The sequence below is a fragment of the Acartia tonsa genome, chromosome 2 (genome assembly GCF_053477335.1).
Source record: "Acartia tonsa isolate MP-2025a chromosome 2, ASM5347733v1, whole genome shotgun sequence".
Taxonomy (NCBI): domain Eukaryota; kingdom Metazoa; phylum Arthropoda; class Copepoda; order Calanoida; family Acartiidae; genus Acartia; species Acartia tonsa.
The window spans coordinates 10,912,968-11,913,693 of NC_137261.1; the positions used below are offsets into that span (position 1 = coordinate 10,912,968).

The 1,000,726-nt window shown below is 31.7% G+C and overlaps 14 protein-coding genes and 4 long non-coding RNA genes across 31 annotated transcripts; 12 read left to right on the forward strand and 6 right to left on the reverse strand.

The window, feature by feature from the left end:
* Positions 1–1,443: 1,443 nt before the first annotated feature.
* Positions 1,444–16,639, forward strand: SCaMC (Short Calcium-binding Mitochondrial Carrier). Of its 3 annotated transcripts, XR_013874091.1 has the most exons (14): positions 1,444–1,626; positions 1,842–1,922; positions 2,325–2,424; positions 2,727–2,830; positions 3,049–3,141; positions 4,550–4,731; positions 8,606–8,656; positions 9,717–9,795; positions 10,282–10,396; positions 10,710–11,278; positions 11,878–11,941; positions 12,535–12,695; positions 15,407–15,460; positions 16,156–16,639. XR_013874091.1 is itself a non-coding variant. In XM_080146361.1 (12 exons), exons 1-12 carry the CDS (start codon positions 1,511–1,513, stop codon positions 12,607–12,609), a joined length of 1,629 nt encoding a protein of 542 aa, XP_080002487.1. In that variant the 5' UTR covers positions 1,444–1,510; the 3' UTR covers positions 12,610–12,750. The 3 variants fall into 3 exon arrangements, 2 of the variants coding, with proteins under 2 accessions (XP_080002487.1, XP_080002496.1); XM_080146361.1 differs by lacking the exons at positions 15,407–15,460; positions 16,156–16,639 and having other exon boundaries at positions 12,535–12,750; XM_080146370.1 differs by lacking the exons at positions 8,606–8,656; positions 15,407–15,460; positions 16,156–16,639 and having other exon boundaries at positions 12,535–12,750.
* LOC145304506 (gamma-soluble NSF attachment protein-like) lies at positions 16,611–28,796 on the forward strand. Its single transcript, XM_080146393.1, has 10 exons — positions 16,611–16,716; positions 17,154–17,236; positions 17,682–17,733; positions 18,205–18,293; positions 18,551–18,688; positions 19,379–19,465; positions 19,873–19,980; positions 20,795–20,893; positions 21,590–21,672; positions 27,805–28,796. The coding sequence occupies exons 1-10, from the start codon at positions 16,647–16,649 to the stop codon at positions 27,887–27,889; spliced, it is 894 nt and encodes a 297-aa protein (XP_080002519.1). The 5' UTR covers positions 16,611–16,646; the 3' UTR covers positions 27,890–28,796.
* A 1,796-nt stretch (positions 28,797–30,592) lies between these two features.
* LOC145304494 (leucine carboxyl methyltransferase 1-like) lies at positions 30,593–48,215 on the forward strand. Of its 2 annotated transcripts, XR_013874098.1 has the most exons (13): positions 30,593–30,759; positions 31,337–31,399; positions 32,060–32,146; positions 32,854–32,962; positions 33,575–33,630; positions 42,959–43,025; positions 43,395–43,460; positions 44,030–44,112; positions 44,626–44,718; positions 45,066–45,114; positions 46,583–46,648; positions 47,374–47,525; positions 47,923–48,215. XR_013874098.1 is itself a non-coding variant. In XM_080146381.1 (12 exons), the coding sequence occupies exons 1-12, from the start codon at positions 30,653–30,655 to the stop codon at positions 47,464–47,466; spliced, it is 939 nt and encodes a 312-aa protein (XP_080002507.1). In that variant the 5' UTR covers positions 30,593–30,652; the 3' UTR covers positions 47,467–48,215. The 2 variants fall into 2 exon arrangements, 1 of the variants encoding a protein (XP_080002507.1); XM_080146381.1 differs by having other exon boundaries at positions 47,374–48,215.
* A 4,081-nt stretch (positions 48,216–52,296) lies between these two features.
* Positions 52,297–67,981, forward strand: crm (cramped chromatin regulator). The gene is made up of 16 exons (XM_080146158.1): positions 52,297–52,639; positions 56,000–56,104; positions 56,689–56,958; positions 57,194–57,284; positions 57,625–57,822; positions 58,218–58,284; positions 59,179–59,275; positions 59,595–59,734; positions 60,245–60,356; positions 60,829–61,134; positions 61,600–61,650; positions 62,265–62,392; positions 62,810–62,946; positions 63,461–63,556; positions 65,076–66,273; positions 66,716–67,981. Exons 2-16 carry the CDS (start codon positions 56,002–56,004, stop codon positions 66,836–66,838), a joined length of 3,117 nt encoding a protein of 1,038 aa, XP_080002284.1. The 5' UTR covers positions 52,297–52,639; positions 56,000–56,001; the 3' UTR covers positions 66,839–67,981.
* A 1,873-nt stretch (positions 67,982–69,854) lies between these two features.
* Positions 69,855–70,772, forward strand: LOC145304305 (uncharacterized). Its single transcript, XR_013874056.1, has 2 exons — positions 69,855–69,979; positions 70,464–70,772. It is a non-coding gene; the product is annotated as an uncharacterized LOC145304305 (long non-coding RNA).
* A 4,366-nt stretch (positions 70,773–75,138) lies between these two features.
* Positions 75,139–92,112, reverse strand: LOC145304309 (osmosensitive cation channel TMEM63C-like). Of its 2 annotated transcripts, XM_080146184.1 has the most exons (29): positions 91,925–92,112; positions 91,184–91,286; positions 90,920–91,059; positions 90,495–90,598; positions 89,941–89,990; positions 89,476–89,554; positions 88,996–89,061; positions 88,525–88,618; positions 88,020–88,150; positions 87,517–87,655; positions 87,021–87,155; positions 86,611–86,663; positions 85,986–86,063; positions 85,254–85,315; positions 84,464–84,595; positions 84,007–84,117; positions 83,661–83,837; positions 82,878–83,015; positions 82,401–82,451; positions 82,057–82,179; positions 81,593–81,689; positions 81,229–81,300; positions 80,097–80,216; positions 79,656–79,731; positions 78,998–79,044; positions 78,605–78,685; positions 76,424–76,645; positions 75,889–75,969; positions 75,139–75,404 (listed from the first exon to the last, which is right to left on the reverse strand). In XM_080146184.1, the coding sequence occupies exons 1-28, from the start codon at positions 91,992–91,994 to the stop codon at positions 75,892–75,894; spliced, it is 2,829 nt and encodes a 942-aa protein (XP_080002310.1). In that variant the 5' UTR covers positions 91,995–92,112; the 3' UTR covers positions 75,139–75,404; positions 75,889–75,891. The 2 variants fall into 2 exon arrangements, with proteins under 2 accessions (XP_080002310.1, XP_080002304.1); XM_080146178.1 differs by lacking the exon at positions 75,139–75,404 and having other exon boundaries at positions 75,628–75,969.
* A 30,982-nt stretch (positions 92,113–123,094) lies between these two features.
* LOC145304324 (uncharacterized) lies at positions 123,095–128,913 on the forward strand. Its single transcript, XR_013874069.1, has 5 exons — positions 123,095–123,611; positions 125,426–125,573; positions 127,311–127,409; positions 128,079–128,238; positions 128,792–128,913. It is a non-coding gene; the product is annotated as an uncharacterized LOC145304324 (long non-coding RNA).
* A 25,059-nt stretch (positions 128,914–153,972) lies between these two features.
* Positions 153,973–617,386, forward strand: LOC145312396 (death-associated protein kinase 1-like). Its single transcript, XM_080151633.1, has 47 exons — positions 153,973–154,268; positions 301,846–302,145; positions 302,574–302,681; positions 356,177–356,219; positions 376,076–376,213; positions 379,970–380,010; positions 408,501–408,592; positions 409,137–409,183; positions 514,406–514,495; positions 514,883–514,992; positions 529,542–529,657; positions 529,941–529,977; positions 534,950–535,067; positions 544,427–544,579; positions 563,774–563,875; positions 568,648–568,713; positions 572,818–572,915; positions 576,627–576,669; positions 577,101–577,199; positions 577,478–577,524; positions 579,524–579,575; positions 580,054–580,158; positions 580,493–580,591; positions 582,567–582,696; positions 583,033–583,158; positions 594,177–594,268; positions 594,436–594,547; positions 595,026–595,625; positions 596,534–596,640; positions 597,158–597,242; positions 597,516–597,638; positions 600,970–601,097; positions 601,736–601,831; positions 602,394–602,429; positions 603,021–603,122; positions 604,340–604,431; positions 607,607–607,661; positions 608,067–608,224; positions 609,075–609,198; positions 609,469–609,671; positions 609,971–610,073; positions 610,500–610,616; positions 611,013–611,117; positions 611,493–611,616; positions 615,123–615,297; positions 615,587–615,706; positions 616,015–617,386. The coding sequence occupies exons 2-47, from the start codon at positions 302,090–302,092 to the stop codon at positions 616,085–616,087; spliced, it is 5,046 nt and encodes a 1,681-aa protein (XP_080007759.1). The 5' UTR covers positions 153,973–154,268; positions 301,846–302,089; the 3' UTR covers positions 616,088–617,386.
* Positions 167,623–174,344, forward strand: LOC145304331 (uncharacterized). The gene is made up of 2 exons (XM_080146200.1): positions 167,623–167,902; positions 168,204–174,344. Exon 2 carries the CDS (start codon positions 168,482–168,484, stop codon positions 174,095–174,097), a length of 5,616 nt encoding a protein of 1,871 aa, XP_080002326.1. The 5' UTR covers positions 167,623–167,902; positions 168,204–168,481; the 3' UTR covers positions 174,098–174,344.
* On the forward strand, positions 175,334–175,790 carry LOC145312707 (uncharacterized). Its single transcript, XR_013877084.1, has 2 exons — positions 175,334–175,450; positions 175,752–175,790. It is a non-coding gene; the product is annotated as an uncharacterized LOC145312707 (long non-coding RNA).
* Positions 303,201–309,512, reverse strand: LOC145304339 (uncharacterized). Its single transcript, XM_080146211.1, has 9 exons — positions 309,351–309,512; positions 308,990–309,042; positions 308,250–308,346; positions 307,896–307,983; positions 306,864–306,901; positions 305,734–305,881; positions 305,111–305,214; positions 303,847–303,939; positions 303,201–303,329 (listed from the first exon to the last, which is right to left on the reverse strand). The coding sequence occupies exons 1-8, from the start codon at positions 309,356–309,358 to the stop codon at positions 303,864–303,866; spliced, it is 612 nt and encodes a 203-aa protein (XP_080002337.1). The 5' UTR covers positions 309,359–309,512; the 3' UTR covers positions 303,201–303,329; positions 303,847–303,863.
* LOC145304349 (uncharacterized) lies at positions 360,769–362,964 on the reverse strand. Its single transcript, XR_013874070.1, has 3 exons — positions 362,906–362,964; positions 361,239–361,324; positions 360,769–360,926 (listed from the first exon to the last, which is right to left on the reverse strand). It is a non-coding gene; the product is annotated as an uncharacterized LOC145304349 (long non-coding RNA).
* LOC145304529 (uncharacterized) lies at positions 384,295–401,097 on the reverse strand. Of its 6 annotated transcripts, none has more exons than XR_013874114.1 (9): positions 400,941–401,097; positions 398,725–398,835; positions 398,448–398,522; positions 398,063–398,137; positions 397,527–397,676; positions 388,929–388,997; positions 388,567–388,649; positions 385,353–385,643; positions 384,295–384,898 (listed from the first exon to the last, which is right to left on the reverse strand). XR_013874114.1 is itself a non-coding variant. In XM_080146437.1 (8 exons), exons 1-8 carry the CDS (start codon positions 400,976–400,978, stop codon positions 385,579–385,581), a joined length of 666 nt encoding a protein of 221 aa, XP_080002563.1. In that variant the 5' UTR covers positions 400,979–401,097; the 3' UTR covers positions 384,940–385,578. The 6 variants fall into 6 exon arrangements, 2 of the variants coding, with proteins under 2 accessions (XP_080002563.1, XP_080002554.1); XR_013874113.1 differs by having other exon boundaries at positions 384,295–384,809; positions 385,238–385,643; XR_013874112.1 differs by having other exon boundaries at positions 384,295–384,851; positions 385,238–385,643.
* On the forward strand, positions 401,232–407,556 carry LOC145304517 (uncharacterized). The gene is made up of 15 exons (XM_080146403.1): positions 401,232–401,638; positions 401,877–401,984; positions 402,385–402,481; positions 402,930–403,063; positions 403,222–403,278; positions 403,404–403,462; positions 403,616–403,709; positions 403,844–403,926; positions 404,252–404,329; positions 404,627–404,718; positions 405,052–405,150; positions 405,436–405,506; positions 405,931–406,017; positions 406,602–406,696; positions 406,954–407,556. Exons 1-15 carry the CDS (start codon positions 401,573–401,575, stop codon positions 406,997–406,999), a joined length of 1,266 nt encoding a protein of 421 aa, XP_080002529.1. The 5' UTR covers positions 401,232–401,572; the 3' UTR covers positions 407,000–407,556.
* A 67-nt stretch (positions 617,387–617,453) lies between the features above and the next one.
* Positions 617,454–628,361, reverse strand: LOC145304521 (intraflagellar transport protein 46 homolog). Its single transcript, XM_080146418.1, has 16 exons — positions 628,199–628,361; positions 627,755–627,794; positions 627,068–627,121; positions 626,387–626,545; positions 623,888–623,971; positions 623,521–623,564; positions 623,113–623,217; positions 622,285–622,355; positions 621,632–621,713; positions 621,396–621,493; positions 620,905–620,994; positions 620,319–620,382; positions 619,828–619,908; positions 619,165–619,205; positions 618,477–618,527; positions 617,454–617,908 (listed from the first exon to the last, which is right to left on the reverse strand). The coding sequence occupies exons 1-16, from the start codon at positions 628,238–628,240 to the stop codon at positions 617,824–617,826; spliced, it is 1,191 nt and encodes a 396-aa protein (XP_080002544.1). The 5' UTR covers positions 628,241–628,361; the 3' UTR covers positions 617,454–617,823.
* An 8,941-nt stretch (positions 628,362–637,302) lies between these two features.
* Positions 637,303–657,816, reverse strand: LOC145304550 (gamma-aminobutyric acid receptor subunit alpha-2-like). The gene is made up of 21 exons (XM_080146463.1): positions 657,745–657,816; positions 655,378–655,472; positions 652,876–652,944; positions 652,352–652,407; positions 651,327–651,434; positions 650,968–651,051; positions 650,610–650,681; positions 650,237–650,299; positions 649,600–649,695; positions 648,932–649,036; positions 648,535–648,592; positions 648,159–648,276; positions 647,148–647,188; positions 646,305–646,411; positions 645,717–645,801; positions 643,046–643,133; positions 642,705–642,774; positions 642,181–642,244; positions 641,715–641,755; positions 641,128–641,238; positions 637,303–637,820 (listed from the first exon to the last, which is right to left on the reverse strand). The coding sequence occupies exons 1-21, from the start codon at positions 657,797–657,799 to the stop codon at positions 637,733–637,735; spliced, it is 1,674 nt and encodes a 557-aa protein (XP_080002589.1). The 5' UTR covers positions 657,800–657,816; the 3' UTR covers positions 637,303–637,732.
* Positions 657,817–803,538: 145,722 nt separating this feature from the next.
* On the forward strand, positions 803,539–851,803 carry LOC145304356 (uncharacterized). The gene is made up of 18 exons (XM_080146227.1): positions 803,539–803,805; positions 808,166–808,216; positions 821,409–821,467; positions 822,204–822,236; positions 824,724–824,845; positions 825,207–825,368; positions 827,015–827,149; positions 832,016–832,050; positions 833,296–833,418; positions 833,948–834,036; positions 834,317–834,375; positions 836,937–836,994; positions 841,916–841,997; positions 844,758–844,833; positions 848,067–848,129; positions 848,784–848,843; positions 850,774–850,812; positions 851,401–851,803. The coding sequence occupies exons 2-17, from the start codon at positions 808,167–808,169 to the stop codon at positions 850,804–850,806; spliced, it is 1,239 nt and encodes a 412-aa protein (XP_080002353.1). The 5' UTR covers positions 803,539–803,805; position 808,166; the 3' UTR covers positions 850,807–850,812; positions 851,401–851,803.
* A 59,385-nt stretch (positions 851,804–911,188) lies between these two features.
* Positions 911,189–981,736, forward strand: nAChRalpha6 (nicotinic acetylcholine receptor alpha6). Of its 5 annotated transcripts, none has more exons than XM_080146242.1 (18): positions 911,189–911,267; positions 911,441–911,588; positions 916,064–916,203; positions 936,107–936,151; positions 941,567–941,628; positions 943,831–943,878; positions 945,177–945,357; positions 949,955–950,030; positions 950,488–950,604; positions 951,078–951,155; positions 954,553–954,639; positions 964,685–964,794; positions 967,065–967,159; positions 974,625–974,702; positions 974,961–975,099; positions 977,140–977,179; positions 977,583–977,674; positions 978,995–981,736. In XM_080146242.1, the coding sequence occupies exons 2-18, from the start codon at positions 911,531–911,533 to the stop codon at positions 979,079–979,081; spliced, it is 1,533 nt and encodes a 510-aa protein (XP_080002368.1). In that variant the 5' UTR covers positions 911,189–911,267; positions 911,441–911,530; the 3' UTR covers positions 979,082–981,736. The 5 variants fall into 5 exon arrangements, with proteins under 5 accessions (XP_080002368.1, XP_080002392.1, XP_080002385.1 ...); XM_080146266.1 differs by lacking the exon at positions 954,553–954,639 and adding an exon at positions 955,639–955,725; XM_080146259.1 differs by lacking the exons at positions 936,107–936,151; positions 954,553–954,639 and adding exons at positions 936,970–937,014; positions 952,328–952,414.
* Positions 981,737–1,000,726: the final 18,990 nt, after the last annotated feature.

The following is a 1,000,726-nucleotide window of genomic DNA, read 5'->3' on the forward strand; positions in this document are numbered from 1 at the left end:
CCTATAAAATTATGCTTGATTTTCTTTAAGTTAGCATGTAAATTTAAAAAAAATATCTCTATAGTACCCATAGGCGTCCAAGAGGGGGGGTAATGGGCCATTTGGCACCCCCAAACGAATTTGGGGGTGCCGTAGGCACCCCCAAAATTTTTTGAACAATACCCCCCCCAAAACAAATTACCCCTACCTTGGGGGTGCCGTAGGCACCCCCAACGATTTTAGGGGGGGGTATTTACCCCCCCAAACGATTTTGGGGGGGGTAATTACCCCCCCCCAAAAAAATGTTCTTTAAAAAAAATTTATTAAAGAACATTGAATGTTCTTTAAAAAAAAAATTTACTAATAGTTTATTTTAGGATAGGTTATATTGGTTTAGGTGATTGCCCCACATGGTTAAGCAATTGGCTAGGGGCTAGAAATAGGAGAGAAGCTTGTGTGAAAAAAACGAAGAAACGCCCCTTAAAGAGCGTTGCCACAAAAGGGACTATACCCCAATATAGTCCAACCAGTTAAAACAGTTCTTAACCATGATAACAAAAAATTTAATAGTTTGATCATGTTTTATTTGCTTGGGCCTTTATAAGGGCTAAAACCATCCCGGGGATCTATGATGTAATTGTAAAGCACTGAAGATTCCATAAAATAGATACCTAACTAAATTAAATATTTCATTAAATAATGAAAAAGAATTTCTATAGGCGATTTCTTTTGGGAGGATGTCAGGGTGTCTCAAAACTAGTTATAAAACTTACCAGGACCTATAAGACGCTTCACTTTAAAGTATAATCATATTGGTTCATTGGTTAGTGAGTTAATTATTGTATTTTTATGTTCTAAAGAATGATATACTACTATATATTTGAATAGTAGTGGCGCCCTTAGCATCTAAGAACTCGTGTTTTCTAAAGGGTAAAAAGGGAGGAGAAAAATAGCCTAAAACCACTCAAAGGATCGACCTATAATAGTGTGGAACCATCATGGGATCTATGTGAAGCTTTCCTAAAAAGGAGAACTCAGTATTAAAAGTAATGAAATCTGAAGCTATAGTCAAATAAACCTTACTTACTACTTTATGTTATAGGATAGTACTTATTAACTTAATAGATTAGCTAGGTGCTTTTTTTACATAATTAAATTACCCCCCAAAAAAATTTTACCCCCGGGGTAAATTAGTTTGGGGGGGTAATTACCCCCCCCAACAGACTTTAGGGGGGGTAATTACCCCCCCAATCAAATTTTACCCCCGGGGTAAAAATTTTGGGGGGGGGAAAAAAAAATTTCGGCGCGCTTCGCGCGCCATTTTACCCCCCCCAAACACGAATTACCCCCCCCCCCCCTAAAATTTTTTACCCCCCCCAAAAAAAAAGCTTGGACGCCCCTGAATTTAGTACCTAAGGTATTTATAATGGTGCAAATCATATTCATATACCTACTTATATTAACTTACCTTATAGTTATTTTTCAGATTTGGACTAAAAATAATGTGTTGGTTTGTGTATGACACAAAAAGATGGTGTTAACCACGCAAGAATCATTACCAACCGCTGGGGGGTCCCAGGGTGGGACTGTTGAAGTGGGTGGGGCAGTCACGCCCATCAATAGCACGAAAGATAGTTCGAATACTAGGTAAATATACAAGTATTCAAACAAATAAAACATTTTAAGTTATCCAAAACAAAGTTACCTCTATATTTAAATGCGCATTTTCTATTTAGGATCCCTTATTAGATTAATTACACATGTTAACAGTTAAATATGTATATGTATAAACAAATTACTCCAAGTCTGGAAAAATATAGATATTGACTGGACTTTGCCCCTTATGTGTTTTTATTGTTTAGTTCACAAATTGACAAAGATGCTTTGAGTTCAAATACAATAAGCGAGAGAAATAGTGGACAATCTTCAACAGAATTATACAAGTAAGTGTTTTTGATGATATTAGAAAGCTCGACTTATCTACAATTAGGGTCCATCCGTTCTATATACTACTGGAAAGCTCTGATATTAGATTGAGGCATTTTAAAATCTTCCTGTAGTTTTCAATCCTTCAATTAAAAATTATTTTGACTTAGGATTTAAAGATGATTTTCCCTCAGTGGTCAGCGAGCAGACATCTTTCCATACTCATTTAAAAAATTATATACGTTTGTTGCCCTAACCTGCGGGACTATAATATTTCCTGACCTGACCTAAAGTAAATAATAAACACACCACCAATAGTAAATATCAAAAGTTCTTGATAAGGACTTAAGTTTACGAAGTATCTATCTATCTGTATCATTTCTTGTTTAAAGTTAATCTTAACAAAAAATTAACTTTAGGTACTTGTTCGAGCAGTTGGATTTGAAGCAGGATGGTAGAATTGATTCAGATGAATTGGCTTTGGGACTACAGAACATGGGATATGATAATATTACAAAGGTATAATAATGTACTTTCTTCATTTTTAACCATAAAGTTTTTCCTCTTGTTCATTAGTTTTTCTAAAAAAAGGATTAAGTACCTAAGGAGTTTTTTTTGATATTGGCATAAAAACAGCTTAAAATACGTTAATAAAACCTTCAAAGCTGAGACAAATATCTAATATAAACATGTTTTGATATATTTTCAGAAGTTGCATTAAACTAAAAACGTATTCTATTTTAATACAATTTTACTTCAAAGAGGGGTGGGTGGAGGAGAGGGGGTCTAATTTTCAAATTTTAATTTTTGCTCTGTTTTAGGAACAAGTAGAATTGTTTTTGAAAAGATCGGATGCCACTAACAGCGGGGATTTGACACTGGCAGAGTTTGTAGAATATCTTCATCAACATGAGAAAAATCTTAGGTAGGTATCAATGAAATAATATTTTAATTTATTTTGTCTAAAATTTAATTTTATATTTAGTTTTGATCCTGCGATAAAGGGACAATAAAAAGCATTATCTGCACTTTGTGGTTCATTTAACGGTCTTTTTTTTTTGTAAATGAACATACATTTTGTCCAAGTAGTCCAATTTAAATTATTATCTAAACTTCAACCTTCTTATTGGCAATTGACATTAGGTTTATGTTCACAACACTGGACACTAACCATGATGGCAGAATTAATAGAACAGAGATCAAACAGGCTTTTAAAAAGATGGGGATTAATGTCAGGTAATTGAATGATGATTTTCAGAGTCCTTTATTATTTTTACGGTTAAATATATAATTTTAAACCTACTAATTTATAATATTATTGAGTTACAAAACTCATCAACGCATGTCGCATAGCCTGCAAATCAGAATACATGTCATTTTCGTTAGATAGGTACATATCTTAAGTTAATTTGAGCTTAATTTTTAAAGTAATCTGAAAGTTCCGGATCAGTAATATTTGACATAAAATCACTTCACATAAATTCATTTCACATAAAATATTTCACATAAAGTATCATTTGACATAAACTCATTTGACATAAAAACGTTTCACATAAACTCATTTGACATAAAGGTACATTTGGCATAAAGGTATACTTGACATAAAGGTACATTTCACATAAAGGTACACTTGAAATAAAGGTACACTTGACATAAAGGTACATTTGACATAAAGGTACATTGCATGGCAACCGGTGAACAGAATCTCAGTTCTGCACCACAAGCCTCGCACTACTGAAGTTCCCATGTCTATACAGTCATATTTATATGAAAATATTTTTAGAAGATTTTTAAATTTTTTTTGAAGATTTTCAAATTTTTTTGGAAGATTTTAGAAACTTTTATTTATTATTAAAAGAAAGCAAAATTACCTTGGGGAAAATCTTCAAAAAAAATTTTTAAAATCTTCAAAAAATATTTTCATATAAATATGACTGTATAGACATGTGAACTTCAGTCGTGTGAGGCTTGTGGTGCAGAACTGAGATTCTGTTCACCGGTTGCCATGCTCGGGGAAAAAAATGACAACCTCAGGTACGCTTTTAAATGTATCTTTATGTGAAACGTTTTATGCCAAGTGTACCTTTATGTCAAATGTACCTTTATGCCAAGTGTACCTTTATGTCAAATGTACCTTTATATCATATGTACCTTTATGTGAAACGTTTTTATGTGAAGTGTACCTTTATGGCAAATGTTTTTATGTCAAATGTACCTTTATGTGAAGTGATTTTATGTCAAATGTTTTATGTGAAATGAATTTATGTCAAATGATATTATGTCAAATATTACTGATCCGAAAGTTCCTAATTTTGAGAATAGTATTGTATCATAGGTTAGTTGTCAATTTTCTTTTAAGTTTTTTTGTCGAGCAACCCCACCCCCACACATCTTATTTTATATTAAATTTGTAACTGGGAAGTTGTGTTTGGGGGGGGGGGGGGGTTGTATGTCTTTGTTTATCATTTTAGGTCAGGCTTGGTTAAGGCATCTCAGGTATAGGCCCTACAGGGCAATTTATATTAAATGTCAATCCCTTTCTTCTCAGTTTATTTAAAGAATGGGGGGAGGGTACATTGATGAGTAGTTTTATTCATGCAATACAAAATCCTTTTCTATGGTCTTAATAAACAACTCAATTTAGTGACAGTGAGGCCGAGGGTTTAGTGGCGCGGGTCGACATCAACGGGTCCTTGGACATCACCTTCGAGGAGTGGCGGCACTACCTCATGTTTCATCCCAGCTCAGACATCAGTGACATCATTGAACACTGGCGGGACGATGCTTATATTCCTGACCATGGCGGCGATGTTGCGGCCGTTCCAGGTATACTATGGGACAACAACAATAAGGGGGGGGGGCGTAATGACATTTATTCGTAATCCGTGAGCAAAATGGTCTTAAAATTTAGCTAGACCCTTCAAACTTGGTAAATAAGCCTAGTCCTATAGGTATTACATCTAAATGGCAAAAAAATCCAAAATTTTTTATTTTAAGGTTAGGTTAGGTAAGAAAAACCCTGCGGAAATGGGGTTTTTAGGCTTTTTTTGGTCGATTTTGATGTGGAAACTTACCCTAAATTGTTTTTTTTAGGGTTTTAACTTAAATACACTGTATCTATTCATATGGACATTATTTAAGATGATTCAGCAAGTCGGGGACCGACCCTAGGGGGCTAGGTGGGTGGCCCGCAGGGGTTAGTGCCTTTTTACCAATATATACGTTGTGATACATCTAATTATAGGTTTTTTAGGTCAAGGAACTCAAATTCAGAGCTAAAATAAGCATTAGACTAATCTGAAGCTAGCCCCAGCGGGCTAGGTTGGTGGCCCGCAGGGGTTAAGTTCATTTTTTCCAATATATATCTTGTTATATATCAAAATATAGGTTTTTTAGGTCAAGAAACTCAGATTCTGAGCAAAAATTAACATTAGACTAACCTTAAGCTAACCCCCCCGGGCTAGGTTGGTTTTCTACAGGGCTTAAGAGCATTTACATAACCTAACCTATAAACTTACTTATATTTTTACATGTTTTTTCTTGAATAAACTTTGTCTATTAATGAGGACTTTATTTAAGATAATCCAGCTAGTCGGGAACCGACCCCAGCAGGTTAGGTTGGTGGCCCGCAGGGGTTAAGTGCATTTTTCCCAATATATATGTTGTTATACATCTAATTATAAGTTTTTTTTAGGTCAGTTAACTCAAATTTAGAGCTAGAATTAGCATAAGACTAATCTGAAGCTAGCCCCAGCGGGCTAGGTCGGTGGCCCGCAGGGGTTAAATGCATTATTTTCCAATATATATCTTGTTATATATCAAAATATAGGTTTTTAAGGTCAAGAAACTCAAATTCAGAGCTAAAATAAGCATAAGTGTTACCTGAAGCTAACCCCCGCGGGCTAGGTAGATCTTCTGCAGGGCTTAAGTGCATTTTACCTAACCTAACCTAGAAACTTACTTCTTTTTTTTGGTTTTTTCCTTGAATGAACTGTGTCTATGAATGAGGAAATTTTTTTAGATGATCCAGCAAGTTGGGGACCTCCTTGGGTCAGCCTCCTGTATGAAGAATCGTTTAAATGATGGCTTTAGGACTGAACACTGTGTATCTAAGTAAAACCTAGCCCGCCTGGGTCAGTCCCCGACTTGCTAGATCATCTTAAATAATGTTCTCATGAACAGTTTATTCAATTAAAAAAACTTCAAAAAAGTAAGATTCTAGGTTAGGTTTGGTAAAATGCATTTAAGCCTTGCAGGCAACCCACCTAGCCCGCAGGGGCTAGCTTCAGATTAGTCTGATTCAATTATTAGCTCTCAATTTGAATTTCTGGACCTAAAAAACCTATAATTTTATGTATGACAGCACATACTTTTTAAAAATGCACTTAACCCCTGCGGTCCACCCACCTAGCCTGCTGGGGTCGGTCCCCAAATTGCTTGATCATCTTAAATAATGTTCTCATAAATAGACACAGTTTATTCCAGAAAAAACCCTAAAAAAAAAGTAAGGTTCCAGGTTAGGTTAGGTAAAATGCACTTAGGACTTGCAGGCAATCCACCTAGCCCGCTGGGGCTAGCTTCAGATTAGTCTGATCCTTTTATTAGCTGTAAATTTGAGTTTCTTGACCTAAAAAACCTATAATTTGATGTATGATAACACATACTTTTTCTAAAAAATGCATTTAACCCCTACGGGCCACCCACCTAGCCCGCTGGGGTCAGTCTTCGACTTGCTTGATCATCTGAAATAAGATCCACATGAATGGACAGTTTATTTGAGAAACAAATCCTAAAAAAAATAATATTAAATGTAAGTTTTTAGGTTAGGTTAGGTAAAATGTACTTAAGCCCTGTTGGCAACCCACCTAGCCCGCTGGTGTTAGCTTCAGATTAGTCTAATGCTTATTTCAGCTCTGAATTTGAGTTCTTTGACCTAAAAAAACCTATAATTGGTTGTATCTCAACATATATATTGGGAAAATGCACTTAACCCCTGCAGGCCACCCACCTAGCCTGCTGGGGTTAGCTTCAGATTATTCTAATGCTTATTTTAGCTCTGAATTTGAGTTCTTGACCTTAAAAACCTATATTTTTATATATCACAAGATGTATTTTGGAAAATAATGCACTTAACCCCTGCAGGCCACCGACCTAGCCCGCTGGGGCTAACTTCAGATTAGTCGGTCCTCGACTTGCTGGATCATTTTAAATAAAGTCCTCATTAATAGACACAGTTTATTCAAGAAAAAAACCTGTAAAAATATAAGTAAGTTTCTAGGTTAGGTTAGGTAAATGCTCTTAAGCCCTGCAGAAAACCAACCTAGCCCGGGGGGGTTAGCTTCAGGTTAGTCTAATGATAATTTTCGCTCAGAATTTAAGTTTCTTGACCTAAAAAACCTATATTTTGATATATAACAAGATATATATTGGAAAAAATGCACTTAACCCCCGCGGGCCACCAACCTAGCCCTCTGGGGTCGGTTCCCGACTTGCTGGATTATCTTAAATAAAGTCCTCATTAATAGACAAAGTTTATAAAAAAAACATGTTAAAATATAAGTAAGTTTCTAGTTTAGGTTAGGTAAATGCTCTTAAGCCCTGCAGAAAACCAACCTAGCCCGGGGGGGGTTAGCTTCAGGTTAGTCTAATGCTAATTTTCGCTTAGAATTTGATTTAATTAACCTAAAAAACCTATATTTTGATATATAACATGATATATATTGGAAAAAATGCACTTAACCCCTGCGGGCCACCAACCTAGCCCGCTGGGGCTAGCTTCAGATTAGTCTAATGCTTATTTTAGCTCTAAATTTGAGTTCCTTGACCTAAAAAACCTATAATTAGATGTATTACAACATATGTATTGGGAAAAAGGCACTTAACCCCTGCGGGCCACCCACCTAGCCCCCTGGGGTCGGTCCCCGACTTGCTGAATCATCTTAAATAAAGTCCATATGAATAGATACAGTGTATTTAAGTTAAAACCCTAAGAAAAAACAATTTAAGTTAAATGTCCACATCAAAATAGACCATAAAAAGCCTAAAAACCCCATTTCCGCAGGGTTTTTCTTACCTAACCTAACCTTAAAATAAAAAATTTTAGATTTTTTTGCCATTTAGATGTAATACCTATAGGACTAGGCTTATATACCAAGTTTGAAGGGTCTAGCTAAATTTTAAGACCATTTTGCTCACGGATTACGAATAAATGTCATTACGCCCCCCCCCTTTCATACTAAATAATAAAACAATTTCCTAAATGAGTAAAGTTCTGAAAATATGTTATCACATTGTAATTTTTAAAAATTTAAACTTAATTATAGATGTTACTGTGATTTAACTTACTTCAGAATTTTCTTTTAGAAATTGTTTTTATTCTAAAGTCAATGTCTAACTAAACGTCTTTTTAGTAAAAACTGGATGCTATTTTTTATTTCTATTTTCGTAGATGGCTTTTTTTTTATGTATTTTGAATATAATTTTTTAAATTTAAAATCTATGGATTTTAAATCGCATGGGAGAATAAATAGAAACATATTTTATTTTATGTTTGGTGTATTTTTATTTTTTATGTTTGAGATTTTTGTTTTGGATTAGTTACACTTATGATTAAATACTTGTAACTATAGAATCCCAAACAAACTTTCAAGTACATATTTTTATTTTATTTTTATGTAATCGTGGTGAATTTTTTCTCTAGGGTTGTTGAGTGTTGTGCTGTCTAAAGTGTTAGTTAGTGCTGGTATATCAGGTAGGGAGTAGAACCTGACAACCCAAATATCCTTCTACCCTCTTTAGTTTCCCCATATTCTTGCTTATACCTATCTATATTAGAATTTCTTGATGAAATATTACAAACTACGGAATCTTTAATTCTAATAACGCTAACCTAGCATATTTGTGTTTATTCTTTTAATTGTTTTTTAGTTTGCTATTGTTTTTTACCTAATAATATAGAAAGTATTTTTTTGCTAAAATCTCTTGATCCAATTTTCTAGTAGCTAGATATATATACAATACATAGAAACACCCTAGATAAAATGTAAATTACTCTGTTACTCAAACTTTTTTAACTGCATTATCTTATCAATGGAACACTATGGGTGCTTTTATTGAATTTTGATTAGTTGCTTCTAATCAAGAAGTGTTCTAACTTTTTCACCAATAGTTTTGTTAAAGAACATTGAGTCTTCAGGGAAATTTATTGTGGATTGTCTTAGTTCTTAAGATCGCTGGGTGTATCTAAGTTAACTAGATATTTGTATTAAGAGATCACTCCAAATTCAAAGTTATCAAAATACTAAACATATCTAACTACCTATTTGGCATATTATTTTACAGTTCCACAAAACCTTGACCAAATATGATTATCTTTTCTATTTTCTATCATTCTACACTTACTAGGTATTTTAGTACACTAGTAATTAAAATAAAATAGGTACCTAGGTAGTTTACCAGGACAAAAATATATTTTGCATGTGAAGCAAAAGCCACTAGGATTTTGGATTGGCTTTTACTTTGCTTCTTTCTTATTTCATATTTTTGTTACTTATTAGTTTAAGTGTTACTATTCTTTTTAAAAGTTATATATAAAAATTTTTAATTGTCGTTTGACTGGTTTTTTGTTTTATTTTACTAACAGTAATAGGAGATTAATACAAGATTCACAATTTAAAGAATATTTTGTATATCTAGAAGTATTAAGATCAATTACATAACTTTTAATACTTAAAAAAATATTTTTTTCCTTCTTTTTGATTATATTGCAAAACTGATAAGAAATATTAAATTATTTTTCTTTTCTTTTCAAGCGTCTGCAAGTGAAAAGTTGGTGACTGGAATATGGTGGAAACATTTGGTAGCTGGTGGCATTGCTGGCGCTGTTTCCAGGTATAGTTTGGTTGTTGGAGGCATTGCTCCTGCAGTTTCCAGGTATAGCTTGGTTTGTGGTGGCATTGCTGGTGCAGTTTTTCAGGTATAGTTGTTGCTAGTGACATTGTTAATGCAGTTTCCATGTACAGTTTGGTTGATCGGGCAGTTGCCAATGGCAGTCCCGCTTTCAAACATGTCAATGAACATTTTCACGTAGGACCTAAATAAATCAACAGCAATGCAGAATTTCAGTGCAGTACCTAGATTTTTTTGGGTTGATTTCTTTGAACCAGAGACGAATTCTTAAAAAAAACTTTTACCTCACTAATGAGGCAAAATTTTTAGCGAGCCTCACTGATTTTAGTGAGGCAAAAGTTTTTTAAGAATTCACCTCAGTTTAGTTCTAGTTTTAAAAGTATCGAGCTCCCCTCTTCCCCGTTTCATAAAATCCCTAGTAGTTGTTTAAAACCACTTAATCTCTATTTCTTATTTATTTGTATTCAGGACGTGTACAGCTCCCTTGGACCGTCTAAAGGTGATGCTACAAGTGCACGGTGGACGCAAATCTCTTACTCTTGTGGACGCCATGAAATACATGATAAGGGAAGGAGGTTATAAGGTACGTTTTTTAAGTTGTTTGGTCAGATATTTTAGTAGCAAAGCTACAGCTAAAGAAAAAGCTTCCCGAGGATATTATGATTTATAGTTTTAAAATAAAACCAGTTTTGTTAGCCACAATGAGCCTGGCCCTTATAAAGCTTGTACTAATTTTATGATTTTTTTAAATATTCGTAGCAAATTGTCATTAATACGAAGCTATACATGAGTTTTTTGTGTGACTGAGAACCGGTTCTAATCCAGTGGCTATTAATCGATTTCAAATCCATACTATTAATAGTTATCCTTGTTCATATGATTAAATATTTTTTCAGGGCTTATGGCGTGGCAACGGACTCAATGTAATAAAAATAGCTCCAGAATCTGCTCTCAAGTTTGGCGCTTACGATGAGATGAAGCGGTTCATCAAAGGGAACGACAACCGCGACCTGTTCATCTACGAACGATTTATGGCGGGCAGTTTTGCGGGCGCCTTCTCTCAGACTGTGATTTACCCGTTGGAAGTGCTAAAGACGCGGCTAGCGCTGCGGAAAACCGGCGAATTCGCGGGCATTCTAGACTGTGCCAAGAAAATATTCCGCGCGGACGGTTTCAAAGTGTTTTATCGCGGCTACTGGCCCAATCTATTCGGCATCATTCCCTATGCCGGCATTGATTTAGCAGTTTATGAGACATTAAAAAAGACATTTTTAGAACGTTATGCAAAAGAGGGGGAGGCGCCCAACGCCCTTTTATTGTTAAGCTGTGGTACCTTTAGCAGTTGTTGTGGCCAGCTGGCCGCTTATCCGCTGGCCCTTGTGCGGACAAAGTTACAGTCACAAGCTGGGTTACAGTCAACCTTGCACCTTCCTAAGGAGCAAACACATACTCTAGGCTTATTTAGGTAAGACTTATTATAAAAATAGATCAAGCCAAAATTTCAATATAATTATACAAGGCATGTAGGTAATAAAATAAAATTAACAACTAATGGCAACAGAGTTAGATGAGTCACAGGAAAATAAACTAATATATTACAATGGATATAATATTACTTGAATCTTATATCAGATTTTCATGTTTTCTAATAAAGTGAAATTTGCATGGGGCTAAATTGAAGATTCTCCCCTTCCACCCCCTCTACCCCATCCCTTACCCTTTTACTTGATAAACGAACTGACCTATAAACGATTTCCATGTTAGCAAACTAAATTGACGACGATTTTTCCTTTGTCATGTCCACGATTCACGTTTATTTTGCATATATTTCTATTAGTTTGAAATGGAAAAATATTAAAATATTATATAGTCTTCTTAATGTAGATTGAAGAAGACTCTCTTTCAGTGAAGTACACTTTTTTACGGTATCTATGCATAGTGCGTAGATTCTATTGTCCTCTGTTAAACTTAAGATATTCTAACTACTATTTTTACTATATCCAATAAAATGATATTAATATCTTATTATCACTGAAATATGAGACACTTTTTTTTCATTTTTAGGTATATAGTTCGTACAGAAGGAGTTAAAGGGTTATACAGAGGCATTATTCCAAATTTCTGTAAGGTAATGATAATATAATTTTTGATTGATATGTTTTAACCTGTCACTTTCTTTTATACTTACATAGGTAAAAATATTTATTTATCATTATTAAAATATCCTTATCTCTCCGTAAGACTAGGTAGCTAATGTTTATATTTAACAAATATCTTTTATTCATTTATTTTATCAAGCTTCAAGCAACATAGTCCATTTTTCCATTGTGAAAGGGGACATTGGGTTTTTTTATTTTCCATCCCCCAAATTTTAATATTCTCATTTTCGAATTCGTTGTCTTAACAACTTTGGGGACTTTAATTTGATTCTGATTGGTTGATTCATTAAAATAAGTGTCCTAACTTTTCAAACACTAATTGTATTTTGTGTGTCATCGTTAGGGATGTAGATCAATTTATCGGCCATTGTCTTATCCCTTTAGATCCCTGCCATTTTCTCAGTAAATCGCACCACTGTTTATTATGATAATCTTCTAGTAGCTTCGCCATTTGCCATTAGGAACAGTATGATTTGAACAGTAGAAATTTCTTGCAAAAGAAAATCTTATCTAAATCTGTTTTTATTCCTCAATAAAGAAACTGATGGTATATTTTGTTGAGGTTGCCCCAGCTGTGAGTATTTCTTACTATGTGTATGAGAGAACTAGAAGTAGACTTGGAGTTGAGATGACTTAACTTTTAAAAAACAAACAAAAATTCAGTCAACATTGTCAGCAAGTCGACGTCGTTAGGGAAACAGTGATTTCATAATAATTTTACAGGTTTCTTAGTGTTTTGAATTTCATCCGGTTATATTGTTTATTCCATTCTTTTTCTGTGGGTGAAAATTATCAATTTTGAAGATTGTTAAGTAAAGTGAAATTAAAGTTATTATCAATTCTTGTTAAATACTTTTTGAATTTTTAAAATTAAAGTTAGCGTTGCCACGAAGTTACTTTCTTAATCTGAATGTTATTGTCCACAAATCTCTCTAAATCATATGAAATATATATATTTACTACCTATTGTTATATTATGCATTCAACTTGCCTCCACGAATTTCTCAAGTTTGATGTATTTTCTTTCAATATTTGGGTGTTTACATGTTAATTATTTAGGTATATGAAGTATGTATTTTGTGCTGATTTTTTATTATATTTAAATCACTATTTACTATAGTGTATAGGCAGGGGTGTATATTTTCAAATTTGACCTTGCTGAGGGGGGGGAGGGGGGGTAAAAAAATAAAAAAATATGTGGTTGGGGGAAAAAATGTAAAAATTAAGAGAACTAAAAGCATTTTTCTCACCTTTTTGGTGCAAAAAAACTAAAAGAATATGTGGGAGGGGGGATAACATGAATAAAAAAAAGAGTTTTGAAAATATTTTTCCATTTTATTTCCTTCCTTGCTGGAAAAAACTAGGAGGGGAAAAAAATAAAAAAATTTGCAGAAGTGGAAAAAAATGAATCTTGTGCAGAATATACACCCCTGTATATATGACATATGTATGTACCTAATAAATGAATATTTTTTTAACATCTATGTGTCTCAAAGAGTCTATTTTGCAGTTGAGTCTTAAATATAAATAAAAATTAGACATCTTTTTCAAGTTTTAGCTCATATTACTCTTTAGATAAGATTAAAGTTTCGTCCTTCTTGTTGCTCTTAATGTGATTCATTTACATTAAACTCTTTCAGATAGTAATACAGAATTCAAAACTAAGATTTATATCAGCCTTCAATTTAGGTATAAAGGGATAGTTCTATTGTGGGTATTAAGTGAGTTCAGCAACTAAAATGACCTTCACGGTTCATACACAAAAAGTTCAGTATAGATTAGTTAGGTACCTAGTGAATCTAAATCAAAATTATCAAAATGCAGTTTTTGATTAATACAAAAATTTGTCTAATTTCTGGTATTATAGAAACCACTAGGACTAACTGATTTTTATTTCATTTGGGAATTACACCTTTTATAATAGAAGGAATAATATTCTTAAATCTATGACATGACTGTTCTTTGGATTATTTTTTTGGAATCATTTTCCCTATCTGCGCTATTTCAATTTATATTCTTCAACTTTGCTTTGTCAAAATTCTTGCTTCCGTTGTTGTGCATAGTTTTCAGAGATTGAGAGGACAATGGGGAAAGTAAATCTACAACCCAATCTTTTTCTTAATATTATCTATCAAAGGCAGGATACATTCATCTAAGAATTATAGCAATATTAATTTACCTCCCATTGTCTAAACTCTGTACCTCTCATCATCTTTAATTCATTCAGATTCAAATGGGAGGACTTGCGATAGAGATTTCAAGATTTTAACCAATTTATCTTATCTTTTTAGAATTTTAAGGAAAACCTACCTAAAAAGTATGAGAGATATACAAAACTTATTTAACAAATAATAAGGGCCATGTTTTGTTTAAGTCTTGAAACCTCTTTCATGGAAGTAAAAGTCTTTTCTAACAAATAAACATTCAATAAGCTTTTAAGAATAAAAAGGAAAAAAATGTTACGATTATATAAAATCAAATAAATATAATTAAGTTACCAAGAAAAGCCATTTAAACATCTTTTAATCAAATGAATAATGAATTTTGATTATATCTATAAAATGAAACAATAAAATATAATACAGATATTTGAATAAAAATGCGCACCTTTCCCAATGTATTTATCTATTTATCTCGAATTGTGATATAAACAGTGTAGAGATATTTACATATTTAATATACATTATCATTACTCTTAGTACATGCTGTGCTCCTGGGCCAACAAAGTTGAAGGAGGTTGATTCAGATTTAAAAAGAAATTTATTGCATTGTTAGTTTTAGAATAATAATTGGAGAAAACGAAAATCGACCCCTCGGTCTAACAAAACTGGTTTTAATCTTATATTTTATTGATCTCTTGTAAGAAGAATCAAAATGCAAAAACAAATATTAGTTTATTTTTTTGCATCATCTACCTTCAACTTTTTTACCTTTGGGCACAGCTTGGATAGTTAAATTATATTTTTGTCATTGTTTGTCAACTATGTATTTTGCATTCTTATTATGAGTAGCGAGGTTTAGTTTATAAATTAATACATAGGATCCAGTGCATCTCACGGTAAAATGTTCCTGGTAACGATTATCTTCAAAAATCATTTAACTTCAAAAGCTGCTAACGGCCAAATGGTGGAACGTATAGATAAGCTCGAACAAAATTTTAACCAATAAAAGAAGAAAAATAATAAGAATAGTCATTACTCAATACTGCAAAGTTATCACGCAGTGCACATAAATGCGCGAAAAAGACTTATTTTACGCGTTTTTTCCTTCAGTGAAGCTTTTCCTGTGAATCATTGGATCCTTGACATGTACGTTAAGCCGTTTGGAAGCCAGCATCCATTAAAGTTCACAGAAATTTGGAGATATCGTTACCAGGAACATTTTACCGTGAACTGCACTAGATCCAATACATATATTGTTTTATTATTATTTAGAGGTAAACAATACGTTTGTACCATCTTATAGTTTTCATCCGTATCAGAGAAAGGGTAAAGATATCGAGAAAAAAAAATTAAAAAACAACAAATTGTTTAAATGGGAATATGCACGAACAAGAGCAAGTGATTTTAAGCACTTTCCGATAGTGATTTTGAGGTTTTTTTGTGAATTGAATATACAATGCTTCTGTTTAATACCTATAGTTTAATATAGTTACATCAACTAAAATAATAAGGTTCACCATTTTAAAGAAATATCATCAAATGTTTTGTTGAGTTCAAAGTGCACAATGAAATAATACGGCAAAACAGCAAATGCTGAAAAATGCTCTTGTTCGTACATAGCCCCCTTTTTGCTTTTAATCTTTTCAAAATTTAAATACCTATAAATTGTACAAACAAAAGAAAGGATTATTGTTCAGATCTCATATTCCAAGTATCCACTACATCAAGGGAGGGAGGGAATATTGAACTGTGAATTCAATTACACTGGTAACCACGTTATACTATTGGTTTATTCAAAAACTTTGTGTACTTTTAGTAAATTGTGACTGGTTGGTTAGTAACTAGAAGCATGCAAACTTTTCAACCAATGATTTCTACCTATATAGGGTAATTTTGTTTATTTTTAAATCTATGAGATACTTGGATATTTGATAAAATGATCTTTACAGTTTAGAAACCAAACCTGAGGTGTTTTTTACCATCTTTCTCGAGAATCTTTATCCCTATCTCTGAACTTATAGCCTGATAAAATCAGAAGGTTTTTTAGTCAATTGTAGTTTTTTTTTCTAATTTGACCTATCAAGTTGTTTTTTCCCTATCATTTCCTTGCTTATATTTAATTCTTGTTATAGTTCATTTTTGATGAATTTTACATTTTTAAAATGATAAAATCAAGCCTACGAGAACCATAAAAATCTACCAAAACCAATAAATTATCCATTATCAGTTAAATAATTTTTTTAGAAATTTCTTACTTGAAAAAAAGTAGGTACAAAAACAATTTTGAAATTGTAAGTGAAAAATTATGAATCAATAAGATTCTAATATATATACCTACCCAAGACTTTGTTTATTATACTATGTTAAAATCAAAGTCATCAATTAACCTTTACCTTACTCATTTTTTTCCATCGCTTTCCTCTTTCTCTCTCTCTAGTTCTTGTTTGTGCATCTCTGTATGACAGAGATGATTTATATGTTAAATTGTTAACTTATTATTACAGATGTTAATATGCCCAGTATTGAAATTTTAAAGGCAGAGGAGGGCAGAGCACACTGTAGCAAGGCGGAAAAATATTTAGGTATTCAATTTTTATTCAAGGGCATTAAGCTGTATATTACACTAATCCCCAAAGTTTTACAGTATAGTTTTTTAATCGGTGGCTTAACAACTTTGGTGACTTTTATTGAATTTTGATTGGTTGGTTTATAAAGTTAAGTGTCCAAACGTTTAAACCACTAATTGTAATCTTCAGAAGGGGTAATTTTGTGTATCATCTTAGGGTATGTACATCTATTTATCGGTTATTGTCTTATCCCTTTAGATCCCTGAATTTTATATTGTATTTTTTTTATGCTAAAAAAGTGAATCTTTAAATAATGGATGGAAACTACCAGACAAATTTGTCTTTTATGTTTTTGTTCTTTGGGTTTTAGGCTGTTTCAAGGCACAAATTAAAATTTTTACACATGTACTATACTGTACCAACCTTAAATATAACTTCTTAATTCACTTTAGAGACATCATGGTTAAGACTAAAGTTTACAGAAGATTGGGATTCTGCAGCCGATGAATACAGCAAAGCAGCCACTTGCTTCAAGGTAAACAAACTTGCCAAATGGTTTTTCAACAAACTTAATAAAAAAAAATTTTTATGGCTGTTTGATTTTATGAGTTTGTTTATTTTAATAGTCAAGTTTACTGAAACAGAAAGTCAGTTGCGCGCGTGTGTGTGTCTAAATCTGTTTTGGTGTCGTTTTATTGATCATGTGTATAATATTATATTACTCGTAGAGGTTTATATCACTTGAAACACTAGGTAAATCAAAGCAGGGAGGGAGGGGACATTTCATTATAAATCAATTGTGTTTCCTTTATTCCAACGAATGAGAAAACGCTGTTATAAAAATACTTTTTTTTAATTGATTTTTTTATTGGTTAGTTAGAAACTAGCAGTGCCATAACAACAACCAATAATCTAATCTAAGATCCCTGAAATCAAAAACTTGCTGCGCTAACAAAGAAATTAAGAATTTCTGTATTCAGATTGCAAGGAGTTGGGATGAATGTTTAGAAGCACACGAGAATGCATGCATAGGTAAGTGTTCAACATTTAATTCAACTTCCTATGTATTAACCTAATCGATACATTATTATTTGGATGTTGCACCAGATTATCATGTACCCTGACCTGATAAAGTGTCATGCTCGCAGCTGGCTAAAATAACAATACCCCCTCCACCCCCGTTATCCTTGGAGAACTGGATGAACGAAGTGACCAATAAAATTAAAATTGAATTTTTATATAAATTCTTGTAAATTTTTTTCCGTTCTCTTAAATTAACTTTTGTCTGTTGAAATTACATCTAAAATTTACTTAGCCACTCTATAACTAAGGAAAGTCCGTCCAACTGTGTGGGAATACTTTTTAAACACATAAATTGTCTATTTCAAAAGTGTCATATTAAGACTTTTGTGTACCTCTAAAATATTAAAAGCTTGTTATTGCTGCGCTACTTATGGACATATTTATCATAATTCAATGACAGTAATAAATTGTTGTATTTAGGTTATGCTAATTCTGGAAGTTTGTATCATGCTGGAAAACAACTGGAGCATGCTGTACTGATCGCCAGAGATAAACAGGATTTAAAACTGGTACCTATTTTAAACATAAATAATAAATATCATTTCTTGTAATGGTTTGCAGACGGTTGTCAGAGGATAATTTCTGTGAACAAACCAGTTTTTTTAGGAATCCCTTTTTGTCTTAAAGAAAAAACCTTACATATCTCTTGTAAAAAAAACATGAATTGTGTTTTCGGCTGCATTGGAAAAGGCTTTTCCATTTTTTCTAAAATATTATATTAGTTTTACTGCTGCGTTGCAAGTGGAAATTATTGTTTTTATTTAAGATAGAGAAGCTTGCCTCCCGTGGGGGACTGTTATACCGCCAGTCAGGTTATCCTGAAGCTGCCAAGCAGCTGCTCACAAAAGCTGCCAAGATAATTGAACCAAGTCTTCCTGAAGATGCTGTCAGCCTTTATAAGAAGGTAAGTTCTATTAATTTTATATATTTATGAATAAATGTATAAGAATAGTTGATACATACAACTACCTAATAGGGTTGGCAATCCGTATAATTTTTGGACCGGAATTGGATGTTTACAAGAATCCGTCCAAAAATAAAACGGATTCTCAGCGGATTCCGGATTCTTATTTTTTTGACGGATTCCGGATTTTATCAATATTTTAAAAGGCTTTTAAAAAAATAAATTAAGGGTCGATTAAATTATACCGGGTACTGGGAAGAATCTAAAGCTGCGTTTTTTCATATTTTCTGATCTCTCCACTTGGTGGTGTATGTGGACTCGTGGAGAGAGATGGGGGGGGGGGGGTGATCTTAGCCTTCAAGGGGGGGGGGGGATTAAAGAAAAACTCAAGACCTAATTTTAACCTAACAATTAAGAATCAGAATCCGCTATAAAAAAAAAACGGATTCCGGATTCGGATTCCAAAATTGACCAAAAATTAAGCAGATTCCGGAATCGGATTCGGATTGCCAACCCCAATGCCTAAGATTGTGGCGTAAGGTAAAAGGTTCGAATCTTTTGCCAGTACAATAAAACAATTATTGGAGTACACTTATATTGGGTTCCTCTTTTCAAATCATCTGAAGGCTTATCGTTTAATTATAATCCAATGATACATTTGTCGTATATTTTATTTATCCCTGCTTCCAGGCCAGCGAGACCGTCGGAACTGAAGATCGTCCGCTAGAAGCCGCCCAATTCTTAGAATCAGCTGCTAAACTTATGGTTAGAGTCAAGGTAAGGAGTACGCATTTTTTTTTTTTTTTTTGATAGGGGGGGGGGAGTTTTCTCTTGAGGGTGTAGGCCCGTAGGTGCCCTCAACGAAACTTGTAATAGACCTTGCCTGTACCTATGAGAAGCTTCACCAGACAGAAATTCTTTTTCAGTATGGCCTCGAAACCGATTAATATTCGCTGGATTAGAACCGGTTCTTAGCCATACTGAAAAATCATGTATGTTATTATAGCAAGTTTTCTACGAATAATAAATTAAAAATCCTAAAATTAATACCGGGCTAACAAAACTGGTTAAACCTGATATTTTTTTATTTTAACATCTGCGAAAAGCTGTCTATAATACGAGGCGATTAATACCTAACCATTATTATTTTGAATTTTTTCAAAAATAAAATAATAATATTTTAGAAATACGATGAAGCATCAGAAATTTTATTCAACACCCTTGGACTTTACAGTGAAGCTGGGGCCGGGTCCAGGGCGGGCAGAGTTGTAATGAAACTTGTTCTTGTTCAGGTAGCATTCAAATTGATTTAAATAAAATACTAAGAAGAACGATGTCGGTTTGTCCGTCTGTCTGTTTGTCCGTCTGTCTGTTTGTCCGTCTGTCTGTCCGTCTATATGAAACTTAAGATCTCGGTAACCGCTGAGCCGATGAGGTTCTACTCTTTAGGGAATATACCTACTGGTTTGATACCGCCACTTTTTTTACAGTTTTTTTTTCAATTACCTTTTTTATATTTGTATATAATATTATATATCAACCATTGCATTGTCTTATTAACAGAGATGGCATAAAAAAAACCCACGTGGTTTAAATCAAGTGGTTTAAACCAAAAACAAAGCTTAAAAAAACAAAAAAAAACCTAGGTGGGATGGTTTAAATGTTTTTTTAAAATATTTATACAAAGGCCTATCTTTTCAGTTATATCTTTTCATAACGTAAATAATACAGTAAATAACTGTCAGTCAGGGTTGTCAAATCGGGCGGGCGCTTTTGGGCGGGCGGTTTTGGGCTGCCCTTTTTCGGGTCCTTTTGGGTAGATTTGGGCACCCCCCGTTTCGGGGGTGAGAAAAAGGGGGAGGGGGTGAAAAAAGAGGGGGGGGCAGGCCTCTAATTTGGATATTATTAAAAAAACAAAAAACCTGGTTTTTTTCAAAAAAAAAAAAAACCTGGTTTAAACCAAAAAAACACAAAGTGGTTTGTTCTTTTAAAAAAAAAACCTGTTTTTTTCCATCTCTGCTTATTAATCCCTTAACATCCCTGGTATAAAGTCCTATTCTTTTTATGATGAAGGCAAAGCATAATTCTTTAATCTTTTTCATTTAGCTCGGACGAGGAGACAGCGTAGCTGCTCACAAAGCATATTTAACCTACGGTGGATATTGTGATTCTTTTCAAGCTGGCGTTGTTCTGCAAATCACTAAGGTAACATGTCTTCCTATTTTAATAATAACTTAAAAGTATTTGGTGATGGAAGAGTTACAATAAAAAATCTCAATGGTTCTTTAGTTTGTCAGCTTGTACCTTAAAGAAACTCTGAGTTTTTACACGTTTTTTTTATTTTCGGTAACAACGCCAATAATACAGCGTGTCGGAGCCGTTTAATTTTGATGCGGCTCCGGCTCCTACCTTAAAATTAATATATCAATTTTTGTTCATTATTGAATTTGATAAAATAAAATTAATAATATAAAATATTTTGCTTTTATTTGATTGAAGCTATATAAAAGTGTGTGTCTATTTGTTAAGTAACAATAGTTTTTCAGTTTATTATATGGAAATAGACCGTTGCCAAATTATAATATTACTTAAAAAATTATTTTTAGCTAATCTGGAGCCGGAGCCGTTTTTAACGAAAAATACGGCTCCAGCTCCACCAAAAATGTTGCTGCTCCCGGCTCCGGCTCCGAAACGCTGCAATAATATAAAATAATTGAGATATTTACTTTTCCAGGCATAAACAATTCTTATACCTAAAAATTACAGTTGATGGTGACGCCGTTGTTTTTTTATGAAAGTTTTGGTAGGTAATATTGACACATCTATGAAGATTTTATCAAATTATCTCCAAAAGGGTCAATGAAAAATCCGGTAAGTACTTAAATTATAATTTTATTTCAGGGATTTACTGAGCTAGATCATGAAATGGCGAAAGCCGGACTCAACAGTCCACAACTTCTGGATCTGGACAATGATTTTGTCAGGTTAATATTCATTTCCAAACACGGATGACAACACCCATAAAAGCAAAACTCTGAAACGCTAGTACAAACTAACATTAATACTTGTAGATTGTCAGAACTGAATTAAATACCTATATAAATGTATAAGTATAAACAAAACTGTAAGTAATTTTTTTTGCAAAACTGCTTGAATACCTACAGGATACTGTCTAAGGACATAAATTGTTTGGACTTGTTTATGGAGTTGCTTCGCTTGTACCTTGTTATAATAGGAATCAGTATATCAAAAATCATATGAATAGGATTATTATATCGTACAAAAATTTGTTTTCTGGTAACGATTGCCACGCCTCCTAAATTGTAACTAATTCTTATAGGAATCATCATAAATTGTAACTAATTCTTATAGGAATCATCATGTAAAGTTGGAAATCGATAGTACAATTCTAACATGCTTAAATTAACGACAAGAGCTAACCGTCACGGACGAACGGACCTATCTTAATTATAGAAAAGGTTCGCTTTTAACAATAGATGGACATTCCAGCAGTGTTGTAACACACATACTAAGCATGCACAAAAGGGTGAGCCAAAATTTATACGTAGCACAGGAATAGATCTCACATTTTCAAAGCTAGAGCTTAAAGCGGTTATAACAATATGCATTACACTTTTCTATCATTAACACAAGCCGCGCAATTTGATAAAGGTACACATTTTTCGCCCATCCTATAGGTTTCTGTTAAAGAAAGTTCATTAAACGAAAAAAGGGGGGGGGGGGGCGTAATGACATAAGCTCTTAAACCGTGAGCAAAATGGTCTAAATATTGAGCTAGACCCTTCAAACTTGGTATATAAGCTTAGTCCTATAGGTATTACATCTAAATGGCAAAAAAATCCAAAAAAATTTATTTTTAGGTTAGGTTAGGTAAGAAAAACCCTGCGGAAATGGGGTTTTAGGCTTTTTTGGTCTATTTTGATGTGGAAACTTGCCTTAAATTGTTTTTTTCTTAGGGTTTTAACTTAAATACACTGTATCTATTCATATGGACATTATTGAAGATGATTCAGCAAGTCGGGAACCGACCCCAGGGGGCTAGGTGGGTGGCCCGCAGGGGTTATGTTCATTTTTCCCAATATATATGTTGCGATACATCAAATTGTACCTGAAGCTAACCCCTGCGGGCTAGGTAGATTTTCCACAGGGCTTATGTGCATTTTACCTAACCTAACCTAGAAACTTACTTATTCTTTTTGGTTTTTTCCTTGAATAAACTGTGTCTATTAATGAGGACATTATTTTAGATAATCCAGCAAGTTGGGGACCGACCCCAGCAGGCTAGGTGGGTGGCCCACAGGGGTGTAGTGCATTTTTTCTAAAGTATGTGTTGTCATACATCAAATTATAGGTTTTTTATGTCAAGAAACTCAAATTCAGAGCTATTTTAAGCATTAGACTGACCTAAGGCTAACCCCCGCGGATTAGGTGGGTGGCCTGCAGGGGTAAATTTTCCAAATTATGTGTTGTTATACATCAAACTATAGGTTTTTAAAGTCAATTTGGAGCTAAAAAAAACACAATAGCAACCTGATGCTAGTTTTTTCGTGGTATGTGGTATACATTCAATTAAAAAATTGTATCCTATTAGCATATTAAATTCTTCCACCGCTAACATTGTACTATCAAAATTGAAATTCTTTCAAATATATGCCATATAAATGTAGTTTAACCAATTAACCAGGAAAAAATATGCAGTTCACTAAATTAAGTTCAAATGCATTTCGTGAAACTACCCCTTTGAATTTCTGGACCTAAAAAACCTATAATTTTATGTATGACAACTAAAAATGCACTTAACCCCTGCGGGCCACGCACCTAGCCTGCTTGGGTCTTAAATCTTAAATAATGTTCTAATAAATAGATACATAAATATAAACAGTTTATTCCAGAAAAAAAACCATAAAAAAACAAGTAAGGTTCTAGGTTAGGTTAGGTAAAATGCACTTAAGACTTGCAGGCAACCCACTTAGCCCACTGGGGCTAGCTTCAGATTAGTCTGATGCTTTTATTAGCTGTAAATTTGAGTTTCTTGACCTTAAAAACCTATAGTTGGATGTATGACAACACATACTTTTTAAAAAATGCATTTAACCCCTGAGGGACACCCACCTAGCCCGCTGGGGTCGGTCTTCGACTTGCTGGATCATCTGAAATAAGGTCATTATGAATGGACAGTTTATTTGAAAAAAAACCTAAAAAAAAAATATGAAATGTAAGTTTCTAGGTTAGGTTAGGTAAAATGCAGTTAAGCCCTGTGGGCTACCTATCTAGCCCGCTGGGGTTAGCTTCAGATTAGTCTAATGCTTATTTTAGCTCTGAATTTGAGTTCTTTGACCTAAAAAACATATAATTGGATTTATCTCAACATATATATTGGGGAAAATGCACTTAACCCCTGCAGGCCACCCACCTAGCCCGCTGGGGTCGGTCTTTGACTTGCTGAATCATCTGAAATAAGGTTCTCATGAATGGACAGTTTATTCTAGAAAAAAAACCTAAAAAAAATAATAAATGTAAGTTTCTAGGTTAGCTTAGGTAAAATGCACTTAAGCCCTGTGGGCAACCCAGCTAGCCCGCTGGGGTTAGCTTCAGATTATTCTAATGCTTATTTTAGCTCTGAATTTGAGTTCTTTGACCTAAAAAACATATCATTTGATGTATCACATCATATATATTGGGGAAAATGCACTTAACCCCTGCGGGCCACCCACCTAGCCCGCTGGGGTCGGTCCCCGACTTGCTGGATCATCTAAAATAAAGTCTTCATTAATAGACACAGTTTATTCAAGAAAAAAACCTGTAAAAATATAAGTAAGTTTCTAGGTTAGGTTAGGTAAATGCTCTTAAGCCCTGCAGAAAACCAACCTAGCCCGGGGGGGTTAGCTTCAGGTCAGTCTAATGCTAATTTTCGCTCAGAATTTGAGTTTCTTGACCTAAAAAACCTATAGTTTGATATATAACAAGATATATATTAGAAAAAATGCACTTAAACCCTGCGGGCCACCAACCTAGCCCGCTTCAGATTAGTCTAATGCTTATTTTAGCTCTGAATTTGAGTTCCTTGACCTAAAAAACCTATAATTTGATGTATCACAACAAATATATTGGGAAAAATGAACTTAACCCCTGCGGGCCACCCACTTAGCCCCCTGGGGTCGGTCCCCGACTTGCTGAATCATCTTAAATAATATCCATATGAATAGATACAGTGTATTTAAGTTAAAACCCTAATAAAAAACAATTTAAGGCAAGTTTCCACATCAAAATAGACCATAAAAAGCCTAAAAAACCCATTTCCGCAGGGTTTTTCTTACCTAACCTAACCTAAAAATAAAATTTTTTGGATTTTTTTGCCATTTAGATGTAATACCTATAGGACTAGGCTTATATACCAAGTTTAAAGGGTCTAGCTCAATATTTAGACCATTTTGCTCACGGTTTAAGAGCTTATGTCATTACGCCCCCTCCCTTTGCAGTTTTGTTAAAAAAAAACAACCATTAGCGAATGAGCCAGCTTATAGCAGAACGAATTGGAACTTAAGAATTCAGTATAATTTACAGTCCAATGTCTACTCCTTCCACGATGGAAACCTGATTTTGTGTATTTTACATTTGGTTCATTTCTGTTTCAATGTAATAATAAGGGGGGGGGGGGGAAGTTTGTACACTTATAGGAAATGAAATTCAGTACCAAAGTTTGGGAGGGTCGTATGGGCTTGTTTTTAAAGTTATCAACCTAATTCTTTTTGTAGGCTCTCTTATATGACTTGATATACACGTATTTCTTTGAAAATTGAATTTCGGTACTTTCCTTCTAGGGGCTTGTGGAGCAAAAGACCTCCCAAAACACTAAAAATATGAGTTCTGACCTTATTTTTAAAGATATCGACCTGATTTTTTCTTTATAATACTTTTTTAACATACCCGAATCAACGAACCATTACAGATTTCATTTTGGGACTTTCCTTCTAGGGGCTTGTGGAGCAAGAGACCCCCAAAACACAAAAATATGAGTACTGGGCTTATTTTTGAAGATATCGACCTGATTTTTTTATAATACATTTTAAACATAACCGAATTAACGAACCATTACAGATTTCATTTTTGGACTTCCCTTCTAGGGGCTTGTGGAGCAAGAGACCCCAAAAACACAAAAATATGAGTACTGGGCTTATTTTTGAAGATATCAACCTGCTTTTTTTATATAAAAATAATATTTAAACATAACCAAATCTACGAACCATTACAGATTTCATTTTGGGACTTTCCTTCTAGGGGCTTGTGGAGCAAGAGACCCCCAAAAATCATAAAAATATGAGTTGTGGGCTTCTTTTTTAAGATATCAACCTGATTTTTTATATAAAAATACTATTTTAACATAACCGAATCTACGAACCATTACAGATTTCATTTTTGGACTTTCCTTCTACGGGCTTGTGGAGCAAAAGACCCCAAAAACACTAAAAATATGAGTTCTGAGCTTATTTTTTAAGATATCAACCTGATTTTTAAAAAATAATACTATTTTAACTTAACCAAATTAAGAAAACATTACAGATTTCATTTTGGGACTTTCATTCTAGGGGCTAGTGGAGCAAAGATTCCAAAACCACTAAAAATTTGAGTTCTGAGCTTATTTTTAAAGATATCAACCTAATCTTTTTAAAATAATACTTTTTTAACATAACCGAACTAAGAAACCACTATGGATTTCATTTTGGGACTTTCCTTCTAGGGGCTTGTGGAGCAAAAAACCCCCAAAACACTAAAAATATGAGTTCTGAGCTTATTTTTTAAGATAACCTGAGAACTCAATTTATTTTGTTTTGGAGGTGTTTTACCCTACTATCCCCTAAAAGGAAAGTGCCAAAATGAAATTATTAGTGGCTACCTAGTTCAAACATGTGAAAAAAGTTTTCATGGAAAAAATCAGCTCAATATCTCTAAAAATATTTTTTGGGGCTCCACTAGCTTCTAGAAGGAAAGTCCCAAAATGAAATCTGTAATGGTTTCTTAGTTCGGTTATGTTAAAAAAAGTGTTCCTAAAAAAATCAGGTTGATATATTTAAAAATAAGGTCAGAACTCATATTTTTAGTGTTTTTGGGGTCTTTTGCTCCACAAGCCCCTATAAGGAAAGTCCCAAAATGAAATCTGTAATGGTTAGTAGATTCGGTTATGTTAAAATAGTATTTTTATATAAAAAATCAGGTTGATATCTTAAAAAATAAGCTCAGAACTCATATTTTTAGTGTTTTTGGGGTCTTTTGCTCCACAAGCCCGTAGAAGGAAAGTCCCAAAATGAAATCTGTAATGGTTTGTAGATTCGGTTATGTTAAAATAGTATTTTTTTATTATATAAAAAAATAGGGTTGATATCTTAAAAGAGAAGCCCACAACTCATATTTTTATGAATTTTGGGGGTCTCTTGCTCCACAAGCCCCTAGAAGGAAAGTCCCAAAATGAAATCTGTAATGGTTCGTAGATTCGGTTATGTTTAAATATTATTTTTATATAAAAAAAGCAGGTTGATATCTTCAAAAATAAGCCCAGTACTCATATTTTTGTGTTTTGGGGGTCTCTTGCTCCAAAAGCCCCTAAGAGGAAAGTCCCAAAATGAAATCTGTAATGGTTCGTTAATTCGGTTAAGTTAAAAAAGTATTATAAAAAAATCAGGTCGATATCTTCAAAAATAAGCCCAGTACTCATATTTTTGTGTTTTGGGGGTCTCTTGCTCCACAAGCCACTAGAAGGAAAGTCCCAAAATGAAATCTGTAATGGTTCGTTGATTCGGGTATGTTAAAAAAGTATTATAAAGAAAAAATCAGGTCGATATCTTTAAAAATAAGGTCAGAACTCATATTTTTAGTGTTTTGGGGGGTCTTTTGCTCCACAAGCCCCTAGAAGGAAAGTACCGAAATTCAATTTTCAAAGAAATACGTGTATATCAAGTCATATAAGAGAGCCTACAAAAAGAATTAGGTTGATAACTTTAAAAACAAGCCCATACGACCCTCCCAAACTTTGGTACTGAATTTCATTTCCTATAAGTGTACAAACTTCCCCCCCCCCCCTTAGTAAATTTAATTCGCAGGTTGGCTCGGAGCATCCAGCCTCCACCACAAATAAATTCTGGAGCCATGGGAGAGGATGAGGATGAAGAAATTGATCTTTGCTAAACTTAATAAACAAGGATTTTTTAAAGGGCATATTTTTTCTGCTTATTTTTTGAAAAGATATGTATTCTTTCTAAAACAGGAGTAGAAATATAACATTATCTAAATCATTTATTTTTGGAACAATGTTTTTCTTAGATTTTAGTAGGATGAGAACTAATATTCGATATTTTAGCACAAATATCATATGATTTAAATTGTTTTAAATCGCTGGATAGTAGCCCACTTTTTGTTTCAGTTAAAAATAAAGGGGTGTTTAGAATTTTGAGGGAGAACTAATAAAGATGATATATAATTTTCTTGCATTTTGATATAAGATTTTTTGGTAAATAGAATTGTTTATACTATTAGAAGTTTCCTTTGATAGATACCGTAAAAACTGCAAAATAAAATTTTCTAATCAACCAATTGCTCACTGAAAATTAATAAGCTTAAAAAATATTTATAATTGAATATTTATAAAATTCATTAGTTTATTACCCCTAAATATAAAAAGATAGATCATTTATAGAGATCAGTGGCGTGCACAGCGATTCACCAAGGGGGTGTGAAGCCTTATAGGGGGGAAGTGAATGGCAGGTGTTTCTAAATTCGTGTTTAAGAGGGGTGTTTTCCCCCTTCAGCACGCCACTGTTTTAAATACAAAAGCGTAGGTAAATAGGTAATACATTTTTAAATTTTGATGAATTGACCAAAATATCTAAAATCTTTAAAAAATATTTGATTGAAAATCTTATGCATAAGATACCTAGGCGAAGTAATGATAAGAATTTGTATAATAATGTAGAAAGTCTATTTTTTTAAAGGTAACTTTCATAACCACAAAATTTGTACTGTATTTCTAAGTCTTACTGTGATATGAGATTGTATTTTTACCCGGGACACAGGGATAGTAATTCTAAAGATAAATTAATAAACATCTGATAAGAAGTACAAAATTCTTTATTGTACTTTTAATTATTGGAACGTTTGGAACGTTTGATGCAATTTAAATTCTTGCTTTCCCTAAAATGCCTGTTCAACCACTGAACCCGTCCCTTTTTATTTTGAAAAAAATGAAAATGAGGGGGGGGGGGTATTTTTCCTCTATGTCTCACACTACGATGTCTTAACCCTGCTGGGCTATCAAGAGCACAATACAACATAACATGTTCTGACCTGAAATAACAAACAATAAGAAAATTAAAATTATCATAATCTTATCCTCCATCCCTCTTATTTTTAATTTATTTCTCTTATAAGGAAGAGGGGGAGGGGGCAGCTCATACCAATAACGAAATTAATTCGGAAAAAAATAAACCTATACGCGTTTTTCAGCTGTCGTTGGGGGGCAACACATCGTAAAATTGACGACCTCTCCATTTGCCCCCCAAATATTACTTTAGATTTAATTCCCTTGTTGGTTATACCTTATTCCTGGGGAGGGGGTTCTGTGCTCGTCAACCTACTTTGAATGAAATTAAATGCCGTTCAAATTATCTTTAATTTTTCTATCCCCGTATCCCTTATTTTTACTGTCATTTCTAATGTGCGCGCAACACTTGCCAGCGATTTCAAGGATTTTACATTGGAATAAAAAAGTTTTATTTAAAAATCTACGAAATGTAATTTAGATGAACAAAAAAATGAGCATTATGCAACTTGCTGATGGTTTTTAAAAATTTCAGTGGCTTATTCCCTAGCATCTAGTGGCTGGTATTCAAAAGGCAGAAAAGTAGATACTGGAAGCTTAGCAGCTAGTAGTGTATATAAAACTTGTTTAGTATCCAATGTCAATTTCCTTTTAATTGCTGAACATTTTGAGATTTGATAATTATATTTGTTTAGAGTGTAACTTCAAACAGGACTGAATGTGATCGCTAGTTATAATTCATTGTGATCTTATTACATTTTATAGGTCATGGAAAGAAAACGAAGTTGCGGGTTTCATCGTATTTTTACACTAGCTTTTGAAAGGTTATTTTAGGTTTGGTTACTTTAGGTTAAGTAAATATTGATGATTGCCCCGCAGGGGCTAGAAATAGGAGAAAAGCTACTGTGAAAATCGATGAAACCCTCAGCTTCGTTTTCTTTCCATTATCCCATTATTTTTATGGGTTTTTACCCAAAATATTGATTTTATTATTTTACTTTTAAACTCATTAGGTAAATAGTTTTATATTTGAATTTTAATGCAACAAAGAGTAAACTAAATTAATAAATTAACAAGGAAAGATATGTTTACAAATATCGTAGCAATAATAAGCTTACAACAACTCTTACATTATAAGAAACATTGAAGTTTTCAGAACCTAATAATCAGAAGTTTCATTGAATTTTTAAACAATTTACGTTTTAGAATTTTTTTAAATAACCTGGTCCGTCAGCCAACCATGCCCTTTTAATAGAGTAGCTGCGCTATTTAATAAAAACATATCAAAGCGATAGAGTTAATTATTTTTTCAATTTAAAATAATTTGAATAATTTATATTTATTTTGGATACAAACAATCAGAGTAAAACTTGAGTAGCATTTTATTAGAAAAAATCTTTATATAGTAATTTATTAATAGACTAACCTTAATTATTGATTATGAACTATACCTCTATGTTTTCTTGTTTTAAAAGAATTACCTAATTCAGCAAAATTCGAAAATTTTCAAACAGAATACCTACCAGAAATTACCTAACGAACTATCAGGTTGTTTCAAAATAAGGGAAATTTTATTTTCAACTAGCCTGGTATAAGATTGTAAAATTTCAGGTATAAAATAATGAGCGTATTAAATGGGTGATGAAGCTGTCCAGGCAACTAACGAGGATGCGACCTCGTGCAAGCTGTCAGCTGTACAGCTGGGATACTGGAGGGATCCATATGTTCAACTAATGTACAGGTATTGCAGTTTCAGCAGGACTCGGCAAATGCAGTTGCTTTCAGTTGCCTTTTTTTTAGTAAAATAATGGATATGTTCTTACTTAAATGTTACGACAGATTTTCATGTTCTCTAATAAAGTAAATCTCACAATGGGCTAAAATAACGATACCCCCCTCCCTCCCATCTTCTTTATTCTCTCCTCTCCCACTGGATTATAGAACTGACCAATAAATGAGTTACATGTTGGCAATCTAAATTTACGACAATTTCCCCATCTCATAATATCCACGTATATTCTATATCCATTCCAATATAATGCAATCCATTACCGAACTGTTTTAGAAAAACTGCAATCATAGCTTCCAATAATTACGACTTTAGACTTTAATTAAATTGCAGTAGCTAAAATTTGGATTTCCCAGCTGCTACAAATTATATCATTAATCCATAATAGAGCTGACAAATCTAGCTGAGTCGGCCTTTTTATATTAATTCTTAGTCGATCGAGTCGCCCGAGATTTTCTAAAATTACTAAATAACGTTCAATGTTCATGTACAATTTGTTAATGTATTTTAAATTTTTTTTTATTTCCAGGAAAAGTGTTCGTAGAGCGCCTGAGATACACCTTGGTTACTATGCTAGAGTCCAAGGATTTAGGTAAAGCTTTAGTTTAAACTTCAATATCTATTTTACAGATAAAGTTCTCTTTATCCGATTATAAAAGTAACAGGATCTGCGTCTGTCTGTATGTGTGTAACTGACCCGATTGGTCCTGGAATGGTTCATAGCTATTTTTTGGGAGGATACCACAACCCTCTCAAGAGAAATCCTTAGAAAAATTAACTCCTTCCACACCTCTAGTGCCCCAAGAGGTCTCTAGGGGCGTATCCACTAAGATGCTTTGGGCGAATTCATTAGTATTTGAAATGACCACCAAATACCTTTATGGAACAGGTTCTTTATACGCTGCCAACACCAACACTTTACTCACCCATCTTTAAGCTGCCTTAGTATAAATCTGGAAATACAAATATAATTTAAAACCCCTTTAGGTAAAATTCACTCTGAAATGTCCATATATTAAAATCCAGTAATGCAAACCAATTCAAATAAGAAATAAATTACACAACATTAAAAACAGAATATAATATAATTTTATTAACATAAAATTAATCTTACATACTAAACAATAATAAGCAAACATACAATTAGACATCATCTTCATTAAACCTAAAATAAACAAAACATATCAATAAAACACATATACAAACAGTATTAATATAAAATAGTATGATACTGATAATGAATATTATTTAGGTACTTAATTGATAAAGTTTTTGAGGCCTGTGATACCAGAGTTCAGATCATCAGTTTGGGGGCGGGATTTGACACTCTTTTTTGGAGGTAACAATAAAAAACGATCCTTAAATGGGGGGGGGGGGGGGGGTTGTTAGTAAATATCTTGCGTGTATGTAAGCCTTAGTGAAATCGTCCTGTTATAACTTTAATATTCAGCTTTATAGCCAAACTTGTTCCTCAACAGACAATCCATTAAAAAAATTACACTAGTGGGTTTAAATGTGAGGCTTAATAAAATTGCTGATACCTTATAGCATACTAGCGGCTTCGCCCCTAGCCTCTAGGGGCTTTGCTCCAAGAGATTTGATCAAACCAATTTTTCGTATTTTAGATTTAAAAGAAAAATAAAAATAAAAAGAATTTTTGAGGGGGGAATTTTTTTTTTTTTGGGGGGGGGAGTAGTTGACCCCACTATTTCAATTTTAGTTTTAAAAAGAAAATAAAATTTTTTTTGGGGGGGGGATATTTTTCATTTTTTGGGGGGTTAGGGGTGTCCCACCCCCCCCCCCCCCAAAAAAAAAAGAAAAAGTTATAAACCTTCCCGGGACCTATGAGAACTTGAGAAGCTACCCCGTAAAGGAAAACTCAATCGGTTCAGCGGTTAGCGAGATCCTTCGCTACAAACAGACAGACATCGTTCTACTTTGTATTATTGATAATGAAACCCCTCCCCATTTTCTTAGTGAGAAAGGCAATACTTTCATCCTTCATTCTCTGATCCTTTGCATCTTCAAATATACTTTGTTATTTAGGTTGACGGATGAAAATAAACCAATACAGAATTTTGTAGAAGTAGATTTTAGTGGAGTAACATCCAAAAAATGCTTCATTATTAAAAGAAACAAAGAGCTTTTAACCAAAGTAAGATAGAATTTCATAACAATCAAAATGTATAAATGTTTACTTTTGATGAATGACATTTGAGAGCATTTTAAACATAGGTAATTTAACATTAAAAGTAAAAATCATAAATTTCGTATAAACCCTTTTATTATGATAGTTGCATGCATGTAAATTTTCTAGTGAATCAATCAACCAATCATTATTATTATGATTACTTTATAGATTTTTAATAAAAACCTAAAATCTCAAAAAGTAGTTTCCTAGCCGTCTATTTTCCCGTTAAATATATTATTATGGAATTTAGTTTATTTGTTGCTTAGACACTGAAATTGTACAACTATTCCCTTCATGTTTGGTTGTTGTTATCTTTGTAAGATTTGCATCGCAGGGTTGCCAGTCCGATCCGAATCCGTTTCAGATTAATCCGCCAAATTTTTGAACAAAAATGTAAGTGTAACCCTAATCCAAAATCCATGGAAAATTGGATATGTGGCTTTGATTAATCCGGAATCTGTATCCGTTACGGATGAATTTAATTTTCCAATACTTTTATAATCCGATCCGATTTTGTGCAACGTGCCTAGGATTGCCATCCCCAATGATTTGTTTATACTATTGTATTATTATTAGGTAGCAGACGCTGAATCTGAAGTTAAATTCAGTAGAACTGATCTTCATGGAAATAGGTTAGAGCTTAATAAAGATTAAGGGAGGGAGGCTCATTGGATCGCAAATCACGCTCCTTATTTGGTAGTAAAAGTTTGCTAAACAGATTCTCTTATTCGAAAGCATAAAACTTTAAGAATTGTGATTGGTTGGTTCCAAACTTTATTTTAATCTGCAGAATTATAATTATCGTTTGTCCGGTATGTAACATTATTTTTGGTGAATGTTCTTATGACTGTTAAGCGTCTACTTAACTCATCTTGCTTGTATGTATGTCAATAGTAATACGGTGAAATTTGAGATTTTCTGGAAAATGCAATTTTCTCGACCTCTATATGGTATCGGATTCTCAAATTTCTCAAGAAAAAAATCAATCTACTGTATAACTAACTTTGTCAGTACGTTTATTTGACTACTTGATGTTTTGCTAAAAGGTTTTAGATATATGTGCTTCGCTACTTATGGTAGATGTCATCCATTTTTCTATATTATTGGGAAACGTGTAATAATGATGTATAATGAACAAGGTCTACAGCTTACTAAATATGTATTTCAAATAATGTGCATATAATCAAGTAAACTGGTCAAGTTTTAGCTTTCTACAAATACTACTATACTACTAATAATCCACATATGTTACATATACTCTCCTTAAATTTAAGCAAATTTAACAATGTGCTTTGTAAAGAATAAAGTTGAATTCTAAAAGAAAACTTAATTTGTGGAATTTAACAATGTGCTTTGTAAAGAATAAAGTTGAATTTTAAAAGAAAACTTAATTTGTGGATTTTATATACTAAAATTTCAATGTAGGTTAATGTAAGTTCAAATTGTACAGTTCTTCTTGTTCTGCTGGTTTCATTCTTGCCTTTGTTAGTTTTCGGATCTTGGAGTACTGGCGGCTGGAATTACAGCACAGTTTATACGCTAGGGCTAGCATTGCCCTAGGTCCCGCGTTTGCTAAAGTCAAACAGACACTTAACACAGTGACCACTAAGTTAGTCAGATTTATGGCTAATGCCAACAAGCAGATATACGTGGCATATTCTTTGATGATTTCCTGAATTTCTTGCCACAGATTGAGCTTAATTCTGTTCTCCAGATTTGTGAGGCTGTAGGTGGTTCGGGTTGGTTGGTTATGGCTGGAGCATTGTTCAGAGCCTAAGCATAGGCCTATCATTATTCTGTTTAAGGTGCTCTTCTTGTAGTTTGGGAAGGATTGGAGGGATTCCCAACTTTGGAGTTGAGTGGTTGTAAATATCGCTGATTCAGTGAGGTCCTCCATCTGGTAATTGTCTTCATTAACAAGGTGGTACGTTGGTGGTATTGGTGCCGGCCTGATATGTGGTTCTAAGCTAACAAATTTTCCCTCTCTGGTCTTGATTTTCATTGGATGATGGCTGGAACATAGGGTTGGTGTGCTGACATTTTGACTTAGTTTGGTTATAGGGTTTACAAACTGTCCATTGGTTAAAGGAATCTCCTCAAAACAAGTGGTTTCCTCAGCAATGACTCCGTTTTTTAGTTGGCATTTGGTTAGATAGATTATGTCTCCATGTCGATGGATAAATTGATTGTCCTTTAGGTGTATCATCTTAGGTGTTTGGAGCTGTTGGTCACATATTTCCCTGAGTTGGTTTTTGTTTGATTCAGTTATCCTGTTGTGCAGCATGTGGAGCTCATACTGCACCTTTGCAAGTATGTTGGCGGTGATATCAACATCTGCCGCATGTACAGCATTCAAGTAGGCTGCACCAGGGTCCAATGTTAAGAAAATATTATTCATGTTGGTTGACTGTATTCTTAGGCCACAACTTGTTGTAATATCTTCTGATGCATTTATTAGTAATTGGTGTTGATGATTTATATAGTGAGTACCCAGAACCGAATTCATTGGAAGGCTTTGTATGATTTCGAACTCGCAATGATTTTCTTCTATGGTCCAGATATAGGTGCCTTGAGTAGTAAAACATTCTCTGGAAGGAGCGTCACAGGATAAGGTGATGTGTTCCGAGGTAGATTCTATTTTGTTACCTTTCACCAAATATTCCTCATCCTCTACAGTGATGGTTACTTGTTGGATTTGAAGAGAGTCCTTTAGAATTCTACCTTCGTATCTATAATCTTCGCCTTCACAGGCAATGTTGCTGGAGGAGGTTTTCATATTGCCTTTGGAAACATAGTTAAAGAAGTTGATGGTGTTGATATCAATTTGTCTTTTGATTCCAAACAGAGACTCTGGGGTTTGATGACCATGGTACATATAGCGGCACTGGGCTGGTGTGATCTGGACTGGTATTTGAATTTCAGGGGGTATAGCTACTTTTAAGTGGGACCATGCCCCACAAAAGTATGTAAAGGTGCTAACTGAGGCAGCACATTTATAGCCTTTCAGCCGTTGTACAGTTTGTTTTTCAAGTAGATACACCTGTTGGGGAGCTGTGTCTGGTTGTAGCTTGGCATTGTCACAAGCAACTGTTGCATCATACTCTTGTATGTTGGTGGGCTGGTGACAGTCCCAGTAACTTATTGTGTAGGCACTGGCCTTTGTCACCAATAGGAATATGCATATACTTTTCATCATTTAGTCTTGTCCATGCTGGAGGTAGTTGATAGACTGATTTAAAACTTATGTGCAACACTGGGCTAGTTGCTTTCTAAAACTTTGAAAACAGGCCAGTTGTTGTGATGGAAAGCAGATTAGGTGAAATTATCTGGTCAAATGTGATGTACAGCATATCAGGTAGCATCTTCTGGTCAAATGTGATGGAAAGCAGGTAGAATCTTCTGGTCAAATGTGATGGAAAGCAGGTAGAATCTTCTGGTCAAATGTACTAAGCAGGCAGAGTTTAGAAGGCAGGTCATTCCAGAATTTTCTGGGCAACATAGGCACAATTTCTGGTCAGCAATCTTATTAGGATTGTATTTAACAGCATGTTTCAAGATGTTCTGTAAACTAATATGAACCTAATTTGATTAGCATAAATTATATATATAGGAACATGAAGCAGCAATTTTTTTTTTTTCTAAAGTTCTTTTGCTAATCGCTGTCCTCCTCTAAAGCTTCTGTGTAGTCATCGAATGTAAGTGCTGCTTTTTTCCTAGGAGCAAGTGGTTCCTGAACTTTTTCTTCTTCCCTGAGTCTTATTAGACCCCTGGTATGAGGTCTTTTTCTTTCCTCACTAGCTGCAGGCCTATCTTCCATTACCTTTCTCTTGGTTTGTTCACTAGGTAGAAGGATTGGTTTACTGGCCACTTGCTGGCCTCTTGAGGGTGCAGCTGTAGAAGGGATAGATGCAGGGACAGTAGGAACAGAAGGTGCAGGAACAGTTGTCACTATGTCAACAATTTCAGGTATAGTTTCATCAGTAGGGTATTCAGTTGTTATGTTGTCTTGTGGTATATTGTAGATTGCTGGACCTTGTATTTCTTCTACTAGAGGGTCCAGATCATCCTCATCCTCCCACTGGGCTGGAATGTTACCTTTAGGAACATGGCCTTGTACTGGTTTAAGCCTTGATATATGTACTGTGTTAGCTTTGTTGTTGCGATCAACAATGGTTACCAGTACCTTGTTGACTAGTTTTGTAACTTTGAAAGGACCAATCCACATTCTTGTAAGTTTGGGAGATTTGTCTTTAACGTTCCTACTGGTGAAAAACCAAACCTTATCACCTTCTTTAAACTTGTGGTCTTCGTTACCATAGAGTTCGCCATTTCTTCGTATGGTTTGTTTTTGCTTGTCCAAAACAAATTTGTAAATATGATTGTACCTCCTTTCCATGTTCTGTACTTCTTCCAGAGGACTGGTAGGAGTTTGTTCTGGGGATTTGATTATCAGATCTATGGGTAGTGATAATTCTCTTGACAAAAATGAGGCAGCAGGTGTCACTCCTGTTGCTGCGCATAATCTCGTGTTATATGCAAACATAAGCAATGTTATATATTTGTCCCATTGTCTCTCTTCCCTGGGGAGAATTGTTCTGATGAGACCATTGAGGGTACGATGCATACGTTCGATTGGGTTTGAGTGTGGATTGTATGCAGGACCTTGTAGTGTTTTGATTCCAAGTCTTTGTAACAGTGCTTGAGTAATCTTACTGGTAAATTCTAAGCCTTGATCAGAGTGTATGCGGGCTGGTGGTCCAAAATAGTTGATCCAGGAGGTGATAATTCCTTCTACTACTGTTGCTGCTGTTTTATTAACCAATGGTACTATTGCTGCATAGCGACTGAAGCCATCCATAAGGGTTAGACAGTATTTATGCTGCCTTTCAGTCACTGGCATAAGCCCAATAAGATCCACAAACAGCATCTGGTTAGGGTAACCATATTGATGGGGGTAGTGTGTCCCCTGCTTAACATTTATCTTGTTGGTTTTCTGTAAACATGTGTTGCAGGTGTTCACCCTATTACGGACATCTTGCAAGATTCCTGGATAAAAAAATCTTAGTGAGATCCTTGATGCGGTAGGTATTATACCCCAATGGCCCACTACATCATTGTGGCAACTGAGGAAGACATCTTGTCTCAATGCTTCTGGCACTAGGATCTTTTGGAGGTCTCCTTTCCAATGTTTCACCTGCTGAATTAATACCCCGTCAGTCCTTTTTTGTAGTGTGTTCAATATATTGTACTACACCTGAAGATCCTTTCTTGCCTTTGTTACATCCTTCTTGTCTGGCTGGCTCTCTAACCAGAGACTGACAGTGATTAGGACAGGATCTCTTTCTTGCTGTTCTCTTATGTAGGTAGGACTTAATGGTGTATTAATAGGCTCTTCTGCATTGGGTGCTTCTAAGGCAAAGATAGCTCGGTTGAATTCATCTTGCTCTGTTTTTTCCACTGCATCAGGAGGAGCATGATTAAGTGTCCTAGATAAGGCATCAGCTGCCTGATTTGCAGCACCTTTAATGTGTTCCACAGTAAAGTTAAAACCTTGGAGGTATTCAAGCCACCGCACCATGAGAGCATTGGTAGGCTTAATGGTTTTTAAGTGACACAGATAAGAACTATCTGTTCTGGCTATAAATTCTGAATATCCAAGAATTTGGCTAAATTTGCGCACAGCAAACACTAATGCTGCAAATTCTCCTTTGATGGAAGAATAGTTTTTTTCTGCAGTAGTGGTAGTTCTACTGCTAGCTGCAAGGAACACTTCTTTTCCATTTTGCTTTTGGCTCAGTGTGGCTCCAAAACCAATACGGCTATAATCAGTGGTGATTATAAATTTACTAGCTGCTGGCCCATAATCAGGGGGGTGTCTAATTGGTTTTTCAGCAAATAGTTGCTTTAACTTGGTGAATTCTGCCTCCAGCTCATCATTCCATTCCAAATCTTCAGTGTTTCTTTGTTGATTTAGAAGGTTGGTTCGTTGGGAGTAGTTTGGGATGAATCTGGAATAGTAACATGTAAATCCTAGGAACCTTTGGACATCTTTTCCCTTCATTGGTCTTGGCCACTGGAGGATGGAGGACACATACTGATCATCCATCATAATGCCCTTCTTGGAGATAATGAACCCCAGGTATTTACACTGTTCCTGAAAGAGATTTGTTTTCTCTGGATTCAGGCGTATACCTGCTTTGGTATAGGCAGAAAATGTCTCATCCAGACATTTTAAATGTTCTTGCAGTGTTATACTGTGAATCAGTGTATCATCCAGGTAGCTGCTCACTTGATCCGGGGGTAAGCCTTGTGCAACCAATGCAACCAAGCGACTATAGATACCGGGCGCAGCCTGCAAGCCAAATGGCATTCTGCAAAAATTAAACAAACCTTTTGGACTGATAAAGGCTGTGAGAGGTTTGCTGTCCTCGGCCATCTTTACACTATAATAAGCTGATATAGCATCAAGACAGCTGTAAATCTTCTTTCCAGCTGCATTTTCTAACATCTGGGTTATGTTGGGCAGAGGATGGGCATTTTTCTCGCACAAATCATTTAACAACCTGTAATCTACACACCAGCGCAGTTGACCATTTTTCTTCCTGACACATACAAGGGGACTTGCCCAAGGGGATTCACTGGGTTCAATTATTTCATCTTTAATCATCTGCTTAATTTGAGTATCTAGATCTTTAGCCAAGGCGGGGTGAAGAAATCTGGCTTTGTACCGGACAGGTTCTACAGATTTATCTTTGAGTTTGAGTTTGCATTCTATAAGATCTGTGCAACCAGGTGTTCTGGAATTGTTGAAAACTTGAATATGCTTTTTTAGTAACTGCAGCAACTTCTTCTTGATTTTAGGATTGTCCCTTAGCACTTGATTTTCCTCAATCCTCAATAGCTTAGCTAGTTCCTTGACTGTTAACTCTTTATAATCAGCTGCTTCTTCAGACTTCTCATCCATACCCATGTTGTTGATCCCTGGCAATTCTATTGGTTCAACTGTAGATCCAGTGAACCTGTGGGAGGGACTCAGTTGTATGGTTTTATCACTAGGATTTATGAAGTACATTTCCAGTTTATTGTTATGAACAGGAAAAATACCTTCAGGTATTATTATGTTTTTAATAAATCTAGCCTGAGTAGCTAAAGCTTCAATCTTGTTTCCCCTCTGACCAGGATCTACTGTACAATGAACAAGTTTAACCGAGTTAGGAGGAATAGATGTTGTGGCAGGAGTCATCTTGATAAGTTGGACTTCATCCATTCCCTGGATACAGGGTTCTGTGTTCATAAGCAATTGTGATATTAAGAAGGTTTTGTTCTTGAGTGTAAGATGATATGCATTCTTGTCAAATGCTAGTTTCACATCATTCTGCTGAAGGAAGCACTTACCAATGTTTAATGGAGTTGACAGGTTATCCACTACCAATAATTTGGGTATAACCAGTTCCACAGTGTTCTTGCCCTCAGCCAACTTCATTGTTACCGGGCCAGTTTCTCCTACAATCTCTATTATCTTCTTATTTGCAGTGTGGACAGCTGGTAGTTTGGTTGGTTTAATTGGCAGTTTCAACTTCTTGCACCAGCTGTCTGAAATAGCTGCTTCAAAATGTGCAATAGTATTACCCGAATCAATGAGGAATGGGGTTGGAACATTGTTGAGAAATAGTGTGCAGGGAGGTTTTGGGTGTATTGCAGAGATCTGGGCTCCTGTTTGTGAGGGGTTTGTGGCAGGAGCCTGACCTAGAACCCCCAGGAGTTTTCCGCATCAAATTCATCTACTTCACCATTTTCTTCTATACAGGAGATATTCTTCTTTTCTTTGTTGTCCTTGTAGCAGTCTTTTGTATTATGAGTCTTGGTCTTACACTTTTTGCAGAATTTCTTGTCCTTTACTTGGTCAGTAGGTTTGGCTCTGGGCTGGAAACCCTTGGTATTTGCAGGTTTGTAGGGTTGAGAACCAGTTGTAGTATTTAGAGCATTTTTCCGTTTCTTGGAATAACAATCCATGGCTCTGTGGCCGTTCTTTTTGCAATAAAAGCATTTCACATCCATCTGGCTGATTTCCATAGCATCTTTGTCTACGTAGTCATGTTGTGGAACATCCACACCTAGGCCCTGGGACTCTTGGTGAAGGCCCAGTCGTACAGCTTCAAGTTCTATGGCAACAGCTTCTTGCATGGCCTTGAGGTAGGCTGCAAAATCAGCAAAAGTACGTCCTAGGAGGCGGTATTTTAGTTTTGGATTTTGAAGGCTTCTAAGATTTGTATCAATAAATATACTAAGACTTGAATTTGTACCTTCAACACTCCTCAGGTAGAGTTGATAATGTCTCGTAGAATATGTTATTGGGTCCTCATTGGCATCTTGCTGGAGAGCCCGAAATCGCTCTAAAAACACATTCAATGAGGTGGTTGGTAGGAACAGGCCCTTTAAATCAGTTTCATATTCACTGAATGTGTATCCAGGAGTAGCTAATTTGCCTTCCAGATAGGCAGCACTTGAACTGGCCTTCCCCTTTAGGGAGTGAAACAACAGAAGGAGTTTTTTCCTATCATCATTTATTTCATTAAACAAGAAATAAGTTGATAGCTTCAACAGGTGAGTCCTAAATTCTGTATCATCCCCATCTGTGCAAGATCCAGCAAACGTAGGAAAAGGCAGAGAAATTCTGGAAGATGTAGCAATTGCAGGATCTGGCATTTTGTTGCAGGAAGTTTACACAATATCCCAGGAGGCAATGTGCATAAGATCAGTGTCACTCAATATCTTGCTTTTGTAGCAAGCAAAGAGAATAAAAGGAAAGCTCTCAATATCCTGCCTAGCAAGCAAAGAGAATAAAAGGAAAGCACACTGTAAAGAGTGTATTTCTGACACCACTTATAATGAACAAGGTCTACAGCTTACTAAATATGTATTTCAAATAATGTGCATATAATCAAGTAAACTGGTCAAGTTTTAGCTTTCTACAAATACTACTATACTACTAATAATCCACATATGTTACAGATGTTTTGTTTCGATACCACATGGTAACAGCAGATTTCTCAAACTTGTAATAATGATGTTTTGTTTAGATACCACTAGGTAGCAGCAGATTTCTCAAACTTGTAATAATGATGTTTTGTTTAGATACCACTTAGTAGCAGCAGATTTCTCAAACTTGTAATAATGATGTTTTGTTTAGATACCACTTGGTAGCAGCAGATTTCTCAAACTTGTAATAATGATGTTTTGTTTAGATACCACTTGGTAGCAGCAGATTTCTCAAACTTGTAATAACGATGTTTTGTTTAGATACCACTTGGTAGCAGCAGATTTCTCAAACTTGTAATAACGATGTTTTGTTTAGATACCACTTGGTAGCAGCAGATTTCTCAAACTTGTAATAACGATGTTTTGTTTAGATACCACTTGGTAGCAGCAGATTTCTCAAACTTGTAATAATGATGTTTTGTTTAGATACCACTTGGTAGCAGCAGATTTCTCAAACTTGTAATAATGATGTTTTGTTTAGATACCACTTGGTAGCAGCAGATTTCTCAAACTTGTAATAATGATGTTTTGTTTAGATACCACTTGGTAGCAGCAGATTTCTCAAACTTGTAATAACGATGTTTTGTTTAGATACCACTTGGTAGCAGCAGATTTCTCAAACTTGTAATAATGATGTTTTGTTTAGATACCACTTGGTAGCAGCAGATTTCTCAAACTTGTAATAACGATGTTTTGTTTAGATACCACTTGGTAGCAGCAGATTTCTCAAACTTGTAATAATGATGTTTTGTTTAGATACCACTTGGTAGCAGCAGATTTCTCAAACTTGTAATAATGATGTTTTATTTAGATACCACTTGGTAGCAGCAGATTTCTCAAACTTGTAATAATGATGATTTGTTTAGATACCACTTGGTAGCAGCAGATTTCTCAAACTTGTAATAATGATGATTTGTTTAGATACCACTTGGTAGCCGCAGATTTCTCAAACAGCCAGAATCTTCAGGATAAATTTGCTGAAAGTGAGGTAAATATTCTCATTTTCTTTCAGTTTCCAATAATTTTGATTTGTGTAAAAAAATAACCGGATGTCTATCTGTTTGTTTTGTTTGTGGCTAAGGATCTCTCTCGCTAAGCGCTGTACTGATATAGGTTCAGAGTAGGTTCATAACTATTTTTGGGTAGGGTATCTCCACCCTCCCAAATTGCCCCAAGAAAAAATTGCCTTTTTAAAACTAAAATTGATAGAGGTGATCTGACATTTATCCAACCGCCCCCTCCATTAAGTATCCCTAGAGGCTTCTAGAGCCGTAGCTCTTATTTTATCATATTGTAAGAATTCTATAAACGTTAAAGGTTTATTCACACATGACCAATAACATTTTTTCTTTTCTAGGTTGACTACCAGTGCCCCACTGTTATCCTAGCAGAATGTGCCCTTGTCTATGCTGACAGTACCAAGGCAGGAATAAAAGGATTACAAAATATTATAATATCTTTGAAAGAAAAAAGCTAAGTTGCATACCTACATTAAACTTTTTATTTTGTATGTAAGAAATAAAAATGTAGATAATGACATAACAATAGCGTCTGTACTTCTATAAGAGCAATCGTGAGCTCTGTATTCGAATGGGAAGGGGGATAAAGATAGTTTAAACCATCCGAGGACCAATGTAAAGCTACCATTAAAGGGTGAACTCAATCTGTTCAGTCATTAGCGAGATCTTATTGGACAAACGAAAACTATACGACTTTATATATTTAAGACAATAATCAGGACTCGGTAGCCGCGAGTAAGCCGCGTCTAGGCATAAAATTTAAAACAGTTTGATTGCGTTCAAAAACATTTAATTTTGATAATGGGGATTCAATTGCCATATATGGGTTATATTTAGACTTCCAGCTGATTTTTAGAATTGTAAAAGGTTGATTTCCCTGTTGCTTACAAGTAGGTGACGCGCGGCTGCCGAACCCTGACAATGATATTTGTTAGCCCATTTGTTTACCTATCCTTCTATATGTGGAACTCAGGTTGACACAGTTCTGTCCTGGCTAGGCAAACAATTCACCAGTATGGTATTCATCAACTATGAACAAATTAATATGGAGGACAAGTAAGGTTTAGCCTTTGTTAATACATTCTAGTTTATCCTTACTTAAAGAAGAAGAAGGATGTCTATCTGTGTGGATGTGACGAATAATCTTGCTAAACCGTTATTCTTGCTTCCTCTAGGTCTAGGGAAGGTTTATAAAATATATTTCGGAGGAGTGACCTCTATCCTCCCAAGATAAATCGCCCAAAGTAAATTCCACCCTTAAAATTTCTTTAAAACTTTAATAGAAAGTGGAGGGTCGACCGACCTAGATCACTAGTTAGAAAAACATAACTGGCTAAGATTAAGGAGTGGTTTATTATTGCAAGTGGATTGTTAAGTAATTTAACATACAAAACTTGTAGAAATGTATGCTATGCTTCATGGTTATTTTTTTAGGCCATATAAAAAAGCAACAAAGCAAAAGGGATTCAATAGTAACTTATTTATGATGGATCTATTTTGAGTTTAGTCGATATTGAAAATTTATTTTAGATAATAAAAAAAATTGATAATAGTTTTTAATTGTTATAGGTTTGGTAAAGTGATGGTTGATAACTTATGGAGCCGGGGTTGCATGTTATCGGGTGTGGCAGCCTGCAAAGATAAACAAAGCCAAATTTCAAGGTAAGACCCTTTTTTGTATTATTAACTAACAAGAATAACAATACCAATCCTTAGAAAAGTGGATGTCTGTTACAAATAGGGTATACAATCCTGATACAAAGTAAAAGGATGTCTGTCTGCCTATATCTTAATTCGTGGTACTCCTTCACAGCGGAGAGTCATACAGGTCCATGGACGGTATATAACTATACTGAGTTAGGGTACCTCCACCCTCCTAAGATAGATTGGTAATTGAAGAAAAAATTCCTTCCCCAACAATTTAGTTAGCCTACTTTTCTTATTTAAAGTTAAAAATGAAATGTCGACTTTATCCATGGTAAATACTTGATTTGGTTTGTTGTGTTTAGATTTACAAACAATGGATGGGAATCAGCAACCTGTTGGACAATGAATGAGGTAATTAAATTAAATTCAACGAGGGTGAGTAGCTACCATGAGACAGCGGGTCGAGTCATAGTTACTTGAACGTAGAGCTTGAACTGGCCCTAGTGACTATACAAAAGTGTTTTGTCCTACTCCATGACTACTTAGATAAAAACACTAAGAAATTATGGCAACATACATTTACACATTTAATACACAGAAGACTCTTAGTTTATTTATCAGAAGAAAAGAAACATGGTCACAAAATTAGAGGGTGATTTTTTTAGGTACAATTTTCAGTTTTAATTTAACAGCATTGCTTCTCTGCATACCTTTGCGTATTTTCAAAGCAAAGCACGCTTCATTATCTTTTAGTTTTTGTTTTAAAAAAATCTAAGTATTTTATGCTTTAGGTAATTAGGTATCATCATGATACCTATACATGTATGTAATATTTTTTATCAATAAGTTAAGATTCAGTTCTCCTAAGTTTTAAGCCCCTAAAGTATAGGATCAAAGTCGATAGCTAACACAAAAAATTACTAGCAAACTTTTAGTATGTAGGTGATAGGAAATGACGAAAGAAATAATACTTTTATTGAGTGGTTGATCGATGGAACAATCTAATTCTACAAGATAAAATCTGAACTTAAAATCTGCAAGAAACTTGTACATTTTTAAGAAAGAATATGACAAACACTGAAGACTTTTAACAAAACTGTAATTGTGAGAATATACTAATAATTGTACTTATAACTGTGATAAAATTAACATATTTTGATGATGCCCTAATATTCTCGATATGCTCCAGTAGGGGCCCTGAGAATTATATAAACATAAACATTAATAACTAGAGTTGGGCTCGATATAATTATCTCGCTATTAGCTAGGTTTATTCAATGTTTTATTTACTTTCTTTTAATTATCTGAATTCTGACTATTAACACAATTCTTCCATTATCTTCTCTCTGACGATTTCTTTCTTTAAACTATTTTAGGATCTTAATATTTTTTATTTCAAATTATCGTCCTGAAAGGGTTAAAATGTTCAGTTAACTGTTATATTTTAGTTTAATATCTGACCACATTACGCACGTATCGCTAGGATCAAATTTTTTTAAAACTAAGTTTTCTTTTATTTACTTTATTATTAATTTAAATTTTCTGTTTTATGGATAGAAATTTAATACTTCAATATAATTCTTATAACAACATGAAATAAAAAAAATGAATTTATTCTTCATACAGTAAAATAATGGGTCTTATCGTTCTGGTCAATGAGAGTTTATTACGGATTATTGGAGCACTATGAGTTTTAAACATTTATTGCTTGGAAAACTTGAGCTAATATATAGACATTTATTTCCTATATAGATCTGTCATGAATCTTGATGCAATAAAGCAGGCTGTTTTGTAAATGTTAAAAATTGGAAGATTTCATTAAACAAAAGTTCCCGTTAATATAAGTATTAGATGAAATAAATAAATGTGTTTATTCCAGGTATATTCCCTACTTCCACAAGAGGATGTCTTCAGAGTTGAAAAAATTGAAATGCTTGATGAGAAGGTAGTTTCTTTGCTTTAACTTTAAAGTGCTTCCTTACTAGTATTTAATCGGATCTTAATTTCGATGTTGCATATTAAAATGTCAAGAACAGTTAAAAAGACATGCATTATGTTTTTATGGTCTGAAACTTCAATTATTTGGCAATATAACAATTCCCCCATTGTGTTATGACAGATAAATTATTTACTCAGTAATCAAGTTAGATGATGATTAGTTATGATAATTTTTATAAACTAATATGACATTGACAACATCCATAAAAGCGAAGCTCTAAAATAAGAAGGAAGGAAAAAGAAAAATAACTCCGTGTCAGAACAAAATAAGCAGAAGATTAAGTTGTACCTACATGTGTCTAAAAAAATGTACATAAATATGATTATAGAGATGCATCGCTTTTAATATTGTACCTTGTTCTATGAATACTTATTTCAAAATCAGATGAATGGGATAATTATATCATATAAAACTTTTGTTATAAAAAGTAAAATCAGCATAATGATTATCATAGGGTTGATACGCTTCCTAAATCGTTCTTAACTGTTATAGGAATCATCATTAAATTTGAAATCGATAGGACAATTCCAACATGTCTAACGGAAAGAGCTAACCGTTACGGACGGACGGACCGACCGAGCAAAATTATAGAAAAGTGTCGCTTTGAAAATGACATCACTATATTTATTTTTTATTTTTGATCATTTAACGACATATTGTTTTTATTTCAGGAGTTGTTACGGCAGCTTTTTGAACATTATTGTATTACCGTGGCCAGAAAAAATTCTCCAAACTTCAACTTTGACTCTGTTAATTTTGACTAAATATTAAATATTATATACATATATATTTATTATTTATATCATGTTGTGCAGGAAAAAGGGTTAAATATTCTAAAAATTAAAAAATGTACGACATAATCCTTACATATAGAGTAGTAATGTTCGTTTGTCAGTTAATATCTCTCTGACCGCTGCTGTACTGATTGAGTTCTCAATTTAAGGAAAGCTTTGTATACGACTCTACATAACTTTAGGATATTGTATTTTTAAATTTCGTCTTGGGATGGATTTAGGATTCTTAATTAAATGCATATCTCCCTGGGGCCCTCCAGCTGGTCATTATCTAAGAGATAGAATGTCTGTCTGTCCATAACATAAGATCTTGCTAGACTGTTTGGTTTTTCCTTTCATGGAAACTTTATATTAGTCATTAGACAGGTTTTTATTTATCCTAAAGACTAGAGACTCAACTATTATTTCAATCAAAGTATTTTTTAGAATATTTAACCCTGCGGGCATGTATGTATGTTGTATAACTGTTGAATCTTAATAATGTCTAACTCAGAAATTTAATAAAATTTAACTTTTTAAAGACACTATCAAGATTATGAAATGCATATGTTTATGTATTATTATAGAATTATCAATGTTCTAAATATAATGGAAAAATTTTTGTCCTATAAAAATTACTCGATTATATATTTCCATAAAAATGATATTGTTGATATTCTAAATGTTGTTTCAAAGTATTATATTTTAATGACTAATAAAATAAATTTTCCCATCGCCAATATCTTTATTTTGAAAGCGAAGCTTTTCTATGATTTGAAAAGGGTCGATGTGTCCGTCTATAACGGTTAGCTATTCGTTATTTTCGACATGTTAGAATTATCCTGTAGTTATAATACTTTGTATGGCGATTCCTATAATAATTAGGTACGACTAAGGAAGCATAGCAACTTTATAACCGTCCAGAACGTTCATTTAAAACATGCTGATTTAACTTTTTTTCAATTTATTGTAATTAATTATTCTTTTCATGAGATTTTTGTGATAATGACTTTTAGGACAACAAGGTAGAATTAGTAAATGAGTGGCTCGGTCATCTTGATCATTCGTTCTTAATTGGTGTGATCAAACTATTTAAAAAATAATCTGAACCTGAAAGGATATTTTGTCATATTTATCATCGATTGTCTTGCACCTTAAGATCTCTGTATTTTTTTTTAACTTTCCAATTTGGAGCAAGTTTTAAAATTCTGCAATTAATAAATGGCCTCACTAAACGTTACCCCGGGTGAATTGGCGTAATTATTGACATTACTAATGCTAGATATAGAGCAGCTACGCTTTTTAAAAATATTATGAAGATCTTATGCGAAGGTCGTCTTTTTAGTCAATGCCGCTGCATTTCAAAATCGTACAAAAATTTTAAGATGAATCGATAGTGGCCTTTTTCATTAAAAAGATTATAAGGGTTAAGTATATCAACAATCCTCTTTTAACATGGACAGTCTTATCGAAACTCGAACGTAATAAACTGTACCTATTGCTGCTATGTCGGGCGGGCAAAATTTTTAAGGCATTTTACCTGAGCGTCTGGATAAATGAAAGAGAAATGACCCAGAATTTTTTTTAAATCCACTCCTGGGCTAGTTTCAAGATTTTCAAATCACCTTATACCAACATAAAATTAATTCGGGAAAAAATCACGAAACTTATATGTTATTTCAGCTGTCGTTGGGGGGGGGGGGGGTGTTAACACATCATAGAAATGACGACCTCTACATCTGCCCCACCCCAAATATTTAGATTTATTTCGCTTGTTGGCTAATACCTCATTCCTGCATTCAAATAGATAAAGAACTGGGTCACATAAGGTAATCAATTTTAGTTAAAATTTTGAAATACTCATTTATTTCATGTGATATAATATAGAACAGGGAGAGAAACCACATTATCTTATTCGTTGGATCAAAAACTCCGGGAGTAAGGGAAACAATGGGCAATTAATTCAATTTTATAGTTGCCCAGCAAGATATTTCGCCATAGAGTCACCTTTGAGCTCGTGCATTATATGTACTGAGTCCTATGCTACCTCGAAACCCATTTGCCATGAATTAACACCTAATTTTTTGGTAATAAATGTTGGAAAATCGGCCTTTCAAGCAAAAGGTAGCATGCAAGTTTGCCATCGATATTGTAGTAGAGAATGAAGCAAGTCGCACAATAGTAGCATAAATTAAAAGAGAGAGAGAGTGAAAGAGAGGATAAAAATAAATGAAGTGAGAAATAAGAGCTGAGAAGCTTTTATACTTTAGAAAGAACTGAATAAAGAGCAGCATTATGCTACTTTGCTATGATATCGATGGCGAACTTGCATGCTACCTTTTGCTTGAAAGGCCGATTTTCCAACGTTTATCGCCAAAAAATTAGGTAGTAATTCATAAGCTACCATTTAAAGAGATCAAGAATTAGTTTTTTCAGAATTCATTTTTATTTATCTTTCCTTATTTTTTAAGTAATTTTCATAGAATTATTTCTTAAAAGTTCCAGTAAGTTAGAAAAAAAATTAGATTAAAATTCCAAGTTCAATTTCACACGAAGTTAACGTTAAAATTGGAGAAACAATAAAACTATAAGAAAATAAGCCATTTCTTTGCTTGCAGATAAAAACAAAAAAATCAATACTTAGGAAATAATTTTGTAATAAACCTCTTTTAATATTTGTCTTCGAACTTTCTTTAAAATGTAATGAAAAAGTTTGGTTTATTTTTAAAAATCATTAACCGAATTTCGGTATGTTTGAGCCGGTATAAAGACAATAGAAAAATTGTTTAAATCTCTAGAATCAATAACATTTAAGAATTCAATTGTTTAAAAAATAAAAATCTACTATATTTGCTATACACTTTCAGCAAAAAATTTAGTCATTTTACTAAAATATTTCCATAAAAATTAATATTCTTTTCTTTACGCTAATGAAAAGTTAAAACCCACACACACACGTAACATCCCACTTATCTACACACACACACACACTACTTAGCCTAACACACCCGCTCACACACACACACACTCTCACTCACTTACCATAAAACGCCCTATCCACTTACCTACACACACACACACACACGTACACTCACTCAGCCTACAATGCCTCAACCATCCACCCCCTCTATAACATAGACAAGGTGAGTTTTTAATGAAAAGATTTAACAATATAATCCTATTATATAAAGTACTGAGCGGTTTTTTGTCTGTCCCAAAGGATCTCGCTAACTGCTGATCCTATACTGTTCTTCTTTACGATGAAGTTTCTAATAGGTCCTGGGAAGGTTATAACTATTTTTATTCTTGAATTCTTTAATTTGAAACTCAAATTTAATATGGAATGAGGTCAACTCCCCCCCCCCCCCCCCCCCTAACTTAAGTGGCCCTAAAGGCTGCTAGGGGCGTAGCCGCTAGTATTTTATAAAGGGGTAAGATTTTTTTGTCTGTAGCAAAGGTTTTAGGCTATTCTATTTTTATTAAAAAAGTCGTTTGTTGCTTTAAAGCTATTTATCTGCCCTTATATATCCCTTCCAAAATCCCTGATACTAGGGACGCAGTTGCTAGTGAATTGAATAGAAATTAGAAAAATATAAATTTAGACTTGGTTTCTTTTTTTACTTTAAATAATATTTATTTAACAACTAACCCCCCAGGTAAAAATATGAATGTGTGAGAAAGAAGAAAAACACACACAGAGAGAGAGAGAGAGAGAGAGAGAGAGAGAGAGAGAGAGAGAGAAAAGGAAAAAAGAGAGTGAGAGAGAGATAATGCAAATTCCGAGACAGTAAAAAATATTTTCAATTTTGACCTGTAACTAATTTTAGTTTTTGCATTTTTTATCAATAAAATGATTGTCAAGTGTGTTACTTTTAAATGATAAATAAAAGAAACAAACAATGCTTTATCTATTTTGAATGCAATTCTCTATAAATCACTTCAATTGTTTGTAATTAATGCATTTATTATTCAATTTTCATAAGAATGACATGCGCGGTATTGAACTGTTCAGAAAATTTAAAAATTCTTTTTCGTCTAATTAAATATTTTTCATCTTTTTAGGCAATATTTTCAAAGATTTATTGTCAATTGTCAGTTATCTACCTATATATATAACGTTATTTGCAAATTCACAGCCACTTTAATATTTCAAACAACGTACCATGCTACCTTTTTAAAAAAAGTTTCCCTGGGTGTGACCCTTTATGGTTGAAAATCCAGATATTTTCAGATAAAACTAGTATTCCAATAAAGCAACTTTAATTGGAAATTTATAGCTTTTTGAATTAATTTTAATTCAAATGCACCATCCTCCAGACAATACTTTACTACAAGCCTTTGATTATTGGGTTCAAAAACTACTGATTTGTTTGTTCTAAACTAATATAGTATCCAAACTTTTCAACCAATATTATTACCCAAATATTGGTAATGTTTATTATCATTACAAATTTATATCAATTTATCATCCATTGTCTTGAAATGAGGATTGAAAATAAAAAAAGATTTATTATTACTTTCATCTTACACCATATTATCATGTACTCCAATAAAGTGAAACTTATAGTTTGCTAAAATAACAATCCACCCCATCCCCTCCTACTGGATGAAGAAACTGACCAATAAATGATTTTCATGTTAGCAAGTTAAATTGAAGACAATTTTCCCCATTCATAATATCCACATATATTCTACATTCATTAAAATAATAGAATATGATTTTAGGATCTTAAAGTAAGAGTTAATTATCGGCGCATCCTATTACTAACAGCTGATCTATAATAACACAAGTATAATAATAAGGAGGAAAGGGGGAAAAGGGGGCCGGGTAATAACATTAACACAATAACAATTAAATTACCTTAGAAAAAAATAAATAAAAATAAGTTTTTTATAATAAATTGTGATAATGAATTAATAATTATTTCTACATTTCTCTAAAATAGACATTTTTATTGTTATTTTAACATTTAATTTCGAATTTATACGGCTAACAATTCTTTGTTATTTAAATTGTCGGTAGAAACAAAAATAACAAAAAATACAATTATTTTCAGATTTTTAACATACATTCTCTAAAAGAATCAAATATTAAACAAATATACGATGAATTAATGGAAAATGTGAAGCGAAAAAGAAAGAAAAATACGTAAATGAATATACGGTGAGTTTTTATTGCGTCGAAATCAGAATTTTAAAAAATTAACAAATGTATTTTTTTACATTATTTTATTAAATAGATTATGTTTATTTTAAATCAATATTGCTGATTATTGATAAATATTAAAATTAATGTACTATTTATAATAATTTATTGTCAATTAAACTGATTTACCCTTTTTTGGGGCCTCATTTTAGACTTTGAAATTGTATTGCCTTTTATTAAGTTATAGCGAAGCTACTCGATTTGTTTTATTTTGTCTGCCCTTCCGTAATGCTAAGGGAAGGGGATTTTCCTGTTGCTATTCAAGAAAGTTCACCATTTTTTTCCAATGCTAATTTTTTACCCAAGAGCCTCCCTATATACAACTTTGACCGTTGGTCTTTACTATGCTCAGTGGCGTGCGAAGCACTTTGTCAAGGGGGCACTATGTGCCCAGCCAATGCAAAAACTCCAAGATTCCAAAAAAATCATTTTTGAATATTGACCAATTTTAAAGTTTTAGGTTAATCTTTGTCATATTTGAGAAGGATTCCCAAAGCTAGAGGTGAAAATATCAATTACTTATAATTTTACAGCTTCGAGAAGTAGCCTACCTAGATATTTAGGATTTTGTAATAAAAGCCTGACTATTGAAATTACATTTTATATGCAAACTTTAAATTATCGTCAAACTACCAAAAATTGAGCTACAGTAATATGCTATACCTTTTTTAAAAGCTTATTGAATATACTAAACGATTTTAAATTAATTTTAATACGTTTACCTTATGAAAAAATTGATGTCAAAGCATTCCCCATTAAAGAATCAGGAATTATAATATTTAGTAATGATACTCTCAACTTCAAATAGTTTGATCTTTTTTCAGCTAACGATGCCGCATATCAGACTTTTACACATGTTTAACCAAGGCACTCAGTGAATGAATCCCGTTGGTTTCAATGGCGGCATCGTTAGCTGAAATTTTTTTTTAGCATTTTTTAGGAGCGGTCGGACCCATTTTGTAGCAATTTTAACACAAAAATAAGACAAATTAAAATAACTTTTTTTACAAATCATTTTATCGTGATATTTATAGTTCTCTATGCAATTTTTTGATACAATCCCTTATCTTTATTGCTTAAAGTCTTTAAAGGATATCCCCCCCCCCCCCACCCCCAGAGTGTGGGGGGAGGCCCCCATGCACACGCCTAGGAATATTTATTTAAGCTATGTAATCGAACCTGTTGCTTCTAATCAATTACCATTCTTTTTAATCAAATGAATAATATCTTAAATGTTACAATTTGATAAAACTAAAACCTATTTCACCCCATATGACCGCCCTAAAGAATTAAAAGAGTTTTAAAGAAAATAAAAGATTTAAGCAAATTTGTTAATAAATGTATGAAGGCCTAGGGATCTAAAGGGATAAGGAATGGCAGATAAATTGATGTACATTACTTCCTGATAAAGGCCATATTGCAGACAATCAATCCTTTGAATTCAAGGCTTTTGGATTAAAGTTTTTAGTGCTTTTGGGGTGATTGGTGATATATTTGCTTTTATTTTTAAAACAAGGATTGTTTTGTCTATAAGTAGCGCAGCAATAACAGGTCAATTCTTAATGAAAAAGTACAGTAAAATGGGTTATAGGAAAATAGAAAATTATTTTACAAACTGTTTTTAACATGTTTCCTTGTTTATAGTTATTAATGTCAACAAATCCAGGGATCTAAAGGGATAAGTTAATGGCCGATAAATTGATGAACTTAACCTACGATGATACACAAAATTACCCCTTCTGTAGATTACAATTAGTGGTTTAAACATTTTGTCACTCAACATTTGTAAAAAAAAAACAATTAAAATTCAGTAAAAGCCCCTAAAGTTTCTAAACCAATGGATAATAAAAAGTTACTATAAAGCTTTGGGGACTAATAAACAGCCCAATGTCCCCTCCCTCCCCCTTAAACAAATTGATATATAAGTATTTCATTGATAATTTAAGGGGGGGGGGGATTGTGGTGACTTGAAACACGACATTCGTTGTCAGGGGGGGGGGGGGATACTCAAATTTTACAAATAAAAAAAAATTTCTAAGAGGATAACGCCTTTTTTCTTTCTTATAACCAACCCTGTGGGGGACTTAATTTTCAAATTCTCATTTATCAAGATATATCTTAAATTCAGTGCTTCTCCTGTGCTTTTAGGGTGTCACTAATCACCCCAATTTTTGATATCTTTGAAAATAACGTCGGCGGGTCCGCAGCTCCCGCCGTTTTCAGCCACCGCCGCCAAATTTTTTTTGCATTTCTCGCCGAATTAGGCAATTTTGAATCATTTGAGATAATGTTGTTTTTTAGGCGGCGGAAAATGGCGGTTAACGGCGGGAGCGGCGATCCCGCCGCCGTTTTTTTTGAAAGATACAAAAACTTGGGGTAGTTAGTGACCCAACCCAAAAGATTTTACCCAATTTGAAGCAAAATTAACAGAATTATGAGTTTTTGTTTTATATTGGAATTCTGGGCACATAGTGGGGGGGGGGGGCATTTTGAAGATTTTGTAAAATTTTGCCCCCCCCCCCCCCCTAAATCAAAGTGCCCCCAAATGCCCCCTTCGGTTCGCACGCCACTGACTATGCTGAATGACATTTGTATATATTGAAATGTTTCATGATTTTCTATCATTCATCTAATTATTCGATGTTTTTCCTCTTCTCTCCTCTGTCTCTATTGTATGACCACTTAAAATCTGCCCTCAAATTAACTTTGTCTTTTTGTCCAATTAACTACGCACTTCCCGTAGTCTTTTTGTGCTTCGCTAGATTTTGAGGTTGTCACTTGTCATCTTTGTTTAAAAAAAAATGAAAAGAATAATTTAAATATAAAGGTATGTAAATATTTTTGAAGGTTAAAATTAGAATTCTATATAGCTAAGCTTCTCTAAAATTTGTCAGAACCTAAGCTACACTGAAGAGAAAACCATTTTTTTATCGGCGGCTATTTGGCTAATTTTTTTCATAGTAATGATCTATTAAGTAAGAAATGTCTAAATCCTTACCCACCTCCCTCCATCTTTCAAGGGCTCCTAGAGGCCTCTAGGGGGGGGGGGGGGTCGGGAGGAGTAAGCCGTTTGTGGAATATATGTGCTTTTCTACGCTGCTTTTTTATGTAGACGCCTGAATTTTGCTGCAGAGATTCTTCTAATCAAAGAGCATTTACTCTATAACATGGTCTGCCATTCAGTAGTTAATGCATTTTAAGATATCTGTGTTCACTAATAAAGTATGATTCACTTTGTCTATCCGTTTTTCCCCAAAATCTTGGAAAGCATACAACTTTCCTTTGAACTGTTCTAGATATCTTAAGATTGTGATTCAGGGATGAAAGATACGAGTATCGAAGATCGCTTGAATGATGCCCCCAAAGACAATGTTGCAAGTACTTCAACCAGTAACCAACACAACAATCATACAGACAATAAAGGTATGGATTCCAACATGTAGCATTAGTTTGTTGTCGGAAGGTTTAAGGTTCGAGTTTGTACCAGACTCGTCAAACCAAAGACGTTGAAAACGATATCTATACTTATTATAATTGAAAATATATTTATATTTTGTGGAGTTTTAGTTTAAGTAAAATAAGTTCATGATATTGTTGAATGAGAATCTAGTAAAGTTTGCAAAAAATCAGGCAAACATACCCTTCTTTAGGATTTAGATGATTTTAATGTTTACAGGGGGGGGGGGGACATCGCACTCTTAAAAGTATCAAAAGTGTTTTTAACCATCTTTTCTTATTCGCTGACTCCAAAAACGTTGGGTACTTACAAGGAATTGGATTGGTTGGTTCTATACCAGTGGTGTCAAAACTTTTCAACCATTTATCATTTTTTTATATTAAAATGGGTGGGGATCTATATCAATTGGTAGTCAGTTCTTCTATAACTAAAGTTTTATAACTTTTTATAATGTCATTTAAGTACATAAATCTGTTGGAATTTTATGTTTACTATAAACAAGGATGTAAACATTGAAACTAGAAATCTATATTATATTGATATAATTCAGAATACAGAAATGACGAACCCGCAATCCTACGTTCAGCAGCCGCTGCCCAGCTAGCCGCAGCAGCTGCTGCCGCTGAAGCTGCCAAAAAGAACAACAAAAAGCGGCTGCGGTCAGAACATTCACTGACCGAAGATACAGACGGCGGAAATGGTCTCGCGGAAGCCGTGGCTAAAAAGCGGCCGCGACGCACGTGGGAGCTCTGGTCCAATGATGATAAACATATCTTTTTTTCTGCCCTCAATGAGTATGGCAAAGATTTTGATAAAATTCAGGAATTTTAATGTGTCTTATTACCTATATTTTAAAATAGAACTTTGTATTTGTTTTGTTAAAACTGGGAGAATGAGCCAAGGGGGGGGGGGCCGGGGGCACTTTTGAATGTCATTTATACTTGTCTTGTTCATAAAGATTTATAAACATCTTGGGGTCTTTCATCAAATCTTGATTGTTAGGTGCAAACTTTTATTCACCTGAAGTTTTTAAAGCACATTAAAATAATAATATTAGGAATACTTTAAAAGTAAAATGAAAAATAAACAAAATGTTCCCGCCGAATTTATTAAAAACAAAAATCAAATTCGACATTTTTACTACAGGCAAGCAATACAGTTATAATTTCTTAAGACTGTAGGTACCTGTTGTTAAGAAATTCAATTTCTTGTTTTTTAAAAATATATATATCTCTGCCCTGTAGTCTATGTAGTAGGATGGGGAAATTGGGCTGTTTATTACACTAGTCTCAAAAGTTGTATATCATAATTCCTTAAGTTGAGTGTCCAAACTTTTCAAGCACTATTCGTAATCTAAAGAAGGGGTAATTTTGTGTATCCTTATTGGGGATGTACATCAATTTATTGGCCAATGGCTTATTCCGTTAGATCCCTAAGTATAGTCAGCATAACAAAATAACTAACTAACTGTATAAATGCTACTCAGAACCTGGCACAAAATATCTGTGTACATAAATTTTGACACCGAGCTGAAGACAAGTACAAAAGAGTTGTTCGGCCTCATCAACTATGGCGAGCTTTGGAAGAAAATCGGGGGAAACTTGAGTGATAAAGTTGGTCTCAAACTAGATGAGCTTGTACAGAGGGGATCGGTTACTATCAAGCACAAGGGAAAAACTTTGAGGTAAGAATTTTGTTGCCAGTATGACTTCGAAACCGACTAATATCCTCAGGATTATAACTGGATCTCAGCCAAACTAAAAAATAAGGTTTAGTATCAATTTTCCACGAATGCTAAATAAATATTTTTCTTTGAATGGGGGATAGGAAGTTAAAATCATTTTTTGTGGGGAGGGGTGGGGGCACATGTAATTTTTCAAGAAAAAAGCTTAAGAGCATCATAATAGGTCCAATAGATATACTTCCTGAAAAGTAGAGCCCAATTGAATTGGTTTAATGAATACAGATTAATTTATCCGCAAACGATTAGGTAGACAGACATCGTTCTACTTTGATAAAAAAAAAATAATGCAAGAAACAAGTATTGAGTTAGTTCATTATAATTTTGTATATGTTTAGGGTAAAAACTCCGGTATGTCCTGTGTTGAAACAAATACACAACAAGCCTGACAAAGCTAAAAACAAGGTAAATATTAATAAATTTACTCCCTAACTTAGTATAAAAACTCGTAGAATTATCAGAAGATGCTTCTTATAATCAAAATCACCTAAAACGGTTCTGTGGTTATTAGGGGTTAAATTTCTTTAATTAAAAATGCCTGTTTTTTCTTAAAAGTAGGAAATTTTTCTTATCATTGCATACAAAATGAACAAAATTTCCTGTAATTATTCCTTATAATGAGTTGTTACCTACTAAAGTTACTGTAGAACTAAAGTTAGATATGTCACACATCTGACTTTGTAGTAGTATATAGAATATATTATATTTATTCATCAGGATGAGTTGTTACCTACTAAAGTTACTATAGAACTTAAGATATGTCACACATCTGACTGTGTAGTAGTATATAGAATATATTATATTTATTCATCAGGATGAGTTGTTACCTACTAGAGTTACTATAGAACTAAAGATATGTCATACATCTGACTGTGTAGTAGTATATAGAATATATTATATTTATTCATCAGGATGAGTTGTTACCTACTAAAGTTACTATAGAACTAAAGATATGTCATACATCTGACTGTGTAGTAGTATATAGAATATATTATATTTATTCATCAGGATGAGTTGTTACCTACTAAAGTTACTATAGAACTAAAGATATGTCACACATCTGACTGTGTAGTAGTATATAGAATATATTATATTTATTCATCAGGATGAGTTGTTACCTACTAGAGTTACTATAGAACTAAAGATATGTCACACATCTGACTGTGTAGTAGTATATAGAATATATTATATTTATTCATCAGGATGAGTTGTTACCTACTAGAGTTACTATAGAACTAAAGATATGTCACACATCTGACTGTGTAGTAGTATATAGAATATATTATATTTATTCATCAGGATGAGTTGTTACCTACTAGAGTTACTATAGAACTGAAGCCCCGTCATACATCTGATTGGATACGCGTCCATAAAATGGCTCAGAATCCAGTCATCAAGGAATGTTTCAACCAATTTTTTTCTTTTATTTCTTTTTATTAGCCGTTACTTTTCCAACTTTTTGTTCGATTTTGGGCAAAAAGACCTATCAAGGATTACTCATGCCAAGTTTCATAACGAAATTCGGATTCTAATTGCCATTTGCGCATTGATTACGAGATGGCTGCATTAATGGCTCTCCCTTAATGTTCTGCTTATTAAGTTCTGACACTCTACAAGAGTTATTATTTGCTTTCCATCTCTATCTAGGTGATATTTTCATCCTTGTTAAGTTACAGTAAGAATTATAAAATGTGTGTTGAAATATTTGTATGACTAGGTAACCATGGGTTTACAAAGAAAACTGGCCTCTCTATTAAAATGTTTAAAATCCAAGTGGAGATGCAGGGAGCAGAAGTTGCTAGAAAACTTGCAATCTCGTGGAGAGGCGGGAGCTACTAACATCTCATCCTCTTATCAGGGAATCATGACCATTACACTTTATACCTAATCAAAGATGATAAACAAAATTATCCCTCCGTAGATTATGATTATTGGTTGAAAAGTTTGGGCACATTAAAAAAACTTTGGGTACTAGGGTAATTGAACGATTCCTGATATATTCTTAGCTACATAGACAAAAAGTATGCACACTGCACAGAAATAGGGACTTATAAAAAATATCTACAATGACCCCTATGATCCTTTCCACAGTGTATATTATTTAATTGGATTTATTATAAGTAGGATTTTACACCATGTTTTCATATTCACTAATAGAGTGAAACTTATAGCTAGCTAAAATAACGATCCCTCCATTCAATACCTTCACCCAATCCCTCCCCTCCTACTGGATGAACGAACTGATCAATAAATTATTTCCATTTCAGCAACCTTAATTGATGTCATAACATTCATGTGTATTCTATATCCATTATCCCAAAAAAAGTCATTATTTGGAATTGCCATGACTATACCTGACTTCTGACAGGACTATGACCTGATCCTGGTGCCAGCCAGGGGATCTGAGAAACGTTTACCTGTGATAATTCCCCTGCCCACAATCACCAGCGAACAGATCAGCCTACAGAGCATGAAGGAGGAAAGTTTTACACTCCAAAAACTTTTTATTCTTTTGCATTATTAGAAAAAAGGGGGGTGGGGCGGATGAACCATTTTTTGTAACCAAATCTAAAAAATTCCACATTTTTCTCAATCCCTAGGTATGCTGTAATTCTTTTTTGGTTGATTTCAATAGTGTTTTTGGACAAGTTGCAAAAAGTGGCACACCCACCTCGCAACAAACAAAAACTTAAATAAAAACTAAGAGGGTTTGAGTTTCATATATTCAAAAATATCCATAAATTCCCCGAAAAAGACAAATTTTAAAATTGTTGGCAATTTAACAACAAGATGAATATAATGATCTAAACTAGAAACAGTTATACATTAGTTTTGAAGAATTCTTTTTTTATCTTTATTATATTGCAGTTACATAGTTACATTTTACTGTATTATGGTGCTAAGCATTACTAGAAATGGATTAGGATGTAAACTTACTAATTTGACTTAAGGAGTCAACAACTACAATCACTTCCAACATTTCAAGTCAACTGCCGTTAATACCGCCAAAAGAAGGCGTTAACTGCGGCAGCTCAAACAACGCTCTTTCAAACCAACCAACCGTTATTAATAGCAAACCAAAGTTAAAATTAAAGTTTGATCGTGATGGTGTGGGCGGGATGGTTGTGAGCGAGGCGAACGGTAACGGTTTTGGCGATGATGAGACTACCAACGGCAGCGGCGGGCCATGCGCTGATGCCGATAATTGTGATACAAATGTTGAATCTAACAATCCATTTTATATGCATAACACAGGTAGGAGTATTTTATTCAATTGTATTTGCTTCACCCCTAGAGTTAAAAAAAATATAAAAAAATTAATAGGTGTATCCCACACCCACCTCGAAAATAGTTTAAAACTACCAGGGACCAATAGGTTCAGCGCGGCGTTGAGCGAGATCTAAAGCTTAAGACAAACTGACAGTGAGACAGATAGACAACAATAACATTCTATTTTTTATACATTTTTGTTAGTAATAGCTTCGACCAATTGCACATTTTGATTCTGACGCAAACATGGAGTTTATATTTCGTTTTTAGATATTATTGCTTAGATTGTCAGGTACCTTTCTAATCTTAAAGTATTTTTATAAAAGCTTTTTGAAAAAAAAACCTTTCGTCCCTCATTTAGATTTAGTACAAAATATAAGGCTTAGACGTTCTTTAGTTTGAATGAAATCTAATATGGTTAAAATGTAATTTATAGTACTCTATGTTCAGATGATCCTCACGGAGATGATGTTGATATATTTATCCCAGATGACTCGGAAGGTAAGTAAATATTCTATTGAATAGTTAGGTAGTTGCACGAAATGCATTAAACCTTGAATTTAGTGAACTTAAGCGAAAGAAGGAAACCTTAGATAGAACGCCCGCTATCTTAAGGCAACTCTAACCGTGGTGAAGTGGACACCAGTCAAAGGAAGGGCACCTTAAGCGAAAGAAGGAGACCTTAGATAGAACACCCGCTATCTTAAGGCAACTCTAACCGTATCCTGTAGAACAGATAAATATAAAATTAAAATAGTTTAGGTAGAATTTTTTTTTGAGGAAGCTTAATAACGACCATCCAGAATATTTTTTTGTGCTTTCCCTCAATGCCACAGGCGAGCACAGAACCCCCCTCCCTATTTCAAAATAAAATTGAAAATAGGACGGGGTGAGCATTTTCATTTGTCTAACCTCTGTAGGGGTTGGCCTATGGGGCCTGTATCTGTGGTGCTTTTCACCTTTCGGAGATACCATGTTTCCCTAATACAACTAAACCTAACCTGGCTTAAATTAAAAAACAAACTAAAAATCTCTGCCAACTCCCCCCCTCCCCTTCCCTTAACTATCAAATTGAGGGAAACTGTAATATTTTCTTTAATTTGTATCTGTTGTAGGGGAGAACTCTCAGTCACCTGTTCCACCCGCGTGTACCAATAGTAATCCTAGTTCAGAGAATGATATTTACAACAATGGTGAATTTCCAGATTGTCAGGATGAAACTGATGGCGGCGAAAAATTAAAGGTATAAATTTTCTAGTAGCAGCGAAATTACTCTTAAATTCACCTTATCTATCCACTTTAGTGCCTTGAGGGAAATGTAATTTTCTCGGTATTTAAGATAGACAGTTGAAAATTGCGATGTAGATTCCTGTACCAATAAGCATCCAGATACTTGTTTTAGAAGCCCAACTATGTTTTTTTTTATCAAATTTCAACGGGAAAAGTCGGGAGAATATTAATGAAAACTTGTAGCCGGCTAAAATTCCCCATCTGCGCATTCCCTTCCTTCCTACTGGATGAACGAACTGATGTCCATGTTAGCAACCTCAATTGACAACAATTTTTCCCCTGTCTTTATATATTATATATCCATTTTTATGACACTAGTGCAGTGTTTACCTACATATTAAAAGAGAATCAATATTATGTTTTTTCCCAGAAGGATGGTACTGGCAACAAGGACAAAGATCTGAAGACCAACCTGTCCAACCTGGCGGGATTCGATCCACGTCAGGGATGGTGTCTGGACAATTGTGGAGAGATCACCATTGGAGAGATATTTCTCATGTTGGCTGAAGGAATAGAAAACTCTAGATATTTTGTGGCAATTTTTAATCCAACTGATAGATGGCAAAAACATGGGGGAGGGAGGAATGTTGTGTCTATTGACATGACATACCATCAATTTTATTTTGGGTGCTTCTCCCTTAGATTTAGAGATAATTGGGTAAAATCTTTTTGTTTTAGTAAATGATTACCCCAACTTTTGGTATTTTGTTATAAAAGAGAGCGGCTGGACAAAGGTCCCCGTTGTTTTCCGCCACCGCAATTTTTTTTTCAATTTCAAAATAAAATTGCTGGTATGTCATGTAAGTAGACAGAACATGTTTTCTTCCACCCCCCCCCCCCCCTCCCCTTTAAATTTAATTTTTCCTGGTGATGTCCTTTTTATGTTAGCACAGTCTGTATAACAAAAAATAGAAAATTATAGTTATTCGTCCCTGAGGGACGGACCGACTTTAAATATCATAGAAAAGCTTTGCTCGTTAATAGCCGCCGTTGGTATAATAAAGTTTTCTTTTGTGACTGCAGGAAAAGAATCTTGTTTTGGATTGGAGTATGAATGGAGACAAAGAACTGTAAAGATTGAAGAAAAACCTGCTATCACAACCAATACAAATACTTTAGGAATTTTATTTTGCTTTAGGATTAAAACAACGGTGGCTACGTTCTCTAGGCCTTTAGCGGCAACTGGACCTGTAAGAATCTTTACAGTAAAATATCGGTTATCAAGGTCCTTCGCTACAGAGAGATAGACATCCTGTTACTTTTGTCATATTTGACAGGCGGATATTTTAAAGGAAAATATATTTATAATACAATTGCCCTTTTCTTTCTTTTTATTTAACTTAATTTGGTAAAATAACACCTAGGGTAAAGCGGGGCGATCTCGGTTTTGAGGTGAAGTCGGTATTTTTTTGACCACCTTCATTAAATGACATTTTTCTCCATGTTCTAATCGACTGACAGAAAAAAACATAAAATCAAATTTGTTCCTTATTAAATTGCCTACAAAAAAGTATAAAATGAAATTTTTGTGAGATGAATTTTTAGGGTACTTGTTGGGTCTTAAAGTCGGACGACCAAAAATTTTTTTTTCGATTTTTTTGCTTTGGTCGGAAAAACGGTAAGTTGGACAAAAACTGGTAAGAGCTAGAGCTTAGACGTCTTCAGGGGACTTATTAAGAATCTAATAGGCTATCCATTTCCGTTTAAAACTTTAAAAAAGCTTGTATAGTTTTTTCTTAAATCGACTAAAAGTGAAGCGGGGCGAATTCGGTTTTTTCACTTTTTATACTAACTTTTTCAATTTTATATAAAAAAGTGAAATTTTCGAGAAAAAAAGTCAAATTTCTCGTACTTAGAAAAAAAAAAAAATTTTGTAGAAAAAATTGTCCGATCTTCATAATTTTTTTTTGTGAATGCTCTTTATTACATTTAGCAACTTTAACCTTCAGGGCATGCTGTAATTAAATCAATATGTCATAGGATTTTTGAAGCTGGAAAATCGACCACAGATTTTGCCAAACTTTTATCTTTTTTTCAACTTGATTTTTTAAGGAAATTTTGCTAATAGAACTAATTTTATTTTGGCCAAATCTATTCAAAATTGCCTGAATTTTAAGGATCAGGCCTTTAAAGTCATAAAAAGTTATTTTTTCTAGTAGTATTTTTATGTTTTTTATCAAAAAAATTTTCGAAAAAAATGTCAAATTTCGCGTACTTCGGAAAAATTATTTTTTTGGGTAGAAAAAATTGACCTATCTTAATAAAATTTTTTGTGCATACTCTTTATTACATTTAGCAACTTTTACCTTTTGGGCATGCTGTAATAAAATCAATACGTCATTGATTTTTCGAAGCTTGAAAATGCCCTACCGACTTCGCCTCAAGGCGGGGCGAAGTCGGTGCCGTTTTAGAGATCAATTTTGACAAACTTCCCAAAGTCCTAGGTTTATGTCCTTTTAGGACCTGATCGACTTTTCCGAGATCTTTCTACTGGTCTTGGTCCCATTTAAAAAAAATAATTTTTACGATTTGCAGGTTCAAAAAACCGAAAAAAAGACCGAGTTCGCCCCGCTTTACCCTATACATTTAGTTAAAACTCGAATGAATATGAAATAAAATAAAATAAATGTAACTGCAGTGTCCCAAGAAGTAGAAACAAAAGATACCAAACCTGACTGTATTGGCGTCCTGGGAAAGTTGTTGAAATTAACTTCAAGTCAATCATTGAAGGTTGGCCGCGGACGACACAACAGCTTGTCAGCATCGAGCCCGAGCGTCCGCGTGTCAGCCGCATCATCCCCGACTACTCCAACAGGTGGCACAGCATCCCGTAGCAGTCCTGTCAGCCGCGGCATACAAATGGCTGCCGGGCGCGGTGGCGGCGTAGCAAAACAGCTGATGTCAGAAGGCAATGCGGAAAAGCAAAAATCTCAAGACGGGCCATTGGCTGTACCGATAGAACAGCAAGAATCGGCAACCGGCGAGTTTAGAAAACCATTGGCTCCCGCCCCGGGACCGGCGGTAAAGCCTGCACCGATTAACTCCGTTTTCCACCAACAAATCGGACAATACTTTCCTAAATTTTCAAACCGTCGGGGCCGGCAAAATCGAAGCCGCATGAATAATAAGTTTGTCGGCAGACAAGTGTTGAAGCCTATCCCACCGCCCATTCAACCGGTTCCAACAATAAGCGTTGTTTCCACGACATTGACCACGAACCCCAACATAATAATCACGCCTAGTCCATACATAATAAGCTCTCGGCCGGGTGGCACGGCAACCCTAGTCCTTGCGCCGCAAACTGCCACCCTACAGCCGATAACAGTAGCTGCCAATCAAGTCAATCATCAACCGCTGCAGCACACAATAACACCAAAATCTCCGCCGCAAATCAGCATTCCGTCTCCCGCAATGTCCCCCAGTCACCATCATCACACCGATACTCTTTCATCCGCTGCGTTATTATCCGCTGTCCCACACGGCATAACCTCGCTCTCACATTCGCCCTCACCCCAGCCACCCAGAACACCGTCCCCAACGCCCTCGTTGTCATCTCTGATGGATTTAAGCTTCTCAGAATCAACTTCTACCACGTCAATGCAGACCAACAAGCATCATGATACTCCTCCAGAGCCCTTCCTGTCCATGATAGAGGACACCTCACTGCTCAACACTCCCATACGAGTCAGCTCCCCGCCCTCATCCGATGTTAATTTGTCGGAGGACATATCGCTGACGCCGTGGGGTCTCAGTTTTGATTCCCCGCTAAAGCAAGGCAGCATTTTGAACCATAACGATGATTCTCAAACTTCGATAATATCAACTAATAGTGAAGTAAGTTTTAATGATAGATTTTCCAACTTTATATTGTAAAATTTACCCCTGACAAAATTCCGAATCCGATTAATTGCCAATGTATGGATAATTAAAAATATCCACACAAAAAATTAAGAAAATAATTGGATAGGTAATGGATAAGAACTTGCCCTTTACCGTGCTGATAATACATGTTTCTTATTGATTATTAAAAATATCCACACACTAAAAAAAAGATGGAAAATCATTGGGGTCAATATGATTTTTATTTTCTTATCTGCGAACAATTGTTTTACAAAATGTAATTAGGTTAGGTTAGCCCCATGGTCATGAAGTTATTTAGCCCCCTGCAGGGTGTGGGGTTTTTTAATTAATATAGTCGGTAGATTGTTTAAGATTGATCGTTGAATTTACATTTAAATTTTGAGCATAGTATCGCTATATATTACAATTTGTTTAGGTTGACCGACAGTTGACGGCAATGATGAACGAGAACTCTATTGACTTCACCTCAACCTTCAGACAACTGGCCAAACATGTGACATCATCCGACAAGGATGGTTACCATCATCATCAGTCATAGCTGCACCTGTCTTAAACTTGATCCAGGTTTTTTTTGTATTTGTTAGAAAAAGTAGAGTGTGCGTGTAGCACCCCCCTCCCCCTCCCCAGCTCAAATTATTTACCCACACTTTATTTTTAAATAAATTGAAAATAAGAAGGAAGATTTCCAACCCCTGCAGGACATCCTAACCTATCGGGGCCTATAACTACGGTGCTCTAACCTTGTGTGGATGCTCTGTACACAATATATCATAACCTAACCTGACATAAGCTAGTAAATAAACAATCGAAAAACCACTCATAACTTCTTATTTTCATTTTATCTCAAATTAATGGGGAGTGACGGGGTGGTTGTGTGCTCGACTAGACTTTTTCCAAGTTACCTACGAACAACCTTGATTCTTTAATTTTTCTGGCACGCATAAACCTGAGTTTTGTTGAAGGCAGGTGGCAAGTAAGCGAACACATTTTAAAACATATCGGGGGTGACATTTAACCATAATATTATTCGCAAAATAATTACGAATCACCATTCTATGAAATAGATTAGTAAAACACCCCTGCATAATAATGATTTTGTCATAACAATAGATTTAGTATACAACTTTATAGTTTATATACGTGCAAGTTTAAGTATTATGAATTTATGTATGTTTAAAACAAATGCGCAATTATTATTAAACTAATAATTCCCTCTGCTTTAATAATTCACGACCTTGTTTTGTAAATTGATTAAATTGAAATTCAAAAGTAATTGGTACCTCTCTCAAAGTTCCTACCGAGTACAAAAACTCAAATGGACGCCCCTTATTTTAAAAAATGAACTTTTGAAGTGGTTTCTTTTGTTTAACTCATGCGAGGTCTCTTTCAATTATTTTCAAAAAAAGGGAGCGGAGTTTTCAGCACGAAAAGGGACTTTGAGGGAAACGGCCAATTTTGGTCTTTTATTTGTTTTTAGTAAAACAGATCTAGGTTTAATTAACGTACAGAGCGGTAAATAGAAGATTTATTTAAATAAAAAAATTCACGCGCACTTTTAGAAAGTGTTAAAAACACAAAAATGTCCCAAAAAATATAAATACATACTAAATATTTTATATAAAGAAACCTTAATATTAGGATTTGTCCTTGTTATTATTATGTTCCTATAACTATTATGAAATATTTGTTATTATGTCATGTGTCAGATTCAGTATTAAATATTAGTAAATAATTCATTTTCATTACACCTCACCTTAAAGGGAGTGTGAACGTAAAAATTTCTCATCTGATTATCAAATCTTAACATTTACTAAGCACATTTCACTACACTGATCAACCAAAAATATCCTGAGATAATGCCTTGATTTTATGGTATTTTGAGAGGGAAAATGGAAAAAACAGGGAAAATCTGAACGTTTTTGTTTCTTATAATGTTTGTAGGGATATTTAACTTGTCATATATAGTTGAAACAATTTACTTACTGTTAAGGATTTATTTTATGCTATAAAATTGCCAATTCGTTTTTTTATAACGTAGTAATTAGGTAATAAAGACATATTTTAAATTCGTATTATTGACAAAAAAATACCTCACTGTCTACAAAGGGTTGAATCTCATAGGTTATATAAAATAATAATATCCTTTTTTATTGTGTTTACACTTTTATTAGACTGTTTATAAAGAAATATTGCGTCTTTATTATTTACAAATTTGTAATTAAAGGTGGGCGAGAGATGGGCCATTTAAAGTTAATTGGATACTAATAAAAAACCTGTTTCTGGCTTTGTTATTGTATTTGGTTTTCAATAAAAAAATATTGCTTATTTTATCAATTTCTAAGTAACTATACATTGGATTAAAACAAGGATTATGTTAAAAGTCAGCTTAACTGTTAGGAAAAATCTAGAACTATGTGAAAAAGTTTAATTTTAGCTATAATGGGAGAAAAAAGCAATTTAATGCACATTTTATATAATACGGAAAATTTCTTCCTTTCCCCGTACCTTATAAAAATCGTCGGAAAAAGCCGTTTTTTAAGCAAACAAAAGCGCGTTTTGCTCTATCTGTGAGATATTATGAATGAGATAATGTTAAGATTTGATATTAAGATGAGAAAAATTTACGTTCACAGTCCCTTTAAGTTTTAAACTAACAAAACAAAGCTCCCCCCCCCCCATCCTCATATTTTCAAGTTATGGTTTTAAGGTGTTTCTGGTTTCAACAAGACACTGTAAGATGATTTGACAGTATGTATCACATCGGATTATAGACAGCTTTCCTCGGATATTAACATGAAAATTTTAAAAATTAAGGCCAGTTTTGTTATATCCGAAGGCCCGATCTAATAAAACTGTTAATAATTTTATTATATTTGTCAAAAGTTGTCTGTAATACGGTGCATACATGGTTTTTAAGTATGGCTGAGAACTGGTTCTAATACAGCAGATATTAATCGGTTTCTAGGCCATGCTGAAAAAATAGTTTTTCGGTTTTCTAAGACTATCAATAGTTTATGGGGGAAAAAATATAATTTTTGACAGGTTTTTTTCAAAAGTTGTCTCGGAAAACCGGAATTTTTTTTTTATCAGATCACCCTGTACGATTCTTAATAATTAATATTAAAACACCCCTCAATACATAATTTATCTGACAATAATTAAACTGAGTAAAAAAAATAGATTCTTACTTCACTGTCATATTATTTCTTTTAAAAATCTTATTGAAAACTTGTATTGCACTATTATTTGGATATAAAACATGAAAACTTTGTCTATTAGTACCAAGTCTAACCCAATGTTCGATTTAAAAAAAAAAATATCACCGAACTTACAGCTCTTACGTTTGTTAAAGATTTTTTTGTGTGTCTAGTACAGTTCACGATATAATGTTCCTAGTAATGATTATCTTCAAAAATCTATGAACCTCCAAGGTTACTAGCTGAATAAAAACGGGTAAAATAGGTTTTTTTTGCGCTTAATTAAGTGAGGACTATTCCAGATTATTTGTAGTCTTCTTTTGTCGGTTAAAAGAGCATAATCTATACGTTCCACCGTTTGCAGCCTTTTTTGGAGATAAGCGTTACCGTGGACTGTACTTGAACCAATATTTTTTTTTTAAAATACATCTATTCACTTGTTTAATATTGCAGCTAGTTACAGCCTTACTTATGGAAAAAATGTAAAGCATTTTCGGATCTTGGACAAATTAGCTTCAGACAAAGTAGCTTCGGACAAAGTAACTTCAGGACATTTACTTAAGAAAAGTAGCTTCCTAAGAAAAATAGTCTCCTCAGCGCTCGGCCCCCTGGCCTGCCTAGCCGCGGGGCTCCCTAGCCTATAACCTAACCTATGTTAGCCTCAGAACATTTATTTAAGAAAAATATCATCAACTGATAATACATAGGTGTTTTAGAATTTCGAGGATTTTGCAAAAAGTGGTTGATAGATTTTTACAATTTTTAATAATGTTTTTACAATTTTTTGGTTACGTTAGGTTATAGGCTAGGGGGCCGAGCGCCCGCGGCCATGACCTTTATTAACAGTGGAGGCTACTTTCCTCAGGAGTCTACTTTGTCCTGAAGCTACTTTGTCCGAAGCTCCTTTGTCTGAAGCTACTTTGTCCAAAGCTACTTTGTCCAAGATCCGAAATTTCCTTTTTAAAGTGACAACAATTTATTTAGAAATCAAAGTTTTTTTACTTAAACGTATAACGGTGTTTTGTCATTTAATAGTAGTTAAAAATGATTTTTATATATTACAAGAAAAAGTTCAATAACGCTATTTAATTTTTCAGAGATTTGTAGTAGGTAGAATTTTTAGCATTTGTTAGACATTATTTTGTAAATTTTTACGACGTTTGTATGAATTATTATTTAAATCTTAAAATTATTGAGATTTAATCAGAAAAAAATCTATGTAACATGATGTTGATATTCCTCGTAAATACCAATCCAAATAAACCTTTCAGAAAATATCATATTGTATTTTTTAATTAGTGTTCCTTTTCTATAACTACGGTGTGTAGGTTCGTCTGTTATGAAAGTATTGGAATTTTCTCAGCTGGTATGTAAGGTAGATATCAAATTGTAACGAGTTGTAATCTTTCTCAATCATCAGCTGTTATAGGGCTTCACAATCAAGGACGTGAAGGACTTTAAGGAGGGGGGAGTCAAATTTGATAACCCAATTTCTTATTTTAGATTTTAAAAGAAAAAGTAAAAATATTGAAATTTTAAAAAGAAGAAGTAAAAAAATTGGGGGGGGGGGGAATTTTTCATTTTTGGGGGAGTTGGGGGTGTCCCACCCCCCAAGAAAATAGTTATAAACCTTCCCGGGGCCTATGAGAAGCTACCCTGTTAAGGAGAATCCGATCGGTTCAGCGGTTAGCGAGATCCTTCGGTACAGACAAACATCCTGTTACTTTAGTATAAGGATACAATTATACAAAGTATGGGGTACAATATCACGGTTGGACCCTCAGATGTAAAAACTTTATTTTAGTGTTTGGCCAAAATGACTTAGCAATTGTATCTGTAAGTACGTCTAATAACACCCTTTGCTATTTTTAAAATCCTAGAAAATTTTTTTTGCAAGAAAATTGCATAAATTCGCAACCTTTTTTAGAACCACTAAATAACTCGAGTTTTAAAACTTTTTATATAAAATACTTTTTACAAAAAATATTAATAATTACTTAAAATTAAACCTGAAAGAAAAAAAATCTCATTACACGTGTTAATTTGCATGTTTTAGGTCTTTTTTTGAGGAAAGTAAAACTTCCACATTTTTGACAATAATTATATTTTTTTAACATTTCAAAGTAAAATATAATAAAACTTAAATGATTTTTCTTGAATTATCAGTTGAAAATTTCATCAAACATGCAATTTAAGTGATGAAAATTTAATAAAATCATTTTTTGAATGTTTAGAATTACCAATTTTCTACATTTAAAACAAAATGTTAACAAAATTTAAAAACATTTTAACATATAACTTCAAAAATCAATAACATTTTATAAAAAGATGTTTCAAAAAATAAATCATTTAAAGGTATTAAAATGCATTTGAAATTACTTAAAATTAAAACGAGAACATCTTTTTACACTGTATTCTGTGTAATAGAGTTTAAATGACATGATTAGTGAATGAAATATTTCCTAAACTCATTAAGCCTTTTTGTGACTATATTAAAAATAATTTATTTTGTTTTATATTGTTTTTTTATTCAAATATTTGACAAAATTTTCCCTACGTCAATAAAATAAAGTCAGTTTTTTACTGTTTCTAGGTTTTTCTTAATAATTATAACAATTAAATATAATATATAAATCTTCATTATCTTTTATTTAAATTATCATGCACATTAAAATGTAAAGTATAAGCTAGAATAGCACTTTTTTTCAACGAATATTTTAATGACATATATCAAAATAATTCCTCTTAAATATCACACAACATATGATTGGGAAGTATAGCCATTTCTTGGAGGTATAATATTTACAAAAATACCATTAATTCTGTTTTTATCAGAAGTTAAAAAAATTGAACAATTCTAAAACAATGGTTGGCTGTCTAGATATTGAGTACACTAAGACTACGGCTCTGTTCTATTGAAATAACGTTGCAAAAAGAGGGGTTCTAAAAGTAATCTACATAATTTTTTTTAAAGAACCAACAAGTACTGTCAGTATCTTTTTTCTTGTAATCTAGCAGACAATCATATCATAACACAATTTTCATGATAAAATATTCAGGTTTCTACTTCACATTTTAAAAAATATACTGATCAATAAAATGTTCAAAATTTTACTTTGTACTAATTGAAAAAATATGTTGTAATTCTTATTTTAAAGTTACATTTTTATCCCTGACAAAATCATAGACGACTTTTATAGGCATCTTATCTAAACTTTTTGAAGAAAAACTTAAAAACGTTAATTAAGTATGAAAACTATTTTCTTCGATTTTTCTGAAGTTATTATCGCATTCTATGGGTTTTTTATTATCATTTACTTATATCGAAAGTGCCAAACACTGTACCCTAACTTATTCATTTAATAAAAAACCAACCGTGATATATTAATAAGGGTTATCTTATATATTATTTTTTCAAACACCATCATACGCTTTACGTAAAGCAAATGTATTATAGGAATTGTTTTATTTAAAATATGGTTGGCAATCCGAATCCGCCCAATTTTTGGACTCAAACAAAGAACTAATCCACGGATTAATCCGCTTTTTTCGACGGCGGTTTTTAACAAAGCATGATGTGCACTACAATCTTTGAAAATTTTGATATCTAAAGAAAGCAGTCTATAATACGATGCGATAAATAAACAACTATTTATTAAAATAATCACAACCGATAATTTATTGAAATAATGTCACTGTTATCACAACCATATCAAAAAATTAACTAAATATACAAAAATAACATTTTAATAAAAGTCATTAATCACATTTGAAGATTGTCAAGTTTTTTCCATACAAAAAAATCACATGTAATTTGAGGACGGGAATTAAAACAATGTAGTTTCAGTATGGCTTAAAAGCCGATAAATATCCGCTGGATTAGAACCGGTTCTCAGCCATTATGAAAATTCATATTTAGCATCGTATTACAGAAAATCTTCCACGAATGCTTAGGGTCAACAAACTGGAATCAATTATAATTTTTATTCAATTATCGTCTAATTCTATTAATAAATAACTATAATGTGTATCATATAATATACATACAATAAACGCTTTTTTCACGATTTGAAAAACTTTGGCGTTAACTAAATTATTTATTCTATAAATTTGTGCTAGATCAATATGAATAAGGCTGAGGAAATTACATGGCAACGGACAAAAAAAACTGTTTGTATCCAGAGATCTAAAGGGATAAGACAATGGGCGATAAATTGATGTACATCCCCAATGATGATATACAAAATTACCCCTTATGTCGATTACAATTAATGGTTGAAACGTTTAGACACTCAACTTAATGAAACAACCAAACAAAATTCAATTAAAAATCCCAAAGTTGTTATGTCAACGAAGTTTTTCTTTCAGATTACCACAAACAAATAGAAAATAACTTTGTACTAAAATTAAAATATAACTCAGACTTCTACAATACTCTCCAATTTCTAATATTAGGTAAATACATCTGTTTAAATTAATCTATTCCAAAATAAATTTTTGGTTTCTTTTTCATTTAAAGATTGAAAAAGGCAGTTCATATTTAAATAGGTTTACTTAAAGCTTAATTAGATACTTCATTTTTACAAATTTTAGGTTTGGGTGCCATCATAATCATTAAAAGTTACTAGGTAAAAATAAAGAGAAAATAGCAGAGATGGGTTTTTGAGTCCAGAATACCGCGTTTTTTCGACATTTTTTAGACCTGTCGTCTTCCGTCAATTAATCATTATAATGAAAATGCCTCGTAGGATATTAACAGAGTATACAACTTAGAAATTCAAAATTTTAAAATTATTATTTTAGCTATTTGTAGTCTAATAAGGCTCTAAAAAGATGCATTAATTAATATACAGCAAAAATGGATTTAAGATTATTTATTTTTCTTCTATAAAAGCCGTACCAACAAAAGCGAAATATTTAAATAAATAGTTGTATACTCTGTTTAAATCCTACGAGGCATTTTCATAATAATGATTGATTGACGGAAGACGACAGGTCTAAAAAATGTCGAAAAACGCGGCATTCTTGACTCAAAAACCCATCTCAGGGCTCGGCAGCCGCGCGTCAGATGGTAAGACTCGGGAAAATCAGCATGTTACCATATAAAAGTCAGCTGCAAGTCTAAACCTAATCCAATTATAAAAATCCCTCTATTCAAAAACTGTTTCTAATCAGCCAAACAGGTTTACATTTGAGGCTTAATCACGGCTGCCGAGCCCTGGAGTTCTTGAAAATAACAACTAAGGGAACAACAAGGGTAAAATAAAACATTTGGGGAAAGTAATTTGGACTATAAACACAAACAAATAAAGAAAACAGAAATTTAGGATAATAAGAGGGCCGAAAGTAGTGGCTTATAAAGATACATTTTTTTCACAATCTTGAGTGAGAATCAAAAGAAAGAAAATTATAATGAAAAATTTAATAATTGGAGGGAAAAACAAGAAAATTATGAAATACGAGTCAACAATGAATAAGAATTTTAATAAAAGGGATTAGGTTTTTACAAGGGTAAATAATTAAAAGTGGCCAATCTTAATATTTATACATGTTCTTTGTATAGGTATTTAAAGTCTTTTTCAGTTTGGCTTTGAAATGGATCAATATCCGCTGGATTAGAACCGGTTCTAAGCCACACTGAAAAAGCATGTATCTTTCTATGAATATTAAATTTAAAAAAAAAACATAATTGCAATACCAGTTTCGTTGCCCGGGCCTTCGGCCCCTTGGGTCTAAGAGAACTGATTTTAATCTTCTATTTTTTTATCCGAGGAAAGCTGTCTGTTACAATATGCGATAAATAACTGTTCATCTGATAAAGATTATTTGTTTCTATTTCATTATTAGGTACATTTTATGCTAAATTGACTATATTATGCGTCTATTGAAGCTTTATTTACATATATACTATTGGTGCTTTCCCTTTATTTGCCTGTTGAGCACTGATAACCAGTAACCTATCTATATCATATAACCTGACATAACCGGATTTAAAATAAGAAAATAATACAAATGTAACTCCAGGGGTGAATATTCTGCAAATTTAAACCCGGCTGAGGGGGGGGGGGGAGTAAAAATAATAAAAATATGTGGTTGGGGGGAAAAAAATGTAAAAAATAAGAGGATTGAAAGCATCCCCTCTTTAGTGAAAAAAAAAATAAAAATATGTGGAAGGGAGCATAATATGAATAAAATAAAGAGTTTTGAAAACATTTTGCTGGAAAAAACTAAGAGGGGAAAAAAATAAAAAAAATTTGCAGCAGGGGAAAAAATATGAATCTTGTGCAGAATATACACCCCTCTGTAACTCTCCCCGGCCCCTTGTTTTGAATTTGTTTAAGATATAAGGTGGGGTTATTCTGTGCTCAAAGGACACTTTCAGGGAAACCACCTTTCATTTGTGTTGTTTATTTTGGTTACTGTCATCTATGGCTGAACTATACAGGGAGCTTGAGGTATCAGTTGTTTCTACCTAAAGTCAATAAATGTTCATAAATTTAGGCATGATAGAATTGTCCTATCAGATTCAATCTTTGCATGATGATTTCAGTAACAGTAAAAGACGATTAAGAATGATTTGTAAAATACTTAGCAATTCTATTGCTGTCAGAATTTTTTATTACAATATGTAAAAAAATATCATTACTTTGCTACTGCTTCGCCGATTAAGGACTAAAATGATTAAGTTCACTGTAGATCATTTTGAATAGGGTTGGGCCGGATACCGGATATCCGGCTGATTTATAATGCCGTATATCCGGTTCCGGCCGGATATATGGCCAACGTTCGATATCCGGCAAATTTCCGGGTATCCGGCCGGATAACCGGATAGTTTAAATATCCGGTATCCGGCCGGATATTGAAAATGGCCGGATAACCGGCCAAACCGGATATCCGGCCTAACCCTATTTTGAATTGCACCTTACCTCATTTTCAATTTCAACACAGTCTCTCTGACTTAAATCTGGCCCCATAGCCAGCAGAACTGACTCAGGTGATGTAATGTCTTCTTCTTCTCTTTCAACAATGTCGTTTTTGTGTGGAGATGAATTGTCGTCGTTTGTCGGGGCTATTTCAGCTGATACGCTTAGGGTGACTTCTGTGCTTGTAGCTTGATGTTCGTCTTCAGACAAGGTTACTGTCTTTTTCTAAATAACAAATAATATTAAGCTTGTTATAAATACTATTGAAAGAAAAAATGGCGCTTCTCTTAAAATGCATAGTGAGCAATGAAACTCCCATTTCCCCTGTATTTTTAAAATAAATTGAAATGTAGAGTAGCCTTTTTAGTAGCGAAGCTACTCTATAATTCACTTTGTCCGTCCGTCAGTCAGTCCGTAACGCTATGGGGGAAATGGGATTTACTCAGCTCCTATAAAAGATAGAATGCTGAAATTTTTTGACAACATTCCCATTATTAAGGAGCACAATTGAGTATAAAACATCATTTGCGGTCGGACCGATTTTTAGCAGGTTTTAGGCTATTTTTATATTTTTCACATTTTTCTCCATATCTTTAGTGTTTATGGTTCGATTTTCAAAATTTTTTCAGTTACATATATCAAAATTAAATTTCCTGTCGTTTAAAGAAACAATCATGAAGGCCAGACTGCCTTTTTAGCAGGTTTTAGGCTATTTTTATATTTTTCACATTTTTCTCCATATCTTCAGTGTATGGTCCGATTTTCAAATTTTTTTCAGTTATAGATATCAAAATTAAATTTCCCGTCTTTTAAAGAAGACAACCATGACGGCCAGACTGCCTTTTCAGCAGGTTTTAGGCTGTTTTTTTTTATATTTTTAACATTTTTCTCCATATCTTCAGTGTTTATAGTCCGATTTTCAAAGTTTTTTCAGTTGTAGATATCAAAATTAAATTTCCCGTCTTTAAAGGAAATAACCATGACGGCCAGACTGCCTTTTTGGCAGGTTTTAGGCTATTTATAAATATATTTAACACTTTTTTCCATATCTTCAGTGTATATGGTCCGATTTTCAAAATTTTAAAAGTTTTTAAGGGTTTAAAAATTAAATTTTTTGTCGTTTTAAGAAAACAACCATGGCGGCCAGACTGCCTTTTATCAGGTTTTTGGCTATTTTTATATGTTTTAAATATTTCCAAATATCTTTGTTTATTTTGATCCAATTTTCAAACTTTTATGGGATATCAGTATCAAAATAATTTTTCCCATTGTTATGAGCATCTTTAATATAATTTACTTTGACCATCGTCATCATACAAAATAAAACAAGGTTTCATATTTATTTTATCCAATAAATCTATTCTTGATTTTAGTAAAAACCTTTTAAAAATCTACCTGTACGTATTCCCGTCTACGATTTTTTGTGCTTCGCTACTTATGGATGTTGTCATCCTTTTTCCCTTTAAGCCTAACCCATTATATTTAACCTAATATAGCCTCAGGGAAAAAAATGAGAGAGGGGTTTTCTGTGCTTGATTAGGCACTTTTAGGGAAACCGCTATAAAAAAATGAAACCATTAAAATCTGACATAGAATCTCCTACGAACTGGTTAAAAAGGAAGAAACGGTGGGCAGGGTTTTAATGCAACCATCTCGTAATCAGTGAGCAAATGGCACTGGTAACGGCTGGCGGCTCAGCCGTTTTTTTGCCTATTTTCAGGGTAAATTCATCATCAATTACGTAGGAATCAACTTTTTAAAACATATTTTTGGTTTAATTCATGTTAAATGATAGCAATAACCATTTTTAAAACTTCTAGTACCAACAGCTACCGTCTAGAACCGTTTGATAGCGTTTTGGAGTGAAAAAGATTATTGTGTGGAGATAGGTTTTGTGACTAATTTGCAATATAGATATCAAAAAAATGGCAAAACGGCTGAGCTGCCATCCGTTAGCCGTTACTTTTCCAACTTTTTGTTCGATTTAGGGAAAATAGACCTACCAAGGATTACTCATGCAAAATTTCAGATGGAAATTCGAATTCTAAGTGTCATTTGCTCACTGATTACGAGATGGTTGCATTACCCCCCCCCCCCTTTCTCAATATATCTGCCATTGATCATCAGCTACTCCTTTACATATAATTAAGCAAGTTTTTATTTTTTAATTAGGAACTTTCTTACCTTCAATTGTGATAAAACTGACAATTTTGAAATTTTTGATTCCGAATCTATTACTTTATCAATACTTTGAGCCGAGGAGCCCTGAAATAGAAAGAAATTTTGATTACAAAACAAGATTAGTTTTCATGAAAGCTTATGCCTTTCAAAGAGAAAGAAGGCTTCTTTAAATTACAGACATTAAACCCCATAGAGCAACTGAAAATCATCCATTTCCTTAAGCTTTAAGCAAAACACTTTGAAAATGCGATGAAAATTAGCAAAGATATGTAAAATTTCCAAATATGTGACTGACTGACAGAAAAGCTAATTTAGAGACATAAAAAAGGACAAATATGTCCAAAGGTAAGAAGGTCTTTAATTAATTCTTTTAAAAATGAAGTTTAAATGTTTTACCTTTGCAGTCATATTTCTGTTGGCTTTACGAACGTTGTTCTCCAAGTCTATAATAAAGATTGGTGTTTTTAAAAACAATGCTCGTGTGCACGTTGAGAGGAAGCACCAATTTATTTTAAGTACGCCTTTGTTTAAGAAAAACTAAATGGAATCAGGCCAAATTTTGTACAGTGCATGTTATTTGAATAAGGAGTAAAAGAAATTTACAAATCTTTTTTAAAAATCAAAGTTAATGTATTTCTCTTTTTTGGATATTTTTCATTACTACCTGCTTGCCAGGCTGACCTCTTCTTTAATTTTTATGTTAGCTACTACTGCTTGACATGCTGACCCTTTCTTTAATTGTCTACATTAGTTACTACCTGCTTGACAGACTGACCCTTTCTTTAATTGTCTACATTAGTTACTACCTGCTTGACATGCTGACCGACCCTTTCTTTAATTGTCTACATAAGTTACTACCTGCTTGACATGCTGACCCTTTCTTTAATTGTCTACATTAGTTACTACCTGCTTGACAGACTGACCCTTTCTTTAATTGTCTACATTAGTTACTACCTGCTTGACATGCTGACCGACCCTTTCTTTAATTGTCTACATAAGTTACTACCTGTTTGACATGCTGACCCTTTTTTTAATTGTTTACATTTGTTACTACCTGCTTGACAGGCTGACCCTTTCTTGTGTGTGTGTTTAATCTTTAATACATCCGGGATGTACTCAGGCAAACTTTTCTAAAAAAAAAGTATGAATAAATCAAGCAAATCTATACTAATATAGATGTATATACAGATAACTACCGCCCTCCCTTTTTCAATGACCTTTTTCGTCTGCTAGAAAATTGTTTTCTGCTTCTTGGCTGTGTTAATATTCCCGTTACCATTAGTTGATTTTCCAAGGTCCTTGCGATAGGGAAATACAGTTATTTAACCCTTTCTCCCTTTAGTGTTTTACTCTAATATACATTAGAAAGTATAACAATTTTAAATTATCGTGACAAAATAGTTATGTTTTAAGTAAGTATTCAAATGAAAGGTTATTTTTCGCCAGGCAAATTGTTTTCCCTCAGAAATTCTACTCAACTACTCCCTGAACTTACATCTGGTCGTTCAGCAATGAGAACGTCTTCATATCTAATTGGAGAAATCTTTTTACATGTTCTGTACCAAAGTTGAGCTGAACAAATGTTTAAGGTCAAAACAAACAGGCCAGCTGCAACCTAGAACAAAATATCCTATATAAAATGATCTTTATATAAAAGTAACAGAATCTCCTGTATCTCTCTGTCATAGACGTCCAAGGGGGGGGGGGTAATGGGGCGATTACCCCCCCCCCTAAAACAATTTTTGGGGGGGTAAATACCCCCCCCCAAAATAAAAAATCTCTAACAAAAAAAATTTTTGCGCGCTTCGCGCGCATTTTTAATACTAAATTTTTAATAAAATTTAAATTACCCCCCCCAAATATTTTACCCCGGGGGTAAATTTTGGGGGGGGTAAACAAATTTTACCCCTGCCAACAGATTTCAGGAGGGGTAATTACTCCCCCCTAGCAAATTTTACCCCCGGTGTAAAAAATTTTGGGGGGGGTAACAAAAATTTGCGGCGCGCTTCGCGCGCAATTTTACCCCCTCAAAACCGAATTACCCCCCCTTAAAAAAATTTGACCCCCCCCCAAAAAAAAGCTTGGACGCTCCTGCTCTCTGTTTCGAAAGATCTTGCTAACCGCTGAACCACCGAATCGGTTCTCCTTTACAATGTAGCCTCTCGTAGGCCCTGGGAAGGTTTATACCAACTCAAGGGGGTGGGCACTCCCCCAAATCCCCCAGCCGCTAGTAATTATAAAACTGCTAGTCTTAAGTTAATCAAGGTAGTCGGACTGATATGAGTGATGTTAAAAAATAAAAATTCTCAGAAATCCAGGGGGTCTAAGGAATAGGAAAATGAACGTTAAATTGATACACATCCACAATGACGATAAACAAATTACCCCTACTGTATACTTGAAATATTGGTTTAAAAGTTTGGATCCAATCAATCAAAATTCAAGAAATTAAATAAAGATAATGTGGTTATAAAACTTAGGTTACCCGAGTAATTTACCCTCTTATGTTTGTTTACAAGGGGTTATGCTCCAGCTATGCGGAGGTGAAAAATGGGGAAGAATAATTACTTTGTCACAATGCAGGCAGAAAGGATGTGAGGGGCTTGAAACACCCAATACACAATTACCTTGGTATGTAATGAAAATATTCCATGTTCAATATCTCCAGATCTTATAAGGGTGAAGATAACCATCAAAAACTAAAGGATACAAATAATAAATGGATATGTAACAAGACTTGAAACTATTAAGCAAAGCATCAATAAAAGGTGCTATCAAAAGAAGGGGAGGGGTGGCTAACACTGCAGTGCCCTAACCTTGCGGGGCCAATACAACCAGTAAATAAGATAACATAATCATAAAAATTTGGGTATCAATGTAATTTTCTGTCTAATGTCCCTTCCTCACCATTAATGGCGTATGTCTAACTTTGTAAAATTGACTAAAAAATGGATTATGGTAAACTAGATTTCTTTTTATATCCATTTATTCCTGTAGTAGAGCAACTGATATGATAACCATGTGAATAGCTGTTGCGTGAATCCTCTTACTGATCTTGCTTGGCGCGTACACATATGCAAGATTGTGCCTAAAAGATTGATGCTTAAAGGACCTGGAATAAATGTAAAAGTGTAGATACATAACCCAAACAACTACCTGGTTCTAGTGGTGAGGTCTTTTTCGTCTGCTAGCAAATGGCTTTTTGCTCTTTTGTAGCAACTTAGCTGAGTTAATATTTCGACGCTATTGGCAGATATCCAAAGATCCAGTTGAAAATCGGTTCCCCACCCCGTGAACATACAGTCATTTAAACCTTGCCCCCTTTATTCTTTTGATATAATGTTTAAAGTAACTGGCGATCACAGAAATACACTAGCCTTATCATTATATAAAAGCATGGTTCTCCTTTTCAGCTTCTCAGATTTCCTGGGAGGATTTATACAAAAAAGTCCTACCTATCTACAACATGTTTCATAAGGAAGTAGAAGAGCCCGAATGGTGTTATCAATGGACAAGAAATGCTGAATACAACAGTCATGGCAAAGAGAAGCATCATTCTAGCGTACTGCTCACCAAACCTTAAAAAAATAATATATCCATTGTACTACACACTAAAAAAATGTTCTCTTCTATAAATTAAAATCATTGGTTGAATAGTTTGGACACTACAAGTTAGGAACCAACCAATCAAAATACAAAAATACCCACAGTTTTTGAGACACGAATACGATAAGTAAATAATATGAATCTTTGTAAAAATATTTACAGTCGAATGTCCCCTCCCTCCCTAAAAAAATACCTGAATTCAAAAGTAATGGCTCTTTGGATGGATGGCGTTTCAGCTTTGCTCCTTAAATAGATAATATATTTTTAAACTAGCGGCACTTGAAAATATTTTTGGCTATTTCTTTTTTAGTGGCAATTTCCACACTTGCATTACGGACGGTCAAAGCAAAATACAGAGTAGCTTCGCTACTTAATAAAGTAAAATATATTACTAAAAATCAGGGGTCTAAAGGGATAAGATAAATGGCCGATAAATACCTAGATGTTTAATGTATATCCCAGATGATGATACACAAAATTATACTTTCTGAATATTACAATTTGTAGTATCAACGTTTGGACATTCAACTTACTGAATCAATAAAATAGTATTCATTTTAGCCCCAAAGTTGTGAGCCAACAAATAAAAAAAGTTATTATAAAATTTTGGGGACTAGTGTAATAAACAGCCCAATGACCCCTCCCTCCCTGACTAAAAATAGAGACTTACTTTGATATAAGAACCTGCATAAAATACATGAAAAGTTCTGGAAATCTGATGAGTTCTAGGCCGGTACCAATAAGAGAAGCAGTGATGACATAATTGACAAAGAATGCACCAGAGTCGGGCAAGAAAATACACTCCCATCTGAAAGTAAAATATATCCCTAAATAGCTCAGCAATAATAATAAATTCGCTAAATTGTTCAATTACTCTAAAGCAATGAGATGTTCTAGTAGGGTTATGTTTTATACAGTTATACCAACTAAAAAATCAAGTTTCACCATGGTTTTCTATGAATAAAACTGTGAAATGTCAAACATTTTTTGATGAAATATCATCAAATTTTTGGTTGAGTTCAAAGGTTTAAATAGAATAAATAACATGCCAAAACATAATCTAATTTTGTAAATTACGAAAGTACACTAATGAAACTGTTTACAATATTAAAAGTTACCATCCCTTTCTCTAAATAAATATTTTTCATTGAAAAAGTTTACTTTTGTGTCATAGCACTTCGAACTCAACAAAACATTTGATGGTATATAGCCAAAAAATAACTAACATTTGAAAGTTTTTTTCTTATAAAACCATGGTGAAACTTATTTAGAATTGCTGCTAGAAGGTGCTTAGAATCACTTGCTCTCGTTCGTGGATAGCCCCCTTTTACCAAGGGGTAAAATAATTTTTAGTGCGCAGTATTTTCACCTAAAATATTTATTTAATCCTCTACCTTTTCTGAAAATTAAAAATTAAGTTCAATTGATAAATATGATTACAACTTTATTTCACCTTTTCTTATCTTTGCCATCACTTGTATCATAAAAGTTTCTGAAGAGAAACTCAATGATGGCTTGTCCACTGGTAAATCCAAATGTTGGCAGCAAGATAACCATCAGAATTAAAAACAAGAATGACTTCTTCATGAGAGCGTGATTCATTCCAGATCTTGTCCAGTGACCCAGCAAGCTAAAATAGTATTTATATAATTTAATTAACAAGGATGACAATATTTAGACAAGCAAAAGACAATGAATGTACATCTACAACGTGTGAGTTTGTACATAGAACATAGAATCCTTTTTATAAATGCACTTCGTGAAACTATCCCTTTACGAAAATGGTAAAAATAACTTACATTTCAGCATATGCAACCATGTTGGGCAAAGCCGCCGTGAAAATCCAAATCATCAAAGTTGGCAAGAAATCTGTCAACCAGGTTGGCAACTCTATTGGCACATTTGTTGGTCTACATTATTAAATTAAGTAAGTGCATAAGATGGATTGAGAATTAACATCTTTTACAGCGCAGTTGCATTATATTTTTTTTAAAATTGGAGTAGGGAGGGTTAATTTTCCTTTTTAAAATAGTTTTTTTAAATACATCATCTGTCCACATATAAAAAAAAAATTTCCAATGTAAATAAAATGACAGGGCACTATTGATAAACTGACAGACTGCAAGTAAGACTGATATCATATGTTGGATGCTCAACTGTATAGAGAATATTCATTTCATTTCATCCGTCTATCTTGAATTGCATCTGAGAAATTCACATTCGCCCCCCCCCCCCCCGCAAACTTAAAAATGTTACTTGTCAGTGAGATGAAGGAAGGTGAGGATGACGTCAAGGTGATGAATAACAATCTGTGGAGTGGTGAAGAAGAAAGCAATGATGAAAATAAAAGTGTTGGCCACAACTTTCTTCACAAACAACCAGCTTCTTCTGTAATAATATAACAGAGGTGATTAAGATTAGATGATGCTGATGACCTCTTGGGGGCTCGGTGACACTTAGGGTACAAGTCCTCTACACAACACCTTGAATTGAACATATTCTGCATGTGAATTGCAGTGTAACGCACTAATTCGTCCATGATATTAAGAAAGGTAACGCCCAATATACAGCCAACTCTTTGATTGCATGACCATTGTCTAAAAGATCTAAATGTGCATAGTAATATTATAAGCATACATACATCCATTAGTTGAGTTTTCGCAACCTAAGTGAAAACTTTTCTCCTCCTTTGAAGGCCTACCCAAGTGAAACCCATTTGATGTCCTCCTTAGGAAGGGCAACCCTATAAAAAGGAGGGGCCATCCCTTAAAAAGGAGGAGAGGGGCCACCTAGCGCAACTGAGGAGCTGAAAAGTACTGCATGTATTATAATAAGTTGCGCCTATTTTGTACCAAGGCATTCCCCCTACTCAAACTATTAAAGTCGCGCATCTGACAGCATCAGTAGGAATCATTTATAACGTCTTTAGTTATGACGCGGTGTCAAGCCGAGATTTAAACCAATCAACTCTCAGACGACGTATTTACCATTTTACACGTGACTTGTTATTAGGGATGGGTAAAGAGCTTTGCTACAAATAACTTACTTATCTGAAAGATTAGTCCAGATTATGTCTGCAGGGGCGGGGGCATACCACACACTCCAATTCTAAAAACAAATATGTTAAGCATGAATGTGGGGGTGAACGACCCACTAATATAAGATAAATTCACTGAGTGAAAAAGTCTTTGATACTCAGGAATAAGATGTAGCCAATAAGAGAAATTAATCTAATATTTGGGGGGCAGACAAAAAAATTGTTTTTTTTTGGGGGGGGGGGAGAGGGAGGTTTTCATTAGTGAAATACATAATTTTCGGGAACTATTAGAAGCGTTTCTGTAAAGGAGAACCAAATTGGTCCAAAACAGAGAGAGAAATATCAGGGGGAGGGAGGGGTTGGGGAAGAATTAGCTAGGAGAGATAGGATGAAAACAATTTTAAACCTAATAATTCTTAGGGTTAAATTCTGCCTTTCGTATATTTGTCAAAGAAGATGAATGGGGTGCATATTTCCTAGAGATATCTATATATTGAGGGAAAAGACAATGGACGATAAATTAACATAATTCTCAATGATAATAAACAAAATCACCCCGTTGTATTAAAATTATTGGTTGGAAAGTTTGGAACTGAAAATTTCAACCAACCAATCAGTATTTTGTAAAACTCAAATAGTTTTTTAGTCAATGAATGTGAGAGCATGTGGATACACTTTGGAAGCCAGTGTTATATTTACATTCCACTGTCCCCTCCCTCCCTCCCTGATGACTGATGTTACCTGTATTTTAAGATTTAAAGAAGATGCTGGAGGTGAATGTGGAGGACACTGGCAGTTCCATATGGAGTACAAATAATCCTGAAAACAAACAGTTCTATATGGAGTACAAATAATCCTGCAAACAATTGTTGGTGCTTTTACTAAGGTGCCTTGCAAGCACAAATTTTCCTACTCTTACTTTTGGAATGAATGGTTTATAAGCAAATTGTTAAATTGCACAATTAGAAATGGTAACAATGTCTATGATGAAAAATTCAAATTAAAGCAGATACAACATATAGGTAGTAAATTTGTAGCCAAGGTTAACGCCAAACAGACAACTAATCATCTGATTGTATTTATTGCTTTTATGCCCTAAGCGCCATGCAAGGTTATGAGTTGCGCCTGTACGTGGCTCATGGCATTCCAATACTCACACTATTGATGTAACGCGGATGACAGGCCATCAAGATACCATATTTAACTTAGTGTTGTCTAGATTTAAACCCGACACCTCTCTAATAGCAATTCGACACGTTACAAGTTACGATTAAGCAGCTGGTATGATTATTAAATTTTTATTTTTAAATGTCAAAATTGATTACCTACCACTATTTAAGTTGTAATGAGATGGAAATTGTCTCACCTTATGAACTTGTCTTGCATGGTTGATAGATTCAAATGTTACAAAAGCAATTCCTACGTGAAAAATAATTTATTTATTCGCAAAATCATATTATATACAAATAAATACATAAGAAGACTACCTAGTTATAGGATAAAATTTATATTTAGATATAAAGGGAAAAAGATATAATAAAACCTGCACTGAAATTATGTCAAAATTTTTTTAAATTGTAAACAGATCGGCTATTTTGGTGATAAGATCATTTTTTAAAAAGAATAAAAGTAGGAATAATATAAGAAAAACAAGAAATAACGATCAAAAAATATGGACGTCATAGAATTAAAGTGGCTGCTCTGCTCATTGGTATTTTTGACTGAAGAATTTCTCCGATTTTAACTCCTAGTTTGATGAGACGCGACTATGCTTACCAAGTTTAGTAGCCAACGATTTTTCCCGGTAGATTATCAATTTACTTCTCAGCTTTTCTTCAAGTTGAGAATAATAGTCAATACAGGGCTCGGCATTAACACAGGGATAACAGAAACAAAAACAACACCTGGCTCCTAAAATAAATTAATAGACTTTAGAAAATAAGATCTTCGAAAATTTGAAATTAGATTTTTTAGTCTTATTTGGGTCACGTTTAGACATTCAGCTGATTATTCAAATTGTAACAGGTTGATTTCCCTGAGGCCTAAAGACTGCTGATGACAGTTGCCGAGCTCTGAATATTCTAAAGAGAAATAAGGAAATCTAGATCCCTCCTCATGAAATTGGACCAATATAAAACACGATGAAGTAACAATTCGGCTGTATTATTAGAACGTACACACATTTTGGTACGAAAATGCAGGTATTTTTTATTTCATCCATTTAATAGAAAAAAGCTATGTATAGGTAAATAGTTTAGGTAAATTTTTTTACCTGATTTAGGATAAATCTTAAGTTCCTTGTTTTTATTCCTCTTGTTGAAAGATTTAACATATTTCTTACACAGCCTCACATTCTTCAATTTCTCACAAATGGTCGTCAATTTTTCTACATCATATGCTAATTGTACATCCTAAAGATATCTTACGTTAATATTTCGTAATACAAATCACAAGCAGATACGCCCCTAGGGGGGGGGGGGGGGAGGGAGACACTTAAGAAAAGGTGGGCGGAATCGATACTCCACTAAAATTTTTAAAAAATTTTGGGATGGAGGGGGAGAAATTTTTCCATGGGTTAGTTATCTTGGGAGGATAGGGATACCCTCCCCAAATCTAGTTATAAACCTTCCCTGTATCTTAGAGAAGCTGATTCTTACTGTAAATAAGAACCATATCAGTTAGGCGTTTATCTAGATCCTTCGTGACACATAGACAAACACAAAGAAAGATAGACATCCTTTATTTTTACATAAGGATAATTCTATTAAAACTTACTAAAATCTTGAAGGTGGGATACACTTCCTTGAAGTGGGCCATTATGTTTTCTTTTGTGCAGACACTTCTGGGTATCCGGTCTATAGCCAGGGTTCGGGATATACTCAAGCTGATATCTTGCATCTCTAATCCTAAATAAGTAATAGTTATTTATCGCAAAGTGTTACAGACAGCTTTCCGTGGATATAAAAATGATAAATTATAAGATTAAAACAACTTTTGTTAGCGCCCGAAAGTCCGGGCTAACATAATTGATAGGTATTAAATTTTATGATTTTTATTTTAATATTCGTGGAAAATAGGCTATAATACGATACTATACATGATTTTTCGGTTCTAATCCAGCGGATATTAATTGGTTTCGAAGCCATACTGGAAAATTTATTAGTAGATATTTTAGCTGCCTACTTACGCGATCAAAACACGAATCTTGAAGTATTTAGACGTCGGGGGAATAACAGTTTTCTTTCATTACCCTTTCCCTGTGTTGATACAAAGGACTTACCTACAGAGAATTTTCTCATAAGAAATATAGCGACAGGGAACAGGATGAAGGACAGACCAACGTGAATCCAGAGCAAATTATTCTCATGTTCATTCTAAAGTAAAAAGTTATCCTTCTAAATAAAGTAGTAAGGTTTTTTTTCTGAATCTTAAGATTTCAACACATACTGAACTGATCTAGTTTTCCTTTTAGAGGTAGATTCCTGAATCCTAAAGGTCCCGAATTGGTTTCAGATATTAAATTTTTATATTTTAAATCCTTGGGTTTTAGACCATTTTCTGTCCCCTTCATACCCCTTGGAATACAAAGCCTTTAGATGCTAGATGCGCATCCACTAATAAATATTTGTTAAACAAATATGTATTTAAGTAGAATAGCAATATGAACCTAACATCACATTTACAAATCTTAGTTAAAAGTACTCTGCTTTTATCAAAAAAAATTTCCCCAAAAGATTTTAATTGATTTTACCTTCGGGTCCAGATTAGCAATAGTTGTGTGTCCAAAATCTGTACTGTTGCCACCTTGAAGGGTTCCCTGTAAATTATAAAATATTTTAATCATATACATACCCAGTACCCAAAGCACTTATTATGTAAAAAATGGGTACTAGTTTAACTACTATAACAAATTACAATAATTACATTAGAATCTTACATCTTTTGAAAAGATACAAATAATACCAAGTAAGCTTCAATACAGATTAGAACAAAGTCATTCGACCGTCTGTTTTAAGATTTTTTTCCGGGGGGAGAAGGGGGGGGGGGCTGTTGAGTGTTCAAACCCCTTAAAAATTAATGTGGAAAAGGTACCTAGAAGCTAGAGATGAAGAAATATCTGAATGAATATTCTTATATAGTTATGTTACTAATAATTTTGTTTTACTTAACCTTTATTATCGATGTTCTATTACTTAAGTAATACCTATTAAGATTTAAGTTTAATTTTCACCTGTAGATTTATTGGAAGAATGACTCCACAAGAGACAACACAACAAAATAACAAGTATGCCATCAAATGAAGTTGAAACCTAAAGTATTGAACATTGTTATTAAGAAATGCTTAATCTTACATCGAACAACATAACTAAATCTCTGATTAGTTGGCGTCTAAACCTTGAGTATTTAAATTATATTTTGATCAGTTAGTACAAACCCTTAGTGTCCAGACCAATAAATTTAATCTAGAGGAAGTGTAAATTTGTTTATGGTAATTTTCTTACTCCTTGGAGTTAAATGATAATTTAAATTTATGTTCCTAATATGTTAAGAGGAAGCTATATTTTTATTTCTTACTTTCTAATATGCTTATAACACTTTTATACGGGGTTGTGCAATAGATCATATTTCTTCTTTTCAATGTAAATATTGCCATTTTAATATGTACCTGGCCGGCCTTAGTTTAGAAATTTAGTACCTTAGATATTGAACAGCATCGTTTCCCATGAGACTCTCTAACTCCTCTGGCTAAAATTGAAGATAAATAATATTCTTTTGATAGTATAAATACTTAGGTATTAACATTATCATTATAAAAATCTTTAAATCAACTTTCAAAGTAGATACTATGCTTGTAAAAAAAATATATAATTCGCCAAGAAGCAAACATTTATTCAGTAGCAATGTTTTTTTTGTAAAATAATTACGGAATTATCCCTAAAAGTGCCTTTTCGGGCACAGACCCCCTCTCCTCGTATATTATAATTAATGGAAATTAAGGGGAGGGGGGCTTTAATGAGAGAGGTGTTTTTATGTTTGCTTGTTTATCTTTTTTATAGTTAGTAATTTAGGTTTGGTTTGTAAAAGCTCTTGGGTGTTGGTGCCCCTACTGAGATTGTGAAATGAAAATACTATGCACCCCCCCCCCCTTTATTTTCAATTTATCAAAAACATAGAAGGGGGTTGAGGTCATGTTAGGGACAGCACCATAATCACCTAACAATGTGAAAAATCGAAAATTATTCAATTTACCTTAGATGTAAGAATACCACAACCTTTCTTCATTTGTTTTCTTTGAGTGACAAAAGACGGGCTCCCAGATACAGTTGTACCTGTTGTACATAACCCATTATGACCTAAAATATAAATAAAATATTTCTTTTCGTCAAAAGCAATAATTCCATAACAATTATCAAACATACCTGTATACCTACTGTATAAATGTAGTTATCATTAAAAATTATAATAAAGGTTAAGTAATAGGGTAATAGTTCAAATGCATTACGTTAAACTATCCCTGTAAAAAGCATAGAAGGGATTTGTCATTATCTCTGTTATAAGGTCAAGCTGTAGGTATGTTTAAATTTATAAATTGCAAAATTTCCTTTTCATGAAAGAAAAATTATTTTGGTTAAATTTTTGAGGAGCTACGCTACAAAAAAAATTATTGTACTTACCTTCATGCTCTTCATCACTGGTGTCATAATTCTCTCCACCGTCCACATTATCATGGTCGGAATGGTGGCGGACAAAAAAAGCTTCAAGCCAGAAGGATCGTTGCCCTACAACTTTTCTGCCAACTTCGCGTCCAACTTCCCTAACATACAATTCAATAAAAGTTTGTAAAATGATAACGATTCAGTTTAAAAATGCTTAACAAGGAATTGAAGCATATAAAAATCTTAACAACAGTTTTAAATTAAAATGATATAGTTGAATACCTTAATGTTGACTTTTTATGAATGATAAGGAAAAGCAGCATAAGAGCAGTCCAGCCTATAACATTTGTGAGAAGATTGACAGGCAAGCCTCCGTAGGTTATACCTAAAATATTTAAAATCTTTCAATATGATCTATATGAGAGAATTTTATTCTTATTTGTAAATATATACCTACCTATTCATTACCTATACAATGATTTTTTATCATTAAAAGGCTAATAAATTTCGAACTATAGAGTAGCTTTGCTACTAACAAGGTGGATTGGGGTTCTTTGTTCAATTAGCTGGGTAAGCACCATAATTAATTTTTCTCTCTCAAATAATATTATAATAATCCTCTACAATGAAGCAGTTAGATCATTTTCTGAAGCTTAAGATTTCAATAACTGCTGACCTGATTAAGTTATCCTTTTTAGGGAAGCTTCACTTAGGTCCTAAGCTGATTTTAGGCTATTTTACTTTTAGATTTAATTTATGTGTTGGGATGGTATTATGCTATTTTTTTCCACCTTTTTACCATTTAAACTACAGAGCCCCTAGATGCTGGAGCGCAGCCGCTAATAATTCATAAGTATAAAGCAAATTGTATAAACTACCTATTAAACTTGTATGTAAATATAGAACATATTTTTTAAAAAAAATTGCAAAGGGTACAATGGCATTAAAATAATCTACTACAGCTACAAAGTACAAGTTGTATCTTATCCCTATTCATAAACAGAAATATAATTCTTTACTTACCTATCTTAAACGGATCTGAACGATTGTTGGCAATGCATGGCTGAAAATCTTCCGTATTATTATCCCACATCGTTGGAGGTATCGTGGTTGAGTCCCAATAGATTTCTTATCAAAAGTTTTATTTGTTTTAATTCATTTTAAATGAAAAATGATTTGTTGGTCATCTATGAGTGTACATTTTAAAATATAATCTGAAGAAAAAATAACTTTTTATTTAAGTATAAAAAAATCATATATACATCAATATACTGAACTGTGATCAATTGACTGATTCCGTAATTTATCGATATTGGAAAAATTTGCCTTCTCGCGTCTCTCCAATATTTATATAGGATATATTGCATGATACAAGGATGACCAACATCCATTAAAGGGAATTAAATAAGTATTGTCAAAAAGACGTTATTTAATGTTTATTGGCCTAAACATGCAGTTTAATCCATTAAATAGGGAAAAAATCCATTTCGTGCTTAATTAAAGATCGACCTTTAATTTTTAAAAAATATAATTATTCGTTTACAACTTATTTTAGATAAATAAAACATGAACATATTGTTAAAATAACAAATGAAATAATATGAATCACATGTGTTAATAATAATATCAAATCTCTAACAGTTGTAGGTCATATAATATTAAATTGGTAAACTTATTAAGGAAAGGAACATAATAACAAACAGAAATAAATATTATTGTATTGTTTACTAATCAGCTGTTTTATACAGTAAAGACGACATTTATATTTTTTAAAATTATGATTCATATGGTGGGAAAAAACATTGAATTTAGCATTGAAATAAAAACTAGGGATCTAAAGGGATAGGACAATGGCCAATAAATTGATGTACAATACATCTCCTTCTGTAAATTATAATTAGTGGTAAAATGTTTGGACACTCAATTAACGAATTAATCAATCAAAATTCAATAAAAGTCCACAAAGTTGTTGAGCCAACGAGTAAGAAAAAGTTATTATAAAAATTTGGGGACTGGTGTAAAAACAAGCCAATATTAAATTCCTTCCTGTCTGAAAAATTATACTGGTACCCAAAGTTTTATAAAATTAATCGGGTCCTTCAAATCAGTACACAACTGGTTTTTATCTTATAATTTTTTCATTTTAATATCCGAGGAAAGCTTAATAGCTACAATACGATGCGATAAATAACTATTATATAATATATTTATTATTATATTGCATGAAAACTCCAAATATTAATCTCTATAAATTGAGGAAAATATCATGAAAAATGATAAAAAATAGAAATACTTGTTTGATATATCAATTTAATTCAAAATATGGATTTTATTTATCTAAATTGTTTTATAAGGAACTAACTTATAGATAATAATATTTGATCAGGTTTACGGGAGAAGGGAGGGACATATACTTTAATTAATTATACTAGTACCACCAAAACGTTATAAAAACATAATCTCATTTGTTAGATTCAGATTTTTTAGGACTTCAACAAAATTTTCATTCAAGCTTTATCGGTCAAGTTGTTTTGATATTTTAATGAATATACAACCAGGACCGCGCGGCTGTCATTGCCACCCAATAACAGCCACCATATTAAGAAATCACCCTAATCCTAACTAAGATATGTAGATTTGTGTAGCCTTAGCCACTGTAAAACAAGCTACATCAGCTAAGCAGACTCCAGAAAGCTAAGCGGAATGGAAGAAGAATCACCTACTGTCAGCTGCAGCCAACTATATTATAGATTCAGCCACAGCCGCACTTACAAACTTACAAACGGACAGCCATACTATAGATTATCCCTGTTACTAATACATAATAAGAGTAAAACTGTCAAACGCAGCCTATAAAATACGAAATTTCATGATATGATCATTTCAGATAAACACAAACACAATTTACTGTTTAAAAATGCCAGATAGGCCCAATTATGTTTTTTAGTAGCAAAGGTACTCTTAACTGTATTTTGTCTAAGATTTTCTCAATTGCAGTAGTTGATGATAGTGCTTGTTTGTCTGTCTGTTACTTAAGATCTCAGAAACGTTAATTTTCAGGAAAAAAATAAAAATAAAAACAAATTAAAAATCACGATGAAAAGTATATTTAAGTAAATTGTATTTGTAATTCTAATTTGTGAGTTAATTTATTCAATTCTTTTAAATTTACAGGCCGATACAAAATATCCTTTGGAACATCAGGACTGAAAAGATACAGAAAACGGCATAAAAAAACTGAGGGAAAAAAGTACATGTTTGAATATAAAATAAATTTTTGCCATGCAGTATAGCATGTTTTTGTGGAAAAGAGTATCATTTTCTGTTTTGTTGGTCCTAAGATGGCAAAGGCCCATACCAACAATATTAAAAGTAATTAGCCATCCCTGATTCCATGGAAATGACGACCCCTGTCGTTTTATACACTTTATGATTGAGTTCTCTACATAAATTCAATATTTTCATTACAAGAGCCAGCTTCTTTGAGCTTTTATCAAATTTTCTAAACAATAGAGTTCAACCTTAATTGACTTGCTTCTTAACTGTGATTATTGGATCAATAAATGCCTAAAAACCCATTGTATGAGGTCTTGACGGTTTGATAGGTTTAGGATAATCTATAGCTCACTGAATTTCAACACGTATAGTTTTTGTAAAATAGCAAAACATATATTGGTGCTGCTCCTCATAATGCCTGTTGATCACGGTAGGAGGGGGGGGGGGGCGGCGGGTATTGCGTAGCCCCGCAGGTTTAGGGCTTCCCACAGGTGTTAGAATCATTAAAAAAAACATTCCTTAATATCAATTTGTTTCATAAACAAGGAGTTAGGGTTTTATTGCTCGAAGGGCACTAACTATTTTCTAAAATGTATAAACACCTTTTATAAGACAAGTTGATAGAAAATATGTATTCAATTTTGATGCATTTTTCTATAAACAAGTAGAGACAAAAGTCATCAACTTTTTTGACATTAAACTTTTAATTCTTTTTTCCTCATCTCTAAAGTATTTTTTGTTTCTACTTTTGTCTGGTCGTCCATGCTATGTATCCTTATATAGATGTTTGTCTGACTATGTGTCTGTACTGAAAGATCTCACTGACTGGTAATATTAGACTTTTGATTGTAGTGGTCCCCAAAGTTTTATAAACATGTACTATTGTTTAAATCTTTGGGGAATTGTAATAAATCTTGTTTGGGTTGTATGTTCCTGGGGATTTAGAAACTAGCAGTGTCCAAATTTTTCCACCATTAATTGTAATCTACAGATGGGGTAAGTATGTTTATAATAACTAGGGGTGTACATCAATTTATCTTCGAAACTGTCTTTTCCCTTAAGATCTCTGGTAAGTAATGCATAAACAAGGAGTGGAATAAATGACTATTAGAGTTATAAAGAAAGACCGATAATTCCAAGCATAGATTTAACTATCAAAGAATTGGTTGTTAGCCTCGGATAGCCTATGAAGACGGAATACACTATGAGATCTTATTTTAGTGTATCTTTAAATAAAATTTGAACATGATTAAATGGTCAACCCTTGGATTACAAAGCCTTTGCCTGGAAGTCCTTACTGTTTTTGGTCAAGGTATTTCTCCTACTTTAACTATATTAAAATCAGCAGTGTCAAAAGTTCAAAAAATTCTAATCTACAGATGGGGTATTTTTGGCTATCAAAATATGGCATGTACATCAGTTTATCGCCAAAAATGACAAAACCATCTTAAGTACTCGAAATCTTAAAGATAGGCCACATGTATTTTCAAAATTTACATTAGAATGTATAAAAGATAGCGACGTGTAGGGACGTCCAAGCTTTTCATTTTGAGGGGGGGGGGGAAATGAAGGGATTCATTTTAAGGGTAATCACATGTATTTTTTAGAATTTTGAGGGGGACTAAAATAAAGGGGTTCAACGTTTGAGGGGGGTAAACATCCCTTTACCCCAACCCTTGCACGTCTATAGCGACATCATGTTTCGACTTGGTCTATATTAAGTTAATTCTATACAAAGTTAAAACTAACACTGACCATCTAATAGAGTGCATATTCTTTATACATAGCTTCATAGAATAAAAGAGTTCCTACGTTATAAATATGATCCAAAGTTCGAAATTCATTATTAATTAGATGAAAACAATTTATATATGATATACATTATCATAGAATTTAGTTGATTTTTGGAATAGGGTTTCTATGGACAATTAGGCACAATGGTATAATCGAAACATTGTAATTTAGACTTCTACATGATGTTGAATATTAATAGCACAGTCAAAAAGCCTTTTTTCTAGTTATCTTTTTCTATGGTCTTGCAATTTTTCTCTCTTTCAGTTGTATCATTTTTAAGAAGTAGAATTAAATTGTAGGCCCTTGGAAGTATTCTCTAAATTTGTGGTCTTAAGATTCGATAAGATTCTCTAAACAATTTGGCATTTCTTAATATTTTGTGCTTTTAGAAATATCTACTTTTACCTGAAGATTGCAAAACCATGAACCTGTAAGTTAAAGATAATTCAAATTAAAGTAAAAAAGTTGTTTTACTAAAAAATACTTCTTTACATGTGTGCCTGAAATTTTGATCGTAGTTGGCACTTGAAACTAATCTACTAGATTAAGAGTTTTAGTATGGAAATCATGCATAGAAGGGTGATAATAGCGATAGGGTGTCAACATTTTTATATTCAATAACCGTAAAGTATAAATAATTTAGTTTTCATATGGAAACCATGCACAAGAAGGTGATAATAGCAATAAAGTGTCAAGATTTCATATTTTACATCCGCAAATTATAGATTATATAGTTTTAGTATGAAAATAGCTAAAAGGTGTCAACATTCTTGTATTAAATATAAGTAACTTATAAATCTATGAAAATTATTTTTTTAGTGAGGACAAGTGATAATAGCAACATGGTGCATGGGCATCCAAGGGGGGGGGGGGGTAGATATACCACACTTTTCTGGGATCTTGCTGTGTCAAGTATCAACTGTTGGGAATATCAAAGGATGACTCCATGCAAAATTTGAGCCGGATCCGGCCAAAACCGGCCTTGAATTTTTTTTCGGTTTTTATGGGGTATCTGTAAATCAATTCAGCTGGAGCAAAACCGGTTGGAGGTACAAAAAATTTACTTCACATGAAATTTACTTCATCATCAACTTGATTGGACAACTCTTTCCCCTCCTAAATGTCCATTAAAATCTCGGAAATCTCGGAATCGCCAAAAATCACGCCTTAGGCGGCGAATATCGGCTTAACGGTCAGCCAGAGGCGAATGAAACATAAATAAAGAAATGTCCGCCTCAAAAAGTTGTTCAACAACAAAAAGATGCTTGAAGTCTCTAAAACGACTCCTTCCCCTCCTTTAAGGGGAAAAACTGAAAATACTTGATTTTCAAAAGTATGCCCACTTCGTGGGTGTGGGGGGCACTGAATCCTTCACCCAAGGGTCACCAAATATAAAGTCTAGGCGGCCCACAATGCTGAATTTTCACCAAGTGAAAGTCTTGTGTCATTATCTTATGAGAAAAAAGTTATTAATTAATTATAATTTCAAATTGTGATTTTTTGATAGATTTCTTTGATGAAATGACAGGCTGGTAAGTTTTTAGGCCATTTTTTGCTGTTTTCGGCCCGCCATGCCCAAAGGGTTTGAGATAATCTCACGAGACCTTTTGCCCGATTTAAGTCTGGTTATTTGTGAGGTCTAAGACAAAAAAATCCCAGATTGGATGAAGCATGGGGTCGCTGCGCGCCGTCAAAAATCGCTGGTTGGCTCATTTTTCCCCTTCAAACCCTCATCTTGTGCCATTTTTTTGTGTAAAGATTATAATTATAAGCCTTTGCGTAAGTCTGATTTTTTCCCTAGACCTCACAAATAACCAGACTTAGGTTGGGCAAAAGGTCCCGTGAGATTATCTCAAACCATTTGGGCGTGACGGCCCAAAAACCAAAAAAAATGGCCTAAAAATTAATCGGCCTGTCATTTCATCAAAGAAATCCATCAAAAAATTACAATTTGAAATTTTGATTAATAAATAACTTTTTTCTCATTAGATATAATGACACAAGACTTTCACTTGGTGAAAATTTAGCATTGTGGGCCGCCTAGACTTTATATTTGGTGACCCTGGGATGATGGGTTCAGTGCCCCCCACACCCACGGAGTGGGCATACTTTTGAAAATCACGTTTAGCCTTTATTCGCAGCCGAAGGCATGATTTTTGGCGATTTTTGCCGTTTCCGAGGTTTTAATGGACATTTAGGAGGGGAAAGAGTTGTCCAATCAAGTTGATGATAAAGTAAATTTTTGTAGGCAATTGCATTGGCTAAATTTCATATGAAGTAAAATTTTTGTACCTCCAACCGGTTTTGCTCCAGCTGAATCGATTTACAGATACCCCCTAAAAACCGGAAAAAAACCGGTTTTTATAAAACTCACGGCCGGTTTTGGCCAGATCCGGCTAAAATTTTGCATGGAGTCATCCTTTGATATTCCCAACAGTTGAAACTTGACACAGCAAGATCCCAGAAAAGTGTGGTATATCTAGGGGGGGGGGGGGGGTTGAAACATTTTCTTTGAATCTTTATTAGCTTGGCTCACTTTCGTGTCAAAATTAAAAGTTGACACCCGTGGCTAAGCAAATGCACTTGAGAGAGCGAAAAAAAATGTTTTCTGACAAGATAATTAACTTAATTTGAAAGTAAATACGTGTTTAATTATCACATTGCTTTAGTGGAGAGTCAATGCAAAAATGGTAGATTCTCTCTTATTGCCAATGGGTCATCTTTGGCCCTATCTAACTTTTTAGCTTGTATTATATAGAATTTATATAGACTATACGTGGATATTAGGACATGGGGAAAAATTTTCGTCAATTTGTGTTGCTAACAGAAACATGGAACTCATTAATTGGCCAGCTCATTCATCCAGTAGGAGGGAGGGAGGGGATGAGGTAATTGGGTTGTATGCGAGGTATCGTCGTTATTCTATACCGCTGATACTTTATGAGAGATCATAAATATCTGGTGCAAGATCCAAATAATAATATATCCCTTGTATTATTTATATCAACATAAGACTAGTGCCCATAACATTTTGAGGCACTTAGAAGGGAGGAGGGCAGAGGTAGAAAAATAGCATAAAACCATCCCAAGGCCTATTAGAGCTCAATCGGTTTAGTGGTTTGCGGGATCCTAAAAGAGGGTAAAAAATCCTTACTACTGTATACACAAGGATAATCTAAAACTTTATGTTGCCCATTATGTCGATATTAATAACGGAATTGATTTAGTAAATTTTACTTTTTAAAAAGAGGGGGGGGGGGGGTCAAGGAATGAACAACTGACGGTTCAAAGAATTTTTTCGACATTCTGGTTTTTGCATAGATTCGCATAGGGTTACATCTTACAAGGGATTAGGAATAAATACATTTTAACAGGCATAGATTTTTTTTATAAATATTTACTAGCGCTTGCGCCCTTAGCAAATAAGCGTTTTTTTTTTATAAAAGAGCCCAAAACTATCTTAAATCTAGAAATTATTTGTCAGAAAAACCCTTGACTTATGTGAAGCTTCCTTAAAATGGAAAACTCAATCAGTTCATTAGTTATCTAAATCTTGAACTACAGACAACAACAAACTTTTTTTTTACTTTTTCTAAATAAAACTAATATTTAAAGAGGTGTTATGTCTTTAAACAAAACTTACTTCGATTATTTAAGTATCACAAGAATAGTTTGATTGCCGTATAATTAACTGGCAGCTACGCTCTAAAAAAAACTTATTATAAAAATCAAAATAAATGTGGGAGGGTACTTAACCCCCTTTTCTAGCCTTTGGAGCAAAGTCACAATTTACCCTAAATAATTTGGTTTTCTCAGAATTATATATCCTATTATATAATGTAGTTATAAATTAGTGAACCGATTGAGTTCTCCCATTTTAGGAAAGCATAACACAGGTCCAGGGATGGTTTTTGGCTATTTTTTTATTTAATTCTTGGGATGTTTTAAGGCTATTTTTTCTGCCTCCTCCCTACCTCTGAGAATACAAGGCCGTTATATGCTAGGGGCGCATCCGCTAGAATAAATCCAAAGTATTGAAAGACGCTACTACTGTGTTACGTTGAGTCAATATAAAAACTTGTTAAACAAATGCCCTACTAAAAATTGCCTTATTTGTTAAAATAATTGTTCTTTGCGGGATATCTATTCTACAGGTAATTGTTACATAAAATAAATTTTGACCGTAATAAAGCAGTGTTTCAATATCATTCTATATCAGTTTTTTTCTTCAATAGACCTTATCTTTGATTTGAACAATTGTGATAATTGGAGAGGAATTATGCTGCTTTCTATCCCAAGCAAGGTCCTATGTAAAGTTATTTTAAACAGAATTGATGAGAAAATTGATAATAAACTAAGAGAAGAACAAGCTGGATTCCGTGCTGGAAAGGGCTGTGTTGACCAAATTTTCACCCTTAGGACGGTTATTGAACAATGTGTTGAATTTAACAAGCCACTCCATGTAAATTTTGTTGATTTCTCTAAGGCCTTTGACTCCATACACAGACAAACACTTTGGAAAATACTAAGAAGTTATGGTATACCTGAAAAGATGATAATTATGATAACTAAATTCTATGACAACTTCCAAGCCTGTGTTTCAGTTGGAAACAATAAGACATCTGATTTCTTTAGAATAAGCACTGGAGTTAGACAGGGATGCATTTTATCACCTATTCTATTTATATTGGTCATTGACTGGGTGATGAAGAAAACCACAGAGGACAAAAAAAACGTGGTCTCCAGTTGGGCATACTAGGACACCTAGAGGATCTGGACTTTGCTGATGACCTGGCACTGATTTCAGAAACAATCAAACATCTACAATCTAAAACAGATAGACTAGTCAAATATGCAGGACAAGTCGGGCTCTTTGTCAATGTCAAGAAGACCGAAATTATGAATATACCTACAAACCCTGATCAAAATATAACAATAAATGGTGAACAATTGAAACAAAGCAACAAATTCACCTATCTGGGGAGTGTTATCAGCAGCGAAAATGGCTCAAAAGCTGATATTAAGACCAGGATTGATAAGGCTAGGGTTGCTTTCAACAGTCTACACAACGTTTGGAATTCAAAGAAACTTGCTCTGAAAACAAAAATCAGACTTTACAACAGTAATGTGAAATCAGTTCTTCTTTATGGAGCTGAATGCTGGAGAACTGTGAAAACTGAAACAAATCAACTTAATGCATTTCACAATAGCTGCCTAAGAAGAATTTGCAAAATATTCTGGCCAAACAAAATATCAAACATTGAGCTGTATGCTAAGACGAAGTGCAATAGTATTGAAGCAGAAGTGAAATATAAAAGACTAAGGTGGCTAGGACATGTGCTCAGAATGGAACAAAATAGGTTTCCAAAAAAGTGCTTAAAATGGAACCCCACCACTGGTAAACGTAAACGGGGACAACCTAAAATGACCTGGAGGCGGAGCACTGAAAAGGACCTCTTTGATTTGGAATTAACATGGGGAGAAGCTGAAGCACTTGCCAAAAAAAGAAATTCATGGAGGAACAAGGTGTCCGTATTCTCTGGACTCAACAGTCAAAAAGAGAGATGCGCCTGATGATGATGATGAGACCTTATCTTTAAACGTCCAAGGTTGGGGGTAAAAGGGTGCTTCTTACCCCCTCAAACTTTGAAAACCTTATTTGATCCCCTGAAAATCTTTAAAAATTATATTAGATTACCACCCTCGAAACTTTGGAACCCCTCGTGTTACCCCCTTCAAAATAAGAAGCTTGGACTTCCTTGACCTAATAATCCACAGTTAAAAGCTCTAAACATGCAGAAGAAGAATGAGTTTGCCTCAAAAATGAAGAAACATTGGAAATCTTGTTATAGTGTGGTAATGAATATGTTATTACTTGGATCTTACACCAGATTTTCTTGTTCTCTAATAAAGTGAGACTTCCTGCGGGTTGAAATAAGGATTTTACCCCATCCCCTCCCATCATACTGGATGAACGAACTGGCCAATGAACGAGTCCTGTGTCAGGAATCTAATTGACGACAAGTTTTCCACTTTTTGTACTTGACTAAACGAAATTTTTCTCAAGATTAACTATTGTTAGAAGCAGTAAGTTATTTGCTCCTGTACATTCACGGTCTTCTGTGTTGTCTGTCACCCCCCCCCCCCTCTCAATCTTTGGAAATATCCGAAGACAAAATTTAAGTAGAAACGGAACAAAAGGACTTAAATCATAAAAACTTTAGCTTTCTGTATTTCAAATCAAGAATGAAAAGGTTTGTGGCTCCGTTTTATGTTTATTAGAAGAAAATGATCATTTACAGTAGAACTGTTACTGAAAATACACTTTTTCGAATTTAATTCTTATTAAAAAGTTACTTAAGGGGCATATACATAAATGTAAAAATTTTAATCTCAGAAAAAATTACAGTCGGGGACAAATAACCAATTTGGATCGTCTTAGTGTATTTGGTTGAATAGTATAGTACTAAAAAACAGACAACCTTAACTCAAAAACATACAGAGAGAAGGACACTGAATGTTAAAGAGTAGCTTTGCTATTTGAAATACAAAGACTCCCCAATTTGTTGCTGGAAGTTGGAATAAATTGGTTTGGAAGCTGATTGAGACATTTTGTCAAGTCACTCTGGTCATTCTGGACATTAGACTTATTAATTCTAGACTCTTCAGTATTTTAGTTTGAAATGTGATTGAGACATTAATAAAATTGTTCTTGTCATTCTATACATTAGACTTATTACTATTAGACTCTTTAGTATGATATTTAAAAAGCCTAGTCATTCTAGACATTAGACTAATTATTTCTAGACTCTTCATTAGCATAATTTCAAATATGGTTTAGACATTAAGTCAAGTCACTTTTTTCATTCTAGAAATAAAGAAATATGTATAGACAAAATATTAGAATAGTTTAAAAGATAATCCAGACAATTGGCATTAAGCTATTTTATACTAATCAGTATGGTAATTTGCAAGGCACATGACACATAAAAAATTTTTATCGAAAAATTTCAAAGCTAGTATGCTTTAATTTTACGTACGGACTTTCTGGTAACGATTATAGAGTTGCTAAGCTTTTTAAGTGTTATAGGATTCATCATGCTAATTTTAAAATCGATACGACAATTCTAACATGTCTAAATTAACAAAAAGAGCTAACCGTTACGGACGACCGATCCTAATTATAGAAAAACCTCGCTTTTGATAACCTCCTCTTTGTGAGAAGACAATTGAGGGAAAGTCTGGATACTCTAATTGAACTCTTTTTCTAGTATATACTCACTATTCTCAATTGTTTGTCACTTTTAATTTCAAGTTAACTAAATCTTATTTCTCATTGGTTGGTTTGTTAGCCACAAAAAAATCAACCAATCATGTCTCAGATATCAACAAATTAAAATTGGAACATTTTTTGTTGGGGAAAAATAATTTATTATCTTTTTGACACTTCTCATTAAACAGTTTGATTTGATTTACATTTAATATAAATACGATCTTGACAACTTATTATTTGTTTTACTAGATAAATTACTAGACATCATACTACATCATCCTTATAATAATAAGAGTTCGTCTAAAATATTTCGAACGTTTTCCCCTTACAAGACATCTTCTGATATGTTGTAGATAGTTTTTAAGTATTTTGAAGTTTGAAGTTTGACCTACCCATAAAGTGAAATTGACACTAGAGAGTATGTTTAAATCTAAGTGGAGTATAGAAGAGAGTTCTAAGCTCCTAAAGGCTAGGGGTAGAGCCAATCGAATGATTTAAGGTAGTGAGGATCGGCATTGACGATTGAATTTATTTCAATCCCTTTACCAATAGTGGTCCGCTACTAAATGCAGAATATTAAAAACAAAAATTGCGGGAAGATTAGTTTATCGTTCATTGTACTTTTCCTATCTAGTTTTCTATAGTGATCGAGTAAAGTTCCTCCAAGCTTCGTGGCAATTAGGCTCAAAGCGTCGCTACCATATAATTTAACTTTCCAACTTCTATCTTTCCAAAATATTTTATTACATGATTTTTAAAGCTTCTATAAAGAAAGGATATTTCTATTTTTGTAAAAAAAAAAAATCTTTTATCTTAACACTGGCAATGAATGTTGCTATCCTTGTTTTGATTTTTTATTGTATGAAGTTTTAAGTTCTAATTTATGAAATCAAAATCTGACGGATATGAGTCTATTTGTTTCAATTATAAGTCTAGAAATAAAAAAAAATTTGATTAGTTATTTATCGTATCGTAATATAAACAGCTTTCCGGGGATATTGAAATTAAAAATTATAAGATTAAAACTGGTTATAATTTTTATGAATTTCATTATATATTCGTGAAATATTGTCTGTAATACGATGTTATACATGATTCTTCAGTTTGCCTCAGAATCGGTTCAAATCCAGCAGATACAAATCGGTTTTGAAGCCATACTGGATTATAATGTTCTACTATATTTTTACTATCCAAATTAGTATTTTTTAAAAATTAATGTTAAAGCAGGGCTTAGCAGCCACAGCTCCCTTTAGCCGCGCGGCTTTCTCAGCCCCCTATTAAGCCTTAGTTGTGTGCGCGGATGAAAGAATTTAAAAGCCTTATCGTTCTCGGAATCAATATTTCAAAATAAAGTTATTTCTTGTTTCTCAAAAAGGCAAAAGTAAGCCTGTTGAAAATGAAAGAACTTTTTGATTCTAAATTTACTAAGTCTTTTAATTGTACCTAACTGTAACAGGAATCATGATGCAAAGTTTAAAACTACAGGATTCATTCTGACATGCCCAAAGTATCGAAAAATACTATTAATTTCGAACACATAAACCTAGCACTATTGTAGAAAAGCTCTGCTAAAAAAAATATGTATTTAAAAGTTAATCGTGCTGTATAATAATGGAACTTTTGGCAATTCTGTCAAAAATATCACGAGAGGACTTGATCAATAAAAACACAACATTATCAAATATTTGGGGGGGGGGGGGGTATGAAGGATAGATGGATAATTATCATTTTTCTGGATGTGGGAGGGAGGGGGGGGGGGGGGTTGTACTTTAGCGTTTTAGATTTATCTTACTCCTTTTCTTAGAATTTTTCTCTTTTTTACTCTCTATCAAATAGTGATGCAAGATAAGAAATTAACTACTTTTCATATTAATTTTTACATTTTGTTCTCTTATTCGTTATCCTAAATCTCTCTTTCTTTTTCTTTCTTTCTCTCTTTCTTTCCTTTTGTTCTAATTTTTACTTTTTTCTTTTAAATCTTTTTTTTTCGTCATTTTTTATTCTTTCACATTTTTAGTTTTTGTTTTGTAAAAGTTTTTTAGTAGCGAAGCTACTCTATAATTCACTATGTCCGTCCGTCAGTCCGTCCGTAACGCTATGGGGGAAATGGGATTTACTCAGCTCCTATAAAAGATAGAATTCTGAAATTTTTTGACAACATTCCCATCATTAATGAGCACAATTGACTATAAAACATCATTGGCGGTCGGACCGCTTTTTAGCAGGTTTTAGGCTATTTTTATATTTTTCACATTTTTCTCCATATCTTCAGTGTTTATGGTCCGATTTTCAAAATTTTTTCAGTTATAGATATCAAAATTAAATTTCCTGTCGTTTAAAGAAAACAACCATGAAGGCCAGAGTGCCTTTTTAGCAGGTTTTAGGCTATTTTTATGTTTTTCACATTTTTCTCCATATTTTCAGTGTTTATGGTCCGATTTTCAAAATTTTTTCAATTATTGATATCAAAATTAAATTTCCCGTCTTTTAAAGAAAACAACCATGACGGCCAGACTGCCTTTTGAACAGGTTTTAGGCTATTTTTATATTTTTCACATTTTTCTCCATATCTTCAGTGTATATGGTCCGATTTTCCAAATTTTTTAAGTTAAGGATATAAAAATTTATTTTTCTGTCGTTTTAAGAAAACAACCATAGCGGCCAGACTGCCTTTTATCAGGTTTTTGGCTATTTTTATATGTTTTACATATTTCCTCATATCTTTTTTTTTTTTTATCCAACTTATTTGGGATATCAGTATCAAAATAATTTTCCCCATTGTTATGTGCATCTTTAATGTAATTTACTTTGACCATCGTCATCATACAAAATAAAACAAGGTTTCGTGTTTATTTTATCCAATAAATCTATTCTTGATTTTAATAAATACCCTTTAAATCTACTTGTACATATTCCCATCTACGATATTTTGTGCTTCGCTACTTATGGATGTTGTCATCCTTGTTTTTAAATTGAGAGAAGATTTGGGGAGGGGGTGGGGGAGAATTTACCTCAGGAGGTTGTTGATATAACCCCCCAAATTGTTTTAAAACCTTCAAGGAAAAATATTACCGCATTAAGAAAGCAATAAGGTCTAGTGGTACAGGCAGACATCCTGTTACTGTTATTTAGCTATCAAATATTTTTCTCTCTTTTATCATATTATCTCCTTTTCTCTTTCTTTCATTGTGATGGTATTTTTTTCTCCCCCCACACCCAAATGCTATTAGACCCCTGGTGGTGTAAATTTAAATATTAGACCGGCACAAGAATAGCATTAACCATCATAATAATCAGGAGTCTTTAGGGATAAGAAATGAATAAATTGATTTATACCTCTAATTATGATGATCAAAATTACCCCTTAAGTAGATTAAGTTATTTTTGGTAAAGTTTGTAAAACCCAATGAAGATTTAATAGAAGTCCCCCAAGTTTTCAGCCAACAAGTGAAAGAGTCAGATCATCCTTCCCCCACAAAACTGATTGCCAATGAAACTTCTTCATTTCCACTAGCACTTTTATAGTATCTAGATTATAGTAAAAGAGGGCCATGTTCACAGGGCGGAGATCCTGTCCATATTTTGTATTGGGTCTTTGCAATCAGCTAATATCGCCGGAAATATAAACACAGCAAAATCTCTACAACTGATCAGAAAGCAATTTGCTAGCAGACGAAAAGGTTCTCGACCACTTGGGCCATTCAGTTGTCTGGATTATACATCTATACTTCTGCATTTATTGTTTCTAGTATGACGCAGTGTGGTCCATATTTGAACCCGATACCTTGAGCTTTGGTAGGGCGCTAAGTTAACTCAACTGTATGAATAATTTATGCCTGATTTGAATTATTGGAATATGTAATTATGTACGAATATATGCAATATGCTCATTCGATTGAGTGAAAAAATTTTCTTAAGCCAGAAAGGCCTAAATTTTTCTATTTCAAGCTTTGAATGATTAGCAATAAGGTAAAAAAACAACGAAAGCATAGCAAATCTTTAACTTTACCAGAGGGTAGATTTTCAGCTATTTTTACAAACTTTTTATTAAGTACAAAAATCTTTCATTTTAAAAGTCATTTCTCGGATTATATGGTACAATCTTATAAGATAAGCCTCTATATAATGATATAATCAAGTCCCGAAGATGAAGTTTCGACAGGATTATTCTCTTAGGAGGGTGGTGTTACCCTCCTTGAAAATCTTCCCAGGATCTATGAGAAGCTTCATTGTAAAGGAAAACCATATCGGTTTAGTGAATAGTGAGTTCCTTTGGTACAGACAGAAACACAGAATTCTGTTACTTTATTGTGAGGATGCAGAATTTTTGTTACATTGAATAAATACTGAAATTCAAAGTCTATGCATTGTCAATTTAAAAAAATAAGTTTTATGATTTATTATGTTATCAACACAACATAGTGCATATTACTACTAGTCAGTAATAGGATGTGTTTGTGTGTTACAATTAATATCTGAGGAATGGTAACTCTTTAGAAGAGTGTGTTGATTAAGATCTTGGGAATTGCAGTCAAAATAGATCAAAAAAGGTTTAAACTTTATGATTTATTATGTTATCAATACAACATAGTGCATATTACTACTAATTAGTAATAGGATGTGTGTGTGTGTTTCAAACCAGATCTCAGGATATTAATCAGACTTAAAGCCATACTTGAAATGCTTTACTAAATTTCTTCATGCGCTCGTTAAAGTCTCCCATTAGTTTTAGAAATAAGTTGGAGGACATTAAATTATAAATGGTCCCCAAAGTTTTAGAACCACGTTCTCTACCTCTTTGGATTAAAGACATAGGTCCCTTTATCAAATCTTGATTGAGTTGTACAAACAAGCAGTGTAGAAACTTTTACACCGATAACCTTTTACTACAAAAAATGGTAAATTTCTTGATCTAATCGCTTTTGATTCCCGAGTTTTAGACTTTAAACACTTGCTTGAAAATATTGAAAGAAATAGAATCCTGGAAATCTATGTAAAAGGTATAAAAGGCTCTAGGGGGCTAAGTGTCGCTTCGGGTACTAGACCTCTCTCCACGCACCTTGGAACATACATACAATACTTATTATTGCGGTGTAAAGCGTCCATTCACCCATCAGACAACCAACTCTCTGAGATGCACGATCTTTATCTGAGAAGTCCCAACTGTGCATTGTAGCAAGTTGCGCCTGTTTTGGGCCAAGGCATTCCCCCCACTCTAACTATTTACGCCGCGCATCTGACATAGAAGCAGTGGGAACCATTTTTAACGTCTTTAGTTATGACGCGGTGTCGGACCAAGATTCGTACCTATCACCTTCCCGACGACGAACAGATGCGCTAAGAGTTGAGCCATGTAACTAAACGTTCTTGTACTTTCTTTAAAAATGTTGTTTATCATTTCCTTTCTAATAATCATTCCAATATCTACTACATAAACAAGATGTAGTTCTATCAAGAATGACAAAATCCATGAATGCGAAGATGTCTTTATTTTTTTCAGGGCTTGGCAGGGAGGTTGGTGACATTGGACTGAAAATTAACCTGGTACCTAAAGTTTTACACCTTGTTATTGTATTATCGTATTCGTTGAATTTTGTTTGATTGGCTCCTTACTTATAGTGTCTAAACACTTCAACCATTACTTTTAATCTACATGCTAGGTAATTTTATTTTTATTTGTCATTATGAATTATATTGACATATGCTTATTGTCCTATCCCCTAAGATTTCTAAGGCTCGGAACTGTTAAAAAAGGCACAGGGATTGATCTGCTGCTTTGGCTTAAGCTTGGTCGAAACGGCTGCTAAATTAAATATCGCGGCTTGAGACTTGCGGCTGTGTACAGCTGCAGCTGATAACCGTTTATCTTTTATTGCATGTTGGATTTTTGTTGAAACTGTAAAACAAATAAAATCAGGGAACTTAAGTGACAAGACAATATATGTACGCCACTAATAAGATAAACAAAAACACCCCTTCTGTACATTAAAATTTAAAGATGGAAACACAACCAAATCAATATTTTTTAAAGCAAACACTTGAGAGATCGTGTTTTAAAGACTTATCCCCTTCTCGTTCATCAATCAAAAATAACTTTGATAAAAGTTTTTGATCCATAATTCATTTGTATCAATAAATAGAACTTTATTATTGAAAATCATGATATAGTCTAATATAGTCCAACTTTTTATGCTAGGTTATCATGTTAGGTAGAACAGTTAATTTAATCTCGTTTCATATATGTATATATAATTTGATTTATTATTACTTATACTTATAATTATTAAATAATCTAATGAAGTGAAACTTGTAGCTGACTAAAATAACAATCCCCCGTCTTCTCCCCTTTACCCAATACCCTCCCCTTACACCCCCAACCCCCCTAAAAAAACAAAAGATCCCCCCCCCCAAAATTTTTTGTAAATACCTCTTGGGGCTACAGAGTAAGATATATAAGTTTTCCGGAATTTTAAAGTTAGGGGGAGATTTGAAATCTGCATAAAATTTTGAGGATTTTTTATAAAATCCGTTTTTTCTGTAATTCTTTATCTAAAAGCGGAAATGCAATTTAAGTTAATTAATTTTGGCATCTGTTATTGGTGGATTTGAAAAATCTGCGCTCTGATTGGATGGCGTACATCATTCAACCAATTAGAGCGCAGGTAGTTTAAAATCCACCTATCCTATTGGTCAAAATTAATTAACTTAAAATTCATTTCCGCTTTTAGATAAAGAATTATACAAAAAACGAATTTTATAAAAAATCCTTAAAATTTGATGCAGATTTCAAATCTCCCCCTAACATTAAAATTCCGGAAAACTTATATATCTTACTACAGAGGCTGCTGTCAATCAGTACTTTTCTTGATAGGCTAAAATTAAGGATTAAGGGTCAACGGTTTACCTACGACATCTTTGTCCTGAAGCTGAGCTTTAAAACAGGGTGCTATAAAAAAGAAAATACTTCTACGATTGTAATTTTATTTTTTATTCGTTATTTGTCTACCCACATTAGTTACTTTGACCTAATGAAATTGTCTAGACTTATTCCGAACCAGAGTATTTGTTAGAAAAGTATAAAATTTAGTGAATTTGACTTCAAAATAAACAATGATAATTATAAAGATTAAAACCAGTTTTGTTAAACCCGAGGGACCGAAGAAACGGGCTAACGGAAATGATTTTATGATCTTTATCGTAATATTCTTAGAAAACTGGATATAGTACGATGCTAGACATAATTTTTCAGTATGGCTGGGAACCGTTTAGAATCAACCGTATATTATCGGTTTCGAAGCGATACGAAAAGTGTCTTATTTTATTTTTTAAACTTTGAGAACTATCTATCAGATAATCGTAATATTAGGGCAATAAGGAAAAAAATGAAATTGATATTATAGGCCTTTGATGAGAGTTCATACAATGTTTACAACATCGATAATCTAAAGACAGCTAAAATGACATACCAGATGATTGAACAGGATTTTACTGGACACAAAACAGTATATTTTGCAGGGAGGGACTACTCATTGGGGTCTTTATTACACTAGTCCCCAAAGTTTTAAATAACGTTTTCTTACTCTTTGTATTAACGACTTTTATTGAATTTTGATTGTTTTTTTTTCATAAATATCAGTGTCTAAAAGTTTCAACCACTAATTGTATTCTAAAGAATGGGTAATAATTTGAAATGTAAATTACTTTATCGGCCATTGTCTTATCCCTTTAGATACCTGATATTTCGTGAGGTTAAAAGATCCAATGAAATAGTGCAAGCAAAATTAATAATATGGAACTAATATGAATTAAAATTATTAAATATTATGTAGCGATTTTAGGAAGGTTTCTGAGGTGGTTTATTTAATAATTTGTTTGGTTTGTAGGGACACCCCCTGAGATATATTGTAGGCCTATCTGGACCCAAAGTTGGGGCGTGCCCATACTTTTTATATCTATACCCATAATATATACTTTACAGTACAGCGATTAATTTTATATTTACCTATCAATATATTTTGGTTTAAAATCGGTTCTCAATCATATTAAAAAATTATGTTTAGCATTGTATTACAGAAAATTTTTCATGAAAATAAAGATAATAAAACTAATACTTATTATTTTTCATTTTAAAATCCGCGGAAAGATGTCTATATTAAGATACGATGAATTATTTTTGTAAGTCTGAATTATACTGAAAAGTAACCACAACCAAATATATGTGTTATGCCTATTTTAGTTCAGTTTAAGTAGAAAAAATCCTTTATAACGTAACTATCTTTAAAAGAACTAATATAGTTATAGAAATAAAATAAATACCAAAAAAGTTATTTTGTAATTTTGTTAATGGGTAATGAACCTGTATACTGAAAACCTAGTGAAATAATAGGTGCGCTACTAAAATTAGCTGATATTAAAAATCGTTAGACCCTATAAATTCTATATTGTTATGATTATATTCTTGACCATCCACTGTCTAATTATCAGAGAACAGGGATGTCAACATCCATAGTAGCAATGCTTAGATAAGCAGAAAGAAGAATATTAATAACAATACAGTGACAATATTTTTAATATCCTTATACTAAAGTAACAGGATGTCTGTTTGTCTCTTTGTCTGTGTGTTTGTACCGAAGGATCTCACTAACCACTGAACCGATCAGGTTCTCCTTAACAGGGTAGCTTCTCATTGATCCCGGGAAGGTTTATAACTATTTTCTTGGGGGGGGGGGGGGGGACACCCCCAACCCCCCCCAAAAATATTTTCGCCCCCCCCCCAAATTTTTTTTTACTTTTTCTTTTAAAATCTAAAATAAGAAATTGAATTATTAAATTCGACTCTCTCCTCCTCAAGTGCCCCTAGAGGCCTCTAGGGGCGTAGCCGCTAGTTGAAGAATATATTGTAAAATTAAATGATTCGATGTTAAACATAAAAAAAATAGGAGAAATTGTGATAAAAGTATTGTGTAATTAAAATAGATCTTAAATAGCAGCAGAGCAAATCAAGCCTCACAAACATTTCTGACATACTGACGGACAAACGAACATGTGGAATTATAGAGTAGCTTCGCACCAATAAATTTTATATAGGAAAAGAAGAGTACGACTTATAGTTTACAGGCTACCATAGACCAAGTACACCGAGAATGTATGCTAGTTTTGAAAGTACAATAAAATATACCAAATGAAATAAACCTTTCAAAGTTAGTTAATATTTTGTCAATATTTTAGTTTTTTTTAAATTCTAGTGAAAAAAACATTTTAAAATAATGTTAAAAACACAAGAAAAACCTTTATGTACAAAATATGTTCTGTAAAAAATAAAATCTTTTCCATGATTCGAAATATCCGTCCAATTGTAAGAAACGGAATGGGGAATTGTAAATTTCTCAGTACATTGTCTCATTTGACAAGACTATGTTCAACATTCTAATATCAAACTATTCAATTTCGGACGTTTAGACGGACGGACTGACCATAATTGTAAAAAAATAATTATTACATTTGTTTAATTTTTCAAGAGATTAGAAGATTTTCAACTTCCCAGCTGAAATTGCTTGAAGTGAACTAAAAGTGCATTACAAAATTACTGAAAGTAACAAGGATGAAAACATGCATAAAAGCGAGGCTAAATCTGTCAGTAAAAAGCAAACAGTATCGCTTATACAGTGACTTCGAATTTGACATAAAAAGTGAAATATTATTGAGGCAAACAATTGGATGTAAATCTGTTGCAAATATACTAGGTTATGACTAATCGTCCTTGGAGTTACTATTTGAAAAATCGAGTTACTTACGACAATAATTATATTACCTTAAGCATGATTATATCAATGAACATGATGTCCAAAACTTCTCGCAATTATTGAATTATTGATTATGCTTTCTTTATTGTATCTGACTGTCAATATTTGAAACCTATTGGACGACCGACTGACGAAACGACCAAAAATGTGTAGAAAATCTTTGCTTACAAAAAAAAACTAAAAATGTGACGACTTCTCAATCAAAATTAGTTCCACATAACATAGTTTTTTGTATGATAAAAAAGCTAAAATGTCACATTTACCAAAAAAATTGTATATCAAGTAGTATCCTGTTAAGTTTTAAATAGTACCACTTAAGAAAAACCTGCAAGAAATACACCGAGTTAGCTGCTGAAAATCTGCCACAATAACCCAAATTTGAAGCATTCAGCTTCAATAACAAATTTTTTTTAGGAATTTTAAAATGACATTTTAGATGAAAGTGTTGAAAGTTTTCCAGAACTCATGATAGCAATTTCAATATCAAATTACGTCAGCATAAAGAAAAAAATTATAATCTTATTTTGGGAATAAAGTTAGATTGCCAATAACTAATTATTTAGCTAGTTATTTCTTGGACAAAGTTTATGTAGGGGTACTTTTCAATTGGTTACGAAACTGCTAAAAACTCTCATACACCTAGCAATGTTGAAAATGTTAAGTATGTTTTTTCTTACGTTGATAAACCTCACTTATCATCAAGAACTATTTACCTAAGGGAGACATTTAGATTGTTTATAGAAGAGTATCTACTCTAAATTATACTAATATCCGTATGTGTTTTAATGTTTTTAATGAACTGTTTTTAAACCGTTTAGAACACTAGAGAAAAAGCGAAAGATATAGAAAGTATAGAGAAAGAAAGAAAGGAAAAGAATTCACAACTTTTAAGTATGTGTAATTCTAATATCAACTACTTTTTTTCTAACTCCTTTATGAGCAAAGTTTTTCAATAAAAGGTATATTATATCAGTTGTGCAAATTTTCAACAACAAGGATTATTATATCCTTAATTAGAGTAGCAATTAATTTTGTTAAATTAAAAATAGTACATTAAAAGGTGCAAACAAATTTTTATGAATAAAATATTTGGCAATTCCGACCGAAACTTAAAATAAAACTTTTTTTTTGTAAAGTATGCATTTTTTGACTTATTTAAGGTTAGGTGTAGTGAAATGAGGATTGGAAAGCCCCACTTACTAAATGAGTACTAGAAAATATATAAGTAATAAGCAGTAAAATGGAGTAACACCATCCCATAACTTCAATTTTGAAATAAAGGGTGAGGGGTGACTAAAATGTAGAAATCAATCAGAAGTCAGTGAGATCTTATATGAGAAAAAAAGTAAGTTTTTGATCCTTTAAATAAGTTTTTAAAAAGTAACTTTTGTTTGAACAACTTTGGTCTTAAGTTTAACCTAAAAGGGGTTCAGTTCCCACGAATATGATAAGTAGCCTAGATAAATATGTTAATACGAAAAAGTTAATAAAGTTTGATATGGGGGGAGGGGGGGGGGAGGAATAACCTATTTCATGTTAAAAAATAAAAACAATATTTTTAATTTTGAGGCTCGCAGAGGGTAATGAAATGGTCTATAATTAATCTTTGTCGTTGTTTTCATGAGGTTAATCAAACACATTATCTAAATAAGAAATTAAAAATTTAATTGAATAATGTCCAGCTTAAAATCAACTCTTTGATTACACGCGCTTTATCTAAAAATTAAGGATTTGTGCCTGTTTGTTGGCCAAGAAATTCCATAAAAATCTTCTTTATTGTCACGTGTTTGGTTATGACAAGACTCTTAGCTATCCAAACACTTGAGTAACATTGTACGGTAGTCTATATTGTAGATAAATCTAAAACAACAAAATCAAGTTTTTCTCGACTAATTATTATATGTTAGTTTCACTTTTTGATGGCTATTAAATAGCATCAAGAGGCAGGGAGGACAGTAAAATAGTCTAAAACCAATCCCGGCACCTAAATTTGAATAAATTACCCAAAATCATCCTTTAACCTATGAGATGAAACTCACTCGAATAGCAAAGTTTTAATGGACAAACAAATAAACTTTACAAGGAAATCTTTAAGTTAAAGTTGAAGAGCGTTACTAAGCGACTATATAAGACTACTAGCGGCTTCGCCCCTAGCCTCTAGAGGCTTTGCCCCATGAGATAATTTTAAATTTTTTTAAAAAATTCTGGTGCTGCGCATAATTTATGGGCAGCATCAGGAATTTTTTTTTTTTGGGGGGGGTTGGAGCGTACCACCCACCAAGAAAATAGCTTAAAACCACCACAGGACCAATAAGTATATACCCTGAAGAGTAGAATCCGATCAGTTGAGTAGTTACCGAGATCTTAAGGGACGGACGGACAGACAGACAAACTGACAGACTGACAGACATCAAGCTACTTTGTATTATAGATGATCCTAAAGTCGTTAAAACAACTATTATAAGGAAGCTAATCATATTTTTACAAGTTTTTCATGACCTCTTAAGATCCGATGATTAATTAGGTCTTCATTTTTCGATCTTATCATAATATCAATATTATGACGACAGCCATAGTCTCTTCTTGTCGACGTAAATGTTCTACACAAATTATTATTAAGCTTCATCCTAAATAATGTTGTCCTATCCTTTGACTCAATTATTCTTCTTATCAAATTTTATCTACAATGGATATATTAATACTTAGATCTTACACCAAATTTCATGTTCTCTAATAAAGTGAAACTTGTAGCGGGCTAAAGTAACGATTCCACCTATACCACATTTACCCATCCCCCGCCCCTCCTACTTTATGAACGAACTTATCAATAAATGAGTGGGGAAATAGCAACCTAAATTGGCCAAAAAATTCCTCAATCATAATATCCACGTATATAATACATCCATTGACACAATTGTCCTTGTTAATAAATACATATATTATCTACATATGTTATTAATTTCATGAAAATATAGATAAAAATCTCTCAACTAATCTCTAACTGGTTGACATTATAAAAATTTTGATGGGAAAACTCAGTTTTAATAATCTTACATCAATGAAATGGGTAAAGTACACAATAAGTTTACCTCAGAATAACAAGTAACTTCGGGTCTAGCCTCTAGGGGCTTCACTTCGAGAAGGGATAGTGGAACTGTCCAAAAAATATTCGCACACTTTTAGTGAAAAATGCGTCTTGTTTTTAATTTTGTCACTAAATTATAAAAAAAATAAAAAATTTTCAGTGGCATGTGGTAGGGGGGTTAAGAAGGGTATCAGAACCCCCTTAAATTAAAATTAGAAGACCGTCCTTAGAAACTTAGTAGGAAGGGAGAAGACATTGGGCTGTTTATTATACTACTCCCCAAAGTTTTATAATAAAGTTTTATTATTTGTTGGCTTAACAACTTTGGGGACTTAAAATAATGTAAAAGAATTTTTGATTTTGTCCACATATACATTTATTGAAATTAGATATTGAGGGCTTTAAATTTTAATAAGTTTAGGGTAAAACCAGAGGTCACTTTTATATACTTTTTTTTGTCATTTTATAATCTCACAAATTATCTACACATTTTTGAAATAATTCAAAAATGTTCTCAAATTGATTAGAATGTAAAGAATTTAGTAATGCTTGTTAGATAAAAAGGATGACATATCCAAAGGGAAAAATAACAATTATAGTGTTTCATCGATTTTTAGTTGCTGTATATATAAGAATGGTTTATTTAGACAGCTTTCGTCGGATATTAAAATAAAAAAATGGGAATTAAAACTGGAATTAATTTATTGTTATTCTAATAATTGTGGAAAATTTTATGTAATACGATGCAAAACATTTTTTAGTATAGCTGAGAACCGGTCCTATTCCAGCGGATATTAATCCACTTAGAAGCAATACTTGAAATAAAAATAGGGACACTGTTCTTTGTCAAACCCCAATTTTTTATAAGGGGAAAGAAAATTTGTACAATGAAATGGATTAGATTAGATTTATCATTTTATCATTCTACTGTGGTAGGCGGCATACGGACAAGCCTTTTGTAGAGTATGCTACGCTTCGGCTTATCAAATCACAACCTAGCGCTAATCCCAGCTTATCACCATTCCACCCGGCCCCCTCTGGGCCTTGTCTACACATCAGAAGCAGCGGTCAAATTAGACACCACTGATAGTGGGAGGGGCGCTGCCCCTCTCACCCCCAAGTCCCCAGTAACCTACCCTTTTCCGGGAGATGTCTACCTTCCCCCTTGCTGAAGCCTACCCCTCTACTGTTTACCAGAATAGGGCTTCGCCCCATCTCCCCGCACCCCTTTCTATCTAACCTATTTATCATCTATTGTGTATATAAATTAGTGACCCTATTATAAATGTATTCAGTTTTAAAATATATCATTTTAGCAGTAACTACTTGTAGTTCTTTATTGATAGAATCTTTAAGGCTAGGGGCTCTTTTGAATCGAACTCGCGTTGTAGGGTTGAAACGCTTCACCCTACCACACTACTACACTGTACTTAGTACATAAAAAGAACAAATTTTTCTAGCATTGTTCCCTCCCTCAGCGTTCCCGTTCCTTTTGAATTCTGTTTAAACAGCCATGAAAATTTTATGATGCCATTTTGCATGAGAAAAAAATCATTGTGTAAGATTTTTTATTCAATGGTCGCCTCTCAGGCGTACAGGGAGAGATAGCTTTGTCGAATTTTGTGTAGTTAAGCAATTAGAAGAATGTTATGTCAATACTCGATATGTATACAGACGATATAGATATTGGTCAATCATAATGACATTACTTCAAATTCTAAAATTACATATTATGGACAACCAAGGAAAGGACGGAGGGGGGGGGGGGGGTGAGGTGATTTTACCAGTCATGACTATTTCTTTATTAATGCCATAATTTCAAACTAAATTATTGAAATCACACATTGTCTGTCTGTTCACTAAGATTCTTGAAACGTGCTGGAATAAATTGGATTTTTAAGGAAATGGATATATTATTACTTTGATGTTACACCTGAATTTCATGTTCTTTAATAAAATGAAACTCCAACATTTCTCTTTACCCTGTTCCCCTCTTTTCCTACTAGATGAACGAACTGACCAATAAATAAAGTCCATATTTGCTAGCTAAATTGACGACCAATTTTCCCGTGTTAATATATCCACGTATATCCTATATCCATTTCTACTTCGGTGCCAAATTTCAACAAGTTTCTACATTTGGTAGCATAAATTTTTAAAATAAAAAGTCTGAAAAGGACAACTGAATAGAAAATGATATTCTCACATCTTTTCTTAAATGATTTCAATCTACATAAGTGTTAATCTCCCACTTTATTAAAAGTTTTAATTTGATTTTCAAAGTAGTAATTTTGTACATAAAATAACTTTCCTTTGATTTCTGATATTTTAACTGAGCGGTGTTTTCATTGAAAGAAACATAAAAGGTTTTAATTTTTATATGTTTTTCTAGAATGTGTAAAAGACAGTTTATGCCCGTGTTTGTGTTTCAGAGTTTTTACAATATAGATAATTAAAAATAAAGCTTTTAAAATTTAGAATCAGTCCGTTTGTTCGTTCATCCTGTATGAGGAGAGAGGATAGGCCGGTAAAGGAGGCATTGTGCGAGCATCACTTTATCAGAATAAATGAAAATCTGGTGCAACATCCAATTAATAACATATCGATTATTAAACCTATCAATTGACCAATGTTTCAGACTTTTAGTATTGCTAAGCTTTTTAAAATTTGCTTTTTCACCATAGGAAAAAGTTTGTAAGAAAACCATTGTTTTGGGGTGTAAACACAAGAATTGTAACTTCCCTCTAAATGAATCTTGGACAATTACCCCCTCCTCCCCTCTACTTTTTTTTGAAACCCTACAGAGAGCTTTTAACCCCTGCGAATCTTTACTCAACCTTATACAAAAAAAAATTCAACATACAGGAGTCTTTAAGTAAGTACTTTTTAACAAAGCTATATTAAAATAGGTGAGGGGGGTGGGGGTGGGGGTTGGGGTGGCGACTGATGGGATATTGCCTAAGAATTTACCTTCGTATTCATGAATTTCAAAAAAAATTTCTTTCAAAATCATCATACAACAGTTTGTTTTCAAACAAAAGTTGTAAAATTTTTAATGATAAAGTTGTATAAAGTTGACAAAAAAGAAATTATTAAAAGCCTTAACTTTTTAAAGCAAATAACAATAGTTTGCACCTATCTATCAACTTATCTATCTATTCGTTTCTCTATCTAACTATCTAATAATATCTTTATAATCTTTATATTTCATAAAAAGTAGTTTTGTCTGAATTATGTTTATTATTTTAAGGATAAAAATTAAGAATAATTCTAGGGCTAGAATCTTTACCTCTTGCATTAATCAGTAAGGAAAATAAAAAATTACGTTTCATAAAAAATACATATAACCTTACTAGCGGTTTCCTTTGTAAAAGAAAGCTGTATTCGTTCTGCGGTTAGAGAAATACACAGATATTATTTTTATCTAAGAATAAAAGGGAGGCATTTGACCAATATACTTAAATATTCATTTGGAGATGCGATCCCCAATTTTCAAATTCTTTGAACGTACGAATAAGACTTTTACAGAAATGCTTCGCATCCAGACTATCTATCTATGTTTGATATAAAGTTAACACTATATAAGAGTAGAATCTAAATATTTGATTGACGTGCCCCAGTAATTATCAAGTAAAACTGAGGCACGAGACACAATTACTTTAGCTAGGCCCAAGGCATTATTTGTATCCTTTTATGCATTCATAGGCCTATCTTTACCAATATAATACCATATATGGGTAATGCTAGCCTAATCATGGTAAATTGTATGTGATTCATTACTATTATATGTTTATTAAAGACATTATGTTTATTGTTAAAGCAATCATGTAACCATTTAGTACAAGTATGTATGCCTACAACCATGCCTGATTTACGTCACAAGTTAACATACAGACATTTTATTAAACAGACAAACGCATAGATCCTTATTATAAGTTGATGTTATAGCATGCACCTCTTAAAATAAGTTAGTTATTTATTGACTCTCCTACCATCAAGTTCTTCTGGCTTTAAAAGGTAATGACTTAGTTGTTTGGCATGCATTGTAGTTTAAATTTAGGACCCTCAGTATTTAGCATGAATTGAGTTTAAGCCTTGTGTTAGAATTCTAACACTTTAGCACAATTCAATGCTTGGGACTTAGGGCACTTTTCTGTCCTACACTACTTATGATTTTAACACTTATCCTGTAAATATTTTCATACTTAACTTATTCACTTGTAATGTAAATACACTTTATAAAAACATTTTCCTTCCTTAATACTTAATATACTTATATAATTCCGATCGAATATCAAAACCAACCATTTATTCTTAGATTAAAGCAATATAATACTTCGCATGGGTCTTTTGTTGAGCTACCACCCGCTCAACCAAATTCGTATTATACTTGTGGGAATAGAGGGATAAGCATTCTAAATAGACGAACCGACGTTGAGAATGTCTATGTGTATTGCAGTAAAAGTAGGATTTTATTAGTACTCATAGAAGAGCGGTCTCCATACCATAATTTTGGACAAACGCCCCATTCGCACTACCACATTAAAAAAGCTAAGAATCGACAGAGCAACAACAAGGTATCTTATTTCCATTGCAAAGCCCATGATACTAGTAGGCAGCTTTTAATTTCAGAACCTTTGTATGGAGGTCCTTATTGAGCATAGCAACACCGTTTAGTCGAAATCAACACCGTTTAGTCAAAGGCAACAGCTCTCGTACAGTCAGAGGTCATTATTTCATTACAAACAGTTAAAAGGTGTACTTTAATCAATAAAATGTATGAAGGAGGGAGGCGGGTTATTCGTACTTCCCTAGAAAATTTGAGTCTGCTTTGGCAGACTTGTTAGGGTTTGAAACTTTTTAAGGACAAAAAATGTGCTCAATCGTCTTAATTTTCATCTACCCAACTGAATTAAAAATGAAGACATTGTTTATTTTTATGATGTATCAACCCTAATTTACAAGATTATACAACTTATACACCAGGGATATTGGTATAGGACAATGGAGGAGAAATTCATTTCTTCAAAATTATTTACTAAGATATTTTGTCTTTTGGCAAAGGCCAATTTTTTTGGGGGAAAGAAAATTAATTTAACTATTCTTATCCTCTCCCTCCCTGGGATATACACACTAAGATAATATAAAGATAATTTTATAACAGATGGATAAAAGAATAGTAAAACAGCTTAAAAATCTGTTATACATAAATGGATATAGGATATATTTGGATTATTGACAGGAGAAAATTTGTCGTTAATTTATCTTGCTTATATGGATCTTATTTATTGGTTTGTTCGTAGGAGAGAAGGGTACGGGGAAAAGAGGGTTGATTGGAAGTATCGTTACTTTAGCCAGCTGTAAGTATTACTTTATAAGAGTACATTCAAATCTGATGCAACATCCTTAAAGGGACTGTGAACGAGAATTTTTCTCATCTTAATATCAAATCTTAACATTATCTCATTCATAATATCTCACAGATAGAGCAAAACGCGCTTTTGTTTGCTTAAAAAACGGCTTTTTCCGCCGATTTTTATAAGGTACGGGGAAAGGAAGAAATTTTCCGTATTCTATAAAATGTGCAATAAATTGCTTTTTTCTCTCATTATAGCTAAAATTAAACTTTTTCGCATAGTTCTTGACTTTTCCTAACCGTTAGGCTATCTGTAGATGTAAATTATTCATTAAAATATGAACCAGGCACAGAGAAATTGATGAAATAAGTCATGTTCTTTTTGGAAATTCAAATCAGCCATTAAAATTACATAACAAAATTGACACCACAATTCTACTGTGACACATATATTAACTCTTTTCTAGGTTCGGAATAGGTTAGTCTAGTATTTCCACTCTTCCCTTTTTTCATTACTTCCCCTCCATTAATTTGAAGCAGACAACATAAACAGCTGACTGGAAAATTATATAAAATAAACAACACGTTTGTAATTGTTTCTGAAAGTTTTTCTATTTAAGCAAAATTAGTAATATAGTAGAACGTTCAACGTACGTCGTACATAGTTATCATATTAATTGTCCTGTGTTTTTTTACGTTTTTGCCATTCCCGAGGTTTTAATGGGCACACAGGATGGGAAGGAGTATATTTATTAAGGTGACCCTGAATTACTGTTATTTGGGCTTAAAAATATATCATGTAGAGTACAATTTCTTGTATGTCCAACTGATTTTTATCTAGATGAATTTCAATTAAACTTGATTTTCATATTATTTTAATTTTACCGGCGCCGATAATGGATTAAGTGGTTATGTCTCTCGGCTGAAAAAGAATTAATAGTTAATGCATAAATTACATCCGATTATAGAATGTACTAGCGGCTACGCCCCCTAGAAGCCTCTAGGGGCACTGATAGGAGGGGGAAAAGTCGACTTCATCCCATTTTAAATTTTAGTTTCAAAAGAGTTTTAAAAATATTTTTGGGGGGAGGGGGGGTAAAGACACCCTCTTCAAAAATAGTTTAAAACCTTCCTAAGACCTATAAGAAGCTTCACTGCAATGGAGAACAAAATCGGTTCAGCGGTTAGCGAGATCCTTCGGGACAGACAAATAATGCTTACTACTTTATATAATAGGACTAGCGGCTTCGACCCTAGCTTCTAGGGGCTTTGCCCCAAGAGGAAATTAAAAGAATTAAGTACTACTGGTGCTGCCGCCAGTTTTTTTTATTTTTTGGGGGGTTGGGGGTGTCCGAACCCCAAAGAAAATAGCCTTAAACCACCACAGGACCAGTAGTTATATTCCCTGAAGAATAAAATCCGATCGTTTCAGTGGTTACCGAGATTTTAAGGGACAGACGGACAGACAGACATCATTCTACTTTGTATTATAGACGAGTTCGCAAAATTCATAAAAAAATGGGGAGGGATTTTTGTTTTTGAGGGGGGTTGGGGGTGCCCCCCCCCCCCCCCCAAGAAAATAGCCTAAAACCACCACAGGACCAGTAGGTATATTCCCTGAAGAGTAGAATCCGATCGGTTCAGTGGTTACCGAGATCTTAAGGGACAGACGGACAGACAGACAGACAGACATCGTTCTACTTTGTATTATAGATAAGTAAGTTTTTTTTGTCTGTAGTGAAGAATCTCGAAAAGCCCTCATCATGATTTTCCTTAACAGTGAATATTCTTATGTGTCCAGGGAAGGTTTATAACTATTTTGGAGGATGGTATCTCCAACCTCCCAAGATAAATTGTCCATAGAAAAAAATTCTCCCTCTTATATTGTTTTTTAATTTAAACCAAAATTTACTAAGAGGGCCCTGGGGGGAGGGGTCGACTTCCCCTACCCACCTCAAGTACGTACCTGATATTTGTGGGGGAGTTTGGTTGATTTTCATTTAGTGTTTTTCTATCAGAAATTCTTTACAAAGTATTTAATTTTCAGACAAAATGCAGTTCAGAAATCACATCACTCGGATGTTGACTATTTCAGCTTCTTCCCTAGTTAAGCTTTAATTAAGGTATTAATATAATTTTGTTAATTGCTCTAAATTAATATCACTAAAAGATAGAACATTTTACGAGTTCTTAATACATAGATTTTTTGGTGGGGGGGATACCCTTCGAGTCCATACTCTCCCCTATTTAAGAATCTTCTTAGGTGAGGGCGTTCTCCCCCCCCCCCCTCACCATCCCTCACTCACGCAATTAATTTAAGAAATATTTACTTAAAAGTACGTCTCTTTAAAATTAAGATAAATTAAACGGCTAGATAAGGGAGGGGGGGGAAGTTCTGACACTTTTGCGTAAACAGTGATTATAGGCTTTGTCTTTGGAGTGAGAGGATAGGTTATTCAACAAAAAAGTTTCCTTTTGGGATGTAGTTTTCCTATTTTTAAAAAAAAAAAATTGGATTCGGCCTCCAGGTTCCGGTACTCCAGGCCTCCAGGTGGATTCTGGACAGGTAAATAAAAAAAATTCAAGTTAGAACAAAACTTATTTAACAAAAGTTGCTACTTTATGGATGGTATGAACTAATTTGAAGAAAATTTTGAAACCGGGCTCCAGGTTCAGGTACTGCAGGCCTCCAGGTGGATCCTGAACAGCTGAAAATTAAAAAAAATTTACTTTAAAAGTTAGAACAAAACTTTTTTAACAAAAGTGACTTCTTTGTTTTGTTCTAACTTTAAAAATAAAAAATTTCAATTTTTACCTGTCCAGGATCCACCTGGAAGCCTGCAGTACCTGAACCTGGAGCCCAATTTCAAAATTTTCTTCAAATTAGTTAAAACCATCTTTAAAGAAGCCAATTTTGTTGAATAAGATTTGTTCTAACTTTTAAAGTAAAATTTTTTAATTTTCAGCTGTTCAGGATCCACCTGGAGGCCTGCAGTACCTGAACCTGGAGCCCGAATTCAAAATTTTCTTCAAATTAGTTAATACCATCTAGAAAGAAGCCACCTTTGTTAAATAAGTTTTGTTCTAACTTTTAAAGTAAAAATTTTCAATTTTTACCTGTCCAGGATCCACCTGGAGGCCTGCAGTACCTGAACCTGGAGCCCGATTTCAAAATTTTCTTCAAATTAGTTCATACCATCCATAAAGTAGCAACTTTTGTTAAATAAGTTTTGTTCTATCTTGAAATTTTTTTTTTACCTGTCCAGAATCCACCTGGAGGCCTGGAGTACCGGAACCTGGAGGCCGAATCCAAATTTTTTTTTAAATAGGAAAACTACATCCCAAAAGGAAACTTTTTTGTCAAATAACCTATCCTCTCACTCCAAAGACAAAGCCTATAATCACTGTTTACGCAAAAGTGTCAGAATTCCCCCCCCCCCCTCCTTAGTCATCGAAATCTTAAGCTACAGACAAAAAAAACTTAACCTTATATAGAGGGAGATTTAGACCTCTGAAATAATGGAATAGAATAATATACGCGGTTATTATAACAGAGAAAAAAATTGTCTTCAATTTAGGCTGCCATTTCCTTTGTTATTTATAAGTTAGTTCGTTTATCTAGTAGGAAGGGAGGGTGGGTGGTTATTTTAGCCCGCTATATGTTTCACTTTATTAGAGAACATGAAAACTTGGTGTAAGATAAAGCGTATAATTTAGTAATTTATCACAGCTTTCCGCGTATATAAAAATGCACAAATATTAGATTAAAACTAGATTTGTTATACCCGAGATGCCAAAGGCACGAACTGACAAAACTGGATATAATACGATACCGCCGATACGATACATGATTTTTCAGTATGGCTTAGAATCAGCATTAATCCAGCGGATATTGATCCGTTTCAAAGCCATACTGGAATAAATCCATTATTATTAGGTGCGACCAGACTGGCCCTTTTCCCTGCGAGTGTCCTAGCGGTGGTGACCGGGGGATTACCGTCGTGGAAAAGGGGGGGGGGGGGCCCGGGGGGGTGCAGGTGGTGGAGGTTCTAGCTCCAGTGTTTGCTACAGATGTGATGGCGTAGGTAGGAGTTTTATTGCGAAGCTCAGGGATCTAAAGGGATAAGGCAATAGTTGATAAATTGATGTACAGTCCCAATGATAATACACCTTTTATAGATTAGAATTGGTGGTTAAAACGTTTGAACACTCAACTAAGAAAACCAACCAATCCAAATTCACTAAAGTCCCTAAAGTTGTCAAGTCAATGAATAAGAAAATATTAAAATTATAAAACTTTTGTGACTAGTGTAATAAACATCCCGTTGTCCCCTCTTTCTCTGAGCAAAACTATTCTTTAATTAACTTTGTTAGTTAGTACGCTGGTACTACAGATGAAATGGCGTAGGTAGGAACTTTTCAGTTTGGCTTCGAAACCGATTAACATTCGCTGGATTAAAACCGGCTCTTAGACATACTAAATAATTTTATATAGCATCGTATTAGACATTTTTCCACGAACATTAAAATAAAAACTAAAACTGGTTCTTTAAAATTTGGATTTCAAGTCGCGAAAAGCTGTCTACTCTATAATTCGATTCGATTAATAACTAAGATGCTCTTTAATTCAATTTGTTTTTACGTTGATACTTAACACTATGGGGAAAATGTAATTTTATTTGCTGCTTTTCAAGATTAACTATTGATTTTTTTTTGTTGATTCCCTATATCAATCAGCAAGAATGCTAGATACGGTACGGGTAAAAGAAAGTAGAGATGTATTTTTTTTTACAAAGATTCTCTTTACTAATGAGCATCCAGTTTATAATTTTCCGTCGGTCTGTCTTGTCATTTATGCTACAAAAGACATGGACATATTTATTTTTATTAGCGAAACTACTCTAAAAGGGGGGGGGGGGGTTAATGCAACCATCTCGTAATCAGTGATTAAATGGCACTTAGAATTCGAATTTTGATCTGAACTTTAGCATGAGTAATCCTTTTCTATTTTCCTTAAATCGAACAAAAAGTTGGAAAAGTAACGGCTGGCGGCTCAGCCGTTTAGCCGTTTTTTGCCTATTTTCAGGGTAAATTCATCATAAATTACGTAAAAATCATCTTTTTAAAACATATTTTTGGTTTAATTCATGTTGAATGATAGTAATAACCATTTTTAAAACTTCTAGTACCAAAAGCTACCGTCTAAAACCGTTTGATAGCGTTTTGGAGTGGAAAAGAGTATTATGTGGAGGTAGGTTTCGTGACTAATTTGCAATATAGATATCCAAAAAATGGCAAAACGGCTGAGGAAAATAGACCTACCAAGGACTACTCATGCAAAAGTTCAGATATAAATTCGAATTCTAAGGGCCATTTAATCACTGATTACGAGATGGTTGCATTAAAACCCCACCCCCCCTTTAAAATGTCAATCTGCCTGTTATAATGTTATGATGAAACTACAATAGATAGACTGCTGAAACTTCTTGTTAATTAAGTATAAAACTACCAACGCTGGTAGGCAGGGTTTTCTTATTGCAAAGAAAAACTTTATAACAAATTTTGATTGGTTGATATATGAGCTAATAGTGATTGAACTTTTAACTAATAATTCTTATTTGCAGATGGGTTGATTTTATTACTAATGATTGTGTAAAAATTTAGGTTGGGCACATAGTGAAAATTGGATTCCTGGACTCGCTGTGCGCCCCCCCCCCTCCCCCTCCTTTAGATGGCTCAAATTTGCAGAATATACACCCCTGTTAATAGCTCTTATTTATGAAAGGAGTAATTTTGTTTATAATGATTGTGTAAATATTTAGGTTGGGCACATAGTGAAGGATTGGCCTGACGCTGGAACTAAGACATGCTACAAGTGTGGCCGTGCTGGTCATATTAGAATAGAGTGCAGAGAAAAACAGGTACCGCTGAACCGATATTGTTCTCCTATACAGTGTAGCTTTTCTTAAGTCGTGGGAATGGTTTTTAACTATTATATCCCAGGGAGGAAGGGGACATTGGGCTGGATATTTCACTAGTCCCTAAAGTTTTCTTATTTGTTGAGTTAGCAACTTTGGGGACTAAAGTGAATTTTTATTGGTCGGTTCATTAAGTTGAGTGTTCTAATGTTTCAACCACTAAGTTTTGTCTACCGAAGGGATAATTTTATGTATCATCATTGGGATAAACAGGTAATACATAGGGGTGAGGGTGGGGACTACGGGCTGGTTATACCACTAGCCCTCAATTTTTTTCTTCTCGCTAAGATACCCTCACAAGACACTGGCCGATTAATTGATGTACAATATGTACATCCCCAATAATGATAGGAACAAAATTAAATTACCCCTTCTCTAAATTACAATTAGTGGTTTAACTTGAAATGTTTGGACACTCAACTTAATGAACAAACCCATCAAGTTTTAATATAAGTCCTCAAAGTTGTTTAAGCCAAAGAATAAGACAACGTTATTTTAATAATTTGGGGACTAGTTTAATAAACAGCTCAATGTCCCCCTCCTCCCTGGGTTCTGCCGGTCTGTCTGTCTTGTCACAAATTTATTTTTGTTAACAGTTCAATTATTTTTCAGAGCAGTTGGAGTCAAAGTATCAAAACCAGTTCAACAACACTGTGAGAGGGGGAACGGGTACCCCCCCCCCTCTTATTTGATATCTACCGCACTTGATGCGTAATTGGTTTGTGTTGTCCTAGGCCCCCTGGCACAGTTTAAAGAAAATTCATTGGTTCAGGTAAGGGGACAAAATTTATGTGGGTAGGGGGGGGGGGGGGGGGGCCGGGGGGGAGGAACCTTGAAGATACGGCTGAAATTTTCAGTATAAGTGTTCTAGGACAAATGCGCATCCAGCCTACTTTGTTACTTTCTGTCTGTCTGTCGGCCATGTTTAAAAAGACACAAACCCTATGTTTTAAGGAATCGTGATTTTCTTTGGTATATTCTCATTCTTTTTTTAAAACTGAACATCTGCTCTTTAACTCACTCTGTCCATGTAATGACTTTATGTGCCTCGCTATTTGAAGATGTTGTCATCCTTTATATAAATACCAAATAATTTAAGTAAAGTCTTTCACTTTTTATAGCCATTTAAAAGTTTTTAATGCTTTTTCGTAAGTTGTATGTCTCCATTGGAACATATAAACGATGATTTCAATAAAATTTTTCGTTCCGTGCTTTTTTCTTTAAATTAGGAATGTTAATTGTCCTCTCGGTTTCAAACTTTGCATGCCGATTTTTATCAAACACATACAAAATGTTCTTTATTAATTATTTTTTTTATTTTTCAGGTGTTAAGAAGATACCTAGCTTTCATTGAGAAATGAAAAAAAAAATAATTGTAATTACCTTTTATCTTGTATCAGTTGAATTTAAAATATAAAATATTCGGAATAAATTTACTTGTCTTAAAGATATTTACTTTTTACTATACAAAATTACTCTATGATTAGAAATTTCCGTCTGTCATCTGTGTATAAAAATGATCATGTTTGAAATGAAAGAACAAATTTTCTAGTACTGATTATAGAGCTGCTACGCTTTATAAGTCTAACCCTATTGTTACGGGAATCATGCCTAAATTTAAAAAAAAAAACAGGTCTAGCAGTTACGGACGGACTCAATTATAGAAAAGAATCACACTAAAATTAAATATAATTTGGAAAGTGATGCAACCCTTGTGACCAATATCAGAAGATTCATATATATACAATTTTTAATTACATTGAAATTTACCCTTTTAAGCCTCAGTGTCAGTTAATAAGTATTCGATTTCACTATTAGAGAAAATGCTCTATAATTTAGCATTCGGTTTTTTGCCGCACCTTTAACGGTCGAGGGTGGGGGGGCGTTCAAATATTAAACATAAATTTCAGTGGCCGCAGCTGTACATTAAGAGCTGTCAGCCGCCACAGTCAGCGGTTGGCGGGAAACCTTTCAAAGATTTCTGGAGGATCGGGACCTGCAGGATCATGCCTGAAACCTGAAATTGACTTGAACACCTGTATTTCATATGAGGTTTGCTGGCATCCTTTGCCCGCCAGGATGGAGAATTTCAACTCTCAGTTATGTGTCATACCCATACTTAAAAAGTCATGCAGTTTAGGCTCTTTATCTTTCACAGACAGAAAATGAGATAGAAAAAAACGTTAAGGGTTAGATTTGTGTATCTATCCATCAGTCAAATCAGTATATAACACTATTGGGGAATTGTGATATTCTCAGCTGATTTCGAAGTTACATCTGAAAATTTCAGTGAAGATTCGTAAGACAACCGCATCTAGTTAATACAACTAGTTTCTACAACTAGGGTTAGGCATGTTAGAATCATCCTGTTGATTTCAATATTTCATGGTGATTCTTATAACAGTTAAGTACGATTTAGGAAGCTAAGTAACACTCTAATCGTTACAAGAAAGTCTGTATGTCATTTGAAACATACTGATTTTATTAACTGTTTTGACTTTTTAATGACACGAGGCATATCTAAAAAAAAAACAAAGGGAGAATTTTTTTGAATTGATATTTCTTGATGTTCCAAGACTTTAAAACAGGAGTAGAATCCTTAAATTTGGCAAGACAGTTGGTCTAAAATGGAGCTGTGAGGAAAAAAGCTGAAAACCCGTTGCTGCCGCCAAAAACCTGTATATCCCATTATTTCTCGCTAAATTAGACAAGTTTGAATAATTTAAAACAAACTTATTTTTTTCTAATAAAGTAGGCCTTTTATTTGCTTGAATTTAATATTAAAACAAGGATGACAACATCAATAAAAAAATTATGGATGAATTTCCATAACCTATAAGCAAATCTTAATGAAACTTTGTGGGGATATGTTAATTGTGTACGTTTATCCCGGAATAGGTGTAAAGAAAATCATAAAAACTTAAAAATCTAGAAATCCCTAAAAATTTAAGCCGTCTATCTAAAATCATGCAAACTTTAAAATGTAGGAATCGATCTAGCACCTTAATTAATTGACTAATCTTAATAAATGTTAACATATTTAATTCCTGAAAATTTTAGCCTTCTATCTTTCATAGCAGCCGAGAAAATCACTTTTCCCCCTTTAGTCTCTAACAGAAATATGGACGGACATTTTAATTATAGAGTAGCTTCGCTACTAAAAATACCCCATTTAAACTTTATTTGGGGGGAGGCGGATGTGCCACTTTTTAAACCAAAAGTAAAACGCGTATGATCTTAGCCTATAAAAGAGTTACGGCTCTAAAATTTGGCACATCAGTTGCTTTTGTATGGAACTGTGAAGGAACGGCGGCGGAACCACCGTTTCCCACCGAATTTTTTTTGCCTGTTCTCGCCATAATAGACAATTTTCAAGCATGTGTGAAACTTTTTTTTTCATAAAAATTTTCCTTATATTTTCACTTGACACTTGTGAGATTTTACAATTGCAATTTTTTTTAATATTGACATGTTTGAAATATAATGTCAATGTGTAAATGTAAAAGAAATTTTTATGAGAAAAAAGTTTATCTCAGATGATCTAGAACTGTCTAATTTGGCAAAAAAGACAAAAAATATTTTTGCGGAAAACAGCGGTTTTCGGCGGAAGCGGCTGTTCCGCCGCCGTTTCTTCACAGTTCAATATTGTTCTCCACAAAAGCAACTGCTGTGCCAAATATTAGAGCTGTAACTCTTTTATGGGTTAAGATCATGCGCGTTTTGGTTACAAAAAGGGGCTCATCTCCTCCCCCCTTTACAAGTATCAGGTGAAAATTTAGGGTACTTTCTTATTTATAAATATTTTTTGACGGTTTACGGCGAGGGTGAAAAATTCGGCCTTTACGAAAATTCCACGTAACAAATGTCCCTCTTTATGTACAATTTTATTTAGACTTAAAAAAAATAATTATTTTATTAGGTTATTGTTCATTTGTCCTTCACACAAACACACACACACATGCATTTTTTTGCATTTCGTAATCCTTAATGTTCAATACGTTCAAAGATGGATAGGTAAAAATTTAACAAAGCTTGATTCATAGAATGTATAGATCAATAAAATCTTTTCAAAAATAAGTACTTTATTAATAAAAACGTTAAAAAAATTAAAAGGTATATAACAATAACTTCAATTGTCACTAAAAACTTAAAACTACAAACATAGCCAATAAATACAAATTTTACAATATGTAAAGGAGTCTTTCCACGATATCTTCAGGTGAAATTTAAAAACAAAATTCATAGTAATTTAAAGACATTAGATCTTTCAACAATGTATTCAAAATTTTCAGATAAGAAATATCTGTTTCTGGACAATCAAATAAAAGGAAGGGTTAGGTGTGACATTTTTTAAACAAAAACTAAAAAAACATGACGCTTTCATCGAAAAACAGCCGTTTCCAATACATACAAAATCCCCACTTTGAAAATTTTGATAATGATAGAAGTGAAAAATAAGTTGAATTTTCGATTACCAAAAAAAGGATAAGATGAAAACCATTTCACATTGCATAAGTGTTTTATACAGCAAGAATGACATGAATTACAACATTGAAAAAATATAGCACAAATGGTCAAAGTTGAAATATTTACTAGAAAGTGGTTTAAAGTTACATAGTTATATAACAAGTTTTTTTTGTTAATGGTCTCAGTTAAATTTAACTAATTGACTGAAAAGTAAGGCTTCAATAAGGTTTTATGATCTCTGCAAAATATCATTGGATATAAATAGGTATGAAGAAAACAATTTCCCAATAGCATTTAAATGGCATTATCAAAAAGAGAAAAAATACTGATATTGAATTGAACTTTTTGTGAACCATTTGCTTAGGAACATATAACATTTCTTATTGCTTCTAGATTTTGAATAATCAGCTTCAGTTTGTAAAATGACATCACAGTCAACCCTCGTCTGAATAAAGAAATAGTATTACTTAGGTAGTTGAAGACAACACAAATGTCAAAGGGGTAGTTTTACAAAATGCATTTGGACTTAATTTAGTGAACCGCATATTTTATCCTGGTTAAATGGTTAAACTACATTTATATGGCATATATTTAAAAGAATTTCAATTTTCTACCACCTCGTTTTAAAAATTTCAAGACTTAAAAATTGTCTTTTTAAATTGCATTTATCACAAAAAGACAATTTTCAAGTATTGATATTTTAAAACCTGGTAGAAAATTTAATTTATTTCAAACACATGCTATATAAATGTAGTTTAACCCATTAACTAGGAAAAAATATGCGGTTCACTAAATTAAGTTCAAATGCATTTCGTGAAACTACCCCTTTAGTCTGATTTTAATTACTAGCGGCTACGCCCCTAGAAGCCTCTAGTGACAGTTTAAATGTTTTTTTGTTTTTTTTGTTGCGTTCAAGTTTCTACGATATGTTGCATAAGAATCTCTTTATACGATACCTCGCAATGTTACATATGAGTCTCTATACTTAAAATAAAAAAATTTTGATTTATTCTTATTTCTCTTGGAAGAGTGTTGGTACCCTCCCCCAAAATAGTTATAATCCTTCCCAGGACCTATGAGAAGCTACCCCGTTAATGAGAAACCGATCGGTTCAGCGGTTAGTGAGATCCTTCAGTACAAACAAATACATAGACATCCTGTTACTGTATTTTAAGGAGTTAAGCCCCATATTTAATACAGAATTTTATCTTCACTAATATATTGTCTGTTTGTTTTTGATAAAAGCAGAGGCGTTCAGAAAGAATACAACCCCCCCCCCCCCTTTCACAATGGTTAATATTCCTCATTTATTAGCTTTTTTGACTTTTAAGTTGGTAGATGGACACCTATCAGGGTGAATTCACACCACTGACATCAAAAATACACCCCTCTTGTTGTTTGTAATACACCCCCGATTTTGGTTCACATAATTTCATGTGCGCTTCAAGCACTCCTGGCAGTAACCATGTGCACGACACTAAAGAAAATATGTTGTTATGTAATATCAAGAATGGTTGACGTTTTTAACAACTATCGGACCTGCTTTGACTTTCAGCTCAACAATCTGTAAAAATATTTACCTATTACGGAGGTTGTTAATGTTCAACTTAGATGTTATTCATATTTATAATTTTCTGAAAATTTAATATATGAAATTAAATATATTAGAGCAAATTAAATAAGCAAGAGTAAGGGGCACAACTTGACAACATCATTCATGGAATCAAATTTGAAAAATAAAGTAAAAAATTACCTATATCATCCTTATATAAAGTAAATAATACAAAGTAGAACGATGTCTGTCTGTTTGTTTGTCTGTTTGTAGCGAAGGATCTCGCTAACCGCTGAACCGATCGGGTTCTCCTTTACAGGGTAGCTTCTCATAGGTCCCGGGAAGGTTTATAACTACCCCCCCCCAAATTTGTTTTTTAATTTTTCTTTTAAATCTAAAATACGAAAAATTGGTTTGATTAAACCTCTTGGGGCAAAGCCCCAAGAGGCTAGGGGCAAAACCGCTAGTCCTTATATATATAAAGTAATAGGATGTCTGTAAAATATAAAAATATATAAGTTAATCAATAAAAAAAATTACTATCCTTGTTTAAAGTAATAGGATGTCTATAAAATTCAAAATAAATAAGTTGATAGAAAAATTATATCATCCTTATATAAAGTAATAGGATGTCTATCTGTCTTAGGATCTCGATAACCTCTGGACCGATATGGCTACCCTTTACAATGTAGCTTCTGATAGGTCCTTGAAAGGTTTATAACTATTTTTACGCCCCTCCCCCCCCCCCCCCCCGCCACAAGTAATCCAAGTGGCTCCAGGGCAGGATGTTCATATCATAAAGTAGTACGTTTATTTTGGATAAATCTAAAGAAGTTGCTGGTTTGTGTGGGTTATGTTTTTTGCCTTTGCAAACCTTATAAGCTAATCACACAGTTCAGAATATAACACAATGTTATTAAAAATGTAAAAAATAATTATCTTCATTCTAGAAATGGTTATATTAAATTAGCTACTCTTTTTATTTTGTACCTAAACATATATCCTTATACTAAAGTAACAGGATGTCTTTTTGTCTGTGTGTTTGTACCAAAGGATCTCGCTAACCGCTGAACCGATCGGGTTCTCCTTAACAGGGTAGCTTCTCATAGGTCCCGGGAAGGATTATAACTATTTTGGGGGAGGGTACCACCACCCTCCCAAGAGATATCGTCCCTAGAAAAAATTACCCTTCCCAAAAAAGAGACTTCAACGAAACATAAACTTAATATTTCTCTAATTATAGATATTTGAAATAAAAAAAAACATTCAAAGTGCCACTAGAAGCCTTTAGGGGCGTAGCCGCTAGTGTATAATAATAAAAGAGCAGCCTCTCTTTATGTTTGCCAAGTGTACGACTGATATTTCTGCACTTTTTTGTTATCAACTTAGACATACATGCTTTAAAAGTTGTTAATATGTTTTTAAAGGTCAACTTTAAAAAAAATACTTTATCATAAATAATAAACTCGGAATTATAAACAAAGTATAATTTTAATCTCAGATATTATTGTTGCAAAACAATAACAAAATCAGCTGCTGTAAGTTGTTCTATATAAGTACGGATGGGCAGGTGGACAAAATATTAGTCGCAATTTTTTATTTATACTTAAATAAGTATTTTACAAAAACATATATAAAAATTTATTTTTATAAAAGTATTTTACACTTAATATAATTACAGCATTACAACCTTACAAAAAGAACCTTATTTCGCTTCATACTATGATAAAAAAGTAAAATGAAAACGGAAAAAATACTCAGGAGAAATTTGTCTAATTCTATATATTCTATAAATTGGTATAAGGATTCGGATGGAAGTACTAGCCTAATCTAGACATTATACAGATAATTTCCATTTTAAAATGCTTCATTTATCGACAATTACACAGTAACAAAACAGTTAAATAAAAATTTGATATAACATAACTAATTAGACACTGTTAGGAAAACTTTTAAGCTATATTTTATAACCAAATTGTCATTGGAAATAGATTTAAACAGTAAAAATGTAGTCAAAGCAGCTTAAAAAATTTTTCTTCCCTTCCCCAACAAGGTTTTTTCGGGTTTAAAAAGTCAATATTTTTTTTCACAAGGAACTTTCAGATATTTTTTTTAGTTAATGTTGTTTTAAAAACACCCTTCTTTCCGTATATTAACAGAAAGTTTTAGCTTCACACTCCCTTTAATAATATATCTATATAGCGAAATCTTACTCTTTGGATTTTAGGACAGCTACAGACTAAGAGATATAAGTTTTCCGGAATTTTAATGTAGGGAGTAGATTTGAAATCTGCATCGAATTTTAAGGATTTTTTATAAAATTCGTTTTTTGTATAATTCTTTATCTAAAAGCGGAAATACATTTTAAGTTTATTAATTTTGACCAATATGATAGTTGGATTTTAAACTACCTGCGCTCTAATTGGTTGAATGATGTACGACATCCAATCAGAGCGCAGATTTTTTAAATCCACCAATCACGGATGCCAAAATTAATGAACTTAATTTGTATTTCCGCTTTTAGATAAAGAATTATACAAAAAATGAATTTTATAAAAAATCCTTAAAATTTGATGCAGATTTCAAATCTACTCCCTACATTAAAATTCCGGAAAACTTATATCGGTACTTGCTTACATGTGGTAGACTGGAGCACCGAAAACCCCCCCCCCCCCGCTTAATTTTGACAAAAATCAAAAATAAGGGGGGGGGGGTAGTTTTTTAATGTCTGGAAAACGGCAAGGAGGAAAAAAGCTCAGCAAGGCAAAGACTTAACCCCCCCCCCTTAACTTTGAAGAAAATCAAAAATAAGGGGGGGGGGGTAGTTTTTTCACTGTACACACGCCAGAAAGTTGAGTGAGGTAAATCAAGAAAATCCAGTATACCAGAGGGGAAACCTTATTACAGGGATATTCATGTTTTGGGGCATAATTTCCTTATTTATTGACTTTGGCCAGTAAAAGGTTTTAATTTTGCGCAAAATTTTCTTCAAAATTAAGGGGGGGGGTTAAAAACTACCCCCCCCCTTATTTTTGATTTTTGTCAAAACTAAGCGGGGGGGGGGGGTTTCGGTGCTCCAGTCTTCACATGTAAGCAAGCACCCTTATATCTCTTACTACAGACTAACAAACATTGCTTTACTTTGTATTTAAGATATTTATTTATTTTATCCATGATATACTACATTTTTATTGACTACAAAAAGGCAGGGGTTATTAAAAAGTCAGAGATTAAAAAAGTTGGGCTATTCTCATAATTACCCTAATCTTTCTAACCTTTTAAACATCGCAGCTACTCTATAACTCTGTAAGTTTGTTCTTTAAGCGGTAAAGTAAACTCTGATTGTTTATTTTGCCTAAAACTTAAAACTTATCTTTTTCATAGACATTTTATCTGAATTTTCCAGCTCTTACTTTTTCCATGTAATGATTCCTTGGAAGATTAGTCATGATGCCTTTGTGATAGCAATTTAAATTTAAAACGTCTATATTAAGCATTTGAAACTAAAATGATTTAAGATAGTTAATCATATTTGCAGTATCACTTTGAAACCAATTAATATCCGGTGGATTAAACCCGGTTCTTAGCCATACTGAAAAATCATGCATAGCATCGTTTTACAGACAATTTCCCCCAAATATTGAAATAAAAATCATAAAATTAATACCAAATTTGTTGGCCTGGGCCCTCGGCTCCGGTCATAATACGATGCTTTAAATAACTATGGAAGTGCAATCACATTGTAAATTGTTGAGCTATACTTTTATGTATGTCATTATACTTGCTTATACTTTATATTAAGGAAGGAAAATCATAAAACTACAAAAGTGATATCATCTATAATAGCTTCCATTTATTTAATAAAACCAAGAATGATAACATCCAAAAGTAGAAAAGCACAAAACTATGAAAAAACTATGTAATTAAGCCTAAGAAACCTAATAAGTAAGCTACAATTACAGATGCTTATTAAATAGGGAAATCAAGAAATTTCAGAAACTTATTCAACTCAGCAGCAGAAAAAAACAGCATCTTTACCCAGGGCTCGACAGCTGCACGCGCCAAGCCTCAGTGACATTGCCATATTATAATTTTAAAATTCAGCTTGATGTCCTAAACAGACAATCCATCTTTTCAGAATTTTATATTTTTCCACACAAGCGGGTTTTAATTTGAGGCATGGATGAGACGTGGCCGCCAAGCCCTGCACCTTATCCTAATAAATAAGATATCACTCGTTTTTATTATGGACAGTTTAGATGTAAGAATAACAACAAAATAATTACAAGATTTATATTTATTTTTGTGTCGAAATTAACTAATTCGATTGATTTATAAAATTTTGAAAGGTTTATATTTATAGACCCTGGATAGGTTTTAAGATACATTTTTTAGATATCAGATAGCCTTAAGGCCAGGGGATCTGACTGCAATAAAGCCAACAAGTAATGAATTAAAAAATAAAATTTACTTAAAAAGTTTGAGACTCACATGTGGTATACAAACAGACATACAGGCTGATAGACCATAGTTATATAGTAGAATCGCTATCTAATCTCAAATACTTTTTGTTTTCTTATCTTAATTAAATAATTAGGCAAGTTAGTTAACTCGGATAATGATTTTTAATTTTCTAATGTTGCATATACACTGCAGTTATATGGTCGCTGCCATATTTACAACTGGCAAAAATACAGCTGAATGTTTAGTAAAAATATATAAACCTATGCAAAAAACACACCTAAAGCTGGCATTTATGAATACATAAATTTTATGTCCAACTGAATTCATCAAATAATGCTGAAAATACAAACTTTTTTGACAAAAGCCATCCACTATATTTCTGCCGGTTGTAAAAATGCCATGAACCCTAAGTTAAATAAGATAATACTTATTTGTCAATTTAATAATTCTTATGTAAAAGAAATACTTGAATTTGATTGATCGCAAAATATTACGGCAAATTTATAGTTATTTATCGCATCGTATTATAGACAACTTTCCACAGATATCAGTATTACTGAAAATCCGGTTCTAATCCAGCGGATATTAAACGGTTTCGGAGCCATGCTGGAAATCTATTTATTGGTATTAAAGCAGGATGTGAAGATTGTTATCGCGTTATTTCCCTAAACTTTTAGTAAAAACTGCTTGAGAAAATGATTTTAAATTTTGTATTGTTTGCAAGTAAGAATGCAACTTTTATACTGCAACAAAACTCAATTTTTAATTCAGGGGAAAATAATAATTTAAAGTCAAATAACAATTTGTGTGTTATTATTTTTTAAGATTTTAATCTCATAATAGTTATTTCTTTCATCGTATTATAAACGGCTTTCCGCGGATATAGAATGTACAATTATAAGATTAATTTTAAGATTAGCACGGGCTAAAAAAACTGATTTTAATCTTATGATTGTACATTTTTATATTCGTAGAAAGCTGGACATAATACGATGCTAGACATAGTTTTTTCGTATGGATGAGAACCGGTTCCTATCCACCGGATTCGAATGAATACGAGAAATGAATATCCTTAGATTGATTAATATTTACTCCGCTAGATTAGAACCGGTTCTTAGCTCTCCTGAGAATCATGTATAGCATCCTATTAATGACAATTTTCTGCAACTATTAAAAAAATATTCATAAAATTAATAACAGTTTTGATATTGATTTTTCATATTAACATACGCGGAAAACTATCTGTAATACCATGCGATAAAAAAATATTTTCTCATGTCTTTTAATTCCTGAGTTTTACAGACCTAAAGTCAATTTACACCCCTTGTTAACTTTACATCTTACCAAAAACAATGTTTTTACACTATGTTAAAGATCAAACTGATTAGCCATGTGTGTCAAGGCATTCCCTGTTGACGTTGCGAAACTAATGTAGACTAGAAACAGTTTGAAATACCAAGTAATGAACGTGTAGTTGAAACATTTGTATACACTAATCTTCCTTTTTATCTTAATATTGGTTCCAGGACAAACGTAGAAGTGACAAACGTCGGAGTAAACAAACGCAGGAGTGTGTAAAATATCGAGTTTATTAAGTATTTCTATACATGTTATGTTGGGTTAAGGTATGAATTTACAAATAAGCAATTTTTAAATTCTGTTTACTTTTATAGAATTATCCAAAATTTCACTCTTTGTATTGTTTTTTTAAACGATAGATGTTTCTATGCTCGTTGAAATCATTTAAAAATCACGAAACCTTACTATAATGTTGTTAAAATGTTTTATTTTTATACATAATTATGGAGTTTTATTTAATGATTTGATTAAATTATTACCCTTATTGCTCTAAAATATGTTTTCACAAAATTAAACAAAATTTTTTGGTGAAATCTTACAAATACACGATACAGAAATGACATACTTTTATTTTAAGATTTGATTATAGAGATGCCTCGATTATTATATTGTAGTCATATGAATCATTATTACAAAAATCAGATAAATAGAACAATTAAATTATACAAACACTTGTTGCCAAAAAAAAATCAGCATGTTTTAAATGTATGTAATTACTTTCTGGTAACGATATTAGAGTTGCTACGCTTTCTAAAAGTCCAAAATCGCTTTCAAAAATATTAGACGACACAAAGTTCATTTACACTAAAAGCGCATCATAGAAGCTATGTTGTTCTATATGCACGTTTTTCTTTCTTGCTTTCAAAAAAAAAAGACAAAACAACTAATTTTAAAACCTGAGTTCACATTGATGTATGATGATTTATTGGGAGAAAATGGGATTTAAGGAATTTGAAATGGTTACACATATTTTGTTATATTATTCAAAAACTAAAACTAGTGGTGATTAGATTAATTTATAGCTAATTTATAGCGAATCTTATAAAGTTAAACTTGCAGCGGGTTAAAATAACGATTCCCTACTTCCACCCATGCTGCTCCATCCCCTGCCCTCCTTCTGGTTGAAAGAACTGACCAATAAACGAGTTCCATGTAGAATTTAAAACTGAGTTGCAAGTATTGAATAAATTATCAATGTCACTTTCAAGTCCTCATTTTTAATCATTTCATCATGAAAAAAAGTCGGAAAATCCTAAACAAATAGATCATTGGTTCACATGGATATAGAATATACGTGAATATATTGACGAGGGAAAATTTGTCGTCAATTTAGCTTGATAATATGGACATCATTAACTTCGTTCATCCAATAGGAGAAGCTTAAGATCTTGGGAACGTCTCAACTAAGGGTTTAAGTTTTAAGTATCACGTAGAACATTTACGTAAAAAGATTTCTAATTCCTTATTTCTTATAAATAGAGCTAAACATATTCTGAATTTAGATAGCAAGAAAATGCTTTTTCTTTCTCTTATAAATAGTCATTTACTTTACTGTTTACCTGCCTGGATCTAAATCTACTATGGAACCATTAATTAAATTGCAAAAAAAGGCAATAAGAATTATTTTTGATAAGAAACACATCTCACACACAATGCCTTTATTTAAAAAAAATGAATGTCCTTCCCTTACATGAATCAGCTAATTATATCAAATTATTATTTATGTATGATTTTATAAACAATAATTTTCTAAGTTCCTTTCAAGGTACATGGCTTCGCCGTAATCAATTACATACCAGAAATCTTAGAAACTCTAATATGTTTGATGTTAAAAAACAAAGTTTAAATCTATTGAAAGATTTCCTAAGTATCATTTTTCAAGAATTATGGAATAACCTTTGTAATAATGATTTATTAACCCACAATCAATTAAGAAAAAAAATTGTTAAAAATCTAAAAGAATCTTTATTATCAAGCTTAACTCTAGTGTGTAACAACCCATTATGTCAAGAATATAGATAGATTTATATTTCTTTTCAATATTGTTTGAAATCTGATAAATTAAACATAATTTAGTTGTTGTTGAAAATTTTAAAAATTTCTATTATTGCAATGATGGTGTGAGACTTGTATGCCCTTATCAATACTTCCTATTATCATTCATCCTTTCCAATATGATTTTATCTATTGCTTATTATTTTTTTTCTTCTATTTTTTGTCTTACTTATATGGCCTGTATGAAAACAATGTGTGAATACACATTACTGCATACTTCCTACCTTTTAGGAAACTGCCATTAGGGAAGAATTTTTTTTTATAAATTAACCATATCAATAAAAATTTGACTGTATATATCGATGTACATATTATTCATTTAATTCATTTTTTTTTATGTATGTACACCCAAGAATAATAAATCTAATCTAATCTATAAAGAGCCTAGAAGCAAAGGGCGAAGGCAAAAATAATATACATAGTGCAATTTAGAGTAATTATATGTAAATAATATATGTTTGTTGCCTCAAGGAAAAGAAGAAAATCACTTAAAAAGAGGATGGATATTTATGATTCAAAACTAGAATAAAATCATACATTGAAATCGTTGTATATCCACAAACAACATTATAAAATCTAGCTTTAAATTTGTTGTTCTGCTAGATAAATACTTAGAAGGGTATTTAAAGTTGAAGGGGGGTGAGGGGGTTAAGGTTTATTTCCCCCTCACACTATAATATTTTAAGAATGAAAAATTTTAAAATTTATAGAGCTTTGAATCGTGGCACGAAGGGATTGGGTGATAGCTAACCGTTACAAGCATAAGGACAGACTGACCGACCTAACTGTAGTAAAGATTCGCTTTTAAAAAGAAGAATGGGTATGATAAGTGGAAATAGAACAAGGACAAAGGGGAAGCAGAAATAAAGAGGGGGGGGGGAGGAAGTTTGTAAGGCAATTAAATACAATATGCTACACTTTTTACTATAGATAGATAGATAGGCAGTTTTTCTCAGTGCATTGTCGATCAAAGAAACCCCCCCCCCTTATTTTGAAATGAACTTTCGTTAGTTTACTTTGGTCTGGTAAGGTTAGGTTACTGCATGCAGGATTAAGGCTTCTCACAGTGGGTTGCGTAGTATAAAAACTACCGCCTTTAATATTTTTTTTTAGGGGTTAACAGTGCTCGACTAGGCGCTATGAGGGATGCCACTAATAGGTAGATTATTTAAATGGCAGTTTTTGAAGATAGAAAGACAATCATAATCATCAAATAAATAAATTATCTTTAGGTAGATGCATAGAAATTATATATACATAATACTGTGGATAGACAAAAAAAATTGAGGTTGAAATGGCAATTCTAGTATCCTTATACTAAAGTAACAGGATGTCTGTGTGTGTATCTGTGTGTCTGTACCGAAGGATCTCGCTAACCGCTGAACCGATCGGGTTCTCCTTAACAGGGTAGCTTCTCGGGAAGGTTTATAACTATTTTGGGGGAGGGTACCACCACCCTCCCAAGAGAAATGACAAAAAAAATCTAAATTTTATAAAATTTAGGGGAGACTTCAACGTCAAATAAGGTGGTATCGTACATAAAAAAATAACTTTAACAAACAAAAACATTTAAAGTGCCACTAGAGGCCTCTAGGGGCGTAGCCGCTAGTTGATAATATAGTGGAAAGCAAATTAAAACCATTAAAGATAAATAAATGAATACGACAATTAAATGTAATTTACTTCTTGTTTTGCAAAAAATAGAAATATATCATAATAGAGACATTTAAATGCAATGCGTAGAAAGATACCATAAAAATAGATGGATACCAATTGGATTTTCTTTTATTTATACAAATTTACAAACATCAAAACATAAAAGTTAGACCGAATTGCAGTTTATTATGTTATGTTCTCCTGTTTTAATAGATTCAGAAACAACGAAGAAACTCGACTTAAAAGAATCGATTTATTATTACTTAGATGTTGCACCAAAGTTTCTTGTACTCTAATAAAGTGATTTTTGGAGCTGGGTAAACGATACTCCCAAATTCACCCCATTTAACCCATCTCATACCCTCCTACTGGATGAACTAATTGACCAATGAATGAGATCCATATAAACAAGCTAAATTGACGACAATTTTTCCATGTCAATATATCCACCTATATTATATCCATTCTCAAATGTCTTTAGGTTGTATACTGACATCCGCATCGTGTTTCATATTAGCAAAATTACACAATATCAAATAAATATATATGAATATACTTTATGACGAGGTTGGATAAAAGGGGAAAGGGTCTTTTGTGCTGTTGTAATAATATATTATTCTGATAATGTTATATAATGTGCGGGAGTGAAGGGACACCAGTCTTTACAGGATTTGATAGATTACCTAGGTTTTTGTGGATGTAATCTTTATGTTAAAATGTTTGCGGCTTTTTGTAATATTTAACATTCTATTTTATAATACTTAACAATGTTGTTTTCACTTTTAAACATCAACAAGAAATATATACAGGGTTCGACAGTCGCGCTTGTTAGATTGTCTCAAATATTGCAGCAGTTTTGGACTTTGGGCTATGGTGACCTCAGCATTTAGGGAAGAAAGGGTAGTAAAATAGTTTAAAACCATCCCTTAATTGAAAAACAATAGGTTCATTGGTTTGCAAGCTCTTAATGGCCAAGTATTATGCATAGGGCGACACAGCTGCGCCGTACTAGCTACTGCTGGTTTCACTACTTTCAGTTGCTACATATAACTATACTCAAAGCTGCAAAGTCAGAAAAAAAGTCCTGCGTTGCTATGGTTGCAGATTGTTGATGGATTGCTAGCTGCCAATTTGGTACTAATTGACGGATGCGGCTAAACGTGTAAATCTAAAAAAATAATCACCAATCCAATAAAAACAAGCTCTATTAAAAGTTTCACATGTTCTTTGATGATAAACAGTATATTTAATGAAGAAATTTATTAAACCTTTCTCTTTTTTAAGAAAATATTTATAGAACACTGACATGCATATTTTTAAATTTCTTGTTAGTTTTCAATATCCATATGTGTATGCAATCGATTGAAGGGTTTTCTACTTTTAAACTTTATTGTTCTCGTTTTTCTTTTAAATGTTTAAAGCTTTAAAATCCTGCTCCGTATATAGAAGGATAATGTTCTTAAATTGCTCAATTTTTATGTTTAAAAAGTCTTCAGCAATTATATATTCAACAAGGATGACAACATCCATAAAAGCGGAGCTCTGAAATGGAAGGAAAACGAGCATTGACATTGTAGAGTAACAGAATTTAATAAGCAGAATATTAATGCAAAAGTCTAAACAAAATTGTAAGTAATTTTGTTACAAAACTGCTTAAATTCATGTTAATACTTACATTTTTAGGACTTTTAGGATAGAGATGCTACGCTTATAACATTGTACCTTGTTGTAACAGGAATCAGTATACCATAATCAGATAAATCGGATAATCTAAACATACAAAAATTTATTGTCAAAAAAGTAAAAATCAGCAAGTTTAAAATGGACGTACGGACTTCCTGGTAACGATTATAGAGGGTTAGAGTAGGGATTAGACTACAAGTTAAACTATTGACTAAGAATCCCTGTATTTCCAAGTATTTTTAGGATATTAAGTTTTAGTTTATGCAGATTTTTATAATTATAAGCTGCATAGCTAATATTATACATAGTTAACAAGTTTGTCTGTCATTTAAAAAATAATAATTAGAGTCGGTCTATCGGTCCGTCGTAACGTTTAGCTCTTTTCGTTAATTTAGACATGTTATAATTGTACTATCTATTTCAATTTTGTTTACACTTCCAAATTAATGCTCTGCTTATCAAGTTCTTACACTTTACAAGAGTTATTGGTCACTTTTTCTTCCTTTCGATATTAGAGTTTCGCTTATATGAATGTTTTTATCCTTGTTATTACTATGCATATATTTATAATTAGACTGTATGAGGTATTTACCAGGAAGGAAGGGAACATTATAGCATGGCTTCAAAACAGATTAATATTTAATATCTGCTGGATTAGAACCGGTTCTCAGCCATACTGATAAAATCATGTATAGCATAGTATTGCAGAAAATTTTCCACAAATACGTCTATTATAATACGATGTAATAAATAACTTTTGTACTATAAATTTTACTATCTAGATAATTGTCAACAAATTATCACCGATTATTTTAATCTACAGAAGGCACAGGTTTGTTTATCATAAGTAGTAGTGTACATAATTTATAGTCCATTGTCGTATCCCTTAAGAGCCCCTAAGTAGCTATGCATTAAGAAAATGCATTATTGACTGCACCTTCTATGCATAGCAAAGTTTGAAATCGATAGGATGATTCTATTGTAATTATCATACTAACGGACAAACGCACTGACACCATGTGTAAAATACTCTGCTTTTGAAAATTAAGATAGATAGATAGCCACATCATAAAAAATGCTTCAAAATGAGGAAAACTGTATGATTGACAATTTCCTTTCTGATACACAACCAAAATAGAACCATTTCTTAACTTTAAAAAAATAATACCATATATTTTTTTTGTTACAACTTAAAAAAAAAAATTTTTTAAAGGGAAACTTTTCTATTATTAGGGTCGGTCAAACATTTTTAAAAGTGAAGCTTTTATATTATTAGGGTCAGTACGTCCATCCGGAACGTTTAGCTCTTTTCTTTAATTTAGACATGTTAGAATTGTCCTCTCTTTTCTTTAATTTAGACATGTTAGCATTGTCCTCTCTTTTCTTTAATTTATACATGTTAGAATTGTCCTATCGATTTCAAACTTGGCATGGAGATTCCTGTAGGAGTAAATTACAATTTAGAATGCACAGCAACTATAAAATCGTTACAGTTAGTTAGAGAACATGAAAATCTGGTGTAACATCCAAGTAATAATATTTCCATTCCCCTCCCCCTCTCAATGGCATTTGAAGTTATTGTGCAAGCACAGCCGCATATTAGGATATAAGTGTTTCAAATTTTAAAAAAAGACATAAAAGTAACAATATGTTTGTCTGTCTGTGTATGTGCCTAAGAATCTTCCCAACCGCTGAACCGATATTGTTTTCTATCTAGAGATCCAGAAAGGATTATTAAAATTTTTGGGAAGGCTATATCTAACCCGATGGAAAAAATTATCGAATTAAAAGTAGATTGTCGACTTCCCACATCCCTTTAGTGCCCCTAAAAGCAAATAAAAGAATATGAATATCAAATGTTTCGAATAAAAAAAAATTAAGATGGACAGCTAGTAATGGATATATTATTACTTTGATCTTACACCAAGACTTCAATGTTATCTTATAAAGTGAACCTCAAAGCTGGCTAAAATAACGATATCCCAATTCACCCCTTTACCCCATCTACTCCTAATAGATTAAAGAACTGACCAATATACGGGTTCCATGTTAGCAAGCTAAATTGACGACAAATTTTCCTTTGTCATAAAATATCCACGTATACTTTATATCTATTGCTCTGATAACTTGATAAAATGTGCAGTAGTTGATGCACACCTTTTAAAATGGTGTAAATGACAGGGAGTAAGGGAGGGGACAATGGGCAATTAATTCAATATAAGAGTTATCAAAGAAAGGGCATGAAATCCAGTTTAATCCAATAAATTTGTAGGAAATTATAAAGGGATTGTTAATTGAATAATAGATTTCCATAGTGTTATGTAAAGTGAAATCACAACTTGTTTTTGATGAAATATATTGAGGTTTTTTGGTGTGATTTTTATATTAAAAGATTATTGGACCCGGCCAGCTGCTAGCAAGAATATGACTGCCCCTTTTTATTCTGTTTATTTCCCTTGCCCCTTGCCCCCACCTCCCTTCTCCCTTCTCCCCGTCTGCTACATTCCAAACTAACACAACGAGTGTTTATTTCCCATCCCCCCACTTCCCTTCTCCCCGTCTGCTACATTCCAAACTAACACAACGAGTGTTTATTTCCCTTCCCCCCACTTCCCTTATCCCTTCTCCCCGTCTGCAATATTCAAAACATACATAACGAGTAGCGGCATTTTATGCGCAAGTCCCCAAACTCAGTCAGAAACTGCTAAATTCTTGCAAATTCCCTTTAAGCCAGTCCCCAAAGTCTGAGACTCCTAAAAATTGAATATTCGATCCATTGTCCCCTCCCTTACTCCCTGTGTAAATGAGGATACGATTTGAATACAGATTTCTGGAAAAGATATCAATTTTTAAATGGACAAAAGGTGATTCCTATAACAGCTGTGTCACAGTACCTTAATATTATAAGAAAGATTGTTAGCGTATTGTGACACTTTGGTATGAAACCTATTTAAGACTGGAAGTGTCATTTATTTGTCTGATTGCAGGATTCAGAGAAATGTTTATTGGAATTAAATTGCAAGGAACATCCAATTATTCTTTAACTATTAGTCACTAGCATAACTTCCGGAAACTATGAAAAAATAAGCAAAGATATTTTTTTTATAAATCGTCTTTTTCAAACATGATTGTACAGTGAAGTCTGTTTTGATTTTAAGCTGGCCAAGTCAAATAGTCATTTATTTATTTTAAAGTAAAATAATGAGGGGGCACGAACTATATATAATCTTACCTACAGAGTGGGGACCCTGTGCCAAATCTGTATTTGGTCTTTTAAGTCAACAAATAGCGTCGAAAATGTAAAAAAACAGCTAAGTCACTACAAAATAACAGAAAGCAATTTGCTGGCAGACGAAAAGTGTCTCTTCCACTTGGGCCAGATAGTTTTCTGGATTTTACATATCTATATTTATACATTTATTGTTTTAATGTGCAGGCGATCTAGTACTAAGTTACCTATTCCTTTCTTCCTGTTCTATTCAGACTTGTCCAACAAAAATATACAAATGATCCAATCACATGGGAAAAACTTGATTTTGGGGCACAGCTACTCTGTCAGACGTGTTCTAAAGAGCTCCTAAAATATTGTATTAGGTATGATCACGATGATATTTTTAATTTTGACCAAGCTTTGTCCTTAAACTCAAGGGCTCTGCTAAAGTGACTTTCCTAAAAACTAAATAACAAGATCGGTTTAGTCGTTACTGATATCTAACTGAACATAAAGACTGGTACTTTAATATAGTATTAAAAAATATGATTTTTGAAACTTAGAACAAATTTAATCTAACCTAATTGAGCATTAAAGACCTTTTGATAAATACATATAGCTTCAATGCTTTAAATATTACTCTTCTTGTTTTTTTCATATTTTGATGCCAAATCATAAAATTTATGTTTAACAAGTTTTAATTTGTCTTGAACTTTCCTGTTAATATTAAGTTTGTCTTATCGGGCGGTGGTATTTAATTGGTGGAGCGACTTAATAACTATTGGATAAATCGATATATTATTACTTAGATGTTGCACCAGATTTTCATGTAATCTGATAAAGAGATGCTCACAGCTGGCTAAAATAAAGATACCCCATTCCACTCCCTTTACCCGATCCGCCCCTTATTGATGAACGAACTGACCAATAAATGAAATTTATCTTAGTAAGCTAAATTGTCGACAAGTTTTCCCCTGTATTCATTGTTAAAAAAGTAATTGATGTTACCTTTTTTCGCGGATTTGAAGCCGTCTTTGCAGCCGCGTTAAGCTGCCGGTAGATTACCCTTCAACATATGCCGTTGAGTCAAAATATTGTTAAAATAATCTGCAGCAAGCGAAAAAAATCGCAGCCGCAATTGTCAGTAATAATGAAACAATGAGCTTCCGAGCTATATATTTTTTCAATTAAAAGAAGTATTTATCAATTAATCTTAAGGTAGTGAGGTGTTTGTTTGTCCGTTAAGATCTCGCCAACTAGAGAACCGATTGAGGTCTTCATTTTAGGATAGCTTTATTTGTCCTCAGGGTGGTTTTAGCCTATTCCGTTGCACTAATCAATGTATATGTTTGGTTTTAGTCTATTTCTCTGCCCTTTACATTCATTCCCCTGCAAAAAATAGTGTCCATTGAAACTAGAGGGCAAATTCATATAAAATAGAATATTTTTTTGGAGACTTGACATTATTGTTTGAAACACATATTTAAAATCCTATAGTAGAAAACTATTATTATATATATACACACAGGTCATTTCTATAACTTTTTATTGATGGAATACAATTGTTTCACTAATAAAAATAGATCATCAGTTCCAATTAAGATGTATAAAATAAGAGTTAAAATAAGTCCTTGCATTTTGAATCCTTTTAATAGTATAGAAAATAATACGATACCTATCTATCTTACCGTTTGTATCTCTAAAACAATACATTGTAATTAGTTGTATTTTTCAGGAAAGCTTTTACACATTTTACACATTGATTACAAATTAATATGAATAAGTATACAATACAAGCAGTTCAACAATAGCAAGTAATGGATAATTTAGTTTGATTGTTATTAATAAACTTCAATGAAAATCACAAAACCTCATAAATATAAAGAGGATGACTGAAATTTTTAAAACTAAACTTTTAGTAGGCATGTCGATAAAACTATTTCTATGTTTTCAAGAATCGAAAAAATCCATCAAAAAATGACGATCATGTGGACATAGATATAGGGTAGCTGCACTAATAAATCACCAAGGATGAGACATCACTGCATGATAGACTCGAAATAAAGTATTACCAAACTTTACCAATAAACTGTAAACAAATATGATAAATATACAAGCAAAATAACAAGTTAATGTTGAGATTCAATTCCTTCTCGTTCCTTCTTAGGCATAAAATGAATTTGAAAATTTTTAACATAAACTTTAATATCCTTATCAGGATGTTGATTTTATATGTCGTCTTTATGACAGGTGAAGATGTTATGAATATATTTCTTAAATTATGTATATAAAAAAATATTGTACGGTAATATCAAATTAAATTAAAAATAATTTATTTTTTTTTGTTTTTTTTTGTACCAGAATCATCCCTGCAATGAAAGAAGAAAAAAATTTGTTTTGTTTTACATAGCAGACTAAATGTATTATGATAACATACAACGTCTCTTTGTGAGTTCATATTTATAATATTGATTTTTATAAATGAATTAATGAAAAAATATTTGTTTGAAATTTGACTAAATGTCATATTGTATGATTTACTTAATTCTTAACAGTCGGGCCCCTTGCCGCATCTTTATCGGTCGGGGGTGAGGTGGTGGTGTTCGACGCCCCCTCCCCTATTATCTGAGCCACTATTAGAGCTAGAGGTCTTAAAATTTCTGTGTATGTCCCCTGTTTGATAATAAATTTCCGACTATAAGTGAGTCAAAGTAAATTTTCGCTTTCTTCATCCTTTTATTTAACAACCTTTGTTTTTAGGTCCTTTTTTACTTAAATATTACTAACGGCTGCCTTTATTTTATTTTTTATTAATATTTTATTTTCTAATGAGAGCTACAATTGAATTTTCATCAGAGCATATTTAAATAAATTTGTATCTACAAATAACTTTCTTCTTTAATTATAGTTAAGTAGTTAAGTGCTGCTACTCTATAATTACAATCTTCTTTAAAAGGACTGTTAATGTTTATGATAATTCATATTAGATTTCAGCAATGTGAAGCTGCTTTGTTTAGGAGTGAGGGGGTGTTTGAGCTAATACTATTCAGAATCAAATCTTTAGTGGTGAAGCTACTCTATAATTCACTTTTTCTGTGTGTTAGTTAGTCCGTATCACTAAGGGGAAAATGTAATTTTCTTAGGTCTTATTGGAGACAGCTGAAATATTCAGTGAAGATTCTTTTGACATTTATTCTTTACAATGCCTTTTTGTCTGTCTGTTGGTCATGCTTCAAAAGACATATTACATATTCTCTCCTCTCATTTGTATTTGTTAAGAAAACTTAACATCTGCTCTCACTTTATGCATTTGACCATTACAAGATTTTTTGTGCTTTGCTACTAATGGTTGTTGTCATAAATGTTTTATTTTGACAATGATCAAAGTATAACCCAATAAATTTAGCATGTTAGTTTGTTTTTAAATTTTTGCAAGGGGGTACTTTCATGAATAAAAATATATCACAAATTCAGTTTGTCAAAAATATTAATAAGAAGAATGTTTATAAAAAAATAATACTAAAATTTTTGTTCTGATCCCACAATATAAGTTTCAAGTTAGTGTGAAACTGCATTTTGATACTCCGTGCATCATTTTACCCACAAACATGTCGCATAACTCTTTTTTTAATTTGAATCCCAAAAAAGCTTGGGTGTCTTTGATTTTTATCCTTATATAACAGTAACATGATGTCTATTTATCTATTTGTCTCAAAGGATCTCACTAACTGCTAGACAGATATGGTTTTTCTTTACATTAAAGCTTTATATACATATGTCCTGGCCATGTTTATAACTATTTTGGGAAAGGGTACCTCCGCAATATAAAAATTGCTCCTAACAAAAAATAACCCTCTAAAATTTTTGAAAAACTATGATCTTAAGTGTAGTTGCGACTCAACACCACCCCCCCCCCTCCCTCCCCTTCCTATCCCCAAGTGTCCCTAGAGGATTTAAGGGTACGTAGCCGCTAGTCCTTATATGGAAATAACGGGATGTATGTATATCTGTCTCTAGCAAAGGAACTCGTTATCCGCTGAACAGATGTGGACCTTGTTTTTTTTGTAAAACTTAAATAAACTTAAATTAAAAAATAGAGGGGATTAAATTCTAGTGCCCATAATGATTGCTGGGGGCGTAGCGTTTTTAGCATGGCAAGCATCGTTTTAGAATTAAAAAGAAAATAAATGTTTCAGTTAATAACAACCCAACAAATAATGTCTATAGCAATTTGATCAGCTGATTGGTTTTAATACTAGATGTTTTTTTAAGTAGCGCAGCTACTCTAAATCTAGGAAATAAATCTAATTTTGCTTAGAATTTACTTTTAGGTGTTTTAAACGTTGTAAATTGAAGATTTTATTTTGATAATTAACATTTTACAACAATACCCTCTATAAACTGTGAGGAAGTTTGATAAAATTACGTTTATTTTGCAAGCTTTTTTGAAAATACTTCATTATTTTTATAATTCTGACAAAATAGAATTTCTGTTTAAGTAAATAACATGGCCACAAAAAGGTTTAAGCAGTTATTGAAATATTTTATTACCATTCTTGCTAATTAAATAGTCGTTAACTATGTTTAATTTGCATTTTTTTAAAAGACAAGAAAAATATTCTACTTAAATGCTACTTTTATGAAGTTATCTTAAACCTTTTCCAAAAGTTTGTTTTATAAAAATATTTCATTTTCCATTGATTTTATTGATTATATAGGTTAAAAATATCAAAAGTATTTTTTAAAGACTATAGATTAATTTTGATTAATTCCGATTTTTAATTTTTTAATTTTTTTTCAAATCTGAAAGAATATGCCTGTCTTTTTAAAGAATAGATTATATAAAAAACTAAATTAAACATATTCAGGCTATCAAAAAGTTAAAAAATATTTTTTTTTACTATTAAATCGCTAATTTTTAAAATCATTAGATTTTAAGCTTATTTTGCATGGAAACACACTTTTTCAGTCATTTCTTCTCAACAATGGATCTTAAATGATTATTACTGAAAACTTTTATGAAAATGTTATTAACCAAAACTCCAAATAAAGGAAATAATTGCCGTTTGCGAAAATGTGTGCAAAAAGTTGCCAATATCTCGTTAGAAGGAACTTAATGGATTTTAATTTTTACTGCTTACGACTTAGTGGACTATAAACTATTAGAAAAGTATTACTTCAAGGTGGAATTTTAAGGGTCAACTTTTTTTCTTTTAAAATTCGCAGTGACATATTTAATTAAATCAAAATATAAGTATTTTCATTATCCATATATTATCTGATGCAAAAATCTAATCATGTACATTAGTGAGATTATAAATTTATCTTTTTTATTGTCCTATTCATGGAAAAAAGAAATTTAAAAAAATGCCATTTATGAAATCAAACTTACTACAGAGTACAAAAATTACAACGTCCATTCAAGCGCATCAAATATCCAATATTTATCATTTACTGGAAAAAATGAGATGTTTTAAAGATTTTTAAAATACATTGAAAGAATATTCATATTTTTGTGGTGCATATGTACAAAAGCATGCTGTAATTACTATTATCAATGAAAATATGCAATACTTTTTCATAGAAGAATTGCAATGAGTTGTTCTAGAGTTTGATTGGTTAGTTCAGAACAGACGTAAATGTCAAATTGACCTAATAACATCTTCGATTTTAAAAAAATCAGTTTCATTCTAGTTTATATAACATCATATCAAATTAACTTACATAGAGGTCATAGCAGAAATAAAAATATATATATTTCATTATCTTGACCCTTGAACTTAAAAAACGCTTCACTATATTTTTTACCCTTCCCTTTATCCTAAGATATTATTATGTCCCGTGCATATCCTTTAAAAACCCCGGGCCCATTTCAAATTCACATCCCGGTACTGCTACATATCCTACTCCTGTCCTTTAAAATCTCATGCCTGTACTTTTTTCCGGGGTCTTAAAACTATCCTGAATATATAGACCCCCTCTCCCCCTTTTTTGAGCCCGACAACTCAATATTGGCGCCCAGCAGATTTTTAAGCGCCGGCGCCTTAAACAGTTTCAAGTGAGTCTCTTCCGTGCACAGACCTGTGTGTTAATATCGCGCGCTAGCCCGAGCACGTATCTACGCTCACTGCAACCACCACACCGCACGTAAATACGTTTCTATCCGAGCGTATGTGCTGCGACCAACCCGCTCTACGGAGCGCGAATTGTGAATAAGTATTGGGTACACCGAAAATTTTTTGGTGCATCTAGAAAAAATTCAGTGAATTTTTGTGGATTTTTGATAAAATCAATTATAAATTGTGGATTTTAAGTGTTTTTATTGGTGATAAAAAAGTAAAAGTGTTACATACAGGTAAAATATACTTCTAAATAAAAGTTTAAGTTTCATATTTATAGTGATATTTTTAACGAAAAAATAATAGTAAAAAAAATAATGTTAAAAATAGATTTGTACAACATAAAAATTCAATTCCTGAAAAATATAATATTTTATTTCTCTTTCTTATAATTAAAAGAAAAACTATGAAGTAAGTTTTTAACATAATCAGTTTCGGCCTAATTAAAACAATTTTCGACAATTTGATAGTTTTGGGTAATTAAAAATCGTTTTCAAGCTTCGTTTGGACAGTTTTAACTTTAGTTTTTAAATTGATTTTGGAAAACTCAAAAAAAATTTAGCAATCTTTTATATGTTATAAATTTAAGTTTTAAAACTATTAAATAAAAATGCCCAATATTTTATCTTTTTAAAAGTTTATATCAGATAAAAATGTCTGTTTAATCTGTAAGAAATCCATCAAATTGTAATTATTAAAATGAATATTCCTCAATTTAGATAAATCTATAGAAATAAACGTTTTATTGAAGTAAACATAGAAGATTTTAATTATATGCCGAAGCAATGAAAAGATTTCAAGTTCTTGCTTCGGAAGGTATTGATAATAACTGATTTTCACTTCATTTTTAATATCATTTTAATAGTTATTCATTGCATCGTGTTAAAGACAGCTTTCCGCGGATATCAAAATAAAAACTTTTAAGATTAAAACTGGTATTAATGTAAATGTGAAAATTTTCTGTAATAAAATGCTATACAAGAGTTTTCAGTATGTCTGAAAACCGCTTCTAATTTAGAGAATATTAATCGGATTCGAAGCCAGACTGGAAAATAATTAAAAGAACCATGAAAAATAAGGGAAAAAACAAATATTTGATTATTATTAATGTTTCCAGAGAACTATGATTTTTAGTATTTATTTAATTATCTTAAATTACTGGTTATTGGTACTTATGGTTTTATGGACTTGATATGTTGAGTTTAGGTGCTAATTATATCACAACACCATAAATATCAATGACTAAATTTACTTAGTTAAGAAAGTAAAGACACTATTGAGCATTTAGCGTAATTTTACTTAGATTTTTGTTGATCTAGCGATCTAGTGTGGAATAGTTATTTATCACATCACATTAAAGACAGCTTTCCGCAGTTAGTATAATTAAAAACTTACAGCCCGGGATAACAGAATTGAATCAAATATTATATTTTTTAATTTGTTATTCTTAAAAATTTGTCTAAAATACAATACGATACATGATTTTGCAGTATATTAATTAGCTTTGAAGTCATACTGGAATATATTTTTATAATATTTTCACTTAGATAAATACAAATTCTAATGAAGAGAAAATATATGACTCTACGTGGCTAGAAATTAAATATAATTTTTATCATATTTTAAATTTCTTTCATGTTACTTTAGTATAAGGATTACAAATAATAATTCGCGATATATTGACAAAATAAGTTTTAAGAGTCTACGTAGCAACGAATTGGAATTTTTAACTTTTAAGGACAAATTAACAAATCTTTAATGATGCTTTTATAAAGTTTGGATAGGTAAGGTAGGAATATGCCCACGTAGGGTTTCAGCATCCCCCAGGGGCACTAAGATTGCGTTTTCTAGAAAAATGATAAAAATAAGGAGGAGAGGGGGGGGGGGCACGGGGTGTTCTTTGATCCATTTCTTGGCATTAGTAAAGGCACAAACGAAACTGACTTATACCCAAATTATGTACAAACCTTGCTTTAAAACAAATTTGTTAATTATATGATCCAAATTAATTCTCCAAAGCAATATAAAGTTAATTAAGAAAAAATACAATTTATATTTCAATCTGTCCATTTCATAAAAACTTTTAAAATAGTTTCAAATTAAAGTATTTTTATAATTTTAATCTTATAGTTTTTAAAAGTATGATGATATTTAAAAGAAATAATCTGTTAAACCTTAGCTATGTTAGGTAATGGTAAATCTGTTTCGCTATAAGAATCTTCTTTATCATATGTGTTTGTTTAATCGTATTTTTTTAAGTCAAAAAGTAACAAATTAAACAATTACAAGAAACAGAGCCCGGCAACCGTGTTCAGTTGCGACTAAGCCTCAAATTTGAACCTGTTTGGATGTTTTGAATTTTTTTTTTTAAAAAAGGTTGATTACTCTTACAGGCTTAGAGGCGGCTGACTCGCGGCTTCCAAGTACTTAAAAAAAACTTACAGACAAAATGTTCCATTGTTACGCTTTCTAGATTATACATAATTGATTTGAGAATATTCATGCCAGTTTTGAAACTAGTAGGACAATTCTAACATGCTTAAATGTACTGATTAAGCTACATAGAATCTTTATTTTGAAAAATTCAATCATTAAACCAAATATCATAAAATGTTTTACAGAAACAAAGAATGGATTTATCATTACTTGGATCTTACATCAGACTATGATGTTATAATAAAGTAAAACTTGTATCTGGCTAAAAAACGATCCCACTCTATTCACCCCATTTCTCCATCCTTTCCTAACTGACCAATGAAAAATGTCCATGTTAGTAATCTAAATTGACGAAAATTTTGTTTTGTCATTATATCCACGTATATTTTATATTCATTCAACAAACATACCGAGATTGATCCTAAAATCAATGAGATTACACCATATATCTGTTTTATATCACACTACATACATATACACCATTATTTTTTAGTAGGAAATCTACTCAATAATTTGCTTTGTCTGTCCGTCCGTCAGTTTAAAAGATTCCTATGATATATGCGCATCTAATATATACATTATTTTTTTGTCAGTTTCTCGGTCATGCTCTATAACTCACTTTGTCTGTTTGTCCATTCCATGATTTGTTTTGTAATTTGCTAATTATGGATGTTGCATCCTTGTTAGTAGTGTAGTTTCTCTATAGGTATATTATTTGTTGATTTATCGGCCTGTTATTCTTCACTTTTAATCAAATTGAATATCATCATCAAATAACCTTTAATTTATTCTTGACTTAGCCAAAACGATTTTTTAGCTATAATTACAATATTCAATTTTTAATTTATACATGTTTGTATTGTTAGCTTTTAGTCTGTAGAAAACATTGTAATACAATAATAATTACCATAGGAGTGTTAAAGAAAAACATGTTTTTTTTCTATTTTGATATTGAATTGAAAGCACAATATCCATAAGAGCTCTGAAATCAAACGGTATAACATACGAACATGAACACTTGTAGAGTGTCAAAACTTAATAAGCAGAATATTAATTTAAAGGTATACACAAAACTGTATTTAAACTTTCTGCAAAATTGTATAAATACAGTATTCTGTTTAAGGACATACATACATTTTTAGGTATTGATTACAGAGTTGATTCGCTTAAAATCTTGTATCTTGTTGTCTTAGGAATCAATGTTCCAAAAATCAGATGAATAGGATAAATATATCATACAAAAGTTGTTGTCAAAAAAGTAAAAAATCAGCATGTCCGTCTATCCATGGTTATGAAAGTCTCCTAGCTGATTTTAATCACTATTAATGTCGTACAAATCTGAAATGAGCTCGCTTTCAAGAATTAAAAGATAACCTCTAAAAAAAGATGCCCTACGGACAATTATGTCTCTTAAGTTAACCAAGTAGGGACAGGACAATCGACGATTAATTGATGTACACAACATCCAATTACGATAAACAAAATTACCCATTCTAAGATTAAAATTCTAGAAAAGTTTTGGCAATGCTAGATTGTAACGTTTCCAACCCAAAGTTTTTTTTATCAAACTTTGGGTAAAAGTATAATCAAACCATAAAGTTAGCAGATAAAATAAAAAATTTTAAACTATTTTAATTTAAAGAAAATTAAAGAAAATACTAATACTCTAAAGCAACCAATGATAAAATATGCCGAGATATATTTGATAGAATCTATATCCTATGTATTATCCCTGTATCTCTGTTCCATCCGTTTATCGAGACAGAAAATGTAGTTTAATTGAAATTCAATCGTAGAAACGTGCATACACACACCCGTAAGTGGATTTTTAGGATCTACAGTCCAATTTTTTGACGGATGGTAGAAAAATGTTCAATTTGTTGGATGCACTTTTCGTAGATTTTAAAGGTTTTCTAGTAAAGCATCAAAACCGATTAATATCTGCTGAATTAGAATCGGTTCCCAGTCATACTGAAAAATCATGTATAGCATCGTATTAAAGACATTAAGTTTTCTACGAATATTAAGATCATAAAATTAACTCCATTTTGTCAACCCGGGCCTTCGACCCCTCGGGGCTAACAAATTTGGTTTTAATCTTTTGATTTCATTTTAATGTCTGCGGAAAACTGTCTTTAATACGATGCGAGAAATAACTATTATTGTACAAATCTTTAAGATAATTTGTGTGGACCTTTTTGAAGCCTTGTTTGTTAGTTAATGATCTCTAAGTAATGTGTGTTTATAGTTTTTTCATCACCATAATAACATCATGGACACAGAGTTTATATTAATTTAATTACTTTAAGAAATGTAGTTATATAAGGAATTTTCAAGTATGAGTTCCAAATCGGCTAATATCCGCTGAATTAGAACCACTTTTCAGCCATACTGAAAAATCATGTATAGCATCTTATTACAGACAATTTTCCACAAATATTAACATACAAATCTTAAAATTAATACCAGTTTTGTTAGCCCTGGTTTTTGGCCCCTCGCGGGTAACTAACCTGATTATATATTCTTGTTATTAGATCCATTATTGTCCTACCACCATTTGTTATCATTAGAAACTATTAAGTCTGAAATATTGGTTTAGCTCAATGAAAAAATTCACTCTATATAAATCAATTTTTTAGGTGGCCAAAATGTATATTAAGTGAAGGTATTTCATTGCTTGGGAATGTGCGTCAATATTATAGAAATTTATATAAATTTGTATTTAAAAAAATAGAGTCTACGCCCCTTGAAGTCTTTAGAGGCACTTAAGGGGGGATCTATAAGAAGCTTTAATGTAAAGGTTTTATATAAATAATTCTTTTTTTATAAATATGTAGAAATCATACATATTTTTATGAGGAATGTTTTGACCAGTCGAAAAGATGAATAGCCTATTATATAAGGTAGTACGATTTTTTGTCTGTAGCTTAAGATTACGGTAACTACTGAACTAATTTGATTCTACATTCTAGGGAAGTTTCAAATAGGTCCCGGGATTGGCTTAGGCTATTTATTTTACATTTAAGTCTTCTATCTACTCTACCCTGCCCATTAAAACTAGAGTCCTTAGATGCTAGGAACGAAGCCGCTTTTTTTTATAGTAACAAACTAATTATCTTACATATTATGTCATCCTTTTAAAATTTGTATAAAAAACTTGCAATGGAATAAATTTAAAACAAGAAAGCTTAATGTTTAAATGGTAGCATAGAATTAAGCCTATCTTTATTGTACATTTTAAAGAGTTTAAACATTGTTACATACAGACAAAAATCATTTTCATAAAAATAATATAAATATAATAGAGTATTAGAAATTAGGGAGAAATTGATTTTATAATGATGGATCTATTATTATTTGTATCTTACACCAGATAATCATATACTCTAATAAATTAGCTGGCTAAAATAACAGACAGCCCCATCCACCCACTTTACACTTTACCTGCTGGACGAACGAACTGACCAATAAACGATGTCCATGTTAGCAACTTAATTTGACGATTTTTCTCCTGTCATAATATCCACATATTTTACATCCATGTTCATATTGCTGTTTCTCTGGTGTTATTTGTTTTGAATTTTTTAAGGAACTCTCTTCATAGAACTCGAGATAAGCAACTGTTTTACTTGAAACATTTAACATGATATTATTCTTAATTGTTAATGTTTATTACATTTATTTATGCAATATTTTGCAAGTAGCACGTGTACAGATAATTCCCAAAGTAGGTCTTTAATATGGATATACGTGGATATTATGGAAGGGGAAAATTGTCGGTAATTTAGGTTGCTGCATTGGACTTCACTTATTGGTCAATTTCTTCATCCAGTAGGAGGAAAGGGAATGGGTTAAAGAAGCTGGATGGGGACTTGGGAAGATGTGAATTATCCTAGAAAGTTTTTTCTGAAGCGTAAGATTTCGATATCTACTGAACTGATTTATTTCTCTATTATGGGAGAGCTTTACATAAGTCCTAAGATGATTTTAGGCTATTTTTTCAGAATTCCTCAAAAAAATTCAATATATGCTAAGAACGCTAGTAATAAAAAAGAGATAATTTTTTTATTGAATTTAATATTGAAATTTCTATCATGAGCGCTGTAAAACTTTCAAGATTTTCATCTACAAAATATCATTTAAAATTGCCTATTTTTTTGTTATTGAAGCTGACGGCTTCAAATTTGATGTATTGGGTCTATTTGTGGTAGTCATACAGTTGTAAGAGCAGTGTATTTCTTACAGGTTTCCTTCAAACCAATAAATACTTTTTTATGTCTTGCCTCATTTACTATATCATGTTTTTATTCATTGTGACTAACTAAAATAAGAAACAATAAAGTTTTAGAGTAGCTATGCTACTAAAAACCTGTCTGTCTATCTACTGACAATTTGTCTCATGTGAAAATGAGAAGAATGCCTCTTAGCAAAAAATGTCATGGCGAGATTTTGAGAATATTTTTGTCTGCCTACTTTTGACGCCAGGCCACGACTTTTTGACACTCAAATAGGTGGCTAGAAATGAGAATGAGGAGAGGGACTTTTTTTGACACCCAAATAGCTTTATATTTTTATTGTGAGGGTAGGGGGATTTTCTAATACTCGTAGGGCAATGGAAAAATAGTTTGATAAACAGAAAATAAAAAATCCAAAATTATTATTCATTTGTCTCCTAAAATTAATAAAAATTTAAGAAATTTTTTTATTTTGTTTTGTAAAAGGATTATATTAAAAATGTCCTAAATAATGATTTGATGGCAATACCTTCTATTTTACTATTACTATGCATGTTCACTTAGTTGTAATTAAATAAAGATTTAATCATCTTACATTGAACTTTGACTGACTGCTATTCTCTATCGTATTTCATGCATTATTATAATTGATTGTCCTATGCCTGAGTCCCTGTGTGCTACTCGTATAAATTGATGCATTATTATAATTGATTGTCCTATGCCTGAGTCCCTGTGTGCTACTCGTATAAATTGATGCATTATTATAATTGATTGTCCTATGCCTGAGTCCCTGTATGCTACTCGTATAAATTGATGCTCTATTGTATGCTGATGCTTGACAATAAACACACATTTTAGGATCAATTTTATGGGTGTTCAAACACTTACACATAGTATCACATTTCCATAAAGCAAAAAACTACGAATATTAATTACTAGTAGCTATGCCCTTAGAGGTCTCTCGAGGAAGTTAAGGTGGGTGGTGGGGGAAGACGAACCCAACATATTTTCAATTCTATGTTTTAAATAGAACTCTGAATTAATTAATTTTTTTCTGGAGGCGATTTCTCCTTGGGAGTGTGGTAGTTCCCCTCCCCCAAAATATTTGTATACTTTCCCAGGACCTGTGTGAAGCTGCATAGTAAAAGTAAAGTAAACCGTATTGAAAAAAAAAAAGACAGAAAGAGAGATTCACAAACATCCAGTTACTTTTACATATAGATATTACGGAGAATGTGTAATGATGACGTAGGACTTTAGCCCCTCGGGTTTAACAAAATTGGTTTTAATCGTATATTTTTTCATTTAAATATTCACGGAAAGCTGTCTATAATACGATGCTATAAATAACTATTTTGATGATTTCTTAGTGTGTAACCTGTTCGGAAGTGTATGGACACTAATTTTTATGTGCTACTGTCAATGGATTACAATTAATAGAATGCTAGGAACCCCGAACCCTAGTGTTTTACTTCTCTGTTATACATATACTTCTCTTGTTAGCCTCAAGTGGTAGCATTATTATATTTCATTTTACTATCATCGAAAAGTTGTCTATAATACGATGAGATAAATAACAATTCAAAATGAATAAAATATCTATTATGGTTTTCCAAAACTTTTACTACTTTTATAAACAACAACATAATAAATATGATAGGGTGTTAAATCATTTGAATAAAACAAAGAGGAAAGGAGCAGTTAATAATAATAATATGCTAAACTAATAATTTGGAAATTTGTGGGAATCGATGAACACCGTATACAAAACACTATATAATTTTATTTGAATCAGAGTTTTTTATTTTGAAATATTTCTTCTCTTGCTTGAAAATTATCTTAAAGTTATCTATTTCCACTTTCTAAAACTTGTAAACAAAGTATACTGTCATAATATCATTGGAATAAAAATGGAATATAGTTGAAAAGATTGAAATATAAATTTTTTTAATGATTGGTCCCGTCATTTTTATCTCTTTTGTTAGTTTTCAAAATAATTGTATTTTTTAATCTGTTTTTATTTTCAGGTAATGTTTTGGGGGAGGGTACCACCACCCTCTCAAGATAAATCGCCCCTAGAAAAAAAATACTAAGCCACTAGTAGGTAATTAAGCAAATTTAATTATTATTGTCGTTTTTAAAAAGTTATTTGTGCCTGTTATATCAGTAATTAGTTAACCAATTGCCATACTTGTTTTTCTTTCTTGTTTTATAGTTTTTAGATTGCCACCCACTTTGTCTACCCATTTATATGGGGATTCCTGAAACATCTTTTTTTATAGAAGTATTACAGCACAATTATAGATTAGTTTAAGCTGAAATTATGGTGTTGAACATTGCTTTGTAGTCTTTGGAATCACTTTTAAAAGGACTCTCCACAGAAAAATCAACTTTGGATTTTTGAAAATCTAACCTGAAATTATTATTCTCTGTTAAATTTTAAGCATTTTTTGTTTTTGTGGCATCGCGATCAAAGCCCTATGAAATTTTTTACCTCCTTTAAGTGAATCCTCCCGCCATTCAATTTGTGCTGCTTTAGTGATTTTTAGCTTCCTATGTTGCCGCATTCATCGCCCTTCTCCGCCGCTACTCCGCTATTCATTGCTGTACGTCGCGGTTCAATACATGCTCCCCTCTCCCTTGTTCAGAAATTAAATGGAGGCTGGGGGTGTTGTGTATAGCGACGTACGCAATGTATAGCGGAATAGCGGCGGAGAAGGGCGATGAATGCGGTAACTGCAGCAAAAGATGGTTATATTTGGCGGAGGCGAACACAAAATGGAAGCGGCAGGATTGTCCAGTCAAGGAAGAGGATAAATCGTAGAGCGGCCGGTTGCAATGGAGCAAATGTTCTTTAGCGGCAAACATATATTGAGTGGAGGAAAGTGTAGTATATATTGTTATAGCTGCAGTACAAATAGGCGGCGGACAAAATTTTCAAAGGGCTTTGATTGCGATGCCACAAAAACAAAAAATGCCTAAAACTGAACAGAGAATAATAGTTTCAGGTTAGATTTTTAAAATTCCGATGTTGATTTTTCTGTGGAGAGTCCTTTTAAATGACATTTGTTGCTTTGGTAATCCAAGATCTGTGGATATGAAAATAGAAAATTAAATTTTTCCTTAAAAAAAACACAAAAAACAGCTTTATGGAGATTTTTAAAAAGTATAAAATCCTTCTTCATGGTGGTTTGGATTTTGCGATATTCTTGGCTGCTATTCTAAATAAATGTCTACTTTTGTTATTATATTAGTCTATGAAATAAATATCCTAGTAAAAAATTATCTATATATACAACCCCAAAGTTATAAATTATGAAAATACTTTATTACTAATTGGTCTATAATTTTCTCTCTTTTTCCCCTGCAGTCTCCAGGACTAAACGTTTCATTGTTCATTCATTGCTGCAAACAAATCAGTGGCGTGATGAGGGTTTTGCCAGGGGAGTGCGCCAAGCACACCCGAAAATTTTGACACATCCCTAAAGATTTACAGACAATATCAAATAGGAGAAGACCCATGTTTAGGAGAATGTAGAGGGGTGTAGGGGATCTATCCACTCCCCTTAATTTTGCCAGGGGCACTTGGGTTTTAAAGCTTTCCTAGTCATACAAGAAATTGTAACTGTAAAGGAGAATCATATAGGGTCAGCTTACACAAACAGACATACACATTATACATTTTCACATTATGTTACTTTTTTTATAAGGATAATATGATTATATTGATTTTTTTTGGTTGTTTTTAAGGAAAACCAAAATTTAAATAAGGACGTTCATTTTAATTGGGATAAAAAGATTTATGTGGCTACGAGTTACACAAAAGAATTTTTAACATAAAGGTTCAACCCACAGATAAATACGGGGCCCTAATTCTTGAATTTTTTTTAAAATGTAGATAAAACAATTGTACTCTCCTTTAAAGTGCCCAACTAACACTAAAACTCCCCCCCTTCCCCTCCTTATTTTAAGAATTAGGGGAGTAGTGTTTTTCCCGTACGCCTAACCCTTATGGAGGGCCATAACTCTTCGAGGCCTATACCTGTGGTGCCCTATTCTGACCTAAAGTAAAACAAAAACAGACCACCCATCCCTCTTCCAATTTACTATTTATTTAAAAGGGGATAAGAGGGGTCTAAGTTTGGCTAATTTATTTTAGGGAAACCGCTCTTAATGAGAAAAATTTAGTTTAGAATGAATCCCCATGTAAACATTTTAGGCAAATAAGAAGGTAATATTTGCAAAAAGTCCTTTAAGTCTGGACACAATCGTACTTTAATTGGTTATTTGAGACGCTTTTTACGCAAATTTATACAATATATTAGTAGTTCAGTTTGATACAAGCACAATTTTGCACAAAAGTGGTGCAGTAATGTTTAATTTTTAATATTTCAAATTTTTCTTGTATTCGCCTCCAACCAAGTTTTTTCCCTAAAAGTAAGGGGATAGTACCCAAACGTTTTCATGCTCAGTCTTGCTGTCTACGAGATTTTACTGGACACACAAAGATGTTACACTTTCAGTGGCGTAAACGAATAAACTCCATGGGGGAGGGGGGGGGGGCAAAAGGGACTTTAAAAATTTGACACCCGCTTAATAAAAAACGAGGGGATGTAGGTTGGTGTAATATAGAATCAAGATGGATTTTATTATAGTCATGTGGGTGTAGGGGTTATGAGCCTTATTACGAAATATTTACCCCACTTAATTTTGACCAGAGGGGGTGGGTGTATTCTAATGTTTTAATTTCTTTATTTGGTGATCTCATCTAAGGTTGAATATTTCATACATATTTAGACATCCTCAAAATTTGACACTTCTTATTTTGCCCCCTTCAAAATTTCAAAACACATTTGATTCCTTAAAAACCCCACAGTTTACCCCCCAAAAAATAAAAGCTTGTACGTCCCTGGTTTCATACTTTAATCATGCATATGAAAAACACCTCTGAATACACAAACATATAAACATGTAAAAAATTTGTGCATAAAGCACATCTTCGTAAACACCATTGTTTTCTTTTATTTATAATATGTTATTATCTATCAGATATTATAATCATGGATATAAAATTTTTACTTTGAAGAGCTAAACTTATTATAATCGTTTTAGCATTCAAAGACGCATCAGCTAAAATTCATAAATAAATACGTTTACCTGTATAAGTAAATGGACAATGGACGATAAATTGCTATAATTCCCAATGATTATAAACAAAAATAACCCTTCCTATTAAAAATTATTTGTTGTAAATTTTAGACCCTACTATGTTTTCATCAAAGTTTGATATAAATACCTCAATTTTTTGGGCCAGCAAATAAGAGAGCATGCATATACAACTTTGGGTACCAGTGTAATTTACAGTCAAACTTTCCTGGTTATAATTTCATTATTTTAAATTAAAACCAATCCATAATTTCTTGCATCCATTATTGTGCACCTAAAGTTTGGTATGAAGATGACTTGATAATGATAACCTTTCAAATTTTTAACATACAAACCATGTTTTATAATTCTTTGGTTCCGACACTCTTTACCATGTAAAATCATATTATTATTTTGTCCATAAGAAGTTTAGGATTGACATCCTGTTGGTGGAACTTAATTAAACTATTGTACTTTGTATTAGCATGTGAGAGAATAAGAGTTAGAGACTTAGAGCATACAGTGTTTATAGTGTAGATATTTTAAATTTTTTCTCCAATTTACTTGCTAATATGGACCTTATTTATTGGTCAGTTCGTTCATCCAGTAATAGTGGAGGGGATGGAGTAAAGAAGGTTGATGGGGGGTATCGTTTTTTTAGCCACATGCAAGTATTACTTTTTCTTTAGAGTACATGAAAATATGGTGCAACATCCAAGTAATAATATATCGATTAATAAGTAGGATCAGGAAAGCATACTGTTTTTTATATATTTTAATTTACGACATGCTATGGTTATTTGTGTTCTTGTTCTTTCATACACTCATACATGTATGTAATATGTATGTAGTCCATCCATAGATAATTCTAAAAGTATGTGTATGAGTATTTTAACAAAAATTAAATTCTACAATGGACAATTACGTTCAATATTAAGTAAATTTTAGGCCAAAAATAGCAAAGAAGACAAATTTCCTCAAGGTACCAAGAAAGCCCTCCTCATCCCCCATTTTTGAAATAAACATAAATAAGGGAATGGGAGCTAGTTTCTCGTTTTCTTTATAACTTCATATATGGTTACTGGTTATATTGGATATGGATAAACTTCCCTTTTATTTTAAGCATCAAATTACGCAACATTTGTTGTAGAGAAGCTTCGCTTTAGAGAATCTAGTTTAGTAGAATTTAAAAATACCCAATTGTTAATTATCTATGAGTTGAAAAGTAAATTGAAAAATACTTTATGTGCCCTGTTTTAAATATCCCACCCACTTATATCTTTAAAACATACACATGACTTACAAAAGCCAATATTTTTCCTTGTACAGGTTGGGGCAAATAAGACCGGACAAACTTTAAATGGCCATAGCGCCAAAACTACTTGACCGATCAAGACGTTTGACCCCACCATAAAAAGCTTAGGTAATTACCTTTTAGCACAAAAAAATCTTTGGACGAAGATGGGCTCGTACTTCGAGCTGGTCGCCCTTATGTTCAACAAGGCAGATTCGAAATGCGCCGGTGGAATAATCTGGATTCTCAACTAGGACCCACTAAATCGAATCTCAGCCCATCTGTAGATGAGGTAGAGTTATGCAACTTGCTGGGGATACTATTAGATACATAAGTAAGACACTAGAAAAGACTAGAGCTCTCTATCTAAAGTGGCTTGGCTGTAGTACTCCAGCAAAGTGAAACTTGGCAGATTTAAAGATGTCAAAAATTGTGTGAAATCGTGAAAATTTCTCGGTTCTCGACGTTAGAGACCCATATTGTCTTAACCTCTTTTCGAGGAAGCTTTGTGTTTATCAAGTTCGAAATTAAATTCCTTATCATTAAACCAAAAACAAAGCGCAAATGTCGTCTTTTAGGGCTTTCCTTTCATAATGTGGCGCGGCATAGAGTGTTTGTTTATTTTGAAGCGCACGTTCTTTACTTTTGAATGAGATATGAGAGTGTGAAGATTTCGGAGAACAAAATTGGGCCTATCATTGGTCTCATTGAGTGCGAACTACCCTAGTATATCAGGGATTTGAAACCATAAGAGCTTCAGGTAGAATTTGTTAATTTGATTAAGAAGTATGGTGTATAGGACGATTATATGTAGTTTTAAAAAAAGGCTTTAGCCAGCTAAACATGAAACTTAATTATGTTTAATATATGTTTTAGTAATTTTTATGTGCCTTATTGTTGCATTTAACAATGATTTATTAAACCAAATAATTTTCCTTTAAAGCCAAAGTTTCCAAAGATTCTTTAACCATAAGAAAAGAAAAAGATTTTTTTTAGTGCTCAAAGTTTTAAGATAACGAATAATATTTTATTCTGTTTATTAATTGATCTTGTAATTTCAGGTCTTTTGAAATAATTTCATCAATAAATCTATATTCAAACCTGCTGTTGAATCTTGATGGTTCCTGGTATTGGGGGTTTTGTATGTTCGCCAACTGATCTCGTGAACTTCCCGCTAATTCGGAAGTCCAAGCTCAACCAAAGTGTCATGGTTGAGACAATTTCAAAATATCTGATGAATAGGCGTTAGCATTCATCAAGAGATCAATAGCATCTAGTGAATTATTGATGCAATAAACTGTGACAATTTTTCTGTGAAATAAGTACCTAGTGAATCAATATGCCACTAACCAAAAAGCAGAAAATTGAGCGAGCAATCGCTATTGGCAGTGAAAGGCTAGAAGTTTTTGATGAACAGTTAAAATTGTTTTATGACAATCTAAAAGCCTGCCAAAGTTTTAGTTCATGTGAAAATGTGAATGTAAAATCAATTCGTGACATTTTTAGTGAGGTCAAGGACCAATCTGACCTAATAAAAAGTCTAAAACCTGCCGTGGAGACTAGTGAGCTGCGCGAGTTCAAGCGTGATTTGGATGAAGCTAGTGAGCAGAAAACTGTTGCAGATAAAGTTTATGCGTCGTTGGAGCAGTGTACAAAAATTCTGTACTGGCTTGACAATGATTCAGATGACGCGAGGTCAAGCACTGTCGCCAGGAACCTTGACGTCATTGAGAAGGTGAAGATGGACATGGGAGTGCTTAAAATTTCCGTGGAGTTGCGCCAAGAAGTACGTGATATGTACCGAAGGCTTAGAGAGATGGAACGTCGTTCATCTAACCTGGATGAGAGTGGGACACCTGCCATGCTCTCCAGAAGTATGTCTGCTGTGGATATTCGGAGTTCCAACCCGCAGTATGGGCGCTGGGACAACAGTTTGTTGCCGTCGTTCGACGGTACTGACACGGATTACCCAAACTTTAAACAGGTCTTTAAGGATCTATGCTCTGGTTATGGATTTGCTGACCAGAGGTTAAGCCTGATGTTGTGTATGGAGAAGGTAATAACCAACCCGGAACTACGCAAGCAAGTGTCAGCGATTAGAGATCACAATGAACAATGGGCGTTTCTTGACCAGATGTTTTTATCAAACACTCGCCGGTTCATGAGGATTTTAACTAAGTTGAACAAGATGAAACCTGTGGATAAACCTGTGGACGTGGTTAGCGCAATTGCTACCTTCAAGAGCATGATGCAGGAGGTAGAAGCCATCGTTGGTTCTGCAGCTAAGGATTACAACCACCTAACTCTCATTCATATTTTTAAAGACAAGTGCCCTGAAAATTTGAGAGACAAAATTATGATGGAGCTAGGTAGCATGAACCAACCCAACATCCCGAAGATTGTTGAACTGCTGGAGAGGACCAGGGGTGCCATGTTGGCTGGTGATATGTCCTATGACAATGGCGCCGGCAAGAGAAATCGTGATAGAGCTGCCGCCGCGCAAGTATCTGGCCGCAGCGACAATAAGAATGGAAAGGCTGGGAAGGACAAGGCTTCCAAGTGGAACAGTGCATGTCCTGTGGAGAGCTGCAAGGAGAAGCACCCGATTTTCCGTTGCCTCACGTTTAAGAAGATGGATGTGGTTGACCGAAAGAAAATTGTCCAGCAGAAGAAGTTATGTGAACTCTGCTTGTGCGACGGCCATACTGCTGACAAGTGTAATAAATCTGAGAAGCTTGGTGTTTGTGGTACTAATAATTGCGACAGATACCATTCCAGGTTACTCCATGAGGCTAGTGCTGGTGTGAATACAGTCTACAAGTCAAGTTCTGCACCCAGCCCCTGTACCTTCTTACTTCAGTTAGTTCCTGTTGTAGCACCTGGCGGCGGCACCTGCCACGCCACGGTAATGTTTGACTCCGGGGCAAATTTGCCACTTGTGTCTGAGAAGTTATCCAACAAGTTGAAGCTGAAATCTACTGGCAGATATACAACTATTTCTGTAGCTGATGGCAGTGAGTCTTCCTGCCGCAATGTTGTGTTTTATCTGAAGGATAGGGACGGCAATCTGAGGGAGTTTGAGGCAGCTGTCATGCCTACCCTCGGCGGGGCCAACGAGATGCGCTCGGTCCACCCCGAAACTGCCGCCGAGATATTTAAAATGCCGCCAGAAAGGTTTACATATATTAGTGGAGGCTTAGATATCATCATTGGAAATACACATCCTGACGTGTTTCCTTCAACCTACCAGAAAGTGGGCCAGTCTATGTTGTGGCGAACCATTTTTGGTAGTGGTTTTATCTGTACGAGTGCTGATGGTGGAGCTGGAGATCAAAAGTCGGCTTATAAGGCTGTCAGTGTCAGTGGAGGCACTTTGCCAGACTTTCTGACGTCTGAATCGTTTGGCATACAGCCGCAGGCACTTTGTCCAGGATGTACTGCTTGTCAAGAGTGCAAGGCTATGGCCGACGGCACTACCTGGGACCAGCGTGAGAGGCAGAGGATAATTGAGGCAGGTTTAACCCTAGACTTGCAGTCCAACAAGTGGACAGGTCAATATGCTTATATTGAAGATCCTCACACTTTACCCTACAATGAAAGTTTAGCCCGCAAAATTGCTGAAAAGGATCGTGCCAGGATGGTCAAGGAAGGTACCTATGGAATGTATGTGGAGGTATTCAACGACGCCATAAGAAGAGGCGTTTTCCAAAAAGCCACGCCTGAAGAGTTGCAGTATGAAGGACCTAAGTCTTGTTCATCAATAGTGGTTGCTTTCAAGGAGGATTCAAGTTCCACACCCATGCGATTGTGTGCAAATAGTTCTCTGACGTTCAAGGGTACCAGTTTTAATAACATAATGCTGGGAGGCCCGCCGCCAATGCAGAAGATATTTTATCATTTGATGCTTTTCCGCGGTTACAAGGTTGGTATAACCGCGGATATCTCCAAGTTTTATAACTCCATCCTGGCCACAGAGTTCGACAGCCAGATGAAGAGAGTTTTATTTTCCCCGACGCCAGATGGTCCACTTGAAATTTACCTGACCAAAGTTGTAAATTTCGGCGAGTTAGCTGCGGGAAATTTGGCAGTTACAGCCCTGAAGTTGACGTCCCGCCTGTTCGGCGGAAAGAGTGAAGCAGAGGTCAAGGAGATGTATGGAGAGGGACAAATAAATGGTAGTGAAATTGTTGCCAAACCTGAATTATGGAAGGAGCCACAAATACCTACCTACCCTGATGAGGAATTCAAGTTACCTCAGATTCCAGTTGCAGTCAAGCTTGAGAAGCACAGCTTCATAGATGACGTTATTTCGGGAGCAGGATCGAAGCCAGAAGCCAAGGAGATGATGAAAGAGGCCGACAGGATTATCGGTAAAGGTAGTTTTTCCTTCAAACAAGTCATTTATTCTGGAGATGATTGCCAGCATACCAAGGTTCTCGGGCTGATATGGAAGCCAGCCACCGATGTGTTGTCCATCGCCACAAGAGTCAATCAAGATGGTAAAGTCAAGGGAAGGAAGGTGAAAGAGGATGCTGATTTGTACAACCTCCAGGACGCCTTGGACGAGAATCTGACAAAGAAGATGGTCCATAGGTTCGCCGCCCAAACCTTCGACCCGATCGGGCTTTGCAGCCCTATTCTGTTGAGAATTAAACTTGTCCTGCGGAAAACCTGTTTGCTGAATTTGGGCTGGCAAGATTTCATTCCAAAAAGTCTACGGGATGAACTTGTTCAGTCGCTGGAGGACAGAGCTGAGGTCGCTAAATTGGAGTTTGACCGTTGTGTGGTTCCGGATGAACCAACTGGCCTTCCATCCTTGATGATGTTTTCGGATGGGTCATCAGAGGCTTATGCATCTAATGCATATTTGAGGTGGCCAACTAGACAAGGTTTTGAAACGTTTCTGCTAGCCACCAAGTCAAGAGTTGCGCCGGTCAAGTGTGAGTCAATTCCACGCCTTGAGTTGATGGGGTGCCAGATGTCCACAAGGTTGGCAAAGTCCGTCAGAGATGCCCTGCCTTTTGATGTTATCAGAGTGATGTATTTTACTGATTCATCGTGTGTTTTATCACAAATAGTTTCCAACAGTGCTATGTTGAACACATTTAATTCTCATCGTATTGGAGAAATTCAATCTGCGACCAACAAGGATGACTGGAGGTGGGTCCCGGGGACGCAAAACGTTGCAGATTTGGGCACCAGAAGCACCTGCAAAGTATCAGATTTGGGACCAGGTTCCAGGTACAGATTGGGCCCAGAATGGTTGCGCCAGGATGAAAGTGCGTGGCCGGTGAAAACTGCCGAAGAAGTCAAGCAGGTTTTACCCCCTGAGGAGTTGAATACCAAAATGGTTAAGTTATGTTCAATGAAAGTTGCCGGAGAAGCCGCTGAAGATGTCTTTAGGTTTAAGCACAGGAGGTCATTTGGACAGGCCAAACGTATTATGGCAGCTGTCCTGCAAGTTGCGAACACCTGGTTGAGGAAGCTAAAGAGCAGACAAGAAGGTAAGGCTACAGCCGCTGGTAGTCATGTAGCAGCCGCAGATGCTGTGTACAAGCCGTCTTTGTACAATTTTATGGCGGCGGCGGAACTTTTCATTGTGTCCCGAAGCCAAGAGGATGAGTGGATAAATGATGCTAAAGGCAATTATGCGTCATTAAATCCATTAGTGCATGAAGTATCATTGACCTGGCCTGTCGTTGGTCCCGGTGGAAATTATGTGACCAGGGAGATGAGGATTCTTAAAATGGTTGGTCGAGGACAGCCAGTCATTGACGCCATTACTGGCGGCCGTAAAATGATATTTGAAGACATGCCAGGTTTAATAATTTTGGAGCCTGGTAATTGGTTAGCTGCTGTTTTTATGAGAGAAGCGCATGTTGAGCTTCACTCTGGTGTCCGTGGAACTTTAGCTGAGAGCCGCCGTTGGTGCTGGATTGTGAAGGCAAGGAGGTTGGCCATCATGGAAGTGAAGAAATGTTGGCCCTGCAGTGTTGAGAGGGCTAAGGAATGTCGTGCTACCATGAAGGAGGTGTTACCTGACAAGTTGGTCCCGAGCAGGCCTTTTGAAGCTGTGCAAGTCGACCTGATGGGTCCGCTGGTTACGAGGAGAGCTGCCGCCAAAACGAGGAGTCAGACAGCAACGAAGAAGGTGTGGGTGTTCGTGGTGGTCTGCAGATTCTCAGGGGCGTTGTGGTTAGATGCCTTGGAAAAGTATGATACCAGCAGTATCCTGTTGTCCCTGCGCAAGTTGGAAGCTGTTCATTGTTTGCCGAAGATCATAGTAAGCGACATGGGCACACAATTATCCGGTGCTCGCAAGGTTTTAGAGCAGAGGTTGGGCAGCCAGGTAGAGTTTTCTTGGTCTCAGATCCCGGCCCGAGCCCACCATTATATTGGGCAGGCTGAGAAAATGGTGGGATTAACCAAGAGATTGCTGTCCAAGAAGTTGGTGAATAGTTCTGTTAATTTCAACGAGCTCCTGGTGCTGTTGGCGGAGGTCAGTAAAATTATGAATAGCAGACCACTGACGATTGAAGCTGCGAACGACGTGGAGAATTGGCGGCTAATTACCCCTGGCCAGCTGCTGGGAAATGTTGACCGCCAGCCGTTGTGCAATGTGGCGATGAAACCGGAGGACCAAATTTCCTCCAGGTTGAAGTTGTTGGAAGATTTATCTGCCCAGTTTTGGACTGCCTACCGCCAGGAGATCCTACCGAAGATATTACGGATGTCCAAGTGGAAGGATGAGATGGCAGAGCCACTAGCTGATGGAGATGTAGTTCTGGTTACGAGTACCAATCCGCTGATGAGATGTTTGAGGATGGGCCGAGTGACGAGAATTGAGGATGGAAGAAAGACGGCAAGAGTCTTGTTCAGACTGACGGATAAATCTCCCCTAGAAGAACATGCTGTATCAGTCAGGCAGTTGTTAAAAATTATGATTAATAATTGATTCTTATTTTATGGAAATTGAGATTTTTTTTAGTAAAAAAGCCACATTTTTCATATGCCTATTTTTATGCCTAAAATAAGAATCAAATGAAATGCGATTAAATATTCTTCTATTTCATATGCTCAAATTTAATTTTATTGAGTTTAATTTCTTTTCAAAAGTACAATTCATTTTAAAACTTACCTGAAAAGTTTAACAAAAAGGAATAAATGTGTCGAGGTTGCGTGATTCGATATTTATTCTATGAAAAAAATCAAGTATTTTTTAGCAGATTTTTTTTAAAATTATATATGAATTTCAACCAAGTAAAACGTTTTTATTCAGATCAAGGAATGATTGAAAATTCATATTTAAAGTTTTTTTTTACAAAGAAAAATTGGTATTTTTTTCATAATTTCAATGAAAATTCTAACGAAGATATTAATATTTTGCTATTCTTTAAGTATTAAAAAGTTTTATTGTTGATTAAGATATTACAGTTCTTATTCATTAGGTTTGAAAAACTTTCTGCCCAAGGATTTTGAAAAATTTTTTCTTACTACTCTTTTTGATGCTTAACAAATTTAGTTTTAAGTACCTATAAATCTTAATTTTCTTGTCTAAGATTTATTTCGTTTTATTTTTACATTATTTGTTTACATTTACATTTCAACCTGATTTCGTAGGTACTTATTGATTTATTAATAATGATTTATTGCCTATTGATTATGAAATGATTATTAATTAGTATAGTTGTTATATTTACAACATCATGATTAATAGGATTATCTATTTTAGGATTGTGTATGTGATCTTGTGATTGTCATGTGCATGGAATGTTGTATAGTACAAACCAATCCCATCCTTCTATCCTAAAATGTGAGGTATTATGAGTCCTAGTCAGGAGTATAATATTGTGTATGCATTTCACGGGGTTTCATTTAGTTAGGAGCAAAATTGTCACGTTTTCGGGATGTGGCCATTCTCATGTGATTATGGTGAGTTGAGTTTAGTGAGAAATGTTGCTAGTGCTCAGCGCGAAAAAAACCTTGAATCTCGTTAAGGAAGTTAATTTGACTTTCAAACGGGGGGTGTGTCTTAACCTCTTTTCGAGGAAGCTTTGTGTTTATCAAGTTCGAAATTAAATTCCTTATCATTAAACCAAAAACAAAGCGCAAATGTCGTCTTTTAGGGCTTTCCTTTCATAATGTGGCGCGGCATAGAGTGTTTGTTTATTTTGAAGCGCACGTTCTTTACTTTTGAATGAGATATGAGAGTGTGAAGATTTCGGAGAACAAAATTGGGCCTATCATTGGTCTCATTGAGTGCGAACTACCCTAGTATATCAGGGATTTGAAACCATAAGAGCTTCAGGTAGAATTTGTTAATTTGATTAAGAAGTATGGTGTATAGGACGATTATATGTAGTTTTAAAAAAAGGCTTTAGCCAGCTAAACATGAAACTTAATTATGTTTAATATATGTTTTAGTAATTTTTATGTGCCTTATTGTTGCATTTAACAATGATTTATTAAACCAAATAATTTTCCTTTAAAGCCAAAGTTTCCAAAGATTCTTTAACCATAAGAAAAGAAAAAGATTTTTTTTAGTGCTCAAAGTTTTAAGATAACGAATAATATTTTATTCTGTTTATTAATTGATCTTGTAATTTCAGGTCTTTTGAAATAATTTCATCAATAAATCTATATTCAAACCTGCTGTTGAATCTTGATGGTTCCTGGTATTGGGGGTTTTGTATGTTCGCCAACTGATCTCGTGAACTTCCCGCTAATTCGGAAGTCCAAGCTCAACCAAAGTGTCATGGTTGAGACACATATGGAACTTAAAAACTCATTTTAGACTATGAATTGCGCTGACAAACCTAGCTGAATCTTCATGCCATTTCCAAAAATGTATAGAACGTCGTTCCAGCTTAACTGTCGTCCAAATAAGAGCCTCCGTGTCAAAGGGTAGCGTTAAAGTTGGGTAAATTTGGATCCTGCGGTTACTCACGTTCCTAAAGAAATGGGGCCTCCCAGCAGCCCGTTCTTAATTCAATGGATTTTTAAGCCTAGGGCTACTTTGAAGCATGCACCAATAGACGTTCATATACAACAAAGACCTCCCTCATTGCCACCATCAAGGAGAAATCGCCAGCTTGGACAGGGACATGGTGACCAGGGCCTGCGGGCGGTTCAGGGGGCGGGTGAAGGCGGTAATTGAAGCTGGCGGCGATTTTATTGAATAATCTAATAGTCATATACCTATTTTGCTTGCCAGTTTTTAAAATTCAATAAAATCTTTAAAATTGACGATTTTATGTTAATTTGTTTAGAAGTTAGAATTTGTCCGGTCTTATTTGCCCCACCCTGTATATATTTTTTAAGCAGCTAAGCTGAAATGTATTTATATAGTTTAAAACTGGAAATATAAATATTTTTTCAGTATGCATAGAAACCGATTAGTATCCGCCATACTGAAAAAGTAAGTATAGCATCATATTACAGACAATTTTTCAGGAATATCAAAATAAAAATCTTAAGATTAATTGCATTTGTGATAGTCCGAGCTCCATCTGCCGTAAACATTCATAAACTTGTTGTAAAAGTTGTTTAAAAATCTCAAATTGCTTTGTTTGTTTATTTAAAGTGTAACCACTCTAATTTCCTTAATTCACCTACTAACATAGGGGATCTAAAGGGATAAGACATTGGCCGATAAATTGATGTACATCCAAAATTTAAACAAAAAATTACCCCTTCTGTAGATTTCAATTTACTAATAGTAGTTGAAATGTTTGGACACTGAACTTAATGAACCATCCAATCAAAATCCATTAAAAGTCCCCAAAGTTGTTGAGCCAGCGAATAAGAAAACGTTATTATAAAACTTTGGGGTCTATGTCCCCTCTCTGTCAAACCTTTTCCTGCAAATGATTTTTAAAAAATAGTTTTATATTTAATCTCTCATGCTAAGAATTTTGTTTTTTTTTTGTTTTTTAAATGTACTATATTAAAAACAAATACATGTTTTCAAAATTCTAAAGTTAGTTTTTTTTAAATCTAAATTCAAAAATATTCTTATATTTGTCTGTGTTATTAACCCAGAAAACTAAAAAAATGAAGATTGCTGGGTATTTCCCCCAACACAATAATAAACATTAAACCTACACAGTGGATTTTTTTTAGAAAGTCTTTTTATTGTAATAGATATGTGAAAATTGCGTAGTGGCACAAATTGTCTCAAAAATCAGCCATGTGACGTCATAAAAATAAGGGAATACCCATCTCTTTTCTAGGGGTTTTCTTTCCCACTTTTCCTCTCGTCTTCCTCCTTTTTATGACGTCACATGACTGATTTTTTAGACACTTTGTCCCGGTACCAACTTGATCGTAAATATTAATCAAGTTTTAGTATTTGTTTTAGCAAAAAATTAAATAAGATAAAAAATTACTGAAAAATAATTGTAAGTAACAGGACGTCTGTCTGAATTTAAGATATCTAATATTTGGTTTGCCATGTTTTAATGCATATTTAGGAAATAAAAGAAATATTTTAGCCTTTTCCACACATCATAAAAATTTTAAAAAATTAGTCTGCAATGAACCAAAAAAGTGTTTTTGAAAATCTACATTTTCTTAAAATTCCACTGTTTAAGATTATAGTTTACTGTGTAAAACCTAATATAAATGTATTCCAGAAAACTAACCCTAAATTTGCACTCCAACATATTTTTGCCAAAAAAACTGATGCAGTTTTTGGGTAGCATTGCAAGAAAAGGGTTTCTTCACTCTATCTAATTTTGGTCGCCTGTTAAAAAAGACAAAAAATTCAGTTTTTCGTGTATCCATCCCCTTTACTCCATCACATCCCCTCCTACTAATTGAACGAACTGACCAATAAATGACAAGGTAAATGGCAACCTAAATTGACGATAATTTTCCCACTGACATAATATTTACGTATTTTCTACATTAATTCTCAGGTATAACTAAAAAAAAGATCAGTTGTTGTTTTCTTTTTTTCTCGACATTTATAATGAAAAAGTTTGAAATTTTAGTTTGTCTGTTTAATGGATATAGAATACGTGGACATATTGCTAATATGAACCTCATTTATTTTTCATTTATCCATTAGATGGGAAGGGGGTGGGATAAAGAAGGTATCTTTTTAGTCAGCTGCGAGTATCACTTGATTAGAGTACATGACATTTGGTGCAACATCCAAGTAATAGTATATCGATTGTCTGTGTCTACTGTTAGAGGAAGATTTTATTGTACAAATTTAGTTTGAAATCATATAGAAATTTAGACTACTCAAACAAATCGCTATTTCTCTTTTAAAGAAATTTCATTGCTATTCTATAGAATATATTCTCTTCAAGTAACGTAACAATACCTTGTATTAAAAAATGTAACTATTTGATATGATACTTCCAACTACTCAATACCATAGCTAGGGATACATAGTTTTTACTTAAATAACAGCCTCATCTCTAGTCTTTAGTGACTTTACCTCTTACATATTTTTTGGGGAGGGGGGAGATTCCTATTGATCACAGATGGTTAATATATTTATCAGGAATAAGAAATCCAAAGAGGATTATTAAGGAATCCCCACTTAAAAATAGCCAAAACCCTGCCCTGGACATAGAAACATAGAAACATCCTTTTTATGTACTAAAATGAACTCTTTTTTTATAAGAATACTCAAGGGAAGTTTAAAAAAACATTATCATAGCAATGACGTACAAATCTGGGAGGGAGGGGACATTGGGCTATTTATTACAATAGTCCCCAAAGTTCTATGATAACGTTTTCTTATTCGTTGGCTTAACAATTTTGGGGACTTTTAGTGAATTTTTGATTGGTTGGTGCATTAAGACGAGTGTCCGAACGTTATCAACTACTATTTATGATCTGCAGTGCAGTTGAGATAATTTTGTGTATAAATACAGTAGAATTAAGTAAATTGTAGATGTGTTTAACCACAATTCCTCTATTGCCAAACAGTAATATGCATGTAGGGTAAAAATATACATCTTTAGTATTGGAGCTACTCTGCAAATACATTTTATATCCTTCCTTTTTACAAACAATAAATAATACTGTATAAGTTAAAATCAGAGAGAGAGAGAGGACATTGGAATGTAAATTTTATTTTATTTTTTTATGAACGCGTTCTCTCAATCATTGGTCAAAAAATGTTGAGGATTTTTTTTTATAAAAAGGGGTAATTTTGTTTAACATAACTGTGGATGCACATAAATTCCTCTCCATTGACCTTTGTTATCCTATAAACACATTTATAAGTGGTGCAGCTTCTCTGCCGTTTGTCTATCTGTCATAGTACTGAATTCTGTAACAGTCTTAAATACGTAACATTACGTTATAAATATTAGCCTTGTGGATAAACTTACAATTGTTTCTGAAGAAGGAAGTACAGACAGACGGAAGGAAATCCAAAGTAAGCTATAAAGTAGATTTGCTGTTTAATATTCTACAAAGAGTATTGTAATATGTATATAAGGTCTTTAGACAATAGACACGTAACCGGTTAATCAAAGGGATTTAATAATTATGGACTTATTCCTATATAAAAGAATCTACCTATAAAGCTGAAAGTAACTAAATCCAATACTAGCAAAGCAATAACAATCTAACAATATTTCAGGTAAGAAAAATTTGAGTTTTGGAGAATTTGTTAAATTATTTAAAAATTGTTGTAAATAAATCACTGAGTATGACATAATCCAAGTGCTTTTACAACTTATATGTCAACATAAAAGTTGAAAATTGAACAGGGTCAAAATGAATTCAGGGAGGGAGGGGACATTGGGTTGTTGATTACACTAGTTCCAAAAGTCTTATAACAACGTATTCTTATTCGTTGGCTCAATAACTTTAAGTACTTTTATTGAATTTTGATAGGTTGGTTTATAAAGTCGAGAGTCCAAACATTTCAAACACTAATTGTAATCTACAGTAGAGGTAATTTTGTGTATTATCATTGGAAATGTCCATCAATTTATCGGCTTTTGTCTTATCCCTTTAGATCCATGAGATGAATCCAAGTGCTTCTACAGACTTAAATTGAATGTAAATGATCTGTCCGCGTGCATTTCAATGGCAGGTTGTCTTTAAAAACCACCAAATTTTTACGATGTAGCACCAATAAGCCAATCTTTACCAAACAATAATCATTAATTTAGTCATGATTATTCGATTATAATTATTAATGAACCATCCACAAGATTAGAGCTAAATATATTATTTCAGTCAACATTTAATTACTTAGATGTTGCACCATATTTTCGCATACTCTAATAAAATGGTATTTCCAGCTGGCTAAACAAACGATACTATCATCCACTACCCCTCTACTCTAAATGAAGGAAAATTATGACTAACAAATGTTGTCAACAAAGTAGCAATCTAAATTGACGACAAAATTTCCCCTGTCAATGTATCCACGTATATCCTTTATCCAGTCTTTCAAGAATTTCTAAATATAAAAAATACCCACATTCAAACAATATTAGATAAAAATAACACGTTTTAACAATAAAGAAGAACGTTTGAATTATCTTTCTTTAACGGATCATAACTATATTGAACTCTTGAAATATTAGCTGGAAAATCATTATGAATAAATTAGCTGTTTTGTGAGTTTCCTATTAACTTGAATGACCATTCACACAAAAGGAATTGTGGGCACATATGCATGAGAAGCGTTCATTTAATAATAATAAACATTTTGAAATATTCCAAAATGTTTTTTAATTTTTTTTGTGACACTTGTTATTTTAATACTAAAGCAGAAGCAGAACCATATCGATTTAGCGGTTGCAGAGATCTTTCGGTACATACACAGAGCCAGAAATACATCCTTTTAAGTTGATAATACCTATACGGAACATGCCCTCATCAAACAAATTGCTGTTTCTAATACTTTTGTAGCAAAATTGAAACACCCGACAAATGCATGAATTAGGGGAGGCATCCAAAGGGTTGTGTGAGTAGGGGGGGGGGGGGTAACTTGTAGGGGGTCTAGACCCCCCTAAGTGCTGAAAACTAAAGTGGTCAGAAAATTAGTGAGAAACACCAACCCTACTAATTTTCGGTATAGTATTAACACAGTCTTTCTTAGGATGGAATAGTTGTTTATCGCATCGCATTAGAGACAGCTTTCCACGAACATTAAAATCGAAAAAAAATTGTAAAACAGGCTAACAAATCTGGAATTAGTTTTAGAATTTTATTTCAATGTTCGTGGAATATATCATACCATACAAAGTAGCAAGCCTTGTCTGAATATCTCGGAAATTGCTGGCCAGAATGGATTTTACTTTTCTGGGAAGCTTTATATATTTGGTTTGAAGTGGTTTTAAGCTATTTAATTGACCTACCATAACCCTAGATGCTAGGAACGTAGCCGCTAATGAAGTATATTAAACCAATAAAAACGCTTAGTGTACGTTGCAAGAAACCCAACTAAAGGAATTTGTCAAACTTATATATAAAAATTAGGGAGAAGCTGCTATAAAATTGAGAACTTAATCGGTTAAGTTGTTTTCGAAATCTTAAGCTACAGACAACAAGAACTTCACTTCTTAATATAATGAGTTGATTTAAAATTTAGTTGTTTTATTAATATAGTAAAAAACTTTGCGATTTAAAAAAATTAACAAAATTTAATAGTCTAAACATAACAGCCCAATCGTCTAAATAATATGCTTTTCGGCCCATTTTGTATCTAGCTAGTAATATAAGGCCACAGGGTATTTTAATTGGTTTAAAACTTGCTTCGCCAAACAATAATTAAAGGTTAATTTTTACTATGATCGTCTATTTATCAATAGGCAACGTTTTAACTTTAAATGAGTAAAAACACTATTTATTTTTATTTCGTTGCTACTCTACAACGTTGTTCTATCTGTATGTCTGTACGACTTAAATTGACAAAGAACTTTTCTTTTTTTGATTGGTGTTAAATCATCCTGCATTGATTTGAAATTATCCGAATTTTTATAAGTTTCTACTTGATGAAAACTTCCTTTTACTTTGAATTTTGATAATTTGTATATTAAAATCTGTGACATTAAGAACTGTATTTTAAGTATTGTATTTTTAAAATCTAATTCAATATAAAGAACTTTTTATTTTATGAAAAATTACAACACAAAAATCAAAAAATACTATTTAGATAACATTTTCTAATATAAACTTCTATCTAACTCTTGACAATCGATATATTGTTACTTGGATGTTGCATCAGATTTTCATGTATTCTGATAAAGTAATGATCACAGCTCACGTTAACGATACCCATATCCACCCCCTGCTACTGGATGAACGAACTTACCAATACGTGAGTTCCATATTGGCAAGGTAAATTGACGACAAATTTTCGCCTGTCAATATATCCATATATATCTTACATCCATTTTCTTGATATTGGCCTAGCTATGGCTCAATCAAAATGTAGAAGTAATAACCATCATTTTATCTTTAATATATTTCATCAAAATCAAATATGGGAGGAAAAATCCGTCAAAAACCAAGTACGTGTATGTTGAGGTTATTTTTCTTCAAATTTTAAAACATGTTTTTTTACATAATAATTGACAAAATCTAAATAACACTCTAGTAGAAGAGATACTCTACATTAATGCATTTTTATTAACTTGGTACGTCAGGTATTTAAATATTTGAAAAACCCAGATTTTTGTATATTATATATTTAGTTTTACTCAGTTGCTATTAAATATAGATTGCAGATTTTATCGTAAATATTTCACTGAGCCAAATCTACTCTATGGCTAATCTTGTCTGTCCATCTGTCTGTTAATATAGTATAGATAAACAGACAAAATCAGATTAAAGTGTAGCTTTGCTAGTTTTTGAAAAAGTTGTTAAAAATGCACCAGATTTAACCGTTTTAACCAGAATTTCATGGAAATCATCCAATTCGTGAATTGGTATAGAACAGGGCTTGGCTCAAGAAAAAAAATATTTAACATAAACAAAGAAAAAAGTTTTCCAGTATGGCCTCGAAACCAATTTATATCCGCTGGATTAGAACCGGTTCACAGCCACACTTAAGCATGTTTAGCATCGTATTACAAATAATTTTCTACAAATAGTATAATTAAAATCATAAAATTGATACCAGTTTTGCCCCTCGGGACTTACAAAACAGGATTTAATTTTTTTATTTTTATATCCGCAAAAAGCTGTTAATAATACAATGCGATGAATATCCTTATCATGATTATTTTTATATTCCATTATCCTCTCCCTGAATAGAGAGAGAAAGAAAGAAAAGATGATTTTTAAGTGCATAAACTCTCAAGTTCTTTAGCTGTGGGCAATTCTATGATTTCTATCATGGGCTTAATTAACTAATCTTATCAGAAAGAAATTGATCAATTTAATATTGCTCTAAGATCATCAAAAGATAAGATATTGTATATATTTTAGATTTTTTTTTATAGAAAACACATTTTTAATATGCAATTGCAGAATTCGTATTTTGTAGTTTACATCAGGAAGGGGGGGGGGGGATTGGGTTGTTTATTACACTAGTTTCAAAAGTTTTATTATAACGTTTTCTTATATGCTTGCTTAGCAACTTTGGGGACTTTGGGGGTATAGAATTTTTATTTATTTTGTTGAGTGTCCAAACGTTTCAACCACTATTGGTAATCTAAGAAGGGATATTTTTGTGAATTCTTATTGCGGATGTACATCAATTTATCGGCCATTGGCTTATCCCTTTAAATCCCTGAGTTCACAGAGTCAACTTTAGACATGTTAGAATCGTCTTATCAATTTCAAACTTTACATAAAGGTTCACAACAATGAACTATAATTTTATCTTTAACAAAAGGATAAATTGCTGATTAATTTGTCAGATTTGTTTAGGATTCCTGAGATGATTAATCAAGTTAAGTTATACTTATAATATGTTTAAAATTGTATTATGTAAAAAATGAAACGTTTTTGTAATGATTACAATTACAGAAAAGCTTCGCTATTAATCAATATAACTGTATAAAATGGGGTTTAGTTATTTTAAATATATCATTTTCAAATGATGATCAATTGTGACAACTTATTAAATCTTTTTAAAAATAATTTAAAAGTTATCATACTCTGTTCTTTAAACTTCTAGAATCTTTAATGTTTAAACTTTGCGTCAACTGTATTCATTTTATGTTTTTCTATGTTATAATTGTATCCAAGTTTGCTGTGTTAAAATTAAATGTACAATTAATCAATGCTTAACATTGGTCCTTTTAAATAGTTTAAAATATGGATTCAGTTGCCAAGAAATGTCCAAATTAATTACATCTCAAATAGTTTAATTAGGGAGTTGCAATTTTTAATTTAACAATTTTTTTTTTAAAGTAGCGGCTACAATAATGTAGAGCCACAAAAAGGGTTAAAACACAGAAAAATCTCTTTGGTGTTAAGTTAATGTAACGTTATATTTATATCATTAGAGTTATAGCTTTAAAAACAAATGAATTTTTCTTTTTTCGAAAATATATTGATAAAAAATTAAAAATCGACTTCCCTTACCTATCAAATGTCATTAAGGTATAGGTGTGAATTCTAAGACTATAAAATAGTTTTAAAACCGATCACTGCCTACTTTTAACATTTGTGTAAATTAAGTATTATTAGATGTAAATTTTGGTGTGATTTTATGATAAAAAATAACTTTAGAAATATAAATTCTTAGACTATAAAATTGAAAGATTAATGTGAAATTAGGGCTCTAGACACTTTTAGATAAGAGTTAGAGATATTTTAAACCAGTCACACTTCGGAAAATAAACATATAGTAATCGATATATTATTACTTGGATGTCGCACCAGATTTTCATGTAGTCTGATAAAGTGATGCTGACAGCTGGCTAAAATAACGATATCTCCCCATTAACTTTCTTTACTCTATCCCCTCCTCTCCCACTGAATGAATGAACTGACCAATAAATTAGATCTATATTAGCAACTTAATTAAACGACAAATTTCCCCTGTCAATAACTCCTTTGTACATTCAACAAAAATAAAACCACATTTGAAATGAAAAAAGGAGTAGATGACACTTGATTTAAAGCAATAGAATTTTTAACATCCGCCAATAAAAAAGATAGATAGTGTTGCTTTTAGTTACTTTTTTTTTACATTTGAGATATTATAGTTATCTTATTATATAAAATAGTAAGCTTTTTTTGTTTGTAGCGAAGGATCTTGCTAACCGCTGACCCGTTATGGTTCTCCTTTACATTGAAGCTTCCTATAGGTCCTGAGGTGGTTTTAGGCTTTTTATTTTAAAGATAAAGTCTGGGCATGGTTTAAGACTTTTTTCTGCCCTTATTTATCCTTTAGAATAGAGCCTCTAGATGCTAGGGGCGCAGCCGATTGTTTTCTATATAATAAAAATACAAACAATGTCATTAAATGCCTTATTTTTCTGGCCCTACGTAAATTATGCTCTTTAAAAATCTCATATTCATGGATGCATTGGGTAGTGGTAAAAAAATGCTCTTTTATGATAGGGTTCTACAGCTTCTAAAAAATGTATGAAAAATTGCCAGTTAGGAATATGAAATGTTTGAAGAAAAAACTACCCTATACTATTACGAAATTTGTTGTTTAAAAACGAGCTAGCTCCATAGTTAGCACAGTAAAAACATAAAAATAATTTGATAAATAATAGAGCAGTTTTGTTACTAAAAGTGAAAGAAGTGATTTAATTTCTTATTTTTTTAGGTATGTTTGCAACTATATCTAAGAGATATCGGCTACACTCCTTCAGGCGATTTCTTTCGGGTGCTGCGGAGAAGATTCCTCATATAAAATAGTTATAAACCTTTTCTGAAGACCTTTACTGTGAACGAGAACCATATTTTGCCAGCGGTCATTAAGATATATAGACAAACATCCTTTTACTTTTGAAAATTGTAAAGTTGTCACTAATGCACTGAAAAGCCCTAACTGGTAGATATTATGTTTTGATAGGTTAGTTGGAAGCTTACCATATATAAAGTATGTCCATGCAATTCAAATTAAAGACAGGAATAGCTAAATCATTATTAGGTTCTATATAGGAAAAGTTTTCTGCTTAGAAGTCTTTGTTATAATTTGCTATTAACTTAAAATGACGATTCATAAAAATCACACTTTACTATTGATATGCAGTTCATGAAAAGTATCCGTTCATTCATGTTGATATTATGATTGATACATATATACATTCAGTATAGCAAATTGACTCCAATATCTGACCTATAACGCTATTCCTATAAGCACATTATATCCAGGAACCCAAATCAGTTTTTGCATTATTTGGAGCAACATATTTTTGGCTGCTGTAGTAATTAGATAGCTTGAGAGTGCAGGTCGTATTTTTGTACAAATATTTCTCCGCCCTATTAGATACATTAACAACAGGATTGGGGTTGGTAATGCCCCGAATTTTCGTTTAAAAGAAATATTATAGTGTAATAGAAAAAGAAGTGTTTTCAATCGAACGAGTTTCTAGCCACCATGGGGGGCTTTATACCTGCAGGGCTCCCTCTGATAATCCTTACTTAACCTAACTTATATCATGTAGTCAACATAAACAAGTAAGCTGGTGCAATCATGGTCAATGAGAGCATTTGGAATACTTCTTTTCCAGTATGGCTTCGAAACCGATTAGAATTAGATCCGGTTCTCAGCAATACTGAAATATCATGTATAGCATCGTATTACGGCCAATTTTCCACGAATAATAAAATTAAATTAATAGATTTAAAGACAATTTTGTTAGATCTGTTCTTCAGAGTTAACTCAACTGGCTTTTGATATTTCATTTTAATATCCGCAGAAAACTGTTTATAGTATTATGAGGTCAATAACTATTTTCCGATTATTTTAACTTTTCTGAATTTTTTAATTTGGAGTTGATGTCTATCCTTATCCAAATTTTAAGAGTAAATTTTTGCATTATGTCAATATAAATTTGGTTGCAAAATTTTAATATGGAAGCTTTTTAGATATTTTATATATCTAAAAATAATTTATTTTATGCAAAGCTTTTGTATATTATGTCGGTTTGGCCATACTAACGGCTTTAAACACTCAAAAATTATTCATGGGTTTATAGACAGTCTTATGTTTCTATAAAGCAAAACAATATTATCCATAAAAAGTTCAGCAAGAATAAGTTAACTAAAATCAAAGAAAAAATACAGTAAAGTTTAATTAAGTAATCCAAGTAATAATCTAAAATGTGCAGTAGGGGAAGACATATGTATAAACAATCCTTTAAACAGACAGACATTCGTACAGACCCTGGTGTAAAATAGCTGTTCTACTTAAAGCTTATAGCTGTTGGAGATTTAAACCAATGACGTCAACATTAATTTGTTCCCAATGAAACTTGCGAGTTATCAAAAGCTATTACAATGGATGTAGAGTATACGTGTATATTATGACAGGGGAAATATTGTCGTCAATTTAGCTTGCTGAAATGGACATCATTAATTGGTCAGTTCGTTTATCCTGTAGGAGTAGATGGGATAGGATAAAGAATAGTAAAGGAGAAATAAAGTTATTTTAGCCTGCTGCAAGTTTTACTTGGTGTGATATCCAAGTAATATTAAATCCATTCTTATAGATGTCGGATATTCCAACCAAAACGCGTCAAAATTAATTTGTTCACCAATCAAACTTGCGAATTATCATAAGCTATTACTATTCGAATCTGCACAGGCTTATTAGTGCAGAATTACGATGTGATTATGCAAGACTACTCAATACTAATATCAATAACATCTTTATCAGAAATAAATGGATCATTGAATTATCATTTATGATTTCATGAAAGATTTTTGACTTTGACTACCCCTTTCTTTTTTAGTTTAATGTAATAAAGCAAAAGTTTTAGTTACCTAGAGCTGGATCTTTAAATGTGTAGCCGTTGGCGTGGCTGTAGCCGTGGCCGTAGTCATGGCTGTGGCTTTAGCAACGCTTTAGCCACACTAACGAACTGTGGTCACTTTTAGCGTGGTTAACCACGCTACGACTACGACCACGCGTTGCCAATATGATTTAAAGATCGCATTTTTTTTTGTGGCCACGGCAACGCGTGGTTAATATGATTTAAAGATCGCTATTAGGTTGGTGGCTGTAACTCTGACCACGACTACAGCAACGGCTTCGCTTTTAAAGATCCAGCTGAGGATAAAGATGATTTCTGTATTTCTCTCTCCCTCTCTCTCTCCCCCTCTCTCTCTCCCTCTCTTTATCTCCCTCTATTTTCTCCTTCCTTTTCCCCATCACTAATTGGGCAACGAAAAGTTAATTAGAATTTGAGAAGAATTGCAAAATTTTGCACATTTGCAATTTTATCTGTCTATCTATCATTGCATCTCTATATCTATCTATCTATTTTTACATCTATCAGTTTACTTTTTTCTATCTATCTATTTTTTGACTGTCATTAAATTGCACATGAAATGTAAAATTCTGCTGAAGGTTTCAAAAAGAAATTAATGTAAAATATTTTTTTCTTTTTAAACACTATATTATTGTACAGATTACTTAGATACATGCTACAGCACATTTTTATGCTATTGAATCTAATAAAACTAATATTAATAAATACAATAATTAAAAAAAAACTTTACACCAAGCAGAATAGAGTAGAATTCATGTCCCTGCTTCTTATGCTTTGACTTCTAGACTTTTAGCTTGCAAATTATCTCAATACAAAACAGAACTACGCCCTCTACTCTTTTTTTAAAAGAGGAGGTTTTGCAATATTGCAGAAAATTTTGCGCATTTCTAGAAAATTATAAAAATAGCAAAAAAAACATAATTTTACAGAGGTGGGCTAATCCCCCCAGCTTCCCCCTCCCTCCACCAAGTGTGCACCTAAGTGCTACTAGGGAAGCACTGATAGTATATATTTAAAAGAAGTAGGATGTCTGCCTGTGTTTATGTCGAACCTAGTAATAGTGTAATAAAAATCCATCTCTTTTTTAGGGGTTTCCTTTCCCACCTCCCCTCTCATCCTTCGATTTTTGTTACGTCACAAAGATCAAAAGTTAGACACTAATACTAGGTTCGTTTATGTCTGACTTTACCAAAAGTCTTGTTATGATAATCATTTGATTAGCAGAAAAATTCAAGTTGTTTTATAGAAACTAACTTTTATAAATTAAAAATTAAAATCTTTTAATTTGCATGATCGACTTAAAAGGACGTTTTTTTGTTAGGTAAACTTAAATTTAAAAATCACCCATTAAATATTAAATATTACGAATTAAAAATTATTTATCTTTCTCCCAGTATGTAATAATATCTAAACTTTAGAAGAAATCGGCCAACTTCAATTTTTCCCTCCAAAATAATGATATAAGTAAATGGGAAATGTTTTGGTTGAATTTTGGTGCAGTTTGTTGTAATGTACAGCTGTAGACAAAGTTTTGCAATTAAATGGTTGGTTGTTTTTAATAATACCTAGGGTTTTTGTACAGAAATTGATGCCCTTTGATACCTTTGGTTTTAGAATCTGACAAAAAGGTGTTGTTGCATCGTATAATAAACAGCTTTCCAATGATTTCAAAATGAAAAACTATAAGATTAAAACCAGTTTTGTTAGCCCAGAGCGGGCCACATACGATGTTATACATGATTTTTTTTAGTATAGCTGAGAACCGATTTGGAAGCCATACTGGAAAAGTTATTTTATTTTCAATTGTTATATCCCTCTATGAAAAGCTTACTGAATATAATTCTGAATTCATCTATCCTGAGAATGTTCCACAGATGGATATAGAATATACGTGGATATTATGACAGGGGATAAACCATCGTCAATTTAGGTTGCTAACATTGACATCACTTATTGGTCATTTCTTTCATCCAGTAGGAGAGGAGATGAGGGTTAAATTGGGTTGTATTGGGGATCATATTTTAGCAAGCTACAAGTTTCACTTTATTAGAGTACATGATAACCTGGTGTAAGATCCTTGTGATAATATATCCATTGTTCTACACCTGCTGTGAACTTACTGGGCCCCCTTTTAAATTTACATTAATATGTAACAAATTAAGGCAAGCCAAAATCAAAGAGAGTGATAAAGTTTACACACAAATTTCACGAGTTCTGAAATTATATGTTCTTATTCAATTCTTTGGGTTTTTCGTCTACCCGAGTAAACAAAGATTAAGAAACACGTTCTTTCATTCGTTGAATTAAAAACTTTGGATACTTTCATTTAATCTTGATAGGCTGTTTCAAACTAGAAGTGTCCATTCTTGTCAACCAATAAGTTTTATCTACAGAAAAGATAATTTTGTTGAATTTTTATGGAATTAGCTGACATATTATTAACATATAATGAATACATTTTGATATTATAAATTTTTGAAAAGAATGTTATTAAGTAGCACAGCAATAATAAGTTGGCATGGGACTAACGTATCTCCTAGTTATATAGTAGCTGCGGTTCTTTAAAATGAGTGGTTGCTATATTTATAACTTTTGAATGTTTTGGGAAAAAAATAATTTAGGTTATTAGAATGTGCAACCCTATCCTGGACTAAAATTATTTATCTTAATCTATAACTTATCATTCCCATTCATGATATATAACCTATTTAGTATTTAGGTAGTTAATACTTAATAGTAGCGAGGTTACTCTATAATTCACTCTATCTTTCAGTCAGTCCATAACGCTCAGGGGGTAAATGTGATTTTCTTGTCTGCTATTAAAGATAGACGGCTGAAGGTTTTAGAAAAGATTCTTATGACATTTGCCCATCTTATCTATACATTGTTTTGTCCGTCTGTCTATCGGTCATGCATTAAAAGATGTAAACGTTTTTCCTTTAAGGTTTCATGATTTTCTTGTTTTTGCATATTCTCTCTTTTTTTCTTTGTTTTGAGAACTGAACATCAGCTCTTTAACTCACTTTGCCTGTTTGTCCATTCCATGATTTTTGTGTGCATCACTACTTAAGGATGTTTTAATCCTTATTTTAAAAAAAATGGAGATATTAAATGCGGAGAGGGTCGGGGGGGGGGGGGGTGGATTATTAGAATATAAATATTACTTGTACCCGAGTTTTAACAACAGTTCTTCCTTAAAAACTCTATTAACTTGCTTTGAACAAAACTTTAGTTTCCAACCATAGCAACCAAAAATTAAGGGGGTAAGTTATGTTTATCGTAATTTAAGAAAAATTGTACAGTTAAGAATTAAAATAGATCTTCATATTTTAAAAATAATCCACGTACTATGAATGCTTTCGAGACGTTTATAAGCTTTACAATTGAAGATTTAACGTTGATGAAAAAAAGGATGATAAAATTCATTAAAAGCGCAACTTTTTATAACATTTATTATATCAAACAAAATGAGCTCGAAGGTGTAAAACACTTCATTAAAAATAGGAAATAAGGCAAGTTTCCTAATTTTGTCAGGTCGAGCGCAGAACATTCTCCCCAATTTTCAAAAAAATAAAGATAAAGAGAGGGGGTGGGGGGTATTTTTTTTTTGTTTTTAAGTTTTTTTTTTGAAGTCAGGTTAGGCTATATTGAGTACAGAGTAAACCCATAGTTGTTTAAAAAACACCCCCTCACTACTTTTGATATATTCCAATAAAATGAAGGGTGGGTTTGTGCTTTTTTTGCTACGAAAATCAAATTAACACTTTTAATTTTACTGACAGACTGGCTGACTTGTAATAGTTGTAAAGAAGCTCCGTTTAATTGAAATATAAAAAATCATGCCCAATTTGTTAGTAGCTGCTTTAATCCACTAATCCCAAAATGGATATATCATTACTTGGATGTTACACCAGATTTTTATGTTCTCTGATAAAGTGAAACTCATAGCGGTCTAAAATAACAATACCCCCCATCCATTTAAGCCATCTTCTACCCTCCTACTGGATGAACGTACTGACCAATAAAAGAATTCCATGTTAGCTATCTAAATTGACGCTAATTTTTCCTCTGTCATAATATCCATGTATATTCTATAACAATTAATCCCATACACACATAACATATCACTGAAAAAAACCTACTAGGAATTTTAAAAAAGTATCTGGTTGAAAAACGTATTTTATGAAATTAAGATTGGGTTGTACAAATATGCAGTGTCCAAACTTTTTCAACAATAACATCAATCTACAGAAAGGGTAATTTCTATTTTGCGCTATTGGGATGTACGATGTGCATCAATTTATCGTACATTTTCATATTCATTAAGATCCCAGTAATAGAAAAAAACTCTTTTGATATACACACACAGACACACACACACTGAAACCGACACACATAAAATTTGTGTGCGTGATTTGATACTTAACATCTTCACTATAATCATAAGCTTATAACAAAAAGGAGGTTTTGAAAATCTTACTTTCATTGGTCGACAAAATATTACGTTCGTTTTATATAATTTCTATATATCTCTAACAGTTTAGTATGTTTTAAAAAACGAAGCTACTATATAAATGAACATGTCAGTCTGTTTGTCTGTCATTCTGTGATGAAAATTATTTACTCTCCCTCTCTCTTAGCTTAAAGTGTCAAACAGGCTTCGCTACGATCGGACGTCATTGTCTTTAGTTTTTTTTTGATGCTTTAATTTAGTTTGAAGGTTGGATTTAGAAAAAATTGACAGTATAAGTATACAGTATACAAACTAGGATGCTACAATGGATGTAGAATATACGCGGATATTATGTCAGGGGAAAATTTGTTGTCATTTTAGCTTGATAATATGGACCTCATTTATTTTTTCTTTCAATTCAACCAGTGGGAGGGTAGGAATTGGGGGAATCGTTATTTTAGCCCGCTGCGAATTTCACTTTATAAGTAAGAATTCTTCTTTTTACAAGCGAATCTTTTCTACAGTTATCTATGATTGTTAATTTATACATTCAAATCTTTTAGCTTCATTTTTCAAAATTGTTTTATGAAATACTTATCAAATCAAAATCAAAAAATCAAAATCATTTATTAACCATAAGATCATACAACTACCCCCGATCTTTGGACACTCCGCCAATCGAGTTACTAGACAGTTTTATTTTACAATAATATTAACAGTTTAAATAATTTGATGGTTGAATTTATTTCCATCATAATTCATTGTACTAGATCGAATAAAATCATTTTAATAATACAAATATAATTTAATTGTGGCAGGTGTCCTGCGCGTATGGCCAGGTACAGGCGTAGCCCTTTAGGCTGGAGCATGTCCTCGATGTTGGCGGACATTATTGCTGGCCGACCATACGCCAATGACTTTGACTATTCTCTGTTATACTATAGTCAAAAAAAAATAATTTATTATCTTGAATCCCGGCCCTTGGCTATACCCCTAGCTTTCCCATTGACCTCCTCCCTTCCGGATTCTCGTACCACCTGTGGATGTTGTTGTGTGCAATCTAAATAATATAGTTAATACTCTTGTAAACTACGAATAGTTTACTTTATGTTGTCAGAATAGGTTTGACTAAGGATGAATGAATAGCAACAACTAATAAACTTGGTTTAATACTGCTTAATGTGAATTACCTAGTTACAACTATCTTAAGACTTTCTTAAGTTTAAGTTTAATCGAAAAGAATTTAATAATAATTACTACCATGTAATGAAATAATTAAGGCTTAATTAGTGATGTAAAAAAGAAACTGAAATTAAGGGACTAAAATTAAAATAAATATTAATAGTTAAGATTCTTATTAGTTAAGATTTTAATCGTCGGGATTAACTCCTTGATAAATCTCTGATTCTCGAGGAGTTCCATCCTCGCTTAATTTTCTTAACCAAACATCCTTGCTTTAAAGACTTAATCTCTTATCTATGTAGTAAATAGTTAAGATTCTTAGTAGTTAAGATTTTAAATCGCCGGAATCAATTCCTCGATAAATCTCTGATTCTCGAGGAATCCCATCCTCAATTAATTTTCTTAACTAACGTCCCTGCTTCCGAAACCTAATATCTTATTTAAAAATATTTTTTAGTTATGTAATAATTATTTAAGATTCATAATAGTTAAGATTCTTAATCGCCGGAATCAACTCCTCAATAAATCTCTGATTCTTGAGGAGTTCTATCCGTGATTATCACATTAACTAGTAACAACCCTTTATAACCTAACCTAATATTACCTAAAATAATAAACAAACAAACGAAAAATCCCTATTTTAGATTTATTTCAACCATTTGTTTTTTTAAAATGCAGTTATCATGCATTTTTCACAATTGAATAAAATTTGAGGAGAATGTTGGCTTTAAAGTTAAAACTTAATAAATTGTGCCTATTGAATTTATTTATTTTCTACACAGAGACATGCTGACTCGTTGAGAGGCGGTGTGCATACATTCTGAAAAAAAACGAGATAAGTGCATATGTCTCAACTTTTTGAAAATACTGGAGGCTGCGCCTTTAGCATCTTGGGGCCCCGTATTCTGAGGAGAAGGGATGGACAGAAAAGAAAGCCTAAAACCATCCTAAGACTTTTTTAGCTCTAGACAAAAAACTTACTACTTTAACGTATACATTATGATTTTAAGTTGGTAAATTATTTGAGGATGGAGGAGATATTAGACTGTAAACTATACTGGACTCAAAAGTTTTTTGAATGATTTCACATTTATTGAGGAAATTTACTTTGAGAACTTTTATTTGATTTCGATTTTGTTTGTAGAAAATTGTCTTTAGTACGATGCTATACATAATTTTTAAGTATGGCGGAGAACTGATTGTAATCCAGCGGATATTAATCGTTTTCGAAGCCATACTTGAAAAACACCTATGATTTTATGGCGTTTATGTATGAACACCTGAGTCAGATGAATGGTTTAAAAAGTCAATTAATCAAGATTACGGGGCTGGGGGTGGGTTGCGCTGCCCCCACAGGGATACCTTACCAGGCTAAAAATTGATTCATTTGTGTTAATGATAGTTGTTTTGGTAATTTTAAACACAAGTTAGTAATTATTCAAATTCTTATAATAATTAGACTTTTGAAAGGGCGATTCTCAGAAAAAATAGGTACAATCATATATGCGTAAGACTTTTATATTGTATCTAATTCATTACTTTAGGTATAAAATTAAAAAAAAAATATTATTTATATTCTGAAATGAACATTACAGTTCATTTTTAATCCATATCCTTTTATTCTTGGGGTTGTGTGTTTAACGTATAGGTGTGTGTGTATGTGTGTGTATAATATACATCTAATGAAAATTGAAAAATTAAAAGAACACACACACACTCAAATGTGTGCATTTTAGGTGTTCGTTCAAAAATAACAAATTTATTGCCCAAATTAGTAAATTCTGCTCTAATATGACTGAACTACTTCGAATCCCAACTCAACTATTCGACAATAAGTAAAAAAATTGGAGATCTTAAGGGATAAGACAATGGGCGATAGATTGATGTACACTTACAAAAATAATCTTCTTATATGTAAAATTAATATTGTTTAGAATAGTCTAGACACTGCTAGTTTGCAACAAACCAAATTAAATCTTTGAAATAATAAAAAAAATCCGCTTAATATATGAAACACTGCATTTTGAATGTGCATACTAAAAGGAAGGGGGGGGGGGGGGAGAGAAATAATGATAAAAAGACAGAGAAGGAAAAATAAAGAATAATGACAAATATTGGATAAGGATTAATTAGCAGTTAAAAATAAAGTCCTAAGAGCTGTAATATCTTGGTATACCAATATTCGTACGTATCTAGCCCTGCGGGGCAATATTCACTACAAAATAGAATAAAATTAAAATATTCACAAAAACAAAACGTATAATTTCCCACCTTAAAATATGAAAATAAAGGATAATTTTTCTTTTGGAACTGCTAAAAGCTCTAACGCATCATGGGTTCTAGGCCACTTACTTAACCTAGCCTAACTTAATACAACATAATAACATTACAAATATTTTTTTTATTCGAATAAGTTTGTTATTAGCCTACTACTAACTAGTTTATATATAAGATTTAAACAAGTTTTGTTAGACACGAGGGTCCGAAGGCCAGGGCTTACAAAACAGGTATTAATTTTATGATTCTTATTTTGATTGCCGTGGAAAGTTGTCTGTAATATTGCTGAGAACCTGTTCTAATCTAGCGGATATTAATTAATTTATTTTAAGAATAAATTTTCCTGTCCTATGAGCAGTGTGGAGGAATGAATTTGACATTTGAAGAAAATTAATTTTGTATTCCTTTTCCTAGAATAATTATCTACATACATAGATAGATAGATAAATAGATACACATAGACTTAGATAGATAGATAGACAGATATGAATTAACTTAGGTAGTTATATAGAAATAGACTTAGATAGATAGATAGACAGATAGACAGATATGAAATAACTTAAGTAGTTATGTAGAAATAGACTTAGATAGATAGATAGACAGATGTGAATAAACTTAGGTAGTTATGTAGAAATAGACTTAGATAGATAAATAGACAGATATGAATTAACTTAGGTAGTTATGTAGAAATAGACTTAGATAGATAGATAGACAGATATGAATTAACTTAGGTAGTTATATAGAAATAGACTTAGATAGATAGATAGACAGATAGACAGATATGAAATAACTTAAGTAGTTATGTAGAAATAGACTTAGATAGATAGATAGACAGATGTGAATAAACTTAGGTAGTTATGTAGAAATAGACTTAGATAGATAAATAGACAGATATGAATTAACTTAGGTAGTTATGTAGAAATAGACTTAGATAGATAGATAGACAGATATGAATTAACTTAGGTAGTTATATAGAAATAGACTTAGATAGATAGATAGACAGATAGACAGATATGAAATAACTTAAGTAGTTATGTAGAAATAGACTTAGATAGATAGATAGACAGATGTGAATAAACTTAGGTAGTTATGTAGAAATAGACTTAGATAGATAAATAGACAGATATGAATTAACTTAGGTAGTTATGTAGAAATAGACTTAGATAGATAGATAGACAGATATGAATTAACTTAGGTAGTTATATAGAAATAGACTTAGATAGATAGATAGACAGATAGACAGATATGAAATAACTTAAGTAGTTATGTAGAAATAGACTTAGATAGATAGATAGACAGATGTGAATAAACTTAGGTAGTTATGTAGAAATAGACTTAGATAGATAAATAGACAGATATGAATTAACTTAGGTAGTTATGTAGAAATAGACTTAGATAGATAGATAGACAGATATGAATTAACTTAGGTAGTTATATAGAAATAGACTTAGATAGATAGATAGACAGATAGACAGATATGAATTAACTTAGGTAGTTATGTAGAAATAGACTTAGATAGATAGATAGACAGATGTGAATAAACTTAGGTAGTTATGTAGAAATAGACTTAGATAGATAGATAGACAGATGTGAATAAACTTAGGTAGTTATGTAGAAATAGACTTAGATAGATAGATAGACAGATATGAATTAACTTAGGTAGTTATATAGAAATAGACTTAGATAGATAGATAGACAGATAGACAGATATGAAATAACTTAAGTAGTTATGTAGAAATAGACTTAGATAGATAGATAGACAGATGTGAATAAACTTAGGTAGTTATGTAGAAATAGACTTAGATAGATAAATAGACAGATATGAATTAACTTAGGTAGTTATGTAGAAATAGACTTAGATAGATAGATAGACAGATATGAATTAACTTAGGTAGTTATATAGAAATAGACTTAGATAGATAGATAGACAGATAGACAGATATGAATTAACTTAGGTAGTTATGTAGAAATAGACTTAGATAGATAGATAGACAGATGTGAATAAACTTAGGTAGTTATGTAGAAATAGACTTAGATAGATAGATAGACAGATGTGAATAAACTTAGGTAGTTATGTAGAAATAGACTTAGATAGATAGATAGACAAATATGAATTAACTTAGGTAGTTATATAGAAATAGACTTAGATAGATAGATAGTTAGACAGGTAGATTGAACAATTTCAAGGAGGCTTTGTATTAGGATTTCGCTGTTTAATATCTCAGGAATAGTTATAAAAATGCTAAAATTAACCCAATAATAAAACCCTATTTCCCTATAACTATTTTTTAAAATAACTAGTGGCTGTTATCTGAGCACCTAGACGTACAATATTGTACAATACTTTTAGTGACCTTTAATTTATAAAAATGAATATTTCAATGTATCTTGGAACCTACGTGAAGCTTCCCTAAAAGAGAGAAGGGAGTCAAGTAATCCCTCCCCCCCCCCTCTCCCTTCTAGGATACAAAAACGGATATATTTTTACTTGGATCTTACACCAGATTTTCATATACTCTAATAAAGTGAAACTTCTACTACCTTTACCACATCCCCTCTCCTCCTACTGGATGAACGAACTGACAATAGACGTGTTCTATGTTAGAAGGCTAAATTGATGACAATTTGTCCCCTGTCATAATATCCACGTATATTCTACAATTACATCCATTACAGAAAATAAAAGATATCTGTGTGAGAATCTTGAGCCTGAGTTTTGTCATCATTTCCACGTGAAAAAGTTTGGAAAAAAGAGCTCAATGTCATATAACTTCATCCGTTGGAAACTCAGTTTTTAAACTAAACACTATACATTACAAAGAGCTAAGCTTGTTAATTCAAGAATACTTGCCTTTAAACCATAATTAAAGATTCCTGTAACTATTTTGTATAATACGAAAGGCGTAACAAATCTATCGTAAAATTATTGTCATGTTGTTTGTAGCTTGGCTAATATATAACTAGAGTCCGTTCGTCCGTTTTACTAAGCTAAGCCAATGAAGACTAAGGATATTAACATTCACTAGCAGATGCGCCCCTAGCATTTGTGGGCTATGTTTAAGAATGGGAATTACAGAAAATATCCTAAAACAACCTAAAAGTCACTGTGAAGCTTCCCTAAAATGGAGAACTCAATTAGTTCATTAATATCGAAATCTTAAGCTACAGAAAAAAACTTTAAAACTTTGTATTTATAAATAAATAGTAAATACGCTTTACATTTTTCTTTCACAATCAACCTAAAATTTACGCTGTATTTATTTTTAAATCCTCCAAAATAATTGTTTAAAAACCTACATGAGTGAGTAAGGTGACAACGCAAAAAGTTTCAAAATTATGAAGATCATTTTTCATAAGCCCCCACATTTTACGTTTTATCATTTCGAAATAAAAATTTCTGCTACTAGACGCCACAATTTAGTTTTTAAAGTTTCGTTTGGACAATAAGCATCTACTTTAAAATATTATGTGTCCGCCAATCCATTACGTTTTGAAATTATAGAAATTTTTTATGTTTATAAATAAAAATTGTGTTTAAAAAGAAAAAAAATAATTCAATTATCTTGGGGATATATATATCTTTGAACGCATTTTAAAAATAATCTCAAACCCCTGTAAGACTAATACAAATAATTTTATTCCCAAGATTTTACCGTCCATGAGATCTTAGTGCATACACCAACAACCATTTACTAATTTTTAATAAGAGCGCCTACTTTAAAATGTCTAACTGAACATTTTTGTTAGTTTCTGCTGAGTTAGTTGAGGACAAAAATATTTTTTTTTGCAAATTCTTATTCGCTGTCTTGTATGGGCATTGTTGACAATTGACATTGTTAAAAAATTGAGTTGTTTATAAACACCTTCTTATAAACAACTTTTTCAGATGCTTAACCATTCTATAATTAGGGTCTGTAAGTACGTCTGTCGTTCGGTCTGACCCGTTAACAACTCCCTTTAAGGAGTCATTTTTTTTGCCTGGAGTAGTTAAACTTAATTCTTTTTCCACTGTGGAGTGGATTCGAAACTGATTTATATCCACTGGATTAGAACTGGTTCTCGTCCATATTAAAAATTCATGATGTAAAGCATCGTATAGCAGACAAAAAATAATTTCACGAATATCCAAATAAAAACCATAAAAATTAATACTAGTTTCGTTAACCCCGAAGGCCGAAGGAAAACTGTCTATAATACGTTTTGCAAAATAACTTTTCTTATTTCGCAACTTTTGCTTACAATCGTTTTTTTTTCAACAACAAATATAATAATAAGTAAGACCTTTCCTGGCGAAATAATTTATCATTTCTTAGGTAGTCTAGACCAATGGATATACAATATACGTGGATATATTGACATGGGAAAATTTTTCGCCAATATAGCTTGCTAACAAAAACCTTATTTATTAGTCAGTTCGTTCATTCAGTAAGAGGAGTGTGGGGTATCTTTATTTCAGCCAGCTGCAAGTAAGACTTTATTAGAAAGCATAAAAATCTGGTGTTACATCCAAGAAATAATATATCCATTTCAAAAGAGGGATTGTTTTTCACAGGAAAACTATTTTTCTTGAAACTTTTCTACCAGTAAAATATTCAATATTTTCTAGATTTATAGTATTTAAATATGTTAACTAATGCAAACATCTAATTTCAGGTGTGTTTTGAAGTAACTGATTACGATACTTTTCTCTATAAGCGTTAAAGTCTGAAAATAAGGTCGTACAATCAAAAGTATTAAAGTTGACTTTCAAGAAACTGGAATGAAAAGAATACATTGAAGCAGTTTTATAATTCGCAGGGATAAGACAATGGACGTTAAATTGATGTACATCCCCAATTATTATAAGCAAATTACCCCTTCTGTTGATTAAAATTATTTGTTGTAAAGTTTGGATAATATAAGGTTTGAAGGAACCAACAAAATTCAAGGTACCCAAAGGTTTTGAGCCAGAGCGCGTTTATAAATCCTTGAGAACCATAATGCTTTACTGTCTTATGACTTATGCCTTCCTGATAATTGTAAAGTAGTTACGCTTGTATATAAATGCATAAGGAGGAGGAAAATTATATGTAAGTTTTTAGAAACCAATGATTGGCTTTTTTCAACAATAAAGGGATAACTCCCAAATATCAATAGATTTTGATCAATTTGAATAATGGAGGTTTTTGATTTTTTATATAACAATAACCAATAAAAACAATTAAGATTCTAAAAAAAAGTTTTTAATCCAAGGAATAAGATAACTTTTTTCTTATAAACTTTCGATGTCAGTAAAATTTGAGGTCCCCCTTCATCTCTGTAAAAAGATTCAAACCTTAAGGGCCTCAACATTTTCTATAGATGAAATATATCTTCCATAACAAAATTGTCCCTGGTAGTTCTATGAAGTAATAAGCGCTGTGTGAATCCTTGCATCCAGCTTCCTAGAATATCAAAATTATTCTGCATCTATTTTTGCAGCCAATTTACTCTAAGAAATGCTGCATTCCCTGTAAGAACTAAACCCCACCCCCCTTTTTAAAAAAAAAAATGATGCGGGTTTTCCTCTGCCTATCCCAGCCATGTCTTTTGTAAATAATAAATAAAATAATATTATCATAGAATGAATTTTAAAAAGTATTAAAAACACAATGTCTATTAATCATTATTAGACAGATTTAAGATCTAATAAAAAGATTATTTTGATCAATTAAATCTATAATTATCATTTTTCATTACTTATACATTCTTTGTAGATTTTATCATTATTTTAATTTTATAAGCTTAAAACACATCATAAGGTTTTCTCTTTAACTATTCCTAAAATACTGTAATTTTTTGTTAAATTTATATTGATGCTACGCTTTTTCAAAGTTTGAAAGTGATGGGACAATTCTAATATGCATAAATTAACTATCAAGGGACGTACTATATAGAATTATAGAAATGTTTTGCTTTTGAAAAGTATTTCAATGAATTTTGATACATAAATTTATTGTTATATAAACAGATTTCATTAAATTTTAGGCAATATAGGCAAAGAGCTTAAAGTACTGTTCTGAAAATCATATTTTATAGATTTTATCAAACAATCTTTCAATTCAAGAATCAATTTCAAAATAGCGTGTTAGATAAAAATTAATAACTTTAGCCCAAAATTTATTGGCTTTTAATAACATAAGTTAGATAGTAGGCAGAATTATCACCTCAGATATCACACAACTCAACTAATAGAGTTTCATAGAGTCATTAAACCCCAATTAAGACATTAAGACATTAGTCTTATCGGCAACCAACCCTTGTTTAAATTAAATTTTTTTTCGATTGTTTTAATTTATCATTAATTGCTCTGTATTTAAAAAAGCCTAAAACCATCCCCAGACTTTAAAATATAAATATAATGTTATAGACAGACACAGGAGCTTTGTTTAGTTTTTTTTTCAATTGAATTAATTCATAGAGGAAGAGGAAATTACAATAGTCCCCAAAGTTTGATATTAACGTTTTCTGATTACTTGACTTAGCAACTTTGGGGACTTTTATTAAATTTTGATTAGTTGGTTAAGTAAGTTAAGTGTATAGACGTATCAGCCACTAATTGTAATCTACACATGGGGTAATTTTATTAAAAATCATTGGGGATGTATATCAATTTATCGGTCATTGTCTTATCCCTTGAGACCCCTGATATGAATTCCTATATTCATAGAAGATAAATTTCAAACTTATCGATATGCAGTGATAAAGGCCGTTTCTAAGAACCTTTATTAACAGGAGAATAAAATAACAATGGATATGGAATATGTAGATATTGTGACAGGGGAATTTACGTCCTAGTCCTCTGATATTTGTCAATACGATTCTCCACGGGAAAAATTAAGTTTCCAATTTCAAGTATGGAACCTAGTAAAAGTGTCTGACTCTGATTATGACGTAACAAAAATTAGCCAATGAGAGGCCAGTATACACTGTAATTGACCAATGGTAAAATTTATAGTGGCCTCTAATTGGCTAAGTTTTCTTACGTCATAATCAGAGTCATACACTTTTACTAGGTTCTCAAGAATGTCCCTTGTTTGATGATGCTTGTAGACAAGCCTTTTAGATTATACCTTATATTTACAGGAATTCTTATGCAAGGTTTGAACTCAATAGAACAGTTCTAACTTGTTTAAATAAAGGATCCGTAGAAAAGTATCCAATTTAAAAGACAACAAATCCAACTGTTATATTATAAAAATATAAAATATAAAGTGTAGGAATCAGCTAAAAAGAAATATAAATTTTGGCTCAACACGCATCCTTACCCAAAGCTTTTTTTAGGGATAGACAAATCCAATTCTATTACTAAGATCAGCTAGGTTTTTGTTTGTCAGTTAAGATCTCTACAAACACTAAAACTAGTTCTCCATTTTAGTAAGTAAGGAGGAAGGGAACTATCAGTGCTTAAAAGAAAGAGTCGAAAATTTGTTTGCATTCTATTGTCACTATATATTAAATTCTTAAAAATATATTGATTTATCATATTTCGCTAATTTTATATATTTTTATTTGGAGATTTATTTGAATTTTGATAAAGTTTTCTATTCTGTGTCCCCTCTGGGTATTTCCAAATTCCAATTCAAAAATATTGATCAGCTAACATGCACTTTCAAATTTAGTACATCTTGTATAGAAGATTTAAAAGATAGATTATTATAAAAAATCGTGAATAAAAAGAGTCAAGGAGAGAAATTGGGCTGTTTATTACACTATTTATGTTTTTCTATTCGTTGGCTTTACAACTTTGGGGACTTTTGATTGGTTGATTCAATAAGTTGAGTGTCCAAACGTTTCTTACAAAAATTGTTATCTATAGTAAAAGTAATTTGCTGTATAATCCTTGGGGATGTATATTGATTCATCGGCCATTGTCTTATCCCTTTAGATCCTTAAATATAGTACCATTAAATATTTATTTTGTTTACAATTACAGATGGGCGTTTTTTGAGATAGGCGTTTTCTGAGATAGGCGTTTTTTGAGTATAGCCAGACATCTTACCTCTATTTTATAAACATTATGAAATTGAATTTGATAAATTTAGAGTACATGGCAGTAAAAGGTTCTGTGTTAGCATTATAAATTTGAATTTGATAAGTTTATCAATCCAAGGCGAAACTATAAGGGTGTGGTCCCAACCCAAGGGATAAGATTATGAAAAACAACGAACAGGACAAACAAAGATGTAAGTAAAATGAAAGGTCATTAGAAGGTTAACATTACCGACAGTTCTATTACAAGATCTTGCTTGAAAAATTTGACAATCCCTTTGACAACTAATCTTCTTTGCATATAGGGACTTTTCAAATTATCTAGTAGTTTTTACTTTCAAACCTTTTGAGTTGTTCTTTTCAGCCAAGGCATCTTCGGTAATTCAACGTGTTACTAAAGAGCTAATTTTTAAGAATTTTAACATCTTTAGCTTGATGCAAATTAAGTCAATTTTAAATTGAAACCAAAATAACGGGCGCATTACCCTTTACGCGAAATGTAATGTACATTTATAGGTCGTGCTAATTTAATTAAATAACAAAGATGAAAAGAAATGTCAATTATCATTCTTCTTTTAATTACCTCAGGTTTAATTATTCATCAAAAGGATCAATTTCCTCATTTTGCATTATCTTTATTATAAAAAGGTAATCATGTTTATAAAAAGTACAGTAAAATGTAATTCAGAAATATAGAAATCAATAAGTAAACCTAAGACATTTAAACATAAGGTGTTCAAGTTCATGTGGGTTTGATTCAGAGTCCTATTTTGTACATAATATTTTTACAAATATTTAAAAAAGTACAAATTAAAGAGAAATTTAAAACTAAACACAAACTTTAACCATTCGAACGGTATTTTAGTGTTTTTTTTTGTTCTTGAACTTTTAAAACTTACATTTATTCTCGGTATACTGGGTGGCTGTCATCGAGAGTACGACCATACCTTTTACTTCGTAACTGCGATAGTAAAAATATATAAGTTTATTATAAATAATTTTGTATCTAAAAAAGCATTGAAAATGAGAAATTTACTTTTTAACCTCTTAAACCTTTTCTTAAATATGATTTTTAAGTTTTGTAATGATAGGAAAACAAACCATTTATTTGCAATGTTTAAAAATGACAAAGTCATATTTTTTTTTCTCTTTGCATAATAAAAGAAATGTGTCATTTTAAAGGATTTTAAAGCAATGGATATAACAATTAGTGGAAATGCATTGATCTATGAACAAGCGCATCTAGATAGGAAAGATTGGCTTTAATATATAGACAATATTAGATTTACTAAGCTGCTATGTAAGAAAACCGTCTGATTTTATTTGTAGATTCATAGGTTAACATATCTAACAAAATTCATATTGTATGAATAGTAGGTAGATGGATAGATACTCAAGGATTAGTAAGGGTGTATACTACGCTTCTTATGGCAATAAAAATCCTTGTTTTCAAAAAGATAATAAAAATTATGGGAATAGTCCCTTTCGTAACACTTGTCGTATTTTTAAAATGGCTTTTGATAGGTTATTTTAGGTTAGGTTAGGTTATATTGGGTTAAATGATTGCCCCACAGGGTTAGGTGATTGGCCGCGCAGGGTTAGAGCCACCCGCATGGGCTAGAAATAGGAGAAAAGCTACTGTGAAAAATACGAAGAATCGCCCCATAAGGTGCGATGTTACGAAAGGGACTATATCCAAAATTATTTATCCATTAAAAATTGCAAATTGACGCGGGTAAATAAAGTAATGTTAAGTCATATTTCAATTCAGAAAAGCAAAGACAAACGTTAATGAAAGAAAACTAGACACAAGTCCAAGAAATAATAAAAATAAGAATAATTAATATCCATAAGTAGCGCAGCATTTTAAGAGTTACTAGATCAACATTAAGACAGACGAGCATTAAGAAATGTAGAGTAACAACAAATTTAATTTTTAAATATTATTTAAAAGTCTAAGCAAAATTCCCTATAGATACATCCCAAAATTACTTAAATTCATGATGCTTAATATTGACAATGGACATACTTTCATTTTAGACTTGATCATATAGATGCTTCATATATCAGTATTTACTAAAAGATGTAAATAAAATAGTGGTAATATATTTATAAAATCTAAAACTCAATGAACATACCAACTTTTTGTTAATGATTATAAAGTTGTTACGCCTTTATCAAACTATACAGAAATAATCATGCCAAGTTTTTAATTGATAGGATAATTCTAACAGGCCTAATTTTAGATGTGAGCTATCCGTAACGGACAGAGGAACGTACGAAAAAGATAGACCTAACTAAAGAAAAGCAGTGCTTTTAATAAAATGATAAAAAGAATTTCTTAAAATAAAGAGAAAAGGTTTTGAGCACTCCCGGAAAATTGTGGTATTTCCATTTTTAGTGTTCTTACAAAATATCCAATGGATTTATTATTACTTGGATCTTACACCAGATTATGAGGATAAAGTGAAACTTGTTGCTGGCTAAAACAACGATCCCCCCAATTCACCCCTTAACCTACCCACTCTCATCCTACTGGATGGACAAAATTGGTTAATTATAATAATTTTGTCAACTACATGAGATTAAGAAAAATTACTTTTACTGAATTATATATCCTATTAAATTTTGTGTCTGATATATGCTTCTAAAATAGGAATAAATAGTAATGCATTTAACGAAAATCAATTTTATAATACAAATATTTCACCAGTTATTATGGAGACATTCCGCACTTTGCGTTATTTAATGATGAGAAGCAAGAAATTAAAACATAAAATTATAGTTTATCCCTTGTCCCTGATAGCATCTAAAATTAAGCCAATTTTAGCCAAATTTAACACATTACAAATTTTTTTTTGCTGAAATGCGAGACCTCCATTTTGATGTTCCTTGTAGAATTGGTTGGCCTGTGGCTAACCATCCATCAACTAGGGATAGATAGATAGATAGATAGATAGATAGATAGATAGATAGATAGATAGATAGATAGATAGATAGATAGATAGATAGATAGATAGATAGATAGATAGATAGATAGATAGATAGATAGATAGATAGATAGATAGATAGATAGATAGATAGATAGATAGATAGATAGATAGATAGATAGATAGATAGATAGATAGATAGATAGATAGATAAATAGATAGATAGATACTAGAATATTCCAGAGAGTCTGGACAAATTATAGAGTAGCTGTTCTAAAAATAACACTTGTCCGTAATCATTCATTTCTCCATGGCCTGAGGACATTCAACATTTAGACAAAACATTTTTATACAACTAGCTCATTATGTCGTTCATAATTCAACCATTTTTTGCCTGTTTTTTTTTTAAGCAAAGGTTTTCTAAATTAAGGGCCAGTAAGTCCGTTTGATACGAAAGCTCTTTTCGTTAGATTCCAAACTTGTCATGATGATTTCTTTAACATTGAGTAGAATTTAGAAAGCTTAGTATCTCTATAATCATAATATTGATTCGATTCACATGTTTTTTGGAATATGGATTCCTAGGACAATTAGGTTTAATTTTATCATACTCTTTTATTATTTCTTAATTTGAAAAAAGCTAATAAGACATTTTAGATTAACTATGAACATGAATTAAGAACTCAAAAAATTAGAAAAATAATTTTGCTTTAAAATATTTCTCGTATTAATTATATTGATAACAATAAAATAATATTACACACGTTGGCTAGATATAAAATCTACTGTAACCAAGTAGTTAGATATTGTTAAGAAATCCGTGTAAAGAATAAGTAGATGCACATATATTTTAGATATTTAGATGCGGGTATCTATATTTCGGGGAGTGGTCTGATAGGACATGGTGATGCACTATAAAACATTAATGATTAAATCTAAAAGTCTTTCTAAAAGATAACTTATAAAGAGAGAAATGTAATAAATTTACGTATAATAAATTCAAACAAAGAAATTGTCTGTAAATAGTATGATCCTCCCTATTAAGGTTTGATCAGGATTAGATTATACAATGTAACAGTGGTCAAACCCCCAATGATTAACCAGCAAAACAATAATTGACCTACAAAGAGGCCAAGAGGTTATTTTGTTAAATTTTTCTAAAGGGGAAAAAATTATCGTATATTATCCTAATTTGAAAACGACCTAATTAGATTAAACGAATAACAAAAAATAAAAAAAATATATGATTTGATCTAAAATTCAAATAAAGGTTTATGGTATTAATTGTACAATATTTGCTAGCTTGCCATTTTTTTTATTCAAAATCCGATAAATGGATAATATAATCGTTAATTTTCTACTGTTTATTTTTTTTCAGATAAATGATCTCTGTACTGATATATTTTGGAACCCCCATTTATGAACCAAACCCTATCCTATGATAAGCAGCTATAAGGTCTTTATCGTGTATTTGATTTTTGATCATATCATTTTAATATCTTGGCTAATAAATTATAGATTGTTAATAGGGTAGGAGCAGAAAATAAAATAATAATGCAGAGATAATGCATTTAAAATTTAGTACAAAAATAAAATTGTAATTCAAAAAGGTTATTTTTTCAAATTTTTTTTTTTTAGATTAAATGTTTATTATATTAGAGTCACAAAACTTAAACTAATAATTTGTAAAATATTTTTAGGTAAGGTTCTGCTCTTATATTGAAGTACAATTCACGAAAAATAAAATCAAAACTTTATTGAAGTTATAATTAACAATCCAAGATTAAAGTAAAATAATAGAGAGGGCTATGAAGCCCTACCCACGGATTGGGGACCCTAATTGGGTCTTTGATTATTATCCAATAGCGTTGGAAATATAAATATATTTGAGTCGCTACTAAAGAGCAGAAAGCAAATTACTAGTAGACGAAAAAGGTCCCCATTACTTGGGACGGGTAGTTGTCTGATGGGTTATAATCTATTAATCCAAATACAACCACCCAAATAATTATGGAATGTTAGTTTTGCTTTCCTTGGAGATTTTATGGGATAGGACAGTTGGCAATAAATTATGCACACCCCCAATGAGGAAAACCTAACTCATAGGCTACCAAGGAAAGTTAATCGTATTTTGCATATTATTATTTTAATCTAAACATATGCTGTTCTACTTGTGGCCATACATGTCCTTGGTAAGTGTATTTTGATTTATTAAATTGAAAATAGGCAATTTTATTCAATTTATTGCACTTTCAAATCTATCTACTCAGTGTCAGGGATTTCTAATTTTAAAAGCCTATTCTGTTCATTTCCTGTCTGTCTGTCCGTCGTTCCATCTTTTTATCTGTCTATCTGTAAACCATCCATTTCTTGTCTTATTAGTTTAAGCAAATTTTGTAAAATGCCTATATTTAATAATATATTTTTCTGTTGTTTTTATTTATTCAAAAAGTTTTACTGTCTTTTAAAAATGATTTATAATAATTCGTAAGGTTTTATGAAAACCAATCTTCTTTAATCTATTATTGCCGCGCAATTTAAAAATATGAATGCAGTCAAATTTGTCTCAATAATGATCGAAAAGTTTAAAAAGTTATCTTCTGGTGTCATATCTGGTGTCCCTGATCTTTATAACCCTGCAGGCTAAATTATGAAAATAAGGTTTTTGCAGGGAGGGAGGGAACATTGGGCTGTTTATTACACTAGTCCTCAAAGTCTTATAATAACGTTTTATTCTTCGTTAGCTTAACAATATTGGGAACTTTCGTTAAATTTTAATTGATTGGTTCATTTAGTTGAGTATCTGAACGTTTAAACCACTTATTGTAATTTACAGAAAATGTAATTTTGTGTAACATCATTGGGTATATACATCATTTATCGGTCATTTTCCTATCTCTGTAGTTCCCTGGGTTTTTGAATGATATACAATATAATAACAGTAATACTAACAAATACGAGATTACAATTTTTTAGGAGCGCAGCTACTCTATAGTTTTTATTCTCTGTAGGCTTTTTTTTATATGTTTATATTATGAATTACTTTATTTATTATCATAAAACATTGATTTTTACTTTGGGTTAACAAACATTTGACATAAATTTGCCGTGAATATCAGTAAAATTGTCTTTGTTATGTTTTACAGATATATATTGATACAATGGCAGCATTAACAAACTTTATTCAATAAATCGTATTCAATAGAAAACCAGTAATATCTTAAATTAACATAATAATTTTGTGTTTCAGTGAAGCATAAATTTTCTATGGATAAAACCTGTTCTCGTGTTCATTTCCTTTACTCCGTAAAACTCGTCAATTTTGGTAGCAAAAAGGAAGCAGGGGTGCAGTTTCGAGTGCAATAATAGTCCAGTTCTAAAGTTAATAGAAATACCAACAGCACAAGTAGATCTATAACAGAATATGTCTCATTTTGTTATGTAATTTTAGTATTTAATGTGTCTTTAAGAATAACCTAAGGTCTTAGGATTAAAGTTTTGTTTATGATAATCATACAGGGAAATATCAATAGAAGATAAATTTATGGATAAATGCAGCAAACTGAGTTTAACCAAGTGGGGATTTGTTCAGGCTCTTATGTTAAGTTAGGTTTGGAAGTTTAACAAATAATTATCATTTCTATGGTATGGGTAGGGCACAAAAGCTGTTTTAGGGTTAGAATCCAGACTGGGTAAGATTACAAAACCTTTCAAAAACTTTTCTTTTATGATCTATGTTATAGAAGAAAACAATTTCAGTATGACCTCGATTAAAAACAGCTGGATTAGAACTTGTTATCAGCATAAGAAAAAAGGATAAGAGGATGAATACTCACCCCTTTTTCATGGTAAAATACTACTTCCCCATCCCTAAATTTAGAAGCAGACGAAAATCAAAAACCGCCCAGGGCTTTTTGTAAGTCAATCATAAATAATAATGTAAATAAAAAGAAAAGCGATATTTAGCAAACAGCCGTGGGCGGTCAGAATCAGCTGAATGTTCATTATGAAAAAAATTTCCCCCTTTTTAGAAATAGAAGGATTCATCTTTCATGAACAAATTTTTTTAAATAAAAATAAAATTCTATGTAATTTTTAATTAAAACATTAGAACGAAAATATCTAATCTAATATTCTTGCCCTAAATATGGAAATAGTAAAAAGTAAAAAAATATTTTTTAAAATAATTTTTAATCCTCCCATTTGAAAAGTAGTGGAATAGCAATAAATTTTAGCGCGGCAACAGCGCTAAGTAGGCCTCTAGGCCCACTGCCTATTTTCGTCTTCTAGTTGCTTCGATTCCTCTCTTTTATTTTTTTCTCTATGGTTATCAGCCATACTGAAAAATCATGTATAGCATCGTATTACAGACAATTTTTTTGAAGAATATTGAAATAAAAATCATAAAATAAAATTGATACCAGTTTTGTTAATCCTGTCCTTCGACCCATAGGGTCTAACAAACCTGGTTTTAAACGTTATTTTTTCATTTTTATATCCGCGGAAAACTGTCTATAATAAGATGCGATAAAAAACTATTCTAAGTTTTGCTGATTTTTATACACTTTTTTCATACAGCATATACCATAATTCTTGGATTACAGGACAATGTTTAATCTTTGTTTGCAAATGTAATTTGCCAATCTGTGCGCAGCGCAATTGCAATATACACGTCTTAGTCTTGGTGGCCATGTGGTGACAATGTTTATTTCGACTTTGGAGGTTTCATTAAAATAGGTCATATTTCGAAATGTGTTAAATACTCGACGGTGCCTAGTGACTACACACCCCACCAATAGACGTCCAAGGGTGGGGGTACAGTGGTATTTACCCCCTCAAACTTTGAAACCCCTTATTTTCGAAACCAAAATAAAAAACTTTGACATCCCTTACCTCACCCTACTCTTATTGTTGAATTAAACTGAAAATATGGGTTTGGTTAGATTTTATTTTAATATTCGTGGAAAATTGTCTCTAATATAGTGCTATACATGTTTATTTTTCAGTTTGCCTGAAAACCAGTTCTAATCATACTGATACCAATAGGTTTCGAAGCCTTAATGGAAACATGTATTTTCTGTGTAAAGCTATTCTAATAATTATATTTTGAATGCAGTTTAATGTTTATGCAATAACAACGACGCAGACTATCAGGGTTACTATGTAATGCAAATGATTTAACAAATTAAATTTAGATAAATACATGAGCTTTACCTTCAAACATATGAGCGTATGCAAGATTTATTCTGAATAGGTGTACAGTAGGTTTGTTGTGTTCTTAAATGAATACCAAATACGTCACAAATATTTATCTACCAGGGCAAGGCCTCTAGGAGCCCTTTGAATTAAAAAAATAATAATAGAATATTTTTTTCGGGGGTGGGGGATAATTTTATCTATTGGCAATTTCTCTTGGAGAGTGGTTTTACCCTCCCCAAAAATAGTTATAAACCTTCCAGTACCTATAAGAAGCTACACTTAAAGGAGAACTATATCGGTTCAGCGATACAAAAAACATTATAAAATTGTACCAACTTTTTCTAGAACTTATTTTATGGTCAAGTTAATAAGAAAGATTGTCAAATTTTTGTTTCAAAATCAAAAAAAATCATAATAGCCAGACTTTCAGTATTGATTATAGCATTGCTGGAGTTTGTACCTTATTGTCACAGTAATGATTATGAAAAGTTTTGACATAATTCATTTGAATTGCATGTCGACAATTATGAGTTTAATTACCCAGGAAGGGAGGGGACATTAGGCTGTATATTAGACTAGTCCCCAAAAATTTATAATTACTTTTTATATTCAATGGCTTAACAACTTTGAGGACTTTTGTTGGTTTTGATTGGTGTGTCTAAACGTTTCAACTACCTATTGTAATCTAAAAAAGGGGTAAATTTTTTTGTATCATTATTGGGGATCTACATTAATTTATCGGCCAATGTCTTATTCTTTTAGATCCCTGGCAATTACTATAAAGTACACAAATGAAAGGATATATAAATTTTGAAAAACATATTTTACATCCTGTGTGCATACTCATTATACAATCTCTTTAGTACATATTTAAAATAGATATTGCACTTAAAAAATACATTTTTATCAAGAGGGATATGTAACCGAAACAAAAAATATCTATCAGTTATTCATATGCATACAATACTATTTTAGGGAGAGAGTAGAAATTGGGCTGTACATTATAGTGGGGCCCGGCTTTTTCTGATTCATTATATCAAAAAATTTGGGGTCTTCAATCTAGTACTAAAATTATATGTCTCAGGATGGTTTTCAGCTGTTTTATTGCTAGAATTGATTCTTTTGACGGTTTTAAGATATTTCTATTTTCTTCCCTACTCCTTCCAATACAATACAGAGTCTGTAGATGCTAAGGGCGCATCCGCTGGTATTTTATACATTTGGTTAGTCAGAAATAACAAGATACTAATTTTCATTGTTAATAACTTTTAAACTTTTAAATCTTTTAAAAAACAAATAATAGGTTTAAACTTTAAAAATGTATCTTAAGTTAGTTTCTACATGTGGTTTCTCATGGATACAGAGAAAGAGAAATTGACGATGGAATAATATCACCCCTCTTTATTGAAATGTCTGAATATCATTTAATTAATTGGTTTACAGGTAGGGTGTGAACATTGACCTGTACTTTTTGTGTACCCTATCTCATTTACTATTAAACTTTGGGTACTTTTTTTTATAATTCCTGATCTGTTTTCACAAACTATAAGTGTCTAAAGTTTACCACCAATAATTTAAATCTATAAAGGGTATCTTTGTTTAAGGTAACTGAGGGTGCAAATCAGTTTATCCATCGTCTTATTCCTTAGGATTTCTGATTCAGTCTATCAAAGAAAAAAGAAAAAGAATTATAACTATCAAAAATTAACCTAATTCAAATTTTAAACAAAATATTTTTGTTATTCATTTTTGCAGAATATCATTCCCTATGACAAAAATGCAACCACCCCTGGAAAAAATGCGCCACTTTTCCTCCTACTATGCACACCCCTCAGCCACCCCCTCCTCCACCCCCCAGCTACCTCAATTACACCCAAAAAAATGAGTACCCACCCTTCAAATCCTTTACCCCCTCTAAAATTAGGCTTTATGTCAGAGTTATGTTAGAATGTTGAACCCTTTGTTCTGCTTTTCTCTATAACAAGGATGACAACATCCATAAAACCGAAGCACTGAAACGGTAGGACAAACGGACATGAACACTTAAATAGTGTCAGAACTGAATAATCAGAATATAAATGTATAAGAGTCGAAGCAAAATTGTAAGTAAATTTGTAAAAAAAACTGCTTTAAACAGGATAATGTTTATGGACATACTTACATATTTAGGACTTGATTATAGAGTTGCTTTGCTTATAACAGTATACTTTGTTGTCCCAGGAATCAATATACCAAAAATAAGATCAATCGGATGATTAGATCACATAAAAATTTGTTGTTAAAAAAGTAAAAAAATCAACGTGTTTAAAATGGACGTACGGAAATTTTGGTAATGATTATAGAGTTGCTACGCTTTCTTAATCGTACCTAACTACTAAAGGAATCACCATGCAAAATTTGAAATTAACAATTCTAACATGACTAAATTAACGAAAAAAGCTATCCGTTACGGACGGACGTACGGACGGACGGACCGACCCTAATTATAGAAAATCTTTGCTTTTAAAAAGTATAACTGTTTGTTCCTATAAAGCTAGGGATATACTCTACAATTTGAGACCAACTAAAATAGCCTTTTCAGTCTATCAATATTCTACTTTGTAATAAAGATTACAACAAGGTAGATATAGTATTCTAGTAGTGTTACTAAATGATTATAAGCAATGCAAATAGGTTCTCAAAATATTCGTGTCAGTCGTTAAAACTTTTAGTAGCTACAATATTGTCAAGGAAAAACTATTGAATCTGTATGTCAGCTTAATGCATTTACAGGGGTTTTAGAATAGTAACAAGGTTTCGAGTAGTCTTTCTCAGCTTGGTTTGGTATGTAAACTGCATGCATGCTGCTATGCAATTCAGTTTTTCAATACATTTTTCTGCATACGCCAATTGTCCAAACTTTTTATACATTCTTTTACTTCCCCGCAGCGCATTGCCCACTGCGTTTTATGGCATAGAAATGTTTGATGTAGAATTAAGACAGGTAGATATCTATTGTTTTGACCATGGATATAAATTAATAGAAAGAAGTTAAGTATTGATAAAAAAAACTGTTGTAACTGTTGAAATTAACAATTTTATAATATATTACTTTACTTCCCCACAGGGCAGTACTGTAGAATTTATACAAGTAGCTACATTGAGGATGTTCAAGTAAATAGCCAAAGTAGGTTAATATTATATTGAACAATTATTAATAGGATGACAATGGTCCAAACTTTGAAATTAAATATTTGCTTACCCTGCTGCAGAATAATATGTTAATAATTTATTCAAGTAGCTACAAATAAAAACAAACTTTATAGGATTCTCTACTGCATTTTTCTATATCAGAAATATTTTCTTTCTACTGTTTGTCTTAAGGATCACATACTAATTTATTTTCAATTAAGGAACTACTTTCTACTTTCTGTGTTATTCTGTGTATGAAAAGCACGGCATGTTTTATAATTTGCGGGTTTTGTCATGAAATGCTCATCTCATAAATGCGCTTTCAATAATTATTTTAACTTTCTGTTTTTAATTCCCAGCGAGGGTTTTAATAGTTATTTCTCGTATCGTATTATAAACGGCTTTCCGCGGATATAGAATGTACAATTATAAGATTAAAACTAGTTTTTTTAGCCCCGAGGTGCCAAAGGCACCGGCTAAAAAAACTAGTTTTAATCTTATGATTGTACATTTCTATATTCGTAGAAAACTGGATATAATACGATGCTAGACATAGTTTTTTCGTATGGATGAGAACCGCTTCCTATCCACCGGATTCGAATGAATACGAGAAACATTTTAAAAATGATTGATGCCCGTAAGTAACGCAGTAATAAGGAACTAAGTACAGATTTTAGATATTTAAAATGGAAACTTGAAAAAGTTGATCTAAGCAATTGATATTTGTAATTAAAAAAGATATCAATATTACCCCCTCAAAACTTTTAAACCTCCAATTTTATTCTCATAACTTAAAAAAACACCCCTTTTTGTTGTCTCTAATACACTCTATAGAAGTGTATCAAAATGTTAAGGTGCACATCGCCGAGACGCATGGTAAAACCCAGAGCACGCCACCGTATTCATATTTATCTAGACATATTCTATCTCACTCTGTTAACATCTACTCTATAACTTTTTTGTCTGTTTATCAATCAATTATTTTGTGTTTCGCTACTTATGGTTGTTGTAATCCTTATCTTGATAATATTGTCTCTGTGTATTGCATGTAGGCATTGTATGATACAATTCTACAATTTACCCTAATGGTTATTGCAATAATAGAGTGGTTATAGAGTGGCCATATATCACTCAAATTGGATTTATTAAGTTTAAATAATAGAATATCAGTTACTGAAAAATTCTCCTATTGAACTCTTATTTTAATTTATGGTCAGACAGACAAAGTAAGTTATAAAGTAGAATCTAAACAATCAAAAGAATATTCAGACAAAATTTAGTCGAGTGTTTTGAATAACACCCGAAAGTAACAGTTTCCACAGAAACGTGATCGTCATACGGACATACACACATACACATACACACACACACATATAGTAAATGGAATAGAGAAGGTACGCTACTAAAAACAGAAAAGAACAAATAAAATATAGGCTTGTAAATACTCTAGAGCTATTTTGTCTATTATGCAAAGAACAACAGAAATTGAGATCAAAAGTGCAATTGAGACTTCAAACTAATTATTGTTGGATAAAAAAATTTTGTGGGGGGGGGTTGGAATGGGTCTTCCCTTCTAAGGAGGATTTTTTAATAAACATAATTTTGTCTACTTAATATATTAAAGTAATCAATGTTATGATAATATTAGGAAATAAATAATTGTATTAAAATATGTTCATTTTATTTTTGTAATTTGTGTTGATATCTTTTCTTTCTGTTTTAGGTATTTTGATTAGATTTTAAAAATCTGCATTACATGAGTTCTACAGTAAATTAAACCCACAGGTTTGAAAACACGTTCTCTCATTTGTTAGATAAAAACTTTGACTACTTCTTTTAAATCTGGATTGATTGGAACAAACAAGCAGTGTCCAAACTTTTCCACCAATTATTTAATGTACACAATAGGAAATTCGGTTTATCATAAATTTACTGTCTATTTTTCCCATTAGATCTCTACTATTTCCATAGATATAATGTTCTATCAATAAGTATACCTACAGATTGAGAAAGGTTCACCTTACTTTGATACTTAATGGTTTCTATAAATTGGTCTGTCTATTATAAGATGGTCTGTTATTCATCCATACATCTTTCTGCACCTTCCTCTACGTGCATGCACTGTAACAAACAATAGTTAAGATTAGCAACTTAAAGTAAAAAGAGTAAAAATATGTAGTGAAACAATGTCAAAGAATCTTCTGTCTCTTAGAAGAAATATTAGTAGATTATTATCTATAAATGTTATATTCGTAAGATTAAGTTTAAGGTTTAAAGTAAATTTCTAGAAGGTATTTTTAATAGTTGGCTCATTCAATTTTCAGCATTTACAAATTTTAAATGTTGTCAATAAATAAGCATGTATAAGACAAGCGGATATGGCTTACTAAGTTGATGAAAATAATGCATTTTTGTTTACATTTTGTATTACAACAAATTATCAAACCAAAACTATAGATTGTAATCGTCCTTGTGTTACATGCTATTTGAAGAAAACGTCTTCCTTAATAACCCACATCAAACTAAGATTTATGGTTCTCAAAACTAGGAATTTTTACGCAATTTCCCAGTAATCACAAAGGGTATAATGTCACCCCTCTACTAGATGGATATATTATAACTTGGATGTTACACCAGACTTTCATGTTTTCTCGTAAAGTGAAACTCACAGCGGGCTAAAATAACGATACAACCCATCCAACCCTTTCCAGCCTCTTTTATCCTACTAGATGAATGAACTGACCAATAATAGTTCCATTTTAGGAAGGTAAATCGACAGCATTTTCCCTTGTCATAATATCTACGTATATTCTATGAATCTATATCGATTCTTACTGCAGATAGAGATTATGTTGTTTCTTCTCTAAATGATTATAAGCGGCTATATGCAGAATTTCATTAGTCTTAATTAGTTAAAGATTGAAGCTTTTTAACGAAAAAGAAGAACAAAACAGACATAGATTCTTAAAAGCATCTCATGCTTAAAAGTAAATGTACAACAATTTTAATAGATTTAAATCATGTACTTGTATCTATCCTCCTTTTCTTTGTCTCTACCAAATGAGGGGTGGGGGTAGGTGTTTCCTATTTTAAATTTGCGGGGATATTACCAATTTTACTATACGCCTGGTCTAACAAAGTGGAACTAAAGTTTCTTGAATTTTGGCCAGCCACAGACTCAAATATTAAAATCTTCAATAATATTATAATATAAGAAGATGATTTTTTGTGGCGAAGGTACTCCAGAAGTATTTGTGTCTGTATGTTCTTTCTTCTATTTGTCTCTCGTATTAATATGATGTATTATTCTTACTTTATTTCCCCAACCATGAAATTTATTACTATGGGACATGATTGTAATTGTTTAAATGATGCTCAATCATAAGATAAAGAAAACTTCACAAACAGTGCATATTAAACTTTATCTCATGAAAGCAGCATTGCTGGACTGATCTGTGGATAAGATAGGTGAAAGAACCGCTTTTAAATAAGTAAATAATATATAAATTTCATGGCTTAAAAATATTTCAAATAAGCAGGTAATAAAAAAAACTTAAAATTATTTAGATGCCACAAATCTATACAGATATCGTACAGAATGGTAGGTAAGAATCAGATGAATACAAAAAGACCATACTTTTATGTACAACCACTTAACATGAAAACCATCAATTAAGGTTATGAAAGTGATTCTAGAAAGAATGATTCGTAACTTACATATTTTTGAGCTAGATTGTTTTAAGAAACCATTTCTACTAACTTGTAAAATTGCAATAATGCATGGATTTTTTATTCCCTTAAGTGTACAGGGAAAGGGCAGATAAAATAATCTTAACTCTCCCCCTCAATTCTTTAACATTTAAATAAAATAGAAGGAACACGAACTATATATAACTCTAACCCCGAACTGGGACTCTGTTCCGACTTTCAATTGGCTCTTAAGAAATCAGCTAATAGCATCGAACAGTCAAGTTGCAAAAAAAGAGCAGAAAGCAATTTGTGAAAAAGTTCCTACTCCTTGGGTCAGTTGTCTGGGTTGTACAATACATCTATACTTAATACTTATATATTTATTTATTTAACTTTATAGTAAACTCTGTGTGTTATGACCCAAATTTGGCTGAACCGCCAATTTATTCATATACAATTTCCAAAAGTATAAAATAGATTTGAACAAGATATGTATGTAAAACTCAAAATTGCTATTTCTGTTTTTTTTTTACATAATCTAGCAGCTGCGCCCCTATCCTTTTTTATCCCTCAGTTAGGGGTAAGCCTTTCTTTTAAAACTCTAATACTTGTATTTATACTTAAGAATGTCCTTCAATTAACGTTATGTTAAAAATTGGTTAGCCATGACTCTTTTATTTATTTATATCTGAATTGTAAACTACCAAAGTAGCTAATTTACCTTCCAAAATCGCTTCAAAACCGATTAATATCACTGCAATCTCAGCAATAATGTAAAATCATAGTTAGCATCTAATTAAAGTCAATCTACTCAAAGTCAAGTCCATTGTCCCTGAGGTTTTCAATTTTTTTCTATAAATAGTAATAATCTACATTTTGGGTAATTTTGTTTCTCATAATTGTTTCTTATAATCGTCCACTGTTATATCCCAGATTTCCCCCCCCCCCTCTCTTTTTCTGAAATAGTGAACCATTTTATTTTTTAACATAACTCAATTATTCAAATGAACCATTCTACCATTACTTAATTATCAAAATGAACCATTCTACTATTACTCAATTATTAATGGGAACCATTCTACTACTACTCAATTACTAATATGAACCAAGCTACCATTACTCAATTATTAAAGTGAACTATTCTACCATTACTCAATTATTAAAGTGAATCATTCTACAATTACTCAATTATTAATGTTAACCATTCTACCATTACTCAATTATTGTCACCCACGACTATTTCTACCAAAATAAAAATATGTTTATCCTAAATATATTTTATTTCTTAAAATTACAGTATAAGTTTAGTCATAAAGACATTGTTATTCAGCTGTTATTATTATTGATTAAATAAACTTTAAAATCTGCTAAAATAAGTCGTGATGGAACATTTTTAATATAATAAACCCTTTCAAAAGAACGTTCTTGCAAAATTGCTCAAAACTGAAATCATATTTTACTACTCTTTTTTTGTTTGGGTTATTATTTCAGGTGGCTTAAAAAAACAGAACCAATTTAAGCTTTTCTTTCGTAGATCTCTCCTTTATCTCAAATTGAAAACCGGCATATTGAATTTGTACACCCTTGATCGCAAAAAAAAACAATACTAACCCTTCTGTAGATTGAACTCTATAAAGGTAAGACAACTAACTTATGAACAACCAAATTAAGAATTATGAAAAATTTCCAAAGCTTTTCAGACCAACGAATTAGGGTTCGTGTTTTTTACCATCGAGGACCACCAATTTAGATATATGTCAAGTGTCCACTTCCAATTATATTAATCTAGCGATTTTTTCTGTTTTTAAAATTAATTTATATGCTTAAATTTAAACCAAATCCTTTGTCCACAATGTTTAAACTCCTCTCAAAGCACCTGACACAAATTTAGCCGTTTTTGTTGGGTTAATAATATTTTGTGTACTTATCCCTCAAAATATTTGCTTACTTTTTCTTAGGAGTGAAGCCGTTCTTTCGTTTTGGGTTGTCAGTTTTGTGCTTTTTGTGATTTCCAAAAATAGTTTAGAAGTAAGCATACATTTTTAACATTAAAAACTTTTGAGAAAAATTTTGACCCCCTTCCCCCATTTTAAACGTCATTGACCTGAAAAAAGTGATTTTTAATCATTAATAATTTGTTCATTTTTTATTATTTAGATAATCTTATTTTTATGAAATTTTGCCAAACGTTTTCTTTCTATTTTTACAGTGCAGCTCTTTACTCTCCTTTTTATATTCTTCTTTTATTTTTATTCTTGCTTCGTTATTCATGGAAACTTATTTTGAAATCTCCCAATAATTTGCCTTGCATATATTTATCCTTGTTTTTTTAAAAAGTAATAAATGAAGAAATATTTACTTATGTCTATTTACTTATCTCGGCATGTATATTTTAATTTTAACATCATAATACTTGAATAATAAATGTCCGAGCAGTAATTGAGTTGGGAGAATCTTTAGGTGGGAGAGAGATAGTTCAATGAAATAAATCATTAATTGTCCGAAAACCCAGAGGATTAGGACCTGCAGGATAATACCTGAAATAGAAAGCCAGGATGGTGACATCAAAGAATTCTCGATTGTGTAGTTGGATAAAGAATATACGCAGATATTATGACAGGGGAAAAATTTATGTCAATTTAAGTTGCTAACAAGGTACTCATTTATTGGTAAGTTCGGTCATTAGAATGGGAGGGGGTTTGGTAAAGTTGGTGGATTTGGGATATTTTTATTTTAGCCTGCTGCGTGTTTCACTTTATTATGAAAATGAAAATCTCGTGTAACATCGAAGTAATTATAAATCCATTATTCAAGTTAACCCAACCGTTATTGGCTACCTGATCTGTCAAGTGTAGGAACTGAAGCATGTTGCAATGGATTTATTATTACTTCGATCTTACACTAAATAATCATGAACACTTATAAAGGGAAACTTGTAGCTGGCTAAAATACTGAACCCCCACATCTTCTTCCTTTACCTCATCACCCCCCTCTTACTGTATGAACAAACTGACCAATAAATGAGTTCCATGTTATCAGCCTAAATTGATGACAATTTTTTCCCCTGTCATATTATCCACGTATATTTTAGTACGTTCATGTTGCATATGCAGGAAAGTAGTTAATTGTGCGCACACTTTTTAAAAGCCTAGGAAAAGCCTGGAGCAGTCTTTAAAAAATATCTTCCATAAGGGACGGATCTGCCTTTATATTTAGAGCTATGTAGTAAGGTAGTCAAATTAACTTTCATATTGCATAAAGAAAGGCGGGATGTAAAGATGTAATCAAATCCCCCTTTTAAAAGGTTTTCTATCATTATCTTTTCTCAGTCGGCCTTTAGCGTAAGATTAGTGGTTGAAACGTTTAAACACTCACCTTAATAAACCAACCAATCAAAAATCACTAAAATCCCCAAAGTTGTTATGCCAACGAATAAAAAAAAAACATTAAGTATTAAGAAACTTGTGTAATAAATAACTCATTGTGCCTTCTCTCTTTTTTTTGAAAATGCTGCCTCTTTTTATTAGAGATGGCTACTCTATTCTATATTGTCTAATGTCTGTCTTTTAGTCCATATTGCGGCGAATAAGATTTGATGATGTTGGCTTAATTTTCTCCACTACAGTATTAGTAGAAGTCCAAGCTTTTTATTTTGGGTGGAGTACAATGAAGGGTTTAAAATTTTTGTTTTCAAGGGAATTAATCTAAATTACTTTTTAAATTTCACTATGTATTTGATTTTCAAAATAATAGAAGTTCTGACAGAACAGACGGACATAAAGTACCTAATTATAAAAAGCTTCGCTTTTAAAAAAGACAACCTCAATTTATAATCTAGTTATTGCCCTGTGCTTTGCTCATAGACATCATGTTTAGATAAGATCAGAAGCATTATACTCTAGTATACACAGGGAGGATACAGCAGACTAGAGATCTGGTACCCAAAGTTTATACTCTAGTATACACAGGGAGGATACAGCAGACTAAAGATCTGATACCCAAAGTTTATACTCTAGTATACACAGGGAGGATACAGCAGACTAGAGATCTGGTATCCAAAGTTTATACTCTAGTATACACAGGGAGGATACAGCAGACTGGAGATCTGGTATCCAAAGTTTATACTCTAGTATACACAGGGAGGATACAGCAGACTAGAGATCTGGTACCCAAAGTTTATACTCTAGTATACACAGGGAGGATACAGCAGACTGGAGATCTGGTACCCAAAGTTTATAAACAATTGTTTTCATTCGTTGAAATCATTAAATCTGGATTAGTTTGTCAAACTATCAGTAAAACTTTTGAATTAATTATTTTGATCCACAGAAGGGTAATTATGTTTATCCAAACTAGGGGTGTGCATTAATTTTTCGTTAATTGTCTTATCCCTTAATATCCCTGAGTATAAATACCTTAGCAGTGCTATGTATATATATTCTAAAAACTAACAACAAGCCCCTAAAGCATCCGTAGCCGCTTTATTGTTGTTCATTCTAAAGCAGCTGCACTTGGATTTTTATTGAATGTTAGGTTAGAACGTTTAAAAGAGTTTAAAAAGTTCCCACAGGGATAGTACTGCATCGTAAGTATTTGGCCCCTTAGATTTAGAGTTCTTCTCTGGTGCTAAAAACATGTTTTAACAAGAATCACAACATCCATAAGCAAGGTTTGAAACGGTAGACAAACAAACATTAGCACTTGAAGAGTATCAAAACTGAATAAGTAGAACATAAGTCTGAACAAAATTGTAAGTAATTTTGTTGCATAACTGCTTAAATACAGGATACTGTTTAAGTCTTAAATTTTTAAGACTTGATTATAGAGATTATTCGCTTAAAACATTGTACCCTAATTATAAAAAAACTTCACTTTTAAAAATAAAATAGGCTGGGGGTTCGGTGACCCAGTTATAGATATGAGCGAAAGCATCAACATTTATCTTGTTATGGGTTTTGATAGCTCTTTTTAAAACTTAAGTCAGAACTATTTTTTTTAACTAACTTTTTTTCTTCAAAATTTGTCTGTATTTGAGTTTTCTCCGTAGTTTAACATAATATATTGATATTTAAATACCAGTTCACATCCCCTCATACAAAAATTACATCAACTTAGAATGCTTCAATTTTCACCAGAAAAAAATATACCAATTGCCAAGTGGGAGGGAGTTATGTATTGAATCCTGACATATATTATTAAGTTTACGTTATTTTCATATTTTGTTAAATTGAAATTTTTAAAGTTTAGATGAGTATTTAGTCACTATAAAAGTCAAAATAGATTACATTAAACATGCATTGAATATTATTTGAAATTATACATCAAACTTGAAAATATACAAAAAAAATGTTTTTTTCCTGTTTATGGTTTTTAAGTTTAGACTATAAGTAAGTATTATAAGAAAGAGCATTACTGCTCTCTATGAAACTCTATTTTAGTAATCTTTAGAATGAATCAAAACTGCCAACATCGATGCTTATAATATTTTCTATACAAGTATGTATGTGTGTGTCTGTCTGTGCGTTTTAGAAGCGAAGCTTCAATATAATTTTTTTTACTTCTTGTTTTTTGTTTGCCTATCAACAAATCTATTGTATGGTGACAATGAAAATTCTACTGGTACCCAAAGTTTTCTATACACTCTTACATTCGTAAGCTTAAAATGGTTAGGGACTCTTAATACATCTTGATGGGCTGTACAGCCTAGAATAGTTAGTTTTTTTCCATCAATAATTTTTATCTAGAAGAGTAAGATCCCCCCACCCATCTTTTCAAATTAGGTCATAAACAAATTTTACGATTTATTTACATTTATATGGTAAAATTATTTAATTGTCATGTGTTGTCTTATGTTTTAAATTTAAGATAGCTTCGATTCTTATGATTGTGGTCATTTTATGTTTAAGTGTGCTTGTGTGTGCGTAGTGAGTATGTCTGTGCTTTATGGTTGCATAAACCACTTTCCTTAGCTGTTTTTATGACCAATTTAAGCACATTAATTTCCATAATCTACATTATTAAACTATTTAGGTATACTTTCACTGTAAAAGCTTGTTGCGATACAAATCCAGTTTTAGCGCTATTTTGTAAACTAGTTGCTTCGTCCCAAGCCTCTAGGGCAAAGCATAGGAGGTAAGAAATATGGTAAAAGACATTTATAAAGCTTCGCTGAAAATTTTTATCAATTTATACCAAGAGCTTCAGAAAAATTTTTTACTACTTTATATAATAGGATAATCATACTTAAAACGGAAAATTTACTTGGGAAAGTAAGATGGATTTTAAATAATTGGGAATACAAAGGATTACAACTATATGTCTATCCCCAATTTAGATAAACAAAATTACCCTTTCTATAGATTAAAGATTATTGATAAAAATACTTGGACAATGCTGTTTGTATCATTTAATAAAAAAGAAAAACATGTCCCTAAAGTTTTTAAGCCAAGGAGGGGGAAAGCGTGGAACGTACAATTATTTTGCCTTCTACCTTTCTAATTGTTAAAGAATAGTTATTTCTCGCATCGTATTATAAAAAGCTTTCCAAAGAAAGGTTTTAATATTATGATTGTACATTTTTATATTTATAGAAAGCTGGATATAATACGATGCTAGACATAGTTTTTTCGTATGGATGAGAACCGGTTCTTATCCATCGGATTCGAATGAATACGAGAAAATAAATTCAAAGAAATATTATTATACCATTTTGTTAAAAAAATATTTAATTAATATACATTACAATTCTAGGGACAAATCTTTTCTTTAAATTAAATATTCCTCCTTTTAAATTTTATTTGTTATGAAAGACAGAAGTTTGAGGTGAATTAAAGAGCATTATTCTTAAATATCCATAAAGATTGGCAAGGACCGTTTTTTTCCAGAATTTTTAAAGTAAAATTTCCATTTTAGGAGGTGGATATCTGACATATTGTCAATAGTATAGATTCCAAGATTACAATGGCCAGAATTTAATGAATGTGGATAAAGCAACACAAGAGTATACATATATAATAATAAACATTCACAATTTTGGTAATTTCTTGACCAACGAAGGATCTAATTCGACGAACTGCATTTAATTGTTAATTTAATTATAATTGTCATTAATGATATGGATAATATACTTATAATTCAATTAAGAGAATGTTTGAATATAAGATACCTTTCTTTCGGGTTCAGAATCACAAGAACAATTATAATCATAATTAGCATAGAAACAACAAGCTGAGATGTTTAAAATAAATGTATAATATCTATTATCCATATTATTATAGTTTTATTAGATTTTCAAAGATTAGCAGGAGTGTGGCATTTTAATATTCTAATATACATGTATTTTTATCTGACATGCTAACATGGCTCAACACGTAGCGCATCCGCTCGTCGTCGGGAAGGTGATAGGTTCGAATCCCGGACCAACACCGCGTCTCCTACTGTTGCTATGTCAGATGCGCGACATAAATATATAGAGTAGGGGGAATGCCTTGGCCCAAAACAGGCGCAACTCGTTACCATGCACAGTTGGGACTTCTAAGACAAAGGTCGTGCATCACAGAGAGTTGGTTGTCTGTTGGATGTTACTTAACCTAATATCCTTGGGTGTTTGGACAGAGAAGGGTGCGTAACAGTCATCCTTAGTTCTCCAGGATTGCTGGACCAGGACCTGGACGGTACATCAAGTCGATAAGGTCCTTGACTGCAATCCCGCCCGTACGAGGTAATTGAAGGTAATTGAAGTTCCATACATAGCGTAGCACAAACATAATTGATAATTGAGATGTTATACATATGTATATACAAGCACATATAGTCTAAAGTATAAATGTCAGTGTTCTTGAGAGATAATATCAGTGTTCTTGAGGGATAATATCAATGTTCTTGAGGGATAATATCAGTGTTCTTGAGGGATAATATCAGTATTCTTGAGGTATAATATCAGTGTTCTTGAGGGATAATATCAGTGTTCTTGAGGGATAATATCAGTGTTCTTGAGGGATAATATCAGTGTTCTTGAGGGATAATATCAGTGTTCTTGAGGGATAATATCAGTGTTCTTGAGTGATAATATCAGTGTTCTTGAGGGATAATATCAGTGTTCTTGAGGGATAATATCAGTGTTCTTGAGGGATAATATCAGTGTTCTTGAGGGATAATATCAGTGTTCTTGAGGGATAATATCAGTGTTCTTGAGGGATAATATCAGTGTTCTTGAGGGATAATATCAGTGTTCTTGAGGTATAATATCAGTGACTTTCACAAGGTTTTGCCATGGTAGTGTATTTAGTCCGGGGGTTAAAATGAAATAGGGATATCAAAAACCACCTTACGCAGGCTTATGGATGAGACAATGTACGATAAACTGATGATCTCCCCAATAAGCACAATTACCCATTCCATATATAAAAAAATTATCTCCGGATAAGGTTTAAACTGTAGGTTCATACAACCCAATCAATACTAGATGAAATTCACGAAAGTTTTTAGAATATAAAATTTTAGAGACCAATAGGAATAGTCAATTTTACAAAATAGACTCTGAGGGAAAGATTAATTTTCCCCTATTGTCATACCCGTTTTAATAGATCTTAACTTTAAAATATTTACACAATTGTATTGTTGTAATGACCACTTATAGTCTTGTTTAAAAACATAAAAAATGTATGGGCATATTTTAGGTAAAAATAACAATACTATCTATCCGTCCAAAAAATGTTGGTAACAATAGTTGTGATGGCTATATTTGTGCCTAGCAGAACAGCTACTCTATACGTAGTACGTTCATCAGTCCGTCCTTAGAATAAATAGTAAAAACATTCAATGCCTAGTTTTTCTATCTGTGCATCTAATTTTTATTGCAAAAATATTATATATATTATCGTTCTATTATAGTTTAATGTGCTTTTTTCTATGAAATGTAGATCACTTTTTGTTCAGAACTGTAAATTACACTGGGCCAGAATAAACACGAACTCTAATTGGTTGGCTTAAAACGATGGGTACTAATTAATTTTTTGGGGGGTTCTTAAACCTTCAGTATTTTCATATAATTATTTACATAAGAGGTATTTTTGTTTATCATAATTCTAGTTATGTATTGTACATTAATTAATTTAGCATTGGTTAATTCCTGTTTATATTGCTGCGCTTTTTATGGACATAAAATTGTAATTGTTCTTGTTTTGGTATCTTTATCTGGTCAAACCTCTAGTACAATGAATTGATTGTATATTTATATTTCTGTAAAACTACAGATACAATATTTAAAAAAAACCTTCCAAATTCAATGCTTTTTAAAACTAGAAAATATGTTGATTTGATAACAACATTTAATAAAATGGTAGTTACCTTACTTTCCTGCCATAATTTTATTATTAGCACAGGTGCTCTATAACTATATGACTCCATTTGTATGAAAGAGTCAATTAATAAAATATGATTTTTGAACATTATTTTTGCTTTTTTGGATGGAGTCTATTGATTGTAAGGGATCTAAAGGGACTATGGTCGTTAAATTGATGTACATCCCCAATTATAAAACACACAGCAAAATTTTTTTTTGAAGATTACACTAAGTGGTTAAAACGTTTTGACACTAACCAATAAAAATATAAGTTCCCAAAGTTGTTAAGCTAACGAATACGAAATCATTATTATGAAACTTTTGGGTCTTGTGTAATAAACAGCTTAATGTCCCCTTCCTCCCTGATTGATTGTATTTATTGTAAAGTGCTAGAATTTTAAGAATTGACATCAAAACATTCCTTGTAGATTTTGTCTTAGAGTCATAATAAATTGTTTGAGTTTTTTGAAGAATTCAATAATCAAAATTTTTATTTATATTTTATGAAAAAACGACGTTTCTTTACATAAGCGTTAAAGTCTAAAATTATAATTTTTTCAGCCTGAATTTTTAAAGCTTAACATACTTCAGACGTAAAATGATGATGATATTTAATCTTAACATAAGTCATTTAAACTATGTTTAATTAAAGAAATAAAATATTAAACAAAGATGAATATTTATTTATTCTATATTGATAAATTCCTAAGTTTACAAAAGACACTTAACTAGAATTAGAATGGTTTTTACAAACTAATATTATCAAACATTTCGCACTAGTAATTTTAATTTTCCTAGGACTTTATTTTTTTACAACTATTGTTCATTGTCTTATCCATAGAATCCTTGATTGATATATGTACATTTTTTTTTATAAACTTTTAACTTTGTAGGTAAGAACTGATTACAGTCATAACTATATGATTTATGATTATGAATCAAATCTGTGGTTATTAGGTAAAAGTCTGAAATTACTATAATCTAAATTTAAAGCGAAATAAGTAAAGGCCTAAAACATTTTCTTTAGACGATTAAAAAATATAATCTCTTTTTTGTTAACAAGTAAGGTCTAAACTAGTTTAAAAGATGTTCCTTCACATATGCATATTAAGAGAGTGTTTTTTATCCGCAAAAAGATATTACATCAAAAAGGAAAAAAGAGTATTGGGTTATATAATGGAGAGGAACAATTTTTGATTATTTCCAAAAATCAATGAACTTTAAAAGCTGTCAAACGACTGAGCGTACATCTCATGCCTGCACACCGTGTTAAGTGGAATAAGAAGGCATGTAAATAATCTGAAATAGAAAAAATCGAATAATGCAAAGGGAAAGCTTCACTGAAGAAAAATATTTGTAGGTCTTCTTTTGTGGGTTAAAATTTTGTGCGAGCATAATCTATACGTTTTACTGTTTGGTTTAAAGTTCATATATTTTTAGAGATAATTGTTACCAGGTTCATTTTACCTTAAATTGCACTAGATCCAGCATTTCTGATAATTTGATAATGTGATAAATCTGCGGAGGTGAATGCACACCAGTTATGAATAATGTCAAGTATAAAAAATATTAAAACCACAGGTTTTGGGCGGTTCTAAAAAGTCTTTTATGCCTATTTTTACAGTATGTTTATTGTTTTTTTCCCAAAGGATATCAATAGTTCCATAAGGTCCTTAGAAATGTTAAATATTTAAACAAGGATGAGAAAATCCACAAAATTGAATAAAATATTTTTCTCAGTTTTATATAAGTTAACCAAAAAAATAAATATAAAACTAATTAGATAAATATATCATCAAAATAGAAACTATCTTTCTAAAAAGATACCAATCTAATACCAATCCCCTAATTGAAATGACAGAAACCGAGGACACTAAAATATACACAAGTTGAAAAAGTACACGGCAAATAATCATAAAAAGTACTGCTTCTAAAACTTTAATTAATATTTGGGTTTAAGCACCTCTTTGTTTTGTACATTTTAGTAAATAATATTTTTATAATTAAAATTAGAAACTCATATGTACAAAACACGGTCTGTACAAAATCGGACCTCCATTCAAAATAATTTGAAGTTGACTAATCCTAAATAAATCCTAATTGTGACATACAGACGGTAATAGTAGGGAAGCTTTGCCACTGATAAAACCACAGTTTGTATGTATAAACATTAAGAAAACCCACAAACAAATATATTCACACCGCAAAAAGAGAGCTTCCATTTTAGCAAAATGTATAACATCAAAAATAGCTTAAAGTTAGTCTTAAAAAATATGTAGCTTCTAAAGAATATAAGATATATCGTTTAGCCAAAAACAGAGTTCAAGTTAACTAAGGATTTGAAATTGTTTTTCATTAAATCGAAATTAATTTTTGGCACCAACAAAATGTTTTATAATTTAAACATAGTTGATTTGTTTAGTAACTTATTTATAAAGTTAAATTTTGGTTTTGATTAAAGATATGGTTCATATATTTAGGCTAGAGCATAAAATCAATTAGGCTTTTTTAGATCTTTAGTATGAAAGAGTTTAAAAATTCGTTGCAAATCTTCCTCAAAGCCCACTCACAAAACCGTCGGATGCAAAAATGTCAGGGAGGATGGGGATATTGGGCTGTTTATTTCAAGAGTCCCCAATGTTTTATCATAAAATTTTCTTATTCGTTGGCTTGACAACTTTGGAGACTTTTATCGAATTTTGATTGGTTGATTCATTAAGTTGAGTGTCCATATGTTTCCTCTAATAAATGTAATCTACGGAAGTGGTAATTTTGTCTAACATAATTGGGGAAGTAGATCAATGTACCTGCCTTTGTGTTATACCTTTGAATCCCTGAAAAAATGTACAAAATCTTTATTATTCCTTACAGTATGAAATGTATAGTCCCTAAAAAGCGACTGAAATATTAATCTTAAAGACCTATGCATTTTTCTGAGAAGTTTTGCGATAGGCCTTTTTCATCCAAATGTCAGAGTTTTTCTGTGAATCCTAATATACACATTTCAATTATATAAATTGTTGCCATAGAAAAAATACCTTCCCTGGCTTAAAAATGTATACAGATTGAGAGACAAAAGTTGCAAAAAATGCTGGGGTAAGTAGGAATAAATAGAAATACAACGATAATGTATAATAATACTAAAAATATTATGATCTTTCTTACCGTTCAAAAACACAAATTTCTATAGACATTGGCATGAGAAAAAAATGCATTTGTTATATCTTTTTAAAATTTATTTGCGATTTTAGGATGTATGCTTATTTGGAAAAAAATTTTCATTAAAGCATATTTCATACAAGTATGCTCTTTATATTTTTTTAATTGCATTTATTATTTGTTACAGAAGATAGAGACTAATGAATTTTAGAATAGCTACTCTACTTATAAACAGTATGGATTTAACCTCCTGAAGTTCGAACAGGCATATACTATTTGTTTTTTTTTCTCAATACATACATACAAAAAGATTTTAGATTGATTGAAACGCAGCCAAAAAATAAATATACACCAAACCCCTAACTCAAAGACACACATATTCGCGGTATTTCTACAATTGTACAAGAATGAAATAATAGCCATTGCATTTATATGCATAAATAAAGTGAGCATTGTGAATATATGAATAATACTTACAAAAAAAGGTCAGAAAGCAAAGAAAATAATATGCTTTTTTTTGGGGCTTTTACACCCTAAGATCTTAAGGGGTAAGACAACCACAATAACAATAAACAAAATAACCAGAACTAAATAAAAATGAAAAAGTTTGGCCACTAAAGGTTTGCACAACCCAAGACTCATAAAAGTTTGGGAATAAGTATAATTACAGTCCAATGTCCTTTTCCCCCTTTTTTTCCCAACATTTTCCACTGAAAAGATTCATATTTTTTGTTTTGTATAGACTTCAAACCTTTTTTTCTAACAGGCCTTTAACTAACAACATCTACAGGTGATTTCTTAAGTCAATCATTTGATTGTGTAACAGTTCATAATCAGGTTGTGAAAGGTTGTAATTGAATTGTGATAGTGTGATTTATCAATATTTAGAACCTGTATCTAGACATAACTATGACCCTTCTACCATTTGATAAATTATATCAATACTTCAGATTTTGTAGTTTCTAGTCAAATTGAAAAAAAGTATGTTTACCCCCCTCATTTTTAATATTTTCATCAATCTAAAAGTAAATTGGCTGCTGTCACTTTATGGTGTAGACTCCCCTGACCAATGTTATAACAAGTAATATTATATCGACTGTCATAACACTTTAGGGGATATTTAATGTTCAGATTGCTATTACATAAAGGATAAGATTTAAAAATTATCCTTTTGCATTTTAAAACTTAAATGATTTCATTAATACACATTCAAAGTTTTTGGTTACTTAATTCTTAAATATTCCAGCTTGTTGTTAAAGTCAAAATAAAAAAAACCCCAGCTTTTATAAACTATAAGGATTACAATCAAAAAGATTCAAATAAACTAAATGGAAACCTGACTAGAATTCAAAGTTAAAAGGTTTGTGTGCTTTGCGAATATAAAATCTCTTTTCAAGGGGTTAATATTTCTTACATAAAATAAAGTAAAATTTATTGAAATTAATTCTGAAAAGTATAAATAGTTTTCATTATTAGACGAATTATATTATAGAAAAAAAAAAGACTAAAACATGAGGCCAACTTGCTTAAATCTATCTGTACTTTTGCTAGGTTAAAAACTGTTAGGCTAAAATTTATTTAGAAATAATCAAACATTTTCGAAGAAAATACAAAAAATGTTTCTTCCTATAAGCCGGTAGAATGCTAACATGGCTAATACAATGAAAATTATAAATTCTGGAAGAATAAATTCAACCATAATTTTTCTATCCATTAAAAATGTACAGTTTTTGTATAACTTACAGATAGAGAAAAGCAAAACTTTGATTTGTTGTTCAATAGGTACTGGAAAAAAATTCTTTTAAATAATAAAGGTACCAAATATATTAACTAGAAATAAAAACAAAAATAATAAAAGTCGTCAGTGACGTCCAAAACTTTTTATTTGGGTAATGGGGTTTCAAAAATTTGATTGATGTAATCTAATAAATTTTTAAATTATGTAGGGGGTTAAATGAGGAGTTTCAAAGTGTTAACCCCACCCCTGGACGTCTATGAGAGTCAGACAATTGTTTACATAAAAGAGAAATGATATAAACCTAATAAGAATACTGTGCTATTAACCTTATTGCCTAAGAGTGGAACTATTGTTACAGGAAGGTTTGAAATTGGACGGGCGTTTCTAACATCTCTACATTTAGGATAAATTAAGTAAATATTTTTTTTACAGTGTTGGGAATGGTTTGTGGTAAATACGGTGACTTGTAAATTTATTTCTTGGGTAGAGAAAAAAGCCTCGGGGGCACTACTTTTTAACCAACCATTATTCAAAATATCTATCTATATATTACTATGGTTGCTGGAAAATCTTAGTGAAAAAGTTTTTACTGTATATTATTTATATATCTATGATATGTTTGTTTCTCAATCATATGTGTATTTATTTATTTATCTTTCAATCTTTCTATGGATCAGTCTGCTCAATAAACATGTCCTTTTAAATTACTCTTATATCCATCAATACATTTATTAGTGTATCCTCTTATTTATTAATCTATCCAATTTTCTGTCTATTTATTTATTTGATGTATACATCACAAATTTGTTATAGAGGTTTTAAAAGATGAGGTTTTTTAATATCTTTCTACCTTGGTTAATAGATCTTTAGCCCAAAATATCTACCTAGAGACATCTAGATATCTAACCAATACTATAAGTAGACAAAAAACATCATGTTAAAAGATTTATAGATTTCTAGCGAAGGACATCTAGATATCGAATAAGATATATAATACGATGCAGAACCCCGATATCATAATTATAAATATCTAGGTGAGGACAACCAATATCTATCTATTATCATGTTTATAGCCAGAGATATCTAGTTGGGGACATCTAGATATGATGTAAGATATATAATGGGATGCCCCAATATCATGACCTATGTTTCCGTATGTCGCACAATTTTATCAGGGACGGAGGGATTTGCAATTGGCAAATTTTTTTGTTAATTTTTGTTTTATTTTCAGGTATTTATGAATTCAATATGGGAGATATACAATACATCCTAGATATACCTTTATTGTCTATTTAAATTTAAATTTGGTTAAAATTAAAAAGGTATACTTACATATTTTATTTTTTTAAAATTGAATGTCATAATTCCTTTAGTTTTCTCCCGCTCCTCTCATTTCCCTGCCATAGATTCATGGTTATGGAATTGGGGCGCAAATTACAATATTCCCCCCAACCCTAAGAAGCCCAAGAGTAAACCTTTAAACCATTTCATTTTACCCCCCAAAAATAAAAAGCTTTGACGTCCTTAACCGTGAAAATTATAAGTAAACTTATGAAAAAAATGATTCAAATGTTTGTCCATTCCTCCCTGTCATCCTGTACATTTTATGTCCTTTTTATCCTACTCCCCCCCCCCCTCCTTCCAACAAAATACATATATACAAAACAAACTAATTATTCGCTTCCCTCTATCCCTCTATCCACAGACAATTTTCCTAGATTTTTCATAGTTTTGTGTTTTATACATATCCTGGCAATGGATTTATTATTACTTGGATCTTACACTAGATTATCAAGTTTTCTTAGGAAGTGTACTTAACGTCTATATAACGATCTCCCCCATCCTATTAGATTAACAAATTGACCAATGAATGACAGACGTAATAGCAAGCTAAATTGACGAATATTTTTCCCCTGTCCACGTATATTCTACATCCATTATCCTGTCTTTCTCTTGCATAGAGATAGGGCAGTAACTTAATCTACATATATGCAATAGTACTAAAAGCTGGCATAGAGTTTGGGGGAAGATTGTAAGTTTATTGTACATATCATTACTTGAATGTTGTACCAGATTTTCATGTACTCTGACAACATGATGCTCGCAGTTGGCTAAAATAGCCCCCTTTACCACAATACCCATCCCCTCCTATTGTATGAATGAACTGACTAATAAATAATGTACCTGTTAGAAACCTAAATTGACATAATATCCACTTATATTCTATGTCCATTTTTATAGTATATTTAGGTGTTTATATAAAGACCTTAATGGTAAAAAATTAGCCGCGCTACTTATTAAAACAATTGTCCATGTTTTTTATTTTCTTTATTCTTTTTATACCACCTCACACATAGTTAAAATAAATATATCTGTCTGCCTGGGGGAAATAGTGGCATTCAGGCACATACGAATCAAAATAGTTATTTTTCTCATAGAACTGTTAACATCTTTCCACGGGTATTAAAATTTAAAAAAAAATAAAGATATATATCAAATTTTGTTAGCTCCGAGGGACCGAAGGCCTGGTTTAACAAAACGGAAAGTTTTTTTTTTTTGGGGGGGGAGGTAACATTTGGGGTTATTTACAAAATACTTTATTTTTGAAATCTTTTGAAAGTCGAGGTTTAACAAAAATGATAGATAGCTTTTAGGGCAAGTAAAACTGGGCATCAGACACCTCCAGGGGCGTACACAGATATTTTACACACGGGGGATAAGGAATGATAAAAATCTAAAAGTATATAAAAGTTTTCGAAGATTATAAGGACATTAAGCTATTTAAAAAGATTTTTAAAAATTCTAAGAAAGACCCCCATTGCTTAATACTTATGGATGGATCAGTATTTAAATCAATGATTAATGGCTGCGCCCATAGAATCTATGAGTCGGAATGTGAAGCTTCTCTAAATTGGAAAAAAACAATACTACTTTATATTTTAACTAGCGGATGCGCCCCTTACATCTAGGGGCTCGTATTCAAAGGGACTGAAAGATGCTATAAAAAAAACTTGAAACCGTCCCAAGACCTAAATCTCAAATGATATGGCCTTAAAAAAATCATAGGACCTATGTGAAGCTAACCTAAAATAGAAAATAAGCTTTAAAAAAAACACTTACTACTTTCTATAATAGGATGATCGAAGTAGGTTTATGACATTAGTATTCTAAATTTTCGGTCCTTTCCATGTTAACCACCGTTTTTTCTCTCCAAAAACCTTGATTCTATTATAATTTTTTCTAACATAAATTTTATGAGGTCTATTATAGTGATATTATAGCAGCTAATGTATAATTACCTTTGTCCATTTACACTCCATTATAGTTTTTTACATAAAAAGGGTCTTTGCTTCTAAAGTTTAAAAAAATATATTAAAGAATAACCCAGTCGGATTAGCTGTTTTCCGAGATCTTTTGCTCCAATAAAACGTTAGTAACCTCTATTATTAACTCTGTTATAGATTTATCTATTTTTCTTTTGCAAGAGCAAAGAACACCTACAATTTTGCAATTTTATACAGCATGACCCTCGAAAAAGTATTTTTAAGCATCTGCAGCCCTTATTTCTCAATGAATTATTAAAAAATGCATATGTCCTTGTTCTCTATAGTATTCCACGTAAGTAGATATAAAAATATTTTTTTTACCTCCGTTAACACCGGAGATTTTTAGAGCTACAGTTTTGAAAAAGTGACTGAGAAAAAGAATTTTTTTTTGTTTCTCTTATTTTTTGGATGGTTATATTATGTTTTTTTGGCAACTGAATAATGAGACACAAAGAAAAACAAGTTAACTAAATATTTCTTTTTTATTCCACCAAAAAATATAAATTTTTAATGGCAAAAAATACTACTGAATGAATTGATTATTTGCAAATTTTAGGTTATTTATTAACCCTTATTTATAGAAAAGGATTAATTATGACAGTTGCTCCGCCTACTTTTCTGACATCTCAATTATTTAATAGGGGGTAAATTAAGCTTTTTAGACTAAAAAATCATTATGTTTATTTTTATTTTCTTTATAACTTTTTTGTTATTAAAGTTAGGATTGTGAAACAAAAACAATTTTCCTGCTATATTCATAGAGATTTATTTGTTTTTTTAATCTTAAACAATTTTGCCTAATAAGTAAGTTTTTCAAAATATCATTAAACTAAAAAGACTCAAAAATATGTGTAAAAAATGCTTTTTACTCAAAAACAAAATTTTTTATTTCATTTTTGTATAAAGTTTCTGCTAGTAACAAAAATAAAAGGATTTCTAGCTTAATTTTGCTAAAAAAGTCGTTTCATGTTAAAAGTTACTTTTTCCTCAGTCACTTTTTCAAAACTTTAGCACTAAAAATCTCCGGTGTTAATGGAGGTAAAAAAAAATATTTTTATATCTACTTACGTAGAATACTATAGAGAACAAGGACATATGCATTTTTAAATAATTCATTGAGAAATAAGGGCTGCAGATGCTTAAAAATACTTTTTCGAGGGTCATGCTGTATATCTTTTAATTAAAAATAAAGTCTAAATTAATATTATTCCTCTAAATCTTGTATATTTATTATGTATCTGACCCTGGCTACTAACTATATTAAATATAGTCTATATTAATATAATTATTCTTCTAAATCTTGTATATTTATTATGTATCTGACCCTGGCTACTAACTATATTAAATAAAGCCTATATTAATATAATCATTCTTCTAAATCTTGTATATTTATTATGTATCTGACCCTGGCTGCTAACCATATCAAATTTAGTCCATGTTAATTGACCCAACTAACATCAAGCACAGCAAGACAGTTATAATACAATGAAGTAAAAAAAATCTCTAATACTTTTAGAAATGTTAGTTAATCTATAGTTGAAGACCAATATTAGCTACTTTAATTATTAATTTTCTTTTCCATTGTAGTTGTTTTAAACCTTTTCTTTTAGCTCAATTCCATAGTTTGAAAAAGGCTTTCTGCAGAGACGTCAAAGCTTTTTATTTTGCTGGGGATAAAATGAGATTTTCAAAGATTTGAGGGAGGTAAAATGAGAGGTTTGATAGTTTAAGGTGGGTAAACATCCCTTTAAACACCCTTGGACATCTTAGGCTTTCTGCCATAGACTGTTTCAGTTTGTATGAGCACTAAAAAAGCGAGGCGGTAGGGCAATTTGTAGAAATTAAACTCCTTTTGCTATGGGATACAACAAATTTTAGGTGTTCCTTCACCTCCGCATGACGTGTGACATCATTAAAGATAGCAAAATATTACAACGGCACATACTCTTTTCGTCAAACAACCGTATTAATATAATTGCTAATTTATCTTTTTGCGAAAATAAAAAAATGCATGTGTGATGATATGTGGCAGTGAGTGCACATCCAAAATTTAATGCTGGGCATTAAATATTTTCTCTGTATATACTAATATCCACAGATTTAGATTTGTAATCTAAAACTTTGTAATGAAAGAAAATAACAATTTTAATTAATTTTTTATTTTATATAGGTGTCAATTTTTTTTATCATTCCTCCTTATATCAATGTAATATGAGTATGACGTACTTGTTCCGTTAGTCTTTTAGGTAATGCTCGGGGAGGCATTAACTTCCTATAGTGAATGTGATATGTTTAGCTCCTATTTCAGATAGACGGCTGAATTTTTTTGATGATCTCGGTCATCAATAATCATTTTCTCTTTAACTTATAGTGTCTGTAGTTTTAGAATTTAGTATTTAGGTTGCTAACGTGGATATTATTGGTTTTTTTTTATCCAGAAGGAGGATATGGGGTAAAGGGAGTGGATTGGGGGATCGTAATTTTTGCCAGCTACAAGATTCACTTTATTAGAGTTCATGGTATTTTGGTGTAAGATCCAATTAATAATAAATCCAATTAATCTGCATCTTTTGGGCATTTTTTTTATATTTTTAATAAATTAAGTTTTATTCAGCTAATATTTATATATATTACAAATCTTCTTTCCCTGATTTTTGTATTGAAATATTTAGAAAATTGTAATTGTTGATGGTGCAAATTAGGTTATGGGAATTCTAAGAAATTAGATTAGAGTTCAAATTTTCAAACATAACTATATTTGCAATGAATAGAATGATGTCTGTAAGTACGTTTTAATAATGCTTTAGATCTTAAGAACATCTAGAATTTCGCTCTGCTTTTCATGGAATTGCTTCTAAACCGATTAATATCCGTCTGATTAGAACTGGTTTTTAGCCATAATAAAAAATCATGTATTTATGGCATAGTTTATTATAAAGTTCCTTTCAGTTTTGTTAGTAAAGACCCATCGGACCCTCATGGTTAACAAAACTGGTTTTAATTTATAGTTTTTTATTTTAATATCCGTAGAAAGCTGTCTATAATACGATGCGATAAATTTATTCTTTTCAATTGAAACTTTCATGAATACAAATTGAGCTATAAAACATCTTTGAATTTTAATCAATGTACAAAAATATAGCCATAGATTTAGAATGTAACATTGATTAAAATTCAAGATTTTGAATAGATAAACATTATACAATAAGTTTGGAATTTTCTACTGCAATATTGCTGAAATTTTTAAGGAAAAATTTGTTTTGTAGGTTTTCCCCCAAATATTTATAACCTTTCTTTTGACCTATAGGAAGCATTACTGTAAAGAAGAACCATCTTGGTTCTGCGGTTAGTGAGATCTTAAGCTGCAGACACACACATAGATGCACACACAGATAAACAGTATGTTACTTTTATATGCACATGTAAATGCAGTCAATAATTAGATAAATAAACGCATCTTTAAAATGCAAAGATATCTTTTGAAATTGATATTTTCACTTACATACACACACAAACAGACACACACACACATACACACTGAAATAATTCTATACATATTTTTCATGAATATGCTTGGTTAAGGTATACATTTTTCTTATATTAATTTCGTTTAAAAGTAACATTGAGCAACAACAAGCTTCCAATATTTTGATCTTCATATAACTTTATGTCCTAATACTTTGTCCAACCCTAGCCTCTGGGGGAGGGCTGTGACGGTCAGTAAATAGCCTAAAACTACTCCGTGTTATATACAAAGCTTTACTAAAAAGTATAAACAATTTAGGCAGGTATTGTTCGGAATCTTAAGCTACAGACAACAAGCCTTATTACTTTATATTATAAGAATTACTTAATATATTTTACAACTATCAAAAGAGTTGGCTATAGGATTTTCCTTCAACTCCCTGAAACATTGCGTTTGTATATGTTTAGAGTCACTCTTTTAGCCTCATACCCTCAGGGACTGTTACATTACGGTTACAAAATCAATTAATAGTTACCCCTAAGTGACAATCTGCAATGTATTTATCTGAAATTTACGTTGCCATTATGTCCATATTAAAGATTTCAGATTTAATAATTTACTGTTAATAGTAATGGATATACAATATGCGTGGATATTATGACAGGGAAAAAGGGTGGCGTCAATTTAGGTTGCTGGCCTGGACATCATTTATTGGTCACTTTTATCCAGTAGGAGGGGAGAGGAACGTGTAAAGTGGGTGGATAATAGGGATTGTTATTTTTAGCCAGCTACAAGCATCACTTATAAGACTACATTAAAATATAGTGTAAGATAAAAAAAAAATAAATCCATTACATAAAAAAAAGTGCTTATCTGATAATCAGAATATTTTTTCATAAATGTTATACTTTTATACTAAGAAGTAAGTTTAAGAATAGTCCCATACGTGGCAACGCCCCTCAAGGGGCGATTCGTCGTATTTTTAAAATGGCTTTTGATAGGTTATTTTATATTAGGATAGGTTATATTGGGTTAGGTGATTACCCCACAGGGTTAGGCAATTGGCCTCGCAGGGTTAGAGCCCCCCGCAGGGGCTAGAAATAGGAGAAAATCTACTGTGAAAAAACGAAGAATAGCCCCTTAAGCCACGAAAGGGACTATACTCGTAAGTTTTTATAAGATTTCAATAAGTTACTGGCCTGATTGAGTTCTCCTTTATAGGGAACCTTCACACATGCTCTTGGATGGTTTGGTTTTAGACTTTTTCCTTCCCACTTTTTACTTACATCTTTGAATACAGAGCCCTTAGATGCTAGGGTCTTAGACGCTACTATTCAAGAAGGATTACTGGTTCAGTCTAATCAGAGCTTGGTCTTTAATTGAAAACCTTTGGTATTATATCCTTGGCCACTTGCAAACCTTATAATCTTAATTTTAATCTAATCTATTCACTATACGGGTCTGACAATAGAGTATCATTAGAGAAAACCAATATCTGTTCACTGTTAGGGTCAGAAAATATAGTAATTTAAGTTTATCCATTCACCTTAAAGGTAAGACAATAAAGTTCTGACAATAGAGTACTATTCAGTGGAGGGCACAAGGTTTTGGGAGATGAAACCTTAGATTAGTCTAAAAAGAATTAACTCTAATATCAAAGATTGTTGTGTCTATAAAAAGCACTCAGAAGTTATGTAGTTAGGGGTTTTTAGCTGATAGTGCGCTAACAAAGCAACACTTTAAGTTTAATCTAATAGGGAGCGGTTCAATAGATCCTAAGGTCTTTTGTCAAATCATTCTGAAAACGTCTGTTTAAAGCCATTATATCAACTTCACAACTATAATAAATAGACATGTAATCTTTATTAATGTCCACAATATTAACAGCTTTGTGGAAATACTCCAAAGTTATTCAATTTAATTTTTACTCAAAATAGTTTGCATATTATAAACTAATGGCTACGCCCCCAGATGTCTCTTTGGGCACTTGCGGTAAGGGAGAGGAAGTTGACCCCTCCCCCACTTTTAATTTTAGTTTAAAAAGTAAAAACTTGTTTAATCTTATATTTTTTATATTCTGATCCGCGAATATAAAAAGTTTGTTTGCCCCGAGGAACCGAAGAAACGGGCTAATACAACTTTATTTATTTTATGATATTTATTTTAGTTTTTGCGGAAAATTGTTTTGTAATTCATTGCTACACATGATTTTTCCCTACGCTTTCAAAGAATAATGGAATATTGTTTCTCGTATTCATTCGAATCCGGTGGATAGGAACCGGTTCTCATCCATACGAAAAAACTATGTCTAGCACCGAATTATATCCAGCTTTCTACGAATATAAAAATGTACAATCATAAGATTAAAACCAGTTTTTTTAGCCGGTGCCTTCGGCACCACGGGGCTAAAAAAACTAGTTTTAATCTCATAAGTGTACATTCTATATCCGCGGAAAGCCGTTTATAATACGATGCGAGAAATAACTATTCCAATCCCTTTTATCTGGTATTTAACCCCCAAACTGTCTTGCTAAAGTGTGCAATCAATATCACAAATAACAGAACAAAATATTTAAAGGGATGAAACCTTATGCGATTAATGTACTAACTAAAAAATGTGTAGAATTTTTAGTAAATATTTTATTAGAAAGAAAAGGTCGTAGATTTTTAATAAGTACAATTTACTTCTTTGGGGGAACACCCGTTTTTTGCTAATTTTCGCAGCTAAATAGGCTTTGAAATGTATATCCTTTGCAAATTTTGCTCTGTCATTATCTACAGGGATTAAAAGAGAGATTCCATGTATACCTTGATATCAAAACCAGTGGCGTGCCCAGAAATTTTGACAAAATCGAGGGTAGGAGGTGTAAGGGGGTTTATTACAGACAGCAAGATAGGTGTATTTTAGTGTCAGATGGAAGTATTTACCCCATGGTTGACCACCCACCCACTAAAAGTCAAAGAAGCAATCATGATTTAAATTAGTGCTTATATCCTGTCTAACATTCCAGTCTAAAAATACAAGGAACTATCTCTTTATCCCTGAATATTTCACACTGTAACACTTAGTGCAAATATTCCTATTACATCCCTGTCTAACTATACAAGAAACTATCTCTATATCCCTGAATATTTCACACTGTAACACTTAGTGCCAATATCCCTATAACACTGCTGTCTAACTATACAAGGAACTATCTCTATATTAATGAATGTTTCACACTGTAACACTTAGTGCAAATATTCCTATTACATCCCTGTCTAACTATACAAGAAACTATCTCTATATCCCTGAATATTTCACACTGTAACACCTAGTGCCAATATCCCTATAACACCCCTGTTTAACTAAACAAGGAACTATCTCTATATCCCTGAATATATCCCACTGTGACACTTAGTGCCAATATCCCTTTAACACTGATGTCTAACTATACAAGGAACTATCCCTATATTCCTGAATATTTCACACTGTAACACTTAGTGCCAATATCCCTATAACACTGATGTCTAACTATACAAGGAACTATCTCTATATCCCTGAATATTTCACACTGTAACACTTAGTGCCAATATCCCTATAACACTGCTGTCTAACTATACAAGGAACTATCTCTATATTAATGAATGTTTCACACTGTAACACTTAGTGCCAATATCCCTATAACACTGCTGTCTAACTAAACAAGGAACTATCCCTATATCCCTGAATATTTCACACTGTAACACTTAGTGCCAATATCCGTATAACACTGACAAGGAACTATCTCTATATTCCTGAATATTTCACACTGTAACACTTAGTGCCGATATCCCTATAACACTGCTGTCTAACTATACAAGAAACTATCTCTATATCCCTGAATATTTCACACTGTAACACCTAGTGCCAATATCCCTATAACACTGATGTCTAACTAAACAAGGAACTATCCCTATATCCCTGAATATTTCACACTGTAACACTTAGTGCCAATATCCGTATAACACTGACAAGGAACTATCTCTATATTCCTGAATATTTCACACTGTAACACTTAGTGCCGATATCCCTATAACACTGCTGTCTAACTATACAAGAAACTATCTCTATATCCCTGAATATTTCACACTGTAACACTTAGTGCCGATATCCCTATAACACTACTGTCTAACTATACAAGAAACTATCTCTATATCCCTGAATATTTCACACTGTAACACCTAGTGCCAATATCCCTATAACACTGATGTCTAACTATACAAGAAACTATCTCTGTAACACTTAGTGCCAATATCCCTATAACACTGCTGTCTAATTATACAAGGAACTATCTCTATACCCTGAATATTTTTAACTGAAACACTTAGTGCCAATATCCCTATAAGACTCCTGTCTAACTATACAAGGAACTATCTCTATATTCCTGAATATTTCACACTGTAACACTTAGTGCCAATATCCCTATAACACTGCTGTCTAACTATACAAGAAACTATCTCTATATCCCTGAATATTTCACACTGTAACACTTAGTGCCAATATCCCTATAACACGGTTGTCCAACGCCCGTTAACAACTTAAAGGAAGCCAAACAAAGCAACCTAAAATATAAGATAGCTATTAGAATTTTTATTTTCTTTTCAGTTTTAATGGAAAAGCTACTCTGTAAGTTAAAATGTCCGTCCTTCATTCTATAACGCTCTTCTTTATTATCTCTTCTGTATAAATAAACTGTCAGCTTTTCTTTTTTGTTAAAAACTTTTTCTATCTTTCCTCCTTTTATCTCTATTCTTGCTGTTAAGCTTAGCCATCCCTCTGTTTTTTCCTAGCTACTATTGGACGTAATCATCTCAGTCATCGCAAAATTAAATTTTTTTGACTTTTTTGTAACAGCGGTTTCAAATTTTATGCTTTATTAGAGGAACAAAAAATGTCATATCTTTATGTTAAAACATAAAGACACTTTTGTACATTTATTTAATTTAAACAGACTTATAATTTCATATGCTTTTTAGGTAAGTTTTGTGTTCATAATGCAATGTGGAAGGAGTCGTGAGTATGCTATGTCAGATGCGTAACATTTATAGTAAGTTCGACTAGGGGATCTGTTATAAAAAGTTAAAAAGCATATTTATTACATTAAAAATTATAGTCACACATATTTTAACTAAAGCCACAATTTTTGTTAACAATATAACTTGAATTAGACAATTATCATTTTTTATATTAGGCAGACGAGAAACTTTAAACTAATCAAGTACCTTCATATATTATTCAGATGAGGCACTCTATTTTTTAACTTCTGCGTCTATTTATCTACCAGGGCCATAACATGAATTGACAAAATATCTTTGAATGGACACTTGATATCTCAAGCATAAATTAGACCAGCTAACTTGCAAGGTATCTTGCTATCTAGTTATAGATATGATTTCTATATTCTACCATCCTACTACCTCGCTATCTTACTGGCGATCTATCTTCATTCTTCTTATCTCTGAATGGGCAATGGATATCTCAAGCAAAAATTAGACCGGCTAACTTGCAAGCTATCTAGCTATTTAGTTATGATTTCTAAATACTACCAACCACCTACCTAGCAGTAGCCATCTATCTATCTTACTAGCTATCATTCTTTAAATAAACACTAATAATATCAAAAGAAAAAATTAAATCAACTACCTGGATATCTTTCTGAATATTTTTACTTGTGGACTTAGTATCTCAAGCATACAAACTACTTTGCTATCTATCTATCTATCTTACTATCTCTATGAATACATTTAATGAAATTCGATACATTCTAACTATTCTTAAATGTTATTACGATATTTAGATATCCTAAGTATTTTAAACATGTTAAATTATTTTAAGATTACTATAAATGTTACTTTGCTCCGCTTGTTATAATTAAAAATGTCCTTGTACTAAATCAATAATTAGTAGGTACATATTTATTCAAAATTTATTAAAAAACTGGCGACTTTTGATCCAACCCTTATTAAGTTTCAAGGACAAGAAAGCTATGAGCTTTACTTTATCAATCTATCTATCTATCTATCTATCCAGGGGTGTCCAAGCTTTTTATTTGGGGGGGGGGGGTAAACATTTTTTAAGGGGGGGGTAATTCGTTTTTGGGGGGGGGGGTAAAATGGCGCGCGAAGCGCACTGCAAATTTTTTTTATCCCCCCCAAAATTTTTACCCTGGGGGTAAAATTTGCTTGGGGGGGTAATTACCCCCCCTGAAATCTGTTGGCAGGGGTAAATTTAGTTTATCCACCCAAAATTTACCCCCGGGGTAAAATTTTTTGGGGGGGTAATTTAAATTTTATTAAATATATAGTATTAAAAATGCGCGCGAAGCGCGCAAAAATTTTATTTATTAGAGATTTTTTATTTTGGGAGGGGTATTTACCCCCCCAAAATTGTTTGGGGGGTTAATTACTTCCCAATTACTTCTTAATCTATCTATCTATCTATCTATCTATCTATCTATCTATCTATCTATCTATCTATCTATCTATCTATCTATCTATCTATCTATCTATCTATCTATCTATCTATCTATCTATCTATCTATCAATCTACCTATCCATCTATCAATCTATCTATCTATCTATCTATCTATCTATCTATATATCTATCTATCTATCTATCTATCTATCTATCTATCTATCTATCTATCTATCTATCTATCTATCTATCTATCTATCTATCTATCTATCTATCTATCTATCTATCTATCTATCTATCTATCTATCTATCTATCTATCTATCTATCTATCTATCTATCTATCTATCTATCTATCTATCTATCTATCTATCTATCTATCTATCTATATATCTATCTATCTATCTATCTATCTATCTATCTATCTATCTATCTATCTATCTATCTATCTATCCATCTATCTACCTATCTATCTATCTATCTATCTATCCATCTATCTATCTATCCATTTATCTATCTACCTATCTATCTATCTATCTATCTATCTATTTATCTATCTATCTATCTATCTATCTATCTATCTATCTATCTATCTATCTATCTATCTATCTATCTATCTATCTATCTATCTATCTATCTATCTATCTATCTATCTATCTATCTATCTATCTATCTATCTATCTATCTATCTATCTATCTATCTATCTATCTATCTATCTGTTATTGCATGATGGTATTGAATTATTTTAGAACACATCATTTATAACCTATGCTCTTTACGTCCTGTGGTGTGTATACATTTCTAAAAACAAAAAACATAATTTATAAATGCGGCCACTTTCCAGCAGTAGGACAAATTTAATTATTTAAATAGAAATAGCCAATTAACCTATTCATGATATAATCCTGTATAATATTCTATTGTTCTTTTTTATTAAAACTTGTTATTGTTTAAATTTTTTTTATCTATATTGCATAGACATCCATTTGTGTGCTCTTTCTGTCTCTCATTATAAACCTCCATACACTTTTTCATGGGGGTGGGGTAAAACACCTTCATTCTTCTTGATTGAGGGAGGGGGGTATAAGGTCGCATGTCTGTTAAATTTGTCATTGTAAATCATTTAATCCTCCTTTCCTATACATCTCAAATTGATCAATATATTTTAACTTTATATCCTAAAAATTAATAATTTTAAACAAATAACTGAAATAATTAAATTCTATATTAGGTATTAACTAAAATAGAATTTTTTTTGTATTTTGATTTTGAATATTAAATGGCTTGAAACGCTTAAATATTATGAATGTTTAATGATCACTAGTGGGTATTAGTTAAAAGTATATTTCTAATTCCGTTTTAAGTATAGATGACTGTTTTCGCCATTAGCCTCTAATTGTGGGGATCTGTATGTGGATAAAAATAGCTTAAAATCATTTCAAGACCTGCCTAAAACCCTCCTCTTTTGCTAAATACCAAAACACACTTTAATTTATAAATCAGGTTACAGTTTTTTTTAGAATAATTTAGAAAAAATCGTACAATTTTTTTAAGGCCAGATTTTGTTGATCGCGAATTCATATTCTTAATGTCTGACAGTGAAAGATTATAGCGTGCTCTTAATTACTCTAAAAGGTTATACCCAGTTTTACAGTGTTTTTACATTATTCACCATTTTAAGAGCATTTTTTTCGTCTGTGTCATTATCGTTGATTGTGTTGAGCTAGAAACATCATTCAAACTTGGTATACGGATTCGTGTAAAACTTTGATCATCTTGTTTAAATTTTAAAAAGACCTATTTGTTAATGTTTTATGCTTTATTCGCCTGTAATGACATTGATTAAACTCAATGTTTAGTAATTTTGTGTAAACGTTGTCTGTTTAAAGGTAAAATATTTTGCCAGTAAATATATTTAATCACCCTAGCTTTTTATGAGAGTATAATATTTAGAGGAAACTCTGTGATTTAGGCTTATTTAATCATCCTAGCTTCTTATGAGGGCATATTATTTAGTGGAAACTCTTTGATTTAAACTTATTTAACCATCCTAGCTTCTTATAAGAGTATAATATTTAGAGGAAACTCTGTTATTTAGGCCTATTTAATCATCCTAGCTTCTTAAGAGGGCATAATATTTAGAGAAAACTTTGTAATTTAAGCTTCTCTAAATATACTAACTTCTTATGAGCGTATAATATTTAGAGGAAACTCTGTGATTTAGGCTTATTTAATCATCCTAGCTTCTTATGAGGGCATATTATTTAGAGGAAACTCTGTGATTTAAGCTTATTCAATCACCCAAGCTTCTTATGAGAGCATAATATTTAGAGGAAACTCTGTGATTTAGGCTTATTTAATAATCCTAGCTTCTTATGAGAGCATAATACTTAGATGAAACTATGTTATTTGGGCTTATTTAATAATCCTAGCTTCTTATGAGAGCATAATATTTAGAGGAAACTCTGTGATTTAGGCTTATTTAATCATCCTAGCTTCTTATGAGGGCATATTATTTAGAGGAAACTCTGTGATTTAAGCTTATTCAATCACCCAAGCTTCTTATGAGAGCATAATATTCAGAGAAAACTCATTGATTTAGGCTTATTCAATCATCCTAGCTTCTTATGAGAGTATAATATTTAGAGGAAACTCTGTGATTTAGGCTTATTTAATCATCCTAGCTTCTTATAAGAGCATAATATTTAAAAAAACTCATTGATTTGGGCTTTTTAACCAAAAATAGCAAGATCTTTCGGTACAGACAAACAAAGAGACATCCTGTTATTTTTATAACGAAAATATTACTATATTTATTGCTGTATACTTTTCCTATAAAATCTTAAGTAACTTTAGGTTGATGTTTTTTTACTTATTACTAGCGGCTTCGCCCCTAGAGGCCTCTAGGAGCACTTGAGAGGAGAGTGGAATTTTATAACCCAATTTATTATTTTAGATTTTAAAAGAAAATTTTTTTAAAAAATTGTTGTGGGGGGGGGGGGATTTTAGTTGAAAGAAATGAAAAAAAAAGTTTTTGGAGGGGGGGATTTTTTTAGAGGCGATTTCTCTTGGGAGGGTAGTGGTACCCTCCCCCAAAATAGTTATAAATCTTCCCAGGACCTATGAGAACCCGATCGGTTCAGCGGTTAGCGAGATCATTCGGTACAATCACACAGACAGACACACAAACACACAAACAGACATCCTGTCACTTTAGTTTAAGGATAAACCTAATTAACAAAAAGTTTTTTTTTCATAGTTTGTTCATTAAAATCTAAGGAACTGTTTTGTGTGTGTTCATTATTAGATATCCTGTTCCTATTGATAAACGACAATTTTCATGTCTAATCTTAATATTTAGTCTTTAATTATTATATTCTTAAATTAGAGTCTCTATAATTTTATATTTAAAAACTAATTTAAACTTAATAACAAGAATGACAACATTCATAGTTTACCTACCCCATTAATTTATTATCATCGCATAATAAACAGCTTTGAATGAATATTAAAATAAATATCATAGAATTAACACCAATTTTTTAGCTTAGGCAACCGGCTCCTCAGGATTAACAGAATAGGTTTAATCATGTAATATTCCATTTAAATTTCCTTGGAAAGCTGTCTATAATACGATGCGATAACTAGTACTTTTATCATTAGCTTTTGTAAGAATGGTTGCATTATCTGTAATATGTTTTGGCTTATGACTTATCTAAGCTTAAGTCTAAGCTATCAATCTTTCTTAATAATCTATACCGCAGATGTTGATACAAAATTTCCAAAAGTTATTAAAAAATAGCTAAACAATATTTTTAGTTTATAAGATACAATTTTAGACAAGCGTACAGTACAGATACACAGTTTACTGTTTTTTTCTTACACAAAACGATGTTGCCGTGTTATTGCAGCGCTATTTGCATAAAATTGTTTTGTTGTTTCTGAAGGCAACCCTGTAATTTTAATAATATATGCAAGAACAAAATTAGACTTTTGTCCTTCAATTTTTGTTAGGGTAAAGATGTTCGGGCATTATACCTTCAAAATTAAACCCCCTTTTCTATTTTTAATTTCATAGGTGTATTAAGAGGAAAGACAATGGACGATAAATTTATGTATATTCCCAATTATGACTCAACTTATGGAATTAAAATTATTGATAAAACGCACAACCAGTTTGTACCAACCAATTCTGATGTAATAAAAAAAGTCTTAACGCCAATGATGTAGAAAAAAATGTTAGAAAAAGAAATTTTGCATTCATTATTTGACGGCTTCAGCAATTCCAAAAGGCGATTGAATGAATTTATAACTTGAAACAGCTGAAATGAACGCTTCGGCTAAATTTCCTATAAAAAGGTGGCTTAATACGGCTGCGGCTATAATAAAACGGATGCTATGAATGCACTGCGCATCTATCTAATTATATTGTTTTTATCTTATAATTAAATAAAATGCGGAATGCAATTTTCTTTCATATGGACTTTGAATGTCATATAATTATAAATTAATTAAAATATCATATTCACAAATTCCATATCAAAATAATTAAAAGTAGATTGTGTAAGTTTTTTTGCCTTTGGAGTAAGATATATATAGTTGAGAATTTATTTTCGAGTTTGGTTTCGAAACCGGTTAATATCCGCTGGATTAGAACCGGTTCTCAGACATAATAAAAAATTATGCATAGCATCATCATGTATAGCATCGTATTACAGACAATTTTCCACAGATATTTAGAGAAAAAACATAAAATTAATACCAGTTTTGTTTGCACGGGCCTTCTGTTCTTCAAATGAATTTTGGTGTATTTATGTATTTAAGTTTGTACAAGGTTTTATAAAAATCTACAAAAGTTAATCAAACTACAAACTTTGAGGTCCATTATAGTTTACAGTCCAATGTCACCTCCCTCCCTGCATATAAGTCAACAATAAAAACATTCCTTAATTTAATCTAAAACACTAAAAACAATTAAAAGTTCTTCGAATCCCTTTCTAATTCCAAATATGTAAGTTTAAGATAAATATTTTGGAGACCTTTTTGTGATATTTAGTGACCAAATTCTGAGTTCTTTTTAAAAGCGAAGCTTTTCTATAATTAGGGTCGGTCCGTCCGTCCGTCCGTCCGTCCGTCCGTAACGGATAGCTTTTTTTTGTAAATTTAGGCTTGTTAGAATTGTCCTATCGATTTCAAATTTTGCATGGTGATTCCTTTAATAGTTAGGTACGATTTAGAAAGCGTAGCAACTCTATAATCATAACCAAAATGTCCGTACGTCCATTTTAAACATGTTGAGTGTTTTACTTTTTTAACAACAAATTTTTATGTGATCTAATCATCCGATTGATCTTATTTTTGGTATATTAATTCCTGGGACAACAAAGTATAATGTAATAAGCGAAGCAACTCTATAATCAAGCCCTAAAAATGTAAGTATGTCCATAAACATTATCCTGAATCTAGCAGTTTTTAAACAAATTTACTTACAATTTTGCTTTGACTCTTATACATAAATATATTATGATTATTCAGTTCTGACATTATACAAGTGTTAATGTCCGTTTGTCCTACCGTTTCAGTGCTTCGCTTTTATGGATGTTGTCATCCTTGTTTTGTGATATTTTTTGGCACAAAGAGTTATCTTTACTAACTAAAGCAAAAAATTTTTAATTATCCCGTTAAACTTGTTGAGGGAGTTTTTTCATCCCACCCTTCAAGTTAAAAATATAGTTTTTGGATTCATTTATACGTAATTATAGGTACTGTGATTATGGAATCATACCAAATCATACAAGGAATTATTTCATAAAAAAAAATTAATAAGGAAGTTAGTCAAAATTTAGTTTAAATGATCAAATTGGACTTTCCGATAGATTACAAAGTTTCAAAAAACATGCCTTATTGCTTTTTGAATATTAATTTGAAGAAGATATTATCAAAATAACATAATTAGATTTGAATAAACAACAATGTTTTTAATAGATAAAATGTTTAAAGGAGGGGGGTTATTTTGAGGCACAATCGAAATTACTAATACTATTTTACAAAAACATAGGTTAAAACAATTGTCACCATTTCTAGATTTGATATTCAAGTTTTGGTACATTTTTTACAACAGTAAAAAGTGGCTATTTAAACAGTGCGAGACTAGTTTTTTTTGTATTAGAAGGGTCAATATTTGTTATATTACTTTAAAATTGTAACTTGTACGAATGGAAATAGAATATATACCATACATGGATATTATGACTTGTGAAAAATTGTCGTCAATTAAGGTCGATAACATGGACATCACTGAATGATCAATTCGTTCATCCAGTAGGAGGGGAGGGTATGCGGTAAAGATAGTGGATTGGGAGGATTGTTATTTTAGCGAGCTACAAGTTACACTTTATTAGAGTACATGATAATCTGATGTAAGATCCAAGTAAAAATATATCTATTTAACTATATGAATAGGGAATTTACATAAATATCTATTTAAGCTTAATTCTTTTTTATTTCAATTTAACCATAGAATAACTAGTAAAAGAGTTTATTGATCCAATTTTTTTTATGAAAATATGGATTTGTTTTTTATATTTAAGTTAAATAAGTTCTTTATTCCTTTTTTTCACTTCCTCCACCAATTAAAATTTTTCAGTGCTTTCTCGTCATTTGTATATCCCTTGGGACATCTAAAACGATGGTCTCCAAATAGGATACCATGAAAGGTCGTTTTTTAATGAAGATGATTAAAGTCCCTCCACAGATTATGACGTCATACGATAAAATAACCAATGAGAGGCCAGCATAAATTTTACCATTGGTCAATTACAATGTATACTGGCCTCTCATTGGCTATTCTATCGCATGACGTCATAATATTTGGATGGACTTTAATCATGTTCTTTTTTAATCTTTTTTTACAGTACAGTAAACTAAAATCTAAATTTTTTTTGATCACTCTTTAATAAGATTTGTTTATTAAAAACATATGAAATTAAACTGTTTTATATGAAAACTCCATGGTAAAATTTTCTTTAATCTGACCATATATTGTTAAGATAAATAGATATATCTTAGATAGATTTATAGATAGATATTTAGATAGATAGATAGCCATGGAAAATTTCCCTTAATCCGATATATTGTTAAGATAAATAGATATAGCTTAGATAGATTTATAGATAGATAAATAGATATTTAGTTAGATAGATAACCATGGAAAATTTCCTTATTCTGACCATATATTTGGACAGATAAATAGATATATCTTAGATAGATTCATAGATAGATAAATAGATATTTAGATAGATAGATAGCCATGGAAAATTTCCCTTCATCTGACCATATATTGTTAAGATAAATAGATATATCTTAGATAGATTTATAGATAGATATTTAGATAGATAGATAGCCATGGAAAATTTCCCTTAATCCGATATATTGTTAAGATAAATAGATATAGCTTAGATAGATTTATAGATAGATAAATAGATATTTAGTTAGATAGATAACCATGGAAAATTTCCTTATTCTGACCATATATTTGGACAGATAAATAGATATATCTTAGATAGATTCATAGATAGATAAATAGATATTTAGATAGATAGATAGCCATGGAAAATTTCCCTTCATCTGACCATATATTGTTAAGATAAATAGATATATCCTAAATAGATTTATAGATAGATAAATAGATAGAAAGATAGATAGATAACCATGGAAAATTTTCCTTAATCTGACCATGTATTGTTAAGATAAATAGATATATCTTAGATAGATTTAAAGATAGATAAATAGATATTTAGATAGGTAGATAAATAGGTATTTAGATAGATAGATAAAAAGATATTTAGATAGATAGATAAATAGATATTTATATAGATAGATAGATAGCCATGGAAAATTTCCCTTAATCTGACCATATATTGGACAGATAAGCCTAAATCTTATTTATTCTGCTTGTTAAAGATACACTCCAAACTCTTCATATTTTTATACATCTACAAAATATACGTCTAAATCTTGTTTTGTTTGTTTAAAAGCTTTTTAGGGCAGAATAAAGGTACTAAGAAAGAGAGGGAATGTCTGATTGAGCCAATAGGAGAATCGCATCGGTACATACATTTAATTTCATTGGTTGAAATTTTGTACACATCTTGTCACGAATGCATGTTTTTTTTCATTTCATACATAGTTAAAAGTCAGCTGTAAACAGTATATTTTCTTAGTAGAAAGCTTTGCGGAATCAGAATTAATTGTCCAAAAATTTCGTTTAAATTTGAAAGCTTCGAAACGAGGTGGATTCTTAAAAAACAAGTTAGGCTGGCTACTCGCTGGTGAGGCAAAATTATTTTTGTGAAAAATCCTCCAAAATCGTATAAAAAAATTTACAAAAATTAAATAAAATATTAAAGGGTTATTAACATATGATTTTGTTTAATTTTTGTAGATTTTTAATGTGCTTTTGGATGATTTTTCACAACAATAATTTTGCCTCACTATCGAGTAGCGAGTCTATAATTTTTTAAGAATCCACATCAGCTTGAGTCGAAAGTAAACAATACTTTGGTCTGCTAGAAATGTTCCTTCTTAGATTTGACGAAAAAGGGGTTCAGAATATGCTTCTATTCTTCTATTTCTATTTAGGGCAGTTACTGTTAAATGCAGAGCAGATACATTGTAAATAGAGCGGAATAAATAACAAAATAACTTGGATTGCTTTATACTTCTTTAGATCCCAATATTTTGAAAAATTGAAAAAAAAGTAAAGTTTGTTAAAATACATTAAATCTATAAGTCTCCTTTCAACCAACCCCCATTAAATGTAAAACCCTTTTTTCAATGTCTTTTTTTCTTAAATACATTTTTGTAAAAATGCTTTTACAATACTACAAACAAATAAAAGAGATCATGATAAAATAACCCTTTTAATCAAAATGATATGTTGTTACTTGTATCTTACACCAGAATATCATGTACTCTAGCAGCTGGCTAAATTTAAGATTCCACCCATCCCCTCCCTTACACTGCACTGGTTGAAACAACTGACGTATTCACGTATATTCTATATTCATTTATATTAAAATATTAATCTTGTCCGTGCCTATTACAAAGCATTCATGAAAAATTTCCAATTATAAACATCTTTGATTAAATCTATTACACCCCTTACAATAAGCGGACGGCGATTTCAATGAAATAAAATATATGGACCATGATGCATATTTTAGGTTAAGTAAAGCTTTAAGGTGTCCTGCAAGGACTAGACTATAACATCTCCACATATAGAAAAGATAGGGTTAGGGTTTCAGTGGTTCGAAAACAAGCCATAGAGGGAGCATGAGCTATATATAACTCCGGCCATAGGGCGGGTAACACAGTCAAGTCCCCACAAAATAATAAAAAGCAATTTATTAGCTGACGAAAAGGGTTTCCATCACTTAGGCCAAGTAGTTGTCTCAATTATACATCTATGCTTTATACCTTTATTGAATGTATAATACTTCAGTTGCTGAATTGTATCAATACCATTCTAATTGGTGTTTGGTCGCTTATAGCAAGGATTAGGTTGGATTAAATTAAAGTGTGCTATCAACAAACAAGGGGTGGAATCAGGGATATTAAGGGATAAGATAATGGATGATAAATTGGTCTACTACTCATTCAAACAGTTGGTTGTCTAAAGGATGTTACTTAACCTAATGCCCCGGATTTTTAGACAGAAAGGAGAGACATGTCTCACCTTAGTTATCTTTGGTTGTTGAACTTGACAGAATCAGGGATAAGACAATGAATGATAAATTGGTGTACTACCCACTTATAATAACAAAATTACATAAATACTAGCATAAATTGTAATTATCAGGGAGGAATGGACACTAGGCTGTTTATTACACTAGCACTTTCCCTTTAGATCCCTGGTAAATATCTTGCTTCCTGCTTGGCCTCCCCGTGCCTCTAGAATAAAATAGGAAATCACAGAACACACATTTTAAAGCTTCTCTGAAAAGCACAAACCAACTTGAGCAGTAATTTTCAAGATCATAAGCATCAAACAAATTTAAAAATTTTCAAGAACAACAATTTCTCTCAAAAGGCCTTGTAATTCATTTTTAAAACAGGAGTCTATGTGTCTCCTGTTTTTAAAATGAATAAAAAATAAGGGAAAAGGTATTTTTCCGTTTGTAAGATCAGGTTAGGTTAGGTAATATTGGATACAAGCAAGAACCTCAGAGTTAGGGATCCACAACATCGGTCAGACATAGAAAAAAAAAACTAGCCACCCCCTCCCTTATATCTCAAAAATAAAGAGGGGGGCGTTTAGTGATCGGAAGGCACTTTATTGGAAAGCACCATCTAAGATTACACGAAAACAAAGCCCCGATTTTAATACTTTAATCCTATTGAAATATTTAATTCTCAATTTTACACCCCTCGATATAAAGTTATTATATTTTTTTATCTTTATATTTATGCTTTTTATTAGCGATAAGTTTATAGGGGGGAAAGTGTTTCAATAAAAATGTGAAGAAAAAAAAAGAATAAAAAAAAGAAAAATTAAAGTACTTCTAAAAGAAGAAACCTTTACCAAAAAAAGAAAATTTTACCCAAAGAAAGACTAATTTGCCTCCAACAGAATCAGACCTTATATAATTCATACTCTAAGTTCATAATTTAAGATATGGGAAAAGTGTAATAAAAGATTAATATAAAAGATAGGTATATATATCTTCTATGATTGATTCATATGGTGTATCTATTAACAAATTTTATACACGTATGTTAAGATAGGTATACCAACTGTTATATCAGCTATATTAGCTATCCTTATATATAATTGTTTTTTCATCAAACTTTTTGCAGTTTTGCAAGTTCAGATAAAAACTTGTAAAAATTTGGATTATAGTTGGTCGTGACTAGAATATCATATCACACTTTTATCAGGATTATAGGGAGTACATTTGAAATATTTGGCAACCCAGGGAGGGAGGGGACATTGAGCTGTGTATTACACTAGTCTCAAAAGTCTTATAAGAACCTTTTCTTATTTGTTGGCTTAAAAACTTTGGTGTTTTTTATAGTTTTGATTCGTTTGTTGAGTGTCCAATGTTTCAACCACTAATTGTAATCAACAGAAAGGGTAATTTTGTTTATCATAATTTAAATGAGGACGTACATCATTTAATCGACCACTGTCAAATCCCTTTAGATCGCTGTTAGCACCCTCTATCAATCATTATTTTCACTTTCTTTGCCTAAAACTTTTCTGACAGCTAGAAATAACAATGCTTAGACAAAAGTATCATTATCGTATTTTCCTTTAAGTCCGAAAATTTTACTTTTTCAAATGTTATTTTTTTTTTATTTATCATGTAGCATATGTTACAGAATACAATTTTTTATTTGAGGTGTACCTATCCCTTAACTCAGATATACATGCTCATACTACATACTTCGGATATTCACATAAACTTGGAATTAATGCTCCCCTTCTCAGTCAAGAATTTCAGTTGAACACTGTATTATTATGTGATTGATTCATTGGTTGAAAATTGGGGTATAGTCCCTTTCGTGGCAACGCTTCTTAAGGGGCGATTCGACGTATTTTTAAAGTAGCTTTATTTCCATTTCTAGCCCCTGCGGGGCCAATTGCCTTACCCTGCGGGGCAATCACCTAACCTAACTTAAAATAACCTATACAAAGTTACTGTGAAAATACGACATATCGCTCCTTAAGGGGCGTTGCCACGAAAGGGACTATACCCGAAAATTGAAGTAGCTAAATTACTCTGGCACCAAAAGATTTATATACACACGATCCCTAAAACGATGGCTAAAAAAATGGGGACTTTCATTAAGTCTTAAATTAACAGACATTCAGTAGCCAGAGTCTTCTATCAATAATTTTAATATTTCAGGTGAACATCTATTTATCGTCAATTGTCCCTTAGGAACCATGATTAAAGTATAAAAGCCACACAAGCGTATATTAGTCCCCTGAAACTCCCGACTGGTGTATGCCAGAGCTGCCGATTTTTATAGATTTTTGGTGTGTTGTGCAGCGCATGATCAGGAGCATGGCCGGAGTACACATAAACCATTCAAATTTATTAAAAAGAAAAACTAATGGTATCAAATATAAATAAACCAATGAGAAATTAATATACTAAAATAATCTAAAACATTTTAAAATCAACATATAAGGGGGAGGTTGGGGTCAACACCATAATCCCCAGGGTAAAGAAAATGTGAAGATTAAATGCTCTTACCTTTTACCCCTCAAGATGAACCCCACCTCACTGTCTAAATTCTTGGCACAAAATTGTATATAATTTGTTTAGAGATATTAAGAAACATTCAAACACACACAAAAAGCTGCTAAATATCTAGATACTTACATATATAGATACATATAATTATAAAGATAAGAAAGAATAATAAAGCTATATTTTAAAAAATTCTACATATTGTATGAACAACTAACAAAGTGTTGAATCTCTTAATCTTGCGACAATTTATGATACAAAGAGTTCAGCACACGCAAAGATTTGCACAATGACCCTAAAATGTGCAAAAATAATATTGTAGTATGTTTTAAAAAATTGTCACTATTTAAAGAGTTAGAACTCAATAATCTTATTATACAAAGGAGTAAGAGTTTTTGTCTGAAGCTTAAGATCTTAATCAACTAATGAATCAATTGGATTCTTTATTTTAGGTTAACTATGATTAGGCCCTGTGAAGGTGAAGGTCATTTTATTTTCAGATTGAAGTCTTGGAATGGTTTTAAGAAATTTTCCAAGCCCTTCTCTGACCCTTCGAATAAAGAGTCCCTAGATGCTAGGGACGTGGCAGTAAGTTATATGAAAGCTACACAATGAATGAACAGTATTTGTAGTAAAAAGAAAAAGAAGTGTAATAATTAAAATTTTTTGAAAATGGCAATTAATTGGTAACTAACAATTTGTACTTTGACAATTAATAACTCATTCCATGATTTTTTACAGATTTGTATTAAAAATGCAATTATTTTTTTTAGGTAAGGCTCATCTGAAGATAGGAAAAAAGAATAAAAATATATCCTGGTTGAATGTTTTTCAACATTATTAGCACTCAAAGAAAAGGTAGTTTTGTGTATCATCACTGGAAATACACATCAATATCGGCCATTTTTTAAAAATTGTTAATGACGCTTATTTTTCTTTATAGAACTTACTGAAGTTCTATTTTTAGTAGCGAAGCTACTCTATAATTCACTTTGTTAGTAGCGAAGCTACTCTATAATTCACTTTGTCCGTCCGTCCGTCTGTCAGTCAGTCCGTCAGTCAGTCCGTCAGTCCGTAACGCTATGGGGGAAACGGGATTTACTCAGCTCCTATAAAAGATAGAATGCTGAAATTTTTTGACAACATTCCCATTATTAAGGAGCACAATTGACTATAAAACTTCATTTGCGGTCGGACCGATTTTTAGCAGGTTTTAGGCTATTCTTATATTTCTCACATTTTTCTCCATATCTTCAGTGTTTATGGTCCGATTTTCAAAATTTTTTCAGTTACAGATATCAAAATTAAATTTCCTGTCGTTTAAAGAAACAATCATGAAGGCCAGACTGCCTTTTAGCAGGTTTTAGGCTATTTTTATATTTTTCACATTTTTCTCCATATCTTCAGTGTATGGTCCGATTTTCAAACTTTTTTCAGTTATAGATATCAAAATTAAATTTCCCGTCTTTTAAAGAAGACAACCATGACGGCCAGACTGCCTTTTCAGCAGGTTTTAGGCTGTTTTTTTTTATATTTTTAACATTTTTCTCCATATCTTCAGTGTTTATAGTCCGATTTTCAAATTTTTTTCAGTTGTAGATATCAAAATTAAATTTCCCATCTTTAAAGGAAATAACCATGACGGCCAGACTGCCTTTTTGACAGGTTTTAGGCTATTTATAAATATATTTAACACTTTTTTCCATATCTTCAGTGTATATGGTCCAATTTTCCAAAGAAGGTGTATCAACTTTTTTGCTTTTTATTTAAGATAGCTAGCCGGTTCTTTCAGTAAGTAGTAGATGTAAAATTTTTCATAGAATTCAGATATGCAATCGGGTTTTTTTGTAGACCTCTTATTTTTTAAGTAATTTAAGTTTTTTTAAATAATAATTAAGTCGGTTTTAAGGTACTAAAACGCAACAAAATAAAAGAAGAAAATAGCCAGTATGAACAAAAATAGTAAGATCTTTAATTTGACACCTTACTTTTAAAATTCTGTTGAGTAATTATTGAAAAAATCTATTTTTTTAACCTCGGTTTAATAAAAACTTTAGACCTAAATATTTTCTCAAACAGACATAAAAAACATGGGTTCATATATACCTTTAGAATCAGAAAAATATTACGAATCCATTCTAAGCGAAATTGAAAAAGTTTTAAAAAATTGTAATAAAAAATAAAAAAAATAAAAAGTTTATTTTAAGAATTGTAACTACTAAACTAGCCAATCACAAATCGCGAAAATTGACAAATCGCGAAGCTTAACCTATAAAGTTAACCAATAGAATTGCCAAAAAAAAGGAGAACGTTCATACAATATATACAATAGATACTACAATAAATATAGTGATATTACAGAACATGTAAAGAATGAAAAATTATGAACAAATATGCATCAGTCTGTTTATAAACTTCAAAACAATGCAGTTAAAAATACATTATTGTTTCTTGTGTTTAAAAAATATCTGCTACATTGCATTGTCTTTTGTTTAGGTCTTGTTCAGGTTTTATTCAAGCTAACCCTTTAACGCCGAAAATTATGATTCTTAAAATAAACTTATATTTTTTATTTTAGTTTTATAAAAGTTTTTCAATTTTGCTTAGAATGAATTCGTATTATTTTTCTCATTCTAAAAGTATATATGAACACATACTTTTTATGCCTGTGAGAGGATATTTTTAATTTCAAAGTTTTGATTAATCCGAGGTTAACAAAATAGATTTTTTCAATAATTACTTAACAGAATTTTAAAAGTAAGGTGTCAAATTAAAGATCTTACTATTTTTGTTCATACTGGCCATTTTCTTCTTTTATTTTGTTGCGTTTTAGAACCTTAAAACCGACTTAATTATTTTTTTTAAAAACTTAAATTACTTAAAAAATAAGAGGTCTACAAAAAAAACGATTGCATATCTGAATTCTATGAAAAATTTTACATCTACTACTTACTGAAAGAACCGGCTAGCTATCTTAAATAAAAAGCAAAAAAGTTGATACGCCTTCTTTTTAAAGTTTTTAAGGATTTAAAAATTAAATTTTTTGTCGTTTTAAGAAAACAACCATGGCGGCCAGACTGCCTTTTATCAGGTTTTTGGCTATTTTTATATGTTTTACATATTTCCCAAGATCTTTGTTTATTTTGATCCAATTTTCAAACTTTTATGGGATATCAGTATCAAAATAATTTTTCCCATTGTTATGAGCATCTTTAATATAATTTACTTTGACCATCGTCATTATACAAAATAAAACAAGGTTTCATATTTATTTTATCCAATAAATCTATTCTTGATTTTAGTAAAAACCTTTTAAATCTACCTGTACGTATTTCCATCTACGATTTTTTGTGCTTCGCTACTTATGGATGTTGTCATCCTTGTTTTAGTATAAAATTGACATATATTGAGAATAGATTATGTTGAATAAGTCTTGACTTAATTTAAATGTACACCTTTTTTGATAAACGGCAATTTTTCTCTTTCTTTTTTACTTCTGGTTTAAAATCAACTAACACTTTTTTAAAGAGAATATCTTGGAATAATCTTTATTTAATATTGTTATAATAACTCTTTTAATTCAGATGTAAACTTTTTTTTTATGTATATAATTAAGACAAATAAAGAATCAAATAATAATAAAAAAAAAAAAAAAAAAAAATATCGGCCATTGTCTTATCCCTTTTGATCCCTGCCTTGAACCATAGTATATTATTCTTTGTGAGAAGTGGGTGTTGAAAACTAGGTTCTTGCATCTGGTAGCAAAAAGTAAAATATAAATAAAAGGTCCGATTGTTATTCTATTCATAAAATCACAGTATGATTTCAAGTCGGGTTGTCAAACAACTAAAATGTAATGTAACCAATATTTAAAATCATGAGGAATCTTATGCAGAAATTTTTTATTTTAAAAAAATGATTAGTAAAATATGACATAAATTCTGTAAATTATATTTTGAATAAAATAGTTTTTATCTTATTCTTATTTCCAATATAGCTTTAAAACCGATAAATATCCGCCGAATAAGATTTAGCTTCCCAATGAAGATCTCATTTATTGGTCATTTCGTTCATTCATTCGGAGGTAATTGGATGAGGTAAAAGAGTACATTAAAAACTGGTAAAACATTCAACTTATTATTTATCGATTCATACAAACTCACTTCAGTATAGAGGTTCATTTAATAATTCCTTCAAATATTTTTTCAGTACAAACTTCCCTATCTGAGCAAAAATGCGTCGGTTTCGTGGTAATATTTCTGATAATTCATTTCACTTCAAATTTTATGACCTGTTCAATTTTTATGAGTTCCTTGTAGGTGATTTTATGAGTCCTCCTTCTTACATGTTAATTTATAGAAACGGCACTTTTTGCTCACTTCTAACATAAACGTTATAAGCAGCTTAGCAAAGTGTAATAACGTGTTTGGAGGAAAGTTATAAAAATATCTATATGATAATGTCATGTACATATGAATGGTTGACACTACCTGTCAAAAGTTACAATTTCTACAGTTAATTACTGTTTCATATTCAACACACACACACATCCTATTTGTGAAACATATTAAAAAAACTCATTTTTAAAATGCACTATAAATGCATTTAAATATGTATTTAATTATATTTATACATGACCGTGTCAATTAGCTACTCTTGTAGTCAGGTTTAGCTACTTTTTACCTACAATAGACAAATTATTGAAGCTTAGTGTTGGCATCAAAATAGAAAAAAGGGATCATAATAAAGCTTTCCTGAAAAGAAGTATTTGATCGGTCAAGTGGTCAACGATATCTTAATAAACAGACAAACATTTTTTTTATATTGGGTCAGATTGGTTATTCATTTGCTGAAACTGAAATATAAATGTTCACGATTTTCACATTATACTTTTTAATTAAGAACTGCAATATTTGATGCAAGTATACCGGGCAAGGAGTGGAGATTAGACTGTTAATTACACTAGTCCCAAAGTTTTATAATGATGTTTTCTTACTCGTTGAGTATAAACTTTGGGGACTTTTGGTTGGTTGTTTCATTAAGTTAAGTTTTAAAACTTTTCAACCACTAATTGTCATCTACAAAAGGGGTAATTTTGTGCATCATTATTTGGGATGTACACTACATATATACATATATCAATGTATAATGTATATAAAGTTATTGAACATTGGCTTATCCCTTTAGATCCCTGAAATATACATAGAATATTAATTAGAGCTAAGAAATTTATCCTAATTGAAACAAATTTTAAGTGTATGAGGCCATTAGACTTTTTGTCGACTATATGGAATTGAATAAATGTGTTATTAGCCGATTTATTATCGTCATGCCATTATTCATATGATAATTAAGTATGTAAGAGGTAATAGTTAATATTTATTTATCGCAGCGTATTATAGACAGCTTTCCTCGGAAAAAATATACAATTTATTAAGTTAGTTGCAATTGGTTTCGAAAATTATATGCAATTTTGATTATTGAAATACTGCTATTTATTAAAAACAAAGACTTTTTCATACAAATTAAGATTTAACTACCTCACTAATTATCTATAGTTAAATCTATGGATGCAGAATATGATAAGATGTGCTGAAAATGGATTGCCTATTTCTTCAATAATTTTCAAATGTGTACAGCAGATAACCCAATTATTGCAAACGCTATTTTCAGCTACTCCGGTCAAAAGGAAAAGCGATATAATGTATAAACGATTTATACATTATACATTCAAAATTTTAATTTTTCACAGTTTGATTTTTTTTGGAAGTTTGACGCTTTTTTAGCTATGAGCAAATATTGAGATAGGACGCGGATGCTAAGTACACTTTCGGAAACTAAAATTCAGTACATTATTTACTAAGTATATTTGCGATTACTTTTATTTAATGAAATCTTCCAATTTTTAACATGTACAAAACGGCCTGCTTAATTGCTTCAAGATCCATGTCAGATCTATATAGGAAATAAATGTCTATAAACAAGCTCAAGTTTTCCAAGGAATATATGATTAAAACTCATAGTGCTCCAAAAATCCATAATAAACTCTCATTGCCCAGAACGATAAGACCCATTATTTTACTTTATTAAAAATAAATTCATTTTTTTCATTTCATGTTGCTATTTACCTTATATTGATGTATTTAATTTCTAATCATAAAAAAGAAAATTTAAATTTATAATATGATAAATTTAAGAAAACTATGTTTTAAAAGAATTCGATTGTGGCGACATTTTGTGTGTTCAAATATTAAACTAAAATTGTAATCATCATCATTAACCCTTTGGTGATGGTAATGTAAAGAAAAAAATATAATTTAAAAAAATCTTTTAAAAATCATTTAAATTATTAAATATTTACTTTCTTTTAGATAGTAATGCCGGGTGAGGAAAATAGATTTATTGAGAAATAGATATGCATATAGAAAACTAGCCAATAGGGAGATAATTATATCGAGCCAACTCTAGTATGATAAATAATCACAGTAATCCAGCAAGAATGGAACATTTTTTGGGCAGTCTACATTTTCTACTTTGGTTTTAAATGGCTCTTTTCCAACCCTCCTAATATTAAACACCTTTATATGACAACATATTCTATACAGGGAGGGAGGAGACATTGAGATGTTTATTACACTAGTCCCTATATTCTTATAATAACGTTTACTAGTAACAACTTTGAAGACTTTGCTTGAATTTTGATTGTTCGACGTAATAAGTCCATTAGATGGGTCATATGTCTAAACGTTCAGCCTTAGATTGTTATCAACAAAAGGGCTAATTTTGTGTATTATCATTTCTTTGGATCTCTGCATTTTATAGGCATTGTGTTAACATCTCAACTTTGTAATAGGTTATATAAAATCGTTGTCTGTCTTGTTCTTATAATTTTCCTCTATCAATTGGGACTCCATAAAAATATAGAATAGGGAAGGTGGGTTTAAATAATTCCCCAACAATAATTTCTGATGGGAAACTGCTGGCATATTTTAATTACTGTAGGTGAAAACTCGTTAATGGCGTATAATTAGGAACCTTTTTATAGATACTCTTTCAAAGGGAAACTATAATTTTTTAAGTTCTTTATAATAAGTGTATACTAAAAGACGTGTGCATGTATATTCTGTAATAATATAGTATGTATCAATAGGATAAATTTCGTGCACGGATGACTGCACTGTTCATGTTTTTCAGGGGAGCTTAGAATTGGTAAAAGCCAAATGTCTACACTATTAGTTAAATTATAATGTGACCCACGGATACAAATATCTCAAATTCTTTTATGCAGGAGACTTTATTATTAGTGTTTAAATAAGGAAGATACATGTATACAATGGTTGAGTGTAAAGTAGTAAACATTTGTTAGACAGAGTGAAGTATAGAGTAATTGCACGCATTGCGAAAGTCTATCTTAAAATATAAACTTGAAAACTTACCATAATATTCCTTATTGCCTTGCTGATTATTTTATTTTATTGTAGAGTGTCCTTTTAAATGATTATAGTGGCAAAACACAGGGTATTACATTGATTTAAATAAAGATAAATAATACAAAAATCTAATGGTATTCATACGAACAATCTAAAAATAAAATCCTAGATTTGAAGCATTGCTCCTTTATTAAAACTGTCTCTTTCTTATTTGGATGTTTTTTAGTAGATTAGCAATACTATAAATATCGTATGATCGTATGGACGTCAGAGCGTCAATTCTTAGATAATCATTAAGATATATAAGTTTTCCGGAATTTTAATGTTAGGGGGAGATTTGAAATCTGCATCAAATTTTAAGGATTTTTTATAAAATTCGTTTTTGTATAATTCTTTATCTAAAAGCGAAAATGCATTTTAAGTTAATTAATTTTGACCAATAGGATAGGTGGATTTTAAACTACCTTCGCTCTAATTGGTTGAATGATGTACGCCATCCAATCAGAGCGCAGATTTTTTAAATCCACCAATCACAGATGCCAAAATTAATTAACTTAAATTGCATTTCCGCTTTTAGATAAAGAATTATAGAAAAAAAGAATTTTATAAAAAATCCTCAAAATTTGATACAGATTTCAAATCTCCCCCTAACTTTAAAATTCCGGAAAACTTATATATCTTAATAATCATATAAGATACAGTTTATCAAAAAAATGTTAGTTAATGTTATAACTGCTGTTTTCTAAAATCACCATTTTTATTCATATATTTTCATTTAATTTATGTATTTTTGAGTAAAGTATTTCGTCACGCACAAATCATCCAAAACATGATTAGATACTCGGAAGAAAAAAGTATATTTTTTTACAGTAAGCTTTTACGTAAAGAAAAAATAAGACTATTTTTAATTTAGGGTAAAGTTATTGTTAATTAGTTGACTTTTGTCTGTGTTGCAATTCACATGGAGACCTTTTTCTTAAATTAAACATTATTATCATGCTTGAATCTGAGGACATTTGTTGACTCTGTTTTTATTGAATAATTGTTTCTGTTTCTTAGTATGCAAAAATACAGGGTATATTTCCTCCAAGTGCCATGTTGACATTAGAACCCCCCTAACCCTTTTGTTATAGGTTATATTGTACCACCACAGGGTTATGTCACCACAGTCAGAGACAAAGTAGTGCTAGGGCAACCCCCCCCCCCCCCGACTTAAATTCAATTAGTTAAAAAAATAGGAGGGGGGGGGGGGTGTTCAGTGCTGGAAAGGCACTTGGAGGAAAAGCACCAATTATGCAAGATTGTAAAAATGTAATTTTATCATGGTAAACATGTTATTTCTTCAAGGAACATGTTCATTTCAATAGTTTTTTTTCAACAAGGATAAGAATAGTGCATCAGAAAAAATATATTGTTGTTTTCTTGATAACAATTACGGCGTGTCATAAAGTTATTGTAATTTAAAAAGCTAACTATAAAATATTCCATTATTTAGTGAATTTGGTGTCACGAATGGGTAAAACAATATATAATGAATCAACCCCCCCCCCCCCCCTTAAAAACTTTCGTGATATTTTTATTTTGGTATGTAACTGAAAGCTTTGGAGGTTTAAATTTTAATCAACCGAGATTGTCCTCTACCACTCTTTCATGAACCTATCCATGTAAAATAAATATTTTATTTCTCTTTTTCTGATATTTTATTATTATTATATTTTTACATTTAATCAAATTTAAATGAAATCAATGTTTTAATTGAAATAAAATGATTTTAATTTAGTTTCTAAATTCCGTATACATTAATTTTTAACAATACAATATTAGACTATTTTAAGCAGAATTTAATTGTAATTTTACTGTGTAAAATATTTCTAGATATCGTCTTCCCTTTATAAAAATATCATGTTACAAGATTTGAATTGCAGAGGAAAGTTAAAGCTTCAAGAAAAAGATATCCAAAGAAATTATACACTACTTATGAGGATGTTAACAGACTCTCTTTATCCTAAATTTTGTTATCCCTATTCATAGAATACAAAGATGAGTGTAAAGGGATATTTACCCTCATTTCATCCCCATCAATATTTTAAAAAATACATTATCATACACCCATAAAAACTTAGAAACCCCACATTTATCCCCTTGCCTCAAAATTAAAAGCTTGGACGTCCCTACCCTTATCCATGATATACAAATATTTGAATGATGTTTTAGTTTTTGATTGTTTATACTTTAACTATTCAAATTTCTATATAGAATCTTTTAGTTTACTTTTTATTGATGTTCCTAATACTTTCCCTCGTCCCTGAAGTGGAAGTATTTGAATGCTGATTTTTTTATTTATCGTTAAACCTTTTACTTATCAATATATCCCTGAAATAAAATATTTGAATGCTGATTTAGTTTTGATTGTTTAACCCCGGTGAGAACTAAGTGTGAGTAATGGATATGTTATTATTTGGATGTTACACCAGATTTTTATGTTAGCAAATAAAGTGAAACTCGCAGTGGGCTAAAATAACAATATCCTCTTATACCAAATCCCCATACCTCCTACTGAATAAACGCACTGACCAATAGATGAGTTCCATGTTAGCAACCTAAATTGACGATAATTTTTCCCCTGTCATGTTATCCACAAATATTATTGTGTTAGTATGGTTGGTGTCCAAATCTTGTCTGCAAAAGAACCTTTTTTTAACATTAGTAAATTCTACATATTATTAAACTTTTGGGCCTTGTGTAATAAACAGCCCAATGTCCCCTTTTCCATAGTTGTACCTAAAATCTCATTTGATAAGATTTGATCATTTAAATTTTCAAATCGAGTTTATCAATCTATTTGTTTGTTATAGTAATGATGTTTATTAAAAATGATCAACCCTTTAAACAATTGTGAATAAAAATGAATGTATAAGTAAAGATGTATAACCCAGAACTGCCTTGTTTCAGCGGTTGGAACCTTTTTATCTGCTAGTAAATTGCTTTCTGTTCTTTTGTAGCGACTTGGCCGTGTTAATATTTCCGATGCTATTGCCTAATTTCCTAAGACCAGCTCGAAAAACGGCACAGGTCCCTTCCCCGTGAGATCACACTTGATAAATAACTATTATTATAATAAAAATTTCGGGGAAAAACAATTAAAAAGGCAAAGCTGTTAGGCTTTTAAAACATAAGGTCAAAACCATTACTGTTTAAAAGTCAAATTCTTTAAAAATAACCTTCAAATTAGTTACCTTTATCTGTATAATACCTAAAAGGCAAATTCTATCTAAGAATACTTTTTTGACATGAAGTTTTGTTTTTAAAATGATCACCATTCTTTCCATTATTATTCCACATTTTTTCAGACATTTGCAGTTTTTTTCAACCTTCTAAACATAGAATTACAGTATGTTTTCTGTGAATGCTTTCCAGTTTATGTGTTCTAAAAGTTATTTTTGGACCCTTGCGATTAATATACATATTTTGAAATTGTAATATACTGTTCAATATACAATAAGAACCATGTTAATGAGCGATCAGGAATATCAGAATAAGTGAACAGTATATGTATTGTTTTTTTTTTTGTTTTTTTTTAAAGCAAATATGATATTAAAATAGATATATTATCACTTGGATCTTTCAACAGATTTTCATGTTCTCCAATAAAGTGAAACTTGCACTGGGCTAAAATTACGGTTAAAACCTTCCACTCTCTTTTCCCAAAGTATTTGACCAATAGACGAGTTCCATGTTAGCAACCTAAATTGAGGACAATTTTCCCCTGTCATAATATCCACGTATATTAACGCTTGCTTCTCTCCAGTGCTAAGCCCTTGCTTACAAAGTACATAATTCACACAGTATGAAATAGGCAGTGCAAAAAAGTATTCTGTTTCAAAACCATACACTCTACTTTAAGAAGATAATTGCTTATTCAAACTCTGGTAAGCCAATGAAACCGAAATCAATATAATAACTTTAAGAAATTTTTGGCTTTTAAATATATCCTAAATATCCATGTTATTTAGGCCTTGTAAACTAAGCTTTTATACATATCTGGGCCTTGTTTTTAATGCCTATATAATGTCTTTCACCCTAGGCCTAAATATTGGAGGAATAGGTAAGAAAAGTATTCTAAAAAATTTAATTTGTAGGACGAAATATAAATCAAACATATTAATACATTACAAATGTTTTAAAGGTTATCAAAAAAGCAAAAACATCTTAGAATCTTTGAATTGTCATCTTTTTCTTATGTTATATCCTGTATATTACTAAAAAAATGTTGTCGCCTTTTTAAAATATTTTTTAAAAAATGTTTGTGTGTGTGTATGTTTACATGTATTAGTGTTTTATTTTAAAACAAAATTTAAATAAAGTTCCTTGGGGCAACAATCAACTATCTATCTATCTAACTAGACATCAACTAGGTATCTATCTATCCTAGACCCATCAGTCATAACATAGATAACATCTTTATAAAATCACTCAGAGCAGTTTAGTCAAAATTGGTTAGCTTCAAAAATTGCAAATTTTTTTTGGAAGTGGGGGAGGGTGATTTATAATGGCTTTTTCTCGAACCTTCAAAAAACAGGACCAGGACTTAATGGACAAACAGACAGACATATGTCCTATCCCTTTAAGCAATAACTTCTTTAAAAATCTAAAAGAAAAGGATAAGCCAAAAAACAATTGTAATCTTTCCTCGATTCAAAAAGTATAAATTTTTAGTTCATGTAACTTGAATGGGACGAAAAATTTAAATTAACATTCATTGGTCCATTTCTGATAAAAAAAATTTTGCGGGAACAGAGAAACATCAAAAAAGTTTCGATTGTATATATAATGTATATTGCTTGTTTAGATAAAAGTTTCATAAATGAAGTAATTAAATTAAATATTATTTTGCAGTATGTTAGTCTGTCTGTTCTAATCAGTCTCAGCAGTCGTTCATATAGTGTAACTATATATAAAAAGCAACAAAGTCTTTCCTGTTTTTTAGGTCAGAATCATTCTATGATATCCAAATTTATTTAAATTACCTTTATTTTAATTACTTTGTTATTGTGTTTTTAAAAAGTTTAGTTAGGGCAAATCATGCTCACTCAAATTCTATATGTTTATTAAAACTAGCCAATAAATCGATCGCTTTTATTTTTACATTGAAATATTGAAGTTTTACATTAATATTCCTCTAAGACTTCTTAAAAAACAACATTGGAAAAAAATCCTATTGGTGCATTTTATGACGTCACATGGCTGATTTTTTAGACACTTTGTCCCGCTACTTTTGATAGGTTAGTTAGTGTAAGTTAGGTAAATTAGAGTTAAGTTTCCCAAGGGACTAGAAAATGTAGAATATAGATTTTTTGTGGTTGATATAAATAGTTTATTAAATCCCAATTTCTAATCAAGATAGGAAGTTAAAGTGTTAAACCCAAACTTGATTGCACCCATCTAATAAGATTAGTAAAGTTGAGTTACTGAAATTTGTGTGAGATGGTGAATGGTTAGGCCAATATTTCATTAGAAAATTTTCTACTTCATTAAATGGACACTTAATTTTTTAACATAATGCGCTGCATATCTGATTTTTAAGGTGATTTATGCCATGCGCTTAGATTTATCTATCTATCTACGAATTAAAAGTACAAATTATCTATCTATCCTTTCTATAATAATCTGTTTGATTTTAATTTTTTACGAATTTCTATATTAAATAATTAAAATTTATTTTTTCTACATAAATAAACTTTTCGCAATAACCATAATGTAAATGGATTTCTTAATACTGATATCTTACACCAGATTATCATGTACTCCAATAAAGTGAAACTTGTAGTGGGCTAAGACAACGACCCCCCCCCGCCACCCAATTTCTTCCTCTCCTACTGAATGAACGAACTGGCCAATAAATGATCTTACTGAACACTTGTTATTACTTAAGTATAAAGGATTTTAATCCAATTTAAAATAAATTTTAATTTTTAAAAAAATTTTTTTGCAAAATTGTTGCATTTAAAAAGTATTTGAACTTATTTTTAATAACTGCTAAAAAGTAATGATTTAAAAATAGCATTTTTCAAAATTAGCCCTAAATATTGACCAAAATAGGCATTTTTAAAATCTGGTACATAGAAAGATATTACTAATAACAGTTTAGAAAAACAGACAAAGATTTAAGAGTTGGTGAAGTTATTGAATAAGGTTTCTGGTAGTAATTATTTAAGTAAAACATAAGAACTGTTAACATAAATTTGCTAATAACATGTTAGTTATGGCCAATAATATGCTTTGTCAAAATATTACGCATGTAATCGACATAAACTGTTGGCATTGTGTGTCAACAAAATGTTACAAGATATAACTGACAATTTTCCACGATTGTTAAAATAAAAATCATTAAATTAATACCATCGGTGCTGATCTTATGACCTTTTATCCGCAGAAAGCTATCTGTATTACGATGCAATAAAGGTCAATTTTTTAAAATGTTTTTCTACCAAAGCTTTATCCATGTTTCTTAAAGAATTGTATGTAATTATGCCCAAAGAAAGTGCAACAAAGCAAACTAACTTTAAAGGTAAAGTATCAATAAAATTCTGAACTACATAACTATTCTTTTCCAAATCCTAAATTTTATAATATATGTTGTGGTTTAATTTGGTATTTATTGACAACTTCTTGCCTCTAATTGTTAAATAAGTTGTAGGGAAGTGGCAAAATGGGTAATGTAAATTAGAAGCTTCCCTGAAATCATGATTTATTATGTACTGCAATACTAAAAACAACTAATCTTCTCCGAATATTAACATTTACAAACTTTTCACAGAATTTAAAATATGGGTAATTTCCCCCATAGTGCCTTGTAGAGCACAGAATCCCCACTTTCCCGACCATTAATTTAAAACAAATTGTAAACGACCAAAGGGGAGGGAGTCTTGGTATAGCATTAAAGAAACCAAAAGATATAATTCAAATAAGGAGGGGGATCAGTGCTTAATAGGCAACTTTGTGGTAAGGCACCAATATATGTTTTTTTATGATTTATATTAAATTAAGTTGATCGTCAAATAGAATTTAGTTCTTTATGTTTCTAGGTCATTTATTTTTTAAAAGCGAAGCTTTTCTATAATTAGGGTCGGTCCGTAAGTCCGTCCGTACGTCCATCCGTTACAGTTAGCTTTTCTCGTTAATCTAAAAAGGTTAGGATTGTCCTTTCGATTTCAAACTTTATATGCTAATTCCTATAGCAGTTAGGTACAAATTCGAAAGCGCAACAACTCTATAATCATTACTAGAAAGTCCGTTACGTCTATTTAAAAGAAGCTTTTCTATAATTAGGGTCGGTCCTTAAGTCCGTCCGTACGTCCATCTGTTACAGTTAGCTTTTTTCGTTAATCTAAAAAGGTTAGGATTGTCCTTTCGATTTCAAACTTCACATGCTAATTCCTATAGCAGTTAGGTACAAAATGATAAGCGCAGCAACTCTATAATTATTACTAGAAAGTCTGTACGTCTATTTAAAACAAGCTGATTTTTTACTTTTTTTACAACAAATTTTTATATATTCAAATTATCCTAGTCATCTGATTTTTTTAATACTGATTCCTATTACAACAAGGTATAGTGTTATAAGCGAAGCTTCTCTATAACTAGTCTTAAAAACGTTAGTATGTCCTTAAACAGTAACATGTATTTAATAAGTTTTGCAACAAATTTACTTACAATTTTGCATAGACATTCAGTTTATTCAGTTCTGTCACTCTATGAGTGTTAATGTTCGATTTCCTTCCAATTCAGAGCTTTGCTTTTATAGATGTTGTCATCCTTGTTTTAATAAGTAATGAGCAAAGGATTTTATTTTTGAGCTTTAAAGTAAGATGTTTTTAAGTTATTGAATCAATTTGAAACTTTTACTTTAACTTGCTCTAAAGGGTTAATTAGGAAGTGTTTGAAAATAAGCCGAAGTAAAAATTTGTCAAAATATTTTGTTTTTCGTCTTTAAACAGTTACAAATTTTATGGGTAGGAAAAATATTTAAAGATTTTATTTTTAGGAAGTATTTAAAAATGTTTTTTAATCTCCCTACGGTGTTATTTTTTTTAAATCGGTCTGCTAATAACATAAATCAGGGTTCGGCAGCCGCGCCTCAGCCTCACTTTTAAACCTGCTTGTGAGCAGAAAAAGAAATTTCAGAAAGAAGGATTGTCTGCTAAAGAGCAGTTTTATACATCCAGCTGAATATTATAGTATAAAATGACGATATCACTGAGGCTTACACGCGGCTTACGTGCGGCTGCCGATCCCTGTTAATAATCTACAAACTTTTGATGAGCTTTAGTGAATTTAGATTAGCGAATTTATACTCAGACATAATTACTACAAGCCCCTTTTAATAATAGTTGAATCATCGATAATATTACACACTCATAAAGGTTTCGTGATTAGATTGAATGATTTTAATAGACTTTTTGGTCAGAGAAACCTTCCCTTGTCCCTGGGGGGGTTAAAATAATGCCCCATTAAACGTTCTTTATGACCACAATTCTTTTAATAGTTTCAAACTTAAAGCTACATTTAAACTTCCAAACACCATACAACAGTTTGAAATTATACAGTAGTTTTGCACCAAAAAACTATTCATGAAGAAGTTTTAAAGTTTGTTTTGTTGTTATTTATGTCACATAATTGGGACATATACACGTGTAAAGGGATAGGACAATGAGGAATAAATTATTCCCCCTTTATTATTTATATATGAAGTTCCATATTCAATAGAAGGTAAAAAATTTTGAAAGGAAGTTTAAATTAATTTTACTGAAACTGTCCCCTTTGTGCCTGTGACACATTATACATCATTAAAAAGTATAATTACTGCATAATAATACATAATAGTTTGAGGTACAACCACTTTTGTCGTCAGTAAAACCTTCCTCCCTCCCATTCTATAACAACCTATTTTCGCAATAAACATATTTTCAGAATGGCGTTGAAATTGATTAATATTCACTGGATTAGAACCGATTCTTAGTCATAAATGATAAAATCATGTATAGATAATTTTTCATGAATATTAAACTAAAAATCATAAAATCAATACAAGTTTTGTTAGACACGAGGGGCCGAAGGTTTAAATGTTATTTTTTTTTAATCCACGGAAAACTGTCTATAATACTAAGCGAAAAATAAATATTATGGACCTCCAGTAGGTTCTTTACCTAACCTAACCAGAATAAGCATCAACTTTTTTAATCCATTAGATTTAGGGCATGATATGTTTTTTATAAGTGGGGAGGGGGGTGGTAAATCCTACCATATAAAGTAATACGGTTTTTATCTGTTCATTTGTATTTCACAAAGCATTCCCAATACTATTTTGAAGGGGTGCAAACACCCCTCTTACACTTCACTCCTGCACGCCCCTAGGTAAATAAATTGGGGCAATTTTCAAGTTGCTTTTTCATTATTGCTCCTTTCATGACATGCATATGTTACGAACTAAATTACAGGATAAAAAAAGTATTTTATACATCTATAAATTTTATCAACAGCTATTTTCTTGAGACTGACGCGAGACTATTCAGCCTTCATTCAAGTTGATGTAAATTTGAAACGAATTAAATAAGCTTAATCATATATAAAAAAAAATACATAAAGAAATTAATATAAAAATAGCATATAACCTTCATGAGTTTTTTATGCTTTCCAATTGTAAGCTTAGTCGATCAGATTATCATTATTACGAAAAAGGAAATGTGTTCATTCAATTTAGCTAAAAATATGTCTAATAAAATAGAATTTAGTATAAATATAAACTTTACTATCTTATTATCCTTATATCTATAAAATAAATTACTTAAATTTAATATAATGTGTTTTTAAATTGTCAAGTTTCTGTAAAAAAAAAAGAACATAAACATTTCATTTGATTTTGCTGTTTTTATGAACACAAAAAGTACCAAGTTTGGCACCTAGCATTTAGAAATACAGGGGGACAAAGAAACTTAAATCTGAAAATTAAATAAAAACTTGAAAAATGGTTTTAAAACAAATATGACTCTGCCATTCTTCTTTTGCTTATTGCATAATATTTAAATAGTGTGCAACAAAAACATACTTTGTTTGCTCGCTTATAGTATCAGTGCAAAAAATGTTGGATCTATCTAGAAAAAGTACAGATACCATTCGTGTACGATAGCTAATGAACCATAAGTAAACCAAGAATGATATTTATAGCTTTAAAAACTGGTACGTCTAACCATTCCAATGGGCATGCATAGCATTGTTTACTATTACTTTTTTGCTAATAAAATTAAATTTTGAAACGGACGCCTTTTTTGTAAAGTTAAAGTTTATGTCTGCCCTGTTCTGCTAAATTTGAGAAAATAAATCTAGCTCACTGCTCATAACATATGCCTAGCAATAGTTAAAACAATAAACAATGAAAGATTAGATATGCCTATTCTAACACTTAAACGTAATACAGTATGTATTATTATATGGCTACTTGCTACCCTTTTTATATATAAACAAGGATTACAGCATCCATAAAAGCTAGGCTCTTAAATCAAATCGCAAAACAAACCGTGGACACAATCGTAGGGTGTCAAAGCTTAGCAAGAATAATTTTGATTTATGAGGTATAACAGAAATTACATATAAACTTTTTGCAAAAGTACCTAAATGCAGGATTCTGTTTAAGGGGATACTAACATTTTTAGTTATCAAAATGTTTCGATAAAAATAGTTTACCTTGTTGTCCAAGGAATCAACGCTCTAAAAACGAAATGAATAGGGAAGATGTATCTTACAAAAAATTGTAAAAAATCCTATTAAAATTTTAAATATCTTAAATGAACGCATGACTTTCTGGTTAGAGTTACTATAATTTTGTACCTATATGATACAGAAATGATCATCTAAAGTTTATTATCGATAGGAGAATTCAAACAAGTCTAAATTAAATAAAAGAGCTAACCATGACGGACGTATAAACGTACGTACAGACTATAATTATAGTAAAGATTTATTAATTTTTTTTTGTTTGTGAAAGAGTTTTGAAAACACACTTATTAGCCATAGCCCATCTAGAGACTATTACCAAATATATTTTGGACTATTAAAGTACTATAAATAAGAAAGAAATAAAATGATTAATTATGATTTAATGAAACAAACGGATCTTTTAATAAAAATTTGATTTCAGGTAAGGATTTGACAAGAACACAAATTACATCTATAAAAATGTAGTTTTCTTTTTTTTGTTAAATGAAGGCATTTTACATGTATTGTTTAATAAATTTTTGGAGGTAAAACAAGAACAAGTAGAAAAGTAGGGCATAAATTACGAGCTAACCTGCACAGTTTTATAATGCAAAATAACTGAATTAATTGTTTTAGCAGTGAAAATCTCTAACTTTAGTTTAAAAAAAATAAATTCTGGTATGATTTAAACTAAATAAATTTTTGGTCAGGTCCTCTAAACAATTGTTGTATCTTGTAATAATGTCGTGATTGATAAACAAACGTATAAACAAACTATAGAGAAGCAGCACACATGAAAACTAAAATTGTCCAGTTTTTGGAAAATCCAAAAAATGTGTACTTCTGAAAATGTATATATTATTACTTGGATGTTACACCAATTTTTATGTTCTTTAGTAAGTGAATCTCGCCTCGGGATAAAATCACGATATCTTCCATCCATACCCTTTTCACATTCCCTACTTTCCTACTGGATGAAAGGACTGATCAATAAATAAGGTTCTTATTAGAAATATATGTATATTGACGACAATTTTTCCCCTGTCATAATATCCACGTTTATCCTAAATCCATTTTCTGAATAAAGGTTAAATCTTATTGTCTATTTTTTCCATAAGCCCCAAAACCAGATTTTATTTTTTAACAAGGAAAATACAGTATACAAGTAGCGCATCTAAGAAAATAAAATTTTTTAAATGCGATGATTTTCAATATTAAGTTCGTTTCAGTTTTAATTAATTCAATCTTAGGATATACGTTGATATATTGAAATGGAAAAAAACACTTTTCTTGCCAACATGGACCTCATTTATTGGTCAGTTCCTTAATCCAGTAGGAGAGGAGGGGATGGGGTAAAAAGGGTAGTTTCTTATAAATCCTCTTTTATGGGACACGCCACATTAAAAGTCCTATAATCCCATATGCACTAATAAAAGTGAAGTATAAAGATAAGTAAATTATAGAGAGGCTGCTGGCAAATGAAAATGAAATATGCCCCGTGATATCAAACCGAAAGATAAAGGCTGGAAAAAAAGGAACTATTTATCGCATTTAAACTAAATTTAGGAATAAATCATAAATAAATCTAGAAGCATTTATGTGTGCTGAAGAGGTGGGAGGAGGGGGTAAATCGAACATTCACTTTTTATTTTAGATATAAGTAATAATTATAAACCTGGACCTAAAAAAGCTTCACTAAAAAGCAGATCCAAGTCGGTCTTGAGATCTTGGGCTAAAGGCAAACAACATTCTTTTCTTATTTTTAATAATGTTATAATCATATATCTCTGAAAAAATCAACCTGAGTTTTCTATTACTGTTTCCCTGTTATGTATGGCATTGTTGTTTGAATATCGATCAAAGTATGTGATTTATTATACAAACTTTTATTCTTTATCATATCAGAGATAGATAGATAGAAACATAGGTAGATAGGTAGGGAAGAAGGTAGATAGATTGATACAAGAATAAATATCATTGGATAGATTGATGGATACAGGTAGATAATTGGTTGGATACTAATTATTTATCAGATCGTATTAAAGACAGATTTCTGCTGATATTAAAAATGAAATAATAATTGATTAATGTCAGTTTTATTAGACCTAAGGGGCCGAAGGCCTATGCTAGCATAACTGTTATTGCTTTTATGATTTTCTTTTTCATATTGTGGAAAAAATGTTGGTAATACAATGCTATACATGATTTTTTTATGGATGAAAACCCGTTCCAATCCAGCTCATAATAATCGGTTTCAAAGCAATACCAGAAATATTTTTTTCCTGGGTTTGGGCACACGTCAACCCATTTTACTGTTCCTAACATATACAAAATAGATAGATAGATAAACATGATAATAGTTGGATAGATAGATAGTTAAGTATGTAGATAGATAGTGGGTTGAATTGGTATTTATTCTTTATGTTTGGGCACCCGTCAAATTAGAAAATCAATCATCCGACCTCAGATATTTGGACAATAGACGTAGGGCTATATTCAAAATCGGACATCTCAATGTATGGCTTCTTCAAATATTGTCTAGTATTATATTTTGATAGGCTAATCTTATTGATTTTTCATGGAAGCTTTGTTTTCAGTGTATAGTCATGCAAAAGATCCAACCCCTGTTTTTAACTAAATTGAAAATAAGGAAGGGGGAGATTTTCGTTTGTGTCTTTATACTTAAGGTCAGGTTATGTTAGGTTTAAGGGGTATTGGGTAGTCCCGCAGGATTAGATCTCGACGCATGGGTCAGGCATTGGGAAAAATACCCCAAATCTATATACATTTTAAAATAATGGGTGGTGTTTATGTGATCGATAGCAATTAGTTGGAAAACACTGGATTGTTTTAGGCTTTTAACTACTATCCTTTTATTAAATATTTTTTATAGACTTTTTTGTGAACCCTCCATAACTAATACGTCTAATAGCCAACTCTATTGATTCAAACCTGAAAGAGTACTTTAAGGAATTTTTCATTCGTTTATGACAAAAAGAAACTTCATTAAAATGCAATTCAAACAAGGATGAAGACATCCGTAGAGGCAAAGTTCAACCAACCAATTAATATAATTAAGGTAGCAGAGCTTTGTTATTGGATAAATGTATTGTCAGGGATTTAAAGAGATAAGACAATGACCGATAAATTGATGTATATCCCTAATGATGATACACAAAATAACCTCTTCTGTATATTAAAATTATTCGTTAAAACGTTTGGACACTCAACTTAATGAAACAACTAATCAAAATTCATTTAAAGTCCCCCAAAGTTGTTAATCCAAATAATAAGGAAACTTAAATATAAAACTTCATAGATATATTTCGAAATTGTTCCTTATCGTCCTAGGAGTCAAGATTCCAAATGCTACGGGCATGCATAGATAGATAAAGTGTAAGCATGCATGAGTATGTACAGTACATATGTATATGTGGTTAACATATTATTTATAATCATGACCAATACCTAACAAAGTGTTTGTATATTTTGTGTAATTTTCTTATTGGTAGGGACCTTCAGTGTTCCAGTTAATTAAGCTTCCCCCCCTTGAAATAATTAAAAGAATTACCATCTAGCAATACACCAGTTTCATGAATTTCCTAGGCTTAGTTTTGATTGTTTTGGTTAGGTCCCATATGGATAAATCTTTAAGCATTGATTCGGGACTTGATGATATGATGATATGATTTATGAGCAGTAAATTACAGATTAATTTTACAAATAGTTTAATACATTTTAAATTACATCAATTTTTATAGATACATTCATTTACATTGACAAAATTAGGGTAACTGTACTACAGGGCCTTTAAAGTCAATCTTGGCTGTCCTTCGGCCAAATTTATTTGATTTTTTAATATATTTACAAGTTTCACAAATGATATAAAATAATACTAGCTATTTACAGGGTTTGGCATTTAAGTAGCTTACTGGTTGCGATACTTAAATGATATTTAGGTTTTTCCACAGGGATATCAATTTCTCTCCCTTAAAGTAAAAAATTTAAAATACTCAACAAGTCTTTGGGGAAATGCATGATTATAAATTAATTAAACCGGTGTACCTCCTGTAAAATTATATATCAAATAGTAGAAAAGGAGAAATCCAAGAAATGATCACCGAAAGAAAAACTAACTAACAAAACCAAAGAAACCAAACCTCAAAACCCTATGTTGCACTACCCGGCCTAGAAATAATAAGCTCCCAAGATTTAACCAGTATGGCTTTGAAACCGAATATACGCTGGATAAGAACCGGTTCTCATCTAATCATAAAACTAATACCAGTTTTAAACTTTGCCTTTGCCCATCGAGATTAACAAAACTGGTTTTAATTTTTCATTTTAATATTCACGGAAAGCTGTCTATAATACGATGCGAAAAATAACTAATCTAAATCTACCAATAAAGTTATTAATAAGAAATTAAATCTCAAAGTATTTTGTCGATATTATATTTCAATGATCTATGGTGACTACAATGTAGTTAATAAAAGTGGTCATTCCTGACGTATCATTTAATCCCCTTTTTGCTAGTTTTTCATATTGAAATTTTAGTAGTTCTGCATTCACAACAATCTAAAAAATAACCTCAACATATTTTTTTGAGTGTGCGGAAACCATTTTTACATACATATATATGAAAAGCATACCTTTCTAACAACAGGAATATAGTAAGGATTCAATATTGTTTAAATTTATTAAAATACCATCCCAATCAATTTCAAACTAGTCAGAGAGTCAGAGAGTGGACAATGAGTTGTTTATTATACTGGTCCCCAAAATTTTATAATAACATTTTTATATTCTTGGGAACTGTAGTGAATTTTGATAGGTTGGTTTGTTAAGTTGAGTGTTCAAACGTTTCAACCTCTAATTTTACACTAGAGAAGAGGTTATTTTGTGTATCGTTATTGGAGATGTACATCAATTTATTGGCCATTGTCCTATCCCTTCAGATCCCTACAAACTGTCAACATACGTTTTAGATTGTCTATATAGTCATAATGACTAATATCGACACTTTACATGTTACAGGGAGAAAGAAGATATTAGGCTGTAAATCAAAAATGAACTCAAAATTAATAAACTTTAATATTGATTGATTTTTTAAGCTAGAAATGTCCAAAATTTTCAACTAAAGTGGTACTTTGTTTGACTATTTTAGTCGTGCATCAATTTACTGTTCATCCTTGACAATATAATATAACAGACTGACATCCCGTTACTTTTATATTATGATTGTCTCATCCATGCATTCCTGTTATTTGTGGAGGGTTTTTATAAACCATATCCGCCGTTTCTTGTGCTTTACTCGGGTTTTCATCTGAGGTTTTGTAAAGGATAACAAAAATGTGTGAAAAATTTCAGTGAGGTAGGGACATTGTGCTATTTATTACACTAGTCCCCAAAGTTTTGATTTAACGTTTTCTGATTCGTTGGCCAACTGTGGGGATTTTTATTTAATTTGATGGGTTGGATAAGTGTCCAAACGTTTCAACCACACGGCTGTTTTTTTATTAAATGAATAAGTTAGGGTACAATGTTTGGCACTTTCGATATAAGTAAATGATAATAACAAAGCCACAGAATACGATAATACCTTCAGAAAAATCGATGACAATAGTTTTCATACTAAATTTTGGTTTTTTATATTTTTTCTAAAATGTCATGACAGAAGATGTAAAATGTCGTCTTAGTTTTTTGAAAGGATTAATCTTCTCTGAAATCTAAATTATCAAAATATTTTTTTTGGTAAATGATTATACGATATATGTCAAACATTTTATCAAAAAGAAATATTTAAAATTGTGAAGTAGAAACCTGAATAATTTTTCTTGTGGAAATAGCTTTCTGCAAATGTTGATAAACATATGTCTGCTAGCATTAAGATGTTTGTACTGTCAATACACGTTGGGTTTTATTTAAAGAATTTCTTTAAAATGTTGTTTTTACCTTGTATACCAATAACGCAATATTTGCTATCAGAAAACCCCCATACCCCCCAATCAACTAAGACTCGCCTATGGCCCGATCTTTTAGGATTGCTTTGTAATTCGCATTTTTGAAAGTCTTTCAACAGTATACACAGCAAGTTCTCTCTTTTTTAACTAACTTTCCGAATCATATACCTAAAGCATTTGAATTGACAAAGGTTATGCTAATATTTTTACCATTCAAGTTTATTTAATATTCTAATAAATAGCGCAACCCTCCAAGTTATGGCTACTTTTCATGAACATATGATCTAAAGAATAAGCTCTGACGCAATGTCATATAAGGATATTATAATATTCATTAAAAAAATTGTTATTTTTGCATATATGTTACATTTTACAGTGTTTTGTGGCTCAAAAGAAAGACAACTAAAATTTATTTCATATTATATAGTTTAAATTGCATAAGATAACCTAGAAATTGTAAAAAAGTCCCTTTCTTTTTTTGTCGTAAAACAGAAATTAACAAAGATTTTTATTAAAAAACACCTTAGTGTAAAAATTAAAAATTTTAAATATGGTCACAAAAAGATTCAATTAGTTTATTAAATGTTTCATTTTCAGCAAATGACGATTAATCTCTATTACAAAGAATAAAGTGTAAAAAGATATTCTCGTTTTAATTTTAAGCAACTTAAAATGCATTTTAATACCTTTTAATGATTTATTTTTTAAAACATCATTTTATAAAATGTTATTGATTTTTAAAGTTATATATTAGAATGTTTTTAAATTTTGTTAACATTTTGTTTTAAATGTAGAAAATTGGTAATTCTAAACATTCAAAAAATGATTTTATTAAATTTTCATCACTTAAATTGCATGTTTGATGAAATTTTCAACTGATAATTCAAGAAAAATCGTTTAAGTTTTATTATATTTTACTTTGAAATGTTAAAAAATATAATTATTGTCAAAAATGTGGAAGTTATACTTTCCTCAAAAAAAGACCTAAAACATGCAAATTAACATGTGTAATGAGATTTTTTTTCTTTCAGGTTTAATTTTAAGTAATTATTGATATTTTTTGTAAAAAGGATTTTATATAAAAAGTTTTAAAACTCGAGTTATGTAGTGGTTCTAAAAAAGGTTGCGAATTTATGCAATTTTCTTGCAAAAAAAATTTTCTAGGATTTTAAAAATAGCAAAGGGTGTTATTAGACGTACTTACAGATACAATTGCTAAGTCATTTTGGCCAAACACTAAAATAAAGTTTTTACATCTGAGGGCCTAACCGTGACCACTAATTGAAGGTGTAAATTTGTGTTTTATCTTTAGAGATGCACATCAATTTATCGACCATATGTATTGTTTAATTATTTAGTCATCTATCCATTTAATAATCTATACATATTTTATCTATTAGTGTATCCATTTATTTATCTATAAATTCAATAATCTATCCATTTATCTATTCCTCGGGACAACCATCTATTTTACATCATACCATTCATTATAAATCTAATATTTTTTTATCCATCCATCTATCTATAAATCTCTTTGGGTTGAGATGGTTCAATAGCTTTTAAACTATTAATCTCACTATCGACTAATCTTATATTAGTTATCAACTCTAAACCACTATAAGATTCTACCCCAATCCAGCATCCATCTAATCAATCCATCCAACCATCTATCTGTTTTCTAAATGACATGTAATCAAGAGAAAAATACATATATACAACTGTATAAGGAGTATAAGGATATACAATTTAGTTTAGAATTCTCAGTCAAAATTTAGTTATTTATCGTATTGTATTATAAACAACTTTATATTAAAATGAAAAATTATAGTATTCAAACCAGTTTTGTTAGTCCCGAGGGGCCGAAGGCTCGGTTGATAGAGGTTTCCAGTTGAAGCCTCTTTCAACCAAGGAAGTCTATTCTTTCCTAATAATTATGTTATAAAGTTATTTTTATTTATTCAACAATGCAATTTACAACCCTTATTCCACTCATTACTTTTGTGTAGACAAATAATTTTTATTGTCTATTAACCTATCTCTTAATCGCTGGGTTATTTGGTAGAGATATGTTTCTGCCTTCCTTTCTGACAGCTAAGGGTCAATATTTGAACTCTTTTAGGGGTTCCCTCAATAAAGCTAAAATGTATTGCTGTTGTTATATCGATTACAAATACCCAGTACAGATTCTAAAGGTTGTCATATCACTAATGGATGTAGAATCACGTGGAAATTTTGACAGGGCGAAAGTTGTCGTCAATTTAGCTTTCATAGAACTCGTTTATTGGTCAGTTTGTTCATCCCAGTAGGAGGGGAGGACTTAGGTAAAGGTGGTGGACGGGGGGAGGACATATGTTTGCCAGCTACAAGTTTCACTTTAATAGAGAACATGATAATCTGGTGTAAGATCCAAGTAATAATATATCCATTTACTGTACTTTGAAGAAACAGCTAATTCTAATTTTTGCCACAATGTAGGACTATTATAGCCTTTTTTCCTTTTCCCATCACTCTATTTTCTTATTGACCCTTTTTTGTTTATTGTGTTCCACTTTATTAATAGCGTTGCTTTTCTACAGATCATTACTTTGTTATAATGGACTTAAAGGGTGGGATGGAATGGATCGTTATTTTAGCCCACTTCAAGTTTCACTTTATTAAAGGACATGATAATCTGGTGTAAGATCCAAAAATAATCAATCCAGTTTTGTTATTGATAGCGTTACTTCATTAAATAGTATTCCATAGAGAAATACTATTTAATTACTAAATTTAAAAAAAAAAATTTTTTTTGGGGGGGGAGCTATTTTTTCTGGAACCTCCCCTAGAATAGTTATAAACCTATTCAGTACCTACATCGTAAAGGAGAACCAATTCGGTTTAGCGGTTTTGAGATCCTTCAATGTACATCATTTTACGTCGTGTATGTTTCTGGTTATTCAATAATGAAATTGATATACAAAATAATACAGGTTCTATGCTTATATGAATTATTTCATCCTTGTTTTGAAATAACGAAACTGGGATTAAACCATCTTTAAGGAAAAGAATCACAAAAAAGTTTTTGATCTTTGCACGACTTTGTTTTTGCCAAGATTTTTTGCAGAGATATAGTTGTTTACAAGGGTGCGCTGCATCTCTACAATCCAAAGAATATTTTTGAGTAATTCTTTCTCTTAAATCTAATATTTTCAGAATTTTAATATCATTAGGTAGTAGATTTTTATATGGATTATTCGAAAAAATAGCCTCTTAACAGCCGACGCTAAGTGATTACTTCAAAGTGAAATGTCAATAAGTTATGCTGCTCATAAACTTAAGTAAAACAAATTAAAAAACATTCACGCACAATTACAAACAGATCGGACGGACATTTTTTATTGAAGAACTTTATTCTTGTTTTGGGGGGCCATAGATCAAACAATTGTTTGGATATTATAAAAAATTAACCTTTTTCTTTTTAACTTTTTCCAAAATGTTCTAAATCTAAATGAAGTGCATTTTAAATTTGAAATCTTATTTATCTGTAAATCTAATCTTAATTTTAGAAAGATTTTAATTGTAATATAAATATTTAGTTACTTCTGTTTCCAAAGCATATTTTGGAAAATGTATATGAGAATAGTGAGGTAATATATAATGCATTCACAAGAAAAATGAATTTCATATATAATTTAATAAGAAAATTATTTAGATTGGAAAAAATGATTTCCAATTCAGTATTTTTTGTCGACAAAGAAGAAGATATCTTTCTGTAATGGATGGACGGATGTACCTTAAATGTTAAAAAGCTTCGCTTTCATATAAGCAAAGAAGAAGATAAAGGTTAATTTAAACAAGAGATGTTAAAGCGTTATCAAAGATAGAAAAACTTATTCTTAAATACCAACATTAAAAAATAAAAGGAATGAACATTTAAAACATTGAAACTTTATAAATAAAAACTATTTGTTAAAGGTAACTTTCTTTGGTCTTTATTGTATTTTATTTCTTGTACAGATTTGTGATAAGAAATTTAAAAATATGTCAATAAATAAAAAATCTTAACTCTTAACTAATGTTTCATACCATTTTTAATAATACCATTACTTCTCCTAGATATTATAAACTTTTTTACTCAACAACACCTATAAAACATGTTATTTAATACTTTAGTAAGAAATACACGCATTTTCCTTCAAAGTTCTTTGTCGAACACAGACCTCCCCCACTGTCATTATTGTAAAATAACTTGAAAATAGGGGAAAGGGGGTAGTTAAATTTTTTTTTATTATTTGGGGTTAGGATAGTTTAGGTTATATTGGGTGTGGGTAGCCCCGTAGTGTAAGGTCCCCTCTTAATATAAGTTTTTACAAATAACACGACCTTTTAGAATAAGAAGGGGAGGGGTTTCGGTGTTTTAAAGGCATTTTTAGGGAAAGTACCAAAATACCTTAGAAGGGTGAGAGTTAGAGAAACGTACTGAGGCAGGGAAAGTTTTTGAAGTAAAACAATATTTTGCCTCTAACCTTTCTTCCTGTCATAAACACCAAACACAACAACCGAACCACATTGACCAATGAAAGGCCAGTATACAATTTTACCATTGGTTAATTCGATGAATACTGGCCTATCAATGGTCATTTGTATTGTATGACTTCATTTTTTATAGGACACTAGACGCTGTTTCACCATATTGTTTATTTGGAATGCAGAAGTAAATCTACAACGTGCCAAAATATTTTGTGCAAAGCTTATTCCCTATCCAAGGGATTTAGTATTAAGATAAATTGTAGTTCTAGAAATAAGTACCTTTAAAATATAAAAGGATAGTTAGTAATATTGAAGTAAAAAATCTAAATTTAAACTTATTAATGAAACAAATCTAGTATTATATACAATAATCACAATTTAGACAAAATATATTGATTTTATTATTATAAGACATAAAAAAAACAATAATTTAATTTTAATTTTAATAAATGTTTTACCTATAACATATAACTTCTAAATTTGTTTTTGAAAATGGCTTAAAATTTCAAAATAAAGTGACCCTCCTTTGAATGAATCTTATAGGGGTTAAAATCATTGAAAGGAAAAAAAATAGGCAAAAAAAAGCAGAAAAAGTATTATTTTTTTGCAGCCAGATTATTTAAATTTAACTTCGTATTATCCTATAGTAAAGCATATTTAAAGGAAGCCTGCAGGGTTCCTTTAAATTTTTTTTCTTCTTAAATTGATATATCCATGATCTCCTGATATGGTGAAGAGAATGAAGCGTGAAACTAAACGCCAATTTTAGCACTTGTTTAGAACTATAATTCTGTATGGTTAGTTTTAAAAACAGCTGAGATATTATTCTAATTTTAGCATATTATTCAAACTATAATTATGTATGGTTAGTTTTGAAAACAGCTCAGATATTGTTATAATTTTAGCATATTATTCAAACTATAATTATGTATGATTAGTTTTGAAAACAGCTAATATATTGGTCTAACTTTAGCACTTGTTTAGAACTATAATTATGTATGGTTAGTTTTTAAAACAGCTGAGATATTGTTCTAATTTTAGCACTTGTTTAGAACTATAATTCTGAATGGTTAGTTTTAAAAACAGCTGAGATATTGTTCTAATTTTAGCGCTTGTTTAGAACTATAATTCTGTATGGTTAGTTTTTAAAACAGCTGAGATATTGTTCTAATTTTAGCACTTGTTTAGAACTATAATTCTGTATGGTTAGTTTTTAAAACAGCTAATATATTGGTCTAATTTTAGCACTTGTTTAGAACTATAATTCTGTATGGTTAGTGTTAAAAACAGCTGAGATATTGTTCTAATTTTAGCACTTGTTTAGAACTATAATTCTGTATGGTTAGTATTTAAAACAGCTAATATATTGGTCTAATTTTAGCACTTGTTTAGAACTATAATTCTGTATGGTTAGTTTTTAAAACAGCTGAGATATTGTTCTAATTTTAGCACTTGTTTAGAACTATAATTCTGTATGGTTAGTTTTTAAAACAGCTAATATATTGGTCTAATTTTAGCACTTGTTTAGAACTATAATTCTGTATGGTTAGTGTCAAAAACAGCTGAGATATTGTTCTAATTTTAGCACTTGTTTAGAACTATAATTCTGTATGGTTAGTTTTAAAAACAGCTAATATATTAATCTATTTTTAGCACTTGTTTAGAACTATAATTCTGTATGGTTAGTATTTAAAACAGCTAATATATTGGTCTAATTTTAGCACTTGTTAAGAACTATAATTCTGTATGGTTAGTATTTAAAACAGCTGAGATATTGTCTAATTTTAGCACTTGTTTAGAAAATAATTCTGGTTGGTTAATTTTAAAGACAGCTGAGATATTGTCATAATTTTATCATGTTATTTAAACTACAAAACAGCTAATGTATTGTTTTATTTTTAGCATTACTTTAGAAATTTATTATGTTTTAAAAACAACTAATATATTGTTCTTGTTTTTAGCATGTTATCAAACTTTTATGATGTATTGTTAGTTTTAAAAACTGCTAATATATTGTTCTAATTTTAGCACTTGTTTAGAACTATAATTCTGAATGGTTAGTTTGAAAAACAGCTAATACATTTTTTCATGTAATTTAAACTGTAATTCTGTTTGGTTAGCTTTAAAAATAGCAGAGATATTGTCTAAATCTAAGTACTTGACTAGAGCTATAATGCAGTATGGTTAGTTTTAAAAACAGCTAATATATTGTTTTAATTTTAGCATGTTATTCAAGCTACAGTTAAGTATGGTAAGGTTTAAAAACAGTTGAGTTATTTTTCTATTTTTTGGCGTTATTCTATATGGTTATCTTTAAAAACAGCTGAGACATTGTCCCAATTATAGCACTTGTTTAGATTTATAACAATGAATGGTTATTTATAGTCTTGAAAACAGCTAAGATTTTTGTGCCGTTATTTCTGTGCATAAAATTATCTAGTTGTTATGATGAAGATAAAGATTTAAACATTTGTTCCACACCATATTCAAGCCATCAAAACACTAATAAAAAGGAGATTTATATCATGGACAAGGGAATCGGTAACATTGAATACATCTAAAGACTAAAATTTAAATAACGAAATATTCTAAAATCATCCAAAGACCCTTAGACTAACATTTTAACACGCGTAATTTCTTGTAAAATATTAATTTGAATCTTAATTTCGAGTATCATTCTACATTTTTTCTTTTATTTTTGTTTTATTTGGGTATTATCGTCCTTGTATACAATTTATGCATTCAAATTTCTATTACAAGTTTTTACAAATATAATTAAGAAATTGTTAAAAGATATACATATATTGCACCATTACTAATATTGTAATAGCCAAGTTGCGGTCCTGGCATCTAGTGGTTTTGTTTTCGGAGGGAATGAACTGTAGCATAAATTACACAAATTGAAAAATAAACCTAATGAAAATTAATCCTTTAATTGCTAAACCGGTGTCTAAATTCTATTTTCTTTTCATCTGTTTATTAACTAAACCTTTTACTCTTCTTCCCAATATAATTCTATTTGTCTGATAAAGCAGTAATAGCTTAATATTCTATTTATTTTATTGCCTTACACTAAAACCTTTGAACTCTCAGACAACAAGAGGATGCATTTATACTTTATATTTCTTAATACCGTCAATTTTAAATGTTTCAGGTATGTCTTGGATAATAATGTTTTTTTGCAAAAATGAAGTTAAAACAAATAAAGCTTAACCTGGCAGACTGTGAGAAAATCTCCTTTTAAAAAGTTAATAAAAGCACGACTTACTTTCAAATATGATTGTATGATCCTTTTATTCCTTTTTTCAAAAACAAAAGAATTTTCTTTAATTTGACAAATTTTCTTTTTACAATTTTGATATTAATATGCATTGTTAGGAGATTTAGTTTTACTATGACAATGTCTATGTGAATTTATAACAGCAAAATATTTAGCTAGCACATTTTTAGTAAACATATCAATAATATCTTAATTGTAGCTACTTGATTCAATACTTGTTCGCATTTTGTCTAATGTAGACATTTTCTCGGCTATTATTCAAGATAGACGTACGATTTTTCATTTGTCTATTGCTGCTCTTTATTAGTTTTTTTTCCATGATTTGTTTTGCTTTGCTACTTATGAATGTTTTCATCCTTGTTTTAATTGAAGCTGACATTTCAAAAGAATTTTTAAAAATTAAATAAACGTTAATGCATAAATCTGCACCTATATAATATTGCACAAAAATGTTGATATTTTTACTAACTTTTTATTTCTTTTTTTATCATGCAGGATTAGGTAATTTAGATGACTTAACTTCTGTGTTTATATTGGTATTTGAATTAATTGAAATGCAAAAAAATAAAAATGACGGAGGCTATTTCGTAAAACGTGTGTGTTAGTATTGATTTTAATTAACTAATGTACTAAGTTATTGAAATGAATTATGGTCGTATTATTTATGACTAACAGCTACGCCCCCTAAAGGTCTCTAAGGGTACTAGAGGTAAGGGGTAGTTTATTTATTTATAATTTTGGTACTATTTATTCATCCTTTTATTAAAGATTTTATCGTATTAATGCAAAAATTATCTATCTATCTATCCATCTAATTTTTATTAGTGGCAAAACTACTCTATAATTTACTTTGTCTGTCCATCCATCTGTTAGTCAGAGCACTAATAGGCTGCTGTGTAATATAAACTGAAGTTTTTTTAGTGAGTTATCCTTATAAATGAGCATGCAGTATAGAACTCAGTCTGTCTCTCGGTCATGCTACAAGATACATTTATATTGATATGGCTTCTAGATTTAGATTATATATATATATTTTGTATTACTCTTTTTTATGACATCTGTCTTTTTGTTCATCCATGAATTTTTGCTTTGCTACTTATGGATGTTGTCTATCTTATTATGCATAATATCTATCTATCTATAAATTTGCATTGTAATAAATCCATCAGAGAAAATCTTTACACCATATCTTGATTTATGCGAACTATTTCCTAACTAAAAACACAAGGATAAAAACGTCTATAAAAGCGAAGTTTAAGAAATTGGTTAATAAAAGATAGCAATTTATACAGTGATGGTGGTTTTTATAAATATTGAACCCAGCTATCAGCCTCACCTTTATATGGAAGCAATTAGTCTATATAAATAACGTAATTTTTACTATATTACAATTTAATTTTCTATGTCAGATTGAAGTAGCTGCATTTCTTGTGGAGTAAATTGTACTTGTTTGCAGGGATCTAATTTTGGATAAAGCAATGGCCTATAAATTAATGCACAACCCCATTGATGATACACAAAATTAACCCTTCTGTAGATTACAATATTACAATTAATTAATGGAACGTTAGATAACCAACCAATCTTAATTCAATAAAGTTTCTTAAAGTTGTTAGGGCAACAAATAAGAAAATGTTGTAATAACCTTTGTAGACTAATAAACAGCCAAAAGTACCCTCCCTCCCTCCCTGACTAGTTTGTTTAAGATTTATGACAGCGCTAACGTGAAATAAATATTTTACAAGGATGACAAAATACATGAAAGGGAAGCTCAACATCTCAAAAAATTGGACAATGAAACTCCACGGGGATCTTTAATAGAGCTGCTAAATTTAAAATATTGTACCAAATCGTCCAATATATCACCATTAAAAAAACTATAAAGGAGTATAAATGAAATTTTAATTTCAAAATATTATAAGTAGTATTATTACGATTTTAAAGATAATTTCTTATTTTAAAATGAATTCTCATTAAAAGTTTAAATTGATAAGACGATTCTAACAAACAATATAATCTATTCTTATAAAGGAAACGAAGTCATATGTAGAAAAGCTTCGCCTTTAACAACTAAGTAGATACGTATAAAATATTATAATTCAAGCAAAAAAATTTAAGTTTCCGCTATTTGATAACAATTTCCTTATACCTAAAAAAAAGTTCATTTAAAGACGCCAAAAATTATACAATAGCAAATAACATATATATTATCTTTATAAAAAGTCTATATAAATGAAATAGCAGCATCAAAATAAACTTAAGATTAATCATCAGATAATTTAGATATTCGTCCTTCATAATAGTCTATGGGAATAGTAACATTATAATAAATTAGCTAAAATCTGTTTAAAAATAGTTTAACTGTTTTGACAGATGACCTACAAGGTTCAAAGAAGAACCAAGCACAAATATTATAAAGAAAAAAACATTGAAGAGAACAGGAGTCTTATGCTTGCCCTTAACTTTTTCGCTAGTTAAAATGATAGTTCTTTTAAATTATTATGTTATGTTATTTGCTTAAACAAGTTTAGAACTCCAACATTTTGTCTTATTGATGATTATTTTTTAATAAAGGTCATTTTCTGACGAATGTTGATTTAATTGGTATTCTCCATATCTTATTAGGATAAATAGTAATAATATAAAAAATTATTTTTTTTGTATAATGTTTGTGCATGTCCTTGCGCGCTCCAATGAGGCAATGATAGATAATCAAGCAAATTTTTATGTTTCCTCTTGAAATTATGTGCTTTTTTATACAGGGATAAAGGGATCAGACAAATTTTGAATTTTTGTCTTATTTTGGGGTGGGTAAACAATTTTATTTAGGAAGGAATCTCAATACCCCCCTCTCTATTTTTTCTTGTGGGTGGCGGTATTATAATAACCGCCAAAAGTTTTTTGTTTAGCAAAATTGGGGGTAACTTATTCGGGCGTCCTTGAATTCCCACCACCTTCTTTATTTAATGACTAGCGGCTTCGCCCCTAGCCTCTAGGGGCTTTGCTCCAAGAGGTGATAAAAAAAATTAAGGCGAAATTCGTTAAAGGACCAAGGAAATCTTCTACAAAACATAAAGGACCAAGGAAATCTTCTACAAAACATAAAGGACCAAGGAAATCTTCAGCAAAAAAAAATGGGGGGGGGATTTTTTTGTTTTTTGGGGGGTTGGGGGTGTCCCACCCCCCAATAAAATAGCTTAAAACCACCACAGGACCAATAGGTATATACCCTGAAGAGTAGAATCCGATCGGTTCAGTGGTTACCGAGATCTTAAGCTTAGACGGACGGACAGACAGACATCAAGCTACTTTGTATTATAGATTATATTCTAATCCTTTTACCTTCATTGGAGAAAAAATCCTTTATTTTTGGTTTGTTTGTACTACCTAATTTTATCACCTACTAAAAAATAGATTAAATCAGGGAAAAAGGGAATGATAAATCTTCCAAAATAATTTTGAGAGAAAAATATGTTTAGCTTGACAAAAGAGAAAACATTTATTGAAATTCAGTCATATTTTTTACAAGCCTTTCCACTAAAATACAGTCACCATAAAAAAGGCCCAGACTAACAAAACTTGTAGAAATTTTATGGTTTTCATAGAAATATCGTGGAAAATTTCTGTAATACGATGATATACATGATTTTTCAGTATGAGATTTTAATCCAGACATAAATAGTTAGGAAAGTTTTTGCCTACCCATTGACATGCACAGTTAGGACTTACAAATTTCGGTCGTAACCTTGATACCAAAATATATAAATTTTTGTAAACCCAAAGGCAAAAACAGACGGTTAAATCATAACCAAAATTGACAGTCAACCAACCGCTGTTGACTCATATAGCAAAGCTATGCTTGTAAGAAAATGTCCATGTCATTTGTAATTTTGTAATTTGTATGTCGTGAAAACAAAAACAAATCTAGGCGCTATAAAAGTTAAAGCGCACATACAAAACAACAAGAAAAAGAGTGTCAAATAACTTGTTTTCTGGGATATATAATAAAGATACTGATCCCGATATCAATGTGAGGCTTCCCTAAAATTGATAAAAAAAACTTACAATTAATATAAAAGGATAAAAATGATAAATCATGAATTTGGGGGTAAAATAGATTAATGTCCTCTGGTTCTCTAAGTTATAGGATAATTATCTAACTACTTGAGATAGAACTTATGTAAATATACTTAGTTTTTGAAATTATGCTTTCCTGTAATATAAATAGAACATACGTGGATATTATGGCAGGAGAAAAATTGTCGTCAATTTAGGATGCTAACATGGGCATTATTTATAAGCCAGTTCGTTCATCCAGTAGTAGGGGAGGGGATGGGTTTAAGAGCGTGTAAGATGGGATCCTTATTTTATCCAATTACAAGTTTCACTTTATTAGAGTACATGATAATCTTGTGTAAAATCCAAATAATAATAAATCCTTTGTAATATAGTATGAACAGTAACACTGTTTTAAAGTTGTTCTCGTGGCGTGCAAATTGTGCCCCCATTTAAACCTTTTTTTTAGAGACCAGGAACACAGATAAATACTCTAGAGCACAAATTGAGTCCCCATTTAAACTTTTTTTAGAAATAAGGGGCAAAGTCAGATAATATAAAAACAAATTGTGCCGTATTTAAATCTATTCTCGGAAAAAGGTAGACAGTCCAGGATAGTAATCTATCGTATCATATTATAGACAACTTTCCGCGGATATTGAAATAAAAAGTTATACGATTAAAAACAGTTTTTTTAGCTCCAGGGGACTGGAAAATAATTTATGCCCCTATTCATTCCTTTTTCTAAACTACAGAATTTTAAAAAGCATTCTACAATATAGATCGGTATTTTTTTTAGTAGTATTCTATGCACTTGAGCTGTGAGCTTTAGCAAGACAAACAAAATGACAGCTTTTTACGAGCTTTGTTTTCCTAACATTTTTTACTGTAATAATCTTTGGGTTTTCATAATCTACCACATTCGTCTTTACTCAGAGATTAAGGTAATAGACAAGAGATTGATGTTTATCTCCAATGATGATGAAAAAATTTAAATTGGCAGAAAGTGTGGTCACTGCTAGTTTTAACCAACTAATCACAATTTAATAAAAGTTTACGATTAAAAATGAAAGATAAAAATTTAGGTACATTATGATTTAAAGTCCTAAATCTCCCAGCTTTGTAAATTACACTTGTAGCAACCTTTTTATTTTAGCTATTCAGTCATTGATAAAATAACGAGACAATGTGAATTACCTAATAAAACTGAATCGAAAAATATTTTGTCATTTCTATTTATTGAGATAGTTTAGATATGTACCTAACCCAATGGATACATGGATTAAACAATGGCAAAAAAGAAAGATGTTCAAATAGTATAAATTAACATTCTATAGTTATCTCATGTCCTCTTTCATGGCAATTCTCTAAATTGTAATGAATAGAAATTTACACAAGCATTAAGGCATATATTCTATCATCAAGTGAACTATCTCTGAAGCCCCTGATAGATGGAAAATGTATAGTAAATAGTAAACACATAGCTTTTCTTGTTTTTTTTATTCTTGTGTATTTTGCCAAAAGCGATGTTTTTTAACTGGCTTTGATACATTTTTAGATTTAACATTTTATTTCGAGTACAGGTATAACTAAAAAAAATACTATTTGTCCGCCAATTCTCGCTAACATATATAGTCCTCCGATGCCTAGACGTCCAAGGGGGGGGGGGTAAAGGGGTGATTACCCCCCCCCCCCCAAAATTAAAAAAATGCCTTTATGAAGTAAAGATTACCCCCCCCCCTCCCCCAAATGAGCTTGGGGCCCAAAATTTTTATTTTCAAAATTTTACCCCCCCCCCCCCCAAATAAAAAAGCTTTGACGCCCCTGCTCCGAGGGTTTTGGATGGATTTAGATTATTTTTCAGCCCCGTCCCCCTCCCAATTCAAATACAAACACTTCGATACTAGGGGCTCAGCCACTACGTATAAAAAAAGGATTAAGTTTTAATACAATAGTTATAAAAAGAGATGCAAAAATAATTGCAAAAATATGATTCAACTCGGTTATGATCATTAAATTGATGACCCCTTACCCCACATGGTACAAACTTACCATAATGTTAGCAAACAATAGTTGATATATCTAATGTAACAAGGTTAGTATTATTATAGGTCGCAAAAGCAAGCTTAAAGCCTAAAAAGTCCTACTTAATGCCCCTATAATTATGCCTTTGCGTGTTTCTAAAGTATTATGAAAAAATAGAACTCGTGCATCATACAATGATAGAGGTATGTTTTAGTTTGAATTCATATTGGTTGTTTCTCCCATACTATCTAATGTCTCTGTATTCGAATTAGTAGAGCAGTAAAAATAGCTCAAAACCATCAAAAGGTTTAAATTTAATTCCTAAAGCTAACAACCCCTACTCCGGGTTTTTGGTGCAAAGGAGATTTCATAATTTACAAGGTTACTTCGCGCACGCCAATGAATGAACATTAAGAAACAAATAAATTGAAATTATTATTTTTTGTTACCTTTGATTACAACTGTTCTTTTTCATTGTTTCATTCTAAAAAAGTAAACAAATTAAATTTCAATTTAAAACATTAAAAGATGATTCATGAAATATATTAAGACAAAGTATCACAGTAGAGTATAAGTTTTACTAAGCTGGTATATGCTGTCACACTAATGTGAAAATTCCTCTGTTGGAACCACTTTTACTTATCCTGTAACTTGATATTAATTAAACAAAAAATAAAACAAACCTTAAACTTGAAAATTTGAATTCTATAATAGTATAACCGTGTTGCAGACAACTTTCCGCATATATCAAAAAAATATTATAAGATAAACAAAACTGGTTTTAATTTTATAATTTTTATTCTGCAATAACACTTGAAAACCGATTAATATCTGGTGGATTAGAACCGGTTCCTGGCCATACTGAAAAATTATATATAGCATCGTATTATGTACAATAATAACTGATACAGTTTTAAATAGATAGAACATTAAAACATGCCTATTCATTACGCACGGACGGACGGACATTTGGACTGACCCTAAAATTGAAAAGCTTGACTTTTAATGCTGAAATGAAAAAATTTTAACAATATGAAAGTAGAGCAGGGGCGCCCAAGCTTTTTTTTTGGGGGGGGGGTAAAAAATTTTTAAGGGGGGGTAATTCGCTTTTGGAGGGGGTAAAATGGCGCGAAGCGCGCCGCAATTTTTTTTTACCCCCCCTAAAATTTTTACCCAGGGGGTAAAATTTGCTTGGGGGGGGGGGGGGTAATTACCCCCCCTGAAATCTGTTGGCAGGGGTAAATTTAGTTTACCCCCCCCCCCCTAAAATTTACCCCCGGGGTAAAATTCTTGGGGGGGGTAATTTAAATTTTATTAAATATATAGTATTAAAAATGCGCGCGAAGCGCGCAAAATTTTTTTTATTAGAGATTTTTTATTTTAGGGGGGGTATTTACCCCCCCAAAATTGTTTGGGGGGGTAAATTTTAAATGGGGGGGGGGGGTAAAATAAAAAAAAAATTGTCGTTTGGGGGGGGTAATCGCCCCATTACCCCCCCCCCTTTGGACGTCTATGAAGTAGAGAATCCAAATTTATTTTGAAGGGTAAAGTTTTAATTGTACGTCATATTTGCTGAGCAAATAGTAACTTTTTGGCGCTGGAGTAATGGTAATATACAATTTGATTATCCGTTTATTTTTCTAAGCTTTTAATTTAAAAAAAAACACATTTTTTTCTATAAAACAGGGATCTTAAGATTTAAGACAATGGGCGATAAATGAATGTATGTAATATGTAAATGTAAAATATCTGTAGATTAAATTCAATGATTTGTAAAAGTCATAAAACTGCTAATTTGTATCACATAAAAACGAGTTTATAAAACTTTGAGGACCAGTAAAGCTATCCCTTATGATATTTAGTTTGCTTTGCTAAAAAAGAATGTTTGAATCATTTACTTTTTCTTGGCTTTTGTTTGTTTGTCTGTATTTGTATAATAGACAAATTATTCCTAGATTCATCATTAAAATGTTAGTAAGAAGTGAGCAAAGCATTATATTGATTCCGAGAGGATGTAACACATTTTTTTAGTAATTAAGATCCCTTAGAGACTGTTAACAACCCTTTTGATTGTGCTACCTTTTTCTGGAAGACCTTAATATAAATGAGTTTCGCCTGTCTTTGGGCGATGCCATTTTCAATGCCTTTACGTTTAGGAATTCTAAAATGTATTCTATTTTATGTTCTAATTTGTTTGTGTTTCATTTATTTTTTGCAATAGATGGTGTGTTCATAATGTAGCCAATGTTTTCATAAAATGGGGAAATGTGAGGGTTTGGTTTACATTATTAATATTATATATTTTTCTTGCTTGATACCGCTCACAAAAGAAATTTATTTTGTCTCAATGGAAATTATTTACATTGAGATATATTGGATTTTTAAAAAAATACTCTATAGGTGAAATATCTTTTCCCGTTTTGTCATAACTAAATACAGTTTAAATCTGTAGTCTAGTAAAAGTATATAGTTGTAAAACATCAAAATTTGATTTTAAAGAAATGCTACTTTATGATTGCATATGTCTGTTTGTGTGAACGTCTAAACAGGAGATGAATGAGTTTCAAGACTGATATTATATTATGTTCCAATCTTTGAACAAAAATAAATTATTCTTTTGCACTTTACTTTAAATATTTCAATAGTATATATTTACAATTTACATACATCTAATGTTTTTTTTAACACGCATTAGGCGTTCTTCAGACTTTATTTTCCCTTACTCTGTTTGTTTGTTTATAACGCTATGTTAAAAATATTAAAGAACACCAACAATCTTCCAGGCAAGGCTGATTGAATAAGGAAACATGCTATTCTGAAATAGGTTAGTTTGCATGCCCACCATCAGATATTTATGCCATGTAAAGCTCTGTGCCAAATAATTTTTCTTTATAATATGTTTCTATCATATATAAAAACGTTGTACTTTAGAATAGGGTGTGTGTAGGAGGGGTTGTTGGGGGTGCACACAACAACACCCCCCTTAACCCTTCTACAATCCAATACATTCATCTACGCCAGAATGTACAATTGTAAACACCTTATTATCTCTCGTCCATTGTCTTATCTACTGTGATTAATCAACTGGACCTTAAAATGAACCAATTAGAATATTACCGATCTCTTAAACCTTACAGATCATCATATATTAAAAATAAAATTTGCTAAATAACATTAGGTTTTCAAGTAAACTATATTAAAAAATGACAAATATTTTCACATATAAGTATTATTGAACTGCATTGTGTTTTTGCAAAAAAAACATTTCCCCATAAAACAGCGATAAACAATTTTTTTAAAGGTGTTTTTCTAGTTTAGCTAATTGTAAGAACAGCTAGAAGCTTTATAGGTTTTCTGATGTTTCATATCGCCACGTTTTAAAATCAATTAAGATTCTAACTCTATTAATGACTTAAAATTAAGCATACCTAAACATATATATTGAGCTGTTTAAGTCGATTTACATACTTTTTTAGCTGTTTTGAATGAGCTACTACGTATAAGCACACATAAGTTAACCATAGCCAAACTATTTTATAAGTTAAATTGCCCTGATGTAAAGATCTTAATCAAAATAGAGTAACTAGATAGTCATATATTAGAGCTAGCGGGTTTAGAAAGATTAAAGAAAAACTTAATCAAAATAAGGAAGATAAACCGATAATTTTAAAAAGAAATTGACAATAGAGAAAGTATTTTTTTAACTGTTTTAAAAACAATTATATTATCTTAAGGTTTCCCATTTTCTTACTGTTGTGCATGTGTGTGATTTTATCTGTGAGTGTGTGTCATAATGTTACGAAAATCCCAATGTGGATTGTTCTATACGTTATTGTCTAATATGCTTTGATCTTTATTTTACATCCAAGCTAAAAGAATCATGCCAATCTATGCAGTTTTACAAATTAACAAAAATTTATATGTATATCATTAGAAGTGAAGTTTTTCTACTATTTCGGGTTGGTCCGACCAATTAGGTTTGTTGTTGTTATGGTTTTGATGATTTCTGAAACAATAGGTACACTTTAGTAAGCATAGCAACACTATATTCCTTACCAAAAAGTCCGTAAGTTCATTTTTTATATCTTGAAATTAATGTAGCTAAACTATTAGAGTTTTAAAGTGGTTAAAAATACAGAAATTCAAACATTTTCCAAATGGGGATAAACAAGATTACCCCACCTATAGATTAGGATCATTGGTTGAAACGCTTAGTTTCAGTTAGAAATTAGCCAATGAAATAAAGCCAACTAAAAGACAATGTGGCAATGAAATTTTGGGTCCCAATTTAAAAAATTATTAATTTCTACATTGTAAATTTGTAGCACCTTCCTTTTCTTATTCCCACTAACCCCGGAATCGGCTATAAAATGTTATAAAAGTGTTAGCGGAATGGTTTTAGATCATTATGATAAAATATATACGATTATATACACGAAATATACATATAAACATGTATATACTTTTATAGCATCGCTCTCGTAAAGGGGTCAAAACCAATTTTTTCCATAATTTCATTAATAAAAATGTACTTAACTTGTTTTCTGTTATGCATTTATTAAAACTATTGAATGCTATTGTGTATTATTTTAAACAGAAAGCAATGTATTAATCAAACAAAGGCCATTTTTGAGTTGAGTTTAATCTTCATTAGTGGCGTGTGCGGGGAAAAGTTAAAGATAGGTCTCTATGTATGCTAATGATTTATGTATTACTTTTGTAAAGTTAAAATTCCCAGACTATTGTGATTCTGATTATCAATATTAAGCTACAAATAATATTTTATGGTTTTAGATTAAGTGTTAATTTAAATAGTAATTTTATAGGCTGTTTAAAACAAGGACGACAATTTCCTATAAGGATAAAAGTACAAATTTTACAAAGAAACATTTTAAAATTATTTTTGCTTCTGTGTTTATGTCTGTATCAAAATATCTCGCTAACCACAGGACTAAAAATGCTATCCTTTTCAATGAAGGGTTATATGGGTCACTCCATATGAAGAGAATTCGCCCCTATAAAAAAAACAACCCCCCATTCAACATATTCTTCCATAAAGCAATAACTTAAGGTAGGTTAAACTCCCACCTCCCCCTTCAATTAGGTAGCCCCTAGAGGCCTGAAATTAATCATTAATAATTTTTTAATTATATTTCAGGAAAGTTTGAAGAAAAATGACTGAAAATTTTCGATAATGGATTAATACCAAAACAAAAATCAGAAAAGTTGTCATAAAAATGTTTTTATACCTAAAAACAAATAACTAAAAATGCAAAGCCAGCGAGACAATTTAAAATCACCATTAAAATATTGGTTCGAAGCCTAATATAGTGTTTGTAAAAAGTGATTAAAAAAGTGCAATTTCTAATTCAAGTGATTAAGTGATTTAAACCAGACTCATAATGTCAAGTGAGGAATCTCACATGTCCTGCATAGGGACGGAATGCACGGACGAAAGGTAATTATTACGTATAGAGTAGCGTAGCTGCGATATAATTTGCTTTGTTAGGTCTCAGTCACTAATCCTTCCATAAAAGTAACGGGATGTCTATCTATCTGTGTGTAGCAGAGGATCTCGCTTACTACTAAACCGATTTGCTTCTCCTCCCAAGAGATATCAGTCCTAGAACGAAGATTTATTATTGGATCCTACACCAGATTATCATGTTCTCTAATAAAGAGAAACTTGTAGCGGGCTTAAATACTATCCCCTTTCCTCCTACTGGTTGAACGAATTTACCAAAAACTTATGTCAATGTTAGCAAATTAAATTGAAGACAAATTTACCCTACCATAACATCAATATATATACTACGTTCATTTTAGCAAAATTATCAAATCTGTTAGGGAATTGGACATACATCTAACTAATATGAATATGTTTAGGTGTTGCAACTATACGAGCATGTATAAAGTTGTCAAGACTGTCACAAGTACTAAATTCAGAAGAGAGCCATTCGAGGATTTCTATGAAATCTTTGAGGAAATTGGAAGGTAGGATTTTTTAAAACAATTAATTTTTCATGAATTCTTATTTTTAAAGAGCAAGATGTATAATTAGAGTATATATTTAATCCAATTAATTGATAAGGTTTACCATGAACCTAACTGATTTAAAGAAAGCTTCACATAGGTCCTGGGAAGTTTTTAGGCGAAATTATGTTAGTTTTGTGCTATTTAACTACCCCATACCATCTTATAGATGCTAGGGACGCAGCCAGGAAAATAAAAACTTAGCGCTAAATTGCGCATTTATTTGTAATAAAATCCAGTTATTTTTAATCCGCAAAGTTCTAGGTTTTAGGACGAAAATTAGACATTTCAGTCACTTACCCAGTTTGAAAGTTACTAAAAAAATAAACAGCTGAATTATAAGTCTTAAAATATATATATTTAAGTGCGCACATGTCAATAAAACTGAGTTAAAAACTCGTCACAATACATAGAATAAATATAGAGTTGCTACGCTGCTTTAGCAAACATAGCAGCTTACATAGATTATTAACATAAATAGAATCATAGATAGGTACATATTATATTATACTATTAAAATCACATACGTAGTTTATGATTTGTGGGTGGGTATGTGGGTTTGATGAATAAGGGCTGGTTTTCATTGGAAACTAGCATTTGAACAGAAACTCCTTATTTATAATAATTTAGATTAATTAATCTAATTCAAAATCATTAGTAAAATTAATACAAAGTACTTAAGCGATCTACAAAGAAAAACATTTACAGAACATAAAAAATCTGAAACAAGGATACCAACATCCATAAGTAGCAAAGCTCTTAAATATATGAAAGTAATAACAGAAAAAAAATTAGCCTATTCAGATCATTGTCTCGCTTATAATTGTGTACCTTGTTTTTCTAGGAATCATTATTCCAAAAATCAGAAGAAAAGGATTATCACACAAAATTAAATTGTCAAAAAGAAAAAAATTGCAGACGTACGGACTTCTGGTAACGATTATAGAGCTACTAAGCTTCCTGAATAGTGCCTAAATGTTAAAGTAATCAACATAACTTCGATAGGACAATTCTAAATTGTCTAAATTAACAAAAACAGCAAACCGTTACGAACGCGCCGACGGACAGACCAACCCTAATTATAGAAAGGCTTAGCCTTTTAAAAGTGATTAAAATCTCAAATTATTCCTTAATTTTGTTGCACTATGGCTTCTTTGGCTTTTCTGGTTCTTCTTCAGAAGAAAGAGTACAATGGTAGTCTGCTTCACAATTGTCTTGTCTACAATATAAAATAATATCACGCCAGGCTACAATTGAATCAAGATAAAAGTAAGTGCCGAGCTCTGGGACCTATGTATGGTGAAATTAGACATAAAACCATAATTTATAATTTCACCATAGGTCCCAGAGCTCAGCACTTACTTTTGTCTTGATTCAATTGTAGCCTGGCATGATATAATATATATAATAAAAAAATGATTACTTTTTGATGACCCAAGGTACACTTCAATGAAAAAAAAGAGGGGGGGGGCGGGGAGTTAGTAAACTCTCAATTAGTTTTAAAAAGATAATGTTAGAATACAAAGTGGCGGGGGGGGGGGTATTTTTTGCATAACTCTTGGGAGGGTTGGGGCATCCTCTCCCAATATAGTTCTGAAGAACAAAAAAATATGCTACTTATTATAATACTTTAATTTATCGCATCGTATTATTTCCGCGGAAATTAAAATGAAAACTTATTAGATTTTGCTAGTTTTGCTGTTTTGCTAGATCCGTAGTGCCGAAGGCAAAGGCTAACAAAACAGGTGTGAAATTTTTGCTTTTTATTTAGGCTTCTTGGAAAATTGTCTGTAATACAATGCTTTACATTATTTTTCAGAATAGTTGAGAACAGGGGCGTCCAAGCTTTTTATTTTGGGGGGGGTAAAATTTTTTTAAGGGGGGGGTAATTTGGTTTTGGGGGGGGTAAAATGGCGCGCGAAGCGCGCCGCAAATTTTTTTTACCCCCCCCAAAATTTTTACCCCGGGGGTAAAATTTGCTTGGGGGGGGGTAATTACCCCCCCTGAAATCTGTTGGCAGGGGTAAAATTTGTTTACCCCCCCCAAAATTTACCCCCGGGGTAAAATTTTTGGGGGGGGTAATTTAAATTTTATAAAAAATTTAGTATTAAAAATGCGCGCGAAGCGCGCAAAAATTTCTTTTTGTTAGAGATTTTCTATTTTGGGGGGAGTATTTACCCCCCCAAAATGGTTTGGGGGGGTAAATACCCCCCTCAAAATCGTTGGGGGTGCCTACGGCACCCCCAAGGTAGGGGTAATTTTTTTTTGGGGGGGGTATTGTTCACAAAATTTTGGGGGTGCCAAATGGCCCATTACCCCCCCCCTTGGACGCCTATGGTTGAGAACCGGTTAAAATCCAGCGGATATTGATTTGTTTTGAAGTCATTTACCTTTCAATAACAGACTTCTTGACAACTCCAAACCAGTCCAGCATAGATTCAGGTAGCATGGATTCTGCCATCATAACTGCCAGCTGGGCTCCTGGCATCTTATCCTAACATTAAAACATTAGTAAGCTAATGATATTTATCTACATTGTTTCTATTGATATTTTATTTGTCCATCAAAATTATGTTTGTGTTTTTTTAATTTTAGGTAGTGCCTCTAACTTATAATACAAATGACGGAGAGGCTTGCTAAGTATGGAAATATTCTAATAACTATCGACTACACCCCCCCCCCCCCCATAGAGGCCTCTATGGGCACTTGAGGAGAGGGGGATTAACCCAATTTCTTATTTTATATTTTTAAAGAAAAGTAAAAAAAAACTTTGAAGGGGGAGGGGGGGGGCAGGGTTTGCCTCCCATTTTTTTAGCGGGGTTTTTTTTTACTAGGAGGGGCGATTTTTCTTGGGATGGTGGTGGTACCCCAAAATAGTACCCTGTTAAGGAGAACCCGATCGGTTCAGCGGTTAGCGAGGGTACAGACAGACAAACATAATTTTACTTTATTATAAGAATAGAGTTGACTCTCAACAAAAATAAGATAAAATTCTCTAATAAGACATATGTACCTTAACAAATTTTCCTGTCCTGCAGGCAATAATTTGGGAACACTCATGCTTGCCTAGCAAGGCTCCTGCCAGGTACACAGCCCCATCCAGGTACGTTCTTTCCTCCTCGGGGGCGTCACGACGCACCCTTTCCACTGTCGGCAGGAATCTTAAGATATTTTTATATCATAAGTCTTAAATGTATTAAAAGAATAAGGAGATATTTTTTAATTTTATTATTCGCAGAAAGTTTACATACTTAGCGATAAATATCTATTCCTTAATCTTCATTAAACAAAACGATTCCAACTTTTAGAATAAAGAATTGATACCTAATTGAAAAATAAATATAACTTTAAAAGTCAATAATATGCGAAAATGGGACCAAAAAGTGACTTGGGCCACAATTTTGTGAATTTTGTGTAATCTAAATAATTTCCCAATAGTCTTGATGGTTTTTTAATCGTTTAGAATGAGGAAACAGAGACTATAAAGGTCCCACTAAACAAGCGTCCTTATAATGTTACCAAAATTAAAAGAGTTTTATAAAGAAGTATATCTTTCATTATTCATTTCAAGCATAATTGTTTGAGAATTAAGGCATTCCCCCCTACTGTTTCACTATTATGTCGCGCATCTAACATGGCAATAATAATCATTTTCAACGTCTTTAGTTATTACGTAGTTTTGAACAAAGATTCGAACTCATCACCTTCCCGACGACGAGCGTTTAGGGCTAGATACATAATAGTGTTTAATTCAAAAACCAATGAGAAAATAGAACAAAACTAAGGAAAATATAAAGCTAATTATTTTTGTTAGAAATATTTGTCTTTAAAACTAGCTATTGGCTAAAATAACTATTTATAAACTTAGCAAGACAAGTAACAACACCACAAAGCATCAGAACATCAAATACAGGAAATATTTCATTTATTTTACTTGTCTCTTTCTTAATATCCACAAAACTAACAGGAGATACTTAGAATAAACGTCTAAATTATAAAAATATCCTAGAAAAAGCATTTGTTAGTTATTTGTCTTGCTTTGCATTGCCTGTTGTGTGTAAAAGCTCAATTTTAAAATGCTGACAAACGCAAGGACACTTTCAAGTAATATAGTAGCTACGCTACTTCTATCTATATACTTACCCATTAATAAAACTGTGGATTGTCGTCTCTAAAATAACCTTAACAAACAAGACACTTTTTAAGGGGGGGTTTTTTAATGCAACCATCTCGTAATCAGTGAGCAAATGACACTTAGAATTCGAATTTCGATCTGAACTTTTGCATGAGTAATCCTTGGTAGGTCTATTTTCCCTAAATCGAACAAAAAGTTGGAAAAGTAACGGCTAGCGGCTCAGCCGTTCAGCCGTTTTTTGCCTATTTTCAGGGTAAATCCATCATCAATTACGTAGGAATCAACTTTTTAAAACATATTTTTGGTTTAATTCATGTTAAATGATAGCAATAACCAATTTTAAAACTTCTAGTACCAACAGCTACCGTCTAGAACCGTTTGATAGCGTTTTGGAGTAGAAAAGAGTATTATGTTGAGAGAGGTTTCGTGACTAATTTGCAGTATAGATATCAAACAAATGGCAAAACAGATGAGCCGCCAGCCGTTAGCCGTTACTTTTCCAACTTTTTGTTCGATTTAGGGAAAATAGATCTACTAAGGATTACTCATGCAAAATTATAGATGGAAATTCGAATTCTAAGTGCCATTTGCTCACTGATTACGAGATGGTTGCATTAAAAACCCCCCCCTTTATTAAAAGTATCATTTTATGTTACAAATGAATTGTTCAGCATAGTATATTTTCTAAAGTACCGAAATCAAATTAAACTAACGGATACGCCCCTCGATGTACTTATCTAGTGGTACTTGTAAAAAATATGTTTTTATGTATCTAATTAAGGAAATTTATCTGTTGGAATCAGCAGTCCCTTATTCATGTATATTCACATTTCTACATGGCGACAACATTTTTTTTTTGGTGATTTCTCTTGAGACTGGTGGTACCCTCCCCAAAAATAAAACCGATGAAAAGCTACCCTGTTAAGATCCATATCGGTTTAGTAATTAGCGAGATCCTTCGGTTATGCACATAGATAATGTTGCTTTATAATAAAGATAATCTGTTATAAACAGACCCTTAAATTAATAAAAAAAAATACCTTGATAGCAGATTTAACCATTTTTAAGCCATCGCTGTCTTCCTTAGCCTGTTTCGTAGCCAAGGATTCTCGCATGTCCATAAGTTTCCTAAATGCAAAATATTTAGATTTAGATTTCATAAGAAAAAATTATTTTTCCATTTCACAATTAAATCTATTATAGTGCAATTTTCGCGACAACGATAAAAAATTGTAAACTGTTATAAACATCTTAATGCATATTCAGTAAATGTAAGGTATTTAAAATATATAACACTGTCTACCCTAGTAGGAAATGTTCCCTCTCCTCTCTTCTTTCAAGTATCACCTACCGAATCAGCTACAAGACTAATAATCTTCAGAAAAAGGTCCTACCTGTACATCGAATAAGAATCTTCCTTTTCAACTTTATTTGTTTCCACGTTTGGAGTGTCATTTGGAGTGTCATTTGGAGTTCCTGGATTTGCTATTCCTATAAAATAAAATTATTAAAACTAACAAAGCTCAAAAAATCGTCAAGTTTCTTTTAACTGGCCTGTTGACGATTTTGATTTAATTTATTTCCAATTTCTGTCTTTCTAGTTTGTATTTCAGTAATTTTATATAAAAAAATAATTGTTGCATTTTGTAAAGGTAACAGAAGCCAGATTAAAGAAATAAAATCAGAAGCGAGGGATTCTAGGAGTTGTAGAAAACAATGAGATTTTTAAATATTTAAAAACACGTTGATTATAATAGATACTTTAATTAAGAACAAACCCTAATTATAGATTAGCTGCACTTCTCAACAAGGAGGACAACATCCATAAAGGCGAAGGTCTAAAATCTGAAGTACGGACAAACGAACAATGCCTCTTGATGAGTTCAGAACTTAATAAGCAGAACATTACATAAGTCCAAACAAAATTGCAACATTGCCTAAATACAGGATACAGTAAAAGGAGATACGTTCATTTTTAGGAAGGCTTTCCTAATAGTTGTAGAAATCATTATACAAAGTTTAAAAGAGACAGGAACAGGAATAACATGTCATAATTAACGAAAAGAGCTAACAATTGGAAGCATACGGACGACCCTAATTAAAGAAAGCTTTGCTTTAGAAAAAAAATAGGGACCTGCTCTGGCTATGCTTGTGAAAACCAGCCCGGTCCACACCACCAACACAAAACTAGAAATATAGAGGATATTGTCAATAAATCATAAAAAACTTACAATCAAATAAATATTGAAACATATAGCGTCTGAAAGACAGGTTCAAGGACGTCCAAGCCATTTTTTTGAGGAGGTTAAAAATCTATTCTAATCCTATTTTAGGGGGATTAATTGAAAATTTATTATATATATTTTGAGCTTAACTTCGTTTAAGGGGAGGGGGGGGGGGGATCCTTAACACCCACCCCCTTGGAAGGAATTACAGCCTCACAAAAGATTTAATATTTTCGAAAATAACAATAAATAAAACATTAGTAAACTTGCCTTTTCATTATTATAGTGTAAAATATGTATAACTAAAATATATTTCGTATAACCTTGTTCACGCGAATACCTATCACTGACTGAACTTATTGCATATTATTCCGGTTTCAGTGCTAATTTTCTTGCTTTAAAATTAAATGCTCAAATTTGTTTAGTTAACATCAATAATATTACATGATATTGAAATGTTTTATTTCGATTTTATTATTAATTTTAGGAAAAATTATTGCCCCTGTATTGTACCACAAATTTAGCCCTTTAGAGACAAGACAATAAAATTGACAATAACAGTTTTTATGAAAGACATTGGTGGATATAGAATATACGTGGATATATTGACAGGGGAAAATTTAGGTTCCTAATATGGGCCTCATTTATTAGTCTGTTATTTTATACAGCAGTAGGGGAGGGGATGGGAAAAAATTGGTGGATTGAGGTATCGTTTTTTAGCCATCTGTGAGTATCACTTTATTAGAGTACATGGAAATCTGGTTCAAATTCAAAGTAATTATATATCGATTTTTATATATTTAGCCACTCAAAGATTCTATCTACATCCTTACAAAAAATATATTTTTTGTCATGCGGTATACAAAAAAATAAAACATTCAAGTTTAAAAGCGAAGCTTTTCTATTATTAGGGTCAGTCCGTCCCGTCTGAGACGGATAGCTTTTTTCGTTATTTTATGCATGTTAGAATTTCCTATCGATTTCAAACTTTGCATGGTGATTCCTGTAGTAGTTAGGTACGATTTAGAAAGCGTAGCAACTCTATAATAATTACCAGAATGTACGTACGTGCATTTTAACATGTTGATTTTTTACTTTTTTAACAACAAATTTTTATGTGATCTAATTATCCGATTGTTCTGATTTTTGGTATACTGATTACTGGGACAACAAAGTACAATATTATAAGCAAAGCAACTCTATAATTAAGTCCTAAAAATGTAAGTATGTCCATAAACATTATCCTGTATCAAAAAGTTTATCAACAAATTTACTTACAATTTTGCTTTGACTCTTATTCATTTATATTCTGACTATTCAATTCTGACACTATACAAATATTAATGTTTGTTTGTCCTACTGTTTCACAGCTTCACTTTTATGGATGTTGTCATCCTTGTTTATTTGTTAACTAGATAGGTTGTCACTTCTACAATACTTATAAATATCCATATAAGAACAAGATTTCAGATAATGTCTATTATCTTTGCTAATTGTGTTAAAATTATAAATTATCCAAGCCAAGAAGCCGTCATGATTTTTAAATCTTTTATCATTTTTTATATTTCATGAATAATTTCAATGAATTTTGCTTTTGACTCCTTCTTTTTTCATGATATTAGTCATTATGTACAATTGTGGTATAAATACAGAATAACTTTAGATCGATGAAAACTGAAATTAATGAAATAAAAAGATTAACTATAAGTAAAAGTAACATAATATAGACTTCATTAAAATAAAGAAATTTTAATTTAGAGAAAAAAACTTTTTCTGCTGGCTTGCAACAAATTTGCTCAGGCTTTCTCGGGCAGACTTTACTATCTGAACATATTTTTTTAATTAAAAAAAGCGTAAAAACAATCTAAAACTATTTACACAATTTTAAGCAATAAAAGGGCAAATTATGGAGAAAGATAGGGGAAAAGGTAGCAACCTATAGGATTACAGAGATCCAGTAGACCAAAAATGTACTACAGTTTTAAAAGTACAGGAAAAAATAACCACTAATATACTGAAATTTAATTCGTTGCGTTTTTTTAAATCTCCTTGTTTTGTAAATATAAGCCATTAAAATATATTTAAAACTCGTAATATCGTATGTACAGAATATTCACTGTACAAAATAGTACATCAAATTTGCCTGTAATCGCAAATAGATATCAAATAGATAGCTAGAATCCCACCCAAATGTGCAAATTAGAGATATATCAAACCCTCTCCCTAATATGTGTGCTTAGATAGACATTGACAAGGGGGAAAAATTCCAAAGAATATCATTGGTTTACAGTAAATGATTTATTCTTGTATTTATATTAAAGTGTCAGGATGTCTTTCAGCTTTCTCTCTGTACTTAAGGATCTTGCTAACCGCTGAAGTTTTCTCCTTTGCAATATATATTTCATATTTCTTGGGTAAGTTTAAAACTATTTTTTGAGAGCGTAAAACCATTCTAGAAAAAATTGAGAACCCAAAATCTTTTTTTACTTTTTCTTTATATTCTTTTGGTTGCCTATCTGTCTGTCCTTCTGTATGTATGTGATTCATTATAAGGTTGGTGAAAAATTGATAAATTGGGATAAAACATTTTTCCAGAATATCAACCTGCCCTGTTCCAGGAAGGATCGCAGTGAATTTGATCATATTTGTTCCTAGAAGGAAGGTGAATATAGTAGCTGCGCTACCCTGCTTAGAAAAGATGAAATTCATGAATAGCAAAGTAAAAAGTCATCCCCTCAATTTTGTGTTTTCAACTGTTTTCAATTTTCTCAGACAATTTAGCACCACCGCTCAGGGGCAAACTCATTCAAAAGAGTTCGGGGAGAGGGTTGGGTATTCTCAAGATTATAAATAAATCAAAGGACAGAAGATTAACATACAAATTGCATACATATGATTTTGAAGCATATTGCATGTAAAATAATGCCTATGCATAACAGTAATGTTGAATACTTTATTTTGGAAACAAAAACAGTCTTTTTAAAATTGGCATTAATCTGTAAGTAGCTTACTTTTTTTTGTAAAATAATTTCGAACACAGTAATAGTGTCTGACTGATTATTACGGAACAAAAAAAATAGCCAATGAGAGGCCACTATAAATTTTACCATTGGTCAATAACGGCCTCTCATTGGCTAATTTTTTTTGTTACGTCATAATCAGTCAGACACTATTACTGTGTTCATAATTTCACGTTTATTATAAGGCTATTATAAAACAGATAATTAGCAGGGCTCGGCAGCCGTGCCTCAGTCGCGCATAAGCCTAAAATTTAAACCCGCTTGTGTGAAAAAAAATAAGATTTTCAAACGATGGATTGTCTATTATGAAAAGTCTTAGATATTCAGCTGAATTTAAAATTTTTTTTTTTTGACGATTTCACTGAGGCTTACTTGCGGCTGCCGAGCCCTGATAATTAGGTTTGACGAAAAAACTTCCTTCAATATATTTTCAAATTAGCGGCAGCGCCCCTTTTGACTTGTTAGAGCACTGCTTTATGATTGGTTGATGAAGGATTAAAATAACAATTGCAAACTTTATAAAAGACACCTCATTTATTTTTTATATATATAAAATTGATGTAATGGATTATTTGAATATGTGTAAAACTTGTGTGAAAATCCATTTGTCTCACTTTTCGCCCTCTAGGAATTGAAAGTTGGGCAAAAAAACAGCAAAAATATTTTATGTTGAATATATATTATTATTTTGAAAAATTAGGACCATTATGTCCATAATCTAAATACTAAATTTTGTATTATACAGCAAAGATAACGAAAAATTACTACTATATTGTATATTTTATCATAATGTGAATTACTCTCTGACCATGACATTGTCATCGGATTGATAGATTTTATTGCATTTTTCAAATATGTCAATAGCCAAGAAATTTATACAAATTATACGTTTAACTATTCATTTTACTAAAATTACTTATACTATTTTTATAGGTGTTATTGCTGTATTCTATAGCCAACATTTTGGGTTCAAAGATCAGACGCTAATTCTCTGATATTGAGACTAAATGGATGTGAAAGGTGGTCCCCCCAATCCCCCCTCTACTCTAGAGAATTTTCAGATCCCCCTTCCCTTCCTTCTAACTATTTTTTTCTCAAGACAAGTTATTGTATAGTATAGGCCTGATAAATGAATTCATTTTTTCCCCTAAAAATTAATGCTCTAAATTTTAACATTTTACTATTTACAGTAACATTATTACTTTTGTTTTAAGCAGCGTAGCTTCTAAATTACCAGAGCCATAAAAAAAACAAGTAGTTCCTACTGGTGTGAACTATTTACTGTTTATATAAAATTGTATATTTTACTGCTTTCTCTCAAAGCCCCCCGGCCCCCTCCCACTTACTTACCTAATACAATGTAAATAAGGGGATGGAAGGTATTTTTTCGTATGCCTAAACATTCAGCGGGTCTCTAACCATGCAGGGTCTATACCTGCGGTGCACTAACCTTGCGAGGTTACCCAGTAACCAATATAACCTAACCCAACCTGACCTTAAGTAAACAACAAACGAACCAAAAACTATATTGTACTCTTCAAAGAACTCTGAGAAAAATTTAATTTGTTGTTGTTGCGCTATTTATGTTCCTTGTTATACATCACTTGAGCACGAAATGTATTGTTTCATAGAAAGGATGAATATTTTTAATTTAAATTACTAAAAATTCGTGTCTCAACTTATCAAAAGAATTAATTATACACATCTTTAGTAGAGTAGCTACTCTATAATTAATACTAATGGTTTCGCCCCTAACCTATAGGAGCTTCGCTTAATGAATAATACCCAACCCCCCCCCCCCTAAAAAAAGCACTGATATTTAATGAAAATAAGAGACTAGTCGTTGCAGTAGTTAGCGAAATATAAAGCTTTTTCCTGGCGGCCAGACAGACGAACGTACAGACATCTTTCTAGATACTTTGTCTGACTTTTTTGAGTACTAAAATGTCAAAATTTTGTCCTTTGCTTTATCCATCATCTTTATACAAGAATATAATAATATAATAATAAGTAATAACGATTATGTTTGAAGGTAATAAAATCGATATATTATTACTTGAATGTTGCACAAGATTTCCATGTAATCTGATAAGTAGAGCGGACCATATTAGCAAGCTAAATTGACGACAAATTTTTACCTGTCAATACATCCACTTATATCTTATATCCACTGCTAATAAAAAGCACAATAATCTATAATACAAAGTAGAACGATGTCTGTCTGTTTGTTTGTAGCGAAGGATCCCGCTAACCGCTGAACCAATTGGGTTCTCCTTAACAGGGTAGCTTTTCATAGGTTCCGGGAAGGTTCATAACTATTTTGGGGGAGGGTACCACCACCGTCCTAAGAGAAATAATAATAAATTGAAATTTTTATTTTAAGTATAGAGACTCCTACGTAACATTGCGAGGTATCGTATAAAGAGACTCTTACGCAACATATTATCGTAGAAACTTGAACGCAACAAAAAAAACAAAGTGCCACTAGAGGCTTCTAGGGGCGTAGCCGCTAGTGTATGATATAGGAACAGTAAACTAGTTTACAGAAATAAGTGAGCTGTACTTTTAAAACTCATATCCATGGACAGACGGACTTATCTTAGTATTAAAATAGCTGTGCTGCTTATATTGGCGGAACATCTTTATTTAAAGTTTAAAAAAGACATTTTTGAAATTGTTTTGAGATCATAACATTCCTATTTGTTCATGAATTCCTAAAAAATTGGTAAAATTTTTCTTAACCTCATATTTTCCTAACATTCTTTAATTTTACAAATAAGATTATCAGTAGTTCTTGGTATGTATCAATTAAATTTATTACAGTTTGTTTTATTAGTTTTTGACTCTTTTTTTACTAATTTTGTTTTGGGGAAAAAGTTGCTAATACATGGCCAATAGACTTAAATAATAAATATGTCAACACAATGTTTTTAAATTTAATTTTTTTATTAAAGTTAATTTCATAAAGTCATGTTGTCTTTTTAAAAGTGGGAAGGAGGAAGGGGAAGAATAAAGCATAAATGACCAATAAAAAACTTTGTTGAAAAGCAAAGCCCGTAATGTCACTTCAGATATCTTCTGTTAGAATACCTTGTACTGGAAACACAGACAAACATCCTTTGATATCATATATCATGCCTTTTTTGAAAAAATAAGCATATAGTTTTTGCCTCATGTCTAAGTTGACTAGAAACAATAAAATTTTAAATTCCATTTTTCTGTTTAAATATTTTTAAGAAACAAAATCTTTCAATATTAATCGATAAATTAATACTTGAACGTTGCACCAGATTTTCATGTACTCTAATAAAGTGATACTCGCAGCTAGTTAAAATAACGATTCACCCCAACCACCATCTTAACCCCATCATCTCCCCTCTAACTTGATGAACGAACTAACCAATAAATAAGGATAATTGTAGCAATCTAAATCGCCGACAAATTGTCCACTGACAATATATCCAATTATTCTATATTTATTCCCGTATTTCTGCTTAATGTAAAAATTATTCAATTCCCACTCTCAAAAAAATCTCACAAATCGTTGTTAAACAACAATAAATTATACAAATTTATCTTATAATGCGCGAGGCTATTCAAAGTTTAAAGTATGTTTGTTTGTTTTGTCTTTTTTTTGTATTTTGTTTAAAAAGTTAGCTTGGCTGCGTCTTCGGCTTATATGTTTTTGCTGATACAATGCAGTAATTATCGACTGTAGCTGCCGAGCACTAATATAAAAAATCGGTAAAAAAAGTCTCATCTTTTAAAAAGATTTCAAGTTTCATTGGATATAAAAAACTTGAGTGGTTAAAACCGATCCACTTGATTGGATTATTCAAATTAGCAATTGTAAACTTTTCAAACAATAATTTGAATTACAAAAGGGGGAAAATCGTATGAAAATTTTAGAATTATAAATGAATTTTATTTTTGTATAAGGTAAACCATAATAAACTTTTTATTGGCTATTTTAAACATATTTAATGACCAACATTAGTATACATGTTTTGTACATTTTATTGTGTTGCATTATCTTCAGAAACTCGGCTTCTCTGCGATCATGGTATGTTCGCAAGATTTCAAGAACGCAAGAGAAGGTGACTGTATTTTTCGTCTAAATAAAGTATTTTATCATTGTCATACTTTTATTGTACTTCTTCTATCGTAAATGATATTAAAACCTTTGAGACATAACAAAACGTCCAAAACCCTAAGACGTAATATGTATCATAGACTATATGAATTAATTGATGGTCAGAAAAATAACATTCATAAACCGGTGTTCATAGATTGTTCAAATATTATATAATTAAGATTATAGATTATACAAAAATAATTTTTAAACATTATTGATTTTTATAAGGGAAATCTTTCTATTAATAGAATCGGTCCATTCGTCTGTACGGATGTAACGGTTAGCGCTTGCAGACTTCAAACTTGTTTCAATTAACACTAAAATTTTGAAAGTGTAACAATTTTATAAATTCGTAGGTCCAAAATCATCTTATTTTTAGTATAAGGATTTCTTATTCTTAAACTTACCATAGTTTATTCAGTATATAGATGCTGTATATTAGTTCAATGGATTTATTATTACTTGGATCTTACACCAGATTATTCTGTACTCTAATAAAGTGTACTCGTAGCTGGCTAAAATAAGGATTCCCACCAATCACCATATTTACCCAAACCCAACCCCTCCAACTTGGTGAAAAAACTAAACAATAAATGATATCCATGTTAGCAACCTAAATTGATTACAATTTTTCCCTGTCATAATATCCACGTATATTCTAGATTCCTTATTATTAGTTCAATATCCTCAAAAAAGTATAAATTTATTATCGATCATAAGAAACATATGGACATTTTTTTGCATTATTGCAAAAACGCAAGAAGTTAATCCCTAACAAGATACTCGTTAGTCTGAGTATAAACATTTTATAATAATTCATTTTAAACTACATTTTATCTCTAAACACATTTCTAATTTACCATTTTATACCTTACTGCCAGATACGATCCTAGAGCCCTTAAGTTTTCAATTGAGAGCTAGGGAGATGAGGCTGGATATAAGTATTTTAGGATTAATTTCAGTTTTGTTGGCTCCGAGTTTGATAACAAATACCTAGTTATTAACAATTTGTCATTGAAAATTGTATGTAATACAATATGATACAATTTTTTAAAAGTATAGATAGTTAAAATTTCTCACATTTAACAAAAAAGATTTCAGTAAATTTCCGACGTGTATATCAATAACCTTAATAAATATATAACGATAATTTTAGTTAGATTACTAAACAAAATTGATTGCTAAAATGGATATAGAGTATACGTGGATATTATGATAGGGGAAAAATTGTCGTCATTTAGGTTGCTAACATGGAGATCACGTATTGGTCTGTTTGTTTATCGAATAGTTGGGAAGGGGTTATTTTAACAAACTACTATTTATTCAAGTATTTAAGTTTCACTTTCTTGTGTAAGATCCAAGTAATAATAAATCCAATAGTTTTATTTAGATTGCTAAACTAAATTGATTGCTAATAAACCTAGTACAAGAAAAAAGAAGCGTAGCTACTCAACAAGCGTTTAGTGTCTCGTCTGTTGTCTTAGAAGCGATGGAAAACAGGGCATAATAGCCGCGTTTAAGTCTCAAATTTAAACCCTTTTGGATGCTTAAAATTTTTGAAATAGGGATTGTCATATTTAGGTGATATTTAAAAATTGTAATAGGTTGAGATTCCAGAGGCTTTCAGGCGGCTGACGAGTGGCTCCCGAGCCCTGATTGGCATTTATCTTTTTTTTAAATTTTGTCACATTTTCTAATTGTCCATACCCAAGATAAGCGAATACCTTAAAAGTGATTTATTGAGCACTGAGCAGCTTTGATACTTTTTGTGGAAATTTAAACTTGCGAGAAGACAAGCATCGTAAAATTGTCCGTCTGTTTTTTCCACAAATAAATGTCTGGAAGGGTAGAATTGGGTAAATATTTGTATAGTATATATCTTACTTTATATAAAGTGCAAGGGGATGCGCGAAGCGCTCCAGAAAATTTTGATACTCTTAAACCAAATTCCAGGGGTTGTACAACAATAGGGTTGTTATTTTATCGTCAGGGGATGTAGAGGGGTGTGCGAGCCTTTGATGTAAATTGTTTAAACATGTCTTTTGGCCAGAGAAATATATTCAACCCTCCCCCCCCCTTGCTGTTTTAGAGGGGTGTAAACCCCTCTCTAGTTCGAATGAAGGGGGTTGAAGGGGGTAAAATCAATCAAGGACATATCCTAAAAAATTTTATAATAATTTTTTTCTTTAGGTAAGTGCTTAGAGTTAACAATATTTGACGTTATATGGTAAAACAGTTTGACATTTATAAAAGTTATTATGGCTTTTATAAAAATTGAGGTGTTTGTAATTGGTCAATTATATAAGTAAATTCCTTTAAAACTAAGCGATTTGATGAAGTCAATAGTTTGAAAGTATATATTACTAAAACTCCACAAGACTTACTTAATCATTAATTATGTAATAATAATTATCCATTTCTTTAAATCTATAGTAATACTGTGCTTCTATTAGCTTCTTAAAATTTAATTACTCCAAGCTTCCCTGTTGTAAATAAGCCTGGATTTGTGTAGCGTATTTTCTTATCTTCAGAGGGATACTGACAAAAATAATAAAAAATTAGGGAAAAAATTTTATTTGTCCTCATATACACACAGAATTTCAATACAAATTGCATGCAGAAAATCAATTCATTTAGTCTAAACGGTAATTATTTTTATTCGTAGTAAAATGTAAAAGTCTAATGTCATATTTTTCATGATTAACTTCTTACGTGGATAACCTCTAGAAGACAGGATACCCCATCATTGGATCTTAACTTGGTGAACAAAATCTTCCTATTACTATCCCCCCTCAGTATCCCCCCCCCCCCCCCGACTCAAACTATTGATTTTGCGTATCTGAAATAAACCATTTTAACGTCTTAGGTTATTGCACCCTTTAAGGCTTATTCGAATAATACCTTATTGACATTTATCTTATATTGTCATATCCTCGTTTAGCTGCAGACAAGGTGCTAGACGTCAATTTTCTATTCATGTTGTCTATCTGTTTGTCTTTAAACATTTACTCAAATCTAAATGTTTTTACAAAACTGTGACATTTTCCATTAGTTTTAAATAAAATTATGAGACATCTTAAGACATGATTTTTCTTTTTTTTAAAGGAATGTATTATCTGAACAAAATATACCATTTTGAATGTTACATCATTAATACGGAATTTATTATTTGTCTACTACTTATTTAAAGCTCGTGCTTTCATATTTTTTTATATGATTTCTTCAAATATTTAGTTAGTTTACCCTAAATTAGTATCTAAAATTTAATAATCTTAACGAATATTTTTTGCAATCCCTTATGTACACTTTTTTCTAATATTATTCATCTGCTACATAGTTTCATTATTCTTTGATAGTCTTTTTAAGATTTGCATTATTTTTATTTTTGAACCATGGTGGAAACAACCTTTGTATGTATGTGAAAATATCATTTTGTTTGTTTTTCTGTAATTTTAACAAATTTGAGAAAACTGATTTCTATGCTGATAACATTCAACATAGAAATGGGGTGTTTCTTTATTCAGGAGAAAAAGCTAAAGGTTAAGGTTGCTTAAAAAGAATAGCATTTTCTCTCATTTTTTTAACCAGTTAAAGAAATAACTACTGATAAACACTGCATCTGATTTTTTTATTTCTGATTTTATAATATTTGTAGTATTTATTGATATAACCTTAAACCTTTAGAAAGATGGGGAGATACCCTTCAAAATATTTTTTACAGCGAGTAGTGTAAAGTAGAATTGACACATTTAAAAAATACCATTAAAAACAATTTCTTTCAGTTAAACCTAACAAAGTGTTTGATTTTCACGGTCGGAATAGCATCATACCTAAAGATATTATCATTGAAACCCCTAAAAATGTCCCTAAAGAGGCAATGGTTATTGTCATTTATTGTTAGGAAATGCAGACAAATTGCGTTATATCAAGTGGTTGGTTGTTTTAATTTGTGGCTAAAAAACTACTAACAAGGCGAGGCCCAAAGTTTTTTTCCTCCTTCAAATGGCCATTCTACAAAACCCATTGTTTTTTCAGTTTTATAGGATAAATAAATAAACATCCTGTAACTTTAAATTTTTTGCTCGTTTTGACCTTTTTTATGTGAGTTCCTTGTTAAGTGTTTTTGCGCAGAGTTTTTACGCTAGATGTTTATATGAAACAACAAATAGTGCGCTATTTTAGTTTGTGAGAATCCAAAGGATCCAATTTATAGGCTTTGGCTGCATTTATATAGTATTTGTTAACAAATTTGCATACTGATTAAAAAGAAGAAAATGTTTATTGTTTATGATCGTTTTAAATTAAAACCATAGCCATATTATAGAAGCTCCGTATTGGTTTTAGTAATATATATTTACCTACTTTATGCGGAGTTAAACCAACCCATTTTAAAATTTTTTAGCTGTTATTTTAATGAATGCATGAAACTATTAAGCATTAAAGAGATTGAAAGTTGGTGGCATAATTGTTAATTTGTCCCTTCAATGACCCTTTTAACATTTTATTTTAATTTTGGTTGTTTTATTGTAAGAATGATTTAAAGGACAATAGCAAAGCAAGGGATATGCGAATATAAAGACTGGACACACAATTAAAACACAAACAATTTACTTATTTGTACATTGGTTGATATATTTTTAGTTTTTAATTAATAAGCAAATAGTTCATGGATAAGTCAATTGATGGTAGATTACTATTTATATTATTTTTTTCATTTTTCCTCTTTAACCATTGCAATATACAATGTTTATTAGATAAAGGCAACTTTCGTCTAATATAAATTTAAGTTCAACAGGATGTTTGTCTGTCTGTAAATGTGTAAAGAATAATCTCGCTAACAGCTGAAAAGACATGGTTCTCATTTACAATTTAGCTTTTTGTAGGCTCTGAGAAGGTGCATAACTATTTTGTGTAGGGTATTACCAGTCTCCAAAGAAAAATCCCCCCTAGAAATAATAAAAAAAATTCACTTTTTTACCCTTTTTTACCTTCGACAGTTTTTAAAATTGAGGCCTAACCCCTCCCTCAAGTGCCTTAAGAGGCCTCTAAGGGGCGTAACCGCTAATGGTTATATATTTTGGTAGAATAAACTGTAGCCAATCCACCCCAGCTATTTAACGTCTCTAAATGTCACTTAACATTTTGTCAAGAAAAAAATCTGGATGACCGAAAAATATTCTGAAATATAATCTTTACGTCGATAGTTGCAGCTATGAACACTTTTATTAAATTCTATATCATCGACAAAATTACACAGTATGTATTGTCAATGAATTTTTATCAGTTCAAGAAAAGTTATTTATCGCGTCGTAATAGAGACAGCTTTCCACGGATATTAAAATGAAAAGTTATAAGATTAAAATCAGTTTTGTTAGCCCTGAGAGGCCGAAGCCGATTTTTATTTTTAAATTTGTAGAAAATTGGCCAAAATACGATGCTATACATGATTTTTCAGCACGCCTGAGAGCTTGTTCTAAACCATCAGATATTAATCGGATACGAAGCCATTTATAATTATCTTTATCTTTCTTATCAAAGTAACCAAAATCCTTGTTTTTTATATTACTATTCCAGTCTCCCAAAAATGTCTAAAATATTTTGCTGCTGATAGGTGACAAAAAAGTAGTTTTGTAACGCAGTAGGGCACCTAAAAAATGTTTGTTATTTGTGTAGATAATAGAAGCATGTTTTTTTTATCTATAATTGCAAAAAAATCAGTTTTGTAATTTTCAACGTAAAATCCTGTGGTTATACGTCTAAAAACCTAACCAAAATTAGGGTATCCCGCGGGGCTATAATAACTGTTTTGGTTTTAAGGTCTCTCTTTTAGATAAGTTTAAAATTATAAAAATACCTACCCCTCCCTCCCCGCAAAAAAGGATGTTTAATATTTTTTCTTAGTCACATCATAATTAAATAAATGATTCCCTCTACGGATGGGATCGAGGCTATTATAATAAGAAAACTGCCAATAATTATCTTTCTAATTAGATACTTTAATTATCTAATATTTGTTTTGATCATTAATAATATAAACATTCTTGGGGGGTGTACAAATTTGGTGATTTTTCCAACCATAGTAAAACGTTTTTTTAAATCGATTTCTTTGTAAAAAAAAACTATTCAGTTATAAATCTTTCTCGACCCAATTTAAAAGAAAAAAGTCTACTTCATCATTCCGAATTATATTTCAAGTAAAAAATACTCATTATGAATCGCATCTCTTGTAGAAGTGAATCAAGCAATATTAGCTTGGTCGTTTTCTTTGAAATGAACTCTAATGTACATATAAAATTATTGAGCTGCTCCTTTAATTATTACCCCATGTCTCCTTAAGTTTTAATATTTTCCCCTAATCCATCCTCTAAACCCTTGGTGGCATATCTTTCCAAATTCCTAAACTGTTCTGTTCTGTTCTGGATTCAGTAAAATTTTGTAGCATTCAGAGTTAACCTTTAAAATATTTGTATATGTGTGAGTCATTGAGATTAGAATCTAGATACATTGTCGTCAACACTGCTACAATCTCTCATTCCGTAAGTGGACCACCTTCAGTTCAGTTCAGTCGCGTCTCTCTTTTGGACTGTGGAGTCCAGAGAATACGGCCACCCTGCTCCTCCATGAATTCCTTTTTTTGGCAAGTGCTTCAGCTTCTCCCCATGTTAATTTCAAATTAAAGAGGTCCTTTTCAGTGCTCCGCCTCCAGGTCATTTTTGGTTGTCCCCGTTTACGTTTACCAGTGGTGGGGTTCCATTTTAAGCACTTTTTTGGAAACCTATTTTGTTCCATTCTGAGCACATGTCCTAGCCATCTTAGTCTTTTAAATTTCACTTCTGCTTCAATACTATTGCACTTGGTCTTAGCATACAGCTCAATGTTTGATATTTTGTTTGGCCAGAATATTTTGCAAATTCTTCTTAGGCAGCTATTGTGAAATGCATTAAGTTGATTTGTTTCAGTTTTCACAGTTCTCCAGCATTCAGCTCCATAAAGAAGAACCGATTTTACATTACTGTTGTAAAGTCTGATTTTTGTTTTCAGAGCAAGTTTCTTTGAATTCCAAACGTTGTGTAGACTGTTGAAAGCAACCCTAGCCTTATCAATCCTGGTTTTAATATCAGCTTTTGAGCCATTTTCACTGCTGATAACACTCCCCAAATAGGTGAATTTGTTGCTTTGTTTCAATTGTTTACCATTTATTGTTATAGTTTGATCAGGGTTTGTAGGTATATTCATAATTTCAGTCTTCTTGACATTAACAAAGAGCCCGACTTGTCCTGCGTATTTGACTAGTCTATCTGTCTTAGCTTGTAGATGTTTAATTGTTTCTGAAATCAGTGCCAGATCATCAGCAAAGTCCAGATCTTCTAGGTGTCCTAGTATGCCCAGCTGGAGACCACGTTTTTTGTCCTCTGTGGTTTTCTTCATCACCCAGTCAATGACCAATATAAATAGAATAGGTGATAAAATGCATCCCTGTCTAACTCCAGTGCTTATTTTAAAGAAATCAGATGTCTTATTGTTTCCAACTGAAACACAGGCTTGGAAGTTGTCATAAAATTTAGTTATCATAATTATCATCTTTTCAGGTATACCATAACTTCTTAGTATTTTCCAGAGTGTTTGTCTGTGTATGGAGTCAAAGGCCTTAGAGAAATCAACAAAATTTACATGGAGTGGCTTGTTAAATTCAACACATTGTTCAATAACTGTCCTAAGGGTGAAAATTTGGTCAACACAGCCTCTTCCAGCACGGAACCCAGCTTGTTCTTCTCTTAGTTTATTGTCAATTTTCTCATCAATTCTGTTTAAAATAACTTTACATAGGACCTTGCTTGGGATAGAAAGCAGCATAATTCCTCTCCAATTATCACAATTGTTCAAATCTCCCTTCTTAGGTAGTTTTATGATTATACCTTTAGACCAGTCAGTTGGTATCTTTTCTTGTCTCCAAATTTTATCAAAGAGATCAGTCAGAGTCCTAGCAGAAAGATCTATGTCTGCCTTAAGCATTTCAGCAGTTATCAAGTCAGGTCCAGGTGCTTTGTCGTTCTTTAGACTATGTATAGCAGCTTTAACTTCTTGAATAGTTGGTGGTCTTGTGTCTATGTCTATTTCATGTCCTGGTTCTGGTTCAGCAGTAATTTCAGGTTCAGGTCTGTTCAACACTTCTTCAAAATGCGATTTCCACCTTTCAGCAACTTCTTTTTCTGTAGTGAGTAATTTACCATCTTTAGCCTTGATAGTTTCACCACTCTTTTTGTTATATTTGCCACTTAATTGCTTGGTTATGTTGTATACTGTTTTCATGTTACCGAAGTCAGCTGCTCTCTGGGCCTTTTCAGCCAGATTGTCAATGTAATCTCTCTTGTCTTTCCTTGTGCGCTTTTTGACTTCTTTGTCTTTAGCAGTATATTCAGCTCTTAAATTGCCCATGTCAGCCAAATGTTGAGCATTATGAATTTTGTTTTTAAGATTCTTTCTCTCTTCTATTTTGTTCCATGTTTCTTCAGAGATCCAGTCCTTTTTCTCTGGTTTCTTGTGTCCTAGGATTTCCTTAGCAGTAGATTGAAAGTTTTCTTTAATTGAAGTCCATGTGATCTCAGTCTCGTCATTTAGGTCCTCTAAGACTTGAAATCTATTTCTGAGTTTTAAGACAAATTCATTCTTTATCACTGGGTCCTTTAATCTTGAAGAATCATATTGTCTGCCAATCTCACTCTTTTTATCATGGCCAGTACGCTTCAGCTTTAATTTAATCTTACTGACAACTAGTTCATGGTCACTGAATATGTCGGCTCCTCTATAGCTCCTACAGTCTTGCATTGATTTGACCCATTTTCTATTGATCATAATATGGTCAATCATGTTTTTTGTTTGTCCATCAGGTGTTGTCCAGGTATATTTGTGAATGTTTTTGTGTTGGAATAATGTACCTCCTACGACCATATCATTATTTAAACAGAATTCAAGTAAAAGTTCTCCATTTTCATTTCTTGTACCTATGCCAAAGTGTCCCATTGCATTTTCCACTCCAGTCCTGTCAGTTCCTACTTTAGCATTCATATCTCCAAGAACTAGACATATGTCATGTTTGGGTACTGAGTTTCTGATTGATTGCAGTTGATCATAAAACTCTTGTTTTACTTCTTCACTTTTGTCATTTGTTGGGGCATAGCATTGGATAAGGGTCAACTTGCAGTGCCTTGATTGGAATCTAGCCTTAATTATTCTGTCTGATATAGGTTTCCAGTCTATTAGTGAATTGACATGTCGTTTTTGGATAATTATAGCAACCCCATACATATGTTGACTTTCATGACCAGAATAAAGTATTAGGTGGCCATCTTTGGTTGTGGTTTGTCCTTGTCCTGTCCATCTACATTCTGCAATTCCAAGTATTCCGATATTGTAACTTGTCATTTCTTTAACTACTTGGGCTGTTTTAGTTGACTCATACATTGTTCTAACATTCCAGGTTCCTATCTTACAGCTTTGCTTAGAACTTATTGGTCCTGTCATCAAGTTGATAGCTTCCTTTCGGGTTTCACCATCATCTTTCATATTCTCAGTAAACTGAGCATCAGTTCCGACAGTTCTTGTTTCATGCACACCTCTGGCTGTGTTAAAGCCATAAGTTTTTGAGGTTTTGTGGGTGGTTTCGCTAACTGTGATGATTTTTACAGGTGGGATAGTTAGTCCTACGCAAACCTTTCATATCCCTGGAAGGAAGGGTGACTGGTAAGGGGAGGGACGTCAATATCCCCCAGTACTTCAAGAAGTACCTCCTGCCCTAAGTGGACCACCTACCCCCCTACTTTCCCTATTTTCTCCCAAACTTGTTTCTACCGCCCTCCAAAGTTCAAAAGAAGGGGAAAAAAAAGAATTAAATCTGAAATTTAGTAAAAATTTGAAATACCAAATCTAAAATTTAATGTGTTTTTCTTTTAACATCAATATAGCTAACATAACAAACTTTTTATTTTAACTTAAAAAAAGAAATATTAAAAAAAAAAAAAAAAAAAAAAAAAAAAACTTTTAAAGAGTAAACATTTTTTATGGAGGGGGGGCACTGTGTTCCTAAAATCCCGAAAAGTGACAAAAAATCATAGAGAGTGTATAAGTAAAAATTTTGATGAAATTTTCTTTAAATTGCAATTAGTATTCATATATCTTTTTAAAAATGGTGAAAAATACTTATAATAGGGGTTTTACACAAGGGGCGTCAACGGGGGGTGTAAAGCTAGTCTAATAAGCACATTTCAGAAGCTGTAACTTCCTTTGTTTTTGAGCTACATTGACGGGAATTATATCAAAATATATTATACAACCCAAATAACAATGTTTATTAACCCTTAATAGTCTGGGGAGGGGGGAGGGTTGCCCCCCCTAGGGTTGCCACCCCTTCTGGTATTTTCTGTCTCATTTTCTGTGTGTGAATGATAGAGAGCTATAACTGAGTGACTTGTTTTAAATGGGTATGACACATAACTGAAAGCTGAATATCTCTATCCTGGCGGGCACAGGATGCCAGGATACCTTGCATATCATACAGGTAAAAAACAAAAATATTTTTTTTTATGACTAAAACTTAGCATTTCATCTTACCAAAATACTAAAATATCCTATATTACTACATCCGAATATGAAATATAGGTGTATATTTAAGCAAGGAGGGAGGGATCAATAAGCTGTTTATAATACTAGTCCAAAAAGTTTTATAATAGTGTTTTCTTATTTGTAGGCACAACAACTTTTTGGACTTTTATTGAATCTGATTGGTTGGTTTATTAGTTGAGTGTCTAAACATTTCAACAACTAAATGTAATTTATAGAATACACAATGGGCAATTTTGTGTATTAGCATTGGGGATGTACATTAATTTATCTGCCATTGTCTTATCCCTTTAGATCATAGATATGTAAGACTTTAATTTTTATTTTCATTTTACTATAAAGAAAACATTTTCTATCTTATTCAACATAAATTCTACTCTGTTCTTTGTTAATAAGTATGAAAGAACCTTTTGTGAAAGGTTGCTCAGTAAAAGGGTAAAGGGAGTAGATAATGTTAAACATATAAAATCAGAATATTTTTTGTTGATCAAGGAAAACACATATAAAATTTTAGACTTCTAGCTTTAATGGGATCTAAGATTGATATAAATCGAGCAAACCCCCCCCCCCCCTCAATAAGAGGTATCATAGTTCAGATAAGAGCTAAGACATTAGTAGATAATCTTTTATTTTATTTTAAAACTTTTCTTTACTTTAAGTTTAATTAAATATGTGTTTTAAATAATAAGAAAAATATATTACTTTTATGCCTTAAAAAATTGTTATTTTTTGGTTGACCCTAGTTACTTAAGAGCTTAAAAAAACAAACTTCGCGAGATTTCGGGAGATTAGGCTAAGGTTCTATGATATTATACATAGTTCTAATTTACTCATACGAGAGGATTTTATTGCCATCCTTTGCCATTTTTAGTTCTGGAACCAAACGTAAAATTTTGATTTTAAGAAAATTGTTTATCTTACAAGAAACGGGTATGTCTAGAAAAGTACCTACAATTACAACAAAAAATGGAGATTTGACTTCTTTTAAAAGCTAAACATTTAAAGCATTGCATATCGAATCCAAAAATGTATAATACTTAACAATAGCTTTAAAAATAAACCGTCCACACGGATTTGAAATGTAGTTTAGTTGACCGAAAAAAACAGTTGTCTACTATGATGAAAAGGAACTTAATTCGAAACCTCTAGTATAATTACACATACAATTCTTATTTTTCATAGTAAAGAGTTAATTCTTTCGGTTTTATTTCCAAAAACTTGTTTATATTACTAAACAATTGTTTAAAAGTGTATTTTCCAAAATGTAAAAATCGATTTTTTGTCACTTCAGGAACATAGTGGGGGGGGTGGATGGTAATCTTCCCCAAATAGCTATAGACCTTTCCATTACCTATGAAAGCCTGTTAATGAGAACCGTATCAGTTCAGCAGATAGAGATATTCTTCTGTACAGACACAGAGATCCTGTAACAATTATATAAGGATGTATAGTGTAGAAAAACTGACACATTTACACCCCTGACTTTTCAAAATATAAATAAATCTCGACCAAAAATCAGGTTTACAAGCATTTTTGTGTCCAATTGGTTTATTTGTTTGAATAAATGGTGCAAATATTTACAAAATTTAGGAAAAAGTAAATTAGTTATATTCAGTTGCATGTGGGAGGGGTTGTATGGTAATATCAACACCCCCCTACATCAAAATATTAGAATAGTTATTTATCGCATCGTATTATAGACAGATGTTTTGCAGATATTAAGATTAAAAATATTAAGATTAAAACCAGTTTTGTTAGCCCTAAGGGTCCGAATGCCCGAGCTTACAAAACTGGTATAAAAATTATAATTTCAATAATATACGTGAAAAATTTCTGTAATAGGATGCTATTAATGATTTTTCAGTATTGCTGACAACCGGTTCTAATTTAGCGGATAATAATCGGTTTTAAAGCCATATTTGAAATCTCTCTCTAATATTCATATATAGCCAAGATCCTAAAGTGCGTTTCTGGTAAATAGTTACTTTGTGAAATGTTCATTCATTTCAGCGTATTATCAAATCTTCATATAACCCAGAACATGTTGTCTTAAATTCTCAAATCACTTTATGCAACCTCCCACTAGTTGCATAAGAAATGAGATTGTTAATTAGTTGAAATGACTAATAATCAGTTGAATAATACCAACGCATCCCTAATCCCCAGGTTTCTCTGAAAAGAGAATTATTAACTACGGTGTCTTAATCTAGGACACCTTCCGCAACTTAAAAAAGGCTAGGGTGAAGTAATAACGTTTTATTTAAGAAGTCCCAGGTCCAAACGCTAGTAAACTATGGCTATTCAAATAGACAAAATTAAAATATGCATATTGTTTCATTATAGACCCAAAAGGAAAAAATGAAAGTGCTTTTATTGATGAAAGCAAAGTATGTACTGTTGTAATAATAATATTTAAAATGATGATTTTTTAAAATGAGATTAATATGCGGGAGTGGATGCACACCTTAAAGGAAAGCTTAAGAATTTGAAATATAAAAATTGTATTCTATGTTAAATTGAAATCTGCATTAAATCAGGATTAATCCCTAGATCAAATTATATCTTGGATACAGGAATTGGCAATACAAACAAAAATAATTACATTTCTAAATTACAAATGAAATTAATCTATTTACTTTGTATTAAAATATAAGAATTGTATAATTGGTGTATTCTCTGAGGTACAAAGTTACATTGGACAGTAAGACCGTATATTACACTGGTGCACACAGTGTTAGAACACAGTAATAGTGTCTGGCTGATTATGACGTAACAAAAAAAATTAGCCAATGAGAGGCCGTTATTGACCAATGGTAAAATTTATAGTGGCCTCTCATTGGCTAATTTTTTTGTTACGTCATAATCAGTCAGACACTATTACTGTGTTCCAGTGTTATATAAAAATTCTTTAATTAGTTGGCCTAAATTATTTGTATACTTTTGAATATGCATACCTTTTATAGGTGAATTTAAAGTAGCTAACTTCAATATTTTCAGCCTAATGATTTAATTTGTTCATTGGGAATTTTTGGCAAAAAAAGTTTCTTAGATCTTAATGAACTGACATATATTCACGCATCCATGATATTTCGTAAAACATGGCTTTCATTTTATCCCTGAGTTCAACGTATTTGGAATGAATTTAGAAGACAAACTTTTTATGCATAAAATGGTTTTAGATAAATATTGCATTTTCTCGTGTGATTTCATACAATGTTGTTCGCAGATACGAAAATAAAAAAAAATATAGGATTATTTTTTTCTTTTAATATGAAGGCCCATGATGTAAAGGAACAAGTAAAATTTGTAAAAAAAAAAACTTATTTGTGATGTTTATGTTAGGTTTAACACGGGTAGGCTAAAAAAATTCCAGGTTTTTGAAAATACCCATTTAAGCGGATTGCACAGCCTTAAAGTCACATGTCTTGGTATACTGGAAAAGGTAAAAATCAAATTTTCTATTGGGGGCTTTTTGAGAAAATCCGCAAAATATTTTTTTTTTCATTTTCGCCTAAAATCCTCTAAAAATAAGGTAAAAAATGTTAGGGTAGGCTTTTTAAAACTGTTATTGCTCAGCCCATAGTTCTCCTAAAAAAATGTTAGACATACCAATGGAAAGCTTATCTCCTCTAGCTTTCAAAATGACAAACATTTTTAACGTGCATTGTATAGTTTTGTATCTATGATGCTAAATGTAAAAAGTATCATTTTTTTAGGATAACTATGGGCTGAGCAATAACAGTTTTATAAGACCTACCCTAACATTTTTTACCTTATTTTTAGAGGATTTTAGGCGAAAATGAAAAAAAAAATATTTTGCGGATTTTCTCAAAAAGCCCCCAATAGAAAATTTGATTTTTACCTTTTCTAGTATACCAAGACATGTGACTTTAAGGCTGTGCAATCCGCTTAAATGGGTATTTTCAAAAACCTGGAAATTTTTTAGCCTACCCGTGTTAACTAAGATTAATGATGGATAAGAAGTCTACATGGACTGAATAGTATCCCAATAGGATAGCGCCCAACAGAATTATAGCCCCCCCCCCCAAAAAAATGGGGAGTTTAAGGGTCCAAAAATATGTAAGTTTAAGTGAAAGCATCTAAATTGTTCCTATTTTTATTTTTAATCAAAATTTTCGAATGGGTAAAGTTTAATTTGTAAGGTATTATCAAAAATGTAAAATCCTAAAAAAAAATTGGCAACTTGTATTATTTATGGTAAATAACAAAATTATGTTCAAGAATTATTAACTCTCAAGTTAGAAACATATGTGTAAATAGTATGTTCGGATTTTTATTAGAAATGCACATTTTGAGATGATTTCGACATAAAACATCATTATGTATGTAATATACCAATCATAATTTACTACTAAAGTGTTGTTTAGGATGTTGACGCTTTTTTACTCTAGAATTTATTCGCATTCCCCCCCCCCTTGCTTTATGAATATTTTTACTTTGAAAAAAAAAATGGATTTATATTTCCGACCTTAATTGAATAACCCTTGATGTAGAATAATATATGCAGAAAGTGCATGTTATCAAAAAACTTCATTTACCCCAATATTGCAACAAAATTAAGTTGTCGAAAGGATTTGGAACGTTTTTTTGAGGGTGTTTTTATAAATATACCTTTTTTTGGAAAAAAAAAACCCTAATTAGTATAGTAGCGCAGATACTGTATAAATAATGTTTGTCAATCTGTCTGTTCATATGCACTTTTCTTTTTTAAAGGCTGTATTTTGTTCAAAATATTTATATGTTTAATAAAAGTTTACATAATTATATAACCTGATTTATATTGGTAATACTGTTAAAACACTTTTTTTGCCAAAAACTTTTCTAACATGCAAGCGAAAATTAAATGAAAACTAGTAGCAGCTAACTGCATCTTAATCCCCCCACCCCTCCATCTTTTCCTGAATTTTGTTATTAATGCATTAATTTGCTGGGCTTCTAACCAAATTTTAGCAAATTTTGGTAATTGAAAAATGGTTTTAAATTATTGCTTAAACTCTTGAAGCTTTGATTAAAAGTAGATATCTCGCATGTAAAGATTTACTTACAGAATTTATATTCTTATTTAGTTATACCATATGGTACTAGGAATCTTTATTTAAGGATCTAAATTAATGGGATAATGAAAATAACTTGGCTAAATATATAATCAAACATCCAATTATATAGAATAGCACGTTGATTTTGTCTTAAGCTAAAGATCTCTGAAAAAACGGTTCCAAATTGATTATAATATTCAGAGAAGCCTTATAAATGTTTTGAAGCCATTTTCTTGTATGCTCTATAGGTTAGGGGCGAACAACTAGTTAGATATATATTTCAAATTATGTAAAATTGAAAATTACTGTAATTCCTGAAAAGGCCCAATATGAATGCACTACCCAACCCAATTTTACCTAACCAACCCTGCGGCAATGTATTTTCGATCAACCAATTTTAATATTACCATATTATAATATCTCCAATATTACTGCAGCCTTTCTAGTAAAATCATGGCATCGAATACTCATTATCCAAAAGAGAGGGAATTTTATTACGCTAACTTTCTCATCTTTAAAGAATAATTTTCAGAATAATATCAAAAAAAAATATTTTTTCTTTACATGGAAATATACAAAAGTATGTTATCAATGTTACTAACAGAGTATTACAGAAAATATATGTTTTTATGCGGAAACATACTAAAAATCAGTAAATATAAAGATAGTCATTTGAGCTATAGATTGTTCAAAAATGTATTTTTAAAACATTTATGTGCCTCTTAAATAAGAATTAATACAGAGAGACACCTAATTTAAAACTTTTATGAATAAGAAATTGTAGAAAGTTTTGCTTTTAAGATTATGAGGAAAATCACTCTAATAATAACTCTAAATGGATGTTATATGCAAGAAATAAAATAACGAAAATGGAGATTAAATTGGGGAATAAATTGGCCTCCAATTTTCATTTTTGTTTACTTGTTGATGAAGGGTGGTGCTCAAAACAACCAATTATTATATCCTATTTTTTTAAGTAGTGAGAGTTTTTTGTTTGAGCTTAAGAACTACTGAACTGATATGGTTCTCTATTTTAACTAAGCTTCATATAGATTCTGTGATGGTTCATGGCTATTTTAGTTTCAGATATTTTTCTAGCCCCTTTTTTCCTGCTTGCTACTATGAATTCAGAGCTCCTAGATGGTTGGGACGCAGCTGCTAGTAATTTTGTAAAAGGAATACTTATCTTTGATTTTTTAGAAGTCTAGCTTCTTAGAAATGGGGTCTGTCCGAAGGTTTATAATACATCACCCGTCAAGGAGGGTTACAATCTTGTTAGTAAATACTAAATAGATTTGAAACTTTAAAACAAAATGCATTACTATTTTTAAACCTATCTAACGAATATGCCCTAAATACTCTTTATGTATAATTAAATTTTATTGTGCTTTTTTAATTTTTACTTTTTATGCTCGTTATTGCTATACGACATAGTCGACCTTTTTAACAAATTAAATGGAGTAATATATACTTTAATAACCAATACAAGATGCCTTCATAATGGTCTCAAAACTTCGCTAAACTTTTTTATATAGATTTTTGGAACACTTATTTTAAAAAGAAGTAGAGCTGTTAAAATCACATTACCCATTTACACTTATGCTTTTTATACATTTATAAATAGGTTTTAGAATCAGACATAGATTAATATAGATAGAGTTCATATTCACACTTTTGTTTTTATACATTTATAAATAGGTTTTAGAATCAGACATAGATTAATATAGATAGGGTTCATATTCACACTAATGCTTTTTATACATTTATAAATAGGTTTTAGAATCAGACATAGATTAATATAGATAGAGTTCATATTTACATTTATGCCTTTTTATACATTTATAAATAGGTTTTAGAATCAGACATAGATTAATATAGATAGAGTTCATATCATAGGCGTCCAAGGGGGGGGGGGTAATGGGGCGATTACCCCCCCATTCAATAATTACCCCTACCCCGGCACCCCCAACCATTTCGGAGGGGGTATTTACCCCCCCAAACAATTTGGGGGGGTAAATACCCCCCCCCCCCAAATAAAAGCTTGGACGCCCCTGGTTCATATTCACACTTATGCCTTTTTATACATTTATAAATAGGTTTTAGAATCAACCATAGATTATTATAGATAGAGTTAACATTTTTATTTATTTATAAAGACATTCTTGAATAATAAAAAGAAAGACAGAATATATTTTTGCTTACGATGACTTTTTACTTATCGTTAAAATCAATTTCCTTATCATATTATGAAAACATTTTTTCTCGAAGCAATATCATATTTATGGAGGGGAGAGGCTAGAGGTGGGCAAAATAGCTTAAAACTGACCCTTTACCAACATTAAATGATCCAGATATCATAAATGTATAATTTTTTTGTTTATCATTCCTGGTTTAGAATGATGTATGGGGCAAATCTTATATTTAATTTTCATTAACATATCTCTGTATCCATGTGTTTGTTTATCCTGGTTTAGAATGATGTATGGGGCAAAACTTGTATTTAATTTTCATTAACATATCTCTGTATCCATGTGTTTGTTTATCCTGGTATAGAATGATGTATGGGGCAAAACTTGTATTTAATTTTCAATAACATATCTCTGTATCCATGTGTTTGTTTTTCCTGGTTTAGAATGATGTATGGGGCAAAACGTCTATTTAATTTTCTAACTTTTAACCTTATCTCCACTAAAATCTTTTTAAAAACTTTAGAGTACGTCTAAAGCTATATATTAGAGTACATGAAATATATTTTTTAAAGCTTTAAGCATTATAGATGTTTAAATTATTTTAGAATTGTCATAATTAAAAGTCGAAAATATGACAATTATAAAGTATTCCAAGAGACTTAAGTTTTTAAAATATTAATTAATCTACCTTAATTTAATATTTTGAAAGCGCGCTACTAATTCAGAGCCACCCAATATGAAAAGATGCTTGAGCTTATTTAGAGTGCTAATTTGTTGTACACTCCGTGATAAGCTTAAACAATTATTCGGTTGCCATTAAAAATACAATGATGATTATATTTGTAAAAATTTTGCATAAACACAATATATTTATATTTAATATCATTGAAATGATATTTTTCTGTTGTTTTATGAAATGCTCTTTGGGTATGACTTTTAAAGATTTTCTTGACTCTAGAATATCTGATTTTTATCTCTCTTTGTCTGTCTGGTTGATATTTTTTACAAAATTTTACAATTTTGTATGAGGGTTACGCATACTCTTTAGATTACTCTAAAGGTGCCATTAGACGGGAGCGGTGGAAATATGTGTCTGATCATATATAATTAAATATGGATGGTTATAATTAACATACCTCTACAAATTAATGTAATATCAATCCTAAAAACATCATATTTTATCACAAAAAAAGAGGTTTGGATAATTTTTAAGTCTTATTATTTAATAACAAGTATTTTGTTGTAAAAATTAATTTTTTTCTGTTTAAATGTATGTTCATAATATATATAAAATTGGACCATTTGTATTAGTCTTGGGTAGGTTTAAAGCTATTTTCCCGAGTTATCAAATGCCCTAAGAAAAAATAGTTTAAAGAAAGGTTCCTGAAGGTACAAAAATGTATTTTTTGTACTTCTCTTATTTTTTCTATTTCCTTTCTTTCTGTTGGCAAATAATACTAAAAGACATTAAGCTAATGGAATTTAGCAATTTTGGTTAAAAACCTTTAGATACATGGTTAGCCGAATACAAGATACAGGGATCTGTAGGGATAAGACAATGCATGATACATTAATATAATTACCCAATGATGATAAACAACATAACCCCTTCTGCAGATTAAAATTATTGGTGAAAAAGCCTGGACGCTACAGTCTAAAATAAGTACATATTTGAGCCAACAAATAAAATTGTTATAAAACTTTGGGTACCAGTTTTATTTACAGTCCAATTTCCACTTCCTCAGTGATAAGTTATTATTCTCCATTTCCCCCAAAAAATCAAAATTGAATTGAAAACTGAAGATTTATTAATTTATTTGTCCCTTTAACGAAAGAACATTTCTCTAAATTGAATTTTGCTTTTCAGAAAAACTTTATACTGGTATTTAAGTGGCTTACATTTGGATCTTTATCAATAGATTTAAAAATAAACTTCAAAGTTAAGTTTCATAATAATAAATTTAGCCTTTATCCTATAGTTAGATTTCGAGTTAGATAAATAAATGTTATAAAAAGTTTTTTTTTGCATGGTAGCATAGGATAGAATTGAGATATTCTTGGTAGGGATAAATATTCTCAAATTTTCAAATAATTTATTTTAAATTTAATTTTTCTTCGACTTTCTTTTTTTTACGGTAATTTGAGTTATAAAATTCTCCTTATCCCTGCAGGCCCTTTGCCTTGTGGAGCTTACCTAGCTCCTGAACCAAACCTAACCTAAAGAAGAGATTTTGTTAAGTAAGGCATTATCTATACAGGTGTTCTGTTTGTTTGATTTAAACTAATATTTAATCAACTAATAATAAAATTATACAAACCAAATGATTTTTTTCTCCAGATGAAATGTCCCTTCCTTAAATATAGTTGAGTATAGTTATGAATAAGAATAATACAAATAATAACTCATGGATGGCACTCCCTAACTAGTCACATATTGCTATACATCTTCTTATAAAGTTTCTTATTAAAAGCGAAGCTTTCTATAATTAGGGTCGGTCCGTACGTCCGTCCGTCCGAGATAGATAGCTTTTATTCGTTAATTTAGGCATGTTAGAATTGTCCTATCGATTTCAAACTTTGCATGACGATTCCTGTAGTAGTTAGGTACGATTTAGAAAGCGTAGCAACTCTATAACCATTACCAGAATGTCCGTACGTCCATTTTAAACATGTTGATTTTTCTACTTTTTTAACAACAAATTTTTTATGTGATCTAATTATCCGTTTGATCTGATTTTTGGTATATTGATTCCTGGAACAACAAAGAACATTATTTTAAGCAAAGCAACTCTATAATCAAGTCCTAAAAATGTAAGTATGTCCATAAACATTATCCTGTATCAAGCAGTTTTTCAACAAATTTACTTATAATTTTGCTTCGACTCTTATACTTCTATATTCTAATTATTCAGTTCAGACACTATACAAGCGTTAATGTCCGTTTGTCCTACCGTTTCAGTGCTTCGCTTTTATGGATGTTGTCATCCTTGTTTTCATATGTTTATAAGTAAAAGTAAAAAATTATAGGATAAATTACACTTTTGTTAGCCTGGGCCTTTAATAGTTGCACAATGTAGCTCTTTACTACTGTAAAGGGTCTACATTGCAGTTTACTGTTTTTTATATTGATTTGAAATGCTGCGCTAATAATGGACATAAATATCCTTGTTTAAATATATTTATTTACATATGTTTTCTAATGTTTAGAATAGTTTTGACTACTTCTTACTCAATTCTATGCATATCATTATCTTTTTAACACAATATTTTAAAATAAAATTCAAAGTCTTTTTGTAAAAACTTGCTATGGATATAGAATAAAGGTGATAATTATGACACAGAATAATTGTCGTCAATTTAGGTTGCTAACATGGATATCATTGTTCAGTCGAGCATTTAGTGAGATCTTTCAGTACAGACACACACACACACAGACAGACAAATAGACATCCCTTCTCTATTTTGTATAAACGGAAAAATCTTTAATCAATAGCAGCATAAAAGCCTTTTAAAAGTACAGTACGTTTATAAACTATTCAACAAATAAGTTTCAATTAAAAATCTATAAAAATGCGTAACACTGCGTAACAGCAATAATAGAGTCTGAGGGGCCTGCGCGTCAATAAGCGTAATAATATGGAATGCGTCTTTAATAACCGGTAAAGACGAGAAGGGAAGAGGGGATCCCCCCTCACTTCTTTCCCAATTTTATACATGTTATTTTGTATTTAAAAACCAATCAGGTTAATGCCTATTTGCCTTACAAAGAAAAGGATAAAATACAATTTCTTAGAGATCCAGAAACATATTAAAAAGATGCATATGTACTTCTTTTTAGTTAATTGAATAAAACAAAAGATCATTATTTAATTTTTAGAGGAAATATATATGTAATAATCAATTTAGGCAATTTAATTGATATCTTAAATCTTTAATAAGACAATTTCGAGAAGTCTAAATAATATTTATATATACTTTTAAAATGAGAGGTAGTTAGAGAGAGAGAGAGAGAGAGAGAGAGAGAGAGAGAGAGAGAGAGAGAGAGAGAGAGAGAGAGAGAGAGAGAGAGAGAGAGAGAGAGAGAGAGAGAGAGAGAGAGAGAGAGAGAGAGAGAGAGAGAGAGAGAGAGAGAGAGAGAGAGAGAGAGAGAGAGAGAGAGAGAGAGAGAGAGAGAGAGAGAGAGAGAGAGAGAGAGAGAGAGAGAGAGATAGAGAGAGAGAGAGTGAGGGAGACAGAGAGAGAGAGAATGATTGTAAAATTTAATTTAATCTATTATAATATTTTTTGGTTTAAGAATTCCATTAGTTATTGTATTATATCCATAGTTTTAATAGATCCAATAGCAGACATATGCATAAAAGGCCTATACGTACACTAACCCAACATCTACTTAATATATACAAGATTTAATCAACCTCGTTAGCGCACAAAACATTAATACACACGCTTCCAGACAGACAGACGGACAGACTAATAGCCTGACTGCTAGATAAATGGTCGGACAGGCAGACAGTTAGCTAAATAGACATTAATTTAGATAGATATTCACTTTTAGTGGGTATTTATTTTCTTTCTAATTGATGCTATAGAAGTGCGGATATCAATTTTACAAATAATGTTTATTGGTGAAATATGTATGGTTAGTATGTACTATACGTCCATCTGTCTGTCCATAAATCATACCTATGGTAACCGAACAATGCATAATTACTTCATTAATAGATAGGTAATGTATGTATTATCTGGAAAGCGAAGTTTCTCTGATTTTGAAATTGTTATACATGACCATTGGAGATTTTCATTAAATATTGATTGGTTGATACAAAATAGTAGTGTCAAGTTTTTCGCTAATAATTTTAAACAGTGTTTATGGCATAACATGTAGTGCCCATTCGCTTAAAGAAGTAAAGGGAATGCCACCGCCCAAAACAGGCACAACTCTGTACAATGCAAAAGACTTTCAGACAAAGATCATGCAGTCAAATGCATTTTACTGTTAAGACCTACTGGGTACCCATTCCTCTGTAGGTTAAAGGAGTTTTGTTTCATATTTGCCTATTAATATACCAAAATTAAAATAAGATATTTTTATTCTTTTATGTGTGTAAATGTGATTTAGAACTCTAGTTTTTAACTGGGAATTAAATAATGTTTACTTAATGGAACTAGACCATATATGGCTAGGCGCCCTATACAATAATAACATCTACCAAAAATATGTTAATATTTTAGAGTCATCATAAACATGTTTAACTATCCAAATAAATCAGCAAGAATATAAATGGTTTAAAAGTTTTTTATCTACTGGGAAGCTTCATATAAACGCAAACTTCTGATTCTAATTTGATTTTTTAATAATAATTTGGTGACTATACACCCACCTCCCCACCCTTCCCTCCTCTTATGTTTAAAGGGGTTTGTTTGTGTATATAATCATACTATACTTTCTTGAATATTTGAAAAGGTCTGTCTAGTCGTTTACGAGATCTTACTAGACATACATGAACACATTACGATATATTTAAACCAAAACTCTTAAAGTTGAAAACTCTAACATGACGTCCTAATGTATTAAACAATACCCTGCTAAAAAGGTAAGCTTCTTCAAACCTAATATGTAATATTACAACACTTTTTATTTTTAGTAATGGTGCAGTTACTCTATAATTAACATCATTCTGTACGTACATATAAATAAAAGTCTTCTATAGTGGTAAGCTTCTTCAAAAATAATACGTAAAATTACAAGACATTATATTTTTAGTAGAAAATCTTCTCTGTAATTAGCATCATTCTGTACTTAAATACAAATAAAAGTCTGCTATAGTAGTAAGCTTCTTCAGACATGGTAATATTACAAAATATTATATTTTTAGTATTATTAGCATCATCCTGTAAGATCTTTCTTCAAATTGTATCTAAAGTTAAGATTAAAAAAAAAACTTTAATCTATTTATTTATTATGGACTTTTTCAAAACATATTTTGTTTAGGCGATTTTGCTTCGCTGCCCAAAATATTGTCTTTCTTGTTATGTCAAAAAGATACTTTTTATGTAATCCTATTACTTAAGAAATACCATTCCCATATGAGATACTATATTAAACAAGGATGACAACATCCACAAGTAGCGGAGCACAAAAATTCGTGGATGGGAATACGTACAAGTAGATTTAAAGTTTATTTATTAAAATCAAGAATAGATTTATTGAAAAAATAAACACGAAACATTGTTTTATTTTGTATGATAACGACGATGAAAGTAAATTACATACTGTATGCCATAACAATGAAAAAAAATATTATACTGACATAGCAAAAAAGTTTGAAAATCAGACCAAAAATACCAAAGATATGAGGAAATATGTAAAACATATAAAAAGACAAAGACATGGGAAAAACTGTGAAAAATATAAAAATAGCCAAAAACCTGCAAAAAGGCAGTCTGACTGTCATTACTGTTTTCTTCAAACGACGGTAAATTTAATTTTGATATCTCTAACTGAAAAAAATTTTGAAAATCGGATCATAAACACCAAAGATATGGTTAAAAATGTTAAAGATATAAAAATAGCCAAAAACCTGCTAAAAAGCGGTCCTATCGTCTTAAATATTTTATAGGAGCTAAGTAATTACCATTTCCCCCATAGCGTTACGGACAGACTGACGGACTGACTGACGGACATACAAAGTGAATTATAGAGTAGCTTTGCTACTAAAAAGTATAACATGTATAACAAAATAAAATGTAAGAAATTATATTGGTAAAATAAAATTAAAGTGTTATAAAATTGCACTTAACAACAACATACATAAAAGTTCTACAATCAGAAAGAAAAACAAAATAGCACTTGTAGAGTGTCTGTTTCAGTAACAATTATAGAATTGCTACGCTTCCAAAATCGTACCTAACTGTTATAGGAATAATCATGCAAAGTCTGAAATCGATAAAATAATTGTTTGTAACATGTCTCAAAAGCTTTTCTTTTAATGAAATAAAGTAAAAAAGAAACATAGTTCACATAATGGCGAGAATAAAGACATAAGCAAAATTAGAGGAAAGCACGAATATTCGACGGAAACAACAAGGATGAAAACATTCATAATCTGCAAAACTTTCAAAAATTTAGAAGGAAAGACATAAAGACGGACTGAAAAAAAGCGTTATATAGGAGATTTGCAATGGTGAAGAAATCTAGAATATTTATTTTAAAAAATATTAGTTGCCTATTCAAAATACAAAAATAGAATAGACAGACAAAGTACTTTAACAAGCAAGACGGACGGACATTTGGAGTTATAAACTTGATTCGTACCAAAAATAGGGAATTACTCACGAAGAATGTATTATTTTCATGACACGGATATAACTTTATGGCTTTCAGCATTGTTTTTGCTTAAAATAAACCAAAAAATAACCCACACCTGATAATTTTAACATGATGGTTAAGCTATAAAAATTGGAATGAATTCTAATTAATATAATAGATTTGAAATCTGCATAAAATTTTAAGGAATTTTTATAAAATTCGTTTTTTGTATAATTCTTTATCTATAAGCGCAAATACAAATTAAGTTAAATAATTTTGACATCTGTGATTGGTGGATTGAAAACAATCTGCGCCCTGATTGGAGAAGCTTAAGTGACGTACATCATTCAACCAATTAGAGCGCAGGTAGTTTCCAATCCACCTATCCTATTGGTCAAAATTTATTAACTTAAATTGGATTTGCGCTTTTAAATAACGAATTATATATAAAAAAAAATTATGCAGATTTCAAATCTATTATATTCATTAAAATTCTTTCCAATTTTTATAGCTTAATGATGGTGATATTTTTAAATAGAAATAATGTACATGGATATCATGACAGGGAAATTTAGTCGTCAATTTGGGTTGCTACTTTTGTCCTCATTTATTCGTCAATACTTTCCTCCAGTAGAAGGAGTTGGGAGGGTGTAAAAGTAGTGGATGGGGGTAGAGTTATATTAGCCAGCTGGAAGAACCATTTGTTTAGAGTATGCGAAAATATGGTGCAACATCCAAGTAATTATCGACTTTTTTTAACTGGTAAATCTTAAACCATTTTTTTATCCTAATAAAAAAATACATTTTTATCACCACTGTTAGTTTTTATGATTTCTCAATTATAAAAATGCTCATATTACTGTTTCAAAGATAAGAGTATAATCATTCTTAAAAATAAATTCTTCGTGAACATAGAGGCATGAATTTCATTATTTTTAATCTTCTTATCAAGTTTTTATTGATAAGTTTTTTCTTTCGACATTATAGGTTTTGATAGTATACTGGCATATTTTTACATTACATTATTGACTATTATATATGTGCTTTGCCTAAATCCAAGAGTGATGAACCCGAACCCCCGAATGTTATAAAATTAAGAATTTTTCCGGAAACAGCCGATTATTAATTGTTATCGGGAATATGTACAATACATACATCTATGCATTTTATTACTTTTGTATATTCATGTTGAATAATCTTCCATATCCCTAACACTAGCCACAAAAAAGTGGTCCCTCCTTTACACTCTGGGCAATAGATACACTTTTTTACCCAACCAATAGAGAATCTAATATGCAATTGACTTTTCTGTATGTTTACTGTAAATTTTTTTATTCATCCGTTTTATCGTGTATTTACAAAAAAAACTTTTTTCTTATAGAAATAGTTTATGTTTTTAACAGAGGCGTTTGAAATGGACTGTCATTAATTCTCTAAAAAAAGCTTTCACTTTTTAATCTCCCAAAGGTTTTAAATCCCCCAGTAAATGTCTGTAAAAAACTTTGGGAAAAATATGTTTTCTATAAGCGCCATAGTACTCTTCATGGGTTGGAAAAAAATAGTGGTGATTTAAATACTAAAATATTCATAACATAATGGAAAACCTCTGCTCTATTTAATGCTATCATCCTTGTTTTTACGTCTAGCAATTATGTTGCGCGTCAGGAGCGAATCAAAATAATTGATAAACTAACCAAAATATTAGAGTTATACCATTTGATTGATCATAAAAGTAAAAATTAACAATTTTATGACCCAATAAATGACAATAATTTATTTTGTTTTCTTATAAGTGCATTTTCTATGAAGATGGTATTATATTTTATATCTAACTTAATATAAATATCAGAAAGTTTACTAATTTACAATACTTTTAGAATATATAAATGAAGAAAAAGTGTAAAATTTTGAAAGTATCTAACGGCTCTATGTTCGGGGGTGTAAGAAAGGACACATATATAGCCAAAAACCATCCCGTTGTTGGAATATCAAATTTACATAAACTATACATTGACCCTAAACCACTTCACTTTTCCAATAAATTTAAAATAATTGGTTATGTTTTATTTCAGGTATGATTATTCTTTGAAGAACTCTATAATCCAAACTAGCCTTTCTAGAAGTAGACAGGATAAGTATAAACAATAATTATAAATAAAATATTATAAATTTTATAATAATATAGCTTAATTCTATACCAATGCCCTTTTTAATCAATACATAAAAGGAGAACTCAATTATGAATTAGTTGGTGAGATCTTTACTGACAAACAAACAAAAAAAAACATTACTTTATATGATAGGAAAGAATAGATCTTTCTAAAAATTATAATTTAGTTCTTCTACTAAATTTTCATAATATTTATCTTAAATCCTAGACAGTAGTGGCTATACAACATTTTTCACTAATTAGCGAAAATAAGCAAAATATTCCCGGGGGCTTTTTACACACCCCGGTCAATTATTCCCCTTATATCCCCCCTTCCCCCCACCCCAGAAAATATTGCAATAATAGAGTAAACAAAGAAATTCAAATGACAAAATTAGTTATTTATTGCCTCGTATCATAGACAGCTTTATGCAGATATTAAAATTAAAAATTATATAATTTAAACTAGCTCGAGGGGACTATGGACCAGGATAACGAAACTGGTATTTATTTTTATATTCGTGAAAAATTGTCTATAATTCGATGCTATACGTGCTTTTTCAGTATGGCTGAGAACCGGTTCTAATCTACCGGACATTAATCGGTTTCAAAGGCTTACTGGAAACATTATTACAAAGAAAATCTTAATGAATCGAATATCCATATATCTTTGTCTTAATAAAACAGTGACAAATAGTTCAAAGGTAGCACAGCTAAGCGACGATACTTAACACCTGTTTTGGTAGGTATACTTATAAACAAGGAAAATTCTATGCATAGTTTTAAAATATTACTTTTAAGGGGGTAACGACGGAAAAAAATTAAAGGAACGGACGTAGACAGTGTACGAAGTAACTTCGATACAAAAAAGAGTTAATTTTCTGTCGACTTTATTAACTCTAATATTTAAATTCCCCAATTACCTCTCTCCCCCAAATAAAATAATGCCCCCAACCCTCCCCATTGAATATGCCCCAAATATAATATATTTTTCGTGGTCAAGCACTAATTGAGAATTTAGAAGTACTTAAAAGGGATAAAGGATTCAAAATATTCAACTTTTAACAAAAAAAATCTATTTTATTCCTTAGGCTGGGGACATTTGAGAGTAAACGATACTGGTGGTACCCAAAGTTTTGAGTTCTCTCATATTTTGGGTACATCTTTATTGGTTGGTTCATATTAGCAGCGTCCAAGCTTTCAACTGATATTTTTAGTCTAAAAAAGTAGTAATTTTTTTCTTGTAGTTCTGATGTATGTATTAAAAATTATCGTCCATTGTCTTATCCTTTAATATCCCTATGATAAATGTCATAATGTCGACGTAAATATGCGTCAAGTTTTCTCTATAATAGGTCAGCAATCAAATGGAATTTTAAAAAGCTAACTATATTTCTAGTATTCATTCGAATCCGGTGGATAGGAACCGGTTCTCATCCATACGAAAAAACTATGTCTAGCATCGTATTATATCCAGTTTTCTACGAATATAGAAATGTACAATCATAAGATTAAAACCAGTTTTTTTAGCCGGTGCGTTCGGCACCAAGGGGCTAAAAAAACTAGTTTTAATCTTAAAATTGTACATTCTATATCCGCAAAAAGCCGTTTATAATACGATACGAGAAATAACTATTCTAGTATTTAACTTATCCACTTCTCTCTCTGTAAAATGGTTACAAAAATTCATAAGGTGCAATACATAAGACATAGCATGCACTACTTTTCATTATTTATTATTTTAATACTTTAATTATAAATAAATCATCAGAATGATACCTTTTTATTCCAGTGATCATAAAAAAAACTCTTTAAATATTCAGTGGATAAAAAATAAACATTTAAATTTAATTTTTAAAAGCAAAATGCTTAATAGCATTTAGTAATATCCTGTTCTACTGTTATATTGAATTGACAAACAGCTTGTAAAGTCGCTATGCTACTTTAAACAAGGATGACAACATCCATAAAAGCGAAGACTGAAACGGTAGGACAAACGGACATTAACACTTGTATAGTGTTAGAACTTAATAATTATCATAATATAAATTTATAAGAGTCAAAGCAAAATTGAAAGAAAATTTTTTGTAAAACTGCTTGATACAGGATAATTTTTATGGACATACTTACATTTTTAGGACTTGATTATAGAGTTGCTTCGCTTATTAAATTATACTTTGTTGTCCTAGGAATCAATATACTAAAAATCAGATCAATCCGATGATTTGATCACATAAAAATTTGTTGTTAAAAAAAGTAAAAAAGTCAACATGTTTAAAATGGACGTACGGACATTTTGGTAATGATTATAGAGTTGCTACGCTTTCTAAATCGTACCTAACTACTAAAGGAATCACCATGCAAAATTTGAAATCGATAGGACAATTCTAACATGCCTAAATTAACGGAAAAAGTTATCCGTTACGGACTTACGGACGGACCGACCCTAATTATAGAAAAGCTTCGCTTTTAAAAACGTGAAATAATGTAATCTCCATGAAATATATTTGAGAATGATTTGACACTCTTTGCCTAGCTAACAAAATTCTTCTTCTCGTTTGGGGCAAATAAAGAAGATTGGATGGCGAACAAAACAGCCAACCTTTAGGAACATAACTATTAAAATAAACCGAAGAGAGAAAGGATTTACCTAAAAGTTTCACATATTTTTTTTATATTTAGTTTAGATATGTAAATGTAAGATAAAATATTGCTATAACAAACCTAATCATGTATGTTAAGTTAAAATTTTAAATTGAATAAAGGGAAAAAACATATTTTGTATCATATATCTATCTCTTTATAAAAGTAACATGATCTCTGTGTGTGTGTGTGTCTGTGTGTACCAAAGGATTTCAACCGCTGAACCTATATGGTTCTCCTTTACAATGTAGCTTCTTATAGGTTATGGAAGATTTATAAATATTTTGGTGGAGGGTACCACCTCCCTTCAAATAGAAATCGCCCCTTGAAAAGAAATATGACTTATACATAAATAATATGAAATATTACTGGGTTTCGTGGCAAAACTTTTAATTTTTTAAACTAAAATTTAAAGGGGGTTGGATCAACTTCCCTCTTCCCCCCACTCACATCAGGGGCCCTTAGATTCCTCTAGGAGCATAGCGGCTAGTATTTAAGATTGTAAAATGTGTATTTATCCTCCCATCAATATAACCAGAAATTCCTGCAATTTACATGTTTAACCTTTATTGTGAAAACACTGCCATAAAGATATAAGAGATTGAGAAAAAGTAAAATGAAGGAAAGGGAATTAGAAACAAGGACAAAAATTCAAGGGAAAGTCAAACAAAAAAATTAGAGCATAGTCCCTTTCGTAACATCGCACCTTAAGGGGCGATTTGTCGAATTTTTAAAATGGCTTTTATAGGTTATTTTAGGTTATATTGGGTTAGGTGATTGCCCCACAGTGTTAGGTAATTGGTCCCGCAGGGTTAGAGCCCCCCGCAGGGGCTAGAAATAGGAGAAAAGCTACTGTGAAAAACACGAAAAATTGGCCTTAAAGTGCGATGTCACGAAAGGGACTATACCCAAACATTATCGCACGTATTTTAGACAGCTTTCCGCAGATGTTAATTATTTTATTATTTGTGGAAAATTGTCTGAAATACAATGCTATAGAATGATTTTTCAGTATGGCTAAGAACTGGATCTAATCCAAGGAATATAAATCGTTTTCGAAGCACTATTGCCTGAATGATATGTTTTGGACGGACTAACAGGCCCTGGTAAGTTATAACTGCGCTACTAGAAAAGGATGTTGCTCAAAATTGTGTGCGTGTGAACTCTTAAAATCTTCTCAAATTCACTTCCTTCACATTTATGACACGAATTTCCGATCAAAAACGGGGTCTCTCTTAGATCCCCTATACCGCTGATTCTCAAGTGGTGGCAATCTTCAATATTACAGTCCAAGTTAGTCTTTTAATACTGTAGATTATGATGTGATTATCTAAGATACGCTTACTTTAGAATTCATTCAAGGATTAGGAATTCCTTTTTTTACTTGTTTAAAAGGGAAACTCATAATTTTTGCAACATTTAATAAGAATATTGTGATGTTTATAAATATATAGAAGTAGGGTATGAAGAGATAGGTCATTTCAAATATTTTTACCTTCCGAGAGGATAGTTTTGTTTATCATATTATGGGGATGTGCATCAATTTGTCTTATATTAAGGTCCTGTAAAACTATCTTTTATTTCAAAAGTTCAAATGTATTAAAGGTTTAACTCAGAGAATCTCTCTTGAAGGAAGATGAAATTTGTTTTCATTTTACTAAGTACATTGAGTAAACCATTTATTTACTTTAATATTAATCTTATTTGAATGGATGTAGAATATACGTGGATATTATGACAGGAGAAAAATTGTCGTCAATTTACCTTGATAAAATAAAACTCATTTATTGGCCCGTTCGTTCATACATTAATTTAGACCGCGTCATGATTCCCTTTATTAGAGAATATGATAATCTGGTGTAAGATCCAAGTAAAACTATATCCATTCTTATTTGTAGGAAATAAATAGACAAAAACGATGTATCTCTTTTCGAACACTGAAGTCTCTGAAATTTAAGTATTTTGTAACTCGTATTTACCGGGATTTTAAGCTAAAAAATGTAAGTCAATGAGTATGTTAACAAATTACCTCTTTTCTGGAAGAAAAAAATTGGTGGACACTACTAGTTTGTACAACCCAATTAATTTACTGGATGATGATTTATCGTCCAATGGCCCCTCCCTACCTGAGTATGAAAATTAATGGCAATTGGAAGATAAAACTACGAAAGGCACAATTTCACACACAAGCATTGAAATACAGTTTGATTGATCTCTTAAAAATAATGATTATTTATCGCCTCGTATTATAGACAGCTTAACATTCGTGAAAAATTTGTGTAATACGATCCAATATATGATTTTTCAGTATGGCTGAGAAACTATTCTAATCCAGCGGATATTAATCGGTTTAACGCTATACTGGAATGATAATTATCTTCAGAAAAAAACTATAGAAATTTTGAAAATAAGAAATATCCACCTCCTGTAATAAATAATATATTTATTTATATTCACCCATAGTTGAAGAAGGGGATATTGGACTGTAAATTAAACTAGTACCCAAAGTTTCATAACAACTTTATCTTATTTGTTGTCTTTTTTTATTATCATTAGGGATGTAAATTAATTCATTGCCCATTGTCTTATCCCTTAAAATCCCTGGTATTCACCGGACTGTAGAAGCGTGATTTTGAAACCCATAATTCACTGAAAATTTGACAATATTCCTATAAAATATTTAACCAGCTAATACATAGCCGAGGATAAATAACAAGGATAACAACATTCATAACTACCAAAACACCCAAAATACTTAGGGACGGGCAAAAATAATGTGTTTTAAAGTTGAAACTATTGTCAAGGTAATCTTCATTATAAATTTCAGAAAAGAATTTTAGAAGTTGACTTACTTTTAATCGACCTAAAACTTAAAAGCCTAAATGGACAGATGCTTAAAATTATCTTTTTGTGGTTGATCATAGGTCACAGGAATTGTTCAAAAATTAATCAATACACGTATAAAGGAATTTGCTGGCAGATAAACAGACGAAGTATTTTATAAAAAAAACTTTGCAATTACTAACAACACCAGAAAAAAGATAAATAATATATAATACGGATGTCATATAATCCTACTGGAATAACAGCAAAATGCCAGTAAATTTAGGTCCAGAATTTTAATGTAATTTTGTAAAATGAAATAACTCTGGGAAAAAACTTATAATGTTTATTTCATGAATAGGTCATACTCTTTATTACAAGTATTCCTAGGCTGAAACAAAAAAAAAAACAATCTTATTATATAAAGTAGCATGATTTTTTGTCTGAAGATTATGATCTCAATAACTACTGAACCTATTGGGTTCTCTATTTAAGGATATATTCACATTGTCCAGAGATGGTTTTATAGGCTATGTTATTCTTAGCCTATGGTTTAGGATGGTTTTAAGCAGTTTTCTGCCCCCTTTTTAGTCCTTGGATGCTATAGGCGAGTCGCATTAAGGGGAAAAATCATTTTACCTCAAACTTTTCAACTTCAGAAAAAAGTTTTTTCTTATACCCTGCAAAACTTTTTTCTTCCTAAATATGACTATAGTCATAATGTCATATCGATAAAATAGTAGCTTTTTTATTCACTGTTATATATTTATAGTAAAAACAATTCAGAGTGTATGTTTTATTTTCAACTTTAAAAAAAAAAAAATATTTCTTTGCTATTTTTAAAAATATTTCTTATAATGTAAAAACACTTTATTGTTCATGGAAAGGGTTATGTAATGAATTATTAGCTATTGTATAATTTTTATGCGTGCTTCTAAATAAAGGTGTCCGTATGTACCTACATTCAAAGAAATTTTAATTATTTGCTAGGGAATAGAAAACATCAACAACAACAAAAAATATTTTTCTGTGCATCTCTAGCAAAATTATATATCTCTTTCAAATTGATAAAAACAAGGATGACAACATCCATAAAAGCGAAGCACTGAAACGGTAGGACAAACGGACATTAACACTTGTATAGTGTCAGAACTGAATAATCAGAATATAAATGTATAAGAGTCGATGCAAAATTGTAAGTAAATTTGTTGAAAAACTGCTTGATACAGAATGATGTTTATGGACATACTTACATTTTTAGGACTTAATTATAGAGTTGCTTCGCTTCTAATATTGTACTTTGTTGTCCCAGGAATCAGTATACAAAAAATCAGATCAATCGGATAATTAGATCATATAAAAATTTGTAAAAAAAATCAACATGTTTAAAATGGACGTACGGACATTTTGGTAATGATTATAGAGTTGCTACGCTTTCTAAATCGTATCTAACTACTGCAGGAATCACCATGCAAAGTTTGAAATCGATAGGACAATTCTAACATGCCTAAATTAACGAAAAAAGCTATCCGTGACGGACGGACGTGCGGAGTGACGGACGGACGTACGGACGGACGGATCGACCCTAATTATAGAAAAGCTTCGCTTTTAAAAATGCTTTAAACACATTCTAAAATTGGCTAATTTTAATCGTATTAATCTTCATTGCCAAAGTGACAGTGTCCAAACTTTTTAACCGATAATGTTTTGGCACAAATTAATGTTGAAAATGTACATTGCTTATTTCTTGAGATCTCCGACATTTACAACAAATAATCTTTGATGACGTAGAAAATTATAGATTAACATTGTATACCAGATTTTAGAAATAAATTAGGCATTCATTTTCATATTTTTCCTCCATCAGAAAAACACTTTAAAATTTCAATATATATTTTATAATGTCCTATATTGACAGCTTTAGTACTTTTTTGAAGTCTTAAAGCTTAAATTAATTTTTAAAGTATAAATTGGTATATTTAGAAAATAGAATTAATTTAGCCGCAATTTATCAAGACTCGGGGAGAAGTGTTAAAAGCAGAATATTAGGGGATATGCGTGCATGGTTTTGCAAGAAAATATTTACCACCCCCTTAAACGAAAATCGGGGTGGGGGGGGGGGGGGAGTTTTAGATAAATGTATTACACAGACAACAGAAAGGTGTATTTTGAGCTATTAAAATTGGAACTTCCTATTTAATTCATTCTTGATGATTCTATTTTTAATAGATTAGGTTTGTACTTTAAAATCAAATCTGTATGGTACAGTATTGAAATACGATCTTAACAAAACCTAGGTGGTTTTCAAAAGTAGCTGCTACGCAGAATGACTTGATAATAGGTCTAGAATATGCTGGAATCTTACTGTGATTCTGGCTAAATTCAGCCTTTTAAAAAATCCGCCAAAGTTAATCTTAAAATGGTAATTGAATCTAGTTAATATTCAATTACAGTAGAATTCCGTAACTAATTGTTGCCATTCAAAACTGTTAAAAAAATACTTTTAAATAAAGCTAAATATGTTTATAACGGTGTTTTAAAATATCAGCTTATACTATAGTGAATATAAACTCAACAAAAATATGTATTTAACTTTTTAGCTTTCTTTCGGTTTAAGAACCTTCGACTTCAGCATAAGATTCTTCCTTTGTTGGTTGACGGTTAGGTGATGAGTTCGAATTTCGGCTAAAATTTTCTAATAAACTAAGACTTTAGGATTAGTTCTATATTACTTCAATGACAGATGCGTGAAATTGATAGATTTACATAAAAGGGGGGGGGGGAACTCTTGGCCTTAAACTGGATCTTTTTACCATGACATTGACATATATTCGACTTGCATGATAACTTTAAATTATTTTTAATCTAATACATCTGCTAAAAAAATCGAAAGAATTTTTTTCTGCTTTGAAAACATTTAACAGTTTTTTATGAAAACAGAACGAATCCTGGAGTTTTGTTTTGAATATTCAAACTGAGAGATTTTTAACATAAGGAGATAGTGATAAATTATTGCTGAAGACTTATTTTAATGCAGAATATTTAATATTGTTCTTTTATTTTCTTGTTAAACAAACCTAACCTCTTAAACTAATATTGTTTAATTAAAGGAAAAGGATAAGACGGGCACGAGCTATAAGTAACTCTTCCCCCTGTACCGACTTTCAATTGTATATACACAATAACTAGTGGCAAGATAATTTTTTCTCCATTATCCATCCCTGTATTCCAACACTTACAATAAACCAATAAATGATGTAACTTTGCTATTTAAAAAAAGTAAACATCGACATTTTTTACTGCGTCCATTGGTTTTATGTTTTAGTCTACATATGCAAATTATTTCCCCAGTTTAAGCCGACATCTTGCGGTGGGCTTTCAGACTCTATGGATTGTGATTCAAATTCTGCTACAATTTTCCTAGTTTTTTTTCAGAGTCGTCACAAATAAAATACAATTAATTGGGGAAAATTTTCATCATAGAATTTCTTTTTGTTGCCCAGACAGGCTGATGGCTTGGGCCTAAAAAAGAGGAAATATTTTATTAGTTTTTCAATGGGTAATTTCTATAAATCCTATTATAGAAATATATATAAATATTATTGTCTGTAGCTAAGGATATCTCCGACCACTGAACCTATATGCTTTTCCTTTAAGTGAGCTTTTTAAAGGTTCAAGGAAGGTTTATAACTATTTTCTCATTGAGTCTTTAGGGGGCCTCTGTGGGTGAAACCTTTATTAATGAAAATACTACAAATTCACCAGTTTTCAAAATCGGCATTATGTGTATGCTATTTAAACTGTAAACTATCTTTGAGACACCAAATCTTTCAAATTTATAATTTTCCTTTTTATTAACAAATAAAAATTGGCTGTTTTGCGTGGAATTTTTCATTAATTTTGTAAGACCACCCTTGTTTATGTTTAACCACATTGAAAGTGGCCCTATGCGGTATAAAATGATACTCGACACAGTTTTATAGTTTGTTATTAAAAACATGTATACATTATCTAAAAAGGTTCAATATAAATATAAGCAAAATCAATAATTTCAGGTCAAAATTGTATATTTATTATCTAAAATAAACTTATGTCAGTTCAGGCAACTTAAACTTTAGTTCATCAATTAACAAGCACGTTATGGAACCTTCTTTCAACATGTTTTTTAGTTCCTGAAACTTATATAAGTTCCTGTGACTTATATTAAAGTAACAGGATCTCCGTCTGTTTGTCTATACCGAAGGTTATCGCTAACCGCCGTGGTTCTCCTTTACAATGTATCTTCTCATAGGTCATGGCAAGTTTTATAACTAATTTGGGGATGATACTCTCCCCCCGAATGTGTTTTATATTTTCTTTTTAAAACTAAAATCAATAATGAGGTGGATTCGAACTTCACCAAAACCACTTAAGGTACACCCAATGGCCTCTAGGGGCGTTGCATAAAGCATTCAAATGATATATATATATATATATATATTTATCATTTGTAAGTAATACCATTCTACTTTATATTTAACTCTTAAATTTCTCAAAGTTTTTTTTATGCAAGCGCGACCAATCTAATGTATATTTATACCAAAAAAGGTATTCATTGCCCTTCTCCTTCCTTCCCCTTTTCAGATTATTGTGAGGCGCTTTTTATACCCTGCTTACCATGTAAATATGGGCTGGAAAAATTAAAAGATTATTTTCACATAAAACGGCGGAAAAATTTAATTAGCCATTTGTTAAAATAATTCTACTGTATCCTTTACTAGCGGTTTAGCACCCAGAGGTCTCTTTAGAAGCCGCTATTTTTATAGGGGTCATTATTCTTAAGCGGGCACACGTATCCAACCCTAAAATAGTTGTAAACCTTACTGGACATATACAAAGCTTCACTGTAAATGAGAGTCATACCAGTCCAGCTGTTAACGAGATCCTAATCTACAAACCGACAGGCATACTATTATTAATGAATAATTAAGATTTCTCAAATTGAAGAATCGATCTTCACAATTTTCAGGGAAGTTTTGTATATGTCAAGCGGTAGGTTTTGGGATATTTGCCTTGGGTTGCATCATCAACCCCCTCAAAAATATTGAGGCTCTAGAAAAAAAATGTACTATACCTGTAAACATAAAAAATCAATTTAATTTTTACTATTTTGAAATAATACCTTTATAGAATAATGGGACCACCATGAATAAACACACTAGCAAAAACATTTTTTAAAAACTTTGTTCATTTAAATTGAATCACAGTATATTTTAAGTCTAATATTAGCTTCTAAATTGCTGAAATTTTATGGTCAAAAAAAGGCTATAGGTATAACGTTAAATCTGATAAAAGTGGATGAAAAATGATTTTCCTGCTACTAAGAGGATTTTTTTTTATCATTTTGAATTTTTTTACTGTGGAGATATTTTGTAAAATCCTTTTTGCAACGTATGATTATGTATTAAGACTGTGCGGTAAAATTTGTCATGAAAAAAGGTTCTTCTTCAAAAACATATTTTCTGTTTTCTGTTCTATATTTAATCATTTCTGTAGCGAAACTACCATTCAATTTGGAGAGTTAATTTTGTTGATCTGTTGTCGGTTGCCTTGAAATCCATTGTAATCTACATAAAAAAGGTGTATTTTTTCTTAAGAGAAAAGACAATAGACGTTTAATTGATGCTTCTAAATAAGAACACAGTAATAGTGTCTGACTGATTATGACGTAACAAAAAAAATAGCCAATGAGAGGCCGCTATTGACCAATGGTAAAATTTATAGTGGCCTCTCATTGGCTATTTTTTTTGTTACGTCATAATCAGTCAGACACTATTACTGTGTTCTATTGACGCATGTTATGCATCTATTACTATTACTGTGTTCCTAAATAACGATAGATAAAACTATCCATATGTAAGTTAAAATTATTGTTTTAAAAAATTGGACACTTCTAGTTTGAATCAACCAATCAATATTTGATTAAAAGCTAAGCTAACGATTTAGAGAATGGGTTAATAAATTTTAGGTACCAGTATAATTATAGTTACAGATCAGCTTTACTTCGAATAAGTATAACCATTAGGTAAACCCACTCTTCTACTGAAATTACTAAATTGTATAGATTCTATTTTTAGATAAAAATCGTATATAAGAGAATAGTTATAGCTTTTAGATGTTTAAACTATGAACATAAGAGTACACCTTTTTGGCCAAGGATCCTAATTGGTGTTTTTTATTACTACTAAAAATAAACGAGGACAATTACGTCCAACAAACCAGACTTACACATTGAAAAATACTTAAAACCTTTGCTGAAATATTTATGTTTACAAACAAAAAAGTTATATATGATATGCCTATCTTTACATAAAAGTTGAAAGGTATTTGTTTGTCTGTAACTTAAAATCTCACAGGCATTGTTTACATTTTCAATAAAGCTTCTGATAGGTCAGGGAAATAATTATAACTATTAAAGGGAAGGGTACTTCAACCCTCCCAAAAGAAAACACTTCTAAAATAAACCTTCCGATGCAATGCATCAAAAAGTCGTTTTGCTTAAAAATTTAAAACTTTTTATAATAATTACCATTTAAGTTATTCTAATAATGAGATGAATAGTTTGATATTCACATATTTCATTTTTTAAAAATTGGCTAACTTGTAAAAACACTAAAAAATTGAAGTGTATTAAAGCCAAATTTAAAGTTATGAGTACGTATAAGGGCAAAATTAATGTTTTAACTGATTTAAACAAATAGATAAATAGATAGATACAGTCAAGTCTTAACTAATTAACATTTAAACGCATAGTCGAATTAATAGCTTAAGATTATTTAATTTCTGTTTTGAAGAAAAAGAAAGGAGTAACCTTATGGAATCGATTTCAATTATACTATATTTGTTTAAGTTTAATTAAATCTAATTTGATTTACCTTAGCTATCAATATTTTTACACTTTTTACACTAAAGGCATCTAGGGACGTAGTCGCTAGTTTATGTATAAAGTAATTATAAGATTAAGGAAACTACAAGGACAGCCTAAGAAATTTTATGGATTTTTAGTTTTCTTCGCTAGTTGGATGTCTTCTTTAGATAAAATATACCCTTTCTATTATTATTTATTCTAATTATAATATTTTTCCAAATTACTAATAATATTTTTTCTGTTTCAGTGGACAGTTTGCTGTTGTGCATCGAGTGATAGAGAAATCAACCAGGAAAATAATCAACACACAACAACATTAGTTTTAAGTTTCAACAGCTAAGTTTTTAATTGATAACTTGTTCCGTCAGTCATGTATTTACTCAGCTCTTATTTTATATAGATGGCTGAATTTTTTGGCAGATTTATTTAATCAATGAAGAACAGCTTCACTTTTCGGTCGGTCTGTCGGCGATGCAATTGGAGACATTGATAATAATTAAATAATTTACTTTGATAATAATTGATGTGGCATGCTGTTTTTGTGTTATAGTCTTTTCTTTTGTAAAGCCCAAGAAACTGTAAAGAAACATTAAGCTCCAAAAGAACTATCACTGTATGTATTTTGTGTTTGTTTTTATTTTTGATTTTAAATAACATTTGCCCATAAAAATCCTTTTTTTCAAATGGATGAAATTTTCTTTTCTGCCCTTAAATTTTGGTCATAAGGCATGTATATAGTAGAAACCAATGAATCAATGTCTGACTGACAAGAAGACAGACAGATAAATAAGAACTGTCTTATTTTGCATTAATTTCGACTTTATACACCAAAAGAAATTGTATCAACTTTTTTTTTATAGCTAGCCGGTCCTTTTAGTAAGTAGTAGATGTAAAATTTTTCATAGAATTCAGATATGCAATCGGTTTTTTTGTAGACCTCTTATTTTTTAAATAATTTAAGTTTTAAAAAAAAAAATTAAGTCGATTTTAAGGTACTAAAATGCAACAAAAAAAGAAAGAAAATGGCCATTATGAACAAAAATAGTAAGATCTTTAATTTGACACCTTACTTTTTCAATTCTGTCAGGTAATTATTGAAAAAATCGATTTTTTTAAACCCACGAGAATAAAAACTTTGAACTCAATTTTATCATTTCACAAGTAAAAAAATATGGGTTCATATATACCTTTAGAATCAGAAAAATATTACGAATCCATTGTAAGCAAAATTGAAAAAAAAAGTTTACAATATAGTATATAAACTACAATAAAAGGAATTATATGAAAATATCATATTATATTGTACAGGCAACGTCTTAACTCTTCAATTGAGTATAAAAATGGGAAGGGGGTATAGAGGGGGTAAAAAGGGGGTAAAAAAGGGAAGACGATAGTGTGGCCAGAACAAAAAATACAATTGGCCATTTTTCTATTTTTTTATTTTTTTACTTTTTTTCAATTTTGCTTACAATGGATTCGTAATATTTTTCTGATTCTAAAGGTATATATGAACCCATGTTTTTTATGTCTGTTTGAGAAAATATTTAGGTCTAAAGTTTTTATTAAACCGAGGTTAAAAAAATAGATTTTTTCAATAATTACTCAACAGAATTTTAAAAGTAAGGTGTCAAATTAAAGATCTTACTATTTTTGTTCTTACTAGCCATTTTCTTCTTTTATTTTGTTGCGTTTTAGTACCTTAAAACCGACTTAATTATTTTTTTAAAAAACTTAAATTACTTAAAAAATAAGAGGTCTACAAAAAAACCGATTGCATATCTGAATTCTATGAAAAATTTTACATCTACTACTTACTAAAAGAACCGGCTAGCTATGAAAAAAAAAGTTGATACACCTTCTTTACAAATTTTAAAGGACTTTTACTTGTTCAAAATGTCACAACCACCCACACCCACCCCCATCCTCCTAAACTCCTAATTTTAGCTTAAGATTTATTTTCTTTAAGTAGCTATTGTTAAAAAAATAAAATAACTTAGGTCGATAAAAATGGTAAGCAAATATCTTGTTGTTGCTATACTATTTTTCAAAGTTTTTATGATATCCAACATTTACCTAGTTTTTATGTTTTGGTAGATTTTTTACTTATTTAAAAATGCATGTTTTATATATTCTAAGAAGTGAATTATAGAATATCTTCGCATATAAAATATATTGTGTACTTATTGCTATAAATCACTTATAAGCATTACAATAAGGTTATCAGGTCAAATTCAAGAATATGGGAATAAACATTCTCAAAGTAAGATCTTATGAAATTGTAACACTCATTATCTTTTTTTTACTTTAAATTACACGTGTAGTAGGGTCTTAAAATGGGTGCAACCACCCATCCTGACAAAATAAAGGGAGGTGTATCTGTGTTTAATTTAGTTTAATTTATTAATGTTTAAAAATTGTACTTTAAAAAAATTTATTTTTGCATAAATTTTTATAATAGCTAAAATATTTATAGATTTTTTAGTTCTCATACCCAGGGACAAGGGAAGGCTATTGGGGCAAACAATAGTAAAAGGCAATATTTCACCATAATCTAAATTATTCCAGTTTGCAGCTAGAGCAACTTTTAGCTTCAGTATGATCGTCAAAGATCAATTTATGATGCAATACTAACTTGATTTTGTCAGGTTTGTTGACCACAATATTACTATAAGCCTATCTAATCAAAATTCTGAAAATAGAGAACGATTTATTTCATTTAACAAGTATACAGTTGACTAGTTAAATTTTTTTCTTGTTCTTACTTTTTTTTCATAAAATTGTATCATAAACAATTTTCAAAACACATGTATGTTCAATGATTATTAATTATGTACTTTATCTATCTTTGACCCATATTATATTTTTTGTTTGAGAAACCTAGCGGCCAGATTATAAACTACATATTTAACAAAGCGCATCCAATTTTCTTTTCTTTGCTTGCACAAAAATATTTTAAATCTTGTATTATAGATGATAAATCTTAATGTATGTAAGTAAACACAGACAAACTAATTAAAGGAAAATGGGCATGCAAAAAACTTTATCTTTGAAAAGATATCATCGTCATCCTATTATATAAAGTAGTAAGCGTTTTTTGTCTGTCCTGAGGGATCTCGCTAACTGCTAAACCGATATTGTTCTTTGTTACTGTGAAGCTTCTTATAGGTCCTGGGAAGGTTTTAAACTATTTTTGGAGAGGGTGTCTTTAGCCCCCTCCCCCCAAAAATATTTTTTTAACTCTTTTTAAACTCAAATTTGAAATGGGATGAGGTCGACTTTTCCCCCTCCTACCAGTTATAATTTTTTTGTCAGTAGAGAAGGATCTTGCTAACCGCTGAACCGATATGGTCCTCCTTTACAGTAAAGCCTCACATAGATCTCGGGATAGTTTTAGGCTATTTGTCTTCCACCTCCTTACCCCTTCGGAGATAGAGTCCCCTAGCCACTAGTCCTATATACTCTATTAAGGATTTGTTGTCTGAAGCTTAAGATCACAATAACTACTGAACCGATTACGTTCTCTCTTTGAGAGAATCTTAAAATAGGTCTAGTAATGGTTTCAGGCCATTCTAATTTGATATTTAGGTCTTGAAATGATTTAAAATTATTTTTGTAGTCACCTTCTGCCTATTTGAATAAAAAGCCCCTAGATCAAGGCTATTAAAAAATATAATACAGACTTAGACAAAACTAACTAACCTTTTATTTTGAATTAAACAATAATATATAAAAATGTTTTTAAATTAATGATATATTTACATATCAATTAAGAAACTTAACAAAACAATTAAAAATGATAACAATACATAGGTAACAATAAATTATAAATGATTACAAATTTTAGTAAAATATATTCACGAAATAGCTTAATTTTTTTTATTTTATGTAATTGCTGACCTTTATAACAAATATCAATGCAGTAAAATAATCTAATTGTTTTCCTGTCTAGCTTAAAACACCCTTTCTTAGAAACCCACCCGAACCATTTTTTCAGTTGTAATCCTAAAATGCAAGTAAGTCATACTAATGTGTAGAACTGTAATATTCTAAACTAGCTATCTACAGGCTACAGCTATTACAAATGTTAAATCAAAGCCTTCAATTCAAGTACAACTGGCTAATTTTTTGGCCACTAAGAAGACATTTTATTTCAATGATATTTGTACCAATCTGTTTTAATGATCTCAAAGATATCTATTTGGATAATTTTATATTGCTATTGATTCTTCTTAACCTTAATTTGTTTGATCATTTAAAAGCTTAAAGGAAATTGATTTTATAGCATCTATGAGGTCAAATTTAAGAAAGGTTTTAATCAGAGCTTACAATTTTAAAAAAGGAGGGGGGGGGGGGTAATGCAACCATCTCGTAATCAATGATTAAATGGCACTTAGAATCCAGATTTCGTTACGAAACTTGGCATAAGTAATCCTTGATAGGTCTATTTTCCCTAAATTGAACAAAAAGTTGGAAAAGTAGCAACTAGCCATTTTTTGGCTATTTTCAGGGCAAATCCATCACAAAACCTATCTCCACATAATCCTCTTTGCCTCTCCAAAACGGTTCTGGCCAGTATTTGCTGGTACTATTTGCTGTTGATTCCTACGTAATTTATGACAGATTTGCCGTAAAAATAGCAAAAAAACAGCTAAACGGTTAAGCTGTAACCAATATACATACCAAGTATTAATAAGTTTCGTAATGAAATTCGGATTCTAAGTGCCATTTAATCATTGATTACGAGATAGTTGCATTAAACCCCCCCCCCCCCTCCTATTTCTAAAGGACCTTGTAAACGTGTTGAGTCTTACTACTCTAAGTACTTTTTTATTGTTATACCCAGGAAGGATTTTCCTCCATAATTTTTCCCACTAACCCTTTAACTACCCCTTCCCGCTTTAAATTTGGCCCATGAAAGTTTTCAAATATTTCTTTTGTTCTTCTTACATTTTCGTATATCTTCATTGGCTGTGCTTAGCTGTCTTCTACTAATTCTCCTAGAACAAATATCTAAATTATTTCTTCTTACACAAATAAGATTGTATGCATGATATTTTAGCAGAACTGCTATAATCATATTTGTTTGTCTAACCATTGTCTTTGTATAAGATTCTCTAACTTGTAGATAAAACATAAAGATTTTAATGATTTATAGCAATAGTCTTAATAAAAAAGGGTGTCTTCCACAGAAAATTGATGCAGAATTTATAATAAAAATGTTGAGATAAAGAACATTAGTAGACATAAGTATCAAAATAGTTTAAGTGGAGGGAAGGAATTAAAGCAAAACAAAAACGTATTAATCTTACCTAACCCAATTGATCCATCTCGTCATTATCAATAGCCTCAGGTATAACTTCCTTTTGTAAATCTCTTCTATTTTTCAAGGTCCATCCTTAACAAAGTAATATTATGAGAAAAAATTCAAATATAAACAAGGATGACAACATCCATAAAAGCGAAGCTATGAAATGGAAGGACAAACAAACATTAACACTTGTAGAATTAGCAGAATATTAAATGCATCAGCACAAACAATATTGTAAGTAAATTTGTTGCAAAACTGCATTAATAGATGATACTGTCTAAGGACCTACTTACATTTTTGGGACTTATTTATAGAGATGCTTCGCTTATAACATTGTACCTTGTTGGAATAGGAATCAGTTTTCAAACAATCAGAAGAATCGGATAATTTTAACATACAAAAATTTGTTGTCAAAAAAGTTAAAAATCAACATGTTTAAAATGGATGAACGGACATTCTTGTATTGATTATAGAGTTGCTACGCTTTCTAAATTGTACCTATTTACTACAGGAATCATCAAGCAAAGTTTGGAATCGATAGGACAATTCTAACCTGTTTAAATTAACGTAAAGAGCTAACTTTGACTTACGCACGGACGGACAGACCGACCCTAATTATAGAAAAGCTTTGCTTTTAAAAAGGCAGTCCCAAGGATTGTATTTAATATCAAATATTTAATATTTGTTTAAAGATCAAGGATATTCGGGTATGGTCTCTTTCGTGGTAACACCCCTTAAGGGGCGATTCTTATTATTTTCAAAGTGGCTTTTCTCCTATTTCTGCAGGGCCAATTGCCTAACCCTGAGGGGCTATCACCTAACCCAATATAACATAGCCTAACCTAAAATAACCTATTTAAAGTCATTTTGAAAATACGAAGAATCGCCTCTTAAGGGGTGTTGCCACGAAAGGGACCCTTCCCGGATATTCTATAGAAAAATTAACTTTTACGCAAGTACGCAAAAAAATTAAGAAAGTAAAAATTGCCATTTTAGAAAAAAAGTATTGTAAGAGTATGATTTTCAATAAAAATACTAATATTTTTAAAACTATGAGTTAGATAAGTTTAAACCCATTTCGTGGAAATAAATATTTGAAACGGTTAAAAAAATTATCAACCTTGTTTTAGAATAGCTCATGTGTATAAATGACATAGTATGTCTTTTTGTCAATCTGTTTTTATAATTTGAAATTAAATTGACTAACCTTTTGATGTTAAATAAAATAAACGTAAAATTTAACAATAAAGCCACTTGTCCTTTTGTCCATTTGTTATAATACAAAATTCTTAGAACTACGGGGAACCTAATTTTGATACTATTACCCACACAACTTTTGAAAATATGATTAAAAACAAAAATATATTAAAATCAAAATATTAGAAAACTTAAAAGGCTGCTTTAAAGCAGTCCGGCTGCTATGGATGTTATTTGCTCAAATATGCGCTAGAATGATGGGAAAGTTGACAAAAATTCATATGTGTAGCTTTAACAGTAGCTTAGTAAACCTAATTTCCCTCATAGTGTTAAGCACTTACAGACGGACTGACGACGAGAATTGGATGGTGGCTTCGCTACTAAAATAAGTCAATTTTATTCCTATCCATTTGAAATAAAACACCCCCTTTAGCACGCCTCTGGTTGATAAATGTTAATTAAAATAGTTACCAGCAAGGCATTGTTTCTTGCAATCTCTGAAACTGATTACATTTTACCAAACGTTTCTGAAATAATTACATAAATAGTATAATTAAAAATCACTTTACTTGATATAGCTGAAATATTATCAATTTGTTTGCAATGCATTAAATTATCACCTATGATATAAACGTGTATTCAAAAATTTAACGAATAACAGGCCATGTTCCGAAATCTTTGTTGGATTTTTTTATGAATATATATTCACACAAAAATATAACACGATCTATTGGGCATTGTTTTGATAAATAATTATGGAAGAAAAAAATAATTTTATCGTTTAATTAGACCATAAATTGAAAATTTATTAAATCACTATGTTCAATGGATTGTTTGTTTTGATTAATATTTAGCTGTTTTCAAATTTAATAGTGTACACTTTTTTTGATGAGGTTTAGCGAATTTATACTCTAAAGTAGTTTACTAATAGCCGATTTTTATAAGAGTTGAACCATTCGTAATATTAGATACTCATATAGGTTTCGTGATAAAGTTACATAATTTTAATAGAATTATTGGTCAGAAAGAACTTCCCTTGTCCCTGCTCATACCCAATCCTGGTCAACGTTCGTGATATACACAAAATACCTTTTACAGTACATTTAAATTCCACTAACAAAAAAACAGTACCTATCTTAGCAATGATGACTTTTTATTTGGGATAACAAACTTTTTTTGTATGATTCATAACCACTGTTGTAATAAAAAATTAAGATGCATGTAATTGTATAAAGTAAAAAATTAGTAGAAAAAACTGAAAATTACAGCTGTCTATCTCCTATAGCATCCGAGAGACTGACGGACGGACAGACAACGTGAATGATAGAGTAGCTCACTATTTTTGGAATTTGTTTGCTAAATTAAATATTATTTTACTTAGTTTGGACACTATTTTAAGATGTAAGATAGAAGAACGCCAGGCATCTAGACAAATATATAAAACAATAACCTACACAATGCTGCCTTTAAACCAAGGTCCAAGACAATTTTTCTAAAAAACAATTAGTAAAACAAGGATGAAAATATGCGTAACGTAGATGACTAAAGTCCCTCCACAGACTATAACGTCATACGATAGAATAACCAATGAGAAACCAGCATAAATTTTACCATTGGTCAGTTACAGTGTATACTGGCCTCTCATTGGCTATTCTATCGTATATCGAATATCGAATATATATGAAAAAAAGATGTCCCCCGCGAAAGAGTTCTTTATCGGTCTTTAAGACATATAGTCTGGGGGATTTTAAATATAAAGGTTCGAAATTTTTTCTGTTGTTTTCTACATTTTTATATTAATCTTTTTTTCCGATGCATATTTTGGATGTAAATTGACTGGTGCGATGATATCTGTCTGTCCATAGACGTAGACAAATATTCAAATGATACACAATGCGTTTTTCACAGTGTGCATTCACTTACGCACAATTTCTTGAATAAAAAATATCCATGATTACAACAACAAGAAAATAAGCAAATAAACCAAACAAAGTGTGCTTGATAATGCATCAAAAATAAAGAGACCATTTGTACTAGAATAATGGATGTATAACATGCCTCCATATTATGACAGTGGAAAAATTGTCGTCATAAAGTTTAACTTTATTAGAGTACATGCTAATCTGGTGTAAGACCTACGGGTAATATCCTCTTAGGATTTTTTTTCAATTTTGAATTTTTTAAATACTTTTTTGTTCAAACTAGTACAAAATCAAAATAGTGTATACTTTCTTACTGACAAATATAAAACTTTGAATTGTAAAATGAGTTTTTTTGGTGTATGTATATAAACTTCCAAACAATTCTGCTCATAAAAACATTTAATTTTTGCAAAACAATGAATTCCATTTAAATCCTAAATGAAGTTGTAAAATATTAAATAATCCTCATTATATATATTACAAATTTGTACCTCTCAAACGTCAGTGTGCTCGAATAGATATCAGTAATTGCTGGAGGTAAGTTTATTTACATAAGAAAATTTAAACCAAAATCATACTTGTAATAATGTAGGGGGAGAAAGTCACTCATGCAAAAATCAGCCACGTGACGTCATAAAAATGAGGGAGATGAGAGGAGAAGGTGAAAGAAAACTACAAAAAAGAGATGGATAATCTCTCATTTTTGTGACGTCACATGGCTGATTTTTGATTGACTTTCTCCCCCTACCTTGTAATGTATTACTTTGAAACTAAAATTATAGAGAGTTTCCCCCCCCCCCCCCCGATACCAACACCCCCTCAATCAATGGTATATGCTTTATTGTGTACTATAAAGTAATTACATTGTAAAATGATTAAGACTTAATAAGTGTATGATTATGAGTATAATAGATGTCACTAGGCTGTTAGTAAAAAGGTTGTCACAAGGCTATTAGTAAAAAGTGTGAATGTAATGCTTTATTATCTGGCTATTATCTATCTAATTTGGTTGCTTCGGACAATATAAAGCTTTGGTGCTTTCCTTCAAAGTACCTATCGAGCGCTGAAACCTTCACCCCCACACCTTATTTTTTGAAGAAGAAAAAATATTTTTAATTTATTTTGAAATAATATTTGAGATTTTTTGTGCTAGAATAAGCCCATTGAGGGAAACAGAAAGGTTTTTAAAAACTAAATAATTTCTTTAAAAACTAGAGAAATATTTTGAAAAGTATCCTCCAAATTATTTAGGGGAGCTTATTATTGTTCCCAGAGCATCAACCCAAAAAATGCTGTAATGTCCAAATTGACCAGACACTTCAGTGTCATGTCATGACCAGGAATATTCAATATAATCGCCAAATCTAAATTACAATATCTGTACATCAATTCATTTTGTTAAAATTTTTATAAGCATTTTGTCTTTGAGTTTAATTTTAATTATTATTATGAAATTTAGCCATGATTTGCAATTTTTGCCAATGTTTTATAAAAGCCTTTTTAGTGAAAAAAATGTAATTTTAAATGTACATAATTTACACATCTTATAAACAAATTTAAAGCATCTAATATTGCATATTGCCAATCTTTTTGTCAACAATTAAATTATCAAATATTAGAATAATTTTAGAAAGATCATCCTTATGTATTTTCTAAAATTAAATGAAGAGGTTTTAAATCAATGACAAAATTGTCCATAAGAAGGCCATCCTAAATAATATCAATAAATACAACAAAAAATAATTGAATATATTATTACTTGGTTCTTTACCAGGTTTTCTATGTTAATTAACAAAACACCTATCCACCCCCTCTATTATATCCCTTCCCCTCCTACTTGATGAACAAACTGACCAATAAATGAGTTCCATGTTAGCAACCTAAATTGACGACAATATTTCTCCTGTCAAAATATCAACATATATTCTACATACATTATAACAAAACATTTGCAATATTAATTTGATGAACATAAAGACTTGTTTAAAAAGGATTTTTTAAATAATTTATATAAAATATAATGATTTATAAAGTTCCTATCTTTATATGCTGCTAAAGCATTCTGGTTTTGTCAGAAGACAAGTGTTATAGAGTAGCTGCGCCACTGAACTCAATTATTCGTTAAAGGGATCTTAAAACCAGTACAGAGCTTTTTAACTTTTCCTAAGAAAACCTTTTAAAGGTTACTCTAAAATTTATATAGTTTTTCAAAATTTTGATTGACAGCTTGCAGAGTTATTAAATAATGACACGGTTATCTTTCATGGAGTATCTTTAAAAGAGTAGTCTTCAGTAAGTTTCAAACAGAAATGTAATAAATATATTTATCTTTGTTAATTTAGGCTTTAATTTTATGATTTTTTCGCTTTAGCTTGTTATCTTAAATTTTTTACTTAATGAAATAATTGGTATTTTATCTTTGATCTAATTCTATATTTTTCCTCTTTTTATCTACACTCCATGGTGTAATTTTGATCGTTTAATGTTTCTTATTTATCATATCAATTCTATGAAATCATTGGTTATAAAATTTTAGCTATTTATTAGCGTGTTTTGTGTCGTAGTTCACTCCTTTATTACATCTACTCCATGGAAATCATGGGCTGTAAACCCATAGCTGTTAATTAACGTGTTTTGCTAGATTTTTTGCTAGCCAATTAAGGGTAAGAGGAAAAGGTTGCTGAAAATTTGACAGAGCGAAAAGTATTCCATATGATTACAACAGGGAGTAGGGGTACATGAGTACAAATTTATTCTTATGTAAAAGTAACACGATCTGTGTCTGTCTCCAATATGGTTCTCCTTTAGTGTACCTTTACATAGGTCCTGGGAAGGTTTATATCGATTTTGGGGGAGAGTACCACCACCATCCCAGAAATCGCCTTTAGAAAAAATGACCCCTTTATTTTTTTTCTGTTTAAAACTAAAGTTGAATAAGGGGAGGTCGACGGGGTGCTGCCACTTTTACCACTAGCAAAAATACAACCACGGTGTATTTGACAAAAATTGGGTGTGTTTTTGTCAATTTTGTTTTTATATGTATTTTTGGCAATATTTTTTTATCCACTGTCAAAATTACACCTTTACTACTAGCAACCAATATCAATAAAACAAATTTAGTACATTTACTAGTGGGAGGATTGGGTAATTTTCCAAGCCTTTTATTTTGAGGAAAGTGAAATGAGGGGTTTCAAAGTTTTGAGGGGAGTAATCTAATGTATTTTAAAATTTTAAAAAGTTTTGGGTAAAATGAGGGATTTAAAAGTTTGAGGTGGATAAACAACCCTTTATCCCGAGTAACGTCTATGTATAATATAGCCACAACATATTACAAGCATGTTCAGTTTCCACAATACAATTTACCATCTAGTTGTTCTATAATCCTTAATCTTTACTTCCCTGAGTAAGTACCTCTGGCTAAAGTAAAAGACGGAAAATTGGCAAAGAAAAAGTGGCACCATCATATAATCTCATAATTGCTCACTCAGTTCACTGAATATGAAACTAGACAATATTGCAATTATGCTCCTCTACCGCCAATTATCATGTGCACAATAGAGATAATCTATAAAAATATTCTCTAAATCAGCCAATAGGAAAACAGTGGAGGTACATTCTAGACATGTCATTGGTTGAAATTGTCTAAAAATTTTGGTAGGAAAGCATATTTTTTTATATTTCGTTCGCATAATGAGTCAGCTATAAGACAAAACTTGTTTTTTGTGTAAACTATATCAAATAAAAATTAAATTCCTAGTATAAAGTGCAGCATATGACAAAACCTTTAATAAATTAGCTATTCATAGTTGAATTCATTAGGATAAAGTTATTTTTTATATAAATCATATCCTCGAAAAATATCGTCTTTTGTGTAACTTGAATGTAAAAGTGATTGTCTATTATGGAATCTTTTTATTAGTTTGATAAATTTGGGGGTATATAGACCATCTAGATATATTACATCTATTTATGCACATTATCTTTACCACTTCAACGCTCCAGCATTTTGTTGCATTAAATTTAATCTAATTAGCTTCCATAGTTTAATTTTGATTTATTCTTTCACATATTGGTGTTCATTACCATTATTAAATCAGTCTTGCTGTTTTAGAGATATTAACTTACAATAATGAAGTCCAAGGTTTGTTGGTTAAATTAGGCAATATCACACAACAGACAAACAACTATCTGATTACAATACCTTTTTGTTTTGAAGTCCCCGGTTTGCATGATAATAGGTAGCTACTGTTTATTGACCAAGGTACTCTGCTAACTATATCTATTAAGCTATAAAAATTTTTCACTAAAATCGTATTTTTAATGTGCATATAGTGGATTCTTAATCAACATATATTAGGTGAATGCATCATACATCTTTTAGGCACCTTTTTATTTTTTCAGCGGGCGCAAATGCATTCATATATTGTATACAAAATTAAGTAAAAATGGCTAGTTTTTATACTAATTTGAAGATTTATTTTTTTAGTATTTAAAAGAAATATTAACTTTGCTGTACAATAGATTTAAAATTGCATCCAGGCGCATGCATTCAGGGTATTACAGCGGTTTTTTTTTGTGGGGGACCTATACCCCCCACTCCCCCCCCCTGATTTTTAAAAAAAATTAAAATAAAGTTACATTCATTATAATTAGGGGCAGTAGAAGATGATTAATGGGGGTTTGGCCAAACAGGAAGATTTTGGTGGGGAGGATCCTATCACGCCCCCCCCCCCCCGACAAAAAAATAACTTTACACACCTTACTTGCTATTAACAAGAACATAACATTCAGAAAAGCGAAGCTCAAAAAATAAGACTGTCAGACAACCGAACTCTATAGCAAAGGGAATATATTATTGACACATAAATAACAGAAATTCATTTTAAACTAGTGGCGGTGCCTAGCCCCAAGCAATTAGGAGCTCTTTATTTGAAAGGGGATGGAGATTGCTAAAAAATAGCTTAAAACCATCACAAGACTTAATAGAAATAAGAATTAAAACAGTTAACCCCCTGACCCCCTGTGAAAGCATTACTGTAAAGTAAAACCATTTTGGTTCGGTGGTTATTGGTACACACAGACAGATAGACACAAAGGTTGACATCTATTGTTGCTACTTAATTTCAAAATACCTTCAAATTAAAAGACCCAACCCTACCAAAGACCTAAATACCTAAATGACTAAGACCTAATCTGACACAATACATAATTTAATTTAAGTTAACTTAGGTTAGGTAATGTTAGAATTATACAATTTTGTGGATATCATCAGCAAAAATTTATTTCAAATACATCCTACCCCTACCCTCCCAAGAGATAAGTTCCTAGACACACTTTTAGTTTTAAAAGAAAAGATTTTTTTGAAGGGGAGTACTCATTTTTAAGGGTGATATCTTCTGGGAAGGTGGAGGTACTCTCCTCAAAATGGTTATAAACCTTTCTTGGACTTGTAAGAAGCTTCACTGTGTAAAGGAGAACCATACCAAGTTAGCGTTTAGGCTAATAAGGCTTGCATAGTAGGTCAGACGGACGTACATAAATAAACTAATTATATAACAGCTTTGCCACGACTTTAATGATGTTTCTACATAGTTGATAAGTCAGACGGACATACAGACAGAGGCTAGTTATAGAATAGCTTTGCTTCTACTAAAAGGAAGTTTCCAAGCACAATAATAAATAATATGTTGGCCAACTTTAAATTGATAGATCAGATGGATGCAAAGACATAAGCTAATAAAAGAACAGCTACGCTTATACTGAAAGGTATATTCTAAAAATTTGTTACATCATGTCAGACTGACGCACATAGAAGGTCAGACAGACATACATACACATACTAATTACATTATATCCTCGCTACGACTTAAAAGAAGTTTCTACAGAGTTGATAAGTCAGACAGACATAAGCTAGTTATACCTTCACTACTACTAAAAAGAAGTTTATTAACAGAATTATATATAATAAGCTGGCCAAATGTTAATTGACAGATCAGAAGGACGTACACAAATTAGAGAATAATTACAGAATATAATTATAGAAGCATCGAAAAACAATTGTTTAGTATAAACAGACGAACATACATGTAATAGCTTTGCTACTACTAAAAGGAAGTTTCTAATTAATTGATAGATTAAATCTTGTTATTTTGTTATATCAATGGCAAAAGATACCTTTCAATACATACTTCCATATAAACTCTATTTTAAATGGAAAAATCTGTTAAGTGGTTAGCGGATCTGAACGGACATTTAAAAAAACCTTGTTTTTATGTAATAAGGATTAATTATTTGTTTGTTTACATTTGGTTAGCAGACGAATACAATACATCTCAACCAATCAGAGCCCAGAAATTATTTCTACAACCAATCACATTTGACGAAGACGACATTGTATATTAGCTTTGAATAAAAGCTTATAAAAAAATAAGTCTAGTAATTTGTTGTTTATCGACGTAAAATAAATAATTTTATAAAAATTGTATTAACTAGAAAATCTTAAAAATATATGTTGATTTCAGAACTAAAATATGCATTAATATTCTTTCCAACTTTTATAGCTTAATATCTATGCTGCATATATTAGAAAGAACATAAGCAACAAAATACAACTACTTACTTTTGGATAATTCTTTTTTTTAAGTGCTCTCATATTAATTTAATTTTAGCTTACTTTGTAGGCACATATAAGACATGTCATGAAGCGGACAGGAAGATTTTTTGTTTGAATTTTTTACGACTGGAGAAAACAATGTTAATTTAAGCAACAACAATTATTAACAATCCTTCTTTGAACTTTTAAATGGTGTTTATATCTTTTAGCAAGAAATTTTAAGTTTTAAAGCTTAAAGTAAAATCAACCCAAACTTCACTTTGAGAAAAAAGTTAATGAAAATTTTGGATTTCTTGGATGGGATGACCTCACCCACTCGCTCTTGTATATGTTGAAAATATGTACCTGAAAGGACCGATTAAAAATTATTTGGTAGATTATCTATTATTTAATATCATTCAATTATATTCATAATATACTAGGAGAGTCTTTTTGAGAGAACTTGATTTTAAGATATCAAATAATTAAATTTTTCTGTTTTATATAAATACTACCACAAAAAAAACTTTTTGAAATGATCAGATAACCATCATTTTCAAAGCTTATAAAATAAGTTGAAAATAAGCATTAATATTTTATACATTGCATAATCATAAAAAGTAGGATTACTTTGTTCGTTTCTGCTCGTTAGTATTGACCATTTTCTTACCGTAAACTTAATGCTATCTCTTTAAATTCTTTGCAGAATAAAACGGTAAGGGGTAATACTCTAAATGACAAAATAAAAAATGGGAGTGGTGGGAAGGATCCTAACCAAAGTATAATAGGTTAAAACCATCACATAACTAGCAGGTATATTCCCTGAAGAGTAGAGCCCAATCTGTTCAGCGGTTACCAAGATCTTAAGCTTTAGACGGACAAAGAAAAGGACAGACAAATTGACAAACAGGTGAGCAGACATATATTGTTCTACTTTGTATTAGAGATTTATTTATTTGTGTACAAAGTGTACAAATCCTGTACCTTGAATATTTGTTTTGCAACATTTTCGTGTTTGTCAGTCTTCTTATCAGTGGCAATTAACCTTGTCTACACTCACCTTTGCAGTTCAAATAGTTCGATACTTAAAATTTTATTAACTTTTCCTCCACTCATCTTTGGTTTTCTAATAGTTCGATACTTAAAATTTGATTAACTTTGTCTCTACTCTCCTTTGCAGTTCTAATAGTTTAATGCTTAAAATTTTATTAACTTTGTCTCCACACACCTTTGCAGTTTAAATAGTAATATACTTCATTTGAAATAAAACTAACCTAAGAAGTTCAAATAGTTATAGTTCGATACTTAACTTATTTTTTTCTTCATTAACTTTATTAGTTAAAAAAGTTTGATACCTAAAATCTAAAAAAAACAATATACTAACCTTAGCAGTTTGAATAGTTTGAAAATAAGATAAACTTTTTCCACTAAACAGTTAAATATTAAATTAAATAAAACATTTATACACTAAAACTAATTTAATTGTCATTTGTTGTATTTTAAGTAATGGACTTAGGTGTCCATGTTTGTTGAGTTGGCAATAACTCTAATCTTTATTAAGATAACCTGCAGACATGATTGTCTATACATCTATCATTGTACATACTAATTACAATGAACACTAATTAAATTAACTTGAAACATTATTGATTTTGAATCAGTAATATAAGTCTGATAGCAATAAGTTCTTCCTTATTGGCGGATTTTTAAAAATATTTTATATCATAATTTTATAAAACATAAATTTATCTATTGGAATTGTGTTTACACGACAAACGCAGGAGTGTTAAAATATTAATTAAGTGATAGTACCTGCAATTGTTTTTATTATTTACTGTTCATAATTGCGCTTCTTATGGCCATAATTCCAAATTTCTCAATCTAAAAAAATCTAATATTAATATCTTGTTATGGATAAAGTAAAAAAGAATGTTTGTAATGATTAATGAGAAGTAACATGTCAAGCCATTTGACAAACAAAAACTAAACAGAGAAACTCCCAGTGTAGATTCTTGTTAAACTATCAGGGGATCGTGTTGAGAGGGTGTCTAACTATACACAAATATAAACATCTTAAGATTTTTGATTACCTAAAACAAAAGTCAGTAAATAATTTAAGAATAAATTTTGAGTCACTTCAGGATATAAATGTTGTTGTTGTAGAAGACGGGTTTGACTTTTAATCCCAGCATCCCCCTCCCCCCTTGTTTTTTTAGGAGTTTCAGCCACTTGTGTGAGGTAGTTGAAAGGTGTAGCTTTATTGTGAGATTTTATAACCCAATGATTTCAATTGTGAGGGGGGGGGGGGTATGTTGATAACCCTCTACATCTACAGGAACCCAGTAAAAGTGTCTGACTGATTATGACGTAAAAAAAAAATTCGCTAATGATTGGCCACTATAAATTTTACAGTTGGTCAATAATGGCCTCTCATTGGCTAATTTTGTTTTTACGTCATAGTCAGTCCGACACTATTACTGGGTTCCATCTACAGCATGTCCCTAATTTAATTAATCTTGTCCTAAAGTTATTTGGTGGCCACCCTGTGTATACATATTTCTAGTACAAGTATTCCTGGGGGACCCAAATGTGCAGATACATGAAGAACGTGTTCTACTAATGTGCACTTTGGATCATTTAGTTGCCGCCCTTATTGCTCACATCAGACCAATTAGTTGCAGACACATTAAATACAGGTTTTCTTTGTATTCATATGCGCTGCAAAACTATGCAATCAGTGAACTACATCTAATGATGCATAATATACTACTGGGTGCTTGAGCTTTAAAAGAATCAACTTAAAACGATGAGGAGAGTTGTTAACTAGCTGTCAATGAGGTTTCAGGTTCAAGTCTCACCCATACTGCTAATGATAAACTGCGAGAGGCCCTAGCCAAAATCCTGCTTGGTACCTAAACCCAAAACTACAAATTCCCTTTTGTTCAAAACAGAAGAGTTTTTCAGTGCTCACTTTGGTAATTTGTGTGATCTTAATTATTTCTAAGGCGTTCTGTAACCACCAATTATTTAACCACAATAGGACACTCTATTCTAATTCTTTATATTATTGAGGTATGCTGCAAGTATATAATTTAACCACAATAGGACACTCTGTTCTAACTCTAAACATTATTGAGGTATGCTGCAACTATAGCATTTAAACACAATAGGACAGTCTATTCCGACTCTATATATTATTAAGGTATGCTGCAACTATAGCATTTAACCACAATAGGACAGTCTATTCTAACTCTATATATTATTGAGGTATGCTGCAACTATAGCATTTAACCAAAATAGGACAGTCTATTCTTACTCTATATATTATTGAGGTATGCCGCAACTATAGCATTTAACCACAATAGGACAGTCTATTCTAACTCTATATATTTTGCTGCAAGTATATAATTTAACCACAATAGGACACTCTATCCTAACTCTGTATATTTTGTGGCATGCTGCAAGTATATAAGTTAACCACAATAGGACAGTCTATTCTAACTCTATATATTATTGAGGCGTGCTGCAACTATATTATTTAACCGCAAGAGGACAGTCTATTCTAACTCTATGTATTATTGAGGCGTGTTGCAACTATATCATTTAACCACCAGAGGGCTTCCATAAATTGTCGCACAGTATATTTTGAGATTTCCCAGGGTGTTATTTTTGACCATCTGAGAAACTATTTGAATATTGCAAAAACTATTTGAATATTGCAAAAACCTTTGTGAAAAAGTTGTTTTTGCTTAGACTTTATCATTTTTTAATTTATATGTTAAGTTTTTAAATTAAATTTTATTTGGGTAAAGAAAATAAGGTAAACTTAAACAATATCTAAGATTTCATTTATTTCTATCATAATGGCAAAAGTTAAGTTTCAATGAGGGTCTAAGCTAAACAATAAAAAAATTGTAACTATTAGCCTCAGTATAGTACTAGGACCCACTGTCATATTTGTCACAAATGGAACACGATTTAGGGGCAAAAAATACCTCATGGACTCACGCTGGTCTCTGATGCCACCCTGAATCTAAGTGTCTGTGTGTTTGTGACAATGTTTGTGTGTGAATGTGTATGCTCTTTTTTTGCAGAGAAAACGATAAATACTCCTTAAACAAATTTAGAATTAGCGTAGATTAAAGTTTTTTTGTGGCAAACTTTCATATATAAGAATGTTAACAAGAAAGGCTACTCTTTATTAAAACATAAATCAAAGTATGTCAAACAAGATATTTGCATAAACCTGCAGGGATACTTTATACCTAATTTAACCTAACCTAACCTAACAAGATCTACAGTAATACACAAAAAAAACCTACCCCTACCTTATTTCTAAAAATGGTTGTTGGGAAGGGGTTGGGGAAGTTGAAGTTCCTGCGCTAGACTTGACACTTTAAGGGAAACTAACGATTGGCCATTTCCTCTAGTATTATATTTGTCTATGCTGCTTTACAAATGGGCAATATTGTCCTTGTTTTAACAAAACAAGCATATTAAGCAAAATCATATTTATACTGTCAAAAATAAATAATTGTAAAAATAATATGAGGAGCATGTTTTCTAAAAAAAAAGATATGTATAAATTCTTGTATTATTCTGATTATTTGTTCTTTTCCCTAATGTATTTGATCTCCAACTGTTCAAATAAAGAATGCTATTTAGAAAGAAAAGTGGTGTTTAACAATTTTTGCAACAAATTTGCAATAAAAAAGCAATCGGATACTTAATTTGCATAGGACATTCTACATATGTCATTACAAAACACCTTCAGTTTAAGTTTACTTATATAAAAAAGCTTTTTTAAAACTTGTTATTGCTTCACTTCTTATGGACATTATTGTTCTTGTTTAGCTGCTGAAATGTTTAAACATAGAACAAAAAGGGTTGCACATGACTCACATTTTATGCACATCATTATTTTTAAGGCTTGGACTTCATCTAAACTGTATTGTGGTTCCGCCACTAGGTATCGTTATTTTAACTTTATAAGATTACATGAAAATCTGATGCAACATCAATAATAATAAAAAGATTAGATATATATACTTAAATGCATGGCATTTCTTCTAAAAAAAATATTTTATATCCTTAAATTTGAACTGGTGTTGATTGTTTGGTGCGAATAGAAACGAGTATGCTGCCAAGTATATCAAGAAGAAGAGGGTGGAGTCGAGTAGGAGGGGCGTGGCCATGGAGGATATTGAGAAGGAGATCTACATCCTGGCCGAGATGGAACATGAAAATATTATCTACCTACATCAAGTAAGTTTATTATTGATTAGATTTTAAACTGACCGACCAAATAGCAGATTTCCCTACGCTACGCCCTTTGGGCACTTGCACGAAGGGGTTCGGAGTCGACCTTACAACTTCCCTCTAAAGGATGGAGGGTGCTTTACACCAAATTAGTAATGAGCGTTTCCATATTTAAAAAAATCACTGTAAATAAGAACCCTCTTCGGTTTACCGGTTAGCAAGATCTTGCGCTGCAAAAATAGACAGACAGATAGACACCCTGTTACATGCATGAAAAAGATTTTAAACCGAAAGAGGAATCGGATATATAACCTACTCTATAGGGAATCTGCGCTATTTCATAAACATTTTTCTGACTTATATATAGCAAATAAGAAAATCTCGCAATAAAGTTTCAGCTTTAACCAGAAATAAAGGACGAAAGAAAAGTAATGCGAATATAAAAATTAAATATAACTAAGTAAGCATTGTAAAATTCCTACTTTTTAACTTACTTTCCAGTCTGACTTCGAAACCGATTGTTATCCGCTGGGTTAGAACCGGTTCTCAGCCATGCTAAAACCATTAGGTATTATAGACAATTTCGCACGAATATTAAGATAAAAATCACAAAATAAGTACCAGTTTTGTTAGCCCCGAGGATTAAATATTTTATTTTAATATCTGTCTATAAAGCTGTCTATAATACGATGCGCTAAATAACTATTAGGGACGTAAAGGTGATTTGACTTTTGTGTCAGAACCTGAATTGGGACATAGTGCATTTCATTACCCTAGGTTAAGTAACTTCATTTCACTTTTCAATAAAATCTAAAATGCAGCCGTTTTTGCAGGAGGTACCATTTTCTGTGAAAATTTTAGAGGAAAATTAAACAGTTTTTAGTTAATTTCTACTTCTATTTTCAACTGAAGAAAAAATCCTTTTGTGTATATACAGAATCATTGTTGTTACTTAATCTTATCAAAAAAAAAATTTAAAAACTAACCCATAAAAGCCGATTTTTCATTTTGTTCAATATGGGTAAAATAAAAATATTACCACTTCCAAAGGGTTAAAATAAAAATTTCAAAGCTCTAAAATGTTGTTCATCGAAAATAAATAGCAGTTTATAAGGACTTTTGGCATCCATCTTCTCATTTAACAGGAAAAAAAAAACAAAAATAGAATCTATTTTTTCAGTGTTGACATAAAAAAAGCATTTATTTAAAAATATGAATAATAATTTTTTTTAAAAGTGCAAAAAAGTAATACAGACTATTCAACTTTACCTCTGACATTTACTTAGATGTAAAAAAATCTATTTATTATAGCAGACAATTATGATAATTTGTTTACAAAATTTTCACCAAAGCATTACTGATAAACCAAGGACTTATTAGATAACATACTAAATGCTCCTTTGTAAAAAGATTCTATGTATTCTGTATTCTATAAGAAAACCTTGTTTTCAAATGGACATTTCAAATTATAGAGTAGCTTTTAAAAAGTAGAATCTATTTAATCTTTAAATAATTAAGATAAAGAATAAAAAAGTTTTTGAATTTTAACTTGACATATATATGACTAGCATGGCAGTATATAATTAGAAATGTAGATTGATTTATAAATAATTCTTGTTTATACTCTCAAACTTGAAAAGTGTCGCTTAATTTAAACTATATTATTCAAAAGTTGGATTCGGTAGAAAATGTGATGGAAGGTTTTATTCTACTAACCTTTCACTAACTGCTTTTACCTGGTCCCGGAATGATTTTAGGAATTTCCCCATCCCTTTGAATCAAAAGACAAAATAAAGACCTACTGCTGCTATGTCAGATGAGCGGTATTTATAGTAAAAGTAGGGGAAATGCCTTCTCTCAAAAACAAGTGCAACCCATAAACATGATCATTTTGGAAAAAGGGTATTTTACAATATAGTCTGCAATATTTTGGATCATAAGCGTGCAGAAGGGGATGTATACAACCCCATGAAACAACATTTTATGAAGAACTGCATTTCCCTTTTATCTCCCTTGAATAGAGAGAGAAAGAGACAGAGAAACAAAGAGAGAGAGAGGGAGCATAAGAGAGCGTGAGTTAGAAAGACAATTTTACCTATAAAATAGAAATTAAACATTCAATCTTGTCATTCTAATAGACATACAGTACTAAGGTTTTTTTGTCTGTATCCAAAATTCTCGGAAATCGCTGGTCCAACTTGGTTTCACTTTTATTTTGGTGTGGTTTTAGACTATTTTCAAGATCAACATCGCCCTAAAGTCAAAGGGTAGAACAACTCATGGATCTAAAGGGATAAGACAAAGGCCAATAAATTGATGTACATCCCCAATATTGAAACACAAAACTACCTTCTTTGGAGCTTAAGATTAGTGGTTGAAACGTTTGAACAGTCAACTTAATAAACTAACCAATTAAAAAAGTCCTCAAAGTTGTTAAACCAACGAATAAGAAACATGATTGTAAAAATTTAAGGACTAGTGTAATAAACATTGGTATCTCTCACTCTGGGAATAGCTAGTCACTTGAAGCTACTGTTTAATTTGAAATGTCCGTTTGAAAATATGATTTTCTCATAGAATACAAATTTTTAAAGGAGCATTTAGTATGTTATCCAATAAGACCTTGGTTTATCAGTAATGCTCTGATGAGAATTTCCATAAGAAAATTTATTTTAATTGGCTGCTATACTAAATTGACTTTTTTTACATCTATTTCAATGTCAGAGGTAAAGACTGAATAGTCTGTATTTCCTTTTAGCACTCTAAAAAAATATTATTATTTATAGTTTTTTATCAAATGCTTTTTTATGTCAACACTGAAAAAATAGATTCTATTTTTGTTTTTTTTCCCTGTTAAATGAGAAGATGGATGCAAAAAGTCCTTATAAACTGCTATTTATTTTCGATGAACAACATTCTAGAGCTTTGAAATTTTTATTTTAACCCTTTGGAGATGGTAATATTTTTATTTTACCCATATTGAACAAAATGAAAAATCGGCTATTATGGGTTAGTTTTTTAAATTTTTTTTTGATAAGATTAAGTAACAACAATGATTCTGTATATACACAAAAGGATTTTTTCTTCAGTTGAAAATAGAAGTAGAAATTAACTAAAAACTGTTTAATTTTCCTCTAAAATTTTCACAGAAAATGGTACCTCCTGCAAAAACGGCTGCATTTTAGATTTTATTGAAAAGTGAAATGAAGTTACCTAACCTAGGGTAATGAAATGCACTATGTCCCAATTCAGGTTCTGACACAAAAGTCAAATCACCTTCGATGGCATTGTGTATCAAGTTAAAATAAATAATTCTGCAAGGCTCCGTAAACAAAAACTTGATTTAATTTATCTTAAAAATTATATTATTTTGGTTAATGTTTATCAACTTCATACATACAGATTTCAAATTTTTTACTTGTGGCATATTTTTGTGGATTAATTTGAGAGGATATGCAATTTTATCCCATTACACAAGCCGTTTCGCATATCTTAGATGACAAATAGAAAAAACGATATTCTACTTCTTCTGTTATAAGATAGGTTGATAATAAAATTTCCAGTATTTATAGGTTCGAAACCGATTAATATACACTGCACCGGATTAAAACTGGTTCTCATCCATACTGAATTTTTTTTTCTTCGAATGTTGAAATATAACCTCGGGTCTAACAATACTGGTTTTAATTTCATAATTTTTCATTTTAATATCCGCGGAGAGCTGTCTCTAATACGATGCAATAAATAGCTATTTATTTTTAGGTGTACGAGAATGGGGTGTATGTTATCCTTGTCCTCGAATTGTAAGTACAAAATAATTTTTGCAAACAAAAAATCCGCAAATCCGTTTTTGAAAAATCCACATGAGTAAAAAGTCGCTTGATATGTGTATTTATTTTTTCTGCATGTAATTAGTATATTAGATTATAGATTATAGTTAAAAATCAGTTTTTAATTGTTTTGTGTGGAGAAAAAGAACTAAGATGAAGCAACAAACAATATCAAAGGTAAATTTGAGTAAAGCAACTCTATGATTTAAATGTCTGTCAGTCTGTCCATTAGTCACAACAAAAGGCAAACGTTATTTTCGCGTAGCTACTACATAATAAAAATCTTAAATTATTTTGAAAGTTTTCCATGGCTAGGCATCTGCGACTAAGCCTCAAAATTAAAACTGTTTTAAAGCTTTGAAATTGCCATATTTAGGTCAGGTTCAGAGTTCCAGCTGATTTTTTGGATTGTAAAATATTGATTTCCTTGAGGCTTACAGGCGGCAGACGCGTGGCTTTCGAGCCCTGACTGGTTTACTTTACCAATGATTACCTTTGTTTTACGACACATTGTCCTGTCCATCCGTTGAGATGTTCTGTAAATTGTAATGTAATTATTGAATTTCTCGTCTTCTATCCAAAATAAATTCTGGATTTTTTTCTTAAAATATATTTAGAGCAAAAACGTGTGTGTATTTATTGTTCTACATGAATAGAAATAGAATACCTTTATTTCTACATGTTTTAAAATGTTTCAAGTCTAAGCAATAGAGTTACTTAGATAGAATGCATATTTTGATTGATTTCATTGTTTAAGTAAAGTAATCATCTTAATGAATTAACATTCAATTTGACAATTAAAAATCTAATATACGTTCCTATATAAAAGTTGAAACTTAATTAAGTTCCGTATCTTAAAAATAGTTTTTAAAGAAATTACAATGAAACCTAGAAACACAATTTTATTAATAATGTATGTCAAAGCATCATTAAAAATTTTTCTTTGGAAAAAATGGATAATTATGGCAGTCTATTAAAAATCTATTGTAAAACATGTCCTTATTTGTGCAGGGAAAGGAATTGTGTTTCTAAAATATAATTACCAATTTATTATTGTATTACAACACAACTGAATAATAGGTAAAAAATTATGAATTGCAAAATGTCATAGTACACAATATTATTCACAACTTTTGTTAAAGCTAATTTAAAGTAACAAAGTAATTTGTAATGAAAACTCTCTCTAGTTGGTTTAGAACTTTGACAATTTGTTTAACATACAGATTTAGGAGTCTTATCGGTGCTTTTAGACAAAGTACTATGTTGAACACTGATAACCCCCCTTATTTTTTGAATAAATTGAAAAAAGGGGAAAGGGAAAGGATTTCATTGTTTGCTTATTACTTTAGGTCATGTAAGGTTTAGGGATAGCCCTCGCCCCCCCCCCCCCCCACTTATCAAAAAATATAGGTGAGGTTGTTGTCGGTGCACATCTGGCACTTTGTGAATAAATACCACCTAACCCTTTAACTAATGTTTTTCTTCTTCTTGAGAATTCCTATCCATTTCCATGTAGCTATGTGCCATGCCAATGTGAAGACTTGCAAATTAATGGCTTTAGCAATTAACGTTGTCGATTTTAATCAATATCGCAGCAAGTGGTCCAATGCGCGACGCCCGTAGAAATATGCAAAAAGTCTGCAAAAAAATGTATTTTTATCAAGAAAATTTCTAACAAATCAGATGGCGTTTTAATCATATGAATTTGTAATACATGAAGTTAGTGTCTCTAATATGTAAAGACAAAGTAAAAAAATTATTGTAGTCAAAATTTATGTATCATCTTTGAAAATACTTTGCATTAATCTAAAATTAAAATTGAGTATATTTAGAAATAAGTTTATCTTTAAGAAGTTTTCCTAATGTTTAATAGATATTTATTGCATTGTATAACAGACCGTTTTGTTAGCCTTGAGAGGCCGAAGGCCCTGGCTAACAAATGTGATATTAACTTTATGATTTTTAATTTTTGATATTAGTAGAAAACTTGATATAATACAATGCTATACATGATTGTTTAGTATGGCAGGATCCGGTTCTAATTCAGCGGATATTAATCGGTTTCAAGGCCAAACTGAAAAAAAATATTATATTAGCAGGTATTTTTGCTTGAATGTATAAACGGTTAACAAGCACAGCACTGTAATGGGACTAAAGCAGCTAGTGTGCAATATTTTAAGCAAAATTACTTTTACATGAAAACAAGGACTTTTATATTCATCATGATGTATCTCTCTGTTCACCATATCAATTTTTATTACCTTAGGTTTTTTCTCTGATAGTGAAAATGAAATGGGTTTTTCTGAAAAAATATACTGATAATTAATATCATCTGGTAAGGGTTGGGGAGATTAGGAAAATAGCCTTAAACCACTCTAAGGACCCTATTTTAAGATAAATATAATAAGACATGACCGGCCTATAAAGTGAATTATTTCTAATTTATTTTTTTCTTCGTACACATTTGTATGAGTGAATTCTAGGCATAAATCTGGAACAATTTATATTGTATTTATTTAGGCTCAGGCCTACAAGCATATTACAATTAATATTCGGTACAAGTGCACTGCAGAAATTTAGGACTGTTACAAAAAACTTTACTTAAATTAAAATATTTAACGGAAACAATGGCTGCAGAGGATATTGCCAGAGGGGCATGTGCACCCGAATATTTTGACACCCAAAATAGAGAAGGGGAGGGGTGTATTACAGACAACAAGTTAGGTGTATTTTTTTCCACCCACCCACTAAAAAGTTAAAACAGCATACCTAAAGTAGTAAGGCACCCGAAGCGCGTTAATTTTGTTTCTCGCTTCAACATTTAACTGGGGCTAGTAAGAGGATAATTAATTTATCCTTAATATTGAACTATCCAAGTATCTCTTGTTTACCTACTTACTCGCCTACCAGTCCTCATAATTTGTTTCAATTAAAGAGACAGCTTTTAAAAAGGAAAAGTGCATTTTTTTACTTTCATTCATCTTCCCCAAATAAAAAATCGTACCTTATGGTTTTATGTTCTCTTGTTGATGAAGTTGCTTAATGTTTATATTGGAAAAAAATATTCTTTATTTTCGATGTTCAATCCATATTTTTAGGCATATTTTATTGATAGTAAAAATGAAAGTATATATCTATTATGAATTTGTAGATTTTAACGCATATACAGAAAGCTATCGTTTTGTAAACTTTTTTTTGTAAATTATAAATTTTCTGCGCTATCCCTTAACTGGAAGCCAAGTTATAATTTGCAACAATTTGCAGGGACTAAATTTACTTGCTTAGGGCTTTACCAGGTTTCTAAGAATAAATATTCAAGCTTAGAAATAGATTTTCATGATTTCTACGTATTCTAGACTCTACTCGACGCATTTTCTCATCTTGTCTAAGTTTGCAAAACGTCTCTAAAAATAACTAATGAATAAATATCCACCGATCAAGATGCGACACTCATCAACGTACTTTAGTATATTCGATTTTTTTTTGAATTACACATTATTCGCCGACATTAACGATCCCTTTTACTCTACTTTGAATTCATACATCCAGTAATTTAAAAAATACTCAAAACTTCAAAATAAACAAACAAGAATTGACATCTTAAGAACACATTTTGTTCTAGATATTAGAGTAACAGGATGGCTGTATTTGTGTAAGCTAAGATCTTGCAAACAGCTGAACCGATAGATAGGAAAATTATAGGGAAGATTTGCATTAGTCCAGAGGGTTTTGGAAAGAAAAATTTTCGACATTTTTTAGACCTGTCGTCTTCGTTCAATCAATCATTATTATGTAAATACCTCGTAGGATTTAAACAGAGTATACAACTTAGAAATTCAAAATTTTTAAATTATTATTTCACCCATTTGTATAATGTCTAATAAAGCTCTAAAAAGATGCATTAATTAATATACAGCAAAAATGGATTTGAGATTTTTTTTTTCTTCTATAAAAGCCGTACCAACAAAAGCGAAATAATTAAATAAATAGTTGTATACTCAGGTCAAAAAAATGTCGAAAAAACAAGGCATTCTTCTTTCAAAAACCCATCTCAGGAAAGGTTTCAGACCCTTTGATTTGCGTGTGTGTTTGGGGAGAGGGGGGGGGGGGGGTGAAATATGAAACACCCCTTGAAGATATCTAGCTTTACATTTTACAAATCTTTTTACAAATATTTCAAAGTTTATTGTACATATATAGTTTGAAATAACGGGAAAAATAAAGTTATATAATTTCTTTTCAAACAGACATTAAATATGCAATAAAACTTTATATTTAACATAACAAGACAATCATAATATAATAAATATAAATCATATCTGAATTATATATAATAGGAATAATATAACATAAAATATATGTACACAAAAATCACATTTACAAAAAGAAATAATTGTTTTATAACAAAAATTTGATTAACATTACATTCTAACATTAAAAGAAATGTTTAATTTTAAACATGATAACATTTAAACAATAAATAAATAGATACAATATAAAATAAAATCGACAATAACATATAATAAAGAGGATAAAATAATGATTATTAGGAGACACATAACCAAATTCTAAAGTGAAAGTTGAAAGGGGGCATCTATATTGTGTCCCTTGGAAAATTTAAAAATATGGATAAAATACATCAAAAATGATTGAAAAAATCAATAAATATAAACTAAAATAATATACATACATACAATTCATTTATAATTTAAAACGGGAATATGGTAAGTATTCACATAATTAATAAATTATACAAAATATTGATGTAAAACCTACAAAAATAGAAAATAGGTTTAAATCGACTTTAGTATAGACTACAAAACAACCAAAATTAAAATAACATATTTTATTGCTGTATTAGCTAAATTAATAATTTGAAATACTAATAAAACATTTCAAATAAAAGAATAAGTTAAACAACTAAAACCGAATATGTATTTTTCCTACCTATTTAATAATTCATAATTTACTCATGAAGATTTTAGGCATTGTTATTAAGTTGTATTGTATAACAACCGATTAGTTGTATCTTGGGGCAAGGGAGTAGGCCTAAATGAAACTTGAAATCTATTAGAAATTGGAAAAAAATATTTGATGTTGCATTGCCACTTTTTTTTATAGATTTTATAGATCTAGCCTATGCATTGGATTTTTTTCTTTAAAAGGAAATTTTAATGATGTTTCATCTGCAGTCGCCGACCGTTTCTAATATTTTTCCTGAAGCCGCCGCCTCGCCGAGCATAATAATGGCGGCTGCCAAGCCAGACAAAATTTAACGATATCATTTTTTAAAAAATCAGGAATTAATATTTCACAAAATTAATGTTGGAATTATAAATAATATAAAAAGGTTTTTATCACATAAAGTTAACTGGTTGAATATAGGTACCTTAAGATAACTTTAGATTTCTCAAAGTATTATTTAAAAGACAAAAACAATAAATATGTATTATCATTTTCATCAATTTTTATTAAAACAAAGCTGATTAGATTGTACGATAATTATTCTCCATTTACATATCCCTGACTTCAATGTTTGTTTCACCGGTATAGTGGCGGAGGTCTTGACACCATAACTTGTCCACTTGAGCTTACTGTAACAACACCTGTAAATAATATAGGTATAGTGGTGGAGGTCTGGACACCATAACTTGTCCACTTGAGCTTACTGTAACAACACCTGTAAATAATATAGGTATAGTGTGGAGGTCTGGACACCATAACTTGTCCACTTGAGCTTACTGTAACAACACCTGTAAATAATATAGGTATAGTGGTGGAGGTCTTGACACCATAACTTGTCCACTTGAGCTTACTGTAACAACACCTGTAAATAATATAGGTATAGTGGTGGAGGTCTGGACACCATAACTTGTCCACTTGAGCTTACTGTAACAACACCTGTAGATAATATAGGTATAGTGGCGGAGGTCTTGACACCATAACTTGTTCACTTGAGCTTACTGTAACAACACCTGTAAATAATATAGGTATAGTGGTGGAGGTCTGGACACCATAACTTGTTCACTTGAGCTTACTGTAACAACACCTGTAAATAATATAGGTATAGTGGTGGAGGTCTGGACACCATAACTTGTCCACTTGAGCTTACTGTAACAACACCTGTAAATAATATAGGTATAGTGGTGGAGGTCTGGACACCATAACTTGTCCACTTGAGCTTACTGTAACAACACCTGTAAAAATTTTTTTTTTAAGTACTAGCCTCTAGGGACAACCTCTTCCGATTTTTTTGTTGGGTGAGGCAACCACCCAAAAAAATAGTTATACACTTTTCCAGGACATATGTGAAGCTACATTGTAAAGGAGACCCATATCGGTTGTACGGTTATCGAGATCCTTAGGGACAGACAAACGGAGATCCTGTTACTTTTAAATAAGGATTGGGCAATTAAGGAAAGCAGATTTTTAAAAAATGTAGAGCAACTATGCACCAATTTTTTAATATTCCTTAATGATGTAAGTGTGTGTTGAGTTTAAAGATCTCGAAAACGGGTGAAACGATCATAACACAATTCTCTTGAAATCTTGGCATTGGTCAGAGAGGTTTACTATAAGGCTAGTGCATTTTAATTTGATAAATATAGTGAAATACATATATTCCTTCCTTTTTTATTACAGAGGATCTACCTATGTTGTTTATTAGGTGCGCAAAATCCGAGTTGGACTCTTCTTCAGGGAGGAAGGGGACATTGGACTGTTTATTACACTGGTCCTCAAAGTTTTATAATAATTTCCTGATTTGTTGGGCTTACAACCTCGGGGAATTTTATTGAATATTAATTGGTTGGTTCATTAAGTTGAGTTTTCAAACGTTTTAGCCACTAATTGTAATATAAAAAAAGAAAATTTTTGAGTATCATTATTGGGGATGTGCAGTGCATCAACTTATTGGAAATTGTCTTATCCCAGTTCCCTGACGGTTCATAGAGTGAAGTGCAGGAAAAAGGATAAATGTTCTAATTCATCACTCTCATAATCATGCCTCCACACACACACTGACAATATCTTACACTTACAAGAAGAGAGACAATTACTCAATGTAAATTTAATTATTTTGACAAATTATAATCAAAAATGGTTGGCTCTAATAAATCCACAGTATTACTGAATTCTGGTTAGGTTGGGGATAGTTAAATTTAGATGCATGACATCAATAATTTTATCAGGTTGTATCTCATCCCAATTCATGATTACAATATCAGGGACCTAGAGTGATAAGACATTGGCCAATTAATTGATGTACATCCCCAATGATGATACACAATACTTTCCCTTCTGTAGATTAAAATTAGTGGTTGAACGTTTGGACACTCAACTAATTGAACCAACCAATCGAAACTAAAATAAAGTCCCCAGGGTTGTTAAGCCAATGAACAAGAAAACGTTATAAGACTAGTGTAAAAAAAAAACAGGGAAAGTCCCCTCCCTCCATGGTGCACTATTAATATTAATACTTATATGAAGCCTCCAATATAATATGAATATCTACTTTTAGTTTTCACTTATTTAGTTTGCTATAATTTTCTTGTGATAAAAGTTCCTCTCCCCAGCTACCCTTTGATAATGATTGCGCTCTGCCTGGAGTTACTAACAAATTAATTTAAATTCAGCCAAGAAAAAAAAGTCTACGGGTGTGCTCCAATTAATCTACCTAGTCATTTATCTTTTTAACTTGCTAAATATTTTGATGTATATTTTACAATAGGACAATCTATAATACAAAGTAGCTTGATGTCTGTCCGTCTGTCTGTCCCTTAAGATCTCGGTAACCACTGAACCAATTGAATTCTACTCTTCAGGATATATACCTACTGGTCCTGTGGTAGTTTTAGGCTATTTTCTTGGGGGGTGGGACACCCCCAACCCCCCAAAAAAACAAAAAAATCCCCCCCCTATTATTTTTTTTTTTTTTTTTTTTTTTTGGACTTATTGGTGAGTTCATTGATCCAGTAGAAGAGGAGGTGATGGGGTAAAGGGTAGAAGGGAGGTGGTCGTTATTTTAGCCAGCACATGATAATCTGATGTAAGATCCAAGTAAAAATAAATCCATTAAGATTGGGATATGTAGTTCAGTGTTCAATTATAGATACCCGACCATAGAAAATGAAAAAAAAATATTACATAAACCCAATATTACAGGACTGTAAGTTTAAGATTTTTGTTTTTTATCATCTTTTACTTTGTATGATAAGGTTTCTGTATTCCAACAGACCCTTATGACCCACTAACGTGCATGACTGTATAAAAAATTTCAAGTTGCAGATTTTTACAGGGGTGTTTTGTTATGGGTATTATGTTACTTATGTAGAGTTCTTTAAATAAGTTTTGTTTAGAAGATTATTAAAATGAAAGAAACAAACAGAAATATGGCATAAAACCATCCAGATATCTCAATTAAGAAAAACTAACCTATAGAGAGGCTACACTATAAAGGAGAACAATATCAGTTACCGATAACCTTCGGGACAGACGGACACAGATCTTGTTACTTTTATAAAAGGGTACCTGTCGAAGCTAAGGCAGGGGGTGGCAATGGAAAATTAAAAACTTGAAAGGTTAAAGATCTCTGTCCGCTCTTCTTTCCATCACTGTAAGTTTTAGACAAACTTCATTTACAAGAAACTTTTCTGCATATTAAGAAAATATAAATACAAAGATTAATTTTTTTTCTCTCAAACTTTAGGCTTTACATAAGAAGAGTAAAGTTTTTATTTGCATTTTGGAGGACTGATGCAAGGCAAACCTAGTATTTATTTAACGTTAAAATTATGATATTATTTAAAAATAAGCTAATTGTATGTTTTTAGGATAAAAATATTAAACTTGTTTAAATGTGATGATAAATTAAATGAAAGTTTGTTGCTATCCTGTCAGGTGGCGTGGGCAGGATAGAACTGCTGGCCCCTAGTAGCATAGAATCAACCATTGTAAACGACCTGAAATAAATAAATAAATAAAATCTAAGCGTATTTTGAATGTGGTCAAAGATTGTCGAATAGTAATAACCAGGGAGGGAGGGTACACTGCTCTTTTTTTTACACTAGTCTCTAAAATTTTAGATTTAAGCCTTGGTATATTTTTAGGCTATTTTTCTGCGCCCTTCTTATGTGGTATCCGCCTAGGATAAATGGCAGACACCAGAGTTCGAAAAGACTACGGCAGTGTGAACAGACGTGGACACCTTACTATAGAGAAGCTACGCTTCTCTAACAATCACTAAATATCAAACAGCATCTATTCAGTTGTTCCTTTATTGAAGGTCTAAGGATTACTAAAGTTGTACAACATAATATAAATACATATGGATTAGGAATAAAGATAGTTAAAGGTAAATCATACAAGTAGAACATAGATAGTTGCAATGGTTAGGTAGATGGCTATCCCTGTCCGGGGAAGGCAGGATAGCCCATGGAACAGCACAATAGGTAGATAAGCATAGAGGGGTTGAGTGGTAGGTCTGGGTACTAAAAAGGGAAGGTTTGATGATTACTGTGACAACAACAGTCTGTGTGGGGGTGATTCTATCAGGTGAGGGAAGGCTTAGATCCTTTATCCTCAGGGTTGAGGTGGTGCTGATAACTTGGTGGTTGAAGGGGAAGGTTCCGGTGCTTAAGATGGGAGAGGGAGGGGTAACACCCCTCCCTCCATTTGCAGGACAACTGAGAGATGAAATCAATACCGTTATCTGACATATTTTCAGGTGGCTTTACAATTGTAGAATAACAGGATTTAGCTGGGTGCGTAGCATCACTATAATGTCTTGGTTTCTGTATGGCCCAGAGTTGCCGCATACCACAACTCTCCCCTCGGAAGGCTGGGAGGGGTTGTCTGCACCGCCAGACTTCCGACAGTGGTTGCGGCCTTCAGTTTGTTGTCCTTGTGGAATGGGTCCGCCAGGATACCAGCTGCTGAACGGTGGTAGACTCCAGCCCTCCCCAGGTCGAACGGAATCTGCTATATCTGCTGGAGTAGCTGGTCCTGTTGGATGTTCTGGCCGTTGGATGTGTACCTCTGAGGCCACCCTGGCAACCTCCAGGGGTGGCACAGCACATGAGGGGGCTTGGATCAACAGCCGCCTGGTATACACCTCTTCAGGTTTCTCTACTGGGCTGGTGGTCTCCATCGTGTTGGTCACCTTGCTGCTGGCAGGCTGGCTACTGGATGCAGGCGCAGCTTCTTTGCCCTCGGGGCTGGTCAGGTTCATTCGGCTTCCAGGGTCTCTGTCAACGCGGGCAGGTGGTGGTTGCCATACTGTAGGAGCGTTGCCTCCCTCAGGCTCATCCTGGACATTGGCAGGGTGGTGCATGGCAGTCAGACCTGCAGGGTAGGGGAAGGTAACAGTCCATCCCCTGTGCCGGAGGCTGTCTTGGATCTGCAAGGGTGGCTCCGCTCTAGTTGGCTGGGGGACAGGCCCATCCACGGCCACTGCTGCTGGTGGACTGGAGGCACAAGGCTCCGGATTTCCTCCCCTAGCCTGAAGGTGTCCAGGCACATCGTCTCCATCTTGGATAGACATAATTGTTGGGGATCCTCTACTTCTATGGTTAGGCTCGGCACTTGGCGCATCTAGTTGAGTTACTCCCCAGGCAGCGGTCAAAGCTTCTTCAGTTTGGCTGGTAATGGCTGATATCCTGGTTCCTGGGGCAGATGCAGGGGGCGCAGGCAAGTTTGACCCAGCACAAACTTCCTGGTACACCAGTGCAATACAATTACCCTGGCTTGGTTGAGGGAGGTAGACAGCTGGATGCAGTTGAGGGTGAGGGACAGCTGGACTCTCCCTGCTGGCTGGGGGCTCTGGCTGACTGGGGATGACGGGTGTCACCCCTTCCTCTGGGGCTGCGGGCTCGTTCCGGGGTCCAGGTATCTCGGTGGCGGCGACGGTTGTTGCCCCAGGCACCAGCGTGGGGGCGCTGGATAGCACCCCCCAGTCTTCACAGGGGTCCAGGTCTCTTGGTGGCGGCAACGGTTGTCGCCCCAGGCACCAGCGTGGGGCGCTGGATAGCACCCCCCAGTCTTCACAGGTGGCGGCGACGGTTGTCGCCCCAGACATCAGCTTGGTGGTGCAGGGAAGCACCTCTCGTTCCTTCCAGGTGGCGACGCCGGTTGGCGTCCCATACATCGACTCAGACTCGCTGGCTAGCGCCTCTTGCCTCTCCCGCTCGGCGGCCGCCAGGGCCTCCCCGTACACCGTCCCGGTGGCGCTGGGTAGCGCCCCTCGGCTCTTGCTGGGGGTGACAGGGGTTACCTCCTCCTTCGGGGGACGCGGTCTGACGGGTACCATCATGTTGAGGCCGACCGGCAGAGGCCGCAGGACTTCTGGCTCCGCAATGTTGGTTGGCTGCACAAACACCGGTCCCATGTGGTTGAGGCTGAGGTCCAGGCCAACCCGGTTGGGTTCAGCTGCTCCTCCCAGCACGTTGATCCTGGCCACTATGGTCCCAATCTGAGACACAGACTCCTGGGTAGCCGCGGCCCCAGCGGCGGCAGCTGGTTGGGGTGACGGCTGGGCATCTCCCTCCAGGTGGACCTGGGTGTCAGACTGGTTGTAGGCAGGTTGTTGGGCTGCCTGGTGTTTCTTCATTGCCTGGTCCCAACCGGTTCTACACTTGGCGGCTGTGTGGCCGTTGAAGCGGCAGCGTTCCTTCGTCCAGCTGGGTCCCATCAGTCCGGCTTCCCCAGGGTGTATCAACCTGCCAGGTCTCTCCTCCTCCAGTTGGGGCACCAGCTGACAAACAGGGTCTCCCCTACTAGGGGCCAGGCAGTGCTGGGCTGCTTGTGGTGGCTCCTTGGTTACATTCAGCCTCCTCCCCATACACACAGGTCCCTTCCATCCAACAGCGGCTCTCCTCTCCTGGGTGGCGAGGCCAGCCTCGGCCTTAGCTTCTGCAGGTGCTTCTCCACATGAGGGATCCTGCCTCTGGTTACACCAGGTAGTTGGTAGCAAAGGCCATTGATGGTGCCAGTCGGAAGGGGGGCTATGATCTCTGGGGGGTACCTGTGGCCAGTGTGTGGACAGGTACCCACAGTTGAACCAGCAAGGCCCAGAAGATGCCATACTGATGGTAGCCTGAACTGTGTTCTGGACTGCCAGCAGGCTGTTGGTAGCCACCTGATTTGGGCCAGAGTTGCCAGCTGGTATTGCGTCCCTGCCAGGCTCCGCCAGCTGCTGGTGGGGAGCCCCTGCGGTGGTTCTGGTTTTGGCAGGGGGTGGCCTTCTTATTGACTTCCCTAGTTGGAGCTCTGCATCCTGGTGGGCCTCCATCTTCAGCAGCATGGGGGGACTTGGCTGGGTCATGTGCAGTGGTTCAACAGAGTAGAGGCATCTGGTCTTGGAGTGTGGGGGAACAGCCTCACTGCTGCTGGTCAACCCTGCTCCCTCCGTGCTGGGTAAAGCCTTCCACTGCAGCAGGTCACCATTCCCCATCCTTAGGCCGGTCCCCAGTCGTTCCATGCCTGGGGGCTCCCAGGGAGGCTTGGGTGGCGACTCCCCCACCCCCAGGTACGCGTCGGGCATCTGGGTGAAGAGCCTATTCCCCTGGGACAGCTCCCCATCCTCCAGGTTGGTGAGGCCAGCGCCAGGGAGGACCTTTCCACCCCAGACACAGGTGGTACTGGCCCTAAGGCTGGGCCCCTTTGGAGTCTCAGTTCTGGTGGTAGTGTCCATCTTGGGGCTGGCCACTAAGTCTCTGAAGCTTGTCACCTTCTCATTAGGCTCAGTCGCATCGTTCAACACCCCCAGGAGGACACATACAGGTTCAACAATCCCCAGTCCAGTATCTCCATTTCTCGTGCGTTGAGCACCAACTGTACAGGAGCTGTGCAGCGGACATTCAGTCACCCTTCCAGACAAGGGCATCTCAGGAACCAGGGGTCTGTGACCTGGCATGTGTTTTATGTTCACTGTACTCAACACAGTAGGCCAAAGTAATAACAGAAGCAGCACCTTGTATGAAGAAGCAGAGAGTGGTGGGGTACAGATGTTGGTGGTTATGGTCCAAATGAAGACTTCTGTCCACCACAGTGCCAGCAGCATGCCTAGGCACACAGTTAATGCCCAATCAGGAATGTCTTCTATTGCCGCACGTCGGGCTAGGGGCTGACAATTTCTCATCTTGTAGATATAGGAGCAGAGTAGAGTAGCCGCGCCGCAAGGAGGTTCGAGCCGGCTCACCCCTATTATAGATACTATAGCTGTGTAATTAGGGTGGTAGTCCACGTAGCCGTAGGCTCTGTCCTCCTGGCTCAAGAGTTTCGGTGGCTGGAGCGTCCCCATGATAAGTAGCAGGGGGTTCGTCTGTTGGTGCCAGCGTCTTGTTTAACTGTTGAGCCTGAGTTGTTCTCCTTTCCAGTATAGCTCTTGATTCCTGTGATAACCAGCGGATCTTAGCTTAGAGATAAAAGGGAATATGTTAGGTATCCATAGATGTCTCTAGGAGCGTATCCGCTAGTAGATATATGGATATGTAGGCTATCTATATATATGGCTACACTCCCATATATATATACGTGTATAGGAATATCCCCAGAGCTAGCTAGCTTTCCTCCTTGCTTCAAAAAAATCACGCTTCCTCTGTATATAGTTCACAACCATGAGGGTCTATGGTCAAGGTACACACCACCACTGCCCAGTGTGGGGCATCAAGTCAGGCTATGTCCACAGGGTGGGCGTACTTTCGTTCAGTTACCATATCAGTCTCCAGTGTTGTATGGTGAGGTTAGTATTCACTTACTTGCACCCATGATACAAAAAACAACACTATTTATCACTTGGGTATTTATATATACATATATTTTTTTCACTAGCCACTCAGCTTTGAAGTAGGGTTGGCAGGGCTAGGAAGATGTTGAGGGTCTGAGCGGGTTTAAGGAACTGATTTAGTTTTCCTTATCACACTGTAGATAGGGAGGGAGGAGCTTGCAAGTTTTTCTTCTAAAAAAATATCTCTGTTGTATGCTATAGAGTGGCCCCTCTCCTGTGTGTGTGTGTGTGTGTGTGCGTGAAATCTCCTTTCCTTGCAGCGCGCTTACGCACCGTCAAATCCGCGCACACAGGTAAAACGTGCACTTATCCCTCAACTCGCTCTCTCATTGGTCCGCTTTGTCCGTTGAATTTTATGATATGTCCCGCACTCGGTTGCGCGACCCGTAAATGGCGCTCTGTCCTCCCGATCGCTAGCTCCACACCGTGGGCGGACTTAGTCAAGTGTGGGTAGGAGGGGGGAAGCGCGTGAGGGGACGGGGTAAAGCTGTCCGTTCCCCCTGTGGGGAAGGGGGAGTGCTGTGGGTTTGAGGTAACTGTGTGATGAGGTAATGTTGCCCTCTCTCCTTAATCCTAGGCTTATTGTTATATCACCTTGATTGTATTCTCTTCAATGGAGAGTGGGCCCCTCCCTTTCCTCTGGAATAAAGGGTGTATTTGTTGTGCAGGAGGCTTGGGTGGTCAGATTGTTTATCAAGGCATTGTTATATTACATCTAGATTCTATTTTTGGCCTTATCACAATACATAACAGATTTGCTTACCAAGCCTGTTCTATTTTTAGTTTTATCACAATACACAACAAATTGTTTGCCAATCCTTGCTCATAAATCTATTGTTTAGCCATCACACTAGGGTGGTAATCCCTACAATGTGATATAATATCTGCTTTTCTAGATGGGTGGCTGCGCTGTAGCCTCTCAGGATACTTGGAGTTGACGTAGTTTCCTCTGTTTGGTACACTACACTCGTATGTTGGCTCGCAGCTCGCAGCTATTTGGCGTGTTTCAGCCTATCGGCGGCAGGGAATGTCCCGTCCTACAGCGCCGTATATCCGAATCCGACTGTTGGCGGCAGGGAATGTCCCGTCCTGCGGCGCCGCTGGTTCGAATCCTTGGCTTGTTTCAGTCTATCGGCGGCAGGGAATGTCCCGTCCTGCAGCGCCGTGTATCCGAATCCGGCTGATGGCGGCAGGGAATGTCCCGTCCTGCTAGCGCCGCTGGTTCGAATCCTGCTATCTCTTGCAGTAAATGTTGGCCTATTTTCAGCCGTTTGCACTTAGTTGGCCTGTTTCAGCCAGTCCGCAGGCCTGTTTCAGCCCTTGAGCGCTCAATTCTCCGTTAGATGTCGGCGCTTCTCTCGGTTCTCCGTCAAGTTTCGCTGTTTCGCTTCCACAACTGCCGGATGCAGAGTTAGACCTTGCTATCCAGGGTGGGTAATTCAGGTTGCTTGTGTCAGTTTTTGCCAGTTTCACTGCTGGGAGTACCTTAGCTTCAGCTGCGCGTCTGCTCTACACTTGTGGTTTGCCGTAATCTCACACAGCTGTCACCAAAAGTTGTGGTATCCGCCTAGGATAAATGGCAGACACCAGAGTTCGAAAAGACTACGGCAGTGTGAACAGACGTGGACACCTTACTATAGAGAGGCTACGCTTCTCTAACAATCACTAAATAACAAACAGCATCTATTCAGTTGTTCCTTTATTGAAGGTCTAAGGATTACTAAAGTTGTACAACATAATATAAATACATATGGATTAGGAATAAAGATAGTTAAAGGTAAATCATACAAGTAGAACATAGATAGTTGCAATGGTTAGGTAGATGGCTATCCCTGTCCGGGGAAGGCAGGATAGCCCATGGAACAGCACAATAGGTAGATAAGCATAGAGGGGTTGAGTGGTAGGTCTGGGTACTAAAAAGGGAAGGTTTGATGATTACTGTGACAACAACAGTCTGTGTGGGGGTGATTCTATCAGGTGAGGGAAGGCTTAGATCCTTTATCCTCAGGGTTGAGGTGGTGCTGATAACTTGGTGGTTGAAGGGGAAGGTTCCGGTGCTTAAGATGGGAGAGGGAGGGGTAACACCCCTCCCTCCATTTGCAGGACAACTGAGAGATGAAATCAATACCGTTATCTGACATATTTTCAGGTGGCTTTACAATTGTAGAATAACAGGATTTAGCTGGGTGCGTAGCATCACTATAATGTCTTGGTTTCTGTATGGCCCAGAGTTGCCGCATAACACACTTACTCTTTAAAATAAAGATCCCTTAGATGCTGGAAGCAAAGACGCTAATATATAATACAATGACTGCATTCTTTATTTTTTGAACATTAAAATTTTCCCTTTATCCATTTAGTTGGAAAAGAGAGAACCCCAGACATGAAATGATATCTGCAATCTTTATGAGTAATAATCAAATTAAAATTGAATGTTAATTATTCCATTTATTCTGTAATTGAAATATTGATTTGAATTAATGACCCCTAATTAAAGTCAGATATACACAGACTCGACTACAAAGCTATTAGGATAGGGAAAAATACTACATACAGTAAATTAGACCAAAAGGGATAGTTCTATTAAATGTATTTAGTTTTAATCAGTTACATTACTTCGTTATCATTTTAAACATATATTTCCAGAGTAAATGGATATTTAACTCTTTTTTTTCAATTTCAAATAAAACCAGATCATTAAACTAAGGAGTACATGGTAGAAAATGCAATTTATTTCAAAAATGTTTCAAAAGAATAGATTATTTATGATATAAAATAGAAAATTAACGAGAGAGATAATTTTGAGCTAAATAAGATAAAATAAAAAATCTCCTTTTAGTAAAATAATAAATAATTTACATTTATTATATTTGTCCTAACATTTGAGGAAAAAGGATGTAAGATCAGTTGGTTCAAGTTTAATTATTTCGTGTTTTACTTTTAAGAATTAAAAATTGAAATCTAAACTTTTTCTTGTCAAAAACTTTATTATGTTATCTAGGTAATGAAATGTATGATGAAATAAAATGTCCTTAAGCAAGTAAATAAAACATTTTTAAAGGTAATTCAACACCATTTTTCATCATAATCTAATCGTAATTTAAAGATATTACTAGATTTTAAATCCCCAAACCTAAGATGCACAATGTTTAGATGAAAGGTAACAAGGCTATTATCAAACAAGCCATGTGAAATATTGATAATCATTTTAATGTAAGATTAATGTAAAGTGATTTAACTAAAGTAAATCCATCATAAAACTATTTACCCTTTCGTTTTACATTGCTGTTCTTGTTAAGATATGTTATATTTTTAAGATCTTCGCTACTTATGTAAGTGGTCATCTTGGCTATAATAATTGTTAATACACGTATGAACAAATAATGCACTTTAAAATGTTGAAAATGGCCCCCGGCTGTATCAGAAAATGACCAATCAGTTCACATAAATTATAAATTATTGCTGATTAGGTTTAACTTTGTGCAGTTTAAAGTATCTCGATAAAATATCAAATGGAAGAAAATGAGTAGTGTGCAAAAGTGGGGGGGGGGGGGGGATAAAGGGGTGTTATATCCTTTATTTACTACCATTATTAAAAAAATACATTTGATTGATAGGCACTTTAAGGGAAAGGACTTTTATTTTCTCCAATCAGGGGTATTTTTATCTACAGTTTTTATTTTTTTTTTGCAAAATTATAAAATACCTCTTTGTTTTTGTTGGTGAAAGAGTAGAATAGTTGAAGTGACCGCTGGAATCTGGCGACAGGTTGGGCAGGAACACAGATGTAAATGAATCAGGGGAGGGGGGCAAAGGCCATGCAAGGGGAGAGTTGTTACCAACCAACGAGGAGTTACTAATTTGGGCAATTTTTCGTACAAATTTAGCCGTTCATGCAATATTTAATTAAATATATGAAACTAATAAAAGCCTTGAAAAAGTATAATAAATTGACTATATAACTATAACTATTAGTAAATAATACACTTCTTAAAATTAATATCATGACACCTTAAATCAAATAGGTATATAATGACGAAAGAAAACAATTTAAAATCTGTAAATATTATAGGCAAATTGATATATTTTCCAAGAAAATTCTCCACGAATATTAAAACGAAACTGGTTTAATCGTATAATTTTTCATATTAATACCCGCGGAAAGCTTTATATAATACGATGCTAAAAATAACTATTATTGTTATTTTCTCTATGTTAAAGATGGCAATGTTTTGTATGAACCTAATTACGGAGGATCTTCTCATTTGAATTGGAGAACTGGAATTTTGAAAGTTTAATTGTGTTGGCTGCATTTTCCTAAAACAAAATGAAATCAATTGCCCTAATATGCTCGGGAGCTTGCCGCTAGTAGAATAATTAGTATTAATGTTGACATGACAATTACTTAAAAAAGCCAAAAACATTACTTTTATAAGTAATATTAAATATAGAATGTACATGGATATTATTACAGGGTAAAAATTGTCGTCATTTAGGTTGTTAAAATGGACATCATTTATTGGTCAGTTATTTTAGTCCGCTGTGAGATTTATTTTATCAAAAAAACATGAAAATCTGGTGTAATATCCAAGTAATAATATATCCAATATCCATTTAAGTAACTTAACTTCGTTTCTGTGGAGTAGGTGGATTATTATGTGTACTGAATGCTGGAGAGGGGAGATACATACCAAACTCATCTCTGCTTTGCAAGTTCATGGATAACACCCAACATTCAATTAAGGTGGAATTGATTTAGGTATTCGAATGGTGAAATTTGGCCGTTGATTGTCCCCCAACTTATGCTAAATACAATTTCTCAATGAAAACTATATTTCAATTAGATTCGTATAATATACACAAGTCTTTTTGTTGTTGTTGATATTTTACGTATCCATGTGTCCCTGTGTAAATGTGACATGAGTATTTGACCGCAAGGGATGGGATCCCACCAGGTAAGCTGGCTCCAGGTCACTGGCTGCACCTCCCATGAACGGTCAAGCACCAAATCTAACCTGAAATTAAAATCTAAATTTAATATCTAATATACCACTATACTATTACAATCATCACATTAATCTTAATAGATCGACAAACAAATATATTTATGGAAAAGTTATACATTGGAAAACAAAACCGATGTATCTCACAAAAATCAAATTTATCCATTATTCTTAAAGAGCATGAGCGGTATACCGACAGACCAAATAAGATGCCTGATCCTATATAAAAGCTGAGACTTCGTAGGGATAATTTAATATTTTAAAATGTCTGCAAACGTCTGGTCAGAACACGAATTCATTAACTTGAACAAAAGTTTCAATCTTAATAATTTCAAATTCTAAAAAACCTTGAATTATACGATTTATCTTAAGATAATTGAGGTGTTTTTAAAACAAAAATTTGAATATTTTGACAATCTAAAAGCCTAAATTCAAGGGTGTACCAACGGAGTTTAATTTATTTTATAAACCACGTTTTAGGTGCTAGATACTTGGGTAAAATAAATTGATTTAAGAAGCCTCACTAATCAGAGTCATTAAGCTTGCCCTATGTAATTATCCAATCTAAAATCAATGGATAAAACTTTACAAAACATTTAAATGAAAGTATTCAAAATTTTTCAGAACTAGAATATAAACGTAGAGGTTAAAAATTATTCAACAGTAATTCAAAATAATCTTTTCAATTTATGGGAGGGAGGTTTTAAAAGTACCATTTATTTACCACACATAATTATTTAGTTTAAAAACAGACAATAAGTGTTTCTCATTCTTTTTCAGTAAAATTGCAATATAAGTTTCTTCCAATAATGGTGTATCCTTGAATTATTAGAACCGAATGGTAATTATTATCTAAGGTGTATAATATTGCAAAGTTGTATATAGCCAGTCTTAATAATTATACACTCAGCCAAATAATTAAGCACTAAGGACCACCCCACACCATGCATATATGTTTATAGTAGCGCGGCTGGGTCATGATTTACAATATTTCTAATATGCTTAAATTATTTATCTATTAAATGGCGAAGCTTTTCTATAATAAGGATTGGTTCGAATTTTGTGACAGTTAGCTCAAACGTTAATATTTTCCTATAAAGGGGGTGGGGGGCGGATGTGCTACTTTTTAAAACCAAAAGTAAAACGCGCATGATCTCAGCCCATAAAAGAGTTACAGCTCTAAAATTCGGCACAGCAGTTGCTTTTGTGGAGAACAATATGGAACTGTGACGAAACGAAACCGCCACTCCCGCCGAATTTTTTTTGCCTTTTCTCGCCTTAATAGACACTTTTCAATCATCTCAGATATTCTTTTTTTCATAAAAATTTCCCTTATACATATTTTCACTTGACACTTGCAAGAATTTACATTTTTAATATTGACATGTTTAAAATATTACAAGTGTCAAGTGAAAATATAAGTGACATTTTTATGAGAGAAAAATGTTTATCTCAGATAATTGAAAACCGTCTAATTTGTCGAAAAGGGCAAAAAACAATTCGGCGGGAAACGGCAGTTTTCGGCGGGAGCGCTGGTTTCGATTCGAAACAGTTCCATATTGTTCTCCACAAAAGCAACTGCTGTGCCGAATTGTAGATCTGTTACTCTTTTATGGGCTGCGATCATGCGCGTTTTACTTTTGGTTTTAAAAAGTGGCACATCCGCCCCCACCCCCCTCTTTAAAATTTGGCATAATGATTCCTGTAATAGTTAAGTACAGTTTTGAAAGCTTAACAGCCCTATAATTATTACCAGAAAGTCCCTTTGTTTATTACTAATTCTTGTCAAAAGTTATCCTATCATTTGATTTTGTTGATTCCTAGAAGGATAATGAAGTCACAGTGTTACAAGTGAAGCATCTCCTTAATTATATCAACAATAAAATGTAAGTATGTCCATATTTTGATTTACTAAAGTAATTTTAGAAAAGATTTAAACAGAAATATTTGTTCAGACTACTAGGTATTTAATGTTGAATATGTGTTAATACTATTTAGCTTTTAAAATGTTCGTAAGTCGGCGGGAAATCTGCCATGTTGCAATACTTGTTTCTTTTAAATTAAATATAAGTAAACGCTCAAATTATATGAAACATCTATTTAAACAGTTCATTTACCTTCCAGGATAAAACGCCCCTCTGTAAGCCATTTCCATTTTAAATAAATTTTCAAAAATTCAAAGATTCACGTAAGATTTAAGATGTTAAATAATCTGAAAACACAGTATGGTAGGTAAAATATTTACAAAATCAAATTGATAGTATGGCGATCTGTACTTTTTAAAAAAAATAGCAGCAATATTATACTTGAGTATATATTTTTAGCGAGTATTTACACAAAATTTATAAATGAGAAGAAAATCCGCGAAATATTTGACAATCAGCTGATTACATTTGTTTACATTTTACAGCTGGGCTTACCAACCACTTTCTTTGCGGGCTTTCGGGGATATTTTATTTTTTCATATTTTATGTATGGTTTCAAATAAACGACAATTAGAAGTTTGAATGGCAGAAATTTTCAATAAAATTTATTCAAAGAAATCGTTTTGTAATTAAATATTTTCCCCCGAAAGCATAAATGTGGACAAAAAATTGAAACTGGTTTTGTGCCAGATGTTGAAGCTGACTCATTTTCCGCACGTGTTGGTCATCATAAAAGTACACTCCCTTTCAGTCTTTGGAGTGCAGTTGATGTACTCATTATTGTACGTGTATTTGTATTAATTTAACATTATTCTTTTGAAATCATGAACTTTTCTGAATTCTATCCCGTTTGGTCCACTGGTGATAATTCTTTTAATATGAATAATAAGGTAAACTATTTAGTAATTTTACATATCATATGTTAAGATGTTTGATAAAATAATTAGTCTTTTCATTATTAAGAGATATGAATTATAAGCGATCGAAACTACTTTAACTCTTATTTTAGCTCTATTATTCTTTACACATAATGCGAAATAGTCTAATATATAGTTTAGTGTGTATTATCATTATTAAATGTTTAATGTATATTACTAATGTCTATATACTGTATTTTCTGTTTTGAAGGTTCAGCAGTACAAAGAATCCGTGACTGCTAGAAATGATCAGAATTCCAATCACACATTAAACACAAGTGAAGTACCTGCCTGGGAAAATGATTCTTCCTGGGCACAGGTAAGCTGCATTTATATAATGTTTGATGTCTGTTTAGTAGGCTCTTACGATTCACATATGTATCCTAATTTCTAAGATGTATCCCCCACCCAATTATTTTTCTCCCCTCATATAACGTATTTAAATGCGCTCCCCCTCTCCCCTCCTCCCTCTTCTTTAAAAATCTTTTGTATTATAAAGAAGCTATTTATAATTTTAAGAGTTCTGAGTATTAAGACTATCACATGCTGCGTATATTTGTCATGTTTTCTTTATGGTACCTAGACTTAAAAGTGGCGTTTAATAGACCTGCATTAATACTACTGAACTTTTTTTTCGTAACGTCTAGTAGTTGCTGAACTTAAATGCCTGTATTGTTATTTTGCTGAATATTGAAAAATAAACTCTTTCAAATATTTAGAATGAAATCTACAAGACTGGGTTGGAAACTGAATCTTTGAATTCTGGTGGAGAGACTTCTTCAGAAAATATACCTCTCTGGAGCAATGCTGGATTAGGTAAAGCTTTTGGCGATATCTTATTACAAATATTTTTTTAATTTTGATTATTTATTACTCGCCTCCCCAACCTCGGCCCCACTCCTTTCCGACAAACTATCACTTTGGCCGAGAACGATAATTTTATTTACAATTAGCTTAGATAGGCTAGGGGGCCGAGCTAAGCAGACTGATTGCTGCGCCTAGGTAGACCAGGGTGCCATGCGCTACGGCCAGAGTAATAGTTTAGTCGGGGGGGGGGGGGGGGGTGGGGGAGTACCAGATGTTTTTCAAAATTGGAAAAAATCCTAAGAACATTTACACGTCCTTCTGATCGTTATTTTATGAAGTTTTCTCTGACCTGTTTCTTTGCATTTATTATGTTTACTATAATATCCAAAAGTTTCTGTCATATTAGTTTTATTGAGAATTTATTAATTTTTTGGTGAATTATTTTGATTTCTATTAGGCGAATCTCAATGGTCCACTCTTGGTGATTCCCAGGAAATTTGGGGTACAAACGAAGAAACTCCATTATGGGACAGCAATCCTGGCACATGGGACCATGACAGTGCTACTAGACTAGCACAAAAATTATTGCAGGTTTATAATTTTATTTGTTTGGTAACTTAAGTGTAAACTATTTTCATGGAAATATCCCCATTTTAATAATAAATGTATTGTAGTTCTTTGAAAAGTGTGCGGATTATTAAGCCACTTTTTTGTGTTTTTCCTTTTAGTTAACTTGTGTTACTTATTAGGTTCAGCATATGGATACAGCTAGCTACGCCAGTGGAGTTGATAATGAATCTAAAGATGTAAGTTTAATTAACGAAGCTATCAATAAAATCTTTATTTATAATTTATTACGTTGCCACCGTAAGAAACTTTGGTATTTTAATATCCGTCGTTTAGCTGGTCTAAAATTGTTATTTTAATTTAGGGAAGTCAAATGATCTCACAGGATGGAAAGCCTGGCCAGTTTATTTCCCCAAATCCCAGGTATAGACACAATTTATGAATCATAATTACAGATTTGTATTACTTCCTTAGTATTTTGAGATTATTCACATTCACTTTTACATGTTTTTCTGCCTTTTTAAATAAAGTCTATATGTTTTTCATCTGAATTAAAGATTGTTTTTTATCTTTAAGGTTTAAGACAGAGTTTTGTCGCAACTTTAGAGAGAAGGGTGAATGCATTTATGGAAATCAGTGCCAGTTCGCTCATGGCAAAGCAGAACTAAGGGTAAGATGCTGAATTAAAATTTTAAACATCTTTTCTAAAGAGCTAAAAAAAAGGTTAAAATCCGGTTTAAAACTGTTCAGTTTTTCATTTTAGTTTCCGCAGAAAGCTGTCTAAAATACGTAAAATACTTTCAGCATGATATGATCCGCCACAACAAGTACAAGACAAAGCTGTGCCAGAAATATTGGATCAAGGGATGGTGTGCTTATGGCACAAGGTACTTTCTACGTTTATGTAACCTGTATAATATTTTAATTAATTAAGCGGTTTTGATTTTTACAGCAGTCCCCAGTTTTATAATTAATTTTTCTTATTCGTAGGCTTTTAAGAACTTTATTCAATTTCGATTAGTTTGTACATAAAATTAAATTTTCAAATGTTTTAAACATTAATTGTAATCTACAGAAGGGGTAGATTTGTTTATCATCGGGAATGTACATCAATTTATTATCCATTGCCTTATACTAATAGATACATGATTTTTAATACAGGAATTTAACTTCTTTATTATGTTGATAAAAATCTCAAACTTATTTGTTTAGATGCAACTTCATTCACCAGGAAGAGGAGCAACACATTGCAGAGAAGACGAGAGTTGGAGTACATCAATCTGGATTCAGGTGAGTTATTACATTCTTGTTTTGAAGGCCTTGTCCTATGCACTCTCACAAGACTAATGTCTATATTAGTGAGTAGGGGATTACATCTACTTTATATCTTTTTGAAGAATAAAGGGGTTGAGTTATTATACTCTTCCACCTAAAATGACCTTAAACCTACATGGACCTATGGTTAACTTCCCTGAAAAGTTTTAAAGATATTAACAAATTCCTGTTACTTCATTTTCAGCATTGAGAGTAAGTTTTAACTGAAATGTGAAGCAATTTTAATCTTCAAAAAGACTATTATTTTTTTAGACCTTTGATGCCAACGAAATCTCTGCGGAAATCTAGTGAATCCAGTGCTGATTCTGGTGTTGATGTAAACAATGTTTACAACAGGGCTCTAGGTAAAAAATTATATTTTGGAATTAAAAAGAAAAGGACCCTTTTGCTTAATATGGACAAAATAGCCAGAAATTTATTTTCTCTTTAATTGATCTTTTGACTTTTTGTTGTATTATTAGTTTTAAAGAACTACTTTCTTTGAGCTTTTTTGTTGTATCAATAGTTTTAAAGGACTAGTCCCGCTTCGTATTAATAAGCTTAATATCTGACCCTCCCCGCCCAAAAAAAATATTTTATATCAATTTCACTTTGTGGCTATACCTGGTTCCTGATTGATATAAACTAAAAATGTTCTTTTCTTAAATATCAAGCTTTAATACTTTCCTCAACTTTAGGTCAGTCTGAACCTTACGAGGTGACCTCCATGTTCAACAAGACAATCAACATGCCAGATCTGGTCATCATCAACACTAAGAGAATGAAGCTGGACATAAGTAAGCTTTGCTTTGGTCCCAAGATCTATTTATATAGAGCAATTTCTTGAGCACTAATGATAAGGCATTATTTTTAAGTTAAAAGCGTCTTTTATTTTAAATGCCAAATGCATTTAAGTAAATTTCTTAGTTTGTTGAAACTTCACTTATTAGGACAGATTTCATTTATATTACTTTAATAATATTAAATGCATGTATTATATTTTCATTAATGTACACACAAGAATGTTTTGTGCTTAAGGATGTCATCCTCGTTTAATATTAAATGAACAAATATTATCTAAGGTACATACAAGAATGATGTTGTTAATAGAAGTTTTCAAAATCTGAATGGCAACCAATGGAATCAAATTAAGGTGAATATCTATTGTTGTGATTAAGAGTCTGTCTAGGTATAATGTTTGGTTTTCATCATTTTTTTGAGTTAATATTTTAAAATATTCAATCTGTTTTAAATAACTAAGTATTTGAAATTGTTTCTCCATTAATTTTTTAAATATATTTAAACATACATTTACTACAGATGCTTTTTCCTGAAGGTGAGATTGACTTCACCACATAATTTTGAGGATAATAAAATTAGATTGGAGGTTTTTTAGGATTTATTTGATCTTGGGAGGGTGAACGTGACCTTCCAGTAATAGTTTAAAATCCTCCAGGGACCCAATGAAAATACAAATAAATACACCTACACACACTCGCACTCTCATACCGAAAATGACAGACCTTTTATTAGGATTACACTTTAAAATCATCTTAACTATACATCGTTGTTTATAGGTTAAAGATATTGAGAAGGATAGTGATATGTTCAATATGAACCTGGCGACTGAAATGAACAGAAATCTTTATCTCGACGTTGTCAAGGTATATAAATTGATTTTTCCTGAGTCCGTGATCATCTCATCACATTTTCTATTTACCCCTTGTGGTTATTGTGGCTTTGAGCGGTTATGTTTTATTTGGTGGTTACTTCTATACTTTATAGGTTAAGTTGTTTTATTTCTATTTCAGACCTCAAAATAGCTTAAAGCCCTATATTGGCCAATGGAATTAATAGTCTTTGAAATTTTGAGATCTTTTACTCCAGCTGTTCATAAGATTTTTAACAAATACATATTACTGTAATCAGGGGCGTCCATGCTTTTTTATTAGGGGGGGATAAAATTTTTTTAATGGGGGTAATTATAATTGTTTTTTTTTGTGGGGGTAAATGGCGCGCGGCAAATTTGGGGGTTAAAAGGGGTGGGGGGAAATGTGGTGACTCGTGCCACGACATACCAGCAATTTTAATTACCTTTGCTTGGGGGGTAATTACCCCCCCCTCTGAAATCTGTTGGCAGGGGTAAATTTCTTTTACACCCCTAACCTTTACCCCCGGGGTAAAATTTTTGTTTTTATTTTCATTGTAATGTTTAAAACAAAAATTAAAGTTATTAACTTCTGTTCAGGTTAAAGATAGCCGGCCAGTTCCTCACCCTGAGGATAATCCCATTCCAGTCTCCAATAACCTGCCATTCAATCCACCTATTAACGGCCAGTACAGGTACTTAGAAATATATGTATTTAGATATGCGTTTAAATACATAATAGCAAGTTAAAGTCTGTCTGTTTGTCTCTCTTTATATATATATATTTTTTATATTTAGTTAGGTATATTAAAACTAGTGTTTGGATGTTTACTTAATGACCCAATAAAAAAAAATCACTTTTAATTTTCCCCCAACGTTAAGTCCCTACCTGACTGATACTTTCCTATTTCTTAGTGTAATATATTTACTTTACTTTAATTTTATATTTTAGGATGACGAAACCTTCTGCAACTACACTGAACACCTGGCCTTTCTAAATCCTAACCCACAACTACACACTCAGGCCTTTAGAAACCCTAACTCAAATATGCATTAAGTTATCATAGTACCTGTTATATTATTTATTTTAATATATTTATTATATTATTTAACTATTTATATATATGCAGGGTAATTATATGGCCGTTAAGGAACAATTTAAAAGGCCATTTTTGACAATATTTAAAATAAGAATTCAGTGTTCTTTTTATCCTCTATGTATTTAATTTTTATTTAGAGGTTGAAACTAATATTAAATATTGCAATATTGATGTATTCATGTATACCATTATTATTTTTGTTGCTGTTAATTTAAATTTGACCGTTGCGACCCACAGAATTGTTGTCCTTGTCGGCAGTTAAGGGTTTGTTACGCCCTTAGCGCTGTTGGCTGGACAAATTCTGTCGTGCTATTATTTGTGACTGTTATAAGCCAGTATTTTGTATACTTATTATTTTCTCATTGATTTATTATTATTTTCAGATATTAAATGTTTTCTATTCTATTTATATTACTGTAATTATTTTGACAAAATATATGATTATATTGTTTTAATATGCATGAATTTTTTTCTTTATTTGCATGGATAGTTATGGTAGATTTGTTGCAATGACGTTTTTCGTGTGGATTTTTCAAAAACTAATTTTAGTCCATATATACGCTTACATTTTGGCTTATCTAGGCCTATATTATAAAATGTAAACTTAATTAGGGTAGTTTCACGAAAGGCATTTAAACTTAATTTAGTAAACCGCATTTCTGTTCCTGGTTAATTGGTCGAACTACATATAAATGGCTTATATTTGAGTAAATTTCTACCACGTAGTTTTGAAAATATCAAGACTAAATCTTTTTAAATTGTAAATATTACAAAAAGACAATTTTCAAGCCTTGATATTTTTACAACTACGTGGTAGAAAATTTAAATTCTTTCAAATATAAGCCATATAAATATAGAGTTAAACCCATTAACTAGCCAACAATATGCGGCTCACTAAATTAAGTTTACATGCATTTCGTGAAACTACCCCCTTTGGTATAACTACGTCTTCATGTCGTAACTTAAAGATCTGCAATCATGGGGTTGCATTACTTTGTTTTTTTACTTGTTAGTTATTTCATCATGTTTCAGTGAGGTTTCACAATCACATCTTTCCAACCCACACCCTTTTCCAAATAAAGAAATATTATTTTCGAGCATTTTATTTTCTATTGGCGACTAAACCCTTGTGACCTGTACTAAAGCTGTTTGTTTAAATCGTTCCCTTTCTTATATGGCTTTAAAAAGAAATATTAAAATATCCTAACTAATATTTTTGTGGGTGTTACATCTTCCTCTTAAAAGTTAACCTTCCCTAGACCTATAAGATGATGCACTGAAAAAGGAGAACCATATCGGTTCAGCGGTAAGAGAAATCCCTCTGTTGAGACGAAGAGAGATCCTATTACTTTTATATAAGAACCCAAATATCACGATAAAAATGGTCTAATTATTGCAGGTTACGAGGTGGCGAGTTGTTTGACTTCATTGCTGAGAGAGAAAGATTATCTGAGGAGGAGGCTTCACATTTTATCAAACAAATTCTATTAGGTAAATTAATGAAAAAATGAAACTTAAAGCTGGCTAAAATAACGATACACCTCCCTTTATCCCATCTCCTCCTATTGGACGAACAAACTGACCAATAAATGATATCCATGTTAGCAATCTTAATTGACGTATTATTTCTCCTGTCATAATATCCACGTAAGTATATATAATATAGATTTAGCCAACTCCTTAATGTTGTTGAATTCGACTATTATTTTTAATTAATAACCGGGAAAAAGTAGAAATTGAACTGTAAATTACAATGGCCTCTTAGATTTTATGAACACTATTCGTTGGATGAATAGTCCTTTATAATCATAAAATTAATATTTTTTTTTGTTAGCGCCAAGGGGTTGAAGGTCTCGGCTAACAAAACTGATATTAACTTTTTGATCATTATTATAAACGTGAAAAACTGTCTGTTTTACGATGCTATACATGATTTTTCAGTACGGCTGAGAACCTGTTCTAATCCAGCGGTTATGTAGGTTTACCAAAAATGATGCAAATGCAATTATATAATAATATTTTACTCTATTTTCAGGAGTTCAACACCTGCATACCCACAATGTGGCTCATTTGGATCTCAAGGTAGGCATCTCATAGTTAAAACACCAAGGCTCGGCAACTGCGTGAACATCGCGACTAAGCCTCAAATTTAAACCCATTTGGATGCGTTGAAAGGTTTTTTTTTTAAAAGAGGGATTGCCTTATTCATGTCAAGTTTAAACTTATTTTCAAAATTAAAGAGTTTGATTTCCCTGTGGCTTACAGGCTACTGGCGCGCAGCTGTTGAGCCCTGAGAAATATAATAGGCGGTGCATACAGATTACGATTAAATGTTAAATGTAAAATAATATAATATTCAAAAGAAGGCATACAAATAATCTGAAATAGCCAACGCAACGTTCATAAATGCGCGAAAAAGACTATTTTTTTGCGTCTTATCTTTGACCTAGCGCTAAAACTCTGGAACTTGGCTATTCCCGATAATTTGTTGGCAATTTGTTGGAAACTTCATAAAAAGTATGTTCAGTCATTTAAGAGCTAAATTTTGAATTTGATGTTGAAAAAGTTTCGTATTTGTTGACAAAAAAGGTTAAAGGACATCAAAAACCAATGAAAGACTTAATATATAGAAAAAAACACTTATTATTCAAATTATCTAATTATATATTTATTTTAACAATTATGCCGCATGCGAAAATTCTTTTATTCAATTTTAAACATTTTAATTACCATTAAAAAGTTTATTTATGCACATTTAAAAAAGGCGGCAATGCTTTAAAACTTTTTTTAATCACTTGATTCGTTTTTAAGTCAGTTTTAATTGGATTTATGTTGGATTGAGGCTAGAATATCAATTATTTTATTTTTCTTCGTGTATTTTTTAAAAGCAAAGCTTTTCTATAATTAGGGTCGGTCCGTCCGTCCGTCCGTCCGTCCGTACGTCCGTCCGAGATAGTTAGCTTTTATTCGTTAATTTAAGCATGTTAGAATTGTCCTATCGATTTCAAACTTTGCATGGTGATTTCTGTAGTAGTTAGGTACGATTTAGAAAGCGTAACAACTCTATAATCATTACCCAAATGTCCGTACGTCCATTTTAAACATGTTGATTTTTTTACTTTTTTAAATAGCTTTTATTCGTTAATTTAAGCATGTTAGAATTGTCCTATCGATTTCAAATTTTGCATGGTAATTCCTGTAATAGTTAGGTACGATTTAGAAAGCGTAGCAACTCTATAATCATTACCAGAATGTCCGTACGTCCATTTTAAACATGTTGATTTTTTTACTTTTTTAACAACGAATTTTTATATGATCTGATATTTGGTATATTGATTCCTGGGACAACAAAGAACAATATTTAAAGCGAAGCAACTCTATAATCAAGCCCTAAAGATGTAAGTATGTCCATAAACATTATCCTGTATCAAGCAGTTTTTCAACAAATTTACTTACAATTTTGCTTCGAATCTTATGCTTTTAAATTCTGATTGTTCAGACACTATACAAGTATTAATGTCCGTTTGTCCTACCGTTTCAGTGCTTCGCTTTTATGGATGTTGTCATCCTTGTTATGTTAAGCTATAATATAATTAACTTTAATACATTTGGTAAGTTTTCTCCTTTGATAAGAGAAATAAATGGTTATATTTATACTCTGATCTTACAACAGATTTTTATGTTCTCTAATAAAGTGAACCTTGCAGCGGGCTAAAATGTCGATGCTTCCCTTCCACCCCCTTTACCCACTCTCCTTCCTTTTAGACAAATAAACGAGTTCCATGTTTGCATTCTTAATTGACCATTCTTCCCCTGTCATTATATCTACGTATATTCAACATCATTTCATTTTCATTCTGTTGATGATATAATACCATTGTTTCATAGAGAAAAACATTTTTAAGTAGAATCTAATTTCTTTGACAGCTGCGCCACTTATGCTATTTTTATCCTTGTTAATTTGCAGATTTTGTCATTCTATTATTGACATAGATTTTTACTCAGATTAAATATATAAGATTAGTGCTTGTATTGCACTAGCTATATTGGCTACTAAATTTTGTGCAGCAATTCTTTCACTTACTTTAGTTCTCTTACACTAATGGATATATTATTACTTTGATCTTTCACCAGATTTTCATGTTATCTATTAAAGTGGAACTCGCATTGGGCTAAAATAAAATCGACACCCTTTACCCCATCTCTACCCCTCCTACGGAAGAAAGTGGCTAAAAAACGAGGTCTATGTTAGCAACCTAAATTGACGACAATTTTTTCTCTGTTATAATATCCACTTATAATTTTTATCCATTATAACACCTCATTTCTCACATTTAATTTTAAGGTGTAATATTTTCATAATAAAATTTAGTTTTTTGTTTTGCTTTTGTATAGATATTTGGGAAGAAACAGGGTTTCAAGTCTCATAATTGTTTAATTTGAGTCTACAATTAGCCCTTCTTTAATTCATACCAAAGTACCTTCTTTCATTCAGAATATTTATTATTTAATACCTATATCACCTACTTAGTGTGCCTATAATCAATACCATCCTTGTTTTAATTGCACTTATTTGCTAGTTGCAATATTTATTTATATACAATTAAAAAGTTTTGCTTTGTAAAAAAACACATCGGAATTCCAAGCAAAAAAGTTAAATACATGCACGAATTTATTAACATTGCTACCTACCCTAGATCCCTTTATATATATTTGGAGGTCTAAAAGTATTTTTCAGGGCTTCCCCTCAAAGCTCCTGTAAAGCACCAACCGCCACTAGTTTTTTTCCTATGCCTGACACCTTCATTATTGAATATATCCTAACTTAAAATGAGTTAATTAAAACCTAAAAAACAAGCGAAAAATTAATACCACCTCCTTATTTTTATTTATTTCAAAAAAAAACCTTCTCAGCCATTGCTCTCTAACCTTGCATATGGTATCCTTTTCTAAATGATATTACGTATTCAATAAAAGAAGTTGAAGAAGAAACTAAACTCAAAATCATATCGGTTAATGAATTCAAAATACGGGGATGTTTTTTCAAGTTAACAACAAATTGATGTAGGAATTATTCAAATTAACTTCAATTGTGACTTCGTCGCTTGCATATGCCTGCCTATTGGAGTTTACTCTAATTTGATTTATTCAAAAATCCCCTTTACTCCTTTACAATCTCTGATACACCCTCATTAAACAGCAAATAGAGCCAAGTATTTCTTTTATTTCAATCCTATACTATAAAGTAATAATGTTCTTTGTCGTCTAAAGCTTATGATTTCAATAACTACTAAATGCTACAGTTCTCCTTTTTAGTGAAGCTTCACATAGGTCTCGGGATGGTTTTATGCTTTTTAACTTTGTATTAACACCTTGAGATGGATTAAGGCTACTTTTCTGCCGAATATCTTTGCCCAGAATGCACAGCCTCTAGATGCTAGAAGCGCAGCATCTAATATTCAAAGTGTAAAAATTTCTTTAGCATCCCCAACTGATAAAATAAGTATAATGTTGAATGTATTGAATGATACCTCTAAAAATGACTTAGCCTACAGTGATGATATGACACGAAAACAACATGAACTCTTTCTATGTTCTTATAATGTAACAAATTCTTTCTTTATTAGTTTAAGAAATGCCTTAAAGTTTTCCCTATTTACTGCTCGGTATATATAAATGGTGTTATTATTACTTGGATCTTACACCAGATTATCGTGTACTCTTGTAAAGTGAAACTTGTAGCTGGCTAAAATAACGATCCCTCTCTACCTTTACCCCATTCCATCCCCTCCTACTAGATAAACAAACTGAGCAATAAATGATGTCCATATCATCTACATATTTGGCGAAATTTTTTTCCCTGTCATAATATCAACGCATATTCTATATCTATTTATATAATTCAACTTTAGTTTGTTGTTATGTTTGAACACTAATTATCATTATTCCTCTGCAAATATATAATACAACTTGCACCTTTAGGATTACAGGTTATCTTACATTCCCACATATTTAATTCTTCTCTACTTGAAATTTTTATTTTAACATTAAAGCGCCAAAATCAGGTTAAAGATTTTATTTATTAACCCTTAATTTTATTAGTAGGTACTAATTTGGTGCAGCTATCCTATAGCAAAGTCTATTGAAAAATTTGTTGTTAAAAAAGTAGAAAAATCAACATGTTTAAAATGGACATTCGGACATTCTGGTAATGATTATAGAGTTGCTACGCTTTCTAAATCGTACCTAACTACAACAGGAATCATCATGCAGTTTGAAATCGATAGGACAATTCTAACATGCCTAAATTAACGAATAAAAGCTATCTATCTCGGACGGACGGACGTACGGACGGACGGACCGACCCTAATTATAGAAAAGCTTCGCTTTTAAAAATAACTGATGAAAACTTCTTCATTTGATGTTTAGCCATTGGATGCATACCAAATTACCAATACATACATTTTATCCAGGGAGGGATGGCTGTTCAGTACACTAGTCCCTGAGGGTTTTTTAAACATTTTCTTATTTTTTGTTAACTTTTACTGAATTTTGATTGGTTAGTTAATTAATTTAAACGTCCAAACTTTTTAACCACTAAGTGTAATCTACAGATGGGATAATTTTAAGTATCATCTTTGGGGACGTACATGAATTTATTTGCCATTGTCTTTTCCCTTTAGATACCTGCATTGTATCTGAACAATATATATGAGAACGTTATATTAGCCAACCTAACGTTCTTGCAAGTCTTACTATTACTTGATGTTATTGAATAAACATATGTATCTTTTACACTATCTCAAACTAACCCCATTTTTAGTAGCGAAGCTACTCTATAATTCACTTTGTCCGTCCGTCCGTCAGTCCGTCCGTAACGCTATGGGGGAAATGGGATTTACTCAGCTCCTATAAAAGATAGAAAGCTGAAATTTTTTGACAACATTCTTATCATTAAGGAGCACAATTAACTATAAAACATCAATGTCGGTCGGACGGCTTTTTAGCAGGTTTTAGGCTATTTTTTATTTTCCACATTTTTCCTCATATTTTTGGTGTTTATGGTCCGATTTTCAAAATTTTTTTCAGTTAGATATATCAAAACTAAATTTTCCGTCGTTTGGAGAACCAACAATGACGGTCAGACTGCCCTTTTGCAGGTTTTTGGCTATTTTTATATTTTTTACATTTTGTCCCCATATCTTTGGTGTTTATGGACCGATTTTCAAAATTTTTTCAGTTAAAGATATCTAAATTACATTTCCTGTCCTTTGAAGAAATCAACAATGACGGTCAGACTGCCTTTTTGCAGGTTTTTGGCTATTTTAATATTTTTTACATTTTCCCCCATATCTTTGGTGTTTATTAATCGATTTTCAATTTTTTTCAGTTAAAGATATCAAAATTAAATTTCCCGTCGTTTGAAGAAAACAACAATGACCGTCAGTCCCATCCACGAAATTTTGTGCTTCGCTACTTATGGATGTTTTCATCCTTGTAGATATATAAACTGAATTATAATTTGAATTACCTAGGTATTTAAATACTATTTTATAATACCTTTAAAATTGATTTTAAAAAATTGATATATTATTACTTGGATGTTATACCAGATTTTCATGTTCTCTAATGAAGTAAAAACTCGCAGCGGGCTAAAACAATGGCACTTCCCACCAATCCCCTTTACCGCATCCCCTTCCCTCCTGCTAAATAAACAAAATGACCAAAAATGAGTTCAATGTTAGCAACCTAAATTGACTATAATTTTTCTCCTATCGAGTTATAGAAACAACAAGGATGACAACATCCATAAGTAGCGAAGCACAAAATTTCGTGGATGGGAATGACCGTCATGGTTGTTTTCTTCAAACAACGGGAAATTTAATTTTAATATCTAAAACAGAAAAAATTTTGAAAATCGGATCATAAACACCAAAGATATGGGGAAAAATGTAAAAAATTTGAAAATAGCCAAAACCCTGCAAAAAGGCAGTCTGACCATTATTGTTGTTTTCTTCAAACGACGGGAAATTTAATTTTAACATATTTCACTGAAAAAAATTTGAAAATTGGACTAAAAACACCAAAGATATGGGGGAAAATGTAAAAAAATATAAAATAGCCAAAAACCTGCAAAAAAGGCAGTCTGACCTTCATAGTTGTTTTCTTCAAACGACGGGAAATTTGATTTTGATATCTATAACTGAAAAAATTTTGAAAATCGGTTCATAAACACCAAAGATATGGTGGAAAATGTAAAAATAGCTAAAAACCTGCAAAAAGGCAGTCTGACCGTTATTGTTGTTTTCTCCAAACGACGGAAAATTTCATTTTGATATCTTTAACTGAAAGAATTTTGAAAATCGGACCATAAACACCAAAGATATGGGGGAAAATGTGGAAAATCTAAAAATAGCCTAAAACCTGCTAAAAAGATGTCCGACCGCCAGTGATGTTTTATAGTTAATTGTGCTCCTTAATGATGGGAATGTTGTCAAAAAATTTCAGAATTCTATCTTTTATAGGAGCTAAGTAAATCCCATTTCCCCCATAGCGTTACGGACTGACGGACTGACGGACTGACTGACGGACTGACGGACTGACGGACGGACGGACAAAGTGAATTATAGAGTAGCTTCGCTACTAAAAATGGTAAAAATTTTGTAATTAGAAAATATTTCCCCATCTATTTATTTCGTTACAAATTAAGATAATAAGTTAGTGAGATATGCTGAGACACGGTGAGGTATATTAAATACTTTTTATCCTTCTGAGCAGTTTGTCTGAATGGAAAGAAATATGGCACCTGCGTTTAAACTTTTTTTTACATTTTGCTGAGACATTCAAAAATGATAAATATTGCTTTTCAATGAACATAGAAACTTTGGGCCTTAATGGATATATAAGACAACGAATTATCAATTGATTATTGTATATCTCCAATCATGATATACCCCTTCTGTAGATTAGTTAAATATTACTGTTTGAAAAGTTTGCTTACTGCTGCTAGTTTGAACAAACCAATCAAGAGATAAAATAACTAAATGCAAGGAATGAGAGATCGTGTTTTATTAGAATGTTTGTCTATGTCTTGGGGCATTTAGATAGACATAAAGACCACCATGGGGAGATTGTCACCAGTCTAGCCACGTGTGGGGTTTATATCAGTTTATTCAGGGAGGGAAGGGAAATACTTAAAATCAAAATACACTGGTACCCTGGTACTTTATTCGTTGGCCTAAAAACTTTTTTTTGACTGGTTCGTTCAAAACCAGTAGTGTCGCATCTTTTCACCAATAATTATAATCTACAGAAGGACGGAGTTAATTTTTGTTTATCATCATAGAGAATATTTATCAATTTATATTTATTTTTTACTTATCCCTTAAGATTCTTGCAGTTAATCACACTTCTGAGACAACTAATTAATAAAATTAAATATTACGTGTCATATTTATGTTAAGGGATATAGCACCTAAAAATATGTCTGAATTCTTCACCGATTAAAGATAAATGAACATTTTATTTTGTGTGTATTCAAAAATATCTTGACAATGTCTAAATATCATTAACAATTTTTGCTAAGTTTATTGAAGCTATTATTTTTCTATAGAAGTTTAATGAAAGATAATATGGTTAAATATAAATTACTGTTAGTTTGATTGGTAGAAAAGTTAGAGGCAAAATTGGTCTAAAAGCTCAAATTGTCAAATTATTAGATTTTGACAACCATTAGGCATATTTCAGTGACCATTTCTATAGGTCTGAAATTGATTTAGGATATATACGTGGATATATAGATAGGGGAATTTTTTTTGTCAATTTAGCTTGGACCTTTTTAATTGGTCAAATCGTTCATCTAGTACGAGGGAAGAGGAATGGAGTAAAAGGGTATGGTTATTTTAGCCAGCTTTGAGAATCACTTTATCAGAGTACATGAAAATATGATGCAACATCCAATAATAATATATCGATTCTAGAAGTTCAATATACTGTCAAACATTTCCTTACAAGGTAGCCATCTGATTGATAGATTGATTAAGACAAAAAATGCTGTAATGTTCGTCTATACTCATTGATATAGACAAGTTATATTAACATGGCAAGGAAAATTTTGTTCGTATAAGGTTGGGCACAGTTCGCTGAGAATATAACAGTAAATTGTAATACAGAAATTATTTATATAGGAATTGATATAGAATATATATGGATGTATTGAAAGGGGTAATTTGTAGTCAAATGGGGTTGCTAATATTTGTTGGTCAGTTCGTTCTTCCAGTAGGTAGGTAAAGTGGGTGGATGGAAGGTATAGCTATTATAATTTAGCCATCTGCGCGTATCATTTTATTGTAGAACATAAAAATCTAAAGCAACATCCAAGTAATAATATATCAATTTAGATGGGCTAATAACGTGTTCAGTAAATGACAAATAGCTTATCATTCTTCATCATTTACTTATCAGAATACTTGTCCTATGTTCAGACTTTATTAAGCAGTCAGTCCATAATTCACTTTATCCACTCACTCACTCGAGAAAAACAAGAATAGCCTTATCTAAATGGAGGGTAGCAACTTTTATTTAAACAACATTTGATAGTCATTGTTGCATCAAAAACTAATTATGATTTTGGTAAATAGACAGACAGACGTGAGTAATGTATAAACGTGGATATATTGACGAGGGAAAATTGTCATTAACTAAGGTTACTAACATGGGCCTTCTTTATTAGGGATTGGATGGGGTAAAAGGGTCGGATCGTTATTTTTGTTGAGTTTCACTTTTTTAGAGTACATGAATTACGGTTCACTTTCCAAGTAATAATATATTAATTATTAGATTAGATATGTTTAAATAATTTTATTTTATTTGAACCCTAGTGAAAAAGTATTGCCTAAGCTTCCATTTTGACATACATATGCTTAAGAGACATGTAGATACAATACAATTCTTGTGATAATTGTAGAAAATAATTGAAACCTTTTGGATGGACAAACAAATGAAAGACTAGAGATGCTTTGCGTCGAAAAATTACGATGTCATGACTGTAGAAAAGATTTGAGTTCTCTATGAGCCTAACAATTAAAAAATAATATTCATGCCGTAATAATTCTTTTTATGTTCACCGACCTATGCTCAGGGTTGTGGATGGATATTTAGAAAAAACATTTCAATCCCAGAACAGCTAATCATTTTTATATGGAACAACAACTATACAATTTATGAATAATCCTTACTTCATCTAACTTGTATTACAAACAACTTTTATTAAATGCCTTTGATTTAAACTTAGTTTCAATTCATTTGCTTGTACTTTGATATGCTATATAAAAGAAAACTTTGGTTCTTAATGGAAGAGACAATGAACGATTTAATGATATACATCTCCAATAATAAAAAAAATTATTTTATCCTTAATACCAAAAATTTAGACACTGCTAGTTTAAACCAACAAATCAAGATTTTTAAATACCCAAAGTTTTTGGGCCAATGATTAATATAACGTATAAAACTTTGGGTACCAGTGTAATTTAAAGTCCCCTCCCTTCCTAATTATATCTAAAAACTTCATTGAAAAAATTGTATAACATTATAACTTATAATTTTGAGCCAGCCTAATTCTTGTGTTCTATGCCTAAAAGACCTTTGCTATGCAAAAAAAAAGTGGTTCGCTACACATCACAGGCTAAAGGGGAACATTGAAAAGATTGGTGCTGGTGTTTACGCAGTTCCAGCAAATTAAAGTTTTAAAAATCTAAATATACAATATACATTAAGATATATAAGTTTTCCGGAATTTTAATGTTAGGGGGAGATTTGAAATCTGCATCAAATTTTAAGGATTTTTTTTATAAAATTCGTTTTTTGTGTAATTCTTTATCTAAAAGCGGAAATGCATTTTAAGTTAATTAATTTTGACCAATAGGATAGGTGGATTTTAAACTACCTGCGCTCTAATTGGTTGAATGATGTACGCCATCCAATCAGAGCGCAGATTTTTTAAATCCACCAATCACAGATGCCAAAATTAATTAACTTAAATTGCATTTCCGCTTTTAGATAAAGAATTATAGAAAAAACGAATTTTATAAAAAAAATCCTCAAAATTTGAGGCAGATTTAAAATCTCCCCCTAACTTTAAAATTCCGGAAAACTTATATATCTTAATATACATACAGTAGGTATAATCTTTTTTTCCAGTATGACTTCGAAACCTATTAATCCGCTTGATAAAACCAGTTCTCAGCCATAATGAAAAAAAACATGTATAACTATTCCTTTATTTTATGCCCAGAGAATGAATTATTTAAATGTACAACCAATAGCAATAGTATAGTCAACAAGGATATTATGCGTTGTTTTATATAAAATTTTGATAATTAAAAGTTTTCATGTTGTTCTACACGAACACCCTAAAAATTCTCTCGCAAGAAAGGTTTAAAAGATCTGCGAGTTAAACATGTATAGAGCTGTAAAGCCATAAGCCAAGGAGAAAAAACTATTGTGTCGGGTTAGGAGCTTTTAAAAGAAAAGTTGAAACACGGACAAAGGGTATTTGAGCATATTCCAGCCGCGTTTCTACACGTAAGCGTGCTTACAAAACATTGAAAATTTAGCAATTTTTTTTTGTATGTTACTCAAGAGCTTTTAAAATACGATTAAGGCTTAGCTTCTAAGCTACAGCTACCTTTATGTTTTCCAGTATCATATGAAGTATGGTTGATATTAACCTTATTTTCTAATGACTTATTTATGCTCTTAGAAATAAAATAAAATAGTAAGAACTAATATGAGGCTTTCCCTTTTGCATAACATAGAAATCTTTTGTTATTTGTTCTATAACTAAGTAGTTGAAATTAGAAAAAAATCTTCTTCAAACTACTTTTACGTTCCAGAACATATAATTTGGATGTAGTATTGAATAAACCACCTATAAGCATATTTACACATATAAAGAGAGGGTTGAGAGTAAAAACTTAATTCAAACCTTAATTTGATACAGATGTTATACAATTTGACGTGTAATAGTAAGCTTTGAAGAAAACTTTGGCCCTAACCAGAAAAAGTAGAGAAGCTATTTAACAATTGAATTTTTTCGCCTCCTCTTATTTACTCAAATTTATCTGGATTTTTAAATTAATTTCACTAAATCATTAAATTAAATTTTTGATTTATAAGGCTTTTTGGAATCTAAAGTCTGACAACAGTATGGTTATGACAACAGTATGGTTATACTATATACTACTTATTCTTCTTTATAGATTTATTTAGCTTCGCTCCTGTTAAAAATTCATTTCTAGTTATTTTTTTAAACTTCAAGCATATTTAGATGAACTGGTCAAATAAAAACTTCAAGAGTTTTTTTTTTAAATTTAATTATTTAATATTTAAATGCTTTAACATTTAATAGGTTGATAAAAAGCTTTTCTCGTATTCATTCGAATCCGGTAGATAAGAACCGGTTCTCATCCATACGAAAAAACTATGTCTAGCATCGTATCATATCCAGCTTTCTAGGAATATAAAAATGTACAATCATAAGATTAAAAACAGTTTTTTAGCAGGCACCTTGGGGCTAAAAAAATTAGTTTTAATCTTATAATTGTACATTCTATATCCGCGGAAAGCTGTTTATAATACGATGCGAGAAATAACTATTAAAATATTTTAATAAAAACTTTTATTTACTAATTTTTGCATTGCAGTATTAACTTAAATTTCATTTGAATGCTTAAATTTCATTACTCTTCTCTCCTTAACAATTTCATACAGAACCTTTAATGAAAAAATAAACTTTTCTACTTGTGAATAAAAGTTGTTGCTGTATATTTTACCCTTTGTGTATTTGTATCTAATACATACTCTTAACTTATGATTTTCTAGGCATTATACACTTTTTACCAGTAGTTCTATTTATCAAAGGCCTTAAATGATAACTTTTCTTACACTAAGCATTCCAAAGGGTATAGACAATTGATTCATAATTGTAGTCCAGGGGATTAGATACAATAAAACAAAATATGTTCACATTTTCCAGTTATTAAAAAAATTCCAAAGCTATACAAATAGAGCTTTTGTTTTTACCAAATATTCCTAAACAACTGCATTGACCACTTGTCAGTTTTTGAGTGGTTTAAGCAAAGATTTTGTAATTAAAAAATGATTAAAAAGCTATAGTAAACTTTTAGATTAAATTTAAAAAACAAAAGGTTTATCCTTGAATCATTTCATGAAGCAGTAACTAACTAATCTTACTAATCTGAAAGAAGAAAGCTACAAGTGCTGTTGGTGCCAGCCCCTTTCTTTGAGTTCTTGAATGAACACTAATAGAACTAGCAGCCCTAAATAGGATTTATTTTCTTGTCTGCTCCCAGTTCACTATTAATCACCCCCCCCCCCCCCCCTACTCTTCTCTCCCCCATAGTAAATGCAGCTTAATTTTCATCTTTTAATCCTGAAATGACATGTTCAATTTTGGCCCACCCCAGAGGCTATGGAGTTGGAGTATCTACTGGTTATCATGAGTAGATACTTTTTTGTAGCCACTGTTTTGAGAAATATTTTACAATTAAAGTTTTCTTTTTATTTAATTTGTTACGAATTTAATTACAAAGCATATTTATTCAATTCTAGAAAGCTTAAGTTTTAAGATTTTATCAATAATTAAGTACCTATCAAATTAGCTTTTACATATCATTACCTGCCTAATGCACTTTTTCTGTATCCAAACATAAGGACGTAATGAATCTTGTTTTCAAATCTGCAGACTTGAGATTTGCACCAGCTTGCAGTTTCAAATGGGGACATGTTCTTGTAATATGAAAATAAAAATAAAGTAAAATAAAGTTGATTCATTCCATAAATAGATGCTGATTAAAACTAACTTGTATGCTCTTTTCTGACTATTAATACATGCAAAAATGCCTCAAAATAATATACTTTACCATTATTGCTCTTTTTTGTTTATTTGTTATAGATGTACCCATCAGTGTGGTGCAAACAATTGGCTAAGTCTGTCTGTAATAGATAAATAGATAAGCCTAGTGATCCATTTAAATATTTTTGCAATGTCAAGTTGCAACAGTAATAGATTGCAAATGAGTGCAACTTTCATAGATAAGTAGTTTGCCAAGTAGTTTTCTTGAATCTAAATAAATAACGTATAAAATGATATTTACAAGGTGTCACTAAAAAAACCTGTGTTTTCCAGTATTAAGAATCTACCAGAAGGAGTGTGGAATTATTTATGGTCAATATTCTCTTTTAAAACTACATCAAATGTAAATTTGCTGTCTTTTGCATTTCCATCTATTTATTTAGAAGTTGCGAACCTTAATAAAAGTCTATTCTCTCAGGTACTATTAAATATAGGTGTCTGAAATTTTGTACCAAGATTTTTATAAACAAAGCTTCTACTTTTTTCCAGTTCATTTGATTGGTTGGTAATTTTATTTTAATCTATGAAAGTTTTGAAGGTTATGGTTCCACATATTAAATTAGCAGCTACATCCTAGCCTCTGGGTACTGCATATTCGAAAAAAGGGGCTAAAAAATAGCCTAAAACTGTCCAAAGAATTAGTCTGATAATAGCATTGCTTAAAACCAATATATAAGCCTATGAAGCCCACCTTAAAAAGAAAGAACTTAATTCGTTTAGTAGTTATTAAGACCACATTCTTCAAACGAAACCCTTACTACTTATATAATAGAATATAAATTTGACTCAAATACTTTCTCTGTTATGTTATGAAAATAAAGCCTAGAGATGAATTCTGGTCATTGTATTCTTGACTTGTAGCATTATTATACAAGTCATTAATAGTTCTGTAATACCATAGTTAAACGTAGATGAGCGATCAGGTAGCTTCTTTTTTTGTTCTATTCTTTTCACTAAAAAAATTAATAGTAGATATTTCTTCCATGTTCTTCTATAGTATAAAGTTACATACCTATGACTTATTTAAAATTGATTTTCTGAAATATTCACTTTTGCTATTACAATCAAACACTTTTGCCCAGTTCACAAATAACTTCTAAGGGTCGACCGATGTTTTCTGTAGGTCAACCTAAACCGTACAACCCACAAATACCTTTATAAAATCAGTCAACCTAAAGCTTCTATAGATCGACCTAAAATTTCTAGAGGTTGACCGTTGTCTTTTGTAAGCTGGGCTTTTAGATCCGTTAATAAAATCATTGTAAGAGACCATTTTTATTACCATTTTGCAACTTCTTTATATAATTTAAAAAATCAAACATTTGCTGCTATTGTTTCTCTATCAATTCTCTACTAATAAGGATACATTTTTCAGTGTTGTTGTTTTAGTAGGACAATAAATGAATGGACATTTATCATATTCTTATTTTAAAGGCATAAGAGTTCATTAAAATTAAACTTGTTATTGGAATGGAATAATTCTATTTTCTTTAGATTGGGATAACATTTTTTCAGAAGTTGTTGATATTCTATGTTGAATACACATTAGTCATCCACCCTGCATGTGTTTCTTTCAACAATCACTGGTAACATTAATAGAGAGGATTATGCAATAGAATTAGCTTCAATAAAACTATGGCAATTGATTAATAAGTATTACATAAAGTAGTTAAAACTGTAGACTGCTGAGAAAAAAGCTTACCAAAGTGGTAGGTCTATGAAATTCACTAACAAGTTTGGATGTCAATCATTTATGATGGAGCCATATTAGTAATTTCCAAGAAACGATATATTATTACTTGGATGTTGCACCAAACTTTTATGTACTCTGATAAAATGATACTCGCAGCTGGCTAAAAAAAAAAATCCCATCCACCCTTTTTATTTCATCCTCTCCACTTCTACTTGATAAACAAACTGACCAATAAACGACAAATTTTCCCCTGTCAATAGATCCACGTATATCCTATATCCATTTTTATGTGACTATTAGCAAATCCTCTCTATTCTGAAGACCAGTTTAAACAATAGGACACACGCAGCTAACACTCGACTCTTTCAAGTCAATACTCAATACTTAAATTTGCATAAAAATGTATCAAGATTAATTTTAGAAAAAACCTATAAACAGAAACAAGGTCAAATACTACACCCCTCCCCCTACACCCGTTCTAATACCATGCCTTAACACTGAAAATTTAGGCTTCATGTATTGCATTAAAGCTACATTAAAATTTGAAATATTCGTATGTCTGTCCGTCTGAAACGTTTTTGGAGAAATGTGATTTTTATACTTAGCTACTTATAGATGTTGCAATCCTCATTAGTTTTTGTGTTTTGTGTCCTTTTTACTTGTATTAATGCATATCTACAAAAATATTTCCTCCCTAATTTTCTATTCTGTACTTTCTTATTTTTCAATTTAAGTACACCTTTCATCAGGGAGGGAGGGGACATTGGGCTATTTATTACAATGTTTTATAATAACATTTTCTTATTCGTTTGCCTAACAAATGTACATTAAGGGAAAAGTAGGTTGCGGGTAAAATCCGTAAAGGTGTGTGTTTTAAGGCTTAAAAATGGTAGTAGAACGATAATATTCACTAAATATGTGATGAAACGGCGGCGCAACCGCCGAAAACCACCGATTTTTTTTTTGCCTTTTCTCGGCGGTTTTCGGCGGTTGCCCAGCCGTTTCTTCACAGTTCCATATTTTACCCCTATAAAGCAACTACCATGCAAAATCTCAGACCTGTAACTCTTTTTTTAGTTGAGTTCCTTTGTTGACTTTTAGTTTTGGTTTCAAAAAGTGTCACTTTCGCCCCCCCCCCCTTTAAAAAAAAACAAACTATTTTTGTCTATAGTTCTTTTCAATAAGAAATACACATATTTAGTGAATATTATCGTTCTACTACCATTTTTAAGCCTTAAAACACACACCTTTACGGATTTTTCTCATTCGTTTGCCTAACAAATGTACATTAAGGGAAAAGTAGGTTGCGTTTAAAATCCGTAAAGGTGTGTGTTTTAAGGCTTAAAAATGGTAGTAGAAAGATAATATTCACTAAATATGTGTATTTCTTATTGAAAAGAACTATAGACAAAAATAGTTTGTTTTTTTTAAGGGGGGGGGGGCGAAAGTGACACTTTTTGAAACCAAAACTAAAAGTCAACAAAGGAACTCAACTAAAAAAAGAGTTACAGGTCTGAGATTTTGCATGGTAGTTGCTTTATAGGGGTAAAATATGGAACTGTGAAGAAACGGCGGCGCAACCGCTGAAAACCGCCGATGTTTTTTTGCCTTTTCTCGGCGGTTTTCGGCGGTTGCGACGCCGTTTCTTCACAGTTCCATATTGTACCCCTATAAAGCAACTGCCATGCAAAATGTCAGACCTGTAACTCTTTTTTTAGTTGAGATTCTTTGACTTTTAGTTTTGGTTTCAAAATGTGTCACTTTCGCCCCCCCCCCCCTTTAACAATTTTTTCCGTTCTACTACTGTTTTTAACTTAAAACTCAGAACCTTTACGTATTTTACCCGCAACCTACTTTTCCATTTATTGCCCATTGTCTTATCCCTGCCTTTCATCCTTTTCCTCAAATCATTGTTTGCCTTCCACTTGTGAAAATATTACTTATTAACATATGAATACACTAATACTAATACTAGAGTTTTAATTCCATAGATCTATCACATCATACTCTTTTTTCTATATAAGACACAAATTAAACTGTAATAGCAAGTTTTGTGGGAATACTAATTTTTTTTCAATGTTTGCATTTAAGTAATATTAAAGGCCTTTTTATGAATTAAAAAGGTGGTGTGAATTAACTTTCTGATGATAAAGTGATCCTCGCATCCCCTTCATCCCATCCATTCCCCGTCTACTGGATGAACGAACTAACCAATGAATGAGGTCCATATTTGCAAGCTAACTTGATGGAAATTTTTCTCTGTCAATATATCCACGTATATCCAATATCCATAATAATCAATCTTTCTTGCTTTAATACCTTGCAAATATTAAACGCTATGAGTATAAATTACTATGGGGAAGTGAACGCACATATATAGAGGTAGCTACTAAATCACTAATATAACTTATGTTTTTTTAGGTAAGAACATTCATTACCTATCCGACTCCAGCTGTAGGTAAATTGAAAAGTTTGTATTCGGATATTAATAGATATTTTCCTTCGTTTTTGTGCAATATATTCATTTGTGCATGTGTGGTATTCGGCAACCGTGAGCCATGCCTATGGCACCCCTGATCTGGGGTTCGGTGGAGGGTCAATGGCCCTCCCCCGAGTCCTGGGGAAGGGGTCTAGTGACCCCCTCCCTACGCTTAGAATTAATGATTGAATCTGTCATGTTTATTATGGTTAACTGTATTCTTAATTCTCCCCCACCCTTTTCAGGGATGGGGGATCATTATTGCCCAAACTGACCATTGTATATGTATTATTGATGCTTTTATGTTATGATTATTTATTCCTATCCATGTAATGATTGTTTGTTGTATATAGCTTTAGTATCTTTTAAACCTTCAATAAAGTGACAACTGAAATAGATGTTGATCATTATCTAGTGAATGCTAGAGAAGCGTAGCTTCTCTATAGTAAGGTGTCCACGTCTGTTACACTGCCGTAATCTACTTGAACTCCGGTGTCTGCCATTTATCCTCGGCGGATACCACACATGGACCCTTTTATCAAAATATTGGCCTTACTTTCAATAGAATTATTCTTGTTGGTTTTCATTATTATGTATATATACTTCTTTTGAAAGTCATGCAGCAAAGAATAAAATTACTGCATACTTACTTGAAAAGGGTTAATGCAATTTTTGTTGCATATTTTAACAAAAAAAGTTACTTATTTAAAGCTTTAAAAATATGCTAAAAATGTTACATTTTAAAAGTCATAGGTTTATAGTTGAGAAATATTTTTCCAGTAATATCGAAACCGATTAATATCCGCTGGGTTAGGACTGGTTCTCATCCTTACTTTCCCATAAATATTGAAATAAAAATTACAAATTAATACCAGTTTTAAATTTTTATTTTTAATATCCACTGAAAGCTGTCTATAATACGATGCATTAAATAATTATTATTCTTATGTAATATAAGCAATTTTTATAACCTTTTTTTAAATTCGCCTAATCTATTCAAAATGATAAGACAAAATATACAGTGTAAGCCCTTCCCCTCAACTCAAAATAAATATAAGATAGAAAGATAAAAGGGGGGGGAGGGCGAAAGTGACACTTTTTGAAACCAAAACTAAAAGTCAAAGGAACTCAACTAAAAAAGAGTTACATGTCTGACATTTTGCATGGCAGTTGCTTTATAGGGATACAATATGGAACAGTGAAGAAACGGCGTCGCAACCGCCGAAAACCGCCGAGAAAAGGCAAAAAAAATTTCAGCGGTAAACGGCGGTTTTCGGCCGTTGCGCCGCCGTTTCTTCACAGTTCCATATTTTACCCCTATAAAGCTACTGCCATGCAAAATCTCAGACCTGTAACTCTTTTTTTAGTTGAGTTCCTTTGTTGACTTTTAGTTTTGGTTTCAAAAAGTGTCACTTTCGCCCCCCCCCCCCCCCCCCCCTATCTTAAATTAACCAATCTCTGTGTGCCTACCAGAATGAAAACTAAGAACTAAATGATCCTTGGCTAATTTTTAGATTAGAAAATCAAATCTCAAGCTTCCATACAAACCAGTCAATTACTATTGTTGTAAAATAGCCAAATTTTAAATATGTTATGCAAAATATACCATATGATTCTCATTGAACCAATTACACATGGAGATATTCTTCTAATTAAATTTCCATTCCTTGATTGTTTAGTGTGGGCTTCAAGCAAGAATACTTTCCATTTATATTTATTTTGTATAATTTTGCTACATAAACTAAACACTTGAATTGTTTTGTTTTGGAATGATTTATCATACCTTACCCTCACTCTAAAACCATGTTTTATCATACAAGATGCTTCGTTCTATATCTTCTTAAATCTATAATACAAAGTAGCTTGATGTCTGTCCGTTTGACCGTCTGTCTGTCCCTTAAGATCTCGGTAACCACTGAACCGATCGGATTCTACTCTTCAGGGTATATACCTACTGGTCCTGTGATGGTTTTAGGCTATTTTCTTGGGAAGTGGGACACCCCCAACCCCCCCACAAAAAAAAACAAAAAAATCCCCAACAATTTTTTTTTTTTTTTTAGTGGGGTTACTAATTTCTTTTTTTTTACAGAAAGTAGTGGGGGTACCTTAGTTGGGGTACTTATTTTTTTTTTAATAACCTCTTGGGGCAAAGCCCCTAGAGGCTAGGGGCGAAGTCGCTAGTATTAATTATTTGATAAAAAAAATGTTTCTCAAGTTAGGGTAATTTAAGGAAGTCTCTTTATCTCCTCATAAACGCACATAATCTTGCAGCGAACAAAAATGCGCTAAAAAGACTTTTATCACGCGAGTTTTCTTAAGTTAAGCTTCCTCTATGCATCATTGGATCTTGCAGCTCATACTGATGTGCGGGAATAACATGTACGTTTGGCAGCTATGTAGTAGCTTGAAAATTAATAGATTTATATAATCGTTCCCGGAACATTTTACCGTGAAATGCACAAGATCCCAATATTTTCTAGTTATTGTATTATTCTAAAACAAACTAATATACACTAGTAATTTTTCCTATATTTATTTTGAAATTCTTGAAGCTAGTTAGCCAAAGTTTAGCAAATAAGGCCGCGTCAGTTAAGTGTGTATTTTATCCAGGATAATGAATAAGCATTCTTAAAAAGTATTTTTTAAACTTGTTCTGTCTGTAGGATATGTATAGGGCAATTTTTTATATGTTAGTTTTTTCTTTGATAGATATCTTAAAGATTTTTATTGAATAACTTTTCCACTTAATAGATCATATGAAGGAAACTTTTTTTTTTTAAAGGGGGGGGGTAAAATGTGGTGACTCGTGCCACGACATACCAGCAATTTTATTTTGGGTGCTACTCCCTTAGTTTTAGAGATAATTGGATAAAATCTTTTGGGCTGGGTCAGTTTTTACCCCAACTAGAGGTATCTTTCAAAAAAAACGGCGGCGGGACCGCCGCTCCCGCCGCCCGCCGCCGTTTTCCGCCGCCACCAAAAAAATTTTTTTTTTTGCATTTCTCGCCGAATTAGGCAATTTGGAATCATTTGAGACCATGTTATTTTTTTCAAAAATTTTTCCCCTTACAAGCAACCCTGCGGGGGGACTTAGTCATTTTTTTCAAATTCTCGTATATCAAGGTATATCTTAAATACAGTACTTCTCCTGTGATTTTGAAGATATTGAAACAAAATCTTTTTAGGTTGGTAAGTAAAAAATATTTGAATTAAGAAAACGGCGGCGGGACCGCCGCTCCCGCCGTCCGCCGCCGTTTTCCGCCGCCAAAAAAAAAATTTTTTTTGCATTTCTCGCCGAATTAGGCAATTTGGAATCATTTGAGACCATGTTATTTTTTTCAAAAATTTTTCCCCTTACAAGCAACCCTGCGGGGGGACTTAGTCATTTTTTTCAAATTCTCGTATATCAAGGTATATCTTAAATACAGTACTTCTCCTGTGATTTTGAAGATATTGAAAAAAAATCTTTTTAGGTTAATAAGTAAAAAATATTTGAATTAAGAAAACGGCGGCGGGACCGCCGCTCCGCCGTCCGCCGCCGTTTTACGCCGCCAACAAAAATTTTTTTTTTTTTGCATTTCTCGCCAAATTAGGCAATTTGGAATCATTTGAGACCATGTTATTTTTTTCAAAAATTTTTCCCCTTACAAGCAGCCCTGCGGGGGGACTTAGTCATTTTTTTCAAATTCTCGTATATCAAGGTATATCTTAAATACAGTACTTCTCCTGTGCTTTTGAAGATATTGGAACAAAATCTTTTTTGATGGGTCAGTAATAAATATTTGCGAGAAATGCAAAAAAAAATTTTTTTTGTTGGCGGCGTAAAACGGCGGCGGACGGCGGGAGCGGCGGTCCCGCCGCCGTTTTCTTAATTCAAATATTTTTTACTTACCAACCTAAAAAGATTTTGTTTCAATATCTTCAAAATCACAGGAGAAGTACTGTATTTAAGATATACCTTGATATACGAGAATTTGAAAAATAACATGGTCTCAAATGATTCCAAATTGCCTAATTCGGCGAGAAATGCAAAAAAAAATTTTTTTTGTTGGCGGCGGAAAACGGCGGCGGACGGCGGGAGCGGCCGTCCCGCCGGTCTCGCCGCCGTTTTCTTAATTCAAATATTTTTTACTTACCAACCTAAAAAGATTTTGTTTCAATATCTTCAAAATCACAGGAGAAGTACTGTATTTAAGATATACCTTGATATACGAGAATTTGAAAAAAATGACTAAGTCCCCCCGCAGGGTTGCTTGTAAGGGGAAACATTTTTGAAAAAAATAACATGGTCTCAAATGATTCCAAATTGCCTAATTCGGCGAGAAATGCAAAAAAAAAATTTTTTTTGGTGGCGGCGGAAAACGGCGGCGGGCGGCGGGAGCAGCGGTCCCGCCGCCGTTTTTTTTGAAAGATACCTCTAGTTGGGGAAATTACTGACCCAGCCCAAAAGATTTTATCCAATTATCTCTAAAACTAAGGGAGTAGCACCCAAAATAAAATTGCTGGTATGTCGTGGCACGAGTCACCACATTTTACCCCCCCCCTTTCTGTGCAGTTTTTCTCTTTTCAGTCAGTAAAGCCAGGATTAAAACAAATTGTTAGCGTACAATACTGCTTAATCCAATACTAGAAACCATAACTAATATTACCTGATCCAAATGGCATGGTGGGACATTTCGCCTTCTTGCAAATTGCTTTCTGCTATTTTAAAGCGACTTGGCTGTGTTCATATTCCCGACGCTATTGGCTGATATTTAAAAACCCGATAAAAAGTCGGCAAATGGTTCTCACTAATTAGCAGCTACGCGCCTTGAGGGCTCCAGAAGCCTTTGAGGATGGGGAGTTGGATTCGATAACCCAATTCTAGACATCCTGTTACTTTATAAAAATATATCAAAGAAGGTGTATCAACTATTTTGCTTTTTATTTAAGATAGCTAGCCGGTTCTTTCAGCAAGTAGTAGATGTAAAATTTTTCATAGAATTCAGATATGCAATCGTTTTTTTTGTAGACCTCTTATTTTTTAAGTAATTTAAGTTTTTTTAAAAAATAATTAAGTCGGTTTTAAGGTACTAAAACGCAACAAAATAAAAGAAGAAAATGGCCAGTATGAACAAAAATAGTAAGATCTTTAATTTGACACCTTACTTTTAAAATTCTGTTGAGTAATTATTGAAAAAATCTATTTTTTTAACCTCGGTTTAATAAAAACTTTAGACCTAAATATTTTCTCAAACAGACATAAAAAACATGGGTTCATATATACCTTTAGAATCAGAAAAATATTACGAATCTATTCTAAGCAAAATTGAAAAAGTTTTATAAAACTATAATAAAAAAAATAAGTTTATTTTAAGAATCATAATTTTTGGCTTTAAAGGGTTAGCTTGAACTAAACCTGAACAAAACCTAAACAAAAGACAATGCAATGTAGCAGATATTTTTTAAACACAAAAAACAATAATGTATTTTTAACTGCATTGTTTTGAAGTTTATAAACAGACTGATGCATATTTGTTCATAATTTTTCATTCTTTACATGGTCTTTAATATCACTATATTTATTGTGTATCTATTGTATATATTGTATGAACGTTCTCCTTTTTTTCTGGCAATTCTATAGGTTAATTTTATAGGTTAAGCTTCCTGATTCGTCAATTTTTGCGATTTGTGATTGGCTAGTTTAGTAGTTACAATTCTTAAAATAAACTTTTTATTTTTTCTATTTTTTATTACATTTTTTTTTAACTTTTTCAATTTTGCTTAGAATGAATTCATATTATTTTTCTCATTCTAATGGTATATATGAACCCATATTTTTTATGTCTGTATGAGAAAATATTTAGGTTTAATGTTTTGAAAAAACCGAGGTTAAAAAAATAGATTTTTTCAACAATTACTCAACAGAATTTTAAAAGTAAGGTGTCAAATTAAAGATCTTACTATTTTAGTTCATACTGGCTATTTTCTTCTTTTATTTTGTTGCGTTTTAGTACCTTAAAACCGACTTAATTATTTTTTTAAAAAACTTAAATTACTTAAAAAATAAGAGGTCTACAAAAAAACCGATTGCATATCTGAATTCTATGAAAAATTTTACATCTACTTCTTACTGAAAGAACCGGCTAGCTATCTTAAATAAAAAGCAAAAAAGTTGATACAACTTCTTTCTTGATAGTTGGATAATCCCTGTCCATGTTAGTATTTAGCTGGCTGTGCATTTTAATTCCTAAGATTCGTGGTGTGGAAAAATGCCGAAAATAGCCACACTAACTTTTTAACAGTGTTCATACAAGACAGCATAAATAATGTTTAGATAATAGGATAAATGTTGATATCAAATTACAAGTGTGACTTAAAGACTAAACGCAAAATACTGTCTATAAAAAGTCTAATTTATATTGGTTAGAAAATTGAAACTTGCCTTATTCGTCTAATAATATCACTTATTTCGTCAAGTTAGATGACCAGTTATAAAAAAAATTTGGATCATGGAAAGAAAACGAAGTAGTGGGGTTCAGCTTGGTTTCACAATAGCTTTTGATAGGTTATGTCAGGTTAGGTAAATTGCCCCGTAGGGGTAGAGCCCCCCGCAGGGGCTAGAAATAGGAGAAAATACAACAATACACGCTTGGTACTTCGTTTTCTTTCCATGTCTCCCAATTTTTTGATGGTTCTAACGCAACATTATCAAATTGAAATGTACATAAAAACAAGGCTCAAAAAACGTAGATATTTTCTAGCAATATTTTTTTTAAAAAATTTTCTAAAATTTTCTGTTGGAAAGTTTGAATCATTACAGTAACACCTCTCACTCACCTTCTCTGACTTAATTGAAAAAGATAATGATAATTGGCGTAAGAAATGATTCTGGCCAAAATTAATAGGTGCTAAAAATGAACAACTCCCTCGACTTACTATGTCTAGGAAAAAAACAACTCAAAACTTCAATAAACAAGTAACAAATTGTCCATAGATTAATAGCCCTGAAGATTAAAAGTAAAATTATAATGCAGGGCTTGCTTTTTTCAAACCAATTTAAATTTCTTTCCCTTTTTATTTTTTTTCCCCGCCCCCTTTTTCTTTTCTTTTCCAAATTTTCTCCTAATATTCTGGAGAAAGTTTTACTAAAATATATCCCTGTGTAAGAAATGAATCATTTTATTGACCATTGGGCTAAGAAGCTAAGACCATTTAATGGAAAGGCATCTTTTAAATGGTTTCTTAGAAGGTATTGTAACTATAAAGTTTAGAGATGCAATTCAACTTAAGAATAAGGATGGAAGAAAATGGGTGTATTAGATGAAATAGGATGATATATATTTTTACAAAGTTTCTTGCTAACTGTATTTAGTAAAAAGGATGCTACTAAATTAGACTACAGCATGTTAGAAAAATAGTGTCTCGTCGACTCCGCATAATGTCATATCCTTGATAATTTTTTTTGCAACCGTCTTGCATATTAATAATTTAAGAAATATTTACTTATCCCATTTTATTATAGACAGCTTTCCGCGGATATTGAATTAAAGAATTATAACATTTAAACCAGTTTAAAGACATGGCTAACTAAACTGCTGTTAATCTTGTGATTTTTATTTAAATATTCGTGTAAACGATGTATTTTTCAGTATGCCTGAGAACTTAATTTCTTGCCAAGCTTAACAGGTCAAGGCCAAACTATAGAGAAGCCAGGCTTTACTTTTAGAGAGACTTAGATCCAATGTTAAATTAACGTGTATCTAAAGTTCTTGATTTTATCTTCTTTATTCTATACGATCTAAACAATAAGAACTTTGTTTTCATCTCAACCAATTATCAAAAGGTTTTTGGAAGCTTGGCTGCTTTACAGCTAAAGTCTGTTAGTCTGTTTTAACAGATTCACCTGCGAAGATAAATGTTTGGAAATTTTAAAATGTTAGTAAGCTATCACATGAAAATGTCACTTGAAATGATTTATTTACAGAATACCAAGTAACTTGTAGAGTATCTAAGACACTGTGGGCTACAATTGAATCAAGACAAAAGTAAGTGCCGAGCCCTGGGACCTATGTAGGGTGAAAATATACATAAATCCTTGATGATTCCAGGTGGAGACAAAATATTTTAGCGGGGTCTTTTTGTTTTTTTTCAATTTAAAGTTCTGAAAAAAAATTGAAAAAAATATGAAAATCTTGAATAAAAAACAAACAAAAATTGATTTGTAATATTTTTTTTTATTTAAAGATACAAACAACTTATATAAATACTATAAGCTTTAAAAAAATTACAATTTTCAAATTTAGACTTTCAATATAAAGATTTTTAGAAAAAACCTAACAACAAATTCTAACATATTTCTGATCAACATAGCAATAAAACGTCTTTTGCAAAATCTTTATCATCAAAAATAAATAGCACTTACTAAAGACTTTTTTTCATTTAAACTTATACTTTTCACATTATTTAACTTTAAAGATTTATTTTTTTTAAAGAAAGGTTGCGTGATTTTTTATTCATAATTAATTGCCTAATTTTGAGATTCAGATAAAAAACTTTACTACTTTATATTAATGGATAATCTTCTAGCAGTGGCTACGCCTCTAGAGGCATATGAGGCGTTGAGGGGGGGGAAGTCGAACCCCCCTTACAATTACAGTTTTTTTTAATGAATAAGTTAAAAACATTTATTTTGGAGAGTTAATTCTCTTGGGATAGTGGTGGTACACTTTCCTAAAATAGTTATAAACCTTACCAGGACATATGAAAAGCTACCATGTAAAGGAGAACCATAGTTCACAAAGACTCACATAGAACCTGTTACTTTATTATAAAGATACATATATATACAGAAACTCTACAATCAGAGTATGTCTGTTTGTTCATCCGTCTGTATAAAAACAATACAGAATATATTTATTTTTCTATAGCGGCTACGCCCTTAGAGGCCTTTAGGGGCACTTAAGAGGTGAAGAAGGGGTTGAATTCAACAACTATATTTTTATTTTAGGCTTAAAAAGAAAAAGTTTTTTTTTGTGTGTTGTGGTCCTTTTTTAAGGGACGATTTCTCTTCTCTTTTTCAAAACAAGTTATAAACCTTCCAAGGACCAATGAGAAGCTACATAGTAAAGTAAAAAAAAAGAACCATATCAGTTCTTAAGCATCAGAAAGATGGACAAACAGACATCAATATATTTTGTATCATAAATTGTGCTTTAAAGCAGGGAGAGAAATATCATCTGGAAAAAAAAAATTTTCCTATTGTTTAAAAGTTATATCCCTGTATAAAAAAGATAGGATGTCTGTGTGTTTTTCTGTCTGTGTCTGAAGTTCTTGCTAACCGCTGGACCAATTTGGTTCTTCTTTATTGACCTATCTTTTAGACTGATATAGGATCAACATATTAAGGAGTAGTTTAGTGTCTATTAATCCTTATATAAAAGTAACAGTTTCTGTGTCTGTCTGTTTGTGTGTGTGTCTGTGTGTGTGTGTGTGTGAGGGTGTCTGTCGGTACCGAAGATTCTTTGTAACCGCTTAACTGATATAGTTCTTCTTGGTTCAAGTTTTTCATGGTCCTGAGAAGTTTTGAGTTTAGAAAAAATTAGTTCCTACCCAACATTTTAAAAAAAAACTTTTTCTTTTACATACTAAAACTGAAAGTAGGGGAAGGGTCAACTTCCCCCCACTTATAAGGGCCCCTAGATGCCTGTAGGGGCAAAACCGCTAATGATAAAATAATTTTTATCTTGAATTATGATTAAATTGTTCTTTTTCCATTTAATAAAATATAATTGTAATTATAAACCTCAAAGAATATCCAGAATTAGGTAATTGGATTTAACAAGGAAAAAAGACAACATCCATAATTAGTGAAGCTCTTAAGTTTAAAAGAATACAAATAAAGAAAATAGCAAGTGTAACATACAGATACAAAAATATATTAATCAGAGCGAGATGGGACAATGGGCTGTTTATTAGACTAGTCCCCATAGTTTAATATAGGAATTTGTTATTCGTTGGCTTAACTACTTAGGAGACCTGTTGCGATTTTTGTTTGGTTGGATTATTAAATTAAGTGCCCAACATTTCAACCATTAACTGAAACATACAGAAGGGTTATCCATGTATCATATTTGGGAATGTAAATCAATTTAGCGGTCATTGTCTTATCCCTTTAGATCCCTGAATAGTAATTAACAATGATTAATGGTTCTTTTTTTTCTATGTAGCTTCTCATTGGTTCTTGGAAGGTTTATAACTTTTTTTGGGAGGGTACCTCCACCATCCTAGGAGAAATCAACCCCTAAAAAAATAACTTTTTCTTTTTAAGTCTAAAATAAAAATCTAGTTGTAGAATTCAACCACTTCTTCCCCTCTCAAGTGCCCCTAAAGGCCTCTAGGGGCGTAGCCGCTAGTACCAAATAAATATATTCTGTAATGTTTTTATACAGACGGATGAAAAAACAGACATACTCTGATTGTAGAGTTTCTGTGTATATATGTATCTTTATAATAAAGTAACACGATTATGTGAGTCTTTGTGCACCAAGGGATCTCACTAACTACTGAACCAATATGGTTCTCCTTTACATGGTAGCTTCTTATATGTCCTGGTAAGGTTTATAACTATTTTGGGGAAGGGTACCATCACTATAACAAGAGAATCAACTCTCCAAAATAAATGTTTTTAACTTTTTCATTAAAAAAAACTGTAATTGTAAGGGGGGGTTCGTCTTCCCCCCCCAACCTAAGGGTCCCTATGCCTCTAGAGGCGTAGCCGCTGCTAGTAGAGTATCCAATGATATAAAGCAGTAAGGTTTTTTATCTGAATCTCAAAATTAGGCAATTAATTATGAATAAAAAAATCACGCAACCTTTTTTTTAAAAAAGATAAATCTTTAAAGTTAATTAATGTGAAAAGTATAAGTTTAAATGAAAAAAAGTCTTTAGTAAGTGCTATTTATTTTTGATGATAAAGATTTTGCAAAAGACGTTTTATTGCTATGTTGATCAGAAATATGTTAGAATTTGTTGTTAGGTTTTTTCTAAAAATCTTTATATTGAAAGTCTAAATTTGAAAATTGTGATTTTTTTTAAAGCTTATAGTATTTATATAAGTTGTTTGTATCTTTAAATAAAAAAAAATATTAAAAATTATTTTTTGTTTGTTTTTTATTAAAGATTTTCATATTTTTTTCAATTTTTTTTCAGAACTTTAAATTGAAAAAAAACCAAAAGACCCCGCTAAAATATTTTGTCTCCACCTGGAATCATCAAGGATTTATGTATAATTTCACCCTACATAGGTCCCAGGGCTCGGCACTTACTTTTGTCTTGATTCAATTGTAGCCCACAGTGAAGAATCTTCTTCTTTAATAATAGTCTTGTCCAAATTTTAATATTCCTTGTTTAATTTTTTAGTAGTTAGCTTGTTGCAGTGTCTTTTATGGAAAATTTTATCCTAGTATAATATACCAATTATCAAATGGTCTTTTGATTATGTGCTTTTTGTTGCTTGTTTATAGATAAGCATAATGGATTTATAAAAAGAACAAAGTTTACTATGAATAAAGAATTCTGTAGTTGGCTTTACAAAGTGTGTTTATCCTTTTTTTTTAATGTTTCATATAGGACTGAACGGACTTTCTGGTAATGATTTTAAAGTTGCTAAGAAATAATTAAAATAGGTTTAAGATAAAAGGACTATTCGAACATGCCTTACTTAACTATCATATTATTTATATTTTAAAGAGAAACAAATTGATTTAAAAATTTTGATAGTACAAAAAATTGTACACAGTAGCCAAACTGAAGAAGATTTATTTTTGTTTTTGATCAATTTGAAATTGAAATAGCTTAGAGTGACAGATCGTGCCTCCAAACCCCTCAATTTTAAATTCCTCCCTGGTCAATTTTCAAAACCAAAATTTCAGAAGCTTTACATTAAGAAAATGTTTATTTTGAAGCTAAAATTTTAGTGTGATATAAGATAATTTCTAGACTCCTGAAACCTCAAACTGCCCCCCATACTCACTTCTATACTAGAACAATTTTCTATATCATTGAAGCAGCTTATTAGGTTTTCACAATACTGTGAAAGTTTTAAGTAATTAATCCTTATATCCTAAGTATTGTCTTTCTTTATCATGTTATTAATAGCATGCTGTAATTGTTGATTACAAAGCGGATACCCTAATAAATATTTTAGTTTGAGAAAAAGTGAGACATATTTAACTTTCAGGTGCCATACAGATGTTTTTACTTTCTTTTAGTTCATTCTTTTCTCTGGCTGTTAAGGCTTCCTACTCTTTTTAGCTCTCATAAAATCTTTTCCCCCCCCCCCCCACCCATCTGTCCCTCTCAAACCAAAAAATCCCTAACTCCCCTCCCCCCCCTTGCAGCTCATTGAATTATCTGACCAGTCATTTATCACGGAGTTCTTAATCACTTTCGCAGAAGAACCTATTTTTCTAGCTTTCTATTTAATTCGTAGCACAAAAAATGGATATGTTTATTTCTAGGATCTTACACCAAATTTTCATGTTCTTAAATAAGGTGAAACTTGCATCGGGCTAAAATAACGATTTTTCACTCCTTTCACCCTCTTCCCTGCCATCTTAATAAATGAATGAACTGACCAATAAATTACAGGGGAAATATCAACCGAAGTTGATGAAAATTTTTCCCATGTCCATATTATCCATTAAAGAAACCAATATCCATATCTAGCAGTCTAATTAGGCCATTACTAACTTACTGTAATGTTTTTATACCTTGATTTCTGAAAAAAGCACAACCTCGAAAATATAACTGCATTAAATATAAATTGATATAGGATATACGTGGATATTATGACAGGAGAAAAATTGTCGTAAAGTTGCTTACATTGACATTACTTATTGGTCAGTTCGATCATGCAGTAGTATGAGAGGGTATGGGGTAAAGGGGGTGGATGAGAAGATCGTTATTTTAGCCAGCTACAATTTTCATTTATTAGAGTACATGATAATCTAGTGTAAGATTTTTAAGTAATATTAAATCCATTATTTTAATATTATATATTTAAAATAATTCACATCCTCTCCATCATCAAATGATTTAATATTTTCTCAATTATATTTTTTGAGTTATTACTTCTTTATTCAGGAACAAAAAAAAGTTTCAACTTTTTGTTATTTAGATTAATAGTGTGAGTGTCAATGCTAATAATTTAAAACTGCAACTAATACATAATTTAAAAATAATTAATACATAATTGAAATGTAGCTGTGATATTTTTATTAAAATTTACTTACTAATTTTGACCAACAAATAAAAATGATTTTTCAAGATAAGTTTATTAAAATTAGAGGTTTTGAACCGATCTATATCCGATCATTTTTCAATATATACTTATTGTTATATACCAATTATTAATTATGGCCAAAAGAGGTAGACTTAAAATGATTGGTTAGATAAAACTGAGAATGAATAGATTATTACTATAGATATGTATGTAACGTAACTTTCAATCAACTATTTTGCTTTTTTTGTTGTAAAAAATTAGTCAAAATGCATTTTTCGATCATTCGTTTTTTTCCACAGAAGTTGAAGGATATTTTTAAACGCGTTTTAGTTCATTAAAATATGCTGTAATTTGAAATCATTGAGAAAATTTATATGATATAATGAAACAAACTCTCTCTCAGATAAAATATGCTTTACTATCATAATATTTACTTTAATCTTTGTAAATCTTTTTTCAGCCAAATATTTGTTAAAATATTTAGAAAAACTCTTATGTTTCCTGTGGCGAATAATATCAATCAATTTGTAAATAGAAAGAGAAAAGGGGGCGGAGCTCAGGCTTTACAAACAAACAAAAACACAAAACAAAACAACAAGGCAAAAAAGTTTTAAAAACAACAAAAAGTTTGGCGGTGGAGTTGCTTGAAGGAAGCAGGAGTTGTTATAAGATTAAAATAATAAAAGTATATTGATTATTTTTACAGAATACTGCTGTTCAATTTTTAGGGATGTATATTGTAAAGTAATGGGCTTATCTTGGGAGGTTTTAAAATATTTTATAATGTAGATTCTCTGTTTCTACACCCTTCCCTGACAAAGAGATATATGATTAAATCCACACTCACATGCTTACACCCATAAGTTGAGATATAAGATTGATATCTAGTTGTATTGTATCCATACCCTCCCCTAACTGGGATATAAGATTGATATCTAGATGTGTTGTATCCACACCCTCCCCTTACTATGAGATATAAGATTGATATCTAGTTGTATTGTATTGTATACACACCCTCCCCTAACTATGAGATATAAGATTGATATCTAGTTGTGTTGTATCCACACCCTCCCCTAACTATGAGATATAAGATTTATATCTAGTTGTATTGTATCCACACCCTCCCCTTACTATGAGATATAAGATTGATATCTAGTTGTATTGTATTGTATACACACTCTCCCCCAACTATGAGATATAAGATTGATATATAGTTGTATTGTATCCACACCCTCCCCTAACTATGATATATAAGATTAATATCTAGTTGTATTGTATCCACACCCTCCCCTAACTTTGAGATATAAGATTGATATCTAGTTGTATTGTATCCACACCCTCCCCTAACTATGAGATAAAAGATTGATATCGTGACTTTCAAACATTTTGATTCTAACACTTGGACAAAGTCTTTAAATTTTTCATCAAAGGGTTAAAAATTAACAGGTTTAACCAATAGGGGTGCATTCCCTCAGAGTTCCTGTCGAGCCCTGAGACCACCCTTATTTTTTTTTATAAAAATAAGTTGTTGATAAGATTACCATGTTTATACCACGAGGGGCTACTTATTACCCAATATAACCTAACCTAACCTGATTTTGAGCAAAGAACAAACAAACGAAAAACTACCCCTCACCTCCGTTAGTCTGTCAATATATATATTTTTATGTTATCGCAATTATGATTATCTTTATAAGTATATTATTATGTATATGTTGAAAATTAATTTCTTAACCTTCAATATATATTCCTCTGAGGTATTTAAAGACATTTAAAAAATAAGACAAAGCAAAATAAAAATTCTGCTCTAACTTACTCTCACTTATACACGCACAAACATACAAACATATCAGTTCACCAGTTAACAACATCCTTCGGTACAGACAGACACAGATCCTCTTAACTATTACTTTCGATTAAATAGATACATTTATCTAATATTAGGGCATGGAACTGATCCATACTAAAGCAATTATTGTCACGAGTATTTGATTCAATCACACTGTAATCAAAACAGTAACTTTTACCCTATTCAGTGGGGCCTTGAAAGCCACGGATGGTTATGGCACTGTGGGTTTAAGCCTACCTGAAGGGGTTCAGCAATTGGTACAAAGATATAAATTCACGTACAGTTAAAGCATCAAAGTTTAAAACGCTTTATATTGTATAATGCTTTTGACATAAATTATACAGACCAACAGGAGGAAAGCTTAGCCTTTAAAAATAAGCAAAAACGTTCTTAAAATGGGCAACCCTATATTTATCAGCTAAACTATCTAATAACTAAGTTATTTAAGACAAGTGTTTACTAAAATTGTAATTGAATCAATATTCAAAAAGCAATCCATATCCTGTTATTTTATGTCGGGTTAGTTAGAAGTTTAAAAAGTTTTTATAATTTTAGGGAGTGTGTGGTATCCGCCGAGGATAAATGGCAGACACCAGAGTTCAATTAGACTACGGCAGTGTGAACAGACGTGGACACCTTACTATAGAGAAGCTACGCTTCTCTAACAATCACTAAATAACAAACAACATCTATTTCAGTTGTCCCTTTATTGAAGGTCTAAGGAATACTAAATATATATACAACAAACAATAGCTACACAGATAGGAATAAATAATCATAACATAAAAGCATTATATACACATACAATAGTCAGTTTGGGCAATAATGATCCCCCATCCCTGGAAAGGGTGGGGGGAATTAACAATGCAGCTTAACCATAATAAAGCTTGTCAGATTCAATCATTAATTTTAGGCATAGGGAGGGGGTCGGCAGACCCCTTCCCCAGGACTCGGGGGAGGGCCTGTGGCCCTTCCCCGAACCCCGGTCAGGGGTGCCATAGGCATGGCTCACGGTTGCCGAATACCACAAGTGGTCCTTTTTTTTAAAGACTGATTTCTCTGGACATGATTAAGGTATCCTCCCCCAAAGAGTTGAAAATCTTCTCTGGACTTATAAGAAGCTTTACTCGAAAGTTCTTTATTGTTCCAACGTCCATCAAGAATGAGATCTTTAGCTCCAGATCATAGACATCCGTTGTTACGTAAAATTATTTATATTATAATTTTTTACATTGAGTGAATGCCATGTTACATAAATGTTATAAAGATATTGCAAAACATGTTAAGATAAATTTGGGGGAATACCTTGGCTGTCTCAACACCTTGTAATTATAATTCCAACATTGTAATTATCACTCTTGTTCTCGCGTGAATGGTGGTTTCACGATTATTCAACTAAAATGTATTCTTTTAGATAAAAAAAAACAGTACATGTAATACGTCAGCTGATTGTACCAAGTGTTTAGTATAAATGCCTAGGGAGGGTCGAGATATTAGGCAATAATTTGCACTAGTACCCAAAGTTTATAATATTATTATTCGTTATCTCAAAAACTTTTTATGCGTTTATTGAATTTTGAATATATTAAAATAGCTTAAAATACATGGAAATCTACAGAAATACAATAAGTTTACAATTAAGTATTTTTTGTCATGCATTTCTAAGATAATTTAAGGAATATATACTCTTATAATTTTTTCAACTTAAACCCATTCAATCAACTGTATCGATCTTAGAATTGGTAAAGTTCTGTTATATCTATTAAATTAATGGCTGACTATATTTTATGTTCGCTTGAGTTTTTTACTTTTACATACAATCAACAAGTTATCTTCTTTATCTCAAGACAATTGTTTGCGGTTGCGGCCATAGATTGTTATTGGGCGGCTGCGGCTGTAAATACTTTTTGATATTGCTTTCCTTATATAAAAGTATCATGTGTGTGTGTTCCAGTCCATGTGTCGTTATAGCTGTGTTTGTGTGTAGCGAAGGATATCGCTAAACGCTGGCTTAATGAGGATTTCCTTTGCTTTTTAGCTTCTCATAGATATAGGTAATGTTTGTAACTTTTTCATGTGAGGGTGCCACAACCCCCATCAAAAGAGAAATCAACCCTGGACAATAATAACCCTTCTTAAAAAAACGCCCCCTTCCCATAAGTGCTTTAGAGGCCTATAGAATTGCCAGTTTGTTGACATTTATGTCATGATTGTTGAAAGTTGTAAAGATACAGTTAAAGTTTTTTTTTGTGCAATTGAAATCTTGGGGAAATAATTAAGTACGCTTAAATAGTTACCATACAATGTAGGTAATCACTACTTAAGAAATTGATTGAAGAAAACTAATTAAAAATTAAAATTTCTTCCAATCTTTTGCTGGGGTAAAGACTTTATGTTCACCTAACAAATGTGGGGGAGGGGGGCTCTTTTTTTTATAAACTAGAGCAGATGCTACTTGTTAACATAAGATTTTTTTTTTTAAATCTTACTTTAAAATAGGCACACTGATAAACTTGTCTACACTGTAATTTAATGAGTATTGTAACAATTTCATTTTCAGTTGTAAAAATTTGTATAACTTGTTCTATTCGAGGATTTTTCATCTACACGTTGGAAATTTTTTTTTGAGGGAGTCATTTCTTTTTTGAGGATAGATCTTGAGGATAATTATAAAAACCTGGCTAAAATCGGAAAAAGACAGACCTAGCTGTTTTTTTCAATCATTTAATTACCATCCTTGTATATATATGTAGTTGTTTATATAATTAGAAATAGGCAAGTAAACTTGTTTCATATGTGTAAAAAAGAAAATAATAATGCTCGGCAGCCGTTTTAAAAAAGTCGTGTCGACTCCAAATGCTGATTTATCTGCGAATTTTTAGATTTTGTTCCCCAATTGTTATGCGAATTGTGGCGAATGTTATACAACAACGGCTGACGATTCTTTGTTCAAAGGCTGTAAAATTGTCGAGTCAAGAAAGTGATATTTACTCCTATTTACCCCTGTCAAGTTGCTGATAAATAGATTAATAAAACAATTGGCTTTTTCCCTCACTGTGCCTGGCGAGCACAAACCCTCCCTCCCTTCCTTTGAAATTAATTTAAAAGTTTGTGTTTTATATTTAGGTCATGTTATGTGGAGATGTTTTGAATATGGGGTAGCCCCGCAGAGTTAGGACTTTGCTGCATTTACATATATCAATTTATCTCCATTGACTTATCGCTTGAGATATCTGTCATATCCTATTGTTTTACTTGAAACAACATTTACTAAGTATATTTGCGATAACTTTTATTTAATGAAATCTTCCAATTTTTAACATGTACAAAACGGTCTGCTTAATTGCTTCAAGATCCATGTTAGATCTATATAGGAAATAAATGTCTATAAACGAGCTCAAATTTTCCAGGGAATATTTGTTTAAAACTCATAGTGCTCCAATAATCCATAATAAACTCTCATTGCCCAGAACGATAAGACCTATTATTTTACTTTATTAAAAATAAATTCCTTTTTTTAATTTCATGTTGCTATTTACCTTATATTGATGTATTTAATTTCTAATAATAAAAAAGAAAATTTTAACTTATAATATAATAAATTTAAGAAAACTCTGTTTTAAAAGAATTCGATTGTGGCGACATTTTGTGTGTTCAAATATTAAACTAAAATTGTAATCATCATTATTAACCCTTTGGTGATGGTAATGTAAAGAAAAAAATATAATTTAAAAAAATCTTTTTAAAATCATTTAAATTATTAAATATTTACTTTCTTTTAGATAGTAATGCCGGGTGAGAAAAATAGATTTATTGAGAAATAGATATGCATATAGAAAACTAGCCAATAGGGAGATAATTATATCGAGCCAACTCTAGTAATTAAATATGTGTGTGTCTATAATGGATGTAGAATATACATGGATATTATGTCATGAGAAATTTTGTTGTCAATTTAGGTTTTTATTTCCCATGTCATGTATTGTTCAGTTTGTTTATTCAGGAAGGTGGGGGGGTGAAAAGGAAGACATCGTTCTCATATTAAACAACATGAAAATCTGGTTTAAGATCCAAGTATTAATATATCCATTGTGTCTATGTAGATGCTAATTATGAAATTATGCCTCTGTCCTGTGTAGCTCAGTGGGTGTTCTATAAATTCCACAAAACAAGTTAATTTTTATAGACAAAACATGAAACCTTAATAAAATTCACTAATTCTAAATACAAATCATTATATCAGCCCTAAAGATTTCAATAAAATTACTACTTTTATAGAATAAAATAATCGGAGAAAACTTTTGGACACTGACATTTTGCACCAACTAATATAGATTTGAATCCATTTAATATCAAGACACCTTTGATCTCTCTTTTCTTCTAGTACTAATTCTGAGGATTTGATTGCACACTAGCTCAGTGTTATAGTCACTAATTATACACCAGCCATATATATCTTTCTTTAAATCTATCTGTTTAACAACTATAATTAACATTATATCCATCTAGTTTTACATAAAAATTTTTGTCCTTTATTGTAAAAGAATTTTTATTCAATAAAAACTTTTTTTCCTCCAATCATATTTAAAAAAAAACCAAAAATTTTGATTGTCAAAACAAAACAAAGTTAAAATTAAATTAACATCTAGAACCAGTATTTTAGTGTTTTAATTGCTCTTGTACCTTCACAACATGGTTACATTACATTCACGAACTACTTGGTATCTATCATCCTATTTTAAAGAAAATGTTAAGTTTAAAAAGTTTTTTTAGATGAAATATCTCTTCTTGCTTTAAATTTGCATGTTAGTTTTTCTTATATATTTTGCTTAACCCTTACAGATCGGGGGGGGGGGGTCATATTGACCCCCCCCCCCTCTAGTTTTTTCAATGTCATTTTTTTTGTAGGTAAGATAGAGAGTTGTGACTTCATGACTTTTTAAGTTTAGTAATTATACATTGGCAAGAGTTGATTTTATTAGGATATCTGGTCTGTGTCGGTCGTGGTGTCCGGTCAAAGTCGGTTGGGTAGCGCAAAATTTAAAAAAAATTCTAAATAAATCTTAATTTTTGCATTGTGACTTTTGTGAATAAGGTAAGAACCTAAAAATTTTTTGGTGAATACTGAGATATCAATTACCTAATGAGAAAATTGGTGTTATTACCGTTTGATCGCATCATGACCGACTTTATGACCGATTTTTGTTTGACTTATACTACAGACATATATCATGAATATCGTGGCTTCTATTACAGCTAGAGACCTATACATTTTTTTGGTAAATCCTTGAGCAACAATAAACAGATAAAAATAATAATTGGCGCTGTCAACCGCCGTAACCGCCGAAAATGGCGGTTTCCGTTATTTGTCGTTTTTCGGCGATGATCAGAAATAGTAATATTTTTGTTATGAAAATTAAAAGTTCGTCCTAAAATTTTGTCATCCTAGCTGCAAAATTGGCCGCTCTACAGCTGTTTTAAAATTTAGCAGCTGGCCGCTAAAAAGCGGCTAAGGAGCGGCCTGACCGCTATGACTAGAAAAAGTAATTTTCTCTAAAAATACACATGAACCACCAGGAAAAAATGTTACGTCTTTATCTGTAACAGAAGCCGAGATAGAGGGGGGGTCAATATGACCCTCACCCCCCCCCCCCTATCTATTAAGGTGGGAATTGGGGCCCGATCTGTAAGGGTTAAAACATTAAGAAGGGTAGTAATTATAAGCTATCCTACAATTTCATAGATTCTTACTTTTCTGGAGGGTACTATTATATCTTGGTGAGTATATAAATTTTGCCTTCCGTGCATAGAAGCTATTAGTCTGATAAAATTAATCGGTATTGACCTCTCCCTCCATGGTTATTATTGAAATAGGTACAAATTTTTGTCATTTCAGGGATCCTAAGGGATAAGACAAGAGAGAAGAAATTGATGATAAACAAAATTAGCCCCTCTGTAGATTAAAATTATTGTGTTATAAATTTTTTCTTATACTCTTGGTTTGTATAAACCAATTAAGATTTTACAAAAGATCCAAGGTATTTTAGCCAACAAATGAGAGTATATGTTTATTAACTTAGGTATAATTTTTAGTCCATGTCAACTTCCTCTTATCTTGGCCATACGTTTAAAATGTACTTGGAATTTGTACTTAACTACATATGTGTTTGTACTCTTCTACTATTTATCTCAATTAAGACTCTGTTTGGAATATACTCATTTTTTCTGACTAAGTGAGGTTGGGAAAGGCTGCATAACTAAAAAAGAACATGCATTACATTTTTTTCTGAATATCTTTCAAAACAGCTGAATTATTATTATAGCAACACTTGTATTGTGTAGTTAGGGTTAGGATTAATAAGGATTAGGGTGAGAAAATTTGGGTATAGTCCTTTCCATGACATCGCTCCATATGGGGCGATGATTTTAATTGATCGCCTCTTATGACAAGGGGCGATGTATTGGCTCCTTGAAAGGAGCGATTTAATAGCCCCATATAACAAGAGGCGATGTTATGACTCCTTGAAAGGAGCGATTTAATAGCCCCTTGCCCTAAGAGGCGATTAAATGATCCTTTATCGCTCCTTTATCGCCCCTTCTAAAGAGGAGATGATATGTCCTCTTATCCCAAGGGGCTATTTAATTAAATATCGCCTCTTCATGGCCCCTTCACTATTATATATATCTTAGTCCCTTGATGGCCCCTACATCGCTCCTACATCGCCCCTTCATCGCTCCTCCATCGCTCCTTCTCCAAATTTATATTACATTGTACTTTGATGGCCCCTACATCGCCCCTCCATCGCTCCTACATCACCCCTTCATCGCTCCTTCTTCAAATTTATATTACATTGTACTTTGATGGCCCCTACATCGCCCCTCCATCGCTCCTACATCGCTCCTACATCGCCCCTTCATCGCTCCTTCTTCAAATTTATATTACATTGTACTGTGATGGCCCCTACATCGCTCCTACATCGCCCCTTCATCGCTCCTTCTTCAAATTTATATTACATTGTACTGTGATGGCCCCTACATCGCTCCTACATCGCTCCTTCATCGCTCCTACATCGCCCCTTCATCGCCCCTTCTCCAAATTTATATTACATTGCAACTTGATGGCCCCTACATCGCTCCTACATCGCTCCTCCATCGCCCCTTCATCGCTCCTTCTCCAAATTTATATAACATTGCAACTTGATGGCCCCTACATCGCTGCTACATCGCTCCTCCATCGCTCCTCCATCGCTCCTACATCGCCCCTTCATCGCTCCTTCCACAAATTTATATTACATTGTACTTTGATGGCCCCTACATCTCTCCTCCATCGCTCCTCCATCGACCCATCGCCCCTTAATAGCCAATTACCTTAATTTATATAAAAAAAGCCCCTACATAGCCTCTCCATCGCCCCTTAATAGCTCCTTACCTTAATTTTTATAACATAGCCCCTACATAGCCTCTCCATCGCCCCTTAATAGCCCCTTATCTTAATTTATATAACAAAGCCCCTACATAGCCTCTCCATCGCCCCTAATAGCCCCTTACCTTTATTTATATAACAAAGCTCCTACATAGCCTCTCCATTGCCCCTTAATAGTCCCTTACCTTAATTTATATAACATAGCTCCTACATAGCCTCTCCATCGCCCCTTAAAAGCCCATTACCTTAATTTATATAACATAGCCCCTACATAGCCTCTCCATCGCCCCTTACCTTAATTTATATAACATAGCCCCTACATAGCCTCTCCATCGCCCCTTAATAGCTCCTTACCTTAATTTATATAACATAGCCCCTACATAGCCTCTCCATCGCCCCTTAATAGCCCCTTACCTTAATTTATATAACATAGCCTCTACATAGCCTCTCCATCGCCCCTTAATAGCCCCTTACCTTAATTTATATAACATAGCCCTACATAGCCTCTCCATCGCCCCTTAATAGCCCCTTACCTTAATTTATATAGCATAGCCCCTACATAGCCTCTCCATCGCCCCTTAATAGCCTCTTACCTTAATTTATATAATCCTTACCTTAATATATATAACATAGCCCCTACATAGCCTCTCCATCGCCCCTAAATAGCCCCTTACCCTAATTTATATAACATAGCCCCTACATAGCCTCTCCATCGCCCCTTAATAGCTCCTTACCTTAATTTATATAACATAGCCCCTACATAGCCTCTCCATCGCCCCTTAATAGCCCCTTACCTTAATTTATATAACATAGCCCTACATAGCCTCTCCATCGCCCCTTAATAGCCCCTTACCTTAATTTATATAGCATAGCCCCTACATAGCCTCTCCATCGCCCCTTAATAGCCTCTTACCTTAATTTATATAATCCTTACCTTAATATATATAACATAGCCCCTACATAGCCTCTCCATCGCCCCTAAATAGCCCCTTACCCTAATTTATATAACATAGCCCCTACATAGCCTCTCCATCGCCCCTTAATAGCCCCTTACCTTAATTTATACTAGCGGCTTCGCCCCTAGCCTCTAGGGGCTTCGCCCTATATAGTTTTGGGAAGTCAACCCTCCTTAATAGAAATATTCAAAAAATTATTCTTTGTTTAATTACTCTGTGGTAAAATTAAACCCAGGTTGTGCGCTTTATGCACAAAAATTTTTATTTGTACAAATTAAACCCAGGTTGTTTGCCGTATACACAAAAATTTCACTTTGTAAAAATTAGACCTAGGTTGTTCGCATACACAAAAATTAAAATATTTTTTTTTATTTTTTTTGGGGGGGGGTATTCACGGGGGCTTCGCCCCATGTTGCAGTGGGGTTCCCCCACCCCAATTACTGGTTTTTGTTTTAAAAAAATTGAAAAAAAAAATTTTGGAAGTGGGGATTTTTTTATTTTTTGGGGGGTTGGGGTGTCCCACCCCCAAAGAAAATAGCTTAAAACCACCAGAGGACCAGTAGGTATATTCCTAGAAGGGTAGAGCCCAATTTGATCAGCAGTTACTGAGATTTTACAAAAAATTTTAAAAAAAAATTTGGGGGTTGGATTTTTTTTATTTTTGGGGGGGTTGGGGGTGTCCCACCCCCCAAGAAAATAGCTTAAAACCACCACAGGATCAGTAGGTATATTCCCTGAAGAGTAGAATCCGATTGGTTCAGTGGTTACCGAGATCTTAAGGGACAGACAGACAGACGGACAGACAGACGGACAGACGGTCAGACGGACAGACATCAAGCTACTTTGTATTATAGATAACATAGCCTCTACATAGCCTCTCCATCGCCCCTTAATAGCCCCTTACCTTAATTTATATAACATAGCCCTACATAGCCTCTCCATCGCCCCTTAATAGCCCCTTACCTTAATTTATATAGCATAGCCCCTACATAGCCTCTCCATCGCCCCTTAATAGCCTCTTACCTTAATTTATATAATCCTTACCTTAATATATATAACATAGCCCCTACATAGCCTCTCCATCGCCCCTGAATAGCCCCTTACCCTAATTTATATAACATAGCCCCTACATAGCCTCTCCATCGCCCCTTAATAGCTCCTTACCTTAATTTATATAACATAGCCCCTACATAGCCTCTCCATCGCCCCTTAATAGCCCCTTACCTTAATTTATATAACATAGCCTCTACATAGCCTCTCCATCGCCCCTTAATAGCCCCTTACCTTAATTTATATAACATAGCCCTACATAGCCTCTCCATCGCCCCTTAATAGCCCCTTACCTTAATTTATATAGCATAGCCCCTACATAGCCTCTCCATCGCCCCTTAATAGCCTCTTACCTTAATTTATATAATCCTTACCTTAATATATATAACATAGCCCCTACATAGCCTCTCCATCGCCCCTAAATAGCCCCTTACCCTAATTTATATAACATAGCCCCTACATAGCCTCTCCATCGCCCCTTAATAGCTCCTTACCTTAATTTATATAACATAGCCCCTACATAGCCTCTCCATCGCCCCTTAATAGCCCCTTACCTTAATTTATATAACATAGCCCTACATAGCCTCTCCATCGCCCCTTAATAGCCCCTTACCTTAATTTATATAGCATAGCCCCTACATAGCCTCTCCATCGCCCCTTAATAGCCTCTTACCTTAATTTATATAATCCTTACCTTAATATATATAACATAGCCCCTACATAGCCTCTCCATCGCCCCTAAATAGCCCCTTACCCTAATTTATATAACATAGCCCCTACATAGCCTCTCCATCGCCCCTTAATAGCCCCTTACCTTAATTTATATAACATAGCCTCTACATAGCCTCTCCATCGCCCCTTAATAGCCCCTTACCTTAATTTATATAACATAGCCCTACATAGCCTCTCCATCGCCCCTTAATAGCCCCTTACCTTAATTTATATAGCATAGCCCCTACATAGCCTCTCCATCGCCCCTTAATAGCCTCTTACCTTAATTTATATAATCCTTACCTTAATATATATAACATAGCCCCTACATAGCCTCTCCATCGCCCCTGAATAGCCCCTTACCCTAATTTATATAACATAGCCCCTACATAGCCTCTCCATCGCCCCTTAATAGCTCCTTACCTTAATTTATATAACATAGCCCCTACATAGCCTCTCCATCGCCCCTTAATAGCCCCTTACCTTAATTTATATAACATAGCCTCTACATAGCCTCTCCATCGCCCCTTAATAGCCCCTTACCTTAATTTATATAACATAGCCCTACATAGCCTCTCCATCGCCCCTTAATAGCCCCTTACCTTAATTTATATAGCATAGCCCCTACATAGCCTCTCCATCGCCCCTTAATAGCCTCTTACCTTAATTTGTATAATCCTTACCTTAATATATATAACATAGCCCCTACATAGCCTCTCCATCGCCCCTAAATAGCCCCTTACCCTAATTTATATAACATAGCCCCTACATAGCCTCTCCATCGCCCCTTAATAGCCTCTTACCTTAATTTATATAACATAGGCCCTACAAAGCATCTCCATCGCCCCTTAATAGCCCCTTACCTTAATTATATAACATAGCCCCTACATAGCCTCTCCATCGCCCCTAAATAGCCCCTTACCCTAATTTATATAACATAGCCCCTACATAGCCTCTCCATCGCCCCTTAATAGCTCCTTACCTTAATTTATATAACATAGCCCCTACATAGCCTCTCCATCGCCCCTTAATAGCCCCTTACCTTAATTTATATAACATAGCCCTACATAGCCTCTCCATCGCCCCTTAATAGCCCCTTACCTTAATTTATATAGCATAGCCCCTACATAGCCTCTCCATCGCCCCTTAATAGCCTCTTACCTTAATTTATATAATCCTTACCTTAATATATATAACATAGCCCCTACATAGCCTCTCCATCGCCCCTAAATAGCCCCTTACCCTAATTTATATAACATAGCCCCTACATAGCCTCTCCATCGCCCCTTAATAGCCCCTTACCTTAATTTATATAACATAGCCTCTACATAGCCTCTCCATCGCCCCTTAATAGCCCCTTACCTTAATTTATATAACATAGCCCTACATAGCCTCTCCATCGCCCCTTAATAGCCCCTTACCTTAATTTATATAGCATAGCCCCTACATAGCCTCTCCATCGCCCCTTAATAGCCTCTTACCTTAATTTTTATAATCCTTACCTTAATATATATAACATAGCCCCTACATAGCCTCTCCATCGCCCCTGAATAGCCCCTTACCCTAATTTATATAACATAGCCCCTACATAGCCTCTCCATCGCCCCTTAATAGCTCCTTACCTTAATTTATATAACATAGCCCCTACATAGCCTCTCCATCGCCCCTTAATAGCCCCTTACCTTAATTTATATAACATAGCCTCTACATAGCCTCTCCATCGCCCCTTAATAGCCCCTTACCTTAATTTATATAACATAGCCCTACATAGCCTCTCCATCGCCCCTTAATAGCCCCTTACCTTAATTTATATAGCATAGCCCCTACATAGCCTCTCCATCGCCCCTTAATAGCCTCTTACCTTAATTTGTATAATCCTTACCTTAATATATATAACATAGCCCCTACATAGCCTCTCCATCGCCCCTAAATAGCCCCTTACCCTAATTTATATAACATAGCCCCTACATAGCCTCTCCATCGCCCCTTAATAGCCTCTTACCTTAATTTATATAACATAGGCCCTACAAAGCATCTCCATCGCCCCTTAATAGCCCCTTACCTTAATTATATAACATAGCCCCTACATAGCCTCTCCATCGCCCCTAAATAGCCCCTTACCCTAATTTATATAACATAGCCCCTACATAGCCTCTCCATCGCCCCTTAATAGCTCCTTACCTTAATTTATATAACATAGCCCCTACATAGCCTCTCCATCGCCCCTTAATAGCCCCTTACCTTAATTTATATAACATAGCCCTACATAGCCTCTCCATCGCCCCTTAATAGCCCCTTACCTTAATTTATATAGCATAGCCCCTACATAGCCTCTCCATCGCCCCTTAATAGCCTCTTACCTTAATTTATATAATCCTTACCTTAATATATATAACATAGCCCCTACATAGCCTCTCCATCGCCCCTAAATAGCCCCTTACCCTAATTTATATAACATAGCCCCTACATAGCCTCTCCATCGCCCCTTAATAGCCCCTTACCTTAATTTATATAACATAGCCTCTACATAGCCTCTCCATCGCCCCTTAATAGCCCCTTACCTTAATTTATATAACATAGCCCTACATAGCCTCTCCATCGCCCCTTAATAGCCCCTTACCTTAATTTATATAGCATAGCCCCTACATAGCCTCTCCATCGCCCCTTAATAGCCTCTTACCTTAATTTATATAATCCTTACCTTAATATATATAACATAGCCCCTACATAGCCTCTCCATCGCCCCTGAATAGCCCCTTACCCTAATTTATATAACATAGCCCCTACATAGCCTCTCCATCGCCCCTTAATAGCTCCTTACCTTAATTTATATAACATAGCCCCTACATAGCCTCTCCATCGCCCCTTAATAGCCCCTTACCTTAATTTATATAACATAGCCTCTACATAGCCTCTCCATCGCCCCTTAATAGCCCCTTACCTTAATTTATATAACATAGCCCTACATAGCCTCTCCATCACCCCTTAATAGCCCCTTACCTTAATTTATATAGCATAGCCCCTACATAGCCTCTCCATCGCCCCTTAATAGCCTCTTACCTTAATTTGTATAATCCTTACCTTAATATATATAACATAGCCCCTACATAGCCTCTCCATCGCCCCTAAATAGCCCCTTACCCTAATTTATATAACATAGCCCCTACATAGCCTCTCCATCGCCCCTTAATAGCCTCTTACCTTAATTTATATAACATAGGCCCTACAAAGCATCTCCATCGCCCCTTAATAGCCCCTTACCTTAATTATATAACATAGCCCCTACATAGCCTCTCCATCGCCCCTTAATAGCCTCTTACCTTAATTTATATAACATAGCCCCTTCATAGCCTCTTCATCGCCCCTTACCTTAATTTATATAACATAGGCCCTTTATGGCTCCTGTACAGCCTCTGTAATTGTATTGCCCCTTCATTATAGAAGGTAGGGCATTAAGGTAAGGAAGGAATGTGACCCTCTACAGTTTTAAATTTAAGTTTTAAAAGGATGACAAGGATGACAACATTTATAAAAGCAAAGCTCTGAAACGGTAGAAAAAAGTTTAAAGGAAGCCTGCAAGAAATACCACGCTTTAACTGCTGAAAGACTGCCACAAGTAGACCAAATACCCCAAATTTGAAGCCTTCAGCTTCTATAACAAAAAAGTTCTAGGCATTTTAAAATGACATTTTATGTACAATGGAAATTTTTAAAGAATTGCAATGCTCATGTTGAAAACTTTAAAATTAAACTACGTGGCCTAGAAACAAAATTATAAGCTTATTTTTTTTGTCATAAATTTAGGTTTCCAGTAACTAATTATATTTTTACAATAAAAATACCCATTTTTATAGTCAAAATCATTAAAAAAAAATAAGTTTTACTTGCGTTGTACCGAATGTACTGTAGCCAATCAGAAGGCTGAATCAGCTTAACAACCAATCACAGCTAAGCTTGTATTAGTTTACCCCTTTGTTTCCGCTATGATTTTCGTTTAAAAATGCAATTTAAATCGATTTTTTTTCATAGATTTTGACTATGAAATGTGGTGTTTTTATTGTAAAAATGTAATCAGTTACAGGCAATCTAAGTTTCTGACAAAGATAAGGTTATAATTTTATGTCTAGGCAACGTAATTTAATATTGTTTTTTCTTTTATGAGCATTGGAAATCTTTCAAAAATTCCATTGTACATAAAATGCTATTTTGAAATGCCTAGAACTTTTTTGTTATTGAAGCTGAAGGCTTATAATTTGGGGTATTGGGTCTTCTTGTGGCAGTCTTTTAGCAGTTAAAGCGTGTTATTTCTTGCAGGCGTCCTTTAATGAACATTAATAATGTAGAGTGTCAGAACTGAATAGTCAGAACATAAATTTAAAATTCGAAACAAAATTGTAAGTAAATTTATTGAGAAATTGCTTACATGCAGGAAAATGCTTAAGGACGTACTCACATTTTTTGGACTTGATTATAGATATGATTCGCTTATAACATTCTATTTTGTTGTCCTAGGAATCAGTATCCCAGAAATCAGATTAATCGGATAATTTTGATACATAAAAATTTGTTGTAAGTTAATAATTAGTATGCTTAAAATGGACGTATGGATATTCTGATAATGATTATAGACTTTCTAAATCGTACCTTTCTACTACAGGAATCACATGCCTAAATTAACGAAAATAGCTAACCGTTACGGACGTACGGACTGATCCTTAATATAGAAAAGCTTTGCTTTTAAAAAGTTAAAAAGATTTTTTGAGGGGATGGGGTAATATTTTTCTTGGGGTGAATTTTCTGGGAGGGTGGAGATACCCTCCCTCGAAATAATTATAAACCCTCTATGAACTTAAAAGAAGCTTCACTGTAAAGGAGAACCATATAGGTTCAGCGGTTAGCTTTTCTACAGACAAAAAAAAGATTACTACTTTATATAATAGGTTATGAAAAAGGAAAAAAAAGCAAGATAACAAGGATAACAACATTCACAAAAGCAAAGCTCTAAAATCAGGAGGTCAAACATAAATTTTGTTAAAATTAGCGTAAATCTATAATACAAAGTAGAATGATGTCTGTCCATCCGTCTGTCTGTCTGTCCGTCTGTCTGTCCGTCTGTCTGTCCGTCTGTCTGTCCGTCTGTCTGTCCGTCTGTCAGTCCCTTAAGATCTCGGTAACCACTGGACCGATTATATTCTACTATTCAGGGAATATACCTACTGGTCCTGTGGTGGTTTTAGGCTATTTTCTTGGGGGGTGGGATACCCCCAACCCCCCCAAAAACAAAAAAATCCCCCCCCATTTTTTTTTTTGCTGAAGATTTTCTTGGTCCTATTACGAATTTCGCCAAAAAAAAATTTTATCACCTCTTGGGGCAAAGCCCCTGAGGCTAGGGGCGAATCTGCTAGTATAGAATATAGTAAAAGGGCATAATTTTATTTTTAGTATTTGATTATAATACTAAACCTTGTTGTCCTAAGAAACATTACTCCAAAACCCAGATGAATGGGACAATGATATTATACAAAAAAATGGACGTACATACTTTCTAGTAATGAATATAGTATTGTACCCAACTGTTATAGAAATCATTCTGCAAAGTTTGAAATCGATAGGATATTTATAACATGTCTAAATTAAAGAAAATGTCGTCTAACCGTTTGGACGTACGGACAAACCAATCCTTACTATAGAAAAGTTTCGCATTTAAAAAGGAAAATTATAATGAAAATATAATGAATTAATAAAATAAATATAAATAATATAATAACATAATGAAATAAAGAAAAAAAATAAACTAAGAGAATGAAATTTTTTAGTTAAATAGAAATTTGAATAAGGATCATATAATGGACAAACAGACAAAGTAAGTTATAGAGCAGACTTTAAGAGAATATGCTATTACTCAAAGATTATCACGAAACCTAAGTCTTTTGAAGCATAATTGAGAGACAGACAAAATAATTTATAGACTGGATATACATATGTCATGGGAATATTCACTAAAAATCTCAACAGTCTATCTTTAACAATAGCAGAGAAAACCACATGCTTAACTTAATGAGAAGAGCAATGACGAAAGGACTAGCCCTAATTGTAGAAAAGTCTCTCTTTTAACAAAAAAAGTATTTTTTTTGGTCTGAAGCTTAAAAATTTCATAAACTGACTAAATTCTCCATTTAAGGGAAGCTTCACATAGGTCATGGGATGGTTTTTTGCTTTTTCATTTTCAGATTTAAGCCCCTAATTGGTTTAGGCTATTTTTCTGCCTCCTTACATTAAAAAGAGCGCAGCTGCAAGTGAATAAGAAAAGAGAAATATAAAAGAAGAATACATATTATCCTATTATATAAAGTAGTAAAACATAAACAAACGTTGGAGTGGACAAACCTAGGAATGGGACAATCGTCGGAGTGGACATTGCTTATGTAAAACGCAGGAGTGTCTTTTATTTTATTTATAAGATAAAAATCTTTCAAAACAAAAAAAAATCTTGAATATCTTTTCTCACAGACTGAAATTTTAAAATCAGTCTAACAGTTTTCCAAAGTAGGTAAGTTCTATCGAAAGGCAAAGGTTTGAAACAGATAGAACATTTCATTAAACTAAAACATATTTTTTTCTCACATTGTTTACAACTGTCAAATATGTTTTTTTATATGCCTAACCCCTGCAGGGGGCTTATTTGTATATTTATATCTTAACCTAACCTAACCTGTGTAGAAATAACTAAACAAATGTTGTTGAAACCTAATTTTTAAGATATTATAGACACTTCTGCGTTTTACTTATATAATGTCCACTCCGACATTTGTCCGAAATATCCTGTGTTTGTCCACGTTAGTAAGGCTTTCTGTTCTGAAACTTAAGATCTCAATAACTACTAAACAGATTGGGCTTTCTATTTCAGGTAAGCTTAATATTTGTCTTGTAATGGCTTTAGGCTATTTTATTTTAAGTCGAGGGATGGTTTTAGGCTATTCTATTTTAAGTCCTGGGAAGGCTTTAGGCTTTTATTCATTCCCCTTTGAATACAGAGCCAATAGATGCTGGGGGCGTAGCCGCTAGTCGATATACAAAGTTTTTTTTTGTCTGTAGCAAAGGATCTCGTTTGCTGCTAAACCGATATGATGTATGTCTGTCTGTCTATACCGTAGGATCTTGCTAACCGCTGAGTACTGAGATGATTTTAAGATAGTTTATTTTTTTTCCTTATAATAAAATAACAGGATATTTGTCCATAAAAAGCGAAGCAATATCTTAATTTTTGTTGTTGGAACTGTTATTCAGTTGATTATACCAAGGATCTAAAGGAATAAGACAATGGCCGATAAATTTTTATCCATCCCTAATAACGATACACAAAATTGCAACACTACAACCAAAATATGACAAAAGTCCCCAAAGTTTTGAGCCAACGAATAAGAAAACTTCATTATAAAACTTTGGAGACTATTGTAAAAATTGCCTAATGTTTCCTTTATCCCTGAGATTATACAGACTATCCTTAAACTAATATTTACATTAAAGTAACAGGATGTTTATCAGTATCAACTGAACCGATATGCTTCTCCTTTACATTGAAGCTTATTTTACTCGCAGGAAAAGTTTTCATTTTGGGGAGGGGACTAACACTTTCAGCCCCCGGAAGGTATCACTTCCCTTAAATTCTTAACCTTCCCCCTCCCCCCCCTCTCCACCACATCTATTCATTAAAGTACTCCTAGGGTCATCTATGGGATTAGCCGTTAGTGACTTAAAAATAATTCAAGTGCAATGATATATTTACCAAATTAATACGATAATTTTGTATACATTTTTTATGAAAAAAAATTATTTTGCCAAAGGCAGCCAAAAAATAAGCAGCAAATATTTCAAAAATGCTCTGATAATCAGAGATCTACAGGGATAAGACGATTGTCGATAAAATGATATATATACATATATACAGTGTGTTTTTTTATGAGAACTTTTTTGAAAGCAATTTTACCTTACTTATAGTTATTAGAATTTAATGATTAATGGCTTATTCTCTTCTTTTTTATAACCTTTAATAGAAAAGCAAAAAATATTTCAGTTTTTATTCAAAAAGTACAGTAAATTAAAAAATTTAAAACTTAGGTGTCAACATCTAAAAATGGTTTTAGTGCATTTTTCTTATAATCTACCTTTGCAAGAATGGCTGCAAAACGCTTCAAAGTTGAGATATTGAGCTAAAAATTTATATAGATACTACTTGTGACATGTACTAGAACATTTTGAAATTTGAAGGCCATATCTCAACCAGGGAGGGAATACTGGCCCCCCAATGTACTCCCTCCATTCTTGGAAAGGGTAGAAGATTTGAGCATAAGAAAAATGCGCTAAAACCATTTCTCGTATTCATTTGAATCCGGTGGATAGGAACCGGTTCTCATCCATACGAAAAAACTATGTCTAGCATCGTATTATATCCAGCTTTCTACGAATATAGATATGTACAATCATAAGATTAAACCCAGTTTTTTTAGCCGGTGCCTTCTGCACCTCGGGGCTAAAAAAACTAGTTTTAATCTCATAATTGTACTTTCTATATCCGCGGAAAGCCGTTTATAATACGATGCGAGAAATAACTATTTTAGATGTTGACACCCATGTTTTGAAATTTTGAATTTACTGTACTTTTTAAATAAAAACTGAAATATTTTTTTGCTTTTCTGTTAATGGTTATAAAAAACGAAGAGAATAAGCCATTAATCATTAAATTCTGATAACTATAAGTAGGGTAAAATTGCTTTCAAAAATGCTCTCATAAAAAAAAACACTGTATATATATGTATGTTTATATATTAATTATTCCCATTGATGATTCACAAAATTACCCCTTCTTTAGTTTAGAATTAGTGGTTGAAACATTTAGACACTCAACTTAATGAACTAAACAATCACAAAACAATAAAAAGTCCCCAAGGTTGTTAATCTAACGAATAAGAAAACGGTATTATAAAACTTTGGAGACTAGACAGCACTCTTGGATAAGCCAACTTATAACACTTTGGGAACTATCCTAATCCTCCCTGGCGAAATGACAATGAGATTTTTTGGTAAATTTGTGGCAAACTTTATTCTTAATAAATTAGCACTTGGCAAAATTATACTGGAGAGATATTTCATTGAAGAATAAATCTTTTTTTTTGCCCAAACTTTTCGTCAGCCAATAATAACAGATAAGTTAAACATTGTAAAAATAATATAGTAACTGAACTCGAGTTGTCAACGGCAGAAATTAGGTCCTGAGATGGTTTTAGGCCTGGAAAGGTTTATAACAATTTTATCTGTATTTCTTAAAATAAATTAACAGAATCTTTGTCTGTATGTATGAATGTCTGTCTGTACCGAAGGATCTTGCTAACCGCTGAACCAATATGGTTCTCCTTTACAGTGAAGATTCCTATAGGTCCTGAGATCGTTCTCCTTAATAGGGTAGCTTCTCATAGGTCCTGGGGAGGTTAATAACTATTTTATTTTAATCCTTATAATAAAGTAACAGGATCTTTGTCTGTATGTATGTCTGTCTGTACCTTGCTAACCACTAAACCGACATGGTTCTCCTTTACAGTGAAGCTTCCTATGGGTAATGAGATGGCTTTAGGCCATTTTATTTTTAATCCTTATAAAAAGTAACAGGATCATTGTCTGTATGTATCAAAGAAGATCGCTAACTGCAGAACCAATATGGTTCTCCTTTATAGGGTAGCTTCCAATAGATCCTGGGAAGGTGTATAACTGTTTTGAAGGAGGATATAAGGGGCTATTAAAGGGCGATGGAGAGGCTATGTAGAGGCTATGTTATATAAATTAAGGTAAGGTGCTTTTAAGTGGCGATGGAGGGCTATTAAGGGGCGATGGAGAGGCTATGTTATATAAATTAAGGTAAGGAGCTATTAAGGGGCGATGGAGAGGCTATGTAGCGGCTATGTTATATAAATTGGCTATTAAGGGGCGATGGAGAGGCTATATAGGGGCTATTTTATATAAATTAAGGTAAAGGACTATTAAGGGGCGATGGAGAGGCTATGTAGGGGCTATGTTATATAAATTAAGGTAAGGGGCTATTAAGGGGCGATGGAGAGGCTATTTAGGGGCTATGTTATATAAAATCGGGTAAGGGGCTATTAAGGGGCGATGGGGAGGCTATGTAGGAGCTATGTTATATAATTAAGGTAAGGGGATATTAAGGGGCGATGGAGAGGCTATGTAGGGGCTATGTTACATAATTAAGGTAAGAGGCTATTATGGGGCGATGGAGAGGCTATGTAGGAGCTTTGTTATATAGATTAAGGTAAGGGGCTATTAAGGGGCGATGGAGAGGCTTTGTAGGGGCTATGTTATATAGATTAGGGTAAGGGGCTATTAAGGGGCGATGGAGAGGCTATATAGGGGCTATGTTATATAAATTAAGGTAAGAGGCTATTAAGGGGCGATTGAGAGGCTATGTAGGGGCTATGTTACATAATTAAGGTAAGGGGCTATTAAGGGGCGATGGAGAGGCTATATAGGAGCTTTGTTATATAAATTTAGGTAAGGGGCTATTAAGGGGCGATGGAGAGGCTATGTAGGGGCAATGTTATATAATTAAATTAAGTGGCTATTAAGGGGCGATAGAGAGGCCATATAGGAGCTTTGTTATATAAATTAAGGTAAGGGGCTATTAAGGGGCGATGGAGGAGCGATGTAGGGGCCATCAAGTTGCAATGTAATATAAATTTGGAGAAGGAGCGATGAAGGGGCGATGTAGGAGCGATGAAGGAGCGATGGAGGAGCGATGGAGGAGCTATGTAGGAGCGATGTAGGGGCCATCAAGTTGCAATGTAATATAAATTTGGAGAAGGAGCGATGAAGGGGCGATGTAGGAGCAATGAAGGAGCGATGTAGGAGCGATGTAGGGGCCATCACAGTACAATTTAATATAAATTTGGAGAAGGGGCGATGTAGGAGCGATGAAGGAGCGATGTAGGAGCGATGTAGGAGTGATGTAGGAGCGATGTAGGGGCCATCACAGTACAATTTAATATAAATTTGGAGAAGGAGCGATGTAGGAGCGATGGAGGGGCGATGTAGGAGCGATGGAGGGGCGATGTAGGAGCCATCAAAGTACAATGTAATATAAATTTGGAGAAGGAGCAATGAAGGAGCAATGGAGGGGCGATGTAGGAGCGATGGAGGGGCAATGGAGGGGCGATGTAGGGGCCATCAAAGTACAATGTAATATAAATTTGGAGAAGGAGCGATGAAGGGGCGATGTAGGAGCGATGAAGGAGCGATGTAGGAGCGATGTAGGGGCCATCACAGTACAATTTAATATAAATTTGGAGAAGGAGCGATGTAGGAGCGATGGAGGGGCGATGTAGGAGCGATGAAGGAGCGATGTAGCAGCGATGTAGGGGCCATCAAGTTGCAATGTAATATAAATTTGGAGAAGGAGCGATGAAGGGGCGATGTAGGAGCGATGAAGGAGCGATGTAGGAGCGATGTAGGGGCCATCACAGTACAATTTAATATAAATTTGGAGAAGGAGCGATGTAGGAGCGATGTAGGGGCCATCACAGTACAATTTAATATAAATTTGGAGAAGGAGCGATGAAGGAGCGATGTAGGAGCGATGAAGGGGCGATGTAGGAGCGATGTAGGGGCCATCAAAGTACAATGTAATATAAATTTGGAGAAGGGGCGATGGAGGAGCGATGTAGGGGCCATCAAGTGGGTTGTTATATAAATTAAGGTAAGGGACTACGGAGGGGCGATGGAGAGGCTATGAAGGAGCCATCATGGGGCTATAGTATAGCCTCTTATCATAAGAGGCGATATTAACGCCCCTTCAAAGGAGCTATTAAGAGGCCATGAAGGAGCTATAGCATAGCCTCTTATCATAAGAGGCGATATGAACGCTCCTTAAAAGGGGCTATCACATCGCTCCATATGATAAGAGGCTATGCTATAGCTCCTTGAAGGAGCTATAGAAAATCATCGCCCCATATGGAGCGATGTCATGGAAAGGACTATACCCGAAAATTTTAATATTTACGACTAAATACTAAATAAAAATTGTGCTTTCATTCATATTGACAATTAAGCACTTTCTATTGAAGTTGACTAAAGTGCACACATTGATTGTCAAAATAGCTCTTTATTGCAATTTTTCAAATTTTAAACAAGCATAAATGTTTAAAAATAGATGTATAATTCAGACAACTACCGGGCCTAAGTGGTGGAGACCCGATTCGTCTGCTACCAAATTGCTTTTTGTTCTTTTGTAGGGACTTGGCTGTGTTTATATTTCTGACTATTGGATGATTTTAAAGACCCAATACAAAATCAGGATATGGTTCTCACCCTGTTGGCAGAGTTATAATGCCTCCTCTATTCTTTTACTTTAATGTAAAAACACCCAATTTTTGTGTTGTGTCAATGCAGAGATAAATTGTTATTGTTGTGCCTTATTTGTAACTTATTATGGCGTCCATACAATTCCACATATTATCAATTATTTCATGAGAGCAAATGTATGAGAGGAGTACTGGAGCTTTTACATTTAGTACCGTGTGTGCACTGTAACCCCCATAATCCCCCCTCTCCTCTTATTTAGAAACAAATTGAAAACAAGAAAGAGGGAGGGGATATTCCGCTATTTATTACATTAGGCCCCTAAGTTTTATAATAATGTTTTCTTAATCGTTGACTCTAACAACTTTGGGATCTTTTTATTAAATTTGATTGGTTGGTTCATTTAATTGAGTGTTCAAACATTTCAACAAATAATTGTAATCTACAGAATGGTTCATAACTTCATATTGTGTATTATCATTAAGGATGTGCAGTAATTAATCGGCTATTTTCTATCCCTTCGGATCCCTGATTTAATTTATCTCTAAAAAAAAGATGTGAAAAGGGGTTATTAATGATTCACCGCCACTCTGTGAGAAAGTGTTAAATAATGAAGGTAGCTTGTGCTTTTGTAGTAAATGTGATTATGATTATTTTAAATGTGCAGAATTGAAGACACACCACTTATTATACAATTTGCATGCAAAAATTTATGCAAAGATTAAATTCAATTCAGTGTTCTTTTTTGTAATTGGCGTTTTTCCTTGTTGTTGCTTTGTAAAAGGAACTTTTGATTTAATTTAGAACATAATTGGTTCGAATCCATGCTCAATTGTTGTGAAAAAACATTGATTTTTAATGAATTTAACTTTTGTCTTTAATTATAAATATTAATGATAATAATGAGATAAATGCATAATTTCACATCAAGTGCGTTGAGAATATGGTTGAGTATCTAAAATATTAAATATTTTTGATGAAGATTCTCTGCACAATGAACATCCAGTTTGCTCCGTTTGTCTGTCGGTCTTGCTTCAAAAATCACATATATAATCTTGTATCTAGGTATTGTGATTTTTATTATATATTTATAATCATTCTTTCTTTTCATTCTCTACATTCATAATCTCATTTGGCCTATATCACTCTTTTTTGCTTTGCTACTCATGGATGTTGTCATCGTTGTTAGCTCGATTATTGCCAGTCTAAGGTGTATAACAAAGGTTAAATCAATGGTAATTTAGATTGAATAGATCTGAGCATAGCATAAGGGTTCTCTCTCCATTATCCACTTATGATATTAAAGTCTTTTAAAGTTTAGTTCTGTAACTTAAAATTTCTTTTCTATTCACCTATCCGTGGAAAAACTCTCGTTAGTATTATGGAATGTTGCATAATAAATAGCTTCTTTCTTGAGTGTTTCATTCCTGCCGCAAAAGAATTTGTCTTTTTAATTTTAACATTTCATAAAACATAACAACTTCTCATCATATATGGTTTAATCGTAAGTTCAGCTGTCAATATGACATATTTGGTTAATATTTGTAATCATTACATTTTTATATATTAGCTAACTTTAAAGATTTCATATAAAAATTACCTGTAGTTAAAAGAGCAATCCAACAAAAATGCCTCACAAAATAAGGGGAGTGGGGGGGAGTTCTGACACATTTGCGTAAACCTGGTGTATAGGCTTTATCTTTGGACTGAGAGGATAGGTTATAAGGGATAAAATCATTCTTATATGATGAATTTCCCCCAGATTTAAGATTTTTTGGATATGCCTCCAGGTTCCGGAGCTCCAGGCCTCCAGGTGGTCTCTGTACAGGTAAAAATAAAAAATAAGATTTTTTTTTGAAGAGTTAGAGGTTAACTTATAAAACAAAATATGCTTCTTTTTGATTGTTATTCACATATTTAAAGAAAAAACATACATATTTTGTTTCATAAGCTGACATCTAACTCTTAAATTTTTTTTTTTCATTTTTACCTGTAGAGAGACCACATGGAGGCCTGGAGCTCCGGAACCTGGAGGCCTATTCAAAAAATCTTAAATCTGGGGTAAATTCATCATATAAGAATGATTTTATCCCTACTAACCCATCCTCTCAGTCCAAAGATAAAGCCTATACACCAGGTTTACGCAAATGTGTCAGAACTTCTCCCCCCCCCTTTATTGACAATACTTGCCAAAACGTTATTTTTGTCTTTAAAAACGATGATTTCATATCTATAGATATTTTCGTTCTTGTTTTTAATAACTACTAATGAATAGGATATGTGTACGTGGATATATATTGACAGGGAAAAATTTGTCGTCAAATTTGTGTAGCTTGTTATTATGTAACTAATTTACTAGTAAGTTCGTTCATCTAGTTGGAGGGGAGGGGATTGCATTAAGGGGTCGTTATTTTAGCCAGCTGTGAATATCCCTTTATCAGAGTAGGTGAAAATCTGGTGCAACATTCAAGTAATATTATATCTATTTAAGTATCAAATAAAAGTAAAACAAAACAAATAGATAAAAAAAAACTTAGGTAGATAGTTATAATGAGGGATGGAGGGGATATCGCACTGTAAATTATACTGGTACCCAAAATATAAAAAACACGCTTTAAATTTTAGGATACGTTTATCTCGATGGTCTCTCCAATCTAGCATTATTCTAATTTTTCAACCAATAATTAATTCATACAGAAGGTTTTATTTTGTTTATCATTATTGGGAATATTCAACAATGTGCTATCCATTGTCTTATCCCTTGAGATTCCTGGATATAATAAAAGCTTGAGATGAGAGATAGATGAGTTCAATAAGGAGTAAAGCTGAGATTTCTGATTGGAAATGACTCAACCATACAATTGTTGGGGATAGTCTGAGCCTTCAAAAATATCATTTGTGTATGTTAACAATATTGTATGTGGTAGGAAAATTAGAAATACTCAACCATACAATTGTTGGGGATAGTCTGAGCCTTAAAATATATCATTTGGGTATGTTGACATTATTGTATGTAGTATAAAGATTGAAATGATTCATTCCTTTAATTGTTTGGTCAGTATGATCCTTAAAATATTTAGACAGATTAAAAATTACTCAAACATACAATTGTTTGGGTCCCGGGACAGTCTGAGCCTTAAATATACCATTGGTCTAAATAACAATCAATATCAGTATGTTCAGGCTAACAAATCATTGAAGTACTGGGTACAAACTTGTCACTTATGATCTTATTTTATTTTTATGTATTGGGCCCATAGTTGCTTATTCTTGTCACTGAGGATCACAATTTTAAGTATTGAGCTCAAAAGTTGCTGATTCTTGTCACTGATAATTACTATTTTGCTTCCAGTTTTTATAATTATATACACAAACAAACAAACAGACATAAAAACACTTTCTTTCGCTGAAAAACAAATAAATACCTAGACACCATATATAATATTTTAGAGCTACCATGTTTGTATTATTAATCTAACCTATTGATATATACTTTAAATATTTACAAGGTAAAATGGGTAAGTTTAATTTATAGTATTACTAGTGGCTACGCCCCTAGAAGCCTCTAGGGGCACTGGTAGGAGGGGGAAATGTTTGAATTTAAAAAAAATATTTTTTAAAGGGGAGGGGGGTGAAGACACACTCTCCAAAAATAGTTTAAAACCTTCCCATGACCCATAAGAAGCTTCACTGTAAAGGAGAACTATATCGGTTCAGCAATTAGTGAGATTCTTCGGGACAGACAAAAAACACTTCCTACTTTATATAATAGGATTAGGTTTGTTGTTGTTTCTCCATGTAATTATATTATCTTTGGGAAGAATAGTTTTCTTTTCCATTGACATACATCCTAATTCCTTATTGATATAGAATGGATTTATTATTACTTAAATCTTATACCAGGTCATCATCTACTCTCATAAAGTAAAACTTATAGCTGGCTAAAATAACAATTCCCCCCATCCAACCCTTAACCCCATCCCTTACTTTAATCCTATCACCTCCCCACCTACTGGATGAACGAACTGACCAATAAATAATCTCCATGTCAGCAACCTAAAAATGACGTCAACTTTTTCCCTGTCAAGACATCCACGTTCATTTATATCTAATGGATATAGTTAAATGAAAGCTAATTATCCATAATGTAAAACAAATGATTGTTTTGACAGTATAAACTTTTTACAACATCTATTATTTGATTTTAACTTTTTATCATTTATTAATTTCTAATTTGATTTTATCTTGCCTTGAATGATTTAGGTCAATTTAATGATAAATGTTTTATTTTTAGGTAAGGTTGATTTTTTCATATGCCAAGAGCTGTTTCGTAGATCTTCATGTAAAAAAAACTTGGTGATATTTTATTCACAAGCGACTTTACCCCTAATATCTAATGGCTCTGTATTCAAAGGGACAGAGAGTAGCTAGAAAAATATACCATGGTTTAAATCTGAAAATAAAACAGCCTATAGCCATCACAGGACCAGAAAAAAAACCTTAATACTTATTATAGAATAGGATATAAATTTGATATGACTACCAATTGAAAATTCAAATAAAAAAGTGCACTTTTCTATTTAAATTTTAACCTCAACTTTTAAGTTTAAAATAAAAGCTTGTTTTAATAATAATTTTCAGTTGCCTATCCCTAGTACTGTTTTGATAATGATCCAAAGTAATATTTTTTTTCTTGTAAGAATGATTTGATACAATCTTTTGTGTTTTTGTTGCACCCTTTAGGGCAAAAAAATCCCATCTCAGATCATTTAAAACTGCAAAATTCCTTTTGATTTATAAGGATGTAAATTTTTATGCAATTATTAATGCTATCATTTTATAAAAAAATTGTGGAGTAATCCCATTTTTTTCATTAATTTATGTAAAATTTGCGCAAAGCATTATTTTACGTAAAACTTTTATATAATTTTAATGTTTGATATTATTCCTATGGTTTTGTTTGGTTGCAGGAACATTAAATATAACCCTTCTTCCCAGGGAGTAAGGGAGGGGACAATGGATCGAATATTCAATCTTTAGGAGTCTCAGACTTTGGGGACTGGCTTAAAGGGAATGTGCAAGAATTTAGCAGTTTCTGACTGAGTTTGGGGACTTGCGCAAGAAATGCCGTTACTCACTATGTTAGTTTTGAATATATGTAGTTTTGCAGACAGAGAGTATTTCAAATATAAATACACGGCCCCCCTCCCATACTATATTTCACTCCCTTTATCCCCACCTCCTTTTTAAAAGTAGACGAGAAAGGGAAATGGAGAAGGGAGGTGGGGGAAATAAACAGGATAAAAAGGGGCAGGAAGGCGTGCGGGTCATAAACTTGCCCATCCAGCTACACGCCTGCCTGCCCCTTTTTTCCGTGTTCACATCACTTGCCCCCAAATCTCTTTTCTCTTACCCTGTCATCTGAAGAGATCCAGGGAGATATTTCTAGTAATTAATTACAGAATGGTTATGTCAGTCTGTAATACTGGTAATCTTTATTTCAAATGATTGCTTTTTTTCTTGGAACTTTTTTCTTAGTTTATGGTTTTCTAGATTTAATCAACAATCACTTTACAATTTCCACCATATTTTCGGGATTATTCTGGTTTTCATGGCCTTTCTTCAAAAACTCTTAAATTGAATTAATTGCCCATTGTCCCCTCCCTTACTCCCTGCCTTCTTCCAGTTGGAAAGGGAAATTGATTGAACCAAGGAAAACAAATCCATAAATAGCGAAGACAACCAAACAAACTGAGTTAAAAAGCAGATTATCGAATGCCATAAAAAGAAAAATATGAAACAAAAACATTAAATCTTCATTTTTAAGGAAATATGCCTTTTTTTATTAAGTGAGGTGTTTACTGGATGCTCTTTGGTAAGAGGTATTTTAAGCCAGCAGTCTATCTTAATCACCAGCTGAGAAACTCACATTTTGCCCATAGCTTTTAATTCGGACAGACAAAGAGAATCATAGAGTGTATCAGCTACTGAAGATATAAATATTGATATAGAGATACAGTTTTTCTAATGTGCAAATAATGCTGTTTAAAATTCAAATAAAAAAATAAAAAAAATATTTCAAGGGATAGATATAGGGATATTAGAATGATGGCCGAATAATTGATCTACGCCCCAATAGTTTTAAATGAAGTTACCCTTTCTATGTAATAGACTTATTCGTTGAAAAGTTAGGACACTTATATTTTAACGTATTAGAATTGAATTAAAGTACCCAAACTTTTGTTACCAATATAATGTCTAGTCCAATGTCCCCTCCCTCCTTGGCATAGTAAGCATAGAAAACTAAGAGAGTAATAATAATGATTTGGTGGGATGACTATCAACATTGCAGTAATTTCTTTCAATTATGCAAAATTATCCAATATTTGCATAAATGTTCTCACAAGCCTGCATAAAAAGTTTTATTGAAAATGCTTAACGGACTTTTAAAAAAAAATTAAAAATGATTTAGACTTTTTTTGCTTGCATTGAATATAAACAATAAAGAAAATATTTTTCACATTTTTTATTCGAAAGAAAGTGCTCTGAATTACTTAAATAATTAATTTAACTGCTTTTGATGTATTGTATTAAACAAAACATAATGGTTTTAACCCCTTTTCTTTCAATAGAAAGAAAAAATAATAGGAGTAAAAATAAATGCTTGAAAGCAGCGTTTGAACTATCATAAATTACTTTCCCCCTAATACTAGCATTGCTTTTATTAAAATTATAATGATGGGGAATTCAGAGGAAGTTTTTAATAGATGATGTATGCTGGGAAGGATAGGACAATCATAGTTAGATCCCTGGATGGTTAAATAGTTGGTACAGCTAAACTTCCATAAGTAACTTTTTTTGTTAATGGTTTTCATCAAGCATTTAATTCTTATAATTCTATATTTTTTTACTTTATAAATATACATAAAGTAGCATGATTGTCCCATGTCTTCTGCATGTATGTCAAGAAAGATCGCGAAAACAGCTGGTCTGGTTTGGTAAAATACAATTTCGACTTATCAAAAATAAGTTAAAGCAATTTTATATTATGTTAGTTTTGCACTTTTATTTTATTTTCACCTTATAAAAGACTATAAATTATAAACCAACATTTTAAAAATAATATTGCTCTAACTTTTATATTCAAAATTAATGACTTTAAAGGTTCTACACAGTCTCTATGGACGGGATAAGTATGCTGAAAATAAATTGTCTAGCAGAACAGGCAAAAAAGATAAAAAAAATAACTAATAAAACTTTTAAGTGTTGTATAGAGTCAAAACTAGGACATGAAACTGATAACTTAACAGTTTATAATAGTTTCTTCTACTCAGAAGTTAATGACAAAACCTAGCTGTCCAAATTAACTTTTAGGATGCTTTTCCGTTTATACTCTGAACATTCTTGAACTTTTGAACTCTTAAATTGTAATTGTTTTTCTTCGCTGTATGTATGTACATTGCTTTGTTGATAGTTTATAGGGTTGCACCGATATAAAGGTTTATCTAATTCGGTATTGGTTAGGTTTCTCATCTTTAGATATCTAGGCATTTTAAATCAGTTATCTCAATGTGGAAAATGGTTTATTATTTTTGTTTTATTCTAGTTCTAATTAGAATCAATTTAACGTGTCGCAAATAAAACGACGATTTTACCCAAACTATGCTCCAAGCGTATACCGTCCTTTTCTTTGGCTTGACCTAACTTTTGATTATAAGCCTAGTTTGTTTGATAAAAAGGTTTGGTATAAACTTCATAGCTTGATGGATGGCTAAATTTTCTTTTAGTTACAATTTATTTAGAGTTCTTTTGAACCAACGAGATATTATAAAATAGCAATGGGATCACTATAGACTTTAAGCTTAGTATGTGGGTTCTTAAATAGATGAGGTTTATTATTGTATATTTATAGCTTTCTCTAAGTCTTTAAGTAGGTATGTTCATTAACGGCATTCTTTCATTGAAACACTTTTGCGTCAGATTCCTTAGATGTTGTTTTTCTTGTTTTCTCTATGAAACTTCTTATACCGACCTATAAAAAATCATTATGTTATTGCTAGAAATAGATTATATTCAACTTTGTAAATACACTAAACAATACTATTAATCTTAAGAAGAACAATGCATCTCAGAAAGAAATCAAAAGTTTTATTTACATTTTATAATACAAGAAGCTTCCCTGTAGAGCACAAATCAATTTTAAAACTTTTATATGGATATCAAACACAAACAAGCTAATGTATTACTTGTCGCGAAGCTTTATAAACACGTTCTTTCATTTGTTGCCTTAAAAACTGTGTGGACTTTTATCTTGATTTAATTGTTAAAACCTGGCTTTGATTAAACTTTTCCCTAATAATGATCTACAGAAGGATTATTTATTCGTAATTTGAGGTGCAGGGACATCCAAGCTTTTTATTTAGTGGTGGGTATAATGAGGGGGTCAAAAATCCTCCCTTTACCCCTACAAGTGGACATCTATGTGGAGGTATACATAGATTTAGTGTCTTACCCCATAAAAACTTTATAATACCTGTATTCAATAAAAACATAATAATAACAAATACATTCTGTCTCAATAAAGTGTAATTTGATTGACAGAAAAGTTTGAGTATATTTTCTGTAGATAACCCCTCTTAAACCTTTTGAATCTAAATATATTATTACTTGTTATAAACTCAAACTCACGTATCTTATTTCTTTAAATGAAATAAGTAGAATGAGTTTTATATATGCTAATAGCATAATTTAAATTTTGTAAATGGTTAAATCAAATCTAAAACAACTGTTTAATTTTTTGAGTAGGCAGTTAAGGTATACTTTAATACTTTAGATTAAATCATGTTAAAAAATTCAGCATAATAATTTAGTGTGTTTTCTTATCCGCATAATATTCTGTCCAAAACGCGAATATTGATTGATTCACTTTTACACGAGTTCAAGTAAATATAAAATGATTGTTAAAATCGAAATATGTTTATGTGTTAGAATAGTGTAATCTTATTAAAATCTTTTAAGTATTGTATAATGGTGCAAGGTTTTATGTTAGTTCATTAAGATTCGAACATTACAAGTGAGTTATCCATCTTAAGAAGCTTCACATTGGTCCTATGATAGTTATATGCTATTCTAGTTTTATTCACTGGTCTTGCTTCTTGGAATATTTTGTCTTTACCAATCCCCCTTTAATACAGATTCCAACCGTTACAGATATCTTAACCACATCACACAAAGAATACAGGTGCTTACTTTAAATCCTTCTTTTTATAACAAGGTGGTTGTCCTGTATAAAATATTCAGTAGTAGCTTACTTGAATAAACTTTATAAAGAATAAAGAACTCCTATTAACCCATTCATACTTCCCTCATTTGATAAAGGGGGAGGTAGGTTGTGCTTCCGTAAAGTTGTGAGTTTTAGGGCATAAAAACAGTAGAACGATAAAATTTATGTTAAATTAAACATTTTTTTGTCTATAGTTCTTTTCAATAAGGAATACACATATTTAGTGAATATTATCGTTCTACTACTGTTTTAAGCCTTAAAACTCACACTTTTACGGAATTTTAGCACAACCTTCCTCCACCTTTCTTTATCCAAGGAGGGAGGGGATACTTGGCTGTTTATTGCACTAGTCCCCAAGGTTTTATAAACAAATTTTTTGCGCAACTACTTTTGGGACTTTAATTTAATTATGGTTGTTCGGTTCATAAATATATTTTATAGCTGTTTATAGAAGAAGGCATTCCCCTTACTTTTACAATTAATGTCATGTGTTTCACAAAACAGCAGCAGATATTATTTGTTAACGTCTCTAGTATGTCACAGTGCGGTTAAGACTTAAAGCTGACAGCAGTCAAATATATTTTAATTTTTGTCATAAAAAATAACATTCTTACAAGATTGCTTTAAAAAATCTAGACTTTTAAGATTAATCTTTGTAAAATGAATTGAGACTATCGTATAAATAATCCCAAACAAGATAGAAAAAGAGTTGATAGGTGGTGGTGGCAAAATATATTCACATACATCAAAATAAATGGGGGAGGATAATCTTACAACCTATAAAATTACACTAAGCTTGTCTGTTGTATTTATGACAGTGAAAGTAAAATAGTTGAACTTGTGCTAAAACCCTTCTTGTTGAGGCAAATTTATCACACAAAAAGAATAATAGCGGATAAAATTACAACCTTTGAAATTACAAGATTGTTTTATGCAATTATGACAGTGGAATTAACAGAGAAAAGATGATAACACAATAAATTTTCAAATAAATTTTATTGGCAAACTATTAATACATACATTTAAGTAATTATTCGCGGATAAATTAACACCGTTCTAAATTGCACTAAACTCTTCTGATCTAACTGGGAAAATTTTATGTTGCAATTTTGCACGTTATAAGATTTGTAAGTACCAATGCTTGTTATGAATGATTTATTCCGCCCATCTTTTGTCAATATATTGAACTAGTTTTATTTTAAACCATGTAGTTTTAGAATAAACTTATTAAACTAAGTTTCAATATCATATTCCAAGTTTCTAAAAACTAGCCCAATTTAAGTAAAAAAAATAGCTTGCCCTTCCCAATAAATTTGTTATCAAAATTTTGAGGGGAAGATTGGGAGTTTATAAACACGCTCTCTCATTCGTTGGCCTAAAAGCGTTGAATTATCAAGGTTTTAAATGTTAGAATAGACAGTTAACTCTATTTACATTTAAAGAAGTTCTTTATTAAACCTAATGTTTTTGAAGAATACTTGGGAGGGTATTGCTTGTTATCATTTTTTTACTTAAAGTTTTGGAATTAAATTCAATTTCAGGTTTTCTTTATGATTTTGTTAATTTCACCATTTTTATCCCTTACTAGATACATAAAGTTCTTAGACATTTTAATATAATTTTAATAAAAAATGACTTAAAACCGTCGTAGTACACTTTAACACTACATTAAGGTAGAGGATATATTTAGACAACTTATCTTCTATCTATAACTTTAATGTACAATTTTAAGCAGTAAGTTTTTTTTTCTAACCTCGTAGGAAATATTGCTTGAACAGAGGGGTGTGTTTTTTGATAGTTGATAATGATTGAAAATGGTCGAGTTATGTGCTATTTAATGCAGGGATATAGGGAAAGAGAGATTTTATTTTTAAAATTATCTTTACTTTCATATTTTAAAGATTATAACTGTAATTGCATTAATTTGACGAAGATGATTTTATTTTGCTGTTGCAAGATCATTATGCTAAGTTTGAAATAAATAGGGCAAATATATCATGCCTAATTCTAGGAAGAAAGCTACATGAAGCTCACACCCTTCTAATTTTTTAAAAGGGGGGTTTCAAAAGTGACGAAACTCTCAGCACACACTGGTTTCAACACTAATGAAATTTTTTTTTCAGCACAGTTACTTACCAATTTTTTTCGTATTTTAATATTAGTAGGTGGCATTGTAGTATTCTGTGCTATATTAATAGTGTTTATTTAAAATCACAAATAAACCTATTAATTTTTAAATTGGTAAATTTTTCTTTTTATGGAGTTTTTACGTCCATAAGCTAACGTTGCTTTCAGCTGTATTTTTTTTACAATTTTACTACAAACGAAACAATCACATTATATTTAGTTGAAATTTTCAAACAAGCTTACTATTTTCAACTCGGATGATTTTAAACTGTTTGCAGCATTATATAAACTCTCCAAGATGATATCAAATAATGAAACAACTAATATTCAATGCCCTACCTTATAAAAAGTTAAGCGTTCATTTCCACCAGGGGCGTGCACAGGGTTTTGCCTGGGATATAGGGAAAGAGCACTAGAAAATCTTCTTCACACAATTTATGACACTCCCCTTATCTTAAAATTGAGGGGGGTGTATTAAGTTGTAATACAGCCAACGAGGGGGGGGTTTATGGGGATGGACACCTTCCTTATTTTTGCCAGGAGGGTGAATACACCTCCTTAATTTTAAGGACTAAAATACACCCAATTTCGTAAGCCTACGATTACTACTCATGCATCACGTTACCAAATCATCAGAAACACAAATCATTACTAAAAACATTATTTATTATCTATTAGTATATTTGCGAATATGAAACACTTTTCTGAGTAGAAATGTGGAAGTGAATGAATGCCTATAAAAACAGTAGCATTGTGATTTAGAATTAGGAATAAGAAATAGGTATTGTAAAATAAATGGATGAACACTTCAGAAACTTTTCAATGGTCTTATCTATCCTCTTAAAATATAAAATATTAGAGTTTTTTTTTGTATGAAGCTTAAGATTTCAATAACTATGAAACTGATTGACTTCTCCATTATAGAGATGCTTTACATAGGTATCGTGATGGGTTTAGGCTTTTTCTATTTTTAGATTTAATTCTTTGAATGGTTTTAGGTTATTTTCAGTACTCTCCCTATCCCTTCAAATACAAGGCTCCTTAATGCTAGGGGCGCAGTCGCTAGTCAATAAAATAGCACTGTAATTTAGGTGTATGAATAAGTTTAATAAAAAACAATCAAATAGGTGTAAATATGTATTTGGTAAATAGGTATGCTAATAATGAGATAGATTTTCTTTAATAATTATAGCTAATTAACCTCTAAACGTTTTTTTTTCTTTTTTTAAGAATACCTTTTCCTACCTCTTATGGTTTAAAATCGTGCATTTAAACTTGTAGATGTAATACTGATAAAATACTTTTGGATTTGTTTTTAGCAACTTATTATATTCTTAACTAGGACAGTTATATGTAAGTATTGGAATTAAGAAATGTTAGAGAGTCTGCTTAATAGCTCATTTTTTCTTTTGTAACATTAAAAAAGTTTAATAAAACATTTTTACTTAAATTAGTTGTTTTATGAAGACTTGGGACATCATAGACTTTTCGCACATGATTGTCCTTTAAATTTTTTTTGGAGACTTAATTGATTCATAGGAAGGTAGCGTAAAAAAACAGCTTTTTTAAATTTTCACTCTCATACACTCAAGATAATTGTATATCTTTAAATGGGGTTTACTTCGCCCCTAGCCCTATGGGATTTAAGAGAAGGAGGGTTAAATATTTGATTAATTTCAATTTTCATTTCCAATATGTAGCTAAATTTTATTAGTCATATGTAAAGTAGACACTCATAAAAGTTATGGACAATCGCGGAGTTTTCTTCAACAACAAATTTGCTATGGCATAAAATCATTTTTCTATACGCAATTTTACGCAAAGTATTATAAAATATGAGTGTTTCTGATTTACCAAACCAAACTTTGTTTAGTACATTTAGAAACATCATAGAAAGCATACGATTGGCTGTTACGACCTCCCCATGTAGAATCGATTTTAGGTTTTGAGTGTTTTTTTTTAATATTGTTTGAACTTTTCTCCTTGTCACGCTAATATTCTGTCTTTTTAAGAGATCTTATCATCTTACTGTACAAATGGATATTACTTGGATCTTACACCAGATTTCCATATCCTCTAATAAAGTGAAACTTGTACCGGGCTAAATAACCCAGCTCAAATACTATTTACCCCATCACCTCCACTCTTTATGAATGAACGAAATGACCAATAAATGAGGTCCATATTAAAAAGCTAAATTTCCCGTGTCATAATTTCAACCTATATCAGTTAGGGAGTTGAATCCATTTTTATAGAAGCAGAAATATAATATATGATTATGGTTTGGACCCTCTAAAACTGTAATCTACCCTTCCACTTTCCCCTCACTTGGTGAAGATATCTTCAACGCCGATACGATTTTTGAAATATAAGATTCCACTTTTGTCTCTCTTGTTGAAGATATCTTCACCAAGAGAGGCAAAAGTGGAATCTTAAATTTTAAAAATCGTATCGGCGTTGAAGATATCTTCACCAAGAGAGGGGAAAGTGGAATCTTACATTTCAAAAATCGTATCGGCGTTGAAGATATCTTCACCAAGAGAAGGGAAAGTAGAATCTTACATTTCAAAAATCGTATCGGCGTTGAAGATATCTTCACCAAGAGAGGGGAAAGTGGAAGGGTAGATTACAGTTTTAGAGGGTCCAAACCATAATCATATATTATATTTCTGCTTCTATAAAAATGGATTCAACTCCCTAACTGTATATTGTACATCCATTGCTGTACACAAACACATATTATTCACAGTTAACTTTGCTTCTCTAAGCGAATATTAAACTGAGGTTTAACGCATTAACGCATTAAAGAAGGACTTTTTGGGGTGGTGGAATAAAATTTGCATTTTGCATTCTCTTACACTTGCAACCGTTTAATAAGCGGGACAGGGGGGCACGGTGAAAATTTTGTAAATTTTCATTAATATACAAAAAATTTTGTAAAGAAGGTGTATCAACTATTTTTTTTATAGCTAGCCGGTTCTTTTAGTAAGTAGTAGATGTAAAATTTTTCATAGAATTCAGATATGCAATCGTTTTTTTTGTAGACCTCTTATTTTTTAAGTAATTTAAGTTTAAAAAAAAAAAAAATTAACTCGATTTTAAGGAACTAAAATGCAACAAAAAAAATAAAGAAAATGGTCATTATGAACAAAAATAGTAAGATCTTTAATTTGACACCTTACTTTTTCAATTCTGTCAGGTAATTATTGAAAAAATCGATTTTTTAAACCCACAAGAATAAAAACTTTGAACTTACTTTTATTATTTCACAGGTAAAAAAATATGGGTTCATATATACCTTTAAAATCAGAAAAATATTACGAATCCATTGTAAGCAAAATTGAAAAAAAAAGTTTACAATATAGTATATAAACTACAATAAAAGGAATTATATGAAAATATCATATTATATTGTACAGGCAACGTCTTAATTCTTGAATTGAGTATAAAAATGGGAAGGGGGTAAAGAGGGGATAAAGAGGGGGTAAAAAAGGGAAGACGATAGTGTTGCCTGAACAAAAAATATAATTGGCCATTTGTTTAATTTTTTATTTTTTTACTTTTTTTCAATTTTGCTTACAATGGATTCGTAATATTTTTCTGATTCTAAAGGTATATATGAACCCATGTTTTTTATGTCTGTTTGAGAAAATATTTAGGTCTAAAGTTTTTATTAAACTGAGGTTAAAAAAATAGATTTTTTCAATAATTACTCAACAGAATTTTAAAAGTAAGGTGTCAAATTAAAGATCTTACTATTTTTGTTCCTACTGGCCATTTTCTTCTTTTATTTTGTTGCGTTTTAGTACCTTAAAACCGACTTAATTATTTTTTTAAAAAACTTAAATTACTTAAAAAATAAGAGGTCTACAAAAAAAACGATTGCATATCTGAATTCTATGAAAAAATTTACATCTACTACTTACTAAAAGAACCGGCTAGCTATAAAAAAAAGTTGATACACCTTCTTTTCATTAATATACAAAAATAAAAGCAATGGATGTAGAAATAGAATACACATGAATATAATGACAGTTGAAAAATTTCGTCAATTTAGGTATTTAACATGGACATCATTTACTAGTCAGTTTGTTTATCCAGTAAAAGATGAGGGGATTTTAGCCAGCTACAAGTTTCACTTTTTTTAGAGTGCATGTTAATCTGGTGTAATATCCCAGTAATAATAAATCTATTGAAAAAGCATACTTTTATGACATTTATTTACTCCTGTGACTCTACAAAACCAGATTAAGAGAATTTTTTGGGGGGGCTCAATAAGTATTCGATGAAGGTTCTATTAAATTAATTTATATATTTGTAAACCTAAATTTTGTTTCAGTGTATTTAAATTGTATTTTCGAGAAGGAATTAAAACTGGTTTTTTTAAAATTAGAAATAGATTTTTCCACTGTATCTCAATTTTATTTTTAACAGAATACAAATTTTTAGGATTCAAATTCATTGCCTTAAAATTGTTTATTGTTCGAGGCGGAATTTAAAAAGAGATAAAATCTGAAAAATTAAATTTCACTTGCATATTAAACTTTATCTACTAAATAATTCATTTGAACTTTTTTTTTACAAATTAAAGACGGCTAATTGTTACCACGGATAGTAAAATAAATAATTATAAGATTGATTCCAGTTCTGTTGGCCCCCAATACCTGAAGGCCTTGGTCAAACAAATATTTTCGTGCAAAAGTATCTTCATGGTACGATACGACACCTGGCTCAGAACCGTTTCTAATCCAATGGATATTAATCGGTTTCAAAGTCGTACTAGAAAAATGCTGTCAATTAGTAATTGTTTTTTATTTACACAATAAGACAAAAAATAACTTAAGAAAGAGCTATGCTTCAATAAAAAATATGCTAAAAGTTATTTTTAAATGACATAAAGGTAAAAATAACAATATAACATTAAAATAACCCACTTTTGTTTTCCTTATAAGCTTTACGGATTATATTTTTAAAGAATGTACAGGAACCAAAAATTCCAGAACACATTGGGTGCCCAAGAATTGTTTTTTAAAGAACGTACAGGAACCAAAAATTGCAGAACACATTGCGTGTCCAAGAATTATTTGTATATTGATTGAAATTTATTGCTGTAAAAACCCTAATCTAAATCTAAAATAGGATCAAAGAGGTTGGGGTCAGTTAATCAAGTCCAAACATTTGGAACATAATTTGTAGAACAAGATATTTTAAGCTTGATACTATTTTTGGTAACCCATTTTTTTCCATTTAAGTTTCATAAAACTTTTATTTAGAGGAAAACATTAAAACCAAGGATTTAATTTAAAATTCGCCCTTTTGTCAAGCTTACATTTATGAGATCTTATTTGACTAACACACATATAGGCATAGGTACTAAATATAATAACTATTCAATGTTGGGATAGATTTTTCCAAAAGATTTTATTATCATTCTTGCCTATAGTTTTGCCTCAATAGTAAAATTAATATGCACTATTTCAATAAGATTAGTTGCACAAAAATCATTTTTACACTTCTAAAGAAAATTTTATTGTTAAATATACACTTAAAAACAATTTATAACAAACTAAAATGTGTTTGTTCTTTACTATAAATTGTTCACATAATATAACAATCTATTATACCTTCTCTTTTTTTCGCCCTTTACGCTAGAGGAGAACGGTGGGAGATTAGAAAATTAGCCTAAAACAACTCAAACATTTATAAAGCTTTACTGAAAAGTACAGCCCATTCGGACCAACATTTTCAGAGATCTTTAGCCTCAGACAAAAAAACTTGCTACTTCATATAATAGGATAAAAGGATAATATAATAAGAATGTGCATTGAAAAGTGTCTTAATAATTACTAATCCCTCTTACTTGCAGATTATCTCATATATAAGATGTTTCTTCTTAAATGCATTTAAAAAAAAACAACATCACATTAAGATTAGTCAAAAGCTTGTGATTTAAGTATTTCCATGTCAAATAATTAAAGATTATCAATGTTTATTTTTTTAAATCTTAAAGAAAGACATAGAAAATAAAAGTTTTTATACTATTATTTGAAAGTTTAAATTCCATTAGAATTCATTTTTACAATGTTTTTCATTTTTTTTTTATGCTGTACAATTACATGATAGAAATCATACATATTTATTGCTAAATATTACAGTAGGATTTTCGGCTTGATACAGAGCTCTGCAAGGATGTGATGTCGGGATGAAATTTTGAAGGAACCTTCTCTAATTGTTGGTCTGACACCTAACTGATTAATTACATTTCTTCCAACCATCTTTCTGTTTCTTGCCTTACTTTAACTCTTTATTCTCACTTTAAAATTATAAATAAAACTATTGATGTATTAAAAGGAATAAAAAATCATTTATTACGAAAAAGTCTTACCAGAACCTTTCTAAAGCTTTTTCACATTGGAGAACTCAATCAATCAATGTGGTTGGCGAGATCTTACAGGTTAAAACAGTTAACAAGCGATGCCGAAAGCCCGGACTAACAAAACTGGTATTAATTTTATAATTTTTATTTAAATATCCGTAGAAAATTGTCTATACGAGATATTAAGTATTGCTGTGAACCGGTTCTAATCCAGCAAATATAAATTAGTTTTAAAGCCATACTGTAAAGTATTTTGGTATGCATTTGAAAATTATTCAGAAAGTATAAACACCCATATATCTAAGTCGGATGAAAAATTATTTTGCTCGGCATTTATGCACTTTTTACTCAAATCTAATTTGAAGTAGCCACGCTTGAATCAAGAGTAAATTTAAGCTTCGCACATGGTTTAAAGTTTTGCTATATTGTTATTATTAGTTCAAGTCATGGCCTAGAACATCGTTTTAATCAAATGGATTACTATGATAATAACCTGATGCAACTGTGAAACACATTGGCCATTTAACAAGGTTTAATTTAGTTAGGACTTTAAGAGAAAGGTTTGTCAATAGTATTGTATTTGTTAATCTGATTCATATTACATCAACGAAATATTAGTATTTTCTTTTGGCTAAAAACTACTAGGGTAGGATGGTTTTAGTAGATATTTTGTAATCAAGTTATGCTAGACGTGAAAAAAATACAAAGAAGCTAAATATCTATAAATTGCCTGTTTTATAAAAAGCTGTATTTATAGTTATAGCATTTTTTTTGTAACTTTATACCGCGATCTACCAGAATATTAAATCCCCCCCCCCCCCTTCAACCTCTTTTCTCATTTGGTACCTATTTCTTCACTCCTGAAGGTAGCTTTATGGTAAAAAGTTGTCTAAAGTGCAATTTTTCATTTCATTGCTAAAGTTATTTTTGACAAATGTATAACATAACACAACAACAGTATGTATTATGTTGAAGATCTACTGTAAAATCATACAATTCTCTATTTTGGAAACCACTAATTTCTATTCATTAGCTATTAACCAAATGCAGCAGCCGCGCAAATTGAAAATTAATTTCTTTGGATCCCATCTACTCTATAGTTGAAGTCAGTACTTCGATATACTGATAGATTAGACATAATGTTTTAGATATTTATTAAAGATTATATGGCCAGAAGTTGGATGTTGATTTCAAGTATTTGGACGTCTTTCGGTATAAAATTTGGCTTATCTTTGTCATTTTTAATTAGATTTTAAGTTTTACTGAAAGTATAAAAATAACTATGATACTTTAATGTGGTATACCTCTTTTTTTACATATCAAAAAGTCATTAGTTTCCAAGAAAAGTTATCTTTAAAAATAATTATTATTTTTTACAGGTATGTTGTTTCTATTGGACAAAATTGTCCTTGTATCAAAACTCAAACCCTTAAAAAATAAATAATAAAGTGTGCCTGCTGTAATCTCAAAATTCTCAGGGATTTTCAGGGATAAGACAATGTAAGATAAATTTGTAAACATCCCCGTTTATTATAAATTAATGAGTTTAATAAGTTTGGACAGTAAAAGATTGTTATCAACTAATCAAAAATAAGAAAAGTACCAAAATATTTCAGTCAACAAATAAGATAATATGGTTATAAAACTCTGGGTACCCGTGTAATATAGTCCAATATTATCTCCCTCCGATCCCTGAAAAAAAATCTTGACGTATGCTTTGCCCCGATTACCGTTTAGCCCTGGGTTTTAATTCAATTCTTTACAATTGGTGTTTATACATTTTAACCAATCAACATTGTTTCATAATAGCTAATTTTAACAATTTTAATGAAGTGGCTAGTAGCCAATTTTTCTGATACTTTGTAGATTATGATGAAATATTGTTGGTATATGATCGTTTCTAACGAAATTGTATTATATGTTATAAAGGAAAAATAGTTGATTTAAACCATACGTACCTAGTTCTTATTGTACTTTCCCTTGATAAATAATTGGTATTATTGTGAAAGCATACATTTTTCAATCGCCTATAAATCAATTTAGTATAAAATTGGAGAAGTCTAGAAATGACAGCTTATAGGTTTTTAATTTAGACAAAACAATCAACTTTTTTCTATCAATCTTTTCTTCTATTTAGTAAATTAAATACAGAGTTAAATTTTATACAAAACATATTCTTTCTAATGCGTTTTCTCTTTTAAAGAAGTTTTAGCAGATATCAAAATAAAAAACTATAAGATTTAAACCAGTTTTGTAAGCCCCGAGGGGCTGAATACTCCCGCTAACAAGTTAAGTTAAGTTATCCGCGTCTTGCTGTTTTATGATTTTTATTATTATATTCCTTAAAAATTGTCAGTTACTATACATGATTTTTTAGTATGGCTTAGAACTGGTTCTAATACAACGGATATCAATCGGTTTCGAAGGCATACTGTGAAAAGATTAATTTAATATAATGAACAAAACTGAGAGGTTTAAAACCTAATAGTAATTTAGTTGTACAGTGGCTATTTTTTTTAAACAAATTAACAAACAGACAAAGTAAGTTGCAGAAAAGCCAGAGTTTTGATAATTATTTTGTGTATGTTATTTAATATGTAGAATGGTAGTTATGTTCTTGAGTAGGCGATTTTACTAAAGTTTCCTTTTAGGTTATATTCTAACCTTTTTAACCCACTCTCATAGTTATGTGCATTTGATTTCTAGACCATGAATGTTAAATGTTGCCCAATGAATTGTGTAGGGAGGGAGGGGACATTGGGCTGTAAATCATTTAGTTCCCAAAGTTGTATAAACAAACCATGTAAACTTATTTTTAATCTTGTGTAATTTAGTAGTGTCTTAACTGTTTCACCATTAATTTATAACAAAAAGAAGATTTAACTTTGTTTATAATAATTGGGAATGTACATCAATTAATCGTCCAACTTAATTCCTTAAAAAAGCACAGATTTTAAAAGTTTGGGGTTTACTACAAGCCAACCTAAAACTGGATAGTTTTCCAAATTATGTGGTGCGTGTATAGTAACTATAAAAACACGGAGTTTATTTACTTTTTATTGCATGTTCTATACAAAGATATTGTGGTATCCGCCGAGGATAAATGGCAGACACCGGAGTTCAATTAGATCACGGCAGTGTGACAGACGTGGACACCTTACTATAGAGAAGCTACGCTTCTCTAGCATTCACTAGATAATAATCAACATCTATTTCAGTTGTCACTTTATTGAAGGTTTAAAGGATACTAAAGCTATATACAACAAACAATAACTACATGGATAGGAATAAATAATCATAACATCAAGGCATTATAATACATATACAATAGTCAGTTTGGGCAATAATGATCCCCCATCCCTGGAAAGGGTGGGGAGAATTAAGAATACAGTTAACCATAATAAACATGACAGATTCAATCATTAATTTTAAGCATAGGGAGGGGGTCGTCAGACCCCTTCCCCAGGACTCGGGGGAGGGCCATTGACCCTCCACCGAACCCTAGTTCAGGGGTGCCATAGGCATGGCTCACGGTTGCCGAATACCACAATATAACATGGAAACTCCCTTTTTTCAATTACAACAATTTACAAGTTAATGAAAAAAATACTAAATAACGACGAAAAAAAAGAAAAGGAGAGTATTTTTTAGATTTGTTATAAGATTTGAAATTAAATACTTTTTAAAATTAAAAGGGATAAGACAATGGAACCAAAAACGTTTATAATAGGTTGGTACATGGTGCTATGTAATCTTGTTTTCCTTATAGAAAATCTGTATAACAAAGACAATTTTGTCCATCTAAGGTAAAGCTCCAAAAATATTTAAAAGTAAAAACACATATAACTTTATACACCATCGGTTGTATTGATAATATTAAGATATATACATATATCGCAAATATAATGCATATTTTAATTCTAAGTTCAACAATTATTACATTTTAGTGTAAAGTTTGCTTTAAGAACATATAATTTACAATAAATTTTCTATACTCTGGCAAGGGTGAAATACCTCTCCCCCCTATTTTTTGTAGGAGGCAACAATACAAATTTTCTTGCAAAAAATGCCTATTGTACATCAACAACAAACCCTCCCAAATTGATGTTAAATTTTTACTGTGAGCGGTGGAATATTTCCACAATTCCCTTTCAAAAAATCCCAAACATCTTTACAAATTCTAGATATTTTTTTTGGATTTTCTTTTCTTGAAAAGTGAATGAAAATGCATACATCATGTTTCCAATAACAACATTTCATTCATCCATTGTCTATCTATTGTCTATCCATTGTTGATCCATTATCCATCCATTTGTCAGCATGTTTTCTTCTTTAATAACTATCCGCCTTTTTTTATGTAATTTCAAAACCACTGAATTTGCTCTAAACTATAAGTTTGTAGGATGATTGTATGACTGTTAAAAGTAAATTTAAAGTTATTCCATTGTTAAAGTTGTTGTTTTGATTATATTGTTATAATGTATAGGCATAGACCTCCAAGGTTGGGGATAAAGGGGTGTTTTACCCCTCTCAAACCTTTTGTTAATTGTACATCAGAAGTCAGACCCTATATACCCCTGGCCTTTAAATGCCAACTGCACTACTTTAGTAAATCAGAAAGAAGGAAACCATAGCTTTAAATAATATAGGCTTAAAGACATAGATTTAAATTTATTTATTTAATCGAGTTTATTTGTTATGTATGAACATATTTGCCCTCAGCACTTAATAAAGTTTGTTTGAAAACTTAACACAATAATTATAACCTTTCAAAAGATGAGTCGACAAGCCCTTTTTTAATGAAAGACATCCAATAGACCGAGAATGAACATACTTTTAAAAATTATAAGGGCAAATTACCACTAAAATACTGCTTCCAAAATATTTGGTTTTTAGAATCTATTAAATTGATACATTTAATTAAATAAATAGTTTTTCTTATCTTACCGATAAATGGACAATGGCCGATAAATTGATGTCCATACTCAATGATGATACACAAAATTACCTTCTGTAGATTACACTTTGTCGTTGAAAAGTTTGGACACTCAACTTAATGAACAAACCAATCCTACATCAATAAAAGTCTCCAAAGTAATTATGCCATTAACAAATCAGAAAACGTTACTATACAAGTTTGAGGACTAGTGTAATAAACAGCCTAATATCCCTTCCCTCCCTCCACTGGCTATAACCCCTAAAAATGATAGATTCATCATCATAAGGATGATTAAAAGTTATGGGGGAAATCAAGGGATGACACTGTACTATCTTTTTATCATATCAGTGTGCATACAGAACTATAAAAATATTAAATAGCATAGTTTTACAATAATCGACTCCTTAATCTTAAAGTGTTCATCAAACAAATTAAGAGAGAATCTGCACATTTTTTTATGTTAGGTCAAGTATTGGTTAGGAGATCCTTGTAGGGTTTTGTCTTTACACACGCGCAATTACTTTAAATAAGAGAGGGGGAGAGTGATTGGGTCTATTTATCTAATACTAATTAAAGATTGTCGGACTCGTTTTTCTTATGTTTTATGCTTAATTTTTTGCTATTTCCCAATATTTTAGTAGTTTTTGTAACCACACCCCAATCACATATTTATCTCCCACTTATAATCCCATAAAAAGACATTTCTAATCTTTACCAATCTTCCAGGAATTAAATATAGGTGTTCCCGCGTTATAGTAAATAAACTAAATATTTATAAAATTAAATCATCAAGGAAAGCAGGGATCTAAAGAGATAAGACAATGGCCGATAAATTGATGAACATCCCTAATGATGATACACAAAATTAATTAAGTAGTTGAAACGTTTGGACACTCATCTAAATGAACAAACCAATCAAAATTCAATAAAAGTCCTCATAGTTGTTTAGTCAACGAATAGGAAAACGTTATTTTAAGAATTTGGGGACGAGTGTAATAAACAGCCCAATGTCCCCTCCCTACCTGAATGAAAAATCAATTACATACATAGAAAATAGATGGGTTAATTTCAAAAGTTTAAGGTAATGTTATTGCTTCATGACTTGTTGGGTAGTATGACATAGGCATCACTAGGATAGGTTTAGTCCTACTTAGTTGGCAAGGACGTCTAAGCTTTATTTTAAGGGGGGCTAAAATGAGGATTCAAACGTTTGAGAGGGTAAACATAGTGACATATACTACAAATGTGTTCAAATATTATTTTTAGCTTTTTATTTATATAAATTTGGCAACAATGCAAAAACAAACCCCAATGATAAAATGTGTATGTGAATCAAGTCATCAAAAACCTATTTGAGTTCATGGGTGATAATCCAATGTTTGCTTTACTATTATTTACATACGTTTTAATCAAAAAGCTTAAACTGTTTTTAACCTATTTTTAAAACGTATATAAAAAATATACTATGACACCAGTAGAATGAGACTGCAGAGCCTAAATTTGAATTAAGTCCCCAATAAACTTTTTTTGGGGGATTTAAATATTAATTTTTACTGTTGCCGTGATCATTTTGACCGAAGCAAAAGGTTTTTTTTTATTTGGGTAAAATTCGTAGCTTTTAGAGTGTTTTGCTTCATAAATATTGTATTCTGATATAGAGTAAAATTAGGCCTTATGATTTTACTATAAAAATTCACTATAAAGTTAATTCTTTATAATATATCAACGAATTAACATTAACATTTTTAAGTTCTCTCACTTATTTTAAAAACATAAAAAATGGCTGTAAAGGGTTAAATGACAACAAATGTTTATGCAATACAACAAATTTATTTTTGTCACATATACAAATGTGTTATAAAATAAGATTATTCAAACTTATCTTTTAAAATAATTTTAAAAAGTATGTATCTTTTATGTGTATGGTTTTCATTCTTTTCATTTTAATTAAATAAAAAATATTTAACTACATTGGAAATAAGTCACTTTGTGAAAACACTCTTTTTTTTGAATTGTAAAGAATTATATAAAACAAGACTTTTTATTGGTTAGATTTCAGAATTATTTGTTTTATTGTAAATGTTAGATTTTTCAATGAAATTAATTGTTTTGGAAAAAAAAATTATTTCCAATGAACAGAGTAATGTTTTTTATTGTATCAATATAAAGTGAATTATATAAAAATGTTCTGTAAGCCACAATATTACCCGAAGTAAAAAAAGAGCTTTTGCTACGGTCAAAATGATTACAGCAACACTAAAAATTAATTTTTAAATCCCCCAAAAAAAGTTTATTGGGGACTTAATTCAAATTTGGGCTCTGCAGTCTGATTCTATAGGTGTCCTAGTATATTTTTGACCCCCCATTAAAAGTTAGGTTAAAAACAGTTTAAATTTAAGATATTACTCAGGAAACGAATGGACATCGTTCAGTAATATTACTGTTTCAATATTTATTTTTCATTCGTAGGCTCAAAGACTAATTGAATATCGATCGTTTGATTCAACTTGTCAGGTCACAAACGTAAACGCTCAATAATTCTTAGCTATGTGAGGTTGAATTTTGTTGATCATCATTTGGGATTTACATCAATTATTGTCCATTAGCTTATCCCTTAAGATTCCTGGATTTGGAAGTTTTTCTGGGAATTGTTAGGAAAAGTAATTTCTTATTCAAATTCAAGAGATAATTAATTTGTACAATTTGTACAAAATAGTAAACTCGTGATTGACCAATTCATAGGTCCATCATTTTATACATATGTGTGTGTGTGATTTGTGTGTCTCATCCTCATTTCAGGAGTGGTAAATTTAGTTGCTCTAAGTTTTGTACTATTAATCAAACTACAACTTTTATATTTACACTGGTAAGCCATTGAAAATACTTTTAGAGAAGCTATCGTTTAGGCCTTTGCAAATATGTATAAAACATAGAAATTAATGCTATGATTTAAGAAAGAAACTAACGGAAATTATGTAGGCTTTACAGTTTTTTTAGCTAAAATATCATCACAAGATCATTGAAATATTTTCTCAAAATTATTTCGTATTTTTTACATTCTTTTACCATTTTACCCTAAAAATAATATATTATACTCATAATTAGATTAATACATATAATTAATTGGAGGTACCCTACCCCAAAAATGAACCTTTCTAGAGGTCCTCTAGGAAGTTTACCTGTAAAGTAGAGCTATATCGGTTAGCAGGTAACGATATCATGCATTACAAACTCACAGGGAAAAAAACATTCGGCTTCTATTATGTAATGTTGAGTACGTTAAAATTTTTCCGCTGAAAAAGATAAACATTAAAAAAACATAACATTTAAAAAAGTGGTTGTCTGAATTAACTCTTTTGTTTAGGAAGATTAAATTTCTTAGAGGTGAATAATTAGGCTACAACGTTTACTAACATCGGAACATAGGAAAAATTAAATAGATTTTTAGAAGTTCAATATGTGACAATAGGTATATTGATATCTGTCGTCAATGAACATCATTTATTGGTCAGTTTGCTCATTCTGTGAGAGGGGATGGAGTAAAGGGGGTAGATATGAGGTATCGCTATTAGCCAGCTGCGAGCATCACTTTATCAGATTACATGAAAATCTGGTGCAACATCCTATTAATAATATAACGATTTGCGTTACAAATTGATGAAATTGTTTATCCTTGATTCTTTAATAAAATAGTGGTTGCTTTCGTAGCATCTTTGGACTTAAACATTACATGCCTAAAACACTCTTAAAACTAATATTATACAATTAAATTACACATATACAACCCAGCAACTACTAAAGGGTCTAACGTACAATTGTTAAATAAAATTTGTTTGCATCAATGATTTTAAGGTTATTTGAGTATCCATACATTCCTTGGTAAAAGGTTATGATTAGCACATAGATGAGTTGTCTCAAGTGCTAGTTATTCTAACCTTTCCCCCCTAGTTATTTTAACCTTTAAACCTAGGGTAATATAACTCCACCCCAAAAAGAATGGGTGTTTAGTATAAATCAGGAATCTAAAGCGATAAGACAATGGACGTTAAATTGATGTACAACCACAATTTATAGATAAACATTATTCCTAAATCATATCCTTTACTTATGCACTTTAAATAAAATGTATAATTTTGTTTAGACTTACAAATTAATGTTCTGCTTATTAAGTTTCGACACTCTATACTAGTTATTGCTCGTTTATCCTTCCTGCTGATTTCAAGGCTTGGCTTTTATGGATGTTTTTATCCTTATCTATAATTGTTTGGTATCATATTAAATCTTACTATTTAATGAGTAGACGGACAGACAAAGTTAATTAAAGGGTAACAACTGATGGCAAATTAAGTTTTGCCCAGGATTTGAGACAGGGATAATGAACATGAAAAATCATATTTGATGGTTTTACTCAAAGCAGTTGGTAGAGCACAGAACCCCCCTCCCACAAACTCATTTGAAACAAATTGAATTAAGGGATGGGTTGGTTTTTCTTTGTATTACTTGGGTCCTTATGATTGGTTTTTTATTGGTGAAGGCTAGCCTCGTCGCAGGGTTAGTGCATCACAGATTTAGGATAACTCGTAGTTTTAAGGTACAAAGAACCCCCTTACTTTAAATTTATTATAAAAATAAGGGGGTGAAATAAGAGCATCCATTATTTTTTTCATTACAATTTATCTTTCTCCTAACCCTTTTCAATATTGATGAATTAATTTATTTAAAATTGGTCACCTCGTAAATCTGTCATTTTCAGTGCTCATTAATTTCTGAAAGAAATTTCAGGCGACAATAGATTAAACAAGGATGACAAAATTCCACAAACACTTTAAGAGTAGCTTCGTAAATAATAACATAAATTAGCATTCATTTAACTTTCTAACTTAAAGAAAAAAGTAAGTTTTGGGTGCATTGACTAATATGTTTAGAAACTGTTGATGACATGTGGGCAATATTTATAGGTAATTCGGCCTTGTTTGTCTCACTAACTAAATGTAATATAATTGACAGGGATATGTTTTAGTAAAATGTAAAATAAAAAATTTATTTTAAAAAAAATAATTTTTGGAAGATTTAAAAATTATAATAGTACTATTTACGTCAAGGGTACAAGATTTAAGACAACATTTTTACTATGTATTTTTTGAGTACTACTAAAAACCTTTTTTACTAGAATTGTTAACTGGACAAAATGTTTACAAAATCAGCCATGTGATGTCATAAAAATAAAAGATTATCCATCTCTTTTCTTTTCCACTTTTCCTCTCATCTCCTCCATTTTTATGACGTCACATGGCTGATTTTTGAGACATTTTGTCCAGTTACCTAGAAAGGTTACTATTTTATTGCCTCTAGCCTATAGGAACAAAAAATACAGGTAATTAAAATCAATTTTCTCTAGGCGTTTTGAATATATATTACAAGATCATATATAAAAACAAGGATGACAACATCCATAAGTAGCGAAGCACAAAAATTCGAAGATTTAAAGTGAATTTTAAAAAAAATCTAAATAAATTTATTGGAGAAAATAAACACGAAACCTTGTTTTATTTTGTATAATGACGACGGTCAAAGTAAATTACATTAAAGATGCTCACAACAAAGAGAAAAATTATTATGATACTGATATCCCCAAAAAGTTAGAAGGTTGGACCAAAAACACCAAAGATATATTAGGAAATATGAAAAACATATAAAAATAGCCAAAAACCTGCCAAAAGTCAGTCTGAACGACGTGTTTTCTTAAAACGACAGGAAATTTAATTTTGATATCTATAACTGAAAAAATCTTGAAAATCGGACCATAAACACCAACGATATAGAGAAAAATCTAAAAAAATATAAAAATAGCCTAAAACCTACAAAAGGCAGTCGGACCGCCATGGTTGTTTCCTTTAATCGACGGGAAATTTAATTTTGTTATCTATAACTGAAAAAATTTTGAAAAAAACACCAAAGATATGGAATAAAATCTGAAAAATATAAAAATAGCCTAAAACCTGCTAGAAAGTGGTCTGACCGCCATTGATGTTTTATAGTTAATTGTGCTCCTTAATGATGGGAATGTTGTTAAAAAGTTTCAGCCTTTTATCTTTTATAGGAGCTGAGTAAATCCCATTTCCCCCAAAGCGTTACGGACTGACTGACTGACGGACAAAGTGAATTATAGAGTAGCTTCGCTACTAATAAATAGTGGGAAATAAAAATCTTTTTCTGAGTGCTTATTTCCGTCCGAAATAATTGCACCTATTTTGTACATGTGTTAAAGCGCTGCAATTTTTTATGTCCAAATTGGAGTTTTGAAGTTTTGGAAGAAGTGGGGGAGGGGGGGGGGGGGGTGGTAGATACTGTAAGCTTAAAGCCAAGATTGTCTGGAATGTGACCATTTATCCCAGGAATAAAGAAGGTAGCTAATAGTTTTATAGAAATTTGTATTCGTGGATCCCTGGCTAGTACCTATAAGAGTATTATTACCCTATTAACCTATCCCTGTATTCTTGTATCCCTGGCTAGTACCTATAAGAGTATTATTACCCTATTAACCTATTCCTGTATTCTTGTATCCCTGGCTAGTACCTATAAGAGTATTATTACCCTATTAACCTATTCCTGTATTCTTTTATCCCTGGCTAGTACCTATAAAAGTATTATTACCCTATTAACCTATCCCTGTATTCTTGTATCCCTGGCTAGTGCCTATAAGAGTAATATTACCCTATTAACCTATCCCTGTATTCTTGTATCCCTGGCTAGTACCTATAAGAGTAGTATTACCCTATTAACCTATTAACCTATTCCTGTATTCTTGTATCCCTGGCTAGTACCTATAAGAGTATTATTACCCTATTAACATGTCCCTGTATTCTTGTATCCCTGGCTAGTACATATAAGAGTATTATTACCCTATTAACCTATCCCTGTATTCTTGTATCCCTGGCTAGTACCTATAAGAGTATTATTACCCTATTAACCTATCCCTGTATTCTTGTATCCCTGGCTAGTGCCTATAAGAGTATTATTACCCTATTAACCTATCCCTGTATTCTTGTATCCCTGGCTAGTACCTATAAGAGTATTATTACCCTATTAACCTATCCCTGTATTCTTGTATCCCTGGCTAGTGCCTATAAGAGTATTATTACCCTATTAACCTATCCCTGTATTCTTGTATCCCTGGCTAGTACCTATAAGAGTATTATTACCCTATTAACCTATCCCTGTATTCTTGTATCCCTGGCTAGTACCTATAAGAGTATTATTACCCTATTAACCTATCTCTATATTCTTGTATCCCTGGCTAGTACATATAAGAGTATTATTACCCTATTAACCTATCCCTGTATTCTTGTATCCCTGGCTAGTACCTATAAGAGTATTATTACCCTATTAACCTATTTCTATATTCTTGTATCCCTGGCTAGTAAATATAAGAGTATTATTATCATATTTACCTATCCCTGTATTCTTGTATCCCTGGCTAGTGCCTATAAGAGTATTATTACCCTATTAACCTATCCCTGTATTCTTGTGTCCCTGGCTAGTACCTATAAGAGTATTATTACCCTATTAACCTATCCCTGTATTCTTGTATCCCTGGCTAGTGCCTATAAGAGTATTATTACCCTATTAACCTATCCCTGTATTCTTGTGTCCCTGGCTAGTACCTATAAGAGTATTATTACCCTATTAACCTATCCCTGTATTCTTGTATCCCTGGCTAGTGCCTATAAGAGTATTATTACCCTATTAACCTATCCCTGTATTCTTGTGTCCCTGGCTAGTACCTATAAGAGTATTATTACCCTATTAACCTATCCATGTATTCTTGTATCCCTGGCTAGTACATATAAGAGTATTATTACCCTATTAACCTATCCCTGTATTCTTGTATCCCTGGCTAGTACCTATAAGAGTATTATTACCCTATTAACCTATCCCTGTATTCTTGTATCCCTGGCTAGTACCTATAAGAGTATTATTACCCTATTAACCTATCCCTGTATTCTTGTATCCCTGGCTAGTGCCTATAAGAGTATTATTACCCTATTAACCTATCCCTGTATTCTTGTATCCCTGGCTAGTGCCTATAAGAGTATGTCCATTGTTACCCTATTAACAAGCCCATAAATTTTGTCTAGTAATTAACAGGATAATTTTTATTGAGACACGTAACGCCAATATACAGAATTATTTTTGTCCGTACCCTTTCTGAACACTAAGATACTTGGCTAGCCTTATTTGAGTTTTATAAGCAATGTCTTATTTTACATGATTCTGAAATTTTACAAGACCAAAAAGAATAGTTTTATTGTTTTTATAAATATGAGAAAATTTGCCATAATTGTGTTTCATCTAGTTTTCAAGTATGTTTAAACAATCGTTACAGGGGGAAAATTTTCGTTGGTTTAGGTTAGTGTCATTGAGATCATTTATTGGTCAGTTTGTTCATCCAGTATGAGGTGATGGGTGGGGAATAAGTGTTGAATGCGTGGTTATCTTTATTTTAGCCCGCTGTGAGTTTTACTTTATTAGAGAACATGAAAATCTGGAGTAATATCCAAGTTTAAAAATAATTATAGATGTGTTTGAAATTATTCTTCATACTAAGTTTGAGCTGCATAGAGCAAGAAGGACGATTCTATATAGAATATAGTCTTTATAGCCCTCTTTATCTATCTCATCAATTTTATGCATTCCCTCTCAATATTTCTCACACCCTCTCCGTATTAAATATTTTAAACTCCTTCCAATTATCCTAAGGGTGTTTTTTAGTCTAGTTTATAAGTTGTGACTTCACTCTTACACTCTTTCTTTTTTAACGCAATGTATACCAATTAATCGTCCATAGCCTTATCACTTGAGATCCCTGCAATTTCTACTCTATTAATTTTTCCCAACAGATTTAGTCCATTTATTTTTGTATGGTTGCAGTGGTACTTGCATAGAAATTGGTGATATTTTCAGGCTACTTTACCTTCGCTTTAGGATGCAATAATTTAATCTAAAAAGATTAATAATAGATATACGATATACGTGGATATTAATTTGTCGTCAATTTAGCTTGCTAATATGGACCCAATTTATTAGTCAGTTGAGTAGATGGGATAAAGAGAGTGCAACGGAGGTATCGTTAATTTAGTTAGCGAAGAGTTTTAATTTATTAGAGTAATTGATAATCTGGTGTGAGATCCAAGTTATAATAAAACCAATACTCTAATTTTTAAAGATACTTGCAATTTAGTAATTCCAATGAAACAAGGATAACAACATCCATTAAAGCGAAGCTTTGAAATCAGAAGGACCACGACTCATTTAAGTCTAAACAAATTTGGGCAATTTTTTGTATGAAATGTTTAAATATAAGAATTAGGAAAAGGACATACTTTCATTTTTAGTATTTGATTGCATCGCTTATAATTGTACCTAATTGTCCTAGGAATCAAATAATTATTATTACAAAAATTAGATGAAAAGGATAATATACCTTAATTATAGAAAAGTATTGCTTTTTAAAATATTTAGTAAATTTATTCTAAATTGGTAAAATATATCCATCTCGTAAATTATATTTCTTGGAAGGTATTCATATAGTACGCAGATTTTTGAAATATCCCAAGCTGCTAAATAACTATAGTTTTGTCTTAATCAGGGCTCAGCAGCTGCGCACCAACCGCGACGAAGCCTCAGATTTTGATCAGATGCCTTGAATTTAAAAAAAAGTGGATTTGCTATATTTGGGTCAGGTTTGGACTCCCTGCTTATTTTTAGAATTGTAAAGTTTGATTTCTCTTAGGCTTTCAGGCGGCTGAAGCGCAGCTGCCGAGCCCTATTTTTAATCTTTTGAATTTTTTAGGAATTTAATATCAGCAAATATAAAATTCAACCAGATTTAACTTTAAACTAATACATTGAGCCTTTAAATATTTGTTCATGTTTAGTTAAAACACTTTAGAAATCGGATGATTATTCTTTAAATTAAAATTAATCAACTCCTCTCCCTATTACATTGGACATCGTTATCAATCTTTAGAGGAAAGGATTGACGAATGTTAATATTTCAAATTCAATCAAAGATCTTTTCCCCACAATTTTAAGTCAATACTGGCAGAACGTCTGGGGGTAAGAATTCCACAAGTTTAGTTTTAAAATTGATTACAGGTACCCATAAGTCCAAGAATGTTCACAAGTTTTAAAAGTACAATGGCAAATTCAATTAAAATACTGCTTCTAAAACATTATTATTTGCATATTCAATTACATGAGCTAGAAAATATATTTTGATAACTCGAAAAGAAACCATTTCTATAATTATGTACAAAAATTGTATCCTAAATTTGCCCGTCACCTGAAAAAAATTGCTTTATCAAATTGATTTTTAGGATACATATTTCTGCATCCTTTGGTACTCATGAAAGGGTACAAGGCTCTAAATTATTTAAAACTTGCGCCGAGCACGGAAGGACGCCCTTCAAACAGAGGTGTTCTTGTTTTCAACCAAAATTTTTAAAATCCAATAATAGCAATCAAATATATCTGTAATTATAATGCTGGTTTTAAAAAAATCTTATTTTGTTCTAATGTGAAAAATTATATAAGAACATTTCTCTTCGAGAAGGGTTTTCCATGTACTTTGATAAAATAATGCTTGCAGCTGAATTAAGCAAACAAAATTTAGCATCAATGGATATTTAAATCCCAAGGTATTAAAAAATCGGTCTAACAGTTTTTCCAAAGTCGGATAGTTGACTTAAAATACTTGAACTGAGCGGACGTGTCGTAAATGTCTCGCTTTTAATACATAGTTCAAGCCAGAAGGGACAAAATTTGTTTTAAAAAATGTCGGACAAAAACCGTTTTGCAAATCTTCCTATTGAGTTGACAAGTGAGGATATCTCCAAAGATATCATGGAGGCTATTACTAAGCTTACGGAAAAACAATCCTCCGACCACAAGCAAGTGATGGATAAGCTCAACAGCCTGGATGATTTAATACAAAGGGTCCATGTCCTTGAGGAAAATTACAAGAAGGTTCTACCCCTTATTCAAAAATTTCCACAAATTGAAAAGGATATTAGCGCCATAAAGGTTGTTAACACAAATCTGAAGACAGAGATGGAGAGCTACAAATCTGAAATCAAATTGCTAAAAATCAAGCTTGATGACAGAGAACAACACAGCAGAAACAAGTGTGTAAGAATCAATGGTGTACAAGTTGATAAAGATCTGGAAAAGTCCCTTGGCCACAATCAAGCAGCCATGAAAGCAGTTGAAGAGGTCCTCAAACCTCTGCTAGAGGCGAAAAAAAACCGTCTCAAAATGCCCACTGAACCAGGTCAATTCATCAAAAATGCCCATATTCTGCCTATACCGAAAGACAAGAATGGATCATACAAAGTTCCACCTATAATTGTAAGGTTCCATAGTCGCCCATTGAAAGATTTTATCCTCTCAAACAAAAAAAATCTGCCTATAAGAGAAATTGACGTCAAAAATGGTGTAGAGAGATACTCGATAAGCGCCGACCTCACCAAAATGAGGTATGATGTAATGCAGAAACTGATCAGAAGTAAACAATTCTCTAAATGCTGGCACCTGGATGGTAGAGTGATCAAATATATTAAGAACGAAGGAGACAGGATACAATCTGTGAAGTTTTTTGATAAATCATGCAATGAACTAATGAACAATTAAATAGTGCTCAAAGTTAGTATATATAATAGTAATTATGACCTAATCTTAACCTTCTAAATTAAACTAGTAATTGAATTTTATTCAAAATAGTATTTCTCGCTATTTTTTTTCCCCTCATTTTTTAAAAATGTCCTTTCATACACCCTAAATATCTTATTTCAACAGGAAGTTAAAATATTCTCACCCCCTCTCTCCTTCCCTTCCTTAATAAAAGTTCCTAAGTTTTCCCACGCAAAATTTTACAACATTTTTTATGTGCTATTTTTTTCTTTAAATTTTGACATTTATTAATTATCTAAATGAATGTTTTGCTGATAAATTAAATAGTGCAAATCAAAACGAAATTGAAAGCCCGTATCTCAGTATAGATTTAAAATGTTCCTATTTTGACAACACACAACTCATTAATAAATTTAAGAATTGCAGGAAGATAAAATTCTTAAGCTGGAATCTTGGTTCCTTACCCTCGAAATTTGATGAATTTAAAGAATATATCAATTTTCTTCTACAAAACAACATTTATTTTGACATAATTTGTATTCAAGAAATATTTTCAATTATTGATCAAGATCTATATAAACTTGAAAATTATAATTTTGTATTTTCATCTAGAAAAAAGGGGAAGGGAGGGGGAGTTGGAATCTATATTCATAAAAAACATAGATTTACTGTAATTGATGATTTATCATATTTTGAAGAAAATCTTTTTGAATCTTTAACATTGAAAGTTATTACTGAACAGAAAAAAAGCAATATAATTAGTTGTGTCTATCGTACTAATTCTCCAATACAAGGCATGAGTTCTAATGATCAGATGGAATATTTTATTGATAAAATATCAAATTTACAAGCAGCAATGTCATCTTATAAAGGTGACTCTTACATCATGTCTGACTTGAATTTAGATCTCCTTAAATTTGAATCTCATTTAAAAACAAATGATTTTATAGAGAACACTTTATCTAACGGGTTTTTGCCTTTAATTACTAAACCAACTAGAGTTACACATGCTTCATGTACATTGATTGATAATATTTTATCTAATTCTTGCAATAATACATTGGAATCTGGCGTTATTCTGAACTCAATTTCTGATCATTTCCCTATTTTTCATGTTAGTTCTCAAACACAAAAAACAGAAAAGCCTAAAACATTTATCAGCAGGGATATAACAAGTGAAAAAATTATTCAATTTAATGCAATGTTAAACACGAACAACTGGGGTAATGTTCTTAATGAATTAAACCCACAAATTAGTTTTGAAAACTTTCATGAAGTATTTGATTGTGCTTTTAATTTACATTTTCCCATCAAAGAAGTTAAATTTAATAAAAATATTCATAAAATAGAGGGATTTATGACGGGAGGGCTTATGATTTCTAGACGAAAAAAACTTGAGCTAGGGACAATTTATTCAAAAAATAAAACACCAGAAAATAACATTGCATATACAACATATAGGGACATTTACAATAAGGCAATAAAAGATGCAAAGAAAATTTTTTACAGGGAACAACTTAATCAAAATAAAGAAAATCTAAGAAAAACCTGGCAAACTTTAAGACAAGTAATCTCAAAATCAAATGACAAGACATCGTGTATAGATGAAATAATTGTCAATGATACATCTTACAGTAATAATCATGATATTTCTAACAAATTTAATACTTATTTTACTTCAATTGCTGATGAAATTGCCAGCCAAATTAACCCTTCCCCACTTAATCCGTGCGACTTTATTCCTGATACAGACAGTGTATTTAAGCTAAGAGAAATAAATATTCATGTTCTTTTTAATTTAGTGAAAAAAATGGAAAATAAAAAGAGCTCTGACATGTTTGGATTATCAAATTGTTTATTAAAACAAATTATAAATAGTATTGCCGTACCTCTTGTTCACATTATTAACCAATCTATTAAAACAGGTCAAATTCCTTCACAATTAAAAATTGCTAAAGTTTTGCCAATTTTTAAATATAGTAACAGCTCTAAAATGGATAAATGTAACCCTGGCAATTATCGTCCAATAAGTTTGCTACCTATTTTTTCAAAATTGTTAGAAAAAATTGTATCTGAACAACTCACAAGATATCTTGAATTTAATCAAATTATCTATGAACATCAATATGGATTTCAAGCAAAAGAATCTACACTACATCCTATGATTCACCTTTTGAATTATCTGGGACAAGCAAAAAATGAAAATTTAATTACTATAGGGGTATTCTGTGATCTTGCTAAATGTTTTGATACAATTTCGCATACAATTTTATTAAAAAAACTTAAAAAAATTGGTATACATGGATTAGAATTAGAATGGTTTAAAAACTATTTAAGTAATAGAAATCAGTTTGTTTATACAAATGGCGAAAAAAGTGATTTATTAGGAATCAGCAAGGGTGTCCCACAGGGAAGTATTTTGGGCCCAATTTTGTTTCTAGTTTATATCAATGATATTAAAAATTGTACTAGCTTAATGACACTACTCTTTGCAGATGACAGTAATTTTTTGATATCAGGAAAAGATTTGAATGAGATAATTGAAATACTCAACATTGAACTTAAAAATATCTGTGATTGGTTTCGTTGCAATGAAATGTCTCTTAATCCAACTAAAACTAAATTTATGATCTTTAATAAAAGGGAGGATTCCATAACTTGGGACCAAATTAAAATTAAATTAGATTTTAATAATGAAAATGAGAATGATACAGATAAAATTAGATATTTGGGTTATATCAACCAACAGAGTGAAATTCCTGCAATTAAATTTTTGGGTGTGTTTATTGATTCTCAACTTAACTTTAAATACCATATTGAATATTTAAGGAAAAAAATATCTAGAAGTTTGTTTTTAATCAATAGAGTTAAGCATATATTATGTGAAAAATCCTTAGTAACACTATTCCACTCTTTTATAAATAGCCATTTATTGTATTGCTTGCCAGCATGGAGCTGTGGCTTAGAATCATCTATTAAGCCTTTAGTAGTTCTACAAAAAAAAGCTATTAGAATTATACACAAATCCGCTTATAACAGCCATACGCCACCTTTGTTTAGGAAAATTAATGTTTTGCCTATTAAGGAGCTATCTATTTATGCAAAACTACTATTTTTTTATGATTTTATTCGCTGGAGGCTACCAAATTCTTTTGATGGTGTATGGATTAGAAATAATCTAAGAAATCAGAGACAACTAAGAAATTCTAGTGAGTTTTATATTCCAATAGCCAAATTTAAAAAAATTGAAAGGTTTCCATTATTTTCATTTCAAAGACTATGGAATAATTTTTGTCATGAAAAAGATCTTTTAAATGAGAATATTCCTAAAAAAACATTTGCATTAAATCTTAAAGATGAACTTTTTAAATCTATATGTAATATTGAAGAATGTAATGAATGTACTTAAAATATATTGATTTGCCTGGATTTATTAAAAACCTTACATTATTAATTACAGAAATGGTTTTAAAATTTAAGAAAAACTAGCCTTAAAATTTGTTGTAACCCTTCTTTCCTTCTCTCTTTCCCCTGTCCATTTAATTTTACCTACATTTATTTTGACATTATTATTTCTTATTTTTCTTATTATTTTAATGCCAACCTAAAAAAGGCAATTCAAACATCTCGGATACGCATATTCCTACTTTTAGGGAAGCCTAATCAGTGCCACACATAACATCTAGTGTTAGTCATGCAATTTAAATTTATAAATATTATGAAAAATTGTAAAGTACACCTGGTACTAAGCAGTAGCTTGGTGTACTATTGTATGTACTGCTTCGTAATCTGTCACTGAATAAATGTTTTTTATGTTTTTTATGATCTATCGAATGGAAAAGGTTTGAAACCAATAGAACATTTCTTTAGGTATACTAAAACATATTTTTTCTCACGTTTTTTTTCCATGCTCAGATATTTTTCCCATGTTTGAAAAAAAAATGAAATTAAATGATCATTTAATGAAAAAAAATGGTTCTCACACTCAAAAAATTTTCACACGCTTCTAAAATATGAATTAAATGATAATCATATGTATCATTTAAATTACAATGTTTGAATAAAAGAATAATTACTTAAACCAAATATCGCCTTTTTTGCAATGGAATGCCAATTTCCTCCACCCAATCCCTTTACCCCATTCACTTCCTTCCTGCTAAATGAACAAACTGACCAAAAAGCCATATCCATGCAAGCAGAATGAAATACAAACAATTTTCCCCCTGTTTTATTATTCACATATATTATACATGCATTTTATTGCTATATATATATTAAATTTTGTTGTTTTGTTGGTAAACTTAAAAATATCTTAATGAGCTTGGAAAAATAATAACTGTCTAAGTTATCATTTCGAAAACATAAATTAGTTAACTAAATATTTTTCTTTGAAAGATTTTGTAATGTGTTCCTTTCTTTTTAGTAACTAAGATACTCCATATTTTATAAATGTCAGTTTGTCTAACTTGTTGAAGAAATCGTGATTAACTTGGCTGTTGTTTAGGATAGGCGCCCGAATTTATAGATTTCCTAAACCATTGAGCTTCATCATTTAATTTATTTGATACGTCGGTTTAATGCTAATGCTTTGATACGGACATAATATTTTTGTAATAATTTTTTAAAAACTTATCTCTGCTATTTTTGTTGGTCAACTATTTTTTTTCTGGTGAAGATTTATTTGGTCCGTCAGTATTTCACTAATTATATATCGAATACTATACTTTTATTAGAAAAAATATTAACTCGGCTGCTATTAAAGATAAAAGGCTGATTTTTCCAGTATAGATTATCCAGATTTCTTTCCCCCTATATTACAGAGTTGAGATTCCGTAGCAGCTGAGGATAATATTCGGCTCACATGAAGGAGACTAGCACCGGGGCTAGTTTCCTTCATTTTACACCATTTAAGATTTACACTATTTCTAATAGTGGGAGGGATTTTAGGTGTAAAAGAGCCGGGACACATTTAGGTTTAAATGAATTTTATGCAAAAGATTATGCGAGGATGTTCTGACCGTAAACTCTTACACAGCTATTTACCAGAGTTTGTGTGAAGAGATGATTTGGTGATAATGATTTTAACAATTTATGTTATCATATATCTATTCAATTTCCAAAATAATTATTGATTGATAAACGATTTTATCTTATTTAATAAATAAACGAATATTTATTATGTTCATTATTTTATTTATTCATATTAGATTTATCTTATTTAATCAATAAACTAATATTTAATATTTCATTATTTTATTTATTCAAATTAGATTTCCGGGGGCTAGCTTTCTTCACTTTAAGACATTTGTGGCTAGCTTTCTTCATTCTACGATTTTGGTGCTAGTCTCCTTCATGTGAGCCTAATATTCTAGTAACGCATGTGATAACAAGCAGGGGGAGGGAGAGGACAATAGAAAATTAAGTATTATTAATATTTCTCAAAATTATCATATAAAACTTAATCATAACATAAATTGAGAAACATTAATTTAATCTTCGATTGTCGTATCTCCAAATCCATGGGTGATCATAATGATTTTTGCAAATAGGTGACTTGCTACTTTTATAATTCATCTAATATACAATGTGCGCTTTGCATATATGAGGTGTCAATACAAAACAGAGAATCATTTTATAACTTTCAAACTAGGATTATTTAGTGTTTAGTAATTATATGTCTCGGAGATATCCTCAACGGCTTGGCAGCCGCGCCTCAGTCGCACATAAGCCTCAAATTTAAACCTGCTTTTGTGCAAAAATATAAATTTTGAAAAGTCTGATTAGGAACAGGTTTAGTCAACCAGCTGTAGTCTAAAATTATGGCGCAATTGTTTGATATTGAAGCTTTGGTTATTACTTGGCTAATTGTCGTACAAACTTATCATTTACATAATGTGTTTTAAGCGAGTTCACTTATTTCGTTTAAAACCATATTTATTGGTTATATAGTATTGACTCTTTAATATTGAAATACAAGGGTTGGGATATTTCTTCTAATATATAAAAATGGATAACTGTCGGTCTATATAATCTTAAAGATCTCACTTACCGCTGAACCGATAAAGTTCCTCTTTATTCTGGTATTAAAAGTCCCGAGTTTCTAATTATCGAATTAAAAAATATCTATGGTAACTTTTATTTTCCCAGATAAATTCCCCACGTACAACTTTTTTTCATATTTTACATGGCGTTGGAATACCCCCTCTATCTAATGGGCAGCCGTTAGTATCTTAAAAGAAGCAAAACTATACTTTTAATATAAATGTCCCTGTCTCACTTATGCATATGCTGAACTATTAAGCTATAGATAAAGTCATTTCTATCATTATTATCAATTTTATCTTAATTTGCTTTATTTTCTTGCATTTTTACATGCTCCGAATGCTTGTAAGTTCATGAATAGGTAGCTAACTTTGCACTGGTGAGTGTGACAAAATATTTCTTATTATAATATTTTTGATAGACATGCTAGTTGGAAAAGATTTTGAATTTAAATCCTATCAAAATTAATAATAATTGACTTAATTTTGACTTAATGTATTGACTTTCTGTTATAGTAGGTCCCTTAAGACAGCGGGTCAAGTACTTGTACTTGAGCGTGGATCTTTAGCTGGCCCCTGGTGCTAGCATACAAAAGTGTCTCGTCCTACTCCATGACTACTTAGGTCCAAACACTTAGAAACTATTGCTACACACACACACTTTCTGTTATTTCTTTATATTTCTTTTAATATTTGCCATTTTATTTCAAATTATCCTATTCAATTAAAGCCTTAAACCATAACAAGGCATATTTAGTAAGATTTTTTTGTCTAAAGCTAAAGCTCTCAGATATGGTTGGTCTGATCGGATGTTGCGTTTCTAGGTTGAAATTATAAAACATATGTGTAAAAAGTATGTGTGTCAATTTTTAATTTAATTTTGATTATTTTTTAATGTTCTAGAATTGTAACCAAATCATTCAATTTAAACGGATTAAGTTCCATATCAAAAAAGAGTTTATTCAAAATTTTAAAAAGGTAAAAAAAAGACAGCGAGTATCTAATTAAAGGGTATTTTCGTTATTTATCGCATCGTATCATAGACAGCTTTCCGCGGATATTAAAAGAAAAATTTTTAAGAATAAAACCAGTTTTGTTGTACCCAAATTATAAATATCTATATGAAATATATTCTAGATATTAGCATTCGTTGAAAATTGTCTGTAATACGATGCTATAAATAATTTTTCAGTATGGCCTAGAACCGGTTCTAAGCTAGCTAATATTAATCGGTATCGAAGCTGTACTTAAAATAGTTTTTCTTCAGATGAAGTATTACATAAGCGTGCAGGGGAGTGTACAAGGGTGTCCACACCCCTCTTTATACTAAAAATTGTTAGGCCTGCTTTTCCCATTTTCTACATAACCCTCTGCACGCCACTTTAGTAATATTATTCATATTTCGACTGTTTTAAAAGTTTACCCTTGTATCTGTAACTTTATATTTGCTCTGAAGTTTGAGGTGAGAGCATAAAAAATAAGAGATAGTCACACTATTGATTCTACTAAAGTGTGCCTTAAGAAAAATGACCATTTGGCTTCTATACCGGATGATATCCGCTAGATTAGAACCAGTTCTCAGCCATACTGAAAAATCATGTATATCATCGTTTCATATAAAGTTTTCCACGAATTTTAGATACAAATCATAAATTAAAACTAGTTTTATTAGCCCGGGCCTTCGGACCTTCAGGTCTAACAAAATGATTTTTCATTTTGATATCCGCGGAAAACTGTCTATAATACGATGATAAAATGATAAATCAACAAAGAAAATTCTTAGAGGTAAATTGTATTTGTGTTAACTTTGAAAAATGAACTCAGACTTTTATCACTATATAAATGTTATATCTTTTTTTATCTCTCTATAAATAGTTTAATAGCGTAACTTCTCTGAAAATTAGGATGTACGTAAGATTCATAAATTAAAAGTTTTCTTGAATATTATTTTACATGCTCATGTTAAACTTTATATTATAAGATTATCATTATAATCATATGTATATGTAAAAATCTGATTTTGGATAATAAATTTTTATTTAAATCATCTATATCAAACTGTAATAATTTATTAAATAAAACATTAATCCATTTTTAATAGATTTTAACAGAAGATAAATTGTTAAATGATTTGTATAAATTATAGTGTAAAGAAAAACTTGTAATTATAAAAAGCGCTCGAAATATTAAGATTTAAGCATGTTAATTGGTACAAAAATCCTATCATAAATAGTTTCAAAGTAATAACAAGAAAGACAGACAGACATAATACAATAACGTTTTCTTATTCTTTGGCTTACCAACTTTGGGAGCTTTTATTAAATTTTGATTTGTTGGTTCATTAAGTTCATTTCAACCTACATATAAGTTTAGAGAAGGTGTAATTTTGTGTAACATTATTGGGGAGTACATAAATTATTCGGCATATCCCCTTAGATCCCTGAAAAGAACTGCCTTTCTAATATTACGACTGTAATTAAATAGTCACCACTACCATATATAGCAGCCGCGGTATGTTGTAAAACCTTAGTAAGCCTCCTATAAAAATAATAATAAAATGATTAACTACTCAATTAGCAAGGGCGGGGCGTTAAATTGTAAAGTAGGGAACATTTGACTAATAGCCGGGTTTCAACAAATTATAGTATTAAGAAATTTTGGGGGTAAAAACAGATAAGGACTTCCAGTATGGCTTCGAAACCGTTTATTAACGGCTGGACTAGAACTTCTAACTGAAAAATCATAAATAGTATCGTTTTCTAGGCAAAATTTCTACAAATAATACAATGGAAAAGCTTAATATTGATACTCCTCGGAGCTAACAAAACTGCAATTATTCTTGTATTTATTCTTTTTATTATCCGCGGAAAGCTGTCTATAATACGATACGATATTAGTTATTTCTCGCATCGTATTATAAACGGCTTTCCGCGGATATAGAAAGTACAATTATGAGATTAAAACTAGTTTTTTTAGCCCCGAGGTGCCGAAGGCACCGGCTAAAAAAACTGGTTTTAATCTTATGATTGTACATTTTTATATTCGTAGAAAGCTGGATATAATACGATGCTAGACATAGTTTTTTCGTATGGATGAGAACCGGTTTCTATCCACCGGATTCGAATGAATACGAGAAAAACTTAAACTTAAAGATTAAAGTTCCCGAATCCAGAAGGGCTATATTGCTTAGTTTAAAATTTCTATTAATCCTTAATATTGGGCACTTAAATGACCAATTAATTAAAGAGATGAAGTTTATTTTAGTACCACTATTATAAATATCATATGTAAAATAGGAACGGCCCGACAGTACATACCTTTATAAAAGCTTTACATAAAAGAAATTCACACAACGCGATGCATGATGACTTAGATAAATACTAAATAAAAATAAATGAACATTTGTATTCTGTGCGATGGGCCCTTGATTAAACCATTTATTTATAACAATCATTTACAGGCCTTGAGTTATAGGCATTTAGTTTTGTGCATGTACAATGTACTACGGTGTGTATACAATATACATACATTACATACAAATTTTCTATATTTATATTCGAGTCCAACTCGGCTTCTTTTTTGGAGGGATTTATTACCACAAAGCTGTATTTCATATATTCTAATATGTATATAAAACACCATTATTTTTTTTTCTCTGAAACTTAATGTCTCTATAACTATTTAGCCGATTGGGTTTTCTATTCCATGTAAGCTTCAAATAGGTTCTGTGATGGTTTTAGGCTATATTATTTTCAGATCTTAGACTTGTGACGTTTTTAAGCTACTTCTTGTCTAACATAGTCTAATAATGACAATATAGCTTTTAAGTCTTGTGTCGTCATATTTACAGAAGAAAAATTTGACAAAACTTCCAGAACCATTGTACAGCTTTTTAGCAGAATAAATTTGTTATCAGTTTTCTGGACTAACTTTGCACGCGTAAAAAATGCAATGCCTTTGGGTATGATTCCTTTATTTTGTTCTAGATTTATGTGTGTGCATACTAGTTAGGTAATATCTGATAATTTTTACCCTGCAGGGAAGTTTTATTTTGGTTCTATATGGTCTTTGCTACTTTTGGACATAACATTCCTGAATTATAAAAGCGAAGCTTTTCTTTCAATATAGTCGGGCCTTACGCCCTAACTGATAGTTCTTATTATTCATTTAGCCACCTTAGAATTATCCTATCAATTTCAAACTTGGCATGGTGTTTCCTGTGCTAGTTAGGTACAATTTAGAAAGCGTAGCAACTCTATAATAATTACCAGAATATATCTACGTCCATTTTTTTCTAATGAAGATTATTCTAAAATTTTGGATAAAAAAGTCCAACCTTTCTAAAAACCATAGACACCAACACTTACATCGATATACTTATATTCAACCCATTTAAGAATAACTCTTTTTTTTACATAATCAATTAAAATTAATTGTTTTGTTTAATTGGTTTGTAGAAGGATAGGTAGATAATATATCATAACCTTAATTGGATAAACTATAGTTAAATAAAATATTATCATACTTTAATTGTTTTTGCATTTTTTCAAACTTTTATAGAAAAGTTGTTTATTTTGTATGCGTATTTTTTAAAGAAATAGTAATTTGGAATGATTATTTATCGCATCGTATTATAGATATTAATAAAATAAAAAATTAAGATTTAAACCAGTTTTGTTAGCCCTGATGATAGGCTGAATGTCAGGGCTAACAAATTTTTATTTTAGAATTCATGGAAAATTGTCAGTAATAGTAATAAACCAACCACCAACTAAATACTTGTTGGTAAAATTTTGCTGTTGAAAGTATTTTTAGTCTAGAAATATTTTTGTTAACTTTCTAAAAATACTTTGAAATTAATTGTAAAATTAATGCAATTATACTGTGGATGTCATTTTTTATGTAGAAAGATCGGCAATTCTTGACATCTTGCATTTTGCAACATGCTACATGTTTAAGTTTTAGGCTATTTTCTTTTTCATTCTTAAAGTGAAGGTTAAAGGGATTATTTAATGTTTTCCACATAATACTAGAAACATCAAAATTGTTACCAATTGCTGCTACGTCAATGCTCGCAATGCAAAGTTATAGCTTCAAGACAAAGGTCTAGTTATTAAATTGTTATTTTTTCTACAGGCATCTAAATAGTCACAACTCTGTTCACTATAATTTTGGTTGTTATATATAGCAAGGCTCGGCAGCTGTGCGTCAGACGCAACTAAGCGTCAAATTTAAACCCATTTGCATGTTTTGAATTTTTTTTGTATAGAAGGATTGCCATATATAGGTCAAGTTTAGATTTTTAAAGTTGTATAAGATTGATTTACCTGAGGCTTAAAGGCGGTTGATGCCCGGCTGCCGAGCCGTGATAGATAGATAACCAGATAGACATATTTCTAAATGCATTATTAAACGGCTACTATTGTCAAATAAAAAAGTTATGCATAACAAGAAAGTTTAGATACATAGTTTTTCTAAAATACTAAAGGCTATTTTTCTTGGGAGGGATAAGGCACCCTCCCTCAAACTAGTCATGAACCTCCTCTAGACATATAAATAGCTTCATTGAGAAGGAGATCCATATCGGTTCAGAGGTTAGTAAAAAGCAGAGAGTAACTCTATGATGCTTTCTTGTTATGCTATGTTAGCTTGTATAGCTGCGGTACAAAAGTGGCTGTATTTCTTTTCTATTAACTAAAACAGCTACTAATAACTGATGAGGGAACCTAAATCTTATGGGGAAAAAGAGCAAAAAATTGGTGCATAAAAATGTACATATGTCGCTTAATAAGCCAACTTTACCGCCGTAAAACGCATTTTTTGGAGACACATATATAAAGGGGGAAAAACAAGGACGTACAGTATTGACAGGGTGTTTAGCAAATATCACAAATGAATGAATGTAGAATATACGTGGATATTATGACAGAGGTAAGATTGTCGTCAATTTTGATTGCTAACATGGAACTGGTTTGTTAGTCAGATCGCTCATACAGTAGGAGGAAAAGACAGGAAGTTATCGTTATTTTAGCCCGCTGCGTGTTTTACTTTATTAGAGAACATGAAAATCTGGTGTAAGATCCAAGCAATAATATATCCATTCACAGACGATTACTGTAATTTTTTTAGGGGGAAATTTCAATAAGTTACTTAACATTTATTATATGTTATTATGGGAAACTTCATATTTCACTTAAACCTTTTTGATTACATTTAACGTTTTATAAATTATTCTGGTCCTTGCGAGAAGCTACAACCATTGCAGGCCTTACCCCTTTTTTTATTATTAGATTATTAAATTCTCTAGTATTAATAATAGATTTTATATGTTTTGAAGATAAAAGGAAATGGCTATGCAACTGAATAATATCATATTAGTGTACAAAGAATAAGAATTGGGCTATATATATGTATTGTATATATTATTACTTGGATCTTACACCAGACTTATTCTCTACTAAAGTGAACCACGCAGCGGGCTAAAATTGCGATTCCACCTTCGTTACACCATCCCCTCTCCTCCTTCTGGATTAACTATCTGACCAATAAATGTCAGGGGAAATAGCAACCTAAATTGACGATAATTTTCCCCTGTCATAATATCCACGTATATTCAACATCCATTGGTATATAAAGTGTTGCTCCGCTCTTCAGAATGATAGGTATTTTGGTTTGGTAGTGTTGGTGTATGCAATTATGCACTTTCTCTTCGTACATTCCTGCAAAAAAAAAATATTTAGAACATTTTTGCAACTCACCGTATTAATTAAACAATAAAATGTAAGATTGTGGTGAGGATTTAGCTTAATTCCCCTTCTTTTTCTTTATTTTGTATTCTTTAACGTTAGTTATTTTGAACAATTTGATCTATTCTCCTAAAATGCATAAAATCTGATATTACACTTTGCTGAATTCTTTATAATTAGCTCTTTTTACCTTTTTTATTTTAAGCTATTATATAAGAAACCTTTATTTTGTAGTTTTGTCTGAATCCTTTACGAATGCAAATGGACAAAAAGAAAAAAAAACTCCATCGCTAATTACCTTTTGAATCTAACATACAAAGAAACTATGATTAGAAAAAATGCTAGGGTGAAAAATGAAAAAGAAAGGTAGATAAAAATGCAGGGCTCGGCAGCTGTGCATCATCCGCATGTAAGCCTCAGGATATTCAAACTTTTACAAGTTTACAGCCAGTAAGGTAATCTCCCTTTTCAAATATAAATGTCAAAGCATTCAAACTGGTTTGAATTTGAGGCTTATTCGCGGCTGGCTGGATAGATATATAGAGATATAAGTTCATTAAAAAGGATAGATAAAGGGAGAAAGATAGAAAAAAAATATATTAAATTTCTCAATTAATGTATATGTCTTTTTTTCAAGACGTGAACTGACCACTTAAAAAAAAAAAACATTTTTATTGATAACTAAATTGTATTTAATTTTTGCATTTTTTTCTTTACTAAATTAAGAGTTCATTTTATATTATAATTAGGATAGTTATAAAAACGATATTATAGGCTGTTCAAAAATACTCAACTCTTGTATGGCAAAATTATAAATTTTGATATTTTTAATTTATTTTAGGCAGGATAATAGCAAGATAGGGCAAGTGGCTTTGGCCACATCCATGGGTAGCAAAGTTTTTTGTTGTGGTTTTTAAAAGTTATAAAAGCGTAACAAATCAAGTTTATAATGTAGGACCATTAACACATAAATACATCAAACAGAAAAAAATTATAACCATTAAAAAAAGGAACTTTATAAAGTGATAAAATGGGTTAATTAATTTAATGGTCATTTTGTTAAAGCATACAGCATTAATAGGTTCTCTCCCTAAAGATGCCTAGCGAGCATAGAAGCACCATAAACCGTATTTTTAAAATATTTAGTTGGGGGTGGATCGGTTTCTTTATGCTTAACCTCTGCAGGGCTTATACCTACTGGGTCCTAACCCTAAGCTGCTACCCTGTATCCAATAAAACTTTACTCCTGATGAAAGTAGAAGCCCCTAGAGGTGCAGCTGCAGACTGCAAAGCTAAAAAAAACGCGAATGAAAATATTTTTTAATCAAAGTAATTTTCACTTTTGTTTTACACAATATTTTGAGTGGGAAAAAAATTCATCTTCCTAATTTATTCATGCATTTTGCAGGATGTCTATAAATGCCATTTACAGAAATGTACTCTTCAGAATGGCTTCGACACTGATCAATAAAATCATTTTCCACGAATATTAAAATAAATATCATAAAACCAATTTTGTTAGCCCGGGTCTTTGGTGTATCGGGGCTAACAAAAACTGGCTTATACCTTTTATTTTTTATATTAATATCCGCGGAAAGCTGTCTATGATACGATACGATACGTAAGTGATAAGATAATAGACGATAATTTGATATACATCACCAATAATGATAAACAAATTTTCCCTTTTTGTATATTGAAATTTTTAGTTGATGTGCCTGGAAACTATTAATTTATAACCTATACCAAACAAAAGTCAATAAAGATACCCAAAATTCATAGCAAACAGATATGATAAATGATATGATAAACATTAAAGGGAGTGTGAACGTAAAAATTTCTCATCTGATTATCAAATCTTAACATTTTCTAAGCACATTTCACTACACTGATCAACCAAAAACTTCCTATTAACAAAAATATCCAGGATTAATGCCTTGATTTTATGGTATTTTGGGAGGGAAAAAGGAAAAAACAGGGAAAATCTGAACGTTTTTGTTTCTTATAATGTTTGTAGGGATATTTAACGTGTCATATATAGTTGAAACAATTTACTTACTGTTAAGGATTTATTTTATGATATAAAATTGCCAATTAGTTTTTTTATAACGTAGTAATTAGTTCATAAAGACCTATTTTAAATTCGTATTATTGACAAAAAAAATACCTCACTTTCTACAAAGGGTTGAATCTCATAGGTTATTTAAAATAATAATATCCTTTTTTATTGTGTTGGACAATAAATAACCCACTTTGGAGAATTAGTTTACACTTTTATCAGACTGTTTATAAAGAAATATTGCCTCTTTGTTATTTACAAATTTGTAATTAAAGGTGGGCGAGAGATGGGCCATCGAAAGTTAATTGGATACTAATAAAATAACCTGTTTCTAGCTTTGTTATTGTATTTGGTTTTCAATAAAAAATATTGCTTATTTTATCAATTTCTAAGTAACTATACATTGGTTTAAAGCAAGGATTATGTTAAAAGTCAGCTTAACCGTTAGGAAAAATCAAGAACTGTGTAAAAAAGTTAAATTTTAGCTATAATGGGAGAAAAAAGCAATTTAATGCACATTTTGTATAATACGGAAAATTTCTTTCTTTCCCTTTACCTTATAAAAATCGTCGGAAAAAGCCGTTTTTTAAGCAAACAAAAGCGCGTTTTGCTCTATTTGTGAGATATTATGAATGAGATAATGTTAAGATTTGATATTAAGATGAGAAAAATTTACGTTCACAGTCCCTTTAAGATAATAATTTTCTAAAATCTTCTTGTTACCACCATCCTACAGTACTTGTTAAATTTAAGAATCAATTTTCAACTTCATGTCAAGTTTAATGTTTTTTGGCAGTGTTTCTGCAAAACCTACAAATTCTCAAATTCCAATTCTTTCCAATTTTATTTCTTTTATTTGAGTTTAGTGGTATGGCTGGGACTTAAAACCTTCACATTTACTTCAACTTGTTTAAACTGTAAACGTAAGTTATTGGTTGAAATTTATGAACACCTGTGTTTGTAAATTTGCATAATATTGCAAATTATTTTGCACAGAAGCTGCAAGTGTCAGAGAAGAAAATATATAGAAAATAAAAGGTTAAAAATCAGGTAGGAATAAGTCATTGGACTGTACACTATTCTAGTCCTTTATGTTTAATGCCTATTATACACGATTTCTCATTCGTTGGTTTGGGATACTTAATTAAATCTTCATTGTTTAGTAGAAATTAGTAGAGTCCAACCTTTTTTCACTAATTATCTTCGTGATATAAATACAATAATCGTCTATTTAACCCTTTATCTCTTAAAAATGGTTTCTAAGTATCTTTAAAAAATATTTCCATAAAAAAAGACTAACTTATTTTTTTTCTTTTCAGCCTGAGAATGTAATGTTGAAGAACAACCATGGAGGAGTCGTCAAGCTCATTGATTTTGGACTATCAAGAAAGATTCTTCCAGGCGCTGAGGTAAATATAGATAGCGGTTTCCCCCTTATTTCACCATAGGTATAGGCTCCGAAAGGATAGGGTCCCCAGCAAGGGGTTCTGCATAAAAAACTACTCCCTTTATATTCAATATAATTTTAAAGATAAAGGAAGGACTTTCTGTGTTCGCTTTTAGGTCATTTTACTTTATGTTTTATTAGCATGAAAAATTATAAGATTAAATCAAGTTTTGTTAGAACCGAGGGACCGAAGGTGCGGACTAACAAATTGGTATTAACTTTATTCTAATATTCATGTAATACGATGCTTTATTTTTCAGTATAACTGAGAACCGGTTATAATCCAGCGGATATTAATCGGTTTCGAAGCCATACTGAAAACAGACGATACGATAACTACACATTTTAGGTACGAGAAATGTTGGGCACGCCAGAATTTGTGTCACCAGAAGTGGTCAACTATGAGCCTCTGTCTCTCAATACTGATCTCTGGAGTATAGGAGTTATAACATATATTATGTAAGTACAGTTTTTTTTTTCTCAATGGCGCCTCAAGTTAAATCTGGCAGCTGCGGCTTCTTATAAACTACAACATATAAATAAGCTACAATATTGGTGGCTGAGGATAACGGCATATGATTTAAATTATTATTAGCAGTTTCAAATTTAGCTTTTAAAGTGAGTGCCGCGTGGCAATTATTTCATTTGTTTATTTTTTTTCACACAAAGTGCGGGTTGATACCCCCCCCCCCCCTACTTACTAGAAAAATATAATTGAAAATAAGGGGTTGTGTTCTTTTCTACTGCTTAATCTTTTTACCTTTACCTTTGGAGCCATCTTATACCAAATTTAACCTTACCTAACCTGAACTAAAGTAAGAAACAAATGAATAAAAAACTGTAATTTCCTTTAGGGAGTGGGGGGGGGGGGCAGTGTTACTAGTGCTCACCCTATTATTTTGTGTGAAAGCGCCATTTTTAAATTTTACAATATTTATAGCATTTTAGCAAAACCGTAATTAACTTGAACTTTAAATTGAAATTACATACTGTTAGTGAGAAAAATATTATTATTTTAAATGTTATTTTGGCTGTAATTATGGGTAGTGCTATTACATTTTGGCTTAAGTAGCACCAAAACTCGGAAAATAGATACGAAAAAAAATTTGTTTTTCTAAATATTTTTTTTTGTTCTTTTTGTAGAAATCTACCTATGTTTCTGTTTATAGAATTACATTTTATAAATGGATGTTGTATTTACATGGATATAAGGTGAAAATTGTCATTAACTTAAATTAGTTTATTGGTCTGTTCGTTCATTTAGAAGGAGGAAGAGGGGATAGGTAATGAGGACGAAAGGGGGAATTGTTATTTTGGCCCGCTGCAAGTTTCACTTTATTCAAGAACATAAAAATCTGGTATAAGATCCATGTAATAGTATATCCATTATTTTAAATCTAATTTTTAACTTAAATTTTTTTATAGAATATTTGTCTCCATCTATGTCTGTCATTAGTGTAATTGAAGTACATCCAAATAAGGCTAATAATATGGATTTTTCACTTAAACATTTAGTGCCCAAACATTTTAAAATAATTACAAGAAAAGTAAATATTTAATTATATTCCCTCTCCCTCCCCCAAACTTCTACAAAACTAAGATAATAGATTATCGCATCGTTTATAGACATCTTTCCACTGACATGAAAATAAAAAAAATAAGAATAAAACCAGTTTTGTTAGCCCCGAGGGGCCGAAGGCTGAGAACCTTTTCTAATCCAGTGGATATTAATTAGTTTCGAATTGTCATACTGGAAAATCTTTTCGGCATTTCTTTTTTATTCTACAACAGATATGACGGTCTCTTGTAAAATTTAATGTGCCTAAAAATGAACATAGTATCAAATCAAGTTTTTTACTGGCAGAAAAACAGCTTTCTTTTAGATAAGGTACTTTACTTGGAATGACAAATTCTTTTTTTTTTTGTATTTCTTGAACGTAATTTTGATCATGTTTTCAAATATAGTCATACTATGTGTGTTTTTTATCTTTAAAATCTTTTTGCAATTTGGAAATTTTCAACCCAGATACCAAATGAGAAATGTACAGATTGTCTCTCTTCTCTTAATTTAAACCAATTCTGTTAGCTCTGAATGGCCGAACACATTCGAACCGGTTCTAATCCAGCGGATATTAATCAGTTTTAAAGGCATAATGCTAAACAAGTTTTATTTTTACCCTAAAGTATAGTAGAAAACAATATGTACAATAAAATTCTGTATTTCTGTGGACCATCAATTTGTGTGGTTTAGGTAGAAAAATTGTTAAACATATAGGGAGTCATTTTACTCAGGAAGGGAGGGGACATTGGGCTGTTTATTAAACTAATCATCAAAGTTTTTTTATGTCGTTTTTTATTAGTTGGTTAAAAAGTTTGGGGACTTTTAAATTTTGATTGGTTGGTTCATTAAGTATCATCATTGGGGATGTACATTAATTTATTCGACATTGCCTTATCCCTTTAGATCCCTGGATTTGGGTAGAAAAATTGTGAAAAATATAGGGAGTCATTTGATGTCGACATTGTTCTCCTAAATTACACATTCAATTCAACAAAGGATAACATATTAGTGGATAAAACATTGGAAATAAGGTTTTTTCACATTCTAGTGACATATATAGTGACCTTTTCCCTCCTTTAAAGGTACACATGTATGATACTGTGCAATTGCGGGGGTGGGGGGGGGGGGGGGGTACCATTGTAACCCAGTGAGAGGTCTAGGACTATTACAAAAAATCATTTTCCCCCATTATTTTAAAGTTTACACAAATATACTTTTCTCGTTAAAATTATAATGCTTAGTATAAATTCTTGAGTATTAAAACTGCTAAACATATATCCAATGCATCCATATGTATACATTCCATCCAGTATGAATAATGAATGATTTGATTTGATGAATATTTGCCCATTTTTTGCAAAAAAAAATAGAATTACATCCATTTATTTTATCAGGGTGTTTACAGAAACAGTAGAAAAAATGTCTAAAGATTTTATAAGAAAAACACATCCTTTTTTGATATTGATTTTTGATATTGCTGCGATACTTTTTATAGTTTATAGAATGGTAGTCATTTCTAATTCTATATTTGACAATTTGCAAGGATATAATAACTACTCACGAATTTTTCTACAGGGTTATCTCCTGGGTTAATGAGATAAGAAAATAGCCGATAAATTGATATACATCCCTAATCATGAAACACAAAATTACCCCATCTTTAAATTACACATACCTAGTGGTTGAAACTTTTGGACACTCAACTTAATGAACCAACAAATCAAAATTCAATAAAAGACCCAACAATTGCTTAGTTAATGAATTAAAAAAACATTTTCATAAATTTTTGAGGACTAGTGAAATAAACAGCCCAATGTCCACTCCCTCCGTGGCTATTTTCCATACTACAATTAAGATGATATATGTCAATTTGACAAAAATAAATCCATCACTCGTCTGGTCTAATTTGGTATTGAGACATGATTTCAAGTAACTTCTGTTTCTAGTACAAATATGGTATGGGTATTGAAGTCTAGTGTGTACTTCTAAACAGCAAAGAAATATTTTTAATTACTTGCCTCAGTATTTTATATTTCAAAGGCTTAAAGTTTGTAAAGCTTGGAAATATAGGAAAAAGACTATCTTGTTTTTCATTTGTCTATAGGTTTCAGAGGAGGGAAAAATGCCTATGCATATAAACAGGTGCATTTAAACTTACAATACACTGCACTGTATCAAAGCAGCCGTCTCCCCATGGATAGAGGGGACATTTAATTACACTAGTCCCCAAACTTTTATAATAACGTTTTCTTATTAGTTTGCCCAACAACTTTAGGGACTTGAATTTTTTATTGGTTGGTTCATAAAGTTGGAACCCACTGATTGTAATCTAAAGAAGGGATTATTTTGTGTAAAATCATTGGGGATGTACATCAATTTATCAGCAATTTTCTTATACCTTTAGATCCGTGCGCCTCCACTTTCAAGTTCTAAAATAAAAAAAATGGTTAAATTGTATAAATACCTTATATATATATATATATAATATATAAAGTCTGGTAAAGTTACTAAAATGGAAATGACATGAGAGTGAGTTAATGTATCACTGAATCACGATTCTCTCTACCAAGAGATCACATTTATGCAGGGATCTTAAGGGATAAGACATTGGCGATAAGTTAAAATACATATACAATGATTAAAAAACAAACCACTTCTGTAGTTTGGACACTATTAGTACCAACCAATAAAAATTTAATAAAAGTACTTAAAGTTTATGGGCAACAAAAAAAATAATATGTTTTTACAACTTTTGGTACCAGTGATATTTACAGCCAAATTATCCGTGCCTCCCTGTATTTAATATGATATTGTATTCAATACCTACTTACCCTGTGTTATTATTGAATCAACAAAAGACTAAGGTCATATTACTTAGTAAAAAATTATATTAGATAAACATGTAGTCAGCACTGCTTATGGATATAATTGTTCTTGTATCATTTCAACAAAGAAAGAGGCTGCGCCCTGCACATCTAGTTGTCAGAAAAAGCCCTCAACTTTATTTACTCCTCCCTTCCCCTTCTACTGGATGAACCACCGACCAATAAGTGATGACCATGTAAGCAACTTAATTGTCTAAGTCTTCGCTTGTCATAATATCCACGAATATTCTATTTCCATTTATTGCAGTAGCGATTGCTATTCATGGCAAGGTTTCATTACATTACAGCAAGAATATGGTTAACTTACGGGGGTAATTTGTTTCAAGGGGCGATTTTTCTTGGGATGTGTCGGTAACTTCACCAAAGATAGTTATAAAGCTTACCATAATCACTATAATAAGCTTTACTGTAAAGTAGAACTATATCGTTTCAGCAGATAGACATTAAGACATCGTGTTACTTTTATGTAAGGATAAAAGCTCATCATAATTGATTAGAATTATTTTGGAAAATTACTGTTAATGTGTTCAATAAAAAAATTTGGATCATGGAAAGAAAACGAAGTCATTCCTAATTAGGACAGAAGTCACTGGAAATTGGTCTAAGGAAGGCTACTTATGTCCTTCATCTAACAAAATCTAACTTAAGGGAGGTGACTTATGTCCTTTGTCTGACAAATTCTTACATTAGGAAGGCTGCTTATGTCCTTCATCTTGGAAAACTTAGCTTTTCTGTCCTTCACATAGCAAAACCTCACAAAACATAGCATTTCTGTCCTTTACATAGCAAATTCTTGCAAAACATAGCAAATTCTTGCAAAACATAGCAAATTCTTGGAAAACTTAGCTTCTCTGTCCTTCACATAGCAAATTCTTGCAAAACAAAGCAAATTCTTGCAAAACATAGCAAATTCTTGCAAAACATAGCAAATTCTTGCAAAACATAGCAAATTCTTGCAAAACATAGCAAATTCTTGCAAAACATAGCAAATTCTTGCAAAACATAGCAAATTCTTGCAAAACTTAGCTTTTCTGTCCTTCACATAGCAAATTCTTGCAAATTCTTGCAAAACATAGCAAATTCTTGGAAAACTTAGCTTTTTTGTCCTTCACATAGCAAATTCTTGCAAAACATAGCAAATTCTTGGAAAACTTAGCTTTTCTGTCCTTCACATAGCAAATTCTTGCAAAACATAGCCAATTCTTGCAAAACATAGCAAATTCTTGCAAAACATAGCAAATTCTTGCAAAACATAGCAAATTCTTGAAAAACATAGCAAATTCTTGCAAAACTTAGCTTTTCTGTCCTTCACATAGCAAATTCTTGCAAAACATAGCAAATTCTGGCAAAACATAGCAAATTCTTGCAAAACATAGCAAATTCTTGGAAAACTTAGGTTTTCTGTCCTTCACATAGCAAATTCTTGCAAAACATAGCAAATTCTTGGAAAACTTAGCTTTTCTGTCCTTCACATAGCAAATTCTTGCAAAACATTGCAAATTCTTGGAAAACTTAGCTTTTCTGTCCTTCACTAGCAAATTCTTGGAAAACTTAGCTTTTCTGTCCTTCACATAATAAAACTTTGCAAAACATAGCTTTTTGGTCCTTCACATAGCAAAATCTTGCAAAATAAAGCATTTTGTTTTTTTAATTTATGAGATCTTAAGCTACAGACAGAAAAACTTTACTTTTTTGTTTTAAACACACCAGGATATGAGAACACAGAAATGGAGTAACAATGTTGTTTGCAAAGTACAGTTGAATCTTTCATTCTGCCGTTGTACTATTGTGTTGTGTGTATTATGTCATGACAGCTTGGAGTGGCCAGGTGGAAATAATGAGAGCCAAAATTATCAACAAAAAAATATGTAATAAGTCTCAAAAATCTTCAAGAGTATCTACATTTCAAAATTTTCAGTTGATAATTTTGGCTCTCATTATTTCCACCTGGCCACTCCAAGCTGTCATTACCTAATACACACAAAACTCATAGTACAAGGGCAGAATGAAAGATTCAACTGTACTTTAGAAGGGCAGAAAGAGAGAGAAAGATTCAACTGTATTAGGGCAGAAGGATAAAAATTAATAAATGTGGATTCTCTACAAATATGTCTTTTGAAGTTTTTTTAGGCTTATTAATTATTTTTAAATCTAACTTTTCTATCCTTTAATTTTAATTAATGTGTGTAAAGTACATTCAAATCATTCTGCCCTATTACAGTTGAATCTTTCTATCTTTCTGCCCTTCTATACTGTCATATAATACATAGGTGGACAAAAAAAATAATGTAAGAAAAAAATTACGAATAAATATGTAATAGGTCTAAAAAAACTTCAAGTGACCATATTTTTGGAGAGTATCTATACATTTAAAAATTTTTAGTTGATAATTTTGGCTCTCATTATTTCCACCTGGCCACTCCAAGCTGTCATTACATAATACACACAACACAATAGTACAAAGCAGAATGAAAGATTCAACTGTACTTTGCAAACAACATTGTTACTCCAATTCTGTGTTCTCATATCCTGGTATGTTTAAAACAAAAGGAGTAAAGTTTTTCTGTCTGTAGCTTAAGATCTCATAAATTAAAAAAACAAAATGCTTTATTTTGCAAGATTTTGCTATGTGAAGGACCAAAAAGCTATGTTTTGCAATGTTTTGCTATGTGAAGGACAGAAAAGCTAAGTTTTCCAAGAATTTGCTATGTGAAGGACAGAAAAGCTAAGTTTTCCAAGAATTTGCTATGTTTTGCAAGAATTTGCTATGTGAAGGACAGAAAAGCTAAGTTTTCCAAGAATTTGCAATGTTTTGCAAGAATTTGCTATGTGAAGGACAGAAAAGCTAAGTTTTCCAAGAATTTGCTATGTTTTGCAAGAATTTGCTATGTGAAGGACAGAAAAGCTAAGTTTTGCAAGAATTTGCTATGTTTTGCAAGAATTTGCTATGTAAAGGACAGAAAAGCTAAGTTTTCCAAGAATTTGCTATGTTTTGCAAGAATTTGCTATGTTTTGCAAGAATTTGCAATGTTTTGCAAGAATTTGCTATGTGAAGGACAGAAAAGCTAAGTTTTCCAAGAATTTGCTATTTTTTGCAAGAATTTGCTATGTGAAGGACAGAAAAGCTAAGTTTTCCAAGAATTTGCTATGTTTTGCAAGAATTTGCTGTGTGAAGAACAGATAAACTATTTTATGCAAGATTTTGCTATGTGAAGGACCAAAAAGCTAGGTTTTGTGTGGTGACGGGAGGCTACTTATGTCCTTCATCTTGCAATATCTTTGTTAAGGGAGACAAGTTATGCCCTTCATCTAACAAATTCTCACATAAGGGAAGCTACTTATGTCCTTCCTAGGAAGGTGACTTCTGTCCTAATTAAGGAATGACTTTGTTTTCTTTCCATGATCCAAAAATTTTATTTTACCTTTTTTTCTAGCTTTATTTTTTTATTATAAGTTTATATAATAGAATATTGATGTTTTATAGAGACACTTCAAAAAAAGATTTTCGTGACCAAATTAGAGATTATTTTGACCCTTATTTTCAATTTTATTCATCACATTCATGCTTAGTAATTGGATACTCTTGCATTTTGGATTGCAATATATCCTAATATATAAAGTAGTAAGGTTTTTTCTCTGCAGATTTATAACTACTGAGCCGATTGAGTTTTACATTTTATGGAAGCCTCTAAGGGTCCCAGGATGGTTTTAGGCGATCTAGGTTACATATTTAAGTTTGTTTTTGGATATTTTCCTGTTTTCCTTAATCCGTAGAAAACAGAGCTCCTAGATACTATCGCTATCTTTTTTTTCAATTAAAAAAGATGCATTGCAGAATGTAAATAATTTTTTTCAGACAATCCGAAAATCATTATGCTTAAACTGGACATTCGCACTATCATAGACGTCCAAGCTTTTTGTTTGGGGGGGGGGGGTAAAAAATTTTAAGGGGGGGGGGGTAAAATGGCGCGCGGGGGTAAAATTTGCTTGGGTGGGTAATTACTCCCTGAAATCTGTTGGCAGGGGTAAATTTAGTTTACCTCCCCCCCCCAAAATTTAACCCCGGGGTAAATTTTTTTATTAGAGATTTTTTATTTTGGGGGGGTATTTACCCCCCCAAAATTGTTTGGGGTGGGGTAAATACCCCCTCCTAAATGGTTGGGGTTGCCTACGGCACCCCCAGGGTAGGGGTAAATTTTAAATGGGGGGAGTAATCGCCCAATTACCCCCCCCCCCCCCCTTGGACGTCTATGGCACTATCTGTACAACTGTTACAAGAATTATTATGCCAAATGTGAAATCAATTGTACAATTCTAAACTGCCTAAATGAACAAAAAGATATACCTCCGTAACAGATGTACTGACAGACGGACTGACCTATCATAACGTGGAAAAGCTTCGCTTGTAAAAAGTGCGGAAAAATTGCAGTTTGTTTATTAGAATGTTTGATTAAAAGTTTGCTTGTTGAATTAGGTTTAAGGATGCACCATGCATGCAAAATAAGTTTTTAATACATATTTCTAGCACCTGCGGAAATATGTTTACAATACGATGCGAGAAATAACTATTCCAGTAATACATTAAAACTGATTGATATCTGATAGATTGGAACTAGTTTTCAGCACTTTTGGAAAGCTATGTAGAGCATCGTATTACAATTTTCAACAAATATTTTTAAAAATCATAAAATTAATACCGGTTTTTTTATACGGGCCTTCAGCTCCTCGGGTCTAACAATACTGGTTTTAATTCTATAATTTATAATTTTTATATCCGCGGAAAGCTGTCTACAATACGATGCGATAAATAACTATCAAAGTTTTCTTAAATAGATAAATGAATAACAAATATACAAACTATCTATCTACCACATTTTCCCAAATCGTGTGCTTAATTTTAAAAATTAAAAATTGCATTTAAAAAATGTAATTTAAAGTTCGTGCACATAGGTGTACAATGTACTGTAATGACAGTTTATAAAACAAGAACAATAATAATGCTCATACAATCAATGTTCATTTGTATAGGTTGCTTAAGAAGTGTTTTTCTTAGATCTAGTGTATTTTATCCCAGGGATCTTAAGGGATAAGACAGTGACCGATAAATAAATGTACATCCCCAATGATGATACAGAAAATTACCTGTACATTACAAAGTTGTTAAAACTTTTGGACACTCGCCTTGAAGAACCAACCAATAATATTTCAAAGGTTTATCCAAAGTGTCAGAGAATATAATATCTTAAGAAAAAAAAGATTGGATTATAAATTGATGAATAAAATTACCCCTAACTCTAAATCAAAACCATTGGTGGAAAAGTTTGAATTCTGCTTGTTTGTATAACCCAATCTAGTTTTTATAACAGTGCTATGATTTTTTAAAAGTAAATTAATAAAATATCGTGTTTATGAAACTTTCTCAATCGATGAAGGACCTTTTTTGAAGTCACTATACGATTCTGTAGTGTGGGTGTTTAATTCAATTTTAATGTTACTTGACTTGACAAGCATAGTAATACTAAATTTTTAACATCTTTAGTTTGGCAAAGTATATAAATTACATAAATTTTGGCATTATTCTAATAATAAATTAAAAGATTAAAAGTCAATTATCGAGTAGCTATGCATCTAAAAATTAATTTGCAAGGTTGTAACTTGAAAAAAGAACTGTAATTACAAATTTTTATATCTATCTATCTCCCTTCCAATCTCAGTATATCTATCTATTAGTCAGGGTCTTTGTTTGTGCTCTTTGCCTACTTAGATGATTTTTTTTATATTTATTACAAAGACAGCTAAAACTTAATCTTTGTAAAGGAATTCGTCAGGCGGTTAACGAGAAAATTGTTGTCGCGCTTATAAATTGCAAACTGCATAATTGCAATTACAACCCTAACTAAGAGAAAAATGTAAATTGCCTAAATTGCACAGCCACGCCCCTAGCTCTGGGAAGGGATAGAAAATCAGAAAATAACTCATATTCAATAGGATAAATTAATATTTAAATATTGCTTAAATTAATTTATTTAATCTAATCTCAAAAGTTTAGAGTTGTATATTCAAGATAACAAAAAAGATATATTAAGTTTCACAATTGGGGTATAGTCCTTTTCGTGGCAACGCCTCTTTCAAAGGGGCGCTTCGTCGTATTTTCACAGAAGCTTTTCTCATATTTCTAGCCCCAGTGGGGCCAATTGCCTAACGCTGCGGGCAATCACTTAACCTAACCTAAAATAACCTATAAAAAGGTACTGTTAAAATACGACGAATCGCCCCCATAAGAGACGTTTCCACGAAAGAGACTATACCCCACATTCTTTTTTTTATGAATAATCATCCTTATCCTTACTTTCTATATACTATCATGTTATCTTATAATCTATATTTGAGTAAAAATTAATTTATGATATACTCAATTAACTATTTTTTTCTAATTAAAATTAAGAAAGGAATACGTTAGATTTAAGCTATATTTTCAGGCCTATAACTTTAAGTTTACCAACTATAGAATGCATATATTTTTTCTCAACCAACAGCTTTAGAAATTTGTTTTTGCTGTGCCAATGATAGGCAAAAATATGAGTTATGAATCCAGGTCTGGGCAGCCTTGCGTTTGGAGATTTAAAATATTTTTTTTCAAAAGAGGGATTTATAAATTTTAGGTCAGGTACAGACTTCCAGATATTTTTAAAATTGTAAAAGGTTGATTTCCCTGAGGCTTACAGGCGGCTGACGCGCGGCTGCCAAGCCCTGATATGATTAGATGTAATTATCACTGAAAATAGAACACTTTCAGATGTCTTTTTTAGCCATGACACTTTAGGTTTTTTCTATATCGGAAGTTTTCTAAAGAAGTTGTATCAACTTTTTTTTTTATAGCTAGCCGGTTCTTTTAGTAAGTAGTAGATGTAAAATTTTTCATAGAATTCAAATATGCAATCGGTTTTTTTGTAGACCTCTTATTTTTTAAGTAATTTAAGTTTTTTAAAAAAATAATTAAGTCGGTTTTAAGGTACTAAAACGCAACAAAATAAAAGAAGAAAATGGTCAGTAAGAACAAAAATAGTAAGATCTTTAATTTGACACCTTACTTTTAAAATTCTGTTGAGTAATTATTGAAAAAATCTATTTTTTTAACCTCGGTATAATAAAAACTTTAGACCTAAATATTTTCTCAAACAGACATAAAAAACATGGGTTCATATATACCATTAGAATCAGAAAAATATTACGAATCCATTGTAAGCAAAATTGAAAAAAATTAAAAAATTAAAAAATTACAGAAATGGCCAATTATTTTTTTTGTTCAGACAACACTATTGTTTTCCCTTTTTTACCCCCTCTTTACCCCCTCTTTACCCCCTTCCCATTTTTATACTCAATTGAAGAATTAAGACGTTGCCTGTACAACATAATATGATATTTTCATATAATTCCTTTTATTGTAGTTTATATACTATATTGTAAACTTTTTTTTTCAATTTTGCTTACAATGGATTTGTAATATTTTTCTGATTCTAATGGTATATATGAACCCATATTTTTTTATTTGTGAAATAATAAAATTAAGTTCAAAGTTTTTATTCTCGTGGGTTTAAAAAAATCGATTTTTTCAATAATTACCTGACAGAATTGAAAAAGTAAGGTGTCAAATTAAAGATCTTACTATTTTTGTTCATAATGACCATTTTCTTTCTTTTTTTGTTGCATTTTAGTACCTTAAAATCGACTTAATTTTTTTTTTTTTTAAACTTAAATTACTTAAAAAATAAGAGGTCTACAAAAAAACCGATTGCATATCTGAATTCTATGAAAAATTTTACATCTACTACTTACTAAAAGAACCGGCTAGCTATAAAAAAAATAGTTGATACACCTTCTTTGATATAAATAAAACTCCTCAAAAGTGGAAACAAACTGTAATATATTTAAACAAAAATATACTTAAAAGCACTTAAAATAAAATTATCTTTTTTTTGTCTATATCAGTAAAAGGAACAAATATTCTTAAAGATCATTTTAATCAATAAAATATTAATTAAGTGTGTTATATAAAAACTAAAAGAAACAACATCGAGAAAAACAATCATTATATGGTTTGACTTTTGGTCAGGTTAGGTTAGGTTATATTGAGTATAGGCTAACCTTAAAAAGGGTTAGAAAAAGAAATATACCTCCACCTTTATTTAAATTTTTAAAAACTAGGTGCTACACCCCTAGAGGCATTTAAGTGCACTTAAGGTTGGGGGGGGGGGGGGAAGTCAACCCTACAGCACTTTCAATTTAGTTTAAAAAAAAACACACAGACTACCAGACACACAGAAATCTTGATACTTATTGATAAAGATAAGTTGATAGAGTTTCTGTGCTCGCTAGGCACTTTTAGAGTAAACAATTTTATATCTATTGCTATTAAGCATTAAGTTTTGCCTACTAGTTGTCCTTGTCCCTGGTCCAGAATGGTTGCCTAGGTCTATTCATAATAATAACTATTGAGCTTTAAGCAGCTTCTATATTTTAAACAGGGGTGCCGCATTTTTTTTTCTAGATTTCCTGTAATTTCAAAACGTTTTGAATCTAACTTCTTGGCTTCGGACAGCTTGCCTTTTAGCATGTTAGAGTTGTCCTATTGATTTTATATTTTACATGCATGATGATTTGCAAAGATTTAGTTGCAATGATAAATGTTAATCTTGTTGTTTGCTAGCTCATTGTTTTAAGTATAAAGAAGCAGACATACAAAATTTAAGGTTTTTATAAAAAAAAACTGACACCCTTGTCTTTTTTTGCTCGTATCAAACCCTTTTGGTGTAGGCCATGATTTGGGGGTATCTGAGCATTTTATTGCCTCTAATTTACACAAAATGATTTATGTTACGAGTTGAATACAAAATATTCAACAAAGCTGCCTTTTTTCTTAACTCATTAAAATATGTTCAAAGCCATTAAAATGCCTTATAATTTATATGGGTGCCCTTAGAATATTACAAATATTGATGTTAATGTAATGAAGAAATGGGTTTGATGTTTATCTTTTTATAGGCTCGCAAACGGCAGGAACTCGGGTCACAAATCATAATATTTAAGACAAAATTACCCCACAATTCTCTAACCGCCAAACCGATATGGTTCTCCTTTACATTTTAGCTTCTCATGTGTCCTGGAAAAGTTTTTAACAATTTCAGGGTGTGCACCACCACCCTCTAATAGGAAATCATCCCCCAAAAAATGTTCCCCTCCTTAAAACTGATTTTACTTTTTCTTCTTAAGACTTAAATTTAAAGTAGGGGGAGGGGGGGGGGCGACTTTCCTAAAAATGTCTATAGATTCATCTAGTGGTGTAGCCGCTAGTATCTAATATAATGAAAAAAAACTGTATTTTACTTCAATTTTAGGTTTCTTTAATTTAAAGTTTCATGCTTCGCTGTCTTTAGAAGTCATTGAAGGAAAATTAGTTTTTCTTCAGTTAAAAAACAAAGATTTTCCACGATTATGCATAAACATATTTTGTTACCGGATAAACATATCCTAAGCGTATAGATCTTATAAGATAGGCAATTTACCTTCAACTGAATGTGGAGCACAAATATAAAAAAAAGTTTTTTTTATATTTTAGGTTACTAATTACTTGGATGTTACACCAGATTTTCATTTACTTTAATAAAATGGTACACACAGTGGGCTAAAATAACGATACCCTCTTCCCTCCCCTCGCACTGGATGATGAAATTACCAATAAATTAAGTTCATGTTAGCAACCTTAATTGACTACAAGTTATCCTCTGTGATAATATCCAATTATATTCTATATCATTATGTAGCTTATCACAGGGGCTTTACACACGCTTTTCAAAGTAAGGAAAAGAAAACAAAAGGGGGGGGATGTCCACAGGTCGCTTCGAGTGGGTTATACCGAATTTTATTTATTACTATATACAATATACAATTCTAAGCATTAAACCTTCAATTCTAACTATTATTTTTCTTTTTATTTATCTTAACTATAAAACATGCTCTTTAATGGCAAAGCTATGGTGTTATTTAGGATTTACAACATAATTTCCACTGTGAAGATCCCTGTGAAAAATACTGATCTGAGATTAACTATCAAAGATAAAAATCTAAATTTTCATGTTATATTTCCATTAACCATTTAGCTTTTTTCATTTCTATATCATATTTAAAATAAATCTAAAGAGTGAAAGGTTTCGTGATTTTTTGAACGCCCTGTTGAAAATACTTTTACTAAGTTCTAATGACATTTCAATGAAAATGTAATAAATAAAAAAATGCAAAATATTGTTATACCTATTTCAACATAGGGTAACCTACCCAAGTAAATAGTTAGACACAGTGATCTTGTGGGACAAATCAATAATCGATAAATTGATTTTACCACATTTTTTGGATAAAAAATATTGATTAGAAAGTTTAACCATTACAATAATACTAGTTTTTAAATAAACAAATGAAGATACTTATTAAAAAAAAACTTTGGGTACCCGTATTAATGACAGTCCCTCAATCTTCAATAATACTTTTTTAATTATTTAATTATTTAGGTTATCTGGAGCATCGCCATTTCTTGGAGAGACCCAACAGGAGACATTCGCCAACATTGTTGCAGTAGATTATTGCTTCGATGAAGAATTTTTTGTCAACACTTCTGATCTGGCTAAGGAATTTTAATAATTTTCATCACATGTTATATCTTTATCTGTTAAGCTTAAATTTTGCTAAGGAAAGCAGCAATAAAAAAGGATCCAGGTATACTCCCGGAGCTGTACCTGGAGCCACATTTTTTTGCTGGAATTATTGTGGAGCCACATAAATAAATGTAGGCTTTACATTGCTTGTTCTAATATTTTCTAAATCATGTTCTCTAGGAAAGCTAAAGATTTTAAAATCTAAAAGATGAGACAGAATTATGAAAATATAAATGAAAATTATTGAAATGTTGCAGGACTTTATCCGTAAGCTGTTTCACAAAGAACAGAGGTAAGACTTTTCTATAATATTAAATCTTTTTTATTAGAAGTAAAGCTACTCAATAAATAGATGTATTCTACCTAAAGTGTGTCAGTACATAAGTATAAAATCAATTGCATGGAGATTATATTGTTTTTTTTCTAATATTGATGTTCTGAAAACGTATCGATGATCACCAATAAACATCTATTATGTAACTTACTATGACCGCCCGTCCTTTCATTAAACCATTTCAGCTCTATTTTCATAAAATCTTATCGTTTTCTTATAACCTAAATCATTTTACCTTAAATTGCTTAATAAATAGTTGATATGATTTTTACGTGATTTTTTATGGAATAAATTAAGGTTTTTACATTTTACAACCGTGGGGTGTTCACACTTTAATGCAAAAATAGGGGGAAAGAATTGATCACAATAGTAGTTAAGATAAAAGTGGGACAAGACAGTTATATTTTTTTTTGTGTTATCCGCTAAACAAATTTTTCCCTCTTCGAAAATAAATTTGTCTCTATTTTGTAACGTTTTTTTCCGCACTTTTGTAAAAACATTATCTAAGCATAAAATAAAGGGGTAATTTAATTAAATTCAGCAGCATAAACTTTAAACCAAAATGCTACTTTCAATAGGGTTATCAAAATATCTCAATCAAATATTATAGTTTAGTTTTTAAGAGTCTACTTTTTAACAATATTTTGCTATTTCAACTCACTTTTATATTTATACCTACTACCTATTATTTCTATTTTTGATTAAATCTTCAGACTTATATCTATGGATGTAGTCATAAGTAAATTAGCTAAAAAAAATATAGAATAGTTAAAAAAAACAATTTAAACACAACACCATCTGTTTGATGTTATAATTTTAATGGTGAAATGACATTGAAATAAAGTGGCTATAACTAACATATTATCAACATTGTTAGAACTAATGTCTCAAAATATAAAACATAATACTTCTTGAAACCTGTATCAACCATATGACGGTGTTAGTATATTGAGATTATGTTGATAGAATTGCATACTTGTTTAAAGAAATGTTTTGACAGGTTAAGATTTAAGTAAAGTTTCAAGTGCCTTTACTCTGCTAGACCTACACCAGATTATTTCTTATCAAAGATCTCTGGTAGGAGTAATTACCATAATAATGGTGTGCATGGAATTCCGCACATTTATACCATTTTCTAAGATTGGAACTTCATTGGTACCCAAAGTTTTAAAATAACTTTATCTTATACGTTGGCTTAAACAAAATTGGGTATATTTTTAACACCATTGGAAAGGTATATAAATTTATTGACCGTTGTCTTATCCCTACAGATCCCTGATTGCAACAGCTCAACATACTGACAAAAAAATTTGCCCCACTAATCGCTTAGTGGGGCAAAATTGTTTACGTGAAAAATCCTCCAAAATCAAATAAAAAATCTACAAAAATTAAATGAAAGCTTATGTTAATAACACTTCTATGATTTTTTAAAATTTTGTAGATTTTTAATGTGATTTTGGTGGATTTTTCACGAAAACAATTTTTCCCCACTAAGCGATTATTGGGGCAAATTTTTTTTTAAGAATACACCTCTGTTCCTTTCCTTCCTTGTCAAGAACCCTCTCTTTTTTACTTATTTACCTATTTTTTTGAGAAAATGAAACACTGCGCAGATGAGATAATATACGGAAGTAAACACACACTCGTAATAATATATAGACATAAGAATAGATAGATATCAATTACCAACAAAATATGGACAGTTTCTTTTTACCCTTTATTTAGCATTTTTAATAGCGTAGCAACTCTAATAGTTAGTTTGGTTGTCAGTCTATTTATATCACTGGTAAGCTTTCTTTGGATTGCTAAACATAGTGTTTTATCTATTTTCTTCTTCGCTCCCTTGTATCTATCTCTCCACCTATCTAATAATTTAATTATCCATCTAGTCATTCAAATAAATCCTTCTTTTCAGTAAATTACTCTCATTCGATCCCAAATACTTATTACTAATGCACATTTTTATGTTGTGCTTGCAAGAATAAAGGCATTCTTGGTTTTTTTTGCTAAAATGTTTTCTTCTGTTTTTTTTCATACAGATATTGTTTAAGTTGTTCCATATCACGAAATAGCTATTTTTTTTAGCGTGGCTACTACACTTTGTCAGAGATCTTGAGGAATAATACATTGGCCGATAAACTGATATTCATCCCCAATGATGATACACAAAGTTACCCATTCTGTAGATTACAATTAGTAGTTGAAATGTTTTGAAACTAAACTTAATGAACCAACCAATACACACCATTAAAAGCCCCTAAAGTTGTTAAGCCATCAAATAAGAAAACGTTATTATTAAACTTTGGGGAGTCTCTTCTGACATTTTGTTCTCTTTTCTTAATGCTTCTTTAAGCTATTATAAAAGTGATGCTTGCAAATTGCTAAAATAACGATTCGCCTCATCCACCTCCTTTTCTAGCTGGATACCCTCCCCTCCTACTGGGAAAACGAACTGACCAATAAATGAGGTTCATATTAGAAGCTAAATTTACTATAAATTATCCCCTGTCAAAAAATCCACGTATATCGATCTTATATACATTTATAAGGCTAAAAGACTTTTCTTCTGAAATTGACTGGAGATGCATTTTGTCAAAAGTGTTCCTAGACTAACTAAGAATTGTGGTCTTGGTGTTTTGAGTGTTTCTTAATTAATGTGGATTTTTTACTAATGTATTATAACAGATTATCTCTCTTTGTTAGTTCAAGCTTTGTTATCCTTATTTCAATGTCTAGTTGTCTAAAGTTTTCAATTAGGACTTATTTTAGTTGTATTTTTTTATATATAATTTAAGCAGACCAAATAAGCAAGCAAAGAGAGACAAAAAGAATAAATATCAGTTTGATGAAAAATGTATCTCCCCTCTTGTCTTCATAAATTGGATTAGATAGCTTTAAATATATTCACACCTTATTGAAATTCATCAAGTAAGATGATGTGTGTATGTGTATTTTTGTCTTCCTAAATGTTTAAAATTTTTGCTTTTCAATAAAGCTTTTTTAATTTGTAAAACTAAAACATCCTTTTTAGGGTTTACCTCCTAATTTATGTAGAAAAATTAGGGAAATTTACAAAATGCATGTTTAGTGCTTTAAAGTTGTTTATACACTCTAACAACAATAATAAAAATTATAACAATATGGAAATCTAAAATGGATTTAATAGGTTCGAAACTGGACCAAAATCACATCCAAGAATTATTAAAATATTTATTTGTTGAAGGGAAGCAACTAATTTTTATTCATATTAAAGACTAAGACTTAAAGGCAAAGGTTTTTGCAATCCAAGGGTTGGTCAACCTATTATATTAGATAGGTATATCTAACATTGATAGTATAACAATCACTTGTTCTAAATTAGGTAGTTTTTCTCAAACATTAAATAATGTTTCCTGTCTCATTTCCTTCTTTTTGTCTTTCACTTTTTTTCAACTTTTTAAAACCACAGCAAAAGTGGTTTAAAAGAGTTAATACATAAAAAACCACGGATCTAAAGTTATAAGACAATAAATGATAAATTGTTGTGCATCCCCAACGATGAATCACAAAATTACCTCTTCTGTAGATTACAATTATTGGTTAAAATGTTGAACTAAACTTAATGAACTAACCAATCAATGTTTTTAAGCTAACGATGAGAAGCCCAATTTCCCCCGCCTTCCTGACTACGTTAATAAACTTTGCTTTGGTTTGTTAAGTTTTTAATCTCAGACAGAATTGAAAAGATCTAACAGAATTGATTTGTAAAAAGAAGAAAGAGTCTAAGAATTCCATTTTAAAAGCTGCTGCCACAGCATCCATCATAGTTTACTATTTTTAGGCAAATGGTTGCTGGAAATTGCAACTCAAATACATCCTTCATTTTTAAACACTGCATGCCTTATTTATCTTTTCCCTTTTTTAACGCCTTGAGTTTCTAGCTTTTGTTCTGAAAATAATTTAGATATCAGAAAACTGCGTTAATCTTATTTATTGTGCTTTTTTAAATAGTTATAGTAGGTGTTTTAAATGTTGTTTATAGTCGTCATTACAATACTTGTGCTGATATCTTGTTTCTTACAACATTTTTTGTCGTGTATCTAGTTTAGCACGGTAATAGATTTGCAATATACGTGGATATTATGATAAGGAAAATTTGGTGTCAATTTAGATTGATAACATGTACATCTTTTGTTGGTCAGTTCGATCATCCAATAGGAGGGAAAGGGGGTGGATGATGAGATCGTTATTTTAGCTAGCTTCAAGTTACGTCATAATAGAGTAATGGTAATCTGGTGTAAGATCCAAGTAATAATAAATCCAGTAGCAAGGTTGGTACCAATCTATAAAGGCCATAACATAATGGGTTATTCCGTCCTCTTGAGGTCAATTATGCCATTGAGTCCATGTCTTTTCTTATTATTATTTAATTCTTTATTTGTCTTACTATTACAAAAAAAGTTTACATCTGAATTATAATAATAAATTAAAACTAATCTAAGATATTCTCTTTAAAAAAAAGTGTCAATTGATTGTAAAGCAGAAGTAAAAAAAAGAGAAAATAAAAAAAGAGTCTATGTCTAGTCGTCCTAGAATACCCATTTTAAAATTCAAATCTATTGTTATTGAGACTAAAAGCTAATTTTGGACACGATCGTTCTTGTCATTATTAAAATTAATCTTCTTTATGTGAAAAAAGATTTTTTGGCTTAATTAATATAATTTGAAAAATGCATATAAGATATAGGAAAACTTGACCTTAATTTAGCTTGCTAATATGACCTCATTTATAGGTCAGTTTGTTCATCCAGTAGGAATGGAGGTAATAAGGTAAAGGAGGTGGATGAAGGGAAACGTTATTTTAGCCAGCTGCGAATATTACTATTAGAGTTCATGAAAATCTGGTACAATATCCAAGTAATAATATATCGATTAACAATTTTTTTTTTAGAAAACGTGGGTCAGTTGCTGAATGTTTGAACCATCCCTGGATTGCGCCAAGAAATGTTGGAGACATACAACTCAGACAATCCAACCAGATCAACATGGACAACTTCAGAAACTTCCAGGTATTTTTGTGTGTGCGCGCAAAGCTATGTGATTGTATGACGTCACATGATCAGTTATGAAGGGATGGATAGTGTGAAATTCTTTCTGTTTAGCTTGTAAATATATTGTGGGAAATTAATTCTTTGGTAATTTCCTTCTAGGGGAATAGTTATTTTTAAAATTAATTAAAATCGTTTGATTATTTCTTACTTTAGGTCAGTATATATTAGGAACTTGGTAGCTACTCACAGATACAGGGCGCTGCCCGGTAGGTTAGGCCTTCCTCCTTATTTTCAATTTATTTGTAAATTAAAGGGGGGTGGCGTTTAGATATTTTGAGGGAAAGCAATAATTTTTTTCAAATTCCTTCTTTCTTGGATGCGCTTAGTTATGTGATTACATGACGTCATAATTAATATGAAACAATGAAAATACTAATTAAAATCTATAAAAAAAACCTAATATGGATTGGAATAAAAATATTAATATGAAAATTATTGTCATCAATTTACAGATTTATATAGACTTGGAAAAAAAACTGTTATTGAGATCTTATTTTCACAAATACGGACAGACACATAGACATCCAACTACTTTAGTTCAGAGAAGTGAGCCTCTGTAACTGACATCAAATAAAAACATTTTTAATTACATTCTTTTAATTAATATCTTTCTGTGACTATAATTTACTGCTTACGTGGTTTAAAACCCTTAATTTTATTTATGTGTGTGTGTGTGTGTGTGTGTGTGTGTGTGTGTATGTGTGAGTGCTTGTGTGCATGTTTATTGCCTTTTACCGTGTCTTATTCCTATATAGTATTTAATAAGTAGGTGCTTCAAATTAATAAACCAAATTAAACTTTTAAATACTATTAAATTATCAGAAAGGCATAAATGTGTTTTAGCTGAATGATAGGATTAATAAAAAAATTATGTAGGTATACCTAATTTTCAAATAATTATATAATCTATCATATAGGTACTTCTATCTTTTAGAAGATTTCGAATTTTTTACCATCAATAATAAAAGCTTATAACCAATATCAATTGATAAAATCAACTGGAAATATTTATATTTTTGTAGTTCCTGTATAACTCGTAAGATGTATTGAGCATGCACAGAGTACATTAATATCATAATTAATTGAGCCAACTATTTTTATTACGAATGGTGCAGCAAATTCCCCGCGCCCCCTCTCCTTTATACCACTCATTTAGCTGTACACGCCCCTTGCTGTTCTAAAGCACTAATTAATAGCTTTTGCCTGATAAAACTGCTAAATTTGTAACGCATTTGATAGCGAAAATTTAATAACGTACATGTTTCTTTTTGTGTGGTGCCTGACACTGCGTTGTAGATGTATGTGGATATGTAAAGAAGTAATGTACTTTGTACACTGAGGCAGTTGTAGTCATACCTATTAATACCTTACAGCTATGCGAATTTTGATAAATCTGCTACATTGCAAGTCTACTATTAATGGCAAATTTAATTGTATATATTGGTGCTTTATAAATAGTTAATTCTATGCTATATTTAAGAAATGGCCTACAGTCAAGCAATATTTAAATATAACAGTGTACTTTTTTCTTATCTACAGTTTAAAGCATTTAAACACTACATTCTCCTTAAATGTAGGGGTTGTGTTGCTTTTTTTCGTTGACAAGCCCCCCTTGGCTTTATTAGGTGGGTGTATTAGGGAATTGTAGACCCATGTCAAGGGGTTGTTTAGGGGTGGACATCTACGGGCTTGTATAAACCACCATAAGTCATAAACACTTGTAGAATAGGATCGCTATTAATAGTAGTTTAAAATATCCTAATTCCAAACTATCTATAATACAAATTAAATATATACTGTTATCTATCTAAAATTACCATTTTTAGAACCCTCCTTTATTACTCAAAAGTGCATCGAATTTGATATTATTGATTTGATTAGAAAACGCCATTGGTTAATTATTGCTATTGTGGTAGCGGCCTCGGTTTAGTGGCCGCTCCCCAAGTTCAAAGGAATATGGCAGTGCGAACAGACGTGGACACGTATAATTATAGAGAAGCTGGGCTTCTCTAGATATCACCAAATAACAAACAGAATTTACTCAGATGTTGCTTTATTCAGAGTCTAAAGGTTACTGATTTATAATACAACAAATAATAAATACACAGATTGGAATAATTAATACTAAATCAAAAGTTCAATATAAATATACATGCATTAATCAAGCACCAGCTCATTACGATACAGCTGGCCTTCAAAGTGTACGTCCTCCCCTTCACAACCCACCCCCTCGGGGCTGTTTACCAGCGCCCCCACCATATCAAGGGTGAAAAACAGTAGGTGGTTCAGCTGGAACGTCAATGGCTTTGTCTTGCCTGGCAGGGTGTAGACTCGGTTCCAGGCCAGGTCTTGGCAAGTTTCTGGGTCAATTTTAGTTGGCCGCATGAGGGTGGGGACCGACGTCACCTTCAGGTGGCCCCAGACGCCACACCTGAATGTCCACTGGGACACTGTGAGCTGGCAGCTATACCCAGTAGTCTCCCGGATCTTGACTTGTTGCAGGATGTGTACTTCATGGCCTAGGGGCACCTCCTGGTGTAGCGGCTCCTGGCTACACATCCGCTCCTTATTGAAGGCTGTAACATGAGTGGGGTTGGCACAGTCCCACCCTATCAAGACGTAGCTGGCGGTGGGCCATACGGCTGCTAGCAGCAGGCCCAACAGGACCATCCACCAGTGGGAGCACCGGCCGGACGGCCACCATCCCCGCGCGCGCATCTGCGGGTTCTCGGCTGCCTGGTTCTCGTCTCTGGTCACAGCGGTGCCTTGGGAAGGGGGCCTGGTTGTCTGTTCCTGGCTAGATATAAATTTCCATTGAGTGTTATCCTTAGACGCCCGGGGCTTCCCTATACCCTCCCCAATGACGGACTGACAGGCAACTGGCACCTGGTGGGGCGTCGGCTCCCCTAGCTTCAAAGTGGCCATTCCCTCTTCAAGTGCATGCCCAGTGGCATGGGGCTCTACTGCGTGTGGCACAGGCTCGCCCTGCTTTACATCCCTCCCCAGCCCTAGGAACTCAGGTGCATGTGGCACAGACGAGTCCTGATACCCACAAATCTCAATTTCCCCAGCTTCTGGTGCAGGGGGCACAGACAAAGCTGGGGGGGCACAAAATGTTTGATACAATACATTTACTAATTCTAAATTATCCTGACTCAGTTGAGGGTGAGGGACAGCTTGACGGCCATGGGGCGGACACTCTCGGCTGGCTGGGGGCTCGAGCTGACTGGGGGTGACGGTTGTCACCCCTTCCTCCGCGGCTGCGGGCTCGTCCCGGGGGTCAGGTCTCTCAGTGGCGGCGACGGTTGTCGCCCCATGCACCTGCATGGGGGTGCTGGGCAGCACCCCTTGTTCCTCACAGGTGGCGGCAACGGTTGTCGCCCCATACATCGGCTTGGGGGTGCTGGGTAGCACCTCTCGTCCTTCCCAGGTGGCGGCGACGGTTGTCACCCCGTACATTGTCTCGGCCGCGCCGGCTAGCGCCTCTCGTCTCTCCCACTCGGCAGCCGCGAGGGTCTCCCCGTACATCGTCCAGGTGGCGCTGGGTAGCGCCTCTCGTCTCTCGTTGGGGGTGACGGGGGTCACCTCCTCCTTCGGGGGGCTCAGCCTGGCAGGTACCATCATGTTGAGACCCAGTGGCAGCGGCCGCAGGACTTCTGGCTCCGCAATGTTGGTTGGCTGCACGTATTCTGGCCCCATTTGGTTTAGGCTGAACCCCAGGCCGACCCGGTTGGGTTCAGCCGCTCCTCCCAGCACGTTGATTCTCGCTGGTATGGTTCCAAACTGCGGCATCCCTTACTGGTGGCCCGCAGCGCTGGGGGCGGCGGCTTGCTGGGGTGCCGCCGGTGGTGCACCTCCCTCCATGTTGGCTACCTGGGAGCTGGACTTGCCCGAGTTAGCGCCCTTGCCTGCTAGACGTCTCCTCCCGGCCACCTGGTCCCAATCGGCCTTGCAATCAGCCGCCGTATGGCCTGCGTAGTGGCAACATTCACACCGGGTAGGCCGGTCACGGCGAGGCTGAGGGCGGTGCTCGTCTAGGCTGACCTCCTGGGGGGTAGGACAATCTCTGACCCGATGGCCTTTCCCATGGCATCGGTAGCAGCGGCCAGGGATCTTGGAAGCGTCGTCCGGTGCGACCTTCCCCATCTGGTGGAGACCCGGAGCCAAGGCGCCAATCTCCATGGGCTCCGAGTCATCATAGTTGGGCAACTGGATGCTGGCCGAGCCTGTAAGACCGTCAGTTGCGTCCACCAGGCACACACCCTCCTTCAGTTGCTTGGTTATCATGGTCACGGTGAACATGGCGCGGCGCGTGTACTCAGGGACCGAGGCGATCTTGTGCCTTATCATGATGCACTTCACGTTGGCGTTGCGGATCCCGCGGTTCAGTTCACTTGGTGGAGATGTAGGCCTGGATGGGCTCCGTCGAGTGCTGCCTATAATCACGGAAGGCCTGTTTCAAGGTCTGTGATTCATAGGCTGGCCGGAACAACATTTCGCACTCGGCCTTGACCTGGTCGTAGGTCAAGGCTTGGCCTGCCTCCCCTAACAGGTGGGAGGCCATCTCCGCTGCCTGCCCCGCCAGGGATAGTAGGAGGGCGTTGCGGCGATTCAGCATGTCATGGGCGGGTACTCTGTAAGCTGCCCATGCCATTTCGAGACGCCGTATATGGGAGTTCCAGGACTGCTTGGGCGGCCCCCTGTACTCCGGCAGGTTACTCAGCATCAGCTTGCGGTACTCGGCTGGAGCCGGCTGGGGATCATCCTGGAGCCATCCCTGGAGCTGATCGCCTCCCGGAACTTGTGGTTGCTCCATTTGGTCAAAAGTTCAGCGTCGAGTCATGAATTTAAGCTAAAACTATTGGTTGCTTACGCTTTCAGTCACTATACCAACAATCACTACCTTGTTGTCACTTGGTTGATAGTTGGGAACACAAATATAGATATGTATACACTATGATAATTTCTTGCTAGTCACTCAGCTTTAAGGTAGGCTGGTAGGTCTAGGAAGTTGTTGAGGGTCTGAACTGCTGTCAGGAACTGATTTGGTTTTCCTTATCACACTGTAGACAGGGGGTGGAGCTTTGCAATTCCTTGGGGTTTATCCTTTGTGTGTTCTAGAGTAGCTCCCCTCCTGGGTGTGTGTGTGTAATACCCCCTTCACAATGCGCCTATGCACCATCAGGGCGCGCGCACACAGGTGAAAACTCTCGCCTATCCCTCAATCTGCTCTCCTATTGGTCCGTTTTCTCCCGTTTGTCCGACTGATTTCGTTGCGTTCCGAGCTTCTCTGCGCAACCCGTGTGATGCGCTCCGCTCTCCTGGTCTCTGTCTCTGCACGGTGGACGGACTTATCTGAGTGTGGGGAGAATGGGGGGAATGCGTGAGGGGACAGGGTAAGGCCGCCCTTCCCCAGAGGGGGAGGGGGGTGCCGCGGGCCTCAGGTGACTGAGTTATGAGAAGTAGGTGGGCTTCTTCTTAATCCTTGGCTTATCAAAATGTCACCTTGGATTATATTCACTTTAATTTATGAGGGACCCTCCCCTTCTGTTGGGGTAGGGGCGGTGTATTTGCCGTGCTGCAGGGTTGTGGCTCCAAGTTTAACAATGCATTGTTATCTCGCACCTGGGTTCTATTTTTGGTTTATCAAAAGTCCCGGCAATTGTTTACCAATCCCTGCCCACAAATCTTTTGTTTGTCCCTCACACCAGGGTGACAATACATAAATCTGATACAATATCTGCTTTCCTCGGTGGGCGGCTGCGCTGTAGCCTCCCGGGATACTTAGGGTTAGCGTAATTTTTTCTCCTACTTATACACTACACTTGTAACTTCGTTCACAGCTCGCGGCTATTTTGCTTGTTTCAGCCAGTCAGCGGCAGGGAATGTCCCGTCCTGCAGCGCTGTGGGTTCGAATCCTGCTCTCCGTCGCAGGTGGTGATGGGCCTATTTCAGCCGTCTACAGTTGCTTGGCCTGTTTCAGCCAGTCCGCGGGCCTGTTTTAGCCCGTCCACATCCAATTCTCCGTTGGATTTCGCGGTTCTCTGTCCGATTTTGCCGCTCTCCGCAGTGTTCCGTCAGGTTTCGCTGCTCTCTGCAGCTCTGATTCCGCCGCTCTCCGCAGTCTTCCGTTAGCTTTCGCTGCTCTCCGCAGCTCTGGAGGCCGCTTGGTCTCCTTCTGCTTGTTTCCTGCCGGCTGGATACTATTACCCAGGCAAGTTACTAAGGTTCTCGCTTCCACAACTGCCGGATACAGGGTTAGACCTTGCTATCCAGGGTGGGTAATTTAGGTTGCTTGTGTCAGTTTTGCCAGTTTACTGCTGGGAGTACCTTAGTCTCAGCTGCGCATCTGCTCTACACTTGTGTTTGCCGTAATCTCACACAGCTGTCACCAAGTTGTGGTAGCGGCCTCGGTTTAGTGGCCGCTCCCCAAGTTCAAAGGATTACGGCAGTGCGAACAGACGTGGACACGTATAATAATAGAGAAGCTGGGCTTATCTAGATATCACCAAATAACAAACAGAATTTACTCAGATGTTGCTTTATTCAGAGTCTAAAGGTTACTGATTTATAATACAACAAATAATAAATACACAGATTGGAATAATTAATACTAAATCAAAAGTTCAATATAAATATACAGGGTGGGGCAAATAAGACCGGACAAACTTTAAACGGCCATAGCGCCAAAACTACTTGACCAATCAGCACTTTTGACCACACTATAAAAAGCTTAGGTAATGACCATTTAGCACAAAAAAATCTTTGGACGAAAATTGACGTGTACAACGAGCTGGCCGCGCATATGCTCAACAAGGAAGATTCCAAATGCGCCGGTGGTTTAATCTTGATTCTCGACTAGGGCCCACTACATCTGACCTCAGCCCATCTGTAGGTGAGGTAGAGTTATGCAACTTGTTGGGGATACTGTTAGATACATAAGTAGGACACTAGAAAAGACTAGAGCTCTCTATCTGAAATGGCTTGGCTGTAGTACTCCAGCAAAGTGGAATGAGGCAGATTTTGAGATGTAAAAACGTCAAAAGCCATGAAAATTCGTGAAAATTTCTTGGTTCTTGACTTCAGGGACCCATATTAAACTTTAAACTCATTTTAGACTATAGGTTGCGCTGACAACCCTAGCTGAAACTTCATGCCAATTCCAAAAAGGTAAAGAACGTCGTTCTAGCTCAACTGTGGTCCAAATAAGAGCCTCTGTGTATAAGGGTAGCTTGAAAGTTGGGCGAATTTGGATCCTGCCGTTACTCACGTTCCTAAGGAAATGTGGCCTCCCAGCAGCCTGATCTTAATTCAATGGACTTTTAGGCCTGGGGTTACTTTGAAGCATGCACCAATAGACGTGCCCATACCAAAAAGACCTCCCTCATTGTCACTATCAAGGAGAACTACGTCAGCTTGGACAGGTACATTTTGACAAGGACCTGCCGGCGGTTGAGGAAGCGGGTAGAGGCGGTGATTAAGGCTGGCGGCGATTTTATTGAATAATCTAATAGTCATATACCTATTTTGCTTGTCAGTTTTTAAAATTCAATAAAATCTTTAAAATTGACGATTTTATGTTCATTTGTTTAGAAGTTAGAATTTGTCCGGTCTTATTTGCCCCACCCTGTACATGCATTAATCAAAATGGACAACAATTATCCCCCATCCCTGGAAAGGGGTGGGGAACCAAACAATGCAGATTAACCATAATGCGGCTGTCAAATCTATAATCAGTTTTAAAGCATGGGGGAGGGGTCAGGTGGACCCATTCCCCCGTTACTCGGGGGAGGGCTCTCAGCCCTCCTCCGAATCGAGGTCAGGGTTGCCATACAGCATGGCCCAGGGTTGCCGAATACCACACTATTATTATTTTTGAACTTGGGATGCTCAATATATACGGACTAGCAGCAGCGCCCCTTGAGGTGGTTGCCCTGTGGTGGTTTTAGGCTATTTTCTGGGAAAGGAGGGGGGTGTGGGGACAAACGTCAACCCCCCAACAAAAAAATCCCTCCCCAATTTTTCTTATGTAGGTACCAAATTTATTTTTAGACAGGTACCCTTTATTTTAAAAAATACCTCTTAGGGCAAAGCTCTAGAAGCTAAGAGCAAAGCCCCTAGAAAGTTATATAAAAACTTGTATTTGTCTCATATGCTTTTTGCCCTTCTTGTGCAGACATTTTAACAATGACAATATACCATGTTAACTAACACAGTAAAATCATTATCTAATAATATATTATTGTTTTGCTTCAAACATACTATTATTAATTATAGAACAAATATATGTGTATAGTAAGTTTAATAGTTTTGGTTGGAATATTTTTATGTCGATTGTCGTCTTACTTAAACAATTGATTTAGGTTAACATATTTATATTTTATTGACCTTTGAATGCAACTCTAAGGATTGCTAGCGGATAAATCCTTAGAACCTACGATAGGGGGAGGGAGAGGACATATAAAGTATCCGATTTTCTTAACCTTTTAACAAGTGGCTACGCCTCTAAACTCTAGTGGCTACACTGCAATGTATAAGAAAACCGCCTGAAACCACCCTAAAATATATAAATACTAGAGTTGGCTCAATATAACTATATCGCTTTTGGCTAGTTTTCTATAAGTACATGTCTATTTATCTATTTCTCAATAAATCAATTTTCCTCCCCCGCCATTACTATATAAAAGAAAGAAGTAAATATTTATTAATTTAAATGATTTTAAAAAGATTTTTTCAATTATATTTTTTTCACATTTCCATCACCAAAGGGTTAATATGATTAAAATTTTTGTTTTAATATTTTAACACAAAGGAAGTGTCGCCACAATCGAATTCTTTTAAAATAGAGTTTTCTTAGATTTACTCTATTATGAACGTATATTTTTTATTTATGAAATAAGGATTAAATACTTCAATGTAATTCAAATATCTACATGAAGTGAAAAACTTAATTCATTCCATAAACAAATAGAATAAAGGTCTTATCGCTTTAGTCAATGAGAGTTTATTATGGATTATTGGAGCACTATGAGTTTTAAACACTTTACCATTGGAAGACTCGAGCTCATTTATAGACGTTTATTTCCTATATAGATCTGTCATGGATCTTGATGCAATAAAGCAGGCCATTTTGTAAATGTTAAAAATTGGAAGATTTCATTAAATAAAAGTAATCGCAAATATACTTAGTAAATGAGCTATTTCCGAGATCCTCTACTTCAATAAAAAAACCTTACTACTTTATTGTTATACTTTGTATTGTAGATACAACTATTTATCTAAAACTTAATCAAACATCTATCTTTTTATCTATTTAGGCACGTCGTAGATGGAAGCATAGTATGAAAGTCGTATTCCTGTGTAACCGTCTGTCCAAGAACAAATTGAAATCGTTGTCTGGTGATGCCCTCAGCGATACGGGAAGGTTGAGCCCTGTGGTCAGCATTGTTCCCGGCAAGGCTACTTCTGAGGTAATATTTAAATTCATTTTAGTGTTCTTTTGAAATATGATATAAAAGACGATCAAAATGTCGTCTTAAATCTAAGAAATAAATTTTTACTGATTTGGTAGAGTTTTTTCGAAATAGTGCGTGGTCGGGAACAGAAGTCATTCACTTTTCATTGCTTTAGGTCAGGTTAGGTTTGGCCATATTTTACTCTGGGTAACTCCAAAGGGTATAGGTCACCGCTGGTAAAGGCCCTGCAGGGTTAGTGCCACCTGCAAGGGTTAGGCACAGCAGAAAAATAATATTTATAAAATGAACTGGAGGTAGGGAGAGCACCGTTTTGTCCGTTTTTGGATCTATACTACAAATTAAAGCAAATTTGTATTTAATCTAATAGAAGGAAAATATACATTTGACACAATATGAAGCTGTTATAATACACTTTAGAATTAATGCTAAGAATAGGGCTCGGCAGCTGCACCTCAGCCGCGCATAAGCCTCAAATTTAGACTAGCTTGTATTAAATTCCGAAAAGATGGATTGTCTGTCCAGAAAAATGCCTAGATATCCCAGCTGGATTTTAAAGTTAAAATGTGACAAGTGCTATGGCCTACCCGCAGCTGCCGAGCCCTAGCTAAGAGTTGACAAAGCTATTTTTATTCTCAAAGTATTTATCCCTTTTACATGTCCTCCTTAAAAGTTACAATATAAAGTTTTTTCTTCTTCTTACTTTTATCCTTTATAGACGTGTTTAACAACTTTATTTGGTTAGAATATAAAACTGTTATTTTTTCTTTTTTTCTCTTGTAAAATAATACATAACATCAAACAATGTCATGATAAAAAGTTGAACTAAATATAATAACTAACTGTAATGCCTATTTACATGTTCCAATGGAATTTCACCTACACGGAATTTTATCTTTTATATAAGGCTAGTCCTTACAGGGGGGGGGGCGGGGGGGGGGGGGGGCTATTCAATGTTTTTGGTTTGCTTAAGTCCTTTAGTAAACATGCAACTTATGTATAGCGTTTTAAATAATTTGAAGTTTTGTGAGCTCATAAAGAGTTTAAGCTTAATACTTTTTTTGCTGAACACATAATTTGCTACATTGTTGTATATAAATTGTGTAACTTTATTACACATTCTAACACTTCCTTCAATTGGATAAATACAGCTTGTACAGATTTATAAACTATCTTTCTCGTATTCGTTCGAATCCGGTGGATAGGAACCGGTTCTCATCCATACGAAAAAACTATGTCTAGCATCGTATTATATCCAGCTTTTTACGAATATAGAAATGTACAATCATAAGATTAAAACCAGTTTTTTTAGCCGGCGCCTTCGGCACCTCGGGGCTAAAAAACACTAGTTTTAATCTCATAATTGTACTTTCTATATCCGCGGAAAGCCGTTTATAATACGATGCGAGAAATAACTATTATAATGTTTTTACTGTAATACGCTTGTAGAACTAAAGAGAAAGAGGGATAAAAATTTTCCAGGTTGACTGCGAAACCGATTAATACCCACTGGATTAGAACCAGTTCTCAAAATCATGTATATCATCGTATTGCAGACAATTTCCCCTAACTATTAGAGTTAAAATAATAAAGTTGCTGGCCCTTTTTATTTCAATTTCCGCGGAAAGCTGTATATAACATTTTGACAATAAGGTTATAATCTGCCAAGTGTTAGGAAAAAATAAGGTTATTAAGGATGGTTAAAGAGAAGGGATTATTAAACGTTTATTGGTTTTATTTCATAGTTTTAAATTTTAGTGTGTTCCCTTCCATCCTGATTACAAGTAGTGATTGTGAAAGATTAAACTGAATAGAAAACTTGATTGAAAAAGAGTTAATTTTACTAAAAAGAAAAAAAACTTGAAAACTTTTAAATACATTGAAGCTCAACAGTGAATTTTTTATTTTGTTTACTTTTTGTATTGTTTTATGCTTGCAGTTATTGTCTATAAATCTATTGATTTAAGTTTCAAATAAAATTATATAATTATTCACGAAACCTATACATTTAAATACAATATATTCTATCTTTAAAATTCGTAAACCAGTCATAGACGTGAAGATTAGGAGTTATAACCCTTATGACTGCATCTAGAGAGGGGTGTTCCATCCTCCCCCTAAAATTTTTTTTCAAACATTAAAGTATTTTTATTGCCATAACTCCTACCTAACCGCATTTCTCATGAAATTCGTTCAAAGGGGAAAGACTTGTCTTTAGATACTTTTGGAAGGTGAAGTGGGATGATTTTTTACTTTCCCTGGCCAAATTCATGTGCACACCTTCGATTACAATACCAAAAATCAAAATGTTTTGGCAAAACATTTATTTAATTTTTTGGGTTTTAATTAAAAATTTTGTATTTCTCACTAAATTTTATCTTTTTATCTAGAATTTAAGAGTACATACAATATGAGCAAATAATTTTTTTTTATTTATTTACAACATCCATAAAACGGAGCTCTGAAATGGTAGGAAAACGAAGCTTAAGCTTAAGTCTAAACAAAATTGTAAGTAAATTTGTTGCAAAACTGTTTAAATACAGAATACTTTTTAAGGACCTACTTACTTTTGACTTGATTATAGAGAAGCTTTGCTTAAAACATTTTATTATGTTGTCCTAAGAATCAGCATTCAAAAGTAAACTGAATTTTTAGTATAAGCTAAAGTACATAATATGTAAATCATGATTCACATAGAGAGAATTGTTGTATTTTGATCTAATTAGAATATAAGAAACTACATAGGTATGATTTTCACATTGACAGAAACAATGATTCTGGAAAATTAGTTGATAAATCGCAGAGAAGGTGGGGAAAAATTATACTCATACCCAAAGTTTAAAAATCTCGTTTTTATGGCTCAAAAACATTTGGTTCTATAGAATTTCTAGAATTGGTTCCAAAGTATTAATGTCTAATTTTTACAACCCATAATTTCGATCTTTAGATAAGGTAACTAAGTTTATCACTATTGGGGACCTATATCAATTTATTGTCTATTGTCGTATCCCTTAAGATCCATGATAAATCGTCTATATAAACTATCAAAATAATGTATTAATAAGTATCCCATTCTGTGGCCTACGGTTGTCATGCTTTCATTCTATTATTTCATGCTGTTAACCATTACTACCTAAGCACTTCAGCAAGCTTCTAAAGCAAATAATAACACTAATATATCATCACAGTAAACTGGTTCAAATGGCCTTAAAATACTGTTATTTAATGGTAAATAATCGCTGGGAAACCAATTTTTAAGTTACCTCCTCTCTCGTTATAACTCTTATAATGCTCGGTGCTTTTATAATATCGCTAATATTTTATTTTAGCCAAACAATCTTAGATTTATATATAAATGGTTTTGTAGCTAATCATTTCCGACTGGAAAGTTAATATAACTGCATTAATTAACTTATAACACCATATATTATATAAAAAATAATATTATATATAATATGTTTTTTTTTGTCAAAAAAGTTAATTTCGTATATTATCACCATCCGTTTAGTTGAGCTAAGGCCTGCCTCATATTTTACATGTGCATAGTTTTTATATAATTTGCTTAAGCCATTGGGGCTCCCACAACCATTAAACCAATAAACACCAACCTAAATTTATAAACAAATGATTGTTTGTGATTTAATTTCGGTCAAAGGGAAATTTTCTGAAATTAGGAAAATTTGTAACATATTCAAAAAAATGTAAGATCTTTGAATTAGTCTTTTATTAAGTCTTGGTTGTATGTTCAGAATGTCTTTTTACTCCGTCTGTGCCGGTAAAAATATTACGTTTTCTCTCTATATACAATACATACATATACTCCTCTTTCTCTCTGTCTCCGTGAGAGACAAGGGGGAGGGAGAGAGAGAAAGGGAGCAGGTAGGCATTAGACTTAGACAGAGAAAGAAAGTGAGAGAGAGAGAAACTACGAGTAAAGGTGTGTGTGTGTGTGTGTATAAAGTCTATCAGAGGTAGATATTAGTGACATTTGGTCAGATCAACACAAAGTGCCATTCAAGTGAATATTTCTTCCTGTTACAGTGTTACAATTGTTTTATTTTTTATTTTTTATATTTTATTGTATGTTATTTTTCTTTTTTTTTTAAATTATTTAAAACTTTAAATAAAAAAAAATTCCAAAAGACATGCTAATATACCAAAAACAAGTTGTTTTTGTTTATTTATAGTTTGTCGCAGTATTTTGTAATACAAATTGATTATTATGCTTTGCAAATATGAAATAACATATTTATACAATAATAGAAAAAATCCTCTTTATTCAATACAAAACATAATAGTTATTTTATATTAAATATTGCAATTAAAAGGAAAGATAAAAGATCTTGGATAATCCAAAATTTCTCACAAATTTTATAATTTAAATCAGAATGGTTTTAATTAAGATACAATTAAATGACACTTTTCACTTTTGTAAAATGAAATAAAATGTTAAAAAAATAAGGAGGTTTAAAATATTTTATTCAACAGTATTTATACCCATAAACTGTTCAGTGAGTAGGTTTAAGTTTGAATTTAGTGAAATGGCAAATAATTGTACCTTTTTCCTATTTATGAAAATATTTGGCTGACAAATAAGCTGAAGGCAAAATAAGTGTATAAGCAATATCTCCCTAGCTTGATTATTTTAGCAAACAATTGAATAATAGAAATGAACCTTCATTTTCTATTAGAAATCAAATCTGTAGGTAATATCTCTTAAATGTTTATTGGGTTGGCTAAAAATGGTACACCTGCCAAAACTCTAGATCAGTTAGGTATAATGATTAGTAGCTTCCTTGATAATTGCGGGTCAGCTTGTAATGTAACATAGAATACATTCAGCTCTGCTTATCAATCCAAGATTGACCAAAGGATTCTTCCAAACTCCATGTGCATTTGAATCCTAATCTCAGATAATCAGGGCTACATACATACAACTTTTTAGTTGTTTGTAGACAACTTGTAAAAATGAAACCTATGTGTTTATAATGATTAATTTGAGATAATATATGTTAGATTAGAATATAGGAGAACCCTACCTTGAACTACCAACACAGGACTAGAAAAAAGTAAAAACTAATTGTTAGGTAGTTTTTAACTTTGCTGTAAGAGAGATTGCACCAACCCAAAAGTTTTTTTTTAAATTGAGAATAGTGCATGCATTGGTTTTCACTCTTACATACATATCACTCATTTGGTTCCATATCTTTCAACATATTTTTAATCACAGTAAAACTGTATTTTAATTCATAGTTCATTTTTTTATTTATTGAGATCAACTACAGCATAATTGTTATTTATAATGAACATTTTACTTGTCGAAAAACTAGAAGAAAAAATATTTTTACTTCATGTAAAGTTGAATATAAACAACCTTTCTTTAGGACTTTAATTAGTGCCTTACTTTTGCTTCTAGGGAGCGGAATTGATAAGAAAATAGTCTAAAACCATATAAAATTTTCCCTAATATTGATAATTCTCAATCGGTTCAGTGGTTAGCTAAATCTTAACGAACAAACATAAAACCTAACATTTTTATACTAAAGTACAAGCAAGAAAAAATATTTCGATCATATTTTTTATCTAAAGTTACAAGAACAGTTAAATAACCAACCCTTTAACTTGTAGAACATTATCACTTTACAGAAAATTATAATTTTTATAGAAACACCTTCCTTTGTAGTTATACCAATCTCAAACTTTTTCATCTTTGGTTTGCCCTTCAAGAAAAAAGTAATAATTGGGAGTTTTATCTCGTGGAAAAAAACTTTATCTTGAGTTTTAAATACTTTGTAGTTATTAGTAGTGAACAACAAAAATAACTAAAGATTGATCAACGGACAAAATAAATTTTGGAGCAGATGTTTGGTGAGCATTAAAGAGATATGAAAAAAAAAGGATTTGATACATAGTCGAAAATCATGAAATCGTAATAAAAATATTTTGTCTATTGGAGCATAACAAACAGACCAACGAACCAAGTGAGTTGTATACTGGATGCGCTTAAATAAGGGATTTTAAAAATTCAGCAGTCTATCATAAATAGCAGCCAAGAAAATTGCTCCCCCCCCCCCCCCGGCCCTAATTGCGTTATGGACTTTTGATCTGACGGACAGACTGGCGGAATGATTTAATAATATATAATATTTGCTGGTTACATTGAAAATCAAGAGGCTGAAGACGGCTTCGGCAGCTTCAGACACTTACAGTCTATCAATTCATATTCACTGAAAAATACATGAGAACAGATAATGGAAATTTAAAAAAAAATCTTTTTGTGTTATATGCTTTTCAAACACATTAAGATAAGTTGTAATATTAACTTTTAAAGGGAAATTAATTAACATTGAATTTAAACTAAATTTCTCGTTTTATGAAGAAAAATAAAATCAAAGACAGTCTACATACATAGATTAAACATAATTTGAGTTTATTTCATTTGATAATACTAAATATAATAACTAAATAATCTTTGACAGACATAATTGGCATTTCTTGCAGATTTGTTTGTAGTAAACTTTGTCTGAAAAAATCATAAAAATTAGCATATCTTTTTAAAATATCCAAGCATAGTTTAAAAATAGTTATGACGTCTTAAAAACCAGCGTATTAGATGGATATTAGATAGAGGTATCAAAACGCCACACAGACGAACCGACACACACTATTTACAAGTTTTGCTTTTAAAACTGGATTAATCTCGAGCACTAGAGATGGTATGGCAGAGAAAGCGCGCTCATGTGGAACCAAGCAAATTTTAGTTACATTCAAATAGAATTTTTTTATCATTATTTGGTAATTACACTTGTTTATCATTGTAATTGATATTTATTATTAAAGACAATGTTCTGTCTGTTTTATATCTAGAAATTTAACCCTTTTCTTGATTATAAAGTCTGTACGTCAAGTTGGGAACGTTAGAGCGTAGCTAACCTAGAATTATAACATACATAAAATTTATTATGTCACTCTACGACTTTTATATATTACTGAACTCAATGATTAGCCAGACTTATGATCTATTTAGAAACAGAGCTCTGCTTCCTTGCATCTCGTCATTCTTTTGGGAGATTTTTGTTTATTGGATTTAATTATCTAATTTTATCCAAAGATAGACACGTCTATGATTAATTTAATCCATTTACAGAAAAATGGTTTAAAAATAAAATTTCATATAATACAGATTTTGTTGAAAAGTGGCTCTAATTAAATTTCTTACAATACACATTCAGAAAACTGAACAAGGATGGAAAGGTTTTGTGTTAAACAGTTTAAGAATTTAGTAACGGGCTATTGATCTCAAATAAAAATAAGCTAAAAGAACTACAGAAACTGTGTATTTATGCTTTTTTAAGTTATGTTGTGCTATGATAAGTGATTGGTTAGTGGAATTGATAAAAATACCATTGGTAGGTATAGGCCATGCACGGTTAGGATCCCCGCATTGTTAAGGTTTTAAAAATACTCCATCGCTCCCCATTCCCTTATATTCAATTTGATATTTTAAAAGCTGTATTTTTCTCTTTTGGTACTTTAAGATAAAGCACCGTCTTTCTGTCCATTGTTCATAATTCTTGTCTATGTTTATGCGTTGTAATTAATGCAGGGCTCGGCAGCCGCGTATCAGCCGTAACTTAGCAAACCCGTTTGGATGCTTAATTTGTTTAGGAGAGGGATTGCCATAGTTGGATCAGGTTTAGATTTCCAGTTGTGTTTTTGAAATAAAATCCTGGCCTGATTTTTTAATATTTTTATTCGGCCAAAATATATAAATTTCCAGTCAATTTCACACCTCCCTAAATATTTTATTGGTAATTCACACCTTCATATTATTTTCTATTAAATTTCTACCCAGCATGTGCCTGTTTGAAATTGTACATTGTTGTACAAGGCTTACAGGCGGTTGACGAGCCTTAAATTAATCCATCTTGTTTTGTGTAGATGCATCGAATTCTAGCAGGGACTTGGGGATATGACAATGTACTACAAATCAATTTAACCTCATAATTTTCTTATTGTTAAATTATGTAACTGATAAGTATGGAATTGGATTTTAGGTTTACCGAATCGTCACTGTCCTCTCCCTCTCTGTTTTTGGGGAAAGGAAAATAAATCTTTTTAATTACTTCAAGACAAATTATGCTAGTTTAGGATTTATAAAATTGCTTTCAGCAAAAGTAACAAAATTAATTTAAAAAAAGAAGAAGAAACCCCTATTTTTCAACTATATTAAATTTAAACAATATCATGTTATTTATTTTCTAATAAATATTAAGTGAATATTTAAAAGATGTTTTTACTTTTTTTATATAAACTTATATACAGAGAGTCAAAATTTTAAATGTATGTCTGTATTATAAAGGCGAAAACATCATGGAATGACAAAGTGAGTTATATTTTGTCATAAAAAGGGAGGGTTATAATATGCGATAATTTATTGAAAATCATGAAACCTTTATAAAAGACTAGCATGGCAGCATGAAAGACGGACAAAGTAAATTACATTCTGGATTCTCATTGGTTCAGGGAATCATCACCAAAAATTTAGGTTGTTCAACTTAAATAGCCGCCAAGAAAATCACATCATAGCGTTACGTGCGGACTAACGGATGGTCAGACAAAGTGAATTATAGAGTAGCTGCCCTTCTAACTTTACTATGCCAATATTACTTTTGTTTTCTTAGCACTATTTATAGAACAAAATACCGTATTAACCTTGGATACATATTATAGTATAATAATCTTTTTATACTACAATATCATCCGCTCTCAATACAAATTATATAATGATTGGTAAATTTACCTGGAAAAATCAGATATTCTTCATTGTATTCATTTAAATAGTTTATGACGTATCTGTAATTGACCTATTCTTGCTATTTTTTGGGGGGGAAATTTTAAAGGTTTGAGTAATGTTCCAAATCGAGTCTTAACTAAAGAATTTTAAAAAAACTTTAATTGGAATTTTATTGGTTTGTTCATTAAGTTTAGTGTCCAAACGTTTCAACCCCAAATTTTAATCTACAGAAGGATTAATTTTGTCTAGAATCATTATAAATATACATTTATTCATCGGCCATTGTCTTATCCCTTTATATCCCTGTGATATTACAGTGAATGTTCTCTCGGGACACTTTTATTAGGCAATTAGTCATCAAGACACTTCTGATATTAAATAAATATACATTAACGTACGTATTTATTTACACAAACTAAGGATGACAACATCCATAAGTAGCGAAGTACTTTAATATAAGAAATAAAGGAAGGGAAAAGTGAGCATAACAGACAGACAGGCGGAAAAAAATGAAATAGAAGAACACATATTTTCTAAAATCAAAACAGTATTACAGATCAGTACCAATAGATTAATGGACAAAGTCATCTATAGAATCATGATTTTAACAACAAAAAATCAGCCTTTTTTCTCAAATAGCAGATATGAAACAATATTGAAATAGTTATTTATCGCATCGTATTACAGACAGCTTTCCGCCAATATTAAAATAAAAATTATAAGATTAAAACCAGGTTTGTTAGCCTCGAGAGATAAGTGTTTTTTTTTAATATTCGTGAAAAAATTGTCTTTCATACGATGCTTTACATGATTTTTCAGTATGGCTGAGAATAGGTTCTAATCCAACAGTCATTAATCAGTTGACCAACTACAATTGGTTTTTAAAGAAACTTTTGATTTCCTATAAAATGAGAAGCAAATTAGTTTCTCTTTGGATAAACATTTCTTTGATTTAAAAAGCCTTGATGAAAAACTTTATATATTGGTTTCGTAGAGTTGTTATAGCTGTGTAAATATAAAACAGCACGAAATTAAACTAAATTAAATCTTTTGTCAATATATATTTGTTTGTTTGTTCATTAGGATATCTGTGCTAAAAATTCTATAATTTTATTTTGTCTTTTAACTATTAGGATCGTTTTAGAAAAATACTCTAACATGTAGTGTAAACAATTTGTTTATGAGCTATTTTGTAGTAACGTTACAAGTCCAAAGTCAGAAAGTTAGCACCAAACTTTCATTTTCCTATAGCACAGATTTTAGACGTGTTTACGCAATACTACAAATTTATGAACTGACAAATATAACATAAACCTCTGAAGCATATTTGTAGTAATAAATTTGTTTTCATTTAACACAATGTCATATTTTACATATACACAAATATCACAATAGCAAACCAGAACATCCTTATATTGAAATAGCAGGATCTTTGTGTGTCACTGTCCGTACCAAAGGATCTCGATAACCACTGAACCGATAGAGTTCGCCTTTACAATGTGCTTCTGATAGGGTCCTGAGGTTTTTAAACTTTTTTTGGGAAGGGTACTTTATTACCGATTTCTTTTTTTGGGGGGAAGGATTTTTTTATTTTTATTTTAAAACTAGAATTTAAAAAAAGGTGGTTGAACTCATCCCCCACCATGCAGTTCAATTACCTCTAATTGCCTCACAAAAAGTACAATACATAGAGTTTATAATGAATGAAATAGGGTAGGGAAAGTTGTCGTACTGTAGTAATAATTTGTTGACATGATTGGTGACCACTATTTCCTACTCCTTGTATTCCCAGATGAGTGCCAAGACTTTGGTCTGGAACGCTTACAGATAAATTATAAGCAGTTCCCGCGGTTATTTGCCACGATAGTATTGCAGCTGAATTACATATTGTTAAAGACTTGTGTTCTGCTGTTGATGATATGATAGTGGAAAAAGTGGAGAGTCAAGCCATTAACATTCATATAGTATATCAGTACAAATTATTGATAATACATGCCAAAAAAGAGTACATTATATAAATGGATAGATAATATACATGTTTATTATGACAATGATAAATTGTAGTCAATTTAGGTTGCTTTCATGGACATAATTTATTGGTCAGTTCGTTCATCCAGTAGGAGGGGAAGAAATCTTTTGAAAATGGGAAGGAATATAGCCATCTACAAGTTTCACTTTATTAGAGTACATGATAATCTGGTGAAAGATCCACGTAATAATAAACCATTATTGTAGAGATAGAGAATATTACGAGAGAAAGCTCAGATGTAATTAACTTTATTTTGCTTCAAACATATTCAACATTAAAATATTATGCTTTCAAATTTTTGGAAACTGTCATGCCACAAAAACAATTAAACAATTATTTTTTTTTATCTAAAAGGAGTTTTAACTAGTTACGATTAAAGGTGAAGTAGTTTTCTTATTGAGAGAAAATTTGCAATTAACAACATTAATGTTTTGAATGTGAAAATGTTGAAAATGATTTTAATTAGAGTATAAAATGCTATAATATGTTGGGCTAACAGCTAAATTTAAGAATGGTAAGATTTTTTGAACACAGTAATAGTGTCTGACTGATTATGACGTAACAAAAAAAATTTGTTAATGAGAGGCCGTTATTGACCAATGGTAAAATTTATAGTGGCCTCTCATTGGCTATTTTTTTTGTTACGTCATAATTAGTCAGATACTATTACCGTGTTCGATTTTTTTCTTGATTTATATCATAAAAATTATTTCATCTCCTGGATATTATCCTCCTTGTTTTAAGGAAGGAATTGACATAGGACTGAAAATTATACTAACATTAAAATTTCATAAACACGTTCACTCATTCCTTGGCTTAAAAGCTTATTATTTTTTATCTAATTTTGATTGAGTTGACACTATCAAACATTTGCCACAAATGATTTTAATTTTTGCAAGGTGCAATTTTGTCAATCATTGGGTTTACATTAATTTATCTTTCATTGTCTTATCCCTGTTTTTTATGAAGTGTGACATAGTTTACAAAGATTTTAATCGTTTAAAAGAACAATCATTGTTATTATTATTTGTTGATCAATGACACATTGTCTACTTGTCTTTAAATGGTGTCACTTCAACCAGCAACAAAATTGTTGTTTTGTCTTTTTTCTTTGCCAATATGATCGTTGTAGATAAATGAATTTGCATTTGAATAAGTATTACGTTTCTATCAATTTGACAATTGGACTGTTTTATTACACTGCATGGTATTATAATCGCGTTTTCTTTTACGCTGACTTTGGGGACTGTTATTGAACTTTGATTGGTTGGTTCATTAAGTTGTGTACAAAAACGTTTCAGCCACTAATTGTAATTTATAGGGGGGTATTTTTTGTATCGCCATTGGGAATGTACAGCAATTTATCGGCCATTGTCTTATTTCTTTAGACCCCTGATTTTTGACACTCTAAAGAGTGTAAAAAGTAATAATATTGTGTAAATAAAATAAAAACAAATCAATTTATTTTCAACTTAGGTATACCTAAACAAAGCACCTATCTTCCAATAAACCTAGTGCATAAATCTTTCTCCAAAGTCTTATTTTGGATATTCTGCCTTTAGAAGCTGGTGAATTTTGGCTTAGAAGGTTTACAGCTTTTATTTGCTAAATCAAAATCTTGCAGTTTTTAAGAAGTCCTGTTCATATAGGTTAAAATGAATGATTATGTGTTTACAAACAATTGTTCATACATTATAGATAAATTCTAATAGGAAATTTAAAAACACTAATAATATTCTCTTGATTAGAATATTATAAAAATCATAAATTTAATACCAATTTGTTAGCCTGGGTCTTTGGCCACTCGGGGCTAACAAAACTGTTTTAAATATTATGATTTATCATTTAATGTACGTGGAAAATTGTCTGTAAAACGATGTTATACATGATTTTATGACACTTCCAAGGGATTAAGGGTAGGACAATAAATTAACTTCTTCCTATTTTAAATGCTGTGAACACATAAAAGAAGATTAAAGTGAAGGTTCATTTCTTTATAATACTAAAGATTATATTTTAACTTCAATTATAGGTATAGGCATTCAAATATGGGTTGGGTATACCTAACACCATTTCACTGGAAAAGGCATAATTATCATTACAGTAATGAGGGAACACTCATAAACCACAAATCTGTCGCCTTCTGTTACACAAAAATTGTGTTCTAGAAAATTCTAGTCAACAACAAATTGACAAAATTAAGCTAGTTCCTTGAATGTCTGTTTCAGATAGTTACAATAAGTAGTTATAATCATTTACAATAAGCTAAGCAATAAATATTAAGTTTAGAATGTACATATAGTCCAGACTTTTCTGAAAAGTGTGTATTATAATTAACAAAAATAAAAAATATTCCGGTATGGTTTCGAAACCGATTAATTCCCGGTGGATTATAACCGGCTCTCAACTACCCTTAAAAATCATTTATGAAATCATATAACAGACAGTTTTCTACGAAAAATAGAATAAAAATTAAAACCAGTTTTGTTTAATAGGGCTTTCGGCCTCTAGAGGCTAATTAAACTAGATTTAATCTAAAAAATTTTCGTTAAAATATCCGCGGAAAGTTGTATATTATACGATAAATAACTATTATTTATAAAAAAAAATCTGACATATCCTAAAAGAACTTTAGAAATTTTAAAGGTTGCACTTTGTAAGAGTATAAGATATAGATCAATAAGAACAAAATGGTAGCAATCAAAACAAACAACAAATGGAAACAATTACAGAGCATTAAAAGTTATCCTAATAAAATAAAAAGAATACTTTAAATTTAAGGTTAGCTTTACTTCATTTGGTTTTTTTTCCAGGGAGGAAGGGGAAATTGGGCTGTTTATTTCATTCTTCCCCAAACCTTATAACCACTAATTTTAATACACATAAGGGTAATTTTGTGTATCATCATAACATCAATTGAGAGTTTATTGTCTTATCCCTTTAGATTCCTGATTTTTTACTTTTTTTTCTGAATTAACTCCCCATAAACTTATTTATTATAAGTACAAGGATTGTTTTTTAATAAAAATCTTTTTTTTTATTATTAAATTTACTTTTCAACTATATTGTTTGAACACCACTAGAGTGTGTGTTAGCTACCAGGTGTTGTTGTATTGAGGGATGACAACTCACAAAATTGTTCTCTATAGGTAAATCCAACTGTGCAGAAGCCTCCAGGAATCTCATGGATAAGGCAATGAAAGATTAATTAATGTGCACCTCCGAATAAAATGAACTAAGCAATCCTTGTAGAGTTTAAAATTATTGTGGAAAATTAAGGTTCGATAAAAATTTCAAAGTCAATTAAGAGAAATAATAAAACTTTGGGAACCAGTATGATTTACAGTCCAATGTCTTCTCCTTTCCTGAGTTGCTCTCGAAAATGCTTCTACTTTTCAATAAACTGTTCATAAATATCTAAAATTATAAAATGAAAATTTAAAATATAATCTTTTTTACAAGAACATGTTTAAAATGATATGAAAATTTATATTGTTATTGCTATAACATTTTCTCACTGGTATTATTGTTCTCAAAAACTTCTGGTTTTTTGGTTTAATTTTAAGATTGAGGATGTAAAAAGTTTAATTGATTATAATTGACTTTAATTGTTATAACAGTGTTTTCCAAGGATTGTTTTGGTTTGTTTAGAAAAGAAATTTTTATTAATCATTTAATAGAAGTGTTGATATTTTTTAATTTATGGTAGTCTCTATGTTTATGCGGGTTAAATTGTAATTTGGGCCTACAAATCAGAAATAAATTTTTCTAATTTATATTTTCATATCTTCACTAGATATAAAATTTAAATATGAATTCCGCTATCGATATTGTAAAATTAAAAATTCTTGGTTTGAGAATCATTTATCTCAGAAAGGTAGAGAGAATTTCAGCTGTTTATTTCACTGGTCCCCAAAGTTTTATAATAACGTTTTATTATACGTTGAATCAACAACTTTGGAGACTAAATTAAATTTTGATTTTTTTGTTCATCAATTTGAATATTCAAACGTTTCATAAACTATTTTTAATCTACAGATGAGATAATTTTGTGTATCATCTTTGGGGATGTACATCATTTTATCGGCCATTGTCTTATCTCTTTAGATACCTGGATTTATCCACCACTGTCAGCTCCCTTCTTGGACTGAGACAAAGACATTATTCAGTTTTCCTTTTCCTGTCAATTAAATAGTCCAGAAATTTTTTTGGTGTGCCTACACTTTCACATAGTTTTTTTTGTCAATACACAACAGCAAATAAATAATATTTGTGAACAATTTTAGACACTAAAAAGTGTTCCTACCAAACAATCTAGATTTGAGTATAAAGAGTTTTTGAGCCAACTAATGATAGATCTTGTTTTTATAAAACTTTGGGTACCAGTACCATTTGATATCTAATGTCCCCTTTCTTTATGAGTGTACTAGCGGATACGCCCCCTAGAAGCCTCTAGGGGCACTTAAGGTAGAAGGGGAAAAGTCGCAATCATTCCATTTTAAATTTGAGTTTCAAAAGAGTACAAAATATTTTTTTTTTTTTGGGGGGGGGAGACACCCTTCCAAAAAATAGTTTAAAACCTTCCCAAGACCTATAAGAAGCTTCACTGTAAAGGAGAACAATATCGGTTCAGCGATTAGCGAGATCCTTCGGGACAGACAAAAAACGCTTACTGCTTTATATAATAGGATAATGAAGGTAGTTTGTGCTGTTGTAATAAATACAGTTCTGATCATATGCGACGGTGAATTCACACTAAAAATTTTCACAGTGAGTGGAGAAATGATTTGGAAAAAGGTATTATTAAGTGGTTAATACGTTGTGCATACAATGTAATGCAATTATACCAATGGATTTAGAATATACATCGATATTATAACAGGGAAAAATTTGTCGCTTATTAAGCTTCCAACATTGACGTCACTTATTGGTCGGTTCGTTCATCCAGTAGGAGGGGAGTGGTTGGGTTAGAGAGGGGGATCGTTATTCTAGCCAGCTACATGTTACACTGTATTAGAGTACATAATAATCTGGTGTAAGATCCAAGTAATAATAAATCCATTATTTGAATAAGTCAGGTTTGTGGAACAATCAAAACATATTTATGATTAAAATTCGATATACGTTAAAATAAATAGTAAAATTGTAGTGAATACAAAAAAATACCTAATTTACATGCCAAAGAATTGTTGAGAGCTGAGCTTTTTGTTATTACGGTCTACCCATCCGCACATCCGTGTCTGTATGTCTGTAACGGATAGCTCTAATCGTTTGTTCAGGCATGTTTGTATTGCTTCGCTTTCATGAATATTTAAATGAATTTCTTCCTTGTTAAATATTATTTGTAAATTCATTTAATACAGATTTTAAAAAAGATAGTGAAATTCCCCTCTAACAAGCTATAATACAAAGATCTTTAATAGTACAAATCTTGATAATTGGTCAGAATCCCTACAAGTAATTGGTTGATTTAGAGTTACGTGATACTAATATCAACTTTTATATTATTGTATTGTAAATCCCAGGCCTCGGCAGCCGCGCGTCTACAGCCTGTGAAGCTCAGATTAATCAACCGTTTACAATTTTAAAAATGAGCTGCAAGTCTAAATATGACCCAAATATGACGCTTGACTTGCGGCTGCCGTGCCCTGGTAAATTCTAAACAAATTTTTAAAAAAATTCTCTTAAGGACACACATTTAAGTATATGTCTGTATGAATTCAACATCTATTTGTCTGTCTGACAGACTTTTCTGGTCAGTTTTATAGATTTTAGTTTGGAAAATAAAGAAAATAAATGGTTACTGCGGTTTTGCGAATTTTCACAATGCTTAGCTGATTCAAAAGCCATCAAACTACATAAAAATAACAAGAATATAGGATGACAACTAAGACTAAAATTTCGGTGTTATTATGAAACGAAGTTACTCTAGAAAACAATATTAAACTATTCTGACATGTGTTTAGAATATAGTGTTCAACTACTTGGGATAAATAAATAATTAATTAATTAGCAAAGTTGAAATTTCAGACAAATTTGTACATACATAAATCTACTGTACTAAGCAGTAAAAAGTAAAATTTAAAACTCAATAATTTACTCGATATATGAACCTATTTTATCCATAGCCCGTTTGATTTTTTTCTGTTTAATTCATTCGTTTCTAAGTAAGAAGTATGTTTATAATACTGTAAAATGAAGAAAAAAATATTTTAAAAGGAGGGGGGGGGGGGGGGCGAAAGTGACACTTTTTGAAACCAAAACTAAAAGTCAAAGGAACTCAACTAAAAAAAAGTGTTACAGGTCTGACATTTTGCATGGCAGTTGCTTTATAGGGGTACAATATGGAACTGTGAAGAAACGGCGTCGCAACCGCCAAAAACCGCCGAGAAAAAGCAAAAAAAATTTCGGCGGGAAACGGCGGTTTTCGGCGGTTGCGCCGCCGTTTCTTCACAGTTCCATAATTTACCCCTATAAAGCAACTGCCATGCAAAATCTCAGACCTGTAACTCTTTTTTTTAGTTGAGTTCCTTTGTTGACTTTTAGTTTTGGTTTCAAAAAGTGTCACTTTCGCCCCCCCCCCCCCCTTTAAAATTTATAACGTTAAAGTTGAAAAAAAGATGAATTGAACTAAATTTTTGTATTTCAATTAGGTTAAGTTATTCCAACTTTCCTTTGTACTTTAAATTTTCCTAGTAGTTGTTATTAAAATTATGAATATTTGGGGTATAGTCCCTTTCGTAACATCGCACCTTATGGGACGATTCTTTGTATTTTTTACAGTAGCTTTTCTCCTATTTCTAGCCCATGCGGGGCCAATTACCTATCCATGTGGGGCAATCACCTAACCTAAAATAACCTATAAAAAGACATTTTAAAAATACGATGAATTGCCCCTTATGGGGCGATGTTACGAAAGGGACTATTCCCGAATATTGTAATGATACCAGGAATTATATAATTACTAAAGCTTTTTTTTGACATTTATAATTAGAAAAGTCACAACATACAAATGTTTTTTTTCTACTTTAATATTTTTTATTTAATTGGCTGACCCTTTTTGGGTGCAAAAAGGCATGGTTGGAAGGTTTAATTTTGAACCAAGGGCTTTTAGTTCATAATTATTGAGCAGCTTTGCTTTTTAGATTAGGAGTTTCTTTGTCTCTAGCTTTTTGGGTATTCAATTCATCACAGAGGTTTTGTACTTCTTCAAACAGCCTAAAACCTTCCTTGGACTAATGCAAAGCTTTCCTGAAATGGATATACATACATACAAATAAACATCCTTTGTCTATAATATTTTTCATGTCAAATAAGGTTTAAATCTAATGAAACTATCATAATAAAAGTAGAATAGACCTAACTGGCAATTATGCTATGACTGTACAAATCAAAAATTTTATAAAGCTTTTCTGTCAAAAATAAAAAAAAGGAGTTAAATAAAACATTTTAGTTAAGAAAGTGTCAGAATAATAAAAGTTTGATGAAATGATATAAATTATTAAGTCTGAAACATGGCTTAGTATTCCAAAAAAAAACATTTTCAGAATACAATAAGGATGAAACAATAATTGGCGAATCTCATACGCCAATTATACAATTTCTTATTTAGATTAGACAAATTATGGGATACACGATCAAAAGTAAAATAAAGAGTAAATTATCAGTTGGCATTAGTCAGCAAATCTATTTATTCAAATTCAGACCTCTATATTTGATAGCATCAAAGTAAAACGTATTTCCCATTCTAGTTAAAAAGTTGCTTCCATTTATGTCATTTGAATTGAATATGTTTATTATTTTGTTTGTGTAATAATGTTTTATAATAAAATTTTCTATCTCCGAATTATTAAAACTGAGTTGGGGATATTTGCATGAAATATTATGTCAAATAAAACAGAAAATCAAATAATAGTTTTGTTGGCAATACAAGCGGAAATATTAAGTTACTATAAGCTTTATATCATTCAAAATAAATTCTTTTTAATTTTTTGAGAAAAAAAATGAATGATGAAATGATAAAATATGATAACTCAATCTTGAAATATTAATAAAAGTATAAGTAGCCAGAGAAAGGGGAAATTGGGTTGCTTATTACACTAGTCCCCAAAGTTTTATAATAAATTTTCTTATTCGTTGGTTTGACAACTTTAGGGGACTTTTATGGAATTTTGATTGGTTGGTTCATTTGGTTGAGTGTTCAAACGTTTCAACTATCAATTGTTATCAACAGAAGGGATAATTTTATGCATCATCATTCGGGATGTGCATTAATCTATCAACCATTGTTTTATCCCTTTGTATACCTGATAAATAGCAATTAAATATTGACGATTCTTTACAATAATATTTTATTTTATTTTAGGCGGACAACTTTGTTCTGTCGGCAGTGTTCTGTGCCGTGGAGGAGAACAATATCACTGGTCTAGAGGAGCTACTCTCCATGGCAAACATTGATGTCAACCAGGCAATTTCATCAAATCAGATTTGTGTTGATATGAGTAGTTTATATAATTATCTAATCATTTTAAGCTGTTAATTTAATTACAAATAATAGGTGCTACATACAATACAAGCCTCCAGGAAATACACCACAGTAACTGATGAAAGACTGCCAAAGTAGTCCTAATACCCCAAATTTGAAGCCTCGTGCTTGAATAACAAAAAAGTTTTATTATAAAATATTATTAGTTACTGACATTCTAACTTTGTGCCCAAAATAAGCTTATAATTTTGATTCTATTTAGCTGGTGTTATTTAATATTGAAATTTATTTATGATAAGAGGACTGGAAAAGTTTAAAGATTTTGAAGTTTCAACTAATTTAAAATGCCTTTAAATTTTTGTTATTAGAGCTGGAGGCTACGAATCTGGGGTATTTAGTCTACCTGTGGTAGTGTTTCAGCAGTTAGAGCGTTGTTTTTCATCCAGGTTTCCTTCATTTTTGGTTTTAAAACTAATTTTCACTTGTATATTATTATCCCTAGTGTTAATTAAGACAACATATAAGTATTGTTAAGTATAATAAGTTTTTACCGCCAATTATAGTTATTAGATTGTTTTTTGTTTTTGGCCAGGGAGTTTAGAGATTTTACATTGAAAATATTTTTACAATTTGCTAAAATTTCAATCTTACATCTAAAAATGATTCTTTTTAATACTTAGTTAGGTTAACCAAGGTCCAGCAGGGTTAGATTCTTGAGTGTTATACATCAGTGTAGGGACGTTGAACGCCCTCCCCCATCCGGTTTTTTCTATCTCATTAGCTGTGTGTGAAAGATAAAGAGCCCAAACTGCGTGACTTTTTAAGTATGGGTATGACACATAACTGAGAGTTGGAATTTTTTGAATATCTCCATCCTGGCGGGCACAGGATGCCAGCAAACCTGGCAGGGTCATCCAGGTAAAGAGCAAAACTGTTTTTTTTACTTAAACAAAGCATTTTATCTTATCAAAATACTAAAATATCCTCTAGTAATACTTCCTCATATCAAATACAGGTGTTCAAGTAAATTTCAGGTTCCAGGTATGATCCTGCATACCCTGATCCTCCAGGTCTCAAGAAATCTTTAAAGGCTCTTGTGGTCGCAATTTTTGACTTAGAGACTTCAAATTTTAAACTTAAACTTTTCTTAGATGTTTACATGATGTATTAAAATTTCATGAAGATCCGCCGCCTTTTTCCCGCTGACAGCTTCAAAAATAAGAAAATTACAGCCGTTTTTAATTTTTTAAGTAAAAAAGGGATCTAAAAACCAAAGGTTGTTAAATAAAAGGGTGAAGGAAGCAAAATTGACTTTGACTTACTTAAGGTCGAAAATTCATTATCAAACAGGGGACTAATTAGCCCTCTAGCTCAAATAGAAACCGAGATAATAGGGAGGGGGGGGCGTTGAACGCCCCCTCCCCCCTCCCGACCGATTAAGGTGCGGCAAGGGGCCCGACTGTTAAGGGTTAAGATTATAAAATAAAGTAGATGTTCAAATAAAGGGATGTTTGTAGTATGTTAAAATTAAATGATAATTTATACCAATTAAGCTATAAAGTTAACCCCCCTTTATAATTTTACCTTTTTATTACAGGAGTCTGTATACATGGTTTTCAGTCTGTAGGAAAATCTTTAAAAGCCTAAATTAGCGCCAATCCTTTTATTTCTGTCCAGGGCCAAGTTCAATTGCATTTTAATTATCAAGTGCAAATTTAAATTACATTTCAAATTTTTTTTTTCGGTTAAAAATGTGCTTATAAAATAGTTTCAGACACTAAAAAAAATATTGGACTTTTGATGCCGTTCTTTTGGTCTTACAAGATATAATTTTCAACATAGCGTTATATGTAGCGCAGCTATTCTATTATTTAAAATCTGTTCGTAATTATGTAGTATTTAAACAGAAATCTTTATTTTTTTGCGTATTCTAAAAATATTAATAATTAATTGAAATCTTCATTGACTGAACAACAAATTTTGAACATGTAGTTACAAAATTTCGATAATGATTTTAATAATGATATTAATATAATACATGCACACTTGATCAATATTCTATATACAACTTGTAGAAAAGTTTCATCTCATATTAAATTTTAATAATTTAGATTGACTAGGTTTTTTGAAACCAATTAAAATATGATTAAATTTAGATGAATTTTATATTTTTGATATCAAGATTACGAAACTTTCATTGATTATATTGCATTCATAAAATTGTTGATATCATTTAACAAAGAAATAACTTTAATTTTATCAAAAGTACTTTTGTTGGTGGTGACCTCCAATAAGGGGGCAAAAAAAAGGAGGCAGGATTAAACAATTTTAATATTAAAACGGTTTTAAGCACGTCCATGCTTAACATGATAATTATCTTAAAATATCTAAAATTGTCAATTTATTTAACCTTTTCTAAAATAGGAAATATGCACACAAAAAATTCTATTAGAACTGGACCCAACTCTCCGTGTCTGCAAACTTTGGAAACATTTTTGCAAAAATGGGTTAAGAGTAATTTTACTAAAGTGGAAAACATATTTAAAAAGCTGCATATAGCATATAGTGCAAAAAAGTGATTTTCTCGGATGCTATAAAAATTAAAGGTTTTAGTTTTTTAGTGCAGATTTTACTTACTATAGGTTATGTTTGACAAGTATTAAACATTAGCAGCTATACTGATTCTTGACTGCTTTTTAGCAGCTGTAATATTTTCGTTATTATGTTAACAACTTTAAGCAACTCTAACTAAGAAATAAAAGTTACAAACTTTCTAACTTGTTTTTGTAAATTTTTTCAAATCAATCATTTTTCTTATCGTCCATTCTAAACCGTATGTTGTATGCAACCACATTGATTTTTGTACATGTCTGTAAAATCTTCATAAAACCACTTCTGTGGTTGCATAACTTTTTTTGACCACTTACATAGATTAATAATTAATAGAGCAGATATTGGCGAGAAAAAGTTAAAATCTCTTTTTGTTTGAAATTTATTTTTTCCGGATTTTTTATTTGATTCAACTTTTATATTATAAAAAATAAATAAAAGCAAGGTCAGACAGACGGACTTACGGAATTTACTTAAAGACAATAGTATCTCAGCTACTAAAAAAGTTTTTATAAAGGAAAATTTATTACCTAATTATCGCAGCAAATAGAAGCTTACAATTGGCAGTTTTTTATGTTATTTTGTTAGATAAATGATAATTATTTTAATAGGATACATAAAAACCGGATGGACGGACTTTCGGACTTAGATTAGTTGCTATACTCTTTTAAGAAATTATCTGGTGTTTTGAATCAATATGAATGATTGTTTTATTTACTTCAAAAAAATATATTTTAATATCATTTTCTTGAGCCATTTCCAATATTTGTTTCATGACAGAGGAAATACTTTGAAAAGTGCAATCTAGGGGCGCGGATACCTTTCCTTAAATATTTTTCCCCAGGGAAATAATTTCATAATTATAAAAATAAGATGCAATTAGCAATTCCCCTTTTAAAAATTTGTTAAAGCATCCAAACGTGTTTAAATTTAGAGCTTCTTCGTGGCTGCCCAGCCCTTGGTCATATATGATGTAAATGTTTCTCATGCATATACAAAGGGGCACTAAGTTATTGATATAACACAACTTTGATTAAATCTTTGATTAACCTGTAATAGTTATTTATCGCATCGTATTATAGACAGGCTTTCGTGGATATTAAAATAAAGACTATAACCAGTTTTGTTACCCCGTGGGGACAAAGGCCCTGGCTAACAAAACTGCGATGATTTTATGATTTTCATTTTAATATTCGTGCAAATTGTCTGTAATATGATTGCTATTCATGATTTTTAAGTATATCTGAGAACCGAAGCCATACTGGAAAATAATTTAATTTCAGAATACTTTTACCTAAGGTTGTTGCAATGATAAAAATAAATTGCATTTTACATTGACTGCGACGATAAGACACAAATTTAAAGGATAATCCTCACAATGAAATAATGGGATGTGCTGTCTATAGGATTGTTAAAGATTCGTGTTTATTATTGAAAGGCTAGAAATTTACAATGAGTAAATTTTCTAAATAAAAATCTTATATACCTAATTAAAATGGACAATGCCTTAATTCTAGAAAAAAATATTACTCTATAAAGCATATTTATACTGAAAATATTGTTACTAATATAGATGGATATATCTTTTTAAATTTAACAAAATTACCACCTCATTAAGTTCACATGCTTTGTATAAAAGTACTTTAATATGATTGGGCAAGAAATAAAGTTTTTTATGATATGCATTTTTTAAACAATTGGTCCATAATTTTTAGATTCCTTGTGGAAACCTTATTTATTGAGTCATAGAGAAAATAATAAATGTTTATAGTAGACGTCATTCAAACTTTCTATTGTTGTGAAAATTAAAATATATATGTAGCAGATTTTAAATTTAAATTTTAATCAAGTTTATAATTAGGAAGAATTGTTTTGTTCAAGAATAAACCGAATTAAATTTGGCCAAAAGCTTTTTGCTCTTATAAACCTTGTCGTAAATAACATTGTATGATTAATCTTTGTTTTTGAATGACTGAAAAAATTTAGAAAAAATAGATATCCTTTTAGATTAAATGTATTTAACTTGACATAACTTAAAAAGGTGCAAAAAGAGTTATAAATGCAAGGTACAGTTTAATCTAGCTATTATTTGTACAACTACTTGCTAGAAGTTGATAATTGATTTGATGATTTTTTGATATCAGACAAATAAACATGGAGAAAGTGCTGTTCATATCGCCGCAGGTCTCGGTAAACTGGATATTATAAAGGTAAGCAGTTGTTTTAAGTAGCATAGATAAACTATATGAATATATTTTGTCAGAGAGAGGGGGATATTAGAGTGGAAATTATATTTTTCATCTCATTCGATTTCCAGAAATCTTTAGATTTCCAAATTAAATTTTAATTAGTTTGTACAAACAACAAAATTTCAAACTATTAATAATTTTAATTTACAGAATGAAGGGTTAATTTTGTCAAAAAAGAGTGTGAACATCAATATGTCATTTATTGTCTTATAAGGTTATTCATTGATGTACTTGTAGATCTTCAATGGTGCTACACAAAATTACCTGTAGATTACAATTAGTGATTGAAACTGTTGGACACTTAGCTTAATGAACCAACAAAATATAATTTAGTAGAAGTCCCCAAAGTTTTTAAGCCAACGAATAATAAAACATTATTGTTAAACTTTGGGGACTAGTGTAATAAACAGCCCAATGTCCCCTCCCTTATTCAATATTTTTTTAATGAAAGATTGTTGTCGATGCTTTTGTTAAAGTTAAGAATGCGTTAAGTTAAATATTTGTCATTGAGGAAAGATTTTGCATTTAAAACTGAAGCATAGGACAAATATTCTCATAAACAAACAGTAGAACTTATATGATCAATATTATGTTAAAAAGAGTCAGTTTTCAAGAAGCAATAAAGTTAATAATAAAAAAGAAGTAGGACGATTCCAAAAGTATGACAGAACTTCTTCCATTATTTTAACGTTAATAAATATTGATACATCCAATTGGGAAAGCTCTAACTCTGTCGGGTTTTTTGGGCCTACATTTATTAAATAAGCTCAAAATGCATTTTTTTAATAAAGTGTATTGTGGTTTACAGTAATTTTTAATAAGATAATTAAATCTTAAAGAAATATAGTTTGCCTTATTATTTTAAATGATTTTTAGAATACAATTTCCTATTTTTTTTATCTTGAACTAAGCATTCTATGCAAAATTTAGTGATTTCACAAAACAGTAAAGACTAAATAATTAATAACTTTATCTTTATGATTTTAATTCATCTTTCACAGTCTTATTTTTGAATATTTATTTCTGTTTACTTTCTTTATTCATATTCACATCTTTATTTTTATAACTGTTATTGCATTAATGAGTACCGCTACTTTTAAACCTCATTTTGATATTGCAACTGAAAATGTATGTTAATAACTACTATAAATCTGGTTAATTGAAAAAGTTCAATCTTTCTAAAGGAACAACTTTGTTCTTAAGTGCGTCTTGATATCATGTTTAGTTTCCGAGATGGGATGAGGTTGAGATGTCATTTTACTCCCACACTCCCCGAAAAGGTTTAATTATTGTCAAATAATTTATCATGTGTAGTGTATAATATCTAAAATAAATGTTTCTTAATTTACGTAGATTTTTTTTAGAAATAAGAATTTTTGCATAAATACCAGAAAATCAATTGAAATTCTTGTAAAAAGTTTGTGTACCAATAGGCCTGATAGAAAGTTGCAGCTACTTGAGTAAAATTGATCATTATAAAAATGCAATACCTTGCAGATCGTCGTTGAATAACGAATGTATGTAATATTCAAAAAAAATATTATTATAACTATAGTGTTACTGGCTATAGAGGTAGGGGACATTGGGCAGTTTATAACACAAGTCCCCAAAGTTTCATACTAATGTTTTCTTATTCGTTGGCCTAACAACTTTGTAGACTATTATGAATTTTGATTGTTTGGTTCATCAAGTTGAATGTCCAAACGTTTCAACCACTAATTGTAACCTTACTGATTCTTTATTGGACATTAGCATTGGCATCTGCTTCAATATTTCAAACCCCCATAGTATTATTTTGGTTTCAGTGCCTACTAATTACTTTTTTTCAGCGTACATTTCCCTTTATACCTGACTATATAACAATCTAATGATAAGAACTTCTACTATTAAAGTATAAATGAGTATGGATGGATATATCTCGTTATTTTTAACCAGAAACTTTTTTAGTGCCTTGTTATATACAAAAAGTTAGAATTTTGCAATATTGAGGGTTTTCATATAAAACAGCTATAGTAAACTACATAATAATAGCTAATAATGTTATTATTAGCCTAAACTAAAATATTTTTTTTAGCTTAAGTGATCGCATCGTTTTTTAACAATTCTTTGCCGTTTATTATTTTACATATTGTTAAAAACATTCTCCTAACATATAATAGTTTTACTTGTTAGTCTGATAGGACACTAGAAATCTGTGCATCTAAAAACTTTTTATTAGAACTCGTTATGAACTTTAATGTTTTCATCTATTTTTATAAATACCGTGTGAGAAAGATACCTATTTGTTGAAAGAAAAAAGTGAGAGTGAGAGAAAGAAAAAGAAAATGATTAATAAGAATAGAGATGAATAAAATATTAATTAATTTTTGTTCTAACTTATTATAAATAGTCTAGATTTTTCTAGTTATATTTATTTATAATTAAATGAAAACAAGTTACCAAGTAAAATATAATAGCTTACTGAAAAATCTAGTAACTGTAGAAAAACATTAAATATCAAAAAATAAAAACAGAAGCCAACAAAAATTTTCAAAGAAACCAAAAGAGCACTGATTGAAGGAAGCCTGCAGGGGATAATTGCTGTATTTGCTTTATTGTAAAAATGTAATTAGTTACTGCCATTCTTACTTTGTACCCAAAATTTATATGAGGGTTATAAATTTTGAAAGACACTCGCCTCCTGAATAAGACATTTAAAATGGCTATAACTCTTTTGCTTTTGAAGCTTGAGGATTCAAATTGAAGAAGTTGGGTCTAATTGTGGCTGACTTTTAGCAGTTTTCCTGCAGGCTTTCTTTAAATCTTTGAATGTCTTACTAACAACAGAGTTGACAACATCCATAAAAGCGAATCTTTGAAATCAGAAGAAGGTACAAACGATCAATAGTTCTTGTATATTGGTAGAACATTAATTTATTAAGTCGAAACATAATTGTACATAATCTGTACAAAATTGTGTAAATACAGGATACTGTAAAAAGACATATTTTTATATTTAGGATTTTATTATAGAGATGCTTCGCTTCTGATATTGTACCTTGTTTTCCTAGGAGGTATTCTTACAAAAAAAAGATGAATAAAATAATAATAACGCATGTGTTATACGAATGTATGGACTTTCTGGTAACGATTTGCTACGAGTTGCTACGGAGGGACCTACCCTAATATTAGAAAAGCTTTTCTTTTAAAATTAAAAAAAAGTATCTTTGCACTAGATATGATATAATTTGCAAACTTATTAAAGAAAGATTGCCAAGGCTTATAACCAACAAATTAATATTTTGGCTGAGAAAATACAAATTATTGAGAAACTCATATTAACAAGGACAATAATGTTAATAGGTAGCGCAACAATAACAGTTGACTAACACATGCATAAATTTGTATCAATACTTAGTTTTAAAACTTTTAAGTTAGAAGGTTTTTCATTCTAGATTTTTAATTAGATTTTAATTCATAAAAAGAAAGTTAAAATACATAAACATTGAGAGTAATTTTAATTAATTTTCTGAAAATACATTTTCACAAAGAAAATGTATAGTTTTATAAAACTTGACTGAAAGAGAGAGAGAGATTTCAACCGTCGAAAAGTGTTTACCAATTTATGAGTTTTTTTCTTGTCTAACTAGTAATATTTCTCTGTATGGAAATTAATAATTATATTTCCAATGAACTAACTGTATTCAAGTTTTATAATAATTTTTATCAATTAACTGGATATTCTATTTCAATAACTTCCCTCCATATCTCTACAGGTAGTCAAAATAAAAGTTTTGTTAAGTAATTTCAGCAGTTAGTAAGATCTTAAGGGTCTTACAAAAAACTTACATCGTATTACTTCTTGAGATAGATATTGTAAATTAATATAACTTACTCTGCTAAAGTGAGGCTCACAGTTTGCTAAAATAACGATACCCTCCATCCAACTCCTTTGCCATATCCCCTCCCCTCCAACTGGATGAATGAACTGATCAATAAATGAGGTATATATTAGCAAGCTAAATTGATGACAAAATTTACACTGTCAATATATCCACATATCCTATATCCATTATATTATTTTAGGTGCTGGCAACACACGGAGCGAATCTTGGCCAGGTTGACCAACAAGGCGACAGCGCGCTGTACTGGGCTGCTAGGCAGGGGCATCATACTGTTGTCAAGTAAGTAGATATGGATAGACAGATAGACATACAGACAGACCAACAAGGCGACAGTGCGCTGTACTAGGCTGCTAGGCATGGCATCTTACTGTTGTCAAGTAAGTAGATATGGATATAGATAGACAGATAGACATACAGACAGACCACCAAGGCGACAGTGCGCTGTACTGGGCTGCTAGGCAGGGGCATCATACTGTTGTCAAGTAAGTAGATATGGATAGACAGATAGACATACAGACAGACCAACAAGGCGACAGTGCGCTGTACTAGGCTGCTAGGCATGGCATCTTACTGTTGTCAAGTAAGTAGATATGGATATAGATAGACAGATAGACATACAGACAGACCACCAAGGCGACAGTGCGCTGTACTGGGCTGCTAGGCAGGGGCATCATACTGTTGTCAAGTAAGTAGATATGGATAGACAGATAGACATACAGACAGACCAACAAGGCGACAGTGCTCGGTACTAGGCTGCTAGGCATGGCATCTTACTGTTGTCAAGTAAGTAGATATGGATAGACAGATAGACATACAGACAGACCAACAAGGCGACAGTGCTCGGTACTAGGCTGCTAGGCATGGCATCTTACTGTTGTCAAGTAAGTAGATATGGATAGACAGATAGACATACAGACAGACCAACAAGGCGACAGTGCGCTGTACTAGGCTGCTAGGCATGGCATCTTACTGTTGTCAAGTAAGTAGATATGGATGGATAGACAGTTAGACAGACGAACCGTCAAACAGACCATCAATAAAGAAAATAAAACAAAAATGTACAGACATAAACAGACATAGACAGATATAGACAGACATAGGGATAGAAAAAGGTAGACCAGACATATAGAGACAGAGAAAGACAGACAGACGTATTAGGTATATGCAGAAATTAAAAGACATAGAGATTAAAAATTACAAATTGAAAACAAGCAAAAATAGAAAAATACCTATTACAGAATATCTATGAAAATTTCATATTTTCTAGCTAATTGTTTATTTTTCACTAAATTATGATCTTTTGTACTCTAAACAATTAGCAATTAGTGGCACTATTAAGTATTTTGTAAAATTCCCATATTAAATTTTGTCAGAAAATAATGGATTTAATGATGGTAGACTTAGCAATATAAAAAATAGGTAGTTTAATATAAACAACTTTAATTTGTAAGGATTATTATTTAAAAGTAGGGTATACGTACTTGCTATTCTACAGATATGCATATATGCATAACATTTTATGGATGGTGTAAACCTATGTTGTTTTATTACAATGTGAGTACTGGTTTTAAATGAACTTCAAAACCAGTATAATATATTTTGTAACTGTAATAAACTAATAATCAGTTCAACATTTTCCTAGATTTTTTTTGTTTTGTCACCGCATTTTTATTTTAATCTATAAAGTAGATAGGCTTTATTTGTATGTAGCTTAAGATAACTTCTAAACCCATTGAGTTCTTCATTTTATGGAGCTTCACATAGGTCCTTGGATGGTTTCTGGCTTTTTAATTTTTATATGTAAGTTTGGGATGGTTGTACAGTTTTGAGATATGTTTTTACTTTCCTTGCCCCTTTGATTACTCTGTCCTTAGATGCTAGGGGCGCAATCGCAAAATAATACAATAATTTATAAATGTAAATTACACAAAAGATACTTGAAAACTTTTTTTTCGCAACGATAACTTTTTATACCTCTTGAACAAATATATATGTATCAAGAACACTTTAACCACTTATATTGAGTGTCATTCACATATTATCATTGTATTAGCAAATCTTTATGAAAATAATCATATATTTTGCAACTTAGTGTCGTGGCTACTATTTATCTGTGTATGTTTGACCGTTTATTTATCAACCTGTCATGAAACGAGTGTTAAAAAGAGCATATTTTTGAATCATGTAAACACTTAAAAAATCTAAAAGCTTATACAAAGCTTTACACAAACGGGACCCTATATTTCCGAAACTAAGTTTGAAAAACGAAGTTTGCGATTTGAAGGAAATTTAATAGAGGACTTATTATGTAATATATGATTTGTTATTTCGTTAGTCAACGTAATTATTTATTTCCAAATAATGCTTTAATATGTTTGTAATGCCTTTTTAAGAAAAGTATTGCCTTAAATCAACAATAAAACAATATTGTATAATAGCTTCTCTTTAAAAAAAATCTCTTAGGTCAAATAAATATTTAATGAAGTAAAATGTTATTTACATATGTAAATACAAAATTTAGTATAATTTTTTTTATAAGATTCTTCTTATTAGACAGTTCTTCTTAAATAGGATAGAGATATAGATATTCTAGGAATATCCCAATACAATCATAGCTGTTCTTATCTTCCAAAAAGTTATATCTATCTACTTAATAAGTTATTTATATACTTACTAGTGGCTTCGCCCCTAGCCTAGCCAGAGATTCTTCGCTACAAACAAACAGACAGACAAACAGACAAACAAACATCGTTCTACTTTGTATTATAGATATAGCTACACATAAAAAGTATAAATGTAAATCTATAATACAAAGTAGAACGATGTATGTCCGTCTGTCCGTCTGAAGCTTAAGATCTGAGTAACCACTGAACCGATCGGATTCTACTCTTGAGAGTATATACCTATTGGTCCTGTGGTGGTTTTAAGCTATTTTCTTGGGGGGTGGGACACCCCTAACCCCCCCTAAAACAAAAAAAACCCTTATTTTTTATTTTGCTCTGCTTCAGGCTGCCGCAGCATTTATTTTGAATGAAAGAATAGCAACATTCTCTCACTAAAAACAATAAATATTAATTTTTTTATCACCTCTTGGGGCAAAGCCCCTAGAGGCTAGGGGCGAAGCCGCTAGTAAGCAATAAAACATTACATGGAAACTTTGAATATTTTCTCAAATAGAATTTCATGAACCTCTTCAAAAATTATTGTAAAACCATGATGAAAACCTTTGGATCATGGGAAGAAAACGAAGCTTGTTTTGTCGTATTTTCATAGCAGCTTTTGATAGGTTATTTTAGGTTAAGTTAGGTACGGTAAATTTTAATCATTGCCCCACAAGTTAGAGTCCCCCGCATCGAATAGAAATAGGACAAAAGCTATTGTGAAAAAACGACAAAACCCGCTACTTCGTTGCCTTTCCTTGAACCAAACTTTTTAGAAAAATATTCATTTTATACAACCATTATAATTTCCATGTCCAATGGAGGAATAGTTATTTCTTGTATCGTATTATAAACGGCTTTCCGCGGATATAGAATGTACAATTATAAGATTAAAACTATTTTTTTTGCCCCGAGGTGCCGAAGGCATCGGCTAAAAAAACTGGTTTTAATCTTATGATTGTACATTTTTATATTCGTAGAAAGCTGGATATAATACGATGCTAGACATAGTTTTTTCGTATGGATTAGAACCGGCTCCTATCCACCAGATTCGAATGAATACGAGAATAGTTATTTTTCGCATCGTATTATAAACGGCTTTCCGCGGATATGGAATGTACAATTAAAAGATTAAAACTAGTTTTTTTAGCCCCGAGGTGACTGGCTAAAAAAACTGGTTTTAATCTTTTGATTGTACATTTTTATATTCGTAGAAAGCTGGATATAATACGATGCTAGACATAGTTTTTTCGTATGGATGAGAACCTGTTCCTATCCACCGGATTCGAATGAATACGAGAAAAATATTTAAAAATACTTTTTTCTTTAGGTTTTTAGTTGACCAAGGCGTTCATGTTAATCAACAAAATAAGGTAAAATATCATTTTTTGTCTGTTTGTTAGTTTTGTTATCTGTTGTTCTTTTTACATGTTTTTTTACTACTAGTTTACAATTTCATTTTATTTTGTATATTAAACTTTTTTTTATTAAGTTATCTAATTGTATTAATAGTTAACACATAAGTTTTTAATTAGGTATTAGCTTTTATTCAGTTAATTACTCGGAATTGTGTTTCCTTTTTTACTTAACTTGTTAAACTGATTTATGGTAATGTGTAATTACTGAAAATTTATCACATTATTACGTTATCAGAAGAACATATACCCTACAGGAGCGGCCATTTTCTATTGGTATTTTCTTTTCTAGGGGAGATTTGTCTTGGGAGGGTGGTAGTACTTTATTATAGGAATATATTTATTTTTGCATGATTTTTCTTTAGTTTTGTTTTGTTTTTGTTGTGTAGATAGGAGAGTCATGTTTGCACGCGGCTACCAAGTATGGGCACACAGCCACAATACAATATCTTGCCACCATTCACACAAACCTTGATATAAAGGATAATGTAAGTTATACAGTTGCTTTGCTCCAAACACTTTTTTTATTGTTCGATTAAAGGATTAGTGTAAATGAAAAAAATACATTTTCATTTCATTTAAGTTTTCCAGCATTAAAAATTATATTAAAAAATATGCTTTGTCGCAATTATGCTCGTTTTTGGTTTGTTGATAAAGAAAAAATTTTTTCCTGCACTTTATTAATTTTTTAGTTTTTTTAATTTATATATATCATAACATTTTTGTTTTGTTGATATTTTAATGTAAAATTATTTAATTATTTTAGCACCAGGAGTCAAGTCTCCATCTGGCTGTCTGGCATGGATATCCCAGGTATTCATTTAGATAAATATTCAGATTATAGATATATAGTTGATATATGTGAATATAGAGTTATGTATATTGGATAGCTAGGTAAAGGGTCAGTAAAACCTGCGACCGTAGCTCAACATATAGTCAGTCCCATGTCCCTTCAATCATATGGAATATATGAAAAGGCGGAATAGGTAGAAAAGTTGCTGGTCATGAAATTTACAATCCTAAAGGGTTCTTATGAATCAGTTAGAAAATCGTAAAATAGGAAGATATATTTCTACTCATAAATGAATGGATCTATTACATTATGTACAAAAAGGTTGGAGGTTTTAACAGAGAGAGGAAGTTTAGATCATTTTCTTGTCAGCAATTTTTCATTATAATTACATATATGTATGTAAGTATTTTCTAATTAGTTCTATAATGTTCTTTTCTATTTTTCTTTATAAATATGTTTAATACAAGGTGGGGCGCGCAGCAGCGCGTCAGCTGCAACTAAGTCTCAAAATAAACCCGTTTTGATGCTTTGGAAATTTATTGGAAAAGAGGGATTGTCATATTTGTTCAGGACTGGAGTTTTAATTTCTATGAACAGTAAAAGGTTAGTTTCCCTGAGGCTTACAAGCGGCAGAGCCCTGATACAAGGTGTCTTAAACAACTTTTCTGCGGGATGTAGCTACTGTTTATGTCTATTTAAAAGACTTTTTTGCCAGACACACTTTCATAAATATTATTTCAAACATTTTCTCTAAATTGAATTTTGTATGAAGGTAGCAGGAATATAAAGAGATAGAGACATCAAAAACAACTGTTTAAAGAAGATAAAGATTAAAGGATTATTATGAATCCCTTTTTTGGACTTTAAAAACATAAATAGCTTGTAAAAGTAAAGTTATGTAGTGGGATGCCATTTTTCTTGATTAGTGTGTTTTTGCATTAAAATCATTGTAAGCTTTGCATTGTTATGCTTCTATACATATTTACCATATTTTGTAGTAAAATTAAATGTTTAAATAAAAAGTTTAACATTTTTGTTTCTGAAAGCCAATCACTTAATATACCTGGGATAAGGTGTTTGGGGGAAACATCGTCTCAAATAGTTTTGGTTTTGTCAGAATATTTAATTTTTTTTTACAACGTAATTCTATAACACAACAAAAATTTGTTTTGGTAGATTTTTTCATAATTATTATAAAAAAAAACCAAATTCGAGTTTTTATATTAGCAACTACGCTATACATTTTCAAATAACAAATTATAGAAGGAAGCTGTCATTTTTTAAAAGATCATAATTATTTTTATGTCCATATTATTTATGTTTTTTTTAGCGGGGGAAAAACTCAAAAATGATCCATAGCATCTCAAACCATCTTTTTTCTCTTAACCTGAAGTAAAAGTCAATTTAAATCTAAACGGCAAAGTCTTGTGAAGAAAAGTATAAACTTGGTGAAACTAGTTAAACTAAGTATGTGAGAAATGGATATAGAATATACGTGGATATTATGACAGGGGAAATATTTTCGCAAATTTGTCATTATTTATTAGTCAGTTTGTACATCCAGTAGGAGAGGATGGAATGGGATAAAGGATGTGGAAGGGGAACCGTTATTTTAGCCAGCAAAGTGGTTTACTTTACTTGAGTACATAATAATCTGGTGTAAGATCAAAGTAATAATAAATCCATTGTGTGGTGCCATGTGGAACTGGATTGTAAGATAATGGAAAAAACATCAAAATTTCAAAAAGAATTTTTTTCGGGGAAAATTAAAGTTTCCTACCTTGCCTAACCTAAGACGTTCAAGGGTGGGGGTAAAGGTGTGTCCCCCCCCCTCCATCAAACTTTAAACCTCTCATTTTAAACCCTCCCCCCAGAAGATAGTTAATATGAGTTATACAGTTATTTTGATTGGTAGAAAAGTTAAAAAATAGATTATCTCTTTTAATTTAATGTTTTATCCACATGTTAAATAATCCAATTTTAACTTAACTAACTTTAACTCTTTTTTTCTGCTTTTAGAATAGTTGAAATTCTAAGCGAATCTGGTGCAAATCTAAATATTCTCAACGAGGTAAGATTTAGATGTGTAGCTTTTTCATATACTTTGTATTTTCGTCCTAAAATTTTGATCAGAATATCATAAGTTGCTCTTATCTTATTCGTATGTAATTTTATTTTAAACATTGCGATTCATATAAACATTTATATAAACTTATTGGCCCTTGAACCTAATAGCTAAGGGTCTTTTTTCATTAAAATAGCACAAAACCTTTACAAGGCATTGACAAAGTTTCCGGAAAATTACAACTAATCTTTTCTGAGATCTTTTGCTTTAAACCAAAAATCTAAATATTAACAGGTGCTGTAAGATTAATATTTAATTTAATAAAGTTTGACTTTAAAACAGCACTTGATTTTTATGTAAGTAGAAGCTCTTTTTAAAATTTATTAGAAAAAGTTTGTGGTTATACTAATTTAAAGAAAAATCCTATGAGATATGTATACCTTTATATAAATTTATTGTTTAATCTAATATTATGTATTTGTAGGAAGAAGAAACTCCGCTACACGTGGCCTCCAGCCGTGGCAATGTTGAGTGTGTTCGTGGTCTGCTGGAAGGGGGTGCTAGTGGCTCTGCCCTGCTTGATCTACAGGTTTGTGTTTTTGTCTGTTTGTCAATTCCAGTAGTTGTGTTAGCAATAAAACTTAGGTTTTAATTGAAGTTTATGTCAATTTAATAAAACCAACCTATAGATCGTTATGCTTTAAATCTGGGATCCTAAGTGAAAAGACAATGCACGATAGATTGGTTAACACCCAAAATTTTGATGAAAAAATAATTTCTTTCTCCGGACGAAAATCTCTGGAGAAAAGGATTTGGGCGATACTAGTTTGCACCAATCAATCAAGATATTGGGAAAGTCCCAAAAGTTACTAATTTACAAGTGATTAAAATTAATTATAACACTAGTTATTTAAACATTTTAGGATCGGCGAGGTTCAACTCCACTGCACCTGGCTTTGAGACGAGGTCATGTCCATGTGGCCATGCTTCTGCTTCATGCTGGAGCTGATTTTGATATACAGGTAAACTACAGAAGGTTGCGTCATATTTTAACATTTTATGACATTTATCTTTAGGCAACCAAGTGTATACATGGGATTGATCTCAGACTGTTAACAAGTTAAAAATTAAAAATTATAAGTCAAAGGTTAATTGTGTATTAAGATAGGTTAGTTTTGATTTTAAGAATTTGATTTTTTTAGGATCATAATCATTGGAGAATTATATCATAACGTATTAACATAGAATTTTTAGAAATTTTAATTTGTCATTTGTATGTGGTATACATTTTAAACATCAGGACATATTCAAGAATTAGGGAAATCAAACCTCTGGGCTTGCCTAAGTTATATGATTTTGCTTTATTTAAATAATCCTTATATAAAATCAACTACCAAAGCAGTTCTAATTTTAATCCATTTACTGCAATATTCATTTTGAATTAAATAGCACAAAAAGTTCAAGGAATTATTTATTTTTAAAATAACAAGATTGCCACCATCCATTAAGACAGAACCAAAACTTGTTACAATATTGTTTTACTTTACTAATTCTATTTTTTAATAGTTATTTCTTTCATCGTATTATAAACCGCTTTCCGCGGATATAGAATGTACAATTATAAGGTTAAAACTAGTTTTTTTAGCCCTGGGGTGCCGAAGGCACGGGCTAAAAAAACTAGTTTTAATCTTATGATTGTACATTTTTATATTCGTAGAAAGCTGTTTACAATACGATGCCAGACATAGTTTTTTCGTATGGAGGAGAACCGGTTCCTATCCAGCGGATTCGAATAAATACGAGAAAATGGTTTACTACATTCTTACTGAATGATCCTATTAAATATAGTAGTAAGAGTTTTGTCTGAAACCTAAAATTTCATTAACTACTAAACCGGTTGAGTTCCCCAATCACGAAATCCTCACGTAGGTCCTGGGATGGTTTTACTCTATTTATTTTCAGATTTAATACAGGGCCTTTAGATGCTAGGGGCTTAGTCGCTAGTATACATATAAATGATAGGATGAAAAAATTATTTAAATCTAACGTTTCCGTCAGTTAAAGTTACAAGTATTGCAACTTATATTGTTTATGTATTGTCTGTTTTACAATATCTATTTGCCCTGTCCTACATCTTACATCTTATCTTTTCAAATGTAAATCTGTGTGAAACACTGAAAACGCATAATGTTTGGAGTATAAGTTTTAGCAATACAGAAAATATTCCATACTTTTTGCAAAAGTATAAAATTAAAGGGGGAAAGAGTTATATGTAACTATACCCACGAGGTAGAGACCCTATGCCGAATTTCAATTGGGTCAATATAAGCCAATAGCGATGGAAATATTAAAACAGCCAAGTCGCTAAAAATTTGGTAGGAGAAGAAAAAGTCCCCATCACATGGACCAGGTAGTTGTAAAGGCTATACATCTTCACATTTATTTAACAAACTAGTGAAAATATTCTTTATGGAGACAAAATGTAAGAATTGCTGATGTTGTATGGAAAATATTACCGGAAACATTCCTCCATGTAAACAAATATTTCAAACTTGAACTCTTGGTCTTTCTGTAGGAATACCTTTTTATGGGGCAGAAGCTTGTGCATATTTTATAAACTTCTGCCTTTTGTCATTCTAACCTGATCACAGTCCACTACACAGAAAGAAGAGAGAGAGAGAGAAAGTGCTAGACAGAAAGAGAAAAGGAGAGATTAACAAAACCTTATTCAAATTGCAGCCACTATTGCACTAACTGCAACTTTAATTCACTGTCAGCTTTTATTCATTAGGGTGTATTAAAAAGAGACACCTGTCATTTTCAGTTTAGGATAAGCATAATTAAGTAGACTAAAGTTGAAAATAAAGCATCGTTTGTTGTGTTTTATCCATCTCATCTCGTTCAAATTTGACTCTAGTGTACGAAATGTGTTTTTGATCAAGCCATAGCAATTTTAAAAAGATTCATCATAAATTCTAAACTAATTTCCTATTACAGGACAGCGAAGGGGAGACTCCAGTGCACATATGTGCTCGCGAAGGGTTGCTGGGTCTCGCCCAGACCCTGTGTGCCTTTGGTTGTAACGTTGACACACCAAACGAGGATGGTATGCTACCGCTGCATCTAGGTAAGAATAATTTATGATTTTGTATATATTTATCAGGGAGGGAAGGGACATTGGGTTGGGTATTACACTAGTCCTCAGTCTTATAATAATGTTTTCTTATTCATTGGCTTAACAACCTTTCCTACTGTTATTGAATATTGATTGGTTGATTCATTCAGTTGAGTGTTCATCAAACGTTTCAACCACTAATTTTAATCTACAAAAGGGGTAATTTTGTGTATGATCATTGGGTAATTACATATATTTTTCATTAAAATAATCTTTTTAGCTTAGATATTTTTCATTTATCTCAATTTTATAGGACAAATGTATAAAATATTATATTAAATTTTTCAGCTGCAAAATTCGGACATACTGAAGTGGCGAGGTGCCTGTGCCTGGCTGGTGCCAGAATAGACGCCAAGAACCGGGAGGGAGTGGTAGCTGAGGTGTGTGCAAGGGTCCAGGGACACACAGGACTAGGTAAGACTTTTAGTGCTGTGAGGGCTCGGCAGCTGCGCCTCAGCCGCTTGTAATCATCAAATTTAAAACCACAGTGATGAGCGCTAGAAAATTTTCTGAAAAGATGGATTCTTTGTTAAGGAACAGTTGTAGACATCCAGCTGAATTTTAAAGTTAAAATATGACGATTTCACTCACTGAGACTATGACGCTGCCTAACCCTGCTTTTAGTGATAGATATATTATACACTGTTCAAAACATGATGTAGTACTTAATAGAAATGGTTAACATGTATAATTAATTTATATGTATAAAAGATATGCACAAAGTAAACTATACGAAACCTAAATGTTAAATATTGTGGTTAGTAATATAAACTAATTTAAAATTTCCCTTATGTATATTGGAATGGTAATATTTGTACTTTTAAAATATAACAAGTTGAATAGTTTTAAAATATAGCTTGAAACCAATTAATATCTTCAGGATTAGAACCGATTTTTATACATACATTTCGAACCTTTGGCCCTTCGAGGCTAAAAAAACTGATTTTAATCATATAATTCTTATGTTAATATCCGTGGAAAGCTGTCTATAATACAGTGCGATAGATAACTATTAAATAGCTTATGTTTAAGTCTTTTTTCTCTGAGCTTTTGTTTTTGCTTTCTAGTATTTATAGGTCAGTGTTAATTAAATTTAAAGTTAAAAGTGTAAGTTAACTGGTCGGTCTAATGGACGGAAAGACAGGCAGATAATGTCGATTCGCTGCTGTATATAAATATTTAATTTTAAGTTATATAAATGTTTTGTTTAACTTTTTGTTATATTTTGATTGTGTTATAACACTTGAAACAATAGTTTCAACTCAATATCATTTCAATTTCAAAATTGCAGAGCATAGAATTTACCATTTTCATGAAATATTACCTATGTGCATAAGCAGCGCAATGATATTAAAAAAATCTAGACTATAGTATAACAATGAACTGTAATACACCAATAGCGTGGACAGTTTATATCTTTTTTTCTTGGGTCTTTTATGAAAAAAGCTGAGAAGATTTTTCTTTAACTCTATGATTTGACTTTCAACAGTTATAAATCTATCTCAACCATAATATTTAAAATTTGTAACTACTGCTTCTGCTTAACGAAATTTTTCAAAGAAAAAATCTTGATTATCAATCGCATCGTGAATAGTTTTCTTCAGAATTTATTTGAGTAACCTACGGTCAGACAGACAATCAATTTCAATAAACATTAACTCAGATTTTCATTTCTCTCATTCATAATAATTTAAATATAACAAATTAAACCCTAGTACAACTATAACATGTAGGTAATATTGCTGTGTGTTGACCGGGGTTGTTTTAAAACAAACCAAATCTTGCCCAGGCCAAAACTTCTAAGTGAATTTTATAGAAGGCCGCTCTTATCAGGGATAAGAGAAACCTTGTCGTTAAGAGTCCGCATATAATTGGAAAAAGAAGTTTGTGGTTTTTAAAAAAAAGTAAAATACCAAAAAATCCAACCGGAAGCTGAAAATACGTGACACGATGGGTTCAGTGAGGGTTTCTAACTATTTTGGGTTAAGTTATCTATTCTCCACCCTCTAAAGAGAAATCTAATCTAGTAAACAAATCCCCCACCCAAGAGGTCACTAATTTCCTAATATAATGAAAATTGAAAATCATCATCCTTTTTCTAATTGCTCAACATAATTAGAAAAATAAACCTATTGAACAAAGTTAAATTTTAAAGTTTTCTTCAGGGAGACTTCATATGTATATGTTTCAAATTATTCTCTTTGATATTATCAAAACTTAGCAGAAAATTTGGTGGATTTTTTCGGAGGGCGCTCACTTCCGTAAAATTCAAATTATCAGAACTGCAGATTATTTATAATATTATATGTGTATTGTCTCTTCAATTCTCCACTTCACTTTAATTGCCCTCTTATTCATTGGTCATAGGATTTTAGGAGCAAATCTACTCTTTTAGTGGTCGTGGCTGTCTGTCATTCCGTCTGTTATTCCTTTTGTAATTCTATAATTGACCGATTTTTATTAATTATCCTTCAAGATTTATGTAAACTTTTGTAAAAAAAAGAAAAGAAAATTGCAGCAACTAAGAACTATACTCGACAAAGATATTTATTAATTTGGGATATGATAAGTAAGATACGGTTAAGTTTTAACTTAAATATACTCTTTTTTAACTTTCTGTTTTCTGAATTCAAACATCTTCCCTCCTACTATTGAACGTAATCGGCCCTGTTTATTGCTAAAATGAAAGATTTTTCACATATGAAAACATGAGGAATTTGATGCAAACTAATTTTTCTCATTAAAGTTTGTTGTATAAAAATTTAGTGTGTAAACTTGATGAGTATGTTTACAAGTACTTTATGTAAATTATTTCAAGGGTTTAAGGAAGGGGTGAGTTGCCGTAAATATTTGTATGTCTTTGCCCAGTGGAATTGTTTATAATTGAATTTAAAAACCTTATTAAATCTTAATAATGGAATGGATTATAACAATCTTAGGGCAAGAGAAAGTTCTAAATTAGGCATATTACTTTAGAATAATTTTTAGTTTTGTTCATATTTACATTGCCTTTCTTCCTGTTTTAATTTGATTTTTATTTTCTTCAGAATTTTAACAAAATTGAAACAATTTTAATTAAATTAATTTGAATTATTTGATTCGATAGCTTGATAGTTTTAGTTAAGTTAAAATCGCGTTAAATCTGAATTGATTAATTCATTTATATTTTCTAATAAAGTGAAACTCGTAGCAGGTTAAAGTAACCCCTCATCCACACCCTTTACTCCCGTCACATTCCTTGTCCAACTGGATGAACGAACTGACCAATAATTGATTTTCATGATAGCAATCAAGATTGACGTCAACTTTCCCCCTATCCACATATATTCTACATCTATTATGGTGGATTATCATTTTAAAAAATATTTTCAATGAAAATGGAGATCTTTTTTTCCTTTGAATTTTCTTTTAGCATATATATCTCTATCCCCTGATAAAAGGCATCTTAAGAATCTTAAGGTAGATGCAGTTCTTTTTATAAACGTGTTTAAAAGATTATCTTAGAGTTTGGTCCAGCAAAAAGTAATTGAGTTTCCCTATACAATAAAACTAAAGAAAATATACCGAAATAATATCTATAATACAAAGTAGAACGATGTCTGTCTGTCTGTCCGTCTGTCCCATAAGATCTCGGTAACCATTGAACCGATCGGATTCTACTCTTCAGGATATATACCTATTAGTCCAGTGGTGGTTTTAAGTTTTATTCTTTGGGGGTGGGACACGCCACCCCCCCCCCCCCAAAAAAAAAATGAAAATTCCCAAAAAAAAAAGCCAGAGGCTATGGGCGAAGCCGCTAGTAGTTAATTTATAATTATAGGATAATTTCACTACACTTGAGTTTTAAACCAACTAATCAAAATTACATAAAAGTACCTTAAGTTTATTGAACCAACGAATAAGATTACATTTTTTTTATTGTAAAACATTAGGAACTAGAGTAATATAGATTCCTATGTCTCCAATGAGGAACGGGATATTGGGCTGTATCATAGAGAAAAAATAAAAGAGAGGAATCGAAGCAACTAGAAGACAAAAATAGGCAGTGGGCCCAGGGGCCTAATTGGCGCTGTTGCCGCGCTAAATTTTATTGCTATTCCACTAATTTTCTAATGGGAGGATTACAAAATTAATATGTAAAGTTTTAATAATTAGAATATAATATTTAAATTAAAAATAAAAAATAAAATTTTGTTATTAAATATAAAAAAATACTAAAATAACAACATCTAAAAAAATACCTTTTTTACTTTTTACTTTTAGATATTGTCGTTTTAATGTTTTAATTTAAAATTACAAAGAATTTATTTTTATTTTAAAAAAATTATGCATGGAAGATGAATCCTTTCATTTCTAAAAAGGGGGAAATTTTTTTCATAATAAACATTCAGTTGATTCTGACTGCCCATGGCTGTTTGCTAAATATCGCTTTTCTTTTTATTCACATTATTATTTATAATTTACATACAAAAAGCCCTGGGCGGCTTTTGATTTTCGTCTGCTAAATTTTCTTTAAAAATTTAGGGATGGGGAAGTAGTATTTTACCATGAAAAGGGGGTGAGCATTCATCCTCTTATCATTTTTCCTTATGGGTTGTATGTATCTGTAATGGTTAAGTTGAATGTTCAAACGTTTCAACAACCAATTATAATCTATTGAAAGCGTTAGTTTCATCATTAAGTATGTACATCAATTTATCAGTAATTGTCTTTTCCCTTTAGATCCCTGGTATTTGTACTACAATAGCAAACAATTTCCCAAAGTTTATGTTTGTCAAAGTTACTTACAACTAAATAAAGTTGCTTTAAAAATTGTTCAATCTGAAGAGGCCAATATTAGTCTTAGTTAGTAAAAAAAACAGGGTTGTCGTTGAAACCTGAAATTTCAACTGAAGTCTGAATAATGTAGGAAGTCATGCAACTATGGCGTAACACGTGACGCATTATCTCGTTGTCAGGAAGGTGCCATTGTGTCATAACTAAACACATTAAAAATTGTAGAGTAGGGAGAATAAAATGGCCCAATACAGGCGCAACTCACTACCATGCACAGTTGGGTCTTCCAGACAAAAATCGTGCAATCAAAGGGTTTGTTGTCTGGAGGACGTTTGACTTTTTAACCATGAACAGGAATTTAGCAATGTTTGGCTCCAAGATGCACTAAAATAAGATCTCGTGGTGTATCCCGTCCTATCGTCCGTCTGTCTGTCCGTCTGTCTGTCCGTCTGTCTGTCCGTCTGTCTGTCCGTCTGTCTGTCCGTCTGTCTGTCCGTCTGTCTGTCCGTCTGTCTGTCCGTCTGTCTGTCCGTCTGTCTGTCCGTCTGTCTGTCCGTCTGTCTGTCCGTCTGTCTGTCCGTCTGTCTGTCCGTCTGTCTGTCCGTCTGTCTGTCCGTCTGTCTGTCCGTCTGTCTGTCCGTCTGTCTGTCCGTCTGTCTGTCTGTCTATCCCTTAAGATGTCGGTAACCACTGAACCTATTAGATCCTACTCTTCAGGGAATATACCTACTGGTCCTGTGGTGGTTTTAGGCTATTTTCTTAGGGGGTGGGAAACCTACAACCAAAATGTTGTTGCAGCACCAATGGTACTTGATTTTTTTTAATTACCTCTTGGTACAAAGCCCCTAGAGGCTAGGGGCGAAACCGCTAGTAACCTATAAGGAGAACGAATATGCGAAATGATAATTAATCTAAATGATTTAATGATTACTATAAAAAAAGATTTATTAACTTTAGTAAATGAGCAAGTAAAAGTAAACATTACATACTTTATATTTACATTTGGGCAAAGTTGAAAGCAGGGCTCGATATTCGCGACTAAGCATCAAATTTAAACCCTTTTGGAGGAATTGACATTTTTTTAAAAAGAGGGATTGCCTGTTATGGGTCATGTTTAGACTTCCAGCTAATTTTAAATTTGTAAAAGGTGGATTTCTCTGAGGCTTACATGCGGATGATGTGCGACTGCCGAGCCCTGATTAAAAGTTTTAATACAATATAGATTTTATAATAGATAAAAGTAAAATTTAATTGAATACAATAAAGATAGGTGGTAAAAGTAAAATCATTCATTTATTTATAGACTCATAAGTGCTACGGAAAAACAAACAAATGTTAAAAAATTCCTTACAGTGATTCAGTATAAAAAAGACAGGACACATTTTAATGATGGGTAAAAAATATTTTTTTTTATACGTAAAAAAAGTAATGGCAAAAAATTGCTGAAAAGTTACCTACAGGGTGTCAGTCTATGTGTGTGTGTGTCTATATGTACCAAAGGATCTTCCTAACCGCTGAATCTTTATGGTTCTCCTTTACAATGAAGATTCTCATAGGTTCGGAGGGTACCAACACCCTCCTAATATAAATCGCACAGAGAAAAATATGGACCCTTAATTAAAAAAAGATATTTTTAAAGCTAAAGTTGAAAAAGGGATGGCTTGGACTTCCACTCTCCTCCCCCTTTTTTACACTTTTTTCTACTATTTTTGTTCTTTTTATCCTGTGTAAAAAATGCGAGTAAAATAAGAAAATTAACTTTTTATTACAGTAGTATATCTTACATTTGCGAGCAGATAAATTGTTCCAGAAAAGGGAATAGACACAGATTTCTGTGAATTCTTGTATGAAAGTAACATGATGTCTGTCTGTCCCGCTAACCACTGAACCGATATGGTTCTAATTCATAGTGAAGCCTTTTACAGATCCGGGAAAGCTTTGTAAATATTTTATATCAATATAAAACATCCTTGAAAATAGTGGAACAATCGTTCCTGCTGTTTACGAGATCTTAGCGGACATACTTAGAATCCTCACACAGACATACACATATAAACAAACGAACATCTTGTTACTTACATGCAAATTATTTTTAGAATTATTTTATATATCCTTGTTTCTTTAATATAAATTGTTGTGTAAAAGGGAAAAAGTTAGTTAGCTTTCATTTAATTTATCTAACACTTACATTTACCATGTCTGTAGCAAATAGTATACTAATTCAGGATTGTTAATTTGGGAAATTATCGGTCCGACTGTTTACGAGATATTTTGAAACACACACATACAATTTACTTACTATGGACATTTATGTCCATTATTTAAACATCAACAAACATAGAATAGTAATCTATAAGTAACTTATTTAAACTTATTTGCGATTTGAAGAAGGTAACTTAAAAAAATATAATAAATTGCATAATTCTAGAGAAGCTGCGCAACTAATTATGGAAATCTTATTTTCTAGCACCAACGGGTTTTTATTTGTGTTTCTTTGACTAAAACAAGGCATTTGATAACATCGTAGCTAGGAACTGGTAAACCGGACTAACATACTGTTATAATTTTTGTAATTTTTATTTAAATATTTGTGGACAAACTATATGTAATGCGTTGCTATACATGATTTTTAAGTAAGGCTGAGAACCGGTTCTTAGTCACCGGAAATTAATCGGTTACGAAGCAATACTGGAAAAGATTTTACTACTTGAGTTGATTTCATTCTTTATTAAATCTTTCTAAAAGCTGTAATTAAATTTATCAATTATAAATTATGTATAGAAACTTTTATTATTTGATTACTACGAAATTGTCAAACTTAATAATCTGCCAACGCTAATACATATATTTGTATGTGGATTGTCTGTGGATTCACTATCGCATAATTTTAAAAAATTACGCATTTGTTTTCAAAAGTAGTAGTACGTTTTTAAAAAGAGCTCTATATTATTTAATGCCCAAAATTTTGCCGTCTATCACAAATAGCAGCTGATAAAATCACATTTCCCCCATCACTTTATACGGACTAACTGACTTCCCGACGATATGACAAAGTGAATTATAGAGTAGCTACACTTCCATAACCATATAATTTTTTATCATGTGCTACGTTTCTTAAAGTATACCAGATAAATTAGATAAATAAGTTTTCCTGCATTCCATTCCAGTATTCTTACAATCGCAAATATTTACTAAATAAAAAGTGATAAGAAAACAAGGATTACAACATCCATAATTAGTTAATCACACAAAATCATGGATTGACAAAATGACACAGTGAATCAAACAAATGTTCAGTGGCCTTAAAAAGATGGAGAAAAAAAGAAAGAGAAGGAAAGAGAATGAAAGTCATTATGATAGAAATTAAGAAGAAAAAAAAAAATTATGAAACCTCCTTCCATTGCTTTGCGTACGGACAAACAAATGTTAACAGAACCAGTACGTAGAGAGCATGTATATTTATTTATTTCATCTATGAAATAGTAAATATACATGAATTATAGAAATTTTTCTATTGATTTGGACAAAGATGACATATGTTTTTATGTAAATATGTAAATATACATGAATTATAGAAATTTTTCTATTGATTTGGACAAAGATGACATATGTTTTTAGCTGGAAAAATCTAGATTAGCTGGGTTTAATTTTTTTATACTAAGTGTTATTACTTTGAAATCGTTATATTAGGTAATGAAATATTTATTATTGATATAGTTGCAATGTTTTATTGCTTTTAACATAAAATTCAATTTATTTTTTTTACCACAAAACCATTAAATGAATTTAAAAAAGGGATATGATTTTTTTTGAAGTATTTAACTACACGAGTATGGCATACAAATAAAATAATAATAAATCCAAATCCTATGAAAAATATTTGTGATTTCTCTTAAATTGCCAAGACCCCCTCCCCTTTCCCCAACCTATTTTGAAAATAACTTGATATTATGGGGACAGCATCTAACCCAAAATGTCACTACCTATCTCTCCCTCCCCCCCTTTTTATATTCAATTATCTGCTCGACTAAAATGTCTTAAGTTATGATATCAAAAATTTTATCGATTTTATTATTATTATTACTATACAATTATTTAAATCAAATTGTATTTTTTTTCGTCGCAGTTATATCTTTCTTCCAATAATTAATTTTCATGGATTACTTTTTTGTGTATTTTCTTTATAATAGATGAAAGAAATCAATTAAACTTTTTTCTAGAATTTTCCTCTTAATGTATACATTTGATAAGATAGAGGATAGAGGGATGTGGAATAGGGTGGGTCGATTTTGAACATTTTGTTTCTGAGGCCAAAGCGGTGATCTGCAAATGATTTGTATGAGTATAATACACCTCTGGATGATTTAGAATTTATCCTAAGTCTTAAAACCGCTGACGACCAGACATTCAATTGTAAAGCTATTTGTAAATGGGAGTCAAAAATTTATTGAATCAGAACTATGGCTTCATGGTGCTCCCAGGAAAGGCATAGAGGAGTAGAATCAGGAACTTTTGACCGTTTGAAAAAAGCTCGTTCCTAGCCTGAGAAAATATAAAAAAAACTTTACAAATTGGACAATTCTCAATAAATCTTTAAAAATTGTGGTTTTTTAGTGATTTCTAAGGCTAGGAACGAGATATTTTGAAACGGACGAAAGTTTCTGATTCAGCTCCTCAAGGCCTTTCCAGGGAGCACCATGAAGCCATAGTTCTGATTCAAAAAAAAATTTAATGTCGTCTTTGCATATTAATAAGCAATCAAATATATTTTTTAGTGGTCGTATTCTAAAACTTAATTTTTTAAATTTCTTTTTCGGTCAGAAATGTTTTAAAGGTTAATTTTATCTGTTGCACATCCCCTCTTTGTCTAATTTCGATATGAACCCGCCCTAATGTGGAAATATACAATATATCAATCTTTTTTCTTAATTATAATGTACTAGCAGCTGCGCTCCTAACATCTATAATCTCTGTATTTGAAAAGGTAAAAAAGATCAGAAAAAAAGTCTCAAGCCACCAAAGACCTAAATAAAAAAAAAATAAATTGCCTGAAATCACCCCGTGACCTGTGTAAAGAACCAAATCGGTTTATTGGTTAGTGAGGTCTTAAGCTACAAACATCATACCAAAAAAATATATATCAGGATAAGAGTTTCTTTTGTTGGTCAATAATAATTTCGGGGAAAGAGAGAGAAAGGTCTAAATTAATCTAAATGATTACTCCAAAGTTACCTTGTAGATTTTTTCTGTTATTTTTTGCGGATTTAAAAAAATGTCAGGAAGAAGTTGTCTTATCTAAGTAGAGAAGCTTCACTATAATTCACGTTGGCTATCAGTCCGTCAGTCCGTAACGATAAGGGAAAAATATGATTTTCTCAGCTGCTATTTTTTTTCTAAAGATTCCATATTCCAATAAGCATCCACTATGTAATTTACTTTGACCGTGTGTGTGTCAGTCATGATAAAAATATAAATATTGAAAAAAACATATGAAGAAAGGTTTAGTGCTTTTTCTCGAATTATTATATTCTTGATTTTAACACATGCTCTTTAAATTTACATGTATATATTCATAACCATGATTTTTTGTGCTTAGCTTCTTATGGATGTTGTCATCCATGTTTTTTAAAATGATATTAAAGATTTATATTGAATAAATTTTTTTTCTTTCAAGATGACATTATCTAAAACAGCATATAATCCAAAAAAGCTTATAGCTTTGAATAATCTTCTTAAGCTGATGAAAATATAAATTGTGTGAGTGGCCAGTTTTTTTATAATCTTTTCGAGGTATTGACATTTATTAGTAAAAAATAATATAAAAAATTCTTGTATATTTTGGTAAATACTGTATAAACTCAGGGCTCGGCAGCTTCAGGGATATCGACGTTACACAATTTTAAAAATCAACTGGAGGCCTAAACATGACCCAAATATGGCAAATCCTCTTTTCAAACATTGTTTTAAGGCTCCAATCGGATTTAAATTTAAGGCTTAGTCTCGGTTGACGCGAGGCTGCCGAGTTTTGCATAAATTCCTTAGATTTTCGAGAGTTTACATAAACAAAACTGTGCTTATATATTGTGAGATGAAATAAAACATAACATATACATTCTAATTCAAATATCAAAGTAACAACGAAGCTTTATAGAACACACTTTGTGTGTTAAAAACATTAATAGAAAAATTATACCAATTCTTGTGTAATATAGAAGTGCATTTTAAAACTCCTCAATAATCTTTTCCATCTATATAAAACACTCTCTCTATATTTATTTATTTTAGTATAGAACAAAATATTTCAGATCTTTTTGAACCTTAGTAAATATGAATTTATTTTTGATAATAATAGATAATTGAAGTTTAAATTTAATTTTTATTATTAAAGTAATAAACATCGTTGCAGAAATTGATTAAAAATCTAAAGCATAAATTACAAAAACTATGTATGAAAGAAAACCTTTTATGAGCCATGAAGAATTATTTTATGTATTGTATTAAAATTAAAATCGTAAGATCAATTCCTCTTATGTAGGCCCAAGCCATCAATATTTATACTATATTATACTATGCACGGAAAACTGTCTATAATACAACTGAGCGAAAAAAAACCTATTTTTCAGTTTTTCATATAAAATAATTGTATAATTTTTCAGGTGATTTACTGCACAGATTGAAGATATACGGAGGAACAGAAGAGTATATAGAACAACTTATTCCAACATCAATACCCATTTCTAAAATAAAGGTAAAATTTGTCTTTTTGTCCATCCACCTTCAAACTATCTGTCTGAAAGATTACTGAATAGGAAGGAACAAAAGATTTTATCTATAAATCTATTTATCTACGTATCTGTCTATAGATCTATTTATCCATCAATCCATGACCACCCATCCATCCATCTATCTATCTAGGTGAAACTATTTGGAGAGTCTGGTGTTGGAAAGACTAGTCTTGTAGAAAGCCTGCGTGCTGGATATTTCTCCAGCCTGTTCAGAAGGAGCAAACGTAACTCATCCTTGTCAGGTATAAGCAATTTTCCAGTATGGCTTCGAAACTGATAAATATCCGTTGGACTAGAACCGGTGCTCAGCCAAATTTATCATTTTTATTTATAAGACCATTAATATCAATGTAAATATTACAGACAATTTATCAACGCACATAAAAAAATTAAAATCTTTAATTAATACCTTTAATTCTATTAATTTCAACTTATTATTCGCGGAAAGCTGTCTATAATACGATACAAAAAAAATAGTTTTTTATTAGCTCAACTACTCCTCACATAGAGTATGTTCGTCTGTAGGTGTTATATTTGTCGAAAAAAAGAGCCGGAGTAGAGATCTATGGAAAGTTTTTCAAATATACATATTGTTTTTTGTTATCATTTCTATAAAACGATTTTAATATTTCAATACAGAAAATATAACTTTAATATTTTTAATTTAACCTAAAGTTTTCCCTTATTCTTTTTTCATATTTATTTTGTAAACTAACTTAGAAGAGGATGAGAATGAAATAAATAAGGAAGAAAAATCTGCCTCGACCACGGCTAAACCTTCCACCAACAGCATCACAAAGCCGCCAATCAGCGAGCGGCCTAAAAGTTTGTCAAGCACGGTGGCTGCTAAAATTTCTGGGCAGCGCAACAAGCGAACAGATCCGCCGCGCCCCGCTCGCAGGTCGGAGACAAAACAGATCAAGCAAGTCCCCGCAAACAATCACCAAGTTGAACATGGTGTTAGGACGGTTTCTCGCAGCGGCGAAACTGTCGTCCATTGCGAGAATGTTGTCGACAACACAGTCATAACCCAGCCGCCGAAGCGAAAGCAGTCAAGCACCACTGCACGTCCAGCATTCACTTCAACCGCAGCAGCGGTTGCGGCAAGCCAGCAGCCGCAGCGGGCCACGTCAACTAGTCAAGCCGGGCATCACAAGAAATCTAGTCAAGTTGGGCATGTGCGACGATCAATTCAAGAAAATAACAAAGAGGAAACTGATCATTATAGCGCAACTGATGAACTAAAGAAGACGTCCAGAAAGGGTTCCTGGCACGCGCATATCAGTCAGCCATCCAGACAGGATGAGTTGGCAGCTGGAGGTCAGTTTTACCAGCAACCGGACTGAGCATGTGGAAAAAACTACTAATTATGATTAATAAAAACTTGTAGATTTTAGAAACTAACATTGTCTTGATACAGAGAGAGATAACTAACTTAAGCTTGTTTTTTTTACTTAATTTTAAACGAAAGTAACGTAAATGGCAGATGGATATATTTTTTCAACAATAAAGCTCTTTAAGATTTGTTTTAGGGGAGGGGGGGAGGGTTATATTTCATTGTCAACTTATTTTTTTTAAACAACATATAATTACAAATCACAAAAAGGCATTTATTAAAATTATAGAATTTGCAAGCAAACACAAATAATATTTTTTTCAGGCAAAATGGATAATTATAACTTTTTTTTTTATATATATTTAATACTTTTATGGAAGCATGAATTAGCCATTAATAATCCATCTTATATTAGATTTTAGATAGTAACATGTAGAAGATGAAATATTTTGTACTAACACTTATCAATATTTTAGAAATTTCAGGATATTATGTATGTCTGGTAGAAAAAAAACCTGAGAAAAAAATTAACAATTAAAGAATTAACCTAATACCTAGTTGAGATCAGTTACTAACAGAATGAGAAAAAATGTATTTGTAAAACATTATTACTAACATTATTGATTATCAGTTCAATATATTTATGTATTTCTAATAACAACTTTTCTTTGCTTGTTTTCTTACTGTTTAGTTTAGATATTTTACTAATTGAAATAACCCATCTTAAAAATCATTGACTCTTTTTTTTAAATTTTCCAATTTAATCCATTCAGCAGATTAAGTAATAATTTAAAGATTTTAAAACTTTTATTCTACATAATTATATTTTTATTTACATTTTTTTTTTCTTTTTCAACAATTCTTAATTAATTTCGAGTAATTTTCTGTATAGGTACCCCACGTGGTTCCCGTGGTAACAGCCAGGTAGAGTCACCAGAAGTTGTCCACAGCCCACATCCAGCCAATCATAACTATACAAAGGGAATCAATGTTTTACAGGTAGGCTCAATTTCAACTTTATATAAGTGTATTAGAAATAAAAATTTCTAAAGATACATGTAACAAAAAAAACTAAAAAGGGTCACAAAATAAAAATTTGATGTCTGTGGTTGAGAGTGGCTTACACTGATTGTAAGTGTAGCTAAGAGTAGCTGATTTTTCCTTTAAGCCTCCCATCTCTGCCCATTCCGTGCGGTTAATTGCTGCTGCTAATTTAGTTTTGATTAATCTGTTTGATAGAGTATTACAGCGGCTACCGATATAAAAAGCTGCTTGATCAGGTGGCTGCGGCGGCTTCCTAGTCCTGAAATCTAGATTCTTAGAATATTTGCTAAAAGATCTAGCGAAAATATATATTAAATGCTTTAAATAAGTCAAGGAAATATTAATTACCAACTATTTCAAAAGTCATTTTTAACTCATTCAAAGTTTTATGCTCATAATTCTTAATTTATCATAGTAAATGTAATTTTATTTCAATTTATATTTTTAAGTTAATGTTTATAATTTATTTTAGTGTAATGTCTCTGGGCCTGGTGATATATCCATTTGGGAATTTTCTGGTGATCCTTCCTACTACTCCATCTATGATCACTTTATTGGTAAGTATTTTTGGAAATCACACAGCCTGTAATACATGAAATGCGGGAGTTTCTTGGTGAGCCTAAAATCTTTCTCTTGGCAAATGTTGTAACTAGTTAAAACATGTGGAGCTCTAATGATATAGCGGTTTAAGTAATAAATTAATAATGTGTTTTGACGTGAGCCTTGAGCTGGTCCTAGTGGCTGTTCAAAAGTGCTTCCACCTTTGGTCTAAATACTGAGAAACAATGGCTACTCTATCAATCGATAATTTACACAAAATATTTATTCAGGTAACACCCACTGTATCCACGTGCTGGTGTACAACTGTTCAGATCCCCTAGAGGTTCAGCTTGAACAATGTCAATTCTGGCTTTCTTTCCTACAGAGCAGAATTCCGCCTGTAGAACCTCTAGGTATCTTTTAGTTAGATAGATAGTTATTATTAGTTTGATATCCAATCAGAGAAAGTAGAATCGTTTTTTTTTTGTCCACTAAGCACTGAATCAACCATTAAAAAATTGATTTTCCCAATTTAGGGGAGCTTCATGCATTTCGATGTTTGGCTCCTTTATTTCTAATTTAAAGAAGCTTGTGGCGCTGCTGAGTGGCTTGTTATATATTTTTCAGATTGGAATACTTTATTAGACAGATAGAAATGAATTTTACATATAAAGATAGATATACAAATATATATAAATTTAAAGCGCATTGTATAACATTTTGATAAATAATTTACATAATTAGTAGATAGAAAAGCATTTATAAAGATAGAAAAATAAACCTATAATGTATGAATTGACCGTTATTTAAAAGATATATATATATAAACTTAGTATTCCATTTTTAAACTTATAGATAAAGTGTAGTTGGTTAAAAATTTGGTTTTGTATTATCTTATTTCTAAAAATATTTGTTTATTGCTCATTTTGCTCGGAAGAAATAATTTTGACTCAAAACTCAAATAAAAATATTTATCAAACTTCAGCAAGGGAAATTTGTGTTTATAAAAAATGAAAAACCTCATTCTATTCCAGAAAATAAATTAGTGTGTGCAATTTTGCTTTTTCACTCCCAAGTTTCCTGGGAATTTTCAAGAATAATGGGATATTTTTTTCCAAAAAAATTGTATTAGAAAAAAATGATTACTATAAAAGACAAACGGATATTTTTTGTAATAGTTAAAGAGTAGTTATTTATCGCATATAATAAAATACATCTTTCTGAGGATATTAAATGAAAAATTATAAGATTGAAAATGGGCTTATTTAAATATTCAAGGAAAACTGTATGTTATTTGATGTTATGTATTCTTTTTTTAGTTTGGCTGAGAGCCGGTTCTAATACAGTGGATATTAATCGGTATCGAAACCATACTGGAAATGTGTGTACAAATGTTCTGTATTCTGACTGAATTCAACTTTAATATGTTTCTAACTTTATTGTTTGTAATCCTTTATCCTAGAAAAATATTATCTGGAATATAATAATTCATTAGTCAATGTGAGCAACTCACGAAATTATATTTTACCCATCTCCCCAAGACTTTGTCTTTGTCCAAATTTTGACCTCCTTTATTGAAAATAAAAATAAGAATAAATCAGGGGTCGGCAGCTGCGCGTAGCTGCGACTAAGCCTCAAATTTAAACCCGTATGGTTGCTTTGAAAATATTTTAAAAAAAGGGGATTGCAATATTTTGGTCACATTTAGACTTTCAGCTTATTTTGAAAATTGTAAAAGTTGATTTATCTTAGGCTTAAAGCAGAGTTAAATCGCGGCTGCCGAGCCCTGTAATTATTTGTTTATAGTAGCAAAGATATTTCTGCCAGAGAGTTTTGGAATAAGTAATGCTCAGTTTCTATTCATGACATATATTTCGATGTTTGTCAAAATTTTGGGTACATCATTATTTAAACTTGAACTATTTTTAAAAACTAACAATTTTCAAATATTTTCACCATTAACTTTGATGTACATAAGTGGTGATCTTTTTATATTTTAATTATAATTTGGGAATATATGCACATTGCTTTATTAGCAATTTTCTTGTCACTTAAAAGCTTGATAATTATTAAAGGAGAGGGGTTATTATTTGAGACCAACTTTAATAATTGAGGAAAGTTTCTTTCTTTTCATAATCATATTTTTAATGGGTTCATGGTAAAAGCTTTTTTGATAAATAATTTTTATTTCATTAACTTTTTACATTTATAATAATTTATGTTTTTGTATTATAAAGTCTTTCTTGAATTTTATACAAAACTATGTACATTAAACTAATTAATGTAGATAAAAACTATTGGTGTTAAAGTTTGACTACTGAAGCGTGCATAATCAAAGCAAGGTTTAGTTAAAGTCTGCAAGTTTTTAAGCTAACAAATGAGAGATCGTGTCTAAAAATGACGAGCTTGATTTACAGTCCAATGGTCCAACCCACACTGATAGTTAAAGTTAAAATCAGTTATCCGACAAATATTGTCGTTGATTTACATACTATACCTACCAAATATTAGTCTTTATTCATCTACTTTATACATTAAACTCTTATTCTTTGTATATGCTCTTTTTTGTTCATTTAAGCTAAAATTCATTCGGTTTACTATTGCTGCTTTACATATACCATGTGTATAGTTGTTCTAGTTTTTAATCCTCTTTTTCTATTGCATAGATAGTAAATGCAAAATCTATACTTTTTTTCATCACTCTAGAATGGTTGGGTTACAAAAATGTATATTTAGAATATGAGTGGATATATTTGACAGTGGAAAAATTGTCGTCAAATTATAATGCTAACATGGACATCACTTTTTGGTCAGTTCGTTCAACCAGTAGGAGGGAAGGGGATGAGATTTGGTATTCATAGTTGGTCGGCTGAAAATTTGAAAAGACTTCTGTCACATATAACTGTAATTGACGGTATGTCTATTTTTATTGCAAAATATAATTTTTTATTGTAGAAATATGATATATTATTCCGTCTTTTCTTGATATCTTATTATTAATTTTTAACTTCGCAACTTTTTATGTTGTCTTCCTATGTTTATTGTAAACTATGAATTACATTATTTAAAATAACCTAGCAACGCTGTATAGTAGAATATTGTATATATCTAGATTTATCCTATTCTTATTTTTTAAAGTATTTTATTACTTTCTAATATCTGGATATTAGCTGTTTTATTTTGATAAACAAATGTATTGATATTTTCAACAAGGACTATTAACCACCAAGACAGTTAAATAAAAATAGTATTAACCGCCAAAGCAGTTAAATAAAGATACGCAATCCAAAGTTATCCATAGGCTATATTAAAACATAAGCTAAGTTGTAAAAATACGACGAAACGCCCCTTAAGAGGCGATGCCACGAAATTGACTATACCCCAATAACTCTTGTTTTACTTATGAATATGTCAGGGTTCGGAAGCCGCGCGTAAGCCGCGCGTAAGCCTCAGTAAAATCTTCATTTTATCACTATAAAATTCAGTTGGATGTATAAAACTGCTCTTTAGCAGACAATCCTTCTTTCTAAAATTTCTTTTTCTGCTCACAAGCAGGCTTAAAACTGAGGCTTATGCGCGGCTGAGGCGCGGCTTCCGAACCCTGGAATATGTTGATCATGTAGGGGTTGGACACCTAGGATACATATCAAACACCTTCATAATCCTTTGGACAATGTGGAAATTACTACCCGCATTAATCCCTCAGCAACTAGTCTCTGTAATTATGCCTATCTATTTATCCAGGAGACAAAGGGAAGTCCCACAAGCCCGCGTATGTAATGTTGGTTGGGACGCACGCAGATGTGTCACCCGCCCGGAAGAACAGCTCGGGAGAGTACACCTCTCCGACACAAGGGGTGCTCAAAGAAAAGGTAATAAAGGTTTTTACGCATTATAATTTTTATTCCTTTGTATATTACTAGCGGCTTCGTCCCTAGCCTCTAGGGACTGTGCCCCCCAAAGAGGTAATTTAAAAAGATTTCTGGTGCTGCTAATTTTATGTGAAGTAGTTTCCCCAGAAAATTTTCTTTTTTTTTGAGGGGGGGGGGGGAGTTTTAATTTTTGGAGGGGTTGGGGGTGTCCCATCCCCCAAGAAAATAGCTTAAAACCACCACAGGACAAGTAGGTATATACACTGAAGAATAGAATCCGATCTGTTCAGTGTTTACCGAGATCTTAAGGGACGGACGGACATACATCAAGCTACTTTGTATTATAGATATCCTGAATGTTTGTTTGTCTGTGTCGCCATTTCAACATAGAAGTTAAAACAAAATGTTTTTTCTCTAATTTTAAAATTCATAAAAGAAGTAGTAGTTTAAATGCGTTCTTCAGATATTTTGAATCCAATTTATGGTTGAAAAAATTTGAATATTACCCTTTGAGGATCTCTCTCCAAAAAGTAATAGGATATCAAATGTCTGTCTGTGACTTCAAGCCATTCCTTAATTTTAAATAGTTAAAGTTCATAGGTATGAAATCTTGATTTTTAATATGAATATTTATTCAGATGATGGAACAATTTGGAAGAATATTCAACATTGAGGAGAATTTCTTGCTGGTCGACTCAAATCTGGCTTCTAGCCCTGGCATCAAAGCATTCAAGGTACGAATAACCCTGCAGGGTCGCAACTTTATTATTTTACCTTATAGGACCAATGAGCCTAGGAGTTAAAGTTTCCCTAGCCAATGGATATAGATTATACGTGGATACATTGAAAGTGGAAAATTTGTCGTCAATTTAGCTTGCTAATATGGACTAAATTTAATGGTCAATTCGTCAATCTTGTAGGAGGGAAGGGTATGGGGTAAAGAAGGTGATAGGAGGTTTCATTTTTTAGCCAGCTGCGAGCATCACTTTACCACTGCAATCTGGAGCAACATCCAAGTATTAATAATATCGATTCCTAGATATAAAGGAACATGTAAGACTTTGGAAAACCTAACTTCTAGGTTACCTCTTGAAGCATTTGACTCGTAGAGTTTAGTCTATTTTAATTGAAACATGGCATTGCTATTTAACTAAACGATTCATGATAGACTAAAATCTTTTTTTTGTGGATGTTTTTTTTCTTCAGAAAACCTTCAATTCTACTAAACCCATATAAATGCCATATTTAAAAACGAAAAATAAGTATTTTACGTATAACTTTTACTGTTTTTTTCAGTCAATTCTACAGACTAAGAAACAGAATATTATAGAGGTAAAATGATTTTATGGCATGTATTTATAAATTTACTTAATTAACAATTATTGTTGTAATTTTGCTGAATAAACATATTTAGCATGTAAATGATAGCAACTTTTAAGATAAGAATATGAAAGGTGATGGAAGTAATAAAAAATTATTAGATATGAATATAGAATGTATAGAATATGTATAAAGAAACGTTAATTTAAAACATTTTTGGTGATGGTTATTATAGCAACTACAAGAACGATTTTATCCATTTTTTAATCTTTGAAAAGCAAACCTTTTAATTGTATTTTAATGCAATTCAGTGCATGATTTTTAAAAATATATATAGAGAGAGAGATACAGACAAATCGACAGAAAGCAGCTTTTCAACAATAATCTAATAATGTTTTAGATTAGAAAATTACTGTAATAAAAATATATTATAATATCTATAATCCGTACACAGAAATGGATAAAGTTTGAACAATTCCAGCTTATGTTTACTTGATGACGGATGGACACATCGATGTACTAACATAACATAGTTATGCATTGCTGGACTACCTAAATTATTGTAAGCATGTAAATAAACAAGTACAACTATATTTGGTGCAGGGCAGGGAGGCTAATGTGGCGAATGTGCTGGCGGAAACAGAATCCATGACTTACCTTCCTTCTGCTTATACACTTCTGACCCAGAGAGACCCCAGTAATCAGGTCGGGGCACTCGGCATTTGGATATTAAGGAAGTTGTTTCTTAAAGATTTTTAATGATTTTAGTCACTTGAAATATTGTATCTTTAAAATGAGTTTTACATTTGTTATATTAAATCTTTTAAAGCAGAGTCGTACAGAGGTGGGGATGTAACCACCCCCTGGCATAATTAGGGAAGTGCCCTCCTACATCACTCTATACCCTCCTAATACTAATGTTAAGGAAGGTGTAAATAAATTTTGCGAGCTTTGCGCGTTATTTTACCAATTCAAGGACGCTTGTTTGACTTATGAGTGAGTTGGTGGATAACTAGTGGGGTGTTTCCCCCACTGCACTGTATACAAAGATACTCTCCCCTTGTTGTCTGTAATACATCCTCCTACAAAGATTTTGGTTTAAGGGGTACTCAATCATTTGAGGGGTGTACAAATTTTCGGGTGTCCTTTGGGCACTGACATGGCAAAACCCACTGCATTAATCATTTGAAAGTCTTTATGGAACTTCTCCTATTGCATGTTTGGTTTATCTCTTTTTAATACAAAATTAGAAAATTGTGTTTTAGTTTTGTTTTCTGCTCTTACACTTGCTTGAAAAAATAACAAGGTTAACGATTACAATAGCCTTATTTTTCTGTGTTTATACTTTATTAGATACTTTTCAAATTGCATGTGGTATCTTTAATGCAATTTTATTTTAATTTCACAATTTATTTTTATTACCTAATAATTTTCATGTAATCGGCTTTGGACAATTTCAATTTTGTGCTTTTTGTTTTTTGTATTTTTTCTGTTCATTCACAAATATTTTTTTGTGCTTATACTTTTGATTTGTTTGGCACGATTTTAAAAATGTTTCCTAATGTGTAAAATTATCTAGATATGGTATTAAGCTTTAGTTCTGCTTGTTTTTGAACTATCAAAAATATCTGGATCTAGTGCGGTTCATGGTAAATACTTCTGGTAACGATTATTTCTATGATTAAATTAACGTTAAAGGCTGCTAACTGCTAAACGGTGGAGCATATAGATTATCTACAAAAGAAGGCCTATAAATAATCAGAATAGTCACTATTCAATAATGCATGGTTATCTCGCAGTAATGCAGGAAAAAAGACTTTTTCATACGTTTTTCTTCAGTGAAAATAATCGTTACCAGGAACATTTTACCATGAACTGCACTAGAAAATAAATCTTTACTTAAATTGTATTGTATAATTCAGGGATTGCCACGGTGTACTCATTTTCTTGATGCTGTTCACGAAGAACTTATCCTGTGGAAACAGGGATGCAAATCAACAAAATTATTAGTATCGTAGCCCCGCTGTAGGCACAATTGTCCTTGTTTATTATCAAATCAAACACCATTTCAAGGTCTAAAGTACACAAATTATATCTTTTATTATATTCCTTCTTTTTTCCGCCAAAAGATTAAATAAGTCGTTCATGTAAAATTAGCATTTCTTACGTTTTTAAGGACACCATTAAAAAAACTTTATTTGTTCTAAAAAGTTACACTTTTATTTGTCCAAACGGGGAAAATTATTTTTCTATTTTGTGTCCTGCGATCCTGAAATCTGGGGAATATAAACTCAAAGGGGGACATAAGTGACATAATAATAGCCTAAAACCATCCCAAGGCCTAATTCTATAAATAAGATAGACTAAAACCACCATAGGACCTACCAAAAGCTTCACTAAAAAGAATAACTCAATCAGTTAAGTAGTTGTTGAGATCTTAAGCTTCAGACAAAGACTTTACTACTTTATTATATAGTAAGATTGTCTGCTATAGAATATGTCAACCACATAAAGGGTGTTTAAAAAAACCAATCGCTTCACTCTTTTCATTATAAACCCTACAGTTGTGGTCAAAAAGTAACAAAAAATGACCCAAATCATGTCCAAGCAATGACAATGAGAAAATACTAATGAATTTTGATTTTACTCAACTCTCCTAAGCACTACAGCTCGAGTCCTAGCCCCTGTGGGAAAATTTTCTCTACGTTGAGAGTGCATATTTTATTACAAATTAAGACAGTTTTGTCTCTTTTTAAAAAAGAAATAACTGTCTAAAGTACTTAGAATCTTTTAGATAGACCCCATAATGTTTTGAGTTTTTGATGGGGCATATAAACACCTTTCTATAGACGCCTTAACCAGATTTCTGTCTCAATCCTTGCCAATTTGGCATCAAAAAGACAGACCCTTAAAACGTTGAGATATGACTGCTCTGTCTTTTAAAAAAAGAACAAACAGTCTTAAGTACTTAAAATCTTGTAGATAGAACCCATAATGTTTAGAAATTTTGATGGGCAGGTCAAGAGCTTTCTTTAGACACCTTAATAACGTTTCTAACACAATCCTAGCCATTTTGACTTAAAAAAGAAAGATCTGTCAAACATCAAGAAATAAAGAGACCTGTCATGTCTAAAAGTTTAATGGATCTGTCTTTTTAATGCCAAATTGGCTAGGATTAAGTTAGAAACCTGGTTAAAGTGTCTATAGAAAGGTCTTTACATGCTCCATCTAAAAATCTAAACATTATGGGGTCTATCTACACGATTTTAATTACTTAAGACGATTTGTTGATTTTTAACCTCCATGTAAGGAAAAATTCTCCACAGGGGCTAGTAGTGCTCAGGAGAGGTTAGTAGAAATCAAAATTCAATAATGCTTTCTCATTGTCATTACTTGGACATGAGTTGGGTCATTTTTTGTTAGTTTTTGACTAAAACTGTAGGGTTTATATTGAAAAGAGTGAAGCGATTGGTTTTTTTTTAAACACCCTTTATACTGTTGGAGTCCAAAAAAATCTGTATTTCTTAATTTTTTAATACAACAAGAACGAATTGGATTTTCAGTATGGTTTTAAAACTGATTGATATCCGCTGGATCTCAGCTATACTAAAAATACATGTATAGCATAATATTCCAGATGATTTCCTCGAATATTATCTTAAAAATATCCGCGGAAAGTATGATAATTTATTGATCTCTGTTAGAAAAGCATCAAAATTGATTACAGTTTATTTTTAATATCTCTATTAGTAGAAATGCGTTTCAAGTAATAAATGTACTGAAAAAAACAACTGTTCTAAATTTTATTTATATTTTAACAGAAAACCAGGACTTAAAATTAGTTTTTCTATTGGTGATGACGGAAAATGGGTGAAAAAATCTGTTTTTTTTGTGTGTCGCACCCTGTATATGTTAAAATTTTGTCAGATTTTTGCATAAAATGTAAATATGAAACAAAATTGACTGACATCAGGATTTGGCGAAGGATTTTACTAAATTTTAATGAATATTTTATCATTTCCAAATATGCTAAAATTTGAAGTAGCAAATACTCGGATAGGTCAGCCGCTAGATCTTTCAAACGGGTGTAAGTGGGAATTATAGAATCCTCTGCTCAAACCCTATTGAAACAAAAACGAATCTTACCTAAAAGATCGGCTGGCAAGCCCAGACAAAATAAAGTTGATAAGACTCTTAGTGGTAAAAGACTGAGATCTAAAGGGATAAGACAAAAATTCATAAATTTACATACCAAATGATGATACACAAAATTACACTTTCTTTAGATTACAATTAGTGTTTGCAATGTATGTAAACTCGACTCCATGAACCAACAAATCAAAAAATAATAATAACTTTTCCAAAGTTTTTGAGCCAACGAATAAGAAAACGTTATTTTAAAACTTTAGAGACTAGTGTAATAAACCTACCATTGTCCCCTCCCTTCCTGGGTAAAAAGATTTTAAAAATAAATTTTGCATTCCTATCCTAAATTTGCTAGTCGTTAACTTAAACCATACGGCGACAATTCACGTATAAATCAGTTGACAATCCTTTATCGAATTCCTTTACTTTTTACGTAACCATCTACAATTTTGTAATATTTTTTTAGTTCCAATCCTTAGATTACATATTTAAAAATCATTTATTTTATAATATTTGATTTTTTGTTTATTTCTTAGAAGTTATGAAAATAAGATATTTTTATTAAAAGTTTTTCTTTGCGTATAAAAAAGGGTAATTTTTATTTATATTTTCTTGTACGTTGTAATCCTTAAAATAAAGTAACAGGATGTGTGTTTGTCTGTTTGTTTGTACCGAAGGATCTCGCTAACCGCTGAACCGATCGGGTTCTCCTTAACAGGGTAGCTTATTATAGGTCCCAGGAAGGTTTATAACTATTTTGGGGGAGGGTACCACCACCCTCCAAAGAGAAATCACAAAAAAAACGTATAGAGACTTGAACGCAACATAGATAGGTATTGTAGAGACTTTAACGCAACATAGATTGGTATCGTATTATTAAAAAAAAGTGCCATTAGAGGCCTCAATCGGCGTAGCCGCTAGTAGTTAAAATAAAACGCATACAAAATAATGCATTTAAAAAAAGAATTTATTTTACTTGAATAAAACCGTCAAAATTGTAACCAATTAAAAATGTAATGTTGATTTTGTATGAAATATTAGAGCATATCAAATTTTCCTGTGGTCACGTGGGCAGACTTCATAGCTCATCTTCATGAGGTAAAATAATCTTCTAGTTTGGTTTAGAAACCGATCAATACCCACTGGATTAGAACCAGGACCCAGCCATACTGAAAGATCATTTATACCACAGTATTACAGACAATTTTTAACGAATATTTGTTAGCCTGGACCTTCGGCCCATGGGAACTATAGGTTCTAATTTTATATTTTATCATTTTAATATCTGCGGAAAGCTGTCTATAATACTATGCATTAAATAACTATTGATATTATTAGAACAGATGTTAAAGGCAAAGTTATTTGATAACTATGTTTTGTCTATATATAGTTCTCAAAATGATATTTTTTTTATAAATGTATTCTATAAGAAATGGCCGATATATTATATACTTATTTGTATAAACAACAAAAAACATCGTTTTGATTGAAAATTTGAATTAGGTTGTGAACCCGCTAGCCGGCGACGAACATCTGAAGGAGGTTATTCAGCAGCTGCAGCTGATGGGGGAGGTTGTGTATCTAAAGTCCGAGACTGCTGACCTCATCTGTCTGTGTCCGCAGTGGCTCTGTAGTACCCTCTGTGGACAGGTTTTATCCAGGTAATACTTTTATTACCCTAAATGGGCTGTCGGATCAACAATCCGTACAACAGGAGTTTTCAGGTTTTTTGTCTATATTAAGTTTCATATTCCTCTTTCCAATAATACGAGCGATGCAATTTGTGGACCATATTATTTTTCACTTATTTTAATGGATAAAATAAATAAAATAGCTGCCATTTCGTACCAAAATGTGTACACGTTCTAACAAATAATATGACCGGATAAACGGACAGACAGACTTATTCTTACTGATTACCAATGATATTTTTTAAAATGAGTTTTCGTTGGATGTAATATCCCTTGTTCATGAATTCAATATTCGCACTAGATGATTTAAGATATAGTTTATGTTCTAATTTAGAATCCTGACCCTAAATATAAATGTCTATGCAAAAATACTAAAGCACCCAAGAATTTAGGTACCTAAATTTATCAATAATTGTGATTGTGATAAAGGCATAAAACTTTTTTTTTTAAAAATCCAATATAAAGAGAATTATCTTTCATTTTCTTGGGTAAGGTATGTAAACTTAAAAGTGACCCAATTCTTAGGTCCTCTAATACTAGAGAGTAAATGTTATCTTATTGCAACCTTGTGTTATGTCAAATTGTCAAGTAGTATAGTCAATGTAGGTTAGGTGCATTAATGCAATTTAATGTATAGTAGAGAGTTTCATAATACCTTTTAATTTATAGATTTGCTAGAAGAAAATAAATGAAATAAATATCATTTATATAGATTTATATTTTTAAATTACCTTTGATGGAAAACGGTATTCTAAATATTAAAAAATTGAATATTGAAAAATATAAACTTTTGACTAAAACAAATTACATTTAATTTTAGGGAACTTCAGACCCAGCTTGGGGGAGCCGGACGGTACGGACTGGTACATTTTCAAAACACACTACCCCAAGTTGAAGCCAGGGATGGAATTACCATCCTCCAAGCACTGGGCATCTGCATTAAGGTAAAGCATAATTATAAAAAAAAACATTTTGAGATTGTATTTTTAATGGAGTATACTTGCAACAAGGGGGTGCGTTCAACCCATACAAGTAGCCTAAACTTAATGGAACAATGTAAAATTTTTCTGAAAATTGTTGGACAAATGCTTCAGCCTTTGGTCGACATTTTAGCAATGCTATTTACAAAAAAAAGACAGACATAAAGACATCCTGTTAGTTTTCTATGTATATACATAGAATTAAAGATTACAATTTAATTATTTTTTATTTAGGGGTCAGAGGACGGAGACGTTGAGTTAGAAATCCCCTCATTCTACACAGAAGAGCGCAAGTATACCTGGCAGGATAATGTGACCGCTAGCAGTCACACACACTACGGTGGAGTCATCCTGCAGACAACCAGCTCTGCATCCAGAATTTTGGAAATTATGTTCCCAAGGATTCAAATCCAACTTAGAAAGAATTCTTACAGAAGGTATATGGATAGATAGATATTTAGATAGGTGGATAAATAAGTATAAAATCGGATAGATATTTAGATATATTTTTAAATAGGTAAGTATAAATACAGATAGGAAGCTAAATTAAACATTATTTGAAAATCCCTTACTTTAAAAGAAACGATAGAAGATAGTTAAAAGTGCAGAAATAAAATAAAGATTTGAAGATACACATTTTATCAATAAATTAATAGAGATATTCTTTGATTATTTGATAATAAAAGCCATAAAAATATTTCATTGCTTTAAAAACTAATCTTACACTAATTCCTAGATATGACAGCGAAATAATTCTTGACCAATGGAAAAATGGAAGCCGTTTGTTTTCTGGTTCACTAGAGGGAGTTGTAGAAATCATCAAGGAACCTGTCTCGAAGGTCAGATATTATGTTCTGCAGGATTTCTTAAAATTACATAATAAAATTCTAAAGATGATAAGAATTGAAATTTAGTGAAAGTTTTTATAATTATTTATGAAACCTTTACATACCTATTAAGTTTAATTTAGAGAAGATTAGCTTTGATCATGATATTTTTGGAAGTATACAAGGACGTCCTTTTTTTTCATTTTATTTTTATTTTATTATAATTTTAAGGGTGCCTACGGTACCCCCAAGTTCTCTTTCAAGTTCTCAAGTTTCTCATAGAGGCATGGACATCCAAGCTTTTTTATTGGGGGGGGGGTTAAAATTAAAATTTTTAGGGGGGGTAATCACCACTTTACCCCCCTACCCTTGGACTTCCCTGCAAGTATATCAATTTGTCGTCCATTGTTTTATGATCCCAATAATATTTAATTTTAGGTGAAAGGATTCCCATGTGCAGGGGAGGCTAAGATTCTGGTGCGTGTACGCGGCCCACCAGGCACAAGTAAACTCTGCTTCTACTTCCTGGAGGAAATACTGGGCCTTATTGATCAGGTATTGTCCATTGAAACGTCAATAATTTAATCTAGATTTTTTATTTTCTCCTTTTACTTAGTAATACAAGTATTTTTTAAAACACTAATGACGTTCTTAGCAAAGAAATGAAAACAATATATTTCTGAAATCTTGTTTAAACAAAAAATATATTTTTTTAATCATTGAAAATTTATTTCTAAATTCTCATCTAAAGCTTAATTTTATATGAATTATTTAAACCTTAAAATCTAAAAAAAATTCTGGCAATTACCTACCTTTACTCCAAAATAGCTTAAAACCAAATCTCTTTCGATATATCTTGAAAAAGGAAATAATCATTAGTCCAGCCTTAGAAGATCTTTCTACGTTACTTACATACATAAAGCTTCTTTTTAAATCAATTCCGTTTTTTAGGTTTTATTAGAGATGTCACCTGGTCTGGCCATAGACAAATATATCATGAGCAGCAAGGATCTGCAGGATCACAAGCTTACTGTTCATTCCTGGCCACCTGGAGAGGTATACAACACTCATAAATAGATAGATAGCCAGATAGATAAATGGATAGACAAATGGATAGATAGATGGATAGACAAATGGATAGATAGCTGAATATATAGTTAGATGGATAGATAGATGGATAGATAGATGGAAAGATAGATGGATAGATAGATGGATAGATGGATGGATAAATAGATGGATAGATAGATGGATAGATATATGGATAGAAAGATGGATAGATAGATGGAAAGATAAATGAATAGATATATTGATAGATAGGAAGAAAAATTAAATGACAAGTACCTACATATATAGGCAGACTTATATAAATACAAGAGTATAAATTAATGTTATCATTTACAATACATTGTATTAATAATTTAAATTTTTCAGGTGATGTCTGCCCTGAAAAGCTCAAGTTGGTCAGGTGAACTGAGCCATCCTGATGGATGGAAAGAATGTCTACAGGATCTGCTCTGCTGGGGAGATACAAACATTATTCAATCTTTAATCAAAGGTAAATGTGTGATAAACTATTATGCTTGGAGAGGTGATGGGTTTGAATCCCGGCCCTAAAAGCATTAGTTCTTACTATGTCTGCTATGTCAGATGTATTAATGGTAATAGTTGAAGACAGCCTTGACCTAAGATAGTTGCAATTCATTAGTATCGTTTATTAAGACTTTCAGACAAAAGCCGTGGAATCAAAATAGGTTTTGTTGTCTGCAAAAGTTGGGATGCTAGTGCCTTAGGACCTACTAAAAAGGTCAGGCCTTATGTTTTTATAAACGTCCCCAGTGAGTCAGATACTTGTTTTACATTTCAAGCTGCTATTCAATATTATAACCCATAGCCGCAATTGAACGTTCATATTAATTTGAATATATACATTTTATTTTTCTATTCATCATACCTAACATCCTTCCTTATTAAAAGTTTAGTTACCAGTACCACATTTCTATTTCATCTTTTTAAACCTGTTTGGTTATATCTATTTATTTGTCAGTCTATTTATCTATCGTAGTCAGGGAGAGGGGGGGGGGACATTTGTCTTTAGATTATACTTGTACTCGAAGTTTTAAAGATATGCTCTCTTATATGCTCTAACACTTTTATCAAATTTCTTGGTTCAAACCAATTGTTTCTTAACCTTTCAACAAATGATTTTAATCTAGATAAGTGTTAATTTTGTTTATCATCAATGGGTATTCCTTTATATCCCTGCTTAAAGAACATCTCTGTGCATTATTAAAAGTTAGCACAATGAGTAAAATGATTAAACAATATTGTTGATAAACTGAACTTTGTAGCAATTTCTCTCAAATTGCCATGTCGAACACATAAACCCAACTTATCTATTTTTATGTTATTTATAATTTTTGTTTTATGTATCGTAAAACTTATTGAAACTAGAAAGCTAAAAATTCAATATTAGCTTCCTATATAAATGAAAGAAAAAAATACCTTTTTGTAGTAAACTGTCTATGGATTAATTATTGATTTTCTTCTGTTGACTTTTCCTTACAACTGTGTGGTACTACTATGTAAACTATGTAGGACTATGTAAAATTGTTTAAAATTGTTAAATGAAGCATCCATAATTGAATCAATGTGTCAGCAGCACAGCAGCACTCAACTTTTACACAGGGCGCGTCAGCCGCGCACAAGCCAACTTTAAGCCTAAGGGAAATCGACCTTCTACAATTTTAAAATCAGCTGGAAGGCTAAACCTGACCCAAATATAAATTTAGATTTACAAAGCAAAAAAATGGGTCTAAATTTGAGGCTTCGGCGCGGATGCCGAGCCCTACTTTTAAAGGTGTGTATTAACTTCTGCACACCAGTATTATATTAGCAACTTTACAAACGTCATTTTCGTTGCTTTTCTATCAAAATTAAACGCTTAGTAAGATCTATTGGCAATTTCCTTCAAGATGCCTTTCGAGGTCACAGGCCTTTCTCTTCTTTTTGGATTAAGTTTAAAATAAATGGAAGGGCCATTTTTTCGTTTGCTTGTTCATCAAATTTGGTCAGGTTAGGTTTTTTTGTGACTATGTACATCCGCAGAGTTAGGACACTGTAATTATAAGCCCCGCAGAATTGCAATTGTTAGAAATAGGACTAAAATACCCCTTCCTAAATTTCAATAAATAAGAAATTAAGTAAAAGGTGGATAGTCAACTACTCTACAGCCTTTTTGCGGTAAAGCACCTACATATTTATAAATTTTTTTTGTGCATTTTGCGAATATGAAACACTATATTCAATTGCGGATGTAATAATATGCGAAAATGAATGCACAACATCATTCTTTGGCATACAAATTCAAAATTGATTTGCCACATCAATACGATAAAAATCAGTGTTAAATAATTCTTGCTTCTTATTTTTTGGATCACTTTCTTGGGTAAAATAACATTCTGTATAAGATTATGCTCTACAGAATAATATTAGACCAAGTGAATAATAACCAGACATAAACTTCGTTAAAGTCATGCCTCAATCTGTCAATTTAAAAGCACATACTTTTTCTGTTGTTGTTTTTAGAAGCGAAGCTACTCTAAAATTCACTTTGTCCGTCAGTCAGTAATTTTATGGGGGAAATGGAATTTACTCAGCTTCTATGAAAGATAGAATGCTGAGATTTTTTGACAACATTCCCATCATTAAGGAGCACAATTAAGTATAAAACGTCAATGGCGGTAGGACCGCTTTTTGGCAGGTTTTACTTTTACGTAGTCCCATCCACGATTTTTTGTGCTTCGCTACTTATAGATATTGTCATCCTTATTTTATGTTCATTCGGCTTAGGATACGAATAAAAATCTAGTGTCTGATATTTTAGAATATAAACCAGACAGCTTGTCATGACATAGGCTTGAGCGTTGAGCTTGAGTTGGACCTAGATAGAGGCTATACAAAAGTGTCACGTCTTTTACTGTGGTTTTTTTATTGTCATTCGGCTTAGGATACAATAAAAATCTATTGTCTTACTAATTTTAGTAATAATAGTATAAACTTTCTGACAGTTCTGTTGAGACAGCGTGTCAAGTCATATTGTGCCTGAATGTTGAGCTGGCCCTAGTGGCTATACAAAAGTGTTACTCTTTCTCCATGAACTTAAACTCAACGAAACTATGGCTACATATACATATACAGCGTGTTTTTTTTATGAGCACTTTTTTGAAAGCAATTTTACCCCACTTATAGTTATCAGAATTTAATGATTAATGGCTTATTTTCTTCGTTTTTTAAGGGAAATTATGAAACAACAAATAAAATTACAGTTTTTGTTGAAAAAGTACAGTAAAGTTGAAAATTAAAAACTTAGGTGTCAACATATAAAAATGGTTTTAGCGCATTTTTCTTAAAAAAATGGATTTTCTGTAGTCGACTTTGGGGGGCCAGTACTCCCTCCCTGGCTGAGATATGACCTTCAAACTTTGATATGTTCTAGTACATGTCCCTAATAGTATCTGTATACATTTTTAGCTCTATATCTCAACTTTGAAGTGTTTAGCAGCCATTCTTGCAAAAGGTTGATTATTTGAGCATAAGAAAAATGCGCTAAAACCATTTTTAGATGTTGACAACTAAGTTTTTAATTTTCAACTTTACTGTACTTTTCAACAAAAACTGTAATTTTTTTTGTTGTTTCATAATTTCCCTTAAAAAACGAAGAAAATAAGCCATTAATCATTAAATTCTGATAACTATAAGTTGGGTAAAATTGCTTTCAAAAAAGTGCTCATAAAAAAAACACACTGTATATTCTAATGCATAAACCTGGATAAATTGATGTTAAATTGAATCAATTTAAGATTAAACAGGATGGTTAATCTTATTATTCTAAATTTAAAGGACAATTTATGTTAAATTGATAATCATTATAATAATCTTTATTTTTTGTTGACAAGTGTCGCAGCAATAAATAGCTATCTATTAATATTTTACTTTACAAACATGCCCTAGTTATATAATAGCTGCACTATTATATAACTAACCATTTATTTATTTGTCTAGGCCCTGACCTACATGTATCAAGTATAAGCACAGTGACCCGTCAAAGCCTGTGCAACCTGTTGGACGGGCCACATCCCCTGGGGCGTGACTGGTGCCTGCTGGCTGTACAGCTGGGACTATCAGAGAAGGTGCCTAAGCTAGATATTGGAGCTGGATCCTACAGCCAAACGGCAAGGTAAAACAACGTCTAATATCTATAAAAAAAACACTAGCGGTTGTGTCCCTACCATCTAGGGGCTCTATATTGGAAGGGGTAGGGAAAGGAAGGAAAATAGCCTCAAACAATCTAAAGACTCCATCGCATCACTAGTTATCTTAGCTAAGCTACAGACAAAAAATTATCTACTTAATTCTCTAAACCAAAGATAAACTGCCATGATGATTGTGCGAGGATTTAATAATGTAAAGATTATATTTCTGTTAGTTTGAACTTAGCAAAACATGTGACGACAATAATATTTCAGATTGTTGGATGAATGGGCCAACTGTCCTGACAGTAAGGTGTCAAATCTTCTGGATCATCTACACACACTTGGACGCGAAGATGCTGTACAGGTCATTCTGTCCGGCTGTAGTCTCTACAGGTATAGATTTATTATACATAATTAGATAGATATTTAATTAAAAATTTTATAATATAATGGATCTTAAGGAATAAGACAATAAAAGATAAACTAATAAACAACCCTAGATTATAGGTTTTGGCTGAAAAGTTTAAACACTTAAATGGTAAATTTAATTAAATAAGTCAGCTAAATATGCTTTGGAGAGTAGGTATATAGAAATTATGTTAAAAGTTGAATAAATTATAAGATACGTATTCAAGTAGCTAGGTTTGGAGATAAAAACATAGATAGACATACAAATAAAATGATATATATAACTTTTCTAGAATTCAAACCCTTGATGGTGAATCGGCAGAAATTGAGCTAAACTCTAGCGGGGGTTCCAATGTGTCTAGATGATCAAAACAAAATAATTGTTGCAAAACAATTATACATGAAAAATCTTCAAAAACTTAGTGGAAAATCATCCAAAATATATGTGAGACATTGATTAGTGATTTTTGAGTATTACATACTGAACTACTTAGTTTAGAAAAAGTGATTATAATTATAAAGAAAGAAAATATAATTAAAGTGAAAAACTATAAGATAGAAAATACCTATATGAAGAAAAATAAACATTAGAACCTAATCTTGCCAAATGAAAATCGCTGTAACAGCCAAATTAGATTTTTAGATTTATTTTATTTTTAGCATCAATTAAGCCAATAAAAAATCAAGTTTTAATTTTTTAATGATTAAAGGCCTAAAAGTAACTTTAAATAACAGTATTTAAAAATGACATTATAATGTTATGGAAAAATATTTATATTTTGTGTAATTTTAGTTAAATAAAAAATATTTTGCCTAGTCAAAAACTTAAAACTTACTTTAAAATTTAGGTATCTTTTAAATGAGAAATATTTTAGATTTAATTTTAGACAGTTTTGGCATTCTATTAGATTTTAGACTATTATTCAGCCTTTAACATGTAATTTATGTATATTTATTTTTTTGTACCATTATTTATAAAAAATCTGTTGACACCTTCGGTATATTTTCAAAGAATATTTATGTATTTATGTTAAACTTTTAAAGTTTTAATTATTATTTATTGTACAATGGCATGACTTATTATATTATTCTTGTGATAGCAGTTCGTAAATATATATATTTATTTTTAGCTGTATATTTGTCGTCCAAAAATATTGCCTTTTAATTAACATAAAAACAATTTTGGTTTTATTTTATTTAATGTATAATCAGTTTTTTACTTTTTCACAATATTAACTGTTTTTCTAAATCATCTAAAATATTAATCACTGTGTGATAGAAAATAAAAGAAGTTTATTTTAAGATTTAACACTAAAAAAGCTTGGTTTTATACAAATTAGTATGTAGATGAAAACATAACGGTTCTTTAAATATTTTTTTACTATAAAATCAGTTGTTTAGCACATAAAACGATTATATTTTTTTATATTTAATTTTCCCAAAGACTTTCACTTAAGTTTCAATCGAGAAGGTGCCCTTTTGATTTCAACAACTACAGTCAATAATACATCTTAACATGCTTTTCTTTTTGTTCATTTAAAAAAATTAACTTATTTTGCTTTCTAGCTTACAGTGAAATGCTATATGTAGTAACTCTAAAATGTAAAATAAATATTATGAATAAATTGTATTAATTTATTGATAAATATATATTTAGTCCTGAAAGGTTATTTTTTATTATATAATACTTGATTATAGGTGTAACTTTGTTTATAAGATATAAAAACAAAATAAAAAAATCACAATACTATTATATTTATGAAATTGCATAAATTGATGAAAGACTGCTATGCATATTCAAGATAGTTAGAGGAATCAAGAAAATATTTTAAGATATGGTATTCAAAAAGTATTTACAAAAAAAATAAAATAATACAATGTCCAAAAATCCATGTCCAACCTTATTGATTATTCACAAAATTACTCTTCTGTAGATTGCAATTAGTGGTTGAAACGGTTGGACACGCAACTGAATGAACCAACCAATCAAATTTTAATAAAAAGTCCCAAAGTTTTTAAGCCACTGAATATGAAAACGTTACTAATAAACTTTGGGGCACTATCGTCATAAACTGCCCAAATATTGATTGGTTACATTGGAATTATAATTGTAATATATCATGAGATTGATAATATTCTTCACCAGGATGATAATCTCCGTTGTACTCTTGCATTAACTGATGGCTCCTAGATAGAAGATATATCAAGTTAAAGAGTAGCGGCGCTTCTAATGGGGCAAAAAAAGCCGCGCAGCTGACTTTAAGACTTCTGAATGTGGCTGTGGCTGTCGAGCTCTTCCTTATATACATGAAATGTAATTTTTATGTGGTAAATTTCACTGCAATCACCGTTTGACCTACTAGTACTCAGCAAGTAAACAATAAAACCTTTTCGACAGCCACGCCTTTATCAACAAGATCTGGGATAAAATAATACATCAGTTCCAATGCACTTAAGTTAAACATATGCGACTAAAAGCCTTCCAAGCCCAGTGAGTAGTTTAACACGGATAACCCCTAAAAAAGAGTGGATTTATCTATAAACTAAATCTTACTTATGAAGTGTATACCTACGCGGCCAAAACTTTAAATTGGCATTCCCTCTACCCTAACTATTTATGTCTGGTATCTCATATAGCAGCAGAAGGTACCATTTTAATGTCTTTTGTTATAACGCAGTTTTAAGCAGAGATTCGAACCCATTACCTACCCGATGCGTTACGAGTCACAGTCGTGGGTTATAATTAATAGTATACCTTATAGCTGAGAACAAAGTAAACATGACGTGCAATGACTGAATTCGACTTCTAAAATAAATATATTTTTGTATGATATCTTATAAATTAGTAATGATAACACTAAATACATCAATTTCAATATGATTTAAATGGTTAAATTATAATGAATGCAATTATCAATACGTAAAAAATAAAATTTGGATCATGGAAAGAAAATGAAGAAGCGGGTTTTGGCGTGACGACGAAACCAACCACTTCGGTTTATTTCCATGATCCTAACACTTTATTAGATGTTCATTCAATATTAAGTAAGGTGCTTGTAACAGAAACAGCGAATCATGGAAAAAAAAAGACGAAGTGTCGAATTTACAGTAGATTTTCTCCTATTTCTAGCACCTGTGTGGGGCTCTAACCCTGCAAGGCAATCATTAACATTTACCTAACCTAATCTGACCTAACATATTCTATCAAAAGCTAATGTGAAAATACGACAAAACCTGCGACTTCGTTTTATTTCCATGATCCAAGACAGTTAATCAGCAAAAAAGTAATGTTATTCATCGCATCGTATTATATAGACAGTTTGCCGCCGATATTAGAGGAATTGATGAATTATGATTTTTCACTATTTCTGAGAACTGGTTCTAATCCAGCGATTATCAATAGGTTTCGAAACCATACCAGAATAAAAACTATTTAAATTTACCTGTGAATTGGGATATCTAGCAAACTACACATAATATCAACCTAAAGAAATAATCCAATGAAATAAATGTAATTTAACCGTTCAATTAGAATTTAGAAGGAATATTCCCTGTTAAAAGTGAACACAAAGACAACTAGAGGCGTAGTACTAGTCTTTTTTTGTGTAAATTAGCGTCATCAAAAGTTTTATAAATAATGTAAGTATACGATGAATTAAAATATAAACCGTATACGTACCTTAAAGAATTTGAAATTTTAATTAAAATTTTGTAAATGTATTTATTGTAATTAACTAATATTTAGATAATTTTATAATTTAGCAAGCAATTCATTAATATTTATTTATCGTATCGTATTATAGACAGCTTTCCGCGGATATTAATATGATAGATTATAAGGTTAAAACCAGTTTGTTTGCTCCGAGGGACCGAAGGCCCAAGCCAACAACACCAAATATACTTCTAAAACAAAATTGGGGGTTATCACAAGTTGCTTCGCCCTTAGTATAGCCTTTAGGAGAAGTAAGAAAAGGCCAAAAACCACCAAAAGACATATACAAAGCTTAATTAAAAAAGAATAACCCATTTGTATAAGCATTTACTGAGATCTTTAGTTTCAGACAAAATAATCTTTACTAAAATTTTACATTATGAGATATCCTAACCTGAGTTGCAATATCGCAATCTAGTTGAGCAGTGGGCATACCAAATTCTTGTTGCGTGTCTTCAAACTCACCATCCCATTCCTTAAAACATAAGAAAGAATAAATAGAAAAGTTATTTATCTTATCGTATTAAAGACAGATTTCCGAAGGTATTGAAATAAAACAAACCAGTTTTGTTAACCCCTAGGGACCAAAGGCCCGTGCTAACAAAACTGGTATTATCTTTATGATATTTATTTTAATATCTGTGGAACATTGTCTTTAATACGATGCTGTACATGATTTTTAATTGGTGATTTTCTTTAGTAACTGTCTTATAACAGATTCCAAATGTTTGTGCATGTCCCCTGTTTGATAAAAAATCTCCGACTATAAGTCAGTCAAAGTCCTATTTTGCTTCCTTCACCCTTTTTTATTTAACAACCTTTTTTTCTTAAGCGGCCATTCAACTGTGAATGAATGATAACTTACTTTTGAAAGTAAATATTTACCTGCATTAGTTTATCAATATCAGGCATTGGTCTTGAATACTGTACTGATGGGTTAGGTTTAGATCTGTCCAATAGTGATGTGTGTTCATAAAATCAATATTTTAATACTGGGATGTTGCACCAGATTTTCATGTACTCTGATAAAGTAATTTTCTTAGCTTGTTAAAATAACGATATCCCTCATCCACCCCAACCATCTCCATTCCTTCCTTATAAATGAACTGACCAATAAAATAGGTCTATATTAACAAGCTAAATTGATAACAAATGACATTATATCCACGAATATTCTATATCCATTGTTCATACATCCTATTATCTTAAGAAGTAGGATTTTCTATTTGTCTGTTCAAAACTTTCTAACCAATAATAAATTGAGATCCCCATTTTAGAAAATATTCATATTAATATTTTAGACTTTGCGTGGTTTTAGGCTGTTGATTTACTTCTCCCCTCCTCTTGGAATGCATAGCCCATAGACGCTGGGTGTGGAGCTAATAAGTGTATTATATGTATAATCCAAAAGCTTTAAGAAAATTCATATTATAACTGTATTATCTTTTGACATTATTGTATGAACACACACCTATGCAAATCTCGGATGTCTTTAATCCACTTTTCCACTTCTTTGCCACCTTGTTCGCCAGCAACCACTCGTTTTACATGCGCAGTTGTCCTGAAATATTGTTTGTTTCCAAGTGACGCAGCTTTACAATCATACGTACACAAACAAAATGGTTAGGATTCAATGACTGATGATTGTTTAACACTTTTTATCTTTTTCTTTCTTTTTTGTTTGTTTTGCTAAGAAAAAATTATATAAAAATGGAACAATTATTTAGACATTTTGTTATTATTGAGTCAATATTTTGTATCTTTTTTCCAGTTTTAAAGTAAATATACTGGTTTCAGGAAATTTTATATACAGTTTAAAGGGGTTGCAAAAACAGGGAGCACTTATCCAAAATACATTGATGTAAAGTTTAAAGGGGAGGATTTAAAAAGAGTTTTGTCAGATTTTATACAAATTTTGTGAAAAGGCCCCTTGGTTGTCAATAATTGGTAAAATGTTCCAACCTGGCTGATTGCTTTGATAGAACTCTGAGTTGAAGCTCCAGCACATTAGGATCTGATTGTGTGGCTGAGGGCTCATCAAGTACATTTAGACCTAAGGGCTAAAAAAAATGCTAACATTTAGAACTGATATTAGATACTTTATAATTTGTAAAATTTATAGATATTTTAAGTCAAATTATTGTAAGTTGAAACAGACCAAGAACACCTAACAAAAAAAAGATTGAAATATAGCCTACCTCTAATTTTCCATCTGGCCTGGGAACTCTGATGAAAGCATCTATGTCACCAACAGCAGGGATGTAATCAGGGATAAAAGGCCTGTATAGTAATTTATTATAGACAGCATTCTGCAGATAATAAGATTAAATATTATGAGATTTAAACCAGTTTTTTTTTAGCCCACAAGGTGTTTAATATTCATGGAAAATTGTATATAATACGATGCTATACATATTTTTTCAGTATTGCTGAGAACCATTCTAATCCTGCGGATATCAATCGGTTTCGAAGCAATACTTTAAAACAATATGTCAACAAAATTACATTTTCAAAAGAAAAAAAGTAATATATATTCCCTATAACAATGAAGATATTTACATTATTTATAAAACCAAAAATATTCAAAGAATGTTATCACTTATAAAAATAAGAGAAAATAAATTGTTTTTTAACTTATGGCTACTTCCTAATTACATATAAGCAAGAATCATACCAGGAATAAGGTATAACCAACAAGCAAAATAAATCTAAAATAATATTTGGGGGGCAAATGGAGAGGTCGTCAATTTTACGATGTGTTGCCCCCCAACGACAGCTGAAAAACACATATAGGTTTCGAACACTCAACTAAACATTTAATAGATTAATTTTGTAATTCATATAAAGATACCTGAATTTAGTTTCCATATCAACAGCTTGTGGTGTATATTTTAAAATGTTGACAAACAAATCTTTTATCTCCTAAATCAGAATAATCTTGTTTTTTGCTCTTATTTCAAACTTACTTTACATTCTATTGCTATCACAGATAAATGGATAAATAAAAATAAAGATTTAGTTTTAGTTCTGAGCTTGATCTTTAAATCGTTTATAGGTGATCTAATCCGGGGCGATCCATTCAGCGCACCATCAAATTATTAATACCAATCTTTAAATCGAATTTGCATGGGTGATTTGGCGCGGCAAGTGGCGCGGTACCAGCGCGGCAATGCTACTCACCGAGTGGCATTGCCGGACCAAATTGGGGTGAATCATATGTAATAAATGGATATTTTTTTAATTACTTTAATATTTTATTGCAAAACTATCGTGAAAACATTTTTATAGTTATTTTTAAAATAAATTATATATTAATGTTTTATATAAAATACCATACTGACACGGCATTTTATATAAAATACCTTACTGACACGGCTTGAGTATTAAAGTTGTACTGGCGCGGATCGATATTTTAGTGAGTGCGCAAACGATCTAAAAATCAATGTTTTATAGATGCGCTGTGGCTCACCATCAGCGCATCTACGGTTCACCTCTGAATCGCCCCGATTCAGCGCACCATAAAAACGATTTAAAGATCAAGCTAAGGAGTGTGGCATTTGTATTCATGGAGTCTAAAACCGAGGATATATTTATGTGTATTGTGTATGGTTACACTATTAGAGGATCAATTTTGATATGATACGATATGATTTTACAAATACATCCTTACTAGTTTTACCTGTGTAACTGGTAAATGATCAAATTCACAGGGATCATACACTCCTTGTGCTGGACCTGTTGCTACATCATCGTCATCATCTTCATCATTATCCTCATTATCATCCTAAAGGACAGAATCATTCTGAATTTATTTATGAAATTATAGGGAGATCCGAAGTGTCATGTGTAACGTCATAAAAATACGTCTAAAAAGGAAGGTAGAGAGAAAAAGTGGGAAGGGAAACACATACAAAAGAGATGTATTTAGACGTATTTTTTATGACGTCACACAAGACACTTTCCATATCTCGAATTATAGTTGTATTACATGATAATTGTATTACATGGAAGTAGATTATGATGTAAACATTTAATACAATTCTGATATTTAGATTTAAAAGCAGGAAACAAGAAATATTAATAATACCTCATCATCTTCTGCATCTTCATATTCATTTTCTTCATCATTCTCTAAATAAATGATAAACTTGATCTTTAGATTATTTAATTGATTGAAACACTAACATAAATGTGTTGTTTATATATATATATTGAATTATGATATTACTTGCATCATGAGACACAAATTATGAATTTTTTTTTTTTTAATCTTACTAAAGTATTGCCTAGTGTAACATTTTTACATTTGACAGCAGATTTTTGAGGTATAATTTGTTGAAAACAGCTAAATATTTTTTTCTTATACAGAATGTCAAAAGCCAATGAAGAGTTTGGGGGTTAAATTCGGCAATATTTTTGTTCCACTAAAACAACACACACTGTATAATGTTTACCTTGCGAGTTCCCCTGCATACTAGGTAGGTCAACTTCCTTTCCAACGTCATCATCTGTTTCCCCAATATCTGCACCAACAGCACCTATGACAACAAATTATTGGAAAAAGCTACACACCTATGATCTATGAACGTAAAGTTAATTGTTTCTAAAATTCTTGTTGATTTTTAATTATAATTACATTGCAAATAATATTTATAAATCTGCAGTTAGGAAAGCCAAAAAAGAGTACTATTTTTCTAAATTCAATGAATTTTCATCTAACATGAAAAAAACTTGGTCTACAATTAATCAACTTATTAACAAGAATAAAAAAACGCATTCTATCCCAAATCTTTTTACTGATGATAACAGATCCTATGAAAACTTTCAAGATATTTGTGAGGGTTTTAACAATTTTTTTATTAATGTTGGTCCCAGCCTAGCAGATGAAATTCCATTTTGCGAAAATGATTTTAATGACTACCTTGGGGTTCCAGTAAATGAAAATTTTGTCTTTCAAAAAATCACCCCTCAAATAATTTTTTCTACTCTCAATAAGTTAAAACCTAAACTAAGTTGTGGACCTGACAATATTTCTACTAAACTTTTAAAAGAAATTATGCCAAGTATTATAGATCCTGTTGTTCACCTATTTAATCTTTCATTTAAACATGGCTTTATTCCAAACAATTATAAATGCGCTAAAATTTTGCCAATCTTTAAATCAGGAAGGAATAATTCATTTGATAACTATAGACCTATTAGTATATTAAATGCCTTTTCTAAACTACTGGAAAAAATAGTTGCCTGTCAAATGTTTAAATACTTAAATAAGTTCAATATTCTTTATAAACATCAGTATGGATTTAGACCCAAGCACAACACAACACAGCCCTTAATTCAATTATTGAATAAAATATACCAAGGTCTTGATTCTCAAACACCAGAATACACACTGGGGTGCTTCATTGACTTAAAAAAGGCATTTGATACTTGCAATGTCCAAATTCTTTTAACCAAGCTAAACCATTATGGTTTTAAAGGTTTATCAAATAAATGGTTTCATTCTTATTTAAATAATCGTTCTCAATATGTAGAAATTAATGGTGTCAAATCATCTATTCAAAACATAACCCATGGAGTCCCACAGGGTAGTGTTCTGGGTCCTATACTGTTTTTATTATATATAAATGACTTGCCTAATGCAATTGATATATTTTCCTCACTTTTTGCTGATGATACAATTTTTGCACACAGTGATAGCAATTTAAAAAGATTAGAGGAGAGGGTTAACATTGAACTAGAAAAAGCTAAACTTTGGTTTCAAGCAAATAAACTTTCACTTAATGTTGCCAAAACTAAGTTTATGGTTTTTAGAACCAAACAAATGCAGTGTGTCCAAGATTCTCTAGTCATAAAAATTGGTGGTGAAAAGATTGAAAGAATTGGGAATGATTGTAATATTAAATCTTTTAAATTTGTAGGTGTTCATCTAGATGAGTTTATAACGTGGGAACACCATATAAACTCAGTTATTAACAAAGTATCTAGTGCTAATTTTGTATTAAATCAATTGAAAAAGTTTGCACCAACTAAAATTCGTAAATCTATATATAATTCCCTTGTAAAATCGCACTTGGAATTTTCTATTATAACATGGGGTAATGCTAAATGTGAGGGAATGAATAGATTATTATTAAAACAAAAGCAATCTGTGAGATATGTCGCTAATGCAAAGTACAATGCTCATGTAGATCCATTACTTGAAAAACTTGATTTACTTAAACTTGAAGATATTATGACTGTTAATATAGGTAGCTTTGTAAAAAGTTTCCTTGCAGGACAAATGCCAGACTCATTCAATAATATTTTTGAACCAATGTTATCCAACAGAGTAATGAAATTAAAAGTACCTTTACCTAAACATAAAGCTCTAGAAACTTTTCCTAATGTTTGCTTTGTTAAAATATGGAACAATCTAGACACTGCTATAAGGTGTGCTGAAACTAAAAATTCCACTAAAAATCTCATCAAAAAGAAAGCATTAGATAAATATAAGAGTTTTAATTGTAATAAGCAAAAATGTTTTGTCTGTAAAATTAATTAAAATTTGCCTTAATTTAAAATTTTAATTTCTCTAACCCCATTGTATCATAGTGTAAATAGCATCATTAATACCTTACTATTTATTTATACTATTTAAACCTATTTATATGTTATATGTATATATCCAATTTAATTATCTGATTAAAACTTCTATGTAGCTAGAAACATTAAAAAATCATTTGAATATGTTTGTCTTAAATCGGTACTTTCAGCTTTTGCAACGGCCAACCCAGGTTATGAAAGTACCAAACTATGCATAAAATTTTTTAAATATGTGTAAGAAATATTATTATCATTTTGTATGCTTATGTTGAAATACATCTATCTATCTATAAAGATGATAAATGAAAAAGAGAAAGAGGAAATAATTTTTCTCAAAAAGTTGCAAATAATTAATTTTGTAAACTTACCAGTATCTAGTCCTGGAAGGACACTTAGGCCACCTCCATGTTGAAGACCTGGTAATCCATCTCCATGATGCAAATGTCCAGCAGGACCAGGATTATGGACCCCAGGTAAACCTGCTGCTCCATTATTCAATGCATGGCCTCCTCCCAGATTTGGTAAAACTAGATATAATAGCAACAAATTATTCTTTTTTCCAGTAACCATTTTTAATGGTTTTTATATGAAAAAATATGATAAAATTTAGATCTGAACTGAGAACCTGGCTCTTTTGTTTGGTTGTTTAGGTTGAATAAACTTATCCACATAAATTACTAATCAGGTGGGGAGGGGGGGGGGGGAGGTTTGAGACGACCACCCCACTTTCAATTGTAGTTTTAATTTTAATTTTTGGCGTGCCAAAGTACAAAGAAAAACCAGTAAGTCATGCAGTAGAGTCTCTAGCAGAATATTTTTGGTATTTCTTTTCTAGGAGCGATTTCTCTTGTGAGGGTAGTGGTACCCACTCCAAAATAGTTATACACCTCCCAGTACCGAAGGGAAGCTACATTTTAAAGGAGAACAATAATCTGGTTAGCGATTAGCGAGATCCTTTTGTACAGACATACACAAACACACAGATCCTGTTACTTTAATATTACTGGGGTATGGTTGTGTGTATAAAGTAAAATAAGATTTTGAAATACCTCCATTTGCACCTGGATGCGATAATTCCAGAGTACGACTCTCAAACTCATTTTCTAAACATAGAAAAGCTTCGCAATTAATCATAATCAATTTAACTTCTGGGTTTAAAGTAGGATTATCTTTAATTTCAGATTAAAGAACATTATATTTAAGATTTTTCAAAAATCATTTAATTAAATTTTCTTTTTCATTAGACGTAGATAAGAATTTAACTTGAATTTTGGATCATGAAAAGAAAACGCAGTTGCCGGTTTCGTCGTATTTTCACTGTAGCTTAATTGATAGGTTATTTTAGTTAGGTTAGGTAAATGCTAATGTTTGTCCTGTAAGGTTTAGAAATTGGCTCTGTATGGTTAAAGCCCCCCGATGGGGCTAGAACTAGGAGAAATGCAATTGTGAAAATACGACGAAACCCACTACTTTTTTTTTCTTTCCATGAATCCGAAGTTTTTTTAAAGATTCATATAATTTAACTAGTAAATGTTATGGTAATGCTGTTTTAATATTTAACCCAAAGATAAAAAATCAATATTATCTTACATTTCTTTTATATGAAAAATGCCTTAACTACAGAAGCTGACACGTTACCTTCTACACTAACGCAACAAATGACTAATGGACATTGTTGTCCTTGTTTACTCAAGAAAGAACAAAAATCATTGCGTACAAAAAAACAATCAACTTACCCTCCTCATCCTGAGATAAACTTTCCGTGTCTCCAAAATTCTAAAAAAGATACAGAAAAGAAAAGATTAATGAAAGAAATTTATTTTCAAGGTCTTAAACTTCACTCTTTTTCAACTAAATTTGTAGTAGAATATCAACATCTAATGTACTAATTTCAGGTCGAATGATAATCCTGATATAGAATAAAAACAGGATCTGTGTTAGTCTGTACCGAAGGAACTCACTAACCGCTAAACCGATATGGTTCTCCTTTTCAATGTTGCTTCTGAAGGTTTATGAGGAAAGGTATCTAATAAAACTGGGGTTAATTTTATGATTTATTATTTTATTATTCGTAAAAAATGTCAATATTATGATGTTATACATGATATTTTAGAATGGCTCAGTACCGGTTCTAATCCTGCAGTTATTAAGCCATACTGGAATATGATTTAAATCAATACCTGAGAATTAAAAGGCTGTACTTCGGACATTTTGCTTATCATTAAATCACTAAAACTAATTATGTACAAGTTTTCTCTATATTGGAAAAAAAAACTTCTAGCGCAGGTGGTACAACATTTTTAAGTTAGTAAGTACTGCATAAAAAAAGATATCTAATTAAAAAGAGGATTATATTATTATTTTTTTCTAATGGGATAAGACAATGGACGTTATATTGATTTAAAATTCCCTTGAAAATTAAGTTTTTAGTATTAAAAATGTTTTTTTTTTATAAAGATTTTATAAGTTTACCAAAGTTTTTAAGCCAACGAATATTATAATGAATTTTTAAAACTTTGAATAATAATATAAAGTTTTACAAGGAACAAAAGTATTGCTTAATTTAACCCCCAAAACTCCCCAAGCCCAAAAAGAAATTAAGGCTCAATTCCAGCTGAGTATCCACGTGGATATTCAGCTACTATTGGGGTCATTTTTGGATACTCAGCTACCATTGGGAAAATGTGTGGATATTCAACTACCATTGGGAGAAAAAAGTTTTTAAACAGTTATTCTGGTTATCTTTTTTGTTGATGTTAGAATTGTCCTATCGATTTAATACAAAAGGTACGTTTTAGGAAACGTAGCAACTCTATAATAGAAAGTCCGTAGGTCAACTTTAAATATGTTGCTTTTTAACCTTTTTAACAATTTTTTTTTCATATAATGTTATAAATGAAAGCAAAGTTTTTCTACATTTCTAGGAAATTATATCAACTCGATCTATAAAATCGTGGCTTTGGGGATTTTTGGTCCAAAAAAATATTGGATTATTAGCCCTGTAGATTGATCATTTAAAAAAAATAAGGGTCTGTGCGTCTGTCCGTCCGTTGATTTCAAAGTTATGATTCCTGTAGCACATTATAAAGAACGTAATTACCAACAAATCAAATTGATTATTGTATGCCCAACTACGCTTTTAATGATTTTGTCATCCTTGTTTTTGCAAGTTGCAATAAGTTGGTGGAGATTTTTCGGCTTCTTTGTACAACTTAAATTGAAGACAAAAACATACGTGGATTGATTTATATTAAAATGGGATTTATTATTTATAAGTTTAAGGATATCTAATTTATGGAATACTGATTCTTATTATGATAAGGTACAATAATCAAGTCCTAAAAATGTCAGTATGTCCTTAAGCATGTACTTAAGAAAATTTGCTACAAATTTACTATAATTACAATAATTTTATATAGACTTATGCATTATTATCCTGTTAATGTTAGTTTGTCCTTTCATTTCAGATCTTTGCTTTTATGGATTTTGAATAATTGGTTCCTAAATCTGTATTAAAGTTAAATGATAGGTGTGAATTGCTTGCATTAATGTGCTTTATTGTCATGGGAATCAGCATTTTGAAAGGATATAATGAAAATACCAATAGGAAACTATTGTGGATATTCAACTACCATAGGGAAAAAGTGTGGATATTTAACTACTCTTGGGAAATATGCGTGGATACTCAGCTACTATTGGGGAATTTGTGGATACTCAGCTGGTATTGAGCCGAAATTAATATTGATTATTAATTTCTGTCAATGCTAATTGGGTTAAATTCGGCAATAGTTTTGTTCCTTTAAATTTGAGTTTTATATTAATGGAATTATTGCTGTAAACCATTTTTAACTAATAGACAAATTTTTATACGTTTATTTTATCACGAAGTAAGGCATTTATTCTGATAAACAGATATTGGAAAAGTCGTAGCACCTTTTATTGTTAATAGTTGCTTTGGGAAGGATGGGAGGGGCGGGGGGTCTGGAAAATAGCCTAAAACCGCCCCAATATATTTATAAAGCTTCCCTAAAAAAGTAAAATCAATTGGAACCTGCAGTTTCCAAGTTCTTTAGCTTTAGACAAAAAACTTTACTACTTTATAATTGGGATATACCCTAATAATAATGTCGAAAAAAGAGAACTAAAAATGGTTATGATACAAGTGTACTAGAATGCTGAAATTTTTTAATAGTTTAGATGCAGCTCATTAACCACTTAAGACAACTGTCTACTAAATAAATACGGATATAGAGAGATGATTTCAAATTTTAAAAATCTTAAACATAAAAGAAAGTTAATCAACTCATATCCAACTAAAATAACCAATTAAATTTTATGTTTTAATAACAATAATCCAAAGAATTTATAGAATGTATAGAACGTCACTGCTTTCCCTATAACTGTGTAGTGTGTAGCTCTATGCCAACGTTGAAATGTTTGTACATACTACAGACTCAGTATAGTGAGGTTTCCATTATACTTCCAGCCTTTTGTACCCGCATATTTAATTTATAGTCTTCTTACAATATAACTGAAATGTTGCCTCTGTATGTAACTTGTTTTGTATTTGTTAATTTCAGAGCAGCCGCTAGCATCTCTATAACAGAGTTAAGACATATAATTATTAAAGTAATTTTCTAATCAAATAACTTTTTACTGACTGTTTGCCTATCTAATAGCCATTTCGTTTTAAAACATTCTTTAAATTAAATATTCTCAATTTAGACTGGGGTATAGCTACCAAGAATTAAGCACCAGTAAAAAGATTGTAATGTAATTTTGCTGTTTCAAGTAAACATTATGTTTTAATATTTAATAGGTTTTTTAAAAATGGATTAATGTTTCATAAAAAGTTATATTCCCAATTAATGAAAAAAAAACCTTAAATAAATAAATGCACACCATCAAAATTACCCCATCTGTAGGTTAAAATTATTGACAGAAAGCTATAGATTAGTACAACCCAATCAAGGTTTAATAAAGTTCCCCAAAGTTTATAACAGGAAAAAAAAATTATAAACGTTTGGAACCAGGATAATTTGAAGTCCAATGCCTCCTCCCTCTCAAACAAATAAATGGGGGGGGGGGGAGGCACTGTTAACCCAGTGATCGAAATGACATTTGACTGTAAATTACTCTGGTGCCCTAAGATTTATAAAAAAGTATTTCATTCGTTTTGGTTTAAAACTTTGGGTACTTTTATGAAATCTTGATAGTAACAGCGTTTACACTTTTCAACAAATAATTATAATCTACAAAATTTGTTTTTTATTATTGGAGTTGTACATTGATTTATCGTCTCTTGTCTTATCCCTTAAAATCCCTGCTGTACAACCCCATACACTTTAAATACTTTAATATACTCAAAGTAATTGTATTTATTGATTTATTTTGCCACATAAAAGTAAACATATTAGTTTGGGACTGCATAGAAATCAATATCTACAAACAGGGACAGGTCATCTATAGAATAATCATTTACATAGAATGGATATAATATTACTTGCATCTTACACCAGATTTTTTTGTTCTCTAATAAAGTGAAACTTGAAGCGGGCTAAAATAAAGATACCACCCAACAACTTTCTTTACCCCCTCCCTTCTTACTGGATGAACGAACTGAACAATAGACAAGTTCTATGTTAGTAAGCTTAATTGACGATAGTTTTCCTATGTCATGATATCCACGTATATTAATCCATTATACAAGGATTTAGCAAAAGAATAAGTCAAAATATAAATCAAAATCTGCTAAAATTTTTAATTATATTGGACGAATTATTGTGTCTGATTAACTATCTGACAATACTCTTGTAAGCATGTTACTCCCCCGTATGGCCAAGAGTGGTGAAAAGTTAAAAAGTGTTTGCAGGGTTAGTTGTTGCTGTTTTTTTATTTAAAATAATTTTTTTGTATATATTACTCATGTCTATGTTTTTAAATTTCCCCATATGTGGTTTTGATAAATAATAAATCCTAATTATTCTTTGATTACCTACAAATTTAAGTAGAGTGTGCATGCAATTTACATGAATTTGAAAAAGCCATTTAAAAACAAAACCTAGAAAACTTTTACTAAATTTTTCATGATTCTTTTTATGTATTACTCGTGTCTATGTTTTTAAATTTCCCCATATGTGGTTTTGATAATTAATGAATTAAAATTATTCTTCGATTACCTACAAATTTAGGTGAAGTGTGCATACAAATAATAAGTATCTTAAACCAGCCAATTAAAAAACAAATTTTGAAAACGTTGAAAGACATCTTATGCAAAGTAAGTTCTATTCATATAAATCAAAAAAATATTATAATTGTACATTTCATATCCGCGTAAACTGTTTATAATAAGATGCGAGAAATAACTATTATTCTTTCAATACTTTATTTGGTTTCTTATATTAACATAATTTTGTGTGGCTTTCTCTATTTAACGGTTGGCACTTTCCATTGAATAAGGTAGATTCTTTTTTAAGCTAGCGTACAACCCTTTATAAACCCCGAACCACTTCATTATGCAATCTACATTTTCCTGGATATTTTGTCTACGGTAGACCATAAGTGTACAGCTTTACAGTACATTGTTTCTATTTGTTAAAGCAACACGTATGATAAAAGAAAAAGATTCTGTTTAAAGTAAAATGCTTATATTTCAATCAAAATCTATATTTTTGTATTTTTTACCGATCCACTTCATTATGCAAATCAAAAGAAAATCAATGAGAAAACATTTGTTTTGCCCTTTTCTCCACTTTTAAAAATTAATTCTGATAAATTAACAATTTTTTAAGAGATTTATGCATTAATTATAATGAAAAACAGTTTAAAGTAGATTTTATTGATTTTTCTAAATAAGAAATAATTGATAAAAAGAAATTCTATTCCTATCACTTTAGAGGACAGCTGCCGACCCCCAGTCTTATGGATGAAGCTAAATACATGTAAAAAATAAAAATTTGCCTGAAAAGTATACAAAAATGTTTTTTGATGTGTTAAAATAATCTATTTTAAAATCTTGATTTTGAGGATGATGGCCTTTAAGATGCTCTTACTGGTGGTGAAGGTGAGCTAAATGTTATCTAAGTACATGACCATTACAACAACTTGTCTATTAACCTATGTACCACTTTTTGTAGTCATAGCAGCCTCCAGTGGAGCTTCTCGACATGAAATATAACCATTATCTAAAAACTACAATATTTACTTTATGAATTTTAGTAATTAAAATTGCAATATTTTTCTTTTTTAATATTGCTTGGCTGGAGGCTGCTATGACTACAAAAATTGGACCAAAGTTCAATATATAAGTTTTCTTCAAGGGCATGCACTTTGATAACATTTAGCTCACAATCACCACCAGTAAGAGCATCTTAAAGGCCATCATCCTCAAAATCAAGATTTTAAAATAGATTATTTTAACACATCAAAAAACATTTTTGTATACTTTTCAGGCAAATTTTTATTTTTTACATGTATTTAGCTTCATCCATAAGACTGGGGGTCGGCAGCTGTCCTCTAAAGTGATAAGGATAGAATTTCTTTTTTTCAATTATTTCTTATTTAGAAAAATCATTAAAATCTACCTGAAACTGTTTTACATTATAATTAATGCATAAATCCCTTTAAAAATTGTTATTTTATCAGAATCGTTTATTAAAAGTGGAGAAAAGAATAAAACAAACGTTTTCTCATTGATTTTCTTTTGATTTGCATAATGACGTGGATCGGTAAAAAATAAAAAAAATATAGATTTTGATTGAAATATAAGCATTTTACTTTAAACAGAATCTTTTTCTTTTATCATACGTGTTGCTTTAACAAATAGAAACAATGTACTGTAAAGCTGTACACTTATGGACTACCGTAGACAAAATATCCAGGAAAATGTAGATTGCATAATGAAGTGGTTCGGGGTTTAGTAAAAAGAATTAGATATTATTCATTGGCTGAAACGTATGTACACTGTTTTTATGTACAACAAAATCAGGATTGAATAAAAACTAAATACTCCAAAACTTTTAAAACCTCCTTCCCTTACTTAAGTAACACCACTTTGAATTATATGTACTCTGGATTATTTTGTTTGTTTGCTGACCCTACAGGACCTTCAAATATCCTCACTTGACCAAACTTGAAAGTAAAAAAGTAATTCCTTTCAAAATCATAAATGGAATGGGTATGGGTGCTTAAAAACAAATGATTTTTTTTGTGTCTATTTCCATGTTTGTCTATGTTTAGATACAAATAGTTACATTGACGCGAAGTTGATTATTATTGCCAATTTTGTTTTTAATAACTTTATTTTATGTAAATGATTATTACATAGTTTTAAAAATTTCGTATTTAATAATAAAGAAGTTGTATCAACTTTTTTGCTTTTTATTTAAGATAGCTAGCCGGTTCTTTCAGTAAGTAGTAGATGTAAAATTTTTCATAGAATTCAGATATGCAATCGGTTTTTTTGTAGACCTCTTATTTTTAAAGTAATTTAAGTTTTAAAAAAAAATAATTAAGTCGGTTTTAAGGTACTAAAACGCAACAAAATAAAAGAAGAAAATGGCCAGTATGAACAAAAATAGTAAGATCTTTAATTTGACACCTTACTTTTAAAATTCTGTTGAGTAATTGTTGAAAAAATCTATTTTTTTAACCTCGGTTTAATAAAAACTTTAGACCTAAATATTTTCTCAAACAGACATAAAAAACATGGGTTCATATATACCTTTAGAATCAGAAAAATATTACGAATCTATTCTAAGCAAAATTGAAAAAGTTTTATAAAACTATAATAAAAAGATAAGTTTATTTTAAGAATCATAATTTTCGGCTTTAAAGGGTTAGCTTGAACTAAACCTGAACCAAACCTAAACAAAAGACAATGCAATGTAGCAGATATTTTTTAAACACAAGAAACAATAATGTATTTTTAACTGCATTGTTTTGAAGTTTATAAACAGACTGATGCATATTTGTTCATAATTTTTCATTCTTTACATGTTCTTTAATATCACTATATTTATTGTAGTATCTATTGTATATATTGTATGAACGTTCTCCTTTTTTTCTGGCAATTCTATAGGTTAATTTTATAGGGCAAGCTTCCCGATTTGTCAATTTTTGCGATTTGTGATTGGCTAGTTTAGTAGTTACAATTCTTAAAATAAACTTTTTATTTTTTCTATTTTTTATTACAATTTTTTTAAACTTTTTCAATTTTGCTTACAATGGATTCATATTATTTTTCTCATTCTAATGGTATATATGAACCCATATTTTTTATGTCTGTATGAGAAAATATTTAGGTTTAATGTTTTGATTAAACCGAGGTTAAAAAAATAGATTTTTTCAACAATTACTCAACAGAATTTTAAAAGTAAGGTGTCAAATTAAAGATCTTACTATTTTTGTTCATACTGGCTATTTTCTTCTTTTATTTTGTTGCGTTTTAGTACCTTAAAACCGACTTAATTATTTTTTTTAAAAACTTAAATTACTTAAAAAATAAGAGGTCTACAAAAAAACCGATTGCATATCTGAATTCTATGAAAAATTTTACATCTACTACTTACTGAAAGAACCGGCTAGCTATCTTAAATAAAAAGCAAAAAAGTTGATACAACTTCTTTCTAAAAATCCAATTTGATTATGAAAAGTCTATTGAATAAAGTAAAGGAAATGATATTTTAACAATCTAGCCAAACATAAGATAGAAGCGTTTAAGAAAAATTATTGGTTGATTGATACAAAGTTAAAAAAACACGCTATTTTAAAATTTTTAATGGGAGGGTGATCAACAAGGGGGTTTAATAGTGTATACACTCTCCTGAAACTAAAATTACAACCCCCTTAAAATCCTCAGCACACTACTGTTTTAATATTTTCTGTTTTGTATGCATGTTGTTAAAACGAGGAATATTCATATTTTTTCTATAGTTGTCAACATTCACTTAGGTTAAAAGCTTTTTGGGGAACAATTACACTTTCAATTTACAAGTAACAGCAAACAGGCACCAATTTTAACAATGGATGTATAATATACATGACAGGGTAAATTTGTCGTCAACTTATGTTGCTAGTATGGAAGTCATTTATTGGACAGTTCGTTCATCTAGTAGGATGAAAAGGAATAGGGTAAAACGGAGGGATGGGGTGATCGTTATTTTAGGAAGCTATAAGTTTCACTTTATTAGAGTACATGACAATCTGTATTAAGATCCAAGTAATAACAAATCAATGGAGAAAATTTTTGTTTGTAACGGTTGCTAAAGGGGTGAAAATTATGAATCTGACTGCGTAATAGGAGACCTAACAGGCGAATCACACTTTCGAGGGCTCTAGCTCATAGAAGCAGAAACAGTAGGGTGGAGGTACACTCACCCCTCCCCTGAATCACACTTTCGGGCGCTCTAGCTCATAGAAGCAGATACAGTAGGGTGGAGGTACACTCACCCCTCCCCTGAATCACACTTCCGAGCGCTCTAGCTCATAGAAGCAGATACAGTAGGGTGGAGGTACACTCACCCCTCCCCTGAATCACACTTTCGGGCGCTCTAGCTCATAGAAGCAGATACAGTAGGGTGGAGGTACACTCACCCCTCCCCTGAATCACACTTCCGAGCGCTCTAGCTCATAGAAGCAGATACAGTAGGGTGGAGGTACACTCACCCCTCCCCTGAATCACACTTTCGGGCGCTCTAGCTCATAGAAGCAGATACAGTAGGGTGGAGGTACACTCACCCCTCCCCTGAATCACACTTCCGGGCGCTCTAGCTCATAGAAGCAGATACAGTAGGGTGGAGGTACACTCACCCCTCCCCTGAATCACACTTTCGGGCGCTCTAGCTCATAGAAGCAGATACAGTAGGGTGGAGGTACACTCACCCCTCCCCTGAATCACACTTCCGAGCGCTCTAGCTCATAGAAGCAGATACAGTAGGGTGGAGGTACACTCACCCCTCCCCTGAATCACACTTCCGAGCGCTCTAGCTCATAGAAGCAGATACAGTAGGGTGGAGGTACACTCACCCCTCCCCTGAATCACACTTTCGGGCGCTCTAGCTCATAGAAGCAGATACAGTAGGGTGGAGGTACACTCACCCCTCCCCTGAATCACACTTTCGGGCGCTTTAGCTCATAGAAGCAGATACAGTAGGGTGGAGGTACACTCACCCCTCCCCTGAATCACACTTTCGGGCGCTCTAGCTCATAGAAGCAGATACAGTAGGGTGGAGGTACACTTACCCCTCCCCTGAATGTAAAGAATTAAAAACATAACAAAAAATAACAATATATATACGTATATTTCTTTAATTTTCAGCTGACTACATAAAAATAAAACATATTTATAAACAATATTAAAAATTTTTTAACAAGTTTTATTTTGGTAAATAGATTTTTTTACCATTATTGATTGTCATTCAGACATTAAATCAATTCAAATAAGTGGCATGCGGTAGTGAGGTGTCAACACCCTTAACTTAACATTGGAATTTGAAAGGCTTGCCTTCTCCTTTATTCACCCTCTAATGGTTTCACACCCTCTTGCTAAATTACTGTGCACGCCACTGATTCAAATGATGTATACAAGAAATGTGTTTTTATCTACATCAAATAAACATATATATAATGAATGATACATATTCTAATTGCTGAATATATTGTCTTTTGGTCCTTTAAAATTTAATGATAATTTTATTTTTTTTTATGTTTGTATTTCAAAATACATAAATATAAAAAGTCCAGTAGATAATGTTGAGTAGAGCAAACATCGAAGGAAACAGGTATTGGCAGAATCTATCCAAGCTGAAATAAAAAAGTTTGTTAGTTTTCTAATATGTATTCAAATGGCTGTCTGTTAATCTGTCTCTCTTTCTATAAATACTAGCGGCTAAGCCCCTAGAGGCCTCTAGGGGCACTTAAGGAGGGGAGAGTCGAATTTGATAACCCAGTTTATTTTAGTTAAAAAAATTCTCTTGGTAGGGTGTTGGTACCCGCCCCCAAAATGGTTATAAACCTTCCCGGGACCTATGAGAAGCTACCCTGTTAAGGAGAACCCGAACGGTTCAGCGGTTAGCGAGATCCTACGGTACAAACACACAGACACACAAACAGACATCTATCTATCTATCTATCTATCTATCTATCTATCTATCTATCTATCTATCTATCTATCTATCTATCTATCTATCTATCTATCTATCTATCTATCTATCTATCTATCTATCTATCTATCTATCTATCTATCTATCTATCTATCTATCTATCTATCTATCTATCTATCTATCTATCTATCTATCTATCTATCTATCTATCTATCTATCTATCTATCTATCTATCTATCTATCTATCTATCTATCTATCTATCTATCTATCTATCTATCTATCTATCTATCTATCTATCTATCTATCTATCTATCTATCTATCTATCTATCTATCTATCTATCTATCTATCTATCTATCTATCTATCTATCTATCTATCTATCTATCTATCTATCTATCTATCTATCTATCTATCTATCTATCTATCTATCCCTCTATCTATCTATCTATCTATCTATTTTTGTGTCCCTGTAGAACAGAATAAATCTATTCTATACCTTTGAAAAGTGTTTACACGAATCAACCAAAATGCATTTTTTCAATAAAAAACAATAAGACAAGTTTATGGAAATATTTCTATAGCATAGCTTTTCTACATTTCAGTATTGGCTATCCGTTTGCAAATCCGTATGTAGTGGGTAGCTCTGAATATTTAATATCTTGTATTTAGCATATGTTTACATCTGCATTCTCATTTAGTCTAGATTAAAATTTTGAATATTTTCTGATATATATTTAAATGAAACTTTATTTGCATGATGATTTGATTCTTTGAACGACAATGTATTATTTGACAAATGTTTCTCAATTTCCGCAGCCAAGACTTGAAGTTCAAAGTAACAAAGACACAAACCACAGCGAAAATCTCCTTCCTACTAAATTTGTATTAATAATGAATATAGAAAATATTTACATGGATATTATGACAGAGGAATAAATTTTCCATTTAGGTTGCTAACAAGAAACTCATTTATTGGTCAGTATATTTATCCAGCAGGAGGTGAGGGGAAGGGTTAAGGGTAGGATAGGGGACATTGTATTAATCCGTATCTGTGTAATTTAAAAGTCTAGATCCGCAGCAAAGCAGTTTAAGCTCGTCGAGATCTAATGCTGTGCAGTTAATCCAAGTCTAGATCCACAGCTATTCAGTTTGTCTAAGTCTAGATTTTCAGCTATGCAGTCTATCAAACTCTTGATCCTACCCTGTGCAGTTTATCCAACTCTAGATACGCAGCTGTGTAGTTTATCTAAGTCTAGATTGTTGTGCAGTTTATCAAAATTAAGATTTGCAGATGGACAGTTTATCCAAGTCTAGATCCTCAGCTGTGCAGTTGATCCAAGTCTATATTGTTGTGTAGTTGTATAGAAACACTGAGCTTTAGAGATTAGCATATTGGATAAAATTCTTTCTATTTCAATGGAATTCCTCTTTTGTTTGCATTTATTTCAGGGCTCAACTGCCGAGCAGCCACAGCCGATCGGATCATGCTGGAACAATTTAAGCCCAATTTATTTGATTTGATATTTAGTGGAAAAGAATTCATATAACGATAATTTTGTAACCTTTTGTGTCTTAGCGTCGGCTAAATTTTGACAGGTGGCTGTAAGCGTATGCGACACAATTAAGACTGGCAGCTGCGGCTTCCTCAAAGCCAGGCACTAATTTTATAGGCATGGTGACTTACTTTGCTTTACTTTTATGTACCTATTTTTTACTTGTTTGACAACTTAGGAGTAGCAAATTTATAATTTTATAAAATAAAATTTTCTACTTACAAAAACCAAAACTCAAAACAAATACCTTTTTTGTTGAGGTTCCTTGGTGTTAATAATTTTCCTAGATTTATTTTTACTGTATATATCTTTACTGTTCTATTTTCACCATTTGTAATTTTGTTATTCCGCATTCTATTGATAAATTGCATGGGTTTCCTTTTTCATTTAAAATCCATTTATATTCTTTTTAATATGTTGTAGATAACATTCTAGCCTAGCATACAAAACTGCAAACGTAGCTATTTATCGCATTTATAATAGACAGCTTTTCGCAGATATTCAAATAAGAATTTTTAAGATTGATTAAATATAATTATCTACCTACAGATTACTTTAGGTGTATCTTTATATAGCTGGGTAGATCTAAGAAAGATACTCCAGCCAATTAAATCTATCTATCTACCTACCTACATATGACTTTAGGTGTAAATTTATATAAGCTGGGTAGATCTAAGATACTCCAGCCAATTAAATGTATCTATCTACCTACCTACAGATTACTTTAGGTGTATCTTTATATAAGCTGGGTAGATCTAAGATACTCCAGCCAATTAAATCTATCTATCTACCTACCTACATATGACTTTAGGTGTATCTTTATATAAGCTGGGTAGATCTAAGATACCCCAGCCAATTAAATATATATATCTACCTACCTACAGATTACTTTAGGTGTATCTTTATATAGCCAGGTAAATCTAAGATACCCCAGTCAATTAAATATATCTATCTACCTACCTACAGATTACTTTAGGTGTATCTTTATACAGCTGGGTAGATCTAAGATACCTCAGCCAATTAAATGTATCTATCTACCTACCTACAAATGACTTTAGGTGTATCTTTATATAGCTGGGTAGATCTAAGATACCCCAGCTAATTAAATATATCTATCTACCTACCTACATATGACTTTAGGTGTATCTTTATATAAGCTGGGTAGATCTAAGATACTCCAGCCAATTAAATGTATCTATCTACCTACCTACAAATGACTTTAGGTGTATCTTCATATAGCTGGGTAGATCTAAGATACTCCAGCCAATAAAATCTATCTATCTACCTACCTACAGATTACTTCAGGTGTATCTTTATATAAGCTGGGTAGATCTAAGATACTCCAGCCAATTAAATGTATCTATCTACCTACCTACAAATGACTTTAGGTGTATCTTTATATAGCTAGGTAGATCTAAGATACTCCAGCCAATAAAATCTATCTATCTACTTACCTACAGATTACTTTAGGTGTATCTTTATATAGCTGGGTAGATCTAAGATACCCCAGCCAATTAAATCGTCCAAGTTTGTTGAACAGGCTTCTCCAGAAGAAATCTGACCAACTAAAACATTACATTAATCCTATTATATAAAATAGTAAGGTTTTTTTTGTCTGAAGCTGAATATATCTAAACGGGTTGTACTTTTCAGGAAATATTTACAAATATCTTGTGGTGGTTTTAGCATATTTTCCTGATCTTTTCACCATCCTATAATGACTAGTGGAGAAATAACCAGTTATTTAGAAAGTACTTGGCGTCGCCTCTGAAAATTTTTACAACGGGGCCGGTGAATTAAGGAAAGATTTTGTTTCAGGGAATATTTTCTCATTGTTCATTTTAATACTCTCCATAAAGGAAAATAAAATCTTTCTTGTGCCTTAAAAAGCTTCACTGTTAATAAGAATCAATTCTGTCCTGCATGTAGCCATATTTTTTATGTACAGACACTCAATTAGACATCCTACCTCTTTTAGAAACTGATAACGGTAAGACAAACCAACTAAAGAACTGAAAATGTTATAGGTGAATAAAATTACCTTTCTCCAGCTATTGCCATATTCTCAATAGAATCAAAGGTCTAAAAATATTAATCTATTCATTAGGTAAGATGTCAATATGAATCAAAGTGTAAGATAATGGATATAGGAAATTTTTTTGTCAACTTTGCTTGATAATATGGACATAATCAATTGGTCAATTCGTTCATCTAGTAGAGAGTGGGGGGGGGGGAGTGGATGAGGGTAAAGGGCTGGATGTGTGGTATCGTAATCATTTAATCCGAGTACATGGAAATCTGGTGCAAAATCCAATTAATAATATATAGATTTTTAAAATTTGAATGTTTAATTATGGGTAATATACTGGATAGTGGATACGAACTGAAACGTGAAGCAATGTAGGTTTCTTGATTTAAAAAAAATCTATGTTCTTATAAGCTGCGGAAGGACACACAAAATTAATTATGAAGAAACTCCGCTAATAAAAATCTAAAGTCTTTTACACCTCTAGCATATGAGGAATATCCATAACAGTAAGTCCAGACTGGCTCTCCATTTCTGAAATACTTCTAAACAAAATAGCAAGAATAATTATTTATCAAATGTATTAAAAGACGTATTTCGGCGGATATTAGAATAAACGATTATGAGATTAAAACCCGTTTTGTTAGCCCTGAGTAAAATTAGGACATGCAGACAAAGATTTGTTTGCTAACTCTATTTATTTGGTACTATATATAAATACTAGGGACTCTGAAGGACAGAGAGGGGCTAGAAAAATAGCTTAAAACCATCGCAAGACTAGAATCTGAATACAAAATAGTGTAAAACCATCACAGGACCTATATTAAGCCTACCTAATATAGAGAAACCAATCAGTTCAGTAGTTATTAAGATCTTAAGCTTCAGACAAAATACCCTCACTACTTTATATTATAGGATAGGATATATCATATAAAAGCTAGAATTTGGGCCTATTTCATGTATATGATGGATAGAAATCTTTGTTTGCACATAGTATTTTCTAACCTTTTAATTGCAGCTTTTCCATTTGTATTTGTGGTTACTGAATTCTTTCTTGGCATACTGTTGCTCATAACTAAATACATTTTTTATTATCATGGCAAGTTTAAACTATGAAATTAAGGGATGAAATAGATAATTAAAAGGGGAATCGAAAGTATCAAAACCTGATTACATTATCCTTTTTAGTAGAAAAGCTACTCTATCATTAACTATTTGTAAGCAATTATGATTTTCTTGATTTTCATTAGAGATGTATGTCACAAAATTAATATCTACTATAAAATTCACTTTGTTCTTACTTATCTGAATAGGGCAAAGCATATCAATTAAGATTTAACCCTTGCCTGAATTTTTCCTATGCATGCTGTTTGTTTCATCTCCCGTATTCTGAAGAACAGAGTTGGCTTGAATATTGGCCCGTGCCTCCAAAAACTAAGAGAAAAAAGTAGTAAAGATTAATTATTAATTATTTATCGCATCGTATTATAGAAAGCTTTCCGAGGATATTAAAGAAAATAATTTTTAAAATTAAAACCTGTTTTGTAAGCCCCGAGGGGTTAAATGCCCGGGCTAACAAAACGGGTATTGATTTTATTATTATTTTAATATTAGTGAAAAATTGTCGGTTATGAGATGCTATACATGCTTTTTCAATGTGTCTTAGAACTGGTTGTATTACTGTAGATCGGCAACAAACATATCTACACGAAACAGTTTATTCAAAGGTAGTCATAAAATTTAGTAGCGTATATACTCTATAATTTCAAAATGTCCATCCGTCTTTCCATTCATAAGACACAACGTGGGGAAACGTGTTTTTTTTGTCTCCTATTTAAGAAACACGGCTAAAACGTCTTTTCAACATTCAATTCATTATGGACCATAATTTAACTATAAAACATCCATGGCTGTTGGACAACCCTTAGGTTGCTTTATAGCTGCTTTTCATATATTTCCCATATCGTTGTCATCCTTGTTTTTATCTATTTTATCTTAAACTGTGCTAAGCCGAGATAAATCCAAAAATCAATTGTCTCTCTCTTTGACCTATGAGCTATGGGTGTTCAAACAATACAAAATATTTTTAGATTATAGGAATTTTTATGGATATTTGATAAAAATCTACCAAATATATTTTTTTTATGGTTTAAAGTAGTATAAATAAAATGTGAGTTTCTAGTTTAGAAACAGAACACAGGTGGCAAAGCCACTAGTATCTTGTAGATTCAAAAAGGAAATTTTGGCACCTGGTGTATTTTACACAGCAATTTTTGTCTAATTTTTGTCAGAAAATAATCAAAACCCTGCTTTAGTAGGTAGTAATAATCTGTCACTGCATTAGATTTTAGATTGGTAATTTTAAAATATCAGTTTTGTGATCTAACCATCTCTATAAATCAAATTACTAAGAGGATCTTTTGATATTTGATATCATGACACTAATTTTTATAAATATCTTTCTAGAAAAAAAGTGTACGACTCATTTTTATATATTCTGTCTAATCTGTCCATTTTGTTCCTTAATGCCGTGAAACTATTTTTTATAAGTTAAGCTATTCTCTTGTTTCTTTAGGTCTTTTTGTTTGTCATTTAATCCGTTTGTCTAAAACATTTTACCTGCTTTCTAAGGACTGGTGGCTTCGCCCCTAGAGGCTTCATACAATGTTAAGATCAGCTTTTACCCAAAATATTTTAACTGCAGCTAGTTATACTTTTTTATTTTTTGGCGATTTCTCTAGGGAGGGTGGTGGTACCCTCCCCCAAATAGTTATAAACCTTCACAGGTCCTATGAGAAGCTAAACTGTAAAGGTTAACTATATTAGTTTAGCGGTTAGCGAGATCCTTCGGTACAGACAGACACACCGGCAGACACAGATAAAAAATATTGTAGCTATCTATCTATTTATTTGATTGTGAAAATGAGATTATAGCTCTGTCTTTTGATATACTTGATATATCATGTAATGTGACAGTAATTTGTCTCTCTACAAATTAGATCTGTTCAGTATTTATACTTTTCATTTTATTTTTTGTTATACAGCAAAAAATGTTTAAGGATCTATAAATATGAAGGGATATATTATTACTTGCATCTTACACTAGATTTTTATGTTCTCAAATAAATGAAACACGCAGCGGGCTAAATAACGATTCCTTATTCCACCCCCTTTACCCCCTTTACCCCCTTTTTATTGAATAAACGAACTTACCAATAAACGAGTTTCATGATAGCAAGCTAAAAGGACGAAAATTTTACCCCTGTCATAATGTCCAAGTATATTCTACATCCATTTTCATATGTTTAAAAAATTTGGACACTAAGTGAAACTCTCCGAAACTTAAAAAAACGAAATTTAATTTAAGATAATAATTCTGTAACTCGCTTTAAACATTATTACAACAAAGTAAGTTTAAAAGTTTGAATAATGAACAGTTCTATTCTACAATACATAACAAAAAATGAAATATCATTTATATTTATTGTTCATCTCAAGTTTCTAATATTTTTATAATTTTTTCTTGCTATACTGGTATTCATTTATATTGATCATTTATCATGAAGAACTAGAGTGGCTTTATTCTTTTAATACCCATTCCAAAAAGCGGTTATAAAACTTCCGTAGATACATGAGAAACTGTCAAGGAGAATAACATTGGCCAACTGGTTAGCAAATTTCATAAGATACAAAAGACATCCTGTTACTTTTATATCAGGATTTCATTTGTATAAAGTAACCTCTTTCTAGTATAGTTTTTTATTGCATCGTATTATAAACAGCTTGCCGCGGATATAAATGTACAATTATAATATTAAAACCAGTTTTTTAGCCCCGAGGTGCCGAAGGCGCGGGCTAAAAAAACTGGTTTTAATCTTATGATTGTACATTTTATATTCGTAGAAAGCTGGATATAATACGATGCTAGACATAGTTTTTTCGTATGGATGAGAACCGGTTCCTATCCACCGGATTCGAATGAACACAAGAAAACATATTCTATGTGTTTTATTGTACCTCAATTCTAACCAAAGGAACAGTAAACGTTCTGGTGACATCACTCAATGTTAATATTCGTACAAGATCTCTATGCTTCAAACGCCTAAAAAAAGAATTTTTAAAATAAATTTTAGTAATACAAATTAGTTATAATTGACTCATAAAAAGTATATATGATATAGCTGCACCCATAGCATTTAGTGGCTGGAAGGGGAGGAGTTCCGCGAAAATAACCTTAAACCCTACCAATACTCGAATCTAAAATTAAAATATTCTAAAACCATCCAAGGACCTATGTAAACCTTCCCTAAAATAGAGAAGCCAATAGGTTCAATAGTTATCAGACAAAAATCGTACTAATTTACATTAGTATTTTGTCGCATCATATTATACACAACTTTCCGCGGATATTAAAATAAAAAACTAAAGATTAATACAAGTTCTTAACAATACTGATATTAATTTTAAGATTTTAATTTTGAAATTCGTGGAAAATTGTCTGTAATACGATGCTTTATATGATTTTCTAGTATGGCTGAGAACCGGTTCTAATCCAGCGGATATTAATTGGTTACGAAGCCGTAAAGGCAAAATAATATGACCAACCTGATAAACATATCAAGAAAATTGATGAATGAGAATTCAATGAGAGCAGTGAAGACAGACATAAAGCAGATGATTATGAACACATCAAGGGCTGTAGCGTATTTTACCTAAAAACACAGAAACATAGGACACGATGGACTGTAAATTATACAAGTATCCAAACTTTAACAAACACATTTTCTCTAATCTTTTGCTAAAAGCTTTGGGTAATCGTATTGATTTTGATTTTTTGGTTTTGTAGTAGTAGTGTTCAAAGTTTTAAATAAAAAATTGGGTATAGTCCTTTCCACGACATCCCTCCATAAGGAGCGATTCTTCGTATTTTTCACAGTAGCTTTTCTCCTATTTCTAGCCCCTGCGGGGAGCTCTAACCCTGCGGGGCCAATTACCTAACCCTATGGGGCAATCACCTAACACAATATAACCTAACCTAACCTAAAATAACCTATAAAAAGCCATTTTAAAAATACGAAGAATCGCTCCTTATGGAGGGATGTCGTGGAAAGGACTATACCCAAAAAGGGGTTTTTGTGCTGTAATTTATCGGTTATTTAATTTGCCTTATTCCTTTAGAATAAAAACCCTGGTGTCTTTTTAATCAGTGCGGCTATTGTAAAACTATTGTATGTCTATACATAACATTTGGTAAAATGAATGTAGAATTTTTAGATACACTTTTACTATAATAGTCTCTTATGATATTTAATTTTTCTGTGCAACTTAGAACATAATTGTTCTTTTATAAATAAAATAATAATTTAGATAAGATTTATATTTTCTTAAATTTTAAAAAAGATGTATGACCACAAATTCATTAAATGCCAATGGGTAGCAAGGTTTTACCTGTGGTTTAGCTTTACCTCCAAACCCAATGGTCACAACAGCTAAAAAATATCAAATTATCAAAAAATTGAAGAAAGAATCCTATTTACCTGAATTTCACCTTTAGAAGAGGGAGGAAGGCGAAAAGTTTTTTTTTGTTAAAGACAGTTTGACTTAAGCAAAGTATTTGATGTATTAAAGAAAGTCTTTTGCCCTGACGTTAACGGTTTGGAACGTTTCATTTTGTAAAGAGTCTTTAGACAGATATTTACTATATTTACAAATATATATTCTTTCCAGGTTTATGAAATTACTAGCGGATACAGGCCTCTAGGGGCACATAAAATGTTTTCTTTTTATTCCTTGGTAAAATCTGCTGTTTACCCATGCGAAGGACCCATGCAAAGCTACACTGTAGAGGAGAACCATATCGGTTTAGTGGTTAGCAAGATCCGTCGGTGCAGAGAGACAGAAAAACAAAAAGATAGTGATCCTTTTATTTTATTATAAAGATAAAATCACATTATCATACTTTTCCCCAATTAATAACTATACTTTGTTTGCAATTGTTGGCGAAAAACATACTTGTTAAATTCTGATGATGTTAATTAAATATTTGCTACATATATATTCAGTAAAATATTTAGGTAATTTGGGAATTATTTTTCAGAATGGCTTTGAAACCGATAAATATCCGCTGGTTTAGTTCTCAACAATACTGCAAAGTCATGTATAGTCTCGTATAACGTGTCTGTAACGTATATCTCTAGTCGTTAATTTAGGCATGTTAGAATCATACTATGGATTAAAAATTTTCTTTAATAATTAACATAACAACAGGGTACAGCTTAAAAAGCGTATCAACTCTATAAACTCTACTAGAAAATTTAAAACAGATTTATGTTTGAATTGTAAGTTTTTGTGGAAGCTTCGCATAAGTCTCAATTAAGTTTTTTTAACGTTCAAATATAATAATATAATATATAATATAATTCAAATTTTATTCGGCTAATATATGTCATTGAAAGGTACCTAGAACTGTAGTGGCTCCCAGCTGAGTTCTGGCGGGTGTCTCCTGACCTTTCTCTGTTTTCATCAACCAAAAAGTTACCCAGGAGCTCATCACTGTAATTGTCAACGGGATGTAAACCTAAATAGTTCAGACATTGTCTTTTAAAACAAAAACACTGTGTAATTGTATCCACCCCCTTGAAATATTAAGGTGGGTAGATACATTCCCAAAGTTAACCTCCCTGGTAGAACCTCCTAAAACAGTCGAGAGAAGATAAACTAGTCACACCACCTTGACAATAAAATTATACCCCTCCATTACCCCCATATAGATTTGAATTAAGGAAGGTTTTAAAAAGCTTTCTCATGGCGAAAATTAAAAACAATAGATATTAACCTGTAGAATGTAGAAACCGATGGCTCTATCAAAGTAGAAAACCAAATATATTACAGATCTAAAGTTAAAAATAAATCATACAGTTTAAATGTCTACAGCAATTGTTTTACATCACCGGCCTCATTATTTTGTCAAAATAAAAAGTGTGTCACTTAACAGATCTTTTTGCTATAGTATATTTGGCAACATAAGTTTTAAAACAATCAAACAATTCATCCCAAGCCGTAAATCTTGAAATAAAATGGCATAAAACCATCCCCTGACATATTTGAAGCTTCTCTTAAATTGATAAATTAATCGGTATGGTAGTAATCGAAATCTTAAGCTACTGACAAAAACAAACTATATAAATATAATAGAATAAAGTAAATTCAAGAAAAAAAAACATTAAGTCTACCTGTGACCATTCTTGACTTCAATAATCTTGGTTCCATGAGTCCAGTTTACCAGTTTATACTGGGCCAATTCTAAGGTGTCCATACTCAGAGGCTTGTTAGACCAACTAAATACAAAATATTAAAGGAAGCCGACAGGAAACACTTCGCTCTAGCAGCTGAACGACTGCCAAAAATAGACCAACATCCCAGATTTGAAACTATATAAAAAAAGTTGTAGGCATCCTAAAATGAAATTTAATGGAGTTTCTTATAAATTGTTTCTAATTAGAGCTGAAGGCTTCCGATTTGGGAAATTAGTTCTACTTGTGGCGGCATTTTAGCAGCGGTGTATTTTCAACATGCTTCCTTTAAATAATATGATATTTTTACATCCAACAAGATTAAAAATAGTTCTATAACCACTATAACAATATCATAGAAGTGAAGCCAACCTGATACTGTTTATACTCAAATATTATGGTGTTATAGTTATAATGCCTAGTTTCTTTAAGCCAACCAGAAATTGAATATAGCCATTACTATTACGCATTTTTGATTTTGTTCCCCATATAAATTTTGTTGGTAATGCTGATAAATGAATTTATTTGATTTTTAAAAAACTGTTATCATTCAACAAGGACGATCATATAAACACATAGCATATCAAAGTCTATAATAAAGGAGCTACCTGTATTCCATTTCTGAGTTATCAAAACCAAAGCTTCCAATTTCCAGAGGACAAGTTTGAGAATCAAGAGGAAACTTTCTTAGATCCATAGAACATCTAATACATTTTATAATTACTTTAAATATTAGATATGTAGATGAATTTATAAAAGATTTTTACTTATTACATTTTTAATACATCAAGTATTAATCCTTTTTTATGAAATACGGTGTAATTTTTTAATTTGGTGAACATGTTTACATGCCACTAATATTTGCTAAAAATCACAAAACCTATTAAATGGAATTTTTAAATTGGATCTAGTTAACTGCTGAATTAATTTGGTCCTCCTTTACATATGAAGCTTCTAATAGACCAAAGGAAGGTTTATAACTATTTTGAGGGAGAGTATAGTTTTTTCTTTTCCTTTTTAAAACTGAAAAGTCGATATCCTACGATAAATTCACTGGGTGAAAAAGACTTTGATACTTCTTAGTTATTTATTGAAATATATTTTGGTGGACATTGCACTCTCTTCAGTCTTGTAGTTTAACTGGATGTTAAAATTTCCTCTAATGTTTCTAAAGACCTCAAGGGGTGTAGCAGCTAGTATAAAATAATAAATAATTTATATTAAAATTAAAAATAATTTGTTTACCTAGCAGTGACTGTTAATCTTTGCGAGTAGGATATCTTTCCTGTGGGGTCAATCCGAATAAACCTTAAACCAAATATAGTCTAGTGTATTTTGTAATTGATATTAAACTAAAGCCAAAAAAATCTCGTAAGACATTTGAAGATAAATTCAACAATTTTTGGTAACTTTTTTTTGTTTACTTTTAGATAACGTTAGTTTTAATTTGGCAAACATTAGATTCTAGAATATAAGCTATGCTTATTTAGTAAAATTAATTAATCATAGTAAAGTTGATTAAAAACCGCTTAGATAACTTGATAAGATGTTAGAATTCTAAAAACACAAAGAGAAAAAAAGATCCTACTACTTTAAATCAAAAATATATAAGAATGACCTGTTTGGAACAGCAATCTTATGCAGATATGAGTCCTTTCCATTTCTAAAGAATGTATCTGGCCGCCAAATTCTAAAACAAGAAATATTTTTCCTGTAACATGTACTTGCCTGTTAAACACGAAACCCGACCTCCATAAATCTCAAATAACTATACAATTTGATATATCTTTGGAAGGTTGCGTGATTTTTCATTTTATTTTTCATATTATTTATAAATACAGATTACAAAGATTATAGAGTATCACAATTTACACTTGATTTTAGGATAGTTAACATTAAGTGACATATTTTGCTGACCTGTTTTGTCACCCTTTTACCATAAAAACCAAATCTAAGGCATAAAGTAAAAAACTTACTTTGATAAAAACTGCCAGTTCATGGCGAGTTCCTTCATTCCAGTTGTATTGTTGAAGATCAGTCTACTATCTCTCCAAAATTGTCTGAAATAATAATAATCATAACATAGATAATTATATATTAGATAATATTGTCCCAGCTATATTGTTACCAATAATTTTGTTTACCTAAAATTAACATTTGTAATAGAACATCTAACAGTTATTATCCTGCAGTGCCTTGACACAATTTCTTTAAAAAATAATGGGATAGGATTTTAATGGTTCATTTATTTGCTTCAGGAATTGCACTAGAAATATTTTTTACATTATTTTTTTTCCAGAAAATTAAACCTAAGAAAACAGTATTATAAGCTTGCCTGAAATAACAATCAAGAGTGAAGCTCTGCTTAGTCTCATCTACAGGACCCATTGATCTGATGGCCAGGTTCACCTCAACCTTGGTTACACTCCTTCCCAGATCAGGCCTATTAGTAACATCAAATTTAAAAGCATGAATACATAAATAGTTGCATAATGATTTGTAATGATAGGAATTCCAATGTCTTCAACCCCAGCCCATTGTCCCTGGATAATACTTGGTAAACACATTTATCTAGCTTTAATAAACCTAACTTAGTTTCTATAATAGCTTTTTTAGTGTATTAATTTTTATAAAATAAAACATTTACCACTCTAATAAATTCATTTTACTTTTTTTTGTTTTTGATTCGTTGAAATCTTTTTAAAGATTATTGATAAAGAGAACTGTGTATAAATATATTTATTAAACAGTTTAGGGTATACTTTTTAAAATAAATTTTCTCATTAAATAAACATTAAAGTTTTCTAAAACTGATAGTCAAGAAAAGAAAACTTTTAAATTTAAATTCCTTGTAACTTGCTCTTTCAAAAGTATTTTAATTCTATAGGAAACCTTTTGTGAAAAAAATTATGATTTTTACAGCTTGGAAACTAAAATTAATAGATATAGTGTATTAGATCCTAAATCAGTTTATTGGACCAATAGAAACACAGCGCAAGAACATTCAGATTACATCATGAGTAAGAAAGAACAAACACTTGAAATAAAAGGACAGTGTTTTCTTTTTATTCTTAAAATAAGTCAGCTATACATAGTTATGTTTCTTAATTTAAAACTTTGTTTAAGAAAATAGTAAGTTGATAAGATTATATCATTTAATCATATGTTACTAAATATAAACAAAAATCTTTGTCTGCTAAATTAGAAAGACTGAATCTGATTGTTCATCTAGAGTTATATATCCATATTAAATTACTTTTTGATTTTGAGGTTAAAAACATTTATAAGTATAAACTAAAGAATTTTTATATTTGATTTAAAAGGGAACTACAAATCTTTTCAACCTATTTCTTAATTTACCTGAACTTAGAATCATAACCGCCAGATGAAAACAGCTTATCCAATGTTTCTGAAACCTATGAAAAAATTTTGACAGAAACGATAATTGTAAATTAAATTATCTTTAATTAATAACTTTACTACTCTAAGCCAAACAAAAATTATTAATTTATCTGTTACATCAGATTTTGGTCTAACCAACAAACAGTTTAACAGGAACAAACTATCTTACTCTTGCATATAAACTGTACTAATCTATAGCAGTACCTTTTTCTGCATGTTTTAAATTTATTATGTAGCATATTTTTTGTATACTTTAAATATTTCTTAAAATTATAGTCCTAAAAGGTTCAAATAGAATTTTACCCACACAGAATTGCACTCAATATTTCACAAAAATTTCCCTAATTAGTTTATGGAGTCATCTTAACCTAACTTTGATAAATCCTAATCAACCAAGATCAACTAATCTACAATTTCTAATTTGAAAATGTAAGCAATACCCAGTGGATGTAACTCAATATTTCCCACCCAGCACTAAATACCTTTTTAGCAAGTGCTTGTTGTTCATGCCAGGATATTTTGTCTCGTTTTACCCTGCTGTGTGCTGATTCCTAGGATTAAACCACACAAATAGTACTAAAATATTTTTTTATATTAATTTTAACAGAGATACATAAATGAAACTGTATTTGTTAAATTTCTTTGTTGGTTCTTCTCATTGTTGACTTCTGATTCTAGTGGCAGAGTAAAATGGGTTATCTAGTAACAAATAATTATTTCTATTGTATTTTAATCAATAAGGTATAAATTACTAAATGAAAAAATAATGCTGGAATATGCATTAAGAGATATAAGTTTTCCGGAATTTTAATGTAGGGAGGAGATTTGAAATCTGCATTAAATTTTAAGGATTTTTTTTTTTATAAAATTCGTTTTTTGTATTATTCTTTATCTAAAAGCGGAAATACAAATTAAGTTAATTAATTTTGGCATCCGTGATTGGTGGATTTAAAAAATCAGCGCTCTGATTGGATGTCGTACATCATTCAACCAATTAGAGCGCAGGTAGTTTAAAATCCACCTATCCTATTGGTCAAAATTAATTAACTTAATATGTATTTCCGCTTTTAGATAAAGAATTATACAAAAAACGAATTTTATAAAAAAAATCCTTAAAATTTAATGCAGATTTCAAATCTCCTCCCTACATTAAAATTCCGGAAAACTTATATCTCTTAATGCATATTCCAGCATTATTTTTTCATTTAGTAATTTATACCTTATTGATTAAAATACAATAGAAATAATTATTTGTTACTAGATAACCCATTTTACTCTGCCACTAGAATCAGAAGTCAACAATGACAAGAACCAACAAAGAAATTTAACAAATTTACAGTTTCCTTTAATTTCCTACATTGTATATCTGATTTGTTTCAGTTGTTTATTCTAGGGTGTGAAGAAAATAATTTATTGTATCTCACAGGTATACTTTTTTTTATTGAAGCTCTATTCAATCAGTATTAGATGTTCTCTATGAAGCTGGTTCTAACAATCAAACCTCTATCTAAGTTTCAGTTCTTTATTTTAAAACTGAAAAATAACAACAGTATTTGTAGTTTTAACTACTTGTGTATAGTTTTTGTAAAGCTAGTATTGAAATATAATAATTGTAACAATAATTACACAACTAGCTAGTTCAATAATTAACTAATAGGTAATGATATTATTTATATACAACTAAGTTTTTCTATATAACATAGGCTACAATCTAAACTATCACTATAAATATAAAACTAATGTTAGATAACATTTATGATCTAGTGTTAAACAGAAACCAAATCTAGGTACTTACAGCTGTTCTGATAGACACTGGATCTAAGCCATTTGCCTATTATTAAAATATTAATTAAAGGGTCATGATTAAAAACCTATTTTCGGCACATTTATTTGTTTGAGCCAGTCTGTTGTCCAAAACCTGAAATCAAGGTCATATATCTACTAACCAACCAGTAATTGCACCTATTTATCTGTGTATAATATCCATCTATGATAAAAAGTATCAATTTCATTGGCCATCTATACTTCCTCTAATATCCATTATAAATATTTCCCATTGATTTTACATTTTCATTGCTAATAATAGATTTTGTTTTGCAAATTTTTATTTGGTTTTCTTTGAATTCTAGTTAAATTGTTATAAAAATCCACAAAAAATTGTACTTTTTTCTTTTCAATGGAAATATTAAACAAAATAATCTTGATAAGGATATAAATAATGAAATTTTTTTAGACCTATTGTTATTGGATTAGCATCAACAAAAGAGATGAATTCAAATCTAGATTATTTTCTTTTCATCAAATTCATAAACAAAAATACCATTTTCTCGTATTCATTCGAATCCGGTGGATAGGAACCGGTTCTCATCCATACGAAAAAACTATGTCTAGCATCGTAATATATCCAGCTTTTTACGAATATAAAAATGTACAATCATAGGATTAAAACCAGTCATTTTAGCCGGTGCCTTCGGCACCTCGGGGCTAAAAAAACTAGTTTTAATCTTATAATTGTACATTCTATATCCGCGGAAAACCGTTTATAATACGATGCGAGAAATAACTATTATTAGTTTAGCTTCATTCAAATTTTGTATGAATTTGTGAAGGTATGTGTGACAATTTGGTATAAGGGTAGCAACTTTATATTATTATTTATTGTCAATGTTTTAGTAGAAATAATGATTTTTCTATTTACTGAATATGTACAGTTAAAAATATTTTATTCATTAAATTGTTTTCCTTTCGAAATACTTATTACATGGACAATACGGTACACTCTAATTTAGGTGTAGTTATTGCATCGAGATTATTCAATTTTACAACTTTTAAAACGCGGGCAAATTTTTTTCTAATAATTCAATATTTAAGGGTGATAGTTTTTTAATATTTTTCAGTTCTTTGACATTAAAAAACCAACGTATGTGAGAAAATTTTGTTTAGAACAGTAGTACTTTACAGTGTCATCCCCCTAATTTTCTAACCTTATTGGCTGGTTGTATTGTATCCATGTTTTGATCCTCCTCCCCTCCGTCACAAAAGTGGCCAAGGTCATTGCAACCAAAAACAATATTCAAACCTGCAAAAAAAACAAGAATTGAACAAAATGTTGGATGTTTGTCCGTCTGTTTGTGGACCTAAATTTCAGCAATTTCAGCTACATACAGATATAGACAGAAAGCATTTCAGAGGTAAGTATCTTTATTTTAACAACATGTAATTTGCAGCTAGCTTAAATTTTCTCCACCAAAAATTTAAGTTTTCAGGGTTTAGGGAAAGGTAAATGCAACAAATATAATTACAAAAACAAATGTTAAAATAAAGCAGTGAAAAAAAATCTAGGATAAATCCTTCTAGGTTCCCTATAGATAAAATAATCAGCAATTACCCTCATATCTCCCCGCAGGAGCTAAACCATTGAAAAATTTAAATAAGGGAATGATAGAGCGCAGTTCTTTTTTGTTTCTCAAAATCAGTGTTGCGGAGCCGGAGCCGGGAGCCGTGGAGCCGCCATATTTTGCTGGAGCCAGAGCCGTAATTTTCGTTAAAAAACGGCTCCGACTCCGGACTAGATAAATCAAATTTGGTAACTCTGTTTTGTCATGTGTAAATGCACTTTTTAAGTCCATTTTTATCAATGATTGAACTTTTAAAACCTTCAAAAGTCAAAAATAGATGTGGGGAAAAAATATGTCGAGTCAAAATAGATGTTAATGACCATCCATACTTCCCTGTAAAATTTAGATTGAATTATTCGCCAGAGGCTGTGTGTAAAATTTGTACCAATTGTTGGCGTCACGATAAGAAACAAGGATGTCATCAGCTTTCATGGCGTAGCCAGGGACGTACGTCCAAGCTTTTTTTTGAGGGGTGGGGGGTAAAATGAGGGGTTTCAAAGTTTGGGGTAGGTAAACACATATTTACCACCTCCCTTGGACATCTAGGGGCGTAGCTTTTATACATCTCAAGATGTTTTTTAAAAGCGACAAGGATTATAGAACCAGAAAAAAACAATGATTAAATACAGACAATATATCGATCAGAATTAAATATATTTTTTTATACTTTCAATTGATTCTTATTCTTAAGTTTTCTGATTATATGTCGTATTTTGTTCATGAGTAATCTATATGAAGATCTATAAGCTATTTTTCATAATATTTACGAAGTCTTTATGTCTAGAAATATTTCCGAAAATATGATACAATTCTAAAATGGTATTATGACATTGTATTATTTTATTATTTCAATTTTTTAAAAAGATTTGTTTCTTTGTTATTGTCTGATTTACATAACAACCTAAAGAGTAGCTACTCCTTTAAAAACTGAAGAAGATATTTTACTTCTAAAAATCTAAGAAAAATATAAAAAGTTAAAATGTTATGCAAAATAAACTAAATTAATGTGTAATTAAATGTTGCCCAAGAAACCAAATTTAAGACATTTATTGAAACAAATAAAATTTGTGGGTTTAAAAAGGATTTCATCTGTTTAAACTAGAGAAGTTGAATGGGTGTCTGTGAAAAAGTTTATCGTAAAATGGAATGTAATGTAAATTCGTCTACACATGAATAAATTGATAAATGATAAATTGATGTACATCCCTAATAGTGTTACACAAAATTACCCTTTCTGTAAATTTCAATAATTGCTTGAAACATTTGGACACTCAACCAATCAAAAAGGAATAAATTCCCCAAAGTTTTAAAGCAGACAATAAAAAAACAATGGGGACTAGTGTTAAAAAAGTCTAATGTCCCCTCCCTCCCTGAAACACTGATAGATAAACAAGCTAAAAATAAAAATATTAATACCAAAAAACAAAATATTGTTATATGTAAAGCCCTATATAGTCAAAAATAAAGTATTTCGGCTATACTGTGGAGCAAATCAATAAAAAGGGATTTGTATATTTTAGTGTCCTTTACATTAAAATTAGAAACCAAGATTTTTTTATTGCCGTGATAAACAAATTAAAACTTTATTTTTTTTAGTATGTTTGCTAATTTATAATGTACTGTTTTTAACATATTCTAAGAGTGGGGTAAAATTAGGGGCTAAGGTTTGAGGTAAAATGAGGGGTTCGCCCCAATCCTTGACGTCTATGGATGTAGATCCAGCAATAGCAATAATATATATCTAAAGTGATCCAAATATGAAGCTGTAGCCTGCAGCAACCCACGCAACCTTTCTTTAATTATAATTTGTCCCTGCACTGTGAGCTACAAAATAGTATCTTACATGAATTAATATTTACAAATCAGGGACGATACCTTTCATTAGATGTATGTATTGTACAGACGGCTCACTATTAATTATAGAGATACTTTGCTATGAAAAAAAAAAACTACCTTGAAACCATAATACTATGAATAAGCATCCTCTAGAAACTTGATTATGTCGCATTATTATCTATTAACCTAGTAAAAAAACATATTTACTTTATTATCATACTATAGTTGACTTCTCCAGTAATATCCAGTTTTTATTATATGACAAAACTATGGTTTTTAAAAGAAGTTACCTGAAAACAAGGATGACATCATCTATAAGTAGCGAAGCACAAAAACAATCATGAATGGTAATACGGATAAGGAGATTTAAAGAGCAATTGTTAAAATCATACTGACGGACAAAATTAATTAAATACTAGATGTTAATTAGTATATTGAATCTTCACAAAAAAACTGCCTTCTATCTTGAATAACAGCTGAGTAATTAAATTTCCCACATAGTGTTACAGTCTGACTGTCAGACAGACAAAGTGTATTATAGGGTTGCTTCACTGCTAAAAAATAACATAGCGCTAATAGTTAATTTATAATAACTAATAGGTTATTTTAACTGATGACTGACATAGAGACAGTCCGACAGGTTACATTTTATTACTTTTCATTATAAATGTGTTTTCATGTATTGATATATTAACTGATAGAAATTTACTGCATAAGTTTTTTTTTGTAAAAAGGGTTATTGCTAATATTTCTTTTTCAAAACGGTGCAACTATAATTATGCAAAATGAAATAAAGCCAAAATAATTTAACGAACAACAATTTATTCGGCCGTTGTATTTTATCAACTAACATTATCAACTAAATTTTACTAGCATACAAAAGCAAAATTAAGACAGGAATTTATTTCAGGGATAAGGGATAGGAAACATGGCCATAAATTAGGTCCCGGCCTAGTTTTGAATGGGAAATTGCAACTTTTACAATTTCCTAAGTAAATAACGTTACTGGAGGCAAATTAGCTATTGCTCTAAACCAATAAGGATCAGCTTGTTTCGTATCAACCAATAGACATCTGGAGGCAAACTATATAAAAACCGCGGCAATTTTGGAAGCAGACAATTCTAGAAAAAATAATGATTTGTCTGCTACTAAAAAATAAATAGAAATGGTGTTTGATCACACAAGCTTAATTATTCAATCTGCTCAGAGTTAAACATTAAAAAAGGACCATATAGAAAAAAAACAAAAATAGATGAATTATTTTTTTGAAAGTGGGTACCTACAAATTTTCATTTGGTAGTTTAAAAATTAAATGTTGTATTTTGAATTTTAAAAAATTTATACGGAATTGATACAACACCTTAACCTTAATATTTGTACTATATACAGTACAAATCTATAATTACATAATAGTTTCCAAAGAACTTGATAGAATGTTACCCAAGTGCATATTAATTTATTTATTTTGAATTTTAATAAGCAATGATATTTTCAAATAAAATTCTTACTCATTATTAAATTTCAAATAATACAACCTAAAATCTGTCTGAGGGAAACCCAACGATAGCTTTCTGAAAATTCAAATTACCAAAGTAAAAGATAAAAAAAATTTGGAAGAAAAAAGAACATCATAACGTGATTTTAACAAAAGCCATCAATATATTGGTTTATAAAAAGTTCAATTTTTACCTTAGACTAGCTACCTGGATTTTATTCTATACTTTATCTACACACACATACACAGCTATTTCATTAGCGTTGATAATGAACTAATGCACCATCCCATAACTGGTTTTTTAGGCCTAGTCTTGAAATAGGCCTGAAATAATATTTTTCTACGTTTCCCATCCCTTATCCCTGATTTATTTTAAAAAGATATTTTGAAAGAAGGCGTCTTAACTTTTTTGCTTTTTATTTAAGATAGCTAGCCGGTTCCTTTAGTAAGTAATAGATGTAAAATGGTCCAAAGAATTCAAATATGCAATCGGTTTTTTTGTAGACCTCTTATTTTTTAAGTAATTTAAGTTTTTAAAAAAAATAATTAAGTCAGTTTTAAGGTACTAAAAAGCAACAAAATAAAAAAAAAATTGCCAGTATGAACAAAAATAGTAAGATCTTTAATTTGACACCTTACTTTTAAAATTCTGTTGAGTAATTATTGAAAAAATCTATTTTTTAACTTCAGTTTAATAAAAACTTTAAACCTAAATATTTTCTCAAACAGACATAAAAAATATGGGTTCATATATACCTTTAGAATCAGAAAAATATTACAAATCTATTCTAAGCAAAATTGAAAAAGTTTTATAAAACTATAATAAAAGATATAAGTTTATTTTAAGAATCATAATTTTTGGCTTTAAAGGGTTGACTTGAACAAATCCTGAACAAAACCTAAACAAATGTACATACACTGTAACAGATATTTTTTAAACACAAGAAACAATAATGCATTTTTAACTGCATTGTTTTGAAGTTTATAAACAGACTGAAGCATATTTGTTCATACTTTTTCATTCTTTACATGTTATGTAAGTATCACTATTTTTATTGTAGTATCTATTGTATATATTGTATGAACATTATCCTTTTTTTGTCAATTCTATTGGTTAAGTTTTGAGGTGAAGCTTCCTGATTCATCAATTTTTGAGATTTTTGATTGGCTAGTTTAATAGTTAAAATTAATTGTTGCCTGTAAAAATATAATATTTTAGGCCATTTTTATTTTTTAAAGTTTTTACTTTTTTAAATTTTGCTTAGAATGGATTCGTAATATTTTTCTGATTCTAAAGGTATATATGAACCCATATTGTTTTTGTATGTTTGAGAAAATATTTAGGTTTAAAGTTTTTATTAAACAGAGGTTAAAAAAATAGATTTTTTCAATAATTACTCAACAGAATTTTAAAAGTAAGGTGTCAAATTAAAGATCTTACTATTTTTGTTCATACTGGCAATTTTCTTCTTTTATTTTGTTGCGTTTTAGTACCTTAAAACCGACTTAATCATTTTTTTAAAAAACTTAAATTACTTAAAAAATAAGAGGTCTACATAAAAACCGATTGCATATCTAAATTCTACGGACAATTTTACATCTACTACTTACTAAAAGAACCGGCTAGCTATCTTAAATAAAAAGCAAAAAAGTTAAGATGCCTTCTTTTAGTCAGAGTCCGTCTTTAAACTATACAAATTTTGAAAAAGTATAAATATTGATTTTCTGTAACCATTCTTAATCGTATATATTTTCACAAAACCTAAAAATCAAATGCTGATTTTCCTAATGAGTATTGGTAATTAATATTTTAACGTTTTTAAATGTATGTTGGTATTTATTTAGCATTACTTTACTATTTGTTATTGTTATTTACAAATTGTTATCCTTTTTAGAACGAAAAAAATTCTGATCTTTGCTTAAACCAGTGATCTTAAGGTATATGACAATGGTCCATAGAATGTTTTTCCCCAAACGATAGTAATAGTTATTTCTCGCATCGTATTATAAACGGCTTTCCGCGGATATAGAATGTACAATTATGAGATTAAAACTAGTTTTTTTAGCCCCGAGGTGCCAAAGGCACCGGCTAAAAAAACTGGTTTTAATCTTATGATTGTACATTTCTATATTCGTAGAAAGCTGGATATAATACGATGCTAGACATAGTTTTTTCGTATGGATGAGAACCGGTTCCTGTCCACCGGATTCGAATGAATACGAGAAACAAAATTATCCCATCTGTTATTTGATATTATTGGTTTGAAAGTTTTGTTACTGCAAGTATTATAGTCTATGGATAAGAGAACGTGGTTATAGACATTTGTGTACAAGATATTTTACAGTCCAATGTCCTCACCACCCCCGTACGTAACTAATACCTGTATCTGATTTTTTTTAAATCTTTCTGATATTAGGAATTATTTTGTACAAATGAGTAAACTTTTATTTATCCTTTCTCCAATTAACCGATTTTCTTTTAAAACAACTAGATTTTGAAATAATTTTCCACAGATAAGCCATGTAAAGCATAGAGAAAACATAGCAATATTCAATCAAACAATCGATATATTATAGCGTGGAAGTTGCACCAGATTTTCATGTTCTCGAAACTGGCTAAAATAACTTAAGGATTAAAAAACAAGCTAAATTTACGACAATGTCAATGTATCCACGTATATTGTAGATCTACAAATCAATCCAGATTTGCTCTGGAGAAATTTGCTAAAACCATATTTGCGAGTTTAATAAACCCCCAGTTAGCCACAGACAATTAAATACTTGGTAGGAATTATAATTAGCAAACAGTGGCGTGCACAGGGTTTGGACAGGCAGGTGCGAGAAATCGCATCTTAAACCAAAATCAAGGGACCAAAAAAGGGGTGTATTTTTATTGTCAGGCAGAGTATAAATCTAAAGACGTTTTGATTAAAAATTTTTTAATGCAAAAATCATATAAATATCCTTAACACTAGAGTTGGCTCGATATAATTATCTCCCTATTGGCTAGTTTTCTATATGCATATCTATTTCTCAATAAATCTATTTTCCTTACATTACCATCACCAAAGGGTTAATGATGATGATTACATTTTTAGTTTAATATTTGAACACACAAAGTGTCGCCACAATCGAATTCTTTTAAAACAGAGTTTTCTTAAATTTATTATATTATAAATTTAAATTTTCTTTTTTTATGATTAGAAATTAAATACATCAATATAAGGTAAATAGCAACATGAAATGAAAATAATGAATTTATTTTTAATAAAGTAAAATAATGGGTCTTATCGTTCTAGCCAATGAGAGTTTATTATGGATTATTGGAGCACTATGAGTTATATACATATATTCCTTGGAAAACTTGAGCTCGTTTATAGACATTTATTTCCTATATAGATCTGACATGGATCTTGAAGCAATTAAGCAGGCCGTTTTGTACATATTAAAAATTGGAAGATTTCATTAAATAAAAGTTATTGCAAATATACTTAGTAAATAATATGATATACTTAATATTATTTATTCAGACAGACAAACAGTTATGAACAAAAAAAAACTATAATGAATGTAAAATCTTTTTAAAAAGACCAATTTTATGCATTTCCCTCTTAATAGCAAGCTTTGATTACAACCCCCATCTGCACGTCCCTGTTAGCAACTTAAACTTTTAATTTATTAATGTCAACACTAATTAAATTGTTGTCAGCTATTAACATTTGACTAAATTCTGTCATAAATATTGAATTGCCTTATTTATTCTTTTTTTTAAATGTTAATGTTAGATTTTAATATTTGCTTTAAATATGGAAGGTGTCTTTCTGTTTTTTTAGTTTCTCTTTTATAAAACATCGTCTTTCTGTTCTAAAAAAAACAATTACATAACAAAACCTCGACTAAATCGTATAAAAAAGAACTAAATCAAAAGTCCAAACACCTTTCTGGCAAAGTTCTAAAAATAAATTGAACTTCCAAAAATAATTGCATATTGGTTGAAAAGTTTTGAAGCAAATAAAATTAGATCATAGTAAAGTCTAAAAATAAAGGTGGATTGTTTATTTGTAAAAAAAATAAGGATGGCAGCATTCGAAAAAGCGAAGCTCTAAAATCAGAGGATAGGACAAACTAGAGTGTCAAAACATAACTATAATATTTTAAAACTTATATATATTGAAAGTAATTTTTTTTTACAAAATTCTTCATAACAGGAAGATGATAAAAGTCATTCCACAGAATATGACGTCATACGACAGAATAGCCAATGAGAGGCCAGTATACACTGCACTGTAATTGACCAATGGTAAAATTTATGCTGGCCTCTTATTGGTTATTCTATCGTATGACGTCAAAATCTGTGGAGGAACTTTAATCATTTTCCATAACAGGATACTCTTTAATGTTTAAGAATTTGCCTCTATAGATATGCTTCGCTTATAATATTGTATCTTGCTGTTCTAGAAATCATTACTTCAAAAATATTTTAAAACGATTATAGAGCTGCAACTTTTTAAAAGCTGAACTAACTATTGCAAGAATCATTATGCAAAGTTTAATTACGAATTTACGGTTGTACAGACCCATCTTAATTATTGAAAAGCTTGGCCTATAAAAACAACCAAAAAATGTTTTAGTATTGGATTTATTTGCCGCACCGTGTATATTTATTTAGTATTTATGTTTCACCTGCCCTGTTTCTATAAATAGTTTGATGGGTATTAAAAATTATAACTGTTACAAATTATTACTACAGCAAAGACCTATTATTTTACATTAACTTTACTTTATCATTGAACAAACCTATTGTGTCTTAACTTTTATACGATATAATTCACTTATGCTATTGTGGCGATACATAAAACACCACTTGTACGTTGTAGTCTATGTTCAAAATACAAAAAAGAGTTTATTTATTACTTTGACCGTGCTTATTGTAAGAAGAACTAAAAATAAATGCAAACTGAGGGATTGATATTGACATCTAAGAATGAATCTTCCCACAAAACTATTTGCAGAGTTTCTGCCTTTGGCACCTTTAAAATGACTGAGGCAAAGGTTAGAATCCTCTCAACCCAAGAAGAACTATTGTTAATCATGATAGGAGGAAAGTTAATTTTATCATCTATTGTTATATCCCTGTGTCCCTGATAAGAATGCAAATGAAAGTATAAGTGCAAATATTAGTCCAAGAGTTCACCACAATTACTACTAACCAACTCAAAACTAAAATAAAACAGAAAAAACAAGATGACCAACAAATAAACCTAATTATTAGCACATTTTCTAAAAATGGTAAGTTTGATAAGAAGGAAATATATCAGCGAAGCTCAAGAATTAATTTAATTAATCCTCAGCTTTTTATGTGTATGGCATATCATACAGAAATATAAGTAACTTCTATTAATTGGTAAATCAATTTTCAGTTTGGCATCCAAACCGATTTACATCCGCAGGATTAGAACCGGTTCTTAGCCAAACTAAAAACTGTAAAGCATCGTATTGCAGACAATTTTCCGCGAATGATAAGATTAAAATAATAAAATTTAAACCAGTTTTATTAGCCTTTGGCCCCTCTGGGTTATCAAACCTGGTTTTATCTTATAACTTTTTTATTATAATTTCCGTAGAAAGCAGTCTATACTACGATGCGATAAATAACTATTATTAGATTTTTCCTGATAAAAGGCTTAATGAAAGCTATTTTTTTTGTAAACTGTGCAATAAAGTTGTTCCCAATATTTCAACTCCTATTTGAACAAGAAAATACCTTAATCATTTTATCATAGCAATATCCAAATTATCACAATGTTTATAATATGAAATTATTATATTTACATAACATAAATAATCTGCTTTTTGATAAAGTTTAAAAGTAAATAAGAAAAATCATGTTATTTTGCTGAAAAAAGGCTCGAAATGCAGAATGAAAACTAGAATAATAACATCTATTTCACAATCATCAAAGCACAAATTCATGTGTGGACAAACGGCAAAGTTAGTTATAGATGTTCAATGGCTATAAAAAAGTAAATCACATAACATAATCTTATTATTAGAAAGGTTATTTTACTAAAAAAATCAGCTGTTTATCTTAAATTGCAGCTGAGAAAATCATATTTTCTCACACACCGTTACGGACTGACGGACAGACAAATTGAATTATAGAGTATTATATATTATAATATGAATGAAAAATTTTCAAACATTTGTGAAATTTTAAATTGCAAACATTTCATTGAGAAACTTTTCTCTTTTCAGAAAAGCGATAAAAATAGTTGTGAACTGGTCACGATAAAATTATTCCAATAAACAACAAGATAGATAGATAGAAAATGGATAAACAAACGGAAAGATTGTTATAAAAGGCAAGATAGTTATATACTGGTAGATAGATAGAGATGTATTGTACAATGTACATCGAAAATAGATTTGATGTCAATAAATTTAATTTATTTTCACAGAAATATTTAGATTTAATTGTTTTATTTTGTTTTGGTTTTTACAAATTTTGGAAGATAAATTTTTATATAGAAAGTCAATCAAATAATCAACCAAAATTTTAGGTTATTTTAAAAGAATTTTATCCTAATATCTTTAAAAGCGAAGCTTTTCTATAATTAGGGTCGGTCCGTACGTCCGTCCGAGATAGATAGCTTTTATTCGTTAATTTAGGCATGTTAGAATTGTCCTATCGATTTGAAACTTTGCATGATGATTCCTGTAGTAGTTAGGTATTATTTAAAAAGCGTAGCAACTCTACAATCATTACCAGAATGTCCGTACGTCCATTTTAAACATGTTGAATTTTCTACTTTTTTAACAAAAAATTTGGTACTTGCTTACATGTGGTAGACTGGAGCACCGAACCCCCCCCCCCTCGCTTAGTTTTGACAAAAATCAAAAATAATCAAGTAAATCCAGTATGCCAGAGGGGAAACCTTATTACAGGGATATTCATGTTTTGGAGCATAATTTCCTTATTTATTGATTTTAGTATTTGATGTATCCCTGAACAGGTAGTCTTAAGGAGAATATATCAGAAGTGTTTTCATGGGGACAGTCCCCCTCTGGTTTCCCCTCTGGTATACTGGATTTATACTTGATTTACCTCACTCAACTTTCTGGCGTGTTGTACAGTGAAAAAACTACCCCCCCCCCTTATTTTTGATTTTCTTCAAAATTAAGGGGGGGGTTAAGTCTTTGCCTTGCCTTGCTTTTTTCCTCCTTGCCGTTTTCCAGACATTAAAAAACTACCCCCCCCCCCTTATTTTTGATTTTTGTCAAAACTAAGCGGGGGGGGGGGGTTTCGGTGCTCCGGTCTTCACATGTAAGCAAGCACCAAAAATTTTTATGTGATCTTCTAATTATCTGTTTGACCTGATTTTTGGTATATTGATTCATGGCACAACAAAGAACAATATTATAAGCGAAGCAACTCTATAATCAAGTACTAAAATGTAAGTATGTCCATAAACATTATCCCGTATCGAGCAGTTTTTCAACAAATTTACTTAAATTTTGCTTCGACTCTTATACTTCTACAGCATGACCCTCGAAAAAGTTTTTTTAAGCATCTGCAGCCTATATTTCTCAATAAAATATTAAAAGATTCATATGTACTTGTTCTCTATAATTATCTACATCAAAGGATATCAAAATATTTTTTTTTACATCAATTAACAGCCGAGATTTTTAAAGCCAAAGTTTAGAAAAAATGCTTGAGAAACTGGATATTTCTAAATATTTCTTAGTTTTTTATTAGTATATTACTTTTTATCAACCAGTTAAAAAACAAATAAGAAAGAAGAGCAAGTTTACAATTGCTACATTTTTATTGCATAAAAAAGGGTAGTTTTAAATATAAAAAATTACTTTTCAAAATTTCATCAAATGCATTTTTCTCATAACCATTTACCCTCAAATCTTATAATATCTTCTATTTATTAATATGACCCTCCCCAATTAATGCTTACGACCGGAAAGATTAGTGCTTAAATTCCCGCCCACTCATACAAATTACTTAAACACACATAAAAATCATTTAAATTGGAAAATGTTTAATAAAAGTTTGTAGCTGTAACTTTTTTGTTTTTTAACTTATTTTAATAAAATAAAAAGTGTTTTATTTCTGTTTATGTAAACTTTTAATTTGCTACTATTTTTTATAGGATTTCTTTCTGTAAGGGTGTTTTTGCAATTTGCACTAATCTAAAAATGCCTTTTAGAGCAAGTGAAAAAAGTGCTTTCAGCATGAAATAAATTTCTTGAAAACATCTTTATATAAGTTTTATAAAAAGTATTGAAATTATGAGGAAAACACGTCATTTCACTTAAAAATTTTTTTTTTTAAATAAACTTTTTCCTCAGCCACTTTTTCAAAACTTTGGCTCTAAAAATCTCAGCTGTTAATTGATGTAAAAAAAATATTTTTATATCTACTTATGTGGAAATCTACAGAGAACAAGGACATATACATTTTTTGATAATTCATTGAGAAATATGGGCTGCAGATGCTTAAAAAAAACTTTTTCGAGGGTCATGCTGTATATTCTGATTATTCCGTTCAGACACTACACAAGTGTTAATGTCCGTTTGTCCTACCGTTTCAGTGCTTCGCTTTTATGGATGTTGCCATCCTTGTTTTGTTGTTATCATCTAATTCTTTACAAAAACCTATTTCTTGACCAACTACCGCCTATGTTTTGATATCCCTTACAGTTTCCGAGATTGAGGGTGGGACGTTTTATCGCTCCAATTCCGGAATAGTTAATATTTGAACGCCCACTGAAATAGGGTTAATGAATTTTAAAAGCGAAGCTTTTCTATTATTAGGTTCGGTTCGTCCGTAACACTAACTGTTAACCCTTTTTGTCAATTTTGTCATTTTAGAATTGTCTTATTGATTTAAAACTTTGCATGATGATTCCTAGAATAGTTAGGTACAATTTAGAAAACTTAGAAACTCTATAATCGTTACCAGAATGTTCGTACGTCCATTTTAAACATTTAAAAAAAGTGTTAATGTTGGTTTGTCCAACCGTTTTAGAGCTTCGCTTTTATGGATGTTGTCATCCTTGTTTTAAACCAACAAACCCTTGAGGCAAGAATCAATTAATTTATGAATATCGACTGTTGTCATTTAGTGGCTAATGTTAAAAATAAATCTTATGCACTTTATTTTAGTTACACAGGGATAGGGTACAAAAGGAATTATTAATCTTTGCAACTTCAATGATTGGCTTGGAATAGTTATTTCTCGTATCGTATTATAAACGGCTTTCCGCGGATATAGAATGTACAATTATAAGATTAAAACAAGTTTTTTTAGCCGGTGCCTTCGGTTTTAATCTTATGATTGTACATTTCTATGTTCGTAGAAAACTGGATATAATACGATGCTAGACATAGTTTTTTCGTTTGGATGAGAACCGGTTCCTATCCACCGGATTTGAATGAATACGAGAAAAAAATATACGGTATAAATATAGATGTAAAATCCAGACAACTACATTTTTTGTCGGCTAGCAAATTGCTTTCTATCATTTGAGGCGACTCGACTGTGTTTGTATTTCCGACGTTATTGTAAGCTATATTCAAAGACCCGAAAGAAAGTCGGTACTTGGTCCCTAACATTTAGTTTAAGTTACATATAGCTCCTGTCCTCTTTTAACTTTGGCATAGACTAGATAGATAATCCAGGAGTATCTTCAACTTCATTGTACTTATCCTTACCTGGTTCTTTCAAAGATGAGTTTACAAAATATTTGCAACAAAGATGAATTACATAGAATTTAAGTCTATGTAAGTTTGCCACTGGTATGTGATATTAGTAAATTATTTTTCTTAGAACCTATCTCTATATTATTTCGAACTATTTCAAGCACCTTGGTATTAAAGATATTTTCTTTAGAGTTACAAGAAAAAAGATATTCCAAAAAATAAAAATTTAGTAAACATCATAAATAAGGATAAGACATAAGTATAAAAAACCACAAAATTGTGGATTGACAAAATGTTTTTTTTCTTTCTCAATCCCTTACCCAGTGGTTATTTATGTTTTTAGAAATATATTTTAACAATCAAGTTATCGTTCTACATAATTTCTTTTTATATATATTTTTTATAACTTACATTGATGGATAAATATATTCTGTAGAAATAATCGAAATTGTCTTTTATTAACCAGCAGAGCAAGTTTTGTCTAAATGTCCTAAACATGTTGTTAGAATTACAACTACAAATTACACGATAAACTTGATTCCAAGGGTTGGAGTAAAGGGGTGTTTACCACCATCAAACTTTAAAACCTAACTTTAACTATGGACTTCCTAGATTGCAGTGTCTAAACCAAACAATATTGTACCCTCTAGTCTCTCATTTAAATATCCTAATTTGTTTATATCTTAGCTACTCTAAAACAAAGTATTTTTGTCAGTGACTTTTTTTTCCAAATATCGTATTGGCATAACTCATTTTTGACATTTTTTCTAGTAAACTTATCCGTAATTTTGAGATGTTGCATAAATGCACTATTTTCTCTATATAAGGTATTGTATCACTTTGTAATGATCTCAGTCCTTTTAAAAACAAATATAATTACCCAATTTAAACATACTTTTGATTAAAAAGTGTTTTACAACGAAGCATTTTTATCACCTTTTCTCTTATCTAAAAAGTAAAATTCTTTTTCGAAGATTTAAATAAAAGATTTTAACAAAAAGGAAAATCGATCAATGAAAAGTTACTAGGATTCTGATTTTTCAAGTGATATTATGGGGTAAGACAATGAAAGTTAAATTTGGACACTATTAGTTTATAACCAACCCATCAAAATTCAATACCCAAAGTTTAAGATCCAATGAATAAGAAAACATGGTCAGAAAACTTTGGGGAATAGTCCCTTTCTTGGCAACACCTCTTAAGGGGCGATTCGTCGTATTTTTAAAATGGCTTTTTATAGGTTATTTTAGGTTAGGTCAGGTTAGGTTATATTGGGTTAGGTGATTGCCCCACAGGGTTAGGCAATTGGTCCCGCAGGGGCTAAAAATAGGAGAAAAGATACTGTGAAAAATATGAAGAATCGCCCCTTAAGGTGCATTGCCACGAAAGTGACTATACCCAAACTTTGGGTAACAATGTAATTTCCAGTGCAAGGTCCACTGCCCTCCCAGGTTTCTTTACCTTTGGAAAACCACAAGCCACTATCTAACCTAAACCTACTGGTTGAACTGTAATTTCTTACTTCAAATAAGTACTAACCAAACTTAACCTAACCTTATTTTTTATTAATTGAAATGATTTAATCCCGAGTCTTTAAATTCTAAAAAAGCATTATTAAGTAAAATTTGTATCTTTTGGACTATTTATATAAAACGACAAAAGAAAAATTAAATATCGTATTACATTAAAAGCTAATTTTTCAGCTGCAATATTTATCTCAATTAGGCATGTCCTTATTTTGTCTTATATAGCGGATAGCTTTGTACAATAGTTGGGGGCGAAGAAATTGACGCAGGTTCGAATCTTGATATACATAGATGTATAGACATACATGTCTTTTTCATCGGTTTATTAGGGTAGATTATTTCCACTAAAGTCAAACTTTAATTATTTGTTCGTTCCCCTCAAAAAAAAACACAGATTCATTCACAAATTAAACTGATATGGTTCTCATTTACAGGGTAGCTTCTTATAGGTAATATTTTGGGGGAGCGTGCCACCAACCTCCCAAGAGAAATCCAAACACCCAAAAAATTTACTATTCCCTCTTAAGGGTACCTAGAAGCGTAGTCGAACAATTACTTTTAGGAAACGAACCTTAAACGAAAAAAGTTTTTAAAAATTCTAGCATTGATCAAGCATAAAATGTATTTATTGGCTTATACTTGTCAATTTACTTCAATTTGAAAGTGGACCATAATAAGAAACATGTAGTTGGTGCATATTTAAAGTAGGGTCAGGTTAGGTAAGGGGCACTGCAGGACTATGGTAATGGTATAAATTACTAGGTGTGTGGGGAGGCTTTCTTAGCTAGGGTCAACTTGTCGAAAACAGTAAAAGTGTCGAACTATGACGTCATAAAAAATCAACAATTAACCAATGAGAGGCCGCTATATATTTTACCATTGTGAATACTGGCTTCTCATTGGTTAATTGTTTATTTTTCTCTGACGTCATTGTTAGACACTTTTACTGTTTTCAACTTGTCAGTTTGACGAATTACACAAAATGTTTCCAATGAAAGAAAAACTAAATATCGTATTACCTAGATCTTCATTTTGTAATTGTATCTTCCTAATCCTATCATCGCATTATAATATTTATAACACATGTAAAGGATTTAAATTATTACGTTTTAGGAGAGGTTGTTAAGAACTATTAAATAAATATGAAGATAAGGACAAATTTGTCCAAATTTGGCGAAGCCACTAATCAGACAGACAATCCCTTGTTGCGTCGTAATGAGTAATGACACAATTTCTAAACTGGTTAGCCAAAGCAATAAAAGATTCTTATTTCATTTGAATAAAATAACCTTTTAATGCAATAAAACAAGAAGCATCTCAAACAAAGAAAACTTGTTTCACAGTCATTGAAAAAGTTCATTTATTTTGCATTTTGACCATAATAAATAAATCATTATTGCTTTTAGGGATAGTAATAGGTAATCCATAAAAAGTGTTTACGAGATAAACTGTATTTAAATACGTTTTTTTTAAATTTGGAACAACATTCATAAAAGCAAATATTTTTGATTAGATAAATGGACATAATTGTAGAGATACTTCTCTTATAACTCTTAGATTACCTTTTGATAATGAAACTTAAATTCAAAACTTTTACTTGTACCATGCTTGAAATCAACAGGACAATTTTAATTACATACAACTTTTTATTTTTTATTCATTTTAATGAAATATAAAAAAAGTAGATTTAGATTTTATTTTTATAATATATATTTCCCTCCATGACTTAATTACAATCATATACTTTTTAAGGGTCAGTAAATCATAAATCTGCTACTTTTTAGTGTGCATACAAAATATGTAAAATTTGTATTAGCTAAAAGGACGCTGTTTGGAGGTAAATGAATATTGAATATTCCTGGATATATTGACAGGGAGAAATTTGTTCTCAATATAGGTTGCTAACTTTGACTTCATTTATTGGTCAGTTCGGTAATTCAGTAGAAGGGAAGGGGATTTGGGTAAAGGGGGTGAGTCGTGGGTATAGTTATTTTAGCCAGCTGTGATTTTCGCTTTAATAGAGTACATGAAAATCTTATGTTCCAAATAGACAATTAAACCGACGGACACTAAAAACGAACACTTTCAGCTATTTTTTTCACATATATTTAGTAAAAGCAACAATATTTTTTTTTAATAACTATCTATCCAACACCCATAATCAGGATAGGAAGTAACATTCTGAAAAATATTTAAAACAAAAATAAAGGAGAGGTAATCAGGGATCCAAAAGAATAAAAAAATGGCCGATGAATTAATGTACATCCCCAATGATGATAGACAAAATTAACCCTTATTTTAGTGGTTGAGATGTTTAGACATTCAACTTAATGAACCAAACATTCAAAATTTAATCCCCAAAGTTGTTGAGCCAACAAAGAGAAAATTTTATTAAAACTTTGGTGACTAGTGTGATAAACAGCATATTGTCATCCTCCTTAATACTAAACTTAACTGAAATAATATAAACTATATAAATAGAGCTATCTTTGATTAATTCCTCACACAAATTTTTATGTGAGTAATTTTGCATATGGAAGCTAATAGATTTTTTCGGTGGAAGAATGGATTGTAGATTAATAAAACTATTGTCTTCATTACTGGATTTGTTTTTAGAACACTGTTTCCCCTCTGGACCCAATAGAAATATGATTAATCACCGTTCAATTTCATTACGCCTTGAGTTCGCGGAGTAATTTAAGATTTTTAAGAAAATTGTCAAAAGATTCTTTCTAAATATTGATTGATAATTATTAATAATCGATATACTATTATTTGCATGTTGAATCAGAGTTTTATGTATTCTATCCTATTATATAAAGTAGTAAGCGTTTTTTGTCTGTCCCGAAGGATCTCGCTAACCGCTGAACCGATATTGTTCTCCTTTACAGTGAAGCTTCTTATAGGTCCTGGGAAGGTTTTAAACTATTTTTGGGGAGGGTGTCTTCACCCTCCTCCCCCCCAAAAAATATTTTTTTTATTCTTTTGAAACTCAAATTTAAAATGGGATGAGGTCGACTTTTTCCCCCTCCTACCTTAAGTACCCCTAGAGGCTTCTAGGGGCGTAGCCGCTAGTTTCTAAAAAAGTGATAGTCGCAGTTGCCAAAAACAACAATAGCCCCATCAACCTCCTTTACCCCATCCTCTTCCCTCGTACTGATTTATGGAAATGACCAATAAATGAGGTCTGCATTAGCAAGCTAAATTGGAACCCACTCTGTTTAATGTAATAAAAGGGCCAATTTTTTCCCCTTGATTATTTTTTAACACCATATATTTCAGTTTTGGAAGTTTTTTCAGCAAATCATAAGAGAAATTGAATTTTAAAAAAGGGTCAATTTAGAATTTTAGTCTTATCAGTGAAGCTGTGTAAAGACTTTTTATGCCTTTATTAGAAAAAAAATTAAGGGGAAGTAAATATCTCCCTGAAAATGGTTGAAGGTGCTTACGGCACCATCGAAGTAGAGTTAAATTTGTAATGAAGGGGTTAAATAAAATAAAAATATTTGTTTGAAGGGATTTAAACAACCCCTTTACTTGGTTTGTCACTTGCTTTGTACTGCCCGAAAAACGTAAACCAATATTGTTATTTTTCTATATTAAAATATTTTTCTTGCTGTAATGTATTGACACCAATATCGAAACGGACTTATTGCCTGAGGGGCAATTATTGAGAAGCATCTTTTAAAACAAGAATGAAGTACAACAGGGGCGTGCACAGGGTTTGCAAGATGAGAGTGAATACTGAATGGGAGAAAGTTGGGTATTCAGGCCAGGCCTCTCAAATTTCTGTTTTAGTGTGAGTGTTGAAACCCCTCCACCACCCCTCACCCGCGCGCCATTGAAATACACTTAAAAGCACCGGTAAAAAATGTCTAAAAGTTATTAGAAAATGTTACTTGTGGTATCCCCAAATTATTTGGTAATAAATGACGTATACAATTACGAAGTAATATAATATCGAGTAGCTTCAAAATATCATAGATGTAATAACAATATTTACAGCATAACACACTGTCACTTATTATTATTTTAGATCAATTACATTGATTTCAGGGTACATTTCAATTTAAGGTAATTTTAGGTCAAGAAAGTTTCATTTAGCCTAAAATCAATTTAGATTTTCTTGTCAAAATTATAGAAATACCATATAATGTCCAATAAAAAATGACGCCATACAATACAAATGACCAATGAAAGGCCAGTATACAACAATTTACCATTGTTTCAAAATAAAAAAATGGTAATCAAATTAAAGTACAATTTCTAACTTTCTTGAAAAGGATAGCTAATTTCGGATATAATTCAATGGCTTTAAAAATGAATAGCTTAGAATAAGATATTGATTCTATAAAAAAAAGGTATTAGACATTTTATTAATATGTTAATAAAAATCAATGAGAAGCTTTGTATAAAAACTACAGTAGCCTTAAAAAGATAATATTTGTCTTTATGGTTTAAAGCTCCACTTTAGCTCATAAAATTGTATGGAGAATTATGAGGCAATCTCAAGAAACATCTCTGAAATTTCTTTTTGAAACTACTATACTGTTATTGTATGTTATGAAAATTAAACCATAACAATGGTATGTGAGCTATGACCACTTTTATAGAATGCTATATTGTCGACATTTACAGCAGTCAATAATGTTACAATTTAGTTTTTTTTTGAAAAGGTATTTAATTCCGCTGCGGCCTGCGATTCGTCCATTCTTGTTTTTCTTCCTAAACCGTTTTGTATTACTTTTGAGCCAAAATTAAAGTCAGCATTTAAAATTATACAGTATCCTATAAATTGTATTAAAGACCCATTCCATCACCCTCTCTCAAAAAACATATATTGTTCAATATATTTTGAAAGAAAACATTGGCGTTGTAATTTCGAGCTGGCGAATGCGAATCTGGGTGACTAGCAGACACGCTAGCTGTAGAATGCTTTGGCCAAAGAACGGGGTGATAAACAAAATCCATTGTCAGCTTTTAAGAGAAAATAAATTTCTACACTTTTATTGCTGTGCTGTAAATGAAAGTATTTGTACTTGTTTATAGTCAAGAGAGGGTTGTTAAATGTTTAGATTTGAGGTAAGAGGATTTTTCTGTATATATGATTTTTGGCATGATGATTATGCCAAATACAATATACTATTTTGTCATTTTAGTATCGTTATCTATCTATCTATCTATCGTTCTATCTACATATCTATCTATCTATCATCTGTCTATCTATCTATCTATCTATCTATCTATCTATCTATCTATCTATCTATCTATCTATCTATCTATCTATCTATCTATCTATCTATCTATCTATCTATCTATCTATCTATCTATCTATCTATCTATCTATCTATCTATCTATCTATCTATCTATCTGTCTCAACCATGACACTTTGGTTGAGCTTGACTTCCGAATTAGCGGGAAGTTCACGAGATCAGTTGGCGAACATACAAACCCCCAATACCAGGAACCATCAAGTTTCAACAGCAGGTTTGAATATAGATTTATTGATGAAATTATTTCAAAGACCTGAAATTACAAAATCAATTAATTCATAATTCCAGTTATTTATAACCACGTAATCTTATTTGCTTTTTAAAATCATTTTTCTCTACGGTAAAAAATCTTTGGAAACTTTGGCTTTAAAGGAAAATTATTTGGTTTAATAAATCATTGTTAAATGCAACAATAAGGCACATAAAAATTACTAAAACATATATTAAACATAATTAAGTTTCATGCTTAGCTGGCTAAAGCCTTTTTAAAACTACATATAATCGTCCTATACACCATTCTTCTTAATCAAATTAACAAATTCTACCTGAAGCTCTTATGGTTTCAAATCCCTGATATACTAGGGTCGTTCACACACTATGAGACCAATGATAGGCCCAATTTTGTTCTCCGAAATCTTCACACACTCATGTCTCATTCAAAAGTGAAAAACGTGGGCGCATATAAACAATCCATGCTGCGTCACTTTATGAAGGGAAAGTCAAAAAAGACGACATTTGCGCTTAATTCTCGGTTAATGATAAGGAATTTAATTTCGCACTTGATAAACACAAAGCTTCCTCGAAAAGAGGTTAAGACACACCCCCCGTTTGAAAGTCAAATTAACTTCCTTAACGAGATTCAAGGTTTTTTTTTTGCGCTGAGCACTAGCAACATTTCTCACTAAACTCAACTCACCATAATCACATGAGAATGGCCACATCCCGAAAACGTGACAATTTTGCTCCTAACTAAATGAAACCCCGTGAAATGCATACACAATATTATACTCCTCACTAGGACTCATAATACCTCACATTTTAGGATATAAGGATGGGGATTGGTTTGTACCATACAACATTCCATGCACATGACAATCACAAGATCACATACACAAATCCTAAAATAGATAATCCTATTAATCATGATGTTGTAATATAACAACTATACTGAATAATAATCATTTCATAATCAATAGGTAATAAATCATTATTAATAAATCAATAAGTACCTACGAAATCAGGTTGAAATGTAAATGTAAACAAATAATGGTAAAAATAAAACGAAATAAATCTTAGACAAGAAAATTAAGATTTATAGGTACTTAAAACTAAATTGGTTAAGCATCAAAAAGAGTAGTAAGAAAAAATTTTTCAAAATCCTTGGGCAGAAAGTTTTTCAAACTTAATGAATAAGAACTGTAATATCTTAATCAACAATAAAACTTTTTTAATACTTAAAGAATAGCAAAATAATATCTTCGTTAGAATTTTCATCGGAATTTATGAAAAAAAATACCAATTTTTCTTTGTAAAAAAATATGAGACTTTAAATATGAATTTTCAATCATTCCTTGATCTGAATAAAATGTTTTACTTGATTGAAATTCATATATAATTTTAAAAAAATCTGCTAAAAAAAATACTTGATTTTTTCTTAGAATAAATATCGAATCACGCAACCTCGACACATTTATTCCTTTTTGTTAAACTTTTCAGGTAAGTTTTATAATGAATTGTACTTTTGAAAAGAAATTAAACTCAATAAAATTAAATTTGAGTAAATGAAATAGAATAAAAATTAATCGCATTTCATTTGATTCTTATTTTAGGCATAAAAATAGGCATATGAAAAATGTGGCTATTTTACTAAAAAAAATCTCAATTTCCATAAAATAAGAATCAATTATTAATCATAATTTTTAATAACCGCTTTTATTTCAATATCTGCGATAAAAATGAAGGAAAGGTTAATTTAAAATATGCACAGTTTATCTTAAATTAATTCTGTGATATTCATATAAATAATAATCAATATTTTAATAATATCATACATCGTGTTCATTATTATAAATGCTTATCTCATAGAAAATAAAGTTTACATTTTTAAACATGAACGAAAATATATGTACCTAGGAAAATAATTGCTATAAAATACTTCTCAAGGTTTAAAATTGCCCTGTCCAAAATCGCTAGGTACATATATTACTACGAATCTCTGCTCTCGGAATGAAGAAAAATCTTTACGCGTGGATTATTAGGAATCCTTGCCTCTGGAGTGAACGAAAAACCTTTATTTGCTTACAAAATAAAACAAATATCTTGATTTTTTGCGATAATCTTTTTAAAATAATAATCAGAAATATTTTAAACATTATCATAATAATTTTACATGTTGTGTTCTTTACTTTAATGCATTATCTCATATGAGAATCTGAGAAATAACATTTTTTAAGCAACCGTGAACCATGAAAGAAATACCTCGAAAAATAATTTTTAAAAATCTATTTTTCTCAATCTAAAAATCTGCAAAAATCATTTGGTAGTTGATACACACAAACTTTTGCTTTTCAAAATCATACTTAAAGAAACAAAATCTTTTAAAATCTGCTTTAAAAGTCTAAACAATTTTGTAGAATTTTTGTGCTTAAATATGAACAATAAAATTAGTTGAATAATGAATACTTATTCTTTGCAGAACCTTTTTAGGTTCCCTTCACAAGCTTAATATATAACTTGTAATATTTTTTCTTTAAAGATCATTTTCACATACATAGTTTATGTTGTAGATTAGATATGTGTGGTTTGAAATTTTTCAATGACTTTCTGGCGGCAACACCCACCATATTTCCACCCGCCATTTGCAGGCCTCTTACCCTGTGTCGGGCGGCAAGGTTGGCAGCAGCCAAGTCGATTCTTGATTCATGACAGCACCAGGGCAAGTAATAAAAGTGTGACTGTCATAAAACTTAGAATCATCTACCGGCTTTTGTCCGGCCGGAACCGAAACTCCCGTCGGCTCTTGTCCGGCCAGAACCGAATTTCTTATTGGCTCTTGCCCAGCTGGAACCGAAACTCCCGTCGGCTCTTGTCCAGCTGGAACCAAAACTCTGATCGGCTCTTGTCCAGCCGGAACCGAAACTCCCGTCGGCTCTTGTCCGGCTGGAACCGAATCATTCAGCGGCTCAATACCCGCCGTAACAATATTCTCAACGGCTACAGTATCGTTACCAATATCATCAGGAATAACTGCAGCACAACTAACATCATTATCAATAGCAGCTACGGCAGACCCAACCGGCTCATTAACAACAGCTACGGCAGTACCAACCGGCTCATTATCAACAGCTACGGCAGTACCAACCGGCTCATTATCAACAGCTACGGCAGTACCAACCGGCTCATTATCAACAGCTACGGCAGTACCAACCGGCTCATTATCAACAGCTACGGCAGTACCAACCGGCTCATTATCAACAGCTACGGCAGCTTTATATGCAGATTTCTGCTGACCAGCTCCATAGGCAGCACTTGTACAGATAAAACCACTACCAAAAATGGTTCGCCACAACATAGACTGGCCCACTTTCTGGTAGGTTGATGGAAACACGTCAGGATGTGTATTTCCAATGATGATATCTAAGCCTCCACTAATATATGTAAATCTTTCTGGCGGCATCTTAAATATTTTGGCGGCGGTTTCCGGATGGACCGAGCGCATCTCGTTGCCACCTCCGAGGTTAGGCATAACAGCTGCCTCAAATTCTCTCAAGTTACCATCCCTGTCCTTCAGATAGAACACCACATTGCGGCAGGATGATTCACTACCGTCAGCAACAGAAATGTTTGTATATCTGCCGGTAGATTTCAGCTTCAACTTGCTGGACAACTTCTCAGACACAAGTGATAGATTTGCACCAGAATCAAACCTGACGGCGGCATGGCAGGCGCCGCCGCCAGGTGCTACAACTGGAACTATTTGCAGCAGGAAGGTACATGTGCTAGGCGCAGAACTTGATTTGTAGACTGTATTCACACTAGCACTAGCCTCATGCAACATACGACTATGATAACTGTCGTAATAATTGGTGCCACAGACACCAAGCTTATCCGAGTTAGATGAACGACGTTCCATCTCTCTAAGCCTTCGGTACATATCACGTACTTCTTGGCGCAACTCCATGGAAATTTTAAGCACTCCCATGTCCATCCTCACCTTCTCAATGACATCGAGGTTCCTGGCGACAGTGCTCGACCTCACGTCGTCTGAATCATTGTCAAGCCAGTGCAGAATTTTCGTACACTGTTCCAACGACGCATAAACTTTATCTGCAACAGTTTTCTGTTCACCAGCTTCATCCAAATCACGCTTGAACTTGCGCATCTCACTAGTCTCCACGGCAGATTTTAGACTTTTTATTAGGTCAGATTGGTCCTTGACCTCACTAAAAATGTCACGAATTGATTTTAAATTCACATTTTCACATGAACTAAAACTTTGGCAGGCTTTTAGATTTTCATAAAACACTTTTATCTGTTCGTCAAACACCTCTAGCCTTTCATTGCCAATAGCGATAGCTCGCTCAATTTTCTGCTTTTTAGTGAGCACCATATTGATTCACTAGGTAATTATTTCACAGAAAAATTGTCAATGTTTTTTGCATCGATACACTATATGCTATTGATTTATTGAAGAATGCTAACGCCTATTCTTCAGATTCTTTGAAGAATGCTAATGCCTATTCTTCAGAACCATTTGAAGTTGCTTGTGCAGCTCCTTCAATCATCAGGTTATTTGAAATTTGCTAATGCCTAAACTTCAACCTTCACTTCTTTGAAATTCGCTTGTGCAGCTCCTTCAAACTCCAATCATTTGAAATTGCTTGTGCAGCTCTTTCTTTTTTTTTTTTTTGCATCAATAATCTAGATGCTATTGATCTCTTGATGAATGCTAACGCCTATTCATCAGATACTTTGAAATTGTCTCAACCATGACACTTTGGTTGAGCTTGACTTCCGAATTAGCGGGAAGTTCACGAGATCAGTTGGCGAACATACAAACCCCCAATACCAGGAACCATCAAGTTTCAACAGCAGGTTTGAATATAGATTTATTGATGAAATTATTTCAAAGACCTGAAATTACAAAATCAATTAATTCATAATTCCAGTTATTTATAACCACGTAATCTTATTTGCTTTTTAAAATCATTTTTCTCTACGGTAAAAAATCTTTGGAAACTTTGGCTTTAAAGGAAAATTATTTGGTTTAATAAATCATTGTTAAATGCAACAATAAGGCACATAAAAATTACTAAAACATATATTAAACATAATTAAGTTTCATGCTTAGCTGGCTAAAGCCTTTTTAAAACTACATATAATCGTCCTATACACCATTCTTCTTAATCAAATTAACAAATTCTACCTGAAGCTCTTATGGTTTCAAATCCCTGATATACTAGGGTCGTTCACACACTATGAGACCAATGATAGGCCCAATTTTGTTCTCCGAAATCTTCACACACTCATGTCTCATTCAAAAGTGAAAAACGTGGGCGCATATAAACAATCCATGCTGCGTCACTTTATGAAGGGAAAGTCAAAAAAGACGACATTTGCGCTTAATTCTCGGTTAATGATAAGGAATTTAATTTCGCACTTGATAAACACAAAGCTTCCTCGAAAAGAGGTTAAGACACTATCTATCTATCTATCTATCTATCTATCTATCTATCTATCTATCTATCTATCATCTGTCTATCTATCTATCTATCTATCTATCTATCTATCTATCTATCTATCTATCTATCTATCTATCTATCTATCTATCTATCTATCTATCTATCTATCTATCTATCTATCTATCTATCTATCTATCTATCTATCTATCTATCTATCTATCTATCTATCTATCTATCTATCTATCTATCTATCTATCTATCTATCTATCTATCTATCTATCTATCTATCTATCTATCTATCTATCTATCTATCTATCTATCTATCTATCTATCTATCTATCTATCTATCTATCTATCTATCTATCTATCTATCTATCTATCTATCTATCTATCTATCTATCTATCTATCTATCTATCTATCTATCTATCTATCTATCTATCTATCTTTCTATCTATCTATCTATCTATCTATCTATCTATCTATCTATTTATCTATCTGAAAAAAAAGAAAATTGAAAAAAAATAATAATAAAGTTAAAATTGATAAGACACGTACGTATTACGCAAGAAAAAAACTCACAGTCATATGAAACCGTAATAAATTTGCTTTTACAAGAAGTGTCCGTACAAAGTTACATTAATATAATTGGTGTTCATTAAGTTTTATTTTTTCGCAATTGAAATGTCATAATAAAACAATGTAGATTACCTATCTAAAATTAATAAAAACTAGGAGAAATAACATTTTTTGACGTGAATGTACAAATTCCAAAGCCCTTACGCAATTTTAAGCACACTAAGCACTCATACGCACACACACACACTTACACATGCACACTTACACACACTCACACATACACCCACTATGGGCACTTATTTACGTGCTCTAACAGGTGTACAAATACGCTATGTGGCAGTTCAAGGGTTGGCTCATTATGAAAATTACAAAAGGTATACCCAAAAGATACTGATTTTTTTGCTGGGATTTTAAGGATATTTGTTTTTGAACCCAGCTACATATTAAGTACTTAGATTATTTGGTTATCGTCAAAACAAAATTCTATAGATACAGATTACTTATTTCATTTAAGAAAATATATCTCCTCTCCTTTAAGAAAATAAGAAAAGCAGTTTTGAAACCAAATTTCTTTAGTCATTTATATTCTGCTTATTCAGTTTTGATACTTTACAGGTGTTAATATTCGTTAGTCTTACATTTTAATATGTTTCCTTTATGGATGTTGTCATCATTATTTTGAATAACCGATTACTGAAGCAAACCATCTTTTTGCTTTGTTGTTATGCATGCTTTTTATCCTTGTTTTCAAGTTTAATTTATTCACATTTCTTTTATGATAATATTTTGCTTATTCTTGTGCTTTGATTGATCTTGAAGTTTCTTTATTTTCTTTTTCTTGTTCTTTCTCTTCTTTAAATACAAATATTATAACTTGGATGTTGCACCAGATTTTCATGTACTCTGATAAAGTGATACTCGCTGCTGGCTAAATAATGAAACCGCCCATCCACCCTTTTTACCCCATCCCCTCCCCTCCAACTGGTTGAAAGAATGGATCAATAAATGAGGTCCATATTAGCAAGCTAAAATGACGACAAATTTCCCCTGTCAATATATCCACGTATATTCTATATCTATTCTTCTTTTACAATGTCAGTGTTGTTTCTACAATGAAGTTTAATTATTAAGATGTATAGCTGAGAAGCTACTTTATAAGTGTTTGTGTCTGTTGCCTGTTCTTTTGTCGGTAATGCTGACTATCACCTGACCGCAGTGACGTCATAAACGCTTGCGCTCTGTTTTATTGATTTTTTATTTTTATTTTCTTTTGTCTTTTTTTGTTGTCTAAAATGTATTTTGATTGAAAAAAGTTTATGAAGAATAGAAACACTCCAAATATGAGTAGGATGTTTTATGATTCAAAGGAGAAAAAGGTAAAGGTGGTTAGAAAAAGTAAGGAGCATAAAAATAGTTTCAGACAAAAATAATTCTAATATTCTAAAGAAATATAGCATATCATCTCTTAAGATTATGAAAAATGTATCAATAAAATGCTTTATAAAAAAATTATTAATATATAGAATGTTGATTTTTTGAAGTATTTTTTGAGATTCTATTTTTTGTAGTCTTTATTAAGAAAACTTAGGTTTTATAGTATTTGTGTGCTTTGATTTTCCACTTCATTTATAGAGCACTGTGCACAACAACTAAAATAGCACCGCAACAACTCAAAAGCTCCATGCGCAACAACCCAACAGCACCGCACTAATCCAATGCATTAAACCAACAACACTCAACACCACTCAAACTGGTTTCTAACACTAATTTGGACTCAACATTCACAGCAGACTATCTTTATTGGACGCGGTGTAACAGAAATCTGTTAAATTTTGATGAGATATAACCTGATATCAACATCAACCCTCGTTGTTGTTTTTATTCGCTAATTTCAACAAATTTATAATTTAATTCTTTTTTCCAGTATAGCTTCGAACCCAATAAATTATGAAATAATAAATATATAAACAAGGATGACAACATCCATAAAAGCGAAGCAATGAAACGTTAGGACAAACGGACACTGACACTTGTATAGTGTCAAAAATGAATAATCAGAACATAAATGTATACATTTCGAAGCAAAATTGTAAGTAAAATTGTTGAAAAACTGCTTGATACAGTATAATGTTTATGGACATACTTACATTTTTAGGACTTGATTATAGAGTTGCTTCGCTTATAATATTGTACTTTGTTTTCCCAGGAATCAGTATACCAAAAATCAGATCAATCGGATAATTAGATCACATAAAAATTTGTTGTTATAAAAGTAAAAAAATCAACATGTTTAAAATGGACGTACGGACATTCTGGTAATGATTATAGAGTTTTGCTACGCTTTCTAAATCGTACCTAACTACTACAGGAATCACCATGCAAAGTTTAAAATCAATAGGACAATTCTAACATGCCTAAATTAGCGATAAAAGCTATCCGTTACGGACGGACGGACCGACCCTAATTATAGAAAAGCTTCGCTTTTAAAAAGAGTCCTAAATATAATGCCAGTAATAAATAACTAATATTTCTTTACCAAACTGATTTGTAGTAAAATTGAAAAACAATTCCGCTACCTACCAGGGATCTTAAGGGACAAGATTAAGAACGATAAATGTAAGATTAACAAAATTACCCCCTTTGTAGATTAAAATTATTATTGAAAGACTTCTGGTTTTTACCAATCAAACAATCAAAAATAAAAAAACACAGTTTTTAGCCACTAAAGATAATTTTTTTTATAAAACTTTAGGTGCCAGTGTAATCTATCAAAACTATCCGTGCAAATTGTAAAGTAGCTTAACTGCAAAAATTCTATAAGATAGTATAAACACCACAACTTAAGTCACAAGTATCTACACCAACAATAAATATGGTTTCTAAAAATCTACCAATAACAGTAGAATCTCAGTTTAGGAAAGACTAAAACCAAGTTGTTACATTATTACATTCAATTTCTAAACCCCGTCAACAACACTAAAAACCCCAAAACTTTTCAACTGCACCGCGTCCGTCGAAGTACGGTGCTCATACAAAATAAAAAAAAATCCCTTTTTTTTGTTGCAAAAATCACTTGTATCTTTTATATTGTTTATGACCTAGTGGATAGATTTAGACTACGTTGTATTTGTATTTAGACAACAAACCATTTGTTTCACAACCTTTGCCTTGAAGTACTAAATGTGAACGGTAATTAGTTACAATTAAAAGGAATAAGCAAATCCAAACCCTTACAAACACTGTAATAGCTTAATTTATGCTATATTGTATTTTTGTATTCCTAAAATTAGAATTGTACTTTGCTGTCCCAAAAAAATGGCTACTTCCAAATAACGCCTACCGTATCTGTAAGCGTATAACCCATCCCTCATCTATAGCAAACAGAACACGGCATGGGGCCGGGGGGAAACCAACCACCAAAAAATGCACAAAATCGTCTCCGAACTCCTCCATACCCAACTAGTTTGAGTTCTTGTCCTACTCGGCGAGGAAGTCATACTCCTCGTGTGTGCGCCTAAAAATACACGTCCCGACTGTCTCCATATATTTACGCGAGTGACCAAAATTTTTTGGACAGAATAAATCGCCCAATTAAGCAAAAAACTGTCGCACAGCTATTTAGTTTATGTTAACTCAGTGAGGTATACGGTGCAGTCTAATATAGTTTATAGAGTGGCGGTGCTGCTACATTAAGTAGTTACAAAATATAAATTTGGACATCTGTTAAAAGGCCCTTAGGCGAGCTGATTAAAATTCAGGAATAAAAACATCAACATTTTCAGTGATTCATATGTTTCTGGAAACAAAAAAAATTTAAAAGTAAGTTTCAATTTATTGTTTTTATAGTTTGTGCTTGGATTTTATTAAATTAACTATGTAGGTTTAAAATTTAAAAAATATGTAATATATTAAACAATATTTCTATACAGTAGTTATATTTACAGTGTATATAATGTTTTTTTTTTCTTGGAAGCTTTATAGGATTCTTTGGGTGATATGGGGATATTTTTTGTCCCATTGAAACGACTCAAGGGACTTGAGGGAAATTCAATATTCTTATTTTATTTACTAATAATATAAAGCAGCTCTGTATTCGAAGAGAAAGGGAAAATGAGAAAAAAGCCTAAAACCATCCTAAGACTTTAATCTAAAAATTAAATGTATAAAACCATCCTAGGTCCAAATAAAAGTTCTTTAAGATGGAGAAATTTTTCGGTTCAGTATTTTTCGAAATCCTAAGCTACGAGAAAAAAAACATTTTTACTTTTCATAATAGGATAAAAGGATAAAGTTTCTTTTTCATATAAAATTTTTGAAATGGCAGGGCCGATTGACAATATATTTAAAATACTCTATCCTGTATGAGATTTTTTACAACCGATAAATTTACATACAAAAATATAATTTACTTATGGTTTGAAAAAAGGTTATTCAGTCATTTATATTTATACAATTAGGATTTTCTCGATTTTTTTTTAAATTTATAAAATAAAATGTACAAAGATATTTCTTTAACCAAATATTTAATAACCTTTTAGAAGTAGTTTTTTAAATGGGTATTTGCTTCTGTATGTTTTAAACTTATGTACATTTCCGGTATACTATGTGTCTGTCAGCATCTTAACTATGAAAATACTGTCCATAAATATAGTGGCAAGGATTATTTCACTTCCAATCTTATGGTTTAGGAATATACCTTGTAAATTTTTAAAATCAAGCAACATACATACTATCTGTTAAAATATTTTTGATTTATCCGTCAGACGAACGCAACAACCTACTGATAGAGTAGTTACCTAGTGACACAACAACGACCCCAATTGAAAAACAACAACTGTATGCAACAATTAAGTTCACTATTGTCATTTAATGATTGATTAACTCATAAAGATTACATTCATCAAAGAACAATAGGTGTTCTACCATTTTTTTTTGATGCATAGCAACTAAAAAAGAAATCTTCTTGTAAAGCAACATTTTCCAATTGCTTTTAGTATCTCTAGAATGCCCTAAAATGAATAACCAATAGCCTGCAACCTGAGATTTAGAAAATTATAAAAATGGCACTATTTAGAAGATAATGTCCATGTAAAAAAGGTAGATACATTATAATTAAAATATGTTGATAATGTTTCAACTTTGTACATTAAACTTCTATATGTATTAGGGGTAAAACTCGATCGATTCAGTAGTTATTACTTATTGCTATTTGCAAACTTAAGCTACAAGCATGTATAGTCTACCCTTAGTTTATTGTCTTTTTAAAGTTGTACTTGCAGCAAGGGATATTTTTGTCCTTGGTTAATTTCTTTGTGATTTGTATTTAAGATATGCATGTTTAAAATACAAAGAATCTAAGAAAAGTAAAATGAAAATATTTATTTCTCGCATCGTATTATAAACAGCTTTCCGCGGATGTAGAATATAGCCAGTGTCTTCGGCACCTCGAGGCTAAAAAAAACTGGTTTTAATCTCATAATTGTACATTCTATATCCGCAGAAAGCTGTTTATAATACGATGCGAGAAACAACTATTACCAAACTGAAATTTTAACAATGTGGTTGATATTTTGGAATGTGCATTCAATCTGAATTAAAATCTTAACAATTTTACAAGAATTTTAATCTTTGATTAAAAAAACATAATTACGGGTAATTTTTTGATTTTAAAAACTAGTTAATTTTTAGATAGATAAATAAGATTGTAATATTTTGTATTATTTGTAATATTGTATATAAAATTGACGTTTTGAGAAATGAGATTGTAAAAACACTGCGGGAGGTAATAATTTAACACATCCCACAGTCTACTTAAAAGATTTAAAATGGAAAGACGTATTTTTTAATTTTCATTTTTTAACATCTTAAGTGGAACTGATGATCTATAAAATATCAAAATATGCTATATAAATTTAGGTTTATATTTTTATATACGGATATTTAGTTAATTAAATAAAATAGGTATCTTTCTTTAACATAAGTTGGAATCAACATCAATTTATTGTTCATTGTCATATCCACTAAAATCCCTGCCTACATTCAAATAGGTAGATAGAAGTAAAGGTGACTAGAAGGTAAACAAGTGCAACTATTTTTTCCTTGTATCACGAAAAAGCATTGGTTAAGAGAAATTATAAAAAAAATTTCAAAACGCATAGATTTCTGAGGAAAAAATTCTGTACTGGTTAAGTTCAATAAAAAGTTTGTAATAAAATGAAATTAAAATACAAAGATTACTCAAAGCTTCCTTTTTACAACTTGAAGCTACCCGAATATTTTCTTAAGGTTTTTTACAAAAAAATTGTTAATTTATTTTCTTCATGCAGACAAACGTATATCTTGTTTCTTTGTTCTAAATCTTCTATCCCTATATTTCTGTATAAAACTGCAATTTTGTTTGATGAATAGTGTTGCAACCTTTGATAACATGACAGACAGGGTTGCCAAATATTATTATAAATAATGTTGCAACCTTTGATCACATGACTGACATAGTTGCCACATATTATTATAAATAGTATTGCAACCTTTGATAACATGACCTACAGGGTTGCCGAATATTATTATAAATAGTGATGCAACATTTGATAACATGACATACAGCATACAGGGTTACCGAATATTATTATGAATAGTATTGCACCCTTTGATAACATGACAGACGGGGTTGCCGAACATTTGTATGTTTTTGTTACATGAATAGTGTTGCAACATTTGAGAACAACACTTTTCTTTCAATTACATGCTTGAAATTTTCAGTAGATACTTCTATCCAGGGATAAGGGATGGGAAACGTAGGAAAATATTATTTCAGGCCTATTTCAAGCCTAGGCCTATTTCTAGCCTAATAAACCAGTTTTGGGATAGCGCAGTGGTTCGTATAAAATGCTAATGAAAAAGCTGTGTGTGTGTGTGTAGATAAAGTATAGAATCAAATTCAGGTAGCTAGTTTAAAGTAAAAAACATAACTTTTTATAAACCTATATATTAATGGCTTTTGTTAAAATGAAGTTTTTTCTCTCCCAAAATTTTTTATCTTTTACTTTGGTAATTTGAACTGTCAGAAAGCTATCGTTGGGTTTCCCTCAGACAGATTTTAGTTTGTATTATTTGCATTTTTATTAATGAGTAAAAATTTTATTTGAAAATTTCATTGCTAATTAAAATTCAAAATAAATAAATAAATATGCACTTGGGTAACATTCTATCAAGTTCTTTGGATACTATACTGGATATAATGTAATGATATATCTGTACTGTGTTGTATTGTACAAAAATTAGGGTGAAGGTGTTGTATCAACTCCGTACTAAATTTTTAAAATTCAAAATACAACATCTAATTTATAAACTACCAAATGAAAATTTGTAGCTACCTTCTTTCCAAAAAAATAATCCCGTTATTTTTGTTTTTTCTATGTGGCCCTTTTTTAATGTTTAACTCTAAGCAGATTCAATAATTAAACTAATGTGATCTAACACCATTTATATTTATTTTTTCGTAGCAGACGAAATCATTATTTTTTCTAGAATTGTCTGCTTGTAAAATTTCCGCCATCTGTGATTTGGGCTTGTTTTGTATCAACCAATTTTGCCCAAATCACAGAACACTATTGGTTTAGAGCGGTAGCCAATATGAGCCGTCCGCCAGTAAGGTCATTAAATTAGGCAAATGGTAAAAGTTGCATGATCCCTTTCAAAACCAGGCCGAGACATAATTTATGGCCAGGTTTCCTATCCCTTATCCCTGCTTCTATCCTTCAGAATAAAATAGCACATTTAAAAAAATAAGTATTTTTTGCACACTATTGTACGCAATTTGTGAGATGAGTCATAACTTTATAAATTGTTGATGCCAAACAAAAGTGTTAAAGATACAAACTTCTAATAATTTTCTCAATTTTGCAGAAAAAATTGACTATTGAAAAAAACATTTGCCCACCTAGGGTTTTGGTTAAAATCAAAACTCTCATGGTGCGAAGTCACTTAGGCTAAAAGCGAAGTCGCCTTAGTACAAAATGGTACTTGTAAAGCCCTAAGTCTGACCATTAGATTTAAAACCAAAAAATGTATAAAAATCTTAACAACCAATTACTTTTTGCTTTTTAAAAAATATTAGCAACATTATGTAACGCATATTTTGCATATTGTAATGAAATGAAAGGAGGAGAAAAGCGTAATCAATGTAATTAACCTATCAATCTTTATCTCTCTATCTTAATTATGCAACAGTTTGAAAAGCCAACCTTTTCTGCATTTAGGGTTGGCTGTAACTAGTTATAGTATGTCAACACAGACTATAGAGGCTTTGGATAAGTTAATTATATTGATAGTAAGAGAAGGTGTAATGCCAGCCTATGAACAAGTACAATTTATTACCTTATGCAGTAAGGACTTCCAGACAAAGACACTACAATCAAAGTGTCGGTTGTTTGTAGCATGTTGCCTTTATATAATAATACATGTGGTCAAATGATATTACGCAAGTATTTGTTTTTAGTATACTTTCTATAATTTGACCCTTTACAATAAATAAATAAATCTAGATACCTAATCGATAAATTGAACCTATAAGAAAAGAGTGAAAGAACAATTTAGCCATATTATTGACTTGATTTTGTACTCATTTTTAATGTTGTTCGAAATATTGTGTCTTAAAGCTCATCTAGGGTTATATATCTATTCCCTATGTCGTCTCATGAGTATGATTGTGTGTGTGGGGTTAAATTACTTTTAATATTACACCTTTGTATTTTAATGACCTCTTATCCATGTCCTATATCTCTATGTGTGGGATGAGTAATGGAATGGTTTTCTAAAAAAAACTGAACAAAACTAAAACATTTGAAATGTAATGTTTCTACTTATTTGACAATAGACGTCCAAGGGTAGGGTGTTTAAATGGGTGTTTATCCCCCTCAAACTTTGAAACCCCCTCAAAAGAAGGTGTATCAACTTTTTTTTATAGCTAGCCGGTTCTTTTAGTAAGTAGTAGATGTAAAATTTTTCATAGAATTCAGATATGCAATCGTTTTTTTTGTAGACCTCTTATTTTTTAAGTAATTTAACCCATTAATGACAATAGGGTCTTAAACGACGCACAAATTCAAACCTATACTATCACTCTATTTTTTTATGCTGTCCTTTTTAAATGTTTGTAAATAACTGAATAGAGCTTCAAGTTTTGTCCTCTACATTGCTTGGCCTCTCACTTCATTCGATGACCAGATGAAATCATATTTTCATGGCAGAAGTGGAACAAATAGGAAAAAATTTCCACACCAGGTCTAACTTTTTTCTTTTAAAGAATTAAAACATACTTATTTATAATTAATTATAGCATTTGTTATATATTTTTAGTTTCTGCTAAGTTTTCTTTAATTTTAGTTAGTTTACATACTTTTTTTTGATAAATTGTTGTGCGTCGTATTCGACGCATTCGGACTAATCATTTTAGCCATTGCGTCCTTTTTGACCTTATAGGACTAATCATTTTAGGATTTTACTGTATAATCTCCTATAATCTACTAGTTGCTACGCCCCTAACCTCTAGGACGTGTGGGGGATGTCAGGAAAATAGCTTAAAACCATCCCAAGGTATTTATAAAGCTTCCCTGATAAGTAAAACCAATTCAGACCTTCAATTTCTGTAATCTTTGGCTTGAGCCAAAAAACCTTACTACTTTATAGTATGGAATACAATACAAGCAGCGGATACGCCCCTAGAGGCATCTAGGGCCCCTTAGATTGCAGGGGGAGTCAAATCCCCTCTTTCAATTACAATTTTTTAAAGAAAAAGTTTTTTTTTTAATTTTGTTTTTTTTTTATTTTCTAGGGATGATTTCTCTTAAGGGATGGTGGTGGTACCCTCCTTCAAAATAGTTATAAACCTTACCAGGACCTAGTAGAAGCTACCATGTAACGGAGCACCATATAGGTTCAGTGGTTAGCAAGGTCCTTTGGTACACGCACAAAGACATACAATAACATGTTACTTTATTTTAAGGATATAAAAGTAGTAGCGCAGATAATCTACAACTAGGGTCTGTCTGTACGTCCACCTGTCTGTATTTCCATAATTTCATCCAAATAAATAATAGCTACCTTACAACTAGGGAATGTATGTATATCTGTCTATATATCCAAAATTACAGCCAATTAAAGACTGTAAATATGTTTATACTTCCGTAATTTTTATTGCAGCCTAGCTGTTAATATATTCATAAAAATAGCGCAAATACTCTACAATTATGGTCTGTCTGTACATCCGTCCGTCTGTATATATATAATTGCATCCAAATAATTAACAACTACGCTACAACTAAGAAATGTATTGGTTAGGGATCTAAAATAGTAAGTCAATGGCCGCTATTGATGTACTTACTCAGGGATATTATACCATAAAATCTTTCTGTAGATTACATTTAGTGGTTGAAACATTTGGACACTTAATAAACCAACCAATCAAAATACAAATACAATTCCCCACAGTTGGTAAGACAACAAATAAGAAAAAGTTATTAGAAAACCTTAAGGTTTAACAGGGGCTGGGGGGGGGGGGGGGTGAGGGGTTGTCATGTATTGGGTTGTTCAATATAATTGTCGACAAAATCATATTTTTTTGCTAAACATTGTAATAAAGTGAAAGGGTATCTCTCTGTGTATCTGCTTAACTGATATGCTTCTTTTTTTACTTTGTAGCTTCTCATAGGTCCTAGGAAGGTTTACAACTATTTTTGGGGAGGTTACCTCCACCCTCCAAAGAGAAATCGCTCCTTGAAAAAGACCCCCCAACACAAGAAAAAATAGAATTAACTTAATGAAATTAATTCTTTTTAAATAAAAAATATTGTTGTTGAATTCAATGACCTCTCCCCATCTCAAGTGCTCCTAAAGGCCTCTAGGGGCGTAGCCACTAGTACTAAATAATTATATTCTGAATTGTTTCATACAGACGAATGGACGTACAGACCGACACTGATTGTAGAGTATCTGTGTTATGTATCCTTTTAATAAAGTAACAGGATATATTTTCTAGATGTGTCTGTGTGTTGTGTACCAAGGGATCTCACTAACCACTGAACCGATATGGTTCTCCTTTACATGGTAGCTTCTCATAGAACCTGGTAAGGTTTATAAATATTTTGGGGGAGAGTACCATTACCCTCCAAAGAGAAATCGCCACTTAAAAAAGACCCCCAACACAAGAAAAAATAGAATGAACTTAATGAAATTAATTCTTTTTAAATCTAAATTAAAAAATATTGTTGTAGAATTCAATGACCTCTCCCCATCCCAAGTGCCCCTAAAGGCCTCTAGGGGCGTAGCCACTAGAACCAAATAATTATATTCTGAATTGTTTTATACAGACGAATGGACGTACAGACAGACACTGATTGTAGAGTATCTGTGTTATGTATCCTTTTAATAAAGTAACAGGATCTAAATACATTCTACATACATGTGTCTGTGTGTACTAAGGGATCTCACTAACCACTGAAACGATATGTTTCTCCTTTACATTTTAGCTTCTCATAGGACCTGGTAAGGTTTATAACTATTTTGGGGGAGAGTACCACAACCGCTCTAGGAGAAATCACCCCTAGAAAATAATAAACCCCCTCATTATTTTTTTTTAAATTTTTCTTTAAAAACTGTAATTGAATGAGTGGGTTTGACTCCCCCTAAACCCAAGGGTCCCTGGATGCCTCTAGGGGCGAAGCCACTGCTAGTATAGTGTTCCATACTATAAAGTAGTAAGGTTTTTGTCTGAAGCTAAAGATTATAGAAATTTCGGGTCTGAATTGGTTTTACTTATCAGGAAAGCTTTATAAATATCTTGGGATGGTTTTATGCTATTTTTCTGACATTCCCCACCCACCCTAGAGGTTAGGGGCGAAGCAACTAATAGATTATACAGTAAAAGCCTAAGATGATTAGTCCGATATGGTACATAATAGACGCATGGGAAAAATGATTAGTCCGAATGCGTCGGAAACGACGCAAAAAAAAAACTTCTTTGGTATGCCACAAATCAAAAAATCTAAAAATACAAATGTCTTACAATCCCTTAAGGAAGCTGCGTTTAAAATTTCAAGTGATTCTGACGACAGGGGGGAAATTCGGCACTAATAGGTTAAGTTTAAAAAAAAAAAAATTAAGTCGATTTTAAGGTACTAAAATGCAACAAAAAAAAGAAAGAAAATGGCCATTATGAACAAAAATAGTAAGATCTTTAATTTGACACCTTACTTTTTCAATTCTGTCAGGTAATTATTGAAAAAATCGATTTTTTTAAACCCACGAGAATAAAAACTTTGACATTAATTTTATTATTTCACAGGTAAAAAAATATGGGTTCATATATACCTTTAGAATCAGAAAAATATTACGAATTCATTGTAAGCAAAATTGAAAAAAAAAGTTTACAATATAGTATATAAACTACAATAAAAGGAATTATATGAAAATATCATATTATATTGTACAGGCAACGTCTTAATTCTTGAATTGAGTATAAAAATGGGAAGGGGGTAAAGAGGGGGTAAAAAAGGGAAGACGATAGTGTTGCCTGAACAAAAAATACAATTGGCCATTTGTTTAATTTTTAATTTTTTTACTTTTTTTCAATTTTGCTTACAATGGATTCGTAATATTTTTCTGATTCTAAAGGTATATATGAACCCATGTTTTTTATGTCTGTTTGAGAAAATATTTAGGTCTAAAGTTTTTATTAAACCGAGGTTAAAAAGATAGATTTTTTCAATAATTACTCAACAGAATTTTAAAAGTAAGGTTTCAAATTAAAGATCTTACTATTTTTGTTCTTACTGGCCATTTTCTTCTTTTATTTTGTTGCGTTTTAGTACCTTAAAACCGACTTAATTATTTTTTTTAAAAAACTTAAATTACTTACAAAATAAGAGGTCTACAAAAAAACCGATTGCATATCTGAATTCTATGAAAAATTTTACATCTACTACTTACTAAAAGAACCGGCTAGCTATAAAAAAAAAGTTGATACACCTTCTTTTAGAAAATACATTGGATCTCAAATCTTTAAATCCTCTCATTTTACTCCACTTAAAAGAATAGCTTGGACGTCCTTGTATCTGACCCTAACTTTACTGTTTTTAATAATGACTATACTGAACTCTGAATGTGGGTTGAGTAAAAAGCAGGGACATAAATATAGAAACAAAGATAGAGTTACAGGTTTTTATATTAGGGACAGAGACATAAGTTAGGAGTAAAAGACTTACAATAATAGAAGTTCAATTAAAAAAAATATCCGTCCAAATTTTATTTCCAGCAGACGAAATCTGTTTTGCCATTTGGAAAAAAAAAGCATACAGTTTCCTTTTTTCAAAAACAATTTTTTTTGACCCAAGAATGTTAGGTTAGTTATTTATCACATCCTACTATAGACAGCTTTCCGCGGATGTTAAATTTTAATATTCATAAAAAATCATCTGTAATACGATGCTATACATGATATTTCAGTAAGGACGTGAACCGTTTCTTATCAAGCGGATATGAATCGGCTTGGAGCAATCCGTGAAAATATTGCATATATTGGATATCTGCAAATGTATGTTGGTCCATTTTTACGAAATTATGCGAAACTTTATTCATAAGGAAAGTTAACTTGTTGAAACAAAGGTTAATTTCTAGAAAACTAGCTTAAAACCTGCGAATTCCAATGAAATGTTTCCTTGAGAATAAACTTAAGATCTTAATTAACTTTCTTGTTTTCTTGTGTAGAATAAGACTATTCCACCTACTTACTTTAAATATTTGAACGTGTACATATAAGTAAACAAGGATGACAACATCCATAAGTAGCGAAGCACTATAATAGTGGATGGAAATACGTACAAGTAGATTTAAAGTGTATTTATTAAAATCAAAAATAGATTTATTGGAAAAATAAACACAAAACCATGGTTTATTTTGTATGATGACGACAGTTAAAGTAAATTATATACTAGATGCGCATTATCATGGGAAAAAATATTTTGATACTGTCATCGCAAAAAAGTTTGAAAATCGGACCCAAAATACCAAAGATATGGGGAAATATGTAAAATTATATCTCTCCCATGTTTGAAGAAAAACAAATATGTTTGTGTGTAACTATTAATCTATTCAATACCTTTTTAAAATCAGATCACTTGCTGGGAATTAGAATAAAAGAAAGTTGGAACATTTTTCATTCTAGATACTTTCTCAAACAAGAAAGAATAAAACAGAAAAAGCACAGCCTAAATGTATATTCACTTATATGTAGGAAAATAGATATATTAATACTTGGATATTACACCTTATTGTCATTAACTCTAATAAAGTAAAACTTGTAGTTGGCTTAAATAAATATCCACCCGCTTTACCACATCCCCTCCCCTCCTACTGGATAAACGAACTGACCAAAAAACGAGTTCCATGTTACCAATCTGAATTGAATACAACCTTTCCCTTGTCATAATATCCAAGTATGTTCTACGTCCATTATTGAATCGAACTGTATAAATAATGAGAAAATACTTCTTTACTATTAGAATTTAGCATAATCTCTACATTTATTATAATATTCTAAAAGCACGTGTGGAGATGTTTGTTACAATCAGGGATGCAGGAATAGGAATATGTGTTATCTACCGTCTTATTTTAAAGCTTCGCCTTTATTGATGTTGTCATCCTTGTCTTGTTTTTTATATAAATATGGATTAAGTTTCTTTTTTAAAACCAAAATATGAATATAAAAATTTTGATAGATAAAAAGTCAAGAAATAAACTTAGTAATTTAGCACAGTAGAAGCTTAATATTAAATTTTCTCGTATTCATTCGAATCCGGTGGATAGGAACCGGTTCTCATCCATACGAAAAAACTATGTCTAGCATCGTATTATATCCAGCTTTCTACGAATATAGAAATGTACAATCATAAGATTAAAACCAGTTTTTTTAGCCCGTGCCTTCGGCATCTCGGGGCTAAAAAAACTAGTTTTAATCTTATAATTGTACATTCTATATCCGCGGAAAGCCGTTTATAATACGATGCGAGAAATAACTATTACTGTAAAACCTTAGTACGAAAATATCTTCTAACCACGGAAAATGTTTATCAATTCTAAAGAATGACCAATCAAATATTTATCAAATTACTTTTTAAAATACCCAATATAAATAATCTATTATCAGACAACAGTTGATAGTGTTTTCTTTCTTTAGAGAAAAAAACTGCTTAATAAACACCTTTTTTAAAAATTCAAATTAAATGTTATCAAAGAAAATCATAGTAATGTAGATTAATTAGGTACCATACAAGTTTACCCTTATAAGTCGAGCACCTTTGAACACAGTAATAGTGTCTGACTGATTATGACGTAACAAAAAAAATTAGCCAATGAGAGGCCACTATAAATTTTACCATTGGTCAATAACGGCCTCTCATTGGCTAATTTTTTTTTGTTACGTCATAATCAGTCAGACACTATTACTGTGTTCGCACCTTTCCCCACCGTAATCGGTCGGAGTAGTGGAGGGGGGGGGGGGGGCTGTTCCCTGGCTGACCCTGTCAGGTGTGCAGGCATCCTGTGCCCGCGAAGATGGAGATATTTAAAAATTTCAACGCTCAGTTATTTGGCATACCTATATTTAAAAAGTCACTTAGTCATAACCAACATAAAATGATGGGGGGGGGGGGGGTCATCCCTCCTCCCGAATGTTAAGGGTTAAAGTCATATTATTTGTTTCGTTTTAATTATGCATTATATAATTCTATTTTTGTCTGAAAATGATTATCTTTATGAAAACTAGTTTATTTATTCAAAAACAAAATTTAAGAAAAATAAAAGTCATATTATATTCAAAGGCTAGCTGTTAGGGCATTGTAGCCATTTTTGGATAAATTAAGTCTATTTTTTGTATACAGTTAGCTTTAATTTATTGCTATGCAAAATATCTTTTAATAGTATTGAACCAAGAGAGACAAGTTTTCTTCAAAATAAACTGAGGCTTAGCTCAGGGAGGAAGGGAACAATGAGCTGTTCATTTACAGAAGTCCCAAATGTTTTATAGTAACGTTTTCTTATTCGTTACAACTTTAGGGACTTTTGTTGAATTTTGATTGGTTTGTTCATTAGGTTGAGTGTCCAAACGTTTCAACCACAAATTATAGTCTACAAAAGTTTAACTTTGTGTAGCATAATTGAGGATGTACAATGTACATTAATCGGCAATTAAGTCTCCGTTCCCCGTTTTCTTACTTATATTGACCCCCCCCCCTCTATCTCGGCTTCTGTTAGAGATAAAGACGTAAAAATTTTTTCTGGTGGTTCATGTGTATTTTTAGAGAAAATTACTTTTTCTAGTCATAGCGGTCAGGCCGCTCCTTAGCCGCATTTTAGCGGCCAGCCGCTAAATTTTAAAACAGCTGTAGAGCGGCCAATTTTGCAGCTAGGATGACCAAATTTTAGGACGAACTTTTATTTTTTATAACAACAAAATAACTTTTTCTGATCATGGCCGAAAAATGGCAAATAACGGAAACCGCCATTTTCGGCAGTTACGGCGGTAAAACGGCGGTTGGCGGCGCCAATTAATAATTTTATCTGTTTATTGTTGCTCAAGAATTTACCAAAAAAATTTTTAGGTCTCTAGCTGTCTCTAAGCCACGATATTCATGATATATGTCTGTAGTAAAAGCCGGACAAAAATCGGCCATAGAGTCCTTATACACAAAAGTCATAATGTAGAAATTAAGATTTATTTAATTTTTTTTAAATTTTGGTGCTACCCAACCGACTTTGACCGGACATCACGACCGACACAGACCAGATATCCTAATAAAATCAACTCTTGGCGAAGCATAATTACTAAACTTAAAAAGTCATGATGTCACAGCTCTCCATCTTACCTACAAAAAAAAATGACATTGAAAAACTAGAGGGGGGGGGGGTCAATATGACCCCCCTCCCCCCGATCTGTAAGGATTAATCTTTGATTTAAAATTTGCCCATGCATACAAGTCCCTGTCTCTGTATATTACACACCCCCAACAAACGTTTCTTTGGATTATAAATCAGGGAGGTAGGGGATATAAGGCTGTTAATTACATTGTCCCCAAAATTTTATAATCACGTTTTTTTATGCGTTGGCTTAATAAAACTTGGGGACTTTTATTGAATTTTGATTGGATAGTTCATTAAGTTGAGTGTCAACATCTTTAATTATTATTTATATTTTACGGGGATATTTTGTGTATTATCATTAGGGATGTACCGATCAATTTATAAGCCATTGTCTTATCCCTTTAGTTCTTGATTAGAAATACACACCAATTTTATTCACAATAAACCTATTGAAAGTAATCATATGATTATCATTTTTCAATCTTATTACCTCATCTAACACTCCTCCTTTTTGCGATTAACTAAGTGTTCATACAAAAAAAAAATTATATAGTTTCAGTAGCGTAGCTACTTTTCGAATGGATGCAAGCCTAAATGTATATCATTGATTTACATATCCTTATCCTTATACTTCAGTAACAGGATGTTTGTGTGTCTGTACCGAAGGATCTTGCTAACCGCTGAACCGATCAGGTTCTCCTTAACAGGGTTTATAACTATTTTGGGGGAGTGTACCATCACCCTCCTAAGAGAAATGACAAAAAAATCGAATTTTTAAAAAATATTTTGGAGACTTCAAAGTAACATAAAGAGATATCGTAGAGACTTTAACAAACAAAAACATTTAAAGTGCCACTAGAGGCCTCTAGGGGCGTAGCCGCTAGTAATAAATAATCGGTTAAAACAATAATTAAAATTTCTATTTTCTTCTTTATAAAGTTAAATGGTAAGTTACAAAAACCGTATAGGCCATGATAAGATCAAAACCAAGAGAGGGGAAAATAAAATCATACATTACCTTTTTTAGAGGGGTAAAATCGTAATCAAAGATTATATTTCTGCTTTATTAAAAAGGGTTTCCACCTCCTAACTCTTATATGGAGATGCGATCCTCAATTTTCAAATTCTTTGAACGTACATATGAGACTTTTACAGAAATGCTTCGCATCCACGACTATCTATCTATGCTTGATATAAAATCAACACTATATAGATCATATTATGAACCTTTGATTGACACGTGCCCCGCAATTAACTAGTAGCACTCAGGGGCAAGACACAATTACTTTAGCTAGGCCCAAGGCATTATTTGTATCAATTTATGCATTCATAGGCCTGTTTCTACCTATATGACACCATATATGGGTAACGAAAGCCTATTCATGGTAATCTGTATGTGATTTGCTAATAGTATATGTTTATTAAAGATATTATGTTTATAGTTAATGTAATCATATAAACATCCAGTACATATATGTATGCCTACAACTATGCCTGATTTACGTCACATATTAACACACAGATATTTAATTGCACAGACAAACACTAAAATCCTGGTCCAGAGCTAATGTTATAGCATGTACCTCTTGAATTTATTCAGTTATTTACTAACTCTCCTACCATCAACTTCTCTTTCTGGCTTTAAAAAGGTAATGACTTAGTTGTTTGGCATGCATTGTAGTTTAAATTTAGGCCCCTTAGTACTTAGCATGAATTGAGCTCAGGCCTTATGTTAGAACTCTAACACTTAGCACAATTCACTGCTTGGGACTTAGGGCACATTTCTGTCCTACTCTACTTATAATTTTAACTCTTATCCTGTAAATATTTCCATACTTAACTTATGCACTTGTGATATAAATACACTTTATAAAAACATTTTCCTTCCTTAATACTTAATATACTTATATAATTCTGATCGAATATCAAAACCAACCATTTATTCTTAGGTTAAAGCAACATAATACTTCGCGTGGGTCTTTTGTTGAGCTTCCACCAGCTCAACCAAATTCGTATTATACTTGTGGGAATAGAGGGTTAAGCATTCTAAACAAGCGAACCGACGATGAGAATGTCTATGTGTATTGCATAAAAATTAGGTTTTAGTAGTACTCATAGAAGAGCGGTCTCCATACCTAAATATGGACAAACGCCCCATTCGCACACACAATGGTGCAACTTACCGGTTGTATCTTAGAAAAATTTTACTTCATAATTTTTTTCTTTTTTTTCCTTACCGTACCCGAACCGCCTAAGGCAGGTATTTTTACCAAAATCGAATAATTGTAGCTATGGCAAAATCGGATTTACCAAAACCTGTGATACTATTTGAGAGCAAGGTTAGGACTATGAGGCGTTTGAAGAGATAGGGACTGAAAGGCACGACACAAATGCAATTGAGAGCCTCGTGTACGAGCAGTTGCACTAGCCGACACTCTAGAGGCCCTAGAGAATGCTAGCATATTTGTGGCCATTGGTCGCCGCCCTATAAGGACACTCGCACTGGTTGACACTCTAGAGGCCCTAGAGAATACCAGCACACCGGCACCTCCATGTCCGCCTCTCTTTAGTAAAACACTTGGGTTGGAATAATCTATGATTGAGCTATGTGCAAAATTTTGATTTCTGGACTTAGTCAGAATTTTGAAATTTAGGAGTTGTGCTAGGTGGCGGAGTATATATATAAATCTTCGGGCTTAGTATGATTTTTACTTATTCGAAAATTCTCTAAGTGTTGAAATACTTGAATCTTTGATACTTAAACCAGAACTTATTAAGAATCAAGCATGGAGTAACTTTTCATTTATAAGCTATCAAAATACTATTTGTAAAGGACCATTTTGAACTGCCTTATTAAATGAAAACTTAGGAGCAAATCCTATAGAACACGGGAAACGCTGTTAGTTGGGATACATATTGTCTTTGGAGCCATGTTTCTGAAACAATATGCCGAAAGCAGTTAGTACTCTTGAGTCGTAGTAAAGGGCCAAAAGATTATTACAAACTTGTAGCATTTATACTCAAGTTAAACTGTACTAATACTTTGGTGCCGTTAGAACCGATTTTCTGAGATTTGCACTTACTTATACATGCCTAGGACTTATATTCTTAATGCAATTCTGATTTATACGCGGATGTATCAAAATAAATAAAACTATTGCCTCTAAAATTTTGAGTTAAACAAAATATTTCAAAGTCTCAAAGATATTCTCAACATCGATCGGTTGGAATGATATAAGTGTAGACAATTTGCTGTATGCAATCAGAGAAATAATTCCTGAGACTCTGAGCAAAATATTCCACTTTTGGACTTAGCACCGTTTCTATTTCTTTTGTTACAGAGAGAATCTCGAATTTCTGGACTTATAGTAATTTATATGAAATTGTGAACTTGGTTGGAAATTTACCAAAATTTCGGACTTGTAATAATTACGATTTTTCCAACTAGATTAACAAATTTCATTTTCCACACTTAAAAGAAAATTTTATCTTAAGAGTATTTTTGTCTTAGCCAAAATATTCCAATTATGGACTTAGAGAGATTCTACTTCTTTTGGTGAAGGATAATTCTAACACTCTAATACTTTATAATTTTAAAATCCTTAACTTAGCGAGATTTGCATTCAGTCAAAATATTCCAATAGTGGACTTAGAGTGATTCTACTTCTTTTGACTTATAGGCAATCTCTAAAGTAGCTTTGTGAATGAACTGTTAGGAAATTTCATCTCGGACAAAATATTCCACGTCTGGACTTAGAGTAATTCTATTTCTTTTGTCTCAAGAAAATTCCACTATTTTTGTACTTAGCATGATTTCATTGAAAGATTTTTGGACTTAGTCAAAATTCACTAATTTTGTACTTGGTATAATTTCAAAAAAAAAAATTTTTTTTGTCTTAGTCAAACTTTGCTAACTTTTACTTGAGATAATTTTTGAATTTTTTTTCCTAAGCCAAAATTTATTGATTTTGTACTTAGAATAATTTCATTAGAAACTTTTTGGACTTAGTCAAAATTTTCCAACTTTGGACTTAGAGTGATTCTATTTTATTTTGACTTAGAAAGTTTTTAATTCAATCTTAACTTAGAAAATTTTCTTTTGTTTGTATGTTCCTTACAAACATATACATAGATACAATAAACAGTTCACTCAACAATAAGTAGGACATGAAAACTAAATTTTTACTTGCTTTGCTAAGGCTAAAATTTCTATTTCATGTGCCGCCAGAATTCAACAGACAACTTGAGAAGAGTTATAAACCATCAATCATTAGTGATAGTGAATATTAGTGATTTAAAAGTATAGTCAACAACCTAAGCCCTATATGTAATTTAAAAGCACACTTATAAGAGACAAAGTTCTAGTAACCAAACGCAGCAAAAGGTTGCAGCAGCCTATCTTGGGAGTCTTGGGACGTCTCTAAAAGAAGTAGCAAGTAATATTGGAAGTACTCTACTGTCTTTATAAAACATCCGGATTAAAACAAAGAAAGAATATTTTCTTTTATACCATTGAGAAAATTTAATTTTACTTAGGATTATTAGTATAAAATCTATAACCAAGTAAAATAAAGTGTGTACATATAGTTCATAGTCTTAATAATCTAAAATTGTTACCTTTTTAGAAAAAAAAAAGTGCACTAATTCAGCTAATTTGATTTTCAATAATATTTGACCAAGCAATAACACCAACCTTGTAGTCTACTTTAAAGAGTTTGATTGACAACTTCCAGCGTATAGATTGATCACCTTGCGTAGGATATCACACTTCAGTAAGACACATAGAATATTGTGTTCTCACTAATTAAGTAGAGCACATCCGGTCTATAATAACCTTGAAAACAGACTGAATATATTCATATATATAGGATAATCTAAATTGAGTCTCAATAATATAGTTATAAGGATTGAAATCACAAGTGAAGCCCCGTAATAATTCGCGAATAATACTTAGTAGGATTGGTAGGCATACCCTAATACAACTATAAGTATTGGGTGCGAGATCTTTGATATTCAGGCAAAACAGTTGCAATACTATTAGAATATAGACGATCCTTTGGGAGTGAACCTTAGTAAGTTATATTCATAAAGCCTTACAGGAATAAGCAGATTGTAAGCTACATATCCTTAGAGTGAAGTAAGAATTCAACAAGGATTATAAATTGCTGTCTTTTTTTTTCTCAACAATAACATTTGCTAGGAAAAGTCGACGCCTAAGCAAATAACAGTTAATTTGTGATAGTATATTAGCATACCCAAATTAACTTCGCTGCAAACTTTAACATTCTATCTAACCTTATAGCTAATTTGTATAGCTAACTAACCCACATTAGCTTTGTAAGCAAATATAGAATAAATCTAAGTAAAAGTGTTTCTACAGTTGAGCTTAATTAAGGATAAGAGTGCATTAGCGCACACTCCAGAATAAGATTCCAAGCTCACACGCAAGCATTCACGACGTAGAAACAACTGTAGGTGAAGTAGACAATACATACTCATCTATATTTAACAATTTTAAAAGAAAAATTTGTTATTGTAAACAATTCCTGATTGTTTTAACGTTAAGCGCATTAGTCGGTTTCTTCTTGTACCTCTGCTATTTAAATCCTAAAATAGTACAACATCTCATAAGCTTCTTTAAAGAACTCATAGAAAGTTTAAAAGCTTTAAGCTAGCTGTAATGCCATTATTTAATAAAAGTAAGAAAGATGACAACGCTGAAAAGGCGAACACTCCACGTCGAGGACGCTCGACGACGCCTGGAAGAAGAACTCCGTCAGCTGATGCAGCTTCTGCAGGAGATGATACACGAAGAGAGGAACCAATGCCCAACCAGGAGGAACCAGAACAGAATGGTGAGAGAACCCAGACGCCAGAACCAGACAGGGAATCTGTAAGATCCATACCCATGCGAGAGGACTCACCAGACGCACTGATCAGAGATCGATATGTTAGAGCAACACTAGCAGATCCTCTGGGAAATTTCCTGTTCCCACAATTCCTGGATACAATAAGACTTTGTAACCCCAACCTACGTGTGGACTCAGAAATGATGAGGAACTTCTGTACAAACTACACACAGAGTATGAGGGAATACAAAGAGGAACAAAGACGTGAAGTTGAGTTAGAAGCCCAGCGTATTGTACAAGTGGAGAATGACAAACGCACTCAACGACACTTCAGTAACTTCACCAACCAAACTGGAATTAAACCACCAAGCAGCTATGCAAGTAAGAGCACCCTAAGCAACGATCAAAAGCTTAAGTTAGCCAATGGAACCTTCCCTCTCAAGCATTGCTTCAAAGGAGATGGTAAACCACCCTACATTACTGATTACCTATCAGAGATGAACACTGCTCAGGAGTTATGTAACCTCTCAAGATCAGAATTTGAAACCTTTATGCTTAGAACCACAACTGGCGAAGCATATACTACTATCCAGCAGAGTTTCAATCTTGGACTATCCATTGAAAGTGTCTACAATAGCTTACTGCTACAGTATGATATACTCATCAGCCCACAGGAAGCTCAAGCTAAGCTGATAGCCTTTAAGGGAACAAAAGCCATGTCATTCCCTAAGCTTGTCAGTACAATTCAGAATCTTGCCAGCAGAGCCGCTGTTCATTATACAGACAAGAAGGAAAGACAGAATGTATTCAACATAACTGCAGTGGAGGCACTCAAACGTAGCTTACCAACAAATAGCCGCAATATAGCATCTGAAAACCATCACAATCTCACACATGATCTTGGAAGATCCCCTACATATCATGAGTTGACCGCTTCCATGTATCCTAGAACTGAAGACCTAGATCTGGACCTACAGCAGAATGGTGTATCAGCCAGTTACAATGGAGACTTATTGCTTCATAAAAAGACGAACAACACCAACTACTCACATGACAGGGATACAAGAATGAACAGAGACAAACAACCTGCTAAAGTAGCCGCTACGTCAAGCTATTATAAAAGGCCAACAGTTAGAGAAGTTACTGCTAAACCAGCCTATCCTAAAACCTACAACAGAGAAAACAGGGATAATAGAGATAGGCAACCACAAAAGAACACCAAACAAGATTATCATATCTCCTATGGTACATCCAATAAGCGCTACTGCGGTGCATGTGGTCAAAACTCCCACAAAATATCCGATGGATGCAGACTACTGTGCGATGACCAAGGACGACAATATCAAACAGCACTAACATCCGGATACTGCCCAAGCTGTCACAAGAAGTATGGCAAAGACCTATACCATGCACAACACCTATGCCCTGGACGACCAGCAATGATGGAACTGTACCATAGTGGTAAAGTAAGGCCTGGTGGTGTGTTTAGACAGGCATATGAAGAATGGGTTGAGGCCAAAGCCAATGGACAATCCAAGGAGCGTGGCAGAACAGGTAGAGTTAACGCTATCACCGTTCGAATGGATCCAAACGACCCCAAGATTTTAGCGGTCGATAGTTCTGCAGCTATCATGGATGAAAATAGGAAAATGTACTTGAACTGTTCTGGCTGTATGTCAAATGGAAACTACGATGTATACATGACAGCTTTGTTTGACTCAGCAGCAGACAGAAATATCATGTCAACCAGCTATTTTGGTATGTTATTTGGAGTACAACAAAATGAGGTTAAGAACCATCTGGAAAAGAGTGACATGGTTCTTGTCAGCTATTCTGGACACAAAATCCCAGTAGCTGGAGAGATAACTCTCATGATTCGTCTCACACAATTCTCAGGCATCTATAGACCAGTACCATTTATGATTGTACCTGAGGAACACAAGAATGTCACACCTATGATCATTGGAATGAACGGCATTAGAGATCTCCAATTAGGGTTGACTTTCGTTGCGGATAATCACCCGCCAGCACCATATCTATACTCTATGTTCCATCCTGGGAGAGTACTAGATAGCCTGTTCTGTTCTGATTATGAGTTACAACTCTGCACAGGGACAATAGACAAAATTGACCCTAATGAAACTCAGACTATAGAAATGAACATCAACCATTTCTTCAACTTAGCTCCTGGAACAAAAGTCATTCTCAGCGATGACCACATTGCCAATGATAGAAATGGAGGAGTTAAAATTCAACCTGGACAAACGCAACTGACTGTCAACAACCGAGGACAACTTAGTGGAAGAGCAATGATAACAAATGTCACTGAACATGCAATCACTAACACTGTTATCACCGGATACTTGGAACCAAGCAACCAATTTGTAGTCAAGGAGATCACCACAGACTTTGATTTTACGCAATCATTCCTACACAATGTATCTGTGACAACTGAGCTAGATGAGATTGTACAAGCCCTGGAGCGACACGCAGAAAAGGACACGGCTCCAGCCATCAATCAGATCTCACTAGACACCAGAAACCACTCAGTTCAACTCTTATAGCTACCAAAATACAGCGCCATCAATCTGGTAGAACGATCCTTTCCTTTAGCTGATGGATATATACCGAATCCTACAGCTATAAACAATGACACTCCAGTACCAGGAGTAGCCTTATCTGACTACCGTTCTAATATTGATGAAATTCTAACTACACCAGATCCTGGAAGGAATAAGCTTTTTGAAAATAGTGATGACGTTATTGAACTTGGCTTAAAACATATAGCTGAATCCGATAACCTCATGGATTATGTAACAGAACCTACTGGCTACAGTGTGCCTAAGGATCAGTTTGTTAAACCAGAGGATCTTGTGGTGCTGTCAGACTATCCACCAGAGGTAAGACATTATATAGAAGACATATTCCTAAAATCTTACCCTGGTATCATATCTACACATTCTACTGATAGAGGTAACATGAGTAAATATCTAGGCAATTATACAATTAGATTAAAACCTGGTCAAACTTTACCCCAGCATAAGAAATTATATTATTTATCACCCGTAGAGAAAATGCAAATGCAATCTATCTTAGAGTTTTTGTTAAAAAACGGCACCATTGAAAGAGCTAATTTGGATGGGGATTCCTATAACAACTATGCAAGCCCAGCCTATCTGATTCCAAAGTCGGATCAGGGGAGCTGTCCTCGTTTAATTGTAAATTTTCAACAATTGAATCCTTGTCTGCAATCTGAACCTGCACTGCTACCCACAGCAGAAAATTTGATTCAGTCTCTAAGGGACAAATTTGTGCATAGTAGTAGTGATATGGCTAACGCCTTTCATAGTATAACGCTAGAACCTTCTTGCAGAGACCTAACATTGTTTGCAACCCCCTTAGGAGCTTTTAGACATGCATCCTTACCAACCGGCATTAAGACTTCACCTGAAAGTCTATCACGCTTTATGGAAAAGATATTACACTGGGAATTGGTTTATGATGATAATGGTAATGTTGTAATGGATGGTGATTTAGCCAAGATGGTATACTCACCTATCCCAGAAGTCCAACACATTTACGATGATTTCATTGTCTCAACTGAACTAGCTAAAACTAGATCAGAATCATTGAATATACATTTTAAGATTTTGAAGAAAGTTATGGGGAGAATACACACGCATAAAGGAAAGATTAGTTTAAAGAAATCACAACTTTTTAAAAGTAGGGTAAATTTCTTTGGGTTCTTCATTTCACATAATTATTGCTGTGTAGATCAAAGGCGAGTACAAAAACTTCTAAATATTCCCATGCCTACTGATATTACTATAATGAGATCTTTTATGGGAGTACTACAGAGTATGCATAAAACATTTAAGATTTGATATTATGGCTCCTACACACATTCTAACTTCACTTACTTCTACTAGAATAGGTAAAACTTTTGTCCCAACTCCAGAACAAAGACAAGCATTCGAAGACGTTAAGAAAGCTTTAGCTTCAGGACCAATTTTTAGCAAATTAGTTAACTTATCTGCACCTAAGATTATCTTGTCAGACGCAGCCGGCACCTCAACTGGCTCATATTCGGCAGTCTTAGCGCAAATAGTGACACCAGAATTACAGGCTAAAACCCTACCCCCTGGGCTAAATTTCGATGACCCTGTACACCATGTTATTTATGATAATAGGTTACCAATTTTACCCCTACCTTTGCAGAATGAAGGTGAAAACATTAAGGATTATGCAAAGCGTATATCTGAAGATGGACCACCTGAGTTTGAATATTTGGCTAGTAAAACTTTGGGCTATCCTGAAGACATGGTACACAATAGTCTCGGGATATCTTTACAATTGCTTCTAGAACTAAATAAAGTTCAAACACCTTTGACCACTATCCTGCAAAGAGCATCAAAAATTATACGTTCTACGATGTTGAGACAAAAGTATATTCAGTTTGTATTTAATAATGATAGGGATAAATTCTTAGAATTTGTTCGCAAACTAGAGCATGGATATGTATATCTAGATCCGCAACAACTCATATTTGAAGCTCTTAGTGTAGCTATGTACCGTCCTGTGATAGTTATCACAAATATAGAGGGTGTCAAACCTGTCACTCAACACTGTTCAGACAAAACAAAACCCCCTTTTGTATTTTTACTATATGGACACAAAGAGCAACACATAGTAAGACCCGCAATGGTTTCATCAACCAATAGCTTTAATTTAAAATCTTTAGCGTCTATGTTTGAAATTATCGCATACACCTCAAAGAAAATTACCGTTGCTGAGTCAAGATTACATATCATAGACATTGAAATCCTAGGAATTATTTATGCAGCACACTCGTTTAGAACTCTAATAGGTCCAAGCTGTGAATGTACTTTGTTAACAGATGCAAAGTGTGCTTATTATCTCTTTAATCCTAAAGCATTAACAGCCGTTAATAAATTGAAGAGGTGGAATACCACTCTGTTAACTCTAATACCGAAGCTAACAATGTCTTTCTTAAGAGGAGAAGACAATTTGGCAGATTTCTTAACAAGGGCATATAAGGCTACTTTACCAAGCATTAAAAAGGTAGCCCTACCTAAATTTGTTAAATCTGGGTTTGAAAATAACTTACCCCAATATAAAGTTTGGACTATTGAGGAATGGACACAGTTCATTATGGATAACCCCGACTATTTGGGTTATGATGAACAACCCCCACAGCCAAAGCAACAAAAACCCAAAATCACCATAAATTCACTTGCCGCAGAACATAGAGTTATAGGCAAAGTACTAAGACCTTTGGAAATCCTAAAAGAAAGGATTAGCATAGAAAATATAATTGCAAACCAAAAAGAGGAATACTCTGATATTTACACACGTTGTCTAACCTCTAAATCAAGCACCTACACTTATAAAAGACAGAACTACGAACTTAAGGACACGATTCTGTTCACAAAAATAAAAGGAGATTTAAAGGTTTATCTCCCAACCAAACTATTACCAGTATTAGTATGCTATACTCATCTTTTGTTAGTACATAGTGGAGAAATTAAAATGCTTTTGAATATGCAAAATTTCTTCCACCCTAACCTTAAGAAATATGTTAGAAATTACACTAGATCTTGTTTAAATTGTCAACTTCAAAATTCATCTACAAAACTAGAACAAGTAGGAACTTATAGTACAATTTCAAGACCTTTTGAATGTGTAAGTATTGACTATATACAATCCTTGCCCCCATATCGTAGTTATAATCATATCCTCACTATAGTCTGCCAACTAACAGGAATGATTCTTGCATATCCCATGAAATCACTCACATCCCGTGAATTTATAAACAAATTCATGTTTTATTTCTATCCTAATTTCTCCCCCAGACAAATATTGTGCGACAATGCAAAATCATTTTTAGATAAGCAAAATTTAATATTCTTTGCTTCTATTGGCATCCGAGTTTTGTATTCTACTGCGTACTTTTCACCCTCTAAAGGATTGGTGGAAGCTAGCAACAAAGTAATAAAATGGCCAATCATTAAAATTTTGGCGCAAGACTCAAAAACCTCATGGGTATATCTACTACCGTTAATAGTCCGACAATATAATTGCACTAAAATACCAAAAACTGGATTTTCACCCATGGAGTTATTATTCGGGACACGTAGCTCCCTGTCTAAATTGTTCTTTGGAGCAATAAAACCGGACGAATATCACCCTGAAATAGCACGCACAGAAGCTTATGTGCAAGACCTCTCAGACGGTATACAAGAAAACTTGGACATTTCAGCAAAAGCTATTGAAAAGGGAAGGGAGGCAAGACTAAAGTATATTAACAAAACCCGCATACACAAACAATTTGATATAGGAGACCTTGTCTTGGTTAGAAATAACACCATTACACCTGGTGTTAACCCCAATCTTAGACCTATCTATCACATTTCACCCTATAGAGTATTAGATGTAAGCCCTAACAGTTGTACGCTTGAAAGAATTTCTGACAAGAAGACTGAAATATTTAAATACTCTTTCAACGAAATCAAAAAGTTCAAGCCAATTGACGAACATTTTGACACCCTCCCAGAGGAAATAAGGGATATTATCACAAAGCCTTATAATAAACTCACAAATCAAGAGATAGCCACATTAGTTAAAAATGACACACTTCCGCTTATATTTCCGGTTAATTCAAAAGATCCACAACCAGGAATACGCGCACACTCACCCTTAGAAACACGAAAAGAAGCGTCACAAAATAAGAAACCATTAGATTCTGATTCGGACATAGAGGACTCAAGTGACGACGAGGACATGACACTCGATTCCGTATTTATTACCGGAGGTCGACGACTTAGGAAAATAAATGATAGACATGTCAGATTTCGGAATAGCACAAGTTCACAACCATAATTTACATTTCCATTTACCCTGTAAACTTGTGAACAATATGATAATATGTTATTCTAATCTGATAACTAAGTTATCATATTCATGTAAATTTTCCCACTCAAGGTTATATATTCAGTGGTAAAATATACATCTTTTCTCTTCAACGCGGAGACCAACTATATGCAATATACGTCGACTAAAGAGTCGATCCCCTCAAAAACACTTACATAAAACAAACTTTTGCATATAGAGAGTTTTGAATCTGTATAGGCAAACAGAGTCAAACGATTGATACAGATTGTACAAAAAAAAATACGAATGTTACGAATGTTAAACACGCACCCTAAAATATACACAAAAACTATTTAAAACATTTAATACAAATTGTACAAAGTGTACAAACATAGCAGTACTAATAGGCAACCTATATATATTCGCCTTGAATTATGATGAGTTGATTAGTTATTAGAAACTATAACCACTCTACATACAAAAAAAATATGTCAAAAACTTTAATTATAACTTCGGACAGGAAACGCCCACTCAGAATTTTAGTAGTAGTAAACAATAACGATAACTTAAATTTTACCCTGAAATTGAGTCAGTTTACTATAACATATCCACAAGTGAGGAAATCACCAACCTTGTGAAGTACTACAGTTATCACATAACACGTAAGTCTTAACAGAATATTTTACAAAAGTTATAAAATGCAAACTAGATTCCGAAAGCCTATGTCTAGATCACAACGGGTTCTACATGAGACCTTTGCAAACCTAGTAGAATATTGTTATAACTTGCTTACGATGATTAAAGAAATGTTAGCGTTTAAAATTAGTTGTGGAATCAGCCAACCTAGTCGTATTGTACGATACTTGCACTGTCGTATACTTAGAAACACTTATAGAGACGCATACAACCGTTTGGTTATACGGTATAGACAGCAAGAGTATAGAAACCGACAGACTATAACAGACGAATTACGGGCAGTAGCACGCCAAATAGAGAATTTGAGAGACACAGTCCTTCTTATTTCTGGACATTGTACTCTCCCCACTATCCACGAAGAGTAAACTAGACTACAACTGATTCTTATAATCTGATTTCTAACAATAACGTACGGACGTATCCTAACGATATAAAAGTTTTGCATATGATAAAACCTCTTGTACATATGTGTATTGATGTAAAATACTTATATTCTCATATATCTCTATGTAATTATTGAAAACGATAGGAAATTAATCGCATAAATCATAGTAGAGATATCAAAAAGAACATAACAAGAAATGTTGTTATTTATACAAGTTATCATAAACCAAGTGAATGTAAGCTAAATTAAGCACCTTGCAAAAATAAACTTCAATTATGTATCTAACTAAATTAAGGAACAGACAATAATACTTATAGAGTAGCTACGTAAACGGGAATCGTACACAACAAATACTAAATCAGTAAGTAACAGTGTATACGCTACTTAAAATTGCTATATTTATTTAAACAAAAGTAAATAATCTTTAGAATGGTATAAAAATTTTGACAAATATTTTTCTTTGGTGAAAACTTAAATTTAAATCAATTTTGAAAACAGAACATAAATTTTTATTTTTACAGTATTGGGAAAACATTATGATAGTAAGAAGTTTTCTGACAATTTAACATCTTAGTTAATATAATTTGGACATAAGCTGTATATTGGCACATAATAAAAACTTCGAGATTGCTAATACGATTAATCAAACGCTAAATGTTGAATTTGTACATATAAAAGCGCATAGCCTAACAACAAGCCAACGTGAGCAAAAAAGGAAATTTAGCTCTACTTGTTGGAATTAAGACTTAGCTTTAAAATCCAAATGGACATAAGAACATTTTACCTTGAGACTTTAAACTTTATGACTATTGTATTGAAATTTAAAAGGGGAAAACCTTTTATTCTAAGCCTTACTAATTAAATAAAACTTCCTTAATGAGATCATCCAATCAATGATATTACTTTAATTACTTGAGTTACTAACAGCCTTTACATGAGTTTTCTTAAAAATACTTGAATAAGCATATGTAAATGATTTTGTCCAAACGTCAGTCTTTCAGTCTACTTAGATATTGTTTACAAAAAAAAAATATATATGCTATTTACAAGTCCTCTCTATATCACAGCACAATTAAAATTCACGATTAATGCACAGGGATAGGTATAAATGAAATTTAGAGAAAAGGTACTGAGTTGCGAGTTCGATTAAATATTTATATATACATGACCCTTACAAGCTAACAAGAATGAATAAACTGTGACATAAGGCTGTAATTACAGTTGTTAAAATACTATTGAGAAAAAAAAGGGATTAGTTCGCTTACGAAGAAAGTAATTAAGAATTGAATGAAGTTTTAAATTATGGGCATAAAGAAAATACAACCTTATAATCATTTCCTTACATACTAAATATCCTTACAGACTAAACATATATGTACATAATATAATGGCAGAAGTGTAAATTAATGTTTGGTTTTGTACAGTATAAAAAGTCATAATGTCTAATAACAAAAGTCGTTACTGCATAGTGATTACTATTTTGACTAGTTACATAAGAATGAAAATTTGTAAATTTAGTCACATGTTGTCTAAAACTGGTCATTGTCTTAAAAATTTTGTAGGTCATAGTTTCAACCAAGCTAACAGCGCCACTTCACGGCGTGCGTTTAGGGAACATGGGACCCCGACGTCGAGGGACTCCCTCGACGCCGGAATCCTCTGTCCTGTTGTTATCTGAGGAATGCGTAGCTGAGTTGAAGCTACTCTCCGCTGATGTTATCTCTTCCAGGATAGCAGGCGTTGGAGTACGCATGGAGCGGCGCAAACGTTCTAAACTAAGGACCCGCAGTGGAGTGGGATACTCGATCTCATCAGTCACCGCATTAAATCTAATCGGCGGAAGATCGGGGTCCTCGATATCGTCAACCAGTGGGACTAAACTGGCCGCATCCTAAAATTAAGAAAAGGGACATTATTAGACAACCATGTTAATAAATGGTCACAAGAAAATTTATCAACGTTAATCCATATATGTTTATGAGTCAATTTTACTAATACCTTATCTAGAATCTTGCTATTAACTATTAGGAAGAAATTACACCATAGTTAAAGTAAAGTTATTGTCTAAAAGCATAGCTAGCTGAGCTAAATAGCCTAGTCTAAGTTACGTAATTTTTGCAACGAAGAAATATTATAAGAGCTTATCAAACTTACCACAGACAAATCAGCTGCAGAAGGAGATTCAATGCGACTTAAGCACATAATAGAGCTCAAGGAAGAGCTGTCGCTTGATACCTCAGCTGTCCTCTCAGAACTGACTCGATTACACCTCCCCATATTGGTGTAAAATTGTGCCAGGGGGATGGAGTTGGTTGCCTAAAATATAATAGATCTTATTAGTTTAATCGCAATACCAACAATGAGTCTAGGAAAATCAGGAAATGAGAATGCCTAAAATCCTGTAAAGCTATATGATTAGGTAGCAATTCAACCCACTTTATACTAGAATTAAAATCTTAGATCGGTTCAAAAATGCTTATGCAACCATACATTTTAAGATTAATATTCTACCAATAAAAGAATTTTAGTTGCAAATACCTCTAGATACGTGTACAAATATACAGCCTCTTTCTGAAATTTAATAGAAAACTAAAGCATGGATACTTACATGTAAACGCTCTGTTTGATCAACAATCAACGGACGGAAGCCAGGACTTCCCGTCGAGGTTTCCAAGCCCACAGGCGCACTTCTTCCAGTAATCCGATCCTCAGTGGCAGACAAACAGTGTACGGCAAACAGGCCAATTCTGGACCTCACTTCTGCTGGAGTCGATGGACTAGCAGAGGGAGCCTAACACAAAAGGAAAACATTAAAGTCTTGATCTAACATTTAAACCCCAATGAGAAACGTACGGCACGAGCAAACTCTTAACTTCCCCAGAGGGAAATAATATTAGGTTGCTACTTAAGATTTTAGTAAATGTTAACTGGTATCTCAACTTAATTGCGGTAACCGAGCAGGTTTCTCTGGCGACATAAAACGACGACAAACGGTGAGTGATATATATGGAAGAGCCGAAAGTCAATGTTGAGGAAGTGAGAATAGGACAGAACAACCATACACCAACATGATGCTTTATTAGACAAAACGGGTGGCTAGAAGAAAATTATACAAAACAAAAAAAAAGAAATATACAACAGAAGAAAACTCACCTGTGTATCCGACAGAATATCATCAATCTCAGAGGACGCGGCTTCATACATGGTGTCCGACGGCTCCGCAGTTGGCGACATAGCCCCAGCTCTAGTCCTGTTGGTCCTGTTACTGCAGTGGAGAAGCTCAATGGTCCTGACGCCTATGTTTCGGAGGCGCGTACATACATCTCTTATCCAGCGAGCCAACGACCTGTCTGAGGTGTCGTCAATACGTGTGAGAGTCTCAAGCCCTACAGCGCCGAAGAAGACCACTATAAGAGCACAAGAAAACAAGGCTAAACCCAACAACATGTTAATTAAGCCATCCATGTTAAAGGTGTCCAGACTCGTCTTCTGGTCTCTCCCCAACTCGGCAGACCCAGAATCACCTCCGGCAACATCGTCACCAATGTCACCGCAGGAGTTCTGCATCACCGAATTAAGGAGAGACCAGATGATTTGTATCGTTCTACTAAGCATCAGTGAGAGATGCTCGTTGCCGAACATCTCCCCTTGATCCCTTTCGGACTCTACAGTACTTGTGCCCCCATAGTCATCGACATCAGCAAGGCTTGGCATCCCAGACTGGTCGCTGTACACTGAACTCGAGTCGTCTAAGGAATTTTCAAGAAACGAGGAATTGGCGAGAGTGGCCGCAGCCGCCCTCATTGATTCCTCGAATCTTTCCTTAATATTCTGATGCGCGTCCAGGCTGTCAGGCACATACATTATGAGCGAATGTAAATTTAAAATAAGAGGACTAGTGATTCTGAAAGGCAATATAGTAAAGTTAATTTTATGAAAAAGACTGTACACACGAATAATTTTTTTTGTATTTTAAGCAACTATGGTTGAACCTCCTAACCATTAAAACTTTGATTTAGTATCTAAAAGTAAAATTTTTTAAATTAAAGAATATGTAATTAATTTTACATGATTCAATGCTTGAAAATAGCTATCGTTAAGCTATTCAAACATTAAAAAACTTTATTTCATTAGATTCAATTAAGTTAAAGAATATGTAACTAATCTTACATGATTCAACGCTTAAAAATAGCTATCGTTAAGCTATTTAAACATTAAAACTTTGTTTTATTAGACTCAATTAAGTTAAAGAATATGTAATTAACTGTACATGATTCAACGCTTAAAAATAGCTATCGCTGAGCTATCAAAAACATATTCATTATGATGTATCAAGCAATTAGAAACTTATGTACTAGCTAAATCTGAATATCTTCAATGATGTTTTAAAAACACTTTAGATAAAGCTAGCTAAATATAATTTTTGTAAGCGACCATTTTTTTATATAATATGGTTGAGTTACTCGTAACGTAAATAATCTATCAATTAACGTCATTACAATTGAATTACGTAAAAAGAAAATCTTATTTTAAAACCTATAGTAAAAAAAAAAATTGTTTTAGAAAATTTGAATCAGGACACAAATAAGTTTTGATTATACAAAGGGGACGCTGTAATCAAAAGTTAAAACAAGTAGAATGATGGAATATATCTGTGTCATTATAAGTTTTGTTTACGATGAACCAATTTAACTTTTGCAGACGGGAAACGTAACCAAAACAAGGTACGTCAATTTACTTGCTGACTCAGATATGTCCTATCAAAACTACAAATATTATATAGAACAAAATTGTCATATATTGAAGATGTACCCATATTGCTTCAAACCCACTTTCATTTGAAAATACAGTGATAAAGGCCTTATCGACGAAGAAAAATAAGATTCTTGGGTCTTAAATAATGGCTAACGAATGCAATAATGAGCACATCAACAATCTATAACATAAAAACAGTCATATAAAACAAACGGGTTACTATATTTTATCACTTTTATATAATTTCTCTTGGAATTTAGCGGTAAAATTAAACACTCGAACGCAAGCTCCGCTCGCAAAGACAATTATTATATAAATGAGCATAATTACTGGGCCGCCAGCTTTTTATAACCTCGCTCAAAGCCAACCCCTATCACTTTTGACCGCCCAAACATAAACAAAGGGTTGACAACTTATTGTTACGTAAAATTTAATTACGGACGTCGAACGATATATTTTATAGATATTAAGTTTAAAAGGTACACTTAATAGCGACGTAATGTAAGATATTAGTCTTTAAAATGATTAAAATTTATTCATGTTAAAATTAATATAAATACGGCTAATACCAACAATGGTATAAACCATATGTACATATACAAAATATACAAACAAAGGGTTACCAACTTTTGTTAGTAAAATCTTATATTTTTACATATATACGAGTAATGTAACCAAAGAAAATAATACGATATGTAAATACTAATTGTACTTATACATTTTTATATAAAATATTGTTTATATTTAGGAAACAGTTATATTTAACAGAAATAGAGATAACTAACCAATCCATTATAGGTCTATCTGTAACGAAAGAATTTCTAGAATATCCCAGGGATAAAAGGATTAATAAAAGATTATTAAAATTTCTTTTGTTTAGATTACCATAGCCAGGATACCCCAAGGAACCGGTTGGAGCACGCGCACTAACTCTTTTTAGGATCTACCATGGACCAGCCTGGAGATAACCTAGATGATCATGGAGTATTGGAGCCCTACCACCACCCTACCTTGGACGGATTGCGGTTGTGTTCCTGTCAACACCTTGACACAATAGACGAGAACAACAACATCATCACCACACCTGAGTACGATGGATTCTCAGAGAACCTGTCCATCACCATCAGGAATTTCCTGTTAAATACAGCCCTGACTACCAGAGAAGATAGTAGAGTGGAGACCGATAGTGACACCAGCTCCAGCAGCACACTATCCCTCTCTACCGATGACCTCAACCAACTCTACTATGACCTGGAAAATCACTCAATCACCTTGGACGAGAATGGAAACGAGGTAGCACAAGTGGACGCCCTTGGCTACATATCTACCTCACCCCCAACCTCAACCTACACTTCGAACGAGAGCACTTCACCACCTAGTTCATCATCAGAAGAAGCTGAACTATCCAGAACAACCAATGCAAAAACATTTATTGATGTGACAAAGTTAGATAAAACTAAACCCCTCAAGAAAAGAATGTATTCTATTTGGGAGGTTTATCATCTTGTATACCCAGCTATGAAGATACGCAAATCATACTTTCTTAATGGAAAGCGTATTTAACTTAGCTTGGAATACATTTATAGTTTATTATATATGCCTATATACTGGGACTACTAAACTTTTTCTTTTTCTCTTTTTTCTTTTTTAACAACTTACCCCCATTGGAGATGCGATCCTCAATTTTCAAATTCTTTGAACGTACATATGAGACTTTTACAGAAATGCTTCGCATCCACGACTATCTATCTATGCTTGATATAAAATCAACACTATATAGATCATATTATGAACCTTTGATTGACACGTGCCCCGCAATTAACTAGTAGCACTCAGGGGCAAGACACAATTACTTTAGCTAGGCCCAAGGCATTATTTGTATCAATTTATGCATTCATAGGCCTGTTTCTACCTATATGACACCATATATGGGTAACGAAAGCCTATTCATGGTAATCTGTATGTGATTTGCTAATAGTATATGTTTATTAAAGATATTATGTTTATAGTTAATGTAATCATATAAACATCCAGTACATATATGTATGCCTACAACTATGCCTGATTTACGTCACATATTAACACACAGATATTTAATTGCACAGACAAACACTAAAATCCTGGTCCAGAGCTAATGTTATAGCATGTACCTCTTGAATTTATTCAGTTATTTACTAACTCTCCTACCATCAACTTCTCTTTCTGGCTTTAAAAAGGTAATGACTTAGTTGTTTGGCATGCATTGTAGTTTAAATTTAGGCCCCTTAGTACTTAGCATGAATTGAGCTCAGGCCTTATGTTAGAACTCTAACACTTAGCACAATTCACTGCTTGGGACTTAGGGCACATTTCTGTCCTACTCTACTTATAATTTTAACTCTTATCCTGTAAATATTTCCATACTTAACTTATGCACTTGTGATATAAATACACTTTATAAAAACATTTTCCTTCCTTAATACTTAATATACTTATATAATTCTGATCGAATATCAAAACCAACCATTTATTCTTAGGTTAAAGCAACATAATACTTCGCGTGGGTCTTTTGTTGAGCTTCCACCAGCTCAACCAAATTCGTATTATACTTGTGGGAATAGAGGGTTAAGCATTCTAAACAAGCGAACCGACGATGAGAATGTCTATGTGTATTGCATAAAAATTAGGTTTTAGTAGTACTCATAGAAGAGCGGTCTCCATACCTAAATATGGACAAACGCCCCATTCGCACACACATATATATTTTTGGAAAAACATGAAAAGTATATCACCAAACTTTAAAGAGTCTTATACTCAATTTCAACAAAAAATAAAACATGCATCGTATTATAGACAGCTGTCCGCGGAAATTAAAATGAAACCAGTTTTGTTAGCCCAAGAACTAGTTATAATACAGCGGATATTAATCAGTTTCGAAGACATACGGGAAAAAAAATGTTATTTTATTCTGCTGCCAACTATATAAGCTTTTATGAAATATTTCTGTATAATAGTTAACTGTTCTTATTGAATCTACTTTTAACTATCTTGCTATTGCTTATTGAGTGAATACTTATAGCACTAAGCTTTAAACAATTTATCTAAAATTATTATTTTTGTTTAAAAAGTTCTAAAATGCAGAGCAGAGTTATATTACAATAATTTCCTTCTTAATAATCGATATATTATTACATGGAAGTTGCACAAGATTTCATGTACTCTAATCAAGTGATACTCGAAGCTGGCTGAAATAAACCCCTTTTCCCATCTCTTCCTCTCCAACTGGATGAACAAACTGACCAAAAAGAGAGGTCCATGTCAGCAGCCTAAATTTTTCCCTGTCAATATATCCACGTTTATCCTATATCCATTTTAAACTTAATACTTTTGTCCTTAACCTTATTCAAGGGAAAAAATGTTTAAGTACAAATTGAAAATAAAAAAAGTAAGAGTTATTATGAACCTCTGATAAACTGCTAGTTTAATCCAACCAATCAAGTTTAAAAGTTTGTACCAACAGATGAGATAACGTGTTTATAAAACTTTGGGTACCCGTATAGTTTTCAGTCCTCACTCCCTCGATTTTACATGTTTTACTTTTAAGAATGAATCTAATAGTCCTTGGGCACTCTTTGTTTCAAATCTAAATTTATTAGGTTTCAATCAAAGCTTAAAATTATTCATTTGTAATTGCAAAATAATTTCTTATTTTATATTATCAGCTTTCGTTGTTGTAACTCGGGGAAAGAAGGTAAATTAGACTGTACATTACATTGACCCAAAGTTTTAGAAAAAATATCTAATTCGCTTTTTAGCACTTTTCATTAAACCATTATTAGTTGGTACAAACTTGTAGTGTTCAATATAAAATTAAAATAGCCTAAAACCATCCTAGGACAAATATAAAGCTTCTTAAAATGAAGAACTAGATCGGTTCAGTGGTGAACGAGATCTCAACGATGAAACAATAAAAGTATTACTTTATTTAAAGTCGACGAGATGAAACATGTTTGTCAGCACTAAGTTTCTGGTTTAACAGAAATATTTTCTCCTATAATGATGCGGCAACGCTGCTTTCCTAAGCAAAGAAATGCCATAGCTTTTTTACTCGTTGATCGGTTTCTGCCTTATTTCGAGTGTTTATCAAATACAACTTATAATGATATTCTTAGCAAATTTTACAAGTGATTCTCCTTGAAAAACGAGGAGAGGGGGATTGAAGATCTTTATAAAAAGAAAATTTATTACAGATTTTTTAATAAGGTAAATTTTTCCGATAGTCTCCCTTCTGTCCCCCTTTAACCTTAAACTTAACCTTTACTTTGATTTTCTGAAGACTATAGACCTATAGGCTCGGCTGCTGGCTCAACAGATATTATACTTAGTACTTAGTCATACACATATAAAGTTATTTACTTTTTACCATACAATTATTTGATTTGTTTGTTTGTCAGTTAAGACATAACAAAGCTAAAATAAAAGACATAAAATGTATATATCTAACCAAATCATATCAAACATAACCAAAAACTAAAAACCTTACTGTTTGTCCGTTTAGATCTCGCAAACTAACGAACCAAATGTTTCAAGGAAGCTTCAAATACGTTCGCGAATGGTTTTATGCTATACTATTTATGTCCTCCCTCCTCCTAAGATTCTAGTGGCATAGCATAAAATGATTATATAACTGTCTGATATCTGATGTGCAGAAATGTTTGATTGTTTTATAAGAATACTTATTATAATTCGTGTGTGGGTGGCGAAATAAAGGTATTTTATCTCAACCAGTAATCAGGTTTTCACCCGTAAGAAAAAGCAACATTACTAGATAGATAGAAAGATTTTTCAGACAAAAACTTAGTAGGATAGTCGGTAACTTAGTCTAACTTTTTTTTTTAAATTAACCCTATTCCGGGGGATGGAGGTGTTTTAACGCTCTCCCCCCTCTCCACCCAACAAGGGATTTTTGCAGAGAAAAATATCCGGGTTTTTTTTATTGCAACTAAACACTAAAAACTGGTTAATTGAGAAAAGTCAAGCAGGCAGTCTTTTTGAATTTTAAAAATGAACATCTTTGCTTTTGTGTGTGTCTTGATATCTTAGGAATATGGATAAGAAAAGGCATTTCTATAAATACCAAATCAAAATTTGCTGTCATCGACATTTTAATGATGTATGTCGAAAAATATTGTTAGATCAAAAGTATCATTAATTTATAGGAAATACGTTCTAAGGGCAAAAGTGATACTGTTACAGTTTTACTATGGATACATACTTGAACAAGGATTATTTACTAAAAGTTTACTTTAATGACAAGGAGAATTGTTCCTAGCCTCAAGAATCTTACAGAATGTGAGGTTTTTTTTCTACCATGATAATTCTTTAGGATCCTGCTGAGAACTATATATAATATGCATTTAATACCTTATTATCTGGGGGGGTTGGAATTATCCAGTATAAAAAATAAAACCTTATATTTATCAGTTGTTGTGAGTTTTATGGAGTAGAACAGACAGGCAAACAGACAACTAATTGAAAAAATACCAAATAAGTTTTTTTGTAACCTTTAAATATATTTTCCTTTAAGCAATCCAACATAATTCTTTCGCCTACACATCTTTGGACATCAACAGGGATACAGGGAGGTGCAATTGGAAGATAAAAAAATCTGTCTCTGATAATTCCTGGCTACGTCTAAACAAAGTATTAATACCTTGTGATATTTTATTATTTTCTTGAATTGACCTATCCCTGTATCCATCATGAACGTCTACGGTTGACTTTTAGAACAAGAAAAGCAACTTTAGAAATCATGGCGTTTTTCCAGGGCTTGCCAGCCGCGCGTAAATCGCGTGTAAGCCTCAGTGGAATCGTCATATTTTCACTTTTAAATTAAGCTTGATGTCTAGACTTTTTTCCGGAATTTTTTTTTATGTACACAAGCGGGTAAACATTTGAGGCTTATTCGCAGCTTAGGAGAGGCTGCCAACCCTGCATTTTAAGGCTAAATTCTATAAAACAAACTACTTTGAAAAACAAATAGTGTCTAGAAAATATTTCTAAATCAATTATATTTTCTAAAGTTGAATTTTAATCTTCAAAAAAAAACTTAAGTTGTAATCTGTTTTGCATTTTATCATTATGCAATTTGCAAACTTTTAAGATTGAGATTTTAAAAATTAAAGATTGGAGTAAAATAAAAGTACATTACTCTGTATCTAATTCTTCGTATTAAAACAACACTTCTCAACCGCTGCTTGGCTAAAGAAACCTCTCTCAAGGAGGTTGGGGATATATAAACCCATGGGATCTGTTATTAAATCTTGATTTATCTGTACAAACAAGCAGTGTTAAAACTTTTCCACCAATGATTTGAATCTGTATAGTAGTTTATTTTAAGTATCATGATTAAATATGTACATAAAATTATCAACCGTTGTCTTTAACATCCTTGCTGTTAGTGCAAATAATACTGAACGATTTTTTGATAATACCTACTTAACCTGACTGAAGTGTATTTCATGGTATCATTTAAAATATGATCCTTATAAAGAAATAAAACTCCGACTAGAACCAAATAATGCTCGCATATTATTGCTGCATTATCTATATAGATATATATGTATCCTTGATAAGAACGAGGATGACAACATCTATAAAAGCGAAGCACTGAAACGGTAGGACAAACGGACATTAACACCTATATACTGAATAATCAGAATATAAATGTATAAGAGTCGAAGCAAAATTGTAAGTAAATTTGTTGAAAAACTGCTTTATACAGAATAATGTTTATGGACATACTTACATTTTTAGGACTTGATTATAGAGTTGCTTCGCTTAAAACATTATACTTTGTTGTCCCAGGAATCACTATACTAAAAATCAGATCAATCGGATGATTAGATCACATAAAAATTTGTTGTTAAAAAAGTAAAAAAATCAACATGTTTAAAAAGGACGTACAGACATTTTGGTAATGATTATAGTTGCTACGCTTTCTACATCGTACCTAACTACTAAAGGAATCACCATGCAAAATTTGAAATCGATAGGACAATTCTAACATGCCTAAATTAACGAAAAAAGCTAGCCGTGACGGACGGACGTACGGACGGACTGACCCTAATTATAGAAAAGCGAATTATAATTTGACGTCTATGATTTTGAGAGGCGTTTTTTGTGTCTGAATGACAAAGAAGAGATAACTTGCTCTAAGATATCTAAATTCAAATTTAGTCAGACATTATGCAGCCAAACCAGACTATTATGCCTTCAAAAATAATCAGAATTTTCATATCTTTAGATATTCAAGTTTAAGTTTACTAGGATTTATGAATAAGGAGAACACTTTAAACTTTCAAAATCAACAATCACTTTAAATAAACAAACCCTAAAAACAATATAGTTAACTGACTCATTATGCGAATAAAATGAAAAAATTGCTTTGGTTATCCTTGATATAATGTGTTAAAATACAATACCATTTTGTAAATTAAGATAACTACTATGTTTATTAAAGTTAGACCATGATCAAACTTTACTAAAAACACCTGTTCGTAAGATCTTACTGTATAGAAAAATAATTAATGTCCATCTATATAAAAACATAGTATTAAGCTTTATTAATGCCATTAATTTCCAGTATAAAACATAACAAAGCTATAAGTTAACATATCATGCCTATAAAAATTTTAATTCTAATGTGCAGCCCTTATCAAGTAATAAGTGTTTACACAATCGTGCTAATTATATTTATTTTAGCATTATTGTTTGCATGGGTAATTATTCTATTGGTATTTTTGCTCCTTCCCTAACTTTCTATGACAGTCATTTCTTAATTTATCTTTATGTTTCCTTTTTGATATTAATTTACTTTGTGTGTAATATTTTATTGTGTGTAGTAGTTTTGGAGAAAACTTTGAATCGAGCTAATTACAAATTTTGATTTGGTGGGTGTATATACAAGGATCTAAAAGGATAAGAAAATGGCCAATAAATTTATTTACATATACATCCTAAATGATGATACACAAAATTACAAGTGTACCCCTTTTGTATATTACAATTAGCGGTTGAAACATTCTGACACTCTACTTAATTAATTAAACATCAAAATTCAATAAAAGTCTCAAAAGTTTTAAGCCTACGATTAAGAAAGTGACATTTTAAAACTTTGGGGACTAGTGTAATAAATAGCCCAATGTCCCCTACGTTAGATTTATAGCATTAAACGAGAAAATTATTATTTAAAATAATTAGCTGAACAGACAATACCTAAGGATAAAAAATATTATAAAAGAAACGATTTTTAGATCATTTTGAATTTTTATTTATTGTTTTTAAAATCTTTGTTTTTCCTTACAAAGAACTATCGGCTACGCCCCTGGAGACCTCTAGTCATGTTTTTTTTTGTAATTTCACTTGAGAGGGTAGTGGTACCCTACCCCAAAATAGTTATAAACATTCCCAGGACCTATGAACGCTACCCTGTAAAGGAGAACCATATAAATTAGGTTCAATGGTTAGCGAGATCCTACGGTACAGAGAGACAGACAATTAGGTTCAACGGTTAGCGAGATCCTACGGTACAGGCAGACAGTGATCCTGTTACTTTATTATAAGGATAAGTTAGTCACGAAAGGAGGGTTTAAAATGGGTTTACTAAAATTAATAGGCATATAAATGATTTCATATTAAAGTGATTATTTCTAATTAATCTTAGAAAACTAAAAATTGTTGGTGTTGTTTAAAGTCATGGCAACACTAATTAAGTTAATCATTTTAAGAACATTCTAGCATAAGCATAATGTGTTTATCTTTTTACATTGCCTATTAGATCGTTCTTCATTCTGTCGCATCCGTGTGTCTTTACGCCTGTCCATCTTTTTGTCTGTCCATCCATCTGTCTGTCCATCCATCCGTCTGTCCATCAGCCTGTCCATCTGTCTGTCTGTACATCTATCTGTCTATACATCCATCTGTATGTCCATCATCCTACAGAGCTAACAAAACTATATTTTTTTTTAATATCTGCGGAAAGGTGTCTACAATACGATGCGAAAAATAACTATTCTGATGTAAACTTGCTTATTGATATTTTTTGCGTCTACAAGTTCGCCATACAAAAGTTGGCTTAAGGCCCCGTTAGGCCTGTTCGCCTACATATACTTAACCAAAAAACGTCCAAGCAAAGTAACCAATAAATATATCTATTGACTTTTATGATTTTAATTGTCGTTTTTCTTTGCTAGTCAGACAGTCAAATGCTTTTTTATCCATAGACTCACAATTGGAGTATTGGGAAGTATATTATTATGTAAAGAAATAATACGTTATTGTTTGCTTTTATGTATCTTAAGATCGTATTAACCACTGGACCTAATGAGTTTCCTAGACGAAGCCCAATCTGTCCCACTTTTGAGCAAGACGATTCCTATATGACGTCATATAAAGGGAAAAGAAAAAGGGAAGGGAGGGAAAGAAAATCTCTTCAAAAGAGATGGGAGAAAAGGGAATCGTCTTGCTCAAAAGTGGGACAGATTGGGCTTCGTCAGTTTTCTATTTTATGGCTAGTTTCACAGGCTATTTTTTTTTAATAATTAATATTATTAATTACTATTAATAGGCTGTAATAGCTCTATAGAACACAAACCCCTAGGATGTGCAATTCTTAATATACAATGTATTTTTATGTTTTTTTTTCTGCCAAGGCATTTCCCTACTCTTCAAAGCAATACCTACTTTTTATTAGTATCACGCGTCTTTTTTTAAGTAAAGGTATGAAAACTTTTTTTTGAATATAAACATTCACATTAAATCCTTAAAACCTTGCATTTTTGTAGAATAACCCTTTTTTATGTACACAGAATTAAATTTTAGTCATTGTCCGCTCATTGCCAATTATTGGCAATAATGTAATTTGCAAGACATCCAATCAGATAGAATTATGTTGTCTGAAAATAAGTTATACAGTTCCAAAGAACTAAAGGTTAAACTACAAATGTTTAAAAACCATTTTATATAATTAATGATATGGATTTTTGTTTTTGCACTATTAGGTTTTTGAAATATTTCGATAAATTTTCATATATAAAGTATATTTTTTGGCTGTCCGTTAGGACTTTGTTTTAAATGTTATAAACTTGTATTGTAGATTTTTTCTTCTTAAATAAATTTTAGTATTACGCTGCGATTTTTATTTTGCAATATACCATATTTAGTAATAAAAGGGGCAATCTTTAACGAATATTTCTTCTAAAAATTCACCTTTTAACTTTCACCAAAACTGTTTCGCTCAAAGACAAATAATCCTCTTTTGTATTTCATATGGAAAAATGTCAGAATTGGTTCATTTTTTCAGAGAAGCTTTGTAAATATCATTGGATTTCTTCAGGCTTTTCCATGGCCTCCCAGCTTTTCCCTAGAGTCTAAGGACGAAACAACTAGTTCGTAATCATAGGACTATATATGTGTTACCTTATTTTGAAAATTTGTTTCTTATCTAACTTAAAGGAGTGTCCCCTTAATTGAAATTTTGCATAATCTAATTTCAAATAAAAATATTTGCATCATTATATAATTAGATTACACTTTTATTGCTATTAGGAATAAGGATTCAATAAAAAAAATGGGATAAAACTTTTAATACTTTTATTTTTACTATTATTTATACTTTTAATAATAGGATAAATTGTCAATATATTTTTAAGCTAAATCAATAGATTTTACTCAATTTATGAAAAAGTATAGGATTAAATATTAGGATTAAAATGCATGAAAGAATTGGTGTCTTCACAAACAAGTAAACATTTTTTTTTAAATCTAAAACCTTTCAATAGGAAGGGAGTGGTCATTGGGCTAAAATTATTTATGCCAAAGCCTTTAAATGCATTTGCTCTATTATTGGCTTAAACATTTTGCAGTGTTCAAACTTTTCGACCAAATTTAATTCAACAATAGGGTTGTGTGTACATAACTATTCTTTATCTTATCCCCTGAGATCCCTGCTTTTCGCGGATTTACGTAAAATAGCTAAATACTTGTTGTCTTGTATATTGTATAAAAATGTAGGTATAATGTTACCATGGGCCTCCTTACATTAGATTATATTGACATAGAATAGTTATTTATTGCATCGTATTACAGACATCTTTCCGCGGTTATGAAAATGAAAAATTATTAGATTAAAACTATTTTTGTTAGCTCCGAAGGAGCGAATGCTCTAGTTAAAAAACTTAATTAATTATTTTAATTTTGATATTTGTGGAAAATTCTTTGTAATACGATGCTATACATGACTTTTTAGTTTTGCTGAGAACCGGTTCTAATCCATCGGATGTTAATCGGTTTCGAAGCCATACTGGAAAAACAACTATAATTATTAGATGTGGAAAATATTATATAAATCCTCAATCATGATTAACAAAACTACTCTTTTCTGAGATTAAGTTACTAGCTGATAAGTTTAGACGCTGCTAGATTGAACCAACTAATGAAAATTTTTATAAAAGTTTTTAAGCCATCGAATAAAAGATCGTGTTTATAAAACTTTTGGTACGGTCCAATGTTACCTCTCTTTCTGTTTTTTAGGGTTTTTATAATAAAGTTTTTAGTTAGTTTAATTTTTTTCAGGTAAGCATAAAAAAGAAGCTGTTTATAAATATCTTAGAAAAAGATAATGTTTGGCAAAGCATTTAAAAGTAAGGAAAAAATAAGGGTTTGTAGCTCTAAGTTATAGCGATTGTCTTTCCTTCATTCTATCATGAGTCATTGATTAACTATTTCAGAGTATTTTCATTTCTTATTCTTTGATCAGTGTGTGTGTGTCTGTACGTCTGTACCAAAGTATCTCGCTAACGGCTGAACCAATATGATTCTCCTATACAATGTAGCTTCTCATAGGTCATAAGGAGTTCAGAACGATTTTTGGGGAGGGTACCACCATTCTTCAAAGAAAAATCGTGTGTAGAAAAAGATGACCTCAACCTAAATTTTAAAAAAAGTTCTTAAGTAAAAATAGTGGATACTCGATTCATCCTACCCTTCACCCCCTAAATACTAGGCTAGCATAAGAAACTGTAAAGGATCGCCCCCATTGTCTATATACAGTTCCAAAACTTGATACTAGAACTCTTTAAATAATTACTCTATGAATTGAAGTATAGTAAGTAAAGATTGCATGAAACTAAAAACAGCTGGCAAAAAGAAAAATTTAGTTAAACTTTTATTTTTCAATGTGATACTTCTTAATTGTGAAAAAAAACTATTATTTTTAACAAATAAAGAATAGGAAGGGAGAGGTAAGAGTAACGGTGGAGATGGAGTGAAAAGGGAAGGGGAATAGAAGAAAAGGGATAGGGAAGTGAAGTGAAATAAAGTTAAAAATCTGCTATGCTATTAAGAATTGGGCAACCATTTTTTACAGACACACAGAAACAAACACATATAGAGTAGCTTCGCTATCTAAGAGTAAACTTATTTTTATAGATAGGCAAATATATACAACTAGCGGCTGCGCCCCTAGCGTCTAGGGGCTCTATATTCGTAGAGATATAGGGGGGCATAAAAATAGCCTAAAACCATACCTATACTTTTTTATGAAAATAAAATAGCCTAAAACCATCTAAGGACTTTAAGAAGCTGTATTATAAATGAGAACCATGTATGTTTAGCGGTTGGCAAGATCCTTCACTAAAGACAAAAAAACTTACTACTTTTTATTATAGGATAAAAACACCTTATGATTATAAAAAATGGAGATGTATTCAAAATAAAAATATTTATACATAAAAGTGTTGACTTTTAATTATTGATAAAAAAGCTTCTAGATTCTAAAAGCAATGCTTTTAATTAAAATCTCTACCTTTTTGTTGGTCACATATGTGTTTTTTCTCCACTTTGTAATTGATACTTTACAGTTTACTTATATGCAAAAAGTTAAAAGTGTCCTTAGCCAAATTTTAAAGGTGTTTTTATACTACAAAAATTTAATTAATACTTTTTTGAAGATAAAAAGAAATTGTTAATAGTTTAATTTACACCATTCAAACAATAATATAATTTTAGCATTCTAATTTTACTAAAATCAAATTAAGAAAAACAATTAGTTCTTAAATATAACTAATACTATATCATATAAATAGTGCTTGATTCATAATCTAATCTTCGGCTTTATTGTTCTTTTATTTAAAGTTTTTCAAATTGAATAAAGATTTGTTAAAGCCTTTGTAATAGAATAAAACCCAATTAAACAACTGTAAATCTAGCTAAATCACCAAAAAGCCTCTTTGAACAATAGTGGGTCAAAAAAGTCACTTTTTTATGTTGTTTAAAGTGATGAGAAGCAGTTTTTGTTCCAACAGTTTGCTAAGACAACTTTTATAACTTGTACGATTAGTGTTCGATTACGTACTTTGAGGGAAAGCACAATTAGCTGAAGAATTTAGTTTTTTACCCGACAACTTTAGGGTAAGTAATCTAAACATAAAGAGACAGGGAGAGGTCAACAAACAAGAAAAGCCCAACTTTATTATTCATAAAATTCTGCTTTTAAAAGAGGTAAATGAAAACTATAGAAAGGTAATAGATAGGGATCTAAAGGGATAAATTGATGTACATCCCCAATGATAATACACAAAATTACCCCTTCTGTAGATTATATTAGGGATTGAAACGTTTGGACACTAAACGAACGAACCAACTAAGCAAAATTGAATAAAAAGTTACCATGATTCTTAAGCCAACAAAAAAGAAAACGTTATTATAAGACTTTGATGACTAGTGGAATAGACAGCCCAATGTCCCTTCCCTACCTAGTTAAAGGGGTTATCTCACATTAACTGTATTACCTATATATATATAAACAAGTGAATTCTTGCCGACATTAAAATTAGGCATTTTCATATGATGCACAAAGCTAAAAGACACATAATGCACAAATATTTATATAAACTTTTGGCGATCCCCAATTTTTGTATCGTCATGTAATGCACAAAAGGATAAAACTGCACCGACAAATTTTTTTGTAAACAATAACCGGACGCTCTTTTGATAATGCAGTAACATCTAGTATATAAATAGCTAAATATTAATATTTTATCAGAAAGAAAAATCTTTTGCCACTACTTAGCTTTAACGCTTGTCCAAAGACAGTTTCTCTAAAATCTAAAATTTCTGTTACAAAAACGACTAGAGGAAACATTGGAAAAAATACTCAATTGGCTAAAAACGGCTGATTTTTGTTTTATTATTTTGTGGAAACATAAACAATAACATTTAGGCTTCAAAACAAAGATTTAGATTTTTTTCAACACTTTTTTTAGATGACTAAGTTTCCTATTAATATTTGTACTTCAATATTAAATATAGATTATTGTGCAGCCAAATTAGATGCGAGCATATTATTTGAGCCCCCAACGAAACATACAATATCAATGTTTAATGAAAGATGGTCCAAAAATATTGAACGGGCTGTACAAAATTTGAAATCAGTCACAGAAAACTTTTTTGTACTTTGTCCTAAGTGTCAAATACTTTTTCAGTTTATTTTTGATGTCAAGCAGTTTTATAATTATATCTTAATCTTATTTTTAATTAGTTACATAATTTTTTGTTGCGCTTTTTATTCTTCTAGCTCTTCACTATAATATACTAGAGTTGGCTCGATATAATTATCTCCCTATTGGCTAGTTTTCTATATGCATATCTATTTCTCAATAAATCTACTTTCCTCCCCCGGCATTACTATCTAAAAGAAAGTAAATATTTAATAATTTAAATGATTTTTAAAAGATTTTTTTAAATTATATTTTTTCTTTACATTACCATCACCAAAGGGTTAATGATGATGATTACAATTTTAGTTTAATATTTGAACACACAAAATGTCGCCACAATCGAATTCTTTTAAAACATAGTTTTCTTAAATTTATCATATTATAAATTTAAATTTTCTTTTTTATGATTAGAAATTAAATACATCAATATAAGGTAAATAGCAACATGAAATGAAAAAAATGAATTTATTTTTAATAAAGTAAAATAATGGGTCTTATCGTTCTGGGCAATGAGAGTTTATTCTGGATTATTGGAGCACTATGAGTTTTAATCATATATTCCTTGAAAAACTTGAGCTCGTTTATAGACATTTATTTCCTATATAGATCTGACATGGATCTTGAAGCAATTAAGCAGGCCGTTTTGTACATGTTAAAAATTGGAAGATTTCATTAAATAAAAGTAATTGCAAATATACTTAGTAAATAATGTAAAGTTTAAAAACATAATTTTCACCTAACATCCGTTTTTCCTATTAGGTTGATATCATTTATAAAAAAAAAACGAAATTAGGTTTAATTGAATAATAGGCATAAATTCAGAAAAAAATATAAATTAAGACAATAAAAATTAGATTTAATGTTTCATTATACAGATATAACTAAAAGTAGTCCACTCCGAACCGTTTTGACTTTCTGTTATAATTAGAAAACTCTACAAATTATATGCCTATTTTCACGTATTTAAAAATTAATTATAATTAGTAAAACTCTCTTTCCCAAATTTAGTAAATAAGATTATGTCTTTCTGAAAAGCTTTGGCTCTGTTGCCAAATTTGTATAACTTTTAGGCTTGCCCAGTAGATCTTTTCATGAAAATACTCTTTTTCGAATTTTAGTCTTCTGCTAACCTAAAAAGTTACTTTAGGAGCCTAGAAATACATGTACAAAATTTCAGCTCTCTATCCCTACTGGCGACCTAGCGCCAGGCATGTAAAATATCAACAGATAACGGTAGCACGGCGGTTTTAACAATATCTCAGCAATGTGCAGGTTTTAAGCTCTTCTGCATATTTCAATTTAAACACATAAGGGCAAAGATATATTATCCCAAAAATCTTTTGTCAAAGTCTACTCTACACCTAGCGCCAGTCAGTTTTCTAAAATCATGCATTTTATACCTGTGAAAATAGAAATCGCCAGCGCTAGGTGTAGAGTAGACTTTGACAAAAGATTTTTGGGATATTATATCTTTGGCCTTATGTGTTTAAGTTGAAATATGCAGAACACATAAATTCATCTTCCAAGCCATTCTCTAGGCATTTTAATTTTTTTTATGAAATAACAGGATTTCAAAACTGCCCTTTGAAAAGGCCTAAAAAATATCTTTTTTTGTCACTTTTTTCACTGCTTATAGTTACAACTTATTAAGATATTATGCTCAGTTAAAAAAAATCGGCGCCTCCAGCACCAAAACCGGCAAAAACTGGCAGTTAAACTTCTGTGCCCCTACTTGCCCCCCTCTTCGGCCAACAGTAGTTATCTCAAGAAGTAAAAGAGATATCAACACAGAGAAAGAAAGCTTTTTAAATAAAACTGAACTAAGTAACCATTACACATTTAATTTTGGGACTTCCCTTCTAGGCGCTTGTGGAGCAAAAGACCCACCAAAACACTAATAATATGAATTCTGAGCTTATTTTTAAAGATATCAACCGGATTATTTTTTTGAAATCTTTTGTTACCATAATTGAACTCAGTAACATTTACAGATTTCATTTTGGGACTTTCCTTCCAGGTGCTAGTGGAGCAAAAGACCCCCAAAACACAAAAAATGTGAGTTCTGGATTTATTTTTAAACTTTTTTCACATAACCAAACTCAGCAACCTATACAGATTTCATTTTGGGACTTTATTCCAGGTGCTAGTGGAGCAAAAGACCTCCCAAAACACAAAAAATATTAGTTCTGAGCTTATTTTTAAAGATATCAACCTGATTTTTTTTAAAGAAAACTTTTTTAACATAACCAAACTCAGCAGGGGCGTCCAAGTTTTTTTTTTTTTTTTTTGGGGGGGGGGTAAAATTTGCTTGGGGGGGGGGGGTAATTACCCCCCCTGAAACCTGTTGGCCGGGGCAAATTTTGTTTACGTTCCCAAATTTACCCCCAAATTTTTAAAGAAAATTTTTAAAATAAAACTGAACTCAGTAATGATTAAACATTTCATTTTGGGACTTTCCTTTGAGGGGCTTGTGGAGTAAAAGACCCCCCAAAACACAAAAAATATGAGTTCTGAGCTGATATCTAAAGATATTAACCTGATTTTTTTAAAGGAAACTTTTTTAACATAACAGAACTCAGCTTTTTTTTTGGGGGGGGGGGGGCACCCCCAAATTCGTTTTTTTCTTGGACGTCTATGAAACTCAGTAATGTTTACAGATTTCATTTTAGGACTTTCTTTCTAGGGGCTAGTTAGGCAAAAGACCCCCAAAACTAAAAATATGAGTTATGAGCTTATTTTTAAAGATATCAACCTGATTTTTTTTTTGAAAACTTTGTTAACATAACCAAACTCAGTAACATATACAGATTTCATTTTGAGACTTTCCTTCTAGAGGCTTGTTTGGCAAAAGACCCCCAAAAACTAAAAATATGAGTTCTGGACTTATTTTTAAAGATATCAACCATTTAGGTTGGGGTATTTTAGGAGGGGTAAACAATTTTGAATACCCCCCAAAAATAATAAATCTCTAACAAAAAAAATACCAAATATTTAATAAAATTTAAATTACCCCCCCCCCCCCAAAAAAAAAAATATATATTTTACCCTGGGAGCAAATTTTGTTTACCAACAGATTTCAGGTGGGGGGGTAATTACCCCCCCCCCCCCCTCCAAGCAAATTTTACCACCCAAAGAAATAGCTTGTTTGGCTGAGTTTGGTTATGTTAAAAAAGTTTTCTTAAAAAAAAATCAGTTTGATATCTATAGATATCAGCTCAGAACTTATATTTTTTGTATTTTGGGGGGTCTTTTGCTCCACAAGCCCCTCAAAGGAAAGTCCCAAAATGAAATGTGTAATCATTACTGAGTTCAGTTTTATTTAAAAAATTTTCTTTAAAAAAATCAGGTTGATATCTTTAAAAATAAGCTCAGAACTCATATTTTTTTGTGTTTTGGGGGGTCTTTTGCTCCACTAGCACCTGGAAGGAAAGTCCCAAAATGAAATCTGTAAATGTTACTGAGTTCAATTATGGTAACAAAAGATTTCAAAAAAATAATCCGGTTGATATCTTTAAAAATAAGCTCAGAACTCATATTATTAGTGTTTTGGTGAGTCTTTTGCTCCACAAGCGCCTAGAAGGGAAGTCCCAAAATTAAATGTGTAATGGTTACTTAGTTCAGTTTTATTTAAAAAGCTTTCTTTCTCTGTGTTGATATCTCTTTTACTTCTTGAGATAACTACTGTTGGCCGAAGAGGGGGGCAAGTAGGGGCACAGAAGTTTAACTGCCAGTTTTTGCCGGTTTTGGTGCTGGAGGCACCGATTTTTTTTAACTGAGCATAATATCTTAATAAGTTGTAACTATAAGCAGTGAAAAAAGTGACAAAAAAAGATATTTTTTAGGCCTTTTCAAAGGGCAGTTTTGAAATCCCGTTATTTCATAAAAAAAAATTAAATGCCTAGAGAATGGCTTGGAAGATGAATTCAGGTGTTCTGCATATTTCAACTTAAACACATAAGGCCAAAGATATAATATCCCAAAAATCTTTTGTCAAAGTCTACTCTACACCTAGCGCTGGCGATTTCTATTTTCACAGGTATAAAATGCATGATTTTAGAAAACTGACTGGCGCTAGGTGTAGAGTAGACTTTGACAAAAGATTTTTGGGATAATATATCTTTGCCCTTATGTGTTTAAATTGAAATATGCAGAAGAGCTTAAAACCTGCACATTGCTGAGATATTGTTAAAACCGCCGTGCTACCGTTATCTGTTGATATTTTACATGCCTGGCGCTAGGTCGCCAGTAGAGATTGAGAGCTGAAATTTTGTACATGTATTTCTAGGCTCCTAAAGTAACTTTTTAGGTTAGCAGAAGACTAAAATTCGAAAAAGTGTATTTTCATGAAAAGATCTATTGCCCAGCCATGGGTACTCAGATTCTAAAAAAAAACAAAAAAAAATTTGTTTTAACATTACACAGTTAAAGACCACAATAAATGTGAGTTGTATCTAGTGTTAAAGAAATATTTCTTAATTAAAACTGACCCTTTGATTGCACGGCCTTTTTGTTTAAAAATTCTAATTGTGCTCGGTAATGAGTTTCCCCTATAATTACCACAGATATGTAGCTAAATTGGCATCTTTAGGTGATTGTTTTAACGTCTTTAATATGACACTGTAAGTTCATTAACATAAATTAAAGTTTGGTTGTCTGACGGGTGTTAAAGATTGTATTTGTAACAATTTTGTTTTTAAGAATCTGAATCCCAAATTTTGTATTCCATATTTGGTAAATAGGAGTAGAGAAAAAAATAAGAATCTGTTACTAATACATAATACAAATTTTCAGCCATTCATGAAAAAGTAGCAAACATATAATAAGGGTTTGTTCTTTTTCTCTACATATATTTTTGTTGTTTTATGGTAGTATTACTAAAATAACGAGGAATACATAATTCTATGTTATAAAGTAGTGAATGTTTTTCGTCTGGACCTTAAGATCTCAATAGCCACTGAACCGATATGAGTCTTCTTTACAATAAAGCTTTAAATAGGTCCAGAGAAGATTTTAAAAACTATTTCCACCCTCCCAAGATAAATAAAGACTCAAGGTTTATTGAACAGTAGAATATTTACAAAAATAACAGCCAACTATTTTTAGCTCCATGCTAAAAAAATAAAAAAAATATTCCATATGGATGGAAGAATGGACAAACAGACGAACAAATTGAGTTATAGATAAACGTCTATTGCAAATATTTGGCATGTTTATTTTAGAAGAAAGAAATTAACCAAAGTATTTGATTATAAACAATATGTCATATAAAAGCTGTTAATAGCAAAATGAATTGAATTTTTTATAAAAATAATAAACATGTATTGTAAACTTTTAATAGCGCAGCAACTCTTACAATAAACCGAAAATTGAAGAGATTTATTTGAAAATAACTAGCATTGCTTGTTTGTGTTATTGCTGCACTTTTTATGAACCTAACATTACTTGTTATTCTAAATTGATATCATTATAAATAGATGGGAAATGGAATCATACATTACTTTTTTTTAAAGGGACAAAACTGTAATCGTAGATAATAAAAATTGTTTCAACCTCCTAATTGTACTTAAAACCTACCATTTTTACTCAAAAAAATTATTCTGTGTATTTATTAAGAATAACTAAAATAATCCTTTTACGTTCAATTGTTCAATAAAAGCATTGGTACTTCAATAAAGAAAAAAATATATATATCTGTATTGTAATATCCCTTATTTTGAAAGTGAAAATAAAATATCCCTCTCTTTCCTTTAGCTTTATGTCATATAGATTTATTTGTTTATAGTCATACCTATGAGAGACACTTGTTTTTAGTTCATTATATTTCCCAACCCTCATTGGTAGAGTCTTAGTCCTAATAAAGCAGTAAAGGAAACAATTTTTATTGTCTCTAGTATGTCCCTGACTCGAACCAGAAACTTCCACTACGACAACAAACGCCGAGGGTATTACCGATATAAAATGTATAAATATAGATGTATAACCCAGACAACTACCATGTTTTAAAGGTAGGGTCGTTTTTCATCTGCTATAGCAAATTGCTTTCTGCTCTTGTTTAGCGACTTGGATGGGTTACTATTTCTAATATTGGCTGATATTCTAAGACCCAATTAATAGTCTGCACTAGGTCCCAACCCTGTGAACAGTTATTTATACCCTGCCCCCTCTATTATTTCTTTAATCTACCGATTATTTGTCAATCTCCCTGAAATGTGGTGTCTATTTTTTCTTAGCGAAAATGTCTATTTAAATTACCTACGATTCATCAAATTTAAATGATAATGTCAAAATTTTAGGTAGCATGGTCTAGCCAAAAAATACACACACACACACACACACATTTGTATCATAACTGCTATGTGATTTAATTTTGAGAACAAAATGTAAAATTTTTTTTTTGGACCCCGGGACGTCCAAGCTTTTTATGGTGGAGAGGGTAAAATAATAGGTTTTAAAGGTTTGAGGGGGGTAAATAGGAGGTTTCAAAAGTTTGATGGGGTTTCAAAGGTTTGAGCATGGTAATCTAATGTATTTTTTAAATATTTTGAGGGGGGTAAAATGGTGGGTTTCAAAGTTTTTTGTTTTTTTTTTTGGGGGGGGGGGGGGGTTGGGGGGGAGGGAAAAACATCCCTTCACTACCACCCTTATATGTCTATGTCCTGACCCTACTTTTATTAAAGGCTTGTTTATGCTACTTAAATATAAAGAAATCAGTATAATTTATTACAAGCCTTAGTAAGTTTAAGTCATGTTGCATATATCAGCTGCGCTTGCATATGGATATTGTCACCCCCATACACACACACACACACACACACACACACACACACACACACACAATCTAATTTAGATAAATAAAGCATTGCGTAGGACGAAGAAAAGATATATTTGAGCCAACAAATACTATTTTATTTTGGTCAAAATTAGGAGAAATTTGATATATCTAGATTTTTTTGTGATTAGGTTATAAGAATAAAACAAGGATTCATAAGTTCATAAATGTGTAGCAAGTAGTGATAAACAAAGTATCATTATATAATTATAGGACAGAAAAAAGATATAAAGTCGATAAAGAGATATAATAGATATTTTATGAATGAGATATATTAAATCAGGGGTGTTAAGTTATAAGACAATGAACGATAAATTGATTTACTTCTCTAATGAGAATGACACTACTAATTTTAAACTAACCTGTTGTGATTTACTAAAAGTGTCCAAAGTTGCTATTTCACGGATAAGACAATTTGATTAAAAAACTTTGGGTACTGGTGTAAAAAAGGGGTTTAATAGATTGTGTGAGAGAGTTAAAGATAAAGCGGTATTATTTGAGAAAGACATTGAGAGAGCGAGGGAAAGATAAAAAAAATTGGAAAAACAGGAGCAAAAGTTATAAAGTTATTGAAAGAGAGATTTAATGGGAGAAATATAAAATGATAAACAGAGAAGGAGATAAAATAAAAAAGAAAATCTAAATAAAAGGAATGATACTTATAGAGATACTACTATGGATATAAAATTTGATCTATAAGAAAACCTGGGAAAAATAAGCCCAATTGGTGTGGAACTTAAAGATATTATTTGTCATTCTTGAATAATGAAGCAATTGAAAAAGTCATTTTTATTACTTCTTTTCATTATTTAAGATGAAAATCAAAGTTATATTAGAGGCTGCGCCCAAAGTCCAATATGATAGTAAAGGTAAAATATATGTATATTTTTAAGAAGTAGGAGTTTTAATCTTTTTCTGACTGTTTACTTTTAAATTTTACAATATGAAATATCTAAAACTAAATGCAAGCATTCCTGAAAAGACAACCCAATCGCTACAAGAGTTTAAGTTATGTTATCAGTTATGTTTTCCATTGAAATACTATCATTTCCACTTAATATTAAAAACTAAATCTATTTATATATTATGCTGTTTATTAGGGCAAATTAGGTTCTTTCTATTTATTGTTTACGCTGCTAAGGTTCATTTCTATATTGTCTTCTTTAAGTAATATTTAGGAATGATATTTGGATTTTGGTTTCGCACTCCAATGCCCAAATAAATGATCAATTGTTGATCTTAGAGTTTTGTTTGTACTCTGATAAAGACATAAATAACACCCCCTCACACTGGATGAATGAACTGACCAATAAATAAGGTCCATGTTAAAAACCTAAATTGACCACCGATTATCTTCTGTAACCATGTATATTCTTTATATCCATTATCAAATCTAACCCTAACAGCAGTAGAAAAAAATATACAAAAATTTACCTTTAAAATGTTCATAATTTTTTTTTCAGTGAAGTTCCTTTTAATATAAATGAAGAAATGAAAAAAAAAATTGGAATCACGTAATTTCATTGAAGTAATTATTATTATAAGAGTGTCCATGCAATGAAGAATTGAGATTTGTGTCAAATGACAAAAAAAAATGTATAAGTATTGATGTATAATCCAGACAACTACCTGGCCCAATCGGCGGAGACTCTTTTCTACTGCTGGCAAATTGCTTTCTGTTTTTTTTTTGTAAGGACTTGGGTGTTTTTATTTTTCCGACGCTATTATCTGATTTCAAAGACCCAATACAAAATCGGGACAGGATCCCTACCCTGTAGGCAGAGTTTCATATAGCTCTTGCCCCCCTCTATTGTTTTACTTTAATACTGTCGTACAATTTGAATGGTTTTTGTATAGACATAAAATGTTATATCTTCTCTCAAGAAAAACTAGGACTTGGTTATTTAAATAAGTTGTACACCAACCTACTGAATATTGGCCTAATTATGATTAATTTTGTTTGGTGATTTTGCAAGAACCTCTACTTACAAATTAAAGTAATTATTATGCCTTTGAGCTAACTTTTCGGGTTTATTGTTCGTTCATTCACAAAAATATTTATGGTCAGATTTTTGGCAAAGAGGGAGTGGACAATGCGCTATTTATCATACTAGTCCCAAAGTTTTATAATAATGTTTTCTTATCCGTTAGCTTAACAACTTTGGGGACTTTTATTGAATTTTGATTGGTTCGTTCATCAAGTCGAATTACCAAACGCTTCATCCACTAATTGTAGTCTAAAGAACTTAATTTTGTGCATAATGTTAGGGGATGTAAATCGGCCATTGTTCTATCCCTTTAGATCCCTGATCTTTAGGTCATCCTAATTTGTTATCAGGGAAACAGGGTTGAGGTAATGACTGATTAATTAATCTACATTTTAATTCATTTAATCTGAAAATTTATCTATTTATATGTGTATCTGTATATATATAATTTTATCTTATTTTGAAATTTTTCTTATTACAATAATGAGTTTATTAAAACTAGAAAGAAATAAATGCAAAAGTCTACATTTCGAACTATATAAGTGAATTTATCTGTATCAACTTTATAATATTTTATTTAGAGCATAGATTTTCTAAAACAAAATTTAAGGTTTTTTTAAAATCTCTGAATATTTAAAAATATTTAATTATTTTTTCTTTTTTATTTTTCAGGTATTTGAAGTTGAACCCGAATAGAGTTTTTAATCTTAGATATAAAACACAAATTTAAACTTTTTGTATAAAGTCATCTATTTATTTGTTAAAAATGTCTAGTTTTTAATTCGACATAAGTATTTTGATAATTTATTTGGTGATATTAAGACAGCTTTTATTTTTTTTATGAAACATTATACATTAATTACATTAAAAGTGGTTGTGCAGCACCAATGTCTAGCAGCAAAAAAATTGAAAGGGGATTTTGAAAATGGCCTAAAACCACTACAGAACCAGCAGGTATATTCCCCGAAGAGTATAATCCGATCGGTTAAGTAGTTACCGAGATCTTAAGGGACGGACAGACGGAAAGACATCATTCTACTTTGCATTATAGATGTAGGCGACAAAAATCATTAAAATTTCATAATTATAGTTAGAAATTAGCTGTGTAAATAATCATCCTCGTTAAATATGATTTATTTAAGAATTAAAGTTAAAAATTAGCTCCAGATGTAACTTGAGCAGAAAATATTATAGGCTGCTAAATAGTAAAACAAGGAACAACTTTTCAACAAGAAATTAAAGAAACAGTCTCAGATTTCATTGAAAGACAATGAACAATATAGTCTCGTACAGTAAAATAAAGAAATAATATTCTAAAAATCTAGGAATGCAATAAAGATTATAATAAAATATAATAGTCTTAATTTTACCATTTGCAATCTAAAAATTAAGAAACTATGTTTAAATATACATCCAATTTAGCTAAAGTATGTGGAAACACAGTAGGACGGTGGGTCATACGGACAAACGTACAGATTTCATCTACTTTAAATGTTGCTGTGCAACAATAATTGACGGGCGAATAGATATGCAGTTTATAAAAGGTGCGCTAGTAAAAATTGGGTGGGCCCTTAACCCTTACAGATCGGGGGGGGGGGCTCAAAGAGCCCCCCCCTCTAGTTTTTTCAATCTCATTTTTTTTGTAGGTAAGATGAAGAGCTGTAACTTCATGACTTTTTAAGTTTAGTAATTATACGTCGGCAAGAGTTGATTTTATTAGGATATCTGGTCTGTGTCGGTCGTGGTGTCCGGTCAAAGTCGGTTGGGTAGCAAAAAAAATTTGAAAAAATTCTAAATAAATCTTAATTTCTACATTATGACTTTTGTGTATAAGGTAGAAACCTAACATTTTTTGGTGAATACTTAGATATCAATGACCTTCTAAGAAAAGTGGTGTTATGACCGTTTGACCGCTCCCTGACCGACTTTATGACCGATTTTTGTCCGGCTTTTACTACATACATATATCATGAATATCGTGGCTTCTATTACAGCTAGAGACCTATAATTTTTTTTGGTAAATCCTTGAGCAATAATAAACAGATAGAAATATTGATTTGCGCCGCCAACTGCCGGTTTACCGCCGTAACCGCCGAAAATGGCGGTTTCCGTTATTTGCCGTTTTTCGGCGATGATCAGAAAAAGTAATTTTTTTGTTATGAAAAATAAAAGTTCGTCCTAAAATTTGGTCATCCTAGCTGTAAAATTGGCCGCTCTACAGCTGTTTTAAAATTTAGCGGCTGGCCGCTAAAAAGCGGCTAAGGAAGGGTCTGACTGCTATGAAAAGAAAAAGTAATTTTCTCTAAAAATACACATGAACCACCAGAAAAAAATTTTACGTCTTTATCTGTACCAGGAGCTGAGATAGAGGGGGGGGGGGGCTCAAAGAGCCCCCCCCCCCCCGATCTATTAAGGTGGGAATAGGGGCCCGATCTGTAAGGGTTAATGATGTTTCACAATTATATTTAGCAACATTTGTATTATGTTCATACAATTTTGATAATGAAAATGTTTAATTGTCTCTTTTTTTATTTATATCTTTTAGGTATATACAGATTAGGGCGGGTTTATTTTCAACTTTTTTGGAATTTCACATTTTTTCACATTGGCAAGGGTTACTGGTCCTATATAAAACCCTGTGAAACTTAAAACAGGTTTTTTAATCTTAGTGGTAATAATTATAAAATTGATTTGATTTATAAAAATTGCCCACCCCCTTATAAAACCAAAAATTGAAATTCCTTCAAACACAGGAATGTTGCATATCAAAATGACCGCATTGAAATGCTGATTATGAATCTGAAAACCGTGTTGAAGCTCCTAGTTCGAATAAGAGCTCATTAAGTACCTAAAAAGGCTGATTTAGTCAAAATTGTTCATTTTGGTAGGTTATTTAAAAATCATTTCAGACTGAATCAATATTTTTCAAAACGGTTTTCAGATCTGTAATCAGCATTTCAATGCGGTCATTTTGATATGCAACATGCCTGTGTTTGAAGGAATTTCAATTTTTGGTTTTATAAGGGGGCGGGCACATTTTATAACCCCCGCGCGCCCGTTGTTTTTGGATTAAAAAAATCTGTTTCAAGTTTCACAGGGTTTTATATAGGCCCAGTAACCCTTGCCAATGTGAAAAAATGTGAAATTCTAAAAAAGTTAAAAATCAACCCGCCCTAATACAGATAGAAAAGAAAGACAGAAAAAATTTACTGTTAATGAATCTCCCCCCCCCCAACAAAAAGAAAATGATTTATCCATAAGAATTTATTTTGTTTAAATTCAGTGATTCTGAAGTACATAATTTGTTAGATTTTGAGGAAAAAAAATAAAAACTGTAATTATTGTTCTTCTTAGAAAATCAACGAAATTCTAATTTATCCGGAATACAGGAACACCAATTTGTAAGAGAGGGAGGGTATAATTGGATTTGCAAAAATGAAAGGTACAGAGTGTTTTTACCAGGGATCTTAAGGGATAAGACATTGGAGATAAATTTTTGTACATAAACAATTATTATAAACAAAAATACCCCTTAGAATTGTTGGCAGAAATTACTAGATGCTGAGGATTAGTACAACCCAAACAAGTTTTAATAAAAGTCGACCCAGAGTTTTTAGGCAATGAATAAAAGTCATGTTTATAACTTTAGGTACCAGTATATTTAACAGTCTAATGTCCCATATCTCCATGGTTTTAAACAAAAATGTGAGTGTTAATACAATAAGATAATATTTTAAATTAAAAATAGCATATTTACAATCAATTGATAAAGAATATAAGTGGATATTATAACAGGAAAAAAAATTACGTCAATCTAGGTGTCTCGTTTATTGGTCAGCTGGTTCATCCGGTAGAAGGGAGAGGATGTGGTAAAATGGGTATTGTTACTTTAGCCAGCTGAGAGCATCACTTTATCATAGAGCATGAAAAACTGATGCAACATCTAAGTAATAATATATCGATAATCTTTAGTGATCAAATAGAAATAGAAGAGTAGAAGAATATTCTGTACCCTTTTTTCGTCAAATCTAAGAGAGAACATTCCTAGCAGACAAAAGTATTGTTTACTTTCGACTCAAGCTGATGTGGATTCTTAAAAAATGATAGACTCGCTATTCGATAGTGAGGCAAAATTATTTTTGTGAAAAATCATCCAAAAGCACATTAAAAATCTACAAAAATTAAACAAAATCATATGTTAATAACCCTCTTAAGATTTTATTTCATTTTTGTAAATTTTTTTATTCGATTTTGGAGGATTTTTCACAAAAATAATTTTGCCTCACCAGCGAGTTGCCAGCCTAACTTTTTTTTTAAGAATCCAACTTTGTTTCAAGCTTTCAAATTGTAAACGAAATTTTTGGGTAATTAATTCTGATTCCGCAAAGCTTTCTACTAAGAAAATATACTGTTAACAGCTGACTTTTATGTATGTATGAAATGAAAAAAAACATGCCTTCGTAGGAAAATGTGTACATAATTTCAACCAATGAGATCCAATGTAAATTCCGATGCGATTCTCCTATTGGCTCAATCAGACATTCCCTCTCTTTCTTAGTACCTTTATTAGTGATCATTTGAGTTAGGGACAGACTAATAGATTACGGTCCATTACAGCTACACTCTTAATATTCTTATTGGTTATTTTAGATAAACACTTCTTGATATTATGTAGAATATGCCAATGTTTTAATATATCGACTGTGTAATATTTTTACTGTTCAACAATTGTTAAATTAAACAATTACAATTAAGAGCACAGTTATTCTGTAAGTTTTAATTATACATACTTTTAAAAACGTTCTTATTTGCTTCTAAAGCCTTCCTTAGCCTGAAAGGAACTTGTTTCAAATGGAATGGGAGTAGGAATTAATACACAACAAAGTGTAATAGATAAGTAAAAAGTAAAAACCACTTCAGTAATAATGTGAAGTTTCCATATAAAGGAGAACTAAATCGGTTCAGTGGTTAGCGAGACGGACAGAAAGTTAATCTGAATATTTTGTCATATTCTTGTTATGAATGAACAGAAAATATAAATCTTAAGAAAAACCTAATTTATTTAATGAAACTTTGTATTTAATTATCCTTGTATAGGTAACAACCCACATCTCACACAAAGACACACACACCCTAAAAAGACTAATTCAAATACACATACACATACACACATTCACACACACAGAGACACACAATACACAGTATACACACACATACTTAGAAACAGAGATAAGTTTTATAAGAATTGACATTTTTAGAATCCATAAGTCCCCATAAATCCTTCTGAAAGACAAGCAAGCTTAACAATTAGAAACTAGTTGCCTATTAAACCAATATATGTATATGTAGATTGTATAATAAAAAAATTATCGTCAATTTAGGTTGCTAACATGGACTTATGGGTCAGATCATTCATCCAGAAGGAGGGGAGGGAATGAGGTAAAGGGGATGAATATTGGCGGATTGTTATCTTAGCCATATACAAGTTTCACTTTTTAGAGTGTATGATAATCTGGTGTAAGAACAAGTAATGATAAATCCATTATTATACCAGAGGAATTTCACAAACAGTAGGAGTAGTAATATACATTGGACTTTAAACTGTCCCCAAAAGTTTGTAAGCTGGTTATGCTTTTCGTTGCATTAAGACTAATCAACTTTGTTAATAATGAGGAAACTACAAAAAAAATTCGTCCATTGTCTTATCCCTTTAGATCACTACAAAACGTCTCTTACAGATGAACATTATAAACTAGCTCCACCACTAAAGATTTAATTTTTCTTAATATTTATTCCTTTTAGTGCACATATGTAGGTAATTTTGCATACTGTTGTATCATTGTATTAAAATCATTTTTAGCCAAGTTAGTTACAAATTAAATACCATCAGTTATGGTTCTAGAAAAGTGAACAATTTAGTTTTAGGTACCGTAAGTGATAACGAGACTACTCTATAATTGCAAATATTCATCTGTCCTAAAAGGCAAAGATTTACTCGGCATCTATTAAAGATTGCCGGCTTGTTTTTGTGAAGAATTACAATAACATGCGCATTTAATCTATAGCTCACGCTTAATGTTCTTTCGTCAAAGATATTTAGGGGATAAATTTGTCAGTCTTTCTTTAATATTCTGCCTTTAATACTTTAAGGGAAATGTGATTTACACCACCTAAAAATGATTAAGGCCTATAGAATACCTTTTTTTTGGTAATTTTTGCTCTGCAACGTTATTTGACTACTTGTGTAATAGTGCATATATTATAGTGTGACTATTTTTACACTAGAGAAAATTGTCCAAAAAGTACAGGGTTTTAGTAAGGGTGGTGGAATAATAAAAATTGCATTTATAGAGACATACACGTTGGTTATTTAAAAGGATGAAGGGGGGCATTTAGTATTTTGTATTTTTGTATTAACGTTATATGATAGATAAAAACATTAGATGGTAAATGTTGTAATAATATCAACGTAAAAATAGGAACACAGTAATAGTGTCTGACTGATTATGACGTAACAAAAAAAATTAGCCAATGAGAGGCCACTATAAATTTTACCATTGGTCAATAATGGCTTCTCATTGGCTAATTTTTTTTGTTACGTCATAATCAGTCAGAAACTATTACTGTGTTCTAAAAATAGGACAAATAATAGAAAAACCTGTAATTCTTATTGTCATTATTCTTATAATCCATATTATTTTAACACCCCTAAACTACATAATTGCTTTCCTGACTTGCGTGTGCAAGAAAACAAATTTACGTGCATATTAGGGGCGAAGCTACTCTATAGCTGGAGGTAGTTAAGTATAGCTATGCGTAGCTACTCTGTAGTTGCGTGAAGCTACTGTATAGTTAAATTTGGCTACTCTGTAGTTACGTTTAGCTACTCTATAGTCACGAGTACCTACTCTAAAGATACATACTTGTAGCTGCTCTATAAATACTTACATGTAGCTACTCTGTAGTTACTAGATACGTGTGCTAGAAAACAAATTTACGTGCATTTTAGGAGTGAGACAACTCTATAAATAAGTTAAGGTACTCTGTCTAATTATTGAAAATATATCAAAAACCTTCACTAATTTAAATTACAGAATGGTGTTTGGTCATCCTAAACACGCACAATTATCCTTGAACTATTAATAAATTTCAATATTATTTTAAAAGAAACATCTTGTGCTACAAATGTGCATATCCTTGTTTATTTTACGTGTGTATGTGATGTGCGTTTATTAAGTAAATATTCGTGCAAATAAGTTTCTTTATTTCATTTTATTGTAGTTAAGGATATTTAAAAGGATTTATGTAAATACTAGATGCTGCGCATTTATAGGCATCTAGGGAACTTGAGAAAATAGTAGAAAAGGTATACCCCCACCTTTATATTATGGTTTTAAACGTAAAAAGTATTATTTAAAAAATAGGGTGATTTTTTTTCTTTGGTCGATTTATGTTGGGAGGATGGAGGCAGATAATAATGTCAACCAGAATAAGCAGTAATTTTGTTTATTATAATCGGAGATGTATGTACACCAATTAATTTTCCATTTTCTTTCTCCTAGGATCCCTGAATGGATTTAGTTGTTTCACCAGGAAAAAATATGGTTCTCAACTGTTTTCATATGGAAAAGATTATGCTTAATATTTTTAAAAGATAAATAACATGAGAGATAATTTAAAGTAAAAAACATTATTCTGTTTAAGAACATACTTACTTTTTGGGACTTGCTTGTGGAGAAGCTTCGCTTATAATATTGTACCTCAAAATTTATCTTTAGAATTATAAACTTCCAAATTGATTATCCCTTTATTACTCTCATAAATCTCATTTGTCTTAGATAAAAATTTACTTCTATTCTTTCGATGGATATATACTGACTTAGATCTTACATACAATAATCATGTTTTTTACTAAAGTGACACTTGCAGCGGGCTAAAATTACTATAACCACCATCTCATCCCCTCCTTCATCCCATCCTGTCTTTCATACTGGATGAACGAACTGGCCAATAAGATAGTTTCAGTTTAGCAACCTAATTTGACGACAATGTTTTCCCTGTCATAATATCCACGTATATTTTACATCCATTATTCTTTCCTTTTCCTCCTTTTGGTATGGCTACCTTCTTAAGATCAGTTATACTCTAAGGTTAAAAATGTTTTCTTTAAAACTATTGTATGGTCTATTTAGCCAAAAACCAGGTAACTCAATATTAAACTATTTGATTACTTTACATTTCTCTGTAAGTGTTAATTCTAAATATGAATTGTAAAGATACAACACTATTTTCCATTTTTTCAGGGATAAGGGATGGGAAACGTAGGAAAATATTATTTCAGGCCTATTTCAAGCCTAGGCCTATTTCTAGCCTAATAAACCAGTTTTGGGATAGCGCAGTGGTTCGTATAAAATGCTAATGAAAAAGCTGTGTGTGTGTGTGTAGATAAAGTATAGAATCAAATTCAGGTAGCTAGTTTAAAGTAAAAAACATAACTTTTTATAAACCTATATATTAATGGCTTTTGTTAAAATGAAGTTTTTTCTCTCCCAAAATTTTTTATCTTTTACTTTGGTAATTTGAACTGTCAGAAAGCTATCGTTGGGTTTCCCTCAGACAGATTTTAGTTTGTATTATTTGCATTTTTATTAATGAGTAAAAATTTTATTTGAAAATTTCATTGCTAATTAAAATTCAAAATAAATAAATAAATATGCACTTGGGTAACATTCTATCAAGTTCTTTGGATACTATACTGGATATAATGTAATGATATATCTGTACTGTGTTGTATTGTACAAAAATTAGGGTGAAGGTGTTGTATCAACTCCGTACTAAATATTTAAAATTCAAAATACAACATCTAATTTATAAACTACCAAATAAAAATTCGTAGCTACCTTCTTTCCAAAAAAATAATCCCGTTATTTTTGTTTTTTCTATGTGGCCCTTTTTTAATGTTTAACTCTAAGCAGATTTAATAATTAAACTAATGTGATCTAACACCATTTATATTTATTTTTTCGTAGCAGACAAAATCATTATTTTTTCTAGAATTGTCTGCTTGTAAAATTTCCGCCATCTGTGATTTGGGCTTGTTTTGTATCAACCAATCACCAATTGGCTCCGCCAATTGGTGATTGGTTGATACAAAACAAGCCCAAATCGCAGAACACTATTGGTTTAGAGCGGTAGCCAATATGAGCCGTCCGCCAGTAAGGTCATTAAATTAGGCAAATGGTAAAAGTTGCATGATCCCTTTCAAAACCAGGCCGAGACCTAATTTATGGCCAGGTTTCCTATCCCTTATCCCTGCATTTTTTATTTGCGAATTTTTATTCTTTAAACTATGTTCTAACTTTTAAGTAAATTGAAGTTAATCATTTGTTTGCTGCAGAAGAATGGAGTAAGTTTTGTAGACTAATCAGTTTTTAGTTATTGGATTTATAGTTTTAATTCTTTAACATGATACTAGATACTTCGACTCTAGTCTTCACAGTTTTTTTTCCCAAAGTGAGAGGTTGGGGATGAAGCTCTTTATAGTGCCTATAAAACTGACGTCGTGCAATACAAATGTCACTAAATTACCAATGGCAGGCCAGTATGACGTCATTTTTTTAAGGCAAAGACCAAATTGTTTCAACAATGATCCATGAGGGAGGTGAGAGGAGAAGTGGGAAAGAAAACCCCTAAAAAAAGAGATGGATAATCCCTGATTTTATGACGTCACATGTATCATTTTTTACAAAATTCGGTCTTTATCGGCACTATAAAAAGCATCGTTAAGACCTTTTAAACTTTTTTTCCCCCAAATAAAAATAGATAAGTTTTGAATGAATAGCAATAACAGGATTTATTTATTTGAATTAGATTTCTCCAAAATTTGACTTTTTCATCTTTTTTTTACTTTTTGATTAATTGAGGAGGGGAGGGGGGGGGGGATTTATTTTTTATTGAACTTGTATTAGTCTAATGTTGCATGCAGTAGTTTCTCAGAGACAAGAGATTTTAATTCAGGGTTCCCAAACTTCAAACTATTCTCAAAATAAATTTGTTCAGGAATTTTATATCTGTGTTGGACAGGGGAGATTTAACATCCCCTAAACAATTTTGAAATTTTTAAGGGGAATCCTTTTATTCACCTTCCACTTTTGGGGTACTTGCCTATATTTCTCTGTTTGCAGTATACTTTAAATACTCAAATTCAATGTTATTAACTAACGGCTTCACCCCAAGCATCTAAGTGCTCTGTATTTGAAGGAGTAGAGATTAAAGAGTATAAGATACAGCTTGAAACAATCCAAATTTTTACATTTAAAGATAAAATTACCTAAATCACACCGGTACATGATAAAAATTCCCTAAAATGGAAAACTTAATTGGATTAGTAGTTATCAAAATATTGGGCTACAGACCAAAAAGCCTTATTTTATTTAACAAGATTGCATTGCATTTCTTTTTAACAACCACTTTACATTTTAAATTAAAGGGACTAATTTAGTTGGCAACGCTGTTTGATTTTTATATGACGGATCTTCTACACAGTGTTTTATATTCTTGGCTTTAGTTTTCCAATGACTCTGTAGAATTATACACACTTGTATGTGTATGTGTTTGTGTGTGTATGTGTGTGTGTGTTTTGTGATTAAAGTTATTATACAGTGAATTTGTAATTTAATATTATGTATTTTATGATTAAAGTTTTTTTACTAGTGTTTAATTAAGTTACTAATATACGAGATTTTAATAAAAAATGGTATATTTTATGAATCATAAAGTTCGACTCTCAGCCCTTTTACAGAGACAATTTATTTGTCAAGGAGCTCAAAACCTCTCATACTTTTGGATAGCTTCCCATTGATCATTGTCAGGTTGCTGGTTGTTTTACTATGGGATTTTACCCCTTTCTACCCCCCCCCCCCCCCCACCTCTGCAAAATTATTATAGAAGATCAAGTTTTCAAAACCTACCTCAAGCAAAAATTAAGGGTTCAAAATTGAATGATTTGTAACTTATCAATTTATGTGAAAAATGCTGGGATCTAAAAATAAGAGACAATAAACGATAAATTGATTCCAATTATAATAAACTAAATTACCTCTTTAGAAGATTTTTATTATAATTGTTGAATTTTTGGATACTTAAATTTTGAACCAACCGACAGACTTTAGAGCCAATGAGAAAACGTGTTATTACTAAAACTATGGGTACCAGTATAATCTACAGTCCTATTTCCCCTCACTGCCTTTTAAAAAGACCTAATTTTAATGTAACTTCAATGTTTCCAATTTTATCTGGTTTATAAAATAATTTATGTTTTTAATTAACTAACATCTTAAATTGGCGACTTAAGTCAAGAGTTAAATAGATTTTAGTTATGTTCATGCATTTATGCAAAAGTTCCCGACCATATGTCAATGCTTCCGCTATTATCACATTATCAAATACACAGTATCAAATAGTATTACATATTAGGAGATATTTAAGTGACTAAACACCGCGTCATAACTAAAGACGTTAGAAATGGTTCCTACAGCTGCTATTTCTGAATAGTTAGAGAAGGGGAAATGCCTAAAAAGACGCAACTTATTAGTATTTATAGACAAAGGTCGTCATCGTCAGATTATCCAGGTTATTAGTTCTAATAAAGCTGAACTGTTGTAAAAATAAATACATCTGTGCTTTAGGTAGATAATAATTTGATAATTCCATGTTTTAATAATAAGCAAAACAGGTCTTTTTGCGAAGATTGTTAAAGATTACTTTAGTTTGGAAACCTTTAGATTTGGACCATTTTGCGTAATCTGGGATAATTGATCTGGACAAGACACTGCAATTCCTAGTATTTACCAGCAGATACCGTTCAATTCTAGGTATATAGATAGATATAAAGATATGTCAAAAAAACAGATAAAAATCATGGATTTTTAAATATTTTTGCTTTTTTACAGGTATAGGATACTGAATGACAAATAATTGGTATGGTATCGCTCAACAAGATTGATGTGTGGATTAGATAACATATTTTCTCGTATTCATTTGAATCCGGTGGATAGGAACCGGATCTCATCCATACGAAAAAACTATGTCTAGTATCGTATAATATCCAGCTTTCTACGAATATAAAAATGTACAATCAAAAGATTAAAACCAGTTTTTTAGCCGGGGCCTTCGGCACCTCGTGGCTAAAAAAACTCGTTTTAATCTTTTAAGTGTACATTCTATATCCGCGGAAAGCCGTTTATAATAAATAACTATTCCTTCCTGATTTTTCTTACGAATTCATATCCTACTTTGTATTTGCTTACTATACTACTTAAAAGAGACAAATATACGCAATTTAGGGAATGCTGATCAAAATATTTGAAAGGTGTGGAAAATACGGTTATTTAATGGTCTTTAAGCATTCTAAAATTTCAATCTATAGATAAAATTGCCGAAAACCTTCCAAGGGCCTATAATTCAAGGCTTTCGTAAAATGAAAACTCCATAGGTTCAGCAGTTATCCTAAGCTACAGATAGAAAACCTTTCTTTTTAAAAGAATTATAGCGCTGCCCTTATCCCTGTAAGCAATTGAAAGACAATACCTTTTAATCGATAGCGTAGATATAACCCATTTAACTTTTTTTGTAATTAAATGCATTCTATTTCATTTTCGTATAATTTAGGTTCCGAAAGTACTTGCCAGTGTTATGGCCCGTTAAGTTCGAATATTTCTCTTTGCCTAGAAAAATTAAAATAAAGTTGGTCCTATGGCCGTTTAGTGGGATTTTACCAAAGAAAATCATCAAAAAAAACTTTATTTACATTGCAAAATAAATTTGGTCAAAAGTTAGTCAAACACTTGAAATTGGTTTAGAAACAAAACATTGGGCGGTTTCCCTCAAAGTGCCTAGTGTAGCACAGAAACCACAATCCCTTGTTTGATATAAATGAAAGTAAGATGGGGACGGGTTAGGTTATATCGGTAACTAGGTTGTTTTCAAATTATTTTAGAAGCAAGTTGGGTGGTAGGGGTCATAAGCACTTTATGATCAAGTATCAAATAATTAATATAATAAGTGTACAAAACAATATTAAACTTTAACTAACTTATCGCATTACCTTAAAGGCAAATTTATATTAGATCCCAAAGTGAAAATTTAAATAGCGTAGAATTTATGATTTCATATTTAAAAACGCAAATGAAGATTTTAAATGATTTTAGAATGTGTTTAAATCTAGTAGGTACCACATTTGCATATGACAGAAGGATTATATTTTCTAATATGGCTTCGAAACCGATTTATATCCGCTGGAATAGAACCGGTTCTCAGTCATACTAAAAAATCATGCATAGCATAATTTACAGAGAATTTTCACAAATATATTTTAATAAAATTAATACACGGCTTGTTACCTTTCGGGGCTAACAAAACTGGTTTTAATCTTATGTTCATTTAATATCCTCTATCCTATTTAAGCTGTCTATAATACGATGTAATAAATAAATATTAATGTGCTGTTATAATAAAGTTAAAAATAGTTATAGAAATTTTCTAAGATTAAGAAAGATGACACATTTATGACACTATGTAAATATTGTTTTATAGACTTTATTTATTTGTGTATGAATTTGATTTTTTATAAAGCAAAGCCTTTCTATAAACACACAAATAATTATGTAGGTTTATCAATTTAATTAAAGCAATGCAAAAAGTCTCATTTAGATATGTTTTTTTAATGTATACTTTTTACCATGCATATTAGCAGAAATCAACATGATTCTTTCTTTTCTATTTAGATTAAAATCAGCACACTGTGGGCTAGAATTGAATCAAGACAAAAGTAAGTGCCGAGCCCTGGGACCTATGTATGGTGAAAATAGACATAAAACTATGATGATTCCAGGTAAAACCAAAATATTTCAGCGGGGGCTTTTTGAGAAAATTAGATTTGAAAATTTCAAGTTCAATTTTCACCACCTAGGAGTTGCTGCATAATCATGACAAGAAAAGCAAATATTATTTATTTTAAATTTTGAACAACTTTGCTTTTATAAAGTTCTTCATAAAACCACTCCTGAAGGGAGTTAATAAATGGCCATTTTTATCACTTGCTTTGCAAAGGTCACGAAAATTCAGCCTAAAATAAATCATATATAAAGAGGTTTTAAGAAGGACTTCATAAAAGCAAAGTTGTTCGTTATTTAAAATAGATAATATTTGCTTTTCTTGTCATTATTTTGCGGCAACTCCTAGGGGGTGAAAATTGAACTTGAAATTTTTAAATCTAATTTTCTCAAAAAGCCCCCGCTGAAATATTTTGGTTTTACCTGGAATCATCATGGTTTTATGTCTATTTTCACCATACATAGGTCCCAGGGCTCGGCACTTACTTTTGTCTTGATTCAATTCTAGCCCACAGTGAGCACCTTTAAATGGAATTACGGACATTTGGATGATATTAACACGAGGTTTAAAAATAATAGGACTGTTTTAACATGCCTAAATTAGTGATCAGAGTATTAGATTTTAAAGAAAGAAATACATTTTCGAAAAGCTTTTTTATTTCCTATGAAAGGTCAGCTATTTAAAGTTATTTGTATAATATAACATTACACGCTATAATGTTATCTAAAAGATAATCTTAATTTTAATCAATCATGACCCAAAAATTAGCTTGGAAAAAATTCATCAAAAAAGTAATAAGATGAATAGCACTTATTTGTGTTTATGTTTGTAGAGTACATAAAATATTAGCAAAATATTTCCTGAAATTTGGCACATTAAGAAAACAAAACTTCAATTTGACAATTTATTAAGGGTAAAACAGTTTTTTTTCAGTCTTAATATGCCTCCAAATACCTCTTAAAGTTTTATCTTTAAAGCCAAATAAATGATATAACATAAGATAAAAGGCAGAATCATGTTTATTTTTCTCAAAAAAGAGGTTTTTTACGTAGCAATATAAAAATGCCTTTTCCAGTATGGCTTTAAAACCGATTAATATCCACTTGGTTAGAACCGATTCTCAGTCTTACTGAAAAATCATGAATAGCATCGTATTGCAGACAATTTTCCACGAATATTAAAATAAGAATTATATAATCACTACCTCGGGTCTAACAAAACAGGTTTTAATCCTATAATTTTTCATTTAAATATCCGCGGAAAGCTGTCTATGATGCGATGCGATAAATAACTATTCAAAAGCACAAATGTTAAACATAGAGAAAAGTGATAAACAAAACAAACAAAATATTTAAAATATTTCTGTGTCGGTATGTATTTCTTGTATTCCCCGGCAAGTTCGAACCCATTAATCCCTTTTTCCTTACACCAGAATTCCCCAGAGAATGAGTGTGTTACGTGGCATTCCTAACTATCTCCGCGCGTGGCTTGTAAACAAACAAAAGAGACGCGCACTTTTCCTTTGATATTTCCCACGTAAGGAGCTACGTGAATGAAAATAATGTATTGCTTGAATATACATGCGCTCTGATGTGTGGAAGATCTCAAATAAGCCTTCCTGCTTAGTTTGGCATCATATGTGGTAAGAATTTATCTTTTAATTCTTGAAAATAAGCGTAGAATGGTACAATTTTATGAAGAAATTTAAATCATTAATTTTTCAACAAATAGACCATTTAACTGCTAAGTTTTGATATACGAATATTTACTTTTATAATGTTGATTATTTTATTCTAAAATTATCAATTTCTGATGCGATTTAATATGATTCGTGCCAATTTTAAGTTTTTTAGAAAATTCATATTTTTTATTAAATTAAAATCACGCAACCTTGATGCTAAAAAATAATAACAATTAATTTTATGTAATTAATTCTTATATTTTTGTTTTAGACTTACTGTTTTCATGGTAATAAATACACATTCGTAAACTTCACTATGTTGGTCATTCGAGAGGCTTCGAGATAAGATTTCGAGAACGGCTAGGCATTGCGTTCCGAAACAATGAAAACAAGACAGAACAGATGCAGCTAAGAAGAATCTGTGAAGTTTTGTGAATGTGTTGGTTGTGATACCTTACCACACATTATTATAGTCATAATCAGTACAGTTAACTTTAGTGACAATCATGGGTCCTAAAAAGAATAAAGGTAATCAATTGAGAAAGCGGCTGCGCCCAGCCGTTGATGCCCTAACCAGTGAGCTAAGTAGAGTGATGAAGTTGGTCAGTGATACTTCAGAACTTGATGTTAGACATCTCACTAAGGAGTCAATCCTTGTCCACGACAAGTTCGAAACGTTCGACAGCATCATGGACGGTTTTAGCAAGCTTGGTTTGAGAATCCAAGAGCTTGATGAGTTTAGTGACATTTATTCTGATATAGTTACTGTGCAAAAAGACTATAGTGCCTTGAAGGATGCTCTTGATGCTATAGAAGAGCTTAATGACATTCAAAGTGTTGTTGATTTAGTTGGTGATAATTTGCCTAACCATCAGGCTGAACTATATGATCGATGCTTGAAGATCGTGAAAGTTATTAAAGGGTCATATTTTCCCTTGCCCGATCCAATTATAAACACTTTGTCTGCATTGATGAAACAATTGGCTGAGGTTAAGCTTGAACCTGTGAAGCCACCCACGACGACGGCGGGTGCCCCAGCAGCATCGCCATTTGTGTCACCGTTTGGCACACCACAGTTTGCCACCGGTTCTATGTTCACGCCAGGATATATGAATCGTGTTGACGAGCGGCTTCTCCCCTCATTCGACGGCCAGGAAGCATCTTACGCAAGTTTTAAGGACAATTTTAAAAAGCTTACTGTAGGACAGGACCCGTCGTATTTGCAGTTATTGTTGAGCAGTGAGAAGGTCTGTAAAAATAAAGAGCTGAGACTCCAATTAACTCAGATTCAATCACATGAATCTCAGTGGGCTTACCTTGACTCGCGTTTCAAGTCTAAGACACGTCAAATGCTCTGCCTTTTCAACCAATGGGAGAAAAAGTCTAAGCCGTCGGACTCCAACCAGATTGTGACTGTGTTAGCAGAGTTCGGTGGTGCAGTTAGCCAGCTGGAGCAGCTGACTAAAGATGATGAAGATGACGAGGTTACCGCCAGCCAGTGGTTGACCGTGATCCTTCTGGAGATGTTATCCAAGAAACTTCCTCGAGACTTTCAAGACAAGCTTAATTTGGCATTGGGCTCCATGGACACCCCAAATGTGCCAAAGTTGATGCAGATTATCGAAGAGCAGAGGGGCGCTATTTTAATGCGGTGCTCGACTGATATGGACACCCCCTCTAAGAAGAAGGGTAATCCTGCGGCAGCAGCTACAGCCGTAGGTAAACCTGGGTCTCCAGCAAAGACCAAGAAGAAACAGCCTTGCCCGTCGGAAGGTTGCAGTTCTGAACACTTGTTGTTTAAGTGTTCCAAGTTTAGGGATCTGTCTGTTCCTGAACGTAAAAACTTTATCAAGAAGATCGGCGCCTGTCTGCTTTGCCTTCAAAGGGGACACAGGGTTGCTGATTGTCCTAAGGCCGATAGACTTGGCAGCTGTACTATAGACAGCTGCAACCAGCCTCATAATTCATTGTTACACGAATCTGTTGCTGGTGGACAAGTTGCGGCAGTTTATGAATCACAGTTGTTCAGCAAGAACAACTATATGCTGATGTTGCAGCAGCTCCCAGCCGTGGCGGCTGACAAACGCCAAGTCACCGTCAACGCGATGTGGGATTCTGGAGCAAATCTCACACTAATTTCTAGAAGTATCGCCAAGAAGTTAGAGTTGCCATCAACTGGTCGCACAGCTACTATTTCTTTGGCGGATGGAAAGAGCCAAGCATGTCCTACGGTTAAAATCTGCTTGGTTGACCGCAACCGGAATTGCCATATTCTGGAGGCGGCGGTAGTGCCCAGCATTGGTACTAACGAAGGGTTACGTTCTATTGATCCTGCAGCCGCCGCCGAGATTTTTGATATGAAGCCTGATAATTTCTCTATGGTTGATGGTAAGATAGATGTTCTTATTGGGCACCTGACACCAGCTATGTTCCCGTGTGCAGATAAAATGGTTGGTGATTCTAGACTGTACAGAAGCTTATTTGGTACAGGTTATCTAGTTGTGTCTGCAGACGGCAGGACTGTTGCTAATCCTGTCGCTTGTAAAGCTACTAAGCTAGAGGTCAGCAAGATGGAGTTCCTTTCCACGGAGAGTCTGGGGATACAGCCGCCATCAATGTGCAGCGGCTGTAGGAACTGCCGCCATTGCGCTGCCATTGCCGCCGGGCAGTCCGCCTTGGACGTGCGCAAGCGGCAGCTGATTGAAGAAGGTTTGACGCTGGATCTTGAGAGCCGTATCTGGACGGCTTCATATCCTTATAAGACGCCGCCAAGTGTGTTGTTTGATAATTCCGAGCAGGCGTACAAGATTGCGCTGCGTGACAGGCAGCGAATGGTCAAGAAAGGAGAATACGATACTTTCTACCAAGTGTTTAATGAAGCTGTTTCTCGTGGTGTTTACATTAAAGCATCGCCAGAAGATCTGTCTTATACTGGGCCTGTTTATTATTCGAGCCTGGTGTGTGCATATAAAGAAAGTATTTCTACGCCGTTGAGGATATGCGCCAACAGCAGCCTCTGTTGCAAGGGGATGAGTCTCAACAGTATTATGATGGATGGGCCAGTTCCATTATATTCCCTGATGCATAATCTTATTCGGTTCAGAAGCTACAAGTGTGCGCTTGTGGCTGATATCCAGAAGTTTTATAATAGTTTGTTAGCTACCTATGAAGATTCTCAGCTGAAACGCGTATTTTTTGCTGATACAGTTGATGGAGAGCCGGAGGTTTACCTCACCAAAACTGTTAATTTTGGTGAGGCCCTCGCAGGCGATATGGCCGTGACCGCCCTCAGACTCACTGGTCGTATTTTTGGTGGAAGATCCCTGCAGGATGTTCATGATGTTTATGGATCTGAGAAGATTAAAGGTTCTGATGTTATAGCCAATCAAGATGTGTGGAGAGATGTTCAGCAGCCGCTCAGATCTGAATTTGTGTTGTATCAAGATCCTCCTTCTGTAAAATTGGAGACTTGTACTTACGTAGATGACCACTTAAGCAGTCATAACAGTAAACCTGAAGCTGTTCAGCTGGTCCGAGAGCTGGAGCAGATGATTGAACCTGGAAATTTCAGATTTAAATCTGTTATTTATTCTGGAGATGATGTTGACAGAGCAAAAGTTTTGGGCATTGTTTGGGACCCAAAACAGGATGTATTGTTTTTGCCTGTTAGAGCCAACCACGGCGCGAAGATTAAAGGTAGAAAGTTGCTGGAGGACCTGGACTTGGAGGATCTCTGGAGAAGTCTACCTGAAACGATAACTAAACGAGAAGTTTGGAGAATCGTACAACAATTGTACGACCCGTTGGGTTTAGCTTCACCATTGTTGCTTAAATCCAAGCTATGTCTACGCTCAGTTTGCATATATGGATGTGACTGGGATGATTCCATACCTGGAGAGTTGAGGTCTGAGTTTGTGAGCAGCCTCCAGGACAGGGCGGCACTTGGAAATGTGTCGTTCAGACGTTCGATGGTTCCTGATAAGCCATTGGGGCTTCCAATGGTAATTGGTTTCTGTGATGCATCAAGCTCAGCCTATGCAGCCATTATTTACCTGAGATGGCCAATTGCTGGAGGATTTGATGTAGTTTTGTGTTGCGCCAAGTCACGTGTCGCACCAGTTAAGATGGAGTCTATACCGAGGTTAGAAATGTTGTCTTGTCTAATCTTGGCAAGGCTTGTGAATACAGTTGTCAGAGCCCTACCATTTGACATCTCTGGCAAAGTATTTTTTAGTGATAGCAGCTGCGCCCTAGCACAATTATCTAGTGACAGTGTTATGCTAAATGTCTTCAACAGTCATCGTGTTTCTGAAATACAACAGTTGACGAGCCCTGAAGATTGGAGATGGGTACCTACCCAACACAACATCGCGGATTTAGCTACGCGAGGTTTGTGTACAATTGAGGATGTACAACCTGGATCTACTTACCAGGAAGGTCCAAGCTGGTTGCGCCTGGAACAGGACCAGTGGCCCGTTAAAACGGCGGGTGAGGTTAACGCATCTATTCCTGAGAGTGAGCTTAATCCAAAGATGGCGAAGCTCAAGTGCATGTTCACACAAATGGTGGACAATGATTTCTGGAGGTCGCTGGCAAGGAGGACCTACAAGCAGGCAAGAAGGACTGTAGCCGCAGTTCTTAAGGCTGCTAACCTATTCAAATTGTTACTTGTCAAGAAACGTGGTGTTGCAACAAATGAGGATGGTGGTAGCAACAATGATAGTTCTAGGTATTATGAGAACTATACTTTCACAAACACTTATTTGGATTCTGTTTGTGACCTGTTTTTGACATCCTTCAACCAAGAGAAGGAAATGACCATGAACGCCGAGGGGAAGTTCGATTCTCTTCAGCCGTATCATCACAAAGTCCAGGTTTGTTGGCCCATAGTGGGTCACGATGGATGTTTTCCTCTTCGGACATTTACTATACTTAAAATGGCCGCCAGAGGTGACGAAGCTCTTGAGGCCGCAGCTGGAGGCCCAAGGAAAGTTATGAAGGACAGCCCAGGTGTTGTCTTGCTGAGCCGCCACAACAGGCTGGCCAAGCTGATACTGCAACAAGCTCATGATGAGCTGGGCCATGGAGGCCATAGGAAGACTTTGGCTCAAAGCCGAAGGTATGCTTGGATCACACATGGCCGCATGGAGGCTATGAAAGTGGTCAAGAATTGTGCTGCATGTTCCATTGAGTATGCCAAGCGTTCGAGTCCCGCAATGGCTAATATCCTGCCCGATCGTGTGGAGCCGTCAGTGCCTTTTCACCATGTCCATATGGACCTTGCTGGACCCATAGAAGTTGTGAAACCTGGCGTTGGCACCAGGAAAACCAAGACAAGGTACAAAGTCTGGTTGTTGATAGTAGCTTGTAGATTTACACAGGCTGTGTTTATTGATGTTTTGACAGATTATTCAACTGAAGCCGTGCTGGTCGGCTTGAGAAAACTTCAGGCGTTTTACAATATGCCAAGAAGAGTAACAACTGATCGTGGTACCAATTTTGCAGGTACTAAACGCATTTTGGATGAACTTTTGAAGGATACAAGGATGCATTTTGAGTGGCATCTTGTGCCCACAGCTGCACATTCATTTGTTGGCACTGTGGAGAGACAGGTTGGGCTGGTCAAGCGAGTGTTGAACAAGAAATTGGCCGGAGCTACCGTAACCTTCAATGATTTACTGTTGTTGTGTGCTGAGACAGCTAGAGTGCTGAATTCTAAACCGTTGACTTATGCCACTGCTGGCGAAGATGTCAACACCTGGAGAATTATTTCACCTGCTGATTTGCTTGGAGGCAGGACAAATGATGCAATCTGTACATTTGAAACCGATTGCAAGGACAAGATTACCAAGAGGTTGGAGAACTTGGAGGAGTTGACCAGGCAGTTCCATCAGGTGTACAAGGAGCAGCTTATGCCCGAGCTGTTGAAGTCCATCAAGTGGCGACGCAACGAGGTGCTGCTTGAGCCAGGGGATGTGGTGCTTGTTGATGACAGCACAAGTTTGATGAAGAAATTTAAATTGGGACGAGTTCAAGAAGTGCGCCCAGGTGGAAGGACCGTGGTTGCCAGATACAAGTTATCAGACGACGCCGCCGCCACAGATAACGAGATTTCCGCAAGACGACTACTGAAGATCAATCTACCCAAAGTTTAGTATAAGTATCGTTCTTGTTTAACTTTGATTTTTATTTTTTCGGTAGATTTATCAGATTTTTTTCGAAAGACAAAAAACGCAATTTTTGATACAATTTCGTTTAAACTTTCAAATCGATGCAAGATTTTTTTCATTTGAAATGCAAACTTAAGTTTTTATACGTTTTCGCAAGTTCTTTCAATGATTTAAGTCTTTCCGAGACCTGGGATTTTTTTCGAGGAAAATTTCCTAGGTACCTATGCAGATATAAACATTTTTATCCTTGTTGGATTGAAATTTGATATGATAAGAAATTAACAAAATGAGAGTTGATACATCATTTAAATATTTCTTTATGGATTTTATTACAATCACATAAATAATTTAATATTACATGCATATTAAAATTATTACTATTTACCTTTGAACTGATGTACCTAAAGAAAAAATGCAGATTTTTTTCGCGATAAATTATGTAGATTCTTTGATTTTCGTAGAATTTAGCTTAATAAGACCGTTTTACGACGTACCTAAGCTCTGTTTCCTCGGCCAGGCCCGACGCAAAACGGCAAAACTAAAGCATAAGATATTTTATTTTTGATTTGATTTGCTTTGATTGATGAATTTAAAAGTTTCTTTGAATTATTTCATGATTCTTTTTATTTTTGTTTTGAATTAAACATCACTAATTATGTTTGTTTCAGTTGATGCAGCCCTGCGCCAGAAATCCTGTTAGAAATTATGCAGTATCAAAAGATGTGATGGAAAGTCATAATGTCCAACAGGATAGCTGGCACGAGGCATTTATTATTATTTGATGGACATTGTTAGTTTGTATCTTGAGGGATTCATTCTAACTGAGGCCCAGATTGCCTTTAATTATGACTGTATGAATATGTATATGTTGCTTTCTTCTTAAAACAGAGAGAAATCGAAGATTCAGCATTTTAGAGAAGTTCTTTTCTTACATTGAGCTTTTGTTTTATTTTAGTAAATTTAATTTGCATATTTCAATTGCAATTTTAATTTTACGCAATTTTGATTCACGAAGATTTAAAATTATGAAATTTTAATTTTCCGAAGTTTGATGATTTTTTACAGTCATATTTCATTTAGATTTAAGTATCTATTTTATTAAAACATGTTTAGATTTAAGGATCTTACTTATCTTATCTGAAGAATGTTTAGATGTAAGCATAATTATTTTTCTGCCGGAGAAAAATTCTAATTATTGAGAAGTTTTTATGCAAATTTACTTTTCTTTTCTAGCAAAAAGATTTAGTAGAAGAAATGTTATTATTTAATCTTTCTTTCTTTTGATGAAAAAAGTTTGAGTTGATTATTTAATTATCGATGCGATTTTTAGTATAAAAATCATTTACCTATTTTATTATGTAGGTACCTAATTGAAGTTTAGGTACTAATGATTATTAATTCATGTATTCGCAATTACATGGTCTGTAATTCTAATTTTATTTGAGATTATGAGGCCATGATATAATGAGATGTGTGAGTGGTAAATGTGCAATTCATGAATGTTGAATGCTTTTCCCATTCCCTTATTCCTGTCCTTATGTGGTAACTGAGGCAGTTTGAGTCGTTGTGGTATAAGTAAGTTTCCATAACCAATTTTAGGCCTTATGGCCATGACATTTTAAACTCTTGTAATTTATGCGTTATGAGATTGTGATTTCGTGGACACTGTCTGCACGCATGTTGCAAAGATGAGGTATTGTGTTCGATTCCCAGTGAATAGACGGGTGTGTGTCGGTATGTATTTCTTGTATTCCCCGGCAAGTTCGAACCCATTAATCCCTTTTTCCTTACACCAGAATTCCCCAGAGAATGAGTGTGTTACGTGGCATTCCTAACTATCTCCGCGCGTGGCTTGTAAACAAACAAAAGAGACGCGCACTTTTCCTTTGATATTTCCCAGGTAAGGAGCTACGTGAATGAAAATAATGTATTGCTTGAATATACATGCGCTCTGATGTGTGGAAGATCTCAAATAAGCCTTCCTGCTTAGTTTGACATCATATGTGGTAAGAATTTATCTTTTAATTCTTGAAAATAAGCGTAGAATGGTACAATTTTATGAAGAAATTTAAATCATTAATTTTTCAACAAATAGACCATTTAACTGCTAAGTTTTGATATACGAATATTTACTTTTATAATGTTGATTATTTTATTCTAAAATTATCAATTTCTGATGCGATTTAATATGATTCGTGCCAATTTTAAGTTTTTTAGAAAATTCATATTTTTTATTAAATTAAAATCACGCAACCTTGATGCTAAAAAATAATAACAATTAATTTTATGTAATTAATTCTTATATTTTTGTTTTAGACTTACTGTTTTCATGGTAATAAATACACATTCGTAAACTTCACTATGTTGGTCATTCGGGAGGCTTCGAGATAAGATTTCGAGAACGGCTAGGCATTGCGTTCCGAAACAATGAAAACAAGACAGAACAGATGCAGCTAAGAAGAATCTGTGAAGTTTTGTGAATGTGTTGGTTGTGATACCTTACCACACATTATTATAGTCATAATCAGTACAGTTAACTTTAGTGACAATCATGGGTCCTAAAAAGAATAAAGGTAATCAATTGAGAAAGCGGCTGCGCCCAGCCGTTGATGCCCTAACCAGTGAGCTAAGTAGAGTGATGAAGTTGGTCAGTGATACTTCAGAACTTGATGTTAGACATCTCACTAAGGAGTCAATCCTTGTCCACGACAAGTTCGAAACGTTCGACAGCATCATGGACGGTTTTAGCAAGCTTGGTTTGAGAATCCAAGAGCTTGATGAGTTTAGTGACATTTATTCTGATATAGTTACTGTGCAAAAAGACTATAGTGCCTTGAAGGATGCTCTTGATGCTATAGAAGAGCTTAATGACATTCAAAGTGTTGTTGATTTAGTTGGTGATAATTTGCCTAACCATCAGGCTGAACTATATGATCGATGCTTGAAGATCGTGAAAGTTATTAAAGGGTCATATTTTCCCTTGCCCGATCCAATTATAAACACTTTGTCTGCATTGATGAAACAATTGGCTGAGGTTAAGCTTGAACCTGTGAAGCCACCCACGACGACGGCGGGTGCCCCAGCAGCATCGCCATTTGTGTCACCGTTTGGCACACCACAGTTCGCCACCGGTTCTATGTTCACGCCAGGATATATGAATCGTGTTGACGAGCGGCTTCTCCCCTCATTCGACGGCCAGGAAGCATCTTACGTAAGTTTTAAGGACAATTTTAAAAAGCTTACTGTAGGACAGGACCCGTCGTATTTGCAGTTATTGTTGAGCAGTGAGAAGGTCTGTAAAAATAAAGAGCTGAGACTCCAATTAACTCAGATTCAATCGCATGAATCTCAGTGGGCTTACCTTGACTCGCGTTTCAAGTCTAAGACACGTCAAATGCTCTGCCTTTTCAACCAATGGGAGAAAAAGTCTAAGCCGTCGGACTCCAACCAGATTGTGACTGTGTTAGCAGAGTTCGGTGGTGCAGTTAGCCAGCTGGAGCAGCTGACTAAAGATGATGAAGATGACGAGGTTACCACCAGCCAGTGGTTGACCGTGATCCTTCTGGAGATGTTATCCAAGAAACTTCCTCGAGACTTTCAAGACAAGCTTAATTTGGCATTGGGCTCCATGGACACCCCAAATGTGCCAAAGTTGATGCAGATTATCGAAGAGCAGAGGGGCGCTATTTTAATGCGGTGCTCGACTGATATGGACACCCCCTCTAAGAAGAAGGGTAATCCTGCGGCAGCAGCTACAGCCGTAGGTAAACCTGGGTCTCCAGCAAAGACCAAGAAGAAACAGCCTTGCCCGTCGGAAGGTTGCAGTTCTGAACACTTGTTGTTTAAGTGTTCCAAGTTTAGGGATCTGTCTGTTCCTGAACGTAAAAACTTTATCAAGAAGATCGGCGCCTGTCTGCTTTGCCTTCAAAGGGGACACAGGGTTGCTGATTGTCCTAAGGCCGATAGACTTGGCAGCTGTACTATAGACAGCTGCAACCAGCCTCATAATTCATTGTTACACGAATCTGTTGCTGGTGGACAAGTTGCGGCAGTTTATGAATCACAGTTGTTCAGCAAGAACAACTATATGCTGATGTTGCAGCAGCTCCCAGCCGTGGCGGCTGACAAACGCCAAGTCACCGTCAACGCGATGTGGGATTCTGGAGCAAATCTCACACTAATTTCTAGAAGTATCGCCAAGAAGTTAGAGTTGCCATCAACTGGTCGCACAGCTACTATTTCTTTGGCGGATGGAAAGAGCCAAGCATGTCCTACGGTTAAAATCTGCTTGGTTGACCGCAACCGGAATTGCCATATTCTGGAGGCGGCGGTAGTGCCCAGCATTGGTACTAACGAAGGGTTACGTTCTATTGATCCTGCAGCCGCCGCCGAGATTTTCGATATGAAGCCTGATAATTTCTCTATGGTTGATGGTAAGATAGATGTTCTTATTGGGCACCTGACACCAGCTATGTTCCCGTGTGCAGATAAAATGGTTGGTGATTCTAGACTGTACAGAAGCTTATTTGGTACAGGTTATCTAGTTGTGTCTGCAGACGGCAGGACTGTTGCTAATCCTGTCGCTTGTAAAGCTACTAAGCTAGAGGTCAGCAAGATGGAGTTCCTTTCCACGGAGAGTCTGGGGATACAGCCGCCATCAATGTGCAGCGGCTGTAGGAACTGCCGCCATTGCGCTGCCATTGCCGCCGGGCAGTCTGCCTTGGACGTGCGCAAGCGGCAGCTGATTGAAGAAGGTTTGACGCTGGATCTTGAGAGCCGTATCTGGACGGCTTCATATCCTTATAAGAAGCCGCCAAGTGTGTTGTTTGATAATTCCGAGCAGGCGTACAAGATTGCGCTGCGTGACAGGCAGCGAATGGTCAAGAAAGGAGAATACGATACTTTCTGCCAAGTGTTTAAAGTGTTCACGAAGCTGGGAAAAAGTTGATATATGTTACTGATTAATGTTTTTTAAGAGTACTATTTTGAGAATTAAGTCTTAATTACTTCCCATTTAAAAATAAATCAAACTTTAAAAAAACGAATTTATTCCCTTGAAAACATTGATGTATTTTGTGTTTTATTATACATATCTTAAAACCTATCAAAATCGACAAATAACAATCTTTTTGTTAAGGTTTACTTGCAAATTTAGAGTAGAATAAATTCTTTTGTTACATACATATCAAACTAACCAAAAAGGTTTATAATTTCTTTTTACGGGGAGATTAAACGATTTTTACAGATAATCGAAAAGATATTACCAAATATGGATATAAGGTCAGCTGATTTATAGTTGTCGATTGTAACATAGCATCCTCATCCTATCTCAATATTTACTACTTGCTAAAAAAGCTTCAAACTTCCATAAAAAATTTAAATTTTAAAAATTAAAATTTTTAATGTATAATGTATAAATCGTTTTGGAGGGTGGTGGTATTCTCCTCCAAAATAGTTATAAACATTTCAAGAACTTATGACGAGCTACCCTGCACTATGGGACATTTCAAAACATTTTAAATTTTTCTCAGAGTTTCTCAGAGATTTTTTTACATGAACGTGTAGCTTTTGATGAGTAGATTTGACTTTATTTCATCCACTTTAGGTAAAAGTCCCGACTATTATGCTTTTTTTGACTTTAAAGTTTTTGTTAAAAAGTAAATGATTTGAACGAAAAATTTAAGTGCAACGACATTTGTTTGCATAACATTTACATGTTGTATGATCGCCTCAAAAATAGGGGGTTGTTGTGTGTTAAAGGGAGGGGACTTTCAAGAAATAGGGCTATGATTAACTGTCAGAAGAATAGAAAATTATGTGATACAAACATCTTGAAACTTTTAGTAATTAATCTTAAATAACCAAGATAAAATTTATTTATGAAGTAAAAATTTACATAATAAAACATATTTTAATCTAACAGCTAAAAACTGGATAAAACGTCAAAATTATCCTCTAAATTTACCTATTTAAAACAAATCAGTTTTAACTAACCTTACTTACTAACTTCCTTACTTTTATTCTTTCTAACTAATAAATAATTACCTCATAACGATATGATTTAACTCTTTCTTAAAAGTTTTAATGTCTTAAGTGATTACTCTTAGCTGTTGAAATAAGATTCCCCCTTCTTTATGTGCAGCTGGGAGTGTTCATACAATACTTATAACATTATTTCATGATTAATAATTTTTAAAAAATTTTAATTCTTAGAAACACATGGAATAGAATATTATATTTTATTCTCATCAAATTTTTAAGTTGCTAAAATGAGTAAATATTTCGCTAAAATGTAAAAACACTCTGGTAGATGCTAATTACCCCTTCCCCTAAATTTCTTGGATGGGATCGGAAATATCATATTTTCTAAGATTGTAAAATTTCTAAAATTAGAATTAAAGACAAAAAGTAATAAACATGTCATTTATACAACTCTCAATTAGCAAACTTTATATTTTAGACATGAGTTTGATATCTTAATTATATTTTATACATTTAATTTTATAAACTTTAAGTACATTAAACAAATAAACATAGAACTGTATGAGAATAAGATGATTAAAAATAGAATTTTCAATTTTTTCACCCTTCTTTCCTATTACAAATGTTCCATACTTTTTATTCCTTTCTTAATTATTTTAGTAAGTATGATTATTCATGAATATTAAAAAGATTGGTATGATCATTTAAAAATTACTCTACTAGTTTTAGAGGGCGACAAAACCTCTTCTATATAAGCACTAATATAAATAAAAGGAATCTTAATATAAATCAGATTATTAAACTATTGACTTTTAAAATGTAAAAAAAATATTAAAAAATTCTAAACATTTTATAATAGATTTTAAAAGAATTAAATTGATGAAACATAATTTCAAACTAATATTTTGTATCCCAACCCTTTAGAATTACGTAAGAAGACGAAATGAAGTAGGTATGTCGTCATTGTGCATAGCAAAGTTTAAGTCATGAAAAAATGAAAAATATCAGCAAATAAAAAATCTTTTATTATAATTTTTTTAAAGAATAGTGTTTTAAACACCATAGATTATGATCGAGACATATTTCATATCTCTATCTTAAGCGGGGGAAAAATGAAACAAAACATATGCATTTGTCCCATAGTGCCCTGTAAAGGAGAACCATACTGGTTCAGCTGTTAGCAAGATCCTTTAGAACAGACAAACATACAGACATCCTGTTACATTATTATAACAATTTATATTTAGGATGTGTGTATTACTTAAATATAATTTATTAACTTAAACAGAAAGAGGGCTACTTATAGTAGATATTCAAAATAAGCTTTAAAACACAAAATAATTTATAAGTTTTAGGTCATGGAAAGGAAACAAGTTTGCAGGTTTTGTTGTATTTGTATCCTTTCCATGAACCAAAGTTTTTATTATAAGCGTTTTCTAAGATAGGCATTTGTTGAGTATAACCCTCTCTCTCTCTCTCTCTCTCTCTCTCTCTCTCTCTCTCTCTCTCTCTCTCTCTCTCTCTCTCTCTCTCTCTCTCTCTCTCTCTCTCTCCCTCTCTCTCTGTTTTTCTTTCTCACACATTCAGATTTTTACCTGGGGGTTTAGTTGTTAAATAAATATTATTTAATGTATAAAAAGAAACCAAATATAAATTTATATTTTTCTATAAAAGGGCAGAAAAATAGCTTAAAACCAACAAACGACTTTTTTAATTAAAATAAAATAGCCTGAAACCTTTCCCAAAAACTATAAGAAGCTTCACTGTAAAAGTGAACCATATCGTTTCAGCGGTCCCTTCTCTACAGATAAAAAAAGCTTGCAACTTTATAAATTAGGATATTGTTAAATCTTTTCATTTAAAACTACCCTTATGTACAACCCTTCTGTACGTAATTGTATGCAGGGAGGAAATGGATATTTGGCTTTTTATTACATTAGTTCCCAAAGTTAATGACATTTTGTTAGTTGGCTAATTAACTTTGGGGACTTTCATAGAATTTTAATTGGTTGGTTTATTACTTTGAGTGTCCAAATGTTTAAACCACCAAATATTGTTTACAAAATGGGTAATTTTGTGTATATTTTCATTGAGAATATCCATTAATTTATCGGCCATTGTCTTATGCCTCTAATTCCCTGGTTATTTATGTAGCAAATGGGTTCGTGGGTGGTGCGTTAAGTGTGTGTGTGTGTTATACTACGATAGTGTGTGTGTGCGTGTGTGTGGCAAGATAGGTAAGGTATGTGTGTGTGTGCGTGGGTGTGTGTGTGTGTGTGTGTGTGTGTGTGACAAATTACAATAACTTTTCATTGGAACAAAAAAAATAATGTTTGTTTTTATGGAAAAACTTTAATAAAATGATTGAATTTTTTGCTGAAGTATATAGCAAATATAATACATTTTTACTTTTTAAACAATTTAATTCTTAAATATTATTCTTTCTATAGATTTAAACACTTTTTCTATTGTCTTTATACCAGCTCAAGCATACCGAAATTCGGTCAATAATTTTATAAGATAAACCAAACTTTTTCATTACATTTTAAAGAAAGTTCGAAGACAAATATTATTAGAGATGTATTTTAAAATATTTCCTAAGTATTGTTTTTTTTGTTTTTATCTGTGAGCGAAGAAATAGCTTATTATTTCATAATTTAATTCTTGCACAGATTTTAACATTATTTTCATGTGGAAATACTCTTTGCATTTTAAACTGATTTTTTTCTAACTTAGTTGAACTTTTAAGGCATTATACTTTGAAAATTACTTTAAAAATACGAAAAGGTAAACGAAAATGCATTTTGAAAAATTAAATTCGCGATCACTTTAATGAAGCTGTTTCTCGTGGTGTTTACATTAAAGCATCGCCAGAAGATCTGTCTTATACTGGGCCTGTTTATTATTCGAGCCTGGTGTGTGCATATAAAGAAAGTATTTCTACGCCGTTGAGGATATGCGCCAACAGCAGCCTCTGTTGCAAGGGGATGAGTCTCAACAGTATTATGATGGATGGGCCAGTTCCATTATATTCCCTGATGCATAATCTTATTCGGTTCAGAAGCTACAAGTGTGCGCTTGTGGCTGATATCCAGAAGTTTTATAATAGTTTGTTAGCTACCTATGAAGATTCTCAGCTGAAACGCGTATTTTTTGCTGATACAGTTGATGGAGAGCCGGAGGTTTACCTCACCAAAACTGTTAATTTTGGTGAGGCCCTCGCAGGCGATATGGCCGTGACCGCCCTCAGACTCACTGGTCGTATTTTTGGTGGAAGATCCCTGCAGGATGTTCATGATGTTTATGGATCTGAGAAGATTAAAGGTTCTGATGTTATAGCCAATCAAGATGTGTGGAGAGATGTTCAGCAGCCGCTCAGATCTGAATTTGTGTTGTATCAAGATCCTCCTTCTGTAAAATTGGAGACTTGTACTTACGTAGATGACCACTTAAGCGGTCATAACAGTAAACCTGAAGCTGTTCAGCTGGTCCGAGAGCTGGAGCAGATGATTGAACCTGGAAATTTCAGATTTAAATCTGTTATTTATTCTGGAGATGATGTTGACAGAGCAAAAGTTTTGGGCATTGTTTGGGACCCAAAACAGGATGTATTGTTTTTGCCTGTTAGAGCCAACCACGGCGCGAAGATTAAAGGTAGAAAGTTGCTGGAGGACCTGGACTTGGAGGATCTCTGGAGAAGTCTACCTGAAACGATAACTAAACGAGAAGTTTGGAGAATCGTACAACAATTGTACGACCCGTTGGGTTTAGCTTCACCATTGTTGCTTAAATCCAAGCTATGTCTACGCTCAGTTTGCATATATGGATGTGACTGGGATGATTCCATACCTGGAGAGTTGAGGTCTGAGTTTGTGAGCAGCCTCCAGGACAGGGCGGCACTTGGAAATGTGTCGTTCAGACATTCGATGGTTCCTGATAAGCCATTGGGGCTTCCAATGGTAATTGGTTTCTGTGATGCATCAAGCTCAGCCTATGCAGCCATTATTTACCTGAGATGGCCAATTGCTGGAGGATTTGATGTAGTTTTGTGTTGCGCCAAGTCACGTGTCGCACCAGTTAAGATGGAGTCTATACCGAGGTTAGAAATGTTGTCTTGTCTAATCTTGGCAAGGCTTGTGAATACAGTTGTCAGAGCCCTACCATTTGACATCTCTGGCAAAGTATTTTTTAGTTATAGCAGCTGCGCCCTAGCACAATTATCTAGTGACAGTGTTATGCTAAATGTCTTCAACAGTCATCGTGTTTCTGAAATACAACAGTTGACGAGCCCTGAAGATTGGAGATGGGTACCTACCCAACACAACATCGCGGATTTAGCTACGCGAGGTTTGTGTACAATTGAGGATGTACAACCTGGATCTACTTACCAGGAAGGTCCAAGCTGGTTGCGCCTGGAACAGGACCAGTGGCCCGTTAAAACGGCGGGTGAGGTTAACGCATCTATTCCTGAGAGTGAGCTTAATCCAAAGATGGCGAAGCTCAAGTGCATGTTCACACAATGGTGGACAATGATTTCTGGAGGTCGCTGGCAAGGAGGACCTACAAGCAGGCAAGAAGGACTGTAGCCGCAGTTCTTAAGGCTGCTAACCTATTCAAATTGTTACTTGTCAAGAAACGTGGTGTTGCAACAAATGAGGATGGTGGTAGCAACAATGATAGTTCTAGGTATTATGAGAACTATACTTTCACAAACACTTATTTGGATTCTGTTTGTGACCTGTTTTTGACATCCTTCAACCAAGAGAAGGAAATGACCATGGACGCCGAGGGGAAGTTCGATTCTCTTCAGCCGTATCATCACAAAGTCCAGGTTTGTTGGCCCATAGTGGGTCACAATGGATGTTTTCCTCTTCGGACATTTACTATACTTAAAATGGCCGCCAGAGGTGACGAAGCTCTTGAGGCCGCAGCTGGAGGCCCAAGGAAAGTTATGAAGGACAGCCCAGGTGTTGTCTTGCTGAGCCGCCACAACAGGCTGGCCAAGCTGATACTGCAACAAGCTCATGATGAGCTGGGCCATGGAGGCCATAGGAAGACTTTGGCTCAAAGCCGAAGGTATGCTTGGATCACACATGGCCGCATGGAGGCTATGAAAGTGGTCAAGAATTGTGCTGCATGTTCCATTGAGTATGCCAAGCGTTCGAGTCCCGCAATGGCTAATATCCTGCCCGATCGTGTGGAGCTGTCAGTGCCTTTTCACCATGTCCATATGGACCTTCCTGGACCCATAGAAGTTGTGAAACCTGGCGTTGGCACCAGGAAAACCAAGACAAGGTACAAAGTCTGGTTGTTGATAGTAGCTTGTAGATTTACACAGGCTGTGTTTATTGATGTTTTGACAGATTATTCAACTGAAGCCGTGCTGGTCGGCTTGAGAAAACTTCAGGCGTTTTACAATATGCCAAGAAGAGTAACAACTGATCGTGGTACCAATTTTGCAGGTACTAAACGCATTTTGGATGAACTTTTGAAGGATACAAGGATGCATTTTGAGTGGCATCTTGTGCCCACAGCTGCACATTCATTTGTTGGCACTGTGGAGAGACAGGTTGGGCTGGTCAAGCGAGTGTTGAACAAGAAATTGGCCGGAGCTACCGTAACCTTCAATGATTTACTGTTGTTGTGTGCTGAGACAGCTAGAGTGCTGAATTCTAAACCGTTGACTTATGCCACTGCTGGCGAAGATGTCAACACCTGGAGAATTATTTCACCTGCTGATTTGCTTGGAGGCAGGACAAATGATGCAATCTGTACGTTTGAAACCGATTGCAAGGACAAGATTACCAAGAGGTTGGAGAACTTGGAGGAGTTGACCAGGCAGTTCCATCAGGTGTACAAGGAGCAGCTCATGCCCGAGCTGTTGAAGTCCATCAAGTGGCGACGCAACGAGGTGCTGCTTGAGCCAGGGGATGTGGTGCTTGTTGATGACAGCACAAGTTTGATGAAGAAATTTAAATTGGGACGAGTTCAAGAAGTGCGCCCAGGTGGAAGGAACGTGGTTGCCAGATACAAGTTATCAGACGACGCCGCCGCCACAGATAACAAGATTTCCGCAAGACGACTACTGAAGATCAATCTACCCAAAGTTTAGTATAAGTATCGTTCTTGTTTAACTTTGATTTTTATTTTTTCGGTAGATTTATCAGATTTTTTTTGAAAGACAAAAAACGCAATTTTTGATACAATTTCGTTTAAACTTTCAAATCGATTCAAGATTTTTTTCATTTGAAATGCAAACTTAAGTTTTTATACGTTTTCGCAAGTTCTTTCAATGATTTAAGTCTTTCCGAGACCTGGGATTTTTTTCGAGGAAAATTTCCTAGGTACCTATGCAGATATAAACATTTTTATCCTTGTTGGATTGAAATTTGATATGATAAGAAATTAACAAAATGAGAGTTGATACATCATTTAAATATTTCTTTATGAATTTTATTACAATCACATAAATAATTTAATATTACATGCATATTAAAATTATTACTATTTACCTTTGAACTGATGTACCTAAAGAAAAAATGCAGATTTTTTTCGCGATAAATTATGTAGATTCTTTGATTTTCGTAGAATTTAGCTTAATAAGACCGCTTTACGATGTACCTAAGCTCTGTTTCCTCGGCCCGGCCCGACGCAAAACGGCAAAACTAAAGCATAAGATATTTTATTTTTGATTTGATTTGCTTTGATTGATGAATTTAAAAGTTTCTTTGAATTATTTCATGATTCTTTTTATTTTTGTTTTGAATTAAACATCACTAATTATGTTTGTTTCAGTTGATGCAGCCCTGCGCCAGAAATCCTGTTAGAAATTATGCAGTATCAAAAGATGTGATGGAAAGTCATAACGTCCAACAGGATAGCTGGCACGAGGCATTTATTATTATTTGATGGACATTGTTAGTTTGTATCTTGAGGGATTCATTCTAACTGAGGCCCAGATTGCCTTTAATTATGACTGTATGAATATGTATATGTTGCTTTCTTCTTAAAACAGAGAGAAATCGAAGATTCAGCATTTTAGAGAAGTTCTTTTCTTACATTGAGCTTTTGTTTTATTTTAGTAAATTTAATTTGCATATTTCAATTGCAATTTTAATTTTACGCAATTTTGATTCACGAAGATTTAAAATTATGAAATTTTAATTTTCCGAAGTTTGATGATTTTTTACAGTCATATTTCATTTAGATTTAAGTATCTATTTTATTAAAACATGTTTAGATTTAAGGATCTTACTTATCTTATCTGAAGAATGTTTAGATGTAAGCATAATTATTTTTCTGCCGGAGAAAAATTCTAATTATTGAGAAGTTTTTATGCAAATTTACTTTTCTTTTCTAGCAAAAAGATTTAGTAGAAGAAATGTTATTATTTAATCTTTCTTTCTTTTGATGAAAAAAGTTTGAGTTGATTATTTAATTATCGATGCGATTTTTAGTATAAAAATCATTTACCTATTTTATTATGTAGGTACCTAATTGAAGTTTAGGTACTAATGATTATTAATTCATGTATTCGCAATTACATGGTCTGTAATTCTAATTTTATTTGAGATTATGAGGCCATGATATAATGAGATGTGTGAGTGGTAAATGTGCAATTCATGAATGTTGAATGCTTTTCCCATTCCCTTATTCCTGTCCTTATGTGGTAACTGAGGCAGTTTGAGTCGTTGTGGTATAAGTAAGTTTCCATAACCAATTTTAGGCCTTATGGCCATGACATTTTAAACTCTTGTAATTTATGCGTTATGAGATTGTGATTTCGTGGACACTGTCTGCACGCATGTTGCAAAGATGAGGTATTGTGTTCGATTCCCAGTGAATAGACGGGTGTGTGTCGGTATGTATTTCTTGTATTCCCCGGCAAGTTCGAACCCATTAATCCCTTTTTCCTTACACCAGAATTCCCCAGAGAATGAGTGTGTTACGTGGCATTCCTAACTATCTCCGCGCGTGGCTTGTAAACAAACAAAAGAGACGCGCACTTTTCCTTTGATATTTCCCACGTAAGGAGCTACGTGAATGAAAATAATGTATTGCTTGAATATACATGCGCTCTGATGTGTGGAAGATCTCAAATAAGCCTTCCTGCTTAGTTTGACATCATATGTGGTAAGAATTTATCTTTTAATTCTTGAAAATAAGCGTAGAATGGTACAATTTTATGAAGAAATTTAAATCATTAATTTTTCAACAAATAGACCATTTAACTGCTAAGTTTTGATATACGAATATTTACTTTTATAATGTTGATTATTTTATTCTAAAATTATCAATTTCTGATGCGATTTAATATGATTCGTGCCAATTTTAAGTTTTTTAGAAAATTCATATTTTTTATTAAATTAAAATCACGCAACCTTGATGCTAAAAAATAATAACAATTAATTTTATGTAATTAATTCTTATATTTTTGTTTTAGACTTACTGTTTTCATGGTAATAAATACACATTCGTAAACTTCACTATGTTGGTCATTCGGGAGGCTTCGAGATAAGATTTCGAGAACGGCTAGGCATTGCGTTCCGAAACAATTTCAATGACTCAAAAATAACTGTTCTTTGTATGTTAATTATTTACATGAAATTTAAAAATCATTCTAAATTTGCAATATAAAGGAAAAATTGGGTGCAGCTAAATTTTTACACGATAAACATGGGTTATCAATTTGTTTGAATGTAAAAAAACTTACTAATTCTTGCTGTTGTTTTTAAAAGCGAAGCTTTTTTATGATTAGAGTCGGTTCCTACGGCTGTCCGTCTCTCACAGATGGATAGCTTTTTTCGTTAATTTAGGCATGTTAGAATTTCAATTGTCCTATCGATTTCAAACTTTGCATGGGGATTCCTTTAGTATAATGTTATTAGCGAAGCAACTCTATAATCAAGTTCTAAAAATGTAAGTATGTCCATAAACATTATCCTGTATCAAGCAGTTTTTCAACAAATTTACTTCCAATTTTGCTTCGACTCTTATACCTTTATATTCTGATTATTCAGTTATGACACTTTATAAGTGTTAATGTCCGTTTGTCAAACCGTTTCAGTGCTTCGCATTTATGGATGTCGTCATCCAAATAAGATCTTTAAAACGGTTTAGTATTCAAAATAGGCATGTCATGTAAATTGTTGATGAGATAAACTATTTTTGTAAAAGAAACAGTAAGTTTGTTAGATTGTATGTACCGAAGGATCTCGCCAACCGCTGAACCGACATGGTTCTTCTTAACAACGTAGCAGCTCATAGGTCCAGGGAAGGAACTAATTTGGGGAAGATATCACATTAGGCAAAACAAAACATTTGGCTAACAAAACTAATTTTAGTCTTATATTTTTTTATATCCGGGGAAAATTTAATAATAATTATTTTTATTTTTTGGAATGACAGTCATTTTAATTGAATTCAAATTATGTAAACTAAGCTTAGTGTAATAAAAAGGTACACAAAAAACGTTATTGCAAGGATTTAAGCTAATAATAATTTTAACTATCAGGGGTAGTAATAACTATACTTGCAAACAAACAATAAAATCTTATATAATGAAAAGTAACAGGATAGCTTTCTGTTTGTCTCTGTGTGTGTTTAAACCGCTCCGAGGTTTATAATCGGTTCATATTGTTTCTAGCAAAGTTTTATCTATTTACAATCTTGGGAAAGGGTTCCTTTACCATCCCAGGAGAAATCAGACACAAAATTGTTTACTTCTTTCATTTTAAATATAAAATTTACGGCGTTGGGTCCGCTTTATATTTTTAGTACCTGTAAGGCGTAGTAAAATCATTCCAAATTTCTGATTTTTCCTAAAATAGGGTACTCAAACGGTTCAGTAATTATTGGTTTTCTAAGACACAGACAAAAAACGCACTACTTTATATTATAGGATACTTTCATTTTCCTTCTGGTTATGAGGAAAAAAATTACTTTTTATGGAACATAGTAATAGTGTCTGACTGATTATGACGTAACAAAAAAAATTAGCCAATGAGAGGCCACTATAAATTTTACCATTGGTCAATAACGGCCTCTCATTGGCTAATTTTGTTTTGTTACGTCATAATCAGTCAGACACTATTACTGTGTGCCTTTTTATGTAACATGGATTTATTACTACAGAACAAGTACAACATAATTGATAGGAAAGGGATTAACAAGAATAAAAGTGTATTCACTTGAACATTTTGTTATAGAACGTCTGATAAAGAATATAAAAATAATTTTTGAGCAAAGTCCCCCCTCCCTCAGATTATTAAAAATGAATTTTAAGGTGGGGAAAATTTGTCATGTGGCAAGGCATAGAAAAATAAATAAATAATGAAAACGAAAAGGGGGGTCAGGTCAATGTTCGATTTGCACTTATGGAAGTCACCCTGTATTTGATTCAACAATATGCAATTTCCGTGAAACCTTTAAAAACAAGGTTAACCTTCCGACTGAAAATAGCCAAAAACCTGACCAATATAAGATTTTTTAAAAATATTTCAACTAATCGGCTCAGGTCTTAGACATGCACAAATACATTAACCTACTTTAGTATTAAAAATTGGATAATCTTAATTATAGCTGAACAGGGCCTTCTTTGTTAGTTTATAAGCAGTGATCAAAAATAATTATAGAGATGCTATGTTCTTAGAATTAAAAAAAATATAATATGACTTAATATTATTATTATTATTGAAGACTGCAAATAATAATTATTAGATAGAAGCCATATAAAACTATATTATTAGAATCATCAATTCTTTTCAATTTAACTTGTTTAGTTATGCTTCTGGTTTTATTTTCTTATTTTCAGTGGCGCAACTACTTTACAATTAATTAATGTATCCCTCATAATTTAATTATTACTACAACAAAATGATTGAATATACGCCTTCCATCAAATTGACTAACGATAACACATCCCCATTCCCTCCAATTATTTTTGTATCCACATTAATTTCAATTTTTTAAAAATAAGTTAGAGGGGAAGGTAGAGTTTCTGTGCTTAACAAGACTCTTAGTAGGAAACCGCAAATAGGGGGGGGGGGGGGGATGTTCTGACACATTTGCGTAAACCTGGTATAAAGTCTTTATCTTTGGACTGAGAGGATAGGTTATAAAAGATAAAATCATTCTTATATGATGAATTTTCCTAAGTTTTAAGATTTTTTGGGAAAATTTATCATATAAGAATGATTTTATCTTTTATAACCTATCCTCTCAGTCCAAAGATAAAGCCTATATACCAGGTTTACGCAAATGTGTCAGAACTTCCCCCTCTTATTTAAATCCTGATAAAATCACATGGCCTCCTTTGGTTCTATTGTCCTTGTTTAATCTTAAAATTTGGCATATATAGGATTTGACAAACTTTAGATTATTCAAATATTTTAGCCTTTATTTACATAATCTTAAAATAAATAAAATACTAGGTCATTTTTAATAGAATCATTAAAGTTTGAAACAAAATCTTAAATTATTATTCAGAAAACTTCTCCTTATTCTTTGATAAGATATTACAAAAATTTGAAACCATTTTTTGGGTTTTCCAAATTACATATCTTTGCAAAATGGTCAATGATTCATATGTATTTAAAGAACTTTTATACAATTCAGACAGTTTTTAAAATTAAATAAATAATTAAAATATTTTTGATATTATGCATGGAGTGTTTGTGTGTTCCGTCAAAACTCCTAAAAAGCTTAATTAAGTTATTTTTGGCTATTTTACAGTGCATATTATTTATCAGTTTTGTATGGCTATAGATATTTTAGATGTATAACAAAGCACATTCTAAATGAATCACTTTTGGAATGGGCAGATAATAGAGTATTTTTTTAAAAGCAAAGTTGTTTACAATTAGGGTAAGTCCGTCAATTCAGATAGCTCTATTTGTTAATTTAGGCTGATAATAATTGTCTACTTAAAACTTTGCATAATGATTCCAGAAACAATTTGTTACAATTTAAAATCAAAACGTCCATATATTCATTTTATACATATTGATTTTATATGTTTTAATGTAATAAAAAACAGAATGTTTACTCTTAAATAATTTCCTTTCTAGTGATTAACTAACGTATATTCAACTCTGTATGTAATTACTCTATGTTATGAGAACAGTTAATGTTTGAATAGTTAAGATATTATCTCCCTAAGAGTGTTTTTACTATAAAGTTAATTATACTTATATAGCTAGTACCTTAAATTTTTATGGTTTGAACTACAGACAACCAACCAACATATCATATGATAAATTCACTAGAGTGAAACAAACGTCTTTTTTCATAGTATTTATTTTAAGACATAAAATTGAATTAAAAGCTCAATATTGCCATTATCAAAGTCGACTAAATAATCATGACTGACATAATACCGAAATCAAGAATTTTGCTGCTTTCCCATGATAATATATTAAAATAGCCTTTTAAATGAGTATTTTATAAATATTTTTTTGCTCTAAAGTGAGGACACCGTTATTTTTTTGGTATTCAAGTAGTCATACAACACACAATAAAAAAACTTGTTAATGACCAATATTAGGCTCTGACAAATTGTACACTTCCAACCATTAAAGGAACATATGACAATAAAAAAATTTACAAAAATTGTTATTGACCAGTGAAAGAGCCAGTGACAAATTCTACAAACTCCACTTGACTTTCTATTTGTTCCGAACCGATATGGTTCTCCTTTACAATGTAGCTTCTCATATGTACTGATGGTTTATAACTATTTTGGGGAGAGAACCACCACTTTCCAATGAGAAATCGTTCAAACCTCACATCAATTGTTCCTATATGCCTCTAGGAGCGTAACCGCTAGTTAATTTAAAATTATCAAGTTTATTTATTCTAATTGTTGACCATCAAACAAACTTGTTAAGTCCAGAGAGAAAAAAGAATGACAAAATCCAAAGCAGTGCATTTTCTTCTACAATTAACATTGAGCTGTAAATCATAATGGTCATTTTCTCATTCGTTTGCGGAAAACTTTGGGTACCTCTTTTAAATCTTCATTGATTAATAATACATAGCAATGTCCAAAGTTTTCAAAGATAAAAAGTTAGACACTATTACTAGGTTCATTTAAACCTACAGAAAGAGTAATTTAATTTATAAAGTCACAATAAGGGATTAGGTAAATACATTTATAGTCCATTGTCTTTTCCCGTAGGATCATTGTAATTAATTAATCTATTTTACTTCGAACATTACGCTTTTTTTAAGTTCTGTAAGTTTTAATTACTGATTTATCAAAACTTTAGTATATACCACTAAAATGATTTATCAAAAAGCTTTAATCTTAATAAAAATCATTGATATTGAAAATTATTAATTCTTAATTATCAAGGCAGATGCTTGCTGCATGAATGCCATGGAAAGATAAATTTATTCTCAAAAAAAGAAAAGGAGAAATAACTGCATGGAGGAAGCAGACATTACTCTAGTCCCCAAAGTTTTACAATAACGTTTTCTTATTCGTTAGTCCAACAACTTTGGGGACCTTTATTGAATCTTGATTGGTTGGTTCATTTTATTCAGTGTCAAACCGTTTTAAACACTAATTGTAATCTACAGAATAGGTAACTTTGTGTATTATCATTGGGGATGCACATAAATTTATTGCCATTGCCATATCTCATTAGATACTGATTAAATGTACATTTATTAGTTGGTTAAAACTATGATTGTACAAACTTACAATAATTTCAATTTACAGAGTGTTTTTGTCTTTGGGTTGGGCATGTATATCATTTTTCGCCCATTGGAAAATTAATAAATCTAGTTGATATAAACTATACGAGGATATTATGGCAGGGGAGGGAATGTGGCAAATAGTATGGGTGGGAAGACCGTTATTTTAGCCAGCTACAATTTTCACTTTATTACAAGACATGATTATCAGGTGTAAGATCCAAGTAATATTAAATCCATTTCTATGTCCGAGGATTTAACATGATTTAACATAATGTTCTTAAGGTAGCCAAAACTGCTACAAATGCATATTTACATTTATATATCTTAAGGTGGTAAATAAAGCTCTCATCAGAAAACCAACCATCGCAACTAATTTCACGCTTCCGTCATTGTAGCAGTATGTTTATGTTATTCATATTAAATAGTAAATTATTTTGTGGGACCACTAGAAACTCTTTATCTGGTTCGTTGGATTTAGGATAATTCATGAATTTCAAAACATTTGATAATTATCGTTTTTTTTTATCTTAAGAATATTTGTGTCACATACTCTAAAAGAAAGGTATGTCCGTATGTTAGAAAGTTAGATGGCACCAAGCAGTCATTTAAAGATAAACCTTTTTATACATTTACATCAGTCGATAACAAAAATTTTAGATTACTTAAATGAAATTATCCTACAAAAGTATCACATGAAAGTTTAAAATCAAAATATCTAACAAATCAACACATCCAAAGTGGGTGAACGGTCTCTCTGGTAATGACTTTAACGATTTCTAACTTGTACCTGAAAATTGCAGGGATCATCATGCTAAGTTGAAATCTATAGTATAATTACAACCGTTGGACCAAATGAAGCTGTTTCAATACAACCAAAATCAGTCTATAAATGAAGTAACAGTAAAAACTTTAAACAGAAATATTCCAAGAAAAAATGAGTAAGATAATTCCAGACTAATAACTTAATCCTTTGCCAATTTTTAAAAATTATGGTGTTTTATAAATACTACTAAGATGTTTAACTTTTTTACTTTTAGTCTTATCTTTGAATTGTCATTTTATTTTAAAAGAAAAACTAAAAATAATGATTTTAATCACCTTTACTTTTAACATTATGAAATCTTTTTCCTTTTCTGACATGAGCACAAAATTTATTGTAATTTTTATATACTTGTATTTTTGTGAAAACACTAAAATTTTAAGAAGCCTTACAGCCTAAAGGCAGTTTTTGGACCCACCAAAGGTCAATAGGGCGTGCACACTGCCCCGCCAACACATCCGTTTATTCATTTCAACAACAAAATTGTAAGGTTCAACAATAAAGACAATAAATCTTAAAAAGGGTATTCATACAGTTCTCAAAATAGCCTAAAAATATTCTAAGACCAAAAAAGTTTCCCCATAATGCACTTGGATGTTACACCAGATTTTCATGTTCTCTGCTAAAGTGAAACTCTCAGCGGGATAAAATAACAACGACACCCCCCATCTACACCCTTAACTCCATCCACTCCCTTTATACTGGATGAACGAACTGATCAATAAATGAGTTCCATATTAGCAACCTTTTACGACAGTCTTTCCTTTGTCATAATATCCATAATATATTATAAATCCGTTTGTATAATATTAAATTGGCGGTCGTTGTTTTGATAAAACACCACAATGCACATTTCACTAAAAATATGAAATGATTAAACAAAGAAACCTGAAAACTGTTTTGTTTTAGGCCTAAGAAAGGATAAGAGATACTTTTTCTATAAAAATGTTTGTTGACAAAAAATATTTGATGGTTAAATTTTGGAATCTAAGCCGTTGTGACACCTTTAAGTAAGGAAATTTGGAAGAAATTTGAAAAAGATTAATTTTCTTAGGGCATGTTTTAACTAACCTAAAATTGAAAAATGACTGTTTGAGACCAATTTGAAGCCCATGCAGGCAATAATTTATGAGAGCTTATGGTACAGACACACATATTTAATGATATCTTACATCTTTTGTCTTTATATTTTCAAAGATTGACTTTCCCAAGCAACATAGCTAGCCAAATGAATTCATGATATTACAATTATAAAATACAGGACTCGGCAGTCACGGGTCAGCCACGGGTTAGCCTCATTAAAATCGTCATATTATAGCTTTTGAATTATTCTTGATTTCTAACCATTTTCTAGAACATACAATTCATCTTATTAGATTTTTTGGGTATAGTCCTTTCCATGACATCGCTCCATATGGGGCGATGATTTTCTATAGCTCCTTCAAGGAGCTATAGCATAGCCTCTTATCATATGGAGCGATGTGATAGCCCCTTTTAAGGAGCGTTCATATCGCCTCTTATGATAAGAGGCTATGCTATAGCTCCTTCATGGCCTCTTAATAGCTCCTTTGAAGGGGCGTTAATATCGCCTCTTATGATAAGAGGCTATGCTATAGCCCCATGATGGCTCCTTCATAGCCTCTCCATCGCCCCTCCGTAGTCCCTTACCTTAATTTATATAACAACCCACTTGATGGCCCCTACATCGCTCCTCCATCGCCCCTTCTCCAAATTTATATTACATTGTACTTTGATGGCCCCTACATCGCTCCTACATCGCTCCTACATCGCTCCTTCATCGCTCCTTCTCCAAATTTATATTAAATTGTACTGTGATGGCCCCTACATCGCTCCTACATCGCTCCTTCTCCAAATTTATATTAAATTGTACTGTGATGGCCCCTACATCGCTCCTACATCGCTCCTTCATCGCTCCTACATCGCCCCTTCATCGCTCCTTCTCCAAATTTATATTACATTGCAACTTGATGGCCCCTACATCGCTGCTACATCGCTCCTTCATCGCTCCTACATCGCCCCTCCATCGCTCCTACATCGCTCCTTCTCCAAATTTATATTAAATTGTACTGTGATGGCCCCTACATCGCTCCTACATCGCTCCTTCATCGCTCCTACATCGCCCCTTCATCGCTCCTTCTCCAAATTTATATTACATTGTACTTTGATGGCCCCTACATCGCCCCTCCATTGCCCCTCCATCGCTCCTACATCGCCCCTCCATTGCTCCTTCATCGCTCCTTCTCCAAATTTATATTACATTGTACTTTGATGGCTCCTACATCGCCCCTCCATCGCTCCTACATCGCCCCTCCATCGCTCCTACATCGCTCCTTCTCCAAATTTATATTAAATTGTACTGTGATGGCCCCTACATCGCTCCTACATCGCTCCTTCATTGCTCCTACATCGCCCCTTCATCGCTCCTTCTCCAAATTTATATTACATTGCAACTTGATGGCCCCTACATCGCTCCTACATAGCTCCTCCATCGCTCCTCCATCGCTCCTTCATCGCTCCTACATCGCCCCTTCATCGCTCCTTCTCCAAATTTATATTACATTGCAACTTGATGGCCCCTACATCGCTCCTCCATCGCCCCTTAATAGCCCCTTACCTTAATTTATATAACAAAGCTCCTATATGGCCTCTCTATCGCCCCTTAATAGCCACTTAATTTAATTATATAACATTGCCCCTACATAGCCTCTCCATCGCCCCTTAATAGCCCCTTACCTAAATTTATATAACAAAGCTCCTATATAGCCTCTCCATCGCCCCTTAATAGCCCCTTACCTTAATTTATATAACATAGCCCCTACATAGCCTCTCAATCGCCCCTTAATAGCCTCTTACCTTAATTTATATAACATAGCCCCTATATAGCCTCTCCATCGCCCCTTAATAGCCCCTTACCCTAATCTATATAACATAGCCCCTACAAAGCCTCTCCATCGCCCCTTAATAGCCCCTTACCTTAATCTATATAACAAAGCTCCTACATAGCCTCTCCATCGCCCCATAATAGCCTCTTACCTTAATTATGTAACATAGCCCCTACATAGCCTCTCCATCGCCCCTAAATAGCCCCTAAATAGCCCCTTACCCTAATTTATATAACATAGCCCCTACATAGCCTCTCCATCGCCCCTTAATAGCTCCTTACCTTAATTTATATAACATAGCCCCTACATAGCCTCTCCATCGCCCCTTAATAGCCCCTTACCTTAATTTATATAACATAGCCCTACATAGCCTCTCCATCGCCCCTTAATAGCCCCTTACCTTAATTTATATAGCATAGCCCCTACATAGCCTCTCCATCGCCCCTTAATAGCCTCTTACCTTAATTTATATAATCCTTACCTTAATATATATAACATAGCCCCTACATAGCCTCTCCATCGCCCCTGAATAGCCCCTTACCCTAATTTATATAACATAGCCCCTACATAGCCTCTCCATCGCCCCTTACCTTAATTTATATAACATAGCCCCTACATCGCCCCTCCATCGCTCCTACATCGCCCCTTCATCGCTCCTTCTTCAAATTTATATTAAATTGTACTGTGATGGCCCCTACATCGCTCCTACATCGCTCCTTCATTGCTCCTACATCGCCCCTTCATCGCTCCTTCTCCAAATTTATATTACATTGCAACTTGATGGCCCCTACATCGCTCCTACATAGCTCCTCCATCGCTCCTCCATCGCTCCTTCATCGCTCCTACATCGCCCCTTCATCGCTCCTTCTCCAAATTTATATTACATTGCAACTTGATGGCCCCTACATCGCTCCTCCATCGCCCCTTAATAGCCCCTTACCTTAATTTATATAACAAAGCTCCTATATGGCCTCTCTATCGCCCCTTAATAGCCACTTAATTTAATTATATAACATTGCCCCTACATAGCCTCTCCATCGCCCCTTAATAGCCCCTTACCTAAATTTATATAACAAAGCTCCTATATAGCCTCTCCATCGCCCCTTAATAGCCCCTTACCTTAATTATGTAACATAGCTCCTACATAGCCTCTCAATCGCCCCTTAATAGCCTCTTACCTTAATTTATATAACATAGCCCCTATATAGCCTCTCCATCGCCCCTTAATAGCCCCTTACCCTAATCTATATAACATAGCCCCTACAAAGCCTCTCCATCGCCCCTTAATAGCCCCTTACCTTAATCTATATAACAAAGCTCCTACATAGCCTCTCCATCGCCCCATAATAGCCTCTTACCTTAATTATGTAACATAGCCCCTACATAGCCTCTCCATCGCCCCTAAATAGCCCCTTACCCTAATTTATATAACATAGCCCCTACATAGCCTCTCCATCGCCCCTTAATAGCTCCTTACCTTAATTTATATAACATAGCCCCTACATAGCCTCTCCATCGCCCCTTAATAGCCCCTTACCTTAATTTATATAACATAGCCCTACATAGCCTCTCCATCGCCCCTTAATAGCCCCTTACCTTAATTTATATAGCATAGCCCCTACATAGCCTCTCCATCGCCCCTTAATAGCCTCTTACCTTAATTTATATAATCCTTACCTTAATATATATAACATAGCCCCTACATAGCCTCTCCATCGCCCCTAAATAGCCCCTTACCCTAATTTATATAACATAGCCCCTACATAGCCTCTCCATCGCCCCTTAATAGCCCCTTACCTTAATTTATATAACATAGCCTCTACATAGCCTCTCCATCGCCCCTTAATAGCCCCTTACCTTAATTTATATAACATAGCCCTACATAGCCTCTCCATCGCCCCTTAATAGCCCCTTACCTTAATTTATATAGCATAGCCCCTACATAGCCTCTCCATCGCCCCTTAATAGCCTCTTACCTTAATTTATATAATACTTACCTTAATATATATAACATAGCCCCTACATAGCCTCTCCATCGCCCCTGAATAGCCCCTTACCCTAATTTATATAACATAGCCCCTACATAGCCTCTCCATCGCCCCTTAATAGCTCCTTACCTTAATTTATATAACATAGCCCCTACATAGCCTCTCCATCGCCCCTTAATAGCCCCTTACCTTAATTTATATAACATAGCCTCTACATAGCCTCTCCATCGCCCCTTAATAGCCCCTTACCTTAATTATGTAACATAGCCCCTACATAGCCTCTCCATCGCCCCTTAATATCCCCTTACCTTAATTATATAACATAGCTCCTACATAGCCTCCCCATCGCCCCTTAATAGCCCCTTACCCGATTTTATATAACATAGCCCCTAAATAGCCTCTTCATCGCCCCTTAATAGCCCCTTACCTTAATTTATATAACATAGCCCCTACATAGCCTCTCCATCGCCCCTTAATAGTCCTTTACCTTAATTTATATAAAATAGCCCCTATATAGCCTCTCTATCGCCCCTTAATAGCCAATTTATATAACATAGCCGCTACATAGCCTCTCCATCGCCCCTTAATAGCTCCTTACCTTAATTTATATAACATAGCCTCTCCATCGCCCCTTAATAGCCCTCCATCGCCACTTAAAAGCCCCTTACCTTAATTTATATAACATAGCCTCTACATAGCCTCTTCATCGCCCCTTAATAGCCCCTTATATCCTCCTTCAAAACAGTTATACACCTTCCCAGGATCTATTGGAAGCTACCCTATAAAGGAGAACCATATTGGTTCTGCAGTTAGCGATCTTCTTTGATACATACAGACAATGATCCTGTTACTTTTTATAAGGATTAAAAATAAAATGGCCTAAAGCCATCTCATTACCCATAGGAAGCTTCACTGTAAAGGAGAACCATGTCGGTTTAGTGGTTAGCAAGGTACAGACAGACATACATACAGACAAAGATCCTGTTACTTTATTATAAGGATTAAAATAAAATAGTTATTAACCTCCCCAGGACCTATGAGAAGCTACCCTATTAAGGAGAACGATCTCAGGACCTATAGGAATCTTCACTGTAAAGGAGAACCATATTGGTTCATCGGTTAGCAAGATCCTTCGGTACAGACAGACATTCATACATACAGACAAAGATTCTGTTAATTTATTTTAAGAAATACAGATAAAATTGTTATAAACCTTTCCAGGCCTAAAACCATCTCAGGACCTAATTTCTGCCGTTGACAACTCGAGTTAAGTTACTATATTATTTTTACAATGTTTAACTTATCTGTTATTATTGGCTGACGAAAAGTTTGGGCAAAAAAAAAATTTATTCTTCAATGAAATATCTCTCCAGTATAATTTTGCCAAGTGCTAATTTATTAAGAATAAAGTTTGCCACAAATTTACCAAAAAATCTCATTGTCATTTCGCCAGGGAGGATTAGGATAGTTCCCAAAGTGTTATAAGTTGGCTTATCCAAGAGTGCTGTCTAGTCTCCAAAGTTTTATAATACCGTTTTCTTATTCGTTAGATTAACAACCTTGGGGACTTTTTATTGTTTTGTGATTGTTTAGTTCATTAAGTTGAGTGTCTAAATGTTTCAAACACTAATTCTAAACTAAAGAAGGGGTAATTTTGTGAATCATCAATGGGAATAATTAATATATAAACATACATATATATACAGTGTTTTTTTTTATGAGAGCATTTTTGAAAGCAATTTTACCCTACTTATAGTTATCAGAATTTAATGATTAATGGCTTATTCTCTTCGTTTTTTATAACCATTAACAGAAAAGCAAAAAAATATTTCAGTTTTTATTTAAAAAGTACAGTAAATTCAAAATTTCAAAACATGGGTGTCAACATCTAAAATAGTTATTTCTCGCATCGTATTATAAACGGCTTTCCGCGGATATAGAAAGTACAATTATGAGATTAAAACTAGTTTTTTTAGCCCCGAGGTGCAGAAGGCACCGGCTAAAAAAACTGGGTTTAATCTTATGATTGTACATATCTATATTCGTAGAAAGCTGGATATAATACGATGCTAGACATAGTTTTTTCGTATGGATGAGAACCGGTTCCTATCCACCGGATTCAAATGAATACGAGAAATGGTTTTAGCGCATTTTTCTTATGCTCAAATCTTCTACCCTTTCCAAGAATGGAGGGAGTACATTGGGGGGCCAGTATTCCCTCCCTGGTTGAGATATGGCCTTCAAATTTCAAAATGTTCTAGTACATGTCACAAGTAGTATCTATATAAATTTTTAGCTCAATATCTCAACTTTGAAGCGTTTTGCAGCCATTCTTGCAAAGGTAGATTATAAGAAAAATGCACTAAAACCATTTTTAGATGTTGACACCTAAGTTTTAAATTTTTTAATTTACTGTACTTTTTGAATAAAAACTGAAATATTTTTTGCTTTTCTATTAAAGGTTATAAAAAAGAAGAGAATAAGCCATTAATCATTAAATTCTAATAACTATAAGTAAGGTAAAATTGCTTTCAAAAAAGTTCTCATAAAAAAACACACTGTATATATGTATATATATCATTTTATCGACAATCGTCTTATCCCTGTAGATCTCTGATTATCAGAGCATTTTTGAAATATTTGCTGCTTATTTTTTGGCTGCCTTTGGCAAAATAATTTTTTTTCATAAAAAATGTATACAAAATTATCGTATTAATTTGGTAAATATATCATTGCACTTGAATTATTTTTAAGTCACTAACGGCTAATCCCATAGATGACCCTAGGAGTACTTTAATGAATAGATGTGGTGGAGAGGGGGGGGAGGGGGAAGGTTAAGAATTTAAGGGAAGTGATACCTTCCGGGGGCTGAAAGTGTTAGTCCCCTCCCCAAAATGAAAACTTTTCCTGCGAGTAAAATAAGCTTCAATGTAAAGGAGAAGCATATCGGTTCAGTTGATACTGATAAACATCCTGTTAATTTAATGTAAATATTAGTTTAAGGATAGTCTGTATAATCTCAGGGATAAAGGAAACATTAGGCAATTTTTACAATAGTCTCCAAAGTTTTATAATGAAGTTTTCTTATTCGTTGGCTCAAAACTTTGGGGACTTTTGTCATATTTTGGTTGTAGTGTTGCAATTTTGTGTATCGTTATTAGGGATGGATAAAAATTTATCGGCCATTGTCTTATTCCTTTAGATCCTTGGTATAATCAACTGAATAACAGTTCCAACAACAAAAATTAAGATATTGCTTCGCTTTTTATGGACAAATATCCTGTTATTTTATTATAAGGAAAAAAAATAAACTATCTTAAAATCATCTCAGTACTCAGCGGTTAGCAAGATCCTACGGTATAGACAGACATACATACATCATATCGGTTTAGCAGCAAACAAGATCCTTTGCTACAGACAAAAAAAAACTTTGTATATCGACTAGCGGCTACGCCCCCAGCATCTATTGGCTCTGTATTCAAAGGGGAATGAATAAAAGCCTAAAGCCTTCCCAGGACTTAAAATAGAATAGCCTAAAACCATCCCTCGACTTAAAATAAAATAGCCTAAAGCCATTACAAGACAAATATTAAGCTTACCTGAAATAGAAAGCCCAATCTGTTTAGTAGTTATTGAGATCTTAAGTTTCAGAACAGAAAGCCTTACTAACGTGGACAAACACAGGATATTTCGGACAGATGTCGGAGTGGACATTATATAAGTAAAACGCAGAAGTGTCTATAATATCTTAAAAATTAGGTTTCAACAACATTTGTTTAGTTATTTCTACACAGGTTAGGTTAGGTTAAGATATAAATATACAAATAAGCCCCCTGCAGGGGTTAGGCATATAAAAAAACCTATTTGACAGTTGTAAACAATGTGAGAAAAAAATATGTTTTAGTTTAATGAAATGTTCTATCTGTTTCAAACCTTTGCCTTTCGATAGAACTTACCTACTTTGGAAAACTGTTAGACTGATTTTAAAATTTCAGTCTGTGAGAAAAGATATTCAAGATTTTTTTTTGTTTTGAAAGATTTTTATCTTATAAATAAAATAAAAGACACTCCTGCGTTTTACATAAGCAATGTCCACTCCGACGATTGTCCCATTCCTAGGTTTGTCCACTCCAACGTTTGTTTATGTTTTACTACTTTATATAATAGGATAATATGTATTCTTCTTTTATATTTCTCTTTTCTTATTCACTTGCAGCTGCGCTCTTTTTAATGTAAGGAGGCAGAAAAATAGCCTAAACCAATTAGGGGCTTAAATCTGAAAATGAAAAAGCAAAAAACCATCCCATGACCTATGTGAAGCTTCCCTTAAATGGAGAATTTAGTCAGTTTATGAAATTTTTAAGCTTCAGACCAAAAAAAATACTTTTTTTGTTAAAAGAGAGACTTTTCTACAATTAGGGCTAGTCCTTTCGTCATTGCTCTTCTCATTAAGTTAAGCATGTGGTTTTCTCTGCTATTGTTAAAGATAGACTGTTGAGATTTTTAGTGAATATTCCCATGACATATGTATATCCAGTCTATAAATTATTTTGTCTGTCTCTCAATTATGCTTCAAAAGACTTAGGTTTCGTGATAATCTTTGAGTAATAGCATATTCTCTTAAAGTCTGCTCTATAACTTACTTTGTCTGTTTGTCCATTATATGATCCTTATTCAATATTCTATTTAACTAAAAAATTTCATTCTCTTAGTTTATTTTTTTTCTTTATTTCATTATGTTATTATATTATTTATATTTATTTTATTAATTCATTATATTTTCATTATAATTTTCCTTTTTAAATGCGAAACTTTTCTATAGTAAGGATTGGTTTGTCCGTACGTCCAAACGGTTAGACGACATTTTCTTTAATTTAGACATGTTATAAATATCCTATCGATTTCAAACTTTGCAGAATGATTTCTATAACAGTTGGGTACAATACTATATTCATTACTAGAAAGTATGTACGTCCATTTTTTTGTATGTCCCATTCATCTGGGTTTTGGAGTAATGTTTCTTAGGACAACAAGGTTTAGTATTATAATCAAATACTAAAAATAAAATTATGCCCTTTTACTATATTCTATACTAGCAGATTCGCCCCTAGCCTCAGGGGCTTTGCCCCAAGAGGTGATAAAATTTTTTTTTGGCGAAATTCGTAATAGGACCAAGAAAATCTTCAGCAAAAAAAAAAATGGGGGGGGATTTTTTTGTTTTTGGGGGGGTTGGGGGTATCCCACCCCCCAAGAAAATAGCCTAAAACCACCACAGGACCAGTAGGTATATTCCCTGAATAGTAGAATATAATCGGTCCAGTGGTTACCGAGATCTTAAGGGACTGACAGACGGACAGACAGACGGACAGACAGACGGACAGACAGACGGACAGACAGACAGACGGATGGACAGACATCATTCTACTTTGTATTATAGATTTACGCTAATTTTAACAAAATTTATGTTTGACCTCCTGATTTTAGAGCTTTGCTTTTGTGAATGTTGTTATCCTTGTTATCTTGCTTTTTTTTCCTTTTTCATAACCTATTATATAAAGTAGTAATCTTTTTTTTGTCTGTAGAAAAGCTAACCGCTGAACCTATATGGTTCTCCTTTACAGTGAAGCTTCTTTTAAGTTCATAGAGGGTTTATAATTATTTCGAGGGAGGGTATCTCCACCCTCCCAGAAAATTCACCCCAAGAAAAATATTACCCCATCCCCTCAAAAAATCTTTTTAACTTTTTAAAAGCAAAGCTTTTCTATATTAAGGATCAGTCCGTACGTCCGTAACGGTTAGCTATTTTCGTTAATTTAGGCATGTGATTCCTGTAGTAGAAAGGTACGATTTAGAAAGTCTATAATCATTATCAGAATATCCATACGTCCATTTTAAGCATACTAATTATTAACTTACAACAAATTTTTATGTATCAAAATTATCCGATTAATCTGATTTCTGGGATACTGATTCCTAGGACAACAAAATAGAATGTTATAAGCGAATCATATCTATAATCAAGTCCAAAAAATGTGAGTACGTCCTTAAGCATTTTCCTGCATGTTAGCAATTTCTCAATAAATTTACTTACAATTTTGTTTCGAATTTTAAATTTATGTTCTGACTATTCAGTTCTGACACTCTACATTATTAATGTTCATTAAAGGACGCCTGCAAGAAATAACACGCTTTAACTGCTAAAAGACTGCCACAAGAAGACCCAATACCCCAAATTATAAGCCTTCAGCTTCAATAACAAAAAAGTTCTAGGCATTTCAAAATAGCATTTTATGTACAATGGAATTTTTGAAAGATTTCCAATGCTCATAAAAGAAAAAACAATATTAAATTACGTTGCCTAGACATAAAATTATAACCTTATCTTTGTCAGAAACTTAGATTGCCTGTAACTGATTACATTTTTACAATAAAAACACCACATTTCATAGTCAAAATCTATGAAAAAAAAATCGATTTAAATTGCATTTTTAAACGAAAATCATAGCGGAAACAAAGGGGTAAACTAATACAAGCTTAGCTGTGATTGGTTGTTAAGCTGATTCAGCCTTCTGATTGGCTACAGTACATTCGGTACAACGCAAGTAAAACTTTTTTTTTTTTAATGATTTTGACTATAAAAATGGGTATTTTTATTGTAAAAATATAATTAGTTACTGGAAACCTAAATTTATGACAAAAATAAGCTTATAATTTTGTTTCTAGGCCACGTAGTTTAATTTTAAAGTTTTCAACATGAGCATTGCAATTCTTTCAAAATTTCCATTGTACATAAAATGTCATTTTAAAATGCCTAGAACTTTTTTGTTATAGAAGCTGAAGGCTTCAAATTTGGGGTATTTGGTCTACTTGTGGCAGTCTTTCAGCAGTTAAAGCGTGGTATTTCTTGCAGGCTTCCTTTAAACTTTTTTCTACCGTTTCAGAGCTTTGCTTTTATAAATGTTGTCATCCTTGTCATCCTTTTAAACTTAAATTTAAAACTGTAGAGGGTCACATTCCTTCCTTACCTTAATGCCCTACCTTCTATAATGAAGGGGCAATACAATTACAGAGGCTGTACAGGAGCCATAAAGGGCCTATGTTATATAAATTAAGGTAAGGGGCGATGAAGAGGCTATGAAGGGGCTATGTTATATAAATTAAGGTAAGAGGCTATTAAGGGGCGATGGAGAGGCTATGTAGGGGCTATGTTATATAATTAAGGTAAGGGGCTATTAAGGGGCGATGGAGATGCTTTGTAGGGCCTATGTTATATAAATTAAGGTAAGAGGCTATTAAGGGGCGATGGAGAGGCTATGTAGGGGCTATGTTATATAAATTAGGGTAAGGGGCTATTTAGGGGCGATGGAGAGGCTATGTAGGGGCTATGTTATATATATTAAGGTAAGGATTATATAAATTAAGGTAAGAGGCTATTAAGGGGCGATGGAGAGGCTATGTAGGGGCTATGCTATATAAATTAAGGTAAGGGGCTATTAAGGGGCGATTGAGAGGCTATGTAGGGGCTATGTTACATAATTAAGGTAAGGGGCTATTAAGGGGCGATGGAGAGGCTATGTAGAGGCTATGTTATATAAATTAAGGTAAGGGGCTATTAAGGGGCGATGGAGAGGCTATGTAGGGGCTATGTTATATAAATTAAGGTAAGGAGCTATTAAGGGGCGATGGAGAGGCTATGTAGGGGCTATGTTATATAAATTAGGGTAAGGGGCTATTCAGGGGCGATGGAGAGGCTATGTAGGGGCTATGTTATATATATTAAGGTAAGGATTATATAAATTAAGGTAAGAGGCTATTAAGGGGCGATGGAGAGGCTATGTAGGGGCTATGCTATATAAATTAAGGTAAGGGGCTATTAAGGGGCGATGGAGAGGCTATGTAGGGCTATGTTATATAAATTAAGGTAAGGGGCTATTAAGGGGCGATGGAGAGGCTATGTAGAGGCTATGTTATATAAATTAAGGTAAGGGGCTATTAAGGGGCGATGGAGAGGCTATGTAGGGGCTATGTTATATATATTAAGGTAAGGATTATATAAATTAAGGTAAGAGGCTATTAAGGGGCGATGGAGAGGCTATGTAGGGGCTATGCTATATAAATTAAGGTAAGGGGCTATTAAGGGGCGATGGAGAGGCTATGTAGGGCTATGTTATATAAATTAAGGTAAGGGGCTATTAAGGGGCGATGGAGAGGCTATGTAGAGGCTATGTTATATAAATTAAGGTAAGGGGCTATTAAGGGGCGATGGAGAGGCTATGTAGGGGCTATGTTATATAAATTAGGGTAAGGGGCTATTTAGGGGCGATGGAGAGGCTATGTAGGGGCTATGTTATATATATTAAGGTAAGGATTATATAAATTAAGGTAAGAGGCTATTAAGGGGCGATGGAGAGGCTATGTAGGGGCTATGCTATATAAATTAAGGTAAGGGGCTATTAAGGGGCGATGGAGAGGCTATGTAGGGCTATGTTATATAAATTAAGGTAAGGGGCTATTAAGGGGCGATGGAGAGGCTATGTAGGGGCTATGTTATATAAATTAAGGTAAGGAGCTATTAAGGGGCGATGGAGAGGCTATGTAGGGGCTATGTTATATAAATTAGGGTAAGGGGCTATTTAGGGGCGATGGAGAGGCTATGTAGGGGCTATGTTACATAATTAAGGTAAGAGGCTATTATGGGGCGATGGAGAGGCTATGTAGGAGCTTTGTTATATAGATTAAGGTAAGGGGCTATTAAGGGGCGATGGAGAGGCTTTGTAGGGGCTATGTTATATAGATTAGGGTAAGGGGCTATTAAGGGGCGATGGAGAGGCTATATAGGGGCTATGTTATATAAATTAAGGTAAGAGGCTATTAAGGGGCGATTGAGAGGCTATGTAGGGGCTATGTTACATAATTAAGGTAAGGGGCTATTAAGGGGCGATGGAGAGGCTATATAGGAGCTTTGTTATATAAATTTAGGTAAGGGGCTATTAAGGGGCGATGGAGAGGCTATGTAGGGGCAATGTTATATAATTAAATTAAGTGGCTATTAAGGGGCGATAGAGAGGCCATATAGGAGCTTTGTTATATAAATTAAGGTAAGGGGCTATTAAGGGGCGATGGAGGAGCGATGTAGGGGCCATCAAGTTGCAATGTAATATAAATTTGGAGAAGGAGCGATGAAGGGGCGATGTAGGAGCGATGAAGGAGCGATGGAGGAGCGATGGAGGAGCTATGTAGGAGCGATGTAGGGGCCATCAAGTTGCAATGTAATATAAATTTGGAGAAGGAGCGATGAAGGGGCGATGTAGGAGCAATGAAGGAGCGATGTAGGGGCCATCACAGTACAATTTAATATAAATTTGAAGAAGGAGCGATGAAGGGGCGATGTAGGAGCGATGGAGGGGCGATGTAGGGGCTATGTTATATAAATTAAGGTAAGGGGCGATGGAGAGGCTATGTAGGGGCTATGTTATATAAATTAGGGTAAGGGGCTATTCAGGGGCGATGGAGAGGCTATGTAGGGGCTATGTTATATATATCAAGGTAAGGATTATATAAATTAAGGTAAGAGGCTATTAAGGGGCGATGGAGAGGCTATGTAGGGGCTATGCTATATAAATTAAGGTAAGGGGCTATTAAGGGGCGATGGAGAGGCTATGTAGGGCTATGTTATATAAATTAAGGTAAGGGGCTATTAAGGGGCGATGGAGAGGCTATGTAGGGGCTATGTTATATAAATTAAGGTAAGGAGCTATTAAGGGGCGATGGAGAGGCTATGTAGGGGCTGTGTTATATAAATTAGGGTAAGGGGCTATTTAGGGGCGATGGAGAGGCTATGTAGGGGCTATGTTATATATATTAAGGTAAGGATTATATAAATTAAGGTAAGAGGCTATTAAGGGGCGATGGGGAGGCTATGTAGGAGCTATGTTATATAATTAAGGTAAGGGGATATTAAGGGGCGATGGAGAGGCTATGTAGGGGCTATGTTACATAATTAAGGTAAGGGGCTATTAAGGGGCGATGGAGAGGCTATGTAGAGGCTATGTTATATAAATTAAGGTAAGGGGCTATTAAGGGGCGATGGAGAGGCTATGTAGGGGCTATGTTATATAAATTAAGGTAAGGAGCTATTAAGGGGCGATGGAGAGGCTATGTAGGGGCTATGTTATATAAATTAGGGTAAGGGGCTATTCAGGGGCGATGGAGAGGCTATGTAGGGGCTATGTTATATATATTAAGGTAAGGATTATATAAATTAAGGTAAGAGGCTATTAAGGGGCGATGGAGAGGCTATGTAGGGGCTATGCTATATAAATTAAGGTAAGGGGCTATTAAGGGGCGATGGAGAGGCTATGTAGGGCTATGTTATATAAATTAAGGTAAGGGGCTATTAAGGGGCGATGGAGAGGCTATGTAGAGGCTATGTTATATAAATTAAGGTAAGGGGCTATTAAGGGGCGATGGAGAGGCTATGTAGGGGCTATGTTATATAAATTAGGGTAAGGGGCTATTTAGGGGCGATGGAGAGGCTATGTAGGGGCTATGTTATATATATTAAGGTAAGGATTATATAAATTAAGGTAAGAGGCTATTAAGGGGCGATGGAGAGGCTATGTAGGGGCTATGCTATATAAATTAAGGTAAGGGGCTATTAAGGGGCGATGGAGAGGCTATGTAGGGCTATGTTATATAAATTAAGGTAAGGGGCTATTAAGGGGCGATGGAGAGGCTATGTAGGGGCTATGTTATATAAATTAAGGTAAGGAGCTATTAAGGGGCGATGGAGAGGCTATGTAGGGGCTATGTTATATAAATTAGGGTAAGGGGCTATTTAGGGGCGATGGAGAGGCTATGTAGGGGCTATGTTACATAATTAAGGTAAGAGGCTATTATGGGGCGATGGAGAGGCTATGTAGGAGCTTTGTTATATAGATTAAGGTAAGGGGCTATTAAGGGGCGATGGAGAGGCTTTGTAGGGGCTATGTTATATAGATTAGGGTAAGGGGCTATTAAGGGGCGATGGAGAGGCTATATAGGGGCTATGTTATATAAATTAAGGTAAGAGGCTATTAAGGGGCGATTGAAAGGCTATGTAGGGGCTATGTTACATAATTAAGGTAAGGGGCTATTAAGGGGCGATGGAGAGGCTATATAGGAGCTTTGTTATATAAATTTAGGTAAGGGGCTATTAAGGGGCGATGGAGAGGCTATGTAGGGGCAATGTTATATAATTAAATTAAGTGGCTATTAAGGGGCGATAGAGAGGCCATATAGGAGCTTTGTTATATAAATTAAGGTAAGGGGCTATTAAGGGGCGATGGAGGAGCGATGTAGGGGCCATCAAGTTGCAATGTAATATAAATTTGGAGAAGGAGCGATGAAGGGGCGATGTAGGAGCGATGAAGGAGCGATGGAGGAGCGATGGAGGAGCTATGTAGGAGCGATGTAGGGGCCATCAAGTTGCAATGTAATATAAATTTGGAGAAGGAGCGATGAAGGGGCGATGTAGGAGCAATGAAGGAGCGATGTAGGGGCCATCACAGTACAATTTAATATAAATTTGAAGAAGGAGCGATGAAGGGGCGATGTAGGAGCGATGGAGGGGCGATGTAGGGGCTATGTTATATAAATTAAGGTAAGGGGCGATGGAGAGGCTATGTAGGGGCTATGTTATATAAATTAGGGTAAGGGGCTATTCAGGGGCGATGGAGAGGCTATGTAGGGGCTATGTTATATATATTAAGGTAAGGATTATATAAATTAAGGTAAGAGGCTATTAAGGGGCGATGGAGAGGCTATGTAGGGGCTATGCTATATAAATTAAGGTAAGGGGCTATTAAGGGGCGATGGAGAGGCTATGTAGGGCTATGTTATATAAATTAAGGTAAGGGGCTATTAAGGGGCGATGGAGAGGCTATGTAGGGGCTATGTTATATAAATTAAGGTAAGGAGCTATTAAGGGGCGATGGAGAGGCTATGTAGGGGCTATGTTATATAAATTAGGGTAAGGGGCTATTTAGGGGCGATGGAGAGGCTATGTAGGGGCTATGTTACATAATTAAGGTAAGAGGCTATTATGGGGCGATGGAGAGGCTATGTAGGAGCTTTGTTATATAGATTAAGGTAAGGGGCTATTAAGGGGCGATGGAGAGGCTTTGTAGGGGCTATGTTATATAGATTAGGGTAAGGGGCTATTAAGGGGCGATGGAGAGGCTATATAGGGGCTATGTTATATAAATTAAGGTAAGAGGCTATTAAGGGGCGATTGAGAGGCTATGTAGGGGCTATGTTACATAATTAAGGTAAGGGGCTATTAAGGGGCGATGGAGAGGCTATATAGGAGCTTTGTTATATAAATTTAGGTAAGGGGCTATTAAGGGGCGATGGAGAGGCTATGTAGGGGCAATGTTATATAATTAAATTAAGTGGCTATTAAGGGGCGATAGAGAGGCCATATAGGAGCTTTGTTATATAAATTAAGGTAAGGGGCTATTAAGGGGCGATGGAGGAGCGATGTAGGGGCCATCAAGTTGCAATGTAATATAAATTTGGAGAAGGAGCGATGAAGGGGCGATGTAGGAGCGATGAAGGAGCGATGGAGGAGCGATGGAGGAGCTATGTAGGAGCGATGTAGGGGCCATCAAGTTGCAATGTAATATAAATTTGGAGAAGGAGCGATGAAGGGGCGATGTAGGAGCAATGAAGGAGCGATGTAGGAGCGATGTAGGGGCCATCACAGTACAATTTAATATAAATTTGAAGAAGGAGCGATGAAGGGGCGATGTAGGAGCGATGGAGGGGCGATGTAGGGGCTATGTTATATAAATTAAGGTAAGGGGCGATGGAGAGGCTATGTAGGGGCTATGTTATATAAATTAAGGTAAGGGGCGATGGAGAGGCTATGTAGGGGCTATGTTATATAAATTAAGGTAATGGGCTTTTAAGGGGCGATGGAGAGGCTATGTAGGAGCTATGTTATATAAATTAAGGTAAGGGACTATTAAGGGGCAATGGAGAGGCTATGTAGGAGCTTTGTTATATAAATAAAGGTAAGGGGCTATTAGGGGCGATGGAGAGGCTATGTAGGGGCTTTGTTATATAAATTAAGATAAGGGGCTATTAAGGGGCGATGGAGAGGCTATGTAGGGGCTATGTTATAAAAATTAAGGTAAGGAGCTATTAAGGGGCGATGGAGAGGCTATGTAGGGGCTTTTTTATATAAATTAAGGTAAGGGGCTATTAAGGGGCGATGGGGCGATGGAGGAGCGATGGAGGAGAGATGTAGGGGCCATCAAAGTACAATGTAATATAAATTTGTGGAAGGAGCGATGAAGGGGCGATGTAGGAGCGATGGAGGAGCGATGGAGGAGCGATGTAGCAGCGATGTAGGGGCCATCAAGTTGCAATGTTATATAAATTTGGAGAAGGAGCGATGAAGGGGCGATGGAGGAGCGATGTAGGAGCGATGTAGGGGCCATCAAGTTGCAATGTAATATAAATTTGGAGAAGGGGCGATGTAGGAGCGATGAAGGAGCGATGTAGGAGCGATGTAGGGGCCATCACAGTACAATGTAATATAAATTTGAAGAAGGAGCGATGAAGGGGCGATGTAGGAGCGATGGAGGGGCGATGTAGGGGCCATCAAAGTACAATGTAATATAAATTTGAAGAAGGAGCGATGAAGGGGTGATGTAGGAGCGATGGAGGGGCGATGTAGGGGCCATCAAAGTACAATGTAATATAAATTTGGAGAAGGAGCGATGGAGGAGCGATGAAGGGGCGATGTAGGAGCGATGTAGGGGCCATCAAGGGACTAAGATATATATAATAGTGAAGGGGCCATGAAGAGGCGATATTTAATTAAATAGCCCCTTGGGATAAGAGGACATATCATCTCCTCTTTAGAAGGGGCGATAAAGGAGCGATAAAGGATCATTTAATCGCCTCTTAGGGCAAGGGGCTATTAAATCGCTCCTTTCAAGGAGTCATAACATCGCCTCTTGTTATAAGGGGCTATTAAATCGCTCCTTTCAAGGAGCCATTACATCGCCCCATGTCATAAGAGGCGATCAATTAAAATCATCGCCCCATATGGAGCGATGTCATGGAAAGGACTATACCCGATTTTTTTGCACACAAGCTGATTCAAAATTAAGGCTTATGCTCGGCTGAGAGCCCTGATAAAATCTATCTTCTCATTAGTCTTGGTTTACAATTTTATTTAGAATGATTGTCTCTTTCATAGGCTTAACTACTATGGGCATTGTTTACTTATTTATGATGTAGAGGCGTTCTTACGTTTATCAAAGAAATGGCTAATTTTATCATATCTATAAGTATAATCACGGGGATCATAGGGATGTATATCAATTTATCGTCCACTGTTTTATTTCATGAAATCCATGAGTAAACCTATTTGGTAAAAAACATTTAATAATAAAAAAATCAATGTTTTAATATTTTCTTGACTTCAGTCACATAGTATTTAATAGTTTGCTAAAAAGTCTAAATACTGTTTTGTAGTAAAATAACGTTGAACCTAGTAATAGTGTCTAACTTTTTATCTTCGTGACGTAACAAAAATCAATCTCTTTTTTAGGGGTTTCCTTTCCCACCTACCCTCTCAACCTTCGATTTTTGTTACGTCACAAAGATAAAGAGTTAGACACTATTACTAGGTTCCTTTTATATATTTTATACTGCTGTGTTGTAGGGTTTATTTACAAACTGCATTGTGTTAACTTGTTAAATAGACAATATGTTTTTTGGCATTATCCTATTTTTAGTTTCTTGGTCTTTTTAGAAAGCCCCCTTAATAATTAATAAATTAAAAATAGATATTCCATAAATATAATTTTATTAAAAAAGAAGTTGCCAAAAGAAAATAAAATTTTCTACAGTTTGTTTCAAATGAATTATATAACTCACATTGTCCTATGTCTGGAGCCATACTTTTGAAGGCTTTTTCAACCTTTAAAAAATATTTTTTGGGTAGGGTGGATATTAATTTTCTTTTATGAATAGGGTAGGGGATGAAGGGGTGAAAAAGGTCCATCTGATAAGCCTAAATTTATACTAATTTAAACAAACAAAAAGAAACATGATTTATTAGTTACAAACAGCTGCGACCCTAGCATACTCAAAATTTGTTTGTTCGTTTTTAGCAGAACATTTTCTACAATCAGGGTCACCCGTCCGTACGTAACTGATAGCTGTTACCGTTACTTTGGTTTCATTAGAATTGTTCTATCAATTTCAAACTTTACATAATGATTCCTGTAACATGCATTTTTTTTGAAAATGTTTTGACAACAATTTTTGGGTATAGTCCCTTTCGTGGCCATGCTCTTTAAGGGGCGATTCTTCGTAATTTTCACAGTAGCTTTTCTCCTATTTATAGCCCCTGCGGGGGGCTCTAACCCTGCGGGGCAATCACCTAACCCAATATAACCTAACCTAACCTAAAATAACCTATTAAAATCAATTTTAAAATTACGAGTAATCGCCCCTTAAAGAGCGTTGTCGCGAAAGGGGCTATACCCAAATTTTTTGTATACTATACTTACTCTATTTATCTGATTTTGGGAATAAGGATTCTTTGGCCAACAAGGTATAACATTATAAGTAGAGGTACAATTACAATATTTTAAATTGTAGAAAAATGAAAATGTTGATGTTGAAATGAAATAGGTTGCAGTTTGGAGCTTTTCCCTTGTACACACTAATATATATAGTGTACAGCTTTAGTGTACAGCGGTGTACAATTAAAGAGTGTACGCAATATACATAGTGTAAAAAGTGACAGATCTGTGCACAGAAAAGAACGAGAAGTGAACAAAAAAGTTAATAGTGAAAGAAAGTGAACAGTTTTTAAAATAAGAATTTAATATCACATATCAGAAGTACTTTCTTTAATTATCAGGTAATATTTATTAGCGAACCTTACCTATAATTAGGGTCGGTCCGTCCGTAACGGTTAGCTCTTTTCGTAGTTAGAGCTTCGCTGTTGTCATCCTATTTTACAAGAAAGCATGGCCCCTATACATGAATGGATATTACCTCCTCCCCTCATAACATTTATTTCTTAAGAGAAGAGAGCATTTTTTGGAAGGGAGATTTATTTTTTCTGGAGCTTTATATCTCAAAAACTGCCTTGTACCAATTATAAACTTTCCTAAAATCGTAAACGGGTCGGTCAAGCTATATGCGGGATCTTTTTGGACATAGACAAACACTAATATTACAGAAAAAAATAGCCTTAAACTGTCCGTGTAACTATGTGTAGGTTTTTCTAAAATTGAGAACTCAATTGGCTTTGTAGATATCAAAAGTTACAGACAAAAAAAACCTTCCTACTGAAAGTAATCTGTTAAATTTATTTGGTTTTTGACTTATTTTAGACCCGTCAACTTAAATTAACCTTTATGCATATAAATGAAGATCGAACAAGAACGAAAATATTAAAATTTGCAAATCTATTGAAAACTTTTTTTGGTTTAGAAGTTATTTCTATTTGCATGTTAAATTATGATTCTGTGTGTGGTTTCTTAATGCAATAAAATAATACTTTTTCTTAATCAAGAAAACAAAAAACTATGGAACATTTTTGGAAAAGCAGAATATACTGTGCTAGTATAAAAAAGATATTCTGAAAGATGCTCTTGTGACCAAGGATTTACTTATTACACTATTTGAAAATGTCTGTTGTGCTTTGTTGCTAATTAAAGTTATCATCCTTGTTAAACATACGATTTTTTTATCTATAGATAAAAAAATTACTTGAGGAGAATTTCAACTATAGAGAGGTCACACACCTAAAAACTGTCATGTATTAGATTTATTTTTCATGGAACTATTAGGCACTTTTAGCTGTATGTTGTCTAAATTTAATACCTTTTTGTTACACTCCTTTTGTCTTTTTGCATTACCAAAATTGTTTTCTCAATGTTGCAAATCAAATAGAATGAGAAAGAAAGGAAATAAATTATTCTTCGTAAAATAAATATCAGTCAGTCAATCGTCTTTTGCGTTTTTTCCCATTCTATCGATTTAAGTTTTAAAGCACATTTTATTAAAAGCGAAGCTTTTCTATAATTAGGGTCGGTCCGTCCGTCCGTCCGTCCGAGATAGTTAGCTTTTATTCATTAATTTAGGCATGTTAGAATTGCCCTATCGATTTCAAACTTTGCATGGTGATTACTGTAGTAGTAAGGTACGATTTAGAAAGCGTAGCAAATCTATAATCATTACCAGAATGTCCGTACGTCCTTTTTAAACATGTTGATTTTTCTACTTTTTTAACAACAAATTTTTATGTGATCTAATTATCCGTTTGATCTGATTTTTGGTATATTGATTCCTGGGACAACAAAGAACAATATTTTAAGCGAAGCAACTCTATAATCAAGCAGTTTTTCAACAAATTTACTTACAATTTTGCTTCTTATACTTTTATATTCTGATTATTCAGTTCAGACACTATACAAGTGTTAATGTCTGTTTGTCCTACAGCTTCAGTGCTTCGCTTTTATGGATGTTGTCATCCTTGTTGTTTTATATTTACCTTTTTACAGAAACATAAAATATACAACAAAAATGAGTTCTTATGCAAATCGTACGACATTATATTTCGTAAAATAAATTAGATTTTTTTGTCTTCTTACAAAGGATTCTTTAATATTCAAAAAGAAGTGGGATAAAGGGTTGTTTACTATTTACCCCCCTCAACCTTTAAAGCCTCAACCTTTTTACCCCCTTAAATTAAAAAAAATATATATTTTAAATTACCCCTACTCATCTTTAATCTACAAACCATTACATGAAAACAATAATTAATGTGCTTTATTTGATATTAAATAAAAGTTTTTCCTAAGACACTATTTCTATAGGTTTATGTTGATGTAATAACAGTACAACCATTATACAGGGTTTTATGTCTTATTTTCATAATTTTTACTTTAAAAATTTCCCATTTTCGGACGATGAGATTGATAGAGTAGCTCTGGTAATAAAAATAAGTATTGCCATTACAACTACTCATGACTGCCAAAATATATATTATTGCGCTCAAAAACTTTTGCAAAACGGTTCAATCATAAAAGCTTCTTTGTAAACGAGGCTTTTCTACAACCTTACTTTCTAAATTTACAACCGTTTCCCCTATAATTCCAAGTCGAGCACATAATTCCCAAACCACACACATCATTTTTAAAAGATCAAAAATAGGGAGGGGGTGGATTTTTTCTGTTAGTTTTTTACTCTAGGTATGGTAATGCTAGTCTTTGTTGGGTACAGGTTAGGTTTCCCAGGTGTATGACCGGCAAAGTAAGGGCCCACCGCAGAGGATGGGATGGGCTTAAATAAACAAAAACTAAAACATATTTTTTTTCGATTGATTTCAATAAAAAAGGGAAAGGATTGTATGCTCGCTAGGCTTTTGAGGGAAAGCATTAACATCACTTAACTAAGATTAATAAAAAAAAGTTGTATTTTCTTTACAACGATGTATTACTTTCGTATTTGCTTATAATGTAATGGACAACATCATCCATGTTTTAAATGCAATTTAAATCTTGTTTGATTAAAATTGGAATTGCGCAAACGGGGTTTAAAGTAAATATATATGGTTGTTGGACAATCACATGGCGACTTTCATAATATGTGCAAAATGTTTACATTTTTGTACATTTACAGCTCCGAATTTTCTCAGTTGCTATACATACATTAGATTACTCACGAGTTCAGATTGATATTTTACTGAGAAAAAATCCTCTAGCTATTATCATTATTACTTTAAATTTTTGATTAAATGTTAATTAATGGATTTTTTAATGAATCAAGTTATGGGAAGTGCACAAAAGTTGTATACATACCATTATAGAAAGTATAAAAATTATGTTTCGTCTTTATTTTAAGTTACGGATTTATTGAGTTTTCAAGTTTATACACTGTCCAAAATAATCAATGCATTTAGTATCAATTGATACGCTTGGGTTTTAATAGTGTATTCATGTGCTATTTGTGTATTTGCTTTGCTGTTTACTTTTAGTTTGGTTTTAATTGTTGAGTAAACTTAGCTTTTTGGTATTATTTACTTACCATAGACGGGGTAAATTTTGTTGATATATTTTCATAGTTACAGGCCAATCCTATCATATAAAGTAGTATTTTTTTGTCTGTAACGAATGATTTGGCTAACCACTGAACCGATATGGTTCTCCTTAGCTCATATAGCTTTTCCTAGGTCCTGGGAAGTTTTATAACTTTCCTTTTTTTAACACACTTCAAGTACCCCTTAAGGGGTCTGGGGCGTATCCGCTAGTTAATATATAAAGAAAAACAAGTAGTGATTTTTAAAGATTTATTGAAATACCTATTGAACTTCAGACATCTATAACCTAATACTTTTCACGATGAAGATATTTTTTTCTGTAGAAAAGTATTTCATAAGACGACCTTCACCAACAGTTTCCAAGAAATCTAAATTTCACATAATTTGCAGTAACAATTTGGAAAGGATTGTCAATGTGAATTTTTTGCAAATGCAATTTAAGAAATTTAGAATGATTATCATTGTAACAAACTGTATTAAAACTTTCTAATCTAATGGAAATTGGTAATCTATAGAAGAACTTTGTAATTTTCCTCTTTATTAATAATACAATTTAGTGTTTTGATTGTTATCAACAAAGAAATAGAAGAATCGATGCTTTCCCATAAAGTGCCCCTTCCCCACTTTATTTTGAAAATTTTTCTCTTGGATCTAGAGGGATAAGATAATGGCCGATAAATTCATGTACATACATCACCAATGCTGATACACAAAATTACTCCTTCTGTAGTTTACAGTTTGTGGATGAGACGTTTGGGCACTCAACTTAATGAACCAACAAATCATAATTCAATAAAAGTCCCTAAAGTTGTTAAGTCAACGATTGATAATACTCTTCTCTCAGCAAGCAGTATGAATAAGGGATTGACGACCCATGGTAAAATAAGCTGTGAATAAGAAAGGTGATTTTCTCAGAGCCCTCGCCTACACAATAGTTTACCAAGAATTATTTTAGATATTTGTACTTTTTGTCTTACTAGCTGAATGAGAAAAAAAATCATTAAGGTGTTAGAAATTACCTAGATATGTGTCCATGAGGCTCTCAGTCTCAGAAGCTACTTTTAAAATATACAATTTTAAGTAAAACATGTTAGTTCTTGGCATTTTTAAAACTATTTAGCTGTTTTAGAAAAGTATTAAACAGAGAATTTATATTTCTTTTCTGTTTTAGAATGGGTTCTATTGGAGTGATGATGGCCGAATGGACCGTTGAACTTTTCAGGTTTGCCTTGATTTCTTTTTACTTTCTCAGAATGTTCTGATTAATAGAGCTTAGTTTCCCTTACTCTGTATTACAGAAACTATGTTTCTTTGTGTTTGCCTATTTATTCATATGGACATCATCATAAATATTTTCAATTAAAATTTCTTTACACATTTAAATCTTTAAAGGGATAATCTTTGCTTTTATTTTTAAAAAATTTGTTTGTAGTTTTCCTAGAAGCCTATAGTGTTGCATTTCAATATATATTTTGTAATATTTTATTTTGGTTAGATAGTAGGGTACTAAATCTGCGAGGCTCTTGTAATCATTACTTAACCTAACCTTAAATTAAACATGTTTTTTTTTCAAAAGTGTCTTTGTGGTCTATTGCGATATGATGGAAAACAATAGTTGTTATATATTATTTGGAGCAATAGTATTATTATGTCTTCCTATAACAGTTGCTTCACCCCTAGCCTCTAAGGAGATTAGCAAAATAACCTTAAACAACCCAAGACATGCATAAATTTTCCCTGAAAAGTATAGCTAATCTTGCACCAGCATTTTACGAAATCTTTAACTTCATATGTAAAAAATTACTACTTGATATAATAGGATACAATAAAAGAATAAATTTAAATGAGCAAAGTGATTGAATATTAAATTTTACATGATATGGGTTGGGCTTTAAATTATGGTAATGTCCATCTATTTTTATTCAAAAACTTTTTGTTTGCAAACCTTACAGAATTTTACAGAAATTTTACATATTATATATTTGTTTAATCTAGTAGTCATATATTAAAGTAATAGAATAGGGGCACGAGCTATATGTAACTTTACTCACGGGGCGAGAGCCTGTGTCGACTTTCAATAAGGTCTTTGTATATCAGTGAATAGTGTCGGAAATATGAATTGAACAAAGCCAAGTGGCTACAAAAGAACAGAAAGTAATTTGTTAGAAGACGAAAAGTGTTCCAAAGTTTATTATTATGGTATCATTTTGGTTGGTACAATTAGTAGTGTCCAAGCTTTCTATTCAGAAGGGGTAATTTTGTTTATAATAATTGTAAAATTATCAATCTATCACCCAGTATCTTATCCCTTAATATCCCTGGCAAAGCAAAGAGAATGGTTAAAATGTGGATATTAAAAATTAAAAGCTCATTGACCGACCACTCCTTACCTGGTTCCTAGATTTTTTATAACACAGAGTAACAATGATAAAAAGAATAATCATACCTCGCAAAATTAATTGTGACTTGGTACAATTATTTGTTTTTAGAATCGTAAGCTTTTGTTATTCATAATCATATTATGAAATTCTAAAAAAAATGTTCTTAACTCTATCTTAGGAGAGGGGGGTGTTTTTGAGATTTTAATGGATATACATAAATGCACAGTCTTGTACACATATAAATAAACAACTCATTCTCAGCAGAAATACTCTAATCATTGAGAAAATAAGATTTTACTCAATTTTCTCAAGGTTTATAACTAATTTTAGAGAGTTTAACCACCAAGCCCCCCCACCACTCTTCCATCAAGTGCCCCTAGAGGCGTTTATTTAAAATTTTTATATCAAGTATCATAATCTTAAGACTTTTATATGAGAATGATGTTGCTATTGTTTTGCTTCTTATTCTTGTTTTCGGCGGTGGAATAGTTTGTAATTTGTATACGATACACAATTTATGATTGAGATGTAATTTAAATTTCATTCTGATCAAAAATATTCTACCTACGAATCATATAGGATAACATGTTTCTACATTTCAACTATTGACCCCATGATAAAACTTCTGGCTACACCCCCTAGAGGCCTTTAGCAAATCCTTCAGAATCCTGGTTCCTTGTTTCTGAGTTGAATAAGGAAAAGTTTTTTAAGGATTTTTATTGGTATAGAATAATTAAAATATTGATGTTGTTCTTTCATTTCTTTTTCAAAAGCCCTTGGAATAATATTAAAGAAACAGCTAAAAACGCAATCATACAAAATAAAAACATTAAAAGAACATCTCGTTTTTTTGGAAACTATGTTTTTTTTTCAGCTATTTTGTTTGCAATACCTAAACCTCTAGAATATGTAAGGTATCTAATACACAACATCAAAAGATAACCACCGATACTCCATCAACATAAGGGAAATTTACTAATATGTCCAGAATATAAATATATTTAGAATGTCATTAGAACCGTAAATGATTACAACACCACACAGTGGATTTTTTTTCTTTAGACCCACTTGCTCTTGTGTTTTATGTGACATTATATGAACCTCTTTGGAATTTTAATAATATGGAAAGATAAACTGGTGGACAATTTTCCACGACTAGTAAAATAAAAGTTATCAATTAATACCAGTTTTGTTAACAAAGGCCTTCGGCCCGTAGGTAGGGGTTAACGAAACTGTTTAACTTATGATTTTTTATCTTAATATCCTCGGAAAGCTGTCTATAATACGATGGGATAAATGATTACAAATCAGTAATACTAATTTCAGAATTAATTGGACTTCTCTTACAAAAAAAAAAGAAGAAAAATAGGTTCATTTCAGTAAAATAACTTCTGCACCAATCCTTATAAAGTCAGGAAAAGTTTGAAAATTGTATTTTGAATTTGTTAATTGAGTTACCAACATCAATGGATATGTATACCACTCTCCATACTCCAGAGATGTTCATTTTCTACACAATGTTCATATAATAAAAAAAGACATGAAAGTCAATCTAAATATTGGATATTTAAGTAGTTTGAGAAAGTTTTAAAAGTGCAAGGGCAACTAACCATTGTAAAGCTGCTTAAAAGGATAACAAATTTCTGTTAAAATCTCGTTGATTTTTTACAACCTGTAATAGGAATCATAATGCAGAGTTTGAAATCGATAGGACAATTCTAACATGTCTAAATTTACGAAAAGAGCTAAACGTTACAGACGGACTTCATTTAAAATTAATATGTTGATAAAAAATGGCGTCAAGTTAGCTTACCTACTAAAATGGAACTCGTTTATTAGTTAGTTTGTTCATCCAGACAGTGGGAAGAGAGAAATGGAATAAAGAGTGTGAAAGGGGGCATCGCTATTTTAGCCTGCTGCAAGTTTCTCTTTGTTGGAGAACATGAAAAACTAGTGTGAGATCCAAGTACTAACATATCCAATAATATAGTTTTAAAATCTGTTAACAGAATAGAAATGTATTTCATTTTAGCAGATTCGCTTTATGCACAGCAAATTTACAGTATATAAAGAACACTGTTCTAATAATTAGTTTATTTGGTTTTTAAAAATCCAACTTTGCCTTTGAGTAAATACTCTTATAATTTGCTCTAAATACCATTTAATTAAAATAGATCATTTAAAACTTTTAGAAAAGTTTTACAATTAAATTAAAGTAAATCAATGATTATACAAGATCATCCAAATATTGGACATCCCAGTAGAGTTTGTGGCCCATAGGGATAGGGATAATTGGAAATTTAATTTATTAATCATTGTTATGCCCTTGTACCTTTCCTGAGTTAAAGTAATATTATAAGAAAATTATAATAGAAAGAAGTTTAGATAATTCCCATTCATGTAATAACAAGGATGACAACATCAATGAGTACTGAGTAGCGAAGCCTATCAAAATAAAATAATTGCTCAGTGTTCACACGAACCTTCACACAAAAATATAAACATTTAAAAATTTATGTCTTTGATACTTTTGTATAAATGTGATTTTCTTACATGCCCGTTATAAACTCACCGAAGGAGCATAAAAATCGGGCTCGGCAGCTGCGACTAAACCTCAACTACAAACTCATTTGGATGCTTTGAAAGTTTTGTTTGAAAAGAGGGTTTGTTATATTTGTATCAGGTTTTTACTTTCAAGATTATCTATAATACAAAGTAGAACGATGTCTGTCTGTTTGTTTGTGTGTTTGTTTGTCTGTTTGTTTGTAGCGAAGGATCTCGCTAACCGCTGAACCGATCGGTTTCTCCTTTTCAGGGTAGCTTCTCATAGTTCCTGGGAAGGTTTATAACTATTTTCTTGGGGAGTGGGACACTCCCAATCCCCCCAAAAATGAAAAATACCCCCCCCAAAAAAAAATTATTTTTAAAACTAAAAATAAAATAGTGGGGTCGACTATACCCCACCCAAAAAAAAAATAATTCCCCCCCAAAAATTTTTTTTTTTCTTTTTCTTTTTTATTTTAAATCTAAAATACGAAAATTGGTTTGATCAAACCTCTTGGGGCAAAGCCCCTAAAGGCTAGGGGCGAAGCCGCTAGTATTTAAAATTGTAAAAGGGTGATTTACCTGAGGCTTACAGAAGGCTGACATACAGCTGCCGAGTCGAGCCCTTGCAAAAACTATATTCTGGATGCTCATCAATTATGTGAATCACTTTCCTCCATACTTTTTCTAACGGCCAGACGGACATTTTGAATTATGGAGTAGCTTCATTACAAATAAAAAAATATTTTGAAAATTGAACTACGAACAGGAAAATTAAGAAAAAACGCATAAACCGGATGAAATCCATAGAAATTGAAAAAGACAAATAAGTGGAATTAAGGCAATGTGCACTTTTCTACATGATTTTTCAGTATAACTGAGAACCAGTCCAATCCAGCGGATATAAATCGGTTTCAAAGTCATACTGGAAAATCGATTTATAATTCTAAAAATATACGAATGATTATTGCTTATTATTGTTCACAATTAAATAACCATTACGCATGAAATTTATTCTCACTAATCTGTTCAAATATTTATACAAAACAAAAAATTTAAAATAATTTTACAAGGAGTTATTTTAAGTCTAATTCCTTAAAGTTAAAACCTGCATTTCATTGGTTTATCTGAAAATATGTGAAAATGTGTATAAAACATATACAAATGATACCATTGGGTAATGGTCATTAAAATGTACACAATCGATATATTATTACTTTGAAGTTGCATCAGATTTGCATATACTCCCAGCTGGCTTAAATAACTATACCAACCCACCATCTCCGTTTACCTAAACCACTTTCTTCCTACTGGATGAACAAACTGACCAAAAAATGAGCAAATATTAGCAATATCAAATAGCAAGGTAAATTAACAAAAAAATTCCCCTGTCAATATATCCACGCATATCCTATATCCATTTTAGACACTCATTCTTCCATTTTCTTCCGTAAGTTGTTTTTAAGTTGTTTAGTATGTTAACTATTTATTAAGACATAAAACAAATGCACGAAAAGCGTGTTTATAAGTTACAAATACGTTTTTACACAGCAAAAATAATATTTTTTTATAGTAGCGCTTCTACTATACAATTACTAAGATTTTAGTAAGTTCAACATATAGATAATAAAAGTAAACTTCAATATTGTGATCGCCATTTAATTATACTTTTAGTATTATACAACACTTGCAGTCTAGTGTATTTGTAAAGCCTTAAATTTGCTGTTTTGTGTTCTAACTGCTTGATTAGAAACAGGGGATCAATCCCATTTAATGATCTTGTCAATATTATCAGGAATCCGAACACATCTAATATACTAAAATATAATAGTATATCTAGACATGCCTTAAACATAAGTAAACTGAATGATATTTTAAATAGTCATGCAAGTGGATTTATTATTACTTAAATCTTAAATTCTAAGAAAATAAAACTTGTAGTGGGCTAAAATATCAAAACCTGCAATCCACCCACTTTTACTCCCCCCCCCCCATCTTACTGGATGAACTAACTAACCAATAAATGAGTTCCATGTTAGAAATATAAGTTTCCTCTATCATAATATCCATATATATTCTATATCTATTGTGACAGCAATATTTTCAAATTTTATTGCCCACTTCCCTGAGATGGGTTTTTAAAAGATGAATGCCGCGTTTTTTCGGCGTTTTTTAGACATTGATTGATTGAACGAAGACGATAGAATTTCAACAGAGTATATAACTTAAGAATACTCAATTTTAAATTATTTTTTTTAGCAATTTTTATAATGTCTAACACAGCTCTAAAAAGATGCATTAATTAATATGCAGCAAAATGGATTGAAGATAATTTGTTTTTCTTCTATGAAGGCCGTACCAACAAAAGCGAAATAATTAAATAAATCGTTGTATACTCTTTTAGATTTCGCGAATGCCGCGCTTGCTATTCATAGCGTAAAAAATGTAGAAAAAACGCGGCATTATCTTTTAAGAACCCATCTCTGAAGTAAATTCAACTAGGAAAATTATATCCAAAGTAATATACTGGAGATAAAGAAAACATTTCGATTTTTTTATTCGGCTTTATAAAAAGGGTTTGTCGGGTATCGTCCATCTTGTTTTTTGACAATATTTGCAACGTCAAAATTTTTGACGGATTTACATGATTTGTATGTACAATGTACATCTAGCACAATTGTCATTTTCAGTAATTAAATTAATTAACAATACCATCCAAATACAGTGTGTTTTTTTATGAGAACTTTTTTGAAAACAATTTTACCCCATTTATAGTTATCAGAATTTAATGATTAATGGCTTATTTTCTTCGTTTTTTATAACCATTTATATAACATCAAAAAAATATTTTAGTTTTTATTAAAAAATTGCAGTAAAATCAAAAATTCAAAACCTAGGTGTCAACATTTAAAAATGGTTTTAGCGCATTTTTCTCATGCTTTAATCTTCTACCCTTTGCAAGACTGGCTGCAAAACGCTTAAAAGTAGAGATACAGAGTTAAAAATGGATACAGATACTTTTGGGGACATGCACTAGAACATATCAAAGTTTGAAGTCCATATCTCAACCCGGGAGGGAGTACTGGCCCCCTAAAAGTCGACTACGGAAAATCCAATTTTTTCTTGCAAAGGGTAGAAGATTTGAGCTTAAGAAAAATGCGCTAAAACCATTTTTAGATGTTGACACCTAAGTTCTGAATTTTTTATTTTACTGCACTTTTTAAATAAAAACTGAAATATTTTTTTGATGTTCTATAAATGGTTATAAAAAACGAAGAAAATAAGCCGTTAATCATTAAATTCTGATAACTATAAGTAAGACGAATGGTTAACGGACCCAACATGTAAAATCCTCAGAATGTAAAACTCAAGGCATCAAACTTTTAAATTTATTCAACGTTTCGAGGGCAAAACTGCCCTCATCATCAGGAATTTTTTTCGTCCGTGTACATTATTAACAAAACACAACTTGAAACTGATAACTATAAGTGGGGTAAAATTGCTTTCAAAAAAGTTCTCATAAAAAACACACACTGTATAACATGAATTGATTAAATACAGTATATATACAAATCATTACTTAACAGTACACTAAATATATTGGATAACTCCCTCTCTTTGATAATTAGAAAGTGTCAAAATCTATAACCTATAAACCCCCAACCTCGTGTAAAATCTCTGTACGTGCCTGAAAGATTGTGCACATGTATTTAAAGTAAAATACCAAAATAATAGATTACAGAGCAGCTTTGTTCCTTTAGCAACAAATAAATAAATTCTCACACAGTGATTGAAAAACTCGAATGCATAATAATGGTGTTCATTCATTTCAAATAATAACTTTTTTATTTTCTGGTTTAAAGTTTAGAAATTTGAAATTATACTGGCCCGCAAAGTATTATTACTTGTAAAAACTTTGATGATTTTTCATAAATCTTGATTGTTTTACTTTTGTGCCATTCATTGTGTCCAAACTTTTCCACTTATAATTTAAACTACAGAAAGGGTAATTTTGTTTACCCTGAATTGGGGTTTACATCAATATATTGTCAATCGTATAAACCCTTGAGATATTTGCCTTATCATGACAATGCAGACTTATGTTGATATAAAAATGGCATAGATTATTATATAATCTATTTTAACACAGCAAATTTTATTATTTAGAATTTTAGTTATTTCAAAGCAACGCAACACTTTTCATTCGCTTTTTGTCAACTTTTTCTTGAAGTTTTAATATATATATTGTTGCTAGGATTTTTTGTGAAAAATTTTTCTTATTTTCATAGATTTTGAAAACGAATAATTCTCAGAGCTTTTTAAAAGAATTATCATTGGCTTAATCAAATCAAATGATATTTATTCTAAAATTGAAAAATATTACTCCATACGACTAAAAACAGTTTGTGGTTTGATTTTATGAAATGGCATATTCTAGTTTTAATATGAACTTAAAATACTGAAAATTTTTGATTCAAAATCAATCGGGAAACAGTATAGATGTATAACCCAGGCAACTATCAGGCCAAAGATGTGAAGAACCTTATAAATAAAACCAGAGAGGAAAGGGAAATTGGGCTCCAAAAGTTCCCAAAGTATTATAACGTTTTCTTATTTGTTGGCATAAAAACTTGGGGGACTTTTTTGATTTTGATTGATTGGTTTATTCAGTTGAGTGTTCAACTATTTTAGCAAAAAATTATAATCTACAAAAAGAGTAATTTTAAGAGCCATCATTGAGGGTGTACTTCAATTTATTGTCCATTGTCTTATCCCTTTAGATCACTGAAATAAAACCCTTTGATATATAATTGAGAACAATAAAATAAACATCCAATAAAATACTAAATAATTTTTTATTTATTTCTTTGTTAATTTTGTGATATTTATCTGTGACATTTGCAAAACACCAAAAAAAACATGATGTGTTGATATCTTAAAATTAATACTGTCAGATTACATTAAGATATAAGATACGTATCTGTTTATTGACATTTTAATATACAAATTAGTTGAAATATGTAAAGAATACATTATACTGGTGGCTACACCTCTACATCTAGGGGCGCTGTATTTAAAGGGGTAGAGAGGAGCTAGAACAAAACTTTAACCATTTCTTTAAAACCCCCATAGGACCCATGTTAAGCTATAATAAAAAAGAGATTCTAATCGGTTTAGTAGTAATTGAGATCCTAAGCTTCAGACAAAAAAAAATTGTCTCGTATTTATTCGAATCCTGTGGATAGGAACCGGTTCTAATCCATACGAAAAACTATGTCTAGCATCGTATTATATCCAGCTTTCTACGAATATAAAAATGTACAATCATATGATTAAAACCTGTTTTTTTAGCCGGTGCCTTTAACACCTCGGGGCTAAAAAAACTAGTTTTAATCTTATAATTGTAAATGCTATATCCGCGGAAAGCCGTTTATAATACGAGAAATAACTATTATCAAACTCAAAAAGTATAAATATAGTTCGACATAAAAGTTATTCATCCATCTGTCTAATTACAGACACTAATTTATGTACACTTACAAAAGCTGTGGCTTGACTACCTACTTATGAATAAACTGATCGTTAATTTAGAAATGTTAAAATACCCCTATCGATATCAAACTAGACGTGATTCCGATTCCTCTGTATTTGTTGAAGTCCTTTGCTTTTATGGATTTTGTCATTCTTGTTTTATATTATTTTTACTCATGGCTTTTTATCTTGTATTTATAGTAAAAAAGATAAATAAAAGAATACCTACTTATGTTAATTATACACATAATTAAGCAAATTAAGTAGTGATTATATAAACAAGCACAATTGATAAAATAGCAAGTTTCGGGTTCACTAGTTTTATAAATATTTACTCCTTATAAAGAAAATAAACTAAAATTAAGCTCTCTGTAACTTTTATCATGGAGGAGATGGTATAGAACAATTTATGGTCATTGTCGTGTCCCTGTAGAATTAGATCAGAATTGTAGTTATACAGCATTTTAGGTAATTTTTTTTTGTCCGAATTGTGAGAATACACACTCAATTATGTTTTGTCTGTATATTTATAATTATGTTTTCATTAGATTCACACAAATCAGGCATAAAAAGCTTCAAAGACACGAATTTTCCAGTATGGCTGAAACCGATTAATATTCGCTGCATTGGAACCGATTTGAGCTTTGGCCAGTATGGTAAATCATGTAACGTATCGTATTATCCATAATTTTCCACGAATAAGAAAAATTTAGAAAATTCCTAGCAGTTTTGTTAGGTAGGAAATACGGCCTCTCGTGGAAACGAAAATTCAAATCAATCTTTTTACTATCCTCGGAAAGTTGTCTATAATACATAGATAAATAACTATAAGATATTATTAGATTAGAACATATTCAGATATTGTATTATATTTAATCAAGTTTTCGCGTGTGTTTGTGTAATTTAGCCATTGATTAAAATTAATCTTTCTCTATTAAATTTGTATTTCATTTTTTTAAAAACTTTTTTAGAAAATATATCCCTCTAAATTTCTAATTTTGAAAACAAAGAAATGATAATTGTAATGAAATTTTCCATTTAGAATTATAAATTTTATCTTATTTTTTAATTGTTTAGAAATTAGTAAATCAAAAGCTATTACAATGATATTTTAATTATATATTTCTATTAGATGATAAGTATTTAATTGTTATATTTTTTGTCATTGATTTTGACAAGTTAATTTCAGTGATTTGAAATTGAAACTATAGTCAGCGTATTGGTTATTATTTTACATACTCCACTACAGTGTGTCATATTTTAATATTCGCGGTAAATTTAATGTAATACAATGCTATACACGATTTTTCATGAGAAATCAGCGAATATTAATCGGTTTCGAAGACATACTGAAAAACACCATTCCTGACGTTGATACCTATATTTTGGTTTCATTGAGTGGTACAAAAACACAAGGATAGGATACAAATTTTAGCGAACATCCCTGACAAACCCTGTGCATGCCACTATATATGTCTGGAGAAGGGTAATAGATTTATTCTTACTTGGATCTTACACCAGATTATCATGTGCTCTAATAAAGTGAAACCCGTAGCTGGCTAAAATAACGATCCTTCCCATCCAAACTATTATCCTCATCCCCTTTCATTTTACTGGATGACCAAACTGACCAATAATTTATGTCCATGTTAGCAACCTAAATTGATGAACAATTTTTCCTGTCATAATATCCACGTATGTCGTATATTCTACATCCATTTCTGAAGATGAGTTGACTTACCCTCTTGGACACAAGCTTAGAACCTGCCGTTGAGAACAGTATTAAGCTTTTCTGAAAAGTGTAGGAAGCTGTTTACGAAGTACAACAGAAACACTCATTACACTCATGCATACTTTTTTCTATTAATACATAGTGTACTTAAAATAAATATAATTTGTTGGAAAGAAAAGAAATTATGATAACAATAAAAGCAAATTGCTTGGGTTAATAGATGAGAAAAAGATGTAAACAATTGAATTATGTAGATATTCTACTCCTTTTTTAATCCGCCCGTCGTCGGAGAGGTGATAGGTTCGACACCGCGTGATAACTAAAGACGTAAAAATAATTCCAGTACTGCTATAAATAGTTAAAGTAGGGGGAATACCTTGGCCTTACACAGGCACAGCTAGGACTTTCCAGACAATGGTCGTGCAATCAAAGGGTTGGTTGTTACTTAACCTAATATCCACCAGTGGGCGCTGAAATCTCGACTTGATTATGGCTAAGATTCAAACCAATCATCTTTCTAACAACGTTCAAGGCACCCTAGTTTTACTTTTTTTAAAAAGACTTTTTTATCCAAAAGACATGAGTCTATGTAATATAACTCACATACATTCAAATAGGTTAGATCTTAGAAAATGTTAGGAGACAAACCTAAAACTTAAAACCCATAATCATAGGTTAGTGTGTTTGCAATAAACCTAGTTCAAAATAAAGAGAAACTTGTAGCGGGCTAAAATAAGGATACATTCCCCTTACCCCATCACCCCCTCCGCTGCTTTATGAATAAACTGAATAATATATGATATCTATGTTAGCAAACTAAATTGATGACAATTTTCCACTGTCATAATATCCACGTATATTCTATATTCATTGTATACCTAAATATAAGTCTATATTTGTCTATGGGTTATTTGGTGGAAAAAGGTTTATTCTCAAATAAATCAAATATATCGGAAAACTGTTGCTCTAGACTTTCATTACAATATTCTTTATCTTCATTTAAACTTAGATGAATATAAATGAATGGTTGTGCAGCTAACTTTCCAAATCCGTCCAAGCTTTTTTTTTTTGGGGGGGGGGGTAAAATTAGGGTTCCATATGGTTTAAGGGGGTTAATCTAATGCATTTCTTTTAATTTTGAGGGGGATAAAATGAGGGGTAATCACTCCTTTACCCCCACCTTTGAACGTCTATGCACTAGCCAATGCTGAATTAAACAATATACTATACTAGTTTATATATAACTAGCGGCTACGCCCCTAGAGGCCTCTAGTGGCACTTTGAATGTTTTTTTATTTAAAATATCTAATTACAGAAATAATTGGTTTATGTTTCGTTCAAGTCTCTTTTTCGGGAGGGGTAATTTTTTTCTAGGGGCGATTTCTCCTGAGAGGATGGTGGTACCCTCCCCCAAAATAGTTATAAACCTTCCCGGGACTTATGAGAAGCTACCCTGTTAAGGAGAACCCGATCGGTCCAGCGGTAAGCGAGATCCTTCGGTACAAACACAAAGACATCCTGTTACTTTAGTATAAGGACTAGCGGCTACGCCCCTAGAGGCCTCTAGGGGCACTTGAGGAGGAGAGAGTCGAATTTGATAATTCAATTTCTTATTTTAGATTTTAAAAGAAAAAGTTAAAAAAAATTTACGTTTGATGTTTATTTTTCGTTGAACTCTCTTTCTAAAATTGGTAAATTTTTAAAAATTTAATTTCTCTAGGGAGGGTGGTGGTACCCTCCCCCAAAATAGTTATAAACCTTCCCGGGACATATGAGAATCTACCCTGTTAAGGAGAACCCAATCGGTTCAGCGGTTAGCGAGATCCTACGGTACACACAGACAGACAGACACACAGACAGACACACAGACAGACAAACATCCTGTTACTTTAGTATAAGGATTTAGCTGACTTTAACTCTTATGGCTCATGACAATATTAATTCTTATAGCAAATACTTGATATGTTTTAGAGGAAAAAATATTCCCCAAAAATTTGGAATATTGATTTCTTATTCGTTGTCTTTATAACTTTAGGGACTTTTACTGAATTTTGATCAGTTGGTGTATTAAGTTGAGTGTCCAAACGATTTAACCTCTAATTGTAATCTACAGAGTAGGTAATTCTGTGTATCGGCATTGGAGAAGATCCTCAACTTATTCGCCATTGTATAATTCCTTTAGAACCCTGACTCACAAGAATTGTTCTTATATTTGTTTATTTCAGGTCTCGCAAGAATAAGAAGTCAAAATCCAGAAAAGAAAAGAAGAATAAAAAGGGAAAAGGTAATTATAGAAGTACTCCTATAATATAGAGTAGTAAGATTTTTTTGTCTGAAGCTAAAGATCTCGAAAAATAGAGGTCTGAATTTGTTGGTCTTTTCAGGAAAGCTTCATGTCTTTCTTCTGGTGATTTTAGGCTATTTTCCGGACAAATAATAATTTGTTATCGTATCGTAATATAAATATCTTTCCGTGGATATTAAAATGAAAAAATAGGAGATTACAACCAGTTTTGTTATCCCTAATGGGCCAACGGCCAGGGCTAAATGAATTTTATAATTTTTATTTTAATATATTGGTGGAAAATTATTTGTAATACGATACAATACATAATTTTACAGTATGGCTGAGAACCGGTTCTAATCCACTAGCATCAATCGGTTTAGAAGCCATACTGGAATAGTTATTTCTCGTATCGTATTATAAACGGCTTTCCGCGGATATAGAATGTACAATCATAAGATTAAAACTAGTTTTTTTAGCCGGTGCCTTCGGCACCACTGGGCTAAAAAAACTAGTTTTAATCTTATGATTGTACATTTCTATATTCGTAGAAAACTGGATAGAATACGATGCTAGACATAGTTTTTTCGTATTCATGAGAACCGGTTCCTATCCACCGGATTCAAATGAATACGAGAAAATATAATTCTAATATTTTTAAGATAGGTTGCGTGACTAATTTAAAGTTTTTAAAAATCTACGAAAACAATTATAATAATTATTTTTGTTATTTCAGTTTCAACAACAGAAGTGCCAGCAATTATACAAGGTAAATATTAACATGTAGTTGTCCATAAAAATTTCTAAAATAACTTTAACAGATCTCGACTTTAAAAATTATTAAACACAAACTGCATTAAAAAGTTAAATGAAAAAATATATCAAAATTTCAACAGCCTTTTTGTGAATTTTATTTTTGTTTTATAGATATTATACTTTTTATTATCTTGTCTTTTCTACATTCGTACAAAACAGGGATAAAAAGATAATTAAAATAGAAGAAAATAATGAATGTATTAACTCTTGGATCTTACACCAGTTTACTCTAAAAAGAAAATTTAGGAAAGTACATTTTTTGGAGGGGGGGTAGTATTATACTACCCCAAAATAGATATAAACCTTACTAGGACCAATGAAAAGGTACACTGTAAAGGAATACAGTATCGGTTCAGCGGTTAGCAAGATCCTTCGGTACAGACAGACACATAGATATCCTGCTACTTTTGTATACTGATTACTCATCCTTGCTTACAACATGCATGGTATAAAATTGTATAAAAACATAAAAACCTATGTCCTGGAAATTATTAAAGGTGTCCCATTAATACTGTAATAGTAAACAAAAATTGTATACCAAACATCAAAAACATATTTACTTTAAAAAATTAGGCTTTTAAACATTCTAATCTTTACTGGTATTAAGGCTTAATTGATCTTTTAAATGTACAAATAGATAGTTTTTTAAGCTTATTTTACAAAATTCCTTGTAAATTAACTTAATTTTTTACTCAAACTCTCAACTTACTTTTCAAATCTGACTTTATTGAATGAACGTGTCTATTAGACATATATTTTCACTAGCTATATGAAAAGTAACAATTGAGGAAGTCTATGTAGTGTTTCATGCAGGGATTGGGTACCGCTGTTTTCCAATATGGCTTGTAAACCGAATAATATCCGCTGGATTACAACCGGTTCTTAGATATACTGAAATATTTTGTGTAGCGTCGTATTATAGCCCAGGTAATCAGTCCCTCGGGTCTAACAAAAATGGTTTAAATCTTAAAAGTTTTCCATTTTAATTTCCACGAAAAGATGTCTATAATAAAGTTAAATAACTATTATTCCTTCTGAATTTCTTACACAAAACGCAAAAATGTTTAAACATTAATTGGAAATTCTAGTAATTCAAAAGTTTTGGATGTATAATTAGACAAAAAACAAACATGTTTGTGTTTTCCAACATCCTTGTTGTCATTTTGTAACTGGATTTATAATAAATTGGATCTTACATCATGTTCTCTATCTAATAAGGTAACTTGAAGAGGGCTAAAATAACGTGTCCCCCATTATTCCCCTTTACCCCATTCATTCTCCTCCTACTGGATAAATGAACTGACCAATAAATGACAAGTGAAATGGCAACCTAAATTGAAGACAATTCTTCCAATGTCATAATATCCACTAATATTCCACATCCATTGTCTTCAAATTTATTATACCCGCTTAAGAAGCGGCTAGAGATCCCTAATTTCTTAATGGTATAAAGTGAATAAACTACATACACGGAAAACCATTTAATAAAATTTGCAAAAGCATAATGAGTAGCAAAAACCAGGTCTCAAGTTTTCTTTATTTTTATATTATTGTTATCACAAACATAATTATAATATTAAACACATAACTAATGATTAAAAACTAATATGAATCAATCTTGTTTCGATTTCTAATATCGTATTATTAAGAAATAATAAAAAAAATACATTTAAGTAATAAAATAATATTTCATAAGAATCAAAATCTTTATAATACAAAATTAAATATAGGTTCTCTTTGATAAATAAATTAGGAACTGAACGAGTTCATGTTTAATGTAACGTTGACTAAAAATAGCATTTGACGAATAAACAGTATCTTTTATTAAATACTAATAATACAAAGTAGAATGATGTCTGTCTGTCCGTCCATCCCTTAAGATCTTGGTAACCACTGAACCGATCGGGTCCTACTCTTTAGGGTATATACCTATTGGTAGTCCCTAGAGGCTACAGGCGAAGCCGCTGGTACTTGTAAAAAGTAACAAGATGTTTATCTGTATAGTGTGTGTCTTTAGCTTCAGTGTTTAGTGTTTTTATCTTGCTAACTGTCTTTATTATTTTTTTGGGTGGGGGAGTGGGGGTACCATCACCTGCTCAAGAGAAATCACTCCCACCACATCCCCCCACCCCCCCCACAAAAAATATAAATATACATATATTACAGGTTGGCTTTGATTGATATCCGTAGAATTAAGACTGGCTGTCAGCCATGCTGAAAAATTATGTATAGAATTGTATTTCATAAAATTTCCACGAAGACTAAAATAAAAGTAGTAATATTATTACCTGATTGTTAGCACGGGACTTCAGCCCCTCTGGTCTAACAAAACTGTTTTATACTGATAGTTTTTTTTATTTAATATCCGCGGAAAACTTTCTATAATACGATTCGATATATAACTATTATAAATTCAATAAATTTATGCTTTTTATTTTAGATGAGTTTTGCAGAAACTGTAGGGCCAAACACAAAAACCTTCAACAAGGAGCTATTGAAAGCAAAGTGGCGGGGGAAGTTGGTTTTGAAGAGCCATTTAGGCAGCTAGAGGCATTGACTCAGGTTACACTTATTATTATTGGTTATTATTTTAGGCTTTGGTTTGGAAAAAAAATATACTTAATAGTCCAAATATATTTCTATTTAAAGATTTAAGCATACCTACAAACATGAGTTATAGTATATTACTTAGGGAGATATTAATACTACAATCTGTAATTTAAAAATATTTTTTGAAATCTAATTATAAATGGTATACACTTACTTAAATCCGTCGGTCATATATTATTCTATTATATTTTATTCTCCTTTATTTATATCTCCCTCTCTTACAGCCACTAAACTTGTACTCTAAAATTCACTTTGTCCGTTTGTCCCTCATTGTTTTTTTGCTTTGCTTACAACTTAAACTTAATTGTTTAAGGAGAGAGACAGAGTGAGCAAACTGTTTGTAGACTTCCATGTTGATATAGACTCAGATATATCTGATGGAGAGTTGGATAATGATGCTAACGAGGAGGAGGGAGAACAATATACTGTGCCTACACTTGAGGATACTGTCAGACAACTCATTGAACAAACTAAGGTGAATATTAGTCTTATGCGTGTTTTGTTGCATATATTTACCTTCCATGATTTGGTTATAAGGTATAAATCAACTTTTAAAAATACAACAAAAACTTTAAAATTATTTTCATTTGCAAATTAATATGGATTTCTTTTCCAATAAGAACACAAAAACGGCTTGATTACTATGTTAACAACATTCATGTTAACTTTGTATTGGAACATTCTAGGTTTTAGGCTATTTTCAGAATAGTATAATATTGTGAAAATGCCCAGTTATCTTCAGTTATATAAAAACTAAAAAAATGATGATAAATTTTATTTATTATTTTGTGGCACATCCTTATAAATCTTGGTAAAACATTGGTCAACCACCCACATTCTACATTTGTTTTGAAAGAATTGCTATTATCCATCTCACATCTATTAACTATCTAGTGATACATTTATCTATCTATTTATACAGAAAGCTGCCATTTCTAAGACTAGCAAGTACAATTACTGTGTTTTTGATAAAAAATTTTGTCAATGTAATTATTGGCTTTTGCTACTCACTGGCACAACTTCACCTTTGCCACTTTCATAAACACAGTTTCATTGTCATTTTTACACCCATGAAATTCAATTAAGTTTTTTAATTTATAGTTTATATTTGTACTAGATACTTCGCCCCTTTTATTAGGAACATGGCATTAAAATAGCCTTAACTCTTGTCAAGACTTTTATTAAGCTTCCCATTCTGACCAGCAATTTCTGAGACTTTACAACCCTTACTACATTTATCCTTAAGAAATTAAATTATCCATTTTTCTATCATGGATATATAAGAAGAGCCTACCAAATATTTATTTAATCCCCTGTAATAATAGGCCATCAAAATGTGTTAGCTGTACTTTAAAAGTTGTGTACTACAAATGTGCCATGAGAAGAGATATAGATATAAATTAAAAGACCAATTTACAATTAATATAAATTAGAAAATATTTATTCATATTAAATTATAATTATATCTTTAAATAAATCAAAAAATCCGAAACTTATTGATATCTGCTGGATTAGATCCGGTTTCAGCCATGAAAACTCATGTAAAACAGCGTATTACAGACAATTTTCTACGAACATTAAAATAAAAGTAATAAATTTAAGATCGGTTTTGTTAGTCCGGGCCTTCGGACTCTCAGGGCTAACTAAACTGGTTTAAATCTTTTAGTTTTTAATTTCAATATCTGCGGAAAGCTGTTTATAATACGATGCGATAAATAACTATTATAGATTTTATTATTTAATTTTAAGATATAATTTCTTGAAGCTGAATAAAGTACAAATATATGATATTTATATGATTTCTTGTTCTAAAGAAATCTAACAAGGGTAAAAACTTACAAAAATAAAGACGATTATTTAAAATAGATCACAGTTTGTTAAAAATAATCAGTCATACATTGGCTTGCACCCATTCTACAAATATGATGTGAAGCTCCCCTACAATTGATAACCCAATCGGTTCAGCAGTCATTAAGCTTAAGACAACAACGTTCTACTTTATATAATACAATAAAATATGGTTTGTATTAACCATTAACGGTAAAGCATAGAAATTACAGGCTGACAAACAGAAAGTTAAAGCAACTCTCTGCTTCTAAATAATATTTAATTCTATTTAAGAAAACTCGGAATGCTCTGCAGAAGTCTAAGGAGGATTGTCTGCGGATGGCGGAGGGTGTTGGCCGGCAGCTGGCTGAGAGAGACAGAGAACACGCGGATAGGGTCAAGTCTCTGGAGATCATGATGAAAGAGAAGGTAACAAATTAGCGTATAATAATAATCAAAATAATTAGAAAAAAATCACGAAACCTATACGTATTTTTCAGCTGTCATTGGGGAGCAACACATAGTAAAATTGACGACCTCTCCATTTGCCCCCATAAATATTATTTTAGATTTATATTGCTTGTTGGTTATAACTTATTTCTGGTAACAAATTCTTTTTTAAATTGATAATTTTGTAATACATGAATAATAGATTTATTATTACAAGGATCTTACACCAGATTTTCATGTTCTTTTTAAAAAAAGTAAAACTCTGCGGGCTAAAATAACGATTACTCCCTTCCACCCATTTTAACCCACCTACCTACTGGATGAACGAACAGACCAATAAATGAGTTCCATGTTAGCCACCTAATTTTCACCTGTCATATTATCTATAATAATTATCTCTAATAAAGTTTCTAGGAAATTAATATAGTTTTTAATATTTTATGAATAATAAGAATTTCTAAATTAAAATATTGAAATCATATCATCACATTTCTGCATTTCTGCATTTTGCTCAACATTAAATTTTTATTAAAATTTTAAAATATATAGAAAATCTTAGAATTTTGTTATTAGTTTTTTTTATAAGCAAAGCTACTTTATAAGTTAATGTCATACTTCGATATTCTGCTACGCAGATTTTAAAAGTTAATTACGCTTTAATGGAAATGGAAATTACATTGAAATTTAAATCAAGATTGTCCCTAAAGTTAATCGAACGAATTTTATCATCTGCTGGCTTAATAACTTGTCTTTATGGATTTGTATGAAACATGATCGGCTAATGTACAAACTTACTAAACTTTTATTTCAGTATTTTTATTTATAGAAGGGATATTTTTAATTATCATATTTCAGGGGGTTAATCAATTTGTCTTCTATTGTCTTATCTGTGGACCTCTTAACCCTGGACCACCGTGTTAGATATACGCATCTATGTCAGGGTTTATTCTTGTTTTGTTTTGAATCTGCGCAACTTGTATGAAAAAAAGTTAATTTAATCAATCCTGAGCAAAGATAGAAATAATAATGTGCAAACATTACAACAGATAAATATTTACTTGCTACTTGTATAGTTTTCAGACAAGGATCTTTCTCAAAGTTGGGAAAATGGATTTATTATTACTTAGATCTAACACCAGATTATCATGTACTCTAATAAAGTTTAACTTGTAGGTGGCTATAATATTGATCCACTCCATTTACCCCATCCCCTCCCCACCTACTGGATGAACAAACAGATGAATAAATGACAGGGGAAATAGCATCCTCAATAATATCAACTCGTATTCTGCATCCATTATACCATGCTCACAGCATTACCAAAATAAATATAAAAGGGAATAGTAGCGTTCGCAATATTGCAATTGTGAGCAAGATTCCAGTTAAAAGAGCTTTTTAAGTCAAACTGTTCTTAATGTTGACCAAATACATAATGTAATTAAACGCATATTGAAAACAGCTAACAAGCGAATTTGACTGGAATCTTACCCACAACTTTATGCAATATTGCGAAAGGTACTATTCCCTTTCTACAACTTGTTACAAGTAGTTTCTGCAGGAAACGCTGTAAACTATCACAAACATTTGCTGTTTAATAACGAATACCAGAAACATATTGGACATAAGGTGCCAAAGTGCATCCGAATAAGCCACTAATTTATCAGAAATAAATATATTTGTAAATCAGTAGAAAATTGAAGGGTCACGTAGATAATTTTGTAATTACACTAATCAACCGTAGATGATAACAATTAGAATAAAAAGCTAAGACCCAATTTTCCGCTTATTCCCCAAAAGTGTCGTTTAAGCAATAAACCATCCAAAATAATTAGAAACCTTTCCAACACCTTTTATAAGCTACCCTGTAAAGGAGAACCATAGCAGTTCATCGGTTAGCGAGATCCTTCGGTGCAAACAAACAGACAAACATCGAGTTACTTTATTATAAGGATAAACTAAACTCTATATTTTTGCTATTTACTTATCCCCGTGTTCCTGAATAAATTCAGCCTTTTTTTCTAAATTGTTTATTAAAATAACAAACAGAACAAAAAAAAGAATCAAACTTATGCCAAGGACAAAAGATACAAATATGTTGAAGCTAGAGAAATAGATATAGGATGTACGTGGATTAATTGAGAGGGGAAAAATTGTCGTCAATTTAGTAGCTAATATGGACTTCATATATTGGTCAGTTTGTTCATCCAGTAGTCACATAGCGATTCTAGAGCAAGAAACTTTAACTTTCAGCAATCAACAAACGAAAACTTCAGTCCTATGTAATTTTGGGTCCAGAATCATAATCTGTTAAAACTAAAATCCTATGTCTTCCTATTTGCAATAAAATCGCATTAAAATTGCTACAAATATTTGCGATACCTTATTTTCATCTTATAAGAAACAATAATCCATTTTGCTAAAACAAAAATTAAAGTTAACCATTTATTAAATACTTTCATATCTTTATATTTGCAAAAAAAGTTATTTTTTTTGCAGAATAATGCCATTTTTGTCAGCGATATAAAAAGTCTCCTTAAAAACAGATTGTTAGAAAAAAAAGTAAATGTAAGTATTATAATATGTTTTTCTGAAGTCATTTAATAAATTTATACAGTAAAAACCAGAATTGTGCAACTTATTTCAATGAAAAGCCAAAAAACGTAATTTGCAAAAAAATTGCAACCCCTAAATCACCTAGAAAAATAAACTTTTAACCAAACTAAAGTAATATGTTTTAAAAAACATTAAAAAATATTAATCTTTTATAAAATAAAGTTTGTTTGAAAAGTTATAATCAAATAGAACAGGGCAAAATTATTTTTTCAAAATGTAAACAAACACTTAACTTTGAATATTTCTATACTTTTTCTAAAACTTAAAAATCAAATCGTACTTAAAATCAATGTTTTGTTTGTTAAATCTTCTTGTGGCGAGATTTTTAAATGTTATTTTTTCATATGTATTGAATAATCATAAAAAAAGAAAAAAAATTGCATTAAGCCGATTCAAATATATTAAATATTTCCTTATTAAGGCAGCAAAATAAAAAAAGGTGTTAAATAAAAATTATTTATATTTATTTTCTAAGCTGTATAACTTTTTAAAAAATTTTAAAACATGATTTTTGCAAAAATAGATATTTTTTCATTAAAAGGAAATATTGTTTATCAAATCAGCTGTTATCAAAGAATATATCGTTTTCTTATGTTGGGCTACGAATAGTAATTTCAAGGGATCGACAGCCGCGCACAAGCCTAAAATTCCGCAGGTGTGCAAAATAAGATTTTAATAAGGAAATTTGTCTGTTAAGAAACAAGTTTAGATTTCCAGCTTAATTTTAAAGATATAATATGACGATTTAACTGAGGCTTACCCGCGGCTGTTGAACCCTGTTAATTTAAATTAAAAACTATATATCTTTAACAGTCTTTAACCCTCAAAAGTAGGACCCCTTTCCGCATCTTAACCAGTTGTACTTAGCAGCTCCGCCGCAGATGGTGGTTGGCGGGAAAACTTTTTCATGAAATCTTTTTCATGAAGCTTTAGTTTAAAATTTTTAGTTTCCAGCCTAAAATATAAGAAGTAGGATGTCCTCCTTATTGTCGGATATAATATCACATACAAATTCGTTGTTATAAAAGTTAAAAAATTACATGTTTAAAATGGACGTCCGGACATTCTTGTATTAATTATAGAGTTTCTACGCTTTCTAAATTGTATCTAACTACAAAAGGAATCACCATACAAAGTTTCAAATTGATGGGAAAACTATAACATGCCATAATTAACAAAAAAGCTATCCATTCCAGACAGACGGACGGACTGACCCTAATTATAGAAACGCACACTTTTCATAATTAGAAAAGCTTTGCTTTTAAATATATAAAATCACATTTTAATTCAATAAGTTACGACCTTTCAATTAGTGTTAATTATAAAAAGTTTAACATTTAACTTATGTAATTCAAATTATGCTATGGCTACTGCATCTGGGCCCTGTTTTTTCATTTGCAAATTGAATACATGTTTGCGGGAGATAATTTAAATTTCGTCTTGGTTACCGCAAAATAATGCGGCACTGCTATGACTGTAATAAAAAAAACTCCAATGCTAATTGCCTAATAACACGTTTTTTATAATATTATTTCTTCTATAATATATCAAATACAAACGCTATTGCATTAAAAATCTGTTATAAATTACAACAAATTAATATTATTATTTTTTACCACTGGGAGTTATTTATATGAACATTTATATTATGTTGTGAACATTTTAGCAGACAATTATTTATTTTAAATTTATAAAGGTAAAATTTTCAGGGATATAAAAAAAAAGTTTAGATTTTTTTTCATTTTAAAAGATAATTTAATTAATTATCAATAATCGTATTTCAATATAATATATTTTTGATAGGCAATATATTAGTCCTAAAAATTGAAAGTCGTCGTACTGATTTTAATGATAAGGTTTTTAATTTTAAAAAAAAAACTTAAATATCTCTGAAGAAGGGGAAAGAAGGATTTAACTGTAAATGAAAACATGAAATATAGGACTTAATTTTATCGCCACACTTTGCGGATTCTTGCGGAAAGGTGTGGATAGTATAATTCGCCTCTGACTCTATGTGTAGTAGGAAAGGGGATGTTGTAATGGGGGTGTATCGTTATTTTAGCCAGCTGCGAGCACCACTTCATCAAAGTACGTGAAAATCTTGTGCAACATCCAAGTAACAATGTATCGATTGCTAGGAACAGATACCCAGCAGTCTGAGAATGTAAGCAATTTTAAAAAGTACAAAACTATCATTATTTTAAAGATTTATTGATTTCTTTTTTTATTTAGGAGAAACAGCTTCTAAATGCTTCCAATTTACTAAGGTACGTTTTTAAACGAAGCTTTTCTATAATTATGGTTCGTCTGTCCGTAACGGTTACTTCTTTTCGTTAGTGTAGACATTTTAGAATTGTCCTATCGATCTCAAACTTTGTATGATGATTTCTATAACAGTTAGGTAATATCCAAGAAGGTCGTCTACGAGAAAATCCGTATAATGTTATAAGCGAAGAATCGCTATAATCAACTCCTGAAATCTAAGTATGTCCTAATCAGTATCCTGTATTTAAGCAGGTTTTCAACAAATGTTCTTGCAATTTTGTTGAACCCAGTATTAGTGTCGGACTGATTATGACGTAACAAAAAAAATTAGCCAATGAGAGGCCACTATGAATTTTACTATTGGTCAATAATGTCCTCTCATTGGCTATTTTTTTTGTTACGTCATAATCAGTCCGACACTAATACTGGGTTCAATTTTGTTTAGACACATACATTTATATTCTCTTTCCGCTTCAAAGATTCGCTTTTATGCCATTCTTGTTTTAATAGATAGCTAGGGCACTTTATTTTATTTATTCATTTAATAATAAGATATATTTGTTAAAAATTGATTACTTCAAAATATATTATGTTTGTCTTGTTCTAACATAATCAAATAAATTTTCTTTAAATATATATAGAACGTGCGTTTTAGTACTTTTTAGTTAGATATATTGATTTTTTTTCATTTATAAATGTATTTGCGTGTATATTTTTCATAGAAAATTGATTTTAAAGAAAATCAACGTTGCTATGACTCCATATTTTTTTTCATATCTTGTAGACATAGAAACAAAAAATGAAAAGAGTAATAGGAGTAAAGTACTTAAAGTACTAATCATATGTAAAGATTTTAAAGTCTCTTATTTAGTTTGATAATATATAGTTTATTAGAGGCTAAGCCCCCTAGAAGCCTGAAGGGGCAATTGGGGTTAAGGGTTGGGAGTCGACCTCCGCTCATTTTCAATTGAAACTTCTTTTAAATATTGTTTTTTATTTGGGGGGGGGGGGTAATTTTTTAGGGCAGTTTTTTTCGGGAGGTTGTTAAACCTTCTCTGGACCTGCATTTGTTTATTTTTTAGGGATACCTTAATAATGTGTTTGGTTGGTTTAAGGTTTTTTTCGGACCTAACCTGCCCACGTCTACAGGCTAGAGGCGAAGTAACTAGTTTATACAATATACATGTCTTTTTGGAATATCTTTAAACTGTTATTACTGTGTGATGCAATCGTCCTTGTTATTACAGACAACAGCTGTCAGATGCTAAGAGAGAGATACAGATGCTGGAAAGAAAACAAAGCAGCCACCAGCAGATTATGGCCAGGAAAAACAGCGAAGCAGCCGCGGCTGTTCAGCAGCAGTATACTAGGCGCAGATACTTGACAAAGATGAACAACTTGCTTCTTGCTAAATATAATAAAATTTTATTTTTCGTATGGTGGACTGCGAATTACCAGGGATAAGACAAAATCCGATAATTATGTATATTTCCATTGAGGATACACAAAATTACCCCTTATGTAGATTACAATTAGTGGCTTAAATGTTTGGACACTCAACTTAATTAACTAACCAATAAAATTAAGTAAAAGTCCTTAAAATCATTGAGCTAACAAATAAGAAAACTTTATTATAAGACTTTGAGGATTAGTAAAATAAACAGCTTGAAGAATTACACTATTACTCAGATTTTTGGCTTTTTTCGGTTTAAACAGCATCGTAAATTAATAGTGCAAACTAGGGCCACTCCCCTACTATGCCAGGCACGTGACAGCATGCAAATAAATAGGTTCAAATTATATGATAAAAGGATTACAGAGTTAACTTATGAATTTAGGCAACCTCTAATATGACAACAGCATTAAGTTTTAAAATTGTTCAAGTATCTTTCCCGAAAGAAAAACAAGCGAGGACCATATGGCCGCGGTGTCAGCGGCTGCAGCTGCTACTGCAGCTGCCCAGAAGAAACTAGCCAACGGAACAACAGGTAAACCATTATTATCATTGTTATTAATCCTGTTCTTACTTTTTTTCCCACCAATTCTAACAAGAAAAAAAATGAAACGATCCCTCCCTATTTGTATGGCCTTGGGACATCCAAAACACTGGTCTCGAAAAAACTTTTTGTCAGTGTCTTAATTAAGAACTTTTTTAAAAGTTTGGCATACCTTGGCCGATTTTCATCGGCTTTTCTATATTTTCGGTTAAGATCTTAAGAAAATGACAATAAATATCAGTTTTAAATCCAATAACCGTTTCATTTTTAGAAAACTTAGAGCAAGAAGTAGAGAGTTTAAGATTGGTCTTGGAAATGAGAAGACATGAGGTAAGCAGCTTATACAAACAACGGAATTAATTTGATAAAAAATCACGAAACCTATACGTGCTTTTCAACTGTAGTTGGGGGGCAATACTTATTGTAACGGATGACCTTTTTATCTGCCCCCCAATCATTGTTTTAGATTTATTTCGCTTGTTGGATATACCTTATTCCTGTGAAGTAAGTAGTCTTAATGTGAGACAAAGGATATCTCTATACTTTTATTTAATGCAAGCTGAAATTGTCAGATCTTCGCATGATGATTTCTGTAACAGTAAGGTACAATTATGAAAGCGATGCAACTATAAGATTAGTACCAAGAAGTCTGTATGTCAATTATATACATAATTATTTATATCTTTAAATATATTTTCTATTACTAATTTACTACTATTCTATTCAGTTTTGGTCCTATTGATACTGATACCTAGATAAGGCATTTTGAAAGGGACCCAACAATTTCCCTTTTTAAAATCTAGAAAATAACAATCGCTATTTTAAATTTTCCGCAAAATCACACCCTTAAAAATAAGATATTTTTTTTATAAAAATATACAAATTCATTGAACCACCCACTTTAAACAAGAACAAATTTCTTCATGATTTTATTTGTGGCAAAACATTTTTAAAAGTTCACAATTATTTTTGAATGTGATATACAATATGAAGGAAAACAATATTGAATAAATGAATAAATAACGTTCGTGTATACATTGACAGGGGAAAAATTGTCGCCAATTCAGGTTTCTAATATGAAACACATTTATTGGTTAGTTCGTGAAACTAGTAGGAGCGGTGGGTATGGGTAAAAGGGGTGGATAATGGGTGTCTTTATTTTAGCCAGCTATTATTTTCACTTTATAAGAGTATATGAAAGTCTGGTCCTGGTGCAACAAAATAAATAGATTATACATATATTAATTATTGCATAATATTTTCCGCCGACAGTATTTAAAAAATTTTTAAAATAAAATATGATTTTGATAATTTTTTGGGGGGTGGGACTAAGTTTTTGGAAAATACATTTCTTGCATCTTCAAAAAAAAAGCTAAATTTCTAAGTTTCAATTTTAAAATCCAACATACATATAAAAATGTGTAACAGCTGTTCTATAAAAATAGATTGCATTACATTTATTATGCCAATCTATTCATAAAGACGCACCTAAAATAGAAAATTCTGTATTATACTTTCCTGATATATACTCTAAATAAAATTGATTCATAGAAAGATATCAATCCTATTATATAAAGTAGCTAGCAAGTATTTTTGTCTGTAGCGAAGGATTTTGCTAACCGCTTAACCGATATGGTTCTCATTTACAATGAAGATTCTTATATGTATTGATATGGGTTTAGACTATTTAAATTATTAATATGTCTGGGTATAGTTTTAGGCTATTTTTCTGCCCTTCCATGTATCTTCGAGAGAAAAAAATTCCTAGATGCTAGGAACGCAGCCACTTGTTGTATATAAAGTAATAAAATGGTAACTGTTTTTGTGTCTTGTCCTTTCAAAACTCGTTAACGGCTAAACTGTTTAACAATTTTCAGGGAAGTTTGGAGTATTGGTTTAGAACGGATTTAGGCTTTTTAGATATTGGAAATTTGGAATCGATACCCCTGAACCCCCCACCCCCTCAGGAAGTAACTCCAAAGCCAGGGAAGAGATTAGAGTAAACCTGGAATCCACGCACCGCAGTATAAATATATATATAATAAAAACATTATTTGCCAGCTGTCCCTAAGATATTGATGAGCACAAAAATGATTACAATAAAATGTTTGCTTCCATAGAAGTTGCAGATATATGAGTAAAGATTTTCTAGTACAATTTATAAATAATAAGTTTAAACAAACTTAGGATTATTTATGGGCTGAAAGGAAAGTGTAGGCGTCCTAAACTAGTGTCAAAAAAGAAAAAAGAATCATGGCGTATTATGCAAAAAAGTGCACAAAAAAAATAATAAATTATTGAGTAATAATATCAAGATTTTAAAAATAACAACAAGTTTAATGAGAAAATGAAAATTGATTTTGATGGCTGCAAAAAGGAAAAATTAGAAAGAAAAAATATAAGCAATATATTTTACATCTGTTTTTCTTCTTTTTTTGCATAAGTAGAAAATGTAAACGTTTACAAACTATTCACTGTCTCTTAAACATTATTTACATTCTTTTCATTCAAAAAATGTAGAATTAAGACTCCAAAAATATGTATACTTAGTTAGTTTGCAGTTTTTAAAAATTCAATTATGCCCTATCATCATAACATGCTTAGTTTTCAAAAGATAAAAAATATTAATTTAAAAAAGGTTTTTTTGAAACATTAGGTCTAGCAGGTTTTGAAATCATGCATAAAATGATTCATATCAACTATTCAAAAAAATGCATGTACTCTTATTTTCTCTTCAAATAAAAAATTTTAGTGTCATTTTATTTAAAAAGTAAGAAGTCAAAGTTAATAACAATTTAAGTTTATCCAGTTACAAAATACAGAAATTGTAAAATTGGGAAGAACATGTTTATAATCTACACGTGTGCGATACTTATTTTTTTTTTTTTTAGGTTGAACAGTTGAGAGCCGCAAACAACACTCTCCTCCTTGAAATGGAAAGATGTAGAGGTAAGGATTTTTTACAGTAATCCGTCTTTTCACGGAAAAAAAGATTGAGTAATAACTAAGCAGTGGTATAACAACGAGGATGACACCATCCATAAGTTGCGAAGCACAAAAATTATAAATAAACAAACGCCCAATGTGAATTATATAGCCTGAATAGAAGGCAAAAGAACTTAATTAAAACTATATTTCCCCAAGGACTGACGGACCAAGTAAGTTGTATACTGGATGGTGAAAAGATAGGAATATTAAAGGAAATAAGGAATTATTAGATATATTAATAGTAAAAAAGGTTGTGAACCAAATTTGTAATCTATTATACAAAGTAGAACGTTGTCTGCTGTCTGTATGTCTGTTTGTCCGATTGTTTGTACCGAAAGATCTCGCTAACCGCTGAACCGATCGGGTTCTCCTTAACAGGGTAGCTTCTCATAGGTCCCGGGAAGGTTTATAACTATTTTGGTGCAGGATACCACCAACATCCCAAGAGAAATCACCCCTAGAAAAAAATTACCCACTCCCCCCAAAAAATTGTATACTGAAATAAAAAAAATGGGGCGAGGGGGTTACCCCCCTATCCCCCCCCCCCCATACCAAAAAAATTATCTTTTTTTATCTAGATTTTAAAAAAGGGTTTTTGGATTCAACTCCACCCTCCTAGAGGCCTCTATGGGCGAAGCCGCTAGTATGTATTTAAAGAAATGTACTTTATGCTATTTTGGTACTCTGGTAATATAATAAACTTTTTAAGGAATTGAAGGATCAATAAGTTAGTTGTAAATAGTTTTCATTTAGGTCCGGCTTTTGAAAATCAAATAAATCCTATATATTGAAACAATATGAGTACTTCTAACTTGTTAAATGAAAAGCCTAAATGGAATTTAGATAGTTTACTTAACCAATTAATATATGCTTTGTCTCTGAAGATCCTTGTTTTTATATTTTCCAGGTCCAAAACATCACAGAAGAACAAATTTTATCTTCAAACAAACTTTTAGTTCAAACAAAGTTAAACTAAAATTTTTCTGTTTTTAAAGATTTTTTAAAAGCATGCAAAGTATTTCTATAAATATGATATTTCTACATTACTTACTAGCATCTACGCCTTTAGGGGCACGTGTTGAATTCAACAACCCATTAGAATATTTTAGATTTAGAAAGAAAATTAATTTTTGGGGGAGGGGGATTTTTTCTATATTGGTTCAGTGGTTAACGAGATCCTTTAATCACACAGACACACTAAGAACATAAAAAAATACTCAGTGTCCTTTGGTAAAAGTGTTTTTTATGTTAATTCCTTTAGAATATGAACTTTAAATAAATTACATATTAAGAATTAATTTTCAATGAAAAATGAAAGGCAACTTCAAATTATTTACGATATACTTTTCAAGGTCGTATTAAAAATATTTTCCTGTACAAAATGCTTTAAAGTTGCATTATTATAGTTAAGTACACCAAGAGAGTGCAACAAAAATGTTCATACAAAATTTGTATGTTATTACATGGATGCTGGCTAAAATAAAATCACCATCATCTAACCCCTCTACCCCATCCCCTTCCCCTTCCTCCCTACTGCATTAACAAAATGACCAATAAATGGGGTCCATATTAACAAGCTAAATTAACGAAAAATTTTCCCTGTCATATAACCACCTATATCCTATATCCATTTTCAAAAGTATTACCTCACATTTATATTTTTAAACTTTAGAACTTTAGTTAGATTAAAAAGTTCTAAAACCTAAAATAATGAATAGCTAAAGTATGTATAGCTAAGGGATGTACTACCAGAATGCAAAAAAATAAGATAATTACAAAAGATTGTAAGTAAAAAAAAACATTAAGAAAGATTTTAAAAAAAATATGTCATCTAAAAGTTAGGTTTTATAGATCAACTACAAATTGTTGCCTGAACTATTTGGTGGTTTGTATCCACATACTGGATTTGAATACATGCATATCTTATCCTTACTATAATGAGATAACTTTATATATAACAAATATTATGCATTACTGCCCTAAATTTAAACATAATTATAGTTGCTACATAAGTTATTTTTAAAAAGATTTTATTTGATCATTGGATGTAAACGGATACATTAATTCTTTGAAGATCAATAAAATTGAATTATGTATATTTTAATAAATTACTTTTTAAACAATATTGATTTGATTTTCCACTAAAAACAAAAATCGGTAATAGTCCCTTTCATGGCAACGCCCGATAAGGGGCGATTCGTCGTGTTTTTAAAAGGGCTTTTTATAGGTTATTTTAGGTTAGGTTATAATGGGTTAGGTGATTGCCCCACAGGGTTAGACAATTGCACCGCAGGGGCTAGAAATAGGAGAAAAGCTACTGTGAAAAATACGAAGAATCGCCCCTTAAGGTGCGTTGCCATTCGATTATATTTCTAATCCCATATTATTATTATTCAATGCTTTTTAAAAAGATTAAGAAATATATCTGTGATTACAAAAAAAAAAGGCGATTAAGATAAGAAAATGAGAGGGAACATTGGACTCTATAATTATACTAGAACTCAAACGCCAAAATGATATAAAAATCTCTTCCATTCATTAGCTTAAAAAATTCACGTAATTTAATTCCTGATTGGTGGTCTCAAAATTAGTAACCAACAACTAATTTTAATCATTTTAAATCATTGGGACTTTACATCTATTTATCGTCCATTGTCTTATTTCTTATGTAAGAAACAGCGTTGCGGAGCCGTTTGATTTTGGTGCGGTTCCAGCTCCGGCTCCGGCTTCGCGGAGCCGTCTGTGATAATGGCGGCTCCGGCTCCGGTTCCAGCTCCGGATCCGACCTAAAATCAAGAAAAAACTCAACATACTTTTTTCCACGTCTATTTTTTACTTTTGAAGGTTTTAAAAGTTCAATTTTTGATAAAAATGGCATTTGCACATGACAAAACAGAGTTACCAAATTATAATTTTTGAAAAATCTCTTTATTTATCTAGTCCGGAGCCTGAGCCTTTTTTTAACGAAAATTACGACTCTGGCTCCACAACACTGGTAAGAAACATAGATTTCACAAATGGTATTCAAACTAGTTTCCTGATATTGATTGCATAATATGTGAATATTATGACAGGGGAAATACTGGTTACAATTTAGATTGCTAACATTGAACTGGCTTATTGGTCAGTTTGTTCATCCAGTAAGTTAAGATAGGATGAAGTAAAGGGGGCATATGAGGGGTATCGTTAATATAGCCTGCTAAAAGTTTCCCTTTATTTTAGAACATGAAAATCTAATGTAAGTTCCAAAAAATAATATATCAATTTTCATGATGCTAAATAAATTCAGAAACAAAATAAGTTGACAGATAGCTTTCCCAACTGTTTTGTTACCCCAATATAATGTAAACAATAAATGTATCAGTATAGATGCATAACCCAGACAACTACCTGTATCCAATGTTGGGGGACCTTTTACGTCTGTTAGCGTATTGCTTTCCGTTATTTTGTAGGCTGTGGTGTTTATATTACTGACGCTATTTGCTAATTTCAAAGACCCAATACAAAACTGTGAGAGGGTCCCAACTCTGAGGGCAGAGTTAAGCATAGCGTATTCCCCCTCAATTCTTTTACTTAAAATGTTTAATCCCCAACATAATGTAAACAAATCTAGTATGGTATGCAAAAATTCAATGGTATTGTACTGATTTTAACTCCTAAAAGTACCTATTTAACCGGTGCAAAATTCAGAGATAAATGGAAATTAAAAAGGGTTCAAATTATCATTATATTTTAAAACCAATGGCGAGCATAGGGTTTAATCATAGAATTGTTAAAGCTTCAGGAGATGAACAAAGGACTGAACAAATTTTATTTTAGGGGGTGTAGACACATCCATACACACCCCTTTGAAACAGCATGTTTAATATAGAGGCGTGAAGAATTGTATTGTGGGGCTACTAGTTAATATAACATAACTTTTCCTTACAAATAACCTTAAAACTACCCCTTCTTTCTCACAAGTGGGATTTCTATGCTTGACCACGCACTTTAAGCGAAACCGCCAAAATATCTTTATTTCGGTTTATTTACAAATGTTATAATTCCAAGAAAGGAAAATTTGGCAAAGATTTTGACTATAAGCTATATTGGAACTTATGTTTTTAACTTTTTCCTTAATAAGGCTTAGCAGTACAACATAGATAAATGCCAAGAAAAACAAAACATTTAGTACAAAATAGAGTTTCAATCACGAAACCTTTGCTGTAAACTCTTTAAAAAATAAATCAAGATTAATGGTATGATGATTATTGAAAAGGAATGCTTCAATATGCCTTATAAAAATCATCTAAATAATGGTTATAGTTTAAAAATTGCTTTATCGCATCGTATTATAGACAGCTTCTGTGGGTATTCAAAGGAAAAGCTATAAGATTAAAACCAATTTTGTTAACCACGAACAAAAAAACATACAGCTTTATTTCTGCCGGTTGTAAAAATGGCTGATCTAAGACCTCTATGTCATAATAAAGACTTTGAAAATGTTAGATGTGTGTTATAAATGTGATATGAGATATGCCTAGGCTTACAAATGGTCAAAACTTATATTTATCTTCTACCCAAAAACAAAGATGTTACCATTAAAATATTTACTTCACATTAATCTAGTTCATTGACAGGCAACAGCCTATATTTAAAAACTAGCACCTACTAGATCCCAAACAACTACTTGGCCCAAGTGGTGGAGACCCTTTTTGTCTGCTAGCAAATTGTTTTCTGTTCTTTCGCTGTGTTTATAGTTGCAATGCTATAAGCTGATTTCAACTACCCAATACAAAATCGGAACAGGGTCCCCGTCTTGTGGACAGAGTATTATAAACCTTATGCCCTCTCTATTATTTTATATTAATTCTACACGTAATGATGCTTATTTTTGTTTCAGGACTTGAGCTTCATATAGACGAACAACGTCAGCGTATCGAAGAAATGGATGCTGTCATCAAAAACAAAAATATTGAAATCAGGTTTATTAAAATCAACTAGTTTTAATTATTTCTATTATATAACTACAGAGTGTTTCAAGAGAAACGTTATTTTTAAATTTGATTATGCATAGAAAATAAAATAATTATATTATTGTAAAGAAGGCGTATCAACTTTTTCACTTTTTATTTAAGATAGCTAGCTGGTTCTTTTAGTAAGTAGTAGATGTAAAATTTTTGATAGAATTTAGATATGCAATCGGTTTAAAAAAAAAATAATTAAGTCGGTTTTAAGGTACTAAAACGCATCAAAATAAAAGAAGAAAATGGCCAGTATGAACAAAAATAGTAAGATCTTTAATTTGACACCTTACTTTTAAAATCATGTTGAGTAATTATTGAAGAAATAAATTTTTTTAACCTCAGTTTAATCAAAACTTTGAAGTAAAATATAATCTTCCACAGGCATAAAAAATATGGGTTCATATATAACTTTAGAATCAGAAAAATATTACGAATCCATTGTAAGCAAAATTGAAAAAAGTAAAAAAATAAAAATAATAAAAATGGCCTAACGTATTATTTTTTACAGGTAACACTTAATTGTAACTATTAAACTAGCCAATCACAAGTCTCAAAAATTGACTAATCGGGAAGCTTAACCTCAAAACCTCAACCAATAGAATTGACAAAAAAAAAGGATAATGTTCATAGAATATATACAATAGATACTACAATGAAAATAGTGATACTTACATAACATGTAAAGAACGAAAAATTATGAACAAATATGCTTCAATCTGTTTATAAACTTCAAAACAATGCAGTTAAAAATGCTTTATTGTTTCTTGTGTTTAAAAAATATCTGTTACATTGTATGTATATTTATTTAGGTTTATTTCAAGTTTCAAGTTTTCATCAAGTTGTTCAACCCTTTAAAGCCGAAAACTATGATTCTTAAAATAAACTTATATTTTTTATTATAGTTTTATAAAACTTTTTCAATTTAGCTTACAATGGATTCGTAATATTTTTCTGATTCTAAAGTTATATATGAACCCATATTTTTTATGCCTGTGGAAGATTATATTTTACTTCAAAGTTTTGATTAAACTGAGGTTAAAAAAAATGATTTTTTCAATAATTACTCAACATAATTTAAAAGTAAGGTGTCAAATTAAAGATCTTACTATTTTTGTTCATACTGGCCATTTTCTTCTTTTATTTTGTTGCGTTTTAGTACCTTAAAACCGACTTAATTATTTTTTTTTAAAACTTAAATTACTTAAAAAATAAGAGGTCTACAAAAAACCGATTGCATATCTGAATTCTATGAAAACTTTTACATCTACTACTTACTAAAAATACCGGCTAGCTATCTTAAATAAAAAGTGAAAAAGTTGATACACCTTCTTTGGAAAACTTGTTCTGGGGCAATTATGTTTCAAATATTTAAAATTATTTTTCAACAAATTATACCCTAAAAACCGGTTGTTTAAAGGCCTTATTTTTTAAGATTTATAGATTTAAAGGTCGGAGAAAAAATGCGCACATTTATGCTTGTATTAATAGCAGAAAAACGTCATGAATACCGTTAGAATCGTCACAAACTCTAGTTTAGTGTATAATTGAAACAACCTGTATAATTAGATATACTCAAACGTTACCCTCACCCTCCTCTCCCCTTCTACTGAATTAATGAACTACTGACCTATTTTCTCCTGACCCTGTCAATATATCCACGTATATCCTATATGCATTAATGTTCTAAAGAAGCTGTATCAACTTTTTTTTTATAGCTAGCCGGTTCTTTTAGTAAGTAGTAGATGTAAAATTTTTCATAGAAATCAGATATGCAATCGGTTTTTTTTGTAGACCTCTTATTTTTTAAGTAATTTAAGTTTTTAAAAAAAAATTAAGTCGATTTTAAGGTACTAAAATGCAACAAAAAAAAGAAAGAAAATGGCCATTATGAACAAAAATAGTAAGATCTTTAATTTGCCACCTTACTTTTTCAATTCTGTCAGGTAATTATTGAAAAAATCGATTTTTTTAAACCCACGAGAATAAAAACTTTGAACTTAATTTTATCATTTCACAGGTAAAAAAATATGGGTTAATATATACCTTTAGAATCAGAAAAATATTACGAATCCATTGTAAGCAAAATTGAAATAAAAAGTTTACAATATAGTATATAAACTACAATAAAAGGAATTATATGAAAATATCATATTTTATTATACAGGCAACGTCTTAATTCTTGAATTGAGTATAAAAATGGGAAGGGGGTAAAGAGGGTGTAAAAAAGGGAAGACGAAAGTGTTGCCTGAACAAAAAAAATAATTGGCCATTTGTTTATTTTTTATTTTTTTACTTTTTTTCAATTTTGCTTACGATGGATTCGTAATATTTTTCTGATTCTAAAGGTATATATTAACCCGTATTTTTTTACCTGTGAAATGATAAAATTAAGTTCAAAGTTTTTATTCTCGTGGGTTTAAAAAAATCTATTTTTTTAATAATTACCTGACAAAATTCAAAAAGTAAGGTGTCAAATTAAAGATCTTACTATTTTTGTACATAATGGACATTTTTTTCCTTTTTTTTGTTGCGTTTTAGTACCTTAAAATCGACTTAATCTTTTTTTTAAAAACTTAAATTACTTAAAAAATAAGAGGTCTACAAAAAAACCGATTGCATATCTGAATTCTATGAAAAATTTTACAACTACTACTTACTAAAAGAACCGGCTAGCTATAAAAAAAAAAGTTGATACACCTTCTTTTATTCATTTACCAGGCAATTAAATGAACACAAGGCAAGATTAGTTCAACAGCTAGAGATAGAGGAATCTGCTCATCTTAGTTGCCAACAGGTACATCTAACATAGATGGGTATATAGATAGGTAGATGGGTAGATATTTACAAAAATAGGTAGATAAATGCATATATTGAAACCTAATTAATATATCGGGGACGGTTCATAACAACGTTGAGTCAGAACTTTATAGTAGATCCTAATGCTCTAAAATCCCAACTATGGCAGAGAATCATTGAATCAACCCTTTGATTGCATAAACTTTGTCTATAAGTTCAAACTGTGTAACGATATGCGCCTGTATACGGGACAAGGCATCCACTCTTCTTTAATTATTAATGTCACATGCCAGGCATTAGTACAATTTTAACGTCACTAGTATGATGCGGTGTAGTCTAAAATCAAACCCTACACCTTCCCGACGACGGAAAAGGTGCTCGCTACCATTTATGCAAATGCAGCGGGTCAAAATTGGTCAAAATGTATAGATAGATAAAGAATTATGTGCAAATTTCGGGATAAAAGAAGTTCATAAATTATTAATATCATTTGCTAATCTTCAACCAGAAAAATTCTTGCAAATTTTTAGAGACATAAGGAAAAATAAATATGCTTGACAGTATATCATATGATTATAACATGATTATTATATTATATAAAGGGAAATTTTGTCTGTCTGTATGACTGTTACTTTGTAGAAAGCCTAATAGCAAAGGCTTATCAACCGCACCTTTAGCTACGTCTCATTGGTTGGAATAATATCCTGCGGCTGCAGTTGATAGTGGCATAGGCTGAGTGTGGCTGATAGTTGAGAGTGGCATAGGCTGAGTGTGGCTGATAGTTGAGAGTGGCATAGGCTGAGTGTGGCTGATAGTTGAGAGTGGCATAGGCTGAGTGTGGCTGATAGTTGAGAGTGGCATAGGCTGAGTGTTACTGATGGTTTAGGCTGAGGATGAATGCGACTTAGACTATTCTTAATCTAAACCACGCAGCTGCTTGTGGCGTCAACTGCACAGCTGATGCAGTGGCTTTCGAGGCAGCTTTTTGATTTGATCTATTCTACAATTGTGTAATAAAACTGTTTATCCCTGTCATATATATTCAAATTTTGCACTTTATTTTCATTTACCTAGCCAATTTTGTAATTCGCAAAATTGAAATATTTTATTAAAATATTAATATTTGGTACATTATTTTATTTTTTCATAACAGTCATATTTTAAATCTTTAGATGAAATTTCAATTTTTACAAATCTAGTCTATTTAGATTACAAAAGTTATTTCATTACAAATATATTTATTTAAGAATGATTTTGGGAAAAAATTATTCATAATTTTTTTTTTCCGAAAAAATGTTAATCAAAAATGATCACATCCATAAGTAGGAAAGCACAGAGATAATTACAAATTAAAAGTATCAAAAACAGTCGATAAAAGGACAACGAAATAGTATTTTTCCCCTAAAACAGAAAAATCTATGATTGAATACTTATAATTACCTAGCCAAAGAAATATTTTTCCGCTGTCTAACTGGCAGCAGGAAATTTTCCTTTTCCATACACTATTTTTTTCAAACTGACATTTGAAATTTTAAGTTACTAAACTTGTCGTAAGATCTTTTTCTTCTTTGAATCTAAAGTAAACTATAAAAAGATTTATACATAAGATATAGGTACGTGATTCTTTACCCTTTTCCTTATTTTTGTGCTATCCAGCAATAAAGGTATGCAATCACTTCCACAGGAAACATATTATTCAGGGTATTTTCATTGAATTAAGATTTTAATCAAAACTGTTAGTGTTTAAATTTATAAATAAATAGTTTACTCTACAAATGGGGTAATTTTATTTACCATTGTCTTTTAAAATATTGCTTAAACTATCCCATTTGTTTTGCCAATATGAAACACTGAAATAGATGTTATAATTTGCGGCAGTGAACGCCCAACATAAAGTATATGCCTATAAATTATTACAAAGTTATCCTGGAATAAATATTGCATAAGGCAAGGATACGTAGATATCATAATGGAAGATAAACTGATCATCCCCCCAATTATTATGAAAATAAAAATTATTTTAAATAAGAATAAAATAAAAATAGTTTAGTCTTTCTAACTAGGACAGAATTTGATTGTGTTTGAATGAAGATGTTTGTTATCCATGGATCTATCCCTGAATATCTGCCAAGGAGGTTTATATGCATACAAGTAATCTTTTCAGGGAAACATATAGGTATCATTGCAAAGATGTTATACATTTGCATATTGGATAATAATGAAAGTCTGGGATGTAAATCCTGTAAATTCTGTTAGGCTTTAAAAAATAAGCTGCAATTTAAAACTTACTTATTAGCTACCCAACGCTCATTTAAAATTGAGATTTGGAAGGACTGCCTTCCATTTTTTTATGCCCAAATGGTTTAACACCTGCTTGATGAATTTAAGGAACATAAAAAAGGTGACTGTTAATACATAGTTCATACAAGGCTTCACTTATTGTTACAGTTGCAACGAGTTCTTTTGGTACAAACAGACAGACAGACATCTTGTGAGAAACCTATCTTAATCTTTATAATCAACGCAACTGTAATTTTTTTGGGGTACCTAAATCCATATTTTTCTAATTTGACTTTTGATATCTGAGTTCAAATGTTAGGAATACATTACAGTTTTATATTAGATATTTTAACACAGGGGCGTCCAATCTTTTTTATTTAGAGGGGGGGTAAAATCTTGAAATAAAAATTTTTTTGGGGGTAATCTTTATTTAAAAGAGGCGATTTTTTTATTTTTTTGGGGGGGGGGGTAAAAAATTAAAATCCAAAATTTTGGGGATGCCTACGGCACCCCCAAATTCATTTTTTTTTTTTTTTTTGGGGGGGGGGGGGTAATTAATCACCCCTTTACCCCCCCCCCTTTGGACGTCTATATTTTAACACAACAAAATATTTTGTTCGACAAGTCGTAATAAAGGATTTTAAAGTTCTTACTTTTATTCTAAATAAGAATCCTATTGCAATGTTATACTTTTTCCAGTATGGCTCCGAAACTGATTAATATCCGTTGGATAAGAACCATTTCTCAGTCATATTGAAAAATCATATATAGCATCGTATTACAGACTATTTTCCACAAATATTAAAATAAAAATCATTAAGTTAATACCAGTTTTATTTGCCCATTCATTCGGCGTCTCGGGCTAGCAATTTAATTTAAAAATTTTAATTTTAATATCCACGGAAAGCTGTCTATAATATAAAATCTAATTATGTTTTTATTATATTTTAGGATCTAGAGAGAGTTGAGTGGACCCTACAGAATATTATAACTAATAATAAGGAGAAGCAGAAGGTAGAAATAGATATATTAATTAGATAGATAGATAATATTGAATGTTCCTTCTTTATATGAACTAACTATATTTAGCAAAACACTAAAAATCTGATTACGAACTAGGAGATATACAGAGTATTTGTTAAAATCAAGAATAGAAGAATTAGAAATCACTATACCTTTGTTACGTTTTTCTTAATATTTATATTTTGATTGATAACTGCCAGACTGACGGACAAAGTACATTACATACTGGTTGCTGATTGGTAAAGTAAATCTGCCATCTCTCATGAATAGCAGCTATGAAAATCACACTTTCCCCCAAATCATTATGGCCTGACAACCCGACGAACAGACAGACAGACAGAAGAAGTTAATTATAGAGTAGCTTATTTAATAAAAACAATACGGACAAACAAACATTTCAGTCTCATCAATTGTCTAACTGGAAAGCTAAAAATTTTAAAAAAAAGTATAACTAGCAATAAGGCTGATAAAAAAAAGGAATAAGAAAACACTAGATAAAATATATATATATATTTTGTAGAAGTATTTGTCTTAATCATTAATTTTTATATATATTCATATTTTTTATTCTTATAATTGAAAATATAAAAGGTGAAAAAGATGGGTTTGAAAAACATTATAACTTTTTTATTTGCATATTTTTAGGGCTCAAAATTGGATGATTCCTATGAAGATAAAAGCATTATTTTGGATCTTGTTCATAAGGTTCGTATTTTTCTCATTTAAAACCGAAAAATATGAATTAGCCTGAACCCGATAACTTCCCTTTTTATACCAATTCCATTAAAAACTAAAAGCCTCTCATTTCCTTTAATGATCCTTTAATTTAATTCCTACTAGGACATTTGAAAAAATATTTTATTGCTTTATGACAAAATGTTTAAATCCTATAAATATTTTCAGGCTAGCCTAGTAGGTAGTAGGGTGGGTCGATTTTGGAATTTCATATTAGTACACATTGGCAAGGGTTACTGGGCCAATATAAAACCCCTTTTAAGTTTCACAGGGTTTTATATTGGCCCAGTAATCCTTGTCAATGTGTACTGATAGTGAAAATCCAAAAAAGATGGCAAAGTTGTTACATAGGTAGCCTGCAGTAATTATACCGCTTTAACTGCTGAAAGACTGCCAAAAGTTGTTCCCCAAATAAGCTCATAGTTTTGCTTCTAGCAATTATAAAGATTATCACCTCCCTAAATGTAATTTTAAGATACAATTTAACTTTTTTTTGTCATTGAAGCTGGATGCTTCAAATTTGGGGCATTGGTTCTATTTGGGACAGTTAAGCAGTTAGAGCGGTTTATTTCATAAGGCTTCCTTTAAGGACTATGTTTTAAGTTTACCAAATTATATTTGATATATGATAGAAGTAAATTCATCAACACTGTAAATCTTCTTTTGTCAGCTGTATAAAAACTCGCCGCTTTAAACTAAATTTCTTTTGGATGCACAATAAAATCTCAATTCAGTAAAATGATTTTCAGCCAAGTCAGAATTGAAACAAATTTTACCAAATTTTATTGACATATATTTGTATTTTGTATTGGAAGAGGGAAAATGTAAACATCTTTTTCAAGAAAAGTTATTTTCCTTCAAGATGTATTTTGGTAGTGTGTTTCACCCCATCCAGTTGTTTTATCCCTAAACGCAATCTTAAGTGAAAACCTAAGCTAACATTGTAAGCCTTATTTCATAAACCCCAAATCTACCAATTAATTCCTTATGAAACAAAAATAATTTTTGATGTTTTTTTATTAGGTTGGGTTAAACAAAGTTTATAAGATACCTGAAGGATTAACCTATATACCCCTTACACACCAACCTTCCCCCAAAAGAGTAAAAAACGTTTGTTTACTTTTTTTGTATCTAGATGAAAAATCCCGTAAAGTTTGAACAATTTAACATCGTTTATAAGGCAGGGTTCAACTGCACTGTTAGCTTTAAAAAATCAAAAAAGGATATAACCAAATAAATGGTGAATACAACTATGTTTATGTCTGGGCTTTTTAGTATTTATATACACATCTCCTCAATAAAATTAAGACTTTGACCTTTATTGGCATGACTAAATCACAGTCAAGAAGGTTAAAGTTTTTTTAAGGTCACGTTTACTGTAAATCAAAAGTTCAGATATAATGAGGTTTAAATTGAAACCTTACCACCAGAATTATAGATAAAAGTGTTTGAAAATTTGTATTTCAATATAATAGAGAAGGGTGTGAATTTGTTGAAAAATATTAATATATAAATGATATAAACAAGTAAATAAAGTGTCCCGTTGCAGCGAAACAATATACTCACAAATTACAAAAAAGAACAATAATTTCATATATATAGCAGCTATTGCAAATATCAAATTAATTATGAAAAAGAATGGTGCAAAATAATTGAATTATAGGACGATTAAGAAAAAAAATTAAGATTATTAGGTTATCTAATTTATTTGTGTGTTTCTTGTTGTTGGAAGTTATTGATTCAATATCACATGTTTTAAAAAAGCAGTTTTCAGAGTTATATACCTACGTTCACATTTGAATATTTGAATTATGTTTAAGTTACTTATGGACGGCCTCTTAATTATTTAAAAAATTATATAAATGTTTATATATTATATATTTATTGTTTGTTATTTTAGGATAAATCTCTTGCATACAGCATTACTTGTTGATAAAAGGTTTGTTTATTTTTCTATCCAAAATTCTCTATTATTATCAAAATAAAATTTGTATTTACTTCTATGTTCTACATACTTTTAATAATCTATAACACATCTAATATATCATTCAATTGTAGTTTTAAAAGAAAAAGTTTTGGCATCCTTGTTAGTAAGTCATACAGTGGCGCTGCCTCTCGTTCTCTTGGCGATTTATCTTAGGAGAAGGGTGGCTCCTCCCCCAAATTGGTCATAAATCTTTCCACGACCTATATGAAGCTAAATTGTAAAGGAAGACCATATCGGTTCAGCGGTTAGCGAGATCGTACGGTACAAACAAAAAAGCACACGTAGATCATGTTACTTTATCATACGAATAGTTTGAAGAGATGAACTAATAATAGTTATTTCTCGCATCGTATTATAAACGGCTTTCCGCGGATATAGAATGTACAAAACTAGTTTTAATCTTATGATTGTACATTTCTATATTCGTAGAAAACTGGATATAATACGATGCTAGACATAGTTTTTTCGTATTCATGAGAACCGGTTCCTATCCACCGGATTCGAATGAATACGAGAAAATATATCAGATTTTTGTCCTAGGGTTTCTTGGCAAAAAGAAAGAAAGATAAAAGAAGAAAATGGAAAATTTGAAAAGGAGAAAAATGAAAATACATTAAAACTAAAATGTATGTATAACAATTAAACAAATTAAATATAAACATATGTAATTTAAGAATATAAAATTCAGTATAAAGGGCAGTCAGAATAACAATCTTGTCTGTGCGACTAGTTTTGGGGATATGTATCACTATTTGAGATTTTTTATAATTTCTATATTTTGCTATTTTATCTATCTATTATTTCTTTTTCATACACTCTATAAAAACTGACAAATTTATTAACCCAAATAAATATCTACATCTATATATATAATGTAATAATTAAAAAGCTATTAACATCTATGTATGTATGTATAATTAAGAATGAAATAAATATAAATTTTTATATATGTTATTCGATTAACCATTAATAATTATACTTTTTGTGTGTAAAAGATAGAGGGCTATAAATATAATATAATATATAAATATATGTATAAGTTTTTAAAATATGGGTAGAACACATTACTGATTAACCCCCAATATTAAAGTCAATAACCATACAAACTCCAATCCTAAAATAATGTATATAAATATAGTTTTCGTGTTTCCTAAAGATACCTTTGTTTCTACTTGAAATTAAATGATTTCCAAGACTTTTTGTACAAGTTTTAGAAATTCCTTGTTTTCAACACGGATTTACACTAGCTTCGCAGAATCAGCATTACACGGTAAACAAGGATGAATAATGATAATTTATCGAAGGCAGCTTTCAGTAGATATTGAAATGAAAAATTATAAGATTAAAACCAGTTTTGTTATTTATTTTTTTATATTAACCGGTTTCTAATGCATATTAAATCAATATTGACAACTTTGAAGCTCATTCCACAGGTATTTACGACGTTTTTAATGGTGAATAACGGTTAAAGGCTGTTACATTAATTTTAATGTCGAACAACTTTGTGGAAGGTGTTTAAAAATTGTAAGGGGAAACAGATAAGAGGCTGTTTTTTTCTCTTTAGGTTTTAATCAGGCTTAGCTATTGTAACAATCAATTCTACAAAAAAAAAATCACGAGCCTTTGAAAGTTAGCTGGAGGTATATTTTGTTTTTTTTTCATATAACTTCTTATAGAATGGTACAACTCAACTTAATCTAGAACCTTCAGACCGATTCTCATTCATGTTTGTTTTCAATTCAGGAGCTTCGCTCTCTACTTATAGATGTTGTATATTTACTTTTTTGTACAGTACAAAATTTGTTTTTATTCATTGGTTGTTTTGAATCAACTTAATCTTTTATCTTTTCTAAATAAAAAAAAACACAAAAACACAATTAAGTGTACATTTGTAACTATTTATTATTAATTGTATATTCCTTATTTTTTTCATATTTTTTGGTCAATCTGTAGATCAATGTTCAGGTAGCTCATTATATATCTCTTACCTTACCTTACCTTGTAAGGGCGGGATTCTCCTTCGATTTTTTAAAGTGATCATCTAGAGAATCCAGAGCATAATCCGCTTTGTAATGGTATGCGATACACCCAAGGATATAAGGTTAAGTAACAGACAACTGTGCATGATAATTAAATGCGCCAGTTTATAGGCCAAGGCATTCTCCCTACTCGACGCCCTCCCGCAATCATTTATGCTAATGCACCGGGTTTTATATACTTGATAATAAGATGATATGGTTTTATAGAGAGACCTGCAGAAGGTGGTAAAATAAAGGGGGTGGATACACACCCCTAGATGCCTATACCCTAAACCCATTTACACTCCTAATGATAAGGGTCTTCTAGACCGCCATGATGTTGTTCTGCACCATCCTAGTACAGACAATGGGGAGTCAGAGTAAAAAAGTAAAAACCCCTAAATTTAAATGGGTAGTAAACAAAAAAAATTCGCTATCAGCGCGTCAATTTACCGATTCATGCACGCTTTTTTACTCTTGAGTGTGTGGATAAACACTTTTTGCCTCCCACATAACAAATCCTCTGCACGCTACATGTTATATATTTAACAGGTATATAGTGTGGTTCCTAGTATGTTTGCAAAACTAACTAACAATCCTTTTCTTAGATAAACAACAGAAATAATAAAGTTATTATAGAATAGAGAAAATAATATCTATGTTATATGAATGAATGTAAAATATACTTGTATATTAGGATAAGGGGGAAAAATTGTCGTCAATTTATCTTGCTAATAAGAAACTCACTTATTGGTCAGTTCGTTCATCCAGTAGGAGGAGAGGGGATGCGGTAAAAAGCGTGGATTGGTAAATTCGTTTTATTTCGGACAACAAACAAAGATCAATTGTCGGGTTGTACCATCTCCCATCCCTCACACTCAAAGGACAAAATCCCTAGACACTGTAATGAGAATAGTGGACTGGCAATCTACATTTATGTAATTATCTCTTGATTTAACTCCAAAACTAAATACAGTACAAAAACAGTATACTGCACTATCTATCTATCTAAGTTTTAATATAAGATTAAAAACATAAATGGTTGTGAGATTTGCTTTATGAAATATGCATTTACAGGCAACAAAAAGCTTACTTTAAATCTTGAAGAAAAAACCTTAGACCTACAACTGGACTTTTAAGCCAGTGATATCAATAAACGCCACGTAAAACATATTAATATCAACGGTTAAGAATTGAAAATAAGTAAATTTAAAAAATCAAAAACTGTATAAGAATAATTCTGTGGTGCTACTTAGTACCCAATATAACTTAACCTAACCCGACTAAAAGTAATAAAAGAAACAAATGAAAATAAATTTTCAAGAGATTTAACAAAAATTCTAAAGATGTTTTTCGAAATAGATATATGGCAAACTGCATTGTATAAGCACCAATCGTTCTAATATTTCTTGGATGTTGCATCAGATTTTCATGCACTCTGATAATATGATGTTCGCAGGTGGCTAAAATAATTTTTACCCCATCCACCCTTTTTACCTCATACATTATACTCATGCTGGATTAACAAACTGACTAATAGATAATAAATTATTGCAAGCTAAATTGGCGACAAATTTTTCCATGTCAATATATCCATGTATATCCTATATCCATTAAAAGGACTGCAGTTAAATAGGCCTGGTGGGATTATTTGCAAAAAGGGTTTAAGAGGAACCAACTAATTAGTAAACCAAAAAAAACAGAGATTAACAAATACAGTAGATGCAAGCATAAGAATGCAGGGATATTAAGGGATGAGATAATGGACGATAAATTGATGTACATCCCCGATTATGATACACAAAATTACCTCTTCTTTACATTAAAATTAATAAATCAACCAATCAAAATTAACTAATGTCCCCAGGCCCAAAGTTGTTAAGACAATAAGAAAACGTTATTAAAAATCTTTGGTTACTAGTATAATAAAGAGCCCATTGTTTTCTCTTTCTCTGATAAGAATAGGTATTACTTTTACAATGTTTTTAAAAATATTTTTCTATGGGTCTGGTACTGTTCACAGTAACAAGTTTTAGGATTACGTTATTTCTAATCAAACTAGTTTTAGAGTGGCAACACTAATAATAGTTGCAGCTAAACAGCTGAGCATAAACCTTACCTTTACACAGAAATCAAGACCAGGATGAACTCCAGCGAGCACCTGAGTCAAGGGTGTCCCATAGAGTACTGGTTAGCGCAATAACCTATGGTTGGGAAAAACTGAAATAAAGTTCAATTAGACATTGCACTTGGTGACAAATGCAGTCGCAGTTCCAGCTAACAAAAATTATCTGATTTTTATTTTAATATTAGTGGAAAATTGTCTTTAATACGATGCTAAACATGATTTTTAAGTTTCCAGTATGAGTGAGAACCGGTTCAAAGCCAGCGAATTTTAATCGGTTTTGAAGCCATACTGGAAACATATTCATAGAATTATAACCACATCTCTCAATGTAACATTCTCATTCTGTTAGAATTTCAACAACCACAACAATATTCAACTTCTAACAACAACATTTTCATTAATGACGTCATAAGGAATTTCATTCAAATCTTTTTAAAAATCCTGGGCGGGTTTAATCCTATTGAAAGGTTCCATGCTTTATCAGAGATAAGTGAGGTGGCTTTAGTTTGAGGGGGGAGGGGGTACAAATTGGTTAAGTACTTTTTTCAGTACTAACAGAGACATCCTCTTTATAATAAAATACCTTCAACCAATCTATTTTGAATACTTTATACTCAAATGAACTCTTTTTTAAGAAAAACAACATCCATAAAAGCGAAGCTCTGAAACGGTAGGACAGACGAACATTAATTTTTGTATAGTGTCAGAACTGAATATGCAAAATATAAACATAAAAGTTTGACAAAATTATATGTATATTTGTTGCAAAACTCAAATACAGAATACTGTTTAAGGACATACTTACATTTTTAGGACTTGATTATAGAGATGCTTCGCTTATAATATTGTACCTTGTTGTAATAGGAATAAATCGGATTATTATATCACATAAAAATTTGTTGTTAAAAAAGTTAAAAATTTACTTGTTTAAATGGCCATACGTACATTCTGTTAATGATTATAGTGTTGCTACGCTTTCCAAGTCGTACCTAACTACTACAGGAATCATCATGCAAAATTTTAAATCGATAGGACAATTCTAACATGCCTATATTAACGAAAAAAGCTATCCGTAATGGACGGACGGACCGACCCTAATTATAGAAAAGCTTCGCTTTTAGAAATACTCAAAGAAAGTTTGTTTTTAACCACACTTTTAAAAACAAGGATGAAAACAACCATGAAAGCGAAGAATCAGAACGAAGGACAAACTTTCAATATTTCTGGTAGAGTGTCAGAACTTAAAAATCAATACATTAATTTGTAAGTCTAAACAAAATTATACATAAATTTGTTGTAAATTTGCGTAATTGCTGTTTACGGTAACAGGACATACTTTAATTATGGAGTTGCCTTGCTTATAATATTGTACTGGGTTGTCCAAAATCAGATAGGAAGAACAATTACTTTTATAAAAGTTTTTGTTAAAACATGGATGTCAACATCCATAAAACCGAAGCTCTGAAACGGTAGGACAAACGAACATTAACACTTGTAGAGTATCAGAAATAATAATCAGAATATAAATGTATAAAAATCGAAACAAAACTGTAAGTAAATTTGATTAAAAACTGATTAATACAGGATAATGTTTAAGGACATACTTACATTTATAGGAGTTAATTATATAGATGCTCCACTTATAACATTGTACTTTATTGTCCTAGGAATCAGTTTTCCAAAAATCAGATCAATTGGATTAATATATCACATAAAAATTTGTTGTTAAAAAAGTTAGGAATCAACATGTTTAAAATGGGAATACGGACATTCTGGAACCGATTATAGAGTTGCTACGCTTTATAAATCGTAACTAGCTACTATAAGAAAAACCATGCAAAATTTAAAATTCCAACATGTCTAAATTAACGGAAAAAGCTATCCGCTCAGGACGGACAGACCCTAATTATAGAAAAGCTTCGCCTTTAAAAAAGTTAAAAATTACGTATGGACTTTTTGGTCACGATTATAGAGTTGTTACGATTCCTAAATTGTACCTAGCTCTTATAGTTTGAAAGTTTAAAATCGACACGATTCTAAAATGTCTAAATTAACGAAAAGAGATAACCGTTGTGGATGGACGGACGTGTGGACGGATGGACGAACTGACCCTAATTATATACAAGCTTCGCTTTGAAAAGTTTGAAATATAAAGTGTTTTTTTATTCAGTTAATTACATTCATACAAAGTTTCATTTTTTCCAGGACCATGTTTTATCATCGATTGTTAATCATTCCATACAAAAATGGATTTAATGAAGTTCAATATCAGCGAAACTACTCTTTTTTACGCTATCAAGGTCGTCTGTCAGTTATGATATGAATGGAAATATAATACGTGGATACATTGACATTGGAAAAATATGTCGTCAATTTAGGTTACTACAATAGTCCTCATTTATTGACAAGTTCGCTCATAGAAGAAGGAGGATGGGATAAAGAGGGTGGATGATGGTTACAGTTATTTTAGCCAGCTGCAAATATCACTGATAGTACATAGAAATATGGTGCAACATCCAAGAAAGAAAATGTAGATTATGATAGGTAAAGGATTGTAATCATTTTCCTTGACTTTGTGTAATTTTCATCCACGTACTATTTACTGCAAAAATGTCACATACAAAAAAATCTTGATAAAAGCACTTTGAATAAAAGTAGTATGAATAGCTTCCCGTTGCCATCCATTGTAAGGACTTTCAGACAAAGTTTGTTAATAAATTACTAATAAAATCTTCCGCTCCAATGGAACTAGTGATTCTTTGTTAGAAACTTATTAATAGAAAATGTAATATTTTTTACATTCATTATTAATGAATAAAACGACACCATGGAATCTGTCCCGATTTTGTATAACTTTTGCGGAACATGTTCCAGTTACGTCATATTTTTCGTTCCCGAAAAAGGGAAGGGGGAAAGAAAAAAAAGGGAAGGGGGGAAGAAAAAAGAGATGGGAGAAAAGGGGTTTTTCCCCATCTCTTTTGAAGAGATTTTCTTCCCCCCTTCCCTTTTTCGGGAAAGAAAAATATGACGTAACTGGAACATGTTCCGCAAAAGTTATACAAAATCGGGACAGATTCCATGGTGTCAATAAAACTAATTTTAATTAATATCCCATCTTTCATTATTCCGCCTCGTTTTACATTAGGGTCATAAAGAATTGTATTAAATATTGCTTAAATATAGACACTTGAAGCAAAAATTGTTGTAAATTAGATTAAACAGTAAACTGTAATACAACATAAAACAAAATTAATCAAATAACATTGAATACTCTGAGTTTTTCCACTTTCTCTTTTGCCGCTAAAATGGCGTTGGTACAAAAGACCTAAATTACAAAAAAAAACTATATGTATAATCTTTCATATATTATAGTTTATTTAGGCCTTTTGTAAGATTAGTTCATTTATATTTTTTTGTAGGATTAGGTGTTATGTAATGAAGGTCCTTTATGATTAAGTCTTTTGTAGCAACGCCGCTAAAATGAACCAATCACATGGCTTCTTATCAATATTCCTCCTATTATTCAATAGTATTTAAACAATAAGTGCCATAATTTGTTCATTTCAGCGGCAAATAAAGATTCATGTCATTCCCTTTATTCGGTTTTATGGATGTTATCATCCTTGTTTTAATAAAAACCTCTTTCTTTATACATTTTGCAACAGAGGCCTCTAGGAACACTTGAGGGAAGTTGGCCATCCTCTTTAAATTTTAGTTTTACAAAGTTATCATTCAGCGAGATCCTTCCCTAAAGACAAAAAGCTTACTACTTTTAATAAAAAAAAGGGGAAAAATTGTTGAAAAAGCTTTTTAGCTTCGCTGTTATGGATGTTTACAGCTATGTTACATGTAATATTTTTTGTGACGTTTTGAAAAATATTTTGTATGATGCATTGCCAGAAATTGTGTTATCCAAAAATAAAAATGAAAATATACTTTAAAAGAGAAGTTTTTTAGATGTGTTTTGTTTATGTGGAAAAACTTTTCTTCTGTGCAGACAAAACTTAAAAAAATAAAAATCAGTAATTTTTTTAACCTGGCGGGCGGAACATTATAAAAATAAAACATTGTTAACTCTATATTGCCTATATAAAATGACGTCTTACTGACCTACCACTGGTCAATCAAAATGTATACTGGCCTGCCATCAGTAATTTAGTCTGTTTTTTGGCCTATCATTGATTATTTGTATTGTATGACGTCATTTTTATAGGCACTATAAAAAGCATATAGATGCTTCGACCAAAGAGGTGGTATACCTACTTATGTATTATTTTTTTAAGAAATGGTTTTTTGATGGGTGTTTACTTCGAAAGCTTCTCAATAAGGATTTTTAAGGGTTTGGTACCAGTTAATAATTTCAGACAGAATAGCCTAAAACCTTACAAAACATAAAAATACTGTTTTGTGTGATAACTGAGCAGCAAAGTTTTGAACCACAACAGCATTAATGTGTTTTTATTTATCATTCACCAGAACATTTTTTAGTAGCGAAGCTTCTCTATTCTAAGATTTTTATAGGCTGGACAAACGGCATTTTTTTATTTATCATTCACCAGAACTTTAGGTGGTTTAACCTATTTTTGTTTGTTTTATCTTTGTTCATGACTTTTAAGTAGAACAGCTTTTTTTTCTTTTAGGAGTTATGTCAATGAATGAAGGTACTCTAAAGTTCGAAATGTTTTCTAAAGACAAGAAAAGGAGAAACCGTGGATTTCCATTCAAAATAACCAGCTGAAATTTAAATGAATATTCTCTGTGAATTGGCATACAATATGTAACTTACTTGGTCTGCGTATTTGTATAATAATGTTTCGAGATTTTCTATATATTTATCATATTACTCTGTTTCTTTTTTCAAATTATCTCCTGAACATTTTCTCTATACCTTACTTTGTTCCTTTGTCAATTCATAATCATTTGTATTTCGCTACTAAGTATCTAGGGCTCTGTATTCAAAGTATCTTAAAACTATCCAAAGATTTAAATTTGAAAATGAAATACCTAAAACCAACACCGGATCTTGAAACTTGCCTAAAATAGAGCCCATTCGGTTCAGTAGTTATCTAGAGTAGGATTGATATAAAATTAAATAGATCACTTTTTATGGAGGCATTATGAAGATAAGTATTTAGACTCAGGTTTGAAATTTTCTAAATATCCTAATTTTAGGTTTCTTTTTTATGGGGTGGAGGGGGGGCTACCTTATTATTTACTGAAACTGTCCTTAAAAATCAGCTGAAATTGTGAAATAATAACTTGTATTTATTTGGCCAATTATCGTGCTTGTTTATACGTTACTGTACATCAAGACAAAAGCTATACCATCAAAAAAATATTTATTGAAAATTTGCTTATCTCTTTTCCTCTATTTATATGGAACTTAATATAAATAAAAGTTTTCTTCTTGGCCCCTCTTACTCTCACTCTTACACTCTTCAACTTAAACTTTTTGTATATCCTTTCACTTTATATACATAAATCTTATACCAAAGGTTCGTTTCTTAAATTCTTAAATTTAATATCTATCTATCTATACTATCATTAACTGCTTTCTTTGTTTGAAGGCTTCACATAGGTGTCAGGATGGTTTTGGGCTATTATTTCCCCCCTTGATGCAACCCTTTAAAAACAGAGCCTCTTTGTGCTAGGAGCGCATCCACTATCTTTCTATAAATTTCAATCCCCTTCTACACATTCTGTCAATATCGGTTTCATTATTCTTGCGATTCTTCTACATATTTCTACAGGGTTTGGCAGCCGCTATTTTTAATGACATTAATCTAATTCACTTTGAATTTACAATGTTACTCGACCCTTGTTTTACTCTATGTCTGCTTGTTCCGTTCTTTATTTTAACCAGCGAGGCTACTTTTTAACTCACAATTTCTTGACATAGTTCTGTATTTCCATTTTTTATGGAACTTTATCTAAGTCGACTGCAGTCCTAGGAGGTATAATTAGGGTCGGTTCGTCCATAACGTATACCTGTACAATTAGGCATTTTATATATTTGTCCTATCAATTATAAACTTGGCTTGGTGATTCCTGTAATAGTTAGGTACGATTTGAAAAGTGTAGAAACTGTAGTTTCGTTACCCCGATATCCGTACATCCATTTAGATTTTTTTTGATATAATTATCCTATTCTTTTTTATTACTGATTGCTTCACAACAATTTACAATATTATAAGCAAGGGGGGGGGGGGGTGGTGGTAAAATAGCGCGCGAAACGCCCCGCAATTTTTTTTATCCCCCCCCCCCCCAACATTTACCCCCGGGGTAAAATTTTGGAGGGCTAGTTTAAATTTTATTGAATATTTAGTATTAAAAATCCCCACTTTACCCCCCCTCCCTTGGACGTCTATGCTTGTTGCCATTCTTGCTTTAATTATAATTCCTCTGACCTATGATCATCTAATCAATAATTCAATTGTAGGGAGATAACATTTGGCAAAGAGAAAATATTATTTGTAGGTTGTTTTGGAAATATAATTTTCTAATTTTGTTTATAATTTTAAAATGATTACTAGCAGTTACCCCCCTAGAGGCCTCTAAGGGGTCTTGAGGGGGGAGGTATAATTCTTCCCAGGACCTATGAGAAGCTCCACTGTAAAGGTGAACCATATCGGTTCAACGGTTACATAGATCCTTTGGTACAGACACACACACACACAGTCAGAGATCCTTTACTTTATTATAATTGTTGTGGACGCGGCTGGAAACCCCTAAACAAAACTTATCCATTCCCTAAAATATCTGTCTCTCATTCTTTATCCATTGACTTCTAACATATAAGGTCAGAGAGATTTTATCAATGTCCAAGCTACTCAATATTTCGATGCCATCCTATTAAATAAAGTAGAAAGCTTTTTTATGTCTGTAGCGAAGGATCTCGCTAACCACTGAACCTATATGGTTCTCCTTTGCAGTAGAGCTTATCATAGGTCCTGGGAAGGTTCTTAACTATTTGGGGGAAGGGTAACCCCTCCCCCCCTCTAAAAAAATGCCCTAAGAAAAAAATGACCCCCCTCTTTTGAAAAAAAAAAATATAACTGACATCTCGTGTGCCCGTAGAAGCCTCTAGGGCCGTAGCCGCTAGTTATATATATAAAGTATTGTGCAATCAAAATGTAATTTAACATTTGTTTATGCATGTGCGAATTTTTGCTTTGTGTTATGTACTTATATGAATGCTTTCTACCTGTTTTTTTTTGATGAGATATCCGTTCCAAGTTCCGTTCATTATAAAAATATATCTGATTTTAAACTAAACCTAAAAAAAACAGAATGTAAAAGTCTTTGAAAGCGAAGCTTTAATATCGGAAGGTAGGATAAACGAACCTTAAAACTTGTAAAATATGAAATTCGAATCATATTCCTTTGAATATTAAAGTTCTTGCTTTTGATATTGTTTTTACACTTGACAAGTAAAATCTAGTTTAAATTTACAAAAAAAATAATTTAAATAATGTTACCAGTTAAACAAAGTATATCTTGATATATTTAATCAATAGCGGATACACCCCCTAGCGGCCTCTAAGAGCACTTGAGGTAGAGGGGAGTGGAGAAGTCGACATCCCTACTTTCAATTTTTTAAAGAAAAATTAAAACAAAACTTGATAAAGTATAATTTCTCCTAATAAGGTGGCGGTACCTTCCTCTAAAATGATTATAGGACCTTTAAGAAGCTACACTAAAAAAGAGAATCTTATCTGTTAGCAATATCCTGCTGTTCAAACACACATACACAGATATTATTAATTGTCACTTACGGTTAGAAATATATTTAATTACATTTTATCTCATGCAAATACCCGCTTTGTATAATTCCGATGAGAACCCTTCTTAAGTACATCCTACTACTTAAGCAGATAGACTTACAATAATTGCAAAGAACTATTGGAAACTATTTTTCAATACTTTTAGGTGAAAATATTTAAAATGTCTCTAGAAGGTTACTTTATCCGAACACTCGTTTATAGTTTTAAACCATTAGAACGACTTTAACATGCTTAAATTATGAACGCCTTTCAAACAGTTTTGAGGGCAGTCTTAATAATCCTTTTAAATTTGCTGTGTTTTTTGGTAATATTAATCTGCTTTAATAGATTCTTATTCTGTACCTCCGGAAAGCTGTATTTAATACTTTGCGATAAAAAAATTATTGTAAACTTCAAATACTTTTGTTTTATTCTAATGCTCACTATGAAAGAAGAATAACATTATAAAGATAAATAGATATTACTTGAAGTTTATGTTCTATTTAAATGTTCGCTTCCAGGTATTATTATCGCCAATAAATTACTATTTTATCGACATTATACAGAACCTTTTTAGAATACGTATATAGGCATTATTAGTAGAGCAGCTACTATATAAGTAAGTAGTGTATGTTGGTCCGTCTGACTGCTTTTTGACTGCTTTAAGCCGTTAACTTAAGCCTTTTAATTTAAAATTTCTCAGATTTAATATTTTCTGTAGATCCCCAAATTGAAGTGCATTTTAAATTTTTTAAAAGTTCTATAACCTTTCTTATTGTTAATCTAATAATTATTCTTTTTTGAATTTTAGCTGTGGCTCTAGCTTCTCGGGGCATCCTAAACAAAATAGTTTAAAACCTGCTCAAGCCCTATATAAAGCTGCCCTAAAATGAACAACAACAAAAGAGTTTCCGAGTTTTTGTCTGCATAATGAACTGCTTTAGGAATAAATTTATAGTATAGATGTATAAAGAGCTTACTATTTGATTTCCAATGGCAAAGACCTAGATCATTGCAGACGAAAAATAATTTTATTAAACTTTGCTTTCTAATTTCAGCTGTTTAATGCTTTCTTCTGCTTTTTGAAAAAGAAAGGGACAATTTTTGTGTAGAATTGCCATTTCTGTCTAAACTTAGGTGAAGGATTTAAAACTGCCATTATCAATTTCTCACAACTAGGCTCCTGACTATACAATTATATTCATAATCATCTTTTCCGATTTACAATACAGCATTTTTAAACCTAGTTATTTGTGATTAATATAACATTTTTCCTAATGATGTGAATACTTTGTTGCAAATCAAAATTATCAAGTTTTTAGTGACATCTAGCGACAAATGTAGAACTAATATATTGCAGATGTTCCCAAATTTATTTTTTGCCTAAATTTACGTTGTTTTCAATTATTTTTCCATAAAGGGTTGAGCTCTCTCTCAGGTGGTGGCAAATTAACTATGTCCTTATTTTAAGTAATTGGGTTATTGTCAGTTTTTTGAGATCAATAGATATTTTTTAAAAATTTTTTCAACAATTGAACAGTATTTAGACAATGCAAAACGAATTTAACTAGGATGAATGCAAATATCATTGCAGCTCATACATAGACGTCCAAGAAAAGGGGTAAAGGGGTGTTCACCCCATTAGACTTTGAAATCTCTTATTTTACACCCCACAAGTTTTTTAAAAATACGTTAGATTACTCCCCTTAAACGTATGGAACCCCTCATTCAATGTAAAAAGCTTGGGCGTCCTTGTGTTCCATTAGTTTCAAATTTGCTTTTTGTTCTTTTGCCAGCACCCGGTTGTATTTACATTTTTGAAAGATTCAGCTGATTTGAAAGACCCAACCCACAGACGGTACAAGGCCTTTGAGAAAGGAACAGGGTTACAAATACTATTTATCACTCTATATATATTACTTTAATGCTTTAGGAGAGTTTTTTCCTTGTTTTGCTTCTACGTTTATTTTGTACTATTATCATTATTTTTCATTTTTTTAAAGATTTACAACTGTACTTTTCGAAAGTACAGTACATTATTGTACTATGAAAGTACAAATGTAACCATTTAATTATCCTTATATAAAAGTTACACGTTGTCTGTCTATCTGTCTGTGTGTGCCAAATATGCTACACTGATGTGGTTCTCCTTCACAATAAAGCTTCTCATATAACCAGGGAATGTTTATAGCTTTTTGGGATAGGGTACCGAAAGGCGAAAACCTCCCAAGAAAAATCGCACTTAGAAAAATGTCCTTCAATTTTGTTTAAAAATTAGTAATAATTGTTTATCAAATGTTTTGTTTAATTCAAACTGACTTAAATAACAATACACGAAAAAAAGGTAAATATAATTTTAGATAAACGTTAAAAAATCGTATTTGTACCATATGGTCCCAATTCCAAGAAGTTGTAGGAAGTAGCTTTTTCAAGATAAATCCACCCTTCTATCCATTTATCCTTAAAGAAAAGTCTTGAGGTAGAGGTGATATAATATAAAGCCAGAGAAGTGTTTGTTTTGTCATAAACAGTTTATTTACATCAAATATTATATCAAAAAGACCATTATGTCCATAAGTAACAAAAAATCTTCTAATTGGTAATTTATGAACAGAGCAAGTTTATAAAATTTTATTATATATTAGTTATATGTTACAGATAAACTCTAACAACTTATCTTTATTCAAGTGCATGTGTGTTTGAGTAAGTTAGTCTCGGCAATGACTGGTTATTTATCTAAAAACATATCCCAGTTATAGTGGAGCTACGCTAATAATTCAAATATTTTATTCAGATTTTTTCACATATTTTTAATTGAATTAAACTAGTACCTGTGTTTTTTTAGATGTGACAAAAATGTATATACAAGTAATGAAAAAAATAAAGCATCTTTTATTGCCTAATAAAAAGACGTCATATAATACAAATGACCAATGATAGGCCCATAGACGTCCAAGGGGGGGAAGGGTAAGGGGGTGATTACCCCCCCCCCCAAAAAAAAAAATTGGATTTTCAATTTTTACCACCCCAAAATAAAAAAAAATGCCTCTATAAAATAAAGATTATTCCTCCCCCCAAAATTTTTATTTTCAAAATTTTACCAACCCCCCTAAATAAAAAAGCTTGGATGCCCCTGGATAGGCCAGTATACATTGTAATTTTCCAAAGGAAATTTATTCTGGTCTATCATCGGTCATTTGTATTGTATGACGTCTTTTTTTATTAGGCACTTTAAGCTGCTTCCAAAAAAGGAAAGATACTGCTTCTCTGTAAGATGCGTGAATAAGTAGAGTAGGACCTATGTTTAAGTATGACTATGTATTAGGATACTATGATCGAAGGGTTTGCTTTCAAATATCTAATTAGTTAAATATCTTTAATACTTTAAAGTTTTTTTGCATGGAAGGTTTTGCACTATCCATCCATTTTAAACAACAGACAAATAATAATATAATGATCTAATAGTTTTTGCAACCTATTTACTTTGCTTTAATAATTAAATACCAGGTATTTATTTCCCAGTATGGCTCCGAAACCGATTAATATCCGCTGGATAAGAACCGGTTTATCACCATACCGAAAAATCATGTTTTTTTTATACTGGGACTCAGTTTTAATCTCTTACTTTTTCATTTCAGTATCCGCCGAAAGCTGTAGGATAGTTTTTAAGTATAACAACCGCCAACCGCAGGACATTGACTTATGGTTTTATATTGTAAATTCAAGGTCATTATTCTTATAAAATATTTAAACATAGACGTCAATTTTATCACATTTGTCTCGAGATATTTAAAATTTGACAAAACATTAGTACATACTTTTTATTTTCTAAAAGTAGGAATCTTATTGCTCTATGTAAACTCAAATATAATACAACAGAAGTCTAAATATTTAATAAGTTTCAATTTTCAAGATAAAACATTGAATAATTGATGAAGTAACACTACTCTACTCTATATCTATGCGTTGGTTAGAAACTCCTTTATTTAGTTTTTAACTTGAAAAGGGCTTTAAAAGCAAAGCTTTGGTATAATTAGAAAACCGGTTCTGAGTTTTCGAAGCCATTCTGGGTAAGGACTTACTGAATTGCTGGTAATGCGTATAAAGTTACCCCGATTTCTGAATTGTTACCCAACTATTACAGGAATCATGCATAGTTTGAATATGATAGGAAGAGTCTAACATATCCAAAATTACAACTTTATGAACCTACCCTAATTGTAGAAAAGTTACAATTTAAACAAAATTAATAATACTCTACTTATAATCAAATCTTATTTAGTTTAAGAAGGTAATGTTTCATAATATTTAATAAAAGAAAATCCTTATATAATCTTCTCTTTAGTATTAGTATATACAAATATTTACACAGGGACAATAAGTTAGTTAGTAGGAAAGCAACAACGATTTTATTTCGGATTAAAATGTTATAAAAACATTATTTATCCTAATGTTATCAAACAATTACAAAGTTTACCAACTTTAGCGCACGGACAGATGAACAGACGGACATACTACAGTTATTGAGTAGCCGTGTTACAAGAAATATTATCCAAATATACAACTAATACCAGGATTTGACCTATGTTAATAATTCTTCTTTAAAAAGGATTAACATATGAAATAAGGTCAGAATCCAATATATTGCTAGAAGACCACCTTTACACCTCACAAATTAATATTCTTTTTTTTAATTAGGGCTTTCCACGGTTAGGGTATCCCGCATTTTTTGTTATACAATGATTTCCTGCCCAATTTGCTGTTACGATTTTTAGAAAAAGAATTTTACTTCATTGAAATTGTGTTTTTATCAGTATCATTAATTTTACCATTCTCGTGTTTGTAGTATTCTATTATCATCTATTAATACAAAGTAAAACGATTTCTGTCTGTTTGTTTGTTTGTACCGAATGATCTCGCTCATCGCTGAACCGATCGGGTTTTCCTTATCAGGGTGGCTTATAATAGGTCCAGGGAAGGTTTATAACTATTTTTAGGGAGGGTACCACCATCCTCCCAAGAGAAATCGCCCCTAGAAAAAAAATTACGCCCCCCCCCCCCCCCCAAAAAAAAAAATAGATATTTTTAAAAACTAAAATAATAAATATGTGTTAGGGGGCGACCACCCCCTTCCCCCCCACATTTTTTTTTTACTTTAAACAAAATCTAAATGAAAAAATGGGTTTCAACTCCCCCCTCATCAAGTGTCCCTAGAGGCTCTAGGGGCGATGCCGCTAGTTATACATATAAAGTAGTAAGGTTTTATTCTGCAGCTTAAGATTTCGATAACTACTGAATTAATTGAGTTCTTTATTGTATGGAAGCTTATTATAGTTCACTGGATGGTTTAAGGCTATTTAACTCTTATATCTAAGTTTGATTTTCTATTTTCCTACTTTCCTATCTAAACTTAAATTTTTGTTAAATGAAAATTTGATTTAGTTGCACTAATTGTATTTTATCTTTAAAAGAGATTACATAGATGTATCGCCCATTGTCCTTTTCCTTAAGATCACTATAATGGTTAGTTCTTCTTTTAGGTATTAAGTAAAGCCCTGCAGTATTAGGTCTGACAGGGTTAAAATAAATGTTAGGGGTGAGTCCTCTACTAATAATATAGATATTCTACCAAACTAAGAATTGAATAATAATATTAAAACATGAAAGAGTTAAACAAGAAACCTACAAAGATTATTCTAAATAAATGTAAACATTAAAGTTATGTAAGATTTCTTTCAAGCGTAGATATTTTTTATACATTGTCTATTCAAAGCACAAAAGTATTGTGTCTCAATCGGCTGGACCGGTAAGTTTTGATCTTTTACACAAATAAAATGAGAAACAAATAAATAAAAGAACATGAAACGCCCCCCCCCCCTTCCTTATAAGTTTAGAAGAAGAAAATAGCCCCAAAGTAATGCTGATAATTAATATATTTTATTTCAACGATTATCATTTTTAATCACTGTATTTAAACTAGTAATTCAACATGTAGAAATTATTTCAATAAATCTTCGCTTAGTTTGCAGAAATATTGGATATATTAGTACTTGGATGTTATATCAGATTTACGTGTTCCCCCCCCAAAAAAATTGCAGCTTGGTGAAATATTGATACCACCCTTTTACCTCCATCTACTCCCCTTCTACTGGACAAAAGAACTGGCAATTAATGAGGTCTATACTCTATATTACGAAGAAAAATTGAAAACAATTTTCCCTTGTCCGAATATCCACGTATATTCTATATCCATTGCAGAAATCTAATCAAATCATGTTTGACTATAGCAGAGCAATTAACAATTATCATTTTTGCGTTCTCTATCTAATTTGTCTCTCATTAATCAGTAAAATTAATCACCTTAGAATTAATTTAGAATTAAATTTATCATTTCAAACTTTGTATTTAATAACTCTTATTCAAATCATTTTAAATAATTTATTTTGTAACCAAAATAAACACATAATAAATAACTATATTCCTTTTTGTTTGCTAAATATATCTTGATCAAAAACATTGAATTTATTCGAGATGAAAGAAAGGGAGGAGAGGTACCCTCCCCCAAATTAATCAAAAATCTTTTTGGGCCCTGTAAAAGCTTCACTGTAAAAGAGATCTACAAAGGTCCAGTAGTTTGGGATAATTTTGTGTGTAGAAACATAAACAGACAGACGTAAATCCTGCTATTTTTATATGATATACAGACAAATTTATTTTACAGTAACCCACGCCAATGTATATAAAAATACGAAGATATAACGGGGAAAAATTGTCGCCAATTTAGCTTGCTAATATGGAAATCATTTATTAGTAAGTAGGTGGGGAGGGGATCGGATAGGGTTAAAGGGGTGGATTGGGGATATGGTTAGTTTAGTCCGCTGCTAATTTCACTTTATTAGATAATAATTATCCATTCCTACGCCACTAAATATTTGCTGTATAAGCAGAGATGCTAATAATAATTCCTGATATTAATATTCATATCTAAATATTTTCTAAAACAAATATTTGTACGGGGGAAATATATTGTGGTATAAGTGATGTAGGGATAGATCAATGAACGATATTTTGATTTTCTTCCAATAATAAAAACTATTGAGATAATATTAGACTTTTGTTATTTTTAGTTATTTTTACTAACCTTTATCTTTTCCCTCCCGGATTGTAGTACAGTGTAGGTTTACAATTAGTTTAGTATGAATTGTTTGTTAAAATAATTGATTTATCATTACATGGATGTTGCACAAGTTTTCATGTACTCTAATGTCATGCTCACAGTTGGTTAAAATAACATTACCCACCATCCACCTCCCTTAACCCATCCTCTCTTTTCTTTCCCTTCTGGATGAACGAACTGACCAAAAATGAGATCCATATTAGCCCGCTAAATTGACGAAAAATTTTCCCCTGTCAATATATCCACGTATATCCTATTTCCATTGTTAAATATAAACCTATGTGGAAGGTTTTATTTTTAGATTAGAAAAATTCGTCAAGAATAAGAAAGTTTACTAAATTACATTAAATATCTATGTTGGAAGAAAATTCCATCCTAGTTTGTTTTATGACCCAAGTAGATTTCAAGGATATTTTAAAATAGATCGCTTGTTGTTAACTTCAGCGGATTAAAAAATAAAATCAAAAAAGCTTTAAAGTATGGCTAAAAAGCCTTGAAATAAACATGTTGTTATTCTAATTCTTAAATGCATAATCATAAAAGCTATAAAAAAATAATTATCTTAGTGAAAATGCTTTGCTTTTAAATATTATACATTCTACATAGATAGTGAAATAATATTACCCAATCCACTAATTCTCCGCTAATATTTTGCCCATAATTAATCATTTTTTCATCATGGAGAAAGAGATTTATAAAGTTTTGATCCGTCCGTCCGTCAGTCAGTCATTCAGTTCGTTAAGCTATGGGGGAAACATGATTTTCTCGGTTCCTATTCAAGATATGCAGCTGAAATTTTTAGGATTAGATATTTCCACATTATGCACATTTCAACAAAGTTATATCAAGGTTTGCCCATTAGTTGGGGTGCTAGATCGAATCCTAGATTTTACGCTTTTTTAACTTTCTCGACTCCTTCTCAAGATAGCCAGATGAAAATTCCAGAGATTGAATAAATTATAATCCACAAATGTTCACATTCTACATATTTCAACCAAGTTATATCAAGATTTGCCCATTAGTTGGGGTTGCTAGATCGAATCCTAGATTTTACGTTTTTGTAATTTTCTTGACTCCTTTAGCCAGCTGAAATTTTCAGGGATTGAATAAGTTCACATTCTACAAATTTTCACTAAGTTTTATTGGGGTGTACTTACCCCTGTATCTCTGTATAAAAAATTACTATGGAGCACCCTGCAGTATATGCTGACCTGACGTCATTTACAAAATAATTATGAATATCTTCCCAACAGGGATTACAGAATATGGTAATTCTTGTATTAAGGGATGTTTTTTTTAAATGATGAATAAATATCTTTTTTTTATATAAATCATGAAAATATGTAGCTTGAATATATTGATATGAAAATTAATTTGTTTATCATGGTTACCTATTTGGGGGCAATGATTCAAAATTCCATTAAAAGAATTATTTAAATTTTGGGGGTATAGTCCCTATCTTGGCAACGCACCTTAAGTAGCGATTCTTCGTATTTTTCACAGTAGGTTTTCTTATATTTCTAGCCCCTGCGGGGGGCTCTAACCCTGTGGGGTAAATTGCCTAACTCTGTGGGGCAATCGCCTAATCCAATATAACCTAACCTAACCTATACAAAGCCATTCTAAAAATACGAGGAAACGCACCTTAAAGGGCGTTGCCACGAAAGGGACTATTCCCAAATTTTGTATAGTCATTTAGAGATCTTTTACTACGAACAAAGTAACTTGCCACAAGTTTTAAAAACATTATTCTCCGCCAATATAACTAAAATCCCTGAAAATAGGAAATAGTTATGAATATAATTAATGCATTATGTTTGCATATTACTCAGGGTTCTTAAGGAATAAGACATAAATGATTATTTCATGAATACCCTAATTGGTGACAAACAAAATTACCCTTTCTGATCTGAATTATTGTTAAAAAGTTAGGACACATACAGGGTGGGGCAAATAAAACCGGACAAATTCTAACTTCTAAACAAATAAACATAAAATCGTCAATTTTAAAGATTTTATTGAATTTTAAAAACTGGCAAGCAAAATAGGTATATGACTATTAGATTATTCAATAAAATCGCTGCCAGCCTTAATCACCGCCTCTACCCGCCTCCTCAACCGCCGACAGGTCCAGGTCAAAATGTACCTGTCCAAGCTGGCGTAGTTCTCCTTGATAGTGGCAATGAAGGAGGTCTTTGTGGTATGGGCACGTCTATTGGCGCATGCTTCAAAGTAGCCCCAGGCCCAAAAGTCCATTGATTTAAGATCGGGCTGCTGGGAGGCCACATTTCCTTAGTAACGTGAGTAACCGCAGGATCCAAATTCGCCCAACTTTCAAGCTACCCTTATACGCGGAGGCTCTTATTTGGACCACAAATGAGCTAGAACGACGTTCATTACCTTTTTTAGAAATGGCATAAAGTTTCAGCTAGGGGTTTTCAGCGCAACCCATAGTCTAAAATAAGTTTTTAAGGTCAATATGGGTCCCTGAAGTCAAGAACCAAGAAATCCAGTTTAAACCACCGGCGCATTTGGAATCTGCCTTGTTGAACATATGTGCGGCCAGCTCGTTGTACACGTCCAACTTCATCCAAAGATTTTTTTGTGCTAAAAGGTCATTACCTAAGCTTTTTATAGTGTGGTCAAAAGTCCTGATTGTTCAAGTAGTTTTGGCGCTATGGCCGTTTAAAGTTTGTCCGCTCTTATTTACCCCACCCTGTATCGTAAAATTCAATAAAAGTGCCCAATTTATTGGGGCCAAAGGAGTTATAAAACTTTGAGTACCAGTGTAATTACAGTCCATTGACTCCTTTGTCCCTGATATGACTACTAATTAAGTATAGGGCGGAAACATAAGTTGGGATTTGGGTTTTTTTATGCTCTATTTATATGTTATATTAATACTAGTAGATGCACCACTTGAAAAATAGCCTAAAACCATCCAGGGACCTATATGAAGCTAAAATGGTGACTCAATCGGTTTAGTGGTCCTATAGTCCTTTAGTCCTATATCATAGTAATTTAAACAATATCCCAAGATTAAAACTGAAAAAATAGTCTAAAACCATCCAAGGACCCCTATGAAGCTGCTCTAAAATGAAGAACTCAATCGGTTTAGTAGTTATTGAAGTCTTAAGCTTAAGATAAAAAACTTACTACTTTATATGTATAATAGGATGGACAATGATGTTAATTCAGCGTTAGATTTTGGGTTTTAGATGACCAAAAATCAGTTTTCAATTTGTATTTATCAACTTTTACTAAGTATAATATACAAACATATGCCATATAAAAAGAAACATTTATATTGTATGTCAACCAATGGCTTCTCATTTAGCAAAGTATTAATTTGGACATCTTAGATTGACGAAAAAGTTGAAGATAATCATATAAAATATATTAGAAGATAGAGAATTTAACACAATAGAAGTGTGATCTGAAGAATACAAATTCCTTTGAGAATATGTAATAAAAATCTTGTTTTATCCGGAGTATTATATTTTATTTTTACATTTATACAATTAAACATATCTGTAACAAGTACCATAAATGCAAGGAAACAAAGTTGAGACATCCATAAAAGCGAAGCTCTGAAATTGTAGGACTAAAGGACATTGACACTTGTAGAGTGTTAAAACTAAATAAGCAGAATGTAAATGTATAAGTAAAAACAAAAATGTAAGAAAATTTGTTGTATGAAAGGTAATGTTTAAGGATATATTTACACTTTTAGGACTTGATTATAGAGATGCTTCGCTTTAATATATATTAGTACCTTGTTGTAATAGAAATCCGTATTCCAAAAATTATAAGAAAAAGATAAACACATCATATAAAAAATTGTCGTCAAAAGGTTGAAAATCACCATGTTTTGAATGAACGTACGTACTTTCTGGTAACGATCATAGAGTTGCTACGCTTTCTAAATTGTACCTAACTGTTATAATGAATCTACATGCAAAGTCTGAAATCGATAATACAATTTTAACTTGTCTTAATTAACAAAAAGACCGTTTACTAAAAGAGCGTAGCGGACTGACGAACGGACGGACCGACCCTAATAAAAGAAAAGCTTCGCTTTTTAAAGAATCGACATATATAGAATACATGTAATACAATATCGATGAAAAAATTATTTTTAAGAACGGTGCACTAAAACTTAAAATTTGTGGCTTTGCCCCTAGATTTAATATGTGTATTAAGCAATGTCTAAGAGTAAACTTCTATCTTTATTTAATGACTTGGTGTTTTATCTTTTGTGTTTTACCTTTCTTCGAGACTACTTCGAGAAGGAAAATGAACACGAACATGTTACAAATATACAAAAATAAACATGTTTAAAACAATAAATGTATAATCCAGACAACTATCTGGCCCAAGTTGTGGTGACCATTTTCGTCTGCTATCAAATTGCTTTCTGTTCTTTTGTAGAGATTTGGCTGTGTTTATATTCCCGACACAATTAGCTGATTTCAAAGACACAATACAAAATCGTGACAGGGTCCCCGCCCTGTGGGCAGTAACATATATCTAATTTCCCCTCTATTCCAAAACATTGATTTTAAAACAAAGACCTGGGGTGAATTCTTAAAAAAACTTTTGCCTCACTAAAATCAGTTTGCCTCACTAAAATATTAGTAAGGCAAAATTATCCCCTCTAATTTTTTAGCGAGCCACACTGAATTTAGTGGGACAAACTGATTTCAGTGAGGCAATTTTTTTTAAAAATTCACCTCTGGTGAGTGAACACATAATCTAAAAGACTCTAAAATAGTTACGAGATTGAAACCATCTTCATTATCTTGGCCGATATGATTTTGTAATCAACCATTTTGAATGGTGGTTTATAAAATCATAATCATAGATTATATTTGAATTTCTGTATTTTTTAAAAATGTTTTCAACCTCACAACTGTCTAAGAATATAATACAGATCTTTGACCAGTGATGGTTAAGATAATAAATTTTTAAAATGTTACTTTTTTCAGAGTAAATGAATATTCTGTAATAATTATATGGTTGCTACCCTTTTGATATGATAAAAATTATCCATATGATTAAAAAATGTAAAAAGAGTGAATTTTGTATCCCAACTATTAAAAAACCTGAGACCATGTTTGACGCAAACCAGGATTGATTGTCCCCATCTTTACTTCAGACTTTTATTCACTAATGGAGATCTCATTTTGGCTCATTTCACATTTTCCTACAGATTCCACAATTTCAAGGAAAACAAACGGTTAATATGATGGTTGCATAGAAAATGCAAGATCTCGCGGTAATACGCAATACGAGAGAGTAACGCAATTTTCAGATCCCAATTTTTGCGATTTATGACATTTGTCGACGAAGCCCAATCTGTACCACTTTTGATTCATGTGACGTCATAAAATGAGGAAGATGAGAGAAGAAGTGGGAAAGAAAAACCCTATAAAAGAGATGGAGAATCCCTCATTTTTATTACGTCACAGGAATCAAAAGTAATGCAAAAATGGTACAGATTGGGCTTTGTCCATTTGTCCGACCACCATATGAAATTTAGGAAAGGGGCCTACGGCCCTACAACCCTCCTTATAAAACGGAAATTTGAGATTTGAGAGTACAAAGCTCGTAGAGGCTCAGCCGCTAGTATGACCCAAAGAAATAAAAATGATTAACAATATTGCTCTATCAAATCACTAGCAGATACGCCCCTAGAGGCCTCTAGGGGATTTGAGGAGGGGGGGGGTTGAATCCAAAAACCCATTTTTTATTTTAGTTTTTATAAAACAAAATTTTGTTTGGGGGGGAGGTTCATTTTTTCTAGGGACGATTTCTCTTGGGAGAGTGGTGGTAATCTTACCCAATTATGACATGTAAAAATGTATGTTGCAAATTTTACAATTTAAATATATTAAATTTCTGAAGACTGAAAGAAATATCCCAGCCCCCACTAATGTAGACAAGATAACAGTCAAATATCAATAAATATAAATTATATATACCATACATGCAAAATATTGATGATTCCCTTCAGGCCAGTCTAACTCCTCTCTACCCCCCCCCCCCTCCCCCAATCAAATAGAAATACAGCGGTTTTGCAAAACCCAGTAATCTTAAGGGATAAGACAATAGAAGATAATTTAATAACTATCCTCAATGCATTAACGATAAAAATAAGTTCTCCTTCTGTTGATTACATTTTTTGTTAAAAGTTAGTATACTTCTATTTTAGAACTAACCTGGCAAATTTGCAATAAAGTACTCAAAGTTTTTGCGACAACGAATAAGATGATATGGTTATAAAACTTTGGGTACCAGTGTAATTTACAGCTCCATGTCCCTTCACTACCTGCAAAACCTGAAATGTAAATTCTTATAGTGGTTTCCGATAAGTATAAGAATAAGTTAGACCACATATAGAATTGTGTAAAACTGTTTCCAGTGGCCAAGTTTTTCACCAATAGAATATATGATTAATACTAGAAATTGTATCATGATGTTCGCATTCTGGTGCATTATTTTCAAAGTACAACGGGACAGACTGACTTATAGATTAGCTGCGCCCCCCCCCCCTAATCTATTTTTACTTGTACAAGATTTTGTTGTAGCTTAGTGTTGTTATTATCACTGTAATCTAAATTTAGTAAATATTCTGTTAATCCCAAAATATACAAAAAAGAAGAAACATTCGTGAACCTCTTTTAACCGAACCTAACTCATGCATATAAATGCTTTTTATGCTTGCCTGATATAAAATAAACTTTATAACCTATGTTATTGGTTCGAAGAGAACCTTCGGGTATAGTCCCTTTCGTAACATCGCACCTTATGGGGCGATTCTTTGTATTTTTCACAGTAGCTTTTCTCCCATTTCTAGCCCCTGCGGGATGCTCTAACCCTGTGGGGCAATCACCTAACCCAATATAACCTAACCTAACCTAAAATAACCTATACAAAGCCATTTTCAAAATACAAAGAATCGCCCCTTATGGGGCGATGTTACGAAAGGAACTATTCCCGAACCTTCTATTCAAAACTAGCCGTTAGCAACTAGTTCGATTATCAAACTCTGTATTGAAATACCTAAAGAAACTTTTAACAGCTGTTTCGAATTTAAGGCATATTATTTTTTAACCTTCAGAAAACAGTTTTGAAAAGTAAAAAGATTGATATTCAATGCTCTTTCAATTTTCTACCTTGTTGCTTCAACCTTGAGATAAAATCAGGGATTTTAAGGGATAAGATAAGATATAATAAGTTGGTGTTCATCCTCAATGATGATAAACTAAACACCCCTTCTATAGGTTAAACTATTGGTAGAAAAGTTATATACATCTCAACCAACCAATTGAGATTTATAAAAGGGTCCAAAGTTTTTTAAACGAAAATAATGAGAGAGAGTGTTTGTCAAACTTTGGGTAACATTATAATTTATAATCCAATGTCCTTTCCCTCCCTGGCTAAAATGCACTTTTTATGTATCCTATTATAGTAGTGTGTATTACTGATCCCCCTTAGGTATACAATCAATTTATATTTACCAAGGCTCTCATCCTCTCTTTTTAACATTAACAGTATACATAAAGTAGAGTTCTAAAGAAAACAAGGATGATGCATCCATAAGTAGTGAAGCACACAAATAGATAGCTGGACAAACAGACAAATTTAGTAAAACGTAAAGTTAAAATAACATTGAAAGTTTCCCTTATGAAGACTAGTTTTGAGGCATGTGAAATAGACTTTTAATACTATATTAAAATCACATTTTTCTATTCCTAATTTGAACTTGAAACTTATAGATAATCAAATTTAAAATAGTTTGTATTTGAAAAAAAAACAACATTGATAATAAATGTTTAACACTCTGGCATAACTCTAAACCGTCATTGCAATTGCAATTACATACATTGTTTCTGTTCCTTGTAATATATATGTATGTATATAGTATACATTTAAACCCTATATACATACTATATATATAAGCATTTTATATTCCAAGAGAGAAAGGATATTACAATGTGCAATTCAAACTTGATTTATCTGGATAATTGCATTAATTTTGGAGAGGTAACATTTAATATAAGACATCCCTGAAATATACCAATATATTATTTTAATATTTGTTAAATTTTAGAGTTTTTGATACCTAGGGGTTTTTTTAACTTCCCGCGAACTAATTGGAAAAATGTTCCCTGGAGTAAGCAACAAAAAAGTGTATGTTATCCCTGTATCCCTAACTATACCTGAGTAAGGTAAAGGTTATAGAATAAGACAAGTATCTGTGCATAGGGACCCATAAGGAGGCAGTTTTTAATGCAGGCAAAAAAAGGTTGTAAACCACAGTGGAAAAAAATAAGAGGATGCGATAAAAATAAATTAGTTACACTACAAGTAGTTTATAAGATGTAGAAAATCACAATTTGACCATTGCAAAGCATTATAAATTGTATAATACAATATCTAATCAATAAGTTTGGTTTTGAAACCGAGTAATATCCAGTAGATAAAATCGTTTCTTATCCATACTGAAAATCATGTGTAATATTGTATTAAAGATAATTTTCCATTAATATTGAAATACAAATCATAAAATTAGAACCAGTTTTGTTAGACCAGGCCTTCGTCCCCTCGGGGTTAACAAAATTGGAATTTATCATTTGATTTACTTTTACTATCCGCAGCAAGTTGTCTATAATACCATACGACAAAAATCTATTATGACTATTGTTTGAGAAAGAAAAATGGGGTATAGTCCTTTCCACGACATCCCTCCATAAGGAGCGATTCTTCGTATTTTTAAAATGGCTTTTTATAGGTTATTTTAGGTTAGGTTAGGTTATATTGTGTTAGGTGATTGCCCCACATGGTTAGGTAATTGGCCCCGCAGGGGCTAGAAATAGGAGAAAAGCTACTGTGAAAAATACGAAGAATCGCTCCTTATGGAGGGATGTCGTGGAAAGGACTATACCCGAAAAATGTTATATCCTGTCTTGCAGTTTTAAAAATTAAATTTTACCATTTTTTACTGTGGAGTGAATATGTAAAAAAAAGTTGGCAAGGGTAAAGATAGGTTTAGAAAAATGCAGAAAAAAAAGAGTTTATTTTCTGGTTTGACTGTTTTCTTTTATTGGTACTAGAGCAGCTGCCATCACACTAACATCGAAGGGTAAATCTGTAAGTAAGACGATCGAAATTTGTTTAGCCGTTTGTCAAATCGCAAAAACTGTCGGCTGTAGAATGTATAAAAAGAAAATATGATGTGTCTTGCTGCATTCAATTATTCCTTTGTAAATCCATATAATATAGTAACAGGATCTGTGTCTCTGTGTGTGTATCAAAGGACCATGCAAACTGCTGAGCCGATATGGTTTTCCTTAGGTCATGGGATGAATTATAAGTACTTTTTTGTTGAAAGGGGGGGTGTAACAATGGTGTAACAAAATTCTATGAGGAAGGGAATTTAACTGTTTTATTTTGAAACTGAAATAAAAAATTGGGGGTGGGGGGTGTCTATTTTAACCCAACACCATTTCAAGTGCCCCTTTTATGAAGTTCATTTTGAATTCCAAATTGTTACATGTACATTGAATCCTCAGATGTTAATGATAAATTTTTATTCATCTTAATTTGATTCCTAAATTTTCAGGTATAAATAACTCAACTTTATGCCAGAGATTTTAATTTACAGTATGAACCTGATCCCTAAATTTTGGGATGAAAATAAACAAGTTTTATTGGCTTTAGTATTGGGCGCACACAAAATTTAGATGTATTCGTACAATGATGCAAATATTTGATTTTCCATGGAAATTTCATCTCTAGAAAATATAAAAAAAATTTACTTTAATAGCTTAAATATCTTACATTACTTTTTTGCGTGCGAATATGTTACAAGGTAAGATACTTTTATTTTCAAATTTGTATCATCTAGAAAAAGTGATAAAATTACCTTTAATAATTATATGTTATTATTTTTTGAGAGGGCAAGGCACTATTATTAAAACGTCCAAAATTATTCCTTTATGAAAAGTTATCAAAGGTAAATATCGCTATTTCTAAAATGGCAGACTTTGTGGATGACCCGAGTTTCCTGCAAAAAAAAAGGTGGATCCTGGTGCAGGGAAGGTAAAGCCAGGTAAATCCTTTATGTCAGCATGGAATGCACCACCTTTCCACACTTGCAAGCTTTCCAGTCCATAATTTTTAAATTTAGGCTTTGCAAACAGAAAGGTAAAAATGTTTTAAAAACTATTTTAAATAACAACTTCGGTTTAGATGAAACAAAAATGGCGAAGTTAAAAACATTAACATAACAACAGACAAACGATCATTACTTAATTCTGTTTTTTTATATGTTGTTGTTGGTAGCCGTCAGGAGCTAGACTCGTCACTAAGTATACCAAGAAATTCCGCATGTTTGTTTATATCTCTATAATTGGCGTTATCCTCTTAGAATTTTTTTTTCAATTTTAAAATTTGAGTTTCCCCCCCCCCCCCCCCCCCCGACAACGACGAACAATTATTTTAGGTTAGGTTAGGTTTTAGGCTTGGGAGCCGAGCGCTGCGGCTAGGCAGGCAAGGGGACCAAGCGCTGTGGCTAGGCAGACAATGGGGCCGAGCGCTGCGGCTAGGCAGGCTAGGGAGCCGAGCGCTGCGGCCAGAGTTCATAGTTCGCTGTCGGGGGGGGGGGGGGGGGGGGGGGGTGTACCCAAATTTTTAATATTAAAAAAAAATTCTAAGAGGATAATACTCTATAATTACTAAAACAACTTTTTAGGATTTATTACTATTGCTGTCCGAAATTCTCAAATTTAGGGTTTTACGAACAAAACTATACATTAAAATATTTACATATATGTAAGAGTGGCATTTAATATCTTTAGAACTTACAAGAATGCTTTAAACTATTTTGTTTGAAATTGATTATAAAGCCATGGACCTAGCAAAAAAACGTATGAACCCTAATATTCGAACCCGTTAGGGCAACCAAAATATTAAAATTTTCTAACAGCTGTTTTTATTTCATGCAAATAGGTTTGTCAAGATAATAATCATTATACTCGTTTTTATTACCTCGGCTAGGGCGAAGCCGCTAGTTTGTAATAAAATACCCGTATATTTTCTTACTTTTGATATATGCTTCATCAGTGGTAAGGAATAAGTCAATAAAAAATAAATCGACGTTGACTCAAAGTGTTAACACGTACATATGGTGATGGGTTCGACCCCATCCAAAGATTTTTAAAATTGTATGTATGGAGTATACAGCATTAGTAAGATTAGGGGAATACTTTGGCCTTTATATGTGCACACTAAAGTCAGTTTTGTCTGCAAAAATATTTATTTATCCATAAATTCCTGGGTTTTTTCATAGAATTGAATTTGTTTTCAGAATTCATCAAAAAAATGTTTTAACGTTGAGATATGGAAGATTTTATTCATGGAATTATTACATTCATTCATTCTTGTCTTTAACATTCCCCTTAAAGAATAGTTATTTATCGCATCGTATTATATACAGGTTCCTGTGGATAGTAAAATTTAAAAATATTGGATTAAAACCAGTTTTGTTAGACCCAAAGGGACCGAAGGCCCGGGCTGACAAAACTGAGATGGATAATATGATATGTATTATAATATTCAAACAAAAATCGCTATTATACGATACGATAAATTCTTTTTAAAAGCGAAGCTTTTCTATAATTAGGGTAGGTCCGTCAGTCCGCAGGTCCGTCCGTCCGTCCGTCACGAATAGCTTTTTTCGTTAATTTAGACATGTTAGAATTGTCCTGTCGATTTCAAATTTTGCATGGTGATTCCATAAGTAGTTAGGTACGATTTAGAAAGCGTAGCAACTTTATAATCATTACCAAAATGTCCGTACGTCCATTTTAAACATGTTGATTTTTTTACTTTTTAAAATAGCTTTTTTCGTTAATTTAGGCATGCTAGAATTGTCCTATCGATTTCAAATTTTGCCTGGTGATTCCTGTAATAGTTAGGTACGAGTTAGAAAGCGTAGCAACTCTATAATCATTTTACGTCCATATTTAACATGTTGATTTTTTTACATTTTTAACAACAAATTTGTACGTGACCTAATTATCCGTTTGGTCTGATTTTTTGTATACTGATTCCTGGGACAACAAAGTACAATATTATAAGCGAAGCAACTCTATAATCAAGTCCTAAAAATGTAAGTATGTTCAAAATCATTATCCTGTATCAAGCAGTTTTTCAACAAATTTACTTACAATTTTGCTTTGACTCTTATACATTTGCATTCTGATTATTCAGTTCTGACATTATACAAGTGTTAATGTCCGTGTGTCCTACCGTTTCAGAGCTTCGCTTTTATGGATGTTGTCATCCTTGTTTCAGTATGGCTGAGAACCGGTTCTATTTCAGCGGTTATTAATCAGTTTCTACGCGATACTGGAAAAGAATATCTGCGTCTCAAACTTTTAGAGAATGAGGAGACATTGGAATATAAATTACACTGATCCCCAAAGTTCTATTATTCGTTGGCTCCAAAAGATACTTTAATTGATTTCTAATTAGTTTGCTACATACTATTAGTGCCCTAATTTTTCAACCAATAATTTTAATGTATTGAAGGGATAATTATGTTAATCACTTTATTAGTGTATTTGTAAAATTGCTTTTGTAGAAATTTTTCAAGTTGTCAATTTTATAGATCTATCTATAAATTACAGTAATTTTTATTCGAACTTTAAATATTTTGACTATTCTTAGTATTAATCCTAGTCAGGCTTTGGGATATTTTTTTAACATGGCAGGCACCCTCCTAATTAAATATTTACTTTGAAAACACCACCCCCCCCCCCCCGTGCAGGGATATATATGGATAAGACATTGGCACTAAACCAAATGTACAAACAAATCAAAATTCAATAATTCTCAAAGTGGCTAAGACTACGAATAAGAAAACGTTATTATAAAACTTTATGGACTAGTAAACTAAAAATCCCAATGTCTGCCCCCATGGCTAAACAAAATAGGAAATGTGTCAAAAATCCACTCCAAATCAAAGAATGCAAAATTTAACGGGAGACTGAAAAAAGTTAAAAACTAAGTTTATATCTAATTTGTAAATCCTCACCACATAATTTTCATCAAATCTTCAACTGAAAAAGTAAATATAGAAACGGTTTTTCGATGTCAAGCAAACAGAATATTAATGAGAAGTATTTACATTTGTTGTTTTTGGCGAAAAATTACATGTCGCCCATAAATATTTAGCAACGCAACGTAAAAAATAGTATTCCTTATACTCCGATGCTTTGTACTTAAATTGCTCCTTATCGTTACACAAATCCTCATTCTCTAACATGACCAATTTTACGAACAAAATATCCGATGATAAATATAAAAAAGCTTTGCTTTTAAAAATGCATTTAATCTTGGAAGTTTTGTAATTTTAACATTTATCTAAAACTTCATATCATGGAGTTTCACATAAATTAATGATTCTAACTTGGAATATAAATTATTTAATGAGTCAGATATGCTCAAGCGCATTTTTTTATTAAAACTCGCAGAAATAGCGGACTTATGCGGCTAAAAGGCCCTATTTTTACAAAAATTTGATAATCTGTATCCACTATTGACTAATTAACCAGCACCAGTGCAGTGGCATAATCACAATTGTTTCAACCACCCTCAGTAAACATAGCTGAACCTTGCCTATTATTATGGTTACACAGAAGTAAAGTGCGTTCACACGTAAGTGTTCAAAGGGGACGTAAAATTCTAATAGAGAAATCAAACACAATGCTAAAGTCAAACTGACTTTAATAAATCACATTGCTGATAAATCCTGGGATGGATAGGAAACTTGTCCCAAAAGAAACCACTAATTGTAATCTAAGGAAGGGGTAATTTTGTGTACATGTACATCATTAAATTGTCTTATCAATTTAGATCCCTGAAACAAAACCATAAAAGATTAAACTGAAATAAAAATAGCATGTAATTCCAGCAGTAACCAAAAAAGAAATTAATTCGAAAAAAATGCTCATTTTAGCCAATTTTGTGATGTAGTCTTCGTAAATACTACAGTAGAAAAAAACGAATTATTTTTTGTAAAAATTAATCCAGTAGTTGGTTGTACCATTAATAGCTTCACCCCAGCTATCCAGGGTATCTAAAAGGAACGAAGAGTAAATTCAAAAATGAAAAGGTCCTGGACAATTTCGGGACTTCCACCACCAAATCGATACAGTGATTAGAAAGATCTTAAACAAACAATAAACTTTCTACATTAAGATTTGCTGGTAATATTGTTAAAAATCACTCAATAATAACTCCTAGCAAGTTTCATATCAATCAAACTATTTCATAAACCAAATGACCTGAATGTCCCTCTATAATTGCCATAGAGTCGTACTTACTTAAATATTCTAATAACAAAATGCTTCGCTTATAAAAAAAAAATAGAAGCAAAATATAGTAAGTGAATAATAATAAAAGAGATATTAAAGATTATTTGACAAATGGGTTATTATTATTATTTATACATACATACATGCATCTGAATAAGATTGATATTGACATTTATTTATTTCCTTTTCTCTTTCTTTTAGCACGCATCTTTATTTTATTAAAGCGAAGCTTTGCTATAATTAGTGTTATTATATCCGTGTGTATCTCTAATCATTATTTTTCTCCATTAGTTATAAAGTCATTTTGCTTTATACTTAAATAAATTTTATATTTCAAACTTAATCGAAAGTTGTACAGAAAACAAATTTGTCAAATATTTGAATGCTGTGGCGTACGGTGCCATTCATCTTCATAAAACAAGATATTAGGAATAATTACTTTCCCCTTTGTATCACCCAATCAAGGAATGATCCACAGTGTACGCCACTGTTTCAATGTATATTTGATTCACAAAACCATTCCTTTTAAATTTCTTCTCCCATTTTGTTAGCAGACATATATTGAATATATATTTATATTCATACTCTACAGGTTTTCCTAGCCCTTCCTTCATAAAATATCTTCATATATACCGTGTATATGTATATTGTCTAACCACGCCGTTCTGTAATACAATCAAGATATAATAATAAGAGACATTCCACAAATTATGACAAAAAAGATATTCAAAAATATTAGATTAAAATTATTTGAGGAATACTTTGACACTGTTAGTTTTTTATAACCCAATGAAGATTTAATGATGAACCCTCAAATCAAAATTATTGGTGGAAATGTTTAAACACTGTTAGTATGTACAACCAGGGAGTAAGGGAGGGGACAATGGATCGAATATTCATTTTTTAGGAGTCTCGGACTTTGGGTATTAGCTTGAAGGGAATGTGCAAGAATTTAGCAGTTTCTGACTGAGTTTGGGTACTAGTGCAAGAAATGCCGCTACTTGCTGTGTTAGTTTTGAATATAGCAGACAGAGAGTAGTTTAAATATAAATACACGGCCTCCCTCCCATACTCTATTTCACTCCCTTCTCCCCCACCTCCTTTTTTAAAGCAGACAAGATAGGGAAATGGAGAAGGGAGGTGGGGGCAAGGGAAATAAACAGGAAAAAAAAGGGGCAGGAAGGTGTGCGGGTCATATTCTTGCCCAGCCAGCTAGCAGTTACCCTACACACCTGCCTGCCCCTTTTTCCCCTGTTCATATCCCTTGCCCCTTTGCCCCCACCTCTCTTTTCCCTTTCCCTCTCATATGGATAGTTCCAGGGAGATTTTTCTAGTAATTAACTACAGAATGGTTATGTCAGTCTGTAATACTGGTAATCTAAATTTCAAATGATTGCTTTTTTTCTTGGAACTTAATTAACAATCCCTTTACAATTTCCTCCAAATTTTCTGGATTAATCTGGATTTCATGGTCTTTCTTTGAAAACTATTAAATTGAATTAATTGCCCATTATCCCCTTCCCTGATGTACAACCCAATGAAAATATAATAATAAAGAACCAAATTTTTATGTAACAAATATTCAAAGCGAGTTTTTTTTGGCGTTTTGTTTACAAATCAATTTTAAAATAAAATATCTATCAAAAACACAGAAAATTTTTGCTTTTAATTGTACTAGCGGAAGAACCCTTAGAATCTGAGGGCTTTGTATTTAAAGGGATATGTAAGAAGGGGGCATAAAAATAGCCTAAGTGCATCTCAAGAATTAAATTTAATGATAAAATTGCGAAAAATCATCGCTTGATATATGTAAAGCTTCAAGTAGTTATTTGCAAACTAATAAACCTTACTATTATATAAAATCCCTAGTTTGATTATAGTAAGGGATGACGTATATGAATTCCATATATAATATATGTTATATGTGTGTGTTATATGCCTCTACAATTAAAATTTAGAGTTTCATTTTTCCTTCCCTTTTTATTACCTTCGTTGTAAGAGTTTTGAAATAACCTAACCTACTCCTCTCACTCTTTCTCTCTCTCAATCTCCTTCTCTCTCTCTCATTCACTCTCCCCGAATTTACCTTTATGATATGTTAAGGTGTATTATAGAAACGAGGATATATGTTAGGTGTGTTTGGGTGCTGGAAACCTGCAAGGAGTATGTGGGAGTATGTTGGGAGGTGGTTTTTTCTTCACTGGTTTTTAGCGGAGATCAGAGCCTTGATTCTCTGGTGAAAATTATTGCGGAGTTTTTTTCGTGTCTTCACCTCCGTAAATTCTTTAATTGGAACCTCTCTTCGCCTCTTTCTCTCTTTCGAGCTCTCTCCTTCTCTCTCTCTCTTTCCCGCCATGTCTCTTTCGCTCCCTCTCAGCCAGGAGCTGTGGAACAGTTAGTCTGTGTTCAGATAGGGATAGGTAAATCCAGACTATTGAAAGAATACAGAAGCATTCATTAATATTCATCTTCAAAACATTTTATGTATATTTGTTTTTAGCTTTATAATCAGTGATTTATAGATAACTGTTCCTAGGTTCTTGAAACATTTCTATCATAAGATTTATATGTTGCACTATAATTGTATTATAAAATGCATGACAACACACAATACCTTTGGTCTAATTTATGACTGGCGGAAATGGGCAAAATAGTTTTTCTTTGGCTGATAGTAATTTAATTTAATCCCAGTATGGCAATACATTTAATTTGAGATAATTAGTGCCCCATCCAAAAACAACTGATTAGAACATTAAGGTATTTTAATCAGATGTAGGTTATTTTTAAAAAATGCTATATTACTAAGAATAGTAGGAAATAATCTGTCTTTTGAACTATAACTGTTTCCAAAAGAGGTATGACTTACTAATTAATCAATTATATAATAAACCCCAGGTCCATGTATTTTATTATACATAAGGGGTAATTTTGTTTTTCAAAATTGGGGGGAACGTTAATTTATACATCCATTGTGAGATCCCTGGTTATACCAATCCTAATTTGTGTTTCTATTTAATGTGCAATATGACGAAACTTTATTACTTAACATAACATGGTAATAAAAAAAACTAATGAAAACCAATCAAATGAAAGCATTATATGCAAACTCAATGATTAATATAAGTGTCAGGCTATAAATCATTTTTCTGAAACATTTTCAACATACAATTTCAATATTAGCATAAGTGTAGCTAATTTAGAACTTAGTTTGTATTATTTTTGGTAGTCAAATATCAATACTTTTAACTTACTCATAAAATTCATATTTTATGATATCCTTCAGTTTCATTGCAGGGATAGTATAATTCACGATAAATTGATGTACATCCCTAATAATGATACAACAAAATACCTCTTCTGTAGCTTACAATTAGTGGTTGAAACATTTGGTCACTCAACTTAATAAACCAACCAATCAAAATTCAATTAAAGTCCTTAATTTTTACAGCCAACGAATAAGAAAACGATATCATAAAACTTTGAAAGAATACCAATGTAATAAACAGCCCAATGTTCCTCTCTCCCTGATTTCATCGCAAATTATGAAACCCACTGAAAAGCTTGGACCAAGCAGAAAAGTAAAGGCAAAATGTGTTTAATGATTCCATATCACTGTTTGTAAGACCTGTCATTAATATAACTTTTCATTAAAATGACCTCAGCAACAATTAAAAAGGACTAAAGTATGTTTTTATCGTCATTTTTTCATTAACTAAATTTGAATTTATATATAATTGAGTCTGTGTACGGTTATAATCTGGGCTCGGCAGTCAGTACCTCTTTATAGAAGCCGCAGACGTAGTCGTACTAAAAAATAACATTGAAAACATGTAAACTCTTACTCCAATTCTATTCCAAAGCAGCTAATGTTCAATATTAGATATACAGTATATACGATACTTAGCTTTACCCTTCTAGTCTTTCAAGCTACCAAAAACAGAAAGTCTTGTATTATTAAGATTTTTAATCCAAAAATTACCTAATAAGACATTTTTGTCTTCTAACAAATTGCTTTCATCTCTTTTGTAGCAACTTGGCTGTGTCATATTTCCGACTCTATTGGCTGATAATTAAAGACCCAATTTAAAGTCGTCGCAGTTTCCACGGGGTGGGGACATGCAGTCATTTAACCCCCCTGTCCTTTTATTGTTTTACTTTAATGACTAAACAAGCAAACTAAACAATAGATTAACCATTTCTATAATGTCATTGCCAATACAAAAAGAATCATTAAATTTTCTACACTATTTTTTCAACCCTAGCATAAGTAATTTAATTAATCATCCTTTTTGTTGCATAGGTCAAATAGGTTTCTTTTTTTTGTTGAGAAAGAAGAACTTTTGTGCAACAAAGCTTTGTGTTAAATCCCTTCCAAAATTACTTCATTTTTATGTTTTCAAAATGTTTCTAAATCATGAAATAGCCATAACTGTAGAAAACTTCGGATCATGGATAGAAAATGAAGTAGTGGGTTTCGTCATATTTTCACAGTAGCTTTTTCCTATTTCTAGCCACTGCTAGGGGCTCTAACCCTGTGGAGCCTATTTCCCAACCGGCCTGGGAGACAATCATTAACATTTACCTAACCTAACCTAAAATAACCTATCAAAAGCTATTGTGAAAATACGACGAAACCCGCTACTTCGTTTTCTTTCCATGATCCGACTTCTCTGAGAACTATGGTTTTAGGGTATTTTCTTGGAATAATCGACCACACCATCCCTACCCTACCAAAAAAAACTGGTGCCAAGAAACTATATTTTAAGAAATATTTAATGACAAGGTTTAGAGGTGAGTTAAATGTCAGTAAAAAGGTTACAAAAAGGTTAATCACCATCCTTTATATATTATATTTACTTTTTTCTGATCTTTACCTTCACTTGTTTAAGTAACCTGTAGTCAGATTGTATGAACACTCATGTATGTTTTCTTTAGTTGCTAAATATTTTCAACACGAACAAAAGAGAAGAAAAATTAGATTTTATTTTTTTACATAAAATTTTTGTTGAAAACTGTAGGCTACAACCACCCACGTAAATTTGCCTAAAACCTGTTCTGAACTTAATATTGAAATTTGAAATGACCGTTCAAGCCGTTTATGAGGTATTCCTGGACATACAGTCATTTATTGGTTTGGAAGCAAGCGAGATCTAAACAATTTAAAATCCTTTTTACTTAATATTATAGGAATTCTTTTAAAGAATACAACCATCTCTTATATTATCCATCTATAAAAATAGATAATAGTAAAACTTTTATATGAAAGTTAAACACCATAATCATCTTGGTTGAGTGAAGATTTAGAATATTAAAATATTGGTGCTTTCCCTCATATTGCCTAGAAACCAATTATGCCCCTCCCCCCCCCCCCCCCCTACCCGTCCTTTAGTTTTGAAATAAATTGGCGTTAGTTTTTTTTATGTGGGACTATAACTAAGGTGCTCTAGCCCTGTACCAAATATGATATATTTTAAGCAAAAACACTACCACACGAAAAATAACACAATGTTATATTTTAATTTTATTAAAAATAAGGAGAGGGGAGAGGGTTCTGTGGTCGCTCTGCGCTTTGAGAGAGACTGACGAAATATTGAAGAAAACTTTTAAATCCCTATGAAAAGAATGATGGATTGATGATCTGTATTCATTTTGCGCTGAGATAATACAAATATTAGATTATTAAAGCTAATTTTAAGAAAACTTTCTTTTTTCTTTTATTGAAAAATATTAACTTAACGTAGAGACAAACACACAAATTTATCAATAGATTATCTACTCTAAATAAATGATTAACATATGGAGGAAGGAAACATTTGGCTGTTTATTTCACCAGTCCCCAAACTTTTACAATGACGTTTTTTTATTCATTGCTTCAACAACTTTGGTACTTTTATTGAATTTTGGTTGGTTGGTTTATTAAGTTAAGTTAAGAGTCCAAACGTTTAACCAATAATGCTAATTTTGTGTAACAGCATTGTAGAATTACATCAATTTATCTTCCATTGTCTTATCCCTTTAGATCCCCAGAATAACATATAATACCGTGTGCTACAATTGTTAGTAATGGAAATTTAAGCTCTAATTCCCATATGACAATTACAAATTTGGCACAATAGGGCCAGAAATACACCTCCTACTCCAAAACATCTCGGTAACCAATATTCAATCTACGTTAATATAATTACTCTGAGCTTAATAGATCTTAGAATGAAGTGTCTTAAAGAATTGTATTTCTATTAATATTTTTATAGAAGGAACGAACGGACATTTATAATTATGTGCATTTTTAACGTAGACACGTTAAAAAAAACATCGCTTTTAAAGGAACAAATAAATTTCAACCTAGTAATTTAATTGGATAGACAATAGCCGAAAAATTGATATAAAAAGCCTTAACAATGATACACAACATTACCCCTTCTGGAGATTAAAGTTAGTGATTGAAACGTTTGAACACTCAACTTAATGAACAAACCCATCAAATTCAATAAAAGTCCCTAAATTTGTTAAAAAACAAAACGTTATTATAAAACTTTGGGAACTAGTGTAATAAGCAGCCCAATGTCCCCTCCCTCCCTGCCCTTACCTAATCATGCAGATAATTAGCTAATTAATGAATTAATTTTTTCTCAATCATTACACAAAGAGGTAGGATCTTTTAGCACTTGCTTGATTGAGATATCAGGATTTAAACATTTATAGAGAAGAATGGTTCAACCACGTTATCCCTAATCCATTCTTGAGTAGACGTATAAATAAACTGAGCATTAGAAAAGCTGCGCTGTAAAAAGTATAAAAATGAAAATCTGGGAAGATGACAATAATAGTTAAATTCATCTTCAACCCCTCCCTTACCCAAATGATTACAAACTATCAAATACAGAATTTCTCACAAATAAGAGGAAAGTATAAACTAATCGTCGTTACTTTGGTAATTGGTATTTTATTTATAGTTCAAGTGGATAAAAAAAATCCCTGCAGGGTTAAAGCAAAGTATGAAGAGGGGGGAGGGTTATTTTGCCTACTTCCAAATTAAGGGAAATTGATATTACCCCTTCAGCTCTAGTGTTGGTGAATGAAAATTGTTATTAAGAAAGTTAGCAGGAAAACTTTTCTTGATTTATCATCTACCAGCTTACCTCTAATATTACAATTATCTTACAGGATGTTTTAAAAGCTTAACTAGAAAATTACAGAAATATTGTTGCTTTATCTTTGGTTACCTTGGTCTATTTTGCCAAAATATTACATTTAAAATACAGCTTTTTTGGAAGGTTCACAATATTATTTTTGGAAGACCATATAATAGTGAATATAACATATTAGTCCAACTATCATATATAGCTTTATATTTGGAACACCATGTAACAGTGTGTACAAGATAATGTTACTACTTACAAACACCCTGTACAATACTAAGTCTATAATATTATATTTAGAACACCCTGTAACAGTGTATATACCATGTTGGCTATACTCGCAAACATTTAACTATATTTAGAACACCCTGTAACAGTGTATATACCAATTAGCCATACTTGCAAACATTTAACTATATTTGGATCACACTGTAACAGTGTATATACCATATTAGCCATACTCGCAAACATTTAACTATATTTAGAACACCCTGTAACAGTGTATATACCAATTAGCCATACTTGCAAACATTTAACTATATTTAGAACACCCTGTAACAGTGTATATACCATATTAGCCATACTCGCAAACATTTAACTATATTTAGAACACCCTGTAACAGTGTATATACCATATTAGCCATACTCGAAAAACATTTAACTATATTTAGAACACCCTGTAATAGTGTATATACCAATTAGCCATACTTGCAAACATTTAACTATATTTAGAACACCCTGTAACAGTGTATATACCATATTAGCCATACTCGCAAACATTTAACTATATTTAGAACACCCTGTAACAGTGTATATACCATATTAGCCATACTCGCAAACATTTAACTATATTTAGAACACCCTGTAACAGTGTATATACCATATTAGCCATACTCGCAAACATTTAACTATATTTAGAACACCCTGTAACAGTGTATATACCATATTAGCCATACTCGCAAACATTTAACTATATTTAGAACACCCTGTAACAGTGTATATAACATATTAGCCATACTCGCAAACATTTAACTATATTTAGAACACCCTGTAACAGTGTATATACCATATTAGCCATACTCGCAAACATTTAACTATATTTAGAACACCCTGTAACAGTGTATATACCATATTAGCCATACTCGCAAACATTTAACTATATTTAGAACACCCTGTAACAGTGTATATAACATATTAGCCATACTCGCAAACATTTAACTATATTTAGAACACCCTGTAACAGTGTATATACCATATTAGCCATACTCGCAAACATTTAACTATATTTAGAACACCCTGTAACAGTGTATATACCATATTAGCCATACTCGCAAAAATTTAACTATATTTGAAACACCCTGTAACAGTGTATATAACATATTAGCCCTACTTACATACATCCACTTATCTTTCTACATAAGAAATAGAATGTAGACAAACAATTTGATAAATAAACAATTGATAGATATTTTGAGATCACTTGTAAATCGCTTTATATGTCAAAGTCACTTTTATTAATCAAATTGAAGTTTGCAGCCCTACAAATTTATCGTATCTGACAACAGTTTTTTTTCTATATATATAGAATAGATATCATATTTACCTAGAGATTTTTCTCCTTCAACTAATTTTTTTTACAGAATATTTGTCTGTTGCTCAGTAAGAGGCATAATTTTGTTATCAATTATGAGAAGTACTACTTGGTGTTTTTTTTGTCTGCTCCTTCCTATGTGTGAGTCTTTTATTAATAACAATAACACATATCTATAATTTTTTTATATATATTAATTTATAAAATGAATTTGTTAATCTATCCTACAAAATGCTAACAAAACAAGTTGGAAAATACTTCAATAAACTGATTTCAGAAAAATTTTATTATTTTGCTTTATATGAAATTTGTTCTCTCATTTAAATCTTTCTTGTTCTTTGTAGTTTAGATTAATGAACTTTAAAATTTTTAAAAAATGGTATCATCCCCTTTACAATTATTTCAAATCTTTTCAAGTACAAATGTGCCCATAACTAAGTATGTAAAAGTCATTTATTTTTTTAAGTTGATGTTCCTAAATTAAAATTTATTAATTAACAAGGAAAATGTAGAACGTCCTATTATAGAGTAGCTTTTCTTATGACGGCCTTATGGCTAACATTCATAGTTATCCCTTAGATTTTAAGGGATAAATTGATGTAAATCCCCGAAATAATTATATTGAAATTTTTAGTAAAAAGTTTCAAAATTCAAGTACCTAACGTTTTAAGACAACAGGTTAAATGGCATGCTAACTACTTAATGTCCATATACTTAAGTTGAATAATAAAAAAGCTCAAATTTATAGACTATAAACATTAAAGAACTGAATTTCTTTGCAGTGCAGTGGTTTTAAAGTATTTTGGAATGGTATGACTCATGCTAATTGTCAGTTGATAAATATACTTTACAAAGTATATAATCTTATAACCATGACAGACTTTTTAGTTCAGCAATGTGGTGTAGAAATTTGCAAAAAGTTTGAATGCAAAGCATTTGTACTAATAGTATTTTCCCTAATTGAACAAGAATGTTTCTTGCAAATTATTAAACAAATCTCAATCGTACTTTCTGAATATTCCTTATTTATTGACAAATCTTTAAAAATATGATTTATTAAGCACAATAGAATTACTTACCTTATGAATTCCATATTATTACTTGGATCTTACACCAGATTATCATGTACTCTTCTAAAGTGAAACTCGTAGCTGGCAAATATAAAGATACCCCCTTTGCCCTATCTGTTCCCCTTCTACTGTATGAACGAACTGACCAATAAATAATATCCCTGTAGGCAACCTAAATTGCCGACAGCTTTTCCTCTGTCATAATATCCATATTAATTCCAACCACTAATTATTTTTCATCAAAATATTTATTTAATTACTTCGCAATTCATGAATAATACTTCCTTTGTTTATATTTTTGCCCAAGAAGGAAGAGGATATTAAACTTTAAATCATACTTAGAAACTTGGGTACTTCTAGTGTATTTTGATTGGCTAGTTCAATAATTATATTCTACAAAAGGATATTTTTGTTTATTATCATTCGAGATCCAGTTCAATTATATGGTCCATTGTCTTATCCCTTAAGTTCCCTGAAGTTTGCCGCAGACACGAGTAAGCTGAGTGAGTTGTAAAAAAGTCCATGTTACTTGTTATCAAAATAATCACGTAATAATCAAATTAAGGGTATTATAAAACCAAAACAAGGGCAATAAATTCCAAAATTAAGGAGAGTTTGAGTGCATATTTTTTTGTTTCTTGTTTAGAAAATGGAAATGTAAAGGAAGATATGATTTTCACTAAAAATTGTATACCAGAATTATTTTTTCTTGTCCAAGAAAAAATATCTTATCAATCACTTTTTTCAAATTATTTTTTGGGTAATTTAATGATATCTTTTTCTCTGTAGAAGAAATACCTATGTTATTTGAGTTTGAGTGTTATTGATTTTATAATTTTCAGTTCCATTCAAATAAATAATAAGAAGAAAGGAGCGAAGATTCTAGAAAACAGAATAGACAAAGATTACATTCAAATTTCATTTTAGCAAGAAAATTTGCATTTTTATTGCAGATCTTGACTTGATTTTGTTATTTAATCAATTTCCTATAATAACTTTAATGAAATAAAATCTTATTTCCACAATTTATATTCTTAGTCATGGATAAAATGTTTTATGAATAATTACAAAATGTTATACCTATAATATAATACACATAATAAAACAAATCATTCTATCTTATGTTATATATATATATATAACTATTTTTACCAATAAAATACTCTGAAGATTAGTGGATTTCAACTTGCAATTTGTATCGATTTTTCTTTGCAAATGTACTTCAAAATTAATTAAAACTATGATGACATTTTGTAGGGTAATAGAAATTAGTAACAAAGAATTGTTTAAACTTAAAATAATACTTCTAACTAAAGAATATATCAAAGAAGGTGTATTAACTTTTTTGCTTTTTATTTAAGATAGCTAGCCAGTGCTTTTAGTAAGTAGTAGATGTAAAAATTTTCATAGAATTCAGATATGTAATCGGTATTTTTGTAGACCTCTTATTTTTTAAGTAATTTAAGTTTTAAAAAAAAATAATTAAGTCGGTTTTAAGGTACTAAAACGCAACAAAATAAAAGAAGAAAATGGCCAGTATGAACAAAAATAGTAAGATCTTTAATTTGACACCTTACATTTAAAATTCTGTTGAGTAATTATTGAAAAAATCTTTTTTTTTAACCTCGGTTTAATAAAAACTTTAAACCTAAATATTTTCTCAAACAGACATAAAAAATATGGGTTCATATATACCTTTAGAATCAGAAAAATATTACGAATCTATTCTAAGCAAAATTGAAAAAGTTTTATAAAACTATAAAAAAAAAATAAGTTTATTTTAAGAATCATAATTTTCGACTTTAAAGGGTTGACTTGAACAAAACTTGAACAAAACCTAAACAAATGTACATACACTGTAACAGATATTTTTTAAACACAAGAAACAATAATGCATTTTTAACTGCATTTTTTCAATAATTACTCAACAGAATTTTAAAAGTAAGGTGTCAAATTAAAGATCTTACTATTTTTGTTCATACTGGCCATTTTCTACTTTTATTTTGTTGCGTTTTAGAACCTTAAAACCGACTTAATTATTTTTTTTTAAAAACTTAAATTACTTAAAAAATAAGAGGTCTACAAAAAAAACCAATTGCATATCTGAATTTTATAAAAAAAATTACATCTACTACTCACTAAAAGCACCGGCTAGCTATCTTAAATAAAAAGCACAAAAGTTAATACACCTTCTTTGAAACAAAGCAGTTAAATAATTATCTATTCATCTTTTTTCATTTAATACCAATTTCAAGAATTTATTTTATGCCCTCAACCAAACTATTTGCAAAAACATTAAGTGTAAGTTTGGTATCTGTGTGTGTGTCTGTAGGTGTGTAGAAATATGGTTAGGAAAGCCAATAACAGTGAACATAACTGATGTTAACACAAAATTGGAAATTGTTCAAAAAATATTTTAAATAAAATTAATCAGACCTTATTGGGTTTCATCAAATAATACACCTAACAACACAAGCATGGTTTAGTAAGCATAGTGGTTCTATTATCTGAAAACAGCAAGGTTTATGGCACAGATCAGATTCAATCCAAAAGTGTGAATTTATTCATTGCAATCAACCAAAATGATGAACAAATACCATTTAAAAGATATATTTGATTATTTTTCTTCATTATTATAGCTAATTTGAACGAAAACCATCATAACTTAAACAAATGGATTCAATTTAATTCAAAATTACACCAATTCTTTTTCTTTTCTTGCCAATTACTGTTTTAACAGTTTAATTGTAATTTATGCTAATGATTTTTAATTTCAAAAGTGCTTAACTGAATAGTTATTAGACATTTATGGATTTGAGTTTTGCAAAAAGCTAGAATGAAATAAAGAGTTTAAATCTAAAATACACATATGATTATTAGGTTATGAAGGTTCAAAGGTGAATTGCTGCTAAGGATTTTATTGGTTTTGGCATTTGAAAATAGGATTTGAGGAGACAAGAATAATAATAAGTAAATACCATCTTTATGTCATATAATTTTGTACAAAGATAATTCTATGGTGTAATTTAAATGAGAAGCTACAATTGTGTATACTAGTGAAATGCCATACATAGGGTTTAGTTATTTAGTGGAAATTTGGGAATACAAAAGAGAAAACTTAAAATTGTAATCATGTTTAGAAATCAAGTGAATATATTACAGACCAGAACAGAGGCTAACAGAACACCAACCATGACTTTATAACAACTTTAAATAAATAAAGAAAAGAAAACACTGTGTAAATAAACAAAAAAATAATAAATCTCCACTCTTTAATTAAAAATTGTAATATTGTTTGTAGAAAAATGAAAATTATTCCCTATGGAACAATTTTGTAAGCTCATTATTTACAATTTATTGCTATCATCAACCTTATATTTAGTTGTGTACTGTTTACAAGGGCATGTACATAATTTTTTGACGGTGTTTGATTATTCATTTTATTATTTAGATTAGATGTAATTATTTAAATTCTATTGATTCGCAAAGTTATTAAGTTGCTACAAAAAAGGTAAAAATTATCTTCATCTATTGAATTCATCAATTTTGAAGTAGCATGAGTTTCATACATGGTGGAGGACTGTCTATTTTTTTAATGATCTTTGTAATCTATTGTTGTTTCTTTAGTGTAGCATAATAAATAGTTTCAACTTCTAAATGCTATAAGAAAGTCAAACTGATTAAAAGAATTTTTTCAAATGATAAAAATATTTAAAAATGAAAATCAATTATACCTTAGCCATTAAAACAATTCAAAACTGAAGAAAACAATAGTAAAATAAGTATAGCCAACTTTAAATGAAATGGGCTTTTGTAACATAATGTTTTGTAATATGTATTCTGCTTATAATTATATTCCCCTTAGTAAGATTGATTCTCCATGTAATGATTATCTAGGGTTATTATAAATGCAAAAGTAAGGAATTTCCAAACATTAGATATATATATATACTTTTTACATATCTATGAATTAGTGTAAAAACAAAATGAATTTCATTTAGCTTTGCTTTCTCAATTAAGCTGTTTGAAGATCTTGTTTATTATTACCAATTTTTGGCTTTTTTTTCACTGAAGTTTAAAATGGTGGCAAACTATCTACGTCCTTTTGTTTTAACTCGGTTTTATAAAATGGATATATTAGATAATTTTAAAAATATTTTCAAACCAATAAACATGATAAAACACTGTAAAAACGCATTTATTTAAAGAATAAACGATGAACTTAATCTTTTCTTGGTTTTTATTACTTGCTCAGTTTTGACTATTAATTGTTTGACCAATTATCTTTGTGTTTGTTGTCTTAGTTATTTCAATAATATTTATTTGAAAAGAAAATTTGCAATTAACTTGCTGAAATTGCACAATTTGTAAGATTTATCTAATTACATCATACAGATGACTGATAATGGTCCCCAACTATGTAATGGTTATTTCAGGTTGTTATGATACATAATTGGATATACAAGATGGCCATATGTTTTTTATTGAAAATTAAATTTACTATTATGAACTTTTTTCGTAGGATTCATTATGCATGTAAGAAAAGCCTTTAACAATAAACCAAAAACTAGAAGGATGTACAATATTAGCCTGTTTTTAAAAAAATATGGTACCTTTGTCAATTCTTTTCTTTGGTTATGGAAATTTTGCTGTTGCTGCATGAACCTCAGATTTGACTAAATTGTACAAATTTGGAGGAGATTGTTAGGATAATCTGTTTAGTATATGTAACTTATCTGCCATGTAATATGTAATATACATTAAATACTCCATATCTTATTACATTACGTTTAAATACCATTACAGATGTTCATTAGGAAGCAGAAATAGTAATTTGTTAGAATAGGGAAATATGTTTAAGATTAGAAGGACAGTCATGTTGTAAATGCACGGACATTCCTTATTACAGAGTAGCTACGGTAATTTGAATATGAATAGTTAGTCAGTCCGTCTAAAGGCTATGGGGGAAATAAGATTTACTCAGCTGCCATTATAACTAGACCTGTGGTTTTTTCGTCAACATCCCCATCACTATTGGCTAAGGTTGTAACAGTAATAATAAACTTTTCTTTGCTGGTTACATAATTATTAAATTAAAGTCATTTATTAAATCATTTGATAACTTTTTGTAACAGTAAAATTTTCCTTTAGTTTGTGTAATTGATATGATCTGATGTGAACAAAATAACTTTAGGAAGCAGTATACATTAGTTTATTAGTAAATATGATTATTTATTCATTGTCATGAATCAGATTATAACAAGGATCATTACATTCAGAAGTTGGGCAGATTAAATAATGACTTGTATTAGGTAATTAATTAGCAAAAGTAAAAAGTATGATTAGCAAAAACAAAGTTATTATGATAAAAGGGCCTAAAGACAGAAAGACGTAAACATAAAAAGTTATATACAGATAAACAGAGACAGATAAGCAGATACAGATTGACAGAGACAGATAGGCAGATACAGATAAATAGAGACAGATAGGCAGATACTGATAGACAGAGACAGATAGACAGAAACAGATAGATAGAGACAGATAGACAGAGACATATAGACAAGGACAGATAGACAGAGACAGATAGACAGAGACAGATAGACAGAGACAGATAGACAGAGACAGATAGACAGAGACAGATAGACAGAGACAGATAGACAGAGACAGATAGACAGAGACAGATAGACAGAGACAGATAGACAGAGACAGAAAGACAGAGACAGATAGACAGAGACAGATAGACAGAGACAGATAGACAGAGACAGATAGACAGAGACAGATAGACAGAGACAGATAGACAGAGACAGATAGACAGAGACAGATAGACAGAGACAGATAGACAGAGACAGATAGACAGAGACAGATAGACAGAGACAGATAGACAGAGACAGATAGACAGAGACAGATAGACAGAGACAGATAGACAGAGACAGATAGACAGAGACAGATAGACAGAGACAGATAGACAGAGACAGATAGACAGAGACAGATAGACAGAGACAGATAGACAGAGACAGATAGACAGAGACAGATAGACAGAGACATATAGACAGAGACAGATAGACAGAGACAGATAGACAGAGACATATAGACAGACAGATAGACAGAGACAGATAGTAAACTGAGACATATATACAGAGACAGATAGACAGAGACAGATAGACAGAGACAGATAGACAGAGACAGATAGACAGAGACAGATAGACAGAGACAGATAGACAGAGACAGATAGACAGAGACAGATAGATAGAGACAGATAGATAGAGACAGATATACAAAGACAGATAGACAGAGACAGATAGACAGAGACAGATAGACAGAGAAGTTAGACAGAGACAGATAAACAGAGACAGATAGACAGCGACAGATAGACAGCAACAGATAGACAGAGACAAATAGACAGAGACAGACAGGCAGATACACATAGACAAAGAATTGAATTAATCATTATCAAAGTAAAATTATTTATAGAGTAGCTTTGCTTCATACAAGATGTACTAACTTTTTCTTAGAAAACGCAGTTATAAATGCATAATCTTTTATAATAATTCCATATATCTTATTTAACTTTCGTATGTACAATATACATTTGTAGATACAGGTATAGTGTATTTATCCAAACTATATAGAAAACATAGATTTGTAATTTGTACTCTGATAAAGTGAAAATTGTAGCTGGATAAAATAAAGACCCTCTCATCCACCTCCCTTACCTCATCCCCTTTTTCTGGATATACGAAAAGATCAAAAAGCGATGTTCATGTTAGCAACCTAAATTGACGACAATTTTTCCCCTGACCACGTATATTCTAAAAAAAAATTTTCAAATCATATTCCTATAGTTATGACAAAATGATATTTATACAATCATGTTTATTATAAGGATGTTGCTTAAAAACGAAAAATATATTAGAACTTCTTCTACGGAATTTTCCTAAAATAATTAAATTAAAAGAATATATGTATTTCTAAATTTCTAAGTGAGCATTCTTAGGACCTTTAAATCCTCGCCCTCAACACCGAATATGATAACTTTTTAAAAAAAAGTTATATAGTTTACTTAAAACTGTAGTGTACAAGAAAAAGTACAAAAAACAGTCTTCCTGCTTGCTTAATTAAACATGTTATTTGTTGCACTGCACTGTTTATTGTTTTTATGTGATAGGCCCATCATGAATATTTGTAATAATTGTGTTCCAGTTTGTGTGTACCATATCCTGCATATTGCATTTTCATCCAATATCTTATTTGCCTCATCACACTTACAAACATGGAATAGTACTAATAACTACAAGGATGTAAAATTAAAAGGTGTTTATTATGATTACATTTTTAAATATAGAAATGGAACATATTACAATTATCTAAAATATTAATAATTATTAATTAGTCTACGCCCTAGTTGGGTGTTAAAAAAAGGTTGATGGCCACCTAGGGGGGTGTATCTACCCTCTTGTCACTAAATAAACACCCCTCTTGTTGTCTGTAATACATACCCCTAAAAACTCACATCTAATTTAAACTCATATAAAGATTTCTAAGTAGGCAACCATGTTTTTAAAAGCAAAGCTTTTCTATAATTAAGGTCAGTCCGCCCGACCGTCCGCATGTCCATCTATAACGATCAGTTCTTTTCGTTGAGTAAAACATGTTAGAATTAGCCTATTCATTTCAAACTTTCATTGTGATTCCAATAACAGTTGGTACGATTTAGGTAGCATAACAACTCAATAATCATTATCAGAAAGTCCATTTAAAACATATGTTTTTAGCCTTTTAATAACAATTTGTTATGTGGTATATTTATCCTTTTCATCTTTCATTCATCTTTGGAATACTGATCCTAATGGAACAAGGTACAAGGTCATAAGCGAAGCATCTATATAATAAAGTCATAAAAATGTAAGCATGAACTAAACAGTTTCCTGCGTCTAAGCAGTTTTGCAACAAATTTACCTAAAATTTAGTTTAGCCTTACATTTATATTAGCTTTTTTAGTTCTTACACTCTACAAGTGTTAATGCTCGTTTGTCATATCGTTTCAGAGCTTCACCTTTATGTATGGTGTTACCCTTGTTTTACTCAGGAGTAAGCAATAATGCATAAACCTAAACTGAACTTGTATAGAGAAAAGTGTTTTATCTGTAATTATTAATTCACTAATTGCTTAATAATTAATCTGTATGTAAACTATAAATAGCATTGATAAATAATTAATAAGTTAAAAATGCATCAACATTCTACACATTTCTCATTCTAAATAATACGTGTGTATTCTAATAGTCACTACCCGCGACCGTGGCTCAACACGTAGCGCATCCGCTCGTCGTCGGGAAGGTGATAGGTTCGAATCTCGGGCCGACACCGCGTCATAACTAAAGACGTTAAAAATGGTTCCTACTGCTGCTATGTCAGATGCGCGACATAAATAGTTAAAGTAGGGGGAATGCCTTGGCCCAAAACAGGCGCAACTCGTTACCATGCACAGTTGGGACTTCTCAGACAAAGGTCGTGCATCACAGAGAGTTGGTTGTCTGATGGATGTTACTTAGCCTAATATCCTTGGGTGTTTGGACAGAGAAGGGTGCGTTAGTCATCCTTAGTTCTCCTGGATTGATGGACCAGGACCTGGACAGTACATCAAGTCGATAAGGTCCGGTACTGCAATCCCGCCCGTACGAGGTAATCTAGGTAGTAGTCACATTTAAGGCCCTACAGACTTAATTATTTTCATTATAGGACTGAAAAATATGTTTGAAATTGTTTTTAAAAGTCCTAAGCAAAACTAGTTCTTGTTTGTTTTTTGTTTGTAACCAAAGATAACTAAAAAAAAGTAATATTGAGATATATCCAATGTGTATATACAGTTTATACACATATCATCAGTCTTTATTTTCATATATACTTATGATATTATATCCAGATATTGTTGGGAGTCTGTTTGTAAGGTTTAGGTTTATCATTGGTAATCTAATTTTACTTCCCTAACTTTCTTCATTGCAGTGTTTTCTATATTGTGCACTGCTGTCTGTCTGTAATATAAGATAAATATTGAGAAATATAATAAAGTAAATTAATAAATAGTATATATTTCAATCCCATATTGATGTAAATTAAGTTTATGGGTTTAAATTATTCAAAGAAATCACATAATTGTTCTCACTTACATCCCTGTGTACTCAAAAGTATTGTTCACAACCAAGAATTGGCATGCAATATAGCAATAACTTTTGAAACAAATTGTACAATTAGTTTTGAACAGGAAAAAAGGCAAGCAAAAACAACCAATGACATTATTTGTAATCATTACAATTATGATAATCAATCAAGATGATTCTTTCTGGAAAAATAATTTTGTTGAAAGTATTAGATTTGGTGATGTATATTATCAATACAGAAGAGATATCCTAAGAATGTTAGGAATAAATGTTAGAAATTTTTGCAGAATGTTAAATTTTCTAATATTTCATTTTAAAGTGAAAGACAACTGACATATACATTTTTTAGTAAACTAATATTAACTAATTACTCATGGATGTAGCTTAAATGTAATCTATTCATTAAGAAGTGATTGGTTCGAATTTTATCTAAAATAAATCCAAACAAAAACATTCATAATTTATCCGTTGAGCTATGTCAGGTGTGCAACAGGGTGAATATCATGACCCATAACGGGCGAATCCCAACAATATGCACAGTTAGAACTTCCTTGCAAAGAAAAAGTTGGTTGTCTGAGGGATTGCACTTGATCAAGCAAGGTCTGACTTATGTCATACATTTTAAGACATTGTATCTGTTCCATTGAAGTTATCTCTTAGATATAAAATAATTATTTTCATATTGAAATTAACAAAATAAGATCAGGATAGCCTCTGTGAGATTGTAGTTTCACATAATATATCTTTTAACTTAACCCTCTGTAAAACCTTGTAAAGTATATATGCTTAGTGTCTGGCAAATAATGAGTTTATTGTGGTCCAGGTTAAGATCCAAGATCATTACTTTTCACATATATTATACCTGGTAATATTACAATACTGCAAATCAGTTTTAAAGTTTAATAGCAAGATCATGTGTTGTAAAACCATATAACTAAGATTTAGACTTGATTAGAGTATGTTTTGATCTGGAACTATTAGTTATTTTAATTGGGATTAAATGAGTATGCTTGAGAAAAGTATATGTTAAAGCAAATTGTTGGAGGGGAATAGAGAAAAGTGAAGCAGACAAAATGTTTTATTTATCTAAATTATTGTTTTTTCAAGGTCAGGGTTACATGTATTAATTCAATATGTATTCAAGATAGACAGCTGAAATTTTTAGTGAAGATTCCCACTATATATGCCCATCTAATATATACATTGTTTCGTCCGTCTGTTTGTTATTTGGGGTGCTAGATCGATTCCTAGATTTTTACGTTTTCGTGATTTTCTCAACTACTTTTGCAAGATAAAGGGCTGAAATTTTCAGGGATTAATTAATTTTACAGTCTACATATTTTCACCAAGTTTTATTAATATTTTTTTTTATTAATTGGGATGCTAGATCGATTTCTAGATTTTTTATGTTTTCATGGTTTTCTCAATTCCTATTCAGGATTGACGGTTGAAATTATCAGGGATTGAGTATGCTCATGTTCTACATATTTCCATCAAGTCTCATTAAGATTTGTCTATTAATTGCGGTGCTAGATCGATACCTAGATTTTTAAGTTTTCATGATTATAAGGTTGTGTGATTTTAAAGGTGTGATGATTTCCCTATTTTACCAATATTAATATTTATTATATGACACTGCTTTATAGTATTTTTTTCCTGATATACAATCCTAATTTTTGTGCTTCGCTACTTATGGATGTTATCATCCTTGTTTAACTATTAACCTATTTTATTTTATTTAAAGCATTTAGTTTACCACACTAGTAGTTTTGTTATAAATTATTTTGAATATTATTTTTAACTAATCCTAGTCTATATTTCTTGTATGTAAAAAAGAAAAAAAATGATACATAGCAGGTAGAACAGGAGATAATTCAATTGAGCAAATGTAAGTGTCTAATAAATAATGCACATTGCCTGTGTGTGCTACATCTTTATATTTTTAAAGCCTTTTTTAAAAATCATAGTTTCATGGTACAATGTAAATTTCCTGTTGTCATTCAGAATTATTTTATAATGGATTTAGCTTTATAATTATGAGGGAAAACCTTGCATACTGTGAACTAATAATTAATGCAAGAAAATGTTTTTTTATGTTTTGCATTATTATTAACAATGTTAAACTTTAAATATCACCAAATAGAGAAAAATATTAGAAAATCTTTAAATTGTTTTCCAAATTTAGAGTGAATAAGAGATTTAAGCTTGCATATGTACTTACCACTTACACTTGGTTGAAAGAAAAACACATATTTTAAGAAGAAAAAACTTGAATTAAAATCTAAATTTAGAAATAAGATGTGTTTAAAGTTTTATATTATATTTTTCTAGATCAGGAAATGAAATATGAATATTGTGTTTTATAAAAATAAGAAAATCAAGTAAAACTAATTGCATTTTTATCATATTGTACGGCAAAGAATTAAAGAAATAAGCATTGGAAATGTTTTTGACAAATTAATTAGAACTCTCTATCCTAGTCTCTTAAAGAGAAAACTTTTATATCTTCCAACTTACTCTGCTAGGCTTCTTTATTTAGGAAAGAAAAGTGATAACATTTCTTGTATAACTTGGTGTTATTTTTAAATTCACAATTCAAACATTATATAGATATGTTATTTTCTTATTTACAAAGATATAACATAAATGTTTATTTCAATCAAATATTATCTAAATCCCCCCTGCTAAAATTAAACCAATTTTTATTATAACACATGAAAACTTTCTAGTTTTTGTGCATTTAAGATTTTCCCTTTTATGATCAGCCAAACCTAATACAAATATTAGTCTTGCATAAAATAACTCATTCAACTTTTCAACCTTTGTTCTTTTACAAACTGCATTGGTGGGAAGATAAAATAGTTGGACTTTCTTAAAACTGCTAAAAACTTTGAGATTAATTGTAATATTTTTAACATGCATATTTTAAGAAAACTGTTTTTCTAAGTATACTAAAAGGCTTTATCTAAAGTCATAACCTTATTGCATGAAGAATTACAAAGTTAACCAAACAAACCATTGAAAGAATATTTTACTCGTGAGAGAATCTTTTGATGTTGGTATAAGTGTTGAATTTCATTTCAAATAGGATCTAAAGACAAATTTTACTAGGAACAAAAATCTGACTTGTATAACTAACATTAAAACATTTTCAATATTTTTTCATTTTAAATAAAGAATACTCCTTATTTTTTCTTTTCTTTATATCTTGTAAGTTTCTTAAGAATCCATAAAAGTGTATTCCTGGGAAGGAGATGGCATCTAAACAAAGTTTATTAATAGTACTATGCATATTTTATAATGTCATAAGTTCATGCATAAAAAAAAATTCTAAAATAATTAGTCCAAATTTGAAAATAAGTAAAAAGTTATACATAACCTGGTACATTTAAAAAGTAATATAAAACATTAATAAAAGTTTTTAAATTAAAGCTAAAGCCATTTTTTTAATTCAATTATTAGAAACAAACTAAATCTATATGTATGAAAACATGGTGTAAAACATATATTTTTAAGTTTTTTTTATACTTTTATAATTGGAAATGTACTTTTGGGATACACACTAATCATACATGTAGAACTAATGTTATTAGATTAAGTGGCACTTTATAATCATCTCATATACTAAAAACATCTTAAAGTAAAAACATGTTGCTCACTTTTTAAAAAATACTTAGTTTTAAATATTTTGCCTCTAACTTTACAGAAATATATATAATAATTTTTATTGCTACACAAACTTTATCTAATATCTCCATCCTGTTTCTCCTTAAGAAAAGTTTGTGCTATTTTTTCTTTAAAAGTTTACAAACACTTGTTTTGCTGAATTCAAGTATTCACAAACCAGAAAATTGACCCAAACATTTACCAATAAAAAAAATAAAAAGTCTTTTGTTTGGAATGTAAGGTTACTAAATACCATATTTAATTAATGTCTTAGACTTATATGATACTAGTATTTTAATAATCTTTTTCTAATTCTTACTATCTAAAAATTTGCTTAAGGAAATCCATTTTATAAAAGAAAAACACTTCCATCATTTAATGATAACTATTTTTTGTACTACTAGCGGTTCGCCCATAGCCTCTAGGGGCTTTGCCCCAGGAGGCTCAAAAAAAAGTTGAGGTTTTTTGTTTTTTGGGGAGTTTGGGGTGTCCTAAAAACCACCAGAGGACCAGTAGGTATATTCCCTGAAGAGTAGAACCCGATCGGTTCATTGGTTACCGAGATCCTAAGGGACATAAGGACGGACAGGCATCATTCTACTTTGTATTATAGATAGAATAAGAAATTTAAAAATAATCTTGAGAAAATCCCCCAGTGTCTGTCTATATGAATAATTATTTTACAGTATTCTTAATTATATGAAGAGGATATTTACCTATACATACTGTAAAAAAATTTATGCAATTTTAATTCATTCTGAAATGCATTGATGTTCCAGTAGATAAGTTAACTTTTATATGACCACTCATTAAGCATTTGTTTAAAACTTTTATTATATTTTATAAAAGGATATTTCAAGAATATTATTTTTATTCTGATATAGTTCCAGTTCCTAAGTTGAGCTGCTTTGTTTTCCAAATAAAGAAAACTCTCTGTCTCCTTTATAATTTTGTATAGTCAGCATAAAGTCTGATTTACCAAGACAAACCACATAACTGTCAATTAATAAATACAGGATTGTAAGAATAGACCAGTTGAAGAAAATGTATTAAAAAACTAATATTTATAATATCATATGTTTTTTTTGGCAACTATCAAATATAATTTTTCTGTTGATGGTTATCCTTTTTGACTAGGCAAAGAAGTGGTCAACTCTCTTTCTTCAAGTAAACACCATATAAATAAAAGTCTGAAAGAAAAATAATTGAAAGTGACTTACAAAATTATCTAACAAAGAACAGACTTGTAAATAAGAGTAAATGACAAACATAGATAAAACCAACATAAAAAAAAAATTGTGATAAAATAAAAGAGGTTATGATAACTTAAGTGGAAATATTTTTTTAAAAATATGACAAAAATTGTATATTCATTATTTTCTTGACATGAAAAGTAAACTCTTTTGAAAAATAATTTTATTCCAATCAAGTAAAAACGTTTTGAAGTAATTTTCTCTCAATTTTCAAAAATTCACTTACGTATATATTTTCATGAATATATTTTAGAAAATCCTTTTGCATTTTTAGAATATCCTTTTCCATTTTTAGAAGATCCTTTTGCTTTTTTAAAAGATCCTTTTGCTTTTGTTAGAAAGCAGTGATATCAATCTTTTTTAGAGATTATATACTAGACTTTTTAGAATCCAGCAGCCATAAATAGATTTATATATTAACTGTTTTCTGTATACAATTTTAAACAATTCCAGTAATAATCATAAACTTTAAGTATAGATAATTTTTTTAAATTTATCATCATTTCTATATATATTTCTTTTACAACAAAAACATTTACTTGCTATTTAAACATTTAAAGCTTTATTGTGTGACAATTTCATGAATGGGTTATGCAGCAGTATATCTAAACAAACAGGGAATAAGAAAATAGATTTATGTAAAGCAAATTTAGCATTATTCCTGGTATTAACCAGAGGACCAAAAAGCACCTCTCAAAAGTTGTACATGCTTTTTGTTAGGTAAACAAACTTTAGTATACTCCCAACAAGCTTATACTTTGCAGATAGGTGGTATGACAGGGTTAGAGCAATGGATATAGAATTTACGCGGATATTGTGACAATAGAAAAATTGTCGTCAATTTAGGTTGCTAACATGAAACTCATTCATTGGTCAGTTTGTTAATCCAGTAGGAGGGGGGTGTATGGAGGGTATCTTTAATTTAGTCTACCGCGAGTTTCACTTTTTTACAGTATATGAAAATCTGGTGTAACATCCAAGTAATAATATAACCATTGTTAGAGAATAAAAACAAAACTATTTGGGTTGGGTGGTTAATTGGTGGACAAAAGGAAATTGTCGTTATCTACTCTACTTACATTTTATATTTTTGAATACAAAGTGTTGCACTTTTGTTTATATAAGAATTATTTCTTGTTTGATAATTAAGAAAATTATGTAATATATTATGATAATGTGAATAAGTAATAAGAATGTTATTTGAGTAATATATGTATATTGTATAACTAAGATTCCTTACTAAGCCTAAAATTCATTTCTTTTGTTTTGAATTCGCTATAGGTCCTGAGAAGGAAAATATGCTCCCCCCCAAAAAAAAAATAATGTTTTTTTCTTAAACTTAAATTATAAGTAGTTGGAAGTTGACTTCCCCAAAAGTACACCAGGAGGCCTTTAAAGGGGTAGCCGCTAGTTTTACAATAAAGTCTTATGATACACTAGCGGCTATGCCCCAAGAGGTAATTAATGAGAGAAAAAAATCAAGTACCTGTGGAGATGCCCCCACTCCACCACTAATTTTAAATAATAATTAAAAATCGGGGGGGGGGGTGATTTTTTCATTTTTTGGGGAGTTGGGGGTGTCCCACTATCCAAGAAAATAGCCTGAAACCGCCACAGGACCAGTAGGTTTATTCCCTGAAGAGTAGAATCCGATCGGTTCAGTGGTTACCAAGGTCTTAAGGGACAGACGGACGGACGGACAGACAGACAGACATCAGTCTACGTTGACTTATAGATATTGTTATCAAATACAATATTACAATATTTTTGCCTGATAGGAATAAATTACATGGAACTAAAAACAGAACAAATGATTATTATTTTACTTATCTATTGGTAGGATCCATTATTTAACCTCTGGGTCACAAACATACAACCTCCATCAGATCCTTACGGTACATTTTGCTGTTTGCTTTCTCCATGGTAAGCTGTTACACTGCAGGAAGAACTAACCTTGTATTGCACCTTGATTTATGATGTTTACCTAATTTGAATTCAAAAAAGAAAAATTAAATGAAATGGGGCCGGGGGAAGATGGGTTGTAATAACTTTTTTGTGTATGAAATGTGTAAAAAAATATTCATTCATTTAATGATAGAGAAAATTACATCTGATGAAAAATAGTTATATAGGTATAAAGAATAGAAGCAAAAATATATGTACGATCCTGAAAATATTTTCTATACATATATAAAATAGGAAGTAGTGTTTCTCTCTATTAATCTACTTGTTACTTGCGATATTTAAAAAGGGTGGACAAATGAGGACCTAAAAGTTAGTTCTCGGAAGATAATTTTTGAGTTAAATGAAGATTAAATTTCTAGTTTAAAATAGTCATACTCTTTCTTTTTCTCTTTCTAAGTTGAGTATGAGGGTATGTATAAGAAGTCAAAGGTTATTAACCCCTAAAGGCTAGGCTTGTAACCTACAAGTATAGCAGAACAGGACAGGCAATGATCAGTATAATATAATTATTAGGTTCTATCTATTTTACTTTACCTATATTTGTGAGTGGTAGGGCTCATAATTTATCATGTCTATCTGACAACTTATTTATTTCTCGTTATATTTCCTATTTTATACGTAGTTTTTATCCTTGCTGTATGTATGTCTTTAAAGACCCATTATTTGTTGTTATTTACATTGGACGGTAAAGTAAACTGATCCATGAAGTTTGTAAAATCGTTGTGTTTGTGTATTGACTAAAAAATGATTGGGTTGTACAAAATAACAGTGTCCAACCATTTCTGTGAATAATTCTAACTGCATATGGGATAGTTTTATTTATCTTAATTGTAGGATGTGTTAATTTATCGTCCATTGTCTTATGAATACTATTTGTCTTCATCACATAGACTTTGTCTATATGTATTTCTTTTCTGTTATATAAAAATTAATGAGAAAATAAGTGTTTCCTTGGAAATTCTTCTAAAACAGTTAGAAGAATTAAACCAAAAAATCAAATTAAATAATATTTTTTCTATATTTCAGAAAAAAAGTTGAAGATTAAACAAAATGATTCTTTTTTAACAGTAACTGCCACTCTAGCTTATTATAGTAAGTATTATACAATATACCTGTGTCTGTCTACTCTACAATATAAGTTGTCGGTACAAATTTTTTAAAGGTTACAATGCTTAAAATTTAAATTGAGAGAAATAGTTTAAGGTTTGATTTTTATGACAAATTTATGGAAAAGAGTCCTACTAATCAGTTTTTTTTATTTCTAGGTTACCATGATTGAATCTATATCAAAGAACATTGGTGGGAAACAGCTTTGATTTTCAACCACAATATTACAACCGTAGCAGCTCTTCAACATGGAGAAACATTTTCTTATCACTTTTTCTACCATTTTCCTTCTTTCTATTTGTAAAGGTAAACTTTTTTAAAGCACTGCTTTTATACAGTTATGGTCATCGTAAAAAAAGGCATTTTGGAATCGCTTTTTAGATTTCAAACCTTTCATGAGAAATTCACTGACAAATAGACATAACATTGATAGCACTATCATTTATTTCCTGTTGTCTAGTTTATTGCACTTTGCTTACATGGATGTTGTCATCCTAGTTAACAATTCACTAATCAGTTTTTAGACCTATCTTTTTTAAAATCTTTTTATCTATCTAAGGTGAATAATATCTTTTCCAGTATGGTTTGGAAAAAGATTACATTAATATCCGTTGGATTAGAAACGGTTCTCAGCCATATATATAGAAAAATCATATGTATATTTTATAGATAATTTTTCAAATTAAAATAAAAATCATGATAATAATAGCCTTGGCCCTCAGTTCCTGGGCGCTGACAAAACTGGTTTTAATCTTATATTTTTTCATTTTAATATCCGCGGAAAGCTTTAAATAATATGATGCAATAAATAACTATCCTCTTATTTACTTTGCACATTTTTCAAAGAATGACTTAAATTTGAATACCTTTGCCTTAATGTTAGTTTCTATTTTGAATAATTATATTAATTTTCAACCAAAAGCATTTCAGACAACTCAGTCTCACAAATTGTGAATTTGTAATTTAAAACAAAATTTAAGGAAAGATAAAGGTCGTATTAATTGAAAGTTTTAGAAGCTATTTAAAGAAGTAATTTTTCAAAAGCAAAAGGGTTAAATAAGTTCATATGAAGCCGATAAAATAGTGCTTTTAAGGTACACTTAGTATAGATCTTGGATTGGTTAAATGTGATTTTATTATAAAAAATATAATCCTTCAACAAAAAATGATTTTAAAAAAAGTATTTTGAGGAAACTTGCATTTGGTTTTTATAATTTAAACTTTTTTTTAAATGATGTTTTACTCTTCTCTATACCCGTGTTAATTTATCTCCTAGACATATTAAATTTAAGAAGAAAAAGGGAATAAAATATTAGTTATATTTTTTTAAAAGTTTACCTTTCTCCCCAGGTTAAACTTATTCATAATATAAGACATCTTTTGGTCATAATAACATGTTAAAAACCCATAGGCGAAAAAAAAACGTTACAAACATCATACATATACATAAAAAGGTAATCTAGGCTTTGCGAAAAATGCGCTGTGTATTTTAAAAGCACAATAATATTTAACGGATAGGTATAATAATCGATATCCTTATAATAAAGTAACAGGATGTCTATTTGTCTCTTTGTCTTTGTGTTTGTGTGTGTGTTTGTACCGAAGGATCTCGCTAACCGCTGAACCGATCGGGTTCTCTTTAACAGAGTAGCTTCTCATAGGTCCTGGTAGGTTTATAACTATTTTGGGGGAGGGTATAACCACCCTCCCAGGGAAATCACCCCCAAGATAAAAACGACCCCCAAAAAATTTTTTTTTTACTTTTTCTTCTAAAATAAAAATCTGGTTATCAAATTTAACTACCTCCTCCTCAAGTGCCCCTAGAGGCCTCTAGTGGGCGTAGCCGCTAGTATAATATACGTTGGTAAAAGTTGTCGACTATTTTGGTTGCTAACATCATTTATTGGTCAGTTCGTTCATCCAGCATAAGGGTAGGGGATGGGGTATAATTGGTGATTGGGGGGTATCACGATTTATCCAGCTCCGAGTTTAGAGTACATGATAATCTGGTGTAATAAAACGAGTAATAGTAAATTTATTGGTAAAACAAGAATGTATCTTTTATTCCTTAAGTTTAATATACTAAAAGAGGCGTTTTTTAAATGATCATTTGAAATGATAAACAATATTATTTTCTTAAACGAATGACGTTTTTATTGTCTTTTATCTTTTTAATTTTTGTCTTAAATATGTGAGATGTCATGACTATTGAGAAAAAACCGCAAAAAGCTGTGCATATTAAAAGATAAAATTTCATCCTTGTTTATGAAAGTTGCAATTTAATATTTTTTTGCAAAGAAAAGAAGCCAAACTAAAGATTGTTTCAAATAAAGAAACATGACAAAGATTGTAAAATAATCAGTGGTATAATTTAAAATGCAGATAAACAAGTTAGGTTAACCTCAATCGAGCACTGAAACCCCCTGTCCCTTTCTTTTGAAACAGACTTGTAATTTTTAGTTTGTTTGCTATTAATTTAGGTAAGGTAATGTTAGATATAGGGATTGAATACTTTTTTGCCCCGCAAATTTAAGGCAAGGATGTCAATGCTCTTTATTTGGGGAACAGTAAAATATGGAGTTTTAAAGGTTCAAAGATTTCAATGGATTCAAATTTTGGGGGTTACCCAAAGCATCACAAAATTTACTAGGGTGATCAACGTCCCTTTTTCTCCCGCCCATCTTGAACGTTCCTTGGCTGTTTATTTTTTGATTGAGACATATTTAGGGAAAGCACCGATAAGCTTTTAGAAAAAAATTAATGAAAATTGTCCACATCCCTTCCTAAACATGATTAGTCTCACATTTTCAAACATTTTATAATAACATACAATATTTTTTTACCATGAGATAGATATAAAATATCTAATTTATAAACTGTAAAAACAATATTTATAATAATGTTTTTTAAAAGAAGTTTTTAAGCTAAGCTTTAAAAAAATCATTTATCCTGTAAAAGTGACATCTGTGTGTCAGTATCAAATAATCTACTATTTTTTTACCTTTCGGTTACCAGCTCCTTAGTTTTAGGGTAGCAGAAGTCACCTTTTTTTTTAGTTTTGCCCATTACCAAAAATTATTTCAGATAAAAATTCTGTAAAAGGTGTATTCTAGAAAAAAACAAACATTATTTTCTCTTTTACACTTGTAAAAAATGTATTTTGCAATGTACAAGTATCTATCCATGGGGATTTAGTGCTCTAGGGTTTGGACCAAAACAATTTACAGTTTTTATAGAATTACTGTAACGTAATGTCGTATTCCATAAAATAAAAAGTAATCTAACCAAACTCAAAAGCAAAATATTGTTGTGTTGACTAAATTGTTATTATAATTTGAGAATAGATATAATAGAATTGTAAAGATTATATTTATATAAGATTCTCCATTTTCTGAGCAATATCAGATCAGATCGAGTGGAACCTAACAGGAAGGTGTGAGGATGATAATTAAAGCAACACTTTTCTTTAAGATATGTAGCCTTGTATCTTATTCACTTAACACATGAAACTTCATAATTTGCAAATATTGAAGTGTTTAATTCCTATATAAAAAAATATTAGTTCATTATGAAAGAGTTATCTTATTTATCTTTGTAGAAAAAAGAAATAATCTATAATTTGCAAAGATGTATGGATAGATAGATGAGTTAATGTACAAAAATGTAATGCATCCTATTAAAACAACTTTTCCAGTATTTCTATCCAAAATGGTCTCAACTAAGAATAATAAAATAGAAAGCTTATTCTTTCATGCAATAGCCTAGCCTAAACCATTCATATTGAATATAAAATCTTTTTATAAATTTATTATACCTCATTTTATCTCTTAGTTCAAATTTGAACTAGTAAATACCTAATTATACCAGTCTTATTCTATGACCAGGTGCGTTGACAGAAATTTGTTAGAAGGTGTAAGTCATGAGAGGTGTAAATATGGGAAGGGGTCCTTTCAAGTGTCTAGTTATGTTGGTGTTGATACACTATACGCTATTATTACACCCACCCTTTTTATGACCTGTAAGAGCTGGTTAAAAACAACTCCTTGTCCTTTTTGTAGGAACATCCAGAAAAATTATAACTTTTATTATAAGATTTTCCAGACGAGCATTTTTGACCTTACGAAAGCTGTTAAATTGAAATGATGTGAACATAACATAGAAAATAAAAATAATCATCATGCAAATCTCAAAACTAAACCATAATGGATCTTTTTGAATCTATGATTATGTTAAGTTGAGGTGAAAATATTACAATTTTTAGAATGTTTGGAATTCCTAAATTTTACACTTTAGCCTCAACTTTTTGCATAAACTAAGTTTTTACAACAAAAGAATTTTAAAAAGGTATATAAATTGTATTTTAATTGCACAAAATTTAGCATCTTAGCATTTCATTTGATCAATTAATAGATCTACTAATCTATCAATATCTACCTATTCTAGGAGAAGAGACTACTAAAGAGCATACTAGATTACTATAACATAATATTAATGAACCTATTTATCTATCTATCTAGAGACAACATGAGGCCCCCAGGAGAAGAGACTGCTAAAGAGCCTACTAGATGACTATAACATAATGAACCTATTTATCTATCTATCTAGAGACAACAGGAGGCCCCCAGGAGAAGAGACTTCTAAAGAGCCTACTAGATGACTATAACATAATGAACCTATTTATCTATCTATCTAGAGACAACAGGAGGCCCCCAGGAGAAGAGACTTCTAAAGAGCCAACTAGATGACTATAACATAATGAACCTATTTATCTATCTACCTAGAGACAACAGGAGGCCCCCAGGAGAAGAGACTACTAAAGAGCCTACTAGATGACTATAACATAATGAACCGGCCTGTATTGAATGAATCAGACCCACTGGTCTTAACTTTTGGGGTCACCCTGCAACAAATCATAGATGTGGTAAGATGTGTTTTTTAATCTATATTTTTAAAACTGACATTGGAAATGGACAATAGATGATAAATTAGACTTCTCAAAATATTTACCCTGTAAAATTCTACTTTTGTTATCTTGAAATACTAATTTAAGATCTTTGGTGAGATTTATCTTCTAAAGTTTCTTCAGTTTTAACATAAATTAATCACAAAACATAAAATATTTAACTATCTTCTATCTATAAAAAGGGTAGGAATAGGAAAATTCCATTTTAGTAACATCAATTGTTGTAGTTTTATATTTTGTGATTATAATTTATGTACCATATAAGCAAGATTCAAGATATTAAAAAACAAGAAATAGGGAGCTCCAATTTGAATTTAAAACTTTTATTAGGGAGAAAAAATAATTGATCAGAGCTTTTGTTCAAGTTTTGATTTTTAACACTTTTAGATTTTAAATCAAAATTACTTAAAACTTGATCTAAAGCTCTTGTACTAAAAATTTATTAATTAATGAGTGATTTTCTTTGATGAAACCTGTCTTATACAAACATACTTCAAAATAGAATACTATAGCAAATATGCACATAGATTATCAACTATTTGAAACTACAAACACAATATTTCCAAAGCACAATACATACCATACAGCTATTCTTACCAAACATAGCAATAATTGTTCAATGAAATAGTTTTTGAAAGTGAATTCTTCAGGGATCGGAAGCCTCACGTAAGCCGCGTGTAAGCCTCAGTGAAATCGTGATTTTATCACTATAAAATTCAGCTGGATGTATAAAACGGCTCTTTAGCAGACAATCCTTCTTTCTTAAATTTTTTTTTCTGCTCACAAGCAGGTTTAAAACTGAGGCTTATGCGCGGCTTACGTGAGGCTTCCGATCCCTGGAATTCTTCAGGTTTGCTTTCATTTTAAAAGTTTTATATGTAGTGGCGTGCAGAGGATTTGCCAGGGGGTGCAAAAGCGAACCAGAAAATAGTTACACCTCCCTTAACCTCAATCGAGGGGGGGGGGGGTCTAGGGGTTGAGAGCTTTTGGGTGGTGCATTACAGAAAAAAAGAGAGCTGCATTTTTAGTGGATCCATCCCTTTAGGTGTCCACCCATTCACTTAAAAGTTCAAAAAGTGTTCTAGTATTGAGGGCGTGTGGTTTTTCTAAACTGGACACCCCCTTGGCTGTATTAGGGTGGTGTTTCAGGGTGCTGTAGGTCCTAGTCAAGGAGGGTACAAGGGTTAGACTCCTAGGGGGATGTTTCTACCCCCTTAATTTTGCAGGGAGGTTGATACAACTCCCCTCTGCACGCCTCTGGTTATTTGTAAGCAAAAAAGTAATTTACTTCAATACATATTTCTATTTTAAACACCAACAACTTGCACTTGATTTATGTTTAAGACATCTAATCTTTAAAATACCCTTTCTAAATATACTAAATTTAGTTATCAAATTATTATTTATTTATTACAAAATTTATTATTTTTTAAATCTTTCAAAATAGCCAAGAAAGTTCTTGTTCATGGATTTATTAAAATCGATGCCAAATAGATGAAAAGTTACGGAGAATTAAGTTTCTAAATCAAAGATTTTCAAATCATAGTTAACAAATAATTAAAATACATCTACTTCAAACAAAATTTTGATTTTAAAAATGTAAATTAAATAAAAAAATATTTCATTCATTAAATTTTATCTCATAATGAAATGTTGAAGATATACCTTTTACTTATAAATGATAAATAATGATTTTTACTATATCTAATTGCTTCCTATGAAACAAATAAAAGCTTTTCTTGATATCGGTCACGAGTTTTTACTGGATTTACGAATTTTTGGAATAGGACAAAAAGGTCTTCAGTTGGTAAACTAAATTTATGTGAAAATCTTCATTAGAAGAAATACTTTCTTACATGTTGGTATTCTTAAATGCAGTAAGGGTTTTTCTAGTATGGCGTTGAAACCGATTGATATCTGCTGGATTTAAACCGGTTCTCAGTTATACTGAAAAATCATGTATAACATCCTATTACAGATAGCTTTCCACGAAAATATAATTAAATAAGTTTGTTTAAGTCTTAAAATATTTTTCATTTTAATTTCCGTGTAGAAATGTCTATAATAATATGCGATAAATAACTATTCATACTTTCAAAATTTTAAGATAATCTAACCACTACTTTAACAGAATTTAAATATTTAAACATGGTTACATAACATGCAAAAATCTTGCGAGTAAATCCTATTTCTTAAATGTAAAACCTTTGATTCTATTTGAGTAAGACTCTATAAGAGAGAAAGAAAACCTTTAACACTTTTATCCGTGACAATAGATGGAGATAAAAAGAACAAGAACAATTGCATTCCTTTATGAAGAAAAAGTGTTTTAAAATTGAAATTTCAATAGTCAATGTCCAATGTTTGCCATTGTTCATGACTTTATTGATAATTGACATACCATTATAACAATTAATATTGGCATTATTTATACTGGCTATACATACATATTTAAATAGAAGTCGTCAATTATCTAGTTAAGTATATAGCAAGGTATAGCTATGATTCTGTAGGTAGAATGTTGGTTATGGAAACGCTATACTCCTTAATATTGCAAGGTTGTCCTATCAATTTGTAACTGTGATTGCTCTTTTGGTGCATGCACTTTGCTGGGTGTTCCATAAAAAAAGTTATGATATTAAATTATGAAATATCTAGGTAAGGAAAACTAGTGTGAGCTAAAGAAAGATTAAGTTTATTTCAATGACCTTTATCTGGAATTCCTTTACTCTTGAAATTTTCTAAGAGCAAAGACGTTTCCAAAGTTGATAAATTTTCATTGTTTTCCAAAAGAGAAATAAGCTCTTTGTATTCAATGTACTTTAATATTGCACAAAAGAAACATGCGCTACATTGTACGCACACTGAAATCTGGCGTTCAATTGAGAAGAAAAGAAGAAATATCATTTTTGAAAGGAGGAATATAGATTTTTTTATTTCAATCTTTTTTAATGAATACAAATTACAAAAGGTTTGATATCAAAATAATAAATATAATTTTCAGACAATTGTTTCATTTTTAGAATCTTTTGTTTAAGATTTTCTTTCTTATAATGTTAGGACAAATCAAGTAAATGTTAATCTAATTGAATTTTATTTATTAAAACTTAAAAGGTTTTGAATTTAGAGTTTTTTCTTCAAATAAACTTCAAAGTTAAATAAAGCTTTCAAGTTTAATTTATTTTTGACCTTGTAACCATCGTAAATAATTGTTTATACTGAAATACATTTAGATTAAAATCTAAAAGAGCTTAACTTCTGAAACAAAACAAACCACTTAAACAGTTGGGGAGTTGAATCCATTTTTATAGAAGCAGAAATAGATTTTTGTTATCTACCATTCCAGTCTTTCCTCTCTTGGTGATGAATCATGATATTATCAATGCTGATACGATTTTTGAAATGTACCACAAGAGAGGCAAAACTGGAATGGTGGTTTACACTTTTAACATCGACATAATTGAAATCATACAAACTATTTTTAAATTATGTTAATCGTAGGAATGCTATTTATAATTTAAAAATTTTTATGTAAAATAAAAATAATAACTAGAATATACTATTACTATTATGTCGATTTAAATAAGGAAATCAATGTTTATGAATACGCTGATATTTAAACATAAATATACCATTCCAGTTTCGCCTCTATTGAATGTAGAATGGTACGTTTCAAAAATCGTATCGGCGTTGATGATGTCATCACCAAGAGAGGGGGAAGTGGAATGGTAGATTACCTTTTTTAGAGGGTCAAAACCGTAATCATAGATTATATTTCTGCTTCTATAAAAATGGATTCAGCTCCACAACTGTTAAACCTTTTCTAGTCTATCTCCTTTTTTTATCTAACTACATATTTTTTTGCCTGGAAACTTAAGCTGTGCCCCTGGATGCTTGTATGGGAACTAAAGGGAACAGATGAGGGGAGTTCTACCTCCAACTTTAAATTTTAGTTTTAAAAAGAGTAAATATTTTGTGGAGTAATTTTTTCTAGTAGCAAAATCTCTTGGCAGGGGTATGGGTAGCGTTTCAAATATAGTTAAAACCTTCCTCGAACCTTTTATCGACTGTAAAGGAAGGATAAGAAAACCATTTTGGTTCACCGGTTAGCGCTACATACACACTCACACACACACACACACACACACACACATACAGAAAGACAGGAATACATCCAGTTACTATATAAGAAGTTAAAAACAAAAAAAAATAGATAAAAAAAACTAGAGAATAACATTAAAGCCTTTTCATTTTCTTCAAAAAAGCTGAAAATAAATACAATAGTTAAAACGATTCTAACAGGCTCATTTTTTATTTAAGATATTTATTACGGACATACCACGAGTTTTAAGAAATTTTCTCTTCTAAAAAGTTTATATCAAGACGAATGCATTGCTGTCAAAAGTGCATAAATGTTGATAAATAGTCTTCGACTTTCAGAGATTTCATATAGATCGAGGTCAAGTAACTAATTCTGTACTAGGTAGCCTGCTCAATAAATCCTTGTTTTAATTTTTAATGCGAAGCTTTTCTGTATCGGTTCGTCCGTATTTAGCTCTTTTCATTAAAATATATATTTTTAAATTGTCCTATGGCTTTGAAACTTTTCATGATTATTCCTATTATACAATTTAGAAAGCGAAGCAATTCTATTACTGTTACCAGAAAGTCCGTACGTCCATCTAAAACATGATGATTTTTTCTGACAACAATTTTGTTGTATGATAGAATTATCCTATTCATCTGAATTTTCTAATAGTGATTCCTAGGAAAACATTGTACAATATTATAAGGGACGAGGTATCACATAGCCCGGGCCTGAGAAACCCAGCAATAGGGTATTTTAATTTCCCGCCTAATTTTAAAGGTCTCAATGTTAATTATTAGGGTTGAACACCCTGAACAGCGCTAATAAGCATAGATAGAATTTTTAAACTGCTTTGTTATTTTGTGCCAAAATATTCAAATAATTTTGAAAAAATATGTTGAGTTTTTAAAAAAAACTGATTGAAATGCTCAAAAATGGTAATTTATAAAAAAAAACTTACTAAAATAGACATTTTATTATTGTTGGTATTACTAAAGCATAAGTGATAATGATATTTACCCACCCTCATTAAGAGAATTTATTATACATGCCATATAATTCCCTTTCCTAATGTATCCCCTCCCCTCTCCCCAGTTATCTTCACACAATCTACAAAGAAGAAACAGGAAATATGATAGTGGACCGAATAATGTCATTTCTTGCGGTCGTACTTTGTCATCGTCATGTTGAAAGGGTGACGTAAATTTCATGATTTGAGAGAAATACTACCTAATATTATAGCGAATTAGATAATATAACCAGGGTTGTCATTTTGGGCGGACGCTTTTGGGCGGGCAGTTTTGGGCGGGCGGTTTTGGGCTGCCCAATATAAGGCCCTTTTGGGCAGTTTTGGGCACCCCCCTTTTAGGGGTAAGAGAAAAAGGGGAGGGGGTTAAAAAAGAGGGGGGGCGGGCCTATTTTTTGGGTGATATCCTTATACTAAAGTAACAGGATGTGTGTCTGTTTGTTTGTTTGTTTGTGTTTGTACCGAAGGATCTCGCTAACCGCTGAACCGATCGGGTTCTCCTTAACAGGGTAGCTTCTTATAGGTTCTGGGAAGGTTTATAACTATTTTGGGGGAGGGTACCACCACCTTCCTAAGAGAAATCGCCCCTAGAAAAAAATTACACTCTCCCCAAAACTTTTTTAAAAATTTTTGAAAACTAAAAATAAAAATGGGGGGAGGAAACCCACTCCCCCCCCCCAAAAAAAAAAAAATATTCCCCCCCCCAATTTTTTTTTACTTTTTCTTTTTAAATCTAATATAATAATTGGATTATCAAATTTGACTCTTCCCTCCTCAAGTGCCCCTAGAGGCCTCTAGGGCCGTAGCCGCTAGTTAACTATATAAATTAGTAAGCTTTTTTGTAACTAGAGAAGGATTTTGCTAACTGCTGAACCGATATGGTTCTCCTTTCCAGTGGAGCCTTTATGGGTCCTGAGATGGTTTTAGGCTATTTTATTTCTAATAATAAGTCTAGGTATGGTTCTAGGCTATTTTACATCCTTTTTATATGCTTTTTACGACATTTGCCCTAAAAGGGTGCCCAAAACCACTTTTGGGCGCCCAAAACCCGCCTAAAACCCTTTTGGGCAATTGGGCCGCCCAATATCAAAAAAAGTGCCCAATTCGACAACCCTGAATATAACAAGCAAAGCTTTTATTTTACAGAGAAAAATAGTAAATCAAATAGAGAAAACTGGGATCTTAAATTCCTTCAACATGATGCATGACGGCGTACGACCGCGATAAATAGTATAGCTGTCTTATGTGACTACCCTACTATCATTTACTCACCTTATCAAATGTGTCCCTCCCCTATCCCTGCTACCCTTTCCTTCACCACACACGCTTGGTTTTTTATTAAATGAATAAGTTAGGGTACAATGTTTGGCACTTTCGATATAAGTAAATGATAATAAAAAACCCATAGAATGCGATAATAACTTCAGAAAAATCGAAGAAAATAGTTTTAATACTTAATTAACGTTTTTAAGTTTTTCTTCAAAAAGTTTAGATAAGATGCCTTTAAAAGTCGTCTATGATTTTGTCAGGGATAAAAATGTAACTTTAAAATAAGAATTACAACATATTTTTTCAATTAGTACAAAGTAAAATTTTGAACATTTTATTGATCAGTATATTTTTTAAAATGTGAAGTAGAAACCTGAATATTTTATCATGAAAATTGTGTTATGATTTGATTGTCTGCTAGATTACAAGAAAAAAGATACTGACAGTACTTGTTGGTTCTTTAAAAATAATTAGGTAGATTACTTTCAGAACCCCTCTTTTTGCAACGTTATTTCAATAGAACAGAGCCGTAGTCTTAGTGTACTCAATATCTAGACAGCCAACCATTGTTTTAGAATTGTTCAATTTTTTTAACTTCTGATAAAAACAGAATTAATGGTATTTTTGTAAATATTATACCTCCAAGAAATGGCTATACTTCCCAATCATATGTTGTGTGATATTTAAGAGGAATTATTTTGATATAATGTCATTAAAATATTCGTTAAAAAAAGTGCTATTCTAGCTTATACTTTACATTTTAATGTGTATGATAATTCAAATAAAAGATAATGAAGATTTATATTATATTTAATTGTTATAATTATAAAGAAAAACCTGGAAACAGTAAAAAACTGACTTTATTTTATTGACGTAGGGAAAATTTTGTCAAATATTTGAATAAAAAAACACTATAAAACAAAATAAATTATTTTTAATATAGTCACAAAAAGGCTTAATGAGTTTAGGAAATATTTCATTCACTAATCATGTCATTTAAACTCTATTACACAGAATACATTGTAAAAAGATGTTCTCGTTTTAATTTTAAGTAATTTGAAATGCATTTTAATACCTTTTAATGATTTATTTTTTGAAACATCTTTTTATAAAATGTTATTGATTTTTGAAGTTATATGTTAAAATGTTTTTAAATTTTGTTAACATTTTGTTTTAAATGTAGAAAATTGGTAATTCTAAACATTCAAAAAATGATTTTATTAAATTTTCATCACTTAAATTGCATGTTTGATGAAATTTTCAACTGATAATTCAAGAAAAATCGTTTAAGTTTTATTATATTTTACTTTGAAATGTTAAAAAAATATAATTATTGTCAAAAATGTGGAAGTTATACTTTCCTCAAAAAAAGACCTAAAACATGCAAATTAACACGTGTAATGAGATTTTTTTTCTTTCAGGTTTAATTTTAAGTAATTATTGATATTTTTTGTAAAAAGGATTTTATATAAAAAGTTTTAAAACTCGAGTTATGTAGTGGTTCTAAAAAAGGTTGCGAATTTATGCAATTTTCTTGCAAAAAAAATTTTCTAGGATTTTAAAAATAGCAAAGGGTGTTATTAGACGTACTTACAGATACAATTGCAAAGTCATTTTGGCCAAACACTAAAATAAAGTTTTGACATCTGAGGGTCCAACCGTGCACAAACAAAAAAAAACCTCTCAAATTTCAAAATGTTCCCCCTTCCATGGCAATGGTGTTCATATATTAAATTTAAATAAAAATAGGAAATGCTCATAGATAGAATGGTGTGAAAGAGTCTAAACTATCTTAAAATATGCAATATTTTTGTATTCTTCTAATATTTAAGTTAACGACCTTTAAGGGTCCCCACAGAATTTAATTACTGAAATACTAAAAGCTAGGAGTAATGTTATTACTTATTATATGGAAAATATAATTGACAAAGGCATGACCAATTAACTCTAAGTCTAAACAATGACGCCTCTTAAATGTTTTCCCTGCTGTAAAGAATTGACACTAATTAACAAGTAATGATGAACTGAAATTAGTTTCCGAATGTGAACACATTTTCCTAGGTGATTCTCAATCCTATCTCAATAGTTGCTACTAGCTAAAAAACCTTCAAACTTCAAAAAAAAATCAAAATTTGAATGTATTAACGATTTATACATTATACATTCAAAGTTTTAATTTTTCAAATTTTGATTTTTTTTTTTAAGTTTGAAGGTTTTTTAGCTAGTAGCAAATATTGAGATAGGATTGGGAAACACCTAGGAAAATGTGTTCACATTCGGAAACTAATTTCAGTTCACCCAAGTGAATATGATAAGGATTGCATACAGGTCAGCTAATTAATAGGCTAGCAAATTCATGTTTTACACAATCAAAAAACTAAATTAATTTACCTTAATTAAACTAATTTATTTTGCGATAAAACATCAAAATAGATATTTTCAAGTTTTTAAAAATGCAAGTAAAGAGTGAAGCTACTTCAACTCCAATATTCCCTCTGTCATCTAAAAATGTAAACTTGTTTTAAATATACAATGCAAAAATCCGATGAAAATTATATCATATAAAAATTTTATCAAACAAGGATGACAACATCCATAAAAGCGAAGCACTGAAACGGTAGGACAAACATACATAAACACTTTTATAGTGTCAGAACTGAATAATCAGAATATAAATGTAAAAGATTCTAAGCAAAATTGTAAGTAAATTTGTTAAAAACTGCTTGATACAGGATAATGTTTATGGACATACTCACATTTTTATGACTTGATTATAGAGTTGCTTTGCTTATAATATAATACTTTGTTGTCCCAGGAATCAGTTTACCAAAACTCTAATCAATCAGATAATTAGATCACATACAAATTTGTTGTTAAAAAAGTAAAAAAATCAACATGCTTAAAATGGACGTACGGACATTCTGATAGTGATTATAGAGTTACTACGCTTTCTAAATCGTACCTAAATATTACAGGAATCACTATACAAAGTTTGAAATCGATAAGAAAAATCTAACATGCCTAAATTAACGAAAAAAAGGTTATCCGTTACAGACGTTAGGACCAACTCTAATTATGGAAAAGCTTCGCTTTTAAAAATAGAAAATCAGCATGTTCTAAATCGTACCTAACTGTTCATCATGCAAAGTTTGAAATCAATAGGACAGTGCTAACATGTTTAAATTAACCAAAAATAGTTCAATGTCACGGACGGATTAAACCCACTTTAATTTTAGAAAAGCTTGGTTTTTAAGAATGTACATTAAATAATTTAACAGCTGAGTTTCATCATGTTAAGTAAATCAATTTTATTCAAAGATCTTAAGAGATAAGACAATGGATGATAAAGTGATATCAATTAAGATAAAGTATGAGTCATAGACGTCTATGGGGGGGGGGGGGGTAATGGGGTGATCAATGGAAGAAAAAAAGTTAAAAGTCGGGGATAGGTCAATGGAAGAAAAAAAGTTAAAAGTCGGGGATAGGTCAATAGAAGAAAAAAAGTTAATAGTCGGGGATAGGTCAATGGAAGAAACGAAAATTAATAGTCGGGGATAGGTCAATGGAAGAAAAAAGTTTAATAGTTGAGGATAGGTCAATGGAAGAAAAAAAGTTAAAAGTCGGGGATAGGTCAATGGAAGAAAAAAAGTAAATAGTCGGGGATAGGTCAATGGAAGAAAAAAAGTTAATATTCGGGGATAGGTCAATGGATGAAAAAAAGTTAATAGTCGGGGATAGGTCAATGAAAGAAAAAAAGTTAATAGTCGGGGATAGGTCAATGGAAGAAAAAAAGTAAATAGTCGGGGATAGGCCAATGGAAGAAAAAAAGATTAATAGTCGGGGATAGGTCGATGGAAGAAAAAAAGATTAATAGTCGGGGATAGGTCGATGGAAGAAAAAAAGATTAATAGTCGGGGATAGGTCAATGGAAGAAAAAAGGTTAATAGTCGGGGATAGGTCAATGGAAGAAAAGAAAATTAATAGTCGGGGATAGGTCAATGGAAGAAAAAAGTTTAATAGTTGGGGATAGGTCAATGGAAGAAAAAAAGTTAAAAGTCGGGGATAGGTCAATGGAAGAAAAAAAGTTAAAAGTCGGGGATAGGTCAATGGAAGAAAAAAAGTTAATAGTCGGGGATAGGTCAATGGATGAAAAAAAGTTAATAGTCAGGGATAGGTCAATGGATGAAAAAAAGGTTAATAGTCGGGAATAGGTCGATGGAAGAAAAAAAGGTTAATAGTCGGGGATAGGTCAATGGAAGAATAGGGTTAATATTGAGAAGTAAGATAACGTAGAATATAATTTTTTAGGTGGTGCCTGCACCACCAATTCACTAGTTCATTATATACAAGAATCTACAGGGATAAGAAAATGGCTGATAAATTAATGATAAATTCTTAAAGTTACCCCTTATGTAGATTAAAATTAGTGGCTAAAATGTATGAATACTAAACTTAAGTAGTGTCATAAATCCCCCCCCCCCTCCATGAACTTCCTCTCGATTCAAAATCACGTCATAATATATATAACGACCCCCCCCCTTTTATTAACACGGTATATTTATTATTATTATTATTAATAACAACCCCGGTGCACAATGTTCTGTCTCAATTAAACTAACCCCCCTCCCCTTGAAGGAGTCTTAGAAAATGCCATTTCTCGCGGTCGTTGCGGTCATACGTCATGTTGGAGGGTGGCGCAAACTTCAGCTCTTTGATATCGCGATTTGAGAAAAAATTTATCTTGATTTCATAGCGAATCAAATAATCTTGCAAGCCTTAAATAGTAAATCAAATTGTGAAAACTAAGATCTTACATTTATGTCACCTTTCCAACATTTCATATGACTGCGTACGACCGCGAGAAATGGCATGCTATTAAACTGATTATTATTATCCCCTTTTCCCTACCTTAAAATCCAATTTGAGGGCAATTTCAAACCGGAATAATTTACCTTGAAATTGGTGGGAATCCCAAAATATGAACTTTAAATCTTATTACTGGGTTTTTGAAGCGGGGCATTCCCATTATAAGTGTTATTATTCGTTTCTCCTTTCTTCTGATTTTAGAGCTGTAATTTTATGGATGTTGTCATCCTTGTTTTATTTACATTTCTTATTGTGAGTTTTAAGACTATTTGTCTTCAACAATGATGAGAGTTTTACTTACTATTTATTTACAGTCTCTGTAATTCTTTTCTACCCACAAAATCTGTAGGTAACGGTTGCCGACTTTATATTTTATTTTAAAACTTTAAGCTATACTAACAGTGTGGTATGTCCAAGATTACATTTGCTTATTATCAGCTTTTGCTAGAGTACGGTACTTATTTACTTTATGAACTTTATCTACTTTATTTTTTAGGAAATATTTACCCCCACCATTAGACGTCTGAAATGGGAATTATTTTAATGTTATTCTTCACAACAGTTGGCAAACCTATTATGAACTTTTTGTTTCTCAAATTTAGAGAATTTTTTACAATAGATGGCAACCCTATTATTAACTATTATATCTCTAAAAAAATTTGAATCTATTAAAAATAATTGGCAACCCTATAATGAACTATTTGTTTGCTCCAATTTAGATCAGTGCTTTTCTTTACAACTGTAAACAATGTCCAACCACTTTTTCAGAGTAATTGATTTTTTAATAGAACAGCTACTCTACAACTATGGTAGAAACTGCCATAGATGTCCAAGAGTGGGGGTAAAAATTTGTTTGCCCTTATCAAACTTTGGAAGCCCTTACTCTAACCCTTTTATTTCTTTAAAAATACATTATATTTCCTAACATATATCTAACATAGTGATGGCATAAAAATAAAATATTTGATCGGTGGTGCTACCTTTAAATAAAGATAGCTATAAACCTTCCCAGGACCTATGAGAAGCTATACTGTAAAATTGAACCGTATCGGATCTTGTTATCAGGTTTAAGATACGTTAAAAATTGTTGACAAATTTGTCCTTGATTTTTACAATGTTGAAGCTGTCTATACACTTACCACTCACACTTCAGTTGGTGTGCAATCATTTCCGTGTTACGTCATAAATATTTAAAATAGATCAGTAAATATTTAAAATTTAAAACAAAACAATAAATTAGAGGAATTATTTCTTGCTATTATGAAGACTTTACAAAGTTTCGGTATTTCTAGAAGTATTAATTTGTTATTCTGATAATTTAACAATTTGTTAAGTTTAGCGGAAAGAAAGCACACCCTGTCCTCCTCTCTATTTTAAGATTAATTAATCTTAGTGTTACTTTACAATACGAGGGAGAATAGAACACAGGTTCAGGTTTATTACATTTATAGTCTAGTATGTAAATAAATTTAGGTGGATTTCTAGCATTCTTTTATTAACTTGGATGGCAAACTAACATTAGATAATATCATCATTTGATTAGCTTTTTCAGTCATGCTTTCTGGATCTTTAAATCATTCTAATGGTGATTTAGATCGGGGTGCGCAGAATTTCAGCCAATAACAGGGCGACATTTTTAAAATGCCGCGCTGTGATTGGCTGAAATTTGGCGCACCCCGATTTGGTTCACCACTAAAATGATTTAAAGATCCAGCTCTGAAGGTTCGGGAGTGTTTTGAAATCTGTTTCCGAAAAAATGTTGTTTAACAACTGTTTTAATTGCTATCAAATGCTTTGTTAAATTTAAACTTACTTGCAATGACATAATCGGTATGTTATTACTTGAATGTTTTAACAGATTTCCATGTACTCTAATAAAGTGATGCTCGCAGCTAGATAAAATAACGATTTCACCAATCTACCCCTTTTACCTAATCCACTTCCCTCCTACTAGATGAACGACCTGAATTATAAAGGATGTTCATAATAGCAAGCTGAACTGACGACTAGTTTTTTAGAAAAAAGTAAATGTTTAATTTTTATTCCTACATCAAATAAAAGAAAAAGCTCGACTTGGCCAATATAATCTGATGTACCATTACAATAAAGTATCTTCGCTCCCAAAAGTAATGTTTTCAAACGCATTAATGAACATTGTAACAATATATGCCTTGAAAGTTGTTAGTTGTCAAACTTTGTCTATTACTATATGTACAGCAAATTCTACTTATATTATAAGTGTACATTTTGTAAGATAAAATATAGAATGAGTAAAGTGTAAATGCAGAATATATGATCCATCATAAGAATGTTATAAAAGATAGGGCATAGATAGAATGATCGATAATCAGGAAAAATCACAGAATGATATTTGAAAGAGATTCTGGTCAATATTAAGCCATAACACCTTAAAAAACAGAAAAAAATTGTATTACCCAAAAACTTTCCATTCCTTAGAGTATTACTGTTCAAAAGTAATTTTCTCGTTTATTAGCTTAAATTTATTTTGTTGTGTAACATATGTTACTTTGTAAATGCCTAAAACTTTAGTTTCATTTGGTTTTAATTCCCCCCTCCCCTATAACTTTCCCCCCTTTAATAAAAAAAATTGGAAATCTACTAGGATTCAATTTATGAAATAAAATAAAGACTAAAGTATAGAAAGGCATTGCTTTTATAATCTCATAGATTAATAAAATTTATTAAAAGACGCTTGTTATAGTGCCTATAAATAAAAAGGGGATTAATTAAAAACTTTTGGCCGAAAATTTATTATCATTTTGAACTTGATATGTTACATATCATTCTGGGATTTGAATGTAAAGGAATTTATTATCAATGATACTCGGGGTGTTTTATCATTGTAGCAAAATTTGTAGGACAGAATAGAACAACATACAAAATACAAATACTAGTAGCAGATTGAAAATTTGATTTAATTTTAGGTATAGAATAGGAAGCAGCTTATGGTGTCTCCAAAAAAGTGGATAAATGTTGCATCTCTTAGCCGAACTATCCCAAATGATGTTACATTAAAGGGGAATATGACGTAAATCGACATTGTTTGGCCTAACGTTGGAAAATTTGTCCACCTTTTTGGAGACACTATAAGCTTCTTCAATCAAAAATTGCCTATCTTCGTTATTGAGAATTTTAATTTTCTTTTCTGTTGGACTACATAGAATATATGTAAAGGATGTATAGCAATAGCATTATAAACTTGTACATGCAGGATGTAACTTTAATTTCCTTTTCCTCAAATTTTCACAGTTTCTTTAGATTTAACATTTCTTTGCCTTGTATTCCTAATTTTGGTCCAATGGCACCCAATAGTTGTGTGGGGCTAGTATAGCCTAATTTTACAAAATAACGTTATCTAAAAAAGGTGTAATTCTTTGATTTTTACAATTCTGATTACGTTAATAGTCTTTTTGGTAATAAGGTTAAAAATACATTTTGAATGTCCGTTGGTTTATTAATTTTGCAATGGGGTTGAAATATGTGTACAGTTATTATATAAGATATTTGACTAGAGATACATGGATCATACTGACAGTGTATATTCATAAGATGTTGCAATACAGTCTGAACCAAAATCTCATATTTTTGCAATAAAGCTTAAACTATTTTTTTTTATTTCAATAATTTATTGCAGTAAGTGTGTGGATAAGTTAATCTTGATTGCCTATGAGTTATTTAAGCAAACGAAATTTAGCATAAATGGATATTTAATTCCCAAGGTATTAAATGATCGAGCGATAACTAAAATATCTTTTTCCACAGATTAAATTTCAAATATCGGTCTGACAGTTTTTCCAAAGTCGGGAAGATCTATCGAATGGAAAAGGTTTGAAACCGATAGAACATTTCTTTATATTAACCCTTACAGATCGGGGGGGGGGCTCAAAGAGCCCCCCCCTCTAGTTTTTTCAATCTCATTTTTTTTGTAGGTAAGATGGAGAGTTGTAACTTCATGACTTTTTAAGTTTAGTAATTATACGTCGGCATGAGTTGATTTTATTAGGATATCTGGTCTGTGTCGGTCGTAGTGTCCGGTCAAAGTCGGTTGGGTAGCAAAAAAAATTCTAAATAAATCTTAATTTCTACAATATGACTTTTGTGTATAAGGTAGAAACCTAAAATTTTTTTGGTGAATACTTAGATATCAATGACCATCTGAGAAAAGTGGTGTTATGACCGTTTGACCGCTCCCTGACCGACTTTATGACCGATTTTTGTCCGGCTTTTACTACAGACATATATCATGAATATCGTGGCTTCTATTACAGCTAGAGACCTATAATTTTTTTTGGTAAATCCTTGAGCAATAATAAACAGATAAAAATATTAATTTGCGCCGCCAACCGCCGTTTTACCGCCGTAACCTCCGAAAATGGCGGTTTCCGTTATTTGCCGTTTTTCGGTGATGATCAGAAAAAGTATTTTTTTTGTTATGAAAAATAAAAGTTCGTCCTAAAATTTGGTCATCCTAGCTGCAAAATTGGCCGCTCTACAGCTGTTTTAAAATTTAGCGGCTGGCCGCTAAAAAGCGGCTAAGGAGCAGTCTGACTGCTATGACTAGAAAAAGTAATTTTCTCTAAAAATACACATAAACCACCAGAAAAAAATTTTACGTCTCTATCTGTACCAGGAGCCGAGATAGAGGGGGGGGCTCTTTGAGCCCCCCCCCCCCGATCTATTAAGGTGGGAATTGGGGCCCGATCTGTAAGGGTTAAAACATATTTTTGCTCCTGTTTTTTCCCCCAGTTCCAAAAAATTAAATTCAATGAAAATTAAATGGTTCTCATGGTCAAAAAATTTTCCCACGCGTCCTAAATATGAAATTAAATGAAAAATATATGTGTCATTTAAATCAAAATAATTGGTTTTCACGATAAAAAAATTTTCCCACATTATCATTTAAATCACAATGTTTGAAAAGGGCTAAATTAATGAATATTTACTTAAACCAAATATTGCCTTTTTGCAATGGAATGAGTTATTTAAGTATTTTAATTATTGTTAGTTTTAAAGACTACTGATTCATCTCAACCCAAGACTACTTTATCAAACTAACATCTTGGTACAGGTCAACAATAAATTTCAAAAATTTTAATTTTCAATTTCAATCATACTGTAAATTGATTATTGTTTTGAGTATATTCTTTCAATTTTAAGATTAATTCATCCAAAATATGCAAAATTTATCATAGAAAAAATTATTGATCATTGTGTACCACTATCTTATGTTGAAGTATCCAAAATTTGTTCACACTGTGGATCAACATAAAAATGTATATTGTTGTGTGTATATAACATTTATGTATGACTATGAGTATGAGTATGCATACCTCCACTTGCATACTTTCTAAAGGGATATGGTCAAGGGATAGTATACAACACACTTGCTGTACAAAAAAATTTAGTTTGCAATGTCAAAATTTATTGATACTTTTCTTGATTTAAAAATAGCAAAAAAATTGTATTATAAAAATTAGCAAATGTATTAATATATATTTAGAAAGTATTCAAAACATTTGTATATCCCGCATCCATGGTACTTACATATTTTCTGCATTTCACACAAATTTCAATTTATTCTGACATGCATTCAGAGTAAAATTTAACAATATACCATTTATTTTTATTTCAAGCAATTTCTTACTTCTGTTTGAATTATATTATTAGATATTAATATCAATACCTATTGTGTTATATAGGTAAGGTTCAATATTGGTTGGCTACTACAGCCCTCTTTATAATATGGCAAGGACTAGTAACACCCATCAGACAACCAATCCTTTCAATTAAAAGGGTGTAAAAGGGGAAAGTACGGATGTACACCCTCCTTAAAATTTTGAACCCCCTCAAGAAATATCTCTCCTAGAACCCTGTACACGCCATTGCTTTGTAAGTTGGCTTTGGTAAGAGTAAATTACCTAATACAATTGATGTTATTTAATACTTATATTTGCGGGAACTTTTGTTTAATGAAATCTTCCAATTTTTAACATTTACAAAACAGCCTACTTTATTGCTTCAAGATCCATGACAGATCTATATAGGAAATAAATGTCTATATATGAGCTCAAGTTTTCCAAGCGATAAATGTTTAAAACTCATAGTACTCCAATAATCCGTAAAAAACTCTCATTGACCAGAACGATAAGACCCATTATTTTACTGTATGAAGAATAAATTCATTATTTTTATTTCATGTTGCTATTTGAATTATATTGAAGTATTAAATTTCTATCCATAAAACAGAAAATTTAAATTTAAAATAAAGTAAATAGTAAAAGAAAACTTAGTTTTAAAATAATTTGATACTAGCAATACGTGCGTAATGTGGTCAGATATTGAAGAAAATTTTAACAGTTAACAAAACATTTTAACCCTTTCAGGACGATTTTTTGAAATAAAAAATATTAAGATCCTAAAATAGTTTAAAGAAAGAAATCGTCAGGGAGAAGATAATGGAAGAATGGGTTAATAGTCAGAATTCAGATAACCAAAAGAAAGTAAATAAAACATTGAATAAACCTAGCCAATAGCAAGATAATTATATCAAGCCCAACTCTAGTGCATCATATCCAAGGAGAAGATTCATGTCAATGTAACTCTTTCATTACTGAATTTATTTGTAATTTTCTTTATTTGAAACTTTTAAATTAAAACCTTGTCCATAATTAAAGAAAACTAAGTCTTTCATATTCTTTACTTAGGTTTATACTGTACAGATTTATTTCTAATTGAATCACATTATTTATTTTGCAAGCTATAAAAATTAGTAAAGTTTTTAATTTTCTATTAAATTTTGGAACAAATTAAAAGTATTATTAGTTGCCTACTGTGTGATAAAACTCTACACATAGTTTAAGAGTAAGTTCAAATAAACAAAAAAAATTCGTTCAACATCTGTTTTAATTATCATTTAAGTATCATTCAACGTCTTAAGAATTACTAAAAAACTTTAATTGAACAGCTTTTAATCATGCTTTGAAGCATTGTGCTTTTCCTATAAATTATAGTTTATTAAAACTACATTTTTTTCTGTGCTATTATTAGTTTTTTACTTCATTATATGAACAGAATATAGTTAGAAACAAAGTTTGTTAAACTCTTAAGATTTTGTTCCCTGAACACTGTCCCACAGAACCCACCTCTGCATGACAAATCCAGGGATGCAAAGACAGGGCAATAAAAATCTTTAAAGCTTAAAATTCAAATTAATATCTTATGTGTAACTCTTTTAATTATAAAACAATCATTATTACCAAAGACTAATCCTTTAATAAGAAGTCATATCCTTGACTTCGTGGAAAAATCCGATTCTAAACACTTCAATCTGATTATTTTAAACTTTTTCGCACTCTGATCGCTAAAGCTTGCCATCTTAATTTTAAAGTTTCAAGTTTTAAAAAGTTCTAAAAAAAGTTCAAATGTTCAAAATTGATATTATTGGTGTAATTATCATTATTTATCCAAATAAGTAAAAGGTATATCATCATTAAATATAATAATAGAATCCAAATAGTATGCCCTTTAAGTTTAAATATTCTAAATAGATCCCTCATAAAAAATACTTATCACAATACTTTTGATTAAAAATAGTTGAAACAAAAAAATTAGGTCCAAAAGGAACACAGTAAAAGTGTCGGACTGATTATGACGTAACAAAAAAAATTAGCCAATGAGAGGCCACTATAAATTTTACCATTGGTCAATAATGGCCTCTCATTGGCAATTTTTTTTTGTTACGTCATAATCAGTCCGACACTTTTACGGTGTTCGTCCAAAAGTAACAAAAAAAAAGCTCCCACAATTAAATTGAAATACTCAAAATGATAATCATTTGAGCAACCTATGGTGTCTAATAAAAAATAACGTCATAAAATGCAAATGATCTATGTTGGGCCAGAATTTATTTTACCACTGTTCAATTACAATGTATAATGACCTATCAATGGTTATTTGTATTGTTTAACGTAATTTTATATTAGGCACTATAAGCTGCTTCTAATCATTTAAGTTTTTTATACAGGAAAGATGTTATTTTATGCTTTCCATTCTAAATGGGTTCTAAGGAAAAAAAGATAACAATACTAAAAAGAGAGTAGCGAGCCAAAGTGCATTAAATTGATCATATATAACTATCATTTTAAAAACTTTTTCCAACCCACACATACATCAAAATTTCAAAAAGTGCATGATCCAAGTAAAAAGAAATGTATTACTTTAAACTTACAATGGTTTTGTGCAAAATTTACTTTGTATTTGTAAACCCATTGTTGCAAAAATATTCAAATTCTTAAAATGATAAAAAAAAACAATTTTTAAAAAAATTCATTTTTCAACAGCAAAATTGTATTAGTACACTATGATCAGTTTTACATATAGATTTAACTAAATAAATAACAATTAACTGAATTTTCTGGATGGGTGCTTCTTATGTTTTGGTATAAAAAAAACAGCATATGATTTTAATTTTATCTGTTAGCAAGCAAATCACTTTAAAATGAGTTAACACGTAGAAATTTAGACATTTAAATACCAATTACATTTAGTTTCAACAAATCTAAATATTTCTAAGTTGTATTAATATTTACAAGGATGAGAAAAACCAAGTTCTCACATCCAACTGTTGGTTAAACCTTGTAAGTCAAGTTTAATAAACCAGAGTTCAACTAAATTACACTGTTAAATTTCTTCTTCACGTCTGTATTAATTAATCTAACTGTAGTTAGAAAGTTCTAGTGGCTGTAAAGTAATTTTATACACTTTTTTAGTAGTTTTTTTTAAGAGAAAAATCTTCACTTCACGTTTTTTCACTTACACAATACACATTCAATCTCACAGTTTTATCACGTTTGGTTTGTTTTGTTTTTGTTTAGACTTACTTCAAATAGAAAAATATTTTTCAACTACTGTTTTGTCTACAATATTTGTGAGACTAATATTATTTTTATCTATATATATAAAATATATAAAGCAATAATAAAATTAATAATAAAAAAATAGATTATTTGGATATAAATAATTTTTACTTTCTCTACAAATTAATTTTTAGAAAGAATTTTTTCTATCTTTATAATCTAATATTAAAAAGGACAATTAAACCACTTTAAAATAAAATATGTTTAACTGGTAATAATAATCAATCTTAGTAGTTATTTTATCATACATTTTGTATGTTTTTTTAAAACTTGTTACCTGTTATACATATTGATAAAATGAAATAAATTAAAGAACTCTTGAACATTGTTACAAAAATCATTTTAGCTAATTCAGTGAAAATCTATCTGCACGTTAAAAATACATGATATGTCCCTAAAAATAATTGATACTTTTTTATGGGACACATTGTACCTAAAGAGACATTAGGTTTTTATCCAAAACCACATTTTAACATGTCTTGGTTAATTTTTCTGTAGTTATTATAAAAAAAAACTTAACCTCGCTCTGTTCTGGACAGGATGAGAAGAACCAGCTTCTAATAACTTGTCTCTGGTTGAATTTGGTGAGTACGCACTGACACGCTTCATACACATTTAGCATGCACACCAATGTGGCTCTTTTTATTATAATTTTATTTGCATGCTATTTTTTTGTTCTACATGTAGGTTGTTTTTTTTAATTCTATTTATTTTCACTTCTGTGTCAAAATGCAGGGTCAGACATTGTTCATGAGTGTAATGCAATGCATGTATATGAATTTATGTTAATAGACCCTGTATTTATATGGTTCATTTTTATGTAATTAAAAAGAATAGCATAACATTTTCATTGACTAAGTATTGCAAAAAAAAGTATTGCAGTTTATATTTGTACCACTACTTTAACTTGTTTTTTTCTTTGTAAAAAATATGAGATGCAATTCTTTTGATTTTACAATATTTAAAAATTTTCAATTATTTAAAACAGAAAATTATTATATTAACTTAATAAATAAAATCTATGATTATATTCTAATTTATTTAGTAGGAAAAGTTATATTACTTATATTAATTTGATTTGATTTTAAGCACTGAGAATGAATCAACATTTTTATAGGTTAAAATTCAAAATAGGTCAATAGACAAAACTTCAATTGAAATGGGTGAAATAAGATTTTAATTTGAAACACAATCCTTGCTATTGAAATATAATATGTTAACTTTTACGTTATATTATTAAGGTAGTTTGTAAATAGGACATGTTGTGAGTTTATTTTAATTTTAAAATTTTATTTCTGAAGCACTGTTTCAGTGTATATCCTTTAAATTTTGAAATTGCTTTGTTATATAACTCTTAAAGCAAATAATTTAAAAATCTCAATTTAGATATTTAGTAATAAATGGTCTGAATACTTTAATCAATTTTGTAAGATAAGATTTAAAAACCTATTCTGTTTATCCTTTTAGATTATTTTAGATAGAAAATTTAGAATATTTGTTAATAATTTAGCTTATTAATATGACTTTAAACTAAAAATGCAAATTATACATTATATTAAAAAATCTTTTTAGGAGATTTTCTGAGCCAACCTATGTATTGCATTGAAATTATTTGTAGTTGCTTACGCTGTATAATACTTGCCAAAGCATGTATTTATATATATTGATAATAAACTTATGATTACTATACATCAGCAAATATTTTTACATAAATTGATTGTAATTTTTATATTTGTTATTACTTCTTCTTCAGCACACCCTTAATATTAAACCATTTTAATTTAATATTCAAAATCAGTAAGTCTTAATAAAATATTACATTAGAAAGGTTGCAAAGAGTGTAAAAATAAATAGATTTATGGTAAGTGATAACAATAAAAGCTTATTTAAAGATACATTGGAGTAGCTGCTGCTTTTCATCAAATAAAACTATATATACAATAGGTTCAAACTTTAATACTTGTTCTAGTGATGATTGTTCTTCAAAATTTAATATCATCCCTTTGGTGTTTTTTTTCTATTTTGAAAACTTTAATAACTCTCCCCCCCCCCCCCCCCCCCACAACAAAACTATAAAACCTGGCCGCGGCGCCTGGTCCCCTGGCCTGCCTAGCCGCAGTGCTCGCTCGGCCCACTAGCCCTGTTGGGGGGATATACCAAAAATTTACAAAATTGAAAAAGATAACGCCCAAAATTCAGAGAAAGATTATTTTAGGATATGGTTTAATTATCCACAGTACATCTAAATTTTGTTTTGTATTCATAGTTATTGTAAGTAAATGTATATTTCCAATACAATAACAATTCCCTGGTCAAATACAGATCTATATAGCACATACTATTCATGCTTATAATTCAGTACATATCATATTATCATAGGTAAACAAACATTTCTGCACAAAAACAAATTTTTTTCTTTAAATTGTCATAAGTAATCACTTTAAAAACTTATTATATTCCAAAGGCCCTGATTATATCAAGCAATTTCACTCACATCAAATCCCTCTCCAATATTTTATTTTATTGTGTCCAATATAAAATAACAGCTGCAGAAACTTTGGCACACCAATATCATATCATATGCATTTATGGACAACAACACAGTAAACATCTATGTATAGGTGTAATTACAAATCAGTTTTTTCAAATCTCTGAAAATAGCAAGAGGCATATTTTTGAAAAAGATACCGAAATTCAACAGAATAATTGTGTAATAAAAAAGGAATTCTAAGGAATGTAGAAAACTGTCTTAGTTAAAACATGAATTTTAAAAAATATGACTTTGGACTTGTTACCTCTTGAAAATTTTGAATTTTAAGATATAAACAAAAATTATGGAATAGAAAGCAGTAAATTTTTTTAAAAATACCTTGAAAAAAAAGACATAAGAGATACACTGATAGTAACAGGGTTTTTGTAACATACATTCTGAAATTAACAGTTTTACCCAAGTGCTTTTTATACTTTTTGCTATTTTATTTTAGCTCATCTGTAATGTCATCATATCTTAACACTCATTCCCAATAAAAACCATTTGCATGTTTTCTTTTTCTGGTTCCTGAAGCTATTATATATAATGGTATAACACATGAATTTCTGCCTCAGTGAGCAAGCTTATAAGCTGTTATAATGTGTGATTGTTTATTTCTTAGGAATAGGTTCCACCTCTTTGTTTTTTTACCATCTCTATCTTAATCTCATCTCTCTTTCTTCTTTTGTTGCTGACTTTTAGAGAATGAAGGGAAGAAAATAGAGAGAGAGAGAGAGAAATTTCTGTTGTATTTTGTTTGGACATGTTATATTTTTACTTTCCCATCATATCATTATGAAAATATTTGTGATTAAGATTTAGTAAGCTGAATTTATATTAAAATATTTATGCAAAATAAGTGGATTATGCCTTTGAGTCAGGATCTGGGCTATCTAAATTACAATTGGTCTTTTTTCCATAGCTTTGTGCTTCTTTTTACAATCATCAAACTTTTATTCCAAACTATCTTTCCATGCAATTTGCAAAAAAATATTTCCGTATTAGTTATTTTTTTGAGGTTGACTTCTGGAACAAATTGAAAAGAGCAGGAAATTGTTAATATTTGTATTACCTACTCACACCTTTGTATGCATGTATTGCTCAATATATGTTATCAATAGTTATAATCATAATATCTTACTCAAATGTACACCTCACATAGATTTTGTTCTCTGTATGAAAGACCCTGTTCAAACATTTCAAAATTTAAATCAATTAAATATGCATTTTAAAATTCTGGGTAGGTCTAATTTAATTTTTTCTTGTTTATATATTTCCTGCAAGCTTCCTTTAAGAAATATCATATCCCATTTTGGGACTTTTTTCAGGTTACTGTTGTAATATCAAATTTATAGTAACTATTTAAACATACTAGTAAGTTTTGTGTATAATCATCTAAGCAGAGTATGTTTTGAAAGTATGTCTGGTATTGTTATTTTACTTATTATTAGTATGGATGCTATTATACCTTTTATATGTTTATTTGTTTGTTTAATTATTTTGCTCTCTACAATAAAATATGAATAATGAATATGAATTGTTATCAATATTTTCAAGTATATACATTGAATATTGAATGCATATAAATAAATCTAAAAGATTTTCAAACTTATTTTGAAACCCATTAATAAAATTTGAAATTAAATTTCTCAAACACATCTAAATATACTTTTATGATAACATATGATTTATTTTAATTCCTATTTCTTGTTGAGATTAATTGATATATGAATAAAGAGAGATAAAATGAAAGAAACTAAAACTTGTTTTATATCCTTGTATGTTTGTAATTTATTTCAATGTATAAGCTTAAAATAAACCTTATTACATAAAGTATAATATATTAAACGATAAAAAGAAGTAAGGTCAAAAATATTGTTCGAAAAGTTGTAGAGTTGTATGAAACTTTTTATCTATTTTTTTAACTGAGTAAATGCCATCTACTTAGGATGTTTCTATGTTTATATTATATTGTTGGTGTGCTAATTCCAAAAAAAAATAGTAAATACATATTTTTATATTATCTACCTTATTTATTTTCTTTATTGTACACTGTATATACAAATATATAATGTAGATCTATGTAAACAAATATAATTCTTTGTATTTCAACACTAGTCTACTAAATATATTCTCTTTACATTTTGCTTTTTTTGAATACTTTTTTTTCTTTTTTTTATGGAATTAAATGTAGATATTTATTTATTTTAGACATCAAAAGGTAAGAATTTTCTTCTGAAAAAAACATAAATTTTACATGATTGAACTTTGTAAATAAGTAATTTTCTTATTCTGTAAATTTCAAATACCATACATGCTTTCATTCATCTGATTTGTTGTAAACTCAGCTTTGGTTATATAATTAAACCAATTTCAAAATTAAAATAGATTTAAGCAAGGATCTTTTACTTAAAGAAAGACTTTTTGCCATTAACATTCTGTGTTTTCTTATAACGTCCTGATTTTTTTCTGGAGAAAAAATTTGAAACAAAATAGTTTTTCTATGGATCAAATGAAAAGTAAACAAAAAAAATTAACTTAATTACAAGTTTTAAGGTATGATTAATTTTCATGTTTTTAGTGAACTTAAAAAATATAATATTTAGGAGTGGGAGGATTATCAGTTAAAGTGGAACACTTCAGAATTTAATGGGGTGGACAGTGTAAGGTAAGAATCAAAGAGTTGTGTGTGCTTTTTTATATTTTTATTGTCATTTATATTATATTAAGGATATATCTAATATTTAGAGATTGCAATGGATGAAGGAACATAATGTTATATTTTCTATAGAATACTCATAACTATAAAATCTTAAATTTGACAAAGTTGACGCTGCTGAAAAAAATCTATGCATTAATAATGAATATAATAATTAATTCTGCATATCTGCAAAGTCATAGTGAATCTCTGTTTGTGTCCAGGTTCAGTTGAAAATTATTGCTTAAATTAAGTGTGCTGACTTTCTAGTAAAGTTTTCATAGCTGTTTTATATTTCTTAATTGGATTTTTATACATTTATGTTTTAAAATTGATTGTAATTAATGCTTTCTCTTCATTTAATACCCTAAAAGTTGAGTTGGGCTAAAAGTGTAAAATGTTTCAACAGGAGGAATGGTAAACCATTTTGAGAGGTGAGAAAAAAATTGTGTATATCTTCCAATATTTTTACCTTAGGTCTAAAAATAAATTTTTGAGTGCTAAATTTTTTTATGGAGAACAAATTGCCTATTTATACCTTTTTTGTCTTTTTAAAACGTTGTTGGGAAAGGATTAAAGCAAGGATTTATTTTTGTATGGTTTGTAGATAATAGGATACCCCTTCGACACTCCCCCCCTCCCTATTTATATATATTTTTAAACATTCTGTAGACCTTGCTGTGGGCTATATCCATGTGGGACCCTATTTCATTGAGGTTCTATTCTGTACCTGAAATAAGCATCAAAATATATCATTTTAAGTAGTTAATTTTTGGTTAATATGGCACATTTAAGGGAAACCTGTATTTTATTTTTTTGTGTGAACACTCAGTGACTGTTTGTCTTTACTTTGTGAGAGTGTTAAACAAACAAACAAACAATATCAAAATATCGATCTTCAATGAGAGGTGTGGTCTGTTAGTTTGTCTGTCAGTGGTCTGTATTTATTTGTTTGTGAACGTCTTTTTGTGCTTGTTAGTGTGTAAAAAAGTGACAGATACTTATTCATATTTATATTTTTATATACAGTTTATACTTGGCTATATTTGTTTGAAAGTACGAGTAAGTTTATCAAAAGTTTGTACTTCATTAACAAATTTTAAACTTCTCAATTAATACCAGTGCGTTATCTTAAACAGTTAGGGAGTTGAATCCATTTTTATAGAAGCAGAAATATAATCTATGATTATGGTTTGGACCCTCTAAAACTGTAATCTACCCTTACACTTTCCCCTCTCTTGGTGAAGATATCTTCACCAAGAGAGGGGAAAGTGGAATCTTACATTTCAAAAATCGTATCGGCGTTGAAGATATCTTCACCAAGAGAGGGGGAAGTAGAATCTTACATTTCAAAAATCGTATCGGCGTTGAAGATATCTTCACCAAGAGAGGGGAAAGTGGAAAGGTAGATTACAGTTTTAGAGGGTCCAAACCATAATCATAGATTATATTTCTGCTTCTATAAAAATGGATTCAACTCCCTAACTGTTAAACTTTCATAAAGAGAAATGTCGTGAATATTGTGTTTTTTTAACCCTTAACAGTCGGGCCCCTTGCCGCACCTTAATCGGTCGGAGAGGGGGGGGGGGGGCGTTCAATTTGCGCACAAGTTACTTATAATCCAATATAGAAAAGAACAAGGAAAATAATGGACAAGAAAAGGAGCTTGTAAATCATTGAATTAATTTTCTGTAAATTATAATTCATGAACAGAAAGTTAACTATCTGTTTTCATTCTAATTACAAGCATACAAATTGGAATATTGATTATAATTACATTTACATTTTACAGTGTGGCAAAAAAGTTTAACCTGAAACAAAAAAGTAACGATTTACTGTATTATTCAATTTTCATGTTGACTATATTCATATTCATATGCATTTTATTGTTGTTCAACTGATGTCTACCCAAGTTTGACACACTGTGTATAATTAACATACTTAGAGTTATGAATAATTAATTTTCATTTATACCATGAATATTAACCTTAACTCTGCTTGTTGAATTACAAATTCTGTAATGCCATTAAATTATTTTTTTAAGAAATATATAATTATTTACCTGCATCATATAATTTAGTTTTGATAAAACTTTAAGTAAGTTTTTAGTATTAGTTTAAGTATATTTCATAATTTTTCATGGTATAAATGCATTTTAATTTCTATTTTCAGGGTTCACCCCAGATTCCTGTGGACGCCCGATCTGCTGATGTACAATAGGTAGAATTGTGTCCTCCAGTTTTATAAACACAACCAAAATTCATTGCAAAATTCTAAAAATTAATTAAATTTTCCTTTACTTTTTGCATATTTAAATAACTTTGAAGAGAAGATTATATTGTCCTGAGCTGAGAAGTCTTGGAAAAAAGGAAAAACTACTTGGTTAGAAAAACTTGGTTGTATGCATGCAATCGTTATTCAAAGTTAGTTCATCAGACAGAACAACAAAAAGTGCACAATTTTGCTTATTTTAATGGTACAAAATAAATACTTTATTTTTTAATGATTACTAATACAGCAAATATCTGTCTAATGAACTTACTTAAATTTTCCAATGGCATGTAAAGCTTTTTATATTTATTCATAGATTTAGAAAAAAATCAGCCTTTCACCAAATTTATGTTGGTGCATGGCCAAATTTAAACGGATTAGTCTCCTATAATCTCTCTCTAACTGGTTTAGTAAAGACGTAAAGAGTTTTTAAATATATAAATGTGTTTTTATATATGGATCTAGAGTATCTTATTAAATTATTTTTTTTTATTTTTTAAAGGAAAACTAGGGTAATGTTTTTAAAATATATGAAAATTCTAATATTTTATGCAAGAACATAGATTAATGTTTAAACTACTGTTTTTATCACCAATTATCTCAGTCTCACCTACATATTTCAAGAATTAAGAGGAGTTTCACTTTAAAGTTTTTATGTATTTAAATTTAGATTTGTTTAAATGATACCAATTGATATTATATTAGATTTCTAATATTGATTATGATTTTTTTGTGTCATTACTGTTTAAATTTTTTATGAAAATAAGTAATATTACATGATATGAAATTTATTAGCTTTATATGAAATTAAGATATTCTAGATCCACTATTTCCTCTAAATCTAACCGTTAATATATATGCTCATGCCTAGAATTTAAATGCAGTATGATCATAAAAAAACTTTTCAGTTTTCTTGGTTCAAAGCATTTTGGTGTTTACAAAAATGACAAATTTTGAAATAAAATGAGAAATATCCTATTTCTTAACAACTTTATGGTATAAAAAGTATTATGTATAACTACAGAATAGAACTGCAATTTTAAACAACATTGTATGAGCATAATCATTCTTGATATTTGAGTAAATCATATGTTGTTTTATTTTTAATTCAAAATTGATTCCCTTTATTAATTGGTTTTTAGTTACACATTATGCTATGAGCTGCTAAATCCGAAAAGTAATTTGGTTCATACTGTATGTATATAAGCGATATTATAAATATCAAACTCAATTCTCCTTCACTCAAGTGCGGACGAAAAATTCGACGGAACATTCCAAACGAATGTGGTGGTGTCGAATGACGGCAAATGTCTTTACGTCCCGCCCGGGATATTCAAAAGCACGTGTAAGATAGACATTACATGGTTCCCCTTTGACGATCAGCTTTGCAAACTCAAGTTTGGATCATGGACGTACTCTGGTTGGAAGGTAAACAAAAAGATAAATAATAAAAAACAAATTAAACCAAACAATTTTAAAATACTTAAATCTATTCTATAGAGCAGGGACAGGGCCAGTTATTTGACAGAGAAAAAATATGGAATTTAGCAGAAATAATTTTTTGGGGTGAAATTATTAAAACTATGGATTGGAAAAGCTGAATATAAATTAAATTATCTTTATCTAAAGTTTGGTTAATTCTTCTTTAAATCTTTGTATGTTGAATTCAATTATTTTTTCTTCAAAATAACAGTCCATATCTCTGTTAAAATCATTAGTCTTCTTTCTATCTATCTTTAAATAGAGATCTTACATGCAGTATGAAGTGTTATACTTCTAGTTGTTTAGGAATTTTGAATATGTGCAAGTTATTTTTTTAGAAATATTTTGCCAAATTTTACTTTTCCAAATTGAAGAAAAATTTCTCAAATTCTTTGAAACAATAAATGAAGATGAAGACTTCATATATATGGATCCCTATTTAAAATTAAAAGATCACATTAATAAAGAACAGCTTAGTCTAATGTTACTTACTGAAGCATTAGTTTGTTGATCATACATCCAAAAATTGATTAAAATTTTTTTTAATTTCCTTATCCTTATATTGAATTATTTTTACATAAATCAATTAATCTATTGTATGATCAACAACTGTACAATCAAAAGACTTTTTACTAGCAAAATTACATATTTCTATTGTCTTTTCCGTGTCTACATTTTTCTATGAATTTTTAACTGCATTTGTCTTTTTGATACTTTGAATTGAAATTACCATCAGTTATTTCAAAGAAAACTTTTTCTTAAAACTGGGACATTAAATATAAGATTATGGTGATAAATTTTGCACCTTTGTGAAAATTTTACTTGATGTAATTGTTATATTACAACTTTCTCTCTTCTAACATACACACTTTCTATTGCATATATTTAAATCTAGTAAACAAAATAATTTGCACAATGTACATTTTCTTAAAGCCACAGTTATTGGCAGTTTTACTATAGTTTATGTAGTTTTAACATTGAAAATTATTTTTTTCTAAATTTTTTATTTAAATCAAAATATTATAAACTGAAAATCATGGATAAACTACTATTTTTAAACTTGTTGTAAAAGTGCCTTAACAACTATTTTTTCATATTTATAACATAAAACTTCAAGAGCATGCTTTCTTATGGGTTGTGAGATAACGAGGACTAAATCAACTTCACTTCTACTCTCTCTCTCTCTCATATTCATTCACTTTTTGCACTTAATATTTATCTTAAATAATGTGGTTTAGCAGAACTCTAATCATTTAGCTAAATTTCATCCATTTAATTTCAATGATAATAAATAAAATCCTCAAAAAAAAATTTTAAAAATAGATTAGGACAGAAAATAAATATTCATTTTTTCTCAGCTATTAGAGCATTATCTATCCTAAAATCATCCTATTTTTAAAACATACATATTTTTCATATAGACTTAACACACCCATTTAGGTTTTAGTAAATTTAAGATTGCTGTAAGGATAAAATAAGTAATTTATTTAATTTTGTTCTTTTATTCATAACCCATAAAAAAGCAAGCAAATTTTCCCCCACAACAATAAAGAAACAATGTGTTTTACACTAGAAAATACATTAAAACTTCAAATTTCCACTTTAAAACTTTGACTAAATGACACTTTGTAAGTAAGTTGTTTATCTAAATGGTACCTGTACCACAAAGCTAAAAGTGTATGCCTCAGGTGCAAGGTCCAGGAAATTTGGTCTTAGTTTCAGGGCCAATCAATCCTTCATTTTTTTCAATTCAATGACATTTCAAATTTTCAGTATTTTTAAAACTCAAAGCTCAAACTAATAAAACCTATCAAAAAGTTGTACAAATGTACAACAGACTGAATATATAAATTATTGAAGTTTAAGAGAATATTAGTCAATAGCTAATATTCTTCTTTGAGTTAATAAAATGAATTTTTATTAAAACTAAAATATCCAGTATTTTTACTTTCCATGTTTTAAACTATGAAGAAAAATTCATAAAAGTATTTTTACAATTCATGCACTTATTGCTATAAAAATTCATACACTTTTCTTTAATTAGTTTTACAAACACATTTTCTCTTCAATTGAAATGTTTTATACGTTAAAAGTAAGTAATGCCTGTTGTTACTACAAATTTACCATCATTAAACTAGTCAAAAACACATTTATTCAAAAGGCTTTATGAAAAAAATGGTTATGATAAAAATCGATTTTGTAAAGAATAAAAGGAATGCATGATTTGTTTTACATTGAATACAAAGAAAATGATTATTGGTAAAAAACACATATTGAAAAATAATAAATCGATAGGCATGAATCATAAACTTTAATTGTTTCTTATTGTATAGAGAAATCTTTTTGCCCCCTCTAAATTGTTTTTATCTATGTACATTACAATTGAATTCTCATATATCAAAATTTTTATCTATAGTTTATATTACAACAAACATGTAAAATTCAATATTTCAAACATTTCAATTTGAAATATTGAATGTATAATTTTTTTAATGTAAAAAAACTGTAAGTAAAAACATCAATTAAAATTTTTGTGCAGTGAACTGATGTTTAAAATTATCTATACTTATATAGAGAAAAGCTTTTGATACTACTAAACGGTATCATTTATATTGCTTAAAGAATCACATTGTTTTGATAAATTACAAAGACATTGATTGACCTTGAGACCAAACCAACCAAAAATTTCCGCCTTAACCTTATTCATTCTGATCAGGGATCCGTTTAAGGTCAAGGTCAACTCGGCCTTGAACCTGATATGGTCAAAGGTTACCATGTATGCTAATCTATACCAATGGTTGATTACTCCTCTGGATTTCTCGCTTGTACTGATCAATGCCTTTTAATCCAAGTCTTTGACGTGGTTTATTGGTTGGTCATTTTATAAAGATACACTAAAGTATCAAAAGTATGGTAGATTTTTTAGCCAATTTATTTTGTTATGATCCCCATTTACGACGCCATTGACAAGGTTTACTGGGTAATGAGCAGTGCAAGAAAGACTTCCTTTATCAACCATTCATAATTATCTTCCTTCTACACTATACTCCTTGTTTTTTTTGTTTTCAAATTTGATTGTATTAAAAAATATTGATTAAAATGATTTAATTAATATTTTTAGCTATAATCATTTGATTTTCAGTAATTTCATTAGATAAACATTTGAATTACAATGATTAAATATTATTTTCTTTTGTTTTTTTATTAAGTATTAGCACTTAATATCAAAAAAAATAATTTTGCACATCCTTTTAAAAGACACATACACAACCCAAAACCCTTTGCACAATGTATAGCACATTATATTATGTCAAAAAATTTCTTGATTAACTTCATTGTTAGCACAGCTATTCTATAATAAATATCTTTGTCATGTGTATTGGTTAATATAGTGCTCAGTACTTGTATGTATTTCTTCAGATAGAGTTTGGGATAATCTTTTACTTGTTTTAAAGAACATTAAAAATATCTACATTCTTGTGTTGTACAAACATTCCTTTCCAATTTGTTTCAATGCATTTTTTGTGTGTTATTGTGTGGACGCTTTTGGAATACTAATATTGTCCTTACAACACTTGCAATATGCTTCCTCAATACAACTAAACAATATGTTAGAAAAAAGTAAATGAAGTTTTAAACATAAAAACATTTGTTTTGATGAAGTTTTAAACATAAAAACATTTGTTTTGATGAAGTTTTAAACATAAAAACATTTGTTTTGATGAAGTTTTAAACATAAAAACATTTGATTTGATGTATAATCTAAAAATCAAGGAGATTTCAATGATATTTAATGCAATGTATGTATCTTTATACTACCTTTTCTATAAAGCTATGATAACATATTTTTCTTTGGTTTTGTGTCCTTAATATGTGTATTGTCTACAAATGGGATAATACAATATAAGCTTATAATTACTGAATTGTAAAGTAAGTATTAAGAGTGACACATTCAATAAATAAAGAATATTTTTAAACCCACCTATGTAAAATATAAATATTAATGTAGTACATATATTCTGTTTTAAGAATTGTTTCTATTTTAACTAGTTGCATTTTAAAATCTTCATTAAATTAGGTCTGCTTTTGCTATGCTAAATTAAATAATAAGAGATATGACATTTTAAAATTTATTATTATTCTTAAAAGAAAGCAAAGTGTAATGTAAAAGATTAATTAAATTTCATTTTAGGGAAGTTTATTCTTCGTCTAACCTTCTGTGCTATTTTTTGTATACTTTCTTTTCAAATCATTTACAAAATATTCAAAACAACATAGAAATACAACATAACTTACAAGATTATTACATAAAGTTTCTTTTAAGAAAGAATGCAATTTTCAGGTCAATTGGAGATTTTCTTGAAAGAACCTACATTTTCATATTTTGCTATTACTACAGTTTTCATATATTTCAGCTTTATTTTAGTTTGTTTTCTACACGCTAATGTAGTTATTTTAGCACTTTGGAATGGATAAGAGACAGCCATTTCTTATATATAGTTTTTTTTTATAAAATATTGATGTTCATTTTCCGTTTATTTAGCTTGATTTGAAGTTGAAAGATAAAGATGGAGGGGATATCTCCAGTTTCATTACAAATGGCGAATGGGATCTAATAGGTATGTAAATCGATATATGATTACTTGGATGTTGCGCCATATATTAATGTACTATGATAAAGTAATGCTCGCAGCTGGCTAAAATAACATTACCCCTCTTATACCCCATACCTTCCCTGCCACTGGATTAAAAACTGACCAATAAGTTAGATCCATAAGAGCAAGCTAAAATGACGAAAAAATTTTACCAGTCAATATATCCAGGTATATCCTAAATCCATTATGATTAGGTAATATTTATATTGAATTGTATTTAAAAAGGTAAACAGGTAAAAACTTATATTTTGAAAGGGGGGGGGGGGGTGTTTCATAAAGTTTAATAAAGAGTGTTATATTTGAGTAAAATTTAATGTAATTTAGTGTAAGTTCGACATTAGCAAAACATTGGATAGTTTTGGTTTTAGGTCTGCGAATTTCTAGGAATTGTTATCAAATAAACATCGTTTTTTTATTCTAGGTGTTCCTGGAAAGCGTAACAGTATAAGTTATGACTGTTGTCCTGAGCCATATGTGGACATAACATTCACTATTCACATCCGTAGGCGCACCCTATACTACTTCTTTAACCTTATAGGTGAATCCTTGTTTATCATAATTTTTGTCTGTCTTTCTGTTGCTTAATATCTCGCTAACCACCAAACTGTACAATGAAATCGTTATATGTCTTATTATCCCTGAACCCTTTCCTCTTTATTTTGAATTGAATTAAAAATGTGGGGTTTTTATCCGATGCCTAAACGCTGCGGTGCCTGTAAATGAGTTTCCTGAGCAATGTTACCTAACCTTACCTGACCAAATTAATAGACAAAAATAAACTTAAAAGTAACCCCCCTGTTCAGCCGGTAACCTCTTTTTACAATATATATTAAAATAGGGTAGGGAGATTTCTTTGCTCGTTTAGGTACTTTGTGGGAAACCGCAATCATGACTTGATGAGATTTACCTCAATTAAGCCTATGATCTGTAAAATATAAAGGAAATGACTCTTCTGAAAAAATTTACGCGGCAAATAGACAAAAGCCACTCTGAATAAAATTTTTGTTTTAGTTCCTTGTGTTCTAATATCCTCCATGGCTCTGCTCGGCTTCACCCTCCCCCCGGACTCGGGGGAGAAGCTCACCCTTGGTAAGTTACAAATCATATTTTTTTTATTTGAGGGAAAGGGAAGGGGGCGCTTGTTTTTAAGGCCTCTAGGGGCGTAGTCTCTAGTCATAAGATATAGGGGGCTTAAAGATTAACTAGATTTGACAATTGAGATAAATGTAGTAATTCATATATGCATCGTATTGTAACAAAAGTAAAAAGGAAAACTTACAAAAATAGTGTATAAATATAGAGTGGTGGTTATCTAATGCACTGCAAAATACTTTATACAAGTTAATTAAACAAGGAAATTATTTTGGAACAAGTTTTTATTTAATTAAATGTAGAATTTGCTTATTTACAGCGTAATTTTGAGGGCTGTTGTAACATTGTCACAATATAGCAACAACAAGTATAAGTGTTTGTTTATCATTACAAAATTATTTGCAGTATAGCTTCGAAAACAATTTATATCCGCTGGACTAGAACCGATTCTCAGCCATACTGAAAAATCATGTAAAGCATCTACAGACAATTTTCCACGAATGATGAAATCAAAATCATGAAATTAATATCAGTTTTTAGACCAGGCCTTCGATAAATAATTAGCTTTTTAAACTAAATTTAAATTCCAAATGCAATTTTGAAGATAAAAAAACACATTTATTTAGAAATTTTGCTATTTCATTCAATAAAAGTTTTTGTTTAATTTTCAATAAAGTGTTGCAACTTTTATTAGCAGAAACCAACAAATTGGTTAAACCAGTGTTTACATCACTCAACTATTGGACATTATCATATTTTGTTAATTAGATTCCTATTTACGAATTATAATAAAAAATCAGGACTCGGCAGCTGCGCCAACCTCACATTAAAACAATTTAAATTTTTTTTTCTTCAGAAAAGAGGGATTGCAATATTTTTGTCAGGTTCAGACTTCAAGCTGTAATATTGTTAAATGTTGATATATCTGAGGCTTAAAGGTGGCTGCCGAGCACTGCTAAAAATGTACATCGTTTGACAATTACATTAAAATATGAACTAAAAAAAGAAATGCAATTCTACTATTGAACAATATCGTTTTATTGGTCAAATACTTAGTAATATTTATTTTTTTAATTTTCAGGTTTAATTTAAGATATTTTCTTTTTAGGTAAAAAACAAGATAACCATAACCCAGAGAGTGCAGCTTTTATTAATAATTTACTTTTCAGATGTAACTATCCTCCTATCTCTAACTGTATTTTTGAATTCTGTACATGAAAAAATGCCAGCCACTTCAGAGTTTTTTCCATTAATAAGTAAGCTGTAATAGCTAACTTTATAGCTAACTTACAAGATATTTAGGAAGCAATCACCTAATTTGAAGTATTTATCTATCTCACTATTGAACTTATTATTTAAATAATAGCTAACTTTAGATAAAGCTAATATTTCAAATATTTATTATTTGATAGGACCTACTTATTTTGAATTATTACCAAAATTACAATTCGCTATTTGATAAATAAAGTATAAGAAAATAATAACAATTTGATTTCTATGAAGTAGCTTACAATTGCAATTTGATTTAAAGTCTACAAGAATTTTAAAAAATGCATTTAAGAAAAACAAATTGATAATTTAGTATTAGGAAAATTGATTTGAAGTTTCAATATTATAAGTGTTGGGCTTTATTTTTTGCGTGCAGCCTCGCTTCTCTATAACAAGAATATGTCCGTCATTTGGATTGAATGTCGACGTAAAATAACTTTAAGATTCTTGTTTTTAACAGAACTTTATATTTAGTTTATTAAAAATAAATCAAATTGTAACAGTATTTAAATTATCCCTCTCTCAGCTAAGATTGAAATATTTTTTTTCTGTTTTTTTCAATAAAAATTCTTTAATTTGAAATGATGCAATTCATAATGAAAGTTAAACAGTAACTACCTATGTTAATTGATTAACAACAAACTTTGTCTATTTTCAAAGTTTATTTACACACATTATACATAAGCAGGGAGGGAGGGGACATTGGTCCATAAAGTTTTATTTTAACGTTTGGGGACTTGATTGAATTTTAATTGGTTGGTTCATTAGGTTAGGTGTGCAAACGTTTCAACCACTTTGGAGGGTAATTTTTGGTGTCATCATTTGGAATGTACATTAATTTATCGGCCTTTGTCTAATGATTGCATTATATGGAGTAGAGTGGGACAGGATACTGATTTCAAGTTGCGTTGCTTTTCTATAATCAACTATGTCTGTCCGTAATACTAAGGTAAAATGTTATTTTCTCGGCTGCCATTTAGCATAGACTTCTGATTTTTGTGTGAAATTTCACCCACTTACCTCTGTCTGAAATTATTCAACAATATCTTTTTTTCTTTATTGGTGTAGTGAGTTTAATATCTTCTATTCATATCTCCTCTTCCTCTTTTTTTAAGGATACTAAACATCTACTTGATAATTTACTGTTTGTCAATCAATAGGTTTTGTGCCACGCTACTTACATATGTTGTCATCCTTGTTATTTATATTTTACAGGTAGACTGTAAAAAGAAAATCAACTTCATATTTATTTTCTTTCAAAGTACACCAAAAAATAAATTGATTTAGATTTACTTTATTTATTTTTTGTTGACATCTGTGGTTATAGGAAATATACACACACACACACACACACAAACATACACACAAAACTCTCACATACACACAGAAATTGAATATGTTGGTTCAACTTTCAAGAGAAAAATTGAATTGTGTAAAATTTGATCCAATATAAATTGGCACAGCTTGTAGTGAACAATCATGCCAACAAATTTCACATTTCATCAATATAAACATTTTTTTACATGCTCTTTTATAATTATGGAGTGAAATAACCCACCATGAATATATGAATTCCCACAACACTATTCCTTGCAACTTCGGTAGGGTAATCTATTAGAGCTGGAGTCTTTCTTTACAGCAGTAGGTTTAATTATTTCCCAATGGTGGAAATATTTTGTTTATTAGTGCATTTTGATTTTATAACAAAATTTTAGCTCAAAGCATAGAATGGTGTTATTTATTATTACATTTCTGAAAATGATAAATAATATTTTAATTTAGCTTATCTTAATATTTTAAAACATTTTTATATGAACTCAAACCTTGCAAGTAAAACACACGAGAATTCAGACACACACAAACATAAATACTTTTCACAAATTAAAGGATAGTTGTTCGGTCATAATAAAGAATTTTGATTTAGCCCAACACTTATAAGTTATATGTATGTTTATTTTTAGTAGATTTTAAGGTAATTTTATATGATTAATCTGCAGATTAAATTTGTTTTATATTTCTGCAAAATCTAATAATCTTTAAGAAGATTTTTTAATTTGCTATACTCGAAGTCCTTGTGTATAGGTTGTAAATTAGTTTTAGAAACTGAAGTATTATGTGTATTTAGGTGTAACAATATTACTTTCACTGACTGTATTTATGAATATGGTATCAGAGATAATGCCCAACACAAGTGACGCGGTCCCATTGATAGGTAACTGGAGCTCCCCCCTCAATACAAGACCCACCCCTTCTCTTCTGTCCTTTAATAGTTTCTTCTTATAGTAACCTATCCAGAAAAAAGGGTGAAAGCAAAGTTGTTTCTTTTAACTATTTTAGAGCATCTTATTTTTAGTTGGTAACCCTTTTTTTAGAAAATAAACTAACAATCAAGAATTTTGATAATGTTACCAATTTTGAATTTGTATGCAATTCCTGCTATTTGAGGAAATTTAGTGATTTGTTATGGTTCATCACCTTCACATAAATATACTTCAACATTTTCAATTTTTCAATGAAACCGCTTTATCACTTGCTGCACCTACCATATATATTATTATATAAATATTTAAATAGATTATTTCTCTATTAAAAATCATTTAGTATAATGTATAAGGTCATGACAATTATGGTAAAAGCACAACTTTGTATAATGTATAAGCCTTAAACTCAGGATTAGTCTAATACTTGTTTGTTTTTATTATTTTTTCCTATATAAACCAAACTGTGTGATCTTGTACATTTAGAAGTTAAATGTCTTCATATTTTTCCTTTAAATATTTAGCCTTAGATTTTAGCATCTAATTTTTGCAGTGAGATTTATTTGAACAGGGACAGCATTTAAGACTCAGCTGCATGTTACTTTATGAATCTGTCTACAAATGAATATGACAGGTGCAAGGAGATTTCAGATGTTTATTTATTTTAACAAAATAATGATAACTATGGATTTGTTTCAATGATTAGAGATGAATGGAAAATTATAAATAATGTTTTTCTAAAATGATAAACTATACATATGTAATTGTTCTAACTAGGTATTTTATCAGTTTAGAGACTAAAACAAAATTTAAATAGAAATAGATTAAATATTAATTACTTTCTTTAATCTTGTGTTCCAAGGGTTTAAATCCGAGCCTATATCTTGCAAAAATGGCATTTTTTCATGGCATGTGATTTGAATTGAAATTTGATTTTGAGACCCATGTTTCAGGAGTCACAATCCTCCTCTCCCTGACAGTATTCCACAACATAGTGACCGAGACCTTGCCCAGGGTGTCGGATGCCATGCCCCTTCTAGGTACTAACTAAATCTTTCTCTTTAAATCTTTTTCCCAAAAACACATTAAAAACTACATTATGTTTAAACCCCTTCATAAATTACATTTTAATGATGATATTGATTAAATAAAAATGATTTTCCCTCAAATAATACAATTTGTTAACTTGCAAACAACAACAACACATAGAGAAGTGGCCTGATATATTTTCTGGAGACATAACTTTGGTTCACAAAGTTGTAATGGGTTTAGTTCAAAAGGATTTGCTAAGTTATTAACTTGAAAAGAATCATCACTCAAACCTTCAACATCTCACATTTTCAGAGGTACCTACATAAAAAAATTTGGGTATCTACAAATTTTATATCAAAATCTTGTTGATTGAGTAATGATGTAATTATTTGATTCAAACATAAATAAAAAAAATCCTTGAAAGCTCATAAAACTAGAACCAAAGTTTATTTTCCATATAGAACTCAAGCCACTTTGTACAAAATAAGCCAAAAGGATTACATGTTTTTCCCTTGCTAAATTTAACAAAGAATAGGAGTTAGCATTTAATTATAGGGTTCAAATATATATTCTGAGTCTAACAGTCTCAAACATGTTACATGAGTTCTATAAATTGTAAATATTTTTTCAATTGTAAATCAAGAATTTTTCTTAAGTCTTAAGGTTTTGTATAAAAAAGGGAATTTTTCAAATGTGTAGTTATTTTTCCAGTAAAATATATCTAATAAATGATTAACTACATGTTTATGAATAATTCCATTAAAACAAGAAATTCTTAGCAGAAAATGAAATATAAATGTTAAAACTTGCATGCATAAAAACAAGAATCCTCATAAAACACCTGTCATAAAATAAATCAAGCTACCTAGATGGCATTAAAAGACAGTATAAAACTAAATGAAATTAATAAAAACAGCCTTATTTTGCTGACTCCTGTTCAATTTCTCTCCCTCCCACATCTCATACTCATGTTTGAATGTTCAAATGCTGTAATTTTGCTTGTTGCAAGCATGGTGTTCAAATTAACTTATAGTTTCTTGTGACTTTTTTGGCATGAACAAATGTTTCCATTTGCTATGTTCCAATTTTATCATTTAAAAACTTTTATCATAAGTTCTTTCAATTACAATATAACACATATAGAAAATTACAAAAAAAATTATGCGTAAAATGGAAAAAAAATATCATTTCTCTTTATGTTTTATGTGCTTGATTGTTTGTAAAATTGCATTTGATTGATATTTAATGATCCCCTAATTAACATGAATTCTACAAAACTACAAATTATAGTTCATTTTATTGAAAAATGAATACATAAGTTAGATCATATCATTACAAAAAAATTTAATATTTGTGAAAGGAATATAGTTCACAACTAAACATATGTATATTTTCTAATTTGTTGATTTCATTAACTTCATTTAGTTCTAGCAATGTATGTTTCATAACACACAAATAAAATGATATAGATAATCTTTTAAAAAGGAATTCATTTTATGCTTTTTTTAAAGGATTAAAGAAAACAATTTGTGTAATGGGTAGAACAAAGACTTATTTTTATTTATCTATTAAGACATTTTAACTGTACTTTAAGATAAACTAAAAAGAAATTATGATTTTAAGATAAATATTTATTTTCACTTGCAAATTATTTTCCTAAAGTGAAGTATCTCTAAATGAGTTTATGCTAACATTAAAAATTTATATAGTTTTAGATGTTTAAATGATATTTTAGGTTAATTCCTTAATCCTTATATGGTAAGACATCCCTAGTAAGTAAGCCTAGAGATATAAACATGAAGTTTGAACAAGACTTCAAAGAGAAGTTAAGTTCATGTACCAGATTATTATATCATTTCCCACTTCTTATTTACATTTGGTTGAGTAAATCTTTTTTATAATTTTTGTGGCTGGGTTTTTCTTTATCAAATAGCAAAAAAGTTTAACTTTAAAGCCGTTTTCTTGTTAACGAATCCAGTTTTCTTTTTATTTGATTGTTAATTGTATTATTTGATGATGTTACATTTGCAGTGGAGCAGTTTTGTTTATTTTATTTGACATTGCAGCGCATAAATTTTGTTCGCAGAGTAAAACTAGTTGGAAAGCTGAAAATATTCATCATCTTTTCAAATTTTCTTAAATCTATTGTAATGTAATTATTTCTATTTATTTTGTTTTTATTAAAGTTGCTATGGTAATTTTAAATCTAATTGTGTTGGTCAAACTGGTATCTTTCTATTTTAAATGAATATTTCATTCAAGTATCAAGTAATTACCTGCAATATAAAGCTTTGAAATAACAAAGTGGCATTTTAGAAAAATAAACTTTAATTACATTTTCTATGAGAGGTAAAACATTCTCCACCTCCTAACTGTTAAAAATGCATTTCACATCCCTCAGTTTGTTTTATCAGGTTTCAGGAAAAGTCAAATACAAAGTGTCCACACAGTTTGCCAATCTATTATTTTCATTCTTTAATAAATAAAATCTTTCTATTAATTGTACCAAAAAAAAAATTGTGGATTGCTATGAAGTAAGATTAATATATCATATAATAGTGTATAGTTATCAGTACTAGAGGCCTATGAAATAAAAAAAGGTATTTCTTCAAGCGGGTCGAGTAAGTCATCCCCCTTCCTTTAAATAGCCTAGAACCTGGACTAATGTAAACTTCCTTGAAAGTTGGTGTTTGACTGGTCCACCCTTTAGGAGAAATTCTCATAGACAGACAGACATTCTGTTGCTTTAGTATATAGGATTGGTTGTTTTTTAAAAAGCCCATATTTTGAAATATTTATTTGGTCCTATCACATTGGTTTAGTTTTGTGCATGAAAAGAGACAGATTCTAGGTTATTCTAAGTAATAACATAAAAGGCGTTAGAAAAAGGTCTAATACAAGGTTACATCCTATTTCAGTATATAAAGGAACTGCATTTACATTTGTCAAAAATCCTTGTCATCATACATCAAGTGTACCTGTTTTGCATTTTTTTAACAATTCAGTTACATTGTCACAAATAGCTAAAGTAATAATCTTCCTCAATCATATTCTCAACCCAGGGACATCCAAGCTTTTCATTTAGAGGTGGGTAAAATAAGAAGTTTTAAAGGTTTGAGGGGAAAATTTGGAAGAAAAAAAATGATGGTGTAAAAGAGTAGTTCAAAAGTTTGGGGAGGGTGATCATTCCTTTACCACAACCCTTAGAAGTGTATGCCTCAACATATAAAAAATTCTGCTGATATAAACCAAAAGCATTTGTAAATGTCAGTCCCTGTTCCTAGATTTCAGGTTATCTCTACAACTGTCAAATTATTGAAACTTGACTTCTAAAACCACTCTAATTTTCTGGACACGGTAAGCAGGGACACAATGGATAATAAACCAAATTTAAAGTAACAGTTTTTTTAAATGTCATCTTTTAGTCAAGTAAACCTCTAATTGTTGAGCTTTACTTATAACCTAAAATGTACAAATTGTTGTTACAATGCTATTACGGGGGATAGTGGGGGAGGGAATAGCTTATAATACCAAAGTGAATATTCTTTGTAAAAGGTTAAAATTCACTTATCCATTCATATTGTTATAATCTGTTTTCTTAAATAAATTTCCCAATCTTTTTTATATTTCTTATAGATACTTTTTTCTGTTCTTTCATTTAACTCTTATTTTCCTCTTATTTCCTCTCTCTATCTCTCCCTTATTCTTTCTCTCTCTCGCCCATACCTTGTTTCTCTCTCTCACACTCTAACTCTGTCAATCTAAATCTTTCAAACCTGACATAATCATACACACACACTATTAACCCGGATATAGTGTGACGTCATTTTTTTTAACCAAAGTATATTTCTTAGGTCCTCAAGTGATACTGATATTTAAGAACTATAGTAGGACAGTCCAAATATAAAAAATAAGTTCACAGAACTGTAATAACCACCTTATAAACTTAGATTTCAGAAAAAAAGGCAGAAAATTACGAACTAATGGACGAGCTTTTGACCTTCATTACCAAACAGAAATTCATGATTCCAATTTATAATGCTTGGTTAGAGGAAAACCTAAATTAGTTAAGTGATTCTGTATTGTATGATAAAATAAATAATTCATAAGTCATTGATTACAGGTTTGGAATATCACAAATATTTTTCTTTTTAATCCAAAAAATTAAATGTTAAAATATCAAATGCTTTGCTTCAATCTGAAAATTTAATCTTCAATATTTGTGATATGTTTATTTTGTGAATTTCAATAATACTTGGGGCAGATAAACCTTTTGTTTGAATTGGATATTGAAGATCAATTTAGATATTTTGGGATATTCTATAAATTGTAAAGTTGGAAACAAAACTCCCCTTTTCCTTGTAAAATACATTCAAATTAAGGTTAAATTTTTAACCCAAAATATGTTTTCCTAACTTTATATGTAAAGGGAGTGGAGTTGAAATAAAATAAATTTAGAGCAAAAAGAAAAGAGAACACTGAACAGGGGTTTAGCAGATTTTAAAATTGGCAGGGTTGCTCAATAAATGTACTTGCTTTCATGAAAAAGTATTTCACAGACAGCAAAAATATATGACTAATATATTTGCTTAAATAATAAAAATATTTAGCAAAAAGATTTTGTTTTTAAAAAAAAAGGATTTTACCATTTACAATATGTTCACAGATGATAGGTTTCAAATTTTCAACACAAATTGTTTGTTTTATTCAATTTTGGGTAAAAATATGTTTACTCAAATCATTGGATGTTTGCATTGTATCATTTTGATGGCAAATAATAAAAAAATTGTGAAATAAATATTTTAAAGTACATTTAAAGTCAAGAAAAAATAAAAAAAAAACTACCCATGAAGAAAATATGAAAAGTTTTGAATGTTATTTTAGAATAATGCTTGAATAAAAACACCAGGAAAAATTTGATAGATTAGGTAAGAAAACAAATTTTAATATATAATCGAAAGAATTTCTAAAAATACATTTCATGTCTGCAATTTTACCTAATGGGTTTTTCTCAAAACTATTTAATTCCAATAATTTCAAGATTTACATTGTTTGTAATGCATCACTTTGGGTTACAAAGGAAGGCAAATCTTGAATTTTAGATTCAAGAAATATTCTTAGTTAACAAAACATTAATGATAAACAAGTGTTTTTAGGCTCTGAATGTTGAATGTTTCACAGTCCTAACTATTTAAGTAGAAAAAAATATTCCATCACATTTTTGCCAAATTATAAAGTTGATATTATTGCATCCATACAAGAAAATTTTTATCTATGAATGCAAAAATTGTTTTTGTATGTAAAACTTATTATTAAGTTTAGAATATAGATTTGTTTATCACTCCATGTAAATTGTAAAGTAACAGACTTAAGAAATGAATATAAAAAATTGGAAGATCAGGAATATATTTAAAAATAACAAATACATAGTATTTAGACTAGAGGTATATATTTATGTTTTACCAATGCTATAATTGCTGATAATTGCTAATAATTTTACCAATAATTGTTCTCTTATTGGCACCATTCATAATTTCTCTTGTCTAAAGCAGTATTTTTTTGGGAATAGTCCCTTTCGTGGCAACGCCCCTTAAGGGGCGATTCGTCGTATTTTTAAAATGGCTTTATATAGGTTATTTTAGGTTAGGTTAGGTTATATTGGGTTAGTTGATTGCCCCACAACTAGGGTTAGGGTTAGGCAATTGGCTCCGCAGGGTTAGAGAAATAGGAGAAAAGCTACTGTGAAAAATACGAAGAATCGCCCCATAAGGTGCGTTGCAACGAAAGGGACTATACCCATTTTTTAAAAGCGAAGCTTTTCTATAATTAGGGTCGGTCCGTCCGTCCGTTCGTACGTCCGTTTTTCAACAAATTTACTTACAATTTTGCTTTGACTCTTATACATTCGCATTCTGATTATTCAGTTCTGACATTATACAAGTGTTAATGTCCGTTTGTCCTACCGTTTCAGAGCTTCGCTTTTATGGATGTTGTCATCCTTGTTTGTGTTGTAAGCTTGTAAGCTCTCGCTTTCCACTGAGCTAATTGATTCCCTTATTTTTTAGATAATCTGAGAAGTTTTAGGCCTTCATTCTTCATTTGAATTATTGGGATAGTTTAAGAATATTTTCGCCCTATTCTCACCCTCCCTTCCTTTAAAATACAATTCCCATGGATTTTAAAATTTTTCTTTGGTATCTGTGTATCTATTTGTGAAAATCATTGAGACAAAAGGATTTATTATAAATCCTACAAATATAACAAATTGGTTTGTCGATAGAATAAAGATAGAACATATACTTATCCATAGAATAAAGATTAAACATAAACATTTATTTCTTATATAGACAACAATATTTTATTTAATACTAGTTTTATTATTTAAAAGATTACATGTTAACTTTCTTGTCCACCAAAAAGTGTATGTAAAATTAAGAATGATAACATTTATAAAACTTCCAAGTGATAATGCTATTCTTTAAATGTTAAAATATTATTTATTGTAAAAAAAGCATAAATCTTATGTGATTTACTTATTGCATATATTTAAAAATCATGGTAATCATGATATTGATGTCAAAATTTCTAAAAAGCCAATTTGTTTAAAATGAACCCCAGGATTTTTTTATACGCTTTCTAAGTTAATCAAACTATTTCAGGAATCATCTTGCAAAAGTTTTAAATAAATAGTGCAATTCAAATATGCCTAAATTAATTAACAAAGCTATACGTTACGGATAGACATATAGACATTAATTTTATCATAAAGCATAAAACAACTGCATGTCCTGTCTACAAAATATTGTTACTCCTTGCATCCTTGTTAATTATACTATTGTTTATTTGTTTGCATGCTCAAAGAGTGACATTTTTTGCGCGGATTTTCCGTATGTGTTCTACGACCTTAAAACAGGAGTAGAACTATAATGTGGATTTGTGAAAAAACGGCAGCCAACGAGTCAAGAGCAAATAAAATGTCAACTTTACTAGAATATAATAATTTTGTCTTAAATGACATTAGAGCAACTGTTATACCAAATTTTAGCGTTCTACTTTTGTTTTATAGTTTCAGAACACATACCTCTACGGAAAATCCGCGCAAAAAATTACCCCTTTTGTAACTTATGGCTAGTAAGGTTATGAAAATTTAGATATACTTGTTTACTGAGATATATCAACCTATGTTGTAGATATACTTATCTTTTATTAAGATGATTTGTTTTAAAAATCTAATGAGGTTTTGCTCTATTGACTAAATCACATTTATAGAACGATTATTTTAATGAAAAAAATACTTAATTCATTTACAAACAAAAGTATCATAAACATTTCAAAAGATAAAACACATCATTTCTTTTTTTGTTGAAAACAATACAGGCCTAAAGCTAAAGCTTTTCATTTTATCTTTTTACAGTCGATACAAAACAAATTTAAAGTTTATCTAGTAATTTTATTTCGTATTTTTACTTTTCTAGCAAAGTAAATATTGCATTTCTTATGATCAGTTAACAACTATGAAGAAAGGTAATTCCTTAAGGCTGCTCTCGGCCAAACGGACAGCCACAAAGCCACACAGCGGCACAATCCTACACAGCAACGGACAGATACACAGCCAAATAGCTACGGACAGTCAAACAGCATCGGACAGCTAAACATCCGCGGACAGCTAAGGACAGCCACACAGCCATCGTTCAACATTATTAAGAATGAACAGTAACGGACAGTCACGGACAGTCACACAGTAACGGAAAGTCAAACCGCAGCGGACAGCCAAACAGTCTAGGACAGTCACACAGCAACAGACAGATATGGACAGCCACACAGCAACATTCAGTTACACAGCTAAGGACATTAATATATCCGCGAACAATATTAAGAATGGCATTCTAACCAACCCGGGATCGACAAAAATAATAGTGCTAGGCGAGAGAAAACGCGCATATAAAGCTTCTGGCTGCGCCCATACTTTGTATCATTAGGGCTGAGGGGGTTTGGTATGCAAGCTAAAGCTATAAGGCAAAAGTTTGGTCGTTTACAGCCTTTAGAGTTCTTTAAAAAATATTTCTTCGTGTTTCCGTCTTAATCTTAGTTTTGTAACTTAAGGAAAATAAAGAAAAAAATATTCATATTTTAATAGCTTAAATTTGAATATAGATTAAAGTACTAATCTTTCTTAGCTAGATAAATTAAATATTATTTTCCATTGAAAACATTTATTATTTATTTTATTTCGTAAGAAAGTAAAATTGAAGAAATTAGATATGAATTATGTAGTTTTATCCAGTTATAATTACAAAAATCATCTAAATTATTAATGAAACTTTAGATTATTTTTGTAGTGTATTTTAATGTAATTTTGATAACAAAAGACATATAGTTTTACCTTTTCCACCAATGAAATTCTTATATTTCTCTTCCAGTCATTTTAAGCCAAATTTTAGATCTTTTAGTAGCACAAAAAAATTCTAGAATTGTTTAGGTTGTGCATGAATTTACTCGAAAGGACAAGAATCTGTTTTTCAATCGTAATTCATAAAAACTAATCTTGTTTTATACTTGTGTTTTTGATATCACTTTGCTTTGCATGGAACAATAATATTGTCTTGTTTTTGTCTTTGTTACATTATAAGTCAATTTTTGTTTAAGGTTATCAAATACGAACTATATTTAAAAATTTAGTAGAATTATTATGCGAAGGATCAAACATTATCCCTGAACTATTTATTTTTAAACTGTTTTGTAGCCCACACGGGTCGTTTTAACCATATGTGTTTTCATTCATTAGTTTTCTAGCCCTGAGACTATATCAATAACCATACCTAACCTAACCTAAACTAAAAATAAAGAGAAGGGGATATGTTTGGTCTATTGCCGAAATAAGAATTTTTCTCACACCAATTAGAAAATAAAAAGTTAATATTATACATTTCAAAAATTATATTTTTTAAAATTTTGAATAATATTTAGGTACATATTTCAACTGTATAATGATGATGGTAGCTAGTAGTGTGGTTCTTACTGTAGTTGTTCTAAACTATCATCATAGAACCGCTGAAACTCATGTTATGCCTCTTTGGGTAAGTTATATTCCATTCTTCGTGGCGTGGAGCGCACAGAAAATTAATATAGGCACAATTTCAACATTTTGTCCATAATTCGCAACTAGCAGTTTCTAAAATTGGAAATGAATTATTTGGGCGTTTTCCTTCGAAGTGCCTTTTTCACCATCGAAGCCCCCTTTCCCTTTTTTTTAAAAACATGATTAAAAATAAGGGCTAGTTTTCCGTTAATAATTTTCAATTATTTAAGAAGGTGGTAGGGGGGTTTTAGTGCTTTGTAGGAAAGTAAAAATTTTTCTATTTATTTAATTGGGTAAGTATGAAATGTATAAAAAAAATGTCTCTACTGTAAATGCCTTGAATAATTAAGGCTTAGTAATCTCAGGAAGACCACCGAAATGTGCCTATTTTTAATATAACTTTGACCTTAGCAACATGTTTGACTACGCATGTTAGTGCTTTCACATAATGTGTCTTTTGATTATACAGAACTCCCCCCCCCCCCACCCCAACCTCTTTATATTTGAAATAAGGCGGGGTCTCTTGCGAGCTTATACATGCAGTGCCTAAACCCTGCGGGGCAACCCAGTACAAAATTTAAACTAACATATCTGACCTAAAAGTTAATTGAAAAATTTCATTAATTCAATTTTAAAAAAAGGGGGGGTATTTATGCTCCACAAAGCACTTTGAGGGATAGGCCCCACACTGTATTATGTGTCATAGTCATAATTCTTGTGAAGAAAGTAATTATCTATTTTACTTGTTTCCCCAAAGAGAACGGTTGTCCCACCTGCAGGGAATTCTAACAAACAAATTATTATATATCATTCATTTATTGTTTTTTTTTAGACGAACTTTTTTGTACTACATATATCTTCAATTAGTTGTACATAATATACAAGGCCCATGCTATTTTTTTCTCAGTGCATATATGTACTATATTCAGTTTTAATTAGCTGTGCGTATTGTACAAAGGTCATTCTTACTATATTTATTAATGTTATTATTATCAAAACCAGAGGCATGCAGAAGTTGGCTTGTAAGGGTTTTAGCGCTTGGTGCGTCATTTTATCAATTCAAGGACGCTTTTTTAACTTTTGAGCGGGTGGGTGGACACCTGTATCCACCCCCATAGGAGTTCTAAAAGCTTACATCCCCCCCCCCCCCTACCTCCTCGACAATTTGAAATACCTTTCTCTATAAACCTATTCATAACTAATCCTTTTGGGGGACGGGAGTGTGGTTGCTCCTGAAAATACTTTTTCCTGGAGGGGGGAGGGTACCTTGGGCTTGCCCCCCCCCCCCCTTTCCATCATGGGGTTAAAACTTAGAATTTTGTTGCAGTTTATTTTTTTATTTATTAAATAGCGAATATCATACTTTAGTAATGGCACAATTGATTTAGATATACTTATAAATAAGGTAGGAGTAGCCTACCTATAAGGAAAATCTCCATTCCCTAGTGTTACTTAATTATTAACCATTACATTCATACATTTTTACCAATTTAACATTCTAGCAATGCTAAGAAGCCAATGAGGGAACCTGTAGCTATTGATTTGATGGATCTACTGCAGTTCACGGTAAAATATTGCTGGTAACGAAATTTTCCAAAAATCTATGAATTTTAAAGGCTGCTAGCTGCCAAACGGCTGAACGTACAGATCATACCCGCACACTATTTTAAGCGGCATAAGAAGGCCTACAAATAATCTGGAATAGCCAAGATCCAATGATGCATAGGGAAAGCTTCACTGAAGAAAAAACGCGTAAAATGGGTCTTTTTCGCGCATTTCTCTGCACTGCGAGATAATTATGCATTATTGATTTTTGGCTATTCCAGATTATTTGTAGGCCTTCTTATGCCGCTTAAAACAGTGTGTGGGCATGATCTGGTTGTTGAGCTGTTTGGCAGCTAGCAGCCTTTAAATTTCATAGATTTTTGGAAAATTGCGTTACCAGCAATATTTTACCGTGAACTGCAGTAGATCCGATTTGATTTCCACGGGGCTCTTGTAAGGCTTACTTAACATGAAATAATTGGTTAAGTAACTCAGATCTATTGTTGCGCGACTTTTATCTGAAAGACCTAAACATTTATGGTAGTGATTTATATGCCAAGGCATTTCACCCACTCTTACTGTTTATCTCACAACATAAAGCTTTTATTTAATATAACATACATTAATTTTATGACATAATGCAATCTTGACACTACAATTAAATGCTCTATTAATAATCTGTTGTTTTGTAAGTTTACCAATAATGATCCTTTTTATGTAAAGGTGAGAAGTGTATTTCTGCAATGGCTGCCCTGGATTCTTAGAATGAATAGACCAAGAAAGAAAATTACTAGAAAAACAATTATGATGAGCAATAGGTGAGTACACCTTGTACATTCTGCTGTTAGGTAAGGCGCGTGAGGTTTATAAGGAAAGTGAAGGGAGACCAATAAAAAAGATGACAACAGCAATAAAAGCGACGCTATAAAATAAAAATAGAAGACCATACGAATAATAACATTTTTATAGTGTCAGAACTTGATAAGCAGAACATGAATTTGCAAGTCTTAGCGAAATTTTACATAAATTTGTAGCAAAATTGCTTATATGCAGGATACAGTAACTGGACACACTTTCATTTTTAGGATTTGATTTAATAGGTACCTCGCTTGTACCTTGTTATCCCAGAATTCATTATTCTAAAAATAAGATGAATTGAATGATTATATCACACAAAAAATGTCAAAAAATAAATTGAGCATGTTTGAAATGGAGAGGAATCATCAGGCAAAGGTTAAAATCGAAAGGACAATTATAACAAGTCTAAATTAATGAATCGGACCGACCTTAATTATAGAATTACTTCGCTTATAAAAATTACTGAAACTTACATAAACAAATCCGTGAGAAAATGATAACAAATTTGCTAACTCCCTCCACTTAAAAAAAATTACCTCTCCCCTTTTTTTCTAGGGCGATTTCTCTTGGGATGGGTGGCTTTACCCTCCCCAAAAATAGACAGCTAGATACACACATAGATAGACATCCAGTTACTTTTTAATAAGGGTACACAAAGTTAGATAACTTGATTGTATAATATAAAAATATAAAATATTGAGAAATCCTGTTATTTGTCATAAAAATATTATCTCTTTTGTTTGGACTATTGATAATAGAGATAATTTAGAGTTACTAAGCAACATAATAAATGGGATTATCTTCAAATAATGAGAAAAACGTGTGCTGCTATATTTGTATTATATGTGGACTCTTATAAAAAAAGAAATATAACGGAACAATATGAATATGCGCTTATTTTAAAATATGAGTACAATTGAACATTATTTAACCATTTGGAGAAGAAAACAAAACTACTAAGCTACTCATTATACGATAAAAAGCCCTTTTTTAGTCCAATGCTTTCTTTTGGGACAGTGGAATGTGTCATGTGTGACGTTTTATTCATATCTCTTTAGGGGTTTCCTTTCCCATTTCTCTCATACTTCATTTTTAGACGTATTTTTATGACGTCACACATTACACTTTCCGCTGCATTTCCCCTTTCTCTTGACCCTACATATTAATGTAATTTTTCAAGTCTTTAGATTTATCCCATTTATACTAAACTCCGAATCGTAGCTTTGTATAAAGAAACCTTGCCAATCTATGTTATACTGTTTTAATCTTATGAAAATAACTTATTATATATGATATGATAATTGCATAATGGAAATAATGGAATCATAATGTACTTTTAGAGTAGGTAGTCATTAATCAAACATCCCCATTAGACCAGGAATCAAGGGCAGTAAAACGTGAAACTTAAAACATACAAAAACAGATTAATCATTTTTGTCTTTCAAGATTTTTGTAAAAGATATTTGATTTTCTCATCTGCTTAATCAAGAAAAATATCTGAAGTTTCTGGTGAAGATTTCCTTTCAGCTATGGTGGAGATTTTAAAAAGTATACTGTGGCTACGCCCTTAACTTATAATTTTTATCTAAAATAACAACAATATCAATATATCAACTAAGACAGAACAACTTGCAGAAATATTAGTTTTCTTTATTAAATTGTCAAAGTAAAACTTTTTCCTTTATGAAAAAAATCCAGAACAAACTATAATAATGGATAGGTATATTGTTACTTGGATCGTACAACAGGTTTCCATGTTCTCTAATAAAGTTAAACAAGCAGCCCCCCCCCCCCCCCCCCCAACGCCCTTCTACTGGATGAACGAACTGTGATCCATGTCAGCAAGATAAATTGATGACAATTTTACCCTGTCATATTCAAGTATATTCTATATCTGATATAAAGCTAGAAATGACATAGTTAATAGCTTATTGGGGCTTCTTTGGGTCATATCTCTTGGCGTGGAAATGCCACACCCAATCCCTTCCACATCAGGAAATAGCATAAAACCTTAACTTTGCTGAAAATTATGGAATGATGGAGCCGTTTACGAGTACACACTGGACATAACACACACCTACACTCAACTTACTAATTGAAAGCATGGAATAAAATAATTACTTAGAGAAACACACCTCCCTATTCTTCCTCTTATTTTATAAAAACTTGAACACAACTTGTCTCTAGCGGTAGCCCCTGCGGGGCTTTCTTTACCATTTTTGTTTAGCTTAAATAATAATTGTAAAAAATTGTGGTACACTTAAAGTTCATTGTTGATAGTACAGAATTAATTATTCTATTGTTTTCATTATATTTCATAAATTGCCCTACTCCTCATTCATTAAATATTAAACTAGAATTTAGTACCACAATAGTGCGAAAGGGGGGTGACAACACCCTTTCAAAATAAGATTTGCTAGGACTACCTTTCTCTATTCACCCCCTCAAGACTATACACCCCTTAGTGAATCCCTGTGCACCTCATTGTTTGGTACATTAAGAAGCAAAGATGACAACATGTATGGTGAAACAAATGAATGATAAGATAAACAAACATTTACAAATAGACAGAGTCAGCTATTTTAATATTAAACAATCAAAATAATAATGGGCCAAATCCTCCTAAAAATTACAGCTAGTCTAGAAATTTTTTATAGAATTCTAACTAATGTTTTTTTCAAACTTTTTACCTCATTTCGTATGCTTTTTGTATTGTATGAGTTTTATTAATTACAAAAGTGGAAAACTGCAACACCAAACAAAAGCTTCGTGATTAATTGTCTAAAAATTAGGTCAGATAATGATAAAATTAAACTTTGAAAAGAGGCTAAATATGTTTATTTCTTTAATCTAAACTTTTGATTAACATGGGCAAGTGTGCCACAAGTGTTACTAATAAAACAGATTTGTTTAACATTTTAAGTCAACCCTTTTTTTACAATTAAAGTGCAATGTACCGTCCGGCTGTTTTAACGCTTTCTGACGCTTTCATAGTTCGTAAATCTCAAACTTACATGCGGATTTATAAAAGTTAAACATGTAGAATTTAAAACTATATAAAAAATTCAAATTTTCTTAATATGCACTTAAACTTGAATCAATTTTACAACAGTAGAAAAGTATTTTCATTAAAAACTGTAATAACAATTTTTTTGTTTTAAAATACCCTATCATAAATCTATCAAATGATATTTGCAAATTTAAGTGAATGAAAATTTGGAGAGTTTAAAGAAAGGGGAATTATGTTGAACCTCCTAACTGTATTTAGTGCATTTTATTTTTCAGTGGCTGTCCAAAATACAAACTTTACAATTGATGCAAGTCAACAAAAAAAAGATGTTCATACACAGTAAATAATTATCTAAAAGAGCCAAGAAAAACACTACCTAACAAAAACATAATTTAATTGAAAAATAATTGTCACTTGTGTATATAAGGCTATAGTATTTAGGAAAAAACCAACACTTTGCCAAAACATAAAAAGGCCTTTTTATGTTATTATGAAAAATCTAGCAATTTTAGCCATTTTAAACAATTGACATATTTACTGTTTTGTGGGCATACCCCTAAAGTGATGCATCAAATTTGACTAGGTAAGGTTAGGTGAGGATGTTTTTATCTTGGTGTGTATTCATTTCCGCATAATACCACATCTCCATAGTGCTTCGCAAAAGGAGAAGTGCTACTAGATTCCTCTAAGGTAGTCGCTGGTTTGCATATTGGAGTGTTGTCTAGTGTTATAAGTGAAACAAAGTGTCTGCTGCAGTTTTTTTTAGATATTACATCTTGCGGTAAGGAAGATTTGTAAAAGCGATTTTGGCAGAAGTAATGGAACCCTGTTTTTCTCACAATAGAGTTTTACAAATTAATTGGGTTAACAAATATTTAGTGATACAAGGATAGGTCAATGAACGCAAAAATAATACCCCGCCCAGCTATTAATTCTCTGGTATAGATTATTCGGTTAAAATATATAAATGTTTTTTTTGTGTGTGTTTTTCTGTTTATAAACTCTAACAAATTTAAGCTTGCGCTTTGCAAAACAAGTTTTTAAAATTGATGGAAGGGGGGGGAGGGGGAATCAATCTTATAAAAAAGTAACAGGATGTATGTGTGTGTTTCTGTCCGTTTGTCCCGAATGATCTCGCTAACTAAATAACCGATATGGTTTTCCTTTACTTATTGACTTCATATGGATCTTGGGAAGGTTATAACTATTATGGAAAAATTTTCTTTTTTTATTTTGAAACTAAAATTTGAATGTGTCGGTGGATGACTTCTACCCCCCCCCCCCTCCCCTTCCCTCTCAAGTGCCCCTAGGAGCATAGCCACTAGTTTTTAATCTTTTAAAAAATAAAGTTTCTATTCGAAATACTTTAAAAAGATCAATTAAGACTGTTTTGTGAGGAGGAGTGTATTATTTTCTAACTTGTATTTATTTTTGGAAGGTGTAGGTACTCTACCTAAAATAGATATAAATAGAAAAAAAAGCTTTCCTGGTCTATGCAAGCCTCGCTGTAAAGAGGAGCGAGGGGATTTACATTTAACGTGATTTTTGATTTGGGACATATATTTAGATTACCTTTAGAAAGCTGTGAAGTTTCTTCAATACATCAATTGATTACATTCGTTTGCTGATAACAATTACAGCATATTATTGTATAAATACAACAAATAATTATGGTTTTTAAATCTGTGAAGTTGAATAATAACAGATAATGTTTAATATGAAAATATTATTTTCTAATATGCCTCTTGAGTCTCTTTCTCTATATCTCTCACTAAAATACAATACTTAAAGTGTTCCTGTAGTTTCGTAGATTTTTTTATATAACCACACAGCTAAAATGTATATTTATGATTATTAAAAAACATAATTTGAATGCTGTTTTTTTAAGAAATGTGTCGGTCAATTTGAAACAGATTTTATAATTAATTGTTACATAATGGATAATGTTCCTTTTTCTTTTTATCGTCTGTTGGTTTCGCTTTTATGATGTTGTCATCCATATTTAATATACATCTTAATTTATATAAAATTTTATTTAACAATTTATTAGTATAAAGCAACAAGGATGAATGGCAAAACACGAAATTAATGGTCGGACAAACGGACAAAGCGTATAATATAACAGATGTTCAGTGATTTTAAGGGAGATACTTATTCTTTTGTAACTAAACTACCTGAGAGTCAACAAATTGAAATAAAAATTAAAAATTAAACTTGTGAGTTCCTAGAAACACCCACTTAAATTGTTAAGAGGTATATTATACATTATACTATATACTCATCTGAAGAAGTGGGCTTAAACTCATGGATCTAAAGGGATAAGACAATAACCGATGAATTGATGTACATCTCCAATGATGCTACGCAAAATTACCTTTAATATAGATTATAATAAGTGGCTGAAATGTTTAGACAAACAACTTAATAAAACAACTAATCAAAATTCAATAAAAGTCCCCAAAGTTCGTGAAGGAAACGAATAAGAAAACGTTATTATAAAAAATTGGGTAATAAACAACCCAATGTCCCCTAACTCCCTGACTCATACAAATACTTTACTCTGCTATGATATAATATTTTAAACTAGTTTTATTTAGATAATGTGTCATATTGATACTTCTGCACACTGGTTAGACAGCTCCTAAATAGAAACAATTAGAAACTTTGTTGCGATTTCTTAGCTATACAAGCTTAGTATACTTGCTGTTATTAAATAAATATACCTTATATAGACATAGGTATTATTTTCATTTAATACAATTTTATTGTTAGTAACATATAGCCTAAAATTTAGTACATACTAACTGTACAAAAAAAATCAGCACTTTAAATTGAACTGAAAAAAAAACTGACAGACAAATCAAGTTAAGTAAAATTGAAAAGACATGAACAAAGACGCTTTCACTTACCCTAGTACACACACTATTACCTACATACACACACACACACACACACACACACAGACATACACACACACAAACACACCTACCTACACAAAGACACACACAGACAATATTCTAGGAAGATAAAGATTGATGGTTTAAATTCAAATCCATTTTATTTTTACATAGCCTTACATAATGTCTTACTTCACCTCAAGGTTTACTTACCTAATAGAGTTATACTTACTAGAGTAATATCTTATTTTTAAATAACCTTACATAATTTCTTACTTCACCTCAAGGTTTACTTACCTAATAGAGTTATACTTACTAGAGTAATATCTTATTTTTAAATAACCTTACATAATTTCTTACTTCACCTCAAGGTTTACTTACCTAATAGAGTTATACTTACTAGAGTAATATCTTATTTTTACATAACCTTACATAATGTCTTACTTCACCTCAAGGTTTACTTACCTAATAGAGGTATACTTACTAGAGTAATATTTTATTTTTACATAACCTTACAGAATTTCTTACTTCACCGCAAGGTTTACTTACCTAATAGAGTTATACTTACTAGAGTAATATCTTATTTTTACATAACCTTACAGAATGTCTTACTTCACCTCAAGGTTTACTTGCCTAATAGAGTTATACTTACTAGAGTAATATCTTATTTTTACATAACCTTACATAATGTCTTACTTTACCTCAAGGTTTACTTACCTAATAGAGTTATACTTACTAGAATATTATCTGATTTTTACATATCCTTACAAATTGTCTTACTTCACCTCAAGGTTTACTTACGTAATAGAGTTTTACTTACTAGAGTAATATTTTATATTTCCTTTCACCTTACCTCAATGCACTATTATTTGATAGGTTTATTTATCTAATTGAGTTAAACTTACTAGAGTAATATTCTAATATTTTTTAACCTTTCATGGTAATACAAGGTTTATTTACATGATAGAGTTAAAATTACTAGAGTAATATTTTGCATCTTGTGACAGCACATAATGCTGACATTTTTACATACTTGACTTATGTTGCTTTGTCATTTTTAAATTCGCATTTGTGGATGTGGCTATCCTTGTTCTAGCAAAACCTGATATGTGTAACTCTGTATGTTACAAGTCTAATAAAAAAAATCTATTTTTAGAACCAAAGAATTGGAAATTTATCTATCCATCTTACCATATTACTACCTTGTACTAGAGTATTTACTCAATTAAAAACGTTTGTTACCTATCTTTAATTTTCAATGATCGATAAATTGATGCACAGTCCTAATTATGTTAAACAAAAATACCCCTATGAATATCATTGGTAGGAAAGTTTGTACACTGAAGGATTGTATACATAAAGATTTAAAATAAAAGTTCTCAAAGTTTTCAAGTAAAGGAATAATAAACGTGTATATAATAATTTTGGTACCATTATAATTTATTTATATCCCCTACCTCCCTAATAATTAATATCAATCTATTTATCTATTAATTATCTATCTATTTGTGTTTTTAGAATGAAAGAGTTAGAAATGAAGGAGAAAGCTTCAAAAAGTTTACTTGCCAATGTTTTAGATATCGATGATGATTTTAGGTAAGATTATAGGAAATTTTATTTAAGAATTATATATCTTTTTGACTACTTTTTATTAGCGAAGCTACTCTATAGTTTACTTTATCTATCCGTTTGTAAGTCAATTCGTAACGAAATGGGGAAATGTGATTTTCTCGGCTGTGATTAAAGATAGACAGCTGAAAATTTTAGTGAATATACCTATGACTTATGCATATTTTCTTGGAGATTCGCATATTCTAACTATTTAGGTTTTTTATAATCTATCTATATGTTAAGGCCCCTGAGTGTATCAGGAGGATTTGCCCGAATGAATGGTAACATAATGGAGAACAATGTAGGTCACACCCATAATCACAACCACAATCACAATCATAACCACAACCACACCCCCACACCACCCTCGAGTGGTAACCAGGTAGTCATACTGTTTTTTTATGTCATCTTCAAATATAATAGTGTTCTTTTATGGTACACTATCGAAATCGATATGTTATTACTGGATGTTATTCCCGCAGCTGGCTAAAATAACGATATTAACCTCCATCCCCCTTTACCCTGTCCTTTTCCCTCCTACTAGATGGACAAACTGACCAATAAATGAGGTTCATATTAGCAAGGTAAATTGACGACAAGTTATCCTATGTATATTTAAAATATATAAAAAAAATATAAAACAGAAATTGAAATTTAATATATGTTTTGCTATGTAATTTGAATTATATGTAAAATTTGCAAATACTCATTTTTAAATCCTCGCATCTCAGGTCCAGAAATTGCTCAATTCGAATTCTTGCAAAAGTCAGAGATAGATTAATGGCCAATAAACTAATTCTAAGGATATAGATGTACGTGAATTGAATAGTGGAACAATAGATTTAATATTTTACTCAAATTATGGAATAATCAGTTTTTCTCCCTTCTTTTCGTTTGGTTGGTTTAGGTCTTTAAATCCTTAGTTACTATAGGATATTTTTAAAGTAAAATTCTCAGTTCCTAAAATATTTTGTTATCGTTGCGCTTCTGATAAAACATATTTTTATATAGAACGAGAAATTTCAACCTCAAACCGATTACATAAAACATTAAATAGAAAATGTATTTGAGAATATTGAAGATATATAACAATTTAAAGTACAAATACTAAAATAAAGAGAAAATAACACTTAATATATTAAGAGACTAAAATATATACATTTGGGTATTCAATAGAAAAGTATTTATTCTGAAATATTGTATGTACAGGGTGTCCAAATGTTTTTTAAATGTTTATTAGTTAAATTATCCATGTAAAATTAAATGAAGCTCTTTACATTACCTATAAAAAAACTGACGCCTCTTTATATTGGCCAATGGTAGGCCAGTATAACGTCATTTTTTATAGGCACTATAAAAACCTTTAAATTAAATGTACTTAGTGACATTATTATGTTTGTTTTATAGAATGGTCAATAATTAATCTTTCAATTTCTTGAACTGGGGTAGCTTAACTGTTGAGGGAGTGAACATTTTACACAAACTATATTTTATGGAGCACTCTGTAGACAAAGATTTGAACTAGAACTTTATAAAAATTAAGGAGTAACTAATTAAATAGATAAGAAAATAAGAAATAAAAAATCATTGTATAAAAGTAACAGGATCTGTCTCTGTCTTAAACGTACTTTCTTGGATTCATTAATATAATTATTGAGATAATGAATTTGAGTCAGTTTAACCTAATCAAAGCGTTTGATAAACTTAGTTGACAGTAATAATCACATTTGCATCAATCGACATATTATTATTTGGATGTTGCACCAGATTTTCATGTTCTCTAATAAAGTGATAGTCGCAATTGTCTAAAATAACAACACCTTCTATTAAACCCCCTTTACACCATCACCTCCCCTCGTACGGAATGAACGAACTGACCAATAAACGAGGACCATTGAAGCAACCTAAATTGACTTTTAAAAAATTACCTTGTCAATCTATTCACGTATACTACATACCTGATTTAGTAATTTTATATAATGCAAGCAAGTTATGTTTAGTAATTTTTCAAATGAAACTTTTTCTATACTTTGATTATTAATGTAATGAATTAGCCTTTGAAAGTATGATTTAGTTTTTCCTGGTTTGACTTTGTTTAAAATGAATCAAGCATTCAGCAAAAGTTATTCAAAAAATACCAATTCAATTTATATAAGAATAGTGAATGAATTTTAATTTTAGTATTAAAAAGAAACGTTTGAACAAAATCTTTATTGTAGAGGAGGGGGTCATTTTATTTTAAGGGCGATTCCCCCCCCCCCCCCTCCCTTCTTCCAAAACAGTGTTAAACCTTATTATGTAAAGTTAAATATATCGGTTCAGCAGTTAGCAAAACAAAATGTAACGTAAAAATATTTATTGTTTTGTAATTGGAACTTATTTATTTTATTTTAAAGATTAATCTATAATTTTAATATTTTAGGCAAATTGTTCTAACAGTCGGGAGTTGCAGTGTATTCTAAAGGAAATTGGATCATTTATCTTATTTAACAGTTTATAATATATTAAATTATATATAATGTAATATATTTTATCATATTAACAGTGGTTATACTGTAGTTATTTAACAAAATACAAAAAAAATTCCGGAAGTTAATTAAGTATATAGAAACATTTTGGAGATTTGAAGCATATTATTTGATCAATCAGATTCTTAAGCTTATTTTAGTTTTTTTTATGTTTATGTGCTAGTGATTCTTCTGTACTATTATCTTGCTTAAATTAGACAATTTTACTTTAAAATTATATTTTTTGTGGAGTTTTCAGGAAAGGTCTAATTGAAAAGACTTTTGGGTTACACAGACAGACAAACAAACCTACAGATAAACAGTCGAACACTTTTTTTGTTAAATTATCCAAAAAAACAGGAAATAAAATACATAACCAACCGACTGCGGAGTCGAGAAGATGAAGAGGAAATAATTTCTGACTGGAAATTTGCCGCCATGGTTATCGACAGGAATAGTTCTTCATTCAGAAAAAAATCTCCTTTTGTTAACGTTGCATTGTAACATTTTCCCCCTTTTTTACTAGGCACTAAACCAGCTGCTTTTCTGTAAATTTGATCAAGATATCTCAAATATTTCACTAGAAGTGATCTACATATATTTGAGCAATTTTAAAAGTAAGATAAATATTTATTTTGTTAGCCCCGACTGGTATTAATTTTATGATTTTTATTTTGATATTCGTGGAAAATTGTCTGTATTACGATGCTATACATGATTTTTCAGAATGGCGGGGAACCGGTTCTTATTTAAGATAGGAAAAAACGAAAATTCAAATAAGAAACCATTTTTTATAAAACTTATTCTTAATCCGTGGAAACTGCACAAAACGCTGCAGTGTATAATTTACTCCAACTTGATAACTTGATAACAAAACCATATTATTTTACAAACTGTTAAAGAATCAACAATTGGGATATTCTGTGTACTACTCTTGACTTTAGTGTTAAATAATTTAGTTGGTTCAAACGGCGTTTAGTTCCTAAGGTTGTCGTTTTCAGCAAAGGAGCCTATAAAAATACAATACTTTAAAATAAAAATTGAAATATGATTTTTTAAAATTTAGTTTAATTCATTTTATAACCTCAAGTAAACGAAAAATAATTCAGTTTCCAAACTGCTTGAGGTAATAAGGGTTTTATGTAATTCAACGGTTATTCATGGTAGGTTTTGGGGCCTCTTTATAGATCAACACACCCACTTATATAAAAAAAAATTTCTTTAGCCTATGAGTATCCATCATATATCTATGGGTTACCTAGGTTCAGGTACACTAAATAGGACCTATTATTGTACCAGTCATCTAGAGGTTACATAGGTTCAGGTACACTAAATAGGACTTATTATTGTACCAGTCATCTAGAGGTTACATAGGTTAAGGTACACTAAATAGGACCTATTATTGTACCAGTCATCTAGAGGTTATATAGGTTCAGGTACACTAAATAGGACCTATTATTGTACCAGTCATCTAGAGGTTACATAGGTTCAGGTACACTAAATAGGATCTTGTATTGTACCAGTCATCTAAAGGTTGTCTAAGTTCAAGACCACTAAATAGAACCTTGTAGTGTACCTGTCATGGAGAGGTTGTCTAGGTTCAGGTACACTAAATAGGACCATTTAGTGTACCTGTCATCTGTCGGTTGTGTACTATGTAGACTTCCAAGTTTAGCTTAAACAAAATAATCCTTGTGTTAAGTACTTTATAGACCTCAAAACGTTATCCAAGTAAAATAATATAAATGAATGAATAACTAAAAATGATTTAGATTCTGTTTGATAACCTTCACAACCTTCACAGTGATAACCACTATAGCTGTTCTAATGTCTGCCCCTCATATTATTGTCAAATAATTATTATCATTATATTGTTTTGTACCAAAGTTATTCAACAAGTTTGATGGTCGGTATTCAATTGAAACGTTCTAATACAACTAAAAGGTTTAAAGTTGGAGATAAGTTTTTCTTCGGGTAAATTAAAGCCACGCTAATATTGAACGTCATCGTCCTTGTTTAAAAGTATAGACTTATTAACTACTGTTATTAAAGAAAAAAAGATTTAGTTCATGTACTCCTTATTTAAAAGAAAATGTATATTTTATATTCAAGAAGGTTTTTTAAAAAATCTTTAATGGCTAAAAATAACAAAATATAAGGAAAAAATTTAAAACGCTATGTTTAAAGAAAATTATAGAATAAAATTATTCTTTTAAATAATGTTTTCCGAAAGAATAAGTATATGATCAAAGTATTAATATACGGTGATAAAGCACCTAAAAATAAAAGTATCTTGCCTCCAAACGTTGAAAGTAAAATACTTTCAATATTTTGAAGAATAATTTTTAAATAGTAAAATGTTAAAATCAAACAAAAGACTTTAAAAAGTAATGATAAAAGAATAGAATAAATGTACAATAACAAAAAATAATCAAAATACCTTCAAATAAATAAATTTAATGTTTTTTATATAGTCAACTTCAAGACAAAGTCAAAAAATTATTTATGCAGTCTTCCAATTTGAATAGAAAATCAAACTTGAAATAGTAAATTTTGTTAATATAGAATAATTTACTTTACAATATATTTTGATTTCTGCAGAAGGTTAAATATCATATTTTGATTTTGTAATGAAGTAGGATGGTTGGGATGTTGATAATTTTTTTTTTTTTAAGATAACCTAATATTCACTATCTATAAGTATGTAACTGATAAACCAGTGATCTCATATTATCTCATTATGTGCTGAGAACCTGTCGAGCACTACGCCCCCCCCCCCCCCATATTTTGAACTATAAATTGAACCTGTTTTTTTATATAAATATACATAACCCCTGCGGTAGGGACCCTAACCCTAAAGGTGCAACCCGTACCCATATAACCTAACAAAAGTAATAAAAAAACAATCGAAAAACTACCCCCCCCCCCTCTAAAAAGTGGAAGGGGGGTGGGAGGAGTTCTGTGCTCAGCAAGGCATTTCAAGGGAGAAAGCTTTAATAATAACAGAAAAGAAATATTATCAGCATCCGAACTGAAAGATATATATTAAGATGAGTGTCAGTGTGTCATATTTGTAAAAGTATTATTCCAACAGAATAAAGATATTCAGAATCACAATTTTATATTAAAAAAACTTTTAGATTTTTAGGGAAGATACTCTTCAAGTAACCTTTGTCAGTCTGTTGTTCTGTAACGTTTTTATGACTTGCCATATTCTTCATAGTTTTAATTTATTCTCTTTTTTAACAAAACATTTAGTTGGAAGATACTCTATAATTCACCTGTAATGTACATCCGTCCATAACGTTATGGGCGAAATGTGAATTTCTCGGCTGCTATTTAGGTTGGACTGATGATTTTTTTTTAAAGAGAATGTAATATAAAACTTACTTAGTCCGTCAGTCTATCGGCCAAGCCAAGAATTTTAAAATCAAGAAATAAAAATTTCTTAATTCTCTTTTTTTCTTTCCCTTCTCCCTATTCAATGGCCACTGAACAACTGCTCTATAACTAACTTTGCCTTCTTGTCAATGCATGTTTTTTGTGTTTTGCTATTTATGGATGTTGTCATCCTTGTTTCTGTATTATATCTACACTAAAACTAAGTAAAATGATTTTATATTATTCTGAATATTTTTATTTCTAATATATTTTTATTATCAGACTTGAAAAGCTTTCATCTGAAATGTCAAGAAATTTAGATAAAGTTTAAATCTGTTCCAATAGCTAGCATGATAATTTTCAATAGTAACTAAGATTACAAATAATTTGATGAATAATTTATTTAATTAAATAAATTTATACCCTCTTTTTCTTTTTTAATTTTAATTTTCAAGAACAATTTAAAGCTTTATCTAAAGTTAAATATAAACCTGAAAAATATAAAAAGAAAATCGAAAAGTATAGATTAGAAAATATAACAATTATAGATAGAATTAAATACTGTTTTGTTTTGATTATTTTGGTTTTAGGAACTAAAAAAGTATGTCAGAAAAAGTAGTTTTCATGGTTCATCAAATTATCAAAATCTTTTATATATGATTAATCTAATACCTTAAAAATGTATAACAAATTTTATGTATGTATAATGTGTATGTATGTTAAAAAAAGAGTTTTAGAAAACTTTATTGTTTATATTGTGATAAAAATATACATTAAACTATTAGGTTAAAAAAAATGTTTTACACAAAAATAAAATAAATTCTTTTAATTTGAAATGTGCTATTTAAAATACTTTTTTTACAATAAATCTAGCATAAAAATAGTTAAATTTTTGTTACAAAATTAAACTGACAAAATTTCTGAAAATGTATATCTTAATATTTAAAAAAGAATGTTATCTTATATATATGTACTAAAATACCTAAAGTGTAAAAAGAACAGTTCATAATGAGCCATATTAAAGTAAGTAATAATAAAACTAAAATATAAACGGTTGCTATTAAATGTACAATAATGTAATACAAAGTCTATTTAAAGAAAATGATTTTACAAATAAAGAATAAATATATATTAAAATGTTAATTTGAATAGAAGATAATATGCTCTATAATTCTTGTGTTCAGTTAGTTAGTCTTTGTAAAAACCCTAAGGTGAAGGAAAGGAGAGGCTTATTAGCAATTTATCGCATCTTTTAATAGACAGCTTTCCGCGGATATTAAAATTTAAAATTAAAAGATTAAAACCAGTTTTGTTAGTCACGAGAGTTTCAAGGCCCGAAAAATTGTCTGTAATTCAATGCTATACATGATTTTTAAAGTATGTCTGAGAACCGGTTCTATTCCATCGGATATTGATCGGTTTCGAATCCTTACTGGAAAAGATATTCCATTGCTGTCAGAAACTGCAAGACTAAGTAAAAACTAAGTTGCTGTGTGTTTGAAAGGCTATAGTTTCTTAGTGTATGAACAATACATAAAGAATATACTTGGATATTATGCCAGATGTCATTGTCCAAGACATAGACGTCCAATCCAAGGGTAATGGTAAAGGGTATTTGTACCCTCAAACTTGAAAACTCCCAATTTTACCCCTCACAAAAAAAAACTTAACGCTTCTGCTTATGAGAGCTCATTTTCATAACCTTTATCTCACCGAGTATGGCAGGTGTCCTAAAATAAGTTCCAGTAATGAATGATGCTCTCCATAAAGGAACTTGGAATAAGGGTTGTATTGATATTTACGTGACTATTGAGTATCCAAACTACTCAATTAGCTCCTTTCTTACACAACATGGGGCAAGTTATATGAATTGAGACTGAGAAATTTGAGATACCACATTCCAAAGTTACTTACAAAAAATTTTAATTGTGTGATACTACTTAATGAATAAACTTGTCTCTATCCCTGTGGAAAATAGTCTAAAACACCTCCCCCTTTTTATATAAAGATGCTAATTCCCCCCCAACCCCAAAAGGATATAAGCAGTAAAAAACCCCGCAGGGGGCACAATTTTCTAACACTTCTTTCTCATTTAGTCTTATTTAGTCTTTAAAAAGGATTCTAAATGCATGGACATATATCGGGTATAGTCCTTTCCATGACATCCCTCCATAAGGAGCGATTCTTCGTATTTTTAAAATGGCTTTTTATAGGTTATTTTAGGTTAAGTTAGGTTATATTGTGTTAGGTGATTGCCCCACAGGGTTAGATAATTGGCCCCGCAGGGTTAGAGCCCCCCGCAGGGGCTAGAAATAGGAGAAAAGCTACTGTGAAAAATACGAAGAATCGCTCCTTATGGAGGGATGTCGTGGAAAGGACTATACCCCATATATCTTTTTAACCCTTATTTTATACATCTTAATTGGAACTGATGATCTATTTTTATAGAGAAACATATGTATTTCACCAATAAATAGTTAAACAAGGATGACAACATCCATAAGTAGCGAAGCACAAAATTTCGTGGATGGGACTGACGGTCATTGTTGTTTTCTTCAAACGACGGGAAATTTAATTTTGATATCTTTAACTGAAAAAATTTTGAAAATCGATTAATAAACACCAAAGATATGGGGGAAATTGTAAAAAATATAAAAATAGCCAAAAACCTGCAAAAAGGCAGTCTGACCGTCATTGTTGATTTCTTCAAATGACCGGAAATTTAATTTTGATATCTTTAACTGAAAAAATTTTGAAAATCGGTCCATAAACACAAAAAATATGGGGGAAAATGTAAAAAATATAAAAATAGCCAAAAACCTGCAAAAGGGCAGTCTGACTGTCATTGTTGTTTTCCTCAAACGATGGGAAATTTAATTTTGATATAACTAACTGAAAAAAGTTTGAAAATCGAACCATAAACACCAAAGATATGGGGGAAAATGTATAAAATAAAAAAATAGCCCAAAACCTGCAAAAAGGCAGTCTGGCCGTCATTGTTGGATCTCCAAACGACGGAAAATTTAATTTTGATATATCTAACTAAAAAAATTTTGAAAATCGGACCATAAACACCAAAGATATGAGGAAAAATGTGGAAAATAAAAAAATAGCCTAAAACCTGCTAAAAAGCCGTCCGACCGCCTTTGATGTTTTATAGTTAATTGTGCTCCTTAATGGTGGGAATGTTGTCAAAAATTTCAGCTTTCTATCTTTTATAGGAGCTGAGTAAATCCCATTTCCCCCATAGCGTTACGGACTGACTGACGGACTGACTGACGGACTGACTGACTGACGGACTGACGGACGGACAAAGTGAATTATAGAGTAGCTTCGCTACTAAAAATTAAATATGTTTATACATATAATAATAAAACCATTAAATAGACATATAAATATTAGTAGAATGTTTTTTTCCTTATCTTGAAAGGGGAAAAAAATTCATTAAACCAAATTTTCAACCAGAAATAAAAAGTTTTTTATAGTTAAAGGGATGGTAAAATTAAAAAATATTCTATTCATGAAAATATTAGAAGTTTTCAATAATTACATTCAATGGAAGCAATTTTTTACCAATTTTAATCATGCCCTTTTCAATTCTAAATTCTGAAGTAACAGGATGTTTATCTGTCTCTCTGTGTATATGTTCAGTATAATCAATCGTGTAATAAGAATAAAGCCCCTGAGAAAAAATGGCCTCAGGATCTATTTTTTGCTTTAAATTTCGACTAGTGTTTCATTCTGCCACTTTCATGATAGATATACCTATCTTTTTCTCGCAGCAAAGTTTTCTAAAGTTTATCCGGTTAATTTCATAAGAACAAATTTTCACAAGCGTGATTTGGTTTCTAATGTGAGAATATTCAACATACTTTAATGGATTGGATATAGGATATACGTGGATTTTATGAAAGAGATAAATTTGTCGTCAATTTAACCAGCTAATATGAACCTTATTTATTGGTAAGTTCGTACATCCGGTAGGAGGGGAAGGGATAGAGCAAAGGGGGTGTAAGAGAAGTATTGTTATTTTAGCCAGCTGCAAGTATCACTTGGAATACATGAAAATTTGGTACACCATCCAGGTAGTAATATATCGATGTATATTTTTCAACTATCTTAATCGTGTCTAAATATTCTCATATCTTGAAATATTGTTGTGATATTACACTTTCACTTGTTTATGACCACAATATGACATTTGATTAAATGTGGTCACTTCTGACACAAAATACTGTAGTCATGTTAATATATATTGGATGAATTGGCATTTATATACCTTGATATTTTGAACATTATAAATAGATTAAATTAATAGTAGATATTTTTGACACTGAAGGTTTCTATAAAATAATCAAGATATAAAATAAACAAGGATGACAACATCCATAAAAGCGAAGCACTGAAACGGTAGGACAAACGGACATTAACACTTGTATAGTGTCAGAACTGAATAATCAGAATATAAAAGTATAAGAGTCGAAGCAAAATTATAAGTAAATTTGTTGAAAAACTGCTTGATACAAGATAATGTTCATGGACATACTTAAATTTTTTGGACTTAATTATAGAGTTGCTTCGCTTATAATATTACCCCCGGGGTAAAAATTTTGGGGGGGTAAAAAAAATATCGGCGCGCTTTGTGCGCCATTTCACCCCCCCCCCCAAAAAAAAAAAACTTGGACGTCTATGAGTAATCATGTTATTTCAGTAGTGCTTTGAGTGCCGTTTTATTTTCTTCTATCTATGACCTAAATTAAGACTCAGAGCAAATATTTGCTCTTTAACTCACTTAGTCCGTTTCTCCATCCATGATTTTCTTAAGCGTTGCTGCTTAAGAATGTTGTTATCCTTGTATTATTCTTTTGTGTCCTTTTTGTGAATGAAACACTATGCGGATTTCTCATTACTTGGATTTTCATGTACTCTGATAAAGTGATGCTCGCAGCTGGCTAAAATAGCGATTCCCTAAATTTAACCCCTTTACCCCATTCCCTCCCCTCCTACTGCATGAACGAACTGACTAATAAAAGATATCCGTACACCCCCAAAAAAAATTTCATTTTACCCCCCCCCCCCCCCGGCCCCCCAAAATAAATAATCCAAAACAAAAAAATTTTTACTACTCAATTTGAATAGTATTTGAATTACCCCCCCCCCCCCCATAAAAAAAAATTATCTCCAGGGGTAAATTTTTTTGGGGGAGGTTAAATAAAATTACCCCAGCCAACAGATTTCAGGGGGGGGAAATCCCCCCCCACAAGCAAATTTTACCCCCGAGGTAAAAATTTTGTGGGGGGGTAAAAAAAATTTGCGGCGCATTTTAGACCCCCCCCCTCAAAAAAAAAATTACACCCCCCTTAAAAAAATGTTACCTCCCCCTAAAAAAAATAAAAAAGCTTGGACGCTCCTGATCCGTATAAGCATTGACGAAAAATTTTCCCTTGTCAATACATCCACATATATCCTATATCCATTGATATACGGATATGAGGACACAACCTTGCAAATATTTCTATCTCTCTCTACCTATAAGAAAATGGCATGAAAATAGTTTGGGTAATAAAATAATGGGATCCGATGTAAAAAATTGAAAGATAATGGTAGATGATAAAAATATATAAAAAGTTATGTAAGATCTCACTAAAAGGGTAAAGGGACAGATAAAAATAAAATATGAGGACAATTAAATTATGTAAACAAATACCCTAATAAACAATATAAATGTTTAAGGATCAAACATTTTTTATGTTAATACAGTATTTTAAAACCATCGATCGTATTATGCCAAGCTTTTTTGAAATTCAACATAAATTTTATGAAAATTTTATGTGTTTTATTTTCTTGTAAATGCATATTAAATTATTGATTTTAACTGTCCTTGTTAAAATACGATTTCCAGCTCATGACCTTATCTTTTTAAGCCTAGAAAAATTGCATCAATATCTATAAAAATGCCTTATCATGGTTTCAGCGCCATTTTACTCTCCATTTCATGGTGGAGCGTTTGAGTGAATTACTGTGTACCTATGTGACTAATTTTACTCTCTATTCATTGTGGGACATTTGAAGGATTGTGCTAAGATTGTGAGATTTACTAATCTGGTTTATTAGTAAACATTTTATTTTTAAAGAAACGTTGTCTTTTTAAGATAAATGAAGTTTTAAACTTTAAATGGATTGAACTATAATATTAATAATAGTTATTTCTCGCATCGTATTATAAACAGCTTTCCGCATTTAAAACTGGTTTTAATCTTATTATTGTACATTTTTATATTCGTAGAAAGCTGGATATAATACGATGCTAGTCATAGTTTTTTCGTATGGATGAGAACCGGTTCCTATCCACCGGATTGGAATGAATACGAGAATAGTTATTTCTCGCATCGTATTATAAACGGCTTTCCGCGGATATAGAATGTACAATTATGAGATTAAAACTAGTTTTTTTTAGTTTTAAAGAAACGTTGTCTTTTTAAGATAAATGAAGTTTTAAACTTTAAATGGATTGAACTATAATATTAATAATAGTTATTTCTTGCATCGTATTATAAACAGCTTTCTGCATTTAAAACTGGTTTTAATCTTATTATTGTACATTTTTATATTCGTAGAAAGCTGGATATAATACAATGCTAGACATAGTTTTTTCGTATGGATGAGAACCGGTTCCTATCCACCGGATTCGAATGAATACGAGAAAAAAAAATATTTTTTTTTTTTTTTATGAGAACTTTTTTGAAAGCAATTTTACCCCACTTATAGTTATCAGAATTTAATGATTAATGACTTATTTTCTTCGTTTTTTTAATGCAATTAATAGAACACCAAAAAAATTTCAGTTTTTATTTCAAAAGTACATTAAAATCTAAAATTCAAAACTTAGGTGTCAACATCTAAAAATGGTTTTAGTGCATTTTTCTTATGCTCAAATATTCAACCTTTCGCAAGAATGGCTGCTAAACACTTCAAAGTTGAGATATAGAACTAAAAATTCATACAGACACAATTAGGGACATGTACTAAAACATATTAAAGTTTGAAGGTCATATCTCTACCAGGGAGGGAGTACTGGCCCCCCAAAGTTGACTACAGAAAATCCATTTTTTTTCTTGAAAATGGTAGAAGATTTAGACATAAAAAAAATGCGCTAAAACCATTTTTAGATGTTGACACCTAAGTTTTGAATTTTTGATTTTTAGATAAAAACTGAAATATTTTTTGGTGTTCTCTTAATAGCAATAAAAACGAAGAAAATAAGCCATTAATCATTAAATTCTGATAACTATAAGTGGGGTAAAATTGCTTTCAAAATAGTTCTCATAAAAAAACACATAAGATCTTGGTAGTACAACCAAATTCCTGACTGTTACTTATTTGTTTTCTACACTTTTTTACAAACACTTTTACTGTGCGCATCATATCCTAGAAAAACCACAAAAATGTATAATTATTCAAAAGAAATAGAACCAAATAATTCAGTACTTAATTATTTTTTAAAGCATAAAAAACCTAATATGACAGCTTTAGGTTATTATATGGTAGATTAAAATAGATATATGTACCTTTTTCAATATAGATAATACTCGACATACATTTTGCTTATGTTTATTCATTGATCGGCAACTCGTGTTTGAAATCATCTGTGAAATCATCATAATATAACTGTATATTCAACTAATGTATAAACCTGTTTCAAAACAGACAATTCATCTTTTGAGATATTAATTTTTGCACATAAAAAGGTTTAAAATTGAGACTTATGCGCGCCCTTAAATTTTTTCAGCTATTAGCAGTTATGTTAAGTTTTTCAAATACTTTTCCTTGCTCAAAGTAAATAAGAAAATATGAGAAAAGTTAGAATTGTAAAAAGGAAAATGTTCATAAAAAAAAGATGCATCTATCAACAAAATTGAAAATCATCTATCAGGATAGATATATAATATATGTAAGACCAATTAATATCCGCTGGATTGGAATTGGTTCTCAGCTATACTGAATTTTGTATTGCATCGTATTACAAACAACTTTCCACGAATATTAATATATAAATAATACCATTTTTTTCATTTTAATATTCGCGAAAACCTGTCTATGTTACGATACGATCAATGACTATTTTATATTCCTTTAGCAGTAACAGCGTTTTTTCGAATTTGCTTAGTGCTTCTTGCATCTTTAATTAGGAATGTTTTGGGCTGTTTTTAAATTTTCTTTATGATTCTTTTAGGTCCCAGGAAGGTATTTAACTAATTTAAGAAAAATATTTACTAGAAAAATCTCCAACATCAAAAAGTTTTCTATAATCTTTGTTATATTTCTAAAGGTAGTGTGAAACGTTAATGTTAGATAAACATAAAGTAGTAAGGTTTATTTTGTTTGTAGCTTAAGATATTGATTTCTACTGAACCGGTTGTGCTATCCATTAAAAGGAATCTTCACACAGGTCTTGGGATGGTTTTAGGCTATTTTCTTTCATTCTTCGTCTAATATATAGCCCATAGATGCTATGGGCGCAGCCGCTAGTGTATAATATTTTGTTACTTTGTATTGCCACCATTTATATATAATTTCTCTTGAGAACAATAAAGACCATAAGAATTACATATTAACAAAGATAAAGAAATAGATAAAGTCACAGATAAAATTACGTGGATATCTTGACAGGGTAAAATTTGTCGTCAATTTAGATTGCTTATGTCTATCTCATTTATTGGTCAGTTAGTTCATCCTGTAGTAGGTTAGAGGATAGGGTAAAAGGGGTGGATAGGGGGTATCGTTATTTTAGCCAGCTGCGAGTATCACTATATCAGATTAAATGAAAATCTGGTGCAACATCTCATATATCCATTCTAATAGACAACAACAAAAATTGTTAAAAACCAATTTTCAGAAAACCTTTAGTGAATTTTTTGGCTTCTTTGCGTATACTAGTTTATAGTTATACTGGTCTTGAAAAAAGTTTTGATGTTGAAAAAAAACATCATGAGGCGAGTGACGAAGCCGTTTGTAATATAACAAGGATGACAACATCCATAAAAGCGAAGCACTGAAACGGTAGGATAAACGGACACTAACACTTGTATAGTGTCAGAACTGAATAATCAGAATACAAATGTATAAATGTCGAAGCAAAATTGTTGAAAAACTGCTTGATACAGAATTATGTTTATGGACATACTTACATTTTTAGGACTTGATTATAGAGTTGCTTCGCTTTTAATATTGTACTTTGTTGTTCCAGGAATCAGTATACCAAAAATCAGATCAATCGGATTATTAGATCACATAAAAATTTGTTGTTAAAAAAGTAAAAAATCAACATGCTTAAAATGGACGTACGGACATTCTGGTAATGATTATAGAGTTGCTACGCTTTCTAAATCGTACCCAACTACTACAGGAATCACCATGCAAAGTTTGAAATCAAAAGGACACTTCTAACATGCCTAAATTAGCGAAAAAAGCTATCCGTTACGGACGTACGGACGGACGGACGGACCGACCCTAATTATAGAAAAGCTTCGCTTTTAAAAATATAAGTAAGTAAAAGCGCAAGCATTATGATGGACAAATATTATATCTCTTTATCCAATAATATAACACATTACGTATATATATATAAGCATAATCAAATTACTTTTTGCCTAGTCTAGATGTGAGACATCTCTGCAACTCTCTATTGGATTGTAAATTATACTGGTACCCAAAGTTTTTTAATATTTTCCTTCATTGTTCAAAATTTTTTGGCAAATCTTGATGAGGTTGTTCGAATTTGTTCAAACTTGTCCACCAATAATTCTAATTTAACGTCCATTGTCCTATCTCTTAAGGTCCCTGTCCAAATTTAATCATAGATTCATTTACCCTTATTTTTAAAAGCGAAGCTTTTCTATAATTAGGGTCGGTCCGTCCGTACGTCCGTCCGTACGTCCGTACGTCCGTACGTCCGTAACGGATAGCTTTTTTCGTTAATTTAGGCATGTTAGAATTGTCCTATCGATTTCAAATTTTGCATGGTGATTCCTTTAATATTTAGGTACGATTTAGAAAGCGTAGCAACTCTATAATCATCACCAAAATGTCCGTACGTCCATTTTAAACATGTTTATTTTTTAACTTTTTTAACAACAAATTTTTTGTGTTCTAATCATCCGATTGGTCTGATTTTTGGTATATTGATTCCTGGGACAACAAAGCATAATGTAATAAGCGAAGCAACTCTATAATCAAGTTCTAAAAATGTAAGTATGTCCATAAACATTATCCTGAATCAAGCAGTTTTTCAACAAATTAACTTACAATTTTGCTTTGACTCTTATACATATATATTATGCTTATTCAGTTCTGACACTATACAAGTGTTAATGTCCGTTTGTCCTATCGTTTCAGTGCTTCGCTTTTATGGATGTTGTCATCCTTGTTTTATATGTCATTTTTGTTCCTGTTTTTTGTACAGTTTCATATCTGGAAATCGATATAGAAAATACGTGGATATTATGACAGGAGAAAAATTGTCGCTAAGATAGACATAATTTGTTCTTCAGTTCGTTCATCCATTTGGAGGGGATGGGATAAAGTAGTGGATGTGGTGGATTAATATTAGCATACATGATAATCTGGTGTAAGATCAAATTAAGGATCTACTGCAGTTCACGGTAAAATATTGCTGGTAACGAATATTGCTAAAAATCTATGAATTTCAAAGGCTGCTAGCTGCCAAATGGCTGAACGTACAGATCATATCCGCACACCATTTGAAGCGGTATAAGAAGGCCTACAAATAATCTGGAATAGCTAAGATCCAATGATGCACAGGGAAAGCTTCACTGAAGAAAAAACGCGTAAAATAGGCTTTTTTCGCGCATTTCTCTGCACTGCGAGTTAATTATGCATTATTGATTAATGGCTATTTCAGATTATTTGTTGGCCTTCTTATGCCACTTAAAACAGTGTGCGGGCATGATCTGTACGTTCAGCCGTTTGGCAGCTAGCAGCCTTTTATATTCAAAGATTTTTAGCAATATTCGTTACCAGCAATATTTTACCGTGAACTGCAGTAGATCCCAAATTAATAATAATTCTATTTATCTGGATAAACTTACCATTACAGAAATTGTGTTCTATCTTACTATTCCATGTAAAAAAAACATACTTCTGGTCTTACCTAAAAATTATAATAACATATATTTTTTTCTTCTATCAGACTGTATAAAACATTAGGTCAAAGGATACTTCCTAAGTTCTTAGATCTTATGATTATTTTTATTCTTTATGAAAAGAGAAGAAAAAAACAATGAAAACTAAAGATATTGATAAGGTCAATTTTAAAATTTTAATGATAACTAGAACAATCACTTCTTCAAATCATTGTTAAGTTTGTTTAATAATTTAAATCTTTTTAGAAAATTGTTGTTATAGAAAATAATAAGTTGATCAAAAGCTTGATCAAGGGGAATGCATGTGGGTGTTTCCACCCCCCTGTTTAAATTAATATAGGTTGGATACACCTTCCAAGGTGTTCACCAATATACACTCCCATTGATAGTCGTCTAAATTAAACCCCCTAAAACAGCCATGGATGATAGTGTTACATTAAAAAAGCAAAACTCCTCGATTTTGGGTTGAAAGTTTTTGTTTTTTTTTGGTGGGGGGCGGTTGTCAAAATTCATAAGGAGGGTATACAAATTTTCAGGTTTACTTCTCGCACCACTCTTGCAAACTCCTGTGCACGCCCCCTAAACTTAATATAATTTGTTATAAAGAAAGTATAATATTGTGTAACAATAAAAGTATATTGTATAAAAGATTAACTTCATTGAGTATAAGAATGTATTTGTGTGTATGTGTGTGTGTTTGTGTGGATGTGTTTTTTGCGGGATGTATTATAGAAATAGGGATAAGGAAATAGACTAAAACATTTTGCTTTAAAAGGTAGATTAAACTTGATATGGATTGGAATGCCTAATTAGGTTATAGGTATACTTAACCAAATTTTGTTGGGAATTCTGGTCTTCAAATAAAAGCAGACATTCTTTGGGGTCTTATTTTAGATACAAGAAGAATTTTTTCAATTACTATCTTATTCAACGTTGCACTGGAGTCCCTTATGCGTTCCTCTGCAGGATAATTGTTCTTATCTCAACGTTCGCCAGTGACATGCCGAACCACGTACTATGTGCGTTTTTAACAGTGTAGATAATTATGCCTAACTTTTGTTCGATTCTACCAATATAAACAATAACTAAAGATTCAAATTTTCGAATCCTAGCATAAAATTTATTGGTATTAGATTTAACAAAGCAAACTAGTGCAGAGTAATCTATTTGTGTTAAAAAACACCCATATTCCTCCATTCCTGATAAGAAGTCTTCACCTCAGGAGGTGAGAGAAAGAAATTATTGAAACCTTTTCTATAAAAAGAATTGGCAATATTCAGCATTCTTACTGGTTGAGAAAGCCCATTAATCAACTCACCTTGTTCAAATGTCTATACACTATACTAATTATTATTTGCTGGGTGACCCTTTAAATCTTTTGTATGGGTATTGTTTAAGTTTCTCTGTCAATACTGGAAGCATTTTGTCGAAATATAATTTTATTGGTTTATGTCGACTAAATGGCGCTTATATAAAAATGGTCATGGCGGATATATTTTCGACATAACGAGAATCTAATGACTTTTTTCTACATAAATACTTATAGTAATAAATGATTAAACATTTTTTTAATTGGATAGGTGTAAACCTTCCCTGAATAAGAAGCTTCATTGTAAAGGAGAACCATATCGGTTTGGAGGTTAGCGAAGTCATTTCGCTACTAACAGTGAGACGCACACAGAAAACATCCTGTTACTTGCATCAAGGATTTCATCATAGTTATTAAAATGTGGTAGGAGGGTAAATAACGAACTTAAACCAACCCCGAAGGATATTGGTAAAGAAATTCCTTATTTGTGGGGAAATGAATTTGTAGATTTGTATCATGCTGTGCTACAAAGTGTAGATCTGTGAATCATGGAATAGGGAATACCTATTATCAGGTTTATATTATAAAAGGACGTTCAGACTTCCCCCCCCCCCCCCCCTCCTCACCAACGAATTATCAGGTTTGTATTATAAAAGGATGTTTACGTCCAAGAGAATGTCAAGGGTAAAAATATTTTACTCATCCCTCCAACCCTCCCTGCCCCCCCCCCCTTTCTTAAATTATCCAAGCTATTGGGACTTTCACCCCCCCCCCCTTATATTTTTTATTGATTATTATATTATAGTATATCTTAATTATTACCTTATTCACAAATGACATAAGAAATGGAGAAATGTAATGTCACCTTGATTTCAACAAAGCGTTTGATGCTGTATTAAAGATTTAAACTATACCAATCGATATATTATTACTTGGATGTTGCACCAGATTTTCATGTTATAATCAAAGCTGGGTAAACGATTTCCCTAATACACACCTTATAAATGGATGAACGAACTGCCCAATAAATGAGGTCCATGTTAACAAGCTAAATTGTCGACAAATTTCCCCTTGTCATAGTATCCACGTATATCATATATTCACTATATCTAATCCTTATATAGTAAAATGATTTAGATTCAGAAATTCAGTAGGAAACATCCATTAAAGCAACCCTTGATATATCAGGCAATAGAACAAATACCCATTTACAAATAAGAATTATAAGAGTGATATTAAAAAGTGTAAAAATGAAAAAAAAAATGCTTAATACACAAAAAAAGACGCAATTCTAGGATGCTGTGAGTATTGGTGCAAAATATATGACGTAACAATGAAAATTAGCCAATGAGAGGCCACTATAAATTTTACCATTGGTCAATAACGGCCTCTCATTGGCTATTTTTTTTTGTTACGTCATATTTTTTGCACCAATACTCACAGCATCAATTCTAGAGAAGGAATGCTTATAAGACTATATCTTATAGTTTTGCAATCGCCAGTTTTAAAATTCATTAAAATATTTCAATTATAGAATTGACTTTTAGGCTTTATAGCAATAGTATTAGATTTGCCTCGCTTATGAGAATTTTCTTTTTAAATCGATTTAAAAAACAAGCGCACAAACACACATCAAACTATAATAGCCTTGCTTTAAAAAGCTATTTCAACGAATTTAATTAGGGGAAAAATCACAAAACCTGTACGTAATTTCGGCTGTCGTTGATGGGGGTCAAAACATTGTAGAATTGACTACCTATACATATGTCCCCCAATTATTATTTTTAATTAATTTCGCTTGTTGGTAATGCCTTATTCCTGACTTAAGTACAGCATGAGTACGCTATTGTATAAAATTAACCAATAGAATTAATTCTGTAGTGCACCTAGAGGCCATTAACAAATAGCCGTGGACGTGAAACAATTCTAAACTGCTAATAAAGGTCGACCAAGAATCTTAACCTTCGATTACATTACAGAGAGAAAAAATATTTAGAATCAATCTTAGGTTTTTTACATTTAGATAAGCGCCAAAATAATTTTTGAAACAAATATTTTGTGCTCACTTTCAGTGATGCTAGGGGTTAAGACAATAGAGGATAAATTGACATCCAAGCCCTTATTCCTTCTGTTGACATATTAAACACTGAAAGTTTGTACTAGTTAAGATTTATTGGAAGGTATTAAAGTTTTTGAGCTAACAAATGTGCGAATATGTATTTAAAACTTTAGAAATTAATATAAATTACAGTTCAATGGCCCCTTTCTCCCAACTATCGTAAAAAAGTTGATAACATATGAAAATCTAATACATATCAAAATAAAAGTAAACATAAACTGGAAGGAAAGGTAGACCTGTCTCCAAATAATTACTGAACAAAATTGAGCTCATGAGGTGGGTTATAAGAACACTTTTGGGGAGAAAGCCCAATCTGTCCCAATTTTGAGCAAGACGATTCCTATATGACGTCATATTAAGGGAAAAGAAAAAGGGAAGGGGGGGGGGGAAGAAAATCTCTTCTAAAGAGATATTAAACACTGAAAGTTTGTACTAGTTAAGATTTATTGGAAGGTATTAAAGTTTTTGAGCTAACAAATGTGCGAATATGTATTTAAAACTTTAGAAATTAATATAAATTACAGTTCAATGGCCCCTTTCTCCCAACTATCGTAAAAAAGTTGATAACATATGAAAATCTAATACATATCAAAATAAAAGTAAACCTAAACTGGAAGGAAAGGTAGACCTGTCTCCAAATAATTACTGAACAAAATTGAGCTCATGAGGTGGGTTATAAGAACACTTTTGGGGAGAAAGCCTAATCTGTCCCAATTTTGAGCAAGACGATTCCTATATGACGTCATATTAAGGGAAAAGAAAAAGGGAAGGGGGGGGGGAAGAAAATCTCTTCTAAAGAGATGGGAGAAAAGGGAATCGTCTTGCTCAAAACTGGGACAGAATGGGCTTTGTCCTTTTTGGGCTCGCTGGCTATGATCATAGGGTGTTCTTGCTAAAATTAGGTTAAACGGGTTCTTAAAAGACAAATACGCTAGCCTGCAATGATAGCGTTAAGAACCCACATCTGGTTTCCACGAGAAATTTAGGATCATGGAAAGAAAACGAAGTTGCGGGTTTCGTTGTATTTTCACAGTAGCTTTTTTCCTACTTCTAGCCCCTGTGGGGGGCTCTAACCCTGCGAGGCCTATATCCTAATCAAAATACACGAAACCCGCTATTTCGTTATCTTTCCATGGTCCGAATTTTATGTTCTATCTTTTACAATTATTCTAAGCGAGTAAACTTACCACATGTTCATTTATGGTTTGCAATGCACTTAGGAAATATTAATTACAGTAATTACTACAGCTTTTCACATTATTAATAATTCCCGCATCCCAACTACATAGACTTGGAAACATTGTGTTAACATACAATTTCGATGTCGATTGTAAGGTATTTAATATGAGATGCTTTCTAAATTACACCAGGTATTCCAATAAGGCTATATCCCAGAAAACATATTCTTGATTCACTTTGTCAGTTTATCAATCCATGTTTTTTTTGTGCTTCGCTACTTATGTATGTTGTAATCCATGTTAATTTTCGTAACCACAAACATCAATGTTAACAAATCCATAAATACTCAAAATATCATCTCTATTATCGTGGATAGGGTTTATGTTGATATATATTAATAGCTTGCAATTATATACATTTCATACCTTTTTAGTAACCAAATTGTAATGGTGTGCATGGTAGGTACTGAACATGCAACACATTATTCCTGGGGTTTTATTTTGATTAAGAAATCTAATCGCTAGAAACTGGTTTCCAATATATTGAAATGTAGATAAAATAAAAAAAATTAGTCATAATTTCATTAGAATGTTGGTATATAGTCTGTATGTCAGCAATGGACACTTTTATTCAATGTAGAAAAATTGAAATAAACCATTTAAATTAAATGTCATCAGAATACTCATTTAAAAAGGGCAAATACTTTATGATAATAAGGGGGGGGGGGGTTCTGACACTTTTGCGTAAACAGTGATTATAGGCTTTGGACTGAGAGGAAAGGTTATTAGGGATAAAATCATTCTTATATGATGAATTTCTCCCAGATTTAAGATTTTTTGGATAGGCCTCCAGGTTGTCTCTCTACAGGTAAAAATGAAAAAAAAAAATTTTAAGAGTTAGATGTCAGCTTATGAGACAAAATATGTATGTTGTTTCTTCAAATATGTGAATAACAATCAAAAAGAAGTACATTTTATTTTATAAGTTCTAACTTCTAACTCTTCAAAAAAAATCGTATTTTTAATTTTTACCTGTACAGAGACCACCTGGAGGCCTGGAGCTCTGGAACCTGGAGGCCTATCCAAAAAATCTTAAATCTGGGGGAAATTCATCATATAAGAATGATTTATCCCTAATAACCTATCCTCTCAGTCCAAAGACAAAGCCTATAATCACTGTTTACGCAAAAGTGTCAGAACTTCCCCTCCCCCCCCCCCCTTATTCATTGTATCGTATTATAGACAGCTTTCCGCAGATATTAAAACCAGTTTTGTTAGCTATAAAGTAGTTGTATTAATATGCTATACATAATTTTATAGCATGGCTGAGGTTCCAATTGGCTTCGAAGCCATACTGGAAATTATACTCTATTTTTCCATTCAATATCCTCGCTGTAAGTGAACAAAAATGTTATTGTTTAGTACAATTACTCAAAACTTTGCGCAAATGAGGTGCTTATACATTAAACCTTTTACAAGGAAAACATTAACCTTTATCTTAAGAAAGCTCTGTAATAGTGGCAATATCAATATCAAAGTAACAAACAGATAAAATATTTAAAAGAAATTAATCCCATCATAAGGTTTTTTTTGTCTGTAGCTTAATATCTTGAGAACTACTTAACCGATGGAAATTTCTATTCTATGGAAGGCCCCGGTAGTAGTTTTAGGAATTTCAAATTCTAGCTGATCTTTATCTAGCAAAGTCAGTACAATTGGTATACTATACGTGGATATTATGAAAGGGGAAACTTTGACGTCAATTTAGGTTGCAACTTTTCTCGTTATAATTATTGGTCAGCACTTTCCCCCAGTAGGAGGGAAGGGGATGAGTAAAGCGGTGGATGGGGGTATTACTATATTAGCCAGCTGGAAAAAAAAAATATTGGTGCAACATCCAAGTAATATTGGTTGTCAGTACATAGTTTTGTTATTTACATTTGTTCACATGATTATCTTATTTTCCTTATTCAGTTAGGGAGTTGAATCCATTTTTATAGAAGCAGAAATATAATCTATGATTATGGTTTGGACCCTCTAAAACTGTAATCTACCTTTCCACTTTCCCCTCTCTTGGTGAAGATATCTTCAACGCCGATACGATTTTTGAAATGTAAGATTCTACTTTCCCTTCTCTTGGTGAAGATATCTTCAACGCCGATACGATTTTTGAAATGTAAGATTCCACTTTCACCTCTCTTGGTGAAGATATCTTCAACGCCGATACGATTTTTGAAATTTAAGATTCCACTTTTGCCTCTCTTGGTGAAGATATCTTCAACAAGAGAGACAAAAGTAGAATCTTATATTTCAAAAATCGTATCGGCGTTGAAGATATCTTTACCAAGAGAGGGGAAAGTGGAAGGGTAGATTACAGTTTTAGAGGGTCCAAACCATAATCATAGATTATATTTCTGCTTCTATAAAAATGGATTCAACTCCCTAACTGTTATTTATATTTCATCTCTCATATTATGTAGCAGGGAAGATGGATATGCAATAATAAAAGTAAGAGGGTGTCTATGTGTTTGTAAACCTCAGCATTGTACCCGCTTTACTGATAGAGCATTCCAATACAGTGAAGGTCCTGGAAGGTTTATACCTATTTTATGAGAGGGTACAAAGAGATATCGCCCAAGAAAAATAACCTACCCCTTCCCACTCCTCCCTTTATTAAGTGACCAGCCGATAGTTTTAGTATAGTTGAATATTAATTTGTAAAAGAAATAACAAGTAAAACGAAACTATTTCCTATTGTAGTACCAAAAGAAAAGGACGTCATACAATACAAATGACCAATGACAGGCCATTACACAGATTAATTGACCAATGGTAGGCAAGTATGACGTCAATAAATATTTTTTTTTGAGTATATGTCTTAGAATTCCTTTTTGTAGCAGCTAATATTTTCTAAAAGTAGAGATTAGTAGAATGCTGAAAAATAGTTTATTAAGTTAACGATTTTGAAATCTTTTTAACGAAAGATGAAATTAAATATAAAACTTTTTTGGCTAGTATAATCTACCCTTCCTTGGTGATTAAACTGCAATAAGAGTATTGAATAAAATTAGTGTATACTGGTTGATAAGTTTTTTTTTTATATCTTTGTAGCTCTACTTTTGTTGCCAGCCATAAATTGATGCACTTTTTATCTCATTCTTCTACAATATTTTTATAGATACGTAGCTACTTAAGAAGTACGATGTCCGTTTGTTCGTTTGTCTGGTTGCTAAGATATTGCCTAAAGATTTGGTTCTGTTTAGATAGTTTTAACCTAGAGGATAAGACAAATCCATCCTCTAAAACAAAAATTAATAGAAATGATATAAAAAGTTGGGTGATTGAAGAATATATTTACATTAAATCAGTTGTGCTCAGAGGATTTCCTAAAATTTTGACACTCCCCTTGATCCAAAATCGAGGGGGTTAAGACAACAAGATAAAAGCATTTTTATTGTCAGGGTGGTTAATACACCCCTCCAACCAACCTATGAATAACAATATATTTTTCAAGCTATCTTGTTAGCTACGCGATTAGAACGAATTTCTCCTTGTTTATATATTGTGTGTTTGTTTTGTCATAAAAAGCTATAAAATAAGCTTAACAAAATTTTAGCTTTCTTCATTTTTCAGTTTATTTAAAGAAAATTTCATTGTTTGATAATTCACTGACAAATTTTTAAAATTTCTGCAGTTTAGAAAAATTACTGGCGCACCTCGTCCTCCCACCCAACCCATCCCTTGCCTTGCATAGAATAAGAATATTTATTTATCGCAACGTATTATAGACAGCTTTCAGCAGATAAAAATGAGAAAAAAATATAAGATAAATTCTAGTTTAATTAGCCTCGAGAGGCCGCAGGTCTGAGTCAACGAAACTGATATTGATTTTATTTTTTTTTTCTCTTTAATAATCGTGAAAAATATTTCAGTATGGCACAGGACCGGTTCTAATCCAGCGGATATTTATCGGCTTCGAAGCCGCACTAGAAAACTGATTACTTGTATCTGTGTCATTACGTTCACCACGTCAAATACATATATAGTTAAATCATCCAAACTACAAATCATTAATACTTCAAAAGGTGCTTTCCGATAAATGTGCCTATCAAACAAAGGAATTTTTTATAAAATAGATTTTCCTAGATGACCCTAACCCTGTAAGCAATAAAGCCTAATCATATTTATTCAAATTTATCTTTAATCGCTAAGCTCTTCTAGAGGCCCTTTAATGGATGGGGGAGAGGGGTACTCGAACCTCTACTTTCAATTTTAAAAGTTTTAAAAGGAAAATAATTTATTAGGGGATCATTCTTTTCAACGGGCGATTCATATCGGTTCAGCGGTAAGTAA

What these genes read in the sequence shown, in the direction of transcription:
- LOC145304494 (XM_080146381.1), top strand. Translation starts at nt 30,653, where the DNA reads ATGGGTGATGAAGCTGTCCAGGCAACTAACGAGGATGCGACCTCGTGC. An exon ending in TATGTTCAACTAATGTACAG is followed by an intron (nt 30,760 to 31,336) that starts GTATTGCAGTTT and finishes TTTTATTTCCAG; the next exon opens with GAAAAGTGTTCGTAGAGCGC. An exon ending in AAACAAAGCCAAATTTCAAG is followed by an intron (nt 44,719 to 45,065) that starts GTAAGACCCTTT and finishes TGTTGTGTTTAG; the next exon opens with ATTTACAAACAATGGATGGG.
- SCaMC (XM_080146361.1), top strand. Translation starts at nt 1,511, where the DNA reads ATGGTGTTAACCACGCAAGAATCATTACCAACCGCTGGGGGGTCCCAG. An exon ending in CAACATGAGAAAAATCTTAG is followed by an intron (nt 2,831 to 3,048) that starts GTAGGTATCAAT and finishes AATTGACATTAG; the next exon opens with GTTTATGTTCACAACACTGG. An exon ending in ATTGCTGGCGCTGTTTCCAG is followed by an intron (nt 9,796 to 10,281) that starts GTATAGTTTGGT and finishes ATTTGTATTCAG; the next exon opens with GACGTGTACAGCTCCCTTGG.
- nAChRalpha6 (XM_080146242.1), top strand. Translation starts at nt 911,531, where the DNA reads ATGGAGAAACATTTTCTTATCACTTTTTCTACCATTTTCCTTCTTTCT. An exon ending in GGACGTACTCTGGTTGGAAG is followed by an intron (nt 945,358 to 949,954) that starts GTAAACAAAAAG and finishes CCGTTTATTTAG; the next exon opens with CTTGATTTGAAGTTGAAAGA. An exon ending in CTCATGTTATGCCTCTTTGG is followed by an intron (nt 964,795 to 967,064) that starts GTAAGTTATATT and finishes TTTTATGTAAAG; the next exon opens with GTGAGAAGTGTATTTCTGCA.
- LOC145304529 (XM_080146428.1), bottom strand. Translation starts at nt 400,978, where the DNA reads ATGGAAATGGCTTACAGAGGGGCGTTTTATCCTGGAAG. An exon ending in CTCATGTCACATTTACACAG is followed by an intron (nt 398,523 to 398,724) that starts GGACACATGGAT and finishes CTTGCAAAGCAG; the next exon opens with AGATGAGTTTGGTATGTATC. An exon ending in TCACCAACAAAAACAAAGAG is followed by an intron (nt 388,998 to 397,526) that starts GTATTTTATAAT and finishes TATTTATTTCAG; the next exon opens with GTCGTTTACAATGGTTGATT.
- crm (XM_080146158.1), top strand. Translation starts at nt 56,002, where the DNA reads ATGAAAGATACGAGTATCGAAGATCGCTTGAATGATGCCCCCAAAGAC. An exon ending in TATCCCAGATGACTCGGAAG is followed by an intron (nt 61,651 to 62,264) that starts GTAAGTAAATAT and finishes TATCTGTTGTAG; the next exon opens with GGGAGAACTCTCAGTCACCT. An exon ending in ATGGCGGCGAAAAATTAAAG is followed by an intron (nt 62,393 to 62,809) that starts GTATAAATTTTC and finishes GTTTTTTCCCAG; the next exon opens with AAGGATGGTACTGGCAACAA.
- LOC145304309 (XM_080146184.1), bottom strand. Translation starts at nt 91,994, where the DNA reads ATGTGGGATAATAATACGGAAGATTTTCAGCCATGCATTGCCAACAAT. An exon ending in ATCGTTGGCTACTAAACTTG is followed by an intron (nt 86,664 to 87,020) that starts GTAAGCATAGTC and finishes TTTTTCACGTAG; the next exon opens with GAATTGCTTTTGTAACATTT. An exon ending in ATGCAGGTTCTTATATCAAA is followed by an intron (nt 82,452 to 82,877) that starts GTAAGTCTCTAT and finishes TATCTATTTAAG; the next exon opens with GAGCAAAGCTGAAACGCCAT.
- LOC145304517 (XM_080146403.1), top strand. Translation starts at nt 401,573, where the DNA reads ATGAACTTTTCTGAATTCTATCCCGTTTGGTCCACTGGTGATAATTCT. An exon ending in TTGATAATGAATCTAAAGAT is followed by an intron (nt 403,279 to 403,403) that starts GTAAGTTTAATT and finishes ATTTTAATTTAG; the next exon opens with GGAAGTCAAATGATCTCACA. An exon ending in TTTATTTCCCCAAATCCCAG is followed by an intron (nt 403,463 to 403,615) that starts GTATAGACACAA and finishes TTTATCTTTAAG; the next exon opens with GTTTAAGACAGAGTTTTGTC.
- LOC145304550 (XM_080146463.1), bottom strand. Translation starts at nt 657,799, where the DNA reads ATGCGACATAATCAAGTTTCTAGAGGATGCTTATTCATAGTATTATGG. An exon ending in AACTGGCAGTTTTTATCAAA is followed by an intron (nt 650,682 to 650,967) that starts GTAAGTTTTTTA and finishes TTCTTGTTTTAG; the next exon opens with AATTTGGCGGCCAGATACAT. An exon ending in CATGCATAGGAAAAATTCAG is followed by an intron (nt 642,775 to 643,045) that starts GCAAGGGTTAAA and finishes AAATGTATTTAG; the next exon opens with TTATGAGCAACAGTATGCCA.
- LOC145312396 (XM_080151633.1), top strand. Translation starts at nt 302,090, where the DNA reads ATGTCAAGTGAGGAATCTCACATGTCCTGCATAGGGACGGAATGCACG. An exon ending in TGGCTCATTTGGATCTCAAG is followed by an intron (nt 409,184 to 514,405) that starts GTAGGCATCTCA and finishes TTTTCTTTTCAG; the next exon opens with CCTGAGAATGTAATGTTGAA. An exon ending in ATTCCTGGCCACCTGGAGAG is followed by an intron (nt 611,118 to 611,492) that starts GTATACAACACT and finishes TAAATTTTTCAG; the next exon opens with GTGATGTCTGCCCTGAAAAG.
- LOC145304506 (XM_080146393.1), top strand. Translation starts at nt 16,647, where the DNA reads ATGCCCAGTATTGAAATTTTAAAGGCAGAGGAGGGCAGAGCACACTGT. An exon ending in AAGCAGCCACTTGCTTCAAG is followed by an intron (nt 17,237 to 17,681) that starts GTAAACAAACTT and finishes TTCTGTATTCAG; the next exon opens with ATTGCAAGGAGTTGGGATGA. An exon ending in TTGTTCTGCAAATCACTAAG is followed by an intron (nt 20,894 to 21,589) that starts GTAACATGTCTT and finishes ATTTTATTTCAG; the next exon opens with GGATTTACTGAGCTAGATCA.
- LOC145304521 (XM_080146418.1), bottom strand. Translation starts at nt 628,240, where the DNA reads ATGATAAGCAAAATGTCCGAAGTACAGCCTTTTAATTCTCAG. An exon ending in TATGCAGGGGAACTCGCAAG is followed by an intron (nt 623,565 to 623,887) that starts GTAAACATTATA and finishes TCATTTATTTAG; the next exon opens with AGAATGATGAAGAAAATGAA. An exon ending in ATCATTTACCAGTTACACAG is followed by an intron (nt 622,356 to 623,112) that starts GTAAAACTAGTA and finishes ATTCTGATTTAG; the next exon opens with GAGATAAAAGATTTGTTTGT.
- LOC145304356 (XM_080146227.1), top strand. Translation starts at nt 808,167, where the DNA reads ATGGGTTCTATTGGAGTGATGATGGCCGAATGGACCGTTGAACTTTTC. An exon ending in GAAGAATAAAAAGGGAAAAG is followed by an intron (nt 821,468 to 822,203) that starts GTAATTATAGAA and finishes TTGTTATTTCAG; the next exon opens with TTTCAACAACAGAAGTGCCA. An exon ending in ATAATAAGGAGAAGCAGAAG is followed by an intron (nt 848,130 to 848,783) that starts GTAGAAATAGAT and finishes GCATATTTTTAG; the next exon opens with GGCTCAAAATTGGATGATTC.
- LOC145304339 (XM_080146211.1), bottom strand. An exon ending in GGACAGGAAAATTTGTTAAG is followed by an intron (nt 305,215 to 305,733) that starts GTACATATGTCT and finishes TTTTAATGTTAG; the next exon opens with GATAAGATGCCAGGAGCCCA. An exon ending in AAGAAGTCTGTTATTGAAAG is followed by an intron (nt 303,940 to 305,110) that starts GTAAATGACTTC and finishes TTTATATTGTAG; the next exon opens with ACAAGACAATTGTGAAGCAG.
- LOC145304331 (XM_080146200.1), top strand. Translation starts at nt 168,482, where the DNA reads ATGCCACTAACCAAAAAGCAGAAAATTGAGCGAGCAATCGCTATTGGC.